Below are 1,153,433 nucleotides of genomic sequence, written 5' to 3' on the forward strand. Positions count from 1 at the left end.
ATTCCAGTGCTATTAAAAAACTCAGTCATATGACCACATGGAATTATAAGAAAGGCTAACAATTGTGGCCTATGTGTGTGCCCAGGAAGAAGCGATGCACTTAGATATTACAGAGTTCTAGCAATTTCTGTCACAAGAAAGAATAGCCAGAGAGGAAGGAGGAGAGCCAGTCTTGTCAGGGAAGCCAAGGAGAAGTGAGAGTTTTACATAACCTAAGTTTCACTCTATTATGTTCAAATAATGTAACTTCTTCAATGAGGCTTTAGTGTTTAACATTTCACTTATTATTGACTTCAATAAAAGGAGTTTTATTGTATTGGCTGAGGGAACAGGTAAGGGAGTAAAAGAATGAATTGGAGAAGTGGAGAGAGATGGTATTGATTTTTAAAAATTGGTGAGGAATGGAGTGAAGTCAATGGAGTTATAGGTTTGATGAGTCAAAAGAAAAAAATGAATTTTTTTTTATTTTTTTAAAGAATGAGATGAGCATATCTATAAGGGTGAGAGGGGAAATAAAGTGGAAATGGAAAAGGGATAACGTTTGTAGAGCAAGTTTTTAATCTCCAGGTCAACGAATCAGCTTTTAAAGGAGAAAGACAACTCAGAAATGTTTCAAAGCTCATATATAAATGAATATCTAAGATGATAAGAGAGTAGTCAGTATTTCCGAAATGCATTTGGTTGGTGTTGGAGGGGAAGGAAAGGGAACGTAGGGATATTTGAAGTTGGTGAACTCTATGTTATGGGAGATATTGGAATTATGTTCAAGTTCTGTGAAAGGGACCAGTGGAAAACTGAGGAAAAGTTACGAATATCTGGAAGAGCCTCACTGGGGAAGAATGAGAGAGAAAAAAATCACAAAGCACTGAGACATTATAGAAGTTAGACACCCTACTGCTATAATAATGACAGGAAGACTTATATGATTCCCTCCAGAACCTGGGACCAGAAAGGATAGAGGCTAGGGAATGGAGAATAAGAAGGAAAGGGGCTTCCAAGGTGAAAGTGAAGGAGTAATAAAAGTGCATCCATCCTTCAAAAACCTCATAGAGGTTTGTCCCTTAGGAAAGTGATTGAAAGATTCAATGGCGATATTGCGGCCAAAGAAGACTGATGATTTTCCACTTGGTACCTTAAGGAACAGAGTTGTTCCAAGCATGAATGGGATTGCCTGCATCTGAATGACTTGACTGCTAATTTAAAATGTAGACATCAATCTGAGAGAAGGGTCTGGCAATTTGTCTTGCCAGAAAGCTCTGAGGAGATTCTTGGACACCGACATGGAAAATGCCCGTTAGAGGCCACGATCATGGTGTGGGCAAGTGTTTGAACGGAAAGGGAATAAGATGGATGGTCACAGTTCCTTCCTTCCCAGCAGAACTTTGGCTGCTAGTTCCCTCCTGTTTATCCATAGATCTCGTTGTCAGGAATAGTTGCATGTGCTTTGATGACACACAAAGGCTCACATGTGTGCTGAGAATGGGTTCCTACCAGAAAGAGAAGAGTGAATTTCAGAGTTTGGCTGAAGAAGATATGTTCCCTTTGTTTTCTGAAATTGTCCTGGAGAAAAGCCCTGATTTAGATGTGTGAATCACACACACACACACACACACACACACACACACACACACACACGTACACATACACAGGGAGGCAAAATAAGGGCTGATTGAATTCCCTACCAATCAGCATTTAGAGGGCACGAAGGGCTTAAGGATTGTGCAGGGACTCATTTCAGTGGTCTTTCTCTGCTTGGCGAGGAAAAAAAAAATTACGTGCCTTGGAACTCATCACTGTCCCCTTTTCAAGAGAAAAGGGAAACACAAGGCACAAGTTATCACATTGAATATAGCTGTTTCTTCTTCAGAACTAGGAAAATTCAAATTGCTCAGTATTGATCATTGATCCACGCGTCCCCTCCTGCATTTACTCATGCAGCCAATCAGTAGCGTTTGGGTGCTTTCCTGATGAGAAGTAACAGACTCTATGCTTTGGACAAAAACTGGCATAAAACACAATTCCTGCCCTGGAGGAAGTCATGGTTCAGTTTGGGAAGGAGACATGGAAAGGCCTGCTGACCATGTGGTGTGAGCCCCCACGTGCAGAGCGCTGAGGTCTCACTAAGCTGAGGGGAGCACGACACTATGGAAGGGGTAAGGCGTGAGCTTAGACTTGACATGTGACTTGATGTTCACTGGGTGTTCTCTGCTGTTCTGGAAATAAAGTGAATATGCAAGCAGGGACATAATTCAGGCAATATATTTGTGCCATTTGTGTAAGGATGATTTTTGAGGGAGTTTGACCTTTTATCATTATTATACCTTCCCTTTACCAGAACTTACTAGAAAAGAGCAAGATTGAGATGAAGCAAAACAAACAAAATGTTGGCCTTTCTTTCCCTAATAACCAGTGGGAAGTAAGCCTGGGTATTTGTATTAGCCTTCTAGCCACCCAAGCAAAAGAACTGGGGAGCTTGGTAATGCATTTATGAAGCACCTTTCACCTTGAAAGAGGGCTATGGAAGTGAGAGCAGGCTGAACAAGCAAAATACAAATGGAAAGGACTTCACAACAGGACATACATGAATAAAGGAAGCGTACGGTGACTAGCTGAAGCACTTTGAAGATATAGGTTTCCATCACGTAGAGGACTAAAGTCACACAGAGGACTAAAGGGAAAACTAGGACCTAAAAAAAAAGAAATGACCAAAATGATGGAAACATTAGAATAACCAGAAAAGCATTCTAAAGTGCTTTATGAGTGAAATAGGAGAGGAGGTAGCAAAGTGCTTGCGCTTTCCCCAAAGAGGTGATGAGAATTAGCTAAGCCAGGCCAGCCAGGGTGCTGGGGCCTGGGTACTCTGAACGGACTGTATACATAAACTCACCTTAGACCTCTGCTCTGTGAATCTGGTGTCCCAACGAGGAAGGCATTCTTAATGATTGCTCTCAAATTCATGGGAATTGAATGGGATGAAATTTTTCTTGGCATTCTCTAATATTTTCTCACTTTCTGGCAGATTTTTCCACCAGAAGAGCGGAGAGTGAAGGGAACAGAGGAAATCTCACATGCATTTTGATTTCACACATGCCTACTTATACAAGAGCTCAGAGAAAAAAGCATCCAGCACGGGAGCTACAGGTAGGGGATACATTTCAGTTGTTATTTTCCCGGGGAAATAAGAAGCTTTATATCTGGCCCCAAACCTGAGTGTGCATGTATGTGTGTGTGTGTGTGTGTGTATAATTGTACATGCTCTCTAAAAGGGTTTATTAAATACAGATGCTTCTCAACTTATGATGGTCTTACGTCATGATAAACTCATCTTAAATTGAAAACATCATAAGCCCAAAGTGCATTTAATGCACCTAACCTACCAAACATCACAGCTTAGCCTCACCTACCTTAAACGTGCTCAGAACACTTACATTAGCCTACAGTTGGGCAGAATCATCTAACACAATGTATACCCTGTACAGTATCAATTGTTTGCCCTCATGATCACTTGGCTGTCTAGGTACTGTGGCTCGCTGCCACTGCCACTGCCAAGTGTCACAAGAGAAGGTCATACCGAATATCGCTAGTCTGGGAAAAGATCATTCCAAATTCGAAGTATGTTTTCTACTGAATGCATGTTGTTTTCATACCATCATGAAGTGAAAATAAATATAAGTTGAACCATGAGACATGGGGGAACCGTTGTATCTGCTAACTGAAGAAGAAATATTTGGTGATTTGATAGATAGATAGATAGATATAAAATGCATAAGAATATTTCTGAAAAGAAATGGATGTAACTGCTAAACAAATATATACACAAATAAAGTGTGACAGGTTTTTTCAACTCCAGTTTTAAAAACTGTGTTTTCATCCAAACACACAGCAATTTGGTCTTTCCTTCTTCCCATGAGAACCTTGATGGCTAAATCCAACATCTTGCTCCAAGAACTCAGGTAAAGGGCCAAACAGCCCTCTGATAGCACGGGGCACAGCTATGAAACTTGATCCCCATCAGAATTAGGATAACAATTTGCAGCAATGTGAGGGATAAATCTGGGGCAGAACTGAGGTGTGTGCATCAGTAGGGGAACCCCAGCCCTGGAGCAGTCATTGTCGATGTGATGTGGTGATGACGCATGCTACCACTTACCTTGGGAAGCGCCTCATATCTTTGGTTGGGAATGAGTGGTCTTTTTCACTTCCCCATGTGTTTCAGACTACTTCCTATTTAAAGACCACAAATAAGATAATTAGGAAAATAGGTACTCTTTTAGAGCTGGAAGGGATCCTAAAAATAATAGAAGCCATGGTCTTCACTTTGCAGATAGAAGTGAAGGCCAGATAGAAGTAATGTTCCACCCAGTATCACAGAGCCTGTTTATGGCCCAGCCAAGGACAAAGCATACGTGTACCTACCCCGAGTCCAGGCCTGATTCTATCTGGTATCTCTTCTTTGACTTGCAATGGCTCCTATTCACCAACGGGGGAAAACAAAAAGTCTACATTTGGTGTATGGCTCTTCAGGATGTGCTGAAACATGCCTCCTTTTCCAGCTTTATTTCCCCTTTACTTCCCACTCCCATCACTTTCTTTCACAAAATAGCTTTGACTTCAGCCACTTCCAACTTCCCACAGTTCTCTTACAACAGCACGAGTGAGTTGTTGCCCTTACCTGCAACCCATGCTGAATTCTTCTCTGTTCAGGTTTTATTTTTTTCATTAGTTTCAAGTATACAGAATAATCTGTTCCATTTTAATACTCAGGTGTCATCCTCTCTCCTCCACGAAGCCTTACCTACTTCCTACTTCATGCTAAGTTAGTTCACCCAGCATTCTTGATACACATCTCAAAGCATCCATTCAGTTGGAACAATTTTTAAAAATTGTTAGTCTCCCTCCTTAAAGGTTTTGTCTCCCTCATTTTCTTATTCTCTCCCTAATCCTTCCCTCCCCCAGTATTTGGCGCAGGCCCTGACAGGGGATGAAATCTCTATAAATGCTAAATGAAGAAATGAATGAACAAACCAACTGGACTCTAAACTGACAAAAAGGAGTATCATTGACTAAGACACTTTTATAAACTATAACCCATAATGATCATAGAAGTAGCCAGACTACTTATTTGTATATAAGAGTGACTGATTATACAAAGTTCAGGCTAATATGACCAAATAATATATTTTGGTATAATTTTTGTGGTTAGAAGCAGACTTTGGAACCAAACTTCCTTCGTCCAAAGCCCAGTTGCACTACTTGCGAGTTAGTGTGAGATAGTTCACAGGTTACTTATCTTTTATGGGTCTCAGTTGCCTTGTTGTAAATTGACAGTAGTAATAGTATCTAACTCTTAGAGATTTTATAAAGATTAAATATATAACAAAGATTTGGCAGTGCTACATAAAAATGAGTTTTCTTTTCCTTTCCCTCTTTCCCCTTTTCCTTCTTAATATAATAAAAATTATTATTAAGTGTAATAAGTGGGGACTTTAGTGGGAGGAGGGGGAAGCCAAAGAATTGCAAAAAAACACACAACAAATGTCTTATATCAATGGTTAGGAAGTATGTTAGTGGTTAAGAATACAAAAACTGAAAGCTACACTATTTATTGGGTATCTACAATGTGCTGGCTACTGGATTAAGCCCTTCACATACCTTATCCAATCCTTGGTAGAACCCTGAAAAGACAGACATTGTTATCCTCACTTCACACATCACAGAACAGGTTCAGAGAAGAAATTTGTCCAAGATTGCACAGCTGGTAAGATTTAGAACTAAGATTTATTATGTGGTCAATGATTAAAATATAGTCTCTGGAGACAGAACCCTGAGCTCAAAGCTATGTCCACCATCCATGGCTGTGTGACCCGGGGCATTTTGCTTAACTTTTCAATCTCTGTTTTCTCATCTGGAAAATGGGTGTAATAATAGTCATGAGTTATTAGGGTATTACATGAATTAATACATACAAAGTGTTAGAGAGAGCCCTATATCTATGGTTTTCCCTACTCAAGTAGAGCAAGGTATCACTGATCAAATGGATTATTTATGAAGTTACTCAGAGTTCCTAGGAAGTTGCCTTCTTGTATTTCTTCGATGTAAAGGAATGAAAATTATATGAAACCTGTAGAAAAAAAAAAAGAAGGAGGAGGAGGAAAAGGAAGAGGAGGAGAAGGAGGAGGGGAACGAGGGGAAGGGGGAAAGAGGGGGAAAGGAGAGGAGGGGGAGGAGGGGGAAGAGGGGAAGAAGAAGAAAAGAAGAAGGAGCAGGGGAAGGGGAAGGGGAAGGGGAAAGAGAAGAGGAGGGAGAAGAAGAAGAAGAAGAGGGAGAAGGAGAAGAAGGGAAAATGATTCTGGTGCCCTGGACTTAAATCATACTCATAACCATCCCTTCTCAAAAGGCTGGGATTAGCTAACAGTGTGATTGCATTGATGACTCCCCATTGCACCATTTAATGGAAATGCATGCTTCGGGATACACAACTACTTGATGACCAAGAAAAAGTCTTTGTGGTTTAAATGCCAATCTACTCCTCTTTTGTGGACAGGAGAACACATTTTGAATGACTACGTAAAGGCTATTTTTCCTTATAACTATGTCTATTTAATTTGCTAAATAGAGCACACATGTTCAGCAAGAGGGAAAACTGCTGTATCCAGGAAAGAAAATTGTTCTTGGATCTACTAGATGGCCACAATTTAACAATGACCAAGGTCTAGGCCATATGCTCATTATGACATAGAGCAGTAACTGTTGAGAATGACTTTGGCTGGAGGTCAGTTCACCTGGTTCCATAGCCCAGCAGGTGCAGGAGACAACACAGAACACAGTGCTGATATGCACATAATTATCTGTAATCCACACTCAATTCAACCAAAGCAGAAGAAGGACTTCCAGAACAAATCATTTCCATCTCTACCGCCTACCTCACTGAACTTGATTCATTACATATACAGGCCTCTAAAGCTCTCTATAAAGAATGGCATAGTTACCTTTAATTAGTGCTTATTAAAAGCCTCTGCTTGGAACAACACAATAAATAACCATAGTATTAGATGATAACCCAAGGAATTAAATATCTATGAATTCATATCAGTATAAATTTGTAACTGAATAAATAAATGAAGGAGAAGAAACAACTCTGCCTTACAGGAGAATTTCAATGAATAACTATGGAAAGACTGAAAAAATTAGAATAGCACCATTAGAGTGCAAAAATAATAATTTCCACAAACAAGAACCACCAATGAAGGCTGAAATAAGTGCACAAAAATTTAAGCAGAAACAGGAATATTTGCATAATCTCAAAGTATCTCCTCCAACATATTTAGTAATTATAAAGGAAAAAGTCCATTTACAGAGGAGACTCCCGACTGACACCATCTTCACTATGTAATCGAGGTTAACCTCATTGCTACTACATATCAACACTGTTATCTTCTTGTTGTAAAGCACTGAGAAGGGCACATCATCTCCATGGTATCCTTTTCAACAATGCATAATCTCAATCAAATTATGAGGAAACATCAAAATCAAAGGACATTCCACAAAATAGTTAATCAGCGTTCTTCAAAAGTATCAAAGTAATGAAAGAAAAGGAAAGCTCAAGGACCTGTCACCAATTGTAGGGAATATGACAACTTAATACAACGTTGGATCTTGGATTAGCTCCTGGAACACAGAGGACATAAGTGGAAAAACTGGTAAAATCCGAATGCGTTCTGCACTTTAGTTAGTAGTATGGTCCCATACTAGTTAGTAGTTTTGATAAAAGTTTCATGGTTATGTGAGATGTTAATATAAGAGGAGCTGAGTAGAGGGCATACAGGATTCTCTATACTATTTTTCAAGCTATACTGTAAGTCTAAAGTGACCTAAACATTTAACTGTTTAAAATAAAAGGTTTCTGAGAGGGACCATTTTCTATTTACGCAATGTGTTTCTTCCCTGTTGTCAGACTGACTATCAGAGAGCCCTTAGTTTTACTGCTGTACATCTGCTATTGGAAGGATACTGTCGTGTCCTTTAAACTTAGTCATGGAAGCAAAGGAACCATGTTGAAACCCAAAGCTGAGTGGGTCATGTTTACTGCTATCTTACCCTAGCAAAGATTGCTTTCTACATGGGGCACAATGTATTTTAGTCAACTGGTTTTTATGAAAGAAGACACTGAAATAAATATTGGATCAAAGATTAAAGGGTGTGGGATAGAAAACAGCTTAATGTTAAAAATAAGGGTTAAATTGGGCAATGATAGAGACAAGATTTCATGGGTCCCTGCTAGTCTGTGTGAGTGTTTGATTTAGCATTTCCCAGAGAATGTTTAACTGAGCTTTACTCTTGTAAGATGACTGGAAAGAAGGGATTCCATTACAAATAACTTTGGCAGACCCCTACATATTCCATTTCTTGGGCAATCAGAAGGCATATGGGTAATAGCAGCTATGAGGAGTCTTGCTGGTAAGAAAACAAAGAAATACAAAACTATCTAACATCACATAAACTACAAAATCCTAAACATTTGAGAGAAGAAAATGTTCATATACCTATGACTATTGTGAGGGTCTAGAATTCCACAAAGTTTAGAGAATGCCATTCTATCATATAAGTTCTGTGCAACAGCTCCACGCAGTAAAGAAATCAAAATTGGAAATGAGTCGTGGGTGAGGACTATGGTCCTTTCTCTCTTCCTATTCCTTGGAATTAAAAAAAAAAAAAAAAAGTACAGATTTTAATATCCTGTGGAAAAGGAAGCTGGAGATCAAATATAAAGGCAGATGGTAGGCAGCAAAATGAAATTTCATGGTCTGGGAGCATTTACTGTACTGTTGAGAAATCTAACAATTTTTTTTTCTTTTTGCTGTAAGTAGTAAGAATTATAATCCCCTTAACATTACAGAGTCACAAATTGGAACAGGAATACTAGAATTTAGTACATACGAACCACACATAGATCAATATTACATTAACTAACATGAAATTAATAACACTTCCCCCAATGTTTAGGGGTAAATTGTGTCCATTTACGGCATTCTGAACACTGTGATTATTGTTATTCTATTTTACTGTATCCTTCCTTATTCAAAATGACACATAAAATATGCACACTTCATATATTTGGTATGTTAGAGGAACCTAAATATGAACTACTATTCCACACGCATGTATGAGCACATCGCTCAAGGTTAAAAACAGTATATTTTGTCTAAACAAAATCAGTGTGCATCTAAGCTGACTACAGAAAAGTTTTATTTCCTTTATTTCTAATCATTTTCAGGTGGTGGAAATTTGACTATTTATGATCCTAATGCATGTCTTCTAGTTTTCTGGCATTTTAGAAGTTATTATAAGCTTTTCATAAATTTCACCTATTTGGAAAGAGAGGAAATAAATAAAAGTTGTTAACGATGTGAATTATATTGTCATGGCAACACATTTTTTCAGGTACTCTGCTGTTATACAACTATTAACCAGTAGTGTCTATTTATTATTTAAAAGAAATAATGTTTTGGTAGGAAAAAAATCTCCTGTCATCAAACAGGACAAGATCCTCTATGTAAATTCAGATTATTTGCTCAAGATGAAAATAGCTTTCCAGTCCTAAAATGATTACAATTTGCATTTTTTATGTTTTCTTGCTTGTTTTTTATTCTAATGGAATATGAATCACTGAGATCAAAATCGACCACCCTGGCTCAAGGATTAATTTGAGATTGGCAACAGAGACAGTTGTACATCAAAATTTGTGCTTGTCTTTCCATAGTTTTTGCTGGAAAGTGGCAATACTATCAGGAATGTTTCCCAGCTTACCTTACACTGAGGTGGGACCAAGTCTTTAATTCTTATATATGGGGTATGCGGGAGGGTGATGTGTTTCATTGCCATGCCAATGTATTTACAAGCTATGTACGCTTCCTCCATGTTGCTTGTCCTTCCCCCAGGAGATGCAAAGAAACTTAAGGCTCCAGGGGATTGAGAGGGAGGCATGGAGTGGAAAGAACTTGCATCCTCAAAGCATCACCTGGGGCAGATCCCCCACTGATGTGTGTTACATGAGAAAGAAACGAACCTCTGTTGAGTCAAGCCAGTGAAATTCTTATGCAAATTTTCTAGTAGCAGGTATTGTAACCCTACCTACTGTATGACATCTCACTAGTTAATTGGTCCACAAATTCATTAAATGAATTAGGAAATATTAGTCCTGGTTGCGTACATTTATATATTAAAAGCAGACAAATAAACAAGTTTTATCAAACATGGTGGATGGCCAAAATAAATGAATGACTATTGTCCTCCTCTGCCATTTTCAGGCTGGGGGTTTCTAATGCTCATGCTGTTTTCAATGCAGTGATATTAGGTTTTGATACCAAATTAACAAAATTAATTAAAATTTTGGTCCCAAAGCAAGCCTCACAAATTTTACTTATGCACTACTCATTGTTACGGGGCTCAAAAGAAGTACTGACTAAAATTTCTTATAAAGAGAAATAACTTAGAAAGTAAGCAATTTTTCAGGAATGTTTCTTAGTCCCCAAAGCAAGAATTTACATTCTTTTTATGAAATTCAGCCCATTTTCCAGCCTTTCTGCATCCTGATTACTTTGTAACTAGAATCTGTTCTTTGATCAGTTCCCCTTATTTAAGTCCTTCCTGAGTAATTGAATAAAATGTTAAATAGGCTAGAAAAATATGAGGAAAGAATTATGTGCCATAATATAAGAGAATTTCTGCAAACTTAACCTGATCAACCCATCACTTTCACATATTGCTATACTATTGGGCAGCTCTATCTATCTCCACCTGGAAACTCACCTGTGGCTTACCATCCTCAGAACCTTTCCTATGAATATCCTAGAGGATTCATGGATCTTTATATCTTCTTAGCTCCCACAAATGACATTAGCCATCTAATTGGTCAATAAACATCATTTCTCTGACAATCAGCCTCGTTTTGTGTGTGTTGCCAAATTGTGTAACTTGTGCCATGATTTTTTTGAGAACATTTTTAAACTTCTGGGTCAATAGCACTGTACTGGTCATGAAACAACACACAAAACATAATTGCTGACTGCTATTCTATCCTCAATAATGTTTTGAGGATAAATGTTTTGCCATATTTACTGTTTGGGGAGCTTGCTTTGTATATACAACTCGGTTTTAGGGTGCTAGAGCTGCCATAATAAAATACTACAAACTGGGTGGCTTAAACAACAGAAATTAATTTTGTCACAGTTCTGTAGGCTAGAAGTCTAAGATCAAGATGTCACCAGGTCTGGTTTCTTCTGAGATCTCAGGTCTCTCTCTCTTTGCAGATGGATACCTTCTGGCTGTGTCCTCACATGATCTTTCCTCTGCTTGCCTGCATCCCTGGTGTCCCTTTCTGTGTCCTAATCTCATCTTCTTGTAAATACACCGGCCAGATTGGATTAGGCCCCACCCCCTTCCTCATTTTAACTTAATCAACTCTTTAAAGGCTCTATCTCCAAATTCAGTTACATTTTCAGGCACTGAGTGTTAGGGCTTCAACATATGAGTTTGGGTGGACACAATTCATCGCATAATAAATATCTTAAGGCTTAGGGACTCCAATGAATACTGTTATAAATTGGTGATTGTCTAGGTAGTCTTTAAATCATCGGTATCAGAATCACGTTTTAATATGAAAATTCTGAGGAGTCCATTTTAAAGGTTGTGAATAAAAATCACTCAGGATATGACTGGGGAAACTTCATTTAAAAATAAAATCAAATCAATGGTGACTCTTATGTACATTGTATAAGTTGGAAAAAAACTGGTATAAATTATGACATTTTTCTTTCTGGTCTGAGTATTGGGTGGGGGCAGGGTAGAGATTCATTTAGTCTTTTGGCTATTGAGTTATTTACGTTCCTCTCTAAACATGGCTGGGATGACCACACACTATCCCCCAAACTCAATCCCCTCTCCCAGTCTAACTGATAACTTTTGGGGAAGGATGTGATTGCCTGTGTGCTGTTGCTGTAGTAACACAGTGGGACCTGCAAGCTGAGCTCAGAGGATAGCAAAGCTCTGAGTGGAAGCTACGCTGGTTGGGATCCAAAGACTGGCTGGTCTGCTAACAAGTTGGAGTAAGTCTCAGCAGAACTCTCTCCCAGAGGCGACAAGAAAGTTTTCTGGCAAATAGAGTCACCATGCAAAGGAAAGAAGAGTGATTAGAGGAAATCAGAACACCTCTACTCCCCTAATTTCCAGCAACCACTCAATAACAAGCAGGGCTTAAAACCAATTCTTGATTTCCAGGACTTGAAGAACATAAGGAAAATGGTATCTGACTGTTTGAAAAACTGACTGGTTATGTGTGAGGTGCCTTTAAACTTCTCTTTGTTCCCTCCTTAAGGGTCTAGGGATGGTGTCATGCAGGGTGTCATGCAGGGTCTCTGGTCCCGCTCCCCACATAAGAACACAGGACATGGTGAGGTCACAAAGGAACACCCACGGAGCCATAGATAAGGGAGTCATAACACTATAGTCTTGCTGTTGGCTGGGTTGGAGACACAGGAAGCAGGAGCTACACGATCCGCAATCCACACTCCGCCTCCTGCTAGCTTAGCCATGGCAGTTATATTAGTGGCCAGTGGCTCACTGGTTACAGCTGATGGCCAACTAGCCACAGCTGATGGCCATCCAATCACAGTTGATGGCCATTTACTATCTGAGCCAGCACCTTTCCACGTGAGGCCAAGAGTCTGGAAACTGCACTCCTGCCTCTGTCTCCACAGATGGATATAAACAGGAATATTAAGGAAGGAATCATTTTATACCCTACCTACAGAAAGTCTGCTATATAGTCCAATGAGGTGCCATTAAGATAATAAATACCTGGGTTCAAATCCTGACTTGTCACTTCCCATCTTGATAATTTGGGTTTTTTCTCATGGTTTCTGAAGGGTAGTGTCTTATTCTTTCATTGGTGGTAGCAGTAGTGGAGGGGTGGAGAGTGAATGGTAACTGGCTTAGATGTTTTTCTTTCTTTTTCTTTTTTTAATAAAGATAATTTTTTAGAGCAGTTTTAGGTTCACAGCAAAACTGAAAATACAAATTCCCCACATGCCACCCCCCCCCCCACAGCCTCCCTTCTTATCATCTCCCAGTTGTTACAATTGATTAACTTACATTGACACATCATCATCACTGGAGTCCAGTTTTCATTAGAATTCACTCTTGGTGTGGTATACGTTATGGGTTTGGACAAATCAATTACGTGTATCCATCATTACAGTATCATACAGAGTCTTTTCATGGCCCTAAATATCCTCTATGACCCACCCATTCATCTTCCCCTACCAACCCCTGGCAACCCCTGATCTCTAATGTCTCCACAGTTTTGCCTTTTCCAGAATGTCATATAGATGCAATCATACAGTATGTAGTCTTTTCATATTGTTGTTCAACCAATTATGTTAAATGTAAGCTCCTGACGTGCCAAACTCTGGTCATCAACATTATTAGATTTATCGTTGTTATTATTGCAAGTCATATCTAGGAAGACACCAGTTAAGCAGCTCTAGGCAGTAAACATTGGGGAGCCTGATCTCAGAAAGCCACATGGATGGAGTATCTGAATGAGGAACTTGAACTAGAATCTCTGATTCATTTTGCCACATTCTCATGGAGGGCATTCTGTGATAGGCACCAATTGTCTTTAGTTTGTGGGAGAGGAAATTAGGAGGGTGGAGGTGCATAAACATTTGGATGTTTCTAAATTTACTACTGAGCTTTTAATTTTTTTTTAATTGACTACTATTCAAATTCCTATAAAGGTTACAGGCAAAACACTGTTTTCCTATAATGGAATGAGGTACATGCCACCATTTTTATTGTATCTCAGTGGGCTGAGTGCAGAAGCTCAGACAACACGTAGAAGAGCTGTTGTCTGATTGATTGTCCCAACTCTGAATTTTTGGGAGAGGGAATTGAGTTTGGGTGATAGTATGTGGTCATCCCAGCCATATTTAGAGATGAATGTAAATAACTCAATAGCAAAAAGATTAATTGACTCTCTACCCTGCCCTTGCCATTTACTCAGACCATAAAGAAAAATCTCATTGTTTATATGAGTTGTTTTCCAACTTATGTAATGTACACAAGCATCACTATTGATTTTATTTTTTAATGAAGTTTCCCCAGCCATATCCTGAGTGATTTTTATTCACAACAGTTAGAATGCACTCCTCAGATTTTTCATATTAAAATGTGATTCTGATACAGATGATTTAAAAACTACCTAGACAATCACCGATTTATAACAGTATTCATTGGAGTCCCTAAGCCTTAAGATATTCATTATGGGATGAATTGCATCCACCAAAACTCGTATGTGGAAGCCCTAACACTTAGTACCTGAAAATGTAACTGAATTTGGAGATAAGACCTAATCTGTTTATATATTTTTAAACATGGTCTTAATTTTCCTGATGATCGTATATTCACTCTGTTGCATGACACAGATTCCACATTAGAATGTAAAGCCATGGAAGGGAGAACAAGAAAGTTCAATTTTCTTCACTAAAGTCTAAGAGATTCTAATGCCAAATTCTAGCTGAAGTCTTAAAGATGATGTCTTAACCAGGATTCCCTGCAAACAGAGGGAGTGAAAGAGAAAAGCAGTAAAGGACAGAGGAAGGGGTTGTCCGTCTATCAGACTATTCCCCTGGGTTTCTGAGTGGGGCCTGATGCTATCGGACCTGCTGAGAAGCCTTAGGAAATACAGCTCAGAACATTCCCCCCAGAAATAAAGGGGGTAAACAACTATCTGCTCCCTCTTATTACACTGGTTAAAAATGGCCCCATGGGTGTTCACGCACACGCACGCGCACACACACACACACACACACACACACACACACTTTAGGTGCCAAGGTATAAAAGAAGAGGCCCCAGGGCAGCAGATGGGATCTACTCCACTGACCTCAGGCAGAGGCTGTACCTTCCAGAAGAGAAGCCACTGGAAGCCTGTGAGAAACTTGTCCCTATAGCCATAGTTGGAGTAAAAGGGGAGACAGAGGAATTTGAAGTGGCGTAGCTGAAAGATTCCCTGTAAGGTTGTGCACATATATTTACCCCTGCTTTGTACTGGGTTCCGCATATATGAGGACATGACATAGAAGTGCTTTCTTAGAAAAATTCCTTGACCTAAATGAGCAAGTCAGAGAAAATTAGCATATTTGAAGGAAATTGGGGAATACTGAAGACAATACAGACTGTAAGGGAGTTTCAGTGCCAGAAGTACAGATTTGGCTTAAGCAATCTAGCAAAAACTCATGGGAAGGGGGCACTCAGCAGGCCCTGGAAGGGTGGTTTCCAGTCCTAGTCTGGTGATAAAAACTATTGATCTACATGTGCTACACAGGAAGTTTTAGTTTACACATTGCTTCCACATACATGAACAGATTTTAAAAAGCATTAGCTCCTTTATATATACAGGGAAACTGAGGCTTAATTAAGACTTGCTAATTTTACATTAAATCATATGAGACAGAATTAGGCACAAGAGTACAACTTAAATATGGGATTCAGACGTGCTCATATAGCAAAATATGTGTACACTAAATTGGATGGAATAAAGCGTCCTCCAAGGTATCCACTCTAGTGTTTCTAGGACTAGTCTCAGTCTTGGGAATATAATAAACATTCAATAAATATTGGTAATTTTCGTTTCTATCATTCTATAGGTATAATGCAAGTTCTAAATGCCTGGATAAAATAACTTAAAGGAGATGCATAAAGATATAGAAATGAGAAGGACTGGGAAAATATAGCCTCTTAGTAAGAAACGGCACATTTTCTGCTTTTGCACAGGCTAGGGGGGATGGATAGAGAGAATCCCTTTTTAGTTCTTTAGCATGACTAAGTGTGGGTGTTCTAGATTTCAATTCATAATGGCAGTTTACAGCTTCTCAGTCTTTTCAATGATTTGATAACCATTTATTGTTTCTGGTAAGTTCAAAATGTTGTAAATCTGACTGTGAGGGGCACAAAGTCACTACCTTTAAGTTGTGGTTGACACTCGAGCTAAGGAGAGAAACCTTGAACATATGAATTTCCAATCAGAGGCAGTAAGACTGTGTTGGGAGAGACTTTCAGGCAACATGTGTTAACAGCAGGAGTGAAATAGATTGATTAGCAACTGATTTGTGTTTTTCCTCTGGGATGTCTTTGGAAGCCACCTGTGGTGACAACTGTTACTGGTCCCCTTGGCAAGCCTTAGCAGTGCCTTTAGCACCACCCTGTCCAAATACATTGAATTTTGCATATTTGAAGAAATGCTATGTGGGCCGTGACTTGTTGGCCCTCTTTCTTCCAGGCATTGCCCCTGAGGAGCTATGTGCAGCGTCCCACACTGGTTCTTAAATCCAGAGGCAGAAGAGTGATGAAAAAAGAATATTTTGTATAAAACTGTATAGATCAGAGCTCCTGTCAAAATCTGAATTCACAGACGATTGGATATTTATGGCAAAAAGAAAAACCTGAATAAATACACGCACACTATTTTAAAGGAATGTTTTGAAATTCATCTTTTATTTAGTGGTTGTATGTACTAAGCCTGACTCAGATTTTTAGGTAAAAAAGATAGAATATAAAAGTAAAGAAGATAATTTTATTGCTGGCTAAAGACTATAGAATGGCAAAGGGCAAATTATATGTGACTTCCACATTTATCTAAAAGGCAGACATAAATACATTCTAATATTTAATTTCTACTTTTTTCTTTTTAAAATATGTACTAATTTTCAACTAACAAAAACATGTACATTTTAGTTAAAAAAGTTGCGTATTCTAGTATCACTTTACACTTGCAATTTTGACTCATACCTCTTTCACTTTCGACTCATATGTCTTCACGTGAAGTAAAAATTTCAACTAGTATGTAGGGAGAAATTAAGCAATGTGATATTGACCAGACATTCTTCTAAAACTCCTAGGATTTTTAATTGTCAGGAAACACCTAATTCCTATATTAACCATGTGGGTGAGCCTGATCTTCAAGGTTCATTTTGGCCATAAACGTTCCTGCCAGCCTATAGATGGCAGCAAACTTACACATCATTGCCAGGGTCTAAACTTTCATTCCTACTTCCAGAAATTCCTCTTTCCTGCTAGTCTTTTCATTGTACAAATAAGTGATATATTATTATTACATAATATAATGAAAAGAAAGTCATAGCTTTATTGGGTCATGATTTAAAAAAACTATTGGAAAATTAAGGGAAAACATAAAAAACAAAGTATAAAGAAAAATGCTTGGGATCAAGATTGGCAAAAGACAAGAAAGTTGGTATTCTTATAGTCAAAACTTTTTTTTTTTTGTATTTAGTGTCGCTGGAGTGGGAACTTGGCTACTTTTTTTATTAGCCCATTTGGCACAGTATGTTCTTTAGCATAGTCAAAGCTGAAAGATGGTACCCTATTGTATAGTTTAATGATGTGTCATACTGCCAATAAAGACCTTCTCATGAAGTGAGTGAGCTAGAATTGAGATATTTATGAGGAGACATAACCAATATGCCTAAAAGAATAGGTAACAATGACCAATTAGCCATAATATTAGGTTCCAGTGTGTAAGAATCATCACTGAATGTTCTATGGCCGTGATCTTATTATCTCTGCGTTACTGCTAAAGAGAGATTTAATTCAATTTATTGATGGCAAGGCTATTAAACCTTTGGTATCAGTTGTATTCTGTGCATCAGATTTCTTAGCTGAGAATAGATTTCTTATGGGGAATAATAAGAGAAAACGAAGATAGAAACAATTACTGAAACTAAGGTCCAGTGATTATCAGCATATCAATATTTGCATTTTAGGCCCCAAGGAAATGCACAGAGGACATCTGCCTTGTTAGCAAGATTTCATGAGCCATAAAGGATTTTGTTTCACATTATTCATTGTTTAACAAAATGTCACAAGAACTAGGCCCATTTGCCTTGTTAAGCCACCTGTCTCCTGGCCGAAACAGGTGTGCTGTGCAGGTAATGTTCTCAGTGTAAAGAAGCACTGACCAAACACAAAGAAAGGCCAGGAGAAAAATATGCTTAAAATGGAGAAGCTAAAACAATGACAGCTTGGCCATTAGAACACATGAGTATTGGTTATGCAACACCTCTTCGTATCAGCACCTGTTGAGGCTAAGAATTTGAGCTCTAAATGTGATGATAGACTAGTCAGGTATCAACCTCCTGAACTGATATTTCTGATTGATATACTATTAGATGATAAGTATCATAGTTTTATTATACTGAAGTGCAGATCTATCATATTTTTTGAGACTTTTTCTTTAAGTGAAATTTAAATTGACTCAAACCCCCCTCCCCCCTCCCCCCCACACCCTGGCTCCCATGTTTTATTCAATGCAAGGATATCAGGACAATCATAAAATAGCCATGCTATATATATTTTTTTAGTATGCAAAAGCTAGTACATAATTTAATATTTAAATATTGTTTCTATATTTAAACAAACTTCTAGTATAATATATGTACTTGATAAACATTGGCTATTATTATAGTTAATTATTGAACCTATGTAAATCTGATGGATACATCCAATTAGAACAGAATCATTGTTAAAATGCTGTGAGCACCTTAAAAATGCAGCAACTTAGTAAATTCTCTTGGACTATGTATTGAATGAAATAAGGAAATTTTGGGAAGGGGATAAAGTTTCCTTATGGAGCATCTCCTATGAATCAGGATACATACAACCCTCGCCACCTGTTGTTATGTAATCAGAGAAACAACTTTATGAAATAAAATTAATCACATGTAGTTTACAGATGTCACTGACAGTTAAATTTACTTCCATAAAGTCACAGGGATGGAAAGTAAAACATCAAGTGTTCCATTTCCCGGTCTGTCTTGATGGCATACTACAAAGTGTTGGAGAGAGGCCACCAATTCCGAAGCCTCCAGGACCAAGAAAGTGACACATTCGGAGATTAGACCAGGTGGAGGAAAGTGCTTGGTGATGCTGAACTCCCATTTTGGGTACATAATCAGGGAGTTGTGGAGCCTCATGTGAGTTAGAACAACGAGGTCTGAAATAAAAATTGTCCCTGCCACTTGGCTCCAGAATGTTGACCCAGAGTTGTTGTTAGATGCTCTCATTTTTCTAAAGAAGTCAGAAATCAAGGATGGGATTGTGTGTGTGTGTGTGTGTGTGTGTGTGTGTGTGTGTGTGTGAAATTGCCTGGTTTTTAATTTTCGGCAACCAATTAAATGTGGTCAAAAAAATAAATAAATGAAAGTAAATGAAAACATATCTAATGGTCACAGAGCCACTGCATTTCAACTTCTGCTTTAGAGGGAGCTCCTGACTCACTTCCATTTCCATAATAAAAAGCATGCTAACATGAAAAACAAACAAACATGGACACAATTGGCCAACTTGACCAGAGTGAAACTTTAAGGAGAAAAAGTAAAATAAGTCTATATTGTGATAAAAAACAACCCCCCTCCAAAAAAAAAAAATAAAAAAAAATAAAAAGATAACCATCCTTGGGCCTCTTTCTTTGATTTCTTATTTCTTTCCTTGAATTATTTTTCTTTTTTTTATCAACTTATAGTTCTGAATGAGTGACCGGAATCATAACTTGTCTAGGTCAGAATTTAGACACCTTCTTGGTCAATGAGTAATGAACAGATTCTGAGGTTTATACCTGTGTTATGCAATACGGAAAGAGCTTGGGCTAGAACATCAGAAATCATTTTTCATTTTTTTTTAACTACGAAGGTACGATTCTTGTATGAACTTTTAAATCTTCTTATGTGAGATGAAGACTTGGAATTCATCATGCTCAAATTAAAAGACCAATGAGATTAGTTAGTAATTTCAGAGGCTCATTTTCAGAACTCACCATTTTAGTTCATTGACTTGGCTGATTTTGAAGATAGGGTCATATGATCAGTGTTTAAATCATGACAATTGATAACATATCTGTTTCTGTTGATTCTCTGATTGATTTGGTCAATACTGAAGATCCACTCAATAATATCAATCAACCTACAGCTCGAGTAAATGGTGAGGAGAGACCCACAAAGGATCTCGTGCTTACTTCAAATTTGATTTTCTATAATATATATTCAGTCTAATGATTATATCTGAATCATTACAAGTTCTTTTAGTTCCTTCTTCAAGGGAAAAATTATTTGACAAACAAAGGTGTGCAAAAAATACAAGCAACACTAATTTTGCATTAATCAAAGGTAGACATAAGTGAATATGTACAAAAAGCAGTACTTTTCAAATTATATTAAATTTTCTTGTTTAGTTAGATATAGTTGACCCATGAACAACATGAGCTTGAACCTCGTGAGTCCACCTAAACACTTAGTTTTTTCAATAAATACTGTAAATATATTTTCTCTTCCTTGTAATTTTCTTAATAAAACTTTCTCTAGCTTACTTTACCATAAGAATACAGCGTATAATATATATAATATACAACATATATGTTAATTGATTATTTGTGTTATCATTAAAGTTTCTGGGCAACAGTAGGCTATTAGTAGTTAAGATTTTGGGGATTCAAAAGTTATACAAGAATTTTTAAGTGTGCTGGAGGTTGGCACTCCTAACTCCTATGCTGTTCAAGTGTTGACTACATTTGATATTTAGCTATTCTGTGCTTTGTTGTTGTTTTTTCTTTCTTTTTAATAAGCTCATGCTTTCCTTAGATAATAACTTGAAGACCATAGAATGAGAATAACTTCTTTGATCCATAATTTAGAATTAAACTCTGTATATAACATTTCTGTCTTCAGAAATATTTCCTGATAACTTTGGTAAGTCTCATCTTTTAAGGAGGCTGTGGTTAATTTGATTCCATGTATTCACAATTTTTTTTTCTATTTTCTGAGGGCACAATGAATGACTACATTTCAAAGAGACTTATATCTTGGTGGATCTGCAGGATTAGCTCTAGATTATAGAAAGTGGGTAAAGTGGTTATATACCACTTTTTGGTCTGGCCTCAAATTCCCCATGAGATTTTTGTGCTCGTTTTCTCTTTTCATTCCCTGGTAGCCAAATGCAGAGAATTCATCATAGAACTTCATGGTTCCAAGGGACAACAATAACATGTAAAACAAAACATTCCTTCCTCTCAATCTGTAAACTGCTTTGGGTGTGTTAGGAGTATGCCACATAATTACACTGTGTTACGCTCCTGTGTTTTCAGGATTTACCTGTGTGAGCACCTGGTGTCATCCTGATTCATAAAGCTGTCATCTTTTCACTCATTCTGCCTTCCTCACGGGCATGAAATAGGATTCACTGTTGTTTTTTGTTTTTTTTTATCAACCCTTGACTCAGTCAATATTCACATGATAGTATTTCTGATGCTCTGATCCTGAGACTGATAAGACAGATATTTAAATCAAGTCCATTTTACAGAGAAGATATCTGAGGCTTAAAGAGGTTAAATGACCTTACCCAAAGTCATGAAGTTAATAATTGATGAAGTTGGAATCCCATTCCAGGACTTTTGGCTCTAAATCTTGGCCTTGTTCCCCTAGATCATTCTATTAATTGTGGAAGTCTGGTGTCCCAGACCTCAAAGCTGCATATAATCAAATAATTAATGCCAATGCAAGAGAGTCAATATCTTTTACCATCCATTGGAAAAACAACGACTTTGTGTTTTAACCTTCTAGACACATGGCCCACTTTGTATCTCCTTTGTTGTTTAATCTAATAAGAAGAATTTTAGAGGACAACATATTGACCACGAGAATTGAGTAAAGTGATCATGGCAAACACAAGTTCAGCAAAAGATGTGTCTCCTATCCTGCTGTTACTCCCCCTGACGCATAGCAGTCTCCCTTACTCATCTTCAGATAGTTCAAATTTTAGTTTTGGAAAAAAAAACAAAAAACAAACAAACAAACAAAAAAACAGTGGTGAACAAACTATTTTTTTCCTTCTTCCATAACATAAGATACAAGACTTGGAAAAATCAGAGTCAAAATTATATATATATATATGTATATCTCAAAGAAGAAATTCCTTTTTTGAGAATTAAATCCATTTCATTGAATACTTATATTAAGATCTACCCGTTAGTAATTCTATCTGAATCTACGAGTTTGTTGACAAGGACATCAAATAAAAGATATCTCCATCTGGTACGTAGTACATAATACAGGCTCAAAAATTGCTGAGCGAATGAATGAATGAATGAATAAAATAATTTTTCTCAGCCTAGTAATCCTCACTATAAACCAACAGAGGGAGTGAAATGGGTTTTTGTTTTCAATATTTTTTGAAATATGACCGAGAATGAATATTTTCCCACAATACTGTTTGTTGCTCTAGGTTAACTAAATCACCATGTTTCTTTCTTTTCACCTGGAATTGGATAAAATCAATGTTTCATGTTGTATGTCTCATGCTATGCAAAAACTGACAGATACTTATATATCTGATTAAAAAGGATGAAATGTATTAGCTATTATATAATCAGTGTAGTTTAATAGGCAATATTTTCCCAGAGGTGATTTATGAAAGGAAACAGTAAACTGTATTATTAGTGTTGGTTGGATATACAACTGCATTAAAACAATAAACAACCAAGGCAAATAAGGAATAGTGTTTCATTGAACAGATATCTGATAATTGCTAAGAAACTACTGAGTTTATATGCTTTGGATAGTATTCCATTAAAAACACAGGCAAGCAAGTAAATTTATGGTTAATCCAGGAAAACACACACCTAAATTCAATTTAGTCTAAGGCTTGATTCTAAGCCTTTATTAGTGTTTCCAGACATTATTCTGTTCCAGTTTCTAGGAACTTCTACTATTGTTAAATCTGAAAGGCTATCCTGTAAAAAAATAAGAGGTTATCCCCACTAAAGGTGAAATAAGAAGTCACACTCCCAACCAGCCCCTACCTAATTCAACCCGAATTAAGCATGTCAACCGATGTGCAATAGAGTTGGTAGACTCTCTATCTATACATGTTTTTTTTTTTTTTTTTTTTTTTTTCTGAATTATGCATCCCTTTGGGATCTGTAAAGCTTGGTATAAATCTGGAAATCTCACAAAAACAGACTCTCATGAAATTTTCAGGCCTCTATGCCTTGATCAGGTTGAAAATATGCTGGCACAGCCAGCATCAGCTCCAGCCAAGTCATGGATGTGCAGAGGGGCCAGCAGTACGGAATGCAAAGCAACTTTAGAAAGTAAGTTCAAAGTATTTTCAAAACTTCCCAGAAATAGTGCCATAATTTCTGGGCAGTGGCTCAGGTATGAAAGTTCTTATTTCAAATGAATCTGTCCAGTAATTCCTGGCACGGCAATTTGAAATGGGAGGGAAGCAAAGCTCCCTTTTTCCTCAAGGTCACCCAAGAGTATTATTCTCTCCAACACAAATATTACCCTTCAGTTCTCATTCACTAGGAAATGAGGCACCAGAAATTAGATTTTACCTGTCTTTTTAATGAAGGAAATCAACGATTATTAAGGGCTTCATCTTGTCATATTCTGTATGAGACAATTTATAAATGTTATCCTATTCAATCCTCATGAAGACCTCTTAATGTAAATATTATTATTCTTATGTCACTGCAGGAGCTCAGAGAGATAACGGAAGTTACTGGAGGTCACACATCAATGAGTGTTAGAGCTGAGATTCAAACCTAACTCTGATATGAAATCCCAAACCCTCTTCAGTATACCAAGAATTTGCTTTGGAAAATGCTTTAGAATTTTGGAATGTAATATAGTTTTTGAAAGATGTTCTTATTTTTTAGTTTATTTCTAAATTAGGCATGTAATTCCCTCTCATTATGAGAGACTACAATGGCTCAAAATCCATTTCAACAAAATTCATCAAACTCCAAGTGCTACACGTTAATCACAAGTTGAATGAGTATTTAAGCCTTGTAATTTCTAAACAATTCTACTAGTCTTATCAAAAGCAGAAAGGCAATAATTCACACAATGATCATTGATTTCAAGTGAAAATTTTTCATCTTTTGTTTGGTTTCTTGGCCACTTTTCAGGGCTTCCTGCAGTCCATTTAACAGAAAATGAAGCTTAAAGTCAATAAAAAAGGGGGAAAAAATGTTGAGCTCATGGAGATGTCGAGTGGATGCAGGTGGTAAATGGAGCTTAGGAAATAATGACTAAATATGTGTGAGAGTTGGTAATATTCCATTTCCGTACAGCCTCCCCCCAACCCCTAGCCAAAAACCTTATTGCCCTCGTATCATCCTTTACCCATTACTCCTGGGTAGTTAGGTTAATTCCAATTGCCCTTAGGCTCATTATGTGTGACTCTAAGAATAGGGGTTCCACTCTTGAAACATGGAATTTGCTGGCATTGAGATTAATTTCTAAGGCAACACTCTGATGCTGTGAGATGCAATTAAATTGCTGGATGTTCCATGAGAGGCTAACAGGACAAAGGGCCCGCCTACATTAAAAACAAACAAACAAACAAAAACAGAACAGAGACTCAGAGTTGGATGAATCCTTATGTTCCAAATCTGTTCTAAATTTTATCACTTAAAACTGAGACTACGAAGTAATTTTTCCAAGTTCACAGAGCTGGTAGGTGGCTGAGCTTGTATGCAAATCCATGGCTATATTTTAATGACTAGCTTACATTTTTTGGCTTTGAGCAATTAACTTCTCTAGGATTCCATTTTGTTATCTAGAAAATGAGGATGATAACACTGAACTGATGTGCATTAGTAAGGAATATATGACATGTATGTAAAGTGTGGAGCTGAGGGCCTGGGAAGCAGGAACTGGGGAAGGAGGGAGGGAGCCTGGAAGCCAATACTGAGGTTGAAACCTCAGCAGCAACTGTTCAGTGGCAGTGGAATTTGGGGTAGAATCCGTGCCTGAAATTCAGGCATTAGTGCTCAGCTGAATGCCCTTTCCAATAAACCAGGTTTTCATTCCCTCAAACAAGATTTATTATTTGTGGAAGATTGTTTGGATAGTTTGGCAAGATGCAATTTGGACTTACTGTCTTTATTAAAAGTTTACATATAATATTTTTTATGCATCATTTGTGACTACCTTTTTTGGGAAAAAACAACACACACACACACACACACACACACACACACACATTTGGATTCAATTTCCATATCTTCAGATGACTAACCACGTTATCTTCAGTGACTCTTTTTGATTCTATGAACCTTAAATTCCTCATCTATAAGAAGGGAGCAAGATGCTTTCCCACCCAAAGTAAAAAAAAAAAAAAAAAAAAATATTGTAAGGATTAACATTTTACAATGAATGTGAACATGTTATTTAATTTCAATGTGCTTCACTGTCTGCTCCCAATGTAAAGGTACAGAGGTACCCTTCGAGTTCTGAACCGTTCGAAAACAGCCGACAGCGAGGCTTCAGGATCTTGCACTCCGTGGAAGCTGCGTGACATGTTCAACTTCCGAGGCGTATTCAAAAACTGAAGAATTTACTTCCTGGTTTACGGTGTTCATAAACTGAAACGTTCATCAATGGAGATGTTCTGAAACCGAGGTACTACTGTATTTTTATCTGGCTAGCTGCCTGGTGGAGTGGCTTGTTCTAACAGCACAAGCCTCTCATGGGATCCTGGGCAACTTCCGTGTAGGGTCTAAGCCTCAATGTCCACGTAGACATCATGGGGTTATTTTTGAAATAAAAATAGATAAAGTACATAAAGTGTCTGGCACAGTGCATTTAAGGAGTTGTAGCTATTATAATTATTTTTAGTAGACCCGAGAAGAAAAAGTCACAAAATCTTTAGTTCTATCAGTTTTAACCTCTTAGCTACATGTAATGCAGAGTAAATTTACCCTTTTACTCATCCCCAGTATCTCTCCAGTTCCAAAAATTGTTTCTTTGTGCTCAGAGGCATCAATATATATGACACTGAATTTTGATAGAACCATGAGATACACCTTTGAATTTTTGCAAATTTGTGACAATCTATAAGCTGGCTAGATGGCTCTGTTAGAAGCAATCTGCTTATTATAAAAAAAAAAAAAAAAAAAAAAAATTAAAAAAAGTCACGAGGCATTTTGTGCCTACTGGAGAAGGGCAGCAGAAGTGTTCTGGCCAGGCTTGTTCTTATGGTAATAGCTGCAACAGAGCAGCTGCCTGGAGGCAGTTAGCTATCACTGTCATGTGGGCTAATAGTGGCAAGGTGACATCGATCCACATGGACAACTTTATTCATGTCTCAGTCCAAAAACTTAATCACTTTGCTGATTCTTCCTCTGTCTAACAGGTAGTAAATGACAGTCATTTAAAACCTCAAACTTGTAAGTCAATGTACTAGAGCTCAAAGAGGGACTGTGGGGGCCAGTCACTCTAGGCTCACTCTGAATTAAGTTATCAGCTCTTTCTCTCTCATTATCTCGCTCTCTCTTTCCTCCTAGTTCCCCTTTAAAGGAAGGACTTACTCCCCAGCGATAGAGTGTGTGGTCAGCAGATATCTCCCAGCTCTCCACAACTTCAGGGTCTGCCTCCACTTCTGAGCGCCGCCGTACTTAAGCTCACAGCTTTCCAGGACACTGACAGTCCATGGTTTCACCAGAAAGAGTTATAAAGTCTTCTTCTAGAGCCGTCTACTGGGCTGGCTGGGTTTTCTCCAGGCTTTGTCAGGCCTGCAGTGGAGTTTAACATCTTCCTCTGTCCCATCCTTCTTCTACCCTATTCATTTCACAGCTATTGATCCCCAATCATCTTATTCCTTAGACTCCCTTTCATCATCTGTTCCCGGAGAACGCAACCTGCAACACACGGTATTAAGGATGATCCACCTTAACAGGAGACAAAATGGGTTTTGAGCTAGATTACTCATAGCTCACCTGGCAATATGGCAGGTGGAGCGCAGACGGCCCCTGGCAGAAGGTGGCTTTCCATCTGGTACAATCCACCAGTGGTGAACTGAGAAGGCATGGAGGTAGAAGGGAATGTGCTGCTGGACACGAAGAATCAGCCAATTGAGATGTATGAAGAAAAGAGTAGCTACAAGGATAAGCTATTAGATTGTTATTGCTGAGAGCAGCACTGCTCTTCTGTACAAGGGCAAATGAAGAGCTGAGAGAATAACATACAATTAAACGTCTGGTGCAAAGCAGAAAACATCTTTGGATATATACCCCAAAAGCCCTCATTTCCTCTAGCAGGAGGGTACACAAGTAAAGGACCAAGCCTAATGTTTATTAATCAAAGTGGCTGAAATTCAAAGACAGTTAAATGCTCAAATAAGACATATGTGCTATGTCAAGATTATGGGCCTCTTTGAAAACAAAAACCAAAAAACCTGGTACCCTGACACTTGAGGACATCTGCATGGATATTCCAAAGATATTGATTGTCCAGATTCTTTGGGAACAAAAAGATCTTCGGGACTGCAGCATTAGTAGAAATTTTAGGGGCTCAGTTTTCAGAGGCATGCTAGGAGCATTCCTCCAAAGGAAAAAACAAAACAAAACAAAACAAAAAAACACCTACTTTGTGTTTTGTACATCCTACCATGAAGGAAGCAAAACACCTGGGGGGACCTCTGAGGGTCTGGAGGAAGCATACCCCACATCTAAGGATAGTGGTCTAGCTTATGTACTATGTCAGTATTTGCATGGGGTTCAGAATGAGACAGGGCTGCTGTAGGTGTAGGCTATGGTGCAAGCACTCCTGCTGCTTGGAACACGTAATCTGGCAATCTGGCAGACCCTATGTTGTTGGAAAAAGTCTTGATGGGAAAAAAATCTTCCATGTAAGGACAAAGTTTGGAAGATCAGGGGCAAGAATGTCTGGAATTCAGACATGTGGATAGACATATGGGAGTGGACCCAAAGTGTGCAAATCTTTGTATCACATGTTGATGCTTACCAGAGAGCATAAACTATGGGAGAGACACAAAAACAACCAAGCATACAATATGACTGGCCAGCTGATCTCAACTAGCCTCTGTTATCAGCCTCTCCAGAGCTGGAACAATGAGCACATGAACAAAATGGTGATAGAAGATAAAGGAGCCCAACAGCATGGGATTGCACCTTACAGAGGCTTATCTAGCTGTTGCATGTTCTGAATATCCAGCTTCCTATCAATGTGAAGCCAGTGTATGGCATCATTTTGAGACCAACTGACTACTTGATGGCAAATTGACCACACTGTGCTCCTTCCATTCTGGATTGGACAGTGGTTAATTCTCATGTAATAGATACATATTAAGTTATGGCTTTGTCTTTCCTGCCTTCAGGGCCTGATCTACCATCACTCACTATTCAAGAATTACTTGGAATCCATTGTAATGAGATCCCACACGAATCATATCAAACACGGGGATGCTCTTTATAGTAAATGTGATATGAGGGTATCGTCAGAGGTAATCTTTGCTAAAGAAAGCATTAGAGACATCCAAGAAAGAAGATTTTCCTTGATGAAATATTAAAAGAAAATAAAAAGAATTTAATATGTGTGTCTTTATGGAAGAGGCATTAAACCGGAGAATTAACATTCTCTCTGAAGTGGCTTTATAGAGCAAGCAAAGGTGATCTTTACATGATTAATCCTTAAATCAAACATCAGTTAAAATCAGTACCATTACAATGTAACTTACTAGATATATTTCTGAAAGGTGACCGTGCCACTGAGATGGAGCTGTTTATGTAGCTCTCTGTTATTTTGAGTTGACAAAGGGTAAAATTAAATGTACTATATATAGGTATGCATTTTATTATTTATTTACTTACTTGCTTATTATTGAAAGATAATTATCCAGGGATATTTATCATTTCAGCACATCTTGTGAACAGAGACAATTAATGACTTTGTTCTGGCAATTTGCTCAAGGAAATATATATATAGCAAAGAGTATTGGAAGATGGAGATTGTGTGTCTTAAGAATAAAGGAAAGGCATGCGTATGCCCATTATAAAAGTTCAGATTCCCTATGCTCTGGGTTCCTCTCCTATAATACAGTCCACTGCAAGTGCCACATGTCCCTCTTCTTGTCATCTGGTGGAAATTAGGGCTCAAGAAACCAGTAGAAGAATGTGGATACTCTGGTTAATGCTACTGCTTGGAGGAGCCAAGTCCTTTGTGTCTGACTGTGGTTCTCATGTCCTCTGCAAGCATTCACGAAAAACTGTGACAGATTAACTTGTTAGCTTGAAGATAGGGTAAAATCTCTGACTCTTCACTGTTCTTGAGACAGATAGATAGATAGATAGATAGATAGATAGATAGATAGATAGATAGATGATAGATAGATAGATAGATATAGATATAGATAGATAGGTAGATATATAGATATAGAGTTCTGAGTAGATAGTATGACTTTTAGACATTTTCTTTTTCAAAAATATTAATATTCTTTTCTACCTCATAGGAGCTAGATAGCAATTATGATTGAAATTCTGTTATGAAGTCGCAGAAGATAAATATGTCTTCTTTGTGTAAGAGAGTATTTTCCTTCAGTGACTTATAGGTTGGGTTAACACACACCTCAGGGGGCAATTTTAGAGCCTGAAGAAGACCCTAGAATCTCAGATACTCTATTAGGTAGGGCTCTTAAAAAAAACAAAAAAAAAACATAATCAATATGGTGTGTGTGTGTGTGTGTGTGTGTGTGTGTGTGTGTGTGTGTGTGTAGAGAGAGAAACAGACAGAGAGACTGAAAGAAAGACAGAGAGACAAGGAAAGAATGAGAGAAAGACAGAGATTTTCTTTTAAGGAATTGGCTCACAGAGTATGAGAGTCTGGAAGCTGGCAAGGCCATAAGCTGCAGTGTAGGCTGTCAGTCTGAAGACTGAAGGAGCCAATGTTGTAGTTCAAGTTTGAAGGCCATTCTCTGGTTGATTTTCCTCTTGCTTGGAGGTTGTCAGTCGTTGTTCTATTAAAGCCTTCAGCTGATTGGATGAACCCCTCCCATATTATGGCGAATGATCTGTGGTACTCAAAGGCTGCTGATTTACTGTTAATACTACCAAAAGGAAAACCCTCACAGAAACAGAATAATGTTTGACCAAATATCTGGTCATTGTGGCTAAGCCAAGTCGACACGAAAGTAATTATCACATCACGATACCATTGTGAGCATATACACATATCTGATGAGTCACTGCAAATTAAAAAAAAAAAAAGATTCTGTTGTCAAATAATTTTGGAACATACCCTATACAAGTTTATCTTCCTTGGTATTTATAATACATATTAACATATTAATTGCTCTGAAAAAGTCTACAATAAACCCATGAAACTTTGTTAAACAGACTTGAAAAACAAAGTTTTTAACAAACTCATATAACACTTTTCAGTAAAACTTACTAACAATGGTTGAGACTAGTGCTCTATAAAACACTCTGTTAAATAGCCTTATGGAATGTGGCAGAGATGATATTTTTGGACTATATGACCCAAGGTGTAAGTTTCATTAAACTTGATTCTCTAAAGAACTTTGAAGTAAAAGTTATTGAATATTTATTCACCCATCCAATATTTTACGGCTCATCTATATCAGATTCCTATTTCAATATTAGAAAGTGAAAGTAATTTTAGAAGAGGACTTTTATTGTGTAACACAATCTTACCCAAAATACAGCTTCTCTGTATGATTTGCATTTTTAAAGCCATTTTTTAAACGAGCATGCACATTAGACTGCTTGCAAATAATGTTACCTTCAAACGCTTATAGTCTAGACAGTCCATAAACATTTTCTAGAAAAGGCCAGGTAGCAAATATTTTAGACTTTGTAGGCCATATGTCTCAACTACTCAACTCTGTCATCATAATGCAAGCACAGCTATATATAATATGTAAATGAATGGATGTGGCTGTGTTCCAAAACAACTTTATTTACAAAAACAGGCATTGGGTCTTGTATTTGGCCCATACAGGCCATCATTTGCTAACCCCTCATTTGTTAACCCCTTGTCTAGATCAGCATTTTCGAAAAATAAAGTGAATCACAAATGGAAACTACATATGTAATTTTAAATTTTATTGTAGCCACATTGAAAAAGGAAATATGAGATTAATTTTTGTGATATATTTTATTTAATCCTAAAACATGGTCATTTCAATATGTAATCGATAAGTACCCTATTAATGTCATATTTTGCATTCTTTGCTTTGTACTAGGTCTTTGGAATCCAGTGTATATTTTACACTTTCAGCATATCTCAATTAAAAAGAGCTGTATTTCAAATGCTTGATTACACATAGCTAGCAGCGTTTGTATTGAACATTATGTCTATCCTTTCCACTTACTCTCGGTGCTGTTTCTTTCCAAATAAGGAACAGTCTTACGATACTTCTGCTAAGACAGAAACAAACAAAAAAATAATGACATTTTAAAATTAAGTAAATAACTTCAACTTCAGTAAATATTACTCTACTAAGATATAGTTTAAAAATCTAAAAATTTTGTAAATGTTGCCAATAACAATTTAAATGCTTAGTTTATAACTAGATGATGCGTTCACATTATTAAAAATGTATAGCTATAACAGAAAATCCCCCCCAAAAAAGTTTATTTCCACCATAGTCCCCGGTCACTTAGTTTGCCTCATCAATTTAATTTTCTGGTTTATCCTTTCAAACATATTTTTATTTATTTACCTTAATAGCTTCATGGATCAGGTAAAGAATACCATGTTATGTAGGGACGAATTTATGCATATATATATATATATATAGATATAGATATATATATATTTAGGACAGTTCCATTTAGATCTTAATGAAAGTGTCCTAAATATTTCTTTTCTCAAAAATGTTTAAGTTTGGTTCTCTTTGGGTTTCAACATTTAAGCTCTTGATTCCATATAATAGAGCTCCAAGTTTATTGGATAATTTTGGAATTGCAAACTAGTAATAATATGCATCATAAGTGCTTGTACTTATTTTAGTAATTTAATTTATCAGAAGATCAAATTTATTTTATTTATATCATATACTAGGTGCACATAGTCTTGTGTGCATACTTGTTTAAGAACAGTGGTTTGAAAATTGCAATGCAGACAGAGAAGATTTATGACAGGCAAGACTGATACTGAGAATAAAATTGTAGAACAAATCAGTTGTAGTTTAACACAAAGGAAATCAATTATTACAATTATTTGGTAGAAAAACTCTAAGAGAGCTGTTTACGCTAAAAAACAACATCTTGTTTATTTGAGATGTATGTATATATATATATATCTATATATCTTAAACTGTATTCAGGACTATATATATAGTCAACATTTGTAAAAATGATGGTAATACTATATATATATATAGTATTGAATACAGTTATATATATATATACATATATATATATATGTATATATATATATATATATCTCAAATAAATAAGCTGTTATATATATATGTATTAAATATATACATTTAATCCCCAAACCAGTATTAATGAATTTTCAGAAGTCCTAATTTAATCTGCTATACTGACTATACATGTGAACTAGCTATTAAATTAGCCGAGAGAGAGAGAGCCTCCTTGAGAAACTCTGAAAAATATATTTCCTTCAGAATCTGACATCAGATTATACTTCAATCTTTTCACAAAACACATCCATCAATAACAAGGTAGAGAACAGTTGTACTTATTTGCTGGTGAAGTAAATCTTTATATTGCTTATTTACTTTTTAACATCAAAACTGTATTCAAGACTATCCTAACAAAATGCTCTGGTTGAGAGCATGTCAGAAAGATCAGATTTATGCCTGTCTTGATAGCCATAACTTGGACACAGTGCATATAATTAGGGTATCAATTTAACAACCTGTACCGTAACACAGCTCTATAAACAGGCAGGAAGCAGTGAGTTACAACACCTATGGGTCCTCTCTCCAGTGCCCAATTTCCTTGTCAAGTAGTCATATTCACAGCCAGATGGTGTATCCTTAAAGGAAATAGGAGTGACAACTATCTGCTGGTCTCCCCTTCTCTCCCTGGCCTCTTGTAACTCTTCTTCCCCTACCAACCAAGTCTTTCTGTGCGCAGCATTGCAATGCTCCATGGCTCACTTGAAAATGATCTCTGTGGCCCCCTGGGCTCTTTGGAGAGAAGTAATGCACAGTTACTAAGTCATACCAAGGGTTTTATTGAAAAAATAAGTCATTTGGTGCATGCACACAACAGAGTCTAGTCAGCCTTTCTCTAGAGGGCATCTGATGTTGAGCTGGAGTTTTCCCTCATGAGAAGTTTAGGCAACATACTGTGAAGAGAGACTAAAAAGTGATACTGGGTAAATTGCCCGTGAGCTGATAAGAGTTTAGATTATGAAAAGAATACGTATCAACTTTTTGTGCAATAAGAACAGACTCAGTGCTACAAAGTTATTTCTTTAAAATATGTAAGAATGAGAAAAACCAATAGAAAATGGGATCTCTTATCACAGAGATGATTAGAATGTTTTGGCTGAATTCTGGAGATGCTAGTCTTTCACTTGGTTCTTTTTGTGTTTCCTTGCTTATCTGTGTGTGCTACTTGGGAATATGGTCTTTATTTCCTTGTTGGGCTTTTACTGAATCTCTCTCATGATTGAACTTGCCTCCACAGCACACGGATACTCTATATTACCTTTCTCTCTGGCCTAAAAACTTTCTTCTAGGAATCGACATCCAGCTTGATCACATTTGTTTTGTGGCCTAAGGATTAGCATGGATGAAGTGGAGTCCAGTGAAGGTAGCTAGGAAGGGCAGGATAGAAAATACAATTCTATCTTTAGCTTTTCCTCTGAAAGGGATCATCTTGGTGGCAAGCGGAGGTAAAAGAATCGGCAGGTCACTTCTTACAAAACTCTTTGAGCTGCTTCAGGAATTCTTAGCTAAAGAAACTCTTGAGGCTTTTAGAAAAGTATTTCTACTGAGAACTCCTAAAAATGTTATAACATCAAGCAAAATATGAGATTCAAGTCCCAGGAGAGCCACTCGGACAAGGCACTAATGTGGGATTTCAGTTTCAACATTTGTAAAAATGATGGTAATAATAAAATCTCCCTCATATTGTTTTTGGGAAGATGTAAGAAAATGTATGTGCATAGAACACTGAACAATTTTCCATGTATTATTAGTAGTACCATTAGTCAAAAATGATCGTATTCATTGCTATACGATGAGAATAGGCCCAGTGAGAACTAAAGAAAATAGCATGTCTATATTGACTGTGTGTGAGCTGGTGTGAGTTAGGCTACCACTTGTCACAGAAGGCGGTATTCACTTGTACTCTTAAAAATAAAATCTTGCAGATGTTCGGCATTTTTAAATTGCAGGTATTAAAAATGCTATGAGTATTTTAATGCTATGAACATTATGTTATGAGCTCTATTTGTCAAGTTGATTGGGTGACCTCTCTTTCTTCTGGAAGAAATCACTCACACACATTTGCCAACTGATCTTCGTAACAACACAATGACCTCCTGAAGACAGGGTAGGTTGCATATTAAATGGAGAAACACCCTCTGTTGATGCTCTGACTCTAACCCAGAATGGAAGGATTCAGATCTCCTGATCTGGTGACCAACATCAATCCACCAAACTCTTCATATTGCCATGTTAAGAGCAGAACAAAACCATCAGCTGGTCTCTAAGAAGATCTCCAAAGTAGAAATCAACTGAAATACAACTTTAGAAAGTCAAAAGAAAGAGGAGTTGATGTATAAAAATGATGCTAGCCCTGGAGCAAAGAGGGCTTCCCTCTGAGACAGGATGGATTGACCACCAGGGCCAGCCAGAAACTTCCTGTTGCTGCAAGGTACTGTGCAGTTGCTAAGATTGAATGCTGAGAGCCCCTCTACTTGGGATCATGAATAAAACCCTGTGGCACCTCTGATAATACTGTTACCCTTGGAGCCGGACCAAATTCCTTTTGGGAGGCTGCATTTCCCATCTATTTTTCAATAGCTTCATATAATTCCATCTTGCTTTAAGCCAGTCCACCATTAATCATTTACCTCATTTCCTCTCATACTTTAGAAACTATAATAATAAAACTCATCACATAATAGCTAATACATTGTGCCAAGTTAAAACGAAACAAAGCAGTAACTAACAGTGGAAAGATCTTAAAAAAAAAAAAAAAAAAATTCTCCCCAGCTCCTTGGGGTCATGTAGGAAACAAACAAACAAACAAAAACCATTGTTCTATTTTACAAAGAGAAATCGCCTATTTGACAAGAGAAATTACCTAGAAAAATATGGGGTCAAGGACTGAAATTAACCTGGTTGCTGATCAGTCAATAGCATAATTAATTATTGACTATGTATCTACATAACTACTAATATGTCCTTTATAATTGATGGTTTAGACATTTTTCCACTTACATTTGAGAATGTTTAACTTCTGCAAATCTATTTGTAGGATTTTTCTTTTCATCTTGATTGTTTGAGCACTGCTATTGATAAGGCAGAAGAAGTGACTTTAGGTGTCATTTGTAACTCAAAAAATACCTGCTGACATTAAATCCATAGCAAGAGCTGACTCATCAGCCACGTGGAAATGTTCCCTGGTTGTACTTCAGCGAGAGGTCCTGCGCTCAGAGATGGATTTCAGAGGACAGCAAGGGCTGGCTATTATTCATACTCTCTTTAGCTCTGTCTTATTTGAAACTGCAGAATCTGAAACCCTCGCACTGACCTGATCTTAATAATCACAAATGGAGATTTAAGCATATTTTAGCCAAATAGCCCAGGCAAACAATTTCATTGTGATTTGTCAGTAAATTAGGGTAATTTCTTAGAACAGCAAGGTATCACTGACTTTTTTAAGCAGAAGAAATCAAGCTAGAATTCGGTCCCTTACTCACACACACATACACACACACGCAGTTGGAACAGTGGGTTATGTCTGTATCTACAGTATTGTGGCCAGATTTCCCTCCAGCCTCTGCTGGATCACATCCATTGAGTGCTCATAGCTCACATCTTTATTGCTTAGCCTGAGGGAGGCAGGGGAATACAGGAAAGGAACATCTGCTTTGGTGTCACACTTTCTTATTTTGTCTCCAGAAATGCTGTATGAATTCGGGGATAGAGTTCTTACCCTCATTTGTTCTTAATTATCACAGAGTTCTTGATCCACATTTGCAAAATGAACATTCCTTCAAGTATCTCAAGACATCTCTATTTTCTCAAATGATCTCTCTTTATGTCCGTTTTGCTTAATTTTTTTTTTTAAGTGTACCTACCAAGCTCTTCTGTGGTGAAATTTCTCGTCTGAGAAATGAATGGTCCAAAAGAAGAGTACTTGTTTCTGTTCTAGACTCCTCTGTGTTCCCGAACCATACCTGCGATTTGGGCAAGAACCAACAACAGTAACAACCAAAGAAAAATAAAAGGAAACCTTGAGATGTTTCTGTGATCAGTGTGGGTCCATTGGGATAACTGCTCCCTGTGTAAACAAACCCCAGTGCATCTTATCCAGGAGCTGGTGATAATGGAGTGAAGTAGGGTCATTGACAAATGTGCCAGGGTTATAATCTCTTTGGCTAAAGGATGAAGACTTCCCATTGTCTCAGTTGGTATTATTCTCTTTCACTGATAAGTGCTAGGAATATCGTAGTAAGTGTTTTAGGCTAAAAATGTGTTCTGAAAATTGCATAGCAAATTAGATAACGAGTACCCTGCCTCTCTTCTCTCATTAAGTATTAGATTTCACGCATTTCTAGAGAAAGTTTAACTAAGTATGTCTATGGATTTTTTTTTTTTTCCTTTAAGCAGAACTAAATGGTTTTATAAGGTCTGTCATTGGAAACCAATATGAAGGAGTGAGAGAAAGAAATCGACCTGCTGCCACATGAGACACCTGAAATATTAGATTGTTCCAGGAATGCCGGGACCACTGAGCCTGCCAAGCCACTCTCCGCTAAGCTCTGATGGAGGCAAGAGTGACAGCTATATATTAGGATGGAAAACAAGGTATGTACTTTAAAGATCAGCAACATGATGTAAATATTGACTAGCCTCAATTTTTAAGCTGATGAAAGGGTGTTTGTAATGTTACACCCTCCTTCTGCAAATCGGTCCTGTCAACACAGGATAATGGGAGGGGTGAATATTGACAAGAAATGAGAAAGGATTTTCTGACAGAGTATGTGTATTTTTTCTCATTTAAAATACATGGTGATACTTTATAAGTCCCCATGGAGAAGGAGAGAGCCAGCCTCTAGATTGCTGGAGTGTCCTCACAGGCACATTCTCTTACTATCTCTCCATTAAGGCAGGACCTCACTAAATCATGTTCTTTCCAGAGAAGAATCAGTGTGCTAATATTTTAGCACTTAACTTCCCCAAATGAAAATGCTTGTCTTTATTTTTCCTTTGAGCTCCTCTTGGAAATGTTCAAATGTGATGTTTCAGATAAGTACTAGAAACTTGAAAGATGACATTTGAGTTCTACTTTCACAAATCTGTCCCTCTGAATGGCTAGGATAAACCTCTCATTCTCCATGGTAGGAAGAGGTTTCGGCGAGAGTTAGCAGACGAAATCCATTTGTTTTCTTGGCTAATTTTACTGACTCATGAGGGCATCAGGAGTCTACTTACTTACCTCAGTCTCTAACTTCCTGTCTTTAAAACGGCAAAGCCTTTCCCTGACACCTGTCTTAAGTCATCGTTTAAGACTTGATTTAGAAGCACATAGTTTAGAAGACTTGAAAAAGGGAAGCTGCTACAAGCTTTAAGGTTTCATGCATTCAGGTTCCTCTGTCATTCTGCTCTGATGAATGCCTCGGGGGTTGCAGGGCACATCCAAAGTGGTAGTGTTTCAGGTCAATTTTCAAGATAAATGAATTGTGTAACACAATCAATCAAATACATGCACTCTCTTTTGTCAAAAGGTACATATAAATGAGACTCAGGGTATATACTCTAGAACACTGTGTGTTTCTACACACCTGTAGGTCCCAAATATGATTTCTAAGCATGTTCATAGTCAGGCAAATTCTGGGTCTAGAGGTAACAACACCCTACCCCCACCCCCACCCACTTTTTAGGGCATTTACCAGCTATTGGAAGCCATTTAGCTTCATAGTGGAAGGAAAACAATAGACTAAGGTAAAGACACATGGCTGCGGGGTTGCCTGGGGTAGTATATCAGATTTTCATCAAGTAATGACTCACTCTCAGGTCAGGGAGTACACGCAGAAGTTCACCAAAGCACTCATTCTTGGCAATTCCTTCTACCTGCTTTTGGTCTGGTTAGTAAACTACTTGGGCTTCAGCCCTGACTCTGGACATGTTTCTGGCACATTAGCGTTATTTCAGTTTGGGGGCAGCTTGCCAATTCAAAGCTGAGGGGACTGGGAAATTGAAAGGGCTGAGAGATGAGAGGAAGTCTGCATGATGTTAAGGTAATAGACACACCTCTGGTTAAATTCTGGCTGTCATTTCATGACTTTGTGAAGGTTTCCTAACTTTTTTGAGCCTTAGTTTAAAACTCTCTCTGTCTTATTCTCTCTCTCTCTCTCTCTCTCTCTCTCTCTCTCTCTCTCTCTCTCTCATCTCTATCTCGGCTTCTATGTGATTTGTATCATTTGCCGATCCCCATGGTATAATAATTGAACCACGGTTAACTTCAAGGTTCTGATGTGGACTCAGTGAATGTGGATTGGGACAGCATGTGCATAATTGGCTCAGGGGAGCTGGTGTGAGCAGGCTCCAGACACCCTGGGGGTAAACTACTCCATCCTATGCCTGACACATACTGAGCAACCAAGGAAGGATTGGATAGGTTATGCAGAGGAGAGGAGGGTGCAGGTGTCCTGTAACAAACATGACAAACAGAAGGTACATAACTCTAGAAACTGTGGGAGAAGAGAGCATCTCTTATTTTGAAGATAGTGAAAAAGCTGTGCATCCATCCTGGGATCAGGACCGGGCTCTTACTGATGCAAAGGCTGGGCAATTTATAAGAAATTGGGAAGAGTCTAGACAATTTCTGGGTGGTAAACATTGTCCTTGGCTTTCTTAAGAATAGATTCAATTAAGTTTGATCATTTCCAGAAAAGTAGGAGGCTCTGGGCTTGATTCTGCCAATACAACTAAATCCCTTCTCCCAAACCGTTTATGAGCTATTGGAGAGTACAGATATCCAAAGTTACTGTGATGTAAGGGATGGGTAAAAGGTGGATTCCATGTCACGGTGGGGTGGCAGAGTGCTCATTTTACCTCGGAAAATTTAAGGCACTCTTGAAAGGAGACTTAGTGTTTTATTTCATCTTGAACAATGAGTAGAAATTTCACGAGTCAGAGAATCTTAGCCTGCAAAGACATGGAAAGGGGGAAAGAAGAGTGTGATGTGTTTGGGGACCTGACAGTATCTTGGTGTAGCTAGGATGAAAAGTGGAAGTGAGAAACATCCATACATAAGCATGGAGAGATATGAGGGGAGCAAGTCCTCAGGGGTCCTGTACATTCAGCACAGAAGTGTGGCTTTTATATGATAGAAATAGCAATACACTGGCAAGTAATGCCATCATATCACTTATGTGTGACAACAGGGAACCAAATGGGTGGTGAAACGATGAATTTAGCCCCATAAATCTAATAGCTATTTGCCTGAATGTTATTCTCCATACAACTCTTCCTGCACCTAAAACTCAGGTTAATCATCATCTCCACAGAGACACTTCCTTCTTCAACCCGTTTATTTATTTTTCCTTTTTCACAGAGCTTTCGATAGAAAACAGTTTTCCATTATATAGATATGCATTTCAGTTTCAGGGACAAAGGATATGCTGCATTACAAAAAATACATTTGTTTTATTCTGACCTTAAATATCCATCCTGCTAGGATGATGAGAAATTCAAGCAAAGCTGTTTGAGAGGTTTTCTGCCCCAAGAGCTCTGGAAAGTTCCTGGGGTGATACATAACACAGGGCATTAGGGACATTCCTCATATCATATGACACCTCTCTTCCCAGCCTCAATTTTCCCTGCTGCTTCTTCTGCAGCATGCTAAGGTCATGGGGACATTTGAGGAAATTAAAGTTCTAACCTCTCCACATGTCCAGTCTCCGTCATTCTCGTCTCAGGTGTTACCACCACCTGGGACCTTCCTGCCAATGTGGCTATGAGGGAGAGTCTTGATTCCCTTCCGAAGCTCTAGGAATCACCTGCCTCTTCTGCTTGAAATAAGACAGAAAGAAAAACACAGGGGAATATACACATTTTAAAAAATTTAGTCATAATTTTTAATTTTTATTGATTTGCAGTGTCTGTCCCATTCACTAGGCTGAGGACCTTGGGGGAACAAGTTCTCTTTTCTTGTTCTCTAAGCTACTGGCACACCTACTGACACAATTGGATTTTTATTAATATGTGTTGAATACTTTCACTTATTCTAACCCACTAAGGACATTTTTACTAACCTGACTTTGCTAAAAGAAGAAACCTGAATATAATTATTTGGTGCTTAACAAGTACTTTACAAATGAAGAGTTGAAATAGTCTTAACCATTCTGGCTAGTCTCACTCATAATATTATATGTGAATGTGTTATAAAGCATTTGTGAGGTAAAAATGAAGTGTCAATGGTTCTAGAGTCACCTTTTCTTCTAAACAAGATGTTAGGGTTTCTAAATCATGCATGTAACAAAGTCTTTAGGTTATCTAGCTCCCAAGAAAATTGATTTTTTTTTTTTTAACCTCTGTAAATTGAAATACTACACTGGTTTAAAAAAAAAGTGAAGGACAGCAAAATAAAGTTTTGAAACCCTCCCTTTACATTGAATTTTCCATATAAGTGTAAATGATTAAAGTTACTGATTTTTTCTTCCCACAAATTGATGGCCTTAAAATGCTCATTAACTGGAAGTTATATGGGTGTATGGCTAGTCAATAAAGAGCAGACTTGCGAGTGACAAGCAGAAAAGTTCACAGTTAGCATAAAACCGATGAAATTGACCAGAACATGCACTTGAGATCAGACTCTTAAGTTAGAAAATTTTTATTTTTATTCATTCTCTGACATTTTTCAACTCAGAAAAATCACTGTTCCACACTTTAAATGATCCAGAGAAGGCTGCTATGTTATTGGGCTGCTTGTAGGATCTGGATTGTGTGGGAAAGGAAAAAATCACTTTTCCTCTAGTCTTTCTAAGCTTTTCTGGCTGGACTAATAATCAAATGAGACAGATTAACTGGAGGAACTAACCAAATTTATTACATATGTACATGCAGGGATGCTATCAGAATATAGAACCTGAGGACAAATTGATTGGGCAGTTGAGGTGTATGTGCCATCTGGAGCTAAGGAGGAGGGAGTGGTTGAGGTCTGGGACGCGAAAGGGCATGAATACAATTCATATGGAGATGGAAAGGCAAATGTTGGTAAATATATGTTTGCTGGACCTTCTTTAACAATGGGACACAGACAGGACTTTGATCTAAGGGCCTTTGCTAAGTTCCTCCCCGTCTATCACACTCATTCATATTGAACTATACTTATCTGTAATGATCCTCCCCTCCTGGAGAAGGTCCTCTGTCTTAATTATTTTAGGCAGTTATGAGAAAGGTCAAAGATTCTTTCTGAGTCTTTATGTTTGTTAAAAAAAATAACTAGCTTAAGGTCATCTACATCTGCAAAGCCATATTTTGGCGTGACAACCTCTGCTTCCCCTCAGTTGTCATGCTTCTTCAGGTCTAAAAGCATTCATAGGTGTTTCTGTAATTGTTACCCCAAATTAATTATGCTTGACTGTTCAAGAATCATCAATGCTGACCTCTGTTCTACCACGACCTCTATTTTGTTAGCATATAGCTAAAATTTTCTCCTGTGGACAAATGTGGTGTCATAAGAAAGGACAACCGCTTTGGACTTGGAAAAGACAGTGTTCCTGGCACAGGAACTTGGGCACCTCTCCATGTCACTCAGGCTCAGCTTTCTCTGAGCATTTGCTCTAGGGTTAGTTTTTAGGATAAAACAATTCTAATGTGGTGGTCTGAAAATTACTCTGGACAGTGTCCTAATGATTACCTGAAAGGAGGGATGCCTGAGGCCTATTCAAGACTCTTCAAGAGGGTATGTGTTAGTGTGTATGTCGTTGTTTCAACTGCCTTGTCTCTACCATAGCATCTCCAGCTTGAATACGTTATAAAATAGGTTGATCTTCTGTGTTATATTTTGTCTAGAGTTAGAGTCTTCTCTTAAAACTGTTGTTGAATATCACTAAATAGATACATACAAAATATTGTATAGGGAGTAAAGAGATGTTATTATTCTGTTAGTTTTAATTGTCTTCTGAAGTAGGTTCTACTACTAGTAATAAATAATAAATTTTTAGAAAAAGATTTTTACGTGTAAGACTATTTAGTTTCTTTTGACCAGGCTGCCCATATTTTATAGTTCATACTTTTTTCTTTAAGTCTTCAGCCATATGGCTCAGTACTAATTGTTTCGATTGATCAAAGGTGATTTATGCATGTGTATGTTTCAGCACTGATTTTTAAAGACTGATTAACACCATCCAGAGGCTGGCTGATCAGCCAGCAAGAGTGTTGTCACTGCTTACATAACTATGATCTGGATGACTCACTTTAAGAAAAATAAACCTTGAAACCAATCGTGCATGACAAGGATAATTCTCAATATCCAGTGCAATATAACACTTGGAACATTTATTCAATCGTCAAGTTGGATTTTATGTTGTTTGCAAAATCTGATGTTGTTCCTAGGTTGTATCTACATACTTTACAGTTTTAACAAACTATGATAACCCCAAAGTCCCAGATCTTATTTGTTTTGGAAAAGTGACACTCACTGCTTCGACACAACAATATTGACCTTGGAATCCCTGGAGTATTTTTGTCAGGACTCTGGGCTTTTAAATATCACATCATAGGTAATAAGGTATTAACTGAAAATAGTGTACAGTTTTAATAAGAGAGGGACATCAAATAGACTTAATGCTTTAAATTGGGAGTTTGACAGTTCAGACAAATACAAGAGCTATTCTGTGGAGAGCACTGGCTTTGAACAGGTCTTTATTTCCACATGAGGTAGATTGCATTGGTACTTCAGACGTTTTTTGACCCAAAGAGACTGATACTGCATGTATACAATTAGTGTAGACACAGAATTAAGTACTCTTACAGTTTTTAGTTCAGTCTCATCTTTCATTTCCTTAAATATAATCAAGGAAGAGTTACTTCAACTAAAACAGATTGAAAGAGACACCAAACAGATGTCACTTAACTCCTACTGAAGAACACAGGCTTGGAGAAACATTACACAGTTGTAATTCAACAGCCTACCAGGCAAGAATGCAGTTGCTAGAGGTTGGGGAATTCGATTTGCAATGAAAGGAGCTCCAAGGACCAAGGGATGGGGAATGATGACTCCTAGTTTTGAACTAGGATAAACAATTCTATGTGAGGACAATGTACTGTCTTTATCTCTTTTACGTGTTTAAATTATGTTGATGTGTTTTATAGGAGAATTTGGTTACATAGAAAACAATATGATTAAATCAAACAAAAATAGAGACCAGAGAGGGGAGAACAGAAAGTGGAAAGGGGAGAAGAAGCAGAGATAAAGAAAAGGCAGCCCTGTGAAACAGAGACCATAATAAGAATAACTGAAGTTTGGGGAGAAGACAGGCAGCCATCATAAATGCAACTCAATGTTTTCTTGGAGGTAATTTGGGGTTAAGGGCCACAGAAAAGTATTTACATATTGGGATACTCTGACAAATGAAAGTGAAGAACTAAACATGCATACATGGTGTATCCACAGGTTATATTCTTATATCTTTACAGGAATTCCCAAGAATTAAAAGGGTGATGATTCTCAATTTTGTAAAGAAGAGAAAACTATAGTTTAAGAAGTCTCTGAAGGTTATGGAACCAATACAATCCAAACCCTGCATACTTTCTGCCTCTTTTACCAGGTTGCCTGCTGGGGTTCTGGTGCCCCAGCTTGTGTCTGTTCTCCTCTTAGATGAATCACATTGAATCATGTTGTGAACAGTACAAACAGTATTTGGGCACTCTATTCCAGACACCATAATCAGAACAAATATTAATATCCCTGCAGGGATAGAATATATTCATAGAGTTCACCTGTAATGTGAGGAAAACTTTGTCTTCCTTCTCTGAATATTACATGCTTTGTAAAGCACTGCATCAACAGCATCCCATCTTTGTGGTCAACTTCACATTACACCGCGATGGCTGATCATAAAGGAGGGAGGCACGAGTTGGAGGGTAACATGATGATTTTGTTAATCCAAGACTCAAAACGGATGAATCATTATTTTCCCAAACTACATGACTTTGTTGCAAGAGCTCTCCTTAATTTGATGTTCCTCCTGGAATAACCCAGTCTTAAACTCCTGAGTATCAAGGATGCTTTTCTTTTCGTTTCCTACTTAGAAAACTGAAAAGTGATGAATTATAGTTGGTTTTGCTGGGTTCATGTCATTAATACTCGTGTTTTCACAGCAGATGCATTCTAAGAAAGACAGAGTAAGCTTACAATTAATTGATTTGATGGAGGGCCTTTCTAACATAATAATTGCCTTAGCTATGTATGTTAAGACTTTAGAAACTCTCAAAAGCAAGAATTTCTATTATTGTTAAATATTGTTCCCCCTCTTCAAGGAACATTTTTTTCTTAATTGATTTTCCTAAGACTTTGGTAATGATATCTCTATTTGCAAAATCCCCTCTTGTATCATGTGAGAGTTTCTTTCAATTTTAACAAAACTAATTAATATATCAATGTGGAACACTACAATTCACATTATCCATGGTTCTAATCTCACATTAAATATCAAAATATTGTGTGATACAAGTAGAAAAGATGTGAGATAACTTCAGTCTTTTAACTCAAGTGAACTCTTCATTTTGATCTGTTGACAGGCTTCTATTTGCTTTAGAAATGACTCATCTTAAAAAGAGTGCCTAACATTCTCTTTCCTACTGCCCATAACTCTCCCTTAATCCTTAGCTCATAAATCAGGGCTTTCACCTTCCTCAGCTTCTGAACACAAATCTAAATCTTCATAAATGCATTTGCTATTGATCCAGTGCCTATGAAAACCTTTATCTATCTATCTATCTATCTATCTATCTATCTATCTATCTATCTATCTATCTATCTATCTATTATTTCTAGGGTCTACCATTCAAACCTAACTCTCAGATAAATCACAATTTTAGACTGAGATGAGCTAACCTGGTTCAAGCACATTTTTGAACATGGAAACTCCTCTTATGGAAAGAGCTTGGGTTTGAAGGAAAGACCAGTGTTGAAGAACAGCGCTATGTTTTTCCAAGATCACAAAGTGCGATTCTGCACAGTGTGGTCTCTGGGATGCATTTGGTTAGGGAAGGAGAAAACAATTCATTTAGGATGAATTGGAGTGAGTTCATGGAAAGTGAAATGTTCATGGGATGGTGCAAGAGCATGAGGAGTTTTGGCTGGAGCAAAGTGATGACACTGCTGAGCGACAAACTGCCTGATTAGAAGAGATTGGGGAAGGGCAGGTGAAAAGGTCTCGAATTTAAGTTGAACAATGGGAGAGGTAGTGACTGTAGCTTCTTTAGAGGAATGATGTCATGAAGTGGCATGTCATGACGTTCTGCACCAGAAGCCAGTGAAAGATGGATTGGGACCAGTATAGTGACTGACTCTTGCAAGAGCTGTTGAGTTCTAGGGTGAGAATAAAGTAAAATCACATGAAGTGTCCTGGTCAGTGTCCTAATAGTTCACAGACTTTACCATAGAACATCCCTTTTTGATAAAGGAAAATAAGTAGCAACACTGGCCCTCAGCCATCAGGCATTTCTTTAAAGTTTTGGATTTTATTATGTAGTGCAGGGGAAGTCAGGATGAAATTAGCATTGCCACCTAGATTCTCTAAAGACTGAAGACATACTCAAAGATCTTCATGACAACAGGAATGGTGATTGTCTTACACAGGATGTATCTCTAGTATCCAACATAACCCTTAACACATATTAGGTGTCACGGTACAATTTGTTGGATGGATGGATGGATGGATAGATGGATGGGTGGATGGATGGATAAACATATTCCTGGTTAGGTAGGATAAGATGAGAGACTGAGAAGAGTTTTATTGTCAATAGATCTTTTGTGGGAAGCCAATATCTAGCAAATAGCCAGGATGAATTAAAGAACTGTGCGGTGGACTTGTGTGGAGTCATTTATCTTGTCTAGTTCACGATATGACCAAGCACAAATAATTCCAATTGTTATAGGAGATTTCCTGTGTTCGTGTCTGGAGAGACAGTACATGGTCTGAAATTCTTTGTGTAAATGGAAATGTGTTTTTCCACATAGTTGAAGGTGGTATGCAAGAGTTTTGTAAAACACCCAGAGAAATTAATTCTTTCATGTTCTAACACAAATCATATCAACAAAGAAACTGAAAAGTTCGTTGAGGACAGACAAAGTCTTGTCTTTGTCTATGGCTTGTCCACTTCCAAATGCTGAAACTGCACATAAAGAAAATGTGGTATATATGCACAATGGACTACTAGTCTTCCATAAGCAAAGATAAAATAATGCCATTTGTGACAACGTGGATGAATTTTGAGATTATTATGCTAAGCGAAGTAAGTCAGACAGAAACAGTAGAGAACCATATGATTTCACTGATATGTGGTATATAAAACATTTTAATAAGGTCTATGTCAGACATAACACCTTTTGGAGAATCTGGCTGAAAAACCCCATTGCTTGTTAATGACAAAATTATAATTAGACAACAGGGTAGTTTATCTCAATTGGTTCAGCAAAACTATTGACACACACACACACACGCATACACACACACACACAGAATTCTTACATAGTTTTTGTTTTTTCGGGGGGAGGTAGCTTTGCCTTCTCATAAATTTCAACTACTACTAGCAGTTCACACTGTTTCTTTCAACTAGAAGCTATATATTGAAGCAATCTGTGTAAGAAACACCAATCCGTCTAATCAACGATCTTTTTTTTTTTATCAACTTATTGGTTATCGTTTAATTTGCACTCAAGCTTATCACTCATGTAGTCTGAAATTCACAATTCACAATCTCCAATACTACTACAGTTTGCAGAAAAATGTTTTTTTCCCCTTAATCTCCTCTTTGTTCTGTAAATCTTATCTTAACATCTCTCATCTCAGCATCTCTCCATGTGCCCATGCAGGAGGGTTTGGAGTGGAACATTTACTATTTTTCTTTTGTTTGTTTGTTTACACTGACTAAATTCCTAATTTCAAGTTTGTATTATCTTCTGTGTGGATCTATTACTTTATGTGCGAGATATTTGCTTGCATGTTTATCAACTCAGATGCAGCTTTATAAACTGAAGTTAGATCATTGTGGATTCTTTTCTTGTCCAGTGAGAATAAGTTGACTTCTCTCAATCGCTTTTCCTGAACATGGCTTTGACGCTTGACATTGTTTTGGTCGAAACAGGCTAAACTTCTTTGTCAGTAATTACATAGTTTCTGAGTACGGTGACTGGAACTGGGGTTGTCTCCAGGCAAGACTTTAACAGGAGGTTTCATGATGCTAACAAACACTCAGTTAATTTCCACTGCATTTCCCTTGTTACCCACCTGTCTTAGTAGCTGATATATTTTTCAGAAAAAGAGAGTTGAAAATATTCCAAATTGGCAAACAGAAACTGCAGTAAACTTAGATGATCTAAGATATAGATAAAATACAGATAGGTAAGTACTTGATAGGTCAATAGATAGATAGATAGATAGATAGATAGATAGATAGATAGATAGATCATCATCTATACTATTTTAGGGTTTTAAAAAACATATTTAGCATATTAGTTCAGCAGATAATTACAATAAATATTCCAGTTTTCCTAATACCATCTTCATATTTTTCTCAACTGAGTACCATCTTGTACTGTAATTGATTTAGTATCTTAGGCATACTTTAATCAAGCAGACTAAAAATCAAAGATGAGAAATAATAAAATGAAAAGATGTGCTGAAAAATAACGTCTTAGAAGACAAATAAGGAGAAACGATTTTTCAAGTAGATTTTATATTCCCTAAGTCATGTTCTTCTAAACTGTTCCAAGAAGAAAGTGATATTGACCTCTTAAGCAAACAGTTTCCTTTTTTTAAATATGCCATTAAATTTGGAGATTTAATTGCTCTGTTGGCATAAAGTTACTGTGTGTTAATAACTTTTTGACTAGACAATTGTGCTCATCAAAATCAACAATTTATTTGAGTGCAAGGAGTCCTTCAAGGGTGAACAGTAATAGGTCTTACTAAGATTTTGGTGAGAAGAGGAGCTGAGAATGTTAATACTCATCTAATCCTTGTGTAATTCTCATGTAGGCAATTTAATCTTTTTTACAGTGTCCTTAATTCTGAGATTAACTATAAAAGGATAAAGAACAAGATGACATTCCTATATAATTAACTCCTCGTACCTGGAGACTAGTAAAAAGAATTTCTCAGCATCTTCACTGCTCAGCTAATGGTCCTTGGTTCCATCTGAAGAAGTATCAGCAGGTACTTACTGTAACACTTTAATGGTTCATAACCCTCAGAAGCTATGGAAACCAAACCCAACATTGAACAATGAGATACTCAGTCCTTTCAATGGCATAACTACGATTTCACCTGAAATTTGAGTGTTGTCACCTACCGCATTTGTTTTACATTGAGAGTTGTAGATACTCTAGCCTATGAGGTCTCCTTCCAGAATTACCATACTCTGAATTTCTCTGGAAAATAATACTTTTGCAAAATTAAGATGTTGTGCTTCTAAATATCTCAGCTTGGAATTTCAGGATGTTAGAAAAGCCCTTGGAGATTTCAGTGTATAGATACACAGTTAAAAATGTGACTGTTAACCCCCTTCTCTCCCCTCTGGCTGTAGGTGGCATGGAGGGCATGACGGATGATCACTTACATCGTTCACCTGCAGACTTCCAAAAACACTGCTCAGTTTTTAGTCAGTGTTTAAAGGATGGTTGGGATGCACTGACACCATCCCTCGAGATAAAATAATTTTAGCTGTTAAGGACATTGTCTTTCTCTTATACCTCTTGTCCAATCCTCACAATGGTGTTATTTACTTACTACTGTTGCCTTTGGTTATGGGAATTCACAAGACAACTTACATGTAAGCTTCTCTTGGGAGGTGTTATGGAAACTAGACTAACATATGCCCTACAATAATTAGGTCCAACATTTACATATCAGCCATAGAGGGTGAGTATTAGAGTCTTACAGAAAAATTTTAAAGAAAACTTAGAACAGAACAAAAACATTTAAAAGGAGCTTATGTAAAACAGAGCAAAAACGCTGCAAAACTAAGAACTGACCAATAATATCACTGTCTTTCATGCCCAGAAGCAAGCATTAAGCGAAACACTACCCAATTCTGCTCTGAGTCTAATAGCTTAGTGCTATTAAAATGGGGTCTTCTGGAAGAACACAACCTTGTTCTTTTAATTCTCTGCTTTGTTAAGATAAGTAATTGAGAGCCTCCATTCAGAGCCAGGGGGCTCATTCCATACATTGACTATTTCTACTTCAGAGGGTATCCTGTGCTTGCAAGCTTATATCAGAGTTGATTCAGTATCCCTGGGCCCAAGAGGGGTAGGAAAGGGTTGAAAAAATGCCTACATTACAGCCCTTATTTTAATCTCTGCCTTCTTATAAATGAGCTTCTTTTTTTAAAGCTTGCACACCAGTACGTCTAATTTAATCAACCTCAATCAGTTGTAAGGAAAGCAGAAATCAGAATGCTAAGCAGTATAAACTTTCCCTACGTGATAAGAAAATAGCAAGGGGATTTCCATTACAGCTGGTGAAACTCTAGGCAGAACCAGCTTCCATCTCCTTGCAGAAAAGTCTGGCTATGCAGAAATCCTAGGTCAAATGAAAAGGAAACGGAGTTTTCCCAATTTCTAGGTATCTAGCATGGTTTATTGCATCTACATAGCTTTGGCTTAGAGGAAGAAAAAAAAGTCTGCGTTTTAGATAGGTAAGTGGCATCCATCTTTCTTAGGGACATTATAGTATTCTGGCTGAGAGCAGGTGCATAGATTGAAAATGACACTTGCTGTGTTATAGTGAGCCAAAAACGTAAGACCTCTGAACCTCATTTTTCTAAAATAATAATAATAATAATAATAATAATAATAATAATAGTAATAATACCTCATTTGATGTTTGTGAGGACTAAATAAGGTATTATATATGGCACATAGGTGAACAGCAGCCTCTATAATAAATGTTTGTCACTCTGTCTTCTCAGTATCCCTTCCTCCCAATTAAGGTTAGAACGAGGAACAGATATTTGTGGGACTGTGTCTCCCCAGTTCCTACCTGTTGGCAACATTGATTGGTCTATAGTTTGGGCATGTGATCCAAGCAAGTTGCTCATATTCCTTACCTGAAATTAATCCCCAGCCACTGGGAAGAATGATGTGCTGCATTCCGCTAAACTTATTAAATTGGGTCTGTGATCCCAAATCTGCTGGTAGTCACTGTCCCATCAAATGAACGAGACCTACACATAAGGAAGCCAAACTGAAATATAGGGGGATGTGGTTGGGATGAATGTGAAAGGCTTTATGGTCATTTTAGTTCTTGGTTCTAACTGAAGCTCTGTTTATCCTTGGAATTCCCAGTTATACCATCCAATAAGTCTGCCCAACATTTTTTATTGCTTAAGCTCATTACACTGGGGCTCTGTCACTGACAGTTGGAAGTTCTGACTGGTATAAGCTGTACCCACTAAGCATTTGGGGGCTTCCGTGGAACCTTATTGCAATCTTCAGCCACATTTTGGTGTAGTTAGAAGGACTTGGAAGGCTTTGGAAAAATCTTCTCTTTCTTGATTGTCATTTTTCTTCATCATAGTCAAGATTGGTTAGTGGGATAACCAAAAAAAAAAGAAAGAAAGAAAAAGACAAGAAACCATATAAACCATATAAAATGCTTTGAAAATAAAGTTTTAGATTATGTTACTTATCTCAAGTGTGAAAAAAGTGTTATTTTTAGGTACACATGACCTAGTAAATGGGAACTATGGTGCTTCTTGTTATATATTGTAGCTTGTGGCAACTGGCCAAGATTGGTATAAATAACTATTTTGTCACCAATTTGTGATTCTGGTAAAGTTAACCTCTTGAAACTTCAGTTTCCTTTTCTATAAAATGTGGAATTTAATAATACACAACTCCTAAAGTTGTTATTTGGCGTAATTGAGAAAATACATGTGCATAGCTTAGCTAGTTTCTTGTATAGACAATAGACAATTCTGTCAATACATGGGAACTATTACCATTGTTCTTTAAAAGGGTATTAACCCATTCTGGCCTTAGCAATCCCACCCCGCCTTTTTAATTTTCTTAACAAGGATTTACTTCCCTGCTTTTGAGAATAGACTTGTGTTTACCAAAAACCACATTGTGACTCTTTCTACTTGGTCCTTTCTTAACTAGATACTCCATCTCCTCTCTGGCTTGTCTATTGCTTTTAAGCTGGATTTACTTGATCAAATGCTTCTAATTTAATGTGGGTTTAAAAAAGAAACTCAAGCCAGCTGTACTGATTTTGAGTCTATGAAGCATAATTATTTTTAGGAGACTCTGTAGAGGTTAACATCATTATTTTGATTATGAACCACATACAGAACACTTTATTTTTGCAAAGAGCTTTGGCATCGTTTCATAATTTAGAGTTAAAAGTGACTCAATGGGGGATGTGTCACCCATTACAGATGGAAAAGAAAAGCCAAAGGGAGTTAAACAATTGCAGAGCAAGTGCATCATTAACTAGAATATCTAGGCATTGTTTTCCTAGACTGTGTCCACCCAAGACTAACTCAACCACGGATGTGAAAATTCACACAACTGGATATCATTAGGTTGTCTGTCTCTTTTTTACCCCTAAGCAAACATTTTGGGAAGGGATTTAATTAACAGACACAATCCATTTTGATTGTGGTACAATAGTTAGTTACTTGACAATAGTTCATAAATTTAAGAAATTAAAGAAAGTAGGTCACGTTGATTTAAATATATTTTAAATTAAACTTACTTTGTTACAATGTAATGATCTTCACCCATTCAATGTAATGATTGACTAATCATTGCTACCTTGAATTTACTTTAGAGTTGCAGCTTTCTCTATTTACTCCGAGTCTGCCTATAACTACTATCAACTGGGCATAGTGAGATGAGTCCTATATAATAAATTATGACATCTCAGATTATTACCTTGCTTTATGATTCCCTATTTTCTCAAGTCAAACTTTCAGAAAAGAGAGAGCTTCATAAAATTAAAAGGCCTGATTTGTAACGGATCTATTCAGTGTGATGCATACGCAAATTTGAGGTACATCAGAAAACTCCCCAAAGAGATCAAGTATTTTCTTTAAGGAGTTAAATAAATAAATAAATAAATAAATAAATAAATAAATAAATAAATAAATTTCCTTTCTCAAAAGGAAAACTCTCTTGGAAAATGAGAATTAATTATTTGCTGTCAATGTAACCTGAGTAAAGGTATACATTTCATTCATTGAAAGCCAGGTGAGAGAAAATAAGTTTTCTCATAAATATTTATTTCACTGTTTGCAAACAAGAGAAAACCAAATCCAAACTGTATTATGCAGAAAGAGAAACAGTCCTAAAAAGCTCAGTTATAGTCTTCAGAATAAGTTTGATCCAGAAGACCAAATGGTATCATCAGGTTTTGGCTTCTCTCCATTTCTTCTTTCTCTCTTCAGGTGGTAATTCGGGCAGATCCAGACTCACTTCTCTTGGTAGAGAGAGAGAGAGAGAAAGAGAGAGAGAGAGAACTTATATTTCTCCAGTCATTTGAACATAAAGCCTTAAGCTTGATTTTTGTTTTGTTGTTAATTTTTGGATTGAATTGAATCACATAACCAGCCCTGATCTTGGAAATAGGATGGCAAATTACCTTTGACTCAAATTACATATGCCCAGTGGAGCTTGGGAGTCAGCCCCCACAAAAATTGTACAGAAAAAGATTAAGAAAGAGGTGTTTTCTGAAGGAAAATGCCAGACAGTAGGAATAACAGATACCTATAAAAATGAGTAACAAGACAATTATTCCCATTACCATCCATGACTTTGCCTAATTTATACAACAGTTTACAAAGAAATCATATAATAATGATACTATTTTGTTCACTAAGTTATTTATTTCAATAAACACTGAATTCTAGAAAAGAGTCTGAGGTTGAAACATACACCCTTCTTTTGATAACATTTCTATTTAAACTTCCATTTATCTCTCAGAGAAAATGGCTCCAATTAGCTTTTTCTGGAACAAACAGCACATAAAAGTTTCAATTGATAGAATGTATTCCAGAGGACAGCTGACTCCCCCATCTAGTTAACTTTTTAAATGTTTTGTTTTCTCTTTGCTGTTCCTATAATGCTTTTTGGGGTTATACATTATACATTATCTGAGAAACCATTTCTAGTATACCACAACTTACTTCAAGGAGGCTAAATCAAATCACTTCAGTGTTTCAGTAATTTCCCATGAAGACCTTCAGACAAATTAGAAGGAGTCAACTTCGATGCTTAATTGTTTTTACAGATTTTTTCCTCCATTGATTTAATTAAGTCTTTCTTCTGTTGTGAGCTTGGAGGAATTTCATTATCTATTGCAAGAACTTTATGTTGGCCAACATGTCACACAGACCTAGTAACTTTGTAGGAGCAAGTTACTGTAAAATATTGGGAAACAAGAATCTACCTTCCCTCATCAGTGACAGTTAAAAGTACATATTGGTTTCTGTTAGATGTCTCTGGAGTACCTAAGAAGAAGTAACGATTCTGGGGAATATGGAAAGTGAGAGCCCCACACTGTGGGTACAACCTTGGAGAAGGAAATTAGCTTTGGGAAGATGACCTTTAAGTTTCTCTGTAAGAACTGATTTTGTAAGTTTTTAAATGAGATAGTTCATTTTCCTTATGCTGGAGGGGGGCTTACAATGCTCATAGTTAGCTTTCCTAACTGGAATAGAAGTAACCAGTCTAGATCAGCTCCTTTCTTCAGGGACTACCAGACGCTAAATATGTGTTAAATGTAGTCTTCTGTTTAAAAGTAGAGGATCTGTGGTTAGATAGATTGGGTTTGACATCCTTGGTCTGCCACTCAGTAGTGTGTAGCATTTGATAATTAAATGTCACCTGCAAATATCAGTGTTTGCACCTGTGAAATGGGAAAAACAATATTATCTAACTTGAATTTGATTACATGGTATCCTCTTCATTTTTTTTTTTTTTTTTAGAGGATCAAATGGGTGTAGGCAATGCTTAATGATACATAAACATCATTTTGTAATATGTGTAATAATATAATTTTGTATAAAATAATAGGAAGGAAGTGAATATTTTTATCTTGCATGATGAGTGACAAGGGAAGCTAGGGTGAGGAGAGCAAGAACACAAAAAGAGCAGAGAACAAAGTTTAAAGGTCGACAAAAACCTTAGTAACCAAAATAAATAATATGTTAATGCAATATTCTAAAAACTCAAAATTAATGCAAATATTCATGATTAATAAAATATAAAAATGTTTAACAAAGATACAGTCCAGAGTGTCATCCACATTATGGTGGCATAAAATGTACCTCACGCTTTCCTTCTTTTAACATTGAAAGTTCAGCATTTATCTACAGACAGAAGTGTCTCTGTGGGAGTTGTGGGATCTAGCACCATACACCAAGAGACCTGGTAAGAGTCTTGCCCACCTGTGCATTGGGTTCCTCTAGTATAGGCTGTGGAATTGGCAGAAGCCTGTGAATCAGTTCCAGATGCTCTCAGCCATGAACTGAGAGCACCTGGAAAATGCTGACTTGGGCAGATATTCACAAACAACAGAGCCTCCATAGAACTCCAGATTTCCAGAGGAAAAGTTACAACATTCTATTGGATCATATATATATATATATATATATATATGCATTTAGACACATAGGATTGGGTAAGAGGAATTTTGCCAGCATCACCCCTCCCCCTAGGCAGCACAGCTTAGAGAAAGAAAAGGCTGGGCACCATTCCTGTGAGGGAAAAGGGAGAGTAGTGAATGAGTGATCAGCTCCCCCAGTTGTGCCAGATGCTTTCAAAAAAGAAAGGAAAAAATCTCTTTCCTGCACCACTAGAGTATTAAAGTAAGAGCTCCATGAATGGGAGGAAGGAGGAGGTGGGGGGAAAGGCAGATAAGAATATCAGAGGACACTCAATGGACAAGGTTCCTACTGAATGCATTTTAGACTCCAGCAAGAAGCTTGTTCATGAGCTGTTGGGAAAAATCTCATGTGAGGATCTCTCCAAATGGTTAGTAGGTGTCCCTAATGACCTGAGTGTCAAATCCACTTCTCCTACTCATTGGTGTGCTCCCTGTGCATGTCCCTGAGGGTGTCAGTGAGAACAAGATCAGGTAGACAAGTCATGCACATAGAATGTAGACAGCATCTGTGGGCAAGAGAGAAACTATCATCTTGAGCTGTAGAGTAACCTTTGGGAAAACAAAAAAGAGGTTACTAATAGTCAGCCTGTTGTGTTGTAAGATTGAGAAATGACATATAAGCTTAAGAATTTTGTCATAAAGGGAGCAGGAAGCATGGAAGAAGTATATCCATACAAATTTTGAAAAAGCCCCAGAATATGAGCAAGATCAAAACAAAACAAAACAAACAAACAAACAAAAAACCTCTGACCCGAAGGCAGCTAGTTTACTAACAGAGGAGGTGACTGCTAGATCAAATGTGAAATCAACAATGCAAAACTTCAAGGAACAAGAACAATCAAGAAAACATGACATCACCAAAAGAACTTAATAATCCCTCAGTATTCAAACCCAAAGACAGGAGAAATCTGATTTACCTAATAAAAGATTTTCTATAGCTCTTGTGAAGAAACAATGAGCTATAAGAAAACGCAGAAAGACAATTCCAAAAATCAGGAAAATGACACATGAACAAAATAAGAAATTTAACAAAAACATAGATCATAAAAAATAACTAAATGGAAATTCTGGAATCACATATTTTAATGAAAAAAATGCAACAGAGTATAAATATCAGTATAGACAGGCAGAAAACAGAATCAGTGAGTTAGAAGACAGGAACTTTGAAATAACTCCGTCGGAGGAGAACTAAGAAAAAAGAATGAAAATGAGCAAAGAAAGCCAATGTGATCGATGAGCTATCATCAAAGAACCAATATAAGCATCATTGGAATGCCAGAAGGTAAAGAGAGATAAAGGGGGACAGAAAGCTTATTTAAACAAATAATGTCTAAGAACTTCCCAAACCTGGTGAGGCACTTGGACATCCAAGTCTGTGAAGCTAATAGTCATGCCATTATTTCAATTCAAAACAATCTTCTCCAAGACACATTACAATGAAACTTTCAAAAATCAAAGACAAAGAGAGAATACTAAAAGCAGCAAGAGATAAAAGGATTGAAACCTACAAAGGAATCCTCACTGGGTTATCAGCAAATTTCCCAGCAGAAACCTTACAGGACAGAAGAAAGTGACATGATACATTCAAAGTACTGAAAGAAAAAATAAATACCCACTACAAATACTCTATTGGTAATGTCATCCTTCATAAATAAAGGATAATAGACTCTCCCAGACATATAAAAGCAGAGGGAGTTCACCACTAGACCTGCATTATGAGAAATGCTGCAAGAACTTCTTCAAGCTGAAATGAAAAGATGCTGATTAGTAACATGAAACCATACAAAAATATACAATACACTGGTAAAGGGAAATATATATCCTGATTCAGAAAACTTTAATTCTGTAATATGATGATGTGTTAACTACTTAATTGTATTATAAAGTTTAAAGAAAAAGAGTAGTAAAATAACTATAAGTAGTACAATTTTTTAACAAATAGACAATATAAAAAGAGAGCTATAAAAGAGACATTGTGACATTAAAAACATAAAAGTGGGGGGTAAAGGAGTAGATTTTTTTAAAAAATGCAATTGAAGTCAAGTTGCTATAAGCCTTAAATGGACTGTTACATCTATAGGATATTTTATGTGGGCCGCATGGTAACCACAAAGCAAAATCTTTGAACCACAAAAGATAAAGAGAAGGGAAGCAATCAGAGCATATCACTACAGATAATCACCAGTTGACAAAGGCAGGCAATAAGAGAGGATAAAAGGAACAATGGAACTATAAAACAGCCAAAAAACAATAAAATGACATTAGTAAGTTCTTACATATCAATAAATTTTCTAAACGGAAATGGATTGAATTCTCTAATCAAAAGGCCCAGCGTGGCTGGATAAATTTTAAAAAGAAAAGACTCAGTAAGATGTTGCCTGCAAGAGATTCACTTCAGTTTGAGGATATACACAGATTCAACATGAAGGAATGAAAAAAATATATTCTATGCAACTAGAAACCTAAAGACAGAGAGCACAGATATACTTATAACAGACAAAATATTCTTTAAGCCAAAAATGGTAACAAGAGAAAGAAATCATTATATAATGATAAAAGGATCAGCTCATCAAGAAGTTATAACAATTGTAAATATTTACTCACCCAGCATTGGAACAACCAAATATTTTAATCAAATACCTATAAATTTGAAGAGACAAATAGACCATAATACAATAATAGTAGGGTACTTCAATATGCCACTTTCAGCAATGGACAGATCATCCGGACAGAAAAATCAACAAAGAAACATTGGACTTGAACTGCATTTTAGATCAAATAAACCTAACAGACTTATACAGAACATTCCATCTAACAGCAGCAGAATACACATTTTTCTCAAGTATACACAAAGCATTTTGCAGGATAGATCATAAAATGGGCCGCACAATAAGTATTAGCAAAGTTAAGAAGATTGAAATCATACCAAGTAACTTTTCCAACCACAAAGGAATAAAACCAGAAGTCAATAACCAAAAGAAAACTGCAAAATGTACAACCATGTAGAAATAAAGCAACACATTCCTGAGCAATCAATGGGTCAAATAAAAAATAAAACATTATCTTGAAACAAATAAAAATGGAAACATGACATACCAAAATCTATGGGATGTTGCAAAAGCAGTTCTTAGAGAAAATTTCTCAGAGATAAATGCATATATTAAGACAAAAAGAAAGATCTCAAATAAACAACCTAAATGTACACCTCAAGGAACTAGACACAAAAGGAAAAACTAGTCCCAAATTTGCAGAAGGAAGGTGTAATGCAGGTCTCCGGTCCCGCTCCCCGCCCCAGAACACAGGATATGGTGAGGCCAAAAAGGAACACCCACTGAGCCATAGAAGGGGAGTCATACTACTATATTCTCGCTGTTGGCTGGGTTGGAGACACAGGAAGCAGCAGCCGCACACTGCCGGCCTCTTTTCTGTCAACCAATCAACCCCTTAGCATAGCCATGGCAGTTATATTAGTGGCTAATGGCTAACTGGTTACAGCTGATGGCCAACTAGTCACAGCTGATGGCCATCTACTACCCGAGCCAGCACCTTTCCAAGTGAAGTTGAGAACCTGGAAACTGAGCTCCTGGCTCTGTCCCCACACTCCACCCTCCAGGGTCTCGCTTCACAATCTATGTGACAAACGTCTTCCTTGAGGAGCCCTGTGCCAGGAACCCACCTCATGAGAAAAAGTTTCATTCCAGTTCAAGTAATGTCCCAGGGGGTGTCCCTCGATGTCCACCTACTTTCTGGGCACAGCCAGGGTTTCTTAGGGTACCACCAATCTTTCTGGGCACAGTCTGACTCCCTGGGCACAGCCAGGGTTTCTCAGGGTACCATGCTGGAAAAATAGTGGCTCACAGCCAAGGTGCTTACATATCCTCACTGGCAGCCAATCCAGATACAAAAAGCAATCATCTTCCTATACCCCAATAGGGGTCTTCCTGCACTATAGTCTCACTGGCGGCCTGGCGAGACACAGGAAGCAAACATCCACCAGTTCCACTACACTGTGGTATGTTCCCAAGCAAACAGTCAAGCAGTCCATCAAATCAGGGATGGAAGGCAATTCCTCAGAGTCCACAATCATTCACCAGGCCTGTGCGTTGGCCTCATAACGTGTGCCCTCTCCACAGGGGGAGGGCTCCAAGTCCTCCCTAACTTGGGGGTGAGGGATGACCTTGACCTCACCTGCATCCTCCACCGAGGACTCAGCAAGCGTTTCTTCCTAGGACTACAAGTCCCGCACCTGGACTGCCTCAGCAAGCACTTCTCAGCCCACATGGCTGCGCTTTCCCCTTCCTATGCTGATTGGAGAACCATCCACGTTTTCCCACCCCTCCATGGGTGTTCAGCTCTCCGGCAGCTGCACAGCTCCTTCCATGCTGGTTGGAGAACCATCCATGTCTTCCCATCCCTCCAAGGGAGTCCAACTCCTGAGAACAGTGGCCACCGGGCACCACACACTGTATGGGGGCCACATGGCCTCCTGCCCAGAATCAGACATCATTCTTACCTGGCCGGAACCCTGCTCGCTGGCCAGGTATTCGAGTGGGTGATGGCCCCGCGTAAGATGTTCACAACTCTAGGAGCCCACAGCAGCAGCGGACCACCAAAAAGCAGGTGATACCTGCTATGGCCAATAGGGTGACGTGCCATCCAGAGGCTCGAGAGGACCACCTGTTCACAGAGGGGTCATATTTCTCCCAGGCAGATCTCATCTCCCATTCCTGGTGCCAGTCCTCACGGGCCTCTTGAAACTGAGCTTTCATATGCACAAATTGCTCCACTGACTTTCGGGGAGCTTTGGCCGGCACCGTATCCTGCTCTCTGCACCATGCGTAATGCAGGGTCTCTGGTCCTGCTCCCTGCACCAGAACGCAGAATATGGTGAGGCCAAAAAGGAACACCAACAGAGCCATAGATAGGAGAGACATACCACTATATTTTCACTGGTGGCTGGTTGGAGACACAGGAAGCAGTAGCTGCAATCAGCCGTCCGCTTCTCTGCCAACCAACCAATCCCCTAGCATAGCCATGAGAGTTAGATTAGTGGCTAATGGCTAACTGGTTACAGTTGATGGCCAAATAGTCACAACTGATGACCATCTACTACCTGAGACAGCACCTTTCCAAGTGAGGTTGAAAGCCTGGAAACTGCTCTCCTGGCTCTGTCCCCTCAGAAGGAAAAAACAAAAAAATTAGAAGGGAAGTAAATAAAATAGAGAATAGAAAAGCAATATAAAACATCAATGAAACTGAGAGCTGTTTTTTTAAAAAGATTTTAAAACATGACAAACCTTTAGCTAGACTAAGTAAAGAGAGAGAGAGAGAGAGAGAAAGAGAGAGAGAGAGAGAGAGAGAGAGAGAGAACTCAAGAAAATCAAAAATGAAAGAGAAGACATCAGTACTGATGCCACAGAAATAAGATTATAACATAACTTTGAACAGTTATATGCCAATAAATGAGATAACCTAGAAGAAATGGATAATTCCTGGAAACATACAACTTACCAAGACTGAATCATGAAGAAATAGAAAATCTATATAGATGAACAATGAGTAAAGAGATTGAGTTAGTAATCAAAACCCTCCCCAAACAGAAAAACCCAGGACTAGATGGTTTTACTGGTGAATTCTACTAAGTATTAAAAGAGGAATTAATGCCAATTCTTCTCAAACTCTTCCAAAACATTAATATGGAAGAAATACTCTCAAACTCACTTCTTAAGGTCAGCATGACTCTGATACTAAAGCCAGATAAGGAAAACACAAGAAAAGAAAACTGTAGACCAATATCCCTGATGATTCCAGAAGCAAAAACGCTCAAAAGACTTTAGCAAACAAAATTCAACAATATATTTAAAGGATCATACACCATGATCAAGTGGAATTTATCCCTGGTAAGCAATGATAGTTCAACATACATAAATCAAGAAATGTGATATGCCAGGTAGCCAGATGGCTCAGTTGGTTAGAGCGCTAGCTCTGAACAACAGGGTTGCTGGGATCGATTCCCACATGGGCCAGTGAGCTGCGCCCTCCACAACTAGATTGAAGGACAATGACTTGACTTGGAGCTGATGGGCCCTGGAAAAACACACAGTTCCCCAACATTCCACAATTAAAAAAAAGTGATATGCCACATTGATATAATAAAAGAAAAATCACATGCTCATCTCAAAGGGTGAAAAAAATAAAGAGTATTTGACAAAATACAATATCTTTTCATGATAACACTCTCATCGAATTGGGTACAGAAGGAACACACCTCAACATAATACAGACCATGTATGACAAATCCACAACTAAACAGATAAAAAAAATTAAGCTTTTACTTTAAGATCAGGAACAAGACATTCAATATAGTACTGGAAATTTTAGCTAGAGCAGTAAAACAAAAATAAAAAATAAAAGACACTGAAATCAGAATGAAAGAAGCAAAATTTTCTTTATTTGAAGGTTATTTGATCATATATAATATATATTATAAATATATATATATAATATGTGTATATATATTATATATATATATATATATATATATATATATATATATAATTCTAAAAGCTCAACCAAGAAACCATTAGAACTGATCAACAAATTCACTATAGTTGTGGGATATAAAATCAATGTACAGAAACCAGTTGCATTTCTATACACTAACACAGAAATATCTACAAAAAGTAAAACAATCCTATTCACAACAATATCAAAAATAATAAAATACTTAGGAATAAATTCAACCAAGGTAGTGAAAGATCTGTATAATGAAAACTACAAGACTTTGATGAAAGAAATTGAAGAGGACACAAACAAATGTAGATATCATCATGTTTATGAATCAAAAGAATTAATATTGTTAAAATGCCCATACTACTCAAAGCCACATAAAAAGTCGTTACAATCACTATCAAAATTCCAATGAGGGTTCTCACAGAAATATTAATAGAAAAAAAAAAACCTTAAAATTTTTATGGATTCAAGATCCCCAAATAACCAAAGCAATCTTGAGGAACAACAAATTAGGAAGCATCACTCTTCCTGATTTCAAAGTATACTGCAAAGCTATAATTATCAAAATATACGTTCCTGGCATAAAAATAGACATGTAGACTAATGGAACAGTACAGAGACCCCAGGAATAAATCCCGGCATACACGGTCAAGCTATATTTGATGAAGGAGCCAAGAATGTTCAATGGGGAAGAATAGTGTCTTCAATAAGTGATATTGGGAAAACTGGATAACCACATGCAGAAAAATGAAATCAGACTCTGATCTTACAACACTCACAAAAATTAACTCAAAATGGATTAAAGAGCTAAGCATAAGACCTGAAATGGTGTAACTCCTGGAAGAAAACATCGGGAAAATGTTGTTTGACATTGCTCTTGGCAAGGAGTTTTAAATTATGACACCAAATGCCCAAGCAACAAAAGCAAAAATCAGCAAATGAAACTACATCAAACTTAAAAGGGTCTGTACAACAAAAGAAGCAATCAACAAAATGAAAAGGTAACCTATGGAATGGGGAGTAATATTGCAAATCATATCTGATAAGGGGTTAATTAATACCCAAAATATATAAAGAACTCATACACTTCAATAAGAACAACAAAAATCAAACAACCCAATTAAAAATGGTCAGAGAAAACTAAACAGACATTTTTATAAAGAAGACATACAGATGGCCAAACAGGTACATGAAATGGTGCTCAACGTTACTAATCATCAGGGAAATTCAAATCAATATCACGATGAGACATCACCTCACACCTGTTAGGATGGTTATTATCAAAAAGACAAGAGATAGCAAGGATGTGAAGATAAAGGAACCCTTGTGCACTGTTGAAAGAAATGCAAATTGGTTCAGTCACAGTGGAAAACAGTATGGAGATCCAACAAATTATTAAAAATAGAACTACTGTATGATCCAACAATCCTACTAGTGGGTATGTATCAAAAGGAAATGAAATAAGGATATGTAAAGCATGTCTGTACTCTTATGTTTATTGTAGCATTATTCACAATAGCCAAGATATGAAAACAACCTAAGTGTCAGTTAAGAGATGAATGGATAAAGATAATGTGATTGATATATATATACACACCCAGTAGAATATTATCCAGCTATGGAAAGAAGGAAACTCCACTCTTTGTGACAACATGGATGAACGTTGAGGGCAATATGCTAAGTGAGATTAGTCAGACAGAGAAAGACAACAACTATATGATCTCTCTTATATGTGGAATCTATAAAAGCAGAGCTCATAGAAACAAAGATTCACTTGCTGTTTCCCAGGAGCTGTGGGGTGCGGAAATGGGGAGATGTTGGTTGGAGTGCAAACTTGCAGCTAGAAGATGAGTAAGTTCTGAAGAAATTCACGGAATTGTGATTATAGTTTAAACACTGTATTATACACTTCAAAGTTGTTAAGGGACTAGATCTTCAATGTTCTCACCACTAAAAAGAAACAGTGATTATATGACAGGATAGAAACATTAGCTAATGCGACAGTGGTGATCATCATAAATGTATCAAATTAACATGAGGTATACATCAAACTTACACAATGTCACATGTCAATTATATCTCAATTGAAAAAAGAGGAAAAAATAAAAAGATGTCAGAAAGAAAAAAAGAAGATATAGTCCAATTCTGAGCTTGTCTGGTGTCAAGCCTCACTGCCTCACCTTCCTCCCATCTGTGATGAAAAGGTTTCACGGAGGAAGCAAATACTTGTTCTGGTATTTGAAGAAAGGACAAAGTGGAACTTGGCAGGTAGACAACACGGAAATGGAAAGCCCACTGGACACAGATTGTGCAGAGACACTCTGTAAACACTACGGATATTGTCATCAAAGAACTGTAAACTTTTTTTTTTTTAATGAAAAAAAAAAAGAACTGTAAACTTGGTCATAAAAATGAGAATAGTTGAGAAGACACTGGAGGGAGAGACAAAGGCCGGATAAAGCCAAAGGCCTTGCATGTATGCTGACCATCAAGGCTTTATTTGATGAGATGTAAGAGAGATAAGTCATTGGCCTCCTTCCTTTTGTATGCTTTGATGTAATGTTATTAAAACCCCTTTGTACAGGTCTTATCCTTGAGGTTCTTAGTGTGTTTGTTATTGCATAAAGATAACGTTTATTTATTTGTTTTTTTAAATAACATAAAAGATGGAGTAATAAAACAGTGCTTACATATAATTATCAATCAATAAATGGTATCACCATCAATATCACTCTGATTATTATTTTCTCAGATTATCTTTCCTCCATGCCTCTCCTATCAAAGATAAAACAATCAGCTTGCCTGAGTAATCCACAAGGAGATAGCAGGCTCTAGGAGGCAGCCCAGGTATTCTCCACTTTTCAGTTCTTGTCTTCATTTTATACTTTCAACAGAAACTCCTTCAGTCACATCAGACACATCCAAAAGCCATCAATGACTAACTTCCGGAATCCCTGCTTTAATTTCTCTTACATCCTGCCAATCGTTCTGGGCAGACCACTGAACTTCCATTTGCATAAACTATTATATCTCTTAAAAAAAATGTTTACTCTTCAGTTCTGAGAGGTTTACTTCATGTTTAAAAAAAATGCTTTTAGGGGCCGGCCCGGTGGCTCAGGCGGTTAGAGCTCCATGCTCCTAACTCCGAAGGCTGCTGGTTCGATTCCCACATGGGCCAGTGGGCTCTCAACCACAAGGTTGCCAGTTCAATTCCTCGAGTCCTGCAAGGGATGGTGGGCTCTGCCTCCTGCAACTAAGATTTAACACAGCACCTTGAGCTGAGCTGCCTCCTGGATGGCTCAGTTGGTTGGAGCGCAGGCTCTCAACCACAAGGTTGCCGGTGCATCGGCAACTGGACCTGGAGCTGAACGGCTCTCTCCACAACTAAGACTCAAAGGACAACTTGACTTGGAAAAAAAAGTCCTGGAAGTACACACTGTTTCCCAATAAAGTCCTGTTCCTCTTCCCCAATAAAATCTTAAAAAAAAAAATGCTTTTATATTTTAGACTAAATGACTCACATACAATTAAAATTTCATGACAATGGTAAATGCATACACATCTCTTTAAATCAATACTAGGGTTAGGTGGATTGGAAAAAGACTCTTGTCTCCTTATGCCACAACTACGAGGAAGGAGATTTTTAGAATACGCCATTTATGAAAATGTAAGTCTTTCTCCAGTTGTCTAGGTGGCTCAACAGCTTCAGCCACTGGAGGAATTGAGATACATAGGCTATTATGTAATGTGGGTGTAAATGGTACTTTACTTTTATTCCTTTATTCTGGGAGGTGTTATAAATAAAATCCTTAACTGCAGGGATTTGTCAGGTGACTCCACTGAGCTGTACATACTCCCTCACACGGAGTATTGACCAAGCCCAATAACATTTAACAGCTCATACTGAGATCATTTTCAAAGGCATAAATATGTACAGATAAAACCCCACAGCACGCTGCAGCAGCTACAGAACACACCGAAACCAGGTACTGTCTGAGATGCAATGAATGCAGCTCTCACAGTGAAGAGATCAATTTATTCCATCAACTGCAATGTAGAAGCCAGAGATTAAAACTAGTCAAGTGGTTGAGGTAAAAATCTGAGCCATTACACACATACTTCATCCTTTTTCTCGACAGTTTGGCTTTTCATCAATTTATCTTAAAGCAGCACCTTATTCAGAACTTGTAAGTGCCTGATTCTGCACAGATATTTTTCCCTATGGGGGTACTGAAATTTTAGACAGATTTACTTTTCTGTTTTAAAGATGGAATAAGAAGAAGAGAAATTAAATAACTTTCCCATGATCCCAAAATAAATGATTGATGCTGCAGTCAAAACTTCCCGGCTTCTCGTAGGAATTTTGGAACTCTAGAATTCCTGTGCAAGAGACATATTACAATACAGTTGAGAAAGAAATGGAAGCAAGAAGCAGACCCATGAGGGACACATAAGAGTTTATTTCATTGTAGGAGGCAATGGTCCAATTACAAGTGCACCCACTTGTGGTATATTTCATCCCAGACTTTACAATACTGAGGATTAGCTTGACAATGTGGAAGAATGAACAAAACTAAGGAAACCAGCTTAATATCTCCAACTGCTCAGGGTACCTATTACTAAACTTGCGATAGGATGATGATAATCATAGTAAATATATGTTAACTAGCAGGTACTTAGTACTTATTTTCTCGACACTGTGCCAATTACATTACATGGATTATGCCATGTGATTCTCATGACAACTGTAGGATGTATGAAGTATACTTATCACCATTTGACAGATGAAGAAACTGAGTCTTAGATATAAAACTTCAGCATGATTACAAGCAAGTAAGTAGAAGATGCATTTTGAACTTCAATCGTTTCATATAAAAACCCACACACTTAGCCACAGCTTCCCAAAGATTTCCATGACTATTCAATATGGATTGAATTATGGGTTCATAATCAATGTATCCCTGTTAAAAAGTGGATGTTAGTGATTTGATAGCTTTTCCTCAAATTCTGAACTGATTTATAATTCAATTTAATGTATGAAATATAAGTTGTAAGATTTAGAAGTGTTGGGGGTACTTCTAAAATGGGACTTGGGAATTTAGCTTATGCCAGGATGACCTGAATTCTAATACAGTGTCTAGAATTGTGCTTGCAAAAACTTATCCCACCCAAATGGTCGTTGAAGTGAAAACATACAAAACAAATTAAAGGAAGGCAAACAAAAAATGAAATTGGACTTGAGCCCTAAACCCTTAGAAAGAATCCTGGTTGGGTAGGTTAGAGAGAGTAGAGGTATAAATACCTCAAACTAATTTAAATGCATATCTCAGGATTTAGTGTTTTTGAACTAATTAGTGGTTATGTATCTTAATTCCAGGATGATTACATATGAATCACTAAGGGGGACTGAAGATGGCAGCCATGAAGGGAAGGTTGCTCTGAGCTGCCATTGTCCAACATGTGAGTGCCATTCCTTGGGACGTCACTGCCTCTGAAGCCCAAAGGCCTGATTCTTCTCAGAGAATGCATTTGACAAATGTATTTTGGTCTGGTTCCAGTCAAGCAAAATTGGCCTTTGCACCAGTTCCTCATACTATGCTCCTGTTGTCACCCGGCACACACCCTATATTAAGGGCACAGCCATTGTCAACTGAAAGGTCAAAGAACTAAGCCTTGATGACTTTAAGGGGAAATGTTTGGTGCTCTTCTTGTATCCTTTGGATTTCATGATTGTGTGTCCTACAGAAATCGTTGTATTTAGTGACAAAGTCAATGAATTTCATGAAGTGAACTGTGAAGTTGTTGCGGTTTCTGTGGATTCCCACTTTAGCCATCTTGCCTGGATAAACACACTGAGGAAAAATGGCGGTTTGGGCCAACACGGACGTCACACTCTTGTCAGATTTGATCAGACAGATTTCCTGAGACTATGGTGTGCTCTCAGAAGGCTCTGGTCATGCACTGAGTTCTCTTCATAACTGACCTCAGTGACTCAAGCATTTGAGTGTCGATGGTCTCCCTGTGGGCACAAACATGGAAGAGACCCTCCACCTGGTGAAGGCATTCCAGTTGGCGGAAGTCCATGAGAAGTCTGACCAGCAAACTGGGCGTCAGATTCTCCTAGATCAAGCCACAGCTGACAGCTTCCAAAGAATACCCTGAGAAGGTAAATCAGTAGACCATCCCATGTGCACCTGCCGCTTCTCAAAAGAACCACGGTTGGAACTCACTTTCAGCATTTCAAAGATGATTATGCATAGAAGGCAAAAAACTGATTATGCTTGCATTCATAAATATTACTCTAAATGTTTTACTTCTGTAACATTGGCTAAGGCTTTTTAAACATGGTTAGTTACTAACATAAGTGTTTTTGATGACTAAGCTAGTTTACAGAATGCCTAGTTCATCTATTCCTTTGATCATGTCTTCAATGGGGAACAGTCTTCTCAGCCTTACTGGAACTTTGTGTGCACCAGAGTAGCACCACAAGTATCCAAAGCTTCTGATCAAGGGTCCTGAAATTTTCTTCTTGAATTTCTTTGTATTAAACTGAATTTTCTGTTAAGGTAACAAAGATCATAGTTTTACGTTGTTAGCATCATCTGTCTAATGTATATATGATTGAAACAAATATGAATTATGTTTTTTAAAAAAATAGGGTGGCAAAGTGACTTCACTTGTCATGCATGTTCTTCATCCCTGATATTTACAGTTTATAAAAGTATTTCACTTATTTTATTTTGTTAGCTGACTTAGTATCTACATATATTTCTAGATATTAAGTGCAATTATAAAGGATATTTATTAAATCTAGGGATTTCATTTTGAAATCATTGTGATTTTTTTTTCTGAAGCCCTCAATATAAAGTATATAATGAAAACATTTTAAAATGTTTTTATTTTTAACACCAAAACAAGAATCATTGAGGGATTCTTAAAAACACAATTTATAGGGCTAAATCCTGGGGGGAGTGTAATTCAGAATTTCTGAGATAGGGACTAGATAAACTCTTTTATTTTTAAGCTTCCTGGAAATTTTGACGTTGAGCTAGTTTGGGCAACCACTGCCTAGAATCTTTAACCAGGTACAGTGACTCTATCCCTAGCGTAAATGACCTAATCTACAGGGCAGAACTAGGGGTGATGTGTTCTCTACTTACTTGTCCCTGTCACATCCACATCCTTTATATGGGCTAAGAGTGGTGGTAGGAGGGTCATCCTTCAATCTACTGACTTCCCAGAGGGTGACACCAATTTTGAGCACCACTTTCTGCTTAGATCCATTAACAATGACAATAATAATTAAAATGCATGGGAAGTAGAAATACCATAAGTGAGAAATCTATTAAAACCTCTGGGGTTTCCAAGGGAAGAGTGATTTTCAGTTGAGAGATGAAATAAATGTTCGTGAGCAGAAGAGATAGTCTGCAATGCAATTGAGAAAGGAATGGAAGCAAACTAAGAGACACGCACTCATGAGTTTTGTTCATCGTAGGAGGCAGTGATCCTTTAAATAAGCAGGGTGTGCTTTAAGAACTTGTGTATTTCACCTTCAGACTTTTACAGTATGGTGAATTAACTGCTTCAAGGAAGAAGGTATCCTGTAAATTGGGCTTCTAAAGATGGTATGTGTGAGAGAGAACGGAGTTTATATTTAAATTCCATATTACAAATGTAGAAAATGTGGATGGTTAAATGTTTTACCCTGAAAATAGAATTGAAGAATTTAAGCATCCTAAGCATTTTCCATTAATTCTATTAATGTTAATATAAATCATGCTTAATGAGCTTTTTCAATAGAATAGAAATATTGAAGAAGAAAATATTCTCTTTAATTGGTACTAAAAATATATGGAAGGCTTTGGAAAATACACAAGTTTGCCCAGTATTAATTTCCCTTATTGTCTAAAAATTAACAATAGCTGTATTACTCACTCTCATTATGCAGTCCTTAAAGAGAAAATGATTGTGTAAGGCTTTTTTATGATTATATTCTGAAGCAATGTGATAAGTTTTCTTGAATGAAGACATGACATGAAAAACCTTTCACACCTTTGTTTACTACTTGAAACACAGGCTTTAGAATTCCTTTCACAAAAAATCTCTCCTGGAATCTCAGACCTTTTGTCTGTGTGGGTTGCAAATTTCTGACGTACAGTGGTCTTTGAATGAGGACAGCCATGTTCTTCTAGGAGTTATTCCATTGTTCAGCAGTTATAGAAGAACGTCATGTCTGTAATGAGTATGCACACCTTAGAGTCCTAATGTTCATACAAAACTTCTAGCAATCTCCCAAATTTTAGCTATTAATGTTACTATTTTTATTCTGCTCTTGAAGTTCATTTGACTCTGTCAAAGTTTTCACTCAGATTTTATGAAGTCCCCCTTTTCAGCTTAATGATCTTTGGAGCCCTTTACTCCATCATCTTCCTCCTTTTCATTTTGTTTCATACTTGATTTACTCTTCTCTTTCTTCCTGATTTTTTTAAGACCTAAATTCACTTAGCCAGACATTAAGTTCTAGCTTAATCTATCCTCTTTCGCATTCTTAAAGCACTTCAATATGAATTAAACTGCTACCAGCTACGGGGAAATCATGTGTATTGGTGTATTTTTTCCCCCTCAGATTAATGTGTTCTATGTTTACATTATTTAAGTGTTTTATAAAATGTCCACCTTATTCACTTTCATGAATGAACACATTATCTGTTATTCAGAACTTCTTTATAAACCTCTCCATAGTGCTCTGGCCTTCTGCTCTTCCTGCAGTGTTTAAATTTCAGCATTTCATTAAACTTCGTAATTTCAGCATTTTATACCCTGCAGTATATAGTTTTTTACAATTTAGAGCACATTGTTAGGATAAATTGGTGAGGCAGATATTACATATCTTCCTCAATTTTCAGATAGAAAAACTGGGCTAAGTGAGCTGCCCCAGTTATCAGGTTAATAAGTGGTGTCGGCAACATTTAGACTCAGGTGTTCTAACTTCAAGTCCTGTATATTTACTTCGATGCCAAAATGTTGTATCATCTATTCAATGTCCTATTTTTGTTTTCTTTTATTGAAAGTTAGAATATAAGTTCTCTGACAGGAGTCATCATGTCTCATAATTATTCTAGAAAAAAGAAAAACTAAACAGGAGCACATTTTCTGCAATCAACTAACTGGTTAATTAACATAAATTATCATTTCATTCTACTTATATGATAGCCTCCATTTTAACTAATTTGCCCATTAGAAGTTCTGTTTTATCCTTCAGTTCCAGAAGAGGAAAACATGTACTTCTTTTCTCCAAATATAATGGGAAAAGTAAATATTTTTTGTTTGACTTAGAGTTTTGGCCCATGATTTGATTTTGCATGATAGTCCCCTGTTTGGAAAAACCTCTTATGAAGACTAGACCAGTAGATGGCTCTCTAATTCCTGAATTATAAAGGAGAATGGAGCTAATACATTTGACTTCTGGTGAACAGATTTGATTTGATTACACCAATGACAGGCATAAACTTTATGCAGACTTGCTGAAATGGGACACTTTATGTTGTTTTGTCATGTAGATTAAAATGGGAAAGCTATTCTTGACCCTCCTTGTCCTTGATAAGTTCCAGAGATTGTTGAAGGAATCAGCACCAGCAAGAAAGACAATTTGTTCTTCTCTGGATAGAACACTGAATTTATTAGTGCAGGGCAAATCCTTCCCCAAGAGTTACGTTACTAGGAGAACCAGAACTAATAGCAAAAAAATTGATACAGTTCTCTTTGTCAGGTGGCCCAAAGTTCCTTGTCACATTGTGGTATCTGATGTAAATGCAAAAATGTAGGATCTATTTATTTTTACTAAGATGGAGATGGAATGTGGGGAATTTAGAAACAGGAGACATAGAAAACAAAAAGTATACCAATTTATCCTTCCCAGATATCATTATGCTTTTTGTGTTCTAATATGAAAAAGTTTGAAAGCAAAGAAAATCATGTTTTTAAAGTATTGGCCAAATGCTATGCCAGCACTAAAAAAGAAAGGAAGAAATATCACGTTTGTCAACATATGCATGAATGTGTCTGTATAAACATGTTTGTGTACAGGAACATAGTTTCAGAACTTTCAAAGCAATTTCTTGCCTTGTTCAGAAATCACTCTACATTCAACTGCTCTTTTTCAGAAGCCAACTTTTAAACATCCTCTAAATAATCCTGGCAGAAGATAAATATGTGTCCTGTTGGAACTTACTCCTGTGTTTTGAGACGTGGTTAATTTCAATATCACTTCTTACAAATAAGACAGGGAAAGCCCAAGTGCTATCTTCAGAAGAATCTGCATTAACAGGTGAAGAATCCCTGTATGGTTTCTAATGGGCTGAGTGTGGAATTTATGTATAGCTTTGGCTTTCACAGTAACTTTATGCTATTTTGAAGAGCTCTGAATACATATGATTTGAATGAACATAGCATTATACATATTTGAGGTTTGGAGTGACACAGTCAACTAACCACTCATATAGATAATTTCAGTGGCTAGGACACAGCAGTGTTATTTCAAATAGCTCACCAACCTCATAGGGTTTGCATATAAGAAGAATGATCACAATAAGCCATCCTGAATTATTTCCATGCAAGTTGAGGTTCTTGAATATGCCAGTTCTCTTTAGGATAAAGGAATCTGATCTTAAGCATGAACGGACACAGAAGGATATCAAGATACCTTGCTCTGAGCAGAGCTCATGCAGCCCAGCCTCTCCAGCCTGAAATGCCAAAAGCTCAAGTGTTGTATTTGGCTTCTTTAACCACTGAGATTACGAGGACCGGAAAAAGCCACTGTGTGCATCAGTTTGTCAAATTTCAAATCCATGAACTATGAAAATGAATAGTACTTATCTTAAATGAACTGTTCCATGATAAGCATAATAACTTTCTCAAAACCCTTAACTCTTTGGAGGAAAGGGCGTCTCTGTTTTCATTCTTATGTCTTCCTTTTTTTACTAGTGTCCTCTTCATCCTAGTCACGTAAATGAATTGATAAGCCAAATTCTTCTGTCTTCTGATTCTTTCTACATAAGGGGATTTGATAAATACTCATTGAGTTGCCACAACACCAGGGGTCATATAGGTAATATGGGCTTTCTTCATGTTTGAACTGTCCTAGGTACTCAAGGTGGATACCTAGGGAATACCTCAAATAGATAATAGAATGAATTCTTCTTCTTTTTAACTTGGAGTGTATCTAGGAAAGGAAGGAGCTAAGTAGGGGTAATGAGAATGATAAAGCAAGAAAGAATCTGGGATTTCTTCACCTTCTATTTAGAAAACAAACCGATATCAAGACTGTACTTGCATTTTGCTTACAATGTTTAACAGTACTTTTAGCTGGTTCCAGTATTGAAAATCACTACTCTTTTACGGTTATAATAGCAGGTGGTGCTAAGCTCACATAAAATCATTTTCAGAAATACCTTTCTGCATATCCTTAAGGCTTAAAGCCCGGGATAAGTGGACATAAAGTAGCTCCTATGCTAGAGAGGGAGCTGCCCAAAGTGAGGGCCTGATACCTCCATCAGGCTTTGGTAAGAACAAATTCTGGGCCTTACCCCTCACTCCAGCTTCTGCCTCCCAGACTTTATAAGGTGAAGAACAGAGGGTATCATCAGATTCGAGAGGCACCGAAATGAGGAGTGCTAGGACTTTCCCTCTGATTCCTACAGTCAAGAGGATGCTAACTACCTCCATGTCTAATGAGGGGGCACAAAGAATACCACTTGTAAATATGGAGGGTTACTGAAAGAAATAAGGGTGCTATCTCCTTCCCATACCAGGTGTCAATTTAGGTAGTAACCTTGTTTATTCTTTCTGCACCTACCTGATCTAGGGAAAAGAGATCTACACAGAGATACCTGAGCACAAAAAGGGGTCAGTGGTGAAGCTGACGATACTTGCACATTTTGTTTTGGCAAAGATGGCTGAGTATCCCTTGGGAACCACTGGACACTATAGCTGATGTCTCAGCACCCACTTTTTGGCTGCTAACTTACCCACAAGGCTGGCTACCTGGTGAGCATACCACATCACCAAAAGGCTGTGAGTGACCGCACAGGAGGACAGGAGCTGAAGCCGGGTGGGATCAGCGGAGTCTTACCCAAGAGCGTGCTTAGAAGCACTTGTTCTTCATCATCAAAATAGAGCTGGCCTTAGGCATGTACAATCAGGCTGGAGGTGTGAGTACTGAATTCAACTAGACTAGACTTTTAGTAGCTCAACCATATAGGAAAACTATGAGATTGGCCCAGTAAATTGATAACATGTATATATTTTTAAACAAAGAAGGGGAGGTTCCTTGTGATTCATTGAAGACAACTGTGAAAAAAAGTAAAGTATTTCATGCTCCCATCCCTGCCATGTTCAAGGCACATTATAAACTGCTATGTGAGGAGCTTGCTATGGCCGGGACCATTCAAAGAACATGAATTTTGAGGACATTAACTCTTTCCTAGTTATTTTGATGTCCCAATCAGAATATCCAGTTGCCTGTTCTAAATTCCAATGTCACATTAATATACATGAGTATTTTTAGATATTTAAAGTGATAAAATGACTGACTTACATGGTACCAACTAACACACTGATTTTATAACCCATTTTGCTTAAATATTATTTTTTGCTTCTAGGCAACTCAAAAATTGAGAACAGATTTTTGCCAAAGCAGTGACTGAGCCCTAGTGATGTCACTCGCTCATCTGATTCCTATTACAACATTCGGAGATTTTACAGCTGAGAACTTTCCACCGTCTTTCTCAGTTGTTGTTTGAGTCCAAAATTTTGGTATCTCTCTCTGTGGCAAACCAGTTTGAAAAGAATCAGGACTCCAGGGGCGAGGTGGAGGGGTGGAAGGAAAGAGAAAGTGAAAATGCCAATTGCTATTAAATAAACTAGAAACTGTTGAGAAGGGAATTTTTACTACACTGACTACTCTCACCACTGGAATGTCCTTAAAGGGTATATTTAAGAACACGTTTTGCTTCACATTCTTGTAAAAAATCTGCCCTGTCCTCTATCACTATCAAGAAGAGAATAGCTAGGTAAGGTCGGACATTAATAGGCAATGAATACGTTAAAGATGTCTGATTGTCTTCCACAGTCAACAAACAGCCCATGATAAAATGACCACACAGAGTATGTCTGTGCAGTCTTTATGATGATGGCACATTTCTATGTAGCTTATTGCTTCCACAAAGAAAATCCACCAGCCCTCACACATGAGTAATTTGATTAAACACGATCAGCCAAATTGCTTGTTTTCTGCGAATAAGAGACCGTTAATTCTCTCGTGGAAACACAGCTTATTTTACTTGTTCTCTTTCAAAAAGGAAGAAAACAATAAAAAAAAAACCCAACATATTTTTCGTGTACTTCCAATACATTTTTGTTTATGGTACCCCCATGTGCTCTACATTATTTAAAACCCTCATCCTAGAAACCTAGCCCTCTGAATATAATTTTTGACAGTAATATTGGGTGAGAAAGTAGTCATTTCCCATTTTGAATGTTATGGAAATTCCTCTAAGAGGCATGCCTATTTGTGTAAATAAAACAAGATGCCATTCTCAGAAACTGGTTCCTTTTTATGGCTGAGGAAATTAACCGCAGATTTGGGAGTTCCAAAGAGAAGAGTCGGCTAATGCTAACCAATCTGAATTGCAAGCAACTTAATGTGATGCATGGAGGCAGATTCAAGTGCAAAGACACTATGAACATCAAGAATTTCAGCTAATTTGATAGCACAAAGAAATATGTATTTTTCATATGCAGGAATCTTAAAATAATCATAGGGTTTTAGTCCAACATGACCAAAGCCCTTGCAAGTCTCATCTAACTTGTGACGTTACTGTCATGGCCTTGTGGTAGAATATGAGAACGATGATCTTTCTCCCTGTGCCATGCATTCTTCCCCTGATTTGTAAAGCAATTTCCACTAACTGCACCTCTGCATTAAATATGAGCACAGGCGGGAAATGGCCCACAGTGCTGGCTAGAATGTCTTCTGCAAGTGTTTATTGCAGTTTCCAGCCCACATTGTTACCAGAAAAAAATGGAGAACTGACACAAATCTGCAGATAGTTTAATGTTGTAGGATCTGCAGTGATAAATATTACATAGGGGTGAGTGGCATATAGGTACTGAGCTTTGCAAAATCTACACATTCTGATTTTAAAATAAAAATCATAAAACACGGTGCATCCTTCAAATTAATTTTCCCCAAAACATGCCTAGATGTTAGTATGTCTGTGGCTAAGAGGCAGCGCAGAATTTTTCACATTTATTTGTCTGACCAACTGGGTTCTGACTCTTAGGTCATTACATTTTTAAGGACCTACATCTTTTATAGATGACCCGATAAATTATTTTTCTTGTGAAATTTTTTAAATGTTGCTATAAAATATTTCCTTTTTCTTTTCTTGCACCATACCAAAAATTGGCTCCTCCTATCTCCCCCCCACACTACTCCAGGGCTAAATCATCTAGACAATGTCCTTAGAATGTGAGAGGCACGTGGTATAATGCTTAATAGCATGAATTCTAGGGTCAGATTTCTGCTACTTGCTAAATGGTCATGGCTAAATTTTTTAGCTTTGCTGTGCCTCTGTTTTCTCAATTGTAAAATACAATGATAATGTTCCTATTGTTATGAAGACTAAAGAAGTTAAGAGGAATAAATAGAATTAACGGGTTAAGAGGAATACGTAATTCGTATTTGTAAAGAAAACCTTAGGACAATACTTGGCACATAGTAAGTGCTACAAAATCTCTTGCCAAATCATTAATTAATGTGTTTAGTAAATATTTATTGAATAGCTAAATTGTTTACTTTTTCAGTAAGTCCTCTTTTAAGAAGAAACAAATTGTAGAATCATCAGTCAGTGTGTTTTACCAGTTCTTTCTTTGCTATATGGCATAACTTATTGGGCCATGTATATAGGCACAAGCTCCTCTGAGATGTGTGTGGCTGGGAGGGTTTCCTCCAACAGCTCACAATGATTATTACCACAGAATGTGTACTTAGCACCTTTATTTTTATGACACATTTCTACTCAGCTTGTTGTCCTTTATACATTCAGTGATTTGACAAACCTAATATACCAAAGTATAATATTAGTATTTCCGATACAGTATTTTTAATTGAGACCAAAACATCATCCAAATACATTTCTTCATTGGGAACACTCTCTGTTTAGTAAACAAATTCTGTTACCACTATTGTTATAGACACTTATTCACCCTGGAATGTATTTCCATTGTAAAAATTTAAGGTTCCCAACATATCCACAAACAAAATTTTCTCTTGTCTACATATTGAGCATTTATAACTATTTGATAGTTATTCACTTCATTTTTTTTCTGGTTTCCATTGAAGATATTTTAGCCTAAAAATATACTAGGATTAATTTTCCAATGTAAAGGGCTTTAAATGCAAAGAAAGCTATTTTATGTGATAAAAATAAAGAAAAAGGTGAAGAATAAAGAAAATAAAGAAGCCCCTTTCAGAAGTTTAAGGGCAGCTTGCATAGGAAAGCATGTGAAATTAATCACACTGGCTTTTGGAGCATGCACTTTGGACTTGAATCCCAGCATTACTCATGATGAGAACCTGGGCTCTGAGCTTTTATTTCCCCATCTGTAAAATGGCAATAAAACATCCACCTTATTGGGATATTGAGGGGATCAAGAGATGCTTAGTTTAGGGACTGGCACACAGTAGAAGAGATTTCTTAAGTTGAGATAGCTGTGAAATTAATCAAGACACCCAATCACATGTTATAAGTCCTTTGAGGACAAGTACCATATACTCCAGTGAACATTCTGAGCAATCAATAAAACAGTCATTGATTGGCAGGCAAAGCAAACATCTGTTTCCAAAAAGATTACAGAATAAATCAACTGGATGGATAGATAGGTCATGAAACATAGAGCTTGCCCAAGCAATATCTGCATTGAGGAGGAAGCTGCTGGCTCTAGTCTTATTCACAGGGTGAAATCATTTCCACTCATCATGATCAATATTTAAATATTATTCTATGTGTTCTGGAAAGACAAAAAAAATGATGACTGTCAATTTGTAACAATATGCAAATTGAGCTAGAATGATCAATATCTTAAAAACTTCCTTCAATGGGTTCATATTTATAGTATTAGCTAATGAATCTTGATTTAATATTCAAAGAGCTTCCTAAGCTTCAGGTAATATAAAAAATTCTCATTAAAATATAATTTAATTTTTTTTCTTTTCTTAAAAAATTAAATTCCATGTTGCAGAAACCAGGAGGACTGGGTTCCAGAAATCTCTGACACTTAGCTTATTTGGATTTGCATGAAGCTCAAATTGGCTGAGCAGAATCCTGCTTTAATGGATGCCTCCTATAGAGGAAAATCGGTTTGTTTCATGTAAATGGAATAAATTTACTATTTTCTGTCCCTTCCATTTGCAGAGCTGGACATAACTTGAACATTATGTGTATATTTCTAATGGGAATTCGTTTTTGTTCTCTAACAAGATATTGTACCAGAAAGTGAGTCACAGAAAAAAGGCCTTGCTTACCCTGCAGGAAAAATATTTGAAAATCTAAAAGGCTAGACCTCAGGATGGGAAGTGGCCAATTGTGAGGAAAATTCTCTTATTCTATTTTTTTTTTTTTACTTTATTAAAAACATCTGAAATAGCATTTATAAATTTTAGGGTGTGAACTAAATATAGATATCCAATATTGTCAAATTTTTCTCTTTCTGGATATTTTTTTGAGAGATTATAATGCTGGGCATAAAATGGGGCAATATGGACTTCTTTGGCTTTCAATTTCATTACACATTTTTTTTTTTCTGTTTGGTCTGGCTCTTAGAATTAAATCCATACTACAATTTATATAATTTTTAGAAAAATAAAATAAAACAATGTTCTATAGTACTTTTTATTTGTCGATTTATTCATTTTTCTGAAAACCTTGCTTTCTCCAGCACATGAGAGTACAAGATGCCCATCATTTGAATCTCTCTATTCACTTTGACCCCTATTTAAACAACATCTGGCAATAAACTGTGAGTTTAGACAAAATTATAGGTATAGACTGTAGACATTTAAAGTTAAAATTAAACTTAAGTGCCACTGATCAGAATCTCTGAGATCTGTGTTTGAGCTGTTTATTGATTAAACAGTTGGCAGAAATTTTGATAACTTTTTTCAAATAAATCTTACAAATGAAAAAATTCAATTCAACGACAAAAAAAATAAACAACTCAATTAAAAGATGGGACAAAATAACCTCACCAAAGAAGATATATGGGTTGTCAAACAAGCATTTGACAGTATATGCAACATCATACGTTATTAAGGAATTGCAAATTAAAACAACAGTGAGCTGCCACTACACATTTATCAGAATGGCCAAAATCCAAAACACTGACAACACCAAATGCTGGTGGGAATGTGGAACAACAGGAACTTTCATTCATTGCTGGTGGGAATGCAAAATGGTAGAGCCACTTTGGAACACAGCGTGGTGGTTTCTTATAAAACTAAACATACTCTTACTGAAGGATCCAGCGATCTTGCTTCTTTGTATTTACCCAAATCAGTTGAGAACTTACGTCTGCACAAAAACCTGCTACAAACAGATGTTTATAGCAGCTTTATTCATGATTGCCCAAACTTAGAAGCAACCAAGGTGACCTTCACTAAGTGAATGGCTAAATAAACGGTGGTACAACCAGACAATGAAATATTATTCCATGCTAAAAATAAATGAACTATCAAGCCATGAAAAGACTTGGAGGAAACTTAAATGTGTATTCTTTTGTTAAAGAAGCCAATCTGAAAAGGCAACATACTGTATGATTCCAATTATATGACATTCTGGAAAACACAAAACTATAGAGACAGTAAAGAGATCAGTGATTGCCAGGAAATAGGGGGACGGAGGGATGAACAGACAGAGCACTCTGAATTTTTAGGGCCCTGAAACTAGTCTGTAGGACTATAATGATGAATGTCTGCTATTACAGATTTTCTACACCCATACAATGTACAACACCAAGAATGAAACCTAATATTAACTATGGACTTTGGGTGATTATGATGTGTCATTGTAGGTTCATCTGTTGTGATAATGTACCACTCTGCTATGAGATATTCATAATAGGAGTGTCTATGCATGTGAGGGGAAAGGGATACATAGGAAATCTCTGTACCTTCCACTTACTGTTTCTATGACTCTAGAACTACTCTAAAAATAATCTATTTTAAAAATTATTAAGGCTCAATCTAAATTAATTTATATAAGACAATAGAAAGAATGAAAATTCTGCTGGATAACTGAGGATCTCAACGCACTTGCAAATAGATATATCTGCCTAATCAATACAATTTAAATATTCATTCACATCCTGATTTATTCACAAAATAGTTATTGATGTCTACTTGTGGTGAATCAAGATATCATGTCTGCTCTCTGGGACTTTACAGTGCTGGGAGAGAAACAGACCATTGATTAATCGCAAAGGAGTGTCACGAGATTTATTTTGAATGCACACATGAAAAACATAATGGCGAAATATGTATATCAGAATCTATCAGAATTGGGAGGTTAAGAAAGTGATCTGGAGGCTCTGACACAACTAAGTTGTGACTCGTAAGAAGCGGCTGCCATTGAAGGAAAGTGTCAAAGATAATTTCACTTCTGATGGTAAGGCTCTCAGATAGCAGAGACCTCTGATTTGGCTGTGTAGTTTTAGTATTGTGTGTGTGTGTGTGTGTGTGTGTGTGTGTGTGTGTGAGTGAGTTTTAATTTTTAGAGCATTTCTTCACAGAAGCAATGAGTAAGAGAGAAATGAAAACTGAAGTGAGGAACTTCTGTAAATTCTATACTGCACAATGGAGCCAGAATTAGAACTTGAGTTTGGTCTGTTTTCGAAGTTATAATTGGGCTAACACTTGTACAAAGGCATATGGAGGCAACCGTTCATCGAAGCAGAGCTTGCAAAGGATTTAGAATTGCTGCTTTGAAACCACCTAACCATAGATACTGTTTCTTGGACCAATGTCTGTTCTGAACCGTATCTTAACACTCAATGAGCGATTATGCAAAATTGGGCAAAGGCCAGATGGTTTCTTACTGTCTCCTTGGAACTCTGGAATGGACAGTTTAGAACTATCTAAGGAATCTTTTCAAATAGCTGGTCTGGATTATTTCTATTAATAGAAATGGTGTACCTGGGGTGGGAGTGGGTAGATAATACTGTATTCTACTTGCCCAGATGTCACATATGACACACTTCACTTCTATAATGTCTCATCCCAAGATGTCTTTTAAAATATTCACATCTAACATTGACACTTCTACTTTTCTCAGATCTCCTCTTTTCTCTGAGACACACTTCATGTGCTAATGCCAGAGTAACTGAGCTACACAGTGTTTTCTCATAGCAAAACTGACCCTTTATGAGTCATATATAAAAGGATAACTTTCTGGCTGATTTGATTTCATTTGATTTTTAGTAGCTTTGAAATATAGACACATTCTCTCTTCCATTCCATTATTTCTGTCTCCATGTGTGTAGCAAAAAAGTGTTTGGGTTATAATATAAAATAGCAGATAAATATGCTATCATCCAAAGTTTTGCATAATTAGTTTAAGTATAATACACTCACTTTTGAAAATGTCCATACAACCAGGATCTTTTCCCCTCCCCTGTGGGGTTGCAGTTCTGCTTTGCATCTCATCTCAGACACATAATTAGTTGTAGCAGGCACATTTAGTGGTCTCACAGCCTACATCACCCAAATCTTCTTTGAACATCATTTTAGCAAAGTAAACCCAGGAAATTCTGTTCACCTTACTTAAATGCTTGTAACTTTAGTATTTTTACAATTTTTTTCTGGCTCAGCACAGATGGGATTTTTCAAATGAAAACCAGATGAAAGTAAACGACAATCTCACCATCAAAACCTTAAGGTAGGAAGACGCAGGCCTAGCTCTGTGCTGTAATCAGACCCGCTTTTGCAGTGAAAGTATGTTTCCAATAACTGCACAGTTACCTTCCATTAGAGACTCAAAGCAGCCTTTTTACTTTTTCTTTTATAATTTGACATAGTAAAGGGAGAAGTGGGCTTTCAAATCTCTAATCCGTGTCAACCTGAGATGAAAGTTTTTAGCACTCTGCCTCCGTGGGGGTATTTGGATTTGTAGTTCATTTTACAAATCCTGTTTAACATACAATTAAATAATAATGTAAATATGTGACATAATCTCCCCTGGCTACAAACTTTCACTGACCCTGGTGATTTCCTCCCCTTGGGGTTTTAAATTTGATTTCTATTCCCTACCTTACTGAAACATACATACTCATGCCTACTTTGGTTGCAATTGGCTGAACAGTCATTTAATGTGTATCTTCTTTAAAATTTATTTGCAATAATTTTCATTGGAGCACAAAAAGAGCCCCTGATTAGAAAGGAGTACTCCTAACTCTGTTGCCAATTGGATTTATTTTTATTTTTTCACTATACATCTAGATTGTCTCCAAAGTAGCCTCTATAACTGGTGCACATTAAAATCACTTGAGGAGCTTTAAAGCTGAGGGCACCTTCTCCAGATGCTTCTATTTAACTGGTTCAGAGTTGGGACCTGGACATTTGCAGTTTTGAAACATTTCTTCATTCATTCTCATATGCAGCCTACTTTGAGACTCACTTTCCTACAATCTAGATTCTCCCTTTTTGAAGGGATTTTCTCCTGTGTTGCAAATTTTGGGGTCCTTCTTACATTTTCAGGAGAGTAAAGGAATTAGTCAAGACTGGGAGGAATGTGAATTCTTTTGCAGACGCACAACCTGATCCTGGAAGAAATCCTTCTCAGTAGTAAGTGACATTAATTAGCATCATATCCTTGTTCTAAGGATGGACATGTGAAAGGAAGCTCTGTAGGCTTTTAAACTACATTGAGTGTCTCTACAGTACAGTTATCTGATCTCGCAACAGCATTTAGTACAAACTTTCTCAAAACCAGAGGCCTGCGTGCCTTGATTCTATTAGCCCTTCATATTCTGGTATAATTAGAACTGGCCTCCGATATGGCAAATATTTAAAAACAATGATGTGGTGAAATAACCTATTGGATACTTACAGAATGGATAATTTCTCTAGGGTATTCATATTTCTTCTGTTTCAGGTTTTATTTCTTCCCACCGTAAATGGGGACATCAAAGACATGGGTCTGAATCAGCTAGCGAGGCATGATCAGAACGGATGGTGCAGATTTTGTTTCATATCGTTTCAGAAAATTTAAGCCAAAAGAAAATATGGTTCTCAAATCTAGAAATGTTGTTTTACATTCCTGGGTTTTCTTCTATGATATTTATTCCACTCAATGTTCTTTTACACTTATAATAAAAAAAGAAAACATTCATGATAGAGTGTCATGTTTTATCATTAATAAGATGGCTAAATATTTTTATTACAGAAAATAGGAAAGTCTTTTTAAACTAATATAGATGTTATGGATTTTTAAGAATGCTACATGGGAAAATTAGCTGTAGTGTATGTTTTATATTTTTCCAAGGTCCTAATAAAATAATATGTAACTAAATATCTCAAGTTGTAATTCTAGTAGGTCATCCTTCCAAATGTCTTTCCTCTCTCTTTTCCCTATTATTTCTTTATCTCAAAATAAAAAATAACCAAAATATTTAATTTGGAGCCCTTCAATATCTATTTTTTTAAAAAGGCCTTGAAAAGAGCAAAGAAATATTTTGCTATATTGATTCAGATGTGGGAAACTTGGAACTGTGAGCATTTGTGTGCCTTTTAATTTGATACAAAAATGGGGCTGAAAGTTCAGGAAAGTTCTAGGGTACCAGTAAATACAATTAAAAGGTAAATTAATAGATTGAAATAAAATAGATTGAAATGAAATAAAATATGGGAATAAAATGTGATTAATGTACCATGGTTAAAGACTGAATATAGAAGAGATTTGACGTGTAGAGATATGTAAACAACCTAGAGGAGATAATACAGCTTTATCTTGAAGGAGCCCAAGGTGGAGATTGATAGGGAAAATTACAATGGAGTCAAATTTAAAAATAGAAAACTTGTCAAAGAAAAAAAAATCTCAGAGAATGAAAAAAATAAATGAAATAAGGACATTTAGAAAAGTTATGGTTATGGTCCCGTATAAGATTTCAGAAAGAAACCTCTACAAAATCTGTGTTTCTCCTGAGGGAAAATGGTCAGGGAGGAAAGACGTAAGATTTAGTCACAGATCCCTAGTTTGAATTTTTTATCGGTCATTTAGTATACAATGTAAGGCATATTGCATTCCCATTTATAAAACTGCATTTATGATTTGTTTTTATAGGTGTCATGATAACAAAACGCTATTTCCCTATGTTAAGTGCTTTGCAAATTATAGAGGTGTTTTCAAATACAGGTAGAACCTTGCAATTCCAAGTGAGATTCCCGTTTTTTACAGGATTCCTAAATTGGCTAGTATTTCATATGCAAATTGATTTGGTGGTTCACTGGTCTAAAAGGAGTGGGAATTGTGCAGTGGGAGACATCCTTAATCTTGGAAACAGTCAGCTTTAACATAGATTGGTAATACGTGAGCAAATGCCTAAAATCTCTGAATCTTCTCTCCTCATCTATAAATCTAAACAGGGAACAATTTTGGAGGTTCTCTGAAGTGCTTTCATGACATTTGTGTATGTACAAATCGATTGTAAGAGATATTTCAAATTAATTTTTACTGATAGGAGTTAACTTTTTTTTAATGGTTTCTTTTTATTATATGTTTGTTGAGAATATTTCTATGATGTCACTCAGTCTCCTGCCACCTCATTCACTCCTTGAAAGGAAAAGAAATGGGAATTGCCTGCACCTGAGAGCTTATCTGCATATGTCCCATAAACGTGAGTGGTATTAAGCGCCATCTATCACAGGTATACTAGCAGGGAAAACAAAACAAAACAAAACTATATATATATATATATACATATATATATATATATATATATATATATACGTATATATATATATACACATATATATATATACATATATATACACACACACACACACACACACACACACACACACACATATATATGAACTTTTTGGAGTGGATTGTATTTGAATCCTCCTTAAGCTCTGAAACAAACAAACAAAATATCTAGTGAATGGAAGCAGAACTTACAAAACCATGTAGGAAAATCAAACATTCTAATTTCAAATATTTTCTTCTTGAATATCATTTTTTAAACTCTCATTTGTTTTCTCTCTTAGGTTACTTTTAGTATGTGACAAATGCATAATTTGCAAATAATCAGCAGGGTTTTTGTCCTTTACAAAAAGAGCTGGTAGCCGTGCACACTTAGTAATATAAAGGAAAGAAGACCCTTATCAATTAACCTCTTATATCCATTGGACAGCCAAACACCTGGCTACCCCTATGATTCCATAGGGTCTATGGTGTCTGGTCTACGTGGCCACATTCAGATAATGTGCCAACAGCCTGAAGCACTTACTTAGACTGAGATAAGGAAGTAAGAAAACTATGAAGGATGTTCATAAGAATTTTGTGTACTTTTTGTCTGAAAGGTGCCTTTCAACTCTAGACCAGACAGGTAGATAGTATGCGTAGACTGTGTCTCATTGAGAAATGTTCACTAGACCATGACACTCAGTTGATAAGGGTGACAAGTTGAATTGAACTTGTTCCTAGTGGTCCAATGTCCATCACCTTCCTAATTCAACCTCATTTCTAATTTGTAATCTAGCCCCTGGTTTCCATTAGCTGTCTGGTACTGACCCAAAGGATTTGAACATGGATTTTGACTTGGATGCATTTTACTGATCTTTAATGTTTTCCACTCTAAGCCAAGACTGCTAACTTTCATTCAGGCTAGCTGGAGTTTTTAATTACTAAGAAGATGAAATTAAGACAGTAATTTTAAAAAACAGTTTATCGAGGAAAACTTTACTTGCTATAAAATTTACCTGTTTAAAGTGCAACTCAATGATTGTTAGCATTTTTACAGAGTTGTGTAACCATCATCATAATCTAAGTTTAGAATATTTTCATCATCCCCCAAAGCAGCCTTATACCCATTAGCCATCATTTTCCACAGCACCATCTCCCAGCTTTAGGCAACCACTAATGTACTTTCTATCTCTACAGATTTGCTTGTAATTTTTGATAAATGATTTAAACAATCCAGAAAATTCTTCTCTTTTTCTCCAAATTACTCACCACATGATCTCTAACTTCTCAGTATGATGTTATTTACTTTCTATTAGGATCTGGAATATTAGCAATTAGAAATTATTTTCCTGTATATGTGTATTTTTCAAAGTCTAATTGTCCATTATCAAATTATTTAGGCATGTTACATTTTGTTCTCTGCTGTGTTTCCTTCTGTCTTTTAGCAGTGAGAGAAGAGGCATAGTAGCAAAGCCAAGAACACATGCGGTATCAATGACTTCACTCCTTTCCATCTCTGAATTTTTATTTAGTTTTAATCACCCCTGAGACTTTCAGGAAGTGAAGAGCCAACCTTGGGTCTTTAATTGGCAAGGCTCATCTCTTAGATCCCATGGCTAGTATTAGTCACCAAGGAGAAATCCCTCTCCAGTCATACACACTTCCAGCCCTTGTAAGATTATAATTATATAGCCTTTTTGCTTTCCATGGAAGGGAATCAAGGTCATACAGAACAAAATAATTTTATCAGAGTTTAAATGAGCATGAACATATACTGATTTGGATGGGTCAATCTGATATAACTAAATTTTTACACAACTAATAAACTAATCTCAGTATGGAAGAACAATATAGAATGATTACTCTAATTCTAATAATGAGTAACATTTATTGTGTACCTATTGTATACATTTGGGGGTACTTGATTAAAAGTAATATAAACAAATTAAAAGGAATAGGGTCTGATTTATTGAAAAGATACAGGTTGACTCTAGATTGATGAATAAGGTAAAGAAATATGTCCCAGACTAGGCAGACAGGAAGGCCACCTTGGAAATCTTGAAGCGAGGAATTCATCTTTAGGGTACAGTGGTCCAGATGAATACATTTCAATATACAGTATGTTTGGTATCCTCTTTTGAGTCAAATTCCAGGGAGAGAGCAACTAATTTGCGTAGCTCAGGTAACATTCCCACTTCCCAGCTGCCTGGATTGACAGCACTACTAAGACTGCATTCAAAGACAGGTGGTGACATTTCTGAAAACAAAAATGGGATTCTGTTTCTGGAATTAGAGTGAAGAAATAAATGTCAGACTGTTAATAGCCAACGTATTAGTTATTTTTCAAAATTTTACATAGTCCACTCATCTGGGCACTGCTCCAATCATTTTACAATTAGTTGCTCATTAAATTCCTCATACTAATCCTGCATGATAGGCACTATTATTATCAACTCCATGGTATAGATCCAGGGTGGTAAAGTGACGTTCCCGAACTCACACAGCTAATGAGAGAGCAAGGAGGGATTTGAACACGGTCTAGCTCCCAGGTGCCTGCCTGCTGTCAATCAACAAATACTGTGCTACCTCTCCCTGGGCATGAGGATCCGGAGATCTTCCTTTGCTTTTCATAAGCACCTCATGAGATGTATCCCTATTTCAAAAATAAGAAACTCAGATAGAGAGAGTTAAAATTTGACTAAGACTGCAGATTTCAGCACTCATTTGTTGTCCACCATATTATACTGTGTGTCTTCACTTTCATGTAGCAGTGGGCATTTCCATTATGTCAATGACTTAAATCCCATCCTAGATGCTTCAAGCTGACTTCAAAGCCCTATGCTGTATTTTCCCCTAAATAACATCTAAAGGCAGTCTTTTCCTTTTGCAATCACGGGCACTTCTTTCAATAAGAAGGCAAATACCAGCCCTCTGATGTGTGAATGAGACAAGACTGAAAAAGCTGGATTGAGATGCCATGTGCATCTTCTCTCTCATTTTCCCTTTTCCTGATCCGTCCGCAGTTCTACAAAGTAACATTTCTCTCATTGTGAGCATGCTAGGGCTTAATTCCCAAGCAGATCCACCAAATCACTGGTGAATCTAAGATTGTTCCAGTGGTCAATCTGTCCAAGGCCTGAGAGAAAGAGAATTTCTCATTTTCCTCTGTGAATGCAAAAATAATAGGCTAATTGTGCATTTTGTTTATATCATGTAAGTGTAAAACCCAAATGCATGTCAGCTTGCAGGCATCTTTATAAAACTTATTTCTCTGAAAAAAAAATTTTAAATAACAGGAAGGTGCAGGCTTTGAGGAGATTTTATAATCTGCTGCTTCTGGTCAGATTTAATCCTTGAAGTAGAAGGCTGACTGGTGGTAACTGTGCTCTTAGCATCCTATTTTAGTAGACACAATCTTTCTAGTGAGAATATAAGTTAGTTGCATTGACCATGTGTTGTTTAGGGGCTGATATGACATGTGACAGGCGGTATGCCATCCCAGGGAGAGATAGCCAAGGTTATGGACAATTCCACAGATACTGGCTACAAGACTCCCCTTTTCCCTCTGACTCAAGGTGATAATGCATAGTGGTTAACTGTGGCTTCTGAAGACATTTGGCTTGAGTCCAAATTCTGGCACCCCCCACCCCCAACTGTCTAGCTGCATGACGTTGGGAAGGTCACCTGTCTCTCTGTGCTTCAGTGCTCGCTCACATGGGTTTTTGTGAGGATTAGATGAGACCATGCATGCCTTAGAAAATGGAAAGCAATTGCTATATCAGGCATCACAAGTGTCTCAGTAGGAAAGGTTAAAGGATCAGCAGTGCACAATATATAGCAATTCTTGGAAATATAGAGTTTTATGTTTATACATTGAGCTGAATTGCTTCACAAATAAAGCATTATGTTTGAAATTGCACACAAGCATCTCTGGAACAATTAATGCCATTTCTCTTTACGTTGTCAGTAAAGAACTGTTGATCTAGAGATCCGGCGAAAGCAGCAGGCAATAGGGTGAAAATGAAAAGGAAGATAAGGCCAGATGAAGAGAAAGAATGCTGGTATTAAATACAGAGGGCGCCCAAAAAAATGTGTATACATTTTAAGAAAGGAAAAAAACTGTATTAAAATTGTAATACTCAATATATACTTATAACAAAAGATGAATACAAGTCATGTGTATACATTTATTTTGGCACCCCCAGTATATTTCTATCTTCCTTCAAAACTATTTTTGGTTAGCCCTTTGGGACTCTCACTCCAGGACTTGTTTGAAGTGGCCACTGGATAGATGGGGAAATGTACGCACTCCATATAGGTAATATCAGGGGTTTCATATATGCATTGATACCTATACATCTCATCAATCTATATCTACATATTTCATCTATATTGGTGTTTTTGAGGCATACCTAAAAATCAGTAAACAGATAAAGAGTTCTAGGCACAAACAAGGGACTTGTGTAAATCTTCTGAGGTCTGATTCCGGCAGTTATGGGCCTAGAGATGGCTGGTCAAGAATGCAAACCCATTAAAAGGGCAGAGGAAGGGATGTGGCCAAAATACAGGTTCAGGCGTGGTGTGGACATTTAACCAGGTGGTTTGATTAGGGGATGGCTTTGTGTACCTATTATGCTGTTATCTCTCATGTGTACCTCATTTGTCTGGACAACGCCATTTGAAGAAGCATTCATTATCCTGATGTTCAATACGAGACATGGAGACTTAGAGGTTAAGTAATTTCCTGTGTATCATCAACTGAATTGTGTGCCCCCAAATTCACATTTTGAAACCAATGTAACTGTATTTGGAGAGAGAGCCTTAAGGAGGTAATTAAGGTTAAATGATGAAATAAGGGTATGACCCTAATCCAATAGGATTCATGGTTTTATAAGAAGAGAAATCTCTCTCTCTCTCTCTCTCTCTCTCTCTCTCTCTCTCTCTCTCTCTCTCTCTCTCTCCCTCTCTCTTTCTCTTTCTCTCCGTCTCTCTGCCAAGTGTGGACAGAGAGAAGATAGCCATCTGTAAGCCTGGAAGAAGGCCCTTACCAGGAATCACATTGGCCAGCACCTTGATCTTGGACTTTCCTGCCTCCTGAACTATGAGAAAATAAATTTATGTTGCTTAAGCCATACAGCTTGCAATATGTGTTATGGTGTTATGGCAGCCTGAGCTGATTAATACACTCTGATTATAGATTATAAATTACTAATTGGCCAGGATTTGTGGTTCAAACCAGATAGGAGGATAGAAAAAAGCAAATAGACTAAAGATCATGAAACTGTAGAATAGAGTCTTGTATTGATAGGTTGGATTACACAAAAGTGAGAAAAAAAAAGGCCATTGGCTAAAGGAGAAGGTCTCGGTACCCCCTAGAAGTAGCTTTCTTTCTGTAGGGCAATGAAACCTGGCAGGTACTATTCCCCTAAATGGAGCAAAGGCTTAGAAGATGGCAACACAGGGCTCCAGGGCAATGGACCTCTAGGGACCTCTAGGGACACAGCCCACCAGAACACGGATTCTTCTTTGATTTTGTAAAAGCCAGAGCATTTTCATTTTTATCACATCTATCGACCTGTTAGCTGTGGTTCTGTCACTTAATGCTTAAGTTCTCTCAATGGAATCAAACTAGATATGGATGCATTAAAAAGATGACATGATGTCAATATCAGATTAGAAGACAGTGGTTTTACTCAATCATCACTCAGTTTCCTACCCAGAAGAGCACAGGACCTCAGTAGTAGTCAATGTAAATCCAAGTTTTTTGTTCATTTACTTTTTTAATCTGTGTTTTGAGCAGTTGGATATTTTGAATTCATTTGAGATTTTGGGCTATTTACCAGTGTTGCTTTTAAGTGAGCTGATTCTCATTCTATTTTCTGAAATACAATCAATGGAGTAATACCCCTTTGGTTTGTTGTGATCTTGGGATTTCTCATAAAAGACACAATTCCATTTATTATTTGGAGCAAGCACAGGTGTGCCCAGCAACAAATTAAAGTGTCTTCCAAGTCTGGTTAGTTTCAATAATTTCTCCCTCAATCAGTCACTTAGAGGATGTACCTGAGACCTCATAATTCTTTGGTGAGAGTGTAATATTATCATTTCTTTGATATCCCCTAAGTCATAATTTAACTCTTTGTCAATCTGATGCCAAGCTGTGCATCGGAATGTGATGCTATCTCCATCAAATCCCCTCTATGAAGCTCTAAGGATCTCTTCTACAGCACAATGAATGAAATATGATTTTTATAGTTTCCAGCCAAGATGGAAAGCAGCAATGCTAAAATGCCACAGAACAGTGCTTGCAAGATTTCCAGTACAGTCTTGGCAACCAAGCTGCCTGGGGACGTTAAAGATGAACTTGAATACCAGCATGAATGTGTTTCCCTTAAACAAAGGAAAACTTGGAGTTCTATACATCAACTGCAGTGAAAAATAAATTTACAGCTTCAAATTCTGTGACATACTCAAGTGGGACAAAGACAATGGCTCAGTGGCAATAAGAATAACCAGACTGGTCGTCATGCAAAGGCTGATAATAAAGTAAAAACTGCTGCATCACAACAGATATTTCCCACCTCTGTCTCTGATCCCACCTAATCACTATTATACAACTTCTAGATTGATTTTCCTACACCATAGCTGTGGTCATTTCCCTCACCTCTTTAAAATGCTTCAATTGCTTTCCTATGTCTACTAAATAAAACCAGCAATGCAGACCCTTTGCCATCTGGTTCCAAACTTTCTAACTACCATATCTTGCCAAATTCTCTTTCACACCTCAAACGTCACCATCCTTAAGAATCATCATGAGTTTAAAAGAATTTGTTTTGATAACTCTTTCTGAAATATCTGTCACTTTTCTGTCACCACAAACTCATCTCAGACACTCAATCCAATGCCTCCTTCAGTATATGGAGTCCCAAGGTCCCCTATGCAAAACCATTTAGAATCCAGGTTTCATGGGGGAAAAAATAGTATGTTGGTTATCTTAGCTTGAGCTGCTATAGCAAATATCACAAACTAGGTAGCTTTAACAACAGACATTTATTTTTCTCAGTCTGGAGGCTAGAAGTTCAAGATCAAGGTGCCAGAACGGTTAGATTCTGGGGAAGGGCTTCTTCTAGGCTTTTGACAGTTGCATTCTTGTTGTCTCTCCACATGGCAAAGAGAGAGGGAGGGGGGGAGGGAGGGAGGGAGAGAGAGAGAGAGAGAGAGAGAGAGAGAGAGAGAGAGAGAGCTGTGCTCTCTTCCTCCTCTTATAAGGCACCAATCCCATCACGGGGGCTCAAAGCTCATGATCTCCTCTAAACAGAGTTACCTCTCAAAGGCCCCACCTCCAAATACCACCACACGGAATTAGGGCTTCAACGTAAGGGGGCAGACATGTTCACTCCCTGGCAATGTTAAATGATAACCAACATGGTTTTGGTGATGGGGATTGATGGGAAACGGTGGAGACTGTGGCAAACAGAGAGCATAGGACCTATCTAAAGGGGCTGCTGCTCCCAGCTCTAGGCATTTGCTGTCATGTATGAATGCCACCCCAGTTTCTCACTTCTCTCTTTTTTTATTTAAAACTTTATTATTTTTAGAGCACGTTCTAGGTTTACAGCAAAATTGAGAGGAAAGTACAGATTTCCCATATCCCCCATCACACACATGCATAGACTCCCCACCTTATCAACATGCCCCACCAGAGCTGCACATTTGTTATAATTGATGGACCCAAACTGACACATCATAATCACCCCAAGTCCATCGTTTACATTACAGTTCACTCTTGGGGTTGGACATTCTATGGGCTTGGATAAATGTATAATGACATGCATCCATCATTATGTATCATACAGAGTATTTTTGCTGCCCTAAAAATCCACTGTGCTCTGCCTGTTTACCCCTCCTTGGCCGCAATTCCTAACTACCACTGATCTCACTGTCTCCTTTGTTTTGTTATTAGCAGAGTGTCATATATAGAGTTGGAATCACACAGTATGTCACCTTTGTAGATTAGCTTTTTTCACTTATTCATATGCATTTGAGGTTTCTCAGTGTCTTTTCACGGCTTGATAGCACGTTTCTTGTTCGCACTGAATAATATTCTGTTGTATGGATTGTACTACAGTTTGTTTATTCATTCACATACTGAAGGGTAGCTTGGTTGCTTCCGCATTTGACAATTATGAATAAAGCTGACATAAACATCTGTTTATAACAGACTTCTGTGTGGACATAAGTTTTCACCTTATTTGGATAACCATTTTCATTCCCACCAACAGTGAATGAGAGTTTCTGTTGGCCATTCTAGTTGGTGTGTAGTGCTATCTAATTTCTGTTTTAATTTGCATTTTCCTGATAACATATGTTGTAGAGGGTGTTTTCATATGCTAATTTGCTATCTCTTTATCTTCTTCAGTGGAGTGTCTGAAGAAGGTCTTTGGTTCATTTTTTAATTTGGTTGTTTATTCTCATCTTGTTGTCTTGTAAGGCTTCTTTCTATATTTTGGATAACAATCCTTTATCATTTGTGTCTTTTGTAAATATTTTCTTTCAGTCTGTGGCTCGTCTTCTCATTTTCTTGATATTGTCTTTCACAGAGCAGACAGTTTTAATTTTCATGAAATCTAACATATCAGTTATTTCTTTCATGGATCATGTTTTGATTTTGAATATAAAAAGTCATCTCCATACCCAGGGTCATGTAGGTTTTTTCTGTTATCTTCTAGCAGTTGTATATTTTTGTATTTTACATTTAGGTCTGTGACCTAAATTTCATGAAGTTTTTTTTTTTTATTGTTGTTGCTGTTAATTTTTGTGAAGGGTATAAAATTTGTGTCTAGATTCATTTTTTTAAATGTATATGTTCAGCTGTTCCAGCATCGTTTGTTGAAAAGACTCTCTTTGATCTATTGTATTGGCTTTTCTCCTTTGTCAAAGACTAGTTGACCATATTTATGTGGGTCTTTTTCTGGGCTCTCTAGTCTGCTCCATTGGTCTACTTGTCTATTCTTTCACTATCACCACACTATCTTAATTACTGCAGATTTATAGTAAATCTTGAAGTCAGTTAGCGGCAGTCTTCCAATTCTGTTCTTCTCCTTTAATATTGTGTTAGCTGGTCATTGGGATTGGCCAAGATAGAACTTTGTGTGAAATTTGGTAGTTGCAGTTGAAGCAGTAGCTATTTTTAGTTTCTGAAAGTTAACCTCCTAGCTGATCTGGCATGATACGTAAAATCTGTAAGCTCATGCAATTGGCATAGGACAGTATCCAGACCTCTGATCCTCCAACTGGATATTCTAAAGTTTCATCGAATCTAGGCCCACATATTTGTGCCAGTTTATGGACAAAGGGGCCAGCTACCATGGAAGCTTACCTGCATCAGCAAGGCTGAGGGAGAGAGAGAGAGAGGTACAAGTTTCAGTTTGTCCTTGTGTGTTTCTGTTCATTAACAAGGATGCCAGCTTTTCCTTACGTTAGCACATCTCAGGTCCTACTTTCTTCAAATGCTCTCCTGGACGACCAATTGCAACTTCAGATCCAACACCAGATGTAGAGCCAACAGCCTTGCATAGATCAGTCCACCCCTGCACCCATGATTGTGTAAGGTCTAATCTCTATAATAAATTTCTTATTCTGTGTAGCTCCTAGTGTTCTGCCTCTTTCATTGCACCCTGGTTTAATACATGGACGGACATGTCTGTGAGCTGAACCTTGGCTGGGAAAAGCCAGAAAGCAAATGCTCTCTTAAATAATGTCTTCAGATCCTCAGCTGAAAATCATCTCCCCTTCCTCTGAAAATGCATACTTTTCTGTAGCATTTAACACATTATGTTTATTAAATACTTCTGCATACATAAGTGTTTTACCTTCCCTAATATATTTCAATTTATTTACATTCTCTTCGTTTCTTCTCTCCCTCATTTTTATCAAAAACCTTAATTAAGAGAATAGCTAATACCTATCCAGTGCCTGGCAACTATGTTTAAATATACCACTAACGGCATTTCATAAATTTCCATTAATTCTCAAACCAATCTTGTAGATTAGATATTGTAGAAGCTATGATACTTTTGACTACAAGAAACAAAATCCCTGACCATAACTGGCTTAAGTAATTATAACACTTACTCTCTTCTATGACTAAAAGACCAGAGGTTAGTCTGGTACCCAGAAGCACCTTTTTTTTTTTTGACCTCTTGGTCATTCTCTTGGCTCTATATTTCTATAGACCCTCTGTTGGCATTGTCCTCAGACCAGAGGAAAGATGGCGGCAGTCATTTACACACAAGGTGACTTTCTTGAACAGAATCTGAGACATGTCCATGCTGGTTCTTGCACACATCACTCATATCTGGTCCACAGGGATGTCTGTACCCTTTAACCTGACAAACTACAGACGTCATCATGCAAGCCTATGGACTTTATTTGCTTTAGCTGTCTATCAAACACCAGTATTCTCTTCCCACAACTGCAGAGGACATATATCAAGTTTTTTGCATGGTTGCTTTGATGCCCTTCTTATTAGACAGGTAGTGGGAGTAACATTGCCCATCATTCTGCCATAAAGGAGGGGTGGCACCCAATGTACGTCTCTCTCCAAAGAATTCTCTTTTTAATCTCCTTTTACTTTTTCAAACTCTCTAATCACCAATTGGCCAGAAGTCTGATGGTCGCTGTTTTTTTCACAACTCCTTTGCAAATCCTGCGTAGGTCCAAAACCTATGAGTACCTTCTATTCCCTTGGTCCTTCGCATCAAACTGACACCAAACAAGTCATATTTTAACATACAATTATACATGCAACATAAATTCGACTCAAAATGGCATTTAAAAAATTTGCTGTAGCCAGAACGACTTTCTGTAATGTAGTTTTAATCCAGGATTAATTACATCTGATATTAGGAGGAAAAAGGATTATGTGTATTTTCTTTCTTGTTTATTAAAACTTAGGGTTCTCTTTCACTTAGTGAACAGGTGGTATTACATCTAAAAGCAACATGGAGATATTTATGGGGAATATCTCCAATTCGGGGAATTTATACAAGATTTCATGCATTGAATTGGTACTCAGCTATTTTTCTGATTGATAAAATAATAATAGATGCAATTTGTTTAGCATCTCCTATATGCCAATTTGTTTTACATGCGTTATTTTAGTTCTCCAAATAATCCTGTAATATTCTCTATCCCCATTTTAAGAGAGGATGAAAATTAGTCCCATCAGGTTTAAGGATCCTTTGTGTAATTACCTACCTATTAAATGATAGATTCAGGATTTGATGATATGTGTTTGATTTCAAAGACCATATATATATGTTTCACAGCTCCTCCATGAATTAGGAAAGCAAGCGAATTAACTTTTTTATTCATCAGATGTGCGTGACTGAGGCATATGCCAATAATTAACTTGCCCACGTGCCCAGCCAAGCCAAATGGTGACTGGGTCTGCTAATTCCCTATGTGAGGAAATAGGTACAACAGTATGGGTGCAGGCTGAGGGATCAGATATGTACAGTTATAGCTGAGCATTGAGACTTACCTCTTAATCATCATCTTTGTGTGTCAAGTTCTTATGTCTATATAGGGATGCGATTCATATCTTACAATTGGGAATTGCAAAAGATCTGTCCTTTAGAGCACACTGAGCACACATCCTGGCACATAGAGGATGCTCAGGAAAAGTTTAGCTCTTATATTAATGACTTTGTCGCTTATGAGGACACTCTGTTTTAGGGGAATTTATTGTTCTATTTCTTTCTAGTCATAAAAAAACTGTCAAGTAAAAAGACATATGCAGAGTGTTTATACTAGGTATGTGTATATATTTACTGAAGTCCATATTTTCAACTACTTGTAGAACTCTGAGCGTAGATCTTATTTTTCTAATGCTTTATTGCCTACATTTCAGGTAACTGCAAGTTTGAATGCTTAATTTTAGATTTTCTGACATGACTTTTGATCTAGTTGATATAGTTTGGGTAATCTATCAGAGGAGAAAAGACTATTTTACCTTCAATGACAATTTTTGGAAGAGTTGGCAGGGGGCTCTGGGAAGTAATCACCAACAACCTAGAAATTTCAAACTCTAAGGATTTTCAACCTAGAGTGCTTTTCTTACATAATGGACTTGTCTAATATTCTACACTTCTTTTTTCATCTGTAAACCCATTATTCTACAAAATTTATAGCACTTTTATGGATTTTTTTTTTTTTACGCATGGAGAATATTTTTTTGCAGTAATTATACAATTTGCATTTTTAAAGAGTAAATTGCAATCAAGAAAAAAATTACCATACAAATTGCTGTGTGTATAATATAGTATCTGCAGAATATAGTGTTTACTTCTCTGATGTGCACACTGGATCTATCTTAGACAAACAGAGAATAAAGGAGAAAAACAAAACAGTTGCCAAAGAGATTAAACGGACATAATTTCTCTCAGATTTTTTTTTGGTCTAAAATTTGAAGAGATAAAGTAGTTTTTCACATTATAATTGGGGAGAAATTCTTGCTCGCTTTCAGTTCTACATAATTTCTCTTCTCTTCTCTTCTCTTCTCTTCTCTTCTCTTCTCTTCTCTTCTCTTCTCTTCTCTCTCTCTCTCTCTCTCTCTCTCTCTCTCTCTCTCTCTCTCTCTCTCTCTCTCTGTTTTTGTTTGTTTGTTTGCTTCTATTTGAAAGTATTCATGTGATTCACTGTCCAGAGAAATGTTAACACCATATGTTATGGATATCTTTAATTGAAGAAAAAAATAATAAAAGAAAGAAAATGTGATGTTAGCTTTAGGACTAAATGTAGGTAATCAGGTTAATAGTTCTTATTTACAGTTAAATAAAAACAAACCCATCAAAACAAAAGCAAAATAAAACAGCAACACTAAAGCCTAGATAAAAGTAACAAATGTTAAAATTAACAAATCTGTCTTGAAGAAGTGGTCTGCTCTGCTTATATGTATATGCAATTTCTACATATTCTTCAGACACAAAATTATCTCATATTCTATTTAGTCAATGTAGACAGAGGCTGTTTATCCCATAAGTGATGCATCTCGTGATGAAGTTTTTTGACCATCTGATGACAAATGTTTACATAGCCAACTGAATTAGTCATGCGGTTGGTCATTTAAAAATATCAAAAGCATAAGAGTGATTTTTGATCTATTTTTGCTTGAAAAAAGTCATTTTTTTATTTGAAATTGATTTATTTTGAATCATTTGCATGTTAAACTCAATAGTTTCACCCACAGATTAAAAAAAAAAAAATTATTTCCTTGTGATCTGGAATTCATGATATAAGAAACCGTGAGTGTCACATTATTAAGCCTGACTTTGAACTCCAGTTTGACTTCAAATGTTATAGTGCACATGAGAGGAATTTTTCAAATGGTCGTTTATCTTTTCAAGAGTCAATTTAGAAAGAACAAGATTATGGACAAGGCTTTCTATAGACATGTAAATGATGTTATTTCTACTCTACATTGGAAGTATTGAGTAAAGCTTTTACTATGAACATTGGGTATTGCTTTCTAGACTAGAAATGGGGGAGTAACTCTGTAAGGGATTGAATTTGATTAAAACAAAGTCCTGTGAAGTCTGAAACCATATTTACTTTATGTTTGAGGTTGATAATATGATCAGCATTTTTCTTAAATGGTTCTTCAGTCTCCATTTCCCCTTCTCACTGGGAGTTAGAAGTGAAAAGATATAAAGGAAAAAGAACCAATACTGGAAAAGTTTCAAGTGGATTCTAATATGCAGCTTGATGCGTATTTAATTCTGAACAAAAAAAGAAAACTGCCTGTAGGGGTATAAGAATGAAGCACTCACAATTTCATTGTGGCAATGATTTTTTCATGCATGTGTATGAGTTTCCCTGAATCAACTGGAATGTAATACCTACAAGGTTAATTAGATGTGCTGAAAATGCAAATGTTCAGCACTCTCAAAATGCCTAGTTAATTCAGGTCTCAAGCAGGCATCTATGCTATCTTTTTAACCACATTGTTTTCCAAGGTGTGGTATTCATTTATGAGTAACATCCTCTGAACCTTTTCAATATAATAAAAGGGTATTTGAGATGCATGGTCAGTCAACATCTAACATAAAATCTTAAGCCTCTGGTTTTGAAAGAACAATGTGGATTAATGAGGTTTTTTTTTTTTTTTTTTTTTTTTTATAGAGCTAATAAAATCACTTGTCAAGAGACAAAGAAGAGAATTACTGTTGGTATTCTTGTCAAAAACTGTGTTGATCCCTCGTGAAAATTGAAACTGCTCTGGAGAATAGATGGATTTTGACTTATTTGTGGTCTCAGTGAGGGGAATGAAGTCACAGAAAAGATGCATGGATCATAAAGCAAAATCAATATGGATACACAGTTAAAGAAAAGCATTTTATATTTGTGTCAGTAGGAATGGGATAGGAATTGTTCTTACAAAGAAATATGAAGCATGGTTGCTTATACATTTTTATTTTCTTTGTTATTTAATGTATTAATGTGTCTTTAGCTTGTTCATTTGGAGAATTCAAAATATTACAGTGCATATATGTGTTTTGTTTCTTTTAATTTTATTATTTATTAACATTTACTGAGATACCTTTATTTGATCCCAGAGCTTAGTAGAATGTCTGCTCCAGACTTTTGAGGTAAGGATAGGGCTTCTTTCGTTTCCTGACTTCATACAAAAAGAAAGAAAAAGGGAGATGAACAAGAGCTTCTTGCATCCACAAATATGAACTAAAATGGGTGCCTAATAACCGTTCAAAGATTTTCTGGGCGAATGTTGAGGCAGGATCAGTAGCCTAGGCAATTGACAACCCCCTCCAGGATATAATGTGAGGCACCTCCCTGGTTATACAGGTAAAAAGTAACCACATCCAACACCTGCAGCTGGAGAAAAACAAGAACCACTTTTATTCAGCGAGGCTGATCCCTATGACTGGGCCCTGACCTTCAGCTAATAATAATGTCATTTACATTGTAGTTACTACAACTCCCATCAAGCACCTGATTCCATGACAGTTCCAGAAGAACCAAATATGGAAGGAAAAGCAGGAATCTGAGGAGGTCTCACTCAGAGGGAGGAGACAGAGGAGTCATGTCAATGGGTGTCATCAATTCCCACCCCTAGCAGAGATAAATACCCATGCTCAGTACTTCCTCTGTGAGACTCAATCTCTGAGTATGCTCACACATCCATCTCAAGTGTTTACTTCTGTTTGAATAAATTCCCTGTGCTTTCCTGCATCTGTCTCACTCTGGAATTCTTTCTTGCATGGAGACGAGAACCTGCACCTCTGCTCCAGGTTGAGTTCTCTGTTGGACATCCCCTGAGCTTCAGGAGAGAATATCACAGTTGGCCCATGAAATGAGTCCAAGGGACAAGTCTAGGGAGAGTTACTCCAAAACATTAGTTGCTAGGTCATTTTTTGAAATAGCTTCCTAAACAGGAAGCTAGTAATTATTTTGAATTAGAGAAAATCAAAGATTTATAATGCCATTATGAAGGAGTAAAGTTAAAGCAACATCTTTTCTTATGCCCCAAATATAAACCCTTTTAGGGCTTCCATCATCATCCAATCCAGGAAGAAAAAGGGCATGAAACAAGTTAGCAACATTACGTTTAATCACTGCTGTTCTATAAATCATGAATACTCTAATGCTTAATTTCAACGAAACCTTTGGAAAACTTTCATGCAACAAAGTTATTCAAATCGCAAGCTTTTTTTATAAGGGTCAATTGCATTGCTTTTCAATATTTCTATAGTTTCATAATGTCACATGGCAGAAAAAATAAAACAGGTCCTTAACCACATATTCCAGTTCAAGCTTCTCCATTTATAAGTTTTGTGATTCTGATTATAATCTATCTGGCCTTGTTTCATCATCAGTAGAACAAATAAGGTCATGTGCATGTATTCCTACTTCTTGGGAGAACCCACAAAGTAATCTCTAATCAGAACATATAAGCTATTAACACAAGTGTAAGAGGCTTCTACTACTACAATTATCAGTTATTACAATTGGTTAGAGCCTAATATTCCTGAAGCCAACAGCTTGGGTTCATTTTCCAAGAAAAATGGTTTGCTCCTGAGAAAACCAATACATTTCTCTAAATCTACTCAACTGCTATGTTCATGCTATTGGCCACAATGGAATCAGGTAAGAAAATGCTGAGGATTTAGTGCAAATGTTTTGACCCAGCTGATACAACAACTCAGGGTGCATGCCCCATTGACAGCTATTCAATAGCATCACGCTTTTCTGTAAAACTCAGAATCTTTTGGAATGCACAAGTATAAAATCCTAACATCAGAGGGGATCTTGATTGATTAAGTCATCTAGTTACACAATTGTGATTTCAATTTCAGGCAGATTTAAATCAAACTGTCCTACATAGATAGACAATAGGTAGGTAGGTAGATAGAGAGATAGAGAGATAGAGAGATAGAGAGATAGAGAGACAGAGAGATAGAGAGATAGAGAGATAGAGAGATAGAGATGGGTTATAGCCCCCATTTCCAGAGCTGTTCATAAGCCCAATATTCAGAATTTATAACTTGCCTCCTCAACTAACCAGTCCATATTTATCTTCATTTGCCTTCAATCAGGAACTCAGCCTGTTGTTGTTCTTTCTAGCGAGGTGATCTAAATCTTTGTTTTAGATCTCCTGTTGGCCCCATCTGTATAGAGTTTCTATAGAATTCCATTACCTTATAACACTGAACAAGACAGTTCTGGAACATTATACAGAAAATCCCAAATGCATCTGTGTTCCTTCCTGTCCCCACTACATAGAAGCCATGCTATCTCACTTTGATTGTCAGGTTCAATCATATCAGACAGCACTATTAAACCCTTTCTGTTTTGTTTGTTTTTTGGTATAAAAAGCCCAAAGAGCAATGGTGATTTAATGTCCAGTGTAATAGAGTCAGGCCCCATTGTGACGACTGAGGACAGGTTTTCTCCCTTGTGCAATAAAACCACTGAACTACTAAAGTGTAGAGTCATGAGGAAAGGAAGCCAACATTTTTGTGAGGAGATCATTATATATAATAAGAAAAGCTGACACTCCCAATTCTACCCCTTAGTTCCTGTGTCTACAAATACTGGCTATAGGAAGAATGGTGCCATAATTTAGTTATGATTCTGAACATATCATCTTCATTGTGAGGTGGTGTCTGACAATTGTGCCATAATGAAGACATTCTATCATTCTGTATAGGCAGCTGCTTCTGACTTATGGATAAATGAAAAGACCCACAATAGCAATGTGCATCAATATATTGCCTGTATTTATTCATTCCTTTGTTTATATGCTTTTTTGTTTATTGGTAAAGAGAGTTCCTAGGTCAACAACAATGCTGTCTGGCATTGTGAGTTGTGTGCCCCCAAATTTATGTGTTGAAGCCCAAACCCCCAATATGACAGTATGTAGAGATTGGAGCGTTAGGAGTTAATTAAGTTTAAATGAGACCTTAAGGGCATGGCCTTAATATGATAGAATTGGTGTCCTCATAAAAAGAGGAAGAGAGACCAGATCTGGAGTTCTCTCTCTCAGCCATGTGAGGTCATAGCAAGAAAGTGACGATCTGCAAGCCAGGAAGACAGTTCTCACCAGAAACTGAGCTTGGTTGAACACTGATCTTGGACTTTTCAGCTTCTGGAACTGTGGAAAAATGAATTTCTGTTGTTTAAGCCACCCACTTCATGGTACTTTGTTATGGCAGCCTGAGCATACTAATATACGTGGGATGTTATTATTGTTTTAAAACATGTTTACCTATAAGGTGAAAAAAGCAAAAACAAATCCAGAAAATGACTCTTCCACTAAGGATAAATTGTTGTCTCTACCACAGTGGAAGGATGCCAAATGTCACCAGGTGATTGTCTGGTATCTCTGGTGTACTCAGTTAGGACATTGCTCCTGGAGCATACACCACTCAGTAGGAGCAAAGTAAGCATTTGCTATGGGAGGTCAAACAGCTGAGCCTACATGTAGTCTATACATTTTACTACAATGGTGAACTTATTTGTTTATGATTCAGTTTAACCATTTCTCAGATGACTAGAAAGAATACTAGCTGACATTGCTATAAAAGTCATTTCGTCCACCTCTTGCCCTGGGGACATTTTTGCAAGCTTTCATGTAGACAAAAATTGTCCCACATGCTAAGAAATTCTGACAGCTCCACCTACACAATTCTTTTCTAAATATCATGTCATCAACCATCCAAACATGTTCCTTGTAAGTCATTTACCACCCTTCCAAAACCAAGAATCTACTAAATAGCCATATTTTGAAACTTTAAAGATCTTTAAGCAAGGCAGGGAACAGTTTAAATAAAGTTGGAAGAGGGGTCACTTCTGATGCTAAATAAGTCTAAAAGAGTGAATTGAGTTTTGGTATTCACGATGTTCTAATTCCTTAAATAAACCAATTTTCTAAAGACTATAGGCTCATTCTTTCCTTATTAGTGCCCTAAATTTCCTATAAGAGGCTATACATTCGATTAATATCACTATTTGAAAAACCCACAGAAGCAAACTCTGTGTCTGGGTTTTGGCTCTTAGTCCAGTGGCTCTAAGATATAAGGAATTCTTTTAGAGAAGACATAGGGATTCTCTGGTTTTCTGCCTGCATTTGAAAAACAACAACAAAAAACAACAACAAAGGAATTTAAACTTATCAATCTAGTTAAGTTTTCCAGTCCTGGAATAAATCACTCCTCTCTGCCATCTTGAATTTTATTTCTCATGCCCATTGGCTCTCTCAACATGGTCTTTGATTGACAGTTCTTCCAAGTGGCCATCGATAGTAACATAATTGGTTTTACATTTTTTTATTGCATGCCTTGTGCTGCCAGACATCCATCCCTTAATGCTCATCACATGTTTTTTTTTGTTGTTGTTGTTGTTGTTTGTTTGTTTTTAAATTATCTTTAGTCTCAACCAACTCCATATATATCCCAGAATCACCTTATTTCTCGGAATGTCGTTGGCTTATAACTACTTGTGCCAATTTCTGTGTCAGCTTCTTCGATACATAAAATAGATAAGGGGTTTAACAAAAGAATACTGGTAATTCAAAGTATTCCAGGAAAGGTACAGAATCAGGCATGGGGAATGGGTGGGAATAAGGTAGCCTGGCAATAGCGAAGACCACCACAAAACCATGGCACAAACCCGTCCAGTACTGATGATGCTGATGACTGGCTGCCAAGGCTTACATTGCTTTTATCATCCCACCGCTTCTAGAAATTGCTACTGCATTTTTGACATTGCTGATCCTAGAATTTGAATGTCACTGCTCCACCATCTCTGCTTCTTAGCAAACATCTGGTTGGAAGCCTGCAGTGGGAGCACTTGTTTAGCAAGAGTGACTGGAGAGGTTAGTATCTGGCGCCTTCTACTTCTGTAGTGGTTGAGAAGTATGTGCTTCCCTATTATTACCCATATGGTCTGTGGGTACATACAGATGGTTGGCTAACTGAACAGTCATGTCTCTCTCTTCTCCTTCGACCGTCTCCTCTAAATATTTTCAGTCCATACTTCTTTTTGAGTTAAAAGTGGCCATCTTTCTAGCCAATGAGACATACATTGAATTATGTTGCTGAATTTCTGGGGATAGTTTTGCTTTTCCTGATAAGAAAGATAGTTTTAACTGATGTTACCTCTCCCCCTTCCTTTTCACTCTACTTTGAATGTGGGAATGAGCCCTGGAATCACAACAATCATCCTTGACTCTAACGAGAATAGGAAAATTACAGAGATGCAAACACTGATAACTATTGAGTCACTGAATCAAGGCCAGCAAAAATGAGATACAGACTTGTGCAATGTAAGAAAAATAAACGCTTCTTGGTTTAGGCTTTTGAACTCAAGTTCTCTATTACTTGAAACTGAACACATTCTTCCTAGTACAGTGGAGACTTCCCCCGGTTCTGGGAAGCCAGAAATAAAAAAATAAAATAAATAAAAGTCATTTCTATTTTAAACACTAAAGAAAATTAAATGAACACTGATTTTTCCCAAGTTCACATCTGAAATTGTTATTAAGAATATTTGGGAATCTGGGCTCATGGTGTGTGAGTTGATGACAACTTCTCCAAATACCTTTGGAAGTCTGATCCATAATGTACACATTCGTACTATTAGACTCATGTAGGCTAACATGCGGATAACAGTTTATGTTTCTTAAATTTAATCTCCATTTCAAGATGAAATACAACCATTGCTTCATCTTTCCCCATAGCAAATAAGTAGGTACTGCCAAATGTAACAAACAGATTTTTAAAAATATATACTAATATGTAAAGGAAAGATAATCATACCAATCCACCTCTATGACACTCAGCTAAGATAATCATGGATTCAAGCACTCTACATGATGCTAAATCTGTGTAAAAGAATTATAAAATTCAAGTGCTACAAAACAAACTTAATATACTTAGTTTTATGACTAAATATGCCATTTTTTTGTCATCATTACCAAAATGGTTGTGATCCAAATTCCTACTGGGACCAGACAGGTAACGTAAATGAGGCCAGGTATAAGGATGCATGTGTACAGCGAGAGAGTGGCTGCAATTAAGGAGAACTGAAAATAGATACCCTGTCAAAGGAGGAGAAGCCAGTCAGCCCCACCTGAGTGTGGCCGTGCTGGAATGCAGCACACTTGTCAGAGCATCTGATTGTCCATAGAAGATGAAAATTCCATTTCTATGTGAAGTTACTTGTTTTTTAAATTTTACTTAATTAAACAATAATTACAGCCTGTAGCTGGATTTTGGGCCAATAACTTGTAAACTTCACCTCAGGAAAGACTTAATCATTGAGTAATGACATTATCTTTTTAGACTAGGAAAGACTACATTGTGAAAAGCAACACACACACACACACACACACACACTATAATAAACAGAAATATGTATTTTTAAATATTTGATCAAAATGCTTTGCTTTCAGGGATTTCTTAGAAGTAACTAATAAGGAAGGCAAATGGATTTTATAAGTGTCCAAATATTATGCTACTTACTTACATTTTGAAACCAACTTCTTATTTATTGCCTATGAATAACATAGTGATGGCTTTATATTTCTTTCTTATTTCATTATTAATATAATGCTAGTAGCAAATAAATTCTCAAGTCCTAATGTCATATATAACATAAACTAACTTCTTATTTCTTTTTTTTTTAATTAAAGTTTATTGGAGTGACAATGTTAGTAAAGTTACGTAGGTCTCAAGTGTATAACTCTGTAATACATTATCTGTATCTCACATTGTGTGTTCACCACCCAGAGTCAGTTCTCTTTCCATCAACATATATTAGGCCCTGTTTACCCTCTTCTAGAGTCCCCTCTCCCCCCTTACCCTCTGGTAGCCCCTCAACTATTGTCTATGTCTATGAGTTTTTGTTTCTTCATTTGTTTGTCTTATTCTTTTGCTGTTTTCAGTCTTATATTCCACATATCAGTGAAATCATATGGTTTTCTACTTTTTCTGTCTGACTTATTTTGCTTAGCATTATAATCTCAAGATCCATCCATGTTGTCACAAATGGTAGTATTTCATCTTTTCTTACCACTGAATAGTATTCCATTGTGTATATACACCACAACTTCTTTATCCATTCATCTTTCGAAGGACAATTGGTTGTTTCCATATCTTGGCCACCATAAATAAAGCTGCAATGAACATTGGAGCACACGTGTCTTTATGGATAAATGTTCTCAGATTTTTTGGGTACACACCAGGAGAGGGATTTCTGGGCCATATGGTAATTCGAGTTTTAATTTTTTGAGGAACCTCCACACTGCCTTCCATAGCAGCTGCACCAATCTGCATTTTCACCAACAGTGTAAGAGGGTTCCTTTTTCTCCACAGCCTCTCCAACACTTGTTACTATTTGTTTTGTTGATGATAGCCATTCTAACTGGGGTGAGGTGACATCTCATTGTGGTTTTTATTTGCATTTCTCTGATGATTAGTGATGTTGAGCATTTTTTTCATGTCTATTTGCCATTTGTATGTCCTCTTTGGAGAAATGTCTCTTCAGGTCCTCTGCCCACTTTTCAATTCGGTTGTTTTGTTGTTGTTGTTGTTGAGTTGTATGAGTTCCTCGCATATTTTGGATATTAGCCCCTTATTGGAGGCAATGTTTGCAAAAATCTTCTCCCATTCAGTTGGTTGCCTCTTTATTTTGTCAATGGTTTCTTTTGCTGTGCAGAAGCCTTTAACTTTGATATAGTCCCATTCATTTACTTTAGCTTTTACTTCCCTTGACTTTGGAGTCAAATTAATAAAATACTCTTTGAACCCAAGGTCCATAAGTTTAGTACCTATGTTTTCTTCTATTCAGTTTATAGTTTCAGGTCTTATGCTTAGGACTTTGATCCATTTTGAGTTAACTTTGGTACATGATGACAGATAGCAGTCCAGTTTCATTCTTTTGCACATGTCTTTCCAAGTCTTCCAGCACCATTTAGTGAAAAAGTTGTCTTTTCTCTGTTGTATGCTTTTTACTTCTTTGTGAAAATTATCTGTCCATATTTATGTGGGTTTATTTCTGGGTTCTCAGTTCCATTCTATTGGTCTGTGTGTCTGTTTTTCTGCCAACAGCACGGTTGCCCTGTAGTACAAGCTAAAGTCAGGGAGTGTGATACCTCCAGCATTGTTCTTTTTCCTTAGGATTTCTTTGGCTATTTGGGGTCTTTGTGGTTCCACACAAATCTGATGATTTTTTGTTCTATTTCTTTAAAAATTGCCATTGGGATTTTGATGAGGATTGCATTAAATCTGTATATTGCTTTGGGTAATACAGCCATTTTAACTATATTGATTCTTCCAATCCATGAGCACAGAATATCTTTTCATTTCTTTGTGTCTTCTTCAATTTCTTTTAAAAATGTCTTATAGCTTTCAGCATATAGATCTTTCACATCCTTGGTTAAGTTTATTCCTAGGTATTTATTTCTTTTTGTTGCAATTGCAAAAGGGATTGTGGGATTTTTTTAAATTTCTTTTTCTGAGATTTCATTTTAGTATATAGGAATGCAATGGACTTTTGTATCTTGATTTTGTAGCCGGCAACTTTACTGTATTTGTTTATTGTTTCTAATAGCTATTTGGTGGAGTCTTTAGGGTTTTCTACATATAGCATAGGGTCATCTGCAAGGGGAGACAATTTAACTTCTTCATTCCCAATTTGGATGCCTTTTATTTCTTTCTCTTGCCTGATTGCTCTGGCAAGGACTTCCAACACTATGTTGAAAAGCAGAGGTGATAGGGGACAGCTCTGTCGTGTTCCTGAACGTAGAGCAAAGGGCTTCAGCTTTTTACTGTTCATTATATTACCTGAGGGTTTGTCATATATGGCCTTTATTATGTTAAAGTATTTTCCTCCTATACCTATTTTATTAAGTGTTTTAATCATAAATGGATGTTGTGTCTTGTCAAATGCTTTTTCTTCATCAATTGATATAATCATATGATTTTTATCCTTTATTTTGTTTATGTGGTGTGTCACATTGATGGATTTGTGAATGTTGAACCATCCTTGTGCCCCTGGGACGAACCCCACTTGGTTGTGATGGATAATTTTTTTTAATGCATTGTTGCATTCGATTTGCTAGAATTTTACTTAGGATTTTTGTATCTGTATTCATCAGAGATATTGGTCTGTAGTTTTCTTTTTTTGTGTGTGTTATCCTTACCAGGTTTTGGTATCAGGGTAAGGACGGCCTCATAAAATGAATGAGGGAGTATTGTCTCTTCTTCAATTTTTTGGAAGAGTTTGAGTAGAACAGGTATTAGATCCTCTTTGAAGGTTTGGTAGAATTCACTAGTGAAGCCATCTGGTCCCGAACTTTTGCTTTTGGGAAGGTTTCGGATGACTGATTCAATTTCCTTACTGGTAATCGGACTATTTAGATTTTCCAATTATTTGTGATTCAGCCTAGGAAGGCTATATGTTTCTAAGAACGTTTCCATTTCTTCTAGACTATTGAATTTTGTGGCATATAGTCCTTCATAGTATTCTTGGATGATCCTTTGTATTTCTGTGGCATCCGTGATAACTTCCCCTCTTTCATTTCTGATTTTGTTTATTAGTGTCTTCTCTTTTTATCTTAGTGAGCAAAAGCTTTTTATCTTAGTAGCCAAAGGTTTATCAATTTTATTAATCTTTTCAAAGAACCAGCTCTTTGTCACATTAATTTTTTTCTATTGTCTTTTTGTTCTCTATTTCATTTTTCTGCTCTGATTTTTATTATTTCATCTCCTGAGCTTGGGTTTCATTTGTTCTTCTTTTTCTAGTTCTTTAAGGTGTAATTTGAGGTTATTTATCTGGGATTTTTCTTGTTTCTTGAGATAGGCCTGTAATGATATAAATTTCCCTCTTAAAACTGCTTTTACTTCATCCCAAAAATTTTGCTAGGATGTATTTTCATTCTCATTTGTTTCTATGTATCTTTTGATCTCTCCTCTTATTTCTTCTTTGACCCAGTCGTTTTTTAAAAGTATGTTGTTTAATCTCCACATATTTGTGGTTTTAACTGCTTTCTTTTTGCAGTTGCTATCCAATTTCAAAGCCTTGTGATCACAGAATATGCTTGGTATGATTTCAATATTCTTAAATTTGCTGAGGCTAGTTTTATGTCCCAATATATAGTCTATCCTTGAGAATGTTCCATGAACACTAGAAAAAAGTGTATAGTCTGATGTTCTAGGATGAAGTGCTCTATAAATGTCAATTATGTCCATTTCATCTAATGTGTCACTTAGGGCTGCTATTTCATTATTTATTTTCTGTTTGGATGATCTATCCATAGCTGTCAATGATGTATTTAACTCCCCTAGTATAATTGTGTTTTGGTCAATTTCTCCCTTTAGTTCTGTTAGTAGTTGCTTGGTACATTTCGGTTCTCCCTGATTGGGGACATAAATATTGATGACTGTTATATCAACTTGTTGTATAGTCCCTTTTACCATTATGAAATGTCTATCTTTGTCTTTGTTACCTTTTTATCCTGAAGTCTTTTCATCTGATATCAGTATGGCTACACCTGATTTTCTCTGGGTACCATTTGCTTGGAGTGTCAATTTCAACCTTTCACTTTTCTATGTTTGTCCTTGTAGATGAGATGTGTCTCTTGGAGGCAGCATATGGTTGGGTTTAGTTTATTGATCCAATCTGCTACTCTGTGCCTTTTTATTGGTGAGTTCAGTCCATTTACATTTAGGGTGATTATTGATATGTGAAGATTTCCTATCATTCTATCCTTGGTTTTCTGGTAAGACTGTGTCTCCATTGTTACTTTGCCCTTTTGTTGTTGTCCATTATTTCTGTGTGGTGGTATTCTATGATTTTTCCCTCTGTTTCCTCTTTTATTATGTCATATATTTCAGTTCTGGATTTTTTTTTTTTTTTTGAGTGGTTACCATTAAGTTTATGTAAAAGAAAGTTTCATATTTAGAGTATTTCATTTTCTTCAGCATGCTTACTTTCTCCATTGCCAAATTCCGGTTGAGAACTTTACTCTCCCCCCTTTTATGTTTTGGTTGTAACAAATTATTCCTATTTATGCTGGTCAAATGACCTCCTTCAGTATTTCTTGCAGTGCAGGTCGTGTGTTAGAAAATTCCTTCAGCTTCTGTATGTCTGGAAAAGTCTTTATTCCTCCTTCATATCTAAAGGATATCTTTGCTGGATATATTATTCTTGGCTCATAATTTCTCTTCTTCAATAGTTTGAATGTTTGATTCCACTCCCTTCTGGATTGTAGAGTTTCTGCTGAAAAATCTGATGTTAATCTAATGGACTTTCCTTTGTAGTTTACTGTCTTCTTTTCCCTGGCTGCCTTGAGGAGTCTTTCTTTTTTGTTAATTTTTGACAGCTTCAATACAATGTGCCTTGGAGAAGGCCTGTTGGGGTTGAGGTAATTAGGTGTTTTATTTGCTCCTTGGATTCCAAGATCCAGTTCTTTCCACAAGTTTGGGAAGTTCTTGTTGACTATTGTTTGAAAATACTCTCTGTTCCCTTCTCTCTTTCTTCTCCTTCTGGTAGGTCCATTATTTTTATATTGCTCTTTCTGATGGTGTCAGAAAGTTCTTGTAGAGTTCTTTCACTTCTTTTAAATCTCAAGTCTCTTTCTTCTTCCATCAGTGCCATTTCCAGATTTCTATCTTTGATGTCACTGAGTCCTTCCTCCATCCAGTCAACTCTACTACCTAACCTGGTTATTTCATTCTTCATTTATTTTATTGAGTCTTAATCTCCAGAAATTCTATTTGGTTCTTTTTAAAAATTTCAATCTCTTTGTTAAAATGTTCATTTTGTTCTTTGATTGTGTTTCTGATTTCATTAAACTCACTGTCTGTGTTTTCTTGCACCTCGTTGAGTTTTTTAAGAACCGCAATCTTGAATTTTCTGTCATTTAAGTCAGATATTGCCACGTCTTTAAGTTCATTTTCTGGACACTTTTCATTTTCCTCCTGAGCTGTCTTGTTACCTTGGTTATTCATGGCAATTAATGATTTATTATTTCTCTTCCTAGACATCTACAGGAGTGAGTTCTGCAACAGGTTGATAGAAAGATGTGTTTTGTTTTCCAGTAGGTGTTGGTAGGATGTTTTGTTTTCTCTCCTACTGCAGCCTTTCATTCTCTCTCACACTGTAGTGTTTATTTTCTTTGCACTGTTCTGTCTTCTCACACAACGGGGGGATTCCCTGGAAGGTGGGCTTCTCTTCTGTGAACAGTTCACCTGGGTCATAGGGTTCCACATCTGTGGGGGGATGTGGAGAGCTTTAAGTTCCAAAGCTCTTCCTGCACCAGATTCAGAGCCCGTGAGTTTCAGCAGCTCTGTTTACTCCTGCAGGGATCTGCCTATATAGGTGGGGACAGGGGCAGGGTGGGTTGTGAGAGGTGGCCCAGAGCAATGATGATGACAACCACCACAGGCAGTCTTGCTTCCATGACTCCCTCCCCTTTGCTGGAACTAGTTGGGCTGCAAGTCCATGTCTGTGGACCACAGTTCTCAAAAGTGCAAATATTCTGTTCTTTTGATCTGACATGGCTACTGTTCTACTGACAGGTGGCAGCGGGGCGAGCTCTGGGAGGGCGATCTCTGGGGGGCGGCTAGGCTCAGTGCCTAAGGCTTCCATTCTCTGATCAGCAGTGAGGGCTTAAACCACCATTTTCAGCCTTATTCCCTCAGGCTTTGCTCCCAGGTCTCTGCCATGAGTGTTGAGTTCATCTGTGCTTTATACTGTTCCCTCAGACCTGTGGGCCATAAGCGGAGCCCTAGCTGTCCAAGTTCTTCCCTCTCCCACAGCTGCGATAGTTCCCAAATGCAGCAAGCTCGGAGCACCGAGGTAGGTCTGTGTCTCTGTCTCCACACTTCTCCCTTCTCTCCTTCCTCACTCGCACAGTTTGCCTACCTTTAGATGATTTCAGTAGTACATCTCTTAGTCTTGCCTGTCTGCTATGCAGGGAGTCCTTTGTGGAGTTACAATTGTTCAACTTGTTGTAAATTCCAGGGGAGATTTCAAGAGGCCCACCTCACGCTGCCATTTTTATGATGTCATTACTTCTTATTTCTAATTTCTATTATGTCTAATTGAGAGAAGTCAAGGGTGAAGGAACTCTCATTTATGTTGTCATTATGGACGAGGTCTGATATAGGATCTCCAATTTTCAACATGTGTTTTTGTTGGACATTCATATTTACTCACAAGGAGGGATATATATATATATATATATATATATATATATATATATACATACATACATACATATATATGTATATATATGTACATACATATACATATACATATACATATACATATACATACATACATATACATACATATATATATATATATATATATATATATATATATATATATAATATAATTTTTTATTTTTTATAATGGGCCAAGATTGGTTGCACCATATATTGATTCACTCTGCATTTCATTGTTTAGGACTGAGGCACAATGTCTCAACTGGAATACCAGAAGTATATTGGAATCTACTTAATAGCTGGGCTGTGGCTTTTAAGCAATGACCTCAACAAAAGGAAGGCAATGTGAATAGTCAGTCAATATCCAGCCATCGCTGCCACAGGGTCTACATTTTATTGACTAAGTGTCTTCATTTCCAGGGGCCTCATTATTCCATATAATTTTGCTATATTAGTGGTTAATTTATTTAATTCAAGCAAAAAATGTTTCCAAGTTATTCTATAGTAATTTACTAAATTTTAATATTTAGTTACATTAGTTATATATCATTTTCCAAACTATGTCCCTTTCAATTCCCTTTGTTTCTATTGGTTTCACCAATATTTTATTAATTACTTACTATATGCCAAGCATTGTGATGGTTTCAGGAGAACAAGTATATATATAAAAAATACCTTGGGCACTTTTAGTTAACTATAGTGGATGGATTATATGCATTGATCTCTAAGATTTCTTCAAATGCTACTAAAATGAGAGTGCATAAGAATAAAATATGTAGGCCTTCTAGGATGTCAAAAATGGAAGGGGGGAAACAAAGTGAATGAGAAAGGTGAATTTATTTTTGGAAGAATGAAAAACATGTAAAGGCATAATAACTGACAACATATCTGAAAAAGTCGAAACATAAGTCCCTGAATAGAGTGGGATTCTAAGTCATAAATCTATTAACTTATGATGATAGATCAGGTAGGCTTACAATTTGAAACTACAAGTAATATACAAGATGAGGAAGATATCAGGATAACAACAGAGGACAATGTTAAAATCTCTAAGAAATTGATGTTCCACAAGGTAACCCTTATTTTGTCTCCCCTTCCCTCCCAGCCATCCATCCTCTCCTGCTAATGTGTTTACCAACTGAAAAAGAAAAAAAGAAAAAATAGCACCGGAGCTTTCAAATCAGAGACACAGCAAAATGGACTGAAGGTAAGACTTTAAACAGAAAACAAGTATTCAGTGAAAATGTATAAACCATGAAACAGTGCCAGCTTGTATACATTTCTCTTAGTCTGTTTCCACAATTCCTGTAGCCAGTTCACATGCCCTTCAAAAGGAGAGTAGCAGATCCATTCTTGAAAAGGCTGAAGGACCAATGGTGAAGAACCATAGGTAGCTTTGTCTGGGATAAATGGTCTTCATTGTGAAAAGTCAGCATCTCCCTATACTGACATCTCCCAGTTAATAAGTCCTACACATGGCCCAAGAGTTCCAATTAACAGTCAAGCCTCATAAGACATGAAAGACAAAATCCAACATACACTAACATGAAAAAGTGACCTCATGGAAAACAGAGAATCTCAGGAGCAGAAAAAAAATAAATAAACTATAATTGATATTGTGAGATATGAGGAAATATACTGTTGTTGCTTTAATAAGAAACAATCACTTAATTTCATTATGTCTCATTTGTAAAATGGTACCTCCTAGTGTGGCTCTGAAGATAACATTAATGGATATATGTAATATATTTAGAACAATACCAGACCCACAATAAATTACACATAAGTATTAACTATGGTATTAAAATTAAGGGATACATTGAATTATATGTTTATGATTACTTCATAAATTTTTAGGACTGAGGATAGTGTTCAAATTATATTAATCTTACAATCTGAAAAGGAAATCAAGAAAACAATTCCATTTATAATAGTATCGAAATACTAAAAATATTTAGGAAAATATTTAGCAATATATGTCTAGGACTTGTATATTGAAAAGCACAAGCCATTATTGAAGGAAATTATAGAATTAAAGTAATAAATGGAAAAGTCACTTTGTGTTCATAGATTAGAAGATTGAATATCGTTAAGATGGTAAGACTTGCCAGATTGATCAACGGACACAACACAATTCATATCAAAATCTTAGTTTGTTTTTACTTACTGATCCTAAAATTCATACAGAAATGAAAAGGGTACAAAATAGTAATAATAATAATAATAACAAAGTTAGAGGATTCAAACTTCCTGATTTCAAAACTTATTTCAATATACAGTAATCAAGACAGAGAAGTATTGGCATAAGGATAAGTGGAAAGATCATTGGACTAGAATTGACTATATATAGGAATCTTACATTTATTGTTAATTGATTTTTGACAAGGGTGTTAAGACAATTCAATGAGGGAAAGAATAATGTTTTCAACGAATGTTGTCAGAACAACTGGATATCCACATGTAAAAGAATTAAGTTGGACTCCTACCTGAAATCATGTACAAAAACTAACTCAAAATGGATCATAAGTATAAATGTAACAACCAAAACTGTAAAACTCTTAGAAGAAAGCATAGGAGTAAATCTTTGTGACCTTGGTAGAGGTAACGGTTGCTATGACAACAAAAGTCAATCAAAAACAAAATAGATAAAATAGAATCCATAAAAATGTTTAAAATTTTGTGCTCCTAAGACATAATCAAGAAAATGAAATGACAGCTTATAAAAATAATTTTTGCAAATCATATCTTATCAGGAAACTAGTGCCAGACCATATAAAGGATACTTATGACTCAACAGTAAGAAGACAACCTGATAAAAAAACAAACAAACAAAAAAACACATAAAGAACTTGAGTAGATATTTCTACAAAGAATATTTTCAAATGACCAGCAAGAACATGAAAAGATACTCAAAAGCATTAGTCATTAAGAAAATGCAAATCAAGCGGTAATGAAATACCACATCACACCCACTGGTATAGCTAGATGATAACAAATGGTGTGGAAGATGTGGAGTAATTAGAACATTGGTGCAGATGACATTGTAAAATGTTGCAGCAACTATAGAAAATAGCTTGACAGTTCCTAAAACTGTTAAACATAGATTTACCATATGATGCAGAAATTACACTCCTAGGTATATACCTAAAGGAATAAAAACATATTTTCAAAAAAAGTGTACAGTAGTGTTCATAGCAGAATTATTCTTAATCGTAAAAAAGTGGAAACCACCCAAATGAATACAACTAGGTGAATGGGTAAATCAAACACGATGTGGTTTATCCATTCAATGGAGTATTATTCAGCAATGAGAATAAATGAAGTGTCCATGCTATAATATGGATGAGCCTTGAAAACATTAAGCTAAGTAAAATGAGCCATTCAAAAAAGGCCACATTATGTTTTTTTCACTCATATGAATTATCCATAATAGGAAAATTGATAGAGAAAATAGAATACTGTTTGCAGGGAACTCAGGATAGAGGATAATGGGGAGTGACTTCTAATCAGTATAGGGTTTCCTTTTGGGGTGATGGGCTTGTTTTAAAATTAGGTAGTAGTGATAGTTGTATAAATTTGTGAATATTTAAAAAAACACTGAAGTGTACACATTAACAGGTGAATTTTATGATATACAAACTACATCACAATAAAGTTAATAAAAATAGATTAATCATTAATCTCATTAGAATGAAGAACAGCAACATTATGACTTATTGTGAAACAGAAAAATGATGAAATTTTAAGAAGGAAGAACCCAGAGTACAAATAAGGAGCTGTGGATGATTGGTGAATTGAGTTAAAAGTATCTTTAAAAAAAATTGTTAAATTTATTGGGATAACATTGGTTAATAAGATTATGTTTTAAGTGTGTAATTCTATAATATATCATCTGTTCGTGACATTGTGTGTTCACTACACAAAGTCAAGTCTCCTTCATATGTTTGACCCCCTCTACCTGCTTCTACCTCCCCTACCGTTCTTCCCTTTAGTAACCACCATATTGTTGTCTATGTTGATTAATTTTTTGTCTGTTTGCTTTGTTTGTTCATTTGTTGCTTTCTGTACTATATCCCACATATAAGTGAAATCATATGGTTCTTGCCTTTTTCCATCTGACTTATTTTGCTTAGCATGATAATCTCAAGATCTATCCATGTTGATGCAAATGACAGTATTTCATCTTTTCTATGACTGAGTAATATTCCATTGCATACATGTACCCCATCTTTATCAAATCATCTATCGAAGGACACTTAGTTGTTTTCATGTTGGTCACCGTGAATAATGTTGCAGTGAATACAGGGGTACATATAGCTTTATGAATAAATATTTTCAAATTTTTTGAGTAGATACCCAGAAGAGGGATTGCTGGGTCATTTAGACTTGATGACCTTAATGAACTCAAACCTCACATGTAGGACAAACTATCATATTTGCATTCACCATGGGCTGTGAAATGGAACTGATGATGAATGAGTGGGTATAGATGCTGGAACTTAAGAGACCAGTGGGATCTTATAGACCATATAGCTCAGTTAAATGCAGAAAAGATCTTTGCTATAATCATATTTACACACCTTGTGAGTGTACAGACAAAAGGAACCCAAGAGATTCATGTTCTGGTGTTTTGTTGACATGTGAATGCATTAGAGTGTAACTATTTTCATCAATGTATTATATATTTTCTTTCATTCTATATCTATATGTATCACACAAACTAGTCAGCAATAAGATAGAAACTATTCACTTGTTGCAAATAATATGTTAAAATTAGAACATACTTGAGCAAACTCAATTGCTTTCTAAAAAGGCAAAATGCTTTCTTAAATGCAAAAATCGCAGGCAATATTAACACTGTTCTTTTCATATTTATTATCTTATTAATTTTGGCAATATCATAAAGTTGGTATAACATGATTTATTAGCTACAGTCTCATGCTGCTTGTTTTCCATGATTCCATTAACTTCTTTCTGAATTATAACTTCATTATTTTTCTATCAATTCAATAAATAATTAGATTTATTTATTTACTCTGAATTCAGTAATTGACTTCACCATTAATGAAAAAATACAGTCCAACAGAGAAGAATAAAGTGGTTTTGAATTATATTCAGGTGACTGTTGTGTGGTAGACACTATTTAACACAAACACGTATGTGTGTGCTTGCCACATGCCAGACACTGTTCTAATGATTTTATAAATGTTAACTCACATAATCTTCAAAATAAATCTGCAAGGTAGATATTAATGTTAACATAACAATTTGACATGTGAGGAAACTGAGGCCCTTAGGAGATAAGTTAAACAGCTGTGCTGTGGCAGCTTCATGACCACAGGCTGCCTATCAGATGGATAACCAAGAGCCTCCACTGGTAGTGGCTGGAGTTGTATCTCTGGAAGTGCTGGCCAATCATACACACTGCCTACCTTGAAAATGGATTAATGACCAGAATTGATGAGCAAGGACTGAGGAAATTTCATGTTGTTATACTAGGCATAAACACATCTTCTAATAGAAGGCTTCTCAGATAAGCATTCCCTTATCTTCAGCTCAGACTAATCTAATTACTTTTCCAGGTCCTTCCCCAAACTCAATGGTGATTATATTAACAGGTAGCAAATTTATAGGAAAGACTTTACTCTTGAACAATTCAGTCATGAACCTAAAAATGCTGGAGAATAAAGAAACTGACAGTGATTTCATGATATCTGGCACATAGACTCTGAAATCCTCAAGTGTGAGGATTATTGATTTATTAATATTTATGTCTTGAAGGATATAACAAAGTAACTGATTCATAAAAAAAATTAGATAAATATTTGATGATGGTTTTCCTGATGCAAGGAAGAGAAAAATGAAGGAAGGAAGGAATTACCAATGTTTGTGGTAAAAAGGTTTGTTTCTCATCACATCCCGAATTGAAGGGAACAGTTATTTTCACATTTTCCTTTTAAACATTTTAGAATTCCTTTTTATATTACTAGCATTTTAATACATACAACTCACTGTACAGGTATTAACACTCCCTTATTTTTAGATTTCATATTGTTGTCTGATTCGGTATTGCCAGAGCATTTCAACTCAATGCATTATAGTTTCATAGCAATTCCTGTTTTAATGCTCACAAAATTGGAATGTCCTTCTATTAGCCAAGGTGGGAATTGCTTAATAGTAACAGAATATCAGCCATCTCCACTATTTTACTCTAGGGAAATGGGAGAGATGAATTTTTGAAGCTCTATTTATTGCCTTCCAGCCAAGCCTTCCAGCCAAAAACAAAACAAAACAAAACAAAACAAACAAACAAAAAACCCACAAAAGGATAAAGGATAAAAAGAGCAGAAAACACCCTCAGAAAAAGGCGAGCATATGAGATATTCAGTCTTTTCACAGTCTTCACAAATGCGTAGATGAGGGACTTAATTTGTGGTCTCAATGTTTTGATCTGATTCCCTGTATTTGCATCTCTGGCAACTAGATATGTCATTGCCCACTGAATAACCTCAGCATAACCACACTGCCACAGGCTGCCTGCCGACTCAGCAGAATGCAAAAGCTATCCAGTGGATCCTGCCACAGAGGTTGGCAGCATATGTCATGATCTTAAGAAAATAATTATTTCATTATTTAATGCACCATTTTTCTTAACTATTGAATAATATCCCTATCCTCAAGGGATATTCATTCACTTTTAGAATAAGTCCTGTCACTTGTGACTTAACCATACCCAAACCCAGTAATTTTAAAGCCTATCCGGTTGAATCGTTTAGTTTATATGGCACATGTACACATGCATGCTGTATCATTGTGTATGCATAGGCAAAAGGAGAGATAAGAACCCAGGCTAGCTGGCATTGCTCTTCTCCTAGTAACAAAAATGTTATCATTTCATTGAACATTATTTACTGATAATCTATAAAGCTCCTTACAAACAAATCTCTCTCTTTTTATTAGTTTGTCTCTACCCTTTGTGCTCAGTCCAGTTCTTTGTATCTCTCCCAGCTCAATACTTGTTTGATAACTACCAAGTTACTTGGAGAAGAGAAAACTAAAACAGAGTTAAGCTATAGTTAATTTTTCACAAGTAGGTATTCTGCAGTAAACTAAAATTCCTTTGAGGTCTTCACCTGTGCTTTATATACCAAACATGGCATTCCAACCTGGATTATGTACAAAATGGCGAAGTTTATCTATACATATGGCTGTGTTATAATTCATTTGTAAATGACATAGGGAGCCATGGTATCATCACTTTTTGTACCATATTTTTTCATATGCTCAAGCCACATATATTATACCAAATAGAGAAAGTATTCAAACTTATTCCAAAGTTTAAACAAAGTCCAGCTGTTTCATGAAAATTGCAGTTGCATCTCTTTAAAGATTAGTGCAAAACTTCATAAAAATCTCTTCCATACCTCGTCCTTTCTTACATCCCTACCTTCTTAAATGTCCTGTCCCAGGAACTGAACTGATCAATAAGAATGTAATCATTAGCTATATAGACAGGACTTCGCTTCCATGTAGCTTACTGTCTAATGAGACTGAGAGAGAAGTCAATATTGAATTGCAGAGAAGAGTGCTATCAAGCTGATTCTCTTGTGAGCAAAGCCAGACTATAAACAATAAGCATGATAAGGCTATGACAAAGTTCCACATTCTTTCTACTGCTCTGATGGCCTGAATACCGTAGCACCTGAAAGGCAGAATGGAATTTAATAGACATCACTGACTGTAGAACAGGGAATCATAATCTAGCTTCACCATCCATCATCACAGACCAAGTTCATTTTGTTGCTGTCATGTATGTCACTATGGGAATAACTGTTTTACTAAGTAGTCAGCATCAGATCAGAGATGAGAAGAAAAGAAGTTGAAGAAAGTGGTTTATCACCTATTGGCTCTTCTTTGACTTAAAGAACTCCTTGGATAATAGGATAATGACTCTCTGTGACCTGCAAGGGGAAAGATTTCTTACAAATCAAAACAAAACAAACAAACAAACAAAAAATACTGGTCAAAGAATGTGGGAAGAGAGTAAGAACCCAGATCAATGATCATGGAAAGACAGCTCGTTGACCATTAGATGTATCATTTTCAGTCCTACCTGCACGTGAAGGCTCAGAAATATCCACCATTTGAAATGAACAAAACAGAAAAGGGCTTTAGAACTTGATACTGAACTCAACCCCAAATGGTTTCCAAGGACACCATATTTTATTTAATAATTAAGTTCCTTTATTCAGGCCCCATCCACATCATTTGCATAAGAACACAGTGTCCAAGCCAGTTATACAAACAAAACTGCTGAGACAATAATATTAAGGCTAATGTTGTAGGTTCAATGAAACCAATCTGTAAACAGTAGCTAAGTTTTAATAAGAGAACTGCCATTTATGAAACACTTACCTGGTGACATAAAATACCTAACATGCATTAACTTTTGAAATCCCTAAACATCTCTACATAATAGGTATTTTATTCGTATTTTACAGATGTGGAGCCCAGAAGCTCAGAGTTTTTGTTTCCAAATAACACAGCAGTCAGATAATAGTCCTAGGATGGAAACCCATATCCGTGAATCCCAGGGACTGTTTTATTACTGCATAGAGCTGCCTGTCGAAAGAGGTTTTTAAGATATGGCTTCTCCCTCAAGGAAGTTATGATCTTGTTATAGAAATAAAAGCTACAATTGAATGTAAATCAGCATGTATTTACTGCATACCTTTGTGCACAACATACTATGAGGTTTATGAAAATAATTACAGGATAGGCTCTGCCCTTAAGTAAAGCTTCTTAAATCAAAACCACATTGAAAAACCACCTCACAAGTGTTAGGATATCTATTATTCAAAAGACAAGAGATAATTAATAAGTTAATGCTGGTGAGAATGCAGAAAAAAGGAAACCCTCATGGACTGTTGGTAGAAATAGAAACTGGTGTAGCCACTATGAGAATATATATATATATATATATATATATATATATATATATATATGACAACTATATTCACAAACTTGTTGCACCGCTGTTGCTAACCTTTTTTGATATCAGAGGGAATATTCATTATGAAATTATACCAACTGGACAAACAGATAACCAAGTTTACTATTTGGAAGTGCCGAAAAGGCTGCATGAAAAGTTACACGACCTGAACTATTCACCAACAATTCATGGCTTTTGTGTCATGACAATGCACCAGCTCACGTGACACTGTCTGTGAGGGAGTTTTCAGACAGTAAACAAATGACTGTATTGGAACACCCTGCCTACTCACCTGATCTCGTCCCCCATGACTTCTTTCTTTACCCAAAGATAAAAAAAATATTGAAAGGAAGATCTTTGATGACATTCAGAGCATCAAGCATAATATGACGACAATTCTGATGGCCATTCCAGAAAGAGTTCCAAAATTGCTTTGAAAGGTAGAATAGGCGCTGGCATTGATACATAGCTCCCCAAGGGGAATACTTTGAAGGTGACTGTAGTGATATTCAGCAATGCGATATGTAGCACTTTTTCTAGTATGAGTTTGTGAACCTAATTGTCCAATCTTGTGTGTGTGTGTGTTTGTGTGTGTGTGTGTAATATTATTCAGTCATAATGAAGAAGAAAATACTGCAATTTGCAACAACATGGATAAACCTGGAGGGTATTATGCTTAGTGAAGTAAGTGATACAGGGAAAGACAAATATTGTATGATCTCACTTATATGTGGAATCTACAAAAGTCAAACTAATAGAAATAGAAAGCGAGTATACAATACACTATTATTAACTATAACTGTATAGTTATAGTTAATAACTATAGTTATAGCTAATAACAACCCTCAACAAGGCTTGTCCTTGTTAAGTCACCTGTTGAATAGAACATGGGTCTGCCAGCCTGGGGCAGAGATGGCAGCCCCCACATCCTGGCTGGAAACACAGTCTGGGGTACACACCAGGGGCAGAGGGTTGCGGGGTGTGGGGAATGTCATTCAAAGAATGCAAACTTTCAATTATAAGATGAATAAGTTCTAGGGATCTAATGTGCAACATGAAGGCTATAGTTAATAATACTGTATTGTATACTTGAAATTTGCTAAGAGATTCGATCTTCTCTCACCACACACCAAAAACAGTAACTATGTGAGATGACGGCTACGGTAATTAAGCTTATGGTGGTAATCATTTCACAACATATATGTATATCAAATCATCACGTACACTTTAGATTTACACAAGGTTACATATCAATTATATCTCAATAAAACTAGGAAAAATAAAATAATTTAACAAAGAAAAAAAAGCTTAGAAAAATATCAGAACTTAGACACCGTCTAACGCTTCATTTTAGTGATGAAGCTTCAATAACCTGAACAGGACATGCCTTCCCCAAACTTATCTGTCTCCTTATAGGCAAAGCAGGGCCAGCAGCTGGTGGTTGGCATGGTAATCATAGGTTATACCCAGTGTCATAGGTCTGTGATCAGTGCACACGACCCTGCTCTCAGGACTCCACACTTGGTATTTCATGCTCTGCACTGAAGTCTTACAATACTTCACAATTGTTATCTCTGAATGGTGCCTTGCAAGTGAAGTTCTGGAGACAAGAAAGCATGCCTCTCCAGGCTGTGTCCTCAGCTGCCAGCTGCCAGCTGCCTGCCCCCATGGGACCCTGGGAACCAGCCAGCCTCCCCTTCTCTACTTCTGCCCAGTTACTGCTCCTGCCCTTCATCCTTGGCAGGGAGCTGGGTGGGATGAGATGAGTGTCAAGGAAAGGTGTGCACCCCAGACTGTGTTTCTGGCCAGGGCGTGGGGACTGCCTTCTCTGCCCCAGGCTGGCAGAGCCATGCTGTGTTCAACAGGTGACTTAACAAGGACAAGCCTCCTGTCCACCCCCATGCTCATCCCAATGCAGAAATTGCCATCTCTTGAGGTTCACAGGCCTGCTATGCATTGGGACAGCAGACCACTGGGAAGAGATTTGATGTGTCAGCTGGCAGAAGGGCGAATCCTGGAGGGTTGTGAGTTGATGCTACACTACTGAGTCATGGGGTACACCTTTGGGCATCAAGGAGCTTTTGCACTTGCTGGGTGAGTGTCCCTGTGACCGAGAGAGCATGACACTAAATAGCAAATAAGCAATATGACATGTTTTTGCAGAGACCCAAGAAATAAAGAAAAACTTTTTTTTTTTAATTTTAGTACTTTAAGTACCCTATTTCACCCTGTATTTTGGACAAGAGACTCCATATTTTCACTTCCCATTGGGCCTAGCAAATTAGACGGCTCCAGTTACTATTTATCGATTGCTTAATATGTGCTAAGTTCTGGTGCTAAGTATTCTACATGAATCAACAGCATTCAACCATTATAATAACTGTTTATTGAAACAGTTATTAACTGAATTTTATGAATAAAGAAACCCAGGTCTGAAGAGGTTAAGGCAAGATGCCTAAGATCACACAGTCAGTGACTAAATCCTCAGCTTTGGTTATGGGATGCCATAGTCCATCTTTTTAACAACTATGCATTACTGTCTCCATCCTGGCCTCTGACACACTCAGAGTCCCTTAGACCCATCACACCAGGCTCCCCAAATGCTGCCATGGGCAGCAGAACTAAACTAGGCCCGATGGTAACCAAATACACAGACAGATAAAATGCTCCTGATATTTGTGGGGTGGGGGCTGAGGCAGAGCTCTTGTCCACAGAAACATCTATAGAGTTTACAATTTTTTTCATGCAAGAGTTACATTTTCTATGCATTCAATAAGGCAGTAGCCCTGTGTTGGCTTACCTTTCTGTTGTTGCTGTTTTCTCGTAGAACTGTATTTTAGGGTCCGCAGTCCTAATATGGAGCTTCCTCTCCTGAGCACAGAAGACAAAATTGTGAGTGATGCCATAGGAACAATGCCAGCAATTGTATCTTTAACCGTAAAACCCATAAACCACATATAAATAAATGTGTCAGCATTCTTCTTTGATTGAACGTTGACGGCTTTCCATATCCTTGCTAAGAACAGCGTCGCCAAGTCCTCAGTACATATCTGCAGATAGATGCTACCACCATGTGAGAACACAGTGGAGGGGAAAAGCCATTCCAGAAAATCACAAATGCGATCAGACATCCTTTGGGCCTCCATGTATCATTGTGTCTACTTCTTTAGCCCAAAGTAAATCACACTGCCTCCACCCTCAACCATCTCTGATCACCGAACATGACCAGGATGCTTGCAAACATCTGGCTTCTCATCTCAGTTATTGAAATTTCATTTGTTCAAAAAAAATGACTGCAACACATGAGCTTTCCCTCCCTCATTCTCTCTCCCCGCAAATGCTCATTTATGGAGGAGCAGGTTTCAGTCTCTAAATGATTACTCTATGCTTGGCAGGTGAAGATTGCAGCGCCAGTTACGTTAATGATTTCTGAGGTGATGCTGAGGCCTCAGAGGCTGCTTGGCAGAACAGCTAGCAGGAAACTAATGAGCATCCCAGCACGACCCCGGACCATTAAAAGGGGGGTATTAAGACGAGGGGGAGGGAAATAAATTAGAGACCTCAGCCTCTGGTAAGAATATCAGTGAAAGTCCTTAATGGAGTCTAGAAAAGAAAATTAATCACCCATAATGATTAGGGTGTGTGCAAATATTTGATTTAATCTCACTTATAAATATTTTCCTACAGAATGATGCATGGCATCAGAGAGGGTTGAGAAGCAGGATCCGTACTTGATTTAATCATGAGATGAACAGAGTGGTGGAAGTGACAACAATTACAGGAATATGTACTTGGAAAAGGCATTCTTTTTCTAATGCACTTGTGGTATTCTTGGCTAAAAGAGTATACAATTCTGCTGTGAAGAATGCCCCTTGGAATTCATGATCTTAAGTACTGGAGATAGTCAATTATCAATTGGCAAATTAAAATATACTTACATAAGCAATTATCTAATGCTGAACTTTTAGTAAGAAAGAACAATTGAAACATAATTTTATAGTCACTGGTCTCTGATATGTAATATTAATCACTCAAGTAAAATAATAACAGAATAGTACTTTAAATATTGAATAATAAAGTGGATAGAAAAAAAGGATTTTTTGAAGAAATTAGTGTTTTTTTTGTTTGTTTGTTTTGGGTTTTTTTTTCAATTACCATATGACCCAACAATCCCTCTCCTGGGTATCTACCCCAAAAATCTGTAAACACTTATACATAAAGACAACTGTGCTTCAATGTTCATTGCAGCTTTATTTATGGTGGCCAAAACATGGAAACAACCAAACTGTCCTTTGATAGATGAATGGGTAAAGAAGTTGTGGTATATATACACAATGGAATACTATTCGGCAGTAAGGAAAGATGAAATAGGACCGTTTGTGACAATATGGATGGATCTATAAAATTTAACAGGAGAAAAAGCTAAGAAAAAGTTTAGTCATATGATGCATAAGAAATATGAAGTCACCCTGATGTAGTAGGAAACAAGCAAGCAAAACAAAACAAAACATGAGACTGTTTATTAGACATCATGAGTCAAAGAACTGATTCTTTAGTTAAATATCTTCCTGACTTTATATCAAATCAGTTAATTTTCTTGTCCCTCAATAGTCTCACACTTAACCTGAGTCTCTATTTCCCAGTGCCTCAACTGAGAAATTAATCGAGATTAATGTTTAAAAATCTACACGTTTTAACTTGCTGTAGTCTTTATACAGAATAACATATGGGGAATTATACAGGGGAGTTCTTCCCACAATGACTAAGAAAGGATTCTGTTCCCTCTCCAACTGTTCAGGTTATTTCAGCAAAGAGCCAGAAGCTGTTTAGAGAGAGGATTAAATCCTGTCCTCCACGCTACGGACACTTCATAGGCATGTGGTCTTGGAAAGCCACTTAACTTCTTGATGTGTTATTTTTCATCCTTGGTTTACAAAGGTGCCAAGGAGTTGTATTAGTCTGAAATATTATAAAGTAGGAGAATTTGTAAAATAAAAAGTACTTCATAATAAAATTATTTTACAAAGATTAGGCACCACAATAAGGTGTTGCAAAGTCAAACGCATTGAATAGTCTGAAAATGAAGAGCGATAGATAGGATTTGAGCTACTCCTGTTAGGGAGCAGAGTGGGTTAGCTCACTCCTTGGAGGAGCTTAAATAATCAGACGCAGACTTGCCATCACGAACACACATGATGTCTCTTCTACTATCGGTTGTGAATGGTACCAAACTGTCAAGAGTGCAGCATCGTTCCCATCCAAAATGCTACTTCAGAAGCTGCTATCAGTTTTTGTACTCACTCCATTTGACAAAAATTTGTGAACAGGAGAGGAATATAACTTGTAGTTACCCACCCACCAAAAAGCTGCTGAAGCATACCATCACTGTTCCCTGAGAGAATAGACCCAGAACCCTGCCTCAGGTGGGCAGAATATCAGGGTAGCCCTCTTCCACCAAATGACTGCTCCCGAAGGCAGGTGGACAAAATACAATTTACTTAAAAGGTGATCCATCTTGATGTCATGTCAACAGAAGCTGAGTCACTTAAAGATCAATTCTCCTATAATGGACATATTTGTCTCAAATTTACATTGCATAATATTTCATTAAATGTCTATACGTCTTATATACTATGATACTACTTTCCCAGTTAACGGGAACATAAGAATTACCTGGGATGCTTAGTAAAATACAGTGGTATCCCTGGACACCTTCCCACAAATTCAGTGTAGTCAGCACCAGCTATGAATACGCATTTTTAAGAAGCCACTCAGAGGTTCCTTTGACTAGACAAGTTGGGATACACTTCTGCTAAGAATTCGATAAGACAGAGATACATTTGATCCAGTCTTTGAAGACCCTACTAAATTTAGAGATCTAGACATACAAATATATGATTGATTATTTCTGGAGCTAGGATAGAGGTCCGCAGTATAGAGAGTAACAAAGGAAATATTAGCCCGTTTCATCAGAGCAGATGGGGCAGAAGGCAGAATTTACACAGAGGAAAAGGTTATTTTGTTGGTGCTCATCATTTTAACCTTCTCTTGGATTGCTTTCGGCTTTTCATTTTAGATTCATGATCTGATTCCTTCTGAACACACTTCTGAACATTTCAAGAACACTTCTATTTTACGTCCTGTTTAATCTAATCAACTGTTTCTTACTCAAAAATGATCAATTACATAACTTTTGTTTATACTTGTTTTTATTGTGAACATTTCTGTTACATATGTTTGTGATTATATAGAACTGTCTGGGGAAATCAACATGTATGCAGATCTGTTACTATTTAGTGGGATAAATTTTGAGAGTGAGTGAGATGTGCCCATTTTGCTATCTCCTCAATAGTAAATATTTTAATGCCTTTTATGGGGGAGCAAAACCAAAAAAAAAAAAAAAAATCGTATTTTCTAGTTTATTTTAATTTGCAGGTCTTAAAGTATTAGTGGGAATAAATTTCATATGGTGGTCTGGTCACCTATATTTTTTTATGTATTCTATATTCATGACTACTTGACTTTTTATAATAGGGAGAATAACTACGTAGAAGATTTTCTCATTTAGTTTGAGAACCTATAGAATTCTGCCAAACCCAGGTTGGGGAACACGATCTTGTGCCTCCAAATGCATGACATTGGTGTGTACAGAAGCAGACATTGCATTCCACTTGTAGTTTAAGGACATATTACCACAGTCTAATAAGCTGTAAATACTTTTTATCCAGTGTTTCTTTGGTTTGGATGTCCTTGTGTTGGACAATTGCGAAGGGTCCACAGTAAAGGTGCAATTACCTATACATTGTGTGAGAGCCCACTCTGATTTTTCAACCTGTCAGCTTATGCTTTGACCGCTGATAACATGACCTTGCAATACTTATACAGTCTTGTCACAGGTGAATGCAGACATCTATAAGATTAGGTTCAGGAAATGGAGTCTTACATGAGTAAAATAGAGAAAGGGCTTAAAGTCTGAGAGGAGACACAGAAAGCAAAAGCTGTTAATGCTTGGAATGCATAGGGGAGCTTACTCCCCATTCCTGTGGGTTCACCACCTCCTTTTACAGTGATGAATTATGTGCTGGGTCAGCTGCAGTGGTTGTGATCCGCATAGGACAAGCCAAGCTCTGGAGCCAGAAAAATGTGGGGGCTAATCAGCCTGCAGTTTATCAGAAACAGAGTGCTTGTAAAGAATCCTGAAATAAAGACAGATTATGAACGGATGATGGAGTAATGTTTGTAATGATAATGTCACTGTTTATACTTTTCATTGTATCCTTTATGACACTTTTAGCATATTGAAATTTTTGTACTACAGAAGTGGCTATTTAGCTGATGACCTAGATAAGTCATGGCATTCTTGAGAAAGAAGGAAGCTGTGAGTTTATCTTGTTTAATCTTCTCATTTTAAAATATGAGATAACCACACTTCTGAAAGGAAGGATGATTGCTCAGGGTGACACAGAAAGGTCTATGCAGACCTAGTGTCAGCACATAGATGTCTGGTTCCCACGACAGTGTCGTTATCACCCCACCACGCTTACACTGCTTCCGACATCCATACATCAAAGTATCCAATATTACTAAGCAACTATTATGTATGAAAACATTGAATTAGGCACCACCTCATTTTGATTGTTTCAGCTATTGAAAAATGTGTAACTTCTACAATCAAACATTATCAGGCAGTGGAAAATGTCATTCTTTTCTGATCCTATCAAACTCACTAAGTAATCACTGAATGGTATAAGTTGTACCTTTTCCTGAAATGCTTTGGTGATCCATAATGAAGGTCTGTGCAAATTTCTGTAGATTACTTTTGCACGGAATGCTAATGCAATATGTATTGGAATCCATTGGTTTCTAGAGTGCCAATCCATTCTCTCTTCCACAGAAATGATAGCCATCTTCCATAATCCAGACACTCCATAAGTAAGCAACTAATTTTCCTACGGGGGATTTAGTCACCTTTCTGTTTTTATCATCTAGATGGAACTCCAGTTAGCAGTGCCTACCCAGAAGGACCGTTTTGTACCTCTATTTCCAAATCTCTGAGTGGATGGGCCATTACTTATTTCCTTTTAATGAAAGTGACCAAACTGAATACAGAAAACTCCCTAAGCTCCAGGGGACTTTACAGGAAAGAACTGCCTACTCTGAACTCAAGCTGGCTGACCTCACCTTCCATCACCATGAGCTTCCAATCATCTATGCAATGAAGTGTGACAACAGCTTTAATAGCATGTGAAACATGTTTTATTATGGGGCTATTAATTTGTCCTTCTGGCTATGTGATGTTCTCCATATGCTACATGGGAAAGTGCCCTTCAGCTCTGACGTCTTTCTTGATGAGCTCTCCTGCTCTGATAGGGTGGAGCTCTAATGGGCACCCTTTCCCCTGCTCTGTCCTTGGCAGAGACCAGCACCATCCCATCACTTTTTTTGTGTGTGCAAGGAAGAGTAGAATGTCATGGAATTACATCTCGCAGTTGTGCATTTTTTTTTACTACCCAGAGATATCTGCCAAGCTGCGCTTTTGATGGCCTAGTCAATGAATTTATTATCAAGAGATTCATTTTTAATACATGGAAATAAAAAGAAAAAGGCTCCATTAATTTTAGAAAAGGGTCTGTGTGAATGTGCATGTGCTAAAAGGCATGTGACTATATAGATTGCTATTTATTACCCATATCAGACAAATAATATTAACTCACTAATGTAGTAATCTGAAGGAATTAAAAAAACACAAAAAACTAAACCTAAGTTTTTAAAAATATATATTGTGTATGTTAATATATATAGAGAGATGTGATTTCAGTATATTTTGAGATCCAGTGGACTTATAATCACAGTTTTTGTGGATACTCTAATCTTATACCTCACTTATTCAACCAAGTATTTTCAGTAGCTCCCTGTCTAGTATATTGAACGTAAATATATGATGAATAAATATACACATTATAGATAGCTGAAACAAATAGATATAATGTTCTCTAATCGATTGTGTAAGTGGTATAATACAAGCATTTGCAAAGGGGCATGGAGTATTAAGAGGATGAAGAATGAGGTCCCCCAGGGAGAAAATTTGTGCTGGTGTTTGAAAGAGGAGTAAGAATTTTACAAGGAAGCATGCTGCATGGAGGTGATAATGCCAGTTCTCTGTGGGGTAAACAGGGGACTCAGGCATTTCCCAAGGCCAATTTCCTGGTTGTAGTGATTCTCCTAGAGTTCTGTAAAATAGTAATACTGGGGGAGCCTGGGAGAGTGACATATGGAATATGGAATATTTGGGGGGATTTTCTAGAAGTTTAAAAGTAGCTCCAAATATATGTTGAATAAAAGATGTATAAGACAGGATTTTGTGTTATTAGTTGTGGTAGGTAGAATCCTAAAATGACCCCTAAGGTTTTCCACCCCCAGGTGTCCACCACCTGCACCATCCACGGTACTCTAAATATGATGGATTTTACTTCCATAAGTAGGTTATGTTATTAGGCATAGTTGACTTTAAGAGAAGAAGATTGTTGTTGTAGACCTGGCCTAATCACCTAAGCCTATAAAAAACAGAACTTTTGGGAGCTAGTTACACTCAAGTTCAGTGATTCAATATATGCCAGAGGGATTTTATGCATTGTTGTTGGTTTGAAGTTGCAGGGACCCATGTGTCAAGGAATATATGCAACATCTTGGAGTTAAATACAATTCCTGGCTAAAATCTCAAATGATTTGTTTCTGGAAAGCAATCTCTAAAATAATAAAAGATCAAGAGATAGCCACAAAAGTGTTATTGTTGATGAGACTAGGAAATCTCTAATCTGCAAACCATAACATAAGAAGAAAAATCTTCCAAATACTATCGATAGTCTGAGAAATTATATATATTTCATTTATACTATGAGAATGGAATACTATTAAAATAATAATTAAACAATAGTTCTTGTGAAGTAAAATCATGATAACATTTTAAAAAGTAAACAATTTGGAAGGTAAGGTAAAAAAATGATTTGGAAGGCTTTCCACAGACCAAAAGATAAACAGGTGGATGGTATGAATGGAAAAGATAAGACAAAGGACTGATCCAGAAGGTGCAACATCCAGCTAATAGCAGTTTCAGAAATAGAGAAGAATGACAACAGACACACGGAAAATGTTACTGTGTGGCATAAAAAGAAAAATTTCGTAACCCACATGTGCTTGTAGATTAAAGGGCCCATCAAGTACTCATCACAATACATTAAAAAATAACTCTAAGGACATGATGATATAACTTTAAACAACCAGACACAAAAATCCTAAATTCTTCTAGGGTTTATGTGAAATACCAAATATCATATGTGGCATTGGAATAAAGATGGCAACAAACTTCTCAAACAAGACATTGGAAGTAAGAATGTACTGGCGTATGGCTTCCAAAATTCTGAAAGGAAATGCTTTTCAATCTGGAAGTTCATAACTTAATAATTATCCATGAAGCATGAGGGTCCAGTAGAGATGTTTTTCAGACTTGCAAAGCCTCAGATAATGTATCTCTTAAAGTCATGCCTTCTTTTCCTCTTCTCCCAAAAGCTACAGGTAGGTGTGCTGTAACAAAACGAAGAACACCGGGGTCCAGGAAAGATGGCATTTGAACCACGGGAAAGGTAGGGAAATTCTAGGACAGCATCCTCAAGATCAGCTAATCCTGACTGCATCAGACACGTGGAAGCCCACAGCAGGACAGGCCCTCAGCAGAGCCTGGAGAAGCTAGCCCCTGGCTCACTTTTATGGAGTTAAAGAAAACAATAATGAAGTTGAAATGAAGGAAAGCAGAGCAAAACAAGAACTGTACAAGAAGGACAATGTAATCATTGTACTGGCTCAAGAATAAGACGTAATTACATAGTCATCATATTGTATAAGGATTTACGGGTACGGATTACACGTTCAGGAAGTGGGATTCATGGGAGGTTGAAAGAGAGCTAAAATCCTCATATCCCGTTATAAGGAGTGGACAGATAGTGTATAAATAATTAAATTAAGAAATAGTAGCATAATTACATTATTTAGATATTGTTTTTAAATACTAGAGGGAAGAGAATCACAGCCCCTGGGGAGTGGGACTAAGCATAAACAAGAAATGAAATGGATGTTTGCTACTTTTTGTTTTCATATAATGACAACTTTTTGATGTTTGGCATTTACAAACCAAAGTATGATAACATTTTTAAAATAGTTAAAATAAACAATTAAATCAAAGACCATGTGTTTCAATGTGCATTGTGAAAAACAAACAAACAAAAAAAGCAAAATAATGGTCATTGAACCTGGGATCCTGGAGTTCTTTATCTGACCTATCACAACTTTTCTCCCTCACTATTAATTATGCATGTCAACAGATGCCATTCTAGCTAATGCCGTCCCCATCCTAGTACAGTACATGTTGAAGTAGAAAGAGCAAGATCTTAGGCTTAGTTTCATGTGTTCTGGCTGAGATGTGATTGTTCTGCGGTTGAGTTGAGCATGGGGAGCAACAGGTTTTTTTTTGGTTTGTTTTGTTTTTTTGCCCAGTTTCCTCATCTATAAAGCAGACCCAATAATACCCTCCTCTTAAATTTGTGGTTAAAATCAAAAGCAATTCCATGTGAAAAGTGCCTAGAGAGTGGCTAGCTCTTTCTTGGCATTCTGCTAACCAAACACGACTCACCAAGAATGGTTTTCCATCTGCAACCCATGCATTTCTATCACCAAGTTGACCTTGGAAGTTTTATGTTTGTAGTGCTTACAATTACAGAGGCTTAAATCAAAGAAATGATTCAATCATTTGTCAACTCAACCTATTGTCAAATCAATGAATAGGTTTTCTGCTTATTTATATTCATTTTTTTAAAATGTCAAATTCTGATTTGCTTGATTTTTCTATTTTTCATTGCATCCATTGACTAATATATCTGAATCACCTTGTAAAGTTTACATATACAGGCTAGACATGCTCAGTCGTGCTCCAATAGACTATTTTGCAGTAATTTTATCTCAGTATCCATAACTCAATCCATAAACATGTGATAAACAAGCTTTCTAATTTATCTTGCAAAATAAACATTTTTTCCTATAAAATGCCTTTTACAATGGCAGAATTAATTTCACTAAGAATTATCCTCACAATTTATATTTTTACATTAGTCATTTACTTATGAGAGGCTGCCTTTGAGGGTATTTGTCTTCAAGAATTATATTTCATTGAATGAACAGATCTTTTTAGAAAATGCTAATAATTCAAGGGTCAACCATGCATCTCCCTGAACTTATGTGGTATTGTTATTTACTATTGTAGACTGAATTGTGTCCCCCCAAATTCCTATGCTGAAGCTCTAACCTCCAATATAACTATGTTCAGATCCAGGGACTTTAGAGAGGTAATTAAGGTTAAATTTGTTCGTAAGTGTGGTGTCTTAATAATACAAAACCTGTGTCTTTATAAGAAGAGATATTCTCTCTCTCTCTCTCTCTCTCTCTCTCCATGTGATGACAAAGTGAAAAGGAGTTAATCTGTAACCCAAAAAAAGGGCCCTTACCAGAAACTGAATTTTCTGGCTTCTTGATCTTTGACTCCCAGCCTCCAGAACTGTGAGAAAATAAAGCTCTGTGGTGTAAACCGGGTCTGAGGTATTCTGCTATGGTCACCTGAGCTGACGAATATAGTTATCTTCCCAAGAGATAGTAACTTCTTCTAATATGGGGACGGCTCTTTTTCGTTGGTATGTTAGATGCCTACCTTGCACCTGACACATAGTAGGCACTTAATAGTTTTTGAATTTAGTGACTGAATGTGGTAGCCAGCTCTTCTTTTAGAGATTTTTATTTTGCTGGTCCACTTGGCATCGTGGACAGACTGCTCCAGGAACAGTTCATCTCCTTTTTCTGTATTCCCCAGGGCTCCTTCTCTTACGCTGGATAGATAGTTAATGTACATTGACCTAAGTGAAGAGAAGTTTTAAACTTTGCAAATGAAGAAAAAGCTGGATTCAAATAATCAAATGTCAGATGTTGTTGACTGACTTATCTCCTCATCTTAGCTACTCTTCCTTTTTGTAGAATTTATTCTCTAATGGGTGTTTATGGCAAAAGAGCTATTAGCAGCTCCATATTTATGTCCTATCAGCTTAGAAAAGTGTCAATAAGAAAACAATGATAAAATAAACACGTATTCCAAGCATTTTAGACACAATAACTCATGTAATCCTGCAAAGACCTGTGAAGTAGGCACTATTTTAATCCACATTTTGCAGATTGGAAACTGCGGCATAGAGAGGTTAACAAACTTGCCCACGATGACCCAAGCTATGGAGATGGATAGTCTGGCTTCAGATTCTCTGCTCATAGCCACTGTTCTATGCCTCCTTTTTCTCATATTTCTTCTTTTTTAATTTTAAATTATTTTATTACATTTATTGGGGTGACGTTGGTTAGTAAAATTATGTAGATTTCAAGTGTACAATTCTATGATACATCATCTATATGTTGCATTGTGTTTACCACCCAAAGTCAATTCTCCTTCCATCATATATTTGACCCTATTTACCCTCTTCTACCTTCCTGCTCCTCCCTTACTCTCTGGTAACCACTAACCTGTTATCTTTGCCTGTGAGTTTTTGTACATTTGTTTGTCTTGTTTATTTGTTGCTTTCAGTTTTATATCCCACATATGAGTAAAATTATATGGTTCTCAGATTTTTCTGTCAGACTTATTTCGCTCAGCATGATCATCTCAACATTCATCCATGATATCACAAATGGCACTGTTTCACCTTTTCTTATGGCCAAGTAGTATTTCTTTGTTTATATGTACCACATCTTCTTTATCCAATCATCTATCAAAGGACACTTCATTTGTTTCCATGTCTTGGCCACTATGAATAATGCTGCAATGAACATAGGGATACCTATATCTATAAGGATAAATGTTTTCAGATTTTTATCTGTCACTCTCTTAATATTTCCAATGAAATATTTGAACCATATTTACCTGATTTTGGTCACATGGTGATTGCTGAGCTGATCATTCTGGTCAGGGAAAATAGCAAGCCGTAGCTGGAGTGTGCTAATTGGTCCAAAGTAAGTCGAGTGGCCACCCTGAGAACGAGAAATGAGGTAGGTCTCTTTACAAAATATTAATAATAAAGAAGAGAGGTTTTCAAAGGAAAATAGAGATCCTGTTCTTTAAAGAAAAAGGAATAATTGCCGGATCAGACAAGGTGATGGTTTTCTACTACACCTTTTATTCTGCTTTGCCTCCTCCCCATAGAAGGGAAACACAATCAGGAATGAAGAGGGACACAATTTCAATTATACTCTACTTATGTGGCATCCTTTAGGACTCATATAAAAAGAGCAGTCTCATCAAACGTGAGAAATTTTACAGATTGTAGTTGGAACAGACTAGCACCTTACATACCCTCACTTATCATAACCTAGGCAACGTATAAAATATTTCACTCTTTTTTCTTGTTTTCCTTGGCTGATTTTTCTGATTCTTTTAAATTGAGAAATAAGAATTTAGTTGATGCAAATTCACTGTTTACAAAATAATAATAAATGATATCATGCTATAGAGAAAATGTGTATTTATATATAAATGTGTACATATGTGATAAGTGAATATTATGCTAATAAAGGAGACTATTAGAGGGATATGCTCTCTATCCCCATCTTATCCTGAAAGGGTTAAATATATACCATCTTCCACAAGAAACATTGGCCATTCTTTAGTTTTGCTCTCATAAACATATTTGGGTAGTGAATTACTTTAAAATAAACTGCTAATGATAATAATTCCCTGCATTTCAATACAGATGTTTTTAACTTTCCTAAGTACATTCATATATACCTCATAAAACAACTAGTTTAAAAAAGGGATTAACAGAATATAAGGTTTCCAGAGCTGTGATTTAATAACTAAAACAAAACCATTTTTAAGTTTGGCTGAAGGCGGACAAGTTATGGGACATAATACTTTGGAAAGAACATAACAAGGGCTAGGTTAGGCACATGTCATTGTTTATTAAAAGCTGAATTATAATAATACAACGAGTGACCCAAATTGGACAAGAGTAAGTCAAAACTCAAAAGCCCAGAAGTCAATAAGAAAGGGCTAAATCTATGATATCAGGAAGTACAAGAATTAGTTAATCCCAAAAATCTGGTTCACAGTTTGATGCCAGATCATAACCCTCTGCTGTCCACCTCTGAGGCATCATCCTTCGAGATAATTTGTAGCTATGGATTTCTTAAATTCAGCAGGAGTTTGTTATGGGATTTGTAGTTAACAGAAGCTAAAGACTGAGATTGTGTTGCACAGCATTAGAGTTTGTTCTATGAGACAAGATTTGGCTCAATTTGATACACTATAAATCAGAAATGGAAAATAAGATGTAACAGAAGAGCATGAGGCAAGCACACAAAATAAACAAAGAGTAAATGAGAGGTGACTAGGTTAAAATCTTGATGATTATTTTGGGCAAAATAACAAATTTCAAGTACATTTAGAATATAGAGCTGGGAAAATGCCAGTCTTTTTCAGATAGAACAGCAACTTAACTGATGAGAAAAATGTAAAATGGAAGGTCAGATAGGTACAAAGATTTAGAGAACCATGTTGCTAAAAGTGGGGATACTAGAAAAGGTACATTTTGTTGGGTCTAGCATGACTTATTTATAAGAGTCATTGTATTACTTTGTTATTAAATGAAGAAGAAAGTCTCACTTCTGAGAAGATGTGGTAGACATACTATTCTCTTTTTCCCTGCTAAACCTACAACTGATAACCCTGGAGATATATATATATATATATATATATATATATATATATATATGTATGTATGTATGTATATGTATGTATGTATATGTATATATATGTATATATATATATATATATATATATATATATATATATGAAAGGTGGAGAGAGGGAGGCAGACAAGCTAAGTACCCAAGGAAAGTCATTATATTGAATTTTATTTTTGCTTCCTCTTTCCCAGACTTGAAGCTGAAAAAGCTGGAATCCTGGAAATACTAATGAGTAATGACAAAACATTTCCCCCAAACCTGCTTTCAGTAACCAAAAGACCAGGAAAAGGGCAGCATAGCAGAAAAAAAGAAAAGAAAAAGAAAAAGAAAATCTTAGTTGACAAGCACTCTACTCTCCCGCCAAACACCATAGGGGAAACAAACAAACAAACAAACAAGCAAACAAAAAAGACCTCTGGTCTCCTCATCATTCAATCAGTAAAACCCAGATATCCACCCTCATGAGTTGTAACATGGTGTTTCAACTCCCTGACTAGATAGTATCAGAAATGGCCAAATAGGGAGCCACAACTTTCACCCCCAACACCCAGTAATGAGTCTCCACTCCTCTGCAGTGTCCATGGAAAGCATATGGGAAGCCTGGTTTTTCACCCCCACCTAACAATGAAGAGACTTTTCTCACCCTGCTCATTGGAGTGGTGCCAGAGGCCTAGTGAAGAATCAGGATTTTTCACCATCAGCCAGCATTAATAAGCTACACACCCATGGTGTCAGTAAAGGTTACATGGGGAACAGCAATAAGACACTCCAACCCTTTTCAGCCAGGGAGTTCACACTGGAGGTCTAGAGGGAGTCAGGACTATCAGCCATACCCAACAGTCAAAATAAGAGTGGGGAAACAGGAATTCCACCTTCATTTGGCAATGAAGAGACAATAGCTTGCTCCCCAGGAGGACGCTGTCAGAGAAAGCCAGTTAAACAGGTTTAAATAAGATCCAGTGTCTCAAAATATGACACAAAAATGACCAAATTTCATTAGAAAATCACTAGTCTTATGAAGAACCAGGAACAGCTCAAACTGAACTGAAAAAGACTATCAATAGTTTTTTTTTTAATGAGGTGACAGAGATATTAGAATTATCCAAAAATATTTCAAAGCAGTTATGATAAAAATATTTAAATAAGTAATTACAAACGTACTTGAAACAAATAAAAAAAGATAAAGTATCAGCAAAGAAATAGAATATATAAAAAAAATAGTAGAAATGTTAGAATAAAAAAAATCAAAACTTGAAATAAGAAAGATAATTATGGTGTTTGATAGAAGAAAGGAGAAACAGGAAAGAATCAGTAAAATGGAAGATGGAAGGATAGAAATTGTACAGTTGAATAACAGAAAATAGAATGAAATAAAAATATAAATAAGCAGAGTCCCAAGGACCTGTGGGAATATAAAAATGATAATAAAAATAAACTAACATATACCATCAAAATCCTTGGGGAGGGGGTGTGAGGTAGGCAAATAAAGAGGTGGGGAGGTAAAACACTAAAAAATAATGACAAAAAAACTTACCAAATTTAGCAAAATAAACAATTTCAAGAATCTGAGTGAGCGCCAAACAGAAAATGTTGAAGAAATCAAAGATCTAAAGAAACTATGATACACACTAAGTTCAGGATTCAAACACTAAAGATAGTAAAGATGTCGATTCTCCTGAGTTCTACATGATTAATGCATTTTTTAAAAATCAAGACCCAAGTAAGAGTTTACACACACATACACACGCGCGTGGCGCACACACACTCAATAAGAATGGCAAAGTAGAATATCTAAAATGATTTTTTAAAGAACAAAAGAGTGGGGGAAATCAATCTACTCAATTTCCAATCTTGTTATAAAGTTACAGTAGTAAAGACTGTGGTATTAGTGGAATGGTAGATACATAGATCCAAGGAACAGAGTAGAAAACACAGAAATAGACCTGTACAAACATATCCAACTGATTTTTGACAAAGATGCAAAAGTAATTCAATAAGACAGATTTTTCAACAAATGATGCTAAGGCAGTTGAATATTCAAAAGCAAAAACAGCAACAACAACAAAAATGTTGACCTAAGTTGCACTGCTTATCTAACAGTTAACTCTAAATGGAACACAAGTTTAAAAGTACCACACAAAACTATAAAACTTATAGAAAAAAAAAATGTAGGAGAATAGCTTCAGGATCTTGAGCTAGGTAAAGGGTTCTTAGACTAGACAACAAAAGAACACTTTGTAAAAGAAAATAAATGATAAATTGGAGCTTATCAAAATTAAAACCTTTGCACTGCCAAAGATCCTGTTAAGAGTATAAAAATCCAAAGTATACACTGGGAGAAAATATTAGCAAATCTCAAATCCAGCAAAAGTTTAGTATATAGAATGCATAAATAATCTCTCTCTCTGTCTCTCTCTGTCTGTCTCTGTCTGTCTCTGTCTCTCTGTCTGTCTCTCTCTCTCTGTCTCTCTCTCTCTCTGTCTCTCTCTCTCTGTCTCTCTCTCTCTCTGTCTCTCTCTCTCTCTCTCTCTCTCTCTCTCTCTATATATATATATATATATATATATATATATATATATATGATTTTAAAAATCCAATTAGAAAATACGAAAAGTAAATGAAGCGACATTTCATCCAAGAAGATATAAAGATGGCACAACAAAAGATGTTCAACATCATTAGCTATTAGGAAAATGAAACTTAAACCACAAGTTATCAATGCACAACTATCAGATTGACTGGAGTGAAAAAGAAAACAGTAGTAACACCAGATTATGTGAGTACAGAAAACCCTATCACTCATATATTGCTGGTGGGGATGTAAAATGGTACAGCAACTCTGGAAAACAGGTTGGAAGTTCTTTGAAAAACTGAACATAGACCTAAAATATGACACAATAGTTGCACACCTGGGCATTTATGAAAATGCATATTCACATACAAATCTGTAGACAAATGTTTATGGCAACCTTATTCATACTTGTTGAAATCTGGAACTGAGTAAGCTAGATGTCCTTCAATGGGTGAACGGTAAAAGTAATTGTTGTACATCCATCCTCTAGAACACTGCTCAGCAATAAAAAGGAATTCACAATTAATGCACACAATAGTCTGAATGAATCTCCTGAGAATTATGCTCAGTGAAAAATGCCAATCCAAGTGGTTACATACTGCATAACCTCATTTATACAACATTCTCGAAACGATAAAGCTATACATTAAAAAAAAAAAAAAAAAGTGGAGAAGAGGTTAGTGGTTACCAGAAGGTAAGGGAAGTGGTGCAAAGGTGGCAGGAAAGTCGGTTTGGCTATACAAGGGAAACAAAGGATTCTGGTGATAGATGTATCCTATAACTTGACTACATCAATGCCAATATTCTTGTTTGGATATAGTACCACAGTTTTACAACATGCTGCCATTGGGGAGAACTAGGTAAAGGGTGACATGGTTCTGTATTTCTTCATTTTTTTATCTCAAAAAAAAGGTTTAATTTAAAGAAGAAATAAATGAAGGGGAAAAGCTTGAGGACTTCTAGCTTCCTTGCTATTATAGATGATTTTCACATGTGTCGATAACACACAAAATAGTGTAACAAATATTTCAATTTTATATATGTATTTTTTTTTAGAATTCATGGTAATTGTTAGCTTTCCTTGTTGGCTTGCATTATTTTTATTATAATGTTAGCTAAGTAAGTGCAAACATAAACAAAGTATATAAACTTATTTACTTATAGCTTATATGAAGCTATAAAGTCGAAAGAAATGATCGAGGATCGGATCCAAGATGGCAGAGTAGATAAACACTGTGCCTTCTTCCTTCCATGAACACATTAAAATTATAGCTAAATTATAGAACAATCAACCTGGAAAACCATCTGAAGTGTAGCTGAACAGAAGTTTTATAACTAAGGATATAAAGAAGATGCCACGTCAAGACGAGTAGGAGGGATGGAAACATGAAACAGGCCCCAAAACTCTGCGTGGTGGATTGAGAACCTGGAGGGACATTTTGGTCACAGAGGTTCCCCCCAGAGAAGCAAGAGACCCCAGCCACACACTGCCTCCCCAGCCTAGAGTACTGGTGCCGAGAAGAGGAGCCCCCACAACATCTGCCTGTGAAAAACTGTGGAGTTTCTGACACTTTGGTCAAGTCAGAAGGCTGAGGGAAACCCAGAGGACCCCTTAAAGGGACCAATCACAGACTCACTCACTAGCAGGCACTCACTTTGAGCTCCGGTGGAGGGACAGTGACTCAGGGGGCATTGGAGATGTATGTGGGGCAGACTGAATTTTGTTGTTTCAGGTTGAGGGATGAAGGACAGCTGCCATTTCCCTGAGAGAAGGTCCTCTTTCTGTGCAGCTGGCAGGGGACTGCCATCTTTCTTATGTTGGGCCCTCTCCCTTATGGACAAATCTGAATCTGATTGGCCTGCTGAGCTCTGCTGATCCACTCTGCTGACTCACTGGGACACCACCCCACCCAACTTGCCCAACACCTGAGCCACTTTCTTGGCCAACAGTCATCCCACATGCATTGCAGTCCTTCTTGAACAAACTGTCAGAGTCTGCAGGACCCAGGTAGGCAGCAGATGGCCCTGGTGTGCTCTGAGACTTTCACTGAGGAGCTCCAGGCTCAGTACTGGCACCAAACCAATTGACCACAAGTCTTCCCACTCTAGTGACTTCCTGATACCCTGCCTCACCCAACTCAGGTACCACAGATGGCTTTATCAGAGGCTGAAACTTAAGGGAGCCTGCAGGTGGCAGCAGGCCTCAGGGTGTCCTGGCTTTTTGCAGAGCTACCCTAGGCCCCGTACTGGTTCCAGGCATCCTCAGTTCACAGTGTGGCTTCATCCACATGTCTCCAGGTTTAGCACAGGCAGCAAACAACTGCAGATTGCTCTGTGTCTCCTACCAGGCAGTCCCTAAATTGTCAGAGGCATTGTCTGATCTGGGACTATACTGAAGCCCCTTCAAAGGAGGCCCCAGAACCAACATTCCTGGAAGTTGGCTTCAGACCACAGCAGAGCACCACCCAATTAGCCCCACAAGTTGCACACCCAAAGGGTGGTCTCGACAGTCACCAGAGGCCACTGGGGTGAATCCTGCTCCATGGGGTAAGCCCCCCCAACCCCCAGCAGCCCATAATCTGTGGATGTGGCTAAACTCCATAGCCAATCAGCCTGAGTGTCAATCCTACTCACTGATGTGCCAATAGAATTCAAGACTTAACTGTAACAAGAGGACACATACAACCCATGCAAGGGACACACCTGGAACACCTGGAACAGGTGACCAGGGAAACTGTGCCACGGAGCCCCACAGGATACCTACTATATAAGGCCACTTGGCCAAGACTGGGAGGCATAGAAGATCTATCTAATACATAGAAACAAAGAGGGAGGCAGCAAAAATGAGGAAACAAAGAAATGTGTCCCAAATGAAATAGGAGAAAACTCCAGAAACAGAACTAAACAAAATGGAGGTAAGCAACCTACTAGATACAGAGTTCAAAACAATGATTATAAGGATGCTCAAAGAACTTAGTGAGAACTTCAACAAAGAGATTGCAAGCATAAAAAAGGACATAGAACCAACAAAAAATAAAAATAAAAGAACCAGTCTGAAGTGAAGAATACAATAACTGAGATGAAGAATGCACTAAAAGGAATAACCAGCAGAATAGATGAAGCAGAGGATTGAATCAGTGATTTGGAAGACAAGATAACAGAAAACAGCCAATTGGAACAGCGAAAAGAAGAAAATAATAAAAAAAAGTGAGGATAGTTTAAGAGCCCTCTGGGACACCATCAAGCATATCAACATTCACATCATAGAAGTACGAGAAGGAGAAGTGAGAATGCAAGGGATTGAGAAACTATTAGAAGAAATAATGACTGAAAACATTCCTAACCTGGAAAAGGAAGTAGACTTACAAGTCCAGGAAGTGCAGAGTCTCAAATAAGATGAACCAAACAGGCCCACACCAAGACACATTCTACTTAAAATGGCAAAGGTTAAAGACAAAGAGAGAATCTTAAAGGCAGCAAAAGAAAGGCAATTAGTAATTTATAAGGGGCTGCCATAAGACTGTCAGTGGATTTCTCAATAGAATCTTTGCAGGATAGAAGAGATTGGCAGGAAATATTCAAATGTGTGAAAAGCAAGGACATACAACAAATATTACTCTACCTAGCAAAGCTATCATTTAAATAGAAGGACAGATAAAAGGACTCCCAGACAAGAAAAAGCAAAAAGAGTTTATCACCACCAAACCAGTATTACAAGGAATGTTAGAGTGTCTTCTTTATGATGGGAAAAAGTGATGAAACTTATGAATAATAAAATGGTAATATTTACATATCTATCAACAATTACTTTCAATGTAAATGGATCAAATGCTCCAATCAAAAGACATAGGAGGGCTTAATGGATGAGAAAACAAAACCCTTACATATGCTGCCTGTAAGTGACTCACTTCAGATTAAAAGACACACACAGACAGAAAGTGAAGGGATGAGAAAATATACTTCATGAAAATGGGAAAAAAAGAAAAGCTGACATGGCAATACTTATACCAGAAAAAAATAGACTTTAAAACAAAGACTATATAACAAGAGACAAAGAAGGACACTGTAATCCCACTTCTGGGATTCCATTGTATGCATGTACCAGCTCCTCTGAAAAAACTCAAATGCTACTTCAAGGGGACGTGTGCATCCATATGTTCATTGCAGCATTGTTTACAATGACCAAGATGTGGAGGCAACATGGGTGTCCACTGATGGATGAATGGATAAAGATGACGTGGTACATTGCATACAATAGAATATTGCTTAGCCAGGGAAGGGGATGGGTTCTTGCCATCTGCGCCGGCATGGATGGACCTGAAAGGAATTGTGCTGAATGGAGTATGTCAGACAGAGAAAGACAGATGCAATGTGATTTCATTTATATGTGGATTCTAAAGAACAAAATAAACAAACAAAACAGAAACAAACTCATAGATACAGAGAACATTTTGATTGTTGCCAGATGGGAGAGGGTTGGAGGTGAGTGAAAAAGGGGAAGGGATTAAGAAGTACAAATTGGTTGTTACACAGTAATCATGGGGATGTAGAGTATGACAAAAGGAATATAGTCAATAACTATGTGTGGTGTCAGATGGGTAGTAGATTTGTTGGGGTGATAAATGGGAGTGGGTTGGAGGCAGGGTGAAAAAGGTGAAGATACTAAGTACAAACTGGTAGTTACAAAATAGTCATGGAGCTATAAAGTAAAGCATAGGGAATATAGTCAATGATATGGCAATAACTATGTACAATGTGAGGTCGGTACTAGACCAGTCAGGGGGATCACTTCTTAAATTATATAAATGTCTAACCACTATGCTGTACACCTGAGATTAATATAAAATAATATTGAATGTGAAATGTAATTGAAACATTTAAAACTGGGGGGAAAGGTGAATGAGAATAAAATGTGCAAATTTCCAGGTATAGAACATGGGGTGTAATATACAGGGAATATAGTCAATAATATTGCGATAGCATAGTACAATGTCAGACGATTGCTGGACTTATCATGTTGATCCCTTCTTTAGGTATATAAATGTTGAATAAATACAGTCAGTGTGCACCTGAAACTAATATCATACTGTATTTTAGCAAAGAATCTTAAAAAAGAATTTATAAATTAAATGCCTATCAAACTAAACAAACAGTTCTTCTTCATCGACCATACCCCTCCCCACTTACCCTCTGGGAACTACTAAATTATTGTCTGTGTTTATGAGCTTTTGTTTCTTCATTTGTTTGTCTTGTTCTTTTTTTTGTTTTCAGTTTTATATACCACATATCAGCGAAATCATATGGTTGTCGACTTTTTCTGTCTTATTTTACATAGCATAATAATCTCAAGATCCTGGGTGGTGAACACACAGCATGATGTATAGATGATGTATTACAGAATTGTACACTTGAAACCTATGTAACTTTACTAACAATTGTCACCCAATAAACTTTAATTAAAAAAAAAAAACTAAACAAACAATAAAATCCAAACTAACATCATTATGTACCGTGACAAATGTTCTTTTGTTGACACTATATCAGCAATTACAATGTGAATATGACTCTGACTGCTAAAATGTAATTTATTTTACTGTATTTTAGTACACTGCTACTTCTATGCATGGCCCGGTGATTCAGTTTTTCTACCATTTTTCTCATTATAAAGTAGCACATAATCTTTGTTCATGTAGTGTGCTTAGTGTTGCTTAGTCTTGTTTTTGTACGAATTCATCATTTATGTATTGTTTGCCTCTCTTTTCTTTCTTAAGTTAGCATGAATATTTGGGTAAGTCATTATTTTGTGCCAACACTATCATTAACACAAGTGTTTTAGCAGGTTTTGAAATTATGTAGAGTCTGGGAAGATAGCTGAGAAGGCATATTGGTACCCCAGATTTCTGCACCCCCTATTTAAGAAACATTGTTTTGTGCTTCAGTGAACTCAAACAACCTCACCAAATGTTTGCAGTTTTTAATTAGTTTCAGATTTCTCTGTTCATCTAATCAAAAGATGATAAAATTTTACTGCTTAAGAAAAAAAAAATTGGGAGAAAAAACACATAAAATGTGTCAGTACAAACTCACTAAACTACCTATACTATCTGCCAAAGTGAGTAATGAATAAAAAACTATAAAATTCAAGAAATAGAATGAGGCATCATTTACTTTTTTTAAATGTTAAGTTTTCTTCCAATGTTTATCTGTTTATATCACTGTAGGCTACAAAACTACTGAGAGGAAAGTGTGTTTTACAGTTGAGATGAATATAATTCTACATAACTTCAAAAAAACACACAAAAACATTTATACTGAAACTTATATATCTTGTTGCAGAAAAGTCAATTAAATAGTTATTTTTTTGATGTATATAAAGTTTGGAACCAGATTCTTCACTGTACTGAAAAGTTTTCTCTAGTGGAAGTTAGGCTATTATATGCTGAGTTAATCACACTTTCTTACTTACGTGTATTCTAACATTTGGCAGGAATCCTAGGTAAATCTGTACAAGTTTATTGTATTAAAATAGGTATAATTGGAAGCCATTTGATCAAAATGATCACAGTAGCTGCATTTGAGTTTTGGACTGTGGTGATTTATTCTTCTTTATTATTTTTATTATTATATATTTTTCTTATATGAAAAATAACATTCTCCTCAAATAAGGAAAAATCTTTTCATTAAAAATAAAACGAATTTCATAATTTGCTTCTTGATATTAAGAATTACATATATATATATTTAAAATATATGGATACATAATATATATTCAAATACATATATATATATGTATTTCCTGTGCATTAATATTTAAGTCATATGACATTGTCTTTAGTAAAGTAGAAATATCCTTTATCCATTTGCTGTATTTTTTTAATTCCATTTCTCCTTCTCCTAATTTTTCTTTTGCTTTTTATTTGTTAGGTGAGTTTTGTACTTTCACTTGAGTGACTATGAAAAGTTACAAAATATGTGTTTAAAAACTGGTTCTGTGGAAACTATTAATCTTGGCCACTACAATAGTAATTTCGGTAATTTTCATCTGTCAATTAGTATTTGGATAAATTTCCTTTTACATGAATTACTTCAAACTATTTAATAAAAAAACAAATATGCTATGGTAAACAGAAGTTAGATGGGGAAAAGGATAGGAAAAAGCCTTGAGAAAAGAAGGCACACTCAAATAATTTTTAAAACTACAAAACTGTATCACTCTCCTGATGAACAAAGTAGTTAGAAGAATAAAATGAAATTGTAGAGTTGGTAGATGGCCATAGTATATAAGACTTTTAAGACATGATAAGGAGCTTTAATTTTATTCTAAATATCAATGTGAAGTTATTGAAAGACAAATTATTGACATGTTGGAAATGCATTTTTGCAGCAGTGGAGGACTAGAAAGCAATAAGAAAAGAACAGACAAGGTTAACTACAAGTCTATTGCAATAATCCGAGGAAGAGGTGATGTTGGCCTGAACTAGAGTGATGACAGAAGAGAGACTGGGTAGATTTAGAATATTATAAAATATATTTGGAAATCTACATGCGTTCTTACAAGTTGAATGTGGATAGCGACAGAAAGTTCGGAACCAAAGGTAATGAGGATGATAATTATGATGGGAATGACTACGGCGATGACGACGACGGCGACGATGTTGATGATGATGAAGAAAGCAGCAATCATGAGGAAGGTACTACTGATGATAATGGTAATGATGATAGGTAGTACTTATTGTGTATTTTCTCTAGAATGGAGCACTGTGCAAAGCACTTTTAATAAAAAGTCATTAATTTTGTCCTTACAATATCCTCAACATATAGGAATTACTACGATCATCTCCGCTTTCTAAGGTGCTATGGAATGAACGTTTGTGCCCTCCTCAAAGTCATATGTTGAAGCCCTATTCCCCAACGTGGTTGTATGTACAGGTGGCGCCGTTGGGATGTAATTTGGTCATGAGAGTGGAGCCTTTATGAATGGAATTAGTGCCCTTATAAGAAGAGATACAAGAGAGATTCTCTCTCTCTCCACCATGTGAGGACACAGTAAGATGACAGTCATTAGCAAACCAGAAGATGACCTTCTCTGTAACTTGACTTTGTAGGAATCCAGATCTTGGACTTTCCAGCTTCGAGAACTAGGTGAAATAATTTTTTGTTATTTAACCCACCCAGGCTGTGGTAGTTTGTTAAAGCAACCCAAACTGACTAAAGCACAAGTGGTGCAACTGTGACAAGGAAAGGTCCAGAAAATTGCCCAGAGTTACTGTTATAGACTGAATGTTTGTTCCCCCCTCACCAAATTCACATAATAAAACCTAATCCACAATGTGATGGTAATTAGGACATGAGGATGGAGCCCTCTTCAACGGGATGAGTGTCGTTATAAAAGAGGCCTCAGAGAGCTCCATTGTCCCTTTTGCAAAAGGAGGACACAGCAAAAAGATGATCGTCCATAAACCATGAAGCAGATCTCATCAGACACTGAATTTGCTGGTGCCTTCCTTTTTGAATTCTCAGCCTCTAGAACAGTGACAAATAAACTTCTGTTGTTTTAGCTACCTACTCTATGGGTATTTTGTTATGGCAGCCTGCATGGACTAAGGTAGTCACCTAACATAATATGGCAGGGCCAAGATTTGAACCACAGGACCCGTGTTTTTTGTCATTGTACCTTAATGATATCTAGGTTCTCTGGTTTAAGCAACTAACTAAGCAATGGTAAAGTCATTTAGAATTATGGAGAAATCAAGGAATTGGGGTGAAGATGAAGTGTTGAATAAAGAACATAATTTTGGACAAGAAATGTCTGGTTTTTTAATTTGATGGTTTGACATAGAAGAGTTCTGGCCTAGAGATAAGCATATGATTCCTATATTTTCTCCATGTACATATGATACCTAAACCAGAAGAGTGGGTGATACCACATAGTAGATATACAACCCAATGAAAAGACACCCATGGCTAAAACTGAGAGATATGTTTATTTAGAAGTAAGAACCTTATAAAAATGCTGAGATAGAAAAGCCAGCATGGTAGATAGAAAAGCCAGCATGGTAGATAGAAAAGCCAGCATGGTGGATAGAAAAGTGAGAAGTAGGTATGTCAGAAGGCAAAAATAAGATTTTTAAAAATGAAATAGGGATTGATTGATTATGCTGAATACTGATAAATAATATGAGTATACAGAAATGCTCAAGAGAAAAATGGAGATGTGTTGATTGGGATAGGGTTGAAGTGAGAATGGAAGGTGAACCAATGGAGACTGCTATAATTCTTTCAAGTTTAACTACTTCGTAGTAACAGAGAGACGGCAGTGCACGGACTAGGGGAGGAGTAAAATGGAAGGATGTTGTATTTCCACTTCTCATATGGGAGACATTGGAACACATTCATATACTCACATGATAAAGAAAGAAGGGAACACGGTAGTAGCAACTATTCCACTTATTTATTCTGCCTAAATTCTGTGTCTTGTAGTAAGCTGGGAGGTAGGGGCATCAAAACATGCTAGCTCAGGCCCCAGATAAATTTAGTGAAGCAAAAATTGTATTATTCTTTTTATAGATGAAGATCCTGAGATTGAGCGGGGATAATTAATAGGTTAATGCTCACCCAGCAAGTGAGGAATGAATGCATAATGATGTATGTGAATTCAGGACCACTGTGAAGAAATGACAGATCTCTTTCCATTTTTTTAGTTTTTCCCTTAGCTTTCTATACTTAGTTGATTTATAAAGGCTTGGTAGAACACTGAATATCTGCTAACTTCAAGCCCTCTGCCAAGTTAAAATGCCATTTGATGCAAAAAAAAAAAAAAAAAAAAAAAAAAAATCAGGCCTGAAAATAATAAGAATGAAGATATACTATAGACTACAGATTTTTGAGTGACTGCTTTATAAATGTACTACGTATGTATAACTACAACCAAAATTTCCAGGTCTGGCCTCAATTGCACATGAGAAGTTTTTAATGTTCAGTCTATTAAGTTCTATTATAATGAAATTTCCCTTCCTGTTTTTTTCTCCTCCCCTACACACAGAGTTTTAGGGTAAAGAGCTGAACACAGAAAGTGCCACATCAGTTCAGGAGCCTCTCTGCACACTACCAAAAAAAACACAAAACAAACAAACAAAAAAGAAAAACAAACAAACAAACAAAAAAACAACAGAAAAGAGAGAGAGAGAGAGAGATTTAAAATCATTTTCATTAACTGTTACCACACAGCTATTTTTAAAGATAATTTCATGGAGCTGACAAAAAAGGAATGATGATACAATGCAAATACAGCTAATCTTATAATTTTTCCCTAAAAAAAGAGCTTTTAAGGAAATTCCATTCTATTGGCTTTCAAAATCAAAAGGTCATAATCTCACAAGGAGGATCTTTTCGATGTGCTACTCCACATGATGAGAAAATTGTGCTTCTGTGATTTAAAAAATACTACTATGATTCCTCTAGTTCTGGTTGCTTTTAATAGGCCATTTTTTGCTTTGTGCAATGTAGACATTATATGGTCCTATAAATAACTGAAGGGAAGGAAGCAAAGGACTCTTCTCAGTTCCTCTATTACATGAATCACTAGAAAGAAGTGTTGTTTTCCCATAGGAAGAGCGTCTGTAGATTGTACATATATAGTTCTGCCTTGGTAGGCAGTTTTGGTAAGGCTCTAGCTGAAGAAGTTAGAAATCCAGTGACAAAGGTATCCTTCAAATGATGCTGATTTGATGGAAAGCCAAATGCACCATCTATATTGGAAGAAAAGCAAATTTCTGATGGCTAAGATTTCAAGCTCAGTTTCTGTAGTCCCAAGCATAACTGTGAGTAGCTCGTAAGGGTACTATTGTAGAGGTTCAAACCTTTGAAAGCACACTTACTGTTAACCTCAGCTCGCCTGTTAGAGGTGACGGTGCTCTCACTTATTTTAAATTAGAAGCCCAAACCAGCTCAAATTTCCCCCACTGAACCAATAGGAAATGAAACATTTTCAAGTTCTTGTGGGCTGAAGTCCAACTTATACCTCCATTCTGAGATTTCTTAATTTATTCCAAGGAAGGATTTGACTGTAGATTTCCAGGAAGCCCATAGAGAAATCATGTTGGTGGGTTAATATTCACAAATGGATATATTTCAACTCTGGAGCTGCATACCATCCTTAATTAGCTTATTCACATTTCTGTTGTGTCCAACCTTCGACGGCCAAGCTAATATGATAGGACCCAGAAGTAACTGGTTTTAGTTATCACATATCTGCATTTGAATATGAATTGAATAAAAAGAAAAAAAATTGCTCTTTAGTACATTTATGAAATCATTTCTAATATAAATCAAAACATGTGGAGAAGTTCAAGACAGAAATTTAATTCTACAAATAGCGCCTCTTTGAATATTTTGCTATGAGATAATTTTTGTGTGTACTTAACACAGTTTCTCTACATAAAATAACCATTTCTGACATATATTTCCTTTTATTTCCCACAAAAAGTTAGATTTTCTGAAACTTTATTTTGAAAGTATTAACAAGCCTGTTGCTAATGAATGCATTTCTTTGCCTTCTTCTATCTAAATGCGTAGAAGAATTGTGTTGCCAATGGCTATTCAGTACCATAATTCATTAACTCACATTTTGACGGAATCTATACATGATTCGTTGGGGAGAGAACTGGTGAATTTGGCTAGGAAAAAGGAATTACCTTCATTCCTTGCCTTTTCTTATATCTGTTCATACAAGTTTTATGACAAAGTAGAATCCTGGTAGATTTAATATGTTCACAAAGAACTATTCTTTGTCCTTTTCTAGGCCTTTTCAAGATTTAATATTCCCTTTGTGCAGAAATTAAAGCTGGTTGAGATGAAGTAGAAACAGAGCTGTATCTCTAGAATTTTATAACCTACATAGGCTTCTAAAGGTGCTTTTAATAGCTCCCCTAGTTCAAACCATACCACATTTTTTGGTTCACAAATGCATTCCTACTGGCTGTTGGAGAGAGAGAGAGAGATGTTTGATGGGTTGGTTAACTCTCTTCTCATTTTTGCTCCTCCTAAGTATGCAAACCCCCTGAGGGTGAAAAATACCTAAGATATTTACATGGGCATGATTATGAACTAAAAGTGTAAAAACAGGGAAAAGGGTTTTATTTCCTGGAAAAGTAAATGATTCAGTGCTAACACAGTTAGAAATGGTACATAACTTCATACAGGTGTTTAAAATGCAAGCAATTCAAGGAGATTCCTCTAAAAACAGACCACTAAAGAGATTATCAGAAAAATCTCCTATGTACTGTTTGATTTCTGATAAATGGGACTTGCTCTCATTCTAATTATAAAAATCAAATAAAATATTCTTTGGAGAAACACACGTTGGCTCACAGAAACACACATGCAGACACACAAATGCACAACAACTTACTTCCAGGTAAAAGATATTATTTGAATTAGAGTTCTTTCAATAAACCTAATTTCTTCCAAGCCCAGCATAGGGAAAGTTGTTAAGGGACAATGACTGGCAGAAAAGCAACATATACTTTAGTTTTGAGACACATTAGCACATTCATACCACTAGAAATGTCCTCCTTACAGGCTCAGGCTTTCCTGCAAAGTGGGATTTGATGCTATTACACAGACAGGTACCATTGATAATCTTGTTCATATTTACCTCCATAGTGAAATTTTTGACAATTACTTGAATTACAACTAAAATCTGTCTCAGGAACAATTTCCCAGTGACCTTAGGATACAAATATGTGTGCCGCCCTCAGAGGAAATTTCTGACTCCAGTTTATCTCATGAAGCATGACAATCAATACATTCGCTTTCACAGACTTCATGTTCCTGTTCAGTGGGCAGTTACCCTTGTGGATATGATGGAGGATCTCAAATGAACATGAACATAAAAATGGCAGACTGTGATCTGCATCCCTTATGAGAAGCTAATATAGTAAGAGGGCAAGCCTGTGACCTCTGGTGCTCAGCAGGCCTCCCCATTCATGGCGGTGAGGTTTTGATGTTCACGCCGCAGTGTTCATTTGGTCTGTCTGCACGTGGTAGACAGAAGCAGGTGCCGATTTGTTACACTTTCTTTGGGCTGAATGATAGCTATCAATGTCTTGGTTTGAATTTTAGTGGCTAAATCGTGTTTTGCAGCCATTCTTACAAGCAACTTGTAAAACCCTGCTGCCAAGGGTCAGGGCCTCTTTTCAAGGAGGCAGGTGTTAAATGGATCTGTTTACTTGTGCACCATGCTTTGATGCACACTGGTTTTGTTTTGTTTTTGGTGTGTATGTGTGGTTTTTCTTTTTCTTTCTTTCTTTTTTTTTTTTTGGTCAGGAGTGTCACCCTACTGCTCCTCTCCACCTGTCAAATTCCTCCGCAAATTTCCAAACCCAGTGAAAATGTCACTTCTGAGAAACTTCTCTGATTCTCCCTTGCTGAATCAGTCGTTCCCTATCCTTTATGATTTCTCTTCATTGTCACACTATTATTCTAGGACAAGCCATACTTTTTGAAATATAGGAGCAACAATAAGTGCTTTGGAGTAAGAGAGTTCGATTTTAACTCTAGCTTATCCATCTACTAGCTTGCTGGCTGGACTTTGAACTCCCTCCCGCCTCCTTTTTTTCTAACTTCTGAACCTCAGTTTCTCCATCTGAAACTAGGAAAAATGAGATTTCTCTGCATAGCATTATTTTGATATTGGCAAGTTTTCCTTTTTTAAAAATTGCATGTGGGTCCAGCACATAGGAGGGCCTCAACAAATATTCGCTGAAAAAGTGAATGCATCATCCTGTCATCGCTTCCAGCCTCGCTACATGTTAAGTGTTATTCTAGTTGCTGGGAATACGCAGGAACGCCAATGGCTAGGGCTCTTGATCTCCTGGTGTTTACATTCCGGTTGAAAACAGTCATCATCATTATTAAGTAAATACATATACACTATCATTTCAGATGATAAGTGCATTGGAGGAAATAGCGTAGGCTAGAAGATGAAGAGAACTTTTGATTGTAAGAGTGGAGAGCCCTGAAATTCTAGACTGGCAAAGCTGGCTACCCACGTTTGATCTGAGACCATCAGGAACTGAAAGGCTATTGGAGGCTATTGGAAAAATATGGAGAAATACTGTTTTAGGAACAGGAAAAAGCTAGTGCAAAGACCTGGGGGTGGGGGAAAGGTTTTAGGAGGGTGGTTTGAGTAGTAGAGAATAACCAGTGGACTGGTTTCCAATGAGCTAGTGCGAGGGTGTCGAGAGGTGAGGAGCTTGAAGCAGAACGCAAGGGTCAGGTCACAGTGGGGCCCTGACTCAAGCAGAAACCACTAAGGAACTCAGCCCAGAATGGAATCGGGTGATACCAGACCTTTTTCTGTTAATTTATGGAATGTTTCAAGCTATCAGGATTTCGTTTGTGAACCCAAAAAATTTCCCTTGAAATTCTAGAAATTATCTAATGTTTTCTAAAAGGGAAAAGGCTGACAAGGAAGATATCTAACTCATCAGTTGCTTTTGCTGTTCATTCTCGCAGCGTTACCCTGGAGAGGTGCTCATTCAAGGATTAAGATTCAAATCTTCACTTAGCACTTGCTCATTGGGTGACCTTGGGCAAAGAATTTCACCTCTCTAAATCTCAGCTCCTTCATCTGTGAAAGGGGGATAATAGTAGTACCTGTCCCATATGACATCTATGAGTGTTAGGTGACATGGTCTAGGGAAGGTGTACAGCTAAGTAGCTGCTATGTAGTAGTTGCCTGGTAATGGCTTAGACATGATATCTATTATTAGCTGAGAAACTTGCTATAAATGGGAATGCTACCTATTTCCTGGCGGGAAACACTGTATCATACTTCTGTTCCTCACTTAGGCAGCACCTGTGATCCCAACTCCCTCCTGGGCAATTCCACCACACTCTGTGCAAACACCTAGCCTAGCGTATATTATTCTACTGGACTTGCTTTTGTATGTGTCTGTTCCTTAGCCGTCCCACAGCAAAACACCCATGTGACTGGGGACTCCCTTTTAGTCATTATTTTATTTCCTGTATCCAAAGCAGTGCCTGGTTTTTAGCAGGCACATAATTCTTATTTTTTAGATTGTTTTATGAATATAGAAAAAATTATTAAACTATCTGATTATTTCCTCACACAACAGTATAAGAGCAGAGGTTGGAGTCAAATTTAGGGTTGATGTAAGGAAATTCCTATCACTGTCAAGGTTTCTCCCATGTGAAATCAGTGGCCTCCATAGGAACTATTTGTTCAAGCTTGCCTCAGATGACCACTTACCTATGATACTCTAGAGGAGATGTGAGCATCTTATAGATACTCTGATAAGTTTTCTTAAAGGTTACTTCCAACCTTGGGATTCTTTTATTTGAATGTTTCCATAGCATCATGCACTAATTAAAGGGCTGGATTTAGAATTCGTGGATAGTGTGACCTGTGGGAATGGCAGATGAATGCCATATGTCACAATTTCTAAAGCAAAACTACCCCCTGTATTTTTCTTCCATGTGATGCCTTATAGTTCTCTTTGAGAATTGTTTTAGACAGCATTTCAAGTTTTCTCTGACTTCGTTTTTGATAGTGCAGTAAGTACTTGGCAACGGTTGTTTAATAAATGCTATTTTTCAATTCGCCTGGTAGTAGCTGAGGCAAAGAACAGTATGGATAACCGCGTTACCGTTGACCAATTCAGCAACAGAAAGCAGCAAAAACGTATTGACTGACAGTTACAGAGCAAGTCAATGATAAAATGATCGAAACATCTGCCATTCTCCTTCCTGCTTCTTGTTCTATCGAATAAGTGAAACTATATTTTATTGATGCCATGTTTATATTTGGGAAAGCACGCACATGACGTCGCCTGATGTTAGCTTCTATAAATATTATTAGAAAATAACCAGCTGTGTTTGGAATCTGATGAAGCTATTTATTATTTTAAATTCCTGGAAGGAAGGAGAGATGCCGGCATGTTTGGTCTGTGTGGTACGAGCTCACTAAAACACATGATGTGTATATATCAAAACTCAGTAAGTGAGGGAAATTCTTTCCAACTTCAAATGTTGATGAGCCCTTTTGCTTATTTCTAATACTATGCCATTCAGTTAACACAGCCTAAATTATTTCTAAAACATTACCTCAGCAGAGTTTTGTTAATGCACTCTTTTATGTCTGCCCACCTTTTAAACACTCAGTTTACACTTACTTTCCCCTGGTTAACTTCATCTAGCAGATAGGAAAACTTTGTCCCAAAAAGTAGTAAAATGAACCTTGCTGTTTAAGCAATTAACTGATATACACAGCGTATTTAAGACCATGTTTAAGACACTCTGGCTAAGGTATTATAGAAATAATTTTCTTGTAATTAAAATGTCTTTCTTTCATTAGTTTACTTGGCTAGCACTGCATATTAAACATTATTTACACAAAGGTACCTAATTATATCCATTTCTGCTAGTTTCTTTACTGCTGTTAATGCATCATATAGGTCCAGCATATTGTTCTTGCTCAGCTTTCTGCCCATGTTCTTAAATTTTTCTCATCTCTAACCATGTTTTATTGGATAGCAAGTACATAAATGTGGAATACACATTTTAGTACTCTGGAGGTATTTTTAAGACTTGTCTAATTACACTTTTTCTTCATATATTCAACACATACTTTGTTGGAAATTCTCTATTTAGGTTTTTAATAGAACATTCTAGTAAAAACCTGGATACAGTAATTAATGAAAAACTGGATAGGAAATAGTGAGAACTAACCTTTCTTCTGTATTAATTTGCATCAGAGTTTTAATAGGTGCTAATTTATTTAATCTTCAAAAGAGTTCTTAGGAAGAAGATAATTTAATAAACATGAAGGAAATTAAAGAGGTGAAATAACCAGCCCAATCATGCATCTAGTACATTTCAAAGGTGAGATTTTGGTCTAGTTTGGTCTGTCTTAAACTGTGTGCCCTTTGTATTATTTTATACTACCCTATTCTGAAGGAATTACCATTTTGGTCAGGTAGTTCAAGTTAAATGAAATCTGGAAAAATTACCTCTACAGTCATAAATAGCAAAAAGCAATGCCATTTAGAAGAATCTCTATGGAAAGAAAAAAAAAAGACACACAAAGTGCTACTTATGAAAGAGGGCTTAAAATTAATTAAAATTCAAACTAAAGCATCAATTTCCTTTCTGACTAAAAAATCAATCCTAGAGTTTGAAACAAATGGATTGGTTTAAAAATCACTGGAAAAGGGTTATTGATTCTTATTGTTATCTGTCTTGATTGTTGGGATGAAGGAATTTCATTTATTATTACGATGAAAACTGAGATTTGAATATACCACAAGAGTTCTCAGCATCAGATTGAAAAGATCTGTCAATATCTCTGCCTTTTGAAACATCAACAAGTAAATTTGAATGTTTCTGTTCATTTGTAACCTGCAGCATATGTTTCGGGAATGACAAAAATTGATGCAAACAGAGAATTTCAACAGAAAACAAGATTCACAAGGAAACTTATAGAGAAAGATAATATTGAGTTCCTAGCCCTTTGATGTGCATAGGTAGAAACTATCAAGGCTGTGAGTTGTAGAGCCCAGAGTGATGTGGCATAAGATGTAAAAATGATGACTAACCTAAACCATCAACGCATTGAGTGATATCAAGTGATGTTTATATCTTGCAATTGAGGGACATTATTTCCTAAAACCTCTTTCCCAAATTGTGCTCCTTGCCAGGCCTAAATATGTCCATGAGACATCAAGACTGTATATTTAACATCACCTTCCCTGGGGTCTTCTTTTAATATGTGTACATTCTGACAATGGAGATTATATGTTAGATAACCTCCTTTCTTGACAGGATGTCCCCAGCCAATGTAGGAAGAGAAACAGAAGCCACCAATAGCACACTATGTCTACTTCTCCACTGTGTCTAGACCCAGACTCAAATTTAGCTGGAATTCACATCCGTGGGTTCATCTTTACAGTGTATTCAACATTTTGAAATGTAAATTCACATCAAAAAACTTATGAATAGTCCAGGAGTCCTTAATTCAAAGTATGATCAAGTAATTTTAATCCCTGTCAATCAATATTAAATCATCTCACAGGTTTCCCTTTAGGTAACATCCTGTCTCTCAGTGGATACCCCTTAAGTGTCGTCTCTTATTGTTAATGTCACCGCTATTGTTCTTTTCTTGGTTTCTTTCAACAAACTTTCATTGATCGTCTACTATAAACCAGATTATTTCTAGGTGCTAGGATCACAAAGATGGATTGTTATATTTTTCTACCTTTAAGAACTTCAAAGATCTAAGAGGAGGGCAAACAGGGGACATGGAATCATATGAATTCCTACATGACCATAACTTAAGAGTGACATGTGTTCAAAACTTTTTTCATGTTTTTTAATACACTCTAGTATGAAATCTAGATCTTATACTAAAAATTCACAATTTAAATAGCAAATGTTTTGTTTAAACTGTTTTAAAATAGTTCCTGTCCCTTTGAAGTGGATTTATCTGGATGAAAGCAATGAGTGTCTTTGTTTTGCACAAACCACCACAAGAAATCTCGTTATGTGAGTGTAAAACAGTTACTCTTTTGCTCCTAGAACACCCAAGTCATCATTTACCTTCTGTAGCTATCTTAGGTTTACAAATGCATTGTTCTGCTTGGTAAATTGGAAGTCTCTTCTAGCAGAAAATAAGTGCCCATTTGTTTTTTCATGATCTTTGGGAGGAAATATTAGTTTTTCCTGTTTGATTTATAACACATTTCTTATCTTTGTAAATTGTGGGATTTTCTTTGTGGATTTGTATGTAGCCTTCTTGGAGCAGTTATTTGTAAATGAGAAGTTGCACTGGAAGGATCTTAGGAAGATGATGAAGGTTATCATTTATTTCAACTGTGAAAAGACTGTAAAAAGGAACCAGAGTGAATGAACAGTGAAGGTGGAGCATTGTGTTCTGATGTGATTATGTCCTTTAGGCCAGAGGGAAATATCCTAACACAATGAGTGGGAGTTGGGTTTCTCCTGAAGGAAATGACATTTCTCATAGTCAGTAAAACTGGGAAGAGTTCAAACATAGGACAAGGTATCAGGAAATAAAAAATGAGGAGTAGAACTTTAAACTACAAGGCAGGGAAAACCCATTCTCTTTTGCTATTAGGTCCGTTGAAGGTTCAGTACGTTTAGATGTTCACATGATGATGATCACGGGGCCTGGGTTGTGGACAAAAAGATTCTGAATTTCAATAACGAAAAAGAATAAATTACTAAACCCAGCAAGAAGTGACCAACTTCTGACTGACAAATGACACAGTCGTGCCATCATTGAACGATCACAGATTAAGAGTTTCATTGATTGCAATGATAACAGCCAAACCAATATTTTATGCAATTATTAACATGTGGTCAGAGTTTTGGTGTCTATAAAATACCTTACTTTCCAGAATTCTCTTCTGTCTACCTTGTTGGTGTCACCAATGCATTTTCCTGCCACAAAATAAAGGGAGACCCAGAGATTTTGTTCCCCAACTATTTGCCACTAGGGGGCAGCAGCAGTTTATTTAACATGAAGTAAAACCTAAGTGTTCTCTTAAGGTTCCAAAACTTATACTAGGAGTAACATAATAAAGGTGTAGTAATTAATTCTAATTTACATCTCCTTTTCCCATGGATGCCACTCTGAACTTGTCTTTTAGAAGATTACAAGCAATCAAAATAGGACTTACTGAAAAAGGACAGAATGAGACTTGAGGAAACGATGACTTTTAAAACAGAGAAAACAGTGGTAGGAGATATCTGGGTATAACTCAATGTTTTAAGACATCCCAAACCGTACTGTAAGGAAATGCATTTTAATGGTTTTATCTTGTCCTGGGTTGTAAGGGTAACCACTGCTCTATCAATCCAATGATTCTATGCAAACCATGTTCTATGTTATTTCCATAATATTTCAAATGATTCAGTCATCAATTAAGGGAAAAATTTGACCCCAAAGGCTTAAATTCCTAAGCTATGAAGACAAGACAAAACAAAGAAACAAAGAAACAAACAAATAAGAAAACTTTTGGTAGTACCTCCGTATCGTGCATAATAATCCTATTATCTTTCTCCCTAATGAACCATTGATTTCCCTCCTTCTCTCATTGCTACTCCTCAAATTTAAGACTGTCATCTCTTCTAATTTGTCTCCCTGCTACTGGGCCCCCCCTTATCTGACTAAGGCCCTTTGTGCTGCTAAAACTGTTATTAATGTAATCGGATGATGACATTGACTGTTCTCTCTTAGCCTCTTTTGCTGCTTCTTCGTCCTCTTCCTGCTCTCAAAATCTCTCAGCCTTCCGCTCTGGTTGTATCTATTTACACTCATTCCCTAAGAGATACCACACTGTCCAGTGGCTTTAAAAACTATATAAATGCTTCTTTCTATAGTTCCTAAGTTCTAATTGTTCAGTTTTCAAATCTTTAAATGTTGAGTAGGCATTTCTTTTTTTCTTTTCTTTCTTCTTTTTTTTTTTTTTTTTTGATGAGGGCACAGCTCATAGTGGCCCATGTGGGGACTGAACCGGCAACCTTGGTGCTACCAGCACTGCACTGTAACCAACCGAGCTAACCGGCCATCCTTGAGCAGGCATTTCAAACTTAACGGGTCCAAAATAGAGCTCTCGATTTCTCAAGCTCGTACCAAACAGTTCTTCCACTCTTCTCCGTGTCTGTAAATGATATCTACACAATTCTGTTTTTAATGCTAAACTCTTGTCCCTCGTTGCCCAACCATCCGTATCACATTCATTACCAAGACCTACGAGTCTGCCTTCAAAACATTTCCAGAATCGATCTACTTCATAATGTTTCACCACGACTACATCCAATTCTTGTAATGTTCTCATATACAGGGCTGGAATTGCCTCCAAATTCTCCTCTTTGCTTCACTCCTGCCCCAATAAGTCAATTCACGCAGAAGGTAAGTGACTTTTTTTTTTTTTTTTTTTAATCAAATTGTGTCATGCTTCTGGCTAATACTCTTCAATATGAAGTTTCCTATGGAAAAATAAAATCCAAGTTTCTGGCCATGACATTTAACGCCCAATGTGATATGAACTTGTGTGGTTTTTGTTTGTGTGGCTACAGACCTCTTCATTAAGTGCAATCTTCTACATAATGCTGAAATATAAATCAGTAAAGCCAGATTTGCTCTGGAAACTTTCCCTGACCCTTTCTCCAGGTATCTTCAGCAGTGCTTTTTCAAATCCCTAGGACACTAAGAAACATAGTAAGAAAACCACTGACCTGTTTTCAAACACTACTTTGGTAGGTGAAGAAATAAGAAACTTCTAAGAAGATGTTATGATGAGCTGGAGCAAACAGAGTTGTTTGGGATAAGAATCAGCTTGATTCAATTCAATTCAATTCAATTCATTTTGGTTACAGTTATTCTCAAGAGCTTTCCTACTGGTAAAATATGCTTTAGGAGTAGAAGACAGACAGATTTAAACCATCTATTTAAAGCAGAGTTAATTAAACTAATGAGAGAGCACCTGAGATTATTGGGATTTAACCAACTGATACACAAACTAGCTTGGCATGAATGTGGCGTGTGATGTGTCCAAAAATCAGACTGATGGCTGAAAAATCTGTATCCATTACTCTCCGTAACACACAGCGATTTAAACAGCCATTGGAATTGGCCAAGAACATAAAAAGGAAAACAAAAATGTAGCATCAGTTTTGAATTAGCATATCCAGAAATAGCCATAGGTATTGACAAAAGATACGTGTGAATAATCACCAATTATAGGCTACAAAAAAATAGTAGAGGAGAAGAAATATTTAGCATAAGGTATTTTTCATTAACATTTACATTTTACTATGGCTTTTAAAGTATTTTTATAGTTTCTAGAATATCAAAGTCTCATTAAAACATCATCTTAACACAATATAACAATTTTATGTTTTTAACCTGAATAAAATGTATAATGTCATAAAAAAATCTTTTTTGAAACTGTATATTTAAAATAACTTAAAGTTCCTTTTACTTGAAGTGCCAATTCTGGTATTAGAGAGCAGTGATAGTTATTTTTTATTGATTATTTGATTTGGGCTAGAAATTATACACATGCAGTTGCATGGTAGATTTATTGTTTTGTTTGTTTAAATGATACTATAGTTCTTCCGATTTAAATACCTTGCCTATCCTCACAGTTGAATAATTGACAGTGCTGGCTTTGAGCTCATGCCTGGCTTCAAATCCCAGTGTATTTTTATTAAGCAAATCTGTAGGCCTGAACTTAAAGGGCCATTAAAATATTTTAAATTTCATTGTTTAATTTTTCATATGAGAAAACTAAGGTCTAAAGAGGCTAATGATTTGGTTAATATAAATAAGAACATTTAAGTTAGACTTGGGAGGAGAATGAAGCATATTTCTTTGAAATATTGAGAGTTCTTGTTCCGTTCACATAGCATATGTGTATAAATGAATGTAAATATGTATAATTCTTGATATTCTCACTGGAGAAGGACTTTGACCATGTTAGTTTTTCTGATTGAAATATTTGCCTCTTGCTTCTTCATTTAGTTAATTCCTATTCCTTCTTTAGAAAGTAAAAGTTAGACCTCGTCTCAAGTGACAGTTCCTCTGGGTAACTGTCACACTGCTCTCTGACAAGGATGAATCTCCCATTGTATACTTTCAGAATTCTCTCTCTGCTTTACACTTAACATCATTGCAATTTTCATGTTTTTGTGTGATTACTGGATGAGTATCTTTTGCCAATAGAAAGCATACTCTTCAAAAGAAGGAATCTTATTTGTTTAAGCTTACATCTGTATTCCCGAAGACCAGTCTAATGCCTGACACTTAAGCGACTCAATTAATAATAGACAGTTAAATGAGTGACTTAATAAAAAATAACAAAAGAAGTTGCTTTTCCTAGTAAAACCACCCTGATAAATATGTCATATTACATCATTATTTATTTAAGAAAATCTTGGAAATGAGTCCCCTGTATGTCAAATACTCCTCTAGGGCGATTACTGATGGCATTGTAGCATTGAATAAGACATTACCCTGAAGGACCACATTTATTGGGTCACAGCTTGCCCATTAAGAGGAGACCAAGTGAATTAGCCAGTGCCAACACAGGTGGGACCGGCAGACAAGAGATCCATAGGCAACACTGACATGGCAAGTTCTGGTATTCCCATGGGGACCAGGACTTCCGTGAGCAAAAGTTTGAGAACCAAAAGGTCAACGTAAAGAGGTCAGACTATGAGTCTATGTTCAGAAGCAGGTTAGATATCTGGTACCCAGGCATCAAGACATACATGAATTAGCCCATCAGAGGCTCAAATGGGGCCAGTGCTAGTTATGCAACGTTGTTTTATAAATGCAAGGGGGTATTTTTGGTTGCCACAGTAACAGAGGGGTGTTACTGACATTGAATGGATTGGGACTAAGGATGTTAAACACTGCAAAAGCACAAGGCAGTCCTACACAGTAAAGGATTTCCTCATCCTAGATGACAAGAGCATCCCCTTGGAGAACTGCTGTGAGTTAACAAGTTCCCTGAGGACAGGGTTTACATCTTCTTCCTCTGGGTATTCCAGTAGCAAGCACAGTGCTTGACTTGAGTGAATGCATATTGGGAACAGACCTCAGTTTGTCATCAGTGAACTAGACTAGAAGATAGGAATGCATAAATGTACGACTTTATGTTGATTCAAAGGTAGAGAGGATAGACACTCTTGCATCTGAGCAGAGATGGGAAAGGACAGTCTATTCTCAATTGTCCAAAAAGAGGGGGGTGGGGATCAGAAGTGAAGTCATGGAGAGCAGAGTGGTGCCTCAATTGGAAGAAACAATGAAACCTGATATTGAGGTAGCTTTTAATATTAATGTCTTACTAGTTACCTAGGCTGGAGGTGGAGTCAGTGGATAATTCCAGGCCTCCATGTCACTGCTATGGAGAGCAGAAAAGCTGCAAAGTTACCCTGAGAAAAAGAGGTGTTTTCACAAGTGCATTGTGAAAAGGGGTGGGGGATTAGAAGGCATGGGAGAAAGGAGAGACTCATTCTTAGGGGAAAATCACCTGCCAGTATATTTTCAAAAGACTCACAAACCAACCACTGCCCTCTGCCATGGAGACATTCTTTGTGCCAGACTCAGTGTAACAGTTCTGAAACAGCAAGGGTAATCGTATTGATTTTGAAGGAATGTCTGGTTAATTTTTCACAAAGTGTAGACCCCTCAAAAATCGATAACTTTCTGCTGTATCTTTATTCTTCTGAATAAACTGTGTCTGTCAGAGAAACTTGATTCTTAAGCTCAGTTGGATTCATAAAACATTCACAGACACATAGCACAAAAAGAAACGTAAGCTTTCCCTAGGAGTGGTTAAGTATTTAACCTCAACTTAGGACAAAGACGCCTTCCCTTTTGATGTATTCTTGTCCTTGGACAAGCTTTACGAGGGACTGAAATTTCTGTGATGCAAATGTTTCTTTTAAGCATTGGCTCCCTTCCCCAAGTGGAAAGAAACTTCAATAGAAGATATGAAGTACATGTCTGGAAAGCAGAGTCTAAGCAAATTGTTTTTTAAAAATCTGGGCTTATGGGAGAGGCTTTTAGAAATATATTCATTTTGCTATCACTTTCTTAACCGAGATGAGTGTGAAGTAGTAAATATGTTTGAAAGAAGGAAAATATGTTTTGAAAACAGTTATAAAATTGTATCCAATAACAGAACTTAAGGAAATCACTGAGTGATTCAGATCTCTCATTTACATTTACACCCGAAGAAGGTAATGTCCAGAGAGGTTAAGTGTTCTTTCTAAGGTCACACAGTGAATGTCTTATTCATTAAATTGGAAATGCCACCTTGAAAATAAATCAATGAACACTCATTTATCAAGGACAGGGAATGTGCAAGGTTGAAACCTTGGATAATGTCTGGATTGGAACAAATACACAATACAAGAACTCACATAATAAAAACAGGAAAGAGAAGACAGAATTGAAAATTGTAAAAAATATATGTGCAATGCTAAAAATCTTCCCACATTTGGTTAAATATCACTGATGAATCATTTGCCTACATAGCAGTTATAACATCTGACATGTAAGACTGGTCATTGCTATTCAGGTTATTTGTGTGTCATGTTTTCTAACTCTTTGGTATACAAAAATCCAACAAAGCTTTAAACGCATATAATAAAACATGTATAGATTATTTTCGGCAAGACAGATAGGTATTATTTCAAAGAGATACAATAAGAGAATCCAAAATTCCAAACCTAATCCAGTGATTAACTAGACCACTTTTTTTTCTCGGAACGTGAACATTTAAGCTCTTGCAGCCCCTCCTAAGCCTTTTGTTCTTACTTCCACCCTGTGAACATGCACGCATGTGTGCATGCGTGCGTGCTCATGCGTGCCTGGGAGCACGAGGACACATCTGCTTGTCTGTGTTTAGAAGTGTTTCAGAGAAAAAACAAAACAAAAACTTAAGTGTTACATCAAATGATGCCCAATTTTGTCTGGGTACTCTTAATTTCCTTTGCTTTGTCGATAACTTAAGGAGTTAAGAAATAGAATAAATTACTGAAACCGGTTATGTTTTATGCTGGTTTCCAACTGGGACTGTGCCTCATTAAACAAACGTAGTCATCTCTTCACAGTCTGAAATGTGATAGAAAACAACCGCTGTGGATTGCGCCTCCTCGATGACACAGCCCAGCATCCTTCACTGTGGCTTTTGGGGCATTTTAAGAATGAGAGAAAACACTGAAGTTTCCGTCTCAGTTGTCCCAGCAGCTACAAGTTAAACACTGAAAGCAAGCCCTGCCAAGCTCCTGCTACTTAGCTAAGCCAGCCATAAAAATTACCTTCATTTAATTCTAGCAGGAGATAACTCTTAATCTTGAACCAAGATCATTCTTGGTCCAACCTAGTAAGGAAAAAAAAAAAAATATCTTATGGGTGTTTAAGTAGATACTTAAGGTCTAGACCACTTAGAGTTCCAATTCATTCAAACCACATTAGAAATAAGACTTCTGATCTCCTTATTATACCCTGTGTAGATAAAAATCACAGGATTGAGGAACTTTCTGATGAGGACATGATTGTAGCTACTGGGTCTTAATGTAATGGGTCCCACATGCAGAAAGGAATGAGCTTGATGATGGAAGCAGTGTTCTTTAAGAGGGGAGACTTACATGATTATCTCAAATGTCCATTCTGCTCAGAAGACTATTGTCTTTAACTATTAATTGAGACCCACTTCTTTAGTGTTTTGACCTCAAATATATCCAGAATGGGTCCTCCCTGTACATCTTCTTGCAATTTCCTTTGATTCTGTAATTATTTCTAATAATAATAATAATAATGAAATTAAAAATATATTCAGAAGAGCTTTATATTTGGGATTTAAAGAAAGGCTGCATTGAAGATTGCTAAATCAACAAATGGAATACAAACTACTAACCTATTACTGAAAAGGACATTTAAATATGTGTGCATATACGTGCACTCACACAGGGGTGACAATATGAAATACCCAAGGTGTGTTGGGGTATTCACTTCTATTTCTTTTGTTTAGGACTTGGCAAAATTGTTATCCAGATATCCTTTAATGAAAAAGAAAATGTTTCTTTTAACCTTCTTTTCCTTTGTGGATCCTTTTACATATCCCCTGATGGCAACATCTCAAGTTCATGTGCAATGGGAAGGCTAGTAATTTTCCTTGTGTTGAGTTTTCAAACTCATCGGAGTGAAGATCTCTCCATCTTTCAACCTTTCACTGATGGAACTGCAAAATGTCATTTCAGAGACTTTTCTGCTATCATGTTGAAATCTCTAGTTATTTGTATTGTTAATTGCATATATTTAAAGCCCTCATTCCTCTATTCAACACCTCAAAATATCTTTCAGTGACATCATTTCTCTGCTTTGATTGGCACTGCCACGTTCTCTTGATGATTCTCAGTTTCTTTTTGATCTGAACATTTATGATATGTCAAACAGTGTATTACAGAGGAGATGTTATTCTAAGCTCTGGATGTTGGTGGGAATGAGGGGTATCCCCCCAGGTTCAGTCTGAATTCTATGTGCCCCATCTGTACAAAAGTTTTAGAACCCTAAACATGCTCTGTGGCTGATATGCTGCTGTTTAATCAATTTGTGGTCACAGTTGTGAAGACTTCACCAGATCCAGAAACCATTCTTTGTTTCTTGAAAGGACTCTGTTATTTTTATTAGAATCTTTGAGGCTACCTGCTGTGTTAGGCAACCCCTGAAAATATAGTGGTTTAACACCATATTGGTGTTTTCTTACTCATGTGTCAGTCTGATGCAGGTCTGGCCATCCTCTTCCATCTTGAAACTATACAATTTGGAACATGCAGTAGGGCAATGGAGCAGGAACATTCATCATCCACTTAACAGCACTGATCTAGAAGTAATACATGTCAGTTTGGCAACTAGTTCATTGGTCATCAATAATTACATGACCATAATCTACCTTCAAAGGAGATTGCAAACGAAAGAGGAGGAACTTCTGGATGTTTGGAGAGTACTAAATATTTCTGCCATGTATCTGGGTTTTGGCTAGAATATAAATAAAGGGCATAATGACTTCTCTTCTCGATTGGAGGGTTCTCCCAGTCCCAATTATACATGGACATTAGCAACTTCTAGCTGAGTATCATAAGATTCAATTCAGAATGAATTTAAGCGTATATTTAACATCTGGTACTAAAAATAGAACAGCCATTTGGCAACTTGTGTAGCATACAATTGCCTCAAAAGAATCAGGAATTGAGCATTAACTTAGTCTACAGAGATAAGATCCCATGGTAGCAGGAAAGGGAATTTAGTTCAAACTTGACTTTACTCAAAGAGTTGATAAAACGCTTGGAAACTGCAAACTGCTAGATAAATATAAAAATACTATATTCTGATGACACCTTGTGCATTCTCTCACTTAACCTTTCACTATTGTTTATAGCCACTTGACCAAAGTAAAAAGAATGCTATCTGTTAGAGCTATGGTTTAGATATCAAATACTTTTACCTAAAATTCACTATATTTTTTATGGAGAGAGGACAATTCTCAGTTTCTAATTCATGCCTTATTATAATAAAATGCTAAAAGAAGTGTAATAATTCATAATAAAACTTCTAATTTTGAAAACTAGCAAGTTAAAATTATTTTTATATTGCTATAAACATATATTTTCTGTACATAATCATGTTGGTAAGCAAATAGATCATTTTTACAAGACCATTCATGTTGGGGAGAGAAATCTTTTAAAATGCATAAGTCATTAAAATAATTTATTTTATTATAAGAAAATTTATATAGCTATGTTCATTTATATAGCTTTCCCACTGTGGTTGATCTCTCTCTCTTTTTTTTTTTTTTTTTTTTTTGGTCTTTTTTTAATAGCATACTTAGGAAAGGTAAAGCTGATGTTACAAGGATATGGGTGTCAAAAAAAAAAAAAATCACTCTATTTAGGATACCTGAGCTGATGTTGAGTTCTTATTTCATTTTTTTTTCTTTTCACTCTAACAGAAAATTCAAGAAGAGGTCTAAAAATCAATCTTTCTTCACTACACATTTAATTCCTCATGAAAGTACAAAATCTTCAGTCACTATTGAAAAGAGAATCTGGGTAGTGAAGCATCCAACAGAAAATCATCTTGCTCTCATGCTTTTAGAGTAGAGACAATTTTGGAATTTTTGCCTGAATTCCAGAATGTAGTAAGTCATGTATTTATTCTGAATGTAGTAAGTCATTTATTCCTAGTATTATAGTTACTTCACATTTGGCTACATATTGGATATGTAACAAGTCTTCTTCCAGCAATTCCTTTAAAGTACTTCAGTGGAATCACTGATAGTTTGTGTGGACCATTACTAACCTTTGACAATTCTGTATAACTGGTCTTTCTTCCACGTGACTTTGGCTTGTTAAGCAGTGTAAGGTAGTGAGGACTTAATATAATATTGCAATTACCTTGTCTTTGATAGCCACGGAAGGACTCCTCTTTTCCATGAGAAACCAAGGGAACAATATCTGTGTCCTTTCTTTTCTTTTCTTCTTTTTTTTTTTTTTTAAGATTTTATTGGGGAAGAGGAACAGGACTTTATTGGGGAACAGTGTGTATTTCCAGGACTTTTTTCCAAGTCAAGTTGTTGTCCTTTCAATCTCAGTTGTGGAGGGTGCTGTTCAGCTTCAAGTTGTTGTTCTTTCAGTCTTAGTTGTTGAGGGCGCAGCTCAGCTCCAGGTCCAGTTGCCATTGCTAGATGCAGGGGGCAAAGCCCATCATCCCTTGCGGGACTGGAGGAATTGAACTGGCAACCTTGTCGTTGAGAGCCCACTGGCCCATGTGGGAATTGAACTGACAGGCTTCGGAGTTAGGAGCATGGAGCTCCAACCGCCTGAGCCACCGGGCCGGCCCTCTGTCTCCTTTCTTGTACTCAAACAATGGCAGCATCACTGTGTATGGGTATTTTGCTTGCATATGTCTTTTTTTTAGATAGTCATCTCACTATTTTGCTGTATATGTTAAGGCAAATGTTAAGGCAATATAAGGAGAGATAAGTTATTTGGGTCCAGAGGAGATCTTGCAAATGAAGTGTCACATTTTTGTTGATTATGGTGGTGGTCTTTGCCTTCTCAGAAACACTTTCTTTAATGAGCAGAGCATTAAGTGGAAAGAATTTAAGGCTCAGGTTTCTTAAGTCTTTATCCATATTTGGATTGGCAAAGCAAATATTTTGTCACTTAAGCTGTAACATAGGCTTTCCAGATATACTTGGCAGAAGAAAATGATGTTATCAACCACCCCCTAGAATGTTAGTAACTCTTTTCTCAGTCACAGTAATGCATTGTGTTAATATATATACTTTCTCCATTAAAAGATTAGCAGATGTAGTCAATTAAAAATGGTCACATAATTTCTACTACATAACCCACTGAGAGTTGTGGTCTATGTACCATTCCCTTGAATCTAGGAGAGGTATGTGGCTTCTTTCACCAAAAGAATACAGTGGAATGGTGAGTTAGTTTCCTGGCTGAGGATTAAGAGACTTTTCTTCCACTCCCTTTTTCTTAAATCGTTTACTTTTGGACTCCTGAATTATGATGTAAGAAGTCCTTCTGCCCTTCAGGAGAGAGGATGTGGAAAGGGTGTGATACAACATGGAAAGGAAAAGGGACTCTGCTAAACACAGCCTCCATCCATCCCTCCTACTGAGGACTGCGAGTAAAGCTGTTTTGGCCCCTCTGGACCAACAAAGACCCCAGCTGAAAACTACCTGGTGATCAGACTTTGACACATGAAAAAGAAGAATTGCCCAGCTGAGCCCAGCACACATTCTTGATCCACAAAATCATAATATAAAGTAAAATGGTTGCTCTTTAAAAAATTACTAAATTTGGAGAAAATTTACTGTATAGCAGTAGGCAACCTAACAGCATGAATAGTGGATAATATGTTTTTATGTTCTTGGAGTTTTTATCATTCAAAGTCTGGCAAATGTTGGGGGTTTAGGAGTTATTGAGTGGATACATACATAGAGGATAAAGAAGTAGATTTTTTAATTATAGACAGATGCACATAAACATGCGGGTAGACTTACTTATCAAATCATTGGATGAAATATATTATTAAACCATCTCAGTTCCGGAGTTTGACCAATTAGGAGGGTTGAGATATGGAGATATTCATATTATATACACTTAAGTACTAAGGTTGGTACATAAGGCATATCATCAAAAATTATCCTTAACAAATTTTTAAATGCTGGTAATAAAACAGAATACATGGTTTTGTGCATTCCAAAAAGAGCTGGGTTAAATTTATGTGGCATTTGAAAAAATGCATTTGTTTAAACTGATGAATCCCATTCTGCATTAAATGCTCAAACATGAAAAACATGAAAATTGAGATCAAGACTACAATAGATTTACATCTCTCATTCCATACCAGTCTAGAGCAGAACCACCCTGTACAATTATTCCAGATTTAAACTATAAAACTTTGGACGGTGCCATTCACATATACTGCAATGCAAATGACTGCCTCAGGATTTAGGTAGCACAAAACCTGAATAACTATACAGAGTCTTCGTTTTCCAGAGAACAGTCTCATTGGATGTGATGGAAGCAATCCTTCTGCTGTTTATATTTGTCTCTTCTCTTCCTTCTTAGTAATACCACCCAACCACCTTCACCCCTTTTATCATTAGTAATATTTTTAACAAAACAATTTAGTTACTTATGCACAGTATGTTATTTCACTGAACTGTAGAGCACTTCAGAGAACAATGACAAAGGCCTGAGAAAACACCACTAAGATTCAGTACTTCCCAGAGTATTAATGAAATGATCACAGAAACAAACTACAATCAGGTTTTGCCTTTACTTCTTCATTAAACAGCATTGTCAGAATCACCAATAACCCCTCCATTGCTCATTGAAATGGCCACTTTCCAGTCCTCATTTCACTTGGACACATTTTTTAACTCCTATCTCTTTATAACACCACGTACTTCCTTGATTTTCTTCCTTCGTGGCTGCTCTTTCACAGTTCACTATGTGGTTTCTACTTCAACTTTCCCCTCACCTTTGAATAAGACAAGTTCCAGGCTTGGATCTCCTCTCATTAAATTTCATGGCTTTAAACATCACCTGTGTATCCCACGTTTACTTCCATTTTATATCTCTTCTCTGTACCGAAGACTCTTAGAAAATTTTCTACTTGACATCTCCACTTAAATGTCTAATATACCCCTTAACCTCATAACATTGAAAACCAAGTTTCTGATAGTCTCATCTTCCCAAAACAACTTCTACTGCTCTTAATACTAGAGATTTAATTTCTCCTTTGTTCAGGACAATCTGACTTGTCATCACCTTTGACTCTTCTCTCTTTCTTATACCTCGCAATTAATTCATAAAAAATTCCATTTTCTCTACCTTAAAAACGTATCCAAATTCTTACCACTTCTCATCACCCCCACTGCAATTATGATTCTGGCAACCACCATCCGTGGGCTAGATTATTGCTTTCATCCTCTAACTCAGGGGTGTCCAAACTGCGGCCCGCGGGCCAACTGCAGCCCGTGATCCATTTTTTATTGGCCTGCAGCAAATTCCAAAAATATATTTAGTTTACTTAAATAAACCAGGTGAGGCAATACGTACTTCACCTCGAGTAAGTGGCCCCGCTGTTTGTGTATTTTACCGCATATGGCCCTTGATGAAAAACATTGAAAAAAGTTTGGACACCCCTGCTCTAATTGGTCTCCTGGCTTCTACTCTACAGACTAGCGTCAACACAATAGCCCCAGTGATTCTGTAAAGCCCAATTATGTAACTCTCCTGTTCAAAACCTTTTATGATCTCCTATTTTCTCATTGCTTTTCTATTCCCACTTCTAATAATCTTTCTTCTCTTGCTCTGTTCTACACATAGTGACCTCCTTGCTTTTCCTAAAATAGCTAAAATATGTTGCTGCCTGAGTGCATTTTCACATACTATTCTCTTCTTTGTAATTGTTACCGAATCTGTCTTCCACTTCACTCCTCTCTAGCCATTGCTCAAAGTTAACTTCTGCAAGGATCTCAGTGACCATTCTATTTAAAAATCAACCATCACACCATTTTTAGTCTTCTGCTACTCTTTACTCAAATTTTACTTATTTAATAACATTTGTCACTTTCTAATAAACAATGTAATGTTCAATATTGGTTTTGCTTATTGTCTATTTCCTCCCTCCAGAAAGCCGCACAAGAGTGACGGCTTTTATCAGTTATATTTGCTAATGTATCTTCAACACCTAAAATAGTATGTGAAACATAGAGGCTTTCTGCATCTATTTATTCAATCAATTAATGGACAAGTTAGGGTGCTAGGGTTCTAGGAGGTCAGAACAGATAATCAGATGAAAGAGATCATAAGTAGGCCAAGATCCTAAGAAAATGATCAAGAATTAAAAACAGGCATTAAATCAAATAGATGGGAGCATGACTGTATACCCATAAAATTGTTGTGGAAAAATATTTTGGTTTTATAAAAATGGCTCCTGTAAGACAAGAGTCATAATCCCTTTAAAACAGAAGTGAAATTTATAGACGAGAATATTTTAAATAACTAAGCTGAGGCATTCAACGTTGAGGACTTAACAGTAACTCATATATTGTGGGAGGACAGTTAGACATAGATAACACTCCACGAAATTAGAAACTTGATCTCAAGTCAGAAATCATCTGAGATTTGTTCACATGTATTGTTTGTTTGTTTAGAAAGCAGAAATGATAGAAGACAATTAAAGAAAAATAATAAACTTATGATGTAGAAAAGAAATACAATGATAAGGCTGTATTGAAGCTTCAACAATAAAATTGGAAGAAATAGAAATGATTTTGAGACTGATGTGAGAACTGAAAAAAAACAACAACACACACACACACAAAAAAAAACCCCACAAAGGTTTCTCCTTGATAGATTTTACCAAGTTTTATCTAAAAGAAAATTGAGGAGGAAATACACCCCTTGAGTCATCTTTCTGACACCTTATGATGACATTCAGTAGACACATCTCCATCCAAGGTCTAGAACACTGAGGGCAAGAAATACATGGTGAAAGATTTGCAAACTTGTCAATCAAGAAGTTGATAATTGCAGTAGCTGTGAGCATGGGCAGGCAGCGACATTGCTAACACCTTTGCAAGTATAAGGTACAAGATAAGAGGAGAACCACATCCCTCAGTGACACTCTGCCAACTCTGGGATCAATCTCAGTCCCCAGGAAGGCTGTGCCTGACAGCTGCACTCAGGGGATAAACTAGTATTAAAAAGTTAGAGTGTTTCAAAGAAAGCAACCTTGACGCTGGGTGACTGGGTCAGGAAGATAGTTACTAACGGGTAGAAATAAATAGTAGCAAAGTTGTTCACCACAAAACACAGTGCAAACAATTGTATTTGTATTTCATTTATGAAAGACATCCTCAGCCATTAACCCTTTAGTTCTTCTTAAAATGGTGATGACATAGAAGGAACTGGAAGGGGAAAGTGAATAACATTTATTAACAGTAAATGTCCAGGCTGGACATGTGAAGACTGGAATGCAACAGAACTGTGTTCGATTTCAATCTCTGACACTCAGTAGCTGTACAACCTTGGACAAATCCATAACTATATGGTCTCCTCTTTGAAGTGGGGAAATGTAACTAACCTCTGAGTAGGTTGTGAAAATTGTACAAGGTACCTGAGAGTGAGCGAGGAGTGTGTGGTCAAGCACAGTTAAGGCAAGAGAAAAAAATTTGTCCTCAATGGAGAGACTAGAAGAGAGTCATGATATCAGAAAGAAAGGAGACTGATGAAGTCAAAGACGTGATTTATGTTCCATGATTAGTTACCTTCTAGTCAACATTAAAGCATAAATCATACCTCTGTCCTAGCCTTTTGGTTGTATAAACTAATTTGTTAAAATGGGTCAGGGTCGGCTTCTCCAAAGATAATCATTGAATAAATATAAAAATCAATGCCTTGTGGAATTGACACAATGGGCCTAATTATGAATAACTATAAGGTTAACAAGTAATGATTGCAGTATTGCATATGTAATGGTGATTTATGTGTCACACTGAATGCTTTTAAAGGATTCATTGTTCTTCAAAAATAAATAAAATATATACACTTTTAAATAGGAAGGTATGCCTGAGATTTAATCTCATTATAATTCAAAATTTCTGAAGGTTATCTTAATTTATCTCATTTTTAAATCTTTGTATATGTTTAAGTATGATTTTAAATAATTTAAAGTGCTCCTAACTATGCTTCTGAAAAGAAAAAAAGGTTAGTTTTTAAATGCCATCGACATATTTGGATGACAGTAGTGGATCTGAATTTGGAAATGATCAAGTTAATGCTCAAGTTAAAGTGACTTATTTGAAAACACCAGGAAGTATGAGATGCAAATAGACACATGCCGTATATAGCTTTCTCTCTCTCATATATATATATATATATATATATAATGTTGGTGCAAATGTAATTGTGGTTTAACAGGTTAAAAATAATTGCAAAAACTGCAATTATGTTTGCACCAACCTAATATATACATATATAATTGTGTGTGCGTGTGTGTGTGTGTGTGTGTGTGTGTGTGTGTGTGTGTGTATCTCCATTACACATCTTCATGACTTTGGAGTCATTCAAACCATTGCCTCCTGAAAATTTCTGTACAGAACATGTACCTAATTATATGATAGGTAGTATTTTTCATGATTTGGGTTAAAAATAAAATCTAGGTTTCCATAAAGAATGCTCCAAAGGTTGGAAAACACTGGAAAGGATTCTAACACAAACTCACACAGGTGAAGGATTAAGTGATAATATCACTAAACCACTCTAATCTCTGTCTTTATCTTTTTTTGAACATCTGTCTTTTTTCCTCTTTTATCCCAGACTTTTTAGTCACATCCTCCTCTTCCCTGGCACATAAATTAACTCTAAATTATTTTGTAAATGCTTCATCTTTAGTCCAGATGAAATTAAACTGCTTCACAGAGTACTTGAATGATACTAAACAAACTGTGTATGCAGTATGAATTCCAAAATTATCTAGAACTTGGAGTAAGAAAGAGCATTTACAATTTTCCTTTTTATTTTCCAAGTTGGAATTGAATTTATGCACTAATATAAAATTGAGGTCAAATTTCAGTGGGATGAATAAAGTTTAATTAGCTCTGATGTTACGTAGTAAATGCAGAAAATTTTAAAGACTGCAATTTTTTATGCTTGTTTTGAAATGTGCTTCTACAAATAATAGCCAGATGAATTATATTTGAGAGACAAACAAACAAAAAAACATACTGGCACAAAGTTTGGCAGTGAACTTGATCCATTTCATATTGCTTAAGATAGTTAATAACATCGAAAGATGTATTTCAACTTCAAGATTTTTGTTTCTCATTCTGCATTCATATGCAATACTCTTAGAAATATTTTACTACGTGAAGAATGCTGTCAAATATAAGTAGGGAAAGAGCAAAGAAGGAGATAATTTGAAGCAGAACAACTGAGAAAAATATTTGCGTAAAACTCTTAAAGAGTCCATATCTTGAGCACATTGTTTTTTTCCAAGTTTTATTCAGCCAATCTAGGACAAAATCATAAAGACCAACATTCAATCTTATGTCTTTGAACAGAGGTCAGATTTTTGCTTGACTATCTGACTAGAGGTAGCTGTAGTGGCTATTTTGAAATTACTGTCACTGCTGAGCTAGGTTATATTTTTCTTGGATGACTTAGAGGAAGGTTAAACATTTGATTACTTAACTAGTTCAAATATAAATAGAAAAATGTGGCACAAAATTTGCTGTCCTTAATATGATTCTATGAGAGATACCACTCTATGACATATAACTCTCAAATATTTCTTGAAGACTGATCCATCCAAGCTTCATTTTCACGAAAAATCCATGACCTAAAATAATAGCATTCAGTGAATAATAAACTCCTTAGTGATGAAGTCTCATGGATCACATAAAAGCATGTGTGGGGGAGAAAAACAAAAAGGTGTAATCATGATCCTTGTTTGTAAATCAAATCCCAGGTGGCACATTTTAACTGTATTTATCATGTGAAATTGTCTTATGGTTCATTATAATTTGTCTTTGATTTATAGATAGGCTCTTTCTTCTGGTACTGTTCATTGACTTCACACTTAATAGTGTCATACAATGTTCACCAAGACGTGCTAATCTTCCATCTGGAATACTTTAGGTGATTGCACAAGCCTTTATAATACAGGTATAAAATTCAACTCTGTGAGCCCATTCCCTGTGAATAAGCATCGGATTGGGGCCGTGGTTAGATGCATCAATAGTCAGTCATTCACTTTTACTATTTTCTTAACTGCCAGAATAAAATAACAATGGATTTGACAATGAGATTTCTGACTTCTATCCATGCATACAGTTTAATCTGAAGTCATGAGATGCAGCTCTGCTTTTTTAAATAGCCAGTTGATTGCCTTCTGTGAAGTGAAAAACAAATATCACCTTTCAGCTCAGACTATGTGAGAATGGAGATGATGATCGCAGAGGGTAAATACAGTATAATGTTCTCTACTCTAATAAACCCTGAAACATTTCCTTTGACCCTTTACATTTGTTCTGGGATATTTAGATACAGTTCATGTAAAGTATGGAAATTTTGCTAAGCAGGTGATAAAATATATACCCTGTCTTATGAACAAGTATGTCCTCAAGTATTACGCAACATTAAGAGTCATAACATTCAGATAAAAGGTTTAGGATCATGACATTCACATTTTTAATAAAATAGCAATGCAATTGCAATTTGAGCAGCAGGCAGTTGGGGGAATGACCCTGGACATTGCTATTATTTCTCTTATCTAAAATAAAATCCAAATACATATGGGAAATGTTTTCATTACATATCTATATAGGGATAAGGTAAAAACATATATTTTTAGTATTTACTGAATGTAACTGTGTTTCAATGGACTCTTTCTTTCTTTTTTGTTTTTTGAGTTCTGATTTGTCCTAAATCCATGCAGTCACAAAACACATTATCATAGAATTCTAGCATTTTTTTCTATAGAAAAAACATATTTAGGAAAACTATTATTTTTTGTGCCATGTAAAGAAAAAAGGAAGGGTATGCACAATACAATAGTCAATATTGGGTTTACTATATTAATGCCCAATAGAGATAATTTTAACAGACAGTAGCATTATCAGTGAGAGAACACCTTTTTATTCTCATCACTGGCTTAAAAACCCTTTACCTCAATATCTAAAGCTGCTTGTCAGTGAAATAGCTGGGCTGCTTTCATTAAGTACAGAATCACCAGGCTGTCATTTTCAGATTGAATCCAGGGGAAATAATTACATTTTAACATTCCCAATTTATTATGTCAGGTTTATAAAAGTTACGATATCATCATAGCACTGTAAAGTTTAGGATGGAAAAAAAAAGCCTGTCCTCAAGTACTTTATTCTATACTAATGCAAAATGATTTTTTACTCGATGTCATTCAACATTTCAATTATTTTCTCAGTGGAAGTCTCCTTTACCTCCTCCCTCATGTTGATGTGCCAGAGGATATAGGCTTCAGAATTTGATGGCACTGGATTTTTTTTGTTGTTTGTTTGTTTGTTTTTGTTTTGTTGTTGTTTTTTAATTGTGCTTAGATGTTTCTCTGTTCCTATAGATAGAATTCTGGAGTTGGAGCATCTAAACTACTTCTGTACTCCACATCTCTTGCTGTGAATTGCTGACCTATTAGACATCCCTCACTATCTGGATGTCACTCTCCTTAGATTTTATGTCGCATGTGATAGAAATTATTTGTCTTTCACGTAACCCCAATCCTGCCTCAGCTCCTATGTTTGCTATCTCACTGACTGTTACGCTCATCTCCCCTGTGGCCCAAGTCAATCTTAACATATATCCATCACATCCTTTTACACCCTTCATGTCACCAAGTCTTCTTCCATCTTTTACATTCCTAATATTTCCTGCATTCTTCTTTTATCAATTGTTTCAATGCTAATCTTTCAGTCAAGACACTTTCACTTGGACCTATGCAACAGTGTCTTATATATGTTCTCTGTCTCCATCCTTGCCGCTTTTAAATCCATTCTTCAGCTATAGTGAACTTGAAAATCAGTAGTTACCAAACTATGGTCATGGGCCACATCCAGCCAGCCACCTGTTTTGGTAAATAAGGTTTTATTGTGACCCAACCATGCTCATCTGTTCACATCTTATCTATGTAGCATTGGTGCTACAAAGGGAGAGTTGAGTAAATTTCCCAGGGAGCTTAAAGTAGTTATTAGGTTGGTGCAAATGTCATTGCGGTTTTTGCAATTATTTTTAACCTTTTAAACCGTAATGACTTTCACACCAACTGATTTGCCCTTTACAGAACAAGTGTGTTGACCCCTATTCTGAATCATCTAACTATCCACTTAAAAGTTTTCAATGATCTTCCATTGTCCTCAGGGTAGAAGTCTCACAGCACACCTTCAGGCTCTGCTCTCAATACCTTCTTATTCAAAATCTAGTTCCGAACCATACCTTACCCAACAGTACCTGACTTACATCCTCCCATCACCAGCCAGTTGGAGTTTGGTAAACTCTTTCTCATCTTGCACAGTTTGCTATCAATATATCCCTTTATGAACAATTCCTTTGACCCTGTAACTCTGAGGTATGCATCCCTAGTACACAGAGGCAGAGATTTCTGCACTTGCCCCATCAAAACACATATATGTGACAATATGTTTACCTGTTACTTTTCTTCCCTGTTAAACTGCTTCTCAAAATACAAATAGTGCTTGGGCTACTGCAAGAAGTAAGCATCGTTTACTAAATGAACAAATAAACTCTATTTGTGTCTTTCTATTCTTTATCCTTTCCTATACTAAACCTTAATGATACTTATTTTAAAGTTCTTAGTTTCATTGTGTTGAAAACTGTTAAGAAGTAGATTTGCCTTGGGCCTGTAAAGCAAATTCAATAACAAATCATATTGTATTATATTTGAAAAAAAAACCTAACAGTTTATACAGTGTTTTCCCTTATATTTTCTCATTGAATTGAATCTTAGAAACAGCTGTGTTGCCAATCCTCTATACCCATTCAGATGCGCCATCCAGCTTTGTGGAATGATATAAAAATGACTTGGAAAATTGATATCATGGGTTTTTGCAATGCATAAACTCAGGGCATGGATCACAATAAAAATATATTGTAATGAAAGTTAGTTTTCAAGTTCAGTTGCATTTGATTCTCTTATTTGCTGAAAATTTATCCCAGGGTCCATTTTCTTTTAGTTCTACCTCTATTTCAATCTCCTGCTGTTCTTGGATATGTTTCATTCTTCTGTTTGAAGGTAGGAAAAAACATGTTTTACTCTATTATTTTCCTTGAATACTAAAACCTATCAGTATACTTTCTTCCAAGATCTGACTCTCTAAAAATACAAACTTTTGTTCTACATTTGAGAGCACATGCTTTACTTTTTAATTTTTCCCCTTGATCTGGATATGACATGCTATTTGCTTTTAGTTGAAAAGCATCTGTAGTTCATGCACATGAAGATGCTTGCTTTGGATAGTTATCCAATAGTGCTTACTTCTAAACATTACATACATTTTAGTTTAGGATATGGTAGTATGAAAACACAGTAGATGTCTACCAGACTAGACCATCGGTTTATAAAATTTGAAGGATATAAATATCACCTTATCAGCTTCTTAGAAATTCTTACCGCAATACCCCAACACCAAATCTGATTCACTATGTCTAATGAAGGGTCTAATAACTTCAATTTTTTTTAACAAGTATGGTAATAATTCTGATGTAGTTGGTCCAGGGCTACACTTTGAGAAACATTGAATAAAACTGATGTCTTTTCTGAAAACAGGTTTTGTGTTTGCATTGAATTAGGTTTAGGGTGGTGGACATACAATGTGATATATAGAAGATGCATTATAGAAATGTACACTTCAAACCTATATGATTTTACTAACCAATGTCACCCCAATAAATTTAACAAAAATAAATAAAATGAATATATGATATTATTTTAATTTCTACCCTTGCCCCATCAAAAATCAGCACAGTTGGCTTCCAACAATAGGAAAGAGATGTACCAGGCTCCTAGGAGAGCTGGCCTTCCCCAAAAGACAGCTGAATAATTTACTAGAGGATGCTTCTTTAGCCATGTCCCACCAGATCCAAAGAAGGTTCTCATGCTGTGAACATTGAGAACTTCAGCTCAGTCTTCACAAATTCCATATTTTAGACCAAAAGAGAAAAGAAAGATAATTCAAATAACTAAAAAAGAAGACAAGTCACTTAAAAATCCCTCCCAGTTAGCAACTCATATTTTATATGTGTTCTGGGGTGCATATATGCACTGAAATTACCTGGAAAGATGTATGAATAGATTATCCCTGTTCCTCTGATGTGCATCACTTTTCCCAAACTCAGTCTATGATTTTAGTAAAGAACTGTTTAGGTAGAATAGACAATATGCCCATTTAAACAAGTTTAAGCTGATGGGAAATTATTGGATAACAACATAGGGAATTTCATGGTATGAAACTTGCTTTAACAGCACTAGATCAAGGCCTCAAGAGTAATGAGATCTCACTCTGTCCACCACTCTCTGTTAGTAGGACAGGTGCTTTGCGGTGGCTTGAGTTCAAGGCTGACTCTGCTTTCTAGTTTTGGGGTAAATCATGTGATGGAGCACTCTCTGATGACTTCGGACTGTGGTTCCTACTGACAATATTGGGAAAGGGACAGATTCTTTCAAGTATAGTCACTACGCTAGTTGGAAAATAGCGTTTGCTACCAAACACCTTCACAACCTTGATGACAGAAACACAGAACAATAGAGGGTGAGAGTAACAGGGAGCTACAAGTGATGATTCATAAGACCTTGAGTTCACTGAACCTGAAGCAAGCAAGATTCATACCATGGATTTCCCTCTTTCACAATCCAATGAATTTCCTTTTAACTCAACCTAATTTAAATCGACATATTTTGTCACTCCCATCCAAAAAGGTCTTTATGGATCCAAATAAATACTTGGTCCTTATTATTCACGGATTCTGTATTTGCAAGTTTGTCTACTTGCTAAAATGTATTTGTAACCCCCAGATCAATACTAGTGGCCCTTTCTTGGTCATTCGTGGACTCACACAGAATTAAGAAAAATCTGAGTCCCCTCATGTGTATGTTCCCAGTTGAAGTCAAACAAGGTGACATTCTACCTTTTTGTTTCTGCTCTCACACTATAAGTAAGGTTCTATTTAGTGCCATTTTTTTTTCTATATTTTTGTGCTGTTTGTTGGTGATTTTCCTATTTCAAATTCTCCCTGAGCATAGTGCTGAAGTATAGTCCAGAGAGCATCCCTAAGCAAGTTGTGATGTGCCTTACGGAGAACACACGTGCTAATGTTTCATTCAGGCACCACTTTTATGTCCTGTTGGCCATGAATGCGGTTAATGAGTTAATGATACACACAGAGGGTGCCAAACAAAATGTATACACATTTTAAGAAAGGAAAAATAACTCTTTTAAAACTGTAATATTTAATATATACTGATAACATGACACTAGCATTCATTTGATTAACACCATCTTTTGAGCAAATGTTATACACACATTGCTACCGTAATTCAACTTCGAAAAGTAATACATAGATAACATGTTTTAAAATGTGCACACGTTTTTTGCCCTCCGCTCCCCCGCCCAGTATTAAATGCAATGTATCTTTAAACAGAAACACACATAAAACAAGGTATGTACTGATTGGTTAATGAAAATCTTGTGGCCAGGGTCTGGCAGGAACTTTGTGTTTCCTCTAGGAGCAGTGCCTCAGTTTTCACTAATTCAGTATTTGTAGTGATTTTAGAGAACATAACTTTTGTGAATAATGAGTACCAACTTCATATGTAAGATACTATAGATTCTGTTTAGCAATCTTTTATTTTACTTAATACTATAACTGTTTATACATATATATATATAGTACATTATTTTACTTAACACTATATTAAAATACTTTTATGTAAGTGATTATATATCTGGGTCATAGCACTGTATTATATTGCATTAAAGAACATAATATATTAACATCATGTCTCCTATTGTTAATATGGAAGTACATTCCAATATTTTCTATTAAGAAATCTTATACACTCATCCAAGAATACGTTTATCTAGGAAAATGCCTAGAAGTGGAAATTTAGGATCAGAATATTTAATACTTTTGTTGTATACTGCAAAATTTCCATGTACATATTAATTATACATGTGCATATTAAGAATAATTGTGATAACATATTTTCCTCAAACTACTTTCAATGCTCTACGTTGTAATTCTCTTTTTTCATAAAGTGGTTTGGGAAAATACGTTGCCTTGCTTTAATTTACACTTCATTGGGAACGTTGAGTAATTTTTCATATACTGATATATATTTGCATTGGAGTGTTTGCATGTGTTTTTGTGTGTGCACATACGTGTGTGTACATGTGTCCTTGTAAGTCATTGTGAATACTAGGAGCCCAGCATATGTTTTCTTCACTAAAGTACACAATTCCTGCTTAGTGAGACCAGCTGTGTCTGTTCGAGAGCTTTTCTTTTTCCTTTGTCATACGAGTTGCAAATATTTTCTGAGTTACTTATTTGTCCTCTAACATGGTTTATATCTCCGTGGTATTAAATGATTTTGAATATGTATTCAATCAAATAAATCAATATTTAACTTTATTTCCACCTCTGAGGCTTTGTTTCTTTACCATCCTTCAAATTTCTGTTCTGTTTTTAGTATTTAGTAGTGTTTTCCAGAGCTATTACTAATGTACCTCTTCTCATGCATTTTCTGATGTATTAATAGGATTAGGAGAGGGAAGAAAGATTAATTCCTGTGCTTAATCTGGCATCTTGGATAGCAGGTTCCAACACTATTTTACTTTTAATTTATGAATTAATGACTAATGTTACTGTTTTCTCATTATTGAAACACTGTTGCATTCCTGGAGTATACACACATTAATAATGATATTATTATAATATTGTGCTGGATTCAATTTGATCATTTGTTCTAGGAATTTTACAACATGTAACATACACACACTATGTGACTTTGTCAGTGTTTGCAGAGCACTTGGATTTTCTGCTTCTTACTTTTTTGGAACATATTGCCTGTAAAGTTGTACAGATCTGGTGCCTTTTTAGGGAGTACTTTTAAATTATATACAGTTATTTCATAATTATCAGTCTAATAAGGCTTTCTAAATTAAGATTTGTATGCATTTTAAGATATTTTTCTTTAAAACTGAACATTCTATTAATGTCTATGCTTATTAGCATTAAGTAGAGCTGCTTTTCTCATTTAATTTTTAAGAACTTTATTTAGATAATAGCTTGAACTTTTCTTATAGTCATGTTTTTAAACTATTTCTAAATTTGTAGATTTTTATTATTGGTACAACTTACTTTAAGTAGCACTTAACAGATAGTATATTATGTGCATGAGTGTTTAACCACTTAATATTATTTCATTTAATTCTCACTACAAGCCTATGAGATAATTTATCTTATTGATCCTATTTTAGAGATGAGAACACTGAGGCAAAGAGAAATTGAGTAACTTTTTAAAACTCCACAGCTGGAAAGTAGAATACACCAAGCTGTTTGTAGCTAAGCGCTTTATACTTTAACCACCTACGATGCTTAAAGGAAGAACTCTTTTATGAGGGATAATTGAAAAATGTTGCAAAAGTCCATTGTGTGTGTGTGTGTGTGTGTGTGTGTGTGTGTGTGTGTGTGTGGAGAGATTTTTTTTCTTCTTTAATCCCTTCAGAAATAGTTTTTGTTTACCCAAATTTCTGAAAGAAATTGTTGCACTTGTTCTATCAAACAGTTATTATCTATTTCCAAGGGATGGAAATTTCATGGTGGCAAAAAAATTAAAATGAAATAAAAGAACAGGAAGAAAAGAATTAAATGGGGCAAACTGCCTCACTTAAAAAGAGAAAATTGCTTCTATCGGTAACACCCTAGGCAGCAGTAGTTAGAAGCCCAGTGACCTTAAGTGCCACAGAACCATTAAAAGTAATGAGGTGTGAGCGCAAGCCAATGACTGATGAAAAGGCAATGTCTTCTCAGGGGCTTGCACTGTAACATCCAACATTAATGTATTAGTATCAGTAGATGAAACATGACGAATACTAAATCTCATTTGCATAATGGATGAAGCTTTGGAAATAGTTCCAGATGGCTGATGAGCACCTTGAGCCAAAAGGAGAATTTTTTTTGAAGTCTCAGTATACATAGGTCTAGCATATTAAGATACAAGTAACTAAAATTGTATAAATTTCGGTTGTACAACTTTATAATGCATCCGCATACTCTATGTTGTGCTTATTAACCAGTGTTTTTCCAATAAAATTTATAATTGGTAAAAAAAAGATACATGTAACTAAAGTATTAGAACAAATGTAAGAGGCTGTGGACTGAGAATGATACACTTCTCTTAAATTTGAAGTGAAGTAAACGTTCCCTACAGAATTAAAAAATGCCATATAAGGATCTAGTCTGAACTGATGAGCTCCATCTCTCAAATCATCCTCATGTCTTAAGAAAACAGATAATAAATTGGCTGCGTAAACTTCCTCAAATCTCAAGGCAGATGTCAAAATGACTTATTCGACTGTTTTGTGCAATTTCTGAATTGTGCCAGTATTTGAATGAAAATTATACAGTGTTTTCAATTTACTATACATTCTGGCTTGTGGGGGGAAAGTCCTTTCTTGGAAGTAAATGTGGTTTGATTTAATTCTCATATAAGTTTCTGTTTCAATTTCTTTGTAGGCAGATGAAATTATCAAACACCGAGTGTGTGTGTGTGTGTGTGTGTGTGTGTGTGTGTGTTGATAGTTCTTTAGGTCTCTTTTTATGATAGTTGTGATTTACTTCTTTATTAAAATTTGAATAGTAGAAATATATATGGTTTGAGTGTAATATATTCAAATGCAAACTGTTTTACAAATTCTGGAATTAGCACTGGACAAAAATCACAAAGTTTGTAGAACCATCCTCTCCCAGACTATCTCATGTCTGGACCCTGTCCACTGTGGCAGCCTGCCCAGATGCACCCTCGCCACCCACTCACTTTCTGACTTTCTGTCTCCTCCTACCCTTAAATAAAGGAATGCCACATTAAATAACATCCAATTCACCTTCAAAAGTTTGCCTTACCGAGGCTGTCTCAGTCAATTTATGACATTGATATCTTGATTTTACCTTAATTCAGTTAGAATCTTCATGTGTTTTCTGCTTTGACACTCTTTAAAGATAATATTATTTTCACAAGTAGGGTACAATATATCTTTCTTTTAGAATTCATCTCATCATGATGTTTTAAAATCTACAAGGATTCTATTTCCCTCATTTCACCAATGAAGAAAGTAAGAATGCTTTGATCTCAAAAATAATGATTTCAGCTTTTAAATGACCTGATTTCACTTCCCTCAGGTGTGGAGAATTGTTTCTTAATTCCATGATTTATTTATTTATTTAGTTAGTTATTTTTTGCTCATGACATGACCTTATTGACTTGATCATGGTCCTTTTGATTCTTGTCATGAGTCGCCCTTTGAGGCAGCCATCTCACTTTGCTAGAGCCCAGCAAAGGGCTTGACTAACGTGATTTATTTGTTCCAAATTAGAAATAAGTCAGGTAACATAATTTGAGTTACATATCTTCGCTCAACAAATGAAATAAAACCATTATAAGAACTTTCAAGCAAATGGTCCTTCCATGTGGAAAACCATGTCTTGAGTAATTCTACTATGACATCATAAAGACCATCAACTACTCCTGGGAACAAGGAGTCCATTTCTTTCCATGTCATTTCAATACCAAGGAAGTACTCTGGTCAAACATAAATTTGAATACTTATCTAAGCAGATTAGTGATGGAAACTAATTTTACCAAACCATAAACTCATTCCTTAACTTGATATAATAATACTTTGCATCCATATCCTGTATTGTTGAAGTCTGACTTCCGGTTTTAGTATGCATCCTGGAGAATGCTACCAAATCATAAAAATGTTCTCTGCAGCCACATTACTTTTTTCATTTCAACCACCATATGTTGCACCTGGAAACTGAATGGCCAGAGTACATTGCTCATGAGTTACAAACCTGGGACCAGAACTCACATCAGACCCAATGACTCACATCCTTACATCAGACCCAATGACTTTTCCACACCCAACTCATGAAGCCTTTGTTAGAGAAAACGTCTGTGTCATAACAGTACATTGTGGCGAGTGAAAGGGTGGAGGTAAACATCTACAGGACTTGTGGAATTCTTCAGATGATACACAAATGGATTTATACATATAATGGGGGTTTTCCTATCTTATCATAAGGGGCAGTGCTAGATTAAAATTAGTAGGTAAGTCTAAACATGCAGTTAGTAATTTTTTAATTTTTTTAAAGAAGAAGACACTCCTCTTTGTCTGCTGTATTCTTAATACTATACTTCAGTTTTGACACCAGCTATGTTGGGTTTTCCCCACATCAGGTAATTCTGTGACATGAACTGGGTATCCTTACAATTCAGCTTAATTCTGACACTATCGAGCTGGACTTAGCATTAGATCCCACAGGTTAAGGACTCAGAAGATGGCCCCCAATTGCAAGTCCAGGCTGTCACCTACGCTGCTGGCCAACTGGCTATAAATTGGGGGTTCCCATGACCACCTGCTTGGGTTTATTAATTTTTTAGAGTGGTTCACAGAACTCAGGAAACTAATTGCTTACTAGATTACTGGTTTATTATAAAGAATGTTAAAAGATACAAATGAATGGCCAGATGAAGAGATACATAGAGCAAGATCGGGATGGGTCCTGAGCACAGGAATTTCTGTACCTTGGAGTTTGGGGTACGCCACTCTCCCAACAAATGGATGTTCATCTACCTGGAAGCTCTCCAGGCTCTATCCTATCCTTTTTGGGTTTTTATAGAGGCTTCATTATATAGGCATTTTTGATTCAATCATTAACTGTTGATGATTAAGTTAATCTCCAGTACCTCTCCCGTCCTGGGTTGGGGGTGGAGTTAAAAATTTCAACCCCCTGATAATTTCATTGGTTCCCCTGGAAACCAATCCCTATCTTTAAGAATCATACAAAAATAACCTCATTAACATAAACTCATGTGTGGTTGAAAGGGACTTGCTCTGACTAACAAAATACATCCATTTCACTTTTATCACTCTGGAGCTAATTTAGGAACTGAGAACAAAACTAAATATTGTAACTAAAGAGGCCCCTGTAGCTCTCACATAGAAAATTACAAGGGTTTTAGGAGCTATGTTCCAGGAACTGTGGAAGAAGACAAAAACATATATATTTCTTATTATAGCACAATATCGTAATGATGAATACTGAATTAAAATGGATCTCATTTTAAAAATAAGGCAGTATATGAAAAATTTGGTGTGAAATTTATAATTCCTGTCCTTATAATTCTGGATATTCTAGAAGAAATATATAAATCTATTTTAAGTTATTCCTTCTTGATCTTAACATGTCTTTTGATTTTTATCTTATAGCATCTGTTTTATATATATATATATATATATATATATATATATATATATATGATACATGTATATATATATGTATATATATATGTATATATATATAAAGAAGATATACAGAAAAATTAAACATTAATAAGGAAGTAACACGACCTAAACACAATCATTTTGGAATCTGTATAATGATAGTTTTCTTCTTACGGGAAAGGTAGTAATACTACATAGAAAGTTATATAACCTGCTTCTTAAACTTATCTCTATGGCTCAATGTCAATGTACATCAAGCTGTTATTGTGTTGCTTGAATATGTGCATTAATATGTGTTGCTTGAATAAAGTTAGCTGTGGTCAAATAATTTGATATAAAGATGAATTGAATCAGGTCTGACTAGTCTTTTTAATGCAGAACTTCTAAGAAGTTTGTGTCCTGACATGCATACTGCTTATCTAAGCTCCATCAAGAATCAAAGTGTATCCTTCTTTTACTTGATACGAATTTATTACATATGGCTGTGTGCACACATGTATACATATTTATTTACTTGCATTTTTAAAACAATCTTGGTTATGTGCCAAGATTGAAGCAAACTGCTGTAGCATAAAAGTAGCTGCAATAAAATTCTGCTTATCAAACTGCACCGGCAGAGCACAGAGCTTGGAGTCCAGATAAATAAAATTTAATGTCAAAACGCTAATGTTAAAGATAACTATTTGTTTAGTTGTATGGCTGTGTGGGTCTCAGTGAATTTGGGCTGGTAATTTATCTGACATGGATGTTCACTAATGTCTATTAATGCAACCTGAACTTTAATACCTGTGGAAGATTCTTTGTGAATCAGAACTGTTTTCATTAACATTTTAATCTAAACTCTAGTACGTTATTATCAGTAGGTTAGACAGATTTTCACATACTAGCTAAAGCTTTCTTCTTGCCTTATTTTACTCATTTGTAAGAGTCAAACAGAAAGTTGCTATTACCTTGATATTTACATATTTTCATTGTTGCTCACTAAAGTTCATAATAGTCTATAAGCTGAAACAAAGACCAAAAAAGCAAAAGGGACTCATTTGTTTGCACCTGTTTATTGATCCATAATTAACATACAAACCATGCAGAATGTAAAATCGAACAAGATAAGGTCCCTGCTCTCAACTTGCTCTAGATCAAGTAATAGCCCAGTTATGAGAAATGGAGGGGTGTAGATGTATTTATTGCTGCCGTGGAAAACTCCACAGCCTCAGTCTTATTTTGCTGTTGCAAGGAGGCTACTCAGTGATGCAGGGAGGGAGAAAATTGGTGGAAAGTGAAGAGAAAATCACTTATATTGACACTGGTGCCAAGCAGAAAGGAGCCTCATGTATATGCACTCAAATCATCGCACTTTTTTCTACTCTGCCTATCCAGTCCCAGATCAGATGAGAGAAAAATTATCATTGCCCTTCTTTTCTTCTACTTTGTTTTGTAAGAATACCTTCCAGGCATTTTAATTTGATTTCTCAGTGTATTACTGGGAGATGGGTGAACAAAATTACAAAGTATGATTTTATAGCATCTCTCTTTTAGGAATTAAATTAGTGGAAGGAGAATAAAAGTGTATTTAAGCAAAATGGGAGCATTTATTTTTATGTAATGTAATACCCAGGTGAAATGCCTAAAGCAGTCTTAACTTCAACAACAAATATATAGCCAGATTTTATTTTATGGAATAGTTCTTTAAAAAAGACTGCACCTGACTTTATTTTATTTAATTAACAATCAGCATTGCAAATGTTCACTAAGAAAGATCTGTGTTTAAAAGAAGTTTAAATAATTATGTTTAAGATTAAGTTTAAAAGGAAATAATTCCACTCAAAATAGTATCAAAATAATAACACATTTCAGAATATGCTTCATAAAAGAAGCACAAGACTTGCACAATAAGAATTATCAAATATTACTGAGGGAAACAGCCCCCCACAAGAATTTTCCAGCTCCAAATGCCAATAGGTGATAAACAGGGTGGGAAACATTTGCTTCAGTAGATTTTGAACTAAGACCTGAATAATAAGGAACGAGTTATACAAATTGCTGAGAAAAGAGCAATTCAAGGAAAGGGAACACAAATCACAAAAGTTCTGAGATGGCAAGAAAGCTTGGTATCCATAAAGGACAGAAAATATTTCATGGTCTGGCTGGAATGCAACATGTGCTAGGAAGAAAGGACCGGATAATAACAAGGAAGAAGGTAGGGACCAGATTCAAAACATCTTCACATATGAGATAGTCCATTTTCAACTGCTTGAATGCAATTCAAATGCACAGAGCATTCACCACCTGGAGGCCTGCCAGCAGCTTTGAGCTCTCTTTGCTTGGCTTGGTCCCCTTAGCATTTTTATCATTGATTTGGATGAGGACAAAGAAGGCTTATTATCAAATCTGTGGCTGACAACAAGCGCAGGGAGATAACTAATACAGGGGATGACAGAATCAGGATTCAAAAGCATCTTGACAGGCTGAAACAGTAGGTTGAGTCTAAGAAGACGACATTTCATAAAGATAAATGTGATATCCTGCACTTGGGTCAGAAAGCATATGGTTCAAAGGAGTATGCGAAAGGCAAGGCTAAACAGCAAATTGGGTTAAAATGTGAGAAGCATTTTTGCCAACTATAAGATTAATGTGAGTCACCAGGGTGATTGAGTCACCCCTGAAGTCAACATGGACCTCAGATATATTCATCAAAATGTGGTATTGACAATCAAAGAGACCTCACTCCATATCCGGAACATACTGCCAGATCAGACTTTGAGAAGAAAGTTGCCAAACCCAGGTATGATAGAAGGTCAGACAAACGAAGATGGATGATCTTGAAACAAATGCAGATTTCACTTATAAAAGATGACCTACGATTCGCATATTGGAAGCGCAGAAGTCTTTATGAGGAATCGGATGGATTTGGAGATAAGAAGTTTGAAGTGAGATCAGTAGAAGGAAAATATAAGCAACATTTAGGGCAAATATTGAAAATAAATTTATCATAGTAATATTTGCCCCCAAGTCCAGTGGGCTGCTTTTCAAGATGGTGAGTTCCTGCTCACTGGAAGTTTGGCAGCAGAGGCTGAGGGGTGGACTTCATGGAGAGTTTCTGGGGAATGTACACACAAGCACGACGACCAGTGAGGTCCCTTTCAATTTCTACGATTTTTATTATTCGGTAATTTGCTTGCAAAGTTTGAACTACCTGTTTCATTATTTACAACTATTTCTTTTGACCCATACACAGGCAATACCCTTTTTGTAAAAAAGGTTAAATGCAAACAAATGGGGAGAGGCCAGGGCCCAGCAAGTAGGTTTCTAAACAAATTATTTCATTGCAACCACATTTTGTTTTGTTGTATTGTTTGTTGTTTTTTTCCAGTCTGTCATGGTTTGGGTAGACAAAAATGTTTATTTTCAGAGACCTCTCTTTTATGTAGGTCTCACGCTTCTTACCCAAGTTTTTGGTCCTAACTAGTAGGTATTTAAAGAACTCGTTTTGAAATCAGTACTGTGCATCACAGAATCTGACATCTGAGCTGGTAAGACTGAGTTTGTTTTTTTCACTGGTTGAAAAGACCTTCATAGGTCACTTGCTACAAATCACCTGGGAGCCACAATTCTTTCTGATTTAGAAGGAAATGCCAGGGCCATGGGTGTGAATTAAACATCCAAGCTTGTCCAGTCACCTATTAGCAATTATACCCACCAGTGTGTCTTTGTAGAAGGTTAAAAACTGTAGTGTTGAAATGAGCTTCAAGAGAATTTAGATTTGATCATTTTACCTTCATTATTGTGTCTATCAAGAATTTAAGCTTATTATTATTATTATTATTAAGAAAAATGTCAACAGAGTGAATTCAATAGCTACAAAAGATTGATTCATGATAATATTTTTCTCACTGAAAGGAAAGCAAAGCAAGTCAGTGAAAATCCTCCATTGTAGCTCATTTAAACCTGGCACTGTGTCTTTATTTTCATCAGGATTTGCTTAAAATTTATTTTGCTGCAGCTAAGATATTTTGGCCTTAGTCTTTTAGGACTTTTCCATTCTGATATACACTAGGTGATTTCCAATATGTATGTATTTTCTGTGATTTTTTTTTTTTTTTTATGAGTGAATCCTTCATGCAATTTTTTTTATTTTGTTGGAACTTAGGGACTTATTATTTACTTTTAAGCCAATGAACATTCTCATCATAAATCCCTTGGGCGAAATTAGGTTTTATCTTAACACTGAGTACAGATAATGTATTAGCTAGATTTCCAAAAATGGTGGCATGAAGGCTGCCAGATCTAATCAAACATTTTGCAACTGCAACATAATAGCTTTAATTAATCAATCTTTACTTAGTCAATGTTGCAATGTGTCTCGTCTAAATTCTCCTTTCGAAATGAAAAGAACAAAACCGAAAAACAAAACAAAAAAAACACACACAAGGTGTGGTGCTAAAATTAAATGACTATGAATCTGGATTTATCACACAATCAGATTCATAGGTTCAACACTTACTCCTTCCCAAAAGCCTTGCATGAATGCTCCTTATACTTCACCTCTCTCAACTGCAGCCAAATGCTCTGCATCCATGTTTATTGTCAATACAGTGATGATGGAGAACATGGCAATTTCAGGCCTCATTCTCAAGGACAATTACCATGCATCAGAATAACTATGTAAAATAGAATTATCCCCACATATAAAACAAATACAATTGGAACTAAAAATGTGTAAAAACAAATCCATAGGAAAATTGTCCAATATATTTCCAGGTTTTTGATGACTCTGCCTTATATTTCAGAATTCTTTAAAAGTGTTAGATTGAATATAAATTTGTTCTCTGTTCTAATTATCTAAGTTAGAGAAAATATTACCACTAACCACATTTAAGGAAAACTATGTCATTTTTACGTATACTGAATGTATTAATTCCTTGGAACTGCCATAACAAAGTACCACAAACTGGAGGGCTTAGAACAACAGAAACATATTGTTTAATATTTCTGCAGGTCACAAGTCTGAAATCAAAGTGTCAACACAGCCATAACTCCTCCCTCTCTGATGGCATTAAGGAAGGATCTGTCCCAGGCCTCCTCCTATTAGGTTAGTGCAAAAGTAATTGCAGTTTAAACAGTTAAAAACAATTGCAAAAACCGCAACTACTTTTGCACCAACCTAATAGATTCTGGTAGTTCCTCAGCTTATGGTAACAGAACTCTAATCTTCACATGACATTCTTTTTATAAGAACACCAGCCATATTGGATTGGTGTGGAACAACCTCATAATAACTTACTAATTATATCTATAACAATGCTATTTCCAAATAAAGTCACATTCTGAGGTCCTGGAGGTTAGGACTTCAACCTATACATTTTTAGGGGACACAATTCAGCCTATAACACGGAATCTCCTCTCTATATAACACAGACGCTTGCTCAGCCTTCTCAAAGCTGGCATGAGGAAGTAGGCAGCAAGCTCTGGAAAGGATTTTTCTTCTTCGTATAAAAAGAGAGCAGCACAAAGAAAGTCTTAGCCTCTCCCTTGCTTTTGCTCTTTGTAGTTCGAGGAAACGATGCTCGAGGCTGCCACGGCTGTCTTACTGCCATGAAGAGGGTTATCGGTGCAAAAGGCTGAGCAAAATAAGGAAAGTGCTAGGGCTCAATGATGTGCAGTCACTAAACCAAAGCTGGGATGTCCACTATTCGGGCTTTGTTATGTAAGGAAAATATACATAGTATTTCAGTCCCTTTTATTTGAGCATTGGCAATACTCCAAATAATAGCTTTTACTATAAGTTTCTTTGTTCCCCCCTTCCTGGGACTATTAACCTTGCTTAGCTGCCTTTGGATGTATTTGTTGGCCTGCACAACATGGGCTCCACAGATAAGCTCTCATTAGGGTTCTACTCCTCTGCTCTTTGCCTTTCTCTCAGTCTTGACTGATTCTCATTATCTATATGCCGTTTCACCTTTGAATTATAGAGCCTAGCAGAGGAGACCCACCAAGAATTCATTGTAGCTAATGTCACAGCAATGTCATAATTGGCCTCTTATTTTATTTATTCCTTCAAGCATTCTATAATTGAATCCTTGCCACGTGTCCCTTAGTTAAAGTTTAATGAATGAAACGGAAATATCTCGGGGTATTTTGAGCAGAACTTGATTTAATACAGAAAATTAAGTTCTTACAAAACTGTGGGAAGGTGGGAACATTGGATGCATATCCCTGAAATATCACTGAGGACGTACCCCTGTGGTTAGACCATCATGTACCAGAGGTCAGAGAGCCTTGGCTGCTGTCACTGCCATGCAACATTCACAGAGCCAGTATCTAAACGGGGATGTGTCTGTGCAGCCGCCGCCATTGCTCTTAACTTCACAGCCCATCTTGCCAAAGAGAAAGAGCAAGACTGACATGTCCCAGTCCTCAAACTATTACTTCTTTTTGGCAAAAAAAACTAACACACAGAACCAGCAGGAAGGTGTCTGAGACATGCTATTTTCAGTTTTCTCAAATGTGTAGCACAAGAAATCTCTTTAGAGGTTGTGTCATTGAGGGCAGACATCAAATACATAAAGGGTACATTCTGACAGTCATGTGGGGAATTACAAAAAAAAATAAAAATCTGAATATTCCAAAAGCTGAACTTCCAAAAATATTCCAAAAGCAGGGATACGATGCCTGCATGTAATTTTTAAAAAATCATATACCATAAGAAAAGTAAAATGAGGTTGCATGTGTACTCATATTAGAAAAAAGGTTATCTGGAGCCCAGCAAGTGTGGAAAGAGAGGGAAAACTATAAGTTCATGGATAATCTGAAAAAATAATGTTTCAAAATTTGAATTTCAGTCAGTAGGAAATGAGCCAATGATAGTTCTCTTGGCTTACATGGTACCCATTTTTCAGATTTTCCTGGAACCAGAATGTTACTTCTTGGTCTCCGTTTCTGGCTGCTCTTGCTTTTTCCAACTTTTAAAATGTGCAGGTCCTTGGGGCTACTCTTAGGCCCTCTCTCTACTTTGCTGCCTGTATACTATTTCCTCAAGGGAGTTCACTCATCCCCACGGCTTAACTTCTGTGCTTACATCTCTCAATTTTTTTTTTTTTTTTTAATTTCTAGCTGTGACAGTTACTTTAGGTGTCAATTTCACTGAAACACTGGGTATCCAGAAAATGATCAAATATTATCCTGGGTGTCTGTGAAGACATTTCCGGATGAGATTAACATTTGATCAAGTTCGACAGAATGAGTAAATAGATCGCCCTCTGCAATGTGAGAGTCTCTATTCAGTTGAGGGTCTATATAGAACAAAAAGGCTGAATGGGAGACAATCCCTTCTGCCTGACTACCTTCAAATTGGGACGTCCCTTTTTTTCTGCCTTCAGACTCAAACTGAAACATTGGTTGATTTGGGGTCTTGAACCTGCTGGTTTTCAGACTGAAGTAGACCTCGGCTTTCCTTGTTCTCAGGCCTTCAGGCTGGGGCTGAAATTACACAGTAGTTCTGGGTCTCCAGCTCGCCAACTGCAGATCTTAAGATGTGTTAACCTCCATAATAATGTGAGCCTATACTTTATAATAAATACCTTTCTTCTCTCTCTCTCTCCATAGACATAGACATAGATATAAAGATATATATCCTATTGGTTCTATTTCTCTAGAGAATTCTAATGCAATGCACTGGTCCTTTTCCAAAGCTTTAGAACCTACAATCACCTACTTGACATAAATTCATCAAGCAAGTTGCTCAAGTCAGGAACCTGGGAAATGTCTTCAATTTCTCCAAACATTCAGATTTCTCTAATACTTGGATTCCTCCAAATATTCAGATTTCCCCACATCTAAGCCATCAGTAAATCTGACATAATTTACCTCTAAAGTATTTGTCAAACCTCTCCACATCTCTCACTCTGCACCTCTACTGCCATCATCATTTCTTGCTTGCACTGCTGCAATCATCTTACCGATCTCTATCCTTCCACTTTTATCCATATCCAATCTACCCACTCCCCATAAAATATAAATCAGACATGTCACGTACTCAAAACCTTGAAGGAATCCCATCCCTTAGAATCAAGCGTATTGATCTGCCATTCAAGATTCTAGAGGAGGTGGCACATATCTTCCACAGACACTGTTTCTGCTCTCCCCTTGCTGCTTTCATTCTCAGTCCCATCAGCATCTTACGTAACATTAACACATGTACTTGTCTTCTTCATATTCCCAACTTCCCCCATACTTTTCCTTTTTCTTGGTTTCTCTGATGTTGGACTGCCTGGATCCTTTGCATCCTTTAGCTTCAATCTAAAAGCCATTCTGTTATTTTTGGATGATTTCTTAGTAGTATATCTCTGCACCCTATTCATTTTCTTTAGGACATGTCACAGTTGTGATATTGTTTTTATTCACTTGTTTTCTTACTTCTGGTCTGTCTTTCTAAGTTGACTGTGGCCAACACCAAGCCGGGGACTATGCGTGTCTCTTTCATTCTACACTTTGATAACCCAGAGCCTCATGCCTCATAAATAGTAGGTCCTTAATAAATATTTGGGGAATGAGTGAACAGTTATACTTCATTTATTCTCTCTTCCCTTATTTCTATTTTCTCATATTGTCTCAGTTTATTCCCCATCTTCTCTGTTCCTCTTTGCTTCCCTCCTCCCTTCTGACAGTACTAAATGGAAGATTATTAGCAACATAAAAACTAGACAGGGAATTTTAAGCTGCTGAATTTGTGGCACTGAATAGACTAAGCTCAGCAGCATGGTGCCAGGAACAATCTGTAATAGCCTTTGGAGGAGACCCCCTTCTAATCACCCCCGATTATCAACATTATTGGCTATGATGCCCCCCAAGGTTACGGCAAAACTTAATCTCATTTCTGTTAATAGTAAATGCCCCCTCGTTCTTTTATAATTAGTCACTGTGGAGTTTTAGAAAGGTCACTTGGTTGAAATATGAGGTTGCAATTTGTTTAAAGGGAAAAATATGCAGAGGAAATTATCTTTCCACAATTCATTAGCCCAGGTCACAGATACCCTAGGCATTCTGAGTGTGTGTTGTTGACAGTCTAGTCCTGCCATAAGCAGAATGTATGCTTGGTCCTGGGGCAGACAAAACTCGCTACACTGCTGTTATTCTGAACGACACAGAGGTTGTATCTCTCCAATATGAAAACATTTTCAAAAATAATAAACTTTACCCACTTCACTGCAAATGTGGCTCATGTGAGGCCAGGCACACCATACCCATAAACAGCTGGATTATTGGAAAAAGGAGTTTGCAACATCTGTGGAGCTGCTACAATATGGGAAAGATCTTTAATCTTGATCCTTTTGCATTTTTAGTGATCATTCAAATCAAAGAAATATGCTTATTACTTTCTAATTCCATCTAGGAAACAATCACTTTTGCAGAAGTCTGCCTAAATTTGATGATTACCAAACAGGAAATATAAGGAAGTAGCAAAAGTCCCTGATTTTAAGATTCAAAAAAGAATCCCTTCTCCTTTATTATATATATGTTAGTGCAGTTGTATAACACTGATTGGATGCAGTTTGGTAAGATTCTAATATCATACATTCTTTATTACAATTTTGACTATTTGCTGAAATTCTAAATCCATTGATTTTCAGAAACATGTTTTAGGAAGTGAAGGGGCAGAATGTTATTGCCATCTGGTTTAACACCATGTCTTTCTTAAACATAAGAACAGTACTAAGATTTTTTTATGTACATTTACTGTGTTTTCATATATTTTTTTTTCATTTTCCAGGCTGATGAACTGCAAGATTTAGTGCATTGCTTATGCAGAAACATAAGAATGCATGCATCCCTAACATAACAATTTCATATCCTTCTACAGTATTTGTCTTCAATATGCATACTATACTGCATATTTGAATTTTGGAGAACTGAAAATGAACTTTTCAAATAAATCATACGAGAGTTAATGAAGCATTTGGGATAAAGTTCACAGAGGTAGACTCCATAAGCAGGTGACATTTGAGCTGAAATTTGAATAACAAGAAAGAATCAGCAGGTAAAGAGCCTGGGAAAGGCTGGTCCAGGCAGAGGAACTAAGGAACAAGGCCTAGATTGAAAATATACTTAGCACTTTCAAGGAACAGAGAGAAATCCAACGTGACCTGAGCCTAGTGGTGGTGGGTAGAGATTTGTGTTTCCTGGTAATTTCCTTCAGGTTCTTTTCTACTTGAGCCTAGACTCAAGATGGACTACATTGCTGTTTTCTCATCTGCATCTTCTACTGCCTCAACTCCTTCATCTCCTGTTACTCCTTCCCAACCACTCTTAGATTAATCATCTAACCACTCCTGGATTAATCATCTTCGTTATCTCTGCTTCTCATGCTGGGTACATACAATTCCGCATTTTGGCATCACACAAATTCATACTCTCTGAACACAATTGGGATATTAATTATTTAATAATTGTATTTGATTTTTGTAAACTCCTTTTCCATATCCATCTTCCTAAAACACTCCATCTACCCTCTATGACTCTCATTTTCATCCAAGGAGATAATCTTCCACTTCACTGAGAAAAACACAAGCCACCGGTCCTGAAATCCCTTACCTTCCCAACTACCGATACACATATTTATTTGCATGTATGTCAACCATCTCTACTTCCTATGTTTCTCTATGAAAGAGGTTATTTCACTTATTCAAGACAAATTCTTCCAATTTAGTTCTTTTTCCCCCCACTTATTTCTTGTTCACATTCCTTCCTACCTTTGAAGCGATTCAATAGCCTAAATCATCATTCTTTCATGTATTTTTTCCTATAAGTAATTTTTATTTCTTCTCAATAATAAGACTTTTTTTCTTCTTCTTTTTATTTCTTAGGTAGGAAAGAATAGACTACAATCATTCATTTACCATTTTGAATCCCCACTCCCTTCTGAATCTACTACAACTTGGCCTCCATTATTCTATTAAAACTGTAGAAACCAATAGCAATGAACCAATCCTTTAAGTTATTCTAACTTCTTTAGGTCAAGAAACACTGTTGACCACTTTCTCTTCCATTTATTTCCTCCTTCATTGTTATTTTATACATTTCTTTCCTCTTCTCTGACCATGATGATGATGAGGAGGATGAGGATGAGGACCTTGACCTTTTACTGTCTCCAACTCTGTCTGCCCCACAATTCTCAATGCTCTCCACTCCATCGCTTATTCCTTTGCTCTTCTTTTATATTATTAATCTTCATCTATTCATTATAAAATTCTGATCTTTCCTACACTGCTAAATGAAATCTGTCATCCAATGGACATTGTTGCTCATTCCAAAATTCAATGTGAGTCATGATCCATGCTCATCTTTCACACTGTACCAATTATGTCTTCTTACAGTATTCTTACTGTATTTTCCACTTAGCAGTTGTGTGAACTCAAGTAGGTTATTTAACCTTTCTGTAGCTCATTTTCTTCATTGACAAAATAGGGCCTACAATAGCATTTACTTATTTAAAGTTTGTTGTAAGGATTACAATAAATAATCAAGTACATATAAGGTGACTGAAAATTTTACTTACATAGAATAACCATTCAATAACTAGTATTTAATTATTATTATGTCTTTGAACAGACTACAGGCATATGTACCTCATCTCTTTTTACCTAGAACAATCTCTGTATCAGTTACTATTGTCAAAACAATGCTGCATAATAAATGGTTCCCAATATTTTGTGGCTTAAAATAACAGCCATTTATTATTGCTCTTGAACGTGAAGGTTAGTGATCTCATCTGTATGTGAATAGGCAATTCTTCTAATCTCTGGTTTCAGTAGGGTTCACTCATATATCTAGGAGATTATCTGTATTTTGACTGATCTAGGAATGCCTTGGCTAAGGTGATTCATTTCTATTTCATGTTGCTTTCATCCTCCAACAAGCTATCTTGGGCAAGAGACAGAAGACTATGGAAATATTGCCAGCAGAAATTCACTTTGCAAGCTGCTAGTTGCATTACATTGCAAACATCCCATTGGCTAAAGCACATCACATGGCTGAACTCAATGTCAGATTGGAGAAGATCACGGAGCAAAGGATAAAAGATATAGGATAAAGGACATGGGTGCAGGGAAACAAATAATTAGAGTTCTCAATGCCATCAATCTGCTGCAGTCCTTCCTCTCTGGCCCTCTACATGCAAAATATACTTGTCCACTCCCAAGATACCTCTGAGTCTTACGTAATCACAGTAGCAGTATCAAAGTCCAGGACCTTGTGATTTATATCAGGTCTACATTAAGCTCCTCAGCTTTGGCTTTTTTTGATATGGAGAATTATGAACTAATAATGTTACCTTTTCCCAAATCACCCAAAATACAATGGTGAGACAAAGGCAAAATATCCACTGTAGTCACTACCATTCACAAAAGGAAAGATTAGGAAGTGTGGGGCCATCATTTATACACAGCTATTTGAAGACAATGAAGCACATGTTGCAAGGTCTCTCAGTTCCAAGCATAGAATTTTTCCTTTATTAGTCTATTTCTGCCATCTTAGCCTTGACCTCTGTGAACTATTTTCTTTTCATGATCTTCTTTAACTACTTCTTAGGAAGGTATTGAAAAATATGCCTTTTGGGAAATTCTCTCAGCTTGTTTCCTGCCTTTGTAAAGCTGGAGTCCCAGAGGCCTTAATAAAAATTTACCTGTTGCTTTAAGTTCAGTTTAGGATGTTGGCTTTTTACCTTAGACAGATCCCTTTAAAAATGCTGTGGATTTTCCATGAATCTGATTTGAGTAACTACATTGGAATAAAGCCAAACACACAGTAGTTTTGGAACTTGCATGCTTTTTATAAACCTCTGCTTCCACCAAATTTTCTAATATCTCGTTGGCATAAGAAAGTCATTTGCTGAGACCAGAGCCAGAATGGAAAAGAATTACATATATAATGGGCAAAAGGCATGGAAACACCGTCATTATGTTAAGGAAGGTCACGAATACACTAAATATACCACAAATTCCTCCTTCCCTAGTACCTTTCATCAATTCTTCCTACTGAATTCCTATCAATAGCTCAAGAGCTAATTCAAATACATCTTCTCCAAAAATTTGTCTTTGATTCCTTGTGTAAATTAAAATGCTCACTACCCCAGTCTCCTAGTTCCCTTGCTTTTGCAGTACTCACAATGCTATCTGTTCTGGGCTTAGCCATACATTTACATGCCCCACTAAACTGTAAAGCATCCAAACACAAGAGTCTTATTTATTCATCTTTGTATCCCCTAAAGCATATATACATACATACATACATATATATATATATACACGCACATATATACATACATATATATGCATATATATATATATATATATATATATATATATATAAAAATCAGGGGTGCCAAAAATGTATACATATGACTTGTATTCATCTTTTGTTTTTGGTATATATTGAGTATTACAATTTTCATACATTTTTTTCCTTTCTTAAAATGTGTATACATTTTTGACACCCATTCTCTCTTTCTGTCTCTGTGTGTGTGTGTGTGTATAACATAACTGAGTCTTTAATATGTGTCTTCAGTGAAATATATATCCACAATGCTTTAATAAATTTCCTCACATTTTCAACTAAGACTTTATAGAGTATTCCCTACTATGCAAATTCTCTCTTTCCAGCTCATTTATTTAAATCACACAGTTTAGAGTTTCATTATATAGACTATGCAGCTTTGTTTGTAATTATACATATGAATTATATATACATATGGGATAGACTTAAAGTAAATAAAATGTACATGGGAATTTTAAAAATTATTATAACAACATATTGTTCCCTAATATCTGTTTTTTAGAGCTTGAGGAAATCTGCCTAACACAAATAATATGAGGATTGGAATTAGAAAACTAAATTGAAAATGAGTTGTTGTTGCCTTTCTCTTAAGTATAGACTTTTAAAAGACTATCTTTTATTTTAAGCCTCCACATTGAATATAAAGTGAGCTTCTTATATTTCCATTACTATGGTAACAAAGTGAGATTGCTTATGTAATAATTATTTACTCATGGTCTTGAACGATAAATTTGATCAAGCTCATTAAAATCCAGGAAATTTGATTGCTAAATATAGATATCCAAATGTAGACTGTCAACTCAATGACTAATCTGATTGAAAGGAATTAAATACTTGCTTATATTTATGCTGAGGAAAGAAGAGGTTGTTGAGGATTTCTGAACTTTCTGAAAACAAATAGGGCCATTTTTAGATATTTCATCATCAGATGGCTGGGAGCCAGTGCATTCGAGGGCTGTATATTACATTAAAAAATGCCAAAATGAATTATACCTTAAGCAAGCAATCCACAAAACACGGGTCAGAAATATAATTCCAAGATTAGAGTATATAAAAACTTAAACTCTCAATGTGTTCTTTAAAGATAGTGAAAGAAACAAAAATATATGAAATTGAGCACAGAATAGGTGGATTTTTTAATACATTAATTTTAGGTAAAAATGTATTATGAGCTCAGTGAAAAAAATTTAAAGAAAACAGAAGTATGTAAGTCCTTCCTTCTCATTACCTTCCACACTCCCATTCAGCCTAAGGAATCATCACTGTGAAAATTATATTTTTGTCCTTTCAAATGTATTCTATTGAAAAATATTGACATAGATAAATGTACATCAATATATCTGCATACACTATATATGGAAGGTTCATATTTGTGTGTATGTGTCTGTACATGTGTTTATATATATGTGTGAGAGAGAGAGTGACACATTGAGAGAGAGAAAGAGAGAGAGAGAGAGAGAGAGAGAGAGAGAGAGAGAGAGAGGAAACAAGGACCCATACGTGTAGAATAAGATAGAAAATAATATTTAGAAAAAATCTAAATGCATATTTGTAGAACACATTTCTGACATTTATTGACCTAATTATGAGGAAATACTTAATGAGCTTTAATGGAATTTTTTGGTGAGAATGTGTTTTATACATAGACTGTTAAGGACAGTCAAAGTAAAGAACTAGATTGTCCTGCATAAGAATGTCACTGGATCTTCAGGTTCTGACCTTCTCCCAATCTTGCAGAGCCAACTGGCTGCAGCAAGCATGAAAGCAACCTAAATGTCCATCCATTAATGGAAAAAGAAAAGGTGGCATATACATATAATGAAATATTATTCAGCCTTCAAAAAGAAAGAAATCCTGCCATATGCAATAACGTGGATGGACCAGGGCAAGATCACATTAAATAAAATAAGCTAGACACAAAAGGATAAATATTGCATTATTCCCCTTTATGATGTTTGTAAAGAGTAGAATTGTTGTTGCCAGGAACTAGAGGGTGGGGGAAGTGGGGAAGTGCTGTTCAACAGGTACAAAGTTTCAGTTATGCAAGGTGAATACAGTCTAGAGAACTGCTGTACAGCATTTTGTTTATAATGAATAATAGTGTATTTTACACTTAAAAATTTAAGAAGTTAAAGCTCATGTTAAGTGTTTTTACAATAATAATAATGATAACCAGAATGTCTGAAAGTTTGAGATTGAAGACCAGGAGGTAGAAATTGGTTGAAAAGAGTGTCAGGGAGGGAAAAATGGGACCAACAACAATGGTAAACTGGTGCTATTGCCCAAGAAAGCTTTCCTGTGCGGGAGGGTTTTGGACAGTGGCGTGTAATACTCAGCCTTAGGAATTTCACCAAGGTTAATTGTATTCTTCTTCTATAATCTCAAAATGTTAGTAAAAACAACAACAAAACAAAACAAAACAAAAACAAGAAAAACCAGCAGTGACCACCATGTGGTTAAGGTGCACATATATGAGTCACTGTAGGTGATAAACAGGTGGCTTAAACAGGGCATCGGAGTTAGAGAAAGCTTCTTGTGAGACTGAATTATGATTCCCCAAACATTCATTCACATTCCTCTCTGTCCTCTCCTCCTCACTGACTTTGGGTTTAGCCCAAGAGCATGTATTTCCGAAAGGGATTAACAGAGCCAAAATTGATAGACCTCTAGACCTGTTGATCAAGAAATAAAAGAGAAGGTACAAATTAAAATATCAGAAATGAAAATGGGGGAATCATAACAGATACAACAGACATTAGGAAATTAATGAGTGGATATTAAGAAAGATGATACAAAATGAACTTGACAATTTGGATGAAAAATTTTTTTGCAAACCATATTTTGCCAAGCATAAGATGGAAAAGAAATACATCTGAATGAATGTATATTTATTAAAATAAATTGACTTCCATTTATGGCCAGGGAGTAAAGGGGACTAATGTACTCTCTCACTGTAAAACAACTAGAAAATTGGACAAAAGTATTTGAAATGACTCCTTTTCAGATCTTAGCCACCACCGAAGATCTTCACTATGTCTTCAGTAAGTGGTATAGGACTGTGATTCCGAGAGAAGGGAAGCAAACAAGGTGAACATGGCAAAAAACCAAACCAAAACAAAGCAAAAAAGCCTTGACTTTCTGTCTTAAGGCATATTCAGAACCCAAGTATAGATGAAGAAAATCCAGAGCTGCCTCAAAAGAAGGTTGAGATTTAGTGATACGTCTTCTAAAGCTATCAAGGAGATTTCCAGGACACTTGCTATAGAAAGTAAATATGCTTCTCACTTCCACTGGTGCTATTTGCTGAGGTTACCAGAGAAAATGTAAAAAATAAAATAAAATAAAATAAAAAAGTTTTCTCGGTTGTTCTCAGAAACTTGACTGTCAAAACCCCAGGTAAAGTTAATTACTCAAATTAGCATGCCCTTCACAAGAACCTTTTAGCAGTCACCTCCGAGTGATCCTAGAGCTTAGAGAAACTACAAATATTCCTTATGTTTCCCTCACCTGCCACCAGCTCCCCAGTTATTCTAGACAGTTATAAAAGGCTATTCCGTTTTCTTTTTCATATTAAACATTTCATTTAGTTTTATTATTTTAATGAAAGTAATATACTCACATACCTTGCAGGATGAATAAAGATGAAATAAGTAGCATATGGGAACAAGCAGAAATTAAACAGCACATTGTGAAGTGCTTTGAGCTATTAGCTTTGAGCTATAAGTGCAAATTATTATTATTGCTGAACCATATTCTACCAAATGTATTTTACTATAGTATGTGTATTAATGGCAGAATATAGTACACTGTCACTAAATGTGTAATGTTCATTTTAAAAGCCAAAGACCGTTATGGTATTACCACTGAACTTTGATTTGAAAATTCACATTCTAAAAACCTTTTCCTTGATTTATAATCTATAATTACATCTTTTACATATATACAATTGACTGTCATTCTAATGATAATGAAAACAAAGATTGAAGGCACTTTTTTCCAAGATCTTAAATATTTTCTTTTTAAATCGCATTAATTTTCAGCCACTGTGTGTGTGTGTGTGTGTGTGTGTGTGTGTGTGTGTGTGTGTGTAACAGATAGATGACCAGGACCACACACCTAGAGAGACTTATCTGGTTCTAAGGTGATGGGAATTTCTCAAAGAGGGTATTAAAGAGAGAGTTTCAGAGAAAAACCAGGTACCATATAAAGTACAGGGCAACCAAAGCGAAAGACAAAGTTGTCAAGGCTTCTAGTTGCTCACGGCACAGTGGGGAAAATCAATCTGTAGGCAAATAACCACAGTTGACTGTAAAACATCATCTAATACAAACGTGGACTACGGGAGTACAGAAAAGCTGGTAAGCATTTATGAAAGTCTTCACCAATGGGTGGCATGAAACTAGATCTTGAAAGAAATACTTAAAAGAGGAGATCCAGGAAGGGAATGATAGAATGTGCACAAACTGCCTTGTAAGCTCAGGAAATTCCAAGAATTTTTACACACCTGTGGAAAATGATGTTTTCATGAAACTGGAAATTAGAGAACCTTGAATGTCCATTTTATGTTCTATGGGTTTTATCTTGGGGAGTAGATAAATAACTTTTAACTAAAAATCAAAATAATCCAATTTAAGTTTTAGAAAGAAAATCAGAGTAGAGAGGTGGAAGGAAAATGGATAATTTCCAGGCTTTCAAGGAGACTTATATTTCTTAATAAAGAGAGTGATGTAGTAATTGAGGCCACAGAGAATTCAATGGCAGCAATTCTGATCCATCAAGCAAAAGGAATCAGTAAATGCAAATGTACTGAGACAAGTTTTATTATTTAATTCACCAAGCAATAGATCCTATACAAACACTTGGTGACCTGGGTGGACCCTTATTCTCCTGGAGCAGAAGGCCCCTGCAATATGAGAAAGCAAGATTACAGTTCTTCTACCTCGTCAGTGTCTTGGACAGGCCATTGAACTTCTCTTTCCTCTCTATTTCTACATTTCTGTAATATGCTCTAGCCACCGACCACAAATTCAGTGAACACCTTTATTTTTATCTTCATGTGTTTTTATTTTATTCTCTGAGTGTAGAAACATGGAACCCAAATACTTGCACTGCTAAACAAATTGCATGTCAAAAATCACATGAATTGATCATTGGAAACTCACAAAGCCAGCTCTGTGATTTTTGTCTTGGAGCATTGAACTTCAAAGGTGTTAAAAATATAAATATGGGGAAGTGTGAAGTTTCTTTTAATATTTGAAACTGTTAGCGTGATACATTATTAAAAAGAAAGAAAGATAATGGCTCCATTATGGAAAACGTATTGGTGGATAAGGCTGGAGGCAGGCAGATTGACTAAGACACTATAGAAATAAAACTGCCATCATGATCACATTTCTTAATTCTGCTTATGTAGTGATTAATATTGACAAGGGAGAAATATCATAAAATTCATTGAGTTGTATTTCATCTCTTTCTGACACATTTGAATGGGTGTTAGTTTTAACAAAACATTATTTCACAAAAGTTATCAAGTAGTCCTATGTCTGTTTGTCTCATGGATTTATATCACGTTCTGACTCCCGTAGCCAGAAGGTAAATATTATTCGAGTTAACAGAGAAATGGATTCATATTAGCATGTCATGAATATGTGATTGTAAATAGAAAATGCCTACTCGGATAAGGTTTTATTTTCAAATGATAATTTAAAAATACAGCCACTACACCTGGGTTTGAGACTCACTGGGGTGGGATTTGAAGCAACTAAGGCCATAAAAGTCTTTTAAGCTATGGTGGGTTAATTTTGATTAATACCCAACTGAGAACATGCATTTTGTTTTGCTTTGTGAATACAGAAATATATATGAAACCTCCTTCATCATAGTTTCCAAAGACATTTTAAAGGAAACTTTTACCAGCGAGGATCAACGATATTGCACAGATTTTAACAGGAATTGGGGACATAAAGAGATACTCATGGAAGAATAGTGATAGAGTCTATATAATCTGGCAAAAATTTCTTTTATGTTGAACTCTGAACTTCAAACACATAGAGACCAAAATAATTAACCTCCTAAATCTAACACCAGGAAATGAGAAATGGGTCATTAGATGAAATTGTGGCGGCAACTGGAGAACAAGAACAATGAAAGAAGAAGGAACTCTTGGCCAACAACACACTAACCTAATATATAAACCTCCACCTACCCCTGACTAAGGACTTTTCAATATTCTAATGAAAAGGAATTTCCAATTAATACTAGGGCTACACAGTTGTTCTAGCCTCTCATTATTTAATATGTATGTTCTTCTGTCCAGTTGTCGCAATTTGTTGCACCTTCCTATGTATGTCATGCCCTCGTTTATTTGTTGCTGTTGTGTTTCCCCCAAGTGGCATAAACCCCCTTAAGAACTATGCCAGTTGTACATCTCTGAATCCCTAACACTTGAAAGAGTATTTACAAATAATAAGAACACAATGTATATTTACAACTGAAAGAATCAGTGTATGTATTACATTGGAGATAAAATATAAATTTGGCATTCTAATTTCATTTTGAGCATCAAATACAAGGTGCTGTTTATGTATGACACACTGTAACCGGTGTTTAAAAATGTTATATAAATTCTCATAATAGCTCATTTTCGTGATAAATAAATTGAGACTGAGAGGTCAAGAGGCCTGCCTGAAAACATGAAGTCTTTTATAAAAGTCTGTTGAGGGTCAAGCCTGTGTGCAAATTACATGCATTTCATTGTCCTTCACATATGCATTTTTTTTAATTAAATGGATTTCTGTGCTAAGAAGACCATTTCTTGTTTGGTGATACAGAGTTTCTTGACCTGGGATTAACAAATCAAATGGATAATTTTAATCTTTGCATCTCAGTTTGATAGACCAAGTAAAGCTGCCTGTTATGAAGTGCTGTCTGGCTAGGGGTGGTATTCATACAACCCAGGTCTTAGGCACATTGTTTTGGTTAGAGTTGGTTCATTACTGATACAATCATTTACTGGTAGCCAGGACTGTCTAATTTCCACTGAGACTCTGAGTTGGGGCTTTAAAATCTGTCCATACTGAACAGAATGGACAATCCCAAACTCAGAGTTGGCCACAGTCTGTCCTCTAGCAAAATTTCTTCTGTTTATTATTTTTGATTGTGTGTGTCTGTTTCCACCCAATAAATACTATATAGGTTATCTCAGTACTGGGAATCAATCTTATATCATCCTTCTAACCTTATCTCCCTAATACAGGAAGCCAGAGTTTGCATACAATAGGTGTTTAGTAAATGCTGCTATTTTTAGAGCTATGCCTCGCTAAAACCCTCCTTCTCCCTTGCCTTGGGGGCTAATTTGCCACCATTGATAATTGTTCAAAGGAACCTTACCTATGCACCCTGGAATACACTGGTGACTTCAGAGGAATTGCCAGAATTGCATAAATGGTTACAGAGTTTAACTTCAAGCATCCCTGCCTAACGTTACTTCTCTGTTAGAGCCTTTACTATCCTCTCAGGTAGTTACCAGATTTTCTGTAAGTCAACAGAAATAATCACGTGCCAAGAGAAAATGAGGTCAGAATAATTAGATGGGCTTATTCAACCATAGATGTGTGCAATGATATCATCATCATCAAGGTATCATCTAATATCATTGCCCTTATTTTTAACCATTTGAATTTTTATTTTTAATCTGTTCTGAATTACCATATTCAGTGACACCACTGTTTAATCTTTTCTAGTTTAAAAAGGCGCTAGAAGTTATAGATATTAGCAAAGTGGGATATTTCTCTTTGCAGGAATATTTTTCTCCAGCTAAACCAATATTCTTCAAACTAGTGACTATTGAAAGCTTTTTACATAGGCATCTGCCCAAGTTAAAATTATAGACCTTTGAAGATAGGATTTTCTTTAAACAAATACCAATATTGTATCAGGGCTTCAAAACCACACTGACCTATCAACTGCTAGAAATTCAATCCTGCTAATTTAAGTGACTGTAGCGTAAACCTGCAAATGGAGAGCGAGATCTATAGCAGCATCCTGCTTTGTAGAGCCCCAGATTCCTAGGAAAGATGCTTCTTTTCACAAAATGTAATTCTTAAATTTGGGTTATGACAAAGTATTGTCACATGGTTGTCTGGTATGCACATACCAAGTTGTAAATAAGAAATAAAATACAAAAGTCTACAGAGACTTTATTTATTTTTCTTTTATCAATTAGTGCATTGAATGGGTTATTTGCCTTTGTTTCTTTGGCTGAGGCTACAAAGGACAAAAATAAAATATCTGTGTTAAATTCCGTGCATCCCTAAGTGAGGTACTCACCCACTTGTCTAAGGTTTACCAAGAAGATGGACAAAATCTGCTCCTGTGACTCTCGGCGCAGGAGAATGTCAAAAGACTGAAGGTAAAGAAATCAAGGACAAATCCTTTGCCGTCAGTTATTAGAGTGCTGGGCCCTCCCTTCACCCTTGGCGAGGAAAAGAGGATGCTTTCTCCCAATCTCAAGCTGTAGGAAGGGGCCTTCAAGGACCATGTGGAGACCTTAGTATGTGTCATCCAAAGTTTGTTAGACACAGTGGACTACATTCCTCCATCCTGAGAACTGTAAAGGCAGAAGATTAAACCCATTGCCTTGTGTCAGCCAAACACAGAGAAGGAGTCTAAGGGGTGCCAACTTTGCACAACTGCTAAGGTTGGGGCAAGGGTGAGTGTGTCTGGGGACCAGAGAATGGCCCATGTTGAAAGGGCTGGCTCGTCGCCCTTTTCACCGACCCTTTGTTCAAAGGAGACTTCTGAAATAACAATGGAACTCTGACAGAGTCTGTATGGATGTAAGGCCTGATGCCCTAGGTATCGATTATTGACGTTTTAAGTTGCCAGCTGGTAGTGTGATTGCAACAACAGATTCCCTGCAAGGTAGTCTACTTACACCAGCACTGTTGTTCAGTCAATAAAAACGTTTTGATGAATAGAAATCTACGTGTACAACAATGTCAACTCAATTTACATGAGTTCTTTCTGGTGAGGAGGAAAGAGTGGAGTTTTGTACGACCTGAAAACTTCCTTGTCTTCACCACAGCTATTAGCAAGTCCCACTAACGTTTGTGAGGATAACAAATTATGTTGGTTCTCTGCATCTAATGGAAATTGCATCCGAGTCAAATTTATTCAAGATATGTGTAATGTTTAGGAAAAAGGGAGAACCAGAGCTCTGCTGCGCAAATGTTCTGCCCTGATGCTCTGAACAAGAGACCTCTTGAGGATCCTAAAGGCTTTGTCATTCATGTCACTGCCCTGCTCTGACACAGTGACAACAGGGGAGTTCCTATTTACAGACGATATTCTTTCATCACTATTCACTCTTCCTTTCTCTGGGGGCTTCCTTCCTGAAGTGTCTATAAGAGGCTTGTTGTACTTACAAGTCAACGTCCCTGGTTTCTCTTCCTTTTCAAATCCAGGTATATTTGACTTGTTGCTGATAATAAAAAGTACCCATGTTCTTTAAAAATCTTTTTCCAAATACAGAAACATATAAGAATAACTTAAAATATCTTACAACTCTACTACCTAGCAATAGCCACTACTATTTTAGGTGGATCCATATCATATTCTCTATATTGACTGCTTTGACCTACAAATACCCAGAATATTAGTAAACCAATTTTATATGGCTCAATTTAATTGTCATGCTTAGATGCACACGTGTTTTACAATGGAGTTCATATAATATATACACTATATTGTGTAATAGGTGGTATTATTACACATTGTACATCTATACTACCTCAGCTGACATTATAAGGAATTATGTTTGAAGTTTCATAAATGCACACACATACAGCTCTCTGTAGGATTTATATCTTTAATAATCAATTTAAAAGAACTTGCAATCAAAGCCACAGAATCAGGAAGTGCTAGAGTTTGATGGACGTTTAGAGATTCCACCTAAAATTTTCAAATTTGAGTTTTATTTGTCATCATTTTATGTTTATTTTTTAAATTATATGTATAAGTTCACATACAAATTCAAAAGCAATGATCCTATGCTTAAGAAAAGTCCCATTTAATCTAAGCATTACATTTGGTGCTTTAGGATCCCACCATTGAAACACAAAAAGGCCAATAATATTCTAGGTATTTGTAATTTTCAGTTGACAAAATAAAGGATTGGAGGGATTTCAGTCCAAAGGTCTCATTTCCATTTTCAATTTTGTACACTTAAGATATTTTTTTTCTTAAAGCTACACATACACAATTGCAAGTATGAAAGGGTCCCAAGTAAATGCCAATCAATAGAGTTTCATTTGTTGCAGTATCAAATGAAAGAGTGTTCTGTTGAATTTATTGTACATTTGCAAGGGTATTTCTATAGGATGCCAAAACAAACAAACAAACAAACAAACAAACAAAAAAACAAACAAAAAAAACCACAACAGCAACAGAAAACTATTCTTTTAATAGTAGCACTACTCCTAAATTCTGTATGTTTGAGCAGGTATTTTAATCTTATTGGCACCTGGTCTCTATTCTTCTAATAGCAAATTGGTACTAGAGAAATTTCTAAAAATAATTTTGGTTTAAAAAATAATTTCGACTTGGAGTCAGATATATTTGGATTAAATGCTTTCTATGCCTTAAGGGTTTTTTGAAAGAATTAAGTGAGATGGTAGGGGCCAGTGCTTAGGATAATGTCTCTACATTATGAGGGCTACAGGATGGAAATTATTATTGTCATTCCACGTAATACATTTCCTAGGAAAGTCTCTAAATCCAACATAAAGTAAAAATGGCAAATAAAAAGGGGAGTTATATCGTTGTGAAATTGCTCATTCCATATATTACAGCAGTTCAGTGGTTTTGTTTCAATTCTCTGAACTTCTACTCAACAAAAACTCTGTTCACCATCATCTAACACTAACTTATACATCTTCTTTGTGCTATTATTGAACTGTTCCATGATACCTCAAGCAGTTCAGAAGTTGGGATAGTGCTTATGAAGTGCTGATGACCATTTCATGGCATCAGCAAAGATTGTAGCTATAGTGCCTACACAGGGATGGGCTCTTTTAAGAAGCTAAGAGGAAGAACTGAAACGATTATTGGAGAATAAGAGAATAGAACAATATTTAAGCAGTAGGCAAGTTTGGGAGTGCTCTTGAGACATTTCCATTTCTCCTTGCATACCCAAAATCACAACTGAATAGGAGGGACTTACATTTTAAAGCAATATTCCAAGTTGGACTTTCTAAATGTTTTAGAATAGCTCGTCTCCCTGGCACTCTTGAACTCTTAAAGAACAGATTAACTATTGCAGCAAGGCTGTCCAATTGTGTATCATATCCGGTTGGGTTTGGTGTGGTTTGATGACCCTTCCATGTATGCTGCAAAGTTGAGATAAGCAAATAAGTAAATCCTAAATTTCTCCAATTTTTTTCCAAAAATAAATATAAAAAGCTATCTTTGTTATTTGACATTTTGTTAGCCAGCCTCCAAGCCGGCTCCTTATAATCCTCACTACCTGATATTCACATCCAAATGCAGTCTCCCTGACTTTCATATTTATGAAGATATCCTTGTCCTCTCAGTACCTTATCTCCTCACCTCCATCCTACCTTAGAAAGTAACTCAAATATCTGTATTCTAGACATCGAAACCACCAACAAATCCCATTACCTCAGAAATTTCTATTTTAAATATTCTGCAATCTGACCTCCTTGATACACCCAATTCATGGATTCCAATGCTTTTTGCTACTCTATTAACCCATCAGGTCCTCATTGTCTTATTTGCCCAGTTTGGAATCCATGGTTCCACATTAGAGCCACTCCCTTGCTAATGAATACCTTTAACTGCCAGTCTTCCCTCTCTGTGTTTTGCTCTTCTGGCAAACCTCCAGTTCTGCTTAAAATTGACTATCTCTGCAACTTTTCACCTGCATCCAGGTAGTTGAACATGCTTGGGGGAAAATCACATACCAGCCATGTTGCTTCAGCTCACTTGAAATTTAGGATCATAACTCTCAACGAGATTACCCTACTGCCAGACAATCCCTTCCCTTGTGAATTTATTTTCACACTCATGGAAGCAACTACTTTATCCTTTCCCATCTTTCCTTGAAGTCTTCATAATTCTTTCTCCCCTCACTCTCTGAATATTACTTAGCCACTGTTAAATGATAAATTGAGGCATATTTGAAATTCTAAAAGTGTGATTGAGCAAAAGTCCATTCCAATCCAACAGCCCCAAACGAGAAGTGGTTAGGAACACTTAGCTAACAGGAGCTAAGAGAGAGACATAAAGAGAAGATGTAGAGCAAACAAATAGGACTATTTGGCTATAACTGAAGGCCTAGGATTGACTGGTTGTCCTTTTGTCCATTTTGATTTCCTAATCTCGAGGCATTCACATGTTTAGGATTTGGTTGGCTTACGTAGGCTGCCAAGGCATTATAGCCTTCTCTGGCTGATGACCTCCTTGTTTAATTAATTTAATACCAGATATTTCACAGAAGTGAATTCAATCAGAAAAGGTAATTTTACCTTGGATCAAAAGAAGAAAGACACTCGGGTTTTTGTTTTCTTGTTACAATTAAACAAGTAGCTGAATTTCTTATTTTATACCTTGGATCCTATCCTCCTGAAGGATTCACTTCCTGAATTGATCTTCCATTTTCCCTGAACCATCCATTTCTCCTTCTCTACCAAACTCCCATTAACATGCAAACACAAGCCTTCACCCCAGCCATAGGAAAGAAAACACAGTAGAACAAAACAACAACTACCCTTTTCTCTATGACCACCCCCTCCTCCCCAACTCCCATGGTAGTTTTCTATGTCTTTGTATTTGTCATTGTCTTTAGACCATCTTACAGGGTTTTAAGTGCCCCAGCATTCTGCTTCTCCAGTTCTTTCTCTAGCTACGCTTCCTTTCAGATGAACTCAGCCTGCACCAGGGCTTTAATTATCAACTATGTATTAATGACCCTCAAATTTCCAACTCTAGGCTAGATATCCTATGCTGAGTGTCAGACTCATATTTAACTATCTACGTCTGCTAGTTGGATTTCTACCAGGCATCTAACAGTCGCTGCCATTCTCACTTCCATGCTAAGCATGTTCATGCCAACAAGTGACGTGACATGCTGTGATTTAGAGTCATACTTGATTGCTAATTTTTTCCTTTAAATCCCACCTTCCAAGCACATATTAAGCCTAGCTGTCACCTCCAAAATGCACTCTAAGTACAGACACTTCATACCATCTCCATTGCTGTAATCTTAGTCCACGCCACCCATTATCTCACATCATCCAGAGAATCCTAATTCTACAAATGTCTGCACTCTATACTCCAGCTGGAAAAGTGATACTTCTAAAACACAGATCATTTTATCTCTCTTTTTTTTCAAGTCTTCCATTGTTATTTTGCTACAAACAAATTAGAATACATTCCTGTCTCCAAACTGTAATTGTTATCCTTGAAGCATTCTTCTGAGTGCATCCTTGAAAATTCTCCCAGGTCTCTGTCTTTCTTCTCAAATAACTACATGAATACTAACAAGTAAATTAAATGCCCGTCTAAAGCTAGCCTGCTTAAACAATTTGTAGCACTTCTACGTTACAACTCAAATCTCCCAATTCCTACTTCATTCCATGATTTCCATTTTAAACCACCCATCTTTCAGTTCCCAGTTGAAAATTCTAGAAACTTGGAAGACAAACACCACCTCCTCAGTATGTGTTTTGCTTAGGATTCCTTTGCAAACCATCTGTCTGTTTGTTTTTAATGGTCTTTTGTTGAGTATTTTGTGTTTTTCCGGTATCTCTGACTCTGGTTGGGAAATGAAGCAACAGTAAGGAAAACAAAATCATTCTTACACAAACCACAAACCACCCATTTTTGTTTTAATGAAATGCTCTTACAAAGTTTCTCTGTTCCAGATAAAATAGCAGCTATTATTATTTTTTTTCCTTAAAATGGCTTAGCAACTCCTGTACTTTGTGGCATTTAAAAGCAATGGCTCTTGTTCAAAGTGCAGCATCTCTATTAGATACTTAACTGCTTGTAACAATTCAGCTGCAGAAACAATCTCATCCCTAATGACTGTAACATGAAAACAGCTTGCCTTCTCCGATATAGGACACAGGCATTAATTGTCATGACTGGGTACACCTTACTGTATTGACACTCTTCTTAGCATGATTTATTGGGTACTAATTGCACATTTGCGGTATGCTAATTTCTAGTTGGAAGGATTTTATTCCAGTTCAATGGCATGTTTATAACCTCATTTATTCTGTGGTAATGATTGTATCCTCCTTCAAAACTCTTCTGTTGGTCCAATATTTCCTCTTACTGACCCCTGCACCTTTTAAAAAGGCAACAGAACTGAATGAAGCTGACTTTTAGAGAGGGTCTCTCAGATGGTTGAGACCTTAAATTCTTTAAATAAAATTTTAAAAGTTATCACATTTAAGTTTCAAGGTTTTCTCAAAGAGTTTTAAGTCAGACGTTTTTGAATAATGTTACTTTACAGTAGACAAAAATGACAAGTGGCATTTGATTTTTGTCACGTCTCCATTTCTGGATGCTTTTATAGAGAAAGCATATCAATAGCAAAACATTTAAAGCATTAAATGGTGTCTTTTTTGTAAAACTGCTTGGAGCTTCACTGTGAATGATTGCAAGCCAAAAGATGCAGGAAAAGGGGCAGACAGACCAAGTTGAGGAGACTAGGTGGAAGGAAACCAGAGTTAGGTACGAGGCAGAAGATAATGTGACAAGGCTTAGTTAAAGGACCACGCCCGTGGTCTCAATATACAGAGGGGCCAAAAAAATGTATCTACATTTTAAGAAAGGAAAAAACTGTATTAAAATTGTAATACTCAATATATACCCATAATAAAAGATGAATACAAGTCATGTGCATACTTGTTTTTGGCACCTCTGGTATTTCTTAATGTTTGTTATGTGTTGCTATTAAGTGAAATTAATCCCTTCCCAAGGGAGAGTGAAAGTCAGAAAAATAGATTTAAAAACTGGATAATAATACATTATCAAGTGATGACCAAATCTTCTTAAGAGTTTCCTAAAAGTATTCTTGCACTAAAAGAATAGAGTTTAAACTTACTAGTTTAGAATACAGTGGATTTCATTCAGTAGGAAAAAAATAAATTTGTGCAGGAGATTTGAATTCATAATGTACAAGAGACCATGACAAGAAAAAGGTCTAAAACAATGGAACTCTGATTGGACTTCGGAACAGAACAGGGAAGACACAGGAAATAAATCAAAGTAGAAGAGTGGGTTGCTATGGATGTAGATTCTTTATTCATTCTGAATCTCGACACCTTCTTTCCTTAGCTCAGACTCCGTGCAGCCAACACACTGGTTTTGCCTATACTCTGAAGTGAAAGGGATTATGACAGTAAATTCCTTCCCTGATGTAGATTCCTGAGAGACATCCACTGAAAATACAACCAAAGTTCATGTTACGAAGGCTTTCCCCCAGTGGAGTATCTCCGCTATTCAAGCCACTTGTTCACAGGCAGGATCACGTTATCTATTTTCAGTTACACTGGTTGGCTGGATTCTTTTCTGCTTCAGTCTCTAAAATGTCAGAAGTTAAGGCTCCTGTATAGTATCTCTGAATAGTACTCAGCACAATGCCAGATACATAGGTCCCTTTTAGCATCAATACAAGGCAACAATGGTTTCTTTAGAAAGCTAATAGAAACTTTGCATGAGGCTAAAGGCATATCCTAAAGGGAGAGTGTATCAGAGCCAGAGTGGTGTAAATTGTGAGCCTCCATATAGATGGAAAATGGGTTTTGTTTACTGACTGTCAAGAGGATGCAGGATGTGGGGATTGAGTGTTTTGAGTTTTCCGTTCAAGCTTGGTGAATTGTAGCATTTGTGAACATTAAGGCTTTGCTTTACATAACGTTTTTACTTCTAAAATGTTTCATACATATGCTGTCACATTATTCATCAGGCCTGAGAAAGACACTGAACACCAAATAGAGGAGTTCTGAGACATGGCCTCTATTTCACCCTTACCGGGTCAACAAGTACTAGTAGTTAGTATTTATTCAGGGCCTACTAGACGGCAGGTACTATACTAAGACATCTCAAGAATCATCTCACTGGTTCCCACAATAATCCCAAAGAGACCAAATAGTAGTTTTCCCTCGAATTGGAGTGTAACCCATTGTTTACAACACATAACAGGGACTCAATCAATATTAGCCTCTGTTGCATTTAGCAGTATTTGGGGATCAGAGACAGGTTAATGGCAGGTAGCTGAATATCCCACTGGCATTAGTCTATAAGGAGCAGGAAATATCACTGATGTAAACCAGAAACATAAATCCAGTTAAGTTTTCACTTGCAATCTCTTCTAATTGATGAAACATTGGCTCTACTTCAATTGTTTAAATATCATATTGCATGTATACATTAATATTATATTATAACATATATATTAATATTACATATGTGTGTGTGTTTGTGTGTGTGTGTGTGTGTGTGTGTGTGTGTATACACTGTTTCCCCAAAAATAAGACCTAGCCAGACAATTAGCTCTAATGCATCTTTTGGAGCATAAATTAATATAAGACCCAGTCTTATGTTATACTATATTATATTGTATTATATTATATTACATTATATAAGACCCAGTCTTATAGTATAGTAAACTAAGACTGGGTCTTATTTTAAAATATACACATTTTAAAAAAGGAAAAAAAGTATTAAAATCGTAATTCTCAATATATGCCAATAATAAAAGATGAATAGAAGTCACTTTTGACTTCTGCAATTACAAGAGGTGCTCAAAGTGGTTACCATCAGCATCCAGACACTTCTGATTACAGAGAACTATTGCTTGAGCAACTTTGACCAAAGTGTCCACTTGTATACATTTTTTGGAACCCTCTGTTGTTTGTGTGTGTGTGTGTGTGTGTGTGTGTGCGCGTGTATGTGTGTGTGTGTTTATGTGTATGTGTGTGTGTATATATATATATTTAGAGCATATATATATATATATATATATATATATATATATATATATATAATTTTAGAGCTAATTTATCTATTGGGAGAGGATTTTGGTTAGTCCTATACAAGTTGTGAAATAGTCAGCTGATGCCATCCTGGTTGGTAGTCAGAGCAGTTGACATTCTGAAACTAAATGAAGCGCGTCACAGTACTGACTAAGTGGCACATTTTATTATCTAGATTCAAAAGTCTTAAATGTATATAAGGTCTTTATTTCAAAATATCACATTCAGTCGTTCAACAAATTGTTATTGCTCATGTGTTCCATGTCCGGTATAGCATGCTATGCATTGGGGAGACTTTGATGAAAAAAAAATACAACACATCCTATCAGAGAATAGTTTTCATCTCACTAAATGCACATTGAAACGAAGTCTAAACATAATTTATATAAAAGATAGTCAAGTTATTTCCCTTTGAAGGTCATCTTCATTGCTTAATCTAGTTGTATTTCACATTTAAGCAACAAATATGCTCAAGCCTGCAGAACATGAGTTCTTACATTAGTCTCCCTTGAGACTTTATTTATTGAAGGATATTTAAAGAATGGTCTGTGGAGAAGTGTATTCACTTCTTAATTCTGCTGTAACAAATTACCACAAATTCAGGGGCTTAAAACAATCCAGATTTTTTTCTGTTAAAGCTGTGGAAGTCAGAAGTTCAAAATCAGAGTCACTGGGTTAAAGTCAAGGAGTGTTTTTGGAGGTTCTAAGGAGAGAATCAATTCCTTTCTCCTTCCGGCTGCTAGAGGCTCCTCCCTTTCATCACTCCAGCCTCTTGCCTCTATCATCATACCTCCTATTTCTGCCTCCGCTCCTCTTGCCTCCCTCTCATCAGGACCCTTGTGATTACATTGTTTACTTCTGAATAATCCAGGATAATCTCCCCATCTCAAGACCCTGAGTAATATCTGGAAAACCCCTTTTGCCAGAAACGGTTCGCCATAAAAATGTTCCCCATTCCAAGGGATCAGGACATGGGCATCTTTGGTGACCATTATCCAGCCTACCACAGCAAGTATATTTGTGATGGGGCTGCGAGTAATAAGAGGTGAGGCAAAAGGAAGTCAGGATACTGAGAATAAGGGTACTCTTTAAGAATACCAGAAAACAGCAACAGGAGTAGAATTACTAAAGCGGTAGGCTTTGTGATGGAAAGGGCTGCTAAAATGATGTATTTTCAAGTCTATAATACAATTGGGCAAAATTGGGGACAATCAGGACTAGAGTATTTATTTATCCAAGCAGCATTATACAGGAAGGACTGAGGCAAGTGCCAACTGCAAATGAGCAAATGAGATTATAATTGTACTCACAGAGGACAAAAGGGTCATGTGTCTCTGATGAGAACGACAGTACATTTCAAAGGTTCCAGAGCCCCATTTTAGTAAAAATGTCATTCCAAACAACAGCTTGACATTAGGGGAAACCATAATTGTCGTTATTGTTGCCCTGCTTGGGTCGGAGAAGAGTTGTATCATACTGCTGGATATCCTTATATATTGCACCTTAGTGGCTGATTTGTGACTATCAAATGAGGTAATATATGGGATACTTATAACGTGGTACCTGGCATATGGTGGGTGTCTGTTATGGACTGCATGCTTGTGTGTCCCAAACATTCCTATGTTGAAGCCCTAACCCTCAGTGTGATGGTATTAGGAGGTGGTGCCTTTGGTAAGTAATTAGGTCTGTATCAGGTCATGATCTGTGGGGGGTTGGGAGGGCTCTAATAATGGGATTAGTGTTCATATAAAAATTAGAATACAAAAGATTTTACTCCACCGAGGACACAGCCTCCAGACACCCATCTGCAAGCCAACAAGTAGGTTTCCACCAAAAACTGAAATAGCAATCACCTTGGTCTTAAACTTCCCAGCCTCTAGAAATATGAGAAATAAATTTCTGTTGTTTAAGCCACTCCAAGCTGACTAAGATAATTTCCAATGCATGGAAGATATTAGTAGTAGAAAGAAACCCCAATTCACCATGGGTACTTCTCCATAAGCCAGTGGTCAAAAAATGTTCTCTCTGGCTGCGGCCTCGAATACAGGGAAGCTCTAAAAGTCACCAGAAATTCTTCATTTTCTGCAACTCCACTCTCTACCCAAAACATGGTCAAGAATCTCCCCAGTAGGTCCCCATAAAGATATAGCCAATGTTAGGCTTTATAGTCTTGTCTCTCCTAGAAAATATCACAACTCCGGTCCTAGGGGTCCTCCCTTACCAGGGAAAGGAGGAGAGAAAAACTCATGCATTGATTCTGTCTATAAAATGGGATGATCATTTAATCTATCTTTTTAGCTCTTTAGCCCATTCTCCTCCAGGGAGATAGAAAGAAGTGGGGGAGGGGTTTGCTAAAAACAAGGTAAGGGTTCTACCAGCAAAGTGTAAGCAATGGATGCAAACTATTGCTTGATCCTCTGTGACCTGGAAACGTGAACAAAATAATAAAAATGAGAACTAGACTATGAGAAACCTGGATATAAGCCTTGGTCCAGGCAATAATGAGTTCTGGGTCTGTTTTTTTTTTTTTTTTTCTGGTCTCACTCCCCCTCAGCACCCTCTTTGTGTCAGACCTAGAAATTCTTGACTCTGCTAGACTCTGTCCAACAATGGGATGGGTGGACACAGGTTCCTATTAGACACTGAGAAGAAATAACGGTGAGACATGAAGCTCTCACAAACCACATTGAAGAGTTTCTACTTAACCAAACGTCAACAGAAAGAGATAAGTGGGTTTTAACCAAGGGACATTTAGAAATTTGATGCGGCCTTTATGTGTAAACCAAATAGGGAGGGAGTAGGGTAGCAGATGAGGAGACCAGCAGAACACTGGTTTAATTACAGAGATTGGGATAGTGGCCTGAGCAAGAATATTGGCAGTGAAAATTGAGAGAGGATACACATTCAGAGATGTTTAGGATATAAAATATTGATAAGTAAATACTTGAGTGGTTTTAAAGAGATGAATGAATGGTGACAGCCAGTTTTGCGGCTTGGGTAATTCTGTAGGTTATTGGTCTTATTGATGGATATAGTTACTGCAACAGGAATAGGAGCATGTAAGAGAAAAAGGATGGGTAACATTTTTAATATGTTGATTTTGAGACGTGCACATGATATCCATTGAGGCAGGTTTATCCAAAAGTAAAAGGACACACTGGATCCATTACTTTCAGAGGAAGTCGATCTTAACAGGGCCAAAGGTGACTTGGTTTTCAGGGTATGCTATGATTAGACATCTAGCTCAAAACATCCCTTCCACCAGCCCTTTGTGTCTGGAGAAAGAGAAAGATACACCCATAAGCCAAAATAATTTATTAGGTTTATTCTTAAGGAAAAGAGTAGGTTGAAACCCCGGAGTTCAATGACATACAGCTCATATTTCTCTTAGCTAGGTAGGATCTGCCACTGTCAAAGAGAATGGGACAGTGATTGATGGTGACATTGCAGAGCATAGCTGCGTACTATTATTTCTCATCCTTTTTAACAGATAGCATTGCACAGTTACAGCGACCCTCTCAAAAAATTAAGACTTGCCTCACACAAGTAAAGGTTTTTGATTCTTTTACAAAGCTCAGCGACTTTGCATGGGTGTAAATTTTGTTCATTAGGTTCTGTAATTGTTCTCAGTTGAGGCCATCAGTCTCCATCAGATGTCCACTATTCTTCTCTTCTGAAGATATTATGATCCCTACATGTACACTGGGGTTCTCAGGAACTGCTAGTCACAGGTTAAAAAGTTTCCACCAAGTAATTCTCCTCCAACTGCATTCTATGACTAGAAAGCTCAATAATGTGGTTTTCCTTAGCCATTGGGAGAAAAGAAATACATTTTTCTTTTCAAATGGGGATTTCTTTGTTAGTATTTTGTGCTCTGAAATGTTAAAGCACATCTATAGTTGTTTTCTTTTTTTCCTTCTCTTACTCATATTCCCTTTTCATAGAGTGAGGCACATAGAAATATGAATAATATTGTAATCCCTTCTGGAACCAGACAAGAGACATGGTTTCTATTAGAGTTTATTGCATTTTTATTCCTTTCTTTAAAAAATAAAAGTTAAACAAAGTAACCCCTGGAGGCTCAGACCTCTCTATTTATAATTGTAGGCAACCTGAGTTGAAGAGCCGGCTTTCCCTGACATCATGTTTCTTTTTGATTTGGTCTCTGTTTTGCTTCTTTGAGAAAATGTGCATGATGGTTGCTTTAGTGTCGGAAAATGCTTTGTGTGTGTGAGTGTGACTGTGTGTTTTAGTCTCTATAGGTATCTCTCAAAAGTCATCGTATCTGTTGTAAGCCCTGAATACATTCAGTTTATGTGGTAGTGTGCGGTGGTTAATAGCAATTGTATAGGACCTCTTACTGATAAGTCTTATTTTTAAGGTCTTATACTTTCACATATTAATCAAAGTGATTAAGCCTTTCTCTAGGAAATACATTCCAGCTTATTAATGGATTCATTCATTTATTGACTTGTTAATTTGTTTCTCTGTTCACATATTTATTCTAAAATATGTGTGCCTTCCCCCCTTGCCATTTATAATTAATGCTACTAGTGATCAGGAGATCGGGTTTGTAGACTGCCTTGTACCTCTGATTTGAAATAGGACATTGGTTAAAAAAAAAAAAAAAAAAAAAAGAGAAATAAGCATTTGCTATTTCTTTCCTTCAGCAACCCAATGGGATTAGTAATTAATCCATGCATATGTAATTCTTAGACTTGTCCTGATAGTGGAATTCAAACTTAAAGCAATCTGAGGAATGTAAGAGTCAGATGGTAGGGGTCTATCATTATATTTATAATAGCCCAGGAGGGGCAGTAGAGGATGTAAAAGCATTCATTTATTTCCCAAATAACCAACCAACCAAAGTGGGAGCTGTACTATTCATGTTTCTGACCACAGAGTGAGCCTTTGACGATTTAAGTCACTTCTCCATCGTACATCAGCTAGTAAATGAGCGATTCACAATTCAGACCCAGGTCTGTCTAAATCCAGAGCCCAGGCCTCTAGCCTCACCACATACTAGTGGTAGAATTGCTGTGGTTTTAAAAGGCCTGTGCTGTTTCATCTGTCTGTGCAGCTGTTCTCTGGCTTCCTTGCCAGGTCTGGAGGTGGTGACATCGCTGATGGATCAGTTGAGTCACAGGGTATTATTCTTTGGCGTGATCTAATTGTGCTGCTCACGGGGGCCCCTGCAGAGTGATTGTGTCTTTAGGCTATGTTTGAGGCTAGGTAGAAAACCTGGGTGCCTTCCCCTTCTACGTGGGCACTGAAGATTACCTGCCTGCTTAGTTACTGACTTGTTAAACCCATCCTGTGGCAGAATAGGCTAAATTCACTTGACTTACTTGACTCTTGCCTCCACGTACTAGTCTGTAAACATAGGAAAGGCAGAAATTTATGTGCATCAGGGAGCCCACTGTACTCCCGAAGCTGAGAACAGTAGCTGGAACAATGATTATTGTTGACCCAATAGAATGAATATCTATCTTTTCAGTATCTGGGTCGTTTGCTCCCTCCTTTCCGATATCGTGCTCCCCATGGTACAAATACCACAGTGCCAACCCACAATTGTTTTTGTTTATAACCTGTTTTCCTTGTTAGGCTGTAAATTATCTGAGAGGAGAGGTGGGGTCTTATTCGTGTTTCTATCTGAGCTATCCAGCACTGCCTGTAATAAATATTTGTTTTCAATAAATATTTGTAGAATGAATTAAAAATGAGTGAAGTTTCTCAATTCATTTTCAAGCAGAGTTTCAAGCACCTTTAATTTTTCACTCATTTTGGTAGGCACTAGAGAAAGTCTTAGCTTTCAAGGAGTTTGTAATTGAGTTTCTAATCTAATACAGCATCATATGCTGGTTATTAAGGTATTACCTCTCAACTCCATACTAGCTCTATTTGCCACGTTATGATGTTGGGAGAAGGATTTTACAAAATAACTTTCTTTTTGTCACTTGGCTTCCTGATTTGCTCTGCTCCAAGGAGTTATTAGAAAGAAGGGGAGGCAAGAAGAAGAGGGGGTAGGGGGGACAAACAAAACAAAAGCCCCTCTTTTGTCTTGTCATTCCTGGAAGTATTGTTCCAGTAGAGAACATTACATAGTCGCAGAAGTTGGTTCCAGCCTCCAACATCTTCCAGCACACAGGCAGGTAGCAACTCATTGTGTACCATCGGATGTGACAGTTGCAACATTGCCTTAAAAGCCTGTTCTGTGCTTTGCAGGGCTCCTCTTCTGAGCTTCTAAATTCTCTTCACCCAAATCTTATCTAATCACTGGCTTTTTAGAAGTTTATTGAAAGAAGATGCAGCCACAGTTGATTTCAATAAAGGAAAAATAAATAGAGTAGGCTCCTTCCTTCCTTCCTTCCTTCCTTCCTTCCTTCCTTCCTTCCTTTCTCTTTCTTTCTCTTCCTTTCTCTTCCTTTCTTCCTTTCTCTTTCTTCCTTCCTTCCTTCCTTCCTTCCTTCTTTCTTCTTTTCTTTTCTTTTCTTTTCTTTTTTTTTAAATTTAAGAAGGCTTTATTTGATCTACATGCCTATACCAAGAACGAAATACATGAAGAACAGGATTTGGTAATAGTCTTTGAGGAATTCTCAGCCTGATAGAAGATTCAGACACGAAGAAGGTAGCTTAGAAGGTACTATGTGATGTACTGGCAATAATCACAGCCTAACAACCTGATATATTTTATTAGGAAAACCCATACAATCCTCTAATGTCTCCAATTTCATTTTATAATACTTCTAATGCTAACTTCTCATTTAATATAATGGACGTGAGAATGCCAAAGCTACTATTGTCCCTGTTCATAATGCCTCCTCTCTTAAAGATTAAAACTCCCTTTCGGATTATTTTGTTCCAGTCTAAAACTTAGTGATTCAACATGTAATATTTCCAGAGACTATTTTATGGACAGTGTAAACATTTATAATCAGACATCAACAAAGAATGTTGTTAATGTGCTTCTTTTATTCTGCCCAGAATTTTTCCCACCAAGTTCAAAAACAATGAGAAATATATCAAACTCTGTGGCTTTGTGACACGAGGGAGATCATTCCCCACTGTTTTGCTATAGAATTTTGTTCTCTCCTGTGACCTTAATGTCAAGAGGCATAATTTCTCATTTTGCAGTACACCCTGGAGGCCTGACCAGAACGCAAAGTCCTTCAGAGGTCAAAGAGATCTCCATGCTTAACTGAGCAATGCCCGCCTAGCCTGGAGAAGGATGAAAAATGGGTATAAAATATGGGCTCATTTTTAGTGTCTTAATTTTTTAGACAGGTTATTAGTAAAGAAAATAAACTAGTAGGAATTGATATTACAAATAGCCAATTCTGATGATTCTAAACATTTAGTTACTTTTTGATAATTTACATGAAAATGATAAGTTATTTTCAATGAAATCCAACAGGAAGTCTCTCTAATCAACTTTGTATATTTTATTTTAAGTAGCAACTTCCATATATAATTTTATCCTCTAAGATTTTATACTTTTTGTCAGTTCTTATGACTAATTTCCAGAAGTTCTTTTCATGGAGACTCTTGAGTACATTTAAACATTTTGTAAATGTGTGTAATTTGCATTAATGTGGCATAGATAGAAACTGTGATGGTCATTTAATTTTATAAACTTTAATAAATTAAAAATATCATTTACTTTTAAATGTTTTCTGAATATTTTATTGCAAATTCCGCATTAAAAATTATGTGGTATGCGTATGTAAAAGTATACTCCTATGGAAACATATTGAAGGCTATATAGAACTTCAGATGCAAAAATGAGCATCTCCACTGAGGAATAAAATACTACCTATTGTTCTCATTCAAGTCAATGCATTTATTCAACAATAAGCTTGGTTTTGTTTGTTTTCTTTGGTTCTTAAAGAAAAACAAGTGTTATCAAATGCCAGTAAATACATTTTTTCATGATTATTGTTATGTATTATCATTGATAGCATGGTGACAATCAATAAATATCCGCTATAAGTTCTCCCTCACAAATGAAATTTTTGTGTTCCTATTTTTAAAAGGTAGACCCCAAATTGATGTTGAAGGCAAAGGACCAAAAAGTACCACGGATTTTACATTATTTATACAGCTTCCCACATAAGTACCATGTGGCGTATATTATAATATGATTTATTACAAACAAACTGTTTTTGAGGATCCTGTATGTTTTAGGTGCTGCTTAAATGCTGAAGATACAAAGACAAACAGGTATGGCTCATGGTTTAAAGTAACCCAAAGCCAGCTCAGAGACAGACGTTGATTTACGAAAAATGGTGATGTACGTGCTGAAGGACTAAGGTTCCCTGACCCAGTATGATAGACATCAGTGTGCTTACACATTTGTTATTCACGCATGCAGAAATGTATATAAAATGCTTACTATATGCAAGGCACTAGAGATACAAGGGAGACCAATCTGGGATCCTTCATATATAAAACACATAAACTGGGGGAAGAGACACCTTCAACAACTAATTATACAACTATCCACTTATTTTTAAATAAACTTTAGTTTTAGAACAGTTTTGGATTTACCGAAAAATTGCAAAGGTTGTACAGAATTTCCTATATACTCAGCCAGTTTCCTCTACTTTTAGCCTCACATTAGTATAGTTCAATATATGAACTAATATTGATACATTCTAATTAACTAAAGTTCATTATTTTATTCTAACTATTTTTAGTATTATTATTAAACATAATAAAATGCAGGGTGAGTTGATAACGTAGAGGAAATCCTGATTTTATATGAAAAAAATGAAGGCGTGAGTCACGATCCATTTGAAATCTATGTTAAGCTCTGAGAGATGAATAGGAATTGGCTAGAAAAAGGTGAGAGAGGTAAGGTCATTCCAGAAACAAAGAAAAGCATGTGCAAGACTCCTGAACTGAGAAATAGAATGTATCTTTCATGAACTAGAAAGAAAGATGCTGTGATTTGAAGAAAGCTGGTGAGAGGGGAAATAGCATGAGATGATGATATGGAGACCAGGGCTGTATCACACAGGAACTCGAAAGTCATGTTAAGGATTTTGGTCTTCATTCTAAAAGTGCCGAAAAAATGTTGAAAGGTTTAAAGTATCAGGCTGACATAATCGTACTGCCATTTTTAAGAGAACACTCTAAAACAGCTGCAGTTAAGAAGTGGGTAGGTTTATCTGAACTCTAGCATCCACTTCCACTATGTTTACATTGCTTCCTATAAACCCTGGGATTGCTAGTCATTGTTCTACCACTCCAAAGATGGTGTGGTTTCTAAGGCAGGTGGAGAAGATCAACAGAGGACCAGACTTACAGTGTGCATGATAGTTGCAAAGCACGCTCCAAACATCTAACCTTTATAAACAGCCTGTTGTTCAACAACAGGGATTACCAACACACAATACTAATAAAAGTTGTAAAGCTGTATGGAAAACATAGACTCCAAGACCCCATCCAGCTACATCAAAAATGGACTCGAGGTGGTTAAACACTAACTTCCCTGAGCTTCCTAACACCTCACTACTGTCCATCATTTAATAGTGATACAAGGCAAATCTCACGGCAGTGCCCAATAGAGAATCTGTAGCTCAGGTCCCACACAAGGAGGTGATTCTTCTTGTTTTGAAAAGATTAAAATATGTTTCTTACTCTACCACTCTGAGGACAGTGATGACGACAAAGAGAAGCCACTGAGAGAGAATATACAACCCAGTAATTCTGACAGAAAGGGGAGACAGATATCTGCAAAGGTAGAGTTTTGCAGAGCTACTGAGGGGAGGCATGTTATTCCTTAGAAAGCAATTTATTCCAGTGCCTCTTGACTTTTTTTTTTTATATATAGAAACATATTTATGCAGAGGACAATTTAATCTATGGCTTGGCTACCTCACCCATTCCTATGAAGGGACTATGAAGTAGCACACTTTAGGAGGTATTTTATGCATAACATAACAGAGTTGTTAGTCATTTCATGTTTAATTCACATCTATCCACACATATTAATGTATAGTTTTTAGAAAAGCCTAAGATTAAAAACACTAGTAGAGAAAAATGCATCACTACGCACTGTAAGCTCCACAGCAAACTAAAGCATATAGTTGCAGTAGCTAATTATAGGAAAAGAAGAAAAGCAACAATTAAAAATGTGCAACTCAAGGCAATGCTGATGCTTCTGGAAAACCCTCTGTACCCAAGCCCAGAGAGTTTACAGCGTTTTCCACCTTTAAATTAATGGCAGCCAGACATTAAAATATATATATATTTATTGTCCTCAATAAACTCTTTTAACTTGTGAATTACAATTTTTTAAAATTGTTAATAATTCACTTTAGTGGTTATCAATAAGTAGTTCTTAATTATTTATTTAAAAAAAACGAAAAACAAAACAAAAAACAGTCTATGGAATTGAGTGTCCTGGACCAGTAAGAACAGCATATAGGACTGACATTTGTGAATTAATTATTTACTGTCTAGTGGAAGGATTTTTATGAGCTAATAATATAGGCCAAAGATTGTTCATTGGGAAAAATGGCTCTTTCTTAATTTGTGATTGACAACAACGTCCCTTTTTTTCCATTCTATTAATTTCTTCAGGCTAAAATAAGTTGAATACTTATTATTTTGCTTATATATAACATTGGATTCTCAAATGAACATGATGACATAATCAACCATTAGAGTAGAAAAGGAAAAATAAATCAGCTTTCTGTAAGTTCATGATGATTTTTGGGGTAGCACAACACAAAGACATGATCTATTCATACTCCGAAGTCCAAGGTTATATGCTCAATTCTTGGTGTTCTTAGCAACAAAATTTAACCATCTGTACATTGGAAGTAAAATAACTCCTTTCCTTGATGTGCATTCCCATGTTTACATTTTCAATTGAAATGCCAAATCTAATTTAGTTATGTGTATTGTATATCAACCTACTAGTAGATTGAGACATCTTCAGAAGTGATTATTTCAATGAGGTCTTAACAATGTGTAGTATTTCAGGTAAAGATGGATTGGTCAGGATTGTTGGACAAAACCATATTTGCATTGCTATTCAGTCAGTTGAGCTTTTCACTGCAGAGAATGGCTATAATGGAATCATAGTTTGCATTTCAGAGATAAGAATCTTACTCCGTTTAAAATTAATATCTGATGTTGCTTCAGTTTTCATGTGCATATATGGACAAATGAGGGTATGTACATGCATATGTATAATTCTATAATCAAAGACAATAAATTGATTGACGCTTGTGCAAGTGAAGAACAATGAGCAAGTACATCAACAGAATTTACATTTTTCTGTTCCAAGCAAAACTTGACTTAGTCTAAGAAAGATCTTGTTGCCTTCACTGTAGTTGTACTACTTACAAGACTCTTGACTGAATGTGAATCTCCTTGCAGTGAAGTGAGGTTAATAATTATTGTGTTCTCAAGCATTTCTATTTAATCATATGCATTAATGAAGACAGAATGTCTTACACAAACAAATAATTAATTTTAACAATTAGAGTGTAAACATTCTTCACTGATGCAGACATCTGGAGTTTGGTATTTAACTGTGAAATATGAACATTGCCCCAAATATATATTTTCTATAGACAAAAGTATGTGTAAATGTGAATTTACTACATAAACATTTGTGCTTATTATATTGTTTTCAGAGGGGTTAATACTTTAAATAAAAACACAGATTATATATATATATATATATATATATATATATATATATATATATATATATGACATAGAAGGGCTTAGATTTGGAAGGTCCTCAGATCAATCACTTCAGAGGTTTAAGTATAAGAATATATTTACAATAATATCATATGATTATAATATAATATAATATTAAACACATAGAGGTAACTTACTGAAAATATATTGTTGATTCTTTAACTTTGGATTTAAGGGAAATAGCACTGTAACATGTCAAAATGGAGTTCTCTCAGACATAGTTTCTCCCTGGGGCATATAACAGTTTTCCTGTGCTTAGAGACACTAGACAGAACTTCAACACTACTCCTGGAGGCCATTTTAAACTGCAAAATCACCACCAAAGAACACAAAATTGTGAAAAATGTGGCACTAAACATCTCCCAAAAGGACACTGGTTTACAGTATTACAGCTGAAAAGGGAAGACAAAGGATTACCTTATTCCATCTCAGCTATAAACATCACTTGGAGCAACTCAAAAGCAAAAGATGAAAGGTTACTGTGTATGTGACTTATTGGACACAAAAAAAGTAAGGGCAGCTGGAGAGTTAATAGTTCCTGTCCTGGTAGGTGGTAACAACTTGGCCAAGTATTCAACTAGGACAGACATACTGTGCCCATCTCTGTTTCTCCACATCATGCCACCTTGTTAAATCCACTTGTTAGTTCTAGCAAGTTCTGTTGTTATTGTTCCATCAGATTTTCTATATAATCATGTTATCTGAAATAAATCTACTTAAGTTCTTTCTTGCAAATCTGTATGTTTTTATTTCTGTTTCTTGCCTGATTTCTCTTTCAAGAACTGCTGGTATAATGTTGAACAGCAGTAGTGAGAGCAGTATTTTTGTTTCTGATCACAAGGGAAAAATATTCACTATTTTACCATTAAGTATCATACTTGCTATAGATTTTGGTAGAGGCTTTCTCTCAGATTGAAGAAGTTCTATTCCTAGTTTGCAGAGAGATTTTTCGATGAATGGATTTTGGCTTGGCTTTTGTCAAATGCTTTTATTGTGTCTATTGAGGGAATCAATTATTTCCTTTTTCATTTTTATTTGTTAATATGCTGAATTGCATTGATTAATATTAAAATATTAAAACAACCTTGCATTCCTGGGATAAACCCCACTTGACCATGATATAAATATATACATATAATATATAAATATATATAATATATATACACATACATATATATACACACAATATATATGTCTATAGTATATATAGTATATATATGACTATGTGCAATATATATTATATTTATATATATATGCATAATATATATATATATATATATATATATATATATATATATATTTGGAATTTTGTATCCTAACATTTTGTTCAAATTTTTTGCACCTATGCATGTGAGTGTCATTGGTCCCTAGTTCTCTTTTCTTGAAATGTTTTTGTCTGGTTTTGGTATTAGAGTAATAATTGTCTCACAGAATGAATTCCCAAATATTCCTTTATCTTTAATTCCCTGGAAGACTTTACATAAAATTGGCATTATTTGTCCATTACATTGTTGGATGCAATTCACCAGTAAAACTAGCTGCATATGAAGTTTTCTTTGTGAGAAGGTCTTTATCCACAAATATTTTATATGTATACATATAAAATATATAGTGGGTTTTATGCTATCCCATTCTTGAGTAAACTTTAGTAATTTTTGTCTTTTAAGGAATTTCCCATTTAATCTACTTTGTCAAATTTATTAATATAACATTGATTGCTCATGAGTCACATATTATCCTTTTATTATCTGTAGAGTCTATGGTTATGCACCTCTCTCATTCCTAATTTTAGTAATTGTCTTCTCTCTTTCTCACTTTTTTTTTTTGAATGTTTTGACTAGAAGCTTATCAATTTTACTGATCTTGTGAGTTTATTGTTCCATTAATTTTCTTTATTCTTTATGTCACCTGTATCATTGATTTCTGCTCTGATCTTTATTAGTTCCTTTCTTATACTTACTCTGTACTTCATTTGCTTTCCTTATTTGATTTTTTCTTTTTTTTTTAAAATTAACGTTGACATCACCGAGTTAAAACTTTTCCTCTGATATAGGCAGGAGACGTTATTTCTCTGTCTTACATGAAAAATTTTAGTTCTGCAACCTTTTTTAAATCACTTAACTTCTATAAGTTTCATTTCCCTTATTTGTCAAATGGGAATAACAATTCTTGTCTGATTATACTCACCAAATTTGCCTGGTAAAACTCTCAAGAATCAAATAATGATAACATATGGTAAAATAGGTTGAACACGTTTAAGGGTTAAACAGGCATATGGTATTATTATATTTAGTCATTTTTTCACAGCTCTAAACTGACTAAATAACTTTTTTTCTTAACTTGATAAATTGAATTGAGGATAATATTTTCTAGTATGTTCTTCATGCATGTAGATAGAAAACCTCTAGATAAAATGTAGTGAGTTTCATCATTCAGGATGCTTAGGGGACATTTTTTTTTTTTCTTTTTCAAGTTATATATATTTACCTTCTCAGAAATCAGCTTTATGTTGTGTGAAGAAAATGTCCCTTCTTCCCTTCTTTTGAAGTGCTTTTAGGAGCAGGTGGCATAGTTTTAGTGGGATCTCTCTCCCCTGAGGCAGATCTGGTATTGATCAGCACTGAAGTAAATGTTCTGCTCTCAAAAATCCCCCATATTGATTACCTGCCCACCTCGCCAATTAGAGCAGGCGGAGAGTTATATGTTTTACCTTAGGGCTCAGCTTTGGACCAGGCTTCTATGTTTTCTTTTAAATTTGCCTTTGATCCAGAATCCAGATCCCCTAACGGCTTTGCCTTCATTGTTTCTGGATGCTTGGAGTTTCTGTTACAGAAAGTTTTCAGATACCTTTGTTGATGTGTAAAGAAGAAGAATGAGTTGGAAAAAAACACAGCTAAATCCATGGGCAAGTCTAAGTAAATCATAAAAGAAAAAAAATGACTTGAGGCAACTTTTTGAGAATAGTTAAAAATAAATGAAAAATAACCCATGTTGAAGGAAAAAAGGTAAATACATTCACTCGTTAATTCACTTAACAAATATTTAGTGAGTGACAGCTGTATACCATCCAGGTCCTGGTCACACCCCCAGGGAAGGGATACAGTGTTGACAAAGACAAGTGGTCCTTTACGGAACTTACATCCTCATTCCTCCAAATGGTAGTTACTCTGGCTTGAGTTTAGTACTTTTGTGTACAGCTTGAATGAGAATGACTGATACACTTGCGTAGTTTCTCATTTTGCCTCCAGAAAGATTGTTCATGTTGTCTGCTGAATATGAAGGACACGGAAATGAAATAAGCATTCTTTCTCTCAAAGGGTTATAATCTTTCAAGAAGAGAAACTCTGCTCAGTCCACAATTAATAATTTACACACCTGCACTGGCATGACAGATATATTTGTATCCCTCTAGGTTTACAGTGCTCTCCTGACCTTGTGACGATGCTGAGGCATGGCTGGAAGTCATCTTCTATGGTGATAAAACAAGTCAGTCGACAAGTTCTTGATTCCTAGGCAGTGAAATACCCCCATCCCTAAATTGTTGGGTCAGCAGAGCCATTCTCAAGTTGCCGCACTAGGGCTGGGTCTTTAGTCCAGCTTTACTTCTGGGTTCTGTCATCGTCCTTCCCCCTGCATCCTATTCTCTTACTGATGGGGCCAAACCAAGTGCAGCTTGGAGACAAATTTCAAACTCTTTCTTGATATCCTTCCCAGCAAGTCTTCTCCCTAAGCTCTTCCTATATAGAAAATTTGGATCTTCTAAAGTGCTCCCTCTCCCCCATGTGGATCTCCTTTTATGTTCTTTATTTTATGACACAGTAAGACACGTTAACCCTTGAAAAAGGTGATCTATTTTGGGTCTCTCCTTGATGTACACAGGTATATCTCTCATCCTTCCTGATGAAGGGACCCTCCACTTCTTACTACTGAATAAAGATAAACTGAAGACTTTTTTTCCTGCAGTCAAACAGAACAAACCATGAATTGAGTTTGTTACAGAAAATCCTAGAACAAGTATTTGGAGGATATGCAAACCTGCTGGAATGGTTTAATCTTTTGCCCCATAATGTACAATGGGAGCTTAAAGACTTGTTTATTCATTAGAGAGCCAGGACAGGTTAGAACGGGAACTTGAGGAATGTACAAATCGTAGTGGGTTTGAACATATCTATTCAAGCAAAGAAACTACAAATTATTTCTACTCTTCAGTCATCATCATCATCAGTGGGTTTGTTATTCCCCCAAGGTGGCATAAGTGGGCAGACTCACGAATCAGGTTCTGCAATGGCCATGTCTAAAGGCAGAGCATGGAGTAGACCACTCTGTTTTCAGTTCCCTGTTAGAGTGGGAAAAACAAAGAGCGAAACAACCTTCTCAAAAAGTGCTATGGACTGATTGTGTTCCCTCCAAATTTATACGTTAAAGCCCTCACATCCAGTGTGACTCTATCTGAAGACAATATCTTTAAGGAGATAATTAAGGTTAAATGAGGTCATAAGTTTGGGTCTCTAATCTGGTAAGACTGTGGCCTTACAAGACAAGGAAGAAAAAGAGAGAATCAATCAATCTCTCTCTCTCTCTCTCTCTCTCTCTCTCTCTCTCTCCCCCCCCCACCCCAATCCCCATGTGAGGATACAGCCACATGGCTATAAGAAAGCAGCCAACTGAAAGCTAGGAAGAGAGCTCTCACCAGGAACCAAATCAATAGGTACCTTGACCTTGGACTTTCCAGTCTTCAGAACTGTGAGAAAGTACATTTCTGTTATGTAAGCCATCCAGTCTGTCATATTTTGTAATGGCAGCTTGAGCAGATAAGACAGGGAGAAGTCCCCAAGAAGAGTCTCCCTTATCCTCACTGGCCAGAAAATTGGCACTTGCCTAACTCTATGCCAATCACTTAAAACAGTGGTTCTCACCCAATCAAGAGTATTTTGTCCTCGGGGGCATTTAGCAATGGCTGCAGAAGATATTTTTGATTGTCACAACATATAACTCAGCAAGAAGTGTTACTGGCATCTGGTGGGTACAGGTCAAAGATATTAGGAAACCTCCTGTAATGAACCCATCAGCCTCTCAACCCCTCACAATGAAGAATTATCCTGCCTAAAATGGCGATAATGCTGAGGTTGAGAAAGCAAGATCTAAGTGAATCATGGGCAGATCTTTTGTGCTTTGTATCAAACGTATATTGACATTAATGACATGCTGACATATAAAGACAAATGCCATTCTGTGTTCCTTAAGACTTGTGAGAAAGAGGTCAGAGGGAGCCAGTAGCCCTAAGGGGCCCTTTCAGCAGCAACAAGATGCAAGATGCCCAGTGTGAATTCCTGACCTGAGACCAGATTCCTATCTAGTGTTGCCAGAATTTCCATGTACCCCTGCCTCTCAATGGACATGTGCTGAGGCTGCTGAGGCTGTGTCTGTTCTTTCCAGGAAGACACATTTTCTCATTCCACTAGCACTGAGCCCCATAGCAATTGGGGGGTTTGGTTGAGTGGGGAGGGAGATGGGAAGTAGCAGGGTAATAGGTGGATTTAACACTTGTTGCTTTACCAGTGACACATGTCTCTCCTACTCGCAGAATCTCACACTCGTCTCTTTTTTATCCTTTGCAGATTTCAACTTTGTATTTTGACCTAAGGTGTGTACCTGAGAGTGTGAGACCAAGGCATAAAGTACCTTCACAAAGTCCCAACAAGCATTCATGTCTTTTGCTCACCTCTTTGACTCTACCTCTTAATTCCAGTCCGTGGGATGTTATTATTATTATTATTTTCCTAATGTGGTGATGATGTTAAACTTTGTAATTCTGGGAACCAGTTAAAGGTAAGAAATCCCTCCATTCTTTTCTTTTCCAGAAAAGTCTAATAGAAAAGAACCACCATACTCTCACATATTCTCAGATAAGAGCTCCCTGCACCTTTCCCCATGACTCCCTTGTTTACCTGTCTCTATAAGATCTCAAGCCTCCTTTTTCTTTAAAACATTCCTCATTCATGACCTGCTCAGTTGCAATGGCCTGAATAGCATCATCCCTTCCATTGTGTGGTGCGTTTTATGTTTCTCACTGAGTATGCAGGAAGATGGATTAGCTATTACTGATCATGTATTCCTTGATGCCTACTTTTTATGACATAAATGTTTTTCCTTCAGTTGTTCCAGGCTCTGGACTTTGCTTCGAAAGAAAGAAATAGAGAGAGAGAGAGAGAGAGAGAGAGAGAGAGAGAGAGAGAGAGAAACATCAACAACTCAAAAATCCTTTCTTTCATACAAACTCTGCCAAGAACTTCAGTGTTTATTTAAAACTAAAATATAAAGCACTGAATCTCCTTTCTTGGGTGTCTATTGTTACTAACCCAATTGGACAGGGTAAAGTTTAGAATCCCATTTCACTTGTATAGAAAACAGAGTAATGGGTAAAATGAAGCAAAGGTTAATATTTTTCAAATATTTCCTATCGCATGAAGGTTTAATGAGGTACTGTATCTGAGTACTTAGATCAGTCTCTGGTAGGTAAGAGATGGCCAATAAGTTGGACTTTTGTTATTGTCATGACCATTATCATTATCTTTGTGAAATCTTTCAGTCATTGAGGAATTTTAGGCAATTTGGTTTCAGTCACAGTCTCTTTGAATGCTTTTTCTTTTATTTATTTTTAAACGTACTTATCCTAGGAGCTTTGATTACACATTAGTATAATCACCTAAAAAAGTTTGGCACCTCCAGAAATAAAGGAGAGATATTTTTTAAAGCCCAAATATAATCTTCCCAATGCTTTTGGTTTATCCTCAAGAACAAAAGCATAATGTGGAAAGGGAAAATAAGGATTACTGTGCAGGGAGATATAATATCAATGTTGGAAAGGAATTTTTAAAACTAAAATTTGCAAGAGCCAGAAGCTTTGAGAAAAATATCTTAAATAAAGCTTTTGTGTGGTCCCTGGCTTAGAACACAAAATCTGGAGGAAATTACCATTGGAGTAAACAGTAGGATTTGAGCTTTGTCTGACACCGTCTGAGAAATTAGAAATTAATGTAGGCAATAGTTGAAACTGTCAGGCCAAAAATTAATTGGGAACATTTAGAAGGGAACTACGAGGAAGCCTAAAGTAGAATTTAAGAGTGTTTTAAGAAACTGTTAATACATGGAATATACTTTTCATTGTAAATAATTTTGAAGTTTAGTCCACAGATCTCTTTTGTACTTATTTCAACTCTATTATTTTTATAATGGGAAGTATAGGTGTAGATTGACAAGCATAGAAGTACCAACATAGAAGTTCGGACAATTAAGTCCGTGAGGTATCCACCGTGCACTTGCATGGTGGAAAGTTCGTGAACTTAATTGTCCAACCTTTTATCTAGACACAAACTCCAATACGTTCTTTTATATTCAATACAATATTGTTTCTGATAAAATATTTTCCACATAAATGAGTAACAACCTACTTTTCAGGTACCATAAAATAATTTGTCAAATAAAGGTAAATTACATCACTCAATAGTGGTATTTTGAAAATACCACAAGATTGCATAATCTATCACATAAAAATCAAAGCTTGCAGTGACATTTTACTGGTTTTAAAGTCATTTCCTTGCACAAGATTGCAATAGAATTAAAAGGGAAAGCTAGAAGAAAAACACACATAGATTAGAATAAGCTTAATTGCTATTCACTTCTGGAAACGTCTTTTTTCAAATCTCAAAGGTTTAGATTTTTATAAGGGTACATTATTATAACTCTAAGGGAAAATGTGTGTTTCAAGGGAAAACGATGCATTGTCTAGAGCAAACCCTTCAGGGTTATCTGACTAGAGATTCTGGGGGCTATTTTATAACTCTGTAAATTATAGTTAACAGAGTGCAATGCAAAATAATTATTGTCTATAGGCATGCAAATATATCCTATCCAGTGGAGGTTCAATTGACTTTCCTTCTACTTTCCGCCTGGAAATGCCAGTGTTCATCCATTTATAAATTCATTTTAACAATCTTTTGTTCCACAGAAATTTATATTTCATTGGCTTCTTTGAACCAGTTATAACATCTGCCTGGTTCTCTGATTGAATTAATTAGTTAAATTTTCAACTCATGTTCTTTTTATATCTGTGTAATATTTTTTAAAACGTCATGATTTTCCCTGTTTCTTAAAAGTAAACTTTAACATAACGTATGCAGACACTTGATGAATAATGTAGCTTGACTCAGTTATCCATCTGGGGAAGAGACATTTAATCCTGTATACATTCATCCCACATCTACTCTGTGTGAAAGTCAGCTCCCTGCTAAAAATTGAAGGGATAAATAGCTGAGTTATAAATGTGCAGTGAGTACGAAATTGAAAACATAATAGACTAGAGATTGGAGTGCTGTTAGTTATATTACGAAAGAGAACTTGAACTGAAAGCTTAAATAAAGCACACTGAGAACTACTACTGCACATTGAGGCAGAGCCGGGGTAGGTGAGCGGGCCACATGAATGACACGGCCTTGGATATGACTCTTGAAAGGTGGGCAGGATTCCAGCAGGCACTATTTTGAGAAAGAGGTCACCTGAGAGACAGAAGCAATGAAGGCAAGGGCCAGAGTGAGGGGGAGCAGAACATGCACAGAGAGAACAACTTTGCTGCTCTTTCCTCCTAATAAAATATTCTCCTTTTTGACACCACTTTTCTATTCCTTATATTGAATTTCCTTGGATTTACCTTTTGGTATGGGAGTAATTAATTCAACAAGGATTTTAACAAATATTTTTTGATATCTATTTGTCCTTAGATTAAGGCTCACAAACATGGCAGCACTAATATTTTAGAAAGGATGCTTCTTTGGTGTGGGGGGTTGCCCTATACATTGTAGGATGTTTAGTAACATCCCTGGTTGTGACCCACTAGATATCAGGAACCTAAATTGTAACAACCCAAAAGTCTCTAGATATTATTTTCTTTCTGGGATTGAGGGAGGGAACATGTCCCTAGTTGAGTGAGATCCACTGCTATAAATTCTTCAAATTCAGCAATTGAACACCAAAACAATTACCCACCAGATCCTACCCCACAACTCTTACATCTTTATTCCCTAGTGAGTTCACTGATTCACCAAATCTCACTCACTGATTCTCCAAAATTCAGAAACTCGGAGTCATGTAGTACCACTTCTTCCTTACTTCTTAACTCATTCCTCACAAAATCCTCCACCAGACATGTCACTCTAATCTGGTCACCTCTTTCCATCTGCATTACCACTAGTTCCAATTCAATTTATTGGCTTTTGCTAAGACACTTTGAATAGGCTTTGTCCTGATTTTTCTGCCTCTCTTCTCTATTTTAGTTTATTATTCCCCTGCTGTCAAACTTACACTCTCAATGATTCAAGTTTTATGAAACCATGCAAATATAAAACAAAATTTTAAAAGCAATTAAAGATAAAGTCTATTGACTGCCAATTCCTAGAAAAAATACCAAATTAATTTTTAGACTAAAGCCAGCCAAGTTATTTTCCTACTGCAGGAAGGGAGGTCATGACCTTGACAGTCTTAGTAGTGTCTCAAAAGTGAAAGGTCAATGACAGAATGTTTATAAACTTGCACGGTGTAAATGTGGAACACCCAGTGCAGGGAGCTGATTGGGATCAGGCAAAGCTCATATTATATTTTAGGACTGAAAGAGGGAAGAGATACATACTTGAAAGTGAGTTTTAGAAGTGTAAACAGTTGTATGAGTTAAGTGCTTTGAGAAGGTGCTCTTTATTCTGACAATACAGGTTCAGATAAATAAAATTTTATGATGTTCCTGAAACAAACAATAATTGCTTTCAAGTCCTTCTCCCTGAGCAAGAATTTCCTGAAATAGTGAAGTCATGTTTATGCAATAAACCAAAAAACTGAATGGTCAGATGTGGTTTCAATTCTCAAGTCCAAAATTTCTAATTATGGCATGTGAGCCTTAGACAATCCAGCCCTGCTCACACTTTATCATTGTCTGCAGGCACTACCAGACTTGCTCCTTCCAAGTGTTCCAGGCATGAGTCAATTATTGTGCTATAACCAGGTGCTTCCCACTCCCTAGTCTTTTAACAGGAGATGGAGGGAGGTGGGAGGGAGGGGGGGAGAGAGGGAGAGAGAGAGAGAGAGACAGACAGAGACAGAGACAGAGAGAGAATGCATTTTTTTCTAACCTGAGTTGCATTTCAATGTATTATAGCTATGTGTGTTTCAAAATGTGACAAATCAAATTATTTAAATTTAAATGTTTATCATACATAAAACACTAAAGGCATTTGCAAAATACATTTGACTTAAAAATAAGGATATCAGATTGCTTTAAAAAACTAGACAAATAGTTTATGTACCTAAATGCTCTAGTTGAGGAGATTCAATTATTGAATTGGAGGTGGAATAAAATAAATAATAATACTACTAATCTCCTTGTTTCTGTTCATAGGTTGGCAGTTTCCATCCTAAAACCTACACATGATAAGAAATAAGTAAGTTGAAATCATTATCATCAGCCAGCAGCTAAAGAATACTATTACTTTTATTTATTATATTCAAGCAAATAGAATATCACTATTCCATTTAATACACAACTTAAATTGAATTATTTTTGATGCCAGAATGGACAATGTCTTTTTTTTTTTTTTTTTGTCCTTTTCTGGGTCAAAGAACCCTTGGATCAAGATTTTGAAAGACAGAGTCCAAAAAGAATTAAAGAACGACCAAGCTGTTCTTGGTCTCTATTTTCTCCTCCTCTCCCAAGTTTCCTCCTTTTTCTCTTTTGTGAGCATCATGAGACTGATGTCCATTTTGGGAAGATTACTCCTTACTATGTCAAAATATAATAGTGGCCATTGCTGGAACTAACTCTAATTTAAACTGACCAGAGTCCCCCTCCCCAGCCCAAGCTTACATTACAAGGACTATGAATTTTTACAAGGAGTTACTGCGATGTGAAAACCTGAAAGGCTGCTTCAAAATAGCTAGTTCAAAAAGAGCCAGTTGATGTTTATGAGGCATTGAAAATACTTTGTAGGGATTAAAAAAAAAGTAAGAAAGAAAGAAAAAAGAAAAAAAAGAAATATTAAGATGAAACCCAGATGAGGATAAAAAGAACAGGGAGGTATCAGATCAAATATTTTGATAGAAAAACAAAATTACAAACCAAAGGGTGTGGGAATGACAGGGGTAGAAATCCAAACACAGAAATAGGAGACTTAAAATAAATTGATACAATCAGGGAAAAATAAACTAAATTGTTGGGCCAACTAGAAATAAAGTACTAAAATTGGAGCCATGTGTGTGACAAAGGAGCGGATGACATATGAAGCATTACAGAAATTTGGCTTACTCCTGAGGATGCTAAACTATTCATAAGATACACTTAGAAGGTCCCTACATCAGCACAGTTAAGATAAAAAATGAGACAAGAGTCTTCTATTTAAATGGAGTATTTAGTGGCTCCAGAAATGCAGGGACCAGCTCACTAAAACATAATCAGTCATTTGGTCCTGGGTCACTGCAGAGGACGATGAAAGGGAGAATGCGCAATGGTCCCTAGATAGAAAGAAAGGAAAGACGGATGGACAATGAAACCGCAATTATATGAAATTTCAACATCTCTTCAAAATTATTTGTTGGGCTTCTGAGGCACAGAATACTTTTTCCCCGAAAATAAGACCTAACCGGACAACCAGCTCTAATGCGTCTTTTGGAACAAAAATTAATATAAGACCCGGTCTTATCTTACTATAAGGCCGAGTCTTATATAATATAATATAAAATAAGACCCAGTCTTATATTAATTTTTGCTCCAAAAGACGCATTAGAGTTGATTGTCTGGCTCTTATTTTTGTGGAAACATGGTAGTAAAGGCGGGGCAATTGCCTATTACCTGATCCAAGACGTCACAGATTTGGATTCTCTTCTCTCTTGACCTAGCCATACTCAATAGCCAGGATAAGTTTGTTTTTATTTTATTTTATTCAAGATTCCAAATAGACTCATTCTCTGAGGTAAAAGTTAAATGAGTTGGGATGATGTACAAAACAATAAAATTTGCATAGAATCATTTTCTCTGGAGGATTCAACAGGAAACACACACAAAAAAGAGTAAGTTTACCAGTTATAGGGAAATTTTAACCTTTTTGATGAAAGGGACAAATGCTAAAGAGTGTTATAAAGTATACATGTCACAACTGGAAGAGCTTCACTAATGTTAAAAATCAATAAGGTTGTAAGAACCCAACATATGTTATTTGATAAGAAATAGGAAAATAATTTTAAAGTAGTAGAGTAGTAAAATATGGTAACAAGAAAAAAGTATTCAAAAGGAGAAACTAGTCATGTCAAGAGAAAGTCACTCAGATCTGAGATTTATTTATGAGTCATTATAATGTAACCGCTGAGAAATCCACACTCCTCCAAAACTGAGGGGTGAAAAGAAGGTGTACCTCTCCAAAAAATACCATTTAAATGAAATGTCCTTTAGTACTTGGACAATGTGTCATCATGATCATAAGCTTTGCAAAATTCTGTTATGAAGAATCTTTATTTATACTCTTCAGCCAATCATAGCAAAGGCCTAGCCTTCAGTTCTCCAGGGGAAAGAAACATGGGAATCATACCTGTGATAAACCGCTGAGTGATGAGGTAGAAATTAAACATCAGGCTTCATTGTGATGTCAGGATTTATCTCCGAGTTTCAAATGTAAACATCTTTAAGAAATCACTCTTAAATATACAGAATTCCATTGCACAGCTACATATTCCAAAATATATCCTTCCAATGCTATATTATAGAACATTCTACTTATTATTACTATGCAGAGAACTTTGAACACTGGGAAAACGAACCTGAGACAAATGTAAGTTGATGGCCTCTATTGAATCAATTGGTATCTCAGGATATTTTGGGAGAGTTAAAATTTCATCCCATAAATTAACCATCATATCTTGGCTAAAGGTCATTGAAAAGAAACAGAGAATGGTGATGAGGATAAACCCTGATAATGATGATGATAATATATCCCTCAGAGAGAGACCAGGAGTGTCAAGTTGCGGTTTCTACCCTAAAGTACCTCATATACTTTAAATCTGTGACAACCTTATAAAGGGGTTTTCCTTTTTTTATTATTTTTATTTTGCAAGTGAGAAAAGTAAGCTTCAAAGAGGTTAAAAAACATCCTCAAAGCCAAAATGCAAATATACTCATTGCACAAAAACAGTGAAGAATTATGCTGAGTTCAAGGCAGCCAATAGCATTGACTTGAATTTCACAAATTAACGGTGATTTTTTAAAGTGTGCCTATTGTGGGACTAATAAAACTTTTCTTTGACTACTGCTTTACTCTTTTTTTTTTGGAAAGTGCACACCTATCATCAACTAGCTTAAAAGCTAAGGTGATTCTCTGATAAGGTGGAAAATAACTTCAAAAACAAGTTATTCCCGGTTAGTAAACTGAAGTTCTTGTGTTCACTACCTGAATTTATTTTTAACTTCTTGATGGGTTATCTGGATAGTTCTTATCTTTGCCTCTCTGTGGTTCCAGGAAGTTTATTACACTGCATGAGGGAGACAATCAAGTGTTGTTGAAATAAACTAATATATGAGATAAAATTCCCAGTCTCTTTTCTTCCTCTCTCATTCTTTTTACTCCCTGTGTTCATTCTTATATGTGAAATTTGGAATGCTTTCCTCCTGGTTAGACATTGATTTTTTAAAAAGAAGGATTCTTTTTAAGATCTAGAAAACAGAACACACACAAAAGAAGTATATAAAACGATTTCTCCCAGAATCCTAACAATTCCATTTTATTGCTTAAATTTATTCTGAGCTTGAGTTAGTTTCCTGTACTTTCAGACTGCAAACCCTGCCTATTCCATATTCTCGGTCTACCCCATTAAAGTACAGTTGTCTGTGTCTCATCAGGGAGGTGGCTGCCCTCAGTGGCGGGTGATGTAATCCTTGGTATACATTGCATACATCTGTGGAGGGCTTTGGCAGTCCCAACTGTGAATGTCTCTAACATATCAGATCAGTATGTTAACCAGTAGTAGGCAATTGCTGAAAAAGTCTCTGTAGTTGGCAAATATTTTAATGATGCATGCGGTAAAATTGGAGCCAGTTGGCCTTTCATCTACCCTCAATACCCCAAAGTTCTAATGATAGATAAGCCCTTTATTTTTCTTGAGCTAAAACACAGAATACAAGAAGATATCTGCTAAATAAGGGGCTCATTTTACATAGATGCTGAAAGGAAAAAGACATAAAGCCAATTTGGGCCATAACCACATTTTCAACATTGCTTACAATGGACCAGAGCACATGGGTGTTACAGCAGTGAGCAGAGCTGTATATACTCCAGGCCAACCGTAAGATCTTGAACTTTTACCAAAAGTGCAAAAGATTAATTTACTTACTTCACAGCTTGCACAGCTGTTATTCAAGAATAATTGGGCTTCCTAAAAAAAAATATATCTAGTACTGGCCATTTGGAATATTTATATGAAGCCCAAATGAAAGGTTTCCTACTGTGATGCAGGCAGCATGGGACATTTTGTGAAGAATCACACAATTTATTGTGTGTCTGTCTGTGTCCTGCAGGTAAGGTCTCTTACCTTTACAGGTAACCACTTGTTTCTGACAGGATATTTAATCAAGAGGGGAACAAAGAAAATGTTCTAGTTTTATGTAAAGGATATTTAAATTTTGTTGTTTAGAAATAATTTTGTGTATTTTTAAGCATAAATAGACTGTTAAAATAGTAATGTCTCTGATGGAAACAGTATACTCACTGGACTTTTAGTGAAACCAGTGACCGATTCTGGACATGTGCATGCTATCATTTCACCTTTCTATTTATAGTACCCAAGAGAGACAAGACCAATGCATCTAATGTACTCACAAGGAAAAGCACAAAAGTTCCATCCACATAATTCGTTTTCAGCCCACAAGTAGAAAAACATGAATTAAAAAGCTTAATACAACAAAAGTGATAGAAGATATTTCTGATTGCTATCTCAGACTTGAAAGATTTCACCTTCTATTTACATATATATCTGTATTTATAATATAATATACATACATATATGCAATATTATATATATGTAATGTATATATATATATGTATACATTACATATATAGAATGTAAGTGTGTGTATATATGTAACAAATATTTCTCTCTATTAGTAACTATGTGTGATAGAAACCATACAAAGGTCATTTGCTGAACAATTTAGCATAAATATCTTTGTTTTCTTCTTAGGTATCTGTGTAATAAAGTTGCATTTATTCTCATTGTTATCCTCACTTTCTTAGACATACACACAAGGATAACAACAAAAAGCAGTCAATATCAACCCAAAAAGAAAAATGCAATCCTCATATGTCCTCGACTTGGGTTCAAATCCCAGCACAATCTTTTATTGTGTTACATTAATTAAACAAGGTCATTAGACTGAGGTGGTTCTAATACTTTGGCAGCCTACTACATAAGCAAATCAAAACCCAAATCTATAAATCCCTCAAGATTAAGAAATTGGAACGTAAAGACAACTAGTCAGAGTCAACTCAGCTTTCCCAAAGAAGGTAACTGCTTAAACTATAGCCACTTAAATAATTTTCCTGATTGGATTCTGAGTCTTCTCCATCAAAGTATTTCACTAATTATATGACCTTAGTCACCTTACCTCATTTCTTTATCTTAAAAATTGCGATAATACTAGAAACTAGAAAGTTGATTATTGAAACGTAACTCTGGCTTTTAGTAAGAGATCAAAAAATGTTGGGGGTTTTCATAACTAATATTAATTTCTTGAACTTGAGGTTGTTATGCCTACTTGTTTGATACCTAAGTTTCCTCATTCTAGTTTTAACAAAATGAAGGGTCTGTAAACAAGGGCAACATTAGCCTCAAAAATCAAAACGGTGATAACAAAAACCATAACAGAGGTCAACCTTGATCGTCAAATGCTGAGTAAACAATTGCCCAAAAGTTTAGCAGTGTAATGGGACATCTCTACAGCATTGGTTCCCCAATTTTCACCGCAAAAATTCAGCTGATGCTTTTTTAAAATTCTAAATTCCAGCCACTCCCCTAGAAAGTCTGATCAGGTAGGTTTCAGAGAAGCAGTCTAATCTGCATTTTAAAAGGACCACAGATGATTCTTATATTGAGGGAGTAGTTTGAGAAAACAAATTAAGACTGTTTAATAACAATATGTTACTTAGCTGAATGTTTTTTTCAAAAAACAAAATACAACAACAAAATTATGGAGTGTTTTTTAGAAATGCAAATGATTTAAATTAACGTCTATGTTAAAATAGACACTGATAGACTTAAGATTCTATTGGATGCTTCAGCTTTTATCAGAGCCCATTGCTTTCATGGTTGGTGAATCTATTACCTTCTTTACTAAACACCAAAAACCCGTTGTAGTCTGTGAATGCAAAAAGAATGACAAAATCACTCTTCAACTTTTCCACGCATTTTCTCCTCACAACCTCCCCGCAAAAAAAAAAAAAAAGCTATTATTTTTATTAAGGATTGAGACAAAACCTGTGAACACAAATTCTACCTTTGACTTAGTTTTTAAACCTTGTTAAAGTTATTTTTCTATGAAAAAAACAATTTAAAGAAAAAAATATATGTTGGCAAATGTATGAAGAAACAATCACACAATGTAAGTTGTCACATCCTTCAAATTAAAAAATGCACGTATGTACCTTGTCGTGGGGGGCGTCCGGCGGGGTCTCTGCTCCTGCTCCCCACACTAGAACGCAGGACGTGGTGAGGCCCAAAAGGAACACCCACGGAGCCATAGATGGGGGAGTCATATCACTATATTCTCGCTGGCGGCACTATAGTCTCACTGGAGGCTGGATCCACACTGTCCACAAACTGCCATCCTAACTGCAATCCGCGCTTGCCACCTCAGCCACCATCTTCTCGCTAGCCCCCATTTTTTCGCTAGCGTAGCCACAGCAGTTATATTAGTGGCCAATGGCTCACTGGTTACAGCTGAAGGCCAACTAGCCAGAGCTGATGGCCATCCAATCATAGTTGATGGCCATTTACTACCTGAGCCAGCACCTGTCTATGTGAGGCTGAGGGCCTGGAAACTGCTTTCTGGGGCTCTGCCCCCACATACCTGCTCCAGGATTCTATGTTTCAGAACATATCTTACAGATTTTTTTGTACCATGAGTGCTATATATACAAAGATATTAATTACAGCACTGTTTGTAAGAGTTAAAAAGTCAAAACACATTATATATTCTTCAACAGGTGACAGTTTAAAAAAAATAGTGTGTCTATATAACTGAATAATATGCAAGTCTTGAAAACGGCAAGTCCCCTCTCTCTATATGATTCTATAACACGGTCTCCATTATATATTAAGCAAAATTTATACACACATATAAACATATGTATGTATTTTTAAGCACACATATGTATACATATACATTAACAGTTATATTAATAGACTAGCATTGAAGGACATAAGAAAAGTTAAGAATGGTTATGTACTACCTCAGCCAGGTGATCAGGGTTAATATCAGCCGTGAGAAGCCGTGTGTTAAACATGTACCCTTGATAGTATGTAATGAGTACGTCAATTCCGTGATTTTACAAAAAATATAAACCCCAGTATAATCACAAGAAACACGTCAAACAAATCCTAATTGGGTACATTCTACAAAATACCTGACCAGCAACTTATCAAAACTGTCAAAATTATCAAAAAGTAGAAAAATCTGAGAAACTGTCACATTCAAGGGAAGCCTAAGCAGACACGATGACTAAATGTAATGTGGCATCCTGGATGGAATTTCAGGTCAGAAAAAGAACATAGATAAAACTAAGGAAATCTGTATAAGGTATGGACTTTATTGAACAATGTGTCAACATTGATTCACTAATTGTGGCAAATGTCCAGTACAAATTTTAAAGGTGAATGGGAGAATCTGAATGTGGGATATATGCAAACTCTCTGTACTATTTCCATAACTTTTTTGTAAATCTAAACCTATTCTAAAATTTAAGAATTATTTTAAAAAAATATGGTGTGAAAATATTATGTGTTAACTTGGCTAGGCTGTAATGCCCAGTTGTTTGGTTAAACACCAGTCTAGATGTGGCTGTCAAGATATTTTTATATTTGATTAACATTTAGTTCAGTAGACTGAGTAAAAGTATCACGTGGGTGCGCTTCATTTAATCTGTTGATGGCCTCAAGGAAAAAAACTGAGGTCCTCTGACGAGGAAGAAATTCTGCTTCCACACCGTCTCAGACTCAAGACTGCAACATTAATTCTTCTTGTCAGAATTTCCAGCCCCATGGCCTTCCCTGTTTATGTCAGACTTGCCAGCCCCTACAATTGTGTGCTGCAATTCTTTAAAATCTTTGTCTCTCCAGTAGATTTTTATATATATAATCTCCTATTGTTTTTTTGAAGAACCTTGACTAGTATATATGTGTAGGGGGATAATGATGTGGCTGGAGAATAGAGAACAGATAGGGTGAGATACTTACTTTTTAAAATATATACTTTTATATATTTTTAATTTTTAATAACTACTGAAATCAACTGTTCAAAAATAAACAAATGAGAAAAAAGAAAAAAAAAAAAGAGTCTATGTGGGGTTAGATTACCGGTATTTAATATTTCCATTATAAATTATCGAATTGATCCCCATGATAATTATTTTAGGTATATAGAGTTAATATTAGTATTCACATTTGGCCTAATTAAAAATGGAAGCAGAAGCCCAAAATCTCAAAGGCAGAAAGTAGTAGAATCAGGAGGTATCTGACTCCCTGTGCAGTGTCAGTTACGTTACAACAGGCTCCCTAATGAGGAGGGTAATAAGAGGAAGGACTATCTGCTTTGATTTAGAGGTCTAGGTAAACCAAAAGGGTGGCCGAGAAATGGCAAAGGTGAAATCAGAGGCATTTAATTGGGAGTTGAGTGACTATTAACTCTTCCCTAAAAGGATAAGGTCACTGGAATATCTCAGCTAAAGTTTTTAAGATAGCTCTTCAACATGTCAGGGGCAGCAGTGTAATCCTCGCCCATCAGGAGACTTTATTTTATCCAGGAACTTTGGGGCATGTAGAAAAGGAGCTTGAAACTACAAGAGTAATGTAGGGTGGGCTGGAATGCCAAGATCAGATCCTTGGATGACCATATTCCTACACAAGACAGCGTGTATAACGTCCTGACAGTGGGCACCGGTTTCTAGGCTGTGGCATTTCAAATATACACATTGATTTAGAGATCAAAGAGGACTCATGGTGATTTCCCAGGAGCTGGATCAAGACATAGGACCGATCTTGAATCGTTTTAACATACTTGAGGATGTTGGAGTTTTAAGAGAAATTAAACATGATAATAATTTAAAAATAATATTGACCATAGCTGTTTCTTCTTTCCAAAGTATATGTGACAATTCAAATACAAGGTAAAATAAATATTCTACTAACTTCTCCTCATACCCTATTGGAGGATGAATAAGGACCAGTTGGAAATTTTAAGTCCCCTGCCAGTTATTCTATTCAACTGAAAAGTGGGTTGGCCTTGGACAGAGAAGGTTTATCATGAAGTGAAAGAAATTTAAACATCCGAGACTTTCACTAGAATGGTCTTGGAGGGGAGACAGAACTGTGTGTACACATATTTCTGTTTTTGGAAAATTTGCAAAAGTAGTAGTTCTTTTTTTTTTCTTTAAAAGGATCCATAAAAATTATATAAGCTTTAAGCTCCATAAAACCTGCATTCATCTCTCAAGTTGGAGAAAGAGATCCATGGTTTTTTAGAGCTCTTTAATGAAACTTAAGCTATGCAAAGGAAGGCCCCAGGCCATGGATGGTGCAAAGCTAAGCTGATCTGCTTAATAAGATCTGAGAATTATGTTATATGGGAAGCCAAAAGGTAGATCACCTGGCAAATTAGAAGATATAAAGTATTTAGAGGGAGAGAGAAGCTTGTCAAATGGTAATGAGCAATTCCTCAAATACCACAAATCTTGAGTATAGTCTGAGACCCAAAGATACCTTGAATAGGAAGTTACTGCAGTGAGAATTCACAGAAAGAGGATTGATTTCTGATTTTATGCTAACAGAAGAAGACAGCTATTTGGTTGAAAGATCAAAGATCAAGGTTCATTGATTGTCAGAATTCTTTGACAGAAATGATCTGAAGATTTCTCTACAGAATGTGTGATATGAGACTGAGTATTTAAAAACAAAATCAAACGTGACTAGCTGAGCTATGGGTCATATGGGCACACGGAGTCAGTGAAAACAAAGCGAGTTGTGCCAGCAGTTGCCAATGCTCTTTCTCCGAAGAAACCTTGGACTAAATGGTGGATTCAAGGTGAGTCCACTCCCAAATGGTGGGTGGATTCACGATTCCTCCACTGAGCCATACAAAGAAGAATAACGGAGGAAGGATGGCTTCCTCTGGCAGGCTCATGTGTTCAGACAGGCAGCAGCTTTAAAAGAAGCTGAGATGTAGATAGATGTAGTCACAAGTTAAAGGACCAGTATCGGGAGATTTGAGGCGAAATTGCAAGAGAAACTGAATAAAAATAGGCAGGTGCTTCTTTGGAAATACAGTCAGATCTTCCGGAAGTTAAGAGAAGGGAAATGTCAACGTGTATATCTTATGTGCCAGATATGATTTTGATACAGTATAAATGTTCATGCATTTTCTCATTTTTCCTCAGAAAAACACCATGCAATTAATATTAATGTGCCTGTTTTACAGTTAAGAAAATGACATTTAGGGATACTGCGGGATACTTAGATGACAGTCATGCAACCGTTAAGTGGTGAAGATAGTATCCAAGACAGAACCAACTACCACAACGCCCATGTCCTTCTTCTGCACCCCACTGACCTTAATGTGATAGGACATAGCCAATCCCAGACCAGAGGCAATAGAGCCAATTTCTCCGTGGGAGTCTGGTTGGATTGGCTGTTACACCGTCCAGATGATAGGGTGACTCAGAATTTCCTTTTCAAGTTGCACTTTGCTTTCTAGTTCTCCCAGAAGCCCCTCTTTTATTCTGTCAGGAACACAAAGAGATTTTTTGAAGAAATTAAAAGTTCAGGTTAGACACCTAAATTCCAGAAGCAAAGGTCTTTAGGCATTTGGGGAAAATAAATGGTTGGCACTTGGCTGATCATAGAGTAGTAAGAATAGAAAGAGAAATATGGGTGTTTTCCACGATTATTTTATCTGCGAGTCTTTTACTGATATGGTTACATTCTATTTAATTGACACCAATTCAAGTCAAAAATAGTTAACCACGTCTAACAAATTATTTTGTGTCACATTTATATGAACACCTAGTATGTACAAGACACTGAAAATGTAAGAGGAACAAGATGCAATCCTTACCTGTGAAAAAAGTTATATCATCATAGTTCTTTGTCAACAAGTATTTTTCAATATAAAACTGGAGGAAAAATAGGTATGATTAAAAGCAATGATGCTTGAGTTTGAAAGAGATATATTAAGCATAATATTATCTATATTCTTTTCAAACTCAATAATTAAAAACAAAACAAAACCAAACAAACAAACAAACAAACAAACAAAAACTTGAACTCATCCATCTTGGGAAACGTTTATCTTCCTAATAAGAGAAAAACGTATGGACATTATCTATTTCAGAGATAAGAAATATATCTGCTAATGATTAGGGCCTCTATGAATTTTTTAATTCTGGCAAGCCAAGGAAATTATTTTTTCCACTGTGTTCTTAGCTACTTTTATATAAGCATTACTATTTGAACTGATTGTTTAAGTAGTTGTTTTCCTGCCTCCTATGTCATTCATTGCATTAGGCATAATGCTGAATAGACAATAGTGATAACAGCAAACACTGTTGTTGACATACTTTCTCCTGTCAGCCTTCACCAAATATTTGCCTATAGCAGTCTCCTATAGGAACACATACAACTCTGCTTGATGTTGCCTGATGGCTTCCTTCCATCCTCCTATTGAGCAGCAGGCTGAGAAAGCCAGGAGTTACTCCCTGCCTTCCCAGGAGCAGCCCTTAGAAAATGCTGGATGAACTTACAAAAATAAACACTCTAGTTTTCTTTCCCAGTGGGTAATTCTGATGTGTATTCTACACTGTACCCTCTACAGAGAGATAGAGGCATGTACCCTTTATCAGTTTCCATTGTTTTCCTCTCTGACTTTTCCATTCCCCTACTGGTCCCATCTATCAGCGGCCACCTCAAACTCATATTCTTGTCTCAAGGCCTGTTTCTCGGGGAACCCAATCTAAAATAAATACATAATCTCAATCCCTACTTTCAAGAGGATCACACTGTAGTGAAGGAGTTATATGGGAGGACAGACAAAACATTGGGAGGTCAATTCAGAGGCAATCTCTAGGTAAAGTTGATGGTACCTTAGATGGAAGTGTAAGCTCTGGAGAAGCTGGAGAAATGGATGGATCTGAAAACTCTTAGTTGAAATTAACAAGAATTGGTCAGAGATTAGAACAGAACTCCGCTACTTTGAGCAAGATAAGACAGATTTGCATGGAAATACATTGCCTGATTTTGGATTGATTAGTAATATTATGTTGGAATGAACATATATTTATTGTTAAAATTGACCTAGATCCATAGATTTGATAATTTCATTTATTGCCTAGAGTATTTAGAAATTTTAGTATGGCACCACCACACACAAACTTATTTGAAAACGGAAATAACTGCATATTATTTTTGTAGAATGTAATGAAAAAAAATTAATAATATATGAACGACAAACACCATGTCTGTCACACAGTTAGGCATGTATATATATACAGCCAAAAAATGTATACAAGTGGACACTTTGATCAACGTTGCTAAAGCAGTTCACTGTAATCAGAAGTGTCTGGACGCTGATGGTAACCACTTTGAGCACCTCTTGCATTTGTAGAAATCAAACATGACTTGTATTCATCTTTTGTTATTGGTATATATTGATTACTACAATTTAATAGTTTTTTTCCTTTCTTAAAATGGGCATACATTTTTTTGGCACCCTCTGTATACACACACACACACACACACACACACACACACACACACACGAAAAGTTTGGAAAATTGTTCATGAACTTTCCACCATACACTTACATGGTGGGAAGTTGGTGAACTTAATTGTCCGGTGTGTGTGTGTGTGTGTGTGTGTGTGTGTGTGTGTGTGTTACTTATTTATTTTGAAATAATTTAATGCTCCCAAGAAATCAAATGTTTTTCACTCAGATTTTTCCAAATATAAAATTTACATTGTCAAAACCAGGAAATAGAAAATGACCAATGTCCATTAACTAAGCCAGACATCTCCCTGGGATGTCACCAGATTATACACACACTCATCATAAAGTTTTAATAAATGTTAGCTGAAGACATAATGCAAATGTTTTAATTCTCAGTTGTTTTCTTCCTTTTCATTTTCCAAATTAGTAAGAGTGGCTTATTAAAGCAGACAGCAGATACAGGCTACAGATATGACTATACCTTACGCATCCCCTCCATGATAGTATGTGATGGTGGTGAGGGGAAGGCGACACTGGGGGAGGGGGGAGCATGAAACAAGACTGCCAATGGGACATTTGCTTACTTTGTAATTAAGAAAGGCTCTTTTCTTTAAATATTTTTCAGAAGAGTGAATTTCAACTTCTACTGATAGAGTGTCCCAGCTCTTTTGGAATTTATAATCTAGTCTAGACAACGCATAGAAGGCGGTCAAGATGGTTTAATATATGACCAACAAACCAGACAGAGCCACTCAGACATTTCTTAATAGTATGATTTAGAAAAAAAAATGTCATCCAAGTTTTTATAACATGGAAAATAACGGAGTTTTCCAACCAGGACTTGATCTTGCCCATGTGTAAGGAAATACATTTCTGAGTGATGTTGTTTATTTATGCATTTTCTTTGAGGTTACACAGCTTTATGATAACATTAATTTGGTGGATTTACACATAGAATGACATGACATTAGTTCGTATAAAGTCACAGCTTTCATCTCAAAAGAACTCCTGCCTAATGTTTGAATGGAAATACAAGAATTCCCTTGAGTCTAGACCTTGAAGTCTACATTCTTTGCTTCCAGCCCTAAATTAAACTCTTTCCTTTTTATATGGCATATTTCTTTATTTCTTTCTAGTACTTTTAGATAATTAGATTCCTCTGAAGTAGCATTGGGATCAGAGGGTCTTTAATTTGTAATAAGTAAAAACAAACCATATGGTATATCTCAGGCCTTCTCAAAGAGAGGACTTCATCTAATTTCCCTGAAATTTGGGAAGATAAGTACTCTATTTCTCTCATTTTGTATAAATTGTTTTTTTGGTTTTTTTTTACATAGTTTTCTTTTTTTGTCATTAAAGTTAATGACAGTGATGTTTAGACTCTGAATGCAGATGCTATTTGTTCCTTTTATAATTATTTATTTTGTCCCACAGAGGTTTTGGCCTCTGTGTACGAGTATGTCTCAGTGCATGTCTTGTTCTAATTGAAATGCCATAAAAGAAACTAATTTTTATTTACTTAGGAAGACATTGGCACCTTATACCATTCATTAGCCCTGATAGTTCCTTAAGTGGTAGGGATATTACTTTATTTATCCAGGATTTGTATGCATAAGGGGACAATTGGTTCCTGCTGAATAGGACACTGGGCATAAATGCACAGCGGTCCTTGTTAGGTTCTATCACAGACTCCAGCCCTTAGATAACCAGGTCATTTTAGCCATTCACAGACTGAGCTAGTAAAACAAAGTGCCAATCAAACATATCATGTTGATGTCCATTGGAGGCCATCATCAGCAGTAGTTCCTCAGCTCTTGTAGGTGACTTTACATTTAAGATTATCATCTTTATACAATTTCCAAGATGAAACTCAATGTGATTATCTATTTTAATAAACTTCACATAATAACAACAAAGGAAGATAAAAACGACTTGATGATTTGAAACAAGTCATACTGTCCAGGCTGTCTACTGCTCAAATAGTAAAGAAAGAGTAGAGTGGGGATAAAGAAAAAACAAAGGGGGAAAAAAAAAAAAAAAGGTTTATATTTTCAGATGGAGACTGAGAAGCTGATCTTAAGGGCCATTTATTTTTTTAAACAAAACTTAAGAAAAGTTTGGTTAAGATAAATATGGAGTTCCCAAAACCTCAAAAGCACTTCTAGAGATTCTATAAGAAATAACTTGGAAATGTCATTAATTCTGAGACTTAATTGCATTTCAATTTATTTCACACTTCCTAGTCTTGAAGGATTTATAATGTAAGTATCTTATCTAAGAGAAGAATGCATAATTTGTTTCAATTGTCTGTTGTTTCAATTAGCCTCTGGTGATCATTTCATATTTAAAGTGTTCATTTTGGAAGATTTGTTTCTGCCTCCTGAACAAAATGGGGGAAAGCAGGAGTGGCGGAGATTCCCCACAGCTACCTCATCCTCCTGGGGAGCACATGAAAAGATCTATCTTGTGTGGCTAGGATAAATTGATGAATTTTTTTTTTTTAATTCACTATCTTATTATAGAATTATTCAGTAAGGGACTAAAGTGAAAGCCTGCATCCCCTCTCCCCAACCCTGCCTTTGCTTTTTATTCATGGAAATCGTAGGGGCGTTAATGGACTTTGGAACTATCATCATGAGGGGCGGGGGAAATTATTGTCATTGTATCCTTGTTGATTCCAAGAACATTTCATTATTTCCCTTAGTACTACTGACACAGACTTTTCTATTTTTTTATTCTGAGTCTAATTGAGATATTTTTCTTTTAATAAAAAGACATTTGAATATATTTATACTTCTACTAGAAGTCATGGATGATTGAAAAGGATGCAAGGTCTCTATCTTCTGAGGCTTATTGTACTGTTGGGGAATTAAGTAACCCGAGAAGAGAGAAGAGCAAACAAGAGCTGCAGTTGTGTCCAACTAAAGAACATGAAGTTTGGAACAGGATCAGAATCGTGGCTCAGCCACTTATTTGTAATGTGACATTGAAAAATATAGTCAAAATTCTCTTACTTCAGTTTCATTATTTGAAAAATAATGGGGATAATAATCTTCTTTGGTGGAGGGGCTATAATAGTGAGAATCTTACAACCTAATAAATCAAATGTGCTGAGCACACACTGAACATCATACGAAGTACGCAATCAAAAATGTTAGTGTTCATTTTCTTTTTCATTTTTAGTGACTCCCTTGTGGTCTTAAATGTCTTCTGGGTTGAAGTACTTCTCTAGGATTGGCTTTTATTTACTTACCCCAGGGGAAAGCAAAGTTGTTCAGATTTACATAAATGACGTGTCATAGATTGATTGCAGATATATTTACAATGCTTCACTCCACCCTGGATACACACCCTGTTTAACATAATTTTGTGGCTCTTTTTATCAAACGGTGGTTCGGCTTGCCCAGTCTTGACTCTGGACTGGCTGCATGACGTAACCTGGCCAACAGCATGCAGGTGTATGTCATTTCAAAGTCTAGGCTCCAGGAAATCTATGTGCTTCTGGTTTCCCTTTTGTATTCCTGCCATGCTATGAATACACGATAAAACTAGCCAACTGGAGGATGCAAGACAGGTGGCCTAGTCATGCCAGTCATGCATGGATGGCAGTCAGCCAATTATCAGCATGTGAATGACTCTTAGCCGAAGCCAGAACTGCCCAGCCAAACCCAGCCAAAGTTAGCAGAGATGCTAAGATGACTCACAGCTGATGGCAGATATGTGATTGAGTTCACACATAAAAAATAGAAGTGCCCAACACCTCATAGATGCCTGAGCTAAATAAATATGATTATTTTAAGCCATTAAGTTGTGTTTTAGTTCATTACCCAATGATAGATAACTAATAGATGAGGATGGGAGTATGATTTCTGGCTGTCTTCTACTATTTCTACCACTTTAATTAGCAATTGGGAAGGCAACTATAATTACTATCTAAAGTAACTACAGAGCACATCAAAATGCTTTTAATTAAAATTCATCAATAAGAGATTTGTTTGGGATAACAAGTTCTTCTGCAGTTAACCAACACGCCCAAAGGAGAACTGAAAACACCTATAGGCACTGCACGTCTTATTGCCAAATGTTTCATGTCAATTACAGTTTGTTCTAGTGCATTTATTCATACATGCATGCATTAATTCATTCATTAAAATTCATAAAACCCCTGTTCTTTTGGTACTTTGATAGTTTTCAAAGATACAAAGTAGGATTGGTTCCTTAAACAGGAAGTTCAGATTCCTCGGGCCGGGTGAGAAGATACATGAAAATGCGTACTACAGTGATCTAAATGCTGAAAACAAAATAAATAGAACAAAATACACCCTGAAGAAAGCAGCAGCTATGAAGTGGCAAATAGTGCGATATAATAGGGCATGGTAAGGAGTTTCAGAAAATACTAAGAAATAGATGAGAGACTGTGGAAGAAAAAATTTACCTAAAAAATTAAGCAGATGATTGTATTCAGGTTATCGCAATGGGATGATTTTTGTTAATGAGGACTATCTCAAAGAAAAGGAATAGAACTTGGGGTCCTATGGAGACAGAGAAACAAAAGAGTCATCACTGAGTTTTAGGGGAGTCATGAGGAAAGATAGAGGTGGGTTTTATCTGTGAGTTTATAAGAATAAAGGAGCAAGAGTGAAGGTGGTTCCAATAAACAGATATGTGAGAGCAGAACAGTCTTCGTCATTAACCCCCAAAATGTTGGGGGGATTTCTAGATCTTTCCTGCTTTTTAAGAACACATGGCTCAGGCACAAGTCAACAATGGCAAAGGCAATGATGAGCAATGATGTAAGGTTATTCCAATAATTCTATTACTAAGTTCAATTGTGTCTAATTTGCATATTTACAAATCATGTCTTGTGTCATTTTGAATTTTTCTTACCTGCAGTCTAATGTCCATCTATTATGGCCTGAAAATTATGTGTTTGTGATCCAGAAGTAAATGTCACCCATATCTCTATTCATTCTACTACATAGGAAAACGATATCCATGTGAACTGTGTTGGTAAGAACCACTGTGGATCATGAGCAAAGTGCAGATAAGGGTAACTTGTTTCTGGTTCTTTCCTGCAAGATTATCTTCAAAGGCATTTCCGTATCAACCTCTGCCCCCACTCACTCCCATTTTATCCCTTTATTCTTCCCTGTCTCCGCCCCGTTTCCTTCCTCTTCTTTACTTGTCCTCCTTTCTCAATTTATGTTTTCCTCTTGAATTATACCACAATTGAACCTGAATCAATCATCAGCAGCTTTAAGATGTTATACACACACAAAAATGGTTGGACTTCTCTTAACCCATATGATATTGTTTTATCTTAAGCAACAATTTACTACAATGAGGTGAAAAGATTAGAAATATGACACTGGATTATGTTCAGCTTCTAGTGCCTGGACAGATCACAGCAGAGTTGACAGACCTGCTGCCAGAGACCCTGTCAGAAGGATAGAGTGAGTGACCTGTCTACTTTAAAATGAGTGATATTTATATTGTTTTGTACAAAATGTGAAAATGTATTCATATCTATACACAAGCATACATATTTGCATATATGCATATATATTCATATACATCACTAACACAGAGACACACTGAAATACTACCACTGTCATCTATTCTTACACTTTTTAGCTCTGTGTCTCTGACTCTGTTCTTGTGTCTATTTCCTTTGTTCTCACTTTTAATAGATTTTATTTTTAAAAGTAGTTTTGGGGGTCACAGAAAATTAAGCAGAAAATACAGAGATTTCTCCTATATCCCCTGCCTCCAAACACACACAGCTTTCCATTGTCAACATCTCCCAACAGAGGGGTGCATTGGTTACAATCAGTGAATGTACATTGACCCATCATTATCAGCCAAAGTCTATAGCTTACATTAGGGTTCACTCTTAGGATGTTATACATTGAATAGGTTTGGTAAATGTATTATGACAAATACGAGGTCTGATAATTAAGTTCGTGAACTCATGCTACAAAAAGTGCTACATACCTCATTGCTGAATATCACTATGGTCACCTTCGAAGTATTCCCCTTGGGGAGCTATGCACCAATGCCAGTGCTTAGTCCAACCTTCAGTGCAATTTTGGAACTCTTTTTCTGGAATGGCCCAGAGCTGTCATTGTATTATCCTTGATGTCCTGAATGTCATCAAAATGTCTTCCTTTCCATATTTCCTTTCTCTTTGGGTAAAGAAAGAAGTCATTGGGGGCCAGATCAGGTGAGTAGGGAGGGTGTTCCAATATAGTTATTTGTTTACTGGCAAAAAACTCCCTCACAGACAGTGCCGTGTGAGTTGGTGCATTGTCGTGATGCAAGAGCCATGAATTGTTGGTGAAAAGTTCAGGTCATCTAACTTTTTCATGCAGCCTTTTCAGCACTTCTAAATAGTAAACTAGGTTAACTATTTGTCCAGGTGGTACAAATTCATAACGAATAATCCCTTTGATATCAAAAAAGCTTAGCAACATCGTTTTGACTCTTGATTCAGACTGATGGAACATTTTTGGTCATGGAGAATTGGCTGACTTCCATTGTGCACTTTGGTGCTTTGTTTCAGGGTCGTATTGGTACACCCATGTTTCATCACCAGTAATAACACAGCCCACTGTGTTGTCTCGTCTTGCCTCTCCAAAAGGTGTTGGCAAACTTCAACTCTCCTTTGCTTTTTTGTTCATTGGTGAGCTTCTTCAGGATCATTTTTGTACACACCTTTCTCATGCCAATATTTCCAGTTAAGATTTTCCTAATTATTTCTCTATTGATGTTTACTTGGTCTGCTATGCTTCACAAAGTCAGCCAATGATTTTGATGTGCAACTCAATGAATTTTTGCAATGTTTTCATCAGTTCTGCTTGTTACTGGTCGCCCTAACCTCTCTTTATCAGTGACCCGTTATCTCCCTTCAGAAAATGTTTAATCCATTTGTACACTGCCGTTTTCTTCATGGCATTATCCCCATAAATTTGGGCTAACATGTGCCTGATTGCATTTCCACTCTTGCCAAGTTTAACAAGAAATTTAATGTTTGTTTGCTGCTCTAATTCAAGCTCAGACATTCTTGCGATGATACGCAAAAACATGCAACAACAATAAATGCCACTCACCGATACCGCCACACACCGATATGAACACAGCTGTGAGACACTGATATACCAAGGTTATGTCACCTTACTGAGCTGATTGAACACTGCTGTGAGTGTAAGTGCACGGTGACAAGTTCATGAACTTAATTGTCAGACTTCGTAGACAGCCTTGAACCATCATATACCATTTTTTCACTGCCCTAAAAATCTTCTGTACTCTGCTTATACATCATTTTCTCCCCACATATCCAAAATGAGCTACCACTACACACTTGTTAGAATGGCCAATATCCAGAACACAAAATGCTGGTGAGGATGTGGGGCAATAGGAACTCTCATTCATGGACGGTGGGAATGCAAAATGGTACAGCCACTTTGGAAGACAATTTGGCGGTCACTTACAAAATCAAACATACTATTACCATATGACCCAGCAATCATGCTTTTTTGCATTTACCCAAATGATTTGAAAATCTATGCCTGAGCAAAAACCTGCTATAAACATATGTTTATATCAGCTTTCTTCATTATTGCCAAAACTTGGAAGAAATCAAGATGTCCGTTAGTAACTTAATGAAAAAATGAACTGTGATACATGCAGGCAAAGGGATAGTATTCAGCCTTAAAAAGAAATGATCTATAAAGCCATGAAAGGATATGGAGAAGCCTTATATAAGCAAATATGAGAAGGCCGCATAAGGAAAAGAAAAAAGGTAAAGATAAAACTATGGAGACTGTAAAAAGATCAATGTTTGCCGTGGTTTGAAGAGGGAGTGGAATGAATAGGTTGAATGCAAGATTTTTTTGGGGGGGCAGTGAAAATAGTTAGATGATACTATCAGGATGGATACATAGCATTACACATTTGTTCAAATTCATAAAATGCACAACACCAAAAGTGGACCCGAAGGTAAACTGAGGACTTTGTGTGACTATATTAATGTAGGTTCATGAATTTTAACCAATGTACTCTGTGGTAAGTGATGGATGTTGACAATGGGAGAAGCTATGCGTGTGTGGGCACAGGGGGTATCTGGGATAGCTATGTACCGGCCTCTCTGTTGTGCTATAAACCTAAAACTTCTGTCAAACAAAAGACTTAAAAAGTTGTCTTTGTTGCTTTTGTGGCCATATGATTTGGTATAGATTATAGCAATAATTCTGAACTTGTATCAAAAACCTGCTAAGCATATTCCCTATTTTATTACTCCTTTATATGTAATTAAAAACCGATTCTTTTATTTCTCCTTTGTTAAAGTTAGAAACGGAGGACTTGAAAAGCTTGTCTTTCTCCTTGGACCACAAAGTTAAAAGTGATGCTAGTAATACCTACACCTGATTTTTTCCGATGACAACATTCCTACTGACGAAGAAACTCTAAGTCTTCTCTGGATGAGTCTCAAGGGCAGAAAGCCTGGGCCTGTTCCTTTATAAAGGAAGGTCAATAGAAAGATCCGCTTTTCACAGTTTAGAGAATAAAAAATAATATATTTATGTTTCACACGTTAATTTGACTTTTTTCAAATATGGATAAACTTGCTATATCTCATTTCCTCAGGAAATATTATAAATCTTTAGTTTACGAAGTTGCTTAGACTTCTGTTTTCTGTTCTAATCCATTTTTCAGTATGGCAAAACGAGGTCATTCTGAAATACAAATTTGACCAGTATAAAACTGATTAAAAACTTCAATGAGCCTCATCGATGCCTAGAGTGATGGCTCCCCAATCAGCGGCACTTTGGATACATCTGGGCACCTCGAAAGTATAGATTTCCTGACCCACCGCTTCAAACTATTGATTTAGAATCCCTAGGCATCACCTTGGATTTCTACACGCATTGTTCTTTCTGGTCGGGCTGCTTCTCTGCATTGAAGACAAATTAATTTACTATTCGGTGTTAAGTAACAATAAATTGGTTTTGGTTGTTTTAACCCTCTTTCTATAGATTGTCTTTTTTGAGAAAAAGAGAGTTCAAATGTATCTACTAAAGCTTAATGAATGCTTTTATGCACATCAGAGACTCCCTTCTCCTCTCTTATGCTCATTCTTTTAAGTTTTACAACCTAACCACGCAGCTCTCTTCGCCTTGAAAACAACTTCAAGATTTTGAGATTAAACTGAAAATGTTTAAAAAATACCACATCCACAATGAACAGACCGGGAAGCCAATAAGTTAAATCACTCAGTAATTAACAGTAAGGAACAGGAAACTGAAGAAAGCTGAGTTGATGAAGGTCACATTAGAAACTGCAAATTCAGAATGACTACCATCTAAACATTTTCTGCCTCTTGCTTCTGACTCTGCTTCAGATTGTCTGACAGCAGGTGTTCACCTCTGATCGAGTTTTGACAACAGAGTCCCAAGAAAAAAAATAAAAATGGAACAAAAACATAGTATCAGTATTTTATTGTTTTTTTTCAATTTTTTTTCTAGGACACAAGCATATTATCCAAGAGTCCTTTAGTAGTTATCTAATATTGCTGTCCCTCAATTTTTCTCATGGATAAAAAGGAAAGTCATAGTTATCTCACAGGGCTATTGTAGTTATTAAACTTTTTATTATGTATTAAATATTTAAAATAATGCCTGGATGTAGTAATGGTCTGCAAGAATTAGCTATCATTATTGTCATCACATTTCTTACCTTTCTGTTTTCTCTGGTAGTTTCCTGCATATGTCAGGCTTTGATCAGAGAAGCAGACTCACTAGGATACATGTGTGTATACCCTATAGTTTGCTTTCTCCCACTTCTTTGCATCCATTCTCCCTTCTTGACTACCTGCCCGGCAGACTTCAAGCTCCAGCATCACACATGCAGACCACAGCCTTACCTGGACAAATAGTTAACCTGGTTTACTATTTGGAAGTGCTGAAAAAGCTGCGTGAAAAAGTTAGACGACCTGAACTTTTCGTCAGCAATTCACGGCTCTTGCATAACGACAATGCACCAGCTCACACGGCACTGTCTGTGAGGGAGTTTTTAGCCAGTAAACAAATAACTGCGTTGGAACATCCTCCCTACTCATCTGACCTGGCCCCCAATGACTTCTTTCTTTATCTGAAGATAAAGGAGATATTGAAAGGAAGACATTTTGATGACATTCAGGACATCAAGGGTAATACAATGACAACTCTGATGGCCATTTCAGAAAAAGATTTCCAAAATTGCTTTGAATGTTGGACTAGGCACTGACATTGGTGGATAGCTTCCCAAGGGGAGTACTTTGAAAGTAACCATAGTGATATTCAGCAATGAGGTATGTAGCACTTTTTCTAGGATAAGTTCGTGAATTTAATTGTTATATCTTTGTATAGTATACCTACAAAGAAAGAAAATCTAGGCAATATACTAAATTCTTATGTTATAAAGATGATTAAATATTATTTTTAAAGTGTTAAGTGATTAATTTTCACATATGGGCTTGTAGATAATTTTAATTCTCTAGCTAATGACTTGTGTATATATGGTATATTTTCAAAACTTAGCAGCTTTTATTGTAAATATAAATATAACATGCATTTGATGCTTGATAAATTAAAATGCCAACAATAGAATGAGAAACAAAAGATTAAATTTTACTACATAAAGAGCTTACATAAAATGATAAAAGCAATATTAGGACCCAACTAGATAAATGAGGAAGTGCCATGAATAGTATTTCAAAAAAGAGAGACTACGATAAATATTATTTAAAACATTACATTGAATATGGCATAAATAATTTTTAAATACAGTGCTTCCTACTGAATCTGGAATATATTTGGTGCTCAAAAATTATTATTATTATTGTTTTCATAAGGATACATGATAATAATAAACTAGCAAAAGATAAAAAGAAATGAACCTATGCAATCTCGGTGCATGTGAAGTACAGACAGAACTCACGTGCACTTCTGAGTGTATAAACATTTTAAATATTTACATGCTTTGATTTAGTGATCTGGTTCTGCCAAATGATTCTATGAAAATAATGAAAGTGGGTAATCTTCAAAAACATTGAGAATTGTACGTGTACCAAAATACTCATCATAAACTTATTCACAATACCCATAAAATAGATAAAACATAAAAAGCTAAACACTACTGAATTAGTCATATGAATTATAGATTATACATAAAATGCACTATCATGCAACCACTGATAAGTATGTCTATAAAATAGTTTAGTTACATAGAAATGCTTATTCAATAGCATCGTATTTATTATAAAATGGGATAACATGATCCCAACTACAGAAATACTGAAAAACAAAGTTGAGAATAATAATCCCTAACAGGGGTTGTTTTAGACTTGTTCTTGACACTTTATTATGGTTTCAAATATCAATAACATGAAGGAATTATTTTCCATATTAACTGGTTGGGGGATGAGAGGGTAAGGCAATTGAGGCAGTTGAAACACCATATGCAAGAGTAGGGAGCCCTGATATTTGTAGGACTTGGCAGTTCAGTAAAGCAAATGAAGCTTTCACTCCAGCCATGGGGAGAAATAGGTAGATAGGTGGGTAGATAGGACGGATCCTCAGCATAAATGATCCTGTGACTTATGTTTGGATTTTATCTTTGCCGTTGGGAACAAAAGAAAGAATTTTATCAGAAAAACATAATGAGCTAGGATTTGCATTACATAACAACATTTCTAATAGTAACAATAATATTAACCAGCCACACTTACGTGGGGTTACCCTGTACTGAGTCCTTCACCAGTACCATTTCATTTACACTTTGCAACTTCTGCTTTGACATAGACATACTACTTTAAAATGTTGGTATTTTAAATAGATGCTAAAGAAAATATTTTCCTTAAAGTGAATCCACATTCCAGAGGCATAATATATAGCACACAGAGGAGCTGGGAGAACAGAAAAAAAAAGGAGCAACATGAAATCTGAACAAATAAGAATCACTAAACTATCAAATAAAAAACAATTTAAAGTTAGGTAGAGACTTTATTAGAAAAGATTATTGCAGTAGGGTGAAGGAGACTATGGTAACAAGGAGAATAACCTGACCATAAGGTTTGCAAATGTCAGGCAGAAAGGAATTTTCTTTTATCGGGAGGAATAAACCAGGCTAGGAAGAATGTGGTGTGCAGGAGAGAGATGTCAGGTCAGCCAGTTCTCAGGAGTGGTCCTTAAGCAGGGGCAGCATGCTAACTCAGTGAAGTGGAAGTCATGCCAAATGCTCCATCCTGGCACATATGCAGAGTGTGACATACAAATGGCACGGCAATAGTCTCTGACAACTGAGAAGCAGTGCAGTCTCCTGCACAAATCTTTACCTCCTCTCTGTACTCATCACCAGTATCTGGTTGACATCTCCAATAACTCTGTCCTGGACTATTGCAAAACCCTGTTATCGCCTGTCGGTCCCATCTTGTCTGCAATTCTTATGAAAGAAATCTGATTGTGTCACTTCTATGCTCAACAACCACTGTGGACTCTCCACCGCCTGACCTCTCTGCGTTCTGATCTAATGCTTCACAAAGACATTTATTCTTAAATTAATAAATGGGATATGCGACCCACACAAGTCTTCTTCCTTGTTTAATTCTACGATTAGTTTTAAGAGACCTTTAAACCTCATCTGTGTCTACCTATATCTTCATTAATCAAGTGTCCATGAGTCATCTCTTTTGTGAAACCTATACTGTTCTCTCCAGAAGACATGAATTTTTCCTTCTACTAACCTCTAATTTTATATTTCCATCATACCTTCTTGTGGGTGGAGGCTACACCTTTTCATTTCTGAGTTCCCATTATTGTGTAGTATCCATCCTATGTTACTTACTGAATAAATATTTGAAGAATGAATGAATAAATGAAAGAATGTGTTCTTTCTGGCTTTCTGTTTCAGTCTTTCCACAAAGGTCCCCTCTGTGTATCTGTGTCTTCCGTCCTCTCTTTCATACTTAACTTTCTATGCAATGTTCTCATAGATTCTTTTTCATGTAATCAACCTGGTGCATAGTTTTATGGAGGCCTAAATGGGAACACATGACAATGATAAGATGTGTACACTCGTGTTGCTATTACTTTCATATTTTGTTGGGTTCTTATATAGATGTCTTCAAGTAATTATTCAAAGGAACAAACAGTAAGGCATGATGAACTATTATTGTAAAGTAGGCAGATGGTTTGCTTAAGTCTAATATACTGAAATATGTTTTCTGCAGTAAAAATGTGTAATAAAGCAACTGTAGAAATTTTAAGAAGTTTTATCGTACTAAGGGGCATAGCACGTGAAACTTGCATTACATTTCTTCTTATCCCATTGGACAAAATTACCTCTCAAGTGCTTCGCTGTATCTGAACTAGGTTCAACTGTTGAGAGCCAGCCCTTGGAAATATATTTATATTTTCAAAGAAGTACAGCTAACTAATCTCTAACTAAATGGATTTTTAAATTGAAAAATAGCACAGAAGGAGAAATCTCATCGTGAAACAACGTCTCCTGAAAAACTATTTCTAAAATACAAGTTCAGATGTAAATGGGAATTGATAGCCTTATTTGCACTCGGACTTGATTTGACACTTTTACTAGTGGCTCTTAGCAGCTTCTACCTCAATTGTCATAGTCTGACAACCAAGGGTTTAAAAATTCAGGGCCCTTGGTTAAAAAGGAATTATTTCAAAAAGATTTTGAAGGTCTTGGAATAAAGCTTTTGCGAGTCAAAAAAGTTTGGGGAAGAATGAAATAAATGGATGAGCTTTTTATTTCCTAGACAAAGAGTACATGTGGAAGAAACTCTGGCTTATAAACCAGAAGCTCTAGGAAGCTTAGCTCTCCTGCTAATTATGTGATTTCAGATCCATACTAAATTGTCTTATTCTGGAAATTCTTCATTTCCAAGAAGAAGGTTTCGGACAAAGTTGTTCCTTTTCCTGATGATCCTGTTATCTCTTGCCTATTGTGGCTTTGACATTGAGGACATTCTTCAGAAAGTAGCAGTTCCTCAATACAGAATATTTGGAGACATAATTCAGAATATTTGGAAACATGATTTCATGAAATTAAAGAGTATGTTAGAGCTGGAAGGCATCCTCTCCCTTAGAGTTTAAGGAAACGGAAGTCCACAGTGGTTCGGATGACCTTGAGCCCAGGTCCCAGTCATCGGAAGTGTCAGAACCTGAGTCCCCATCTCCTGACATGAAAGCTCTGTTGTTTCCAGCAAGCCATACTCCTTTTATTCAATTTCTAGCAAAACTGAAATGAGAATGTTAATCTTCCACAATTGCTGTTTGTTTTTAAACATTGCCTGGTACCATATGCATGTGATTGTACAATAACACTTCCATAAAGCCATGGGAGTCACACTTTAGATTTTGCCATGTGTCCTTTTGCCTGTAAATACAGGCTATGCGTGCGAGAAAAGTTTATGATGCCATTAGCTTCTGAAGTAGATGTGAGTTGTAATAATAACAAGGTGCCCGTGATAGGGAGATTTAAAAAAAACAAAAAACAATAATAACATTAACAACCAAGTGAGTCCATTCCTCCATATGGGCACAATACAAGCAGGGACATCGTTAGTTGAGCTCTTGTATTTCTTGGGGATTAGATCAGCAAAAGAGATTTTGGTATCAGGGTCATTTGAAGCTTTGAGGCCTTGTCTTTTTTGTTTAGCCTGGCAGTTTATGGAATTTTTGCTAAGATTTATTGAGCATATGCGAAACCACTACAATCTATTTGAGATTCAGAAGGATATGGTCATCCAGGGGTGAACATGTGTTTCTGGGACTTTTTCTTTGGAGCATAGTGCATAATTACCATTAGCACTGATTTAAGAGGTTAGTGATTAGGTAAAGTTACCACATTTCAAGAAATATATTCTTTCTTTTATGAGTCTTGGAAAAGGAAAGATACTCAGGTTTTATATTTGTTACAATGTAGTTGATCCTGTCCATTGCTGCCTTGTCGGAATTATTCCACTCAAAACAGTCAACACGAGTAGAATTCACTCATTCACATATTAAATAACTCAACAAATATTTATTGAGTTGCTTTAGTTCCTTCATACTGGAACTATAATAGTGAACAAAACAATTTACACTTTTACGGATTTACATTTCAGTAGGGAAAAACACATAGCAGACAAAGAAACAAAGAAAATAATCTATTTGGCTAGGTGGTCCTATTAGTCAGGGTTCTCCAGAGGAATTGTGGAGACTATAAATCCCAAAGCTTCATCTGTCCCGCAGACTGCAGACCCAGAGAAAAGTTGAAATCTCAGTCTACAAACTGTGTCATGACAGAATTCTCTCATGCTCAAGGGAGGTCAGTCTTTGTTCTATACAGGCCTTCAACTGATTAGATGAAGCCCACTCACACCATAGAGGGTAATCTGCTTTACTCAAGGGTCACTGATTCAAATTTTAATTTCCCCTTAAAAATACTTTTATGGAAACATCTAGAGTAAAATTTAACCAAATATTTCATCACCATAGTTCAGCCAAGTTGACATGTAAGATTAACTATCAGAGTGGTCGTAAGTGCTATGGAGAAAAATGCAGCAAGAAAAAAGGGCAAAGCTTGATGGCAGGGGGTCATGGACAGCCTCTTTAATAAGCTAGTTTTTGAGCAGAGATTAGAAGGAAGAAGTGTTTTGGCTATTTAGGTAAATGATTTCCAGGCAAGGAGAGAACACATGCGAGACCCTGAGGTAGGAATATGTTTGGTGCCATCAAGTCCAAGCGAAGTGAGGGACCAGTCTGGCTAATCAGGATAAGCTCACGAGAGATGAGACAAGAGGGAATCAGAGAATTGCAGGAGAGCAAATTGTCTCTGGTTTCATGTGGCACTCTAAGATCTTTGGATTTTAAGTTTTGAGTAAGAAGTAACACAATCTCACTGACATGAACTACTGCACAGTACTGACAACATTCCTTCTTTATTTCACCTCTGCTCACACAAGGCTGGGCTTGGTTCTCCCCTTGCACCCTTTTATCATTCTTGTGTGCTTAATATAGTATGTACCATGCTTTGATTTCTATTTCCCCAATTACACTATAAAATCCTTTCAGACCTTACACTTCAGTGGCTGGCAATTCCTTCTTGTCTATAGGAATCAATGAATTCTTCTACATGACCAAATCTAGAGGAAGAAACTAATATATTTCAACTCTTATTAATGAAGCTGAATATATAATTTGTAAACCTTTTAAAAACATTCAAAAAGCAATCAAATGTTTTCTGGATGTGTATTCTGACAACCCACACAAAACAAGATGACCACAGCTATCCGATACAGTAAGCTCCAGACATGTGTAGTCATTGATAACTGGAATTGCAGCTAATCTGAACTGAGATAACAAAAACACCCATCAGATCCAAAGACCTGGGATGAAATAAAATATAATGTAAGTATCTCCTTAAGAATTATTTATATTGACTGCACAGTGAAAGGGGAGTACTTTGAATATGTTGAGCTAATGAAAATATATTATTATTATAAATTTCATATATTTCTTTCTACATCTTAAATGTGGCTACCCACAAAATGTGAAGTGACCTATGAAGCTTTCATTTCTGGTGTGCATTATATTTCTATCAGAGAGTGTCGGCCTAGAATGGTCCCCATGTCACAGGTATGCAGGCCTCCAGGTTACAACACTTTGCATTGACCTGTATGCCCTTGCATCCCAGACTCTGTTCCCAGATTTCATTTGCAAAGCTGTTGCATTCTCAGTCAATGTAGGGACCAATATATCTTGTCCTCTGTTGCCCCTCAGACAGAGCAAGACTTTGGGCCTGTTTCAGAGCATTCTATATTTGTCCCCAGGCCATGAACTAAAAAGAAAAGAATAATCCAGCTAATTATCAATATGAGACAAGAGGAAAAAGCGGATTATAACACCTTTAAAGGTAGTAAGTGATTATTCAGGAAAACAAAACAAAACAAAAAAAGCATCCCAAGTCTCTCCAATTGCATCATCAACTCCCTGAAGGCAGGAACTGTGTTTGGAACTCCTCTTGCTGCTTTCACTTCTCTTCCCTGCACCCATCAGTCTCACTCAACATTGCAAGAACTGACCAACCCAAGAAGCATAAGGATGCCAATGGCTCACACAGCTGCCACTATGAAGCCTGCTGAGGAATCACAGTTAAATCCCTGAACTCAAGTGACTTTAGTCCAAGAAGGGACTATTGTGGATATTGTCTTCCAACCTCAAATTATTATACATGCATTCATCAGGAATTTCACCCTTAATTTCCAAGGTCACAGCCAAAATCCTAAACCCCCTTAAACTGTCAATATCCTCTTAGACTCCCATCTCTAAAACACTGCAGCTTGTTAGTTTGTTTTAATTTGACATATTCTCTCCTGGGCCTCTCCCTTTTCTCTCCTTTGCTCCCCTTATCCTTATATTCTATGCAATAAAACTCACATTAAACAACTAAAAAGCACCTTGACATCCTGAAACTTTTCATCAAATATTTTCATCATCTCCTTGCACTCAAAATCCCTAAAATGCACTATTTCTATGGCTGCTTTGTCTTCCAACCCCTGTCAACCTGAGATCCAGGAATGACAAAGGGCATACACTGACACTAGCATTTCCAGATTATTTGGTCCTCACCCAAGTCAGGATTTTGCCACCATATCTTACATGGGGTATTGCAAATGCCTCTGAAGGGTCAACCTGAGAAAGATATTCAAATGAATGGAAACTCTCACTGCTTTCAGGCAAATGCCTCTAACTTATTCACAACACCATAAGCTAAGGTGACCTTTCTAAAATGCAAATCTGATCATGTTAGTCTGACACCTAAAGCTTATTTCAATAACTTCTATTCCTTTTAGTTAAAAAAGGCACATGAATAATTATTAAAGTTCTCCTGTCCTACTACAATTTACTTTTTACTCTATAGCCCCTCTTTCACCTAAATAGCCACAAACTATACTCTTTACCAAGAAGAATCTTAACTTTCCCCCTTAGGTTGCCTTGTTTGTATTCTGCCTTCCAATAGCAGCATAGATAATTCTGAAGAATCAGTAATGGTGCACATGGGTAGAAGTGACCTCCAATTATGCACTTAAGACCTATGTTAGTAGTTATTTATTTTTAATTTCAGATTTACTTTTCCTAGTACACTGTTTATTTGTTGAGGGCAGAAACGATGGCTGTCTTGTCCAATATTACAGTCCTAGGGCCCAGAGTAGGCACAGAGTAATCACTAAATAAATTGCGATTCAATGCATGAAAGACATTTCTGAAATATGTTATTTTGGAGCTAACAATACAAGACAAAACATTTCAGATTATAAAGGTGATTTTTGTATATTTTCAATTCTCTGGAGTAGACTGTGTTGTGAGAGAATATATAAAATGTTTAAGTTTACAGATTTAGAATTGGACATACTCAACTTTGATCCCCACCTCTGTAGCTATCTAACTGTTTGACCTTGAACAAGATACTTACTTTTTCCAGGCACTTTCCCCTTGGGTATAGCAGTATGTAATACTGACCACATAGTATAGTGAAGTGATTAAATATGATGGCGTTCAAAATTACATGGCTCACTGCTTACCTAACACAAAGTTAACACTCAATAAAACCAGCTATTGATATTGTAGCATGAATCCAACAAAATCACACCTTTCAACTTGATAATTCATTTTTCCACATTACAATATTTAAAGACCTCACTTTTCTGGTGTTCAAACAAATGTGTGAAATGCAAGTGATCTTCACTTACAGTAGATACCCGTACTCAATGCAAAGTGTGTGTAACACGATGAATTGCAGAGAGCCAATGCAGGACCTCGTGTGGATAATATGTTTGGGAAGCATCCATCTATTAACTATTATTTGTTCTGTACATGGTTCATTAGTTATGACATAGGCAAAAAAAAAAAAAAAAAAGTTCCTAGAAAAAGAGTTAATAATAGTAGCTGTAGTTTGTATTAGGGAGACCTTCTTTTGAATGTACATGAAATTAAATACCATCAACAAGAGCTTAAACAAATGCTGGCATTGATGCCATTCGCTGTGGTTCTCTTGGCCTGTCTAAGCAGAGTCACATGATGACTTCCCCAACTCCCTCTCTTCTATGTTCAACACAGAAAGAAAGAGGAGGGTAAAAATTTTCCAGACACCTCCAGAATACTTTTCCCAAACGGTATGGGCGGCAAAAGTGAGTGTTCTACGTTTTCCAACTATATTGGAGGCTGCAAGAGAGTAACAATGCCACCTGCATTGCTTGATACAACATACATGCAATTCACACAAAGTTCTAGGCCCTGTGTAAACAATGGATTTATGTATTGTCAATTGGATTAGAAACTAATATGATTTCCCCATCTTCCCACTGCACCCACTCCTGACACATGTAACCTTAGGGTCTAAAATTAAATGGCGTACCAAATTACTATTTCATCTTGCATTTCCTGGAAGAAAATTTGACCTCACAACACTGTCATCATGACCTTCACTATTCATTGAGGGCCTCCCTCAGCCCAGTGCTGAGGTTTCAAAGGGTGAGTCTTGGCTTACAGTCTAAATGGGGAGGGAGGCCCTACACAGAGAGAGAAGGCAGACATAATAGGGATAAAAAAAAAGGTTAAGTGCTTGTTTGAGGGAACAGTGGTAGGTGCAAATTGATGAAAATTATTTTGGAAAATTAGTTTGGAAAGAGGCTCAGTTTCTTGCAGTACTGGGGTTGAATATAAGGTTAGGAAAAGTTTTAAGGGATATAGAATGCCAAGATATGTAACACGAACATTGTTTTTTAAACAAGAGGAAACTAATAATTGTTTTTTATTTTTTTCCCTTTTTTTTTAATTAAATTTATTGGGGTGACAATTGTTAGTAAAATTACATAGATTTCAGGTGTACAATTCTGTATTACATCATCTATAAATCCCATTGTGTGTTCATCACCCAGAGTCAGTTCTCCTTCCATCACCATATATTTGATCCCCCTTTTGAGCAGGGGTAAATGAATGAAGGAATGGCATGAAAAATCATACAACAGAAATACGAATCTAGGAGTTGTTTTTCAGAAAAACAGTAGAAGACAAGAAGACAAAGGGAGTGGGCTGAAACGCTAGAATGTATTCTCACCAGATAGTTACATTCTGAATTGCAGAGAGCCAATGCTAGATGTATTTTCAGAGCTTTTCTTTTCAAAAGAAACACTCTTTTTCAGATATAACAGAATGGTGATATTCCAAATCAAAGGTGTGCACCTACTCAAATTCAAAAGGAACACTGTTGTAAAGGAAGTTTTTTCACAGCTCAGTACAGCATCCTCCACGGGTAGAATTGGGTGAATTCCTTAACACCAGCTTTTGACTGTAGATAACTTTGGACAGCGTGAATGTTTCAAGTCCCTCTGCATTTGTGATTGGTCTGATTGGACTAGCCTAAAGGTTAGGTGTTTAGAATGGAAGACTGTTTGTTTGTCAATTACATAGAAGTGGCGAAGTCTTTATCCCGGAGAAGCTTACAAAGTTATTCGTGTATTTTTGCTACTGAAAGTTATCAGCTCAGAAGAACACCCTGCACTGGTAAACATTATCATCTGATGGATGAGCTCCTTTTTCCTCCAAAGTGTGTGTAACACAATGAATCAGGTAATAAAGAGGTCGGTGACTGCAGGTCTGCACTTAACTGCAGCTTATTATACTGTAGAAATGATTCAATACAGTTGCACAATCGACAGTATGAATCACCTGCTTCTTATTTACACATCCCATCACAGCACAAGAAACTGACATTTTCTTTTGAATGACTGGGAACCTGAGTACCCTTGAATAACGTACATTGTTTTTTCCTCTTTGACTGTAACTTCCATTATTTGTATATCAGAAAACATTTTGAATGGTGAAATTCAACGCTCTGAGTCATGTGAGATCGCTCCTCTGGAAACAATAAAGTCTTTCCATTATCCTCATCAATAGATATAATTGGGGCTAGTGCAATACTGAATGTTCTTAGAATATTTCAGAATTATGTCCTGCCATTCTGGAAATGTGATGCAGTTCCAGTGGTTTATGCTGGAAATTGAATCTCAGTTCTAAAATTGTTCAGGAAACTAGGAGTTAGGGGTTTGAGAGTGATCGGAAGAAAAGTAGTTTTTAATGAATTAAGGTAATGTGATATATTTGATTTAATATTGAAATAAACTTTAACACAAAAGGAATGCTCACAAAAATAAATTATAAATTAGGGTTAACATTTAAGTAAAATGAACAATTATAGGAAGATTTGCTTATGACCAGTACGATATGGACTTTTTAAAATATGTATCATTTTGTTTATCAATACTTCATCAAAGAATTGCTCAAATTTATTAAAGACTTCCTGTGTCAAAGAAACACTGCGCCACACTTTGCTGAAAATCAAAAAGAAAAATGAATCTGACATGGTCCTTCCTTCGAGGAGTTAACACGTTATGAGGACATAGAAACCATTCCTAACAACATTACAAAATTCTAGTGTCATCAAGGAAATGACAGTGACCATTTTCAAGAGGTTCAAGGAAAGGAAAGACGACGTCTTGCTGCTCTCGGCATAGCATGTCGGAGGCATCAGGGAAGGTGTCAAAGGTTATTGCTTTGATAGAGAATTTGAAGGACAGCTACAGTTTAGAACAGCACAAAATGATGGAGTTCTGAAGGATGCCATGGGTGGAATAGCAGCGAACAGCTCTTTATTTAATGGTTTAATTGAAGGCAATGGCAGGTGAAACTTTCGGAATAGTAGGCTGGGACTAGATGACAGAGGTCTTGAAGGCCAAACAACACTTTATGTATTGGATGATGGAAAGATACTGACTGTTTTCAATAGGGTAATGAAATAAATTGTATTCTAGGAAACTGAATGACCCGGTTACTTGGAGTTGGGAGGAACAGAAGGTAAAAAAGCCTAATGAGAAGATAATGGTAATATTTCAGGCTTCCCAAAATAAGAGGAGGAACTGAAGGACCGGAGGCAATGGCAGTGAGATGTGTTAATACTAGAGAACTGAAATACTTTCATGACTGGTTTGTTGTGGGAGATGAAGTGAAATCTGGGAATACGACAGGCCTTGGCCCTTGGAGTGGGGGGCACTGTAGCTCCTCCTTGGCTGGCAAAAAGGGTGGCAGGTACTCTTGGACTCATAAAACGATTCCTCCTCTAGAGATGTGAAAATTCTCTCCCGTTTTCCTTATAGATGGATATAGATGTGAAGCCCTACTCGCTGAGCTGTGAAACTAATCAGTAACATTTGATGCCTTAATTAAAGACGAGACTGGGATTTTTGTTCCTAGAAAAGTTATTAGAGGCACACAAAATAAAATTATCCTCATTAAGACCTGTCTAGGAGATATATCAGCTCTCAGATTTACAAACGATCCCAAGCCATTTTTAATCACTAACTTGACGTTTAAAACATGTCCTCAAACTCATGCCGTGTTTCATCCACCAAGTATTTCTTGCCTCGATGAACCTGGGATAGGTAGAAATGCACAGAATTTGTAGTTGTAAATTCTAGGATTATGGAAACTATATGGCAAAGCCAAGAGCTAGAGCTTGAAGTCAAGTTTGTACTGTCCTTCTCTCATTTCACTGCAAGTGCATAGTCCTCGGTCACACTTAAAAGAAATCATTTCTCATTTAAAATTCATGACATCTTAATTGCAGATTTATTAACAAACTGGCAGCTTTGTATTGATTTCTGCAGGATGTTGTGGAAAGTTGGAACAGGCATAGAGTCCCTTGTGGGGCTGACAGCACTTGACACTAAGTGGCCAGGGTGTCGTTACATGCAAACACTTGGAAAAGAGCAGAGAGTAACAGACCACCATGAGCAGGAGGGGAGAAAAAACACGCTATCAGACAATAAGAGAAAGGAGAAAAATGGCAGTCAGGACCCTCATTTTCAACGTTAGGGAAGTATAATGCGTTCTGACTTAAGCTATGCCTTTCGTTCATTCTTAATGTGGATCTCATACCTACACTTGGTGCTCAAGTCCTCTGATGCAAAAATGACACCCACAGCGTGTCAGAGATACAAGAGACAACAATAGTCAAATACTGAGAATCTGCTTTTACATACCATTGTCTACACCGTCAAAGAAAAGATCCACTGTGTACATATTCTACCAAACTTCCAGCTCAAAACAGAAAACCAATAACCTTTAGACTATACAAAGGGAAATGTGCATTTTATTTGAACATCAATATGAGTCATATTTCAGGATTGATCTCTATATTGAACAATTTTGGTTCTAAACAGACTGAAGAAGCAATTGTAAGTAAAGTATTTTCATATGTCCCTGATATATACTGGTGATCTAAGAACTGGGGTTCCTGTTCTGACAAGTATAAAAATACACGATGGGAAAAATGGGTGATGATGTTTAAAATGAGGGTTGTCCCAGAAAAATCTGAAAAAGAGAAAAATTTCCATGTGCCCCTAAGGAAACAGCATTTTCTAGTTTATACTCAGTGACTAAGATCACCTTAACTTTCCCCTCAACTGGACTAAACTGTAGTAGATTTTTTTTCTCCTGACTATAGGCCCCTGATCTCCACTTTCTTGGAGTATTTAGTTATGGTATATATTTTTCTGAACAAGATATTTTCAAAATTACACATAAGCAGGAAAATAAATCACTGGCATAATTTACACCATCAGTATCCTGCTTGAATGGAAGTGACTAAGTAATACAGGCAAAGACACTATAGATGAAACCCTTGCACGGTCAGTTTACTATTATCTTTCCAGATCCAGACACTAACCACTCCATGTGTGAACATGACTACAGAACAGTATACATCTCGCAGGAAGTTGCTTGCTTTTGAGTTCAGGAAAATCTCCCTAATTTCACTTTTCTAAAACCTGCTCCAAACACCAATGCACACCTGTTCTCCATGGTTACCAAATACCAGGATGGATTTGGTGACCTAGGCCCAGATCATCAATGTGAATGCCACTCAAGCTTTGACATGCGTACAAATGACCTGGGGAACTTGTTAGAAAAGCAGATCTCTGGGACCTGCCCCAAGGGATGCTAATTCCATAGTTTTTCGGTGAGGCTCAAGAATTTTTAAGAGACTCCAGGGATAATTTTGAAGCAGGTTATCATGGACCACAACTTAAAAATTTCTGTTAGATTTCCTGTGAGAAATGGAAATCCTCAGAACTCAGTCCTTGGTAATTAGTCCCAGATGCCGTTTTTGTTTTGTTTTAAAGGATCGGTTCCTAAGGATCTCTACCCTCATGACCAATCCAATTTCTAGATCACTTGAAACCAAGTCCCTGGTCTTCTGTCCCATCCAGGAAGGAGGAGGATCAGACATTTGTAGTTCTTATTTTTGTGTAATTTAAAATTCTTGAAACTCCTGCTCCTAATCATCCTAGTTACTTTCTAGGTAAACATTTGACTGAAGCAACTTCCAGATTCTCCCTTAAAAATAAGGCGGGTTTAAAAAAAAAGAATCACCATTGAAGGATGCTCATTCAGAGAAGTTGCCAGATGTTTTTTTTTTTTGTTTTGTTTTGTTTTGTTTTGTTTTTTTCCTTTGATGGAAAATTTCAAGAAGAGAATAGCTACATTGAATTCTATTGTACACGGATCAATGCATGAGACTTGATTGAAATGTTTTATTTCAATGAAATTGTTCATGAAATCACACGAGGACTTATGTGATGACAACCACATTATCTTTCAAGTCCACACTTTCACAGACAATTAACACAGAGCCTAATAAAGTGTTGAGATCACTGTTACTTACTTTGTATGCTAACTTCCCAATGAAACTGTCACTCTTCCTGACTGTTTTCATATTTTACAATGAACAAACTACATCCATGACAGCTTCCATATTCATGTATCCCCTGAAGTAATTTGGCATTGTACGATTTTACCAGCATAAATCAGTATCCTAGCTTAAAGATTTACGTGTTTATATTCTTAAAGAGGCAGATAGCTCAAGACTTAACAAATTCATTTTTATTGCTATCATTATCGACGGTAATAAAACTGGTATCAGGCATAAGTTTATAATTTATTGAGTTCCTACTATGGTCCAGGCACTGGCCATTATTGTACTTCTCCAAACAACCCTTCAAGTGAGCAATGATTCCATTTTACTGACAAGGAAACTGATGATCAAGGAGGTGAAATAACTTGCCCAAACTACATAGTTTCATTTTAACTACTAGCTGTTTAATTTTAATGCTTGTGTTCCTTCAATTAACTATGCTGCTTATTACTTGGAAGGGTGTCTCCGAGCTAGGAAATATTTAAGAATAGACAGGTGTTTGTTCATAGAAGCCTTCTGTGTTCTTCATTACTGCCCCTCCCCCAATTATTCTCAAAGTAGAATACAATTCTTGCCTTTATAATATATATATTTTTTAAATGAGCATAATTTTAACTCTTACAAATATCCATCTCCTCTGCTTAGATTATAAGCTTCACTCAGGATTTCATGAGTAAAGGACACTGGGGGCATAGGGGCATAATATAATATCTAATAATATCTGGTTCATAGTATGGTCTAAATCTATTTACAGAACCAAACTTTTTGATATATATATAATGGTGCTTATTTTTCTGAGATAGAAAATTTCCCAGAAGTCTATATTCATAACATAGTTTGACCTTCCTTGGCTAGTCTAAGTAAGGTCATACAAAATAACTTTATACAATGGAAATGGAACTTGGGATACTTTTATTTTTGGGGGAAGACATAATATACATATACATATACATATACATATACATATACATATACATATACATATACATATACATATACATATATATATATATATATATATATATATATATATATATATATATGATTTAACCCATTCCACTTATAGATGGGTATTATTTAATCTTATTACCTTCACCTGAGGTCATTGTCTACCCTGTATAGTAGAAAGAGATATATTTCAGTAGACTTCCTTGTTTTTTGATGTTTTCCACATTCCCATTCCATACCCGTTGGATCTCAAAACTCAAAGGTTCTTACACATGATCTAAGGTTTGGACAGCAACCCAGATTTTGGGCTTGGAATGTCAATAGCTACAACAGACTTCCTGAAAGAACATTTTGTCACTTACAACTTGACAATTCAAATACTCAACTGCAAATATCAGACCATCTTGACTTTGTTATTTTCCAGGGATAGAAGAACAAGTAGCGCTGTGAGCACCTGGAGGAAAAAGCCCTCAAGAGCTTCCTGGACACGATTTGCTCACACTGGTCACCCATTATAGTGCTGCCAGCGTCTCCTTTGTCAAGTACACAACATCACAAAACTATAGACTGGAAGAAATCTTAAGTTGTATGGAAAAGATGTGCACTAGGTCCGAGGTTTACTACGTCTCCTAGACAAACTTCCCTTGTTTGGAAATTATACTACCCACGAGGATATTCCAGTGGGGCAGTGTACAGTGGTTTTGACCACAGAATTGGTCGTCAGAATTCCTGGGTTCAAATGAGATTCCATATCATCATAGCCCTGGAACATTGGGCAAGTTACTGAACCAATCTCTCCTTGCTTGTGAAATGCAGATAATAATAATAGGACTTGCTTCATAGGTTGTTATGAAGATTCAATTAGTTAAATAAGTAGTTGTATTAAGTAGTTGTAAAAAAATTGTCTTTATTCTAGACTTTAAAATGTATTATTCCATTAGCATAAATAAGAATTCTGTTCTAAAAGTATCTGTGGATCCTAATTATTTTAACTGTGATATTTAGGGTGCTGTATGAGATTAGAATATCTGGCAAACTCTGGATTCTGTTACAGTAACTCTCTAGAGGTGATGCAGATGGAACCTTTATTATTATCTCCATTTTCTAGGAGCTAAGCTGAAAGAGAGACCTCAGACCACTCCCAGAGTCACAGAAACCACTTACCAGCATAATGTGGATTATAACCACTTTCTCTTTATTTTCATTTTTCATCAGTTTCTACTAAAAATCTGTTTAATTGCTACATTTCCCTCAACAATAAAAATTGACACTTTTTTATTTTTTATGGAATAAAAAGATTCCAATGAAGAAAAAAAGATACTTTAGACACATTCTAAATTAAAATGAAAGTGTCTCACACATGAACTTATGATGCTTAGAGTGTCCATGAAAATCAAAATCTGTGGCCCTGTGTAGTTTAGCTCAAGGAACCAACAATTTAATGGCTAGGTGGATCTTCAGTTGGAATATTCTTCTGTGTGCTCTCTGGTCTAATCCAGGATGAGGCTAATATGCACTTCCATCCTCCTCAGGCTTCTCTTCCCTGACTGAATGAGGCTTTGGTTAGGAAAGACCCCTTGAACTTTTTGGTAGAGATACTTAAATAATAAAGCTTCGGTGTGGAGGCAGGAGGGTTTCAAACTAGTCTGCCACACCTCTGAATTAGGGAGCACAGCTATGCGCCTTGGGTGACTCTGGGACAAACCACGTCGGGCCCTCATCTCTCCAGGAAATTCTGGAAGAAATATATTCTATACTTCCCTTGATTCTATGTTTCTGTTTCCCATAAAATGTAGAGTTCAGAAGGTCCTCCCACTGTCTTACCTATGCTTCATGAGTAAGATTATTTGACATAGGTCTGAAAGAGAAAAAATTACCATTCGTAAAATGATCTTCAAGATTTGTTTAAAGCTAGGGTTTTTATAGGGTCTTACTTTGCTGTTCTGAGATTTTTTCAATTCTTCCAGTCTTTTCTTATATAATTATTCCTCTATTATTTTAATGATTTGCTCTATTCTTCTTGAGGTCCTCATTAAAGTCTTAATTTCTTTTATAAAGTATAGGACCCAAAATATGAAAGAATGCTTTAGATAGGACCTTAATTGCATTATCATTCCAGAAGAGTTTCTAGTAATGTATTTATGCATCTTATGGATTTAAATTTATGTGTTGAAGAAAAAACATGCTATGTTACTGACTGTGATTGATAATTAATTAAGTCATTTTACAGAGAACTTAACCGAAGGAATACCTTCCAACTTTTGCTATTTGGACTTCATATGCATCTTACTTTTTAGGGATTGGACGTCACTTTCTTTATCTGCAAATTTCTACTACTTTTTTTTTAAATTAAAACTTTATAATCTATTGTGGATTTGTCTAGAAGTGACATCATCTCAATATAAGTGGGTATCAGAAAAGGTTCTCTAGATATGAGCATCAGAAAATAACTGTGAATAAATTAAACACAAAATAATTTATTGGGAAATCACCAGGAACTCAGAATCAACAGAAAGATGGAGGACAAACTTGGGGATAAGAAACACCAAGGCAGGTCTGGAGACTGGACAGCAGGAGCCAAAAAAGAAGAAGAAGAAAAAAATGTTATTGTACAATAAAAGAGCAAAATGGCCAAGGTGCCACTGCTGAAACGTACACAAATAATACTGATAGTCAACATGCATCAGCTACTATGTGTCTATGTCTGTTAGGTCATTTAACCATCATCACAGCCCTGTGAGTTTGGTGTTGCTATTCTCCCCATTTGTAAATGACCAAAGAAGGCAGAATGGTTAGGCCACTGTCCAATGCCACACACCTAATGAGATAAAGAATCAGGATTCAAGCCTGGGCAGACTGACCCTTATGTTCTGTACAACACTGATGCCACTTGCTATAGAAACTCTAAGAATATTTAGTATCTTTGATTGTCTGTTGAAAATTTAGTTTGAGTGACAAGGTCATTAGATTAGTGTAGTTTGAGGTTTCTTCCACCTTTTGGCTAGCAGAGGAAGAAACCCTAATTACAGTCCCACCTGTCTAATTCCAATGAGGAAGAGTTAATTTCTCATAATAAAATCAGGGCACTGTTATAAAGGGGAATTGGATGTCAAAGAGCCCAAAATAAAAAGGTACGCTATAAAAATACCTGCCCTTTATCACACTCCACTGAAATGAATATTTGAGATTATCATCTTCATTTAATCAGAACAGAGAAGGTAAACATACTAATGTATTTTACATTACTACTTTTAGTTTGATAAGAAAAAAAATACATAATTAGGTACATTTTGAATTATAATATAGAAACCTTGATTGAAATAGTTTTCACTTTGCAAACTGGAAGATTGCTTTTGCCTGAAATAAAATGATCACTGTTGTAATGTAACAGAAGCAAGTGCCTTCTGGGTGGGGCAGCAAAGGTACAGACAAGCTTTTTAAGAACCCGATGCTTTCATCAAGTGGAGTCAAGAGGAATCTTATTTCTCAGAAGGAAGGAGAAGAATTACAAACTATCCTCTTTCTCCCACACAACACAAAGCATTGTTCAAGGTCACCATGAGTGCATGCATTTGCAATGTAATGGAATATGCAATTATTCATAAAACTAACTCATTGGCTACGGAAAAAAAAACCCTTCAAATAAATGTATGCTCAATGTTTTAAGGTAAGAGCATTATTCAAATACATGGCTTATGCTGGCGTTGTTTAACTAGGTTGAGGTTTCTTGCTTTTTTGTTTGCTTCTTTAATGTGATTTGCTAATTTCATGCTTCCAGAATGTCAACAAGGGTAATAAAATAGCAATTTAAGGCCACATTAAATGCTGAACTAAATGGCACCATTCTACTGACGACATTAAAACAAAATTGCAGCATGTCCTCCTATCAGAAAGTATCTTTGTAACTTTAATGTACAGTAGGGAAGAAAAAGGTCTTTATTTCCCTCTCCCCATTTCTGCCTAAGGCTGTTGCAGTTCTGTGGGACGACTATTAGGTTGGTGCAAAAGTAATTGTGTTTTTTGCAATTATTTTTAACCTTTTAAACCACAATTACTTTTGCACCCACCTGATAGAAATCCTGGCCTATTCTTGCTAAAATAATTCTTGTTAGGACAATTTAATTCTCTTTTCACTTGGAATATTCACTTTCTTCTTATGACAAATTTTATAGGATTTGAGGACAAAATAATTGCATACAGAGACAGTGGGGCCACATTCTCTTCCCTCTTGAGAGGGCCTCAGTAGAAGGAAACTCACCTGGGCATTTAAGGGCAATGAACTTAGGCTGTCTTTACCCATATCAATGTATTGACTGCTGCCAAAGTTTAGGGAATTTCACTAGGGCCTCTGATCCCCACTCCATCAATCCCAAACACCCATGCCCAGTAGACAAGATACCTAACAATACTTTCTTATATGCTCACTCTTTTCTAATAGGTTTCATGTAGATTCTCCAGTAATACTCCCAGTAGGCCCTTTTCATATCATACTTTGTATGGATTTGTAAACTTGTCCTTACATCATCTGCCTCAAGTAAGGACAAAGGAGAAAAGTCAGTAAAGAATATAGGAAATGTGGGATTTATGTTCAGCAAAATATTTAAGTGACATCTCAAAATAACTTCTTATTTGTTCTGATACTGTTTAACACACTTCTTTACTCGTTGTTGTATTGTAACTTATTGACACCATGTTGTGGTAGGAAGAGGAAATGTTAATTAATTTCACAGAAGATGAAACAAAGAATTCAAGTCAGGGGCCTAGTGTGAGTTTTCTTTTATAATCATTAGTATAGTTGTAAGTCTTAAGTAGAATTTTCTGCTTATTTCCTAAGGATTCTTCTTGGGCAAATCAGTTTTACTTTTACTCTGATGATTGTCAATCCCAAATGCTTTGCTTTTACAAATGAGAGGACTTTGTTTTCTTTTTGTCTCAGAAAATTTAAGCTGCAGAAGTCTTCGTCTCATGGAAAAATAATACACATTAAATCTTGATAACTTTTAATCTGTCTAGATCCATTTATCTTGACCACATGTCATTACTAGTCTAACCTTTTGCCATTCATTCTGTTTTTATTATATATGTTTTGAGACATATTAACATAAAATGCCTATCACAATAGTCTGAAAATGACTGACTTTCTACTTCAAATTGGAAATGTAAGAATAACATTAGACAACCTTTAGTACCTTGGACAGAATTTTATCATGTGCTCTGGAATGAAATATGTCTAGAAAGAGGCAATTCAGCATGATAGGAATTACCTTTGCAACTCTTGACTGATCATTGGAAGTCAAAGTAACTACAGATTGAAAGAATCTAAACAAAATTCTAATGATTATAAAAAATAAAAAAAGTAATGTAACCTGTTAATACATAAACAAAATAATTACTAGATATTGATTGCTTATTATTGGTGGCCATACTTCTAACCTATTCTAAAGCTTTCTTCCTGGAGAGATAATCCAATCATTATAATCATTGATGTCTCTGCCATTTCCACATCATGACCAAGGGGAGACACAGTGCCTCATCTGATTAGCAATTTGTAAAGTGTGCATGTCTGACTCAGTCCTGCCCTTTATTTAGCTTGGGAGGAAGATTCCTCCCAGAAAGCGAGTTTGCTTGTGCTCTGCCCTATGCTGTTACCACGCTTCTCATTTGTTAACTCTTGTTCTGCTCCAGCTCTGCCTGTAATTGGTGGATACATTGTGCACAATTCTGGCATTTACTGAGGAGACTCATATGGCTGCCTGTCAAGGCTACCTTCTTCTTATGGACATTAAGGATATTTTGACCTCTGTACCCACTCCTTATCTTATTTCTCAAAATGTTCAGAACCTGGTAGAGAAGAGAGATGCTTTTCACTGAGGGCTTCTTTGAAGACCAAACGTTTACAACATTGGAGACCAGACTGTCTTAATCCCTTTAATCCATTTAGTAGCCTTTAAAATAGCTATTATCCTCATTCTGTAAATGAGAAAGAAGAAGCTCAATGATTAAAATGGTCAGTGTCACATTGTAAATGTTTGAGCAGGGATTTGAATAGGGTTTGCCTGTCTCTAAGTCCCACACTCTTAAATCTATAATCTGCCTTCTAAAGTCACTGAGATGAAAGATTATTTGTTCTGGCTCTCTCATCCCCTGATGAGTAAACAGAGTCAAACAGAAATGAAGTTATGTGCCCAAGGTCACGCAGCTCATCACTGACTTTATCAAGACTTACCAACAAGTTTCTGCGGTTGTCTTCTATAAATTTGTAATCAAAAAGTAATTGAGATAAAACAGAATTTTGCCAGGCGTGGCTAAAATCCTTCATAAGAAATCTGATGCCATTTTTACATTTGGCCACAGGACATAGAAACTACAGAAGCATAATTAAGTATCTATTTTCAAGTTGGGTGAAAACCAGAAAAAAAAAAAAAAAAAAAAAGTCAATAAACTGTTTTTAGTAAAGGGCAGGGGTTTTGAAAGAGAATAGTCAAATTTTTACAAATTATGTTACTAAGATTGAAAGAATTATAAAAATTATTTATTTGCAGAGTATGAGCATAAAATATTTTTGTATTCCTAATTGTAAGACAAAACTGTTTTTTCTGATGCTGTTATTGTTTCATTAAGAACAGAAAGGGGGTCAAATATATGGTGATGGGAGAAGAACTGACTCTGGGTACTAAACACACAATGCAATATATAGATGATGAATTTCAGAAATGCACACTTGAAACCCATAAAATTTTACTAACCAATGTCGCCCCATACATTTAATAAAATTATTTTAAAAAGAACATATTTGATGATGAAAGTATCATTTTCTGACTTGACTTATAAATCCAATCCATATATATTTATGACTGCTACAGGGGAGATACATCTCAAAAACTCAGTGTCATGGTTCAGATTTATAATACCTTACAACCCTTCACAACACCTTAGGTACACTGACAATCTCAAGTTTTGTATTCAAGTGTATGCATTTTGGTATCCTCCTCTATATCTGCATTCACAAATAGGACAGAGGTGTTGTGTAATTATTATAATTCAAATATCCTTCATAAAATATCCTTCCTATTACTTCTAACTCCCCTAAAACATAGTGGCTTAAATGAATAGCCATTCACAATTGCTCATGGTCCTAGGGGCCAGGTGATTTGAGCTGTTGTCTACAGTCAGCTGAGGATGGGTTAGGTGGCTGTGCTCTCACACATCCTGAGGCTTTGGCTAAGCTGATTTGCCTGTGTTCTATATGCTCTTTCATCCTCCAGCAGGTTAGCTCAGGCTTGTCTCAAACTAGCTCAAACAAACCCATTCTAATAGTAACTGCAGAGAAGAAAGAAATGGAAGTGTAAATAAATGTGCAAGAGATTTTTCTAGATTCTGTGTCAAGACTACTAATATCCTATTGGCTAAAGCAATCACATGGCTAAGCAAGAGTCAGGGTGAGATGCAATTACAGGGAAAACCTTATAGGGGGAAGGGTGTGGTTACAGAGTGGCCATTGATAGGGGTTGTACAAAAGTTAGTAAACACAAACCTCATTTAAAATGAAGTCGAGGGGCCAGAACAGGGAGCCCTCATGCCCTATGTTGATCACAAAGCACAGCAGGGAACACTCTGGAATAGCCCCTCAACTTCCTCTTCCACTCTGTGAAAGAGTCTCCTGTCCTTTGTTTTAGGGGATTTGCATGTGCTCCCCCCACCACAGTTGCATGGTCCAGATTGCAATTCTTTGTTCTCAAATGAACCCATTTTACTAGCGAAATATTTGGCTGACCTTTTGTTTCAAGGTCAACAGAGGTATAGATGCAAACACTGTACCAGACAGTGTCATATATCTGATGGTTAATCAAAATGTATATCCTATTGGCTAAATCATGATGATGTTTTTAAGTAATTTAATGCTAATCATAACTTTATTCTTGTTGCTGCACATATAACCAGCTTGAGCAGGCTGAATGAATTGAATTATTTGGCACTTGGTAGGTTAGATGTTATCAGAGTACAGAAAGAATGGAGCAAGTCAAGCCTAGAAGCACTTTTAAGTAAGAGTGGGTATTTTTAGTGGCTATTTTCTTCTTTTTTTTCCATTTTTTTAAATTAAGGTACTGATATGCACAAAAGCTACATACGACTAATGCATGCAATTTGGGGAGTTTAGACATTTGTATGTACTTGTGTGACCATCACCACAATCCAAATAACAAACATATCCATCACCTCCAAAATTTTCCTATTTCTGTTTGTTTTGTTTATTTTGTGGTGAGAACACTTAGCATGATATCTATACTTAAATAAATGATTTCTTGGATATGACGCACCAAAAGGACAGACAACAAAAGCAAAAGTATTTAAGTGGGACTACATCAAATTAAAAAGCTTGTGTGCAACAAAGCAACCAATTCATAGAGTGAAAAGGCAACCTATGGGATGGGAGAAAATACTTCCAAGTCGTATATTTGATATAGGCTTAATTTACAAAATATATAAGTAACTCTTTAGTAAAATAATAGTAATAATAATAATAATAACCCAATTAAACAATGGGAGAAGGATTTGAATAGACATTTCTCCAAAGAAGACACACAAGTGGCCAACAGCTATACAAAAAGATACTCATTCATCAGGGAAATGCAAATCAAAATCACAATGATCTATCACCTCACACTTGTTAGGATGTCTATTATCAATAAAACAAAAGAGAAGTGTCGGCAAGGTAGTAGAGAAATTGGACAACTTGTGCACTCTTTGTGGGAACGTAAATTTATACAGCAGCTATGGAAAACAGTATAGAGTCTCTTTAAACAAAATTAAAACTACCGTGTAACCCAGCAATACCATTTCAGAGTACATATCCAAAAGAATTGAAATCGGTATTTTTCACAATAGCCAAGGTATAGAAACAACCCAAATATCCTTCAACAGATGAATGAGACAAGAAAATGTGATATGTACATATAGTTCAGCCTTGAACAAAAGGGACCCCTACATGGAGTCCCTGGAACAATATGGATGGACCTGGAAGACATTGTGCTAAGTGAAATAAGTCAGTCATAGAAGAACAGATATTACATGATTCTTCATATATATGACATATAAAATAGTCAAAGGTATAGAAATAGATATAGAAGGTATAGAAATAGATAATGGAATGGCGATTATCAGGGGCTTGGGGAAAGGATTATTCTTCAATGGGTAGACTTGCTGGATAACATACAGCTTACAGTTAACATGAGGTTTCGTGTACTTAAAAATGTGTCTAATGACTATTTTCTTGAATGAATCAAGTGATCATCATTAACACTAGGACTGATAAACATCTTGGATAGAGACATAGATTACTTAGAGGCTTAAGGCTATATCTTTTGACTTTTAGAGTTCCTTTCCAATTCTGAATCAATAAAGCAAAACTTGACATATAGGCAAATTTCACTACGTACACACCAGTTACAACTGAGGTGGATTTAACCCACCCATTTTTTTCATCTTATTTCTAATCTTACATTTCCAATCTTTTAGTCACTTCAATCAATCACCTATTGAAACAATGTGGTTCTACATGTAACATTATTAACACAGAAATTAAGTGAGAGAAAGAATGTGAGATTTTCAGTATTAACCATTCAATTAATTAAATCATATTGAATCCATTGACTTAGGGTTCATTTTATTATGAGCATTTATCTTGATATTTCAGTTAACCAGGATTGCTAGCTTATGAATTTAGTGTACCAGCCTTCATCTTACTGTCACTATTATTATAGGATTATTTATACAGGGAAAGAGATGAAATTGGCAATCATCATTTGTTTAATGAATTTGCTTAGACTAAATCAATAGACCCAAAACTACACTGACTGAAACTGTCATCTGATTATATCTACAAGGTAGGATTTGGGGAGGATTTTGTTTTGAATAGAGTTGGTAAATGTTTGCCCTCTCGGCTTTACTATTGTGTAGCAAGTGTGATGTTAATATTGATAATGTAATTACTATATAAAACTGGAATACAGAGCTCCTGCTTTTAGACAATTACCATGTGAAGAGGAGATAATAATCTAATGTACAAAAAAAAAACGAAACACGACATGTGGAATTATACAGACTTGGGTTAGAATCTTAGCTCTTCCATTTATTAGCTATGATTTATTGGATCTTACCAAGTCTCATTGTTTTAACCCTTTTGCTGCAATTCAAATGAATGTATCCAAAATTTTTATACATAAAAATAATGTATTTATATACAAAGCAGCTCAAATTGTTATTATTAAATGCTTAAAACAGTCAAAATATCAACTTTTTGTTTTTTGTTGATTTCTTAAACATTTTGGAAAAAAAACTTGAAATCAATTAATGCAGAGAAAGTTAATATGTAAAACTGGGATAGGTTTGTTGGGAGATTCAAATGTGATAATGCATGAGAAATACTAAGAACAAGGACTGTGGTGAGAGCTTAATAAATATTACTCTTTAATAATACTAATAAAAATATAGAAAATATATATACATAATTATAATTAAAATCCTGAAAATTTGTGAAAATATTAACTTAAATAGATTTGTTTATTGAATCACACACTGTAGTAACATTTGTAATGAGCAAATGCATTTAATTGAAAATTAATTTTTAAATAAAAATGTAGCGCTTTCTATTTGCAACTTTGCAGTTATCCCAGAAGTATGGAATTGCACACGTTTGTGATTTATTCGCACATAAGCCCTGGCTTCTGATATTTTTTCATGAAACCAGCAGCATGAGTAGTGTTTCTACTTTGTGGTGGTTGATCAAATCTTGTCTACAAAGTTCATCCCTTCATCTCAGTGATTCCCAAAGTGCAGCGTTCATAATGAAAATACATGAGTTCATCAAATATTAAAATTGAACTATCCTAGAGATTCTGGTTCAGGTTGTGGCAGACTGGCCAACATGTGAATCTTTTGTTTTAAGTATCAATAACTCTGATTTAGGTAGTTTGGAACAACACTTTGAGAACCACTGCCAAATGGTCTCTCTGCTTTGTGTATCTTGGTAATAAAAACCAAGAAATCCAGGCTGGAAAGAGAACATCACTTTATGAAGAACAAAGAGACTGCTTTGGAGTTGATGTTCTCAACATTTTTATCTTTGAAAATTTATGATGGTCTCCAGTCCCTGTACTATAATCAGAAATGAATTGACAGTGAAATTGGTAGTCACTGGGTGAGGAAAGGAGGCATGTGTGAATGCTTGTGTGTGCGATGGTTAGGATTAAACCATTCAGGAGGGTTTCATGGATGTACTGAAAGTCTAATAAACTGCCTACAAGGAAGAACATAACATTACATTTCCTGGTAAGCCCACCAGCACAAAGACCTGCACAAAGAGTACAACTTGAAAAACGGCAAAACCAAGATTTAAACTTAGGTATTCCTGCAGTCTTTCACTAAAATGCTCATAAACATCTCTAGCATATAACATGTATTCAGTGTTTACTTCCAATTACATATAGAAACGAAGAAGAAGCAATCAAATGTGTAGTAATCTCTTTAAAAAGGTAACATAGATTTGGAATTCAAATATATATTACATTTTATGTGTAATTATATATATTATATATTAATTAGACTCCCAACTTTAATGTCTTTACTTAGCTCTCTTCCCCCAGCAGTGTTATCATGTCGTTAATTCATCGAGCAGCTCCAATAGAATGAAAATATGAAATTCCTGTGGGCTCCATCTAAATTGTCAGATGATTTTTGGTAGTGATGTCCAGAGAATGAAATTACTTGATAATCACAGGCCATGTGAAAACCTCAACAGTATTGTCTTTTTCAGCAAATTCTCTGTAATAGCAGCATTTACTTAGCAGCCGAGATTTCTTTTCTCCAGAGAAAAGTTCAGAATAGAGTGTGATTTGCAATTAAATAGGATTTTTATTATTAAAATAATTCAGAATTAGCTAAAAGTGAATCCTGTCAACGTTCTAGTAAAAATATGCAATAAAGTTCATTTTAAAATGACACTTAAACCATCTCAAGATTGCAGCATCTGATTTTAATAGGTACACTATCTTCTTTAACAATATAAAGTAATACATGCTAATTTATTTAACAAATGAAAATGGAAAAGCTTGCTATATGACTATCCCACCACAATAACACTTGTTAAGAAGCACTTCGGGGTAGCCTGTTAAAATAGTTAAGTCTTTAATTACAGATCATTTCTCCTAGCTTTATGGATAGTGTAAGTATGAAGCTAAATAGAGTGCTACAGACCTACAAACAGATGTAATCAAATATAATCAAGAAAATAGATAAATAAAGCAACTATATTATCCTTGCACATGTGAAAACGTGGAATAAAACATACTGACCTTAGCATGTTGTAGGCTAGGGAGGAACCTACCAAATGAGGGTAATTCATGTCGCAAACATAGTCCAGTAAGGCCAAATTGTTTTTTTTATTCACATTTATGTTATTTTTTTTACTTTCTTCTTACTTGTTATTTCCTTTACCTTTTTAATCTTCATTTTGTTTGTTTGTTTTTTCTTAGAATTCAATTCGAGATGTTATTTTCAATTTATTTATTATTCTAAGACAAATATAGATGGTTATCAACAATTGTGTTTCTTTCAAGTAGGTGCTCAGAAGATGATAACAATTTGATGATGAGGGGTTAGTGTTATTAATTCTAATTAATTTTTTTATTAAAAAGTAAGGAATGAAGGGGAAAGAAACACATGTCTCAGTAGGAAAAGGAACATCACACGAAAGCTTGTGCGTGTTACTAATAGCTGTTTATCATAGATTAACCACAAGGAAATCATGATTGCTAAAGCATCCAAATACCCAAAAGAATGAAACCAGAGAGAGAAAAATTAACTTAAGGAAGGCATATACTACAGATGATGAAAAGCTTAAAAGAAGGTAAGTTGAAAAGTAAGAAAAAAATGTAGCACAAAGTGAGGTAATTTAATGAAGATTTGAGTGATGCTATCTTGCCTAGGACTATGGTTTCCATGATTACATATTATGTCTTGACATAATTAATGTTTATGTAAAATCATGGGGAATAAAAATTATCAATCTTTTGGCACGTTCAAATCAAGTCATGCTTTGCTTTCTTAAAAACTTGGTTTCAATGAGTAAAATTAATGGCCATTAAAGGGCTGAGAAACTGAATTCCACAAAATAATCCATTTCCTGTTGATGCTGGATAAAGAAGACTGCTGTATAAGTTGGCTGTTATCTTTAGGGGAGAGAGAGGTGAGCAAGGGAATTTGGATAGGTAAGGTGGGGAAACTAAATTTAAATTTGCCATCTGAGGTAGCAGAGAACTCATTTTCCCTTTCAGAGGGAGTAGTGGAAAGTACAGGTGTACAGGAAGGTATGAGGTGGGGCAGATAGAACCACAGAGGCAGCAAGAGCAAGCAGAGGACAGGAGAAAATGTACCATTAGGAAAGAGACCATCCTACTCATAAGATTATGCCACCACTTCCCTGTTTGGGACTTGGATGAATCAAATGAGGGAATTGCAGGAGGTAATCTAGAAGGTCTTTACCAGCTCCAAATTGTAAAAATGAATGGCAAGGGGAAGACTCTTGATTCTTAGAAAGGCCCATAACTTCTGAGCGGCTAAAAAGAAGATGGAGTTCAATGCCAATCTTAGTTTCCTTTGTTAATTCCTAGTCCATTTCTCCCGTAAGAAGTTTGTCTGCATCCCCAAATAACTATAGTGGCTATGCTAATTCTTCTTTCTCAAACATCCCTGGGGATTACTGGTTTTCCCTATTTCTTCCATCTCTTATCACAAGAGAGAACTAGCCATTCTCTGTGAAAATACTAGATTGATATTTACTGCTCTATGATGTTTGCAGGTTCATAGAATGATAAACTGGCAGGAAATCAGAATTATAAATCAGCTCTCTCAGTCCACAGCCAAGAAAATAAAAATGAATCCCAGAGACGCTAAGGAACCAACTCAGAGTCACACCCGCAGCTATCATAGATCTAAGAACAGAATCTACATTGCTTAATTTCCAAACTACTTATTTTCTCCTCTTTACTACTATGTAGCTGAATTATTATCACAAATTATATTGTAGTATCACTTGTTTCCCAAATACTGTATTAAAATATGGGACCACCTTTCATGCTTTTTCTTCCCTTTCCTTTCCTTTCCTTTCCTTTCCTTTCCTTTCCTTTCCTTTCCTTTCCTTTCCTTTCCTTTCCTTTCCTTTTCTTTTCATTTTATGTTTATTAATATTAGCTTTGAGAAAAAAAAAGTTTAATGAGTATTTCATGAATCTCATTTCTGGTCAACCCAAAGTGCTTTTCATTTATCAGTTTCTCATTTTCGTCTTTGCTTTCAAGCTCATTATTCTACTTTATCCTCACTGAACTGTGCTTATCATCTGTTAACCAACATCTCTTGCAACATGACTTTTCCAAACATTAATCTAACTGTCATTGGTGGTGATGGGGGTGGTGGTGGTGGGAGAGTTTGTTGTTGGCTGCCATTTGATATCAGGTTCAGATTTAGGATTTAGTTTCTTTCTATTCTGCAAAGACCTCCTTAATTAACCTTTCTGCTTTTTTTTTTAATTTAAATTTTTATTTTTTTATGAAAAGGGAGAATAAAACACCACACTAGTGACTTTCTAGAATGCAAAATGATTTTGAATGATTATACATTCATGGATTGTCATAAGTGGATGGACTATTAGTGTATAGCATTCTTATCTACTTGTCTTTTTCATTTATTGCACACCAGATGTTTATCAGACACTTTGCAGAAGAACTAGAGACGAAAGCACAGGACTTCCCCTCAAAAAAACTCACTTTTGATTAAGAGTGGCTGAAGGTAGAAAGGGAAGTAGTCACTGTCAAGGATCACCACAAAGCTTTGTGCTAGATTGTCTCTTAGTATGTGATACCTGCACGTAGGCAGACCCATGTCCAGCCTGGGAAAGTCAGGGGAGGCTTCCAGAGAAAGCTATATCTGAGCCTATTGGTGAGTTACAAGAAGGAGTGAGCCAAGTGTACCTGTAGCATGGCAAACAGTAATATAACACACACAATTTAAAAACCCAGAGCGAAACAAAACGGGCACATTCAGGGAAATATAATAGTTTTGGAATGACCAGACTGTAGGAAATTCCTGGGCAATAAACAGACACTCCTCATTCCTGCAGTTCCCTTTATGCCAAATCAAAGAGTTGGACCTTTATGTTGAAAACTACAGGAAACCCTTGAAAGACTTTAACTGAGAAAGCGGTAGGATGAGATTTACATTTTCATAAGCGGCTGCTGACAGTGACATCAAAGAGACTGGGCAGAAGTTGGGGTATATAAAGGCATGAGACTTGAAAAATGGCAACCAGAGAAGAGCTTCTTATAATAATCCAAGTAAAAAAAGATGAGGTCCTGTGTAAAGGTAGCCTCAGGAAGAATGCAAAAGGAAGGTGTATGGAAAACCATTCAGGAGAGTAAATGGATATTCCAGAAAACAGAGGGGCCTGCGGATGTGGCATGAATCAGTCTGGGCTACACACTTAATGACGACCAGGGCTGCATTTGGAACCAGGTGCCTACCTCTAGTCAAGGAACATTTTTGCAACGCCACTTTGACTCTCTGAGTCTACATTTTGATAATGACAATAATTAAATTTAAGATGGATTGTCTGTTTGTAGCAAAGGGCTATATTTAAGAGACCCATTTTTCCTCATTATTCAAGGCAAGTAAATGCAGGCGTTTGATTCAAATAGAGTAGGGTGCTAACAACCTCCTCAATACCTGAACTTCTTAAAAACAAATTAGACATCGGCTATCTTTGATTTAACCTTAGAGTGAATATCAGTTCCCTTTATCCATGATCAAGGTGGCAAGAGATCTCCTGACTTTTCTCCCTGGATTTTTGTTTTAATCCAAAGCAACACAATATCAATGGGGACTCATGCCAAGAGTGAGGCATGTCACATCAGTCCTCATCCTAAACATATTGGGGGAGTGCATAGGAGTAGGAGTCACGGAGAAGTATGGGGTTAGCCGCAAAGACCACATTGTTTTAGGCAAATGCATTCTCTGTGGACTTTCCTGCCCTTTCTCCCTCTCATCAGCTTCGTTTATCTAAATCCTGTTTATCTTGATTTATACCTAAATGCCCCCCACTCATGGTGTCTTCCCTGCTGTCCTGTACTAGCTAAATCCTCTCATTCTAAGCTCCTATTGTACCTTACGTTTCCCTGTTGGTAGCATTAATTATACTTATGATTACTTGTCAAAAATAGACTATACACGTTCTGAGGAAAGAATCAATGACAATCTTCTTTACTGCCTTTTTAGGCTCATGAAATTGCTGATATTCTATGGTGTTTTGACTTAAAACAGCAATTTCATGGGCTTCAGACTCTTATATGCCTTAGCTCTTAGCAGAGTACATGTCTGAATGATTAAACACAATGTATATCTTAGGGTAAATTCATCAAATATGCTTCTGTTAATGAACACAATCAAATAGGGCATTCGGAAGATTTGTATAAACTGTATTTTTTCTCTAGATCTCATTTGTTAATGATGAACTAATTTATCTGTAACAAAATGATTCATTATATAAGCATTACTTATTTATGGGAGATCAATATTATAGAACACATCACAATAATTTTCAAAAAGAGATGGAATGTTTAATAGTGATTAATTCTATTATTTATGACTAGTGAATGCAATGCTCTCTACTTAAATCAAGTGGTTTCATTAGATTAAATCAAGTGGATTCATGCCCTGCTGTCCTGATACACCCTCTCTTTTCTCATTCCCTCATTTGACCCAGACTGTAACCCTCCTTTTTTCCTAACTCTCATGGGGAAATCCTGGAGACATATATGGTCTGGAGTAGACAGCCTAAACGACCATCCTTAAGGTTCTTTTGGTACTGGGAGAATAAGTATTGACCTAAAAATAGTCATGGCCTTATGAAAACAAACACACAAATACACAAAAAACAGTATTATGTAAGGTTACCTAGAAATACAAGGATTTGGAGACTTTGGATGAAAATTTTAGCAATTATTTTAAACAGGGGTTGGCAAAAATACAGCCCTTGGGCCAAACAGCTCGCCACCTGTTTTTTGTCAATAAAGTTGTATTGGAATATAGCCTCTCTGATGTATTTGCATGTAACCTATTGCTACTTTCTCACTATAACAGTGGAGTTGTGAGTGGTTGCCATAGAGATCATATTGTTGCAAAGCTGCAAATATTTAGTCTTCACAGAAAACAAATTTGTTAAGTCCTGATACGAGAAATGCGTTTTCCCCTTCTTCTGCTTCCCTCCTTCATTCTGGTTCAAGCCATTGTTTTCTCAGTCTAGTTGTGTAGGACACAGCTCCCTGGCCCATGCTGGTATTATGAGCCTTGCGCTCCCCCGCTGAGGCAGTCGGTTCGCCAGTAGTTGATCAGCCACTCACAGCAGCTCACAGCAACTTGCGCTGGCTGCCAGCTGCTCATGGCAGCACACGGGTAGCCCATGGCAGCCCAGCTCCAGGGAGAGCTGTTATGCACAGTCTTAGCTGTAGAGGGTGCAGTTCACTGGCCCATGTGGGAATCTAACCGGAGACCTCAGCATTAGGAGCACCTGAGTCAACGGGCTGGCCCAAGAAATGCATTCTTATATTTGCCAAATTGTTTAGAAATTATTGGTTGAAAATCTGACATATATAGGCATGCACAGAGACAATGATTACATCATGCAAATAACTGGCATTATTATTCCATTTGTCTCTTACAACAAAAGGTAATGGCATTGTCATCCTGAGGGTTAATTTCCAATTAAGTTTGAGCTTACAGAGGCCAGCATAGTTTGTTGAACATGAAATGACTCATGTCAGAATGCTCATGCACTGACTCAAGATACAGCAACAAATCTGAATCACTGAAATTTCCTTTGTTCTTTCATTCATTTCTTCAGAGTAGGTTGACGTAATGCTGTAAAAATCAAAACCCAGGGTCTGTGTTTAGATGCGTAACTGGGATCTCTATGGATCCCCAATTCTTCTTTTGATGAGCTGTGAGATTTGCCCTAGTCAGACTGAAAGAAAAATGAACCTCGACCAAAACCAACCAACCAACCAAACAAACAAAACCCACATGATTCTAGGAGTTATGAACCTTTACTTGACGTTGAGGTTTCCGCAGGTATCATGAAGAGATTAAGTGTGGAGAGCCAAATGAAGCCCAAGCCCCAGTCATGTCCAATCCTGTTGGTCACAGATGGTCCACAGAATTAAATGGTCGCTACATCCTCTCAGGTCCCATCGGTGCTCCCAAACACTTTTCAATATAATAATTCAAGGTTTTTCCCCAACAGATTTAAGAAAGTTATCATTTACTAGGCAACTACTGCATTTTTTTTTCTTCCTAAGTTTTGATCAGAGCTGCATTTTCCACTTGTGCCATATCTTGGTTCCATCCTTGGATGACATTTTTAAGTCCTTGTGGTTTTTCTATGGCCAAGTTATTTACCCCATAACTGTCATTAGACAAGCACTTGTCCATTCATTGCTCACAGCTTCTGTAATATTACAGTCTTTAGTGTGTCCTATAGTCATTTATATCTGGTTCTTATTTCTGGATACACACATACACAATTACCAGTTATATCTGCCAATGTTTTTTTCCATGCAGATTTTGTTATTCATTAGAGCATATTGTATTCTTCCAACAATAATGGCTTTCTATTTGGCTCAGAAATTAGTAGTTTTGTGCCATCTTTTCTCAATAGTAAATGCAAAAATCATAAAATAGTACGGACTCTCTGCGCCACTAGTTTTTTTTCATTATCCTGGATCTGGATGGACCTGATTCCCAAGGTTCCTTATAGTTAAACAGTGATGATTAAATCAGCAAAGCAAATGGAAGTAATTCTTTATCTGTACCCTGAAACTAGAGAATTGTCTGTTTCTGTGTTAGGAGTTGTTTCATATTTGTTGGTTTTGTTTAGCTTTTCTGCTTTAAAAATACAATGTAGTGGCTAGTTCTGTGAGAACCAGCATGTTTCAGTATAAAATAACTACCCATTGTTAAGCTAAGAACAAGTGGAAAATTATATATAGTGTAATATATATAGTATTATATATATAGTGTATATATATATTATATATATAGTGTAATATATATACTATATATAATAATTCTGTTTTATTTAAATTTGAGTTAAAGTATTTCATTATGGCTGTAGGTGACACAAAGACCGAAAAACTTTCCCTACTTTCTAGAAACCTCCATTGTTAAAGTGGCTAAATAGAGGTTTGCAGACATAAGCACAATTTTTTAAATTTAATAAAAGAAATATCTATCTGGCTCAATGAATGCACTAGATGTTGAAGATAGAAAGATGGAAAAGATACTATCTTCATCTTTAAGGAGTTGTCCTTTGTGGGCTACAAGAAAAAAAGTGAACCCCTAATAGAATGCCACAATGTAAATACTAAAACTGGCATTAATACACAGACACAGTAATTCAGAGACAGAACTTAAGCCATTACACTTGTTGTCTTTTTGAAATTTAAATGGGCAAATCTATAAATTAGCTAAAGAAGCCTTAGAAAAACAGCTAAGAAAGTCAGCAGTGATCCATAGGAGAAAAAGGAAAAGAAAAGTGTGAACTCTGAATCAAAAGAGAGAGTTGTATCAAATAATCCATCTGAGCTTGTGTTGGTTGCAAAAACACAGAATAATTACCACCAAAATAATGAAAAGGTCAGAACATGTTAAAATAAATGAAGTGAGCCTGTGCCTGTTGCCAACATCTTTCACTTTAATTGGCATTTGTTTTTAAAGAAATACTGTGACATTTATACTTCAATTATATATGATAAGAATACTAACCAAGTGGCAAAACAAACAAAAGAGCTAAAAAATGAAATTCTACATTTGGAACAGCAACAAAAATAACAAAAGTTTACATTTATATTTAAGTCTGGGTTTACCTCCTACTAAATGCACTAGATTTACCATTGACTTAAGCATCTGAGTCCTTCACACTAAATAATAAGGAGGTTTTTATTAAATGAACTAATACTATTTAATTGATATATTTAGTTTTTTGCCAATATAGACAATATGGAACTGATACCTCGCATACGTGCTGTGCTTGGCATTAGATTATTATTATTATTTTTTTTTTTTAGAGAGGAATTCATGTTGTTCATTTGTATAACAAATCTTCAAGGTCTTTGACTGCATGTTGAATAAAGTCTTCACTCCTTTTCAGTAACTTTAACCTACCCCAAATGTTGGACCTAGTTTACCAAACTTATTGCTTATTTCTCCCTTGTATATATTGACTTATCTTTAAATCATTGACTTATTGCTTGTCAAACTGAGAGCTGCTTCCTCTTTCAGAGCCAGCATAGAATTTGGTTCATTTATAGCCAATGAGAGAGAAATGACTTGCAGAAAAGTATAGAAGAATTCAATCAAAGGGTTTTATTCCCTATATACCACAGTAAATGCAATGCCAAATATTGCAATGGTGTCTCCCAACTATCTACCTACAATGGAATGTTTGAGGCTCTAAAGACATCTGAAATAAACCTTGTTAGATGATAGGCTCACATGAATCGGGTTGCAGCTCCTGACCTACAGGGGAAGGGCAGGGACGGTGGGTATTTTACTTCTTGTATTGCTATGATTGATTATAGACCTACAGATAAAATTCTGATACCATCTGAAATAGTGCATGACCATGTTTTTGTTTATTTTTATAGGACCACAGAAATCAAAGAAGCACAGAAAAATATTTTATTATTTAAAGCATTAATGTGAGTTATATAATCCTATCCCTGGTTGCAGTCCAAGTCAATTGCTTAAAAGTGGCATTTCAGTAACTTCTGTATGTGTAAGAACTGAAAAACCTTACCGGGCATTAATTTTATTATCAACTTTTATTGAAAACTACAAGGACTTACAAGGCACTACCTAGCAGGGAGGGGTTTGACATATATATATGTGTGTGTGTGTGTGTGTGTGTGTGTGTGTGTGTGTATTTACATATATATGTATGTGTATATATATATGTAGTGTGTGTATCCATATATCAATTAATTTGCATTATCTACAATTTTTTTCATCTGCTTCCATGTCTTTCTTTAGATAACTTCTTATATAATAAATACCTGTTCAAAATAGGTATACATATTTATCTCTAAAAGTCTCACATAATATTTTAAGGGCAAGAGACATTAAAGTACACTCTTAATTGCTAAATATAGTTTATAATTTTGTTCCTATTATGGCAAATATTCCTTATTCTAGTAGTTAGCTAATACACTACATAATTATAAGTTTACCAGTTTTTCAAGAGAGGCTCTGAAATGACACCTATAGTAGGTCCTCAAATAATATTGTTTCATTCTATGTCAAATGAGGGTCAAATAGGTTAATATGACCAATTAAAAGATGGAAAGAGATGTTCAGATAGTCTACTGGAGGCACATCTAAATTAAAATTTAAAAATCTCAAAAATTAAAGAGAAAAAATATACTTCAGTCAAATAAAAACCCAAAGAAAACTAGGGTAGCCATTTTATATCTCATAAGTGAATTAAAAGAAAAAAAAAAAGTTAAGGTTAAATGATAGCTGTTACATGCTGGTAAATTAAACAACAGTCTGTGAAGATATAGCTATTATAATATATGTACCTAAAAACTTAACAGATATCAAAAAGCAACTTGATTTTTGAATAACTTGTCTCAAATACTGATAGTTGAAACAGAAAAGCTGAAAGGATCTGGAAAACGTAATGAATGCCTGTAAACTATTAGATAGATAGAGAAAACTGCATCCAACAAAGAAGCTAGTTTGATTTAAGCATCATGCATCATTTATAAACATATATTGTGTGTTGGGCAACAATGGATCCCTGTTCCATTTGCTTTTAAACCTTATGTATTACAAGTAACTGTGTAGTTAAATATGAAATCACAAAGTAAATCAAGAAATATGACAATATAAGTGATAATATCACACTGAAAGTTAGAAGGCACACAAATAAAGCAGTATTTAGATAACATGTATATCTTTAAATGTACTTATCAAATAAAACTAAAGATAAAAAAATAAATAACTGTAGAAAAATCCCAAGAATCAACAACAACAAACCTTGAAGAAATAAACAACTGTAACAAGGTTGTAGAATACAAGGTTAATATACAACAGTCAATCATTTCCTATATAAACCAGCAATGAGCAAGTTAAATTAAAAAAAGCAAACAAAAAGCCCCCCCAAAACCCCATAATAATATGTACGTTAGCACCCCCAAAATGAAATACTACAAAATACACATAAGGTAAATATGAGAAAAGTATAATGAACAAAATCAAAGAACTAAGTAAATTAAGAGATATTCCAAATTCATGGATAGTAAGACCCAATATTCTCAAAATGTTAATTCTTCTTACTTTGATCTTTAAATTCAATGTAATCCCAATCAAAATCCCAGCAAATAATTTTGTGGGTGTTGGCAAATGATTCTAAAGTTTATATGTAGAGGTGAAAGACCTAGCATGTGTTATATAAGAGGTCTGCCAAGCAAATTTACGAACTCATTGCAACGATGTTGCTAACCTTTTTTTGATATCAGAGGGATTATTCATTATAAATTTGTACCAACTGGACAGTTAACCAAGTTTACTATTTGGAAGTGCTGCAAAGGCCCTGTGTGAAAAAGTTAGACTACCTGAACTTTTCGCCAATAATTCATGGCTCTTGCATCAAACAATGCACCAGCTCATATGGCTCAGTCTGTGAGGGAGTTTTTAGCTAATAAACAAATAATTGTATTAGGACATCCTCCCTACTCACCTATTCTGGCCCCCAATGGCTTCTTTCTTTACCTGAAGATAAAGGAAATATTGAAAGGAAGACATATTGATGACATTCAGGACCTCAAGGGTAATATGATGACAACAGTTCTAATGGCCATTTCAGAAAAAGAGTTCCAAAATTACTTTGAAGTGTGGACTACGTGCTGACATCAGTGTATAGCTTCCCAAGGGGAGTACTTCGAACTATAGTAATATTCAGCAATGAGATATGTAGCACTTTTTCTAGGATGAGTTTGCAAACTTAATTGTTGGACCTCATATAGAAGCCAACATGATGTTGAAGGAGAAGAAAAAGTTAGAGAACAGGCACTATCTGACTTCAAGACTCGCTAAAAAGCTATAGTAATCAAGACAATGTGGAATTGGTAACAGAAGAGACAAATAAATCTAAGGAACAAACTAGAGATCCCCAAAAGAGACTCATACAAATATAGGCAACCGATTTTTGACAAAGGAACAAAGGCAACAAAATTGAGCAAAAATAGTTGTTTCAACAAATGATGCTAGAACAAATGGACAACCATGTGCAGAAAAGTGAATCTAAATGCAGACCTAATACCCTTCAAAAATTAATTTAAAGTGAATTATAGTCCTAAATATCAAATTACAACACTCTTAAATGATAACATAGGAGAAACAGATTTACTTAGGAATGGCTATAACAGCAAAAGGAATACCTCCTAACTCATGCTATAGGTTTAGCATTATCCTAACAACAAAACCAGACAAAAAAAAAAAAATTACAAGAAACGAAAACTATAGACCAATATCTCCCATGAGCACAGATGCAAAAATCCTCAACAAAATATTAGCAAATTGAATTCAAGAATGTAGTAAAACAATTTTACCATGACTGAGTAGAATTTATTCCAGTTATGCAAGGCTGGTTCAACATTCAAAAAACCAATATAATTCATTACATCAACAGATTATAAAAGCACATGATCATATCAATAGACGAAAAAAAATCATTTCACAAAATCCAGCATGTATAATAAGAACTCTTAGTAAAAACTCTCAGGAATAGAGGGGGGGCTTCCTTAACTTGAAAAGAATGTCTACAAAAAGCCTACAGCTGACATTATACTTCATGGTGAGTAACTTGAAACTTTCTCACTAACATCAGGTACAAGGCAAGGATGACCCCTCTCATCACTCCTTTTCAACATTGTACTGGAAGTTCTTGCTAATGCAGTACAACAAGAAAAGGAAATAAAAGGCATACCAACTGGGAAGGAAGCAATAAAAGTGTCTTTGTTCACAGATGACATGATTGTCTATGTAGAAAGTCTGAAGGATTATACAACAACAACAATAAAAATTTCTGGAACTAAAAAGTAGTTGTATCAAAGTTGTAAGATACATTATTAATATACATAAGTCATTTTGTTTTTTGTATACTAGCAAGAAACAAGTAGAATTTAAAATAAAAAACAGTACTATTTATAATAGCACTTTATAAAATGAAATTGCTTTTCTATATACAATGTCAAGAGACTAAGACAAGCCACAGAGTGGGAGAAAATACTTGCAAAATACACATCTGATAAAGAACTATTATGCAAAATATACAAAGAACTCTTATTAGGTTGGTTCAAAAGTAATTGCTGTTTTTGCAATTGTTTCTAACCTTTTAAACTGCAATTACTTTTGCACCAACCTAATAAAATCAAACACAGAAAACAGACAGCCCCATCAAAATGTTGACTGAAGACCTTAACAAACACCCCTCTATAGAGGATATACAGATGAAAAATAAACGTATGAAAAGATGTCAACATCATATGTCATCAAAGAAATGCAAATTAAAATGAGATAGCACTACACACCTATCAGAATGGCCAAAATCTGGTAACCTGGTAACAAGAAATGCTGACAAGGATGAGAAGCAACAAAACCTCTCATTCATTGCTAATGAGAATGCAAAATCGCACAGACACTTAGAAAGTTTGGCAGTTTCTTATAAACCTAAATATACTCTGATCATATGATTCAGCGATCCTTGGCATTTACCCAGTCGAGGTGAAAACTCACATCCATGCAAAAACATGAATATTTATAGCAGTTTTATTTATAATTGCCAGATATTAGGAGCCACCAAGATATCCTTCAGTAGGTGAACGGATAAATGGACTTTTGTACATCCAGACAATGGAAGGTTATTCAGCAGTGATAGGAAATTAGTTATTAATCCATGGAAATACATGGAGGGAACTGAAGTGCATATTATTATAGTAAGTGAAAGAAGCCAATCTGAACAGGTTACGTACCATATTAATCCCACTATATTACATTCATGGAAAAGGCAAAACCATGGAGACAATAAAAAGATTAGTGGTTTCCAGAGGGTGGTGGGGGGAATGAATAGGTGGGGCACAGATTTTTAGAGCAGTGAAAATATTCTGTATATGCTAGTGATGGACACATCTAATTACACATATATTCAAACCCATAGAATGTATAACACCAAGAGTAAATTGTAATGTAAACTTTGGGTGATAATGATATGTCAATGTATGTTTATCAGTTGTAACAAATGTACCACTTTGGTGGGGATGTGGATAATAGGAGAGGATATATAAGCATCGGGGCAGGGGTGTATGGGAAATACACTCCTCCATTTTCTTGTGAACCCAAGACTGCTGTACTACTCAAAACAAAACAAAACAAAACAAAAACAAGGCAACTATCACCTTGACTTGGCTAGAGTCAATATGTGTCCCATGTGCTTGATTCTGGGTTATAAGGAAACACAGGAAGCCCTCCTTGACTCCTAGCTAAAATCATTTCCTTACTTTATTCTGCCTTATTGTACTGGATAATATCAAGTTTCATGTGATTAATACTATTATTATCAATAGCAAAGTATCAATGACAAGAATAAATAATACATGCTTGTAAATTAAAAATGTTTTGTTGCTTAATGGTTCAAAATGTTATCCCACCAGATGGAAAATTTCTTTGAGTTTTTGTTTCCTAGGAAATTTGGTAGAATTGAAATAATGCCACGGTTTGGATGAGAGAAAGAAAAATTAAGAAAGAAAAAAAAAGAAACGGAGGGAGTGGCAAAAGAACCCCATTTTTCAAAAGGGATTCTTTTTCTCTGGATATAAACAATGTCACTGATATTGTTTCTAAGGTTTATGCTGCTGAATTTTCAAAAGTAACTAATCAGGAAGGCTGTGTATTGGAGGAATAAGGAAACAAACTGTAATTCAAACCATGAGTGGGTGGACTTGTTTGAAACCTGGTGCTATTAATGACGGGTTCCAAGGTAAGCCTTCTCAAGACTGCTAGCAGATGAATGAAATAGGTGGTTATTTGTTTTGTTTTGTATGCTTTATTTAAACAGACTATTTGCCACCATTCAGGCACACCCAAACTTTCCTACTCTGAGGCCAAACTCTGGTGCTGCTCACAAAACTATCCCATTTTTAATGCAGCACTTACAAATATTATACTCCTGTATCCTATACACAGCTTAGTTCTCAAGTGTGACACATGACACATGTGTATGTATCTTTAATCATGTTGCTCCCATTGCCTTGTCTTTCTTCAGACATCCTCACTAGTTATTTCTCAAAATGAAAGAACATAGTGTCACAGGGGTTTCCAATGAGTCCTTCCAGTAGTATTGGGAGAAATGGATGCTGAGATGGGAAAGTCATATGCCTGTGAGAGAAGGAATGTTTCGTTTCTTACAAATGGTGTTAAAGTATGCCGTAGCGTAACAATTAAAATTTTATTTTTTAAATAAGAGAGATGAAAACAAAAACAACAACTGTGTATTTGCAAACACGTCTGTTTGCCTTCATTGCCTTGACACTTATCAAAATTTTGTTCAGAGTAAATACTGATCTGTTCCTCTGTTCAGCATTATCACCCTCCCTCCCAAACACACACAAACATGACATGTAGGTTCAAGCCTGTTCATCTCATTAATATCTAAGTGCATATTTTCCTCTTCTGCTTCTACTTCGATCAAATATTTTTGGGGTGGGTCCTATACACTCAGTGACAGCTAGGAAGACACTTTCCTCTTCTATGGAAATGTGCAGATAGATGTTAAGCCCCGAAACTGACCTGTTGTGTGGGTACCAAATAAGCCACAAGAAGGATGCTCAGGTCTAATTTGGACATCTATTGAAAATTTGTTTAACTTATGGATATTCTCCAGGCTCCTTCCACTAAAGCCTATTTTGGGGCCATTAAATCTTGGTTCCTGAGTACACATCCCTTAGTCACACACAGACACCACTTCCTTCTACCTATCTATGTAGTCACCCCAAATTTTTTGAGACCAACTTCTCTTAAGCTTTCCTAACTTAATTTACTCTTTATAGTTCATGTCCATTTTAATTGGTAACCTCTTCTAATTCTAATGTGCATTTTTATATTTTCAGCCTCATTCTTCTTCATCTAAAAAGAAAAATGTAGTTGCAGTTACTTAGTTTCTTAGAATTATGCAAATATTCTATAATCAAGAGGAAATGAATGTTGTTAGTCGTGATACTGTTTGTCATAAATTGAAGAAACTGAAGAAAACTTATACTCTATTATCCCAGTTATCACAAATTTCTTAATGTTCTATATGGAGAAACAAAAGTGTTCTAGTTTTAACATGAAATATTGATATTAACCGATTTAGCCTCATGCCAAATACAGTTCTCATTACGTGAGACTTTGGCTCAACTACCTACTTGAAGTTCATTCCTTCTTTCTCAACAAGCAGAGGCAGTGTATCAGGTATTAAAGTTGTTAACGACAAGCACAGAAGTTCTCTAACTATACTCATATTTCATTGGGGCAGACAGATAACAATAAAAAGGTCACATAAATATACGTAAAATTACAATCATGGCCACTGCTCTGAAGTGTAAATATTATACAACATGTGATGGGAGTTTTTATGAAGAGTATTTGACCAAGTCAGTTAAATTGGAACAAACTTCTCTGAAAAGCTAAAATTTACAAGGTAAGAATTATCAACTATGTGAGTAGGAACAGTAAGAATATTTACAGCAAAGGATATAACTTTCACAGAGACCCTGCAGTAAAAGACTGATTGGACACACAAAACTATGACATGGAAAGTGACGGGAACATGGAGAAGAGCTGGCAAACATGGTTGGTGACACCAGGAGGGATCACCACACAGGCCTTTAGCTCAAGTGAAGGAGTTTTGCTTTATCCCAAAGGCAGAGGGACACGGCTGAGGGCTGAGTCTCACCATCTCTGCAGCAACTGCCCTAGGCCAATCCCAGCTTCTCTCACCTGAATATTACACCAACTTCCTCACTGCTTCCTGCTTGCTCCTCGTCCCTCTCAAGGTCTATTCTCAGCAGCCGCCAGAGGGATTGATTTAAACTCAGGTCAGATTGTGTTACTTGTCTGCTCACAGCCCATTACTAACATCCTGTCTTTCCCAGAATAGCATCCAAAGTCCATCTGCTGCCCTTAGGACCCTTGATGACTCTGCTCACAACTCCATCGCTAGTCACTAGCTAATCCTCTTTTCCCTGGCTCTCTCTGCTACAGTTATCAAACCTCATGCCTATTTAGAACTCTTAAAGCATGCTCCTGCCTCAGGGACTGGGCACTTCTGTCTTCTAGACTGGCCTTCTCTCAGGTGTGCCCCAGACTCACTCTCTCCAGTACGCAGGTCTCTCTCAGGGAGGTTTCTCACCAGAAAGGTCTTCCATGACTTCCCCGTATAAGATAGCCACCACCCCACCCCCTAACACTCTCCATCACCATCTCAGCTCTATTTTTCTTCGTAGCATTGACAGCTACCTGACATATTATATCTTTTTGTGTCTTAGTTGTGGTCAATCTGCTTCTACTGAAATGGACGGTCTTGAGAGCTGGGACTTGTTTGTTTACTGCTTTATCTCTAGTCGGTAGAAACGTGTCTGGCACATAGAAGATGCTCAATAAATACTTGCCGAATTAATGAATAAATGAAAGACTGTGGGATATTCTTCACAACAATATTTTCACCCATCAAATAGTTTCCATTTTTCTTCTGAATGAGAATGTTCACTTGAGTTCAGACAGCATAGAGATATATCCCTGCCATCAATCAAGAGCCATCGCAAGTCTTGCTTATTCGCTAAAAATTCTTCTCTATAGTCACCGTTGTTTTTTTTCTTTAAATTCCCAGTAAGCTTTATAATCTAAACCAGTAATTTATAATTATGCACAGTTTTTTGTTGCTTCTGCCTACTTCATATCTGTTGAACATAAGTGTTGGTAATTTGAAAATATTTACTCAAACTTCCTTTCCTTTTCTTTCATGTGCAGTTGTCAATGTAATGTTATGTAGCGAGAGGTAAATACATACTTGTCACTTGCTTGTGATAAATACTACCTATCATTTTTAAGTACAGCAGGAAAAAGCAGTGTATATTCATTAAAAAAACAGTGGTAATCAATTTTAGTTGAGGCATAACTTTTGTGTGATGGATTAGTGAAAATATACATGGAAAGGTTAAGCTGGATGCTTTAATGTTTTGTTTAAAAATTTAGATTTTTTTCTATGGCAATGAGGAAATATTAGTTATTACAGATCAATGAACAGCATGGTAATTCTAGTCTTTAGCAAGATAACTCCTGCAGTACTGTTTTGCTAATTGGTTAGAATACAAAGAGAAGCTGTTTGGTTTGAAGTCCATCAAAGTAGGTCATGCTGAACAAGGGCACTGGAAGTATAAACAGAAAGAGAAGCATCATAATTTTTGATGTTCTTCACTTTGCTTCAAGCATTTACTAACTGGGATCACTGCTGTACCGTGTTAGCTGTTCGGATTACGAAGATGAGCTGTGAGTTTCCTGGTCATACAAGTAAAATCACTTTATGATCTATGCTTTTTCCTTTCAGTCCCCAAATTTCAGTTCCTATTTACAATGTCATGATGCATATTCATTAAGACTAACAAAAGTAATTTACATTTTCATAGACTGTTACAATTTTAAAATAGCCCTCATGTGTATTATGTTATTTGATCTCATAAGAATACTCAAAGTAGGCTGAATAGGAAATATTCTTCAATTTTCAGCAAGAAAACTGAAGATCAGATCTGTTAAGTAACTGGTCCAAGGTTACACAGCTGCCTGTGGATTCAGAATTGAATCCATATGTCCAAGTTCTGAACACAATACGGTTTTCCTTAGAATTTCACTTCATGTATTGTTTTAAAGTTCATGTGAAAGTATTTTTTTTTTCTCTACTGATTCCACTTTAATTCCCTTCTCCATATCCTATGGTTTATTGTCTAATTCCATTAGTTATTTTGTTATTGGTTTTATAAGAGATACCCAAAATGCCATGTTATATTATTTGTGTGATATAGTTGTCAGGCTCTACACGTCAAAATTATAAAATATATATATATATATTCAAAGCATCTATTTTTGATATTTTTTAAAAAACTACAAAAGAAAGATATCTTAAAGACATATATTTCATATATAATATAATATCACCTGTCATTTTAATATTTTACAGTGAAAATTTATAGACTTTAATTTCAGTCTGTGTAAATATTTAACATTTGTGTAAACATTTTAAATTTGTTATTTTGTTCAAATAAATACTTACAATATGAAATGTTAACAACTGAATCAGATGGAATAGTAAAATATCAAATTCTTTTGGAAAATGCAAAACCAGAACTGTGACTCTCATCATTTATGCTCTTTGAAGACATAATATTGATTAGCTTAGCAGAAAAGCAAATTCGAATTATGAGAATGAACTGACATGAATTTCAGATATTCATAAAAGTAAACATCAGTTCGTTATCATAGTTTTTCTTTTGTTTTTAAGAAAAAATATACCAAGCACCTGTACCTTCATTTCCAAATAGCCTATTTCAATGAAAGAAACTGGGGCTCCTTGGAGAAATGGTTGATTCAAGAGTTGGAAATACCCAAAATGAGTCTGGGGGAGCTCGCAGTGCCAGAAAGTAAGGAAGTGCTCAAATAAACAAAGGTCAGAGACATATTAAAAGGAATAGGATCCTGATAGAAAGAGCTGTTAATGGGCAAAGTTGGAACCATGTAAGCAACAAAATAAAGTAGTATTGTAATATAAACCAAGTATAAAATTAATATAATGAGACCATACTGATATAAATGACCAATGTGAGAGAAGGAGGAGAAATTTAAATTACCCCCTTCGTCTTCTCCAGATTATAGCTCGCAATACGCAACAGACTATGATTCTTAGGAGCTAATGAAAGCATCATAATTGAGGATGAGATAGGCATGCTAGGAACAGTTCATATTGAATAATGATCACCTACACCTGCATAAAAGACTATGTCAAAGGACTAGAAAATTCAAACTGGAGAAGACCAACAGATAATTAACATGAATGGGTGACTATTAGGCATAATGGCCGTATCATGGACAATGAAGGTGAGAAGTTTCTCATTTTCATATAAACAACAAGGAGAACTAAGGGGCACTCGATCAGCCAGTGTGCTGCCAAATGCTGAACAAGTCTCATGTCAATCAAGGATGAGTAAACAGGAAACAAAACCTGCACTAGATCTTTGAAATGATAGTGAACAGAAAGGAATAACAAATATTGTCCAGATGTTTCCACCGAAGAATGTCTCTGAAGAGCATATCACTGAAAACGATTTACTAAAGGAAATCAATGAAAACTGGAGATGATATATGCCTGATATCCCGAAAAATGATGCAATAGAACATGATCACAATAAATTGAATATGATACAAGAAGAAAAATAGGAGTGGAAATTAGAGAATCTGTTTGGAAGGAATTAAAAAAGAAAGAATGAAAGTGAAATTAAAAGAGAGTAACCAACTTATTATCTCTATTCATAATAGCAAAAGACAGAAAAAAAGACAAGAAAGTATTCGAAGTAAAGAAAACCTTAGACTCTCCTAGCATGTAAAGAAAAACATAGATTAAATAAGTAGAAATATAATGATATATCAGTTAGACAATTGAAGAAAAAAGCATCATTCAAAAATATACTGAAACCATTTTTTTCTGAGCTAATGAAAAGCTTGAGTATCCAGATTAAAAAAATCATAAAGTATTATTAAATATTGATGCAATGGTTACACCATCAATCTGTAACCTGGAACATTTTTTGAATTGCAGGGAAAAGAAAAAATAATCTTTCAAGCATCTAGTTAGTAAAACATAATACCTACAAAAAAATCATATTCAGAATGATTCAAAACTACAAATGTACGCAGCATTTTCTACAGAATTTTGAAAGACAAAGCTAAAGAAATTTATACACAGGTATTCACATAGATGATGGGAGAAAGATGTGCAAACATTCAGAAAACACATCATTTAATTATGGTTTCTGAAAACAGCACTGGAAAATATTCTCCTGGTAGCTGAGGTATGCATAAAAATTAAGAATGAAAAATTCTTAGGATAAAAGAACTGGCAATGATTTTGAAAATAATTAAATGCAAATTTTACGAAAGACAATTTTTAAGTTAATGAGCCAAAATAATTTAGTGCTAGTTCTATTGATAAAATAGCACTGAGGATTGAGCTAAATCATTTAAATTATTTCTTGTCTCTACTTTTTCCATTTGCAAAACATTGCTATGTACCAGTAATGTCAAAAAACTAGTTCTTATTTTAAAGACACAGGGACATGTTGGCCATTTGCTCTTTTCTGCAGTAGTCTTCTCAAGAAGGCCCTGTGATCAGGAGGGTCCCTGAGCCTGCATGCCTTACTCCAAATTATTGCTCCAAAATGACACACTGCTGCTCTGTTTGATTTGAACTTCGCCAGGACAGGTAAGAATATTTTCATGGATTCCATTTAATTAAAATGACAGAACACAGAATAAAAGCTATGGAATGTTCTTGATTTTCTGCAAATGAGTTTTTCCTTCTACAAAGTCTTTTAAAATAGCTTTTCTAATCCAAAAAATTCTGTGATGTATCCATTGTCTTCTACGACTGCCTTCGCCTCAACACCAGCCCTTTCAACTTCTGCTGTTTCCTGAATGCAGTGAAAAGGAGGCCTTAAAAAACATGACATAAGTTCTTCCTGTTTTCATGTCTGTGTTCATCAAATGGTGAAAGGCCTTTTTCAAAAAATATTCCTTCATAAATCAATTCAGAGGACATATGGCCATTCGTGTAAGGAAAATCATTTGAATTCAACTCATAGCTATCTGACCAAGTTCTGGGCTGTACAGAAGGATAATACGAAATCTAGGTTGTTGATTAAGACTCCATAGCTGCAGGAAGACTAACTCTTAATGAAAACTTCCAAAATTTCCAGACTTTCAGAAAACCAAATGGTGATTAAAAAAAAGAATACACCATGTTCTGGAATGATTTCAAGTAAGTTTAAATGACATATATACAAAGAATCCAAAAGAATTCAGAGGTCATTAGGGATTTGGTAAATCATGCCCTTTTCATATCTTTATTAATCTCTGGAAGCAGTGCTAATTAGGATCAGTTTGACTTTTTATAGCTATATGTTTATAATGTTAATAGCAAATATTGTATGGAATTTGTTCTATGTGCCAGGCATTTTTTATGTGTTTACATGTATTAACTCACTTAATAATTGCATTAACCCTATGGAGTTGGTACGTTTATTACCATACCCTTTTTTACAGAGCTTTTGTAAATTAAGTCATGTTTAGGGCCTCATAAGGTTAATCCATGGTTAAACCTCAAGACTGAAAGTGAGCAGTGCAGTCCTAGAGTGCTATTAACACACTTCACTGCCGTCCTGTACTTTAATGGGAAATGACGAATCAGGGCTTCATTTCCCAACTCCATTTTCCTTATTAGTTTCATTTGGAAACTTGAAGACTGGATGCCAACATAACTCGTTTTATAACCTAGTTATTTATAACATCTCAAGAATTCAACTGCATTATTGTGATCCTTCAATATTAGCCTCCACTGACTTTTTAAAAGCAAATAGGTCAGGCTTTCCACAATTTCAAGAGATGAGTCTATATGGCATCATTTCAGTGCCTATTGTAACTTGGAGGAAAACCTTCAGAAACTTTGGTTCTTTGAGATATAGAAGAATATTTTCAAATTCCTCTTGCAAGAACCTATTTGGATGGCATCAGCCTTGAATTCCAAACGGAGCAGTACATCAAAGAAAGGAAAAATGATGGTATGTGTATTATAAATCTGAACGAGAACTGGGAGGAGCTTCAGCTGGCAACTTAACTCATTGTCGCCATTAAATGCTCCCTTATGTTACAGTCCTATCCTTCAGAAACAGGATGCTCTATTGAAATTGGCTGCTGCAGCTGCAACCCTACCCTGGGAATGACTGCTGGGCATTTTACTGAAGGGAACCACATTCACTAAATCTGGCCACCTTTTCATAATTCTTATTTGTTGGTGATTACTGGCTCAGGGCTGGTCAGCAGCCTCTTAGAACAGCAATTCATGTTAACCCAATGTCATGTCCATTTATAGTTCACAGACAATGCCTTTGTAGGAATCCATCAGAAGCTTGCTGTGGGTTGCATTGGTGCATGTTGACTTGTGCACTGCCCCCAAACTGGTGCCCTCTCTCCTCCTTAAGGACTTTGCTTAAGGACATCTCCATTCTCTCTTTTCTCTCTTTTCTGAATCTTTCTCAGCAGTGCACACATATCCTATTATTCCTCCCATCTTAAAATGTCCCTCTGTCTTAACCAAGCTTCCACATCAAGCTTTAGCCTCCATTACCTCTTTTCCTTTTTCAGCAAAATTCCTAATTTTATGTATACTCACTCTCTCCACTTTGTCTCCTCCCATTCTCTCTTGAACTCACTTCAATCAGGCTTTTCCACTGAAACCTCTCTTTTCAAAGGTCCCAGTGACCTCCACATCACAAAGCTGAGCTCCATATTGTTAAGCCATCTTTAGTTCTTCCCTTGCTCCACCTACCGGCAGTATGCAATGAAGTTCATGGCTCTGTCTACCTTGTAATGCTTCCTTTGCTTCCAGGACAGTATATGCTCCTAGGTTTTTACCTACTTCTTTGCTGCTCTCTCTCTCTTTTAACCACTTTTTTTTTTTCTTCAAGACCTCTATGTTTTGGAGTGCCCAGGGATTAGTCCTGTGTGTCTTTTCTTTAATCTCTACACTCACTTGACTTCATGGTCTTACACATTAACAAGCTCATCCCTTTCCCGTGAACTCTAGACGTGCATAGACACCATCCACTTCGAGGACAAATAGACATTTCAAATATGCCCCAAATTAGACTTCTGATGTTCCCCATTCCTCTCAGTTTTCTGTCTCATTAACAAACAACAAAATTCTTTCAGTTGATTAGGTCAAAATATTAGAGTCAACTTTGATTCCTTTATTTCCTCCATATATCATACCCAATCCCATAAGAAATGCTATCCACTCTACCTTCAGAATTTGTCCAGGATCTGACCAATCCCCATCACCTCTGCATTTACCGCTCTGGTTGAAGCCATCATTATCTTTCTTTTGGATTATTATAGTAGACTCCCAGCAGATTTCTTTTTTTAAGTCTTGCCCCTTTTCCATATCTGTTCTCAATACAGCAGCACAATGGTTCTTAAATGTCAGTGAACACATATTATATCTCTGCTTCACAGGTTCCAAAGTCCAAACCTCACAATGACCCACTTGCTTCAATATCTTCTGGCCTCATTACTTTTCTGACCTCATCTCTGGGTGATGTCTCCTCAATCACTGGAGTCATGCTAGGCTATCTTTTCTTGTGTTCCTAGAGCACACCAGACACACCTCCATCTCAGGGATTCTCTTTCTCAGGCCTCTTACCTCTTCTCCCAGATAGCAGCATGCAACTTCTCACACTTTCTTAATGCTTTTACTTAAATTCTCCCTTTTCAATGAATATATCTGTCCATAATAACCCACATTAGAAGTCCTTTGCATATCTATATCATTACTAGCACTTATCATAATCCAACACATAATTGCCTCTGTTCAAAAGTATATGGCTCTTTAAGAATAGGACTGAATCCTGGCTCATAGTAGGTGCATAGGGTGATCAACTCATGGTTTTCCTGGAACTTGTCTGTTTTTAGCCCTGAAAGATACATGTCTCAGGAAACCTCTGAGATCCAGGCACACTGACACATTGGTCACACCAGATCAATTAATATTTGTCAAATGAAAGAATGAGAACAGAGGCATGAATGTGCACACTACCTAAATCTTAAATCCATAGGGTATTTAACCTAAAGCTTTATAGGTGACACAGTCATCCTGAAATGAATGGATAAAACCCATCCAATGATACAAAGGAAAAGTACAGGCATTTTCTCAATGATCACCAAGTGCTATGTAAGAAGTATCCCTAAGTGGGTAACAACTATTATTATACCCATATATGCAAGTCATATCTATAATTTTATTATGAAAGCAATTGCTTATAAGATGCCTATTCTTTTGACTGGTAGCAAATTTATAAAAATATTGAATCCAACTATAAAACACACATAGTAGTGAGATTCAACCTCATCATTACTGACAGGAAATGATGTTTATAAGTAAATGACAACGGAATATTGACTATGCTGACTTAAATTACATTTCCAATTAATAGCATTAGTTAATATCGCTCTTTTAGGCATGGATCTTTGTGGAATTCATAAGTAGGCTCATGTGCTTATTATAGGCTCGTACAATTAATATAGTATTATGTAACATACAATGTTTTTATAATATGGCATAAGTATAATTGCTGTGCATATTTATAATATAAGCAATTGATAAAATATTCATACTAGCTTAAATATGACTATTACAAACTTTTAAAAATTTAATTTTAATTTTTTAACAGAAGCATGCAAATAAATAAACATCCTTCCCGAAAAAACTGAACATAGAAAAACAAGAGTTCAAGGTTACTTTTCTTAAGACTTTTCTTAAGAGTGACTTCCTGGGATACCCTTTTGTAAACTGGCTACACCTGAGTTCAGTTCATTTTGGTACAGTGTGAGGTGGTAGCTATGGCAACTGGTTCTGCCATGTTGTACAGCTATAACAGACCTTCGATCATACCAGAGAGGGGTTGGTGCTCTATCAGCCATGACTGGAAAGAGACAGAGATGCAGATCGGGATATGACGCCAGTTACTCTAGGGGAGAAGCTACTTCTCATCATGCAGCTTAAGTGTACAAGAAACCAAGGCAGAATCCCTCCCTACAATCATATGTCTAGTTCTGTTAGATCCCAATGAACTGCCTCCCAGAACTTCAATGGAGAACCGGAATGTCTATGACGGCTTGTCTCTGAACATCACCCCTCGGAAAGTCTTGTCCAGAAGGCATTGTGTGTGCATTGTTGGGTCATGTATTTGTGTTTGTTTGACCACTGGTACAATGAGTCAGTCATTTGGTCCAGCTCTTACCATGGATTTCTGGACATGAGTCAAAGATCAGACACCAGTGATTCATCATGGGGGTGGGAGATATTTGTGTGGGGTGGAGCAGCCAGTCATCTTTAAGTATTAGCTGGACTTATCATTGACTAGCATGAGAACTAGCTTTTTAAAACTAAAGGAACATATCATCTGGAGTGGTTAGAGTCCCCAAGGTAACAGTCCATGGCTATTACTGGAGAGGCTTTCCAAGACAAAGTGATCCCCACCAAGGGAATGGCTAAAAGGAACCTCTTTATGAATACATTTTTTAAAAGAATAATGGATAGAGTATACCCTGACAAAGTGCCATTTATGCAAAGCCTGGTGAATGTTCTTATATGAAGAGGGCTAACAAATGGGCCACTTTATGACCTTGATCCTATGACTGAATCAGTCTGAGAAGGCACAGTGACTGTAAACTAGAAAGGAGGTGGCCTAAGGGACGTAACCCATGTGAGACCTCCCTGATGAAGAGATCATTTTAGGGGTCCCTTAACTGCAAGGTAAGCCTCTCTTTTGTCCCTACTAGAGTCTCTCCACACTTGTCTGCCTTGTTCAGTGTCTGGGAGGATGAACCCTAACGATTGTAGCCCCCAGATATCCTTTCTGCTTGGTGTTTATTGGGGTTCATCCAATGAAAAGCACCAGTAGGACACAGAAGAGTGAGGAGAGAAAGAAGAGGATTATTTGTTCCTTGCTCCTTCACCAAACTTACATTTAGCATTAACTACATACTCACATGACTACAGTTACACCTATTCTCAGTGGACTCCGGTAATTCAATTTTCTTCCACTGTCTCTTCAGCTTTGAGGTGGTGATTAGTTCCCTTTGTCACTAATCCCTTGGTGCTGCACCATCTTTTGCTTGTTCCCTTCATAGTGCACACACCTCTGTAAAGTAGGCTTAATTAAGTTTCTATGTTTTGTATGGAAAGATAAAAGACAAATTTTTCTGTTGTTTACTCTTGCTGATGCATTTAAAATGTCACCCCTTGATATGTTCGCTTAAAAGAAGTATTCGATGGGGATTTATCCTGGCCACAGGAATTAGATTGAATACTGTGAACTGAAATACAGTGCACAGAAACCTCAACAAAATCAGATGAATTACCAGAAACTTAAGCATATTAGTAAATAAGATACTCATTTCTGTTTAAATTTCAAGGAAAGGAATAACACTATGAAAATTTAGAATGAGCGAGGATAGATAAAGATCAGTTTTGCCATCTAGTATAGTTTATAGTCATAGTGGATATTCAGTACATGCTAAATAATGTCTGATGAGCAGAGTGAAATTTTACTGAAGGCGAAATAGTTGCATTGACATGGGAATAAGCAAATGACATGGTAAGAAATTGGTCAACATATAAATTGACCTGAAAATAAAATGCCCTACAACTGTCAAGTATTCAAAAGCAGCATTATGCTGGAAGAAGGAGCTAGTTAGTTGTCACCATCAAAGATCAGGAAAAGCGCAATGCTATGAAACTCCAAGAAGGTAAGTTTAACATTGACCATTGCTTTTATGAAAACTAATGGGGTAATAATACATTATTTTTTGAGAACCCAGTAAGTACCGAATAAAGGGCATTAAATATTCACATTAGAGTCTATGAAATATACTTTCACATGATGCTTGCCGTTTGCTTCTGTCATAGGTTCATCCAAAGTTATTAAATTTTAAAATTGCACTAGGACTTTTTATATGTAGTGCAGTTATAGCTTCTGATTTATATAGCACTTTTCTTCCATAGAGACATTATATCCTCATTCTCCAATTCAGTTGTGCTTATGGTTAAATATAGCAAGCAATATATGTGTGTGCCTTAAATATATATAATGTTATATATATTTTTCTTGATTCTTTATATAACATATTTCCTGAAACTTTGCAGTGGTTCAGAATGCAATTGCAAGACAACTTGAGATACAGAATGGCATTTGCATACACAGGGATATGATATGTTTCAAAATTGCCTCTAAATAGCAATCATTACGAAGCAGGCAGCCTAATCTATATGGAGTCCCATTCTGTGTGCACTTAACTTACATAAAGTCAACTATATGTGCTTTGCAAAGAGAGAGAGAGAAAAAATAAATAAAAATGTAAACTGTAGAAACCATTCTGTCTGCTGTTCCTCTCTGCCTGACTGAGGCTGAGTTGAGTGGTGCCATTTGGCCTCCCTTTAATTCACTTGTGTTTCCTCACCACCTATTTTTATTCAAATTCCATGGTTTATTATATGTGGCAGAAGAATGCCTAGCACATCATTTTTCTCTTCAGAGAAAAGTTGCTAGAATTGAAGTTGAAGATTTTTTTCCCCACAGATTCTTGTTTGGGAGATAATGAGTAATAAACATTATCATTTACTGAGATTTTATAAGAAACAAACACTGTTTGATATACAGACTCTGTTAATAGCTGAAGCATAAATTCTAAATCAGTGAAGATATTTTCAGACTGAACGGTATGACTGACTTAATCCTCATCACTCTTACAGGAAGAGAATCTTTGCAGGGTGAGTAGGTTTCTAGTCTGGAAAGATACATATTTTTTTTAATGCCCACCCTAATCTTAATCCAGCTACTACACTTAACGATAAACCAATGAAACAATGGTCTACTCCAAACCTACAGAAAATTTCTCTGTTGGACTCAGTGAATTGAAAGATGGCACGCCAGTCTGCAACAAGATGCATTGGCTTTTCTTTACACATATCATCTCAGTTGTAAAATCCTTAAAGGGAACAAGCCGGTCCATTCAAATGAACTGATTGGAGAAGAGTAATAATCTTGGCAGTTCCTAATTTCAGATATTTCTAAAAAAGTAAGCCACTCATTGTCTAATTAAGCCTCATCCTGAAGCTTAATATTTGTAAGTCATAAAAATGTCATAAACTCCTTGCCTTTATAAAATGACTCTATAGATCTCTCAAAGGAGGAAAAGGCTTGTTATGAAAAGTAAGGAGAAGTAGAGAGGAAGAGGGAGGAAAGGATTCCTGGAAGGTATTAATCTATATATCCAAGAGAAGGATATGGACTCTATTGTATTTTCCAGAATTTTCTATATGATTTGCTCAGAGGATCATCCCCATTGAGTTTCCATTTGGGGCTATTCTTTCTCAGGCTCCTACCATTTTCTCATTTGTTTTTTTGTTACATCAGCAACCTGGCCCTATTATGTGCTTACGTTGTACAATAACATGCTTTGGAAATAGAGTTCACTGGAGTGAAACCTTATAAACCAATTTATTCAGTGCACTAATTACTAAAACATTTAACAAAAGAAATTCTTATAAGAAAAATACGTACTATGTTGCCCCGAAAATAAGACTTAGCCAGACAATGAGTTCTAATGCATCTTTTGAAGCAAAAATTAATATAAGACCTGGTCTTATTTTACTATAATATAAGACCGGGTGTAATATAATATAATATTATATAATGTAATATAATATAATATAACACCAGGTAAATATATATAAAATATAATATAATATAATATAATATAATATAATATAATATAATATATATAATATAATATATAATATAATATAATATAATATAATATAATATAATATAATATAATATAATACTTGGTCTTATTTTAATTTGTGCTCCAAAAGAGTCATTAGAGCTGATTGTCAGGCTAGGTCTTATTCGGGGGGAAACACGGTACCCAGAATTTACCGTGTGAATGTACACAATGAAATATTCTGAAATGAGCATTTATGCAGAAAAGTTTTATTCAATTTATTTTACTTGTAGCCTTGATTCTTTGTTAGATTATTTGGGAAGAGACTGTCCACTCAGGGCCAAGGAAATAGATGTGAGCATAGAGATCCTCATTGTCATTATCACCATTATTCTTTTCCTTTGGCTTCACGTACCACACTGTGCCTATTAGTGACTTTTTGGAAGAAAAACCTTCCTGAGAAACAAAATTTTCTAAAAACAGAATCACTCCTTTTTTTTTTTTTTTTTTTAATTCTATCTTTCAACATACAATAGCTATTAAATCCACATACTGACATCAGAACCTTTCTGCACCTTGGAATCAGTTGTCTTATCATTGCTCGCTCTCTCTTATTATTCTCTATACCAAGGGAGCCTGAGCAATAGTTCTGAACTGATTTTTACCACGTTTTACTCAGGAAGATAGATAACTTTCACCTCTGACATAATTTTATTATTTCTTGTATGTGAAAGAAATTGTCATTAGTAAAGGGAAGGAGAGATGAATATATGGTCCTTTGCTATAGGGAAATAAATACAAGGAAAATAGCAATTCTTTTTAATTTTGTCTCTCGTTTGAGTTTGTCTTTTAAATCCAGTTTGATCAGGAGCAAGTTGTTTAAGGATGTCACATACATTTTTACACTTTATGAAGAGTAAAAGTAGTAATAATGAGAAAAATTTTCTGCAAACATCCTAGACAGAAATATTGTAACATGGAGGGGAAATTACAAATGAAGCAACCAGGACAAAGAGATAACTTCATGACTTAGAGATTTATTAATCCAGTGATCAACTCACTAATTCATGAAATACTTATTGCGCACCTACTCTGTGTAAGATATATTTATATTTTGTTGCAAATACCCTTAACAGTAATCAATCTAATAGGGCACTTCACATTCTTCAATGTTTGAAGAATATGTATAATTTAAATCATTCATTCCTTAATTCTGAAAATATTTGCTGAATTTCCTACAATACACATCACATAGATGTAGCAAGAAAGCATGGAATTTTATAAGGATTGCCAAGGGAACACACAGAGCATGTATTGAAAGCAGTGAGAGCGTGAGAAAATAAATCAGTTAGAATCCCAAGAGTACCTATGGTAACTCCAACTTTTGTGGAGCGTAAAGCTTTTATTAGTAAGGGGGAGGAACTATTTAAGAAAAAAAATTAAGTCCATAGGTAAATATTTATTTCAAACATGAAATCACAGATTATAAATTTTAAAAAGTTGACATATATAAACATCAAAATATTGTAAAAAGATACTATTTTATGAATTAACTTACTGACATTCCTTGTTATACTTTTTTCCTTAAATCTAAATTATTTTTTAATGACTTCATATAATAGTGAAAAGATAAAGATGTTTAAGTCTTTCCTCTAGATGATTAAAATTTGATTTGCTTTCTTTTTGAATTGATCATTCAGAAAATTTACCTTAAGCTTAGTAACTCATTATTGGTAATGCCATAAACATATGTTAGGTTGTATGTAAAATTTGGTGAAATCTTTATCAAATTTCTTTCACATATGAGTTCTAAGGTTTCCTAGCATTTCAAGTTTTTTTGTATAGTGTTTGTAGTTAAACACTACTTAAATTACTATTACTCATTAATTTATTAGTCTTGGATGTCTCTGCTATCAGGGTCTATTTTACGTTTTATATTATCTTCCTTGATAACTGTATTTGGTGTTAATCTCCTTCCAGCTAGATTCCAAAAATGCCCACAAAGCACATCAAACTAAGCAACTAAAAGTGCAACAGAGGAACTGAAGAAGAAGGAGACAGCATTCTAAACAGATTACAGTTCACACACCTCACTTTTGCAGATTTTACATAAATACATGAACATAATGCCATGGTCCCACAATGCCATGGTCCTCCCCAGGCCTTTCATGGACACAAAGTGTCCATGAAAGTGAAGAAGTTGTATTTTATGAAAATGTGCCTCTGGTTGAGAGCTGTAACCATCACCGAAGATAAATCCATAGGGTTTTAAACAAATACAATGGCAGGGATGGTACAGATTTGAGAAATATGAAGGAGGCAAAAGTCTATAAATAATTGCATGATGGAGATGAGTATTTCCTTTTCCACACATAGTGATGTCTGCTCTTTTCTCTTACTTATTACCAGTTTACATAACTATGTGTCTGTGCATACCTGTAGCAGGTAAGTACAAATGCTACTGTGTCTTGGACCTGAAAGAGGCTGGAGAGAAAGAATTACAATCTAACCATGCCCTGGAGCCAAAAACTAAACAGGAGAGTCAGGCTGTAGCTTGGTCTTGGCCACCAGAAGACAAGACTCTCTTGAGAGGGAAAAATGACTTCAATTAATATGCAGATAGGTAGCAGATACTAAATGGTAACCACACAAATAAAGGCTGTAATCTATTGCCACATAAATATGGAAACATATCAATACGATCTAATGGGGTAAAAAGGTTTCCTGAGGCCAGAGAAATTAGTGTTTGATCCTTCCAGAGAGCATCTGGAAAGGAAGCATAGAGGAGGTGCACTTTGGGCTAAATCATAAAACACCCCAAGAATTTAGCTAATGTGGTGAAGGTAGAGAAAATTTGAGGAGAGAAAATGAATTAAACAAGGTTTCAGCAAATGCTCAAAAGGATATATGACCTAATAAAGATTACCGGTATAAGTTTCTATTTCTGAGAATACTGCAGCTTAGATGTTCCTCGGTGAAGCACTAAATTACTAGTGAATTTTAAAAGAAATGGGAAAAGGCATTACTATCCTGGCAATAGACAACCACAAAGTGAAAGCAAGAAGATGGAAAACAACGGGGACCTTAACACTTTGAGGATGGATGTGTAAATCCCTACAACCTCTTTGGAAAACCATTGGTATGATTCTTGGTAAATTTGGAGGTGCACATTTTCTATAGTCCAGCAATTCCATTCCAACTTTCTCAATTTCACCGATTTTAAAACACATTTTTCACACTTTAATACCATGTTTCCCCAAAAATAAGACATAGCCGGACAATCAGCTCTAATGCGTCTTTTGGAGAAAAAATTAATATAAAACCCAGTATTATATTATATTATATTACATTACATTACATTACATTGCATTGCATTACATTACATTATATTATATTATTAGTAAAAGAAGAACCAGGTCTTATATAATATAATATTAATTATATTAATTTTTGCTCCAGAAGGTGCATTAGAGATGATTGTCTGGCTAGGTCTTATTTTTGGGGAAACACGGTATTTTTGAAATGAAATGCAGTCTTACAGTCAACAAGATAGCATTGTGATACTATATAAATTTAATTGGGAACTTCTTTCTTAGTTGTGTAAAACAATGGTTGGTATCTTACTGTGGATGACATCATAGACTTGATGAAACATGACATACAAACCCTAGAGAAACTCTTATATGTATGTATTCATTTGACAACATATACTGAGATGTTCATTGAAGTGTTTTCCATAACAAAAACCTGGAAAGGATTCATTGCCCACGAGTGACAGAAAGAGTAAACACACCTTGGGATATGCAAAGCAGCAGATGTGAATGTAGTGTCGTTATACACATCAACATAGACAAACTCAAAATACCTATTGTTCAGTAGAAGCAAGTCACAGAAGAATACACATGGAATCATTCATTAAATGAAGTAAATCATTAAAGTCAGTAATACATACATGGATGGTAGCATTATAAACCCAAACAAGAAAATTATTAACAACAACTATAATAAAAACTCAGAGAGATTAAACAAGGGTGCTTTTGAGTCCCTGGAAATTATCTATTTCTTAATATGGGTGGTAGGCAGATGGATTTATGTATGTTATTATATTCTAAAATGTGCACATATTATTAATATACTATTTTCTACATGTGTTATATTTTACATTACATATATATATATATATATATATATATATATATATATATATATATTTAAAAACTGATATAAATTTAAAGAGATTTGGCTTTAATCTCTCAGAAATTTTACAGGCCAAGAAGCAAAGAGCTCCGTGTGAGATCCCACTGTGAGAACCAACGTGCTCTGGTAATCCTGGCGATCCAGAGCAGAAGCTTAGGTGTAGCCCGGGCTGTCCATTAAAGGCTCAGAAGGAACTTGCAAAATGGCAAGGTTGTCTATGCCCATCAAAACTCAAAAGCTAAGGTATACCATTATCACAATAGATACAATAATTAACTCGTGGCAAAGTTGGAATAAAATGTACCTCCCCTGACCTCAAAAGCAGATCACACAACTCTAGGTGGTTAAGCGTCCTCAAAAGATATTGACAAATTTGGGTACAGAACTAAGTTTGCTAGGTAGTTCGTAGGTAGTGGAGGTAGGAGTCAATGTCTATTATATTCCATTTTCAAACAGCATTAATTGTTTTGTTAGGTCCATTTTGTTTTTAAGATTATTAATCATTCATTATAAATAACTGATTGTGGTGTGGCTATAAATAAAATAAATGCAATTGGAATTCAGTTATTAATTCAACACTTTTGAGTCATCCCTACTGTAATCCTAAGGGCATAATGCATGGAAGGGAATATTTTAATAAAATACCAGCTCTGGCCATCTAATAGGGAATCGTGTACTTCAATTTCTATTAAGATCTGAGCTAAATTCATAACTGTCAGAAAAGTAAAACTGATGCATTTTTAATGGTCATTGCCAAAGAACAACTCTTGCTTTTACTGGGTGTCTTAAGGGTAGGTGGGATGAGATTTATACTTTAAAGAATGTTATGTATTGCAAAAAGTGGAAGGGTAGGCAGAGTTTGAGAAAAGGTGGCAGGAGTGAACCCATAAAGAAGCAGCCCGTCCTTGGCTCCCCTGTATTCCATTTGGCCTTTTTATTCAAGGGAGCCACACACAAGGCAACAGTGAGTAAATTTTGCACTAAGAATTAGTACCATATGTTAAGTGGGAGGAGGAAACCCAATGGTAGGGGATGATAAATGGCAGGGTATAAGATTAAAAATACAAATCAACCAAGTAGTAAGAAGCAAATCCATTCAATTAATGTAAGACATCAAACAAACCAACAATAGTGAAAAACCTTTTATAAAAGTTGTAACTATAAATTGGGATCAGTTCCAGCATTTCCACGTGGTAAACGGAGTGTATGTGTTCTTTACAGTGCAATAGGAAGACCAATTGTTCACAGCTTTAAAAACAGCTTTTGAAAATACACAAGGTAGTGTGGATCCTTTGACTCCCAGGCTTCCTTTCTCTTACCCTCCCTGCTGCTAAAAAAAGTATCTGGGCAAATAATATACATAGCTAAATAGGATCCCTTCTGATAATTAATTTTTAAAGGCAATTGTGATTTTTAAAAGACTAATTTTTCTAGCATTTGTTCCATTCATTTGATAATGCTAATTAATTTACCCTTGAAGTGTTCCTTTTAAAATTCCAGCTGCATAAATCGATGTCTCTAAATTTTAGATCTAGCTCTAAGAGTGAATGAACAACTAGTTCTTACTGGATCTCAATCCGCCCCGCAGCAGAGAGGCCCCTCTTGTCATTACACTATCAAATTCTTAGAAGAAAAGAGTTTCTCCTTTTAAATCTGATAAACAAAGCACTTTCACTCACTCAGAGCAACTTCCTTCGCCATGCATGTTTGGTGATGCTCTGGGAAGGCCTTTTCTTCTTTCGCAGGTGCAGACCTCAGACCACACCAACTCATAACACCTACTTTGTCCTGCCATGATTAAAAATGTGAAGCTTTCGTCCCTGAATCCCAGGTGGGTTATAAGTATTAATGAGAGCCAGGATCTCTTTGGACATCAGCTTATAATTACACAGCTTATTGTTATGATGACAACTGTGAAGACTATTTACGGACACTTTCAAAAGAGGCTTATGGGATTTCAGGGCTAATTTAATTTGACCTTCACTTTATTATGCCATCAACCATGTTTTGACCCTTATCTGTAGGTAGTCCATTGGTATTCCAGCACACCTGCTGTAAATTAGGATTATGAAAATGATGGGTTTAAAATGTTGATACAAAATGTGGATAGGAGGAATGTAAAATGGTGCAGCCCCTTTGGGAAACAATTTGACAGTTCCTCAAATGAATACATATAGAGTTTCTGGTTGTTTTTTTGTTTGTTTGTTTCAATAAGGTGGTCAAAACTGGCCATTTATTATTTATTTTTTAAATAATTTTTATTAAATTTATTGGGGTGACATTGGTTAATAAAATTATATAGGTTTCAAGTGTACGTTTCTTCAATACATCATCTATATCTTGCACTGTGTGTTCACCACCTAGAGTCAGTTCTCCTTCTATCGCCATATATTTGATTCCCTTTGCCCTCTCTACCACCTCCTCCCCACTTACCCCTAAATTCTTGTCTGCGTCAGTGAGTTTTTATTTGTTTGTCTTCTCTGCTTGTTGCATTCAGTTTTATATCCCACATAAGAGTGAATGCTAAACAAAATGAGTCTGACAGAAAAAGTTGAGAACAATATAATTTCACTCATATGTAGGATATGAAACATAGAGTTCCTATGTGACCCAGTAGTTCCACTCTTAGGTATATACACAGAAGATATAAAAACATGTCCACACAAAAATGGAGGTTCATAGTAGAAATATTCATATTAGCCAAAAAATAGAAACCATCCAAATGCCCATCAACTGAGGAAAGGATAAACAAAATATGGCATATCCATTGAATGGACTATTATTTGTCAAGAAAAAGGAATAAAACACTCATATATGCTGCAACATGGATTCACCTTGAAAACAATGCTAAGTGAAAGATGCCAGCCACCAAAGTGGTGTGCATATTGTATGATTCCATTTAGATGACACGTCCAGGATAGGCAAATATATAGAGACAGAAAGTAGATTTGTGGTTGACTAGGGCTAGGAGTAGGGGAATGCTCTGTTAATGGGTAACAGAGTTTCTTTTGAAGGTGATGAAAATATTCTAAAATTCGGTAATGATGATGATTGCATAACTCTATGAATGCACTAAAAACCACACACTGTACACTTTAAGTGGGTGAATTTTATGGCATGTGGATTACATCTCAATTAAAATATTTTTTGGATAATGTGGTTGCATAGTGAAACAACAGTTGGGACATTTGTAGCATCAAATGTTTCTTTGGTTTTAGCTGTTCTTCTCAGATAAGCTTCACAGTTAGTGACTCTTAGAATGCATGTATTCATTCCATTTTTCTAATTAACTGTGACTTTCACCTTAATAAGTTAGGCATTGTTCCACTCTGCCACTGCTTCTTTCAAAAGTCCCTATCACGAAACTTCAGGATTTCATTTTAGAGGAGCAGAACTAATTATCAGAAAATGGTTCTGCATTTCACGGTGCTTCTGCACAGATGGACATCCATGCAAGGGTTAGGGAACTCTGGGGTAAAGGCTGCTTCTCTCCATCCAGAACATGACTGATTTTATCCTATGACGTATTCCAATGCCATCTTTGGAGGGATTATGTTTTATTACTGTTAGATAATAGAGTTTCTTTTCTGTGTCTGTCCATCTGACCCCAACTTCCTCTGAGTTTTATTGCTGACCAACACCAGTCTCTATAGTTTTAAAACCAGCATACTGTGAATAAGCTCAGCTTTGTATCCTTTCTACAGAGCCTTCCAGGAAATTCAGTTTTCTCAGGTTCTTCATTGACCTAGCTCTATATTTCAGAATAACAATAAAATAAATTGAGAGTAGGGCCATAGGTTTTGAAGACTCAGAAACAGAAACCTCCTGATATATCTTCTTAGATTTTGGAAACAAAATAGGCTATGGGAAAATATAACTAATCTTCTGGGGGCACAACTAATGAAATAACTTCTTGTTACAGGAGCATAGGGGCTGATCCTTGTACAAGACAGGAGGACCCGCAATGTTTGGAAACACCTTTCCTTTTTTTCCTCAAACTATGGTTTTATTGTTAATGGCTGTTTAAACCATATAAATTCTAGTTGCATGAATTTTCACTCAATACTGTTGAACCTGCAATAGCTAACTGGCATCAACCATAAAAATAAAAGTAGATCTAGCTTAGTTTTTAACAGGCATGGCTTCTAACTTTTCACTAATATTTTTGGTTGATGTGAGGAAAAGAGGCCAAAGTATAGTATTAGAATTAACTGCTGAGGAATAAGAGGCATTTGTCTATTTCTCTACCTTATAGGTTATTATTCCATTTGGGGATTTAGAAATGAACAACTTCAAAAAGCTTGGCTCATTGAGCACAAGACCAAATTGTTCTTAATTTTGTATTAAAATATCCACTGGCACAGAGTCCATGATTGTTTTCAAGTATTTTCTTTGAATATACTTTCTTTGAATATACCCCTCTCCCCTCCCTCTAGAGGATCTTGCATCCAGACTATTACTATGTGACTTGGATAATTCTCTGTGGGAGGTACACACTTCTTTTTTCCATTAATGCCAGGCTTGTACATGACTTGCTTTGGCCAATTCAACGGACACAGAGTGACATATGCAGAAACTTTAAGAGCCATCTCATGGTTCTGCCATTTCTCTCTTTCCCTCTGACTCAAGAACCATAAAGTACAATGGACTAAGTTGTTATTTCTACACAGGAGAACCATAATCTAACCAAAAATTATTCCCTACTCTCAGGGTTGAAATTTCTTTAAATATCTGCACAACAGGATTTCAGAATTGTTTCAGACCAGAAGCTGTGGTATACCTCAAATTATCTAGCTTTCTACATAGGAGTGTTAATTGTGTTTATTCTGCCTTCTATCCACCATTCTACATTGAATGTGGGAACAGATAATTTACCTTTATGGTTCATCACTTTCTGCATCAACAGGATACTTATCTGCATGTGATGTAGAAAGTGACACAGATTCTGAATTTGAGTATAATGCTATCATTAGATGAGATCTTTGGGACATTTTCCTTTGGGAATAAATAAATATATCTTATGTCCAGAAGGGAAGGAAGCTTTGTGACAAAAAGAGGTGGGCTATGATAGATTGCATTATCATAATTATTTTCAATTGCCTTCTGCCATTTTTGTAAGAGGATGGTTAATATACTCTTACCCAGACCATGTGAAAATGCAGTATCTCCCTATAAGATGATTGATTTCTGCACCACTGACATCCATCTTGGTCATAAACTTTGGTGAGTGCCACATGAGAGGAAGTGATGGGTGACATGCCTGAGCAGGACCTTAAGAGCTTTAAGATAACAAGGTTTGCTTGTGTGCTTTCTCTCTCTCATTCTTTCTCTCTCTCTCTTTTCTGTCTGCACAAGAATGGCATGCTCAGCTATGGACAGTATCTTCAGCCTAGGTGTCTAAATAAAGACAATATTGATTCAAGTCACAGGAACAGGAAGGACATGTAACAACTCTGATACATAAACCTTTGTGTTGTAAGTCACTAAAACCCAGGACTTGTTTTTCACTGCAGAATAACCTACCTAAATCTGAACGATATACCATTAAACCTAAAATGAAGCTTAATTGATAAAGGCCTATAAGTTAAACTTTGGTTAAAAAAAACACTGTGTCAAAAACTGGGGGTAAATTTCTCTAATGAGTTTATCAGTATTATATAAAATTCTGAACAAACTCTTGACATTGGTCATCCCTCAGCTTCCCAAAGCAAAGCATCGCAATCTTAGAGAAAGTAGGAAGAAAACCCATTGACTCATCATTTCTCCTTTTACTCCACTCTGTTTTCTTATTGGATGTGGGGAATAAGCAAACCAGAACAATACAACTTCTCCTCCTAACTTTGTAGGACTTGGTCTCTCAGTTGTTCATTACTGAAATTTTTTGTATCTTCATACACTGTTCTATCCAAGCCTGCTCCACCCCAGTTCTCTACAAACACACTTACACACACACATACACACATATATTTTAAAAGATATGATATGATATATATATATATATATATATATATATATATATATATATATTCACACACACAAAAAGCATGTGAACACACAAATATGTTTATAAGCCTATTTCCCATTGGCATTCTATTAATTCTAAAACTGTTTCTCTCACTGAATTCATCACAAACAATTTTTACATATTTTCAAATCCCTCCTTTTGGAGATCTATTAATAATATGGAAAAATGCTCTTTTTTATACTGTTGAACCAAAGGACACAATGTCAAACTGCATTTTAACCTCAATTTGGTTGCTAAGAGTTGAACTGTGTCCCCTTCAAATGGATATACTGAAGTCCTAACACCCTTTAACTCAGAACGTGACGTTATTTGGAGATAAGTTCTTTACAGAGATCCCCAACTTAAAGTGAGGTCATTAGGGTGGGCCGTAATCGAATCCGACTGGTGTCCTTATAAATCTGGACACAGAGACACACACAGAAGGCAGATGATGTAAAGACATAAGGGGAGAACCATTTACAAGCAAAGGGGAGGCGTACAGATCGTTCTCTCATATCCCTCAGGAGAAACTAATTCTGCCAACATCTTCATCTCGAACTTTGGGCCTCCAGACCTGTGAACCAACACATTTCTGTTGTTTAAGCAATCTGTTTGTAGTACTTTGTTACAACAGTTCCAGCAACCTATCACATAGGTAAAACAACTAGAAAACACAGACCAAAGTATCAAAGAAGTTAAACACCAGGAGGTTGTATGACCATGCTTGATTTATGTTTACTTCTAATTTTCTATAATTCCTACATTTTCTATAATAAGAACATATGATTTTGATGAAAGACAATATTTTTCAAATGTCAAATGTACAAAACATGATCTTGAAAATTTTATGAGTTGGCAAGACAGATCAGTCATGAAGGCAAGGCATTTCATTTGGGAATGTGTTCTCAAAATACAGAATCTTTAAATCTCATGTGCTCAGCCTCATAGAAAATCTCCACCTGCCAACTCAGGTATTACCCCTCTTCTGATAAAACACAGGAAGGAAGGGATTACAAAATTAACCTGAGGATAAGCATTTTGGGGTTTATCGGATGTAGGAAAAGAAGGAAACAAAACTGAATTTTGCAATGATCTTTTGGTGCTTTGACCAGATACCTTCTACGAGGACAAGCCACAAGAGACGAACTCAAAGAACGTAATTAAATCCAGGTTCCCCCCACCCCTTTGGAGTTAAAAATGCAGAGCAGCTACCTCACTGTACCTACAAGACCTCTCTTCTTATTTGCCCAGGGTTAAGGCTCATGCAGTTCTTGGAATATTGTTTCAAGCCTCGGGAAGGCGCAATGGCATTTTGGGTAGCTGTCACCAGGATGGTTAGAACTGTGGCAGACAAAGAGTGTCATAGTGTTTGAGGAACACATATGCAAACTCCTGCTTGAAAAAGGACGTCTCTTCTTAGAAAGTTGTCAGAGAAATAAAACAATCCCAGGCCTTAAATATATTTTGAAATTCTGTCAGTATAAAGTTTGAATGCCTTTTCTTTCCTCCACGGCTCTTGCTTGTGTGTGTGTGTGTGTGTGTGTGTGTGTGTGTGTGTGTGGTCACTGCATGGCAGTCACTGCTATGCTGCAAATATATAAAACCATTCTATATTCAAAATGCATTAAGTCATCCAGATGTTAGTCCGTGATCTCTTGCTACCTGGAACACCTCCCACCCTCTCTGAGAAATTGACTTCTCATCTTTTCCAAACACATACCAGGAGTTTCCTCCTCCTAGAAACCTTCACTAAATCCCACAGATGAGTTAAATAATTCGGGAGATAAAAGCCTCCACATGCTATAACAAACTTCCAGCAAAATATTAAACACACTATACTTTTAAATTTTATTGTTCCAACTTCCTAGAATGCAGTAATTGTTTGTTTTTTTATTTTTATTTTTTATTTATTTACATAATCCTGACACCTAGTATGTTACCTGGTGCTTAAAAAATATTTAGTACATCTATTTGGAAAAAAATACTCTTGCATTAGGAAACGTCTTGAAGTGTGACACATTAAAATTAAGAGAACCAAGAAGGAAAGAGGTTTAAAAAGTAGATGTAAGGAAGCTGCAAAATAGACATTCACAAAAATATTTACTGAAGATGTAAAAAAAAGTATTTTTTCATTAGCTATCTTAGTACTGCAGGACTTAAGAATCAGAGACTTATTAAAGATGTGGAGATGTTCTTAGCCAGCTTTCTGCATGCTGAGGAAGCATTTGTAACTTAATGAAAGACATTGCAGCTCCTCCAACCAAAACTCCCAGGCCAGCCAAGAAGAAGAAAATGATCTGAAAACACAATGATCAGGAAACAAGAAAAGATCTTTTCCAGACTGAACGCACAGTTTAAGCTGTTAGAGGCTTTAAGACACGACTAAACTCCATTGTCTCAAAAGGAGACCTTCAAATACCTAATTAATTTTTCATTTGTTTTATAGCTCTAGCAGATGTTGCATTTTTTATAGATTAGCTCGTCACTGAGGTGCAAGAGAAAAAAGAATTCTTTTGTTAGATTTTGAATTAATATACTTGAAGTGACATAGAAAATGTATGATTTGTGCAATCCGGAATGGTTATCCCACCTCATCACATGCATTTTAACATACTATGATTTAAATATAAATAGAGATAAGAAATTTAAATTTATTTTTAGGGGGAGAAATGGAGTTTGGTATTATAGGAGTGAATTTCTATTTCCTTAGTCATTTTCCAGAGAGATCGCTGGGCTAAGCTGAACACTGTTACTGACCATGCCATTTATATTTTGCATCTACTAATTATCAAAGGAAGACATAATCAGATTTGAACTTTTAAAAACTGGATAAAAAGGAACAGTGAGAAAAAAGATGAAATATGACTAGGACATGGCCTTGACAACAACCTCCAAGGATCTCTGATCATCATACGAGCATCACACCCCGAGATCACAAGCTTAGTGATTTGTCATGTAAAGCAGCAACCATTTTATTTCTCCAGGAAAGGCAAGTCAGTGGTTCACAGCCCTCTCATGTATACCTCACCCTAACAGAAAGTACGTGCATGTGAAATGGTCAACATGCTCTCCTCATCCTAAATTCCCTTCATAGAGAACTCGTCCAATTCACCATCTTAGAGACAGGAGGCTTGAACAAGGGGACCCTTCGCTACCTGCTACCTACTTCCTATCACCAACCCCTGCCAGCTGCCTAATTCACCCAGGGAAAATTGAACTAGAGAGGGATGTGTGACCCAGAATCGGAATCAGGCAGACAGTTTGGTCCAGAAGCAACTATGTAGCTAACTTAGCTCTGGACTCTGGATCAACACATTCAAATAATCTGGGGCACTGGGAAGTAAAACTACCTGGGGAAGCCAGGTCAAGCCATAAGAGAAGAGAACATGCCGGTCTGAAGAAGGTGAGGATAAACATTACCTTCATAGCCAATGACGTGCCAGTTGCTGTGACCTGCCCCTCAAGCCTTGTGAAATTTCCGTGACCTTCCAACAAACCCCCTATTTTTCTTAAACTATTTTGAATTGGTTTCTTTTTCATGTAAGATCTGATACTTGGATAAGACAGTAGCCAAGCAAACTAAATTTGGTTTTATTTTACCTTTTCAGGGAAATCTATTTACATTTAAAGTGAAAAAATAAGCCAGCTGAAGAGACTCCTGAATTTTTGAAGTCAGATAATTACATGCCCCTCTCCCCTCAAAAAAGATGCCAGGAAAACAATGCATCAAATATCAGCTCTGTGACAGGGAATATGTTAGATACTTGTACATAATTGGTATAATTTAACCTTCACAATCACACAGCAAATATAATTATAATCCCTCTGTTTTTCGAAGAGGAAACTGAGGTTTAGAGAATTAGGTGGCTTTTACAAATTTTGAGTCCAGAATTGTCTAACCAGAAACTCATGTTTTTTTCTTAAACTAAAGTACAACATTAAGAAAAAGATGCTTCATTTTAATATATGAAAAACAGATTCACGTGGACTGGGTGCCAAGGGGTTGGGCCTTATTTCCATGAATTGATCATCCTGTAGGTCATCAATAGGTCTGTACTGGTTTTATCTCATATATCTCTAAAGAATATCCTGTCTGATTATAGGTACCACTGAACATTAAGCTATTTTTCCTTAAATATCTAAGTATTTTTCTCCAAGTATGAGAGGAGCGTGACCCCCCTAACTTAATCTCTAGAACTTATTTTTCCTGATAGCCTTGAAAAATATGTACGTAGATCAGTTCTTTTCCTGATTACTATAGTTATTTTCATACCCTGGTGTCTAAATGGCTTCTAGAAACCAGCCCCCTTCTGAACAATAAATATAACCCCAAATTACTCTGGAAAGGGTCCCAGGATTAGTTACGTTGTTTGACTTTCTTCAGTCACTCATTCAGGGCTAAGCTGGAGGAATAAAATTTATAAATTTTTCTTTTATCATCAAGTATCACAAATTAAGATCAGATAGAACCCTCTATCATCAAGTATCACAAATTCTGATCAGATAGAACAAATCCCATTTAACAGGAATTATGATTTACTTCTGCCAGTTTTAAACTGGGTGTTTGAAATCAGATGTCATTTAAAAGCTATTCCCATTTTCTACTTATGAATGGCCTATTTGCATACTTCCATGAATGTGTATTCCATAAAACATCTGAAGAGACCTTATCCAAGCAGCCACGTGCTTGTCTGTGGAGGCAGAACTTAAAATGGTATAGCTTAAGAAGAGAGCAAAGGCTTTAGTTCTTAAGAACTCCAAAGTTGCCTAGCAGGGTTCTCTCTTTTTTTCTAGAACAGTTGAACAGCTCCTCAGATTATGCAGAGGTAAGGGAAGAAGGCATCCTGTTGCAGACATTTTATGATCTAATGAAGGTTACTTTCCAAAGACCCTGGGTAGCAGAGCTATTCTCTGAGGAGGATAATGGCACATTTGCATAAAATTTAATTAGCCTCTTGGGAGGCAAGAGATGATTTCTCTGACCTTTTACCTTTTGAAGTTCAATATTATTAGAACCTTTCTTATGAAATGGGATCATACTTCCTGAAGTGTTTTAATAGGGAAGAGCTCAGAAAACTCCAGTGGAGAAACTTTGCTCAGGAAATGATGTCTGAACTTGTTGAACTTGCAATAGAAAGGGAAGAGGTTTGGTCCTGCAAAGTTTCAGGGGATGAGATTCAGAGAAGTGAAAGGTAGAGAGAAGAGGAACAAGAACAGGTATGTGTGAACAGTGAGAAAGTGTGTAGGAGTGTGTGTGAGTGAGTGTGTGTGTGCGTGCGTGCGTGCGTGTGTGTGTGTGTGTGTGTAGAGTGATAGTTTTAAAGAGCAGGTTTCAGCCTTTGTGGTTAAGAGTAGAATTACCTTTAGCGTGACCACTTTGGAATAGTGGTGATGCTACACACTGACCACATCAGTGTGTAGTAAAAAATGCTTAAATGTGATATAAGGATTGATCATAATTATAGCCTATTCAATTATCAGAATCAACAAATTCTCCTATGCACTAATAGACAGGTGTCCTTCATGCAAATTATGATTATTTCTTCAGAATAAAAGTGGAAGGGTAATAGCAGAGTGTAAATCAATAGAGAACTTATCAGACTCTCCTACTACCACACCCCTTGGAAATTGGAGACAGGTCTGAGTAAGTGTTTAGAGCTCTGCAAAAATGTGGTTGATGAGATGGGATCAGGTCAGGGTTGTGGAAGAAAACCTCAACACAGAGGCTCTGAATTATTTAATAGCTCAGGTGGTTAAAACTTGGACCTGAGAAATACGAAATGATTGTGACTTATTTGTACTTGCAGTTGGTGAAGCAGAGGATTAATGCACAGTTAAGAGGTCCAACTTGATACTTCTATATTTGTAGCAATATTTTTATCTAAACAAATAATAGTTGTTTGCTGTGTTATTCAGCTTTTGATGACTTGAATGAATTACATCTTAACTTTACATTTACAAATACATTTTCTATTCCTAAAAAAATATATACACATTTGATCATATCTACTTTTGTTTGGTTCTTTTTCCTCTTCCTTTATGCTTTCATAAATGCTTTTTCATTCATTTATATAAGGTATTTTCAGGTTTATAACTGGATCCTTCCTCACTAGGTGATGGGATTCTTTTTATGTAATGAAGGGGAGTCTAGTATTATAAATGTCACATCTGGCTTCATACAGTGCTAAAATAAAATAATTCTAAAGTTTTCATCCTATTGAGTTAAGTTCAGGATCAGTGAGGAAATTTAGTGAATTGGTATGATTGCATATAATAGTATATACATATGTTTGAATACGCATGACTGTGTTAAAGGGAATGTACATATTAGTAATTTGAAAGGATAATAGAACATCAAAATTTATAAGGAAAAACTTGGGTTGAAGAGGTAACTGGTTGAAATCAACAAAAATAAGCTAAAGAAAAAAATGGAAAATTACAGTAAAAGGAAAGTGAATAAATATGTTAAGATAAAAACATAAGCATATCACATTTTGCATAAATAGGAATATGCTGGATTCTTCTATTAAAGCGAAAGATAGATTGTTTTGAAAAGAGATCGCAAGTGATGTCAGCAAGTTGACAAACAAGGAGGTCCCAACACATATCTCCCTCACAAAAACAGCAAAAGCAATGAATAAACAACTACAAACTGGTGAAAATAGCTCTGGGAAAGCTCTGGACTACAATAAAGAAGCTTTGGAAACTTTGTGTAGCATAAAAACCCAGGATGGCCCCATGGAAAAGTATAAGTATTTTACCTGTGTTACATCAAGTTTGACATAATGGCTACACCAATTTATATTCCCACCAATAGTGTACGTCTTCATAAGTATATTTTTGAAATCCTTATCAAAATTCCAAAAGCATTTATCACAAAAATAGAAAAACAAATCTGAAAATTCACATGGAACTGCAAAACAATCCAAATATCAAAAGCAATATTGAGAAGAAAGAACAAAGCTGGAGACATCACATTTTCTGATTTAAAATTATATTAGGAGCTACATTAATCAAAAACTATGGTACTGGCATAAAACCAGGCACATAGACCAATGGGACAGAAGAGAGAGGCCAGAAATAAATCCACACATATACAGTAAATTTATCTTTGATAACAGCATCAAGATCACAAAACGGTGACAGGATAGTCTCTTCAATAAATGGTGCTTGAAAAAATACATGTCTACATGCAGAAGAATAAAACTAGACCTCTATCTTACACCACTCATATAAGTTAGCTTGAAATTGATTCAAGACTTAAATGTAACATGTAAGATGTGAAACTGTAAAACTCCTAGAAGAAAACACAGGGAAAAGTCTCTTTCACATTGGTCTTGGAGGTATATATATATATATATATATATATATATATGTGTGTGTATGTGTGTGTGTGTGTGTATACACACACACACACGCACGTTTGATATAATGTCAAAAGCACAGGCAAAGAAAAGCTAAAATGTATATAGTAAACCATGTCTAATAAGGTGTTAATATCCCAAAAACATAAGGAAATAATAAAACTCAATAGTAAGGAGAGATTCAAGATGGCAGAGCAGATAAACACTGTGCCTGCTTCTTTTCATGAACACATTAAAATTACAACTAAATTATAGAACAGTCAATCTGAGAATATGAAATCCAGCTGAACAGAAGTTTTATAACTAAGGATAATCAAGCCACCGCCAGTCTGGTAGGACAGGTGGAGACGCGAAACCGGCTGACCCCAAACATCCATGTAGTGGTTGAGAAGCAATAGAGATATCTCAGCCACAGAGATTCCCCCAGAGAAGCAAGAGACCCTAGCTTCACACCAGGCTCCCCAGCTCAGAGTGCTGGTGCCAGGAACAGGAGCCCCTATAATATCTGGCTGTGAAAAACAGCAGGGATTCCAACCATCCAGGTAAGACAGAAGCTGCAGGAAACTCAGGCATCCTCTTACAGGGCTTGTGCACAAATTAACTCACTTGCAGGCACTCACCCTGGGCTCTGGAGGAGGGATGGTGACTCAGAGGGTGGCAGAGGCATAGGGGGTGGCACACTAAGGGTGTGGCTTCAGGATGAGTGTTGGAGCACAGACTACTTTTCGCTGTATCAGGTCTTTCTCCACTGCAGCCGGCAGGCGGGAACATCTTTCCTGTGTTGAGCCCAGCACCATATGTCAAAATCTGAATCTAATTGGTCTGTAGAGCTCTGCTTAGACCCACGGCCCACCCACCTCCCCCAGTTTACTTCCTTAGCAAGCAGCTACACTGCTTGCTCTTTCTTGAAAAACTATTGCATTCTCAACAGGCACAAGAGGAGAAATTCCACTGGGGAGAATCCCACTCAGTAGGGTAAGTCCCCTGCACAACAGCCTGTGGATGTGGCCAAACTCCACAGACAGTGATCCTCAGGTTCAATCCCAGCCCCTGTCATGTCAATAGCAATCAAGGCTCAATTACAATAAGAAGGCACACACAACCCACACAAAGGACTCTCCTAGATCACCTGGATCAGGTGAATGTCAACTATAATTGAAAACTTTAAAAAGTAGGAGAGGTAAAGGAGAATAAAAGGTTCATATTTCCAGGTATAAAACAAGTAAGTCATGGGGATGTAATGTACAGCACAGGGAATATAGTCAATAATATCGTAATAGTGTGGTACGTTGTCAGATTGTTGGTGGGCTTATCATGGTGATCAGTTCTTTAGGTCTATAAATGTTGAATAACTGGTGTACACCATAAACTAATATAGTGTTGTATGTTAGCTATATTTTTAATAAAATATTTTAAAAACTGAATAGCAAAAAACAATCTGATTAAAAATATGCATGGGCTACTTTTTTTTTTTTTTTCAAAGAAGACATGCATATGGCCAACATGTGTGTGAAAATGTGCTCAACATCACTAACTATCAGGGAAATGTTCATAAAACCACAATGAGTTTTAATCTCATGCCTATTAAAATGGCTATTATAAAAAGGACAAGAGATAAATATTGATGAACATGTGGAGAAAAGGGAACCCTTGTGTATTGTTGGTGGGAATGCAAATTTTGTACAACCATTATGGTAAAGAGTATAGAGGTTTTTCAGAAAATTAAAGGTAGAACTACCATATGACTCAGTAGTTCCACTTTTGGTTATTTATCCACAGGAGACAAAATGAAGGCTTTGAAGAGATCTTTTCCCTCCCATGTTCACTGCAGCATTATTCACAATAGCCAGGATATGAAAACAACCTAAATGTCCATTGATGAACAAATGGAAAAAGAAAATGTTTCATATATATATAGTCGCTAAAGTATTGTCATGGCTGCCTCAATGTCCTGAATCAATTCAAAACATTTACCTTTCATGATCATTTTAAAGACTTTGACTTTGGGGAAGAGTCAGAAGTCGCACAGTGCCAGATCCAGTGAATAAGGTGGATGAGGACATACTGTAATGTTTTTATATGACATAAACTGCCATACCAAAAGTGATCTGTGACATGGAATGTCGTCATGATGGAGGATGAAGTAAAGACACTCATGAAAGAGGACTTCCAGGACTGATTCAGAAAGTGGCAAGAACCATGGGATAAGTGTATTCAAAGTGTGTGCGGGGGGGTATTTTGAGGGGGGTTAACAGCAATGTGTCTTTTACTGTAATGCTTTATTTTATTTCAACATTCAATATTTGATCACACTTCAGAGATGAACCAGAGGGCATTAGGCTAAGTGAAATAAGCCATGCAGAGAAAAATTATTTATGCTATCATTTATGTGTGTGTGTGTGTGTGTGTGTGTGTGTGTGTGTGTGGCAGAGAGAGAGAGAGAGAGAGAGAGAGAGAGAGAGAGAGAGAACAAAGGCCAGTCTCATAGAAACAGAAAGTATAATGGACTGGGTTTTGGGGGAGATGGGTAGATGTTGGTCAAAGGGTAAAAATTTTTGTTTATGCAAGATGAATATATTCTGGATCTCTAATGTACAGCATGTTGCTAGTTAATAACACTGTACTATACATTTTTAAAAAATCTTTCCGAGAACAGACACACAGGAAATACATTCAGTGCCAGTTATCTGACTGGTTTTGAAAAGTGGTAAACAAATAAAATAAACATATTTATTAATAAATGAATACTCATTAAATAAACAAAAACATTCAATTAAATAAAATTAATTAAAATATTCATTAAACAAACAAAACATATAAGGATTTAAAAATCAGGGAAATAGAAATATAGTAACCATGCTATCTATATCCATTTATACCCATTATCTTGACCCAATTTTTACAAAATGGTAAGACATTGCTAGCTAGTGAAAATGTGAACTGTTACAACATTTTGGGAATGTAATCAGTGAGGATATATTTTAATATTTAAATAATTAAAAAAACACACACCCATAATCAATCAATTTAGACCTAAAGAACCTATTGCATAAAGATCACCTACATGAAAGAATTCAAATTTAAAGATGAGTTTAATGGTACTCTTTTATAAAAACTGTGGTCTATCCATACCCTTGAATGAAGCCACATTAGCAAATGAATTTGACCTATAAAAGTTGACTTAGAGTGATTTCCAAGATGTACATATTACATGAAAAAAAAACAAGATTTTATGAAGTTTATAGTATATGATCAACTTATAGTAAAACATATATTGACTTCCCTAACGTTCTATATGTGTGTATGTTTGTGAGTATGTGTGTGTGTGTGTGTGTATGTGCATGTTAATATACGAAAAAGTCATAAACAGCAATATATCAGATTTTTTAGCAAAAAGAATACTTGAACAGGCAGGAGGGTAAGAGCTAGTTGTGGAGCAGCATGATTAACCCACTCTCACCAGGCTGCATCTCTTCTCCTCCCTCCAAAAACAATTGCTTTTGCAAAAGGTATACACACACACACACACACACACACCTACACCAGAGTATTTGCTATAATCTCATTTATATTTTGTGTACAAATTCATAAAAGAGATGCATCAAAGAATGACTCTGAAAATGCAAAATAATTATATCCAGTGTGAGACTTATCTTTCTATCTATTCACATAGTATAATATAATATAAATATGTGTATTTTCATATGTACATACACATTATATATCTATACATGGTCACACTTCTTTACAATGACCATTATCATTTAGATTTAAGAAAAACTATCTATTTTATTGCGATGGATAATATAATCTATCTGGCTGATACACAACATATGCAAAATGCCCTGTGGACCATTTGGCATAAGCTAGGCACCACTAAAAGTCTCCATTATCATTATTATTACTTTTACGATTATATACCTATTATATGCTTATTCTCATGACTGTCTTTGGTCAGCTTCCCACTTCTCCACTACAATTTGTAATACTTTCCCCCAATTCTTTCTAGTCATTTTAACTTGTCACTTTGTTTCTGACACTGCTCTAATCCTTCCTCCTACATGAAGACTTTCCTGACTACCTGGTCCCACAGGAAATGCAGGCTGTTGAATCTGTGCCATGTTTAATACAAAAGATTGTATATGTTACTATTATTTCCTCAGCCAGACTCAAGACTCCATACAGTGCAAACATACCTTATGTCTTTGGTTTGCTCATCAACATATCAAAGACAGTGACACCAGGCACATTGTGAGCTTGGGTCAACTAATACTAGTTTAATGAATTGATTGAGGAATGAAGTTTTTTCAGAAATTTAGATAGATGGATACCTAGATAGCTAGGTGATAGATAAATAGGCGATAGATAGATGATAGATAGACAGACAGACACACAGACAGATAGATGATAGATACTGTGTAAAGACAATCCCCCCAAATTAATTTTTTTGACATTTACATTTTTGTCAACAAATACCATCAATGAAAAATGTGACAATTTTCAGAAATGTACAATTCATACTTTCTTGTATCAAATACAGTCTTCCACAGTAAAATATTTGATCAAAATAAACCACCTGCAGAGCTTGCTGATCTGAAGATTGATGTAAAGGGGTGTTATGGAAATGTTTGGAAAGTCATTCATCAGGGTGACTGAAGGAGAAAGGTTTCACAGGCTCCCAAGATGAATTGATTAAAGACCAGAACACAAAGAGGGAGCAAATGAGCTGCAGGCAGATCCCACTGGGTCCTGCTAGGGCCAGGATGAAGTCCATGGTTCTTACAGGACAGGTTACATATACAAGAAAAGCAGGAATCCTTTTTCATTATCATTTCCTTGAAGGCTTGAAATCTCTGCATTTTAGTTCATAAGAAACAATATTTTCCAGGCCAAAAATATATATTTCATTTTTTAAGTATTTAAAAAAAATACTTATCTTTCTCAACTCACAAAGAAGGCCAATAATGAAAGCCATTCAGAAGGAGTCTAAGAAGGTATGAGAGTTGAGGTTAAGTGTAAGAATTATGGAAATGATGAGGTGTGAATTAGAATCATTGGATCATTAATATGGTGCCATTAGAGGTTCTCAGGCTAAGCCATACTACATTTTGCACAAATAAGACATAACTGGACAGAATTCCTAGAATTCTGCTTTGACAGACAAGGAGAAGCTCAACCCACAGCCTGCCAATGTTTCGTCTCTAAAGGGCATAAAAAATCTGTGTATTCTTCACATCAACCAATGAGAGATGTTTAATTTGCTTAATATAAAGAGCATCGATAAATTAAAAAAAAACACACACAAAAAACATTACCATCTCCAAGTTGCTATCTTTGTCTACGGATGATTGAATTGGATAGAATGCTTTTAGTAGCAAGTTATAAACATTCTACACAACTTTTTGAAAGAGAAATAATTGACACAGTATCAGAAAATAGCAGCAGTATTTCAAGCTTCCACAAAAGGTGTATATAGTTACTTAACTAACGATGCCATCAAATACCCAGCTTCCTTTCATCTCTCTGCTCTTTAGTTCTGTTTGCCTCAATCCAAGACTGATTTTTCCTGTGGTTGAGGCAGCTGCCAGTAACAACCAAAGCTGTTAGCATCCTCATCCATGTGCAACAGGAAGAAACGTTTTCTTTCAATTGTGAGACAAAATATCTTGACCAACACCACTCATATTAGATAAGCCTGGGTTAAATTTTTCCTCTGAAATATTTACTGAGGCATAATTGATTTTAGTTGCCAAGTACTCAGATCCCTCTATATCCTGTTTTTGCCTGAATAATAGCATATACCGTGTTTCCCCAAAAATAAGACCTAGCCAGACCATCAGCGGTAATGTGTCTTTTGGAACAAAAATTAATATAAGACCTGGTAGTATATTATATTATATTATATTATATTATATTATATTATATTATATTATATTATATTATATTACATTACATTACATTACATTATATTATATTATACTGGGTATTACATTATATTATATTATATTATATTATATTATATTATATTATATTATATTATATTATATTATATTATATTATATTATATTATTATATCCGATAGTATATTATATTGTATTATATTATATTATACCAGGTCTTATATTATATTAAAATAAGACTGGGTCTTACATTAATTTCTGCCCCAAAAGATGCATTAGAGCTGATGGTTCTGCTAGGTTTATTTTCGGGGGAAACATGGTAACAAATGTATGTAAAATTTGTAATGATTTTGCTTCCATTATGTCTAGCGTAACATCTGGTACTCCGTAGGTACTCACCAAATTTGACAAATGAACTAATGAGTTAGTGAATGAACAAATATATGAATGGATGCAAGAAAAATAAATGCACACCATAAATAATAACAGACTAGGGACAGAAGTAAGAGACCTAAGAACTTTGGCTTCCAAAACGCCACTATTTCCTTGATATTTCACACAAATAAACACATTATAATAAATTGTGTTTGTCAGTGTTACAAGGACACACAGTTTCTGAGAGATCATTGAGATGCAAGGCAACAAACAATTCAGCCACTAGTGTAAGGAGGATGGCCAAGAGAGATTTCCCATTTTGTTAATCATTTATTTCTGTCAGTTTTATTTGTTTAATTACCATGAAGTCTCTGTTCTAGCCTTTATTACTAGGTGTTGTTGGTCAATCTCTTTTAGCTCCTACTTTGTCTTAAAGGCAATTTAAAAAAAAGAACATATAGCTCTGTTGTAAAAGATCTTAAAGTTATTTTAAGACTATCACTGTTAAGGTTGTGAAATCATGGCTCCAATATGCATATTATCCTTTGCCTCATTATATTATCATGCTATTTTTTATTTATTTATAAGCGGTGGTGATAAAGTGAAGTAGAGAGACAAGAAACTATCTTTTATAGCAGACTGGAAAAAGAAGTTACGGGTCTAAATGAATACATTGTCCATGGGAAAGACGGGACTTTTTAGAAATATAGATAGCAGTATCAGGGAGGCTGGAAAATGTCTTCTAAGCAAACTTTCTCCACAACTTGTCTTTTATTATATTTCAGTCTGTAATATTATTGCTACGGGTTCAATTGAATGGTGTTCCTCCAAAATTCATATGTTGAAGTTCTAACCCCCAATACCGTAGAATGTGTCCCTATTCGGGAATAGGGTCTTTACAGATGTAATTAGGTTACAATGAGGTCATTAGGGTGGGCCCTAATCCAATATAAATTACGCTTACAAAAAAGGGAAGGTTGGTACTTACAGACACACGTAGATGGAAAAGGAGGTGAGGTGAGAAAAAAAAAAACACACACAAAAAAACCCACAGTCATCTACATGTTGGGAAGAGAGGCCTGTAACAGTCATTCCCTCAGAGCTCTGAAAAGGAATGAACCCACCAAGATTTTGATCTGGCACTTTTATCCTCCAGAACTGTGAGATAATAAATTTCTGTTGTTTAAGCCACCCAGTTTGTGGTACTTTATTATGACAGCCTTAACAGAGTAATATATTTATAAAGGTGATCTTTCACATAACAGATCTTTGTTTTCATGTTTCTTTTGTTAAAAGGAGAACATTTTTCGATGGGGAACACATGAATTATCAGTCATTAATATAATAAAATATAGTCTATTAGCTTGTTTTAAATATGATTATTTACTGGGAGGAAATGAATGCATAGCTACTGTAAACAAAGAGGGAGTTCTTGGGAGATGTTAAAAGACAAGATCAGAACTAGGGAGAAGGAAGAGGGACTTTTGCAAAAGAATGTCAACAGGGAAAAGGTGGCTTTACGAGTGGGATGGGGGACATGGCAGAAGATGAGCTTGTACCATATCAGGTGTACCTCCTCTTGAGAGGCACTGAGTGAGAAGGGAATAAGAACATGAATTCTGGAGTTAAACTTGACTTCAAATCCCTGTCCTGGCACATATTGAATAAGTAAGTGTACATTAAGTTTCTAACCTTTCTGATTTTCAACAGTTAAATGGCAATGATGGTCTTTGGTGCAAGGCTCACTACTCCATCAAGCACAGTGTCTACTGCCTGGAAACATGTTTTAATTTCTTTTAAAATTAGGAGGAAAAAAAAAAGAAAAAGAAAAAGAAAGAAAACAACCTGAAATTTTAGATCAAAAATAAAAGTTTTAATAAATAAATATGTATATTTGCCTTTCTACAAATTTAATAAAATATAATTTTAGAAACCTATAGAACAAGGGGCCCAAGGAAGTCATAATGCAACCTGATTTGAGGGGGTGGGCCTAGGAAACTGGGTCAGATCAGATCCTATGCCAAGTACTTGGTACACACTAGAAGGTAGACCTTAGTTATCCTTCCTTCCTAATTGCTGTATACTTTGTATTTTGTATCTGCTCTCGTTACTGATTTTGGGTTTATCATGTCCCAGGCAGTATTCTAAGTGATTTACATACATGAATTCATTAAATTCTCGCAATACCTCTATGAAAGGGTACGAATATCATCCCTTTTTTACAGATGAGAAACACAGAGAATTTAAATAACCTTTCCAAGTTCACAGACTGAGTAAGTGGCAAGGCTGGACTTTGAAGGAGGAAATGAAAAGCCCTTCATTTTTAGGAAGTTCCAATGATACCTGCTGTTTAAGGTATTCCCGAAGCCCTGCTGACATTTTTCTCATTGAAAATGTTTCCTCATTTAGAGTAACTCTCAATCTTTTATGTAGGTCTACCTGGTAGGAATGGATTATTGCTGCTTAAACTATTCACTCAGACCTTGTTTAAAATATGGAAAGGCTGTAGAAAACAATTGTGGAGCGTACATGTTCTGCAGTCATTTTTACAGTGTAAACACACAATACGATCCACCATCTGCGTTGCATCACTCTTCTGCTCTGGTTATCGATAACATCACCAGGGTTTGCTCCATCACTGTATGCATTAGCAAGACAAAGCTGGACACAGGGCTTGCTGCACATCTGGATTGTTCTATCACAAGATCAACTGCGATGCCAAACAACAGTATCACGGATCAGACATTGCAGTGTGTAAAACGGTTAAGTGCCAAAGAATTCCATTCTTTCCAGATGTGTCATCAAGGCACCTCAAGAACTGAATTTCAGTTGTTTTCAGTTTAAAATGTGACTCCATAAATTAAAATTACTTCATCTGAAGCCCAAATTCCAGAGCAACAAAGTGCACTAACATTGAATGGTTTGTTTTCTTATGGAATAAGCAAAGTTGAGTTGGGTTTGGTTTAGATTTAAACCTGACCAAGGTTAGTTGTAAGGATCATAGTGTTACTATTACTTAAGAGCTAAGAGTTACTGAAAATGCATTATATATGCCAGACTCTGTGATAAGATATTTTATGGAAATAATCCATACATTTTTCATAGAAAGTTCAAAAAATAGGAAATTAACTCCCTTTTCATTTAGGGAAACTGAGTCACAGTCTGAGATAAGTAATTTTCCCAAGCACAGGAACCTCTAAACCAGCATCGTGGATTTGAACTCACAGGGTCAGTTCCCAAATCCCATACTTTTAAACACTAACGACCATATTGCTGGTAGAGTACTAATGGATTTCCCTTTCTTCTTTCCCTCTCACTATTTGTTCCTCCTCATTCTTCTTCTCGTAGTTCTTCACAGAAAATAAAATTTAAAAAATTCTTGAATGCAACATCATTGAAAGCAATAAACATACTTTATTTTGGACTAAGAATGATAATTGAGGCAAGCAATCGGAGGGGCAGGGGATAGTTATAACTTCAAAGTGATCAGGGCCTGATTTGTTTTGGAAAATCAACGACTCTAATAAACTAATGGCTAATTGTTTTTGGTTCAAGACTTGTTTGGAAGCTTCAGGTAAGATTACCAATGATAGACCTGTGAAATCTAAGAACATTTAAGCTAAATACTTGTTCACTTCCCTTTAAGCAATGACTTTAAAGGTTTATGTGTATATATTTTAAATATGAATAACAATGCTATAAAATTCTTTATTGAGGGGTAACCACACTATATGTATGTGATATTAGGGTTCTCATTTATGAAATGAAGATCAAAATGTAACAATCCCATAAGGCTTTAAAGCATTAATGCATCTGAGGAGCTAAGTTAATTTTTAACATATTTATTCATTTCCAAGCATTCCTCATTTAGGAAAAACTGAGAAAAAGAAATGACATTACCTGGAGATAGCTTAAAGTAATCACTTTTAAATTATAAATGGAGGCGGGCTGAATGACTACCTTCCATAGGAAAGAAATTATTAAGGCGGGTAACTCACCCACAGATGAAATAGCCATATTTATATTATTAATTTATTTGAAATATTGTCCCCTGATTGTGAGAGTGTGCATTAGAAGCATACCTAAGCTATGGCTGACTTCTCAATCTCCCAAAATGCCCTTCTGGAAAGCTAAATACATATCATAATGGCATGCTTATGACAAGCAGAGCATGAATTCTGATAAAATACAGCAATGAGTCACAATAAGGATTGGAGAAATCTATGCTTCCTCTCCTCCAGCCAGCACTCACAATACAAAGGCAAATTTTGTGCTCTGAAGCTTTCAGAAATATAAGCTTTTCAGAAATGTAAATGCTCATTACTGTATAGTTCCTACTTTTTCAGAATATGATTTTTCTTCCCTCCAAATGAGTTGGAAAGCACGATGAATTTCTTCAGCTGGCTTCATATAGCATTTGCAAGATTGAACTTGTCAATTTGGATTTATGAAATATGCGAACATTTTTAACACTCACAATTGGGCTACTGTGCCAGCATGTTCATGAATTTTTCAAGAAAAAAAAATCTTTTGCAGTTTTTTCTGCTTTTCAATGCTTAAGCTGGCCGTTGTTTATTGCCTAACATATACATCATGAAGATTAAAAGTGGGAAATGTCCCAGTTGTGTGTTCTAATGAAGAAGTTCATACAGTCTTGCAATGCATTAATCTGAGACGAGAGAAAGGAGAGCCAAGACACAGAGCTCCTTGTTTCCACAATCTTAAATCAGGAAGGATTCCAGATCCCATTGATATAAAAGACTGCCATGTACCATTCTTGTAATGAAAGATGAAAAACAAGCAAGTCTCTCGGTATATTACTAAATTTCCTTCAAAAAATAAAATAAATTTGATTTGAATAAAAGCATTCCCATTCTTGAAGGACAGCAAGTCAAACACTTGGTATAATCATTTGGGTGCTATTTTCCTTTTTTTTTTTTATTTCCAAGTATATTTTTCTATTTTTCAAAATTACTATTAACTTTTTTAAAGGAAATCACATTTTCACATTGATTAACAGTAGCCACATTTTCCAATTATGTGGGTAATGAGTTCAGGAGCAATGACCCAGAAAATGGACAGGAGACTGTTCCAAACTAATGTTAGTAATATTTTGGTAGTTTGAAAAAGAAAAAGACTGTGGAACTAATGATGACAGATCTTTGCTGTTAATTAATCAAATCTCCTCAAAATAGAGTTCAGCAGGTGGAAATAATTATCAGTTAATTGTCTCCTGTTTATTACTCTTTGGAGATGTAAATCTAACCACTGTGTTCATTTTACAGTATTTACCAAAAGGCTAATAATAAATAAGTGAGAAGCATGAGTGTTGTTATGGCAACAATATTTGTGTTTGCTTTCTGAGACAATACAAATAGTATAAAACAACAAATTTTGCTTGAATTAAAATATCTGTTGGCCAGGTGTACAAATTTGCCTTTAAAAATTATTTTTCTTTTGTTTGTTTTAATATGTTTAAGTAGCTGATATGAAACAAACAAACAAAAAGACTTTTCAGCAAGAAAAAGATTGCTAATATGAATCCTAATGAGAAGACAGTGGGTATCTTTGAAAGTTTAGATTTGGTGAGAAATATACAACTTAGAAATATGACTTTATTTGCTATGTTTAATCCTAGTATTCAGAACAAAAATACTCTTAGTATTTGTATATATTGATTAGATATGTATTGTGTGTATCAGATACAAATTCCAACTCTGAAATTTACTATGTATGTGATACTAGGGTTCTCATTTATGAAATGAAGATAAAACCTATAACAATCCCATAAGACTATGAAACATTAATGCATCTGAGGAACTAAGAGAATTCTTAACATTTAATAAATGCTCAATTAAAACACTTCTGTTTTATTATCATTTATCACTACTATTCTAGTTTCAGGTAATAATCTTAGTATTTTAAAATTTGCCTATTAGCTAAATTCTTAATTTTGTTCTGAAGCATTTGAAATATTCAGAATCAAATATTGATATAGTGTCTCTTAAAATCAACATTTTCCTAGGAAATAGAGACACATAATTAAGACACACAGAAACATACATATGTCAAATATATCATCCTTAGGATAACATAACCATCACCTATTTCCTCATGTGTGTATATTATATATATATATATATATATATATATATATATATATATGTGTGTGTGTGTGTGTATATACATATATACATATATACATATATACATATATACATATACATATATATATATATATATATATATATATATATTATATAGCATCTCCTGTATTTATTAGGATTGTTTAATAGAAACAAGTTTATTAGAAAACTATGTCAGCTGTGCCTCTTAACACAAATACTCACACAGAAAAACATGAAGCATATCATTGGGTTGTTATACTACAAAGAATGGGAAAGAAATGAGATTTTTGTCTTTTCCCTTTGCTTAAATCTGTAACTGACATTGGTGTGTGTGTGTGTGTGTGTGTGATGCACAATGGTTGATGATCATGGTGGTTAAAAGTTTCAGAAAAGATACACAAAAAAGGGATAAAGAGCTGTTCTAGAGTTTTTAAAAAGTTATAAACATTAACTCCTCACTTTCTCTAACAAAACAAACATAAAATTAATCATATACATCACAAACATCATTCTTTCTGTATTTCTCAATATTTGTTAAATGTAACTATGAAATATAAAATATAAAAGAACATTTCTTAGTACTAATAAGCAATGTAAAATTGCTGATATAAAATGTCTATATTAGTATTTAAATTTATAGGGTCACTATAAATTTTAAAAAAGCCTGAAATTCTCTCTTCCTGTAGACTAGATATCTCTTATACCATTATAGGAAAATTAATAATAAATTTCAGAGCAAGTTATACCACATTCTGTGTAGTTTAACCAGTTTCTTTTTAAAAATGTTGATGCAATTTATTTCTTCTATTTGAGATTAAAGTATAAGATCAGTGGATTTGACATCAGTAGAGAAATGTGAATATAAGGGTTGATTTATGTATTGACTGTTTGGCTACATTTGATAGGACCCTCAGTATCTCTGAGTTGAATCTTTGTGTCCTTCATGGTACCATGATAAATTATTATTCCAAAGCACTTCATAGAGTTTTATGAATTTCCCTCAATGAAGTCTATATCTATCTATATTTATATCTACCTATATTTATATCTATCTTTATAATATACTGGGGGGTGCCAAAAAATGTATACAAATGGATACTTTTGTCAACGTTGCTCAAGCAGTAGTTTGCCATAATCAGAAATGTCTGGACGCTGATGGTAACCACTTTGAGCTCCTCTTGCAATTGAGGAAGTCAAACGTGACTTGTATTCATCTTTTGTTATTGGTATATATCGAGTATTACAATTTTAATACAGTTTTCCTTTCTTAAAATGCATATATATTTTTGGTACCCTCTGTATATTTGTTTTTTGTTTTTTTTTTTAACTGTAAAGCCTTATGTAATTTTAAAGTCATTATTATTGGGAAAATAGTATCTATCATTAAAATTTAGTGGTAATTTATTCTTGTTCATCCAAAATGTTCCCACGTATTTGAATGAAACAGTGTTAATTCTTAGAACACTATACCAATTTCCCCTTTGGATAATTTCTCATTGTTGGTATTGGCTTGGGAGTTTTTCCACAAATGTTAATGAAAACAGCTAATCAATTTGTCAATGCATCTATTGCTTGTGATATAGTCACCACATCTAAGATTTCTAAAGTGTATATTTTATTCCTTATAATCAATTTTATTTATATCAGAGAAAATTACATGTATATGATCAAGTAACATTAAACAGCACTATTATTCATGTAGTAAAATAACTCATACAGCTGCTCAGTCATCCCTATTACTCAAATTCAGGTCCCCCCAAAATGAATGTTAACACTTTCAGGTATGCTTTTCTAATTCTCACTTCCATTTCTTTAAATGAATATCTATATGCTATTTCTTGATTTGTCAAGTTTGGACATTATCTGTTGGCTTCCCTTTTGGTAGTTGATTAATCAGTTCTCTTACACTTGTTCCACCACATGCACTATTTCTCTTCTCCATATTCTCTCATTGAATTTCTTTTATAATACTTCATTAGATTGTGCATATTATTATGTCAAGTAACAATCGTTTTCTTACATACTCAAACACAGTTCCAATATCTCCATCTCCAAATCTCCCTCTCCTTCCCTCCCCCTCTGTCCCCCTGCCTCTTTTTCTCCCTCCATTATATTGGACAATCTCTCTCCTTAGCTTTCTATACTACTTCTCCAAATTAGTGTGGCTATGTACTGGTTGAAATGCTCACTTGGCTCCTTCAGTCAGCAATCTTTTGTATTGTGTTCTGTTCCCTGGATATCTTTTTTTTTTTTTTTTTCCTTCTTGCTTTGACTCACTGTTAGAGGAGCTCATTGAGAGGATATGACTACTGGTTGACCTTCAAGCTGGATGCAGGAAATTGGAGGCCCCTCCCCCTCTTCTCTGCCCTTGGAATGTACATTCTGCGCACCACTCCCATTATAGGAGCTGTTTCAAGGGCACAGCCTCCTGAGAGAAACATATCGTCTAGACCATCTGGTCTGAATATGGGACTGAACCCAGTAAAGGCCTCTATCTAAACTTAAGTGTGGAGATTTACTCCTTTTGCAACTGCCCCAGACAAGTCTCATAAGTTCCCTTGATTATTAAACCTTCCCCCTACCAATCTGGAGTGGTCTGCCTCTTCCTTTGGTCTCTTGCCCTCCATGTACGGGAGCCAGTTTCAGATTTCATCCAGAGAACCACTGAGGTTTCAAGATAACACTCACTTTTCACAATCAAAACCTCTAGTAGTTTTCTAAGAAAAGACATGTCATCGGGGTAAAATTTTAAAATGTTTTAGGCCTGAAAATGTTTTGATTTCAACATACTTTATTCATAGTTTAGCTAGGTATATTATCTCCTCCCTGAATTTTAAAGAAATTTGATCGACTCTATCACCCCTATCTTCTAGCTCTGGTCTCTTGTGTCAGGTTTCTGCAAGTGCTTATCCTCTTAGGTTTTATGTCTTCATCAAAACAAAACAAATTCTTTATCATGCAATGGTGAACAAGAAGACCCCCACCTAACTTTTGGAGTTTTGCGTTTTGGAGAGAGTTGAGGCAGAGATCTTGACACAGCGATAAACTCATTCCTGTGTTCTGAGGTCTACAGTTGCTTAGGCTGCACCTTCCAAGTCCATAATCTCTCTATGGTCCATAAATCAACATCTTGTTGCACACATTTATTTCAATTTTCTATTCTCCATTATTAAGTCAGATAATATTTGTCCTACATCTGACTTCCAGCCTCACAAAACTGTTGTTTTTTTCTTATTTATTGTTGTCACATTTTCTATTGTCTTTTGACTTGTATGTTTATGCATTTAAAATTTATTTCTTTATTATTATTATTATTATTTTTAATTTGGAGGAGTTTCTTAGAAGAGCCAACATATTCAACTGTGCTTAATATGTCGTATTTTATTCTTGTTTTAAAATTCTGTTCCCCATAAAGTTAGAAAAAGGTCATAGAAATATTAACCTCATCTCCCATAATGTTCCTGTACCAGGAAAGAGCAGATAGTGTGCTGATTTGGGGTTCAAGATGAATGATCCTAATAAAAATGGCTATTCTTAAAGACCTATGGTAGCACTATTTGAAAATGGCATACAAAGGACAGAACCACTGGTAATTAAACACTTTACAAAAATCAAATTACAAGTCTAAGCTTCAGAGTATCTGGGTTACATTGTAAACAAATGCATCTAAACCTGTCATATATCGTGGGGATTGTTCCTTACATTCAAACTTCAATTTATATTATAAACTATTTCCCATGAACCTAGGTAAACAGACATCACTGATGGGGCTCTGGGCAGTGAGTGGTTGGGACTGGACCACAAGCAGAGTTGAGAGAAGGCTGACAGTAAAGAGCGAGGATGCTGGAATTAGGGGGAGTCAATGTATAAAAACAATGAAAATCATGGTAGACCCATGAAGACAATGTAGATGTAATCAATAAAATCTGCCTACATAAGGCCATGGAAATCATGTGGGAAGGTGGGAATGACCTCACACTTGAAAGAGCATCTGATTAATCAAATATAAGGAACGGTATTGTTGAATAGTTAGGTGTGTAGTAGTGGAATACCTATCTGCCTGAATTTCAGTCTCAGCTCTCTCGCATACAAGTTTTGGTGAATTTGGGTTCAACATAAACAGGTGTTGCGTTAATCTCTTCATTAGTAAAGTGAATGTGATAATAGTACTTAACTTATATGGTTGCTATGGATGTTAAATGAGATACAGCATAAATAGCATTTAACATAGAAGATAAAACATAAATAAGAACTCAGTAAACTCTGGTTGCTGTAATTGAATTATGTCTTACTAATGCCCACAAATTCTACCTTCTCTGCTCCTGCTTAATGCCCCCACTCAGTGTGATCCTCGGCTTGTATAACTGAACTTCACATTACCAAGTCCTGATTTGCTTAAGCAATGAGAATTGTATACGCTTAATAGTACTCCATTGTTTGTGTGTGTGTGTGTATGTATGTATATGTGTGTATTATAGTATTATATGTGTATATATATATATATATATATATATATATATATATATATATATATCACATGTTCTTTATCCATTCATCTATTGAAGGACATTTTGGTTGTTTCCATGTCTTGGCCACTGTAAATAAAGCTGCAATAAACATCGGACCACATATATCTTTACGGATAAATGTTTTCAGACTTTTGGGTAGATACCTAGGAGAGAGATTGCTGGGTCATATGGTAATTCTATTCTTAATTTTTTGAGGAACCCCCACATTGCCTTTCATAGCGGCTGCTAATAAAAGATGAAATACTGCCATTTGTGGCAACATGGATGGATCTTGAGACTATTATGTTAAGTGGAATAAGTCAGACAGAAAAAAGCCGAAAACCGTATGATTTCACTGATATGCGGGATATAAAGCTGAAAGCAACAAAGTAACAATACAAACAAACAAAGAATCAAAAACTGATAGATATAGACAATAGTTTAGTGGTTACCAGTGGGTGAGGGGGAGGGAGGTGTTAGATGAGGGTAAACAGGGTCAAATATATGATGATGGAAGGGGAGCTGACTCTGGGTGGTGAATACACAATGTGATATATAGATGATGTATTATATTACATAATAGTACACCTGAAACCTATGTAACTTTACTAACCATTGTCACCACAATAAACTTTAATTTAAAAAAAAGAAAACAAAATGTAAAAAACAAAAATAAAAAAATATTGTATAACCTTGTGTTGTCTCACATATTGAGGGTCTTATTATCTAAGGCGAAGATTTATAACTGAATCAAAATTGTAGTACTTTTTATTTGCCTCATTCCTTATAATTAGATATTTATCTTTCATATGGCATTGATGTTTAATTCAAATTCAAATATAACTTTTACTTATACTGCTGTTATTCCTTTCACAAAGACACAGGTATGATAAACAAATAAAATGAAACCATGCCTATGCTTTAAAATATCTCTGACATACATCGTCTTCCATGAGATTTTCCTATAACTACAACTAATGTTTCCCTCTTTTGAAACTCAAAGTTATTTCCACTTTATTGATTATAACATATATATCACAACATTGACTTATTTGAGTCCGCAATACAATGATTTTTAGTAAGTTCAGAGAGTTGCCAAGCAACAACACAATCCAGTTTTAGAACTTTTCCATCAGTCCAAAAAGAAATTAGCACCCACTCCTTAATCCAACCCCTGGCCCTAGGCAACCAACAGTTCACTTTCTCTATGTACACATTTCCGTTTTTGAACATTTTAAAATAAGTTGATCCATACAGTAAGCTTTCTTTTATGACTGATTTCTTTATGTGTTTTTTGGGGGTTTATTCATGTAGGAGCATATATAAATAGTGTGTTCTTTTAGTAGTATTCTATTGTATGGACACCATTGTGCTTTTACTTTCACTGACTCATGGAATTTTGGCTGTTTCCACTTTCTTGCTAATATGAATGCTGCTATAAACAGTCACATATAAGTCCTTTTGTGGACATATGTTTTCACTTATCCTAGGTGGATGCCTATGAACTCCAACAAAACTGCATATCCCTCTTCTGTGTCATGTATTATATTACATTTTAAATGATTATTCTGGGGTATGTCTTTACCTACAATGGTCTTTTAAATCTAGGAATTCTCCAATGTCCTTTTCTCATCTTTTTTTTTTTTTTTTAATATAACATGTCCTTTGACCAGGTTATACATTCCCAAAGTGTAATTATAATTTTTACTTGAATGATTCAAGTACCTTTATCTTCAACCTCTTATGTACCATGTACCACTACTTATGTAATCCAGTTTTGGGTAACACTCGCTAGAATGTTAAGTAAAGCATAACATTTCGGGTGATAGAATATCGTGTTTTATAAGGCTTTCTGTAATCATTATTTTAAAAGTATCATCATCTTTAAGCAGTAAATAATATTCACACCAAGACTATAATAAATGTTCAAAATAGTTTCTAAATATACTTTCAAACCATTCGCATTTGCTCTTTACTTCATCTTACACTGTCGTTTAGGAAGAAATCCCTGAAGTAAAAAGAACTAAGAAACTTCTACTTAAACTACCTTATCTGTGGTAAGTGAAAAACTATTTCTTTAAATTGCCACACTTTTTTTGTTGTTGTTATTGATTTCTTTTTCATTTTAATTACTTAAAAAATGTCATTTGTGCCTGAAATAATTTTTTAAATGTGGCAATAGTTTTAAAGTAAGTGGTGGTTCTTGCCTTTTTCTTTACATAAAAGAAAAAAAAGTTATTTTTAAAGGCAATTGTGTGCAAATTTGGTGTTGGTGGAGTTGGCAGAAACATCCATTATATAAAAATAAATGTACCTGGTTGGCACATTAGAGAGGTTGTAATTTCATCTATTGGCTCCCACTTGCAATTTCTGACTTCAACAATTTCAATGAAAATTACAGCTTGAAGCCCACACAGTGAACTTTTATTTTCTATTCTTAAAACTTGACTGGGTAAGGGAGAACTAAATTCATGGTAAGGAACCCACAGTAGTTAGATTCATGCTGGAGAATATACTTTCTAGATAACAATTCAAAACATAACCTGATAAGATTCCTTTAATGTTGTTATTTGCTTACCTTTCCACTTTTATTTTTCAGTTCATTACTTTACAGTTTCACCAATCTAAAGTTGAAATCAGAAAGGGTCCATTCTAATGTGTAGGTGCTATATATTGAAAAGAAAACTGCAATGTATATTCTAATTTTTAACTGTGAAATTAGATACCCTAAAACTGGAACTGATTTTACACTTTTCTGCTAAATATTTTTATGAGTAAAATTTGAAGAACAATTACACATTAGAAAGATAGAAGAAAATGATGTTGGGTCTAGTTATACTGATATTATAGGTGGTTAATACAGAGCTTAGGGCTTTAGAGCAGTGTTTTAAAACTGTAAAGCTATATGAAAATTCCATTATTCCATTTTGTTCCTATGCTATGAAAGATAACTTTGTTTTGTTAAAGGTAACCAAAGGTATCCTGGGAAATTTGAGACCTGATGGTACACATTATTTGTAATACATATTGCAAATCCTGATAAAAACTAGATACTTGAAGGCCAGCGATAGAAAATGCATTCTTTGAAAAGTGAACTGACAGTTTCTACCCCTGTATAAATGTGTATCGATCTCTACATAGGGATAAAAATCTAAATTTTTGTTCTATATCACAAGCCCATCCAAGATTTAATTCCACATCAACAGACATTTTTTTCATTTCTTATTACAGTGAAATCTAACTAGACATTCAAAATTTCTTAAAAAATATACTATTGTTAATAGCACATCAATATGGAAATGTGCACACTGATTATTAATGTGTAAGTTGATATAATCTTTATGGAAATAATCAGGAATGCATCTTTGTATAAAAAGTTGTAGAAATATTCTGGGAATTTTTCCAAATAAATAACTCGAAATAAATTAAAAAAAAAAAAAACCAAAAACTTCTAACTAAAAATATGTTTAAAACAGTATCATTTATTTTGGAAAAAATATGAAATAATTTAAATAATTCAAAGTAGAAGTATGATTTGCTAAGGCATTACACGTTCATTTTATATTGCATAGTGATCCACTGTTTAAACTAATCTTATAAATAAGACCTAATCATATAGAACATTCTTATGATGTAATGTTAATGGATAGGATGGTAAAACTGGACTTATAGTTTAATTACAAGCTTATAGAGAAATGAAGGAGAAATTGACAAATATGAGGTTTAGTCCTGGTTGTATCATAGTGGTTTGAATTAATTTAATGGTTCGTTTAATTTACTTATATGCTGATTTTTAATGCATCAGTCATACCCATATACATTTTGTTTACTAGCTGAACATGAAACAACCATACTTATTTAATTAGTTCAAAGTTGGGTTTTAAAACCTGCTCTATTCAAATATTCTTTTCTGTCTATTCAATTATTCTTCTCTGTCCTTTGGTTAATTCTTAGGAAGTTTACATTGCTTTTCTGGCCACTTTCAGGTATTAAAAAGGTCAGTTTAATCTAATAACACAAGCACCAGTCTCTTCTGGATCCTCGGTTGCTCTGGACCAGGCCCTATGTATCTCTTCGACTGTTTGTTCATTCCTAGTCTTAAATACATTTTCTTGTAAAATTCTTGTAATCTAGTAAGTAAACTGTTTTTCTGAGTTGTGTGAGCTGCTCTAGCAAATTAATCAAACCCAAGGAGGAGACCCACAAGAACCCTGGTTTATAGCCACTCAGGCAGATGAACAGGTGACAACATGGACTTGTTTGTGATTGCAGACTGAAGTGGAGGGAGGGGCCAGTCTTTTGAAACTGATGCTATTTCCAGGTTAACAGTGTCAGACTTGAGTTGAGTTTGTAGAACCCCACACTGGTGTCACAAAATCTTTTAATCTGGGTTTCCCACACATCCGATGTCAGAAGTGTAGTAGGGTTTAGTGGAGTATTGAAAGTAGAGAAGACAACATAAGTGTTTTTCCTTTCCATTCCATGGAATGTTACAACATACAAGTATTAATTGCTACTCCTCTTTCTTTCTTTTTTTTTTTTTGTTAGTCTAATTTCGTAGGGTTGTTGATTATGAAATAAATTAGACTCATTACTAGACCCAGGGGAAATAGAAAGAATTATAATCTGAATTTGGAAAATTTACCAAAATAATCATTTTTGTTAAGACATGCAAGTCTTATGTATGTAGTTAAGGCATACACCTTCTCATAAACAGATGTTAAAAAATAAACTGAGGCATATTAAAGTTTGGAAATACTTATTCAAATAAGTAGCACCAACCAGGAAGTGGTTAGGAGTAGTCACCAATAGGATCTAGGGAGCAACATTTTTACAGAAAAGATACAGAAGCAAAACAAGAATCATTTGATTGGCTGTAGTTTAAGTGGGTGTTTTATTTGGAAAAGCCTAGTTGGCTGTTGGTGATTGGTTGTTCTTCTTAACCTTTCGACATTTACAGAAATTGATTCTGTCTTAGGTTTTGATTTGCTTAAGTAGGTGACCAAGGCATAGAGACACATCTGTGTTTGGTTATTTTAACACAGATATTATGTTATTTACCTTGACATTCAATTTTATTACCACGGGAGCCTGCTGAATTTTTAGGCTAAGATTAATTTAAAATGAGGTAAAATAATAATCATGTAGCTTTTCTAATTGAAAAAGGAAGGGTCTGAAGAACTTACCAAGAATTTCCCTCAAAAAAATGGAACTGACCTGGGATATATTGAGTTCCCATTTTGAGGGCATATCACTCTCTTTCTTAAACATTGCTGCCAGTTTTCTCATATTCTGTGACTCTTTTAGTCTCTTTTTGTATATTGTTGTCCACCTACTTTTTCATTAAGATTTTTTCTCATTGGTTTAAATATTAATATCTTTTATATTGACCATTTATCCTGTGATCTTCATGAATTTATTAATTCTAATTTGTGTGTGTGTGGATTTGTGATTTTCCACATAAGGGTCATATCAACTACGAATAAAAAATAATTCAATTTCTTTCTATCTAATTTGGAGAATTTTATTTGTTTTCTTGCCTGATTGCATTGGCTGGAATTCTGAGTAAAATCCTGAATAGAATTGGTAAGACCGTACATCCTTTTCTTGTTCCTGATCTTAGAGGAAACATTTAGTTTTTACCAGTAATTGTGATCTTGTCTATAGGTTTTATAAATGTATTTTATCGGGTAAAGGAAGTTTAGGCTGTTCCTAGTTTTTTAGAGACATTGTTGTTTTAATGAACGAATGTTGGATTTTGTCATATGTTGTTTCTGTGTCACATGGTTAAGATACATGGTTTTATCTATTATTTTATTAATAAGTGCATAACTTTAACTGATTTGGCATGTTAAACCAACTTTGCATTACTTAGATACTTAGATAAATCTCACCCATTATGTTTTATTCTTTCACATGTTGCTGGATTCAGTTTGCTAATAGTTTTGAGGATTCATATATATTCATATATATATATATATATACATATATATGTATATACATACACACAGATAGATAGATAGATAGATAGATAGATAGATAGATAGAAATTGTAACACTCAATGTATACCGATAACAAAAGATGAATAAAAGTCACGTTTGACTTCTGCAATTACAGGAGGTACTCAAAGTGGTTACCATCAGTGTAATTTCAATACAGTTTTTTCCTTTCTTGAAATGTAGATACATTTTTTTTGGTACTCTGTGTGTGTGTGTGTGTGTGTGTGTGTGTGTGTGTGTGTGTGTGTGTGTTGAATATCTCTCTCTCTCTCTCTCTCTCTCTCATATGCCTGTATCAGATGAGAAAGAGAGAGACAATAGTGGATCAATGAATCAAATGTAGTAACTTGTTAACAATTGGGAGATCTGGGTGAAGGGAATTTTTTATATTGATCTTTCAACATTTGTTTAAGTTTAACATTAGTTCAAAATGAAAAAAATAAAAATAATTTGTGTTCTCTTTTTCCTTTTTCATGTTTTTACCTCTTTTAATCTTTATGTAATACCTGTTTTCCCAAAAATAAGACCTAGCCAGACAATCAGCTCTAATGTGTCTTTAGGAGCAAAAATTAATATAAGATCCAGTCTTATTTTACTATAAGACCAGGTCTATAATATAATATAATATAATATAATATAATATAATATAATATAATATAATATAATACAATACAATATAATACTTGGTCTTATATTAATTTTTTGCTCCAAATAATATATTAGAGCTGATTGTCTGGCTAAGTCTTATTTTCGGTGAAGCACAGTATTTAAGTGTGTAGTGCCCTGTTCTGAATAGGGATTGGAATTTCCTGCTTCTGTCTCTCTGTTAACCATCTTACTCATAGTTTTGTCTTTTTGCTTCGGGTAGAATAACCCCCTTCAGCATTTCCTGTAATGCAAGCCTTACGGTGGAAAATTCCCTCAGCTCCTATATGTCTGGAAAGGCCTTTATCAGTTCTTCATTTTTAAAGGAAAACTTTGCTGGATACATTATTCTTGCCTGGTAATTTTTCTCTTTTAATAGTTTGAATAATTGATTCCACTCCTTCCTAGCTTGTTGAGCTTCTGATGATAACCTAATGAACTTTCCTTTAGAGGTTACTGTCTTCTTTTCCCTGGCTGCTTTAAGAATTCCTTTTTGTCATTAAGTTTTGTCAGTTTTAATACAATGTGCCTTGGAGAAGGCCATTTTGGATTGAGATAATTAGGTGCTCTGTTCGCTTCTTGGATTCGAGGATTCAGTTGTTTCCATAAATTTGGGAAGTTCTTGTCATCATTTATTTGAATAGGCTCTCTGTTTCCATCTCTCTCTCTTCTCCTTCTGGTATAACAAAGGAGCATCATACACTGCTGGTGAGAATGTAAACTGGTGTAGCCACTATGGAAAACAGTATGGAGGTCCCTCAAAAAATTAACAATAGAATTATCATATGATCCAGCAATCCCTCTTTTGGGTATCTACCCCCAAATCTGAAAGCATTTATCCATAAAGATATATGTAACCCTATGTTCATTGTAACATTATTAACAGTCTCCCAGACATGGAAACTACCAAAGTACCGTTTGGTAGGTGATTAGATAAAGAAGATGTGGTTCATATATATAATGGAATATTACTTGGCCATAAGAAAAGATAAAATACTGACATTTGCAACAACATGGATGAATCTTGAAATTATTATGTTAAGCAAAATAATTCAGAAAGAAAAAGTTGAGAACCATGTGATTTCACTCATATGGAGGATATAAAACTGAAAGCAACAAATGAACAAGATAAACAAACAAGCAAAAAATGATAGACACAGAGAATAGTTTAGTGAGTACCAGAGGGAGGGAAGTAGAAGATGGTAAAGGGGATCAAAGATATGGTGATGGAAGAATAGTTGACTTTGGGTGGTGAACACAAAATGCAATATATATGATGTATTACACAATTGTATGCTTGAAACCTATATAATTTTAATAACCAATGTCACCCTGATAAATTTAATTTTAAAAAGGGAAGGAAAAAAAAAAAGAATTCGGCCAGCATTTATTGACTATTCTGTATACCAAGAAAGAAACTTGCTCTCAGGAAAATGAGACATATGAGGTCTGACAACTAAGTTCACGAACTCATCCTAGAAAAAGTGCTCCATGCTTCATTGCTGAATATCACTACAGTCACCTTTGAAGTACTCCCCTTGGGAAGCTGTGCACTGACACCAGTGCCTAATCCATCCTGCAAAGCAATTTTGGAACTTTTTCTGGAATGGCCATCAGAGCTATTGTCATATTACACTTGATGACCTGAATGTCATTAAATGTCTTCCTTTCAATATTTCCTTAATCTTCAAGTACAGAAAGAAGTCATTGGGGGCCAGATCAGGTGAGTAGGGAGGGTGTTCCAATACAGTTATTTGTTTCCTGGCTATAAACTCCCTCACAGACCGTGCTGTGTGAGTGGGTGCATTGTCGTGATGCAAGAGCCATGAATTGTTGGTGACAAGTTTAGGTCATTTTCGTCTAACTTTTTTATGCAGCCTTTTCAGCACTTCCAAATAGTAAACTTGGTTAACTGTTTGTCCAGTTGGTATAAATTCATAATGAATAATCCTTCTGATATCCAAAAAAGGTTAGTAACATCATTGTAACAAGTTCGCAAACTTAGTTGTTACACCTTCATACATGGAACATCACTTAACCTGAAGCCATTGTGTGGAGCTGAGTTCAATCAAAGCCCCTCTAGCTCAGCCAAACCCCAGTTGACGTTTATAGCCTCCGCTGCCTGAGACAGAGCTACCGCAGCTAACTTGTGAGCATGAGAATGAATCATCGTTTTAAGCCACTGAGTTTTGAGTTGGTTTATTACAGTGTTACCATGGATATGGCTAACTTATCTATCTGGTTTTCTTTCTCTGCTCTGGATAATTTTTGAGAAGATAGATCACTTTTTCATGCATTACCTCACAGCTCATTGGTGTGTGGAGTGATGGAACTCTCTTTCTGCCTGCTGCCAAACAGTTTAATGCTTAGAGAAAACTAAGATATTTCAAAAATTTCTTTGGTTTTGATCAAAAGACACATAATTCTGGATTTTTAAAAATAAATATTTCAAAAAGAATCTGAGCCTAGTCACATTAGAATTTGATTAATGCCCTAAATTCTGATACCTACAATCCACTCTGCCACTAATCCACCAGAGTCATCAAATGTTTCTCTCCCCATCTTGTTCTTACTCAGCCACCCGAGCCCCAACATAAGTAGGGGGAAATATGAAACGCTTACTGTTCTCTTGCAATAAATATATTTATCTTCTACGTGACATTGCAAATCAATGCTCATTTTCTTGTGATGTTAGATTTTTAAAAGGGGTTATGTCACCTGAAACCACATACTAACAGGAACTTAGCACAAGCAAAATAGAGGCTTAGGGACATAAGTAAATTCATGTCAGGAGTACAAGAAATACTATCTATCTATCTATCTATCTATCTATCTATCTATCTATCATCTATGTTTTCTGGTGGTATGCAATTCTGTTAACTCCTCATCTGTTATTTTTCCACTGAAACAAAATATGATTTTTATACTATCTTATATATTACATATTTACCAATTGATATTAGGTTACATAATGGCATCACACTTAAATGTTAAAAATCTCATTTTCTCTTTTAAATTCTATCTTTGTACCAATAAATTTATCTTCTCATATGCTATTTCTACGCAAACTGTGTCCTTTATTACTTATCTATTGTTATAGATTTTGTTTTTGTTTTTTTAATTAAGAATATTGTATAAAGAAACAAAAAAAGTAAAGTAAAATTATAAGCACCTGTGTACCACCACCCAATTTCAATAACATTGGACCCACAGCCAGTCTTACTATTGACTCTCCAATCCAGAGATTTTATTTCTCATGTAATGATGAATAAAATTCCAGGTATCATAGCATTTAAACAGAAGTGCTCTCAATAGAAGGGGTTTTAGAGAGAACCCCTTATCAAAATGGCCACTTTTTCAAGAAACAGAACAAGCGGACTGAGAATTTCTAACTCCACCATACTAAAATATATTATTTAATGTAAAAACCAAAATGGCAACATTTTGGGCACAGATAAATTTAATCCAAAATAACTGGACATATACACTTCTTTTTAGAACATGCAGAAAATCTTACCTTTGAATTATATCAGATTACAGTAGCTCCATATTGAATAGTATTATCAACTCACGCTCAAATAATTGTTGGAGAGAAAAAAGAGGGTTAAGTTAGAAGTGTCCTAAAGTTAGAACCATGAGAACAGCAAGTCCAAAACACACTGTATTTTATTACAAAAGTCCTGGCTGCTAGGAGAGAATTTCAGTGTTTCTCTGGGACCCAAGTAAAAATAAAATGGCTATTTTCTGCAAAGGAGATGTGATATTTAAATAGATCAGGCATAGAAACTTTATAACGGTTGCTTCATAAACAGTGTTCAACTATCTATTTTTAGGCAGCCCCTCCTCAATTACAGGTAACCCCCGTATAACATGGCACTTCTATAACATGGTTCGAGAATTGGAGAAAACCCTCGTACAACATGGCATCCCAGAGCACAGTTTCACTCTAACACGGTCTGAGAATTAGAGAAATCCCCAAACAAAATGGAGCATAATAAGAGCTTTTAAGAGCAAAAGATTTCTCATTTGAAATTTTTTATTCGAGCATGGATGTCGTATCAGATTTAACTGCAGAGTTTTAAAATTTATTAGAATTTTAAATCCATTTTGTTCATGGAGTATTAAGTTCAGAGGATGAAAATATCTTGTCAAACAGAAAATGCCCTCAGTTAATGGTGCTTAGTAGTGATGACGAAGAAAACATTATTTAACATATATTAATATGTCATACTTTTGGTGACAATTACTTTAATAAATATATTTCTCTTAATTATAAAAACATAATATCGTGGGGTTTTTTTTGTTTGTTTTTTGTTTTTAATTTTTGGAACCTAACCCCTGTTTTCTACTAGGTCTTTGTTTCGTATATCACGGATTCCCATAACACAACATTTTTTTTAGGACCTAACAACTATGTTATATGGGGGTTACCTGCACTTCCAATCGAATGTCTTCTTTTCTTTTAACAGCTTTATTGTGATATAATTCTGCTGTTTCATATAAATGTAATTACACCGTGTTATGGGTCTTATACCATAGTTCCCCCAAAATAAGACTGGGTCTTATATATTAATTTTTGCTCCAAAAAATGCATTAGGGTGTATTTTCAGGGGATGTCTTATTTTTTCATGTACAACAATCGACATTTATTCAAAAACAGTGATGTCACCTTCTTCTGGAATATCATAGTAACGTACTAAACGTGCCCTTCTGGCTGACAATCTTAACTGGGGCTTATTTTCAGGGTAGGTCTTATTTTTGAGGAAATATGGTATATATGTGGCCATTTGGGTCTGAACTTCTCATTTAATGTTTTTAAGGTTAATTCATGTCATAATGTGTATTAATGAATCATTTTTATTGCCAAATAATATACTATTGTATTAATATATCATTTTATTTATCCATTCGATCAGTTGACGTGTATTTGGATTGTTTCTACCTTTGTCTACTATGAATAATGGTGCTCTAAACATTGATATAGTAATACAAAACATATTAATACAAGCTTTTTGTGGTCATATGTTTTCCTTTCTCTTGAAGTTGAATTGCTGGGTCATATAGTAACTGTTTAAAATTTTAAGAAACTGTCAAATATTTTCTAAAGTGGCTGCACCATTATTACATTCTTACTAGCAATGCACAAACATTCAGATTTCTTCATATCTTCACCAAAACCTGTTATTATCTGACTTTTCGATTACAGCTGATCCTAGTAACTATTAAGTGATATCTCATCATGGTTTTGATTTGCATTTCTCTAATGACTAATGAGTGCCTTTTCATCTGCCTATAGTGCCAATTATTACTTTTAGATAAATATCTATTCAAATCATTTGGCCATGTTAAAAATTGTGCTGTCTTTTTAGTACTGAATTGAAAGAATATTTTATATATTCTGGATAAAAATCCTTACTGAATATATTCATTGTAAGTATTTTCCCCCATTCTGTGGGTCGCCTTTTCATTTTCTTTGTGGTATTGTTTCTAGTACAACATTTTCAAATTTTGAATGAATTTATCTATTTTTTGGTCAACTGTACATTTTTGCCTCACTTAAACCATTACCTAACCCAAAGTCATGAAGATTTACTTCCAAGCATCCTTCTATAAGTTTTTATAGTTTTAGTCTTATGTTTAGATTTATGATCCATTCAGAGTTACTTCTGTTTATGGTGTGAGGTAGTTCATTTTCATTCTTTGGTATGTGGTATCCAGTCTTTTCAGCCCCCACTCATTGTAAATCTATTGACCATTTGGGGGGGAGGTTATTTTTGTACTCTCAGTTTTATTCCATTTTGGAATGTGATTTTGGCAATATCACACTATACTGCCTACTGTAAGCTTGTATTAAGAATGGAAATGAAGTATGAATCCTCCAACTTTGTTTTTCTTTTTCAAGAATTTTGTTTTCTCTGTTCTGGATCCTTGAATTCTCCACTCTTTGTTCTGAATAAAGTCAGTCCCCTCAGACAGAGGTCTGGAGATCTTTATTCCTAAGGACATCCTTTTACTCTACGCAATGTCCTTGGCCTACTCCATGGAGCTGGGTGCCAAACTACAACCTGTTTTTCCAGGAGTGATCCCCTTGCTCCATGAGGGGCACTAAGAGGATGGGTTGTCTGTGTCTTCTACATGAACCTCCACCCTAAAAGACAGATGGGGTGTAGGTGATCAGGGACTGGCCTGCAGCTCCTGAACTAAAATTTCTACCCTATGAATGGGAAAGAGTTAAAGGGGGGACTAGGATTGAGGGTTGGGTTGGGTAAACAGTAAGGTGGCTGAACAAAACTCTGTCCTTCCTGGTGTGAAACCTTAACAGGAAGAATGGTGGGGCAAAATAGCTATTAAAAAAAGAAAAGAAAGCATTATTTTTAGAGCATAACATCTTCATCTTCTTTTGAGAGGAAGGGAACACCAAGGATTTTTAATCATACAGATTGGCCCTTCTATCTGTGGGGGTGAGGTGGGGATAAGAAGAGGGCCCTTGTGACAGATTGCCCTACTGGTGTTTGGCCAGAAATTCCAGAGTGAATGATTGAGGTTGCATTTCTGGGAGAGGCTGAAGCTGTAATTAGATCAGGTATCAAATCTGGGTTTGGTACTATGAGCTTTTAGCAAGTGTGATGCCATTTTGCGCCTGTGATTTTTCTCTCTAACAAATATTTCACTGTTCTTACCAAAATTTAGTAGATTTTCTTGAATGAATATTTGTCCATTGGAAAAACTTTGATTTGAAATGATTATTTTTAACAATCTTCACCATTTAAATTGCCATTTTGGTGGGGAGAGAGTCTGCTAAGCTCCTTACTCAGAAGTCCCACCTCCTGAATTTTTTTCTTTTCTTAATTTAACAGTGTTGATAAAGAGACTTATGGTTTAGTCATTTCAGTTTTTCTATTGGTCTCCCAAACGCACCCCCCACCCCCACAGGCACCCACAACACCATTTCACTGCAGTCATGCACATTCTCTCCACAGCCCATGTTGGAAAGCTGAATCTTTGCTATACACACGCAGCATTTAATCCATGGCCAGAGCCAATCACTTATGAACCAGAGGAAAGTGTCTCCTTCTGGTCTTGACTGTTGCATGCTCCAACTAATCCAGTCACGTGGATTGTATAGCCTCCACTATTTTGTTGATTTCCTTTTGATTTAAGAATAACAGTGAAAATCATTACATAAAGATTCCAATCATAGAGGTTCTTCATACAAGTTAACCACTTTCTCCAAACTGTCTAACCTAAACAAATAAGAATGACTATTCAAAGTCTCAAGTTCCTCTATTCATCTGCTTCCCTCCCATGCTTAAACTGGCACTTAAAATAACCCTCTCCCCTATTTTTTTCCTCTCTTCTGTCTGTCAGCAATTTAGGTTAATGGCATATTTTTCTCTCTTTAGAATATCATTACCCACTCTCCCCATGCATTTCTCCAAGTTTACCTCCATTTGGCTATATTTTCAGCAGCCTTTTTAGTGTATGCTCATATCTTTTAAGAAGTTGAGTTGTCATATGCCAATTAATCACAGGATCCTTACTGAGAAATGTGTCATTAGGTGATTTCATCATTGTGTTAACATCATAGACTGCACCTACACAAGCTGAGATGGTATTGCCTGCTACACACCTAGGCTCAAGTATTATGTTTTACATGATTTTATGTGCTATACTTTTTTATACAACTGGCAGTGCAGTAGGTTTGTTTACACGACATTACCACAAACACGTGAATAATGCATTGTGCTATGACATTAAGACAGTTATAATGTCACTACTAGGTAATAGGCATTTTTCAACTTCATTATAAACTTATGGAACCACTGTCATATAAATGACCGATCACTGATCAAAATGTCATTATGCAGCACATTCCACAAACATGATTATGACTACATTTTCTTGTGTCTAATGTACAATTAGCAATTCTATGATATACATTAAGTCGATTATTTAATTTCAGTAGAATATCTAAGTTGTGCACATTGGGAAATTTTATTTAAAACTGTGCTGTGCTATTTCTCAGAAATAGGTGGGTTTCCAATCTAAAAAGCTCATTTCAAACTTAAACTAAGAGTTTTGGGAAGAATCATACATGAATTGCATCCAGTTGTCTGACTTCAGTCAAGTTACTTAATGTCATTGAGCCTATATTTTTACATGTTTAAAATAAAATATCTGGACACAGTGATTTCTAGAAACCTCTGTGATAAAATTCTCTCCTTTCTGTTGCCAATTTTGGTTGACCGTAATTGACCTGCTGATGTCAGAACCTGGCCTGATTGATAGTGGGATGGTTGTCACTGCCAAGTTCCATCCCTGTGGTTGAGTACCCTCTGGAGCAGGCCATATTTGCAAGCTTTCAATATGACTTGCTCATAAGTGGCTATCCCATTTCTTAGGGCAGCCAGGAGTTCGCTATCAGGATTCCCTCTTCTCTTAATCTGTAAGCCAGTTCCATGTTTTAAGAATTCCAGAAAATTAAAAGTTGTTCAGATCAGGCATATTCTACACTATTCAAAGAGATTTTGTTTAATACACTTTAAGACTTTTAAGACATCACAATTTGTTTATCTTTCCCCACTCCCTATTTCTACTACACACAACCTTTACAATAAGTCTATGAGTAAGACTGCTATTATCCAGCTTGAAATTAGGAGTGGAGGGGTGGTGGAAGAGACTGGAGACAAAAACAACACAGAAACTAATAAGGAATCTCAGTTTGTCAAGGCAACATAACCATTTGCCAAACAATGTTTTAAATGATTTAAATGGCCCAGTGTGTACTACAGTCCAGTTCCCATGAACCTACACACTGACGAGTTATGTGAATTTTCATGTACTATTCTATAAACTCACTAAGTAAGAACAGAAGAATATTTGTATCTTTTTCATTCTTTACCAACAAGTTATAGAGTTCTTTTCCTAAAAATGCACTAGATTTGATAACCACATCAAACCCAAACACATCCACCATATTAGTCTCCCTATCAGGACACATTGAAAATGTTCTCTGTATAATACTCACTAAGCCCTCTCAGATATGTAACATAAGCCTTTGTTATAAGTGCCAGGATGAGAAAGAACAGAGAAGTTCTGTGGAATGTCTTTCAGTCCCAGGTCATTTGCTCACAGATCAGTCAGAGGATGATCAAGGGTGTTTGGGGAGCAGGATTAATGAATTCAACAATGTTATTTGCCCAGGAGACTCATAGTGCTACATGCCAGTTTGAGCTACAAGGTGAGAGAGGACAGAAATTATAACTGGCAGCCTCACTTGAGAAGGTAATAAGTGAAGTGTGTGTGCTTTCATTACTCAGTGTGATAGGAAATTGTTATAATATGTGAACTACTTTATTACGTGCCAATCTTAAAGAACTTAGAGACACGTTTTTTAACGAGGACCTCTATTTTGATTCATCCTATACTTATTCAGAAATAGTGGAGATAATCATTATCTAGCTTTGGGATGTGACCTCTGCTAAAGGCACAAAGGTTATGCCTACTGAGTTTGAATTATCTGGAAGTTGAGATCTTGACCAAATTAGTACCCTCTAGAGATAGGGTGATACTCACAGATCCCATACGCCAGGCCATAAGGTATGAGTAAAGAAATGAGGTACTCACAAGGTTTTGTCTTGGAATAATAAGATCTGAGATATAGCATGTTTTCAGTAAAAGTATAAATGGTCACAAACATGGCCTATGTCCATTCAACAAATATTTTTAAGCACGAATTATCTGTCAGGCACTCAAGTAGCAGGAAACTAAACATGATTTTGATATTAAAAAGCATCTACAATTATTTTGGTACATGTTATGGGCAAAGAGTGTTTTTTCAGCATGTTACACATATGACTTCTTTTAATATACCTACCACATCTGTGAGATAAATGCAATGTTTCCTGTTTTACAGAGAAGGAACCTAAGACATATAGAATTTAATTATTACATTTTTTTAATCTCACTGTTAACATATGATGGCAAACAGATATCAAATGTCTGAAATATGTGTTGTCAATATAGGATAATATATATAATGTATATATCATATGTATGATATATTGTGGTGATATATATTACATAATGTGTGGTATATAATTCATACATGGTACATGTGTCATACTTATAAAATATTATATGATTTGTAAGCTATATTTAACATATTTAATAATATATGATATATTTAATAATATATCATATATCATGACGTACCAACATATGTCATATATGTGATATAGACAGGAATAAAGAGGGTGCCAAAACAATGTATATGCATTTTAAGAAAGGAAAAAAGCTATTAAAATTCTCATAATATATACTGATAACAAAAGATGACTACAAGTCATGCATATACATTTTTTGGGGCAACACGTGATACATATTCTTATATATATTACCTACATATATATTGAGAGAAAGAGAGAGAAAACCACTTCATTTATGGAAGCAAAATAATAACTTTGAGAAGTACACAACTGGAATGAACATTGAAAAAGATAACATGGAAGAGACATTATTTATATGCAGAGAAAAATTCAGAAAAAAAGCAGGTGGTAACAAAAGTAGCGTATGGTGTGGAAGTGGGAGAAGAAATGCCTGAAGCCATGGGAGGAAGTGATAATCTAAAACATGTTATTGAGTTTCCCAGTCTCCTAGAAGCTCATAATGCTGCTGAAAAATTTCTCAAGTCTATCAACCACCCAATAAAAGAGATTTGATTAAGTTTTTATTTTCCACCTTAGAATGAAGAAACTTTAGAATTGGTGTCTCAGAGGCATCTAGTCTGTAATATCTCCAAGGACAGAAATTAATTGATTTGTTCAACTGTTTTGTGAGTATAGTTGTAGGGAACTCTAAAATAAAGACATGTATTGTTGTTTATATTTTAAGGTGACTATATTTACACAAAGAAAGTGACAAATGTCATGAAACATTGAGGTGCTATAGAATCAAAGGCATGGAAAACATGTGATCTGAAACCTATGTTTACAACCAACAAGGCACTTAAGCACAGTGCAGACCATGTTAAGTAGAGATTTGAGAACTCTAATAACAGCACCAAAATAATGATCACAGGTGTGGAAAGGAAAGTACAACAGCCAGGTGGCGAAGAGACGACTGACAGGGTTTTTCCTAAGAGTATATCATGCAGAGTCACTGAATATTCCTAGTAATGGAGAAATGATTGGGTTAGCTCTAATTAGCAATTGTTTCTTTCGGTATTAGGTGGTATTAAGTGGGGGTCCCCCTACATGGACTCCATCCCTGAATCTTTGTTCTGGAGTTATGGGGAATAAATAAATGCCCTGTCCAAATATTTATAAATAGCTGTCACAGTGATTTTCAACTCTAAAGTCAATGAGGCACCCTTCAGTTCTGTGCCTCTTTCCTGCTTCCCTCTCTTCCTCTAACCTAGATCATCTCTCACGCCATCAGGCATTCACATTCCTTGTATCTTCCTTATTTCTGAATTCATCTTCTGTTCACCACAAAATGGATTTGATTTTTGTCAATTACATTTGCAACAAAACTCAGCTGAGTTGAGTAAGATCACTAGGTACCCTCTCCCTTCTCAACAGTGGCTGCCACCCAGCCCTTAGTTGAGATCATGGTCATTTAAAATAAACAGTTAGGTTTTTCAATGGTTAAATCTGAAAAACTTTTATCCTAAAATAAAAAGTGTGAAACATTGTAAAAAAAGTTCTATATCTACATCTTCCTCAAACTCTTTTGCTTTGTGTCACTTGAGTTAGCACAGTAAGAAACTCTAAATTCTTTGTTTCATTTTGTGAGTTTAACTCTATTTACAAGACTGAAACATTAGCGTAGGGTTGGAGTGTATGTTCCAAAACCAGAGAACTTCATCATAAAGATTGTTAGTCAGAGTAGGCTAACATCTGAAACAAAAACCTTTAAAATCTTAATCGTTTAAGGGAAAAAAAAGTTTTAAGAAAAAAAGATAGTTTCTCATTTAGGTCACCATTCAGTATGGTTTGCTGAGTATACAAGATTCTAGTGGGTCATTAAGGGGTCCAGGATTTTTCATTATTTTGCTCTATCCTCTAGTACTTTAGAATTCTTCATGACTTTTTCTACATCCATGTTGGAAACAATTTTTCTGAATAGCATTCATCATTTTTATCCTCAATCCATTGCCAAGAACTCAGCAACACTTCCCCACTTATCCAGAAAAGAGAGATCAGGAAATAATTTGGCTGTGTGCCAAGAAAAAAGAGAAATGAGATTGAAAACTGCCCCGGAGGAGTATGTATTAGTGTATGTAGGTAAGGCTGGGCAGAAAAACAGAGGTAGAAGCAAAGGATGACCACAGATTGGGCCTTTTTATGCAGAACCAGTGATTCATAGATAATAGTATCTTTTTGCTTTATGTGCTTGATTGTGATAGTAATGAAATTTAAAACAAAAGAAATGAGACTTGCTATTCATGACATTTAGACTGATAAACTGCTTTACCTATAATTTTCCCCCATATCTGTATTTTTCCACATAGCTAGTGCTCACAAAAAGTTGTAAAATGAATGCATGTATAGTGCAGAGCTAACAAAATTAAAGACCTATACGGACTGGCTATGACAAAGTAGTATTATTTACATTTATAATTATTACTTACATTTATATCTAATTACTATATAGGTAATAAAGATGAAGAATTTGATTATATGGTACAGAAATTAACATGCTCTAAGGTTTATATGATTGCGACAGTTAACTGTAAAAATGTGCTCAGTATTTCTAATTTGATTGTAGGCTACTCTGGGTTGGAAAGTGTACTGGAAAAAACATAGCAAATTCATCTGAGATTAAATTAAGTTGCTACACAGTGTACTTTTGGGCTAATGGCTTTTTACCTACAAGTCACGGAAAAATATTACGTGAGAAGAGGGCAGAAGAAAAAGGCGAATGCACCTGCTCACATTTTGCTTAAAACTGACCTTGGGGACGCTGTCACATTTTCTGTATATATGGTCTATACCTGATGTCAATATAGTCCTACAAAAACTGGCACAATTGACTTTCCATAATAGAAAAAAAAATGCTTTCAAAGGAGAGAGTGCTTCCTGGAGGATGATATCTTGAAATTTTACCCACTTCATATTGTTCTATCTCTAGAAATATATTATTTTTCTTTCTGATTAAAAAAATAGTTTGAGTACTGATTTTAATTTTCCTTTTTAAGACAGTTATCATAATGTAATCACAGGGATGGGGTAGGAGAACTAAGAAATTCACAAAGGTTAAGAAAGTTAAATTACAAAATAGTGTACATGTGTCATGTCATATTTTGTATATATGCAAAATGTTATTTATCACAATACAATTATATAGTAGCACATAAACAATTATACTTCACATATATTTAAGTAGATGTATATGTTCATTTGTTTGAACTATATAAAATTATTTTTTTTACCTATAAAATGGTAATTTTATATAGTCCAACCATATAAACCAACCACACACACTTATTATATCTCTCACACATACCATTTCATCAGCAGTGTCCCTGCCAGTTGGATTCATTCAACTCCAATTAGTGGTAAAGAAAGACAGATTCTTAAAATCACATTAATTTTATGCTGACAGAAAACTTCTGAAGAACATTTTTCCGCTGAGCTTGTGTGAGGACCAAATTCACTGTGTCCATACGTTATTTCTGACTGGTTATGTGTTTTGGGATGTTTTTCTTTTTTCACTGTCTGAGTCATTACTAAGTGACTCAGAAATACCAGTAATGATACAGTGAGTAAAGTTATCCAAAAATCTCCATAATAACTGCTATTTGTGACAGATTTCCAGAAGAAAAATCCTTTAGAGTCATTAAACAAGCCACAATCTTTCCAAGTAATTTCAGAGATCTTTAGAACATACCTCCCGGTTATATTGTAAGGTAGGGAAAAATGGTAAAATAAGTCTCAGTTACCAGTGGATCTTGAGAAACTTCACAGGATGTACTAGTACGTATTCTATGTTCCAACCCTTCAAACATCCCTAGCATGCATATTTAATTCCATTATCTCTTTCCACATTTATCATGTTTTTCAGTCAACATGCCAATTTTGATTAAATTAGATCTTTGTCTATTTTGTGACTGCACCCACATATCTGAAGGTATTTGGATTACAACTTATATTATAAAATTCATTTTAAAACTACATGTGTGCATTTCAAGTAGACCTGCAACAATATTAAGGTCCTGATTAAATGGCTCTCCCAATCATTGAACAGATGATAAAATGTAATTATTTTACATTTCCTTTTTTATATCATCTCAAAACTCCAACAATTTGTTTCATTATTAACAGAATAGAAGCAGAAGAAGACAGACATCTCATATGCCCATCACAAACTCTACTAGCCTATGACCATCTGTCCTAGCACAGTCTGATTTTTCTTCCATCACAATAGACAAACAATTTTCATTTCTATTAAAAATCATCTTGTATGAGATTCACTTCCTATTCTCTCTTGTCAACTCCAGGTATTAGCTGTTAACAGGATGTCCTTTCTCTATTGCATACTAAGTTTTACTCTTGCTAAAAAGTCATTTTCTCCATCCTAAAATATGTTTTAACAAACAAATGAAATCCGTTTATTGTCTCCATGTCTTCTCTACTGTTGCTGCATCTCCCTTTTCCTCTCGAGAGTAAAAATTATTTTAAGAGTTGTCTATAGCCACTGTTTCCACATCCTCTCTTTCCATTTTGTCCTTATCTGTGTCAATCCTGTCTCTCCATCAAACCTGCTCATGTCAAGGTGAACTTTAGTTTCCACGTTGCCTAATGCAAGTCAATTTGAAGTCTCCATTGTAATCTTAAATTTAGTTGCACCACATTTTCAATGGCAAGTTTCTAATTGATTCAAAAAGACAATATAAAATTCACATTGGAGTCTTCATTTAAAATTAATTTTAAAAATTGTGCTGTTAAAAATTTCCTGGCAATCTTTTTCATTTCATTGTTGGATCAGTGATGAATAATGTACATACATTAATTCATTGAAGAACCTCGTCCTTAGTGGGTGATGGAATCAAATTTCCAACTTGGATGGGTCTCGTATTTCAGGAAGAAATTCAATTTTAATCATGGACTCTTCCCTGTCTATTTATTGATGCATGAGAGGAAATCCTTTAGGATATCTAAAAATTGGGGTGAGGAGATATGTCTTTAATACTACCATGACAGACAATTCCCTGAGTGTGTTACTTTTTATTTAAACTCATGGAAAAGTCGTTCTACTTGTATGTTATTTCTGAGTCAAAATATTTTAAACTGATTAGAAAGATTTCTAATGGTATTTACAACTAGATTCAATAAGAACTGAACAAACACATAAAACATCTTAGAATCACAAATTTTCTATTTTTCTTTTAGAATCTCTTGAGATCCCAACAATGTGAATAAAACTAGAATGTAATAAGTTTCTAAACTTTAAATTTATACATATTGGGATTCAATATTACAAATTTATGTCCTACTTTTCAGTCAGTTATTTAAAATTATGCTGTATACTAATATAGGATTTTGTACATGCACTCACTCTATGACTTATACCAGGTTTTTATCACTTAAGATTTGTGGGTTTGTTTGTTTGTTGTTTTATAAATTTTGAAAATACATCAATACACAAGAAATAGTATAATTAACATTCACATTACCACTTAATTTTAAAATCAAGCTAACATTTTATCCTAATTATTTTAACGCAGTTCAAAAATAATTACTGTGTATAAAATTTAAGTAATTTTGGCCTCAAATCAATGGAGAGCTCAGATGCATACTATATTTAGTAATTTTAAAAGAAGTTTTAGGAATTTGCCTACATATATTGTACCATATATATGTTGTTATGCAACACTTTCACTTAAAAGTGTTATTTTAGTTCTTGTCATGTTATTTCATCTTGTCCTTTTGTAGTCTTACATTATATAAAATTTTATATTCCTTTGCATTTAAACGGTTATTTAGTTCATTCCCAATGTTTCACAATTTTTATATTCCATTAATCTTAGATACAACAAATTAGTCTCCAGAGAGGTTATAATAAATAAGAGAAAAAACTTTAAAAGAAAGGATTAGAATAAAATGATGGAGGAAGCCATACTAGGCAATTGTAAACCCAAGGAGTACTGTGACAACATTTTTAAATCTGTCAAAATGAAGTATAAAGCAAAACTATATCATACAGAAAAAAAGAATGATAATACATAGTGCTAATGATCAACCAAAAATATCAGTACATAATATATAATTTACAAAAGCAGTAAAAATGATCAAGTGTCTGATAACTGGGTTAACAAAGAATGCACAATATATGCGTGGAGAATAAAAATTGACTAATACAAAGAATATGTACAAATGGGGATACATACAAGTATGTTCATGAATGGAGCAAATTAATGGTGTGGAAATGTCAATAAACCCACATTAAATGTGTGAATTCAACACAATCTTAATAACATGCTAGCTATTTTTTATAAATTAAATAAACTGACTTTATATTTATAAGGAAGAATATAGATTCAAAAATAGTAAGAACAGATACCATAATACATCAATAACACATTGTAAAAAGTGCAAAGTATTCCTGCAGGAACTGAAAAGCAGACAAATAAAAAATGATTAGAGATCTCCAAGGCCCATAGATAGTGGGAAATTAATATCTGATAAGGTGACATCATAAAAAAATGTGATATAGTACATACAGACTTTTGGGGCAAAAATGGCGTTAGAAAAATTTACTCACATACAAAAATTATCAAACTAAATACCTATCTCATTATGTGTAATGATGCACTCCATTTGAATTAAAATTGCATGTGAATGTCATAGGTAAAAAGTTAACAGAAGAATATGTATGTGAATATTATTGTGAACCATAGATAGTAAGAAATTTCTTCAACAAGATCCAAATATCATAAATCATAAGGAAAAAATATGATGTGTATATAATTCTCTCAAAAATAAAAAATTGCTGTTCACATTAAGGTTAGTGTACAACTTGATATAGCATATGCGACCCAAAGTCTGTTTTTTAATAAGAAATACTGTGTAGAGATCTCCTTTCTATGCCTAAAAAATCTGAGACTAAATTCTATCACATATAATTTTAAAAAGCACAGTTTATTACTGTAATATAATATGAAGTAATATGAATTAAATTTATAAGGAACTATTTAGTACTTGAAATGGTATATGTTTGGTCAGGAATGTGTTAGCATCTGTATAAAGAGTCTCTCGGACATCAAGGCTATAATATTAATAATGCAGGAGTGTTTCATTGGGCCTCCAACATCAAGATACTCATTGGCATCAATGATTTAATTTTTAACAGCTTTATTTAGGTGTAATTGATATACAAAAAACTGCACATCTGATTATCATAGATACGATAATGCCTAACCTCAACATTTTATTAGGCATCCATGGAGGAAGGACGATTTAGTCAGAAGGAAAGAATAGGTGCAAAGACTGGAAGATTTAAAAAAAAAAAAAAAAAAGTATTAAATATTTTGGAAACCAGATTGTTTAAAATATCTAGAGCAGAAAATGCTAGATTTAGGAACCTCAAGATAATGGAAGAGTGGAAAGAGATGGTGTTTTCCTAAACGTATTTTATGTCCACAGCTATGTCTTGTGTGTGTGTGTGTGTGTGTGTGTGTGTGTGTGTGTAGTTGTGAGCACACAGAGGTCTACCTATCTTATCTATATCTTTCTATCAGTCATCTATCATCTGTCTATAACAATATTTTAATGACACTGTGTTTTAAATAAACAATATTGACTTGGATTTCTTTTTTGTTTGTTCTAGTGTGCCTAAAAAGAGTGGAATCTAATTATTAGCATGCAAATCACAAAACAAATGTAAGAAAAAGGTTTTAATACGAAATCAGAGTAGAATAAGAAAACATTACTTTAGAAATATGGTTCCTCGAATGCAGTTTTTCAATATTAAAAAAACACACAAAAAACTGCTTCACTTTACTGCTCTTCTCTTGAAATGTGCTGAATCTTATTAAAAATGTATGGATATTGATGCATTTTATTTTCCACTGCCACTTATGTGACCTTATTCATTGTAATTTATAAATTTCACAAAGGAATAATGTGCCAAAATGCATAAAGTAGGCTAAATTGTATCATATCCAAACTGTAATTTATTTTACCAATTAAATAATTTTATTGGACAAAATACATGGAATAATTTATAAGCCAATAAAATTATAAGAATACAAAAATGTGAACAGCATAATTATACAACTTTTTTGGAATATAGTTTGTAATATTTTCTAATCCATGGAGAATTACCAGATTTTATTTTCAGTTATAAACATTAATGTTTTTAATTTGCCAGTATGTTATATAAATGCTATTTAATACTTGGCTAACTTAAAAGGCATCCCACTAAAGTTTTTTTCCTTGGAGATTACTAATGCAGCCACCAAACTCCAGGGAAACAAATGTTTCTGACAGTTATCTAGAGCTAAACTTTTCTCAGAAGTACTTTCCCATTTAGCATGAATAACATCACGGAAATGGACATATTTCTAATTATGAGTAAAGGGTTGGGATGGGGATACATTTCATCCATCAAGTTAAGTACCAGGAAAAATGCAAAATCTTTTTCTCAAATATCATGAGTAAAAACTCATAACTACTCTTGCTTAATTTCAGCCATCTAATGGACTTTTGGATTATTTTATCCAGGAATGTGCATTGCCCATGGAGTTGGCCATGGAACAGGGTGAAAGGCACAGCCAAGAAAGCCCACCAGCCCAGGGTCTAGACTCAAGTCTCTAATATATTTTAGTACTAAGTCATTTTTACTGCTCTGGGGCCTTCATTTTGCCATTTATAAAATGATGGAGTTAAAACAGATTAGTGGATTTCAATGGGTGGGACACAGAATTTAGGACTCACTGTCCATGTGATTAGAAGGTTGGGAGTCTTCACCCTGATTCAATCAGAAGTGCTCCTTATATGTGTTTCTTACATCAGGCTTCTCCATAAAAATTTGTTCTGAGAAAAGATATCCACTGAAAATGATAGAAAAAGCTAGGTGAAAAAATATGCTTTATGCGGGGCATCCTGCTCTAATATCATTAGAACTTCTGAAAACTAGAGCTTATCCTCTCCTGCAACTTGATTGGCCATATGGTCCTATTACATTCCTTTTCATGGAGCTGACTTAGAGTGGCCTGGTCCTGGGACCAGACCTATCCACTCTGAAAGGACAGGCAACCATAGGAATACAGTGGTAAATTCATGTGATGGGTTGGGCAGAGAAAGCATTCAACACAAAGCAATGAGGGTAAGGGGGATCAAATGTATGGTAATGGAAGAACTGACTCTGGGTGGTGAACACACAATGGGATTTATAGATGATGTAATACAGAATTAGAATTGTACACCTGAAATCTATGTAATTTTACTAACAATTGTCACCCCAATAAATTAAACAAACAAACCAAAAAAAAAAAAACAAAAACAAAAGCAATGGGGAACACTGTCCTACCCAGTAAGGCAGAGAGCAACAGAAACAATATTTGAAGATCCAGGTGGCAAAGAAAGTTTTCAGACCCCAAAAGTCAGTAAGTCCCAGTCACCAAGTCAAAACACCCATTTAGAAACTACTGTGTGATAGAGAGCTTTCTATATCTTTAAGGAATCACACACATACATAAATGTATGAACACAGGTACATGTCTTTAGAAAAATACTATAGTTTCTATAAAATCATGTACTGTGTTGTATTCTCGACATAGTGACAGAATTTCTAAAAGCATAATGCGTTTATCAGTAAAATCACTTGCACTTGCCACCTGCTTTGAAATGACACATCATTGACATCATGTTATTCAACATTAGGGCCCCTGATTTTCTATAAATATCTTTCACATCACCGCATATGGCCCTCAACTATTCGGTGAACTAGGGTCCCATAAGGGTAGAGCTCAGGAATCCATAAACTACTTTTGTGCATCCACAAAACCGCATTTCCATGTGATGGGGTTCAGGATGCAGTACCCCAAAATACAGTACTTCGATATATTTTATATGTCAAGCTGAAGAAATTTGAGGAACAGCAGGTGCAGGAAAAACTTTCTGACCTTCCCCTGAAACAAGTCATAAAACCATCATGTGCCAGATGCCCTCCCTATAACGGGAAAAAGATCACCCTTATTTCCGAAGACAAAGGGATGACAAGAGGAATCTGAACCAACAAGCTTGCTGAGTTTCACCCAGTTCGCTACACTTAACTCACACTCTTTGTCCTAGCATATCTTTCCATGACTTTCCACTTTTCATCAAACGTAGCATAAAACCACTCACTTTCAACCTTTTCTTCAGGTCCTCATTTACTTACGAAGGCTCCCCTACCACTGAAAACTTATATTAAACGAATGTATATGCTTTTCCCTTGTTAATCTGTCTTTATTACAGGGATTTCAATCAACAGTTCGGAAGCATAGAGGTAAAGATATTTTTTCTCCCTGCAGTTTCAATTTCCAAGTCTAAGTTCCTTGGAAATTAGGTGACTAAAATTGCAGGCTTTGCCACACCCACTGCTTATCAAAATGTCTTCATACTTATCTTTTCTACAAAGACTGTTGCCTAGTCTTAATTGCTAATACTGAATCCTTTCCAAATCAACAAAATAACTGCATAAGCACAAATAATATTTCTTGTAACTATTTTTAATAAATAATGTTAGATTGGGAGGGAGGGGGGAAGAAACAAAGTCATCAGTGTCAATTAATAGGAAAAGGAAGCTAATAAAGAAGATTACTGGCAATATACAGCTGATTCCCACAGAAAGGAGAGACCAGGAGAAAAGCTTATTATTACACAGGTGACTTAGGTGGACATACTTAAAGTTCACTTCTAGCTCGCCAGCTTTTACATAATAATTTTAGGACCTTGTTTCTCAGTGTGTTTGGTGGTTTGGCTGTCAGAAAGCCAAAAACTTAGAATAATTTTTAAAAGAGGCTCAGGACAGAGAGATGTTAAGAAAGCTGTCCATACTGCCTCATTGGGAAAAACTGGCACAAGCACACACACACACACACACACACACACACACACACACACACACACACACAGACACACACACGCTCAGCATTGCTAGACAGCTGCTTTAACTAGCTGTGTCTAGGTGAGGAAGGTCTCTAGTCCCAGGACATTTGAAATTTCTTAGACTCCCAGGTTTTTTGTTTTGGAGAAGAGACTTAACAATTTTTAGTCTCCATGACAGAACTCTCATTTTGTCTTCTTTTAAATTCCTAATGTCTTCAAATCAACAATGGATTGTTTTAGTCAATAATGCGAATTGCATTATGTTTGAAGTCAAAGAAAAGTTTTGTTTGGTTAAGTATTTTTTAAAGAAAACATTAATGTGGGTTATATAAATTGTATATTAATGAATATATAAATTGTTGCTGCTGGTACTTAATGCTCTGTTCCCCAACAGTATGGCAGTTTTGCATTGCCTATTAAGAAAGATTTCTCCCAAGACAGACTGAAATTAAGTGAAGCAGAATTGTGTCATTCGTATTCTCTGTTTTAGTCACAGCATCTTGCACAGTGCCATGGCAGTCACAAACATATTTGTTGAGTAAAGTATTAATTGTGTGACATCAAAAAGGCATGGGGAGAGTGGACATGCAAACTATATGAGGAACAAATGCAAAACTCAAAAGTTCATCACTGTCTATGTAGGAATCAAACAATTCCAAAGGAGGGAAAGGAAATCAATCATATTTCTGAATTCAGAGACCATTCCCAGTGACTTTTGACATTTACTGAAATGTATCGACTCTTTGAAAAGGGTTGTGCTTTAGCTGAGATACATTGCAAGATGCTCCCACCTTCTCCCCCACCATCCACTGGAAGATTCACAAATAATTGGTACAGAGTAGGAGCTCAAGAAGTATTTGTTAAAAGAACGAATAAGTGCTCAGTTAATTTTTATTTAATAAGCCCTTAACCATAAAATGAGAGGGATCCCTCTACAAGTAGCCTGAAATGTGTTGTGTACATTATTTCCTTGAGCTCTTTATGGGGGGAAAAAACAAAAACAAAACAAACAAACAAACAAACAAAAAAAAAAGGAGAACAGGGGATATCAAGTTTGGAGGATGTTTTATATTATAAGTCCTCTCTAAGAATCAATGTGAACATGCATAGTAAAAGTTGCAATCTCTTAATGGCTGAATGTGTGCTAAGCACTGTTTTAAAGTCGGCATACGTATCATTTCATTTAAGTGTTTACAGTAATGCCATAGTTCACATGTTATCAACAAATGAACTGAGGTGGTTTGAAGTAGACTATCCTGCCCCAAGTTTCTCCAGTACAGTAAATGCCAGGGGTGGATTTAAGACATGGTTCATGCCAGGGATGAGTTCTTTCACTTTCCCTCTACTGCTCCCTACATGGTTCTGGAAATTCTGATTTGCTTAACTCAGAATTTTCCTAGCCTTTTGACAATGAGGTCCCATTAACCTTCCTTTTAAAAAAGTGTCTACACTAACATTTTCAGGGACAGGAAATACGTATCTCCTAAAAATGTGCTAACATGACTAAGTTTCTTTGTGAGATGCATGGGATAAAACAGTTTATATCAGAAGAATTGTGTTAATGATACATACTGTTATAAAGATGTTGAGGCTTACTTTATAACCTAGTATGAGGTCAACTTTTATAAATGTTCCATGTATGTGGCAAAAATGTGTAATTTTTGGATGCCTAATTTTCTGTATGTTAATTGCTTTAAACAGTAATTTTTATTATTTATATTTTTAAATATTTTTGCTGATTTTTTTCTTAGCTTTTCTAAACAGAGATATGTTGAAATGTCCACTGTAGGGATGATTTATCTAATTTTTGCTATAGTTCAAAGAATTTTGGTTTACATATTTGAAACTATCTTAGGTATGTACATGTTCAAAATTGCTACAACTTCCTAATATCAAACCAGAATTAAGCATTATGCCATTATTTCATATCATCTTCTCTATTATGGATTATTTATATCGAAAAGTGAATTTAAAAAAAAAAGAAAAGTGAATTTTTACTAATATTAATACATTTTCCTCAGCTTCATTTTGGTAGCTATTATTTGATATGTCTTTTTTTTTTTTTTTTCATCCCAGGATTTAAGCTTTTATTATATCTCCTGTAAGCAACACTTAGGTGTATTTTTGTTTTGTTCCAGTTGACAATCTTTAAATTGGAAAATTTTGCCCATTCAAGTTTACATTGATAATGAATACATTGGGCTTTTGCTATCATCTGACTTTTCATTTTCCGTTTATTTTACTTTTTTTGTTTGTTTTGTTTTCTCTTTTATTTTATTTGTTTATTTTACGTGGACTGGGGTTTGTATTGTTCTTGATTTTCTATTCTCATCCTTTATTTTTCATTGTGTTGTTTTTGAGATTTTACACTATTTTTCCAATTAAAATGATCATATCTGAAAATTTATCAAGTATGTTGAACTTAAATTTAAGACTTAAAATTAATGAATCATTCATTGTCTGCTTCTCCTCCCCCCAAAATGGACTTTGGCTCTGGTAGTTTTCATTCTAATTTATATTTTGTTGTTGCCTAATTTTTTAGTTCTACCCCATTCATTAGCTCAATGTTAATATTTTATAAGAAAATATGAGTCTGAATTTATCTACTTATTTGGTCCTTTTTTTTTTTTTTTTCAATCTCAACTCTCATTTTGGAATTTAATTTAGAGAAGTAAATGTTGTTATTTCATTCTTGAAGTTTTGAAGTATAGATAATTTTTGAGGAACAGTCACTTTTTCTCAAGTTTATAAATGTTATTTCATTGTGTCATTTATTGCAACTGCTGTCATTCTACTGTTCTTTTGTAGACAATCTCTTTATTCTCTCTAGCATCTTTCAACATCTTCTAGTGGTCTTTGGTGTTCTATCATTTCACAATATAACTAAGAATAGATTTTTAAACAAATCTTGCTTGGGGTATTTTATGCTTCTTGTGTGTGTGGGTTCACATTATATTGATTCTTAGATATTTATAGTGATTATCTCTTAAAATATTTCTTCTAGAGTCTCTTTTTCCCCTCCTAGGCCTTCATCAGATGTGTTAGAGTTTTTAATTTTGTTTTTCATGTCTTTGATTTCTATTTCATTCTTTTCACCTCATAAACATTGTTTTACTACATACTATATAGCCAAAGATTGTTCAGTGTTGCTAATTTATTCTTCAATTGCATAATTCTGCTGCTTAACCCATGGATTAGGGTTTTTTACAATTCTATCTTTCATTTGTGAGTTCCTCTTTTAATGATTTTTGTTGATTGCTAAAAGTTTCCTTTTTTAAGCTCATCTTTGTATTTTCATTTTTTCCTCAAAAATTTACATATCAGTTTTGTACCTCAAATCACAATGTCTTAAGTCTAAATGTTGTTTCTTTTTTTTCTGCATTTCATGTGCAATGGTTCACCTTCTTGTATATTTGGTAATATTTGTGAAACGATCCCTGTTTTTAATCTATGAAAGTCTTGTGACTTTCTTGAACAATCTTTATACAAAAGTGGATTTACTTCTGACATGTAGAAGATTCAGAGGATAACTTTAATTGAGGTCTATGTTAACCTCTTTTCGGCATTTTGGTTCAAAGTTAGAGCCTCTGAGTCAGCTCTCGAGCTATAGTTCCTATTTCCAATAGCAATATTCATCACTACTGTGATGATTTATGAATTATCTTTAACCTATACTCCAGCTAGCTCTATGTTTCCCACTTCTTTTATTCATAGCTGCTCCAGCCCATGTTCCTTGCTTCAGATTCCTCCGTTCCATGGGATGCAGCCATAGTTTGGAGCATTGGCGTACTAGATCCCAAATACCCCAGTGACAACAGCCCCCACTTGTTGGCTCACATTTATTTTGTGATCACAGTCATGTCCCTAAAATAGATCATATCTGAGAGCTGGTTTACTTGTAGCAGGAGCATCACTCAGAAATCTCACTCATTTATTTTTATAAGAGGAAACACTAATCTTTCTTTCAAATATGAGTAAAATGAAAAGAAACACGTATAGCCCATGGAAAACAGGTGTATCACAAGGAAACAAAAAGTATGCCTATAGGATTTTTCTCCAGGAGACACAGATATAATTAAAAAATAGTACTGCACAGGTCAGGATAGACTAGTTACAGTTGGTATAAGCAATGAATCACCAATCTCAGTGTACAAAAAATGTCTACTTCGTTTCACAATACATAGCCCATGTATGTCTATGGGAAATGATGTTTTCCACAACACTCAGGATTCCAGGCTGAGACTTGAGCATACTGAAACATGACTTCCTTTTTCAACTTGCTAGGGAAGGAAGGCTGCAAGATCTTGTTCCTTCTTGCTGTGGCCCAGAAGTAACCCAGGTCACATTTCCCAGATTCCACTGATCAGGACTATTCACTTTTCCTTGCCTAACCCCAAAGTAGTTGGAAATTACAGTCTTCAATATGCCCCCAAAGCAAAGATAACCAGCTACTTTGATGTGATTACAATCAAATTCTTAATGACAATTTTTCAATTAATAAAATAATTTTAAAATAAATCTAGTTAGAAAAAGATATGAGAATACCATAAGGAATTTGTACATAGAAGAGTAATTATAAAGAATCTAACTGTAATGGATTTTAGACTTTAAAAAAATAACTAATTATTAAAAACATATTGCATTGGACTCAAAATACAAGGGCAATGAAAAATAGTCTTCTTGGAAATTCATTCAATGTTATTAAATAACTAGAGGCAAAACTTATCCCAAATCAATAAGGAAGACAAAGATAATTTAATAAAGCTTAGCCAATTATTTAATCATTTAAAAAATTAATGTAGATATTTATTTCCTACTTCATAAAGATGATATTATAGACCAGCCATATACTATTAGATAGATTAGTAATTAACTGTAAAGTGAAAATATCAGATTGATCCATAGATAGGGAAGATTTTCTAATATTATATTTAATGCCAGATATATCAAATAATATATCACGAGATTTCAGCATATCAAAGTTTTAAAAACTGTGCCCCTATAACATTACCAAACTTAAAATGCAAATACCAAGAAGTAAAAATAAATACAATAAATTAAAACATATGGTATTAAAGTATTCTAAATATTCTACAAGCTGTGAAACATTGTAATCCACAATAACATATATGGAAAACTTGACCAAACAATGAATAAATAAATATGGATAAAGAAAATATGAATAGCTAATACGTGTAGGAGCAATACTAAAACTCACCAGTATATTTTTTAAAAAATGAAAATTTCTGGTTTAAATCTCTTAAATTATGAAAGTTCAGATATAATAATATAATATGGTACTATTTATATATATATATATAAATAATATGTATTAATATACATAGTGTATTAATATGGGCAATTAAAGTAGCATATGACTAAATATACAGCTAAGATGTCCATTCCATTTATATAGAAATTCTACTTCTGTGGATCTAAAGAATATAATGTAATATATGGAAAATTCTGATTTACAAATAAATTTATTTTCACACATAATTATAATTTCAAAAATAAAAACAGAGTAGGGGAATCATTAAACTATAGTATTATATCTACACAACAGAATATTAGATGATAATTAAAGTTGCAAAATTTTTTTAATTGAAGAATTAAAAAAAAAAATGTAACTGCAAAGAAAGCAATATAAAACATTTTACATAGTACAATCATACTGAAACATATTAAATATCCAGACGAAATACATAAGTAGAAACTGGCTACCTGAGGTGATAGGTATAAGAAGAGTATTTTTTAATATAAATTTTAGTATTTTTACATTTAACAATTTACCATTGTGCCTTTTGATTGAAAGGCATATAATTTACCTATTTTTTAAGTGGAGCTAAGAACTATGAACATATTTTACCTTTTAGATATAGTTTTTGCAGTTCATGGAAGAGGTAATTATCTTTCCATCATTTTTACAATTCTCTTCTTATTGTAATCTAACGATATCTTAGCTTATTTTATGGTTATATAGACACATCTTACACTTGCAGTAAATTGAACACAATGTTTCATCATTTTGTTTTGTTTTGTTTCTGTCTCTACATTTTCTTTATTTGTTGCCAATTAGAGTTGTAAGATGAAGCTATATTTAATCAGTACGTTGTTCATTCACATTCTCCTACCTGACATCTAATACTGCATTTTAGGTGATATAAAGACATATAATAAAATAGTTTCCCAGGAAACTTGAAATCCACCTAAGGATGCTCTGGGAATTTGAGCACAGTGTAGTGAATGATCAGCAAATTGCTATATACAAAGTTGTAGGGGATTCAATCAAAGAACCGTGAGATGTGAAGGATGACAGAGGTTAACCATCTACTTTAGCATCCAATGCGAGGATGCCTTCTACAATTTTCTTGTCAGGAAGCGTAAGTAATTTCAGGGCTTCCATTTAATATAAAGCAACCCATCTCATTGTTTGACAGCTCTAAAAATTATAAAGATTAACCTTGTGTCATTGGCATATCCCCAAGCATCCTTCCCTTCTGAGATAAACATTTTAATACTCAAAGCGGGAGGGAGTACTGAATCACTATCTCTTATTGCCTTTATCATTGCTTCTGGAATTTCTCAGGTTCCAAATGAGTGCCTGAGTTCCTCTGACTTTCTCCTGCCTACCTGCCCTTCTTTGCCAGCTTCTTTATCTCCATTCGTTTTTCAAGCCCAATGACTGATTTCCCCTTCCCTCAGCATTTCACTCCTCATATAGGCACACTCTTGTCTTCCGTGATATCCCAGAGTTCCACTGACACCATAGCCGTGTACCACTCAATGACAGGGATACCTGCTGAGAAAAGTGCCCTTAGGTGATGTCACCATTGTGCAAACCTCATAGAGTGCTCTGCTCGTACACAACCCCAAAAGTATAGCATACACACACCTGGTATAGCCTATGACTTCTAGGCTACATGCCTGTGCAACATGCTACTGTACAAAATGACATGACATTAAACCAAGCACAAGAGAAAACGATACCATCAAGAAACACTGTAAACATGAAATGGATGATGCTGCTGTCAGCATAATACAGCATACTGTTTTACAGCAATCTTTTTTTAGGAAGTAGAAAGAGTACACTTTAAAGTAACATTCAAACATATAGTATAGTAAACACATAAATCAGTAACATTGCTGTTTATTATTATGAAGAGTTATGTACTGTACATAATTGTCTGTGCTATACTTTTATATGACTGGCAGAGCTGTAGGTTTGTTTACACCAGAATCACCACAAACACTGGAGTAATGCATTGCACCACAATGTTAGGGACGCTTTGATGTCATGAAGTGATAGGAAATTTTCAGCGCCATTATAACCTTATGGGACCACCATCATGCATGAGGCCCGCCATTGGCCAAAATGTCATTGTGCAGCACGTGACTGTACTTGTATATATCCCTCATTAAAATCAGGTTTTGTGATAACAGAGGGAAACCACATCCCAGGAAGGAGCAGGAAACAATTTAAACTGAATGTTAGTCTATCTCTTTCTTAATGTTTTCTGGCTATCTCACTGCGACAAATTTTCATTGTCCACTTTTCTCTATAATCCCAAACACATGCTGTTCTGTGGATACAATTTTCACCTAGTCTGTGCCCAGAAATTTTTGCCATCTCTCTTCTTCCCTCAGGTTCATGGACCTCCCCGAACTACTTTCCACAATCTTCCAGCAGAAAACAACACTGTGAGGATGTCTCCTATAATGTTCTTGACAACTTGTTTCCTCAAACACCAGCAATCCTTATAAGCAGAAATCTATTCTACTTCATTCCACAACAAATGCTTATTATCACACTTGCGTTTTATTTAGAGGGAGAATGAAAACATGGCATCCTGTAAGCTTCCCTCTGATTTGAGCTGCATATTCTGAAACAAATAGGAATTCTATTTTTTTGTTCCTCATCCCAAGCCCTTAGTTTCCTTTTCTCCAACTAAATACTCCCTGAGTGTCAAAGAGCCTCATATTTCCCTGAATGCTCCACATTTGAGCCTTGGTTAAAACACAATAAATAGAAATAGAAGCAATAGTCAAATAAAATCTTGCTAGTACAGATAATAGTGCAGCTAGGTCTATGATTGAGAGATGTTTATCATTTAATTCAAATGAAACCAGCATTAAGTGACAGCTCTGTCATGTGGTTGTAGCAGCACAATGACTAGTGTTGCCAGATTTAACCGGTAAACATAGAGCACAGTTTGAATTTCCGCTATCAAATAAACACGTATTTTTTTTAGGTTAAGTATGCCCCATGCCTATGTTTTATCTGACAAACTTACACATGAGATGAGCAGTGAAGCAAATGGGTAACCCCATGTGAGGCAAAGGAGATTATGGGTTTATGTGACGGAGAGAAGACTTTTAACCAGTCAACCCTTGAAAGAGAAGAATTAAAGTGTTCATTCCATGAGATGCTAGACATTTTACAAAACCTAATAAATTCCTTCAACTCTGTTTTATTAGAATATATAGTCAAAAAACCAAGTTGGAATAAAAATAGAACATAGACAATTCAGTTTATACCATTGCCAAAATGGAGCTTACCTCTGAACTGAACTTATCTGGGCCTTCAAAGAGGAGTTACATTGCTCAAGAATCTTCTGATTGTAAAAGACAAATACAGAAACAAAAGAAAAAAAATTCCTCAAGTCAAATCAAATTTGTTTTAAAAAGAAATGAAAGCATTAATTAATTCTATTTAAATGCATCAAGGGTTTGGTAACGGTTAGATACTGTACTCCGTCTGGCAATATCACCTCTGTTTTATTTTTTTCATTTTATTAAAGCAAGAGCGTTTACCTGTGGTGGAAAAAAATGACCAGCAGGAACTCTTGCTTGCATACTCTTTGTTCAAGAAGTTCAACAGAAGATGGGCTTCTCCTTCCTAATTTTTCCAGAAAAATTTCAGGACTGAATCTTTTTGAAATGACATGAGTTCATTACTTTCTCATGCTTGCGCTAGTTACCATGTCTAAGAGATGGATGTGCTAATTGCTAGATCTAGGCTTAAAACACGATTGCGAATGACTTCATAGTGTTTGTGGAGTAAGACTGAAGGAGAAGTGGTCTCCAAAGATAAATCAGAGGAAGGATCACAGATTCTGGGAAGACAAAAATGACAGGTGTTCACTATCAGGGGCAAAACTTAACTACTAACCTTGTAGGAACAGTTGCTTTACAGTGGCATAGAAAAGAACACATGTTCTCCTGCTTTGCATCATGTATTGGGCAGCCTAGAAGAGCCCTGAATCTTCCTCATTTGCATTGAGGACAATTGAGAACACACTTGTTTTTCAGCACCTAATGGAATACTTGCAAAATGTATCTTATTAAAGAGCTTTAAGGAGAAAATAAGCAATGGTCCAAATAGACCATTTCAAAAATCAAATGAGAGTGCAGTCTTCCACAATGGTAGGGTGTGAGGGTTTCCTCCACAACTGTGTTCACACACAGAAAACTGAAGAGTTTCAGTTGAAGTTAAACACATGTAAGTATCACTTTCTTCAGCTATATTTTAACCTAGGTAGAGTGAGTGAGAAATTAGAATCTAAAATCAGGCCCGAACCACCGACTCAGCACACCTAGCTGAAGGTCTTGGGGCAAAGAAAGTCCAAGGACTACTATGGGAATCATGGAGTAAGTCTGGCTTGGCTAATAGGTTAAGCGTAGACAGAAGTGGCTTAAAGCCTGAGAGCCCTGAGAGGGATCAAGTGACGGAGAGCACAGGCCTGGAGTGATTTGTTCTATATTAAAAACCAGATGTTTAATTGACATTTCCAGTCATTTACTTAATTTGAATCTCTCATAAGTTTCTTAAGGTGAATGATGGAGGCTAAAAGTCCATCTATTAAAATGAAAGGATGAAATGCTCACAGAGAGCTAGAATTAAGATTAAAGTTATCCACGGGGTTGATACTCTGAATTACAAAATATACAGAGATGTTTGCAGGTTTGGGGAACATTACTTAAGAACAAATTTTAAGCATGAATCATGTATAAAACAGTCACTGTGCATATTGGAGAGTATTTTCATTTCCTCTAAATAATATCTCATCTTTCGCAGTTTGGAAGTTGAATGGATTAACATTATTCATGAGATTTTCATTGTTTTCTTTAAACACAAGACATCATTCTTTAGTGCATTTAAGATTTTCACCCATCTTATTTCAAAACAATCAGTAAGAGTTGCCATAAGAACAAACAAAGAGCAAACATATACTAAAACTAGTAACACAAAATGAGAGGAGGTAGGGAGCTTTCAAGAGAAAGCTACTGCATGGTTTAGACATTTAATAAAAAGATAACAGAGGATGATATCTAGCCTTCCAATTTCGGCCCTGATTTCCTGGACAAGTTACCATTTGCCTGACTCTCTATTTTCTCATCAGCATATTGAGGATAATGATAACATCACACTAATCGTGTTTTTATGAGGATGAAGGGAATATATGCAAAAATCTAATTATAAACTGTAATGCACTGATGATTATTAAAAAACCAACAGAATTTCAGTCTTCGAAGCATTTGCATATGAAAATTCAATGTACATTCTTTATTTGCTTCATTTTAAGAATTGATTTAAAACATCCGGTAATGGAGAGACAGTTTTGTCAGGTCGAATAGAAGATTCATTCTTACCCTCACAAAGAGATGTCACTTGGTCACATTCCGGAAGACTGAGTCCTCTCTGAACTCAAGGACTGGAGAGGCAAATGTTCTGTTGCTAATAATTTGTGGTCAAGGTTTCATGGGAAATGTAGGTTTTTATTGAACGGCTATGGAGCCTTCATATTAAGAGAAGATGGGAATAGAACTTATGGTCTCCAGGGATGAAGCCAGAGAGGCTTGAAAGAAAAAAAAAGAAGGATTAGGGAATGGCAGTGATGGGGGCCTCAACTAGGAAATTATTTTGAGATCAAGACAGCTGTTCAGGAGGTCCCAGTAAAAGTTTTGTCCAAGAGAAAGTCTACTGTGAGGTAACTAGTTGCATTTCTAGAAGGTCAGCTGCCTTGGAACTCTCAACAACTGACTGGGCTGTTTGTATAGAAGTGGAAAATTAACATCACCTGGACTAAGAACCTTCACCCATCAACCATCCAGTCTTTAGGTGAGTAGGGGACTTCTAGTTCTTTCCACCAGTCTTCTTGCTGTCGGGCTGTTAAGTAGGAACCATGTGGTACAAGCCATGATTTGTCATATTTGGATAATGTCCAACGACCCCGTGGAGATGCCTCCCTACCATGCTTTCAAATGACTATTATGTCACCACATCCTTTGTTCTGAGATTTAGCTGCTTTTGGTGAGGGAAGTAAACCTTTCTATTAGAATAATTACATCTTTTTCATTAATTATTAATGATGAGGTGGGAAGTTTTATCAGAATGTCTGAGCTAAGGAAAATAATTGCAGGTAAGCTTAAACTTTGGCAATGAGCTTCATGCCAAGCAAGAAGGAAACTGTCTTGTACACTCTGTTTATGTACTAACAATTAATGTAATGAGAGATGCTTTTTTTCGTAGTGCTTTTGTTATGTAAATCTGCATATGGATAGACTGAATAACTTAGTGAAAACTTTCTGAAGAAACAGTTCCACAAAAGGTGTAGAATATTCTTCATGTGACACATTTTTCAGTCTCCTCTCTTCTTTAAAAATTCAATTCAATAAAAGTAAAAACAGGAATTGACAGTTAGCTCAGTTGGTTAGAGCGTGGTGCTAATAACACCAAGGTTGCTGGTTTGATCCCCACAGGAGCCACTGTGAGCTGCGCCCTCCTTCAAAAAAATAGAAAAGGAACTAAAAACAAACAAACAAAAAAGTATTCATCCATTTCCCCACCCTACACCTCCTGCTCCTGGCAACCAGCAATCTGTTCTCTGTATCTATGAGCATTATTTTTAATTAATTTATTTTTAGCTTCCACATATAAGAGAGACAATACAGTAATTATCTTTCTCAGTCTGACTTATTTCACTTAGTATATGCCCTTGAGGTCCATCCATGTTATTGCAAATGCCAATATTTCATTCATTTTATGGCTGAATATTCCATGCTGTGTGTGTTTGTGTGTGTGTGTGTGCACATACATATAACATCTATATTTATTCATTCACGAGTGGACGCTTAGATTATTTTCATATCTTAGTTATTATAAACAATGCTGCAATGAACACAGGGGTACATATATCTGTTCAAGTTAGTGTTTTTGTATTCTTTAGATAAATACCTAGAAGTGAAATTTATGGATCTTGTGGTAGTTCTATTTTGAAATTTTTGAGGACCACCCATACTGTTTTCCACAATGGCAGCACCAATTTACAGCACCATCAACAGTGAATAAGTTTCTCTTTTCTGCCCGTGCTCGCCAACATTGGTCATTTTTTTTTTTTTTATGATAGTCATTCTAATAGGTGGGAGGTGATATATCTTTGTGGTTTAGATTTGCATTTCCCTGATGATTAGTAATATAGAGAGCATCTTTTCATATACAAGGTCTGACAATTAAGTTTGCAAACTCATCCTAGAAAAAGTGCTACATACCTCATTGCTGAATGTTACTATGGTCACATTTTAAATACTCCCCTTGGGAAGCAATGCACTGAGACCAGAACCTAGTCCACCCTTCAAAGCAATTTTGGAAATATTTTTCTGGAACGGCCATCAGAGCTGTCATCATATTACCCTTGATGTCCTGAATGTCATCAAAATGTCTTCCTTTTAATATAATATCTCTTTTATCTTCAGATAAAGAAAGAAGTCATTGGGGGCCAGATCAGGTGTGCGGGGAGGGTGTTCCAATACAATTATTTGTTTACTGGCTAAAAACTCCCTCATAGATAGTGCTGTGTGAACTGGTGCAGTGTCATGATGCAAGAGCCATGAATTGTTGGAGAAAAGTTCAGTTCGTCTAACTTTTTCATGCAGCCTTTCCAGTGTCGTGTCCCGCCCTAGGAGGCTTGTGGGGAGCAAGGAGGGCGGCGCAGGGTTAAGAAAAGACAGTAGCCAGGAATAGAGTTTAAGTCGGGCCAAGGGACCTGCAGCCTCAAGGACTGGGCTGGGCACCTAATGGGACCTACACATTAGCTTTCATTAGTTAGGTGGGGAAGTAAAGGAGATAAAGCTTGTCAATCTCAAGATCTGTGAATTCCATACCATATAATAGGAAACTGATTCAGGCCAATCACCCTTGCCTGCAGGCAGCTGAACCATAGGTCTCAGGATGTAGGTATTTCCCCAAGAGACAAAATTTTATGCATATGAATAGATGGAGCACATCATTGAATCATTTCCCTTGCAGGTTTTGGGAAGGAATGCAGCCACAGAGACAGAGGCTTTCCTTGCTGGGGGAAGGTGGGGGGCTGTGCCCACCTCTATGAACCCCGTGGGTTCTCCTGTTGGTCCCCACTCGACTGTGTCTGGCTTGTGTTGTCCCCTCTGTGGGGAATCTTACTTGTCATTGGATGACCAGCCATCTTTTTGGGGCCAAACAGGGAGACATAAAGTGCAAACACAAAGTGAAGCAATGTCCCTGAAAGGATCCCTCTCACAGACTCTCCTTTCTTTAAGGGTAGATACAAGGAGACAGACGGGTACTGCTGCATGGCAACATTCCAGCATTTCCAAATAGTAAACTTGGCTAACTGTTTGTCCAGTTGGTATGAATTCATAATGAATAATCCCTCCGATATCAAAAAAGTTTAGCAACATCATTGCAACAAGTTCGTGAACTTAATTATCACACCTACACGTCTGCCATCTGTAAGTCTTCTCTGGAAAAGTGTCTATTCAAATCTGCCCATTTTTAAATCAAAAAATGTTTTTGCTATTAAGTTGTATAAATTCTTTATATATTTTAGATATTAGCCTTTTATCAGATATATGATTTACAAATATTTTATCTCATTCAGAAATATTTTTATCTCATGCAACATATATTTAAATCTTTATTCTTTATGTAAACCAGAAGCATCATCAGAATATTGTAGGTCTACAAAAGTATTTTGAAAGCAACTGAAAAAATGACATTGAGATATTGAAGTATCTGATTTTTCAGGAAAGTTTTTAAAAGTCACAATCTTTATTTTCATGAGTAAAATGGACTAAAGTATTATATATATATATGTATATATATATACATATATAACAAATTGGCTAAATATTACATATGTGTGTATATATATAATATATACACATACATATAGATGAAAGTGTATATATATATATATATATATATATATATATATATATATATATAGCCTGTGGAAAAATAAATCCATTTCTGCTCTTTTGTTATCCAATATAAGATTTGCCAATGTACCAGGTGTCCTTACAGCCCCAAATATATTGAATGCCAACAAAAATGAAAATGCCTTTTCACAGCTGAGGCTTTAAGCAATCAACAGCCCGTTATAGGTACTTTGGGGACTTTCTAAGGCAGATTTGTTCTCCATGAAACACTGGATACTGACATTTGAAATAAAGTGACATTTCTTCAGGTTTGTGGCATCAAATAATTATACATCGAGTTGAATCTGGGTTCCCAAAGCTTTCATCACATTGCATGCAGTAGAGAAACTGAAACTAGAGAAAATTCACTTTAAGAAAAAGAAACCAGATAAATAGGGAATACTCTTATACCTAAGAGGAGTTTCATTTTCTCTCTTTTCCTCTCCATCACATAGTTGGATTCCAGCTGCTATTACAGATAGAAAAACACCACCCATGGAAACAGAATAAAAAATGAGAGGCCAAGCATTTGAGTGCCCACCTCTTCTGTTCTTGCAGGAAATTGATCATGATTACAAGCATCTGATCCTAATGGATAGTCCTTGCTCTGAGCCCCAGGGAGAACAACCTAAGAGGACAGGAAAAAGCAACCCAAGATCCTTGCCAAAATGCCAAAATGCCCTGAGGAAGTAATTGCTTCCTTGAGTTAAATCTGCAGATGATTTTAGCCTTGTGTTTATGTGCAAAAAAATGAATCACTAGCATTACTATCTAATCCCATGTATGCCCCCAGATAGTGGTGGTATTCTATCCAAAGAAAGTTATCAAATTTTCGTTTCAAATCTGTACCAGTTAAAATTCTGTTAAATTCCATTTGAATGATCATACAAAAGACAATTAAAAATTCATCAAATATTAAAAAAATAAACATAGAATACATAAAAATACCATTATGAAGTCAGGCTATATCATCTCATTGGCTGACCCCAAGAAATGTTAGACACCTTGAATAGAGACTTTTTTTCCTACTCAGCATATTTATCAAATTAAGTAAATGCCATTCTCCCAGAAACAATGAATACTTCCAGAATAAGGAGGACATTTATTATGAATTATTCCATTTAGAGCTAGAATAGATTAGTTGTTATGCTTTTATAATATCTCTGGTTTTCATTTTGGCCACCTGGGGATATTAGACAACTATGTCCACTTCACATGTTACTTCACTATCCCCCCACACTGCATGGTATATATAGGAGTACATAAGTTTTATTAACACAGGGTTACAGTTGGAGCCATCTTGCCTTAAAACATAAATAAATAAATAAATAAATAAATAAATAAATAAATAAATAAATAATAACTGACATTCTTTTATGAAGAGAATTATTATTTTGCTAAGGATAATAGTTAGAATTAATGACTTTGAAAGAACATGTCTCTGGTTATGTCTAGATGGATAAGTTTCCCCAAGGTTATTCTTTTTTCTGCCTACTTTAGTAATAGGAATTTGGACTTCTTCAATTTCCAGGGAAGTGTATTATAAACCTGACAGAGAAGTGTAGTTAATATATTAAATAACTATAATGTTTTCTATAAGGAAGAGAGCCCCACATTGTTTATTAAGATAATTATAGGAGAATATTATGTTAACAGGCTGATGTATATTTTTATAAACATATGGACGATGTTTATATATTTGGCCCATCACTGGTATTCATTCTGGAAGCATTCTTACTTATTGTTTCCATAGAAACCTCTGTTATCATTAACTAAAAATGTGCAGCTATTGTGTTGATATAAATAAAGGTTCTTTCTTTTTGACACCAAAAGTTCAAATGAGGATTTGAGACATTTGCAGAAGGAAGTCTGATCAATTTACTGTATTTTAATATTTCAAATAGAATTCTACATTTCAAATAGAACAGTAGGATGTATAGGAAATGCACCTCAATATAATATGGACCTTCATACATTAATTCTTTTAATTTTGTTTTTAGAAATATTTCTAATATTAAGAACCACCAATACTATATCATATTTACATAGATTCATGCTATGTTTATAAATTCCACAGATAGCTTTCCTTAAATTATGGTGATTCATTGCTATGTGAATATATGTAAGAATGTAATCTTCTCAACGTTTTGCTATAAACTTCCTTGTAAAATTTACACTTGTAATAGCACCTTTACAGGTAATTATTAAGCTCACAGTAGTTCTGTCAACTAACCCAATTCCCAAAGGTAATGACTTCTGGAAATCTTGTTATTCAGTAATTTCAATCCTTCCAGCCATGGTTGGACAGACACCTTAAAATAAGCTCTCCACTTTTGCTTAAACTAGTTCAAGTTTGCTTTCATTGAGCATTCTGACTAATTGGCAGGGTTTAGGGAATCATTTATAGCAGTTACATTTCTAAGGCTTACCAAAGAATAATGAATTTAGATTAAATAAACAGATATTCAACTAGGAAAAAAAAAAATCTTTACAAAGAGACCAGCCTTTAAAAGAAGATACAGAGGGAAGTTGAGAATTTACATGAGGTCATTTCTGTATTTGAAGTGGATATGAAAGCAATGTATCTTCATCTCATCCTATTCAAAGACATAATCCAACTTGGATCTGTGTTAAACATGTGGGCCTACACTGAAGCAAGTCAAAGAGAGGATAGACATGAGAGGGTCTGTGTTGCCCCATCTCCTGAAGAGCCTGGGAAATCTAAACTGTTCACAAGACTACCTTCTTATCTAAGCATTTATAGTGTCCTTTCTGATCTTTCCAGAAGCTCTCAACCTGAAGCCACAGAGTGACATTTATATATTCAAGGCAAATACAACACCTTTCATTTCTGGAATGCTCTCTCTTATCTCCAGATTTTGTACATGTATTTGTGCTGGATGGTCCTAGGTTTTTCAAGAAGTTGTGTTAAAAATGTCAGCCAAAAAAGCAGGTATCTGAAAGTTTGTCCGGAGGATCTTCTTCCAAGATGGTTAACTTATATGGCTGGCAAGTTGGTACTGACTACTGACAGAATTCCGTGTCACTGGGCCTCTGCATAAGGCTGCTTGAGAGTTCTCAGGGAATGGGAACTGGCTTTGGTGGCTGGCTTCCTCTAGAGTAAATGATATACTAGGAGAGAGCAAGGTGAAAGTAACAATATCCTCTAGTGCACGTGTACTGCTTCCAGGACTTACCCACAAAAATCTCCCAAGTCCTACTTGCAAGCCCTTTCTGTCTTCATTAGCTTAGTGACCTTGAAAACCACTTGCTGAAGAAGACAAACCAAAGGTGATATGTAGTCTTGGAATTACTGCTTGAATTAACACATTTTAGATTTAATTTGGGTAAGGTGAGAAATAAATCGATTGTGTTAAGTGTCTGAGATTTGGGATTTTATTTGCTAGAGCAGTTAGAAATTGCCAAATCAAATGGTGTGGGATTTTTTAGGGTCTAAAAAGAAGATAGTAAAAATCCAACTTAATGCTTCAAGATTTTCTGCACGAATTGTTTTTGTTGGACTAATTCAAATTAAGTTTACATAAAGCTTCTAAATCTCTGTTAAGTTTTGGGGAAATGTTGGTTGAAATACAATGAGATGGAAAATCATGACATCTCTAAGATAACCTATGTGTAATTATTAATATTTTGAAAGAAGCAGCCACTCATGTTTACAGCATGTTCTACTATTTGAATGAGACTATTAATAATATGGAAGTGAGAGGCTAACTGTGCTCTTAGCATTTTCAAAATAATATGTGCCTTTTAATTACATATATTTTTGTTATACATGTCAAGAGACTTAAAAATTTATATGGGAATAATGATTAAGATTGTGATAACACAAAGTACCTGCTGCCATAAAATGAAATGACAGGAAGAGACTTAAAATACCTCAAAAATAGAAAATGAACTCTTATATTTTGAGAAATGGTGACAATATTTAGCTTATCACATTGCAATTAACTCAAAAATGTATACATCTACATATATAAACAGGTGCATACATCTTTGAATATATATGTGTGTGTATATATATATATATATATATATACACACATATATATACACACATATACACACATATGAGTATTCTATATATTCATCTATACATTATCTACAAAACAATAGATGTTATATATATATGTTATATATATGTTATATATATGTTATATATATATATGTTATATATATATGTGTATATACACACACACATTATATGTAAAGGAATAAAACTGAGGCAAATGTTTTTGCACCTAAAACATCTCAAGGTTTAGTTTTTTTTTCTTTTACGTCTTATAGTAGACGAGGCTGTTGGTTCCAAAAGCCATCTCCACTCTCCATGTCTTCCTCACTGTTAAACTCAGCTTGTTCAGATACTAGGCTGAGAGTCCTTGATCTGAAGGAAAATGGGCACATGCCCTTTTCTATAAGATCAATGGAGCATTATGAAGTCCGCAGGAAGAAATTCTGGGGAAGATTTTTCCTTCCTGGTAAAAGGGAGACTCATGCAAGGAAAATCACTGCGGAGCATCATTCCTTTTCTTTCTTCTTCGATTGAAGTTCAAAAAACACAAGGCTGGGTGATACTACAGCCAACTGGCACCCATGACAGAAAGGTCAAGAGAACTACAGAAATACTATCCAGAGTTGCCATTGTGTTTGTGCTGTGTCAGTTGGAATTAATGCTAGAAACTGCCAGTTTGGGGCTTTCAGGTAGATATTTTGTGAGGGTCCCTTTAATTTAATGCCAAGGTAGCAGATGGTATTGGTGCCCTGCCCGTGTTCTCTACCGATTTACAGTGCACTGGCCTGCCTTTTAATTCAAAACACCTGTATTCTTTCCGTAAGCGTTTTCTCAATCCATCAGATCCTACTTTGCCACACAATTAGCAAACCAGAAGTGATCAGGGAACACTACCATCCCCACCTATAAGAGCAGGCCTCAACCAATGACAGAAGGCAGTTGGTGTATAAATACTTCCCCTCCTGAGTGAAATAACGTGATTTATACCAGTGCCCAGAGTTCCCCACATGGCTAAACTCCAGATATCTACAGTGGTTATTACTTGATAACAACCCCTATTGGCTGACTTTCCATCCTGGTCTCACTTCCTCACTCCTTTACCAGTGTTTCCTGGGATCATCTCCAAAATCAACTAAATGTACTCCAATCTTTGCTTTAGCATTTGCTTCTGGGCAAGTCCAAACTAAGACAGCTTTTCTGAATTGAATTTAAAAGATACACATCTTCATATGATTTTCTTTTTAGAGTTATAAAATAAAGGGTTATTCTAGCAGTTGAAATTAAATATAATACGATATGTCAGATTTTCTTTTCCTCATATCCTTCACATTGTAATTTAATCTTCAATGTGTCCCTGATTTATAATTAAATATATAATTATCCACTTATCAATGTAAGTAAAGGTTTTATTTAAAATAGCATTTGGCTGGCATCCCCTGATGAAACCTTCCTAAATGCACTAAAATATCTTTGAAATAAAAAGAAAATAAAAGAAAGGAAACAAACAAGAAAGTAAAACAAAATGGTAACAAAGAAAGGACTGACAATTAACTTGTTTGCTGATACTTTTAAGAATTGTCATTTTAGTACAAAGCAGATGAAAATAAATTTTAAAACTATAAAATGAAAATGAGATCTAGAACTCTCACAACAAATTATTAGAAATCTGGCTGCTTAACATAACAGAAATCCATTCTCTCACAGTTCTGGAACTCTAGAATCAATGAGTCAACATAGTTAGCTCTTTCTGGAGACTCTGAGAGAAAAACCTTTCTGTGCCCCTCTCCTATCTGCTGGTGATTAACAGTGGTCCTTGATGTTCCTTGGTTTAAGAGGTCTGCAATTAAGTTCATGAACTCATCCTAGAAAAAGTGCTACATATCTCATTGCTGAATTTCACTATGGTCACCTTCAAAGTATTCCCTTGGGAAGCTAAGCACACATGCCAGTGCCTAGTCCACCCTTCAAAGCAATTTTGGAACTCTTTTTCTGGAATGGCCATCAGGGCTATTGTCATATTACCCTTGATGTCCTGAATGTCATCAAAATGTCTTCCTTTCAATATTTGCTTTATCTTCTCGTAAAGAAAGAAGTCATTGGGGGCCAGATCATGTGCATAGGGAGGGTGTCCCAATACAGTTATTTGTTTACTGACTAAAAACTCCCTCACAGATAGTGCCCTGTGAGCTGGTGCATTGTCATGACACAAAATACATGAATTATTGGTGGAAAGTTCAGGTCATGTAACTTTTCATGCAGACTTTCCAGGACTTCCAAATAGTAAACTTGGTTAACTGGGTTTGTTCAGTTGGTACAAATTCATAATGAATAATCCCTCTTATATCAAAAATGTTTAACAACATCGTTGTAGTAAGTTCATAAACTTAATTGTCAGAGCTCATATATCTGTGCCCCTTTCGTCCCCTGTCTTTATATAGCCTCATTACCATATCTCTGTGTCTCAAATGTCACTGTCTTTTCTTTTTAAATAATTCTAGTCATTGGATTTAGGGTCGATTCTAACTTCAAGTTAATCTCATTTTTAAATCTTAATTTTGTTACATCTTTAAAGACCCTATTTCTACCTAAGGTCATATTCACAGGTACTGGGGCTGAGGACTTGAACTTAACTTTTTGGGAGGATAGAATGGATATCTACAGTGGGTAAGATCAAAATGAGATACATGAAAACTAAATATTCAGTAACAGAATATAAAACTGCATTGAGGAGAGGAACAGCTAAATACAGTGGGAGATTAAATCAGTGCGTGTGTGATAAATAAGAGATGCTCTCTCAGAGGCATGAAAAAGGACAGAGTTCAGATATTATTAAAAAAAATTAATAATAATAATGGAAAGCCAACCTTTGAATTAGAGGAAGATCTAAGGAAGAGTGCAAAAAACAAATCAATTGAAATGAAAACAACACTTACCACACAACTGAGAAATAATTTTCATAGATGAAAAAGGCATCTAAATGTAGCTATACAGATCAAAATACCTCATCATGAATTAGGGAAAACCAGTCTTGAGAAAATCACTCGTCTTTTCATTAATTGTGAAAGCAAAGTGCCCTGCAAGCATCTAGTCACAAAACAACAACATAACACTAAAAACAGAACTAAATTCAAGCAAGCTTCAGATTTATTCTCTAGCACATTAAATACCAAAAAGCAATTTAGAGATTTGAGGCACAAATCCTATGCCCATGACTTTTCCTGCTTGCCCAGTTGCATCCCCTTATTTAAAGAAAGTAAAGGAATCTCAGAATAATGATAATGACTGTGTAGCGTCATACAGTGGTTAACTGTTGGCTGGCTTCAGTTCATTTAATCCCCATGCTGATTTTATGAGTTCGGTAACATTGTCATCCTCATTTTTTATTTTTTAAGAGAAGCGATGTGAAGCTTACAGAGGTCAAGAAATTGTGCTTATAATTAATGTTCTAGGTTATTTGTGTAGGCAAGAAATAGGAAATGATTTCTACCATGAGATCCTTGGAAATACTTATTAAATTATATAAGATGGGCAAATAAAAACAAATCAAAATTTAAAATTCAAGACTAGCTATTGAATACTAAACCAGTAATAGAATACAGTACTAATAATAGTCTGATTACGCATATCACTTCAAAGGGAAAATATGAAATGGAAAGATATTTTAATAATCATAGTAAGAATCTAATATTCTAAATTTGAAAGTACAATAGAGAATTTGATATTACATTTCAGATCTTATAAAAAGTTTTAAAATGCCCTGCTTAATGTATAGTTATAATAAAAAGAAAAGCTAAAGAATATTTATGTAAAACAAAGAGAACTACTACTGGAGTTAACAAACAAACATACAAAACCCTCTAAGATCTTCCAGCCACTGAATAAGAAAGAAGTAAATATAACAAAGTTCACATTGTTGAGAAATGTAGCCTTTTGGAACAATTTACATTAAAGTCTCTTGATATACTAAATAAAAAAAGAGGTACAAGAATACATATAAACTCTTTTACATTCACAAAATTAGAGGGATTATAGAAGTAAACAAAAAAAGTTGAAGACTAAAACATTTTGAGAAAAATACAGATTAACACATATGTGATCTTCCTATGCAGAAAGACTTCTACAAGGCAAGTATAATAGAAGAAATTAAAGAAAAACAAAAGGAAAAGTTGACCCCCACCCAAATTTAGACTATTTGTCAAAAACTACAAAAACAAAAGTAAAAGGCAATTAGCAAATTGGAAAATATATTTCCCATTAATATTGTAAACAAGTAATTAGGGCCCAAAGTAAAAACTAGATGCAGGTAGATTGTAAAAAAAAAAAAATTATCTCCAACAGAAAAACATATTTTAGCCAAAAGTAACTCAAAGAAATAGAAATAAAGTCAAGGTGACCTTAAAATTTTAAGAATGCAAAATAAACAGACATGAGGGTACAAATTTCATTCACCAAACATAACAATTAAAGAGATACTAGTCAGGGTAAGAACGTCTAGGAAGTATCATATTGCTGTAACATAAATTGACAAAACTTTTCTAGAAAGCAACATGACATGAAAGCAACATAACATGCAGTAGAAGACTTTAAAATATTGACTTTAAAAATAAACTCAATTCTACATGTAGAAATTTATCCTATGTACATAATCAGAAACACAAATGAAGTTTAGATGCTGAGATATTTATTGCTGTACTTCTTAAAAATAGCAATTTTTTAAAAATTGATATTCAATATATCAAAATGTGAATGGCTGAATAGTCAGAGCAGTTTCCTTTTTATCTTTATACTTTTATACATTCACTTGTTTCCAACTAGTAGGTAACATATTTTAATCAGGTGAAAATAAAGTATTTCTTTCATTTCTTCATATTCAAAATTGATATAGTAAGACATTACTATATTTTATTTATTTTAATAACATGCCAGTTATTGTGCTTGCCGTTTGACACAGATTATGCAAATTAATCATCACAATAACATAAGAAGATAATATTAAGATACTCATAAGGCAGCAAAATATAGTTCAGAATATTAATGCCTCAGACTGGCCTGTGAATCTAAATCAGTGTGATTCCACTTTTCCAGGCAATTTCCCACTGTCCGCTTTAACGAAGGTTAGCGAAAGGATGTCACTTGCATCTATTTTACCTTGCTCTCCCCCCAACCTATTATAGGGAAATTTGCTGGAGGAGGTGGCAGGGACCTTGAGATACATGGCTGACAGAATAGTTATTATCGCCCATTACCCAAAGGAAAAGCTTCCAGGTGTTAAAAATGACCTCCCTTTGCTCTCTCCAGATGGTATCAGTCATTTACAACCAATATATATTCAAGCAAAATTGGAGGGAGCCTGTAGATTGACCAAAGTGTTTGACAGCATTCAAAGAACGCCAACTACCCTATAAATATCTCCAAAAAGGTAGTAGCTAATGATGAGAGACTACTTAAATGTGAGAAAAAGATAATCTCTTCTCATGTATTCCCTAAAATATATTTCCTTTGATGATATTTGCGTGTCTGATCATATTATATGCCATATGTTCAGTGTCCCACCAAGTTGTAAATGTATGTATATGTATACATATATATGATATACATATATGATATACATACATATGAGATACATATATACATATATATATATATATATATATATATATATATATATATATACACACACACACACACACAAAATATAGAACTCTACTACATTCTCCACTCTCTTTCTCTTCTGTAGAGAATAGTATATGACAATGAAAAATGGGCTGACTAGTTAGGGTGGCTTCTTAGAATACTAGCATCATAAAGCAGGGATTTTTACTGCACTGTGTACTGATACATAGTAAATATTCGATATTTGGAAAGAAGCCCAGAACATACGAAATGCCCAGTAAATATTGGTTGAATAAATGAGTGGCAGTCAGAAAGAAACACACAAAACAATGGATAAAAGTGCAGTAGAAAAATTAGTGTCAATTCATGTATTCATCAAATGTTCACTGAGTGCCTGATATACGTAAGACAATGGAAAATGCCTGGGGTAAGGGTACCTGTGAGAAACAATACCTCTACCTAAAAGAACTAATTTGATTTGTCTTAGTAGAATTTTTATTGCAACTGATAAAAAAACAAACAAACAAACAAAAAAGAAACAAACAAACAAAAAAAAACATACCACCAAAGAAATAATTAAGCTTCTCTGAATCACTTCTAACAAATGAGAACTTCTAGAAACATACCCCTCAAAGTTAAACATCAAATTTTTTTCAATTAAAGTTTATTGGGGTAACAATTGTTAGTAAAGTTACATAGATTTCAGGTGTACAATTGACTCTGGGTGGTGAACATATAATGTGAAAGCCTCAATATTTTAAAGCAATATATATATATATATATATGTATATATATATATGTACATAATATATATATATTTTAGGGAATTCATTAGGGTAGCTATTTCAAAAGTTTCATGCAATGAAGTGAGGTTGTCATTCTTTTAATCTTATGGCTATTTTTCTGAGTAACTTTTTAACTGAGATTTTTAAAATACAGTAACATTTGTTAATTTCTGAAGAAACTTAAAGTACCGGCTCACTAATAAATTTTTCTGTAATAAAAGTTAATTATTTTCCAAGCTGTAAAATATTGTATTTTAATGCTGACTGATACTACAATGAAGTAGTTATAATCCCATGTTTGGGAATGCATTTAATATGATCATCTTGCTGTGGGAATAGAGCACTGGAATGGCAAAGAAAATTTACCATTTCAAACAATGTGAAATGGATACCATCCTCCTTGTCTTATGAATGGCTCCCTTTGAAAGGGTGAATAGAGTAGTTCTAGTCAAAAAGGGTAGGCTTTGTCCCTGTTTCATTTGACAACAAAGAAAAGTGACAAGAAAAGTGATGAAAAACACATTAAAAATAAATGACTATAAATTGAAATCTCTTTTAATGGAAAGTTTCCTGTAGTAAGAAAGTCTAATTGAAATAATAAGCTATTAAACCTGAAAAGGGAAGAAAAATGTGCAGCACTTTGGGAAACACAATCAACCAAATATAACCATCCAAAAGGAAGACATTTCTAGCCAGGACTAATCCAGAGCTGCTGTTTGTCTATTTAGGTGATGACTACCATCAGAGTGACAGGAAAGCTATGTGCATTGTTTCAATATGACGGCAATTTTTATAATAGCACTGGAAAGAGCAAGACTGGGGTTGTATATATGGAACCGATTGCCACAGCCTGTAACTACCTCAAGAGCACAAACCATGCATAAGTCTGGTACTTCAACTTTCTTTTACCATCTGTTCTATTTTATTACCTGTGACATGTCCTTTTGGGGAAGGCCCTTGCAAAGTTATAGACAAAGGCAAGTTCACAAGTTTCACATTTCCTAAAGAAAACCCTTAAATCACAGCTTTAGAAAATGGTACAAGATGATAGTTGGCAACCTACGCATATCAGTGATGATGAGGTTCTGAAATTGGTGTGGCATTATACTATTAGTCTCACCTGAAAATGACCTCTTAGATATAAATATCATCCTTAAGACTGAGCTGACATATTATGGATGATGATGCATATTACTAAAATATTTTCCTCCATAAATTGTAGCTGACAATCTTAAGCAGCTGGAATAAAATTCTGAAGATTTGGCTCCTTGGTACTGATCTTTAAAGTCCTGAAAACTTACATCTTTGTAGATTATATTCTGTGACAAACTTTCCAATTGGAAAAAGATATAAACAATGCTTATTACTTTCAATTGTTTACTTTTTAAGGCTTCAAGAATTAATATCAAATAGGAGAAATCTCAAGAAATCCAGCAAGATGTAAGAAGATAGACAAAGAATACATGACATGGGCTATTTAAACCACAGCATAACCCTGGAGTCCATAAGTAACCTTATGGGAATGGTCACAAAATTAGGTAGAAAAGCACATATTTACAGACTTTAAAGTAATGGTAGATCTTGGCTCTGGCAAGGAAAAGTACAGAAGATTATTTATAGGCTATGAATCTTGCTCAAGAAAAAAATGGGCCCTTTGAAGAATCTACTATTTGAATAGTAGAAATTAATTAGATACTTTGAATACTATGGCCAAAGGAGTCTTACAAAAACACAGTATTACACTCTCTCTTTTATTCATAGTTAATGTAGGAAAGGAGGTGGAGAGGATGATAAGCTGTTCGTTTTATAGGAGAGAGAGGTTCTTTCTAGTATATTACTCAAAAAAATATTTGGAAGAAGTAGCCTAAGATTGTTAATATCTTTTTTTTTTTTTTTTTTTGCCTTAAAGCAACATAAATATCATGCTTCCTTTCCCAGCATGCTTTGAAACTCGCAAACAATCTACATATATTTATTAAACAAATGCATTAATCCATGTATTCATTAAAAATTATTAGGCATCTACCTTGGATTAGGTTCTGTTTTAGGCACTAGGAATAAAATGGGAACAAAATAAAGAAATCTCTGTCCTCATGTCCTTGGGATTCTAGAACTAGGAGACAGACAATAGTATGGTAATGTGTGCTACAGAGGAAACAAATATTCAGGGAAGGGGGATAGAAAGTATAGTGTTGAGGGAGTGAGTTACTTTAAATAGAGTCTTCAGGTAGTCCTCACTGATAAGGTAACATTTGAGCAGTGTCCCAGTGAAAGCTGTGGCATGAGGAAGGCCACGTGTCCGTCTGGATCATTTCATTGAACTATGAAGAAAACCACTCTGTTCAATTCCCAAGGGGACTTTTATTTTAACTTGATATATGTGACTCAGTTTAGAGCAAGTATGACTCTGCCATACCAAAGGGAGAATGTGCAGGATTTGTGTCCTCTGTCAAGGAAGAATAATCTGGTATCATAATCACATATGATATGTTGCACCAGCATGCACTTTTCTCAAAGGCTTTCCCTACAAAAATGAAAGATGTTTTGTCTCCCGAGGTGATTGCAGTAAACGTCACTGAAGCCTAGGGTCTAACTCATCACCTCTCCTGTGCTATTTTTTTTTTTTTTTTGAAGAAAATGTATCTAGCACACTGCTCCTTTCCTTAGAAAATAAGATGGCTTTTTTTGAGCCTAGACACTACAGCTTTTCTAAAATATGTGAAAAAGTGCATCACTTTCTTCACAGTGGAAATACATAGTGAATGAGCAGGAAATAGAGAGTTTATGCTACACCTCAAAATTTGACAGATATATTTAAATACCACAATGTGAGGATGAGAGGAGCCAGAGAGAATTTGAAGATTTTTATTAGAAAACTCTCAGTTTGGATAAATTGAGAGAAAAAGAAAAATCACGAACTTTATTCTCCTTGAATAAATATTTCTTTTCTGAAAATAAAGGAAATGTCATTGAAACTGAAGTGATAGTGATTTTTTACAGTTGAGTAAGTTCTCTTATAAAGATTTTTTTCCAGTGGAGATATTGATGTGACAAAGATGAGAATGTTGAATTCACTAATTTTCAATGTAGCTTCTACTAATGTTAGTGATTTTCATTAAATGTGATCTCATTGAGTTGGTTCAAAAGGATTCAGAGTGGAATGTGTTAATTTCTGGTGTGGTTAATTAATAGTTTGGACAATTGGTGAAGATAGACTCTTAAAACTTGTGCCACAGTTTTATGTGATAGGAGTTTCATATATTTTGCCCATCAAATCTCAGCCAGAAAGAACATATATGTGAGTGATAATATGTATGTGACTATTGAATATGTAATGCTATTCTTTGAGCTCATTGAATTAAAGCTATTACACAAAGCAAATTAGCTCGTAAACTTTGGAAATGTCTATAATTCTTGATGAAGCATTAGCATGGCTGCAAAAATTAAGGTTAACTGTGATTATACTGTTTCTATTTCTATAGGTACAAAGTTAAATTTTAGAGATAAACTATTCAGCATTTTTTGAGGATATAGTTGAAATAAAATGGGTGAATACTACAATATATATTTTCTTAATTTTGATTCGATGGAAACAGACTCTGAAGCTGAGAGTTGCCTGCAGGAGTTTTATTATGAGGTGCTTTCAGAAAAGAGATAGAAAAAGGAAAAATAGCAGTTCTATAGTGGAAAACCTAACAGATGCTACTTTAAGTAAATAGATGTCGCTAGAAAGAAGTCATATTGATACCATGTTCCTATGATATGCAATGAGAAGAACGCTTTACTGCTGAGGTAATTTTACCCCCTCGATAACTCCAGTGAGATGATGAGAAAACATCAAACCCAAAGTGCAAGACATTCTACAAAACACCCGGCCAAGACTCCTTTAAAATTGTCAAGATGATGTAAAACAAGGAAAGACTGAAAAATTGTCATAGTTTTGAGGAGACTAAGGAGATAGCACTAATAAATTCAGTGTGGTATCCTAGATTGGATTTTGGAATAGAAAATGACATTTCTGGAAAAATGGATGAAATCCAAATAGAGTCTTAATGTTTGAAAAATGTTCTACATTGATTAAGATAAAGATGCATAAATATAGATATGTCAGGAAAGTACATAAGTATGAATTGAATACAATCCCCCTCAAAACAAACAAACAAACAAACAAACAAACTAACAAACAAACAAAACCGGTTGGACATGGAAGGTGACCCAATTTCAGTTGCAGTTGACGCTTCTCCTGATCCCAACTGGAGATCTGGGACTTGGATGGCCCTTTGGAGTTATTTCCAAATGAGGCAAAGGGGATCTGGGCTTCTGCATCCTTGCCTCAGTCTGTCATTTGCTAAGGGTGACCACTGGGCGGGAGAGGGGGGGAGGGCAGCAGGCAGAACCTTCAGCAAGTCTATACAAGGGCTTAGTTATGAGCTGGCAACAGCTGACACTCAGCAGCTTGGGAAGGGTTTGGCGAAGAAGAAAGCTGCCTGAGGAGTGGGGGGACCATACCATTGCCCCCCCCCGATATACATGAAGAGCTTTATCTTTTGTCCCAATGTCTACGGAACAAAATGCCAGATAATTAAATGATAAATATTATAGTAAAACTGAATAAAAATACTAACAGAAACGGACGTGTGTGTACACATATTAATAAAATGCCTCAGATTCCAAAATTAAATAAATATTCCTTAAACTCAACAATTCCTTTGGGGATAGGGAACAATATATAGAGAAGGATTTTAGGATATTTGCTATGGGTATTCATTGCTAGTTACAAAGTGAGACAACTGAGTGCAATGGAAAGAGTAGGATGAGATATTATTTTAAAATTATTTTAAAACTTGCATTGGGGCTATTATTTTTGAAAGCCCTATCAAATTTTGTTAATTTTTTATGGTTTTAGATTTTGCATTTTTTAATAGCTGGCAATACTTTCTCTTCCTCAAACAAATACTAAAGTTAAGTATGAATAAACCAACTGTTTTAAATAGTTTCTTTTATAATTTTGAGAATGACCTTTTTAGTTATTAAATAATTTTAATTACAGAAATGGATTTCATGGTCTGTATAGCTTTGTGTTTGCACTATGTTATGATATGCTAAAACACTAAGTAATAGCTTCTTTATGCTTCTTTTGTGAACTGAATATGTTTGCCTCCATAGACATATTTCACCAATTCTAAAATGTTCTTGATATTTTTATGAACCAACTGGTAGATTGGAAGTGAACACTAGGCTTATGAACAACAGGATAGGAAACTGATGACCACATTTCTCAGTCTTGACTCACAGCCAACTAACAATCATCAAAATCATCATTTGACATCTATTTGCCTCAGTGCCTCTATCTGTTCAAAAAAAAAGAAAAATCTCTCTCTAAAAGAATCAAATTCGGTTAGCTGAGAGGTTTGAGAAGCGTTCTTTCAATCCTAGGAGGAAAGTTTATATGAAATTACTTGTCATCAATTTCTACATTATGGATTGTTAATCTAGGGCTGACGGGTTCATGTGCTTTAGTAGAGTGTTAAGGGGGTCTCTGAACCCAGAGTAGTGTATTTTGTGTGCATGGGGAAATATGTATGGGGGAGGAAGCAATAATTTTTATAAAATTATTAATGTGATCTGTGCCTCTCAAATTTGAAGGCCACTGTCCTACACAATATTTTTGTCAGATAGTCCAAAGCAGATGCTATTTGTCTGAAATGCTGTCTTTGGCAAGGAAACTGTAGAAGAATCAAAGTTCACACAGAGGAAAGATTTCACTCCTTGAGTTTGATGGAATACACTGGCTCTTCGCAGAGAATTCCTCTCTCTAGAATCCTCCGTCAGCCCTGGTTACCCTCTGAGGGCACGCCTTCAAATGGGAATGAAATCTTTCTTCTGGGGGGTTCCCAATTTACCTTTTACTTCTGGTTCTCTCCTTGTATGAGGATGAAGACGTTTCGATTATGCATTCTTCCTTTCACCCTTTTCCTTAATTAATTCACTACGTAAGTAAAAGTCTACATTCACACTATAGTAGACCTCCTTTTCTCAGTTTACTTGCATCTGAGTGGCATTTGAGTTTAGAAGAGCAACCTTCAACACAGTCCCAAGGGTGAGTATCAGAAACCATTTGAGACTCACCTTTCCTATACCTCAGATCATTTCCCTGAAAGTACCAGACTATGTTGTGTCCCTCATCTTATCAATGACCCCTATCTGCACCCAGCTGGCCATAACTGAGATTCCAGTTTTAATTAGATACAGCTGTGTATGTGCCTGTGCCTGCCCTATAAGAAAAGGGCATGCATAGGGCAGCTTCTCCATCCTATCCAAGTGGCATTAGTCACAGGAGGGTGAAGCATGTCTACCCAACATCCTCTGGGAACACAACAGGTAAAGGAACTCCTGATACCATGTTTCCCTGAAAATAAGACCGGGTCTTATATTAGGGTTTGCTCCAAAAGACGCATTAGGGCTTATGTTTAAGGGACGTCATCCTGAAAAAATCATGCTAGGGCTTATTTTCGGTTAGGTCTTATTTTCGGGGAAACATAGTATGAAGGAAGGGTTTGCTACAATATTTGTTTTTCTCTCTAATTTATCACTCAGCCTTGGGCCAGACAGCCGTTTAAAGAATAGAGTTTGGTGTACAACTTTATGAAGGCTGAGAGCACACATTACAATCACAAAATTTTCAAGGCTCACAAAGCTTGCATAATTACACTGGCAGCCAGGGCCTTCCGGCACTTTCCAGCTATAATGGCAATCTGGCTAATTTCCCACTGGCTTAATCTATAACTTCAAAGACTCTTAAAGCAGTTACGATTATCCTGTTTGCTTTTCAGGTGACCTACACCATTCCTACTGAGCAGCCAAGTTATAGGGGTGATTCATTAGAAAAGACCTGTTTTAATTCAGGATTTTTTTTCCCTAATTTTTTTTTTGTTTCTAAAAATAATCTCTGAGTGATACAGTAGCAAAACATTTATCAAAGGTTAATTTTGCCAACTTGAGAACAGGAAAAACAATTGTTATCTTTTATTTAAATTGCAACTCCTTATTGAAATACCAAATAATACATGTTGGAATAAGAAACTTGAAAAATACACAAAGAACATAAAGAAGAAATATTATGTCATCAAATATTCTACCACCCAGCCATAACTACTATTAACATTTTCTTGTATACAGTAATTAATTCAGTAGATGCCAAGTGGGCTGTTAGGAATCGTGATTTTGTACTAGGTGTTGTGTATCCTTCAGTAATTTACATTTTAAAAATATCTGTGTGTATTTATACACATTTACTTTCCTCATATTACTTTCCTCTTTTGAACAAAATCAGCAGCCTGTTGCATGTCTAGTTTTGTATCCTGCTATTTTTTTTCCTACTTTATTCTGTGACCTTTCCCATACCACTGCAAATTCTTTAAAAAACATTAGTAGAATGGTTGTGTAATATCTCTTCCTGTGAGTAATCATAATTTATTTAGTGAGTTCTCCATTCTTGGGCATTTACATTACACACAAAATGAAACTAATTCTGATTATCTTTCTCCTCGTTTATTTTAAACCTTTCCTCTTTTGGAAACTTCTGATGTATACCTACTCTGAAATTTTGATTCTTAGTCTCTGTTCCATATTTTCTGTCTATACCTTCCTTTTACCACTCATTAGAAAAAAAATAATATAATAATAAGTGCTTTTATGGAGTTTGAAAGAAATTTAAAAACACTGGTGAGTTTCCTTTGGGATGGTAATAAACGATAATAACTTGATATGGTATTTTTATTTCCAAACCAAAATTGCTTAATATAACTCCATTAAAACTAGAATAGGTTTCCTGGCTAAAATGTGCAATCTTAAGTACATTATAGCTATTTACTAAATGGTTAATAGCAGCAAAAAAGATAAAGTGTAACACAGAATACAAAAATTAAGTCCTAACACAGAATACAAAAATTAATGTGTGAGTTTAGTTGTATGTGTCTATAGTAACATAAATAAAGGAAGGAGTTAACACAAGATAAATAAAAGAAAGAAACAGGACAAATATTCCTTACAGAAGAATTCAAAATAATAAGTATAGAAGGGATGGGAGAAACAGAAAATAACCACAATAATAGCACAGTAATAATTGTTACAGGCAATTAATGAATGACAAAATTAGTGGGCAAACATTAAAGAGTGACAAGATACTTGGTTAACCTCAGATCATTTCCTCTAAAACCATTATTAATTACTACCGTGGTGTTAATATACAATTATCCATGGGGAAACATCAGAAAAAATAAATTGGAGGAGGTTCTATAAAATAACTGACCAGAAATCTTCAAATCTGTCAAGATCATAAAATAAAATAAAATAAAATAAAATAAAATAAAATAAAATAAATAAAATAAAACATGATGAAATTCTCACAGATTGAAAGACATTGAGGAGGCAAGATAACCAAATGCAAAGTATTATTCTAGATTGGGTCCTGGACAAGAAAAAGGACATTAGTGCAAAATCTGGTGAAATTCAAAACAAACCTGTAGTGTAGGTAATAATAAATATCATACAGTTTCTCATTTCTTAGCTTTGATGAATATACTACGGCTATGTAAAATGATGTTATTCATAGCAGGGTGAAGAGTTAAATGAACTCTCTTATTATTGTTGTAATTCTTCTGTCAATCTAAAATTATTTCAAAATAAAAAGTTTTAAATAGTATCCTCATTGTTTGTTAAAATTAGTTCATAAAACTATCAAATGGTTGAGTATGTAGAGGGTTTGTTAATAATTCAATGGGGTAGAACATATGTAAGAGCTTATAATTATCAACATATTGTCCTGACATCTGATGGAGCAAGCATGGGCATCATAATTCCTAATCTGTTCCCATATGATTTAAAGATTGTTTTCTGCCTTTCCTATTTTTTTATTTGTTTTTGTAGGTTAGTGAAATGTAATCACTGAGTTCTCCCAAGTAATTCATTCTAATAAGCTCTTTGATCCTGTCATATTAAAGGCCTACAGAGTTGTTCCTTAGTCCTATGTCCTAGAGAACATATTTCAAAAGACTCAGAGCAAGAAAGGGACACAATATTTTATCATTTATTTATTTTGGGGTTTATCCAATGCTGTTACTACTATTTCTCCCAAGTATCAGCAAGTAGTTCTTTGAGAGTGGAACTCCAGTAGTCAGAATACAAGAAAAGGGACAAACTTATTGCCTTCATTCAGAAATTCGATGTACTGACTTATGAAAATAGTTTTGCTTTCCGTAGGTTTTCTAATCCTACCAACTGAAAATTTTACACAACCTTTAACAGAACCAAAAAGGTATTGTAGGAAACCATTTCTTACCAGCAGTTAGCAGTTTCCATGACTATGCCAAGCATGAAAATTGACTTACTTATCTTGAGATCCCTGTCTATGAAATGGATATGAAATTTTAGGTCTGGCTTCCTTAATCTCTAATCACAATGAGATATCAAGAATAAGACATTTTTTACCTGAAATTGGAAAAAATGCACATAAGTCTCTGGCATCCTTTAACTAATTGTGATTTTTGACAAAAATAAGAAATTTAATTACTTCTAACTAAGGAGTATCACTGGACAGTGTTTAGAAATTTATTAAGACTTGTTTTCCCTATTTATTTATTTTACTTACAAGTGTTATTTTTATGAGTATGTTCATTTTTGAAAGAGAGCAAATGTCGTTATTTTTGACAGGCATATCATCGGTACCTATTAAATATTTTAGGAAATAAGGAGGTGGAAATGAACAATAGTAAAACCATTCAGTCGTGTTAATTAAGAAATCAAAGCTAAACTTGTTGCTTGTGAAGGTAGGGATAACTATAGTTGGAAAGGCTTAATATCTCTGAAGAAGAACAGCAAACAATAAAACAAACAAACAGACAAAGAAAAAACAACACAGGATAAATAAAAGAGAGATCTGATTTTATTACCTGATCTTGTATAGAATTTGGGGAAATAGGAAGGTCATCAATCTATAGGTTGAAAAGTCAAAGTGCTTAAAAATTGGTTGAACTTTCAGCCTGTTACAATATGATCACTGGAGCCAATCCTTTGCTGATTGGCTGAGAAGTTGAGTTAATGAAGACAAGATGTTCCTTAAAGATTGAGATGGGTTGAAAGAAAGCTCTGTGAAGGCTTGGGACCATGAACAAAAGGTCAGTCTTTCCCTTTCTTGAACATGGAAGATAAAACCTTTTTTATTTTTGATTACCTAACTCTTTAAGGTTGAAAACGTATTTAATCTCATCTGTTTCACAACTTTATCTCTAGCCACTTGCTCATATATGTACCATATGATTTAGCCACAAGACTGAGTCAACCATCCATATAAACACACCTGCACTACATATATGCTGGGTACGCAGGCTCTACCACCATTTCTCCATTCAGTAAATTGTCACTCATTCTTCAAGGCTTGATTCCAATGCCAGGGGATTTGTAAAGCTTTCCCCAAGCCACACCTACTTACTAAGTGAAGTATTTTAGGATGCCCCCACCAATGATGCCTAGACAAGGTCAATACCTTCTTCCTCTAAGTTCATATAGAACCCTGTAACATCTCTAGTCAAGAATTGCATATTGAAGTTATGCACACATGTGTCTGTCTGCAGTCCCGCATTACAAATACTTCAAGGACAGACTCTTTTACACACTTTTTTTTTTTTTAAATTCTAGTGCCTGCCTTAGTGTGTATTGATAGAAGCTTAATAGATATCTGGTGCTTGCATGAGTGATAAATTTATCTTTTCATTTCTGCAGAGTAATTAGGCTACTTGTTTGCCTCTGTATCAGGGAGGAACGAAAGACATTACATAATTTGCTCAAATTTATTCTTTTACAAGTGGCAGAACTAACAGACTGAAAGTCTTATTCCCTTTCTCCTATGTCCTCCATATAGAGTGATTTCATGCAACAGTACGAGGAGCTGGTCTGGAGAACTTGAGACACTCACAGTGATTCTATCTCACAAACTAAGGAAAATGTACCAGCACAGATAGAACTTTCTGTCATGTTCCAGGGCCACAAGAAGGCTTCAGTGCCACATTCAGAAGGAGATACTTCTAGACACAGGGGTTTTCCAATGTGCACAAACTTTAGCAAGTTGGATAAAAAGAAGTTTTTCTCCTCACTGAGGCTGTACTGGTTTCCTAGGGCTGACGTAACAAAGCACCACTAACTGAGCAGCTTAACAACAGAAATGTGTTGTCTCACAGTTCTGCAATTGAGAAGTCCAACATCAAGTTGTTGACAGAGTTGGTTTCCTCTAAGAGCTGTGGGGAAAAAAATCTGTTCCATGCCTCCCTCTTAGCTTTTGGTGGTTTACCAGAATATTTGGTGTTCCTTGGCATTCAAGCACAACTCCCATTTTCACATGGTGTTCTCCTCGTGTCTCTGTGTCCAAATTTCCCCTTTTTATAAGGTCACCAGTCATATTGGATAACGATACTGCTCTCCTCCAGTATGACCTCATCGTGACTTAACTAGTTATATCTGCAAAAACCATACTTCCAAATAAGATGACATTCTGAGGTACTGGGCATAAAGAATTCAATATATGAATTTTGGAAGGACCCAATTCAGCCCATGGCAGAAGCTAAAGATTTTCAAATAAAGACATAACATTTCTAAAGAAGAAATTTTGCAAAGAAGCAGGAGAATGGAGTAGATGCAGGAAAGTACACAATGAGTGGGGTGGGATTTATGCCTATTGTCTTGCTATGAAGGGCATCTGTTGGCTTGTGAGGAAAACTAGAGGGCAGGTGGTACCAGGAGGACACAGCTCAGTTCTGTAACTGCTTTGAGTGTCTGTAGAAACACTTGAGGCAGTCACCATATGTGTGAAAACTACATTCATAATAATAAACACTTAAAAGATGTATGATGTGTCAAGCACTGTTCTAAACATTCTATGTATTGCAATGTTTATAATCCTTAATACAACTTCAGGAAGGCAGTGCCATGTTAGATCCATGTTGCTGATGGCTAAACTGAATCTCCAGGAGATCAAGTGGTTTGATGTGGATCACACACTTTGTGAACTCAGATCATGAGCTTAATCTAGGCAGCCAGGATTTAGAGTCTATGCACCATATTGCTTGATACTTAAGCATTAGTCATTTGCTTCCTTTATTTTCTTCTCTTCTATTTTCTATTAAAAAAAAAAAAAATCCTCCATTTTCCTTTCCTTTCTCTTCACTTATCTTCCTTCCCTTCCCTTCTCTTTTCCTTCCTCCCTCCCTCCCTCCCTCCCTCTTGCCCTCCCTTCCTTCCTTTGTTTCTTTCTTCCTTCCTATGATTCTTTAAGGAGCAAAGCCAAATAAATAAATAAACAGACAGATAAATAAATAAATAAATAAATAAATAAATAAATAAATAAAATCTTCCATTTTTATATGCATCTTCTCACTGAAGAAGTTAATTCTTACTAATGCAAACCCACATTAACTACTTAATATAAATAAAGGCAGCTCTTATCAATGTATGTCCAGAGATGGAGGTAGGGCATCCTCCATGCAAATAAGTTGCCTTGATTTCAGATCCAGGCCCATTTTTACTCTATCAAATGCCTTGACCAGTCAACCTCTACTCTTAAACCCTTGGGGTAAGTGGGAAACTAAATATATTCTCTACTTCAATAGCCAAGTCCAAGGTCCTTCCTGCCATATGATCTTCAGAGCAAAAAACATCAGGAAATTCTTAATCTACTTTGTCTCCACAGCTTATACGCAGCTGTCGTTATAAATAAAGGCTAGTGTCACTCTCATCAAACTTGAAATTTAACACATGCTTTTGCCACTCAATGAGGGATTTCCTTTTAGCACACTTACTACGTAAATCTCCTGTTCTCCAGTGGTTTTACTTTGGTATTATACTACTACAAAAGCCCATTCGGTGACAAAACCTTAACAATATAAAAGAGTAATAATGAACCTTGAAAATAAGACTGAAAATTCTAAAACACAGGATTGTTTTTCATAAAATTTGTCATTTCCATCTCCCGAGCCAGAATTATTACTCAGAAATCAGACATCTAGACCAAATTGAAATCTGGAATAGGAAATCACATAAAGTTGACTGTTTTGGGCCTAGAATTTATTTAAGGTTCCTGGTTTATCAAGGGGAAGTTTTTCTAAACATATTATTTACAAAATAAAAATTATAAAGCATAATAACTTATTGTAATATTTTCAAACTAATGTTTGAGCCTTACAGTGTTCAAATGTAAGCATTAAAAACCGTCAATGACTTCTCATCTTTGAATTTTGCATTACTCAGCCCATTTTAACTGTGTATTCAACTTACTCCATATGCCCTGAGACACACAGATAGAGGAGGAAGCTCCTCATAAAAGTGTTATAATGGCATCAGAACTGTTGAGCGCAGGGGGATTGCATCAAAATTACAAGAGATGTTTTAGAAGTTTATCTACTCTGTCTCCAATGTCTTGAGTCAAGACTTAATTTCATATTTGAAAGACATGAAGTTCTTGTATTAGAATCTGAAATCCCCACCACTACAATCAATTTTGTGTCTTCCCAATCCTTGGATAGTCAAAGCTTGCAGAGGGGCAAGGATGCTGTCCTTATGTCTTTGATTATCAGTTGTAGAAACTAAGTATCAATTTCTCAGACAACTAGAGAATGTATTGGAAAAGTATCAGGAATTCACTGAATTGATAGGATGTTGGAAGGGTAAGCTTGAGGAAATGACAAGAGACACGATTTTGCTCTAGAAGTTAGGTAGTGTGAAAAACAGCCCCACATCTCACATTTTAGGAAGACTGGTCTTTCTTTGGCTCATTCAGGATTCATTGTCATTAGAGGGAATGTGCGATTGGCTAAGCCCAACTAAGAACAGGATGAACTGACCTACAGAGATTTCATAGCAGTATATACTCATAGACACAAACCCATCCAAAACACACATAATCAGAAATCCTTCCTTAAGGGAGAACAAAATGAAATAAGTTCGTTTGGATGTGGATTCAATCAGAAGAAGGACAATCCAAAAATAAGTAATATTTAGTATGATGTGGAATGTGTGTGTGTGTGTGTGTGTGTGTGGTTGTGGTGGTGGCATTCTCTATTAATAAGAATAACGTCAACATGCTTATCTAAAAGAACTCAACATAAATGCTTCCATATCCAATCCCTAAAGACTCAAAAGCATCAAAATGCTATGTAATGTGTGTATTTAGAGTCAGAAGACCGAAACTGGAATCCTGACTATACCACTTTTAACCTATGACATGCAGCATGTGATTTTGTTTCTTGATCTTTAGTTACTTTAATTAAAATATGAGATTTATACAAAACCGACAACATAGAATGTTGTAAGATAAGACTATCCTATGTAAAACCCATTTCTAAAATACAAAACACCATATATAAATTTACTCTTTTAAATTCATATTCTTTTCATCTAACGAGGAAGGCTGATCCTTTTTTTTTTTCTCCTTTCTTTCTCTTTTTTTCTTTTTTTTCTTTTAAGAATAGTTCTTCTGTGCTTGCTCATTTCATACCAGAAGGATTCCTGAACAGGCCTCTAAAGACTATGAAAGATTTTCCTTTGGCTGAGAGAAAAGTGTCAGTAGAACTGAAGAAGCAGTCATAACTTTTTTTTTTTAAGCAGAAACTAGAAAAAAGTTGGGTTCACGATTTTTACTCTAAGCAAAGGTGTGGCTTCATCTTTCTTACTTATGACTTTAAAAGACCTTCTTGTATGGCCTTTATGTGACTTTTCCTAATTAGCTTGAATATATTTTTTACCACTCTGTGAAGAATTTTATAAATTGTTTATTATTTTTCTTTTCCAAAAAAAAATAATTTATAAGTCCCAGATTACCCCGCCTTCCATGCGGCCCTTATTAGTCTCCCCTTGGGGCATTTTTACCCCCTGCCCTCCAACTAGAGGCTTAGCTGGGATGGTTCCTGCAGTCATAATTGAAAATTAATGATGAGAAGCAGCCCCAAACCACACCATTCCCTTTCTCCCTTCTCAGGCCAAGAAATGTACAATGCAGATTTTATTTCAGGGACTGGGGAGGTGATTAATCGTCATACGGCCCTGACACTGGCTTCAGATAAGTGGTGTAGTCTGGCAGGGACACAAATATGTGGACACCATTCCCATTAATCTCTGAACACCACATGGAAAGGAAAAAAGTCTTTGCAAGGCCTCTATAAAGGGAGTTATTATTATGAGGCCAACTTCTCTATAAAGAAAGGCTAATTTGTAGCCTCTGTGAACCTACCTAGGAGCAAAGGACTTTTTCCCCTTTACTTATAAAGAGACTTTGCTCCAAAAGAGAAGATGTAAATGGAGTGTGAGGGTGAATAATAAGAAAACAAAAGTAAGCGGAAATGGACAATAAAATCTATGGAATCATTACTACTGGTGTGTGAGTGCTGTAAAGAGGGCCAGGAGGCAGGATTGTGCCCTGGCTCCAGCTGAAGCACCCAGACAGCCTTCCATGTGTGTCAGAGTGAATGGGTGGATGGAAAGTTTGCATTTTTCAGGAAGCTGCACTCATATTTGATGATTGAGAACTGAGAAAGAATATAAAAGTGCTGTCTGCAATTTTTGATATTGTGATTGCCATACTGTTATTAAACAATGCCATGGCCATCTTTGTTATGTTATTTTATGGTCTTTATAATATTACTAAACAATGCCACATTCTCCCACCTGGAAACCTCCAAATGCATCACCCTTCAGGTTGGTTCATAATCCCCCTCCTATTACGACTTATCACTGGTGTTCCTGCATAGAGCACATACTTCGTTAATTCTGTTTATAGATGTTACGGTTACATATTTATTTTCCCTTTGGTCAGCCAGTGAACTCGTCCAGGGCAGATCATGGCATACTCTTCCTGCTGCTTGTCATTGACTCTAATTGGTGTTCAATAAATGGTCTTTGAATTTAAAACAATAAGTATATGAAAAAAATTACTAGTTTTTCTCCTTCCTTTGACTTAGCGATCTATAAAAGAGAAGTTCTCTTTCTAATTGTTAAAAAATATAGCTATTGGATGGTCCTGTTTTGGATGGAACATCTATATTCTCTTGATGGGAGATGAATATCTGTCTTGGTAGACTATATAAATGTTGAATTTCACTTTCACTCTTGTCTAGTTCTCCCCAGGGGCTTTGCTGGGTTGGAAATAGCACAAAATCATTCCTATTTAGCACTGATAGTTCAGAAAGAATAATTAGACACAAAGTCTTATAGTTTACGAGGTAGATGGTTTTTAATCTGTTATATAAATTTCTTTTTATTTCTAAGTACTATTTATATTTATTTACACTATGAGAAATGGGTCAGCTTGCAAATTACTTTCAGTCAGCTAAACCATTCTATATTCATTAAATAGATCTTGAAATTAAAGTCATATCTACTGATAGTATTCCCTATTTAAAAAATTGTATTTGGAAATATTTCTAATGAAATATATTCTAATGATTACAGAAGAGGTCATAAAATGTGTTTTAAAAATATTGACAAAATAAAAGCTACATAAGCATTACCCAAATTAAGATATTGCTAGTAAGTCAGATCTTTCTCTGAGCTGTTTGGGTCTCACACCCTTTCCTTCCTAAACAGGGAAATCACTGCCTGACTTTGTGAAAAATCATTCTCTTTGCTTACTTCATAATTTTATCACTTATGTATATATCCACAGACTATATATTATTTTAAATAGCCATGTTTGGAACTTTATATAAATACAGTCAAATGGTCTGTATTCTCTTATTATTTATTTATTTTCCTCAAAATTATGTTAATTTATATGGGCAGTTGTAAGTATAATTCATTCATTTTAGTGCTGTTTAGAATTACGTGAGTAGACCACAATCTGTATTAATTTTATTCACAAATTTTTTTTTGGGGGGTCTATTTCAAACAATACTCTTTTTTAAAACTCTTATGAATGTCTACTGATATACATATACAGGGGTATATACCTAGGAATGGGAAGCACATATTTAGCTTTTTTTAGAGAATGTAAAAATAATTACCAACGTTATTTTTCTAATTGACTCTTCCTCCAGCACAGTTTCTATGTCACCATTAGTTCAGTTCTTCACCAACACTTAGCACGATCAAACTTTCATTTTTCCTATTCTGTGGTGTGCAATGGCATACCACAAAAGAGTTTTAAAATGTAGTCCCCTGATTACTGAGACTTACTATATTTATTTTTTTATTGCTATTCAGTTTCCCTTAGTGAAGTATCTTTTAAAATATTTACTTATATTTCCAGTATAAATGGAATTGTTTTCTAAATTTCATTTTAATTTTTGCTCATATATGTACATAAATATTGACTTTTTTCATGTATCGACTTTATTTCCTACAGCCTTGTTGGATTAAATTATAAATTGTAACAGCTTTTAATTTTTGTTAGATTCCATAGAAGCTAAGATTTTCTACATTTTCAGAAAGAAAAGTACTGAACAGTACATTTTAAGAAAGCAAAGGTGTCTTTTGAGTTTTATTTTCTTTCCAATCTATATTTTTCTGGCTTTATTGTACTAACTAGGGCCTCCAGGACACTGTTGAACAGAGGAAGTAAAAGAAGAAATCCTTCCTGATATTTCTTAGAAATTATTCAGTCCTTCACCATTAAGTATGATGTTAGCTATAGGGTTTATTAGATGCCTTTTATCAGATTCCAGAAGTACTAGTTTATTATTTCCTAATTAATGAGAGTTCTTATGAAGGATATTGAATTTTCCCAAATGATTTTTTGCAGCTTTTGACACAATTTTATATTTTTATCCTCTTTTTTTTAAGATCATGGGTTGCATTAATTAGTTTTACAAAAATAAACCAACTTTTCATAAATGATAAATAGTACTTTGATATAATAGAATTTCCTTTTTTTTTTCTAGTAATTGATCGGTGTGATAGTATGTTCTTAAAGATTTGCTTCCTTATTCAGGAGAAATATGGATCTGTGGTTGCTTTTTTTGTTTTTTTTTTCCCTTTTTCCTTTCTTATAATATCTTGTCTAAGAGTGGTATCAGAGCAATGTTGTTTGGAAAGTGTCCTACCTCTTCTATTTCCTGGAAGAGATGGTATAGAATTGGTAATTATTTCTTTATTAAATAGTTTGTATCACTCACCAGTGAAACTATCAGGCCTGGAGATTTCATTTTGGATAGGCATAAAACTGAAAAAAAGTTCCTTAATAGTTAAAGGACTACTCAGGTTATTTCCTCTTGGATGCATTTTTATAGTTTATGGGATTTGAAGAACTGGTCCACTTTAAGTTGATGAATCTATGAGTGTAGAGATCTTTCTAGCATTCCCTCATAATCCTTTCAAAGTCTATAGAAGTAAAATTCCTTCTTTAATTTCAAATACTGGAGTTGGGAAGTGCTTTTTGCTCTTACATTTTTTTGGAAAGATTATTTTAGACTCATTTTATTTCTTATCTATATGTTTGGAGAAATTCACTTACAAGTAATGCCATCTGGGTCTCAGTTTTGTCATTATTGTTTGGGTTGGTATTTTGTTTTTGTTTTTAGAGGAAGTAAAAATTAATGAATTCAATTTCCTTAATAGATATAGGCCTATTCAGAACATCTAACTTTTGAGTCAGTATTGCTAATTGTTTCTTTTAATGAATATGTCCATGCTATCCATGTTAAGTTCTTAGTATAATGATTATAATGTTTTATTATCATTTAATGTCTATATAATCTACAGTGATGTCTATCTTTCTTTTCAAATCTAGATGATTATTCATTTTTGCCCTGATAATACCGATGTTATTGATCTATTCGAGGAACCAGATTTTATTTTCATTGATTTATTTGTTTTACTGGGTTTTTAAAATTTATTAACATTTTGTTTATATTTTTACTCTTACCTTCTGTCTGCATATTTTGGTTTTTATTACTTTTTTAAAAATTAGCTTAATATGGCAGAAGCATATATCATTAATCATACCCCTTTTTCGTATTCAATATGACTATTTAAAGCCTATGCATTTCCATCTGAGCTTTGCTATAGATGTTTCCCATGAAGTTTGATAAGATGCATTTTCATTATCTTTTAGTTCAAAATAGTTTCTGGTTTTGCTAATGGTGTCTTTTGTGCTCATTAGTTTTTAAATGTGTCTTGCTTAATTTCCAAATATTTCTAATTGTTCTCATATTAATTTAATTATTTATCTTCTGACTTCAGTTATTTGGGCTAAGTTAGCCATCATTCTTTTTATGGTTCCCCTCAATCTAAACTACTGCTTTTCTCTGACTCTTTTAGATATTTTTTTTCATTACTTTTTGTTCTGTTTTGGGCACTTTGCATAGTAATCAACTTATTTATACACTATAGCTTAATTTAAAACTCCATATTGATAGACATTTGGGTAATTTTGTGTCTTAGTCTATTAAATTTATTATTTCATTTAACAGCCCTTCATATAATTTTGCCCATTTATCCCTGAAAAAGATTTTTAGGGCTGATAGTTCTTGGTTTATAGGTAAATGAACAACCAAATATTTCCTCATATGAGTTTTGCTGTTTTCTATTCCTGTTATTAATGTACAAGTGTCTATTTGCACAGCCTCACCAACAAATATGTCACCGAATTTTGATTTCTTTTCTTATCTTATTGATAAGAAATTTTATCTCAGTGTCACCACTGTTATAAATCAAGTGACTCTGTATGTGTGGATTTGTATAAACACAGTTTTCCTATCTTAATACTAAAATGAAAACTGATAGTATAAGTCATCTGTTTTGTTTTATTTGTTAAAATTTTCTTAGCTATTCTTGATCCTTTGAAACTCCATATAAATTTACAATCATTGCTAACATTCACAGACCCACTCAGACATAGTTTTAATTTTGAATGAGATTTCACATAGGTCAATTCTAGGAAACTGACATGTTTATAATATTAACTTATCCAATCTTTGATCATGATGTATATCTTTGTTTATTGAAGTTTTCTTTGAATTCCCTCACTTTTTGTAGTTTTCAGCTTAGAGATCTTGCACATATTTTCTTACGTTTATTTATTTGATCCTAAACCTAAGGAAATTGTTACAATTACTAATTCTAATATTTTAATTTTTTTCTTTTGTATTTTCTGCATATACAAATGTATCAGAAGAAAATAAAATACTGACTATTGAGTTCATTCCTTTCCATTACACCATTTTTACTTTTATTCTTATGTATCGAACTGAAAAGAAATAGCTTTAAAGGTCACTCTTGATTCAGTCAGAAATCGCAAGGGATGTTTTCGACATTTGACCATCAATTTCCATGTTTTGTCTCCAAAAAGAGCCTTCTAGTTCTAGTTTGCTATTAATATTTATATCAGAGTGTGCTGAATTTTATCAAATGTTATTTTCAGCAACTTTTTAGTCAAACTGTTTCATTTTGAAGTTTTTCTATTTTTTTGTTACTCTTAAACTCATTTAAATATATAAACCAATTATTAATCAGTCCAATGACATAATTAGCTTATGTTTTATCAAATTTAATTTTTATTCAAATTTTTTGCACCTATTTTTCTGAAAAAGCTTGCTCAGTAATATTTCTGTCTTTGTCACATTTTGGTACCAAGTTTATGTTGTCCTCAGAAAATGCGTTTCAGTGACTTTTAGTTTGCACATGTCTTTCTCTCTGACTGCTTTTGAGTTCTTCTTTTATGCATATGAACTGGTTTCCAGGAAATGCTACGAGATCTGACAATTAAGTTTGCGAACTCATCATACAAAAAGTGCTACAAAGCTCATTGCTGAATATCACCATGGTCACCTTCAAAGTACTCCCCTTGGGAAGTTATGCACTGACGCCAGTGCCTAGTCCACCCTTCAAAGTAATTTTGAAACTCTTCCTGGAATGGCTATCACAGCTGTCATATTACCCTTAATGTCCTGAATGTCATCAAAATGTCTTCCTTGCCACATGTCCTTTATCATCGGTTAAAGGAAGAAGTCATGGGGGCCAGATCAAGTGAGTAGCGAGGGTGTTCCAATACAGTTATTTGTTTACTGGATAAAAACTACCTCACAGACAGTGCCCTGTGAGCTAGTGCACTGTCCTGATGCAAGAGCCATGAGTTGTTGGTGAAAAGTTCAGGTTGTCTAACTTTTGACACAGCCTTTTCAGCACTTCCAAATAGTATACTTGGTTAACTGTCTGTCCAGTTGGTACAAATTCATAATGAATAATCCCTCTGATATCTAAAATGGTTAGCAACATCATTGCAACGAATTCACGAACTTAATTGTCAACCTCCTATGATGTTCCTATGTTTACATCCACAGGTTTTTATTAATATTATATAGTTATTATTATTATTAATAATAATAATATTGATTCTTCTTACTGTTCCAATGTCACATAAGTTTTGGGAAAACCTTAGCCATTATCTCCTCTAATATTGCTTCTGCCTTATTTGCTTTGTTTTTATTTCCAGGAGACCAGGGAGGCTAAAGCTTTTACCATACTTTTTCAAATGTGTCTCTCAAATTCTTCTCTGTTTTTCTGATCTTTGAAGCTTTCCACAAATTTCTTTGCATGTTTTCTACTCAACATGACTAATTATGTTTTCTGTTTTTTCCTGTATGCTGATAACCCATAAGTTGTATTTTTAATCCCATGCTTTTTTCTTTTTTTGTAGGATTTCTGTTATGTGGTGAATTCTTTGTCTTTTTATATATTTCCTCAACCATTTTAGTCACAGAGATATCAATATTTATGTTTCATATTTATAATTACTCAAACATATCTGTCTGTGGATTTGTTTCTATTATTTCCTTTTTCACTTGACCCTTTTTTGTGTATGTGAAAAATATATATATGAGTTATATTTGATGTATATATTTGAAATATGTTATATACGAAATACATATGTATATATTTAAAGACTTCAGGTGTTACTATTTTCCCTAGAGGCTTTAGCATATCTTCTACCAGGCACAGAATGACAGTGATGTCCTTAATCCAGTCGGGGCCTGACCTGTCTCGAGGCCAGTTTGTGTTTTTTGCAAGACTCCCTCTACTTCTGGTTTATACTTGCTCTTATAGTGTAGCTCGCCAGGGTTCCAGACTTAAAGTCTTAATTTTATACTGTAATATATGTGTATACTCGTATTTTTGCTGTTTCTCCTTGGTACCATGAGATAGCCAAGAAGGTATCTTTGTCTTTTTTTTACTTTTGTTGGAAAACCTACAGTGTTTTATTTTTAAGTAAAATGCATGCTTATTGATTAGATATACTTTATTATGTTAATAATATGTCCATTAAGTCCTATTTTATAAAATATATTTTATCATGATGTGGGCTGATATTTGACAAATGCCTTCTCTGCATCTTTAGACTTAATCAAATAGTATTTTTAAAAATGTGCTTATATAATATTATTTATGACCATATCTATGGTCTTTCTAACATTGAACTACATTTGCATTGCTGAAATTAACCAGAGTTATTTATCTTGAATGATTTTTAATATGTTGTTAGATTTTATTTACTAGTGTTACAATGAAAATTTTGCATCAATATTTATAAGTGAAATGTACTAATAATTTATCAATTTTATTTGATGTATAGGATAAATGTTATATTGTTGTTATAAAGCAAATTTAGAGATTGTTATTTTCACTTTCACTTCTGTGGGACAGTTTATGTAGTGTTAAGATTACCTGATCTTTCAAAACTTAGTAAAATTTGTAGGCAAAGTCATCCAGGAATGGTGGATTTTGGTAGGGGGCTTTTCAACTATTATCTATATTTCTTCTAGGGTAATTAAGCTGCTTATATTTTCTGTATATTGAGTTTAGTTTTGGTAAGTTTTAAAAAAAATGATCTATTTGATCTAGGTTTAGTTTTTTTCCTTTGGGAGCATGATAGAGTTTGCAAAGAAACTAAATTTGGCATGTACTTATTAGTTCTAGTGTGTATCCGTTTTCTAACACATTTATTTCTACTTTTATCTTTAAAAAGTTTTATATCAGCTTTATTTTCCTTTACTTTGTTATTCTTTTCCTGGTTTTTTGAATTGGATAATTAATCATTTAATTTTTGTCTCATTTTTATTTATATAGGTATTTAATACTATAATTTTTTACTCACAACTGTTTTTACTGAATGCCACACATTCTTTTGTGTCCTATTTTTATTATTCTTATTTTCAAGTAATTCTAAAAGCCCTTTATATGTACCCTTTGACCTGAAAGTTGTTTAATATCATGTTGTTTATTACTTTTATTTCAATATGGACAGGCATTTCCTTGGGATTTTTTAATATTAATTTCTAGTTGTATTTTTCTCTCTCATTGTGATCAAAAAGTGCTATTTTTATTATTCTTATACTTTGGAATTTAATGAGGTCTTTGGAGGAATAACTTAAATAATATTTCCTTGAAATAGGCAATATTGCACATGCATATTAAATGAAGACATAGTCTCCATTTTTGGCAATCAGTATATATGTTAATTAGGTGACAGATATTTTGTCTAAAAGAAGGATAGAAATGAAAATAAATTATATTTACCTTCAGAATGGGGCACATGCTTTCTTATGTCATGTCACAAAGGTAGGAGCCAAATGAATTTGATTTGTAAATGGCGTTGCGTCTGAATGAATTGTGCTGAAGACTTGGCTGACTTCATTAAACTATGTTGAGGGATGAATCAAGAACTTCCCTTTAACAGAGAATAAAAATATAAAAGCTTCACAGCTGAGCCTGTGCCATCTTGAGCTGTGGGAAATCTCTGTCTGCTTTGTCACCTAGCTGCCTACTCTTTGGTTCCTGGGAAATTCTCTTAGCTCTCCATCCCCACCCTCCCTGTTATCTTGTCTCTTTCAGTCCTGCAGTGCTGCCTCAGCCTTGGACCTCGTCAGAGCAGCAGCCCTGGCTGCTGTGACAACCAGATAAGCCATGGAAAAATTTTCTCTCAGCTCTCACAACTGCTACCGTAATAATTGAGTGAAATTCCACATTGAGTGTAGGGAGCAGAGTCTCTCAGCTCTTCTGCCTCGTCCTCAGTATGACCCACAGCGTGAATCCAATGGATTTCTCTCAGTTCCGCTCGGATTTCAGCTTGTGGACGCCTTGCCCTTGCTAGAAGCCTCAGGCATCCCGACTCTCTCCCTCTGGCTTTGCTTTTAGGGTACGCTTCCTGAACATTCAGTGAATAGTCATGGCAAAGGGATTCCTTATTATTATAATCCGACATTTGTGACCACACGTGGTCATTAATATTTTATTAGAAGGTCAACTAATTTCTCTCTCCCCTGTTTATGGCACATTGCGCCTTCTCTTGCATTTATAGCAGGAATATGTTTCTGGTTTTTTGTTTGTTTGTTTTTTGTGTTTTTTTGTTGAAATAATTATACGTTCAGAGAAAGTTAAAAAGATAGTACAGAGAGATCTGTGTACCCTTCATTTAGTTTCTCTAGTGATTACATCTTACATAATTATAGTTCAATATCAAAACTAGAAAACTAGCATTGTCACAATATATGTGAATAGTTCTGTGATGGTTATTTTTATGTGTCAGCTCTGCTGGGCCACAGTCCCAGATATGTGGCCAAATATTTTTCGGGATGTTTCAGTGAAGGTATTTTTGGATGAGATTAACATTTAAATTACTGGTGGGTAGTAGAGCAGATTATCCTTCATAATGTAGGCAAGCAAGCATCACCAATCAGCTGAAGGCAAGAGGGAAATCTGCAGAAGATGGCCTTCGGACATAAACTGCAATATTGGCTCTTTCTGGTCCTCCATCCTGTAATTCTTTACTGAGTCTCCAACCTGTAAGTGTGTGATTGATATATATATATATATATATATATATATATATATATATATATCTATATATATATGTGTATATATATATATATATATATATAAAGAACAAATATTACATATATATAGAACATATATATATACAAATATATATGTAATATTTGTTCTTTAATAGTTTAATATAGATTATATTGATTTTTTAAATCTTGATCTACCCTAACATCTCATTAATAAACCCCACTTAGTCATGGCATGGAATCTATTTTCCATATTACTGAATTCCTAATATTTCATTAAGAATTTTTGAGGGTGGCAGGTTAGTTCAGTTGGTTAGAGTGTTGGTACTAACATCAAGGTTGCCAGTTCGATCCTTGCATGCACCACTTTAATCTGTGCCCTCTTTAAAATAAAAAAAAAGTGTCAATCTTTTGGGGCAGCCTGCTGGCTCACTTGGTCAGAGCGCGGTGCTCTTAACAAGGTTGCTGGTTCGATCCCCACATGGGCCAGTGTGCGCTGGGCCCTCCACAACTAGATTGAAACAACTACTTGACTTGGAGCTGATTCTGGAAAAACAAAAATAAATTTAAAAAATTAAAAAGAAAATAATTTGTGCATCTATATTCACAAGGAATATCAATTTATAGTTTTTGTTGTTGTTTGTTTGTTTTTACAATGCTCTCTCTGGTTTTCATTCAGGGTAATGTTGGTTTCATAAATGAGTTGGAAAGCCTTCCCTCCTTCACTGTTTTCTGTTAAGAGATTGTGTAAATTAGTGTTATTCTTTAAATGTTCAGCAGAATTCTCTAGTGATAACTGGGTCTCAAATTTTCTTCTTCAGAAGCTTATTATATATGTATATTTAATGTCCTTGATAGTTATAGGGATATTTACTTTTCTAAACTTTCTTATTGATGAGTTATAGTTACTAGGTAGCTTGTACTTTTCAAGGAATTGGTTCATTTTATCTAAGTTATCTGTACACTCTAAGTGTGTAGAGTCATGTGTAGTATTCACTTACTATTCTTTTGGTGTCTGTGGTGTCTAAAGTGATTATCACCGGTTTTATTCCTGATATTAGTAATTTATGATTTCTTTCTTTTTTGTTAGTCTTGCTAGAGATTTATCAATTTTCTTGATCTTTTCAAAGATTCAGCTTTTTGTTTCATTGACTTTCTCCATTGTTTTTCTAGTTTTTATTTTATTTAGTTCTGCTCTTAACACTATGTTTTTGTCAGCTTGTTTTTGAATAAAGTATTCAGAGATTGGGAATAATACATTTAATTAATATCAATTAATTGGTTTCTTGTACTCTTAATCTCATTGGAACATTTTAAAATATAAATGAAAAAATCAAATACATTTTTTTATAACATGGCAGGTTTCACTGATGAAGAGAATTCCTCCCCATAAATTCTAAATACACGCAAATGATTGTGTATGAGCCTTTAGTGTACATGACCAATCTCAAATTAAAGATAAGAAGTAACTGGGTATATAATTAAAGAGGAAACTTAAACCAATATGCTATATATGATAGCAAATATCATTGCTGCAAAGATCTGTATTGATTTATATGAGAAATCTTATTTACCTAACAAGATGTTAAAATCACACAGGAAAGAAAACAATGGCCCAAAAGGAAGGACACTTGAGCATATAACCTAAAAAAGGTGAAGGAAAGTTTATTGATGTGCCCTTAATCTCACATTTTGCTTGGTTGAACCTTTACTTGAATGTGGTCACTATAAACAGACTAATAGCAACCATCACAACTTGAGCTTTGGAGGAAAATGTGCAACCCCCAGTGTGATGAAAGTAGTTAGCATTTGAGGCAGAAGGACTAGTTATCTCCTGAAAATGTTATCCTTCTTATATTTTTTCTATACCCAAAGGGCTAGGTAATTACAACTGAGACAGAATGCTCTTGAAATCTATTATGCCACAGTAAGGTGCAGAGGGCGTGCTAAAGCTCTTTTGCCCTGAGGCATGCCTCCACCCCACTTGGAATCCATATGAAGGCACATAAGCTAAGGCTGGAGAATCTTACCACAAGTACATAGTATCACTAACGGCTGTAAGTAGGAAAACAGAAACTTCAGAGGGAGGGTATTATAAGGAATTAATGGAACAGAAAAAAGTAATTTCTTATTGAAACAAACTGATTACCTTCAATGAGATTAGAATATTGAAAAGAAGAACCATAAGCAAGGACTCACAAAGTATAACATACAATAAACCTACAAAAGTTGGAAGAAAGAAAGAAAGAAAGAAAGAAAGAAAGAAAGAAAGAAAGAAAGAAAGAAAGAAAGAAAGAAAGAAAGAAAGAAAGATTAAACAGTGGAGTTGATACAGCTGAAGAACAAATCAGCGAGGTAGACGATTTACTTGAAGAACTTTCCCATAAGATATCAGAAAGAAATTAAGTGGTAGAAAATATAAAATAAATGATTAAACATTGTGGGTTAGACGAGTCAACATTCTTTGAATCGTTTTCATTGTTGATCAAAATAAAAACAAGGAGAAATACTTCAAGAAATAACGACCAAACATTTACAGAAAAAAAAAAAAAGATTTAGTATTTAATGTAATTTATTAAGAATTAAACAGGGAACTTAAGAAACACATGCATGCAATGCATATTAAAGTAAAACTTAATTATATCAAAATAAAACTTTTAAATCCGTACCAAAAAATCACCTATAAATGAACAAGAATCAGGATTGATACCAGACCTGTCAACAGCAAGACTACAAGAAGAAAAATGAGTCATGGAAGCTTCACAGCATGGAAGCTTTTCCTTTTGAAAGACATAGGGAATCAAAGATAAATGGCTCTTAACTAGAGGAAAAGATAACCAAGCTCATTCTTATTGATAGAAATGCAAGGTGAAACTACATTGAAATATTATTTTTAATGTACTAGATTGGCAAAGCACTGTGACTCGAGTGAGAGTGTAGAAGGAAGTAGATGTAGTTAGAGAAATTTAGGCACAGCAGTATATGCCATATCAAAAAACACGGATTTTATTCTACATGTCATGACGAACAAATGGGGGACTTACAACTTTGGAAGAAGAGGAATGTCGAGTATATAGGCATTTAATTTGTCAACTATATACAACATGACTCTGCTATCTCAAATCCCAATGATTTATAATAAATATATTTATCCCTCAGATCATATATCTTACCGGGTCCAAAGGGGGATTCTGAGAATAGTGGTTAGGCAAGTACCAGGCTGAGCCAATGAGGCCAAGGTGTATTTTGATGAGTACCCTGTATTACTATGGTGGAGGAATAGCAGAGTACAAATGGCATACTGTTTCTTCATGCCTCCATACAGAAGTGATAGATGACATTTGCCAAAGCATGTCATAAATCCACATCTAACTTCAAAGGGGCAGGAATTTACATTCTTACTCCATGCCCAGAAAGAGGAGATTTGTGAATGCCTCTAATGACTTATGAAAGTGGTCCTTAATGCACTCTCTCTACAGTGAATGGAAGAATCCATGAATCTATTTATTAAGTAGTCACATTTAATTATGTTGATTTATCAAATTAATAATGTGTGCTGTGCCTGTTTGTGAGCATAGCACTGTATAATCTTGAGTAAAAAATGAATATGTATGCCAAAACCATATAGGTATATATGCATATGTATATATATACATATGCATATAAACATATATATGTATAAATGCATATATATGTGTGTATATATATATATATATATATATATGCACATATTTATATATGGGTATTATTTCTTTTTGTTTTTCTTGGCTGGAAGAGGAAGAAAAGTTGAATGTGTCTTGTTCATGAATATATCATAATTATAACTCTATTTGGACAATTTATTATCGGCAGTAGTTTTTTGCCTGCACAAATGATCTGCTGAAAAACATTAGGCATTTACTACTTTTGTCTCTAGAGTGCAGTCTCCAGGATGAAATTCACTGTGTTGTAATGTGGCTTAGCTGAGGCTACATTAAACTTCCCAGACAAGGGAATGGGGTGAAACTCATAATAATCAAAATAAAATCTGCCTTAATTATGGCACCACTACCCCATTAGTCTGTGGAACTCCTTGCTTAGTCTATCAAAACCTGTGAGGGAGGAGAGCCTTCCCAAGTCAAGGCTCTTATTCAAAGACATGGTAGGCGCAATACAAAATAGCCACCAGGTAGTTCATGTACATTTATCTCTTTTACTTCTTATAACAAAGCTGTGAAGTTGTCATTAGTAACTGTTGGAAACCAAATTTGAACATAGCGTATTGTTTAACTACTATGTCATTCTTTCTTTTTTACCTGAATAAAGATTGATTATTATATAAATGACAAATAACTCAAATAATATCATTATGATTCTGTTACCAAGGATAGGGGATATTAGCAAAAAAAAAAAGAAAAAAATGTACTTTCAGTTCTTTAAAACCCTCACAGTTGTGAAAAAATAAAATAAATTTATCGGTAGATGTAGACGGTGATTATAGCTTAGTGAATATGTAGTTTATCTTTTCAACAAGGTGGTGCGTGTATGTGTCTTTTTTTTTTCCTTTCATTTTCAGGTCAAATGGTTTAATATGTACTCATACTAATAATTTTGCCAGAGACATTTATTCATGGAGAGCTAAAGCTCATAAAATACAAATGGTTTTTTCTGAAAAAAGAGGTGACAAAAATATCACCATAGAAGATGCAATAGAAATAAAATCACTCTTCTTTTTTCACTTGAAAGTAGTGAATATAGAACCAAAGGACACTGGAGTTGATGGTTACCAGAGACATGTTTTAGCTCAACCCCTCTCGTATCAGAGAAGGAGAAACTAACATTTCCTATAAGGATCCCAAAGACTGAGTTCCCCCAAATTGTGCAGATGCCTGTGGAAGAACAGCATAGTAAGTTTTCTCAATTAGAAATGAAGACTCCTCACGAGTAACAGCAGGACACTTAGACATTCATGTAGGCTGAATCAGGAGACTTCAAATGAGTGTTTCTTGGCCTAGCCAAAGTTGTGAGTTGATGAAGGAATGCAAGCCTTTAGGCTCCTTCCAACATATACCTCAGTTTGTTATAACTTCAAAAGGAGAATAATTGTATATTTCCTGAATCACAGGTATATATTTTTGCCCAAGTACAGAGAACTGAGCACCAAGAGAAAGTGTTTCATCAACCCAGATGTGCTTGTAATGAATTAGGAAAAGCTCAAACCACCTATGGCTAAATTAAATTATGAACCTGCAATAGTGTTCTGACCCATATCCATCAAAATGTCAAAAGGATATTAGTAGACAGCAGGCATGCAACCTGGAAATACTAGGGCAACTATTCATCTCTTACACTGCTTGATTCTGCTTCAAGCACAAGGGATGCAGACTACATATGTGCCTAGAATGAGAAACATTGATTTCCAAAGGGCAACATACTGGACTTGTTAATTTCTGGGAGAACTATCACCATTAACTATCAAAACACACCTTGGTCAGTTTCTCTATATTTTGGTATGAACATCTTTGTCTTGGGATCCTGCAGTGGCAAAATAAAGACAATATTCCTAGAATCAAATTCCAGCCTTCAAGCTAGTTGGTGGTTCTAGAGGAAAATATCTGAGCCCCATTTTTTTTCCTTAAGTAAGAGGAAGGGAATAGGCAATATTTGACTCCCAAAGCACCCATTAGCATGAAATGTGATACATGCAAGTAATATAGAAAGTGATCAATAAAAAGAAACAATGTCATTCTGATCCCCCTTCCATGCTCATGTTAGCTGAAACTGTGACCCACTCACAAGTGAAGCACAATGAAACAACATCTTGCTTATTGAGGCATTTCTAGAGGAAGGGGAAAATGAGAATGCAGCTTAAAAAGAAATGACTCACTCAACTGTCAAGGTACACCTTAGGGTCTGCTATGAGACCCAAAAATATTTTGCCTGAGGGAACACCTCCTAGGTACTGATGTCCTAGTCCCCATCCTTGATAAGCAGATCAAGGTAGAGAAGTCTTCCTTTTGTGGGTGCTGAACCTACTAGCAATGTCTTAAGCAGTAGCTCTCCACTAGTACTTTAGAAGTGAAGTTACATGATATTCAGTCATAGATTACTTCCTTTCTATATGGATTGGCTTTGAGAATTTAAATTCAATATATATTCCAGGTTAACATGTTGCAGTATTTCAATACCCTCCTTAACAACTAACTGGTGTTTCAAATTGCTTTGAATATCATTTGGGAGATATCAGAAAGCAAAGAAAGCATGCATTTAGGAGTTCGGAGAAAACAGTCACAGTTCCTGCAACGCAGACATGCAAATATTCCTTCTTTAATATTAGGTTGGTGCAAAAATAATTGCAGTCTTTGCAAATTTTTTTTTTTAACCTTTTAAACCGCAGTTACTTTTGCACCAACCTAATACAATGTGTACTCTGCTTTTCACCACATACACTCATGCAGAAACTATACTATTATGTAGTTTTCGGCATTTAAATTTTATTATTCTATATATTATTATTTATTCATGAAATGCAAATGCAATTCAAAAGATAAACATCACCATTCTTCCCCATGAATATAATGCAATTTATTATTCTATAAGTAAATAACATTTGGTCAATAAAAACATGAATGGTAAATATGGAAAAAAACTAATGTTCAAACTGAACGATAATGAAAAATAATGTTTTGATTTGAAATGGTGGGTGATGTAGGAGGAAAACTATCCCAGGTAGTTGGAATCAACACAAGAAACACTTAAGTAAAACAAAAATAATAGTGTTTCAAAAATAAAATGAAAACAACAAATATTTACTATGTATTAACTGTTTTGCATGTTTTGTTTATCTTCAAGGTAACTCTGATACATACACATTCTCTCCCTTTTATAGAGGGAAAAAAAGGGTGTTCAGGGACTTTCTGAATATTACAGATTTAGTCTGCTATAATGAATAATCAGCATAAAATACACATATTTCTATTCCAAAGTTAATGTTTTTCATAAGTTTGAATGCCTGTTTTCCACCTAACCTGGAGTTCTCATATCTCTTATCAAACAACATGTTTTTAAATCAACGTTATTGATGTATAACTTACGTAAAATAAACTGTGCCCATTTAAAGTGTACAATTCAATAAATTGTGAAAAATGTACATGCTCATGAACCCACTACCGTAATAAAAGATACAGATTTCCCTCAGTCCTGAAAGATTTCTCATTTCCCTTTGTAATATCTCCCCTTCTACCATCAGACAGAGAAAACCATCGATGTGTTGTCTGACGCTATACATTAGTGTGAATTTTCCGAAATTTTATATAAATGGAATTGGATAGCATGCATTCTATTTGGCCTGGCTTCTTTCACTCATGCTTCCACGTTGTTGCACATATCAGTTATTTGACCATTTTTGCTGCTCAGCAGTATCTATTGTATAGATACACCATATGTTATTGATCCAATCAACTTTTGGAAATTTAAATTGTTTCTCAGGTTTGGCTATTATGAATAATGCTGCTAAGAATATTCATGTAATCCTTTTGTGTGGGTATATGCTTTCATTTTTCTTGAGTAAATATCTAGGAGTCCAGTGAATTATTTTTAAAGTAATGTATGTTTAACTTTTAGAGAAACTTCCAATGAGTTACAAAGGTAATTGTATCATTCAGTTTCTCAAAGGTTAGAGTTACCCTGAGACCCAGTAATTCCGCTCAAAATAAATGAAAACATATGCCCATGCAAAACCTTGCACAGGAATGATGAAAAAATAAAATTAAAGTAATTGTATCATTTTACATTCTTTCTAGCAGTGTATGAGAGCTTCAGTTGCTACACATTCAGGACAGTCCTTGGTATTATCAGTTTTTCAAAAAATATTAGTCATTCAGTTATTATAGAGAAATATGTTATTTTAATTTGCATTTTCCTAAGCACTGACTAATGATGTTGAAAAGCTCTTTATTTGCTTATTTATCATTCAGGAATCTTCTAGTGAAATGACAAATCAAATGTTTTATGCTTTTCAAAATTGAGTTGATTTTCATTTAATTGTCAGAGTTCTTTATATATTATTGAAACAAGTCATTTGTCAGCTATCATATTGTGAATATTTTCTCCACATCTTTTAGATTTTTATTTTCTTAACAGTGTTTTATAAGACTATTTTATTTTGAAAACACAAATTATTGTTTATGATTAATGCTTTTCATGTCACATCTAGAAAAATTTTGTTTAATGAAACATTTTCCTCTAGAAGTTTAATCAATTTAGCTTTTACTTTTAGATTTCTGGTCTATTTTGTGTTCAGTTTTGTGTTATGACAAGTAAGGGGCCGTGTTCTTTGTTTCCTTCTTCCCAACACATAACCAGTTGTTCCAGAACCATTGATTGAAAAATACTTTCCTTTCTCTGTTGGATTATCTTGGCACTTCTGTGAAAATTCAATTGACCATATATGCGTGAATTTATTTCTGAATCCTTTAGTATTATGCTAATGCCATATTACCTTTATTATCATATATTCATATATATACACACATATATGTATATATATGTGTGTGTATATATGTAGAAGTATTATGTTCTATAAGAAATATTTTAAAGTTTATAGAGTAGGGAGTTCTTTCAGTCTTGCACATCTTTTGGTAAAATTATTTCTCAGTGTTTTGTGTTTTGTGATGACTTGGTAATTAAAATCTTCTTTTAAATACATTGTTTAATTATTTACTACTTGTATATTGAATTTTAACCATACTGCAGTGCAACCAACTGTGGCCTGCCTTTGGGAAAAAGCTGAATAAATAAGAAACTCACTCTTTCCACATTTTGAAAATATTCCAAAATTGGCCAACTTTTGTTCATTCTATAGAGCATTTATTTTGTTTTTGTTTTTGTTTGTTTCTTTGTTTTAATGTTGTTAAAGTTTTATCTATGGGGAAAATGGTCTGTTATTAGTTAACTCTACTATATGAATAACAGAACTCTTGCAATGCTACTTTTTTTATTAGCAAACAGTAAATATTTGACTGTTTGAAAAAAATGAATGCTTAGCTTGGTATCATGAAATTAAATTTGTATATAATATAATTTACCTAGCTACTTCTAAAGGCAGTTTTTATCACGCTTTAATTGTACAATTAAATAAATATAAAATGAGTGTAATGAAGTACAACAATTATTTGGGAGATTCTACTTCTGCCTCAGATGTGTAAAGCTTGAAAGAGCATCACTTCCCTCTTAATAACAAGAAAAGACCAGATAATATAGCTTTTTAATTGCATCAGAGAGCTGAGTTAATGGGGTAGTCACAGAGCCTCAAATGTAAGGAAAGGTAGGTGTCACCAAGAATAGATGGGAATGAGCATTAAGATAACTATGTCAGAGCAAAGAAAGAAGACCTATTGCATCAGCAATGAAGAAGAATCCCGCTAAAATAGTTAACGTATTACTAAAGCCCCTGTGTAGACTATCATGGAAGTACAGAACATCTGGGAACTACAGACCCAAGAGCCATTCACAGGCTCCTTTCCAAGAACCTCCACTGGGTACCTGTGAGAAATACAGAGAACAGGATGGGAGGCTGAAGAAAGGCTCCTTTAGCGATAGGTAAATACCTAGAGGAGAGGAGTGGCTGCTGCTGCAGAAAAGACACAAGTAACATCACAGCTGGACCCTTCACCTGGACTTCCTCGGGAAACAAAAGCTTCAAATTTCTAAGGAACTGTCAGTCATTTGTGGAATGAACTTAGACACTCCCTTCTAATGAATACAGTGCAGAAAATCAAAAATAGTTACTTAAGAAACCTGTAGAAACCAGCTTATCCACGTGTTCAAGGTTAACATCACCCATTATAACTCATGTTGATATCAGGTACCTGCTGATATAACGTGACAAGAAGGATATTTCTCCTGTGTGGTATTTTTCAGCAAAATACAGAAACCCAGTCTAATAACATGAAAACATTAGGCAACCTAAAATGGAGGCACTTTCTATAAAATACCTGACCAGGACTCGACAGTCATAAAACAAAAGGAAAGACTAAAATCCTGTCATAAATCAGGAGACTAAGGAGACATAATTGTTAAGTTGGCTAAATGCAAAGTGCTATGCTGATTGGATAGTTCAGATTAGATTATGAACAGAAAAGGCACATGAATACAGAAAACTAAAATTAAAATACAGTCTACTATGTAATTAACAGAAGTGTATGAACGTTAATTTCTTAGTTTTGAGAAATGTATCATGATAATGTAAGATGTTAAAATTAGTGGAAACTGGGGAAGTGGATATGTGGAAACATTGCTATTACTATATTGCAAACTTTCCATAAATCTAAAATTATTCTAAAATAAAGTGTTTAATGGTTATAAAAATATCGATAGGCATAGATTTAAGTATTGAATTATGTAGGATTTTTAAAAACCCATGCTGATATAAATAAACAAATGAATAAATTGAAAATTTAATGAGTAGAGGGATATTTACATATTCTCAAATCCCTCTCCATGCACCCTTATTAATTACAAAGGGAGTTATAGTAATTTTATAATAGAGAATCTTGGCAGATACCTTCTTAATCATGAGAGCAAAGCTACCATCAGAAATGGGATAAATCAAAATTGTCTGCCATAGGATAGGACTCAATGAAAATACAGTATCAACATCAGTTGTGATATTCTTGCCAGGTATCTATAATCTAAATCTATTAAAATAATCAGAAAGGAAAAAAAGGGAGGTATATTTTGCAAAATAACTGGCCCCAAACTTTAGGGTTCAAGCAAATCAGGTATATTAGTTTAAGACAATAGGGAGCAGGAGGGACTGTGGCAAACTAGACAGTGAATGACTTGACTAAAGGAAGGCAAATTCAATTTAAGAAAGTTGGTGGATGAAATGAAACTTCTAACATTAAACCATAACCATAGAAATATTTACTTTGTATTTACTCTTTGCCAGGCAGTAGGGTGCTGTGTACTTTGGAAATAGGCTGCTGGGTTCAAGTGCCCGCTCTTGTGCTTGTGAGCTGTGAAACTTTGGTCACATAAGTGAATAACTCTGTGCCTCAGCTTTCTCAGCAAGATGGAAATAGTAGTAACATACCTATAGCACTGGCATGAGGATTCAAAGAATGACTACATGGCAAATACATAAAATAATGCCTGGACCACGGAGCCTCTCCCCCAAAATTACCCCCAAACCTGCTATATCCATTTATAAATGAGGAAACTGTTGCCAGGAAAGATTCAAGAAACAGTCTAAGGTCAGTCTACTAAGTAGTGTCAGTCTACTAATTGGGCCTAAACAATGTGGGACCACGTCTCAATTGCTACTACTATCTCCATACATATTAAAACCTATTATGTGAAGAACACAGTATTATGACATAAAAAGTTATAAAAAATAGATTCTGCTCTCAATGAGTTTGAGTCCTATGGAAGAACTGAGGTAAATGTATGAAAAGGCAGGTAATAAATTCAAAATATAGCAAGGGATTTTTTTCTTATAGAAATTAGAGGAGGTAAATGTGAGTTGAAGATAAAGAATATATTCATGAAGTGACATTGAGTCTGTCCCTTGAAACATCAAAACAAAAGAAAAAAGGAGGAGAAGGGTATGTATTTCAAATTCACTGGTTATTGACAAAAATGTTACATTTGGTGCATTTTTTCTGTACACATCATCACAGTGGCTTGACTGAATGTATGTCCTAGAATCCATCATTCTACAAGTATTTCTAGATGTAACTACTGATACCATGGTATCAATTGAGGCCATTTGTAATGTCCATTCTTTGCAAAGCAAATTTGACTAATAATTAAATAATTTATTTTTTATCCATTTACCTTTAATGCCTTATTCAAGATCTGTATTGGTGCTTTGATTTCAAAACTCTACTCCATTGTCTAAATTCTGGGAACTTGGCCAATCTAGTGTATAGTCACAAGTTGATACTCCTGGGAAGGAATTCAATTAGTTTTTGTTTTTGTTTTTTTGTTTTCATTCGTTTGTGTGTTTTGTTTTGTTTTTTAATTATGAAAGTGAGACATATTTATCACAGAGTAAACAAAAAGCTGGCATTAATTAAATTGACTGAAATTAAAAATAAAATCTCACATAACATCATCGAATAGACATGATAACTAGTAATTAGGTGGGATATATTTTTCCAGAATTTTGCTTCTAGTCTAGCTCTTCTCTGTGTCCAATCATACATACATGTACTATCTTTACAAAATTGGTCTCACATTCTACATTATGTTTTGCACATTATATTTTCACCTAATATGAAATCATATACTTTTTTCATCTGATTTGATATTCATCATGTATACTTTTTTTTTTTTTTCTTCTCCTAAGCAGCTGTCAAAAAGTATACATGAGATGGAGGTAGGATAGACAGGAAATCAATAGGAAGCCTCATATACCAGGAGTATCCACTTACTATCTTCAGATCCTAGACACTCTTTAAGGATGCAGCATGAGTGTTTGCTTCCTTGTCTTTTTGACCTGGAAAGAGCAGATGAGGCTGTTCCTGAGTTCTTTGAAGAGTACATTTTAAAGGAACTGTGTTTTCTTTAGTCTCATCTAAGCTCCTCTCCTTGTGGAAAAAAAAAAAAAATCTAAAATTAACCTTTATGGATTCTTGAAGCCACCATTGTCTCTGACCCAGGTCACTGCAAAAATCATCTAATTGGTCTTTTTAACCTTTCCTCTAGATAATGGTCCAGTGGCCTCTTTGAAATGTAATTCTGCCTTACTCAAAATCCTTCACACAGCTCATAATAATTAGAATTAAAAAGAAAATAAAATCCTCTCTATAGTTCTTTTTCATTCCAGCCAAGTTGTGGGTTGCTGCTTAATGGGAATGCCCTTCTTGAAGGTACTTATTATGATATCTACAAGACATCTTCCTTATATGTTGAACTCTTCTCACATGACTCTTTCACATAAAAATATAAAATAGTTACCACTTTAAATGGATGAATCAGATGGTATGTAAATTATATCTCAATACATTTGGTTTAAAAAAAAAAAGTTAAAGCTGAACGCTTTCTACAATACCGAGCATCACATGGGATTATGTCCACATACACACCATAAAATTAAATACCACATGAAATGTTCACGGCATCATCCCTGGGTTATACTAAGGACCCATAGTTATGTACTATTATATTATATTGTATTATATATATTATAATATTATATTATTATATAATATTTACTATTATGGCTACCATATTATCTTATTTTATGATAACTTGATGCCAGTCTTGTTTAAGCTGAATCCTAGAAGACATAGCATTGGTTAAGAGGTTACATAAATAGAGATAGTACAAAGAGATCAAATTGACTTGGCAGCAAATAGTCAAAATATGTATTTAAAATGGCCTATCAATTTAAACATGAGACAATGCACTTTCAGTTTGCTGAGACATTTCTGTTAGCCATTTTAGATTTAGAACAGGAGGATATAATTTATTCAATATCCTTTGGTTCTAACCTGTCTTACAAGATATTTGAGTTGTCTCAATCTTACTAAGCTGCAACAACATTCTCCTACTCCTAACTCATATATGTGCCATTATCATTTGCAAGCATACTTCACTCACCATTATCAACTATTTTGAATAATCCTAAGTGTGGACTCATTTTTATAACACAGAGGTATAATATAAAGTTAAATACTAGTATGATGTTATTATCCTTCAATTGTCTCAAGTTTATTTTTAATGCTTTCTTATTCTTATTTTAGAGTTGTGAAGTAAATTTCTGATAAATCTCAGGAAAAACAAAATGAGTTTTCTTAGGTTGGTGCCTCTCTTTTCTGGTACTCTTAAACTAGCAAAGTTTTCTTCTACACTTAAGCTTCTGTATAATTTTAACTGTTTCCACATCACTGTTGGGAAAGGAACTAATGTCATATGATAAGAGACAATTGAAACTCTAGTCAATGCAGCTATCTTGAAAAAATATAAACTACTTAAGTTAAAACTGTCTTTGTAAACTTAAATATGGGTCTGTTGATGAGGATAACTTTTCTGAAAGACAGCCTCTATCTATCAAAAGTTGAATTAGAAGTAAATTTAGCTCAGAAAATTTAGCTTACATGAAACATGTATGCAATCCCACTTCAATATGCATTTAAAATACTCAAAAATTAGTGAGATACAAAGGAAAGATGATCTGTACTTGAATACCAGTTATGAATTCACAATCTGTGTAAAATTGGACAAATAGTTTTCCTTCTCTTCTTCACTTTCCAGTTTTCTACATTGGGGTTAATAATCAATACCATGTTGGAGGTATTTTGTAAGTATTATATAAATTACATACACAAAAGGACCACCACTGTGTCTGACATATAATTCATCTTCTCTTAGATGAGGAGGACAAAAGATATACGTCAAATTTCTATTTCTCAGAGACTCCTCTAAAGTACCAAACTTACCTTGAGAATGACCTTCACTTTATGCCTTGAAGACCCATGGTGTTCTCTCTCTCTCCTTTTTATTATTATTATTATTATTATTATTATTATTATTATTATTTTGCTTTTCTTTTAACATTTGTTCTGGTATTTTGACATTGTGTTATGCTGGGATTCATTGCTAAAAATTATTTTTGGATTAGGACTAAAAATAAAAATTATTCTCATAACTTTGGGTAATCTTAGTAGGATTCAAATTTTAATGAACTTTACCCTGGAACTGGGTACTGATTTGAACTGAATAAAAAACCCTCACTAAATAAATTGTGTGAGGTCTGTAGATAAATTATGTATTAGATAGTCAAAGAAGTCAAGTGTTCCTTGGAAAAAAATGGCGCTAGGAAATATGAAATAGGGAGTTAAAACAATCCCTAAATACCTGCTCAATATATGTAGATTTATTAAGAAAATAATGAACTGCCTATGAGAGAAGGGAAAAAGAAAAAGAAAGTGAGAGCGAGAGCGAGAGCGAGAGCGAGAAGGGAGGGGAGGGAGGGAGGAGGAGGAGGGGAGGGAGGAGGAGGAGGGAGGGGAGGAGGAGGAGGAGAGGAGAGGAGAGGAGAGGAGAGGAGAGGAGAGGAGAGGAGAGAAGAGAAGAGAAGAGAAGAGAAGAGAAGAGAAGAGAAGAGAAGAGAAGAGAAGAGAAGAGACAAACTTTTTCACAGATAAGGGTGCTAAATTGGCAACTGGCAAAACCATCCTGGAAGAGTTAGTTTGTGGTATTATTGACAACTGAACATATTCTGGGAGCTACCAGCACACAAATCACTGAATCATCATGCTTCCCATTCTTTTCCACTCCTGCAGAGGACTGGTGGATGAGTAATAAAACTGCTCTCTCAGCAGCTGTTTCAGCCAGCCACCAGCTTTGCGGAAAGCGGAAGCCATGGTAGGGATCTGATAGCTTGAGTTTGATGGCCAGCCAAAGTGTATGCAAAGCCACTGCCTGAGGATAAATGAGGGGAGGCAACACCTAATAACAACACAGCAGTGGCAGCTTGTTCATCATAAGCTGCATCACAACAGATGCAGCAGTAATTACATTTGGGGTGGAGACACTCAGACAGTCACTTTCAATTTGGCTGTCAAATCCAAATAGAATTGCATCAAAAGAGTTTCTGCCTGGCAGACTGTGCTTAGGAGAGGATTTTTTTCAAGACCCAGAGGCTGAATTGCATTGAGTACTCTGCTCATGGATCCTGAAGTTTCTTTTCTTAGTCATTTGCTACAGTGAGTACTGTAAGCTTTAGAAACTGACAAAGCCTTTTGCTTAATGAAATAATTTCCTGATTTTTTAGAAAAATCCATCAATGAATACATACTAACAATAAATAGATTTTACCTTGCATGGCCACAGACACTGTCATTGATTATTCTAGAAAGACAGTGATATTGATGGGACCTGTGTTATAACTGTCCCACGATGCAGGTGAGGAGACAAATTCAGAGCAATGAGACTGACCACTGAGTAGAAGAAATACTTTTACTCCAATGGTCTTTAAACTATGCCACACTGCCTCTTAAATTGATTCCTTTTTTATGACCTTGCCACGGATAGATTTTAATGATCCAAAGTAATACCCCAGAGCAGTCATTTACAGGAGAAGACCCAGGATAGAATTCCTATTGCTCTCTACTTGGTAAGCTTTCACGATAAACATTTACTGCAATAAATACTAAACATCTCTTCATTATCATTCTCATTTCAAACCGGCAGAAAGCCAACTCTAGATGATGTCCCACTTCAAATCCTAACGTTTGTGTAGAATAATATTTGTAATAAATCTGATAATCATCCTTGGTCGATAATTCACTGCCTGAAAAATAAAGTTCCCCCAGGTCCTGAAAGCCAGTAAATCCTAGAAAGAAAATGATCTCATTAATTCTGAGCCTGCATCTACAGGAGACAAATGATTGTAGGCCCTGCTTTGCAGTCCAGACATTCCTGGACCCTCCCATGGATGTTGAGCTTCCCTCCCCTTTCACCTCATTTTCATCTTTCATCCATCTCAGAAATGTACAGGCACACACACGTGCACACGCAAACAACTGATAGGAAAAAATGAGGAAGGGCTCAATCTGGACCACAAAGTTAACTATAAGAAATTAGAAATCATGGAAAGCTCCAGCCTATAAGAAATGTAAAAACATTGACACAATAGAAAAAAATAAAATTGTATATAGGCATCCAGGGACGATTGTACAAATAAGAATCAATTTTGTGATTTGATGGCATTCAGGAGTAAGTTCTAATCCAAAAATTCTTCCCTCATTTGCTGAATATCTCTACCTAACTTACTGAAATGTGCTGGAGTTTTATGCCAATAGAGCTGAGAGTTGCATTTACTGAATTGGTGAAATGTTCTTTTTTTTTTTTTTTTTTTAATTAAATTTATTGGGGTGACAATGGTTAGTAAAATTACATAGGTTTCAAGGGTACAATTCTGTAACACATCACCTATATAACACCCTGTGTGTTCATCAACCAGAGTCAGTTCTCCTTCCATTACCATGTATTTGACTTCTTTACCCTCTTCTATTATACCCCGCCCTCCTTACTCTCTGTAACCACTAAATTATTTTCTGTGTCTATGAGTTTTTCTTTCTCTTGTTCCTTTGTTGCTTTCGGTTTTATATCCCACATATCAGGGAAGTCATGTGGTTCTCGACTTTTTCTGTCTGAGTTATTATATTGCTTAGCATAATAATCTCAAGATCCATCCATGTTGTCACAAATGGCACTATTTCATCTTTTCTTATGGCAGAATAGTATTCCATTTTGTGTGTGTGTGTGTGTGTGTGTGTGTGTGTAATTATACCTTCTTTATCTAATCATCTATCAACTTCGGTTTAGTCCATGCCTTAGCCACTGTAAATAAAGCTGCAGTGAACATCGAAGTACATATATCTTTACAGACAAATGTTTTCAGATATTTTGGTAGACATCCAGGAGAGGGATTGCTGGATCATATGGTAATTTTATTCTTAATTTTTTGAGGAACCTCCACACTGCCTTCCATAGCGGCTGCACCAGTCTGCATTCCCACCAACAGTGTATGAGGCTTCCTTTTTCTCCACAGCCTCTCCAATGCTTGTTATTCATCTTGTTGATGATAGCCTTTTTAACAGGTATGAGGTGATATCTCATTGTGGTTTACATTTTCATTTCTCTGATGATTAACGATATTGAGCATCTTTTCATATGCTTTGTGGCCATCTATATGCCCGCTTTGGAGAGATGTCTCTTCAGGTCCTCAGCCTATTTTTTAATTGGATTGTTTCTCTTTTTGTTGTTGAGTTGTATGGTTCCTCATATACTTTGTATATACTTAATATACTTTGGATATTAGCCCCTTTTCAGAGGTGTTGTTTACAAATATATTCTCTCATTCAGTTGGTTGTCTCTTTGTTTTGTTGATGGTTTCTTTTACTATGCAGACGTTTTTAAGTTTTATATAGTCCCATTAATTCATTTTAGCTTTTACTTACCTTGCCTTTGAGGTCAAATTCATAAAATCGCCTAACAATTGAACACAACAATGCATTAAAAAAGATTATACATCATGATCAACTGACGGGGAATCTTCCCAGGGGCACAAGGATGGTTCAACATATGCAAATCGATCAATGTGACACACAACATAAACAAAATAAAAGATAAAAATCATATGATTATATCAATAGATGCAATAAAAGTTTTGACAGGATATATTTATTTATGATTAAAACACTTAATAAAATGAATATAGAAGGAAAAATAACATTAAAAAGACAAGATATGACAAACCTTCAGCCAATATTATAATTAATGGTGAAAAACTGAAGACTTTGGCTCTATGTTCAGAAACACAACAGGTCTGTCCCCTATCACCACTGCTATTCAACATAGTATTGGAAGTCCTAGCCAGAGCAATCAGGCAAGAGAAAGAAATAAAAGGCATCCGAATAGGAAACGAAGAAGTAATTGTCACTTTTTGCAGACGACATGATTCTTTATTTAGAAAACCCTAAAGACTCCACCAGAAAGCTATTAGAAACAATAAATGAATAATGTAAAGTTGTCGCTACAAAATCAACATACAAAAATCCATTGCATTACTATATACTAACAACGAAATGTCAGAAAAACTGAAAAAAACAAAAACAAAAACAGACAGACAAACAAAAAACAATTCCTTTTACAATTGCAACAACAACAACAAAAATAACTAGGAATAAAGTTAACAAAGGATGTGAAGGACCTATACACTGAAAACTATAAGACATTTTCAAAAGAAATCGAAGGTGACATAAAGAAATGGAAAAACACTCTGTGTCCATGGATTGGAAGAATCAACATAGTTAAAATGGCCATATTACTCAAAGCAATATACAGATTTAATGCAATCCCCATCAAAAACCCAATGGCATTTTTTAAAGAAATAGAACAAAAAATGATCAGATTTGTTTGGAACCACAAAAGACCCCGAATAGCCAAAGCAATCCTAAGAAAAAAGAACAATGCTGGAGGTATCACACTCCCTGACTTCAGCTTGTACTACAGGGCAACAATAATCAAAACAGTATGGTATTGGCAGAAAAACAGACACACAGACAAATGGAATAGAATTGAGAACCGAGAAATAAACCCACATAAATATGGACAGATAATTTTTGACAAAGAAGCCAAAAACACACATACAATGGAGAAAAGACAGCCTCATCAATAAATGGTGCTGGGAGAATTGGATAGCCACGTGCAAAAGAAGGAAACTAGACTGCTACCTGTCTCCATGTCCCAAAATTAGCTCAAAATGGATCAAAGATCGAAACATAAGACCTGAAACAATAAACTGCATAGAATAAATCATAGGTACAAAACTTCTGGACCTTGGGTGAAATGTTTTTTGAACACTTAACTGTGTACAGTGCAAGATGCTGAAAGGCTGTGTGTAAGATACAGCCCTTGATCTAGACTAGTCCAAAATCTTTTCAAAAAGAGAAGATTCACACTCAAAACAGTAAATAATAAGGTAATGCAGAGTATTATCAAGGGTTAAAATTGAGACCGATGTAAATGAATAGGACATTGTTCTTGTGAAGAGCTACCATTTTTAAGAAAAGTTCTGTAGAGTCCATTCAGGGAAACACAGGTCAATCAACAGGATATGGCTAATTTAAAGGTATCCATGACAACAAAAACATTGGGAAAACCAGGAAAGTCCAAAAAAAACCCAGAGCCCATGACTTCTATAGTCATACCAAGGAAAAGCCCAGGAGCACGCCTGATAGATGGTTGAAATTTGACAAAGATGTTAGAACACAGTTGGCATCATTGTAATTGTGTTTGGGGTTTGCGGTCAGTGAGGAGAGCCACGGAGTAGTTCACAGAACACCCCTATGGTAGAACTTTCAAGAAACAAGACTATAATCTCGTAGACAAGGGGTATCAGATGATCAGTGAGGGACAGATACATTAATAGAACGCAGGGATCAGAAGCGGATAGTATAAGAAGCAGAGCGCCAAACATAAAGGAGAGAACTGTGCAAATCACTACTAGTAGTATTGTTTTTTGTTAGTTTTTTTCATTCTTTCTTATTGAAGTTAAATTGACATATAACCATGTATTAGTTTCAGGTGTACCGTATAATGATTTGGTATTTTTTATATACGATTACCACATTCATTACCATACACAGTTACAAAAATTGCTAGCAGTTGTAAGTTGGAAAGATCCTTTAAAATGAAGGCATCTTTTATCAATACTTCATGTCAAGTAAGTTTGGTCATTTTAGCTTATCCTTCAGAGCTGACCAACACTAAGCAAATTACTTCAATGGTTTTCTGATGTATTTAGGACAAGACCAGCATCCGAAGTCCACAATGTGTCTACAACTACCAAGAAAGGGAGCCTTCCAAGAAGAGAGAAAGACCACATAATGAAGAGACCAGCAAATTCTGAAGCATAATTTCATCCATGTCCCAGCAACAGCCAGCTTGGAGCAAAATTTTGGATGCAGGTTCTTTCCTGTTAGAAGTGTTAGATACAGTTCAAGACAGAAATAGGTATATGCCTACCTATCATAAAACAAGGAATACAAATAATTCAAGGGTGTAGATAATGAAAATATTCCCACAGAAGTAATGTAGAATGCAAACTACAATTTAAATCACAGAGAAAAGAACATGACTTTGGAACTTTAGCTAATTAATTTTATGAGTCAACCTTTATTGAATTCCGATAATGTTTTGAGTTCTTTTCTAGTTTTCTTAAAACCTAAATTGGATGTGGTTTGTATGTGATGTCCATGCTAATAATTTTTTCAGCAATAAGCTATATTACACACCTGGAGCATTCAGTGTAAACCTCAATTATATATATATATATATATATATATATATATATATATATATATGTAATTTAATTTCTTAAAATTAATAATATAAAACTAATATAAAATAAATAAATACACATAAAAGCACCTACCTCTACCATCTCAGGTCTAACTCTACACAGACATTGAAGTTTTTTGTTTTTTTTCCCATGCAATCTATCCTTTGAATCTATATCTCTCATTTTTTTTCATCTTCTTTTTCTATTTTTTTTTTTAATTTCTATATATTTCTTAATATAGTGATTCTTATAATGTTTTCTGGATGAGCATCATCAGCATTAACTGGGAACTTGGGGACTTTTTATTGTCACTAATGGGAGAGATGCTCTCTGGGGAGGGAAGGGTCCAGTGATGCTTCTAAACACCCTACAATGAGTAGACACCCTCTCCCTTCAACAAATTATCCAGCTCTAAATGTCAACAATGCCAAGGTAGAGAAACCCTAGTATTATCTGTACTGCTTACTGCAGAACTAGGTATACATTTGCATGCTAAACATCCTATCACCTTTGATTTAAAACTTTTTTTTTTAAAGGACCCAGAATTCATCCTATAAGGCTCTTTGTTTGTAAACTGGATATGCTCACATTAACAACAATAACAAAAATGCACATGTGGATGAGAGGCCAATTACTTTCTTACTAGACTTTCATGCTAATGGCTGAACATTCCCCAGAATGAGGAGCCCCATACAACAGAAAGAACTGTTCTCCAGCACATGCAGTTCTCCTCAAGGTTACGATCAGGGGATAAAATGTCAAGAAAATACAATTTCAAAAGGGATGTCACTGTCCTCCACAACAACTCTACTTGCCTCAAAGTTAATCAAAGGAGAATGCCTCAGGCTGCTGACTGCAAGGCTTTCTGCAACCTGTCCCTGGCTCCTCCCGCCACCCGCCACACACACAAGGAAACCTGTGTATTAGCATTAACTTTTTAAAAATTATAATGGTTGAAAAGGATACCTTAATTCTACTTTAAGTCATCTTCAGATCTTAGCTTTAAGAGCCTTTTTCTTACAAAAAACAGTGAAGAAGAAAAGAACATTAAGAAAATGTCACAGTCACATCTCTGCCATGAAACTGCATGAGACATATCTGACAAAGGTATCTATATCAATGTCTATTTATCTATCATCTATCATTCTATCAATCATTTGCCTATCTACCTATCATCTATCAATCTATTTATCTATCTGCCTATACATACCTATGTGTATCTGTCTGTCTATCTATCTATCTATCTATCTATCTATCTATCTATCTATCTATCTATCTATCTATCTATCTATCTATCTATCTGGAGAAACTATAACAAAGGCACTTCCTTTTGTAGTATTAAAACTCATAACCAATCTACCTAAAACTCCACTTTTATAAATAGGCAAAAACACTTTGTTGTAATGACTTGAAATTCCCTGATTTTTGTCTTTTGGAAAAAGCTGTTTTTAATAAATCAAGGACTTAGCTGTCCTTCATCTCGTCACTTCCTCATTGTTTTAGGTGATCTGTTTTCAGGAGGCTTGTGTTGCACTAATGTGTCCTTATCTTCCACTGACCCTTATGCTAATGCACCTGTATCTCCTTGTAGCAATTCATCCTTAAGCATCTCCATCAACACACCTACGCCAACTCCATTGGGAAAAGAGCTTTCATATTTTCATTAGGTAAAGTATTTTATTTATTATGCATCTTTTACACAGGTTTCTTTTTTCTACATGGGCCAAGTCTTTTTTTATGAAGCACGTGCATGCCGTGGAATAATGGAAGACTGCATCAGACTAAAAATCAAAATACGACAAGGAGCAGGGAGGACGCTGGTCACACATTTTTAAAGAAGAAACTGTTAAGACAATTTCCAATTTGCACAGCCTCACACAATTGTTATACAAAGCAATTCTGCCAACGTAGTATCCTGAGTTTATTTTGGGCTTTTTCAGTCCTGCCATCCATTACAAAAGGAATGCCATGTCTAGGAGGGACACCCTGATGGCCTTCGGATTGTAAATTACTAAAATCCAGACACCATTTCTGCCAGTGACATATCATACAAATGCAAATGCCATATTAGACTTTCAAATTCAATGATAATGTGACAAACCAAATCAGTCACAGTCCCGTGAAGTACGCCAAAGTCAATTCTTACTTCTTATAAATGCCCTATTCCTCAATGTGCTCACTGAGCATTTGCAACATATTCCTTTTGAAATGTCTTTAATAAGAAGAAACACAATCATCCAGTCAAGAATGTGAGGCAGGCAGGGCATGTTTTAGTGTTTCCCGTGGGTCTAAATGTCGTGATTTCGAGGGAGTTTGTTCACTCTGACTCAAGGTTTTTCAGCCTCAACATCATTGACATTTAGCGTCAGATAATTCTTTGTTGCCTGGGTTGCGTTGTGCACTGTAGGCGATTTAGCAATACCTCTGGCCTCTACTTACTAAATACCAATAGCAATTCCCCAGTAACAATGACCAAATTGTCTGCAGACATTGCCAATTATCTCCTGGGGTACAAAGGCAATCCCAGGCTGAGAAACATTGCAGTATAACCTAAAACAAAAATAAAAAAATAAAAATAAAAAATGCACACGGTTTGAAAGTCTTTACAGGTTAGCTATTCTGCATCCCACTCTCCAACCCAAAATTAGGACAAATATTTCTTTGTTAAGAGTGAAAAGTGTGAGGTGCTTGTTGCAGAAATTAGCTCATCATTTCTTAAATAATCCTCTTATTTCTCAGGGAGCACCTTCTCTGTCTAGGTTGAGGGTGAGAAAAATAAAATATAGAGTTACGTCAATGCAGGGTCTTAGAATCATGCATGCATCATGACATCTCACTTTCTGTGGGGAAACAGTTTATGGTGAGTTCCTCAGCTTGGCTTTGCTGTCATATTTCCATCTAGAACAGGAGAGATTAACTATTTGTTGTCACCCTATGTCTCTCTATTTGGTTTCCAAACTTCTCCCCCCACCCACTTTCTTATCTCCTTAAAGATTGGCAAGAGTCCCTTCGTGGTAAGAACCCCTCATGGACTCATGTACAGAAGAAAACTATAGTACATTAGAGTCATATCATCGGTTGGTCAACAGGAGTTCTACTCCAAGTCCTGTGTAGGAGCGAAGTGGCTCCACAGCCCTTTTCTTCTACCTTCCCTTAGATGTCATGACCACACTTCACAAGCATTTCAGCCCTCTCCCTCTCTCCCAAGTGCTTTCCCGTGTGTTTAGTTTTGCCACCCGAAAATACCCTATTCTATGCCTGTCCTCACCATATGTATCCTAAATTTAATGACTGCCTTAATCATAACTTTCCATTTCCAACCACAGTCAGGTGGAAATCACATTTTTATAATCTCCATGCTCATGGCTGATCATAGTATCATAGTGTCATCTCCCCGGTTCTGTCTTGAGAAGCAAATGTGAACGAGAGGATACAGATAGCAATGCTACATGGTTCCCGAGACTGAATAACTCCATTTAACTCTCTGCATGCCTTCAGAGTCTAGTACTCATGTCTCATGCACATGAGCAGCTTCATTTCAAATGGGTGTGATGAAGAGAACCATGAAACTCATAAGAAAAGAAGTCTTCCTCAAGAATGTTGATTTTTTCCCTTGCCTCTGATATAAAATGATGTCGGTTTCTTAACCTCAAGGGAATAGTTGTTTCTCTGTCTTCACAACATATTTACACGCTCAGCATACGACCTTTAATCAATATGTTTGTCCATTTTGTTTCTGTGAATCTAGACAGATTTCTAATGAGATCCAAGGTGGATTCTGTGCATTCAATGGCTGTTTCTATAAGAATAGCTTGTTCTGGGTAACATGCTCTGCCATCTCTAAGTTCCAGAGCTGTCACCATTAGATTCCTCTGTTTAGTCAAATTTTGTAACCATTTATCAATTTCACAATTAAGCCCTACAATGCTTATGATTAACCCACTACATTTGCTAAAATTAATCATGTCTGAATCAAAATCAGTGGCATCATTAGCCATATACCTTACTACATGAGCAGTACCTTAACAAAAGCTCATTTAACTAAGTTGGAATTAACAAAAGGAAAGAAAACTGATTCAAGTTTCAGTTGTCCAGAATTATAGCAACCGAATTAGCCTACGTAGCTATGGATGATCACACATTTGAATGAGAGAACTATCAGAAATACTTTGCCCATTTGAACGATGGAACTAACATAAATATTTTGTCCAAAACAACAACCACAATAGAGAGAAAACATGAAATTTCAAAGGAGACATGAAACTTCTGAAGAAAGCCTTTATTTTTTACCAATATTCTTGCTTCTTTCTTGGGTTCGAGCACAGTCGTTTATGTCTTAAGTGTTCCCTATTGGAAACATGGAACTGTTTCATGTTAATATTTTTAAAGGTTTTTTTATTATAATCAAAATCATCTACAGTAATATGCCAAATCTCCCTCCAACCTTCTCTCTCTCTCTCTCCCTGCTCTTTCCCCTCTCTCCTTGTTGTTTTTTTCTGCTCTTTCTGACAATATTTGATGCTTCATTTTATATGAATCCAGGAATAATTCTAATAATGGGGTATGCTTTCTCTTTAAAGGATAAGGTTTGGATTTATTTTTCTTGGATTACTACTCCCTGCATTGTCTTAGAAACCTTTGTAGCCCTTCCATAAAGGGATGAATCATCTATATATTGTCCCAGCAATATTTATTGAATGGTGATTATATACATCAAACTTTTCTTAGTACTTAACTTGCATTTCATCCAACAAACTATGTGATAGCTACTTTATTTATCCTTATTTTACAGCTGGATAAATTGAGGCACAGAAAAAGGATATAACTTGGCCAGATACACGCAACTATCCAGCAGTAGTTACGGAATGACAACTCAGAGCTGTGTGAATTTGAAATCTCTCTTTCTAACTACTATACTCCCACGTCCGAAGAATTTGTGTTTTGCAAATCCATGCAGATTGCAATGAAACCACTATTTAAATACAGATGTTCAGATGCATAGCTTGTGTTTTTGACCACCATAAAACCCTGATTCAAGGAAAGAGTGTTTGCTGATGTAGAATATTATATGTGGGATTTACTTTGAGCTATATCCAATGCCTAAAATTTCGTGTGTTTTTTTTGTTATCACACCTGTATTTTTCAATATAGAAACCACAGGGCCTATTCATTTTGTAACCAAGCTTCATTTTGTATTTTGCAGCCAATCTTTACATCTACTTTCATGTAAAATTATCCTTTTAACAAAATAACTTTATTTTCTCCAATAGTGGGAGTGTGAGGGGAATATGAAGAGATAGAAGCATGATACATGTCATATTTTTCTATAAAAGTATATGATTCCATAACAATTAGCTGAAAAAATACAAATTTAACAGAAGTCATTATTTTTCGCCCCCATAGTTCACGCTTTCCTTTTTTTGTTGTTGTTTGCTTTTCCTTTCTTCTTCTTCTTTTTTCTTATTTTTAGAAAAATAGTCATGTTCTTGACAACAGATGACATAAGCCACCGAGGCTCAGACCTGGCAGTGTCCTTAGTGCTGGCCTAGTCTAATCCCACCCACATACACCTCTTTCTTTCTCTGAGATGCTCTCACCAAATCCCAGACCAGTAAAACATGACAGAACAGTGCAATAAGCCCAAGAAACCAGAAGGATCTGAAAGAAAATCCAAAATCTACTTCTTACTAACTTTTGTTACCTTGAGCAAGCTTGTTAACTTTTCTCAGGCTCTATTTCCTAATCTGTAAAATGAGGACATTAATTCCTACCGACAGTGCTGTTTTGAAGCACTAATGAATCCAGTATCTGGCATATGGTAAGGACTCAATTAATGCTGTTTGCTTCTCATCCTTTCCTTGCACTTCATTTAGGTCCCATTTGGTATGTTACCTGTATCAAGGCTCTGAACAGACACCTGCCCTCCCCTGGCCCTCAGGAAATATGAAGTAGTATACCCTCATCTCTGTCCTCCAAGCACTGCTACCTAACTCCAAGATGACATCATATGGTCTCAGAGTTATCTGTACATTTATCTCGTTTGTCTGCTAAACTACAAGCTTCACAGAATAGAAAGTTTAACTATTTGTGAGTTGTATCCTCATCATTCACAAGAGTTCTTAGTACATAGCAGCCAAAACATAAATAGTTGCTAAAAAGAAACGAACTTATTTACCTTTCTGATTCTTGGTCTCCTCATCTTTAAAATTTTAGTAATGGGTCTGGTCATTTAACGGTATACATTGCAGTAAGAATTGAATAAGATATACATCATTATAATTAACAAAATAATTTCAAATACTCAGTTACAGTAACACCTATTTGGGAATTTATTATATTATCTTCTGAAGTGGTATACTATTCAGTGTCACGATATGAGCTTGCATTACTCTGTCCTATGTAATTTAGTATGTTACACAGAGCTGCATTGGAGCTCATATCTCTTAATACTCAGCCTCTCTCTATAAAATTGACCTTCAGTTGTCCCAAACCTATTTTTGCATTTGGAGCAATTCTGTCCTAGGACACTATGCATAGTTTTCTGTTTAACCATTGCCCCATGTACATAAATACTGAGACAGGGATTTTAAGGGGATGATCTTTCTGTGTAGTCCTATGGCATTCACATTTTTCAGGCACTTGATTAATTCTAGAACATAACTCTAAACTTTATCTTTTTGATGCACATTAACTTGTGCAACTTTCTCAGACTAGAAAACTAAGGGGTGGTGATATACATATATAATTCCCCCCCCCCCCCCGTGGTGGATGAGGGTACAGGTAGATTTGTGGCCAGGATAAAGAGTGTCAGGCCAAAAAGAAAAATAAATGATGGACTATGTTTGCTAACTTACCCACACCAATATTCAGCATTCACTCCAAACTATAGAGTGACATCTGATGACAGTTCTCCTTTGGGCTTACTTACAGACTCTTCCACTACTTTGAAAGCAGATTCTCCCCTCACTTGGCCTGCTCTCTTACACCATTCAGATTTCTTGTGAAATATCATCTTCTCAGCGAGACTATTCTGATCATCCTACCCAATGTACATCTCCCTTCATTGGTAAGCTCTACTTAATTCACTCTTTTTCTATTTCTCCATAAGATCTGTCACTCTTTGGAATTGTTCTTTCTTTTCTGTTTTTGTTTGTTTGTTCTTTCCTCTTTTCCATCCTTATTTTTTAAATATTTTTAATAAAACTATAACATATAATATTATATGTTTCATATATTTTTATTTCTTTTCTTTTTTTTTTTTTTTGTGGTTGTTTGATAGCTGTCACTAGAATATAAGAGCTAGGGGGACATCACCATTGTCTTTCTCATTCATTTCTGAATTAGCAGCAACTTGAAGAGTGCCTGACAGATAAAGAACCTAAAATATTTGTTTGAAAAAAATGAATGAGTGGATAATTGAATAGAAAAATTTATTTGAGAGAAAAATAGAGGCAAGATGAGTAGATTCTATGACTTTCACTAAAAACTCATTCAAAGCTATATAAATATAGACTCTAAGACAATTATTCTCTTAGCAATGGGGTTTGTGCAAATCAACATGCTAACTCTTAAATCTTCCTAACCATCCTTCACACACACACACACACACACACACACACACACACACACACACACCAAACAAACAAAACAAACAAACAAAAAACCCTTAAGAATGTTGGTAAACTCCTTAGGCATCTTTAGCTGACTGATGTCACTTTTAAAAAGGCTACTAAGGCTATGGAAAGCATTGTGGAGGTTCCTAAAAACACTAAGAATAGAATTACCATATGACTCAGAAATCCCACTCCTGGGTATCTACCCAAAAAATCTGAAAACGTTTATACGTAAAGATATATGTGTTCCAATGTTCACTACAGCTTTATTTACAGTGGTCAAGAAATGGAAACAACCAAAATATCCTTTGATAGATGGTTGGATAAAGAAGTTGTGGTATATATACACAATGGAATACTATTCTGCTGTAAGAAAAGATGAAATAGTACCATTTGCGACAATATGGATGGATTTTGAGATTATTATGCTGAGCAAAATAAGTCAGACAGAAAAAGTCGAGAATCATGATTTCACTGATATGTAGTATATAAAACTGAAACAACAAAAGAACAAGACAAACAAATGAAGAAACAAAAACTCAGACACAGACAATAGTTTAGTGGTTACCAGAGGGGAAGTGAGAAGGGGGTTGTAGATGAGGGCAAAGGGGATCCAATACATGGTGATGGAAGGAGAACTAACTTTGGATGGTGAACACACAATATGATACATAGATGACATATTATAGACTTGTACACCTCAAATCTATGTAACTTTACTAACAATTGTCACCCCAATAAACTTTAATAAAAAAAGGCTATTAGCACAGATTTAAAATTTTATGTTTTAAAGTATGTTTCTCCTTAGAAATATAGATTTATACTAACATATACACCCATATACATAGTTGAATGTTTTGGTCCCTGTTTTTTTCTAAGTGCATTTTTGAAAGAATTCAGGAATGCATAGAATCTGACACTGTTTGAGTCTTTGTTTTAGCTGTTCTGATCCCATTGCCAATACTGTTATAGGTAGGCTCTCATCATTTGAAGGTGAACTCAAGGAGAACATCCCGGCCAACCCCTGAGAAGTGCAATTTGTTTGTCTGGACAAGGCATGCACATACAGACACAACCTAATGACATCTATGCAAAATTTATCAGGACTGAAAAGAAGATAATAGGTAAAAACTCTTTAACAGTTGTGTATTTTTAAAGTATGGAGTTTACTAACCAATTTTGTGTTTCAAATAAGAAGTTCTGTATTTCCTTCCTTTTTTTTTTCTTTTTTGTTCCAGCCTACCACTTTCTTTCCAATGAAGAGTGGGCCGAGCCACTTATATGAAAGGTGAGTTCTCTTCTTCATACTGCGGTCTAGCTGGACTTGTCTTCCTGGGACCTCAGTGCCGCTGGCCTTTTCCCTGGATCAGAGCCCCATCCAGATGGTAGCTATTACCTGCAACTGGTTTTAAAAAGCAGCAGTTACCATGTAGATGGAGAGATTCCAGGACTGTTCTCAGAAAGCTAAGCAGACCATGTTCATTATCAAGGAATGCAAACACCAAGTTTTCACTTTATTTGTCCCACAGTAGATTGGAGAAAGTTGCTTTACTCAGACTGTGGCCTACATCTCTACGTTGTGGGGCCTCTGACAATGAACTGTGTAGGCTTGCAGGTCTAGTTGCAGATGTGATAGTGAATTCAGAGAATGATATATCACGACACAAGTGTTAGGGCTAAGGAGAAAGGAGTCTGTCAAGTGTCATGGGAGATGTTACCTTTTATTGTAAAGAGGTCCCAGATGCTTCATATATTTTACCTTACTCCCTACCCTTCTTTTTCTATTACTGCTCTTACTATGACTGCTATTAATACTAATGCCATCACCACAATTATGTATCCACGTTGTGCAAGACACCATTTCAGGAAATTTACATGCATTCATTAGCACATTAATTTCTCCCCCAAACCAATCAATGTAGGTATTATGCACAACTTGTGTGTAAGGAAACTGGAAGTCACTGACAGCCAGTGAATTACAGATGGAGACGTAGGATTTAAATCCAGTGAGTTTACATCCAAAGACAGCTGCTCTCTCACTATTCCCCTTTGCATTCATATAGAAGGTTCAACAGATAACTGACCATTTGCTTTCTGACGTCTTAGTCTTCTAGTGGACAAAAGCTCAAGAAAATTCTTTAGCTTTTCCATATTTATCACTGTTCAGGACTTTGTTTGTTTGTCTGATTTTGTTTTAATAATGTAAAAATTCTAGGGGGTCTCTTGCTGGTTGGTGGATACACTCTATATCTCTGACTTATCAAGGTAAAAAAAAAAAACTGTAGAGGAGTGAAGAATTAAGTTTTTATTGCATTTTCTGGTGACTAACTTAAGGGACCAAAACGGTTATTTTTAGCTGCTTCATGAGCAGAAGAAGAGGGTCTCAAATTCTTCTATTTACTTAGGCAAGATGGAATTCAAGGGATCTTTGTCAGCTTTATCCACCCTCATGTGAATCTGACCAAGAATCACAAAATAAAATTTAAAGAGAGTCAGGGGAAGGGAAATTCAGGGGAGAAAAAAAAAAATCACAAGTGATACCTTTGTGATAAATTGTTTTCAAATAAATTAGCAAAGTCAAAAGTGGATGGGGAGAGAGAGAGAGAGAGAGAGAGAGAGAGAGAGAGAGAGAGAGAGGAGAGGAGAGGAGAGGAGAGGAGAGGAGAGGAGAGGAGAGGAGAGGAGAGGAGAGGAGGAGAGAGGAGAGGAGGAGAGGAGGAGAGGAGGAGAGGAGGAGAGGAGGAGAGGAGGAGAGGAGGAGAGGAGGAGAGGAGGAGAGGAGGAAGGAAAAAAGGAAAAGAAAGAAAAGGAAAGGGAAGAAGGAAGGAAGGGAGGAAGGAAGGAAGGAAGGAAGGAAGGAAGGAAGGAAGGAAGGATTTAAAGTAATTGCTTCAAAATTCTTCTATGAATAGGATGATTTCAACGTTTATTATTCATACTTCTATTCATTTTTCATTTAGTTAGGAGAAAAAGATATTAAGTATTTTATTAGTAGTAAAAAAAAGAAAACAAATGGTACCAATAGAAAGCAAGTGAATGTAGACAGCATAATTTGTAAGAAATCATTTGAAAGTGAGACAGGGATGATAAAACAACCAGCAGGATATCCACCAACCAGCAGGAGACCCCCTAGAGTTTTTACATTGACTGAAGGATCTAGCTAACAAGGTAACTGAAAGGCGGTCAGCCATGTATCATATTATCATTTGCTTGGACTTTCTAAGGTTGAATCCTGACGTGTTTCTCTCCTGGATGAGGTGACAAAGGAAGCACACATCACGGCAGCTATGCTTGTCCTTCGAAAGATTACCATGTGGTTTCTTAGGGGGTGAAAATTTCAACGACATTGACATTTTTCTTTTATTCTATATAACATTGTATATTTTTGCAGATTCAGTTTCTATGATGGAGAATTATTACATTGAAGTTGAGGAACATAACCTGGGTGCTCGGGCTTCATCACAAACATACAAACACATACACTAATTTCATCGAAGAATATAACAGAGATTTTTTCCCTTTAAATTGGAAATATTATGTCCTTGATTTTCCATGAAATTCTATTGTACAAAGATGTCAAGGTGACAGGACAAAATAATCTAATAAAAATGACATATCTCCAACTAAATTTATATTCCAATTCAAATTAATTCTTAAAAACTATGTCCTTGTTTTATCTCTATTTAGGTAAGGATGCAGTCGCTAGGTGCACCTTAGAGTTTTACAAAACATTAAAGTTCCACGATTGATGAGGATACTGTATCTCAATCTATGACCCGATTTTGTGTATCTGTAATTGAAAGGGCTGGATGTTGAGGCTCAGTAGTTGGATAGCCTGCCATGTCCTCGTCCAATAGTACAAAAGCTGGATTCTGTCCTTTGAGTGGAAAGGAACTTTAGTTTTGTGTTCTAATCCATTATCCTCCCATTGTAAGCATTCCCTCTAAAACATCTTTAACATAAACAAAGCTAACCTGAAGTGTGTAAGACACTTCATCCTGTGGTTACTCTAAGAGATGGGAAGAGGAAGGCACACCTTTAAGTCTACATGTCATTACCTTGTTGACTTTAATTACTGGATCTCTTTCAAATTTCTACTTGTCTCTCTGTTGGGGTTAGAGCTTATTGATGAAGATTGGGAGTCACAGGATTGTGCTGCTATCTTTTAAGTCAGTCATGGTGAATCCCTCACCTCCCCCCCGCCCCCCCGCCCCAGAATGTGAGGGATAGCGATCACTGTTATTCTTCCATCTTTGTGGTTTCAGCAGAAATTTGAGATACAAGACCCTTAGCCCCAAGGCTGATTGAGGTAAAAGGGTCTGTATATTGTGGGTTTTGTCTTACTGTTTCCCATTTCTAGCAGACAGAATTTTATCACCCGCTTGGCTCAGTTAACATATTTTCCCCCTGTACAGAAAGCCATGAAATGGTTGGAAACAGATTAATTTATATCAGCCTTTTGAAAGGCAATGAGTGAAGAAGAGAGGAAATTTCTAAATACAAGAAATAATACTTTCTGGGCCATTGGTCAGGATTTTCCAATTTTCAGTGATTTCAGTTATTTTATGGAAAATCATTGGGTGCAGGCACATTCTAAGTATGCTTTAGCGTATTTAATGGATCTGAAAACTCCTTGCATTGCCTTTATACTCCTCCATTAGTACTTTAAGATTCTAATTGTGTTTCCACAATGAGTCATTCTGTATCAGGGGCTGACAGTTGACAATCAGGGTGGCTTAGAAATGAACATTTTTTTTACCTATCAAATTAGGCTTTGTATATTTAATAATTGCTAAATGAAAGACACTGACAAAAGTAATTTGATCACAATGTGGATTACCAAAATCTGCTCCTCATTATAGAACATTTCCAGAGACCATTAGGAGAAATACTGCGGATTTGCAAAGCAATAGATAAGCAGCCACTGGCTCAAAAGTCTAAGTTTTCAAGCTGACTGGAGAATTCCACATTCCCTTTAATATAATATTCTTTAGGTCTTTCTGGTCAACATGGATTGACTGAGATGCACAGTTGTATATTTAGTAGAAAAACTTTTATTCTTCCCCGAGTTCCCCCCGTTATATGGCACCGTGGCTGACTGGCCTGCTTCAGGAAAACAATGTTATACTTAATAGCTTTCGGAAAGCAGTTGGGTAGAACATTTAAGTAGCAACATTTCCCCAAGTTCAACCTCAAAAAATATGATGACCTTTACCTTCCAAATACTTGCTCAAAATGTCATAATCAGTTTCTCAATTATGTCAGCTTCAAGTATGGAGCTATATCAACCACAACTTCTGACTCGCGTAAGCAGACCATCAAGTGCAATGTCAACAAACATTTATAGGGATTCTAAAAATTACAAGTTAATGTTGTCTCACAGGACTTTAAAGCAAATAAATCCAGGAAGGAAAAGAAGAGTTTTACCTAACCCTTCCCTTGGGGAAAAGATGAATGATTCTAGACACTAATAGAAATGACAAATATTTTCAAGCATTATTTGGCTAGACATGTTCTAAGAGAGGGGGACAAAACAAAGCAATTATTAAAGTTATGATATTTAAAGAGACAGAGATGAAATGGAAATCAGGGTAATTTCCATCCATCAGACAAGGGTAAATATTTGCTTGCATCTCTGGTATGTAGTTAATCTCAGGGAGAATAATATCCATAAATACTTGTTGATTGGCTAACTGCATGATTTTGCTCTTGCTGGATTGAGTATCTTGGGGGCAAGTTTCATTACTTATACTTTTTTTATGGTCCCAGCACCTGGCAATAGGGAAAAGAGTATGTTAACAAGCCAAAAGTCAATGAACTATGCGTAATTGAGGTGTCTGTGCAGGGAGAAATCAAATGAGGCAGGAAGGAAGTGAGAAACTGAGATAATAGTTCCATTAAGATCAGTACAATCCAAAATGGAGAACTGAAAAATGTAAATCACCCAGAAAATCCTGCATGTATCCATGTAAAGGGGTAAAGTTTAGCTTTTGGATGATCCAAGGTGTGATGGTATACAGGATAAAAGGAAACGACTGTTACAGTGTGGACAGTCATTGGACTCTTGTTTTCCTGAGCTCTTATAGTGGTCTATAGAATTAACACTCACAAAATCTATTCTGATGGTCACTGATTCTAAACCCTTAGTTTGTTGGCAGAAGAAAATTCAAAGTGCAGATAATAGGGTTACCTGAGAGCAAACATCTGATTTCCAGCTTCATCTTCTGGTTTCTACAATATACTATTTGATCTACATACAATTATAATAAAGTACACACACACACACGACTTACAAAATTTAAAAGTCTATGAAAATGTATGTTGTTTCTATTACCACCACTGTGGACATTCTGTCTATAACGTGTAGAACATAGGGCATGTGAATTAATTTGGGCTATTTTGCTAGGAGTGTCTGTTGGTTGTAATTGCTGATAATGTGGCAATTCATTTCTCCGTAAAAACTGCTTATTTTTATTAATGTGAGAAAACATCAGCTCTGTCTGAATGAATGCTTTCCCAGAGTGACGGCAGGGAGGGTGATATGAGAGACCGCAGAAACACAGGGGTGTGGCTTTATCTATATTTCTTCTTTCAATAAAACCTAAAGAGATTAGGTGTGTGATAGAATTGAAGCAATCCCATTCTGTCTGCAAAGCTATTCTTCAAAAAGAATTAAAGAGGAGTCAGCCCCGTTCTAGCACAATTGTACTCGGGTGGTTGCATGGACTATATACATATCTTGATGCCTCCACAATCTTTGTTCCTCTTATATATAAAATCCCATTTCTTTTCCTTCCCACACTCCACTCCCAACTGCTTGTTGGCAATTTAGTGCTCTTTTACATCCTTGGATCAAATATGTGCTCCATTGTAAAACCTTTCTTAATTTCTCTATGGAAAATAAGTATTTGTGTATACGTGCATCCAAAAAGTAATAAATTTCACTGCCACCCCTGTTTTTATGTATTTTCCTCTATTAGCAGACACAACAATTTATTTGTTTGTAGGTTTGAGTGTTTGTATGTGTGTCTACTACCTAACAGAATGTCTAGCACATAGAAAACATTTCTTCATAATTCATTACATAAAAGTCTATGCAAAGAAAATAGTAAGAGTCAGGTATACCTGACTATATAGCCTAATTCTGCCACTTAAAATTATGTGACCCCATATTTAAATAGATGATATAATATTAGTTTTGGAGTTTTAAGGCGAGTTAACGTTGGAAAGATACCCTCAATTCTGAATTGTGCCTTGTGCATATTAAAATTCAATACACAGAAAATATTTCTGGGGAAAAAATCTGTAGGTTTCATGTAGCATTATGCAGCTTAAAGACAAAACACATGTTAATATGTATCTATAAATTAGTGTCGGTTTGTGTTATTGTAGGTTTCTATTAAGGGTATTTATTCTCATATAACCTTGAAAAATCTATCCCAATTCTTTTCATTATTAGCATGATTTAGTGAGACAATTACTGAGTTAATTTTCCATAATGACACACATACAAAAATCCCACTGTATGTTTTATTTTTCAAATTTACTTTAAAAAATACCACAATCAAAGCGTAACTCTCTACTTTGTTTATGTAGGGCTCCGGTGAACCAAATTCAATTGGAAAGCAGGAAGAGAATAAGGAAGTGGACTTTCTTTGAGCACATGCCCTTAGGGTAGAGCTGAGGACTAGAACAGAAGGTGAAAGTATTGTCTAATATTTAGTCATCAGGAATTGTGAGTGACGTGATTCTAAAGGCTATACATATCTTTATATGCCGTCACTCACTCAACCCTCACAAAACTCACATGCAGTAGATGTTATAATCATTCCCGTTGTTATAGATTTATATAAATTAGAAAACTGCTGCAAACCTGCCTGAGGTCACATAGCTGGTAAATAGAACTGAAATTTGAACACAGAGTGAGTCATTAGGGCAAACTGCTTCTACATTGCAGTTCTATAACCTAATATATTGACATTTCACTAAAAGTGGATAAGTTTCTAGAAATGTAATTAGTAAAAATAAATAAATAAAGAGTAGTAAATCTCTTTAGAACAATAAACGTGATGGTAACACACATGAGAAAGACAATCCATCGGGGGGAAAAAAAAGAATTTGGGTTCAGAGATCTTTCTGGCCTGCAGTTCTTTCAAATGCCTATGGTATAACTAATTGTCATATAATTTAAATATTTTTCAAAACCTTAGAAAAGTTTGGTAAATAACCCAGGCTCTTCAATGGAGCTAAAATAATCATCATGGAAACTTGAACAAGATAACAGAAAGACCCACACATGCACACACACATACAAACTACACACACACACAAACCACATACACATGCTCGTACTCTCTTTTTTACACGGATCTATAAGGCTCCTTTCCTTGTGAGTTGTGATGCAGAAGTTCCAAATAAAAGACTAGCAAACAGAATTCAAAAGCATGTTAAACTAATAATACAAGAAGTTTATATGCTAGTAAAATAAATGTGAATTTGCCATTCAATATTCAGGAGCAAGAATTAGCTTCCTTTTTTTTTTTTTTTTATATTCAATAAAATAAAAGCTGGCTCCATGTTCCATTCAGTCATTACCCACTCCCTCTTCCCCCTGACACACACACACACACACACACACACACACACACCACACGGCAGTCTCTTTATATGGTGTCATATAAAGAACCTAGCCATGACATGTTCCCAGAGCAAGAACGGTCATGTTCCTTCTGTCTTAGTGGTTTCCATTTTTCTCTCGTTCACTTTCTCGTTTAAAGCTCACTAGTCCTGAGCACCTTCTAAAAGCTGATGTTCCAGGCAGCTCTGACATACCCTCCTTGTGCTCAGCCGCATGAGGCCTAAAGTCAGGCTATCGTACCACGGCCCTTAACTCCTGATGCTAACAGAACAGCATGGTCCACGCCTTCTCATACTTCTGTTTCTTCCGTGGCCCTTTTGTGGAAAGCATGTTTGTAGCCCTGAGAGAAAGCACTGGCTTCTGTTCAACCCCTCTCTTCTGTCCATGGTCTCACTATTCCCCTCTCTCTACCCAACAGCAGCTTTTCTCCTACATTATTTGTAGATCCACTCTGGTCTTACTGCTTGATAATTCCTATTGTCATAGCAACCCCTGTGTAGGTATTTAACTCAGCTCCAGGAAAACAGACAGACAAACAAATGAACAAACAACAAAACTTGTTGCTCTGGCAGATAGGGGTGAGGAAATGAAAATAACCTTGTCTTAGAGATCTAGGCTTGTTCTGCTTTTCTGGAGGGGGAGAGAGAAAATAGACAATTTGCTTTTATAGCCTTTTTTTTTTTTCCCTACAACATCAAGAACACATCCCAAATTAATAGTAGATTTTCCTAGCACACCAGGAATACAGAGATAGTTTAATATTATAAGAGCCATCAATATAGCATATGGTATCCATATGCCAAATATACAATAACCATATGATTATTTAAATATGTGTTGAATAAAAAAAAAACAAAAAACCCAACACTAATTTGTAGAAAAGGCTTAAAAATAAAACCTTAGAATTGAAAATGAGAAAATGATCTTAAATTAGAATTCAGCATCAGCAATTGGTGGTAAGACATTGCAGACAATCCTGCTTAACAACAGTATTAAAAAAAAAGATAAAATGTTTAACAGGCTAGAATATAAGAGATATCAGTGTAGGGGTTAGTAATGGCCCTGGAACACTGATTTCCTGGAATACCACACGCACAGATAAGCAATGGCTTTAAGGTCACTGGTATATAAGTCTTCCTGCATGAATAGATGTGATCCTAGTCGTTCCATCTTCATGGAAGTGTGACCTGGGCAGTCACACAAGGCCCTGGTGTTAGAATGGCCTGTGACTATTTTAAATATTCTGAGGTCACCATCTTGAAATTCTTGATAAATTTTGAACAAGAGGCCCCACCTTTTCCTTCTGCGTGGAGCCCACAAATTGTATAGCATATCCTGGACCCCAGCCTGACAGTGAGGTTCTGAAAAGCTTTGAAGGTTTTCCCTGTGTGGCAGCTGGAGTGGAGCTGCTTGTCCAGGGTAGGCAGCTATAACAGAGAGATTCGTGAAATCTGGGCTCAGTCTTCACTGGACATTGGCCCAGGAATGACACTTTTTAAACCTCACAGGCCAAGAAACGAGGGTCGCTATTATTAGACCTGGTGTGGAGTTATGGGAGCTCAGCAGAAAGTGAAAAATAAAGCTATTTTAAAATGTCTAGAACAATTAGAGTTAAAAATAAAATTGTCTCAGGAAACGCCATGACTCTTTTTAAGTCTAAAACAATGGATGAAGTAACAAAGAAACATAGAGTTGGGTAGATCAAAATGAGAACATTGTATATGACAAAAAATCTTGCAAGTAACAGCAAAACATCATATAGGTTTCACACAAGCATAACAGGTGATAAAAACATATCAGTAATATAATGTATCTAGAGCTTTATTCATGTGCATTTTATCACAGCAAATGCCACTTCTACGAATATTCTGTTGTGGCATAGATCACGGATTTGGGAATCAGTTAAACACAGTCCAATTCTAACTCCACCAGTTCTCAGCACCCTGACCTTTACTAAGTTCTTCAATTTATCTGTACCTCAACATCCTTATCCGTAAAGTGGGGGAACCTATTATCCCTCCTTAGGATGGCTGTTGTGAGATGCAACGTGTTTATCAAAGTGACATAATGATAAATGTATCTGCTTTACTAAGTAAGGTTTTCTGAAGCCTTTTCCGTAACAATAATTGCTAACGTTGCTGCTCTGTTCTTCCTATTATTAGTTTCATAAGAAAATGATCAGCAAGGTGAGGACAGATATATTTCAAATATGTAATTGCAGAATTATCTATATTTTATTTTCTGAAAAGAAACTATATATGTTACAATTCAGAATGAGTTAAATGTATTATGACACATATAAATAATGGGAAATGCTACAGTACTGGAATTTATCTTTAAATAATATACTATCCAGATATACACAAGTGGCCTCATTACTACATACACATCACAATCTCTATTGTTTTAAATATGCATATGAGAAAAGGTAAGATGTAGTTAAATTATCAAAGGTAAAATCTCCTACTGGTGAGTTATATGATATGTATTTCATTCTTTTTACTCTCTGCTCTTTCAAAAACTTTAACAGTGAGTTTGAAAAAATAGTAATTAAAAATAAAAATATTTTGGAAATAGCATAACAGTGTGAGAATGTGTATATGTGTTGCAATCACACACACACACACACACGTTTCTAAATTTATTTAGAACAAAATTGTCCTCATATGAACACAATATTCAGTGATCATTGAAATTAGGATTATTGTAAACTGTGAATAGTCCTAGTAACACTTTAAAAATATTCTCGTAAAAAACGTATCATTATGAGAAGTTAAAAGTATCGTCTATTATATTTAAACTCAGTAGAGCACAAATGAAGTGCACTGAATTTCTCGATATAATAAAATATAGTTCTGAGAAGTTATTACCGATTTTAAAGACAAGTCTCTGCATTGTGTGTTAGTTTCAAATGCTGCTATTTGATTTTTGTGGAAGATATTATTTGCTTGGACTTAAAATATAAATATATATATATATATATATGTGTATATATATACATATATAACTTATTAAATTGTGAAATGTAAAGCAATCACACAGAGGATAAATCATTGAGGAATCTTTCAAAGTGGAAAAAATATAATCAGAGATAGCAGTTGCAGAGGTCGTAAATAGATATTAAAAAGAAAATATGAGTTTATTCAGAATGTTTTTTCCATAGAAAGGTTTCCATGTTTTTTGTTTTTGTTGTTTATATCAAAAATTACAATCACAATACATGAGAGACTGTCTTATAACAAAGATAACTGTGCATAAATAGGTCACTTTTTATCAGCCAAGTTTGACCCACTAAAATATAATTTATTATTTATTGCAAGAAGCATAATATAAATATCAGTATATCACTGTCAGAAAATAAAATTTCTCTCTTTCAATACCCTTGCCCTTTGATTACGAGATTCTAGGCATTCTTGGAATATATCAAAAGGTTATAAATAGTAAAAACAATAATAATAATAATAATACAGTGTGTATTACACGTCCTAATTTATTATAAAATGATAACCATTATGGATGGTAGGAAATGCAAGAACATCAAGGATGTATGATGTTCTTTTCCTTGAAGAATTGGCACTTTTTCTAGCTTTGTTTCCCATGTAGAACATTGCCTTTTCATGCCTTCTATCTGATGAGCTTTGTGAGATTTGGAATTCTATAACAACGAGTAATAAAACTTATAATACAAGATCAGAGGCATTCTGATATATTGCACTCTTTTATGTTAAATAAAAATGACCATTAATCATAGCAGATTTTATCAATCTTTGATGTGCAGGAGGAGAGTCACAGTTTGGAGAGCCAAGAATCCTTCTGAAATCTGAATGGTTTTCAAAGTACAATTGAGACACATTAGAGCTCATTGTTATCCATAGATGCATATAATCAAGGCCAAATTGTGTCATTTAATTCATAACAACCAGATTTTTGTAAAAACAATGTTTGACAGAGCTCTATGGAGAAAATGAGATGCTCTCTCTGAGAGGACATCTCCCTGTTTTCAAAGCCACTATTGTCAACAATTTTAAAAAAAGCAGATTATTAACAAAGTGGGTCACCATACACAGGAAACTTTTTCTCTTACATCGCTTTCTAAGAGGAACAAAAGGTCAGAAATAGTGTCTTTTATAAGTATTTGTTTTATTTCTGGATCCTAATTTATAAATTTACCTAAACAAACTCCCCAGTTACCAAAATGAAACAATTTTATCTGTATATATTTTTATAGGGAGATAATACTAGATTGCTCAGAATAAGAAAGCAAGTAGCAAAACACTATGATTTTGTGCCACAGTATATGTGTTACAGGTATAAGAGTGAATTGCAACAATACTACAAACTGTCAATTCACAATATTTATCTTTAGAGAACAAATTTAGAATTGCAAGATGAACACTTTTAACCTCCTGTTTTATGCACTAAATGCACATAATGGGTTTTAGATAAGCGTGCATTTCTTTTTTAATAAAACAAATAGAAAAACCATTAATCTAACATCTAATTGCTGTTAATATTATTTTTACACTCTGCCTAGTATAATGTGAGGACTACAAGGAATAGCTATGTTTCCACCCAAAGAAAATAGAAGATAGTGACTTTCATCCTATTAGGTTGGTGCAAAATTGCAGTTTTTGTAATTTTTAACCTTTTAAACTGCAATTACTTTTGCACCAACCTAATATTTTGCACATAGGTATTCTGAAGAAACATTTCCAGAATTGAATGATTGATAACCAGGGTGATAGAATATTAAACAGGAATCAAGGTTCATGCAGGGGAGATACTTGAAAGTACCACTGTGCTGAGTAAAGCTTGAATTGCACAAAATATGTAATAGTATGACAGGGAGCAGAGGAATTAGGGAAGTGTTGAGAGAGTAGACCTATAGCTACTGGGCTCTTAAACCCCAGGCTCTGTTTTAGATGTTTTAAGATACAATTGCCACAATTAAAAGGATTGTTAATTATCAATCAAGGCAAAGTGAAGCCTTGCAAGATTGAATTCATAAGCAAGCAGGTGGAAATATTATTGCGTATTACTCCAACACTCCTTATCAGATCGAGCTCAAGCAAGGAGAAAGGACATGGAAGAGTTGATCTGAGTGAAAATAGCCAAACAAAATAGGACAACTGGTCAATAGTGGCTGAAGGGTAGGAGAAGCCTAGAACACTAAGGAGCCACTGGCCTCAGAAAAGGCATCAACATGATTCAACTGTACATAGCAGGTAGAAAAAAAGATGAAAGGTAGAAAAGTTGTGGTTAGTGAGGAGATGCTGAAAATTGAATTGGGTTGAGAGATACTTGTGAAGGATTAGTCTTGACTGGATTTACTGACCAGAAAGTTAATGCATAATTAGCAAAGCAAACCATGGCTTCAGAAAAGTAAATGAAATAATTTCAATTTGCGGTTATTGGATATTTATTTGTGAGAAAAAAATCACAATGAAATTTTAAAAATTGTAAGGGGGGATTGTAAATACGGGAGTGGTTTCAAAACATTTTGGAATAAATCCTTGTGGCCGTAGAAAATCATGGTAATGACCGTTGGCAGTGGGTGGAAAGTATCTTGCCTTCATCTGATGTAGGGAGCGGTGTAGAGCTCTGATAGGGACCATACAAAGGTATAAATATCAGTAACAGTCCATCGACATGACATAAATCTTGAATTAATGGACAAGAATTGTATAAATGTTAATTTTCTCAATTTTTGTCTCTTAATTTTATTATATATTGCTCTTGTATTATTTTCTCCCTTCATTTGCATTTACTTAGCTTTTCATTTTCTAGTTGCTTATGATGCTACCTTAGGTCATTGATTTTAGACCATTATTATTATTATTTTTCAAATACAAACATTTAAAGCTATGAATTTCTCACAAAGCATTACTTTAGGGGCGTTTCAAAATTTTCAGTATGTTTTACTTCTGATACTACAAAATTTAACTCACAACAACCAGATTTTTGTAAAACTTGTTTTTGAAAGTGTCCCTTAAAAAAATATATAATCCCAAGTGTTTTAGGATTTTCTAGTTATCTTCCTATCATTTATTCCTATTTTAATGTCCCCCCATAAGACAAACAATAGGTGTGTTAATGGAATAGAGACTTCAACACAGTGGTGATGAAGGGGGCTGTAGTAGGGAGGATGGATAAGAAGGTTAAAGTGGAGAGATTCAGACCTTGAATAAATATGGGCTATATTGGGGGGAGGTGGTGTAGTGTTGTCTTAAAGGTGTGATTCTAATTTCTGATTAACTATAACTTTCCCTGGCTAGGACTGTCTAGGGGCTATAACTAGTCCCTAGACAATGTAATTAAGAGGTAATATCTAAGAGGAAAATGAAGGTGAATTTGGTTACATTGGAAATTAGGATACATTATAGCTCAACAGTTCATGCTGAAGTTCTAATGTATGCTAACGTTCCCAGACAGGCCAGTATTTCCAAGCCACTCCACAAGATTATTATTTTCTGATGAATTAGGCACAAGAGTTTTCTGAGCAAAATATTTGTTCAAACTTGTAAAATTTTATTTTGTTCAACTAGTAATTAAAGACCAAAGAGAGACTGCTGTAATCACTTGTTTATGTCTGAAAATCAGGCAATATCTACACAAGTTCTGTTTCCCCTTTAGAAAGTCTCTGGGCCCAGATTTTAAGTAGGTATCCATTTTTATTATGTATGCTTATGTGCTTAAGTCATAGGTATGTCTGGGTGGAGAAAGCAAGCTGGCATTTATTAGAGCCTTCTTAACGCCTGGCCTGAAATGGAATTCTGTCTTAAGATCCAGAAGAAAAACGCCATCTTCTCCCAGAAAGGCCAACCAATTTATACATCAAAATTCCAGACAAATTCTCTGTAAATTAGTTGATTTTAAACGTAAAAAATTAGGGATATACAAATTTCCTCTTTTAATATTTTTCCCCATACACCTGTTTCCCCCAATACATAAACACACTGATATTTTCTCCTCTCTCTGTCTGTTTCTCTGTCTCTCTCATCCAGACTATGGTTTTTGGTGTCTGGATGCCTGCTTTTAATCTATGCTCTTTATTCACACCTACACAGCTAATATTACTGTGTGCTGCTACTTCTCTGGAATTCAACTTTGAAAGCCCTGTAGTCACAGTTGAGCCCCCTCCCCAAGCCCTCATGTTACCTAAACCACCACTTTACCCAGGAAACCACAGGTGTGAGAGATGAGGTGTCTGTTGTTTGGCAGTGGTATTTTTCTCTCTATTTCTAGAGCTCTTACACTTGGGTACTTCATGGCTTTCACCCAGCAGGAACCCATAAACACCCACATAGAGCATTTAAATCAATCTGAGAGGACACGGCTCCCAACTGTAACTTTTCTGAACTTAAATATATTATTAAAGGCTACAAGAAACCCATTGCATTCCCTATATAGTTTTACGAGTGTCACAGAAGTTAAGCATCACCTGCCTCGGCTGGTGGGTAAATCCTCTCGGCCAGTGCCAAAATCTTGTAATGCAGCAGATGGCAGATGCAGCAGACAATAGCAAACAATAAGGGATCCAAGCTGGTTCCCTAACCTTTCATCACCAGAAATCATTCCCATTGTTTAACTCCGCATCTGCAGCCTATTTACATGGGAGTCTGACTTTCCGAATGTTTATGATGTGTTGGGCTGCAGCACTGCACAAGCTGCTCAGATTTTTCTCAGATGACCATTCCAAGTACTCCACAAAGGTCATTGCTTTGAGGTTGCTGTGGTATTATTGTTATTATTGTTTGGCTGGGATTCCCTAATGCACTTTGAAATATGATTCTTCAACTGTGAACCCCTCAACCTAAAGTCGTTTTATCTAACTTCCTCTGAACTTGTTGTGATCCTACAGCTGTTGGGCAAATCCACTGCAGCTTGTATCACAATAATCACAGTGTATCCTGAAAGCCTGTGCTCCGTTTTCATTCTTCCTGTGTGAAATACAACAAGAACCTTGACCACAAAGTGAATTCTATTGTGCTACCCTCGGAAAAGTTCTCACTGGGAGCACATGTCTGGCAGGAGAATCGGGCACTTGGAAATGCATTATCTCCATTCCCAGCTTTGCTGTTGATCCATAAGCAACCTCTGGCAAATCACTGAAATCCCTCTCCTCCAGCTTCCCTTTTGTGAAATGAAAACATAATTATTATTTATTTTTTTTCTGTCACAGGCTTGGGGGCAAGTGAGAGGCATTCATCTTACCAATAGAGCTGGCAATAATACCAAGTTTGTTGTGGTGGGGATAGGCTATGTTCACTGAGTGACACATCCCCTTTAGTGAGGTGAAGATGGAAGGGAAAATGCAATGATAGACAAATAGACATTGTTTAAACCAACTGATTCTCTGGGCCTGTACTGCTGATGACATCTTAATCCCTAGGGTCTACATATAGTGGCCAGTCATTAGAACGATTATGGAAATCACGGCCTGATTTACAGGATTTAGATATACATAAATTGAGAGAGTCTAGCAAATTAAAGATTTTGCATTGTTAAGATCCAATTCCCGATTATGTAGAAACAACCCCTTGATTTGTTTTTCTTTCTAATATTCAAAAAAGTATGCAGATTGATGTTACAGGCTAAAAAAATTATCACAAGGTCAACATACCCCTGAATCAATACCCAAGGCAATACTAGAATTAAAAGCTAGTTTCTTCATATCCACCAACATTTGTCACCTTCCATTATTTTAATAATAATAGAATTTAAAAGCTAACTTTACATTAGCAAATCTTCTAGGGAGTAACAGGATCAAATATTGGGTTCAGCACTATGGACTTTCCCTCCCCTTGCTGAATCTCACAGCCACATCTTTTCAAGATACTGGCAGCTTTCTGATGCCCTCAAAGAAAAGTTTAGCATTTATTCAATGTTTATAGTTCTCAAGGGTTGGACTATTATAAAATAATCCAGAGTCATATTTCCAGAAGAAGAATTTAACTTTCTATGTTTTAAAAAATAGAATCTGTTTACTCAGTCACCTTGGTCAATGTGGCAAAACAGTACAGTCCTTAATAAATGGGACAACAATTTCCGTAGTATTTCCTATCCAGATTAATAGATCTAAAAAACAGAGATTTTTAAAATAATTATCTATGAAAAGTAAAAACTTCGGAAGATAAAAATTTCTTTACTCCTAAAACTAGAAGAGTCTCTAAAGTCAGTATCTTCTATTCAACCTTAGGAAAATAAAAAATAAAAAATAAAAATACATGCAATGAGTTGACTTTTGTCTCCCAAAATTATATGTTGAAATCATAATCCTTGGTACCTGTGAATATTATATTATTTGGAATAAGGCCTTGCAGATGTAATTAAGTAAAGATAAGGACATGAGCACAGTGTTTGACTGGTGTACTTATAAGACCAAGAAAATTTTATGTGAAGATACAGATACACGGGGAAGACATACATGTGAAGATGGAGGCAGATTGGAGTTATGCTGCTATGAGCCAAGGAACACCCATGGCTATCAGAAACTGGAAGAGGCAAGGAAGGAACTGCCCTTGGAAGCTTTGGAAGAAGCATGGGCCAGCCAACACCTTGATTTTGCACTTCTAGTATCCAGAGTTCTAAGAAAATACATTCTTGTTGTTTTCAGCCAGCTAGTTGTGATATTATGGATGGAAAATGAGTGCATAGCCACTCTCTAGGACAGTTACATATAATATTTTAGAGCATGCACTAATAATTGTAAATTCACTTAAAATTGTACATTGCATGAATTTGGGAGAAAAGATATAGAAAAAGCAGAAGAGAAACAAATAGACTGGTGAATATCCCCTATTTGAAATTCTGAATGTTGCACAATTACAATTAAGAATTACAGAGGAGATAATAGGAATTACTATGTAAGAAAGTTTTAAAAAATTGAAATAGATTCAGGAAAATACAGAAATCTCAGGCCCACATTTGGCTAAGAACTTTTTCAGCCATGCTGTAGGTAAACTAGTCTATTAATTATGGTTTGCTGACCCTAAAATATGTGTTTAGGTTAATAGTTTAACAACTTGCATATGGTTTTTCCATTATGTAAATTCTTTAATTTTAGTGGTTTTCTCTATATTTTTCAATCATCAGTGCTTCCACTGAGCCAGATGGACCATGTTGACAATTGTAGTCAGGATTCTGGTGACTAGAAAAAAACAGATCACTCCAAAAGCAACCTCACAAAATAGGGCCAGAATAGTACTCTAATTGTGCTGATATGTTGAAACTCTGAGCTGCTTGAAATTCTCTGTAAAACAGGATAGGTTTCAAAAATAAACAAATACATTGATAAATGCTTAGACTCCTTTACAGAAAGTTGGGGGCCATGCAACCATTTTTGAATTTTCAAAACACCTAACCTATTCTGCTTTTCTCATCAAATATATTCAGAAGAAAGAAAATTACACAATATAAGTAGATATCTTTCACAGCTAAAAGACACATTCAGATTTCAATATTAAAGATGGCTTTTGCGGGGAGTGAGGTTTTTTAGGGGAAAGCTGTTTGGTTTTTATTTTCTTTTTCTTCCTTTTCTTTCTGTCTATTTTATATAATGTCTTTCTTTTTCTCTCTGTATTTCTTCCCCCATGTAGTTTTTCCAAGTGCATTTTAGATGGACAAGGCTTCCTCAATTTATAAAATATGGTGAGCCTTTAGCAGATGATTATTTTAACTTGACCATAACCAACAAAAAAATGACACCTTTTCGAAGAGTCAGATAAATTCTTTACATACAATGCAATTCTCAAACAGTAATATTATATACATGTATCTATGACAATTTTAATCACAACTGATTTTACTGATATGGCTTCAGCCTTCTTTTATTTGATTATGTTAGGATACGTATTTCCTTGCTATATTTAGCTTTTCTGATGCTTCTGCTTAATAGAAAAAAGAACACACTGATAGTCTTAAGTAATAATAATGCTGCAATTTTTAATATTTAAGAGGTTGGAGATTAGAAAGATGAGATTTTTAACTTGAGAGTTAAATGATAAAAATAAATTAATAACATATTAGAGTACTGATATTGCCATATTTCTATAATTTGAAAGATAATAAGCCACCAGAACTTGAATGGCCTTCCTATAAAATATGACTAAGTGAAAAGGACACATAGGTACACTGATTGGTCATCTCAATAAATTCACTAGAATAGAGTATCGATCACAAAGGTAAACCATGATGATTTTCATTCAACATTCCCAGTGGAGATGAAGCCCACCTAGAATTTTACCTCTACTGTGGAGGGAGGAGAGGATGTTTTAGTCAAAATTCTTAAGTATTTGTGGTTCAATAAGGGAAGTCATTACTATTGTAACAAAGATGCATCATGATATCTTAATTTGATTCCATTAAGTAACAAATTCATACAACTACTCTCGCTCCCCTTATTCTCACTCCATGCTTGGCAAAAAACATCCCAATTTGCCTCCCTTACAAAGCTTGACTTCAGAAGAGAGAATATAATGAGCAGGCTGACAAGTCTTTTAGACATGGTCACAATTTTTTTCCCCACAGAAATTTTTTACAAATACTTACAAATACAATATTTGGAATCTGGATGTCTGCACAAAAATCACAACATAAAATGATTTTTAAAATCGACATCAAAAAATGCATACAGGTTGCAATGCTTTGCAATTAGTAAGAATTCAATAAATACTTTTTACATAAAATAAGTTACTGGTGATCTGAAGTATTTGATATCTTCCTTATTTTACCAAGTGTAAAAGTAATTTCTGGGGAAAATAACGTATTCCTTAAATGGGGGAAAAGATGGAAATAACACCTTTGAGTATAATTATCTATCAGACAATACGTTAGGCATTTCACACATGTTATCGCATAAATCTCACTTCACTCTAGGTTTTGATGTCTCTTTTTTATAGATTAAACTTAACATAACTGAAACTTGGGGATATTGAGGAATTCACAAGTGTAGTTATTACAGATCCAGGGTTCAAAAAAAAGTCACACTGACTTTCAGCCCATGTGCTTTCCCCATATCTCATGCCTTGCTGTATTAAAGCTGCGATCTGCAAACTGTAGTATGTGTACCCTAAGGGATATGTTGAAGATTTCCAAGTAGTGTGTGGGCATAGATAAGTTTTAGGAATGTTCCTTTCAGATCCTTAATTTCCGTATGCTCCAATTTTTTCTCTAACATTGAGAACCTTTGTTTGTGGTGCCTTGCTGGTTCTCTTATCCTGATTCCTATTTCACAAGAGCCCTTCTCCAAGTTTATAAAAGTATAATTCTTACTGACCTCAAATCTTATGTGTATTGCCTTAGAGTCTTCAAGTCCCTGGTCTCCAAGCAGTTCAAACACAGGTGCTGAGGAATTCTCCATTAATCAAGGCACCATAAACCCACAATACACCTTGGGTCTTTCCTGTCTTATAAATATTTCTGTTACTGGTAAAAATAAGTCCGTAGAGATGGAAAGTTTTTCACCAATTATAATGCCCTGAATTCACATATTTCATATGTTAGGCAATGGGACTGAGGATTTTCCCTAGGTATTTAAAAAAAAAAAAAAAAAAAAAAAAAAGAATGATTTGCTTCCATAGGGAAAGCTGGTGAAAAACAACCAAATAGAGCATAGGTTAAACATATAAAGACAATGATAGTATAATATATTTCATCCTGGAGACCAAATCAAAAGGAGGCTATTGACCTGTGTCTATTTCTCAGATTCTGAGTATCCACATTTTTTGAAAGTTAACTTAGAAATACCTGTCTGTTCTTCAGTGTATACTCTGCAGTTTGGTCTTTCTCACTAAGAATGGAAGGATTCTCCTTCATGCACGTTTTGGTCTGTATCTGCATATAAAATATGCTTAAATCATGTAATAAGATTAAAGCCTATTGCCAAGAATATTGCATTAACAAATGAAATTGAAGTTGATATCCCAAATATTTTTTAATGTTCTCAGTTAAATAATATGCCCCTAAGTAAAAGAGTGAGTATAATTAAGTCATCAGATAGGCTTCAGTAATTTTTTTTGGGGGGGGATAACTTTATGCAAATTAAGACAGTAACTTCCTGGAGAATGGTGTTTTTGCTAATTGATGTTTTCAACAAAATGAATGAGGATGGAATTAAGAGTTCCAGCTGATAGTTTGCATATAGTTTGTAATAAAGTTACTTATGTGAACAAACTTTTTATTGCTTTCATTTATAAAAAATGAAACAGAAATATAATTGATCTATATTTTCTAATGTGAGGAATAATACTCATCCAGAAATATAAGAATTTCTTAGAGAAAAAATAATCCATCTCATGAGGAAATCATTACTAAAAAAGGTTGCTTTTAATGCTTTATAATTATTTGATACAATTTGTAAAATATGTTGCTTTGATCAATTTTTAAAAAGTCCAGATTTTTAAAAAGACAAGAGATTTTTAAACATAAAATTGTGGGTGGGTTGTGGAATGGAAAAATTAATTTGAGGAGAAAAATGAGATATTTAAATGTGCAACACTTGAAAAACTTGTTTATATATACATATTTAATGCTGGATATAAAAGAATATTTGTAGTCATTTAGTACATTTAAAAATAATGTAACAGTTTTATTTTAAAATGTCAATATTCACACTACACTAGAAACTGTCTTCTTTGCAACTTTCTCAACTAAGAATAGAAATTGTAAGATGATACCTTAAAAATCTATAAGAAGATACATGGCCTTTAAAAATACTTTTGGAAATATATGAGAAAAGCAAAAAGACAGATCTACTCTATTAAGCAAACAACAGAACATAACTAAGGGAGTTAAGAGTTTGCTTGTGTGAAAGGAATCAATAGTGGCTGGTATTTACTCCTCAGGCAGTGTAAAACAGTAAGAAGACCCGAGAGTATCACAGGCACTCAAAGCATGGGACAGCTACATTTTAAAAATTTCTTTGAAGTCTTCTTTATCAGGTTTTGAATTAAACTTGAATTCAAAGAAGGATTTAAATGAGCCTAGCTATTTGGTCAAGAATATAGTTATATTAATTCTTCTTCTGGGTTATTGTAGCATGAGCCAAGAGTAGTAATAGTAATAGATAGTATTAACTAGACTGTTAGTGACAGTCCTTCTCGTGGAAAACATTATTTCACTTTTTACATTAAACTTTCTGTTTATTGATTAAAATTTTCAACAGGCACACTTAACTGATGTATATTCCATATTGAAACACTTATAATGATATATCTTAAAATTGACATTTTATGCAAGTGATCACATTATGTGTTATCTGAATAATATTTTTTTCACGTAATGATACTAAATACAAATGCTACTTGACGCATATTCCCACATAATGTTTTCTCTCACATTTACAATTCAAAAAATTGATGAACCCAGAAGAATTGCTGTAGTCACGATATGGAGCATACTATATTAGCGGTTTCAAATTTTATTGCAATATATTTCTTCTCTTACACTCTGCATCATGTTGTTTGATGAGGTGAGTCCATAGGAAGATGGTGGCGTCCAAGATCAGTTCAACTTTTTCCTAGTCGGATTTGCTATGCAATGACACCTGAATTAGTACTCTAACTAGACTGAAGTGCCACCTGTAGACAGAGCCATCTGCCTCCCCCTCTGCCCCGTCCCTCCAGGAACCAGCCTATTACTTCATTTTGCACCCACAGTAACTATTTATCTTATCAACATGAAGTACCTGTGGCTTAGAGAAGTTAAAGAAACTTGGCCCAGGTCACTGTGATGGACTAGACTGTGTCCCCCACAAATCCAAATGTTAGAGCTCGAATTCCCAATGTGACTGTATATAGAAAGAGAGCCTTTAAGTAGGTAATTAGGGTTGCAGGAATCACAGGAGTGGAGCCCTAACGCAATGTGACTACTGTTCTTTCAATAAGACAGAATGAGAGAGACACAAGAGATGAGCATGACCAGAGAAAAGACCCTCTGAGCCACAGCGAGAAGATGGCAATCTGCAAGCCCAGGAAAAACCAACCTTGTTGACACCTTCATCTTGGATTTCCTGTTTTTATGCCTCCCAGTGCATGGTACTTCGTTATGACCACACAAGCTGACTAAGACCGTCGCTCAAGCGTACCAGGCAGAACCAAAACTCAAAGTCATTTCTTAATAATTCAAAACATCAGTCCTAGTAAATATTTAGCAATCACACAAACACTTGTCAAACTACACATTTTCTCCTCATATTAAACGGCAAAACTGGTCTATGATCAGCTCATCTATAAGGTTTTTAGTACCCTGCCCCAAGTTGTACAGCTATTAAATGGCAAAGTTAAGGTTTGAAACTGGGTGGGCAAGTTTTTAACTACTTCCTTACAACCACTTCAAATATTAACATACCTTATTTATATTCTTCCTGTTAAATTAAGTATATATGTGTATAAATATATATATATGCATGTGTGTATATGCATATATATACATATATACGTAAATATATAAACACATATACATACATATATACATATATATGTATATATATGTGTGTATATATGTATGTATGTGTGTGTATATGTACATATAATATATACTATATATGTAGTATGCCTAGAGTTAGCTTTCTGGATTAATTTGTTTTTTCCTTCTTCTTTTTTAAAAAAAATAATTCCCAGAATATTCAAATGCAAGAGTATCAGATGGAAAGTTTTGATATACAAATAGAATCATTTTTCCATTCAGACTTTTAACAATATTAATATTACTCCTCAAGCCATAAAGATTCTCTGAAAACTAACCAGGTGTCATTTTCATATGCATAAAGCTGCAACATTATTGGAAATATAAACCATCAGGGTGTAAAATGTCAATATTCCTGTTAAATGACTAAGACCTTGTTAAGTCTCACTCGGGGAAAAAAGTAATAACCAAATGTGAATGCTGGATCTGGTAATTAAAGATTCCTATTGTGTCCAATTCTTAAACACCTGAAAGCAAGTTATTCTCTAATTTAGCATTAATGCTGACAAGAGATAGCACAAACTTGTTCATTTCAGACCGTCCAACCTCAGGGGGAAGAAAGTCTTTAGTATTTTTCAGCACCAAAAGTCCAGAGACAACTTACAGATTCTCATAAAAGATAATCAATTGTGTTTCTTTCTTGGTTCTTGGCTAACTATAAAATATCCTTTCCTATGAATTAAAATGCATATATACATACATACATACATACACACATACATACATAAATAAGGGACTATAATTTGCAATACAAAATCAAATATAATTTAATGTCAGTGAACTAATTACAGTATTTACTATTCCAAATTGCACTTTACCACCATGATTTGGAGGGGCTTAATTGCCAACCCTTTAAGTGCTATGAACCCATAGTCTGAAATCCTACCAGTTCAAAAGCCAGGCCGGGGGCCATGCCTACTTGCTTTCTGCCAGCCTTTGTAAAGGCTCCAGGTTAGAGGAACTTCCAATTGTACAGTCAAGTTTCTCGTGAAGAGTTGTCCACTATTGCTTTTGTGAGGAGCAGATATGACAGTTTGCTCCACCAATACTATCATTGGTGGTCACTGTCCCTGGAACATTGGAGATAGATAATGCTGGAAATGGGATGTAGGGGCTAGTGCTTCCACTATTCTCACCAAAATGGATTGCCACTATCCTTGCTCTTTCACATAATTAGTGTCTGACTTAGTATTTCTGATGGATTTGGATGATTGGCGAAGCCTTGCTCATATTTCTTTGTTTCAACTGTATGAAATGTCAGGCAAATAATAAGTGCTATATAGGTTAGTTATTGTTATTGTGGGTCATATTATTCTGGATACCAGGTATGATAAAGGTATTTCGGTGCCTTAGTGAAACCCACAGGCAACCCGAAGATTTAATAGAGCCTTGGCCATAAATAGTAAGTGAAAACAAATTGGTAGAGAAAGGAAAATGGATTAGATGTGCAGAAAGAAACACAGGTGCCATGAGAAATTATCCCCCTGAGAAATGGCTGCCTGATGATATTTTAACTCCCTTTCTAGTTGTCACAATGCCTGCCTGAATTAGTGTTTCTGTTCTTGGATTTCCATGAGATTCTCATTAATTTTCTAGTTAGCCACTTGTTTTTAATACCAACTCTTATGAAGAGGATATATTTACAACCTGGTGAGTTCCAACTGGAAGTGCTTCCCGGCCTCTCCTCACCTATTCTCCATATTACTTAGGAATTTTATGGCTGCAAGTAATAGAAGCACATCTCAAACTAACTTAAAAGGATTTTAGGAGTCTCATAAAACCCAAAGATAGGCATGATACGATTAAAAACAACAACAACAAAAAAAAACAAAACAAAACAAAAAAAACCACCAAAAACCTCATTAGGATTTTGTCTACCCATTACTAGCCTTGGCTTCCATCTATACCTCAATTTGTTTTGTTCAGAATACACAGGCTTAAACAAACAAACAAATACCAACAAGAAAAAAAAAAATCAAACTTACAGAAGTCACGGCAAATGCCTACCTCTGAGCTTTAACTTTCATAGGTTTAGCCAAGAAAAAGAAGACAAATCTGTTTAATCTGGTCTGAAGTTCAAAGCCATGGTGACATGATTCACTGACCTAATTTGTATGTCTATTTCTGAACAATCAACTAGGGTAAAGGGAGCAGCTCCTATCTTTGGCATTAGGTGTTCTTTCTTATACACACATATAAAAGTACCTAACATAGCTCCTACTTCTAGAAGTACATAATAGAAAATAATAGAAACAGCATCTGTAATGATAACACAATGGTAAGTGCCATAATGAAGTGATATACTTCTGCACTGTGTAGCACATCCAATAAAAAGCAGGAGAGTCATAATTAAGTATTCTTCTTTAACTGGGTATCATACTCTTAGAAATCATATGAGTTTTAAATCAGCCAGTTCTCTCTTTGTGATTAATATAAGGATTTTTAACTTGACATTTACAAAGGCAAAAGCATATATTATTTGAGAATGGTTGATTCCACCCTATATAATGACTATGAGTCAGTGTGTTACCATGTATTGAACTTAAGTATAACAATACAATTACATATTCAGGACCCAGAAAAGAACTTCTCATTCTCTTTCTCCAAGAATGAGTGAAAAGCCCTAATCCAAATGTCACTGAAAGAATTGTCTGGGTTAGTATTTTTCTAGATTTGTTTTCTGAAGTTGTGCAGTCCTTTTTTTTTTTTTTTTTCCTTCAGAGGACGGATGAGTCTGCTGACTTTGTGTGGTATTGAAACGGGGCATTCACTCTTCCATAACTTGGCAAAAGGGACATCTTCAGAATGAGCGTTGAATGCAACAAGAGATTCTCTTTTGGAAAGCAGCTTTGGCAGCCTTATATTCTCTGCCTGACTTTAAACACTCCTCTGGCAACAGCAACTCATGGCATTTTCAGTTTAATCATGCCATGGCTACGCAAAGCGTTAGAGAAAAAAGAAGGCCACTGACTCAGCCGCCTGAGAAGGTGTCTCAGAAGAGATGGCACCTGAATCATTCTTGAAAGAAAATTCGGATTTACATAGGGATTTATAATCAGCTACTGCGATGCTGATTTTATAGCCAATGTTATGTTCTTTCCTACCCTGTTGTCTTTCAGCATTTTTGTTTTTCTATTTGAGGGACTAACAATTAACTGAACTAGTTGGCATAGATCTGTACTTGAGAGTAATAAGCATGTAACAAAATCTTGAATTCTGCAGTAACTTTCCAGAGGTATAGAAAAACCCTTCATTATCATTCTTAACTTGTCTCTTGATCAACGTTTTAATTCAAATTCTGTAGGTGACCTTTTGATGTAGCAATTTTACAATATATTTGTTCCAATAACTTCCCAAAGGAAAAAAAATAGATCATTAGATGGACAGGAAAAGGAGCAGAAGAAATAGAAGACACATAAGTGGGGTGTATAGATAAAGCTGCGTAGGAAGAAAGGTATACAACAAGGTATGTGACTTATCAGGAGGTTACAGAGTGTTTGAGACTGTTTTGGAGTTAGAATTATGAGAACTCAGCCTACCAGTTAAGGAAGCTGACTTTTGAGTGTTTGGTGCTTTTTCTTCTAATTTTTCTAAAAGTGGAAGAAGAATTACAATACAACTCTGTGCAGGAAGCAGGACATCTTGGAAGACTCTGCTGCCTTGCCTTAGACAATCCCTTGGCCAATAAGAAAGAGAGGCTGTTTCTTTTGTTCAACAATGTCTGCTTGTCCATGTTCTCAAGTTCCCTGATCAAGCAGAGGCTAAGAATGGGTGACATGATCAATAATCCAAACAATGTTGAAAATACACCTAAAACAGAATGGTCTTATTTCACAAAATAAGAAGATAGGGTCTTCCCTCATAAAATATTTTGTTGTTGTTTTTTGTCTGTTTGTTTGCTTGTTTTTTTGAGGGGTGCATGGAGCCTTATTAAGCCTATAATTCCATCCACTCCCAACAGAACATTTCCTTATGCATCAACAGAAACAGACAACCATCCAGGATAAAACACAAAAATATGAAACGATACCTTGTAATTAATATATTTTTACATATAGACAAAAGTTTAATGACCTTATACAAAGATGCACTTCTAATTATCTGATACAAAATCGTATTTGATTATAAATGTTAGGATAATAAAATAAGCTCAGCAACGAAACTGAAGGAACCTAGGCAGAGCTCAGATCTTTGTGGATGCTTAAGAGGCGGATATATATATACTTTTTATTCTTTTAGGCTGGAGTTTTGGGCAAACACTCCCTTCATCATTGTTTATTTTGCTGTACTTAGTGTTGGTTCAAGGCCACCCTTGAGATATGATAGAATTGGAAAGTTACAAAATAATGTAATTGGTGGGTTCCTTGAAAAATACATCATGGCTATAAGTTATCAATCTTTCTCAGCCATTATCCTGCCTGACGCCTAACATTCTCCAAAATAAGCATTTGTCCTTTAGGGCTAAGAAAGGCAGACTAAAAAGCTTAATACATATTATAAATCTAATGACAAAGTTAATATCTATAGATATAAGTATAAACATATGCACTTAAAAATATATATCCTTGGGTGTTGGAGGAATGGAAGATATTTTTTTTAAGGGTACATAGTGTGTTTCCCCGAAAATAAGACTGGGTCTTCCATTAATTTTTGTTCCAAAAGATGCATTTGAGCTCATTTTCAGGTGCTGTCATCCTGAAAAATCATGCTAGGGTTTATTTTCTGGTTAGATCTTATTTTCAGGGAAACATGGTACTTGTAACTAGTAGATACATAAGTCCTAGAGATCTAATACTCAGCGATAATAGATGACAAAACTGTATTAGAAACATTACACTTAAGAGATTAGATCTTCACTCTTGCAATCACAAAAATAAATGATAATTATGCAATGCAATAAATTTAGCTAATGCTTCAATGGCAATCATATTGCAATATAAATATATCAAGTCAACATATTGTACCCTTAAACTTATACAATGTATGTCTGGATTTAAAGATACATATTCTGTAACTAAATTAGCTTATCTCCAAAGCTCCCATCCATAGGTTAATGAGGGGAAAATAATGAAATATCCAATCTAATTAAACTCTAATGCTTACATGATAATTTAAATTTCCCCTATATGTTGTGTTCAATATCTATTATTTAAAAATATCCTGTGGCTCAGATAATAATAAAACATCATCAGAGACTCCTTCTCTCAGTAACTTCTTCTCCCTTTGCTATGTTAATGGCACACAGTTAATACTAAAGAAGTGCTTAGTGACTGAAGACATTTTCTTTGAAATTTTTCCTGAGGCATATTCTATGGCTACTAACAATACCAGATAACATTTTAAATATTTGATAATGTTGACATTAATAAATAAGTTAATGTTGTAGCATTTTAAAATCTGAACATTAATAAATGATTTTATATACATACCTACAAAAGGCATGCAGATTTATATCTTTATCAAATTTCTCCTGGCAGAGAAAACCCTCCCAAAGACGAAGATAAAATCCTATAATGCTTTGTATAACAAAAATGATTGAAACTTTCTGGCTAACAGGTATTTTGCTGTTTCCCGCCCAGCCAGATTAAATAAAAAATAGGAACTAGAAAGAGAAATTGGTCCTCCAAACTGCAATACTCCCAAGTATGACCAACTAGCACAAAGCTGTTCAAGAGATGTATGTTCATGTATCATTTGACTTCATTTCTCAGTCTCCAGCATAATGAGCAATGTTGTGTTTCCTTGTCTATCTGGTCCCATTCTCATGGATCTCCTCCTCAACACCTATAGAGGCACTGGCCTGTGACCTACTGAGTAGAATGTTATTTGCAATATGGCTACCATAAGTTGTGATCCATTTTTTTCATGAACAATGCCATAAAATTATATTGTAATACATGCTTCGTTAAGCATGGTAGCCATTTACAAGTGTAAATTCAAAACATTCCCTATTAGGAGTTATTAGGTGTCCAGGTTGGGCCCACTTTGAAAAAGTCTTGAAGAGCTAGCATTCAGATCCATGCTTCTCGGAATCATCTAGCCCACTAGGAATTGCAAATTTATTCTGGAAAATCAAGAAAACCGCTCCCCTAATGTCCTTTCTATTATGATTGGAAGGTTGCCTAAAATAAAGTATCATGGGACGAGTCAACCTCCACAGGTTTTGGAATTTTCCCTTTCTTCCTGGATTTCACCAGTTCTAAAATGACAAACCAAGAAAATGTACATTTTGAATCTGGGAAAAGTGTCAGTAGCCTTTGGCTTTCCCAGTATTCAATTTGAAGATTGAAACAAAGTTGTAATAACTTTTTTTTTTTTAATTCTGGCTTTATAACTCACCCCCACCAGCTTTATTAATGATAACTATTTGAATCAACATTGATTATTCTTTCCAATTATTCACAGATTGAAATCCAATGCATCCATACGGAGAGAATGATTAGGCAAATTATCTTCCTGCCCTAAAATCTACAGACTTATGAGAACTCACTTACTTCTATGTTTTTAACTAACTCAATTCATAGAAACCTCTCAGGTTTGACATTCGCTGACATCTCTCTCCTGACCTCCTGGCCTGAAGATTCAGCATCCTAATAAAATATTCACTTTGATAATGCCTTCACAATGGAGCAAATCATTTTTCTCCAAATGTTCAGACAGCTCAGTGTGTATAGAAAACGAGGTTTTTATTCAGTTGAAATTCAGAAGGCTCTTTTTCCAAATGGGATGAAGGCCGCTGAAAGGGGATAATGGAAGACCCAGGGTAGAGCAGATCACTGAGAACGCTTATAATATGAGCCTAAATGGTGTCACATACTGAGCTCTACATTTCTGTTTTATCCTTGTGCCTTGACCTGCCCGGGCACCACTGAATTGAGTCTAGTGTGTCTTCTAACCCGGAACCTTAATCTATGCAAAACATTGCATCTGGGCTGTAGAGTCTCCTATTTGTCCGTGGTCAGTATCACTCCGCCACATTCCACCACTCATGACATCTAAACACAGGCCACAAAGTGAGTGTCCTAATGAAGAAGATCAACCAACCCCTGAAAATTAACTGGATATATTTGAGAATATATTTGGATAACTCAGGGAATCAGAACCCTGAAACCTAGCTAAGCGATGCTGGCCAGAAGAAACGGCATGTCTATCTCTGGCTGATGACTCTTTCTGCCTTGCGTAAATGGCCTTGACGAAGGGTCACCTTGCATTGGGAAGCTCACCATCCTCAAGTTACTTCCCAGTTGCCTCCAGACCTACAGAGAGAGCTATATCCCAGCTTGAAATTGAGACTGGGAGCTCAAAGTCTAACTTCAGAGGAGGAAGCTTAACAACTAAACAACTCAATATGTTGCTAATTTATACTGGCAAAAGTATGGAGAAAATACCTGGGAATATATTAAGGCTGCCAGACCAGGAGTAAAGAATCACCTTCAATGAGGCTGAACGTATTAATAACAATGCATTGACCATGGAAGAATATATGTGCTAGCTCAAACACCTGGGGATGACTCTAATTGGTTACATGGTTGATTACTGACTTGTGATCTCAAGGTGCCCTATGCTAAATAAAAATGAGCAAGAAAATGCTACAGGATATCAGGGAAATATGGTTGTAGGAGAGTATTTAGTATTGTTATTCACTGAACTGCCACAAACAACTCCTTCCCAGTCTACTGAAACTATCCTACATAAGAAACACCCAATTTGACATTATTCAGTCTTTATCTTAATTGACTGATCACACCTTTTAGTACCTTTGGGTACTTCTTTTTGTTGTTGTTGTTGTTGTTTGAGACAATTTCCCTGTTGTTTCTATGTTGCAACAGGTGGGAGAGTGTATATGAGAGGTAAAGATAGCAAACAAAGACAATTTTCAAAATGTTTGGCTGTAAATAAGGTTGTGAACATTGGCTAGCAGGGAAATATGTGTGTGTGTTCAGTACAAATCTTTAAATTCTGTATATTTTAAATGCGAATAAAAAATAGCATTTGACATTTAGAAAATACTCAATAATTTTGGATTAAATAAATGAAGAAATTTAACAGATGTGTACTTATTTTACCGGTCGTAAAGAACCACAGTTGATAGGAATAGTCTGCTGACTTAAGATTGGGCTCAGATATTTGATTAAAAAAATACATATAAGTAGCTTAATATTATCCTATCTTTTAGTGTCCCTTCTAATCAATGGGTTAGGTTAATTTTACTTAGGGAGCTCGTTTATATTAGTAGGTTATAACAAAAAAAAACAAGTCAGCTCTACCAAAGAATTAGAAGTCTATCTGGAAAATTCCTGGAATTGTGAAAATTGGATACTTCTTTCTTGATAGAAAAATGAAAATGTTTCCTTAAAAAAAAAAAAAAAAAGCAACTTCATTTGAACAATGCAAAAGGCACAAAGACTTTTACAATTCAAGGTGAAATGTGAGAATATATGAAACATAATTCTTTCTTCATCCATGAAGTATTATCATGTAAATTCATTATGATTGTCTTTATATGAATATCATTAAAAACCTAAGGCTAAACTGTACTAGGCAATAACTTGACAACAATACTTCATTGTTGAGATTTTAAATTTATACCATCTTGGGCTGGGATTAGTTACAATAGTTAAAATTCAATTTGTAATATTTAGGCATCAATTTGGTTTTTTAAAAGCTAAAATGCAAAGTCAAAAGGCTGGAAAGCAGGAATGAATTCATGATGAATAGCTATGTTCCCATCTGGAAATGGCACAAATGAAAACAAAAGAATGGAATAGGCTCTCTTATTTGCATATTTAAAGACTAACAAGAAACAGACTGGTTTAAATCATTTCCACTTTAATAAATTGTATAACATGAAAAGTTTGCATTGCAGAGCCCTCCATTTTGTAAGATCAAACATCAGACTCATTTTATTCAGATATTGTGTTACTTACTCTGGAGTGAAGCCACAATTTGGGAACCCAGTTAAAACTCAATAGAGCATTGATAATACCTTTAAGTATATATTTGTAAGTTGCCATGTTCATATATCTTTCAAATAACCATGCCCTTGCTATTTGGTAGATGCACATGAAAGTTGCTCCCAATAGTCATGTACATATGCAATTGCTTTTGTGCCAAAATTCTCTCTGACAAAGGGGAATGTGACATTTATATTGTTGTTAATTTATCAGGTTAAGGGAAAATAGCCATTTTATATGTACATGAAAATAACACAACTGTGGGTAAAAAACAAACTAGTTTAGCCTTTGAAAATATGAGGGGAAAATAATCAAATTTACCAATTTAACTAATTCTTGGAACCTGCTCCAATTATTGAGTCCACATAGTAAAAAACACTCATTCTGATAGTCTTGTACAAACAAACATGTGGTACCACTTAAAATAGTATATAAAGGTTAAGCACACAATGATGATGAAAAAGGCAAAAATCTACTTTTAAAGTAACATGTCACTTTTTTTTACACGCCTCAAAGCTGGATGCATATTGAAAACTGTTTATAGAAAATGCCTAATTGTTAAGTTCAACACTTTCGATTAGAGATACTTCTACATTCTCAAATTGTGTTGGAATTACTACAAAGATATAAGAGAAGAAATATGATAAGAAAAAGGAGAAGGAAGTCTATAAATGCCCAGGAAAAATAGATGAACTATGCATGCACTGTGAGGAAATTTCTCCAAGAAGGAATGCCTACAGGATGAGTTTGATGGAGAAGTCAGAGGTAAGAAATTGTTATCAAACACACTGGTAGGTTTCTTCAGCGGTGAGAGTTTTTCTTTCTATTGGGAAAACATTCAAGCCAAGAAGAAAAAGGCACAGGATGATAGAGACTGAACCATAAGGAATCATTAAAACAATTAATTAAAGTCCTTCCGGAAGAGATGGGTGGCTCTTCCTTTATAAACTTTGGATATCTACAAGAGACAGGAAGTAAAACAAACAAAAAAATTCAAGCAAATGAAAGTAACATGTTAACCTGGAGTGGAAGAGAGACAAGACGTTATTTGCCTGCTCCTCATCCAGGGAACTTAAAGGGCAGTCTGACAAACCACTCTAGGATGCTTGCCTACCGTACAATACAAAAGTATCCTTTAGAAAGAGACAAATCCTAAATTCCAGTTCCACTATTTCTCTTTATTATACTTAACCCAGAAAAGTCCAGCCATCAATGAACCAAAGGTGTTTTGAGAAACCATATTATTTTTTAAAAAGTATTATTTAAAGTTTTTGCACATGTAGCCCTAAGAAAATCTTGAAGGTCTAAGTATTTCATCTCTTCCAACATTTGAAAATAGAACATGATAAATATCTACAACATTTCTATATTTTCCTATATACGAGTATGTATAAGTGAATACACATAGATAGAAAGACAAAGTCACAAGACATAACCAGCCCGAATGAAAAGGGAAAAGTAAATGGTCATGTAATTTACAGACAATAAAATACAAATAGCAAATAAACAATGTTTAATGATCAATTTCACTAGTAGAACGAAAATGCAAAATAAATGACTAGGATTATTTTAATTGCATCATTCTAACAAAACTTAACAATGCTAATAGTATCTACTGTTGGCAAATTGTGAGACATTAGCTCTACTCATGCTTTCTTGGTTGAAGGGTAAATCATTAGGCAGATTTGCCTTTGTTTATCACAATTTAGATGCGCGGCTCCTATTACCCAACAATTTAAAATGATTCTTAAAAATTCACATCAAGAACTCAAAGGACATTGTGTTCTTGAATGAATACTTCCAAGTAAATAATAAAATACCTAATAGTTACAGAGAATACTCTGCACTTGTTACAAACTGAGGAGAACCTACATGATCAATAATTATAACGTTGACCTTAATTGAGCAGTTACTATGTAACTGGCAATATGCAGAGTTCTGCATGTGTATTTGCACATTTAATTCTCACAACAGCTGGTGGAGAAAGAATCTCCACTTACAGATATGGCAATGTTATGCAACTTTCTCTAGATCAAATAGCCAGTTAAAGAAAGGGGTCTGGATTTGAACTCAGCATTCTGACTCTGGAATCAGACACATAGCTATTCACTGCACTTCCTTGATATTGAATGATACAGTTTATACAGTATTGAATGGGGAAAAAATCAATTTACAGAAGTTAATACAGTATGAGTTTATATTCCTAAAAGAAAATAAAAAAAGAATGGTGTAGGTATGTGCATACCTATTGTGTACAATGTGATAAAGAAACTAAGTTTTAAATTTTATTTGAGTCAAGATAAATTTAACTTTCAATAGCTGCATATCACTTGTACCTACCTACCATACTTCAGAACACACATCTAAAGAGTAATGACAACAATATTGTATGTAACGAATGAAATTTCTGTTCCAAAAAATGTACAACCTTAAGTGTATACATTACTAACAAAGAATGAAAAGAAATGAATTTGGTATTGTAGTTAACTCAATGTGAGAAAACTATAACAAAATTAATTTATGGAAGAGATTAATTAAAACAAAAGCTGAAATCGATAAAATGGGAAATCAAGCAATGACAGAACGAAGAAGCAAAGCAAAGAATTATTTATCTAATTTAAGAGAAAGCAGTAAAAGAAATTAGGAACTAGGAAATCTATCCATGAAAACTTCAGAAACCACAAAATTTTGTAATAAGAATAAAAATAAATTTTAATGCAGGGTATTATAACAGAATTTTAAGAGTACTTTATTCAAGTCTAAGCACATGCATTGGGAATACTGGATGAAATAGTGATTTCCTAAGAAAACACAAATTATTATTTTTAACACAGAGATGTCAACCAAATCTAAATATATCACAGACCTAAGAGAAACTGAGAAGTTGTCAAAACCTTTACTCTTTTCTCTACCCCACGTTCCAACACTTACATAAAAGAAAGAGGCTCAGTAAAATTTCACATGTACATTAAATAAAACCATCAATGGAACAAAAGTTCATTGCTATACTAGGTAAGAAAAGAGTGAAAGCTTCTAAATACTTATCAAAAAATATGATAATACTGAATTTGGGGATAAACTATTCATTATAGTCATACTAATTCTCTATGCATCAATATTGTATTTTATCAATATCATGACAGTTAATTATCAAAAAATTTATATTATACATAGGAATCTGATTACTTCTGCATATTTTTCTATGCATAGCTTTCATTGATTTCCTTTTTGCTAAATTATATTAATTTTTCAAACATATGTATTCCTCTTGAAAGCTGTGGTGAAAATACTCAAACCTGGAATAGAAATAAAATTATATCATATTTCAGTCAAACAGGAAATGACCAGTTCACACTGGAAAGTAGTTTGTAAGCAAAGGCTCCATGGTTTGACACCACAGGAGAGAGTCTGTATATCACATTAAACCTCAGAGCAGCACTCAGCCTGGGGTCTATGGAGCATAGCTCTTTATATAATTGGAGAAACAACTGGAGGGTATCAATTGTGTCAGTGGAGTGTTGCAAGTTGTAATAGAAACTATTTCTTGGTTGAATTAAGAGAAGAGAATCTAGTTAGCTGTGTAGCTTTCTGGAAAATGTTGTGGTTAGCAGGCTAGTTTTGCAATCAGCTTGGTTAGCAAGTTTGGAATATTTGTATTTTTTTCTATAAAGAAAGGGAAATATAATATTTAAAATGTTTTTACAAATATAATGTCAGCTAAAATGACTTTCCCCAACAGTAATGGTGATAGGATCCTGTTCTTTTCTAATTCTTATTTCAAAAAAAGGTATCTTGTATTTCTCCATAAATTAATAGAGACTACAGAAATAGAAGGCACATTTTATTTTATTGACGGATAACTTTATTCTTATTCTAAATACATTATTGGAAAAAACTTGTTAATTTTATAAAATGCACTTTTAGCACATATTGATATTTTATATGTTTGTATAAATGTTTCATTTGCATTAACTATGTATATGTTCTTTCTTTTTTAAATTATGGAGAAGTTTATGTTATTAACAGTTTTATTTACATGAATAAATGTTTGAATATCCAGGATGTTATTTAATGAACCTCTAAGATTGATGAGCCAATCACTTAAAATATCTATAAACAGATATTATATTAAGAGTTTGTTTTTTGAATTCATATTTCCTAGGTTGGTATCCTAGGTCATTCCTTTACCAGCCATCTAAATGAAATCAAGTTGCTTATCCTCACAATACCATAAAGTCTTTATCTGTAAAATGGGTACAATAATGATACTCCACGTTTGGAGTAAAGATTTAAAATGAAAAATATATAATATTTTAAATAATACTTGGTATAGAGTGAGTTCCCAAAATTAACTTTACATCTATTTTCCATAAATGATAGGTTTACAGATCTATATTCTTATACTATCAATTTAGGTAACCAGCATTATGCTTTCATCATTTGTAACAACTTGAACTTCATTTCTGTTGAAAACTTATTGGTATATAAAATGAAATGTAGAGTAAATTTATAGAAGTTAATTATCATGAGAGATTAAGGCATACACCTTTGGCTCAAAGAGAGTGAGCTAAGTACTGTGGGGCAGGTAGCAATGACTACACACAACATTGTCTTTTAGTTCAGCTCTTAAGAATCTTAAGGTAAGAGAGGTATAATAATTCACTAAGCAACAATAATAATAGTAATCATCATCATTATCATCATCATCATCATCATCATCTACAACAGGAGAGTCAGTGATCTCTCAGGGTTCCCTCTGGTAAAAGACAGTGTCTTCAAAATATACACATGTGCATTCATGTCTGCATATATGCACAAATACCAGCACACAAACACATGTGCACACATGCAAAGACTCTGTTGCAAACATTGGGTGGTACAAGCAGTGATGGTGCTCTTTGGTTGACCCTAGAAGTAGTGACGTGCTCAGGGATGTTAAGCACAGCATGTTTGTGACACTCCCAGATTCGTATGTTGAAGCCCTAAGCCCCAATGAGATTGTATTAAGAGGTACAACATTGGGAGGCAATTAGGTCATGCAAGTGGAGCCCACATGATGGAATTAGTGTCCTTAGAAGCAGGGGAAGGGGCCTAATCTTCTCCTTCTCCACCGTATGAGGCTACAATGAAAAGATAGCTGTCTGTCAACCAGGAAAACGGCCTTCCCCGGAACTCAACATGCGGGTACCCTGGGTTTACAGCCTCCAGAAATGTGAGAAAAGAAACGTTTGTTGTTTAAATCCCCAGTCTATGGTAATTTACTATAAGAGCCTAAGATGACTGAAGTAAGAGGGCAGTGTTTTTATCTGATTATGGCTGGAATAAACAAAAGTAGGGAATAAGCAAGGAAGCATGTTAGCTGAAAGATTTAGTCAGATAATCCTGGAATTATTGGAAGGAATTATTGCAAGGAATTTTCACCATCAAAACTAAGATGTACAGCTACATACAAATATGCTTGTCTGCTAGTCCTGAGTTGAACTAGTCTTTTATTTGCATGATGCTCCTGACAGCCAATACAGGCCAGCTTGGGGGCTAAAAGTCGATTTGACACTTAATTTTCAGTCGGTCTACCATTTGAGGCCTAAGAACTACCTTCATCCTTGTCTATTGACGTTGATTCCCATGGTTTGTCCCAAAGCACAGTCTTAAGACTGCAACATGCACTCACATCTCTAGAGCCTGTCATTTGTAAAGTATGGGGTGGAGAAAGTTGAAATTCATTACTCTCCAGACCTGATGAAGAACTTAAGGAATTTTCTCCAACTTCGCTTCAAAAAAAATGTTGTTCAGATACTCATTATGAATTGCTGTTTTAATTACAGACAATACTAGAAAATCTATCATTGAATTTCCCATCAATTTCCAGCTAATGTGTAAAATGTACATAAACCTGCACACACACAAACACACACGCATTGGGAATAAATTTAACTCTTTGCTAGTTCTTTCCAATAATGCCTAGCGAGATGCTGAACTATCACAGGCATTTAGTAGACAATTATAAAGTGTTGGACATGCAAAATACTAGCGGAGGCACCACGATCCAACAAACCCACTCTATGTTCTTGAATTATTAAGACTCCTTAAAAATTCTGGTGCTATTTTTCATTTCACCAAAGAGAGAACAACAGGAGGAAGAAATCTTCCACTTTCAACACAATGGCAATAAAATATAAAATAATCAATGGATTTTCCCCGAGGCTAAAAATATGAATCACCTGGTTCACTCTCATTTTTGCCACTACATAGCAGCTATTTTCTTGGTTAAAGGCAGTTGTCACCTGATCAAATCAATATCAACTGTATGGTTGAGAATCCTCTGGCTACAATTATATATCAAAGATGTTAAAAGCAGGAGAGAGAGAATCATTTTTATTGTGTTTCCTTGACTTCTTTACTCTCTTTTAGTTTATAAATAATAGCTAAGACATTGGGATTTTCCTGAAGGCTTCAGCTCTGAGACACTTGTTAAGTGCAGTTTATGATCTCATTTTATTCTTGAAAAATACTGTCCTTTAAAACCTCAACATTTCTGCATGACTCAGTTATCTATTCTGAAATAAAAATCCAACAGAGAAATATACAATTTAAGTAAATTTTTCTTGGTTAGTGATATAAAACTTCAGGAAGGTTATGAGGCTATTATTCCTGGTTAATTTACCTGAAACTTAACCAATAAGTATGATGTCTATGGAGTTACATTTATATTTCTGATTTATAAATATTTTAAAGATACAAAAGAGATAACTTCTTTTCAAAAATTAGTATTTCTCCATTTTATTTTATTTATTTATTTTTTTTGGATTGCTAGAGCTATAAAGAGGCACAAGACAGAAATACAGATTTCCATATAATTGTTGTAAGTAGGGACCACTAAGGTATATATGGATGAGGTTGATGACCTCAAATAAATAAATAAATAAATAAAAAACCTTACTGGTTAGCTTACAAAACAATTTTTCCATAATCTTCAAATACAGAGAACATGGTCAGGGACATGCATATACCAACTTTTTCGTTTCATTTATTTTTTTATTTTCACAGCAAAAGAAGTGGCACCAATGCTAAATTATATTCAGGAATCTGCCATATCTGCAAATACTGTCTTTAAGAATGTTAAATGCATATATTGTTTTTATAAGACTTTCTTGGCTATGATTCACATTTCATGTAAGTATCTCTGATAGCTACAGGACCCATTAGACAGCCAAGGGCCAATAAAAACCTTTCTAGGCTTAACAGGCCCTTGATTTATGTATCCATGTCTTACTAGATTTTGGTGGCCTTTCCTAAATACATGAAAAACTTGACAGAGAGAGACAGACACAGGGAAAGAGTCTAACAGCTCAAGACAGCATCCATAGGCTGACTCTAGCCCTTCTTATATTGTCTGCTTAAGAAAACTCAAGGTTTGAATCTTTTGGTCAAGACGGCAGAGTAGGTAAACTTTGTGCTTACCTTCTTTCACGACCACATACACCAAATTTACAACTAATCTACAAAACAGCCATCATTGAGAATCGCCTGAAGTCTAGTTAAACCAAAGCCCTACAAATAAGACATACAGAAGAAGCCACCTCGAGACCGGTAGGAGTGGCAGAGAGGCAGAACACGCTGGTACTGTACCCACATGCGACCATTAAAAATTGGGAGGGATATCTCGGTTGCAGAGGTTCCCCCTGGAGGAGCGAGGGGCCCAGTCCCACACCGGGCTCCCCAACCCAGGGTTCCAGTGCAGGGAAGAGAACTGCCCACAATTCCTGGTTGTGAAAACTAGCAGAGTTTGTGGCTGAGTGGGAAAAAGGGCGGCTACACTCTGAGGTGCTCCTCTCGGAAGGCCCACACTTGGATTTACTTGCTGATGGACTCACTTGCTCTGAACTCCAGTGCTGGGGCAGCAGCTCAAAAGGTAACAGTGACATACAGGGAGAAACTGAGTTGTCTGGCTGCAGGGTGACAGCTGGAAGGGCAGCTTCCTCCAGAATGGAGGAGCTGACAGAAGCCATTGTTTCGTTGTTGAGCCCTCTCCATTCTTGAAGAGCAGATGCAGGTGGCGGCAATAACTGATTCTCCATCAAGCTGGCCATTTGTTCGCCAAGCCCTAGTAATTCTGAGACCATGCCCCACCCAACTTTCAGACATACACAAGCCGCTTCCAGTGGCTTTATCATACAAACTGCCCGTCTTGGCTCATGCTGCAGACTTTCCTAAAGTCTCTCAAAGGTTCACAAAACCCCCCAAAAAAGCAGCACCCAGCTTGAGCATGTCCCATACCTCTAGCTGAGCAGCCCTAAGCCTGGAACTAGCAGCAGCTGGTCTTCGTTCGCAGCTCGACCTCTCAAGGCAACTCCAAGCACATCACAGGTGGCAGCCATCTGCAGATTGCTTTGTGGCTCATGCCAGGTAGCTCTGGGCTGGGCTGGGCTGGGCACAAACTGCAGCTGAACTTGGCCAGCAGTGGTTCCCTTCCCAGGTGGATCTAGGGTTGGCATGCCCAGTGGCCAGCTTCAAACTGAGCTGGAGATTCACCCAGCCACCTTCAAGGATGACATACCCAATGGGCACACTAGGCAGGCACCAGAGACCTGCTAAAATGAACCCTGCTCTGTAGGGTCAGCCCTTGCACCACAGCTTCTCCACTGTAGTCACGGCCAGTCCTCACAACCAATCAGCCTGAGGATGAATCTCTCCCATCGCATTGCAAACAGCAACCAAGGTTCAACTATAACAGGAAGACACACACAACCCACACAAGGGACACATGTGGAACACCCAGCTCTAGTGACAAGGGAGCCTGTACCGCTAGGCCCCACAAGGTACCTACTACCTCTTGAACCAAGAGATACAGCACTCCTACCTAAGAGAAGCAAACACAGGGAGGCAGCCAAATCAGGAAGACTCACTGCCAGAACGCCTGCATGCACAATGTCGTGTGCAAACTTGGGAGACATTGGAAGGGCCCTGCTGAACTGCTGAATTTTAGGTTTTTGAGAATGAAGAAACTAAAACCTGAAACAGATTTATAAGTACCAAACTTTGAATGCATCTTTTAAACTACAGAGATCTATTGGCAAAATGTGTAAGCCCTACTGGTTCAAGGTGTTTGAGTACAACCTTTCAACCAGCATTGGATGATGACTCAGCTATGTTGACCCAAATACTACACCAAAGAAGCCAAGCTTAGAAATACAATTTTAAGAAAATAAACTAATAACAAAACAAGCACAAAAACAACTTACTGAGCTGAGGCATCAGACACCACACAGGCCACAAATGGTTATTTGACAATTTGTCCAGTTTTTATCATTGCTTTATGGGGAGAGAATTTTTCAGTTTTTCAATTTGCCATTCCAGAAGTCCCACATTGTTCTTTTAAAGCTACTTTAAACTAACTTCTCTCTCTCTCTCTCTCTCTCTCTCTCTCTCTCTCTCTCTCTCTCTCTCTCTCGTATGAAATAGAAGTACAGTGGTACCTCAGTTTTCGAACGCAATTTTTTCCGGAAAACCGTTCAAGTTCTGAAATGTTCGAAAACAGCCGACAGCTAGGCCTCAGGATCTTGCCCTCAGTGGAAGTTGTGTGACATGTTCGACCTCCAAGTCGTGTTCGAGAACCGAAGCATTTATTTCTGGGTTTACGGCGTTTGTAAACTGAAATGTTCGTCAACGGAGACATTAAAAAACTAAAGTACTGTTGTATTCTTTGAAATTTCTCAATTATATTTGAGTCCAAAAAGTTATCTACACTGTACCACCTACACCAACAATACTGTTTTTTTTTTTAAAATAATAAAATATATTTAATTTAATCTAACAAACTACATCTGTTCTTTTTTCCTCACACAGCTGTGTATGGAAACATATCCAAACTCCTCTGACTGATTTTCAAGATATTTTCACAAATTATTTTTGCTGTAAATTTAGAATTTCTTTTAATAAAAACAAATGCACAGGGAGCTTCATTTAAGTAATATATATACAAGACAATTATTCATCATACTATTTAAAATACCCTCAAAATCAGAATATTGAGACAGATATCACAGTTCTTAGATGAAAACTGGAAAATGCTCACCAGTCTCTTTATTTTTCTAATAGAATTTTTATCTTTAAAAAACGATATATCGAGTTGTAGAGAGAGAACTATGTTTTTAACAACATAACGCATCGGTCAAGCATTAATTTTGGCTAATGTGGGTATGGAGAGATTATACTATGATACTACGGTACATGCTTTATATACACAAACAGGAGTGCAGTACAGTTCTGCCTGGACCTCTATGATTTGTTGACTGAAAAAAAAATTATCATCATAAAAATCTCAAGAAGTCTGGTAGCTACTTAATAAAGATTGATGTTACCCTGATATATGTGGAGTCACTCATATTGATTTAACTGTCAATTCTTCCTCAACTTTACTTTTCCTTAAGTAGATGCCTATGCTATTATCAGAATACGTAATATTCTGAGTTGTAGAAATTAGAAGCTGGAATGGCGTCAGTAAACGGCTAAGACTTTAATAATTAACAATACTGTTTAAATTCACTTTTCAGGTTCAACTATGAAGTTACTCACTGAATTGTTCAGTTATCCAATTCTTCATGCCATTATTTGAATATGAATAACTTTAAAAGCATAAATTGAATATAATTTTACATATAAAATTGAACATTGAAATATCGGCTACATTTCAGGGCACATAAAATAAGCTGGTTCATTCTGGAATGCGTTATTTTTTTCTCTAGGATATTTCTATAAACCTCTTGAGCATACCAAAAGACAGCTTCATCCTAACCCTGTAGTAGCCATGCTTATTCTGAGGTTGTCTATCCATATTGAAAAAATGCCTTCTCTGCTGTCATCTCCAATAGACTTCTTAATTAGTCTGCCAATACTGTCAGTAACAGCTCACAGTTGTTTTAGAAATGAGAATTTCAGCATCAAAATTGTTTATTGAATGAAATAGGGTAATGTGGGCATATTGCAGTATAATTTAAATGCTTCCATCTATTAGATTTCTTTATTTCTCATCTCCTTCCCTAAAGGAGATTCTCTATTCTAAGTGCAGAAGGGGCTATTCTAAGGGGCGAGAAGTCAAATAAGTAATATGAGGTCTAATAAACTTTCCAATTGTAATTTTAATTCATGCTTACCTGGTTGCCAAGCTCATACCCTCCCTTATGCATGTTGCATAATAAGAATTAGTTGAACTTCTATTATGTGCAAATCCAATGCCAGTCTTTTTAGGTTTCTTTGCAGAAATATTTTACTTCATTATTTAAATAAAGAATTCAAATAAAATTGATTTGAACTTGTTTTTCTCGTTACTCCACAATCACATATTTATAAAGCATTCAGGAGCTTTATATCTTACCAGTATAATATCTACCAAAAATCTGAAATAGTATTACTGATTCCGAAAAGATCTTTTCACTTATCTGTTTTCTTCAAGTACAGTGTACTAGCACTGCTGTGTCACCCTCATGAGTTTTTGTTTTATTGCTTAGATTACATTGATAGTAATAACTTTTTCACAGATTTTCTGCATATAGGTAGGAGTCCAGGCATTTATTTTGGATTTAAAATTTTCTAGCATTTGTATTTCTGTGCTTAATGAAAGATCGCTGTAAAATGAATGTTTCCATTGTGAATAACAAAACCAAAATTTTACGTTCTGGCTTTACAATAAAATACAGATCTCCCATTCAATGAAACATCCTGCAATTTCAGACAGCTAAATGAGATGACCCTTAGAAAGTCATTCCAGCCAGTTAATTAGGGCATAGGGGAAAGTTCAATACAAGAACATTATTTGGATGTATTGCATTTTATTTAATTATGAACAGGAATCATTTTTATTTAATTTGCCAACATGCTTCTCAGGGTTTTATTCTTAGATAAACAAGTGACTATAGACACGTAGAGCCAATTACTTTCATTCTATTCCTAAATTGGCATTAATACAGTAGCTGGATGGAAATGGTCTTATGCTTGCTGACACATTAACAATGACCAATGATGCAAAAAATATTGCTCTATCCATACTTCTTTATCTCTATGGGCTTGACCAATCCCATTCTGCATGTTGCATTGCCTCTTTGGACATCACTGTCAGCACAATTTTAGTGACAAATACCTCAGCTTCATAGCTCCCAGCTTTACTGGAAGCTGAGTTATGGCACAGATAGAATAAAAACTTTTTAGTGATTCTGCTCTGGTCCTGATTCCACTAATAAAGTTTGATGCTTGGGGCAGCCCTCTAACTAGAGTGTATTGTGACGTTTTTGTCTTCATACTGGATATATTCCATCAACAGGACATATCAACATCAACCTTAATGGTCAAGCACCTAACAAAGCTTCTCTGATTGCTCTAAAAGCTTAAGAATAAAATTTCAGCACTGAATTTAAGAACTCAAGTCCTAGAGTTAGACAGATCTGTCATGTAGTCACAGTTGCTCCACTCAGAAGATATGTTTGTTAACTTGGGCACATTACTTAAACTTTACCCAAGGTTTTTCATCTCTAAAATGAGGATGACATTAACCACTGTGTTTATAGGTTGTTATAAGGATTAAATAAGACAACACGTCTACATCAACACATCTACATCATATTAACTGTCATGTTCACTCTACTCTACCCTAATACTTCACTTACAGTAATTAGCATCTGTCTTGCCCTTGGTTAAAATCTCCCTCTTTAAACAAGAGAACACGGGATTCAGGCTCCCCTACTTGAGTAACGTTTGAATCTGTGCCTAATTTCCATGTATTTCCTTCCCTGAAAGGCTGATCCTATGCTACCTCCCCAGTATTACTAAAGAGTCCAGTTCTGCTTCTCTTGGCCCTCACAGGTGCTGTTCCCAAGAACATTTTCAGTGCATGTAAATCAGCATCTCAGCGTTTACTACCTGTGGGGACCACTGAAGACAGTCTGACATCTCTTTGGTTGCACCCCTACTAATTCTTTTACAACCACTACCTATTTGCTTAAGTTTATATTTATTACTACCTATATTTACTACTGACTTTGTGGGTTCTTAAAAACAGATCCTATGTTTCAAGACATCTATTAATTGAAGCATCTATTATCAATAATTCCTAATTTTGTTCAAGGCTTATGACCCAAGTATTGTTTTAAATGATTTATAAATGTATTGCCTCATTTAATCCCCATGATAACTGTGAGATGGGTGCTATTATTATCTCCATTTTTCAGATGAGAATGATAAGGCACAGGTAGTGGAGGAGCCAGGATTTACAATTTAAACTCCAGCTCTCTGACTCCTGAGGTCACCCTCCTCACCAATCTGTGTCCCAGTGGCCATGGAGCTGACTGCTTCCCTCTCTGTATTCAGCAGATTTCCTATTTCCAGACACCTTGAGGCTTTCTCAGACCTCCAGTTGAAATGCTCTTTAATGCATAATTCATATTTCTGTGCGTCTCTGCAAAATTTGGCTGAGGCTGGGACTCTGTCACGTGGCTTCTCCCCCTTCACTCTCCTGGTTCCATGTTGTTATGGGTGTCTCCCGAGGGTGCCTTCCTAGTAAGGATTGCACACAATCCTCATCTCAGGCTCTGCTTCTGGCAAACACAAGCTTATCACAAAGGGTGAATTAGCAGAGAGAAATTTTGAGGGAAAACAGGAACATGAATTGTGAAGAAAATATCAGGCATCGGATGATTTCAAACACGAATATTTCAAGAGATTATTTATCCTTATCATACTAAGATAAATTAACAATAATTTCTTAATAACATCAAATATCTAGTCAGTGTTCAAACTTCCATTGTCTCATTATGTTTATTAGTTTTTATGTGTTTGAATCAGTGTCCACATAATATGCACACAATGTAATTGGTTTGATGTTTCTCTAAGTTTCATTTCTAAATTCTGTATAATTTATTTATACTTCTGATTGATTTGTTGAAGATACTGGGTTGTTTGTCCTGTAAATACCCCACAGTCTGCATTTTGTTGATTACATTCCCCTGGTGCAAATTAATATGTTCCTCTGTAAATTGGTAGCTGTTTATAGAAGTTTGATAAGATTCAGTTTTGTTTCTTCTGGAAACAAATTCCATCAGGAAACACAATGTCGGTTGTCTCACTTTTTATGTTAACATTGTTGATCAGTGCCTAAATTCATCAGTTCAAATAAAACTTTCAAAATGACAATTCCAAATTTCATAATGTCTCCTTTAGCTATCAGATACAAACTTGTATAAAGGGAAAATTTCCTTTGTCTAATATCTGATTTATTAGTTTTATAGTTAGTATCAAAAGGGCAATGCACATGCCTGAGTCTTCAATTACCTGTTTCAAAATAATGAGCTTGTTCCCTAGTATCTCCCAATGATGACCAGTGTTTCCTTTGCTCATTTTGTTTTCACTATGTATTCATACATATAAGCACATTTAATGTAGTTCACTCAATAGCATTCACTGTTATTAATGTTCAAATTGTCTCTTCTTTGGAAGATGGGAACCTCTTTAAACTGACTCTCAAGTACTTTTTGATACCATGCTTCATGTCTGATGTGACAAAATGTTCCAGGTCCATTTCCTGCCCTAGACTTGGAATCACATATTTCTCCAAGAAGCCCAAGTTTTCTTCCCCAAGTCCATTTAACTTTTAAACCCTTTCATGTGTTGCTCCCATTCTTCTCAAAATTAAAGCTCTATTCTTAAAGGTGACCATGATCCTACAGTTTTAAGTCACTGGATCACCCTTAGTCATTCTCTGGGATTCTCCTTAAAAATTCCCATTCTTTTGGTACCTGTTAATGTTGACACTCCTGTCTCTCTCTCCTCATTCCTCTCCTTTTCACTGTTTCTTTTTTTTTTCTTTTTTCCCCCCCATCGTTGTAGGTTTTATATTCTGGACTATTAAACCTAAGTGATATGTACACATAAATATATATATATATATATATATATATATATATATATATATATATATATATATATATCATGTCATCGCTAGGTATTATTATGCCAGGCACTTTTAGGTACTGAGATGAATTAGTGAAAAAAACAGGCAAATCTTAGGTTGAAGTGTCAGGAGAGAGACGATTAAATAAGATAAATACACACACACACATACACATATATGCATTTGAAGTTGATAATTGCTACTCAGGAAATTTTAGGTGCAGAGATGGATTTCAAGTACCCAGGAGAGCTGGAGTGCTAATGAGCAGAGTCTAGAAGGCATCTCTGTGAATCTGTCACTTAACCTGAGTCCTGAGATGTGTGACACACACATCCCTCTCTGAGGAAGAGCATGCCTGGAGAGGGAGCAGAAAGTGCAAAGGCCCTGAGGAAGGTATGTGCCACATACGTTGGAAACATAGCAACAATTCACCTGTGGCTGGAGGAAAATGGACTCCGGGAAGGGGAATAGGATTCAAGGTCAGAATGGTACGTCATGGGGGAAGCAGAACATGTAGCAGCCTATAAGCCATGAAAACTTTGGCTTTTACTGAGTGAGTGACAACTGTTTGAGGTCATTGAGCAGAGGCCTGATGTAATGTAACTGAACAAATTGAAGGGCTCTCTTGGGCTGACGTGTGGCAAATAGACTGTAAAGGGGAACAGGCGTAGCAGGGGGACTTGTTAGGAACTTATTGCAATAATCTCAGCCACAGCTAGAGCATGAGCTGTGCTGGTGGTAAAAAGTAGATAGGTTTGCCTAATTGAGAACCCATTCCCTGACGACGCCAGCACTGGCAGGTGGCGCTGGTGGGCCAGTAGGAGCCAATTACACTGTGTCCAGGAGGCACTACATTTTAGATACATTTTATTCTTCCCAATTAACCCATTCTTGCCTTCTCCAGCAACATACGTATATATTCTGAAGAATGCAAACCTGCCTACCTTAGTCATGATTTTTTGGTCAACACATTGCATCCATCCTTTAGCACACCAGAACAAGACACTTCTCATGCCATACGCACACTGCCATCTGCAGGCACAAGTCCTTTCTTCTGCAGCCTTATGACCTACAGGATGGCCAAACAGCTCAGCTTGCCTTCCTACTCGACACTCATAATTCCCTGCCCATCTGTCTTCCTCCCATCCCTCAACACTTAGTAACTTCTCCCGTATCTTATTCTTCACCATTGATGTTTCCAATGTGTTCCTATGTTGACCTTTGCATGAGAACCTACCAAATTATTCTTTATCACCCACCCAATCAGCTCACTTTGGATTTCAGACAAAGTGGTTCACAACTAGACAAAAATTCATGAGTAAATCACAAGTTATATCATGATTATTAGGGTCACACAGTGACCTTTCTTAGTCAGTCTCCTTGACCTTGGCTTAAGAGTCCTGGAATTGGACCAGTTTGGCTGAAATCCTAGAAAATAATTGCCTGAAGAGAAACAACAAACTAATTAACAAATGAAGGCTTTTTGCCTTTACTAACAGGGTGCAAAATCATCTATTATCACTCAGGAATGAACCCCACCAATTCAAAGTAATAAGAAAAAAAAAGGTGGGGGAAGACTGAAATGAGGAATTGTCCAGAATACTTTTTATCTGAAGTTAGTAGTTCTCAGACATCTTAATTAAAATGACAAAATCTTTAAAACTGGTAATAAAACATACATATGCCTACATATACTCACATATATTTGGTAAATTATACTAAATATTGTCACTGAAAAGCCTATACTCAAGAGTTTTAGTGAACCAACTACCATGAGCCCATTTTTTTCTAATATAGACAGAATGAAAGTGAGGATTTATAAATACCCTTGCCTACTTGAAGCTCATCTCTAAAGGCCATAGATCTTGAAAGTTGATGACTCAGCTTCAGAAAAATCCCAGATCCCTACTCATTTTACTTTTTTCTATTTTCCTGATTACAAATATATGGGGTTGGAAAGAACGTTAAATCCTGTGATAACAGGCCTGGATCAGGAGCAAGAGGAAGAACAGAGTGAAAAGAGACTTAGCTGTATAGAATAATACAGCAGTCAGCTCTGGGGAAGTGTGGAAAGTCAACCATCTAGACCTGGTATTATTTAGTCTGCCTGTCCCCTGTCCTTTTGGTCTTAATGTTTTTTTCTGTTTTTTTTTAATGAAGTAGACATCTGATGTCATCTGAGAATCATTTTCTGGTTTTTCCACAGAGGGTGTTTTACAGTTTAGATAGCTAACCTGGGTCTAGAGAAGTAGCTGAGAACGCAGTGGCACCAGAAAGGTGGCACCACAGAATTTGGGTTAAGTCTCCTGATCAGTGAGACTTTTACAATCATTGCTGCATTTCCAACTATTAGATCTTCCTCTGAGCAACACATTTGTTCAGTTCACTTTGCTGCGCTTCCTACACAGTCAACTTAACATTTGTTTGGTCAAAGTCACAGCTGCTCAATTAAAACTGGTTTGCTCAAAAAGGAAAAAAAAAATGTTTGAGATTCTTGGATTCAGAAACCAATGACTCCGAGAATTCACAGAACACCTTTTGTCTTCATCTTCCTCTGCTCCTTTCCACATATCTCCTCATTCAGCCCCTTGCATCTGTAGAGCGTCTTCTTCATTTTAGTTCACGAAGGAGGGCACATGGCCATGGATGGCTCCCTTATTTCACATCTTATCATTTGGGTACCCAAGGAATCACTGTTCCAGTTCTTTGGGCCCAAGTGCAGAAATCTTGATGACATGTCTCACAGGTTCAGCTTGGGGTTGGCTCCCAACCACTGAATCAGCCATTTCGACTGGCTCAGGGGTGCTGGTAGCCAGGGCATTTTTAATATCAGCCAGTTTTGAACCATATGTTTTCCTGCAAGATCAATCCCTACTCTGGCCAGGGGTGGGGGGAGGGGGAGAGCACACTGTAATACGGCTGTCCCTGCTGCAATAATGAAATTAGAGAGGGACAATGAACTTCTTAGAAAAAGAGGTGCTGGGAGCAGACTAAAATCAATGTGTATCCTGTTTTTCCCCTCTATATTCATGTTCTATCCTTTTTGCATATTATGTTTTATAGCTTCCTAGAGTATCTTTGTATATGCACAATTGTCACTGCATCCTATACACAAACACACTTAGCATATGCTACCAACCTGAGTAACTGGAAAATGTCATGTACAGAAAATTGTTGCATGATTTGATGCCAGTCAGAAAATCTATGCTGCACTCTTCATATATATATATATATATATATATATATATATATATATATATGTATATATATGTGTATATATATATATATATATATATATATATATATATATGAATTAAATGTACTGCAAACATTTTCCACTAGAATTCTTTATGAAATATTTGAACAGCTTTTAGCAGCAATACATGTGGGTTTTACCCTGGCAATCAGCACAGCTATGATGACCTATTCAGGCCAAGAACTGGCTCAGGCATATTACTTTGAGGCTGAGACGTTTCCATGTTTACAATTATTTTTACATTATAGAGGAACACCCCATATTCCTATTAAAACACAGAAAACATACATTCACTGGAGATGAGGCCTACATTGATGCAAACATCTCTGACTAGGATGGGCGACCACAGGTTGATCCTGACTTCTAAAAATCATGAACAGATTGCTTCCTCTTGGTCCCCAACTTTTGGGACTCTAGGGCTAGCTGGCGTCATTTGCTTTAGAGAAAGGTGCAATGAAATTATTTATGACCTGAAAAGGACAACTAATTGAATCTCCTTTGGTTGGCAGAGAAGGAACCTAGGAAGTTGGCACACCAATTTATATGAACGGTAGAGTGATCACATACAAAACCGGAAATGACAGTGAGAGGAGAGGAGTCCAGACTGGCGATTCAAGGTCACCCAGGACCTCTGGGTTTGTGATAGACATGGTGTAAGCCTCTATGTGGCTAATGGGGGAGGTTTTCTCGAGATAGATTGGGACCGTGGCTGGGTTTGTGGTTTGATGGATAACACGTGTGAATTAATACAGACACCTTAGCGGAAAGAATGGAGCAGGGAATTTGAGTGTTTATATAATACCCTTAAAAATATATGCGCTTCATGTTCTATACATAGATTCCTAGTTTTCAAATAATGAGAAGTTATTAAGAAAAATACAGACTTTGGATTAGAAGATAGAGAGTTAAATGCTGCTCTTACAAACTCATGGCAACTGGACAACTTACTTAAACTCTCTGCCTTAATCTAACCCACAAATTTACTCCAAGGATCAGATGTGCTGTTGTAGGCTCACCCATGCATCCAAGTACTCAGGACAGTGGATCATCGTGAATTCTTGTTTTTCTGTCTCCAGCTATAAACTTAGTATGAATAAGATCTTACTTGATTTGTTTTTGAACTCCAATGCACTAGTCTCTTAATATTGCTTATGCTGAATGAAAGTGCCTTCTCGATAGCAAAGAGCACCACGCATCCTTAGTACATAAATTTAATTAATCATGATTAGTTTAGTAGTTGGTGGTTAGAAATGTGCTTGCCAATACTGCTGAGCTTGAAAACATTATTACAAACATCCAAAACTTCTGTATTATTGATTCTTGGTTGCCCTAGATAAGAATTGTATGGGAAAGAATGATAAACTAAATTTCATAGTTTATTCTACAAGAGGAGTGGACCTTAATTTTTCTGTTTTGAAAATAAAAATATGAATATTTTACATCATTAAAATAATTCAAAACAGATCTCAAATATGCAGTGTTCTTCTTGTGGAAAAATAGTATCATGCCTTGCTTTTAAAACTTAAATTCCTATTAAAGCGTTGATTTAGCATATATTGAACATAGATGTGTCCAGAATCATGCATTTATCAAGAAAATGTGCTCTTCTCCCAAACTTCTGATCTCTATCTATGATACCATCATCCTGTTAACCCTCAAAACTTTCTGTTTCTGGAAGCTTCCTCTTTCCTCCATTTTCTCAAATCTATCGATACTTATCATCCCTTGGATTAGGCTGCTTTCAGACTTTTTATTACTTAAGATAACATGGGTCACATTTAAGTTATTTTAATTTTCACTGCCCTACCTCCCTCTCTTTCTTCCTTTCTTCCTTCTCTTTTTTCCACCCTCCCTTTCTTTCTTCCTTTCTGTTATAAAATTGAAAGCATCCTAATTAATTTACCTTCAGTAATTTTGTATTGACTAGTGTATATTTATCAAGTCCCTTCCTTAAGCCTCCTAACCCCTCCATTTAACATGAAGGATTCTGGAAAGACAAAGAACAATTTCTTACCTTACTATGTTAATCCTCCTTCTGTATCATCAAAGACCAACTTTTGTCTTTAATGAGTTGTGTGTGTACAGGATGAGCTCTTTGGATTCCTTTTCCCTTCATAGAAAGCCTAGTAAATCTGCTGGGTCCGGTGAGTTGCATTCTCATTTATAGATAAGGCACTGAAGGCCAAGATGCTCTAAGTGTCATGCTTAAGGACACAACCATAATTAACGGTAGATTTGCAACAGATGCCAATGCATAAGCTTCCACTATGCAAAAGCGTAAGGACTGGATTTAAGGTGGCGTGACATGAAGATCAAAACAGAAAACAGTTGTGAATAGGTGTTTTTTGTTGTTTTAGAGCAACATTCAGCTGTTGGTTATCATTACTCTTCTCGTTAATCTTCTACTTCTCTACTCCAATACATCAGTTCAGCTATGCACAGTAGATGTATGCTGTGTTTCATGAACCAGTCAACGTTCTTTCGCCAATGCTTTTCCCCTAGTCTGTTTGCTCCTGCTAGTCATCTGCCACGGTATCTCCTTCTTCTGGCCCACAAAAGCACTAACAGAGGCAAACTTTTAATAAATATGTGTTGATTAACTGTTTGAACCAAGAATACCTTCTTGGCTAGAAACACCCCCCAGGCTACACAGCGAGCACACAAACACATATCCACTTCAATGCTGAATGTGTTTCTTTTGCAGATAACAAAACACAAAGGAACTAAGAATTAATCTTTTCAGATAATGGTGGAAGATCCTTGCAGATGTTAATCACTCAGTTTTGTTGAAACTCCCTCCACCACATGCCCAGACAAAACCCCTGAACACACATATATAACAAAAGTATGACTCAGGGTCTCAGAACAGGGATGTGTTAAGGTGTGGGTATGGTTTTCCGACTTATTTTTTGCTTACCTATCTCCTACTTGTTCTTCGGTTAAATTGCAGTTCCTCACTTAAAGCTCCTCAAACTCACCTACACTAGGTCTCATCATCAGATATTCATGTAACATGTTGCAGTGCTACAACACTGATCACACTTTATTGATTTTATTTATTTAATATTGACCTGTGCTGCTCAACTTTACACTTATCAAAACCACAGAATGTATTTGCCCTCCTTGCCATTGTCACCAGTGCTTAGCCCAGTTTTCAGCACATGACCAGAGTTCAACAGCCATTTGGTGAATGCATGGAGAGCTGCTAAAAGGGAAGTGGGCACGACTTCCTGTCTTCTAATTAACCATGCCACCAACACCAAACACACACACGCACGCGCACACACACACACACACACACACAATACACATGCGATTTATTAAAGGCAAAAGTTGGTCTCCAGTGATATAAAAGGATTAATAGATCTTTTATACTCAAGCTATTCCTACTCTCTGCAAATTTAAAATATGAAAGTGTAGCTAATTTTGACACAATTATCATTGAAAAATAGGTGTGCTATTAATGCTAGACTGCATTTAAAATATCAGTATCACAGAATCTCTTTCGTATTATTTCTTATGGATGTGCTGCAGAAGTTGGGAAATACAATGCAGAAGAATGTATAATCTAAAATTTTACTTATTGAGAAAATCTCCCATGCTTTATTGCCATGGCATTACATTTGCTGTAATTGCTTAATATTAGCATAAATATACTTAAGTGCCTTTTGCTACCTTCTTTCCACTGACAAAATTGTGATATCATGAAGTACCAAACATGGACAACAGAAAAGAAAAAGTTTGCTTAAGAATGAATGGGCAATTTGCTTGCAAAAATGACACATTTATTAGCTCTACCTAGTCTGCATTTTAAATATACTATATACATACTGAATAACAAACTTAAAGAATTAAAGAAAATGCTGTTGGTATGGTATAATAAGCAATATACTTGGTCTTTATGTCACAATCCTTGCACAGATCTCCTAAAGACTTTGTATTTCCTGAGTTATAAGAGTGTATATTATTCATAACGAGCCCCTGTCAATCACATCTGAGTTTATGCCAACAGGGTGACTTATGGCTGGGCAACTAGATAGCCTTAGGACGGATTTGGTTGCCAGAAGGACTAAGTGAATAGCGAGTTGGAACTTTCAGCCCTACCTGTAGCGTATGAGCTGGAGATTAAAGTTTTATTAAAAAGGAGAGAGTCTCCTGTGCTCAGAACCTTCCAGACCTCATCCCATGTACCTCTTTATGTGACCGTTCTTCTGTATCCTTTATCATAACCTTTATAATAAACTGCTAAACATAAATACATTTTTCTCTGAGTTTTGTGAACCAGAGCAAATTAACTGAACCAAGGAGAGGGTTTGTGGGAACCGCTGATTTATAGCAGTTTGTTACTTCAGGTGACAAACTGGACTTGCAATTGGTGCCTGAAGTGGGAGTAGTCTTGTGGGACTGACCTTTCATCTGTGGGATATGACACTCTCTCTAGGGGGATAGTGTCAGAATTGAGTTAAATTTATGGGACACGCAGGCATGGTCTACTGAGAACTAGAGAATGACTTGGTGTGTTGGAAAACACACCACAGAGATAGCTATGACACATTGGCTACTCAAGATTTTGTTAAGGTTATTGATGGATTTATTTTACACCTATTCTTATAATATCATATAAAATAATATTTATCATATACAGTATGTTTTTATACAAGTCAAGCACATTTTCTTTAATGCTCTATAGAATCAATTTTTAATATTATTCCCAATTTGCACATGAGTAGTCCAAGCTCAAATACTTTAACATCATTCCCTAAATTACACAGCTAGTGGGTAAACAAGCTGGCACACAAACACAGGTCCACTGAACTCTAGTGTTCATGCTCTGAACCAGTCCCACTGTGGATGGAAAAGGGGCACTGTAATATATCTAACCGAAAGTAACCTCACAGAGTGATCTGATCATAAATTCCTAACTGGGCAGGTCATGGTGGATAGCCACCCTTCAGGCCTATAACTTCTTTAGTAAAAGGTTTATCTTTTCCTTAAGCAAGCCTTGTCCATTGTTTTTGTGTATCTAGGTTAACACACTTTTGAAATGCCTCTTTTGCCATATCCACGGGAAACATATCCACCCTTAAGAGAGCATATGATCTTGTTAAATATCCTGTAGCCCAATCCCCACCTTGCTTTTCCACCTTGATGTAATCTTCCTTTACTTCTCTCCTTAATTCCAAATGTACAAAAGAAACTGCAAATCTGTCATTCTAGCGAGCATTTACGAGTTTGCTTCCAGGCATTATAGTCAGTTTGGTTCAAATAAAATCTTATAAAAATTCTTCACAGGTTTGGACATTCTTATGTCGACACTACCATTATGAAACTTCTGCTAGACACAGGTGCAGTTCCCTATAGTTTGTCTGTTCTCCTATTCTAATTCATAAAATGTTTCCTTTGTAATTAAAATTAAATCTTTTCAATTTCCCCCCCAAATGATTAAAAAACTAAAGAGAATCAGGAGCATTCTTTCTTATTTTTATGTAGTAAGATAAGTAAATTTCCTAATTCTTACATCTAACAACTCTAAATCTAGACAGAATTCACTGTAATGAAGGATTTTAAAGCTCACCGAATACCCAAGAACTCTCCTACACGTCCCAGCTTCTTGTGATTGGTCTGGGTTATGTGTCTAGCTCTGGCCAATGGACTGTGGATGTAAGTCACTATCATTTTGAGGCAGTAAAAAGTTTTTGGGTGACACCCTAGCTTTCTCATCTGCTCATTCAGTAACTGAAAACCATCCATCAAGATGGCAGAGCCATAACATAGAAGAATAATGAATCCTTAAGTAAATACTTAGACTTTACCTGGAAATCCACTGGAATGACAGCAGAATTCATATAGATGGAAATAAACTTTGGTTTATTCAGCTTAACCTGACTAATGCAGACACAGGGAAGAAATACTATATATAAAATGACTGATTCAAAATCTTGAAGGCAAAGGAAATTAGTATGCCTTCAGTTTGGGCTATCAGAAAATCTTACTATAAGTTACTTCAACAGTAGGAAATTTATTATCTCATATAAAATATATTCTGGAGGTGGATTATTCTAGCACAGTGTTCAGCAATGTGTTCACAACATGACTACGGCAGCTCTAAGCGTCATATTATGAACTTTAATGTCCAAGGTCAAGGAGGCTTATGTTCTATTCCCATGCCTCCATTTTAGGGGAAGGGAAAATTTCTTACTATCATTTCCCACCCCACCCCACACCCAAAGAAAATCCCCAAAACATTTATATCTAAGTGGCCTGTGATGTAGCGCATTCTCCTACCTAAACATATTACTACCATTAAGTTGGGTTCACTGGGATTGGTTCTCTAGTGTAATCAACATTTATTACTTAGGGCTAAAAGATTCCATGAAAGGAATGGTCTCCCAATTCATGAATAAACTCAGGGTTCTTTTAGCAAGGAAAAACTAAACAATAGCCATTGTGTAGATACATTGAGTCTGACAACATAAAAGATATTCAGAGAGCTACATAAAATGTTCTCTCAACATTATTCACTAAAGGGGAGCAGAATTTGCCCCTTCCCTCCAAAAAATATACCTCTTTGGCCAACTAATTTAAACAAAACAAAACAAAACACAGCAGACACAGGAAAAGCTCTGAAACTAAGTAGAAACTACCCTTTGTATGAAACATTCATATTTATTAAGGGAAATCTACAATTGTAAAACTTTCTCTCCCTCTTTGCTCCAAGTAGAGAAGGACAACTAAATCTGCAGAAATTCTTATTAATGGAGAAAGGAGCGACTTAAATCTGTGTAACCACCCTCCTTTACTTACTGTGCTTTGCCTGGTCACCTCTCACAACTAACCTTCCCTCTCACTCAACATCTTCTGTCTTTAGCTGGAGATGGTATTTAAGATGGTGACTTGCCATTTGGGGAGTTCATCAGTTTCTTGGGTCTCTCCCATATACACAGGAGGCATACATGTTATTACACTCCTGTTTTTTATTTCTCCTGTTACTCTGTCTTTTATTATTGGGGTGGGGGGGGGTCTCAACAAGAATCTAGAAAGATAGAGAGAAAATTATTTTTCCTCCCTATCACACCCAATTTCAAATACATTTTAAGATCAAAATATGGCTAATATTTATTTATCTTTAAATTTTCTATTTTTCTAGCTCATCAAAGTGTAACAGTAGTTCCACGTATATTATCACTGAGTTTATTAACCCAACATAGAGTAAAAATTTCTCATAAATGCTTAACTATTAACTTAGCTTCTTTTTAAATCAGAAATTGGTCCCACTATTAGCTTGCTGGGTTTAAAACCTTATTAGTATTAATTTTTATGTTTAATTTTAAACTATCAGTGTGGCATCAGGTAGACAATCCCAAATTTGGAAATATTAACTTTTAAATATTAGGGCACGTGAATACTTTTAGGCAATGGACAATTTAAGATTAAAGATGGATTTTCTCTTCATTCTCAAATAGACTGCCACTTTCAGGCAACTTGTCCAAAAAGGATGCTTTGAATTTAAGGAAAATAATGTTGGTTTGTTGTAAACTCAAGTCCAATTACATATTCAGACCCTGAAAAGAAAAGCTCAATCAAGGAAACATTATAATTGTGAAGATGGTCAGTAACTAAAGTAATCTGTTTTCTAGCTCCAACTCCAAAATGTAATCACTTTCTGAGGTGATTTCTGATAGAATCCACCAGAACAGCTCCCAACGTGTATGGTTTTTGAGAATTTGTATTACAATCCCCACCTCTCCAAAGTATGAATTCAAATGATTGGTGCTCATGTGCACACAGAATCAGGTGGGTTATTGGCTCTTCAGAGTCACTGGAGCGAGGAGTTGAATGATGTGTGAAATGAAAAGCTGACCCAAAGCTCAGAGGGAGTTCAGACGCACTGATGTCTCTGCAGAGCTCGGGTAGTGCAACGCTGAAAATCACACAGGTGTGTAATAAAAGCACCTTGAAACTCAGAGCAGAGAGTGGGCAGACTCTGGAGAGTGCCTTAATGAGCTGTTTTATGCTCGTCCTGGTCTCAGTACATTTTTCTTATCTCTCCGGCTACTAGGAGTTGTAACAATTAATAGTCTCTATCTCAATTTGAAGTGTTAAGGTGAGAAAATTACCTGAACCATTTGAGCTGAATGACTTAACTTTACCTCCATTTTTCAAGAGGTATTAAGGAGAAAACAAAACAAAACAGAGAAAGAAAAAAAAAGGAATTGGGAGGAGTTGGTCTTTAGAAACACAAACTCCAGTCCTTTACTCGAGTTTTCTACAGAGACCTAAGACCTATATTTAGGTGTATGACATCCTGATTTCATTAACCTATGCAAAATAAACTAAAACAATACAATAATTAAATAAATGCACACAAATGCATACACTATCCATACCAATGATAAGATATATATATATATATATATATATATATATATATATATATATATATATATATATACATATATATACATATATATGTATATATATATGCATAATAAATGAGATAAGTAAAACTTTATTAAAGTGTCTGAGCTGTTTGTAAAATGTTAAGATCTTAGATCAACTTGCCATAAATATTAAGTGAAAAGTTTCCCAGGATTGAAAAGCTGCCTATGGAGGGACAGGGGTTTGAGAACCTACAAACAACCATAGCAGACAACAAAACAAAAATAACTGAATTCATCACGACTGGTCTCTCTCCTCCTCACCACTTCACTTCATGAGATCTGACTTGCAGTAGTAATGGTAGTAACTAGTAAGTGTTAGTTTCAGTTTTTTTTTTTCCAAAATGGAACACATACCATCATGCAAGATATTTCTTGGTGGCATAGATGATCTGATTTTTAACTCTCACAGTTACAAATTTATTTTTGTGTGCGTTTGGAAAAACTCAGGCACCAACATGGAATGCTTGAACATTGTTCCTTAAGAGGGGACAAAGTCAAGAAGTGTACTATATACCAAAACTATGTGAAAGCTTTACCTAAATGGCAAACTTAGGAAACGCTGCCATACAACAATGGCAAGGGCTTAGGGGTTTTAAGTAGACAAGTATCACAATTTTCTTGATGTTTTTGTGAGATTTAATGAAAGATGTAGCATTCCCTTCAAGTGTTTCACCGCCTCTAGTCTGAAGATTACAACCAGGTCCATCTACTGATAACCTAAATTCTACGTTGTTTTATTTACCACTACCATCATCATAACAGCTACCATTTTTCAAGTGTTTACTACATTCAAGACACTGGATGAAATGCTTTAATGCATTATTTCAGTGAATCCTTAAGATGACTCTGAAGTAGACACTATAATTATTCTTAATTTTCCAGATGAGGAAACTAAAGTTTAGAGATGCTACCTTTTTAATCTGACTCCTCTTAGCAGGCTATCTTGTCTTCTGAAATTTCCACCTCCTTAATGGTGTTTCTTATATAGTAATAATACAAATGAGAATATTATAAGAATGGTGACTGTTTATGGACCACACACTACATTTAGAACACGGGTTTAAAAGGTTACATAGATTGTCTTAATACTCACAAAACCCCTAATGTAGACACAAATACGACCTTCACTATACAGCTTAGAAAATGGAAGTGGAGAGAGAGGTAAAACCACTTGTCCAGTATTACACAGCTATGGATTGGAACAATTTTGTTTTGATGACAGGCAGTCTGACCCTCAAATCCATTCTCAAGTAATGGCATTTATTAGCACATGCTTTCAGTCCACGCTGGGGGACAGGATGAAGAACATGCACAAAATCAGGGTAAATCAGTTACACTTCCAGTGGACTCTTGCCAGTGAGGCATGGACAACGTTATGGACAACGTTATTACGTTATAGTATCTCTATTTCTGTGTTATGTGTCTATTGATGTCCTGCAGTTCCTTGTAGAAAAGAGGGAAGGAGAAGAAAGAGGAAAGAGAGGGTCAGAGACAATGAAAAGGAGAAGGAAAGATAATTTTAAGCTTTAGTTAAATTGTTCTTACTATCCACCTGTGCCTCAAGTCTTGAACAAATTTGAAGACTTAAAAAATTAAAAGTTTCAAAGAGCTCCTCGGCTAAGCTGACCTCAGTGTTCTAAGAAATTCTAAAGTGATGGTAGGCTCTGTCACACTAGCTCTAAAGGCAAATCTGCTTAATGAACTGAACTCTTCAATTATGAAATAGCTAGAAGCTAAGTTATGTTCACAATGTCCTTAAAACAGCAACAAAAAACCTTCCTTTCTCAAATCCAGCAATCAGTTTAATCCCATGAATGTAAATAAGAACTGACATGATTAAATCCTCTTAAATTAAATTTATTACTCTAGTTCCAACAGAATATAAATTTTAGTAAAGTGTTTTCCAAAGTCTTCCTTTTTTAAAGTACTTAATATGTTATCCCTAATATCTTCCCTATTATTATCTATGGTAAGAGGATTCAAAATATTCATAATGTAAAGTATGTGATGAATGTACCATGGTACCATAAAATACTTAATATTTAGTTTAAAAATTTCAGAAGTTGAGGGTGGCAACCTAAATTATTTGCAGGTACATTCTTTACATAGCTATGTGGGAGCAATCTGTTCTCTGCTTTCACAGTTCGACAAAAAGAAGCTTGCTCTTTTATTCAGCCACCATTTACCTCTAGCAAATCAACCAATAATGCAACCTTTAGCTCCACTTCTTCAGCTGGTCTATTTCTATAATCCATGAAAAATAAGACTTGATATAAGTAATGACTTTTAAGTTATTGAATACAAAAATTATATAGTGATAAAGGTCATTAAAAATAATTTATACTACTTTACTCTGTGGAAAATAGCATTGTCAGCTGACAAAACAGAATGCAACCTCTTTCATCTAAGGCTTCAGGCATCCTGGCTACTGTTTACCTTAAGCTCCTTAGAAATAGCTATTATAGAAAATCTGATCAGTTCAATTGCTTAAAGTGGATATATTGCATACAAAAATCCTAAGGACTAGATGATATATTTAATTATTTAGCAAACACACATTACTGAGCTTCCAGGAAATTAATGATAATGAGGTACACACAAATAGGTACCACGATATTTATGACAAGAAGGATGATCATGGTAATAGTTAACAGAAAGAAAGCCAGCCACTGCGTTACCCATGATTTTCCTGACGTAAATTTCATCACTTAGGGAGGAAGATGTAATTAATCATCCCATTTGAAAGATGAGAAAACTGAGGCAAAGAGAGTTCATGCTCTTCTGGCAGCACTATGGCAGACAGTGGAAAATATGACCCTTCTACAGATTTTGCAACAATGATAGTCACACATGATCTAAACACATGAAAAACACCAGAACATATAATAATTTGTTCTTAATTAGGTACGGACATGAGAATGCATGCAAGGAAAATAGCAGTTAAGTTCAAAGACAAAAGCTTTGGTGTTCATAGAATTTCCTTGCTCTCATTCTTGGAAATGGTAGTGTTTGGACAGAAGGAGGATGGGGGAAACCATTCCTGGCTAAGGGAAGAGTCTAAAACAAGATACAAAATAACGTGTAAAACAATACATATATATTTCTTCAAAAGGGTCTAAAATAATATATCCTTTAGAGTTAAAAGAAAATTTCCATGCACATTTCATGGACTCTTCACTTCATTCTTGAGGCGTAGGTAAGCAGGACATTACCATTCTGATTTTAAAGATAACTTTGTAAGGCTCAGTGAGGCCCAATTAGTGGAAGAGTTGGGACTGAAACTGAGTTTTTCCGCTGACCAGCAGCCTTTCTAGTATATCATCTTCCAAAGTAGCATAATAAGCATGGTACACACAGTGAGGGGTTGCAGATGGAGATGAGTGGGGAAAAGAAAAAGATCAAAGAAAGGGTGTTTTTTTGATGGTAATAGAAGGGATTCAATGTGGATATATGAACATAGTCAGAAAGGTTTTAAAGAAGACATTTATGAGTTCAAATGTGATTGAGGTAGCAAGAGGGACACAGTGTGCTTTGTGGAGGAGAGTAGACAATGTCTCATACTGAGTTTTGGGGTCAGACAAAGCTGGGATGTGTATGGCACGCTATTTAATGTCTCCAGCCCTGAGTTTCCTTATCTTTAAGGTGAGACTATTAATCCCTCCATCACCAGAGTTTTTATGGTGACAATAAGGATCAATGTGATAATATATGTTAGATGCACACAGCAAGCTCTCCTTGGAGAGCAGTGATTGCAATGATAACTCGGAACAAAGTGAAACAGAAACAGTGTTTGCAGTTGGTTAACCTGGAAGCAATGTAGAACTTGATCAAAGGGAAAAATGATGTGGCATCATTTACCATATGAAATTCTACTCTCCTCCATAATATCCTTAACTGGTTTCCCATTAGGTTTATATAAAAATCACCAAACAAGGAGGCACTAGACTGAGGGGGCTCTAATGCCTTGGTCACCTAAGCTAGCGTGAACTCCTGGAAATGCCTCCAGGTGAAGAAGAAAACCAATCACAAACAACCAACTAGGCTTTCCCAAACAATACAAGCCCTTAAGCTATAGCTAATCAAATATTTTCCTTGCTTTGCTTCCCTGTCTTTATAAAAACCTTGCTCCCTAGCTTCTATGGGTGGAATACTTCTGACCACTTCTGGTTTGGCATTGCCTGATTGGAATCAATGTTTGCTCAAATAAACTCTTCAGAATTTTAGTGTGCCTCATTTTATCTTTGAATACTTGGAATAAAATTCAAACTCTATAGCTTGTCCTCCAAATACCCACATAAGGTGTCTTCTGAATTCTCCTCCAGGATTATCACTGGAAGATCGCCTCCTGCTCTCTGATCCCTAGCCATACTGGTTTTGTTTATTTCCTGCTCTTTAGCCTACCTGGAATGTTCTTTCCCCACCTGGTCTCAACTTAAGTGTTACTTCTTTAGATGAGACTTCCTTAACCTTTTGCTGTCCTCATCAATTGATTATTAAAATTTGTAATCCTATACATATTTATTTGTATGTTTTTATTCAAACAATTGACAAGGAAACTGAGAAGCATCAAGTGACATGCACTGAACTTCTCTGAAGCTCTGAGGGCTCTAAGGATAGAAAGAAGGACAATATAAAGATCTGCCGAGGGAAATAAACCATTTTTATAACACTTCAAGATATCAACGCAAGAGATGTCAGACGTGGTTAAAGTGATTAAATGTCAAATTAAGAGGAAGAGGAATATATCTCTAAGTGTTAGAGTGGAGAAGGAATGAGGCTCTTCTAAGAGCTGTTGAAGAAACCATCAAGGAATTTATCACTTAAAAACTTTAGAGGTCTAAAGACTGCTACAATAGTTGTCTAAGCTGCAATAAGAAGCTATGCTTTAATCTCTTTAAACCTGTGCATTAATGGTATGTGTGCAACCCTGTGTATGTGCGTGTGTGTGTTCCCTGTTCTTTTGTGTGTATGTTTGTGCTTCTGTGTTTTGTTTCACCTTTTGTGTGTGTGTGTGAGAGTAACTGGGATGTGTGACAACAGAGACAGTGTTTGGAAAGCAGTGGGAAATGTGCCACTTGCTGGATGTCATTTTGTTGCATGTGGCTTCATCCTTCTCTCTCAAGTCTCCCTCATGGCAACATCACTAAATTATGAAGAGTTAGACTGTGAGAAGGCTTCCATATCTAAGAATCACTCTTATAAATAACCCATATGTTGGAGAAGACAAACATATTACACACAAAATAAACTAAAAAATGCTTACTAAATTAAATCATTGATTTGCCTTATATGATATACCACGGCATACAATTTATAATTCATATACTTTCATTGAATAGATAACCGACCTGCTCATGTCTTATACAAGGACACAAGGCGTGTGTAAAATAGAACTGCAATATTAATATCATTTAAAAGATGTAACAAACCTGAATGTCTTTGGGCAATTTGAAGGCATATTTTGCACTAAAGCTGGAGAGACAGTGGTTTGCTTCAACAACTTCAGTGTTTTATTTGTTTGTTTGTTTTTGACAAGAAGTACAAATGTAAAAGACAAGTATCCCACTGTGCCCATGGGTCTGGCACAACCACTGGTAAATATCAAACATGTCCCCAATTAATTAGTGGAAAGAGAAAAAAAAAATGCTTCGAGGAATGTCAAGACAAAAGAAGCCTGAAATCTGACAGCTTTTGGAAGATCCACAAAATAAGGAGCAAGTATAAACTTGAAATTCCATCTTCTAAGGGATTCTTTGTCAATCAACCATAACATTGTTTTTTGGAGATTTTCAAGGTAGGTGTGGGTTTAGGACTAGGAAATCCAAATTACAATCAGGTAGACAAGTGAAGTTTTGTACACAATCAGATACACTGTTGCTGTCTAGGTCAAAAATTTAATTATCACATCTTTAGATAGGCTCTCCCCAAACACCTATTCCAATTCAGAAACACTAATTATTCTCAGTTATCTCCATCATAGCACACTGATTTTTGCATTATTCATTATGTTCTGAAAATACATCATTTATATGTTTATTTATTTGGTTATTGATTGTTTCCTCATTTTCCTCAGCATGGATACTATGAGGCCATGTACTCTTTTGATCTTATCGCTTATGTATCCCTAACTCATAAAATAGTACCTGACACATAGTGGGCTTCAAGTAAATATTTATGGGAATGACCTAAAGATAATATAAGGAACACAAAACGATAGAATGTCTATGACATAGTAACAACATATTAATTATCTACTCAGGATTTACTTGATTTTGTTGTTTGTTCCTATAGCTTAAAATATTTTGCAATAACTATAGTAAAAGATATAATAATTAAAACATTCAAAGTCAAAAAGTGCTGCATGTCATTTGTTAAAGGACTGTGCTGATTACCTTATTTATCATCATAATTACAACGCTGTCTCTTCAAACCAGAATTAGATTAAGTAACTGTGAATACAAAGATGGTTTTATCCTTAGAGAGGGAGCAATCCTTTTATTTTACTTATTACCATTCATGTAGGCATTCAATCATTCATTCCTGTATTAAAATTTCTTAAGTGGTTAGGACCTGAGATCGTTCTAGTAGGTTTTATAACAGACATAGATCCTTCCTTCTAGGGAATCAGAATCTAGCAGGCAGAGAATCAAGGAAACCAGAATATACCAGTATGATGCAACACTAGAGTTGTGTATAGTAAACTATGAGAACACAGACCCTCACCTGGCATAAGTCATCAAAGAAGGCTTAGCAGAGAAGGACTGATGGCAGAAAGTAGAGGTTAAGTCAAGCTGAAGGAGTCATTTGACTGGAAATCAAGGAAATTTAACTAGTTGGTATGAGTGGGCAGAATACACAGATGCTCCTCCACTTACAATGAGGTTATGTCTTGATACAACCATGGCAAATTGAAAATACCACAAGTCAAAAATGTGTGTAATACACCTAACTTACCAGACATCACAACTTACTGTAGCATACCTTAAACATGCTCAGAACACTTACCTTGGCCTACAGGTGGACAAAATCAACTAACACGATGACTACCCTGTAGAATATTGGTTGTTTACCCTCATGATGGTGGGACTGGCTGAGATCTGTGTCTCACTGCCACTCCCAGCATTACAAGAGAGTACCTACTGTGCATCACAATCCGGAAACACATCTAACTTCAAAATTCAAAGTATAATTTCTACTAAATGCATATCACTTTTCACACCACCCTGAAGTAAAAAAATTGTAACTCAAATCATTGCAAGTCAGGGACCATGTGTATTTAGGAATGGGGCTAGACAGGTAGGCGAGAGTCACATCACAGGAGGACTTTCATGCTATGCATGCTACAGATAACATAAGTTTAAAATCTACCTATCATCCAATAAGACTGTAGCTGAAAGGATGGCCTCAATTATACCACGTGATGCAACAGTATACAGGACAGTCTGCTTGCTGTGTGAGAAGCAGGCCTTCTCATGGTGACAGTGCCTTCTCATGGTAACATGGCCACCAATGTACTCATCTTTATAGATCAGAAACTCAATGTGTTTAGTTCACCCGGAGTTCTGGTTAATTAAGGATGGTAAAATTCACAAGAGATCAATAATATTAAGTCAAAGTATAAAAAGACACTCACGTCAACTTGTCAATCCATTTTCTTGCAGGCATGACCCTAGAAAGAGAACAAAAGAGTTGGAAAACATTATTGATAAAGACATTAAAATAAGCCATCATAATAAATCCATTCATCTATGACAGGAAAATCAAAATAGAAAATTAATTAATGTGCATAGTCAGAGTCATTTAAGAGGACTGAAAATAAATGCATACACATTGCTCTTTGAATCCCCTTTTCTAAACTCTAGATTGCATGCTTTTCTTCATAAAAGAGTTTTTAGATTGTAGTAAATCTGATTGGATTTCAAGTTCTTAAAGTTCAATAAGGATATGTTTTGTGTGTTTTTTTCCAAAATAAAATGTCATCAGATTAAAATGTAGCATATAAGCTCTCTAAAATATTTTCTAAATATGAAATTATGAAGTAAAATCACCTTTTAGCTAAACACTTAAACATAAACTCTATTGATAGTTTATTGGAAAGTCTCGCATCTTTTTATACACATAATGTACACATAAACATATATTGCTTTGTAAAATTCTTTTTGATTTAAGGATAGGCTGTTAATATCTAGTGACATCAATTAATATTCCTCAGTTTTGTGCATAGCTATGCCTGCACTTTATATATTCAAACCACTTTGATTAAAATTTAGGTTATATCTACTGTAATTTATTTTAATTATGAATATATTGAAAAGCATATCTTTCCATATGTATCTATATTTACTTACTTTTATCATAAAATAAATTTTTAGAAGTGGAAATTATATGTCAAAGAATTGTACATTTTGAAGATTTTGGATAAAATCTGAAAATTTTGCTTTCCAGAATTTATCTCTTAAGTAGTAAAGTTCCCACACTTCCATTAAAATTAAATTCGTATTTTTGTCAATGTTTGTCACTTTGATAGGCAAAAATATATTTCATGTTTATACATCTTTGATTATGAGAGGGACTGAATATCGATTCTTACTAATCCTTCACTTTTCTTTTTAATTGTATCCTTACATTACTTTCCATATTTATATTAGGAGGCTAGCTTTTGTTATTTTATTATCCATATCTTGAATTCTATTAATGCAACCAATATTGAGCATCGCCAGGTGCCCAGACACCCTTTTAGGCATCTAGGCCACAGAAGTGAGCAAAAAACCAAAACAGTGACTACAACAATGAAAGATAATTAATTAATCTAATTAAGTAAATATTCTGATATTTTCTACATTGAGGGTCAAACACATGCTACTAAATATTCACCCCCCACAACCTTTCCAGTGATATATTTACATATCACCTCTTAAGTATTAAATGCCTCTGCAGTATTTCAGTGTATATACATTATGATCTGATTTCTATTACTCTCCCTTTTCAGAGAGTGATCTCACCACTTATCTCCAGGTTCTTCCATTGGATCAATATTATATATATATAAAGTACTGGAATGCAGAAGAAGAAACAATCAAATCCCTTTTAGAGAATCCCCAACACCCACAGGGCACTTTGGAGGAAAGCCTGGATGCTGAGGCCAAGTTTCCTTCACCTAACCCAGTTTGCACGCCTTCATCATCATCACAATATGAGTGAGCAGGTGCTCTGAGGGATGAGGAGCAGCGCCAGCTATGACAGGTGGACAGGATGAGTTATGAAGAGGAGACGACTTGCTTGTCCTTTTGTGCAAGTTCTGTTTTAACCTCACTTGTAAAAACAGGAACTTGCTTACAAACCAAAAACAGAAAAAGAAAAGGATCTTAGCTCCCATATTACACCTAGTTAGAGACTTGAGAAATAGGACAGCTGGCATAGACAAGACTCGTAGCTACCCTTATCATCTGTGCACTTTTTAGGTAGACATGATAAATGGCGTCGCTCTCCTATCAGCTAGCCAGAGTTTCCATCAAGGCACTCTTCAGACCTTCACCACAAATTTAATTTAAATCGTTCATGCTCAAAGAAGTCTCAATATTTACTCTTCCCACCTCACATTTTTGTTTTGCTTCGGATTGCCTCTGCCCTTGCTCTTTCAAACAAGATCTAAATGGAAAGTGTCAGAATATTATGTCAAAAGCTGTTTAGATGTTGTTGAACAGAGTACAGATAAGCATCCCAACTTCTGAGTGTTTGGTGTAACCTGTTACGTCTTTTAACCTGCCTTTAGGAAGCGGGTCAGGGATGTGACAGTGTTTCTCAGCGCTGTAACTCACAAATGAGTCTCAACACCAAGAGGTGTACGGTGATTGACAACCTTAAGGATAAACACAAAGACTCCCCAGTAAACTGTCATCACCAAGGACGATATTTGGAGGCCGCTCCATCCAGCCCCTGCTGAGTGATATGCTACATCAATCAGTTCAGGACTGTATCATTCTGTGAACGAGAAAATGTGTAAAAATTAATCTCATACTAGGGTCAGTGTTATTTCTGTGGGTAGAGTTTTACCATCCACTCTTCAAAAAGGCAAAATATCATTTTTTTAGTAATTGTTTAGAAGCAACAGACACTAAAAAACCTGTAAGATGATTGTTTGCGATTTCTGTTCAAATAAAGTAAATAAATGGCTGAATTTACCTTGTGCTTAATTCAAGCCACGTTCTTTTTTTATTATTATTATGGATCATTTACATAAATTGACTACCTTGTGGGTGATTTTCATATTTACTTCAGGAAGCTTCAGGTGTTTTGCAAATATTGTGTCCTTTAAAGGTCACTAATCTTAATGGCCCTAAGAGAGAGGTAAGAATTGTTTTTAAAGCACTTGAAAACTACTCAGGATTAAAGCATCTCAATCATTTCTGAGAGCAAGCGCCTATGACTGCATAATGTGCAGCCGTTTTCTGCCTGGGACCACGGAGAAAGGGATTCACAAAATCAATGCTGTCACTACGAGTGCAAAAACCAGAAGTGGGGTTCAGCCATGAATGTACCCACTCCGTGTAATGAAAAAACTGGTTTAAATTACATACTACTAGAAAAAAAATTAGCTTCTATATAGGTCGAAGAACATATCAATGACCCCCATTATGAGATAACACTCAGGAGTGCACGTAAAAGTTCGTAACAGATCCAATCTCATCCCCCTCCCTAGTGCTTTCTGACGCCAGTGTTATAAGTCATGCTAGGCTGTGAGCTGACTCTGAGGATGCACTCCAAGTAATCGTCACATGAAAACCAATCACCCTTAAATCAAATGATTCCATTTAGCTTTGTTCCTTTGATAACATTCTGGAATGTATGTTCAAAACAAAAAAAATATATAAGTTTTCACGTTTTCTGCTGCAAAGATTTGAAGCATTTGGAAAAAAGAAATATATATATATATATGAAAAAGTGACAATAAAGTTTGCTATGGCTGAAAGGTGTTTTGATTTTTTTTTAAGTAGTCATTCATTCATTTATTTACCATGTCTTTCTTCATTCATTGAGCACTAAATTTAGGAGCTGTTAAGTTCTAAGAATGCCAAGAAACAGCATAAAATCTCCTGCTCTGAGAGTTGGCACTCTAATCTCACAGGAGAAACAGAAGAGAAGCTAGCTAAAATACAAGTTGATATTTGCTGCAAAGTTTAAAGATGTGATACCATATAGAATTTTTTGTTGTTGTTAGAGTTTATTGGGGTGATAGTGGTTCATAAAGTTACATAGGTTTCAGGCGTACAATTCTGCAATGCATCCTCTATATATCACATTGTGTGCTCACCACCCAGAGTCCCTTCTCCTTCCATCATCATATATTGGATCCCATTTACCCTCATCTACCACCCCCCTCCCCCCTTACCCTCTACCATGTAGAATTTAAAGGCTCTGACTTTAACTCTATGACCTTGGGCAAGTCACTTAATCTCTTTAAAAGCTTCCCTTCTCGGAATAAATGGGAATAACAAGAGCACCAACCTCACCTTCTGGTTGAGAGAATCACATGGAATAATATAGGTAGTGCAGTTAAGCTGTCATGAGGAAATGCTCAGTAAATCTTAGCTATTTTCATTGCTGTTATTCTTTTAGAAGCAAAGTGTTCTTCGGGTACAGAACAGGTAGCTACTAAGTCTTGGAGAGGTAATAGGAAAGCACCCAAAGAGTAGAGTACCTTGGTATGACATCCACCTGCTTACTAGTGTTCTGCATAAGGAGAAATATTTTTACAAAGTCTTACTTGTAAATTAATCCCTTCTTGGCCTTTACCTAAAGCAATTTAAAAAGGGGGGCAAACAGTTTTGGTTAAGGCAAGCCTTAACTCAATTCTTAGTATAAAATCACCATTAGGAATTTTTCGTTTCCCTTTCCATCTTTCTTTCTGACAAATTATAATAAGACATTCAATAGTTGAGGTATTTATGTTAGAAAATGAAGTAAAGCATATATTTTAATATCTTTCAAAAGAACAAATGGAAGCTTATGCGTGGAGTCAACACATGGCCATCGATCCTAATTAATCCGTTTGGTGGAGTTTCCTTTGAATGTAAGCTTACATACTTTGCAGTCAGCTGCTGGTTAAAACAAGTCTGTTTCAGTCAGATGACTATACGAAGTTTACCAAGTTGTCCACACTTCAATGCTTCCAAACTTGACTATGATAACACAGTGGGCTACTCCCCGTTGTGATATCTTTGTAACAAGGACTGAAGATGTTTATGATTATGGCAAAGTCATTTATTGAGAATTACTGAATCGTATTCTTTAATTGGAATTATGATTATATATTTATATGCATCAATGTTGAAGGATAGCAATTTCTCTCATCAGACTTGAACTCTTTTTTACAAAGGTCAGATACAACTTTTAGCCAGCAGAGCTAAGAGAATACTTCCGCTACAAGCTGAAGTGTCTTCTGTACATGTCACAATATTCCTGAGATAAGATGTATCCTTCTTGCTTCAGTTCCCAGTCTTTGCCTCTACACGCATGCAGTGTACAGACTGCAAGTACCCACGCTTCACAAATTTTACATGGAAAGCTGTGTATCTTTCCAATGTTGGCAAAACTGAAATCATTTGGGTGGTTACTAAACTGACTATATCTTGACTCTATCTTTATTTGTCACTAAATTTTTTTAGCAATTCTAGGCTATCTATGGGATTAGATTTTGCAAATGTATGAAAGGCAACAGATTTATTTAAATGTTTTCTTGGTGGGAAGATTCATTTCCTACTTAGTCTTATTTTATGAAAAGAGAGCCCTACTTTTTGCACCAACAGGAATGTCACAGCAATCTGTAAGCAACACCACCAAATATCCCCACTGCAGTAGGACACTAGAGAACCTTACAGTTTCATCATGCTGTGGGGCTTGCATTTATATCACACTACAATGAATTGTTACATAACTTCAAATTGCTCTATTTCACATATTAATCATAAAATCTCATCTCGCTTATCAACCCACAGAATTCAGCCAAAATGCTTTTAAGATATCTACATCTGAAGGAATATTATATCATCTTACATTGTATAGGAACTGATTCTGAAGATGCTTTGCAAAGAAGTTCCAAAATCATTTAGTAATCGGGAAGCATCCCAGAAACCTTCTCATAAAGATGCAGGTGAAAACATCACTCATCCAGCAGATTGTTTTAGAATAAGTCAAATTGCTTTGTATCCACACTTTGAATAATGAATAAGGTACTTGATTATTGTTGCTTTGACTGGGTAAATGAATATTCAATAAGAAATCATAATCCTAACCCAATGGCATGTACAACCCAAAGAAGACACCATGTACTTCTTCCCTTCTAAAGAGAGTGGATTTTTTTTTCCTGTGACTTCAGCAGACTATCCAGGAATTTTCCACAAGCTTTGCCTTTGATAAACCTCTCACGTCAGACTCTGGATGACTAGAATTACTTTCTTGTAGGCTGATTCCCAATCATGTGGTCTTATTTCATTATAATTACCATTATAGTCCTGGCTAGAGGGTTCTGCTTCGTTTTCCAGAGTTACAATTCCCTCTTGACTATGATTAAACTGTCTTTGGATTCATGGGCCTGGAAAATTTGAACAATCCAATTTAATGAAAAACAATTTTCATAGCCATCTGGCAATGGTCTGAATATTTCTAGAAGTTAACTTTTTGCATATTAAACCCCTAAAAGAAATAATTAAATCAGCTTTCATAATAGCCCACGTGGAGAGAATCCGCTCTGTGTGTTCCTACCAGCTCACTGATTTGTGTATCTATTGTACTTCCTCAGTAGTTTTGGAGAGAAAAAGATCATTTATATAAATTATAATCGATGGGGGTCTGAATGCTGAGCATTTTGGAATAGCCTCTTGGGTAAGTTAGATAGTTAGAGTCTAAGAAATTAATCTTATCTGCTTGGATTCTTTCATCAAGGCAAGATTTAAATCAATTAATTATAATTTAGGAAATTTTCAAAGCTAAAAGCTTTCAGAGTGAAAATTATGTTTGGGTAATTATAAAGAAAGTTCATTCTATTTTAAAAAGATAGACTCAGAAAATGCTATTTTGCAGGTTCCTTAAGTTGTTTATAAACTTTTTCATTTTGTTTTTAGTCTGAAAAGCAATCTCAAAATTGTGAAAATAATTAACCATTTATTGATTATAGCATTTGAGCTTACTAGTAATGGTAACTCAGAGTCTCTCATAAACAAAGTAGATACTTTTGAATTTCAAGTCTGAGTATAGCTTATATAACAATCGATAATGGTTATACTTTCCTAGAGAAATTTGAAAAAAAACAAAACACCTCCACTGAACTTAAAATGTGATTTTTCATTTAAATTATTAGTGGAAAGAGCTAGTAAATTATGTCTCCTTATATATTTGGTTGGACTTTCTAAGAAAGTCTGGGCAAACAATCTTTCTGAAAAATTGTAGCTACCCAAATATACTTTTTGGCAAACCCTCATCAGATGGTAAGGCCAGATGAGAATGATGTTAATTTCATGGTTAAACTTGATCCACATCTCTCCTATTCCTATTTCTGATGTTTTTTTTCAAAATAAGACTATAAGTCTCACACACTATGAGTGATACTAACTTCATATATATATATATATATATATATATATATATATATATATATAGAGAGAGAGAGAGAGAGAGAGAGAGAGAGAGAGGTTTGTGAGTTAAGTAATATACTGAATGTTTAAGTATATATACAGATCTTCTGTCACCCTTTGGATATCAGTCCATGGATTTGAGGACATTAATAGATTCTTTTTCAAAGAGTATACAACTTATGTAAACAAAAAAATCACTTGCTTTATCACCCAATTCTTGATAACTTTAGTGGAAATGAAAGCATTCCATGAAGACCAAATTTATTTTATCACTGCTCTAAAGTCCTAAAGTCGGAGATATTTGCAAAGCTAAACATTCATGGGTAGCCAATATTCACAATAATGATGGTGATAAATCTAAATCACAAGGTACATTTGGAATCTTAATTTAAAGTATTCTAATAAAATATTTGATAGAGCCAACAAAACATTGGCTGTTTAGGTAGTTAAGCTGGTGCAATCAATAGAAAACGGTTTAGATAATTGCCTTTCACAAAAGAAACAAACCTAGTTTTACACTATTTTAGAAAAATATTCTACAGGAACTTTTTTTTTTTTTTTTTTTTTTTTTTGGCTAATCCATGGGAAGCAAAAAAAAAAAAAAAAAACTAAAGGAAAAAAGGATTTTATTCTGGCCCTACTGTTTATCACATTCCAGAAATCATAATCTTCTCTGTGTTACTATAATCATCTCCACAGGAATTAATTGTGATGTCACAGAAGATTCTGACATTAAGTGGGAAATAGGCAGCAGGAATCTAGCTCTAGTAAGAGCAAAGATCTCTTTCCTATTAACATAAAAAATAAAAAAAATGTCGTACATATATCATGAATTTGTTTAAGAATGGGATCCAATTAAATAAGAGTGAATAAATATCTGAGACTGTCAAGTTTCTTTACATTGAAGTTTTCAGACAAATGTGAGGGTCAAAATTTGGTGATACATTAATTGAAGTCAGATTATTTTTGTTTTTTGTTTTGGCAATTATATCAGAAGGGTAATACATATTCTTTCCATTCTATTATTAACTGGTTTCTCTCACGTGTTTAACTAGACCAGAAAATAAAATGGTATACCCATCAGTAGGTCTGAACCTCACTGACCTATCTCAAAATCTCAACAACTATCTCAAAATCTCAACTATCTCAAAATCTCAACAAGCTACTCCCCAGGGCACCTGATTTAATTGGCCTGGGAGAAGGTCTGAGCATGGGGAACTTTCAAAGCTTCCAGGTGATGCTCCTGGGCATTGAGGTTTGAGGACCAGTGTGCTTTATCATTGTGTTCCCAGCAGGAAATCATCATGGGAATCCATGTATTTCATCTCTCATGGATTCCTCAGACAGAATTTTTAGAAAGCACCACATTTTCCAAGCATGGTTTATCATCGAAGCATATCTCCAGATCGTATCTCAGAATTTCATTTCAAAAGGCACACCACTTCATAGAGCATTTCATGCGAGAAGAAGCTGATGTGTGATCTTGGGACAGGAAGGTAAAAGCTTGCTAATTACCCAGGAAATGTGGCAGAGCCGCAAAGCATCACATGCCATGACACCCTGGGAAAAGAAGGTTTTCCCAAAGAGCGGCTTTCAATGGAACAAGTGCAGCAACTGGATAGGCTCCTTTGAGAGCATTTGTGGGACACTCCCCAGGGAGCTTCCGAAAACATGTCGGACGCAGGAGGTTTTACAGGGGAGTTATGAAATAAGAGCTAGGTTTACCCTTTTAGTTATTATAATTCATTTACTCATCATCAGTGTCTACATATAATAAGTATTTGAAAATATAAACTCAAAAAAAGTGTAAGGAATATTTCCTGTGCTTTACTCAATTACACGTGGATAGAGGACACCACCTACTAACACATACAGGTACATGATAAGCGGAATATTCAGGACCATGGATAAGCTATGAGTCTCTGTGTGAATGAGAACACGTGCCTCCTCTGGGAGGCTGCCACTTCACAGACAGAACGCCTACAGTCTGACGTCCCAGTCAATCCGTAAGCTAGGTAACTTCGTGCCATTCCCCCGAGGCTGATCTCTAGGGGCAGACCTGGGACTGCCTGGGAGACAGGCAATTAAGTAATCTCAGTTCCTAAGTGGGGGAGATGCTTTTTGAACCCTTAGAAATTCTGCCCATGTCTGGATCATGATCCCAGATCCAGACAGAGTGAGGATGGTTTCACAGCCGACTCTGGAAGGTGTGTGATTCTGTGACAACAAACTTGATCACTCTTCTTCTGGGCCATATTTCCTGATTTGTTTGAGCTGTAATACCATGGACCAACTGAATTGTGCTTATACTGCTAATGTAGAATTGGATATACTATAATACTTTGCAGTAGATACAGATCGTGTTTGTCCTATCACTAAATGCTAGAATCAGAATTAAATACATTTATTTTTCTAAGTGTAGCAGTGGTGAATTTGTGAGGTTTCTAAAACCAATTTAAAATGCAGCAGTTCATCAGGCATGTATATGGTCTAGATGTACACACACACACACACACACACACACACACACACACACACACAGTTCTGACAATTAAGTTCAGGAACTTGTTGCAACGATGTTGCTAACCTTTTTTTTTTTTTAATATCAGAGGGTTATTCATTATGAATTTGTACAAAATGGACAAACAGTTAACCAAGTTTACTGTTTGGAAGTGCTGAAAAGGCTGCATGAAAAAATTAGACGAGCTGAACTTTTCACCAAAAACTCATGGCTCTTGCATCACAACAATGCACCAGCTCACAGCACTGTCTGTGAGGGAGTTTTTAGCCAGTAAACAAATAACTGTATTGAAACATCCTCCCTATTCACCTTATCTGGCCCCCAAAGTCTTCTTTCTTTACCTGAAGATAAAGGAAATATTGGAAGGAAGACACTTTGATGACATTCAGCACATCAAGGGTTATACAACAACCTCTCTGATGGCCATTCCAGAAAAAGAGCTCCAAAATTGCTTTGAAGGGAGGACTAGGCTCTGGCATTAGTGCATAGCTTCCCAGGGAAAGTGCTTTGATGGTGACCATAGTGATATTTAGTAATGAGGTGTGTAGCACTTTTTCTAGGATGAGTTTGTGAACTTAATTGTCAGACATTCAGTGGGCGTGCGTGTGTGAGTGTGTCTGTGTGTGTGTGCGTGTATTTATTGTGGACAGAAAGCTAAAGTGTTCTGCACAAAAAAGCATAACTTTTGAATTTCTGTGTACGCATCTAGACCATAGGTATAAATTGAGCCCAAAATGTATGTCCCCAAGACAAGGGACAACAAAATGCAAGAGGCAAAGGAACCCAAGAAAAGAACAGAAAGCTGGAGTATTTTTAATTACACAGACAAATTTTGCTGTAATGTACAGCCAGATAATTACATTATTATCCTCATAATAGAATGGCGAGTAGATTGCAAGTAGTAGTCTTGATAAATCATGCTTTAGAAAAATCAAAGTGAAAAAAAATTGTACTTGATTTTTGAGCCCTTGCAGTATGGAGAATTGAGATAGCTACAAAAAGTTAAGGAAAGAAGAAATTGCAATATCAGCAAAAGTATGAAATTGAAGTTGGCAGGGACTTCAATAAACGCGTAGAGTTGTTGTCCATGTAAGGTAATAGACTCCAGGCAAAGCACTTAACACAATACTTTGCATTTAGAACGCATACAATAAACGATTACTATCTTCACCACCATTTTATTTTTACTAGGGCCAATTGATGTCAATTGTTATAAATAATCTCCCACATTATGGAGATTCATTTGGAAGGACATAATATTTCAATTTAGATAACAGTAAATTATGGTATGGTTTGATATTCTGGAATATCCTGGTTTACAATGGAAATATACTTAGTATGTAAGAATGTTTGACTGATTCTAAAAGTATCGAAAAGGAAGGTCCTACTGCTTTGTTTTGTTCAAGCCGCTACTTATCTTCATTAGCCAAGACAAATAGAGTTTGATTTCCCTTGAGCTTGGTGATATGCTTCATAATAAGAAAACAAGCCATACAGAAGGAAGAAATTTGGTATAGAAATCTAGATTTCTGAACACACTTAGATTTTCCAATTTCAATGTTTTTGCTTATAAAGAATGAAAAGAGACAAGTATATAAGAGATCTGGAGGTGTGGATGGGATGGGTCCATTATTCCTACTTATTCTCTTGGGGAAATATACCTGGTAAAATACACATACCTTTTTGAGCTTTCCGTAGATTCCTTTTATTAAACAACTGTTTAACCACCTATTTTTTATACATTAAAATAATAAGGTTAAATCTACCACAAAGATATATTACCCACAAATACAATCCAGAGGAAATGCATTTTTGCTTTCCTAATAACAGTAGAAAAAGAGCTAGGGATTAGATTTCCTATTAGCGAAAATAAGCACTTTAATAAACTGCTCGGTATCTCTCAGGTATTGTAAACGGCAGCTGGTATTAGAATTGGTCTCTCACATAATAGATAGCCATATAAACCCGCATAACTTAATGGAGTATAAATTAAGCAGAGTCTTTGGATAGTTTAAACATATAAACCCAGCTTTTTGAAAAAGTTTTAATTTCTCATTTAATGATCTTGACAGTTTTCTACAATGGAGGAGAGTGAACTCTATTTCTTCTGACCCTTTTAAGAAACATCATAAACAACAAAATTTTCTATATTAACCTTATTAATATGAAAGCAAAAACTCTAAATACCAATTTCCTTAAAATAGTACCTTAGATCAGTATAAAAGTGAAGCATAAATTATAATTCATCTTATGTAATCTTTTATTTTGCTTCCCTCTACTTTTAGATAAAATATATATTTAGGTTTAAAAAGAGCTGTATTTGCATGTTCATGGGTATATATGTATATGTGTGTGCAGGTGTTTGCATTCCAATTTTCAATTTCCTACAGTTAAAATATCCTGATTAAGGCACAGTTGGAAATAGATTTGAAACATAAATAAAATAATCAGTGAATGATCATTAATAATTTGAATGGTGTCTCATTTCCATGTTCTAATTATTATCCTAATATCTTACTGTAGCAATAATAATTGTTTTATTACTAATATCTATTTCCTCTATAAATGATTAGAATATGCATGTTGACATATTATATTTACCCACAAGATCAAAATAATTAGCTGCTCAAAAGTCAGATATTTATCCTCAGATATGTCATCAGTATACCCAAACAGGTATTTTAATACCTGTATGATTAACACAAAGGCTTTCAATCATAACAATTGTCATCTAACAGTTATTACTAGGGAAGCAAATTCAGATCATTGATCTATTTAAATCAAGCACCCCTGATGTTGACCAACAATGTCTCAAATGTTTGGTTGTAAAACATAGTATGTTTTCTATAATAATTGTGATTATTAGTTATGCACTTACTTATCAAATAACCTAAACTTGTATGATTAAAAATGCACCACATAACATCTCTAAATCATTGAGGCAGATAAAGGGAAATGTTTCATCCCAACTGCTTGTTGCACCACCTACATTTGGCAAAGATGACATCTCTTCTAGTCTCACTTTAAGAAGGGAAAGCATACAAGGCGACTCTCCTTCAGGCTATCAGAAGCTTAGTAGCTAAAATGTTGACTTGGACTTTGTTTTTGGTTTGCTATACTTTAATCTGTCATTTCTAATGGGTTTGCTAACTATTTAGCCACAATTAACAATCTTCTGTTACTTATGCTGACATATAAAGCTAGAGTCCTTTTGGTCTTTATGGTCATATACAAATATTATAGTACAATAATATATGGATATACACATTCATGACTAAGAAACTATGTAAGAATTGTTAAATTCATGTCCTAATTTGTAAAGTTGGAAATGAAACATCTTTCTATAATTGTTCTTAATAACTTCTGCTTATCAGATCTGGTGACCTGGCTTTTGCCTGTGTCATGAGTGGCAGTTATGGAGATCTTATCCATCATCCTTTGTGACCCCACCTTAATGTCCCTGAAAGAGCCTAGTTGACTTAAGATGATGACATTCTCAAAATAAAAAGTCAATTTTGATGTTATGTATTGGGTTATTCATGGTGATTTCACAATCCAACAAATATTTTAATGTTATACAAAAGTTTTATATTGTATTTACAAACATACAGAGTAGCAGTGGAAGGTCAACAGTAGTCTTGCATTTAAAACACATTTCATAAGAGAGAAAGTAAGGAACATGGAAGAGGAGTCCTATACGTGAATGTGAAAACTATCGGCTGTAGCATTTCTTTCCCATGTACCCTGGGATTTTCAATGGAACCATCCTCCCTTTACTTAGTCATAAATATTACCATTCTGAGAACCTGAGCAAATGATAAAGTTTGTGAGTCTTAGATTCTTACTCTGAAAAGTCTGTGCCTTACCAGGTGGTCCTTTGCAGCTCCAAACTCCTATGAACTGGCTATAGAATCAAGCCTAGGAAATCCCAGAGTTATGGTATTTCTATGTTGCCAGCAAGTTTTTTCATTCCAGGGGTCACATTACTTTTCAATTCTGCGAAATCTATTAGCTTTATGGGAATATTGCCTGATGTGGTGCTGAATGCTCTGCCCTCAGTGTTCCAGGAACAGAGCAGGGAAATTAGCTTTTGCTTTAGCTGAAATTCCACCTCTGAGGGGCTAGAAAACCATGGCTCAAATTAAAGGCAAAATGAATATTTAATTTAGAGTGTAGTACAGTCCTAAACCTCCTGTGATACTTTCTATTTCCATTCTTTTTCCCTCGGATGAACTGACATAAGTTACATTTTCAGAATGAAAAGCAAAGAACATATTCAGTTTGGACTGTCATAGCATAGAGACAAAAATATAATTCAGAATTATCTTATTTTAAAATAAGCCTTTGAATTGACAGTGGACTGTATTGTATGCTACATAATACAAGTTTTTTATGTAGCAATAATATACTACCTTACAATCTTGACAATTTACCCTGACATTTTGCATTAACATTGCAGTTAACTATTTGATGATATCACTCTCCAGGAATAAGGGAGTATTTGAGTGACTGATCATTTTTTCCCCCTGCAGTATTAATACAAGAAGTAATAATTGGCTCACCATGTATGTCATTTATTATAGTTCAGAATTGTTCACTAAACACCCAAATGTGTGATTGTATAAGGGTCTACATTTGGTGAACAAGTACTGCTATATAGACTCATTTTTCTCTTTGACACCCAAAATGCACCACAGGCATATTATTAATCAAATACTGAAGCATGGCTAGAAAAGCCTTTTTTGTGGACTTGTCTAAGGTCTAAGCTTTTCTAATTCTTACCTTGAATCACAAGTTTGCCTTTGATTCACATAGTGACAGTGAAATTTTATTTTAAATTTGCTATTATGCTTAGCAAGTCATATTTTACTTCTACAACATGATACAAAAGACATGGTAGGCAAGTCAGCCAGCATCTCCAGATCATCATTCTTTGACTTAAGGTGATGGTTTTTCTCAAAGCAAAAATGTCAGTTTTGCTCTTATATATTGTGTTATTCATAGTGACTTTGACTTTGAACAAAATTTTGAATTTTGAACAAAAATATATAAATATAAAACATAGCTAAAGATAAATGATAGTATTTTATTTAATTACACATTTTCTAAGATAGAAAAAAATGGAGAGAGAAAGAAAGGAATCCAATAAACTATTAAAATACTTCAAGAAAGTAGAAGTGTTAATAGCAATAAAAAAAAAAAAAAAAAAAAAAACTACACACACACTGGCACGCATGGTCTGACAATTAAGTTCATGAACTCATTCTAGAAAAAGTGCTACATACCTCCCTGCTGAATATCACTACCGTCATCTTCAAAGTACTCCCCTTGGGAAGCTATGCATGGATGTCAGCGCCTGGTCTACCCTTCAAATCAATTTTGGAACTCTATCTGGAATGGCCATCGGAGCTGTCATCGTATTATCCTTAATGTCCTGAATGTCATCAGAACGTCTTCCTTTATCTTCAGGTAAAGAAAGAAGTCACTGGGGCCAGTCAGGTGAGGAGGGAGGGTGTTCCAATACAGTTGTTTGTTAACTGGCTAAAAGCTCCCTCACAGACAGTGCCATGTGAGTGTATCATTGTTGTGATACAAGAGCCATGAATTGTTGGCGAAAAGTTCAGGTAATCTGACTTTTTCACACAGCCTTTTCAGCACTTCCAAATAGAAAATTTGGTTAACTGTTTGTCCAGTTAGTACATTTTCATACTGAATAGTCCCTCTGATATAAAAAAGGTTATCAACATCATTGCAACAAGTTGGTGAACTTAATTGTCAGACCTTGCATGCGTGTGTGTGTGTGTGTGTGTGTGTGTGTGTAGCAAATTTTCTTATTCAGCATTGATTTCCTAAAGAAGCATGTCTTCATGCATAGATTTATTTCTTCAAAACAAGTTAGTTAATGTTTCCACTCTTCTTTCACCCACCCACAGATGATTTTGCAATTGTTTCCAACACACCCACAGATGATTTTGCAATTGTTTCCAATTGAAAAAAAAAAAGGCCATTCCATTTTTATGTCAGAGGATATTGGTCACAGAATTACTTCCCAATTTGTTTTAAAACAAGCATTCTTTATTGCTCTCTCAGATAGCTGTTGTTCAAAATTAGCATTTGTGTACTTTTAAAACCTTGCATGAAATTTGTCTTTTGAAAATTCTTATAGATGCTCATTGCAGGATGTGGGTTGAAGTTCAACCTCTTCATCAACGCCCAGTGATGGGCTGCTGGTGTGGAAGGATTAGTGTGTCCTCTCAGTTTGTGTGCTTCAACATGCTCTATCAGGGACCTGATTTTGCAGCAATATCATGATATGTTCACTAAATTACTAGACATACCTCATGCATGCTGCAGGGAAGATTTAGTTCTCTAGGGAATGTTCTGGAGAGCACGGATGCTGGGTAGTACTTCTCAGAATGAGAAATTATAGCGAGATAATCAGCATAATAGGTTGTTTTCAGACACAGCTATGGGGGGGGTGGGGGGAGAAAGAGGGAGATGGGGGAGAGGAAGATGAGAAGGAGAGAAGAAGGAAAGGAGACATGGTGGTGAAGGGAAAAGTGATTCTCTTCAAGAACTAATTAAAAGTCTCTGACAGTGGTTCTAAAGATATTTTTGATCAGGGGCTTTTTTTTTTTTTTTTTTTCATCCTGAAAATAATGCACTCACATTCCAGAAAATTAATATTCTTTCCTATGAAAGCACTGCATAAAAATTGAAGTTTCCCACAGACCTCCTAAACTTTACATATTCCATGTTAAGAATGACTAAGAATACTGGACTTTGATGTACACTATCTTCTTGTAAAAGACAGAGATGTCCCATGACCACACTGCTGACCTCACCCTGGAAGCTCGAGAAACACTGCATCAACTCACTGAAGTGTGTGCATTTGGAGGAGGCCCAGAAGCAGCTGTTTGATCTCTCGGTACTTTTTAAATACTTGGTACATAAAGATAAAACTTCCCCTGCCACTTCACAATGCTCAAAGTTAACTGCAGTTATCAAGTACACCTGTGTACCCTCCTTCTGCCTTACAGTTCTTCACTGAAGACAACAATAGTAGTCTTCAGAATATTTTGCTTTTATTCTCCCTCAAAGAATTGTTCCCACTTATAAACATTGCATCACAATTTTAGAAGTTTATTTTTGGTTAATAGGAGATAAGGACAGGAAATACTTTGTAAGATGAAATAAAGACATGGTAATTGGAATAAATATTGCATACTTTAATAAAATGGGGTTTAAATACCTTATTGAAGGTATTTAAAGAATCTTAAAGAATCACGTCAGTTTTTTTGTTTGTTTGTTGCCCCTTTGGGTTTTATATAATATATATATATAAAGAAATTTGGTCATCTTACACAAAAATTCAATTAGGTTTAAAATAATCAAGTTCATTTACTCCTACGCCTTGCTCTTAACATTTGTATGTAAAATGTAAGGAAAAGCAGAAAGACCGATAAGTTGAACTCATATTCAGTAATTACTAAAGGAATTTCTGCAAATGCAATATATTTAATCTTATTGTTCTGATCTAAAGTAAGGGCTATATCTTTCTTTTGTGAAGTGGGGGAAGGAAGGCCCAATGCCTTCATGAGCGCTCTCTCCTGCAGCTTTAGAAAGAGACTATGTGGAAATGAGGGTCAGAAAATGGAGGGTCTCAAAGCTGGTTCCTACAAAACTATCTCGGTTGGGTACTGCTTGTAAAGTCCCTTTCTATCTATCAGCCTTACCGCCTGAAGACTGGTTATGTCAGCATGAAACCCAAGAGTCTTCAGCCAGCAGACATGCCTTTCCTTGCTGTGGCGGCCCCCACCCTCATGACACCATCATCACACCCTCCGTCTCAGCTTCATTTCCTGCCAAACGCCCCTACCCCCAACCCCAGAAACAAAGTGCTTGAGATTCATAATATCCAGGGCTCTTTCACAAAGTCATCTCTTTGATCTCACCTTTCATTGTATGGGTAAGTACACAACTGCAAGTCAGATTAACGTTAATATGTGATACATGTGATACTAATGAGTGTAGTGTTAAATCCAGTTCACAAGGTAATTACTGAAATCCTATGCATGAAGGGGGGGGGGGAGGTTCACATCTGACTTTATCGTTAACTATCTAGTTTTGTTGGCATATTTTAATACCGTCCTAAATCCTACAATCATCAATAGCACCAAACTATTAGACATCAAAATGATCAGCTCTTGAAAACAACTGCTGAATTCTCTGCCTGCTAGACATTACTCAAAGTTAAGATTTAAAGGGCAAAATATTCATCATCTGTGCCCACGCGGCACTTGTAAGACGTCTCTTAATTGTCATCTTACAGTTTGAAGTGATAATGTCACCCTTTTTCCCTGAAGTGCAGAAGTACACGCTCTGCGTTATTTCCCAGCCACAGCTGGCTCTCAGCTTTGAGAACGAACTGCTATTTCTCTGCTAGGACACCAGGGGGAGCTGGTGAGGGGCGGGAAGGAGGAGTGCCCTGACCTTTAGCGGAGAGATGAACTTTATTTGCACGCTACAGTTTGAACATTAGTTCAGTCCTAAAAAGTTTCATTTTTCAGGCAAAATTTTAAACAGTTTGAACATGGTAAAAGACACAGATCTGTCATTGAGATAGATAGATAGATAGATAGATAGATAGATGATAGATAGATAGATAGATAGATAGATAGATAGATAGATACAGATAGATATCTATATATAATATTGACATCATTAAAGGGGGAAAAAGTGTAGTTAAGTTAGCTGACTCACTCAAACACTCAAAAACAAGTATGACCAAGTGCCACAAAACTTACAGAAAGACCATTTTTGAAAAATGTAAAGAATATCCTTTCCTGTGCACATCAAGAATTGTTTAGATACCTGACCACTGTGCTGTGTGTGTGTATGTGTATATATATATATATATATCCCGTGACTATAATGTATTATAGTCACATTATGTAAAGTACAGCATAGGGAATACAGTCAATGGTATTTTAATAACTATGTACGATGTCAGATGGGTAGTAGACTTGGGGAGCAGTTATCACTTTGTGAGGAGTGTAAATGTCTAATCATTATGTTATTTGTACACCTGAAACTAATAAAAATACAAAAAAAATTGAATAGCATAAGTGTATTTTTTTCTCCTGCAAGGGGTATCAATTGATCTACAAATGCAATGCTCATGTGGCAGAAGTTATAATTACAGAATATAAGGATGGGATAAGAAAAAATATCATATGGATTTCTCAAGATAATCACATAGTCTTTCTCCTTTGACCCACCATGGCTGTCATGTGACAGAGTAACTGCTATATACAATATAGACATAACAGACTGACTAACCATCACTTTTACGGGCAGCCCCACATGACCAATGCCCTTGTCTCTCCTAAATGAAACACCTGTCATCAGGTTGGTGTATCCCATTTCAGATATTTTTCTATGCATTCTCATGCATATGTATATACTGCCATAAAATATTTGTTTAATTTTTGTTTAAGTTGTTTTCAGTATATTCATGAAAGTATTCCACTTACTATAAATTAACACCAATTGGTTTATCTCCTTCTTTAAAATTGCCACATAGAATATTGTTTTATGAATATGTTACAGTTAATTAAACCATTTCATAATCGTGGGTATTTAGACTTTTTTTTAAATAAACTTCACTATTACAAACTATGATGCAGTTTATGGTCTTCTGTATGTTTTGTGTCTTATATACACATGTGAAATTAGCTATCCAAAAATTGAATCACAGGCTTTTAGGCAATAGGTATATTTAACATTATTTATTTTAAAAGATTCTGCCAAATCTCCACCCACCTCAAGTTGTACAATAACTTTGCTCCTATTGTCAGAGGTAAGAATACTGGGCTATCTGAACTCTCCAACCTGAAATTTGGAATTCTGCTGTTTTTAATGTGCATTTACCTAGATGCTACTGAAGGTAGTCTTTTTTTCTTAGGTTCTCAGCCATTTTTACATCCTTTTCTACAAATTGCCTTTTCTTAGCTATTATTCATTCTTCTATTGGTTCTGTATTTTCTTGATTTGGAGGATGCCATTTTGTACTCTGGAGAGTAATTTTTAAAATGATTTATATTATTAATGTATTTTCCTAGGATACTGCTTACCTTTACTTTTGTAACCTTAACTTACAAGTTAACTCTGGTTAACTTGTCTTTTGTCTTATATGAGTTCAAATTTTTCAGTGTGGTGAATTTATGACTCCTTTAATTTCTAATGTTTGCTTTATCTGTTTTCTATACAAAAACATTTTCCTCAAAAGTCATAAACATATTTTCTTTTAACACATTTATATTTTTTAAATTTATGTTTTCATTTCATCTGGAATTTGAGTAAATGGGGTAAGTATATACCTTTATTTTTTTCACATGGATATCAAACCTTCCTGGAAATATTTTTCAATAATTAATTCTTTCTTCACCAGTTTGAAATACCCTTTACCCATAGATAAATTCTTATACATGTAGGTGCATTTCTGGGCTACATGTTCTGGTCAATTAATTTCCTTGTCCATTTCTGTACAATATCACACTGATTGAGTTTATTTACAAATATTTACAAATATTCTGGGATGTGATACAGTGATATGTCTTTTTCTTTCTGTTTTTCTGTTTTTTTCCATAATCTCATAATCACCTTGGCTATTATAATGCAATGGCAATATAATCAGCATTTTTGGATTATTTTGTGAAGTTCTATGAATAATATTTGGGAATTAATGAGAGCATCTTGATACCTTTATTCCCCATCAGCCCCTCATGACTGCAGTTTTGTCACTAATTCAGTTTTTTTTTAAATTTCCTTCAGTTAATTTGTAAAAACATTTTAAAATTGTATTTATATGTTTATTCCTAAGTACTTTACAATCTTGTTATCAAGCAAAGGGAATATTTTTTTCTGTTATTTGTTGTGATTGGTAGGTTCATTTAAGAAAATGTATTGATTTGTATGATCTAATTTTTATCTAGCTCCCTTGCTGATCCCTTTTTGATTTGCTTGGATTTCTCAGGTAGATAATTATATCATCTGAAATAAAAACAAAAAAAATAGTTTTCTCTTTTTGGCATTTAAAACCATATGAGTTTCTTATCTGATTCAGTTGTCTGGAAACTCTAGTACTATTCCGAACAGTTATAGTGCTAAATTCAATTGTCTTATTTCTTATCTTAATAAAATTATTTCAGTTTATACTAATGAGCGAGATGTTTCCTATAAGGATGCCCCCTTCCTTTATTTCATAGCTTCTAGGATATTTTTTGGATTTAGTTTCATCATGAAAAATAGCTATGACTTATTGGGCAAGCACTGGGATCACATTCTCCTATTTGATTTGTTAATATAGAGAAGTACATTCATATATATATATATATATATATATATATATATATATATATATATGTAGAATGTATGCATGTACGTATGTAGAATACCTATACTTTTGTAGAAAAAAATATATAATCTCTGCTATTAAAATGTTTTTATTACTGGGGATAAATCCTACTTTGCTGCTATGAGCTATGCTTTTACCATTTGGTTTATTATTGTTTTATTTAGAAGACATTCTTACTGTTTCCTTTTATTCTGCTATCCTAATTCTGTTTGGCTACCAGGGTTTGCAGTGTTACTGGTATATGGATGGAGCTCAACTCAGTAAGGTTGGAATTATAAAATGGTTCAGAAGCGATGTTGCACACAGCCCATAAGTTACCAAGTTATTATTATGTAGTAGGAGATAGTCCCTAATTGTTTGTTTAGTCCAGCCTCATCTCAAAGTTACACTCCTATATTTGATGCAAAGGCAGGGGAGATGGGGGAAGTGGCCTGATTCTCTCCCTCTACTCCTGGCTTTATCTCTTCTTCCTCCCTTGCACTTTGTTTTTAGCCCCTCCAGAGTCAGGCCTAAGAAGTGAGGATGGGCAGGAAAGAACAAAGTCGTATGTATTATGTAGCTCATTCGCTCATTTTCACTTGGTGTTGGGATCTTCAGTGTGATTGAAGTCTGAGTTCTAGCTTTTTTGCTTGTGTAGTGCTTTTGTTGACTCTTGGAGACTCCCAATTTTCAGGATGTCACAGGACATGCCTTTTTTTGGCTGGCTTCTTCTAACCTGATAGTCCCTGGCTTCCACCAATTCTTCTGCCACATGCAGTTTCTCATTTCTCCCAATGACCCTCTTGAAAGGAATTCATTGCAGCCTGGGTAAGGCTTGGTTTTTGTTCTTGGTTCCATTTACCCCACAGAGAAACTCATGAGTTCTGGCCCCACTAATTTCCGGAAGCCAGTTCCAGTCTCCTGAGTGCTCAAATCTGCAGTATGCCCACATCATACTTCCAAAAGTTTATCCGAAGCTCTTCTCTCTGGGAAAGAGGTGGGGATTTACAATATACTATCAATTCTCTCCAAAGGAATTCTGACTAAGAAGCACATCTAATCAATCTACCCACCTGCAGTTTTAAGGCTTTATGTTGGGTGATGGACTGAAACATCCGTGAGTGTAGATGTTATCTCTCCATGTTCTGCAGTGATAGCCTGGCAGCTACCATTCTCCAGCTCCATGGACTTGAAGTCCCAAGATGGCAGCAAAGTTGTCTATATACACCCCTTGCAGACTGACCTGGAGGGGTCCCATCTTTTTTCTATGTTCTAAACAGTTTTTATAAGGTAGAAGATATTTATTCCTTGCGAGCTTGATATCGCTTACTCTTGAGACATCTGTGCCTGTTTAATTTTAAGTAGCTATTTTATTGCTGTTTTAATGCATTCCATAGTTTTTGTCTATTCAGGTTTTCTATTTTGAGACAATTTTGCCAGTTTATAGCAGAGCGCTATACGTTTTCTGTAAATTGGATTTGCCTACATAAAACACTTTCTTGTTTTTGAATAATTGTAATTTCCAATTGGATTTCTTCTTTAAAGCAAAACTTATTTACAACTCAGTATATAGTATATTTTATTTTCAGATGTGTACATGTTTAGCTGTTTATGATTATTAATCTCTAACTGTACTGCATGATAGCCATTGGATATGCCAGCATAATATCAACTTTAAAGGATTGTTTTGTTTTCCTTTGTGGTTTAATACATGATCACTTTTGGGTGTTTCACCTGCTTAAAAAAAAGTGTTTAGTATATTTTAAGGGGTAAGAAGTTTATATTTTTATTAAATGAGAAAATTATATTTTTATTAGATATGGCTTTTGGATAATGGTATTTAAATCTTCTTTAATCTTTAATATTCGCTCTATTGTTCTACATAGCCTGAAACTGGTATATTTAATTATCCTATAATGACTATTCACTATTGCTTCTTCATTTCTCTTCTTCCTCCTGGGTTCATATTTTATCTTCCTAGAATGAATACTCTAATAACATTTTCTAATTGTGGTAAAATATATATAACATAAAACTTGACATTTTAACTCTTTTTAACTGTATGATTCAGTGACATTAATTGCATTCATAATATTGTGCAACCGTAACCATTATCTATCTCTAATAAGCCTTTTAGGTAAAATCTGTGTGGGTTCACTTTCAGAATCCTAGCATGTTTGAAATGTCTTCATGTCACTAAGTTTATAGTTGTCATATAGATAGGTTTTAAGTTATTTTCCTTCAAATATTTAAACGTATTGCTCTATGAGTTCATGCTGAGATTATCATAGGTAAGAATTTATCTTAGCTCAGGCTGCCATAAAAACATACAATATGCAGGTGACTTAAACAACATAAATTTATTTCACAGTTCTGGATGCTGGACATCTGAGGTGGCTCAGTCTATAGATAGTGATGCTATTGGCTAGAAATGCCTGGAACACTCCCCTGGGCCTATACTACTTGTGGGAAGCCCCTACAGACATTTCCCGGATTTTGTGCCAATGTTATGGTTGGACTAGCCCTTGTGGTTCTTATTACGATTGCAAGCTGCATCTCAGCAAAAAACATTAGAATACTTTGAAAAAATAAAGTTTATTACTGAGAGGTCCTGGAGGATACATGACACACCCAGGACCACATAGTAAGGTTATGGGTAGAGTGAGAAAGGGGGCATGGACCTGGGGTTCTGCCCCTTTTGGGATTGAAGGTGAGTTGCCTAGGATTTCATGGGCTCACTCCTTATAAGTGAATTTAAAGTATAGTTAAAATGACCATATTACCCAAAGTAACATACAGATTCAATGCAATACCAACAAAATCCCAATGGCATTTTTAAAAGAAATAGAACAAAATATTATCAGGTTTGTATGGAATTACAAAAGACCCTGAATAGCCAAAGCAATCCTGAGAAAAATAGAACAAAGCCTGTAGTGTCACACTCCCTCACTTCAATTTATACTACAAAGTGACAATAATCAAAACACTATGGTATTAGCAAAAAAACAGACCAATAGAATAGAATAGAGAATCCAGAAATAAATCCATATATATGTGGGCAGATACATTTTTTATGAAGGAGCTGAAAATATAATGTAGAAAAGAAAGCCTCTTCAATAAATGGTGCTTGGAAAATTGGAAAGTCACGTGCAAAAGAATGAAAGTAGACTGCTATCTGTCACCATACACCTAAATTAACTCAAAATGGATCAAAGACCTAAACATAAGACCTGAAACAATAAATTGCATAGAAAAAAGCATAGGTACTAAACTTACGCATTTTGGGTTTAGAGACGATTTTATGAATTTGACCTCAAAGGCAAGAGAAGTAAAGTAAAAATAAATAAATGGGATTATCTCAAACTAAAAAGCTTCTGCACAGCCAAAGAAACCATCAATAAAACAGAGGCAACCAATTGAATGGGAGAAGATATTTGCAAACAAAACCTTCAATAAGGGGCTAATATCCAAAATATATAAAGAACTCATTCAACTCAACAACAAAAAACAAACAAACAATCCAATTAAAAAATGGGCAGAGGACCCCAACAGACACTTCACCCAAGAAGACATACAAATGGCCAACATATATATATATATATATATATATATATATATATATATATATATATATATACACATATATATACATGCATATGTATGTGTGTATATATATATAAATATATATAAATATATATATATATATATATATATATATATATATATATATATATATATTTAAGAAAATGCTCAACTTCACTAGCTATTAGGGAAAGGCAAATAAAAACCACAATGAGATACCACCTCCACCTGTTAGAATGGCTATTATCAATAAGACAAGAAAGCAAGTGTTGGGGATGTTGTGGAAAAAAAGGAACCCTCATACACTGCTGGTGGGAATGGAAATTGATACTGCCACTGTGGAAAACAGTAATGGACTTTCTTCAAAAAATAAGAATAGAATTACTATATGACCTAGCAATCCCTCTTCTGGGTATCAACCCCAAAAATCTGAAAACATTTATCTATAAAGATATATGTACCCCTATGTTCATTGTGGCATTATTCACAGTGACCAAAATATATAAACTGAAGAGTTCTTTGACAGATGATTGGATAAAGAAGATATGGTACATATATACAATGGAATACTACTCAGCCATAACAAAAGGTGAAATAGTGCCATTTGCAACAACAGGATGGATCTGGAGATTATCATGCTAAACGAAATAAATCAGACAGAAAAAGTTGATTACCATATGATTTCACTCATATGTGGGATATAAAACTGAAAGTAACAAAGGAACAAGACAAACAAAGAAACACAAACTCAGACACAAACAACAGTTTAGTATTTTCCAGAGGGTAAGGAAAGTTTGGTAGAAAAGTGTAAATTGGGTCAAATATATGGTGATGGAAGGAGAATTGACTTTGGGTGGTGAACACACAATGCAATATATAGATGATGAATTACAGAACTGTACACTTGAAACCTATATAATTTTACTAACCATTGTCACCCCCCAAAATTAATACAAATTTAAAAAAATAATAAAAGAATGAGAATTAGAGATATGGAAAGAAAAATCAGGGCTACTCCAGAGGTCAGTTATCTAGGTCCATCAGGGCTTTCTAAAAGGGGAATTTCATGGGTGGTGCAGCCTGGCTCTTTGTCTAGCTGTGTAGTGGGCAATGTGTTTATTAGAGATAGATGGATGTCTCCCCACAATCAAAAGCTTAATGCCAGGCACTTATAATAAAAAAGCTAATTATCAAACACTTATACTACATCTTCTTGTAAGGACACTAATCTCATCAGGGGGCCCTACACTGATGACTTCTTGTAAACTTAATTATCTCCTAAAGGCCTCATCTCCAAATAATATCACATTAGGTTATGTGATGGGTTAAGTTATGGGTTTTAGGGGAACACAAACATTTAGTCCATATCAGTGGTCGAATCACTAACTGTCATTCATCTATAGCTAACTCTCATTCATTTATTCATTCTCCCACCACCACCACTCTTCTTTTTTTCTGGAAAGTTTTAGAATTTTCAATCTTTCTTTGGAAATTTAACATTTTATTACAATGGATTTAATGGGTGTACCTTTGTGTGCCTGTGTTTCTGTTTTACTATTCCTGGCACTAGATAGTCCAGTTTGGATAATTCATGTCTTTCATCAGTTTGAGAAATTGTCTTGCATTATTTTGTTGGATATGCCCTCACCTCAACCTTCTCTTTATTTTCTCCTGGAACACCATAGACACATTTGCGATTTCTAGGTTTACTCTTCATTCTCTTCCAATTTATTTTTGTTTTTATTTTACCTATCCTGTTATGCTGTGCTTTGTGTCTCCTTCTGTGTAGTGGTGAAGATTTCTAATGTGTCTTCCTGAGTTCCTTATTCTGCTTTTCAATTCTCATAATTCAAATTATTTTTATCATTAGTTGATTCTTTTGTATGAACCCAATACCCTTTCACACTTTCCTGAGACTAAGTTCATGAAATATTAAGGTATGCTATATTTTCATTGTTCATAATGTTTCCTAACTTTAAAAATGTCCTTACATTTAATGAGTTTCTTTAGTTTTCATTTCAGTGTGAGTTTTCCTTAAATGTTTAGCAATTCCTAGTTATGTGCTCATCTTTATAGCCCAAGTTCTCTACCCCATCAAATACCAAATTTCTTTCCTTGCTGAGAGAAAATTTCTGAGGAAGGGGTATGCGTGGAGGGCTGGTCATCTAGTACTTTCGATGTTTACCAGAATGAGAAAAATAAATAGACAGACAGACAGACAGACAGACAGATAGATGATGGGAAGAATGTGACTGGTGATGAGTTGTTTCACCTGCTCATCTGTTGGATATGAGTGCCCCCCTTTCTTACTTGCACTCACCATTCACCATTCCCCACTTGCCCTCCTCCCAACCTATGTCTCGCATCAGGAGGTACACACAATAGCTATAATTTCTAAGAAGCCCAGGATTACACCAGTATGCACTGAAAGGTGTGCTGAGGGTATTAATTCACCTTTCGTGAAGACAAAATTAATCACCCTATGAATTAGGCATCCACCTTTCAGGAATGAAGCTTTTTTTTTTTTTTTTCCCCTGGCTTTGTTTTGCACAATACTTTCTTAAATATATTTGAGCAGAAGTTTCCTTATTCAGTTGTGGTCCTGCTGGCCTTCTGTCTCTCAGACTTTTCTCAGGTTTTCTCATCCTTGAGGATTTCTCTTGTTTTCCAAGGTGATTATTGATATTTTGAACCACCACTTCGTAGGCTCTAGGGACTTTAGAGAAGGTGGAGAAAACATAGTTCCTGCTCTGCCAAGCATTATGTTCAAGCCTTTGTGAGCCAGTTAAAATTTTGTTAACTTTAGCTATATATATCTCCTGTTTTCAGTAATCAATCTTTAGTATTTTAGTATGCATCTAGGTGTATCAGTATTATGGGAATAAACACTGGATACTAACAGTAAAACCTGGATGCAAATGCTCTATAAAATTCTGCAAATTCTAGAGCCTTCATCATTTCTTATTTCTGATTTGTCATTTTCTTTCTTCCTGGGAGACAATTCTAAGAATAGTGTAAACTACAAGTGTATTTCATACCACTTTCATAAAAATCTACTGAGAATGTACTTTAGAAAACTGAACAGAGAAGTCAACATTACGCATTTCAGACCAACAAAATCTATTGCTTTTAAAAATTAACATAAAAAAAACAGGATGAAAATAATTTGAATTATATTATTTTGGGGTTCTTTAGTCATTACTTTGGGACCAGAGTTAACTATGCTAGCTATGCTGGAGATAGGTGTATTCACATATTGCCAATAAAGTAAACAAACAAACAAACAAACAACACAAATATATATATATATATATGCGCCAATAATCAGGAACTTCTGAAATTAAGAGAAAAAAGAAAAATAAAATCACTCTGTGAGTGAGGTAAAATTTAAAAATAAAATAAACTTATCCACAATCACCATGAAACTGAGATACATAAACAACAACAAAAAAAATAAGCAGGCTTTTGTTAAGTATCTCCAAATTTACTACTCCAAAATAGAGGGAGGAGGGAACTATACATTTACTTAATTTGTGAAAAAAATGTGGCATTTTAGTAAAATTACCTTACTTTACTGGATTTCTGAAAATTTTCACCTATTTTGTTGTTTATCATGAACCTCCACTTTTTAGAGTCCTATAGAGAAAGCTATACCTGGTTTACCTAATTAGCAGGGTCTTACAAAATTTGCGTAAGTTGGTATAAGGGAAGGGCATGGGATGTATTTACCATTCATTCTTTTTTTTTTTAATTAGGTGAAAAAAGCCATAGGAAGATGGATAAGTTAATTTGGGTAGTGCTAGAACAAATTTTGACATTTCAATATGCTATTAAAGATAAAAAGAAAGGGAGAGATCCAAGATGGCAGAGTAGATAAACACTGTGCCTGCTTTCTTCTGTGAACACATTCAAATTACAACTAAATTAGAGAACAATCAACCTGGAGAACCATCTGAAGTCTAGCTGAACAGAAGTTTTATAACTAAGCATATAACAAAAAAACTACCTTGAGACTGGTAGGAGGGGAAGAGATGCAAAATGGGGTGGCCTCAAACCTCCGTGTGGTGGTTGAGAATCAGGAGAGAGATCTCAGCTGTAGAGGATGCCCCCCAAAGGAGTGAGACACCCCAGTCCCACACCAGACTCTCCAGCTCAGTCTGATGCCAGGAAGAGGAGGCCCCACAACACCTGGACATCAAAAACACTGGGAATTCTGACCATTCGGGTGGGATGGAGGCTGCAGGCACCCCAGACATCCTTTTAAACAGACTGTACACAAATGCTCTCACTCGCAGGAAGTCACCTGGAGCTCCAGCAGAGGGACTATGACTCAGGGGGCCTCGGAGACATAAGGGGGCAGACTGAGGGGTGTGGCTTTATGGGTAGGACTGAGGGAAAGTCGTCATTTTCCCTGTGTTGGGTTCTCCCATGCAGCGGGCAGGTGGGCACCATCTTTCTTGTGTTGATCCCTCCCCCACAGGCCAAATCTGAATCTGATTGGTCTGGTGAGCTCCACTGGGACCCTGCCCCACCCAACTTCCCAAATGCTGGAGATACCTTCTCGGGAGAAGCCAGCTCTGTCTAAATTGCACTCTTTCTTGGAAAACTATTAGAATCTGAGGGGCCCAGGTGGGTGGAGACTGGCCTTGGTGTGCTCTGAGACTTTTGCTGAGTAGCTCCAGGTTCAGCACTGGCATCAAACCAAAATCTATTTTAACCTGTTGACCACAATGCTTCCCACTCTAGTGACTCTCTGAGACCATGCCTCACCCAACTCACATACCACAGGAGGCTTTATCAGCCATTGCAACTTAAGGGCACTGGCAGGTGGCAGCAAGCCTCGGGCTGTGCTGACTTTTTGCAGAGCTACTCCAGGCCCAGTACTGGTGGCAGATATTCTCAGTTCACAGCACGACCTCTCCCACACACCTCCAGGTTTAGCACAGGCAGTGAACAGCAATGGATTGCTTTGTAACTCCTACCAGGCAGACCTTGAAGACTCACAGGCACTAGGTGCCCTGGGCCTACACCAGAGCCCCTCCCAAGAGAACCCAGAACCAACAAACTTATAAGTTGGCTTCAGACCCCAACAGAGAACTGTCCAATTACCCCCACTAGCTCACATACAAAGGGCGGTCTCAATAGGCTCCAGAGCCTGCTGGGGCAAATCCCACTCAGTGGGGTAAGCCCCCTGCACAGCAGCCTGTAAACTGTGGACTTGGCCAAACCCCACAACCAATCAGCCTAAGGGTCAATCCCACCCACTGACACACCAATAGCAAGCAAGTCTCAACTATAGCAGGAAGGCATACACAACACACACAAGGGACATTCCTGGAGCACCCAGAGCAGATGACCAGGAAGGGTAAACTGGGTCCCACAGGGCACCTACTCCATAAAATCTCCTAGCCAAGACTGGGAGAGAGCAGATCTATCTAATACATCAAAACAAACACAGAGAGGCAGACAAAATGAGGAAACAATGATATACGTGCCAAATGAAAGAATAGGAGAAAATGCCAGAAGAAAAACTAACCAAAATGGAGGCAAGCAACCTACCAGATACAGAGTTGAAAAAAATGGTTATAAGGACTTCAACAAAGAGACAGCAAGAATAAAAATAACATAGAAACCATAACATTATAAATTTAGCTCCTTACAATAATAGCTAATAAATCACAATAGCAAACATAGTTATGGTAGTTATGGGTCATCAGTGACTAAAAGAATTCTCTCTCTTTACTTAGAATTTCCAGTATTCTTGCCTGGCCCCATTCCATGTCTCCATCTGCCACAGAAATCTTGATTCCTAGCATCAATATGTCTTGAAATACAGTATAACTCATTCGAATCTATTCTTTCCTAATTAGACCACTTATTTAACCTGCTCAGTTGGTTACATGTTGCCTCCTGGTAAATAGAGCCTCAGGCAGCCTAGATCCCTCTGGCTGCTATGAATGAACAAAGATCAGAGTAACAGATATTGAAGAGCTTACAGACTGATAAATAAAAAAGGCACAGCTATTTGGCCAAAGCCCGTGGAGGGCAATCTTCTTATGAGATGTATTAGTTGATTTTCAGCATAAAAAAAATAGTTACCATGGAAACACATTATGACAATATATATTTTCATTATCTGTGGAAATGTAGATTAGAGTCACCTTGGAGAGTTGAACCTCAGGCTTTTGTAGGAACTACAAACATTTTCCATATTTTGACACAATATATTTTTTAAAATTATATATTCCCTTCTGTTTTAAATTATTTAAATGGAATATAATAATAAAATATAAATCAGATGATTCAAGGTCAGAGCCATATTACCAAAATGTATCATGAGATATATTAAAGACATATCATGGTAAAATATATGATTAAACCTAAGGGTGGGAGATTTTTCCAAATCTCACTTTGGATACCCTGAGGATACACAATTTGTTCCCATATATCACCACCTTTGGCAGTTTATAAATACAGTTATTTCATTCTTACATATTTACCTTTTTTACTATTGAATTTTTTCCTCCATGGTTTATGACCAAGATTTTAATTAAAAGAGGCATAATTTCTTCATTTTTCAAGAAAATCACCTTCTATGCATTCTGAATTATAAAATAAATTTTCTGAGTACTGAAAAGTAGTTGGAGTTAATATGTCATAAGTAATATGCATTTAAAACTTACATTTAATTGAAAATAACATAGAAATTATACCTTTAATAAGTCTCAGATTTCAATACACACTATTTTGTGAAGATTACTGTTCTTGGTCTGTATACAGATTGAATGAACATGGGTAAACTGGAAAAGCCTCACACATTAAACTTTGAGAACAGCAAGTATATTTCAAAAGTTTCAGTTTGAACAAATCATTAGAAATTTGATGCTCATTCGAAATATGTGACTTCCTAATCTTTTTAAAGAAATCAAAGCAGCAAAGAAACACAGATGAGTTTAATGGCTGTCTTCAGATCATAAATAATGGCTGTTTTCCCAAAAGCGATTCTCAGTCTAAACACTTTGGTGCTGTCCAGTGGATCCTTTTCTATATTATTCAGGTGAACAATTCTGGGAAAATATAGTTCCATATGTTTTAGAGATAAATTATTTTGAGCAGTGAAATCTAAGTGCCAAGAATTGAGTTCTTGTCTCAGTGCCAGACACTGGGGTGAGTTAGGATGACGATCTCACGTCTCAGTTTTCTGTATGTGGTGACCACAATCCTAACCGCCTATCCAGATGGTATTTCTAAAAACCACTTTTAACGAAGCAAACCTAACGAGCTCCATCCTCATGGTACAGGCTCTTTGCTCATTTGTTTGCAGTTTGTGGCTGCTCCCAACTTAGGAACAAATCTCTGTGTTCTATTTTTCCTATAAATTACCTACAGGGGGTTTTATTTCTTGTGCCAGGACAGAGTATGTATTTCTTTTATCCTTTTTCATGACTCACATTAACATTTTAAAAAGAAATGCTTTGAAACAAACTGATAAAAAAATCCAAAAGGACCTAATGGTCATCCTCATGGATATGTCTACAATTTTCCTTCTCTCTAAATGTAGAACGCAGGCTTATAGACAAATTCAGAGATAACTTTGACGATTCTCAAAGCATTTCATGCCCTCAATGATTTTAGTTCCCATTATCAGCAGCCTATGCTGTTATGCTCTGCATACAAGACATTAGAAATAAGCAGAAGGTTAAAACACAGAAAGAATAGAGTGCATAGTTTATTAGTTCTTATTGGTCAACCATTTCCTAAAATTCTTCAAATGGTACATTACTATGAACATTCACCTCGGCCTCTTTTATTTCATTTTAAACATTTATAAGAGAAAGAAAATCTAATGAGCCTACTCAGTGGAAAATTATTTAGGGTTACATTTCTGAAAACAGAGAAAAATAATTACAATTTCCTAAATGTATAGAAATGTAACTGTGGCGGGGGGGGAAAGTGAATCGGAAAGATAGTTAAGCATACTTTGACATATAGCCTCTACTACAAAGAATAGTGAACTACAAAACTACTGGAAAGAAGACATATCCAGCCTCACAATCAAGACAAACAACTTGAGGGATGGAAACCAAAAGTTGTGATCTGTGCTAGCCGTACCAATAACCTAGATTCCATAAACAACAGTAGGGACCAAGATGTTGGCTCCTCTGATGTACTGAAAGAAGACTGCTTCTCCACAGAGAGGCAACTGGTCCAAAAGACAAAGTTTGGAGGAAAAGCTGAAAAAAAGTCTGCTGCTTAATACAGTCTGGAGCTGGTGTCCAGAACAGCTTCTGATTGAGGAGGTGGGAGGACAAAGATAGAATCTAGGAAATGAGATCTGAATCGAGACTCTATTTTCCAGGGTTCTCCAGAGAAACAGAACCAATAGGAGCAAAGAGATTTCAAAGAATTGACTTATGTGATCGTGGGGGTTGGCAAGTCCAAAATTTGTAGAACAGGCTGGAAGGATGGAAACTCTTGGACAGGAGCTGATGTTATCATCATGCAACAGAATTTCTTATTTCTCAGAGAAAGCTAAGTTTTGTTCTTAAGACCTATCAACTGTTCGGATGAGTTTTACCCACATTATCAAGAATAATCTCTTTTACTTAAGATTGCCTGATTTTAGAATTTAGTAACATCAACAAAATAACCCCAGTGCAACTCCCAGATCCATGCTTGATTGAAGAACTGGATATCATAACCTAGTCAATCCGACACGTAAACTGAGCATCACAGACAATCTCTGCCTCTTTGGCTGGATCTATGCTATTTAAAATTTCATCTTGGACCAAGAATCACAAGTTACCAATTAGAAAAAGAAACATAAATAATTTGATGGTCTTATAACCATCGAATAAATTGAATAAATAGTTTAAAATTTTCAAATATAAAAATGGCAGGCTCAAATATTTACCAGGTAGTTGAAGGCAACAACTGTACACATGATTTCAATCTTACGCAAACTAATTTAGAGAATGAAAAAGGAGAGAATATATTCAAACGCATGTTAAGAAACCTGACACAAGAAATATACTTGATTTCAAACTTCAAAATAATTTATAATCAATCTGGGTTTATACTAAAAAAGTAAAATGCAATGTTGATTTAGAATTAGAAGCTCTATCAACGATATTTGCCATTTTAAAATTTAAAAATGAAATTTTTTTCCATAATTGAAATTTTAAAAAAAGCACTTCACAAAATTTTCAACCCAACTTGATAAATTTCTTATGAACTCAGGAATTGATAGATACTATATTACTAGATAAAAGATAGTACCTAATATATAAATTAAATGTTATCATAGATATGTATGTATAGGAAAACATAGTATATACTGGAGGTACCAAAAAAAAAATGTATGCACACTTTAAGAGATATTATCCATGCTCAAGCAATAGTTCGCCATAATTCATTCAATCTATATACAGCCCAAGATTACTGTTTCTGGACACTGATGGTAACCACTTTGAGCACCTCTTTTAATTGCAGAAGTCAAACGTGACTTGTATTCATCTTTTGTTATCGGTATTACAAGTAATACAGTTTTTTCCTTTCTTAAAATGTGTATACATTTTTTTGGCACCCTCTGTATAGGGTTCAATACTACCTTTGGTTTCAGGAATCCCTAGGGATCTTGGCATGAACCCCCCCTCCCCCCAACACGCACGCAAACACAGATAAGGCATGACTACTGTATTTCTGCTTATCAAAAAATCTTAAAGCAAATTGCAGAATCATACTTATAGTGTGGTATAGTTTCATATAGTTACAACATGCAAATCTATGCAATATATAATATATTATATATATATATTTTTTTTCATTATGTCAGAAATATTTATTATCCCCCTTCGCAGTCCATCACTGACCTCCAGGCAAGTGCTGTTCTGACTTTTTTCCTCATAAATTAGAAATTCGTATAAAAAGAGTTGTATGTATGTTTTATAATTCTGGATTCCTTAACTCAGCCTAATGGTTTTGAGGGTCATCAATGTTGTCGCATATATTAATAGTATGTTCCCTTTTATTTCTGGGTAGTATTCCATTGTACAAACATACAACCTTTGTTTATCAGGTCTCCTGATAATGAATATTTGGGTTGTTCCCAGTTTGGGGCTAATATGAAAAGGCTGCTGTGAACATGTTTAACTTTACAAGAAATTGTGAGACCAATTTCCAAAGTGGTTACAGATATATACATACGTACTACAAATATCAATGTGAGACAAAGAGAGAAATCCAAGATGACTTCAAGGTTTTAGGTGTTACTAAATAAAATATGGATTTGCCATTTAATTCTTTGTAGATAATTTGGGCAGGAAATATGTGGAGTTCAGTTTTCAAAAGGTTAATTTGAAATTCTTAAAAGACATTTGAGTAGCTATAGATCTGAAAGAGGCAATTGGATATATAGGTGTCAAGGTAGGAGTTCCAGAACCATCATTATACAGATTTACAGATGCATCCATTCAATAAATATATATGTTTTTTGAGTGAATACATATGTGTGCCAAACTTTTGTATATACACACGGACGGTATCAGTAAAAAACAAACAAACAAAAACATCTCCTTTTATGGACGTATATTATCTGTGGCCTAAGAGACTAGGTAAAAAAGAAACTTAAAATGAGTATATAGAAAAGGGGTTCAAGGACTGAGCCCAAGGGCAATCGACTGATGAGAAATTTAGGAGATAAGAAAGAATAGCCAAGTCTGAAAACAAATGTTCTGAAATACAGCAAAAAGCGTGGGAATGTTTTGTAGCCAAGTATGATCAATTGTATTATTGGCCTGTTTCAACATATCTCCTTGTGTTCCTATTCTTTCCCATGGAAATTTGAAGTTATTCTAACTAAAGGGGTAGAATGTTTTTTTGTTTTTTTGTGTGTTTTTTTCCACGTCTAAGATTTGTTTTGGTCAGTAGAATACAGCAGGAAAGTCGACGGGCCATTCCTAGACCTTCCAGGGATTTGCATGTTTTTATTTTCACTCTTGTGTGTCTGCCTGTGACAGAAGAACATGTTTGGACTGCTCTGCTTGTCCCAGGATGAGAAAGATATGAAGTAGAGCCTCCCAGTTTCTACCTTCACATGGCCTTTTTCTCTCTGTATGTTTCTGGCTCTTCTCCTCTTCTTATAACATCAACCATTGGATTTAGGGCCCACTCTACATCCAGTGAGACATCATCTTGAGATCATTAAATCAATTACATCTGCAAAGACCCTCTTCCAAATAAGGTCACATACACAGAAATCCAGAGTTAGGAGTTGGCCACGTCTTTATAGGTGACGCAAGTGAATCTATTACAATGTGTTAATAGCATCATGTTTCTGTCCACTTAAATAAACTTTTCTCAAGGGAAGGAGCCATGTTTATTCTTGTTTTAATATCAAGTGTTCAGTTTTTACCTGGGAATCAATTGAATATTTGCTGAAAAAGTGCTCTACAGTATTTTAATCAAGGACATAGCAACTATTTCTTTTATAAGTAATAGCTTATATGGTAATAATGAGGGATTTTTTTTTTTTGTAATTCTACCGGTTTACTACTTAAAGCTACTATCTTAAAATTACTTGGGCAGTGTCTTCTGCCATCATGTTCTGAAGTTGTTGGTGTTGGTTTTTGTTTGTTTGTTTGTTTTTTCCTCTCTCCCATCCTAAATCTTTTGAAGTGCACATTAAAAAAAATATATATATATAGTCTAAGTCAGATATGGTCTTCAATATGAATGGAAAAAAAGAAATCAAAATAATTGCCTAAAACTTCTAATAATGATGTGCACTTTTATCCTAACAGTAATCATCAGTCCACATAACAAAGAACCAACCATCATGGTGTCTCTTTCATTAAACTTTCTTTGTCCCAAAATGTATTGCTTGGTGTGCTCTGTTGATTTATTTCCTCTGTCTTCTGAAAAGTTCTGTCTCTTTTCAGAAAAGATAATAGTGAGTTTTCTGTAACATGCTGTTCCTGTTGTGAGGCAATTGTTGCATCTGTAAAAATATATTATAATAGATTTTTCACAAAAGAGCTGGTCAACACAATGTATTTCACTATGGAAATCAACAGTCTCAGGAAAATGGGAGAACTGAAGGCAGAAATAAACACTTCTCTATCTACCTAGTTCTCTGGTAGATTTTGCAAAGCTAGCCCATAAAATGAGTTAAGGAAAAATGGAACAAAAGTATATGAGGGAAAAATTTTAGTCTACCACAAGTGAAACAAAATGAATAGTGGTCAAATTAACAAATTACATTCTTTACAATGCATAGTTATCTTCTTCTCTAAGATGAATCTATATGATGAGTTAGCTAAAAATATGTCTCATTGGCATAAAATAAGGCAAATGTAAAATAATACAAAAAGCAGCTGTTTTTCTATTCCATACCTACTTTTTCTTCCAATTGGTTGACATACCTACTAAATTGAAAATCTAAAAGTCCTTCCTAAAATGATGACATTATGTCTATATGTGTATACCGTGTTTCCCCAAAAATAAGACCTAATGCATCTTTTGTAACTAAAATTAATATAATACCCAGTCTTATTTTACTATAAGACCTAGTCTTATATAATATGGTATAATGTAATATAAGACCGGGTCTTATATTAATTTTTGCTCCAAAAGATGCATTAGAGCTGATGGTGCGTCTAGGTCTTATTTTTGGGGAAACAGGGTATATACATACATATGTATATATAGACATATGTATCCTCTAACTTGTATACCCATTTATTTAAAGATTATGCATTGCTTAGAAAGTTAAGTTATTTAAGCATATTTTTGACAGAGAAAAAAAGTTAAACATTAGAGACAACATTGGCCAGGTCATACCTGTTTTAAAACCTATTATTGTAGGTAATAGGTTGTAATTTGTAATTTAGCATTAATAATGCATAGGTTAATAACAAATCAACATTCTGAGTTTATATATTTTAAAATTTGTTACTTAAAAATAATGGTAGACTCATAAGAAACAGCAAAATAGCACAGTGAGTTTCTGTGTATCCTTCATTCAGAGTCCCTCAATGATAATACCTTACATAACCATAGTATGTTGCCAAAAGCAAGAGACTGATATTTGCACAATACTAGTGACTACATTATAGACTTCGTTTTGAATTTACCAGTTTTAAACTTTTTTTGGGTGCACAAATGTGAAATTTTATCATATGTGTAGATTTATGTAAGACCACTGAATCAGGATATAGACCTGTTTCATCACCACAAAAAAGCCCTTCATGCCGTACTTTGACAGGAACACCCTCCCTTTCTCTAACCCGTGTTAACCATTGATCTATTCCCCAGCACTAGAATTTTTTTTCAAGACTATTACACAATTAGAAGCACATAATTTTGAGAATGGTTTTTCCACTCAATGAAATGTCCTTGAGATTCAACCAAGTTGGTGTAGCCATCAACAGATTGTTTCTTTTATTGCTGAGTTCCATCTTTTATGTGGATAGACCGCAGCTTATTTCACCATTCTCCCATTGAAGCACATTTGGCTTGTTGCCAGTTTTTGGTTATTACAAGCAAAATTTCGAAGAACATTCACGCCCAGGTTTTGTGTGGACATTCACTTTCATTTCTCTAAATACCCAGAAGTGTGATCACTGGCTTGTATGTTTAGCTTTATAAGAAAATGTCAAACATTTTCTTATTTAATTACACATTAGGTTTTTAAGAAACTGCTAAATAAATTCTCCATTTTACATTATGACCAGCAATGCATGAGAGTCACACATCCTCACTAGCAGTTGAAATTATCTGTATTTTTTTTTATTTTAGCCATTTTGGTGCTCTTAGTGGTATCTCATCATGCCCTTAATTTGTGCTTCTGTAATGGGCAATGATGTTGGACATATTTTCATGTACTTATTTGTCGTTCGTATATCCTCTATGGTAAAGTGTCTTTTTAATTTTCTTGCCCATTTTCTTACTATTGAGTTTAGAGTTCTCTACATATTCTGAATTGAAGTACTTCATCAAATATGTGATTTAAAACTATTTCCTCCAAGTTTTTTAAACTGTACGAGGTCAGGCAATTAAGTTTGCGAACTCATCCTAGAAAAAGTGCTACATACCTCATTGCTGAATATCACTACGGTCACCTTCAAAGTACTGCCCTTGGGAAGCTATGCACTGACGCCAGCACCTAGTCTGCCCTTCAAAGCAATTTTTGAACTCTTGTGGAATGGCCATCAGAGCTGTCATCATATTACCCTTGATGTCCTGAATGTCATCAAAATGTCTTCCTTTCAGTATTTCCTTTACCTTCAGGTGAAGAAAGAAGTCATTGGGGGCCAGATCAGGTGAGTAGGGAGTAGGGAGGGTGTTCCAATACAGTTATTTGTTTACTGGCTAAAAACTCCCTCACAGACAGTGCCGTGTGAGCTGGTGCATTGTCGTGATGCAAAAGAAATTGTTGGCAAAAAGTTCAGGTCATCTAACGTTTTCATGCAGCCTTTTCAGCACTTCCAAATAGTAAACTTGGCTAATTGTTTGCCCAGTTGGTACACATTCATAATGAATAATCCCTCTGATATCGCAATAAGCTCGGGAATACAACTCTCCGACGTGGCATTTTATTCCTCTTAACACACTTGTTTATAGAGCAAGAAGTTGTTAATTCTTAGTTTATATCCACCGGATACATAGAACTCTAAAGTAAATACTTGCCTTAGAAAATGTGTATTTTAATTATTTACTTTGTGCGTATGTCCTTGTACATGTATGCACAGCATTTTTAGAAACACAATAGAGTCAGATAACTTGGAAAAACTAAAGAAAAATTCTTAGAATTTTAAAATGTTTTGAAAAGTTATTCTTTTTTTATATATATAGAACATGCTTTCAAGGGAATTTGAGCATATTGGCTAATACTTTGCAGCAATATCTTTGATGTATGCCTGTGGCATTTTGCCCTCTAATTACTGACTTTTTCAACTAACTGGTTTTAAGTATTAAAAACATTTATACCAATTTTTCTCTAAGAGAAAAGGCAATTTTCTTCTGAGAAATTATTTCAAGATACTGCACCATGTAACTAATTATAACATAAATCAACACTGTTTAATTTATGCAGTGTCACCTAACAGAGAAATGTTTTTGAGGGCTGAATGAGAAATATTAAGTTACTCATAAATTAAACATTATCAAACATATTCTACCTTCAGTCAAGCTTCTTTAACAAGAACTACCAAATAAACTACACTTTATGTGGAAACCTCAAATTTTGTGAGGCACTATCATATTTAAAGGGGACAACTGAAAAAAAAAAGAAAAATCCAAAAAAATTGTTGAAGGAAATGTATAGAATGTCCTAATTACAGAAGCAAGACACTTCAAGAGCAATCAATAGATTCAGAATAATGAAATCATTGTGCCTATATTCACATAAAGGATAAATGAGGGCAAATTTTTCTCATTCTGTATGCAATCAATTAATTTTTTAAAGTAAAAAAAACACTGTCAAAGTGATGTAAAAATACATAATTACATTGTTGATAGTTAATGGAAATTATTTGAATTTCATTTAGAACTGATGTTGTCTTCTCCAACATCTTATAATTTTAGACATCAGACCCCAGAGATCTAAATAAAAACCAAGAGCAGAAACATTGCATTTATATAAGGATTGAAGACTTCTGTTACATTAAAATAATTAGTCAATAAGGACGTGGTACAATATCAGGGTTATCAGCATATCACCTGGGCAATTTAGATAATTTCCCCGTGCCTCAGTTTATTAATCTGTAAAAAGGGGAGAATGACAATATTCTCTTTGGTTGGTTGTGAGGATTACATATGTCAGCATGCGGAAAACGTTTGGAAAAATGCCTGATATAAAGAAGTGCTACATAAAAATTAATGGCTAAAACTATGATTTCAAATCATCACATTCATGCAACAGATTTATTCTCCAGAAAATTTTATGGACATGGCCTGTCTTCCATGTCATTTCTATCAGAAGAACCACAGCATTGTTGCAATCTATCGCATTCAAGTATTTTTACAGAAAATGAGTTTTAGGACCGAAAAAGTATTTTACCAGGGTGGCAGGAAAAAAAGAATTTTAGGTGCAGCCCCTTACATGTAATTCTGCATCTAAATATTATAAAATATTCACGTGATATTCTAATCGGATTTAGAATAGATAGGCAAGGTTAAGGAGGGCCACAGGACTGGTGGTCAGAAACCCTGGACTGCTTACTGGCACTGGCATCAAGACACTGTGTGAGTGATAAGTGACGTACCCTTGTTGTGCCTCAGTGTCCATATCTGTACACTTGAAGCATAATGGAGTAAGGCAGCAACGAATATCGAAGAAAAAATGAGATCCAGCTCTATCACTGGGAGGATGCATATCTCTCTGGAATTAGCAGTTTCTACCTCTCTACCCTAAGTAATAGTAATAGGTAAATCCAAGCTTGAGGAGCAATAAACATACATAATTTGGGGTTCCCTTTGAATACAGAAAGGCAACAGGAAAAGCAATAAGTATATAGAGAGTCACTGACTACAAAAGGAAAAGGGGACCTGCAGGACACACAGGAGAAGGAAGGGAAAAAGGCAAAATAAGAATGGAGAGGAACTAGGTATTCTAAAGGAGAGGCTTCCACAAACATTGTTGCCCATTTGTAATACAGGAAGGAAGATTACTGGTGTGCAGAATTGTCTAAAGTAGTTTGAGTGACAGATTAGTCAGAAATTTTAATGTTAAAAGATTTGGAAAAGCATGGCAACTTGGAGCATAAAATCAGGGATGTTTAGATTCCAGTGCAGGAACACCCTCCATGGAGGTTACCTGTGCTGTCTCAGTGGTCCCACTCTCCTTCACAGACATCACCCGGACTCCCCACCTGGGCTGCTTAGAAAACTTCCACACTTGCTTTAAAGCTCTGCCATCTCTGTCTTGTAATTCTTAATAATTTTCCAAAAAGGAATTCTATATTTTCATTTTGCACAGGGATCTACAAATTATGTAGCTCATTCTGTCACTAGGAGTATGAACTGCCAGGCAGGGTTGAAATTTTTCAGTCATTTTGACAGAGACCTACTGCACCAACTGATGAAAAAATACAACTGAAAGCAAAACGTTCTATTCTTTGAGCTGGTCTATGATTTTTAATATGGGTACTTTCTGAATAAATTTCTTGACTATACTTCTGTCAGCATAGTAGCTTTGTTTTAGTACTTTAGGCAACCTCAAACACAAAACATAAAACGTGACAACAAAATAGTATTTTTTGGCATCTAACCCATGCAAGTTCTCTGTCAGCAAACTCAACTGAAATCCTTCAAGATGGGCTATTTATTAACCACTTACTTATAGCCCATGCAATATCAGGTGGGTGGTGCCACCATTTATTCCCCCAATGCACGCTGGACGGCTGGGATTTCTCTTCCAGGTCTCTCATATGTTCTTAAAGAAAACACATACTGCAAGTTCTATACCCTAATTCAACCCAGATTGTGAAATAAAATGCGACTGAATTTTTTCCCAAATATGTCTTTTCAGATTGCAAATCCCAGTTATGAACAAACAGCAGCATAAGGCAAGTGGGGGGAAATGATGTGGCAAATGGAGACTGCAGCCCTGTAAAACTCACTGAGAGTCCCTGAACCTTGGTTTACCATCTGTAAAATGTCTCTGGCCTTTAATGGGATTGTCAGAAAAATTAAGAAAAATACCATTAAAATGCTTGGTCTTTGGTGGTAGCTCAATACACTTTTCTTGTTTTCCTTTTTCCTTTCATGTCAGAACTCACTGAATTAGATGTCTATAATGCCTGTAGTTTTTTTTAGTGACCCCCAAATCATTCTATGCCCCAAATATGTAGTAGATAGGACAGAAAGTATATTGAGAAAATAGTTAACACAAATAGCTATGGAAAGAGTTTCACACGAATGATATTTACTTTTAAGTACAAAAAGGAAAATACATGCATTAAAAGAGTATGATGAAAAAGACAAAAATCTCACAGCCCAAATGCTGTTCACTGCCCAGAGCAACTTACTTCACTACCTTTAATGGTGTGTGTGTGTGTGTGTGTGTGTGTGTGTGTGTGTGTGTGTGTGTGTTTTAAAGAGAGGTGGCACCATAACTCTAAGGCATCAGTAATATGCTGGTAGAGTTATTTCTTGATTTTGCAAATGTAAACACCATTTATTGGGTCTCAGTTATGGAAGATAATGAATCAGCTCATTTCCACCTTCTCCCCACTATTTCTCCTCCACTTTCCTCCCAATTTTTATATTTATAAATTTATTTTTAGGACTTCTTTATGTCATTATTATTTCCTCTATTAATGTGTATACACTCTAATTATTCGACCACATTGGGACAATTTCTTGACTCTCCACTGTTTACAATGTATAAATTAGCACCTGCTCTTAGTTCTGCTTTCCTCTTTCTTTACTCCTTCCAATTTCTATCTTCTGCATATTATTTTACCTACTATAGATTATTTTCTTGTGGAAGTCCAATTCTTTTAATATTGACCATAGAATGATTCTGAAAGCTGGACTACATTATGTAAATAATTTAAATTATATTTAAAGTTTAAACTTATTTAAATGTATAGAGAAAAAAGAAAGCAATGCCATTATAAATGTGTCACTCAGGAAAAGATCCAGTTTAAACGAATGGGTTCTTGTGTTTTAGCAACGCTAAATCATTCCACATTTGATTTTGCTTTGCATTTCATTGTTTTAAATTGCCTTTTTTTCTTCTTCTCAGCCTGTGCCCTTAGTGCATTACTAAGATCTGCTGTCATTATACTTACATTATCTATTGCATGGAATTTGCTTTTCCTCAGGCCCTAGAATGTATCACTAGAGAATCTCAGATAGGTTCTCACTTTATTTGATTTCATGGCCTCTCATTTCTGTAATTCTGTAGTTGTTGTTTCTTTCTGCTTATGAAACTCAAGATTATTTTCCCCACAAAAAGATACTTTACAAATAACATTTTTTGGTCTACCACATCTAAAATCTTTATTTTATCTAAAAAATAGATTTCCCTTGGTTTAAAATAATTTCCCTTTATCCAGTTTTTTCCCTATATAGTATCCATATTGATGTCAAAATATCTGATTCTATTATTACTCACTTTCTTTTTTTTTGTAGGTAAACAGTCTTAATGTTTTTCTTCAAGATTCCTCTCTTCTTAGTCTCAGTTTATAGAACTCTCCCTATGTGTATGTCATTCTCTTTGTTCTTCAATGAATCCTTCGTATCTGAAGATATTTTGTCTCACTTCAGCTCTTGTAACATTTTCTTTTATTTGTGCTTTGATTATTTTCTTCCCTTTATTTTCTTCTTCCTCCCTTTTTGGAACTCCTGTGACTAGTATGTGAACTATCCTATTGTTTCCTTTAAGTTTTCAGAGGATTCTTCTATTGTATTTTTAGCATATCTATTTTTTGTAATTTTGCCAATCAGAATACCTTTTCATCTGTAATATCTTCTCTTTCTTATTTCTTGACACTTATTTTATTGATTTAGTGTATTCCTCTGAAGATATTGATAAGAATTTATTTAGATTTTCTAGCATTTCCCCCATTTTCCTCTACCTTATATTGTCCTGTAGTCTGGTCTTTGTCTTTTTCTTTTGTGACCTGAATTTTCTTGAACTGGGTAATGCTCCTTGAGTGCTCTTTTGCGCTTAACTATGACAGCCCTGGTTGATTATACTAGTGTTAGGTATTCTTTGCTATGCTATACTCAAGACCGTTTCCCCAGCTGGCCCCTCTATTTTATGGGAGGAAAGGTTGCCAGCAGAACTGTTCCTGGGCAGAAAGTGTCTATCAAGAATCAGTGTAGTTTGTGGGATTGAAAACAGCTAAAGCCTCTTCCAAATGCAAAAATGAGACAAAGCAACAACTGTGGAAGTCCCAGCTAGTGAGAGGGATAAACGATTTAGTTAATTTTTATTGTTGTTCTGTGCCTATCCCAGGATCTACAGGGTCAAATGCCAGGTGACCAGGACTCTCAGGGGTGGAGTAAAGGGATATCCAATATGGAGGACTGATGCCAGCACTGGGCCATAGTCAGATCCTCAGGAAACTGTCTCTGCTTTGTGTTCAAACACCAACTCCCATGCTTCACAGCAGCCACTCCTGCTGCTGGTGACTCTGTAAATCAGTGCTAAGAAAACCTCCCACTTCCATCCCAGGGATCTTCCCCAGGCTACAGGGCTGCCTCAGCAACCTTTTACCTGTGAATATTGTCTCTCACACTTCCTGTTGCCAGGCACCCAATAAATGCCTCTGCCTGCCAGTGAGGCTATCATTCACACACCTGCTCAAAGCAAACAAGTTCTCCTCACTGTTGTATCTTAGTACATGGGCATTGCATTGCGAACTAGAGGTGGAGGTACAACAATGCATAAGCTCATCTCACCCTCTTTACCCAGAATCCTGCAAATATTTTTTCTGATATTTATTATATTCAAATCCTATAAATAGGCACCATTTCACTATTAGTCAACAAACATTTACTGACCTCCAATAGGACACACACACACACACAGGAAAAATAAAATAAAACCTAAATAATTAAATGAAGTGTAACACATAGTATGATAGAGCTTGAGAAAATAGTGTTCAAGGCAGATTTCTGGGAAAGAGAAGAAACGTCAGCTGGATTTGGAATGATAGGTGTTTCAGATAGATGAGGTAATGATGAGGTAAATGAAGGGAGAGGGAGCAATATGTGTAAAGGTAGTGAGGTGTGAAATATAAAATGTTATGGAAGTAGTAATAATATACCAAAGTATTAAGCTTCATCTTTAGTATTTGGCAAAAATCTGCTGCTCAGTGTTGGCTTCAGGCTTTGGACCAAGAAACTGTCAAATACCCACATCAGTGCCATCTCTGTCATAACTGAACTTGCATATGATCAATAATACTGTGATTGCATTTCTAAGCTCATAATAATCAGTGCAAAACATCAGTAATACAATTAGAGCAACGCTTTTAGGTTTTGAGTTAATATCCACATAGTCACATTAGAATATATATTAGCATTCTGGATATAATTAGTAGAAAAACCTCTTTAAGAACATGTTTGCCAAAATTATATCAGTTGAAATAAAAATGTGTCCTCATCATTGCAAAAGTTAAGTGCTCTGACATTGAATATTGTTGATTAATTATAAAAGTAATTAAATAGATAAATATGTAGATTGGTAAATACTATGAACACCAAGAAGTTACCCCAGCACAATAATTTTTTGAAGAAAAATACATTCTTTTGGAATTACCCATGTTTAAAAAACTTTAAATTATAGCAGAAATTGATGGAAATTAGACTGTATCAAAATTATAGTCTCCATATAAGTATTTATTGTTCTAGCATTTATACCATTAAACATACCTTTCAAATGTTTAGTCATTTAAACCACTGACTCTAAGAATTTTTAAGGACAGAAATTTGAGATTTTTTTTTCCATCTTGAGACGATGAATTAATACTGTGTCAACATTGTCACCTAAAATTTTCACAGAAATAACTCAATTATATACAATATTCAAGAGAAATCATATTTTATCCAGCTTTAAAGCATAAAGAATATAAAAAGTTTTAAAAAATGTATATATATATATCCATTATATATATATGTATATATATGTATATATATATATATATATATATATATATATATATCATACACACATACACACACACACACACATATATATATGTATATGTGTATATATATATGTGGTATATATATATATGGAGAGTTAGCATAAGACTGTTACAAAATAACCAAAAATAGGTGATGACACTCCAATTACAATCAAAGTTTATTTCTTGCTCATGTACCAATTCACAGAGGGTGCTCTTAGCAGATGGCTCACCTCCATATGGTGGTTCAGCTGCCCAGATTTTCCATATTTTGGCTCCCCCATTCCTCTAGAGACGTGTCGTTATTGGCCTTCAGCCAGAGAAAGGAGAGAGAGAGAGCATGGTTTGGTGGGAGGAGATACAGTTATTTCTTAAATTCTTGACCTGGAAATGATATACATCACTCTGATATATTTTTCCTGCCATGTGTAAAATAGTGACATTTAAAAATATGCTACCTCTTTATAACAAATAGTATTTATACATATATAGAAAAGAAAAAAAAATCAGCTTTCTTGTCATGTATAAAATAGTGACATTTTAAAATAATATGTGTTATTTATTTTAAAATAAATAACATATTCATACATATATATAAAAGGGAAAAAAAATTCAGCTGGACAGCTTTGTAGTGTAATGATATTAGGGACTGTATGTGTGTCACCCCAAAATTCACATATTGAAACTCAAATCCCCAATGGGATGATGTTATTAGGACGAGCACATCTGGGAGGTAATTCAATTTAGATGAGGTCTAGAGGGTGAAACCCCATGATAGAATCAGTGTTCTTCTAAGAAGAGACAAAGACTAGAACTTGCTATCTCTACCATATGAGGGTACAATGAAAAGACGGCTATGAGCAAATTCAGAACCAGGACTCTCATGAAGCAAAGGATTGTCTGGTGCCTTGATCTTGGACTTCCCAGCCTCTAGAACTGTGAAAAATAAATTTCTGTTGTTTAAGTCACCCAATTTATAGCTTTGTTTGTTTGATTTTTACAGCAGCTGGAGCTGAGCAAGACAGAAATTGGTACTGAAAAGGGTGCTGCTGTAACTAATACCTGAAAATGTGGAAGCACCTTTGGACTTGCATAATGGGAAAAGGCTGAAGTGCATGCTGGGAAAACCTGATGTTACTGTGAAGCGAATTTCAAAGGAAATGCTGGTGAGGGCACAAAATGAGAAGGGGAGAGCTACAGAGAAAGCTTCCATTTTCTTTGGGAATATGTAATATAAATAATCATTCAGAGAGTGTTGGTAGAAATAAGGATGGTAAAGGCCATTTTGATGTGTCAGACAGAAATGAGGCATGTGTGATTGGACAATATATTAAAGGCAATCTTTATCATACAGTGAGTGGCAAGAACTTCGCTGAACTGTGCTTGTGTCCTAGTGTCTTGTTAAAGGTAGAACTTGTGAGCAATGAAATTGGATATTTAATTGAGAAAATTTCTAAATAGTGTTGAATGAGTAGCTTGGTTCCATCTGACTGCTTCTACTAAAATGCAAAAAGAGTGAAATGAATTGAAGAATAAATCATTAAGAAGAAGAAATCAGAAGTTAAAAAATAGGAAAATCTTAGCCCATCCATACTGCAAAAAAATGCGAAAGCGTGTTCTGAAGAGAACAAAGACTAAAAGAGTGTCGTCCAGCAATCATTTAATAAAGAGGTTAGCAAGGATGTAAACTATGGACTTAATCAGCCACCCCAGCAGGAAGACTGCCAGTTTGAACTGGAGGAGAAGGAAATCGTATAGACTAAAGGTAGGTTGTCAGACTTCTTAGATTTTACAGGACAGGATGATAAAGCTGTCTGGCTGAGAATTTGTACTATTCTTCCAAAAACATTAAGAATGATCCAAAGGCAATTGTGAGGTCATCAGGGCCATCACCTAGGTATCACAGGCCAGAGAGCCTCCAACTAAAACTGTAGTAGTGGGCCTTCCTGGAGCCAATGGGGGTATGATCCTCATATAGCAGAGTCCTGAGGGCATGTTCCCCACCCAGCAGAGCCCCTGCATCGGCAGGGTTACCCACAGAAGTTTAGTAGTGCCCCCACCAAACCATGGGGGTGACACTGCCACTTCCGTGGGCCTGAGTGGTGTAACATGGAGCCAAAGAGGATTATGCTTGAGCCTTAAGATCTTATGGCATTTGCCTTGCTATGATTTGGATTTGCTCAGGACTTGCCACTTTTTCATTTCCTCCTATCTGTCTCTTTTGTAATAGGAATGTCTATCGTATGTCTGCCCCACCACTGTATATGAGAAGCTAAGACTTGTTTGGTTTCACAGGTTTATAGCTAGAGAGGAATTCTACCTCTGAATAAATCCTGTATTTCGAGTCTCACCCATATCTAACTTGAATGATATTTAGACAAGACTTTGAACTTCAGACTTTAAAGATGATGCTGGAATGAGTTAAAATTTGGGGGCTATTAGAATAAAATCAGTGCATTTTGCATGTGAGAAGAATATAAATTTTAGCGGGTCTGGGGAAGAATGTTATGGACTGCATATTTGTGTACCCTAAAATCCATATAGTGAAACCCTGATTGGTAAAGGGATGGTATTAGGAGGTGGAGACTTTGGAGGTCATTAGGTTTCGATGAGGTCATGAGGATGGAGTGCCCATGATGGAATTAGTGTCCGTCTAAGAAGAGAAAGAGGGCTTACTCTCTCTGCTATGTGAGAATAAAATAAGAAGGCAGCTATCTTCAAACCAGGAAGACGTTTACACCTTGATCTTGGACTTCCCAGTCTCCAGAATTATGAGAAATACATTTTTGTTGTTTAAACTACCAGGTCTATGGTGTTTGTTACAGCAGCTGGAGCTGACTACAACAAATGAATTCAACTTGCCTCCTGCTTTATTACTTGCTGAGAGATAACTGACTACTGGAGTTCCTAGAGCTAACAAGAGAGTGAATCAAATAGAAGGCGTATTTACACAATGGAAAGTCAATACAAAAGTGTCATGTAATTGTCACTGGCCATAAATGATTTAATGATTACTAGCACACAATGTTTGGTGCATGTCGGTCAGTTGAGTGTTCCTAAAATATAGAGCAGCTTATATGTAACAGAATTAATGATCAACGTAGAAAGATGAGTGATTGCTTTCAACATATTCTTTTCTGTACCTAAAGAACTACATGACATTCAGGAGAGACTGAATCATGCTTGTTCTACAAGGTCTGACAATTAATTTTGCGAACTTCTTGCAATGATGTTACTAACCTCTTTTTGATACCAGAGGGATTACTCATTATGAATTTGCAGAAACTGGACAAAGAGTTAACCAAGTTTACTATTTGAAAGTGCTGAAAAGGCTGCGTGAAATTAGACAACCTGAACATTTCGCCCACAATTCATGGCTCTTGCATCACTCAATGCACCAGTTCACATGGCACTGTCTGTGAGGGAATTTTTAGCCAATAAGCAAATAACTACATTGTAAAACCCTCCCTATGCACCTATTCTGGCCCCCAATGACTTTTTTCTTTATCTGAAGATAAAGGAAATATTGAAAGGAAGACATTTTGATGACATTCAGGACATCAAGGGTAATGCAACCACAGCTCTGATGGACATTCCAGAAAAAGAGTTCTAAAATTGCTTTGAAGGGTGGACTAGACACTGGCATTAGTGCATAGCTCCCCAAGGGGAGTACTTCGAAGGTGATCGTAGTTATATTCAGCAATGAGATATGTAGCACTTTTTCTAGGATAAGTTCGCAAACTTTATTGACAGAACTTGTATTCTAAAAACATCTTTTTAAAAAGGAAAGATGAACAAATTCATTGTTGAAGAGGATTCTTGAATAAAAGAAATAATTAAAATTATACATTGTAAATTGTATTTCCCACTCTTGATATTGTTACTGCTAATGGTTAATTGAAGATAAAGTAGTTTATTTCAAGCTACCAAGACTGATATGACTCCAGAGTGTAAGTTTTCACTGATGTCTATTGTAAAGCTGCGGCTATCAATCTGTTGCAAAGATACTGTAATAAATGTAAATGGTGTAAAAACTGAGTCAGGAGAGCATTAATGCATTTTTTGTGACCTTCAAACCAACTGTTACTCTTTTGCCATATTTCTGACCCTTTGTATCAAGACAATTTTTCCTTAAACTTCTGTAGGTATCACTAGAATAAAAAACAAATATTAAAACAAGATAATATATTGAATGAAGATAATAATCTTAGCTATGTACTTGAAAACTATTGAAAGGCTTTTGTCACATAACGTGTGAAGCTTCATTTTAGCATCATATCAATGAAAGGTCCAACATCATCAGTTGTGTTTTCTAGTCTAGAAGATGAATGAGTGATAAATCTACACCTCAGTTAGTCATCTCAGAGAGAAAGATGATATAATAACTTGTCAGTAATAATACCCTATGGTGGGGAAGCAAAAAAAATTTGACTGTTTCTCCAACCTCAAAGGAAAATAAAGGTCTATTTAATACTGCAGTTGCGTAGCACGGTAACCATAAGAATAATCCAGCAGCTGAGAGTGCTAAGAAATTATTTGCATGATAATGTGAAAATAATCTTATCAACTAAAATTTTGATAAAAACTGCTATAATTATTTTTTTATGAAATTTCAGGTTTATGTTGGTAAATCAGAAATTGATTCTATCCATGATGCTGATATTTGGTTTCTGCCTTGGTTTACCTTGCATATTGATGTTAATAGCTAACCTTTCATGTTTTAGGCTAAAATGTATGTTGGTGGCATCTCTCCTTACAAAAGAGGATCTGATTAAAGGAAAAAAGAATAAAATGAGATATTATTACAAAAGTAGCCAGAGGCTAAAATAAAGAGAGCCTGGTAGTTTGGAATTCATCTTCTGCATAATGGTGAAGCTAAGTGAACAGTTTAATGTAGAAAATAAACAAGAATAGCTATACTTTTGGAAAAATCCATTCACATTTATTATTTTGGTGGTGAGGAACATATCATATTTAAATGATGTTGAATAGGACTTGAATACTTTTGCAAAGACCTCTCAGATTCTAGGATTTTGGTCAAAATTCTGTGATAGAAAGGGATAATTCAAAACGTTTTATATTAAGGCTCAAAAATATTTTGTGCTATTGAGTTCTAGATTTATAATATTACTCTAGATTCCATAATTTTCAAATCAGTGCTACTGAACATCTAGAATTCAACCAGATATTTGAAGGAAGAAATGAATTTAGGAAATAGTCTCCCTTACAAGATTTCCATTTCAAGGTACATTGTTTACATATGTTTAACATGTGTTTTATCAGAAAGAGAAATCACATGTGATTGTTCAAATGCTCATAATAGACATCATTTATTATCTTATAAAAAGAGAACATCAATTTGAGGAGTTTGGAATCACAGAGCTGAGAAGACAACCTTACTACTCTGAATTCAAAGATGTCTCTGATAAAAACAGCATGGTAAGAGTGTAGAGAAAAAAGAGAAGAAAAAAAAAAGAGAAAAGGCAGGGAGGTAGAAGAAAACAATATTCTTCAGAAAGGCCAAAAGAGTCAATTTAATGACTAATCATTTTTCTCAAGGACTTATTTTATCTCCCTAATACATTGTCTGACATGTCTCCAAGTCTCTTCATAGTCTCACAAAATTTCCTGACTTTATTCTCTTCTTATGGAGGTGTGTCCATGGCTTTCCTCTTGTGTTATCATTTACCGAGCTTTTCAGCATTCACACCTCTGTCTATTTCCTTGCTTGTAAGATATTTCAATGAATGATGGATAGTCCGGCAGCCTTGAGCTGGGTGGATTTGCTCTTATCATGTCAATAATTTGAAATTCAAATGTCCTTTGTCAGGAATTTCTGCATCATTAAAATAATTATGTGTCTGCACTTTTGTTGTAATAGAATATTTATATGAGCAAAGATTTACTTTGGTGTATATATAGACAAAACTTGGAATATTCTCTCTAAATCTGAAATTCCCTCAAATGTAATCATGAAATATTAGTTTGACAGCATTTTACTTCAACAGGTATTATATGATCACCATTTAGTCATTAGTAAAACCGTACTATACTTTTTAATTAGGCTACTTTGGCCGCGGTTGGAATTTAAAAGTATGGCTTCAGCTATGACTTGAAAACACTAATAATAATATCCCCAAATTTAACATTCTTTACCACCCCCAAATTATATGATATCCACAAGAAACTTATAAAATAGTTTTTATAATATTAAATAAAGCTTATGATCTAATACACACTATTTGCCAATCTGATAAAAGCCAAAAATAGAATTATAGAACTGGTAGTTAACCACGTTGGGCCTAGAAATAAATTTAAATAATCTTTGTAACTTTGAGATTTAAATAAACTATTTATAATACATCCATGCTGAAAAGAGTCTGTGTCTCTGAATCAAAATATCAGAGCAGATATATGGTCCCAGGTGCCAAAAAATGACAGAGAATTTTGGAAATTCCACATGTCTAAATGATGGCTTCATCTAAATTCACAACATCTGCTTTTGGTAAAGGTCTTGTAGTCTTGTAGTACATTGCAGATGTTTCATAGAAGAGAGAGAATTCTGGTCAAAACAGAATTATCTGTGATTTTGATGTAATTGATGTTTAGGAGCTCAACCCTATTGCACATATAATCACTAAGAGATTATTTATTCAAAAGTAGTATTTCTTTATGTGCTAGTCTCCCAAATTCTTGGTCTCAGTGAGCCCATAGGTTAATGTTAGCATTTCACAAGTAAATGGATAATTACAATACTGTGTGCAATAGATATGATAGAGCTATGTGCATATATAAGGTACCATGGGAGCAGAGAGAAGGGATTCCCAGTCTGCATTTGAAGTTTCAATAAGTAATTTCTGGAAAAAAGTTAGTTTAAAACTGATAAGACAACCAAAAGTAGACTTATAAAAAACGCAAGCAAGGGACCTTTGGCAGTATCTAGTCCAACTTCATTTTATAGACGAGAACGCTGATGTGCACAGAGATAGCATACTATGTAATTTAATGAAGGGATCAGTGATGGAACTAAGAAATTTATTACTGACTCAATTCTCTTTGAACCTCTTTGTACTTATCAGTCAGTTACGGGAAGATGTTCTGCCCAAGCATAATCTATGGATGGGTAACACCATATTGTGCTGATGACTGTTTCAATCGTCAGTGGTCAATTAAGCATGAGATCACGAAATACAAAAACGGTTGGGGCCTACTCTCTAGTTGGTAAGGTGGTACTCAGAGGATTTGTTGAACACATAGAATTGCCTCTGCTTTAGAAAGGATTTTACCACCATACTTGTTTTGAGAACTTTTTATTATCAAATCAGAAATTTCCCTGTCACACACCAATATGGTAAAAGGCATACAGACTTTCAGAAAGAACAGCAGGACTCTACAAAAATGGGATAGAAACTCCTGATGGAAGACTTTGCTGAAGTACGGAAAACTATATCCAGGACCATGAATCAGTCCATGGGTAACAAAAAAGAAAGCTTTTGCAGAAGACATGGTGATATCTCAGAGGAAAATTCTGGTATTTATAAAATTTGCCTTATGTTGCTTGGCAGAAGGGACTATGAGCAGGAAATAAAGAGAGAGACAGAGAAAGAAAGACAGATAGAATAAAAAGTAAGGAAACCAGAATGGCATTGTAAGTGTGTAATACAATAGACCCCTGAAGCAGCAGGGATACCTGAAGTAAGTGAAAGCTCCTTCCAGCTTATCAAAAATATCCAGGCTATTAATATTATAACACTGAGCATTAGGAGATAGGGTTTCTAAATCCTAGCTTAATGTTTACTAACCAGGAAATTTCACACATGGCAGGATTGCTTTGAGCTTCAAAGGTAATCGGTAAATTGTTAGATGAATTGCAATTACTTTTAAATAATTTCTTCTGGATACTCAGATTGTAATAAACATACTTGAAAAAAATATTGTCTCAGTTTTCAAATTAAATAAAGTACCATAAAAAGTATTGTTTAACAGACATACTGGGATGGGAGAAAATATGGCTAATTGATAGATGGATCATTGAAACTTATCATGAACATAGTTTATTTTGCTTCCATTCATATTGTAGAGAAACATTTTCGTCTTTATGGTCATCTCAATAAATACAGCCAACTAAGTACTGCTGAAAGTTTTTTGACTGATTCATGATGTCATAGGGCACCTATAGGTTTCCCATAAGAACTTGTAACAAAGAGATACAGCAATGCCAGTAAGGAGTGAAGGGAAGCACAATGAGTGACCCCAAAACATATCACTTTGGCATGTGGATTATTCTGAGCTGAAAGCTATCAATACACAGCAGACTCAGGAGAAACATTTACCATTCCCTTTACCTAAAAAAAATTTGGAGAGGGGGCATGTCTCAGAGAGAGAGAGAGCCATTACCAGAGATAAGTTTTACTTGAATTACATACCTACATAGCAGGGCAAACAACTATTTACCAAACATCTTTTTTTTTCATATTGTCCTATGAATTACCCTTCTTCCCTTTTAAGCCCAGTCCCCTATCCCATTCCTAAGCTTGGGGTGCTATATAACATTCAACTGCCCGACTTACCCTTGGGTTTCATATTCTTATTGGGCTCCCATAAATATGTATTTTTTTCTCCTGTTGATCTGTCTTAGGTTAATTTGATTATTAGACCAGCCAAGAAACCTAGAAGGGGAAGGAAATTTTTTCTATCCCTACAGGAGCTCAGTTCTTAAATTGATGCACAATTTATATGTATGCAGATACATTTAAAGTAATAGAATTGTTAAGAATACTGAGGAGATCTCACTGAGTGCATTAATATATTCAGAGAAAAGAATGTGTCAATCATTAAAAAGGGAGCCTTCAAGAATGAGCTACAGAGACAAATATCAGTAACATCCATTGAAGAAAACCTTCACCAAAGTATCTATGGTTCTATTGGTAAAACACTCCTGGAGAGAGGAAAGCTACCTCAAGCTAATTATTAACATTAGTAACACATTCTTTTCATTGTAGGAAACTCTAATTATAATATGTTTGTCATCAGAACAGGTGCATTTAAATTATTAGCATAAGAAGGTTTCTAAGCAAAATTTGGTCTCATTTGTAGAAATTCCTATTGTGAAAATAACAGATTACTTTTGCTTAAAATGTATCAGGTCCATATGGCAGCCAGCATATACTAATTAATAAATTATGTTTTGGCTTCATATTTCAGTCTATGTTACCTTATTGATTTGTGTTTCCCTGAGGAAAGAATTGGTTCTCAATGTGTAGACATACTAAGTAAGTTTCAGAGCATGAACATCTGAGCACCACGTCTTGCCTGAGGTACAACCCCCCAAGATAGGAAGGCTGGCCTCTTCTGAAAACATCCAGAACTAACTAATTTAATATGATATCACTCATATTAGCTTCATCTTTATGGAAAATTTATTACTGGTGATTAGTTATTATTCAATCTCTTTGTTTTAAAGTTTTTTTAATAAACCATTATTAACAAATATCTATCAGCAGTTCAAAACTCCTCAGATCCTGACAGCCATTTGCACTGGAATGTCAAAAAGCATCTCTAAATTAATAGGTTTTGAACAGAACTCTTGAGCTACCCCCAAATGCCCTAAAGCCCTGTCTCTCCTGTACTCTTCCCTATTAAGGTAAATGCCACCATTTCTTTTAACTGCTCAAGCTTAAAATGTGAGCGTCTATCCTTGAATTCTCCCTCACCCCTAAACCAAACCATCACAGAAATCCCTGTCGACTCCTCATTCCAACCATTAATCAAATTGAATCCATTCCCTTTACTACCACCCCATCCACTCTCACTTGTATCCTAGGAATCTACTGCCTGGTTTAACAACCTTCCACCCTCCCTCTCTGTTATAGACTGAACACTGTCCCACTCTCAAATTCACAGGTTAATTTGAGGAGCTTTTGGGAGGTAATTAGGGTTAGAAACTTTGGAGATAGGATTAATGTCCTTATCAGAAGAGATCCCAGAGAGTTTGCTTCCCCTCTCCCTGCTTTCCTGTCTGACGAGGCTTCAAGAAGATATGAGAAAGCTGCAAGAAGACAACCATCTACAAACCAGTAAGTGGGCCCTCACCACAACTTTCATGTCAGCATCCAGATCTCAGAAGTTTTAGCCTCCAGAACTATGAAAAATGCATTTTTGTTGTTGTTGAAACCACCCAGGTTATGGTCTTCTGTTATAGCAGCCCAAACTAAGACATCATCCTAACAATTTTTCTACCCAGCAGCCAGGGCGATCTTTTAAAAATGTGAATCAGCTCTTGCCATCATTATTTGGCATTTAAGATTTAAATCCACACACTGAATGCTGATTGATTGAGGCAGTTCAAGAACTGCCCTCCAATGGTCTCTGCTACCTCAGCATCCCCCTTGTCCACTGGGTTCCAGGTCGACTAAGTTGTTTTTAGTTTTCTTCTTTTAATTCTCAGTTCTTGCCCTTGCTAATTCTCTTTTTGGAATTCTCTTCTCCCAGATCTTCTTTCTTGTCGTTCAACTCTGACACTGCATCTCTGTCCCCTTCAATGATCTTCATGATTAGTTAAAGTAAGTAACCCCACAGATATTCTTTTGCATCGCGCCACGCTTTGCTTTCTTCATAATACACACTGTTCCCTTGTAGATTCTAGTTTGTTTCTATCTATGAAAGCAGGGATGATGTTGGGAAGGTTCAATGATTGTTTTTTCTACAGCAAGGATAAGGGGCCAAACCATGGCCACTCTCACAAGGGTTAGTTAACAGGATGGATGTCACAAAGAATGTAGACTAGAGGATACAAGGAGAAAAGTTGTTTTTTGTGATGATACAGTTCAGTTTCTTTATTTTCAAAGTTTGGGACCATGTGGTTAATTAAAATTGCCTACAGTCTCTTAACTGATGAATTATAAAATCAGAACTCAAGCAAAAGATATCTGACTTCTAGTTCAGAGTATATTTAATATATCACACTGCCTGTCTAATAGCATCATCGTTTTAGAGATACATGTAGATGTTATAGAGCTTTCATTGACTTTATTTGCATTTATCTCCCATCTATTCCTGCAAACAATAAGGTTTTGTGATGGTTGACAAAAAACTAAACATAAATAAAACAAAATTTGTGTTGTGACATATACACACCTTTCCCATGTAATGAAGAAATAATATTATTTTGTGTTTTTTTAATAGAAAACGGAGTCATAATTATTCTAAACTGTGCTTATGTGATAGGCTAATATTATTTAAATGAGCATTTCACACTCAAACACAAATTTTACCCTATTTTTAATGTGGTATTTTAATTTTGTCTTTAATAAATTAAATTATATTTGAGGAACAAATATAATTTCCTCATTTAATTGAGTTTATTATGAATAATTTGGTATTATAGTTAATAAAATGTTCAATATAGTGCAATCTAATCCCTACATTACAGAGTTAATTTTATTTTTCAAGATTGAATCTCTGACAAGAAAAACAATTTGTCAAAAGGCCTGGAAAGACCTATAAAATTATGTCAGTGATGCTCACATTGCATTGGTGCATTCCACCTAAATAGCCAAACACAAGAATGGAATAAGGCCAGGAGAAGTTTAAAATACAGGAAAAAAAAATAGCATTCTTATTCTTTTGTGTCTGTGACATAAACTAAGAGAAGCCCTAAAACAAACATTCAGTCCAGGCATTTTCAGTTCTAATTTTGGCAATTTTGATATTTTTCTCTTTGGTGATCTAAACTACAGTTCACAGTTTAAAAAAAAAAAAAAGTTTTTCCTTTGCTATCACTTCATTTTGTTCTTCTAAGAATTTACCTTGTCATAGCCTGGATTAATTAAGCAACAGAGCCCATTTTAAGTCTGACTGCAGAGAAAGACAAAAGAATTGCCTCCAGCAAAATAATCTTTTTTCAGTCATAGTCTAGCCTCACTGACACATCCAAAGCTTCTGCACCCTGCAAATATTCAGTATGGTTTTTAGTTTGATCTGATATTTTGACCTATAAATTAGACCACTGTCAACACTTCCACTGTTTTGTGGTTAATCAAATGTCTCAGTCTGAGTCCTTGAGGCTATGAAGTTTCAACTTTTGAAGAATGCCCACTGAACAGAATTCAATGCAACAGAGTTGGTAGAATGCAGTGTAAAAAGGAGGTTAGATACACCTGATTAGATCAGGTGTTAATGTTTTGTCTTCATGACGCCAAACAGTTGGTATAAAGGAGAGTCCAAAGAATCTTGATTTGGTGTCATCTCTTGTTGTGCTACATACAGATATCAGCTCTTTGCCCCTCTCCAAATATACCCCTATTCAGTTTGGTCCTCATAAAGTTGTAAATCACAATTCATTACAGCAGCATTAAGAGTAATTTCTGTAAATGATGTACTTTACCTTCCTCCAGTTGTTTCTGAAGGAAATAGTGGGAAATTAATTGCAGCCTCAAAAAGTGTCCAGAGAATAAATGTTTGTCTATATAGGTATGTGGTATTCCTTGAGGGGGAAAAAACGAAACAAAACAGATAACATAGCAGGTCCTGTATTTGCAGATCATCTACTAAATTTGTTCAAGTTATGTTTTCCTCTTTGTTAATAGATGTTCACACTGGTAAGAAGATAGAAGCAAAACCATAAACTGGCAAGAAGTCTTCTGCAATCACTCTACATTACCTCTATCTGTCATAACAGACTGTTTAATTCTTTAAAAAACAAAAAAAGTGTTCAGTTAGATATCCAAAATAATAGCTGTTTTGTTCCACAGTTATGTAAATGTATTTGCAGAAACTGGATGACATTTTATTGTGTCCATCAATGTTTCCACTTCTCATTTATCATTGCTAAGGGAAAAAAACAAAACAATCTGTTCTGATAATTTCAAATGTCCCTGCGTTCTGAAATCCTATAGCACATTTAAGCACATTTACTACACATATGACCCTTACCTTATTTTGTGCTGTCAATTCTGGGGACAGCTCACATCACACATATTAGGATTTTGGGTTATAAAAGATGTTTAGTACACGTTTATCTCATCTTTGTGCCCAATTCCAATGACATTGCCCTGTTTCATAAATATTTTCTTAACACATAAACATGGGGAATCAATTCACAGATGGGAGTTACATAGCTTACAAGGGAAGGTAAGAAAGCTCTGCCTATGGACTCACTCCATGTGCATCTTTTTGTTCACGCTATTGTTTTACAGCATTTCGGCTTCAGAACATATTTTGAGATTTCCCATCTTCCAAGCCATCAGCAATTTTCCAAATGATATTTTCAGCTTTCTTAGCGACAGACATGAGTTATATGGAGAAGATAATGGTGGGTGTTTATTCAGGACCATTTCTGTACAGTTCCCTTTTTGTGTGCGTGTGTGTGAGGGAATGAATTTCAATGATTCATTTCTTATTGGCCATGTTCATGCAACTGTATTTCCTGAGATGGATTAAATTGACCAAAAACTAATGTAAACAAAGTGAAGAATTAACATATTTTTAAAATTATTTTATTTATTGGTAGTTGGTGGTATATTCAGAAGTGAATTTTCCATCTATAAATCAGGACAGAGGTTTAATTTTTTTCTGAATGCTATGAGTGTTTAGTGTGACAGGCATACATTAATACATTCAGTAAAGATGTAGTTACATTAAGTAACGGTCAGATTATCTCTGATGATAATTTATTTCTTTGACATGAATTAATGGTCACCCCAAAATATGTAATACTGTGAAAGTAGCTTTTAGTAAATAACTTAAAATGATAACAGTAGATGGAGAGGAAATAAGTAAAGAAATAAATAAATTTATTACATATATTTATGGTATACCTATGTTTATGGTATATATATATATATATATATATATATATATGCACACTTACACATATACACATACACATATGCACACACATAAACATATATATATATATATTTCATAACACATAGGATGCAGAGTATGAGATATAAAGTTTTAAGTGCTTATAGTCGGTAAATAGGGAACAGTGTCACATTATTTTAGAGCATGGAAATATCCCTTTGACTGATAATGCAAGGGGGAGAGGAGGAATAAAAAAACTACAATTAAAGAGGCTGCTTTTGGTTTACATAATCTTTACAAGGAAGTAGGTCTTGAGGGTGCTTACATATTATAATTTAACTTAGAAAGAACAGTGTATGGTCTAATACCAATCAAAGTTATATGTAATATATTTCCCAAATTAATATAAAACTGCAGCCTTATTCCACAGACTGCCTGCTGCCTATCTTCTGATAGGCTATACTAATAGCCGGTAGGTGCTAGTGGCTGTGCTGGGTGTCAGGTTCCGCTGAAAACCTATTAAAAACGCGTATAATTAGGACCACAGGAAGCATTGGATCTTGCTTTGAAAGTCTCATTGATACCACATAGAAAGTTCTAGATCAGGATATTGCCATGGCATGGCAAAATCTTTCATTAGTCTGCAAAAGGAAATGTGGTCCACGAAGTATAATCTCCTACAATGCTGTCTGACGCAATGAGATATAAAGTAGAAGACAGAAAAAGGCAAAACACTCATTCAAACATCAACAGAAGGCAAAGTGGGGCAAATATTTACCAGAACTGTCCAGCAGAAACCTAATGTGAGCTAAACGCACGACTCCATATGTAATTTAAGATTTCCTAATCGCCATTAAAAGTGAAAAATAAAACTGAGTGAATTTTAATAATATATTCTATTTAACTGCATATATCCAACATATCATTTTGAAATGTAATCAATATGAAATTCTTGAGGTATTTAAATTATGATTTTCATATCAACTCCTGCAAATCTAGTATGTATTTAACACTTAGTCTCTATCTCGATTTTTAAAAAATAATTTATTTATGTATTTATTTAAATTTATTGGGGTGACAATTGTTAGTAAAATTACATAGGTTTCAGGTGTACAATTCTGTATTACATGATATATAAATCCCATTGTGTGTTCACCACCCAGAGTCAGTTCTCCTTCCATCACCATATATTTGATCCCCTTTACCCTCATCTCCCACCCACTTCCCCCCTTACCCTCTGGTAACCACTAAACTATTGTCTGTGTCTATGAGTTTTTGTTTCTCATTTGTTTATGTTGTTCTTTTGCTGTTTTTGGTTTATATAGCACATATCAGTGAAATCATATGGTCCTCTGCTTTTTCTGTCTGACTTATTTCGCTTAGCATTATACTCTCAAGATCCATCCATGTTGTCACAAATGTTCCTATATCATCTTTTCTTACCGCCAAATAGTATTCCATTTTGACAGACAAGTTCAAGCTCAACAGACACATGTGACTAATAGCTTCCCAAATGGGACTGTTCAGTTTAGACAGACCTTCCTATAGTTAGCAAGAAAACAGAGGAAGAAAAACTGATGCCATTCATTTACTGAAAAATATCATCAGGTCCTAAGAAACATATTTACTTAGAGAATTCAGAGAACAGTCTAATGCCAATGCTAGCGTTTTCTCATGTGGGGAAGAAGAATCCAAATTGAAGAAAGGGAGATGGGGGAGAAGGATAAGTTTATATTCTTCAGAATGCAAGCTGAGTTGAGGTTAGGGATATGTAAGGAACCTGAAAAGAGGGAGACAGTTAAAGAATCTGTGTGCTCTATTGAGTTACCTCTGGGTCCAGTGTCTTCTGTTAATTCCGTGTCTTAGTGACCACCTGCCAGATTTCCTGGGATCCAGAGGTAAAGATCCATGTCCTGCACGCATGCTCTGGCACTCGAGATCAAACAACGATGCTGCATAAGGCATTGATCTTATATGATTCAGAACAGAGGGGTCATGAGGAGGGTAAGATGTACAAATTTGCTCAGGTTATTCGCATTATGCTTATATTCCCCATGCAATTATTCAAAGTTCGTTCTTTCTATCTCAAATGTGTTCTGGTTCAGAAGAAAATGTATGTGTTCACTCCTTAAAGCAGACCCAGACTCAGGGACACTCAAGGAATCTGTGCCTAATAATGGGTCAGAGATGACAGATACATTTTCCAACTCAGGAGAGATGGCACAATCTGGGTTTAAAACCCCAGTCAAAAGAGAATGACTTGATAAGAAGAAGAAACTAAGCTGACTTCTTTTAGTTAAGATGAGTTATTTCAAAGAAGAATATATTTTCTCTCTTCATGGCTTTCCATTTCTATATAAATTTGTCTCCATTTGAATCCCCAAGTTGCTGTCACCATCAATAAAACTGAGTAGTTTAAGGCCACATATTAACCACCCTAATTGTTTCTTGCTCTACCTAGCGATATCTTGAAATTATCAGACATATTTATTCTGAACTTGCAGTTTTAAAATATATTTGTAATAAAGCCTCTCTAGATAAAGTGGTTTATTAAGATCCTCACTGTGTATCCTATTTTTTCCCCAGTAATCATTATTACCTTTTCACTGACCTTTATATGGTCTGAGATTTAGAGGAAATTTCAACTTCCCAATTAACTTTGAATGTGACTAGAGCTTTAATAATGAGAAATGATTTAGGTGCAAAATTATGACATGTAAAATATTACATAATTAACTATGTGCTAAAATAAGAAAACCTAGCTAACTGGAAAGTATTTATTTATAGAGGAACATAAACAATCAGCATTATAGAAATTTCGGGAATTATCAGAATATATCCAATGCATATATATGTGGATATAAAATACGTAGTTTACTATATTGATTGTCAGCTAACAAAGATGCATTCTAATCTGTCTGATAACTACCTTCTTCGCCAAGAAATCTTAGAGAGACGACTTTATTTTACTGTGAATCTATAATAACTACATGAGTAAAGGTTACATGAATTTTATGATTTTTTTCTTTTTTGTTAAAGACATCAAGAGAAAATGAAAAAAAAATCCTCATTGTCTAAATTAAGAAAAAGCAATAATTTAACACGAAGAGGTACCTAGTATGCGATGATAAAAATATAGATATCGATACATAGCTTTATTTATTTTTTAAAGTAATTTCTTAATCCTAGATATTTATTAAAGTCAATCCTTAACTGTTCAGGATTGTTAGGAAGTTGACTGAATTAAATTACATAGCATCCTAAAACTCTTACTTTTACAACTTTCAAGAATACGCACACATTTCGTAAATCTAAACAGTTAGCAAAACTTCTTAGTAAATATAATGCCAAAACTCTTTAAATAAATACATAGTAATTTTTAATAAACATTAATCATCTGGATGCTACTGATGGGAGATAGGATACTGCTAAGGCATTTTATGAATATTAATTTTATATCAAAACTTTTCATTATGAGTTTTTTAAAATAACCGTAAATATAGATAGAATAGCATACTGAACCCCACACTGAGATTAAAGAATTATCAACATTTTGTCATATCTGCTTTACCTTTTATATTTTCTTTGCTGAAATTATATTTTAAAGTAATTCCTGGACAATTCATTCCTAAATACTTCAGAATACATCTCTTAAAAATAAGATTTTCTAAATAACCACAATATTGTGATCATATCAAATGAAGATTACATGTTAGAAAATTATACATAAAATATATTTTTACATGATCACACTATCACTAAAAACATCTAACAAAATTAACACAGCATTTTTAAGATCTTCATTATACAGGCCATGATCAATTGCCTCAACCCCACACCTTTTTCACCATTTGATTGTTCTAGTGAGAATATAACTGGTATGCACAAATTTTACTTGGATGCCCTTTAGTCTGTTTTACTCTAGAACAGTTTTCTTTCAAATTTTTAATCATATTGACATATCTAGTTTTCCAAATCACATTCTGGATTTGTGTGATTGCATTCTCTTAGTGCTCTTTAATTTGTTTCTCTAGCCTTGGCAATAGGTTTAAACTGAAAACTATAGACATAGGTTAGAATGCATTATGTATTTATCCCATCCAGTGTCCTATTATTTTTAAGTGTCATTATGGAAATTTGCAAACATATTAAAAGTAAAAATACACAATTTTCATGTGTATTATGTATGCATGTATTCATATGCACATACATTTGTACATACATTTGTATGTACAATTTATATAATTGTAATTTGGGTTCCAAATAATATTTGGCATTTCAGTGAATATATATCTCTTGAACCTCTCTAAAAATAAATATTACCCTTTAACTTTTTTTGTTTTTTCTTTTTGGTTGATGAAACCAGGTTGTTTTTCCTGTAGAGTTGCCCATTCTGAATATTGTTGATTGCATACCTCTAATATCTTTTAACAACATTCTCTATTCCATGTATTTAATAAACTGGGAGTTAGATTTAGAGTCTTGGGCAGATTGAGGTTCAAATTTATACTGGTAAAAATATATCACAGTTACTCACCATGAGGTACATAAGTTGGACATAATATATTTTGTGTGAGTTTATGTGTGTGTCATAATTTCTTTTTCAGATTTCATCAGCCATTAATGAATTTTGGATAGACACGTAAACCTATTAGGGGCTGGAAAATGTGGATATACTAATTCTCTCATGTCTTTTGTCTATTACCTATAATAGTTTCATTAACATACATTTCCTCTTCCATTATTTGCATACATGAGGTACAGTTCATATAGAATACTTAAAAGTTGTATTACTATTTCTTTTTAAAAAGTCATGTTTCAGAATAATATGGTTTTCTATCTCCAAAATTTATCAATGATTTTTGAACTCACATAATGGGTTTTAATTCATTATATTTATGCTCTTTGATGTTTAAATTGCCCCCTCTTTGCCAGGTAACACCTTTTTCAGAATGTGTCCTGAGTACTGTGAAACTCTATTAGAATATAAATTTTAAAAAAAAGAATATGTCCTACTCTTTTTATGAGGCTAGAATAAACTTCAAATCAAAATGTGACCAGGACATTTTGAGAAAATAAAAGAAAAAAATTCACTATCCCTTGTGTACATAGATGAAACTCCTTCTCAAAATACTAACAAATCAAATCATCAATATAGAAGTAGCTATTATATCATGAACAAGCAGAACTTATGCCAGAAATACAAGGTGGTTTAACATAAAAATCAGGAGAAATTAAATGATCTTCTAAATAGATGCAAAAGAAATCATTGGGTGAAATTCAACATATATTCATGAAAAAATTTCAGCAAGCTAGGAGTAGAAATAAATTTTGTCTATCTACTGAAGCACACCCACAAAGAGTCTACAGCTAGCAACCTGTATAATGGTGAAACACTGAAAACATCTCACCTTAGTTTGTGAAAAAGGGAAGAATCTCTTCCTGCATCAGTTCTATTCAATTGGTACAGGAGAACATATCTACCTAATGCAATAAACAAGAAAGAAAGTATAAGCATTGGAAAGGAAAACTCAAACTCTTCATGAACAGTTGGCATGATTATTTATGTCAAAATTCAATGACATATAGAAAAATCTCCTATAACATACGTGTGATTTTTGTAATGAGATCACAGATATAGAGTCAATATACACTAATTATATTTCTAGGTACTAATAGTGAGCAACTGGAAAAAAAATTAAAAGTCCATTTACAATGGCATCAAAAGCATAAAATACTTAAGGATAATTTTAATAAAAGAACACAAGTTTATTATTGTTAAAATTTTGTTTACAAAGGTATGGGAAAATATTAAATAACACCTAAATGCAAATTGAAAGACTCATACAGTTAAGCTGATAATTTTCCTAAATTTCCTCTATGGATTCAACAGAAATAGTTTATAATTATAGTAAAGTGTTTTTTGTCTGTCTGTCTGTTTGTTTGTTTGTTTGTTTTGTAGAAAGTGACAAGTGCATTCTTAATTTACTGGAAATAAAAGGAACATAGAACAGCAAAATACATTCACTGAAAAGAGTACCAAAGCATGCATTCAATTCATTTTAAACCACAGTAACTAAAATAGTGTAACATAGGCATTATATTAATGAAACAGAATAAAGAGTCTAGAAATTGACCCACATTTAGCTGGTAGATTGGTCTTTAGGAAGTTATCAAAAAATGAAATAGATTAAAAAATTGTTTTCAACAAATAATACTCGAACAATTGGATAATACTTTGAAGATAAAAAAGAATCCTATAGTTTATCTTACACAACATATAAAAGTCAAATTGAGACTGTACATAAACTTAAGTGTAAAACCTAAAACTATGAAATTTCCAGACTATATTCACAGTGTTGAATACATGCAAAATTTTCTTATGACTCAAAAAATGGAAAACATATAAAACTGATAAATTGGACTTCATTACATTGAGAATGATCTGTTTATTAAAGAACACCCTTGAGGTAAAAAAGGATGAGCTATACACCGCAAGAAAATATTTTCAATACACATTCTGACAGAGAACTTAAACATTCAAATTATATAAAGAACACCTAAAATTCAATAAAAAGATAAACATCATAATAAAAATAAATGGGCAAACATTTGAAAAGATACTTCACAAATAAGATAACCCTTAAGGATTTTAAAAGGTGCTCAGCATCATTAATCATCAGAAAACAATGCAACTAAAACAACAATGAGATACTATTTTCTACCCACTAGAATGGATAAATTGAAAAGAATGATGCCAAGTTTTGATGAGGATATGGAACAAATGAAGGTCTCATACATCACTGAGAATAGGTGAATATTGTACAAAATTTTGAAATAAAAGTTTGGTACCTTTTTACCCACCACCCACCCCCGAAAAAAAGTCACCTATATGCCTTCCCTTGATCTAGAAATTCCACTTCTAGCTATTTACCCAGGAGAAATAAAACACATATTCACAAAAATATTTGTACAAGAATGCTCATAGCAGTTTTGTTTATAATGGCCCCAAATTGAAAATAATCCAAATGTTCAGAAACACAAAAATGGATACACCAATTGTGACATACTTATTAAATTGAATATAACTTAATAAAAAAAGAAATGTACTACTTCTTCACTAACGACATGGATAACTTTTACTTATATGATAGATATGAAAGAAGACAAACCAAAAGAATACAGGTTATGTGGCTTCATTTGCATGAATTACTAAAATATGTATAACTAATATATGGTGATATTAACCAAAACAGTGATTATCTCTAGTGAGGACAGGTGATTGACTAGAAAACTTCACAACAAAATTGTCTTAGATTATGGAAATGTCTAAATCATATTTGGGCATGTATTTCAACATATGGTATTCTCAATAAAAAAAACAAAAAACAAACAAACAAAAAACCTTAAACTTATGTAATGGAAACTAAAACTGTGTAATAACTCAACCATGATAAATGTTTATTTTTCATGCAGGTAACTAATTTATATTCTCTATAGAGAACGTGAATGTCCATGCATGAGTGTCTATGTTTGGTGGTCAGATTTCCTTCAAGAAGTGATTCAGGGATTCAAGCATCTCCCATCTGAAGTATTCCAGGCCTTTTCAATCTATGTTTCAGTAATCTTCAGTGTGTTGCTCTCAGGTTTCCTATACTCATCTACAACAGACTAACAGAAGAGATCGAAGGAGCATTGAGGAAGGGTGTATCTTTTGATATAGTTTGGGAAGTGGTGCCCATCAGTTCCACCTATATTCCATTGCCCAGAACTCAGACATATGGCTGAAGAAAGAGCAAGTGCCACTGGGGAATATGATTTATCTGTGGTCCGAGAAGAATAGGTCTTCTTGGTATCCAGCTAGCCACCTCTGTCATATACAAAGTGAAGTGATCCTGAAGGAAATCACTGTGATGTATTTTTTCTCTGCTGACACAAGGGTAATATTAAAATTCACTTTATAATTAGGCTGAAGTTTTAACAAGTTTAAGATCTTTAAAATTATGACTAAAAAAACAAATAGCAGCACTATGTCATACTTTAAAAACATTTTGAACTATTTTGTTTTTACATAGAAATCATCATATTGAAATTTTCCCAATTATCTTTTCTATTTTTTTTAATTAGCATTATTTAGGTACTTTGCCTAATGCATACCTTAAAAGAAGCCTAAATAGATTGACAGTATTGATAAGCATATTTCCTTAAACAATCTTTTTTAGGTATGACACCAGAGGATATGCCTCAGCTATGTCTTCCAGACTGAGAGAAGGTTCTGGCAGCTTCTCTGATTGGAGATCCATCTAATCCATTTATTTCTACCCATTTACATATGTAGCCACTTACTTATATAATGCTCATCCAGCTTTAATTCTAATCAAGTTTCTTTTACCTTATCTTACGTGTATAACTTCAGCCTTGCCCAGAGTGACACGGCATCATGCTTGGCTTTCTTAAAAATGACCTGAACTTTAAATGCAATTTTTTTTTATTCTTTTGCCATCTGTCAGGATATAGCCACCTTGACATTCGCATAGAGTGATTCTGTCTTGCCCCTTAAGAACTCATTTCATCTTAAAGATGTGTGCAGAATCATCCATATGCGTTACACGATTATGTCTCTGGGTTGGGACTCTGACAAGAATTCTATGCATGGAATTCTACAATGAATTGCCTCTCTATATAGTATATAAACATAAAAACTGACTACTAATTTACTACTTTAAGCAACATATGACAACTTTAAAAACATTTTCAAAATATTTCTAATCATCCCTGTGAATCTTATTTTTAATGTGGTAGGCACTTAATCATTTGGAAAACTGTGAATTAATTTTGGGGTGGAAGAGTACACTATATGAAGACAGACCATTCCTATTAACCTAGTAATTTAGGTATGATGACTGAAATACACATATTTCTTAGATAAGTAAAATGAGTAAGCGTAATAGGTTAAGGAATATGCCCACAGTAAATAGGGTATGTTGAGGACAGGATTTGATCCAAATGATTCATCAGTCCAAAGCTCCTGATCTCAATTTATGCTAATAAATCTCCCACACCAAGCAGTGTATTTTAGTGCATTGTAAGCAGGGTAATAGAATGACACTTCACATGACATATCAAGATTTCCTTATTTCATATCTTTTGACTTTAACTTCTATTCTTTTTTTTTAATTTGAGAGGACTTGCATGATTAAAATGGCACCTAATGGCTCATCACTCTTCAAAATTCTAGCTGAACAAATAGTACCTTCGATATAAAACTTCCATTGCTTGCACAGTATTTACAAACCAAAACATTTATGTGATTTTGCACTGAGAGATTCATATCAGCTTTGATTGCTAATAATTCTGTTCAATATACACTAGATGAGGGGAAGTTTCGACTCTTAAGCTTCAGCTATTTTTGAATTGCCTTTATGCCAGAGAACACCACCTTACATTGCTTTTAAGGTAGAATATACACACTGTCTCTTCTCACATAATTCAAAAGTAGTTTAAAGTTAGATTTCTCAAAAAGAGAAAAATGACAAGGGAGCTGTGATCAGATCTTTGTAGTCTGTGCAAAGGGAAAACGATTTGAAAAGATTTTTTGGTTTTGTTTTTGTTTTGTTCTTTTCAGTGAGTGGAAGGATCTATGATACAAGTGTTTGGAGAAAGTTAGCTGCAGCCTTTGTTGTCATAAATATAATGTTGGTGTGGTATTTGGAGACCCTGGAAAGGGCAAGAATAAATTATAGTGTGAGGCAAAAGGTAATAGCTCGAGCATCACTTCATCTTCAATGGCTGGGATTCTGTTTTCTAAGGTTCCAATTACCCTCAAAATGTTACCCATTCAAGCTATTCTCCTTGAATTCAGAAAGTAAATTGGGTCATTATTTCATAAGTTACAGGTATTCACACCTTATACATGAAAATATTGTCACTGGGCTGGTTTAGAGCACTGTCCAAATGAGGTGCTTGTCATTGGTTCAATTTCAGGAGAGGCCACTTAGTTTCACTGTGACCTCTGGTCGTAGACTTAAGCCATGTTTCAAAGACCCAAAGAGTAGGCAATAATTTTGGAGGAAGATACAAACTCCTCAGTTCTTTTTTGGGGGTTGGGAGTGGGAGTACCTCAAAATTATATTTCCATCAAGCAGAACACAAACCAGCACATGGCGTGTGTTCCATAAATATGTGTTTAATGAACATAAAACACATATGAAACAATAGAGACTGCATCTATACATTGAATATATCTATCTATCACCTCTAATTTGCAGAGACAAATTGGATACAATCACCATTTCTTAATGTTTTAAAATTATCTGTTGTTAAATAAGCTGTCTTTGTTGCTCAGAATCTTGGGGTTAAAAAACACATATGACAAATGTTACCATAAGTCTTTTTAAAAACTGTTTTGGAAGATAGATGGGGAGGCATTAATTCTACCTGCAGAAGACTACCAGGAAGCCTTCACAGAAAAGGTGATATCAGAGCTGACTTTTGCATATACTACACTACATGATTAGAAGGGAGTTGCTAAACAGAGAGAAGATTACAGAGGAATTCCGGATAGGAGAAAGAATACATCTAAAGACTTGGAGGTTGTGAGAAAGCATGTCTCCTGCAGGGCCTTATGAATAATTCAAAGTTTAAAGTTCTGAATGGAACTTAGAGTGAAGAGGGGAGGGTGGAAAATGGAAAGGAACAGGGGTTTAAGTTTCTGTTGTAGGTTAGAACCAGATTAGTAAATTGAGATCTATCAACAGTTTTTAAGCTGGAGCAAGGCATGATTACATTTCTGTTTTGAGGAAAATCCTGGCAGCAAGCGAAAGATGAAATAGAAGAATCTGGAGGCAAAAAGATCAGATAGGAGATATCATCTATTATTAAGTGCATCCTAAGCAGTGGGTTCCATATAGTGTCCCTTCAAATGAGAGTCCTGAATTTCATATAGTGTGTTGCCAGTGATACATGAAAGATTAATACGTGAAACTTAGACTCAAATATGAAAACCCTTTCTTCTGCATCTCTTTCCAGGACGAAACTCCTAGAATAGACAAATTAAGGTAATTTGATTTTAGACTATAGCATGTTGTAGGTGTGCTTGAGGAAAGACAATACCAAGTTGCGAGTGAATATCCCTGACACTAAACTACAGAAAATTTGGAAAGGAAAACCTGCATAAAGGCCCTGGGATGTGCTGGGAGGTAGGAGAATAGCAATCTGGGGAAATGTGTGCAATAAGGTAGAACTTTCAAGCAAACAAGTTTAGAAGTTTCCTTTTTACTATGTAGCTTAACATTAGATGATGGATATATTAGGGACTTGAGTTGTCTACATTTTCTGGATAAAGACATTGACTGTTGGGATAGTCAGATTCAAATGGATCCAGACTACAAAGCATGTTATGCATACCTTTTTTGAATTCCATAAATGACACTCCTGGTATCAGCTTTACAAATTGATGAAGACCATAAGCTTGAAATAGAGAAAGGCTTTTTACCAGTGTTACTGGTCGGCGGGTACCCTTCTAGATTTACTTCTATTGACTGTTCTCTGATGGATTGATTGTTTGATAATTTGATCTTCCCAATGTTTTAAGTAGGAACATTCTTTTAAGTAAAAAGTACTTCACTGCTCAGATTGAAAGAGCTTCGGGGTGAATCTGCCTTAAAAGTGCTGGGCTTATGGAGAAAACCATGAGGATTTCCTCTGCATCAAATTAGTCAACTTCTCATTCCTGACAAACAGACAGAGGTTTCTTCTGAAACTTCTGACATGCTTTACTTTTATATGATTATTTTATTTTAAATGATCTAGCGCTTCTTCCTGACCAATAGGAGTGACTAAAATATTTTGAGTGTTTTAATTCTTAAAATGAGCAAAAAAATGAATCTATGCTTTGAGTCTGGTAAGAACAAAGATGTACAAAGCCTACAAACAACAAATTCTAATTTGAAGTAAGTATCTTCGAAAAATGTTCACCTGTAGTAGCACATTTGCATCAGTAAATAAATGAAAATTACATACATATTCATCATTTAGGGAATACATAAGCTATGGCAGAGTTATATAACGAGATTCTAAACTGAGTCAACTAGATCTATATGTATCATATACATGATATAATCTTATATACATATACATACATATATATATATACACACACATTCATGTAATGTAGGTATATATGTGATCTCACAAAAAAAGAACTTTTAGTAGAAAAGAAAGCAAGGAGTAATATGATATACGAGGTCAGACAATTAAGTTCGCGAACTCATCCTAGCTAAAGTGCTCCATACCTCATTGCTGAATATCACTACAGTCACCTTCGAAATACTCCCCTTGGGAAGCTATGCATTGACACCAGTGCATATTTTACCCTTTCAAAGCAGTTTTGGAACTCTTTCTGGAATGGCTATCAGAGCTGTCGTCATATTACCCTTGATGTGCTGAATGTCATCAAAATGTCTTCCTTTCAATATTTCCTTTATCTTCGGTTAAAGAAAGAAGTCATCGGGGGCCAGATCAGGTGTAGGGAGGGTGTCCCAATGCAGTTATTTGTGCATTGGTTAAAAAACTCCCTCACAGACAGTGCCATGTGAGCTGGTGCTTTGTCATGATGCAAGAGCCATGAATTGCTGATGAGAAGTTCAGGTCGTCTAACTTTTTCACATAACCTTTTCAGCACTTCCAAGTAGTAAACTTGGTTAACTGTTTGTCCAGTTGATACAAATTCATAATGAATATTCCCCCGATATCAAAAAAGGTTAGTAACACCATCGCCACAAGTTCGTGAACTTAATTGTCAAATCTCGTATGCACTATTAAGTCAATTAAAAGTGTATTAAAAGCAATAAAACATGCTGATGGAGATGCCTATCTCCAAAAACATGAATTGTAAAGACACTGACCAACTTGAGAATAATGGTTACCTCTTGGGAGGGAAACAAGATAGAGATAAGAGGCATATTAAACAACATTTATTTGTTAAAGCAAAAATGATTTGAAATAAATAATGCAACTGAAATATGCTAAATTTCTGTGGTGAGTCTATGTACTCTAATACTTTTCCCTATGTTTGATGCATTTTGTAATAGCATGGTTGAATCCACAGTAATGAATAGAGTGATTCAACTGATATACCATGAATTACACATATTAATTTTAATGTATTCAAAATGACCAAATTGGATGCTCTGTAATGGAAACCACCAGAGTAATCCATATTTTAGCATATTTGGTCCAACACTAATGTGTTAATTATTTCAGTGTTTACTGATTCTCCTCCTGCACTTTATAGAAGACTGGGAATTCTAGGAATCCAATTAAATCCCCATGGTAAATAAATGCATACACATGAAAAGAAAAATGGCAGACATTTCTGGCTTCAGTGTTACTTTAACATGCTAACTTGGTTACTTACAAATTCAGAGGGGAAAAGAGGCACTTGAACAAGTTGACAAACAACTTGTAAATAGCTAGTAGTAAAAGATTCACAAATACACCAACAATTCCATCACATTTAGACTGCTTTTTTCTGCTCCCAAAGATGAAAAATCTGGTCTGCATCAAATTAATCGACTTATTCCTGACAAAGGACAACAGAAGCAAAAAATGTTGATACATGATATTAAAGAAATCCTTTCCTTTTCTAAGCATGCAGTTAATGTTGTTTCTGATGGAAATTAACTAGTGTTTATGAAGACGGACAACTGAATACCACACTGGTTTAAACACTGCTAAAAAATAAGCTCACCAATAGAAAGGGTGACCCATGTGGTGTGACCCATAAAACTAAATAACTACTTTTTGTAGTAGTTAAGAATGTAAACATTGATTACATTCTTATGGATTTACCAATAATTAGGTACTAGGAGCTATTCCACATATGGGAAAACATTAAGCAACAAGCCCAAGTCACTTAAAAAATCCAGGATCTATATTTTATTTGGATAATATCAGATGCAATGTTTTATTATATCATGTTCTGATATATGTTGTGGCAGAATGAGCAGGCCTTTTCAGTCCCCTTTTATAATTAATGTAAAAATTTTAATAATAAACTGAGCAAATTAACAAATCTCTTATGAGCTATGGGAAAAATTAGTGAATAAGTACAAGTTAAAAAAAAAAAAAAAAAGAAGAAGAAGAAGAAGAAAGAATGAAGCCAAGATCACAATCTAGAAAAATAAACATATTAAATTGAATGAAATGAAAATCTGTAGCCAGAATTTGAAACTGTTGATGAGAATTAGGCCAGTATGTTAGTTCTATCAAACAGGGAAGCATGAAAAACAGCATTAGTTTATATACTTGTACATATATATCGATAGCAACAGCTTTTGTGCATTTAAAAACTAATATAAATGCATGTATACACCCACAGCCATATAAAAGTATGCAGACAAAATCAGCAAATATTGTGATTTTCATTTTCAAAAAAATCAGTTCAATTATGAAATTAAATTTTAAGACCTCAAACAAACATTTTAAAAAGAGCCATAAAAGGGCTCTATCATCACATAAATTAAAAATACACCACATATTTAAAATAAACATACATTATTCAATTGTACTTAAGGAGCATGGTTGGAAATGTGAAAAGCAAATCACCATATAATAATTCAGTTATTTTTGCTCACTTAAGCTAGTCTTCTATAGAAAAATAGAAGGGAGTTCTATAGAAAAATTTTGTTTATTGTGGTCAATAGAAGAAGAATCTGGGTGTGGATTCTTCTGTGCCAATTTTCATGTGGAATAATAAACCAATACATTTTGGAAAGGGGGCGAGAAGAAACTGAAGTTAGTTGGCTGCACTTAGATGAACAAATACAGGCATAAGCCATGCAAATATTTTTATTTTACATCAATTAATTTTATGGTCCTGAAAACATGTCATAGTATTTTATAGAGTATGCAATTACTAGTATTGGATTGATAATACTCACCCATAAATATCAGAGTAACTAATTAAACTGAGTAGAGAAGGAGTGTAAAGATTATATATACATACATATAGTAATAAAATATGAACTGAAAAATACAGCATTGATCTACAACAAGTAGGGTTTAGATAAAGCTCTGTAAAATATAGTTTTACTTTGCAATCAGGAACACTTTTCATTTTTATAATTTTGCTTTTCACATTACTTTGCCACTGAGACTTAAATTTGTCTTTATATATTTCTTATTTATGCACCAAAATCAAATGCATATCTCATGGAGGTATTTCATTGTACTTTAAAATGTTTATATGAATTGAAAAGGTACAAAGTTTATAAAATAAGCCTTGTGGTGTATGATTGAGACTGAAGCATCTCAGGTAGATTCATAGAGAAAAAACATTATTTTATCCTAAATTATTACAACAAATAGTATTTTCAGGATAAGCTTCCTCTGGTCCTGCCTTGTATCTGCAGGACAAAATAGTGTTACTATTGCAAGGCAGTTGTCCTTATGGATTGAAAAACAGAAAGGATCAGAACTTTCCAAAATGTTACTAAAATTGTTTGTAATAATATTGAGAAAATGTCACCATAATATTACCAGTAATATTTTCTAAGAAGCTTCTCATATTTATCTAGGATTTGTTCTTAATTTTTATTAAATTTATTTGGATGACATTGGTTAGTAAAATTATATAGGTTTCAAGTGTACATTTCTATAATATGATGTCTGACAATTAAGTTCATGATCTTGTTACAATGTTACTAACCTTGTTTTGATATTAGAGGGAATATTCATATGAATTTGTACCAAACCGGACCATTAACAGAGTTTACTATTTGGAAGAGGTGAAAAGGTTGTGTGAAAAAGTTAGACAAAAACAACCTGAAATATTCACCAACAATTTATGGTTCTTGCATCATGACAATGCACCAGCTCCCACAGCACTGTCTGTGAGGGAGTTTTTAGCTAGCAAACAAATAACTGTATTGGAACACTCTCCCAGTCACCTGATCTGGCTCCCAATGACTTCTTTCTTTACCCAAATATAAAGGAAATGTTGAAAGGAAGAGATTTTGATGACGTTCATGACATCAAGTGTAATACGATGACAGCTCTGATGGCCATTCCAGAAAAAGAGTTCCAAAATTGCTTTGAAGGGTAGACTAGGCACTGACATGGGTGTATAGCTTCCCAAGGGGAGTACTTCGAAGGTGACCATAGTGATATTCAGCAATGAAGTATGTAGCAGTTTTTCTACGATGAGTTCACGAACTTCATTGCCTGAACTTAATACATAATTTCACTGTCTTTTCCACTGAATAAATTAATGTATAGTGTCCTAAAAAGATAACTGGCCCTAGTCACTGAACAAGTTTTAGTACCAGTTCTGAATTTACCATGTGTTTTCAAATAGGTTGCAAAACTTCTTTGAGCTTGTCTCTTTATTTCTTAGGAAGTGACTAGGAAGCTTCCTTCTGCTCAAAAGTGTATAAAAAAGTTATCTCGTCTATAGAAAAGTTAACTCCATGTGTGTATGAAACACCCCTTATAGTGTTAATCTTAGGAGGAGTGTAATGGAAGTGAAAACATATGAAAAATATGTTATTGTGGTTTTTATTCCAATAGATGTATGCATTTCACAACCACCAAACATGTTTAATTCCATGGTATCAGAGTTGTGGGAAAGATAAGTGAATAGATTTTAATTTAAATGGGTTCTCACCTGTATGTAACCAACTATGACCCTGGTGTGGCACCTTAACTGCATTTCAATCATCTCTTCTTAAAACAAATAAATAAGTTCTGTTTAACTGAAAAAGTTTTGACATTTTGTGTTCACCACCCAGAGTCAGTTGAACACACAATGTAATATATAGATGATGTATTACAGAATTGTACAACTGAAACCTATGTAACTTTACTAACCATTGTCACCCCAATAAACTTTAATCAAAAAAAAAGAAAAGGAAGAATAAGAAAAAGTTTTCACCTAAGGCAAATAAAATAGTGCCTGCAAAAATATTCTGAAAAATACAAAGCACAATAAAAATTCAAGTTATTATAATGAAATAACAACGTTACAGTTTCTTGGTCAATATTCCCAAGGAATAATGATCAGGAATAATCCATCAATGTCACCAGTTGCACGTGATGCCAAAACATGAGGTTGTTCCTACATCTATTTACAAATATCCAGATGTTTGGAGTTATTCAGGCACATTATTGATTTTTTAACAAAATAATCTGGATTTGTTGGGAATATTGGCAATTGTAGTCAACGCTGAGCCTGTACTTTATCCCTTAATGTGGTTCAGATGTTTTCAAGTGTTAACACATCCACTGAATTACACACACATCGTTAATGAAAATATTATGATCCCATAAATATAGCAAGTCAAACTAGCACCCTCTTCTCCTGGCCCCTCTTTTTCAGGTGAACAGTAGTGAAGCACAGCCAGTTGATCTAACATGTGTGTGAGTGAGGTGTGGTAGAGTCTAGCTTTAGGCCGATTCCTAGCTTAGTATGCAGCTCTCGGTTTAATGGCCCCCAGCCTGAATAGATTTCTTGATTTGGATCACTACAGATAGCATGAAAAGTTCCTTTGTTGAGTTTTAGTTTTTCTTGGCTTTCAGTAGCACAGCATGAGAGGGATAAAATTTGGCACTCTGTATCTAAGCTGTCATTTGGAAATTTCATATTTGGATTCTCTTCCCAGCATTTAGACTTCTTAATCCAAACCATACTATACTCCCTGAGCAAAGATGCTGTATTCCCCTGCAGAGAAGGAAAAAGTGATGCCAAAACGTCACCGGCTCACCCTGTCACCTCAGTACTCTCAATGCTATCAATGGGCTTTTCAATGACAGCATTATGGAGTTTTTCAAAGTACCAATGAATCCTATTAACATTCTATAACTAAAAATTGTACCAGTGCTTTTTGTTTTAAATTAATCAAAATTATTCATTAAAGTCGTTTAGACATATTAAGCTCTCTCTGGCCACTAACTTTGCAAAATATGTAGGACCATTTACCAGAAAAATCATTAAATTTCTAAACAACATGTTTCTTTATCCACTGGCTTGTAAAGCATATATTCTTGATACTTCTGGTGGTGATTTCTATCAGAAGTACAATGTGAAAATAATAATAAGATGACAAAGTTTTTAAAACTCGCATAATTTCAGTCAACAGAATGTCTCTATCTCTAGATTTTTCTTCTGTAAAAAGTACATCCTCTTCTCATGTAGTATCAAAACGTGATGTACAAGTATGGATCCTCCACATTTTATTTTTAAAAATTTTAATTAAAATGTAAAAAATATTTTAATTAATATATAAGACACTTACAGAAAACTATACAAATCGTGAGTGCATGACTTAAAGAATGGCTTGAAGAACACGTCCATTAGATACCCTTTTGTGCCCCCTCCAGAAGATTACCTAACTCCAAATATAACCACTATCTTTACTTCTATCACAGACTCTTTTTAACAATTTTTGAACTTAACAGGGTGTACATTTTTGTGACTGGCTTCTTTAGCTCATCATTATGTTTATGACATTTATGCATATTTATGAGTATAGTTTACTCATTCTCATTATTACAGAGTATTCACACTAAGGATATACCATGAATTTATGATGAGTATTTGAGTGGTTTCCAGTGTGTGACTATTATAAAGAGCGCTTCTATGATCATTTGTTCATGTATCTTTGGTAAATATGGATACACATATAAATATGATCATATACTTAGACATGGAATTGGTACAGGTTAGGAAATGCACATATTCTCTAGTAGTCAATACCAAATGGTTCTCCAAAGTGGTTATACCAAGTTATACTCACACTAGCAGTATAGAAGAGTTCCAATTGATGTGTGGGGGTACCACATCTATGTGGTTCAGATTGTTTTTCTCTAATAACTATTGAAATTGATCACATTTGTATATATGTATTGCCCTACTGAATAGCTTCTTTTAAGAACTTCCTATTCAAGTTTTTCTTTTTTTTCTTTTTTTTTTTTTCCCTCTCTTTTATATGTTTGAACTAAATATATCTACAGGTATTTAAATAAAAAGTATACAGCTCAAATAATTTAAAAAAATAAGTTTAACTTATTTATTCAACGAGCACCCACTTATGAACCAAGAAGCAGAATATTACCAGCACCCCTTTTCATTATTGTCTAGTCACTGCAAACACCCCAACTGTAATCACTATTCTGACAGCTATTAGAAATTAAGTTGCCTTAAAAAAATTATATATGTGGATTTATACTACATATAACCTTTTGTGTCTGGCTTCTTTGATCAACATTATATACAGTGACTTAAATAAAAGGTCCAGAGATTCTTTTACTTCTTCTCTTAAAGAGGTAGAGCATAGTTTCTGCCCCCTGAGTGTGAGATTGTGAGGTGGACTCAATGACAGACCTTTAATGATAGAATAGAGAAGTTACAGTTTGCAATTATCAAAAATAAAATCATATATTTCTCCCATGCTTACCATTTTATCTGTTTATCTGTAAACATGTCCATATCACCTACATTTTAAGGATATGTTCTTTGAATGTAGATGTGCAGCTTAATGTGTCCTTACTTTTGTTATATAAAGGTGTCATTTTCCTTGTCTGAATTCCATCATTTCTATTAAAAACCAGCCATCATCATTTCTAATTCCATAAAGGTGGAAAATACATATTTCCCATTCTTCCCTCAATAACAACTACAATCCCTGGACATTGGATATAAAACAAACATTAGAAGACTCTGAAATGTAGAGAGAAGAAGAAAAAATGGCTATAAACCTCAGGACCCAAGGAATGGTGTGGTGGTGACTTCTCTGGGGTTGCTTTATGTTTTATAGATCTTAGACTTAGAGTAGATGAAAGCGTAAATCTGGAAATGAAACCGAGTGCAGATGAAAAATATCTCTCTCCAAAAGCCTTTTCTCTCTAGACAAAGGACCGAGAAAGGAACAACCTAACAAAACATAAAATTTTAAGATAATAGCCACTCTACCCTAGTAAAACACTATGGAAAACAAACAAACAAAAGTGTGGCTCCATCTCCACCCATGACAGCAAAAGCTAAGTCTAAGTGGGAAGCCTGGACTCCCTTGTTGCAAGATTCCCCAACACCACTAATGGGATGGTGTCAAAAGTCCAAGTGGGGAGACAGGACTTTCACTAATGCCCAGTGGCTACAACATCAAACATCTCATCTCACCATGCTGTCAAGTAGACCACAGCGGGGAGAGTAGAGAGATACTGCTACTCATCCCAGCAGGGAGGTATCAGTGAAAGCCTAGTGGGAAACCATAGCTTCCACCTCAACCAACAATAACGAGGAGCCGCTCTTCTCAGGTGTCAGTGGAGGCCAAGTGGGAAACCTAGACTTCTCCCCACACCTGGCAGTACCAAGGTATTGCCCCACTGTGCCCATGCCACAATCGTGTCAGAAAAGCCCACTGAAAACAGAAGGTATAAGATCCAGAGTCTTATAACATAATATCCAATATGTCCAGGTTTTCATAAAAGCAATCTCTCATTGTACTAAGAACCAGAAACATCTTAAACTGAGAGAAAAAAACACAATATATGCAGACACTGAGATGACAAGGATGTCGGAACTATCTTGCAAAGATTGTTATTCTGCCATTATAAAAATGAGTCAATGAGAAATCACAAACACTGGAAACAAATGAAGAAAGAGAAAGTCTCAGCAAAAAAATAGAGGATATAAGAAGTACCAAATGGCAATGTTATCACTAAACAATAAAATAAAAATAACTGAAATCAATTAAAAAGAAAAGCACCTCAACAAATGGCTGAACAGCACTATTGAGGAAACTGAAGAATCGGTGAACTTGAAGATGAAACAAGAGAAATTAATCCAAACAATAGAGACAAAATTAAAAAAAAAAAAAAAAAATGAACAGAGTCTCAGATACCTGTGGGACTATAACAAAAAAACAACAAAAAAACAAAACAAAAACAAACAAACAAAACCTCTAATATTTGTGTTCACTAAAGAGCCAGAAGAGGAAACAATGATTGAACACTTTCCAAAACTGGCAAAAGACATAAACTTACAGATACAAATTGCTAAACAAAGACAGGATAAACCAGCAATAATACACATCGAGACATGTTATAGTTAAACTTGAAAAAGTAAAGAAAAAATCCTGAAGGCTGTGAGAGAGAAAACCATTTTAACTACAGGGGAAAAATCATTCAAAATGTCAGTGGATTTCTTATCAGAAACCATGAAGGCCAGGGAGAAATGGCACAACTTTTTTCAAGTGCTGAAAGGAAAACCTATTAACTCACAATCCTATATTCCATGAAAATATCCTTCAGGGATGAATAGGGAATCAAAATATTCTTAGAAGAAGGAAACATACGAGATTTGTCACAAAAGTGTGTACCTATAAAGAATGGAAAAAGAAGACTTCTCTAAACAGAAAGGAAATGATGAAAGAAAGAATCTTGGAATAACAGGCAGGAAGGAAGAATGTAGTAAGCAAAATAAATATAGGTAAATGCAATAGGCTTTCCTCTTCTTCCTGTTTAAAAATAAATAAATAAATATTTATGTTATGGTCCTGGGACACTGGATACCCACATGCAGAAGAATGAAATTGGAGTCTTATACCAAACACAAAAATTAACTCAAACTGGATTTAAAATTTAAACGTAAGACCTGAATCTATAAAACTTCTAGAAGAAAACATAGAGAAAAATCTTCATGACATAGATCTAGGCAATGAGTCATTGGATCTGACAACAAAAGCACAAGCAACAAAAGGAAAAATAGACAAGTGGACCAACAGCAAACTAAGAAGTTTCAGCATAGCAAAGAAAGCAATCAACAGACAGAACAGGCAGTCTTTGTTTTCAGATTATTATTAAAAATTCTTACTATTTGTAATATATGGCCAATATCTATAGATTTTAATAGACTACTTTTCATAGAAAATGTCATTTACCTCAGTTCTCACATTATTTTCTAAAAATACTTTTTGTTCTTCATATAAGAAGAGAATTCTGAGAGATTACAGAGTAATACATCCATATGTTTTAAGTCAGGATCCCCAGAAGCAGACTTGAAGCTGAGAAACTTGTGTATGTGATTTATTCAGGGCATGCTTTTAGGTTCAACCTTTTATAGGAGCAAAAGTAGCTGGACAGTGTAGGAAAAGAATTCACACATGAATGTGGTTTCAGTTGACATTGGCCTTGAGTCTGATCCTGCGGGGAGCAGTAGGGCATAAAGCTGATGGCAGAGCTTGTTCTGTCGTGAGGCAGAGGGAGAGGTTTTGTGCTTCAGAAGAGACATCTTCAATAACTCAACGGAAATCCTTTGTAGATGTCAGTTCGTGAGCGAGTTATTAAGCAAAGCATCTCTAATTGCTAGGGGATGAGATCCACATCTACCCAATAAAAGGGATCCCAGAGAGTCTAAACACACATCGCCAATATCTGCCAAAACAATGTGATATGCAACATGCATAAACCTGTCATGGATTAACACAGTCCCTTTATATCTAAACTAAATTTAAGGGGCAAGAAAACTATTTTTGTTAGATCATTTGCATATGAGAACTCAACTTAGGTTATTATGGGAATTTAAAGCTCTATCACAGTTTCTGGTCTAATTCTCTCCACTATTTTTTCATCATTATTTATAAAAGCAGATGGGAAATAAATAGGTAATAACACATCCTTTTGAAACCTGTATTCCTATATCAAACTTATGCTTCTAGACCTTCAGTGCATAAAGCCTCAGGAGGCCCCATAAAACTGTTTCCACCCATTAGCTTTTCTCTCTCTCTATATATATTCCTTCCAAACAACCACATCAGATAAAGAGAAATGAAACCATAAAGGCTCCTTGCATTATTATGAAACCACAACGACTTGTTTCCTATGCCAGGCTCATTTATGGCATGATTATCCTCCTCCTATTCCTTAGGATGTTCCTAAGGAAAATCATGGAGTCTAAAACACAACATGTCCCTAGAATATCAAACTCTCTTCCTTCCCTGGCAAAACTGATTCAAAGGACAACCAAATACATGGTCATATAATTTCTGCTTCAATATGTGCACAGATAGGAATTATCTATCTCAAAATGCAATGGTTTATATTGGAGAAAGTTTAATTGTTACATTCAGTTAACATTTGAATCAGTTTCAAATGTTATTTCAATGCTGGAAATACTCTATGGAGCTGCTCATAGACACTTAACAAATCTTATCAGTCTTCCGTCTTATAACCTCAAATAAAACTGTGTTGGCTTATTATTAGTTGGGTAAACTGTCACATTTTAAATTCTTCATATCTCTACGTGGTTTCAGCCCTGTCTTCTTTTTCCAGCCTCTCTCTCCTGTCTCTCTCGTTTTCTGTCTTCACTGACCTTTCAGTTCCATAAGTGTGGCAGACTCCCTTCCCAGCTCAAGGTCTTTACCTAGTCCATCCATTCCATCTGTCTGGGACACCTGACACCACACCCACTGTAAAACTACTCCAAATCCACCCTCAATTGCATTCTGCAGCATTCTCAGAATAAGTCATAGCTTTCTATCACAACTCCATTCCAAGCATCACATACTTTTCTTTACACTTTTCATTACTGTTATTATTCCACACTGACTTAAATGGCTATTTGACTAATGTCTGCCTTCCTCACTAATAGTAAGTGCCTTAAAAGCAAAGTATTTAGATTTTGCTGTGCACTGACACAAAAAACTGAACACAGTGCTTTGAATCCTGAAACATAGAAGGTAGTAGATAAGTGAATATGTGAAAGAAAGAAACAGAGGTAAAGAGCCTGAAGAAATTAAGACTCATATACTATCTGACTTGCCCAAAAGTTGAGAAACTGGGAACAAATCCAGGTTTTTCTGACTCCACATTCATCTCTTTGATGGTCCTTTTTCATGCTAAACTGAAACATGCCTCTCTTCATGTCTTCCCTCCAGAGCAATGGAGAACAAGATGATGACATAACTTTTTCCTTTTTTTAAAGAATAACTACCCTTACTCGTTTCAACTATTTCTGATGAAATCCTAAAACCTTTACTTCATCGTTACTTCATTCATTTTTTAGTGCTTCTGTTCTTTTTTATTTTTTAGATGATGTAAACTCCAAATAGAATTAAATCTGTGGAAGTAACATTTTAAACATGTTTGTATGTATTTTTTTTCCTCTCCTTATTTTCCCATTTTGCTTTTATTCAAACAGAGAGCAAGTTTTTATGCTTTCTTTTTCCCCAGGGAAGGTTTGTAACAATGCAGAAAGCAGAAGTTGTTCACAAATAATTCCCTTTAAGGCATCTGTATTTTTGCTTCTTTTTTTTTTTTTTTTTAAAGAAACTCAAGACCTTGTGGAGATTATGCTGACTGTCTTGTGAGAATCTAAGTAGAAAAAATTTGAAGAGAGGAATGAATTTTCCTCTCAAGAATGTCTGTGTTACTCTTTATCCCATTCTCTCTTGAGTAACGTCAAGAGGGATATTGACTTGGATTCAGGCTTGCCAGTGATTTCTAGGATCCATGTGAGACACAGAAGCAGGGAAGCCAGCAGGCCTGAGGCAACGCTGGGACAGTAGGGTCTCCGTGGTAACTGAGGCAGAAGACAACTAAGGACTGAAGGGAATTCCCAGGTGTCTCCACACTATGTCAGGCCACTGAGGATTTTCACTATCCTGGGGTGGAAAGAGACCTCCAGAAAAATAAAGTTACTTTTCATGGCTCCAAACTAGGTTGGGAACTCAGAGTTAAAAATTAAGGCAATTTAAGACCGGGAATTAATGCGTGATATCCTGCATTCCTGGGTTCATGGCCTGGTATTCATATTTTCAGTATAGCCTATTCTCCAGAGAAAGATGACCTAGGGATGAAACTTGCTCTTCTCTTTCACAAATGTTGGATTTAGTCCCTGTGGGGATACTTTCAAGGGAGTAGAAACTTGACAGGGTCAGCAAGGACCATTGAATAGATAGGCTACACTCTGCTGGTTGGGTCCAAAAAGGCTGTTGATGACACATAAATGCTTGTAATTAAGCTTCAACATTGATAGCTCATGCAGAAAGTAGTGAAAGTTCACTTTCCTTGAATGATCATGTTTCAATCTTTTTGAAAACTAGAAAACATAACAATATTTGTGTATTCTTGATCAGATATTGCTATCATCACCACTTATATGAGATATTTACGGAACACAAAATCTATGTTTTGGAGTTAGAACTCAGATACAATCTGTTTTCATCAACAGTAATAAAAAGGAAAGATGAGCTTATAGAAAACAACAGTATCTCTGGAACATATGTAACAATAATTCCTATTCCAGGAATTCACATACTTTTATCACTGCTGTCCATGAATACAACTTTTTTTGAGATTATATAAAAATAGATTCACTAACTCACTTTCTATTATTTTTTTCTGAATTTGTTGGTTCTCAGGAACGCAGTCCGTTGTGACAGCTGTTGCTGATAAACACATCTGTTTACTTCTTAAATTTAATGTGTCAGTAGGTAACTTGAACATTTAGATATTTTCTCCTCTGACCCAAAACAGGGATGTTCATTGCAACGAACACTACGTGTCATTTAAAAAAGAACAAAGCCAGACAAAGAACTAATCTTACTCGTTTCAACTACTTCTGCTGAAATCCTAAAACCTTTAGGTTTTCACACATGCATAAAGAAAACAATATAAAATAAACAAACTCAAATTCTGGAAGAGCAAAACAAAGTTAGATCACTGAACTAATCTATGGCTTCTTGTGTATTTCTCAACAGAAGACTGTTGTGTCTTCGTCAACTGATTTCCATTCAAATGATCAGTTATATCTTTCAAATGCCATTTCACATTACAGATACCTAAAATATCATTAATGGTACATGTGGCCTCATACACATATGTTAATTCAAATGTTTAAGAGTCCCTGACATGTGCTTGGCACTACAGATAAAATAGTGAGTAATTCAGACCAAAAAAAAAAAAAAAAGTTTGCCCTATAGAATTCAGATTCTAATGGCTATACATGTTGCTGGGGTGTGGGAAGATGAGATATAAGATAAATGAATCATTAAAATATGTAATATTTTCCCCAAGTACATTGGGAGAAAGTAAAGCAAGAAAGGGAATAGTGCAGAGGAGGTAAGGATTGATCCGTTGTTTTATGTCATAGATGGCCTCATCGAGAAGGGGATGTTTGAGTAAAGGTCAGAAGAAAGTTAGGGAAGAAACCATGAGAACACCTGAGTGAGGGGCATCCAGGGTGGAAGGAACTGTAGATGAAATGTCCTTGATTTAGAAACACACCTGGTGGGGTAGAAGGAAAGCAATGAGGCCTGTAGAGCAAGAAGAGAATGAGTGATCAGCGTCATCAGAAAAATCAGTCGCAGAGATAGTGGCCATTTTCTTGTTGGTTTTTACCTTGAGTGAGATACAAAGATAGAAAACTACTGGAAATCTTTGAGTTTAGAGTGACGTGATCTGATTTAGTTGTTTCATTTTTTTTTTTTTAAGATCACTGACTATTGTGTTGTGGAAAGACCATAGAAGGTTCAAGATCAAACACGGGTAGATGTTCAAGACAGGGGGAGAGAGAAGTCATTTGCAACAGTACAGGGAATGGAGGTTGGTTGATTGCAATGATTGTAGAAGAAGTAATGAGAAGTCTTGCTCAGAATCTGTATATATTCTGAAGGAAAGGTGAAGAATTTGCTAGTGGACTAGATAGGGGATGAGAAAGAAATTGATTAATTCAGAAGCATTTATCCTAAAGAACTGAAATGATGAGGATGCCCTGACTGTATTTCAGGGGATTGGTCCAGTCTAGAAATTAAAATGTTGTAGTTGTCAGTGATAGACGATATTTAAAATCATGAGAAAGGATGAAACAACCACATGAGTGAGTGTTATGAACAGAATTGTGTTCCACCAAAATTAATACTTTGAAACCCTAACCCTCAGGACCTCAAAATGTCACTATTTGGAGATAGGGCCTTTGAAGAGGTGATTGACTAATTTAAAAGGAGGATTTTAGGGTATGCCCTATTTCAATCTGACTGGTGTCCTCATAAGAAGAGTTTAGGAGACATAGAGACACATCGAACTTGTGCATGCACAGAGGGACAGCCATGTGAAAAATCAGCAAGATGATGGCCATCTGTAAAGCAAGGAGAGAGGAAACCAATCCTGCTGGCACCTTCATCTTGAACTTACAGATTTCAGAACTTTGAGAAAATAAATTTCTATTGTTTAAGCCACCCAGTCTGACGTATTCTGTTATGGCAACCCTAGTAAATTGATGTAGTGAGTATTACAGAGATGGGGTGGGGGGAAGAAAAATAAAATAAGTATTCCAAATAGACTAAAATCTAAAGCTTACTGGTAGATTATCTTCATTTATTTTATTAAGCAATATTCACTAAATCTAACTAAGTTGCAGGCACTGTGAGGAAACTGGAGAAATAATAATAAGTTGCTTATGGTCCTTCTCTCAAAGCACTTTCAGTCTAGTTTAGGAAGGAGACTAAATAATGATGATGACGGTGATGGTGATGATGATGATGATAAACTTAGAGTTCTATAAGGTTTGTTTAAAACATGTAAATGAATTTATCAACATGGTTCACTGTTTTAAAGTTACTGTAGTATGCTCAGTACTAAAAGGGACTATAGAAATATAAATATAGTAATATTAAGTAGTGATGATGATTTTGATTATGATGATAAAAATAACAGTAACAACAATTATAGTTAACCTTTTCTTTATCTGAAAGAGGACAGAAACATTGGTGAGACCAGGTGGGGAAATGATGAGCTAGGATATGCTGAATTTGAAGTGTTTGTGGAACATACATGAGGGAAGAAGGCAAAGGAGAGATTGGATGAAAAAGACATATTTCAAGGAGAGCATCAGAGCTGAATCTATAGATAAGCTTCTCAATGAACATATTAGAATGAAACATAGCAGATCAATGAGAGTATGGATCTTGGGTAAGATACATTTAGGAATTTCATACAGAGGGTCAGAGAGGAATAGTCAGAAAAGTAGGAAGAAAGTAAGAGAGTTTTAATGATGGCCGAATAATCAAAGAGAAGCATTAGAAAATGAGCTCAGGCGTCCAGTAAGACAAGGGCTGAAATTTATCAATTGAATTTGGCAATAATGACATTATTGGCAACACTTGGTAAAACAACAACAACAAATCAATGTAGTAGAGGCAGATTCTATAATACAATGAATTCAAGAGGAAATGAGAGGCCAATAATCAGGGAATGTTAGTGAAGATTTAACTTTCTCAAAGCCTGTCTGTGCAAAAAAAAAGAGGGCAATGAAGCAGTAGCATAGGAAAGGGAGGCTTTGTGTGGTTGTTCTTTAAGTGTGAGAACCTATGTAAGGTGAAGGAAAGGAGTCATTAGCACACCTAAGACAGAACACATGGCAGAATAACAAGACATGATGAGTAACTACTGCAGGAACTGGAATAATGATCAGAAATACATCTCAACGTCTTAGACTGGAGGAAAAGGAAGAAAGAATGCCTTTGAAAACACTTTAAACTTGAGGGTAATCAGAAAAAAAAAAAAGTTCATATTTTGCAGAGCTTTAGATTGAATTAAATTGGCTGAAGGCATTTTCTGAGAATAAGGAAGATAGAAATTGGGTAGGGAATGGAGGAGACTGTATTGTTTTGTGTTAGAGATAAAAAAAGGAGTAGCCCATGTCTAATGGACAGAGGTTATAAATAGTGCTGTCCGAACTATGGCGATTGGAATACACAAATTTGTACTTTTTTTTTAAACCAGAAGTTCATATATCCAGAAAGGGCAGGATATAGGAAAGAAAGATGGAGACAGATAATATTCTGAGGAGATAATTGAGCACCTGAATTGAACCATCGTTCAAATTCGGTTGAGTGCCTATATCTTGTCATTCAGAGTTAATACATGTCTGTACTCTGTAGTCTAGAATTGATAAATTAATTTTTGCTTGAATAATTTGAGTTAACTTCCTGTTCTTACAACTAAATGTGGCACTACTTATTTTCTCAGCTGAATAGGAAAATACATTAGGACAGGAAGGGGATGACAGATTAGAAGGAGAGTGGATCGAAAGATGGAGAATGTCTATGAAAGCTCAGAGCAGATAGGTTGAGGAAAGGAGTGAGATAGTGGTAAAATGATAAGACACTGTGGTAGAGATTTAGTATTAGGTTTTTAATTTGAAACAGTTCTAAGAAATAATGCCTAGTTCTGGACTGGAACATTGGAATGGAGACATTCAAAGATTGTTAGGTTATTCTCACGTAGGATGGGGTTTCCCCAGAATATGACAATTAAAGACCAGTTACAAGCTCTCAGATTTGAGTTTAGTCTCTTCTATTAGTTATGTTATTTAATTCATCTGAGACTTAGCCCTCATACATAAAATGAGGATAAATAAAATATCTGCTTTATAAAGTTCTACAGGGATTAACTGAATCAATCCAAAAATCAGAGTATCATGATTACATTTAGCTTATTAAATAGTTAAAATATTGGCTTAGAGAAGATAGAGTCTGGTAACTATGTTTAATGGATATGGAACAATCTATTAAAATATGCCTTCATAAGTTAGTAATAATACTAATATTAATAACATCAAAATAATGAGATAAACAAAAATAACTTCTGTATTTGGGTGTTTAGTGGCCCCAAGTAAAATAGTAGAGTACATCCATTAATTTGCTGTGTTTATTCTTTGAGAAATGTTTATTTAGAGTCTTCAAAGTTCTGGTCACTGTTCTGGAACCCCTTAGAGAGGTCTATGAAAGAGTTCAGACACATTAGAGAGGTAGGAGAGAATAAATGAGAGACAGGGAGAGATGAAGACATAGTTTGGGAATAAATTGACATTTCAGACTTTGAAAATGATTAACTTCTTTCCATTTGGGCAAATTGCTGGAAAAATAAAATTTCTTCATTCATTTAGAAAACCTGTCTTGAACATGTTGGCTGCAAAGAACTGCACAAAGAACCAGATGTAGAAAAATGAATAGTGTCAAGTAGGACAGTAGGCAGTCCATGCATCTTTGTGTGGTCTGAGGTTCAAAGTCCTGAGCACTAATTCTACCACGGCCCTCTTGTTTTTCTTCTCCAGTAGAAGGCTATTTGGCACGTGCAAAGATAGAGCACTTGGTCCTTACAGTAGGTTCCTTCTATAGCTAGGTTACAGACTCTCTTCAAGGAACTCTGCTATATAATCTATAGGTAAAACTACATTTCAAAAATGCAACATGGTGTTTGTTACTTATTTCTACTCATCTTCAACTGATTCATACTAAGCTTGTGTCTTATTTAAAAATAAACAATCACAGAAAGTTGGGTCAAATTCTTTTGTGGATGTGTTTCTTCTGTCTTCTTTTTCTCCAGTTGGTTGTTTTTTTGCAGCTGAGTATTATGGAACTAAAGTCAGGGAACTTGAAGAATTCTTTAAAAGTGTGGTGCTTTTTGTTTTTATTTGTAACTGTGAAGTTATGTTTTGTTATAATCACTTCATGACCTGCTTTTGCTTTTCTTTCGATGTTGACATACAGAAATTTATTTTGACATCCCCAGAAAACATATAGAATCTGACACATATTTTTTTAAAAACAACCTAAAATGTCTGACATGGAACAAAATAATAAATACACTTAGTCATTTGACAATAAAACAATATTCTATAAAAGCATATTTCTAGAAAAGCATTGACAATTTGCTGAGCCTTATATTTCTGCTCTCACTATGTAAGCTTTGAAGTAACTAGTCTTTTCTCCCACGTGTATGAGGATGACTTCAAAAGGCATCACTCCAGTCTCTAATTCTCCTACCAAACTGTGGAATAATTATAACAATCTGCTGATCATTTCTATGTGGAGGCCATGGATAGCACTCAATCAAACTTTGCAAAATTAAAAAGAAAAATAAAGTTGCAATTTCCAAACTTAAGCTGTTCTTCCTTCTCTCTCCACTTCCTAGGTTATTCACACTAGAAACATGGATGGATGATGGGCATCTTGATTTCTCTTTCTCTACTTTATTCCATGAAACCATTCATTAAACTATGATATTATCTTCTACACACTTTCAGATCAATTGTTCTTCTACAAAGACTGATCTCAGTGAAGTCATAATTATCTGTCTTCTAGTGTCCTCCAACAATAACCTGAGTTCCCATTTCTTGAGTTTTTCTAACCCAGAATTTATTCACCCCACTGTCACTAAAGGTATTTTGTGAAAACATATGTTTTATGACAGGTCCTTGCTAAAAAAACAAGACAATGCCCAGTTGCCACAAAACTAACAAAATTTGTTTTATTACTTGTATTAGTTCTTTTTTTTTTCCTGTAGATGGTCTGGAGATGAGTTTAAAAGAATGTAAGGCAAGAGTGGGAGGTTAGCTGTGAAAATATAAAAATATATATGTAAGTAATAAAGTCCATAGTACTAAGACATTGTAAGATTTTTGTTGTTGTTGTTGTCACTTCAAAATAACCACAATAGGAATAGAAAACAATAAGATGATGAGAGATAAGGAATAGAAAACAGTAAGATGATGAGAGAGTAAGAGAAGTGACATGTATAGAGGAAACAAAGTATTGATAAGCCAATAATGGTGACTGAGAGAGGAATGAGATGATCTAATAGCCAGCTCACGACATCAAGGCTGAGACAGGACAGTAAAAATGCCCCCAGAGCAAGCAGAGCCATTGACTGGAGAAAACAACTTGAATGACTGCAAGAACACATGTATCATCATACGACCTTGCCAAAATAAGACAGGCATTGACAGAAAGATGAAACAAGAGAACAGGAGGCTAGTTTTGGGGCACAGACATTTTTCACTGTTATGAGTTTCTCTTTATCATCTTCCAAGCTGGTGATGCCAAAAAAATTGAGAGGGTAGGGTGGGGAGTTGCCAGAACTGGGGATTAGGGTAAGGAGAATTATTGTTTATTACGTACAAAGTTTTAGTTATGCTAGATAAATAAGTAGTAGATACATGCTGTATGACATAGCACCTATAGTTAACATGGTATCTGGCACTTCAGAATTTATGAAGAGGGCAAATCTCATGTTAAGCATTCTTACCACAAAAAAACAAAACAAAAAACAAACAAACAAAAATAAAAAAAACAAAGGGAAACAAGGATACTGGGAGATGTTGGATATATCTATTATCTTGATTGTAGTGATGATTTCATAGATGTTTGCACTTGTCCAAACTAATAAAATTGTACACACTAAATACGTATGTGCAGTTCATTGTATACCAAATATTCTTCAATAAAGCTGTAATAAAATGAGCAAAATAAAAATAATAAAAATAAAAATGTTTCATTGTAATGCATTTTCTTTCTGTTGTATCTTTTGCAGGTGTGCTATAAATCCACAGCTTTCCATCTCTTGATGTTAAGATGAAAGCTTTAAGATCAACTGCTTCACTGATCTAATTTTAACACATTTTAAAGGCACTTTCAGTTGTCAAAATATGTTTAATTATAAAAAGCTACATTTCCCCCAATACATACAATTTCAAACATTTTTTAAAGTCTACATTTAAATAGACTTCACCCTGGAATAAGTTATAAGATAACTGGGAAGATAAGAAGATACATGTAAAATGTGACAGAAAGAAAGAGAGAGGGAGGGAAGGAGGGAGGAGAGAGAGAGAGAGAGAGAGAGAGAGAGAGAGAAATTAAATTGAGTTATGATGAAAATTTGCATCAGATAATATGTATTACAAATTTCAGAAAAGAGAAAAATCACTTTCTCCCAGAAGAGTTAAAAATAGTTAAGAAAAGGTAGGACTAAGTTTGAACTTTTGAAGACAGCCATCATAACCATAATTTGAAGACTCCCAAATTTCATCTTCATAAAAACATATTTCTTTAATAACAAATTTATGTCATAATGAGATATGTAAATTGAAAAATTAAACAGAAATAGCATTCCAAATCACTGATTATTGCTTACAAATAATGGAGGTCAGAAGACAATGGAATGACATCCACAGAATACCAAAATAATATTTGATGACACAGATAGAGAAGAGATGAAAAGTATCTAGTACAAAGCAGCAACGATTGGTAGAATGGCTGGCTTATCATTTACAATAACATGTAATAAAAAAAATCATCATTATATTAGTCTAGAATTGAGTACCTAGGTAAAATATTATTCTAAAAAAAGAAAATTAACACAATTTTTATGCATATAAAAACTGAATTTTAGATTCAAAATTTTGCTGAAAGAAGTTCACAATATCATACGGAATTCAACAAAGAAGTAATCATTGGATGCATGTAATAATAGTGACAGTGCCACTTATAGGTAACAGTAGATTAGACAATTCAGAAAAATATCACGGCTGACACAACTAATACATATGGATGCATATGGATGCATACATAGAAAATATCTGGTCGAGTGCATCAGAGATCCAACAGGCAACTAATATTTATAGAAACAATTTTTAAGGATTACCTAAGCTCTATCTTAAACATATTCTTCCAGAGAATTACAAGAAAGACTCCTCTAATCTCTTTGAGGTTAGCATTATCTTGACATCAATATTTCACAAGCATAATATAAAATATCAAAATGTTAAGTAATGGTAAACAAAATTCAATAATGGAAACAAAACACTGAAAAATTTAAAAATAATTACGGCCAATACAGAAGAGTATTCAATAAAATTCAATAGCCATTTACAATTGTTAAGATGGTAATAAAAGAAAATATTTTAACATGATAAAACATACCTACTAAAAACAATAAGACAAACATTATATTATTGGTAAAATATTAGAAGTAGTTGCAGTAAAGTCAGGAAAACACTGATTTATCACTACATGAACATTATACTTGAAATTCCAGCCAGTGAAGTATAAAAGGGGTAAAAAAGTAAGCAATACTAGGATTGAACAGGAAGAAAGAGTCTTGCTAGTATTTGTAAAAAACATTATTAAGATTGAGCATCCATGAGTATCTACAGACAAAATATAACTAATAACATAGTTGAGGAAGATTGTTGATTACAAGATACATAAAAACAAATTGAATTAAAACAAATTAGAAAATGTGATTTAAAATAGGCTCTTTTCACTGAGAAAACATCTGTGAATTAACTAGTAACAAATCTAACTGAAAAATTTCAAGACTTCTCTGAAAAAAAAGGCTTATATAAGGCAATCAATGAAAATCATTGTGCTTATGGTTGAAAATAATCAACATTATAAAGATAACAGTTTTCTTTGAATCAACATAAATTTAATATGATTTCAATTAATATTCCAACAAGGGCTTGTTATTGCACTTGAGTTGATCCTATAATCCATGTAGGAAAACAGAGAGCTAAGACTACTAAAGAGCACTTAAAAGAATGAAGATATGGCACTTAATTTACAAGGTTTCAAGGTTTATTATGATGTATGATACTTAACATAACATAGCATTATTCAGGATAGACTGATTGAAAACAGAGAATCCAGGAATAAAACCAAGAATATATCAGATATTAGTGCATACGTAGGTGCTAATACACTAATATATCCACATATATTAGTGTATTATATATAATTATATATTAAGTATAAAACACATATTAGTGTATTATATACACTAGTGTATATATTATATATAACGCATATTAAGTATGCATTATATATAATTATGATGAATATTAGTGTATAATGTATACAAATACACACACAGACCTAAGAAATTGATGGATGAACAATAAGTGATGTAAGAAAGGTGACAGTCTAAGAGGTCTCCTATTTGTATCTCCCTTTATCAGCACTAAGTTGTCAGACAACCACAGACAAAAGTGCTTTTGTGGGAGCTTTGGGATCAGGTGGGGTATTTGCAGTCCAGGTAGGGCTTGGCTACAGCCCTGTTTGGCCTTGGTCCTCTTATCAGCATCATACACAAAGGGACTGGGAGGACCCACGCCCACCCATGCCTAAGATAGCAGGCACATAGACCTCATTCCTAATTGTTGACCTTTAAGTGGCCTGTAACCCGGCCCTCTTAGTCATGGTCCAGGAGCCCCTGGAGGTAAGCCCACCAAACTCGGCCCAATGGTAGGTTCTGAAATGGCCCTATAATTGGTCTCCTGGCCCTCTGGGCCACAATCCATGAGCAGTCCTGCCAGGCACAGGGTCCATGCAGGGGACATCTGATCTTATCCCCAGAGATCCTGAAGGGCCACAGCCCTTGGTTCCAGCCCCTCCCAGCCATGGTAAGGGAGCAGTGGTGCTGGCGTGGGGACCTGGTGGACTCATGCCCATCTCTGCGTCCACTGCCAGGTATGCAGACCTCAGTCTTAGCTGTGGACCTTGAAGCAGTGCTGGTACTCAGTTCAAACCCCTCTTAGCCATGACCCAGGGCCAGTCCTGCCCACTCGGGGACCCACCCAGTGACCTAGCAGGGTTTTTCCCAGGGTTGTGGTGGGAGCCACACCCATCCGTGCACTTGATAATGGGCCGACTATCTGAGTACCTAACTGTGGACCTTGAAGTGGACCTTTTTCCCAGTGCCACCCTACTGAACACCCTGGAAGCAGTCCCATCCACACAGAGACCAGATAGGACGCACATGTGCCTGAGTCCCTGGTAACAAGCTCGCCAATTGCAGTCCCCATGGCCGACCCCACAACAGCCTCATAATCTGGGTCCAGAGGTATGGGGGGATCTAATGTATACCATGGGGACTATAGTTAACCATTATGTTATACACTTAAAAGTTGCTAAGAAAGTAGATCTGAAATGTTGTCATCATACACAAACACACAGAAGGTAACTATGCGAGGTGATGGTGTGTTAAATAGCCTTATTGTGATAACCATTTCACAATGTATACATACAAGTACACTAAATCATCCCGTTATGTACCTTAAACTTACATAAGGTTTTTTGTCAATATTATCTCAAGAAAGCTGAGAAAACAAAATGTGATGTATGGGAAATTGTTTAACCATAGCACAAAATGTCAATTTTTACTTTTATGATAAAGTAAATATCAAATTAAAGAAATAATGTGCAAAGTAAACTTTTAAAATTTGCAGGATATAGGAGAATATCATTATGATCTCAGAGTAGAGGGATTTCAAAAATAAAACACATAAAGCACAAATCATATAAAAATGGATTGCTGCAATTATAATTGGACCACATTATAACTGCAGAGCTCTTTATGATGGAAAAGCAGTATTCCAAATGTTATTAATAGAAAAATGGCACTGACTTTGAAAGGATATTTGAAATATTTAAGGGTGAAATAATTAATTACTATACAACACAATGTCTCTACACATAGTGAAAATGATAAACAAATCAATAAAAACATGTAAAGGATATGACGACCCAAGTCATAGAGAAAAAAAAAACAAACAAACCAACAACAACAAAAACCCCCACCACAAAACCTGAAGTTTCTTGGCTAAATGAAAATATGCTCAATTTGTCTAATGTCAGGTAAATTCAAACTAATACAAACGGTACTAAATAAAATGGTAAAAAAATCAGATATTCGAGAAATACCAAGTAAGACAATATTGGTACAATGTATGTTAGCCTCCAATTTTTAATATCTAGTAATATTGAGAAAACTCACAGCCACCTAATTCCCGTGACAAAAGTTGGGGATGGGGAACAAATGTCTACGTTTGTTAAATTTGAATAGTAGGCACACAGGTTTTCTCTGTGCTCGAAATTTTTCATAATTATACTTTTTTTAAACACAACCTTTAAAACTCATGAGCCATCAAAGTGAGGAAATAATCTCTTGACTGAATAAGGCGTAATACCAACAGGAGTGTGTGTCTCAGGTCTCCCGACGAAAAAGCACAGCCACAAGGATTCCTATTCCTTGAATCTTAATTCCTCTTGTAGAATCACCAACATGCTCTTGCTAAAGACTCAAAATGACTCCAGGCTTGTTAAACACTCTTTAAAGTGTTAGAAATAGGTATATAATCAACATTTACCAAAAGAGTCAATTATTACTTGATGTTTGCTCAAATTTTTTACTATCTGTCTGCTTATCTATTATTTTTACCCTTATTAACAGTACTCTCTCATACTATGAACGTATCTTTATTTCTGAATCAAATATGATAAAATAGGAATAATTGCTTTGTGTTTTCAAAAGAACCTGATACTAAAAATAGGACTTTGACAGCCCAAATTGTCTGCCAGTCTTCCCATAACTTCCAATTTGTGACAAAGTGTTTACCAGGAAAACTACTGACGCCAGATTTCTTATTACCATGAAAGATTTGAAATCTTATCCCTACAATATGTACAGTGACCTACATTTGCCATCACTCCTTAACCTAAATACATGGTTATTAAGATGACCAGTGATGGTAAACTAAGTTCGCCAGGAAAATCTAGGTTTATTTCTATTGGCCTGGGATACCATTCAATTTATCATGTGTTCTGAATTTTTATTAGTTTTAAAATAAAGTATTAGTATTTCATCACTGCAGTTTTGTTTTCATTACACTATAATAAATTAAGGTGGGTTTGGTAGTACTCTCAATTTCTCATATGGTCTCCATTAGTAATTTGTGAAAATTAAGTGCACTAAATAGAGTTCTCACTTTAACAGGTGTTTAAATCTAAAAGATGATTAGTGATAGTGATCTCTCTTTTCTCTGACTGTTCTCCATACAAAGCACTAAAACTCCTTTTTAAGGGCAGGATGTGTAACACTTGAATAACAGAACTAGCACTCTCAGAAACTAGAAGCTAGGGACAGTTAACCTTTGAGGTGTATTAGGAAAGAGGGGGCTATGAAATCAGTTTCACCCTGGCTAACATGTACCAGCCAGTTACATCATTATCCACACCACAGACTGCAATATACACAAGTTTGCTTGGTTACCATTTGATGGGTCAGTGGTAAATACGGACAATTATTGGTTTGGTTTCTCTGAGACATGTGTAGAAATACAGGTTTAGCTGTTCACCTATAAGATATAAAAAGTTATCTGAATATTGTTGCTACAATGCTTTTTTTCTCATTTCTTGCAAGGCCTTAATCTATTATTTATTTCATTTTGTAGCAACCCATTTCACTTTTAAAGAAAGTTTTTTAATAGAAATGAATTAAAAAAATGAACATTTGCGAAAATATTAGGCATTGGATTTCTGTTTTTCTAGAAAGTTAATGATGAATATGTTTTTGTGAAAATGCCATTCAACCTTCCCCATACTCCATGAAGATGGTGGTGAGATATATTACCACTCGAAATCCGGAACATTCACATTTTTATCTACTTTAGAAGTTAGTAGTTGTTTCTCCAAGTTGTCCCCAACTTCAGGAAGACCTCAAGTATATCTGCCTCCTGGTATTCCTACCCGTTAGAGTCTCCACTCAAGGGTTGGTCATTATGAAAAGTAGCATAAGAGATGGCATGTCTGGCATGTCACATTCAACATTAGGTTAGAAAAGATTATGAGTTTAATGTTTCTCTCTCTCTCTCTCTCTCTCTCTCTCTCTCTCTCTCTCTCTCTCTTTCTCTGGGGCAAAATAGCTTCTCTGAAGTGGTCCACACAGAGAGAGATTGAAGCCTCTGGCTAGTGGCCAGGCAGGCACTATGGCCTGCCAACTACTATGGAAGGGAGCTTGGTGGCAAATTCTCCAGCCCACGTGAGCCTTGCAATAACTGCCAACAGCTTGATGGCAACCTTGTGAGAGGACTTAGCCAGAACCAGAACGCAGTCTATTCTTGGACTTCTGACCCTCAAAAACTGAGTCCTTTTAACTTAAATTTTGAGCAAATTTGTTATGCAGCAATAAATAACAAAAGCATTGTTTAAAGGGGACTATAACAAATACAATTATTTGTCATGTATAGTTACAGGAAGTGCATTTACATATAGTTACAGGAAGTGCATTTACATTCTGTGAAGATTGACATTTCACTGAGATCAAGTGACTGTTCTTGTAAATTCATTTCTTATATTGTACTTCAAGTTTTCCTGTGAATGCACAAGAAAATAAAGCAATATTTATTAATGTATTAGATTATTAACAGAAGAACTTTGGAAACAGTTGGATAAACTAGTTATGTGTTACTACATGAAATGATTTAAATAGAAAATAGGCTAATTTTAAAATAGTTAATTTTTTAAGCCTATTAGTAAAATCAAAATTTTCAAAATGTATTTTGTTAAAGGCAAAACATTTAATAGTATTGTGAATGCTGTTGTAATTAAGTTAAAAAAAAGTTCAATAGATCAGAGAATTATTTGCTTCTGAGGTAACAATGTTCATATTAAATTTAGTTTGAAGTTCAAGAAAGTAGAAAACTATTTAGTTTGATAATAATAAATGAAATTAAGGAAATTAAAGATTTCACACAGACATAACTTATAATTGCATCCAGAGAAGTTGTGATGTTCTAAAATTAAATTTGTAGTTTTCCACATTTATAAATATTATATATATATATATGCATTTAGAATAAATGAACTACAAAATTTATTGTGATGAAGTTGATACTGAATGCCTAAAATCGTTAGACTATACATACATATTTTATCTTTCTTTTTCCTGTCTTTAGGATGAAATGTGGACATTGATATTGCAGTATATGTAATTGGCAAATTTATCAAAAGAATAATGAGCATTGACAACATAATTGAACAGTTTTATTCATGTAAAAATAAGTGTTGAATTAATAACCCCTAAATAGAGGCAAAAAAAAGTCACTATATAAATATTTGGGATGAAATATTTTTATATTTCAAGAAAAAATTTAGGATGGAGAATATCCTGTTTAGCAAAATTTGCTATGAATTTAGTATGTATCTTAGCACATGTAGAGTAAATGTTTCCTGAGTTAAAACTCATGATTTTCTGAAAATAATCAAAGAAGTGTGTATTTATTGGTTCATTCATTCATTCATTCATTCATTCACTAATGTATAGATTTATTTCCTAGCCAATAAAGGGCAACTTTGAAGAAAACTGTTGCCAGTTTTATAAAAATAGTAAAATAATAAAATCATATCAAAATTTATTAATAGGAAAAATACCATTGTGATGTTTTGGAACAGCTAACAAACTAAAATATGGCTAAGACAGTGTTTCAATTATGGAAATAAAAATCATGAGTAACTAGTCTGCTTAATTTTTAATGTTGAGAATATCAATATAAAGAATATACATACATAATACATTAATGTAACGTATAGCATGCAATTATATATTATATAGTATACATAATTACATTTTATAATATAAATATAATAAACTTTCTTATTTTTCTTTAATGAAAATACTCATATATATTATTATTGGTATTTTTATTTCTGAAGTTAAAAGTTTATTAGAACTATTTTCCAGGTCTACTAATATATTAGAGAATTTTTTGTTCACTAAATGTTCAAAAATTCTCCGAATTTAGATACTTTCAGTGATCATTATACGATTGCCTTAGTTTGGAGAACAAAATAAATTATCACTCCAGTTATTTTAGGCATATTTCTCAGGTGAGAGTGTAGCCCAGTTCATTGACCAAAGATAAACACCTCTGCATCGAATGATAAAAATTGAATGGTAAGAAGTTAATGGTGTTAAATTAAGACTGCATATACACTTATTTCATAATATTGTCCATTTTTATAAAATGTGATTTAAGTTCCTATAGCAGACAATATTTTCTAATGATTTAAAATTATTTATATAAATATAGAAACTAATCAAAACTTTGGTTGAAATCAACTTCGGTACAACTGTAGCCAATATAATAACTTGACATATTATAGCCTTGCATTCTTTTTCCATTGCATGGGTAGAGGTGAATATTTATCTTAGATTTCACTCAGTCTTTATAGGAAATGTCCTGACTTCTCAAAGAGATTCACATCCAATTGCAAACACTGACTGTTTTGGGAAGTAGTGTAGATTTGTAAAGGCAGAGGGATTTAAGCAATCAATAGAAAGTCTAAATCCTAAAACAATTCAGAAGGGAAGTGAATAAATGTAGAGGAACAAATAAGGACATTCTTAGAAATATGGGACTTGACTCTGTTCCCTTCCAGAGAGCTTTTGTGCTGAGAATAAAGCATGGATGCCTTAGATAATATTTTGAAATATCAATCTTTCTATGGTCAGTGAGTTTCCTGGATTGTCTGCAAATCCAGAAAACTAACAAACATCACACACAATTTATAATGGGTTCAGAAGGAAAGGCTTACTTTTATTTAATTATTGACATTTCTGTCTCAACCATTGAAAAGCAGTACAACAATTGCCTAGGATTATCCCTTCTTTGGTAATAGAAAAACTGTAGCTGGGAGCCCACACTTTTTCCCAATCATCACCCTCCCAGTCCTCTTCCCCAACAAATACAAGGCTTTCAAATTATTCATTAAAACTTGTGAAGGGGATAATTCCAATGGTTTTAACAATATATCTCAATATGTCATCTTCTATTTTGGAGGTCTTTAAAGAAGTCTCACGTTAAGGCAGCATAATTTATGTCTAATACAAATATAATTTGCACTGAGTTTCCTAATCATCAGAGTTAGCTATTACAAGAAAAAATGAAGCAAATTCTTCCCAAATCCTCCACATATTGCAGAGTATCTGAAAAAATGGATAGGAGAGAACTTGACTTTGCATCTGGGTAAATCGATTTTAAGTAGGAGAGGTGCTCTCAGAGATTACTGAGATAGATTAGTCTGTACCAGACTAGGCCCACCTTTCTGCCCCTTTCCAAATGAAACTGAATGCAGATTTGTGAGTAGGGATGGAAGAGTAGAATAGTGAGGTGAGAAATAGTGCAAAATCTGACTATCACAGCCTCGTGCACTGCAGACTTATAAGTCTGAGTTAGACCTGACGACATTGGGAGTTACATGATTTCTACCCTGTTTATTCAGCGTAACTAACCCTCCCAGTTCCCTTGGAACATTCCATATTTTAGCACTGAGTGTCACATCTCAGGAAATCCCTAGGTCTTTGGCAAAGTTGGATTATTGGTCAACCTAGCTGTACTGACATTCTGTTAAATGAAATAAATAGGAAAAGCTATGAGAAACAGTATTTCAATCAGTGGGGTGAACATGGGGAGGGTGTATGGGGTCAAAGAATGAATAAAGAGGATGGAGTTAAGGATGAAGTCATAAGAAAAATAAATTTACTTTCTGCCTACATCAGCTCATTCAATAAAGCACTTCCACTTGTCTCACGTGTCTGTTTCCCAAAACTCACTCAATTATCAACCATGCTGGGAAGAATATAAAGAGAGTTTAAACAAAAGAAATGTCTGTATCATCCTGAAGATTAAATATGTAAACAATTGTGACACGGTTCTCTGTACTTGTACTCATGCTTTTACCCAGAGTGACGGAAGGCATGGTTTAAACATTGTAATATTTATTCTGCCTAATTTGGTGCCAGAGAAGCAAAATCAGGACCCTGCTCTAAAATAAAATAAAGTCAACAATATTTCAAAAGACTAGATTTAATTAGAAATTACAGAATGCTCAGTCACATGAAAATCATCGCTTATGAACTTCTATATCATCTCTGTGTTTTTACAACAACTCAAAGACAAATACTAATCAACAAAATCATTTTTTTGTGTGTAAATTCATTCTCTGTTTTACATCCAAAACCTCCATAGCAAGAGAAAGGCCTGTTTTTCCCCAGAGCTTTGCCCATGAGAAATCAACAGGTAGTAGATAATGGTGCAGTATTACATCAGGAAACAATAAAAAATATTCAGGATACAAGGATACATACATCCCAACAGAGGTTTGAATATGAAACTAATTATATGCTTATGTTTTCCATATCACATTATGTAAAAAAATATGTTATTCATTGAAAATGAGTAGTGATTGGTTATCTTTTTAAAAGCTACCAAATTATCTTGAAAGACTGCTACAATAGCTTCCTTTTTAAATGAAAGATTACTTTGACCTGCTCTATTATTTCAATAATCATGGCTTTATTTCAGACTCATTTCTTTATCACTTAGGGCTATTTACTTGGGTATATTATTGGCAATTCTAATAATTTGTTAAAAGGGCAGAGCGTCTCTTGTATGAACAGAGCAACGAGCAAAGAAGCTAATACATAACATAGTTTTCCCATCTCTCTTTTTGATAACATAGAAAACAGAGCTTCAAGGAACTATTTGGTGGTGCGTTCCTGCATTGCAATTTTGAGTTCTTTTTAATAGACTCCAAAGTATCACTGAATCAGCGATTCAGACCTGTAGAGGAGATTGAAACCTATTAAGGTGGGTAACGCTTCATTTTCCACCAGCCTCTTACGAGGAGAGGTCATTTAAAAAATGGAGAAGCTGCATTGATAAAACTTGTCTAAGCTCTCCAGTAAATGCCCTTTGCGTGAGGCAACGGTGAGAGGAACTAACTGCAACAGGCTCGCCTTAAGTTTACCCCCACCACTGGGGGGCCACGGGGTTTGTCTGGAAATGTCATGAAGCCTGGATCCCTTGTGAGAATTTTCAGCACTTCAGCCTCAAGTCTCAGCTGGAAATATTATAAGCAAGGTCTTTCATGTGGTATTTCAACATTTCTCACTCCAACCTCTGAAAGAAATGGAAACAAACCTTGTCGATGTTTATTAAAGCCCTAGAAGGGAGGTTGAATTTCAAGACTGTTCTTCCAGAGGGTGAAAGGTCAGTGTGGGAGTAAAAATAAATAATAAAAATTATTCCCATCCCCCTTCAGTTCTTTAAGCTGACATCCTCATTCCTAAGGGGGATCCATGGTGCCGGCAACATGACATTCGTACAAGTGATTATCTTTCCACTATTGTTTTCCTCACATTTACGCATATGTCTCTGTAACATGCAGCAACAGATTTCAGGAGACAGAGACTACTATGAACAGTAGCTCTTGTTTATAAGCACATCATATCCATCTGCAAATTACTGTATTCAAGTGTATTTTGAAAATCACATTTTTCACTTCAAGTTCATAAACACAGCTAAATGTTATATTATTATGCATTGATAGATCGTTATAAGAGCCAGCTCTCATTCTTATTTTCAAGTTAGAGCTTTCCCTTTTTCACTTGGCACATACTTAAAGTGGAAAGTACTTTCATCTGTATTATCATATATGATTCATAGATTCTAAGTGGTGAGGAGATAATGGTACCACGATTTTACAAATGAAGGCAATGCTGCTCCTTGTGATCACATGACTTGCCTAAAACAAAGTAGTTTCCTAAGAGTAAGAACGGCAGCTTGGAAATAAGGGCAGCTGTCTTTACATAGATGGTCTATTCTTTCAAAGAAATACTTTCTGAGGGTCTATTAGATTCAAAATATACTGCATGCATTATATATCACTGTATTTAATAACGCATATTTACATAGAATTAAGTCTGGGCATTTTCCCTCACTGCAGAGGGAAAGCTTACTGGAGAGTTGCAGTAATAGGACATATACACATTATGATAACATGCAATCCAAGCCAATGGGAAGTTAATGAGCACATAACAGTCATGACTATTCTGAAAAGTAAGAAATATCCTGTCTGAAGTGGTGAGATAAGCCTTCACAGAAGTTATTATTTTGATGCATTTTCCACCTCCACCTTGCAATGTAACCAACTCTATACTTGCTTGCAGGACATAGGGAGATATTGAAAACGTAATACTACAATATCAAACATTTTGACCACTTAGTATATACCAAGGGTTTTGTTATGCATTATGCAAATTCTAACAATTTGATAATGTAAGAATAATATTATCCTTGTTTTACAAAAATATCCATGTTTATGCTTCAAGAAGGTAGCAGCAGTCCCAATACATAGCCTACTTTACCCACCTTAATTGTAAGCTTTAGATCTGGAATTGAGCCCTGACTCACTCCATAGACCAGTGTTTCAGCTACAGTTCATACCATCAGGTGTGAGGGAAACAGAGTAGAGAGTGAATGCGCCTATGAAGCTTCGGTTATTAAGGCTGAGAGATCTTTTCAGTGAGTCTGTGGAGCTCAATTATAAATAGATCTTCACAGTGGCAGTGGACATGCTTTTCTTTCAAAGTGACTAGAATGGAACAGAGACTATCTGGGGAAAAATTGTCTTTTAATGATGAAGTCAAAACCATATGCGTGGGAAGCAATTTAATCTTAACGCATTTCATTTACTGTAATAACTACTAATTATTGAATATATTTTTACATTGTATGTACAAATCTTACTGTTCTTAACAACTCTAGAAAGGATCCAAGTTATTATCCTTCATCAGTTGCCATTTTTATATGTTTTCTGTGCCTCCAGGAGAAAATAGAAATATTTTTTTCCCAAATTTCTCTTCAAAATTATGCAACTGATCCCAGAAGAAAAAAAAAAATATATATATATATAGTGTTAAATATGTAAGAAAAATTTGTGAACTAGGAGATCTCTAGTTTTGGTCCTACTTATTTCTTGTATTAACTTGGCTAAATAGCCTAAATAATTTCCCTTATTTGTAAAATAGAAGTAATATTAGATCGTGCTTTATGAGACATGAGATAAGGAGGAATTAATTTCTTTATTCCTCCCTCAAAGGAATATTATAAAGTTAGTCATAATATCCACAATGCTTTTCTGATTGATATCCAACATGAGAAAAAGAGAATGAAAACTATGCAAGAATATTTGTGATGGGAATGCAAAGCAAGAGCGTGAGCCTATGTGACAGGCACTGAGGTTGGAGCCAATCTTGTTATTGGCTGTTCAATCTATGTTCACATTTCTAGAATAAACACTGTATTCTGTATCTTCACTGAAAGCAGTTTGGCACTATGAAGAAAATCAAATGTTTGACAGAATTCTTTGCTTTTCAGTTATCTCTCTCTCTCTCTCTCTCTCTCTCTCTCTCCCTCTCTCTCTCTCTCTCTCTTTTTGATGTGCACAGACACTATACAATCACAACATCATTTGCCAAAAGAATTAAAATCCAGGTGTATGATTTAATCCTTAAGTTTCTCTCGAATGGTCTCTTTAATGCTTCTCCCCATAAGCCTTCTCATTTTATTACTGCATCTAAATTTGTTTGACTTTAAGGTGGGAAAAATCAGTAAGGAGTACAAAGCCATTATGAAAACTTTCTACATTTTTAGATAGAAAATTAAAAGTGCATGATAAATAATTCTGTAGAAATCATTCTAAGGAATATCTTTAAGAGTGTTGTCAACCTCACACTTTAATACTTGAGTCAACCTCACACTTTAATACTTGAGTGTTGTAATTGCATGCTTCTTTAGGGGTTTTATGAATCAATTTATTCTACCAATTGATAATTAGATAAAACAATAATGTAACTATTTTGTGAGAAATACTTCAAGCTATTTGATTCTCAAAATAAGGAGTTAATGATATAAGGACTCACAAAGTACTATAGGCCATTTAACAAATGAGAGGCAATCACTCAATTATTTCTTGAAGCAGTATTGTTCCTCTTCTCTTTAATTAAAAGAGTTAAACTTGCAGAAAATATTTTGGAGTTAGGAAGATATCAACGTTATCTTTGTATACTAAATTAATGGGGGGAAAGGAAAAAAAGTAAGAAAATCTTTCATATGAAAACATTGCGAATAATTTTCACGTTTGAATGATCATCGAATAACCTTTCCTGTCTCTTTCATGTGTTGCTCTGGGAACGTATTAATCTTTGAAGACTTCTTACATTATAAATATTGCTTATGGCACAAATCATGCAAATTTATCCCCCTTTCATTACTTCAGAGATTCTTAGGTCAAGAGTTATCATTCAGACCACATCAACTACTTCAACTAAACCGTATTATATATGTATGTCAGTTTATATTTGAATGTATTATGTAGCACCATGATAAATCCTTCCTGGCCTTCAGCAAAGGTATAGTAGTAACAAGAGGCTCTATTTAAAAGAAAGGGGTTTTATGGTTTAAGTGCACAGTTCCCAAGGAGTTAAGCAAATAATAAGCAACCCCTTTGCCCAAAGAACTCTCAAAATTGCAGGAAACAACACTAATAGTATTAGGAGCAGAGTGTTTTACAGAAAATGGTCCTATGGATACCCAGTAGAGAGAGCGGGAGAGTTTTCCACTTAGCTATCAACGTGTCTAGAGAGAAACAACGTACTACAGCAAAATTTATGATAAAATGGAATATAAAAGCACGGCCTAGAACTACTGTTAAATAAATTTATGAAAGCTTGACATCAAAAGTCAAATGTTCTCTCCTCTCTGGCTTCCAAAGATTTGCATACCCTTATCCCATACCCAATATGGACGCCACCCAACTCCTTCATTAAACATTTGAGATCTGTTTAAATCCTTTCTAGATTGGTGGTTCCCAGAGGGAAAGGCAACCTCTCACGAAATGAGTAGAAGTTGTAACTAAAAGATAAAGAAGTATAGTTTCTTATCCAAGATACCTACAGGAAAATTATAATGCATGTTATCATTTTTAAGATAATTTAATCTTGGAGGTTTGTATCCTTGTTCTAATTAAATAACTCTTTTTGGGGGATTACTCTTAAGAAGTTTCACTAATTTATAAGATAATTCAAGAAATAAAAATATGCTTTACTCAATATTAGTACTAGCAAGACTTCCATGTATTACCTAACTTGACTTAGAATAACAGCAGTTAATATGCATTTACTTTGATTTAACATTAGTCACTCTGTTAAATGCTTTCTACATTTACCCTCTTTTATTACTTTTTACAACTCTATTGGGGTAATTATTCTTAATGTTCTCATTTTGCAGGTGTGGAAATTGAAGACGGCGAGTGTCAAGGTCACACAACCAATACATGTAAGAGCTGGGACTGGACCCCAGGAATTTGAAACCAGACCGTGGCTCTGATCTTGTCTCTATATTGCCTCAAGGGATCCATAATGAGATACAAAATAAGTACAAAAATCACTGTCTTTGAAGATATTACAAATAATTTATTGAGGGCAACTAGCAAAGCAGAGTTCCAGATCAAGAATAGCCTCATCAGAATAAATTCCCAGTTGCAGCCATTGCAGGAAAAAGAAAACAAAATTCTTGTTAGGAGATGTAAACCTTGGTATATTTGCAAAGAGAAGAATTATATGACCTTATGTGTGCATTTCTTATATTCCTAGGTTGCCCCCCCACACACACACACACACAAGTTAGTGCTAAGATGTTTTTTTTTTCAGTGATGATGATATAATGACCATGCAAGTGAAAATGATAAAGAAAAATAGCTTCTTTCTGTAAGTTATAAACTAAACATAAATGTAGTTTGTTAGATGACATGAAACAAAAACATTGGCAGATAATCTTTGAATTGATGTTTGTGGATGAGAAAATACTGCAAATTTGGAGAGCAAAGCTGAATTAAAGGTGGTCCAAAATACACAGCATTTTAATAACTGGGGTGAGCTGCTTTGTGAAAGCTTATCAGTGCCAGTAATTTAATTTACTGTAAGGCAGATTAACTCAGTCTTCATGGGGAGGGCTCCATCCCTACCAGAGGAACTCTGCAGGCTTAACCATGACTATGCGGCCCTTGAAGTGTTTATAGCAACTTCTGAGGAAGTTTGAAGATCAAACTCAAGATAAAACAAAAATAATAATGAGGAAAAGAACCTTTCTAATTAGTGATGCCTCTTAATAAAGTGGCTTCATTTTCAATTTCTGTTACTACATATAGGCCAACAATACCAATGGGTGTAATATAGGATTTAAATCTAAAGGAACTGATCAAAACATCATAATTATTTTCTGAGATACACATATAATTCATTGCTTATGTTAAGGAGTCTTCTTGGAGCTGTACATGGTTTCAGTTTCAAGTATCATCCAGAATATTACGTAATTTGCAAATTCTCTAAAAGCTTTCCATAACCATTCCTCTTTAAACTACTTGAACTTGAACTAGAGTGCTGTTGACTTCCCAAACTCATTTGAAACACGGCCTGATTGATCTTTCAAAATTAAACCTGGCGGTAGTATCACATGTGAAACATGTAGCCTTAAAGGGCCCCAGGCTTTGGTCACGCAAACCAGGGAGTAGTCTACAGAGAAGACACACCTGGAGGGCTTGATTAGGAAGTCTCAGAAGACAGTGGCAGCTGGAAGCCCTGCTGCCTCTCCACATCTGTGCACTGATCCTTGTTGAACAAAGAGAACCAAGGACCACTGCCATTTCTTATTTCCACACAGAAAGCATTCCCACCTTACCCACATCTAAGACCCTCTATCTATAGACTTAAAGACACAGTCCCTTGGTTTTATGACTCAGCAACTATTTAGACTTTAAAAGTGAAGTTAATAGGCAGTAAGTAGTTATTTCTCATTTCCAAAATGAAACTGAAATGCAGGGTTCTTATAATTCTATAGGTAATATGCACAAGTGGTTTACATTAAATATATATTCACTTTTGCACTTACTACCACACAAATACTAGGGGTGCCAAAAAAATGTATACACATGACTAGTATTCATCTTTGGCTATCAGTATATATTATTACAATTTTAATACATTTTTTCCTTTCTTAAAATGTGTATACATTTTTTTTTGGCACCCTCTATATGTTCTTTCTTTTCCATAATGTTTTTAATAGCAAATGAGGCAGTAAAGCAGAATATACCCTATACATTTAAATATTCAAATCAATTTCTTAAGATTAGATCCTGCAATGTTCATTCCCAACCTATTTCCTTCAATGGAGATGCCTTCACAGACCTCTACCTAAACCAATTCTCCATTTAACATTATAATAAATGGCAACAATCCAAAATCCATGGACCTAAATTTAGTTTCAGTCAGTGTAAATTCTGTAGCACAGTGTCCTGGAAATCAAGTGTGAGGTCACTCAGAAAATATGCATCACATATTTGAGTTTCCTTTGCCCAGCTCCATAGCAGGAATATTTTGCAGTACAAAAATCAACTACATTAAGTTTGTGAAAGTTAAACTAAACAGTAGAAAAAAAAATAGGAAAGAAAGAAGAAAAGGCTTTTTAATCTGCTTCTTAAGTATCAATAATTATTGAGATGCAATCGATATTATCTGTTCCACAAATGCTTAGTACTTGTTACCAATCTTTGTTGAATTCTCTCAAATATTATAGAAGAGGTCTGGGCTAGAGACGAGCAATGAATAGTTAGCAGTGTCAGATAATGCCCATGAGAAGCAAACTTGACTATGACCATATTTCAAATGCTAAATCTCAAATGCCACATAATATTAGGAATGTGCCAGAGTAAAAGAGGAATGACAATAATTTAATAGAAAATAAGTTCAGCACAGGAAACAGGAAAGGAAGATGAATTATGTCACATTTTCTTTTTCAAATTAATTGAGACCTATTAAAATATAATGAGTTCTTATATCAAAAAAGGAACTGTAAAAAATCATTAAAACCTAGTAATTTAAAAATACTTAGTTTTTGATGCTGTGTGTGTGTGAGTGTGTGTATGTGTGTGTGTTTGTGTGTAATAAGATAGGTAAATATATTCCTGTGAAAATGGAGACCTATAAGTATGAACTATATTATTTATAATTAAACATTTTTATCATTAAGTTTTTAAAAGTTTCCTAGTAAATCTGTTTTAATACAATTAATTAAACAGTTCTCCAAAAATATATTTCAGAAGCTGCTGTCCATATTAAAATAATATAATTGATTTCTACTAAAGATACCTTATTGGTTTTACCTGCTATTCAAATACTCATTTTCTTCAGGCAGTTACATAGCAAGAAACCAATGGGAAAGAAATCCCATAAATACCATTTGTCAAAGCATTTAGCAATATCATTCTTGACCTTCCTTATCTGTGTATTAAGATTTTAAACATCTCAGTTTGTTCACTTGCTTTTATATTTCTATTTATATTGTTGTTTTTGAGTCTTGAGATATAGAATAAAATCTTCTCTTCTCCATAGAAATTGTTCTAACCTCCTTCCAGGTGACATTAAAATCTCAGTGGATGGTGCGTTCAAGGAAAGCCTGGATTTCAGAATGCTCCCTGGTACAATATCCCCACAGTTTGCAAGCAGCCTTTTGAATCTCCTTCCACTCACAGAAGATGTTGAGTTGGCAGTTCTTGGTGGCTGTTTGCCACTCAGTTTTCTCAGAGCTCAAGGCTTGGATTTGTGCTGAACCAAGGTAAGCACTTTCTATTTTACATTTTAAGTTTTTGTCTCTTCTGCCTTCAACGATTTTTATGGATGGACAAACCAGTTCAATTAAGATAATCTGTCACTCTCCACTAAATCTTCCCACTTTTTCAGAACTATCACATACCTGAATTTCTCCTAAGAATTGTTCACTAAGACAAGAATGCATGACCATGTTTGGAGAACTTTCTCCTAGCATCAAGGAATTAAGTTGCATTTCTAGTTTCTGTCCCCTTTACTACCTCTTGACTATAGGAAGTCATGAAATTATCCAAGTCTCAGTTTCTTGACTAAAAAGATGAGACCAACAATGTTTGTCTTGCCCAACTCCCAAGATCCTAGTGAGGCTTAAATAAAGTTATATATGTGAACATATCTATAATCTGTGTAGCACAATACAATGGAAATTACTTCTGATGAATCAGACATCATGCAATAAATCTCACTCCTTAAAAAATTCCAATACATTCTGTAGTTTTAATGAGTTTTTAAGCTTTGAAAGAATGCATGTTTAAACATATCCTGATATCCTGTTTAAGAAAACAAACAAACAAACAAACAAACAAAAACTATTCATGAAGCCTAGTAATTGTGCTTACTGTCAGAAACTGAGTATTACCTGCTGTAGAATTTTATATCAGTCTGAGAGAACAAAAACAAAAATTGTTGATACTTTCATAGTTCATAATTTGGCAAAGAGTATTTTTTTTTTACTAGTCTCTTTAGCATGTATGGAACCAAATGTCTCTAATTATGTCATTTTGCTTAGGCAACCTTTAAATGCTCTTTAGGGAAAATCTTGGTGTAAAGTTTAAATTAATCATAATTGATCGTAATTAATTATACCTACTGCTCTCCTCATGTTTTTCTTCAAATTGTCAGAATTTTATTACTATATACTCATTTTTCTCTGCAGTATTCATCTACTTAGAAATAACTTTATAAAGAGCTATATTCTGGAGGGAATCATGGAAGAATGAGTTTTAGTTGAGGGAGACGAAATACACATTGCTATCTCTTGAATAAGCAAAAGATATTCTATAAAATATTTTTTAAAATTCCCATTGATTTGGTAAGAGGTAACTATGTGGGTCAATTCATTAGTATTAGGTTGGTGCAAAAGTAATTGAGGTTTAAAAGATTAAAATTGCAAAAAATGCTATTACATTTGCACCAACCTAATAATATGGTAGCAACATTATAACCATAAGCATATGCCTCAGAGTTTGAATGCAAGTATTTGCTTTTGGTTTTGACTTTCCAATAACAACATATATACTTTCTATTTTTTCAAATTTATCCAAAAATACACCAGAAGGGAAATAAAAAAAAGATAAACAAGAGAAATCAGAGGACAGAGCTACATTAACCTTCTATATCATCTCTTTTTCAAGAACATTGTTACAAACATTATTTTATTAAAATATACATGTATATTATTTGGGATTCCATTAAAAAGTAAAAAGAATACAATTTGTTTTCATACAAAAACCTGGAATGAATCTGACTTTCCTCTTTCCGATTATTTGTTTGTTTTCTGTTTTTTTAGTGTATGAAACTTTTCCTTATTTTCTTTTTGCCACCCAAACATACTTATTAAAGTGATTTTATTAATCTTTAAAATCAATGTAGCCTTAGTGAAATAAACATTGAAATGCAAAAACATTTCCTTTCTTCTGCCATGCTTATCAGAGGCTTTATTTCTTTTTTTCGCATACTACAAAAGCTACTTGTATTTACTTGTGAGTTTCTATTATGAATTGCTACATTGACAACATTTACCTTTTTCTAATCTCTTTTGTGATAGTTAACTTTTTAAAACACTTTATCAGCCCATTTTAACATAAGGAAAGGCCTCTGAAAGCCAATTCATAATGTAACGTTGGAAAATTTAGGACTAAAATGCAATGTCTAGGAGAATGCCATCTTTTTACTATCCAATCAGACTATTGAGCTTGTTGCCAGAACTGTTTTGCACCCTTCTGCCCCAGGTAGCACATTACTTCCACCTGGTTGTATGATCCTAGAACTTGGGATTCCATCTCATAAAACCCCTTCCCCATTTTACTTGTTTGCACGGAAGTCTCCGGTTGTACTTGCCCACACATTGAATGCATTGGAAGCCAGACAGACCCTTCTTTAGACTATCTATCTCTTCTTTACTCATCCTAAATGCATCTAGGACATCAGCCATTACATCTGGGAAAAAGCCCTGCAAATGTTAAATTTCAGCAGAAATTCTCTTCCAAGTTGTGAACTTTCTTTTGGAAAGTCTGCAAGATATTTTCTTCTTAATATTGAACAAACATTCCAAATTTTACACACCCCAAAGTATTGTCTCTCTCTAGGACCAAAACAAACAAACAAACAAACAAAAACAAAAAAAACCACAAAAGTGCTGAGAGGTAATAATGGGATTAAGGCAATGGTTGCCCAGATATTTGGTTAAACATTATTTCTGAGTATGTCTTTGAGGGTGTTTGTGAATGAAATTAACACTTGAATCTAGAGCGTAAAGCAGATCAGCCTCCCCAGTATGGGTGGATCTCATTCAGTCAGTTGAAGGCCTAAATAGAATAGAAGACTGAGTAAGGAACCATTCTTTTTCTCTACTGGACTGCCCGCAAACTGGGACATTGATCTTCTCCTGCCTTCACACTCAGACTGTAACTGCGCCATTAGATCTCCTGGGTCTCCAGCTTGGCAACTGCATGTCTTGGACTTCTCAGCATCCCTAACAATGTGAACGAATTACTTATCATAAATCGATGTATCTATCTATCTATCCTTTTTATTGGTGCTATTTCTCTGGAGAACCCAGACCAATACAAGAAATATTAGATCAAATTTCCTAGAATGTGATTCTGACTGTGACACTCAAACATTAAAAAAAAAGAAAGGAAGGAAGGAAGGAAGGAAGGAAGGAAGGAAGGAAGGAAGGAAGGAAGGAACAAAGAAAAAAATTGCACTATTCTTCAAATAATTATTCAAATACCTCCTCAAAAGAAGACCAAGTATTATTACTATTATTACTAAACAGCTATGTTAAAAGGCTGGGGAAGTTTCATGTCAAATACAGAAAGAAAGTTCTGAATATACTTTAAGTATAAAACAAAACATTCCCCAAATAATATTTATATCAATATTGCTTTATTAACAGTTTTTTTTGGAAATGAAATATTTTTTTAAACTTTTCTGTCAATGTAAACATGAATGATTTGCTATCCACTTTTGAAAAGTTGACTTTATTCAATTACCTGAAAAACTGGGTTTCAGGTAATTCAGATTAGTTTTTAATTTTTAAATTAAATCCCATTTGATGATACTTGTTCATGTTTTTGAAGGATCACTTGTGCTACTTCTCAGACTCATTGCTATTCACAGCATCTTATGAATCAAAGCAATCTGCCTCCTATATTACAAGTATTCTACTCACTGCTGATGTCACATCATTAATAACTGTATTTAAGAGTGATGAGAGCTGTCAGTTACTATTAAAAAAAATAGTACAAAAAAAGGTTAAAGTAAAAAGTAAAGATGGAAAAATAAAATATTTGCTATCAGCCAGGAAACCAAGCATTAGCTCATTTTATTTATTTATTTATTTTGGTAAGTCAAAATAATGTACAGATTTTCATCTTTCTATGTCAACATTTCTGTCAAAAACAGACAAAATGTAGTGCAACACTACAAAATCTGCACTACACATAAAAGAATAAAAATGTGTCTATATGCTCTGAAAATTAAAATCTATTAGGTTGGTTCAAAAGTAATTGCGGTTTTTGCAATGATTTTTAACCTTTTAAACCGCAATTACTTTTGCACCACCTTAATACTTAAAATGAGATAAAAAGGAATGTACCTATATAGAAACTACTTGCATTTGTTTTATCATATCCTTAAACTCACAAGTTCAAAGACCAATCAGTAACAAACGAAGTAAAAAATAAAAAAAATAATAATAATTCCACAAATGTCATACTTTTAAAAATAATTTTGAAACATAAGGTGGCAATATTGTCTAAACTATTAAAGAAATTCCTAAGAGACTACAGGGTATGCCTTCAAGCATTCCTTAGCCTGTTATAGTAGTCGCACCAGGATTACCCATAGGAGTCCTAAATTTCTAAAGGTAGAACAGGAGTTAATCGATACTACTTCAGCTTTCTGATTGTAGAAGTACTCTCATGGTCTAGGAAACTTCATCCATGACCATGTACCTGTGTGACCAGAGTAATACATGAAAACTGACAGCAAAATGATGATGAGAAATAAGATGCTCATATGCAATGTCCAAATATCTCCCCACAATTGCAAAGCCAAAAAGAGAAACTTGACAGTGGAGAAACCTGGCAGACAACACCTTATTCAAGTGATTAAAATTAACCATAGGTGCAATAGAACAAATAAAAGCCAGGGGCCTCCAGATCTGATGCACTAAGGACATGGCATCGCACCTCTGGTATTTCTGCCCCCAAAGAGCACAGACTTAATATAATTCTGAGCAAATATCAGACAAACGAAACTGAGGAACGCTGTATAAAATAACTGGCCTGTTCTCTTCAAAATTGTCAAGACCTTTGAAAACAAAGACAGAAAAACACTTCTAAAGTAAACTAGATTAAGGAGATACGACAACAAAATGCCACATGTTTTCATGGATTGGTTCCTGGACCAGAATGTTTTTCTTACTATAAGGTATATTTCGGCATAAAGTACACTTAACAAAAAACAGTGGGGGTAGTCTGAGGAAGGGAAAGAGAAGGAGAGAGTGAGGGGGGGAGAGAGAGAGAGAGAGAAAGCAAATTTGATACAATCTTAATACTTGGAGAATACTAGTGAAAGGTATATGGCAAAATTTTGCATTGCTTTTGGACCTTCTCCTTAAGTTTCGATTTATTTTAAAATTAAAAATTAAAAAATATACATATCTGTGTTTGTGTTAATTATAATTCTTCTGTGTGTAATACATAATTGTTTTATTTATTCTGTATTCCCAAAAAACATATTGCTAGTAATTTTCCCTGGACTTGCATGTTGGAAAAGATTTTGACATTATTTAGCTACACCTGCCACAGTTTTATTCCTAGGGGATAAAAAGACATAGGCCTACACAGATGAAATCACTCACTCAAGTTCATACAAATATTAAATGAAGTAATAACATTTTGATATGTATTATTTTTCATCTGTTCCTTAATATATTCTGATATTTATATAAAAATGCTAGCACTATCTCTGTATTAATATTTCTGTAACATCTAGTACAAGATCTTGCATAGAGTAGAAACTCACAAAATGATAATACCTGATAGTTCTATTAGGATGGTGCAAAAGTAATTGTGGTTTTGGGATTATTTTCAATCTTTTATACCACAATTACTTTTGCACCAACCTAATACTTCCTGAGAGTCCTACTGTGTTTCCCCGAAAGTAAGACCTAGCCAGGCAATCAGCTCTAATGCATCTTTTGGAGCAAAAATTAGTATCAGACCCGGTCTTATACAATATAAGTATGTAGTAAAGTGAGACCGGGTATTATATTATATTATACTATATTATATTAATTATATTATATTATATTATATTATATTATATTATATTATATTATATTATATTATATTAATTATATTATATTATATTATATATTATATTATATAAGACCCAGTCTTATATTGTAGTAAAATAAGACCGGGTCTTATATTAATTTTTGCTCCAAAAGATGCATGAGAGCTGATTGCTCGGCTAGGTCTTATTTTTGGGGAAACACGGTGCTACCTGAATTTGGTGTCTTCAGTTTTTTAGGCAATCATCAAATATTTATGAAGTGTCTTCTCTAGAGCAGGTACCACATTGGGAAAACAAACATTCCTACGTCTTGATCTTTCCCTTCACCTCCCTCTTGAAGAAAATCACACTCAACTGGGGAAAACGGTGCAATGAACCAAGAGTTGTAATATGAGAGAAGGAATGTGGTAGAACCAAAAGATATCGAGTTTAGTAGGAGAAGGCGAGCACATACCTAACAATAAAAGAAGGGCAAGATAAATGTTTTAGGAATATGAAGTCACTTTGACATCACTGGAGTTACCATTAGCTTAGAAAAAGGAACACAATACTTCCCAGGTGGGGGGTAGAATTTTTCTAGGCCTTGAGAGATATGGATGAAAACTGGTGAAGATGTTGCTAAAAAGAACGATAAAGGGAACAGGAGACAATCTCTGAGAGATCTATAATTCCCTCTTTCTAGATTTTTATGAGGCCATTTGAGTATCTGTAAGATTTCTACGGGAAGGCTGCCAACATTAAAATAAGACTCCTTATGTTATTCAAAATTTGATGTAAAAATAAATAGAGACATGGAGTTTTTAGAATTCTAGACTAATGGAATGAGGAGGGAAAGAGAGAGAGAGAGAGAGAGAGAGAGAGAGAGAGAGAGAGAGAGAGAGAAATAGAGAGAGAGAGAAATGTTGTAGCCAGCAGATGCAATTGCATCTAAATTTCTCGGAAAAATAAGAGCTCTCTTTTCCCTTTTGCAGGTCTCCACAGGCAGCAATCCCATGCTTATCTCTGCCTTACATTCAAGAGTTTAAGAGGTCTCTATGGCAATTTGTTCAGAGGACTAAGGAATAAGACGAAACTGAAATAAAGCCTCTGTTTTGTTTTCTTTTACTATATACCATTTCAATTTATTTCAACTTCTTTATGATTTCTATCTTTATTCTAGTACAGAAAAAACCAAAACTATTAGTAACTTGCATTATGTCTCTGCATATTGGAAATGTTACAGATACTCAGCCTAGATTATATGTTAACAATTGGCTTCAGCTGTTTTCCTCCTATGGACCCCATATGTAGAGAGATTTTGTCTATCAAAAATCCTGTATTATTTATTATTATTTATTTACTTATTCAAAAGTGCAACATTACCAGTAATCAGGGCTTTTGAAGAGAATGTGCTAACTGGTGTCACTACAGCATAATTGTACATCTCTGGCAAAACTTAAGAAATAACAATTTGCTTAATATGTAATCCTTCTGATTTTTCAAAATGTAAATATTTAATTCTTATATATTTACATTTTGAAAAGTTTACTACTCACTTTATTGTAGAGGGATTCAGCGATCCCAGGTTGTCAACACTGTACTTCCCATTGTCCAGAAATGACAACACTAAATTTGTTCAAGATTTGGCAAAACCTTCATTAATTCTGTAGAGTTAATTTTAGGTCAAGGGTTTCAAACATGCTGTTTGTTACTAAACTGAATATTGGATAGCTAGATCTCAAGGAATTAGGTAAAATAAATATCTAAGAGGAAATTTCTCAAGTTGTTTTGCTCTGGACATAGGTACACAAAATTAGTCCAAGACTTCTTAATTAAATTAAAATTCTTATAGTGTTAGCCGATTTTTGATGGTCCATTTTATATGGTAATTGATAATTGATCACATGGGAGGAATAATTTCTGATGAACATTAACAATATGAACTAAATGTAAATACATCACTGTTAGTTTGCAAACTGACCCCCTTAAGTGGAGGGCAAGGAGAGACTGAAGAAAGAGACCGAACAATACAGATTGGGGGGTGGCAGTTTGAATAAACAAGGGAATTTACATACAAGGCTTGTCTTAGGCACCACAAAACAAGTAGTTACCACCCATCCCCCAGAATCTTAAAAGTTTACATAGAGACTTTACCTGGGTTCAGTCAAATATATCATCCAGGTGACCTCAAAAGCACCTTGCTCTCAAGACTGCATCCTTGAAAATGGCTCCCACTGTGGGATGTTGGTAGAATATACATTCCAAGGACAGGGGAGGGTATGAGGAGCCTCTTACCTAGGTTTAGTTTGAGGGTCAACTAATCGTTACATGCCCTGGGTGACTTCCTCCAATGCTCACCATGATTTGCTCATCTCTTTCACCTTCAACCACTAGCCACCGGTTCCCTCACCCCTACCCACAGACATCGATGTGACACACACACACAAACACACACACACACACACACCACAAATATATATTAACATATATATCACTTGGTACTCATTAATATCTGTACTAATGGAAAATTCTAACAAAGTTGCAGTTAAGTTACAGTTAAATATATAGGAACCAGAGTTCTTGAGATTGCTTAGCTAATTGCTAAATTACAACACAAAGATCATTTTAATAACAGAAATCTTACTCTTTTAAATTTTAGCAAAAATGACTATGGAAAGATGATATAATGCCAAGAAGATAAAACCGTTTGTAACACGTTATCTCCAGCCAAATATGTGTCACCAGAATAATTGAAATAAGACAAAGCTTTACATGTTCGTTGTTCTCACATCTTTTTCATTCTGAGAGATCAGACTAAATGTTATGGAGACATTAGAGGAAGGCATAATCGCTGTGGCATTTTCACTCTTACAAGCATGGAAAAATAAACATTTTATGGTACTCCTATTTTGGCATGATTTCCTCCTGATGGGGTTTCGGATAAGATCTAGCATGGATAGGGATAATGCCTTCTAGACAATGTTTAAAACCAAACCTCAATGTCTTGTAAGTACAGTCTATTCATGTTAGGAAAGTACAGCCAAACATTCAGAGTCAACAGAGGAAAAGAAAACACATTCACTTGTCTCCACTACTCTAATATAAGGAGACAAACAGCTATCTTTACCCAGGTCCCACAGAGTGCCAACATGCTCTGACAGATCCATTAAGTGAAAGACTGTACTTCCTTCCATTCAAAGTTTTAGTTTTTAACCATCAGCAAAATGCAGATGTTATAACTCAGCAAAGAATCTCAAGGAATTTCAGTCCTGCTCAAATTCTTCATTTTGGATTTATTTTTCATATTGTCTCTTCAAACTAATGACGTGCAACTAGAACATGTAACTACGTATTAAACTGGTCTACCTAGTTTACAACATATGTAGCTCTTGAATAATAAAACTATCACAAAATTAAGAGGCAGTCAATTAGAGAGGGTTACTAGTTATTCAAGACTCCTATTAGAGTTGCTTCAGGAAGACCACTGACTCATTTTATGGATGTATTATAGATGCATGTTTGACTAATATTTCTGAGGACAAGTAAAATCATGAATTTCAGCAACTGTTCAAATAATTAAATTATAAAACATCTCACTTAAGTATTCTTCTGTAACTGGGTCATGCACATATTACAAAATTGAATTATTTGTTTTTGGTTTTATCATAAACCAAATCAGAGATACCTGATTTGTCCTGCAGCACCTCTTTTTTTTCCCTTCCTCTCTCCCTCCCTTTTTCCCTTTCTCCCTTTTCCTCCCTCGCTCCCTCTCTTTCTTCTATCCTCTTTCCTTCCTTTACTCTACATATTTTCAGTACAACTCAAGATCTTGAAAGTTGAATATATAACAACCCAGCAAACTGAACTTGAAAGACTTTGGTCATAAATTTTATTTATTTATTTATTTATCTATCTATCTATCTATCTATCTATCTATCTATCTATCTATCTATCTATCTATCTATCTATCTATCTATTGTCTTTTAAAATAAGTAAAATGTGCTCATTGTAAAATGTTCAAACAATATTGAAGTAACATTCCCTTTATAAAGCACTATTAAAGTTTGAATGTATGCCTTTTCTGAATGTTTCTATGATTTTATTAAAGAGTATTTATTAAATATCTGAATTGTATGGGTAATTCTCACTTAACTATGATAAATACAAAAAGAGAATGAAATTGTCTCTGCCTTCAAAAAGCCAACCACGTAATGCAAGGAAATAACCTATTTACACTAATAATTAGTCTGTTATATATGAAAGTATATTGGACGTGGTAAATTTAATTGGTTTAAGTGACAGACACATTTGGTATAGAAAATAGTCATGAATTATAAAAGACACGAACTCGCCCCCTTCCCAATGTCCATCCAACCATCAGTTCTCTCTTCTGATCCAAGTAGATGCTGGGAATGGTGGGCACACAGGGCTTGGAGATTGTGAACCTGAACATGGGACTGACTAGTGTTTACACCAGGGAGTTAATGCAGGACCGTTCCCCTTTGTGTAGGAAGAGAGTTGGAGGACTATTGCCAGAGAACCTTGAAGCAAAGATAAGAGGGTGGACACCAGAAAGAGCTGCACATCTCGAGATTCGTGAACTCCCATAGGAAAGGAATGACCACAACATGGAGGGGTGAGCCACTGACAGCCCAGCCCCCAGAAACTGTGGGGAAAATTCTCAGGTGGAATGTTGAGACCACTGTAGCTTGGAGCTGAGAAAAAAAATAAGTCCCCCCACTCTCCACAGTGTCTCAGGAGAGATTTAGGAACCCCAGGATGTCTAATACAGGGCCATCTCTCTTCCCTCAAGCCACTATGGGTGAGCCTCAGGAGAGAGAAAAAGAATATTTAAATGCTGTTCATGAAATTCAGTAGTCAGAGAGATGAGAATTCAGCAAAACTAAAGAACCTGCTCTTGTAAAAAAAAAAAAATAAACTGTTGAAGGAGATAGAGGACAACAAAAACAACAGCAACATAAAAGAAAATGTCAAAATGAAAACAATTTAAAGTGGTTCCTTTATAGCTCCAAAAAATGTTTTTGAAGCTAAAAACATTATTTTAATTGTTTAAAGACTTTAATTAAAATATGGCTAACATAAAATATATTAGTTTCAGGTGTATATCATACTTATTCAACATTTATATACCAAATGGTCATCATAAGTCGAACAACCATCTGACACCATATCACACTATCACAATATTAGTGACTATGTTTCCTATGCTATGCATTATATACCCATGACTTACTTTTTTTTATACATGGAAATTTGAACTTCTTATTCCCCTTCACCCTTTAAATTTTTTTTCAATTATAAGTGACATTTAGTATTATTTTACATTAATTTCAGATCTACAGCATAATGGTTTGATATTTATGTAATTTAAGAAGTGATCCCCTGACTAGTCTCATACCCACATGGCACTATATATAGTTATTACTGTATTATTGACTATATTCCTTATGCTATACCCTACATCTCCATGACTATTTTGAAACATTCAATTTGTACTTCTTTGACTATTTTGAAAGAAACGTGACTATTTTGAAACAACAAATTTGTACTTTTTAATCTCTTCACCTTTTCACCCACCTCTCTAACCCTTCCATCTTGTCAACCACCAAAATTGTCTGTGTATTTATGAGTTTGTTTCTATTCTGTTTGTTTATTGTATTCTTTAGATTCCACATATAAGCAATTCAGCTACTCTGTCTTTTGATAGGAGCATTTAATCCATTCACTTTAATCCTTTAAAGTGGTTATTGATAGATAGATAGTTATTGTCATTTATTATTCATCTTTATGTTCTCGTCTCTACTCCCCTTTTTCTTAAAGAAGTCCCAGTCTTGTAATACTGGTTTGGTGGTAATGAACTGCTTTAGCTTTTTCTTGCTGGGAAGCTCTTTATCTGTCCTTCCATCTTAAATGATAGCCTTGCTGGGCAGAGTAGTCTTGATTATAGGTCCTTACTTTCCATCACTTTAAATATTGTGTGTCAATTCTTTCTTTCCTGTAAAGTTTCTGTTGAGAAATCAGCTGACAATCTTAGGAGAGCTTCCTTGTAAGTAACTAGTAGCCTTTCTCTTGCTGCTTTTATAATTCTCTCTTGGTCTTTAACCTCTGCCATTTTAATTATAATGTGTCTTTCTGTGGATCTGTTTGGGTTCATCCTGGTTGGGGCTCTCTGTGCTTCCTGGGCTTGCATGTCCATTTCCTTCACCAGGTTCAGAAAATTTTCAGTCATTATTTCTTCAAATATGTTCTCGATCCCTCGCTGTCTCTCTCCTCCTTCTGGTACCCCTATGATGCAAATGTTGTTACTCTTGATGCTGTCCCAGAGGCCTCTTAAACTCTCATTTTTTAAAATTGTTTTTGGTGCTCCAATTGGGTGTTTTCTGCACTTTCCCTTCTAAGTCACTGATTCAGTCCTCTGCTTCATCTAGTCTGCTGGTGATTCCTTCTAGTGCATTCTCCATTTCAGTTATTGTATTCCTGACTTCTGGCTGTTTCCTTTTTATGGTTTCTATGTCCTTTTTTTTTTTTTTTTTTTTTTAATTGTTATCTCATTGTTGAAGTTCTCACTAAGTTCCTTGAGCATCCTTATAACCAGTGTTTTGAACTCTGTCGCTGGTAGGTTGCTTTCTTCCATTTTATCCAGTTATTTTTCTGGAGTTTTCTCCTGTTCTTTTATTTGAGAAATATTTCTTTGTTCCCCCATTTTGACTGCCTCTCTGTATTTGTTTGTATTTATTAGGTAGATCAGCCACATCTCCCAGTCTTAGCCAAGTGGCCTTATGTAGTAGGTGCCCTGTGGCACACAGCAGTCCAGTCTCCGTGGTCACCCACTCTCGGTACTCATGTGTGTCCCTTGCGTGGGTTGTGTGTGTCCTCCTGTTACGGGTGAAACTTCATTGCTATTGGCATATCTGTGGGTGGGGCTGACCTTCAGCCTGGCTGGCTGTGAGGTTTGCCCACGTCCACAACTTACAGGCTGCTGTGCAGGTGGCTTACCCCACAAAACAGGGTTTGCCCCAATGGGCTCTGGTGCCTGTTGAGACCACCCTTTGGGTGTGCTGCTTATGGGGCTAGTAGGGTGGTGTTCTGCTGTGGTCTGAAGCCAACCTCCAAGTATGTTCATTTTGGGGCTTCTTGGGAGGGACTCTTGTGCTTGCCCAAGTCAGCCACCACCTGTGACCATCTGGGGACTACCTGGTAGGAGCTTTAAAGTGATCTGCAGTTGATTGCTGTCTGTGCTGGTCCTGGAAGCTTATGGAAGAGGCCATGCTGCAAACCGAGGATGGCTGCCACCAGTACCAGGCCTGGGGCAGATCCACAAAATGCCCAGGACACACCACGGCCTGCTGCCACCAAAGCCACATTACTGTTAAATTACAGAATTAAGTAGATAAATTGAAAGGAAGGTGGACATTCATACCCTGGAATATCAAATATAAGAAAACATAAAACAAACCAAAATTCAGAAAAAGATAGAAATCATGAAGGAAAAGGTAAAAGACTAAGAAGACAGATACATGGAAACTATGATGAAATACAACAGAAACAGAAATAGAGGGGGGTAAAAGGATTGATTGAAATAAAGAAGTGTGAAAAAATAATCTAAACTGAAAATGGAATATGTTGATTTGAAGCTTTGACCAAGTTTCAACAGGATTATAGCAAAAAAACAAAGCTCAGTGCAGATCTTTGCAAAATTTCTAAATTTTAATAAAACAAAACAATGAAAACTTAAAAATATCTAGAGAAAGTCTAAGCATAAAGAACTATTACTCAAGGATCCCATGCCATGCCAAGGTACCATTCATTTCTCAGGGTAAGAAAAAGATAAAAACAATATTAACAAAGAGTCCTACAATATATAACCCACATATCCAACCTGAATGGACTCTATACAAAATATGAGTAATTGTAAAGGGTTCAATATAGGGGAGGATGAAGAGTAGAGGTACTGTAAATGGAAACCTTGTATGGGACCTGTACATATACACGTGTTGAACTATATGCAATTGCCATAAAAAATAAAACAAAAAAAACAAACAACAACAACAACAAAACACTCAAATATCATCAGTTTCATATGGTTCTGTTCATTTCAACACATAGGAAAAAGTAGGAGGAAACATTAAGCATTTTGGTTGAAGTGGATGGATGGCATCTTGTTTTCATATAATGGTAAAGAAATGTGTGTTTGCATTGAATTATCAGAAAAAGTAATGGGTAAAATAACACAAAATCAACAGGAACTTTGAACCATGAAGAAAGTAAATAGAAAGGAAAAGGAAAAAACAACAAATACCAAAATACCTAAATAGTAAACCGAGAGTGAAATGGAAAGAATCACGCACGTTTTTACACCAGATGAAAATGTGATGAGTTTTTTCATCATAGGATTGTTAGAGTGTGTAAAACAAAACACAATCTGTGTGCTTTATGAGAAATAGACTTACAAGTGTGCAATAATGAAACAGTGGACCTCTATTCGTTGGCCTCATCTCCTCACTAATGCTCATCCTGACTGACTGTATCCAGGACTGGCCACCAAACAAAATCATCATCCCTCACCCAGTCCTGAGGCTGATCCCACGTTACTGTCTGGCTGAGAATCATGGATGGTTGGGGAGCACTGGGGATGGGATGAGACTCAGGATCGGGATGAGCTTATCTGTCGAGTTAATTTGAATATTTTAAAGACTAAGCAGGCACAGTTTTATTTTTTCAGTTACCGGAAACTGCCAACATCAAATTGGCTGTGGAAAATGGTTTCTTGAAAATGTCTTGTATACAATAGTTTTAGTCATTTTTTAAAAATTCACATTGATAGCCAAAACTGAAGAAATAATATTATTTTGTTTTTTGGAGGGTTTTAATCATCAGTGAGACCATAGGTATATTTATATTTGATAGCTTAAAGAATTAGAGAGATCAAAATAAAGTCATTTTTAAATGATGGTGCATAATCACCTGAATAGTACATAGATGGAGGCTGTGGAGTTCACACGAGAATGGGAAAGAAGCAGAGATGACAGAAATGAAGGGAAGAGGAAAGCAGAGATTTCATTCTTAGAATTTACATTTAGAATCCTTCCAGTTCTCAAAGGTTTTGGTAAAGGTTAAGTAATGGGATAAAGGTCTATTTTTGACCATATCCATCCTTTCTCTAGTCTCCTTCACCCTAGGGTTTGGTACCCTTAAGCTATCAAAATTCCAATATACAGTAGAATTGTATTAGCATCCTGGGGCTGCCATACAAATTACTACAAAATGGGTGCTTGAAAAAAACATAAATTTATTGCCTCAGAATTCTGGAAGCTAGACATCCTAAATCAAGGTGTCAGCAGGGCTCTACACTTATTGAAAGCTTTAGGGGAGAATCTAGTCAATGCCTTTCTCTTAGCTCCTGGTGTTGCCAATAATGCTTGGTGTTCCTTGGCTTACAGATGCATCACTCCAATCTCTGCCTCTGTTGTCACATGACGTTCTCTCTGTTTGAATCTGTGATCCTTCTCTTCCTAAAAGGACACCAGTCATTTTGGATTAAAAGTTCACCCTATTCCAGTCTGATCTCATTTACTTAACTAATTAGATCTGCAACAAACCTATTCCCAAATAAAGTCACATTCTATGGTCCCAGGAAAGATATGATTTGGTGGGGGCATGGGAAGTGACAGTATCCAATCCAGGACAAGAACTAACTTAACTTAGATCAGTGGTCTTGCTGGACTCACAGGCATTTCTGTCTAAATACTAATCCCTATGCATGGAATACAATACTTTCTTCTACATGTTAAACTGATTTGGAGTATCCACATTTAGAGAGTTACCTCAAGGTAGAAAGAAAAGGACAGAAGGACTGTCCTAGGTCTTTCAAACCACATCATTTATGGTCAAATCCTCTATGCCTCATTGTCCATTGTTAAGAAGGGTATGTACATGGCCTTAGAAGAGCCTCTTAATCACATCACATATAGAGCAACTGCATCAGAGCATTCACAATGGGCCAAGGAATAACTGCTTGACCCTATGGTTGGACAGCATGTAAACAGACTTGCAAATTGGGAAGCAGAGCTTAAGTGTCAAAAAATGGATAGTGGTTTCAGAGGAAATTATATTTGATCACAGAGTGTTGTCCATTTATCACTTGTGGCTTACAATGTTGCAAGGGCAGCAAAAAGTGGATATAAACACGACCCAGACGTTTTAGACAAAAGTGTCAGTTGAGAAACAAAGTCTCTGTTTTCAGGGCATGATCATCATAATGGGTCGGCTGTTCAAAGATGGCGGTAGAGATTGTTAAACCCACTAAGGATGAGTGATAGACTAAGGTCTACCTAGCTATTCAATAACAGAATCCAAAATGTAACACAAAAGTCTTGGCTTCCAGTGCCTAGCTGTCAATTTCCAGTCAGCACTCTCCCAACACCAGGAGGAAAAAAAAAAAAAGAAAAAAAAAGTAAAGCTCACCATTAATAAAATAGTTCCTTCATTTTAAAATGAAATGAAGAAAAATGTTAAAGAAAAAAAAAATTAAGAGTGAAGAAAGTGTGTGGGGATTGGGGCCGGAGTTTGGGACAGAATAAGTTAGTTTTGGCAGAAAGATTGTTCCAGGGCTCCAGGTGACAGTGACTACTAACAAATGCTTTGAGCTCCTTGTTAAACAAATGCTTGTTTGGTTGATACATTTGCAGTTGGAACTAAAAAGTTCTCCAGTTGGCTGGATGTTTAACAAGCTTCTCTTTGGGAGTTCAGCATCTGTCAGGTGAATCAGAACAAGGGTTCCACTTATATTAAGCAGGAGACAAATTATATCTAATGAACTGTTGATACCAAGTGTTTATTGATTTCTCCAAGGCATGTTAAAATCAAACGTAAGTTAAAAGGCTAATATGAGTTTTTGATGATCTGGGAAAACTATTCACAGAGAGAAACTAGATTGAAATTTTTATGAGCAGAACCATTTGTTGAAGACAAATCATGAGATGAATTATTTCATCCTCACAACTATCCTAGCCTGAATGCGTTTTGTTCCATTTCACAGATGAGGAAACGGGCTGTGTGAAATCGAGTCACTTTCCCATAGTTACAACACCAACATGTGGCAGAATTGGAATTAGAAACGGCCTGACTTAAAAACATTTGTACTTACTTCCTAGAAAATGATGCAGCTAGAAAAAGAGAATTTGAGAAAGTAATCGTACCCATCCTATTCTACACATGGGGACACTGAGAACCAGGTGTGAAAGTGATTGCACAAAAGTCATATAGCAAAGCCAGGACTAAATATTGGTATTCTGACTTCATCAGAGGAACCATATTTATTTTTTGTAATACTATTTACTATGGAGCTTACATAGAGATTTAAGTGTTTTCACGTAGAACTACAATTGAACCATTATGAAGGTAGGCAGTTCCTGAAATACGGAGTTTGTAACAAAATGTCCTTTTAAGCCAGACTAATGTGGACCATCCATCCTTTCCTACTTGGGACTTAGTTATATAATATGGAAGGGAGAATGTGAGGGTTGCCTTATCCCTCACTGGTGTTCAAAAGTAGTATTTGTTATTTTGGACCTCAGGTTCAAAGAGTAGATCTAACCCCACTACTTAGTTTATTGATCACAGATCTTTAACATAATTCACATTTTTCCCCCTTTATCATCACCAGTCACTTTTCCTATCCCCCCAAAAAACACCAGCTCTGACTTGTTTTACATGTATTTTTTAATACTGCAGCATAACGTGCAATGTTGTTTTTAGTGTGTTATGTTTTTAACATATACAAATAAAAGTGTGATACAAAATTCATTCCCTTTCTTACTTTTCTCACTCAACATTTAATTGTAAAGAATTTCAAACATACAGAAAAGTTGTGAGAACTTTACATTGACCATCTATATACCCATTATTCAGATTCAAACATTAATGTCTTACCGTCCATCTATGTGTTCATCTATCCACATGTTGAGAGCATTTCAAAGTACATTCCAGATGTAAGTACCTTCCTGCCTAAATAGACCAGTGTGCACATCTGTACCTAAAGCTGAGGCTGGCAGAGGGGGACATTTTCTTACAGGGAGATAAGGAGCCCTCACTGCCTGTATGTGTGTATCCCCTTGTTTGGGAGTATGCTCCCTGTTCTGGCCTTGATGTGTACTTATTGTTCTGATTAAGGGTATGTGTCATATGACACCTGGCCAACTCCACCGCTGTCTCTGTTTGTGGTCAGGAGGCAGCATGGTCCTTCACCTGCAGTACAAGAAGCGTGCCTGCAGACCATCTCCTGGTTATGGCTTTGGGACAAAACTTGCTGTCATGGGGACCCTTCTCACTCTTGACGCTAATGTTGCTCCATCTCATCTCTATGTGAGTGAAGCATTATTCCATCCAGTGCTTATGTTGGTTGTGTCATTCTTGACATCCCCAATACCTGTAAACCATGCACTGGGTTGCCATTCTGTGACTGCTCTTCCTGGTGGTAGGCGACAAGTGTCACTTGCTTTACAGGTCCCTTACCTGTGCCTTTCTCAGAGATTTGCAGACTCATACACTTTCCTTTCCTTCTGCAGTATGTCCTAAATTAAATCAGAGAGTGTCACACTAGCCATGATTGATTTCCATCTTATTAATAATTGCATATCAAAGTAAAAGGTATTTAATTAATCTCTATAATTGTAGTTACTGTTACATAATTTATGTCCATTTTATTACTAATTATTAAATTTTCAGGTATCTAAGGTGAATTAAAATATTTCTCTTAAAAGTATAATACCCAATTAAATAAATTTACCTTTACTAATTTAATCATTTCCATAGTTTTGGAATTTGAACTGCTCGATTTTTTTAAGCGATGTTACGATAAACTTATTTTTTTATCTGCATATACTCTTTTTCTGTGCTTGCTGTTAAAAAAAAAAAAAAAAGCACCACACAATTTTTTGAATAAAACAACAGAAATATATTATCTTATAGCTCTAGAGGTCAAAAGTTCAAAATCAGTATCACTGGGACAAAGTCAAGGTGACAACAGAACAGGGCTCCCTTCAGAGGCTCTAGGAGACAATCTGTACCTAAACACTTTCAGCTTCTGTTGTCTGCTAGCATTCCATGGCTTGTTGCCACATCACTGCAATCTTCAAGACCAACATCTTCAAATCTCTCCCTGCTCCAATCCACATCACCTTTCCTTGTGTGTGTGTGTGTGTGTGTGTGTGTGTGTGTGTGTGTGTGTTGAGTCTCCCTTTGCCTTTCTCTTATAAAGACACTTGTGATAGTATGTAGGGCCTTACCAGGCTATTCCAGAACAATATCCCAATCTCACAATTCTTAATCACATCTAAAGGGTCTTTTCTACATAAGGTAACATTTGCAAGTTCTCGGGATTAGGACGTGATATCTTTGTTGGTTATTATTTAGGCTACTACACATTATTTTCACTTGTGATTTCTTCTCAGAATGAACAAAGCTAGATCAATGGGGATAAAACTTTAAGGCCCCAATGTACATGGCCATTATGTTTTTCCAAATTCATAGTTTTTATTTACATCTATTCTTGTAACACATGTCAGAATCCTTTTATTGAGAAGTTGCCTACATTGTGAATTACTATTTTAGGTGACAAATAGGCTATGGATTTTATCTACTTGATTACTTGTAAGGAGGAAGATTTTTTCTGATTGCTTCCTGGTTAATTTTCTGCATTTATGTACTATATATGTTGTCAACTGTTTTTCGTATGTTGTACAGTTTTTAAAACTGGCAACTATTGAAAGAACATTTTAATTTTTACATAGACCGATCAAGCTTTTTCTTAATTTTTCGTTTCTTCCTCTTTTAAGTTTAAAAAAGCCTCTTTTCTCCAGAAATCAGGGGCATTGACATTCAATTCTGTTACCTTTTGTTTTTGTAATTTAATTATATTTTAAATGAACAATGTGAATATGCCCAGTAGAAGATCAAGTCAAATATTAGCCTCATCCACAAATTCATTGAATAAAAATATAAGAAAAAATATTGACTAAGTTACTGTTAAAGCATAAAAATGGCATTTCCTTCCTGATTCCTCTTACTTTGTAATTAAACCTGTATTCCTGCCCATATTTTAGGGAAATACTTTAAAATGGTCACTTAGAAATTGACTGGTTACATTAATCATAATTTCCATCTGTAATTTATTAGTCTCAAATGTATTCTTACACATATTTATTAAGATCTTTCTATGTGTATGTTTTGGACTAAATTATATCCTCCCCCCCCCCCATTCACATGTTGAAGGCTTAACCCGCCAGATGACTATATTTGGAGATACAGCCTTTAGGAATTTGATGAAGGTTAAATGAGGTCATAAGGGTAGAGCTCTAATTCAGTAGTGTCCTTACAAGAAGAAGAGACACTAAAGATATCCCTGCCTGTGCATGTACAGAGGAAAAGCCATTTGGGACACAGGGAGAAGGTGACTTTCTGGCACCGTGACCTTGGATTTCCAGTCCCAGAACTGGAGAAAATAAATCATTGATTAAGCCAGAAAGTTTGTGGTAATTTGTTATGGCAGCCTGAGCCGACTAATACGCTGTATATGCTACAGATAATAGAACTATATTTAAATAATCTTGTTGACTTTTAGGAGCTCACAGTTTATTTGGAAGAGGGGAATGAAAACATATTTGCCACCCAAAACCTAAAACATGGTGTATTTTACTCTGTATATATACTCATGTGTTCAATTTACCCATGATGTCTGTTTATGTGCAAGTGTGTTTGCTTTTTTTTTACCTTTTCTAATCAATTATTTATAACCAATTAGTTACTCATTCTATTTGTATCTGAAGCTTGCCTTAAATGAATAGCATAGTCTCAATTAATGAAGACAGAGTAAAGTTAGTTTATTTTGATAATTAAAAAAAAAAAAATGTGTTCCCAGGACATTTAAGCAAAATGTCTTGGCAAAAAAAATAAATAAATAAACTACAGCTGTAACATTTTGCTTACATTAGGCATTTCCCTAATGTCCCTCTCTCTGTGATGAAAAGCATTTGACTCAAAAATCAGTTCTTTAAACCCATTCCTCCCACTTCTTCAATAATGTCTATGTTCTCATTTCCCACTGTGGTGTTACTGAATTTGTAACAGCAGTTCTGCAGAGTATCATTTACCTGTAAGCCAAACCAGCAAATTCAAGGAGTTTCAAATTCTGAAATCTGATTTGGTAGTTTTATGCTAAATGACAATCAGATGGAAATGATGCTGAAACAAACATATGTTGAGATGCACAAGTAGGTGTCATTTTTCGTATAAGCAGAAATTTCTCTGCTGAGCAAGAATGCATAAATTGTGATACTGTCAATCATAGCCTCTAAGCTTACAAGGGAATTAAAAAAAATCCATTTTATGGAGAAGAATATTAAGATTGAGAGAGGCACGCTATAACAGAAAGAGCACACGTTATGAATTACAAGTTATGAACTGGGTTCATGGGCCAATTACACCGGTTATGATGAAAGGATCTTAGACAACGCCCTTAAGTTTCCGAGCCTCGGCTTCCTCAGATAGCAGAGATAATTTGTTAGAAACTAGGAGACATCCTACCTTATGCCAGATAATGAAGAGTTCGCATGGAAAAACAGAAACAATTCCAGCTACTTCCATTAAGAAGGGAGTTAATACAAAGATTTAGAGGCTTATGAAACTGTTAGGTGAGCTGGGGAAGTAAAGATTAGGTAAACCACCACTAACTTTCTGGAAATCATGAAGTGCAGAAATCACAACTCCAGACAAGACTTTCAGCATCAAATAGGTCAATTCCCATTTTGACACCTGGAATCTACCAGGAAAATCTCCTGTCTGCCGTCACCGGAAGCTCTCATACCACCATTCTGAAGTCAAAACAACCCTCCATCTTTCTCTTCCTATCAAATCTTTAACAAGAGCTTTTCATTCTCAGGGCATGGATGGGAAGCCTGCCCACAGGGCAGTCTGGAGAGTGTAGTCTCCTGGATTATGCACCAGAGGGGATCAGAGAGAGCAGTGTGAGAATGGGCTTGAGATTCCAACAGAAAATTTATAAATTAAACAAATTCTACATAGAAAACAGTCAGAAAAATCTAATCTACCCACTGGTTTTGTCTGCTTTACCTACAAAATGTAGTTCAAACCTATTTCAATTTGATCTCCCAGGAGTGCAATCACCAATAATTCAAAATAACATTGTTTCTCACATGGACAATTACAATATTTATCTGGTTTTCCTCTTTCCACATTGCTCTCTGTCTTACCCATAATAAGTTTGGTTATGCTGTGGTTACAAGCTATCTCAAAATTGCAGTGGCTTCATCCAACTGGTATGCATTTCATGTTCATGTCATATGCTTCCTGTAGATGTTTGAGGGCCTCTGTTGCATGCAGTCATTTAGGTATCCAGGCTGACTGAGGCCTGCCATCTTACAGAAGTAGCACGTGGAAGACTTAGCCACCTCCATTTTCGTGCCAGGAGAAGTGAGGGGCTGGAGAATTGTTCATGGGAGTTTGCTGAATAAATCCACCACTGAACAGGTGATGCCCCATTTACCTCCAAGAAATACAACTGAAATATTTGGTTGACCCTACTGTTTATTCCACAGTTCCTATAATCAGCTTTCTACATTGTACCCAGAATAATATTCATAAAATATAAACCAGATTATATCATTTCTCTTCTTAAAAATATTCAGGGGGTACACATTGCACATAGAATAGAACAAAAACCTTTTATTATAGCATGCCAGATCCTACAGGATCTGGAGTGCCTATTGTTGTTGTTTTTTTAAATCTAATTCTTATCCCTTTTGTTCTGTTCACTGCAGTCCAAGATGTTGGTTTTAGGTCCTTTAACGGGGTGAGACAGTTCCTGACTTAAAGATTTGCACCCACTGTTTCTTTTGAGTAGAATTGTTTTAAATGAGTTTTGCCATAGCTCATTTTTCAAGACTCAGATAAAATGCCACCCCCATACTTTATTCTCTTGTATAACAGCTTTATATCACTTTTCAAAACCTGTAAATTGATTACAAGTTCATTGTTTGTCTCTAATTCCTTTAAAATAAACTTTATGAGGGCAAGGGCCATTTGAGTTTTATTTTTGCCTTGTCCTTAATACATAGACTACTGTCTGACCCATAGTAATCAATCCATAAATGTATGTTGAGTGAAAATACAAATGAGTAAATTGCATCTAACACTATTGACCAAAGTGATTAAACAGGACTAATAAAAATTAAGGTATTATTTCAGATACAGATTAGGTTGAGAAAATCTTTTTGCTTTTCTTTTAGAATTAAGGAAACTTAAAAGCCTTACATAGTTTTTTATTTATTAAAGAATGTTATTTAATGACAACTTTTTTCTGTCTTTTATACAAACACACACACACATACACACACACACATCTAGTTAAGAGATCAATTGAAAGCATGAATGTGTAATCCAAATGCATTGTGTCAGAAAAGACAAATTGTGCTGTTTTGCCATTAGTTAACATCCATTTATTGATAAACATGGTAGCATTTTTATCTTTGTAAAATGTGATAATGGCTATCTATTTTGTGAGAATGGCTATTTATCTTCACATGTAGAGCCATACTTGGCATAACATTTAACCATTGGGTTCTAATTGGGTTATTAAAGAATCATCTGGAAAGTCATGACAACTATCATTTTGATGGGTTAGTACCAAGCTCAGCCATCCTTAGTATTTTATTTGTGAAATAAGGTTTTGTGGCAGAGAAGCATGAGCACATCCTTGGACTCAGACAAACCTGAGATTCACACAGGGCTCTGCCTTGTTTACTAGTCTAATATTGGATAAGTTGCTGTGGGATTCCAGATTTACATCAGTATAATTAATGGAAGAGCTTATTTTTGAATAAAATCACTATCATGGCTTCTGACTCAATGAACATTAATTCTCTAATTGTTTCAACCAAATATGGACTAGAAAGGATTTACAACATAGTACACAATTAATTCAGACAGAAGTAAAGAAAATATGCACCAAATACTTCTCCAAGAATTTCAGAAATGGTGGTGTTTTTATTTTTGAAACAAATTTGAGGGGTAAAAAACGAGCTGGAGGATTCAGATTTGAAAAAAGAACAGATGATCACAGCATGAAGTCTACATAGTCCAGGGCAACCTAGAGGACACCTCAAGATGCAATTAACAAAACAGAGCAAGTATCCCCAAGCTCCTTTGATCCAGAGACTTCATGACTTTGGAAAACAGTAAACTTTCATTCTAAAGCCAAACAATACGAATGACCAGATTTCAAGAAAATGTGTAAAATCTTTTGCAAATATATGTATGTATATATGTATGTATATATATATATGAAAGAAACCCTGATTTAAAATACATGGTTAAGAGTTGGAATTAACACATAGAAAAAGACAGTTTAGATTTAATTTATTAAAAAAATACGGTCAATTCCTTACAATGTTGGACGAGGTAAGTACTAGAAGAGAATATGATTTCAAAAAATGTATATGTAGGCTGATACTAAGAAGATACAGAAATATATGTTTGATAACTATACTTACTCTCTACTTTTAGGAGAGCCTTAAAAATGAAATACACATACAAATGTTCCCCCTGGTAGGACTGGTTTCCTAATAATTGATTAATAGGTTGACCAATTAAAATGACACAAAAGTGAGAGATGAGATTAAGCATATGAATAGGTTTTTAGTGCCAGGTAAATTGATTTGATTACATGCCAACAAAATATCAATGTGAATGAATTATTAGCTGCTTACTCCTATCTGATTTTGTCTGGTGGTAATTTAAGCAGCAAAATGCCTTCCTTAGAGTTTTATATATTATGGTTTATGTGGTGGAGTTGAAGCCAATTTTCCTGAACTATGAGTTAGGAAGTAAAGTTCTTAAAGAACCTGAACAGCAACAGAAAAGTATTCCATGATGAACATGAGTTTGGGAAATGCTGAGTTGAAAAACATTAAACGTGATTTTTGCTTCAGCTTTGAACAGCTTTTTCTATTCCTGGAGACTGATATCAGAGTATGACAGCATGCAGTGCTGTCCAGAATGATTTTTCCATGGAATACATTCCATGAAATATAAGCATATATTCCATGGCATATAATCCATGAAATAAACATTCTCCAAAAGCTTGGTCGCTAGTGGAATTATTTGGTGAAAATGAAATTAGAGGTTATCTGTCCCTTTTCAAGCTGTGAGAAAACTGCTTTCAGAAATGCCCCTAGAGAACTCTGAAGGTGTCTGTAAGAGATAGTTTCCAATAAACGTAGAGAAATAATATTGCCTACCAAAGGGAGGCAAAGGATAGGCCAGCTTTAGCTGCTTTAATTTTATGGTATAAGGCCAACCCGGAGAAGGGGTTGGGCAGGATCTCTAAAAACCTTATATCACAGCCAGCTAAATGACTGAGCATACACAAAGCCCTCCCAGTCTCTGGAGAGCACCGAACTCATTTGATCTCATGGATGGATCTTTTAAATAGTTGTTCCTATTGTACAAATCCTTTCCTTTTCTTAAGTTTATGTACTTCATATTCACCCTACAAGACCCCACTCAAACCTTGCCTCTATCATCAAGCCATCCCAAGAAAACTTCCTTGACTACTCCAATCTCATTTTCTAACTTAGCTGTACTCATTTTTTCTCTCAGCATCCTTATCTTTTTATTCAAACAATGGATTGCAACATGTAAATACATACTCATTTGTTTGTTTATTTGTGTAACTTCTCTCCTTCTATTGGAGTCTAAGCTCTACAGGACAAGCATAAGAATGTTTGCATTACCCACTTCTCCACCCAGACTCTGTGCCAGGCACAAAAACAGCGCCCATTAAATCTTTGATGAATAGCTAAATATAGCTACAGTGTAATGAAACAACGCTGAGTGGACTTAGAGACTGGGTTTCAAATTCTGGCTCTGTCATTTATCAGCTCTCTCCTCTCTTAAATTCCCTTTCCTCATCCATACAACATTTATAACATTACCAATATCATAAGGGTTTAGTAACAACTAAAGGAAATAATGTAAACTTTCACATCAGATTTTAGGCAATCAATAACTATGTTATTATTAATCACTGATTTTTCTTTCTCTACCTCATAAAACTAATTGCACCAAACACCTAAAGGAGATATAACTTTATGCCTGTGTGAGGAAAAAAAAATTAGAAAGAGCCTGCTCAAACAATCCATAGTTACTAAAAATCTGGAATATATTTTTGTTTTTCATGAACTCAGGGCTTTTATTGGTAAGTATTTTCTCAAATCAGAATAGGAAATCTATTTTACAAAATATTTTCAATTAGCTTTACTCAATTAAATGAAGCACCCCACTGAGGCTCACTGTAAAGCCTATTCTTCAAAGATCTCAAATGAGTCTTAATATGCTCCTTAGACTCTCATTGCATTGGTGAGGCTAACCTTAGGTGTGGGAGAAAAACAAACTAATTTTTATTTAAATTATAACCGCTAATTTTGTCACCTAGAGCTTAGAGATGTAAATGCATAAAAAATAATCCGTTTATATTGACATAAGAGAAAATAGTAGCTTTCAATTCCGTCTCATGTGTCCTTATTTTAAAGATGATGCTCAATTTGTAATTGATAAAATTGGATGCCAAAATCAGGGCAGAGAAGGAATTTCAGGCATTTCAAGGAAGTAATTTTGAAGCACATCAACTCAGCCTGAGCATCCACTCACATCTGTCCTAAATCAGTAATTCCCTTCAACTTTTCCAGCTTTATTCAATTATTCCTTAGCTTAATAAATATTTATTGAGAATGTGTTACATGTCAAAACTGGGGATAAGGCAGTGAAAGAAATAGAATCCTTAAGCTCAAATAGTTAAGTAAACAGACTAATCACAAAAGCTCTGGGAGCAAAGAAGAAAAGCTGACCTGATTGCAGAGAACAAGGTCTCATGGCTCCTTTTCCAGTGTGAGTCCCCTTTGCCATGACACTTAGCACAATGTCATAAATACTAGACACTTTGGAAATAGTTGATAAATAAATCAATAAGTTTAATTGACCTAAAATTCATCAAGATAAACACCTATCAAAAAAATCATAATACACGCATTCATTTACTTTCAAATGCAGTCAACTTAATTTATATGCTATCTATTCACCAACACCTATTTTTATTAAGCTAACATTCATCCAAGGTTAACCATGGACTAGGATCTTTAATACAAATTTTCACAATAATGTGGTAACATTAAATAATGAGGAAGTGACATCCAATGGAGCAACATCAGAAGAAGTAAATTACATAATACGATGACAAGACTAAAGGCAAAATCCTTCCAAAGGTTATGAGCTAGTAAATGGAGGGATACGAATTCAAATTCCATCCTTCTGTTCAGTGCTACATCCTTCTTATTTCACAACCTTTTATACTAGATATCTGATAAAATAAGGAAGTTTGGGGAAAAAAGCCAAATTTTAACCTTTTGATAGAAGAGAAGGCAAACAAAGGAAGATGGATAATTTTCAGGAAGACTCAAGAGATACAGCCAATCACGTGAATTATTTGCACACACACACACCACCACCACCACCACCAAAATCAATCAATCAATCAATCAATCAATCAATCAATCAAACGACTCTGGTTATCCTCTGGAATACTTTTTGCCCCATTCTGAGAAATGCACAGTCTGTGGCAGAAATTTATCTCATTCAATTGGTAGAAGTAGAGGGTTCACATAGTGAGAGCATTAGAAGAGGATTGGTAGGTATACCTTCATCCAACGCTAGAGGAATGAGTATATTCTTCTTTGAAAATGATAATCATAATAAAAGACGGGTGACAAATTAGGTTTGGAGACAAGAATAACAGGATAAAGTTATAAAATACTGAGGGACATCTTAGTACAAAGCTAAAGTCATATGTGAGCAGTAGGGAAATAGCTATTATTCTACTTTGTTATTCTCAGAAGAAATTTTGAGTCATATATATTTTATATATTTGAGCCACATATTTCAGATATATTAAAATTGTAGTTTGTGTTCAAGTATCATTCCTACTTAAATAAAAGAAATAACTGTCAGTTGTTTGTTTTAAAGCGCCTTATTAGCATACTGATTTGTTTGGATCCAATTTATTTAATGTTTTACAAGAATTATCTAATACTTTTTTGGAATTAAAAATCAGCAAATTCAGTCTACCCAAGAAAATAATTATTTTAAATCCTTCCTTTGAATTTTTAAATAAACTTTGTTGAATTAAAAATTAAAATATAATAGAATTAAAACACTAAAATAAGAACATGAATAAGAGAGTCATCCTTTCATGGTTACTAAGCCGCCATTTTCTGTACTTGCATAGATTCTATCTGCACATTTGCAGAGGAGCCAGACCATTGATTAAAGGACTCATTTCTCCATGTGGATCATACTATTTGGGGATATGTATATTTAGAGAACTTAAATTATCTTAGTATATCTCACATTTTAGAATTCACAATGCTCTGATGTAAGCCATTCATTTCCATGATGAGTATAGGGAAAGATTCTAATGAAATACCTATTAAGGGGATTATTTAAAGGCCCACATCTTCCATGAGCATGGAGGTGACTAAGGATCCGTAGAAATAAATCTTCTAGTGCAGATAATATTTAATAGTAATAACACAGATACAGGGCTAATGTCCTGAAATTTGGTTGTGGAACTTTTGATAAGTTTCCCTGAGATCCCTACCTTCCAGATTGCTCAATTTTCCCCAAAGTCAGGAACTTCTAAAAGCAAAGGCACCAGCTGTTGCTTTCTGGGATAAAAAGTTGGAATAAAGCAAGATAGACCCAACCAAGACTCAGGGAATCTTGAAATAAATATGTTAGATAAAGAAGGAAACTGAGTTAGTAAACCAGGCTCAATACACTTGCTCAAGGGGCCAAGTTGAAAAAAAGTAGTGCTGACAACTGGCATAGCTGAGGCTGAGATGCCTCTTGAATCCAGCCATCAGGTCAAGATGTTGTACTTCAAGGACTAATCGGAATGAGGAGAGAATAAGAGAGAGAGGGAGATACAGAGAGGGAAAGTGGGAGCAGGGGAGGGACAGAGAGGGAGGAGGTGGGGTGAGGGTGAGAATGAGAGAGAGGGAAAGAGAGAGAGAGAGAGAGAGAGAGAGAGAGACAGAGAGACAGAGAGAGACAGAGACAGAGACAGAGAAGGAAAGAGAGAGAGAGAAAGTTCAGATTCTACGTCTGTGGCCCCACAGTGGGTGACTGGCCCTCCAGACCTGGCATCAGCAAAGGGTAGACAAGGTCCATGGGACAAGGCACTATTTGTCTTCACCACTGATTCTCTGTGGCAGTGAGAAACAATGGAGATGGTGTAAACTCTGCCTTCGTGACTGACTGGCCTCAGAAGTAGCTCTAATCAAGTAAACACCTGGAATTCTTGAATGGTTTAGGAAAGTGTACAGCTGCTCAGGAAGGCAGTGTTAAATTTTCTGTTTATAAGATCTGAGAGGCCTTTGGCAATTACTTAGGTAAAAACTATGTTATTACATTCATAACTTGGATGTATGGAGGAATTCATGAAAATAAGCAAAAGTGAAATGAGTGGGTAGCATTAGATGACATAGATTTTGAACCCTTTTAATCATTTTCCAAAAGCAGCAAATAATTCATTAAAGAGTTAAATGATTTATTTAGGATTATAAGTGACTAAATGGCTCAATGCTTTTCTACTTCTCTAAACTATCTCAAAAATTACAATAAAAAAAGCTAATTTCTTTCCAGAGGGATGGAATATATGGATAAAGTGTAAACTTGATAAATGAATAAGTTTCTTTTGTCTTATTAGTACAAATAAAGTATTACCTTTCATAAAGTACATAGGGTAATTTTATTGAAATCTATTTCTCATTCCCATGCATAAATATGCATATATCACTTAAAGTAAATAATTCTAATCTGAAAATGTAGACTTATATGATAAATGTATTTACTCACTGAATAAATATTGATAGAAAACCTACACATACCAAACATTACTGCATTATTTAATTGGCCATTAGCTTTGAAAAAAACAAATATATATATATATACATATATATGTATGTATATATATCTATCCTTATAAAAGTATTCACTGTAGGATCTTAGGAAAAAAATGACTCAATCTGCCTTTAAAATTGGATTTGTTATATAATGATCCAATTTGTTCTCAAAATTTCATGATCATGATGATCCATTAGGCAAGGTACTAACATTTACTTAAGTGTTAATTTAAATATATCCAACAAGAGAGGGTCATTTCAAATCCTGGCTATTGTCACATACATTATGTTTCTTGAAATATTCTAGAATTTTTCTCAATATGTTTCTATGCATTACCTATCAAAACTATCAAGGTATTTCTGAAACATACTTTGCATGAGTATCAATGAATTTAGAGCAAGATGATTTGTGTTATTGACTGTTTAATCATTTACCAGAGGCCAGTTACTCTAAATTAATAAATATAGTAATTGGGCAATTTATTGAAATGATACTTAGACAATTACAATAGTTCAAAATAGTATCTTACTAACATTCACCATTTCAGAGTAAATGACAGAATTAGACATTTTTATTTTAACTTAAATTATGTTAAAAAAAATTTAAAAAGAAAGCACCCAAATAATTTGATTTATAGTTAAGTACACCTTATTACCAAGAAATACTTTGTGTTCATAGAGGTACAATGAATTGAAATAATCAACAATTTTTATTCTCTCCAAAAACAGGGGTCAGGTTAAACTATTTACAAGAATGTGTGGCTATGTGTTTCATTTACTTCCAGCTTGTGCTTCTAACTATGTTGATGGCTTAGAGGGCATGGTCTAAAAGAAATGGAAATTGCTGTTAGTTTTTAAAAAATTATACAGGTTTGACCTATCTTGATGGACTGAAGGGATAGTGATGAAAACTGTAATCTTAATAAATCTCCCACAGCTAAAGGTTTAAAACTCATACTGTTTCAAATTAGTGAGGACAGCAATATTTATTTGCTGCCGAATTCCAGTCAGCATGGCATTTCAGCAGGAAACACTTTATAAGACTTAAACTTATGAGTAGCAAAGTTGAAAATTCGTGTTAAAGAAAAGGAACAGAAACTAAATACACTTAGTGATTCATTCTAAATCAAGAAGGAAACTAACCAAATTTTATCATTTCCTTCTCTTTGTCTTTCCTCACTGCCATCGACTTCTATTACAAATAATAGCAAAGAATTTTGGCTTTAATAGAGTACAATGTTCAGAGAGCTATGAAAAGCACCATCTCATTGGACTCACACAGGATTAGTTACAAAAATAAACAAATATTATTCTTAACTTATAGAAGAGGTAACTGAGATAATAAATCCAGTTGTCCAAAATTATATCTAATGATCAAATGCGGGGTGTGACAACAAGTTATGTCAGATCAAGTTGCCAGATGATTGGGCCTCTGTCAACAGCTCATTTTGGTAATGAACATGGCATCTACCACAAGGTCAACTAAACATAGTGATTGTGGGGTAAGAAGGAGGCATGCAGGCTGCATGGTTAGATAGAACTTTGTGAGAAAGGAAACCATCGAGCAACCTCTGCACATGTATTCACCTTCCACATTTATTCTCTTACCAAAACAGACAGAAAACCAGTCTTGTTTTTTCTCCAGTCTCACTGGCTCCTTGTCAGCCCCTTTTACTCAGTATCATTTTCTCCTCAACTGGGGAGCACTCCAAAATCAATATTCTGGCCTTGTTTCCAACTATACTTAGACCCATTGTGATTTTAGTCAATCCCATGGATTTTGACACCATCATCTCTATGCAGATGACTCTTAAATTTACAGCTGCATCCCCATCTATCTCCTCAACTGTAGATCCATATAGAACTGCAAATCTATAATACACTTAAAACTTAGCATGCCAACACTGAACTCTTGATTTTCTATCCAAACTTACTCTTCCACTTCAAAATAAATAGCATTACTATTTACCATGTTGCTCAGAAAACAAACTGCAGAACCATCCTTGATTTCTCTTTCTCTCTCACATCCCGTAACTAAATGACAAACAAACTCTTGTTAGCCTTACCTTGAATATATATCCAAAGGCTTACTCTCTTTATGATTACATTACATTCCAAACCATCATTATCTGGTTTCTCTGCTTCTACTTTCAACCCTCTACGATCTGAGATTTACAAAAAATCCAGAGCAATCCTGTCAAAATGTAAATTATATTAGGCCATTATTCTGCTAAAACTCTGTATTCTTTTACCATATATATTCTATGGGCTGTATATGGCCTGACTCTTGGCTACTCTTCAAATGTCATTTCCCACAGCTTTCCCACTTACTAAACTGGCATTCTTGTTCATCATGAATCTGCCAAGCAAACTGCTGTCTCAGGGCATTTGCACTTCCCGCCCTCTTGGCCGGAGTTCTGTTCACTCACAGAGCTTTTACAGATTCTTCGCTTATTCATTCATTTATTTATTGCCTGTCTTCCATGCTTGAATGCAAGTTACATTAGAACAGAACTTTTATCTTTTTTCCCTGTATCGCTTGCTGTTCTACCTCTAGCATTGAGAACGGTGCCTAGTTGGAAGTGAACTAAAGGCACAGAGGCAGAAGGGCAGGAAATAAAAAAGGAAAGAATGACAGAAGAAAGGAATGCAGGAAGATATGAAGGGAAGGAGAAAGGAGGGGAGAAATGGAGTAAATTAGTGGAAATTTGTCCTGTCGTTATACAAGGGAATACAGGGCAAATTTCTGTGCCAGGAAAATACAAATCAAAGCCCAAACATATAAGGCAGCTGAACTGTAGAAGTGATTCAAACTGCACTTTCAGTCAAACCAAAGCTTGCTGGACTTATTGGTTCTGTTACAGGGGAAGACTGTTCCATTGGGGCCATTTTTTGATAGTAGAAATAAGCGAAACATCTTTGAGAGAGTTTTTCTTGGCATTTTATTTAAAGCAGAGGGCTGCTGAGGAATTCCTATCTCAAAATAAGATCATAATAAAAATGATAATAATAGTAACTATTATTTATGATGCCAAGTATTGTTTTGAAGATGGAGCTAATTAATCAATTCACTTGCACTCTAACAATTACTGAGTGTCTGCTTTGAGCCAAGTTTTGTTATAGGATTGGTTTTGATAAAAAGGATAAATGCCCCGGGTCTCACGAAGCTTATGTTCTAGTACGGAATAAAGACAGTAACATTAAATAGATTAAATAGCTTAAACTAATGTTTAAGTGCTATGAAAAAAAAAAAGAAAATCCTGGAACTGTCACAGAGTTGTTTAATGGTGGAGCCAGGATTTAAGCCCTGTCTTGCTCAACTCTGAAAGCAATGCTTTTCCCACTATAGAACTTTTCAAAGGAGAGAACATTTTTCATTCCCCAAACACGATCGCCGTTAAGATATACAAGGGGTTTTGAGGTAGACAAATATGACCAAAAATAAGAGTGAAACCTGATTTACAACGAGTAGAAAGTTTAGGTCTAATTTGGAAGGGTTCTCTCATTTTTCTACCTCAGCATCTGATCTGTCTTCACTGTTCCATTGATTATATCTTAATATTATTTTCTTGGCAATTCTAGGTATTAGACTAAATTTGGCAACTTCAAGTAAAGACCTAAAGGATATAGGCATGAGTGCTTTAAGCAGAAAGTTTAAATTATCCATGAAACTAAAAATCTCTTTTAGTTTCAGGTACCACATTGATCACTAAAATCAATTAGGCCAAAACAGATCTCTTTCTTTTTTCAGTTTTGAATATTTACTTTATTTATTTTGAATCAGATGTATTTCATTGTAGCTTACAAAATTAATTTAAAAATTTTAAATTTAAAAATTATTTTTAATTAATTTTTACATTTTAATAATAGTTTATGAAATTCTTGGAAAATTAACAATTAGTTCTTGCAAACCATCCCTAGCACAGCTGTCTAGCACACTAGCCCATCTCTCCATTGAAGCCAGATCATAAAACTATAGGGTGCTCTAAGGTTTCTTTGTCAGTTGACACTGCCCTACTTGAAGCTTTCTCCTCCCATCATTCTAGGTCAGGGCACTGTGATTTTCCTTTGACACTTCTGGCGTGCCTCCTTCATCTCTTTTCTTGTTTCTGTCTCTTTTCCCTACATGCTTTGCATATGTGTGTCCCTTGTTTTCATTTTGACCTATCTCTCTTGATGGTCATTTATTTCAAAGATGACTGATCCTCAGACTTTCCCCACCTCACAATCCAACACCACCATCATTCTACCACATATTGATAAGTGACCCAAGATTTCTCTTATATTTTCACTCCCGATTCTCAATCTTTCATAATGTTCTGTTGAATCTACCCTCTAAAACTTATTCCACATCTTCATAATCCCTCTATCATCACCCAAGTCTAAGTTACCATCATCTTTTTATGCTACTGAAATAGCCTTAATAAACCATCGTTTTCTTTCTTGTCACTTTATAACCTATTCTTTATTAAGCAGCCAGAGTGAACTTAAACTTTTATAAAGAAAAACCCTCCTGAAAGCAGAAAAGAAAACTAGCTCCAGTGTATAAAAGCTGTTCAAGTTCAAATCAGACTGGAAGGGCACACTGAATATACAAAATGAGTTATGGGAACATGTACAGTAAGATTTTGAAGACAAATTCACAATTTATTATAATCTTAAAATATGACCCAATCTCTTTATTTTGATTTTATTTTCCATATGACTCCATCACTGCTACAACTCCCACTATACTTCATAACACTCTTCATCTAACCTATAAGGGTGCACTCATGCTGTTCTTTGGGCTTTTATAACATGTCCAGTTTATCTACACTTTGGGGACCTTGTGCTAGCTCAGGGATTGGCAAACTATAGTCCGAGAGCCAAATTCAGCCAACCACCTGAGTTTGTAAATAAATTTGGTTGGAACAAAGTGACATTCTTTAGTTTTCATATTTTTGATGTGGCTAATTTTGTGCTACAACAGCAGTGTTGAGTTGTCATGACAGATGCTATCTGGTCCACAAAATCTAAAATATTGTTCCCTTATAGAAAAAGTTTGCTGACTCCTGTGCTAGCAGATCCCTCTGTCTGAATACTCTTTCCCCTCACCTTTACATATTTTTTTCTTTATTTCATTCAGATTCTTTGTAAAATATTAATGCCCTATAGAAATTCATCTGAATAGCCAATATTAGGCTGTTCCCAATCTCATCATCTAAATTTAAATCTCTTCAAGGAAAGTATAGCTATCTGGTATGTTATTTTTAACATTTTTAATTATTCATTTATTTATGTGTTACTGCTTCTTCCTGGAATATAAGCTTTCTGACAGAAGGAAGCTCATTCATCTTCACAACTGCTTATAACAATGTCTAACATATAGCAGAGTCTCAACAAATACTTATTGAATGGATGAATGAATGAATGAATGAATGAATGAATGAATAAGCCATCTCAGAGGAAATATGCTTCTTTAATCCAACTGACTTCTCAGAGTATGTATTTAAAAAGTAAATGGAAGGCAGAATACATATCAGTTAAATGAGAAACTAAGAAATAACAAATCCCCAAATTACAGAAATTTGGTGAAATGATGAAAGGTAGTTTGCTCTTAAATGCAACCTAAAATCCTTGGTTAAAGTCCATTTCAACCAGTCAAAACGTCATAAGGTAACAATAATTAAATCCGGGTTCAGTGGTTCTTCAACTTAATTGAATGTGAATTCCCTTCATGTAAGAGAATGAATCTGCAACTCAACTGCTGACCCAGGTGCCTTGGATTCACAGACATCGAAAAAATGTCAAAGTGACAGTAAAATCATATTGGTTTTATTCAGAGGTCCTGAGCTGTCATGGACTTGAGTCATTTAATTGTGACAGTGGTAGACACTGGGATAAATTCACTGACTCAGAAGTTGTAGAACAGTTCCTATGAAGGCCATCTAGAAAACCGAGCCATAGTTTCTCTCCAAGAGTATTGAAAGGTTAACTCTCTCTATGAATGAATTGACCTAGGCAATGATTCATTCATTCACTCATTCATTCATTCATTCATTCATTCGTTCATTCATTCATTCATATGTGTATTTAAAGGCTGAGAACACAGATTTAAAAGAATGTCTCTATCCCTGAAGAGACTGTTGAACCACAGATTGAGAGCTTGGTGTCATATCTTCTCTCTTTTGTGTTTTCCTCTGAATCTTAAGGTAAAAGTAAATACCTTAGATGGTTACTATAGGACATGTGCACCTGAGCTAAGATATGGGCTAAAACAAATTAAGGGTCTTGCCATTTTGTGAAGTTTCTAGGTATGTGGTGATAGCACTGAAATTAGACTATCACTGGATATTTACATCGTATTTTATATTTCTAAAATATATTTTAAGTCCTTCACTTCCTTATCTTTACCCAAGCTCACATGTTAAATACATATGGACTATTTCTGTTGTATTTATTATAGAAAAAGAACACAAATATGAATTCCTATTAAATTCCAGGCACTGCCTAATTACTTTACAGAGGTCAGGTTTAAAAGAAAATCTTGGCTTTGGGATAAGTTTCAACATGATATGCATTAATTTATTCAACCAATATTGAATTCTAACAAAGGGTCAGGCCACTGTGCCCCAGGTCTATTGATCTGGAAGATCTCTGCAATAAAAAGTACCTGAAAATTCTTCCCAATTGCTGATTTTATACTGTTTTGCTACCTCAAGATTTAGTACAGTGCTTGGGGTATAATAGGTTCTCACTATTGGTTGTTAAATAAGTTAATAAAGAGACTTCCCTGACTATTTCTATACAAGAAAATCAATTCTTTCTTTGAAATTCTGGAGCAATTATTGTTAACGAGGCATCCGTCATTTTATGTAGTATTGCACAGTCACCAGGATTTAAGGCAGTGTTTGGTATTTAAAAAACAAAACAAAACAAACAAACAAACAAAACTCAATGTATATGAATAGATTGAAAAGCTAGCTGAGATATCAAGTCTAATAGGTCACAAGGATAGTGTCTGGGTTGATATAGAGACATTACCATAAGACATTGGTCCAATGGCTTGCCAATACTGTAAAGACATAACTATGCACTTTGGAAAAGAAAATGAACTATTTCAGAAAACTAGAATTTTGCTACAAAAGACAAATTATGTTTGCCAATATTTGCCCTTGTGTGGTGGTAACCATTTTAGGGAAATCTATATGTTTTATAAAACACTATTTGATGAATTATTAAAGAGTCTCTTATTGGCTTGACTTGGCTAACCTAATTATCCATAGCTTCAAACCCTTGATTAAGCTGACATAATTCATTTCAGGACCTGAAAAGATGAGGACCACTCTAGTGCTACCCTGCAAAACTTGAGTCACAGCCAGACTGTAACCTTCAGAGTAAAAATTTTTTGAAATATGAAATCCTCATATTATTTTAGTGTTCCTTCTAAAATTCTGGCATTCAAATGGCATAGATACCAAAGAGTTTTCTCTAAGTACCTAATTATTGGGATATTTTTTTCTTGCTCAACTTAATATTCTTCTATTTTCAGTAGTCAGAAATACTAAGGTAAAACAAGTCCTCATAAAAATAAATTGAACCTAACTCTAAAAATGGAAGTACCTGTTCACAATTTGTATTTATTAAGGGCTTAAGAGAATATTATGATCGACCTATTTCATTTTCTCTGACCCTTCCTAGAGTCAAACTCTTTATAATACATTGGGTGCTGACATTACTGAGAATAATTCAGGAACAGTGTATGCAAAGCATAGGTTTGAAGCTTAAGGAATAATTCAATTCAAGGAAAACAGAAACCACTGTCTCAGCCAATGAGCCACTTACCATTATATAGCATTATCAACTGAAAAGTGGCCAAGATATTCATTACGTTTTTCTCATTATCAAAGATCACGTAAAGAGGTTATATAATATTTTCCTAATATCTGAATATATGGTTGTTCTCCAATTTTTTTCACATGTTTATATTTGATTAATTTTACCCAAAGAAATATCATTCTATAGGTAATTTAGTACTCATTAAAAACATTACCTAGGGTGTTTTTTTTATTGTTTTGTTTTATTTGTCTGTTTCTGTCCATAAAATCTATGTGATAGCAGTGAAGAAGTAAACAAAAGTAGGCAAATGTCATCTTTTGATTCCTGCTGTCCCAGGAAGTGATTAGCCCATTAACATTTTTTGAAAAGTACAGGTACCAGAAATTATAAGAAAGAAAATAATTTCTTAGGGTAATGATCTTCCAGGAATTCAGATTTTGTTCTAAATCGATCCATTTCTTGATATTAAATAAATATCTGTTTCATAAGCTGTGGAAATTCTTTTAAAAAGATAATCTCACAGGAAATTCATTAATGAAAGAGTTAACAGTGATTATTATTTTGTATTCTTTTCATTTCTCTTCATTCACTTGAAAGAGTTGTTTCTGTATCGATGCTAAAGAATGGAACTGCAGTAACAATTTCAAGTATACTTCATTCTCATCAAATTTCTCTTGCCCTGTACCAATCATCTGAACACCTTCATTAAAAGGATAGATGCTATCAAATTAGAACTCTTTCATTTTCCAACCATAAAATTTACAAACCTGCTTGTTTCTGAACTCGTATCTCTTTCCTCAATTGCCCTTAAGAAATTATCTCTTTCCCTTCTTAATACAATCCATCCATCCATTCTCTGGATCCCAGGTTCTCTCTCTCTATTTGTCTTATCTATCTATCTGTCATCTATCTAATCTACCTATCCTCTCTCTCTCTCTCTCTCTCTCTCTCTCTCTCTACCTATCCAACTATCATCATGTATATGTCATCTATTTGTATATTTATTTTCAAGAAGTGCACTTCTCTTTATCTTTTTACTCGTCATTTGTGCTTTCTCTCTGCATTTCAACATATTTAAATATTTTATTGCACAATTTCCTTATTCCTCTTTATAGAGCTAAGCACATTCTCTCAGTTACGATTAAATTCAGGTTTAAAGAACAGGAAATCAAAAATAAGAGTGGTTTACCAGATAGAAATATATTTCTGTCTTTTAAAATGAAAACTGAAAGCTGATCATCCAGGGCCTTCTAATTCACTGCAGTGACATCAGTATGTGTAGCCTTCATCAACTTAGCCAAAATGGATGCTGAAGCTTCAGTCATTGTGCTTCATGCCAGGTGACAGGAAGGAAGAGAGGACAAAGAAAGGACATCAGTGAGTGTATGGCAGTACTCTTTGAAGAAGACTTCCTACCCGTCCTCTTACAACTCAAGCCCCAGATGTTAGTTACTAAGTGAAAAAGGCAATGGAGACTATAACCTCTATTGCAAGTAACCGTGGGATTTGTCAAATTCGGGGGTTTAATATCTAAGGAAGAAGAGATATGTAAGTGGTGACTCACATTCCCTCCCATGCTTCCCTAAACCTATTTTATGCTCCTCTCGCCCAGCTCTCCTTTTTCATTCTCTCTCATCTGTCATCCATCTCCCCTCCTCCATTAAAACTCATTGCAGAGATCATCAGTGAATTCTCAATTACTGTACATACCCTTTCTCACTTCACCGAATTAGTTTTCTGAGTATATACAAGATGGTTGATAATTAACTCCTTTTGGGGAGAGCTTCTTCTATGACTGAGGAACAAGATACTCCTCAGCTATGCATACGTCTGTTTTCTATCTCAGTCTTCTCTACTGGCTCTTCTTTCAATCCAACCTTTTACTATTAGAATTCCTCAGGGCTAAGCTCTGGATGCTTTTGTCACTCTACACTTCTCTCAAAGTCATCTCATACAGTTATATGGTAGGAAATAATATCTTTAAAATCATACAAGTTCGGACAATTAAGTTCATGAACTCATCCTAGAGAGAGTGTTGCATACCTCACTGCTGAATGTCACTACAGTCACATTTAAAGATCTCCCCTTGGGAAGCTATGCACTGATACCAGTGCCTAGTCCACCCTTCAAAGAAATTTTGAAACTCTTTTTCTGGAATGGCCACCAGAGCTGTCATCATATTACCCTTGATGTCCTGAATGAAATAAAAGAAAAAAACAAAGTCTTCCTTTCAATATTTCCTTTATCTTCGCATAAAGAAAGAAGTCATTGGGGGCCAGATCAGGTGAGGAGGGAGGGTGTTCCAATGCAGTTATTTGTTTACTGGCTAAAAACTCTCTCACAGACAGTGCCGTGTAAGCTGGTGCATTGTTGTGATGCAAGAGCCATGAACTGTTGGAAAAAAGTTCAGTTCATCTAACTTTTACACACAGCCTTCCAAGTAGTAAACTTGGTTGACTGTGCTGTCCCATTGGTGCAAATTCATAATGAATAATCCCTCTGATATCAAAAAAAGGGTTACCAACATCATTGCAACAAGTCCGCGAACTTAGTTGTTTGACCTCATATTAGTTGCCTCTCTGACATCACAACTTGACCCTCTCAGACATCCCAAACCAACACTTTTCTTAGAATATCTTCCTTTCACCACAGTAAATTTCAACTAAATTAGAGTTCCCTGTTACAGTTTCCTATGGTCCTGTGTTTTTCCTTTGAATACATATTTATTTATTTATTTGATATTTGTCCTCTTCTTCACTAAACTGAAAAGGCAGGGATGGGCTCTTGCTCATCAACTTATCCAAATCCAAAGGACAAGTCCTGGCATATAATGTTATTTAATAGGTATTAGTTGAATGAGAAAATTATTTAACCAGTGACATAGAGCAAATGTCACGATGGGCATCTTCTGAAAGTACACAGGGCACCTGTATCAGAGGAACTATTTAAAGTTCAAGCACAGGAAATTATGCCATAGGGGAAGGAGTGAGACATGCAGCAGGACAGGAAAATACCATCGTAAAATAAAAATAAAAAACCTTCTCTAGAGAACGGAGTGAAATGTGTCCACTAAAATAAAACAGGAAACAGAGGTTGTAAAACAAGACTTTTATAAAGATTTGCAGACTGGGCAGTAAAGTTCACTTAAGTAGACACTGTTTTAAAGCAGAGAATGTACAGACACCCCTTGCAACTTGCATAAGAATAAAAGAACTGGTAAATGAAGACAGCTGGCAGGGGACAGCGACAGCATCACCTCCATTCAGAGACCCTCACCACCTCAGTTCTGGAAGACAGACTTGGGGGGTTACAGCTATAGAATATCTTTGTGTGTTGCCACAGGATTAATTTATTAATTGAAGTCATAATTTTTGCACTGTGTGATTTTCATGGTCTTGAAAACCATGAGAATGGCTCTTGTTTCAAATCCCAGTACAGTATATAGTAATTGTACGTGACATTTGTTGACCATCTGCCTTTTTCTAGGCAGTGTTCTAAGTATTTTATTTGTATCAATTTGTTTATTCCTCATAATAAGTTCATGAGGAATGTGGTATTATCCCCCCATTTTACAGATGAGGAACTGAGGCACAGAGAAGTTATTTAACTTTGCTAACACAGATAGCAAAAGGAGAAATTGTATTTGAACAGCAGCAGCCTGATTCCAGTATTGGCCTCTCAATCATCATATTATGCTGCCTTTTATTTAAAGAAAAAAATTCAGAATAAGTAATATTTCAAAAATATACAAATGCTGATAAACTTTCTGAGGCAGTAACAAGCTTGCTTAATCACATGTGATTAACCGGAACAGTAAGATGCACAGTGAAAAGTCATTTCTTGTCTTCCAACTGCTCAACTATCTGAATAATACTAAATTTTACAAATAATCATTTAAATAAGGCTAACTATCTGAATTACACCCCAGTCAACATACAACTAGCATCAGCTTAATTAGCATTTCAGGGCTTTAAGATCTGTGTAGGGAAATAAAACAGATCCCCATAAAACAAGGAGTAAGTAAGAGAACGTATCATAAATAAGTAGACTATGGGCTATGGACAGTAATCATTAAAGAATTAGAGAGAGAAGACTCTAACTCAAAATAATTACTCAGGGAAGCCTTCACAGCTGAGTGGGAATGGGAGCTGGCTTTACATAAGAGATAGATTAGCTATACAGAAGGAAAGAAGAGAGTGGGGAAGAATAATAACTGTGATTAATTCCATGAATTAAAATAATCAAAAAATAAAAAAAGACATTTGGTTATGAATTTGGATGTTATTTCAACTACCTTGGCTACAAGGCAGTCTGACCAATAAGAAAACATAATGCCTCTAAAAATTATTACATTTTGCATATAGATAACACCAAATAACAGATTCCTTTACCTTTTTTATGAAGGTATCTTTAACGCATGTATCATCAAAGTTTTAAATGAGTATTAGTTTTTCTAGTGATAATTAGGCCAACCCTACTGGTCTTATTTGTTTTTTAGTTCAACTGTCTTAAGTGGAAGGGATTATCAGTAGGATTCAAAGACATGGCCATGTCTGGGCAGCGGACGTTGCCCATTGGCTTATCATACTCAGAGTCTGTTTTTTTCTCCCTACCTTCCTACTGCCATTTTATAATATCTGTTAAGACAAAATGTTGGCAACATAGGGCTCATCATTAGGTGTTCAAATATTCAACAGTTAACTAATTTTTCTAATCAGCTGTGAGATTTTCTTAGTCCCTATAAATCCCCTTCTGAAAGAATTACAAAAACTATGCTCCTTGAGATTCAAATTGCATCTGTCTCCCCCACTGGACAGTGGTTGAACTGTCATTCGAAATGAAAGAACTAGACTTCCCCCTTTCCACTATGCATGGTTTTTAGTTTAGTTTTATGTGTATCTCGTGAAGTAGGCAGGTAAATGTTGCAATGTCCATTTTATAGATGAGGAAACTGACAAATGTACAGTCATACAAATAATAATCTGTATAATTAGTTTAATTTCAGACGTTTGATGCTGAGTCCATTGTTTTTTTAACTGACTCATGAAGTTTCAATTGAAATATAATTGTTTTTGACTTTAACCTTACTCAATAAATTGAAGAATTCCCTTTTCAAATCTTAAGGCAGCAACAATCTCATTAACTTAACTCTGCAAGAGAGAAAAACTGCTGGGTTGTTCTCATGCTGATTAGAAACATTTCAACCAAAAGAAAAAAACAAATCTAACACCAGAGAAGACAAAAAAGGGGTAAGAATAGACAAAAGTCAAAAGAAACAGTGTACTACCAGTAGAAGATTTTTAAAATCAAACTTAAAGGCGTTGGACAGTTAAAAGTACACAGGAAAGACACAATTCGTGCTGCTAAGCCACTATCTCTGCTGCTCAAGTTAAAAATTAAAAGCATGTTTGGTAGTTGAGAGGAGCTCTGATTTTAATGGGTACATTTGATGTATGTTGACATTGTACCCAATATAAGTATATGTCTACTGGGGTTCGATGGAGTTGGGGAGATAAAGAAGAATAAAATGGGTATATTTTTAAAGTCTTAATTTTTTTATCCTGCAAACAGGTTGGAGGCCGCCAAAAAGCCACTGATCAAGGCCTTTGGGTAGTCTGTAATTTAATTAAGACCAAATTACAAATTCTAATTACCTGGCACCAAAGAAGCCAATGTGTGAAAGCTTGTTTAGTATTCAATACACAATTCAAGGGTTTCTGTTCTTGGATTCAGCTTGTTCCTATTAGAAGCACACATGCAAAGACATCATGGTACTCTTTTTTTTTCCCCCACTCTTACTTGATGACTTAAAAATATAAATGGTGAAAGTCTTTAAAACAGAGTGGAAGGCAGTTGAAACTTTACTTTTATAAAAAAAACTTCATTTTTTTATTATAACTTGACTTTCGAATTTTATATTTAGGAAAGAAAGAAATGGGGGATTAATGTACATATTGACTATTATCAAACATTAGGCTAGAAACTTCAGAGACATGTTCTTTCATTTAAGTGACATGATGGATATAAGCAATAGAGATTAGAAAATTGAGTATCAAAATTGGAAAAGTAAATTAAGAATCAAGGAGGCAAGATTCACACCCCAAAGACATCTGCTTTCAAAGCTCAGGCTCCCTTTCTTTTCTTTTTTTTTTTTTTTCTTTTTTTTTCAGTTTCAGGTGTACAGAACAATGCAATAGTTAGACATTTCACCCCTCACAAAGTGATAATCCCCTCCCCAATCTATTGCCCCTCTGACATTGTATATATCTATTACAATTCCATTGACTCTATTCCCTATGCTATACTCCATATCCCTTGACTATATATATATATAGTTGACATACAATATTGTTCAGCTTCAGCTTCAGGTGTACAGTGCAGTGGTCAAGCATCTACACTGTCCGCGAAATTGTCTCCGTAATAAGACATGTGCCCATCTGACACCCTACACAATCTTTACAGCATTATTGATTATATTCCCCAAACTGTCTTTCATATCCCCATGGAGAAAAGGGAACCCTGGTGTACTATTGGTGGGATTGCTGATTGGTGAAGCCATTATGGAAATCAGTATTGAGGTATCTCAAAAAACTAGAAATGGAACTACCTTACGACCCAGCAATTCCACTCTTAGGTATCTATCCAGAGAAATCCAAGATGCTAATTAATTGTTTATTGCAGTGCTATTTACAATAGCCAAAACTTGGAAACAACTGAAATGCCCATCAGTGGATGACTGGATTAAGAAACAGTGGTACATTTATACAATGGAATGTTACTCAGCTATGAAGAAGAATGAAATCTTACCATTTGCAATGATATGTATGGACATAGAGAACGTTATGCTAAATGAAATGAGTCAGTCGGAGAAAGACAAATGCCATATGATCTCTCTTATATGTGGAATCTAAAGAACTGAATAAATGAGCAAAGTAAACAGTCTCAGAGATATAGAGGAAAAACTGATGGTTGCTAGAAGGTGGGGATGAGGGAGAAGAGGAAGGGATTAGACAGCATAAATTGGTCACTCATGCTCCTTTTAACCCATCACCACTTTCCTTTCTGTTGTTCCTCCATCCCCTAAACAATAATTATAGTGAGACACTCATTGTCCTTGATGGAATGAAATCCCATTAATATCCACCAATAATTGAATCAGATTATATTGAGGTTAGATATGAAAGGAAGGCAGAGAAAGCTTAAAAAGTAAAGCATGCTCTTCTGAATAGCAATCCCACAACAAAATACATCTACTTACTTGACATTTAATCAAGCCTCCTTTGAAAATAGACAGGATTAGTTTATTAGGGTCAAATGATTATTTAAAATAAAAGAATAAGGTAATACAAATCATAAAACCCTTGATTTGTAGGAGAGGCTAAGATCATAAACCCAGAAGCTCTTCCATGATTATTCAAAGTTTTATTCTCCACTTCAACACTAACATAAACACTATTTTGAGTTTACAGTTTTTGTTTGTTTTGATACATTTTTGAAAGATAAATGGTCAAGTGGCCCCACAAATCAATAGGGCTTAGCAGTTGAGATCGTCAAGATTGGCTCAGCCTGATGGAAAAGAAAAATGGTTCCTTTTCTAACATTACATTCAATGGTGAAATCCTAATAGATCTAATAGATTAAAAGTCCATGAGTGAAGGGTCAAACAATAAATTTAATAGAAGAGAATGGACTATATCACCTTTATGATATAGGAATGGGGAAAGACACTGTAAGCAAATCTAAAAAAACAAAACAAAAAAACATTGAATTATGGGGAATTCAATTACAATTCAAAATAAAGGATTTCTCTCAAACAAAGGACAACATAAATAAAGGCCAGAAACATGATAGTAGCCCAATGCTTGTTATGTGCCAGAAACCTTTTATATTATCACGTTCACTTTGCTGTTGAATCAAAAACAACAACAGAGGTTAAGTAACTGTCCGAGATGATCTGGATAATTAAATGAAGAGTCTGTGTCTTTTACCACATGCCATGCACTCTCCCCTTGGATGACTGAGAGAAATATTCTCAATATCAAAAACTAGTAACTAGACTTTTGGTGGTGATCACTTTGTCGTGCATACAGATGTCAAATTATAATGTTGTACATCAAAAACTTATATAATGTTATATACTGATTTTACATTTAAAATGAAATTTACTTTTTTTTACTTTTACATTTGAAATTTAAAAATTTAAGTGCTGCCTATGTAGAATATACAAAGAATTCTGGCAAAGCATCATCAACAGCAAGAAAGGCTAATACTACATACAAAGGTAAAAAGAGAAAGGGTTACATTAAAGCAATTTTCAAAACTGCAACCACCAAAGTAACAATGGATTCTAAATCACATTAGTAAACAGAGACGTGTAAAACAACAAGTATTTTTTTAGACTTCTCAAGATGGCAAATATTAGAAAGCTGGATGAGTCAAGTTGATGGAGATTTTTGATTATGAAAACATTCCTGCATTACTTGTGGGTGCAGCCATTCCAGACAATTATGGGACAGCATTAGGTCAATTTTGATACATATTCATTTACACCTGTGCATATATCCCAAAGAAATGCTCACATAGGTCCTTCTGGAGATGTGCATGTAGATGTTAACCACAGCTGCATTTGTGGGCCATAGAGTGTTGGAAGAAAAGAAACCGTCTATTACTGGGGAAGTATATTAGTAAATTGTGTTAGATGTATACCATGGAAAATAATGCAGCAAAGGACTAAATAGTCCTTGGATAGTGACATCGCTGAATCTAAAGAAAACAATGCAGAGTAAAGAAGGAAGGAAGATGTGAAATCTATAATATGATAGCATAGGTGTAAATTACTCGTAAAATCATATGTACACCCAAACAACAAGAGACATTTTATAATGGCATATACCCACAATGCAATACATATAAAACAGTTTTTGAAAGTAAATGATGAATGAGAATAGGGAATAATTCATTTAAAGGGAATAATGTGTTCAATCAATCAGGAGAGGGACTTTGGGCAGCCAGTTAGCTCAGTTGGTTAGAATGTGGTGCTGATAACACCAAGGTTGTCGGTTCGATCCCCACATGGGCCATTGTGAGCTGCACCCTCCACAACTAGATTGAAACAACTACTTGACTTGGAGATGATGGGTCCTAGAAAAACACACTTAAAATAAATAAAAATTTGTTGTTTTTTTTTTAAAGAAAGGGACTCTGCATACACTAATGATGCTAATTTTCCAGGAAATGAAAGATAATTGTTTCAAGCAAGTACACCCAATGTCCAAACAGAAAAGAAAGGGAAAGTAATATTTTTTTAAATATTTAATATTAAATGAATTATGTTTATTAATCACCTACTTTATGTAAAATTACTGAACTGAGCGGTTTACATACATTATATCTTGTATTCTTCCCATCAAAAATGCCTGTAATGGAAATATTAACTGCTCTTTACAGGTAAAATAATCATGGAGCTAACATATGAAGTAATCTATTAGGAACTGGCAGGGTTGGGAAACGATCACCTGTCCATCACCTGTTCCAAAATATTTTACTCATTTCATTTCATTTCATTTTTCTAATATTTTCAAAGTATTTTCCCAGGGATTTATAATCATATTTTGGAAAATACAGGGGAAAACAATGTTTTATTACTACAGGGTTTCCTAGAACATTTAATTCCCCAGCTTAGACAGTCTGCAGCATTTTTTGAGGGAAAATAGCACCACACAAATGGATACAACCGCCATTTAGCAAGTCTGTAAAGGAAGGAAGGAAGGAAGGAAGGAAGGAAGGAAGGAAGGAAGGAAGGAAGGAAGGAAGGAAGGAAGGAAGGAAGGGAGGAAGGAAAGAAGAAAAAAAGAAAGAAGAAAAATAAAAGAAGAAGTGGAGGAAAGAATAAAAACAGATATATATTTTTTTTAATTGCTCCCTACACCAATTCAAACCCTCTAGAAGCTAGATTTTCCCCTGCCCTTAGATGAAGGATGAAGTGTTGGTTGGGAGTTATACCTTACGTCCTCTCTCAGGAAATTAAAAGTTACCTGGTCTATTATATCCATATTCACAAGAACAGTCTCAGTTCAGTTATTGCTCTAATCCAATGTCATAATCAAATTAATCCACCTTCTTTTAAATTGAAGCTCTTTTCTGCCTCCAGTGTGGTCCTGCTTACCTTAACTGGGACTCTGTAACTGGCTTCCTCATTCTCTCCTACTCTGTGTTGCTACCCAACCTCATCGGTTTGAGATAAAGGAACAGGAAGGACAGTTAAAGGGAGTAGAAAATATTCATAATAATCTAGATGAAAGATGATAGTGGTTACAATCCTGGACCAGATAACATAAGTATCTGCTGAATTATTTCTGATTCTATTCTTTCCTTTCTACTCCTTTGTCGTACGTGTATTCTCAACACAGAAGCCACCGGTGATCTGTTTAAAACATAAATTGGATCTGCCCACTCATTAGCTCAAAATCCTCCAATCACCCCCCATTCACTCAGTATGAAAGCTAAAATCTTTGCAAGAGCCTATATAATCTGGATACAGCCACCACTCTCACCTCATCTTCTATGAACCCAGCCTCTATTTCTGCACTCATTGGAAGCTCTACAATCCTGAAGATCTTTCTTGAACATGCCAAGTCAAATATAACCAAAACAATACCTTGAACACATTATCAATAAGAGTTCAGTTACCTCTCAAACCATAGTCCTCTCCCCACTTACACAGACAGCCTCTCATCCTTTAGATTTCTTGGTCCACTCTCCCCATGATCCACAGGACACATATTTAGCTTTTTGGACTGAATCTATTGGAAACTCCTCTCATTATGCTGAAAATGAATGGGATACAATGCTTATTTACCCCTTGTGGTGGGGTGGGGAAAAATGCAAGTTGCGCAGTATTCTCATTGATGTTTTGTTCAATAAGTATTAGATAATTAAGGATTCCGCCAATATATCTTAAGAAGGTAAAATAAGACAACACAGGACATAGAAACATAGGCTTGCAAATATAGTTTATGCATCAATATTCAATCATTGATTATTTATTAATTCAATAAGTATTTATAGAGTATCCACTATATCCCCAGAGCCACTCTGAGAGCTGATGATTTGCTATGAAAAAAGACTTTGAGGAAGCTCACATTTTAGTTGAACGTAGACAGAGAAGAAGCAAGTCAACCAATAATGAAGAAAAGAAGGCTTTCAGATAGTGATTGGAACTTTGAAGAAAATCAAGTAAGGTGAGTTGATCAGGAGTCAAGGCTAGGCTTGTAATAGCATGTACATGAAATTTCTAAGAATGTGCCAATGGAGCCAAAAACTGAACTCAAGATATTTTAACTCTTTTAAAAACTAGAATATGCACATATTGTACTTAATAATCTGCTGTACAACTTATTATACATTGCATATTTGCATATGTTCATGTATATACATATATAAACAGACATGTACACGTATATGTATTCATATATACATATGTCAATTTATCTTTACATATATATGCATAGCATAAGTAATATATTTATATAATATATAGGGTATACAAAATTTTATAAATACTATATATCAAAATATATTTCCTGCTATGCATATTTTCCAGGATTTCTTATATTACATTAACTTTTTTCCTACCATGAATTGATGAGGTTTTTAATGAACAATCACTTTTATATATTAGCAATATGAGAAACAACTTATAATATGTAGGTGTATGTTATTTTTTAATCATTTGTTTTTATTTCTCCAGTTATATTCCCAAATAAATCAATAACTCAATTACTGACTTCAAATGTTCCTGTCTTATTATTTACCATATTATAGACTAAAATGCTTCTTTCTGTACAGACACATACATAAGGATCCAGAGGAAAGTCTAACTTACAGTGAAAATTATTTCAACTGGAATATCGATTCTCTATCTTAAAGGTGAGTAAACTGATATTCTGACACTAAGGCTCATTTTATAATTCATTTTCAGCACCTTGTTAGTAATACCAACTTTTTTTCAACTTCTATCTTCGTTTTATATCCCACCCCCCTTGACCACCACCAAGACCCGGACACTTCCAGGTTGAAAATTATTTTATCTCTGCCTTACTTTGTTTAACTTTCCAAGAACACATTTTTATTTTTTTTCCATGTATAATGAGCACCATTGGAAAATGCCATAATTTTACATTCTAGTACTCACAAGTGATTTAAGAGTTGGAATTTATTTTTTTGCCCTTCAGTAAATTTTAGAAAGAAAAAGAATATAATGTACAAATATCATTCATCCACATAATAAATTATGAATTCACACATCTTTGAAAAATGTTCGGTTTCCCAGCAAAAACACATGTGTACATTCACACCCATAAGAGAGTAACGCAGAGCTGCATCTCTTATGAAAGGACCTTTATATACTTCACAGAATTTATGAAGAGAGGTCCTTTTAAACACCACTGAATGATAACATCTGTGGTTGAAAATTCAACAGGTATTCAGTACCACATCACAAAGAAAAGGGTGATTTGAGTTATAGCTCAGAAATGTCATGTATCCGGATACCTTTGCTAGTTAAACAGACTCCGTATAAATTTTATTTTAAACAAGTAATACAAATTCATTGTAAAATACAACTATGATGCAAGAAAAATTATTCATAATATAATTACACAGAGACAACTATTTTGTATGTTATCTACAATTAAGCTTAGTCTTGTGCTTGGCTTAGTATAACCATTCACTTAAAGGTAGCTATTGTTATTAATAATATGAACGATATTTTTAAGACTATTATCGATCAAGTAAAATTGTTCTTACCTAAGATAACCATTTCTCTCCCTGTATTATGATGAATAATATAAATCAGTGAGCTCACATTTTGACAAATAGCATTCCTTTTAATCTTCATATATTTATTGATAACCAAAACAAAAATGACTAATGGATATTGAGCATGCAGTATGTAATAGGAGCTGTAATAAACACCAAAATTTGATGGTAACATACTTTATCTATAGAATAAACATTTCTGGTAGGTATTGATTTAGAACCTGAGACACAGAGATGTTAAGGACCTAACTCAAGGTCACACAGAAAATAAGGAAGGAATAAGAATCCAAACCCAAACAACTATTCCAGATCCTACTATATATTCTTACTGATGACAGTAGATATTGCCACCTATGCCTCTGAGGAGATACATCACTGCAATGCATCAGAAGTCTACAGTCTGATTGACCAGTGACCATTGCCTCATCCTGTTAAGGGTCCTTGGGTTTCTGAGTGAGCCCTCACAGGACAGATCTGAAAGCCAGAGGGAGTCCTCACTGCTCCATACTAATATGGGAATTCTAGATGTAGAAAGGAAAGGAAGGAAGTGCTGACTAAGAAAGGTACTCCAGTGTAAATCTAGGTTGCCTCAGCTAAAGACAGTCTTGTGAAAGATACCCCTCTGCTTAGAAATTGCTTATCTCAAACTATTAGGTCAATAAAATGTAATATTCTGTAACCCAGACCCATCCCTGCCTTTACTAGGTTACCCCAAGGTAACAGGGTAACCATAACTACAAGAGGAGGAGGTTTTGTCCTGGAGACCATGACTGATTCTGGTACAAGATAGCAGTTAGAGCTTGTGCAATGCGATTGCTCTCAATGAGCTCTAATTTCCTCCCTGGCAAAATGAGGATAATACCTACCATATACTATTTGATATATGAGAAAACACACATTGATGCTCAATTATTTAACTCCTATATTTTACTAGAAGACGCCACTTCTGATCCGTATCAAAGTCCTCCATTCTTTAAGACTCAGCTCAAGCCCTTTCTCTTCCAAATGCAACATTTTCAGTTTATTCCAATCCTCATAAATTTCTGACTCGTATTACATTGTATAATATCTGTTCAACTATTAATCGTGACTTTCTTTCTCTCAATCCTTATGCTGTGTTTAATTTTAATTTATCTTATACATTACTGTTTAACTGAGTAGAACTTAATTTTACTTCCCAAATCCTATATAGGTATATCAGTAACAAAAATTATGTGCTCTATTTGTCTTTACACCAACATTATCTCTCCCACAGTAAGAATTCAACATATAAATAAATGAATGAATAAACTGATGTCATAAATTGATGAAAATATCACTCATTCCTTTATATTGAAAATAAAATTGTTTTTACAGTTGCCTATTTCATAAGATTCTTGTGCAGGGAGATTTTTATATTTGTATATATCACTAGAACTAATCTGATGGGATGTAACACCTATTTTATTGGATAATTTATTATTTAATTATTATAAAATACCTTTCTTTGAACATAGATTTATAAGAAAAAAATCACCTTTACTAAAGCAAAGTCCTTTTTCCCCCTAAAACTCATTTTACATTGATTTGACATTAATTGATTATGGAGAAAACATGGAAAAGTAACAAGAAATTCTATTTCCAAATATGCTATCGGTTTGCAGACTGTCTCCAGTACACAGAAGGCAAGGAGAGACAGAAGACAGAAGCAGACCACTCCAGATGAGTAGGTGGCAGTTTTAATAATCAAGGGAACTTAACAGGAGACTTGTTTTGTGTGACAACAAGACAATTAGACCTGCAAATCCACCCAACAGAATCTTAAAAGTGTACATGGACCTCTTAATGGGATTCAGTAATGTATGCAGTCCAGATGGTCTCAAGAAAACATTCTTCTCTCAAGGATGCATCCTTGAAACCTCTGGTTGTGAGAACTATACACAAAACATACATTCCAAAGACAGTGGAGAGGATGGGGAGCCTGCAATTGTCCAATTGCTGGGGTCAAGTTTGCAGGTCGCCTGGGAGTTGCATCTTCTCTATGACCTCCACCAACATATGCCTTTGGAGCTTTCTTTTAAAATGGAAGGTGGTACAAAAAAGTTTCCTCTCTGGATTCAGTGGATACAATTATATCTAAGGTGACCTTGATTCCACTGTCAAATGTTACTTATTCTTAAAATTTAAAAGACTAATTTTGTCTTTAGGAATAATGTACAGTTTATGAGAGGTGAAGTTAAAACAAAAGAAACTAATAGAGGGGGATATTTAAAAGGAAAATCAAAACAAAACAAAGCAACACAATGATAGAGGATGATAAAATCAAGTGAATGAGGTAGGCAGGCTGATTTCTTTCCACTCAATTATAAAGAGGTTGATGCAACGATGTCAAGCATTCTTACTTCTATAATCTTTTTTGTAACTTCAATCCCCTTAGATTTTTTTTTTTTTGTCCTGACATTGAATGAAGCAAATCATCCTAGTTCTTGAACATCCTGTACCACAGATATGAAACAGGCACCTTACAAGTTCAATTGGTTCTTTAAGGTCACTTGGGATACAAAAGAAAGCAATGTGGCATGGTGACCAGGCACTGTAGTAGGAACTGATACACAAGCAATCATTAGCCTCAGACCTTCAGCTTCTAATATGCCACTGTAGGCGTACACTAGGATTCAGTGATGATGATGGCGTTTGGAGGTAAAATATAAGGCTTGGATCTAACTCAAAGTCTATTGTATTACAGCCTTTATCAAAGAAGACAGTACTTCAGAGTTATGGCACAAAGAGTTGGATCAATACGTTCAATTTTCAAACATTATAAAAAAGATCATATTTGTAAAAAAAATAAATAAATGAAAGGTTTTATACTACCAACAGGCTGCACTTGAGCCACTAAAATTGTATCCACTCTGTTTTCTCCTGTCTCTCTTTTTCATCACCCTTGTGTGGTCTTTTTGTTCTGCAATTTTTAACTAGTCTAGCTCTTGTCACATTAATTAAAATTATATGTCAACACTATAAAATGGCATCAGGGAACTATTTTGGGAATGGAAATACTTTTTACCATGCTAGTGGTGACTGTAGATATTTGTGAAAACCTATTGAACTGTATACTTTAAAGGGTGAATTTTACTGCACTTCAATCATGCATCTGTGAACCTGACTGTAAAAAAAATGCAATAACAAAAAAGAAATATATTTCAGTGACTTTTGTGTGTGTACCCCTATGTTTTCCAACATCCATTTCATGAAAAATTCTGTTTATTTTGCAATATTTTCAGTACCATATTTCAAAACATTTTTTTATTTGCAATGCACTAGCAGGTTTTTTATTTGAAATGCACTAGCATCATCTGTGAAAGACATACTAATTATTACTAGTCAGATAATCAACACGGATAAATGTTTGGCAGGTTTGAAGTTTAGTTATAACTCAGGTGTCCAGAAATAAGATGTTTCTAGTTTTTTAGTAAGTGAATGTAATTAGCTCTCCATTTTCCTAATGGCAGAAACTCATAAACTACCCAGCTTAAGGGACTCAATAATCCTATGTTGAATACAGTCATTTTTGTAAATACATTAACCAAATTTAACACTTTTTTTTCTCCTTTTCCTTTACCACTCCACCCCTAAGCATGATCAATTTTCCTGAGACTGGTGGGAGAAGTTCTCCAAAGGGAAAGGGGAGAGGAGCAGGGAATGTATAGGGATATATATTTTTCTGGTATCAGTTTTTATTCTCTCCTATGTTATTTCTGGCCTTGGGTGCCTTGTATTTCATTCCATTGGGACATCCTGTGCTGGCTTCAACGGAAGAGTGGCTTATCCTGTCCAGTCTTTGAGGCTCCTGAACTAGTATCAAATACCAATGCCCAGGGTCCCTGCTGTGTCCTCCCGGGAGTGTGTGAGATCCACGTCTTCTGTGTTCTCTTAGACACAATGTCATCTGGACCACGCTCCCTTTCAGCACTCCCAAGTGTCCCACAGTTTCAGGAAATCCTTGGCTACGCTGTCCTCACATAAGCTTAACGTATGTGTTAATTCTGTGAGACTATTCACTGAGACACCCTACATACTAATTTACCACCAAGTTGTCGTGTTATTCTGGGGCCTTGGTGAATACCAAGATATCGAAGAGACTTACAGTCTTCTTAAGACCACAAATAGAAAACACTAACACTCCTCACCCCTGAGTTTACCCTGGAAGGGACAGAATAGAGAGCCATTTCTTAGGTGCCCATCTGCAACTATTCCTTTATTATTTTTTTTCTTTATGAAAGATTCCCTTTATAACTATTCCTTTATCATGGACAATAATTAGAAAGGTCAAAATCAGAGTTTTCTTTTAATACTTTGAAATATTGTATTTTAACTATTGTGAAATTTGGGTTACTGTTCTCTTAATGACTTATTTTACTATTATAGTCACTGAATGACATACATGGCCTACAGCCCCTAGTTTTCTAGTGGATGGATATCATACAGTTTTACAAGTAGGTGGTGAATCAGTGTATCCATTTAAAATTTTTGCATTTTTGTATTTAAAACACAAATTGTAAGGTATAAGTCATTTGGAAAACACAAGTTTAGGTGAGTGCATATTTTAAATTTAGTATGCTTGAAAATTTACTTAGCTCTAGTATGTCAGGTATATAACTCAGTGAGATTGTGTACATGAAGCATCCATCTTAACAACCAGATTTATGCTTTTTATTCTGATGAATGTTGTTTGCTTTGCAACTATGTAACTCTGAAGTGTTAGATTAATGAATGCACCAAATTACACATATCTGGAATTTGTATTTAAAAAAAAAAAAAACTCTGTCAGTACAAAGAGTGACAGAAGTATTTAAGTCTCCACTATTTTATATCTCCTTCAAATTTGAAGGTCTCTTTGCCTTACGGCTCTCCTGAAATATATTTTAAAGCAGTATTATTCAGGACATTGAAGAGTTTTGACAATTCTTTGTAGGTTCCATCCTTTATCAATATAAAATGACTCATCATTGTTCCTTTCAGTAGTTTTCACTTTGAATTTCATTTTATCTGACATTGATATTGCATTGCAAGTACTAGTGATGTTATGTTTTCATTTCCTGATGTATCTTTTACTTGTAACACTTTTGCCTATAATTTTGTTTTACTTCTATAAATAGCATGACATTATTTTTATGCATCCTTATGTGAGTTTTATTATGAGACCTTCTAATCCACTTATATTTATTATTTAGCTTGATATATTTAATGTTTTGTCATCTTATTTTTCCTTCTCAAGCATGTGTTCTAAAAGCTTCAGATTTTATAACAAATACTTGATTGGTCAATGACCAAATCTGCCTCCCCCTCTGCCACTGTCTCTCACAGGCATACAGTTGCAGCAGTGCTTTCAGCTTTATGTAGCCTTCAGCTTTATGTAGCCTTCTGCCAACATTAAGTATAAGCTGGATGTGAGAGTGACAGATGGGGTTTGTGCAGTGGCACCCTTGTCCCTTCCAGGAAACACAGGTATATCTGATGTTTGCTTCCTAGATCAATGGCTTATAACCATCTCTGTACAAACCGAATTACCTGGAAAGTTTATACAAAAAAATCTCCCCACAACCTCACCTCTCTCTCCCACCAAGATTATGATTTAATTATTTTTGGATAAAGGCTAAACATAACTGTTTTTAAAAGCATTCACAGGTGCTCTAATGTGCAGCCAATGTTGAAAATTGCCTTCTCTTCTGTCTCTGCAATTCCAGCATTGTCCTTCCCACTAATTCCAAGCTCTGTAATCAATTTCTTTTCATGCATGACTCATGTGTTAGTTGATTTTTTTACCATGATATTCCCTGAACTATTCTCCCCAAATTCTTTCAGGCTCTCAGGCATAGAGATGTCATCTTTCCCTAATTTCCAACTCTGCTCTCAATTTTATTTTTTATTTTTATGCAGTTACTTTGTTATTTCACTGGGAATTCTGAAAATATGTGGAATGAGTAGATTCAAACATCTGGGTCTCCAAAATACCCCAATAAGAAAATTTCCTTGGAAATGAGGTATCAAAATACAAATTCATTGAAAGAGGGTGCCAAAACATGTATACACATTTTAAGAAAGGAAAACTGTATTAAAATTATAATACTCAATATATACCAATAACAAAAGATGAATACAAGTCATGTTTGACTTCTGCAATTAGAAGAGGTGCTCAAAGTGGTTAGTTACCATCAACATCCAGACACTTCTGATTATGGAGAACTACTGCTTGAGCAACGATGGCCAAGAGTGTCCACTTGTATACATTTTTTTGGCACCTCCGGTATATATTGTGATCTCAAGAACTGAAGCCTCTCTATGAGCAATTTTTTTACCTTCTCTATGTTTACTTCTTTGTTGAACTAAGCCGGCTAAAGTAAAACTGACCCTAACCATTATTTGTATACCTATATTTTGTAATTTTGGATATATTATTGCCCACAAACCATTTTAAAACAGATTTTTCACTTTTATATGAAAGTAACACAGATTTGTATTTTCTCAGCAAATAAGATAAGCCAACAAGTTTGACCTAAACCATCAAGTTTAGTAAACATTCAACTGTTCTCATGTTGAAGGCTTTAAATTTAATTGAAAACTGCTCTTAGGATTAACGGAAGGGAAATATTCAGCATATCAGTTTTTGCTTTCTTCATTAGTATTTTTGCCACATTAAGGAGTTATGTTGATTCCTCAGTTAAAACAAGGGTAAACACTCCAGGTAGAGCTGACATGCCCAAATAGGTACAACATATTAATTAGTTTATTAATGATGATATTTACCAGTTGATGGGTTACACTTTGATATTTGAAACCTTTAATTCAGCATGAATAGGTACAGCTCTTCCAAAATAAGTGATGATATTGTAGACACTAAAGTGTCAGAATTTGATGAAAAGAAAAGATGGCCTTTGCTATTATTAGACCATTAATGGCTCTACCTCGTACTTGATGTCTTATACTTCTCTCCACTATTTCATTTAATAATTCACAAACAAGTATGATAGTAAACACACATCCTCCTGGAGATCTATGTAGGAGGCATTTAAAAAATAGCTATTTGTAAGTACCTTTGGTACTCCAAGGCCAAGGTTGGAACCAGGTTATAACAAAAGTTCACCTATATCTCTCAGTTGTAAGCTGAAGCCAGCAACACATAACAGAGTGGCAATAACTAAAATATCTAATAAACATCTACATGAATGTTTGAAAAGATTATAGAACCATCTGTTTTTCACCTGGAGAGTATGACTGAAAATGCAGAGCTGGCATTATCAGACTCATGACAAAAATCACCAAATAGAAAGAGTTAAACTCATTAGGTCATCTTTGTTCTATTAATATTCCTTCCCCATTTTATGATTGAAGAAGTTTATTTTGTTAAAACTGAATAAATATTATATCATATCTAATGCAGTTTTATTTTATTATTTTTTTATTTCAAATTGCCCAATTTTGGAATTTAAAGAGTGTCATATATAGATAGACAGCTATAGATGATAGATATAGATTTGATTATATAGATATATAGATGTAGATATAGATATAGATAGATATAGTATAGATATCGACAAGTATAGGTATAGATATAGATATAGGTATTTTTTTCATTGCAACCGTGAATGTCATTTTTGCTAAGTTATATTTAAACAATTTTTCCCTGAAGTCAACAACATAAAAGTCTTGAAATGGAATATGTGGAGATTGAGCACAAGTGTTTTGCCTGAGTTTTTGAAGATACTATTTATGTCAAAGTCACTCTTATATTTCAGTTTTATGAAGTAATAGTTAAGCTCTTTAGGGAGGTTATTTCTTATAACCTAAAATTCATTCAGCTTGACCAATAGCTTAACAACTCCATGAAAATGAATTAGAAGTTTAGAAAGAATAAAAAGTATTTTTCAATACTTTTTGGTGTTTTTTTTGTTTGTTTGTTTTATTTATTTATTTTTATTTATTTATTTTTTTTCCCCTTTCCAGCCTTCTAGCACCATGTGACAACTGAATGTCAAGGGAGAGAGAACAATATGTACATAACGAGGTGCAGGACAGATCTCCATGGAACTGATTATGATTTTTATATGATTGTCTATAATAGCTACTAATCAGAAATTTAGATTCAATGTTACAGAAAAAATTACAGGGATACCTTATTTCCCATTTAATTTTAATATTGACTCCACTTTCCTTTAACGATTTAAACAATACTTATTGAAAATAACAGTACCAAATACGGCCAAAATAAGTGGCCCAAAGATTTCAGTGATCTGGTGATCTGGGTTGAGCAGACCCAGAATTTTTTCGGTTTCCTCTCTTGACCCATCTTATTGTTTACTTATAATGGAATCTCTCTCTCTCTCTCTGTCTCTCTGTCTCTCTCACCCTCCACCCCTCTGCAAGGGCTGGATCTCCAACAAAACCTGTAGTGAGTACATCAGGCAAGAGATCAGGACAGGTGATTTAGACATGGGTATTGAATCTGCAGCCAGTGGACAAAAAAGGCTTGGTGGGGGTACTTCGAATTTTTGCAGTGGAATAATTTTAAGAGACAGTGGTCACAATGGAACCAATAGTTTCCAAGACCCAGTGATGGTGACAGTGCTACATAACCCAGCTGTTCCTGTGGCATGGCCTGTGCTGTTACTCCAACCATCCAGTGAGGGTGACCACCTGTTTCAGTTTGCCCAGGACTGAGGGTTTCAAGGGGCACGGCACCCTCAGGGCTAAAACTGGGAAAGTCCCGAGCAAAAGAGGATAATTTGGTTACTGTACATCCAGCTTCTCTAGTTTCTTTCTCAGTGTCTGCGGTTGGTTCTTCCAAGGGATTCCATGACCTATTTCAGTTATTTAGTAAAAATCCCTTTCCTGTTAAAATTAACAGGGGTCTGTTTTTGATTTCTGCATTACAGACCCCTGACTGGTATAGAAATTGGCACAGGACATGGGTTGAAGGCAAGAAACCTTCAAGGAAATCAGATAATCTGGTACTGGTTATCTGGCTAAGTGAAAATTCATTTAATATTCAGAGAAGGGTTATTAGGTGCAACTGAAAGTGAAATTCTCACTGGTGATAGCTTGAAATTAAGTGCTCATTGAGGGTTGGCTTTTAAAAAGTAAGGTCATGAAAGTTTGAGCACTGAGTTTGGATTGGCTGTTGTGTATAGCTCTGCACAGCTGAGAGAGAGAGAGAGAGAGAGAGAGAGAGAGAGAGAGAGAGAGAGAGAGAATATGACATGTTACAACCCCTGAACACTTGTTGAGATAATAATAATTAAAACCTGGGAATTTTCCAGGACATGATAAAGAAATTCTAATTTTCAGCAACTGCACAACTGAAGTAATAAAAATGTAAATGCAAAGTTCAAGCCTAAGTGTTGTTGCATTCCAAAATGGGTCAAAGTCACCCATTTTATTCACCTACTATCTTCTGTGAAAGTTAAGAAATTAATCAGAAAAGAGCAAGATCCTGAAACAGATAGAACAACAGGGCACAAGGCAGTGAATTTGGAATACTGAAATACTCAATCACCACCAAACTGCGTTTGTCACTCAGAGAACTTCTGTCTTCCTTGAAGATGTTACTACTTCCTCAGCTGATAGCTACCCTATGTTATAAGAACAGAGTCTTCCTTGTGACCCTTCCTCCCTATGTCTACTCCTTTGGTCTCTATTTTTATAACTAGAAACTGTTCCCAGTTTATCCCGGGGAAAAAGTTTACAACAAAAGTTGGCGGACTGTATTAATTTGCAAAATTCTGATGAATACATGGTAATAGACCCTGAAAGTACTTGGTGAAGGATAGAAGAATGTAAATTTTAGATCAAGCTGACTTTAGCAATATGGGTGCACTTACCAAAGATTCTAGTTCCCACGTGTTAGTTTAGCAGCTAACACCTGGGAATCATTGCATCCATGAGCTCACTAAGGTAACAAACACCATTTGGTAGAGAATAGAGGAAGGAATTAAACACTATGGATAACACTTAGGATAACTGAGCAAAATTTTCTTGTTCATCATTCACTCAGACAAACCATGACCCCACAAAGGACCTGGAAGCTACCCTCTACCCCTAGTCCTTTTGAAACACATAGGTGAGGAGAGTGTAAGAATTTCTAAAAATTATTTTAGGAGCTAGTGGGAAAAGGGGCGATGGAAACGGTGTCATTGGCAGAATGAGTGAGAAGATGACAGAGTTACAGAGGCCACAGAGCAATAAAACTTTCAGAAGTAACTTGAGTGTGGAGGGCTAAGAGGCAGCAGGTTACCATGGTAACCTGGACAGGGTGACCCACTGTGGTGTGTGACTGATCATGGGGGCTGTAGGGCAAAGAGAGGAGGGCATCCTGCTGAGATCCTACTTGGTTTTTATCACCAACCATGGTGGGGACTTGTGATATCTCACCCAATTTCTATTCTTAAATTATTTCATGGACTCAGAGACCCTGAAACAAAGGAGAAACCTGATCACCTTTAGAATGTAACTGTTAAAATTGCAAATAGTATGAGTTCTGTAGATCTTCTCCCATAAGAAAGGAGATGGGAAAATATTCAGAAAAACATGGATTTATTTATTTTTCCTGCCTGTGGCTCTGAGCTTCTATTAATTTCTGGGTATGTAAAAGACACTGTGATCCAGAGACACAGCGTATAATGAGTAGTAATCAATGGCATTGTAATATTTGTCTATTTCATAATAGACCTTCTAGGCCTCCAAAAATATCACACTCTACTTTCCCAGTTTGGGAATGCATAATTGAAACATAATATGTCCTTGGTAACTGATAGGCTCCCACGTTAGCTTCCTGGCACACAGGCTGTTTAGATAGGAAAGGTCCTATAGAAGTCTCTGGAACTTCCTTTACATGTGAACATAAATGAGGATAAGTGCATTCCCGGTGGAATCACACACATTATCATTACTATCAAAGATGTGAAATCTGCCAAGACAGTGGTTCCCGTCATATCCCTCCTCGCAGTCCACCTCAGATTGTGCCGAGGTAGGTAGGCTTTGGAGACTAGCAGGGGACTATCAGTGAACATAATCAGATAGTCCCCAGCTGCAGCAGCTGCTGCAAATGAGTAAAACCTCCAGACCTAGCAAGCACTTCCTGATCCGAGGTAGGCAATTTTCTCTGTATCTACTTTGCTGTCATTTGGAAGGAACATGCACTGTCATTGTTTTGCTTCAGGATTATCTCAGCTCTGAGACACAATTTAGTTGGGAGAGAACCTAACCATTTCACAATCTGTAGAACTGCCTACAGGTAGGTCCCCATCATTGAAAGCATCATGTTAATTGGATTTGGAGAGAAGCAGCAACAGCAGATGTCTCAGACACACTCAAGATGGTGAGAAAAGAAAGATCCACAAAAATAGAGGAACTAACTGTTACTGATGTTTCTGGGGATAAATTGATCTGGGATGGCAGGACATCACCTGGAAGGTAAAGAAGTCATCCCTAAGTACCTCTTGTAGCTCTTATTGTTATGTAATGTCCTCTTGATGTTGAGTCTAACACATACCACTTTGGGGAGAGCTGTTTTGTTACACTTTCCAGGTGACCAAGAGCTATGGGGTGTGGGCATGCCCCAGGGTCAGAAAAATATCTGCAGTTGGTTATGGCCAAAGTACAAGCAGGGCTTGTGCTCGACCCTGACCGACTAACCGATTCCATCCAGATCAAAATGCTGAAGAAAGGCTGTGTATTTAACATTATGGGGCAAGCTATGCTCTGCTGGGCACACACATTTTCCTTTTGAAACAAAATTCTGGCTCTGGCAGAGGCTACCAACATTACTACACAGCCTAGACTGTCTGCCATGAACTTGGGTGCTTGCTCACTAGCTCAAGTCCGCATGCGCATAAACAAAGGAAGTGCCATTGACCCCTGAACAAGGACGGTTTGAACTGCACAGTCCACTTGTATGTTGACTTTTGTCCACAAATATTAGGCCCTCCATATCCCCAAGTCTAGCATCCTCATATTCAGTCAACTGGAGATGAAAAATGAGTCTTTTGATCTGTGGTTCGGAATCCACAGGGGGCCAACTGTATATATTGTGCTGTTTTATATAAGGGACTTGGGCACTAGTGGATTTGGGTGTTCGCGGGGGTCCTGGAACCAATCCCCCCACGGATACTGAGGGACAACTGCAGTTAAATTTTTGAGGAGTCAGAAATTATACACGGCTTTTCCGTGGCCTGGGGCTTGGCACCCGTAACCTCCGTTTTGTTCAAGAGTTAACTGTAACACATTCAAGTCCGAAAGGCAAAGATCCCGATGACAGTAGTTAATCATATATATCTATAAACTTATAAATAGTTCTGAAAGAACTGCTTATTATGGAGAAAACAATTCCATCATTTGCAGAATGATTAAAGCTGTTTCACATACTGTGGATTTTTTTCCTGCTGATTTTTGTTGTTTTGTCTTTTGCTTTTCTCTCTCTGTTCCTCTAATACAAGGAACAGATAGCATATTTGGGAGGTATGCTTTTTAGAATCTCCTTAAACCTTTCTGCAACAGGTTTCTCTGAATTCCTCACAATGAGGCAAATGGAATTGTAAAAAAGAAAAAAGAAAAAGTATCTTTAAAAATTACAGAAGTCCTTCTCTCTGGAACTGAAAGTGGTGTTGGTAATGAAATACAACCGCTTGCGTTTTGCGTGCCTTTCAGAGATATATACAAACCACTGCCCAAGCTGCCACGCATAATTTGATACAAATGGACTATCTGCCTTTTTGCTTTTTGGTTTAGACACAAAGCAGAACTAGCATGCCAAAAAAGAAAAAAAGGAAAAAGAAAGAAAGGAAATAGAAATGTCACCTGTAAGTTATTGAGAAGGTGGTCAACGGTCAACTTTCTGGGAGCCAGGATAAGGGTAATTAGCTGGAAGGTCCACACTCTAATCTGCCTGAAGAGAAACAAACAAAAATTACATACTCTGTGTGTGTGTGTGTGTGTGTGTGTGTGTGTGTGTGTGTCTGCATGTGCACTAACATTTTCAAGATGACTGTCACTATAATCTACCAAGATTCAGTTTTATCTTCCCCCGTTCTAGTAAAACCCAGGCTCCACTGTCAATACTGCAATATTTATTAGGTTGGTGCAAAAGTAATTGCCGTTTTTTGCAATTTTTAACCTTTTAAACCACAGTTACTTTTACACTAACCTAATAATAGGCAGCGGTGGGTCGCAGCCTTTTTTTCTTTTTCCTTTCTTTTTTTTAATTTAATTTAATTTAATTTTATTTTATTATTATTATTTTTAACATGCTGAATTTCTCTTACTCCTTGACTGGCACAGTTTTCACCCCTTACATCCACTGAAATTTGCAGAACAACTCAACTGTAAGGTGATTTTGCATGTCTCTTATTTCTCAGCTCCTGGTAAAGGTAATCTGCTCAACAAATAACACAAAGCCCAGTTATTTGCTGCTAACACAAAGGCAGTTTCCTCTGGATTCATAACTTAGATCTCAAATCTTGAGCATGCTGTTATTTCTTTTTAAAACATTTTAATCTTGGCCAACTACACTTACAATGTATTTTCGTATTTCACTTTTTCCTTCACCCTTCCTTTTCACCATTGTGTTATGAGCAATACATTGTGTATTTGTTCTTTCATTCAAAAAGTGTTGACAAACTCATTTCTGTCTCTGACAACTGAGCTTGTGGCAGAAAAAAAAAAGTGTAACTACATGCATCTGCATAAATTTTACAAAATAATAGAAATGACAGACTACATTTTAATAAAATTGAGAAATCCATTTGATGGGTGAGTGTCCCTACCTGCAAAAGCTGTTTGAAAGACAGGCATAGAATCCAGTAGAATAGACCCTTGGCATCTCTATAAATTCTAAATCCATGGATACTAATGCTATACTGCATTTTTAAATAAAATGACATGCAAAAATATGTCTTCAAATGCACACCCCCCCTCAAAGGCTTAGCACTGAGCAAACAGAAACATATGACATACAGATGTCTTCTCTCCCTGGTACCCTTGTCAGATCCTCCTCTTGCTTGTCCCCCTCCCCTGAGGACTGGCACTCTGCAGGTCCTACCCCTTCCCTTCCTCACCCGTCCAATATAGCTGCCAACATCTGCATTCACTCCAAACCAGCAAACCAGCTGTGTCTTCTAGCATGCATTTCTCCGCCAACATGAGGATGGCACTTAACATAATGCCTTTCTTCCAGCTTCAATGGGAAAGGATATGGCAAATCCCCCAAAACCACTTTATTTCTGCCTGTTTCATTAGAGTGGAATGAATATAAAGCGGGTGATATTCTCCCCCTCAGGCCCCTTTTTCTTCTATCTAAACCGCATTTTGGCTAACAAACATAATCTCACACATATTCTCTGCTAGGAAAGTGAATCCTTCCTAACCTTGCCTGGCAGCTCAGGGTTAACATTTGTTTCAGGAAAATGGCAAACTACAGGATGTTACAGACCTTGGAGGTGTCACATTACAGGAAAGGGGAATGGGACTCCTCACTATCCTATGTGGAATAAGTTCCTTACTACCTTGTGCTACAGATCATTACTGAGTAACTTCTATAGGAGTCAGTAGCTAAGAAAGAGAAATAATCTTTCTTTCTTTTTTTTTCAAGAGCAAGAAACTTGTTTGTGACTCTCTTTGTCTCCCACACTATGTTGGGCATAAGGGAGGTGCTCACCATTTAATACTTTAAGAGGAAAAAAAACGACATCAGGTAGAGGAAATAATTTATTGGGGTTTTAAAGTCCTATCTTGACTCCCTTGTATTCCAGAAAAATGAAGGGGAAAAGGGGAACTTGTAAAAGAAGAAAAATATTCAATGCACGAGCACTGTCAAATTTATATTTATCCATACAAATTTGTATATTTTTAATATTTGCTCACATTGTATTCATTTAAGGGCTCTATTTTCAATTTTTGGAAAAGTTTTAGAAAGAAATGTTAAAAGAGGTAGCTCTAGTCCTTTTAAGAAGAAGAAACTAGTAATTTGTGTCATTTCTCCACAGGGCCAGATACAGAGAGACAAAGTTTAAAATCACTAATACCATGTTTCCCCAAAAATAAGACCTAGCCAGTCAATCGGCTCTAATGCATCTTTTGGAACAAAAATTAATATAAGATCGGGTCTTATTTTACTATAATATAAGACTAGGTCTTATACAATATAATATAAGACCGGGTCTTTATAATATAGTATAATACTGGGTCTTATATTAATTTTTGCTCCAAAAGGTGCATTGGAGCTTATTGTCTGGCTAGGTCTTATTTTCAGGGAAACAGGGTATTACCTTGTGAGTATTTCAGCTACACATAAGGATGGTGGAAATGAGATACTTAATTAGTGAATGTAAAATTGATAGTTCTATAAATGTTGACCAAAAAGAGCCTCTACTAATTTCAACTGGGCAATTTGAAGGCAATGACGGTAGCCTGATTTTTCATCAGTTTGTTTTGGTTACTTGTTTTCAGTGGAACAAAGAGATTGATTTTGGTTATATATTGTTCAAATGAATCACTAAATAGTTTATAAAAAGTGTAGGTGAGTGGATTTTTTGTGATCTATCTGATATTCTGTTAACTCAGTCTGACCTGAAAACTCTTAACAGGGCAATGTAGTGACCCATCTTCTAGGGTGTCCTTAGTCCTATTTCCTAATTCAGATCCAGATGCTGAGATCTATATATATATATATTCAAAAGAAAATAGAAAACTAATTTTCCAAAGCAAATGGAGTTATGATCAATATTTTTAAGCAGATGGAGAAAACAATCTTTTATAAAAATTAGTCAATCCAGTTTCATGGTTTATATACATCAAAATACAGCTGTGTGACCAGATGTTTTGCTTACTTTGCTGCTAGCTTTGTCATTGCAATGTGTGAGTCTCTTCTTCAATGCTAATATAGTTGAGTTACTCTTTATGAAAATAAGCTCATTTGATGCCAACTATAACTGTGTATATCAGATTTTTAGTAGTGAAAATAATTTAGGATTTACTATAAAATAATTTTTGGAGAAAAATATGAAAACTACTGACAGTTTTCTAGAAATACCATTAGAAAGTCTACAATATTAATCAGTTGTCTATAAAATATTTGACAATTTCACAGTTCTGAATCTCAGAGAGCACAATAGTAAAGATATATAATCATCTCACAAATTTTAAAGAGCATAGAAGCTCGACACCTGGAGCATTGATGCCTTTACCTTCATGCTTTTCAAGCTTAGGGACCTTTTCCCTTTATGTCTTATCACCTCTCCTTTCTCCTTTAAACCAGAAAGCAAAGGGCCTCCCAATGTGATTTATCCCAGGCCTTAAACCTCAAATTTGGCCCTGAATGGTGCCTTTGAAGGCTAAAGGAGGTCCAGATGAAAGAGGGGCTGACTGGAAAAACCCACAGAGAAATGCATTACACAGATTAACATGCCACAGCCCCTTAATCAAAAATCCTGAACAAAAATCAACAGGCAACAGAGGCTGCATCCTGAAGTTGTTGGAGGGAAAATGTAGAGAGAAAGGACATCTGGACAGGAAACAGGGGTTGAAACAATGTCTATAGCTCAGTGCTGACTACAAGAAAGTTAGAAAATGCAAAAGTCTGGGAAGGGTAAAGAAAGTATTAAGTAGAGTATATTAAGTTAATGGGGTAATTATTGTTGTGGATATACATATTATGCTGCATTTTCATAAGGAACTTTATTTGTATCCCTATAATGTTCTACGCACTATTATTTGTTATTAAATATCTTATGTCACCTTCATATCACTCTGTTGAGATAGGTGATATTACCCCATATTATGGATGAAGAAACTACTGTTAGAGAGACAGGGGTTTGATCAATTTTAAGTATGCATGGACAGAGCTGAGAAGGATTATTAAACGGCACTACATCCTAAACTTTTCTGCTTTAAACTGAGGATACAAGTTGTAAACACATCCTTGAAGGAGAAGAGGCCTTAAATTTTATTCTTATGTAAATGCAACTCTAAAATTGCTATTTATATAAAATCAGATATTTACTATGCATCTAAATTACTTTGCTAAAAAAGGCAGATTCACTGGTCTGCTTTCAAATAATCCTACTCAGTAGGTCTGAGGCAGTCTGACTATATTGAGCACACTTTTAGAAATCCAGTGTTTCAATTACAGGTCTGGATTGCAAACAACTGAATCTGGCTTTGGCTGCTATAATCAGAAAGTAGACATGTTTGACAAGCAGAATGATAGCCCTCCAGAAATTTCCAAATCTTAATCCCTGGAACCCTGGGACTATGTTACTGTACCTGGCTAAGGGACTTTGCAGATGTAAATTGAGGATTTTGAGACTGGAATGAGGAAATTATTCTGGATTGTACAGGTGAATCCAGTACAATCACAGGGTCCCTCTAAGTGGAAGAAGAAGGCAGAAGAGATGGAATCAGAGAAGGAGATGTGATGAAGGAAACAGAGGGAAAGAGGGGTTATGAGCATGGGACCTCAGATCAGAGCCATACAATTGCTGACTTTAGTGATGGAGGCAGAAGCCAGGAGCCAAGGAATGCAGGCAGCTTCTAAAAGCTGGAAAAGGAAAGGAAACAGATTCTCCCCTACACCCCCCAGAAGGCATGCAGTCCTGCCAACACCTTGATTTTAACCCCGTGAGAACCATTTTGCACTTCTGAAATCTGTAGTTGTAAGATAATAAATATGTGTTAGTTAAGCCACTTACATTTGAAGTGGTTGTTGCAACAACAATAGGAAAATAATACAGAAGCATACTGAGGTACTCATATTTATACGGACTTCTAAAACACATAGAGTTATGCCTCTGGGTGTAGCAAACACCATCTATCCTCTGAGCATCTCTCTCCATATTTCATTATTAGTTTAGTGTTCCCTTGTCCTTGTTTCTCACTACTTCTTTCTAATGGCTTAGTAACTGGGGACTTTTCAGAGGATTTTCCTTGGGCTATTAGAACAGAAGATTATGTTGAGAGTTTAAGTGTTCCAAGCCCCATCTAAATCCCAAGAAACATACTACAACACTCAATAGTGATCTACTTATGAGCTTTTTCTTCTCCATGCAAATTTGTTCAATGTCTGTTAATCCTTGTGACTATCTGAATACATTGTCACTCACTTTAGATGTTCAATTAATGTGTTTCAAAGGCATGCACCAATGAATGAAAAAAGAAAAAAAGAATGGAATCATCCTTGACATGACTTGTCCTATTTACTTTTGACTAATGTAAGACAATCATCTCCATAAATGCATATTATTCCGAAAAGAGTACTCTAAGAAAAATAGGGCAATTTATCTAAATGGTTTGTGTTTTCTTTTCACTATTAATGGGGTGTGATAACGGGGAATGCATTTTGGATCTCTCTCTGGCATACTTACACACATGAATAATATCTACTAAATTTTCTTCTCAGCCAAGAGTTACTCTAAGAGAAATTTTATCACTGATGAAATGACAATGGTTGTCTGACTTCACATTCAATTTGTAAGTCATTCACAAAAGACCCAAAAACTGTTCAGTGTACTTAGCTTTAAATATGATAATTGAGGAAACCCTGTCCATTTGAGGAGAAAATGCCTGAAAGCCAACAAAATGACATTCAATTATTCTGGCTAACTCAAGATGCATTCATGCTTCCCTTGGCTTACTTGAAATAATTCATCTTAATGACAAAAAAAGCTATATTGATTTTAATTTACCCATGTCTACCACATCATCTTTAATATCACTATTTTGGTTGAAATAATGGACTTCAAACTACATTATTCGTTTAAAGATGGAAGGATATAGGATAGTTAATAAGGTAGTTGTTTTTTTTCCTTATTTAAATTTAACAAATAAATAAGGCAAAGATGGATAGTTAATTATGACAAAAACAATATATTATTTAAATCACTTATAAGCTAGGTAACTTTACAAAATTATGGTATTTGTCGTTTGGGAGTGGAGCAATACCAAAATCTACAAATGAAAGAGAATGGAGTAAGACAACCAGTGTTTAGTGGATTTAAGATTAAGGAGAAGTTGCAATAATTTGGGAAATTATGGCTTAGTCAATAATTAGTGAAAAATTGGCTGTAATCAGGGGGGAAAAAATTGAGTTAGAAGCACACCCCATGTCATACATAGCAATAAACACATAATAGTTTAAAGAACTAAAAACCAATCAACTATTAAATATATATGTGTATATATATATTATTTTAAATATATGTATATATATAATGTTATATATGATATAAATATATGTTATATATTATATGTATATTATATATATATATAATATATGTGTGTATATAATATATATTATATGTATAATATATATACATTTATGTAACTTTGGATTATGGAAATTCTTCCTTAAATGAACAAAGACCAAAGGACATGAAAGAATAACCAATAGATTTGAGTATGTCAAAATTTTAATTTCATTATGATATATTCATCTATTAAAATAATTAAAATATAAATTACACTTTGAAGGAATCTGTAGTATATTTAATAAAGAATTAATGTGCAGAATATGCAACACTCATATATAACTAAGGAAACTATAAGTATATACTCCAACAGAAAGTAAATATAATTTAATTAGTCAATCCACAGTCCAATAAATACAAATGACAAAAGAATTTAAAATCAAGGAAATGTATATTAAAAACCACAATGTGATCTCATTAGGTAGACAAAACTTTTAAAGAGTTGAAAAATGATGTGGCAAAATGAGAACTCTCCTTTACTGTTGATAGAGTGTATATTAGCAAAAGTTAAGGAGCCAACTTTGTAATATATATCAAAAATCAAATGATTCTATTCTTAAATTCAGAAACTTAATCTCTACAATACTACCTTGATTAATATTTTCACATGTAAACAATAATATAAATATGAGGTTTACTGTGATATTGTTTCACAATTTTGAAATATTGGAAATACCTAAGTGCCCATCAAAAGGGGAATTATGTACTACATATTTTAGAATCTTCATAATATGGACTATGATGCAACCATTAAAATTAAGGAAGTCTTTATGAATTGACATTAAAACATCTCCAGAGCATAATGTTCAATACAAAATCAAGTCTTAGAACACAAAAAACATGATCCTATTTATGTTTTTAAAAAATGTATTTGTATAAAATACACTTGTAAATTCATAGAGAGAATATGTTGACCAGTTCTTTAACAGGGGATGCCTATTGAGAGGGGATTATGTGAGGAAAAGATTATGAGGATATTCCATTTTGATGTTTTTCTATACATTTTAAATATTTTATAATAAACAACATAAGTATTTTACCATTAAAAAGACCTAAATACCCTCTTTTATAAATATCCCCACATTTTGAAGTTAGAATGAAAATCATTCCTTCAAGTGAGAATTTCAAATTTGTAATAACTGATTACCCTGTAAGTCATGCAATTTTTCTTACCAGAAAGCACCAGCAGGGCTCTGATCATTAAACAAGTAATATAAATTAAATATATGATACATATAAAATACACAATAAACAAATGCTCCTCAAGATAATTCCACCAAATATCTTCCAGCCTGTCTTTCAACACAAAACTTTCCATTTGAAATGTTTTGAGATTTCACAATTATATTACATTTAATGATACTTTATAAATTTTGAAATTTAGAAGAGAAATCCCTTCTATGTTCCCATTTCTCCCCTGTGCTAGATTTTTCATTCTTGATCGTTTGTGTTTGACTCCCTCTGGGGTTGTCCTCCTTTTCCTTAATACAGTACTCCAGTAATGACACTTTTTTTAGGAGCACTTCCTGCCTTTCCTTCTAACCTTCCTTGGCTTGGTTTGAGATCAGTGAGCCCCTGATACTTTCCCACTGCCCTCTAAAGAATTTCTTTGCTTGAAAGAGTATTTGACTCTTCTCAGTTTCGCCAGGCCTTCCAGGCTGAAATTCAAAGTACATCCAAGATGAAATTCAACCTTAAAGAGTAAAACACCTATACGTCCATCTCTGGATTACAGAAAAACATTGTGGGGTTGACGGTGTATGTAATATTTCGATGATTGCAGAAACAGAACGAAGAAACTTTTCAAGTCTGGGCAACAACAAAATAAAATGACTGTGGTGAGCCCTAGCCCAGCGGCGACATCCCAGGAAATTGACAGACCCGAGGCTGCTCCTAGGACATCAACGCAAAGGTTGACAGAGCCTGCCAAGGAGCCAGATGCTGCTGTCAGAAACAGGACAAATGGACTGCAGTTCGGTGTCTGTTTCCTGTGATTAGCATCAGCGGCACCCGTCACTCCCTTTTCCAGATTAATTAGTAAAATCTGGTGTGAAGAATTTCAATAAAATGTTTGCTCAAAAGTGGGAAATGAAACATCTGTTTCAGAGTTGTTTTTCTCCCTTAGTAATAGTCTGTCAAATGTGTATGTGTTTTGTTGTTTTTTTATATCTTGTTTCTGTGCTTACATTTGTTGGACATTAAAACAATGCTGAAGCAGAGTTAAAGGCAATATTGTTTGATTCTTATTTTATGATACTTTTTTCAGCATTAGTCTCACAGATGAGGATTTAATATTTTATACTTTCCCTATTCCTTCCTCTTTCCTTCCTTTCTCTTTTCTTTTTCTTTTTTCTTCTTTTCTTCTTTTCTTCTCTCTCTCTCTCTCTCTCTCTCTCTCTCTCTCTCTCTTCCTCCCTCCCTTCCTCCCTCTCACTCTCTTTCTGTTTTATTATAGAAGCAGTTCTTTATGTCATAAGACAGTTTCATTTAAGAAGCAAAACAATGTCATTAAGACCAATAACACCTTCCATGGTGCCAAGTTCAAAAGGAACCACACTCTACTGTGAAAAGCCAAGGAAACTATGACCCGAAACAAATATTTCTTACCTCTTATATGCAAAAATGTAGGTTTCTTTTCCCCCTCAACCTCCCAAATGACAATTACTGGTTGATTAGAAAAAAGAACAGAATGATCAAAGGCTAGTATAAATTATTATATATTTTATAGGTTCTTAATTAAAAATCTATTATATAATTGAAAGTTTTTCTTTCTTCTATAAGAACTTGATGAAAACAATTCATACCTGAATAGAACTTTACAGTGTGCGTGTACCTGTCATGTGTATTACCTTGTTTTGTCTTTACAGCAAAATTGAGAGATGAGTAAACTGGGTAGCAGAGACATGGCCAAAAGCAGCCTGCTGAAAAGTGCCAGACGAGGGACACAAAAGCCTGGATTAACCTCCAGTTTCAGAGCTTTTTGATTATGCTACCGAAAATTCCAAAGAATATAATCTATTAGAGAAAAATACATATAAAAGATGCGTAAACACACAGGTGCAATTATTCAGAAGACTGGGTCAAGTACAGCTGTTTCTTAAGAAAGAACAGTTCAATGAATAGACAAATACATCAATATTACAACCAGGAGTTTCATAATCTCATTTGTCCCATTTGTTTTAAAGATGTGTCAGACTGCATTAGGGTTATTTAAACAAGGGTGTGCCATTTGAGTCACTAGTATTAGATTACTTTGGTATCCATAATCTCATAGGTTTTACAATCCTATTTTTATAAAAAGCAGGGTAAGTGATGTGTGCAAGGTCAGTTAGGAGTGGTAAAACTCTCACAAACGAGGAATTCTCAGTCCCTTCACTGATCAGCTGTCCATCTATTATGTTTACTTCTCTCCATCTCTATTCACCTCCTGATGAAGTATTTCATTATGCCTCTCTTTTAGCAAAACTGAATTTACTTCAATAGCCTTTTCTTGGAAAATCATACACTTGTATTTCTACCACGTATACAGGGGTGTTCATATTCAACATCTCCATGAAACGAGGTTAGAGGGCTGAACTTTGAAGAGTCCTTACCTCTACTGCTTTAAGATGTCTGTACTTTATTCATCAATAACCAAAGACAGCAAAAGTCTAATTATGTACAAAATTGGATATAATTTTTTTAGAGTTAATGAATGCACAAATTACAGCTTATTTTAAAGGACATGCCATCATATACTGTTCTCAGAGATAAGCACTCCAGATTTAGAAGCATGATCTTTTGTTGAGAGTATTGTTTATAGTTTATAGAGCTGCCTTGTATCCATTTTGAAGTATATTTATCAATCTCTCAAAGGCAGCTGAAATCTCCGATCTGTTTCTCACCTGAATCAGTAGAACAATTAAGGGAATATTATTGCATATTTTTCCTAAATCAGAGGCATGATGGGGTGGGGAAAGGTCTATAGCTGGAGAAGCCTCAGAATAGGTGAGTCATTTCTACTTTAAATTTAAAATCAGACTGGGCAAGAGGATTCCTTTCATGGCTAATGACGATAAGGCTAAAAGCCATATTTAGTGCCTAAGAAACAACAGCAGCCACAATCATAGTTATAGAGCTTATACTTGCAAATTTAAAGGTGGAGGACAAATATGCAGCCAGCTGGAATTGTTATTATATTTTTAACCTAAGAGTTTATTTACTTAAATCACTTTGATAATCCATCTATAATTAAATTATAGAATTGGTAATGTATAGAATATTAAGTTAGATTTTTATTTTAGTATTATAATAAACATGAAGAAATCTTAAATTGACCCCCATAAGAGACAATATAGGATGCATGAATGATGAATTTGTGACTATATTTGCAATCAACTTGCAACATTGTGTTTGAAACTTTGAAGTATAGTTTTTTTGTGTGCTGCATATATTACATAGGTGGAATCCAAGTGATTAAACATGAAGCAAGTATGAAACTTCAGTCAGCTGTGAATCAAATTGTGTACAATTTTGTCATCGATGACTACCAAGCGTCTTTGTGTTAAATTTAGTGTCAACAATTAGATTGGAGATTTAAGTGAAGGATTTACTTTATTTTTTTAATTTAATATTGGCCTTTCTGATTATTTAATTTTCATCTTAAATTTCTGTTCTTACATCAAATAGAAGTTTTGAGCATCCCAAAAGAGCTGTTATTAAAGTGAATTGTCTCATGCTTGGAAAAGAGCTACCGACACTTGTATGTTGAAATTTAAAATTGTAGCACAACATATAATGGAATCACTTTTTAAGGATGTATTTAAACAACTTTACGTTTCACTGAACTATTTTAAAAATTATTTTACAGATATAAAAACACAATTGTGATATTAAAATACAATTGTGTATTTGAAATGAATTTAAGGAGAATTGATCTCTGTCATAGTTTAAGTAATACGGTAACTAAAGAAGAAATTTTCATGAGGCCTTCAAATTCTAGAAATTAAAAAAAAATTCTCAAAACATTCAAATATTTGGATTTTGAAATAAAATATGATGTAAAATATTTGCAGATAAAATAAAATATTAAAATGTAGATTATAAAATTCCAATATATTAACATTTGGGGAAATAAATTTTGTCACCAAGAATATTGAAAATAAAGAAAAAGAAATAAATTTTGAAGAAAACTGGGAAGTATGGAAAGTATTGATCTGGTTAAACATATTTGACAGCAATTAGGAGGATAAATAAGTGTCATCAATTTCTATAACATATTTATTAACAATGCATTTTGAAATATTTTTTTCAGTTTGTTTTTCTTGCCAAAAAGCAGAAACTGAATCGTAGGTAAAGATTCAGTTTCATATCTTCCATTACAATTGAGATACTTTCATTAATATAGAGTCATACATCACTTAACATGGGGCTAGATTCTGAGAATTAGTCGTTAGGTGATTTTGTTGTGCAAACATGATAGAGTGCATTTTCACAATGCTAGATGCCAAATACCTACTGCTCCTGGGCTACACACCTGTACAGCAGGTTACTGTACTGAATACTATAGGCAACTGTAACACAATGCTAAGTATCGGTGTATTTAAACATATGTAAACATAGAAAAGATACAGTAAAAATATACCATAAAAGATGAAAGATGACACACCTGTATGGGCGCTTACTATGAATGGAGCTTGCAGGACTGGAAGTGGCTTTGGGTGAGTCAGTGAGTGAGTGGTGAATGAGTGTGAAGGCCTGGGGCATGACTGGACACTGCTGTAGACTTTAAACATTGTGTACTTAGGGTGTACTAAATGTATAAAAAACACTTTTCTTTTCTCAATGATAAATTAACCTTATCTTACTGTAACTTTTTTACTTTATAAATGTTTTAGTTTTTTGGTTTTAACTTTTCAACTCTGTTGTCATAACACTTAGCTTAAAACACAAACACACCATATAACCATAAAATAATGTCTTCTTTTATGACCCTAGTCTTAATCTTTTTTCTAGTTCTAAATTTTTTTCTCTTAACTTTCTTTTTTTTCTTTTTAAACTTTTTTTTGTTGTTGTTATAGACTAAGACACAAACATATACATTAGTCTAGGCCTACAGGGTCGAGACCATCACTATCACTGTCTCCCACCTCCACCTGTTGTCCCCCTGGAAAGTCTTCATGGGAAATAACACACATGGAGCTGCCACCTCCTATGAGAACAATGCTTTCTTCTGGAAGACCTCCTGGAGGGCGCACCTGAGGCTCTTCTTGGGGAGGTGCCACCTTTTTCAGAAATAAGTCCATGGTGGTTTGGTTGGTCTGTTCCTTTTTTTTTCATTATGGATTTTATAATGGTACATTATATGCAGATCATGTACCATGAACATTCTGCTCTATTAGTGAAAACATTTCAGTGTGTGTGTGTGGGGGGGGGGGGGGTCCGTGGTTTTAAACTTTTTACAGTTTGTTGAGGCCTGCCAAAGCTCCTACTAAGCCCTCCACTGTGAACTTTTTTGGCGATTCTTCTCCTTGTTCTTCTCCTGAAGTTTCCATGTCTCTTGGCTCTTCTTCAGCTATGTGTTCTTTCTCTAGTTCCAACAGTTCCTTGTTGATCAATTCCACAGGAACCACCTTAGGCTCCTCAGTGTCAGCAACACCCTCAGCCAGGTTCAAGTTGCTCACCCACAGCCTAATAGATTTTTGCATCCTCCTCTTCCTTGGCAAATCCTTCAAAGTCGTGGCTGAGGCTCTTGAGCATCTTCTTCCAGATGCCATTCATACACTCCTTGGTGACATCAGTCCAAGCCCAAGCAAAGTTCTTGATGCAGTCATAGATATGTAATCCTTTCAGAATGGCATCATTATTTTCTCAGTGTCTTCCTCAGCTGCAGCAATAGCCTGTGCAAAGGGTCTTCTCAGGAAAGTAGGCTTTGAAAGCTGTTATAACTCCTCAATCTATTGATTGAATCAAAGCAGTGGTGTTTGGAGGCTGAAACCCCACTTTGATATTGGGATGAAAATCACCAATAAAAGGATGATGTCTGAAAGCATTATCAACAAAGTAAAATCTTTAAAGGTATGCTTTCCTCCAAAGAGTACTTCTTCATGTTGCTGGCATAAAAATTCAGGAAGTCATCTTGGAAGAGGAGCTGGATCAACCATGATTTCTTCTTGCCCCTGCAGTACACTGGTAGCGTGTGCTTATTGATATAATTTTGAAGGCCCTGGGTTCTCACTGTGTGAGATCATACAGGGTTTCAATTCGTAGCCTGCAACACTGCCCTAAGCAAGACTGTAGTCCTGTCCTTAGAAACCATGAAACCTGACATTGACTTGCCCGCCTTAGGGAAGAAAATCCTTTCATGTACACATTTCTAGAAAAAAGAGCTTTCATTAATACTGAGATTTGACTCTGGCAAGTAATTTTTCTCCACAATTACCTTATCTAGAGTTTCCAAAAATTCGTCTGCTGCTTTCACATCAGGACTTTGATTCACCACTCACTTTCACAGTTTGTAATGAATAATGATCTTTAAACCACCCAGAACTAGCAGTAAATTCAACATTGTAGCTGGGTCCAGACTTTTCGTTCAACACAAAGATACTTTTTGCTTTGGTCATGACCATCACGATGCTGAGAGGGATATGCTTCTGTTGCTGGTCTCTAATCCAGGTTGTTAGAAGTTTCTCAATATCTGGTATAGGCTCTTCTCAAATTTTCATTGGACTCATTGCCTTGAATGAAACAGATCATTTAATAACTTTTATTACTTTGTTCTTGTTCTTCAAGATTGTAGCTTAAAGAACTACAATCTTCGCCTGAGTGGCGAGTAATAACTATCACTGATTTTTCACCTTCATAATCCTTAATCACTTTTAATTTCATTTCCAGGTCAATCACTTGATGTGGCCTCTTACTGTAAAAATTAGCAATGTATTTTGTATGCTTGGGGCTATGATGAACAAAAAAATGTAAAATTAAATCAAGCCCAAGAGAAAATGATGCAACCAAGACGTGATAAGGGTGATGTATGAAGCTGCTGGCAGTATAACATGGCATACTGCCTTACAACAAACTTTTTTTTTTTGGTAAGTAGAACAGTACACTCTAAAATAATGATAAGACATACACACACACACACACACACACACACACACACGTATATATATAGAGAGAGACAGTAGACACTTTGGTTAACATTGCTCAATCAATAGTCCCCCATAATCAGAAGTGTCTGGATGCTGATGGTAATCACTTTGAGCACCTCTTGTAATTGCTGAAGTCAAATGTGACTTGTATTCATCTTTTGTTAACAGTATATATTGAATATTAGAATTTTAATACAGTTTTCCTTCCTTAAAATGTGTATACATTTTTTTGGAAACCTGTGTGTGTGTGTGCGTGTGTGTGTGTGTGTATCACATAAACCAGTAACTTAGTCATTATTATCATTATCACATATTATGTACTGTACATAACTGAATGTAATGTACTTCTCTTATGCTATTGGGAGCACAGTAGGTTTGTCTGCACCACAGACACAGGAGTAATTCATTGCACTAAAACTTTAAAATGACTACAATGTCACTAGGTGATAGAAAAGTTTCCGCTCCATTATAATCATGTGGCACCACCATCATATATGTGCTCCACCAATGACCAAAACATTATGCTACACATGACTATATAAGATCTGGCTATCAATATATAATAAACTCTCTTGTTTCAGTCTTTGAAAAGTATATTAATAACATTGAACTTTTACAATAATGTTTAAGATATTTAGTCATAAAATATTATATTAAAAGTATTAAATATTAAACATATGGAATTAATTCATCAATTTTACCATTTGTGGAAAACAAATATAAGTTACTCAGATAACGTTAGGAAGCTGGCAAACATAAGCAGAGCAGTGGTGACATCCTGGATATTAAAGGGATGAATTGTAATACCACCTTGTCATTAACATGCATGTTTATTCCAGATAAATTTACAATTAAGATAATTCTGGGAACCAGATAAATATAAAATATTTAGATCTTATACTTTCTTAGGACTATCTACCATGATCATCTAATTATACTTCTGAAGAATTTTAATGATATGTAATCAAGTACAAGTAATGTTATATCTTTAAATGCATGGACAAAACGTGTGTGTGTGTGTGTGTGTGTGTGTGTGTGTGTGTTGTAATTTCATATATGTCTCTGTGGGTGTGTCACTGTTAAGAACAGCTGTATTTTTTATTCAGTATATAGATTCAAATATTGGAAGGAAATGCAGTAAGATATAAGTAATTCTCATCTAATCTTAATTTATTTCTTTATATATATATTTTTAATTTCTACAAAGAGGATATCTTTTACAATGAGAATGAATTATTTCTGATACTATATATGCTAATATGTTAACCTGGCTGATATAACAGAAAACCCATGATATTTTGGGTGGCTTATAAAAAAATACAGGTTTATTTCCTTTCACATAATTTTTACTGTAAGTCACACTCTGCTTCCTCCATGTTGCAGTAGCAAAAAAATAAAAGGAGACTATTCACCAGCACTCAAATAACTTCAGTCTACAAGTGACATAAAGTCCATTGGCCAGTACTAGTGGACAACCCCACGTAACTGTCTGGTAAACTTGGAACTACAAGGATCAAATAGATGTTTGCCAAATATTAATTGTCCCTGCCCAAACACTATTCTCCAGCCCTACACCTTATGGCCTTATGGTGACAAGTTTACAGTGGTGTTTAGTTTTGTTTAGGGTCTCCCCATTTACAGTGTTAAGCCTGATTCCTATGAAACTGATGATTGACTTGATGTGGTAACTTGGCTAGGCTATGGTGCCCAGTTATTAGGTAAGCACCAGTTTAGATGTGGCTATGAAAGTGTATTTCAGATGTTAACAACACTCAAATTAGTAGATTGTGAGCAAAGCAGATCATTCTCCATTATATGGGTGGACCTCATCCAATCAGTTAGAAGCTTTAAAAGACTGAGGCCCCCTGAAGAGAAAGAAATTCTGCCTTCAGACTGCCTTCATCTTCAGACTGCTCAAGACTGCAAGTCAATTTTTGCCCAAACCATTTCTTCAAAAATCTCTCTATCTCTATCTCTTATCTCTATCTCTCTCAATCTCTCATGCTTTATATATAGATACCGTGTTTCCCCAAAAATAAGACATAGCCAGACCATCAGCTCTAATGTATCTTTTGGACCCAGTCTTATTTTAATATAATATATGACTGTGTCTAATATAATAAAATATAATATAAGACTTGGTCTTATATTAATTTTTGCTCCAAAAGACGCATTAGAGCTGAAGGTCTGGCTAGGTCTTATTTTCGGGGAAACATGGTATATGTCCTATCTATATCACACACACACACACACACACACACACACACACACACACACACACACACACCTTACGGGTTCTACTTCTCTGGAGAACCCTGACTAATACACTGTTTCTCAGAGAATAGAATAAACTGAATTTTCTATGTACTGAACTTCAAACATTGACAAATGGTCTAAAAAAGAGAAGAATATTTGAAATTAGAACTCAGAAAATCCAAGATAAACAGTATCACAATAATATTCCCCTAAAGACAAATTAAACATGTTTCTATAGACATGATCTGTGAAGGGCGTTAACCCTTTATCCCATCTTACCTCTAATTATGCTTCTATTAATAGTTTGTTTTCTTACTAAAATACAGAAAGCAAAGAAATAAAAACCAAAGAGTATTTTTCCATGCCAATCCTCAGTTTGTAGTTTTCCTTTATAGATATGATTATCTCTCCAGGAAAAAATGCCCATATTGGTAAAATGTCTTGTGAGGTTTGGCAATTTTATGTTTTATCTTTCCCTATTTGGTTTATCTTTCCCATTTCCTATAATATATGTCTTTTTTTTTTTTCTTGGCTATTCACTGACTTCCCAGGTTTAATTTGTGTCCAGTGGGAGCACTATATTTGCTTGGTTTTGAGGTTGACACTTCTCTTTGGATACTTACCATATGTTTTTACAATATATATTATACCAAGTTCCTGTTTTTGCAGTGCATATTTTTATATGTGGGGGTTAACTAGAGCAAAATGAACAGATTAAATTATAGCTCAGTCATAGTCTGGCTTAATTTTCACTTGAATTCATTTCAAACTAAATGTTTCATCCCCATTCATCTTTATTCATTCAACTGTATCCCATGGACGGTTGCCATTTAAACACCTGGTAGTTTTCCCCTCTTGGCAGATTCTTGGACTCGTCCTAGCTTTTCTAGTGCTTTGGTAAAATTAAGAACATTACTTTTCTCAAAGGTGAGGAGAGTTTGGGGAGAAATTTAATGTCACTTATTTCCATGCCAAAGATGTGCTAAGAGGGAAATTTTGTAGCTACAACCCTCCCTCCAGGGTTCCATACTTGTTATAAATGTGAATTTTCACAGTGCATTTGTGAGGACTGAGAGGGTGCAAGCAGCAGAGAGTCATCGCCAAAAAGCACCAATAAATAGCAGTGCTTTCAATGTCCATCTCACTAAGTTCAGAAGACTCAAAAATAGATTCCACAGAACACAACACCAACCCTGCATCTCACTTTTATTGTGCATTCACTGGGTGCACAGTTGAAGAACTAAATGATTATGAGTTTGTACCACATGTCATTTTCCACAAAGTGTGAGAGCATCGTGTTATTTTTGCCCTTCCAATCAATGTGCATTTCTGCCTATGGTATACTTTATCCAAATTGTTTTGTATGGCTTTGTAAGTTCTAACAATAAATCTGACTGCACGTTAAATGATGAGTTAAGGTGAACAATATTGGAACAAACCTGCCAGCTTTCTCTCTATATCTCCAGTAGCTGGTACGCCCTACATTGCAACAAAGCAGAATTCCTTATGACAGGTAGCTTTGACCACAATATAGATTAGTTCTTTCTGGGTAAAGATTTCCCACCAAACAGAAAGACAAGAGCAAATTACCACAGGCTTTTTCAATTCGTCCCTGCAACCACAAATATACTATGTTCAGCATGGGAAGCATTGTTAATGACACATAATTTTTTCCGGACACATCCATACATTGATCAAAGCCATTATCAATAGTGTGGTGTTTGAAAATACATATATCATGTGTGTGTGTGTGTACGTGTGCGTGTGTGTGTGTGTGTGTGTGTGTGTGTGTGCTGGGCATCAAACTCAATATTCAAATAAATATTAAATATTGAAGGAAATTGTACTAAAGAAATACACAATTAGGGATGTCAATGTGACACTCCGAGCACTGTCTTTTCTAAGCGAAGAGACCTAGCCTATAAAAGATAATACCACTTTTCTAAAGGATTAGAATAGAGTCAAAACTATTTCCACGATTCCATGAAATCAAGTTAATTCAGTGAGATTAAAAAAAGATCTACCAAACTTTGGTTTTGTACATGCATATAATAAATATTCTATGGCAATTTAATCTAAAGAAAAATTTATTTGGAAAAATATAGACAGAACATCCGTTTGATGTACTGTGCCATATGCCATTTCTTATTTCAATCAATTTTAGGCTTTTTTTTTTCTCTTGTGGAGCATAGAGTTAAGCAGATTACTCGAAAAGAAAATAAGGAATCAAGGATATCATACATATTTGTTACCTACAAATTTGTTATATGTATGTATTATACATATAATAGAAGGATAGTCCAGATCCCCTTTGAGACACACACACACACACACACACACACACACACACACACACAGCTTCAGACATTAATTGTCCGACCCCATATATTTATATATATATATACAAAAGTTCAATCATTTTCAAGGTACGATCTCCTAATTTCAGCATATAGACTTCAGGATTCCATTAACATTTGATTGAAATTTAATTTAAATAAATCTAAATTTGGTATAATTTAAACATAGCATAATTATACACCAAAATTATACGTGTGTATCCACCAAATATTTAAGTACAAAAGTGTCAATTAAAAAAAAAAGATTCTCCTTACATTCAGTTTGAATTATTTTATATTTTAAGTCAATTTATTTAAATAACTGTTATGAGTTATAATTATAAATTTTTGTTTGTAAATGGAGCTTTGCTTTTAAAATAATTTGGGGAACTCTTTTTCCTCCTGCTAACCATTTTTCACAGTATTCAGCAGGAGAACATATATTTTTCACATAACGATTGGACCTTTTTTGCTATATCAAGAAGAGAATGATGTCAGTAGAGCCTATTAGATGGGGATACTTTGAACATTTATGTTAGTGGGTTCTGTTGCCTTTAGTTTGGTGAAGTTGACAGCTGAGCTGGAGATAAGCAAAAAAAAGAAAAAGAAAAGAAAACACATCAAATAACACAGTTGGAATAAACTGAATATATAATAGAGCTCAACTCATCCATGTCCTGCCTGTAAACTCAGATATAAACTTTAAATTCAATACTTCTTTAAATATACTAAAATGTATATTTAGATAGCCTAAAAGATCTGACTTAATAAAGTCCAATTGGTAGAAAAAGAAACACTCTTATAATTTTAAATTCGCTATTAAAACAGGGAGTCGGCACTCTAAGATGAAACTAAACTTCCTCAATCTACTCCCATCATTAGTCCCATTCTGTTTGTACAGATGTGCAATTCTGTGAAGATTCTGTAATTCCGTAAAAAATTCTGAAACCATTCCTTTGTTCTTTATCTCTGCCATATAAATAGTATTAGTATATAACTTGAAATAAAAGATTGTGGTAGTCACAGCCTCTGAGAAAGACCTCTAGGCCAGAAGAAACATGCAATGGTTTGATTAGGAGAAGCCATTGAGAAAGGAAATGAAGAGCCATGGACCACTGTGGCAGCTGTCACAGCACATTGGAGGTCTAACCCTGAGTGACAAAGAGAGGGAAGGAGAAATGTGGTAAATATTCTAGATAGCTGGCAAGCTAAAAAAAAGGAAGGTTTGGCAAGGCCATCACGAAGTGCTTGAGCCGAAGTCAGCCATCAGAGGTGGACTATGTATGTCTCCCAGGAACAAGATTGCCTCAGTATCCCTGCCATGCCCAGTCACCAGCCTGGAGCAGCTCATGGGAAATGTAGACCCTGTTCAATGTAGCAGTGGGTTTCCGTGCAATGCAGCAAACAGAAGAACCTTTCCTCCATCGCATGCACTCTAGTTGAAAGCCTGCAAGGCACAGCTTATTCTAGAAAATATCCTTCAGCTTTACTCTTATATGTAACAAAGTTGGATCAGTCTTTCAGAGGAATCAACAAGACAGAACAAATTGTGCAGTATGGGGGACATATGAAATAATGTCACAAAATTAATGTAGTAGGGTACTCCGCATGGGGGCTCAGCCTATTCTCACTCACACCATCTCCTTTTCAGTGTGGGAAAACAAGAAGCAACACCAAAATTACCAAAAAGCACAAGGAAATTGACAGAAAGTGCGCTTCATTTTGAAGCATCGGATTACTACATGGTTGATTTAGTCAAATAGTGCTACTCTTCAAGTAAAAGAAGAATAAAAATCATCCTGACTTGATTTATTCAGATTTTACTGATCACATATGAATACCACCTTCCATTCAGAGTTGAAAAGTACTGTTTTGAAGTCCAGTCCTTCATACTTCCAAACTAACCATATACATATATATGTGTATGTGTATATATATATATATATATATATATATATATATGCACATACATAGATACTATATAAATCTCTTCCAGCGTTTTGTTAAGAGCAGCAAACCTCAGAATTGGTACAATGTATATTTCTGAAATAAAGATAACCTAACTCAAACTACTACAAAAATGCTTAATACTGATGAATAATGCAGAGCCCTGGAAAAGCATCCTGTTCATATTTCCTTATAATATTAGCCTTCAGTGTTTTAAAGAAATAATAACATGAAGCTACCAATCCATGAGAAATTGATCTTTAGTACTTTAATGTAATTAGTTCTTAATTCCCTCTCTAGTTTCTCTGGATCTGCTTAAGTTTTGAAACCAATTCAAAGAGATGTTTTAATTATTACAGGATGGAACTTAATGGGAGTTCTTTAGTATCTCAGTAAAAACACCTAACAAATCTTTTTTTTCCGCATCCTTCTGATGTCTGCATCTAATTTTCAACTTTCCACAAACCAGGCATGCATTTACTACAGAGCAATGAAGTCAGATAATCACTGTTACACATTAACACACATCCTGGACCTGCCATTTTGGGTCTTGGAAGAAAGAAATCAAATTTTCCTTCACAAACCTTGGAGGTGACAGCCACTAGTTATCCACTGAGGATATTTGATCTATTTCTCCAGCACTTTCCATTGCTTTCAGTCTGTGATATTTTAGTTCAGTTTATTTGGTCATAATGAGAAAATTCAGCACTTAGAATGTGTTTCACAAACAGAATCAGATCCTGGGATTCTGTCAGTTGAATACACTGTCTTTTAGGACTGGTTCGTGTACTGGTTCATGTACTATTGACGGTGTCATAATTCCTCTGGGTAATGAGGGAGTGATCAATTACAGTCACACATTAACTGGTAAGGTAGGAATACAATAGGACCATATTCCCCAAATGGACACACAACTGTGTTTGTAAACAAAAGAAGATGTAATTCATTTTGCTTCCACAACAATTGGTCTTCTGTTAGGATAAATTCAGTCTTTCATTTCCTCCCATCAGAAATATTTGTGAGCACAAATTTAGCTGGATATAACATCTACCCTAAGGGATAACATAGTCATTACAAATTGGCAAATTGATTCTGATTGCCTTCTATACACCAATATTTTGTTTTGTTTTAGGGAAAATCTTTTATTTCACACACACACACACACACACACAGATTTCTAAGAGACCTAGATTAAAATACTGTTTTATTGGAACCAGTATCTCTAGTGAACCCAATCCTATATTAACATTAGTTGATCAACATTTTCTAAACCCCCAATTCTTTAGATATACCTTCTTACCTTTTCTATTATTTTAAATGAAGACCATAGTAAAAATAAATGCACTTGGAATGATTAAAAGTATATAAATTATAACTGAGAAAAAAGTAACTAAATCATACTCATAATTGCATTTAGACCAAAGCAAGTAGGGAAGGTCCTCAGCTCAATTATAAAGTAGACGTAAAGTGCCCTCAGTGACCTTCATTCTGACCCAGCCAGGTACCTAACTGTCAGAATTCCCACAAGTCACTGCAGTCTAACCTCTCTGGCATGGCTTTTGGCTTCTCCCTAGTCTAGTCCTACATCTAAAGATTCCCACTACTTAAAGAGATGTAAATAAATTACTTTAAAATAAGGTGTGAATTATTATTGATAGATTAGTGGGATATATTTTGCAGATATTAAGTTGGTAACTTGTAGATATATTATGCATTAAACTCAAAGCAAAGATGCAAAAATTATAAAAATTCCAGGACTAGGACTAGCCAGCAGTCACACTCTTGGGAAAAGAAAATATACATTTGTAAAGCACCTCCAATGAGCCAGACAGCATACTAGACATTTAATCATTCAATTATCACAGAAGTTTCTGAAAGTAGATTTCATGTTTTTGAATAAGAAAAACGGGACACAGAGAAAACTGACTTAAATTGCCTAAAGTCATGCACACAGAGAGTTATCCATGGAGTAGTTGTCTGAACTCAAGTGGCGCAGAGTTTAACCTAAATGTGTGCCTTTCCCACTGCAACGTTGCAATCCCTGTCAGTAAACCATTTTGGTGACCCGTAAATAGCATTACAAAATTGACAGTTTATGTTCTAATGCTGTGTTTTTATAGAATTTCTTAATCTACAGTAAAATGGACTCAAAACTGGACTTTTAAATGCCAGGATGTTGTGATATATAATTACAAAATATCTCATTTCATCATATTATAATGAACAAAACAGTATGTCAATAACATCCTGCAAACTACATGTATTAAAACAACTCATCTCTAAGTCCGGTTATATACTGAAGTAGTGAAATGCAATGCTGGTACTAGATCATGAATTGGTGACTGACATCACTCTTAAAAGGCTATCTATACCTTTCTCCACTTTCTTACACTTTCTTCCTATTTCCATTTTTTTTCCTGCTAATTTCTTCTCTGTGTTTCTTTTTTCCTCCAATTACTCCTTCTTTCTCCACTTCTTCTTTAACAAGGCTTTGTTTACCAGAGGTATACACAGATATCGATTGATTTCATTGTTTTCTCTTCTACTTAGATCAGAAACTATTAATTTGGGGTTCAAGAAAACCCTGAAGTGTATGACTACATTTAGAGAAGTGGAGAATAGGTCCCAAATTTCCATCAGATTCTCAAAGGGATTTTGATCAGAAAAGTTTATGAACCCCAGTGTATAAACATTTTTTCGTCCAACATCATATAGTGGCCTTTGGCTATTCTTTTGAACCACTGTTTCTTTCATTTTGACTCTATTACAAACTGTAGAAGTCCAGTAAGAAGTAGGGTGAGACTTTGTGACATATTTTTAAATCATTTGCATGTGGAAAAAACTCCTTCAATGTATTAGCTTCTGTGGTAAACAGAAATCTAAGATGGCATTCCACGATTTCTACTGTCAGTCAAACATTACTCTGGGTATTGCTGTGATGGAATTTTAAAGGTGTAAAGTCCCAAATCAATTGATTTTATTGGGATTATCTAATTGCACGAGCCTTTTAAATGCAGTTTTCTCTGGTTAGTATCAAAAGGGGATCAAAGAGATTTGAAGAGCAAAAAAAATTTGACATGAAGGAAATTCTCTGTTGTTGAGATAGAGGAAGCCACACAGCAGGGACCTATGAGTGGCCTTACAAGCTAAGAGTGGCCTCTGGCTGATAGCCAGCAAGGCCATGGGACACTCAGTCTCCTACTGCAAGAAAGTGAATTCTGCCAGCAACCTGAGGGAGCATGTAAAGACATTTTTTCCTAGTTGGGACTTCAAGTGAGTACTCAGCTGGCTGATACCTCCTTAATTTCAGCTTTTAATACCCTGAGTAGAAGACCCAGTTAAAATCTGCTGAATTCTGACACAGGCAATCTGTGAAGTAATAAAATTGTATCACTTTAAACCACAAAAGTTGTTGTAATTAGTGACATAGCCATAGAAAGCAATATAGTTGTTAACTAATGAAACTTAATCCTTAATATTTTATGTAATCAGGATATCTATTTACCGAAATTTAACAGATTCAGAATTGTTGATGTCTAAGAAGAGATTTTTCATTCTGGCAAGAAGCATTCTCTCATCAGAAATAAAGTAACTAACTAAAACAAAAAGGTGAATTGTTAAATTATCTATTGGTCACTTCCTATTAAAACCTATAACACTTTGGCGAGGGGGGAAGTCTATTCTGTTTCCCTACTCTAAAGATAAAAGATAAACAATAATAAAGTGTTGGAAAAGAGACCACCACTACAATTTTACTATTTGTTTGTTTAATAACCTCTAGTATTTTTAATGTTTACATTAGGACTTCTGCACTCACATTCTTAATGGAAATTTGTTCTGAATTAAATCAATTGAATAGATCTAATGTTTAAATAACCATAAGAATATATTTGATTGTGTCTTATTAATAAAGATTTCCAATCACTTCCAAAAGAAAATGATTCAGTTCTCTGGGGTAAATTCGAGTAACATATATTTTTCACACCATTCCAGGTGGTTCTTATCACCACAAATGTTTGGGAAACTTTGCCTCAAAACAACTGCAAACTTATTGGAAAATCTGACCTGCTTATCTATAACATGTGGCATTAAAAGGAAAACAGAATGTTGATGCCCAGAGGAAGTTTCCATCAAGCAGTGAGGAGAATATAGAAGTATTAAAAGACATGTAAATATACCACGGAACATATGGTAAATTAAGGACATAGCCAGAGGAAATGGATATTGGAATCCATTGGTGAAAGGCTTTACCACAGACCACTGTGGTCAGAGAAAATCGACTTTTTGCAATGAACCTTAACCCAGATTATTTCCAAAGCATGAAACCAAAAAATTCTGAAGCGCAGTCACCAAAACAATGGTTCCAGACATCTTCCAGATAGCACAGGGCATAACTGCAAAAGATGGAGTTTGATTTTCAGTTGTTCTTTTTGTCGTCGCACTCTTTGAGTATTTTGTGTTTCACAATGTTTCTATTCCAACTTTTCAGCCGTTCAACAGTGCTCAAAACCTTGCTACCAGGACACCTGCCCAACATTCTTAAATTTTCACTCGTTTCTCATAATAGTACTTTACCCTTTTAAATCACCTCTTTTTTTAGACAGAATTTACAGAACTAGTTGTACATCTAAAGATAGTGCAATGTCTTGGAAATGAATTTTAATGGGGTTTTCTTTCACATCTACCCATAGTTTCACTGAAAAGCATTTATATAAACCCTATCAAGTTTAATGTCATTTCATTAATAAGCTCTCGCACTGGATTTGGCTATTTTTAGTGCTCCTGCACATCCTATCAATCAATTGATAAGCATTTATTATAAATTTCTCAATAAGTAACACACATCAATTACCTTTGAATAATACAGAAGAGGTGTATAATTTATTCATATCAAGATAAATATCCAGTTGTTTATTTTGTGCTTATTTCAGCCCAAAGCACAACCTATAATGCATGTTAATACTTAGAATTCCTTAGCATTTTTACATCATGCTTGATGTTCAATAATAAAAATGTGTACATGTTTACACATTTTAAATATTTGTGTTTTTAAGCACAAATGCCACAGGACTCAAGGAAAAACTTGCCTTAAAAATCGGGGAGAGGATTAACCATTTCTACGGTGTCATAATCAGTGCATGTTTTTACCCTTGTTTTATAGATGAAGAAAACTAGGTTCAGAAAGTGTAAATAATTTGCTCTAGACAAGAATGCTGATAATTGGAGCAATTAGAGTTCAAATAAAATCAGTCTCATGCAGAAATCCATGTGTGTGTTTTTTTCTGTACTATAATATCCCCAGTTAGGAGACAAAATCCTGCCTATAATTGCACGTATGCACAGCACAGATCTAAATTTTTAAAAAAAGTATGTCAAACAAATATAAGTGATGATGATCTCATATTACTTTGTACAGGTAAAAAAGACACATGGACATAAATTTTTAAAATGTAGATGTAAATTTTTTAGATATACAAAGGTTTCAGGGCAGTGATAACTGGTGGCATTCTAGCTAGGATATCTGCAGTAACATGACGTTCTACTGGCAATATTCAGTCAGAAATTTAAAGATACCTGCATTGTGCAAATGCTTTCTAACACAATAAACCTAATACATGTGAACACCTTTAACCTTTCTTATCAGTAGAATTAAATTTTATTTTTAACAATGCCCACCAGGGGGTGCTGGCACATTGACACTGGAAAGTGGAAAACATTGGCTGTCCTGTCAGGTCAAATAAAATACTAGCAATTAACCCTCTTTTCAAGAATCTATTTCTGTAGGTAGTTTTTATAGAATAGAAGTTATTCACACATTTTGGCTCAAAAATGACAATCCTAGAAAGTATTTTTAGAATTGTAGGCCAACTGAAGTTTTTGCTTTTTAATTTTTTTTGTGTAAAAGTTGCTTGGACTCCAAAAGTGGATTTGGATGAAACAATTTTGACATAAAATGCTTCTATCAAGAGTGACTGGTGAAATGGACATGACTTATCGCTGTTCAGCTATTCTTAAGTTTCACATTAAATATCACAAAAAGTCACATGTGCTAAATTATCTACATAAAATGTACACATAAATCACTACTGAAGATATTGGGGGAAAAAAGATATTGGAAACTGAGTTCTACCCTTCTTTAGTATTTAAGAGGTAAAATATAGATATTATTTTAATTAAATAAAACATTAAGCAAAATATGAAATGTTTTTGTCATTAATTGATAACTGTTTAATGCATAATTGAATCTTTGCTAGCCAAAGAAAATCTTCAACTCAGTAAAATACCATGTCCAACAAGTTATAAGATATTTTTAATACAAACAATCTCAAAATGAACTAAATTTTATGGGGTAGAGGGGGCATTTTGATGGTAGAAGTTAGACTCAAATTTAGAATGTTCAACAAAAACAATCTCCTTCCCCTCTTTATCAAAAACTCTTTTACCCATGGGACTCAAATCATTCAAACATAAGGAAAATCTATAGTCCTCCAGTTGTGGGCAAAAGCTATTAGGTTGCGACATCCCTTACTCAGTCACTTCCAAGGTAGGTTCAGTTGATCTGAGGTACCAAGTATACTCCAAAGCTGTGACTTGGATTCTAAAGACAACCTTCCTGAACAGAGGTGAAACATTCTTTTTTACAAGGTCTTGGAGTAGTTGTGCTCTCATTCTAAATAGTTGTCTTTTATCAAAAATGTGTGAGAAATGCCAGAACCTCTGCCAATTCAGATCATCATGTTCTTAAGGGGGCAATGAGGAATTTAATAGGAGGATGTTGTTTTGTTCCATAATGTCAACCTCAAATGGATAAAGGACTGCCACTCAATGTTTATGGAATTAAATTATATTTCTACTCTGGGTTTATCATTTATCAACTTTTCTTAACTCTTCTCAAGCCTACCTCTATGTCCAGCACATCTTGCCATTTTAAATCCAAAGGTATATTAACCTTTTTACCATTAGACATATTACCTTAATTTATTCACAATTGTCTCTTTCAAGTTTAAAGAGATCCTCAACACTCTAATAATCAATATTTAATGAGGCCATTTGCATTCACTCAATTCAGATCCTTCAAATTCTTGTAGACTTTAATCACATCTTTTACCCTTCATTTTTCCAGATGAGTCATATGAAATATTCAACTCTAGTATCATATGCAAATTCCTTGCTTCTATTGATGTGGCAATAAATTAACAAATATTTTTCAGGAGCTTGATTTGCCAGTAACATTATGCCAGGAGTTTGGGGGCACAGAAGGAATATCTCTGCCTCTTAGCCTTCTGCTATCCCAGCCTTCCCAACTTCAAAGGTTTTAGATATAAGCTCCATCCAAGCACTGAGACAACCATAACCAAGACTGGCAGTAGATTATATATTCTATATTCTTACCCTCACCAGCAGATGAAATTTAGAATCAATCTTGTAATCTCACATTTAGGAAACAGTATGCCAGGCATGTGTTCCAACTCTGCCCTAGTTTTAGTTGATCTGTCATCAGCAATTGAAGTGTCCACTTACCAGCTCAGAAAATACATTTTTTTTTTCCCTCGTGGTTTCCAAAAGTCCACACTCTGTTTTTTTCTCTAACTTCATAAGCTACTACTGCTCAGTGTCCTTTGTTTTTACTATTTTCCTCTGCTTTACCTCTAAATATCAGAAAGCCTTAAGGATTGAGACTAGACCATTTCTCTTCACCAAACGTTTATCTGCAAATCACCTCAGATCTCTTTAGTGTACCATATGTATAGGACCATTTATCATTATCCTTTTTCTAGAAAACAACCTCTAGTGCTGCACTTGTTACCTACATCAGTTAGACCCTAATTTACTCAGCTCTCCTCTTGTTCTCAGCCCGACATTAGAGTCACTGAGTAACTTGAAGTCAAGTCCACATTTTTTATTGTCTCCGTGTGTAACAGAAGTTCAATAAACAGCACATGTGTAAACTGTACAGTTTGATGAATGTTGACATAAGTATACAGCCATTACTCAGTCACTGTTATCAATATAATGAGTACTAAAAACCTAAAACAGTTTTTCTTTTGCTACTGCACTTACAGAGATTACAATATAATAACAAAGAACGAATGCATGCCATAATATGGGAGACAGCATGCATGGAGATCAGTAATGAGCAGTGAATAATGCTCTGGATGAGCAGTAGACATTCAGGGATGGGAGAAATTATTATGGACAGGATAACTGAAAATTGTTTCATAATAACCTAGTCCCTGCATTTGCTTTCAGCATTTTTCTCTCTGCATTTTTTGGGATTACTGATATTGATTATTACCCTGTGTTTTCTTTAAGTATTGATATAAAAATATGCAGTATATTCTTAGTTTGTACTCCTTTTGGCTTTATATAAATACAGTCTCTTTTCCTTGGGATGCTTAATCCTTCCTCATGCCAAATAATATTGACCTTTGTATTCTGAATGCAATCACAATAAAAAATAATTTTAGAGTTAGAAGAGTTCTCAGATTCCCCATTACAAACTCCAAGATGTTATGTACATAAGTCCATCTTCTCTTTCCCATTATTACCACAAACATACTACTACAAGCTTTTATTTTTATTATTTTTTTTTAATATTAGTGGTTCAAGCAGTTTTAAGTACAAGGACTATCTTTATTTTTTATTTTTTATTTTTTGGACCGCCATCTTGGGCACAACTCCTTATGTTGCCAGTGACAGAAGTGATTTCTTGACTCTCAGAACTGAAATGTCCAAGGTTCAACTGACTTTTGGTGATGTTATATATATAAGCTCGGATGATGTATTTGGATTCTCTCTCTCTCTCTCCAACTCTCAGCTCTGTTTTTCTTGCATGTAGAGTTGTCAGATTAAGTCCAATTGGATTTGAAATTCAGATAAACAGTAAATAATTTTTTACTATCAGTGTGCCCCAAACATTGCACATGATGTGCTATGTTTATTTCTGTTTTCATTTTTTGTTTGTTCATTGTTATTTTCCTAAACCTGGCAAACCTACACTCACGTTGAATTGCTCTCAGGTAGGTTTTCTTCACTGGCACACCCTCTCCTAAATCTCTCAGCTTATATCTCCCAGATTAGCCACCAGGAGAAAGAGAGTTTATTTTTCTATAAATTATCTGAATGAGTCTTATTGGACTAGGTTAAGTTAGAACCTCCAAACAATGGACATGGCCTAGGAGATGGAATACACTTATTTGTTAGGTCTGGATCATGGGCCACCCTCCACATACAAGCAAGAGGGCATGTTAGCTTCACCAAGTCATGTTTACTGGATGTCACTGAGGGGCTATTGCCAATAGGAAAACTAGAGTATAGAGAGGAGATGTATATTAGACAAGAACGAGAAAAATATGTCATGTAGAGATCTGTTTCAATGTGGCTCTACTTTTGACATACTTGATTTATGATAAAAAATCTACTATAAATTTAGTTACATTTAAAAGGATGTGTATTATATCAGCCACAGCTAATTCACTTTTTACATTGTGCTGGACATGAATAAACATCATAAGTCAATATGGAGCAAGGCACTATGGTTTAATAAGCCCCTTGAAGTAACTGCACAGGAGAGGAAGCTGTTGAAAATTTCTGTTAAGAAATTAAAACGTACAAATTGCCAGTCATACAAAAAGTCATGGGGGTGTAAAGTCTGGCATAGGAAATATGCTAAATAATATTGTAATAACTACCGTTGTTTCCCGGAAAATAAGACCTAGCCGGACAATCAGCTCTAAAGCGTCTTTTGGAGTAAAATTTAATATAAGACCTGGTCTTATTTTACTATGATATAAGACTGGCTCTATAATATTATCATAATATAATATAATATAATATAATATAATATAATATAATATAATATAATATAATATAATATAATATAATATAATGCCAGGTCTTATATTAATTTTTGCTTCAAAAGACGCATTAGAGCTGATTGTCCGGATAGGTCTTATTTTCGGGGAAACACTGTATGTATGGTGTCAAATGGTAACTAGACTTAATGGGGTGATCTCTTTGGAAGTTATATAAATGTTTAATCAGGTTGCACACCTGAAACTAACATAATACTGTATGTCAACTATAATTGAAAAATAATTTGAAAAAAAAGAATTGGGTTAGATAGGTCTGGATTAAGGTATTATCTCTCTCTTTCACCTCTGAGCAAAATAATTCAACTCTCTAGGAATCTTGGACTATAACTTGAGATTTTAATAATCTACTTCATTGGATTATTTGGATGATTACATAAACTAATGCATGCAATGATCATAGCATGGTACCTGGAATATTATCATCTTTCAAAATGTTAATTATATTATTATCAGTGACAATCTTAAAATAATCTTCTGAGTAGCATTCTTGACTTTCATTTTCTTGCTTCATAACATTTTTACTTGCTCACTAGGATATTTTGTGTTGTGTTTAGATCTATCACTTCAGCAGATTTTTAACTCTTTGAGGCCACTATTAATCAGTGCTTTTCTCAATTTTTTCATGTGGACTTATTTTTAGGTTTTCTAAGTCCATCGTATGTTCATGAAAGCAATTTCTTAATTACAATGCAGGGCTTTTTAAAAATTGTATCCTTCTTGAATTCCAAAACTATACTTATTTCCGTATCTTGGGCTGCCTTTACCTGATCCTTTGTTGTAGATGCACATTGGAGCAATATCTTCATGGATTTTCTATGATTACACTTAAATTTCATTTTTGATAACATTTTTTCCATTACAAAGTTACTATGATTCAATTATTTTTACTTTCCTTTACCAAAACATAAGTATCACTCATCTCTTACAGCTGAGATCCTAGGATATCCTCCAATATCTTTCTCAAAACTTAGCATTTTTTCAACCAGAAGAATACAATTTTAATTGCAAGCTTAGAAATTTTAATGGGCATTTCCCTTTTACAAATAAATTACAAAATATTATATATGACCAATTGAGAATTCATTCTTAGGGAAATAACGATAAGCTATAGAAGATAATGTACAAATGTTTCTTAATGCCACTTATTTTCATTTGGGTATGTGATAAGATAAACACAGGAAATGTGCCTATATTTAGAGTTTTATCCTATGTCAACTCAGTAAAGTTGAAGATAGGTAGATAGACAGGTAAGTAAGTCGATAGATAGATGATAGATAGATAGATAGATAGATAGATAGATAGATAGATAGTCATTTAATATACATATAATAAAAATTCTTAACCAAATAATAGAAATCTCACAAGAAGATCGGAGTATTATACTTCATAGGCATTCAAGCTGATTTATGTTGCCAGATTCCCATATCTGAGACTATCACAAATATCCATATTGGCAAGAAGTACTCATATACCTCACTCAGAACTTCAAGGCTTCAGGAAATGAAGAATAGTTTCTACTCATAAAAAATGCTGAGGAACTTTCAGAAAAAAGTCTAAAGTGCAATGCTGCGGAAAATACAAGTGATATAGAATCTGAAATCCTATCGTTGAAATATATATTTGAATGGTTACTGCTTAACCTTGGACAAAACATTTGCTTACTCAGATGGAAAGCTGACAAAAAGGTGGATTCAAATTCAAGTTCATTACTTACTGTTTATGTGACTTGGGTAAATTATTTTTCTTCTCTGAACTGTTTCTTGTATGCATAAAATACACAAAAACTTAAATGCAGGACTATTATGAAAACGTTATAAAACTTTATAAAGTTGTGTACATTATATCTCTCACATGTGATATATATATATATATATGTAATATTACATATTATATATATTGCATACATGGATTTTTCTATTTCTTCAGTTTCTTAATTGGCATCATTGGGATTTTTGAGAAAGCAGCTAATCATTAAATCCTCAGAAATTTGTTGATGAGATAATGCATATTAAAGAAATTGCCAAATTCAAGTGCCAGATTTACCATTAAAATACTAACAATGTCCATTATTAGTACCACAATCACTCTTGTAATAAAAATAGGAATAGAGTTGGGGAAAAAAAGCTTCACTAGGAATAAGAAAATTTGAGTTTTAGTTATTCTCTGTGATTAACTTATCTAATGTTGGAGGGAGTATAAGTCACTATATGGAGAATTCTATTCATACTTGTTCACTCAGTTTCTTCATTATTATATGTATGATTATATATAACAAAATATATGATAGTATAGTTATAGAGAGGGTGCCAAATAAGTATACACATTTCCATAAAGAAAAACTGTATTAAAATTGTAATACTCAATATATACCCATAGCAAAATGAACACAAGTCATGTTTGACTTCTGCAGTTAGAAGAGGTGCTTAAAGTGGTTCCCATCAGTGTCCAGACACTTCTGATTATGGCGAACTACCGCTTAAGCAACGCTGACCAAAGTGGCCACTTGTATACATTTTTTTAGCAGCCCCGGTATTTACATTATAGTTCATAAATTATCTTTGAATTCTGACATACTACAAGTAAGGCATTTGATATGACTGATGTCTGACAACTGCCAATGGCCAGCACACAAGGTAAGACCTTCCTAAGCTTGACAACTGGCCTAGAAGGAGGGTACACCCTGTATATGCTGAACCAGTTGCAGCTGTCCGGCTTTGGTGCTCATCAACTTTCAAAACCAGAAGCTAACAGACCCAAGCAAATGCTAGAAAGTTTCATCAGACCAGTTGCGTATTTTTTCTTTCTGAATTTCAGTTTATAATTATCAATTTTTCTGGGTTTGAAATTTAAACATTTTATGTTTTATTTTCTACATGAAAGAAAAAAAATGTTATCAGTGATTCAATGTCTTGCTAATACGATAATCATTTACAATTTGCTCAGTCCTAATTGCTTGTTATTTCTCATATATATTTGAAATGTTCTTGATATCAGATTATAGACAATACAATGTAATTATAATGCAACAGGAATACTCTGCCTATACAGTTACTGGTAATGCAAGTGAATGCTATCTTGTAAAATGATCTAGTATAGCCTTTTTCAGCTTTTCACTAAAAATCCCAATTTTTAATCATGTATAGCATCAGCAAACAGGACTTCAGAGGGAGTCATAGCAGCTGCTGTCATTAAGAATTACACTGCCCAAGGTTAGGCCAGACATGCAAAAACCCTTTCATCTTCAGTATTTCTGTGCTTCTCTCTATTTGCTATGAACTTGCCTAGTTGAGTTGATGAAAAGTATGCAAAAATCAATTTGGATTAATCCAAACCCTAGTGAAAAACTGTGAATTAACTGAAGAAAGTACTGACTTATCAGCTATTGTTCTCCTTTGTCTGTGGTGTGATAACATCATGTTTATACATTAGGATTTATCATTGCCATTCCAAAACCTGTAAAAGTCTTATCTATCCTCAGAAAAACTCAGACAGCAAGGATCTCTTTATTCATGTTCTGAAATAAGGAACCCCTAAGAAGATAGCAATTCAAAGTCTTTGACAAATTCAAGAAAACTGAATTCTGAATGTAGGAAAAAACACCTGAGAGTATCTTGGTGTATATATACATATACATATATATGTATATATGTATGTATATGTATATATATATACACATATACATACATATATACATATATATGTATATATACGTATATATGTATATATGTATATGTATGTATATGTATATATGTATATATGTGTGTATATATATATATATATATATATATATATATATATATATAGAGAGAGAGAGAGAGAGAGAGAGAGAGAGAGAGAGAGAGAAGAATAATATATCAGCAATTGCAGAGCTGGAGGAGCACATTAAGCAAAAAAGAAAACATAAAATTATCAGCTCCAGATATCACACTAGCTTAAACTATCATTTGATAAACTTGTAATACAGGGCTACCAGCAAAAGCAGTTAATCAATTCATTAGGAAAAAAAAAATCATAAACCCTTACTATGTACTGTTATTATTAATGTCATCCCATGTAAATATTCAGAACAAGCTTTAAAGTTCATTTATTTTCATATTTTCTTCAAAATTTTGGAAGTTACCATGATGATCTCGATAACTACAATAAATAAATATGTAAATATTCATAAAATAATATCCTCAGTTGGAAATGTACAGGCATAAACTATGTCTGAAACATTGAAAGTGTAGTTTCTGTCACCATGTCTTCTTTCCTTCTATCTTCATGTTTTAAAATTTTAGTCCCTTCTAAACTCTTTATAAACTGAAGCAGAAACCAGAAGATCTATCTTTTTAATTTTTCCATTGAGTTTCAAAACTGGCTTTTACAAATAACAAAGATGTTATTTTTATTTGAATCCCATTATACTGACAAATTGCATTGACATTTTTTGATTTTTGAGTCTTTGAAACAAGAATTTGGGTCTCTTTCTGTTTGTTCAAGTTCTTTTTTTCTGTTATTTTGCTTTCATGAGTTTTTTTCAAAGAGAGTGCTTACATCGAAGTTTATTTCTAAATATTTTCTGAGTTTTAAATTATTTACTGCTATTATAAATGGATTTCCTTACTATATCTTCCAACATTTTTTATTAATATATTTCATTGGTTTCTGTATATTTCATAACCTGCTGCTTAAATGGTTATATAATCATATCATCGCAAATAGAGACAATTTTACTTCTCCTTTTCAATTTTTATACATTTTTCTTTTTCTTGTCTAATATAACTTCCATCAGTGTTCAATACTAGCCATTAGTGTGGCCAACCATTTCTTGTCCCTGACATTAGTAGGACTTCATCAGGTTTTTTTTCTCCATTAAGCACATTCTTAGTTTTGTGTTTGAGATGGATATATTTTTGTCGTGTTAACAAATATCCAGCCATTCCTATTTAAAGATTGATTATTTTTAAATTAACAATGATTGTTACATTTTTATCCCTTGCCATTCCATTGGTTTATTAATAGACTTTCTAATATTAATATACAGTAACATTCTTGGAAACAACTCCCCTTAGTCATGTGTTTTTATTTTTATGTTGTATGGGATTCTTTTTCTACTTTATGATTTTTATTAATAGTGATAAGTAAAACTTCTTTTAATTTTTGTATATTAAATGTTGGAATCAATCTCATGTACTTGCTCCCTTCACAGAGCTTGGATGTTTTCCTTCCTTCTCCTGTGTTCTGAGACAGTTTAAATAGCCCGGGAATCATCCATTCTTTAAAAATGAAGTAAAATTTCCTTGTAAGAGAGTTGGCTATGGTGGTATTTTGTTGAGAGCAGTTCTTTTACAACATCTAATGAAATAAATTTCTAGGCCCAAGATGGAGCCAGTCCTGTCCAGGGTACCACGCCAACAAACCAAAACTTAGATCACTTTCATGTCCCTATGAATGTTCCTCTTAACCAGAAATGCAGCATATCCAGTCAACCAATAACCCCCAAATGCCAACGCAAATGTGGGCCTCCACCCCACAAACCAAGGTGACTAAACGGCCAGTCAATCAGATATGTTCTATTTTTCACCTCTTTGTTGTTTATTCTTTATCCTCTGAAAGCTTCCTGACTTTCCCTCAACTCCCATTTTGAAGTTCTCCAAAAGTAGACTGTCCGTTTCATGAAGTGTTATATAAAGTTTGTTTGCTTCATAAGTTATATAAATGTCTAACCACCATACTGTACTGCTGAAACTAGTATAATATTGTGTGTCAACTATGATTGAAAAATTAAAAATTTAAATAAAGTAAAATAAAGTTTGTTTGTATCACCACCTAAATTGTTTTCTTTAACCGTTTTTTAAATAAACCCTCTATTTCCACTACAGAAGTTATTCTTTTCGGATGTTTTTCCATCTAATATGGGAACAATTTTGGTAATATACATTTTTCTGAAAACTAACTCATTTTCATCCAGTTTTTCGAGTTTATCTGTGTTGTACAATGTAGCCTTCTTATTCTTTTAATTAACTTGGGTGTTTTTCTGTTTTCCTTTTTTTCTGCATTTAGTTTTTTTTTCCTCTTTAGGTTAGGTTTGATGTTTCCGTTTTTTTTTTTGTTTTTTTTTTCCAGAGTAAGCATTTGTAAGTATTATAAATTTAATTTTTCCTGTTTTATAAAACAAAATAATCTTATATTATTAATTCCTCCCTTTATATTCTCTCATGCTTTTAGTTATTTTTATTCTAACACTTTTTGTATGGTAAATTTCATTTTTTAATATTTTAATTAATATAATTAACCAATTACATTTACTTTCCTTCTAATCAAACACATATGAATTTCCCATAATGCACTAATTTTGCTTGGTCTCATTTGTTCTGTATGGCATTTTTAATCTATTATTTTGATTTTTCTGCAATTCTGCTCTTTACATTTGTATTTTTTTCTTCTAGTAAAGAGTAGTTTAACACAGTGTATGTTAGTATATTAATTTCTTTGCAGGATGTTTGTTTCTGATTTTATTGTTATTTATACAATTTTATTTGGCATTATGATATACGGTGAACGACTGTCAATCTTACATGGATATCTGAAAGGAGGTTATATTTTCTTTTTAATAGTTTCCAGAATTAGTTATATAAATCAGTTCTAATTGTTTTATTTCTATATTTTTTTCTTTACTTATATTATTTCTCATGGACTGAAAGCGAATTACAGTCTCCTGTTCCTAGATACTGTATTACAAGTTTACCTTTAATATTTACTTTATAAATATTGATGGTACATTATTTAGGACAGAGTTATGCAAAAATCCAGGATAACACTATGAATTTCACACTTCCTTTTTGTTGCATTTGCCTAATAAACCTTTGCTTCTCCTTTTGTTTCAAACTTTATACATCACTTTCTCATCTGTGTCTCTCTACCATTCTGGATTTATAACATAGATTTGGGGTTTACTTTGTGTCTCATTTTGTAAATCATTACTTCTAATGTGTGTGTTTACTCATTTTAAATTCATTGTATAGATGATGTGTTTCATATTATTTTGTTCAGAATATTTTAGGTTTTAGTTTTAACATAAAAATCCAGCTATGTGGTCAACCTTCATTGCTATGTCTGTGTGTGTCTGTGTGTGTAGGCCCTCTAATATATAGGAATGTTTGTATTTATTCTGTAGTTTAAAATTATATTTTATACAATAATAAAAGCATTTCTTTTATAAAAATCTCTCTATTTCTTTAACTAAGGTATCATTTACCTAATATGAATACTGATAAATTAACATTCATTTTCGTCCTCCCAGAATCTCTGTCCTCCTCTATCCAATTTTCCTCAATGTTTATCTTTTAAGTACGTACTCTCAGATGTTTATGAATCTATCACTTGACTTGTCAGCTCCTAAAGAAAAGGCAAACACAGAATTTACTCTATCTCTTAACTTCTTTACCCCTTTTCCTCCTAAGTTTTGTTGTGTTATTTTTACATTGTCATGGCATCTACATTTACATCCTACCTTGCAAACTAACCCCACATTTGTTTTAGTACTAGTTTTGCTCTTAAGCATTTTTAAAACATCCAATAACAGTCCTGTACGTAGTTTCCCCAGGCTTGAGAGTTGTAGGATAGCTTAACTCACTATACACTCCATGGCTGACACAATTTTCTCCTGAATATCTGATTGATATTGCTCCATTCTGCCAGGAGAAATTTAACCAGTCTCATATTTTTGACCCTCTATAAATGACATATATGTAACACTTCACATATATGAATTCTGTTCTGGTCCTGGGCCCATGGTATTATTTTTTTTTAATTTTAATTTTAATGTTACTATTTGTTTCAGTTGTATAAAACAATGTAATAGTTAGACATATGCACCCCCAACAAAATGATAACCCCCTTCCCCAATCTACTACCTCTCTGACATCATATATAGCTGTTATAATTCCATTGACTCTATTCCCTATGCTGTACTCCACATCCTGTGACCATATATATATATATATATATATATATATATATATATATATATATATATATATATATATGTAAAATTATAGTTAACATTAAATATTATTCAGCTTCAGGTATACAGTGCAGTGATAAGGCTTTTCTCTATCATTCCAATTTTGACATGTATCTAGAGAAATGAGCATTCAAATAGTTTATGAGTAGATTTAATTTTTATTAGAATGGTTAAAGTTGTGAGCTTGATATTTTGAGGATTTCAATTCAATTACATGAAATAAGACTTTTCAAATCAAAGATATCACAGTTTCCTAATCAATAAACTAGGGTACTAGTTAAAAATATAGTCTCTTATTGTTATATTATAAATTGAAGTTCCCTAAAACACTTCTATTGAAATATGCTAGTATAAATTGACATATGTATTTCCAGAGTTGCCAGATTCACAGATATTCATTGAGATGTACAAAATTTCAAATGGTCTCATCTCTACAGTATTTATCTTCTTTTCCCATTTAATAATGTTAGTTCCTTGGATATCATATTAGTATTTCCCAAAGTATTTCTCCATTGTATACTGAAAGTATGTGGGAAAAAATCATCACTAACAATTATTCTATTTTCTATTAAACATAACAGTATTTAAATAGGGAGAACATTAAGACAGTTTTTCCTCTCAGTCTGTACTGTAATTAATAGCTAATTTTGTCAGGATTTTGTAGGCCTAATAAGCTAAATTACAAGATTGTGACGATAATTTGTTTTCTTTCAGCAGTAATTCATTGAGCACATGCTATCTGCTTGGTTCTGTTTAAGCTTAAGAGATATAGGAATGACCAAAGCAAATAAGCCAAAGCCTCCTGAATTGAAAACTGTCAGGGTATAACAATGCATGAAAAACTGTCTGAAAAATGTCAGGTATGACACAGTTGTGCCCCAGCTCTGGGAACACCAAAAGCTGCTGGCACACAACTGCATCCATGCTTGGGAACTGATGTTGGCCAGAGGAACTGCTTGACCCAAGGTTACTGTTCCTTCTTCTCAATCCCTACTGCACCCTCACTACGAAGAACCACTCTGAAATGTCATCACCTGTTTATAGGATCAGCTAAATCTCAGTTGTGACTGCTTTCCAAGTCAGCTCTTTCCTGTGCTAAGTCCTGCCTTGCTAGTTCCTTTAGTGAGCAATCTCTAAAAGCACTGCCAAATAAATACACAAGTCGCTCTTCATCTCAGAATCTCCTATTAAAAATCCCATTCTATGACCTTCCCGTGATACTTATATTTCACTCGAGGAACAAGATAATAAACGGAAAGGCCAATCACCAGTAGTGATAAATGTTAAAGAATAATTATTAAGCATTACCATGGACTAGAAGTAAAACGCATGTATGTGTGCACTTATATTTATGTGTATGTGTGCCTGAGTATGTATATTTTAGACTTTGAAACATAAGTAAATAAAAATCCTGAAGCTACTATTATCAGGAAAGTCTTAATAGCTTGTTTGCTGTTGTGTGCTAAGCAGATGTTATACATGCAAATAAAATTAAAAGACCAAAATGAGAAAAGAGGCATCACAGGTTTTTGGTTTGGAAGCATCTAACTAGTGATACTAGCAATACATTTTCAATAATAATATATCCTGTCAATATGGGAGGCCCCATAGCAGTACTCTAATAAAGGAGTGGTAATATAATTGATGTTATCAGAAAACCAAGAAGCTCTAAGTTGGGGCTATGGGACTATGGGCATCAGCATTCCCTAGATCCCTTTAAACTTCTATAGTAACTACTGGAAACATGTGCATCTTGAGTAGCCTCTGCATCTTAGTTCATTCTACATGCCATGCAGGGACTGGCTGCCACTTAGCAGAGATGCCTTATATATCTAAAGAGAGAACCAACCTGAAATTTATCTATAAATAGATATGGCCTTGTATTTTAGTTTGGTTTTGAATGGTTACATCCATCAAACAAGTTGGAAATCAGTAAACACATAGTAAGCAGTAATTTTGAGGTCTTACAAAACAGAAAGTTCCTACAGAAATGCATCAAGTCCATTATTTATTGACATTTCAAAAGGTGTCTTTCAGCAATTCCACATCCCAGAAGTATCTTACAGGCTAGTTAAACACTTAAATAATCTGTACTCACCTCAATCATCACTGTTCTATTGAATTGTTGGAGCATTTGATATTTATAAAGTTTAATTTTTTACTAATTTTAAGCCCTTTTTCTTGAGGGAAAATGCACATCTCAGGTTTCCATTAATTGCAATCTAATGCCTGTGGACATTGGCTTGGCTAGAATTTACAGGTTTTTTTGTTTTATGTGAGAAAAATATTAGCAAGAAAATTAGTGGTTTAAGGATATTTTTAATTGGTATGTTTAATATGCTTAAGAAAAAAGGTCAATGTTATACAACTAGGAGTCATAATTAAAGATGTGATAATTACAAGTTACTCATTTTCATTAAAGTAACTCCCCACATTTTTAGCTTTATAATGCCAATTTTGAATTACTGCTCATGTTATAATGTAACAAAAAAGCTTTTAGTATGTACATTACACAATCTATACATGTCGCTAAATCACATTGGTCTGCTCCCCCAGTCAATAAAAATGTGTTAGACATGACTTTGTACGTCTTCATTAAAAGTGCTGCAGTTATATGTTAACTAAGCTCCTAAACAACTATATTAATAATGGATGCACTTATCAATTTCCATTCTTTTCAGGTAATATTGAAATATGACCAATTACAGACTTATTTAACCAACATTATATGAAGCCTATCATTTAATTATCCCAAAAAATCTATGTAATTTGCTGACACTTTTCCAGCCAATAGAGGCCCTCATGGTGCAATCCCTTAAGAAAATGTAATAGTTAATAATATAAAAACTGTTTATAGTATTGTAAACTAAGACATAAAATCAGTGGTATTTTTAGACTTCATAAAATCTCCCTTAATTGATACTCAGATGTATTACAGCAACTTCACGTATCTCATATTATATTAATAGCTCTGAACAGACAGGCATGACCCCTATTGAATTTCTCCAAGTCTCCAGATTACGAGAGCCTTCCTAGAAATAAGAATACTGTCGTTTGTGACAATATGGATGGATCTTGAGATTATCATGCTAAACAAAATAAGTCAGACATTAAAAGGTGAGAAGCATACAATTTCACTCAAATGTGGGATATAAAACTGAAAGCACAAACAAACAAGACAAACAAACAAAGAAAAAACTCATAGATATAGACAACAGTATGGTGGTTACCAGAGGGTAAGGAGGGGGTGGGGTGGTACAAGAGGGTAAACAGGATCAAATATACGATGATGGACAGAGAACTGACTTTGGGTGGTGAACACACAACACAGTAAATAGATGATGTATTCCAGAAGTATACACTTGAAAACCTACATAATTTTACTAATTAATGTCACCCCAAAAAATTTAATAAAAATTTAAAAATACATAATTATAGAGGAGAAAACAGACCTGTAGAGATCATTTCATTCCTCATATCACTAAAGAGAAAACCCATACGCAGAGCCCAGAGCACCTAACTAGGTAATCTCAGAACTCTGGCTAGAAAGCTTAGGGATGTTGTCCTGTTCTCTATCCATGGTTACCCAAGAAAACAAAATAAAAATAAAAAGAAAGGACAAAGGAAAATCCTAGCATTAGGATCTTGATAATTATTTCTTACATGGCAGTGAGGTTTCTCAGCCTTCTGTCATGTGGCTCATAGGTTTATTATGCCCACTGCATATCTTAGTGCTCCAAATGAGGCCTTCAGGAATGATTACACATTAGAACAACTGATGAGAATGTAGAAGAAACAGACCAAAACTGTGGTCATATAGCAGTATTGCAAGGGAGAATGTCTGCTTGAGCATCCAAACAGAAATCAGCCCGCTGCAGAAAGCAGAGACCAGCACCCAGTCGAGCTCACCGAGCCAATTTCCTGGCAGGTTCCCACAGACCATCTGTCAATGGTCACTGTCACATGGAAACGTGTGTTTATCTGATTGCTGAGACAGCGCTGGGACTTGGCATGCTGCCTCTTGCAGATCTCCGAAGAGTTAGCCTCACTGAAACCTCTGGGTGAGTTTTCAATTGCAGATTTCATTTTCTCTGCTAGCCCTGACATTTCCAAGTATCTCTCACCATTGTGGCTGAAGACTCGTCATCATGACACACCCCAGAGATGCCGAGTGCCTAGCTAAGCAATGGATCATGTGGTGTCTATACACAGATTTTACAAAGTCTTGGGGGGTTTTCTAGATATGCAAGTGAATTAATGTCATTATAAAAGCTAGCTCAGTTTATTATTAAGACTTGATATCCAAACTAATAAATGCAGTTCCCTAATGCATATTGCTTGAGAAAGCAATAAGGAATGTGCTCCAATGGAAACAGAGGCCTTAACACTGCAATTGTGTGTCTGAAGTAGCTACATTTCCACTTTAACATCAAATTATTATAGGAATTGAAGAGATTTTTTTTTTCAATCATTAATTCAACAAACAAATGTTGATTTTGTGTGTGCTTTGTAAGAGGCTCTATGGAAAGTTCTGGGATACAACTTTCACCAGAATAAATGCGATTCCGTCTACAGTAATTTATAGATCAGTGAAGTAGTACAGACACCACTAGATTGGCTACCATGAGACCTGGATACTTTTGAATGTTGAACCAGTGAGTAGCATAGCACAGACCATTGCTGTTATATTCATGAAGATGCAATACCTCACATGGGGGTAAGAGGTGGGCTTCATTTCTCATCAGAAAAAAAATGAGAATTGGGTCTTATTTTAAATCTCAGTTCTCCTTCCTACTCCCTGTATAATCTTGGGCATATCAGAATCCTACCAAATATCATAAAGCACCTACATCAGTGCTAGGCATATAGTGTTTGCTAAATGTTAGCTATTAATGTTCTATAATGAAAGCAGTTGATATATCTCCAACAATTTAATTCAGCAAACATTTATTGAGACCTGACAATGTTTCCACTATATATAAGGCACACTTCTTTCTCTCCTCAACACAATTTAATTAAATATATTGTATTGTGATTAAAATAAATAGATATATGCAAGATATGTGAGAAACCAAGTTTATTTGATAGTAATAAATACATGATGAAGGATGTAAAGTTAAGCTAGTGTTCCTAGGTGGATGAATCACTTAATTTGAACTGATGGAATAATTTATGAGAAAACATTCTGATATGTATTCCACTTCACTCCCCAAATACACTCTCATACATACACCACACACACACACACACACACACACACCTGCACATATTACCTACACACACAGTTGTATTATATACATTAGATAACATACAAAATTTATATCTCAACTCCATCCCATTTTTTCCCATGCCATGCAGTGTGGATAAAGCGAAACATAGGGTTATGATCAGACTTGGGTTTGCTTTTTGATTTTTGTTTTACAGCCTCCTACATCCCAGCCCAAATTAATCTATTTGCTCACTTGTTCACTAGGAATAAGTAATTGTGAAAAATACTATTACAAATTTATGTGCATTTGCAAGACTGGATGGAATGAAGGTAATTTTCCAGAAGTACTGTTCGTCAGATGCAAATATTAGGCTTGTCTTGAGTCTCTCCTGTACCTTTGGAAAAATATGAAATCCATCTGAGCTTCTGTTTCCAAGAAGTAAAATGGAGATAAAATGTGATATCTTTATTGCTGCATTGTTTAGACATATTTTAGACTAATTCAACAATATTCAGTAAATATTCACAGGTACTATTCTAGATACTAGGATGGGAGCAGTGACCGGCACCCACAAAACTTCGGACCTCTTTGAGCTGACATTCAATGGTAATGTAAATACCGATCAACCTGGAATAATATTAGCTCCTATCTCCTTCAGCATTATTATTATCATTATTATTTCAAAGTAACTCTTGATGTTCTACAGCAAGATTTCACCTTTATGTAAATGTTGCGTAACTGGGGTTGAAAATAAAAACTATCCTTTGTAAGCAAAATACAGAAGGAAGGGACAAAAAGAATATGGAAGAAAACTATGACAAAAAGGATAAAAGCAAGACAACATTAAGTCAATTAATTGCAGTTGGCAATACATTTTCCCTCCTGGTAAATAGAAGATTGAAGAAAAAAGATTATTTACAAACAATTGTATTTTCTTTTGTGACATTTTTTTTTTTTTTTCTCCCTTGAAGCAAAACTGGAGAATGTGGGGAAAAGGGTATAAAGAGCAAGTGTGCTTAAAACTAGTCGTAAATGGTTATGGGCTAGATCAATTGTGACTCGACATTCCATAAGTTAATTGGCAGTATGCATCCAAGGACCCTCACACTAATTACACCAGTGCATGATAGGTTTATTTAAAATTTTTGTTAACCCTTTGTCAGTTTTCGTGTTTGTGAATTACATGGGCAGTGGCTGTTTAACAGATTTGCCTTGCAACTAAAAGATTGCCTTGCAATTTCTAGTCAACCTGTTTAACCGAAACAGGACGTCTATACATACACATTCTGGAAAATGATATCCACTTAAAAACAGCATGATGATGACACGTACAGAACCATAAAGCTCCAAAGTCATCAGGTAGAAGTATTATATCCACTCCCAGGGGAAGAAACCTGGAGATGCTTTTTATTAGTCTAGTACTCCCTATAACAGTACAGATCATTTCCCTGAAAGACTTGGCTCCTAAAAGGAAAAAATACCTCTTTACCAAATTTTTATAATTATAATCCTTATATACGTCATAAGATGTGACACTGAACTGAAAAAAATGCTATATAAGTACAAAATATTATTATATTCAAAGTGCTCTTTCTTTCTGCTTTTTTGTTTGTTTGTTTTTGGTTTTTGTTTTTGTTTTCCCTTGAAGCAAAACTGGAGAATGTGGGGAAAAGGGTATAAAGACCAAGAGTGCTTAAAACTAGTCGTAAATGGTTACGGGCTAGATCAATTGTGACTCGACATTCCATAAGTTAATTGGCAGTATGCATCCAAAGACCCTCATACTAATTACACCAGTGCATGATAGGTTTATTTAAAATTTTTGTTAACCCTTTGTCAGTTTTCATGTTTGTGGATTACATGGGCAATGGCTGTTTAACAGATTTGCCTTGCAACTAAAAGATTGCCTTGCAATTTCTAGTCAACCTGTTTAACCGAAACAGGACGTCTATACATACACATTCTGGAAAATGATATCCACTTAAAAACAGCATGATGATGACACGTACAGAACCATAAAGCTCCAAAGTCATCAGGTAAAAGTATTATATCCACTCCCAGGGGAAGAAACCTGGAGATGCTTTTTATTAGTCTAGTACTCCCTGTAACAGTACAGATCATTTCCCTGAAAGACTTGGCTCCTAAAAGGAAAAAATACCTTTTTTACCAAATTTTTATAATTATAATCCTTATATACGTCATAAGATGTGACACTGAACTGAAAAAAATGCTATATAAGTACAAAATATTATATTCAAAGTGCTCTTTCTTTCTGCTTTTTTGTTTGTTTGTTTTTTCTCCAAACAACTCTCAATGTGCACTGGTTCTAAAAATTAACTGGTTTAATTGTAGAATAAGTTTTGTTTGTATAATTTACTGATTTATGCCAATCATACAACTTTTAAATGATAAAATATAACAATAGTAGTACTAATAGGAATAATGATTTAGAAAGGACTGCTAAAATTTCTCATCCTACTATAGTACCCCTGAGATGGGATGGCACTGAGATGTAAATTCGGTCTGTTATCCAATGTTTACAGTATAACCATATGTGTGTATATAATGTATGCAGGTGCGTGTGTGTGTGTGAGATAGAGAGAAAATGTACTTGTGGAGTGAATTGAAGTATGTGTTACACTTCTTTTTCATGGATTATTCCAACTGTTAGATTTATAATGATTCATCCACCTAGGAAAGCAAGCATAAATTAACATCCTTCATAATAAATTCATTAATCCCTATCAAGTAATAGCAGGTAGATGATTTGCCTGATGCCAATGTAGCAAGGACGGCTGGGGACAAGTATTCAAATCCAGGGCACCATTTGAAAGTCCTGTCCCCTTGATACTCATTCTATGGTGTCTAAATATATGCCACTTTAATCATATAGGACATATTAATAAATAAGATACTTGATTGATGACATGTTATCATTCAGAGGAACAACCTATAGCATTTGACTGAATACTTTATTATTACTATTACTTGGAAATCGTTTATGGCATCTCACACAAAATAGGTGATAAGGTCAGCTGTCTTTATGAAAAGAATCAGTGTATCGTTGGGAAATTAATGTTTCTTCTAGCCCTTCTCACCACTAAACTAAGCTTAGTTGTGAATAAACACAAGTAGAAAATATGATAAGGAGAGAACTCTTTTGACATATCTTTCCCCTTAATTAGTCTGCCACCAAATATAAATGCCTCTTCTCCAAGCCTGAGTAGCAGTTAACCCACAGAAGCACAAAGTTCCTAATGCAAGATTTGACCTTGCCCACATTGCTTACAATTCTAATAGGTGATGACAATGTGCTGAGTCCTTTGATGATATGGATTGTTTACTTACAGTCCTTCCAACAACGGCTTAACAATGCTACACAGAGTTGCATAAATTGGTTTGCAGCCCTGTTGTCAAAAAAATAAAATACACTGTCCACAATGTCCTGGAAAACTGTTAACACATTGTTAGTAGTTTCCAAGAAAGGACATTGTTAAACATATTTCATATTAACATAGCCTAGCTCAGTGGCAATTTTCTCCTAGTAAAGAAATATGGGGTTCCTGAAAGGTTTAAGTAAATAATACAGAGTGCACTTAAAACACTCACAAGTCATGCATTGAACTTTCCCTCCTTGTATCTTAATAACCAAACAATACATTCTATACCTAATTACAGAGTATTTTTTTTTTTTACGTTGCCTTCCAGTGGGTTGCTGTTTTAGAAGTGTTATATTAAGAAACCCATAATGTAGAGAGATATAACATTTTCAAGTACATCTGGCTGGAAGTTTTTAAGCAAAGGTAAAGGGGGAATGTGATTACTCGACTCTACAGTGAGTTGTTAATCAGAGGAGGTTAATGAGATTCAATTAAGGATTACATGCTTATGAGAAATTTAGTAGTGCACTCTTAGGAAAAACAAGGGTTGTATAGATAAATAGTTATCAGACCTCAGGCACCACGGGATAAACTAACCAGCTACCAGAGTTAAGAAGACATTTTCTTGATGGTGTCATATTTTTCTAGTAGGTGCACACTGGTAAGTTTATGGTTTTCTCCTAAAACATCCATCATCAGACACAGTAGGAAGCAGGATGCTCAACTGGATGGACCATTGGCCAGTTCTGGTGTGTTAAACTCCTCTTTGGAATTCACAGAACTCTTCATATTAGAAAATCCAGCAGGATTTCCTCTGGGCTTGAAAGACTAAATCATCCCTTTGACCAAAGAAGACAGATTTATACTGCTGAAAAGCAATAGGTGCCCTGGAGTAGAGGAGAGAAACGCTACATGGTCTCAAACGTGTTTGTGTTGCGTTAGTTTGTTTCATATCACATTTATTTTAGGGCTGATTTGGATTTGTGGGGTCAAATGTGTCCAATTGACTATATGGCCCAACTTCTGAAACTTCAGAGAGAATATGTCCCTTCCAATATAACTACTACATGAGCCAAAACAATGATTTATTGTCTACTATCATCGGAGAATGTATAGTATTTGTTAGGAAAACAAGGCAATGAAAGAAAATTGAAATGTAGACATTAAGAGATCCACATTAAACGCTATTATTCTTCATCAAGGAGTCATGTATTTTCTGGTGATTGAGACTGAAAACTGAAAATAGGAACTTGCATTCTAATCCATTGCAGATATATTAACTATTACATAACTGATATGACCTCAAGAATAGTGTTAGAAAGAAAAAAAAGGCACAAAAGTAATGACTGGGTACATGAGAAAATGGGTATTTAAGAAGACAGGCAGTAAATATTGTTCCAATGAATTGTTTTACTATGAAATAAAGAATAAAACCTGAGTCTTCAAAGGATCTGAACAGTTACCATCCAAACTTCTCACTTGAAAATTGAACTACTTTGCAACATTCACTCATTTAACATTCACTCTGACTTATTCTGATTTTTCTACAAGTATTCCCTATTATTGAACAACACTTTTCTTTATGGAATTACCTATATGCACAAGTATCAGGTTTATTGTTTAATCTCTATTGTAATAAAACTATTATTTATATTAAGGCAAAATTTATTTCCCTGTGTCTCCCCGACATATACCGAGGGTGCTAAAATATGTATACAAGTGGACACTTTGATTAACGTTGCTCAAGCAGTAGTTTGCCATAATCAGAAGTGTCTGGACGCTGATGGTAACCACTTTGAGCTCCTCTTGTAATTGGAGAAGTCAAACGTGACTTGTATTCATCTTTTGTCAGCAGTATATATTGAGTATAACAATTTTATACCATTTTCCTTGCTTAAAGTATGTATACATTTTTTTGGCACCCTCTGTGTGTTTCTGTCCTTCAGGTACAATGGAACAGCTCTAATACTTTATGACATATATTCATTCATTTTGAGTGTTCATTATGTGCCAAGCATTGCTCAAGTTGCTGGGATTTTATATATATATATATATATATATATATATATATATATATATATATATATATATATATAATCACCAGAATGAGTAAGATAAGCCCTTTCCTCTGCTGCAGCTTTACAGTGTCCCTCCAGTACCTTTTATTGGCCAAGCCCAACATTCTGCCTGTAGGCAAGGGAGGAATGTTTACAGAGTCCAGCTATCATATCACAAAGCTGGGCAAACAAGGGTGGATTTGAAATGGAAAGGCAATAAATTGACAACTGGCACAAGTGGACAACAAGAGTAAGAAAAATCAATTCAGAAACCATTGCAGTAACACAGGAGAGAATCAGTTTAGTCCAAGGCCAGGACAGAGAAATTATATAAAAGGGGTGAATGGATGTAAAAGGTATCTGAGTGATAAATTATAGAAGACTGGTGAGACCCATGTAGACTGAAAAGAATATGAGCTTTGGAACTGGTAAAAAAAAACATTGCACTTGCATTTGAATCTCAGCTCCATCACTTGCTGTTTAAGTGTGAAAAAGCTATTAATTGTCTCTCAACCTCAGATTTTTCCCTATAAAAAGTGGCAAACAATAGTTTTACTCCCAATGTTAGGGTGTCTAGTACACAACCTAATATAAAATAGCTACTAAATAAATGATACCCATCATTGTTAAGTATTTTAATAGGAAACATTTAAACTTACTTCATTTTTGGTGAAGAACACCTATATCTTGTTTATGCACGGCAGTATATATCACCAGGCAAAAAAAAGCAAAACAAAAACAACAACAAAAAAAACATATTTTCTATACCCTTCTGCCATCTTGTACATACATACCATAACCATTAATCATAAAGGATCAAAATTATGAGGCAGAATCAATAAAAATAAAACATTAATTACTGCAGAAGTGTTGATTGGTACAAGCTTATTCTATTACAATCCACAAAATAGGAAGAATGCACAATAATTTTCTACTTAATATGAAAGCTAATTATAAAAATTATACTTCCTAGGTAAATGTTTTACTACTTGTCACAGATGTATGTTGTAATCAAAACACTCATTGTAATGGTATACTTCAGAGTATAACATTAATTCTATAATGCACAGACAACACTTTCTATAGAGAAATGGTTGGTATTTATATTTCAAGAGTCCTCATGGCTTTACAGTCTTTCCTTGATCAATGGAATCCAGTGAGCACCCCACTTTTTGAATGACCATATCTTGATATTTGAAGCTGAGGGGAAAGGTGAAAAATATCTGCAATATTGCATTATAGATCACCTGTTCAGGGAATTCCTTGAGGGTTCCATCAAAATAGTTCAATGCCCAAAAATATCTCAATAGAATTAGTGATCCCTTTCTGCCTTTGCCACAATTCACACTTTCTGGGCTCAGACATACACTTATTTCAAAGTAGATTAGTTACTATAATATAAAATCAACCAATTTTAAGCTCTCGTTTTCCTCCTTGACAAACCAGGTAATTCAGACTTTACCTTAACATATTTCTGAATCGTAGAATCAGTTTCTTCCTTTTTTTGTCTTCCATGGAAATTAGTTTACAACTGATATTACATATTTTGCCTTTCACTGCAATTAAAGGGCATCTATCTCTGAACAACAGATTATACAGTTTTAACACTTTTGTCCCTTTGTTTTTGTATATAGTTTAGGCACTGTATCTTGTAAGTGCAGGAGCAGAGTAAATGTGTGGTGAATTGAATTGATCTGAGACAAATCACTTTCCATAGCAATGTACATGGATCTTCAATAGAGAAGTGAGCTAGAAGAAAGCTAATTTAAACAAACCATTTTAAAAGGCCTTAACCCTGACCATAGCTACTCCTCTCCCCATGATGGTTAATTTGTGTGTTAACTTTACTGGGCCATGGGGTCTAGATGTTTATAACAGAAAAAAAAAAAAAAAGTAAATATCTTCCTGCCACCCCTTTGGAATTAACAATGCCAAGCAATAATTTGTTTGATTAACCAGGGTGGAACAAAACAGTTGCATTTTGGTCTCATTATACAAACAGTGACAAAATAAAACCTATGCAAATAAATAATCGCAGACATCACTGGTGAACAGGAAAACAACTTATACAATTTTACTGCAAATAGCTTCATAAAATAGTTTTAATGATCAAGAATAGTTATTCCAGCTTTATCTTGTGTTTTAACTTCATTATTTTCTGAAAAAATAATTATACTTATTGTATGAGAAATTGAGTTACAAAAATACAATTAAACTTCCCACATGTCTCAGGGAGTACATCCTTTATCTATCCTTCCACCATAAAATTAGAAAAGAAAGTTGATGACTTTAAACTGAGAGAAGCCCTATGGGTGACTAGAAACCTGCTGAGAAGGGACAGAGAAGACATTAGCTCTATTTGAAAGGGGGACAGTGTTTTCAATGAAGTGGAGTTTTGTCTCAGGATCATAGGAATCTGTAGACCCCAAAACTATACAATGACCTCACATTTCAGGGATACACAAGCCAAGCCAGGATATGTTGAAATAGAATCCAAGGAGACACCAACTCAGATTTACCAGTATTTGCTGTGCAAGATTATAACACATTTTAGAGGGACACTAGCTCAATATCGAAGTCACATACAACCATTAACTAAGGAAAAACAGACTTTCTGTGAAGCACTAAAAAACATCAATAGGTCTTTATTTTCTCTGGCCAAAACCACATGGTTTGTATAAGGATCAATGGAAAGAATAGAAGGGAAAGTGTCATGAAAAGATTGGAATTATTATAATCTTGAATTATTCCTCTGATCATTGTTGCTCTGGTCAGAGTTTTCTCTACTAGGGACCATAATGGAGCAGAATTCCATTACTGTCAAGTTTCTTGATCAATAAAGAATAACACACAAAGGTAATTCACATCTCGTCATAAAATGGAGCTCTTCCAGGCCCTCGACAGTGTTTATTTCACTATGAATGCAGACTTGGGCGTTTTGCAATGTCAGGATAACCAGTTAATTTCCCAGACATTTTCTTTTTTTCCATTTTAAACGTTCTAACACCATGAGTAAATTTTTACTCTTTGACCTATGTCCAACAATGAGAACATACTCAAATCTCCTCTCCACTCAATGCAAAATTGACTTGATTAATAAAATAATCATGAATATTAAGCTACATTAGAAATTGCTTTTTATAATTCAATGATCTTTATTTATTTATTCTTTTTCCTTTTGCTAAACAAATGCCAATCCCCCATGGAGGCTTTGATACAATCCCCAAGTTCTACGAGTGGCATGCACTGATGCATGTTTATTTATAGTATGTACTGGCAAAGCACAGAAGATGAGAGTGAGAAAAAGTACTTTCAGAATTAAGATAAAAAGGGCTCTTTCAAAGTTGATTATCCATCTCCTTTGTTCTTTGGAGTCATTTCCAGTCACTGCTTGGTGGGGTGATTAGAACTGATTATTTAAATAAGACTTCATCTTTAGAGGTTGCATTTAGGGCGAGATGAATATTGGATATCTTGGTAATGGAACTCTCCCTCAGGGTATTTGCGTTGTTGTCCTTCAGAGTGGGTTAAGTGCCATGATAAATACTCTGAGTACATATTGTCCACTATGTTATCAAAAGATGTGAACAACTTGACATGAAACAACGATAATTCACATTTGCCACCAACTAATGCAGTTTCAGCCCTTTCTCAAAGCCCAAGTTCATCAAATGCTGCTTTGGAGATTGTCTCAATAGATTCAAATTGTCCCTTTCTTCTTTTCCTCCTTGCACAGATTCTTTATTATCTGGGAAAGAATCACATGCAGGTATAAAAAGAGTAACTTATCAGAAATGAGAAACTGCTTTGTGAATCCAGAGGCTCAACTGTTCCCGTGTGTGCACAGCTTCTGAGACATTCTGGTTCTCAGGAAATGGGCAAATCTCTTTTCACAGCAATTTTCAGAGCCATTTGAGGGTGTCTGGGAGGCTAAAATCTGCTATGGGCATGCAAGGCAAGGTCATCTTGCAGAGAAGTAGAAATATGAGCTTTGAAAGGGAATAAAGAAGGACACAAAAGAAACCAGTTTGTGTTCCATTGTCATTTATCCCCTTCCTTAGGTTGGCAGATAATTTTCTTTCAATTACAGGAAAACAATATATTTCAACATTGTCAAGTATATTCATCAACATATTTATATGCAATCTGAGCCATTCACAATGATTTCCCTTTTCCCAGGCACTGGCAAATGTAGATACTAATCAACGTTATCCAGGGACTACAAATAGTTTCCTCAAAAGACTGTCTTCCCTTTTCAACAGATTGTCAATCTACCAAACAAGAATGTTTAATGTTCCAGAAATAGCACTTACTTGACTAATTGCAGATTAACACTTTCTAGGCATCAGATATTAGAAAGTTGCAATGCCTGCAGTATTTCCTTTTATTTAAAGGGAAAGCAGTAGAACAGCCCAGGGCCAGTTAAAGAAGTCACCTACTTTCATAACAGTACTTAGCAGGCACTTTTTCTTTCTTCATGCAAATCTAGGATTTTCAGTATTAAGCAAATATCTTGGGGAAAAATGGAGTGACTTGTAAAACTTTTTAAAAAACTAACAGAAGGAAATTTGAGCAGTAAAAGCATACACATACATATGTAGATATATAAAATAAAATAATTAAAAAATAATTATAAGAGTGATGGTTTATAAATATATAAAAGTATTAAGAATCTAGTGATTCACGAATAAAGAAAGAAATATCCCCTGGCTAGGGTACAGAGCATTTAATGGCTTCTGCTTTCTTTCTCAAACTAAATAACTTCTCTTCTCAGAAATCATTACACAGTTCTGAGAGTTTTCCCCCAAACCATGATACATCCATTGCTCCATTATTTAGGGACCTAGGTTATGTAATTTGAGATGCTCATCTCGCAGAGCTAAAGCTTCTGAGGATGGTTAATAGATTCTAATACTCTTAACACTTTTTGAAAGTATCTGCCCAGCAATAGTTTGCTCCAAATCTCCAACAGTAACAGGGAATCTTTTGTATAAAGGATAGAGCATGAGAGGTGGGAAAGCTTAATTTTCAACCCCTGAGAAATTTTTATGATTCAAGTTGAAGTCAAACTACAGTGAACTAAGAAAACCTGAGGAAAATATATAAATAATCAGAGATTTTATTTTTATGACACAGAATTACTTAGTGCTTAAAAACATAAGAGCTATGACTCCAATGCCTGGGTTTCAGATCATGGCTCCACCATTCACTAGCTGTGTGACCTCATGCACTTTATATATTAATACTTTTTGTCTCAGATTTATCTTCTATACCAATGGGTGAACACACAGTGCAATATGTACATGATGTATTATAAAAATGTGCACTTGAAACCTATATAATTTTACTAACCATTGTCACCCCTAGAAATTTAATAAATTAAAAAAAACGAGTACAATAATTTACAAGGGATTTAGTGATTAACACACTGTCACATATACATGCTAAAAATGGTAATTATACCAACAATAGTTAGTTTTATAATATTATTAATAGTTATTATTTAAGGTATTATGTGGGAATGGTCCACATGATCTCCTGATTCTGATCGTTTTTCTTGTTACCACCTCACTCTACATTTCAGACTTTGCCCTGAGAAGGTGCTTGCTACCTATGGAAGGTACTGTTTTTCAAATAACAGATAAACCTGAAGACTGATGATAAACTTAATTTATCCAGTTTTCTTCTGAATTTTCCTTCCTCCTGAACTTATGGCTCTGATTTCCCTATGAGACATGTTTAATTGTAAAAACAACTCCAAACCCTGTTGGGCAGCATGATCACAATTCAATAAATGAAAGATAAATTCAATGAGTCAAGTACTATTTTTTGAGTTCGTATTAGGTCACAGACTCTGTTCTAGGAGGTGAAGATATATCAATGACTAAAGATAAGAATTTTCTCTCCCTTATGTTCTTATATAGAATGATCACGCTTTTCATAGGGAACTTCTTTGTTAATTAATGTCAGTTATACTCTGAATATGAAGATTTTTGATTCATTTCTTATTATTTCCTCTCTGGTACTACACATGTTCACCTCAGTACCTCTCTAAGAATAACCTTTGCCACTAATTCTCCAAAGATGGAGTTAACAGACAGAAATAAGCATTTAGATCAATTTAAAAACTATTAAAAACAACAACAAAAACACACAAAAAACTATACAGAGTAAAAAATCACAACCATTATAATTTTTACCTAATCCAAGACCTAACTAAAAATGTGTACTTTCTATCATGTAAATACCAGAGTTTTGCAAAGGGTTAAATGTTGGGGAGAAAGAGTGAAGGTAAAGAATCAGAAGATATAAATCTTTCTCTCAAAAAACTTGGTAGAATTGTTTTGGGATTAACAATAGAAAAATACATTAATGCATTCAAATAAAGAGGTTACGTGAAATAATAAAATGAACACAAATATATGTCAAATATGTATCTGTTTATATAGTAACTGTGTAATAAAGTTCTTTCCATTTCCTATGAAATTTAATGTTTATAAAAATTAGGCCCTCTTCTAAATATCCTAAGTGTATAATATTAACTTAGTTTGATTAAATAATTAAGTCAAAAAGTTGCTGCGAGAATTAGAAACCAGAGAATGAGGTTTCTAAAATTCCCTCATAGTTAGCAGTAGTGGCCCTGGAACATGGCATGTTTGTAGATTGTAGGGGACAGCAGAAATGAACTGAGTCACAACTGCATTGTGGACATCCAGGGGGCAGTGAGACAATACTGGACACCAAAAATGATTAGCTACATGAGGAAGAAATTAAGGAAATGACCCAGGAAGGAAATAAAAAGATAACAGAGAAAATACTGCATTTCTTAAGAACATTTTAGCATCTTATTTGCAGCAGAAACCATCATCCATTAATTGTTTTGGTACCATTAGAATGCTAAGGTTGAAATTAAGTTATCAGATTTAATTAAAATAAATTTTTTTCAAAAATCAGTCCCTCACCTTTGCCCAGTATCATCAGTCAAGTAGAAAATGTGAGAAAGACAAATTTTTAACGAGAGAAATATAAAATATGTCCTACATCCTGCTCATCTACTCTCTTTTAAAAATTAGCAAAGTAGAAATCCAGTCACAGAATCTCTTGAACTAAATGAGTATAAATGCTGTAGTTACGTCTTATTGTTGTGTAGGGATAGGTAATTATTATTATGACAAGTTTACTTCATATTATCACTAATAATTTAAAAAGATACATTTTGTCAGGTTATTATATCTACAAAAAATAGTCTGTAAAGTGTTAAACTGATAGTAAGAACCATTATTTGTCCTCCAGTTCCAAGGTCAAATATGCTTGAATACTGTTCACATTATTTATTCTGTTCATTGTTCAGATTTTAGTTCAGCATTCTGAAGTAAAAGATTTCACAGAAATCCTGGAAAAGACACTAGTTTTCGATAAGTTGTACAATAAGTGTTTGAGCTAATCACATCTGTATTATTTAATGTAAACTGACTCTTACCTGGGTTAAAAAAAAGTCTCGGTTTCTTTATTAGTTGAACGACAATAAAAGGTACCCAAATCACAGAGGTACTGTGAAAATTAGTGAATAAAAAATACTTAGCAAAAAAAGTTCAACCAGTGTTAATTTTCATGATTCAATTTGAACCCAGTAAAAATCCAATACCGTGTGTGTGTGTGTGTGTGTGTGTGTGTGTGTACATGTGTAAACCAACAAGGTGATAATAGGAAAATTCAAAGTACCTGGAATAACCAAAATTATTTTGAAGAAGTGCAAAGGTAGAAAATTTGCAATCCCATGTATAATGATTTATTATAACATTATAATAATAAGACACTATGGTATTGCCTCAAGGATAGAAAAATAGACAATGGAAAACAACAGAGTCTAGAAACAGGCCCGCATACGTACAGGCCGCCTGATTTATGACAAAAACCTCACTACAATTCTGTTAGGGAAAGGATGATCTTCTCAATAAATGGTACAAAGAGGACAAAATAAATTGAATATACACTCCCTAACTCATACTGTACATTCAAAAATATTCAAGATAAATCGAAAATATAAATATGACAATTAAGAAACTAAAGCTTGTAGAGAAAAATGCATAGTATCTCCATGACATTGGGTAAATAGCTTGAAAAAATCACTAATCCTACAATTTAAAACCGTTAATAAACTGGATTTAAGTATTAAGAAAGCAAAATAACAATTCAAAGATTGGAAAATACATTTTCAGTATAGTAAGTTCTCACTTGATGTCTTCCATAGGTTCTTGGAAACTTCAACTTTAAGCAAAACAACAAATGACAAAGCCAATTTTACCATAGGTTAATTGATGTAACAGAGTTAAGTTCCTATGGCATAACTCTGGTTACGAAAACATCCCCTAACTTCTAAATAAAGACCTAAAACATTTCTAATATTAAACACTGAAAGAAATCTGAGCTACTCATACATTTAAGAAAGATGAATAAAAGTAAGAGAAATCTTTTCCAACTGACTTATTCCACTTCAGGGTCATGGGCGGTCAGAGCCTCTCCCCACAGCTCAGGGCAAAAGGTGAGACCCACTCTTCCATCACAGGATGAATTCACACCCACACCCACACTCATTCAGACTGGGACCATTTAGGCACCAATTCACCTAATACGGTTGTCTTTGGGATGTGCGAGGAAACCTGAATACCTGAAGAAAACCCATGCAGACACGGGGAGAACATGCAAACTCCACACAGACAGTGACCTCTCTGGATTTTTTTCTTCTCATCAATGTTATAATGAAACAACATTGTATATATATATATATATATGATTCACATCCAGTATGTATATACAACTTATGCTTTAAAAAGTCAAAAAATCTAAATAAAAATTTGGCAAAGACTTAAATGGGCTTGCAGAAAATAGAATATGCAAATGTCCAATCAACACAACATATTTATCCATCAGAAGAGTACAAATGGAAACTTCAGTCTGGTACCACAACACACCCACTGAGATGGCTAAAATTAAGTCTGATAATACCACATATTGGCAAAGATGTGAAACAACTAGAGCAACTAGGGTTCTATCTATTACATCATTGACTGGAGCGGGAATTGGTATGGCCGTATTGGAAAGCTATTTGGAATTAATTACTAAATTGAAACATATGCCTACTATTTGATTCACCCACCCCACTCTTAGGTACATACTCAAGTAAAAGGAGATAACTGCTCAAAATAACTGTTCAAGTAATAACTTTACACAGAACATGCAAACTAAATTTTCATAACAGACCCAAACTGAAAACACCAAATGTTCTTTGACAATAGAATATATATAATTCGTGATACAACAATGTATGTGATAATATAATTTAGTGGGTAGATAGAAAAACATTATGTAGAAATATTAGACATGAGGTATGAGCAACAACACTTACTGAGAAAAATTAAAACTACAATAGACTAAAAAATAATAAAATATCTGGCAATAAATTTAAACAGAAAAATGTATATGAAGAAAAATGTATAATGTCATTGGAAGACACAAAGGAACGCGTAAACACATGCTAAGAGAAACCATGGTATGCATAGAATTATTCAAGTAATATAATTTCCCTATTAAATCTTACATTAACAAATCCAATTGAAGATGTCAAAAAAATTTCTTTTTGTAAAATGACAAGCTTATTCTAAACCTCGTATAAATACGTGAGTAAATAATAAAGAAGAGATGGGAAAAATCTGGACTTAGAGAACACTGAGAGGAGAACTAGCTCTCACATTTATTAAAATATATTTGAAGATGAACTAATTGAAACACTCATCAAAATAAATAAAAGGAGAACTATGACAAATTACATCACTAGAAATCTTAGAAAATCAGGGATTAAAGTTTCTAAATAATTGCAGAAAAATAAAATTAGGTTTTCAGCTCAGAAAATATCAAGATCAGAAACTACATCACTTAGAAGCAATGCTTTCAAAATTCTGAGGGAAAATGATTTCTATTTTGTAATATTATATCCACTAATAAATAACAATCAAATGTGAGCATAGGTTTAAAACAATTCGGACAATGTCTCAAATATTTACTTTGATGTCAGAGGTAGCAATATATTTGTGCAAACTGCGCACTGCCCATATTTAGGCATCACCATTCACATAGACTGCAGGGTGTAGAGAATTTTTCAATTTCTACATCAAGGCAATTCTCTTTCCATTCATCCTTTCTAATGAAGTTACTGTAGGATAGGCTCAACACAAAATAAGGTAGTAACTCAAGAAAGAAATAAGACCTGCGATCTAGGAAACAGTACCTCCAACCTGTCAGAGAATAAAAGAAATTCCCAGCATTGTGATTAAGGAGTTCTAAGTCAAGGATATGAGTTGTACATTAGACCCAGAGAGGAACAAGTCAATATTGACAGGAAAATAACAGTCTTATTTTTTTTTTCTAACAAGGAGAGAAAGTTGAATTTTGTGATTCCCAGATGTGTTTTATCATTTTGTGACAAATTTTATAAGTACAGGGAATTTGGTAATAAATTATTAATAGGGACATTGAAGACTGAAAAAAATGAATAATGGAAGCAATTACAAACTTTAGAGAAAATAAAAAGATTACAAGAAAGAAAGTACACATCACATGGTTTTAGTTTAAAGAATATCTATGTCTGGTGGCTCAGGCTGTTTGAGCTCCATGCCCCTAATTCCAAAGGCTGCTGGTTCGATTCCCACATGGGCCAGTGGGCTCTCAACCACAAGGTTGCCAGTTCAATTTCTCGAGTCCCGCAAGAGATGGTGGGCTCCGCCCCCTGAAACTAAGATTGAACACTGCACCTTGAACTGAGCTGCCTCTGAGTGCCTGGATGGCTCAGTTGGTTGGAGGACGTCCTCTCAACCACAAGGTTGCCAGTTTGATTCCTCGAGTCCTGCAAGTGATGGTGGGCTGCGCCCCCTGCAACTAGCAACGGCAACTGAACCTGGAGCTGAGCTGCGCCCTCCACAACTAAGACTGAAAGGACAACAACTTGAAGCTGAATGGCACCCTCCACAACTAAGATTGAAAGGACAACAACTTGACTTGGAAAAAAGTCCTGGAAGTACACACTGTTCCCCAATAAAGTCCTGTTCCCCTTCCCCAATAAAATCTTTAAAAAAAAAGAAAAGAATATTTATGTCATAATCCTAATTTAATGCTGAATATTAACTAAACTCAAAGCAATATATTGGGGGAAAGGGGAAGCATGTGTGATTGAAGTTTTGATGTATATATAGGTGAATGCTAAAACCTCTTCACCCATGGTAAGAAATCAAAGAATAATATCTAAATTTGAAAAAATCAAAATGTATTATTTATAAGTATGCTATTTGAGAAAGTAAAAGCAAATAGAATAAAAGTAAATAGAAGAGCCAAAAGACTTACAAGTGATTGGCTTTGGAAGTAGAAATCAGTAGTCAATAGGAGTGAAAATGCATTTGTACATATATTACTCTGATGCAAATAAAATTTAAACTTAAAAAAATTGTAAAATGTGCATATCAGTATCTGATCTTTTCAAGTAGCAAGTTTAATCATTTTGTTGATATGATTCTTCCAATGTAAAAAAGTTTCAAATAAACATTTTGAACTTTTAAAATGTTTATTTGAAACTTTTTATTATGTTTTTACTGTGACATATTGACATAAAACATTATATTAGTTTCAAGTACACAACATAATGGTTTGCTATGTGTATGCATTGAGAAATGATCACCATATGTCTAGTTAACATCCATCACACACATACGTAGTTACAAATTATTTTTAAATGTCTAACTTTTTAAAAATCCATTTTAAATGAAGATTTTTAATTACAGGGTCGAATATTTTGGATGCAAACTACCATTTGAAACTATGCAAACAAGAGCTTAATTTGATTACAGTACAATTGGCACTAGAGTGGGACTAGTGTTCACCTCCATAGAAAGTGCCAACACTTTACTATCCTAAAAACACACTTTTAAAGTATTTTTTCTGTGAGACGAGATGTTCCTTACCCTGTCTGTCTCCATGTGTATTTCCGTCCGCATTAGTTACCCTTTACTGCCTAACAAACCCATCCTAAAAGAAATCCGCTGCCCGCGATTCATGGTCAGAAATTTAGTTTGACCTCAGCAGGAAAATTCTCCTGGTCTCTGATGGGGTCAGTGTCATCTTTCAGCTCACCTGGGACTCTGTGTGATGGTGTGGCTGATTATCCCCTGGGCCCCTTTTGCAGCACAGCCTCTTATCCTCCAGATAGCTAACTCAGGTTTTTCACTTGGTCATTTCAGGGTTTCAAGATGATTACAAGTGACATTGCAAAGTTTGTTGAGTTTTAGGATTAGAACTACCAGAACATCATTTTCATTTCTACCACATTCTTTTGACCAAAGCAGGGTACAAGTCCAGCCAAGATTCAAGGGCATAAAAATGGTCTACGTCTCTTAATTGGAGAAGTTGAAAGTATCTTGTGGTCATTTTGAGTCCACTGCATATCCCAGCATTGACTCTAATTTTAACCAGTTTGCAAGTGAATTTAAAGTGACCTCATCGTCATAATTTTTATTTGGAAGTCTGACACTAGTTACACTTATCTCTTCATATCTCATGACCCCTCCCCTCCCACACATATTCGCCCCTGCTGTAGGACATGGTATCCTTTCTAGTTGCTTATATATATGTTTTCTTCACAGTGTAGCAAGCTGAGTAGAACTCATGTGACATTCACTATCCTATCTTGTAAGTGATTTACCCAGCACAAGATACAAAAAAATAAAAAATAAAAAATGGGGTATATAAATTTTCAATAAATTTCCCTTAATACCATTAAAATACATGAAAATAGGGTAAGAGAAAAACATAGCAGCAATACAAGAAGATTGAGTTGGAAGTTTTCTAAATAAGATACATTAGGATATGTAAGTGATAAAAACCAGTGATTTAAAGATCAGTTAAGGAAAAAAGAAAACAATAAAATGTCAAGTGTTAGTTAATTGTAGAATAGAAAGTCAGTTTGGTGTTTCTAACTATTAAATGGGGAAAAAATACCCAGCAATTTTTTGGCTTTTAATTATTATAGTCATCATTTTTATTAGATTTTAGTTGTCTCAGCAGCAATTGGAAAACAGCTGGCTGTTGACAGAAAAAAAAAAAAAAAAAACTATAACATTCTAGAATTGTTATCAAGAAAGATACAAATCGCTGCATTTGTTTCCACTTTTGGGTAAAAATGTATTATTATTCTCATTAAGTAGCCCTGACCATGTTTGTAAGGGAAATTCAGGGTATTAAAAAGTAGATGAATCATAGACTGAGGTCCAAAGAATAAAATTAAAAGATATTAAAGAATAGCAAATTTAAACTGAAGGTTTTATTGAATCATGTGAGAGCAGGAAATGGAAATGAAAGGAGCCTTTTCCTCGGAGCTAAAATAGTGAATTATTTAGAGTAGTGCAAAGGGCTAGGACCAATGGAATGCAACCAGGAAAATGAGAATTTTGTCTATCAGAGAAATGTGGCTAACATCAGAGCTATAATGAAACTGCCTCTCAGGAGACCTGCTTTGTCTAACTTAGAACATTTCAATCTTAGAAGCCGAAACCTCATATGACCATAGAGAATCCCTGCCTCCCTTACCTATGCATCACCATGGCAGAATGAATTATGTTTTCACGCCATAAAGACACTTATATTTAATGATTTATATGCCTGTCACAAATGAACTATCCCAATAACCCACATAATAACAACACCTATAGCCATTACCAACAGTAATTAAGACCAGTCCTACCAAAATTAGACCTTCAGACTTACCACTGTGAGCATGTGGAAACTCTCTCCTAAGGTAATCGCAATGCTGTAAATCTTCTTGTATAAACAATTTCAGTCTTCCAAAAGGTCTCTCTATCTACAAAACGGGATGTAAACTTCATACCTATAGAAAAAAGCAAACACGCAAATAAAATCACACTGTGATAAATACCTTTGTGACCTTTATAAAGTTGTATAAGTTCCTCTTGAAAAAAAGAAAGAAAACACAGGTCCTCAGTTTCTCATTGGAAATCCCAGGTGCCAGATTTGTTTAGGAATTCAGAATTTTGGAGAGTTCATCTTAAATCTTTCCAATGGGTCAGTAATGAAAACACTAACATTTCTGCAGTGAAACATGGGCCTGTTCATACTAAGTGGGAATGACCTCAGGTGTTACAACAAGATTGAGTCACATGAACTCAGGTTTTGTTGTTAAGGAGATTATGAAAAAAATTCCAGTGTTCCCAGTTTTGGAACTTGAGAACTACAGATAGGAGGTTGTGGACTCACACCTTCTATGTTTAATATTTAAACAAATCTGAATACCAAGGGAAAATATATGACCAAATGCTTCCGGATGTCATGCTTGTAATTGTATTTGCATACACAACTTAACAAAATATCTTTTATTTTGCACTTGTGCCAAAAATATTTTAACAAAGAAAACAGATGATGAATAAGTAAATAAATCAATATGATGTAGAATCTTGAAATATTGCAATGTACTCAATAAAAAGTAAAACTGATGTTTTTTAGGTTGAGTACCAATGAATAGGTCACATACTTACTTGAAAAGTTTGTGTTTAATTTTGAATGGTCTCAACAACTATGATTCCCTTAGTTGTGTGTAATCGAAAGATAAGATTTTTTTTCTTTTTCCTTTTAAAAATCTGAAGATGGCTGTCTGACATTACAGGATATTCAGAAATGGGCTTAGGGTAAAGATAACAGCTCATTCACAAAAGAAAGTTAAAGCAAATAATGTAATTTCATAAAGGATATTTGCAAATGGCCTTTTCACAGGCCTAATTACAAAAACAAAACTGCAGGTAGAACTGTTCAAAAGAACATGTCAGTTTTTATTATGCAAAGACACTAACCAATCCATTAAGGAAACTGATTGTATTAAAGCTCTGTTAACAAATTTAAAATGCAGAGAGAGAGAGAGAGAGAGAGAGAGAGAGGTGGGGAGAGAGAGAGAATCTTATTTTAGACAAAAGATGTACACTCTCATTTACAAAGGAAATATTTTGAAATTTTCTTTTTTTAGAAATGTATAAGTCTATTTCTTATTTCCCCCCATATTATAGATTTGAGCTAAAGTATAATCATTAGATTCTTGGGACACAAAGCTAAGTGATCTCAACGGGGCTTAGTGACCAGATCTGCAATGATTTTTTGCACTAATGGTTACTGATAATAGAACTCAACATGTTTTAAGTTTTCTTGAAAGCATTTAAGACACTCTTTCTCCTTTTATCGCTATTATGCAATAGAGAACTTTGTATTTTTTACTCCCAGCAAATTTGATTAACAGATACTTATTAAATGATTTCACTAGCATAAATACGTAAATCTGCAAAGAAATCTTAAGTGCTAGGAGTTTTAAGATTTTTATGGAGGTGTGTGGTCTGGTCAATGCAAGCAAACATTTAAATATGCTGCAAATCTTCTAGGTTTGATTTTCAAGACTTGTTTTCTTTGCACATGATATTCATCTACAATATATTTAAACACAGAATCAATCTGAGAAGTTATTAATTTTATTTCTGAATCTCGCATATTCCATGTTGAGTGAACTTGCACATTTTCTTTAGCAAATGTACCTTTACAACTAATCTCTACCCCTTCTTCAAAACCAGAATGTGTTGGGGTCTCGGTTAACCACATTCCTAATGAGGAAATTGGGAGTAAAATCTGAAGGTAAAAAACTGAAAAACTAAAGAACTAGGAATATTTCCTGGGAAAAGTGTATGTATCATCATACCATCATTATGCATTAACTTATTCATCCCACTTTACACATGAGAATGCTACATCTGCAGTTTATAGGTTCATAGGTAAAATAGCAAGTGCCAAGTGACATGGTAAATAAATAGGATAACCATACATTTTCTATCTCTCGGTACTGGCTATGGAAAATTCCTGTAATAGAAAAACAAGCTAAGAAATCTATACAATAGAAGATAAATCTCTTGCCATTCTATTACAGTAAGACAGTCTGATTATCAATTATTTTGGATTATCTGCACCATTTTTCTCTTCATTTATATAATAGCTACTAACTCTTTGTAATGTTTCTTAAAAAAAAACTTTATTTCAGTTGCACGCGGATCCTACACAGATTTAAAGCCGCAAGGTGAGTACTCTCTTACATATAAGAATTCAAAATCATTATATAGGAAAGCTTAATCCTGACATTTACCCAGTTAATTGTATAGTTATACAGCTTTATTTATTTGAGATTTTACTTATAAGTGTCTATTTGGAGCTCTTTACCATCTATTTCAGTTGTCAATGATCCTCATGGCTCACAGATTAGGGTTTTTTAATTAATTAATTATTTTTTTTTAGTATTGAACATATTGCTTATATACTTGTTATGGGTTGAATTTTGTTTTCTGAAAATTCATATGTTGAAGTCCTAATCCCTTCAATATCTCAGAAAATGACCATATTTAGAAATAGAATTGATGCAGATGTAGTTAGTTGAGATCATCCTAGAGTATGGCGGACCCTTAACCCAATACTACTGGTGTTCTTACAAAAAGGAGAAATTTGGACACAGAAACACACAGGGAAACACTATGTGACTATAAAGACAGAGATTTTTGGTAACTCGTCTACAAACCACAGAATGCCAAAGATTCCAGCGAAGCTAGAAGACAGTCTTGGAATAGATTCTCAGTCACAGCCCTGAGAAGAAACCAACCACTTTGACCTTGGACTTCTAGCCTCCACAACAGTGAGACAATCAATGTCTATTATTCAAGCCACCAAATTTGTGATATATTGTGATGGCAGTCCCAGGAAACTAATACGATAACAAAATAGTTATTTTCTTATGAACCCACATACTAATAAATGTCCATTGATTCTTTTCAATCAGAGTTTCATAGAGACTCTGAAATATCCTCTAAATAAAATATCCTCAGTTGGACACTATGTAAAAACTTGGTGATGACTCAGAGGTTTACATACAACAAATACTCTTAGCAGGACCTGTTTTCTCCTCCCTACCATCCTAACCAAGAAATAAACACCGACTGTAGACCATAGAATGACAACCATGAAGATGACTTTCCTCCTGTCTCATGCTGAATTGTCTCCCAACAATCCACTGATAATCTTATTACCTGATTCTTTGCCTCTATACATGGAGAACTGAGTAAAAACAATTCCTGTCTTGTGTTCAAAATAATGGCCCTAACATTCAGGGGTTATCTTGACCATACCCCTGTCTTAGATAAATTCACCCATAACTTATTCTGGGTTTATCTCAAGAGAAGAAACGACTCTATAACATTTAGAGCTATCTAATAATGGATCTTGCTTCCTGAGAAAGAACAGGAACTGTTACAGCAAAGGGATGCTGTATAGGAACTCAAACCTACCAGGGAAATTTGGATTCGCTGACAACTAACTTTTCTTCACGTCTAAGTTTTATAGTTCCATAAAGCAAATTTAAGTAGTACTGTACATTTTTTAGGAGGAGGGGTTTGTCATGTTTTTAAAGGCTAGAAGCTTCCTGTGAAAGAATGCCAGTTTTTAATATCCTATTTAGTTTAATGCACAATGGGCATATAATCAATGTTTACTACAACTAATAGTAATAACAATAAAAACATAATCAACAATACAAGCCTCACCTATCTCTCCCTGGAAATAATGAAAATTTCTTCCTTGACTAAACAGCTATGAAAGAAACGATGTTTGGATCATAAACCTGAGAGATAGTGCAGGAAACCACAGAGGTATAATGAAACTCCATCACACCAGAAGAGCTATGAAGGTAATGGTCATTAAATTGTATGTTTCTATAAAGTAAATACAACCAATTAGAGGGCCAAAACCAATAGTAAATAGAAAACCAATGCTTATTTTATTTTAAAATGCAGAACACAACTTTTAGATATTATGTTATTCAGTTTGGGAAGAAAAGAACCTCATACATAGAGGGTGAAATAATATTTAATAATGAATCTGTCAATAATTTATTTGCAGTGTTGGTGGTGGTGGTTACAAAAAACACACACATACAAAACTAGACCTACCCTTTTACACATTTTTAAGTATGCAGACCAGTATCATTAACTAGCAACACTGTTAATTGTAAACACAATGTTGTACACCAGATCTGTAAAACTTCATCTTGTACAACTGAGATTTTATGCCCATAGGATAACAACTGCTAATTTCTTCCTCCCCCCCAGCCCCTAGGAAAGTTTTGGAGGTAAAGGATTGATAGAAAGCTGTGTCCACTAAAAGCAAGTAGAGAACATTCAAGAGAATGTACAGGATAAAAGACCATGAAGACTTATGCACAATGCATTGAACAATTTAAACGAAAAGAGATCAATGAGGATGGAGAATCCCTTTGTGCACGGTGGTATGTGAGCACAGAGACCTGCAGTTAAAGCAACTATCAGATTATAAGTTAATGCATTGCCATTTCATTTGTATATCAGTCCTCCCTAAGTCTTTTTAGTGTGAATCATCATTGTAAGTGTATAAGTTTTTAGTATATTAACACGATTGATTTTCTGCATCTACAAATGTAATGTCCGGTCTTTAAATCACTGTTTTCATCAAGGACTTTACATTTATTGGACCCAAAACCTTATAGCCAGACAGCCTACTTTGGAAAACAAATCACATTATCTTATCATACCTTTTTAACTGCAACACATATGAGCACATATTTTTATCATATATATGAAAAAGATCAACCCATTAATCAGTAACATAATGAGACAGCTATTCTCACTTTTGACCAAGAGTTCATATCTTAATTTTCTGAACTGTTAAAAAAATATTCAAATACTTGTCTGTCTTTCACTTAGCTATGTATCCTGCCAACTATCATTAATCTTTCTAAAGTAGAATGCAATTATACTCATATAGGGCCTTTAGAAAATGGAAGAAAGAAAGGTGATCACTTGATTTCTTTGACTGTTCCTTTTGTTCACCCTGCCAACATACATTTTTCTAGAACACCTTCCATATACTAGGCATTGTGTTAGGCCAAGTCTCTGACCTTGAGTTCATGAGTTTGTGGTTTTCAATTCTCTCAATATTCTGGTGATTCTACAGCTGACATCCTTCAGTTTCTGGATTTCATGTTGAATATTGATTTTCCAACATTTCCAACAAAGAAAGGTCATCCTAGGAAAAGATCCTTTACTATAGTAACAATCTTTTTTCCCCTCCAAACACAAATGCTGAAGCCCATGGCCTTCATTCAAATAAGCTTTCATTTAAACAGATTTTCTTCTTTGCTCAGACTTGAATTTAGCTGGTGACTTGACAGTTGAACAGCTGTTGACTTAAATTTCCATAAGACTGTATGTTTTGAAAAAGATTAAAATACTTTGCTTTTCTATTCCGGTCCAACTAAAACAAGGGCAGTTAAACCTAAACCATTTGGCTAAGAGAAAGAAGATAGAATTCATCTTTGCATTGTATCTTTTCATACCACTCCCTCCATCCTCTGCCGCCATCACACACACACACACACACACACACACCTCCAGGTATTCTGAGCCAAAGCTTAATTTTTCATGGGGATTTGTATAAACACATGTAATAATAGTATTGTGTATTCAACATTAAAGACTTTCTAGATTTGCTATATTTGTCAGCAGCCTTTAAGAATCATTCATTTAAAGCAATCTAGATAGCTGTCTTTATTGGATAAATCATCAAAACCACCATGAAAAGAAAAAGAAAAAAAGTAAAGAAATGCCCTGGCACTGTAATTAACTTTTTGGAATAGAGATCCGGGATATTTTAGGTTGATTTTAGATACTCCAGCAGTATAGCTATTAACTTGTATGTACACATACTTAATTTTAACCACTCGTTCAGTGCCCATTCCCTTGTTTAAGCCCAGGGTTACTTCAAGTGGAAGACTCAGAAGCCTCTACCTTCAGTATATTTAAATGAAATACAGTCTGTTGTATGTAAGGATACAAAAACAGAGAACACTACCTTTTTGGCAATCTGTTGAGAAGGAAAGAATAAAAGAGAATGATACTCTTTCATTTCATTGTTTGTATAACCATGGCCTTCCCTGTTTAGTTTTCATGTAGATGAAAAAAAAAATTTTTTTTAATAAAGAAACAAGTATACAATTACTCTGGACCATAAACTAGAGAAGAATGCTTTAAGGATAACGTTTAAGGATAACGAGCTACATCAATAGCATCCAGTCTGGCCAACTATGTGGTAGGCTTAATCAAGCAAAGCTGAGTCAGATGTGATATTGCGTTCATAAGCCAGACAACAAGTTCCAGATAAATCAAACAACAGGATATGCCATAAAAAAAGATATTCAAAGTTGTGAACATATTATTTCATTAAATTTCACATTGTTAGAACATCTTGCATGTGAAACAGTCAAGGTGTTTCATTTTCTCCAAAACATGCAGTGAATATTAAATTTTTTAAACAATTTAAAATTTAACTCAGATCATTGAAATGATTGAAATTCTGTTAGAATCATTTCACTCACTTATAGAGCACTTACTAGATTTGTTCAGCAAACATTTTTGAGCACCTTCCCTATGACAGACATATTTGGTGACATTGAGAACACACTAATGACATGATATGTCTCAGGAATACAGAGATAGATGGCATTGCTTCTTCCTTCAAAGAAGTCTTGACAAACCAGAGACAGAAGCATACATAACTCAGTTTGATACATCATGAAAACAGATAAAACAGAAATTATTAAAAGGGGTATTAGTATGAAAAGGAACGTCAGTTAATTAAATAGGGGGAGAAGAAGCAAAGAAAATGTCCCAGAAGACATGGTATTGATAATGGTTCACTAAAGAAAGGAGACCCTCCTAATATAAAAGGAGCCATCCTCAAATCTATGAGAGCTAAGGCAGATTACACTTAGTTTCAATATATTGTCAATTGATCACCTTTTTCATGTACTGTTATTTTATATATACATCTCTATATGAACTCATTGTCCCAAACCTTACTTTTTAATAGCCATGTTGCATGTTAAAGTATAGATAAAACACAGTGTAACAAATTGTTCACTTGCTGTTAGACATGTGGTTGTTTCCAGAGTCTAATTAAATTACGATACACATGTCAGAAAAACATAACTTATGAAAAAAATGAAGTATGTCCATAGCATTGAGCGCATAGTTTTACAGATGTTATTAAGAGTTTCAAGATTTATCTCCAAGGAAACTGCAGCTATTTATTTTAAATACCACCAGTGACAAATAAGGACAGTAGATTTCTCAGAGTTTAATCAGTTGTCACTTGGTTAATCATTAAATTTCAGCTTCACCAGGGCAGAGATCATGTCATTCACAAATATATACCTAGGACTTAACAGAGTGCCTGATATAAACATTCAGTAATAAATTACTAACGAAATTAATACATGGATAAATGAATGGACACCACCATTTTATCTCTGTTGATTTAATAGGTGTACTTCAGCATCATAGGTTTGCTGATATCCATATGACGATTTACTATTTTGTCATAATATACTATCCACCATGTGCTTCACTAATGTCATAGGTTTATGCCTTACACTTTCTGGTTCTTAACCAATAACCATTTTATCCATCTTTCCTGGATAAATCATACCACTTGTGCTTGGGAGATACGTGCCCAACTTTAGGGATTAATAATGACTGTCTAAGGCTACAGATTTCACTCTTCTTTCCCAGACATCCACTTTTTTTTTTTTTTTTTTTTTTTTTTTTTAAGATAACAGTGGCCATATCAACTATTTTTTGCTGTTGAGACTAAGATAAAGTTTCCTAAAAAATCTTCTTGGAATTATTTTTTGTTGTTGGGGGGAAAAAAAAAACAGAAAGAAAACCATTGCAGGAAAGACCCATTTTTATCAACACCCGCATGAATACTTGGTTTGAATGCAGTCATGATGCCTGGAAGTGGTACAGCCATCAATATGCCTATGGTCAAAAAAAGAAACCAATTGCTGACAGTGGAGTAGAATAATGTCCTTGGTAAAATTATTGAGCTGTACCAGCCTGGATTGCCAACCTCTGAACTTCCTTTTAGAAGACAGTTAAATATTGTTATTGCTTAAGTCATTCGAGGTGAGGTTTTCCATTGCTTGCATCCAAAAGTCTTCTTGGTACAATTTTACAATGAAACTTCATAAATAGTATACTTAAACCCATTCATCACAGCTTTGATTTTATCATTTCTTTCATCAGATGTCTTTGGGTTTGGGATAATATTACATTGTTTTTTCTTTACTTTTATAGATTAATTCTACTTAAGTATATCTCTTACAGTTTATTTCATCATATGGAAGAATTAATTAATCTTTAAACTCAGATTTAAAGCACATAAAACATACTTCTCTATTTTTTGTATTCCTCTTTGATCACAGTTGGAATTCATAGAGTCGATTTTTAGTTTTCTTTTCACTGGTCTTTTTTACTGGTTTTACTATTATGTCAAAAGATTTTGAGAATTAAAATTTTTGATGTATTTTAAAAGTTTGTGTGGTAAATTTGTCATTATTAATTTTTAAAATATGTTAATTATTGACAAAACTAATATACCTTCCTGATTTAATTGTACTAATAATTTGTCAAGTTCTATGATAAATTCCATGAGGACTTTAATTATCAGTCACTTTCAAAAAATAAACAAGAAGAGATTTCTTAATTATTATTTCTGAACTTCTCTGACAGGATATCAAGTAATTTTATAAAATAATAATGTGTTTCCAAATAAAGTAATATCTAAGTCTGGGTAATTATGTTCCTATTGTAGATGAATAGATGATACAGAGTACTGAATAATGGTCCCTAAAAGACCTCCACATCTTAATATGTGGAATCTGTGTATGTTACCTTCCGTACAAAAAAAAAAAAAAAGACTTTGAAGATGTGATTAACAATTTTGAGATGGGGAGATTATGCTGGATTGTCATTGTGGGCTCTAACTACAATTACATACATCCTTATAAGAGTGCTTAGAAGGAGATTTCACTATACAGACAGAAGAGAAGGTAATGTGACTACAGAGGCAGTTTGAGTGATTCGGTCACAAGCCAAGAAATGCCAGCCACCAAAAGCTGCAAAACGCAAGGGACAGATTCTCCCCTAGAGCCTTTGGAGGAAATACAACGCCGCTGACACTTTGATTCAGGCTCAGTGATACTGATTTCAGACATCTGGCTTTCAGAATTGTAAAGAAATAAATTTATCTTATAGCAGGCCATTACAATTTGTGCGTGTGTGTGTGTGTGTGTGTGTGTAATTTGTTGTAGGAGCCACAGGAATTGCTTCCATTACTCTTCTATATGAACATTACTTATACACCAGTTTGATTAATATTTTTCCTCTAGTAATTTTTTATTTTTCCTGAATATTTTAGGCACAGTCATAATCTGCCAAAGGTACTATAATAATTTCCTGTTTCTTACTGAAGTATTTTTGTACTTTTTTTTTTTTTTTTTATGTTCTAGATATTGCATGAATTCCCAATGCCAAAATAATGAGAGGGTTGTGTTGTAAGTTATCTGTATCTTGTTTTGATAAACAACGACTGGTGCTTATTCATTCACTAGAATGATGGCATTCTATTAATGTGTATTTTTGTTCTATATATCTTTGGAAATAACATGGGCCTTATGTATTTATTTCACAGCATAATAAATATAGAATGGTATCAAATTTATAGCATAATACCTGTGAAATTTATATGTCTTACGGAACATACTAAGTTAATAATTTCATGATGGTTATCTTCATGTGGTAGAATTTGTATGTTGAGTTTTTGTTAAAAATCTTTGCTATTGATAGTTTACCCACTACCCACCTAAGAAGGTTGCCAAGTCAAGTCTTTGGGTCCCTTCTCTAAGATGCGGAAGTACAGGTGTCTACTGATAAAAAGTCACAGACTTACAGATTCAGAAGGACACATTTCCAAGCACTGAGAAGGCAAATGTCACAAAGTATTTTTTTTTCTTTTTTGAAAAGGGGCTCATAAAAATGATGGTGTGAAAGTGCCCAAGAATAGAGAATTTTACATGTAGAAAGTGTCCTGTTTAGGCCAGTATTGGAAGGACTGAAGTACTAAGTTTTCCTTAGGTAAAGGAAAATAACTAGGTTTAGAGGAAAGTTGTTAAATGAGACAGAACCATTCTCTGCTCCAACACACAGTATCTAAGAGTGATAGCATTTTGAAAGGAAAGCACCTACAGTCCTGATAATTACAACTGAGTCCTTGGGAACCATTGAAAAAAATCCCCGTACAAGCTTAGCAAGAAAACAGTGAAACCACAGACTTTAAAAGGAATATGGAGGCTGTAATCCATGATCAGGAGAAATAAAACCCAGATGATTCTCTAAATGTTCTTTGCATATTATATCTCTGCTCCTTCTCCACCAATCCTGCAAGGGGAGAAGCCCCCAGAACATTGATGAAATGATTTTTCCCAGCAATTTTCACGGAGATCAGAGCAGAATTATAGGGAAGAAAAACACACACACTTATTTTACTTGATTCCACAATGCAAAAAAAAAAAAAAAAAAAAATTATACATATTAAATACGTCTTTCTTTCTTCACTAAAAGTACTTAATCATTGAGCAATATTTTCAGGTATTGAATTTTGTTTAGTCTGTATCTGAATTCACAAATGGTACTTAACTCATTATTTTTGTGAGCTATTTTGGCTGTTTTTCCACTAATTTATATACACACATAAACAAACACATGTTTGGAACAGCTTATGGAATACAAAGAATATTCTTTTAGTATTTGTAACTATTCTACAGGGAATCCATTGGTGTTTGACTTAAAAAATTATCATAGTGACTACTACAGAATTTTATTATGGTTCTTGATTATTCTTGGGCTTTATTTATTGGCCCATTAAGTTGATGTTTTTCCAACTTCAATCTATGCTGGACCTTACTTAAATGCAGCCTAGGCTCATGTTAGATTTCCTGGTACCTATTGACTCTACAGTTTGTCAATTACAACACTTAACATTTCTTTCAAATTGGTTTCTAAATCATTTTTACAAGTCCTATGTTTATACGTTTGACCTTTTGATCCCACGTGTTATAACATATTACAAATTTCATTAAAATTTATCTTAACAGATTTCTCATCGTTCATAAGTGATTCTATCACATAATAATTATTAAATAATATTGAATAAATGAATGAATAAGTGAATGGTTTTTGGAGTCTAATTCTGTCATCAGACTGATACTGTTCTTTCAATTTGGTAAGTATGCTATCTTCAAACTTATTATGTAAAGTGTTGCATAGAACAGGGCAGGGAAAAGTAATCTGGGAATGTACCTTGAAACTTCCCTTAATTTTGATATCAATCCATTAATCAAATCCTTTTGGTTTGAATTTTATGAACCCATTTATTATATCTATTCATATTTCTCCTTCCTAAACATAATGTTATTATGAGTTAACTGGTTAATGCATTGTTATAGTCCAGACTCACTGACTCTATTGTGTTTTCTTTAATATTTCATTTTCTTGATATAATGGTCTAATAATCCAGGTAAATAAGATAATTAGAAATTGGAATTTGAAATTGCTGTTATATTTCGATGTAATTCTAGTTGCTTTGCTTACTATTTTCTTTAACGTATTTTAATGTTATATTGCTTGATGCATACATTCCTATTGTTAGAGTTTTTTGCTTGTTTTTCTATATTCCACATTCTTTTTAGTAATTTTACAATCTTTTAGTTAATTTTCCTATTATACATTCATTACCTGATTCCATAGTTAGAATAGCCAGTATCCACACAAGCCCAGTAAAGTCTAAATTATCTTCTTGCTTCTAGCTGATGCCTTCTAAACAAAGTAATTTTGAATTTTTTTAATCTAGCCAATGACTTGTATATTTCTATACAGTTAAGGGCATTTTCATTTAATCTTATATATGCATGCATATATATTACATGTGTACACCATATATATGTATGCATATATACGAATTTGTATACATACATATATATGCATATACGGACATATGTGTGTCATATGTTTGTTTATGTGTGTTGTGTGCGTGTGTGTGTGTATAAAAAAATGCTCAGCCATGCTGGAAATTTACCTTTAATTGTTCTTATTTCCTTGTTATAAATATATTTGATAATTAATGAGATTAATTATTTTCTTGAATTAGAATAATTATATAGGTTCAGAAACTGATGGATCATGAACAACATAAAAATAGTTGTTTATATTTTAGTAGCATTTATTTTTATTTTTCAATATTTTCCTTTACTGTATACTTAAAATATACTGTTGTGCATTAGCTAGTCATTCTCTAATATTTTAACAAATATATTTAAATACCTATTGATAATTATGTTATTTACTTACTTGTTTTTCTAGGTAACTACTTTAATTCATATTAATGAAAGTTAAGGAAGTGACTTAAAACTATTTCCTAATCCTTATAGATTTCTATTATAACTGGTTTTAAAATGTTTGGAAGAAAAATTTTATATCTTATCACACTATATAACTTTATATTAATATATTTTGCCTAACAAAATGGCATGTATGCTAACATTTAGAGCCAATTATCTTCCCATAACTTGTATTGTTCTCTAAGCTCATGAATGTCTCTTGCTTTAGGCTTTGCAACAGAGATTATCAGCTGACAAATTGTTTTTGTCTCCAAAATTTGAAGTATATTCACTTTCACTTTTTAAAGTAAAAAAAAAAAAATAATTTCAGTCAAGTTATATTGATTTCTATGCAATTATTTTTAAGCTTCTCTTACATCTTTCTTTCACTATGGGTTTGGTATTGAGTTTCAAAATTATTTATCTTCACAATTTATCACTGCATTAATTCTGGCAGCACATAAAACAATACCTTTGTCTTTAAAGTTTCAAAACTTTTACATCCTTGTCTAGATATTTATTTATTAATTTTGTTATTAGTTTCAGGTATACAAACAACAGAGTGATTAGACATTTGTACTCTTCACAAAGTGATAACTTCAACTAGTCTACCACCCATCTGACACCATACATAGCTATTACAATACCATTGACTATATTCCCTATGCTGTATTTTACACTCCGTGACCATGTAGGTTTTTTAATTAGAGTTGATATGCAATATTATTTTATATTAATTTCAGGTGTATAGCGTAGTGGTTAGGCATTTATATAATTTATGAAGTGATAAGTCTAGTACCCATCTGACACTATACATAGTTTTACAATATTATTGATCATATCCCTCATACTGTGTTTCACATTTCCATGACCATTTTGTAAGCTCTCCAAAAATGTATCTGTATTTTGGGAGAGCTTATAAGCAGTATTCTTGGCTGCATGGGTTTTATCTCTCATCTTTAATAATGCATGTATTTTGCAAAAACATCAATGCTACTTGCTTTTTTCTATCTCTACACAGCCTGTAAGCATGAGGTCAACTACTGTGGTAGACCAGCATGACATTCTGAGGTTTAGTGTGATGATCAGGATCTTTGTGGTCTGAAATGTGGTGCAGATAGAAAGAATTGATTTCAGAGGTGTAGCAAAGAAAAGGTGCCTTACAGGAGATAAGAAACTGCTTGTCATGTTTTCTATTTATTGAAATAGAGATAGAAATGAAAGACCAAATTTCTCAATTAAAATATAAATGCCAGGTACTAGAGATTTTATTCTCATTTGTGGCAACATCCAAGATCATCTCTGTAATTGAAATTACTACCTGGTTAAACTTATAATAACCCTCTGCCATTTTACAAAATTTTTGACATTGGCCAAACTGAAATATTAAATAGTATTTTGTTGGAAGTTACAGCTTCTGCATCTTTCAAGTTTTGATCGTAGCTATAAAACGTGTTACATCTCCCACTGCTGAAATGTTTTATTTTATTTTGATTACTTGGTTTTGGAACAAGGATCAATTTGGAGGCTTTTCCCTTTAGTCCTTCCTTCATATTAGTCCTTATTCCATGGGTCAATCTAATATAAGGGTTGGGGTTGGTCCTCAGTCTTTAACTTAAAAGGTTAACGCTACTTAGCTTCTTAATGACTTTATACTATTGATGATGATCATTTTTCAAAATGCTTTAGTGGGACTAGTTCGAGGACAATTGGCATGAAGCTGTGATTTGATCCACAAATTTCTGAGCATTGGCCGTAGTAGAGACCGGGTCGGGTAGACAGAAGAGTTGTTTGGTTTAGGCGACCTGGGATGGCATCTGTTTTTAGGCCTAAAGAAGGTACGGCTCAGGAGTGAAGGACGTCTTCAGATGAGATTAGTATACGGATAGTCATTTCTATGGGCAGAACGACTCGATTGTCCACTTCTAATAAACGGAGTTCACCTGGTTTTAAATCGGATGTGCGGATCATATATGAGTCGAAGCTCAAGTCTTCGTAGTCTGTATATTCGTAGCTTCAGTATCATTGATGTCCTATAGTTTTAACGGTCAGGGATGGGTTATTGATTTCGTCTATCATATATAAAATTCGTAGAGATGGGAGAGCGATTATGATAAGGATAATGGCTGGGAGGATCGTTCAGATTGTTTCTACTTCTTGTGCGTCCATCGTGCTGGTGTGAGTGAGGCTGGTTGTTAGCATCGTGCTGGTGTGAGTATAGCACTAGGGAGCTGATTAGGAAGACGATTATCAGGGTGTGGTCATGGAAGTGTAGTAGTTCTTCTATGATGGGTGATGTGGCATCTTGGAAGCCTAACTGGAAAGGGTACGCCATAGAGATATAAAGGGGTTTAACCTATAATTTAACTTTGACAAAGTTATGTAAATTTTACTAATATCTCTCTGGTGGAGAAAGACATAATGGATATGATGTTGGCTTGAAACCAATATGAGGGGGTTCGATTCCTTCCTTTCTTATTTTGGGTTTACGTAGGTAGGTTCTTCGAATGTGTGGTAGGGTGGGGGACATCCATGCATTCATTCGAGGTTGGTTGTTGTAAGTTCAACTGTCGATACTTCTCGTTTTGATGCGAAGGCCTCTCATACTATAAACACTATTAGGATTACTGCTGTGAGTGAGATGAATGACCCTATAGAGGATACTGTGTTTCATGTCGTATAGGCGTCTGGGTAGTCGGAGTATCGTCGGGGCATTCCAGATAGCCCTAGGAAGTGTTGAGGGAAGAAGGTCATATTAACCCCTACGAACATGATGAGGAAGTGGATTTTTGCTCAGGTTGAGTCTAGCGTATAGCCAGTGAATAGTGGGAATCAGTGGACGAAGCCGCCTATAATGGCAAATACGGCTCCTATGGATAGGACATAGTGGAAGTGAGCTACGACATAGTATGTGTCGTGGAGTACAATGTCTAATGATGAGCTAGCTAGTACAATTCCGGTTAGGCCTCCTACAGTGAATAGAAAAATAAAGCCAAGGGCCCATAGTATAGCGGGTGATCATTTAATGTTTCCTCCGTGCAGGGTTGCTAGTCAGCTAAAGACTTTTACTCCGGTAGGGATGGCAATGATTATGGTAGCTGAGGTAAAGTAGGCTCGTGTGTCAACATCTAGGCCAACCGTGAATATGTGGTGGGCTCATACAATGAAGCCAAGGAAGCCAATTGACATTATAGCTCAGACCATGCCCATATATCCGAAGCATTCTTTTTTACCTGAATAATAGGTGACAATGTGGGAGATAATTCCAAACCCAGGTAGGATAAGGATGTACACTTCGGGGTGGCCAAAGAATCAGAATAGGTGCTGATACAGGATAGGGTCTCCTCCTCCAGCAGGGTCAAAGAAAGTGGTGTTTAGGTTACGGTCGGTTAGTAGCATAGTGATTCCAGTGGCTAGGATGGGAAGGGATAGTAGAAGTACAGCTGTGATTAGGACGGATCATACAAAGAGGGGTGTTTGGTACTGGGAGAGGGCAGGGGGCTTCATGTTGATAATTGTAGTGATAAAATTAATTGCCCCTAAGATAGAGGATACTCCAGCCAAGTGGAGGGAGAAGATGGCTAGGTCTACAGAAGCTCCTGCGTGGGCAAGATTTCCTGCTAGAGGGGGGTAGACGGTTCAGCCAGTTCCGGCACCTGCTTCGACTATAGAGGAGGCCAGCAGGAGTAAGAAGGAGGGGGGCAGGAGTCAGAAACTCATATTGTTTATACGTGGGAATGCTATATCCGGTGCGCCAATTATTAGGGGGACCAGTCAGTTGCCAAACCCCCCAATCATGATTGGTATTACCATAAAGAAAATTATCACGAATGCGTGGGCAGTGACGATCACGTTGTAGATTTGGTCATCTCCCAGGAGGGTGCCTGGTTGGCCTAATTCGGCTCGAATTAGTAGGCTTAGGGCGGTACCTACTATTCCTGCTCAGGCACCAAATAGTAAATAGAGGGTGCCGATGTCCTTGTGGTTTGTTGAAAAGAGTCAGCGGTTAATGAACATAGGTAAAATGGCCGAGTAGGCATTAGGCTGTAAATCTAAGCACAGGGGTTTGAGTCCCCTTTTTACCAAGTCCTGTAGTATATATCACACATTGAATTGCAAATTCAAAGAAGCAGCTTCAATCCTGCCGGGGCTTCTCCTGCTTTTTTTTCCTACGCGGCGGGAGAAGTCGATTGAAGCCAGTTGATTAGGATATTTAGCTGTTAACTAAAATTTTGTGGGTTATAAGCCCACCAATCTAGAAGGGCTTAGCTTAATTAAAGTGATTGATTTGCATTCAGTTGATGTAAGATAGAGTCTTGCAGTCCTTATAGGCAGGAATTAAACGTATACTCGTTTGCTTAGAGCTTTGAAGGCTCTTGGTCTGTATTAACCTAAATTCCTAGTTCAGTGTTGATAGCATTGGGGCTAGGGGGAGTGTTAGGGTGGATAGGATGATTATTGGGGATAGATAGGTTGTTCATTTTGTGTTTTCGAATTGTCATTTAATCTTTATGTTGTTGGTGGATGGGAACATTGTTAGGGATGTGGTGTATGTTAGTCGCATATAGAAATACAGGTTGGGTAGGGTGGTGATGGCTATTAGAGTTGGGAGGATGATGCTGTCATTTTTTGTCAGTTCTTGGATGATTATTCATTTGGACAGGAATCCTGTTAGTGGAGGGAGGCCTCCCAGTAATACTATGATTGCTAGAATGGATGCTATTAATATGGGTATTTTGTTTCATAAGTGTGATAGGGATAGTGTGGTGGTTGATGAATTGGTCATGAATAGTATGAAAGTTGTGGTTGTTATCAGGATACATAGGATTAGGTTGAGGAGTGCTATGGTGGGGTTACAGGTTATGATAGCTGTTATCTAGCCCATGTGAGTGATTGAGGAGTACGCTAGGATCTTTCGTAGTTGGGTTTGGTTGAGTCCTCCTCATCCTTCGATTAGAATGGATAGGATGGATATGATGAGTAGGATGTCTAAGTTGATTGAGTATGAGATTTGGTAAAGAATTGACAAGGGGGCTAGTTTTTGTCATGTGAGAAGAATGAGGCCTGATGATAGGGAGATGCCTTGTGTGACTTCGGGGACTCAGAAGTGGAATGGTGATAGGCCTAGTTTTATGGTGAGGGCTAGGGTTATGATAGTCGAGGCTGTTGGGTTTAGGATGTTTGTGACAGATCAATGGCCGGAGTGAAGGAGGTTGATAATGATGGCTAGCATGAGTAGCATGGATGCGGTTGCCTGTGTGAAGAAATATTTGGTGGAGACTTCTGTGGATCAAGGGTTGGATCATTTTATTATTATGGGAATGATGGCTAGTATGTTTATATCAAAGCAAATTCAGACAAGTAGTCAATGTGAGCTTGCTATTACAATAAGGGTCCCTAGGATAATGGTAAATGAGATTGTAGCGAAGATGACTGGGTTTATTAGTATGGGAAGGGTGTGAACCAACTTGGGCTCAGTGGCTCATATCTCTCCACATACATGCCCAGGAACTGAAGAAAAAAAACATTTAAACTAGCCTTGGTCCAAGTATTTTTTGGGCCTCTTTTCTTTGTTAGTCACATTCACTGCCTTTATAATTTCACAAAGTTTCATGGCTTTGAATCCAATCAATATGATATACTTCCGTGTGGATTTCTCTCTGGAATTCCAGATTTGTATATCCCACTACTGAACATCATTCTTTGGATGACTCAATTACACCTCAAGTTTGCTTCAAGCATGGTATAACCCCTTTCAGATGATAGCAGCTTTTTCCTACAATTTGCTTACGTCAGAAACTTTCGTATCATTGGATTACTTTAATTCTGTCCTAGGTATCAAGAAATCCTGTTGACTTTACCTTCAAAATATCCAGAATCTTATTTCACCACATCCACTCTTACCAGTATGGTCCAAAGCACAATTATCTCTTGCCTGGATAATTGTAATGACCTCCTAAATAATTTCCCTGATTCTAAAATTAACTCCCACATCCCCACCAAAATACGTGCATGACAGAGCAACAAGAGATATCCAATGGCAACACAAGTCAGATTATGACTCTACCCTGATCAATCTACTCCAAACCTTCTCTATCGCATTCAGAAATTTAAGCCTCATCAGACCTCATCTCCTACTGCTTTTCCCCTTAACTCTATTGATGCAGACGTATTGGCTTTCACACTGATTTCAGTATATATCAGAGAAGTTGTCACCTTAGGGTCTTTACAATGTCTGTAATTGTCCCTTCTCTGCCTGTAATTCTTTATCCACAGATAACCATATGAACAGCTTCTCCATATTCTTCAGGTTTTTGCAAGCAGATCACTCTTGCTAAAATTGTATCCCCTTTTCTGACTCATAGCATTATGAGTAGCTCTACCTTTCTCTACTATTTAAATTCACTCATAAATTTGTAAAATACAATATAATTTACTGGTTAGACCTACATTTGTTATTTGTTGTTCTTTTTTTTTTTTCTTTTTCCTTTTCTCTTCCAATAGGATGTAAGTTCTATGCGATCAGGAAATCTTTTAAGACACAAAACACAGCCAGACAGATATTAGGCATTCAATACATGTTTGTTAAATAAATCACCAAAATAATGAAAATTATACTTTCACCAGGTCTTCATTAGTTCCATGTCTGACCAGTAAACTGCAATGAAGTGCTAGGTTTCTATGTTTTAGTGTTGTCTCAGAACCAATGTCTAATAAATAATATTTTTTTTAAATGTGGGGGATTTTTTTCTCTGTGTGCAGTTAGCCACGGCAAATGACTACATGTCCCATTGGGGAAGGCTAAGAGGAATATTAGTAGTATATACATATGATATGTGTTCTTCACAGGATGTTTTTTCAACTGTACTCAAACAGTCTCATTCAAATGGCTCTAGATCGGTGACATTACTCAAGTTTGACAATTGGGTGTGTAGTTGCAACATACTATAGTACATGTTGAACTGTCTATATAAGTGGGCTCTGGGAGACCAAAGATCGATTAAATTGCTAAATATTCCAAAATGTCAGATGATGTTGGTTTCCACAGCAGCTCCTTTGCTTCTCATAGTTACCTTTTCTTTATGTGCCTCCACTGAGATGTAGAGACTCCTGAACTCTTCCAATCCTCTTAAAAACAATGAGCTCACTTCAACCATAGCATTTCTCATGAGCATCCAAATCAACAAATACAGTCACTAATCACTATTTAAATGTGTTCCCCTTCACAGATGTATTTCTCAGGGCCTTGGGTCGGCCAAGCTTTCATGAAGGATCTAACAGATCAATGGACTGGTCACTCATGACATATTCACCCCATCCTGATTATGTGGAATACTTAATCACAATAAATCTGGAAATACATCTCAACTAGATTTAGTATGAGATACCATTGAGTAAACAATTATGAGCAAACAAGTGTTACCATTCCCACCCGCTTCAGCTAAGATATTAACTTCAAAAACTGAAAATTTAAGCAATTTTGAAAAATTCAGATTAAAATGAAATTATTTTCATCTTTTTCATTTAAGCATCATTAGTCTATTCCCAAATCTAATAGCAAGATTTCCTTGCTGGTAAAATATAGCAGAGTCCTGAAATTCTTTTAATAAGTCAGCTTCTTCTTTAGTTTTTGACTAGTCAATTCACATTCAACCATTAACCCTGCCTTACACATTGAAGGACTTGGTCATGAGTCAAATTGGTGGCATTTACAAGGTAACTCCCTCAGGAAAATAAGTTATAGCATTGTACCAAAGATGGGCTAACAGTTCATTACACCTACTCTCTGTTTGCTGACTGAACAGCTAAATAAATTTTCCTAACCCTCTTGCATAGAGTTGTGACATGGCACTAATTTTCCCCAGTAGAATGTAAGTAGAATTGATGTGTCACTTCTAGTGTGCCTTCTCTACTCCCTCATCTCTTTTTCTCACTGCCAGCTGGATGTCAAAGTCTAGGATAAACTCAAGAGGCATGCTTTGTAACAAAAAAATCTAAGACATGTGGCAAAGGCTGAGCATACAGGAAACAAGAAGTAATAAAACTGTTATCACAGATTGAAAGGATGACGATCCATATTACCTAATGGCAAACATTTGGTAAAACTCTTGCCAGTAATTTCCTGGGGGAAGATCACGTGTCTGCTAAATGAACTGATGGCTGTAGGGAAAAGGCTGAGAAGGATCTAAGTATTAGTGTCTGTTGGCTATTACTGTATCTTTTGTCAAGGTACTATAAGAAGAAACACATTCAGGAGGGACTTGGCCAGTTTGCAAGTAGAAATAGGAAAGAAGAGTGTTTGCAATTTCAGAGCCTTAAAGGCTGGAAAAGCTAACTGCTACTGACCTCCAAATAGTGCATAATACGATGGAAAAAAAACTTTAGTAACAAAAATCACATTAAAACACAGTCACACACAGGAAACATCCCTTCCAGCAATAATGAAGTAATAGAACCCAAATTTATTTATTTTTCTTATACAACTGGAAAACTAAATATATGAATGAAAAGAAGAAAGTAGAGATAAAGGGCAGACAATATATTTTGTTGTTGTTTTTTGTTTTGTTTTGTTTTTACAAAATTCAAAACACACTCATGGGAAAAAGAAAATGAATAAAACTAACCAATCTAGAAATAGAAGGAAAGTTCCCAAGATCGATGAAGGACATTTAGAGAAAACCTAGAGCCAATACTATGTATCATAGTAAAAGACTGAATGTTTTCTTTCTATGCTCAGGAACAAGGTAAGGATGTACTCATATGACTTCACTCCTGCCTATTCAACATTATATTGAAGGTAAGAAAATAAAAATAAAAATAACTTACAGCTTGGAAAGGAAAACATAAAAATGTCTTTATTTCCATGTGCTATGCTTGTCTACTTAGAAAATACTGACACTACCAGAATTAATGAGTTTATTGAGTTCCCAGGACACTAGAGCAGTATAAAAAACCTATTCCATGTCTATATACTAGCAATTAAAACCTGGAACTTGAATTAAAAATAATATTAATTACAATATCATCAAAATATAAAATACTGAGTGACAAATTTAATTAAGCATAGGCAAGACCTGTGAACTGAAAACTACAAAACATTACTCTGGTAACTTAAAGAAGACCAAAAGAAGTGAAAATATATACCAGATTCATAAATTGAAACACAACCTATTATTAAGATGTTTACTCTCACAAAATTGGTCATTAGACTCAGTGCAATCCTCATCAAAATCTCAGATGGGGTTTTCTGTTTTTGGTAGAATTCTTTAAGAAACTTACTTTAAAATTTATAGGGAAATGCAAATAAACTAAATATCAGAAGCAATTTTTAAATAAAAACCAAGTTGGAGTACTTACATCATTTTAAGACTTACTATACTGTGACAATAAACAAGGCAGTATAGTATTGACATACACGTAGACACGTGGGACAGAATAAAGATTCTGAAAAATATATGGACAAGGCCAGACAATTAAGTTTGTGAACTCATCCTAGAAAAAGTGCTACATACCTCATTGCTGAATATCACTACAGTTACTTTCGAAGTATTTCCCTTGGGAATCTCTACACTGATACTAGTGCCTAGTCCACCCTTCAAAGCAATTTTAGAACTCTTTTTATGGAATAGCCATCAAAGCTGTCATTGTATTACCCTTGATGTCCTGAATGTCATCAAACTATCTTCCTTTTAATGTTTTCCTTTATCTTCAGGTAAAGAAAAAAGTCATTGAGGGCCAGATCAGGTGAGTAGGGAGGGTGTTCCAATAAAGTTATTGGTTTACTGGCTAAAAACTCCCTCACAGACAGTGCCATGTGAGCTCGTGCATTGTCGTGATGCAAGAGCCATGAATTGTTGGTGAAAAGTTCAGGTCGTGTAACTTTTTCATGCAGCATTTTCAGCATTTCCAATAGTAAACTTGGTTAACTGCTGTTCCCGTTGGTACAAATTCATAATAAATAATCCCTCTGGTATAAAAAAAAGTTAGCAACATTGTAGTAAGAAGTTCACAAACTTAATTGTCTGGCCATATATATAAATAAAAATTAATATAAGACCCGGTCTTATGTTAATATAATATAAGACTGGGTCTCTAATATAATATAATGTAATATAACATAATATAATATAGTGTAATACTATATAATATAGTATAATACTAATATAATATATAATATAATACTGGGTCTTATATTAATTTTTGCTCCAAAAGTTGCATCAGAGCTGATGGTCTAGCTAGGTCTTATTTCGGGGAAACACAGTATATATACAAATACATATTTCGGGGAAACACAGTATATATACGTATACATACACATATACATACACATATACATATACACATATATACACATATATACATATGCATATGTATATATAGATAAATGTGTATATATATATAAATGTATATACATTTTAAGAAAGGAAAACTGTATTAAAATTGTAACACTCAATATATATGGATAATAAAAGATGAATACAAGTCACATTTGACTTCTGCAATTATGAGGTACTCAAAGTGGTTACCATCAGCATCCAGACACTTCTGATTACGGCAAACTACTGCTTGAGCAACGTTGACCACAGTGTTCAGTTGTATACCTTTTTTTGGCACTCCCGATATATATACATACATATATGTATGGTCTATTGATATTTCAAAATGTTTTCAATACAATTAAATGGAAAGAACATATTAATTTTGTTATTAAAGGAGTGAAATAACAATTGATATCCATATATAAAATAATGAATGTCTATCCTTACTCCTCATCATATACAAAAGTTGATTCAAAATGGACTTAAATGTAAGAATCAAAATAATTAAAATTCTAGAAGAAATTATGCATCAAAATCTTCGCAACCTTGGGAAGGGAAAAATATATGTATGATAGGACACAAACAGCGCAAACCATAAATGACAGAACTGATATACAGGACTTATCTATATCAAAAACTACTGCTCAACAAAGGACGCTTTTATGGGAATTTAAAGGCAAGTCACTGAGTAAGAAAAAATATTTGCAATATAAAATTTAACCAAAAAATGTGTGTTTTTTTTTCAAATTATATACACAGAATTCTATAACTCAACAGGACAAAACAAGAGGTTAAAATATTTGAAGAGGCACCTTATAAAAGGAGATAAAATAGATATATAGCACATAAAACATATTTAAAATAATCATCCCCAACAAGAATTAAACATTGTCATAAAATCACTAGTCACTCTCCGTAACAGCTAAAATTAAAAAAGACTGACAATGTTACATGTTGGAGACAATAAGAGAAACTCATAGACTGCTGGTGGGAATATTACACACACTATATTGATCACTCCCAAATTTGTGAAAAAGAAGTAAAAAACATGTCCCCATGAAAATTTGCACACAAATGGTCATAGATCATAGAGCATGACAGACTAAAACTGGAAACTCAAATGTCTACCAAGAAGATAATAAAGAAATGTTGATATTCATATAACTGGCTATTATTCAGCAAGAAACAGCATGAACTACTGACACACAGAACATCAAAGGAGAATCTCAAAATTATTAGGTTGGTGCAAAAGTAGTTGCAGTTTTTGCAATTTTTTTTTTTAACCTTTTAAACTGCAATTATTTTTGCACCAACCTAATACTTGGCTGAGTAAAAAAGCCAGATACCAAACAGTGCATACTGTATGAATCCCTTTGTAAGAAATTCCAGACAAAATACAATAGTTATAAGTGACAGAAAGCAGATCAGCTATTGCCTGGAGATGTGTCTGGATCAGAGGGTGACTATAAAGGCACACAATGGAATTTTTTGGTGTGCCGGAAATGTTTTATGGCACAATTACAGCAATAGTTACTCAATTGTATATTTCGTAAACATTATCAAATTGTACACAAAAATTGGTAAACTTAACTGTACGTAAATAATATTTCGAGATGATGGAAAAATACCACTTTGCAGCAAAGATAGTTAATTGTGTGGCCTTTTCATTGAATCTTGGTAGCTTTAATGTAGCCACAATTAATTTAATAATTAGGGCATGGAGATGAGAAAATAAATAAAGTAGATTTGAGACTATGTTTAACAATACAGGCACGATTATTAATATACATAACTGAAATTAAATAGATTAGAAGTCTACACAATTTCTGGAGGAATCATTTTTCCAAATAAACCATAGGCAGACTAAAAATTATTTGACACATTGTGACTTAACAACAAACTTTGGTCCTCCAAACTTCCATGTATATAAATCTGGCTTTAAAATCCATACAACTTTTTAAGAGAGAATTATTCCTGCTTCAGGCCTTGCCATAGAGATGATGGGTAAAACAGAAACTCTAGAAGGTAGAGCCAGGGACATAGAGATTATCTCCTCTCTTCTGGGTTCAGAGGCCTGCAACAGTATCTCCCCAGTGGGATTAAAGAATTGATACAGAAGAATAATTACCAAGTCTCCCATTTTTCCACTTTATAATGTACATTGCCATTACTCTGTCTTTATTCCCTATATACATTGTATATGCAGTACTGTATGTGGTAGGGGAAAGTCGGTCAATTCAGTTTATGGGCAGCCAGACCACCAGGAATCCTAGTCAAACCAACGAGGGAGGACTGTTCAAGCTCAGGAGATCCCAGATTTTGAGTAAATACAGTGACTATTCAGACTTTAGGTTTTCTCCCCTGGAGATGGCATTAGTGGGTGCTATGTATGGGCAAAATATTAAAATATGATTCGATTTTCTAAGACATTTGATTTAGAGCAAAGTCATTCCCTGGTTTCCATCCTGCATTCCATAGTCCACTATCTATTGCATTTCTACTTGTGCCAGACTCAGCGCTGAGCACAGAGGAGATAGAAATGAAGTTGAAACAATCCTGTTTTCCAGCAACTCCAACTTTAGGAAGATAGTGTTGTGAACTAGTGTTTGCAGTACAATGCACCTGCTATGAAAATCATGCACACACGTGTTGATGGACAGAGAGGCAAACTCTTAAAGGTGAGGTCATCTTCCCCAAAAGGAGAAACTTGAGTGCGGATTTAAAGGATTCATAAAGAATAGAAAAGTAAAAGGCCGTTGGTCCATTCAAACAGATTCCGTGGTGTCTGGATTTCTTAGGAAGCTCCATTCCTTCAATTACAGAGGAGTTTTTCTGTGCTGGTTACCATGGTAGACACTGTCTGAGTTTTCTATTACTGCTGTAACAAATTGCCACAAACTAAGTGGATTAAAACAATCTAAATTTATTAACTTACAGTTTGAAAGGGCAGAAGTGTGGCATGGTCTTACTGGACTAAAATCAAGGGGACAGCTGGTCTGCATTCCTTTCTGGGGGTTTTATAAGGAAATCTATTTCCTTGAATCTTTGGGTGTCTACGAGTTGCCCAAATTCCTCGGCTTACAGTCTTCCTCCAATCTATAAAGCCACCAGTGGCAAGTGGAGTTCTACTCATATTGCATCACTCTGACTTACAGTTTGGCCTCCCTTTTCCACTGTTAAGGATCCTTGTTATTACAGGCGCACCTGGAAAATCCAAAATAATTTCCTCAGCTCAAGGTCCTAACTTAATCATACCTGCGAAGTCCCATGTAAAGTAGCATATTAATATGTGTGGGAATTAGGCCTTAGACATCTTTGGGAGACCATGCTTCTGCCTGGCACAGGCTCACATCTGCAGTCTTCACCGTCACCCCTGAGATCTACAATAGTGCCTGACAGTGGCTCTCCCAGAATCCAACTGGCTGATTCCTCACCAAACAAGCAAATCGTCTAAATATTGCACTTCTCATCCACTTTTTCAGCAAGACACTGCTTTAAGAAGTGAATCTCTTTTATAATCCTCATTTAAACATGAGGGAACAGATATTCTGGGAGCATAATCAACATGATCAAGGTCAAAGGTGATAGGAGACTATTGCCAAAATTCAAAAGTCATGCTTGCAATTCCATTAATTTCTCAGAGCAAGAGTCTGTCAGATCTCATATAAAAATTGAGTTCATTTTAAGTTTGAAAAAAAAAAGTCCATTATTTAATAAGAGGCTGATTTAAGGAAACGTGTAAGAAATAATTTTTTTTCTTCACTAATAGAGCACCTTCAAATATGCAGTGCAAATATTGCAATAAATGAGATACCGTGCTATTCAACTCAATGACAATGACAACTGACTATTATTTATTTCCAAACGACTGATACTGACTATTATTTATTTCCAAACGACTGATACTTGGTGATACATCTGTTCACCCCAGGAAATCTCTCCCATGCATGTCTCTAAATCTTCTTCTCTATTCTAAATAAATTGCCTTAAGATGAGTTTATTATCATTTTGCTACATTTTCCAAGTGGCATCAAACAGCTACATGGAAGGAATTATTCTTTCACTGTTAAAGGTTGCCTTCCCCACTATTAATTATCTGTGTATTTGTAGGGTGTCAGTTCAGAACTCAAGCAACTAAATAAGATTGACTTCTTGAACTGGTTCCAGAGTAACTATGCTTACAGAGCACATTCCAAACAGAACATGATCCTTATAACCCCAACTACAGACTTACAGAAGACCTCCCCGAGGAGATGGCATGGTGTGGTTCAGTGCAGAAAAGGTTGGTCCAGTCACACAGCTAATACATGGTAGAGCCCAGAACTGAACCCAAAGCTCATGTCCTTTCCATGATATCATACTGCCTTCAAACATATTACAAACGTTGTCAACGATTAGGTGGAAAACTTGCTAATGTTTATACTACTTCTAAAGGTACCAAAAACTTACTGGTTCAACTTTACGGGGGGAAAACATGGAAAAACCAAATAGTTCAGCCCGATAGAACAACAAAGTTAAGTTTTGTTTTCTGGAACAATATTTCAGAAAAATCCAAACATTTTCATCCACATTAAAGAAGCTCTGAAAAAAGACACAGGCTTAGTACGTCTTGGTTCTAAGTGCTTAATGCTAAAGGCAGTTCGGCAACACAGATACAAGAAGCTTTAAAAGCTTTTGGAGTCTAAGGTTGTAACCTTTGGCACGATGGTGAGGCTGTCAGTCCACTGAAACTTAGCACTTCCCCTCAAGTGCCTGCCTTGCCCTTTCTTCCACAGTAAGTACCTACTCTAAGCTCCTTCAGCCATTACATAAAGCTTTTTAGGAAACATCACTCCAGACAGATGTTTAACCCCAGGCTCTAAAGGGACGACACTGTGAATTGTAGGTCTGTTGATTAATTTTACATGTACGTGCATGCTAATATAGCCTGACACTGAGGCCCTCACAGCCAGCCAGCCATGTTAAGTAAACAAAGTAATTCTGCAAATATGCACTGAAAGTTTTCTGTGCACGGGATGCATTTTCATCCCAGTCTGGAAGGAGAAATTGTTCTTCTTTTTCCTCAGCAGCCATCAGAGGCCACCTGGTCAACATTATCCGAAATCTTCCTTGATTCACTTGTGATATGCCACCTCATGTCTTTAACAACCTGTGTGGAACTTGAAGTATTTAAAAAATAGAAATTGAATGTCAATGAAAATCATTACTCAGAAATTAAACTGTATAATCTATGTCTGTTTGTCTCAGGTTATATTTTTGTGAAATTTACCAATTGATAAATCTTAAATGTGATGTGGAGTTATTTAAAAAAATAATAAAGAATATGTGGGGGCGGCTGGATGGCTCAGTTGGTTAGAGCGCGAGCTCTCAACAACAAGGTTGCCGGTTCAAGTCCCCAATGGGATGGTGGGCTGCACCCCCTGCAACTGAAAATTGAAAATGGCGACTAGACTTGGAACTGAGCTGTGCCCTCCACAACTAGATTGAAGGACAATGACTTGGAGCTGATGGGCCCTGAAGAAACGTACTGTTCTCCAATATTCCCCAACAAAATAAAATAAAAAATAAAAGAATATGTGATAATTTTGAGGAAAACTGATGAACCATTTGTAAATATCAATGTTACAGATTTTCCTTCTGGTATTTGTAGATAAACTATTGCAGACTAACCTTTCCACTGAACAACAAGAAAAGCTAGGGGAAAATTTGTTTTATGAAATTTGTTTAAAGACATTGGAGAAAAAACAAGGAAGCCAGGAATTAAGGGATCAGAGTCTTAAAGAGATGGGATGCTTAAATACACAGCCAACAATCTGCACAACTTCTCCATTGGAGGCATTTGCTAACTCACATGGGAAGATCTGCAGGCTGAGAAGCTGAACAGGGAGCCTCCAGCAATTATAGGGCTAAAGGGAACAGAACTTAAACATGAAGGCTCAACATGAAGGAGGAATCCTGGTAAACACGACCACTTTAGTCTTGACCCCTGAAGTCCTATACAGATTCTCCTTGACCTACGATGGTGTTACACCCAGGTAAACCATTGCAAGTGGAAAAGAGAATATTTTAATGCACCTAACCTACTGAACATCACAGCTTAGACTAGCCTACCGTAACCATGCTCAGAACACAATATCCTACAAACACCGGCAATGGAGTCTCAGTTGTTTACCTTCGTGGTGGCTGGAATGACGGGGAGCTGTGTCTCCCTGCAGCTGCCCAGCATCACCAGAGAGTACCTGCCACAGGTTGTCAGCCCGGAAAAAGATCAAAATTAGAAGTACAGTTTCTACTGAATGCTTATCACTTTCCCATCATCCTAAAGCCAAAAAGTCATAACTCGAACCACTGTAAAGAGAGGACCATCTGTACATAAAGAGAAGGAAACGAGCCTCCACAAAGACTGATGCCTTCTTTCACATCTGATTGGATTCAAGTGCTCTCTCCTTACTATCATTGCTTTCCAGAAGCAAAAGTAAGCAACATTATAGAGCCTAACAAAATGCCTTGAATGTTGTAGATAATTAACAAAAATAGCTAAATTTTGTTCTTATCAAGAACATTTAAATATGTTCCAATCATAATAAAATGAATTTTTCCAAGCCTTTCTTTTTCTGAACCTCTGACGTATGTTCAGGTTCTCTGATCTTGGCTTTTTATCTACACTACCTCTAATTTTTATACCATATCTGCAAGTTAAAAATTATGTACGTCTGATTACAAGACTGAGGTTCACACATGTCATGTGACTTACACAATCCAACAGCTAGTATATGACTGAATTATGAGTTGTACTCTGGACTACATAGTTTAACAGACACTTTCTGTAGGTTATGTGGATGTAGATCTTCATGGATCATGTGAAGAGGAGAGCCTTTTAAGAGAAAAAGCAAAGAGATCTGTTAGGAACTATGGGTGTATTTTTGAAAAAAATCATCTCTGATGAAAAATGGTCATCTTAGATGTATTTTCCTTGGGATCTGGAGGAATTTCTAAAAAACAAAAGAGGGCCTCTTAAAATACTCATCAAAAAGAAAATTAAGAAGAAAATGATTCAATCAAAAATGTTTACTGTTTATTATTTACCAGGTACTATTCTATATTTTAGAGCTATAGCAATAAATAAAATAAACAAAAACACCTGGCTAAACGTAAATTAGATCCTATTGGAGTGAACAGTTAATAAATAAACAAAAATAGAATATAGGGAAGTCATCAGTATTGACTTGATATTTATAGCCAAACTAGAGTTATGCTATGAAAATTTGTTTGGATTAGCTTCAAAAAAGAGAGGAAAGCTACACAGTGTATAGGCCAGAAAAACTATGGAATTCAGAAGATGCCTGGGAAATTAATGTATTGGACAGAGGAGTGCTATAGTCATCTGCTACCTGAAGTCCTATCCTTATTTGGAATTAGTAGTGGATGCAATGGCTTCTATGCTATGGATCTGTAAACAGTTTTGTCATTCTTGGCAATGGATTGAAAATGGATGATCTCAAAACAAGACTCTTACATTTTATGTTTCCTGTTCAACCTGTATAATTACAAGCTATTTGAAAGGTAATGTGATCAAAAGAAACCTCATATTAGAATGACAGAGGATGAGGAAAAAAATAAGAGTATAAATGAAATAAAGAAATTCCCAAACAGACAGGTACATCACCAACTGCCTTTCCTTCTATATAATGTTTCTGTGGAACAACCAACACAAACTTTTCACACAGTTGTGTAGGCATCTATACCAAAACACTGAGAGAAACAAAGTCCTGAGTTCACTACCTCATTCCATTGACATCTATCTGTAACAGTGCCTCCTCGATCAAAAATCATGCTAAAGGCTGAAGGAGGGATGCATATATGATTTAAATTTAGCACAGCATTATTTGCAGTCATGAAAATGTCCATAGCAAGTTTGGCGCCAGAATCAGTCACCTGAGGTTGCTTATGAAAGAAATTTATTTATCCCAAATTCTATTTTCTCTAAACTGAGCCCTGCTTTGCTGACCAATCATATTTTACGAAGGGCCCCAATTGCCACCTGAATTCCAGTTCCATAAAGTCAACAGATTTTTCTTCCAATTTCTAGGCGGCAATTTCATAGTGGTGGCAACTTCATTTTATCTTGAATTTGAGTGCAAGTCACTCAAAATAATTGAATAGTGAAACTCAACAGAAGTCATATCACTGAAGAGAGAATAGCAACAAAGTATAAGAATATTGCAGCTATAAAACTTTTCTGTTTACGAGTAGCTCACGTAGCTCATACTCCCACTTCCTTTAGCATTGAACCAGTGTTACCACCTGAAACATTCCCCCACATGATATTCAGGAATTTAAGCCTCTGGAACTTTCCACATTCTCCATGAGTAAGGTCAGGATCAAAAACGAGCCTCAGTTCCCAGTCAGACTCTTCTTATGGAAGAATGTTATGCCTTTAACCTTTCAGCTCTCTCTGATGTGCATATCCTCAGGAACAAACCAGAAGTTCAAGTTCTTTCCCCATGTGTCACCCTGGCCCACTTTCCACTTTATCTTCTCCATCTTTCTATCCTTCCTCAGCCCTGACTGCTACCCTCATCTTTGTCTTGGGAACTATTTCAGGCTTCCACCTTCAGCTCCCTTGCTGCAGTTTCTTCATCGGCCCTTATTATCTACCAGGACTTTTTTCATGGTAAATACAAAAACCAGTAGGAGCCGGTTAGTTGATTAGAAAGTAGAGTCATGCATCACAGACCCCTGAGCAGGGATGTTGCTGGGTTCCAGGAAGTGCTGTCAGAGGAACTGAAAAGTGAATCTGGCTTTCTTCTTGCCTCTCACCTGTGTTTCTATATGTTTCATTTCATGTAGATCAAAAAGGTAATATCAGTCAAATGTAGGTGTTTTGTTTTTTTGTTTTTTTGTTTTAATTTTAAGGGGAAAAGACTCATTTGAGTAATCATAATAAAGGAGTTTTATTAAACACACACACACATCTGACAGAAAAACTCGAGTACAATGGGTATTTCTCTAGATTTCTAAGGAGTAATGTCATTTATGGAAAGCTTCATTATAAAAAAATATGTCTGAGTAGGTTGAAGACGGGATTAGGAGAGCCTGGGAGTAAACCGAATGTACTTTTAGCAGTTTTAGACATGAGGCAAAGATGATTATCATAGGGGAGTAGCCGTGAAAAGCCAGGTCAGGGGTGAATTAAGCAAGTCCCTCCCTTGATAGCAAAGCTGCCCTAATCACTTATGTCACTGCAGGTATATGATGGAGATAGACAGGATTGTATGTGTGGATCAGTCTTTAAAAAAATAATCATCAAGAATATTAAATATATTTATATTTAAGATTAAATAAATATATTTAACCTAGGAATTTTCCTCCTTAGCAATTTATCCTAAGGAAATACCTAGACAATATCCATTCCAAGTAAACAACAAGATAAGAATGCCCAGACTTTTATGGCCATGTTTATCAAAAGAGTGCTAGTTCACTGTAATGGTTTATTGTTAAGTAGGTCGCCCTGGGGGTTCGGGTGGGTGAGGGGAGGCTTTCCCAGAGCATTAACCTACAAGGGGGAGGGACAGAGTGACATTTCTCCTCCCACTCCAGCCCTCCCCAGTCTTCATATCTTACTTATAGGGATTAAAAAAAAAACAAAACAAAACCTTATTAATGTCACAGCCCATGCCTTCCACCAAGGGTTACCACTGTCCTTACCAGTAATTAGCATATAGTGTACCCTCTTTTGTTTCTGGCTTCTTTTCCTCAGTGTTGGGTTTGTGAGGTTCATTCTATTTGTATTGTGGATATCCATGCTATCTATGTTATCATTCTGTGTTAGGATTCCTCTTTCATTCTCATTTCTGAATAGTATTCTGTTGTGTGAATTTCAAGAAAAAAAATATTTCTACCCTCAATGGGCATATGCGTAAATTCCAGTTTAAGGGTATTAAGAATAGTTTTGCTATGGATATCCTAGTTCATCCTTTTTCATTAATATATGTCACATTTCTGTTGCACATATACCAAGAACTGGAATTGCAGGATCAGACAGGATTGAATTATTCAGTTTCAGCAGATTACTACTAAATGGTTTTCCAAAGTGATTTTATTCCCACTGGCAATTATGAGAGATGCAGTTTGCTTCATATCCTGGCCAAGACTGGGTATTTGCTGTCTTTCTCACTTTAGGTATCTGATGGCTAGATGTGGAATCACATTTCCCTGACAGTTGAATTTGAGCACCTATCCTCCTATGTTAAGTGTATGTATATTCAAAACATGTGCTCATTTTTTTCTCCCCAGGGGGGTTATCTGTCTTTTTCTTTTTGATAAGGGAGGTTTGTTTTTTAAGTATATACATATGAGGTCATTGTTGGCTATCTCTAGCTATAAATATATAGAACTACAGAGTAAGTATCTTCTCCCACTCTGGGGCTTGATTTTCACTCTTTTAATGCCTCATCCTTTTGATGATCAGTAATTTTAATTTTAAGAGTTCTAAATTAGTTTTTTAAGATAAATTTGTCAGTTTTATTATTTTATGTATTCTTGCCCACTCCAAGGTCATGAAGGCTTTTTTTTGTTTTGTTTTCTGTTTTTTTTTCCCTAAGTTTTCCTCCAAAAGTTGTATTATTTTATATTTCGTGTTTAGACTAGCAATCCATCTGGAATTGATTTTATGTATGGAATGAGATAGAAGTTCAGAATCACTTTTTCTTTTCAAATGGATAGTAACTGACTCAGCACCATAGATGGTATAACTCATAATAATTTAGTATAATATTTTTTACTAAAATGTAGATTTTGTTATATTCAGGGACTGAAATATGTATGACTCTGTTTCTGTACTCCTTAGTTGATCCTATTAGCCAATTTGTTATCTATTCTTGTGCCCATAACACACTGTTTTAATAAACACAGTTCTATAATAGTGTATAGGAAAAACTCAGTTTTCCTTTACATGCTCACACAGAACACTACCTGTGGCCAGATGTGTGGGTTACTTCCCACACAGACAAATTATCCAACACCATTCAGGTGTCCTACAATTCAATTCAATTCTGACACTAACCAGAGTCAGTCCAGACCAGAAATCTGCCCTCCCCTTCAGACACTAATTTCAAGTAATGGTTCCTAGGTTACCCACAATTTCTGCCTTACTTGGCTACAAATGGCAGGTTTCCACAAGCCCCATTTTCAGCTCAGTGATTTGCAAGAGTGGCTCATAGAACACAGGGAAATAGTTTACTTACTATTGCTGGTTCATAATAAAGGATATAAATGAACAGCCAAAGAGGTACATAAGGTGAAGTACAGAGGGTCCTGAGTACAGAAGCTTATGTCCCTCTGTAGTTGGAATGTGCCATCCTGATGGCAGGTGGACGTGTTCCCAAATATGGAAGCTCCCCAAACCATGTACTATTGGGATTTTGGAGGCTTCATCAGTGGGCAGAATCAGTTAACTCACTTTCAAGCCTGTCTCCCCTGTTAGAAGAATAGGAGGCAGGGCTGAAAGAACCAACCTTTTAATCATGCTTGATTTTTCTGAGCAGCCAACATTCAAGAGCCTACCAAGAATCACCTCATTAGGATAAAAGATGTTCCTAGAAAATTCAAAGGCATTTAGGAGCTATAGGTAAGAAACTGGGTCAAAGACCAAATATTAGGACAAAGGATATTCCTAGCACCCCTATCACTCAGGAGATTACAAGCGTTTGGAAAACTCATTGTCAGAACTGGAGTCAGAGGCCAAATATGAGCAGGAACTGGGAGCAGATTTTCATGTGTGTACATGTACCTTATTTCATAAATAGCATGGGAGATATGTTAATATAGATCTTTCAACTTTCTTCTTCAAGTGTGCCTTAATTATATTGGTTCTTATACTTCTAAAACTTAAAATTCAGCCTTGTCAATCTCTATAAAATATTCTACTGGAATTCTTTATTGAGATTGCATTTAATTTATATTTTAATTTAGAGAAAATTAACATCCTTACAATTCTGAGGCTTGAATCCATATAAATGGCACATCCCTCTATTTATGGATATTCTTTAATTCCCCTGAACAATATTTTAGGGCTTTTTGTTTAGATGTCTTTTAGAATTTATATTAAATTTACTAGTAGGAATTGAACGTTTTTTTATGGTATCTTATTAATTTCATTTTCTAAGTGCATGGTTTATAGAACAGTATTTGATTTTTTATATGATCTATATCCAGCAAACTTGTTAAACCCATTAATTACGTCTAAAAGTGTATAGATACCTTTGGGTTATCTAGCTACATAATCATGTAATTTATAAATACTGATAGTTATAATTCTATTTATGTTACGCTTCCTTATATTTATTTTCCTTGGCTTACAAAACACGGAATAGAAGTGCAGATGATGAGCATTCATTTGCTTTTCCCAATTTGGAGAAAGAAAGATGTAAACATTTCAACATTGTGTATAATGTGTGCTATAAGTTTTTTGGAGCGATTGTTTTTCAGATTGTGGAAATGTCTTCTATTTCTAATTTTCTCCTTTTTAAAAATAACAAATGTTAAATATTTTCAAAATGACTTTTTTGCCTTTTGTACATCTGTTAAAGGTATCTATTATGCTTTCTCTCTTTTCTTTGAATGTGGTGAGTTTCATTAATTACCTCAATGTACTGTTTTTAATATATAGCTACATTTTTGCATTTAAGTTCTTAAGATTAGCCATTAGTATACCTTTTTGTATTGAACAGACTCATCAAATATTTGGAATCGAAAATATGTTACCCTCATAAAGAGGTAGAGATTACTCCTTTTTTATTCCATTTTTGGAATAAGTTTGGGTAAAATTGGTGTTATTGAAAAAAAATTCCCTGTGAAACCCATTAGTTCCTGAAATTTTCATTGTGAAAGATTTCAAATTAGGGATTCGATTTTTAACAATTCCTGAAATAATCATATTTTATATTTACTTTTCTCTCAACCTTGTATTATTCAGTGTATTTTTCTACTCTATCCAAATTATAAAATTTGTTATCATGAAGTTTGTCATGCTATATTCCTATTATTTGATATTGAACTTATCTGTGCCTCTTTTTTGTGCTTAATATTGCTAATTTGTGTCATTTTTGTTTTTTTAATGCTTTCCCAGTTGTTTATCAATTTTATTGGTATTTTCGAAGAACACACTTTTAGTTTTGTTTATATTCTCTATTTCATATTTATATTTTATTGATTTCTTCATTTATCTTTGATATTTATTTACATGTACAATCTTTGAATTTGATGTGACTTTCTAATTGAATTTTGTGATGAATGCTTAAACCATTGATTTTCAATCTTTTCTTTTTTTCTGATATATAAAATCATGCCTATAAATTTCTCTTGAAATATCATTTTAGTGCTATTCAAATTTTTTAACATTTTATAGCTTCATTAGCTTTCTATTTAAAATATTTTCCTGTTTTCATTTTGAGGTATTCTTTGACCCTGGAATAGTTGGAAGTATCTTGCTTAATATTTGGGGGTATAGAGTTCAGAATTTTCTAATTATCTTTTTTAAAACTATATTTTTAATAAAATAAATTATACGTTAATCACACTTAGTGGTTAGAGAATACACTCTGAAAAGTTTCATTACTTTGAAATTTGTTGAGCCTGTCTATACGGCTCCATCTCCTTCCTATGGAGAGCAATTCGTATACTTTTGTCTTGGGACTAAGCAACTGTCATTGTGTATTAAAGGGGAGGAGAAAGGGTAATAGAAGAGTGAAATCCTAACTGGCCTACTTCTTCCTGATAGAGTTCTTTAATTACTTACATTCATAATTGCCATGTGCCTGTCCTTTGTGCAATTAGCTCAGATTCCAGTGCCTCCAGGACTCCCACAGTAAAGATTGTTCTTACCTCTGGTGTTTTGGATTGTGGATTTCTCTATTATTATCAACACATCTGCTTAAAATTTTCCAGATTTCCTCAAATATTTTGGTCCATTGATTTTTTTGTTTTCCTGTACTTATTTATTTTATAACTTCTTATAATCTCAAAGGAAACTTGGGGAGAAGAGGCAATAAAACTAAGTGTTCAGTCTGCCATCTTGAATAAGTTAGTGGATCATTTTTAGCAATATTTTCTGTGATCCACATTTACTATCACTTTTGAAAACAGGGTTATGTAAAACACCATTAAGTATTAAAATTGAGCATTCTGGTAAGAATTTTTTTGTTTTATAATTGGAAAAAGCTATTAAAGTAAGATTGTTCCCTATACACTATTAAAACCAACCTTTTTTTTTTTTTTTTAGCTCAATGCAGTTAATCTATAGTCCAATAGGGGGAAAATTAATTTTTCTGTAAAAATGAATTGTCCAGTCATTTGTCAATACCAAGATAAGTTTCAAACTATGCGTCTAGCCCAAGAGAGCTATGTCATCCAGCAGGCTATCCAAGAATTGTTATCAAAGGGGTGGTTTATAGTCAACAAATTTTGGTAGTAGATAGAGCAGAGAGAAAGTGAGTGATCCGCAAGAGGCAGCATACCTCTAGATATGATTATTTTTGTGCCAAAAGCTTCATCATTTTTCGGTTTTGTTTTTTTTTCATCTGCTCATTTCCTCTGGTTCTTTCAAGTGAGAGAAAAGTCAACTTGACAAAAGCTGATGTTCTTCCTCTGAATACTTTCCCAATTATTATAGCACTTTTGCTTCTCAAGTTTGAAAGAGAGGAAAATTCCTCAGGGAGAGAAGCAGGTAGTTCAGTGCATTACCCTGCAAAAAGATTACAATAAATACTCTCCAGGACTGGAAGGTGAAGATTTAGGTCAGAAAGCAGAAAGTTATACTCTATTGTCACAGGATTCTCTTTGAAATAGTTGTCTCCATTAAAACTGGGTCCATTTCTACTTGAGACAATCAGCTGGCATGTGAAATACATTAATCTGTCCAATCTTGGCTTTTTAGACCCTTCTCTTAAATCTTCCATGTAAGTAGTTCAATCTCTTAAAATTGCTGATAAATTAATTTTTTCCCGTTAGTATACAATCCAGTTGCTGCTCATATCATGTAAAGAAAAGTATAGAATATATTCCTTATATTGCAGCTTTCTTGTATGCTATTGTTACAACACTTTGTGAATAGTTAAATGCATAAAATATGTGAATTTTCATAATGATGATCTGTGACTAAGCAGGTGTATATCAGAAGTATCCAATCTCAACTCTCTCAGCTTAGAAATGTAAGCATATCGCAATTTAACCCCAAGTACAAGGAGCAAGATATCCCCTCTCCTATCCCACGAGGTGCTCAGGGGTCCATACGGTCTCTGAGATAAACTATAGAGGAGCAACATTTAGAGCAGCTGGCTCACAGAGCACGTTCTCATGGTAGTGGCCTGTTGTTGGCTCGGAGACAGACTGATGAGGGCTGATGGTGAAGTTGGCACAATGCTTTGACTAATGGGAACTTGAACGTTGAGTAACTTGGAAGGACTTTTATTCAACAAAGTTCTTCAGCAAAAAAAACAACAACATTTTTTTGCATTAGACCTTTCAGTCTGGTGTCAGGTTATTTTACAGTCTTTTCTCTGAAACCATGTTCTTGATAGAGAATACTGATATTCACGTGCCCCTTCCTTCTCCTGTATTTTTCAGACTCTGCCTTTTTCAATCTCACAGCCCTTTGTTTCCTGCCACAAAATTGTATCATTCTCTTTCCTGTAATAATAACACTTAAAACCCAATCAGTAACTGGGATAATAATCCATTAAAACCAAATAATGAGTGATAGAAAACATTTTAAAAGGTTTTCCCTTTCATAAAGGGCAATGAGGGATGAATCACTCTCTAGTTCATCCTTACTGGTAAGGAAGAGAGATATTTACTCTGTTCCTGGGAAGGTCTCTTCCCATCTCAATTACCCATTCCCAAATTTTACCCAAAAGGGAGCTAAATCAACTACTTGTCATAGAGCTAAAAATAGAAAATGGAAAGGTTATATTTTTATAACAATCAATAATTGGTATTCATATTCTTCTACTAGTATACACAAACGTATATTGGAAATTTTGTTAAGAAAACATCAAACTTATGGTTCAGCTTCTGAGTCTACATTCTTGACTTCTGTGGTTTAAATCTTTATCAGTACATGACTTTTAGTTCTCTCGAGTTTTTGGTAATGTCACAGAATCAATGTTTAACAAAGTCTTGTAGAAATGTTTTAAAAAGATTGAGGTTTTTAGTAACAAAAACTGCACTTTAATATTTTAGACTAGCCAAAAAGTTTGTCCTGAAAGATTTTATTACCTGTTTCAAAATTCATAGATATATACACATTCTAATTTTATTGAATTCACCATATTTTTTTAAAAAAAAGGAAATATATCATTTTTCTATTGATACCCAAAATGCAACATGTGTGTTAAAAAAGGGGGAAAAAAAACAACAACAAAAAAAACCTCACCACCTACCACCTTCAAAGACAAACTGGAGAAGTCATTTAGTCTGTCTTATTCACAATGAGCCAAAAGAGGGGGAAATACGCAAACACAACTGGCTAATTGCTTTGCAATTTGGCTTTATTTCCCTGACACTAATGGAAAATTTCTAACACCTACACAGCTAATGAGTTGGGAAGTTATGAGCTTTACTTGAATACAGATATTTAGTCAGAAAGAAAAAAACAGTTTATTTGCTCCTTAAAGAATACAGGAGACTGAACAGACAGAGGCTATGTCTATATTTCAGTTCATTGGATGCCAGAGTACATGCCTTTCGAATCTTAGAGTTTAAAGGAAAACATGGGTATGAAAACATCTATTTGAAATCTCATGTATTTTAATGTCGTGATAGGTGTGCTGTCAGAGCATATAAAAGATCATCTAAACAAAAAATAACAAACAATAATAATTATTAGTGCCAACTATGAAATGTTTATTATGTCTCAGGTTTTTTCCTAAGTGCTTCATATGCAATACTCCCTGAGTCCTCACTGAAGAACGGAGGTATAACTCTCCTTGTTCTAACCAAAAACAATAACAATCTAAGAGGTAAATATCTCATCTCCACAGCTGGTAAGTGACAGAGCCAAGATTCACTATAATATCTATCTAAATCCAAAGCCCATATTTTTAACCCCTCACTCCACACACCCCTTAGTTGGCCATCATGGAATATTTTCTAAAGAGGACACAACTATAGTTAGGTCTGGAAATAAATGTGAAATTAAGCAGACATGGAAGTATAGTGTATACGCTAATTTCATCAGGAAGAATGTTATTTACATACCAGAAAAGCGTGTACACTTTATTTTTATGAAACCCAAAGCAATTTTTTGTTGTGTGATTATAAATTGCACAGAACAAAGTGCAAACGTGAGGCTGATGAGTTAGGCTGAGGCCAAATCATAGGGGTTCAAATGCCCAACTAAAATCTGGGGTTTCTTTAGGTCATCAAAAATGATTGAAGCTTAAGCTGGGAGATGGCATGCTTAGATTTTTACATTTGACGGGAGTCCCATCAGATTAGGTGAGAGGATATCTGGTAGAGCCATACCAAAGTATCTAATGGAGAAAATGAATTATTTTTGAGAAAAGAAAGGCTTTACACTCAAAAAGGAAGCGGTTCAATCTAAGCAGCCCATGTGTTGAACTCTAAAGACAGGAGAGTGTTAGGAGTAGAACTTTGGAAATCCTCAGTAGGAAGGTGCCTTTGTGTCTGGCTTAGGTCTAACCAGTGGTTGCCTTGTGTGGGGCAGTGCTATGATTGGGGCTCATCTGGCTAGCGGTGGTCTCATGGCCTCAGACAATGAGGTGGTGTCTGGGCCCATTTGGACTGCCCCACTCTCAGGCAGGTGTACTTGGTTCCATTTGGCAAGTTCAGTCTGTACCTAACTTTACAAAGCACTTAGTTTCTAAGTCATATGACTGTCTCATCCACCTCAGAGTTTGAATATCTTCTTTTTCGTTCTTACCCAAAAGCCAGCCTACTACGCTCTATCATAGTCAGCTCCTTTTAATTTTTATGTCTTAGCTGAAACAACGTGCTCTCAGGGATGGCATCTTTACCACATCCTGAACCATATCAGAGCACCCTCATGCACTTACATAGTCCCCATACATTTCTTCCAGAGCACTAATCACAAGTCATAATTATACATTTAAGAAATTATTATATCAATGCTTATCTCTTCCATTATACTGTACCTCTCTGAGGGAAGAGCAATATGTGTGCGTTCCTGAATATGTCTCACAAGCCCAACACATTTTCTGGAACAGAGTGTGCTCTCAATACATACTTATGCAATGACAAAAATGACTTTCTCATTGGTGCCATCTCAACTGACATGTTGAATAAGAAAAGTGTATCTTTAAGCTCTGACCTCACTGATCTCCCTGACTGTATTATAAATACATACACACATACATACATACATACATAAAAATAAACCTTGAGGATTTACTTTGTGTTTCAACAAACATCTTTGTGGGGATTTTCATAGTTTGGTCATTCATTCACTCATTCATTCAACAAATAATTGAACACAATGCCCCGCACTAGGACTGGGAATATGAGGATGGAAAAGGCTAACCTTTCCTCTCAAGGGCTCAGTTAGTTCTGCCCACCTTCCAATGTCAGCTTTCTACAATTTTTTACAACAAACTAATCCTATCACCAGAAAATAATTTGCCAGTATGCCAGTCCCTTGTGTTTTCGACTAAAAACCGCATGCAAAATGAGACGTGGCCCTTTTGTTATTTTCATTAGAAAGTGAATTGCTGTGATACCTTTGACAGGAATATAATGGATGGATAGAGTCAGCTTTACCTTATTATGGAGCGGAATTTTTGAAAATGCAATGGGGTCTATCAGACTTAGAGTTTCATTGTTGTTTAAAAAACTGGTATCATTGAAATCTTGAGTCACTGCATGAAGACAGGTAGGCTAAGTGTCTAGTGACAGTTTTTACATTGAATTTTACCCTGTAATGATTGTGCCTGCCATGTTATTGTTTCACGTGGTTGCAAGAAAGTGTTTTCTTCTTGCTATTTCAAAGAAAACAAGAATATTATAGAGATTTGGTATTTGAACACCTTTCTGCTTTCCTCAGTTAAAGTATTAGAAAAGAATGATCATTTGTGTTTGTCTTGAAAATAAAATACTGTAGTTGAAAGTTGTTTTTTTTCAGTTTCCCCAATATGTCATGTTGATGCCAACCTTTTCAAAGGAAATGTTTTGAGAGACTTGATTATAAAAACAGTGCACTCTGAACTGAAAGTAGAAATTTGAAGGGAGAGAGGGCAAAATGGTTTATATATTTTACTCAAGCACATTTGGTGCGTATAATGTACTATATGGAAGCACAGCATTTGTTTACAATTATTGTAACATCGGATAGTTGCATTTATGCTTGCTCACATAGATTATGTGTCTTTTTTGGTTTGTTTTGTTTTTGTTGCTGTTGTTTTGTTTTTTGTGTTTTTCTTTTTTTAATAATTGGCCTTTTCTATAAAGGATTTAAGTAAGCTTTGCCCACTCTACACCAGGCACCAGATACTAGTCTTACCTGACTGTGCCTTAATCTATATGAAGATGAACCAAGATGGGTAGAGTTCTTAGCCTTCACAATGGAATGGCAGGGAAGTCTGTTCATAGAAATTTCTCTGGGTCACAGCTTGCCATAGTCTTATTGGATCACCTGGTATTCCTGTTAGATCTAGTTGACTTGGTACTGGGAATGACTCAGAGATGCTTTATCCAAATGTGGGTAATTCTCATTATGTACTTGACTGTGATTTAACCCCTGATGATCTCTTGACTGCAGGATTTAGCTGTGGTTCTATATGTATGTTGGCACTAAATATTATAGCAACCATCTTGAATGTGCAGCCAAAATTAAATTCTGCTTCCTACTAAGTCAGGCATAAGAACATATTTAGACGGACCAAAGAAAATGGATTAAAGAAAAAAAAAAGAAGAAAAACAAAATTGTCTGAATGCTTAATGTAACTTCTAAATACACAGATATTTGAAATATGTTCACTCGATTGACTTAATTGTACCATTTCATTCAGATATCTAGTCTCATGGAAAGACAACTGAAGTTTCGGTGAGCTGAACAGAACATATCTAAAGTAGAATGTATCAAGAGGAAATATCAGAAATTTAAAAAATGAAACAAAACAAAAACCACTATACCAGAAAAAGATGAATGCCTTTGATGGCTCATTAGTAGACATCACATGATTGAGGGAAATAACAAGTGAGGTTGAAAATAGGCCATTAGAAAATTCCCCAAATATATGCAAAGAGAAACAAAGAATGAAAACAAACCAAAATATTCAAGAATTCAGTATCATTTCAAAAGTTGTAACATACATAATATGGAACAAATAGAATGTAGCAAAGATTTGAAGTAATGGCTGAAAATGGTACAAAATTAATGATAGACACCAAAAACAGATCCAGGTAATTCAGAGAACAAATAGAGTAAATATCAAAAAATATCATTCCTAATCCTATCTTATTCAAATTACAGAAAACCAAAGACACAAAGAACATCTTGAAAGCCCCCAGGTTAAAAAAAAAAAAAAAAAAAATCTTACCCATAGAAGAAGAACAAAAATTAAAGCAGACTTATCATAAAAATCATTCAAGCTAGACTGATGTGAAATATTTAAAACATTGAACAACAACAAAAAAAATCATAACCTAGAATTCTATATTTAGTAAAATTATGATTGAAAATTGAAGAAGAAATAAAGGCAAAGTAAAACTGAAGGATTCTATTGCCAGCAAAACTGCCCTGCATGAAGTGTTAAAAGACACTAATGAGAGGTACATTTCACTCCATTGGAGTGATAAGGAAAAAAGCAAAAGTGAACCATGTGATAATGGATTAGTGTTGGAGATGTCAGTATGAACTCATATTTGGCTTAATATTTATGGAGAAATTTACATATGGTAATATATATATATATATATATATATATATATATATATATATATAATTAGTATATATTTGTTTGCTCCATCAGCTGAAAGGGCTGAAAAACAGTGATTTTTTAGTAACAATGAACAACCTAGGGCTGAGATATTGGTTTCTAATACTATTTGCCAATTAAAGGAATCTGAATTCATGGAAGAAATGGCTGATTCTAGGACTGGAACATAAAATACACAAAATGAGCTAGGAACATCTTGAAATGCCAAATGGTAAGAAGTACTCAAATGAGAATGCAATAATATGAGTATGTCAACAATTGAAAGGGCCCAGTGGCCAAAATTGCAACAATTTGAGAAACAAAATAAACAAAGCGGGTTAAAACCGAAAGTATTAAGTAAAAATCCATGAATGTGTACTGATATAAATGATATTTTTTAATGGAGAAGGAATAGATATATTTCCCATGCAGAAGAATTCCAGATAATTTATGTAGATCCTTCACCCTTATGGAGGTGAAACATAACTCCCACTCCTTAAATGTAGACAAGAGATAATGACTTCTTCCTAAAGAGTATAGTGTGGAAAGTGGGTGGAGGTGGGTGTAGGGAGAGTAATTTAGTGGGGGAAAAAAAAAAAAAAACCCTGACAAATACTACCTAATTCAGGTGATTATGGTTAACTTCATTAGTGGTAAGTTTGGTGATTGTATGATGTGATAAGAATGACATTTTGTGTCTGTGGCCTTCTTTCTTAAACCCATAAACCAAGTCTAATCTGAGAAAAACATAGACAAATATCAATTTCTTCTTTTCAAAAACACTGCTAGGACAACTGAATATCAATATGCAAAAAAAAAAAAAAAATGAAATTATACCCCAACCTCACACCATACATAAAAATTAACTGTGAATGGATCTATGGTCTAAATGTAACTGCTAAAAACTATTAAACGTGTAGAAGACAACGTAGGTGTAAATCTTTGTTACCTTGGATTAAGCAGTGTTTTTTGATATGACACCTATAGCCCAAGTAAAACCAAAGGGAAAAAAAAATAAGTTGGATTTCATCAAAATTAAAAGAAAAAAAAAATTGCTTTAGAGAACACTATCAAGAAAGTAAAAAGACAAGCCACAGAATGTAAGAAAATATTTGTATACAGTATATCTAATAATGCTTTAGTATTGAGAATCTATTAAGAACCTTTACTATACAAAAATAAAAAAACAATCCGATGTAAAAATGGACAAATGATTTGAATAGACATTTCCCAAAAGGAAATATATAAATGGTCAATTACGATGTAAAAAGATGCTTGGGATCATTAACCATCTGGAAAAGGTAAGTCAAAACCACAATAAGATACCATTTTGCAACCACTAGAATGATAAAGTTTAAATAGACAGATAATAACAAGTGTTGACAAGGATGTGGAGAAACTGGAATCCCCAGACGTTGCTGGTGGGAATGTAAAACGGAGCAGCCACAATTTGGCAGTGCCTCAAAAAGTTAAGAGTACAATTGCCATAGGATCCAAAAATTCTACAAGGCACATGTCCAAGAGACTGGAAACATATGCTCATACAAAAATGTGTGCTCTAATGTTTATAGCAGCATTATTTATAAAAGCCCCAAAGCAGAAACAACCCAAATGCCCATCATCTGATGAATTAAAAAATAAATATGGTATGTCCCCATACAATTGAATATTATTCATCCATAAAAGAAATGAAGTACTGATATTAAGTACTAGGGTACAACAATAAATCCTGAGATCATTTTACTAAATTTAAAAAGCCCCACATGAAGGGCCACATATTATGATTCTTTATATGAATTTGTCCAAAATAGACAAATTCACGGAGATAGAAAGTATATTAGTGGTTTTCAGGGCCTTGGAGAAGGAGAAAATGTGTATGGGGTTTCACTTTAGGACGATGAAAATATTCTGGAATTAGATAAAGGTAATTGTTGCACGACTTGAAGTATATACTAAAATCCATTCAATTATACTATTTAAAATTGTGAAATCCATGGTATGCGAACTTTATGTCAATTTTGTTTTAAATCCCAGTTGAAGTCCATCCCATATTTCTCACCACTATCCAACCAGTATTCCTCAAAACTGTCAAGGTCTTCAAAAATAAAGACTGAGAAACTGTCACAGTCAAGAGGAGACTAGAGAGACATGTAGGCTAAATGTAATGTGTATCCTGGATGACATCCAAGAATAGGAAAAGACAGAGAAGAACTAAAGAAATCTGGTTAAAGTATTAACTTCATTTAATAATAGTGTATCAGTACAGATTCATTAATTGTGACAAACAAACCACAGTCATGTAAGATGTCAGTAATAGGAAAAACCAGATGCCAGCCCTATGGGAACTCTGTACTACTCGTATGTTCTCACTTTTTCTGTAAATCTAAAACTGTGCTAAAATTATAAGTTTATTAAAATAAATTTTCCTTTGAAGTACTGCTATTTCTCTCCATTATAAAGATAAGTAAATAGATGTAACAAAAATTTAAATAACTTGACTAAGGTTATAGCTCGTAAGTGCCAAAGCTGAACCCTGGCAGTCCAGTTTCAGAATCTGTCCTTTTGATCTTTGTTCAGAATGTTTTCTGACCCACCCTCCACCCTTTTCAACCCCTGTCCCTGAAAGCTGACTTATATGGTCCCCTTGCTCTGCTTCCAGATGTATCTGAATAATCTGGAGTACCACCAGGGGTTGGAGGGAGTAAGGAGCAGAACGCAGGCAGTGACTCTCCCATGTCTCTCCCTACAGGGATATTTTAGGCTGGCTGCAACCTCCATCAGCCAAAGGTCCTAGTTCCTGTGTGGAAGGACTTTCTATGCAGCTTTGTTCAGGTTCCAGTAATGGCTCCCTGCCCAGCCCCTCAACACCAAGCACTATCTTATTTTTTGTGGTTTCCTTACACCGTACCTGTATCTTTGTAAATAGGCCTCTTATTAAACTCTTCTCCCAATACTCAACTTGAAAAGACCAGCTTTTCCTGGCCAGGTCCCTCCCTGATACCACTATTACATTAATTCTCAACTTACAGTCAAAGAATATAGGTTAACATTATACCATGGAAAAAGTTTAATTTCAGTGGCTTCTGATTTGTTCAACTCCTCCAAATATATATTGAGTTTATTCAGAACAAACACAGTATTCATTTATCTCTGTAGCCCCATTTCAGAATTTAGTATATCATGTAGCAGGTGATTAGTACTTACTGGTGTGATCGAATGTATGGATGTGTGAATTGCTTCTCCCTGCTTTCTGCAGTCACACTCTCCCACAATGCAATGAAGCACTACTGTCAACAGACCACTGAGTTTGATTGCTCAGAAATACAACCCACTTAGGTCCTATCTTTGTAATTATTGCATATTCATAGCCTTATATTGGTGAATACAATGATATAAAGGCCAAATCAAACTCATTCTTACTAAATTCAGATTTTATGGATTATCTGTAATCATAACAATAACCCAAAAATAAAATATAGGCCAGAAGCTTTACAGAGTTATTCTTTTGCATGCACCAGAAAAAAATTAAAAGAATCAAGAGATAAAATGAAAGGAACAAAATAATAAAAACAGACTAAACCACTGAATGCTTTATACAATAACAAAAGGTACATAAATCATGAGCTAGGTTAGCTTTTATCTCTTCCTTGTTAACAAGCCTTAAGACCCAACAATTACCATCAATTGAATTCTGAGTATGAACCTCCTTTCTCATTTTTTTTTTCTGATACTTGGAATATGTGTAACCGTTTGGGGTTAACCTCTCTCCTCCAAAGATAGAAATGAGTGTATAGGTCACTACTAATCCAAAGAGGTGCTGTGAAATCAGAATAATTGTAGAGTCTTATAGAAATAATATATTAGATTACACTAATAATAGCAAAAACAAAGGAGATTACTCGCAAATTTGGGGCCAGTGGATATCCAGAACTTGTTCAGTCTTTCAAATATTACGAGGAATCTTTTATGAGCCTTTGGTTTACATTTGATCCAGGTTCTTATAATCCTACCTCAGGTAAATGTTCATTTCACTAAATCAAAAGAAAATCAAATCCAAAGATGTAAGTGATGTACCATAGTCCTGGTTATAGGCGATATTACCAAAACAATACATTCTCATAAATATTAAATGATTATAATAAACTCAACAAGAGGAAAAGTGCTCAGGCAGCTGTTTTAAGTCAGAAAGTCAGCCAGTGAATTTCTCCAGAAAGAAAAGTTCTAACAAGAACTCTACTCGAATTCTCTTTGAAATGTAAGAAGCGTTTTTCCAAACCAGTGTTTAAGAATACAGGATTAAGCTTGAGATGCTGTACTGAGCTACTGTATTTATCTACATCCATTCATCTATCTATGTATCTATGTATCTATAGGTCTGTCTGTCTATCTACCTGTCTATCCATCATCTACCCATCTAATTTATATATGCATAGGTAGGCTAAAGTGTGAGTGCATTGTGGTGGATTGAAAATGGAATTAAGTTAGAAATAATAACTGGGGAATTCTGAAGGTGGCTCCTCTATGTTGTGGCTGAACAGAGGAAGCTGTGTGTGTATGGAAAGACTTGAATTAGCCTCTTTTCTTTACTAACTATTAAAGACCTGATTAGTAGTTTCTTATGTACATATAAAAAGTTAAGATATCAATGAAGCATTAAATATATGCATATATAGTGTAGCAAGAACTAACTCCCAAAGATAAAATTACTCCTTATTTGGAATTGGGCAAAAAACAATATGATCTAAAGTGGTTTTTTAAATGTCTCTGTGCTGTCAACCAAATCTTTGTGAATTGATGAGCGAGTTTTGCTAACCATTTTGATATCTGAGAGAAAATAAGAAAACACATATTTTAAAATTTTGAAAATTAATCCTAACATAACAATAACCATATCAAATAAATCACACTATAGTAGAGACTTTACATAGCACAGAATTCTTTTTTCCATGTGTAAGAAAATATGTACATTTTTTTAATTTTGTGCCTTCCATATTATCTGAAATATGTCAGAGCTATGGCTAAAAAGGGCAAAGAAACAGTTGTTTTCAGTTACATCAATTTCCACAGCAGTTTGAAAAGGGCATTGTGCATATTTTGATGTTATCTCTCCATAGCAATGCTGTGGATGAGTTTAGAGATTTCTTGGTATCATTTTGTTTTGTTTTTCACAAGTAACTTGTGAGAATGTTCATTTTAGGTATGATCTCCCAAAATATTTTGCTCTCTCAGAAATAAAAGCCAAATAAAAGTGTTTTATTCTCACTTTCCCAACTGTTAATGGTCAGATAAGTGTGTGTGTGTGTGTGTGTGTGTGTGTGTGTGTGTGTGTATGATGTGAAAAATAAGGATGGGGAGATTCTGAAGCTGGCTCCCTCATAGCATATCTGGATAAAGGGAGCTGTGTTTATATTGACAGGCTTGAATTAGCCAAGCTTATTGGAGACATTTTAATATTAAATTGGCAACCTAACTTTGTGTGTGTGTGTAGATATAACGTTAGGTTGCCAGTTTAACATTAAAATGTCTCCACTTAGCTTGGCTAATTCAAGCCTGTCAATATAAACACAGTTCCCTTTATCCGGTTACGCTATGAGGGAGCCAGCTTCAGAATCTCCCCATCCTTATTTCTAACATCGTTACCTTTTTAATTCAGCAAAATGAATTGACGATGAAATCTACCCATCCCTGTCACCTTCAGAGAATGCCACTGTTCTAGGAAAGGGATTTGCTGGCAATCTCCCTGACGGTATTTCTTGTTCCATTAATTTCATACTCAGAATATTCCAGTCATCTGTTAGTATTTCAGCCCAGCAGCAGCTACATGGGGAAAGAACTCCAGAGAAGGAAGCTCTTGTGTATTCTGCTGTGCACTTTCTCCTCTCATCTGGGGCCAGGGGGAATGCTGACCAGAGATACTTTACTTGGTAGGGGGCTCCATTAGGGGGAGCTAAAGCAAATCAAAAGCCACACTCTGCTGATGGCGGCCTCAGCCAGCCGCTGGCTCATGGAAATTGCTGAAGATTTTCTAACGCAGGTTGAGCAAATTCATCTTCATGAAAATCAGCCTTGAATATAAAATTAGTTCAGATGACCTTGGAGGTCCTTGCCAAGCCTGAGATTCTGGGACACAAAGTTTTACAGTAGAAATTAGATATATTAGAGTTACGTGTCCTCTTGCCTATCCCTTAGAGATCTGTGATAGCAGCACTAAGAAAAGAAAGGTAAAGTCAGAATTTTGAGGTGAACTGTAAGTAGGTCATTTAGGTAGAAACTCTTGGTTTTCTAATCCAACTCTTACCACAAACCGTTTTTCACTAGCTACCTTCAGTTAGTGGTAACCATTTGACACATATCTAATCAAAAATACGTAGATTAAGGTCTCTGTGAATGAAAGAGCAAGATTTCCCTATGAAATTCACATCAGACGTCTGAAGGTGCATCTGCCATCTTTAAGCTAGGTGGGGAAAAGCAACTGGGTTGAGGCAGAAAGAGAGAAACAGGTCAATAAGAACATTTCTGAGCAGCACTCCCAGCTCTGGAGTGGCTTCCTCTGGATTTCTTGTTATGTGAAATAAATAAACCTGTGTGTTTTTAAACCACTCCATTTTTGTTTTCTACCATTTTTAGCCACAAAGCTCTGAAACCGATACATTCACCAAGGTGTAATATGTGGTTAGGAGTACATGGCCAAAATCATGCATTTAGTGAATAGCAAGGATGATAAGTCTGTGAAAGGGTAAAGTTAACAACTGACTTTCAAGCAATCATCTGAGATTAGAGCAGAGCTTGAGGACAAAGCCAGAAAAGAGTAAAGAGGAAAGTAATGATAGGTTTCCATGAACTTGGTTAGTGTTCTACTTTTAAGAGCCCCTGGCACTGCCCCTCTCCATTTTCTATGGCCAAAGTGCTTCTCGTAAGACTTAAAGGCCACATCTGGGCTAACTGCATCTAACAATCAAGAGTATGGATTTAGGGGACAGGATTTCACCATACTAGAATGCATCTCAAGGTCATGAATTCATTACATCATATACAAAGAACATTCATTTGTTCTTAGCTGAAAATAGCCTGACAAATTAAAAGTTAGGCACTTTCATTTTGAGAAATAATGGCCAAACCCAGCACCAAGGGAAACAAATTTATAAACTCTATCATTAAACATTCAATCTCCTTTTAGAGTAATAACCATCAGGAAGAGGGAGTTATCTAATTTTCCATAAAATTAAGGTAATTATCTCAGAAATTTTAAATTCTGCTTTTTGCCTTATCTGTTTGAAAAGCTTGTAGTGAAACAAAGCATAATGAGAAGAATTCTAAACTTGGAGAAGACCTAGGTCTAGGTCATGACTCTGTCACTTACCAGTTATGTGACTGTGGGCACGTCCTTCTGATCTACGGTTTGCCCACAAGTAAAAGGAAACAGTATCCCTCCTCTCTATTCTTGTGAAAATCAAACCCACTGATTCATTCAACAAATATTTGTTGATTGCAACTATACACCAAGCACTTTACTATTCTTTGTGAACACAGTTATACATTTAAGATGGGCATAACCTCATTCCTAGAGAATCGCTCCTATCTATGAGTCAAGGAGATTATAAAAAAAGTAAGGTGACTGTATAAAGGTAAAATATTACTTAGTCAAAATATTATTGTTTTGAGCTATCCTCATTGGTTTACCAACTATAATGAAAATGCATTGAATATATATGTAGGCCAGCCTGGGCAGTGATTGCTGCATGTCTGTGACCCAGATATCCGATGGGTTTCCCAAGTCAAACGATCTTCATCTCAAATCCCCCATCCATACCCAACAGGAAACCTCATCTCTCCAAGATATTTGTGATTTTTCTGGGGAGCTTATATTCTGTCACTTCTGTGACTAACAATATTCTTTCTGTATCATGTAGAAACACGGCTAAATCTCCCCACCCCCAAGTTTCTACCACAGACACCACCAACAGTAAACCACTCCCATAATCACTGATGTAGATATGACTGAGAATTCCAGAATAATGGGAGGGATTACATCAACACCAAAGTGTAGCTATAAAATAAGAGTATATTAGATGTTACTGTTATTTAGTGTCTTAGTAGTTTTACAAGTCCTATAACTCACTGCATGAGATCTATGAACCTACATGGGTCCAGCCTGTGTTATTTTGATAACTCCTCTCCCATTCCCCTTTCTCTTCTCAAACCCTTTCTATTCGTTATGCAATTTTCAGGGGCAAAGGACACTGTTCTCTTCTTTCTTCATGTAAAGCAGTTTTGCTACCATGTTACTTACCCAGAATCGCACCTCTTGCCTTATACCTCTCACGATATTTTCATGAGTAAGTTATCATTCCCTGCGACAATACTCAGAAGTACAGATTGTTCATGACATTTTCAGAGGAAGAAACCTAGACCTACAGATTTGAAACAATCTGCCCAAGGTCATGTAGCCAGTAAGTGAGAGAACTGAAATTCAAAGCTGGATCATGATGCAAAAATCTCCATTGGACTCTCTGTGATCCTAAACGGTTCTGCCTTCCTTTGTGTGTTTCATTCAGGCTTTATTTTTGAAAGACATTTGAATATACCCCAAAGTTTTGAGAAAATACTTCCTTCCCCAAGATGTAAAATGAGCTTTAATTAAGGCAGAAATGCACCAAAAAATATTTTCCAATTATGTTGATATAATTGTTTCCACAGCATGATGTCTCTTGGTATCAGTTTTAACAGGCAGTGGAGACATGGTGGTATTGGGCATTTACTACTGCAGGCCTGCTCTTAAATTAGACATGGCATTTGCAAAGTAGGCTCTACTTCAACATTCTTAAACAAATATAGATGAAAACTTTTGTCTCTATTTAGACTTCCCACAGAGCTTCATTAATTCATCGCTGTCTGGCCCTTTTGGTCCCTCCTGGAAGGCTATGGCTGTAATGATGAGATACAAACCCAACTGAATATTCAACTTCACAACCTGGCAAGATGCCTAGAGCCAGGCAATGACAGCTCCCTGTTCGTGTTCCTATGTAAATTTTGACACTTACCAAGTGAAAGAGGAGATCATATAATCATTCCCTCTAAGTGCAACAAGAGAGACGGCCGAGATTCTGATGGAGATAAGACTTCTTCGTGCAGTGCAAAGTAAGGTCAGAGAGCTAAACTTGAATCTTGCCAAATCTACAAAGGAAGAAAAAAAAAAATACTATAGCTCTCTTTAAATGCTTCTTTTAAGTTGTGTACTAAGCTAGATTTTAAACTATCACTTTTTTATTTTTTATTTTTTGAGACTTCTATTTTTAAACACTCGTTTAGTAAACACCAATGATATCATATTTGTGATACATAAAAATAAAAATCTCATATACTTCTAAAGACAGGCGCTATATATATAGCTTTGATTCCCTTTTGAGATAAGTACTGTTATTATTCCTGAGGATCAGAGAGGTTAAGGACTTTGCAATGGCATCAAACAGTTACAAAGCAATACATAGATATTACATATATATACCACAGGTGCCAAAAAATGTATAAAGTGGACACTTTGGTCAACGTTGCCCAAGCAGTGGTTCGCTGTAATCAGAGGTGTCTGGATGCTAATGGTAACCACTTTCAGCACCTCTTGTAATTGCAGAAGTCAAATGTGACTTGTATTCATCTTTTGTTACTGGTATATATTGAATATTACAATTTTAATATGGCTTTCCTCTCTTAAAATCTGTATACATTTTCTTGGTGCACACAGTATATAAAATAAGTGTAATATTTGTGACAAGAAAGAAAGGGTACATATTAGCAATCTGCCTTTAATTTCTAAGGAGGGTGGATCATCATAACAAAGGGGATGGTGGGCTTTGAATACGAGAAAATGCATTTAAGGGTTAGAGTGCCACAGATTTAAATTACTCGTTACATAAATAATACGGAATAATAAATATACGAAGACCTATTAGGGAGATCCCTGATTCTGAACCCAGATCACAGGAGAGCGAAAACAGGGAAGTTGTTCTGAAAGCGTCTATAGAGAAGACGTGGTGGCTGAAGAACAAAGCAAACATTTAGAAAAGAACAGAAATGACAAACTGGGCTTTGTATTGGTTTTTCGTGTGTAACATTTAATATAAGCCCTCTTGTTCTTTGCAAAGAAATTTTCAGAAAACACATTTCTCATGAAATGCTTGGTGGAATGGATTTTTTTGATTTTTTTTTTTTTTTATTGGCTACATGAGGAATTCTGATAGAACTTTGGAAGGTTAGCAAAAGACCAAACCAGTGGCTGCCCACATAAGGAAGCACAGACAGCATATGTGTTTTACATATTCCAACATTCCAATTTCATAAGCCAACTTTGTTGAATTGGAAAAACTTATCAGTGGGATTAGAGAAAGTCATTTAATTCCCAAACTTATGTCCTAGATTCTAAAATGACAAGATGCATCACTCCTATTTGCCCATTTTTTAGGCTAGAATTTTGGCACCATTCTTGCCTTTTCCATCCAGATCCGGGCACCAGGATCACCAGCAGTCCTCATTGAAGACCCAGAGCTTCCCTGTAGCTCCTGAACCATTAGATGATAGGTCCTGTATTACACACTTCACTGAATCGTATGACCCCAGACACTGCACTTCCTTGTTTATGGATCAGACTTCTTCACTAATCTAGAAATTTACACCATCAAAATGAATATAGTACATGCAGCAAAATCTATATACTATCTCTCTTCTTCCTGAGAGAAGATGAGATGAAAGGAATAGGTCTATGATAATAAATCAGAAATGGAGAATGAACTGTAGAAGAGAGGAGAGGAGAAGAGAGGAGAAAAAGAGTCAAAGGGAGAACCAAAGTGGTTGGACCCTAAAGAGGAAGAAAAGAAAGGTGAGAATTAGAAATGACTCCTGTCAAAAAGTTGCAGTTTTGCATCTCTTACTGTAGAGGCACATACCCTGCCAATGACCTCTTGGAAAGGTGTATGTTATAAGGAATATGTAGAGACTTTAAGATAAGAAAAATAAATCATCTAGACTTGTTGGAAGACAGTTGTTTAAGAGTACTTCTAGTATTTTAGCATTCATTGAGAATCACTAACATAAGTTATTTATTTAAAACTCAGATTCATGATCCCTGCCCCAGGCATTCAGATTTCAGTGACCTTGGGTGAGGCCCAAGAACCTGCATATTTAATAGGCTTCCCAGGTGGTTCATATACAAATTGACAAAGTATATGACTTTATGAACACACACTAGATTAAAAGTGTAGCCCCTGAAGTTTTCAGTCCAAACAAGACAGTGAGAACGATGATAGATCAGATTTTGTTCTCTTGCTATCACTAGGCACGGAACTCACTGACTCAGAACCATTCCAAAGATTCGGTCACAGAAGCTTAGTACACAGTAGCCTTCTCTTATCTGCTATTTCGCTTTCTGCGGTCTTGGTTATCAGTGGTCAACCGTGATACAAAACTACTAGGATAAAAATTCCAGAAATAAACAATTCATAGGTTTTAAACTGAGTGCCATTCTGAGTAGTGGGATAAAATCTTGCACCATCCCATTCCATCCCGCCCAGGATGTGCATCATTCCTTTGTCCAGTGTCTCCACGCTACATACCTTCCCCATTAGCCACTTAGTAGCCCTCTTGGTTCTCAGATCGATTGGCATCGCAGTGTTGGTGTTCAAGTAACCCTGTTTTACTTATTAATGGCCGCAAAGCACTAGGACAGTGATGCTGGCCATTCGGATGTGCCAAAGAAAAGCCTTAAAGTGCTTCCTCTAAGTGAAAAGGTGAAAGTTCTTGACTTAATAAGGGAAAAAAACTTGTAGGCTGAGTTTCCTGAGTTCTGCATTAACAACAAAGTTCCCATCTGTGAAATGGTGAAAAAGGAAAAAGAAATCTGTGCTGGTTTGCTGAGAGATGCCACATTCACATAACTTTTTATTACAGTATGTTGTTATAAATGTTCTGTTTTATTATTATTGTTATCAATCTCTTACTGTGCCTAATTCATAAATTAGACTTTATCATCGATATGTATGTATAGGAAGAAAACATAGTATATGTAGGATTCTGTACTATCCACTGTAGGCATCCACTGTAGGTCTTGGGACATATCCCCTAAGGATAAGCAAGGACTGCTGTAGTCAAAACTGTGCAATAAGATAAAGAACTTAGCTAATGGTCCACTCAGTACGTGGACAATGTTTGAGTGAAATGTTAGTACGCTGCGGATTAATAGTATGCTAACATACAGAAAAAATTACCCAGGTGATTAGCCTGAAAATAGATGCTACCATGTCTGTTGTCTATTCTTTGAATCCTCAAAATATTTAAAAGGCACATTCACAGATCAAGTTTCCATTGTCAACCCTCTAAAGACATATCCTTTGTACACATGGTCTACAGATCTTCTGTGACTGGTTGTTTCACAGTCTAGGTATTTCCAACAGAGCACAGGTCCATAATGCTGATGCCAGAAAGGAAATAAAGTTGGGTATGATCATATCATCTGTCACAGTGAGCAAACTATCCCCCTTTTACTCTCCAGGACTTTCCAATAACGCCTTGGTGCTATCATGCTTCCATTATTTTTTCCCTCATTGAAAGATGCATCCATTTAGAATAAACTGTATTGTTCTCTGTTGACTATGCCCTATCCAGTGGATGTCCTTTATTTGTTAACCTGCCAAACTTTTCATACCCATATGGTTCTTATCAAATGTGATATCCAGTTACTAATAGATGGTTTACTAACGAAAAATCGAAAGATATGCACATATATAAACACAAACACACAAAGAATAGATTTATGTATGTGTGTGTATGTGTGTGTCTTTATATATTTTTGTATGTATGTATATTTACATATAATGTAAATATTTAAATATATGTATATATCCTTATTTATGTATATACCCTTTACTTTTATACAAAATAATTCTGTGATATAAAATAACTTTCAAGAGAAAAATTACAGAGTACTATAAAAGGTTTTCACAAAATAGAATTATAAAGAAAGAAAATTATTTTGGACCCTTATTTTAAAAACTAAACTGCTAGTTCCCTAAAAGGGGAGTGGGGGGCTGTGAAAACAGATAGTATTCCATGGAACCACTATAATCAAATGTAAAGATAAAAGATAGATCTCAAAAATATCTTCAGAAGAAAACATATATAAATGAGGTATTGCCTATGAAAATATAAAGTAAGCAATTTTTAATTAATAGTTTATTAATAAAAAAATAAATTTGTTATTAATAAATAAAATCAACACTGAATTTAGCTAAGGAGTATGTTTCTGGTGTTTTCTTTTTTAACTCTCAAGAAACAAAAAGTGATCCTGATAATTCTGAATCCTCATACAGTACCTGGAAAGAAACACTAATACACATCATCAATATATCCACCTAGGCATTTCATCAGCATGCATGGAGGAAGGTGACGTGAACTGCTCGTGCACAGCTTTGAGATTTCCTTGGTTGTAAATGGTACCTGCCAAAAAATTGTGTGGTGAGGTTAACCACTCATCCCACAACCTCTCTTCCAAGCTATAAGAAATCATGTCCCAGACCAAATTTTGCCATGCACGCAGATAGTTATTTATTGCATATGTATTAACAAGTAAGTCCAAAAAACAGCTCACATGACCTATTTTGCTGATTCAAGGCCCTCCCTGCCTTGCAGGAAACTTCATTCAAGGTAAACTCTAGGGTTCCGGATGTAGGACTACTCCACGTGCCAGCATGAGGGACACAGAGTCCTACAGAGTCAATACCATAGCTGGAAGCAAGATAGCCCGGGGATTTAGCCTTCAGCAGTGTCCCCACAGATAAAAGATCAAGGCCTCTGACTCACTTCTTATAATTACATTTCCATGTAAGTGTGGGAAGCCTTTAAAATATAGTCAGTCCCCATATCTTGAATAACTTTAATTTCTGCAATAAGAGCCCATTTCTAACATTCATCAAACTGATTAACAAACAATTAAAATAATGAATGGAAATCCTTTTCTGATATTCTCCACGCATATGGACAAAGATGGATTTATAGTCCTCTAGCTGGAGTATAGGCTTTCTAATGTCAGATTTGCTGTTCTTGTGATACAGATTCTGAGTTAGGGCTCTGGCTCCAGATTTTAAGATTTTGTTTCAAACTTATTGGCATACATGTACTATGGCAGAAGCACTTTATGACAAATTGCAGATATTATAACAACAGCATTGCACATGGACTAAGAAGTAGCTATATCAGGATGAATTGTGAAAGATGCTAGTGAGAATTCCATATAGCATGTGGCTCCCCAAGCTGCTGCTGAAATTCTTCCTAAGGCACATTTTCAAGGCTAGGAGAAATGAATAAAGACCACAGAAGGCTGAAGCTAAAAGTGGGCATGCGTAAGCTTGAGGCACTTGTTGGAGCACAGGGTAATAGATTCCAAATGTGATGGAAGAATATCATGGTGGTTTCCACCCTCTGCTCCCTTCACCTCTCACCCTTCTTATTGTGTAAGACATTTAATACCAGTCCCCTGCAGTTTGGTTGGAGTTGCGGGGTAGGTGAGATTGGGTGGAAACTATATTTAGTAGATATAAGTGGGTTAAGAGATTGATATGATGAGGGGGGAAGAAAATATGGCAAAAATGGAGAATGATTTCCGATTTTTATATTTCACAACTGCATAGGTGGGGGTACCACTTATTCATTAGATGCAGAATGCAAAAAACAAAACAAACAAACAAAAAACAAAAAACAGTGTTAAACAAAGTGTTGTTTGTAACATCAATTTTGTGGTTCAGAAAAGTCATGATGGCAGTTTGCTTTTCCAACCACCTCCTGAATCAGAATAATCTCCTCTTTGATTTTATAACCTTAAACCATCTTCTGAGAGAATTACTGGAAAAAGACACTAAAATGTTGGGATTATGACCATATTTGGGCAAAATTATACATATATATATATATATATATATATATATATATATATATATATATATACACATATATATATATATTCTGCTACAACTTACTTTAAAAAAAATAGGTGATTTCCTGACTAAAAGTATCATAGTATCAGTTGACAGATATCTCTGATTTTAAGTTGGGGCACTGGTCTTTTTTAACTGTGGTGACTTCAACTCTGTGAGTCACAGGTTTCTCACCTGTATAATCGGTGTGCTAAACCCACTTTTCCCTTCTTTACAAAGCTATGATCCAAAGGAGTTGAAAGATGAGATGTGTTTATAAACTATAATTTATTGTATAAATGTTACTTTTATCATAATCATCATTATTATAACAAGATATTTATTTCTTCTTTCTTAAATACATAGCTATTTCTACAATCAAACAATTAATGGCATTTAATTGTGTATCACAATTATATTAATATTCATCACCTTCAATCTCTAGGTAATTTATTGCTTTAGGAGGCCAATAGGTCAATTGAAGTAGGCATGTGTATATGTATGTGTGTGTGTGTGTGTGTGTGTTTGTGTGTGTGTGTGTGTGCATTATTCTAGAATGTTCTGAAATTTCAAAAGATGTTCTCAATTAGGTGTCTGTGTTTGAATTGATCAATATAGCTATCATAGAATATATTGATTGCAGAATGCCCAATTCAAATAAAAAAATGGAAAAAAAATTATCCAAAGTAAGATGGCTTTTGCTAATGACATGTATATAGCTGTCCCAAAGATACCGTTTACTAAAGTAACATCAATGATGTCAGTGTGATCATAAAGAATAATTTAATCTGCCTTTTAGTACCTGAAAACCACCATCTACTCCTTTAACTTTTTACTTTTGGTATACTTTCCTTAAAATAACCACAGCAACAACAAGAACAAGCAGTAGGTGATTTTCTAGTATCAATGCTAGAATAAAAATTCACTAAATTGTGTCTAATCCCCCAAAATTTAAATCAGCCATTTTAAAATTAGAGCAGGATACATCAGGTCAAGTGTTCGTGGTTTTTCTCTTTTTACAAATACTTCAGCTTCTTTTCCCTGCACCTACCCTCCCTCATCTGTAGTTAGTGGAAAACAAAGGTTAATTTAGAAATGCCAACTTCAGACTGTTTATCTACCAGAGTCAAATATTGATGAAACACACTTGTACAAACAATAGTGGCCTTTTCCTTGTGCAGTGTAGGATGTAGTCAATCATTTGGCAATTCCATTTTGGCACACTATGAACTATTTATTTGTCAAGTCTAGTACTCAGAGTTGCAAAAGCTTAGAGGATTTTTTTTTCCTTTTACAGGAAACCATTAAATTTACAGGACCTAATGTTTATTTCACAAACTTGTACTATTGTATTGATAAATATTTAATGGTATTGAGCTCAATAGTTATTGCCTGTACATTTCATTTAAATGATGTTTTATTACTCTAAAACTGTAGAGCTGTCCATTGAGGAAGGAAAAGAAGAGAGGAAAAGTCTTTCCAGAGCTGACATAGAACTCAATTCCAATTTGGAGCAAAGAGAGGAAGAGGAAAAACAACCAACCAAAGATTTTTTGAGGTCCTGACAGATTATGGTTTAACAAAGTTTCCATTCAGAAAAATACATCTGGAAAACTCTATAAAAATTTTCCGAATTGCTTGAGCAGAAAGACTTATAATGCCAGAGATTTGAAGTTGTTTCGAAAGGGAAATATAGACAGGTGATGATGTAAATTCTGACATTTCTACAAATGACATAGCCTTAGTTTATTCAGTGGAGATGGGAGGGTTCAGGAGGAAAGAGGGATGTCAACTGAAAAGCAATTTCTGTAACAGAGAAAGTGGGTATTTGGGTAAATGAATAAAATGAAATAATCTCTGAATAAAAAGGCCACTCTGGTTGCATTTACAAATGAGATTGAGCTTATAAATAAAAAATATACAACCCACAGTAAAATAAAAACAGATTTTGTTTTTGCAGCTGGTATCTTTATAGTTCAATACAGTAGTTTTAATATTTTCCATGTATGAAGACACTTTTTAGATGCCAAATAATTTTTTAGAGTTCTAAAATATATTTAATGGATTATCAGTGTTTGATAAAATGACTAAAAGCTATTGCAAATTTACTGATACTTTAAAACATTTAAAACAACTAAACACTGTCACAACAGTATAAGCGAGCAAGCAAACAAGCAAACAAAAAAGGTGGTTCATACTCACTAAGCCAGATTAAAGAGACAGGCCAGGCAGCTGACCAGAAGGCCACTAAAATACCACGGAAAGAAGTAAAAATAGTTTGTCAGTTAACTCAGGTTAAATCTTAAACTCTCATTGAATTGTAAATCGGTCCTACTTCTCTGCTTACAGTAGATAGCACCCTCAAGTGGTAATTTCATAACTCTCTTCAAGGGCCCCAGGCCCCACTTTCACTAAGTAGATATTGAACAATCAAAAATATACAGGTTTGAAGAGGTGCTAAAATCTAAGCTCCCCAGGGACATTAATTTCTCCATCCAGTAGAATATATATGTGTTAAATATTGTGATTTTTTTTAGACTACAGTACATTGTATGCATATGGATTCAAATATCCTTTGCTCTAATCCTTTGTCCACTTCTGATGGATGTAGAGTCCACAAATAAGGAATAGCTGAATTAGTCTATAGACTCTCAGTTGCAATGGCCCTCAAGGATTTTCAACCACTCATCTTTGTCATGGTATCAAAACTTCACTTGGCCCCTTTGTCATGGGACCTAATTATGTCCTTGTATGTAGCCTCAGATTCTCAATGGCTCTGTAGTGACATCCAACAATATATCACTTCTTTCATGGGATAGCCTGAGTGGGCCTTGACCCTGCTCCTAAGAAACCCTAACTAGGTCAGTCCTTTTGTTCCCTCATACACAGAGCTACATGAAAATAAGACCTAGCCAGACCATCATCTCTAATGTGTCTTTTGGAGCAAAAATTAATATAAGACCCAGTCTTATTTTAATATAAGACAGGATATAATATAATATAATATAATATAATATAATATAATATAATATAATATAATATAATATAATATAATATAATATAATATAATATAATATAATATAATATTATAATATAAAACCAGATCTTATATTAATTTTTGCTCCAAAAGTCACCTTAGAGCTGATGGTCTGGCTAGGACTTATTTTCGGGGAAACACGGTATTCACCTAGCAGACTTTAATGTTAGCCCTGTGCTCATGCCCAGTCACATAGTGTACAAAGGTTATTTGCCCAGTTACATTTTCGCTCTTAAACTCCCTCCAGGGGTCATGGGCTGCTTTTCTTTCCTTCACTTGTTGGTCTTTGATCCCAATTCAGTTTTGATCTAAATTGAATTTATTGTCTCTTTTCCAAATGACGTAGACTCTCTTTGCTCCTTTCTAGGTTTGTGAAAGCAAAAGTAAGTGTCCTACTATGTTGTCACTTAAGAGCAGATATGTTACTCTAAATACACATGATATATTTAACATGACTATCATACATATTAGCAAAGTCAGGTTTCTGGATTGGGGTTCTCAGCAGACTATCACTCTCTTCCGGAGAGCTTCCTCTTTTTGCTGTTTCTACATGGGCACTGACGTTTTAGCTGCTAGATATTAGAATCTGGGCACAGACATGCATCCGACATTTTGAGTTTAGAGGATGATGTAAATATGATGAAATGACATGTAGATCATTAATCCATGGTTTTTCCAGTTAGTATGACTATATTTTATAAGTTCCTACACAACAGGAAGGTTGAACTGGCAGAGTTTTGATAAGAGAGTCCAAACATGTGAAATGATTTTCCCCCTCCATAAAAAAGCATATTTAGGAAGACCTGACAAATCTAAATGTATATACATCAAAATCCATATAACAAAATTGACAGTACAAAAGGGAGATAAGCACAAATCTGCAGTCACAGTTGGAGATATTAACACTCTGTCAGTAACTGAGGTAACACATAGACAAAAGCATACATACAGAAGTGAAAGTTATATATTTGAATTTGAATATCACTGCCAAATAACTTGCAATATTTGATATTTATAAAATATTCAATAACTGCAGAATACATGTCCTTTTCAAATTGTATGTGGGATGCTCACCAAGATAGATTATATGTTTCTGCAGTACACAAAAATTTCTATACACTTCAAAATATTAAAATTTGCAGACTGTCCTCTCCTATCGCAGAGGAATTAAATTAGAAATCAATTTACAAGATAGAAAAGTCTGAAATATTTGGAAATTAAACAGCCACTTAGATATAGCCCATTGACAAAGAAGAAATCATATGTGATAATGAAGTTTAATTCAAATACAGCATATCACAATTTGTGAGGTGCATATAAAGGCAGAGGCAATGTACAGCCTGAAAGCCATAACCAGTCAGCTACCTATTTTTGTAAATAAAGTTTTATTGGTAAACAGCCACATTATTCATTTATGTATTGTCTATGGCTATTTTTGCACTATTACAGTAGAGTTGATTAGTGGTAACAAAGACAGGAAGGGTTACAAAGCCTAAAACATTTATAATCTGAATCTTTAAGGAAAACTTTTACTGATCCTTCATATAACGCAAAAGTTAATAAAAATGTGTTTAAAAGACTTAAAGAAGATTGTTTAAATTTATTGTTCAAGATTCCTACCTCAAGGAGGTAGAAAATAAAGAGAACATTTTATTCAAAATAGGTAGAAGGAAGAAAATAAAGCGTTGATCAGTGAAATAGAAAAAAATTCAAAATAAAATTTAAAAAGTCCATTGCTTCTGAAAAGGCTAATAAAATTAATAAACCTGAATACAATAATAATATATAATATCAACATAAAAAATATATATAATATTTTATATATTTAAGTATAAATACAAAATATATTTCTATGTAACATGAAAAATAATAAATAATAGCTCTTGGATTTTATCAAATGTGTTTCTTAAATTTGTAATGTTTTTCTTCATGTTGTATTAATTTGGTGAATTATATTGATTGATTTTCAAATGTTAAATAAAGTAGGATAAACTTTACTTGGTCATAATATAGCTTTCATTTTACTGGATTTGATTGGCTAAAATTTTAATAATATTTCTGTGTCTATGTTTATGAGGGATACTCGTTTATAATTTTCTTTTCTTGTAGTAGCTTATCAAGGTTTTAGGATGAGTTGTTTGGGCCTCATAAAAAAATTAGAGAACCATCCCTCTCTCCTATTTTCTGATAGAGTTTGTGTAACTTTTATATGATGTTTCTTTTTAATAGGTTTGATATAATTCACCAGTGAAACGATATGTTCCCGAAGCTTTTTGTTAAGACAGTTTATGATATTGTATTTATGATTATATAGTATTCATACAAAAGATTATTTAAATATGGTGGTATCTTTATAAAATCATCATATCCAAAATGAAGGCATGTGTCTAACAAGCTGAACAAACAGAAATAAAACAAAACAAAAAACATAAAATGTGTCATTTGGCATTGAAAAAAACAAACAGGAAAAACACAGGAAACAGAATGCAGAAATGACAATATCATATCTGCATTGAAGTCTCTTCATTGGTTTGGGCAAATCAAGTCAAAAGCTTAACCTAATTAGAATGCACTCATAGATTTATGTGGATTTTGGGGCAAATGCACTGAAGGGGATTGAGAGTACTGCTTTGGGGCTTTTGCATTAAGCTCCAGCTGGGCCCAGCAAACGCTATCCAAAAAATGACCTCCAAATAATTAAATGATTTCCATATGCTTGCTCATGTATAGTCATCTAATTTGAGTTTTGCCATCTCTTTGAAAGCCCACTGCTTCCAACTGTGCTGGCTCAGTGCTTAGAGGAAACTCACAATGTAAAAACCATGAAATATTCTACAATCGAATGATTTAAAAATAATAGTAAAATTACAATGGTCAGCCCTTCTCATGTGATGTGCAAAACGGAGATCTTTCTAAAAATGATGTCATTGGATTGATTTTAGGTTGGAGAACTCTCATTTGATTTTGGGTTTCTAGAAACAGTTCAAAGAATAAAATTGTTTGAAAAACAGCATTTCATGAAAGACTAAGGGAAAAATAAAAGAAGTTCTGTATTTCTCAAGAAGAAACGTCCATATCCACTGATACAGCAAAATACCTTTTCTAGTGACAGAGAACAGACTCAGTGTTAAATCTGAACATCTTATTTGAAATGTCTTCAAGTAAAGTATGATTAGGTTTTCAATCAGCACTTATTGATTATGTGTCTAGATGGATTTAATATCATTAAAAGAGCTATTGAAACATATGGAAAGAAATGCTTTATCAAAGAAGTTGCACATCAGAGGTTTTTTACATAAAGGACGTGGACTTCAAAATGATTAATCCAAAATCTATGCACCTCCCGCTCTATTTCATGCAGGGACTCCTGTTCAACAACTATCCATAGTCAGTTTAAGAACTACGATCTGTCTCTAGCCTTCATACCAGTAGTTGGCAAACCAAGGGCCAGGGACAAGCTGGGCTGCCTCCTGATTTTGTAAATGAAATCTTTTTGAATACCACCACGCCCATTTGGTTTTGTATTGTCTATGGTTGCTCTGCTCTACAATGCAGAGTTGAGCAGTTGTGACAGAGATGGCATAGCCTGTAAGCCAGAAATACTTAGTATCTAATCCTTTACAGAAAAAAAATTGCCAACTCCTACCTTATACTGACAAAAAAATACAAAGAGCACCACCTAACTCGATTCCATTTATGTTTCCATTCTATGAACACTTATTGAGCATTTACTGTATTTCAAAATATATCTACAAAGATGAATAAGACACCAAAACTGACTCTAAGAATCAAATGTTCCTTTCAGTGATAGTCACAAAATTAAACAATTACAATGGAGTGCAACAGGTGTCAAAAGCAGCAGGTTTACATTTTACCTGACAGAAGATGACAATATTTGATGATTTAATGTAAAAACTTCACTGATAAAGTTAGGTGAGAATGATATTCAGACAGAGAAATGCATTTGCCAAGCCCTAGAAGAGTGAAACATCACTTTATGCAGAGGGAATATCAAGTTTAAGAGTTAGAGCTGTGACCCATGGATGGGTTTGTAAATAAGACTGTGGAGGCAGATCAGGGCTTGGTTCAATACTACAGCACTCAGTGAAGGGTGGTGAGGAAAGCAAGCATGATGACCTCTGCTTTTCAGAATAACTCAGGCAAACGTTTAAGAACTGACAAGAATGAAGCATAGATGTGGTTTATGAGAATATAAACCGAGACAGGGTATTAGGATTATTTTAGTAGGAGTGATAGAAACCCAACTTGAATTTGCTTAGGCAAACTAATTAACTAATCAATTAATTAAACACATACATACACACAAACACACACACACACACACACACACACACACACACACTTTAATTGAGCTTATTCTTTTGGAGGTCATTCACAGATCCAGCCGCGCATTCCCTTGAAAAAGGAAAAGTCCTTCGCAATAGTTCTAGACAAATTAACCCAACTCATTTTTTTTCTCATCCCTAAACCACCCATTGCATACTGATCTGAAAGGAGATAGGAATCATTTCCCCATAAGTGAGTTTGAAGTTAGAGGCATTAACATAAACTAATTCTTTAAAGTTTTGTCACAGAGTTATTTTAGGTTAGCCTTGATTCTCTATTCAGTTTGTCGAGTACATATTGTTTTATTGTTATTTGGTGCAGGCACTGGGTAGAAATGCAGTGGTGAAGAAGCTGTCACGGCCTTCAAGGATTTCAAGGATTGTTCCATCTAGTAGATGAGAGGAAAAGCCAGTAGGTAAATAAAGAGATAGGAAATCTCAGGGTGCCGTGAGAACACAAAGAGAGAACAAAATAGGGGAGGCAGAGGTTGTCACGAAGGCCACCCAGAAGTAGAATTGCCCACAATGAGACTTGAAGTAGAGTAGGATTCAGCCAACATAGAGAAAGAAGCAAGTTGCAAATAGACAAAAGGAAATATGCAAATCCTTGGCAGTAAGGCTGCATTAAAGAGGAGGGTAGGCATGAGGGATAGATGGAATCCAAGATGTAAGCAAAAGCCAAATCATGAAGGTTGGGAACACCATGATAAAGAACCTGGACTTTATTTTGAGGGAAATAGGGATGAAGTGAATAATTTTAAGCTGGAAGAGAATCATGATCAGAATTACCCTTTAGAACAAAAACTCAGCCATATGGAGATTTGTTAGTGTCTCTCAGTGTCTCTCATTTCAAGAAAACAGTAGTCATGCAGAGTTAGAATGCTTAATTTCAACTCTGAGAATGCACAGGTTCAGAGCAGGCATGGTACAGCTGTTCCTCCACTCACTGTGCAACCACTCTGAACGTCAGCTGGTTTCCTCTGTGTAAGGGGAATAATACTTCCTACTTCAAAGGATTCTTGTGGAAACAAGTGAGCTAATAGAACTCAGAAACTCTACAATAAAGCCAAATACATAGGAATTGCTCAATAAATTGTCACTACTGTTATTATCATTATTATTATAAGTGTTTTTTCAAGAATGCTCATAGGAATTATATTATGTGAAGCTGTATAGATACTGAGATTGTGTGGAGAAGGAGACAAAATAAGAGAGCAAAGGAAAAGGCAAGAATGAGAGAGAGATGTTTGTCTTAGAGACTTTTCTGTTTTTCATTTGATAGGAAGAACTTTAAAAAACTCTGTCATAAATAAGCATTATTTTTACAGTTAGCAAAATGCAGCAACCTCTGGGGTGAAATGAAACAGCTACTTAAGAGAGCACAGCCTCTCTGCAGGGGAAAAGAGTACTTTAGTCAACCGAAACCATAGGTACCGGTGTTAATCAAAACATGTTTCAGGTAAAGATCATAATGTGTGTTTTCACAGCATTAATTAAGAAAGCAAACTATTATCTGGAGGAAAATTAAAATGAGGAAGCTGTTTGATTATCCATAACTAGTCTTGTAGAATCAGGGAGGGAATAAGGAATACGAGAGAAGCAGATCATATATACCCACAGGGACATAAGTTTGTATAGTTTTACGATTTTCATTAATGAGAGAATAGCCCCTTGGTTTTATCAAGCAAACTGGAAAGCATATCGATAATTCAAGTTGTTTACCACTCCCCAAAGAATCTAGCAAATATCATTTTGGTGTAACAAGACTTCTTTAAGAGAGAAATGGCTTTAGTAAAAACGTAATGGAAAACTTTTCCGTCCTTTTGCAAACTCTTCTCTGAATTCCTGTTTGTGTCTGTACCACAACTATGACATAGGCCAAAGGATAGATGATGAAACCCCCCGCCCCTTTAAATGAGATGCCCAAAGACCAATACAGACACATGGCTGGCCTTATCTTAAACAAAGTAGAGGGGTGATATGTGGAGTGATTCCACACATGTCACAAGCCCCCAAATAGTCCACCAACACATCTAAAATTCTGCTATATTTGTTGGCTATACAATGGTTGCCCAGATTTTTTTGATTTTTTTTATAAGACTAAAGGTATTTCCAGGCATACAGGGATAACACAATTTTCCCTGGAAGAAAAGAGAGTCATAAATTCCATAGGGCAATTGAATTGATTATAACCTTTTCCTTTTTTGTAGAAAAGACTCAGAGTGGTGGTGAGCAAATAGGCAAAGGAAGAAATTAAAATAGAGGAAAGGCCCAGAAAGAGGAAACATAGTCTTTGGGAAAGAGGCACTACTACTTCCTTCCTTATAGGTAGAATTCCTGATTGGGTTCTTCTGAAAGCATGATTGAAGATGGAAGTTAGAGCAGGCAACTGTACAGCTTGTTTCTTGCACATGTCTGTTCAAGGATTTTATACAAGAAACTGGAGTTGACTTTAGAGGAAACTCTTAAATTAAAAATCCCCAAAGGGATTCTCAATCTGCTCATTAGTGCCTGATTTACTCATGTTTTCTGATTGCTTGTCTTGCAAAAGAAATTTGTCTTTGCTTCTTTCATATTATACTTGACCCTCCTAAAGAAACACTTAAATTATTATTAATACCCTTAATATTTTTTGCTAACTCCCACATATTTCATCTAAGTTTCACTTTGACTTTAATTCTTTTCTGTTTTTCCATGTCACCATCAGCTCCCATTTTGATTGATGCTTTCTCCAGGGGTCACACCAGAATAGAAGTCAAAGGTGACCTCCATCCTCAAACCGAATAATCTAACTTTGAATTCCTCTCATCTCTTTAAGCAAATACAATTGGCCAAGTCTTCTGCAAACTTAAAATGATTCCCACCATCCTCTTGTTTCATGAATCATTACACATTTATAAATATAAATGAAAAAATAAACAAAGAATCTAGAAATATTGTCTAGTTCCATCTGGTCATTTTAAACTGGTTAGAAAAAGAACAAAGTCTTCCAGTTTCTAGGGTACTTGTCTTAACTAATACACGCAACTGTATAAATACATAATGCAGATGAAAACAATAGGAAGAAGGGTCAATATGGCCACCCTTCCTTCTCTGCATTCTGACACTTGGACTGGGCAAGGATCCACCTGCACCACCATATGTCGGCACAGCAGAGAACTGAAAAGCTCTTCTCTTTGACCTCCTGGGATTCCTACATCAGATGGAATTGAGCTTAAGGCAACAGCTGGCTTGCAGATGTGCCAATTTACCCACATTTAACCATCCTGGGCAGAGACAGAGACACCTTTGAATGTGTACCCAATTCCATGTGGTCAATCAGGAGCCTTTGGTCTGTTTGAACATCTCTTGGACCTATGTCTTTACTTTGCTTACAGGCTGATGGAAACAGACTGAGGGGGATTTTAAATGTGGCGGGGGTAAAGTGAGGGTTTGAGACTCGGTCAGTATATGCAGTCAAGTCAGATGGATATTAGGTGGTGTGATCATCCTGAAATGCAGGTTTAGACTGCAGTTTTGCAAACATACTTACGAAGAAATAATCTCATTGAAAGAAAATGAGGCAAGACCTGGCTGATGGGGCTGGAAACTGCTATGAACAAAGAATCATATAACATGGGAGGCAAAGTTACACACCTAACAATCACCGGAGGTTGAATAGAGTCTTTTTAATGTATGTACATAACTAATTCCATGTTGTCTTACAGCATACATGGCAAAAATAAACCACATATAATGTTTATCTTTTCTACAGTCCTATTGCTGACCTAGACATGGACAGGCTCAACAGACTGAAAGTTGAGACATAATATTAAAAACAGGCTGCTTTCAATTTGCATGTATTTCAGGATTTAATTTAAGTTTTGGGAAGTGATAGTTGTTATCTTTCCAAACTAATGACCCCAAAATGAATTCAGAAGGGAGCATGAGTAAAGCTTAGTGCTAGTCAGTGTTTGATGCCAGGCTCCACCACTTACTCCTATGTTGGATTCAAGTCTCCAATCACCCATCTACCCACATCACCCCCAACCCTGGCTAGGGATGTGGTTACCCCTTAATTACCTAGTGAGATTGGCAGGCTGGGGCTTAGGAAAGAATAATTCTAAGCTGCTATCTAATTGTGACACTGGTTAGTGACACAGTCCTCATGAGTGACTTATAATCCCCACTTTAGTACTCTGCAGTTGATAATAGAAATTCCATAAGATGTAAAAGATATTTTCATTTGTTCACTTAATTCCTATTAATGGTGTGCTAAAATTGTAATGTTTTGTAAGAAAAATTTCAAAATGTGTAGCTTGTCATTTAATTAAGAAAAATACTAAACAGAGATTTTAATTCAAAATTTCAAAATATATTACTTTTTAAAAATCAATAATGTACATATTTTCCAAAATATTAGAAAAAATTATAGAAACAACCCACTTTTTGTACAGCAGGTTATAAAATTGGATGCTAATACAAACACTTGGGGGGAAAAATACCATAAAGGGTAATGCAATAGCTATACTAAAAAATCATGACATATCAAAGAGATAAAATACACATATGTATTTACAATTTAATCTAACAGTGGTTCTTATGAGGCATCTTTACAGATTCCAGCCTTACAATTTTTTTTTTGTCTAATCAGATACTTGAAAGTTTTTGAAAGACCTGCTAAAATAAACTTCCTTTCATTTGACCTACATATCCCACTCTCTCCCATTACACTTGCCTCAGGATATCCAAAGCATCTTGAAAATAACACAAACAAAAATGGAATTGCGCAGCATGGCAAGACCTTCTTTTTGCATGGCTGGCTCCCATTTGAATGAGGGGAAAGCAGAGCGGTATAAGGCTACATGAACAACTTCTGATTTGGTCCATGAATTATAGATGCACTGCTGAGGGGCCATTTCCCTTATAGTTTCTGAGGCAAAAACAATTGGTAAATATCTAACGCTCTTAACCCAATATGTTAATCAGGCAATAAGGTAGACATCCATGGCCACTCTATGCTAAGTTTAACTAATGGCACGTATAACTGCATAGTCCCCTTTTTCTCCCCTTAAACACTACATAATGGGATACATTCTCCCACAAGGACCCGAAAGTTTGTGTTTTCTAGTCATGAAGTTTTGCTCACTATTGTAAGGTCAGCACATTCATTTCTCAGCACTCCCAGTTCCCAACGGCTATTTAAGCTGTTAGTTCATTGAGTTCATCTGTCATGGGTCTGCTTTAACATGCTTGCCAAAGGCTCTGAGAACTATTCCCACTCTGCTATTTCTTTGTGTTAATGAATCACTTTGAACTAGTCAGAGATATCCTCACCATTGAATGGAATTCCTTATGTGGGTTCAGTGTAACAAAACCAGGCCGAATGCTGGCACCTGCTTATTCGGCTACATCGTCTGTTCTTTTGTGAGATGTCAAGGGTATCTACAAGTCTGAGGGAGGAATCTTGCTTCATCAACATGATGAGATATGGCACAAGGCCTGTGCATAAAAATGCCAAGGCACATCCACAAAATAAATAGGGAGAAGAACTTACATACTTTTTAAAGCTCTTCAGAGTTCTCAACAGATACAGCTGAACTGGGCTTTCACAATTAAATACTCTGCTTAATGTGATTACAGTTCTGATCATTATGATTATGATTCATTGAGCATTAGATTTCTCTAGAATTCTCCCTCTGTATGGGGATAACTCTGGTCTAAATGATATTTGTCATCTCCACTTGCATTATCATTTAGAAACTTAAAAACTGTATTTCTATTTGTTTGGATTTTCCAGGAAGCACCTTAGTGCCATGTCTCTCTACAATCAGGGCATCTGTGTCGTTAAAAGTGCATATGCCCAGAAAAAAATGGTCTGCATGCCTCTCCAGACTCTATAACAGGGAAGACCCACAAGTCATACAGAAAATATATTCTTTGTAGCTGCAGAATATTCACGCTTTAATCTGATTACTGAAGCCATTGCAATATTTTTCCTAGCTTGTAAAAGGGACATGATACTTTTTTATAATAAAGGTATCACAAAAATCTCAGTCATTTTGACTTAAGTCACAAGTTAAAGTTTCTGGGTTTTATTTCATGGATGGTGTAGATGCCTGACCACTGTGTTGTACACCTGAAGCTGAAGCTGAATAATGTTGTGTGTCAATTATAATTATATCTATATCTATATCTATATCTATATCTATATCTATAGATGATAGATAGATAGATAGATAGATAGATAGATAGATAGATAGATAGATAGATAGATATAGATAGATGTAGGTATATCTATATCTATATATCTAGATAGATAGATAGATAGATAGATAGATAGATAGATAATAGATAAAATAGATAGATATAATCACGGGATATGGAGCACAGCATAGGGAATAGAGTCAATGGAATTGTAATAGATATATAAGATATCAGAGGGGCAATAGATTGGGGAAGGGGGATTGTCACTTTGTGAGGGGTGAAATGTCTAGCTATTACATTGTTTTGTACACCTGAAACTAAAAAAAAATTAAAACAAAAGAGAGAAAGAGAAAAAAGAAAATGATTCTGGGTTTTGTTATATATCCTCATTGCAAGTAGAACATGCTCTTTTGACTAGAATAAAGATCTGGCATAAAGTTTATGTCTGTCTAATCCCATGATAGCTTCTTACCCTTTTATAGTTTCGTCAATGAAAAACTGTCTCCAGGAGAAAAGGGGACAGAGACTTGGGTCTTAGTGGTGTACCCTCTATCTGGGTAACTGGTGACCGTTCTCAGTAGAGCCACCTGTGGGAACATGGCAAACCCAGTGCTGACAGGTACAATGATGACACACTTGTGAGCTCCATAAAGTACACAGATAGCATCAAGGCCACCCATGTACATTCATTTATCAAACATTTTCAGCACCTACTCTACCCAGCTTTGCAAAAATCATGGGGAGGGCAGTGATGGACCAGACAGACCTGATCTTCAAGGGGCTCCATTCTACTCACAGTTATCTGCTCAGTCCTGAGGAAGATGACATTTGCTTTTACCATTTTCATTCACAGAGCATTATGTGTAACTTTTCTGTTATTTATAGAAAGATCAAGAGCTGGAAATGTAGTCCAACAACATTTTCTCTACTGCTATCATAAGCATAACACTATGTTGGGTGTTTTATGGGATACAAACTGTCTAAAACACCAAGGGTGCATAATATGAGAAGTGGAGAAAGGGAGACACATATACAAGTGCAAAAATAAAGACAGAATGGTGGGGGGGAGATTTAACCCCTTAGGAGTAGCTGTTACATGAACAGGTATTTGATGGAAACTTTGCAAAACTGTGTAGAGACAGGTTATGGTGGGACACATATTAGATCCTTTATCAAGAAAAGGGCAGCTAGGGGAAAATGCAGATTAGAGACAACTGAATTAACTCCTGAGGATGGAAGAAGTTCAAAGAGGAGTTTCAGGGAAAATAAGGGAAAGTTTAGAATATAAATAAAATGTGGAGCAAATACAGAAAGAGTCTTAACCGTCATGCATGGGATCAGAGCACCTTTACTTTTAAAATCTCTGGTCTTAAGGATATTCCATCACTTTAAAAACTGTCATCATTCAAGGGCCTTCTGAAGGCCAACCTACTCCATTTAAGCTTCCCAAAATACTGAGCCAGTACTGCTCTCCCCTCTCAGAATACATGCGACCCCATCTGTCTACTAAAACAATCCTATACCTAGAATTATACATACTTAATGCCTATTTGGTTGAGTTTTGTCTCCCCAAATGTAAAGCTATCAAAGAAAATCTACTCCATGTTTTTCTGCTCTATTTCCCATGATCCATACCAATGCACATAATGAGATCTGAATAAATACATTTTGCTCTGACCAGACATGTCTAAGAGCAATAAAAATCCCTTTCAAACCCGTCAGCAATGACTTTTGTTGACTTATAATGTAAAGATTCTTCATCAGATCTCTTCTTACCTAGTATTTATCCACTACTGCTGTATACATATGCCAAGTACTATAAAATAGGTGGACAACTGACATAGCCTTGACCTCTAGGGATGTGACTCAAGATCATTCCAACCATGACCCAAGCATCAATTCTGAGTGCCAGACATATGCCTAGTTTCTTGCTCCAATGAGTTACCTGTATGTTCTCTTATTATTGGAAAGAGCTGAAATAAGTACAGTGTATATAGGAAAGGTTTCTTCGTGGATGAAAATACATGCATTCACCAGTTGATTTTTCATCTCTGCAATGCAGTGTCAGAAATTTCAAGGATAAGTCTTACCATACAGCATCCCAAATTATCACAATCCATACTTTAAGGTAATGCTACTTAGCAAATCACCTTAGCTATCAAGGACAGCACAGATTTTAAAGAAACATTAAGTATTATCTTTATATGCTCACATTTCTAAGTAGAAAAAAAATATATGGAGCTTTCCTTTGACCATCAAAATACATATGCAAGTCAGCATCTGAAAAATACTAAAATAATTATCCAATAGTTTAAATTTACGGAGAATCCAACACTTCTTTTTTTCCCTGACAGACTGATGGTGTATTATAAATTCTGACAATTTATACTTGAAGGCCCCAGCTTCCCATGCCTGCCAACCATGTCACAACCTTAAGGACTTATGGCCATTTCACTGGGGTTGAGCATTTCCATGATCAACCTTCAAGCAGTGATGCTGTGCCCATATTTTCACAAGTGACAAATGAATCCACTTACCCCACCACTTCCTGCATGACATAAGGTGAGAAGCACTGCTGATGCTCACATTTCTCAATATATCAAAGTTTAGCAGCACAATGACCTTCCAATGTTTGTGTTCAACTGTTTATAACCAACAGTCATTACTTTGCCAACACGGGAAGGAAGGAATCTGGCTGATGCTCATGTACAGAACAGGTACTGCGGGAGAAACTGGGGCTGGAAGTCAGATTGCAGGAAATCCCATAAAGGAAAGTTCGGGAGAGTGTGAGAATCTTAAACTGCTGATGTGATGAGAGGCAGTGTGAGAAACACAACAGCCTTCTCCTTTTTCAGTGTATTGCTTAAAAGATGCATGAATGCCTTCCAAGAAATGTGCTCTATGTCTAATTAGTCATTTTTGTTTGAAATTGTCACTCAGCCACCCCTTGTGGTCATGATCATTCAATCTAAACCCTCTGGGATAATCCAGTGGTCTCAACAGGCAAAACATTTCTTCCTATGCTTGACTTTGAACTCTAATCATGGGTGCTTTCCTGTTCTCATAAGCGAGATGGGATCATATGTGAATTCAGTGGAATCCTTTGTGTAACTTAAGTTTAAAACCATGCACAAAAAGAATACCAAATACTTTGTTATGTTTTTTATTCTATTTTCAGCTCCCTTTCCTGACTAGTCCTTCTGGGTCTCAATATTCTAATGTAGAATAGAAGCACACATAGGTGTACAAACAGGAATTAAATCATTAGCATTCATGTGCCGGACACTATGCTTTTTCATTTAATCCACTCAGTATTTCAGTGAAGCTCCAGTAATAGCTCCTATCATCACCTACATTTTACAGGAGACCAAAGATGCATATGAACTTGTCCGTCCACACTATCAGAGAGGCACAGAGCAGGGACATGATCCATGCAACTGGTGTCAGAACCTGCGCCGGATCATCAACTTATACAAAAGTGTAAGAGTATTTCTCACCAAGATTTAGAAGAAAACCTGCCTAAACCATCCACAAAATTCTTCCCTACCCCAGAGCCCACGCTGAACCTGATAACCTTCTAAGAATGTGTGTTTGTGTTTTTAGGAAATGTAATCGCACACAGGATGTGAGCCCACTCCCCCCTTATGACACCAGGTACCCTCAGAAGTCCTTCACAAGGCACTTCCTGTAGAACTAGTTTTTGGCCTATTTGTGTCTTTTAAAGAGACAGGGATTAATGTGTGTCCTCCAGGATGGCATGAAGATTTCATCACCCATAGCAATTCCAGCTGACTGAAGGTAGTTACGTGGAGGGATATGTCAGAACGAAATGTGAGACGATGATAGGGCTCGACTGAAAAGTGTTGTTACCTATGAATAATGGCTGCTGTGGGTACTGGAGGTATGAAAAGAACCACACGTGCTAGTTATCTGCCATCTCTGCCATAAATCCCCGACACACAGTTAGAATGACTCCTCAGCAGTTTAGTGAAGAAGAGAGGTCTTAAAGTTACGAAATTATTCTTGGATAATTTCCTTTCTGTTTCACTTCTTTCCATCATTTATTCTATTATTTTCCCCTTTCTTAAATCAACTCTACATTTAATTAATTTGGTGAGTATAGCGATAGAAAAGAGGCCACCATTAATATCTCCACACCTAACCAAGACTTTTTATGGAATCACTGGTAAAATCTTACAATAACATTCTCTCCTGAAGGTCTCCTTTCACATTCCAGTGGGCATGTTTCAAATGCAGTTCTGGATTTTTCCTCCTAGAGATTCCAATTAGAATACTCAGGGTAAATCCAGATGTGGATCTAATGGGCACTACAAGTAACTGAGGCAGGGGGCCTTTGGGCCATAATTTGACCAACAGTGCCCTAAACCAAGTTAAGTTTCCCTCTTCTCCATGAGCTGGGGCAGGATATAATACCAGACAGACATTCTGTTCTTTTTCCACTTCTTGGCCATCTAGTAGTCTCCCAACAAAGTCACTAGGATATGTTTTAATAGGAGCATTATAACCCTATGTTTCAAAATGAAATTGGAGGCGGCCTATTCCTGGGCTCACTACCCCACTCTCTGCTCCCATTCTCTTCTGTGCCCTGGTTTATCCCTTTTACCATTTACCTATATGGAGTTTCCTCTCCTGACTCCCACAGAAGCCTGCATTACCTTCAGTATGGAATTGTGTTTTACTCTTCTTTGTTACTTACAGTGAGCATACATAATAAGCATTCAATGATGCTTTTTTTTTTTTTTTTTGCTGTGTGTATGTTGTTGTTGTTTTTGTTGTTTTAAAGAATAAAACAGATCAAGCTTTACTGATTTAATTGTCCTTTTGAGCAAGTCCAATCATGGCCCTAGATGTCTATTGATCACAGTTATTCATGATTTTGATGAAGATAATAGCAACAACCTTTAACTAAGCTCTTTTTCAGATGCAGATGTTGTGTTGTGCTGAGCATTACCTTCATTCTTCATTTCAATCCTCATCACCATCCAGCGAGGGTGTCATTGGAGGTGGACAGGAGGAAAGTGGGCAGACTCTTAATATGAAAGGTCCTTTCTCATCATATGGTAAACAATGATCATTGAACCCACAACCAATCAAATCACATCCTCTGGAGCTGCTGCATGTAAAGATTTGGCTCCTGAGCATTAATCATTTCCATACATGAATGAAGAGCTTGTGTGGAAAGCTAGTTATGCTTATAAGCAGGCACACACACTCAACTCCTTCGGCCCCCACACATACACACTAGAGTTGGACTTTTTAAGACACAAGGGTGTCTTTCAATTTATCATTTTTTTTTAAGACCTGTGTGGATATAAGGATTACAGATTTCCTGCCTGTCCAAGAAGAGTGATCACTTTGCTCTCTAAGAACTTACTTTCAGGCTTAATTGTTATGCAAGTGTACCAGTATATTAAGCTTGTAGGCTAAAAGCAATTTAAAGTCTATCCTGCATTAACTTTCAAATTATTTCATTTCTAAGTCAGATGCATGCTTTTGTTAAGGCATTTATCACTTTTCCATAATCAACCAGAATGTCCCATGACTACAGTCCATCAAAACCCAGAGCCCCACCAGGTCCACATCAGTAGCAATAATTGACATTTCAGACCCTCCCATGTTGAGTCAGGCTTGGAGGCTCCTCCCCCAAACGCCTTGCTTCATCTTTCAATGTAGCTCCTACTGGTGGAAAACGTATTAAGTACCATAGACCTTGTCAACAAGGCTGTTTGTTCTTAATTATCAAGCCATTGTCGTGCTCTTGGCAAGGAGGTGGACATTGTTTCAAAGACATACTAAGAATTCCTTGAAATGAGTCAAATGACTTGTCAGTAAATCAGATCTACTACTTCCTCAAATGCATTAGAGTCTTATAAAAATTAACAAGTACAAATATTCTATTGTCTTAGAACATAAGGAATTAACAGATCACCTCCAAACCGTAAGTCATACCTAATGTTGATAACCTATCCCTTGCAAACATCAGTCCAGGAATGTATAAACCAACAGCCTCCAAATTCCAGTAGACCTTCGCCATCTAGATCTCTTCAGGAAGGAAAGTTCCCACTGCACAGGTCACATACTAAATTGGCATCTGAGAGGAGAGACTTTCTGGGACAATAAGCATGAGAATTTTTTTGCTGTTACTTTGTCTTTAACATATTCATTTTATACTTAATATTTTTCCTTATTTGACACTTTTGGAGCTAGGGGACAGAGAAGAGGAAATGCTTGGAAAATAAGTGAAATTAGAAGGCACCCCAAAGGGGAACAGGCAGAAGCAGAGGATGTTTCTGATTACCTTGATGACTTAAGTTTCTTTTCATCAAAAAATTTAGAGAAAAAAAAAAAGTAGATTCATGACAAAAGATGTGTGTCAGTGGTACTCAAAAAAATAGGTCGATTCCTTACTATTAAAAAAAGGACAGTGATCCCTGAATGACAGCGTTTTCTTGAGGATCCACTGCAAAAATATACATGACACTGAGAAAATTGTGAAGTAGCATATTCATTATCCTGGGTCACATTTTCAATAAAAGTTTATTGCTTAAATAAGAAATTTCATCTCTGAAAATGTTCACGTTTTATCAGCTCTTTTAAGCAAACCTAACATAAAAAGATTTCATTTTGGCTTAGGGGGAGATTGCAATTCAATGAACATTAATTCTAGATTTGAACTATTTTACTAAAAAGGCTGCTGTTTGCTTTTGTTATCTGAAAAAAAAAGAAGAGATGACACTCATAAATAGTCCAAGATATTACATCTTCTCTCTCCAACATGCTCGTCCTCACTGTCTTTCTCACTCCTGCAGTTAGTAAAGGAAAGGAGCAATTACTTATAATAAGTAGCTGAATAAAAACCTTGGGTTTTGCGTCCTAATTTGGGATGATCCTCTCCTTTCTGATTTGGAAGACACTGTCCTTCTATTGTTACCAAGGAAACTCAGGATCCTCTTCTCTCTGCATTCCAACTAGGGTAGTGGAAAATTCATCACTACATATATTCAGGATTAAGCCAACCGATAAAACTAAAGAAAGAAAAGGCACTGTAGATAGGATACATGATGTAAGGCCAAGACGAGTAACAGTGGGGAGAGTTGTGTGTGTCGCTAATGGAACCTTGGCCAGTTCCTACCTACTAATGAATATTATTCTGACAAGCTGAGAGCTAAATTTGGGTGAAGATTTGGAGATTCCAGGAATCCTAAAACTAATTAAGATATAAATATGAGAATCCTGAAAAGCACACAGATAGATTTGGGGAGATGAATGCACCAGCGAGATGACATCACTATCCAGTGAAGAGTCTCAGATGAGGCGCGTCATCTAAATGGAAATGAGAACCTAGAGGACATGATGGAAATGTGGAGTGTTTGCAGGACCTAAGGAAGAGAAATTTGCATTTTTGTGTATGTTTGACTTTTGACCCTTGATTGATCTACTTATATCAAGGAAAATTGAATAAGTCAAGCTGGGGTGAAAAAAATAAAACTGATTTTCAATGGCTTGGGAGAGGATGAAGGGGGGCCCAGCAGGAGAATCATTTCCGGCCACTCCTGGGACAGCAAATGAGACAAGAAATCCCACTAGTGTTAACAAAGCCAGTGTGTGTGGGAAGAATGAGTGTGCTCACACTCGGAGATTTGCTTTTGAGTTCCACCTGAAACCAATCAGTGAGCAAAAATGCAGAAAGCTCTCTTGGCATCTATTCCACCATTGATACTGGGGCAAAGGAAGAGGATTTATACATAGAGACCCCCATTAACACTAATGAAAAGTAGGTGGGTAAAGCCCGTGCGGAGCAAACACTGCCCTATGTGTGGGGGTAATTAAGAGCTAAAGAAAGCGTACAGTCGCTCCCACTGTGCACATGCCCATGGTGAAAGGCCCTTCACAGAAGCATTGCAGTTGCTTGCTTTTGTTCAATGGTTGGAGCCTAACAGTTGTTAACCACCTCTCACCCTAGTTCCCCTATAAAGGAATGAAAGGGAATGATGTATTGGGAATGATGTTATTTGACACTGTTGGCAGAGGGGCTTTCAAGGAGAAAGTACAGGCAGACAAGGGGAGAAATTCAAAACGAATCTAAAACTAAGCAGGCTAGAATAGTAAGTGTTTCAAGGAAAATAACCTCATCCCCATAACATGCTTGCTAGCATCCCGTCTTTTGGGACTATGGCAGAAAGAGGAGTCATGTATGGACCAAGAATTTGGACATTGGTGAAGGTCATATCTGAAGACCACAGCCATAAATCTGGGAGGAAAATGATCCAATGATTTCAGGAATAGGGAAGAGAAGGGGAGAGTTAGTCATCCCCTTCCTACATCTCTGCTCAAGGTCTGGACATAAAGTTCTGGGTTCCAGAAATAGTGACTGCAATAAAAATCCTTACATCTTCCAGGGCACACTCGAGCCTCAGAAACAACCCTTGAACTTAACCCAACAGGTTGGATCCATGTAAGCAAACAACACAATGAAATTTGACAAATATGAAATGCATGTAATGTCTCTTATTTATTAATGTCACTGACACAGCATGGGGAAGTTCTGACTGAGGAACAGGTTTTGAAGACATGTTTTAATTCACTGCAAACTCAATAAGTATTCAGAGCATTCCAACCTTTGATTGCACCAGCTCCCTGCCCGTAGTCTATCATGCATTATAATCTCAGCCTAATGACTGAGTGACTGAGTAAATAAATGAGGTTGTTAGATAAGCTAATTCACAATTGAACTGCCTTCTTATCTTGAGAGTAATCAGTCTGTTCTATGCTTCTCGGGTCACATCTAGAGTAGTGTTTTCCATCCTAAGTAATAAAATTTCAGACAAATGTTGATATACAATGGGTCCAACAAAATGAGATGTCTATGAATAGTGTTATATGAAATCTAGTTGAAAGAATTGAAGAAAATTTTCTAGAATAGAATATACTTAAGACAAACAATACAGCACCTTTTGCATATTGAAGGGTTGCCATGGAGAACAAAGACTTTTTTGTGGATGAGGCAGCCTCCTTAATAGAATACAGATTCAGCTATTTTAAAAGAGAGGCGCAAAATAACAGAATGTGAACTAAGCAGGGTTGATATAGTAGCTTCAAAGTTTTGGGGATCTAGGATCTTTCTATCTTGTTCTCCCATACTCTACAAAATTTCTCCATGTCTTGGTCCAAATGTTTCTTCAGCGCCCACCTTCACATCTACCCTCCCATCATCAGGAGGCAAGAAAAAGTGGAAGTGAAAAAAATACTCCTTCATTTCAAGAGTAAGACCTAAAAGTTTCAAATATTTCCACTCATATCCATTGACCAAAACTTAGATATGTGACCACATTTAACTGCAATGGAGTATTAGAATTGTAGATTTAAGCCTGCATTACTATGATAAAAGAGGAAAGTAGATAATAGAGGAAACTGACTATTAGTTCTACAGTCACATATACAGAACATTAATTATTTGTTGAAGGTTTATAAGAATGATTTCACATATGTATTTAGGTCACTTAACATCTCTATTTTGACTAATTTTGAGAAAGGATTGCTAGCAATTGTATATACCATGTTACATAAAACATAATATGTGGGTTACATATAAAACATAAGTGTATCATATAATACATAATAAAAATAATGAAATATGTAAATTACACTTACAGCATATAACATTTGTCTCTATATTATGCATGCTAAGTAAATGAGAATTAGAATAATGAAAAAAATTATAAAAGCTTTTGGCTGTTCTCTTTCATGTTTATTACCCATCTAATCTCATACCACCACAGTCCAGCTCAAAACTAAACCCTCTCCTTCCTGATTTAGAAGAAACTGTCCTCTTAATGCTGCCAGGGAAACTCACATGCCTCTTTTCACTGCATTACACTAACTATTTTAAATAGTTATTATTTAAATGTAGACATAATTTCAAATACTACCTTCTGAAATACATTCTATGTAAAACAGATCATGAGTTCATCCAATAAGCACATGAAAACATGCTAATGAACATTAGTTATCAGGAAAATTCAAAGCAAAACCGTAATGAGATATCACTTTACATCCACCAAGATGGCCACAATAAAAGAGATAACAACAAGCTTTGGTGAGAATATGGGGAAATTAAACCCTCATACATTGTTGGTGGGAATCTAAAATGGTGTAGCCACTTTTGAATCCAGTCTGGTGGTTCCTCAAAAGGTTAAATATAGAGTTAGCAAGTAAACCAGTAATTCTATTCCAAGGTATGTACAAGTATATACACAAAAGAATTGAAAACAAATACCACAGAAATATTTGTACATGAATATTCATAGTATCATTATTCAAACAGTCAAAAAATGAAACAATCCAAATGCCCAATTGATAAATCAACCAACTAATGAATGGTAATAAAACAATTTTGTGGTATATCCATAAAATGAAGTATTTTCAGCAATAAAAAGGAACAAAGGACTGATACATGCTAAAACATGATGAACCTTTATGGTATGAAAGAACCCAGTAACAAATGACTACATATTTTATGATTCAATTTATATGGAATGTTCAGAGACAACAGATTATAGAGAGAGTAGTACTAGTATAATCGATAATAGATAATAGTATCTATTATATTATAAAGACAGTATGTTAGAGTTTGATTTGGGCTGTGGAGGAGTTGGAGGGAAATGGAGTGAATGAAAATGTTCTAAAATGGATTACTGAGATCCATTTTAGTTTGCACAATCTCTGAATACACTAAAAACTACTGGACATTTTAAATGTGAGGATGCATGGCATATGAATTTATTTCAATAAAGTTGTTTTAAAAAAAAGTAAAGGAAAATGCTAGAGTCTTATAGCAGGAGCCTTAAGCCTATGGTCTAAAACTGTGTGGACATATGCTTACCTGGCAGGGAAGACACCATGATCATGAAACTGAATGGACTATATCTGAACCCAGCATGAAGATACATGTTTTTAATTAATTACCATGTTTCCCTGAAAATAAGACCTATCCAGACAATCAGCTCCAATGCGTCTTTTGGAGCAAAAATTAGTATAAGACCCAGGTATAATATAATATAATATAATATAATATAATATAATATAATATAGCATAATATAATATAATAATACAATATAATGCCAGGTCTTATATTAATTTTTGCTCCAGAAGATGCATTACAGCTGATTGTCCAGCTAGGTCTTATTTTCGGGGAAACATGGTAGCTTACACAATGAACAATCTGCTTATACGAAATATTACCAATTTGGCCTAAACATGGAAAATCTGAGTTCATTTGCCACAGATTAACACCTGAAATGAAAGGTATGAATGGGAAAAGAAATATATACAGAAAAGTGTACTGTGCCCAGCTTCCATTTGTTTAACCATTCAATTATAAGAAAACCTAACATTCATGCATCAAGAAGTATACAATAGATTTCGGGTATTTTATCTCATTTAATCTTCATAGCAATCTCATGAGACTACACATTTGAGGACTAAAGAAATTATGTTTCTTGCACAAAGTTACTTAGGAGATTATAGAACTAAAGTTTGAAACCAGATCCTGTAAGTTTAAATCTTGATCAACCTGAAACGTCACCTCATGCAACTTTGATTTTTCAGAGTAGACAGTAGTCAAGAACTTGTCCTTGGGCATGTTACCCGTCATCCAGATCCTGCACCAGAGGGATACAACTGCTACAATCAATAAACCAGTACTTCCACATCATTTTTAGCCAAGGCCCACAGATGACATTAATGTTCACCCTTTGTGTTTCATATTCTATGAGTGTTAAATATATAAGGATGTGAATTTATGATTATAAAAAATAGTTCACTACTCTAAAAATATTCTGTGCTCTACCTATTCATTCCTCCTTCCATCTCTCCACCCAACCTCTGGCAATCAGTGATTCTTTTACTGTCTCCACAGTTTTGCCACTTCCAGAATATCATAGTTGTATTAGTACGGTATCTAGCCTTTACAGATTGCTTTCTTTTACCTAGCAACATATACTGAAGTTTTTTCCTTGTCTTTTCATAGCTTGATTGCTCCTTTCATTTTTGTGATAAATAATAATCCATTGTATGGATGTACTTCAGTTTAGGTATCCATTCATCTACTGATTGGCATCTTGGTTACCTCTAGGTTTGGGGAATCATGACTAAAGCTCCTATAAATACCCACGTGCTGGTTTTGGTGGGGAAATACATTTTCAACTCATCTGAGTAAATACCAAGGCACATGACTGCTGGATTGTGTGGTAAAAACGTTTAATTTGAGATGCACAGGCCAATGGAACAGAATTACGAGCCAAGAAATAAACCCACACATATATGGACAACTAATTTTCAACAAAGGAGCCAAAAACATACAATGGGAAAGGAAAAGCTCTTCAATAATTTATGTTGGGAAAACTGGTAAGCCACATGTAAAAGAATGAAACTAGTCTTATATCTGACACAAGACATAAAAATTAACTCAAAATTGATTAAGGACTTGAATATAAGACGTGAAACAATAAAAATACATAGAGAAAAAAAATACCCAAACCATAGGCACTAAACATACGGACCTTGGTCTCAGATAGGTTTTTGTGAACTTGACCCCAAAAGGCAAAAGAAGTAAAAGTAAAAAAATAAACAAATGGGACTATAGCAAACTAAAAAATTCTACACAGCAAAAGAAACCATCCATAAAATAAAAAGACAACCAACAAAATGGGAGAAGATATTTGCAAATGATACCTGTGACAAGGGGATAATATCTAAAATACATAAAGAACTCAGCAACAACAATGAAAAAAGCAAGTCAATTAAAAAAAAAAAAAAACATGAGCAGAAGACCTGGATAGACACTTTCCCAAGGAAGACTTACAAGTGACCAACAGATATGTGAAAATATGTGCAACATCACTAGTTATAAGGGAAATGGAAATAAATACAAATCTACAAAGATACAACTTCACACCTATGAGAATGGCTGTTTTCAACAAAAGGAAATAGCAAGCACTGGAGAGGATATGCGGAAAGGAAACCGTCATACACTGCTGGTGGGAATGTACATTGGCACAGCCACTATAGTAAACAGCACGAGGTTCTTCAAAAAAAATTAAGCATAGAATTACCATATGACCCAGCAATCCTTCCTCTGGGTATCTACCAGAAATTTTTGAAAACACTTATTCATAAAGATATATGTACCCCTACACTCATTGCAGCATTACTCACGATTGCCAAGAAATTGAAACAATTTAAGTGTTCTTTGGCAAATGATTTGATAAGGAAGATGTGGTACATATATACAACAGAATACCACTCAGTCAACAAAAATAAAATATTGCCATTTGTGACAACATGGATGGATCTTAAGAGTATTATGCTAAGTGAAATAAGTCAGATGGAAAAGGGCAAGAACTATCATTTTACTGAAACGTAGGCTATAAAACAAAAGCAACAAACCAAACAAACACAAAATCCAAACTCATAGACACAGACAACAGAGGGGATGGGAGTGGGGGGAAGATGAAGAGCATAAGGGGATCTTTACAAGGCGATGGAAGGCGAGTGAGCTTGTGGTGGTGAGCACACAGTAGAGTATGCAGATGCCATATTATAAAGTTGTACACCTGAAATTTAATGTTATTAACCAATGTTACCCCAATAAATTTAACTTGAAAAAATAATATGTTTAGTTTTGTAAGAAACTGCCTGACTATCTTCCAAAGTAGCTGTACCATTTTGCATCCCCACCATTGATGAATGAACATTCCTGCTGCCCCCCACCCCATCCTTGCTAGCATTTGGTGTTGTCAGTGTTTTGAATTTTCACCATTCTATTAGGTATTTAGAGATTTCTCATTGTTGCTTTAATTTGAAATTATCTTGTGATGTATGATTTTGAGCATCTTTTCATATGTGTATTTGCCTTCCACATATTTTCTGTGGTGAAGGGTCTGTTCAGATCTTTTGCTTATTTTTAAAATTATTATTTTCTATTTTGCCAAAGACATTTTTATGTTCAATAAGAAGCATGATTTGTTAGACTCTCCTTGACCATGAGATCTCGGATAAGACAAGGGACTTAAGGATATTGATCCTTATTAAAAAATTAGACCATTAGAGATTTTGTATAGAAATTACATTGCAGACCATATATATGGATTGGCAAGATGGTAAATAGAGACTACAATGATTTAATTTTCTTTGGCAAACTGTCCCAGACTTAATAGACTAGCAGATTTTAAGGCAGGCCTAATTATCATAAACTTGCCTTATCAAAATAACTTTGTCATGAGGAATTGATTAAGTTTAATTTGTAACTACCAAGAAAATACAGTGTCCCTGAAATTTCAGTAGTAATCAAGGGCCTGTTCTCCTCTTTAGATGAACTCTTAAAGGCCACACTAAACACCCCTTTCATTGGGCATGGAAACCATAGTGAAATGCCTGTGCAATTATCTCCTCTTTTCCAAGGATTTCATCCAGGTTTTGTCTTTCTACCTTGTCCTGACATTCACAGTAATTAATTTAAAGCAGCCCATTTTGCCCTATTTGGATTTTATAAACAGACTTCAGAGAATGTACCTCAGTAACACTGACCTGGAAGCCCTCCATAGTATTTTGCCATTTTCAATTGTTTCTAGTACATGCCATGAGAAGCTTAGCTCTGAATCATGCCAGCCTGTATTCTAGGTCATTGGTACCATTGCTGGGTACACCCGCCTCCAGTTCCTGATTGAGAATAAGTCAGTGATGAATCTGAGTCATGTGCAATCATAAATATTTAACTTTTGAAATTCAGAGTCCTCCTTTGGAAAGTAAGTTACCCTTATATGAAACTCCTAAACTAAAAGTTGAGCCACCACCAGTAACACCAACTTGAGAGTCATTGTTTAGGTATGGCATGACGGAAAGCATTCCCTACTTTTAGGATAGTTCTGATAGCTAAATATCAGTATTATCATTGACTTGATTAGAACTGACCAAAGATTAATGTTAGGTCTGTAACTGTTATTTTATGAAAATATGTTTAATGTTTCCCATGTGCTTTATCTTGATTTCCTGCAGAAAACTCAATCCTTTTAACAACTAAGCTGTACTCCACCCTTGTTATCAACGAAGACCCATGTTCTCAAATCTATACTAAAGTGTAATGATTCAGCCAGCTATGAAAACACTATCCATCCCATTGGTGTAATGTGAAGGGTGTCACACTGGCGCCTTCTCTCAGTCTGCCCCCTGGTGGCAGCACAAGGCTGCATCACAACCATCTGCCAGATAACTACTCACTTGCTGCAACTTAAAATGCATAAAGTCAGACACAAAAAGCTTAGATGTGAAAATTTTTGCATGAGAGGAAAATGGAGCCAGAATAAACAATTTAATATATGATTGCAAAAAATCTAGAGGAAGTGGGATGTATATTGATTATTCAATAAGAAGTAGTAATATGAAGATAATTGCAGGAAAATCAATTTAGATCTATAGATAATACCTAATAGCAATGTAAATTCTAGCTATATTTAAGAGTTAAAGAAAAACTCTTATAAGAAAAAATAATCATTAAAAATTAAAACATATTTGTGAACATATGTTTAAATAATAAAAATTTACTACACACACACACACACACACACACACACACAAAGATTAGATGTCCAAAATTTCATGAATCTGGGTCCTAATGCAAAGCACAATTTATCAAACATAAGATAATAAACCTCCTCTGACTCAAGTGACTCTAGGATAGTAATGTAGGGAATCTGACAATTGTTCTAATTTTCCTTTACTATTTTTTGTAGTTCCTGTCTTCTTTTTTTCTCCTGATTCTAATTAACCCCTCGTGTTTTTAAAAACTGGTTGAACACATTAATATTTTTATTTTCTCCATAGGTGCAGTTTCCCAAGCACTGCTATCTCAGACAAAAATGCATAGTACAGAAAACAGATTATTCAAAGCACAATACTTTGAAGTAACTCAAAAGCTTGACCTTTAGGCCTTCCAGACATTTCACACTCAGACACTCTTCTAATTCTAAATGGCTTTCCCTCCATCTGTTCTATGCAACCTGTTTCCCTAAACGTTTCTGTTGTATAGCATTCTTGACATAAAATTCTGCAGTTAATTACCAGGGTACATATTAAAAAATTATCATAGATCTTGGTGATCCCATTGTTATTAGGCAAAACTTTGGCCAACTTCCATCATCATTCACATTTCAACAGATTAATTTTATGTCTGCCACACTAGCTCATTTGAGGGCTATTTCTTGAATCAGTATCAATCATTTAAATGTGGTGTGGTCCTACGGGATTCAAATCAGTCCAAATGGTAATTGATCTCCACTATTCCCAGAATTTGGTACCCACAGTTTTGCCTTTCCAATCAGAGCAGAGACATAAGTAATACCAGTGATAAAGAGCAATGGCTATTCATGCAAGCACTTACAGGCTGATAGTGGTAAAGTGATACTATATTTTCACAAACGTTTTCCAATAACTACTTGCTGGCTTATCAAGTTAGGCAATAATTACTAGTAACAGGAAACATGCGTGGACTCAAAGCTTTATTAAATAAGAATTTGTTTTCGCTTCTCCCTTTATACTTAAACAAATTATCCTGTTTATATCTACTTAAACATTTCTTTTCTTCCTGACTTCCTTGTAGAGACATATGAATATTTACCAGTAATAGACACAAAATAGCAATCGCTCCTTTATATTGAAACTACCTGAAAGATATTTCCCATTGAAAACAGACTGTAATTTTTGATAAAGAAAACAAATTCACAAAAATCCTTTTGTATATGTGACTTGTTGTATGTATTATGATTGTTTAGAAATTTTCTTGAAATCACCTGGTCCATGTTTTCATGCAAATGGAAAAAGATTTGACTGCATGGCCTATCGCTTTCTGTTGCTATAGTACATACCTCTGTTCCCTCAAGAACAGCAGTAACAACCATTTGGTGGGGTTATGGTGGTGAAAGGAGTTATAAGTTGTTCCATAACAAGATAATGTGAACTTATTCCCAGAAACTAGCATTTTTCCACCATCTGTGTTTGCTGAAGTTGTGACATTTAATGGGCTATTGCCCAAGCTTTTGCAGCGATATTCTAATTAACTCACATTCCCCCAGTGATTCTATTATTACAGATAGTAGTCATATTTCATGTACTAATACCCAACTTTGTAGCCAGAGGTTGAGAAACCTAGACTATGCATCAAAATTTCAGTTCAATATTCATTCAGCTATTAAGATGGCAAGACAGGTGATGAAAGAACATCAGGTTCTTGCCTGGTCAGCTACCAACATGTACTATTGCATGCATGGTATTTATTTTCTCATTCATTGGGGAAATAAATGAACTGATTTGAATAAATTGGAATTGTAGAGTTAGAAGAAACCTCAAAATAGCATAATAACTTAGCTGAACCTTCTCATTAGAAGGCTGTCTTGCATAATGGATATTGGGAAGATTAAATGAGTGTATAATATAGACATAGATAGATATATAGATATATAATGCTTAGAATAATGTGGATCTAGTAGAAGCTCTCTGTAAAGGTAGCTATTTTATAGATGAGGAGATAAGCACAGAAATATTAGTGTTTCCAAAGGTCACATAAATTATTTACCAAAATCGTCAAAGTCAGAACTCAGAGTTCCTGCGATCTTGTTTAATGTTTTCTTTCATCACACCATAGAATGATATGTAAAAATATTTCACTTAGTTTCATTCATAATAGCCAAAACACCTCTTGGAAAAACCATTGCTATAACTTCATTTGAATTTTATTAGCTTAATATAGTTAGGATGCATCCAATTAGTTTGGTAAGTCAATTGGTCTTTAGACTAAAAATTAAATCTTAAAAACTCTTCAGATTCCACTATTATGAATGCCCATACTTCAGCTATCTCTTTTTTTTTCTCATGAAACTACTTATGTTTATATCTAAAGCAAACAACATTCCATTGATTATATTTGGTTAAAACATTCATTTAATATGTATTTAAATGAAATAATCAAGCAATATTTCAGGACCCATAATGTACACCTATGAATCATGCTCCAAGTATTATTGAGTTCCTATGATGTGTTCTACTAAGCACCCAGACACCATAAGAGTTGGGAGGTTTTGTCTTGGGAGATTCAGCATCTAAGGCCAAATGAGTAGGTGGTCAACTGGATAAAAGGGAAGGGTTGAAAGCAGTCTCTTAACCACTTATAATCAAAACCTCTAGTTTTAGCCATCTCCATAATCATTGTTGAATATCCATCAAAATATCCACATAATGTCCCTTACTCTGTCTGTATAACACATGATATGAGTGTATCACATTCATAGTTAAAACACAACTCAATACTTAGATCACAACACTTTGTGGCTGTTTGGAAGGAAATAGTCAATTTCCTATAATTTTCCTTTTATCATCCATATGGTATCTTTAACAGAGCCAGGAAAATTCTACAGAAAAAGCAATAGACACCTCTCCCTTCCTTTTCCTGGGCTCCTCAGCTAACATTTTAACAGATTGTACCATCTCATGGATTACCTCTCCATTTTTCTACTCTGATCACTAGTTTGGGGATGGAGCTAGGTCAGGGCCCCACCAAGAAGTCATTGCTTAGTATGAAGTAAATTACCTTTAAAAATACCTGCAACGTATGTAGGCTCATGTGACAACTACTTCATAGACACACTTTACTCCAAAATTCACCGTGATCTGGCTCTCCAGTTTCCTCTGATCACAGCCCACTAACTTCTCATTTGCTGATACTCCTCCTGTACATGGATCTTCTTGTGCTTCTTGAAGATGCCAGAAACAAGGAACTGTGCACTTTTCTGGTATTTTTCTGCCTGGAACTTCTTCCCCAAAATATCCGCATGCCTATATCTTCAGGCCTTTGCTCAAATGTCACATCTTTAGTGAAATATTTTCTAACTATTATTTTAAAAATTGTACCACCCCAATCCCTGCATAACCAGCCCCCTTCCCTGCTTTATTCTTCTTCAGAGCACTTAACAACTAACATCATCCATAGGTTACTTATTTGTTTGATTGATTTGTTTATTTATTCTACTGTAGTTCTTGTCCAGAAAGGAAACCTCAGAGGGTAGGGATGTTTCTACTAATATCACTGCTAAACCCTAAAAGACTATATGCCACACACTAGGCATTCAATAAATATTTAAAGGTAATGCCTATCTCTCTGTGTCTCCATATTACTTTTTCCTCAGTTGAGATTCAGGTCAGCAGATGACACTTCCTGTTGATTCCAACTCATAAGTAAACTTCTCTAATCACTAAACACTCTCTAACCCACCCCTATTTCTCATACTCAGATCCAAGGCGACCCAATAAGGTGAGAATAGGAACTATAATATTCTCGTGCTCAGAATCACAATGGCTCAAAATATAGTATCCTTCATGTGCTATTTATTAATTTATTTATGGATTTTTAATTTTTTTTATTTTTTATTGTCAGTTCCTGTGTTCTTCCCCCACCCCCATTCCTAAAAACACACATTAGAACTGAGATCTCATGAGGGCAGGCATCTATGAATGTTTTGTTCCCAATGACTCTCCAGTGAGAAAGGTGCATACAAGTGCTATATTTTTAAGTGGCAGAAAAAGGAATTAGAAATGGAGGTTGATCTCTCCAGAATCTAGAAACAGCTATGGGTGAGGTGAGGAGGTAGGAGGTGGGTTCCTGGGACTAGATCTGCCATTTCGTGCCATTATTTCTCTACACAAATGCAATGCTCTGAACAAGTTGACCTTTTCTGAACATAAGTCATAATTTTCACTCTGGCGATTTTGCTTATGCCATTCTGCTTTCCTGGGGAATTACAACCTGACTTCGTATTAGCGCATGACAGTATTTAAATGGCTGCTAACCATCCCTCTAGCATAAATCTCTCTTTCATTACATTCTCATTTGGCATCACGGTTGTCTTTTCATTATTAAAATAAGTAGTGTGTAAGTGACTCAGTGTTTTGACAAGGAGATGTAGGGGAGGTGTTGGTGCAAAAGTAGGGTTATAGCAAAGAATGTGTGTCTTGGTCACTAACTGATCTTAAAAAATTTACAGTCTATCACTGCAATCTGATGCGTACCTGTTTGTAAGATCAACTAGTATCCATTGACAATATTTTATTTCCCTAATGGATAACTTCAAAAGAGCACTGTCTGCAAACAACGCCACTCCCAGAAGGACCAAGAACAACATGGTGGCACCTTCCCACATAGTGAAGTGTCAGTTCCTATTGGACAAGATGCCAGGCTCATCTCTTGACAAACTATATACCTTGACGCTCCCATTCTAATTTTCTTCCCACACTCCCTGCACATTGTCAAGATGTTCCAGATGGAACATTATAACTTCCCTGGCAATCTGAATGTCCTCTCTTCTCCCAGAACTGATTCTTCTCTGGAAGCTTGTAAGTTGTCGCTTTTCAGTCCCACAGAAAGAAAGGTACTCCAGGAATCCAGAGAGAATTTACACCTGCCTATCACTAGAAATATTACACTGCATGCGTCCAGCTAACATAATCCTATATGCCTTAATGCAGATGGCAAAAAGAGATGAAAAATGCAAAAGGCACAATGGATAGAACTACCCTTGATTCCACCCTGAGTAGTAAAACTAAATATAAAGTGTAGAAAAATGGATGCTATGGCTTTAAAAACAGATCACATTTACACTGATCCTACTTTGATAGGGAGGCCAAATAGTTTAATCCATGGTTCTATCATTATTCACAATTAAGTGTATAAAATGAAATGTTAATTTATTTATGCAAATATATATCTACATCACTGGGCAGGACAAAATATTATACACTAATACATATGTTTTGCATATACATCGACAAACATATTCACATACATGAGGCATGAATACCAATTATAAAACTCTCATTGTTTATGGTTTTATACTGTGATCAGTTCTCTATATACAGTAGCTTATAATTTCTCAACCATGAGGATAGTGTGTTTCACTCCTTTGATTTATACACTGAACTTAGCACAGCTTTGGCAGATAAAAGATACTTCAATAAATAGAAGCTGGGTTAGTGAGAAAGTAGGGCAAACAAAAGGATAACATATGAGAACAAAGAAAGCCTTTAGAATCTGACATTCACAACTGTGTTTCCAAATTATCCTCGTGCCTTGTAGCTTTGTTTTATATTCAGCAGGGGTCAGTGAATGGTTTTCAGACTCTGCTTTTTCTTTCCAATTAAATCTCTTCTTTTGCATTTAAATGAGAGATATGTTACTGTCTCAGTGAACACCATGACAAAAATATCAGGATCATAGACATGTAAGAATTCAGAGAAAATAAAATTTGGATCACACACATTTGCAGAGGGCAACAGCCACTGGACAAACCAACATTTTTCAAGTTCAATGCAGGAGTCCTCAGGCTGTTGATCCCACAATAAAATCCTCCACCCTAGAGAACAAGGCTATATTGTACACATATGTAATACCCTCAAAGGGGTTCAGCCAAGTGACGTTTCCAATATAAGCCACAGGCAACAGCTAGCAATGTGTGTGGAATTGCTTTGTGTCTAGAATTTCAGGAAAATCAAATGAGTTAACATTCTTTGACCATAGAAATCTCATCAGTTTTGCTTTTTGCTTTTTCCCCACTCCATTTTTCAATTAAATACAATTCAAGGCTGAACTAAAGTGGCCAGCAGTTATTCAGGACTTAGAAATTTCTTAAAGACCCTTAGGAAATACAAGGACCCAGAAAAATGTGACACCATTCTAATGTATTAAGGGGCATTTTCTCCTCCTTTCTCCTTTTCATTTCTTATTGGCCATAATAAAAAGTTTTGCTCTGAAGCAACTCATCTAAACAAAGGAAAGAAAAGAGTTATAAAAGAATCAAGCTGAATTAACTTTCATACAAGGGGAGCTCTTCAAGATTTTCATTTGCACGTAGATAGCACTGTGGTGATGAATTTGGAGACATCTCTCATTCTAAAATACATCAATGGGCAATTGGTACAGTAAATAGTATCTTCTAAATAAGATGCTCATACCCAAACGGTATGGCCTGGAGGTCAGTTGCTTTCATAGCATGCTTTCAAAATTAAAAACACACTGACCATTTAGCTTTGATCCATAATTTCAGTTTCACAAAAGAGGGGAGATTGAAGAGCTACAAAACCTAATAAGAAGAAAATCACTTCATGAGGTTTTTATGGCATTAAATGAAAACAGATTTTGGTTTTATTTAAACCTTTTAATGCCATCCCAGAGATCCACTGAGAGTGGTTTTATGTTCATGCTAAAATTTAAAAATAGTGAAATTAAAGACTGACAACACTGAGAAAGACCTGAGTGCTTTTATTGACCAAACTAAATGAAATGCCAAAAATCACCACGAAGGCAAAAAAGCAAATTGCATTATTTCTGTTGTTTTTAGGAGCTTAGACTGCTATTGGCATCACAGTGAGAAGATTAGACAATGTTTCTACAAGAACCTGAGCCCAGAACCCGGTTTTCTAAAGTCAGGGAACACAAATATTTGTTCCTATTTTTATAACCCTGAAAGAATTGCAAATAAAGAATCGCCAAAAAATGCAAGAAAATAATGAATTGTGTTTTGAACTCTTTAGAAATTAAACATTCTTCAACACATTAGTAAGTTTAAAGTTTATAGCTATACTTGCATTTTGTATCATTGTAGCCTGCAATCAAAAACTATTTAGGGAATATTAACTCTTACGTACTAGTTGGAAAATCAAAATATAGTATATGCACTTGATTTCAGTACACGCATGGGATGGCTGATCAAAGATTTTTTTTGCTTTTAATTTAGGCGAAGTTAACTGAATCTACAAGAATAAAATACAATAATCAAAATACAGTCAATGTTCAGTTACATGCATTAAGATAATATACTGTTTATAAAATAGTTTGCCTTGTTTCCCTGTTGCCTACCAGACTGTGCATAGGAAATAAACGCATTTTAATAAAAACCTAAGCAAAATATAATTAAGAAGTTAAATCAGCTGAAAAATGCATTTAAAACCAAACATAAAAAAAAAATATTTCTACAATGGATATTAACAACTTGAGACTATGGCTGCTGCTGCTCCCCTTCATTAGCACAAACAATTAAAATTTGACCCTCTCTTGTTGTCTTAGATGTGTGAAAACTTTGCCTTATACTTTTTCAAATGTTCTATGGCAACCAGATGGCAGTTGAAGTCATCCTACCCTTGATATTTCTTCAAAACTGACTGGAGTCCTCTGACCACGTCCCTTGCAATGCCCTCTCTCCTTCACAGATTACCACGTGATCTGCCGATTTCTTGCTTTGCTCTGCTCCACACTAAACCATATGTGAAACTCAGCCCTGCTCTTTGATTTACCTCAAAAGCAAGACGTGTGTGTGTTTAATAGACTTGTTTAAGGCTTGTTGCCATATCAATGTCTGTAATCACAAAACTCAAACAAATAAAAATTAAATAATAGCTATCTTGATTCTTGAATGGCTTTGGCCACCTTTCTAAATTGCTTAGCTTCCTGTGTTAAGATTCCTTTCCCTCCCCATTCTTCTCCGTGGATTATGCCTAGCTACTCAGCTTCCTATTGCTTAGGCTTCTGGGTCTATCTTTATCTTTCCAATGTGCTTTCGATAAAACTTGCTTTTTTTTTGTTCTAGTAATTTAACAGCACTGAAAATATAGTAGAAAACAGAAGTTTTAGCCTTTCCTGTCTACTGCTCAACAATCTCTTTGTATGGAGTAAGATATAATCATTTTTTAACGAAAGAAACTTGCCATCTCCTCCCTTCTTCTGAAAAGGCAGAAAATGTCACGGGCAGTTTTAAATATGAACTAATTGTATTCTGTTATACATATTTCAAAAGGCAATCAAAGGATACTTGCAATTTGTCGGATTAGTTGCTGTCTATTATGGTGGCTAAAATAAAGTGACTGACAGCACAGAGCATAATGAAATACTTTGGGCCATATCCTCCTAATGCATTGACTTACTATTCATTTCCCCCCAAAGGGTCCTATGTGTGATTAAAAGTCCCCCCATGCTAACTCACTGCAACTAGTCCTAAACATTCCTTAGACATTAAAATTCAGTGCAGGGAACTTCTTACAGAGAACCTTTCTTTATTACCAAGTTTGGGTTAGATGTTTTACTCCAATGCTCCCGTATTCTGTGTATATTTCTTTCTTGGCATTTGTGATAACTTATTTTAATTACCCTGTTTACTTATTGTTTGTTTCCCCTCCTTAAAACTGAATAGTGCCTGGCATATACTGGATACTCAAAGTAGTTATTGCAAGAATGAGTGAACAAGACATCAAACAAGAATGTCAGAATGATATAATAAAACACGCAATTTATAAAATAACCAAGAATAAAACTCACATAAACCATTATTCATTATCTCTCATAGGACTTCAAATAACCATTGGCCATTTCCTTAGTTTTTCTTGTCCTTCTGTTCTTCAAAAAACATCTCAGTCCACTGTTCAAACTCCTTCAACAACTGAGTTCCGAGGTAGACAGGGAATGAAAAATTTAATTGTTTGTTTTAACTACCATGTTCACATCAAGTAATGTAACCAACTTCATCGCTACATAACACCTTTACACACTAAATAACCAGAAATCTTGTCTATCTAGATAATAAGGTCTGTATGAGGCTATTAACTTGCTGTACAAGGATATTTTTAAGTAACTTTCTAAAAAATATTCATTTACAGAAACTTAATGGTCAAGATATTTCTGAAATATGTCCAAAAAATACAAGGCAAAAGTATATAATTGAGAAAAACATTGCAGTGATATATTAAGTTCTGCCAAGTTTCCCATTATAGCACCAGGTGAAATGCTCCCTTGGGCATCACTTGGCATAAAAGAAATCAAACCAGAAGGGAAGCTAAACATTCAAATTGGTTCATGGTTTTATAAGTTAGAGAAAGAAATTAAAAGAAAAAGATATGGAAAATTGTAATTTTTCTTATTTAAATAAAACTCCTATTCTTTCAATGAGTTTATTTTGATATAAGACATGAATCCAGTCTATTCTCTGACATCATGAGACTGTGCACAGTCCAATGTGTTGGGTGAAAATAAAACCAGAAACTTGAATGGTTTGGATTTGGAGACCACCGTGACTTAAGAACTGCAAAGGCATGTTGGAAAATCAACAAAAGCTTTTCCAAATATTCCTGTGACAGAATTAACTTTAGGGAAAGCAATAAAATAAAAGACACTTCTCACAAATTCACATCTTTATGGTATGTGACTTAGAGATTATTTCAACCCGAAAGAAGAATTTAACATGTACTAGAGAATTATTTGGAGGCCCTATCTCAGTTCAGAACTTAAAATCAATTCTAGCTGTCAAAAGTAAACGCAATGGGAGTGATTTGACAATACTGCCATCCATCCAATTCACTGAAAGTAGCAACAATGATACCTGTTCTCTTGAGGTTACTTAGGTTGTTTTCTATGCTTTAGGGTTTCGACATTTAAGTGAAATGTTTTCATTTATTTTAAGGTTTCAGAACACTACTAAACTCACAATCTTCTTTGCATATGTGTCAGCATCAATGTTATGATTTTAAATTCACCAAATTACTCTGACTTATAATATGATTTTCTGTGTTTGTTTCAAACTTATAGTTCCTCCAACTTTGTTCCTTTTATGAAGCAGTTATTAGGAAAATAAAGAGGGCTATAAAATATTATGTGTATACAATATTATTTTCAATCACGTTGGTAAAATTCTTCAAATTAAACAAGGAATATATTGGCAAGTTAAACATGTGCACATAAATAACATATTGGGAATAGTGGCTAAATATCAAATGGCAAGAAAACAAAATCTGAAAATTGTTTCACATCCCAATCCATCACTGATTTTTTTTCTTTGAGTGACGTAGAATGTATTCACATTCTTTGCCTCAATTTCCTTCCTACAATTTAATTTGAAAGGACAATCAGCCTACTTCTTCATGATTAGCTATGTTGAAGGAGAAAATATAGCTTCTTTTTAAGTTGCTATAGTTCAAATATAAATATTAAATCTTATTTCCACACTTTAGCCCGCCTGAATCCTTTCTTTAAAGAACAAATAGAAGCCTGACCTTGATACCTGTTAGCAAAGAATTTGGAGAATTCTGTGTTCTAAAATATCATGAACTTTCTCATTGTGGTTTTACTTTGCATTTCCCTAATAGATAGTGAAGTTGAGCACTTTTTCATATATCTGTTGACCTCACACCTGTTAGAATAGCTATCATCAACAAGACAAATAAGGGTTGGAGAGACTGTGGAGAAAAAGGAACCCTCATATATTGTTGGTGGGAATGCAGATTGGTGCAGCCTCTATGGAAGATAGTATGGAGGTTCCTCAAAAAATTAAGAATAGAAATTACCATATGATGTAGCAATCCCTCTCCCGACTATCTACCCAAAAAATCTGAAAACATTTATCCATAAAGATATATGTACTCCAATAGTCACTGCAGCTTTATTTATGGTGAACAAGACATGGAAACAACACAAGTGTCCTTCCATAGATGATTGGATAAAGAAGATATGGTGTATATATACATAATGGAATATCACCCAGCCAGAAGAAAGATTTGTGATAATTGCCATTTGGGACAACATGGATGAATCTTGAGATTATTGTGCTAAGCGAAACAAGTCAGATTTTGAAAAAATCAAGAACCATATGACTTCACCCGTATGTGGGATATAAAACTGAAGGCAACAAAGGAACAAGACAAACAAATAAAGAAACAAAAACTCATAGACATAGATAGCAGTTTAGTGGTTACCAGAGAGTAAGGGTCCCGGGAAGGGGATGGTAGAAGAAGGTAAAGGGGGTCAAATACATGGTTATAGAAGGAGAACTGATTTTGGGTGGTGAACCCACAATGTGATGATACATAGACGATGTATTACAGAATTGTACACTTGAAACTTATGTAATTTTACTAACCATTGTCACCCCAATAAATTTAATTAAAAAATAAAAGATATATGTTAATAAAATTGCAGGAAAAAAAAGAAACACATGTAATTTAAGAAAAATCTTAAATTTTCTAACATATACCACAAGACATTGATACAAAAGTACCAAAGCCCTCCACAAATAAATAAATAAACAAATAAATAAAACATGAACTTTCAACTCATCAAAATAATAACAACATACTTTTTGTTTTGAGTTATAGAGAGTGGATAAATTTTGTTTTATTCCTCCTTTCACTGTGCTCTGTATCTCTTAGCATTCTTGTGTTTTTTCCAGGTTTCAGTACTAGGCTGAAGGAGAGAAAGAAAGCAAACTCCAGATGTGGACATCTAAGGAGATCTGTTTTTCCAGATTATTTTCCCACAATTGTGTAAACTCTGAGAATCAAGAAAAAGGTCATCACAACAAGAATTTTGATCTCAAGGTTGAAATTAACACTAGATGCAAAGGGATAAGAAGGATACTCTTCCTCTTGAATCAAAACTACATCCAGACCCTACACTAAGGTTTACCTTCTACTCTGTTAGTCAAAACTCATAAAATCATAACTAACAAGGTAGATACTTTTATTCTCACTTTGAAGGTTAGATCACTGCTATGTCACATGCCCAGTGTCAAAGCAGGGTTAGAGAGTCACAGTTTTTCATATTGATAAAACCCTTCTTTATTCAAGTATCCCATATTTCCATATCCTATAAGTCTTTCATGTCTATATTGAGCTTTTTATTCATCATTCATTTAAATCATGTGCATTTATTATATGTTTTGAGAAGTTTTCTACCTAGATGCTTGGATGAACAATAGAGTCCTGCTCTAGTAAGCTTATATTCAAGTGGGAGAAGAAAGAAACTATATACATTAAAAAATAAATAGGCCTGTATGTCAACACACACACACACATTTTAACATCTCTGAAATTTGGATGGATTCTTTCAATTAGTATGACAGTCCAGATGGCATTAGTAACCTTTTGTCATTACTATGCTTGGGTGAACTTGGCTGTCATTCCTAGTGGCATGAGAGAACAACCATAGATCATTGATATATCAGTCCATGAACCATTTAAGTATCATTTCAAAATGGAATATGAGTCCTACTTAGTGTTTAAAATCTTTTGTTGACAATTTTGGTAAGATTTTATCATCATCATCATCATCAAAACAGTATTAAAGTCTTGAAAAAAATCCCAGAGACAAAGGTAAAATTTATTTTTTAAAGAAACAGTGATGTGATGTGATCACACAAGAACGTAACATTGTTTGGAAAAAGACATATATTTATTTTACTTATATTATAAAATATCAAACTGAAAAGCTTATTGTAAAATAAAATAAATACTAAAAACTCAAATACAAAATATGTAATTTAATGAATAATTCTCTAGTATATGAAAAATAATGAAAAGTCTTATAACTGAAGATGTTACAGATTCAATGACATATAGAAAACTATTTCAGTTGGTGATAAGAGCTATAATGATGACAAACAAGTCACTTGGACAGTGGCAGGGGAGGCTGCATATCGGGGAGAAGGGTTATTTCAGCTGGAATAGACTATAGTAAGAATCTCTACGTTACATTTGGAAAAATTTCCCTAAATCTCCAGTGACTCTCCTTGGGCCTAACTCAGCTGTGCCAAAGATTGCATTTGCATTTGATACTCTAGTTTCTATGCCTCATCTCTTGCTCACATCTCATATTTGTATTTATTGGTGGGTTTGCAAGTGTTAAAATCCGGTATTTGTTCACAGGCAGTGAGGGGCATGTTTTTATTGGGGAAGAAACAAAACAAAACTGTTACCCATGAACAACTATGTCTACACAGTAGTAAATCAATTCCAGATTTGTCCTCCCAAAGAAATCACACGGACAGGACTTAGAGAAATCCCAAATCAAAACAAGTGCTCTCTTACCAAAGCTTTCCGGTGCATTATAACTTTACCCTGTTTTCTTCCAGCTAAAGCATATTTTATTTGCATAACTTGTTGAAGAACAACTATATGCAGAACAACAGCGTTCTTCCTATAAAAGTAGTTCTGTAATTATTATTTACAGATTCTCAAGGATTTTTCTGTCATTTTTAAGAATGGGAATTCTTTAAACTAACCAGTCAAACCAGTTCTTACCCAACTTCTTTCTTTCTACATTGGTTTCAGCACTTAGGAAAAGTATCATAACACAGAGGAAAAAATATAGACTTCTGGGTCAAAACCAGATCTGACTACCATATACTAGGAATTACGGTGAACGTTAAAGGCACAAGTATAGAAGTTATTATATTGTTTATGGGCCATACTAGAGACCCAAACATAGATTAGGCCCAAATTAGTATTAACAAGAAACAAATAACGATTCTAAGAAAACAAAGACAAATATGGGAAGCTATTATTCTTTCAGAACTCAGCATCATGATTTCATTTGATCCTTAACGTAAATCTGTTGTTGACAGAACAACTGTTATTGCCCTCACCTAACAGAGGAGAAAACTAAGGTTCAGAGAGGGCAGGTGGCAGAGTAAAAAATCTCCTACTTCATTCAGAATTATCCTACCAGCAGTTCCCAATGTGTGGTTTCTGGATTCCCAAAATCCATTTAAGAGATTCACAATGTCGAAAACAATTTTTAAAAAAAACAGTAAGAAATAATCTGTTTTTTTCACAGTGTTGACATTTGTACTAGTGTTACAAAAACAATGGTGAATTTAACTGCTGGCACCTGGACACAAATTAAAACTGTGACACCAAACCACATTAGTATTCATCATGGTCTTTACCACGACACAAATAGGGTAAAGATAAGAGCAAGTTTCACTCTAATATATCTGTCATGAATCAATAAAGCTTGTTAATATTATTAAATTTTGAACCTGTCTCCTATATCTTATTCATATTCTGCGATGACATAGAATATGTGATTGAAGAACTTCTAATGCATATCCATGTATGACGGTTCTCCGAAAAAAAAATTATAGTTATGTAAGAGTTTGAGTTGCCAGCTGACTAGCTTCTTTGTCCATGGCACAGAATTTTCACTTGGAAGAAAATGATTAACAAATTATGCTTATTCAGACTTAGATATTAGGCAGATTTTTTTCCCCCCGGAAGTAACTGAAGTCTTATCTTATCACTTCAAGGAAAACAATTGACAGCATTTATTGTCAATAACAAAACTTGAGTTTTAATTAAAAATTATTATAAGTTTTCAAAACTTGTATCAGTCCCTGTGAGTTTCACAGCTTCTGATAAAACTGGAGGTGATATTAATAAACAGTCTGAGTCTTACTGTACAATGAAATGTGTCAAAATTTATAATATTTAAGTGTTCATAATTCAGTGAGCTAGTGTTCTTCAATAAATGATGCATAATGTTACAAAAATCATTCATGGGTAGGGATTTATTCAAAGCGCATGATAAACTAATGGATTAAAATCCCAAGGAGCAAAGATGTTTATTAATATGATATCAGATTGTATATTGAAATTAACTTATGAGAAACTACCACTTACTGAGTTTTAGTATAATTTCAAATGAGAATATCCACAATTTTCTGAAAAAGAGTATTAAAATGCTCCTACTCTGTACAACATATTTATCAGAAGCCAAAGAGTCTTAAATATCTCAACCAAAGCCATATATTGTAATAGATCCAATACTAAAGCAGATAGGAGAATACAGCTGTCTCCTACTAAACCAGACATTAAAGATGTTTGCAAAAGTGGAAAACAATGTCACTTGCCTCACAATTCATTTGAAAATGCTGTTATTTTTCATGAAAATATTGAAATGATTAGGGATGGTTTTGTTATTGCTATATTCAAGGCTGGCCTCATACAGTGGCCCTGAGCCCCATACTCAGAAAGACTCCTTGCTTGGTTTAATACTCTACTGTCATCATCTTACAATTCTGAATTCTGTCTTTGAACTTGTGTTTTATAAGTGAATTCCAGTGGGACAACAGAGCATGCGCTTGAGAGGAAGAGATACAGACAATATGCATGGCCACCATTCCTGGTAACCCCATTGGTACAGAACACTCACAATGCCACAGGAGTACAGAATTCTGGTGTACCCACAATGCATGGGAGTTCAGTGAAATTCAAAGTAAGTACCAGGGAAGCACATGCCATCCAAGACTAGGGGTTGGGTAGGCTGTTGGCTGATAGCTCTGAGAAGACATGTTTTCATTTCAAACCGAAATTTGCTTTAAATGCAGGCAAAAGGCAATGACATTTTTAAGAACCACTAACAGCCAAAGAACTCCCCTTCACATCCTTTCTCACTTTTACTCCTTCCTTGTATTAGTCACATACTAACTCTGAAAATGATGGTATAGAAAGGGAAACTGGAGTAATCTGTGGTTCTTTTTCCTTTCAAGCCTTCTCTACAAATCAGTAAGGCAAAGGAAGACACAGTGTTGGTGGACTGTGCAAACATCAAGAGGTGAAATAACAACAGTTGAGTTCGTTTTCTGGTTTCCGCTGTTGTGGAATACATATATACATGACCTATGAAATATCAATTGTGTAATTTCAGTCATTCCACATAGAAGCTAAGTGCTCTTATACTTGCGTTTAAAGCTGAAATTGCACAATATAAAGGGTAAAATCCATGCTAACAATTTCAATTTTTCTTTATTTATAGTGATATTAAATGACAAGAGGAAAAAGGGATAAAGAAAATATGATATATAAATATATATATATATATATATATATATATATATGAATATTATTCAGTAATCAAAAAGAAAGAAAGCCTACCATGTGTGAAAACATGGATGAGTGTGGTTTTTTTTAGAGTCCACGTATAAGTGAGATCTGAGTATTTGTTCTTACTCCCACCCCATACACAAACAAAGTAACAGTGACATGATCAAGGTGTTAACTTCATTGTGATACTGTTACCGGACATGATCGGGGTGGGCCCTTCTCAGTGAGACATCCAGGCTTGGCTCCCACACCCAGGGGTTGGACCCGGGCCTCGGGGAGGAGCAGTGGGAAGCTTCCCAGAGGATGGGCCCACCTTGATGCAGTGTCCAGGTTCTTGGCATCTGGAGCAAAGAATTGAATGAGATACGTAGTGAAAGAGTAGTTTATTAGAAGAGAAAGTGCACTTCAAAGAAATAGAAGTGGGCCCAGGCAGAAAGCAGTGGCTCAAGGACCATTATGAAAAAGGACAGTACATTCCAAAGAGTTTGGAGCATAGCCCAAAGAAAGACAAGGCAAAAAGGGGGCAAAGGCCCAAAGGCTCAAAGGCGGCATTAGTAGGAGAAAAACTGCACTACACAGGGTTTGGGGTGGGCACCAAGCAAAAGCAAGGCTCAAAAAGGCATGGCTCCCAGAAGCCTGCAGGTTATGCCTGGGCTGGGCTGTTCCTCTCCAGGTTTGGGACCACTTGATTGACACCTGTGATTGACAAGGGGCTATTACCTTATCTCTTCAGACTGCACATGTTCCCTGCTGTTTTAAATTGTTAACTACAAGTTGATTGGCCCTTCCCCTGTACCTGGGCTTTTTTGGGCATTTCAGCTTGGTTTCATCACAAGCTGGTTGGCTCTCTCCCTCTAGGCTTTGCTCTGATGGTCCTGCAGCTTGAATACAGTTATTTCCTCTGGCTTTTTTATGCTTTTTTTTTTTAATCCCATCTACAGCAGCCATTTTCCTGACTGCCTATAATTTTTCTATCTCAATAATCATTTTACAGTATATACACATATCAAGTCATCACACTGTACACCTTTAATGCACACAAAATTATGTCAATTATATCTCAAAAAAGCTGGGGTAAAAAAGAGGGGAAAAAAGGATAAGACCACAAAAGAAAGGATAAAGCTTTTTATTTTAATAGCTTTAAAACACAATAGTTTTCCTACTCTTTGAACAAAGGCCCCACTTTTTTTTTATTTTCTACCAGGCCTCTCAAATTATGTAACTGGCCTTGGTTATATTCAACAAAGAAGCAAATCAATATTTTTAAACTTGTTAGTTTAACTTCTGGAGTCGGCTTGTACTATCCTATGGAGCTGTGTGCATCTCTTCCCAACTTCCCGTTCAGTCACCTCACATTGGTAGTTGGAAATTGGTCATTATGGGTTATTTATAGTAGATATCAGCAAATGCTACATATCATTGGGCTGTTTTCCCCCCTGGAGAAGCTGTTGTGAAATATGTATCATCACACAACAGGAAATAGCGCAGAGCGACAAGAGTTCTTTGGCATGTTCAAGAATTTTTAAGAATGTAAAAGTGTCCTGAGATGGAAAGGTAGGAGGGCCACACACCGTTTTACATAATACGTTTTTTTAATTGCGACAGAGACTTAAGAGTCCTGCGGATTCTCAGACATGTAGCATTTCAGAGTCAAATAGGAAAATTTCTGTTTCCTTCTATTTCTGTATATAATCCCCAATATATGCCCTCTGATACTCCCCCGACCCCATCCCCACACACATTCACGCATACGTGCACACACATACATGTGTGTCCGTTTTTCTTTCTAATAAATGCCCTTACCAACCTGTTAGACAGCCCACTTTCACTGTGGGAGGGAAGATGAGATGGGGGAAAAAGGCCCTTTATTAGGCAAAAGTTTCCTTACAAAGTGACACTTATGCAAATACTTAGTCATCTGCATCTTTTCAGCTTTCAACACCTGTGCCATTCATGTAAAATACCTCCTGAGTGAAGAGCAGGTCACAAACTGCATGCAATTTGAACTTGATGCAAGAACCATTTTGTGAAAGGTTTACAATGAGTATCTAAACATAATTATCTCCTTTGCTGCTCTCTTATAATAATATTAATCACACAGATTCTTTTCATTTTTACAGCTTTGCATTGAAATTAATTATTAAAGTTAGTGCCATTTCTGATAAAAAATGAAGGCCCTGCCTGTTTTCGTTAATATACTTAAATCACAGAGATGTCAGAACATCACAAAATCCCCTCTACATACACATCTGTAAAATGTAAAAATCTGGGTAATCTGTATACTTAAAAAAAAAAAAAAAATAGATGAAAATTGGGGGAAATGTACCATGGTTTCAATTGCTTTCAATTACCATTAAACCTTTTGGAGAACGATTTGCATAATGTTTCATAAACATGTAGGCAGATTAACCTTTTTTAGTTAATTTATTCATTAGCAGTAAAAATTCAAAGCACCTCTTATGAGAAAATAATGTCTTGCTGTTAAATTGCATGGAAACAAAGCAATTGGGACATACTTGCCTAAGTCCTCACTGTGTCAGAGCACAAAAAAAGTGGAGAGGAAAAAAAATCTTTGCCTGTTAGCATAGTGTTGATTAAATTGCCGGTTTGTGAACAATTAGTGGTATTACTAGAAGATTAGGTGAAGTATTAATTAGAGTTGGGCCAAATGGCTTTTGAGGAGTAAAGATACCTCCTACAAAGGCACTGAAGGTAATGTAAGACCTTCATTAGGGAGTATTGAGCCTGTTCCAGGTCCTCTCACCTGTACACACTAGGCTCTGCAGGACCCCAGCTCCGGGCGAGTCAGGGCATAGGTGTACTCTTTGTGTACAGCTGCTTTTTCTTGGTCGGTGTGCCTCAGGAGTCACAAAAAATATTTTACATACTCTGACTAATTAGAAATCAGAACTCAGCCTTGAAATTGGTTAAACCCTGACTCAAAGCTATAGCAAGCATGTAAATGCTTGAAGAGAGCTTTAAGAGGCCAGTGGGAGTTCTAAGGGTTATTTACCAAAACAGTGTTGTTGTTGTTGTTTTTTAAAAAAGGAAAAGATTGCCCATTCGGCACGGGGAATCTGTGAATAATCCATTGACCACATAAAGTAAATCAGGACAAAGCCAGAGCAATGTGCTTCCTGCATAGAGAGCAGAATACTGGGGTCTCTCACAGGTGAGAGCGGGTGTGGGATTCTGGCTCCAGAGTCTCCATGTTCCTGATGCACAGGGACCTGATCATCCCAGGAGAAACTTTTATTTAAACAAAACAGACCTGTCTCAAATTTTCAACCAAAATAATTAATAATAAAAATAATTAATAATAATAATAATAATAATAATAATAATAATATCTGAAGCTCAGCTCTCTCTTGGTTCATGACTCCATCTCTGCTTTCTTTCCAGGTCCTGCTGATCTTTCCTCCCCACTTGCCTCTCTCTCTCTTCCTTTCACGGGAATGTATTTCAGGTCTATAATGTGAAAGGTTTGCATGTCAAGCAGAATATGTCTGAATTTCCAAATCTTTCATTCTCACAGAAACCAGAGTAGCTTTCTCATATGTTATTCCTTAAGTCAGAAATCTGCCTAGTCATTATGCAACCTGATGTTACTATTTTGTTCAGAAACCATCCCCTCCCCTGTTTTGCACTACAGCAAACTCCCTGATGAGAGTTTAAGTTCCCAAAAGATTGAGTTCATGTTTTAATCAAAGCGGTATCTTCATTTCTATCAGACTATTTTACACATTTGTGTTTATGTATGCTTGTTAAACTAAATTTTAGAAGCAATGAATGGGCTCAAGTTTTGTATATCTTGCATTTGTTGAGAGAAGAAAATTAACTTCAGCAAAAAAGGAAAGTATTCTTTTAAAATAAATCTCTCACTACATCCAGCTAAAGTTAAATAATAACACTACAGGACTGCCCCAATTGTTTCTTCAATGTATGACTTATTTTGGTTACGGCAGCCCATAAATTGGTGCCTGTACCTTGTATGTTTGCTTGTTGCAAAGACATGGATATTCACTGAAGATAAAACTGAAGCAGGGCAAGCATAAAAGAAAAATATTCCTTGAATTGAAGTGCTTGGAAAAGCAGTTGACAGAAAAGTTAACCTGAAATGTGAAAGTAAAGAAAGTTACAAAGTTGAGCAATTTTTTAAAAGGTGTGTTTGGTGAGGCAATAACAAACCCAGAGAGAGACATACTACAATCTATGTTACAGAAGAAAGATACTTTCACAGACCTTAGATATTTATGTTTCTTAAAGTTACCTATAAGTTAGGTTGTATAAGGCTTAAAGTTCATCCTGAGTAGAGTTTTGGGAAGTTTGTTTCAGAAGAGGGGGGTGAATTAACCCCAAACAGTGACAGCTCAAGAATTTCTACATTGCATGCATTTTAAGGACTAGAAGACTTGTGTTTCCTGCATAATAGCCAACAATCTTCTTTTACTGGGGATATATATGTTTATACTTATATATAACATATATATGTGTATATAATATGTGTATATATATATACACATACATATGTTATATATATAACACATGTATACATACATATATACATATAAATGTTATATATAATATGTGTGTGTATATACTATGATAATGGTTATGGAAAGCTGATGAGGATCATGAATCGTGAGAGGGTTTGGCAGCAACCTCGTCTTGGGGATGGAACCATCAAATCTAGAACAGAAAAAAACGGAACTCCTAAATTAGGCTGTATTAGGCCAGGTGCAGGCCGGCAGCAGAAACCACCGTAGGCCTAGAGAAACTGCTCGGAATGTGCTGAATAGAAGCCATCTTATCTTTGAAGCCATCTTGTCTTGCTCCCTGCTTGCTTGTACCTGCTGGCTTGTACTTTTCTCACAATAGTCCATGATCAACAGACCTGAATATTCCTGGACAATTGCAGGGGAACCAGGATATGGAACACAGGACATAGCCACACCCCGAAACTCTCAGTTACTATAAACAATGCAAAAAAAGCCCCAGAAGCATTGAAGAGGAACAGCCTTGTTTATCTCCCCATATAAAACTCCATACCCCTCTTACTTGGAGAGGCTATGGTCTTTTCTAACCTGACCTCCCACAGCTCAAGCACACCAAATAAATTCTAATGGACCAGTTTTGGTCTCCTGTGACTCATTCCTTCAGCCTTACCTAACAGGCTGTAATTAGACTTTATGAACACCAAGGTCTGCCCTTTCACTGATACTGGAATCATCTGTGAGGTAGCTCTTTAGACACTCTAAATTCACCACCTGTCCTAAAGAAGAGGAAGGCATATTAAAAATGGACACTGTAAGGGATATTCGAAAGGCTAATTATCTTTGTATATTCCACTTTTAAAAAATGTGATGTCATTCCCCACAGCTAGACTATAAACCCCAAACATAATTCCTCTTAGGCATAGCAACAGGAAGTCAAAATACATGTCTGGAAATTCAACCATTTAATCAATCATGTATTATTTTCTCAAGCTAAAGCCAAATATCAGATAATAATAATAATAATAAAAAACCTCCTGGCTATAAATGTTGTCTATATGCTACTTAACATTCTAAAGTTTTACATATATTAATATGTTTTTTACAGATTAGGAAGCTAAAGCACAGGGAGAGTCGATAAATTGACATGATCACAAAGCTAGTAACAGCCCAGAGAGGATTTGAACCCAGGCCATTATGCTGAGAAGCTCACACCATAAAACATTATAAAACCTTATTCACTCTCTCTCTGCCTCAGTTTCCTCATCTCTAAAATGGTAACATTAATATTGCATAAAATTGTTATGAGGTTTAAATGAATTAATCTTTGTAAAGTGTTTAGAAGAGCTCCTGTCACAAAATAAAAGCTTTACAAAAACCTTACAAAATATAATACCTGATCTCATGGAAAGAACTTAATAGTAAAAGTGACTGCATCAATATAATTGCTGAATTCTCTTTTTAATTATAATCATCTGAACATTGTGTTTTCAAACAGATTTGTAGCACAACATATCATGTTATGCCAGCTTGGTAAATGAATCCCTTTAAATGTGTTCTCCAAATGACAGGTCAAAAATTTGAGATTGTCACTTCTCTTTCTCAGGTTTTCCTTAAAAGGTGTTTTGACTTGTGCCAATTCAAAGGATGCTGTTTTGGTAACAAGCTTGACTGTCTTGGGAGAAATATATTCCGTCACTAATAGGTTAAATGAAAGGGATATACAATTTGTACACTAGACAGAAGCACCATCAAAGTATTTGTAATTGAGAGGCAGCAAACTACATAAAACTCAGTCCCTACCTTTCTGAGAAATACTGTAATCCCTTTACAAACGTACTGTAAGTGTGTCCATTAGCATACAACGTTTAGGCTACTTTTTAAGAAATTAGACAAGTTCTAATGATAGGAGAGTAATTTACTTTCCAGAACAAGCATCACATAAAGTGGTGACATTTAAGGGGATAGTGCTTTAAGATCATAGACGATTTCATGTCAAAACTCTACACAGTGAACGTTGTGATAGTGCGTTTTAAGATAGTTTTAAATGTATCATTAGAAACACCCTTATACAAAAGATGTCCCGATAATGATGGGGGGAAAAAAACAGAAAACCTTAGACACTTGGCTTAAATGGTATACAGTAGGTTTAATGAATGGATGACTGGGCAGATAGACAGACAGATAGACAGGCAGACTAATTACTCAGGCACTTAAACAACTTTATTGACATTTCAAGCAAAAATGAAAAATAGACAAAACTCCAACCTAAGTAGCTTCAGATTTGTTTTTGCATTAATGAAGGAAAGCACTTAAAAATATGGTCTGGTAGCCCCAAATTTAAAATCATGACTCTGAAAAACGATACTTAATTGCTTGACTAGAAAAAAATTTGCTAGATCTTAGTTCTAGTGCTTGTTCTGAGATTCTAGGATAACTATGAACAATAAACTAAAAGTTGATTTGCCTTACTTTCTGCATTTTTGGAGGTTAGATTTAAAGCAATTCCAAGTCCTAAAATGTTGTCTCAAGTTGAAACACAACAAAATATTTACGACTTCTTATAATTGAAAATTAATTGAAAACTGTGTTCATTGTAAAAAGACTGAATGGGATAAAGCAAAATTTGAACAGAGACCTAAAGTAGATTGTTTCCCACCAACTCTCCATCCCCAAGAGGTGATTTTTTGTTTTATTTGTTTTAGTAGATCAACTACCCTGCTCTTTCCCTCTTCCTTCATTTTATAGTAAAACTCTTCAAAATATTTTTCATCATCTCCAATTCATCATCACCAAGACTCTCAATAATATTCGATTAAGTTTTCATCCCAGCACTTTTGCCTAATTTCACTTGTGTCAAAGTCACTAATGGCATCCAAATTATTAATTGCTATAGCCAATTCCTACCTTTCATCTTAATCTCTATCAGCAGTATTTAGGAGTATATCATCTACTCCTTAAAATGCTTTCTCCACCCAATTTCTGGAACATCATCCATTCCTGTTTTTTTTTTTTCTGACCTCTCTTCTCCTCAGTCTCCTTTGCTAGATCTGGTAATTTCTTTTTTTTTTTTTTTTTTTTTTTTGTAATTTCTTGATGTACAGATGTTGACATGAACTCTGTCTTCAGGACTTTGCTCTTTTGTACTGACTTCCCGGGATCTCATATGTCCCATAGCTTTAAATGTCATCAGTATCCCGATGACTTCTGAATATCTATTTTCAACCCTTACCTTTCCTTTGAACACTGGCTCACATTCTACTGCCTTCATGACATCTCCATTTGGATATTCAGTTGTCCTCTCGAACTCAACAAGTCCCACACACAACTCTTGATTTCCTTTTCCAACTTTATACTTCCATCTGCACTGCCTATTTCCACAAATGGCATTTCCACTTACTCTGCTGCACAGATACTGAACGTTGGGGACATCCTTGGCTCACTCCCTTCTTTCCTTCACACAAACATCAATACACAGCAAATCCTGTTGGTCAATACTCCAAAATATACACTATATCCAGATACTTATGACCACCTCCTCTGTGACAATTCTACCTCAAACTATGATTATCTCTTATGTGTCTGTCGCAAGGGTCTCCTGATTGGTCTCCCTGCTTCTACATTTGCCCTTTTTGGTCTATTTTCCATGATGCAGTAGAAGTAGATTAAAAGGTAGAGCACATGCTACTTCCCTGCTTTCAACCATTCAGTTGTTCCCCATTATTCTTATTATGACTTATTATTCAGAAAGAAAGTTTGGCTTAAGGAATATGCTTGTTACAGATGTATCTCACTCCCAATATAAGGCTACCACAGGATGAATTTGTCCTTTGTATTACCATACATTATCATTTTTCTATTTCTTATTCTATTCAGCAACTGTTTATCCTTTCACTGTCCTTTCATGTTCTTTGTGTCCAAGGCTCCCCAACAATGTTTCCTTTGGTTTCCCTAAAGATTACTTCCACAAACACTGCAGATTTATTTCACCATCATCATCATCTGTATACTCCCAGGATCGCAAAGCAGGGATGTAAGTGCAGTAGGAAGCAATGTCAATCATTTGACAATCAGCAGTCAAAATAGCACTGCTAAACTCCTAAAGATAAAGGTCAATGCCACAACATTCTCATGTTAATAAGAAATAGCAAATACTACATATTTGTGTCTCTGAAAGAATTTTCTGTGAATCTCAACATTACTAGTGAGGGAAATAACGTAAGTTTGGATATTAACATTAAAGACTCCACCACATGGAGACTGTAGATGTTGGACGATAGTTTAACCTCTCTAGAAAAAAGGTGTAGAGTAGAAGAATGATGTACCATGGAGAGTGAATAAACACTGGCACACTGTATGATTCAGTGTTCAATATATAATTATATTAAGATTCTGGATTGCTAACAATGAATATAATGCATATAGAAGTATGAAAAATAATTCTCTCTTACATGGTTTTCTGTTTTGTTTTGTTCTGTTTTGTTTTGTTTTTACCCCAAACACTTATGTCAGTACAACAGTTTCCGAAGCTGAGACACTGGATCACATGTATGCCCTGACACCTCTTTGTTTGATTATATCTGTTAGCCCCAAGTAAAGAGCTCCGACAATCATCAAGTTTTTGTATGTCAGAATCCTTTGTAGCCCTCCATTTTAAAGGAGGAAATGAGGTAGTGAACTAACATTTGTATACCATTGATTATGTATCCAACAATTTGTTAAAAAATTGAATGTGTTATTTTATTTAATGCTCACTGCAATAGAGGAGAGAGAATTATGGCCTCCATTTTATAGGGAAGAAACTGAGTCCAAGAGAGAACTGACCTATTGAAGTCTAATAGCATCACTGAGACATAAAGCAGACCACTGAGTCACAGTGGCCCAGTGTTTGCTCCATCACACAAAGGCAGTCATCCTACAAGGGGAAAGAAGCATCATGGTATGATTTCAAAGGTTTTTGGCTCTGGTGGACATCATCTTACAGTAGGAGTTCAAAGAGATTTATTTTTATAATAACCGACATGAATTGGGTGATAAAATATGGAGCATGATTGGTTTTTCCACACCAAACCATTAACCATACTAATTTAATTCCATAGTAAATATCCAAGAAGGAGAAATGGAAATCTCTACTTTGTTCCACTGAACAGAATACTAGGATTATTATTTCATCTCAGAAATATACACAGGTATATCCTATTTTAAGTGAATTCAATACACAAAAATTGAGGTTTTAGAAGTTTGTTGAACTGCCTCACTTTACAGGGTGATTTCACTGTGTTGAAGTGTGTGAGGTGTGTCTGTGTGTGTGTGTGTGTGTGTGTGTGTGTGTGTGTATGCAGCATATTCCTCTAAAGGTTTTAAACTATTCTTATTGAGATTTTAACTATTCTACTGGGAAATTTCAATTAATACAAAATTTTAAGAACACGTCATTCCTTAAAAAGAACATGACATATAATGACAATTTCCTAAAGTTTTATGCCAAAATTGTATTCTAACACTAAAATATTTAAAAGCCAGTAGATATATCTGTACATTAATTTGGTGCATAACAAATATAAAACACATTGCAATCATTGCCCAATGAACGCCAGGCATTATTACATGGTAGAAATTCCTCTTACTACCACCACTTGCCTCATTTCAACTTATAATAATTAGAAGAATTTTAATCTGCTCCTGGGAAAAAGGGCTCATTCATTATCTTTTTAGGTTTGCTCAAGGGCCTGGAAACAGGGGGATGTCCTTACATGACCTTTAAAGATCCCTTCCAAGTCCTATGACTCTAAAATAAATTAAAGTTTTATGACCACATTATGCATAAGCATCAGTGGGTCTGGAAGACAATGAGGATGAAGTCTGTGTTCAGACTCTCCCTCCTAGTACTTATGCTTCCTATTCATTTCATGCATAACTAATTTCATACAGCAATTGGTAATCGCATCTTGGTAATGACACCACAGGCATCACAAAACAATTGCAATCATGGCTGCAATTCATTGTAACTACAGTTAAATGCCAGCACTATGGCTGAAATACCGCCCTGACCCACCCAAAAGTAAGGGATGAGAAGAGCAAAATAGAGCTTTGAAATTGTCACCTTCGCAAACTAGCTGTCAATTCTAAAGAGCCTGGGTTCCTACTTTTAATGCATTCTCAAGGACATAATAATTTAAGGAGACAGTGAAACCTGGAAGTTACCCTTCCTTTCCAAAACCAAAAAGGCACATTCCTAATGTATACCACTCCACCAATGCCACCACGTTTGTTTAAATCTCATTGTTTCCAAGATTTGCTGATGCTTATACATAATGTGGTCATAAATAAAATGATATCTATTTTTCTGTCATGTGTTTCATTGAACCAACAAAAACAAATTCAAGGATAAGAAGTGATTATGAAGACATGTTAAGAGAGCAAAATCAGTGCCCCTTTCTTCCTGGAATTTAAAGACAGCATCTACCAGAGATACCTTGCAAGCTTTTTTGGGGATGTGCTAATAATCCTACTACAATGATTAATAGCATGGCTTTTATGGCATATATTTTAATTCTCACAAAATACATTCAATTCTATTATTGTATTTTATACTCCTAAAAGTCCTGTTAAGCATATGAAGCCAATATCGATTATTTCAAAATCACAAATAATGGATCAGAGACCCAAAGAGCTAAGTAATATTGCTATTGTCAGCCAAACTAATTCCTCATTACAATGAAACTGACTAACATCTCTTACATAGTGTATTACAATCCTGAAGTCCAACTCATCAGCCAGGGAGCCAAGATGGAACTTGACTATCCGTGGCTGGGACACTGAGCCTGGTCTGTCTGTCCCCCAGCTGATGGGAACTGTTGCTCCAGACTCAGTTGTCTTCCAACTCCTCTGGGATAGTACAAAGAAGTACAAGAGTAAAAAGTGATCATTCTTTGCGACTGTACCTTCCTTTTAATTAGTTAATAGTAAAGACACTGGCTTTTAAGTCAAGTCAGAATATCAGTGCTTCGAATAGCTTCAAACACAAGGAAGGAGTTGATGCTCTAGCTCTTTTTTAATTTTTAAACACTGGGGGGCTTAGGTGAGGTAAGTCTAGTTTACCCTGGTCAACCCTTTACTAGTCACCATGGAAAAACAGACCTGTAGACTTCATATGTTACTAATATTACTAATATTAAACAGTACCTATTTACATTTGATTTAACATGGGTACATTTCAAGTAATTTATCCATGAGTTTGTAAGTGACCTTGGTCAAGGTTAAATCTCCCCAGTCATTAAATGATGTGCTTTACTCTTAAAATAACCACCATTATTTTCATTTGTGGACTGTAATTATTCTATTTGTCTAAATGATTACGTTTCAATTTTCTTCCTCCAGGTATATCAAATCCATGTTTTTAAAAAATCAGAAATATGTAACCTTGAATGACTTCAAATGCTTCAACAGTGTCTGTTTTGTGTTAAGTAATAATGAGACTGCAGATCAATGAGTAAATATACATTAGCATGCCCCTAGGAACAATGCTAGTACCACTGGCAGACTCAAAGGACCTAGACCACGTGAATAACTATTCACCAGCAACTTAGTGCTAACCATTTTTTAACAAGAGTTGTCAGCTGAAACCCTCCTCACAGGTCCAAAAGAATAAGGCTCAAAAAGGAAAGGAGGGAATTACGATTTTAGAGATAAAGAAGCTTAAGAATTCAGACCTACTTCATTTTCCTAAAATAAAAGGGGAGAGGAGGGAGGTATGAAACGAAGGCAGGGTCTACATACAATGGAAAGAGCACTTTGGCTTTTGAATTGTCAGAAGTTCACACTAACTAAATGTATTAGAAAATTACATGGAACAAAGGAATTAATACACTTTGAAGCCCCCAGGAAAAATAAAGATAGGGACTCTGATCTATACTAAAGATGTTAAAGCAATAGAAACATGTTCCACTCACTACCAAAAATAAAAAAAGAAAATGAAAAAAAGCAAAATTAACAATAAATAAATAGTTGGGAAAAAAGCAAATCAAAGCACATTAAAGGAGGATAATATCAATGTGAGTTTTCACATGTTAAATTATTAATGATTATCAATCCATTTTAATTTCATTGTTATGCTTGATATAAAATTTGTTGGATCTTACTTGTGTTGTTTCAATGAAATTATTTTACATACATATTGCTGTGTTACTCTTACACTACAAAACAATAATATTTTTAGAGAAGGAAAATTGGTTGGTCCCCATTCCAAATAAATAGTGTCTCTTTAAAATTGTACAGCTTAGAGTTCACTACTCATTCACTCCAAATCATGTTTTGAATTTAATAACATTCCTCAATATTCAACCTGAAAACTCTTATGAATGTGTAGAGAAATATACCTATGTTGCCTGGACTTGGGTATAAAGCACATTTTAGCTTAGAAGGAATTACTTTAAGTATTAAATCCTCCTTTACTTTATATAAACCATGAAGTTTTAGCAATAATTTTTTGGATACAAGTGTACTGAACAGTTCTTAATAAAAATAAAGTCCCAGCCATGAACACTTCAGACTTTTTCTGATGTTTTAATTTCAAGAAAGAATAAAATGCAACTGCAGATCTAGTCACTCACAGGAAAATGAACCCATGCAGTTTTGCTAGATTTATAATTATATGCTCAACGTATGTTTCCATAAGAGCCATTTGATGCTCTTTTTCTTCCATTTCAGGTTTGGCCTTCAGAATAAGTTTAGGGGATCCTTTCTTTTAAGATGTGAATGCAGAGTTGTATGTAAAGTGCATCAGAACATGCCTTGAAATGTTTATTACAATGGATCCACTATTTTGGATTATTTTTCAATTTGCTAAAGCATTTGGTAAAGCCTTGTGCTCATGTGGTTGTGCTATAAAGTTTCCTTACACACACACACATGCACGTGCACACGCACACGCACGTGCGCACACACACACACAGAAGCACAGATGCTAGAGGGACAGATGCTGCACAAGATACATTTCTGAAGGAGTTTGTTTAATCTGCATAATGGTAAAACTTTACTACTCTCTGTTTCCCTTGATTTGAAAATCAGAGGTTGCATGAAGCATTTACAGCTGGTTCCAAGTAGTTCTTTATTGTAAATAGACTTTAATAATAGTTAAGGGGTAATGCACTATCACCAGAAAGATCAATGACTAATGAAGCCCTTCCTCTATGTCATCCAAACCTTGTTGCTAATGTGACTTTTCCTTCCTATCACAATTTATTTATTTTTGAAATTGTACAGAGCTAGCCTCTTTCACATGGAGACAGACACCCTCCTTCTACAGATCTCAATATTCTTTATTTCATTTGTTCCACAATAGAGCCCCCAATCTGCTGTGCTCAAATAACATTATGGCATGGCTCCATTTTTCACATTAGAAAGTAATCAACATAGAATCAATAGGAAGCCATGTTTATTCAATAATTAATTAAATTTCCTAAAGAAATGGATGTACAATAATTTAGTAACCTGTGCTACAAAATGATCCTTTTTTCATTTTCTTATTTTGGCCAAGGTTGTCATCACCAGTTTCAAAAGGATCAGACTAGAAGTATGAGAAACCACTGAAAAAGTACCACAGGAGACAGGCAACGTGACAATTGGAGAAGTAAAGACAGACATTCATTATGCTCAGACCTTTAGAATGTCTCTTAAGATGCTTTAACAAAGACTATAAAGTTGCCTTCAAAAAAGGATGACATCATAAAACATCTAGGATAGAAACACACAAGGATAATATCTATTGAGACTCACCACTATGACAGTCTATCTGTGTTCAGGCTAGTGATATCTGAATAGCGGGTGTCTATCTATGGGCATGGACTCTTTAAACTATGAAACTAATGACAAAAAAAAAAAAAAAAAACTCATCAAAACTGAAGATTTTAAAGTTTTAAGTTCCAGAAAAAAGGCAGGGTAGTCTTGGCTGAGAGTATGGGCTCTGGACCTGGGTTTCATGAGGCTCAAGTCCTGGTTTTGCCATTTACCAGCCATCTGACCCTGAATTAATTCTCCTTTCCATGACTCAGTTTCCTTATTTGTAAAATTGGAATAATAGTATCTCTATTATATGGCTCTGAATATTAAATTAACTAATGCAGAAAATGGTTTGTAACACAAAGTATTCAAATGTTTATTTTTATCATGAAATACAGAAGAAGAAAAAAATCTGACCCCTGGAGGTATACTTTCTGCTCAGTTTCTCTTTGAACCTAAACATGCTCTAAGGAATAAAATCTGTTTTAAAAAATCTGGGGTACACACTCTACCTCCTGTAAGGAGAAATACTCCTTTCCCTCTACTTTGTTCCTACATGGAGGAACTTACATTAAAATAAAACAACACTCCTAGTTTCTCTGTGCCTCTGCCTCCTTTGTCTCTGGGGAAATAATTACTTTCTGATTAATGTGTTTGGGAAAAGGTGCTGATGATTCTCAAATAAGCCCCTGTCTCTCCTATTTTCCCGTATGTATCTTTGCTGGAAAGATCCATTCTGGTCTTGGTCTCTACATAGGCTGGGCCCCATAGGTGTGGCCTACTTGCAGACTGGCTGGATAAATCTGTCTAACTCTGAGGTACAGTATTAGCAAGACCAGCAGGGCCTCACATCTAAAGCCACGTCCTCCAATTCAGCTTTTGACGTAGCAAAGCTGATAATTGATTGCCATCTATGACTCTTGCGTCTAGCTTTCAATTTATTTTGAACTTGGATTGGGAAATGCAGTGTTCTTTATTCACCCTCTTAAAGTTCCAACACTCTTCTTGAAGATCCACAGTGCTTACCTGTTTGTACCATACATTGGGTTACCTTTGCTTACCTTCGAACTGCCCAAGAAAACCAAAGTGTTAATGTGTATGTATGTGCGCGCTCGATAGTGAGTGAGTGAGTGAGTGTGTGAGTGAGTGTGTGTGTTTATGTGTAATGTTAACTCACATGGAAACAAGTCCTACCAGACTACATTTTGGACTGTGTTGGTAACATAAAGAAATTGTTGGCATTCCCAATCAGTTCCTAAAAATGTTAACATTAGATAATCTATTCAGTTTAAACCTCAATTTTTCTTTTCTTTTTTTCTTTTTGTATTTAAAATAGGGATAACACCACCAACACAGTGGCTTAGGGTGAAGCATAAATGAGATAATATGTGGCAAGTCTCTGGCACATAATAGTACCCTCATCAAACGCCTTCAAAGAGAATATCTCAAAACACGACACCTCATTTCACTAAAAATGTGATTCTCCTGAGTTTCGTGTCACATGGTACAAGAAGTTCTCAGTTACTATTGGCCTGGTTTACCTACTTCAGGTTTCATTCTAAATGCCAGCTTCCTCAGGGGGTCTTTATTAATAAAAATTGTCTCTCCTGCATTTTACTTCCTCTTGGCCTCCTGTGCTTCACCACACTGATCACAATTTCTAATGTCATATATATTTTTACAGTCATTTGCTTAAAATTAATTCCCAACAAGAATGCCACATTCACAAGGAAAGGATCTCAATCTGTTTGATTCAGCACTGTACATCGAGAGTCTAACACACGTGAGACACCAAATATTTGTTAAATGAATAAATTAAAGAACATTTTTAACTATATTACAATTCGAGTGTCACATCAGGGTAGATGCAAACAAGAGTTCTTATGCATCCTTTCACCTAATGTATTAAGGTATGATATGCTTTTGTTTTTTAAGGACCGTCATAACCAGAGCTGAACAATATCTCACTTGATAGGCTTTATTCTTTGAAAATCAATAAACATGCTCCGAAAGTGAATTAGAGAGGGTGCAGCTGAAATGGAGGCCATCAAGCTGCTGTTGGAGTCACAAGGGCCAGGCATGTCCACCCACACAACTTGTCACAGCATGGGGGTTGCTATATCTGCTACTCAAGGGGACCAGTCAATATTTATATTCACCTTGGATCTCCCCCATGATTTCCTTTCCCAGAGAGAGTGCACTTGGCCCCATTAATTTCCCCAGGAGCATCTTTGATAAAACATGTCAGTAGCCCTCAAGGGAGGGCTATTCGCTTCAGTATGTAGAATTTGCCTGTGTCAGAGGACAATCTCTCTAATGACATGATTCATATATACACAGCCCTCCCTTTGCTCTTCCAAATGCCTCTATAAAGCAGCAGCAGTGAAATTTTAAAAGGTACTTACTTAAAATACAGATTGTTTGCAAAGTATATTAGCTAAAATTCAGCCAAGCCAAACTCAAATAAACTAAGGCCATAAATGTAATGCCATGCTTTATTGTATCTTAAGGCTGGTAGAGTCTTATGTTAGAAAGCCACCCCACATAGCCAATCTTTCTGCCATTCTCTTTAATAGCTAGTAATAAGGAAAGCTCAGAAAAGACATGCATCAAGTCCTTTGCAGTGGATGGTTAGAAGGGACAGAGGAACCGTTCTTAGATGTAGTTAAGTGAAATCTGTTTCAGTGCATCAAGGGACAATGAACATTACAAATCTCTCTCTTTTTCGGGATGTAAAGCAGATGCATGGGATACACCTAGCTTTACCTCCTTCAACAGCTCAGAAGGGGACTGGTCACTCCCAGATCCTTATTCAGGTGACATACATATTTAAATACATACATTATGGGAGGCAAGTCAGCCTGATTTCTTGGAAAGAGCACAGACAGAACTGGGTTTAAATCCTGGTAGCTATTTATTCAATGTTGCCTTAGGTGATTTATGTATAGTACTCTCTGAGCCTCAGTTTCCCATTTACAACTTGGCTAAATACTTGTGAGTCGAATGGTTATTTCTTAATCATACATAATATATGAGACATGTAGCACAGGACCTGGAACCCAAGGTGTACTAAATCAGTTTATTCTTTTGTCAATGTTTTTTATCATTATATGGTCTAACAAGGGCCAGGTCAGGTAAGGTACATGAGTGAGGTTGGCCTTTTATAAAGATGAGATTGATGGAGATCATCATAAAAGGGAAGAAATGAACAGTGACAGGAACGCAAACTGTCCTGACTTCCTTTTCATGACTGTTTCTTCAGCCCTTCCAACTATCGTTCCTGTATTTCTCACGCAATTCTGGTCACGCCTTCCTTTCATTTTTTTAAGGACCCTCATGTCCACCATCCTAAGTCTAAAATAAAGATAAAAGAATAACAAACAACCTTTTCTTGGTCCCACATGTCCTTCTAATGACATCCAAACTCTCCTCTGCCTCTCTCATGCAAACGCCATCAGTTTACTTCATTCCACTTAATCATTTCCCACTTCCAGCCATTAAGGTGGTTACTGACCCCTCGAGTCAAGCAAAATTGCTGTCACTAAAGTCAGCCTTAACTTCTTAGATGTCAAATCCAGTGACTATTGCGTACTATTTATCTTTCATGAATCCATTCTCTGCTTCATTTGTCAGTATGTTCATTTCTTTAAAATGCTCAGCTTACCCTCTTACCTCCTCCACACAGCTGCCTTTCTATCTCTGTGGATGCTTCTTCCCCTGCCCACCCAGTAAACACTGTGGTTCCCCAGGTTTCTACTCTTAGGCTGTTGCTCTTCTGATTCTGTGCAATCATTCACGTCACCTCAGCACCCTCATGGTTTCTGAAACAAGCCTGTACTGATGATTCTAAACCCTCTATTACTAGCCAGTCTATGAGATATGGCTTCCAACTTTTATATCCAAATAGCCTGTTAGACTTCAACGACATTCAGCGAACACCTTGAACTCAATGTGTCCAACTTTGCACTCATTCATTTCTCCTTGTACTTATACTCCCTTCTATAGTCTGCGTCTGTTTTAGATCCTGAGCCTGCACAGCTGCCCAAGCTACAGGATAGGGAGTCTCTTCTCCATACTCACCCCTTCCCAACCTCCATCAGTTGCCAAGGCCCTTATTTTACGTTCTAAGGTTTTCTCAAAGCTCTTGCCTCCTTTGTGTCTCTACCACCTGTGTTCTCTAGACAAGTGCAGCTGTGCCCTAACCAGTTGTTCCTTTCAATAGTTCTTTTACCTAACTGCCAAAATGATCTATTTAAGTATAACCCTGATTATGTCATTCAACTCTTCAAACCCTCCTTTGACCCTCCATTACTTAGTAAATCAGACCACGTGTCTCCTTGACATCACAGTCCCTGCCTGCCTACCGGCCCAGGCTCGTCTCTCAAATTTTAGACTTCCCAGGCATTGGTTTGGCATCACTGAGCTGCAGGTACTACGGAAGCTAAATATGTACAGAATCTCTAAATCAGAAATCTTACTCTTACCAAATAAACTCCACAGAAACTTGTTCACCAAAAAAAGGTTCATGACAGTACATATTCACAATATTGCCAACCTGTAATCTACTTAAATAACCAAATGCATTAGAAGGCATTCAAAAAAGATGGTATATGCATTCAATTGAATATGTAAAGTAATGTGAATGAATGAAATACAACTGCACACAATATCATGGATGCATTTAACAGACATAATCATGAATGAAAGAAGCCAGATACTAAAAAGCATATGATATATAATCCCAATTATATAGGTATAAACACAGGGGGAATTAAACTTTGGTGTTAGTAATAAAACAGTGATTATTTCTAGGAAGAAAACTAAACACACACAAAAACCTCCATCGGCTTGTCACCTAACCCAGAGTAGAAACCTCAGTCCTTTTACAATGGTCTATAAAGTTTACAAGAGCTGCTCTTATACTTTTGTTGCTCTGACATATATCCTACTAGTCTTTTCCTTACTGATTGCCTCAGCATTCATTTATTTTTTTCAGCCCTGTCTCAGGGCATTTGCACTTGTTATTACTTCTGTCAAAAATGCTCATTCTTCAAATATCTACATTTTTGTTTCCTAATTTTATTCAGATATTTACAATGCTGTATTCCCTAGTGATGCCTCCTTCAGCTTCTCCTGCAATGACCACTACCACCTGCCCCAATACTTTTTTCCACCTTTTTTGAGATATAATGACACACAACATTGTGTGACCTTAAGGTGCACACGTTGATATGCATATATATTGGAAAATGATTGCCACCATAGCATTAGTTAACACCTCCATCATGTTACATAATTACCCTTTCTTTTTTTGTGGGGAGACGTTTAAAATCTACTCTCTTAGTAACTTGCAGGTATATAATACAGTATTATTAGTTATAAGCTCCATGCTGCACATTACACCCCCAGAACTTACTCATATTATAACTGGAAATTTGTACCTTTTGAAAAACACCACCCCATTTCCCCATCTCACTCCCAGTCCCTGGGGAGCACCACTCTATTCTTTCTATGAGTTTGACATTTTTAGGTTCCACATAAAAGTGATTTCATAGTATTTATCTGTGTCTGTCTCACTTATTTTATGTAACATAATGCTTTCTAAGTTCATCCATGTTGTCAAAAATGACAAGATTTCCTTCCTTTTCATGGCTGGATAATCTTTTTCAGATATTTCATTGATAGTGTATATAAATGCAACTGTTTTACGTATATTGATTTTGTATCCTGCAAATTTACTGAATTCTTTGATTAGTTCTGACAGCACTTTGGTGAAGTCTCTAAGATTTTCTATATAAAAGATCATATCGTTGCAAACAAAGACAATTTTTCTTGCATTTGTATGTTTGCTTTCTTATTTCTTATTTGTTATTTAGCCCTGTGCTTATTGTTTAAATAGAAAACACCAAAGAAAGCAAAGCACGGCCCACTATTCCAACAGGCTTTGAAGGTTGGAAGCTAGGATGCCCCTGGATACAAAGGGTAGCACAAAGCAGGGCTTATGCATCATGCTAGTAGCAAATTATTATCACTTCAATGTTGTGCGTTAAGTTTGTTAATTACTGGAGTTAAGTTTCAACACGTCTTTAAATGATCACTATCATTCCTAAAATATGGAGGTTTAGAATTTGGACATTCAGATATAAAAATATTTGGTAAAATAACTTGAAACTAAAATCATCTTCAATAATATTGATCCGTGAGGCAGTCTTTTATTCCTTTTGTCAGTCACTCTTTGGATCACATGTTCAATTGATCTTGGTCTATACCAATGGTTGTTAATTTAGGCTACCTGGTAGAAACACCTGGAAAGATTATTGAAAATAATGTTAACACCTGCATCCCACTGCCAGAGATTTTGATTTCCTTAATCTGGGGCACAGCTTGACCATCAGAACTTTTTTTTTAAGTTTCCAGGTGTTTTAGTTAAGGTTCAGAACCACCGTCTCCATATTTACCACTTTTAATTTGTGAAGTGCGTAGAAATATTTAGAATTATATGGCATTTATTCCTTTTTACATTCATTCCTTTGCACTTTCATTCCACAAGTATTGATCACCAGCTCAGTAAATGGGCCAGGTACCACTCTAATGGCAGGAAATATGCTGGTACATAGAACTGGTGTGGACTCACCACAATGATATTCATCATTATAGGTACCTAGAGTAGATTCTATTGTACGAAATGACATTGTCATCTCCTTGTGTGACAACTCTCACAGAACCATCTCTTTGAATTACTGGAAGTTGCCTCAAGTCAAGAAGACAGTTGCTTCCGAAGTCAAATCATGGAGTGTCAAGATGGTATGCACACTGACAAGAAATCCTTCTCCCAGTTTTTTTATGTGTCTTTTCCTTATGAGCCATGTGAGCTTTTCTTACTTTACCCTCCCAATTCCTTCTTTCTCCTGCCAGTAACTTTTATTTATTTCCCAGTTAGCCCCTCACTGTTAAGTTGTTAAAGTTCGAAATGCTTACGCAGAGCAGCACTTAAACTTGAATTCATGGACTAAGTTAAATGAGCTGAACATGTGAAAAACTACATGTGATTGTGGTTCTGACTAATCATTTTCTCTATCAGAGAGGCAAGAAGATATCACCCAAAGCAAATCCCACTGATTACATATACACACTTACTAATTTTGTGTCTATGGCCAACATTTAATGCTAGCATACTGCATAAATACCTACCCCTACTATTACTAATAGTTAACATTAATTGAGGGTTTTTTTAATCAGGCACTCTTCTAAGCACTTTATATTACTTTACTACATTTTCAGGGGAAATAATTAGATAATATGTGCTATAATTTTTTCTATTTTAAAAGAAAAGGAAACTGGAGCACAGAGAATGGATACACATGTGTTGGCCTTTCTGTGTTAAACAAAAGAACATGGAGTTGGATGTCCTTTAAAATTTACATATATCCTCAAAATACCTCTCACTGTTTGAACTGCAAACTCTTCAAAGCCTCTCACACTGCACTTCCCTACTCTTGCTTTTTTTTTTTTTATAAAAGATGGCCTTGTTTTCCAGTGAATGTTGTCATGAGTCAGGTAGTTCATGAGTTTCAATTCAGCAGGATTTTCAGAGAATAGTTTTGTAATGTTTTATATAAAAGTAAGGATGTCAAAAAACTAATCCGTGGTATCAGAGTTTTGCCAGAACCTTGTTCAGACTGAAATGAAAAACAGGAACTCCCATGGGCTTCTCTTCTATAATGAAATCATTGAGATATGAAGGGCCCCAGAAGGAGGACTTTCGAAGGTCTAGCCATTGGCAAATAAGAAACCAATTGAGATTTGTTTTTAAAAGAAGATGGTGTAATATTCCTATAGTTTGATATTAGGAAGGAAGCCAAAAATATGAATAGTGGACCATCTGGAGAAGAAATATAATGAAGAAAGCCAACAAAAATATAATTACAACAACTGGCTTAGAAATAACAACTGTATTTATTAAGAACAGCCTAAGTAGGGATGTCAAGAAAAAAAGTTTGAGTTAAATTTCTATTTCAGCTTCACTGTGGAAAGAGGAAAAAAATGCTCTGGTGTGGAGACTCAACCCAAGAGCAAAAGATATGAGAAGAATTTTGTAACATATCAGATGTGAAAAACCCATACTTAAATCTCTGTCCTTCTGTTTTTCAAAAGAAAGCAATAGTTGAAAAGCATGAAATACATGTGATAATCAGGTTGGTTCTACCTGGCAGTACAGAGATGCAGTTGATGTGGTATTTTCCTCCAGCATCTTAAATCTGACCATGTACATAAAAACACACTATCCATACAAACACTTTCAGAATGAAATGATTAAAATATACTTAGATGTAGTTATTCAAAAACAATTCATAGTACATTAATCAGAACTTCTCCACTCCCGAAACTAATAAAATGGGAGTGTGTTGAATTGATAATTGTGGGGAACAAATATGTAATATATATGTACAGATACTCTTCATTCACTCAAAATAAGGCAACTATCATGCTAAGCATGGATACTGAAATAAATATAATAATATACACTTTTTCTCAGGTTATCACAGATTTGGGGAGAGAAAAAACATTTTCAATTATTAGATACCATATATAAAGAAAGAAAATAGGAGTAGAGTTTTGGTGTCATGGTGAAAAGTGGATTCTAGAAAGGCTTCTCAGAGTAGATTTACTGAAGGATGACTAAGTATGTCTTAGGAGCAAGCGGGGAGGGGCTGTGGGGTCAGATGAAGGACACATGAGAAAAGCTCAGTGCCCTACCTAAAAGAAAAGACTGACACACTGGGAAAACAATAAATTCTCGGTACGGATGGAGCAAAGAGTGAGTGGCAGATGATTCAAGAGCAGTAAGCAGGGACACATCATTAGGGCCATACATGCCAAGCTAAAAAAGAGTTTTACTCTGAGATTGCTAAGGAATCAATAATTGGTTCTTTGCAGGGGAGAGACACAAACTGATCTGCCGTTGGATAACAAGCCACATCTTAAAACTTGATTACATTATTCCCCTTTATCCAAAGGGGATACATTCCAAGACTCCCAGTTGCTGCCTCAAACCACAGATAGTACTGAACCGTATATATACACTGGTTTTTCCTGTACACAGGTACCCATAATAAAGTTTAATTTATAAATGAGGCACAGAAAGAGATTAACAACAAGAATTAATAATAAAACAGAACAATTTTAACAATATACTGTAATAAAAGCTGAACACGTTCTCTCTCAAAATATCTTATTGCATTGTACTCACCTTTTCACTTAAAGGAGACACTTTATGGCCTCTTTCTGGCGTATCCAAGTTGCCAACATCACTACTCTTGCACTTTGGGGCCATTATTAAGTAAAATAAGGGTTAGTGGAACACAAGCACCACAAAACTGCAGTAGCCAATCTGATAACCAAGATGGCTACTCAGAGACTAACAAACAGGAAGCATCTACAGATGGAGATGCTGGATAAAAGGGAGATTCATGTCCCAGGTGGGACAGAGCAGGACTCGTGAGGTTTCATCAAGCTACTCAGGTCAGCCCACAATTTAAAATGTATAAATTGTTTATTTCTAGAACTCTCCATTTACTATTTTTGGACTACAGTTGGCCGTGGGTCACTGAAACCTCGGAAAGGGAAACCATGAATAAAGGGGAACTACTGTTTGCAATAAATCAACAGAATCTGGTCACTGAGATTGCCGATCCAGAGCAGCAGGAGTCCACAAGGTATTATGGGAAACGCATGTGGAGCTGAGGGCATTACCCTTGTGTGGTCTTGAATACAGGTGTCTCAAATGGCCAAAACTAATCCTAAATTTGTACCTCCTGGGAAATGCTGGGACTTTTGATCTATCCTTTCTGAACATAGCCTATTTCTTCCTCTTCTGCTACACAATTTGGCCACTATCTACCTCCTGAGCACCATCTTTCACTTGCTGAAATTTTATTCTACCCCCCACTCTGTGCTCCAGCCCATCAACTGGCCCACCATTGGTCTCCACGCCCCCTCCCAACCCCAGGCCTTTTATTCTGTCCCTATTTCTCGGTATGGGCTTTCCTCCTCTTTTCTAAGACACATCAAGTTTCTTACGGAGAAGATGTTCTCAGAGAGAAAATACTCGACTTCTCTGTCTTGGTAACAACCGCTGCCCGGCCTCTCAACACTTGGAATTCCCTTCTATAGCACCTTTGCAATTTGCAGATTGTTCTAGGTAATGACTGATTTTTTATTTCTGGAATGTAAGGTCCAGAGGAACATGACCAGCCAGGGGAGCCTAAGCCCTTGACTGCAGTTCCCTTCAGAGGCTGTAATACATTGTCTGTGAACCAAATCTGGTGTGTGGAGGGCCACGTTACCCCCTGAGATCTTTGGAATTGCCTATGGTAGGGCCTGAAACATCACAGAAAGGTTTTGGCTTGTTTATTTGCACTTTAACAGAGAGAACTTTTCCAAAAATATTGGTATTAGAATCATTTTTTTTTTCCTTTATGGTGTTTGCTTTTTGTGTAACATTTGAACTGCTCTTCAAGAGACTATACACTTATTTTCTCCTAGTAGTTTTATACTATTTTTATTTTAAAATTATGATTGCTTTTGAATTACGATAAACTTGGTATATGTGTAAAGCATGCATGGATAAACATATTTTTCTTTCACAAAGGTATTGCCTCTAGTTTTACAATGTGTTAACCTTAAGAGAGGCTGGGTGAAGGGTTTACGGTACTTCCTGTACACTTCCTTACAACTTTCTCTGAATCTATAATTATCTAATAATAGTGTTTTGCAGTGCCTTACCCAATTGCCCCAACTGTAAGCTACTTTAATGTTTCAAATACCTAATTAAATGAGTATGTTTTCCCCCAGATATGTTTGTATAAGCTGTGAATGTATTGAGACTTTCATTACCACTTGCCCTGAACTAGAGGGCTAATTATTGGCCTTCTAGTTTCCAGCATCTTCTCCAAAACACTAATCAGATAACATCATTGATCTATTTCACACTCAAAAGTTAGAATGACTCCATTTGAAATAGGACATCCCTTTGACTAAACTCATTCGTGACAACTTCCTTCCCTCAGATTATTTATCTTCACCCTCCAATAGTTCTAGACCTAACGAGGTTGTTTTATAGCTCATGCAATCATTTAGGCCGCCTTCTCATCATGCAATTCATTATCACATTCTGTACAGAAATTCTAAATCAAGGTAATCACTGATGTTGATCATGAAATATAAAATTATCTGACAAGTACTTAATAGTTCAGTTTCAAATGTATAGTGTGGAAAGAATATGGGTTCTGAGTTTCATAGCCTCGGGAGTACTTTGAAAACAGCTAATAGATATGTACAGTGTCTTGTATGGCAGATAATAAATATTATTCCCCCAACTCTCACCTCCCACACGGTTTCTACAAATGATGGAGGAAGGGAAATACCAGAAACCCTTGATGGTGAAAATTTTGAGAACCAAAATCAAGTTGCAACTAATTTTATAGACAACACAAGAAAGGCACAGTCGGGACTAGAACTCGCAACTCTTCATACTCAACTGAAGGCTGCACAGCTATGTTTACCATACAGTTAAGACTGTATGTGGAGTTTTAAAATGGAGGTCATGGACATTAGAGCCATGCAGGACCTTGACCACCAGTGTTCTGATATTAGCCTCACCAATGTTTTTGATGGAATGGATAGTGACTGTTTGATTTCCATCATCGTGGACATAAAAGCTCTGACATTCTTGGCAAGTGAACCTGGGTGGGTCTCCTAGGTGACTAGGAGTGATGAGAAGTCAGAGGGAGTTGGATTCCCACTAACGATAGGATAATTGGATTGGGCCACAGGTTCATGGTCCGTCTGGGGCACACGCTCACTTGCTGACGTGAGAGCTTGCAGCTCACGTGCAGGCGTTTTATAATCTACACCGTGTTTTCCTCAGGTTTTCTCCCTCTTCTGTGACATGATCTCAGGCTTCAGAATCCAGAGCAGTCCCTAAACCACATGAGGTCCCTGACAGCTAGAGGTGTCTGTAATCAAATCCTGTTGTAACTCAGAAGGGACACTTCTATTTCAACAGTGAGGGCCACTACCAGAATGTGTGCCTTCACTGATACAATAATGGTTTTGTTAAAAATTAGCAACTTCCTTTAATACATTTGGTGTGTTTCCACTAAGCAAGGTAACTGGCAATAAATTAAACTTTTTTCTATAGACTTAAAGTGGGCAAAATGTTACAGTTATCACTGCTGTCTGCTTTGACATAGTGTACAAAATATATTCGTGAACATATTTGTTGGTAAATATTGCCGAGAGGCAATTTACATTTTACTAAAGATTAAAATGGAATAAGGGGTAAAGTCTGCAACGTATGTTATTGGCATTCTTTATTCAATTGAAATGACTAAATTGACTTTTCTTTTTTCATTTAGGTAAAGTGACCTTGGCATTAAGTGAGAGTTAAGACTTCTCTAAAACTTATAAATTAAAAAAAAAAAAAAAAATGAATGTTTAAGCCATTGTAGTAATACAAAGGAGATTTTAATAAGCTCAAAGAGAGCTATAAGTATACTATCTCCCAGAACACCTATATGGGAATTTGTCATTTATTAACTTAATCAATATATCTCCAGGCAGAATCTGGCCCTCAAACTTGTAGGGTTGGATTTTATTTGCTCAGCACACTAAGAATGCATTCATCAACCAAGACTGATCTATAAGTCTGAAAAAAATCTATCATTTTATAATGAGAAATATGACTGTCTCCAAGCCTACAATATGCACATCAGCAGATCAGTGTATTTCATCCTCATAAATTACCTAGAAGGCAAACTCTTATTTGGATCACTTCTTGTTGAGTGTGAAGACAGATGTAGAGTCACCAGTTGGCCCGGCTAGAAGGGCTTGATCGAAGTGTACAGGCTGGAGGCAGCATCGTTGCCCTTCGGAACCACTGAATACAGGGCTCTGCTCTTGGCCAGGGCTTTGTTGGAATCTGTCCCACATTGCCTCTGGTCCCGTTCTGTGGTTCCATGCGACCAATTCCATTTTAATGAATATATTCTTTCTTTAGAGATCTGAAAATACTTGACTGAGATACATGGAAGTCTTAAAGGGCTGAAAATGACACCATCTGTTAAAATTGCTTTTTTAATATGTATCAATATTGTTTATGACCTAAAAGTGTAATGTTCAAAGAGTAATTCTATTGTCCATATATATATATGCCTCAATATTTTACTAAAACCAGCCACTATTAAGAAAACAAACACAAATTAGTTATGTTTCCCCATTGTTATAGCTGATGGTCAGCACTAAAATCAGCAAGTTCTGTTTATGAATTGCAGGACGAGCTGATCATAAGTTCTTTACTATTGACCATTTAAACACTAGTGGACCTTTTCTTCCTGTTTATGTTGCTTAGGCCCATCCTGAAGGCTCCACTCCAAAATCTTTCTTTTTTTCAGCCCATGACATAGGTCCATGTTGGTCATTCCATTAGGCCCTGCTATATATAAGTTTAAGTATATTTATTTTTTGAGTGCAGTCTTTCTCTAAATTATCTCTTATGTTTTCTTCCAGCATTTGAATTAAAAATTATGGAATTTATTTTTTTTAATTTAAAAAGTAAGTGTCAACGAATATAAATCACCAAACCTAAGTTACCCTGAAAATTTGTGACAGAATTTTAGGATGATTCCTTGGTTTAAATGTATTTCTCCATGTTACAGAAAAATCTTTGTTAATTTTCCATCTTTTAGCCTTTTTTCCTAAGGAAAGTTTTTAATATTAATTTATATCATTATACAATGGAGTTGGGTTTTTCATTGATCCTTAATTACCTTCTAGACCAATGAAAATCTTTTTTCTTTTTATTTTACATCCCCCAAAAATAATTCATATGTGAAAAAACAATCTATCCATAGAGTTGTATCCTGCTTCTATAGTTCAGTTGTTGACAGGAAACAGCTACTTAGACAGAGGCTGTGTTTCCCAGTAACACTTGCATCTCAGCATGTCTTGTAACTAGCTCTTCTAATAGATTGAGAGTGGAAATAATGTATATCATCTCTACACTTCTCTGCTACCTTCTGCCTAAATGCAGAGAGGTCAAACATCCTAAAGGATGATGGAGTCACAAGACAGAAGGAAACTAGTACCTCCCATCATCACATGAAAAGCTAATCACTGAATACCCATATCAAGCTCTCATGTAAGCAAAAACATTAACTTCTTTTGTGTTCTTTCAAATGATCACTAAACATTAGGGAATCTTAAAACATAGAAAGTTAATGTGAAAAGAAATGTTAGAAGTCATTTAATCTACCCCTGCCCAAGCACTACTCAAGAGATTAATCCCTTGGAGGACATATTTGGGTTTGGGAAAGAGGAAAGAACATAAGTAAGAAACGTATCTTTCCAAAGCTGACATTCCAACTCTGGTAAATTCATTGACCTTTTCTTCACTTATGCAGCTGACTTCATAGACTTTCAAATGTTACACTTGGCTCTGAACTAGAGCAAGGTATGTGGAACCAAGAAAGGGGCATCTCCTGATTGAATAGGAGCATAGACCAACGGATGAAGAAGAATTACATTTTCTCATTGACAAGGTGACTTTGTTGTGGCAGTTGGGAAGCTGATCAAGATGAGCTTCATCATACCTGAAGACCATGCCCATCCTTGAACAACTCAAGAAAACACCAACCAAACAGATAAAAACCTGAACAGCATAAAAATTTAAAAAATTAAAAATAAATAAATAAAATCCTCCATATTTCTACTAAGCCTGTCCTGGTTAACATGGGGATGGCAGCATTGAGTAGGGTATTTATTCCATGATGTTACTGTAAAAATTATATTAAATTTTTAAAAAATTAATGCAACATAGTACAGGACCAAGCAGAGAGGAAATAAATGGAACAATAACTAGTTTTTGTTATTGTGATAACATGAGTCCCCCTTTGTTACCCCATCCTCCATAACTCAGTCCCCTATCCCCTGTGGACCAGTTCTGTGCCCTCCCCTTAATACATCTTAGGGCACTTAGCCAATGCATACATTGCCATCATTTCCACTTGACACCCTTTTCTGCCATCCAATTTTCTATGCATCTCTGAGTTCACTTCTGTCTGACTTGTCACTACGTTTCATGCAGCTACTGCTCTCACTAATCAAATATGATCCAAAAGATGGGGTAACAGTCTCTCCTTTCATTCACCAGTTAAAAAACAAACAAACAAACAAACAAACAGGCCAGTAGTATTCAACAAACATTATAGTGAACAATAATTTACTATAGGAAATTACATGAAAAACAATAGCTGTCTATAGGTGGGTTCCTTTCACAGAGTTCTTGATTCCCAGCCTGGCTTCCTATTGCTTGCACCCATTCTTGTTAAGGGGTATTAGCCTAAAATAACTTAATTGAGAAAAGGAACACATCAGGATTCATGGAAATAGAATGTGCAAAATCATGATGCAGGAGAATATTGATGGTTTCCAAGAATTTATAGGAAGTAAGAAAGAATATGATAAAGGAGACTTCAGTCTTACCAAGCTAGAGTGAGATGAGCCAAGAGCACAGCTTAGGCCACAGCCCAACTGGACTAATATGTGCAGCTCTTCCTCACCCTGTACTGTAGCTGATACACGGATTACAGGTGGAGGTACACATGACCATCCAGCTATACCTTAGTGGGAAGGCTGCAGGGCATTTTGCCAAGGCTTAACATAGGAAACAGTGACAACACAAAGGAAATGAACTTGGGTGAGAATGGAGACTTCAGGTTCAAGAGTTTCTTGGCTACCAAAGAGCCACTGACACTTCAATTGACTTCAGTAGTGGTCAGTGTAAGTGATGAACCAAATATTTCCTCAATGCATTGTTCCTTACCTGCCTTAGAAGCCAGCACTACAAGGAAGGAAGGAATCCCTTCTTGCTCTCTCCAGTCCCAAAGAGAGTTGAACCCAAGTGCGTAGGCTGTCTGATGAAGACAATGGATCAGTTATATTCAAATCACTTCTCATCCCCTCCAAAATAAACAATGGACTTGTTTGTGTGTTTGTTTGTTTGTTTGTTTTTTCCCAAAGCAGATTATAACTTCTTTGATTTCTGTTTTCCATCCTAAACCTTGTCTTTCATTCAGCTCTTCATGTGACAAATATTTAGCTGCATCAGCACTTTCCTGGTGAGTGGGCATATAGTAGTGCATACACCAAATGAAATCCCTGCCCTCAAGTTGATATTGTGGGGAGAGAGACAGGTGAGACACAAATAACAAACATATAACAACAGGTGTTCATAATCACAATAGAGAATAATAATGTCGGAGACAGGGGACAAGGGATTAGGGGAGCAGAACTGGATACTCTCTCATGTAAGATGATCAAGAAAGGCTTCTGAGGGGAGGTGTCATTTGAACAGTGAAGAGAAAGAAATACCTTTGCCTGGTGCTGTAAGCAAATAGGAAAACAATTGCTGAGGGCCTGGGTCTGGAGTGTGATTGAGTTTCTTACACTTTCATATCCAAAATCTTCTTTTTTTACGTATGTTTTTCCCTACATAAAGGGAACTTTTCTTGCAAAATGCAGAATTTGCAGGCACCTCTGGGATGCAGATATTGTTACAGTGCTATTAACACTTTTCTTCGCTCCCTCTCTATTGTATTAGAATAATGGTGACGATCGTTATCTTTATTATTGTTATTATTAACTATAGACAAAGACTAGCCTCAAATTGGATCTTGTAGAAAAGTAGACAAAGAGCAGCTAGGGGGAAGGAAGCTTCATAGTTTGAAATACTCATCAACCAACATTATCCTCAACCACATCCCCTCAATTTGCCTTCTGTTTATATGAGAATGATGCTCTGTCATATTGGGCTTCTGTTACTTAATATGCGATGCTTTCCAGAGATAAACAAGTTTAAATCAAACTGTGGCAAGCAGGTATTAACCAAGACTAGCTGGTCAGACATGTCCTACGTATAATTACAGATAGCCTTAGAAGACTTGAATTCACATTTTGTGGCATTTAGAATCTGGCTGAAGAAACAAAATGCACGCTCAGAAATAAGCAGACATTTACAACTGGGCAACGACAATCTGTTGGATGAAAAGATACATTGTGTATTGGATCTTGTTACACCAGTCACATATAAAAAAAGTCACTCTGAAATGAGAGCACAGAGAGAATAGGAGTAAATGACTTTACATGGAGCAAGAGTGGATTGAATCTTCACACCACGCATTGTGCACTGTCTGGGGGCATCACTTTAACATTCCAAACCCTGGAATGTTACACAGTAGACTTTCTCCCAAGCTCTTCACCTGAAGCCTTCCCCAGTTCAGCAAGCAGCAATGCATTCTTCTAGCTGCTCACGCCTGCAACCCTGGAGTCACCATCCTGTTGTTCTCTCAGCCCCATATCTAACTCATCAGCTAATCTGTTTGCTATGCCTTCAAAATATATCCAGAATCTGACTATTTCCCCCAATCTCTACCACAATCAATCCTGTCGAAGTTTCAAGATATCGCACCTGAATTATTACACAATCCACCTCACTCACCTCTCCGCTTCCACCAAAGTTCCCCCAGCAATCCAGTCTCAGCAGAGCAGCCAGAGTGATCTACTGAAAAGTTATGTCAGATCATATCACTTATCTGCTCAGAATCCTGCAATAGCTGTCCAGTTCACTTAATGAAAATCCCAAATCCATTCAATCAACTGGAACTCTGCCAGATATGTCTCATCTCACGCTGTCTCCTTGAACTTGGATCCCACCACTCTTCTCCTTTGCTTGTTGAGCTCCAGCTGCCTGGTCTCCTTGTTACTCCTCATATTCATTGAGTATTGTCCCATATTTTACTTGCCGTTCCCTCTGCGTAGAATGATCTTCTCTGTGCACCTACAGGGCTCATTCCCTATGGCCTTGACTGCCTCACATCTCAGATCAAATGTTACCTGGGTAGAGCAGGGCCCTGGCCTCTCCTCCCATGCTTCTCTGAGCCCTCCATTATCTAGATTCTGCACTTACCATAGATCATATATATTTGTATTTTCAAGTCCCCCACCCCCAACCCCACAACAAAGTAAGCTCCACAGCAATGTGGGGTTTGTGCTGTACACTGTGGCTTTCCCAACATCTATAACAGCAGCAGGCACTGCAAGCTGGCTTTACTCCAACTCCAGAGATACACTCAGCTTGAAACAGCACTCTCGAAACTCACATAATATTGATCCTGCCACGTGAAATGAAATTGACAAACATCATATTCTTCTTCTTTTATTTTTCTCCTTTCATTTTTTCCTTAAGTGTGAACTAAGTCTGACTTTTGATGTTTTGGAACCTTTGAACAACACTTTCTTGGGGAGATGTTTGTCCAAATGTCACAAGTAACTACAGGGGATGCAAAATAGATACGACTTCATTTGCAGGAACAGTGACTTTCTGCTTCTCTAAAATGTATATTTTAGTATTATAATGTATTTAAGACTCCATGTACTTCAACTTTTGTCTCATTAAAAATTCACTGTTATGTATTTCTTTATAAACATTAATTAATGTGCTTTTTTTTTTTTTTTTTTTAATTTACCTGCTCTCCACCCTCAATGTTTAAATGGTTTACCTTTCTGGTACCCCCGCCTTGATATTTTTTTAATATAAAAGTTTTACTGATATAAAAAAATTAAAGTCTTTCAATATCAAAACATAGATACTATGGAGGACCTAACCCTACCAGACATTAAATCATGCAACGAAATCTCTATAGTTAAAAAATCAAAATCAAAATAGATACAGTTCTAAGGAGTTAACACATATTTCTAATAGCTATAGTTTTTGCTGCCAAAAGCAGGGCAAGACAGCAATCTTAATGAGGCTCAGAGAAATGAAATGATTTGCCCAGTTTCACAGAGCTTGTACTTGTCAGAGTCACACCCTTCATACAATGGTGACTTGAAATATTGGGCAAGCAAAATATTGTTCAGGCTGTGAATTCTAAACTATCAAAGTGCTGTATAATTTGAAGTTTTCTTGAGGTACTTACACTCTGATTGAGGATATAAAATACATGTTCAAGAAATAACGTGCAGACGAGGTAGATGTTTCACACTGACTTAGAAGCTTCCAATTTTGTGGCTGTATTTGATTTTCACTACAAGCCTAGCAGGGTCACAGAGCATGCCTTAGCCTCTCTATCAGGCAGGACACACAGTTATGCTGTAGTTTCAAACAACCCTCGAACCCCACTGACTTTCCACATCGAATACTGATTTCTTGCTCACTGTACACGTCCTTGCATATGGTACCTATGTCTATATAGTCTCTATTTGGGATAATGCATTTCCGAAAAGAGAGAGAGATGGTGAACACTGCATCTTCAAAATGACACAACTCAATTCTCCTTATATTTATTGGTCAAAGCAAGTCATATGTGTCAGCTCCTGAGTTCTGAGTGGAATGTGTTCACCATCCATAGAAGGGGAACAGCATGTCCCAAGTTCAAGCCTTATGTCAATGGCATTGGGAAGTACCACCCTCCTTTAGAGGTTATATTCAATACATAATACAGTCTATTGTCCTACCTAGATCATTCATATGAGGAACCTAGAATTCAGGGAAAGTAGAAAGTATTTGGCCAGAGTGTAGAATCCAACTCAAACTGATAAATCAAGTCCTAGTGTTCATTATTCTACATTATCATTTGATTTATTTCTAAGTTGAAACCAGAAGACTGATAAGTGAGGGCAGGCCCCGACCTTCTTAGGAGGTCAGCGGCAGGACGGAGGATTGCCTTGAACAGAGGTCAGCCTTGCCAATGAAGAACCAAAAGCCTTGTGCTCCACATGCTACCCCCACTCACCACCACCCCCAGCCACATCTTCACACCAGGTCCTATGAAGTATCACATCTTAGAGCGTCTCTGAGGAGCTTGGGCATCTCTGAGGAGCTCTAGTCTCCAGACAGCAAAGTTTAAAGATAATTATTCTAGCCTGAATTATGTGAGCCTCAGTTTTTCCAACAGTCAGAAGCAATTGAACACACTGCTTCCTAAGGTCCTTCCTAACGCTAAGAATCAGTGAAAACAAGGCTTACTTGGTCTCCCACAACTGATCAATGCTCACTGTTTTTCCGTAATGTTCTTTTGTCATAATCAGAGACCTAGAGGGAAATGTTTTTCAGTGGAGAGATATGACACATATGAGTATCTAGTGGGAGGTAAAAAGTATCTTTTTTAAAGGATCAATCTTATACGAGAAAGCAATTTTTCCCTTTAGTGTTCTTTAAAATAAAAATAATGAAGTCAAAAGTATTGTTAAATTCATTCTTGGCAAAACCCAGGTTGTGGGAAATGCTGCATTAGAAGCGATCCAATTTCTCAACAAATATAGAGATGCAATTTATAGATTAAGACATGTCTTAAAAGTGCCACTGTTCCTCATTTGAGCATACTAACTGCAAACGTTTTACGTGATAATGAGGGATATTTGGAACCTGACTGCCAATTTACAACTATAGAATTATTGTTTCCAGTTTTAGAATATTATATCTTTCAGAAATACATATTGCAATATTTACAGACAAAATGATGTCTGGGAAACAGGTTTCAATACAATGCTTTGGGGATGAGGACAGTGAATAGAAATATAGATAAAATAAGCATGCCCCTGAGCTGACAATGCTTAATGCTGGGTGTTGGTGAGAACATCAGAATTTCTTACTATACTCTTCTCTAACTTTTTGTAGGTTTGAAATTTTCCATAGTAAAATATTTATGGCAATTTATGGTAGCAACCCCTGTCCAATATGTAAGACCACAGCACCAACTTTGTTGTGCCTTTTTTTTTTTTTTTAATTCATGAAGCTGCATTCATCTGCTAACTCCTATCATTTTATTTATTTATAAGTTGAAACCAGAAGACTGATAAGTGAGGTCAGGCCCCAACTTTTTTCTGTGTTGTGATATTTAGATTGGTGAGGTCATAGACACAAATCAAAGTCACCCTATTTTCATAGGCTGCAGCCAGAATGAACAAAATGAATCCTTTCCTTACTTAGAGTATGAGTTTTGGGGGATGAAATGTTAATTATATTTCAGCGTGTCCCCATGGACATTGAGCACAATTAGCCTGGTATTTAAAACACATAGAAGAAACAAGAATTCTCTGTTTTAATTCCTCAAGCTTAAATATTCCCCTTTATATTTGCAATAACACAAGGATTCGAATGTGAAGAGGAACATCCAGGACTGAATACCTTCATCAATCACCGTGTAGTAAGCTTAACAAGTACAGTAACTCCATTTTTTTCTTCCTCAAAGAAACTCACTCCTAGAACACATATTTACAAGGCAGCCCTGACCTTGGTGTGTGATGTCCACATGAGGTTCCTACCAGTCAGCAGTTCTTCCTGCAAAATCTACACGATGGTATGTGAATTTAATTTTTAACACAGCACTTTTGGATCTGAGATGTCAGCTTGCCAGCAAAATCCAATGTGAAATCCTTGAATATATTTAACTGGAATCGCTGGTGACTGACGCACCAAACACCCAGAGCTGGAGCACTGAGTGCATGGTCTTGAACAAGATGCTGTCTTGTGCTTCAATGCAGCTCAGTCAGAAGCTGGAGAAATCCAGCACAGTGCAATGTTGAGCAAGTTACTCATGCAGGTCCGGTCATATGAGAGTGTTGTATGTTCTGGGCACGCACATGGTCGTTGTGTGTGTGGTATTTTATGAATGTCTGCTGCTTGTGGTGTTTGTGCACAAGCCTAACCACTGGCTATGTGAGAAGCTTTGGGAGGGGGGATGCGTACTGTAGAATTTCTGCCCACAGAACACAACTGTCTTCAGGTTAATATGGTGAAACAACGCCTGAGTCAGAGTACTACATTTAGATTTCCTTGGTAACTAGATCACAACGAAGATAGATTCAAATTACTTTCTCAGAATCTCCTCAAATTTCACCCAGTTTTCCTCTCTGTATTATTTTTCCATTTCCTTTTGGGACCTACCCACGGCATTAGTCCCTCATGGTCAGGTAGAGAGAATAAATCACGTTAAACAAAATTAAGGAGCATAATTCTGTTCTTCAGAACAAAGCATACAGTTGTTAAGGCCGGTTCTGGACCCAGTTTGCCTTGGCTTTTTTATTGCTTACTTGCAGTGTGACCTTGCAGAAAGTACTAACTTCACTAGGCCTTGCTTTCCTCATAGGGAAACTGTAACAAAGAATAGGCTTATTTCACAGAGTTGTTATGAATTTTAAGAAATAATTAATGAAAGTCCCTGTTTTTGTATGTGATACATGGTAGACGTCCAGTAAATTTTAGCTAGATGGAAAAGAAAAAGGAAGAAGAAAGTTGTCCGCTTTGGTTTAACAAAGAAACATCATGAGACAGGGGGGGATGGAGATTAAAAAAAGGAAAGGGAACAGATATAGATTAGAAAAGGAAAGAATGCTGAGAGAAATACATACGCCCAATATGAAAGACAGTGATGCCAGCAAGGCAGCCAAATAAAACATGTTCTTAGGGGAAAACGATCCTCCAGATTTGAGTCTTTTCAATTCAGTCCCATCTTTGAATGCCGGTTGTGTAATAGGTGCTGCATAGGACACTGGATATTTATACATTGTATTAACCACAATAATGAATTCTTAAAAATAAGACACTACTTGCCAGCAAGAGATCGTAGTCCAGCGAGGGGGCAGGGGAGAAAAACAGGCATTATGTCAGCAAAAAGGTTTAGTGCCCTGTCAGGGGCAAGCAGGAGACCTGTTGGAGCTCAAGGGATGGGAAAGGTTCGGTAAGAGTTAGGTCCAGGGGAGGTTTAGCTGAGGACTTGGCTCTTGACTGGGGTCCTAAAGGAAAGCTAAGATTTTGTCTATTGAACTAGAGTGAAAAGTTGGTCCCAGAAGGTACAAAACCAAGTGGACTTAAATAAGGGTATTACTGAAAATCCCAAGGACTTCATATGGGAAGGCGCCTACCAACCAGATCAAGGGAGTCAGGAGAGAGAAGATCAGGACTATACAGAGCTTTCCATTTGGATTTTATTAGAAAAACAATAGCATCTCTTTAGAAGAATAAAGCAAGGGAACATAGTCAAATTGGCCAGGGTGGGGGGAGGGTGTAGAGGCAGGGCCAAGTGGGAGAAGGCTAGGCAGACAGACAGGAGCCATTCTAGATTTTTAGACATTCTAGACTTCCAGGCTTCTGACTTGGTGACACGGAAGATTGTGGGGATAGTTGCTGAAAGAGAAATTCCAAGAGAAGGGGCAGATGAGAAAAGCTAGATGATGAGTTTGGTTTTGTTCTGAGTTGGAAATCCATGGTCAAGCACCAGATAAATCCATTCAATGTAGTTGAGTATCACTGGGTGATGATCATTGCGGATACATACATTTACGTTTTCACTATATAAAATGTTGCTTGACCCTATTAGTCTTTACATAGCTATTTCTATGTCTGATTTCTTTAATTAGATTTAAATGGCCCAATACCAAAAGCAAAGTTAGGTATTTCACTCTTACCCACGGAACTCTCAGCACAGCGTGGACACATAATAAACAGCTGGGTAAACTAAATTGAAATTTTTAGAATAGGAACTAGTTCTGGAATAGAAAAAAAGCTTGTTGGGCTGTTAGTCGATTAAAATGTTAAAACGTAAAATAATTTCTAAAATAAAAAAGATCACTTACGAATACATGCAGTCCTGAGTCTAGAAGCCTTCAGTTTCAATTCTTAAAGTTAGCTAGTTTCATTGGAAACACAGTATAAGACCTATATGCTTTTAAGGTAAAAATTATTTACATCACCTTAACCCAAATTTAAACTACTTTTCTATTTTTTTTTCTATGGACTAACATGTACTACTTGAGACCAAGGCCTCAAATCCCTCATGTTTAATTGTTTGCTGAGCATCTGCTGTTGGATACACATCTTCATGAACCCTCAGACTCCCTAGGTCCTGATCTGAACTCTTCTTCCAACATAACTTACCTGTTTATGACATCCCCTCCCCCAATTATCCAGGTTCAAAGCTCTGATGCAGCCATGACTCCTACTTCCCTCCTGGTATGTGCCATCATTTGCCAAATCAGCTTATTTATTCTTACCTTTAAGCCTTTTCATCACCATTTCTTTTCCCTTTAGTTTTACTTTCCTTTCTGCACTTCCCACCAACACGCTTGCCATTTCATTGTTCCACCCCTTACTTGTTAAGAGTGTCCGCTATTATATACTCAAAATGCATGAGCTCATTTTATTCCACAAGGAAAAATTACTAAGAGGAGAGACAATCCACATAGAAGTGGAGATACTGTTATTCATCACAGCTTCTTTTCCCTCCAACTCCAGGAACCATAGGGTGACATCAAAAGGTCATAAAATACCATTATAATACCAGACCCTGGTTGCCAGGCTATATTTAAACTCCAACTTTTTCAGCAACTGAAAATTGTGTAGATATGGGGCTGCCCACTCAGAAGGCTGCAAGTCAGGGAAAAGCTTTATAACACTACCCAGTTTGTTTTTTGTTTTTTTGTTTTTTTTTAGCGGATATTTTTAGAGAATTAAAATGGAAAACTGGCCGTAATACATTGCACTCAGTATGAAACCGGTTTACAGACCATAGGGGATTCCTTTTTATTTTAAGTGGGGAAATAATAAAATGAAGAACATGCTGACTCTCAAAGCAAAACACAAGTACCTTCTGTTTGGAGAGAACGGGTGTAGGAGTCATCATAGCATAGAATCACAGGGTTTTCGAGCTGGATGTGGCCACAGAGATCATTCCTTCCAAAGCCCTCAAATTACAGATGAGGAAACAGGCTGAGGGAGTGTGCCATTTTCCCAAGGTCACAGTTACTGAACTTTTCAGCAGGGACTAGAATTTGAATCTTTTAAGTCCCGGTCCAGTCCCCTTAAATCCTAAGAAAAGATGGAAACAAGTGTTATTTCTCAAGGAATCACTAATCTACTTGCAAAAGCAGATTTTGCCTACCTGAAAGGATACAGTCTGTGTTACCATGTGGTTTAAAATATGAAGCAGTTACCCCACAATTTTTTTGGAAAATTCTTTCAGACGAGTTCAGTGTCTTCCTGCTGGGTTTCCTGGTTGTCCTGGGAAACTTATCCCAGGGCCCATGGTTACTTCTACAGGTTTTGCATACAAGAGGCCAAACCAGCGGCTTCTGAATTATGATCCCTCAGCTATTTGGGGTTTGGCACGCCTTGCAGTTTAGCAGAGAAGTAAATTTTCAATTTCCAGAAGAGTGAATTTGGGAAGGGGGAGCAAAAGAAATGTTTTTAACTGGAAAGTGAAACACAAACTGTGGACTTTACCATAAAAAGTAGACAGTAATTTCATTGTATGTGAAAAAATATGTGTGTGTGTGTATGTATGTGTGTATATATATATATATATATATATATATATATATATATATATATATGGAGAGAGAGACATAGACAGAGAGACAGAGAGACAGAGAAAAGACCATGAAAGACCATAATAACAAAAATACATATCACACCTGTGTGTGCTAGCCAGAGGACTAGACAGACCACTTGCTGAAATTATCAGGGCTTTGAAAGAAGGCCCCTAGGATGAAAGAAAAACTCATCTCTATACAGAAAAAATCAGCCTCTTTTCTGATATGACTAAGAAATAATTATTCTCAAAGATACTGAGCTCTTCCCCTCCACTTTTTACAGCAGGACAAGAAATAGCAAAATGGCATTCACTAGGGAGAAATTCTATATGTCCCTGAAAGTGTGTTGGAACATACCAGAGAATTAACAGCTTCAAGTCAGTAGGTTCCTGGATCAGAGAAACCTCCTGGTGAGCGTTTTTTCCTTGGGTTCAGTTTTTTGAACTGGCTATATTTCCAATCAGATATACACACGCATATTACTAACAATAATACATGCACTTCATGTGTGCACACATGAGCACACGTACACGTGCCTGTATAGTCAACACATGGCTACAATTTTCTTATTGTCCCAAATTGAATTTGAATATACGGTAAGCCAGCTGGATGATGATAGTTTTACAAGGTCTGGAGATAATTTATCAATTGAACTTCAAAGGTCTCTTAGCCTTCCTGCACTGGTCATTATTAAGTAGGAAAATATGTAATCATTGGAGAAGAAAAATACTAGATTTAAACTAAGGTGAACTGATCATGATTCCTTGTAAGTTTCCAACATATCACGCAGCCCATCTCCTTGTTTTCCTAATCTGCCATTCTCTCAAACACAGTCATCACTCCCCTAATGTCTTTAGATCTGGAGTGAAGTAGAGACAAATAACAAATTAATAACGTTTAGTATGCCCTCTTTGTAGGCTCACATTGTAAAAACAAAAAGATTTGATAGTTTGGAAATCTGTTGTCTGCTGAGATTCCACGGCAAAATGCATCTGAAATTTAGAAATGGGCAGGGCTGGAAACATGGGAGAGGCTAAGAAGAATTAGAATATTCAGCTATCTCTCAAAAGCTTTAGAAGAAAATAATCTCTTAGAGCATTTGACATATACCAACACTTGTGAAGCCACTTGCCAGCACTTGAGCCTTTAATCTTTAGAATAGTCTTGGAAATACGTACTCTTTCAGCTCCCATTTTACATATGAGAAAAGTTGATCTCAGGGTAGTTAAGTAATTTTAGTCAACAACCAGGGAAACTGGCACACTGCAACAAGTTGGACTGACCGCTCAGTAGATCCTCTTAGTAGAAACTGGGAGTGAGAAACAGAATAACAGCAAATACTGTATTTGGCAGATGCTCTATTTCTAGCTTGTAAATAAAATACACACAGAAAAGAACACGGACCTATGACAGGTTAAGTAACAGTTTACACTGCTTTTGTTTTTGTTAACAATTGACAGTTAAGTTGATTTGCAGTTGGCAGATACCTTTTTAACACCTGTATTTCTAAGAAAGTCTTCTTTAGGTAACATAAATACAAGAGATTTTTTTTTTTTTTTTACAAAGAGTGAAACACAGTTATCTGCCCCCTGACATAATTGTTAATAATTTAATAGCTAATGTAAGACAGGCATCAAAATAGTTTCAAGGCAGGCCAGATGCACATCTTATTCTAATAGGAGAATATAAAAGTATTCTCAAGAAAGATGGTATTTTAATTGAGAATTAAATATGGATAGAATCTGAGCAGCTGATATGGGAACAAGATTTTCTTGGTAGGACAAATGCTAACAAAGGTCCAAGGTGTAAAAGCTTGGGCCCAGTTCAAAGGTCATCTGGTACATCACCCTGAGTTGAATAGTGTGAAGGAATAGTGAGGAATAATAAGATTGAGTCCATGTTTTAGAGAAAATTACATTTGCCTGAATTTTCTTCTTGCTGTTTTTTTTGCTAAATTGGTTGTTTATAATAGTGTTGTGTTGGAGTATCACAAATTGCCATGCCAACAGATGCTAGAACTGGAAAGCTCCATGAAAACATTTTATAAATTTAAATTAAACACCTTTAGTGAGTCCTAGCATTACTCAAGACTCAAATACCCTAAAGGAACATAAATATTAAAATGTTGTTTTATATTTATTCGTAAAGATATATGTGCCTCTATGTTCAATGTAGCATATTCATAGTATCCAAGACATGAAAACAATTGAAGTGTCCTTAGAGAGATGACTGGATAATGTGGTACATATATACAATGGAATACTACTCAACCATAAGAAAAGATGAAATACTGCCATTGGCAACAACATAAATGGATCTTGAGATTATCATGCTAAGCAAATAAGTCAAAGGGATAAAGTCAAGTACCATATGATTTCACTCATATGTGGATTATAAAACTGAAAGCATCAAATGAATAACGATAAACAGACACACATGAAAAAAACTCATAGACACAGACAACTGTTTAGGTGTTAATCAGAGGGAAAGGGGATGAGGGGAGGTAAAAGAGGGTAAAGGGGTTCAAATTGGTGATGGAAGGAGAACTGACTCTGGGTGGCAAACACACAGTGCAATACACAGATGATGTATTATAGAAATGTACACTTGAAATCTATATAATTTTACTAGCCAATGTCACTCCAATAAATTCAATATTTTTTTAAAGGGGCTTTAGCTTTGTATGCAAAACAACATGGAGCACTGGAGACTATTTCTTTTATAAACACTCCTTATTGCATAATTATCTGATGACATTCCCACAGCCTATCAAGAAGATTCAAGGCAATAATCAATTAGGATATTATTGCAAATGTCTCCCAAAAACAAGCCAAAAGTGTTTGTCTTTTGTTTCCATTTGGCTATACTCATATATATATACAATCAAACAACACTACATTATCTGTAGCATGCCAGGCAGCCTAAGCCTACTAAAGTCTTAAAATCCTGCCAGTTTCATCCAGGTTTTGTTGTTGTTTTAATGCAGTGTGTTTGAAATTAGGAAAATGAAAAAAAGAGAAAATGTAGTTTGTCCTTAGATTCACCAAAGTGATTACTATCTTTATTCTCACAGGCATTACATTTTTTAAGACCTCTACAATTCCTGGTTACTTGTTTGTTCCCAAGTGGCATATAGCTTAAATTTAACAACCAGGAAAGTCAAGGTATTGAAATATAAACTTGTGTCCACTGTTGAAGACAACAGATTCGAGTACAAAACAACACCAAAACAACAACAACAACAACAACAATAAAAACTAGTTGGAAGTAAAGTTGTAAAAGCTGCATTAAATCTTTCAGTTTTCTGGGGAGGTCAACTGAAAGCCCCCAGAAATGCCAATAGTCCGTGTTTCAAAGGATAAAATAGAACAGATCCCACAAATCAGTGGTTTGTACCTAAAAACAAATTTCTGGTTTGTTAATTAGGAAATGAACTCTGAGGCAAATGCATGATCTAAATCTGTTTTGGACCTGATTTTGCATATGACTAACCTCTTTGTTTGAGTAGAATCAATGCAAAGAACTTAATATCGATGAACTTGAAAAAATGTGTATACTTCCTTTCCCTCAAATATTGCACATACTTCCATGAGAAGATATTTTTCTCTTTTAAATCACAAGTTTATGTTTATTACACATTAAATTTAATCAAAAATAGAATTTGTCATAAGGATTTCTTTCACAACAATACTTAAAAATAGCCTTATGATAAGGGGTGGTACTAAGTTAAACTGCTTAAGAGTGAGTGTTGAATTTAATGTTCAATTTAAATGTGACTAATATGCTAATGGAAGGAGAACTGACTCTGGGTGGTGAACACACAATGTGATATACAGATGACGTGTTACAGAATAGTACACTTGAAACCTATATAATTTTACTAAGCGATGTCACCCTAATTAGTTTAATAAAAATTAAAAAAAAATAATTAATGAATTAAATTTACCTGGCAAATCCTCAATAATTCACACAGTAATCTTTAAACTTAGTTACATATTTAGACCTTGTATTTATATGTATATTTTATACTTTGCTATATCAGTTGGCCAAATTATGATTGTGCAAATAGTCCCCTACCCAGAAAGATAAATGCTTTCATTTTTTATTAGTATATCAAATCGAAATTCTAAATTTGTTCAGTGAATCTGATAGCTTGCCACAATCTAGTTCTTTCTTATCTAGCCAAGCAAGCTTGCTATATCCAAGCAATACATTGTCATGTCCTCTTCCTCATCCCGTGTCTCTTCCCACTCATGTATTCCCACTTCTAGCACTTCATCTTTGTACATCTTTCCTCCATTTCTATGAAACCCATGTGTTCTGCTTCTCTAAATTCAACAAATCCTTCAAAGTCCAGCTTAAGTTCCCTCTTCCAGTCCATGACAAACAGTGACTTTGGTGAATAGAAACTGTGTTCGCAGATAGTGTGATAAAATTTAGCATCGTTAAACATATCATATCTTCCATTTCTCTTGTTTTATGAAAAGTAGTTATCACAGTACTGCGAGCCCAGAAAGTCCTTTATAAATTTTCATATTTCCACAGTTAATTTCACTCTAGCACCTCTGTAAAGATAGAGTGTAAATTTCAAGAAATCACTATGTATTCTGTCCTTGTACAACTGTGAATAAGTCACCAGGCATTTTTGTTCAGTTGTTTAAAAGCCTTGCTATACTATTAACTCTCATTACACATCTAAAAAGGTTATAGTTTCAGATTAAAAGTAACTCACCATTGCAAAATACAGCATAATTAAATGCATTACAGACTACCATGATCGTATGTATCAAGATCTGTCTGCTGTGGTCTTTGAACACTGGACTAAACGCCAAATAGTCAATTATTGTAAATAAACATACTTCCAGTGACATGCAAGCTCTTCTGAAGCATCACTGATGTATATTCACTGGCATTCCATGGAACTGAAAAACGAATGGTAAAATAGCACCAGTCACTAGGGCTGCATTTCATTGGATGTCCGGGTAAACAGCTGCTCTGCCTCCATTATTCTGGAGCAAGTAAATCACAGGCAGGATGTATGGGTTTGCTCCTGAAAAGTGTGTGTGTGTGTGTGTGTGTGTGTGTGTGTGTGTGTTATAAGATCCTATCCCTCTCCATTGGCTTATACTAGGTTTATATTTCAGATATTTAATTTTCTCTCTATAAATTTTAATTCCAATTTTAAAAATTGCTGCTTTGCCTTCAACATTATTTTTTAAAATTTAATCCAAGACCAAATGATTAAATGCATTTCAAAAGCTATATTTTTTAAAAGTCTGGTAGTAAATATTTCACAATAGTTATTATACTGATTTACCACTTTGTTGCTGATTTATCTCCATTTTTAAAAGTGTTCTTGTACTTACAAATACTTTAGTCAAGTCTCCTTTTTTTTTTTTTTTTTCTGGACTCAGTTTTTACCACTCTTTCCTTCTCTCAATCATGCTTTCAAGTTTTTATAGAATTTGGAAAGTCAAAGAGAACAATAAACTTGCTCAAATCCTTTAAAAATTTATAAAGTTTAGATCCCCTTTTATAACTAAGAGGAAGGAAAAAACACCAGTTGTTCTCCTTACCGTTGTTCTTGCTTTAAACGTTTCTTCATTTTAAATAAAAATTATTGTTTTTATAGCAGATACCCAGGAAGATTCATAGAGAAGGAATGTATGCGTAGTAACAGATTTGAAATTCCCCAGAGCACATGTCTGTCAGTAAGAACTTGTCAGATCAGGTGAAACTCTGATAAAATGGCAGGTATCAGCATGGATCCATTCTTGTCACTGTGACTGAAATAAAGAACTGAACATTTGCCAAAAATCATTTTCAGCAATGTCTCCTCAGCACATGCTTTTCTGAGTATCGAAATAAACTGAGGCTTTTTTTTCCACACTTGCACAGCAGAACTGTGGGGACAAGAGATTAAAGCTAGATTAGGACCAAACAAGAACTGTCAATGTAAGTCTTTGGGGGAAGAATAATAACAATATAGAGACAGAGAAAAATTCCATTTGTCATGTGGAATCATAGATATAGGGAGGCTACAAATTTGAGCTTCGGATGGACTTTTCTGCAACCAACCATAAAAGGAAGGAGATCAAAGAAAAGAAAAGAGAGAGACCAATAGATCAAACCTGATGAGCTTATGTGAACATTTAGTTTGAGACATGCCTCAAATCAGCTGTGCCTTCTTGGACTTCCCAACTGCATGAGCCAATAAATTCACTTCTATTGTTTAAATTTATGTGAAGTGGCTATCACATAAAATTCTCATTTTCCTTTCCAGTAAACCAGAGTGATTGTATACTCATGAGTTGACTTGGCCCATCTCTGTCTTCTGGTCCACGAGCCCTCTTCCAGATGTGGATAGGCATGCAATATTGACATCGTGTTGAAATTACAAAGACTTTGAACAGAATAGTTCCGAAGAATTGTCCCTGCCATAATTTTTCTTCAAAGTTAAGTGTGTGCTTTCGGTTTAGGATGTGAAAGAGCAATCCTTGCCTCTACATGTCAGTTATGGATCCTAAGAACGTGCACCAGTATGATGAAACATCAGACTCAAGACTTTCCCTGAGCTACATAGCCAAGCAGCCCAAAATATCTATTGTTTTTTTCCTTCCAGCCTCAGTCCTTACACCTCAAGGAGCCCTTTAGATGATCCAGCCCCCAGCCCTGGCCCCACACCAAGTCATATTATGGATAGGGCTTGCTCTCAGCTGATTATCAAACCAACACATTTCAGATGTTGAAGAATCTCTCTTTAATGATGATGGTCAGGTACCATGGCATACTGTGCAAGCAAGACTCGGAACAGGTGGGGGCCATTAAATATCCATTAAATTACATCCTCTGGGAGCCCCTTACTCTTTCCTTCCTGAAGTCTGCCTGTGTTAGAGGAGGAGGTTCTCCTTAGAAACAACACCAAGGGTACATGTCAACCCATGAGGTTTTCCCACTTTCCATCATAAGCAACTGCTTAGCATCACATGCTGTAGGGACAGAGCCAGGAGTGCTGTTTCCAGGCTCTCGTGGAAAGGTGCTGGCTCAGGTAGTAAATGGCCATCAACTGTGATTGGATGGCCATCAGCTGTGGCTAGTTGGCCATCAGCTGTAACCAGTGAGCCATTGGCCACTAATATAACTGCCATGGCTACGCTAGCAAAAAATGGGAACCAGCAAGAAGATGGTGGCTGTGCTAGCAAGTGCCGATTGCAGTTAGCAAGAGCAGATTGCAGTTAGCAAGTGAGGTTGGTTGGCAGAGAGAAGTGGACGGCGGGTTGCAGATAGTGTGGCTCCGGCTTCCTGTGTCTCCAACCCAGCTGCCAGCGAGAATATAGTCATATGACTCCACTATCTATGGTGCCGTGTGTGTTCCTTTTTGGACTAGCCATATCCTGTGTTCCTATGTGGGGAGCAGGACCAGAGACCCCACCTGACCCCCGCATGACACATGCTATTGTTTTATTATGACCATCCTGTTGTTTTACTTTCTGAATAAAGAGTGACATCTATTTTTTCACCGTGCATGGCTTTTTTACTAATTACATTGATTTACAAAATGTTCCTTCACTAGAGGTAAAATTTAAAGTCCAACTTCACCTGGTTAACAACAGGAAATAATTCTCATGTACATATCTTCCTTTGATTTTGATGAATTTTATTTTTTTTTAACTTTGAGAAGTATTACAACCCAAGGCATGAAACACTGAACGTATATGTTTTCTAAATAATGCTAAAATTTCATATATATATATATATATATATATATCCATAAACCCTGAATAAATAACAAGAAGTAAAAACTTACCAAAGAAATGGAAAAGGACCTTTCATGGCTTAAACTATTTTGGGAATATGCCTGTAAAACAAATTTTACATGTGATCTGAAGTGCAAGCCAAGGAAGTACATATGGTGAAACTTTAGCAAAATCCTGACTAGGGGAGTAACTCACAAAGGAATTAAAAATCCTAGCCACATATTTAATTTTTTCACCCAAACTGTTAAAAGTTATGTCATTTTTCACTAGAGAATGTAGGTTGGCTAATGGATTTAACACTACCATTTGGTCTAATTTCCTGATGTCTGTTCCAATCATTGTATAAGCCTATTTGCAGAGGGGGGAAAAATCTTAGAGCTTTATCTCTTTGTTTTCTATGCTCTCCCACATGCACTCTGTTATTTTGTTTATTTTTATTTTTTTTTTACTCATTGAAAGCTGAGGTTGATTGAAAAGGAAACAATTCAGGATAGAGATGAGTTTTAATGTGTTATACCCACCTCTGAAACCAAAATGACTGAGATGAAAACTTTTTCCAACATAAACTATACTTTGTAAGTCAGGATGGAAAACCTAGAAGAAAGAAAAAGTGCTTTGCTCTGTTGACATTACGTTTTCTGGTTTTAATAATTTTCATTCTTTCCTATATGACTCTAGTTTCAGCTTCTAAATTTCATGTTGCTCTTCCTAACAAAACCTATGGACGATGACCTTTAGCAATGGCAATTACCTTCTTCAACACTTGGGCTGCCCCTTTTTAACTTCCTTTGCCATCTGAGAGAGCCCCATCCTTGAAGTAGATTTCTTTGTCTTGCAAAGATTCTTAATAAGACTTTGAAGCTCTTCTTTAGAAGAGCTTTTGGGATCCTGATGTTTGGCAGGCTACATACAAGCTTGATTAAAATGTTTTGCAGCATTCATTACTAATCCAGTCATTGAAGATGAAAATTGAGAGATGTGTCTGAGTTCCAATGACAGCCTCAACCCTGGAGAGTTCTGTGACCTTGGATGAGTTCTATGACTTACCTATGTTTACTTCCTTATCCAAAGTAGAGATAGCAATGGTTTCCACTTGACAAGATTGTTATGAGGAATAAGTAACACAGTGCACATTTTTAGTAGAATGTTCAATACAAAATGAACATTCAAAATGAATCAATGATTCAGTTATTGTTATGATCATTGCACTATTAGGATTTTCATTCAGAGTTAGGCTCCTCATATCATTGAGACTTTACATGTAGAAAAATACTTGGGTTTGGTCATGTTAGGAAAAAAAAATGTCTACTGTTCTTTGTAAACCTAAATACTTCATATACTTTCATAAAAACAGGCAAACATCTGTTTTAGAGTTCTGAGCTTGAATTATCGTGGTGGTATTAGTCACCATAATTTATACCCTCCTAAATGCATACTGTCAATGCACAGGTTTACTTCTTATGTGTCATATACGAATATTTAGAAGAGACATACTACACTTTCTACATCTTAAAGTGAAAGCCACTTCTAACAAAGCCTAAAGAAGTACATATGACTTCATTATTGGTATAATTGATTTGCTTGATTTTTATTTACAATTTTTCACTATGTTCCAAAAAAAACTTAGTGATAGGTCGATAGATGAAAAATCATGCATAAAATAGGAATGAGAGTATCATATCACAATCTTAGGGTGGTGACTACTGAAAATTAGCGCTTTGTTTCCCTCAGTGTTTCCTGGAAGTAAAGAGAAAGAAGAACCAAGTGGGACCAGACAAGTACAATAGAGTTGGACCTGAAATGGGCTTAGTTAAAAGAAATGGCATTTATGAAAATGTAGCAGGAGCTCAAAACTGTGCTAAATATCAATATATCACACCCCATTCATTCTCACAGCAACTTTACTTTGTGAAGTAGGTGTGCTCATTTTAGAGCTATGCAACTGGAGTAGTAATAGCTATCCAGGGTATATGTATATGTATATATTGAATATATATATCCAAATACGCACACATGTATATAATCTTACACAATCTTTGAAGCCTTCACTTGCAAGGAACATAATTACGTAATTTGAGAAAATTGAGTAACTAAGTATTTTACTGATTAGGAGAAAAATGGAGAGACATGAGAGTTTCATATGTGTTTAAATGGTCAGATATGGCCTCATGGCAGAAACATTTCCTTGATGGAGGTATAGGGTTCAGAGACTTAGATAAGGAATGTGATGAATTTGTAGGTAAGATGAGTTATATATTCAAAGACAAATGGAAATGGCCAGCATGCGTGTGCCAGTATCTACTCACTCTAATATAACTGTATGCACCTTGGAAATGTGGGTAAAATAATACTGTGGTTAAGTAGAGGCCAGTCACCACCAATTCCTTTTCTAACACAGAATCACAAAATTCTTCCTTATTCACATTTAAAATTTAAAACAATACATTTACCTATTCATTTTTTGCAAAGTATCCAAAACAGTAATTTGAAAGTTTCAAACTGAAGTTAGTCTGTTTTTCTTATACACTTATTATATGCAGTTAGAAGGAAAAGAAAAAGAAAAAAAAAGAAAGAAAACACCTTGCATACCACATCCACTTTAAAGAGAAAAAAAATCCAATAATACTGTGTGAAGCAATCATGAGATTTATTAAAGACTAGAGATTATTTTGACCAAGTGTTGACAGTCTAAAGTCCTGGATTTAAAATTACTTTAATAGCTTTGCCAAATGTATCTTAGGCTCTAATTAATGTGAAATGTTGAAAAAAAATGTTTGAGAGCAAAATAGGTCTTAATTTCCCAGCCTTAGTGTAGTATTTACTGAATCTGGAAATAATGTAGAGGTATCTGAGATTTGTTTATTTATAGTGAAATCACATAACAGACAAAAATATTTCTGGCTCATCAAGCTTAAGCAACATTTCCTCATAAAACAAATGTACAGTGGACAGCAGGTGCCAAAGGAAAATTTCATCAGACACTAGCATGACCTACACATCTCCTCTGATCCTGTCTACACCCACAAAATATATTGGAAAAATTAATCTTGTACAAGATTGCAGGACCCAACAATGACCTTAGTCAAGTTTCATAATTTCTCAAAACACAAACAGTGCCATCATCATGGAAAGAATGTCGTGGGTCAAAGCGCCATGTCACTCTGAATGACAGAGGAGAAGGGACCACTGTTTTGTTAACTTTTCCCTATAGAAACACACCCTATACCAAAATACACTTTATTTGATTATTTTCCTAAAGGGTTTCATAGTGTTTAATCAGGAAGATACTATTCACCCTGGGATGATGCATGGTAAAATAAAAGAGGAATTTTCTGTCTCTTCTTAGCTGCTCAAGCATTTAAAACAATTTTACTAGTGTTATCAAAATGTATCTGACATTAATTACTACTTTGTCAGGATGGAGTCCATGGTTCAGGTTCTGTTACCAATTTTTGAGGCAGCAGGTAACAGAGTAAATGTGTCAGTGGTTCAACAGTTAGACAATCAAAAGGTTGCATGAGCAAACTCTACACTAGGTAAAGTGAGTGCAAGGAAAACATGCAAAAACATTCTGTAGCACAACTTTGTGAAATTTTTTTTTTTTTTTTAATTTTGGGGTGAAGAGATACTAAGGCAGATTTGAATTCATCTGATTGCTAAAGCATTTCAACACTGATATAAGTCTGACAGTAAATAGGTTACAAAAACTGAGTTTGTGGATTTTTGTGACCCCCCCATCAGAACAGAGCCCGTTTTGTCATTGAACAGTTAATCCAAATACACCAAGTATTGACTATGGTGGAATATTTTATAGCTAAATCTCAGAAAGTATCCCCCTCCCCAGCATCAGTAAATGCAAAGCATTCTAAAATCACTCAGAGCTTCAGGATTTGGGAAGTCCCTTAATTAGATTAGACCTGAAGGCAATTTTACACTGAAACAATCTGATGTTCACCATCCCATTCTCCTCCCACTTGGACATTGCTGAAGATACTGCAGACACAATTGTTTGAGTACTTCATGTGCACTTCATGAACGGATTGGAGATGGCAAAAACTGGAGTGTGGGGAGGCAGTTATCCTTCCTCAGAAGTCTGGAAAGGAGAAGCTAAGGCAATCATCATATTAACCAATCTTGAAACAAAGGAAGTATCCCCCAAAGACAGGGCATGCCCTTGAAGGGACGTTTCTCACAAAGCAACACAACAACCAGTTAGGAAGGGAAAACAGCAATTTGCAGGATGGCCTGAAACAACCCCGATATCCTTAAAGCACTGATAGATAAATGATGATGGGAAACTGCTATATTTAAGGATAAAAGAATTTCTCTATTTCTTTAGGTGAAAGCTTAGATTCCTTAAGCTAGATTTATTTTTAATTTGATTAATTCTGACTATTCAAAATGTTGTTTAAAATGTAACCAGTACTTGTCAAAGACTCTCTAAATCAGGTTGACAGATAAAATACAGGATGCCTAGTTAAATTTGAAATTCAGGTAATAAACAAATATTTTTATATTAGTATAATCACTTTTATTTGCTAAATTTGACAACCCTAACTATAGGGACTAAACTTATAATCATAAAAGTATAAAATATCTTCTTGAAGAGTCATGCTATATCTCTACAAATGATTATGTTAACTAGGAAATGGGCCAATTATTCAAGGAAAGAGGTAAACAGTTTTGTTGTTTTTCCTCCGTCTTGCTCTGTTTCACAGAGGATTGAGAAGGCATAGATGGATTTTGGATAGTAAAGGCAAGATCACAGGCACCCATATGGATGGAAGATAAGATGGGCCCTATAACATCTTGGTTGGAAGGCCAGGACAGAAGAAGACAGTCCCTGGAGTTACTTTGAGAATATGATGGCCTATGGACATAACAGGTGGAAAACTGACAACTAGGATGGATCTGTAAAACACAAACGTTATTAGAATTACCCAGAATTCCTTGGGAAGGGGATTCTGACAAAAGACTGAAAATTTTGTGGCCAAGCAAGATGGGGTTTAAACTATTATTTAAAAGGTCACTTCAAAGAGAGATGGGATCCCTATGATTAAAATACAAGTACATCGGTTTAGTCTAATACCTTAGATTAATACCACTATCCCACCCCAACTTGAATGTGACAAGTATGCTACATTGACCCAGAGTCTGAGTTATATGTAGACATAGACGGAAACACATTTAAGATTTTTAAAAGCTAAAACACACTTAACTGCTCCACTCTTTTTCTCTAAGTAGGGCCCCAAAAGGTTCTTATTTTAAATACCATTGAGTCTAACCTAGCTGCCAATGTATGTCAATGTAAGTGGGCACACATTTTTCAAAATGCCTAATACTACCAAGACCAGTAGGAAAATTCCTTCTGACCTAAAGCAATATTATGGATAGCTTTAGATGCTGCATTATAAATATACTTACCTCAAAAACAAATAAAAGCAACCAAAATTAATTCCCCAAGGCCCAAGAAATAGTTCCAAAGGTATCATAAATAAATGTTCATCTCTTCTTGCTATAGTAACTTACTTTATTAATAAGTGATTTTAAAATGTAACACTAAAACATCACACCACTATGAGCTACCTTTCAGGGGTCTTCTGATAGTTTGCTTTTGAAAGATGTTTGTATGTGCATGGCTTTTATATTAACTTGTATTTATATGGTATTATCCAGGATAAATGCTTGTATAACTATCTACTCACAAAACTTGTGAACTATTTAATTAAGTACTGAAGAGTTCTATTACTGATTTTTAAGCTCCTTGAGGTTTTATTTTCTCTTTAGTTGTGTTTAAAACAGAGAGTGAATGAATGAGTGAGTGAATGAACGAACTAGATGGATAGATTTATTGATTTTAAAGGCCCACTTTAAACTGCAGTGAAAATCAATTAAGGAGTGTTCTGTGACATGAATAACTTCTCTAAAGAATTGCTTTCCCAGATGACTATCAAAGTTTAGAAAATAAAAGAATTAGATTACCAATGAATATGTGAACGTTCACTACCCAGACATTCTTTGTGAAAAAGTCCTCAACCCCCATAAAGGTTGTTCGATACCATTTTCTTAAACCCAAAGAGAACAGATTGTGTCCTTCTTCCCATATTTTCCATAGAGGGTAGATGCCCTCTATGGAAGGCATCTTCAAGGAAAATGGTCGAAACCATTTGCATATCTTTCTGTGCCTACACAAGTTCGAGAGGTAAAGACAAAGCGATGGTAACAAGCATGAGACACTAATGAAATTGTTCCATACACAGGAAATTTCCATTTCAGGTTCCCTAATCTTTGGTCATCTGCATGTCCAAAATCTTGCGGTCTTGGGTTAATGTAGCCTTTTCCAGCTGGTCTTTTTTTTTTTTTATGCTGACAGCAAGGAGAATAAATCCATAAAACGCTGCAACCACAAAGAGTAAAGTCTGATGGTAAAGCTATTGCTTAGCTTAGGGTTTAGTAATACTATTTAAAACCATTTTACCTCAACACTGACAAAACAAATCTACTTTAATAAGGTTAGAGAACAAGAGTTATTGCTTTGTGATAGCTGCTCTGAGCAAGGCTTGGGCTCTGTCTCTAAGAAGAAAATAAGTTGGTTAAAAACTCAAAATTTTGGTCAACCAACCACTTGTTTCTCTTACCACAAAGTCAAACATATTGTTTAAATGACTTCTAAAATAAATCCAAGGAAAGTAGACATCAATCAAAAATGGACAACAATAATTCCAAATAAAATCCCTTTTCATGAATCAGGAAGACAACCAGTTGCATCAAGCAGCTACCTTGAGCGAATTACTAGCACGCGGGCCAGGAGGGATGAAGTAGAATGTTAAGATATGGCTTTTTTCTTCAAGTCCCTACAATATAATGATAGGAAGTTAAAGGTTTGAGAATGGTCTAAAGATTTGGTTGGTTAGGTTCTAATACAGTCATTCTAGAGTATTTTGAACTATCCTCTACATTAAGAAACAGAGTGTATACCACAAACCGGTACGCACAGAATACTCACCCACATATACATACATAAAACAGGTAACACACATATTACATATAAAGAAATCTGATGTTTTTATTCTATATTTTTAATTTTAATGATGAGTCATATCCCACGATTTCAAAAACATTGGTCTAAGGGGCAGGACTGTGACCCCCTTAAGGGCAAGAAGGCTGTCTTAAATCTCTATATTCCAAGGAACTAGTCCAGTGTCCACAGTTAAATGAATGGCTGGTAGTTTTTTAGTGAATGACTGAGTAAATGAATAAATGAAGTATATATGCATTGTATTAAAAATAAAAGAGTAGAACTTTTGGAAGTGCTTATTATAATTTCTCCTATATTGTATCACTACTGTTGCTAAAAAATATGGTAGATTTGATAGATGAGTAGATGGATGGATGGATAGATAGATAGATAGATAGATAGATAGATAGATAGATATAGATGATACATACATACATACATACATACAAATATACATACATATATACATAGAGCTAGATAAAGTTTTCCCAGTCAGTCAAATAAGTTTTACAATCTTTTGCATCTCTCTCTAAGGGTTCTCAACTAATAAAATGATATAGTTAAGAACATGGATTTGGGAGCCCGTCTAGCTGTATTCAAACCTATCTCTGTCCATCTCTTTGTGACCCTTACCTTGTGCAACTTACATAACCACTAAGTGGCTGAGTTACCTCATTTGTAAAATGCAGATAGTATTAGATCGTGCTCCAGCAGCTACTGAAGAAGGTTAAATTATTATGTATATGTAAAGCCCTGAGAATTCTAACATATATAAGGAACATTGAATAAGTGTCTCTCAAAATGCCTTGATCGATCCGGAGTGGCAGACATCTTTTTTCCCCAGTGTATCCTAAAACACAAAACCTGAGACACAGAGATCAAAATTTGTCAACAGTGAAAACATGTGACATGGGCAGGTTATGATGTTTCCCATGACAGAATTTTCAAACACCCTCTGAATAGTCACAAAGGACATGGATGTTGCCCATGGTCTCTGAGGAAACGTTGTATTTTTCCCCATTAAACAGCAACAGTGTTGATTATGTAAGATTAACTCCAGCCCCAACTCAAAAGTAAGACCTGAGCAACACAATTAAATAAGGATACTACCATATGCTACCTATTGTACCACTGAAAGATTGAAACATGGACTTTAATCCTGTCCGAAGTCTCTGAGGATAAACCATTACTTTGACCACAAGGGACAGGCATGTAATCTCAGGTGGTGTCATCTGAGGAAAGGAGAGGGCATTTGTTTTATATTTGAGTGGCAAGAAACTCCCATACTTTACATGTTAAGGTACAACCCAGGAACGACTGCAGCCATTTTGTTATCTCGAGTGAAGTCAGCCCAAGGATGAAACCAACATAAGGAGGAAGGTGGGTTTTAGAGGGTCCTTGAGAATGGAGTTGATCAACCACTTGAGACCTGCTCTATCTCTGGACATCTGTTGTGTGAATGTATTGTCCATATTGTACAATGGACAGTTTGAGTTCAATTCTCTGCAGAATTAAGTTACAATCATTCAATGAGGGGTTCATCTAGATGACTTACAATATCTCATCCAAACTTCCCAACAACTTGGGACTCATTTTCTGCGCCTTCTAAATGGAAAATATTTTTATTTTATTTTATTTTTTCTAATATGTTCATTTTATTTAAATATTTACTAAGTTTTTAAAAATAAAAAATATCCTTAGGGTTTCAAAAATAAATCCAGTGCTTACAATGTGTCAATAACAGTACTAAGGATTTTGTAAATATTATTTTAACTTCATAACAAACCAATGAGGTTGGAATTATAACTATACTCCATTCAGACAAAGAAAATTAGGCTATTAAAAATGAATAAATTTGCATTTAAGTTATATAATTAGTAAATGAAGAACTGGAATTCAAACACAATTTTTTTTTTCTAGCTTTTAAGAAGTTCTTGACCATTATAGTCTGCTGCTTTAAACTAATATGTATCAGGTACTGTGTTAGGTAGATGCTAGAAGCACAAGTCAGTATAGTCCAACAACATTTTTTTGAAAGTATACAAATATTATGCACCAGATAAGATATACACTGAATAATTGAATCAAATAAACTTAGAAAGGCATAATCAGAAAGAAAAAAATAATAATTCTCCTCACCAGTGCCTTCAAGTATAGTCTGAAATATTTCCATTCTCTGTCTCTGGGCTACTGTGGGCAGACTATGGTAAATTTCAGTTCTCAACACAGTCTCACTTTCAGATATTAAGAAGTCTAGACCATCTAAACACACAGAAATTACAACAACATAGATGAACTCAAGGTAAACTATGAACTTGGGGAGGATTATAATATGTCAATATAGGTTCATCACCTGTAACAAATATACTACTCCGGTTGGGGTATGCTGATAATGGAGGAGACAATGCATGTGTATGGTCAGGGGGTATGTGAGAAATCTCTGTACATTTATTTCAATTCTGCTAAGAACCTAAAATTGCTCTAAAAACTTTAAGCCCTCAAATACAAGTATATATATATATACAAGTATATATATATACAAGTATATATATACACAAGTGTGTGTATATATATATATATATATATATATATATATATATACACATATACTTGTATATATATATACAAATATATATATATACATATACTTATATATATATATACATATACTTATATATACATATACTTATATATATATATACAAATATATATATATATATATATATATATATATATATATATAGTCGTGCCGGGCGACCTGCAGGGTCTCTGGTCCCGCTCCCCACATAACGCAGGATATGGCTAGGCCAAAAAGGAACACGCACGGAGCCATAGGTAGGGGAGTCATACCACTATATTCTCGCTGGCGGCTGGGTTGGAGACACAGGAAACAGGAGCCACACAATTCTCAACCCTCATTGCTCCGCTTGCAGGCTCAGCCACCATCTTCTTGCTAGCCCCCCATTCTTCTTTTTCTTCTCTCTCTCTGCTAGCTTAGCCACAGCAGTTATATTAGTGGCCAATGGCTCACTGGTTACAGCTGACGGCCAACTAGCCACAGCTGATGGTCATGCAATCACAGTTGATCGCCATTTACTACCTGAGCCAGCACCTGTCTATGTGAGGCTGAGAGCCTGGAAACTACTTTCTGGGGCTCTGCATATATATATATATATATATATATATGTATTTTATTTTTTTATTTTTTTTAAGTGTAGACCAAGGATTTTTGTTATCAGCTATGTTGGAGTGATTATCCAGAACTTAACCTCCCAACCTTAAACAACTAGAAAACTAAGCAAAATATTTAAAAAAGTGGTTTTCAGACACTGAATAAATATGCAATATATGATACTTCATAAAAGGGAAAAACTTAGGTGAACCTACAATAGTCCCAGTGTTCTGACTGGAAGCAGTTTGCAGGAAAGAGGAATCCAAACAGTACCCTGCAGTCCTGCTGAGTTCAGGAGACCAAGGCCAGAGTTTGAGGATGCTAACGCAGGTGAAATTCATGTGACAGAGTTCCATAAAAAAGAGGGAGCTCTTTAGGAAATGAGATCAAGATATTTGCTAAGAAGCTCTGTTTTAGCATTTAAGTATTGTCACGCAGAGTGGCATGCAGGATCTCTGGTCCCGCTCCCCACATAAGAATTCAGGACATGGTGAGGCCAAAACTGAACACCCACAGAACCATAGGTAGGGGAGTCATACCACTATAGTCTCGCTGGCAGCTGGGTTGGAGTCACACGATCTGTAATCCACACTCTGCCACTACGCACTTGCCAGCCACCATCTTCTTGCTAGCCCCCATTTTCTGCTAGCGTTGCCATGGCAGTTATATTAGTGGCCAATGGCTCACTGGTTACAGCTGATGGCCAACTAGCCACAGCTGATGGCCATCCAATCACAGTTGATGGCCATTTATTACCTGAGCCAGCACCTTCCCACGTGAGGCCGAGAGCCTGGAAACTGCACTCCTGGCTCTGTCCCCACAGTATTATATTACCGATGATATTTCAGTTAAACTAAAGGAGCAGAACCAGCAGTATGGAGAAATCTATTATATTATATTATATTATATTATATTATATTATATTATATTATATTATATTATATTATATATACGGGCATGCATATGTATTAGGTTGGTGAACAAGTAATTGTGGTTTTTGCAATTATTTTTAAACTTTTAAACTGCAATTACATTTGCAACAAACTAATACATACTCGTATACACAACATACATGCACATATAATAATATAAACACATAATCTATAATGTATTATTATATAAATTATAAAATAAAAATTATATAAGCATATTTTTACAAAGAATTTGCTTATGAATTCAGAGCTAGTAAAGTTAGTCCAAAGCAAGGCAGGCATTTAAGAAGGGAAAATCATGTGCAGGCTCCAACCCTATGAGTTTGAGCTGAAGGTTAAATCCACAAGCAGGCAGTTAGGAAGGGGAGATCCAGAGAAACAGGTAAGCAATATCATACCTAACTACTGCTTGGAGTCTTTCTGCTCAGGAAGAGGCTACACACTCTTTTAAGGGCTTCTATTTGACTAATTCAGGCCTCCCAGGATAATTTCATTTTGATTAATTCCAAGTTAACTGATTATGATTTTAATTCCATCTGAAAAATCCCTTCACAGGAACACCCAGATTGCTGTTTAATTGATAAACTGGGAGAAGATGTGTGCATGCTACAAAATGGCTGCTATCTCCCTTGTAGCCCATTCTAACTTGAAAATCTCTAGAGGAGATTCTCAGGAGCCTTATTTAGTCACAAAATTTAGTACATCACAAAGTGACCACAGAAGTGAAAAGTAAAACTTCAGAAGGTACGCGAAGAAGGAGCAGAAAGGCATAAACTAAGTAAACAATTCCATGAACTCACAACAGAAGGCAAAATAGTTGAATTTCTATAAGCAAGAGTGGAAAAATTAGAGAGATCTATCTCTGGGTGAAAGGCTATTCCAGTCATGCCCTAGCAATGTTTCAAAACAGAATTGAAAGGATCAAACTGATCTGCCAGCAAAATGACCTCAATGGTCCTTAAAGAAAAAAACAAAATCCATGCCCTCAATAACGTAATTCAAAATGTCTATCACACATCCAAAAATTAGTAGACGTGCAAAGAGAAAGGAAAATATTACCCATGACCAGGAGAAATGTAGGTTGTTTAGTTTTATTGTTGTTTTAAGTTCAGGGATAACTATGGTGAACTTTCATTAATGTGGAAGTTGACTGATCAATGTTAAAAATCAAAATGTAGAATAAAGCTGATACCCATATTCAATATTGTAGTTTGCTTTTAGTTACAACATTTCTACGATTTCTTTCCCTAAAACATCCACAGCTGAGGTACTCATTTGACTTGCCTTTTTCACCTCTAGGTATCACCACAATTCCTGGTAGTAACTGACTCTGGTAATACAGAAATGAGAGAGATGATGGAATTACCTAACAAGGATGTTAAAACAGCTATTATAACTATATTCAAGTATTCAGAGGGAATATGAACATAGTAAAGATGTAAGTGGAAAATATAAAAAAGAATCAGATAGAACTTCTAGATAGGAAAAATAAAATATTTAAAATGAAAATTTCACCGAATGAGACTAACTGCACATTAGACCCTGAAGAAGAAAATTTCATTGATATTAAAGACGTAGTAACAGAATCCATTAATAATGAAACTCAGTTAAAAAAAAAAAAAAAAAAAAGATTGAAAGAAAGGGAACATAGCCTAATAGGCGAGTGGAAGAATATCTAGTGTCCTAAAATATGTGCATTTTAGGTTCCAAAAAAGAGACAAGGAGAAGGACAAAACAACCGCAATAGCAGAAATAACAAACAAACAACAATTCTAACATAGCTGAAAAAATCAATTGAAACACACACACAGTCAAAGAAGTGCAAAGAACACAATGCAGGATAAATACACAGATGCATGTATAATGCATGTGTATACATGCACAATGCAAGCATAAAGCCACAGATACACTACAAAGTATATCAAAATGAAGTTACTAAAAATCAACGATAAAGAAAAAATCCATTAAGGCAAACAGAAGAAATAAACAATTACATATAGAAAACCAAAGATAAGAATAATCACAAACTTCTCATCAGAAACTAGGCAAACCAGAATAAATATTATAACATCTTTATAGTGATAAAGGCAAACACTATGAAACTAGAATTTTTACCAAGTGAAAATATCATTCACCATCAACGACAAATAATTTTTCAGACAAACAAAAGTTGAGAGAATTTATTACCAACAGATTGATAGCACAACAAATGTTAAAGAAGTTCTTCAGGTGAAAGGTAAATTACACAAAAATTTGTACACACAATGGAATAAAAAAATGCTATAATGATAAATACGTGACAAAATTTAAAAGTATATTCTCATTTTTAAATTTTCTCAAAGAATATTTATGGTTTAAAGCAAAAATAATAGTAGTGTATTTTAGAGGTCATTACATGTGCATACAAGTGTAATTATGACAATAATAGGAGAAAGGATTAGCTGTATTGTTATACAAAATGGCAAAATATAATATCAAAATAGGCTATATTACGTTAAATATACTATAAACCCAAGGGAAACCATGAAAAAAGAATACACAGAGGTATACCTCAGAAGAAATGGGAATAACACTAAATGGTAAATATACTTTATCCCAAAAGAAGGCAATAAAATGAAAAATAAATTAAAAAATGGATGTAACAATTGGAAAACAACCAGAAACATGATAGATTTAAATGGATAATTATTAAATGTAAATGTTCTAACACTCAATTGATAATCAGAGCTTGTCAAAATAAATAAAAATGCAAAACCCATTAACTAATTTCACCCCAATAAATTTAACTTAAAAAATTTTAAACCCAACTATATCCTCCCTATGAGAAATCAATTTTAACTAAAAGGATACAGAAAGATTAAAACTAAAGGATAGAAAACTGTATGCATGCAAATTCTAAGCATATAAGAGCTGGAGTTCTTATATTAACGTTAGACTAAGGCTCCGAAGAAAGCATATTATTGGAGATAAAGATAGATGTTTTATAATGATTATGTTAATTCATAAAGAAAACATAACACTTGTCATTCCAATAAACTTTAATTAAAAAAAAGAAGACATAACAATGATAAATGTGCATGTGTCTTAAAATAGAGTTTCAAAATACATAAAGGAAAATTAATAGAATGAAAAGAAATAGACTTATCTAAAATTGGATATTTCCACATTCTTCTCTCATAATCAGTAGAATTAGCATATAGAATCTGAGTAAGGTTATGAAATAATTAAATAGTATCAATCAACATGACCCAAATAGGCATTTCCATAACAACAGCCGACTATACACTGTGTACAAGTGCACATGAAACATCCAACAAAATTAACCATATCTTGAGCCACTAAATAAGTCTTAGTAAGTATAAAAGTATTGAAACCATAAAATATTCTGTAACCAGGATAGAATTAAACTAGAAGTCATTAACAAAATGTATTTGGGAATTCCCCAAATTTTTGGAAATTAAAACAATATATTTCCAAAATATTACCATGAATCAAAGGAAAAAACTCACAAGCAAAATTAGAAAATATTTTAAACTAAATAAAATGAAAGCCACAACAAATCAAAAGTGTGGGCTGCAACTAAATTAGTACTTAGAGGAAAAATCTTAAGGATTTATATTAGAAAAGAAGAAATACTTAAAACCAATGATCTAAACTTCTACCTTTTGAAGCTAAAAATAACAGAATAAATTAAACCCAAAATAAGTATAAAAAGGAAATGATAAGCATAAGAGCATAAATCAATGAAATAGAAACCTGGAAAAAGCAATAGAGAAAAATTAATGAAACCAAAACCAAAAATCAAAAATCAAAAAACTTCAGCTAGACCAATGGAGAGAGAAAGAAAACCAACCCATCTTAAGAATGGAAGAGGAAAACTTACTAGAAATCAGACATTGAAAGCAGATGCAAGGGGCATTGCCCCAAGTAGGAGCAGCTGCAAGGCGCCTCCTAACAAGAGCTAGTTCCTTCCTTCTCCTGTTCATTTCTACTGTTCCACCTACCCTGGCAATTTCAGTGCTCAGTAAGGATAAGCTCTACTGGCTATCACTTAAGGCCCACTGGGTGCATCTAGTAAGGACTTCTATGTGTGCCATAATGTACCCCAGGCGAGAAACAGAACATGCCCAAATGACCTTGAGGAGAGGAAGGCTGGCAATTTTTATTACTGGATTCCCCTATACCCAGGGAGATCTTAGGGTGCAATGATCCAACTGCCCAGGCAGAAGCCTCAGCCAAAATTTGTGCCACACAACTATTGAATCCCATTCGGGGCTACCCAATAAATACCTGTGAAGCACAACGAGTCAGTGCCAAACCAGTCACCATGCTTTAATGTGACCGAATGACTAGAGAGTTCCAGTGACAGTCATCTCATTTCCCTGGTGCAGTTGGGTTGGTCCTGTTTAGAGTGATTTTTCTGTTCCCAACATAGGGGTTCCTGGACGCACAAACATCCATAACCCAGTGTGAGTCACATGAATCCATCCCAAATCTGAGAGTAGCCACCCATGGTGCTAATGTTGGTATTTTTAATACCGTTCCAGGCAGTTTGATGAGCTGCCGGTGCAGTTTGTTTGACAGGAAAGGAATACCCACGCCCAGTGGTATTGATAGCCCGTGCCACAGGCCAGATTTCTGGATCAGTCTTGGGAGTATCAGATGACTTAAGAGTATGGATCCTAACTTGTTCTTCCTTGGTGCCTTAATGCCTTCCAGTCCCCTCCCTGGAGTGGTAACACCCACCATGGCAATCCTGCAAGCTAGACAGGGGCAGCTGCCCACATACCCCAGAGCTGGATTGATTCTTTTGATGGGCATTCAAGTGGGTCCAGTGTAGAAAGATTTTTCCCTCAGTAGCCCATCCCATGACTGGATACCACAGGATCAGCAGAAGTTTAAGGTCAGAAACATAGATATTTAAGAGAAACTTATATGGGAATGTCATGCCCTTCTGTAAGAATTAAACTTGCAGTCTGATCCTCAGATGTTAATGTGGCTACAGTTTTAGGAACTTGGCCTGGTTGTGCATAACATACATGTTGGCTGTGGAGGCAGGACGGTCAGGTGTGAGGAGTTGGACAGGTGGCAGGATACGCCAGACCAGGACCCCCACCGTCTTCCCTCTCTTAATGGTGTGTGTTCTATTCCAATTATAGTGCATCATAATAGGTCCTACTTGCAGTGGGATGACAGGAACTCAGTGGAGACAAAGTAGTTCCCCTCACCCAGGGGTGCGAAGTAACTCATCCATCCCAACGAGACTCCCCATTGTGAATTCCAGTAGATAATTCCTTTCCCAGGCATGATGGGGTTGCTATTCTCTAGTAGCACAGCACATTGATCCTCCAATGATGGCAGCCTAGTTTGCATGGAGACAGGAAAACCTGGGTTAGGCCAGTCGCAGTGTCCACACAACCCAGAGCATGATTAGAACCCTCACTGACAGGGAGGGGGCCAAAACAATAAAGTTGGTAATTGCTCATCCTCTCATCATTTGGGAACTCTGGCAGACAGCCCCAGACTCCTTTGGCAGTTGCCTTAGGCGTTGTTCAGAATACATAGGACATGCTGTTACTGCATTAACCAAATCACTGTATTTCAAGAACAATCTGGAATTCTTGGCAATATGCCATCCCACCCGGGCATTTCAGTGGCCACTCTCTCCATGAACCCAATCTGCTGTATCTACTGAAGAGCCAGGGATGCTAGGGATCCTACCTGAGCTTCCCAGGAGGTGACAGTGGAGACAGCCTCAGGCTCATGAAGGAGAACTCAAATGTCTTCCCACATATTTTGGCCCCACAAGGGATCATTCATGATCACTCATCCCTTGGTTTTTCATTGTCCAAGACACAGAGTTAATCCCTTTTAGAACAGCCCAACTGTCAGGGCAAAGGGTTCATGGCCGGGACTCATGATTGATCACCAGCCCAAATGCTCTGAGTTTAGCCCACTGGCTGCTGCAGTTCAGCTCCTGTTTCCTTCCAGATGGTGTCAGTGTTGCGGGGAACAGCCACTGCAGTCCATGTAGAGAGGTTGTCCCAAGACTAGACGCATCTGTATGTTAGGCATCAGTGGGAACTTCCGCCACTCCACAGGGGTGCCACAAAAATGGAGCAGGGATCTAGATTCTCTACAGGGCCTAGTAGCACCCCCATTTCTAGAGACAGTGGGCTGGCCCACAGAATACTCCTCTGCTTCAAGTAGGCATGCCACTCAGTCAGTGTGGGAGTTTGAGCCATGGCAGAGCTGGGCTGATGGAACATATTCTCAATCCACCCCTTAGTGGGAAGGGAAGTTCTTACTAACTATGATATGCTGTTCCTTAGTGAGAAGTTCTACCTGGAGAAGCTGTGAACACTTGATCTCTGAGGGTATGTAGGGGTCTCTGCCCCCTTCCAGAGCTGGGACCAAAACCCTAGGGGTACCCTCTCCTTCTGCTGTCTCGCCACAGTGTCTGACCCATACTCATATGGACACATCTAACGTACGTTAACCCTGCTTGGGAGATTCCCAGAGCTTTCATCTGCTTCACTTGGATTTTTGCTGCTCTGATCCCCATCCCCCCATGTGCCCTCTCTTTACCAGGTGGCAGAAGGAACTCCAAGCGTTTACAAGGGGCTAGTCTTTTTCTTTTTTTTCCTTTCATTTAGAATGGGTGTGGGGAAAGGGGGAGAAATATCTGGTTCCTTAAGTGACACAAAACACCATAACACTATCTTCTCCTTTGTGTTTTCTTTTCTCTTCTCTTCTCTTCTCTTCTCTTCTCTTCTCTTCTCTTCTCTTCTCTTCTCTTCTCTTCTCTTCTCTTCTCTTCTCTTTTCTCTCTCTCTCTCTCTCTCTCTCTCTCTCTCTCTCTCTCTCTCTCTCTCTCTCTCTCTTTTAATTTCTAGCCCTTTCTTATACCTTTAGGAAGTAGGTAAGGGTGTTGGTAATCAGAGAGCCAGTTTGCCCAACTCTTATTAAATCTTACAGCGATGTGCGTAGCAGCCCTCATTACAACACAGGATTTCTTGGCACCTTTTATCTTTAACTTTGGGTCATTAGACAAATTAAGACATGAAGAGCAGTTCCAGTTGACATTCCATCACACATGCTGGATTTCTGAGGTAACAATGTATTTTAAGCCCTCCAGGAGATCAGAGGGAAGAGAAGAACACAGATGGATAAACAAAGCATCCAATAAAACATAGTCAAAACCAATGAGAGTCACACAGAGATTCATAGCCTGAGGAACTCACAGTCGGATCAGAAAATAAATCAAGAGTATGAATATGTAGAGTACAGAATGGGAGGTGTTTTATGAGAGGAAATGACAGGTAGGAATTACATTTTAGAGGAAAAGCACAGAGACTAGACCCCTAACTCCTCACTCATTATATCCATCCCTACTAGTTTTAATATATATATATTTTTTATGTAATGCTCACTGGTTACTTTATTTATTCCATGCTTTGCAATTGCTGTTATTTTTATTTATTTATTTATTTTTAGGCAATCACCATTTTATGTCTCACAAGAAATTACATATAACTATACTTTTTTTTAGATCCTCATTATTTCTCTATGGGCTGCTGAATTTTACTTGGGGTATGATTGGCTTAAATAAACACTTAATGTCAGTATTATGTGCAGAGAAATAAATGTATAGTTTTATGTATATATCCACATTTATGTTGCTATACACAATGGGTATAATTTGCCAGTGTAATTGCCAGTTCTAAAGATATCTAACTGCCCATAAGTAATTGTAAAAATTAGAAGTTTCTTCTTTTATATTTGCCCAAGTTAAAGAATATAATTAGCTAGTTAAATGTAATTAAACTTCTATGACTTCACTATAAAGATCTGTGTGAAACAGAAATGAATTGAATCCAATGACAGTGGATTTCCAAGAAACATATAGTATGTCTGCTTTGTCCGTTTTCCTGTCTCCTGTTTTTGCTCCCTTACCCCATCCTCTCTCCCCAGTGAGGACTTAAATATTAGGTAATCAAAATAATTATCAAGGAAAATATGTACACAGTAGATGCATCATTAGAATTTGACCAACTATCACCTCACTGTCATTCAGTAGTATTAGGCTTGCAAACCAATAATAAATGAAGTGATTTTAAAAAAAGTGGATAAAGAATCAAAATTACTGGGCTCATGCCTCTCTGAGAGCCTCCTTACATTAGCCAACCCTGGATTAACAAGTGTGTGCTTTCATTAACAAACAGCTGGGCACACCTAAGTACATTTTGCATGCAGTATTAAAGCAAGTTATTTTCCAACTCACACATCACTTAAGATTTAAAAAATAAACAATGTATAAATTTGCTACTTCTTTTTAAGTGTCAAGAGGCCCAAAAGGGGGAGGGGGGAATGAACATGGCATGAGAAAAAATATTTCCATCATGCTCATTACACACTAGGTACTATTCTAAGCACTACACTTTAAAATAATTTAACAAATGCTTCTCTAGTGCTTACTATGTGCACGTTACTGTCCTAAGCCACTTTATTCATATTAACTTATTTAATTATCATAATCACCCTAGGAGTTGGATAATATTAGTCCCACTTCACCTATCGGGAAACAGAAACTGCTGAGATGTGCTGGAATTGAGATTGAACCCCCAGGCCTTCTGGCTTCATTAGGTTATTTTTATCATGAAAGAAAGCAAAAACAAGTTTCACTTCAGGCACAGACCTTAAATTTGGCCACGCCAGGATTTGAACTTGGTTCTATTTGCTCTCAAAGTCGATGATCTCTATTTATAACAATAAATGCAGCAATTCAGATCAAATCAGTTGACTGCATAAAAAGAGTACAGCCACAGTCTGAATTTACAAAAATTGACGTGTGCTGAGCTCCAACTATATACATGTGCTAGGTCTCAGGACTACAGTAAAGAAAATGAGAGGTTCCCCAATTTTTCCAGCAGTAAACATGATGATTTATACTTGGTAGATATACAGTAAGTGTTTCTTTCATGAATAAATGATCGATTAATTTTAAAATTACCTCCCCTCCCGGAACTGAATTTGAAGAAGGGGGGCTTAATAAAGAGAATGAAGATCTAATCTGTCCTGAGCAGGGGGTAGAGACAGAGGAGGTTTTAAGAAGAAATGACAATTAATCTGAGATCCAAAGGATAAAAAAAGGGCAAAAAAAAAAAGACAAGAACCAAATGGCCATTCCTGTATATAAAGCAGTGTGCTGCCATTGTTGAATCATGTTTTGTTCAGTTATCTATTGCTGCTTAACAAAACTTCCCCAAATTAATGTCCTAAAATAAGAATTTATTACTCACTCCCATGGTTCTCAGGGTTGACAGGTGAGCTAGAAAATTGTTCTTGCCCCAGGTGTTATCATCTTGGTGGTATCCAGCAAGTGGACAGGCTGGTCCAGTGGATACAAACCATCTCTGGCATCTTGGCAGGGGTGACCCAAATGCTGAACCCAGCTCAGAATGTCGCCCCAAGGGTCTTCATGTTGATGGTTTTGGTTTGGGATGGGGGGTTGTCGAACTTCTTCTATGGCAGCTCAGGGCTAACACAGTAAGCATTTCAAGAGCCCTGAAAGGAAATCACCAGCCAGACTTCTTACAACCTAAACTTGGAAGGTCCAACTGCCACTTCCTTTGCATCATATTAGTAGTCGAATAACTCACTTAGGCCAACTCAAGGAGAGTAAGAATTAGACTCCAACCATCAAAGAATTTGCAGTTGTCTTTAATCTACCACACTCTTGTAACACATTGCATTTCAAATCACAATAGGGATACAAGCCCAACAAATGCTCCTTCAGCTAAAATTCTGATTAAGGCTGAAGACGTAACTACCATCCTAACAAGCACTCATGCAAACCCAGCCTCAAACATCAGTGAAACAAATCCTATCTCTTCACTTTGATGGATCAGGCAATTGCTATGGATTGTAATTAGCATAACAATTAAGACAGAAAATAAAGAGATGTAAGATATAGGCTGTTTCCCCACCAACCTGAGGAAAGGCACCCTCTGAATTTAACACTTACCATACCCAAACCCAAATGCAGAGATGGGAATTTGATATGTTCAAGAAAGATTGTTGGATTGGTGTTTCTCTCCAGTTGGTAGATCAGATGTATACATTTGCTGTTCAATTTACATGAGCAAGAGTGTTTTTATATGTCCCTTCCTCCTTTATCCTCCATTCCTCCCCACCACCTCAAAATAAACCCCACTAAATTAAAGCCATTTTGTTGATCCTAAAAGGAAGTTTCTCTTAGTAGGGAATATATAGTAGAAGGTTGTTGGTTTTTTTTTTTGCTGTTGTTGTTTTTCGATATCTTTTAAGCTTTACAATTTATTTTAAGTGTGTTTTTTCAGGACCCATCAGCTCCAAGTCAAGTAGTTGTTTCAATCTAATTGTGGAGGGTGCAGCTCACAGTGGCCCATGTGAGGATCGAATCAGCAACCTTGTTGTTAAGAGCATCACGCTCTAACCAACTGAGCTAACCAGCCTCCCCTAGTAGATTTTGATTCTTGTACATGTGCAGTGCGCCCTGCTGAGCGGTTCACTTCATCTGGCATTGCTGGGAAACTGGTAATGAATTTCCCTGACAGATACATCCCTGGTCAGATCAGATCAGGGAAATGAGCTCTTTGGGGTACAGGCTTGTATGGAATTATAACAGTATGTGTTCACTGACCCCAAGTTGAAAGAACGTTTCATTCCAATACTCTGAAATGGAAACTGATAGTCTCTGTTGTTTTCATTGCTTAAAATGCACATTACTATGAGGGGCTTTATTTTAGATTAACTTGAGTGGTAGCATAGCTTTCCATGAAAAAAAAATCAAACATTCCATATTTTGCTAGCAGCATATTAGTTACCTGAAAAAAAAGTTTTATGGGTTTACAGAAAAGAGAACGAAATCCTGAATTTAAGTTAAAATACCAGTAGTCTCTCTGTCTCTGTCTCTGTCTCTGTCTCTGTCTCTCTCTCTCTGGCTCTCTCTCTCTCACACACACACACACACACACACACACATTCTTTCTACTATTCTTCTGTGTACTTAAATAAAAGCAATACATTCTCCCACTTGTCTCTCTGGTACAATACCTATGGAAAAAGATTGTGAAACCTCAGTTTGGACTGAATTTGAGTTAACTGTCAGCAATTTGGCAGTTAGTTTCTGAAGTTAGGTTCTCTTTGAATTTTAGTTTTCCTTGGACACCGTACTTGCAACCAAAATAGTCTCCAGAATCGGAGCCCACGGTCTGGCCAGCCTATGTCTGACCTTTCCGGCAGATGTGTATAAATTGAACAGATTGCTTTTCCCAAACCAAACTGCGTAATCTTGGTTAGGTTTGTTTTCCATGCAAATACTTAGACAGGCTGTGGTTTGTGCTCCTGGGTGTTGGGAATAGGATATACGCAGAACCCAGGTCAATGACTAAACCCAGCTGGATCTGGAATGACCATTTTTAATCTTGGGATGAAAGTTTGATACGTTAGGGATATTAGTTGATTTGGTCAGCAAGATTTTTCTTTTCTTGCTAACACACAAATTATGTTCTGAACAACCACTTGACAAGGTGAGCAGAAGAATATAGAGAAATTACCCAATTATGATTTGGCCAAAATGCCAAATCTGTCCAGCACAATGACAAACGTCCCATTAGGTGAAGTCAGTGATGTGACAAGGTGAGCCCACCTATGGTTATTTCACAGGATGATCTACCACCAGGTAGAAAAAGGCATGGGGACATCCCTCCCCCACCCTGAATGACCTATGTGCTCCAGCAACTTGATACAGGTGAGACACTTGAGGAGACAGACTCTCAGCCCAGTGGGAACTGGTGTTCAGGGGCCAAACACCTTCGGGTGGTTTTAAGATACATATTCTCAGGGTTTCTGGAGAGTGCACTGGCTGATTGCCTACAAGGAAAACATAGGAACTAAGTTTATGAGTGAACATACAAAACTGGTGCCTTGCAGAGAGCCTCTTGAGAAGAGGTCTTGGAACTGTGACTCCCCAAATGACAGGGAAAAATCATACTGCACTGATGTTCCCCTTGAGAGATAAAGGGACCCAATGACCAGTATGTCTCACAGACAACTGGGGCCTCTAAATGGAGCAGAAAGTTTAGCTCAATAAAAGGAACAGGGGGTGTATAGATCAGCTGACTTGTATTTGACTTTCATTTCTGCAACTTCTAGCTGTGTGGCCCTGGGCAAGCCATTTAACCTAGCTGTGCCTACCTTGCAAGTAATACCTTCAGTTTTATAGCAAGGCTTAGTGAAAATGTGTGTAAAGCCCCTAACGTTATGCCTAGTACATGGTAGAGCTTTGTAAACGGTAATCTCTATGATCACTCATATTTTATGTGACAGCATCATTTATTGAATGAGACAGAACCAAGTTTGAATATCAGATTTACCTCTTCGGAGCTGTATGAATTAGAACAAATCTCTTTCCCTCGTTCAACTTTAGTTCCGTCATCTTTATAATGGGGGAAACAATAATTACATTGTAGGGAGCATTTGATTATTAAATCAATGACATAATAAAGTGTCTAAGACAGTCTCTAGCATTTAATCTTGTCCTTTTATTATGTCATTCCTCTCCCTACACTTTTCCCAGATTGGGGCAAAAATGAATAGGACTTGTCGAGGGTCCCTTGTTAACTCTCCAGGGAAGACAGCCCCAGACTTCAGTTCAGCATTAAGACAGAACTACAGCAGAAGAAAATGTGGCAATACACTCAGGGGATTTGTTACAATTTGGGATGATAGAGCACATCCATAGGGAAGAAACATATAGGGAAATCGGTATTAGATGTACGTATTCACAGGAAAGGTTTCTGACATGAAAACATGGGACCTCTTGTACCTGGCAGAGCATCTAAGGGGTTGGGAGGGACTTGCGATTGGTGCAGAGACTCGAGTGGCTTCTGTTGTGATGATAACCCGTTACAGGCTCAAAACTCCAGCCACACATCTTCTCTTTCTTGAATGCTCTGCAGTTAGGTGTTAAATGATTTCACTTCAAATTTTATTTAATTTCAGTATTTTTTCATATTTGCTCTTTTGGAGCACTCCAGGTCTTTTTACATCACTCACTTAAAAGGCATAAAGCGAACCAGAAACCACCAGGGATAAAAGAGCTGATATTTATGCCGTGGTACTTTAAACTTTTTCCTCCCTAAACTCACACCCAAGAACTAATGTGTCTATAGGTCAATTTGCATTTTGGCCACATTTGAAGCACTTGGCTACAGCAGCCTCTGTGCAAATTCACGCCACATGTGGTACTAATTGGTGCTGTTGGCAGTTTAAGAAAAAAGGCTGGGATGGAGTGGGCACGGAAGCCTAACAATGCCTTCACACAATGGCTCTCAACAGGAGTTAGAAATTAGAAGTGTGAGGAAAAAGATGGGCCTGTGTGACAAGGTCAATGAGCTGAATCTTTCAGCACTTTGCAAAAAGAAAAGTAAAAAGAAGCAGGAACAAAAAAAATTGAACTACATATTGTATTTTGTACCAAACTTCCAAAAACAGATCAACGAGACCTTGTTCACTTAACATGTACAGTCAAGGAGCATGAATGTGCAGACGGAGGAAGGAACAAGGTTCAAAAGGGTGCTTGGGACTGTCTGGAGAGTCAGCCATTGCTCAGGGCCAGCTCAACTCCCCCCGGGTCAATTTCTCCATCTGCAAAGTAGTCACAGGCTTTCATAGCCTTCACTTCCTACCAGCTAAGGGGAGCAGGGGGCAGATATGTAGTGCTTTGATTTTGCAAACTTCAAACCCAAATACAGGGATCTCTCATAACATCTAAGCTGTGGGTCTCCATAGGCATGAGGAAAGCGGCCTATGGTGTTGGGGATAATTATTCCCCTAGACAGCTATGTTAGTCTAGCCCTTCTAGGTTGCAGGAAACAGAATTTGCAAGAAACAGAATGGAGCCTCAGGGAACTGGGGTTAATTGTAAGGATACACTGGGGAGAACGAAACCAGAGCTGCTTCAGTCGTCATATCACATGGTTCATGGAACTGGACTTTTTTTTTTAAAATTCAAGATACAACAGCAGCTTTGGTTTCCCAACGGCAATTATAATCATCTTAACATGCAGCTTTTCTCTCTTCTTTTTCACTGTGCCTATGTTTGCTTCCTTCCACTCATAGCACAAATAAAACCAAAGAAAGCTCCCTGATATGACCCTATCAAGTTCTTTACAGACGCTTCAGCTCTCTTTTCCCTGAGAAATAGGAATGCAATTTCAAGGACCTGAAAGTACCGGGGCACTTATTGCCTCTCTCTCTCTCTCTCTCTCTCTCTCTCTCTCTCTCTCTCTCCTCTCTGTCTCTCTCATTCTCCTATAAGGCCCACCTTTAAAATTTGCCAGGCCTGAGGCAAGGATATGAACAGAGACCCCTGGACAACCCCTCTTCCCTTCATACCCCCAGTTCTGCTCCTCAGCATGAAGAGCCTCATGCATGTATGGGTGTCTCCCATCCCCTAAAGTCCAAGCTCCACCCATTTCCTTACACCTGCTCCTCCAAGACCCTGACGATGGGCACTCCTCAGAGCCTTCAAGAGGCTGACTAGGGAACAGGTCTGTGCAGGACCAGAAGGGGATTCGGGGACATAGGGTCAGGGAATGTCAGGGCCCCAAGCTACCTAACATGACCTAGAAGAGGCCCCTTGAATCCATGCACTTCTTGTCCTATAGGACCAAGCTCATGAGGACCATCTAAAGTATAGGAGCTTGGGAAGGGCCCTGTGTTGCCTCGGTCTAAGATAACCTATTTTTCCTCCTTCTCCCTTCTCAATCTGTAAATCTGTCCTAAAATTATTACTACCACCACCACTATTATTATATGAGAAATGAATGCAGAGTAATATTTAATACAAGGAATCTCCTTGTAAAAATTAGGTGGTTTCTCTGCATATCTCTGGGGGCTGGGAAGTCCAAGGTCAAGACACTGGCAGATTTGTGTCTGTGAAGAGCCTGTTTCCTGGCTTGTAGATGGATTCCTTCTTGCTGTCACCTCACATGACAGGGAGAGAGAAAGAGAAAGGGAGCCCTTTCATGCTCCTTCTTATAAGGACACTGATCTCATTTTTGAGGGCTTCATCTTCAGGATGAAATTACCTTCCAAAGGTCTCACCTCCAAATACCATCACATTGGGAATTAGGTTTCAACATATGAACTTTGGGGTCACATAAGCTTTCAGTCCATAACACAGGCCAAACATATTCTGAACAGTACAAACAGGAAGAGGACAGGAGGCAGGAGGCAGCAGTACTTTCAAAAGCAGCAGGAGTGAAAGTGAACATAATGAAGAGGAGATGTAAACACAGGTAGCAAAATGCTTCCCAACAGAAATCAATGCCGGAGCCATTTCTAGGACTGGTTGTGCATTGTTCAAACCAGAGTTAGTTCTTCTGAATCCCTTTCAGAACTGATTTCTAAGCATTGTCACTCAGTTAAGTACTCACTTTAAACTTAGTCCTGAATGGTGTAGTGTAGGTGGTGCCACGGCTGAGCCAGGGCTGAAAGCTGCAGAGATCTTAGGTAGAATGGACATCTTCCCTCACCAGTCACCCTTCTCATCAGCTTTCCCATATCACATGTGAGGGTTTGCCTTTATTTTTTAGAATTAAAAATTAATTTTAGGAGGTTCAAAAGGTTGCTCGGGAAAGTGGTAAAGTTGTGATACGAATCTATGTCTTTCTGACTCTCAAAGCCACAAGGAAAGAGTTTTACTATCAAGGATTTATTCAGAACACATGTTGTACTAACCCAATGCTGATCTTTACAGATTCCTCTTAATAAACTGACAAATAAGTAAATAAAAGCATAAATTTAGGAAATAGCAGAGGCAGCATTTCAATTATGGTCTCTCACCTTATACAGTTTCTTCTGATATTTAACCTGTCAACCTGGATAACGTGTTTTGTATTAGTCAGGATGTGATAGGTTATGTCATGGTAACAAATGCAACTAGCTTAGACTAGTCTAGGCTTCACTTCTTTTAGACTTGTTTTTAATGTGAATTTCAGAGAGGAAAAAAGGAACTGGAGATCATGAAGAGAGCATTTAACTCTTGATACCTAACCAAAGGTTTTATTTGTTTTTGTTTTTTTTCTAATCTGTTTAGATCTATACCAAATTGAAATGACTTCAAACCTATTATATGAAACTTGCAAGAATGTGTTTCCTAGTTCTAGATTAAACACAATATTGAATTTTTGTATTTTTAGGGAAAAGCAAGAAGAGAGGAAAAATAAAAAGTTTTACTAGAAGGTTAATGGATATTGCAAGGTTTTCCAATGGTGCTAAAAATCCTCATATTTTCTTTTGTCGAGACATATGTTTTTTTAAGGTGCTACAGAATGTTTCCCGAATGTTCTGTGCTCTCCTTCTTCAGAGCACACAGCAGGATTGAACATTGCACACTCTTTGTTAAGTGGGGCCACGTGACTTGTGTTGGCCAATGAAATGTGAGTGGAAGTCATATGTGTTATTTCCGCGAGAAAATTTTAAGAGCCAATGGATGAGTTGCCATGTCCCCTGTCCCCTGCTGTGGTATGCTGGAGACATGTGGTAGTTTGGTGCCTCTGTCTTCCTGAGTCTTATGATGAACAGATTCTAACTACTAAACCAGGTTATACCTTCAAAGTGAAGGAGAAGTAAGTAAGAGTAGAATCAAACTACTGAAGTGTTACACTTGTTACCACAACACAACCTTGTACATCCTGACTAATACAAAATATCTGAGTTTTGAAAGGTAGTGGATTAAAAATGAGAAAAACCTGTATTGTGATAACTATGTATGGTGTCAGATGGGTACTAGATTCCTCATGGTCATCATGTCATAAGTTATATAAATGTCTAATCAGTGTGTGGTATACCTGAAACTAATAAAATATTAATTTCTAGTATTTCAACTGTAATTCAAAAATAAAATAATTATTTAACAAAATAAAGTATACGGTCAAAAAAAGAAAAAGAAAAATGAGAAGAAACTCATAAAAAATTCAGAAACTACGATTCAAATCCTGACTTTGCTATTTCCTAAGTTTATTCTCTTCCCTCCTGCTTCTTTATCTCTAAAGTCTAAGTATCTGATGGGATGATAAAATTGAAGTTTTTGACAAATTCTCTATTTGGAAAAAATGAGATTTAAGAATACATTTTTTTTTTTTTTGCTAATATTTTATTTTAAATTAATTCAGAACGTTTAGTAAAGAAGAACCTGAGCAGTTAGGACATGTAATGGAGTGGTTAAACCATGGGCTTGAATGTTGATAGGCTGAGATTTGAACACTGGTTTTCATGGTAAAGTACAGTCTACGTCTATCTTATCCCTTATCCTGGGTACATATTAGGAACCTAATATCATGTGTTAAATAAATGAAGCCATTCATGTTCTGAGTCTTGCTTCTTAATCTACAATACATTTTCTTTAAGAGCTGTTTTAAAAATTAAATGAGATAATGTTTAGCAATGTTCCTGGGAAGTAGCATAGACTCAAAGATGGAGGCTAGTATCTTTATTTTTTTCATTATTACTTAAACTCCACAAAGTTCACCTTAATTGGGAGCAATAAGAGTTGTTTGAAAAGGGAAGAGGGGGAGTTAAAAGACAGAACAGCCCTGTTTCTGGAAAAGGGAAGACAAAAAGGAATATTCAGATTCCGGAAGAAACGAGGAATGCTAAATGGTGGAGAGAGTATGCAAGCTGCAGGGGGACATGTGGAAATAAGAAGGGCTGATATTGAACACATATGTGCCAAGTACATCACATAGAATAGTATGATGTCAATATTAACTCCTCCATTTCACAGATGATGAAACCATATCTCATAAACATTCACAACATTGATCAAAATACAGAATCATTGGCAGAGTAAAAATGTAAGCCCAGGCCTGTTTGATTTCATATCCTGTGTTACTCAACTATCTTGTGCTGTGTTCTGGATAGCACCACTGAATAATTTCGTTCATTTACCCTTTAGACTAATAACTTGCATTGTTACCTTTCCAGGTGACACTGAGGCCTATTTGTAACATGTTTTTGCCTAATATATATTTAATGATATATCATAAACTGTGTGACAGGGAACCAGAGGTCATTTGCCCTCTCAGGCCAATTCTAGGTATGCTTTGCATCAAAAGGGCAATTGTTCAAATGATCTTCTTGGTTCTTATTGCCAACATGTAAGGAGAACTTGACGATGACAGGAAATCTACAGGGATATAGCCACAAATCAGCAGTAGCAGAGAACTTCACAAAAGAAATTTTAATATTGTCCTTCTATTCAAGATTCACGTAGGAAATATTTTTTTTGTAGATCACATAAAGATCTATGAGAGTTTTCAAACTCTGAAAAATGACAAAGGAGAAGTGCTCATTTATTTTTTTGCTATTTTGGTATACTACACTGCTCTAGGGAACAGTGGTGTGTATCATTTGCCCCTAACCTGGACCTTGTGGATGCAAACATAGAAAGAAAAAGAAGCTCTAAGCCACATAGAACTCAGACTTCACTTGGAGTGATAAAAAATATAGAGATGAAAGCAATATAGTATGATGAGCCATATACAGAGATACAATCCCTCAGAGAGACCTCCATCCCACATAAGTGGATTCGAAAATGTTTTTTGAAGGACAGGGATTGGATAAGTACAAAACTTTGGAAATGGGACATTGAGTGAAAGAAGAAAGACGTTTGTAAAGAGCAAGGAGCATGTGCTAAGGGAAGGAGGCACATCACTTTTACTTCCAAACCAAAGCTTTCAAACCATTTCATCATGTTACCGTGCTTTCTTTCCCTTTGTCTGTAAATCCATGAAAATTTTGGAGGTGTTGTTCTTTACTGCAACATAATGCATCTTCAAAGCTAACTATTACACTAAAAGTTGACCAGCCTCCTCATGAGTTGACTGTGTGAGCTAGTTCAGGCCAATGAGACCTAGGCAAGAGTCTGCTTGGTTGGGGTTTGGGGTTAATGGCAATTCTGGGAAATCTGTGGGTTTCCTAAAGAAAGTAGGTGTGGCTTGCTCAGATATTTTGTGCTTCTTCCCTAATCTTCTTTAACTTTTCAACTTTGAACTGACATGACCATAAAATGACAAGTCTAAGGACAAAATTCACCTCATTATGGATGAAGAAGAGAAACAATACAAATATAATATGGAGGTCCTGATAGCAAACTTCTCGTTATGTGGAAAACAAGTTATTTGTCTGAGTTACTTTAAGGTGAGTTTCTTAATATTGAGTCACTTTAAGTTGTGTGAGTCACTTTAGGTTGAGTGTCTTTTGATTGCATTCCCAACTATACTAATCCCATGTTACCCCAACCATGTCCATCAGGCTGGAACCCTCTCTGTTCTCCAAACACAGCTTGCTCACCCATGTTCCTTTGCTCCTGCTAATTCTTCAATGTGCGATGGCTGTCTCTTCCTTTTTGACTGATCCGAGTTCACATTGTCTAAGCATAGCCCATGCCCAACATCCCCACAGAGGTAATAAATGATTAATTGCCCAGGTTTCAGACTCAAAAACCAGCAGTTGAAATCCAGAAAGTATATTTTGCTGTATAACTATAAGCAATTCATTTAAGCTTTATGGGCTTTATATACACTCACCCGAAATTGGGATAGTCACTTAAATTTCACAACAGTCTTGTGCACATTGAATGAGATTACTTAATAAACCTATCAAAGGCCATGATTTCCACTGTAGAGTAGACAATGCTCCCGTAAGGTACAGTTTATTATCACATAAATCTTTGCCACAGTCTACTTATCTTTCTCATCCCTGAAACCCTGCTAGTTTCCTTATTGGTTAATGCAATGTCATCAAATGCTTGATTCTTTTGCTAAAATCTAATTTTGTATTTCAAATGGGTTATCTTGTCTTTACCAAAATACTCTAATTGCCTTATGATCGAGAACCGTAAAAAACAATTTTCCGCCTGTAATGTGCACATGGAATTTGCAGTTCTGAACGAACAGCAGGTGCTCATCAATAATACTTCAGGCAGCACGCTAACCGGTTTATTTGTATCACCTTTTAATCCTCACAATCCAGTGAGGGAGGTGTGATTATTATCCTGCTGTTGCAAAGCAGTAGTGCAGCACTGGGCTGGGGAGGGGGAGGTGTCTCATCATTTGCTCAAGGTCACAGAGTTAGGAAGTGAGGGCTAGGCTGGGATTAACTCTCAACTCCTCTGACGCTGGGCCCCTCTCTTGCACGTCCTACTTCCTCATCTATAATAATAACTCAGGCATGCCAGCCGACTACCAAAGGGCCACCAACCAATACAAGTTAACTGAACATGATTAACTGCTGGTAAGCGAGCCATCCTTTTTTCTCATTTCCACATCGGCGGAAAAAATAGATTAAAACAATGTGTCTTACAAAGTCATTGTGCTTCCTTCATTTAGTTCCTATCAAAGTTCACTGTCTATTTTCCTCCACTAGTCTGTATCAGGTGCGTCATATTTCTCTCTGAATGCCAAGGACATAGCATCACTCCGAGAACACAAAATATCCCAAACAATTATTAAATAAAATAGTACTGGATATAGAACTTCTATTTGGAAAAAAACACACAAAGACTAGAATATGTCAAGCACCTCCTGAAACAAAGTTGGTATTTCAAATTTGTAAACTAGATAGAAAACCATAAAGTTTACATTTTTATATTAATAATTAATTATAAATTCAATTTTATATTTTATAAGGTATGTAATTGATTTGAAATTTTTCATGCATTTTTTAAAAATATAAGTTGCAATGAATACCCTGTCACTTCCATGTTTAAATAAACTAAGGTACCAACTATCCATTCATTTGGACACCAGTCATTGCACTTTGACTTGGAACATAAAATAAGGAATTATAATTCCCTGTTCTTTGTAGAAATGTTATCTTAAGGCAATGTCACAACAAAACCAATATCAAAAATCAATATGTAAATGTAAGTGTAGCTTTAAACAAGGGAAAATGATACTCAGATAGAGCCACAATCATTAATTAAACAGAGGAGTTCTCCAACCTAGATTCTCTCCCTGGAGCGTGTGCCAAATGTCAGCAATTCCAGCAGAAGAACCCAAAGTTGGAAGACCGTGGGCAACTTCCTTCTTCCTGTGACGAGCCTTTGCTCCCACATGATACTGATCACCCACCGGCAGCTGGACCTGCTGACAGCAGGAAACGGTGGGGATTTGGTGCTTTTTCTTGGCTACAAAATTCAAGCCAAAAAATAAACAAATCTGGATGCATAGAAATGCTTTCCTTTTTAATCACCCAAGATAACGTGCAGCAGGAAAACAAACAAAAAACGTTACTGTCCTCCTACAGGAGATTATTTCTTCTTGAAATAGCAGAGATGAAAGTACTTTAAAACTCAAATATTCATTGTATGAAAAAGTGTTGCCCTTCTTAGTGGGACAGTGGTCTTTATTTGGAATGAGAAATGCCTGAAAGGGTAACACGTTTAGAGATTAATATAAAAACAGCTAATCCTAGAAACTTTCTGGGTATCATATCTCTGCACTACCTGTGTCATTCAACTCCACGCCTCCTACCACAAACAGATTCTCGGAGGCAATTGTCCTGTGATCCTAGAATGGACCAAGGTTGGCTGTCGAGAAGGCAGTCCCCAGGAAATGCAATTTTCCAACAATGCAACTGATCACTTACTCCATTCGCCAGCTAAAAGTATAAACAAGCAAACTGAAAATTCATTTGTATAGTCAAGAAGTTTCAGTTTTAAAATATACCAGCGGTGCCAAAAAATGTATCCACATGACTTGTAGTCATCTTTTGTTATCAGTGTATATTGAGTAGCACAATTTTAATACAGTTTTTGTTTTCCTTTCTTAAAATGTGTATACATTTTTTTGGCATCCTCTGTGTCTACAACCTCCAGTGCTCAAAACAAAACATTTTCTTGTATACCAAAGATTCAGACATCAAATATTTATAATAAATTAAATTTTAAAATTGGTTTAGAACTCATGCCCTATCACCACCAAATCAAAAAACCCTTTCTTTCCCATCTTCCTTTTTCTCAATTATATCCATCCCTGTCCCTCTACAAGAGATTTCATCACATGCACTTAAATGATTATTACTTGTAAAATAGCATTTTGTCACCTACTTCACTGAAAACAACTGAGAGGCACAAATTTTGTGTTACTATCTGTGAATTATTCCCAGTGACCAGGAATGTGGTATTACAAAAATTCCTCAGTTACTTCCTCAGTGAATCAATAAACATGTAAACACTTAGTTATAGTTCAGAATACCAAAGACTGGATGCCACTATCTATCCTGCCAGATCAGAATTTCCAAGCTAGAAGCAACAAGAATGACTCAATTTTGCCAAATTGAACCCCTAGCTCTTTCTTTTTTTTCAATGTGTGATATTCTATTATAATAAATCTTTGCCAACAAGACTAGGGTACAGTGAAACAGCAAGAAAGCAATAAGAAGCTCTATTTATGGGAAGCAAAATACAAATGTAACTTTAATTATCTGAAAGACTGCAAGTTTTGTTATAATTCACTTCCAATGCATATTAAACTCTGACATAGTGGGATAAATAGAAACATTCTATCAAACACAGGTAGGCACAGGCTTAGAAAGAGTCTAATTCATGTTACCATATTACATATTGTCATTACTAACAAACAAATCTGGTTTCATATCATTATCTACAGCTTTAGGTGATATATCGGCATGGTCCCAAAACATCCTCACAAAAGGCAATTCAAATCAGTCCACCATCCAGAATGTTAGTTATTCAACACTAAACATCTGTATATTCGAAGCTCTCCAAATCCTTGATTTTTTTACAGTTTTTATCCAGATGGTGGTTCATTTTATACTTGAGAAACAAATGAATTCCACAGTCTAATAGTTATACAAAAGAAAAATAATAACTTAGGTTTGGAGAATGAGAATGTAATAGTCATATAAATGATATTATGAGTCAAATAAGTAGATACATCTAAACTACCATCTAGATCTTCAGATTATCAGGAACACTAAATCCAGAATTCCATCAGTATTCTTCATGGAGTTCTCTTTTGCCCTCGTAGCAGAGAACACATCTGATGCCCTGAATCTCTGTCTTTCCTCAGTGTCCATTTTTCACTTCCTATGTATATCTCTGTGTGTATCGCTTTTCTATGGTCTGTAATAAATTGCTACAAATTTATCAGCTTAGAACAACACACATTTATCATCTCACAATTTCGGTAGGTCAGGAGTCCACACTCACTATACTTGGGTTCTGTGCTCAGCGTTTCACAAGACTGAAATCAAGATGTTGGCTGCGCCATATCCTTATCTGCAGGCTTGATTAGGAAAGGGTCTGCTTCCAAGTTTGTTGGCATAATTCATTTCCTTGCAGCTTTGGAAGTCAAGCTGTCTTGATTCTTCAAAGCTTAGTAACAGAGTCAGTCGCTCACTTCAGAGAACTCACCTAACTAGGTCATGACCACCCAGAATACTCTCCATTTTGCAAAAGTCAAATGTGTAGGGACCTTAGTCCTCTTCATGTATTCTGTGGGTTAGGAGAAAATTGCAGGTTCCTCCCACCCTCGATAAGAAGAAAGTAGACAAGGGTGTGTACACCAGAGGGGTAAGGATCTTGGGGCCACCTCAAAATATTGCCTATCCCGTCTTGTCAAGTCAGGGATTTGCCACTGTCATAATTCCCACCAGCTACCTCCACACATACAGGGTGACAGAGCAAAACTTAGGCTTTTAAAAAAGGGTCTCATCTTTCAAGTTCTTGCCACAGATCGTGCAGCCATGAGGCTGCACAGCCAGGAGGACTCTGGGTGGCAGTGAGTTAGAGTATGAGGTAGAAAGCTTCTCAACCTTCGTGTACTGGGAAGGCTACTTACTCACTGGGGAGTATTTAATGCCAGGTGAGGGAGGTGGGCTGGTGAAATACCATCCTCATCACCTTGCCAGGACTCCATGCAAAATCACTGCAAGTAGTGATTTTGTTTCTTCCACCAACGCAAAAACAATGTTTCATTTTCTACTTCCAAGTAAGAAAAGTAAGAGAAGGGTGTGCCGTCATGTAGTAGCTTGTGTCTACGTCATCAACAAAAATGTAATTTTCAGTGCTTGATCCTGAAGATGCTTCATTCCTAAGTGTGTGTGTGTGTGTGTGTGTGTGTGTGTATGTGTGTGAGAGAGAAAGAGAGAGTCTTGTATTCTGAAATCAGGATTTCATTATGGATTAAAAGGGGAATATTTCCAAATTATAATTCATTAAGTCGGATATGCTCTTGACAGTAAAAAGAACAACAACGCATTCATTTTTCTCACTTGAATGTTCTGTCATGTTCAGTCTACATTGTGGTGCTTTTCTAGCACTTTACAAGCTGGTCAGATTCACTGAGACTTTGCCAGTTAATTTTGAAGCTTGAGGAATTAGTTTTATTTCCTGCAACTGATCAAAATGTACCTGAGGAACAGCAAAAATAATGGCACAACCAGGGATATTGCAATTGTTTCTAGAAATTGTAAAAGAGGCAATCAACTGAACGTGAACTTGCTGTGACTTCTTCCTCATGGAGCCACAAACGTATGCAACAGTTTTCAGGCACACTGAGCCTTTCATTCAAATCAAGAAAAAAAAAAAAATAGCTTATAGTTTTTGTCTCTACCTTTTGCACTATAAAGCTCTCCCTGGGGACCAGCAGTGGAGTGAGCTCATACCTCTCTATTCTCTTTCCAATTTTATTGTAATGGTGTAAACTGCACCCAACTTCCCTCAGGAACATGTGGATGTTGTATGCACTTTCTAAAAACTTGTGACTGCTTGAATTTCCCACATCAGAAATAAGAAAAAAACAATTACTTGAAATTACCCCAAGATGTAAGGCATCAAATAATGATATTCTCCTTGGCTTAATAATGCAATGACTCATACAGTAAGTCACAAAATATTTACTGAGACACTATGACTACATGCTGGGTAGTGTTTTGAAAACCAGAATCATAGCAAGGACCAGTAAATGAGTTCTTGATCTCCTGCCCTCAGGGAGCTTCCATTCTAGTGTATAATAGTATATAAGGTGGTGGTAAGTGCGGAGCCAAAGGGTAGAAAGTGCAAGAGGACTTTTGTTTATAGAGGGTAGTCAGAAAAGGCCTCTTCTACGGAGGGAACCTCATGCTATATATTCAATTATTTAGTCATTACCTTTGTCCTCAGTAGAATGTAAGTTTCATGAGGACACTCATGTTCCACACCCAAAGCCTAGAAGATGCTTGAATGAACATATCAATCGGAAAGCGGTGTCATGCAAGGTGAAGAGAAATAGTTCAAGAAAGAGAGTGTCCAAGAATGCCCAGTGCTTCAGCAAGCATTAGTTATGCACAAGCGGAATCATTTCCGTTCGAGTTAGCAATGAGCACAGTGAGCGCAGACTCTCTAAAGTGGTACCTGGCTATAGGGGATTAGATGCTGAGCGGAGGACAGACACATGGAAGCAGCTGCACACACTGCTGTGTTTCCCCAAAAATAAGACCTACCCGGAAAAGGAGCCCTAGCATGATTTTTCAGGATGACAACCCCTGAACATAAGCCCTAATGCATCTTTTGGAGCAAAAATTCATATAAGACCTGGTCTTATTTTGGGGGAAACATAGTATTCACACAGGCCTTGAGTGAAGGCATCCAACCACGCACAGAGCTGGGGAAAGAACATGCCAGACGGAGAAAAGAGCAGATGCAAAGTTGGAAAGGCAGAAGCAGAAGCACTCATAAAGAGGCTGGTGGAAGTGGAGTAACCCAGTGAACAGGGCAGGAAAGAAGCTGCAGTGGTGGCCTCGTACACCATGTAGGTCCTCGCATACAGGGCAAAAATGTTGGATTTCATTGGCAATGACTTGAAAAGCATGTGAAGGGTTTGAGCAGGAGAGTGAAATGATCAGATTTATATTCACGGAGAACTAATTGCAGACACGCATGATGGAAGCAGGGAGACCTGTTAAGAGTCCATTGCAATAGACCTAGATGGAGAGGCAAGTGTGGAGAAAGCGAAACCTGATTGCACAGATTCCACAGGTAGAGCCCAGCGCATGACTTGTGGATTGGAGTTTATAATGATGCCTTCAATTACTGAGATATGTAAGATTGTAGGAAGGGAAGATTCAAGGTGGGATGATGTTATGGACTGAATGCTGTGTCCCCCAAAAATGCATAGGTTGAAGCCCTAACCCCCCAGCGGGGCTGAAATTAAGGTTAAAAGAGGTCATAGGGTGGGAGTCTGTCTGATCCAATAGGATTATTGTCCTTATAAGAAGAGATACCAGAGAATGGAATTATTATGGCAGTAACATTTGATTTAACTTCCCCTATAACAAAAGTTTCAGAATGCTGAGGTAGGGCTATGGACTGAATGAATCATGCCTCCCCCCAAATGTATATGTTCAAAGGCTAATTCCCAGTGTGACTATTTGGAGATAGGGCTTTTAGGAGGTAGTTAAGGTTAAATGAGGTCATGAGGCTGGGATCCTAATAAAAAAGCACTGGTGGCCTTATAAGACAGGCAGAGAGATCCCTGTCTCTCCACAGGAACGCTCCAAGGAAAGGCCAGGAGAGGGTACAGCAGGCAGGCAGTCATTTGCAACCCAAGGGAAGAATCCTCATTAGACACTAGCCCTGTTGGCACCTTGAACTTGGACTTCCAGTCTCCAGAACTATGAGAAAATAAAATGTCTGTTGTTTAAACCGTGCAGTCTGTAGTATTTTTTAATGGCAGCCCAAGTAGACTAATAATAGGAGATACATAAAGAATTCTGCTTTGGATATTTTAAATTTGCGATCTGTTGGAACTCTGAGCTGAGATAGCAGGTGTTGAAGTGTCTGGAGCTCACAGAGGGTAGAGCTAGAGATGTAACTGTAAGTCCTCTGCTGATAGAGGGCGTCTGTGACCGTTAACACGGCATTTAATTTGGGGACAGGATGTGATCTCCAGGGATGAGAGAAGGAAGGAAACGGGCCATCCTGGAGCTCTGGGGAACGCTAACATGCAGAGGTTGGAACACAATGAAAAGGCCAGGGAAACAACATTGGAGAAGTGGCTGGTGAGAGAGAAGGAAAACCAGGATTGCAGAGCAAAAAAAGCTGGCCTGCAGTGGGAATAGGAGAAAGTGAGGAGAAAGAGGAGAAAGAAGACAAGAAGTTAGCAAAGACAGGAGACTCCACAAAGCCCTCAGGCAATCTTACTGCTTTCCAGAATTCCCCCATCAGAGAGTCTGAGCTGACACTACAAACAGGAGGAATTACAAACGTGCACCTTCTTCTGTTTAATTCAGAACTAAGTCGAAATTACACTGCTCTTGTAATATTGTAATACATAGAACCATTTCTACAATATTCTGTCACTATCTGTAATTTAACTATGCGAAGTTAATTGTCCAAACTCCAAATGTCAAAATTAACTATTGAACATAGGTGTATTCCAGGGGTATAGTCAAAATAGTTAACTAGTCTGACATTCCAGAAAAAAAAAAAAAAAAAAAAAGGCATGACCGTAAAACCACTCCAATTAACTTGAATATATTCCAGCCAAGGAGGCAGTTTTTAATTAACTGATTGTTTTGCCTGTAATTAAATGGCCAGGCAACCTCAAGAATAACTTGGAGAATTATTATTATATCTATATTTTCAGCACAGTCTTATTTCTGAACTCCAGATCTATATCCCCAAATTCTGTTGTATTATCTCAGTCTGGATGACTGATGGAAAGACTTAAATTCAACACCGCCCAAGCAGAGTAAGCCATCTTTTCTAACAAAGTAGCTCCTCTTTCATATTCTCTATCTCCCTGTGGCTGGGATGCTTTGCATATTTCATGCCCTCCAGTGTATCTTACACTATTAGCAAATCCATTTATCTCCTGCATTCATCCATGACTGTGGCCTCTGAAAAAGGGGCAGAATGAACACCACCTCAAGAATGGAAAGGATATGACATAAGGGAATTCCCTCCCTAGTGTTGCTAGAAAATGGGGAGCCCCCTATGCGTCCTTGGTATGTGACAAGAAGAAAGGAAATGGTGAAAGAATAGTCCAGAGAGTCCTCTGTTTCCCTCCCTCTCAAGGTTGTAGAAATTAAAAGTCAAATAGGAAGATCTTGAGATCATTATAGCTTGATGTCCTGGGAATAGCCTGGGATAGGTTGTCAGCCTCTCAGAGAAAATTGACGTTTGTCTGGGATCCAGACCTAGTGCACCATGGGAGCAGTTGCATAGCCTGTTTGGGAGAAGATGCCTGGCGGGGGGGGGGGGGGGGGTTGCGTTCCACTGCCAGTTGTCCATGGTCAATGCAGGACACGCAAGGCAACAGAAGTTACCACCTGTCTTGATAGAACCAAGGGATGCTGAGAGACATGGACCAACATTCTGCTATAGAAAGAGGACACCATCACAAATACAAACATCAGTAATAATCATGCACGATGACAGCATCCATAGAGAGAGTGACATCTGAGACCATAAGCTGAGATGACACACGTCACACCTCAGTAGGTTCAACCAACCAGTCATCCTCTGGCAATGTCACTGCTGCTCAGAAATCTCTAAGTCATGATACCCCATTCCTCCTCAAATCACAACATGGCATCATTTTAGAAGCACAGAGAGAATATACAAGATACAGAGCATTTACCTGAAAATGGAGTTTCTTGAAACAGACTTAATTTCCTCCCTCTAAATACTCATTTCTATTAATTGCCAATTTAAGATTCAGTCACCCTTAGACATTGGTGGAATGGGGGCTTCTTAAATATGCCTCTTCCTTCCATTTTTCTGGACCACTATAGCATTCTTGTCACTGGTCTTCCCATATCGTCCCACTCAGAACCATCCTTCAAATACTGACTGAAATGTTATTCTTTTCATTGCATTGGTTACTTTCTTTAAAATTTATCTTGGTTCCTGAATGCCTGGACAGTATCTTTCACCTGTGCTCCTTGGATACCTAGAACAGTGGTTCTCAAAGTGTTGTTCCCATACTTGCAGTGTAAGCGTTTCCTAGGAACAACTTTGAAATGTGAATTCCTGGTTCTCACCATAGACGTGTTACAGAGTCTGAAACTCTGGGGGTGATGCTAATGCATGTTCGCTTTTGAGATCTACTGTCCTAGAGGATCCATGAAACTAACTCAGGAGTCACAACGTCTAGTCACAGAGTCCTGTAGGGAGGCTCTGGGCAGGGAGAGAAAAACTCTAGGCCTGCCAGCTCTGTTGCAGACAAAGACGATCTGTCCCCATTTTCTTGTACAAATGTCCACCTGATACATTATTTGTGTAAGGTGTGAGGTTTAATCAAGAGTCTTTTTTTATACCCTGTGTATATCAAAGTACTCTATCACTATTTGTTGAAAAGGCTACCTTTCCTCCTTTGAATTGATTTTGCGCCTTTGTCAAAAATCAGTAAGTCATTCATGTATGGGTCTATTTCAAAGATTTCTATTGAATTCTGTTGGTCTGTATGTCCAACCCTCCATTAAGACCACACTGTCTTGATTACTGTCGCTATATAGCAGATCCTAATATTGGGTGGAGCGATTCCTCTCATTCTCTTTTCTTTCAAGCTTGTTTTAGCTATTCTAGGGCCTGTGCCTTTCGAAGTAAATTTTATAATAAGTTTGACTATGTCTACAAATTCTTGCTAGGATTTTACATTAAACTGATAGATCAATTTAGGAAAAGTCAACATCTTTATTAGGCTGACTTTTTCTTTCCACGAATCAGTATAAGTTTCCATTTATTGAGCTCTTCTTAGATTTCTTTCATCAGTATTGTGTAATGTTGAGCATACAGAACCCACACATATTTTGTTAAGTTTAATACTTAGGTGAGTCATTTCTTTCGAATGATAGTAAATGGTCCTGTGTTTTATTTTCTCTTCATAATCTTTCCCTGAACACCAATCCATGCTACTTTTTTTTAATTCCGAGTCATAAATCAACAGCTTCAGACTCTCTTGAGTGTGCTCTTCATCTCTAGCTTCAGCTCTTCAATTGTTCTTCCAATTTCCAAACTGACAACTCAACACGAAAGTTCCAAATGTATCTCAAATTCAACCTATCCGAAAACAACCTCATTCTCTTGCTTCTTCTACCAGCCTTTCCTCTCATCTTCCCTATTTTGATGAATGGACTGCCTGCTTCTCTAGTTGCCCTACCCAAAATCACAGAGTCTTTTCAACCCTCCTCTGTCATTCCTGTAGTCAATCAACCACTAGATCCTGCCATTTCTACTGGCTACCTCGCTCCATCCTCAAATCTGCCTATTCTTTGTGATGTCCAAGGCCACTGCCCTGGTTCCTTATTTAATTGTATCTCACTTGTACCACAGACACAATAATCTGATTTCACTCCCTTTTTCAAGTCTAATGTACTCCAAGCCATCATTTCTTCACACCACAGCCTGTTTAAGTTGAATTTTTTTTTTTTTTTTCAGTTCTTTCCTGTTGCTTATAGTCTTAGCAGGATGCAAAAGGCTTTTTATAACCTGGCTTTTACTGCATTTCCTCTATAAGCACTCTGAACCTAACATTGCTGAATCTCTTGCACCCCTTGCACCCATCCAACAATCTAATCTCTCAATTTATCTGTTTATCTTCTAGGAGTCCTTCCTCATTTTTCCTGATTAATATATTTCTCTTCATGTGTAAGGACTTAATTTTATTAACCTGTCATTAGTGAAGACTTCCCTTACTCTCAAATATATACTTAGGTAGTTTATATATATATATATATATATATATATATATATATATATATATATATATATATATATATTGTTTTATGATGACTTACATCAGATTGTTTTTCAACTCTATTTAGCTGTTGATCTATAAATTCAATATAAACTCTATTAGCACAAAGATTCTACTGCATTCTACTTTGTTTCCAAAACTCCTTATAAAATAGCATGGCCCACAGTAGAGACATATAAATGTTTTTGAGTGAAGTGTTGGACAGTGGAAGAGAGATGTGCACACAAATTATTATAACACAGGACCAAAAATGACACGTTTCATTGGAGTATAAATGGAACATGAATATATATGAGAAGAAGAAAATGTTATGACCCAAAAGATTTGATTTTGGCCTAAAAGGACAGGCATTACAACATCAGGAGAGAGAGAAAGAGACATGTCATTTTATGGAACAGGTACAATATCACTAAATATATGGATATAAAAATCAAAGTCATCTTCAGTTACAGCTGCGTAGTCTTACTGGCACATCTGTGTGGTAAAAGGAGAAATGAGTATGCTGAGAAATAAGAATGTAAGAGTTGTTAGGTCTTACTGTGAAAGGGTTCCAGTGCCATGTTATGGAATTAAAACAGCAGGAATGCAAGACCCAATTGAGCCTTTCTGAAGGTGATGGGTGGGTTTTCAGAAATTTGTTTTGCCGTTAAGTATAAAACAATGGGGTTTTATACTTTACAAACACTTAAGCAGTAGGGAGGATGGAAAGTGCCTTCAATAATTCAGGACACCTGTAATATGGACCTGAACTTGGGCAATGAATATTAATAAACAAAGAGCATCTGGTATCTGACTTCTAACTCTGATGGTTCTGCATTTTCATAGGAGGCCCCAATGGGTATAAATAACTTTATCTGCATGTGCTTTCAAAAGGGAAGACAATATTTTACTATGTGTTATAATACAGACAGCACATAAAAATAAGGCCTGATCCAATAATGAAGCAGAATATAAGTTTTAGGCATGATTTTGACTTCCTGGATGCTAAAAGATCTTGCCAAGCCAAGTAATTCTGATATTGAATTAAGTAATCAAGAATGAGGAGAGAAATTATCACAAATCTAAGCAGGAAAAACATGCTATTTTATATGAGAACTGAATATGGAAGAAAAATTAACAAAGCAAAGGAAGGCTGAAAGTTTCTACTAAAACATTTTTGAATGATTATATAAAATTTACTAGGCTTTTCAAACCTGGGTGGTTTTTACATGTCTAACAGTACGCTATTCATAATACCACTGACTCCGAAAACTTGATAATACTGTAAACATATTCATATTTGTTGTGTATGTGTTTATTCATATTTAGAAATATGGTACTTTTTACACACATACACAAATGCACAAACCAATATAGTAAAAACATTCTAGATTTACCATGAACCCCACATGACCATAGTTTCAGATTTCTTAGGCCCTCTAAATCATGGCACATATCAGATAAATAGGGCCACACTACAAAAGAATTCATATTTTTATCTTTGCTGAGACAGATGGAAATCCATGAGAATTACAGATAGGAAAGATTTTGGAGGTCAGGAATCTTCTTACTCCTGCCAACTCAGCTGCTGCTATAATTCGTTATTGCTCTAGTTTGAAAGCGGTAATGGAAGACGTTTACAGGTCCTTTCGAAAACCATCTCCTCTTAAAATTTCTATGGTCCCTGTTTCTGAGCTTATGGTTTGACCTTCATTTTGTCTAGGCTTTCTTGTGATGTAGAGTTCTCATTCAATACTTAAAGCCAGCACCACTCACTGGGCACTTAAACAACAATGCAATGCAGTATGTAATTCATTGTTTAATGGATTTTCATGTCTCCTTAACTAGTTGGAAATGTCCTTGAGGCACAGACCACATAATATCTACTTTTTTTTTTCCTCTGTAGTGCCTAACAACTCACTGAGTGCAAATCCATACTACCATATCTAAACATACTGTCAAATTGAGGTTACTGTTTTGAAGACAGTTGTGGAGTTAGCCTACATGGAGTCCCAAAAATTGCTTTTTTATAAATTTCCCTTCCTATTTTTGCTGGGTGATCACCTTGCTTATCTCTCTTACAGAACTTTTTAGATGCTTGTGCAATATTCACATATCAGACCCAATTACCGAACCCCGCCCTGTCACTATCAGACATACAATTGGTTCAAAAATATCTCTCTGGTAAGAGTTGAGGGAACCAATACTGCAGGGTCCACTCTGCTTGCTCTAATAAAGCCAGTCCTCCATGCAGCTCATCCTACCAGAAGGCTTTGCTAAGTAACACTCAGCCAGAAGAGTGAGGCAAGGTGGGATGAAGAGGATGAAGACCACCAAAGACCTCACCAAATTCTGCCACGAAACTAATTGGAGAGAAAAAATTCAAATGAACTGGCCTTGTACTCTAAACTCAGGAAAAATCCCATTGATTTTTACAGGGGTGCTAGAGGGGTGAAAGACTGGCAAAGTCAGATAGGTCAACCCTCAAACTGAGGCCAGATTCCAGAGAATTTTACTTTGGGCAGCCATGGACTTGCTCAGCTGCTGCAGAACTACGCCGTCTGCTTCTAAATCTGCATTTTCCCCTGTTTACTAAATGTCTTCAAATTACTGGTTTATATATGCCATCTGTTTCCTGCCAGAGCCCCAATTAATATGGCTTATATTCATACACCAGGAAATCAATTTTTTAAAGATAGATGGAAAAGAAGAGAAGGAAGTGGCCATGGAAACTTAGTGTTCCTGGGCCTCATCTTTAAAAAATAAAATGCTGTTTTCCATCTCCCCCTCCCCCCCCCCCGCCACTCACAACTCATGGCTGATATAATAAGTCCCAATCGATCTCCAATATTCATAGATAAGAGAGTGGGCAATTGTGGTGCATCCCATAGAATTTCAACCTAGAATAAAAAAGGAAAAGATCTTCATGTTGGCGGCTTGGTAGAGATTGTCACGCCATCAATTTACAATCTGATAAATGGAGGAAATTTAGCTTTTAGACACCTGTACAGAGTGGATCCTGGAGTTAATCCATTGGTTGGTAGCATTGTTCCACTTATTTTTTTTCTGTACTCCAGGTCCCCTGTCTTGACAGATAATTTTTTATAGTATTATAGTTATTCTTCTCCACTTGAAGAAATATTTGGACCCCAACTTATTCTTAACATTGTAGCTACTACTCTGTTTGTCATCATCTCACTTAGTTTATTGAGGTGAACGCATGCTATATATGTTTATGTTTTGATTAACAATACTCATATAACCCTGCCCTTTGATTTTCATATAACCATGTTTATAAAGAATATTTTCATATCATTCTCTAGTTAGAGTCATTACAAAGAGCTGTAGATATGAAAGAGGTCATTTGCACCAAGTTTAAAGTTTACCCCAAAGCTCTCTCTACTTCATAAACTTTATTTTGAAATTCTGATCCTAAATACTCAAATTAACATTTCTCAGATGGAAAGACCAAGAATCCACCCCTGACTTTGTAAGTAATGCATTGTGTTTAAAAATGACCAAAATACAAGCTGGCATAGGGTTTTATATTTTTTGGAAATTATTTATAGTCTTAAACTTGCATCATATAAATATGCAACACATGTGTAGTTGCCAGGAAAAGAAGTGAAAATCCAGAATTATTTTTCACCTTCATCAAATAATATGGTCAGTGGGAAATGATCATTATTTTCAGAATATTTCTGCAAAATTCTCTACTTTTATCCACAGAAAACAGAGTGTGGCATTTTCAGATTCACCTCTGTTTATAGGAACATGAGTACTTCTTTAAGATCTCCAGGAACTATACCAGATTTGATTATTCTATGTTTAAATAATAATTTGCAGTCATTTAAATCTGCTTTAAGTGGAATCAAACAAGCAAAATAAAATAATTCAGCAAATTTGAGATAATATTAGTGAAAGAAATGTAAAAATGTTTTGAGATCTTCACATGGGTTATGCCCACCATTGTTATTACCTTAATATACAAAGTTTTAATACCTGTAAGAAACAGGGTCTTCAGTATTTTATATTCTATATCAGCTTAACTTTACTTATTGCACAATTTAAATCTCTGTTAAATAGTTCAAAGCACACATCTCTATTCTTTCAAAAAGCTTTAAAAGATAGTAAATTAGAGCTCTAGTTAGAAATTATTTTCTAATAAAACACTGTGTTTGGATCATCAAATTTGGTTTGAAAAGCCTACATGCCGGGGAAGAAACCCGCTATGGCTCATACAGCTGAAACATCTGCTAAACCTTCTGACACAGACTAATAGGAACAGGAATATGTTCTGTAAACTAAAAAGCAAATGGCAATTGCTGAATGTGTGGCCATTAAGCGACATTGCATTTTTTCTATCTGTAAACAGTCCACCAGCCTTTGAGCAGCAGACAAGCATGAAAATGCCTCAGGACAAACCCCTGCAGGGCTGTCCCTTTAAAAAGGACTCTTAACAGTATGAAGACTTGTCTTTTCTGAGGGATGTAGACAGTTCTATCTCCACTAATACTTAGAAACACAATTGAATAGAAAAATACGTCATATTATTGGAGAAATGGACAACGTACACAATGGATGTTATTATACATAGATGAAATATAATCAAATAGATATCTCACTATGTCATTAAGGATGATGACCCAACATACAGCCAAGAAAGACTTTCTGTCATGGCTCAGAAGCAATGAATAAGCACAGAGTGTACTACTCAGAAGAGAGACAAGCCATAGAAGAAGCTCATGAAATGGCAGATATTCAGGTTCGAGTATGTGATTCTTTTTACACATGATTTAGATTCACTTTGGTAGCAGCTCAAACTCCATTTTCTTTTGAAATTTTTAGGATGATTTCTGTTAAGATCAATCTGTTTTCACTCTTTGTATTTACTAATCCCTTGTGATGAGGACTCACTCAGTACTTTGAGTGTACAGAACCTTACAAGCTCCCAATAGTCTCTCTGGACAGACATTGAAATAGGCCTAAGAAAGTTGCCATAGTCCCCAAAAACTAAGTTCCGTGGTGCTTACTTAGGTGAAAAGAAGAGGCATTTTTCTATGTTGGGTCAAATCTCAGCCTTAACCCAATTAGAATATTGGAGAGAAAAGAGTCTTGGAGTTACTTAGACGTGGGTTTCCAACTGACATCTCCCACATTGTTTGAACATGAACAGATTATTAAAATCAGTGACTGTCAGTGCTACCTCTGCAACTTGCAGGTTCATAGTGAGATTTTAATGTGATAATTGATAGGAAGCACCCAGCATAGGGTCTGGCATAAAGGAGATGCCTAATATATTGTATTTTCTAATTTCCAGGATCACATAATATTTACCTCATATGATTTTTGGGAGGATTGAAAGAATTAATGGGTAACACTTTTAGAATGAACTGTGGTGCATATTGGTGCTTTTTTAAAGTTTGTATTAGCTATTTTTGTTACTACCATTAATGTTCTAGGATCTCAGTTATATTCATTCAGTAATGGAGGATTAAAAAAATAAGGGCGAGAGAAATGACAGATCAGTGAATGAATCACTCAAACCAAGTATTTGTCTTTACGTAGAAAAGAAAAATCTTAATAGGTGACTCTTTTTTATTATAATACTTCGGGAACTATGTACTTACTTAATATATATTATTGCTCTATGTATTAGCCAGGGTTCTCCAGAGAAAAAGAATATATATATATTCTTTTTCTCTGGAGAAATATATATGGAGAGAGAGAGAGAGAGAGAGAGAGAGAGAGAGAGAGAGAGAGAGAGAGAGAGAGAGATTTCTTATAAAAGAATTGGCTCATGCAATTACGGAGGTGGACAAGTTCCAATATTTGCAGGGTGAGTTGACAAGTCAAAAATCCAGGAGAACCAACGGGATAGTTCCTGTCTGAAGGCCAGCGAGCTTGACACCCATCAAGGGCCAGTGTTGCCATTTTAGTCTAAAGGCAGGAAAAAGGCATTGTCCCAGGTTTAAGATACTCAGGTAGGAAAAATTCTCTTACTTGGAGGAGCACCAGCCTTTTTGTTCTAGTCAAGTCTTCAGCTGACTAGATAAGACTCACCCGCATTAAAGAGGGCAATAACTTTAGTCAGTTTACTGATTTAAATGTTAATCTCCTTCACAAACACCCTCCCAGTCCCACCCAGAATAATGTTAAACCGAATATCTGGATACCCTGTGGCCCAGTCAAGATGACAAAAAAGTATCCATCATACTCTAGATATTCCAATGTACTTATAGAGACAAGAAACATTCCTTTAAAAGTTTATGTACTCAACATGGTATTAACTCACTGAATAGCACCATCCGAGTCCTACAGGTACCGTGTTTCCCCTGAAAATAAGACCTAACCAGACCATCAGCTCTAATGCGTCTTTTGCAGCAAACATTAATATAAGACCCAGTATTATATGATATGATTTATTTTAGATTAGATGACATTGTTTATATTATATTATATCATATCATATCATATCATATCATATCATATCATATCATATCATATCATAAGACCCGGTCTTATATTATAGTAAAATAAGACCTGGTTTTATATTAATTATTGCTCCAAAAAATGCATTAGAGTTGATTTTTCGGCTAGGTCTTATTTTCAGGGAAACATAGTAACGCTCATCAGGAATTTGCTGAGGCCCCACCATATGTCAGACACTGTGCATTGAGTCTAGTTCACAAACAGAGACATTAAAATGAGTGCAAAATATACTTTGAATGACATGACAGGGAGCTTGGACTTTATCTTAGAAAAAATAGGAAGTTAAAGGCAAATTTTAAGTAGGGAAATAATTGAATCAGACGTTTTTAAAAAATGATTGCTTTAACAATAATGGTTAGGGTGATCAGGGTAATATTTAATTGTTTTTTGGCTCTTCTTCTTTTCTGAGCTTCTAAATATGAGAACACCACAGAGCTCTGTCCTTGTTATCTATTAATAACATACTCATACAAATATCACCCCTATATATTCTCCGTCCATAAGGATAACATCAAATATTTTGGCATTTATAAAACCATGAGTAATATTAAGGTTTAGTAATTGGTGTGGCAAAGGAATGAGAAATTCGAAAAATACTGTGGTACTATAACAGTGTCCTGGAAACTTCTACTGGGCTGGTTAGACATGTCCACTTTAGTAAGATGATCATGGGGAAATTGAATCAAAAACCATAAGGAAAAGAAGAACCCCTGGTAAAGGCAGTAGAATAACATGGTTACACAAACTCTCCCATGGATAACCATTATGAAATCTGGGAAACTCTGCTCAAATCAATAGCTGATAAATAAACTGCCCATGTACAAGGCTCCCCAGGGTTCTGGACAAAAACAGTGATGAAAGACGAATTTGTTCCTGAAAGTTTGAGCCACATGTAGGTAAGTTTTATGAATCTGTGTCTTTTACAACTGAGAGCATAGGCAATAGTCAGGTTAATTCATGTAAAGCTAGAGCTTGCTGGCCTGAGGTGTCTGAGACTAGACCCCAAGGATGAAAGAGCAGCTGGAAATGAGGGGGAATCTCCAGAAGCAAGAAAATGATAGACATTGAATGTTTAAGTCTGAGCGAAATCTCTGTCCAAATTTGTGGCTAACCATCAAATTACGTAAACATAGAGAAGACCCCCAGGAATCATGATAAAAAGGTAACAATTGGAAGACATAAATACAGAACAAAACTATGAGCCATTGCATACTGTTAAAGAGACAAAATTTTGAGTATGAACCCAAGGCAAGTTAATTACTTAGTAAAACAAAACAAAGACAAAAACAAAAAAGCAGTAATTTTCAGAACACAACAGAATTCAGTGTTGCTACAATACTATATTGTCAATTCCACTTTTCAAACAACAATTAGACCTGGGAAAAAAAAAAAAGAAGAACAGGAAAGTACACACTTAGTGAGGAAGTAGGGTAGTTAAAATAATCTGTATCCAAGCGGACCCAGATGTTGACTAGCCGACAACAACTTCAAAGCAATTATTTTAAATACAATGAAACAATGAAAGGAAAATAGAGTATCAATCAATTAACAAATAGGGAACCTCAACAGAGAAATGTAAAATATCAAAAGTGGAAATGAGCTTGCTGAAAAATAAAATAACTGAAAATAAAAGTTCACTAGCTGATCCCCATAATGAACTGGAGATAGCAGAAAAAAATTAGTAAACTTTAAGATTAAAAAATACTTAATTCAACAAATGAAGAGAAAAAAAAAACACAGTAAAATAAAATGAAAAGATGAACAGAAGCTCAGAGCACTGAAGGACTTGCAGTCCAACCTGTGGACAACCTCAAAAGGCCTAATAAGCATGCAATTTGAACTGTAGAGGGAGAGGAGCGAGAGGATCAGGAAACAAATAAATAAATAAATAATAAATAAGATGAAATAAAAAAATTTGAAAATGCAATGAGTGAAACCCAAGGATGGTGAAAAACAAAGTTAACACTTCCAGATCCAAGAGCCTCAGAAAATTCCAAGCTAGACAAACACAAAGGAAACCACTCCTAGGCCCATCATCTGTAGACTGCTAAAACCCCAAGATGAAAAGACAATAAGGAAAGATGAACACACCCAAAGATAGAAAGCATTAACTTATAATCTGGAACTCAGGATGCAGCCGTAAGTGTGCCATAATGGAGAACAGTGGAGCAATGAGAGCAGGTACCATGAGAACCGGAGCCATCTACTCATGACATTCACATTAGCCTTCAAGGTCTGCCTAGGTTTGGCCTTCCATAGCATTTCTATGTTTTGAAAGTTTCAGTGGTTGGTAACGTAACCTCTTAAGGTCACTGACCCTCTAGTTGTCCTATGGGAAGATGTTAATTTCTACTGGGCCCAATGGCAAGGCAAACATTGCTTTTACAATTGGGAATGTTTGTTGGCAGTGAAAGCATTGCCTTTCTCCAAAAGCACAAGCATTTACTCTTGATTCTCCTGTGAGGGTCATCCCAAATGTTCCATGTAGCACTTTCTCTGTCACAGTCACTTCTCTTACCATGGAGTCTACTGAGTGATAAGACCCAAGAAAACCTGTATCACAGTCTGTACCATTTTTAAAGTGTATTTTTTTTTTACTTTGTTATTATTATTATTATTATTATTACTATCATTATTATTATTATTATTATTATTATTATTACTATCATCATTATTATTTACTCTGAACTCCACTGGAAACTGGAACTTTGAAGGTTATACAGTATGTGGGGCAGACCAACACAAATGTGTTTCTTTCTTCGTGACAGACTGAGCAGAGGCAGCACTTGTTTCTCAGTTTAGAAGTGATATACTGATATGCACCAAATTATTAGGTTTCTAGAAGTTTCATCAATGCAACAAGTCCCTGAAGTTTCTCAGATATTATTTTACCCTCTAACAAGCATGAAACTTGATAAGTTCTTGAAGGTATTTGCTACTTCCTGCCTACGCAGTACAATTAACTTCATATCGTTAATATAATAGACTGTATCTCTTTGCTATGAAGATTCCCAAGTCCCCCTTTGTATACTGTTGATGGGAATGTAAACTGGTGTAGCCATTATGGAAAACAGTACGGATGTTCCTCATAAAATTAAAAATATAACTGCCATATGACCCAGCAATATCATTTCTGGGTATATAAATAAAGGAAATAAAATCACTCTCAAAGAGACATCAGCACTGCCGTGTTCATTGCAGCATTATTCACAATAGCAAAGATATCGAAACAACCTAAGTATATGAGGTCGGGCAATTAAGTTCAAAAACTCATACTAGAAAAAGTGCTACATACCTCATTGCTGAATATCACTATGGTCACCTTCGAAGTACTCTCCTTGCAAAGCTATGTGCCAACGCCAGCGCCTAGTCCACCCTTCAAAGCAGTTTTGGAACTCTTTTTCTGGAATGGTCATCAGAGCTGTCCTCACATTACCCTTGATGTCCTGAATGTTATCAAAATGTCTTCCTTTCAATATTTCCTTTACCTTCAGGTAAAGAATGAAGTCATTGGGGACCAGATCAGGTGAGTAGGGAGGGTGTTTCAATACAGTTATTTGTTTACTGGCTAAAAACTCCCTCACAGACAGTGCCATGTGAGCTGGTACATTGTTGTGATGTCAAGAGCCATGAATTTTTGGCGAAAAGTTCAGGTCATTTTCACCTAACTTTTTTATACAGCCTTTTTAGTACTTCTAATAGTAAACTTGGTTAACTGTTTGTCCAGTTGGTACAAATTCATAATGAATAATCCCTCTGATATCAAAAAAGGTTAGTAACATTGTTGCAACAAGGTTGCAAACTTAATTGTCAGAGCTATGTCAATGGATGAATGGATAAAAAAATGTGGTACGTATATGCAACAGAGCGTTATTCAACCTTTAATAAGAAGGAAATCCTGCCATTTGCAATAATACAGATTAACCTGGAGCCCATTATGCTAAGTGAAATAAACCAGACACAAAAAGACAAATACTGCATGATCTCTCTTATATGTACAATCTAAAAAAGTTGAACTCATAAAAATAGAGAGTAGAAGAGTGGTTACCAGGGGTTAGGTGGTAGTGGAAATGGGAAGATGTTGATCAAGATACTTCTAGTTAGAAGATGAATAAATTCTGGAGACCTAATGTACGGCATGGTGACTATAGTTAATAATAATGTATTGTATACATGAAATTTGCTAACAAAGTAGATTTTAAGTATTCTCACCACACACACACACACACACACACACACACACACACACACACACAAAATGGTAAATAAGTTGATAGATAGCTAATTAACTTGATTATGGTAATAATTTCCCAATGTGTAGGTATATTAAAACATCATGTTGTAACTAAAGATATGCACATTTTATTTATCAATAATACCTTACTAAAGCTGGAGAGGAAAAGAGAAAAAATAAATAAAACCAAATCACTTATAGATTATAAAATGGCCAATAGGGTAGGAGAGCTGTCCTAACCCACAGGCAAGACAGTAGGGCTGCACTGCATTCCTTGCCAGTTGTAAACGAATAATTTCTGATTATCTTTATTACTAAGGATGTAGAAAAAAAAAACTTTTTCCTAGGCCAATAATTGCATACCAGGTGCCAAAGTCTCTATGTGTGTCAGTAGAGATATCACATTTGGATTTACAGCTATGACTTACAGCATGACCTGGTTATGTCTACAAAAATCTAAGTCATTTTTCATGAACAATCTAGCTTTCTTACTGACCAAATTTGTAGGTTAAATAGGGATGAGATAGTAATCAAGACTCTTACGTCTATCAACACTTTTATAAAAGTCCTAATTTACCATTCTCCTAGGGATCTCATATAGCTTTTGGTTTTCTGTCTTAGGAGGATCATTTCTAGAGACTTCCACATGCCCTTTCTCACTATAAAAGACCATAGTTTAGGGAACCATTGTGGAGATTCTTTCAATTGTTCTTTCAATTGCTTAGTATATCTATTCTTACCATACAGACTGGATCTGGAAAACAAAACAAAACAGAACAAGGGATGGACCCTCAGTCTCACTGGAAAGACTGAAATAGATTTGTCTAAGACTTCACCTATCACCTGATCTCTGTAAGTCTCTTCAACCAGTGGGGCAGAGTGGTACTTGAAGTCTGGTGACTCTTGTAAGTTCAAAGCTACTGTGTAATAGCAACAAGAAACTCTGGGAATTTACCTTTCCAAGATCATTGTCACTCTGAAAATGGCCACTAACCACTTTGGGGAAGGCTTAGGGGAAGATGCATTGTGTATATCTGTGGCCACCTTACAGGGTCTTCCTCAAAAGAACATCCTCAAGCAATCTAGATCTATAAACTGGCTGATATACATGGCACTGGCTGAACTTTGGTTTCTTTTTATGAGACTTAGAAAGTGTCTGCTTATGTACGCATCAAGCAGCATCTGAGGAGTTCTACTCAACCATTTAATTCTTCAGGACTCTGCGATCAATTATCTATCACAGCAGATCCTGTGGGTCAAATCACTCTGATTACAACTCTGTCCTAGTGACTTATTGTGATAACTATGTCTACCTTTTTGCTAATGATAAATGCTGCCTCTGAACCTTTGGTAGAAAGGTAGCACTCACCTGTGGCAAATCAGAAATAATTGAACCCTAAAGATAAATGCCACGACTTTATTCTCTTACACTCTTTAACCTCCTGCTGATGCCTCACACTATTCAAACTCCTCTGAAAGCCAAAGGCCAAAGGAGCACATTGATACAGTCTGGAGCACAGAGCAGGCTGGAGAAGGATGGGAATGAATCTAGAATAGCAACGGGAAGGTAAACTCCATGACGGCAATGACGTTTTCCAATATCTTCCCTGCTGTATTCCCAACACTTAGAATAACAGTCACATGCTACATGCTACATAAATATTTGTTGAATGGATATATAAATGTATGAAAGGACATATTCAAGATTGCAGATATGTGGCTACATATCAGAAAAATTACAAATAGACAAGGCAAAAAGACATGGGGAAATGATAAATATTAATAGATACCATGGCAGTTGGATCCCCAGTGGATGATGTCTGTCTGTGTCAGCGCTGCTTGCAAAGGGCAGGCATAAGCCTGGCTTCTCTAGATGAACAGTGACTCTTTGAAAAGACTATTTGTCACCACTTGAACATATATGACAATATTTCAGAATCAAAAGAAACTCCTCGCTGTACCTTAAAACATCTCTAAGTCAGTCTGTAGAAATCTGTGATTCTACGCATTATCATGACATTGGGTTCAGTACACTTTTTCCATGCTAAGTGATAAACCACTTGGGAAGAGGAAGATTACTCACCATCAAGTATAAACAAAAATTGTATGCCCTTTCTCAAGAAAATATTTTCATTGCGGAGGACAAAAGGAGAGTACTTGGGTATTGGTTATCCACAGGGAAACAAAGAAGGAATATATTTTTAATACTGGGGAACCAATAAGAAAGGAGTGACTCAGGACATAATGATAGAACTTACAATTTGTTGCAGAATAAAGAAAAAAAACAATGGCCACAAATTCTTTGAAACTCTTCCCATCAAAACATAAAGTCAATTTCTAAACCACTGGCCATTGGCTTACTTTGTACACTGGAGTATGAGTAGATTTGACATAAGCAATGGCTTGTACATTGGGGGCTTGTCTGCTCTGGCTGCTCAGAATCTTTCCACTTCCATAAGAATGGACCTGTGCTAGGCTGCGGGATGATGAGCTATCCATGGCTTTTCCCCACGTAAGGTTAAGCCAGCCATCAGACAGGTAAGTGAGGCACCACTAGACTAAGTGCTGCCAGCCACCAGATAGTTCATGAGGCAATCCTAAATTATGCTATCCCAGGTAACTTGACCCAGACCAGAAAAAATGCACCTCGTCAATCCACAAAACCATGAAAAACAATCACTGTTTATTGTTTTAAATACTAGGTCTTGAAATAATTTGTTATGCACCAAAAATTAACTTATAAATGAAGTCACATTTTTTCCTATTAGCAGATTATTTTTCTTCTTCTTGATAAAAGGATATAATCACTGAATTTTCCTTGATTAAAAAAAAAATGCCTAAACGTTAAGAGTGACAAGAATACATGGAGGATGAGGATATTTGCTTGAGATGCCATAGTTCTGTTTCTTGTCCTTTTTTTTTTTTTTTTTTAATCTAATTTGCTTCCTCTTCACCATTTCTCACCCTTCCCACAAGAATCCAAATTGGTATTGGATTTGTTGTGGCCAGAGCCAATCATAGCTGTTATGCATGAAGAAGTCTCCTTGTCACTAAGAAACACTTTAGGGTCATTTGTCAACTTCCACACGGGGCATTCATTTCTGTTTCAATTGCAGATTCCCTAAGCATTTAAAAGCCACCAGTACTCCTGAGAGGTTTAGGTCATACTTTAAACCATTTTCTGTCACTTTTGCTTTTCATGGGAAGAAATTTCAACTCCATTTTCAAGAAGAGATTTTGTTGGAGAAACAACATGAGATTATGGATGCGAAAGGTAGAGGGTGGCAGAACAACTGATTAGAAATAGGAAATCATCTTGGGAAAGGGAGAGAACTCTAAAGATCCAACAACTCTAAATGTTTCCCTTAATGGACTTGATCATATGACATGAGTTCTATTAACAGTTCCTATTATGGAGTCATTTGTAAGACTTCTGTAATATTAAATATCTACCTTTCTCTACATTCCTGTCTACAAGAAGATAACACCAAAATCATTGTCAAGAACCTGAATATGATAATCCTTGATTCAAATGTTATATACCACATACTAAATGCAAAACAAGCTATATATATAATATTTATTACATATATATACACATATATTATATATACTAATCATGCCTTGGGCTTATAGTTTCGCTCTCCTCCTCCTCAACCTTCCCCCAGACTTCCACAATTATTAAAATTATACTTTCAGCAGTAAAGAAAAAAAATATTGGTATTAATGTGATAGATCTTTAATTTTTAACATACAAAGGAATACAAATTATCATCTCTGAATGGTGTTATTTGATTATAATAATGAGTTCCACCTCAGAATGATAGAGAGCCCTTTTTTAAGGTTATATGAAAAGTAGCTACCAAAACAATGTATCATTTACAAAATAAGATTTGAGCTTGCCCTTTGTCCTGTCACTATTCAAGAAAATGATGTAGTTTTTGAAATAAAAAAAGCAACAACCTTAAGCATACAAAATAGAGTGATTTAATATTTTGCAGGCACATGGCACCTTGTATCCCAAAGAGCTTTACGCCATAATAATTTGCATTCGATAGTACTTTTCTTGTGAGATTTTTCAAAGCCTATTACATTAATGTGAATTCAACTATGATGCATTCCCTTGAAGTAGGGATTTATGCCTCATATCCCTGTTTTACAGACAAGCACATTAGGTGCTTTGCTGAAGGGTACACAGCAACTTGTAAGTCAGTTAGAAAATTGATCCTAGAAATTCTAATTTCCTATCCCTTGTTCCGGTACCTTGACAAAACCATTTTCTAAATAGAGAAACATTACTCTTCAGCTAAATAGCAAATTAAAGACATGCTGTCTCATGTAATCTTGTAAATATGCTTTAAAAGCCACCAGTACTCCTGAGAGGTTTAGCATCTGGTTCTCATGGTGGCAAAAAGGAAATGGAGCTGAGAGTGAAAGAGCGACTGAATTCTCTTCAATAGTCAGAGGTAGACATCTGCCCAGAGTAGAGCATCTGGGGTTAGAATCTTCAGATTCTCTTTGCAATAGAGAAGTTCATTTCACCTCTGCCCTGCTGGAGAGTGCCAGATTTAGCAAAGAGACAACATGGTAATGAAGAATCCTAAGCAATCTATGGTAAACAAATTTAGTATTAAGAGCTTGTAACCTGTGGTATCCATGTTCTAAGATGGCTCCCAACAAGATTTACTTCCTGGTTTCCATGCTCTTGGGATTGTCTGCTCCACAGTGAATCAAAGCTAAGTCATAAAAAGCATTAATGCTTCCAGCTTGTCCTCTAGGATCACTCATTCAGGGAAGCCAGTCACCATGACATAAGAATTCTCAAGTATCCCTGTGGAGAGGAAATGAGACTTTTCTACCAACAGTCAGCACCAACTTTCTAGCCATGTGAGTGAGCCGTTTTGCAAATGGATTCTCCAGCCCCAATCAAGTCTTCAAATAACTTCAACCCCAGTTAACTGTATCCGCAGGATATACCCAATGCCAGAACTTTCCAACCAAGCTGCTTCTAAAATCCTGATCCACAAAAACTGTGAAAGATAATAAATGACTGTTATTGACCCAGCACTAAGCTTCGGAGATGGGGGTTGTTGGATAGCACCAGGTAACTAATATATAGTCAAACAACTGATAGATTTGAGGAATATATATCAGTAGTTAAGTTAATTGTTTCAATTTAATTCAACAACTATTTATTGAACTTCTAGTTTCCATCAGGGAGCACAGAAGAGACACCAGTGGGTAATGACCAAGCCTTAAAATGAAAGTCATTTATCACTTAGAAAAATAAACTAAAGCAAATACTCTAGCAATAATTATGCAAGCTTCAAAAGAGAAAAGATATTCTTTAGGAAATTGCATGAAATCCCTACTTAAAATTATGCAGTGGCTCTCCGCAGGATTTTTGAGTTAAAATTAAACTCTGTCATATTTGGCCGCTAACTAAGCCTCATCTGATGCTTCTCCAAACATTCTGGCCTTCAGTCTCTTGATCAGGCCAAGTTCTTTCATTCCCCTGAGCTTTGGCACAAGCTCTTGGGTCAACCTTTGCAGCTCTACCCCTAACCCTGATCATGTCCCTTATCTGATTAACATCTTCAGGTCTCAGCTTAAATGCCACCTTCTTTAAGAAGCTGTTTTGGAGTACTTTTGTAACACCTGGGGCGGGGGTGGGGGGGTAGGGGTTGTGATGATGGCGGGGTATCCACACACACATACATACACATAGAAACATGCATTTTTTTTTTCTACCATCGCAAAACCCCTATTCATTTCCCTCAAACAACACATTCAATTTGTAAGACAGGCCCATGTCTGTTTCTTTACCCACTGACCTTATGTACCCATTGGGTAGCTCAGTGTCCTCATATATTAGATGCTTAATAAGTATCTGTGAATGAATAATCAAAAATTTAAAAGGTAAACAAATCACTGGAAACAGTGAAGGGCTTGCTAGATCATTTTAGGAAAGGCTTCCTGGAAGCAGTGACACTTAAGTAAGACTTATCAATTGTCCTAGGTTTCACAGGGTCAGCATTCATGATAGAAATTCTTCCAAGGGAAGCACTGTATATGAGGAGGGCTGAGGAGAATGGTATTGATTTTTCAGTCTGTTGTGTTTGTTTTGTGTACCAAGTCTTCATTCTTCTCAGAGAAAACACTAAAATGTATGTTAGCATGTAACACAGTGGTGCCTGGTAGAACTTGTAGGGAAGAAAAGCAATGCCACTACAGCTAAATAGTAGCATTCTGAATGGAATCACGGCTGTTGATTCAAAATTTTAAAATGACACAAAAAAGTATAGCTCTCCATCAGTAGACGTTCTGAGGTGAGAGTGTGGGAGGAGTCTAAGGTTTCTAAGGATGATCAGTAATATTTAGTGTCCATCCTTCTTACTTCATTCTGATACATTGTCAATATTTGGGGCAATTGTGCAAAGTCTGAAAAATTGATTGAAATACTGATGAGAACTACTAGACATAGGCCAATTTAAGTAAAACACCTAAGAATGGGCTATCAATATGAAACAATGTTCAATTAAAGAACAACCTACAATATAAAAATATATAGAATTGAACTCTGAATTGCTTTATGAAGGGAAAATCACAGACACCATGAGTTTAAGTTAGGAGAGTTTTTTTCGCATTGATTTCTATCTAAAAACAGTTCTTTTTTGAAAAATGCCACAAAATGTGCAAGCTCCTTTCTATGCATGCAAAATGACAAGTTCAATTTTTAAAATGCATATTATAGGTGTTTGTGTTCCTGGGGTCTTTCTAGTCTGGATTTTTGTTGTTGTTATTGTTTTAATCCTTGTCTTGTGGAAACGGTCCTGTCTTTTCACACTTCTCAAATCAGCCTTTCTAAGGATGTTCCCATCTCTCTAAGCCTTTGTTTATTCATTCTTCCTCTAGCCTGGGAGTGCCTTCTCCATTTCCCAGCCTCCACTCCACTACAGAGGTCCAGAGTACTTAAACAATGTGAGTTCCTCAGAATGTCCCACAATGATGTCTTTCCTCCAAATTTATGGAATCTATTCGCTCTATGAAATTATATCATATAAAATCATACAATGTCTTATGCCAGCTCTTTTATAATCTTATATTGTTGTAGAACATCTGTTCACTTTTATTGTAACTTGATATTATTTCTCTTTACGGAGCTTTAATCTCTTAGAGTTTATCTACCAGAAAACTTATCAACTTGCGTTGTACATAATAGAGTATCAATTATTATTTCATCTGGCAGATTGTATTTTCCAAAGACTATGACAGCAGTCTCTCTATCTCACCCCACGTGCACTTTTTACAACATGATGCCAATGGTTCTCCCAACCAGAGACGGTGCCTATGTTTCATCTCCTTGAACCTGGGGGGAACCTCTGGAAATTTCTCAACTACCAGATTGTGGTAGAAGTGATACTGACTGATCCTACACTAGATCATAACAGCAATATAGTTCCCGCCTTTTTTTTCCCCCCTCTTTCAGGCCATGTGTCTTTAGAGCCTAGAGTTACTGTGCAGCCACCATTATGAGTAACCTCAAGGATAGATCACATGGGATGGATGGAGAAAGATGCAGCTGTCACAGCCCCCAGCTATATGAGTCTTCCCAATCCAGATACCTGACAGGTGAGCACAGAAGCTTTTTAGAGATAATTCTAGCCTGAGCCACAGTTTGACTAAAATAGTGAAGAGACCGCTAGAAAACACTGCCCAGCTGAGCTCAATCAATGCCCCAGAATGTGCAGGAAGATAACAATAGATTATTACTATTGTTTTAAACCACTAAGTTTGGGGTGAATTGTTATACAGAGAGACAACTAAAACAGATGGTAAATTTGTAAGTTTAACTTTTGTATCTATCTATAAGGCATCACACAAATACAATTAATAGGGCATTTTCAACAATTTTCAAATATATGTTTATTTTATTATTTATCAATTATATTCTTAATATTCCTTAGTGTGTTTTTTTTCTATGTTTCCTAGACATAGTCTCACTTGTTTATCTATATCTCTCTACACTAGAATATAGGCTCAAAAAGGACAAAGATTTCCCTGTTTTTTTCATGGCTGGATTCCCAATAGATAGAATAACAACCTACATCCTTGGTTTATAAGTCATAGTAGGACCTGTATATTATTCTAGTTACTATGGGAAGTGAACAGACAATTTAATCATAGGTATTATGGATAACTGATACGTACAGATTCCTCTGGCTTTTATATGCGGTGATTGAACTATGAAAGAAAATTGTGGCTGATGTCTTCATTGTGTTTGAATGTCCACATTTTAAAATTCATGTATTAGACACAATGTGCTAATTTATCTTTATCTTTTCACTGCTGAGTTATATTGCAAATTCCATTAATTTTTCTCCCCATTATAAATCTGAGGTATTATTCAGTAGTTTTCATTAACAACATACCCTTTTTATTAGGTATTGGTTCTGAGTGTTACCTGTTCTCAAGCTCTGGGAAGTCTCCTTTCTCTCTTTTCAGTCTTTTTTCATTATTTCTAAGTTTTATAGGCTGCTAAAAATTTCTTCCCCTGACCTTACTAGGGCTTTCAAAAGGTATTGAATTAGTATCATCCAAATTTAATGCACTGTTTGCTCCTTTTCTGTCGTTTATAAAGAGGTAAAACAAGACCAGCTACCTAGTCTTTTGTTATATTTCTTGATTTGCTACCATCAGCCAGCCATCACATTCCAGTTCATAAAGCTCCTAGCAAGTACAATTTGGAAAGATGCCCTTTAAAAACAACTGATTTCAGCGTTGTTTTTCCCAATGCATGTTTTCTCTGTGCACCACTGTTGACCTAAGAGCTCTGAATATTTTCATGAGAAGTAAGAAAGAAACTCAGAAAAATATAAAATAGAATAAAACATCGCTGCACCTGCTTTCTAAATGGCATTATTTTCTATGAAATGAAGAAATTTGATCTGAATGGAGTAAGGTAATTCTCTCCTTGACACACAGTTTCTTAAAGGAAAAAAAAAAATCGAGAAATAAACTAGCCAGCTGAGTTGATATGGATAAAATCAATTTAGTGGGAAATTTGAGGTAGCATGGGTTTAACCCTTTGTGTGCTTTCTTTGTTAGTATTCTTGGCTTCTGTTCCATAGGAAAGGTGTTTTATGAAAATGCTTCACAGATGGAGATCTGGTTTATAACTCATGTGTAAATCTACGGTGATCCACATGTAACATAAATCAGAGCTCCTTCCTTTCATTCTGATTGCATTTCTTGCTGTTACAATATTGCCACACATTTGGAACATGGAGATATTTTTAATATAGTGACTCTCACTTCCAAGATATTTTTGATTAGACAAAAAACATCATCAGATTTTAAAAGCAAAATGGCATTTAACAAGGGGTTAGGAACATTGTCTCCATCACATAATTATACTCAATAAGCATTACTTTGCCAGGCTTCAGAACAATAACGATTAATAATCGTCTCTACCACCTGAGGCTCTGAATGACCTTCAAATGTCCTTTGGCAATTTGCCATGAACCCAAGTAGGAAGGACACTCCATGCCCATAGTCCCACACACCAAAGAGTTCACTATGCTTTTATTGTTATTATTATTCACTTTATTTTATAATTGTATGTCTTTAAAACATAAGAGATCAGTACACATATATCAATTATTGGTAAGAACAGAACATTTGGTCAAATCAAGTAAGGACAACAAGATAAGGAGTCAAGTATTTCACTGACACTTAATAAAGCATTTGGGGTCCCATTTCTTATTCTTCTCATCACCATAATCTAGGTCAACGTAAGTCAAGTGAGTCTGAAATCAAGAATAAGAAAATGACCAAAAGAGAATAAAAAAGACATTGGAGTGAATGAGTCAAATCTAGACTGCCCTCAGCTGTCTCAAATCTCCTCTCCTTCCTCCAATCCTAACCTTCCCACAGCATGCCCCTTGTGTAAACCCCTTAGTTCTGTAAGCCCTTTCTTGCAGAGAGCACACATTCACATTAATCCTATGAGGTTCGCAAGGGGAATATTGTGCTATATTGGATGCAGGGGATATGAAGATGAATAAGACAAAAATCTCTCCCTCAAAGACTCCTCCTTTTCTATGCAGAAGAGGGCGAGAGAAGCAATCACATATAACTCAATGTGAGGCCTATTTAATTTAGTCAGATGTTGGCCCAATCATAGAGTTTTCTGAGAAGCACAAGGTCTTCCATGTTTAGGAACTCAATATCTGAATGAATGGATGGGTGATTTAAAGCAGACATGGTTTTAAATCTAAGCTCTCCACTTTTTATATGCATGACAAAATTTTCTATAAATAATAGTTAACAATAGTTGATAAAATAATAAAAACGAAGATACATTTTAAGATGATATGCACATGACCAAGGGCCAAATGGAAGCTTAAGGATCTTCTCTTATGCTGAAGGTTAAAGAATCTTCTAGTCAGAAGAATCAGTCATCTGGGAGGACGAAACACTTTTTAAGTTGTTCTAAGATTCTAACAGTCTTAAAAGTGATTATATTTAAATACACGAAAAAGAAGACTTGAGAACATTACTGATGAGGGAACAAAACAATATGAACAAAAGTACAAAAACAGCAGCCATGAAATCTTCTTCAGCTTCATCAGTTTGTCCACACAGGGACAATTATTTCAGTCTGACTCACTACCCCAGCCAGCCTGAAAATACATTCCCACTGTCAGCAAAGCTAAAAATGGACCTAACATGCTTTAGACATACAATGCTGAGAAAGACTTCCTGCTTGAGATATATATTTTACTAACAATGATCTGGACCCCTTACATTTCTAAGTGAGAGTAAGAAATGTTTCAGATCTGACTTCATTGTATGTCGATCTAGTGCCAGTTCCAAACCCAGGAAGACAACCTGTTCAGGCCACATGTATAAACACCGAAACATTTAGGAAGGGTGCTTTTTGGGAACAATTCATTTTATGGCAGGAGCTCACAGGTTTTCTGAATTAGCTGTATCAAAGCCTGATATCTCAAGTCAAAAACTGTTTCCCCTGTTACCACCTATACTTTGGACCAACTGACTATAAATCATAGTTTCCCACAACCTGCTCCTTCAGTTCAATTAATTTGCTAGAATGGCTCACAGAACTCAGAGAAACAGTTTACTTACTAGATCACCAGTTTCTTACAAAAGGATGTAGTTCAGAAACAACCAGGTGCTTCCTACCCCATACATGCATAAGGCAGGATATGGAGAAAGGACTCAGAGCTTCTATGCCTTCTCTGAATGTGTCACTCTCCCAGCACCTCCGCATGTTCCCCAACCTGAAAGCTCTCCAAATGCTTTGGGGTTCTTATGGAGACTTCATGACATAGGCAAGATTGATTAAATCATTAGCCATTGGTGATGGAGTCCACCTTCAGCCCCACTCTCCTCCTGGAAGGTCATGGGTGGGAGTGGGGTGGGGCTGAATGACCCAATGCTCTAATCATATGGTTGGTTTTCCTGGCAACCAGCCCTCATCCTTATGTGGGTTCCAAAAGTCTTCTCATTAACCTAACAGAAGACACCATTATGGCTCTTGTCACTTAGGAAATTCCAGGGATTTGGAGAGCTGTGAGCCAGGAACTCTGGATGACCAGATATATATTTCTTATAAATCACAATATCACACCCATTTTTCAATTTAGCTCTCAGGGTTTTCCTGGGGGGTAGGGGAGAAAGCAGCCAACTGCCCTTAAATAATTGTTTGCTCTGATATTAAATACAGTGGCTAGTAAGAAACAAATATCATCAATATGCTATAGTGCATTTTATAGCAAAATTATTTCCTTCTTCAAAGATGAGCAATTTTATTAAAGGTTCACAGCCAGCAGCCTGTAGCAGAATACAGGCGAATAGTATAAAACAATACCACTACCTTCCAATTCCTGATTTTCATCTTTACTCATATTTTCAATAGTGTAATTCTCTCTCTCTCTCTCTCCCTCCCTCCCTCCCTCCCTCCCTCCCTCCCTCCCTCCCTCCCTCCCTCCCTCTCTCTCTCTCTCTCTCTCTCTCTCTCTGTGCAAATTCAACAGTATATGCCATGAATTTGAACAGAGGGACCATCTAGTGGTTAGGTTTTCCAACAGTCTACAATTGCCTCCACAAAATGGGAAAGCACTATTTATCTGCAAAGTTAGAAGAGAACAGGGCTGACATTCCATTTCTTGAGTATTAGCAGAGAGAGCTGAAGTGCTTCCTTCTGTTCTCTAACCATTCTGTGGTGCCTTTCCCTTATCTTTTACAGCATTGAGAAGCTCTTTAGTCCACTGTCCTTATTCTGGGCTAATGTGACAAAAATGCAGCTTTAGAGAAAGAGATGCACACTCATCTCCCAACCTCTTTCTATCCCATGCTGCCCACAGAGAACAGATAGTGGCCGAGTAATAAATGGACTGGGAGATGTAGTCATCAGACCTGAGAAACTCGTGGTGTGAATCCTTGCCCTTGAGAGAATTTTCTGAGTAGCATTAGCCAGGCTTATTTTCTGACTACTTGTGGCGAAAGATCAAATAGAAACGGAATGCTTCAGAGCCATCCAGACAGCTGTCTCACATTTAAGGCATCTTTCTTATGTGAAATATCAATTTCACTGCAGCTCTCACTTCAGATTCAAAAACCTGTTTTTTTCCAGTATAGCCCATAAGGGAAGAGCTCTGAGATATATATTGGAGTGGCCTCATTACTCAGTTCTGTTTGTAGCTAGTAGCCTAGAGAAAATGCATCTTAGATTTGATTGATTGATTGATTGATTGATTGATTGATTTTTAAATCATTCTTTTTTTCAGTTACAGTTGACATTCAATATTATTTTGTATGAGTTTCAGGTGTACAGCATAGTGGGTAGACATGTATGTAATTTATGAAGTGATCTTCTTGATTAGTCTAGTACCCACCTGGCACTAGACATTATTGTTGCAATATTACTGATTATATTCTCTATGCTGTATTTTACACCCCTGTGAGTATTGTGTAACTACCAATTTGTATTTCTTAATCCCTTCACCTTTTTCACCCAGCTCCCTAACCCCCCCCCCCCCCCGGCAGCCATCAGTTTGTTCTCTGTATGTGAGTCTCTTTCTGTTCTATTTATTTTTTTTTCTTTTGATTCCAAAAGAATTAAATTTCATGCTTAACCCAGAGTGTCTCTTTCAAGAAAATTCTTGCTAAATTATTTGAGCAGCATTATTACCAGGAATCATAGCCAGACTTACTTGTAGGCAAAGGTAAGTCTGGCTAGCACACTAACACAATTACACATCTGAAATTATTTTTTTAGAATAGCCAATACAATAAAATCATCTTCAAAATGTAATCACTATTCATCAAGAGTGCCAAGACAATTAAATGGGGAAAATACTCTTCAGTAAATGGTGCTAGGATAACTGGATAGCCACATGCAAAAGAATGAATTTGGACTCCTTCCTCACACCACACAGAAAATTAATTCAAAATGGATCAAAGATCTAAATGTAAAAACAAAACTACAAAATTCTTAGAAGAACACATAGAAATAAATTTTTGTGACCTTGAGTTACACAAAGATTCTTAGATTTGATAACTAAAGTAACAAAAGAAAAAAAAATAAAATTAAACTTCCTAAATATTTTAAAAATTAGTGCTTCACAGAACACCATCAATAAAGTGAAAGGACAGCCAATAAAATGAGAAAAATATTTTAAAATCATATATCTGATAAAAGACTTGTATTTAAAATACATTAAACAACTCTTAAAATTTAATAATTAAAAGACAACTCCATTAGAAAATGGGCAAAAATCAAAACAGTCATTTCTTCAAAAAAGACATAAAAGGATAAACTATGTGAAAAAATGCTCAACATATGATCTAGAAGTCCTACTCCTAGATATGTACTGAAATAAAATTAAAACTATTCCATACAAAAAAAAAAAAAATGTGTAGGTGTATGATCACAACTGTTTGACTCATGATAGTCAAAACGTGGAAGTAACTCAAATGTCCATCACCTAGTGAACAGGTAAAAGCAAGATGACATATCCATATAATTGAATATTACTTGTAAATAAAAGAAAATGAAGTACTAATACATGTTGGATATCATGGATGAATCTGGAAAACATCATACTCAGTGTGAGCACATATTTATGATTCTATTCATATAAAATTTCCAACATAGGAAAATCCATAGCCAGAAAGGAGGTTAGTGATTGCTCAGGGCTAGAGGGATGAAATAATAGAGTTGAGTGGAAATGGGAGTAACTGTTAATGGGTATGGGGTGGTTTTAGGGGGTAATGAAAATGTTCTAACATTCATTGTGGTTATGTCTTTGTGAATATACCAAATACCCTTGAATTGTACAGTTTAAATTGGTGAATTTTATGATATTTAAATTAAATCTCAATAAAGCTTTCAGAAAAAATGTCATCAGCAGCATTGTTAGAACCAATTTCTCAAGATTGAAACTATAAAGTTGAAAGAACTTATGAATATCCCCTTTACAGAAAATTACATAACCTGCTAATACATTTGTGTGTGTGTGTGTAAAGCATATTTATTAGCTTTACTTAACTCTTCTTCTGAGTTTAATCATATTTTACTTTATTCATCTCCTTTTGAAATTGATCTCCATGTTGAGACAAATCCATCCCATGGATTATTTTCTCATGAGTCATCCATGTAGTTCCCAATTCCTTTACCTTTAATGCTTCTTATAAAACCAAATCAAGGAGACAAATAAAGCTCTTGACAATACTGTTTAATGTCTTAAGTATTTTTAGTGCATGATAAAGAGAACATGCTCACTGCAACCTTTCTTTCTTATCTATGGAGAACTAGATCCACTCATTACAAGATTGGCTAACACCGGAAATACGGGAATAAGTAATCTAACTGGGAAAAAATAATATATTTATCTCAGCTTAGTATTGATCTAAATTATAAAGGCAAAACCTATGAGATAAGTTATATTTTCAATCATCTGGTTATTCTGCGATCTTTGAAACTTTTGTATTAATAGCAATTTGTATTACTAATCATGATAATATTCTTAATAATAATTCAACAATACATTTATTCGACAGTCAAGATTGCTTAAATTTTAATTGCACACTTTTTTTAAATCTAAGAACCAGCGGATTTTTTTTTATATGGGGTTAAGTTTTAAAATAATTAATGTAGCTTACAGAGTTAGTTCTATAAAATAATTTTACTAAAGACAGCATCGTAAAATCTCACTGTGACGCTATAAAACATCAATAAAATTTAATTTGAAAAGTTAACAAAGTCCATTGAGACTCAACCACATTTTATGACAATTCGTTGTAGTTACTATTAATACTGCCAAGATGTAGAAATATTGCGGCCAATAAGCTTTCCTCATTTTTTTCTAGAGTTACCACTGTGGTGTCTATAAGCACAATAGTATAGCTATCGCAGAGTGAAGATTATAACACATAAGTGTGGTAGAAAGACCCAGAAGGGAACAAGAGGAAAAGGAGATTTACAGCATGCACATAATTTTTCTTCTTTTTTAAACTTTATTGAGCTATCTTTAACATTATATATATATATATATTAACAGATATTTATCTTTATATATCTTTAACATTATATATAATGTTTATATATATATAACATATATATATATATATATATATATATATATATATATATATCTGTGGTGTACAACTTAATGTTTTGATTTATGTGTACATTGTTGAAAGATTACTACAATCAAGCTAAATAACTTATCCATCACCTCTATATAATTACCATTGTGTGGATGGGTGTGCGTGTGTGTGTATTTGTGTTGAAAAGATTTAAGACCTATTCTCTTAGCAAATGTCAAGTATACAATATAGTATTGTTAACTATTATCACCATCCTGTATACGTTAGCTCTCCAGAACTCATTTGTCTTGCATATCTGAAACTTTGTACTCTTTGACCAACATCTCATTCCCCCACCCTTCCCCTGGCAACCACCATTCTACTCTCTACTTCTATGAGTTTGATGATTTTAAATTCCCCATATAAGAGAGATCATGCAATATTTGTCTTTGTGTGTCTGGCTTATTTCACTTAGCATAATATGCTCCAAATTCATACATTTTGTCACAAATGGCAGGTTTCCTTCTTTTTTAATGCTGAATAGCATTGCATATATATAATAATAATAATAATAATAATTATTATATATATATATATATATATAATAATCCATATAGTTAAGATATGGAAGCAACTTATATGTCCACTAATGGATAAATGGCTGAGGAAAACATTTTCTTCAGCCATTTATCCATTAGTGGACATACAAGTTGCTTCCACATCTTAACTATTGTGAATAATGCTGTAATGAACACGTGAGTGCAGATAAATTTTCAAGATCCAGATTTCATTACCTTTGGATATGTATTTAGATGTGGAATTTCTGGATCATATGATAGTTCTATTTTTAGTTTTTTGAGGAACCTCTGGACTGTTTGCTGTAACGGCTATATCAATTTACATTACCACCAAGAGTATACAAGGATTCTCTCTTCTCTACATTTTCACCAACACTTGTTATCTTTTCTATAATAGCCATCCATCCTAACAGGGGTGATGTGATATCTCATTGTGGTTTTGATTTGTGTTTCATACCCCTCAATTTAAAATATGTTATAAACCTTTGGTAATCAAAACAATATGGTACAGGCATTAAAATAGACATATAGAAGTGATTGCCCTGATAAGCCCAGTACCCATCTGACACCCTACATAATCTTTACATTATTGATTATATTCCCCATACTGTATTTCATATCTCCATGACTTATTGTGACAACTAATTTGTACTTTCTAACCCCTTCACCTTCTCCCCCACTTCACAGACTGTGTAGATGCCTGACCACTGCACTATATACCTGAAGCCAAAGTAGAATAATATTATATATATATATATATGTATATATATGTATATATATGGATGTAAAGTACAGCATAGGGAATATAGTCAATGGTATTATAACAGCTATTAATATATTTGATGTCAGATGGGTAGTAGATTGATTGGGAGGGGTTATCACTTTTTGAGGGGTGTAAATGTCTAACTATTACATTGCTTTGTACACCTGAAACTAATAAAAAAGAAAAAGAGACATATAGGCCAATGACACAGAACAGACAGCCCAAAAATAAATCAACACATTTATGGTTAGCGGATCTTCCATCAGGGTGCCAAGAACACACAATGAAGAGAGGCTAGTCTCTTCAGTAAATGGTGTTGAGAAAACTGGGTATCTGCATGCAGAAGGATGAAAGTGTACTTTTTATCCCATGCCATATACAAAAATTAACTCAAAATGGACTAAAGACTTAAATGTAAGACCTGAAACTATAAAATTACTAGAAATAAAATAGGATAAAAGCTTCTTGACATTGGTCTTGGCAATGACTTTTTTGGTCTCAATACTAAAAGCAGAGGCAACAAAAGCAAAAATAGACAAGTGGGACTGCATCAAACTAAACAGCTTCTGCACAGACAAGGAAACCATAAAAAGAGGAAACAGGAAGCTGATAGGAGACAATGTTTGTAAACCATATATCTGATAACAGTTTAATATCCAAAAAATATATAAGGAACTCATATAATAACAATAACAACAACAAAAAAATAACCCAATGGAAAAGAAAAATGGACAAAGGACCTGAATAGATATTTCTCAATAGAAGCATACAAATGGCTGAACAAGAAATAAGCAAAAAACGGTACTCTTCATGCATACACTTTGGACCAATCTTGGGGATCTATCTGATAGCTGCATACAGACAGGAAAACAAAAGCACATGTACAAGATGTTGACAGAAACCATGGTTGTAATGATTGAAATGTTGGGATCATACAGAATATTGCTAGAAGCCCAGTTTCTAGTCGTTAATCAGCCTGCATCAGCACTTTCAATAGAATTTTAGAGGCTAGGAAATGACAATCTGTTGTGGTGTGTGCCTGCCTGAAAACAGTCTGAAGAGAGGTATTTACAAAGATGCAGACAATCCACCACGTGCTTGCTGTGTCCTGCTCAGATTTGAAAGGCATTTATCAAATGTCAAATGGGAGCCAGATGCTCTGGCAGGAACTATCACAGAATCTTACTGGATAAATCACCAAAAAAAGCCATATTTCTAAAACAGTCAAGTGGGTCCCAGTCTTCACTTCAGCAAGAGAAAAGATTTTTCATTCTAGAATACCAAGTTTCCAGATAAACGCAGGTTGTTCATGATGAATGCAGAAAGTAGTCTCGTATAAATGGACCATAAATCAGGTTTCTTTCATGGGTCTCATCCAATGTACATTTCCCACCACAAACACCTCACTTTTTGCCTCCAGGATTTTGTCTCTACTACCCTCCTTTTACTGAAATAATGCCCATCCTTCTACGCTCAGTTATCATTGTAAGTGCTCTATGAACCAGTCTCCCCCAACCTTTCATTTCTAGCAGATGTTTAACAGATGTTTAGGGTACTACTCAACTATTTTTTTATATAAATCATATATGTATATATATATAATTTATATATGTATGATTATATATCATATGTATGATTTATATAAATATATATAATTTGTAATATATACATAATATGAATAGCATATTTTATAATGTATTTAAGATGGTATGGATAAGCAAAACATATACAGAAATAATTTAAAAGATTTTTACCTATATTTTCCCATATGTGATGAGGATACGTTCATCTCGATTAATATATCTCTACATTATCTCTCTGGGTGAATTCACAATAGTCCAGGAGAGACAAATGGATGCACCAAAATTGACTTAACCATACCAGTATTATTAGATACTAAAAAAGCAACACTGTAATAAAGATCTTTACACATATGTGAGTGCACACTTTGTTTTTACTACCTCCTTACATCAAATTCTGAGATATGGATTATTCACTCAGATGTCTTGCAGTATTCCTTCAAAAAAAGTGAAATTAATTTTTGCATTTGTGAGCCAGATATGATGCTTATTCTTAATTGTCTCAGCAATAGTGGGTAGCATCACTATTATTTTTAAATCTTAGTAAATCTGATAGTGAAGAGTAATATTCTATTGTTTTAATAGTTCTTTTTCTAATTACTATTACAATTGAACATCTTTTCATGCTTTTTACATTTTTCTAAGCTTTAATACAGATTATATTAAATGGAAATACCTATTCTTAGATGCTTTCCTAGAATTTTCTGCAAAGCTCTCTAGGCATGGTGATGATAAAAAGTATTGTTTTACATACGGTTTTATCTTCCATTTTATAATAGTAAGAATTTGTATTTCTCTGTTTCCATGAATAGCACTGTCATTGGTTTATCTTTCAAAAAATTTAATCTTACCTTAATTTGTAAATTCTGTTAATTTTCTGTTGGTATCTTTTCTCCTTAGGGGTGCATGAATATGAGTGTGTGTGTGTGTGTGTGTGTGTGTGCGCGCGCCTTCTCTTGATTGCATAGTTCATTTATTCTAATTTTTTCTTTAATAATAAAAATACTAAATGTGCCAGTTTTCCTCTTTATACATCTTATAATAAACACAAGTTTTTATATGTATTATTGTTATAATTACAGTTTTTATTTCCTCTTTGGCCAAAGTTTTATGTACATTTGTTTTAAATTTCTAGGTATTTAGGAATTTTTATTGATTTCTTTGGATAAAGGTAATTTTGCTTCTTTGTTATTGGAGGGTGGTTAACTGTTTTAAAGTTCTGTTCTATTGCACTCAAATAGCATAACCTCTAAAATATCTGCTTTGGGGACTCTGACATTTTCCTAGATTCATAAAGATCAAATTTTGAAATATTCCATATGTATTTGAAAAGGAACTATAGCCTTTGTATGAAAAGAATAGAGTTTTATATACATATATTAAATATACAAATATATTAACAAAATCCATGTAATTAATTGTTACCTGCATTATCTGTCAAAGACAAATTATGTTAATACATTGCTGTCAATTTATATGATTCACTTTAATATATATTGTCAATTTCATCTTGCTTTTCTAACTGCTTTACCTTACGGCAATATTCGATATTCTGTGTTCATCAAAATTACTTCATTTTATATTATCGTCGTGAATTACATTTTTCACTAACAAACCTCCTGTCTATTCTATTTAATGTTTTTGCCTTAAAACTTACTTCATAGTATTAATAATGCAACACTGTTGGAATAGTGATAGCAGCATTAACTTCAAAACACAACTCTGCCGCTTAGTTAAGCTAGGTAATCATGAAAAAGTCAGTACATGTGCCTCAATTTCTGTAGCTATAAAGTGGAGATAATAATAGTACCTTCCCTCACAATATGTCTCCAAGTGTTTAGAACTCTGTATTAACTATAGCATCTTTTTCTGTTTACATTTTCCTGAAAATATGTGTCTACTTACTTTTACTCTCCTTTCCACTTCACTTTCAGAATATTTCTTATACTTAACATCTACTAATACTTTGTATTTTGAAGGGAATGACATTGCACAAGTATCAACTTATTTAGTGGATCTCCTATGTGCATAACAAATAGAAGCTGTGCCATCGATTGGGATTTGGAGCCAGAACACCCCAAATCTAGGGATCCAACTTCATCATCTTTGGGAAAGTCATTTAACCTCTTTGAGACTTAATTTCTTACTTATAAAATAGGAATAGCACCCACTATAAAAATCTTTGATGAGGGTCAAGTGAGATAATATACAGGAAAACCCTTCAGAAACTAAAATGTTATTACACCATTATTTGCTTTATTGCTATTGTTATTGAAGAATCACAAGCCCTTTCAGAATCTCTTGGGACAAGATAGCTTCAAAATTCAGAATATTTATAATATTTTAGAAAAGTAATTCAGCATACATTCCAATTAATAGATTCAGAAAGCTCTGAACTTATAATCAAACACACAAATATTTCTACAGCAAGATAGACAAATATTCCCACTAAGTGGGGTAAATAAAGATTACACCTAGCTTCAGGACCATTTAGGACACATTTAACTCTCAATCAAGTTACAAAATTTTACATTTCAGTAGCATTTTGGATTTTGCAATTGGTGATGAGAAATTGTTGACCTGTATTTCCATGGTTTGAATATTAAATCTGTTTGTCTTAGGGGTAGTTCGTGCAGATTACATTTTTAAAGAACATTTATTAAGTGTCTTGATGTGTGTGTCATGTAAACAACTGGAGAGAACATGAAAAAAAAAGAAAGATCAATGTACTTCATTAAAATTTAGTACTTTCACTTATCAAAGAACACTATCAACAGAATGAAAAGACAGGAGATTCAGGTCAAGATGGCGCATTGGTAAATGCTGTGCTTACCTGCTCTCACGACCACATCAAAATTACAACAAAGCTACAGACCAACCTCTTTGAGAATCACGCAAAATCTTGCTGGACTGAAGGCCTACAACTAAAGACTTGTAGAAGGAGCCACCTCAAGACTGGTAAGAGAGGCAGAGATGCAAAATGGGCTGGTTCTATACCCGCAAATGACCATTAGAAATTGGGAGGTATATTTTGACTGCCGAGGTCCCCCCAGAGGACTGTGGGGTCCCAGCCCACTCCTATCCCAGGGTTCCAGTACTAGGGAGAGACGGCCCCATACTTTGTGGCTGTGAAAACCTGTGGAGTTTGTGACAGATTGAGACAGAGGGCGGCTGCACTCCCAGGTGCTTCTCTTAAAGGCACCGTGCATAGACTTACTCATCGATGGAATCAGTGGCTGTGAGCTCCAGCACTGGGGCAGCAGCTATTAAGGCAGCACGGACATATGGTGGGGAACTAAGTTGTCTGGCATGGGACAAGGACTGGAAGGCAGCATTCTCCTGGATGAAAGAACTGGTGGAAGCCACAATTTCTTTGGTGAGCCTTTCCCCTTCCCAGCGTGCAGACGCCAAACTTTCAGGCATACCCAAGTTGCTTCCAGTGGTTTTTTCATTCAAATCACCTGTCTTCCTTCATGCTGCAGACTTTCTTATGGTCTCTGAAAGGTTCGCGGAACCCAGACAAGTAGCATCTGCCTTGAGCATGTCCTGTACCTCTGGCTAAGCAGCCCTAAGCCCAGCAATATTGGCAGCTGGCCTTGGTTCACAACTTGGCCTCTCAAGACACTTACAAGCATGGCACAGGTGGCAGCCATCTTCAGATTTATTTGTGGCTCCCACCAGGTTGCCCCAGGTAGGGCATGGGCTGTGCCTGAATTTGACCTGCAGTGGATCCCCTCCAAGATGGTTCTAGGGCTGGTGCCCCTAGTGGCCAGCTTTCAAATAAGCTGGAGCATCACCTCACAGCTTCCAAGAATGACACACACAACGAGCAGATTGGGCAGGCACCAGAGCCCTGCTGAGGCAGATCCTGCTCTGTTGTGGTCAAACCCTGGACTACAATGCCTCCACTGTAGTAAAGGCCACTCCTTACAACCAATGAGGCTGAGGGTCAATCCCACCAATTGATATGCAAATAGCAGGTTCAACTACAAGAGGAGGGCACACACAACCCACACAAGGTACACACCTGAAGTGTGTGGCTCAGGTGACCAGAAAGACTGAGCCACTGAGCCCCACAACACACCTATTACATAAGGCCACTCTACTAAGACTGGAAGACAGAGCAGCCCTACCTAATAAATAGAAACAAACAAAGGAAGGCAGGCAAAATGGGGAGACAAAGAAACATGTCCCAAATAAAAGAACAGAACAAACTTCCAGAAAAAGAACTAAACAAAATGAAGATAAGTAATCTACCAGACTCAGACTTCCAAACACTGGTAATTAGGATGCTCAATGAGCTTAGGGAGAACTTCAAAAAAGAGATAGGAAACATAAAAATCGAGATAGAAAACATGAAAAAGAACCAGTCAGAAATAAAAAAAAAAATACCATAATGGAAATGAAGACTACATTACAGGGAATCAACAGTAGATGAGATGAAGCAGAGGATCGAACAAGTCATGTAGAAGATAAGGTAGCAGAAAATACCCAATCAGAACAGCAAAAAGAAAAAAGAACCCAAAACACTGAGGAGAGTTTAAGGGGCCTGTGGGACAACATCAAGCATACCAACATTCCAATCATATGGGTACCAGAAGGAGAAGAGAGAGAGAGAGAGAAAGTCATAAAAAACGTATTTGAAGAAATAATGACAGGAGACTTTCCCAATCTGATGAAGGCAATAGATATACAAGCCCAGGGAATGCAGAGAGTCCCAAACAGGATGAACCCAAAGAGGCCAACACTAAGACACATCATAATTAAAATGTAATGGTTAAAGACAATGAGCGAACCTTAAAAGCAGCAAGAGAAAAGCAATCAGTTACCTATAAGAGAGCCCCCATATGACTATTAGCTGGTTTCTCAACAGACACTTTGCAGTCCAGAAGGGACTGGCAGGAAATATTCAACGTGATAAAAAACAAGGACCTAAGCCAAGATTACTCTACTGAGCAAAGCAATCATTTAGAATCAAAGGATAAAGAGCTCCCCATACAAGGAAAAGCTAAAGGAGTTCATCGCCACCAAACCAGTATTACAAGGAATCTTAAAGGGACTTATTTAAAATGAAAAATATAAATAATAACAATATGAATAATGAAATGGCAATAACTACATACCTATTAACAATTACTTGCAGTGTAAATGGTTAAAGGCTCCAATCAAAAGATAGGGGAGCTGAATGGATAAGAAAATAAGACCCTTACATATGCTGATTACAAGAGACTCACTTCAGATTCAAAGACACACAGAGATTGAAAGTAAAAAGATAGAAAAAGATATTTCATGAAAATGCAAACAAACAAACAAAAAGCTATACTTAGGGATAGTAATACTTATATCAGACAAAATAGACTTTAAAACAAAGCCTATAACAAGAGACAAAGAAGGACCTAGTAATCCCACACTATTCTACGGAGAGTGCTTATTCATATATTCATTGCAGTATTATTTACATAAGCGAAAGCAACCTGGGTGTCCCTGAATAGATGAATGGATGAAGAAGAGATGATACATATATACAATAGAATGTTAATCAACGATAATCTGCAACAACATGGAGGGACCTAGATGGTATTGTGCTAAGTGTATTAAGTCAGACAGTGAAAGACAAATGTCATATGATTTCACTAATAAGTGGAATGTAAAGAACAAAATAAACAAACAAACAAAACAGAAAGAAACTCATAGATACAGGGAACATTTTGATGGTTGCCAGATGGGAGAGAGGTTGGGGATAGGTGAAAAGAGGACAGGATTAAGAAGTACAAATTAGTTGTTATAGAGTGGTCATGGGGATGTAGGGTACAGCGTAAGGAATATAGTCAATAATATTGTAATAACGATGTATGGTGTCAAATGGATACTGGATCCATTGGGGTGATAGATGGGAGGGGATTTGGGGGCAGAGCATAAAAGGTGAAGGAATTAAGAAATGCAAATTAGTAGTTACAAAATAGTCATGGAGATGTAAAGTATAGAGTACTTTGTTATAAAGTATAGAGTACTTGTAGATGTAAAGAATAAAATCAATTGTAATAACTATGTACAGTGTCAGGTGGGTACTAGTCAAGGGGGTTATTTCCTAAATTATACAAAATCTTTAACCACTATGCTGTATGCCTGAAACTAATATAAGATAATATTGAATGTCAATTCTAACTGAAAAATTAGAAGGGTGGGAAACAATAAAGAAGGATAAGAGGTACAATGTGCAAGATAAACAAGTAAGTCTTGGGGATGTAATGTACATCCCCACAGGAAATATAGTCAATAATAATGTGAGCATGGTGTGATGTCAAGATGGTTCCTGGACTTATCTTTATGATTACTTCCTTAGCACAGGGAATATAATCAATAATATAGTAATAACTATGTATAGTGCCAGGTGGGTACTCTTGAATAACTATGATGTACACCTGAAACTAACATAATATTGTATGCTAGCTATGTTTTAGTGAAAATCTAACAAAAAAGAGAGAGAGAGAGAGAGAATGAAAAGATAAAGTGGGGAAAATATTTGTAAATCATTTATTTGACAAGGGTCTAGTAAATGTGTTTGTGTGTGTGCACACCTTTACTTCTTGTCTTGATTGCATAGTTTATCTAAAAAAAGACTATTTCTACACAAAGTCAATGGGCTTAAAAAGATATTTACTTTGTTTCAGTACGGTATGTGTACTCTAAATATACATTTAGCTAGGAGGTCATGAACATTACATTTCTAAAATTTGGATCTAAGCAAGCTCTACTATCCTAAAGTTGTGTATTTTCTCCTACTTCTACTACCTGGTTTTCTGATATTCCTAGCTCTTAGTTTTTAAATACAATTTCTAAGCTCTCAGCTTTCAGCTTTCAAGTTCTTTCTTTCTTTTGATCATCTTTGTTCTCAACAACTTCTTTTTATTTACAGGATCTATAAACTTTAGAATGCATGCAAAACTCTCCGTTTCACTCTACTTCTTGCCTATTATTTTATGTGGTTTATAAAACTCCCTTCACTCAGTAACATCTTGCTGAGTGTGCAGGGCCAATTTTGTGTAGGTAAGCAGTACAGACCAGCATCCCAGGTGTGATGAGACAAAATGGCCTAGGGTCCCCTTTGATTAGTACCCAAATCGTGAGTCAGTGCTCATGTTGCTATGATGACAGAAGTGTGAATTTTCTACTTTTTCTCAGGTGGCACCTGTCTCAAAAAAAATCCAGGTCAAAGCCAGGTTAAAACCTAGGTCAGTTTCTTTTCTTTCCTAATTGCAGTTACCTTAAAATCAGTAAAAAGAATTCATGGTTCTAGCTTTAGCTTTTTTGTATATTAGTTCAATGTAGTTGGGATTTCCATCTTATTTCTTTATCCTCATACTGATAAACTATGTAGAAGCTGCATTTTAGAATTTAGACTAGTAGCTCTATATTAGCCTAAACACATTTTGAATGGAAAATATTAGGTTTTGAATTGATTTTATTTTAAATTGTTTAATTAACTTTGAATAATGCATAATTTTACAAAGTAAATATTTGGAGAATCTACTGGTTAAGAGAATATGCCTCAGATTTTAAGAACTTGGGATTGAATTTCAACTTTACGAATTAATTTACAGATGAATGTTTGGTAGGTGACATTGAGCAAGTTACTGTAAGTTGTATTTATCGTTCTTCTCATCAACAATAGTGTCACTTCAGCTGTTGACAGTTTCAATTTTTGAAATTTACAGATATAGAAAAGAATGAAAATTTTCATAGGTTATTTTTAAGAGGTTATTATCCATCATCAGAGAGATAAAGAAACAATTTGACGAGAAATATGCTGTCTAAAGCAGGTCCTTCTGAAAGTCCTGACGTCATCAATGTTTTAAGTTTACTGTAAAGAAATCATCACTTTTTAGATAGATATATCATATGGTTTTCAAATGACTATTGAGCACCTATATTTATTTGGTTTCATTTTCAGTTTCTGGGACCCAAAACCTTGTGTCACCTTAATTACATTTTCTACTGAAGACACAGGGAGAAGGAACACAGTGAGAAATGGAAATGGGTCAAGACTTTGCATTGTAACCATCAGTCCCTGTTGTGCATGGAATAGAAGACCACATGACACCACATCAGAACAAATTCTATAGATTCTTCTCTTGACAGCACTTTCTTGAAACACAGTCTGGAAGATCAATTTTTTTTTTTTTTTTTTTTTTTTTTAAATCACTGAAACCTTCATGAAAGAAGGTAAAAAGCTGCCCCAACATTGTGGTAACTGGTCAAATCATCATTGGACAAATTAATGGCAATCTCTCTGTATTGTCTCAAGTCGTGGGATTCAAAAACACCATATGGAAACCAGGTACAAGAAATTTTACTAATACTTAGGAAAAAAAATCTCAATTTCAAGTTTGAATTTCTGTCCTAACACATATCCAATTTCTTTAAAGGATACTTTAATTCTGCTTAGAGGCAAGCATATTATTATGCAAGTTATTTTAATGGTCGATGTCAGTTCTCTATATCCTTTGATGTTCATGTGGACTTGAGGTTCCCTATCTCCTTAAAATATCCATAGAAGAGACAGAAATTGCCAAATACAGAGATGAATCTGGTGGTCTACCTTCCACTTTTTGGACACAGACCTGTCATCACACCCTTTCAAAACACATTTTCACCTGCATGCACACACTGGGCATTCATCAAACTCATTTCTTGAAATGTTCCTGATAGTATTCATTCTACTTTAAACCACCTGTCAAAACAACCCTTTAATTAGGTTATGCTGTCTGGCTTTGTGAAAAGGTTTACTGTACTCAGTTGTCCCTGCCATAAAATTAATAGTTTGACCAACTTCTAAGGAGACGGATTTTGCACTCGTGAAAGTCAAATTAAAGCCACCTTTGCCAAACAGGGGGAAAAAATTGGTGTGTCTGAAACTTTGAAAGCAGCACTTCATTTATTATAATCTTTCGAGTACCAAAGTACAAATTAGGTAGAACTGCAGCTGCATGAAAGCCCAAGTTATAGCACATTGCTCTTATGACCCTTTTAGTAGGCAATGCCCCTACAAGATAATGAACAGAGAATGACTGTACCAGAGCCAGCACTGCCAAATTTCCGACCAAATTTGCAATAAGCAACCAATCATTCAGTAAATTAATATTCCACAGACTCAAATGTTACATAGGCCAGTCACTGCACATCATTTCTAGACCGCAATTCTGATAATATTTTCCAAGAACAAGGCTCATTTTATTATTAAAAGTCAAGAGAATAAGATCAATTTAAAAAATGCCTTATAACTTCAGTCAGGAGTTGTTATAAAACTTCTTTTGGACCCACATTCTTTCAGCTGAAGTAGCAAAGTAAATAAGACTCAAGATTTTTTCATCCTGAAGACAGAGTGATTTGGAGTTTTGGTTTGGGATTTTGTATTTCCCTCAACACGTTGCATAGGTGGGTCTTCTACTGATTTGGAAATAAAATGATTCATGATTCCCATTATTATTTAAGGTGTACAAAGTCTTAAGGTCTCGAAGGCAGGGCCCAAAGTGGACAGTAGAATTGACTAAGACAAAGTGCTCTGCTATTTTTCACAGAGTTGAAAGGAGTCATCAGAAAAGTTGCAACAGCACTATGCTTTACATTAAAACATAAAAGGGTAAAAATTAATTTAAGACGAATATTTATTGATTACTTTCTCTTAACCCCACATTTTCATTTAGTAAATGAACCTTATGAAAACTTAATGTGATAGTTATCATCACCTATAGTTGTGTAGAGTTTAATAGAAGTAAAGAAATCTGGTTCCTTGTTTTTCCCTTTGGTAGTACTGAATGTGTGGTTGTGAGACAGTCACTTAACTCTCTAGAGTTAGGTCATCTCTCAATATCATCTACAAGCACGATTCTGGAAAAAACTAGAGTCTATGGGAGGAGATGTTTGATGTGTCTTCATATTCTCACAAAAGTTCTCAACCTAATTGAAAACCTTTCTGTAACAATATTTTTAATGTTTCATTTACTATTCTGAAGTAAAATTCATATATAATACAAACTGTTTTTTTCTTAATAGTCAATCTAAAGCGCCCAGTGTTTCACAGAAGAATAACAATAAAGACATTTATAATGAAATATTCCATTTTAATTTGTAAATGCTCAGGCTGACTATACCAGGAGATATAATAAAGTCATCAGATTATTCTATTAATTACAGAGAGTATGTTTAGAACAAAAAGGGGAAAGACCATCACAAGCGATTCTGTACAAAAGCAGAGATACAGGTGGACATTAGAATAAAACACAGTAGAAGGATAAGTAAATAACAGAATAGACTGCTCTGTGAGAAAAAGGGAAATGGATTTACTCAATATAGGTATAAAATGCTAAGAACTATCATAGATCGTTGAAATGGAGAAAATGAGGAATTGGAATGTTTGTAAATGATTTAGACTATTTATAAGTGTAGTTTGTAAATAACTTATATTTTCTTTACCAAATATTTATGTAGTTCTTTCTGTGTGCCTGGTTCAGTTCTATGATTTTTATATGTATTAACTCATTCACTCAGATGAATTACCCTGTGACACTGGAATCGTTATTTTGCAGAGGAAACTGAGGCACAAAGAGTTAAATAAGGGCTTATCCAAGAACCCACACCTAGTAAGTAGCGGAACCCGGATTTAAGACCAGGCTTTCCGACTCCAGTGTTTAGACACTTGATTGTCATGTTATAATACAATATACACTTGGATCCTGGGATAGAACAGGATCAAAGAATCACAAAATATATCTCTTGTTTAAAATCCTACCATATGTCGAGGCATATAATTTGCTTCTATTATGTAAAAAAAGGCCTTGGAGACTGTATCGATCAATACAAGACAGGAGAAGTAGGATGCATAGGGAAAAAGAACAGAAATAAACATCTATAGAGAAATGGTGATTCAAGTCTCTAGGAACATTATGAAAACAGCTTTAAATACAGGAAAAACAAAAATAAAAAGTAATTTCAACATGGTTTTTAAAAATTATATTTTTCATTGTACTGCAGAAACACTCAAAATAGAAAGTCAAGAACATGAATTATTTTTTCGATAACCTTTATTAATAAAATTTAATGAGACACCTACATTTCATAGGTCTCCACTAATTTTAATAATATTTTTATCTGGCTGTGAAAATGAGTCTCAGATAGCCTGTGTTACAAATTTGCATGCAAAACCTACAAATTGAGATCCAGATTGAAATTCCAGGAGAAGTGTGGCCACACATAATGAAAGATTCAAAATGATATGTAATTCTTGGTAAAGTTTAAAACGGAACAACCTCCCCTTGATTTATATAATATTTACATTTCTTGGATATTCGATTGGCTTTAAAGTCCAAAAAACCTGTTTTGAATTTATATATAAAATGGAGTTTTAATTTACAGGTTTAGTTATAAACATGCATTTTGGCTGCATGAAGTATATTTAAGAGCACTGCAGGATATGCACAAAACATTTTTGCAGAACAATCATGATCATTGTAGGATGTCTAACCTTTCTGGCCCCATTCATAAAACTCTAGTAGTGGGTGCTCCCCAGATGTGTGATAACTACACATAGCCCACATACATTTTCAAAATGTATTCTGGAAGGTGGTGCCTCTCCCACTGAGATCCATTGATTTAAGGCTTTGCATACAGACGTACCTAAAGCAAATTTCACAGCTTGAATGTTATAATTATGTAAGCGAATATATTCCTCTCTTTTTGGCAACATGTTTTAGACTGATAATGCTGCTGCTTTTTTTTTTTTTTTTTTAATAAGCTGCCACTAAAAGAAAGCATAAATGAGTTTGCATTTTTGCTCCTGGGTCATTTCCCACAATTATCATTCTGTAAGAATATGGAAACAATAGGAGCTATATAGGGGCAATGCAGAAGTTGTCTTATAATATCACTATAAATATATAGGTTTTAATGAAAATGTAATATAGTGTCTAACCTAGGAATGAAATCCAAACAGACCATGTGTATCAAGAAACCAGACTGTGTATAAACAAATCAGTCTGAGAAATTTATGCGCTGGTTACAAATAAGAACACAGAAATTCATTTTCAAAATCAGAAGATTTAAGGAGTTCTGTGTAGAAGACTGAAAATAAAAGTGCTGAGTCACAGCTGGATTAGTCCTTGGAAAGGCAACCTCTAATTCATACTGGCTATCAAGACCATGTTCCTGAAAAGAAGGACAATGATCTTATTTATATCTTAAGAAAATATATAAACAACTCCACAGCAAGCTAAATATTTCAACCTAAGTTATAAGACTTATTTTATTTGTTATGGTTTTTCATTGGAAACATTTTGTAATATGTTGGAAAGTAAGGCTTATTGAAATATATTAGCTTAGACTAGGTTTGGTTAGATTAGATAGATGTGCATGTATCCATGCGTATGCATGCATATACACACATATATGTACATACATATACATGTATAGGTAATAAGAGAGAGAATAAGAATGCATGAATTAATTGTGCATTATTTCAAAGCCCCAAACTAATTTACCAAATATGATAATAGTTAACATTTTTAAGTGAGCATTGTGCTATGCACTACTCTAAGCACTTAATGTATTGATTAATATAAACCTTATAATAACTTTAGAAGAAGATATTATTTAAGCATTCCAATTTCACAGCTAAAGAAAATCCAAGATGAAGACTTAAGTGTCAAGATTAGAATTCAAGCCTTTTGGTCCCAGAGTATTCTCTTAAATACTATATTCTATGGCTTCTTTCTACTATTCTATCAAACATCAATTCTGAAAGCTGTTCCATCTGTATGATTTAAAAAAAAAAAATCATGAAATATTAGTTCAAGTTAAAGCCAAGTTAGAATGATCCTATTGCCTTGTAGACTTTAATGGACTAATGCACATTATGATTTATCAGAAGACATATTCCAAATTTCCTGGACCACTAAATCCTTTTAGCATAAACCATTTCACAAAAAACAGTGTTTAATGAAACACATTTTGAAAATGCTGCATGACACTGCTTTTAAAAAATACATTTTAACAAATATATTAATAGTAATTAATAATTGCATTATTTCACTCTTAAAATTAAGTTGTATTTTCAAATGCTCTATATCAATTATTAAAACATATTAATTCATAAACTCCAGAATCTAAGAAAGTTGATGGGGTGTGTTGTGTGAGTAATATATACATATATATGTATATATACTTATATATATACATATATATGTATATACATATGCATATATATGTATGTATACATAATAGTTTTTTTACTTATAAAAATAGTCTTCTAAGTATTAAAAGTTTAAACAGATTTACTAAAACTTTTTGAATAGAAAATTCATTAGAGGGTATGCACCACATTTCCGGAATCTTCTTAGAGAACCATGTGCAAAGTAGTATTTGTCTTTTTAAAATATTCGATAAATCAGTTGTGATGGCTTTAATGGAGATTAAATAAATCGATAAAATTAGGCTGTTTTTATTTTAGAAGCATCAGCTTTGAGCTGGTGATAACCCCATATGAAGTTAATATGTTAAAAAATCAGAAGTTCTCTGCAATCTAGGAAGTGTAATAAAATTTAATGATCTAGAATATATTTTGATGGATTTAGTGCTGGCGAAAGAAAGAAAGAAATAGACCAAGCAATCCAGGAAAAGGGTGCTATATTCTCAGATTTTTATAGATCGGTCACATAAACTCCAAATATTTTTATGTCTTTGACATAAACCCTAAAAATGTTTAAAATTTTCTGCCTTTGATTTTATGTTTACAAAACATAAGTCTTAACTTTCAAAGGACAGCTAGCTTTTTCTCATCAGCAATTTTGAGATATTTATTTTTAAGCTCAACTTATAAATTTGAGATAACTTTTATTCAAATGAACATACATTATCAGTCACCTGCAAAATTTATTAGGTACTTTCCATGGATCTAACACTGGGGTTGAACTATGGAAGTGCAGAGGTTTTAGGCAAAGTTCTTCTCCATGGAGTATTCCATTTTGCTGATTCCTATATCTCATGGGCAAATAATTAAGAAATGTTGATTTAAAATACATTCAGGTATGCCTCTGCGATGTTCTCAACTCAGTCTTCACAGGTATAACATGGTGAACATATATGGTCTTCTGATATCAAGACTGATCGTTTTTTAATTTTTTCCTAAAAATGACTGATTCCATTTGCTGTTAAAATGCACTATTCCGCATCCTTTATCGCGTTGATTCTTGCTTTGTAACACAGAAAATTGCATGAAGTAAGAGAGTTTCATCAAGGATAAGCCATACGAAACAGCCAAGTATCTCATATCCAAAAATAAACTATTGGATACATTAATTTCCATGGAGATACCTAGAGTAACTATTTAATACACATCTCTTTCCCCTTTGTAGAAAAAATATATGTAGTTTGAGCTGAGTTTTACAATTCACCCCTAGAGTTTGGGTGTCACATAAAAACAGTTTTAGAATAGAAAAAATTTTAAAAATGACAATACACTTCTAAGAACTAACTTAACCTTTTCCACAGGTCTGATAAATGTAGTTTTAACATGTTGAGTGTAACATTTGGAGTTTGAGACAGACGAGCAAGAAAACTAGGTGGAGCTGCTGAAAGAGCTCAATGTGAAAATCACTTCATTCTCTTTAAGCTAATTCTGGCAGAAAGGGAATCTGACATCAGCACTGTGAACAATGAAGCAAAAATTTATATCACCTCTTTCAAGTCTTGGCTCAAGTTCTTCCTTTTTATACATCTCTCTTACGCACATGTATCTAATAAGTACTACATGAGTTCTCTCTTTCCAATGTGTGATGACTTGTTTGTTCCTCTGTCACTTCTATGTGTCTAAATGAGACCTTAATTGGCTAACGTATCCTTTTCTCCCTGACAATGCATTTATTTTCTACTTATTTCTTCCTGAATACATACATAACAAGTTACCAAAATTTCCCTACTTCATAAATCCTCTTCACAATTTTTGCCATACCCAGTTAACTACTTTTATTTATTTATGTTTTACTTTGCATTTTAGACTCTCCGTTTTAGGTTGTCTTTCTTTTAAAACAATGCATTATTCCAGGATACCATGATTTATGCGCTGGATTGTGTCTGAAGATCCCACCTCGAGATCCAGGGAGAACTATGTCACTCAAAGATAGTTCATTAGTATGTTCCATCCTCCTGTCCACTGAACTTGTTTATATAAATTAATTTAATTAAATCAACAAATTAATTCAATACAATTAAATCAATTTTTACTGTTTTAATAGGGAAATGTGAGAACTGGAAATTGAACAGGGAAATCTGCTGAACTACCTGAAAATAGAAGCTACTTTCTAGTGGGATTGCTCACCTAGTATACTTTAAGCCGGATTTGCTAGTACCGTGTTAATACTACTCCCAGTCAAAGCCAAGTAGAAAAGCAGCGCCAGAAAACAGAAAAAGTTTCCATATGACTTCCTTTCAGCACCTGGGTCCAGCTACACTTTAACCTCAAAGATCTGAACATTTCAACCACTTGAATCAATATACTCCTGCTGCTTTTGCTTAAATAAGTTTGGGATGAGTTTATGTCTCTTGCCACAAAAAGAGCTCAATCATATATTAGCACAGTGTTCCTCAAAGGCATTCTCTGTGATGACAGCACAAATCAGAATCATTTTGAATTCTTTAAAGCATTCAGATCTCTGTGCCCCAGCCTTACTTAACTTACTGAAACAGAATTTTTGGAAAATGAGGCCTGGGAATATACATATGTTATCATTCCAAAGTCTAATCGTCACAGATCTGGAATCTGTTTGCTCCTTTCCATTTGCTTAAATCACCAGGCCCCCAAAATGTACTTCCATGCCTCCTTCAAATTAATTACACAATTCTCTCACCTCTGTTTTTCCATCATTTTGAAAAAATAACCTGATCGTCCCTTGTCTATCTGTCTGGTAACTACTGTCCCCTTTGTATTTCATCACAGTTCAAGTCTTATTCTGGCCTGACCTAGAAATTTCCTTCAGGAAACTTCCTTAAAAGAAACAGCATTCATAGTATTGAAATTTTGTAAAAACAGAAATTTGAAGGGACTTTATAGCAACTAGTATTTCTATCTGATATGGATTCAACAATGTACCCAAACGGGTACATTTAGGGACTCAGAGGCCTTTTTGTGTGCTAAGACAGGGAAATTCCAGTATTGTCAAAAGATTTCTCAAGTTAGAGCAGAAAGATGAAACAATCAAATACAAGGACAAGCGCAATCAAATCAATCATGGGCTGTTTGGATGAAGAATAAATGAAAGAAATATGTGAGTGTGTGCGGGCTGTCTTGAGGGAGTGGACATAATTAAAATAACTGGTTAGGCAATCTGGACAATCTGGGTTCAAACTTGCTATGAACAAGCAGTCAGATCATTGGTGCGGGCACTTTTCCCCCTGGCTGTGTGTTCACACTATAATGCTTCCTCCTGTTTGCGTCCTGGTGGTCTGTTTGTTGGAGGTCTTTTTTTGTTTCCATTCAGTACAGTTTTTGACTTGCTCTCCACTTCCCTGGTTGGTTCATTCACCCTAATTATGATTATCTGATAAAGAGTGGAAGTGACACTCTCAAACCACTAGTCCAAGCAGTCTCATTAGGCAGGAAACCCTGCCATTTGTCTAATTTAAATAAAAAGGTGCGTTTAACACAGAACAAACCCAAGCAGCCAGCCACAGAAATTCCTTTCATCGGATCTATTTACTTCTCTTTGGTATTCAGTATGATCTTTTAAGTAACAGGCAGTTATAATAAGAGTTAAATGGCCCTCTAGTTTTTCAAGTGGAAGCCAGATTTAGAAGGTGTTCGGTTTTTGCAGACCTGCTAAATTCCTAGGCTTACACATTTCAGTAGTTAATCATGAAGTAGCTAAAAAATGTACTGCTTTTTGGAAGTATTAAATAACTACAGAGGATGTTTTGTTATTTAAAAACTTCTTAGAAAACACAGCGGGGAAAGCAGCTCATGAATTTCATTCTGTGGCATCATTTTCAAAAAGGTTAATAATTGAATGGTGTTGTCACGAAAGATGGAGTATAGGGTTGTTATGAATGTATTTTGTCAAATGAGCAGTCACTGTTCACATTGGCATAAAATGCTGAGACTAGTTGAGTTTAAACGACAACACTGAAAACAGCTGAGACCCATAAATAGTGCCTTTTGGACTCAACTCTCTCCTTTTGTCACTCAGATATCTACATGTTGAAGGATGTAGGGATTTCAGCTGCTTCTCACCCTGAACCAGACTTTGGGAATAAGGGACAAGCTTGGTTCCATGCGATGGAGGTGAGGTGAAGGTTCCTTACTAAATTATTTGAATCCTACAGGAACTAAAAAAGAGGTTTCTCCCCCTCTGATTTCACAGGAGGCTCTTCTAAAAATGGAGAAACTAAAAGAAAAAAAAACCAAAAAACAGGAGGAACGGTAGATGGTCGTGCTTTAATATTCAAAATCACACACTTATTATGTTTCATCAGGGATAAATCTGATTCTGATTGATTCCATGAACACATGAACCATAAACGAAGACCATACTTTTTTATATACTTTCTGACTTGATAATACATAGTGCGTGGATTGTAATAACATAGCAACAACATTCTTTGTTTTTAATGACAAAGTAGCTAGAGTGGTTATAGAGTCTGACTAAAATAATCTCATCATATAAGTAGGATATCACACGGCCGGCTCCTTAGTAACAGCAGTTATATATGATGATGGACCTGGGCAGTTTAATTTCACATGCGCTTCCGTATCAGGCCCTTTACATGATGTTGGTCTGTCTTTCTATTTCCAACTGAATTCCTGATTTGGAGAGGGGCGAGTCTAGCCTCACTGATCTTTCCTACTCAGAGACATGTGTGCAGTTGAACTTTCTTGGGAATTTTTTCTGCAGCTCTTGTACTTTTGTGTTTGTCTCTCTCCTGCTTTCCTGTCACTAAGAATTGGGCCATTGGTCTTTTTTCTTTATATATACCAGCCTTATCATATCCTTTAACAATAAAAGAGAAGTTAGGGTCAGCAAGAGGTCATTCCCTTAGAAAGAGAAGGGTATTCTGTTGACTATTATACGAGGGGACTGAAAAAATGGAAGAACTGGAAGTGTACATTAGAAAGTTTTCTTGAGAAAATATGATCCATGCTGCTCCATTTCTAGTAAAGAACAGACAGAATATAGCAGAGTCCGGTTACCTTGGTGGGTTTTACTCAATTGAAATGATAAAAATTTTATTGTAGTCTCACCTGATTTCAAGGGAAATTGTTTATTCAGATGCAGATGAGCAATTATGGCATCAAATCTTTGGGGTCCAGATTTAATACTCAGCAGCAATCATGATAGAAAATACCACACTCACACAAGTTATTGTTAATTGCTGTGATGTAAAACAAGGTTGGTTTGTTTAAAAGACAAACTCTGTGATGACCCACAAAGTATGAGTATTTCCCATGGAGATTTAAGGAAAGCTCATCCTTATTCTTTTAATGAGGTCCTTGAGGCAACCCCAAGAACATCAGACTCTTTTAAATACTGGTATTAGCAGAGCCATGTGATGTTCCAAAGAGGCTGACATGTGAAGGTTTTGTTGCCATAAGTAGCCCAGAGCACACCTATTCTATTTGTGTCCCTGTTGTCTATCTTGGAAACCAGTGCCCTTAAAATGAAAGATTGATGAGATCGTCTTCAGCCCTGCTTTAGGCAATCACATTTATCCCTCATCGTTTTGCTTCCCCAGCCCTGACATTTAGCCTCTCCTTACACTGCTGTCTGATATTACAAATTGTGCTGGGTAATTTCCTGCAGCCAAAACAGGAGATTTAGAAGCACCTGGGAGTTCTGGAAATCTATCCTGCCCGTCATGAAATGCTTCCTGTCCTGGCTTAACAGCCCAAGGGAGAGAAAAAATGAGTCTACGTCAGGGTAGTGGGACCACTACAAATAATAGAATCATAAGACCCACAGAAGGAAGAAAAAGTTTACTTTGTAAGAATTACTATCTTGACACCCTATAACTAACATAAGTTAGGATATTTCTTAAACATTACTTAACCTACCTACCTTAATATGACAAGATTAGTTTCAGCAGAATTATTTCCCGGAAAAAAAGGGGAGGGGAGTGCGATTTAGCTGGTAATTGATACTCCTAACCATGGTAGTAAAGAAGTTTTTGTTTAAAAAAAAAAAAAAAAAAAAAAAGGCTAGGGTGTGGGTGGGAATTAGCTTACTTGAGCCACTGATGCACACACAGTACACTCCTTATGCACAGGCACTTCCAGGGCTCTCCTGTATCCTCACCAAATGCCAGAGGAAAAGGATTTATAGTAAACATTGGCTATATACCTATGGAAACTGCTTATTTTGCTTGAATCAAGGAAAACAAGAAAGGCTTCACTCAAGTGTTATTTCCCCACCCACACCCACACCCCAACCTATCTATGTATTTGAGATTTAAGCTAGCTAGTAGCTTGGAAGAATTATAAACTTATCCTCTTTTAACAGAAAAGTCTTTTGTAAATTCTGGTTTGGAGTGAACTTGTCTGATTCTTTTCCCCAACAGAATCAAGGGGCACAGGATGATTCAGAATCCTGGCCACTGCCAGTCCCCATCTCAGTTTGACCAAAGTCGAGCACAAGCATGGCTTTCCTAACGTATGGAATCTCTACAACTTCCAAATGGAATATCCCCAGCAACAACCTGAGGACTGTAGACAAGCAACCACCCACTGTCACTGTCCTCCAATGACAGCACCACCACGTGGCAAATGTACATACAAAGTGAGTTCTTAGCCTCCAAAATAGTTGCCAGCAGGACTGAGCCTTACAGATATTGGAAAGATGGCCAAATTTATAATTTCCCCCAGAAACAAAGAAAATAAAGGCTCAAAGAAGTTAATGACTTCCCTGAGGAAGCACAGTTATAAAGTAACATCCTATAAGAATGTACATGGACTGGAATTCCCAAAATCTTAAGAACAATTTCAGGGTTCTTTGCTACCCTCTTCCCCACCTCATATTGTGAGTCATTATGCTTTCAGACAAGAATCCAAAAATATTACTCACACTGAGTGAGGCATAAGAGGTGGAAACAGTTTAATATGTCCTTCTTGGTATGAATTATCATCCCCTGAATAGAGCAGGACTAAAAGCAGTTAAATCTGTAAGGACCTACAGTGGAGAAGGGTCAGGGCAAAAGGTCACAAAATTCTCTGAGCCCCTAAAATCTCATTAAGCTGATATACCTCTTCAATATATTTGTTAGGAAGTGTCCCATAGAAGAGAAGTCTAGAATAGGCTATATCGTCAACCTTATCATCTACGTTCTATCAACGCCACTCCCCAAATTCAGGTTTCCAGATCTTCAGTAATAGAAAATCACAATTGTTAGTCATGTCCACAGGGTATCTGGTATTTGAGGTGTGATCAAACAATATGGTGAATGTTTAACTAAAACAAACGATACTATAATAAAAGACATATTACCATTAATCCCACTTAAAATACCCCTCCTTGCTTCGAACACACGTATCTCATTGTTGTGCCACTTTCTGAAGCAGATTTGAAGTCCTTTTTTGTGAGTGTCTTTAGTTGTGCTGTTGTGGCTGCCTCAATGTCCTGAATCGATTCAAAACGTTTACCTTCCATGGTCAGTTTGACTTTGGGGAAGAGCCAGAAGTCTCACGGTGCCAGATCCCGTGAATAAGGTGATGAGGACACACTGTAATGTTTTTATTTGACAGAAATTGCTGTACCAGAAGCGATGTGTGACATGGAGCGGTGTCATGGAAGAGGATGAAACTGTTTGCCCATTTCATGTTAATGTGTTGTTCGTGGTCCATGATTTACAGCACACTTTAAAACGCACCTTCTCTCAACCGTAGCTCACACCCAACTGACTGCACTGAACATGTTGAAACTTGTCACACACTGTTACTAAGGTTTGATGCACCGCTTCACATATTGAATATCCCTGACTTTCTGTTAGATGGCACTCAGCAGCAGCATTCACTGTATTTTGTGATCACAATGGAAAGGCTCTGTGTCACACATCGCTTCTGGTACGGCAATTTCTGTCAAATAAAAACATTACGGTGTGTCCTCATCCACCTTATTCACGGGATCTGGCATTGTACGACTTCTGGCTCTTCCCCAAAGTTAAAATGACCATGAAAGGTAAATGTTTTGAATTGATTCAAGACACCGAGGCAGCCATGACAGCACAACTAAAGATACTCACTAAACAGGACTTCCAGATGTACTTCAGAAAGTGGTAAGAATGATGGGATAAGTGTTTTCCAAGTGAGGGGGAGTTATTTGAGGAGGATTGATGGCAATGTGTCTTGTACTGTAATAATTTTTTATTTATTTATTTAGACATTCACCATGTTTTTTTATCACACCTCATAGATCAACTCTCTCTCTCTCTCTCTCTCTCTCTCTCTCTCTCTCTCTCTCTCTCTAAATTGCCTAGTTTTTCTAGTATTACATACACAGTTTGGGCTAAACTTTGCATGGGCACCAACTTATTTTGTAAACTTCCTGTGTGCTTGGCAAATAAAAGCTATGCTATCCACTGGAATTTGGAGCCAAAAGACAGGGCATCCAACCTCTGAGTTCTAACACTTCATCACCTTTGTGAAAGCCATTTGATAAAGAATCTCTTCTAGACCAAACTTTGGTCAGTGTCCTCTCAGCTCTCTTTCTGACTATTCCTCAATTTTGGGCTTTTATGTCCTTCCTTGCAGAATCCAGTTTTAGCAAGAATCCTGCTAAATCAATTTAGCAAGAATCTCCTTCCTTGATACATGATCACCCTCAAAATCTGATCAAATTCCTCACCCCCCATCCTTGTTATCTCATCACCATGGCCTGCCTTCAGCAAGAATTGGTCAAGTAAGTTTAGCCAAAAATTTCCCCTTAACCCTATGGTTTCCTCTTAGTAATTTTCCATCCACTGACACCCTACCCACCTCCCCTGCTCCTGGGCTATAGGTTTCACTTGTCCATGCTGCTTTCTGAATTGAACTCAGTTTTGTGCTGTGTTCTCTTTTCTCTTTTTGCAATAGGTTTTTTGTTTTGTTTTGTTTTTAATAAAATGTGTCTTAACTGCTTTAACTTTTGTCCTGCTCTGGCTTTCTTTAAAACACTTAATCTCTTTGAGCATTAGTGTTCTTACTTGTAAAATAGGAATAATGCCCTCTATAAAAATCTTTGGTGAGGTTCAGGTGAGATAATATACAAGAAAGTCCTTCAGAAGCTAGAAAGCATTACACCATTGTTAGCTGCTATTATCATTGCAGGTTCATAAGCTCTGTCAGCATTACTTCAAACTTCAGAACATTTTGGATTTTAAAAAAGTAATTCAGCTGAAACTTGCTAAGAAAATACATCTTAACTGTTCTTACCACACACATACACACAAAGTGGTAACTGTAAAGTGATGGATATGTTAATTAATTTGATTGTGGTAATCATGTCACAATATATATGTATATTAAATCATAACATTGTACACCTTAAAAAAATAAAGTTTATTAGCAACCTGAGGAAAAATGATAATTCAGTTTATATGACAATATTAGATTCAGTGGAGTCTGGGATAGCATCTCATTATTAAACACATTAATATTTGTAAAACACAATGGACTAATATTCCCACTAAGTGGGAGAAATGAAGACTATCACTAGCTTCATGACAGTTTAGGACAGGTTTTACTCACAATTGAATTACAAAAATTTTCCATGTCGATAGCTTTTCAGATTTTGGAATTTGTGATGAGAAATTGCCAACCTGTATTCTCATGACTTCAATATTTAATGTCATTCCTTCTTGGGAGGTCCATGTAGATTCCACTTTTAGAGAACATTTATTAAATGTCTTAATGCGTGGGATACTATGTGAGCCCTGCTTGTCAAGTTGTACTCGTATGAACAACAAAAAGCAAAAAAGATAAATTGAACTTCATCAGAATAAAAAACTTTTGTGCATCAAAGGTTATTATCAAGAGGGTAAAAAGGCTACCCATAGGATGGGAGAAAATAATCGCCAGTCATTTATCTGATAATGATCTAGTATCAAGAGTACATAAACCATGGAATCTCTAACAGCCAGAGACCTCTGGAAAATCTGTATATTTGGGCCCCTCGATAAACTATTGAGTTGTCACAGTAGGTTATATTTAAAAACAATAAAGAGAGTGTCCAAATCCTGAGTTTCATGGGGGTGTTTAGAATTGTTAAGTGCAGTGGAACGTGGGTTCTGTGAACCTTGCTGAAATGAAGCCCTACAACTCAGGACTTGCAGAAGAAGCCACCTTCAGACTAGTAGGCAAAACAGTGACATGAAATGGCTGGTCACACACACCCATATATGACCATTAATAATCGGGAGGAATATCTGCTGTAGAGGGTCCCTCCCAGAGGAGCAAGAGGTCCCAGATACACTCCAGTCCAGGGATCCATGCCAGGGAGAGAAGTCATCATAATTTCTGGTTGTGAAAACCAAGGGAGATTGTGACTGAGTAAGGCAGACAGTAGGTGGCTGAGTTCCCAGCTGCTCCTCCTAAAGGGACCACACAAGGACTCACTCACTGATGACTAAATCACTGGCTCTGAGCTCCAGTGCTGGGCAGCAGCTGTTAAGGCGGCAGGGACATATGGTGGGGAACTGAGTCGTCTGGCTTGGGACAGGAACTGGAGGGGCAGTTTCCTCCTGGATGAAGGAGCTGGCAGAAACCAGTGTTCCTTTCCTGAGCCCTCCCCCATCCCAGCATGCAGACGCAGGTGGCGGCCATATCTGAGTTTCCACCAAGCTGGAGACCATGCCCCTGTGATGCAAGACCATGCCCTGCCCAACTTTTGGGCACTCCCAAGCTGCTTACAGTGGCTTTTTCATTCAAACAACCTGTCTTGGTTCATGCTGCAGAATTTCCTATGGTCTCTGAAATGTTAGCGGAACCCAGACAAGCAGTATCTGGCTTGAGTGTGTCCCATACCTCTGGCTGAGCAGCCCTAACCCCAGAGCTAGCAGTAGCCAGCCTTAGACTCTTGAGGCACTTCCAAGCATGGCACAGAGGGTAGCCATCTTCAGATTTCTTTGTGGCTCCTTCCAGGTGGCCCCAGGTGGGGCATGGGCTGTGCCTGAACTTGACCTGAAGTGAATTTCTTCCAAGGTTGTCCTGGGGCTGGCACCCCCAGTGGCCAGCTTTAAAACGAGATAAAGCATCACCTGCAGCCTCCAGGAATGACACACACAATGGGTGGATTGGGTAGGCACCAGGGCCCTGCTGATGCAGACCTGCTCTGTAGGGTCAACCCCTGCAACACAACTCCTCCACTGTAGGCCAGTCCTCAAGGCCAGTACTCACGAACAATGAACCTAAGGGTCAATCCCTCTCATTGACATACAAATAGCAACCAAGGCACAACTAAAAGAGGAGAGGACACACAACTCACACAAGGGACACACCTGGAGTGCACAGTCACGTGACCAGAAAGACTGAGCCACTGAGCCCCACAACACACCTACTACATAAGGCCACTCTACTAAGACCAGGAGACACAGCAGCCCTACCTACTACATAGAAACAAACACAGGAAGGCAGTCAAAATGGGGAGAAACATGTCTCAAATAAAAGAACAGAACAAACTTCCAGAAAAAGAACTAAACAAAATGGAGATAAGCAATCTACCAGACTCAGACTTCCAAACACTGGATATAAGGATGCTCAGTGATCTCAGAGAGAGAACTTCAACAAAGAGATAGGAAACATAAAAATCGAGATAGAAAACATAAAAAAGAACCAGTCAGAAATAAAAAAAAAAATACCATAATGGAAATGAAGACTACATTACAGGGAATCAACAGTAGATGAGATGAAGCAGAGGATCGAACAAGTCATGTAGAAGATAAGGCAGCAGAAAATACCCAATCAGAACAGCAAAAAGAAAAAAGAATCCAAAACACTGAGGAGAGTTTAAGGGGCATCTGGGACAACATCAAGTGTACCAACATTCAGATCATACAGGTACCACAAGGAGAAGAGATAGAGCAAGGATTTAAAAACCTATTGAAGAAATAATGACAGGAAACTTCCCTAACCTGATGAAGGCAATAGATATACAAGCCCAGGGAATGCAGAGAGTCCCAAACAAGATGAACCCAAAGAGGCCAACACTAAGACACATTATAATTAAAATGCTAATGGTTAAAGACAAAGAGAGAATCTTAAAAGGAACAAGAGAAAAATTTTAAATTGAAAAAGGGGGTAAAAGATTAATAATATTGTGGTAGAGTGGCATGGTGTCAGGTGGTTTCTGGACTTACAGTGATCACTTCTTTAGCATAGGGAATAAATCAATAATGTATTAATAACTGTATAGTGCTAGGTGGGTACCATAGAATAACTGTGATGTACATCTGAAACAAATATTGCATGTTAGCTGTATTTTAATTAAAAACTTTAAAAAAACAATAAAAAGAATAGAAAAAAAGGAATGCCTAATAAGAAATGTTTTTTATAGTTCATAATTTTGAAATGTCCTGTGACCTTGTCCTCGGTTTATGTCAATTCTGCAATACAGATGCTCATCTAACAACAATGGAAATATCATAGAGATGATGGGCAGCTCTGCTTGTGTTTTCATTGTTTTTCATTTAAGCATCACTCCCCACTTTATTTTTTCCAGCTTTTTGTATCTATTGTATATGTGAAGCATTTCCAAATCGCCTTTGAAGGAAGCAGTTTGACATGCTAAATTAAACAGAGCTCCAGAGACATTTGTTTTAGGCAGCAAAACAAACTCAAATAAACAACAACAAAAAAATGCCGAGCCCATCAGATCTGAAACCATATTTCTCCTTGTCTGCATGTTAAATGGCCATAATATAAATGAATGTGAATCGCTTGGCGAGCTGTGAGAAAATAAGCTGCAAATTGCAAAGCTGGCCAGTGAATGTTGAAATTGGTGGAATGTGATGATAACGCAATGGGTGGGGACCTGAGCCTTCATTAGAGATTCTCATTTCTCACTCATTTCATTTCCAGTGATAAAGTCCAGTGAAATGGATCTGGGTAATTGCAAACTTGATTGCTACATCAGTTTAGGGGAAATGAATACAGCCATTACTTTTTTCCTTTCTCTATCTCTTCTCTCTCTCTTGCTCTTTTGTTACATCCATGGGATTTTCAGTAGAGCTTTTCCAAACTATCAGGAGAATCAAACTCTTTACTAGTTTTGACATTTCTATGGCCTGCAGACAACCAGTGCAATTTTCTCTTTTTAAAATGAGATGTGATAGCATCACCAGATAAACCCAAGCTGAAGACTTGGTAGCTTGGATGTGACAACTCTGTCTACTGCCAAGAAAAACAAAACAAAGCAAAACAAAACAAAATCTCTATTTGTCCAAGTAAAGGTTCTATAAGGCAAAGAGGAAGGCATGGAATTTATTCGATAATACCAGTGACAGGAAATAGACTACAAAACCTTTCACATCAAATGTTTTTGTTTAACTGCATTCAATGCTTTTATAAAATTAAACATATTACAATTTGTTCGCCACTTTAAGTAGATTTTGTAGGATTGGTCCAATAGTCCATTTTTCAAATTAAACTAACAGAAACAGCTGAGCTAGATGCTCACATCTGTTTCCTGTCATGCTAAGAAATCACGGTTCATGGAAAACAAAGTCTCACTCACTTTTTTATTAGAAGAGTTAGATTTCCAAATGGCTGGCGTATCCCTTTTGAGATATGTTGGCGGCAAAGATGGGGGATGAGGAAAGTGAAGAGGATGTACATAGATTATGTTAGTGATGATATTGGTAGGTTTCTAGGTGAACACAGGGAAACCTAACAGAGTCAGCTTGACCGACTTCCTGTCGGGCATCACATCCTTCAGGATCAAATTTCACATTGGAGGATTTGATCTTATATCCCTATTCAAGAAAGGTTACGCAAAATTGTGGGATGAGAACTTATTGTTATAACAATGGGTTGGACAAGGGAATTTGACCCTTGTTGACTCTAGTGATCAGGTCTAAGACAGCAAAATTCAGTAGGCCGTATCTGACTTTACAGTCAAGAGTGATTCTTTCTTACCTGTTTTGGTTTTTCTGAATTGTGTGAGTGATTCAGTCTCTAACGCTTTGTTCTGTCTCTCCTTATATCAGGCTTCTTATTATGAAAACCATGTCTTAAGGAATACCTGATTCATACAGATTCAGGCAAAGTCTGTCTCTCTCAAATTCTGAGCATCGACAGTTCTATAGTGTGCTGGTTAATTTATGTGTCAACTGGACTTAGTCATGGGGTACTCAGATATTTGGTCAAATATACTATGTGTGTCTGGAAGTTGTTTCTGAAGATTAAGTATTATAGATTGCCATCCTTAATGTGCTGGACCTCATCCAATCAATTGAAGATTTGAATAGAACAAAATGGCTGAGTGAGAAGGAACGCCTCCTGTCTGACTGATTGATTAATCTGGGACATTGGTCTTTTCTTGTCTTCAGACTTGAACTGAAATCTTGGCTCTCCTTGGGTCTCCAGTCTGCCAGGCTTGGGACTAGAATTTAACACCATCGGTTCTCCTGGTTCTAGTAGATACAGTCCATACTTTTCAGAAGGAGATCATTCTCCTTTTAGTCATCTTAACTTTTATGACCTGTGACAATAATTTTGTACTTATATTCAGAACGATCATCAGGCAGAATGTGTTATCATAATCCATTGAATTTATTCTTTTCATAGAGTGCTTAACTGGTTTATCCAAATTGATACAGAATCAGAACTTGGGCTTCCAAATCCTTAAACCCTAATGCTTTCAATCATTTTATATTGATGCTTAATGCTTTACATAGGTATTTATGTATTTGTTTTTCTCCCAAATCTTAGGCTAACAGAGAAATAAATTTACATTTCTCAATATGATGCAATTAAGAAGAGATGGACTTTGACTCCTAGAGTCTGAGTCTGACCTCATTAGATTCCCAAACCTCAGTTTCTTTATCTGTCCAGTAGAGCTAATATCACATTCCCTTCACTGCATTTTTGATGTAAGGATGAAAGTAAAGTACTTTGAATCATTTTAGAAAAGCCCACTGTTGGTGGGAATGCAGACTGGTGCACCTGCTATGGAAGGCAGTGTGGAGGTTCCTCAAAATGTTAAGAATAGAATTACCGTATGACCCAGCAGTCCCTCTCCTGGGTATCTATGAAAAAAATCTGAAAACATTTATACATAAAGACAAGTATGCTCTAATGTTCATCACAGCTTTATTTACAGTGGCCAAGACATGGAAACAACGAAAATGTCCTTTGCTAGATAAATGGATAAAGAAGTTGTGATATATATGCACAATGGAATACTATTCGGCGGTAAGAAAAGATGATGTAGGACGATTTGTGAAAACACGGATGGATCTTGAGATTATAATGCTAAGCAAAATAAGTCAGACAGAAAAAGCAGAGAACCATATGATTTCACTGATATATGGTATATAAGCCGAAAACAACAAAAGAATAAGACAAACTGAAATAACAAAAACTCATAGACATAGATAATAGTTTAGGGGTTACCAGAAGGTAAGGGGGCGGGGGGAGCGGGACTCTAGAAGAGGGTAAACGGGGTCTAATATATGGTGATGGAAAGAGAACTGACTCTGGGTGGTGAACACATGATGTGAGATATAGATAATGTATTACAGAATTGTGCACCTGAAATCTATGTAATTTCACTAACAATTGTTACCCCGATGAACTTTAAAGAAAATAAGTAAATAAATAAATAAATAAATAAATAAATAAATAAACAAACAAACAAACACAAGCTTAAATAAAAAAGGAATGAGGGCTTTGGGATAGCAAAGTGCTGAGTTCAAACCATTTCTCGGTGTTGAAATGCCTGTGAGCCGTATTACTACAGGAGCAAGACATGTAGAACAGAGGAGTAAATTAATGTTTTCCAAATTCACCATGCTCACCATGGGAAAACTCTCACCCATACCTACAATGACTGTGTAGTTCTGCATTTAAAGTCTATTTTTCCTTTGGTCTCCGTAGTCACGAGCAAGAGCTGCTTTACATGTCAGACTTCACCCCTCTCTTAAATAAATTCAAGTGTCATGCAGGGACCCAGCTACCGCTACCCGCACAAGAACACAGGACAGGGTGAGGCCAAAAAGGAACACCAACGGAGCCATAGATAGGGGAGTGATACCACTATAGTCTCGCTTGCGATTGGGTTGGAGACACAGGGAGCAGGAGCCACACGATCCTCAATCTGCCATCCTCTTCTCTGCCAACCACCCACCCACCCCTAGCCCAGCCTTGGCAGTTATATCAGTGGCTAATGGCTAACTGGTTACAAATGATGGCCATCTACCACCCGAGCCAGCACCTTTCCACGTGAGATTGAGAGCCTGGAAACTGCTCTCTGGGACGGACTCTGTCCCCATAGCAAGTAACTGTTGACTTGGTAAAGACACTGCTTCTCTGGTGCAAGCAGCACATTGTCCTATCTTTTCTGAATATGCTGTTTATAAACAGAAGTAACAAATGTGAAATGCCTCAAGGTGACAGGTCCAAGGAAGCTAAACTGAAGGAGGTAGAGGTGGGATGAACGGAGAGCATGGCTCCTGAGGATTTGGAAGGACTCTGGGCAACACAGCCTCTGTCTCTATCACTCTTCTCCTGGCCTAAATATTTTTTCATTACCACAATAATTCTGAAAAGTCTACCGTTGTGGCTAAGAGGTCATATGGTACTGCTATGAATCCATGTGATAATTCAAATTTTCACAGCAAACTCTTTGCATGTATAGAATGTGTGAAATAACCACAGAATTACATAGACTTCTATGAAAGGAGAATATTCAAGAGTGTGAAGAATCAAATGGAAAAGAAATTGGAAGTTACCATCATTTGATTTGGTAGCAATTAGAACTCATCTTTACAATGGCCCCATTTCACACACCTGCCAGTAACTAGCCAGTTTAATCCTGATTCACAATTCTATCAGGTAGGTGTTATTATTAGTTAATTTTCCAGGTGAGAAAATTGAGTCAAGGCGAAGTGAAGTAACTTGCTAACACCAGAAAGTGGTAAAGCCAGGTTTTTCTCCCTAGTACAAATCCTAGTCTTCTGAGTCTAGATTCTATCACATCTTGTTATTCTCTGGGCTGCAGTAGACTGTAAAACCCAGGTGATCATTTGCAACTGATATCTCTCCTCATTGGCTGGTTTCTGATGGGTCTTCTGACAAGAATGCTGAATTTCTCTATCAAGGTCAAAGTCCACCAGAAAATATCTATCTTGATGCTGACACCAGCCCATTCATTCATTTGTTGGAGGTACGATACAGACTACCCATCTACTGAAATGAGTTCCAGATTCACTTGTGTCTCCCTAATTCTTTAACTTTCAGACAATATGTTCCAGACTCCCAAAATTACTCCCAAAGAGCAAAAGAAATCAAAGAGCCCAACCGGGAGGAAAAATATTGTTCGGATACTTTGACTTTAAAAAAACACAAAAGGAACTTTCAAATTCATTTTCTGGACCTGAGAACTTAAAATTCTTTCCCAATCAGCACCACATCCAATAGAATGAAATCAGTGTCACCCCCCAGAAGAGCTCATTACCTCTCCTTCTCTGACATGCCAGGAGGCAACTCGTTCCCCCAATGCCAGCTGTTTCAGAAGCTTCGGGCCTGCTTCACCTCTAGGGACATTAGATTTAACCTTTCAATCTCTTTGATTTTATCATCTAACCATGTAATTAAATTCCAATAGTCAAGTTTCAAGGGCAGGGAGGCAAGGGCTGGGCAGTTCCATTTAGCCCAAGCAGATGGCAGACAGCACTCCTGGACAGCATGCTCAGATTGCATGTTGCTTGCAGTTATGTTGAGTCCTCGTTAAACACATGCGACAAAAAGGTAAAGTCAGTCTGCTTAAAGAATGAAAGCCTCTTCACCTGCTTCCGTGAGATAAGGTGCAATGTATTTTTAATGTACACTTTTATCTCTCTTTGGCAGTCAAGATGGTTTCCACATGATAGCCAAACCATAAGGTAAGCAAAGCTAATGGGTCTGATTTGTAGACACCAGATGGACCCCTAGGTTCAAATTAATGCATTCTTTCTTCTTCTGTTGCCTGAAGCTTTTCAAATGTTGAGGAAGAGCTTTCAGGATTGAGTTTAAAGACGCTTCTTCAATTTATTTAACTGTTGTTAATAGCCAGGTGTTATTTCAACATCTGGTGGAAGTCTGTTTTATGATTTTACCAAGAAGACACCAGCAACATCTCCAGCCTTGTTAAATTAACAATGTGTTGGGGAGGCTAGTGTGAAATTGGGGTTTCCCTACACTGCAGGTAAACCTGTAAATTAGTACAGACTGGAAAGAATGTGATAATACGAAATAAAAGCTTAAAAATTTTCATGCCTTTGCCCAAGTTTCCCAACTATTTGAGGTGTATGAGCAAGAAGATATACATGTTGCCTTATACAAAATACTGAAAAAAATTCCTCTGAATATACTTCATTGGACTGCTGATTAAAAAATATTGGTATACCAATAAGATAAAATATTATGTTCTAAAAGTAAATTTCATAAATATAAATTGGATTCAATCAGGATTCAAACCTGTTTAAATAGATTATCCAAATTTTATTTTTTTCTAATTAAAGACTAGACACACAGATATGAAAATGGTGGCATTAGCTCTGGCTGGTGAGATATAGGTAATTTTTATTTTGTACCTTATGTGTTCTTTAGATTTTCAATAATGTATATGCCAATTACATACAGAGAGACAGTTATTTACAAATTAGTACCATGCCATTTTTATAGCTGTCTCAAATCTATGCTATTATTTATCAAATGATCACAAACAAAAAAAGCTGGTCTCCTGATTGCACGCATTCCTTCAGAAATTCATCAGGACAGTATTTGGCACAAACATCGATGTCAAGATACCTTTTTTTTTTCTTTTTACCAGTTTTTATTTTAATGTCCCTTGCATTTAGTGAAATCATTCTGATTTTCATCAAATGACTGAAAAGCAAGACAATATATGACACTAAATCAGTTAATATAAAATAACACTGATATGAGGTGAGAAATAAAATTTTGGAATCATATACTCTTAATATTACAAATGACAAAGCTACAGTTTCTTTGTACTTCACTTAAAAAAATAAGCATGGTTTTTCTGATTTCTTCATTCATTTCTTGGAAAGACTGCTACACAGTTCAGTCCCCAGGTCTCTCCAAGAGCAACACACAGGGAAAGATTCATACATGTGGACTTCTCAAAATGTCCTTGCAGGAGAGGGTAAGTGGCAAAGTATCTCTGTGGCTGAGCTCTTAATAAAGCCCACATCTCAGGACAGGGTCTCTCCAAGGTAAGTTTGGTGAGAATACAGCGTGCTTGGTTCTGAGTTGGTTTGTGCGTGTGTGTGTGTGTGTGTGTGTGTGTGTGTGTGTGTGTGGTGGGGGGGGGGTTCTATGAAAAGGTAAGGATTTGAATAGCACTGTGGAGAATACTAATTGGTTCCCTGGCAGAAGCATTTTTAGCTTTGCTAGAGGTTTTCCTGAAATCTCCAAAGGATACAGTTCAATTGAGATTCTAGAGATCACTTGCTAGGACGTTTGCTTTGAAAGACTTAATGGAGCATCCAGAGTGACTCTGCATAGAACCTCCGGATATCCTTCACTCAGGCGTGACTAGCCAAATGACACTCTATTGATACCACCAGAAGATCTGTCATCTGGGATGACCAAGTTGGTACCTTTCCAAGTTACAACTCTTCCTAGCAAAAACTATTCTATGTGTAGAGTTGCAATTTCTTTTATTTTGCTTTCTTTTTTAGCTTTGCTTGAAACATTCCATTCGTATATATGACTCTGGTTATCTCTTCAGCTCATCTATACAAGTGGATCACCAATTGAAAATGTTATTATTTTTTGAAGTGTTTCAAGGTCAGATGTATCACTGTAAATGTCTGGAATTCATTGTCTTCCTCTGTCCGTGTAGGTAATCACTATTGTCCCGGCTGTTGCACATTAGCTGACTTGGGCCAAAACCTGATCTTCCCCTAATTGTTCTCATGTGATTAAAGACAATTTCCATTCACAGCATAGAATATGACATTCCTCAAGCAGATGAAATCAAAGTGCTAAAAGTTCCACAACTTCCGGGTTAAATGATTTTAGGGTGTTATTGCGATTAATGGTTGAAAAGCACTAGAGTCTCTTTCCTTCCCTTTATTAAAAAGAGGAAGATAACAGCCGAAAGTGTTCAAAATAATGAAAAAAAAAAAGCATGAATAATTTCTAGGTTTTCGTAAATCACTAAAAGTATTTTTATGATATTAGTTTAGTTATGTATGTAGTTTGAGCAACTTAATTTGATATAAATTAACATGAACCAAACACCTTACCGTTCAACTCCTATAATTAGCTCACTATTAGATGCAGATGCTATTTAAGTTGTAGTCTAATAAAAGACATAATCTCTTCTTCAATTTTGTAAAAGTTTTATATTTTTTTAGGAGATTTTTTAAATCTAAAAATAAAAATGGCTTTTGTTTGATTAATCAGATGAAGAACATTACAAGAATTCTCAGAAAATATTTTCTGTAGCAACAACAATGACAACAAAAAACCCCTAACTGCTATCTTGGGTATCTTTCAATGAAAAGGAAGCATGTCAGGAAATAGAAATCTTTCCCAAACAATTAGAAAAAAAGTTGCACCCCAGTAGAGATGTTACTGCATATCAGAGAATCTAATATTGCTATTTTAAAATTCTCCAATAATATATCAGCACAAATCATTAAAACATCTTCTGAGCTAATAAGATTATTAAAAACATAATTATCATTGACTTTAAATAATATGTTTATGAAAGTATCTTCAGTAATATTAAACATACTTTCAGTAATATCTTGTCTTGCCTCATAAGTAAGAAATAATTGATATTCTTTACCCATTGCTTTCCTTATGAACAGATAACTTAATGGTAATTATCTGATCTAAATTATGCTCGGTGTGTTTTAGAACCCCATATTTAATTCAGAAGTCTTCTTTTAAATGTAGCACACAAGAGCTCCCAGCCCTAGTGGGAAAGCTTATATGAGGACACAGGTAATGAAGGACAATAGCATATTTCAAATTCCTCTTGTTATTCAGGAAAAGTGAGAAAGTATTGATTAATTTTAGATTTTAACTCAAATATGCATGCTGAGATTTTTCAGGAAACCACTAAAAGAAATATTAGGCTGGTGTAATAGTAATTGCAGTTAGAAAGTTAAAAATAATTGCAAAAACCGTAATTACCTTTGCACCAACCTAATAGAACATGAATCTTTCAAATCAGTGGAGAAGAAAACAAAACAAACAAACAAAACAAATGAACAAAAAACAAACGAACGAAAAACAAGCAAACAAAAAGAAACTCACAAGAGGCACAATTTAAGCATAAGCACAGATGGGCTTAAAGGAAAAGGAAACAAACAAAACAACAACAACAAAGAAAATACAGCCAAAAGAAAGCTGGTATAACTATATTAATTACAGTCAACTAATACAGTTTAAGGCAGTAAAACAAGATATCTCTCTGAGAAATTAAGTGGGTCATGCATAATTATAAAAGTAATGTCTCACCAGAAAACATATAACTATTCTAAAATCTACCCATTTAATAATATACAGTCAAAATATGACACAACTGACTGAAATTGACACATGCCCGATCATTTAATACATTATCCCAATAATTGGTAGAACAAACAGGCAAAAAAAAAAAAAAAAAAATGTGGCAAGAGATAAAATGCAGGTAACTTTAGCTCAATCTAATGGAGTTATTACACAGATTTCTATAGATAATAATTAAGGGGAAAGAAAAAAAACAAACAAACACTTTTTCAAAAAAACATTTGACCACATTTTACAAAGCCATGAAACAAATCAGAACAAATACCAAAGAATTAATTTTTTGCAGGTCATATTCTCTAACTTAAGTGAAAATAAATTAGGGATGAGTAATTAATAATGTCTACCTATTGAAATACTGAGATATTCCAAATGATTTATGGATCAAAGAAGATATATCCATCAAATTAGAAAAAGTTTTAGAGATGAATATTATTTATTTTATGTTGATTAATATCAATAATTATATTACATAAATATGAATTATAATATTAAAATTAATAATTGAAAATTACATACAAAAGTAGAGGGAGGCAGCTCACTTAGTACTTAGAGGGAAATATTCAGCTTTATATTAAAAGAAATTACTACAGAGAATATAGCAAGCTAACGTTTACTATTCAATATATGTAGAGGACTTGAACCAATAAGAAAAAAAATGAATCAATTACATTTAAGATTCTGGAGCCAGACTTCAGGGCAATCATAAGTCACATGTAGATAATGGACCTGATGACAGGGGAAGGACCAGAAGTCACCCAGAGGTATGGAATTTCTGCTCACATCACTTACGGAGCACTGCCTGTGGGCAAAATACTCTACATGGGTGCTGTGAGTTCAAAGGACTGGTAAGTTATAAAAAAGAAATACAAATCCTGTGCCTGCTTACACATGTTTTAAAATCTATTCAATCAATAAGTTTTTATGTAGGTCCTTATATATGGGAGGACCCTCTGCTTAACTGAACTTTCAACGGCCTTCTCTGGGCCATATTTGCAACTAGACCTCATCCTCGGGCCATGTCCTCAAGCCTCCCTGGCCCAGCTGTAGCAATAATCCTGCTCAGTCCATTTAAAGAGAATCCCTTACCCTCGATATCTGATGATGTTGGCCTGTCTACAGGAAGAATCCTGTGAAAGTGGTGTAGCAAGAATACCCTCTACTACAGATGTTCCCTCTTAGCACTTTTCCATGATTAAGTCCTCACCCTGCTCCATGCTTGTAAGTCCCCACTTCACTTTGCTGCATGTAGAATGGAGCCCAGCTCTATACTGAGGTCTCTTTTCCCGTATTGCGGTAGTTTCTAAATAAAACCTGTTTTGACCACTTCAACTACAGTCAAGCTCTGCTTTTCTTTGACAGTGCTGAGTATTGCACTAAGTTGTGAACAAAATAACTCTTGTCCCTCCTTTGATGAACCATATAATTTAATAGGAGACTGGCATTGAACACATAATCAATCACAGAGATAGATGGCCACTCCGAGTCAGCGTCCTGTGTAGTTCTGGTAGACAGCACTTCTTATCTCTATGTAGTCAAAAGTCCAGTTCAAGAAATAAAACCTACCCTGGGTATTTAGGCAAGGAGGGAAATTAGGTACCTAGAAAACTGTAGGCAGAATTAAAGGAGCAGAGAAAGGGGCTGCCAGTGGAAGCCTGACGTTAAAGAGCATGTGCCAGTGATTGCTCTCTGGGAATTAGGTAAACACCGCTGCACGGCACAGCCACCACCCCCAGCACAACTGCTGTTGACACTCATGTCTCAGTGAACTTGGTGACTGAGACAACACGAGGAAGGCCTCCACCTCATGTTTGCCTTTCAGAAGGTATAAGTATAGCTAACGGTGCCTTTCAGAAGGTATAAGTATAGCTAACCTCTAATTTCCATCTACGCCTCCAGCAACATTTTTAGGAAATTAATTTTTAGGCTTAAGGCTTCTTTAGTGCAGGATGGCACCCGGAAGCATGTGGGAGTGGATGCAGAGGGCCAACTGACTGTCCAGTACAGTGCACCCTTTGGCTACTTAAGACCCAGAACTTCAACTTCAAAAAAAATTAATTTTAACCTGCCTATCATACAGCAACTATACCTTATGTAAATAGAAATGGTGTATCATCTCCCCAAAAGTTATTAGTCTCTGTATCCATAGCTGGGTTATTAGCACTTTTCAGCTCCAGTCAAAGTCCTAACCTGATAGTCTGTAACTTGAAGACCAAATTACAAACATCACAATTTATATAAAATTGTAGGGGGAAAGGAAAGGGCTACAAAGGAAAGTCAGTGCATACATAACAGAGCAAGGGAGAAAAGAGGAGTTGTGATAAAGTCTTTATTCTGCAACTGATCACAGGACCACAGTTGTTTATGACACCTCTTCTCCTCTTCCCATTCGCATTGCTTTTTACCTCAACCAGCACTGTGACTGGTAAGGGTTCATTGCCTGGTGGACCCAAAGCCTTATTCCTGAAGGGTCATTACTCTTGGTGATTCTGCCCATATGCAGTTGTTATAGCCTCCGATTCAACATTTGACAAAAGCATATGGAAGTACGAAAGCTGCTCCTAGAAGATGCCCTGGGTTCCATACATACATCTTGTCTGTGTAGAAACAACTCTATTTCTCTTTGATCATCAGGATCAATTGCGCGAGCCAATGCAGTTAACTTATTTGTCTATTAGTTAAGGAATGTGGAAAGACCAAATTATCCAGTGGTAATGTCAGAGTTCAAAGGATTCACTATTGTATATTTTTGGATGGGTGGCATTCTCCCTTTGAGTACTAAGACCTCTAAACCATCACAGCTCAAAGTCATGTGGATGGAGAGCTAAATATTGTGATCAGTCTTTAATGAAGGATGTCCCCTCCTTAGCTGCCCCCTTTTCCTGTTCCATCTCTTAGTTTCCAGACATATACTTTGGTATGATTTGCATATCTTATATTGTTAGACAACATTGAATTCTGCTGTAGAAAACATGAAAACAAAGCTCACAAGATGTGTTAAGTAAGTTAGTAACCTACAAGACATATTAAACATAGACAAAGTAAGTATGTCTTGTTTGTGCTGAACTTAAAGGGATGGGAAGACCAAGAGTCATCTAACATTCATAATATTCTAAATATACATGAGGCTACATGTATTCTTGACACACTAAATGTACCCAAAATTTGTGAGGTTGTGGATCAGCTACACATCAGTGACACATTCATCCTGAACCCATGTGTCCTGTGCCCCATAAATGCAAATAAAGTCCATGGCTGTTCATCCAGTAATCGACAAGCTACAGCTCTGCTCAGGTGTACATGTCCCAGTGCTTCCTGGACAGAGGCTGTTGGCTCCGGGCAACTTCCATCTCATTGGGACCCTTTCTTAAACCTGGACTCTGGTCCTCATAACTGTGCCATCAGAGAGGAAGGCTAGTCTAATCAAGAGGCAGAACTATAAATATCTTCACATCAAGATTCAAATACTATGGTCTATCTAACCCACTTGCGTCTTATTATAAAAAGAGTGTTAATTGACCTTAGCTCTTTTCCCTTACTTCTTATCATATGCTTTAATTGAATAAGCCATCTGATTTGAGCATCTTCATTTGATCTGTGAGCTTCTCTGTTCAATGACCTCTGGAATAGCTTTAGGAAATTCCCCACATGGCATTTAACTATAGAATCAAAGTACCATGTATTCGTTACTAATTCAGATTATATGTTTAATTCTGAAAAACAGAGTCCTCAACCTCCAACGGTATCTTCTCCACAGTGGTGCTATAACCGAGTCTTCAATAGTATATTATATATTTTTAAAAGGCCAGTTGCCTCAGGCAGCTTGTGGTACATGATAACACAAGTGAATCTTATTGACTTGAGTCCACTTTTTCAATCTCTGTACTACAAATGAATCCACTGTTCAAAAACAATGTTGTATGGGTCACTATTATGCTGTTCCATTAAGTAAGTCAACACATGGTGAAGAGAGAAGCAACTTCATATGCAGAATAATTATCTATTACAATATGGATAAATAGTTGTCCTTTACATAATGGAAGGAATCTAGTATTAACACCTGTCATCAGATATGCCCCCATAGTGAATGGTGCAATGTGAGGGTATCAGCATTTGTCTCTGATGTTGGCAGTTTGGGTTCTCAGTATTGGCTATACCAAATAAGCTGTGTTGTTGAATCTCTGTTTAACCTACATCCTTGCTGTCATGAACTCTTTATTTATGAATCCATTGAGCAAGCAAGGGAAGGTGCCTGAAAGAAACTGCCTGACAATCATATGACCTGTTATATGATTCACATAATCATTGAGCAATTCCTCAGCTAGAAATATCTTCTGAGGAGAAATCACATGGGGCATTAATATCCACATAGGCTTTGCCAGTTCTGACAGGTCCTTCCACATATCTTTCCCTGTATCTCTTTATCCTTCGGGAAACATTTGTTTCCAAGAAAGTGAACAAACAGATGTAACACTCAAAGATCTGCTCTCATGCGTATTTCTCTTCTCTAGTTTTTCTGGTAAAGAGGTATGGATTAAAGAAGTGGTAATGTGACAAGATACAGTACATTGTGAGGGTAAACAACTGCTCAAGCAACAAATTTGAACATTCAGCCTATCTCATATATACTGTTTCCACTTGATATAGGTGTTTTCTTGCCCAAGCTTAACTTTGTAGTTGGTTGATTAAAAAAAAAAAAAAGATAGCTAGGTTTATTGGGGTGATTGCTTTGTAAGTTATATAAATGTCTAATCACTATTTTGTACACCTAAAACTAAGATTATATATATATATATATATATATATATATATATACATATACATATATATATATACACATATATATATAAAACTAAGATTATATATATGTATAAAACTAAGATCATATATATGTATATATATACATATATATAATCTTAGTATGTATATGTATACATATATACATATAATCATATATGTATATATATATATATAATTTTAGTGTTAGGTGTACAAAATACACCTAAATCATGGTTGCATGACCACTTGAGGTCCAATGTCAAGCATCTATTAGCAAGGCAGGATCTTTTTCTCCAAAGGAGATTAATAATCTCAGGAAAAAGACATGATTCGTTTCAAAACCCCAAAGGTCTACATTATTAATCTCCTATCAGATTTGCAAGATTTTCCAAACTGCATGGCCATCTGCCTCCAACACTTTAGGCACCATTGCATTTGCTGAATCATGGCAATGACCAAGTGGCTGAGAGAACAGTCTGTACCACAATCTGGATAAGCTGGAAAGTCTACTCTTGCTCTGGAACAAACTGAAAACTCACAGCTGTAGCAAATACTTGGTAAAAGTGTTGAAGCAGCACACCCCATAATAGTACATGTTGCTTTCAAACACCCAAGAAGCCCACAAAGAACTGGGACTATTTATTTCGAAAGGATGTCTGCACATGCCCCATCAAACTCACCAAAGTTTGAAAAAGAAGAATTTTCATGGAGGATTTTCTCTTACCTGCTGGCACGTGAATTATGAAGCTGTCTAGTATATCCTTTGTTCCAGTCACTTGATGTCATTAAATAGTACATCTGTGTGACATCTTCTATAGGTGAGACAATCAGAGGCCCTGGGAGTAATTCATGATACAACCATGAGAAATGTTACCCAAGGTGAAAGTAAACCACGTTGGTGTTCTTCACTTACTGAAGTATAAAGAAAGACACTTGCAGATTAATAGCTGCATACGAGATGTCACAGCACAATTGATTTTGTTCCAGTAGAGACCACATTATCCACAACATTAGCAACCGAAGTCACCACTTGATTAAACTTACATCGATCTGCTATTTTCCAAAACATAGCCAACTTCTTCATGGGTGAAAGAAGCAAGTTAAATGGGGATATCACAGAAATCACCACCCATATACCTTAAGTCTGGGAATTGGGTAAGTGGCTGTGACACTCCACTGTGATAATTTGTCACATCTGGGTCATTTCTTCAGTTGTACAACTTAATACATTGTAAGTTGGTTGAACATGTATTTTATTCACAAAGTTATGATGAGGGATTGTTCAGTCCTAGAAAATAAGTTAAACCCTTTTCCTACTCTTGACGCCTATTCTCTTGATGCTTATTATAATCATATCCACTCTGTACTTGACAATACATGTTAGCATTTGACATTTGTCACTCCAGGATTCCATCATTTCCACTGAAACCCATCATTCCCACTGAAACATGGAGCCAATTTCATGGGCAGATTCTATACCTTCATTTCTGTTGAAAAATGGCCAGTCCTCATCTAAGTATTGCTAAATGCCTTGGTGAAAGAAATACCCTCTGGATTCTCTTAAGAAATTAATTAGAGGTTAAAGTGAGTCATATGATAGATAAATTGCTCCAATATTCCTATCCCCCCAAATCTCAGATTCTACAATATGCCAAGGAATTCTTGCATTTCAATTTAGTTTGGCATTAGCCATCACTGAGTCCAGGTTTCAGTCAACCAATCCAACAAGCAGTTACAATCAGTCTGGACTGTTTGAGCAAGCACATTAGATGTATAATCTGGCAGTTGCACCCATAGTGGTTAATTTGGACCAATGTTTATGATTTTTCCTATTTGGTACAGTTCCCTTCAAATCCACTGCCACACATATCCCCCAGGTTTCTGCTGATGAAAAACCAACAAACTCTTGACATTTTTTTATGTCTTAGCATTTTCCTCCTGGTTCACACTTTGACCTCTACTCAGCCCACATTATAATTCAGCAATAAACAAGATCAGACACTGTGTACCATTTTTTGCCAACAGCAGCCCTGCAGCTATAAGATATAAAAGATTTCAGGAAATAGTCATGGATGCTCCCTGGGCCTCTGAATTGCCTTGAGCAAAATATTTAAAACCTTGAGCTTGTTGTTTTCTTTCTCTACACTCTTCAGTTTAGTCAGAATGAGTTAGCCTACCCCACAATTATTATATTTATATTCCCATCATAAAACTCTATTGAAGCAATCACAATCCACCAAAACCTTGCTTTAATAGGTATTTCATTTCAGGTGGCCTCAGGTAACTATTTCAGTAGCTGACATTTTTTTTTTCATTGCTATCCAAGAATTACCAGTGTTACATTATGCACTAATCCGAGTGTCTCTTCTCTCTCTCTCTGAAATAACTATTTTATTCATGTGCTTTTTTAAATTAAATTTATTGAGGGTGACATTGGTTAATAAAATTATATAGGTTTAAAATGTACTTTTTTATACTAAATCATCTATGTATTGCATTATGTGTTCACCATCCAAAATCAGTTCTCCTTCCATCACCATACATTTGAACCCCTTTACCCTCATGTACCACCTCCCCTCCCCACTTGGTCCTCTGTTAACCACTGAACTATTGTCTGCGTCTATGAGTTTTTGTTCATTTGTTTGTTTGTCTTGTTCCTTCGTTGTTTTCAGTTTTATATCCCACATATGAGTGAAATCATATGATACTTGACTTTTTCTGTCTGACTTATTTTGCTTCCATGATAATCTCAAGATCCATGTTGTCGCAAATGGCAGTATTTCATCTTTCTTCTGGCCAGGTAATATTCCATTGTGTATACATATATACCACACTTTCTTTATTCAGTCATCTATCAAAGGACATTTTGGTTGTTTCCATGTCTTGGCCACTGTGAATAATGCTGCAATGAACATCAGATTCCTCTTTTATACTCAACTATATTAGTCAACAAATAACCAAATTCATATCCTTGAGTAAAGAGACCTACCCCCAGTTTGGGTACCAAATACTTTATCTAACAAGATAAAATGCAAAAACAAAAGGAAATGATTCCAGTTATTCTAAGCAAGAAGAGATTTAATTCAAATATTAGGTTGCTCAAAATCAGTGAAATGGCTAAGGGAGACAAAATCTGGGACCACGCCTAACCTTGTGTGTGCAAGGACATTCTGTTGTAGCCTTTATCCAGATCAAGGCTCTCCTGCCCCTGCCTCTTGACCCCAGTGAAGTGAGTGACCAGACACTAGAATACTGATGGTGGCTCCCTTGCCTGGCTGCCTCTTACACTTAAGCCCAAACATTAATAGGCATCCACTTCACTTCTGCCTTGAAAATTTTGCACACATGCATATAATTGGCAGAACATAATTCACATGTGAAAACCTACATGCAAAGGAGTCTGGCCAATGTGGTTGATTCCTTCCAGAAAGAAAGGTCTATAGAAGGAAGTAGGAATACCAAACACCAACTAGGCTTTGTCTAAAAAGTTGACTCTCACAGCTTGCCACTCTAGTATTCAATACTGGGTTCCCTTCTTTTGTTTTTGGAGGTTATGTTTCTAAAAGCCCTCTCTACTGTTTCCACTTTAGTGGGTTTTAGCAGAAATAAGTCATAGACTAAATACATTGTGGGAGGAATTCGAATACTGCTTACCCACACTATGAAGGACTGCACTAGATTTCATACATGCTATACATACATTTAAGCTCATTTAGTACTTACACCCAATCTACAAGGAAATTATGGCTACAGTTTAAGCAACTTACCCAAGGTTCAATGACTAGTAAAAAGCTAGGTCAGGGTTTCCACACAGACCCACATCTGTGCTGCAGAAAAGCCTAAGGTAAGATCTGTACTTTAGAAACCTTTAAAGCCTAAGGTAAGATCTGTACTTTAGAAACCTTTAGGCTCTCAAGCTATTAGTGAGAGAGAATAGGAGGTGGCTTTTAATGACATGTTTGCCAGGTTGTCTGAGGACTTTGTTATGTTCTCATCAAGAGGCTTAAATCGTTTTGCAGAGACACTAGACTCTAATAAAAAAGATTGAGCCTGACCAGTGAGAATTCAGCACATGTATATAGACATAATAATATTCACAAAGTACAATTATTAAAAACTCGGAAATTTATAGCAGCAATGACTCTGTAGTGCAGACACCTTAATGAGAAAAATTATTATTATTATTATTATTGTTATTATCATTATTAATGAATTCTGTCTCTTCTAATTTTCTTCTGGAGAGAAGGAAGTCAGTGGCTTTCTCAAGGATTAAAAAAAAAAAACTCTCAAGATATCTAATACTTGCTATATGAGTCTATATTTGGTGACTCCATTTACTTCCCAAGGGAAGCTGGGACATGATCTGCATTACAAACTAGTAATTACATGATTCTAAATGTGGTCAGTAGATTGGTCGGGTCATTAGTCCACTGAGTGCTTTGCTATCCTGACACAATAAACAGTTTGGGGAATTAAATGCTCAGATTGGTCATTTCCAGATTGCCTTGGCTTAATCTGCAGAATGGCCCAACAGAAGCTCACAGCAGAGTAGGCAGGAGTTAGGGAGTTAGAAAATAACAATAACTGAAAGAAAATCTACAAGTGAAGCAGTGCGCTACACCTGATTTGAAATCCTAAACCTTGTATTTGAACCTTACTCTATCACTTCCTGTCAGATCTTCGCTAGTCCTTTCAGGGGGCTTAAACCTATTCATCTTTAAAATGGGTGATGAATTTAATGCCAGCAAAAGAGTCTATAAATATAAACTCCATCAACGCACAGTCTAATCCTCACCAAAATCGTAAGAGAAATTCAGAAGCTATCCAACAGGATTGAGACATATCATTCACGGCTACCATTCTTTGGGCACATTAAAAAGTAAAGGAGCCAATGGAATCAGAAGTCTCGGACTTACTGGTGGGCCCCCTCAGCTACATGTATTATCAAAAGTAAATTTGGCATCTTGAATATCTGATGGCCTTACTATTCATCCTCTTTTCGCCCATGTGGGGTAAACTGCATTCAAGAAAAGCTGCTTATTTAGAAACCGTAAACCACTTCAGAAAGAGAATTCAATTCTCTTTCACGCCTGTCAAGATTTTTGTCGACTAAACAAGAAGGCATGCTTATAAACAGCTTGCCATCTGGTTAACTGCATTGTCAAGGAGTATTAGGGCTGGCAGAAGGGAACAGGGCAACAGTGAATGGGAGTCCCAAATTTCAGGCAATGCTTGAGAAATTCTGTAGGATCCTGCAGCAATAGTTACAATAACTGGATCATGAGAGACAATTGTTACAGAGTAGACACTGCCCACTCTGGAAGTGCTTCTGGCTTTACTTTAGCTTTTATCTATCCACAGGAGACACGTGTCCTACCACATGAATCATTTTAATTGCTTTTTTCTTAGACATTTTTATTTTCATATAGAGTTGATAAACTTGGTTTTACTTGGCTTCAAAGAACTAAATGTTAACTTTTATTTTTTGTACTTCAGGGTGTTTTTTTTTAATTTTTATGTTTAGGATATATTATGATTATTTCTTCAGAAATTTGACGATAATCAGAGAAGGGGGAAGGTTAACACAGGTTAACCAAAATGGGTTTGCTATAAACACGCAGCAAAATTTAGGCTTCACACATGTTCTTGTATGTCATTCAAATTTATAGAATTCTGCAGTCAGAGGTTGTAACATGAAATTTACTTCACTTTGTTCAATAGTTGGGGAAAACTTGGGGCTCAGTCTTTCCTTTTCACATACTTATAGTCCGATCTCTGGGGAAATTTAAGATAGCCTTGAGCAGAAATGCTGTGTAGGCTTTGGCAGATTGGGTTCCCAAGGAAGCAGACTCTGAGACAGAAATTAGCAGGCTAGAGGCTTACTAAGGAGGGCTCTTGCAATGAACACCTGTGAAAGGGATGGGAAGGAAGACAAGGATAGAGGGAAAAGTGAAGCCATGATGATGTCTCAAGAAAAGTCTAAACTGAGCCTGCCGACTGTTTGGGGGGTGCCATGACCATTCAGAGCTGATCCAAGTTGGGATAAGATGTCCAGGCCTTCATACTACCCCACAGCAGCAGTCATCATATAAGGGTGGCCTTAGGAAGAGGACAGAACCTTGGTGAATACTGTCAGTTCAGCCTCAAGCTTTCCATCAATAGCACAAGAGCACTTCCTGGAATGCCAACCACACAGGCCAAGTTTGCTATCCTTGGTACTGCCTCCACATTGGGGAACTTTTCTGGTGGCCATCCATCCTCATGGCCTGCACTCCAAACTCTTCCAATTCTCCTTTCTCTATCCACACTCAATTGTCTGTTGTTCCATCCTCTACTGGTAATTATTATATTTGGATAAGACACAAAGTCTCAGCTCTCATCATAATGGCTAGTAAACTTCACTTGAAACTAGGTAACATGTACACATTTTGGTAATGATACCCAGAATCAAAGGTATGAAGATACTGGTGGGAATTTGAAGCACAGTGAAGGATAGAGCAAAGAGTAAGGACAATAAGGAGTTCAAGCTCCTTTTAAATGACATAATTGTGTGGGTTCATCTAGTTAGCCCTACTATTAGTAATCATGAAAAATTTGTAACAGTATGTGCCTCACCAGCTCTTCCAGAGACAGAAGAAGCTCAAGAGGTAACTACTGTGTTTGAAATCTTAATTGAAGTCAAGCAACAGATGAGCATACCCAAAGTATGGCAGGATTGGTGGATCCACGCTCAAGGCTACATCATTCCTGGTCACGTGAAGCAGCATCACCGTCTGAGGATCTCGTGAAAGAGCAGGCGGAGAGATGTTTGTACACATTACAGGAGGACAGGAAAATATGTAGTTCTTCCAGGAGCGATAAAAAAGGAAAGAGATGGGAATGACAGGAAGAAATTGGGTGGAGTTAAGACAGCTAAGCACTAGGCATTGTGATGGTAACTGTAAATTAATTCTCACACCAACACTACGGCAGGTGTTTTTATTACATCACATTAGAGATAAGAAACCAAATATTAAAGGTGTTAGTTATTTAGCTAGGGAACACAGCTGGTAAGTGAATAGGCCAATATTGAACTCCAAAGGCAAGGCTATTTCCACCAGCCCATATACCCTGGGCATCCTTGAATAATTTTTAATAATAGCAGTTCAACTTTCTAGCACTTGGACAGTTCATAGTTTAAACTACTTGTTAATGCTTTTGATAACATCTTGGTTAGATGTAATTATTTTTTCATATTTTCTAAACTACACCTGATTATTGAAATTATACTCATGCAAAAAATGACTTGTATGTTTAAATGTATTTATTCATATATCTGCAAAACATGTTGCTTATTTTTCCCTAAAAATGTATGTCACACCACAATTAACTTGCCATCACTTTGATCACTTTTCTGTAAAACTTGTTTTTTATTTTGTTTCTGTTGTTTTGTGTTGCTTCAGTTGTTTATTTTGTATAAACATTTTATTTATGTTTTTCTCTCTTCTTTATGCTAGTTTGTTTGTTATTTACTTTCAGTTCACTTTTTTAAGAAAACTCACTTTATAGTAATTATTTCATTAGTTAAAGCTTTCTTTATTAAAGTAAATGATTTCAAAAACAACTCTTTGAAGTTTTGAATTTCTCTCACTCTAGAAAAATAGTTAAGATTAATAATAATGTGTTTTTACCCCAGAAGACTTCACCTTTGATTTACTTGTATTTAAGCAGTATTAGGGACATTCCTGAACTGCCAGGTAGAATTTTAATGTTTAAAAAAATATTAAATAATTTCATGATATATACTTTGATAAATTCACTTTAAAATGCTATTTTGGTCTTTTATAGAAGTAGCATAATACTTAATTAACTTTAAAAAATAATCATTGTATTAATTTGGTTACATTTTATTAAATTCCCTTTAAAGAATTAATTAACTTTTAAAATTTTCATAACAAAGAGTTAGTGAAAGACTGCCATACATAACAGTTTGTAAAAGAGATGAATAGATAATGATACCTCAATCTGAGTTCCAATGAGCACTTTCTACAACACAATTAAAAGCCATTCATTTAAAATATCAATCATTAGACTGTTGTAAATTATTGGAAAGTCTGCATTATATACACATCTTTAATAAAACAGTGTTTCATTATTAAATTCAGGTGTATCATGTAAGCACATGAAGCTATTGTTAACTGGCAGGGGTATTTAGGCAACAATTTTAAGACTATAAACATTTTGAAATTAACATCCATTGTTATCTGTTAAGTAGTAATTTTGTAAATGCTTTGAAGGTCCTGGAAAGAAGTATTTTCTAATTATTCTAAAAACTCGTCCCTTATTTATTTAAGACCAAAATTGCATTCTTTTTCAAGTTTCAATGATAAGAAGTGTCAGAGTCAAGAGTTGAAATCTGTTCTCTTTCATCAAAAATAAGCCACATTTAGCATTTTCCTGGATATTGTTTTCATAATTCCTTTTCTGTTGACTAAAGTTTAATAGCTAATGCATACAAGGCCTATAAAAATAGAAGATGCATTCAATGTTTTAAGAAACAATTTTGCTTTATAAAATTGTTATTGTAGGGAACTCTGTCTTTGATACGTTTTATAGAAATAATGTTTTATAAATATGTCTACTTAGTAATATGGCTTGAATTTCCCTATTTTGAGGGAAAGGTAATTGAGTTAATAAGAATGAGTTTTGTTTCACTTGCTTGTCTTTCTATTCATTTGCAATTTTTCAGCCATATGGATTTAAATGAATCACATTCACTGTACTGGACACTTAGCATAAATTACCCCATTGACTTCTCAGGAGTATTAGTATTCCATTTTACATATGAGGAAACTGAGGCTTAGGCACATTCAATAACAGCACACAGGTACAAAGTGGGAGTTCTTTACCATTCCACAAATCCTGCTTTTAATGAACAGGCATGTTGCTTCCCAAACATTGACTTTATTTGGTGCTATAACTTACAGCCAACATGTCAGTCTTTATAATAAAGACAACGAAACCAAGTGTTTGAATGCTTTCTCTTTTCTATCCCATATACATCATCCTGAAATTTATAAGAACATAGGACATGAGTCAGCCCAATTTACTAAAGCTAAACTTCACGGAAAATTAACAAGGATGAAATTGAATTTAAAGTCCAAAAGAACTTAAGAAATCAACCAACTCCTATGCTTTGGGCTAGAAGAAACAAGCCAGAGAGATGAATGGTTTTATCCAAGATCCAAGGGAGACATGAGGTATGTAGCCCAACTTTTTGGACATTAATTCCATATAATTTCAGAAAGTAGCTGACATCTATTGAGCATTTGGTATTGGGGAGGCCCTATGCTGTATTGTTTTTGCTAAGTTTTGTAATTTCGTTTGTACAGGTGAGGAAATTGAAGCATAAATGTGCCCAAGGCTGAAGGTTAGAATGGAACAAAAATGAATCTAGTTCTAGACAACTTTGAACTCAGAATCAAAGGAATTTATCATGTTTCAATAATTTTGTTCCTCATCCAATAAGCTATATAGAAACGGCTGTTCTCAGATGGGAGTGACCTCCATTCCAAAGCAACTGGTTTCCTCTTACTTCAGATACACCAGTGGAGTATACTGTATTCCACCTATGAGAGCTGATATATATAAAGTATTTAACAATAGAAAGATCTGGGGACCAACCTTTCAAAACAGACACTGGCCCAAATGAATAGTAATTGGTTATGGACCACGGGAATGCCAGTAGTGATTTCTAACTACCCTGAAACCAATTAAACTCTGCAGACAAGGACTAGAAGAGAAAGGATATTTCCCCCCTACCATTCAAATATCTGATATTCTGCATTTATTGAGCAATAATAAAAAGGGAAATAATGTTAATATAGACCCCGTGAGGGAGCTGCTTTGAGGCTATTTTACCTACCAGCAACAGAAAGTGTACAAAAGGGAGAAAAACAACACTACCCAGCTGAAGAGGATGTGTGTCTCTTAATTACAGCTAGATTACAAGATTAAGAATGGTATTGATTGTAAAAAGTGACTGCATGACAGCTGGTAGACTATTATATCTGCATTGCAGAGCCATTAAAATGCTCTTCCATTTGGTAGCTACGATCCCCACTATCTGTCAACCAAATGTGGATGTACGTCGTGTGTTTGGTCATGTAGAATGAAATAAAACTATGTCATTTAACAGAGAACTCTGAAACAAAGTTACTATCTTGATTTTAAAATGTTTTCACTTTCCTAATGTCTTCTGAACACTCCTTCTCAGGACCATTTGATACTCACAGTTCCTGAATAAATTTTCAGCAATAACCACACCTGTATGTGCTCGGCAGATCAGAGAGGAAATATACTACACCACAAAGGAGTCTATTATCTTCCCCTTCAATAATGCTGTTCAGTGGTGTCATGCGGGATGTCATGGCAGGTGGCATGCAGGGTCTCTAGTCCCGCTCCCCACATAAGACCGCAGGGCATGGTGAGGCCAAAAAGGCACACCCACGGAGCCATAGGCAGGGGAGACATACCACTGTAGTCTCGCTGGCGGCTAGGTTGGAGACACGGAAGCAAACATCTGCCATCACCCCACAAGGGGTCGTCCTGCACCAGTCTCGCTTGCTAGCTGCAATCCGCCGTGCTAACTGTAATCTGCTCTTGCCAGCCACCATCTTCTTGTTAGCCCCCATTTGCTGCTAGTGTAGCCACAGCAGTTGTATTAGTGGGCAATGGCTCACTGGTTACAGCTGACGGCCAACTAGCCACAGCTGATGGCCATCCAATCACAGTTGATGGCCATTTACTACCTGAGCCAGCACCTGTCTATGTGAGGCTGAGAGCCTGGGAACTGCACTCCTGGCTCTGTCCCTACAAATGGTCTCACTCACTTGGACAGAGAGCCTGGTATTATTCTGCTTTAACCTGTGATACCTCACTTTCCCCAATGTTTCCAGAAAAAGAGAATAGGGAAAATGGAAAACTCCCTGTAAGACTTGTATTGGAAATGGTTGTACAGGTATGTGGAATTTGAGATGCAAATTACCTTTAAATAGATGATCCTTTGTCATGCAGGGACCCTGGTTCGGCTCCCGCTCTTGGCAGGTGGACACAGAGCATCATGAAGCCAAAAAGGAACACCAATGGAGCCGTGGATAGGGGAGTCATACCACTATAATCTCTCTGGCAGCTGGGTCGGAGACACAGGAAGCAGGAGCCACATGATCTGCAACTTGCCATCCGCTTATCTGCCAACCAACCCACTCCACTTGTTAGCGGCAATCCACACTTGCTAGTTCAGCCACGGCAGTTATATTAGTGGCTAATGGCTACCTGGTTACAGCTAATGGCCAACTTGTCACAGCTGATGGCCATTAACCACCCAAGCCAGCACCTTTCCACGTGAGGCCGAGAGCCTAGAAACTGCTCTCTGGGACTCTGTCCCCACATCTTTACATATAATTCTGATCTTAAAATGCAAGAAGTTTGTTTTCCTCGCATAAAGTTGGCAATGTGTCACCCTGTGCCTGTGAGTTGGGTTTGGCTGAAAAATACATGGTGCTTGATTTTATATATTCAGTCCCAGCTACTGTGTTAACTGTTCTACATGACTTCAATTCTGACAACCACTATATGTATTAGACTTCACTGTCTCCATTTACAGCAAAATAATCCAATGCCTATAAACTATAGATTATTAACAATGCCAATTGGCAGGTCAATGGCAAAGGCACGTTCCCAAAATAAGTCAGCCTGAGTTAAGTCTGACTTCTTCATAACCATCACTCTCCACAGTCTCCCTCTTTATAGGATTATCCTTTCTAGAAGAGAACTATTTATTTTCATGGTAATAACCAAGATAATACAATATGCACCTTTAAATGATGTGTGCCACATTTTAGACATAGGATGTGACACAGTGAATGACTGTCACTTTTGATATTGCTGATGGAAACAAACAAAAAATAATATCTACCTCTGCTTTTACATGTGAAGAATTCATTTTGACGAGCAAACTGTCAAAATGGTTTACTTCAACTTTGTGTCTACCCATACTTTTCATGATAATGACATTTTGTTGCAAGACAATTCTTTAAGATATTTCTTTATATGCCCAGCTCAGGGCTTTGAGATTGTCTGTAAAATGTGAAAAGGACGTTCTTCAAGTCATTTTAATAGCTCTCTCAGCCTCCCTTGTGGGTGTAGACATGTCCTGATTCCTTCTAAAGCTTTCGAATCAGATTAGTGTGTGGCCAGCAAATAATCACCGAAATAAAAGTTCTGGAAAAAATAGTAATGGGTAAACCAAAAGATTTTAAAGAAAATGTACATGTTCTGCTGCTTCTTGTAAAATGCATACTGTGGTGTTTGAACAAGGCCTGTTCCACATAATTCAGAATTCCGCAGCTCTTTCTGAGGCTTATTTTTAAGTCGTCCAGCCACAGGGACAAAGTAGCTGTTATTTGAGCTGCTGCTCTGGGTGGGTGGAGCCCGTACCCCACAAGGAGCCTGATATCACTGTAGTGCCTCATGTGCTCCATTCACACTGTTTCTAAAAGGAGGTATTGGGCATCTGCCAGAGACTGGATACCATATTCAGCTTCCAATGAAACAACAATTGATAGAATGTGTGCTCTGTCTTCAGGGGTGTCAGAGAACAGCCATGAAACAGACCCATGAAAACATGTAACACAGAGGTGCTATAAATAGAAGTATTTTAAAGTTACACTGCACCGGAGGAGTCAGATGGTTGACAGGTGTGATTCAAGAAGCTTTCTCAGCCAGGTTGTGGGGGTGGTATTTGAATTGTATCCTGAAGGAGGAACATGCCAGGCAAAGGAGAAAGTGAATGTCATAGAATGAAAAGACCTTGAGCAGAATTACAGTCTGAGGAGCTTGAGATCTCTTGGAGATAGACTGAAAGCTTTTGGTCTATTCATTTTAAATATGTATCTAAAATATAACACATATGACTGAGGAGGAAATACTGGTAAGGAATGCCAGGCATGGCGTATGCTCGTATGTTACACAAGGAGTTTGATTTGTGTCTTGAAAATAAGACGATGCCACCGTCAGGTATTCTTTTTAGGTTACCTTTTGTCCCACAGTGTGTAGGAAAGGTTGAAGTGGGAACAGACTAGAGGAAGGGTCTCAACCATGTCCGAGTTAGGAAACATAGAAGCAAATGTATGTGAGAGAGCGCGAAAGTGCTGGAGCGAGGATGACTGGCTGATTATCTACATACTGGAGGGTAAGCATGTTCAAAGGTAAAGAGGCAGGAACAGCCTAGACCTTGGGTTGAATACCAGCAGCCTCTTGGAAGGACTTTTGATGATGTAAAGTTTACTCTCCTGGAAGTCTTATTCAGCACCAAAACTAACCAGGCCTCCGCAAATATCTGCTAAATGAAAAGAAAACTAACAAAGGTCCATACTACCCAAACCAGAGAGTTTGGCAGACTCTGAGCCAGCACAGTTTCATATTTGATTAGGAAAAGATTGACCCAATATGGAGGTTTAATATGTCATGGAAATGATAAGAATCCCCCTAAGGGTATATTGAAGTTTTCATCTAGTTTAGACTTCATATAAGGAAAATGGACAAATGCAATCATCAGTTGGTATGCGTCTGCTAAAATGACATCTGGTTTGGAATATAACATTAAAAAGTTTTTATCTTTAACTTTCTGTATAACTAATGAAAATAAAGCTTGTATAATATCCTCTAAAGAACACATTCTTTATTTGTGCTACAAAAAAAAAAAAAAAAAAAAGGTGTAAGTGCAGAAATCAGTCTGCTAATGCCCTAATAGATTCTGACATATGAGCATCTTCAGCAGGATCTACAAAATACTTAGAGCAACCTCTCAAGTATAAAAATATTCATTACTAAAAATAACCTGACTCAAGGCCTTTTAATAGTTCTCTTAGCTCACCCTATGGGTGTAGACATATCTGGATTCCATCTGAAGCTTTCAAATCAGATAAATGTGCAGCCATCAAATAATCACAAAAACAGAATTTCTATTACAAAATGGGAATGGCTGACCAAGGGATTTTAACCACATAAATATTTTGAGGTTTATAAAAATATTACCTTGGTTTGTGACAGTAAGTAATATATGCATCTGGAGTGAAGTTATGATATATCCATCATCAAAAAATCTTAAGCCATTGACTAAGAATTTGTCCTAAAGGCTAATCAGCCTTAAGTCAAGTCAATTTATTAACAGGCAAGAAAACAGTTAAGAAACCATGTTGTCATGCTTGGGGTTAATTCCTGACTCTGTCATTTACAGGGTTTGTGATTATGGACCAATCATTTCACTTCTCAGGAAGCTGAGTTTGAAAATCTGAAAAATTAAGAGAGTGCACCTTACAAGATTAAAGACAAAATGCAATCAAGTGTATCAAAGCATTTGGAATACAGTTTTACATACACATAAGTGCTCAGTAATTGTCAGGTGCCATTATTATTATTTTAGATTGATTCCTATTCTGGTGCATAACGGAAATTTAAGAGGTTGCCTGTGTAATTACCAAATACAATTCTTAAATTTTCAATTACTTGGTATAAATTTGAAAATTTAATTCAAATTGAGTTCTGATTTTATCAACTCACTGTCATGGTTTCATCTATTAAACAACAAGATCATCTAATATATACAACAGATGCATCATCAAATTTACCAACACGTATGTATGTCTCTTTTGTCACCTTAGATACTCTGTTGAGTTTAATGAGAACATGTTAAGTCATTACATGGGCTCTGAGACTCTAGAATGTGTTAGAACACGAGTTTATTACACAATCTGTAAGCTCCTTAGCAGTGGAGTCCTATTTTTCTCTGAATCCCTAGTAGACCATAAGATCATCCTCTGTAGAAACTGGATGAGGAGGAAATACATTGAAATGAAGAACAAATTTCTTCAGGAACACTGTAGAGTAGAAAGTATGCTTGAGTTGGCTAAGACTGTATTTTATTCATCTATGAGACCTCTGAACTCAGCCCAGTGCCTGGAACAGAGTGGAGTTTAATAAACTTCTTTGAATGAATGTTATTCCTTGACTAAGGGTCTGGTCTTTATAGAATGAGGTTTGTAACTCTTGGCAAAAGTAACAAAAAAATACATGGACATTATTTTACATGAGATCTCCCAAATGTAATATGAATCCCGTTACTACTGTCTTTCATAGCAAATTTTCCAACAGAGCTTCTACAAATAATTAATACTAGTTAACTGAAACGTCATGATTTTATTTCCTGATTCAATCTCTGTGAAATATATTATTAGTGAAATGGCCAAGAGGGGATAGAAAAAGGGGTTCTGGAAAATCATGAGATTAATCCGGAGTTGAACTTGAATAGAAACTTTTTCATGAGTGTTCTTTCAAAGTATGGGTTGATGACCTACAAAAAATTCTGAGGTTGAAAAAGACCATAACAATTCTTGAGGAAAATTGACATTTAAAACCAATAGTGTATATTATGAAATAGGAAAAAAAGACTATTCTGATTAGGTAACTACATTGGTATTTATATCCTAAACAACATATATTTCACAAATACAAAATAACATGCTCAATGTATGTGTGTTATATTTAAAAGGTATTCATAGGAACAAACAATTTAGTGGGGACATGAAGATTTCATGTAAATCCCTCACATGAAAAGGATCAAACGGCCTTAAAACACCGACGTTGTCTTCAAGGTAAGAGAAAACGAAAAATCCTTCATTCTTATCATCCTCCTGCATCATCAGGAAGCATCTCTCATTTATCTTTAACACTAAAGAGTATTGCCTATAACCCAATAAACTTACTCAGATAAACACAATGTGGTTTTCTTTTAAAATAAGCCTTTACTGAATATATCAACAAGGTACTGTATAGTGTAGAGTGAAATTTGTAGTTAACAACGTGTGCGACATGGTAGGTCTCAGAGGATGTGTGATGCAGAATCTTCCAGCCCCTTGCAGTCCCTTGTCAGCGAGAACGCACTAAACACAAACCAGAAGCAAATCAACATATGGTTTAAACAATAACAAATCATTAGGATTAACTTTCAGTGAAGATATACTGGTCCTATGAGGGACACACAGTGGCAATGATTTCTTCACCTTGCCTTGAAAAGGTTTAAATCTTACATCCCATAGATATCTTTACAAATGTCCCAGCGTGTGCGTGTGTGTGTGTGTGTGTGTGTGTGTACATGCACATGTGTTTTATACTAGTTTAAAAATGTCTGTTGCGATGGCCTTGCTTTGTGCTCTTTTGGTGAGTGTGCTGTTAGAGAAACAAAAACTTTAGCAAAATAATCTGAATTGTGTGTTATAACAACAGTATTATATGTGTACAAAAGTTTCTCCCCACAATCAGTGACAAGCATCCCCCATCGCCAACAGTTCTAATTCGACCTTCCTGAAGAAATTAGAGAAGGAGGTAAGCTACAGCTTCCTACATTAGCATTTTGACTTAAAAAAAAAAAAAATAAATAAGAGCATTGGCAAGATTCGACAAGACTAAGAACTAGAACGGGTTCTTTTTGTTTGTTTGTTTTATGTATATATGTATCTCTTTCCCATTGGGGCACTCTTTTCTGCTTTGCTTTCCCACGCAGCTGGAAATGTAAGTCATGAGCAAAACCATTCTTCTCACGTTCTAAAAGCAAAACTTAATGTCTCCTTGTTCTAGGTTAGAGAAAAATGCTATAAGCAAAGACATCAATGGAAATTAACCACTTCACTGTCAAAAGTTGCAATGGGCTCTGCAGCTAAGGTTGGTTGGTCAAGGCCACCTCTGCCCCCTGTGGGTTACAACAATATCGCCTTTTGTTTAGAATGGATGCTCTGCTAACAATATGAAGAGCGTGTCCTCCTCAGTGGGGAAGGAAATTCTGACTCCTGTGAAATGACGAAGACCCTTAAGGTCTGTACTAGTAGGAAATGGATCAATAATATTAGCTACTTCATTACTACCTTTTACCAGACTGGTCACATTACACACCTTTTTGTTTTTAACCTCAGGAAAAAGAAAATATCTAATATATTTTAACCAATATCCAGAAAATTAGAAATAGCATTGTTTCTCACAGGGTAGAATGTTTTCCACTTGTTACACAAGGACAATAGGCAGGGGAATACATTCTTTGTCTCTCCCTGCGATTGTCCCGTGATGGGCCGCTAACGCATTTGATGGTTTTGAGGAAAGCCCAGGGTCTGTCCATGATCGAACACATCTTTCCAAACAAGTGGGTATAAATGACAGCCCTGGGAATGAATAACGGTCAATGATATGTGTGATCATGGCTATGTCTTTTCCTCTTAGAATTTCCTCTGCGTGGTCACATACTGTCTCAGATCACCTCATTTGGTCAGCATCAAGTTCTTTATAAACCAGTGAGGATGGCTTTGTTCATGCTCTTGGCCTGCACCTTCAACCTTGACTCTTGACCTCAAAATATAGTAATGCCAGCAAGAAAGGCCCAGAGACAGTGCAGATGTATTAACAAAAGTCATTCTCATGACTAAAAATGTCAATCAAAACATAATCCACCACTGATGGTTGTTCAGTGATTTTCCTAAGACACATCAGACATTAGAAATCCCATAATGTGCTTTTTATCCTGGTGTAGGTGAGAGCCTCAGGGATGCTATGACAAATGGGGGATTGATTTTCATTTTAGCCATCTTTGTCATGTAGTGCACAAGATCAAACTAAAGTCTGTAACTAGATACTATCTCTTTAGGAACACCTTCTAGCAAAGGAACCTCTTCAGATTACCCTAACCATTTCACATGACTAGGTCCCCGTGGTACCACTTAAGTCCTAAATAGTTCTGTGAATCCCACAAAACATTATAGAAGCCTCTCCAACCTTGATCTTCTTGGCTCAGAGCAAAGATATTTCAGCAACCAAGTATCCTACTAGGGGTTATACACACAACACTAATAAATGAGAAAGGCTATTTTGTGGATAAAAGTGGGGAAAAAACTGTCAAAAGTCAGAGTACCATCATTTGAACACTTAGTTCTATCTACACAGCCCAGGGGAAGAGGACAGTGGAAGGGAATTATCCAGTTAAATACACAAAACCCCATGTCATTGTCCTGAATTTTAGATGGCTTACTGATACACGGATCACCTTCATGGACTGCCTTATCCCTTCATTATGTGGACCCAGCTTTAAAAGCGCAAAGGCCAAAACTAACTAGCTAATAGACTAAAATGGAAACCAAAATCACTGTAGAATTAATTCAAATTAATTTGCAGCTAATTTCAGCTCAACTGACTGCACAGTTTCAATTCTTGTGTCTACAACATTATATCTTCAGTTATATTTTCTGCTTATTCTGTGGGACAAGGGAGATTAAAACATATAAGCTGGGGTTATATTATTAAGGAAAATAAAGCTCTTACTATAAAGAAAAACTTGCATAGCATTTCATACCTAAACTTTTACAAAGACGACAAATCACAGTTCTATTTTGTTTAGAGAGAGAGAGAAAGAGAACAAAACTATTGTGACATTAACTTCATGGGCCCCTAAAATAATGGCCAATGGTAAAGGAAATAGGCAACACAGAGTGAAATCCCTAAATTTAATCTTGAAAAGAATTCAAGGGTGTCTTTTATAGATAATGTATGTAATCTATAGCCCTTCTACATCTCAGGGTTGAAAAGGAATAAATTATATATGCTTTCCGAAGATTGGCATTGCTTAAAAAATATTTGGAATAAAGCAGGGACTTCCCTCTCTTCTCTCTGCCCTTTGCTCTGTGTCCACTCTGCCAAGACGAGGGCAACAAACCCTGGCTCTCTCACTTGGTCATTTTTCATCTGGTATCCTGTTATTATAAGATTGATGATCCCTCCACAATTCCCAAAGAAGAGGAACATCCGAGATTGAAAAGGAATACATGAAATTTCAAAATTAGGACAGTATCAAAGTCAGTCCAAGGTGAAAACTCAATATTGCTCTTAAAACAAACAAACAAACAAACAAACAAAAACATTATTTCGACCAGCTTTGATGTGTCCTTACAGAATTATTACCAGTGAAAATAAGTATACATTTTAAAGTATGTAAATATAGATGGATATTCTGTGCAACCAAAACTGGCATCTGTAATTTTCTTTCAAATTTTGAGCAGAGGGGGGAAGAAACAACAAATGAAGCATAACACAGCTAATTATGAAAATACATGTGAGGTGATTGGAAGACAAGAATTTGTGAGGGAATAAAGGTATTAATTCAAGCTATTTCAACATGATACTAACAAAGGCAGTTGACATAGTATAGTAGAACCACTGATCACTTGCTTTTGTCTAAATGGTATCAATAATTTTTAAATAATAAGTGGTTTTAGTATATTGCAAACATTAATCCCTTGTCGGTCTAAATATCATGTTGACATAGCTGCAATGAAGCTACCCAAATAATTCTCATTATCAAAAATAATTCCATTCAATATAATCTTCCCATTATTTTATTAGCCTCTTCTAAAAAAAGTATTCTAGAATATATCTCTGTTGAAGGTGATTCAACCTGACATATACTTTGAACAGTAACGCTTTTAAAGGGAGTTTTCTTGCCTGGACATCATTCCTGTCCCTGAAGATGACTAAAATCAGACCCACATTTCTAACTGTTATCACATAGGACTGGGGAAACATGAGGAATGATTTCTAAGTTCCCAGTCGGAAAGCCAACACCCAGGTTTAAGGGTCTTTTCAAAGCTCCTGCCATTTTCTTGATTCTGTCAGGTTGGGTTAATTTATCTCACAGGAACTGACTTCCTTGTGATGCTTTCTCCATTTCCTGTTTTGGGTCAAGTCAGGGTAAACTACCTCCTTTCTTATATTTGGGAATTTTTAACTTTTCTTCCAGATCAGGAAGTATAGAAATAGCATGGAGATATCTGGGCCATTTCTTGTTTGAACCCTATTATTTATCCGACCATGATGAGTCCATTTTAATCCGCCCTCTCATCTTCCTACCAGCTCTAGGAAAGGAATTTTTTCTGACAGCTTCGACGGCAAAGTGGTTAGTGGGCCTCATAAGGAAGAATCACTCGTTCTTTTGCCTTGGCGTTGGGTTCTCTTTGTACAACCCTGTACAGTACTTCAGCAACTATTTTTTTTTTTAAGATTTAAAAAGCAAAGAGTTACAAAACTGTTTGTAATTAACTTGAAATAGAAAAGATAGCACTTTTTTTTAAATCCCATTATATAGTACACCGTATAAATTACAGAGTATTCAAATGCACAAATGCATCTGTGTAACATTTATCAAATGTAATTTGCGTGTCTTTACGTGCACACACGTGTGTGTTCTCAAGAGTGTTACTGTCCGCCTTGATGACGCTGGACCTCTGGCTGTCACGTATGGCAGTGCTCCAGGTCTGGCACACTGCTGTTGCAGTATCGCATGTTATTGGGGATATGGCAGTCTGTGTAATTAATGCCCCCGTTCGGGGTGTAAATGGGCTGCAGTCTGAAATCTCCTTTAAGGAGTTGATCGTTATTTAAAGAGACGATCTGAAAGCTGGTTTCTGTCATCTCCAGGATGGAATTGTCCTTCTTCGTGCCTGCCTCGCAGTAGTCATCTTTCCGCCGGCCTCGGTTGTATTTCCACTTCTGGGAGGTGTAGCGCCCCTTTTTGTGCATGTGCCAGCAAAAGACGCTGAGCAAGACCACGAGCACAAATATCACTGCACCCCCGATCAGGCCCGCCAGCAGAAACGGGGAGCCCATGCTGTGGGAAGTTGTCTGCTCGTGGCTGGAAGCCGTGTTACTGCCATTGTTCAAATAGGAGGCATGGGTGGTGGCCTCAGAACAAATGGTATCTTCTACAGCTCGGTAGTTAAAAGCATCCAGTGGCACTAAACAAATCCGATAGGTGGATCTGGGCTCCAAATTGACCAGGCTCAAATGTTGCTTCTCACCACTGAGTATGCGTTCCTGAACAATGCCCCCTACTAAACTGTGGCCCATTTTCACCCATGTGAGTTTGTATGCCATCACAGTAAAAAGAGAGAGCCAGCTGACTTGAATGGATGTGTCATTCACAAAATGGATAGACAGTTGGATCCGTTCGGAAATAGGTGGAGTCACTCTTTCTCTGCCATCCCAGTCAGGAATCGTGGGAAGTTTCGAGGTGGTAGGTGTTGGAGGCGGATAGCTTCTGCTAGGGGTTGGGACGGAGAGTGTGGGAGGCTGAGTTGTTGGAGAAGCTGTACTTGGGGCTGGGGTGAAGAGAGGCAGGCCAGGGGTCGTGGTGGGACATGACAAAAGATTCATATTCAACTCCCTGACAGCCATCCCCCGGACTTGTTCAGGACCTTGGCACATGAAACCTCGCACGTTGAGAGATGAAGGGATGTATTTGAGCCACTCTGTGACCCACTTAATACTGCAGTCACAAAACCAAGGGTTATTCCGAGCAGTGAGCTGCTTCAGGTTGGAGAGATTATCGAAGACCCCTTGCGTCAACATGCGCAGTTGGTTGTTGGATATATCCAGCCGTTCCAGCTTACGGAGATTTGAGAAGGCTGTCAAAGGGATGTGGTTTATCTGGTTGTCCTGCAGACAGAGGCGGATCAGATGCGTACCTGGGAGATCCGGTGGGGGGTGGGAGAGTGAATTCCTCACGATTGAAAATTCCTTGAGCTTGGTAAGATGGCTGAAGGTGCCCTCAGCAATGCCCTTGTTGGTCAGGAGGTTCCCGTCCACAATCAGACGCTCCAAGCTCGTGAGGTTCTGAAAGGCCATGTCTGATATGACAGCAATTCTATTTTCATCCACTCTCAGCTCTTGCAAGTCCACGGGAAGCCCAACAGGCACACTGCTCAGGTGATTCTTGGATAGAAACAACAACTTGAGGCTAATAGCCTCCCGGAAGGCCCCGTCTTCCACCCCCACTGTGGATATAGAATTGTCATCCAGGTGCAGCTCTTCGAGCTTCAAGAGCTGGGCCAGGGCCGCTCGTGAAATGGTCTGAATATTGTTTTCCTGCAAATGGAGAACTCGGACGTTCTTGGGAAGGTTCATGGGGAACTCATCCAGTTGGTTGCCGTAAAGGTAGACCGTGTGCACCGACTGTACGTTGTGCAGTTCTGCAGGAAATCCAGCATTATTAATTTGGTTGTTGTGGAGGTAGAGTACGGTTACGCCCTCCGGGATCCCAAGAGGCACTGAGGTCAAGCTTCGCTCGTTACAGTAGACAAAGTTCTTGTCGCAGCGACACACGCTGGGGCAAGCCAGGAGTTTGGACACTTGTGAGTAGAGCCCCAGGGAAATGACAAGCCAAGATTTCAGGAAAAAAGCCCCATGGCTGGGCCACTGTGTGGTCTGTAGGCCCATTTCTGATGTACAGAAAGAAAATACAATGTGGTGGGGAAAAGAAAAAAAAATAGAGAGCAAAACCAAAATGACTGGATGAGGTTCTGTCAAAGTCCAGAACTCCAACTAGAGGAAAAGTCCTGAAGACCCACGGTAAAGAATCTTCCTGTGGTCTCTGGTCTTATCAGCCTGTATTGCCCTCCTTGTTATTGTCCTCCATGTGCCAAAAAAACAAACAACAACAACAAAAAATATATATATATATATTCAATAGAGAGAATTTTCCACACGGGCAATGAATGAAGCCAAGTTATCAGTGGTCAACAGGGGCCCAGCTGGGCACGCAGAACTCCCTTCTTCTATTGTAGGTCAGGTCAGTGTTGATCAGCCTATGAACTTCTTGGTTTAGCTCAATGTGCAATCTGTTGTAGAAAGTAGAAAGAAAAGAGTCAGTTCAGGGCAGTAATGGAAGGAGTGCTGATCTGACTGTACACCTTTCAAGAACGACATGACTGGGTCTAAATGACTAAAGGCATGTGATTTGTGTTAAGTGATACTTTAAGTTTAGTTGAAAAGGTATTCAAGAAATGAAAATGACTCAATTACCTTCAAAAGAAAACCGTACTGTTACCTCTCACTATCAGTGATCCTATTGTGAATTTTACAATCCCAATCAGTACTTTCTCATACGTATGCATTTGCATAACCAAATAGACAGGTGCACCAGGCACCTTGCTGAATCAATCCACTGACTCAAACAATGATGATCACCTACAAATCCAACTGGTCACAGTCTTGTGTCAAGACGAAACAAGTGACTTAGCGACTAATAAAATTTAAGGGGAAAAAAAATATGAAACACTTTCCAGTTATAAATTAACAAATACAAAATAGGGACTGACAAAGTCATTTCAAGGACACACCCCTTTAATCTGACCCTGACTAAGCAGTATAAACTTAATGCACAGAAAAAAGCATGTGTGAAAGCAGAGAGAAGACTTTTTTCCCCACGTTTTGCTTCCTCTCATCTTCCTCTTCCTCCAAAATAGCTTACACTCCAGTTACCAAATAGAATAACCAAATTGCAGGCCATGCCACATTTCCACTTATCCCCTCTTTCGGGACTTCCAGGTGCACACGAGATACACTGATGTGGTCCCTTTGAGAAGCTCATGACTGGGAATACATTGTTTTTCGACAACACAACCTTTCTCCTATCTGTGAGTTTCTTCTTCTTTTAAAGAAGGACTTTCAGCAAATTTTGAAATAATAGAAGACACAGTTGGGGAAGTAAAGGCAACCCACAGATAGTAATCGTGCCTTCTTGCTCCTGAACGTGTTCCATCTGTTTTTAGATTAAAGAGGTAAAGAAGTTAATTGAAAGGTGCCAGATTTGATTTTCCTACAAAATAAGCTAACATGACAGGACATGGCAAGCTACGACTCTCTTAATTCTCACCAATACCTAGAGATTGAAATAACTTATATCTAAAAGCACAGAGGAACTATTTGAAACTGTCCCCTTAACTATCTTTAGAAACATAATTTAAAAAGAGAAAAAAAAATTAAGTGTCAAGGATATTTTAAATTTGTTCTATAAAATATTGTGAACCATCTAAAAAAATGCCTTTGATAACCAGACATGGTAAAATCCATTTTTTTATTATTCAGAAACCTTAAAAAGGTGGGGGGGAGTCTCTTTCTAGGCAAAAACAGATAAATATGATACTTTATAATAATCAAGCATTATTTGTTAAACTTACAAATGTATGGTTTGCCACTGACGAGGAGCCATCCCCTCTGGTAAAATCCCTATATGGAATTTATAATACAACCAAGAGAGGTATAGGAAAATGGCTGAAATGCCATCAGCTTGGTGCCATCTATAGCCTTCAAAGTTTCACACCATCTCAATGTTCCTAGTAGCTCGCTACTCAGGTGTGACCCCTGGTCTGGCAGCATAAGTTTGACCTCGGAAGTTGTTGGAAACCCAGAATCTTCATGTTAGTGAGAGCCTAGGGTGAACATTAAAATTTGAGAAGCACTACTCTAAACAGTGCCATCTTATTTGATCACTCAAATGTTTTAATTTAATGTGAAATATGTGTGAGAGCATGTCAAATGACTCTTTTGTAAGGAGTAAAGGCATATAAGGCATACAAATCACTTCTGTCTCTAAGAAATAGTCTCAAATTATACATGTCAATGACATCTTATAGGTGGAGCAGTGTTATGACTATGTATGTCCCTTGGACCCAGTGGACTCTTGAAAAATGTTTGAATGACAAGCACTGATGTCTGGTAGGAGCTTCAAGAGCTGTTTGTAATCAGAGGAGCCCATTTTTATAAAACACGATTTATTTGAGAACAAAAAACTGTTTGATGTTATTAGCATTCACTCTTCAAAAGAGGGAGGAAAGTGCGACCAAAAGAATAGAACTTAATACATTTTTCAGTATTCCATAGTAATCTTCAAAGTGTGATGGCAGCACAAAGTGAACAGAATTAGCTGTTCTGGGGGGAAAAACAGCTGTTCCAGGTTCTCTAAGTGCCTATGTAAAAATAATAGATGTTTAACTGTGCTTACATGCCAAGTTGTAGGGCCTAGAAAACAATAAACCAATACTTGAGGATGACAGAATTGACTTCGGAAGTTAGTCAGCTAGCAACATCAAGGCAATAATCATTGGGAGTTAACAAAGTGTCAGGGAGGGACCTGGGGACTCGACGTATTCAAACTGTAAATTTTCCACTTGCCTGAGATGTGTCCTGTGGAGGAGGAGAGAGAAAGGCCCATCAGCCAACCCTCTGTCCCAGGTAGTCATTGTCCCCTTGCAGGTGGGACTTACTTAGGATTGGTTCCCTTATAGTTATGTAATAAAAGGCTGTGGTCCTGAAGAAAGCTCCTCATAGGATTCCATGGGCCATACTGTCCCTGTTTATCCACCTTCATAGGGAAAAAGTCCCATCTAGATCACAGTGGGTTGATCAGCTATGTGACAAGTACAATTTCTTCCTTGCTTCCTTCCTCTCCTTCTTTTTCTTTTTTTTACAAAATATATTCTGTTCCTTTTCTTAAAGTTAGGTATGCCCCCCCCATACCTTTTTACATTTGTTGTACTTGCAAAAATATTTTAAAATATGTGTATGTATATTTGTATGTGCACAGAAAACATTTACAAATACGAGTCGATTACAGAAAGTTGGACAATTATGAATGAAAACCAACTCTCAGAGTTTTCTTTGAGCTTCTTGGGAACCCCACAAAATAACTGTGCATGGTAGATTTGTTCTCATCCTTGGATCAACAGCAACCTATATATTATGTCAACCAATATATTGTATCTTTGTTCAAAATAGTGCAAGTGGAAAATTATAAACACATAGGGGAAAAAAAAAACATTTTTAAATTTCAGTAGGCTACAATTTCCTCTATATTTTCAGCTCTAATTCCTACTGCATACTGAGGGCAGATATCCTTTTATACCTTAAGCTGGAAACTGTATTTAGAGAGAAAGTAGTATAGTGTAATTGTCAAAAGCCTAAGCCCTGAGTTCTCATCCTACCTCTGACACCTGGGTAACTGTAGGATTTTGGGTAAATTACTTAACCTTTTAAGTCTTAGTCTCCTCATATGAGAAATGAGGATAATGATAGATCCTAATTCACAACACTCTTGAGAGGATTAAGTAGGATAATATTTGTGCAAAGCTTATATGGTGTCTGACATACGGCAGGAATGTGATAATTATAAACTATTATTCTCTGTGTACCTGTTACTGATAGTAATATCCAAAGAGGTGAATCCCAATATGTAGAGCAAAAATAAAATCACCATTGACCTGCCAAGTTCTGTGCACTTTCACTTACCTCAGGATGTCTCAACCTCAGCACTACTGACATTGTGGGCCCAACAATTCCTTTGTTGTGGGGCTGCCATGAGCACCCAAACATATCTGCAGACATTGCCATATGAGGTCTGACACTTAAGTTTGCAAACTCATCTTAGAAAAAGTGCTACATAACTCATTGCTGAATATCACTATGGTCACCTTCTAATTACTCCCCTTGGGAAGCTATGCACTGATGCCAGCACCTAGTCCTCCCTTCAAAGCAATTTTGGAACTCTTTCTGGAATGACCATCAGAGCTGTCATTGTATGATGCTTGATGTCCTGTATGTCATCCAAATGTCTTCCTTTCAATATTTCCTTTATCTTTGGGTAAAGAAAGAAGTCATTGGGGGCGAGATCAGGTGAGTAGGGAGGGTGTTCCAATACAGTTATTTGTTTACTGGCTAAAAACTCCCTCACAGACAGTGCCATGTGAGCTGGTGCATTGTCGTGATGCAAGAGCCATGCATTGCTGGCAAAAAGTTCAGGACGTCTAACTTTTTCATGCAGCCTTTCAGCACTTCCAAGTAGTAAACTTGGTTAACTGTTTGTCCAGTTGGTACAAATTCATAATGAATAAAAAAGGTTAGCAACATCGTTGCAACAAGTTCGCGAACTTAATTGTCGGACCTCGTATATGTCCCCTGGGGTGGCAAAACCTCCCCCAAGTTGAAAGTCACGGACCTGTACCATCTTCTAAGTACCTTAGAAGGTTAACATTATTATTCTGATTTTATAGAGAACACTGAAGATCCATTTCTAATAAACAGAACCTAAAAATGCTCCTTGCCACGGACACCAGAAAAGCATGAAAATGCAATGTTTTTCATTCATTTATTCAACCTGTATTTTTGGGGCACTAGAATGAGGACACAGTCTTTTGCGGAGCTGATGTGATTTTTGGGCTTCCTGAGGCTTAGTTTCCAGAGGGGAGAGAAATGACTAAGCAGGGGATTACGGTACTGTGTGAAAAGCTCTAACTTAGTCCAGCAGGTATCAGGAAAAGAGCTAAGGGGAAGGATTGTCTATGTGATGATCTGAAGGACACGAATGTGCAAGCCCAGGAAGAAATCTGAGAAGCTCTGCACAAAGATCCAAGCTGGTTATAATGTGGATCGAGATGCGCAACCCAGCTCAGCCGAGGGAAGGAACTAAACTTTGACTGCACAGGACTTTCCCCCCGTCTGCTTTGCACTGAGGTAGTCCTTCCTGTTCCCAGTAAATAATAAACGAACCTATGTTTCAAAATAATTAGCCATTTCATTTGTGAGTCTCTAACTGTTGGGAATAAAAAGATTGTGCTTTATAAGATGAATTTCAAATATTAAGAGCAAAATTTCTTTTTATTTTCTTTTTTTTTTTTTTCTTTCTTTCTTTCCTATTTGTTTCAATGCTGCATTGAACACATTTCCCCTGCAGGAAACTGGAGATTATGAAGAATGGCTTAATGGAAGGTGCTCGGTAAAAATAGAAATTTTCATTTAAAAGCTGAAAACACAGTTTGAAAAGCCTGAGTGTAAATCAACATCGAAGAAACGCTTTTTGGAGACAGCGAGACCCTGGCTCTGCCAGTCCGTTAAAGATGACAGGACCAGCAGAGGTTATTCCAGGCTACTTTACTTTAACTCTTTTCATAGGAAACAAGACTCAAAGCACAAATCATGTAAAAGCTTCCTGCAAAGTGTTTCTCTCCTAGTGCTTCCTAAGAAGGGGTTTTTTGTTTGTTTGTTGTTGTTTTTTTAGTTAATTCCAGGAGCCCATATTCCAGGAGAGCTTAGTAAACTCAGACTATAAAAACCATAGTACAGAAAATCGGAACTGTCAATAAGCATGCCCGGTTGCATAATATAATGATACTAGGACAAAACTAATAAAACCTTAATGTTTTCAGCATTGGCTAGATTGTGACAAGACAGCACATTGCATGAAGTGACACAAATGAGAAAGCTAACACGAAGAGGGGTTCTCCTACAAAAGTATCGTAGGGTACATCCCACTTAGAGCTTCTGGAGTTAGGCAGTTCATGCTTAAAATCCGACACACACAGGTGCAGGAGCCTAAGTTTACTACAAATGTCTTTATTACAATCTGGAAACACTAAAGCAATTTATAGATCTTGTACACATTTCCACATTCCTGAAGATAGGTTATAAATACTGTTCGTACAACAATCAGGAGAGTTCAATAGTTAGCTGGCCAAGATGTGGGGATTCACAAAGGAATTTGGGGAAAATATAAAAGTAGACACCCCCTAACTGGAAACCGTTTTTCCATCTCATTCACTGAAACTCAACCAAGCCCTTAAAGTTTCTCATTAGACAAACATTTTTTTCTTTGCTAAAACAAAGAGAGAAAGAAGGGAAGAGAGAAGGAGGGAAGGAAAGAAAGGAAACACTTTAACAGTTGACAATTTCCTGGCTCCAGTCCGTCTAGAATTGAAAACATTAAAATTGGACTTACAAAAAAAAAAAAAAGCTATTCTCCTGGCAAGCATAAAGCTAACACATTTGAAGAGTTGTTCTCACAAGATTTCCAATGCAGTTGGTTCAAATAATAAGGATAAGTTTAGAACAAGCAACTAGTGTTACAAACTCAAATGCATAACCTTTGAAGACACATTCATTACTGCCACAGACTGCTCTCAATTTCTTAATCCACTGGGGAGCTTCCACTGACCATCCCGTGGGTCCATTAAAATCTGCATAATTTAGGACTGCAAAACTGGGCCTTCAGGGTGTTCAATAAACCCAGTGGTGAGCAGACACTAAAAGAGAAGAATTTTATTAAGACAGCACCAACAGAATTAAAGAAAAAAGGGTATGGTCCACAAAGGATGAACTCCCTACAGCTCACATCTATATACTTTCAGTACATTTCAAAGGGTTCATTGAAGTTCACTCATTCATTGTTCAAACAGATACTGAACACCACGTGTTTCAGGCATAGAAAATAGCTGATTTATAAACTCTTATTTTGGGGAGAGATCTTTCCCATCATCTCATGCAGTGATTCCCCCAAACCCAAGGTTAATCCAAAGCACTAGGGGAAGGTGATAAAAAAATGAAGGTTTCTAGGTCCTGCCCTTGCAGATTCTGATTTGATAGGTCTGCAAAGAAGGCTGGGCATGTACATTTTGTCAGCTTTCCCCATTTGTATCTGATGATCAGCCACTTTAAGTTTCGGCTACCCAGGCACTCACTATCAGGAATTGCTTTCAGAGCATTGAGACAACTGGTCCTTCTCTCTCTGGGGTCAGACCAACATGTGAGAGGTGGAGTGGTGGCATGGTGGTGTATAAGGAGCAAAGAATTTAGCTTTGACCTCAGCTCAGCCACTCATTGATGGCATGACAATAGTCACCTGACAACCTTTCTGAACCTCACTTTATTTTGTCTCAAGAAAGGATAGTAAGTCGTACTTACGAAATTGTTGGGAAGACAAGATAAGGCATGTCGAGTTACTAAGAGTGCCAAGTAGTGATTAAATACATTCCATACACTGATTTAAGAGAGGTGAGATGGTGCAGTGAGCATGAGCTGGGATCTGGGGACAGGTGTCCTGAACAACTTTCTCACTTACTAGCTGTGCTAACTTGGGAACATTACTTTACCTTCCTGTACCCCACATAACTCATATATAAGTAGAGAAAAGGATGTATTATTCACTTGTGGATGTTGTAGGACTACAAATCACTTAGAATATTGTCTAACACATAGAAAACATAAACTCATTGTGTGCTGGTCATTCCTATCACTAGCTTAATAACAACAGTGGATACTACTCAGCCATGAAAAAGAATGAAATCATGCATTTCTGACAACATGGATGGACTGTGAAGGTATTATGTTAAGGAAGTAAGTCAGAGAAAGACATCTACAACATGTTTTTACAAATAGGTAGAATTTAAAACAAAACACAAACAAATTCATATAACACTGGTGGTTATCAGAGGGGCGGGCTGAGGGAGAAAAAACTGGGTGAATGGAGTCAACTGTATGGAGAAAGATGGTAAATAGAATTGTAGTGATGATCACTTTGTAGTGAACACAGATGTCAAGTTACATGTTATAACCCTGAAAGTTATATAATATTATATACCAATTTTACTGCAGTAAAGAAAATAAAAATAACAAGTAACGAAAAGTCTCCTGCTCCAGGCAGCTTTTGTCCCTAAATTTGGTAGAGTTTCGGTTCTTTTAAATCCATCAAATTTCACTTTCCTCTAACTTTCATTCATTATTTTGATCACAATTTCTTTCCTTTGGAGATACACACCTACACCTTCCCAGCCATCAATCCTGCAACTATGTGGACATATTTATTGGCTTTCTGCGATCTTCTCCTCTCCTGTGTAAATGTCCCATTTCTTTCATTTCCTCCAGACTCTTGGCAATTCTGATGCCTTCACTGGTAACGTTTTCTTGATATGTGTGGCCCAGAATGGAAAACAAGACACAATGTAGTCTGATCAGCACCAAGGACAGCCTAGCATATACTTGAGGAGTGACCTCTCCTTGCCATGGAGCTAATTACTAAAACGGTAACTATGGCATGGCCCCTGGTGTTGAGTAGAAGTTCATTTCAGATCAAATAACTCTTTGCACAAAGCTCTTTACAATTCCAAAAGCATTTCAATATTTCATTTCATTTAATCACACAACAACTAACAGGAAATATGTATACTGACTTTGAATGAAGTCCATAGAGATAAAGCAATTTGCCTGAAGCCATATAGATAGTTTAGATAGAAGATGGTATTGTACATTTTCCATAAGAAAATACTCGCTTTGAGTATGATTTTCTTATGAATGGTATTAAAACCAACACCAACTTCTCTGAAAAAATGAAAGCTCCCCCTACTGCTTCAATTTACAAAACTAGCAATAGCCTAGTACTTGAAGCAGGTAACACTTCCAAGCTGGACCGGTGCATACGTAAAGGGTGATTAGCCAGGGACCTGCGATCCACTCTCCTCACGTCACGACAAGGCTCAACGGGAGTAGAAAACCAAGTGGCTGCCCCGCTGATGAGCAGCATTGAGGTGCCAAGAATTGAGGGTGTTTGAAAGATTTGACAGCTCCTTACCGGATGGTAGAAAGACAGACAACAAAGTTTCCTTGCCTACTGCAGTGTCAAAAAGTCCCAGATTGGTTGCCATCACATTGTACAGCTTGGGAAGATCTTTATGTGGGGCCGCTGTGGGAAAAGCTATTGAAGGTGAAAATAATTGCCAACTGCCCAACACACGACCTCTATATGTATACTCATCATTTGGGATGAGGTGCCATAGATATCATGAGTTCCATGAATTTCATGGGGGGGAAAAAAAAATCCATAGAAAGTGGAATCAGTAACCCACCAAACAGTAAATTTAAGGAAAATCTTGCTAGAACTTTCTTTTCTCTACAAAACACAATATCCATGCAATCCCGTAAGAGCACTTAACTCCAAAAAGCCTGAAAGATTTCTTCTTTCATCTTCTACCCTATAATTCAAACTTGCAGTGCTCATTCCAGCATTCATCTGGAATGGGGGTAGAGATAAGTCCATTCCCATCATCCCTTCTTCCTGCCCTTTCTTTTTTGGAAGGCAATCTATGCTGGGATAGAATAAGAGATTTGAGCACAATGTTGATACAATTTTGACAACTCAAAAGAAGGAATAAGCAGATAATTATACTCATTATTCATTCCTAGGCTCCTGTACATTTCCAACTTGAGTTCAGATGCAGATAAATATTCAAATATCTATTGAGCATTAGCCAATGCTAGTATTGTGAAATATTTACAGAGCTATAAAGAATAAGATTTTATTATAGCTAATTTACAAATGAGGAAATGACCTTGGAGAAATGTGTGACTTACTCAAGTTCAAATAGTAGCAAATCCTAGAGATAGAATTGCAACTCAGTTTTCCTGGTTTAAAAAAATCAGTGCCCTTCCCTCTCCTTTTCAGTTTAGACTTTACAATCTATCATTTCAAAAATTCTGCCAACACCCAAGATTCCCTGACCTTCTGTTCTTTCATTGCACCCATCCAACCAACCGCTCACCCAATCACAAGCCCCATCTCCCCAGTGCCTGCCTGAGTTTCAGATTCCCACTAGAGAAAGTCATCTAACAATACAGACTAGGTCTACCTTAAACAAGAAATTCTCTATCTAAAGTGAGACCTCACCCCATCTAGCAATCCTATTATACTTCTCTGGAAAAATCCCTCCCCTATTCTCCTCAAAGATGGCTTCAACCCTCACTCTCGTTAGATCTCCAGACCTTTTCCCCTCACTCTCAGCAGAAAACCTGATTTGAATAAGCAGTTAACTAGAAGACATGAGACAGGATCTCCCACGTCTTTCTGTTGCGAAGCATATGAGTCCACCTTCATCCTTACCTACTTTACCTACTTTCTTTTCCTTAAAGGTTGACCATATCATCTCTTCCTTGGAACCCTTGCCCTACAGGCCTCTCTAGAACATAAGTCCCTATCTTTTCCTTCCCTTTGTGTGTATGTAACTTCTCACTGTCAAACTTTTCAACATTCTCCAGTATTTTTCCTTTAAAAAAATAAAAATCACCTTGACCAAATCCTCTCCCCCTGCAGCTGTTGTCACATTTCTCTCCTGACTTTTAGCCAAATTCCTAAAATGAATAGTCCATCAGAAATGTCTGTTCTCTCACCTCCCACCCATCTCTTATCATCTCACTCCACACTGGTTCCTGCCTGACTTTCCCACAAGCATCTCTCCCTGATGTCAACAGTCAGCCCCAGGTTGCGAAATCCAAAAGGCTCTGCCTGTCTCCCTCCTACTTGATCTCACAGCATCATTTCGACTTGTTGTGCATGCCCTTCTAGAAACATTCTCAGTCCATGGTTACCATGACACCAGTGTCTGCTGGTTTTCTTCCAATTCCTTCTTCTATTTCCTATTCTTCAGGCTCTCCTTCTTTAATTCTAGCCACTCAGTGTGAATCCAGTAAGCTCAGGTCTAGGGACTGGTATTCTTGGCCCTCTATAGGCTATGGAATTCAAGCCTTAAGCTTAAATTATCATCTCTATGCAAATGAATCATATATGTAAATCTCCATCCTACACTGTCTTTTTAATTGCTTATCTTGACTTACTTCAGTATTTCAAGATCACTTACAACAGGGGTGTCAAAACTGCAGCCCGAGGGCCAACTGCAGTCAATAATACATTGTTAATTGGCCCGCAGCAAATTCCAAAAATATATTTAGTTTACTTAAATAAACCAGGTGAGGCAATAAGTGCTTCACCTCGAGTGAGTGGCCCGGCTGTTTGTGTATTTTACCGCATATGGCCCTTGGTAAAAAACGTTGAAAAAAGTTTGGGCACCACTGACTTAACAATTTAGCATTTATAATTTCAGATACTTTTAAAGAACTTTACATGCATTGACTCCTAATAAAACAATGCATTTTATACTGTTATAACCCCCAAAGAAGGAATGAGTGTTCCAGGTAAAGGAGCTTCTCCAAGGCCAATCAGCAGATAAGTGACAGGCATGGGATTTGAACTTGGGCATGGTTGGAGAGCGTTGCTCCTAACCCATGTCCTGCCTCCCTGTAAGCTGCACACAGCCAGAGATGAGTCTGCTTTTGCTCACTAATGTTTCCTCAGAGATGAGAGAAGCACGTGGCAGAGATTCAAGAAGTGTTTGTAGAATAAATGAATGGAGCAAAGAACGACCTTCACGTGATGACTTTGTTTGAAGAGGCCATCTGTAGAAACGCTCCGACATCTTCCATGCGAGGTCTCTCAAGGGATCACCAAGATAATATTTCAGAACCGGCTTTAAGGGGTTTAAGCTACAATATCCTACCCAGAGAGATTGAGGATAGATAGATGAATGAAGTGTCCCCGAACACAAAGAAGTTCGATGACCTTAGAAAAAAGGGCATAGAACATGCAGCTAGAAAATAATTGCAATTACGACAGCACTAGACTTGTTTTACAAAAATAACATCAAATTATGTGTTCTTATTGACTGACAGCACTACTGAAATAGGGTCAGTCTGACCCACTGTTACCAACTTCATCTGATGAAAGGCAAGTCTGATCACACTAGATACCTAACACTTCAGTTCCGTGATGCTTATTACCTGACTGCAGGTAAGTCTTTATGACCTACCATAGAAAAATATAGATATTTCTCCTGTAACACTGATGACTTATAAATATTTCCATAAGTTCAGTGTGACAGTTCAACTGTGCTTTAATTGCACACCACTTTACCATTCCACCGAGTTAGAATCAATACAAAATAGGCCAACATCTTTGAGAGAGATAAAAACACTTATGAAAAAAATAAACTGAATCCCAAATATGAACATGGCCCATTTTCCCACCAAAATATTGTACCATCTATGTAATATGCATAATGAAACAGAAAATCGGATGTCTCCTTCACAAGGAGAATACAGATTTCAGTCAGCAATATTGATTAGCACATAGAATGAAATTACATAGTGTGTATTACCAGGTGAGTTATCTGGTTTTGAGTCTAAAAAATGAAAAATTCATTGCTTATGCCTATTTTGGTATCATAGGGAGAGTTCTGAATGTAAATGGTGTAAAAATTCCTCACTGAATAAATAGATTTTACAATGCACCTTCTCGTCTTCCAAATACCTGTCATGCTGAAGTGTCAGGCTATGTTCAGGCGACTATTTCTGGATTTAGGGGATGAGCAGGGACAGGAAACAGAATAAAGATGATCATTTCTTATCCTTGACCCTCTCCTTCTCTCAAGGACATTTCTCCACCCTGAAACATGATCAGATGTGGGTTAAGATAAAAATCAAGTGATTTCCAAGACATGAAATAAAACCCCAGATGACAAACATCAGCATCATATCCAATGTAGCTACGAAGAGCACACAGGGGATAATTGAAAAGAAAATAGTAAAAAATACAAAAGATTTTAAAAGCTACCTTAAAAAAAAAAAAAAAAAATCTATGCTGGTGGCCTTTCTCATTTGAATAAATTTTGAGATATGTTCCCCAAACACAGAGGAATTTAAACATATAAGCAGATCCTTTCAGAGGTTTATATACAGTCAGGCACTGCTTTCATTTATGGACACTGCAGGTTTCCAACTTTACCAAAAAACAAGAAGATACTTTCTTAAGTGTATTTTGTTTCTAAAAAAGAGCTCTTGCAAAAAAAAGAAGAAGAAAAAAAAAAGAAAATAAGAGACATAACTTATTTTTTTGTTTGTTTGTTTTGAATAGATTTTGGAGTTTTATTGAAATCTTACATGAGCAAGAAATTTAAAATCCCATCAGAGAACAAATCTTCATGGCTTTAACGTTTAAGCCAAATAAATTTTGTAAGCTAGATTTCAAAATGGTGGGAAGTTATAACAATTTAAAAACAGTTAACCTGCTTCTAGGAATGCAAAACATACAATCATAGGTTATTTTCAATACAAGAAAACTTAAAGTTGTTTGCTTTAATTTCTTAAAACTACTAAGACAAAGCACTAGCTTGTATTTTTATTTACAGCATACTCCATACTCCTCTGTAATCTATCTCAAATCCAAAAAAATGAAACTGTCCAAAACCAAAGGGTCTGCAAAATCATGATTTAACAGTGTGCTCAGCTTGTTTTGAAGCTAAAATGATGCCTGAAATGATAAAAGCATTGTAACCCCCAGGAAAGCAAACTATAGTCTTACTCAGTCCATTCCACCCAGGCCAACGTGCACATAGCTGCCACCAGAGGGAGGCAACACAGCTAAAAAATGGCCCCCGTGAGAGAGAGAGGGAGAGATAGGGACAGAGAGGGAGAGAGAGGAGTCACATGAGAAGATAATTTTGACTGATTTTTCATCTTTGTCTCAGTTACTTGATGGTTGTCCAGAAAACAGTTCTAATCTTCAGTTGCAAATAAAATTTAAAAACTAAAATATGAGAGTGATGTGAGATTTGGGATGGTAAGCAGATTTCAAATATTGAGATTGATAAGTGGAGGACCATATGTTCGAAACCAGATCACATTACTCATCCTTCCTTAGCTACACCCTCACAATCAACTGCAGTGCAAGGACCCCAGTCCTCAGGAGAATCGTGGTGTGTCTAACAAAGTTCATCTTCTAAAATTCTACGTGGAAATGGCAGGTCTGCTCTCAAAACACTCAAGTAACAGGGCAAGGAAGAAGACACATGACTGGGCAGCCACTTAATGTGATGTGGATTACCAATGGGGCTCTGTCTCCTCTAACACCTTTCTACCAGTTTCCTGACAATTAAAATTTTATAATGATAAACCAGTCCCTGTGGATAAAATGCTACCCTCTCTAGACAGGCCAATATTCTTGGCAGACATTCTAAATCACATGAAGTGTCTCAGACCATTTCCAAAAGCCAGTGTGGCTGAATGCCTACTGTGTGCCTGATACAGTGCAAGACCCTTGTGATGCAAGGTGAACAAGGCAAAGTCTCTATAGTTAGGAAGGTAGTATGTTTAAAAACCAAGACAGAAAAAAAACAATCAAATAAAAACTACAAACTGGAAGTTAGGAAAAAATAAGATTGTGAGTCATGTTATGAAGGACCTATCAAAGGGTCCTGGAGCATATTGGGAGGCTGTGGATATGGGTTTGGATATGGTGGTCATGGATCTTGGAGAATGGGATTCCCATAGAATGAGGAATTATTACGGATGGGGGACCCAGGACAAGGGAGGGTACTGCATGGGAGGACAGAGGCTAACACAATAGGCTGTGTAATAGCAGACACAAACGTACAAGGGAAGAAGAGTCGGATTTCTTTCAAGAACTGAAAGACCAATGTGGCTGGAGACATTCTGTGAGGAATGGGGTGAGTGGAGGAGGACCAAGGTTTCGGATGGGCCTGGTCAAGCAAAGCCTTGTGGTTTTGGCAAGCCATTCTTATTCTTAGGGCAACAGAAAGCCTACGATCAATGGACCAGCGCAAGGGGGGTATGGTGAGAGGAGGTAAAGATCGAAAGGGATGACCTGAATCCATATAGCAGAAAGTTGAAAGAAGATTTTGCGGAGAGAAAATAATGATGACGGAGAAAAGGACATTTTATCAAGAAAAGGAGCTTGGGAGGAAAAGCAAGGTCTGAGCTACTCCTGTCAGAATTTTCTCTTCAAGTGCCGTGTTTCAGAAAGCGTCCCAAATGCACCCCCCAACACACACATTTTTTTCCAGCTGTCGCAAATTCTCTTTAGAAATAGATGATGTGTGAATAATAAACAAATGAAAGAAACACAGTTTTTAGTAAACAAGAACTTTGATGACAAAGTGAGATACCCATGGTAGGTAAAGACAGCCATGTAATTAATTAGAAGGGTCTCACCCCTTCTGTGAGCATGGACGCCTGCCACCCTGCTTAGCATAATGTCCCTTCCATTGGGAAAGGCGGAGACCACCTGCTGTTCCCTAGCAAGTAAATTGGACTCTACCTATAAATTATTCTATGTGGTGAAGAAAAGCATTGGCTTTTTCTTTTGTCTTTTTTCTTTTTTTTTTTTTTTTTTTCTGAAGCTATAAGCACAGGCTGGCAAACAACCATAGATAATTTGAAAAAGCAGCTTTCAGTGACCCTAGTGACAAAAACATTGCTAGTGCAGTCCAGGGATTGATGGGTCTGCATCATTCATGAGTGGCTGTGCTGTGTCCCCTGAGCACAGGGATGGGGGCTGCTGTCCAGGCTGTAGCAGGTGAGGGTGGGCCCCCCTCGAGGGGTGCAGGAGCTCGTGCAGTCTCTGCTTCTGTCTGAAACCCGCTCACATGCTTTAAGACTAAAGTCTCCTCACAAGCAGTGAAATGGTCTTTTGGGGAAACTCATGGGGTATGGAAACTGTGGGTATTTAGGGTCAAGACTTAATGAAGTGAATTCCCACGTGAAACAGCTGCCTCCCTTAGCTACCTTTGGGTGTCGCTAAGCCCTGACCCCAGTGTTTTCTCACAATGTTCTGTCCCTCTGATTCTCTTGCTCACTCTTCACGGAAGTTAGAGAATGGGGGGAAAAATCTCAAAACTCGTGGGAGTTCCTGAAGGAGATAAAACCAACCACAGTACCACCCTCAGACCTGCAACCCACACCCTCCCATCAGGGCAAGGTGTGCACAGGGTCAAGGGGCGTGACTATCGAAGCCTGGATGGCCCCTTCTCCCAGGGCCTGTGTGGGCTTCTCCACTGGGTCTGTCCTGTGGTTCTGACACCTTTAGGCCCATTTATCTGGGGACGGGAGAGTGCAGATCAGGTGTGTGTGGTGCAAGGCCCTAAACTTAGGATTCAGGAAGGAACCCCTGTGGGAAGAGAAGAGGCTGGGAACTAGTTCTCTCTGTACTGCCACTTTCCACGCAGATCTTGGTAGAGTTGGAGAATTCTAAAGTCAAAGCTACCTGGCCTTCCAGGACATTCTGGAAAGCAGATCAGTTATAGGCTAACTGTGCACACTTTTAAAATAATTTGTTAATAAGATTTAAAACTTTTGAAACATTAGAGCTATGGTGGGCCTTGTCAGGTCTGCTAATGGCAGTGACTCTTCACCTGATGAGTTACTGAATAAATAGAAACATCACCATGAAATTTTATCTCCTAAGCATATCTTCAGGGTGAAAGAAATACAAAAATTTTAAGAAACTTATTAATAACACAAGTATTGGTAGAATTGCTAATTTAAGAAACAGAGAAAAAAAAATCATTCATTCATTCATTCATTCATTGTTGAATGCCCACTACATCACAGGTGGTGGGTTTTTATAGACTGAACTGTGCCCCCCAAAACTTATCTGTTGAAACCCTAGTCCCCAGTACCTTAGAATGTGACCCTATGTGAAGATGGGGTCTCTACTGTCAAGTTAAAATGAGGTCATTAGGGTAGGCCCTAATCCAATATGACTGGTATCCTTCTAAAACTACAGAAATACACTCACTTCAGTAGTTCATCATAGAATGCAAAATAAAGATATGCCACAACTAAATGTAAGACAAAGTGATTAAGAAGCAGCTCACTTCCATCCAACTCGCGTAGCAGGACTACAAAGCAGACTTGTTTGTAAACTGAAGGAAAGACTTCCTTCTGAATGCCTACTTGGAACCTAAGCTCAGCTTCCAGACCTCCCAAAAGTATTTCTTATTCTTGGGGCTGAAAACCTTCCATCCCCAGGTAAGGTGGTCAAACCTCCAGTGTTTCCAAGAATCCATCTACCCCTTACTTTTCAGGCCAATGAATAATGACTTCACACTTTCAATGACAATCCACTAACAAAAAATGAAAACTGGTAGGTGGTTATTAAGAAAAATATTAATAAGAATAAAAGCATTAATAAGAACAACTTTTCAGACTCTAAAAATCACTGATGTGCTTCAATTCTTTACAGAGTCCTCCACTTCAGTAACTCCCAAATCTATGCATCTGTCTCAGAGGGAAGCATCCATGGGAGAAGGGGGCAAACTCCCAGGTGAAAGCTTGCTCAACCCATATTATAATGAGTCAAGCCCACTCTAGCTAACATAGCCTCCTGATGTCTTGGGTTGGGGAGAACACTACCACCTGAAATACAATAGACTGTGCATTCTCAATGAGGGCGTAGCATCCCCAGGGGGATAAAAATCAGGACTTGGGGAAAGGAGGAGAACACCTTAGATATTATGAGAGTTGACAGCCCTCCAAGTGGCCACAGTACATAAAGAGATACGCAGTACTATTTATGGTATTAAAATGTCATAAGTGAAGGGGATCTTTGGGTAATAAAAAACAACCTCTTTAGAAGGGGGCAATGAGGAAAAGAAGTTTGAGAGACACTGCAATAGCCTACCAAGCATAGTAGTGAGGATAATAGCTAACATGTGCTGAGTTCTGTGTGACATTGTGAAACGCACAATGTCACATGTTTGAGATTTGCCAACTCATTTAATTCTAATGGCAGCCTTAAGAGATAGGTATTATTATTATTATCATTATTATATTACCATTTTAGTGTTGTAGAAAATGAATCATAAAGTGTTTAAGTCATTTTCTCAAGATTACACAGCTTAGATATATAGCAGCCGGCATATATATGCAGCAGTAAGGTCCTTATCAATACTCCACCTGATCAATATATCAGAAAGTACTGTGCTCTAGCAGCTACTCAGGGTTTCTTCTAGCACCTTTACACATGTTCTTGACTGTCGAATTCTATGCCTACCCAAAGCTCCAAACCATATCATGCCAGTTATACCTTTATAATGTAATTATATCATAAGAACAAATATTTTGTCAAGTAATAAAATTAGAGTACAAAAAGGGAGTAATTCATATGGAAAACCTAGTTGAATGGTTTAGAAAAACATTGATGGCAAGTCAGTTAAATTTGCTGGCAAATTGGGTGGGAAATGGATAGGACAGCATCTTAAAAATCTATTAGGACTCTACATGCAAATTACTCTCCAAGTGTTGAAATGTTTTCATTCTAACATATGAAAGTGAATGGGAATCAGAATTTGGTGGAGAAAAGAATATCAATTCAATCATTGGTTCCCAATGCAGACGAAAACCTGGGCACATTCAAAAGTTTGTCAAATTCACATCCACTTACAATTTTGTGTGTGTATAAGTTATTATTAAATATTTTTAGGATTTCTTAATTTAACTGAAATAACTTCCCAATTATGTGTGATTGATATTAGATAATGTGTACACAATGCAAATTTTCAAACGTGTATCACGGTTGTATCAGCCTTAAAACCTGGAAACCCTGTAACTTATTATTGAGGCCAAAACCCAAGCTAAAGTGATACGCACATCCAATCGTGAGAGCTACCATTACCGAAATAAATAATACTCCGTATTTCTGAGTTCTCAAAAGCAAAATGCACCTGAGAGCAAAACCAAACACTGGACTCCGGAAACTCTTTCTTGACAGGAGAGAAAGAGACACAGAAAGAGATAGAGATGATATACAGAAAAAGGGAGAGAAAGAGAGAAGGAGATAGGGAAAAAAGGGAGGAGAGGGAGGGAGGGAGGGAGGGAAAGATGTGTAGGTTTAAACAGATTCCCATGGACATGCCTGGGATGATATTAAAGGAAAAGATGAAAAAACATAGTTGAAGTTTTTTAGACTCCGGTATTTCTGACTATCTGAATATTTATTTATCAGGTGCACTACAGTTCGGCCCCAAAGGGCGATGGATTCTTAGTAGTGTCTTCTTTGTGACCTGTGATGATTCTGAACCCTCCCTGTAAAAGAACCACGTCTTTGCTAACCAGCACTGGCAGCAGAGGAGGCTGGGAAAGCCATTGCAGGGTCTTGTCTTCACATTTTCTTTCCTAATCCCCACATTCCATCGCTCCATGCAAACACAGCAGGAAAGACTAATTTCTTCCCATTTTCTAAGCTCTCTTTGAAGACATTTCTCTAGCACTGCTCTGATCTGAAGCTATTTAGAGCAATTTAGTTTATCTGCACCCTGTTATTCCCTCTACCATTAGTCCAATTTCAAAAACAGTAAGAACAACAACAAAAAAAATGTCTTCTCAGTTTTAAAAACAATCCTTTGTCTTATTTATCTTGCTTCTAATGTTTTTGTTGTGTGTTTTTTTCTCCCTTTTTAGTGCAGTTTTTCAGCTATCTCTCAACTTCTTCACCCACAGCAATTTGTGCAAACAAATGCTGCCCACAGCCATCATTAATCCTTAAAATGTGACCTACTGTGAATAATAATGTTCAAAGACTTGGGCTTCTTTGTGAGAGATCAAAAAAAGTCAAAGATATAACTGAGTTCTTGAAAAATTTACAATTTAGTTGGGTAAATAAAATACCCACATCAGAGATCACCAGGCAACAGATAAACATGTGGAAAATACACAAAACAAGGCATAATTAAAGGAGGACCTGGGTAAAAGTTTGGAAACATCTCACTCCTGAAAGGTCTACTAATACAGGCATATCACTTAACATACCTGAGCATCATATCACGCCCCTTTATGGAAGGAGACGGATTCAACTATACCTAAGCTCCTTTCCAATTTTAAATAAGTGGTAATTTTCCAACCCACCCCAACCCCAGCCCCCCAAACAACAAAAAACTCCACAAGAAATGTTTTTTTGTGTGTTTTTTAACTAATAAGATGAGGTGGGATTAATTTAGAAAGGGTAGCATTTGAAGTTCTTGAGTTCATAGAAATATATTAAAGAAAGTAATACATGCAGGCTTCACCAAACGCAGTACGTTTTCGCATGTCAAAATGGTGCCATCAAGATAGAATGAAAAGCCATTCATTTTATTACCCAGAAAGCCACACAATTTTAACCTGTGAAGTTTTCTCTTTGCTTAACCCAGGTCTCAGTTACAGACCAAGATCCAACAAAAAAGAACAGAGAGGAAAAAATAACGACGGAACCCCTTCATCTTCACTGAGAAGTTATTTGTCTGTCCTTATCTTGTCCTCAGCAGAGAGCGTCACTCATCAATGAACAGTTAAGACCGGCTCATTCTTTATATGTTGTTTGGAGCTTATCAGTCAATGCCATCATCCTAGAAACCATTATGACACAAGTCGTTTTTTCCTCCTTTAACAATGAATTCCCCAAACCTCAACTTTCCTCTTCTCTGTAGACACAAGGGAAGGGGCCTCTACCTGCTGTTCTCTGGCATTTATATCATTGAACAACTGCAGCAGTTACCAAGTAAGCACTTACTAAGTGACGGGCTCCGTAGCAACTGATTTTAGGAAATTCAGAAATACATCAGTTCAAGTCCTTGCCTTCACGTTCCTTAGGAGAAAGGAAGACAAGGAAGATGGGGAGATAAACAACTGAAGGCAGAAGGTCATAAATAGAGGTATCTACAAAATTATACCGAGGCAGAAAAGAGAAGGAATATTTGGGGAGATCTGAAAGATTTGAAAAGAAAGTGGCACTTGAGTTATAAAGAAGAAAATTACATCAAGACCTCTCCCAACCCCTCAAAATAAACCCAAGAATAGAGATGATCATTAATCTGGGGTGATGGAAGATTTTCTCTGCAATATGTCTTCCAAATGGTTATTAGTTTTATTTTATACAAGAATGAAGAGTCCCCACGCAGAATTCTCATGCATCAAAGGATACACCACCCACTTACGATCTTCTAGCAACTTGGTTCCTAATAAATAAATTGCCAGATTCATTCAGCTACCAGGAAAATAGGTCACTGGAGTGGGAAAAAAGGTTCCCAAAACCAAATTACACCTGCCTTTTCCATTTCGTACTTCATAATAAGAGAACATTTGCCAATTCATTGTTTTCTGTACTGAATGTAGGGCCCCCTTTAAGCGACTCTCGCTCTGGAAACTCTAACTTGGCTTTGAGCAAACCCTGACTAAGACAAAGAGAGCACAGGATGTAATCAATCCTGATTTCTCCAATTTGTCCTCCAAGGCTACAGAGTGCTTTAATGACATCAGAAGTGCCATCTCGCCTTCCAATGGAGAAGCTGGGTAGGGAGAGGAGCCAGGAGCAGAGCAGGAATGATTCTGCAATAGTAACTCCAAATCGGAGCACAGGGAATCGGTTGTTTCAGCAAGAAGCTAACACTGAGAAACTGAAATAAATGCATCATCGCCGGAAAAGACAGTTGTGTTAGGATGGACCAAAAATAAATAAATAAACCCTCAAGGTAGAAACAAGGTAGTTATATATGTATTTTCGTGTATATACATATACATGACATTTTTATACGCAATTACAGGATAATGTGTTTTAAATATATATATGTATATGTATACATATATATACACACACACTATATATATGTAAAATACACACACACACACACACACACACACACACAAATACATTTATATCTACAAAACACATTTCACTACCCTTTACTATCAACTAAGTATGTAATGACAAATTTTAGATGTTATTTTTAAAAAGTGTCTATTGTGAAAAGGACCTTTACTCCATACTGACCAAGAAGCGTTGTTTGTCATAGTCAATGAACCCTTCTACCTGACCTCCAGGAGCAAACACTTGTATAACTTGGTGTTCAAAACATTCCATGGTGGACTCAGGGACAAATCTCCCATTTCTGAGTACTGTATGCTGGATATAGGGCAAGCCTTCTGCTGGTTCTGTTTTTTAGCCATCCACCTCTCTGTGGCTTTACCAATAATAACAGTAATTATTAAAGACCTAATATTTGCATAGAATTTACAAAGTATTCACCTATACATCTCAACGAGGCAAGTCTTATCATTGGTCCCATTTTCTAAGTGACAAAACTGACGCTCAAGCAGTTCCACAGATTTGCTCAAGCTTACCTAGGCAGTGGGTAGCAGAGCTGGGGTTTAAGTCCAAGTGTTCTGATTCCAGGGGTTGTGCTCCTTCCTTTGGGTGATAAGTTTTTTAGGGCTTTTCTTCCCAGGCCACTAATCCACTGCAGCTTGCCATTCACTAGCGGCTAGGACGGCCTGCTGTCTTCTGTTATCCAGAGGCCAGACGTCTCTTTGGGGAGCTGGTGATGTGGGGCATAATTTTAGTCCTGGCAGCCTGGCTGTGCTCCAAGACCTCTTTATTAGGATCACACTGCGTCATTTAAAGTTCAAAGGGGCTTGTAAACAATGCTGACAAAATGGCTCAACAATGGTCTATGAGTTCACGGCCATTCAAGTCGGCCCTGATGTGTCGGAACTGCCAGTTTACTGCCTACCCTGGGCCACTTGCTGTCAGTTGGTCTCTTTCGCATTTCGCTTCCCTTCAATCTCATCCTACAATCACTTCAGCACTTCAGCCTCTATCTCTGCATCCTCAGAACCTTCACCCCTGCCTGGCCTTCAGCTGAAACTTCTTCTTTATGAAGTTAACCTTGTCTTTATGAAGTTAACTAGGAGACATATAGCTTCCATTTGATTCCATGGTTTTTAATATATAAAATGGCGGCAACATCTATCTTTGTGGAGTGATAAGACTAAATTAGTCCTTCAACAAACATCTACGAAGCACCTGGAGTGGATAAGGTGTGCAGCATGTGTGTAAGTCAAGGACGTGACCCCAAACTTGGTCTCCCCTGATAGCAACGATGATCAGGTCCTCTTTGGCAGCACAGAGTCTACCAAGCTCCCACTCCATCTCTCTCCTTACATTCATGTAAATGACATTATTTCTATGTCTTACTCTCTGGCTCCTTATAATCCATCTTACACTATTCCGAAATATTTTTGAAACTTCTCTCTAAAAAGTCCACACTATGATTTCAAAAATCCAAAATTCAATGGTCTCTTTCAACCTTCCTTCATGCTGACCTCTCTATAGGACTGATACTCTGGACCCCTTTTCCTTTCCCTAAACTCTCCCCTCCATCAGTTTCTCTGATATCCTGCCAGTCTTCCTCTTACTTTTCTGACCATATCTGTTTTCTTCCCAACCCCTAACCACGGACAGTCCTCACAGTTCTATCCTCATGCACCTTCTCTTCCATACGTGATGAAATGCTGCTGCTTTAATCTTACAAAGCTGGATCCCAAACCTTCAAACCAGTGCCAACATCTGATCAGAAATTCAGTCCTGTGTTTCCATAACTGTGGGTATTAACAGCCACACATCCATCTGGAACTTCAAACCAAATTTCTCAGGCCCTTCTGACTTCTCCATTTTAACCAGTGGCACTGACATCCTCTCAGTCACTCCCAGTAAAGGAGTTACCACTTCTCTTATGTCCTCCTAACCTACCACCCAAATGAGTCATTAGTGACGTCAATTCTTTCTTCACAACTCCCTGTCCATATATTTACTGCTTCCCCCATAAATAAGCTAACATGCATTCGCCCCATACCTCATTGTCTCTCTTGTCTAATCACCCCGAACTACTTGTGGATAAACATCCTGGAAGTATCTTTGTATGGCCCTACTCAAAATTTTATTTGTCCTGCCTGTGAGGATAATGCCATTTAAACTTTTCTATTGCTGGATGCAGCCTATCTTTGTATTTGGGTCCTGGATTTAAATCTCAGATTTGCCACTTCCTAGCTGTGTGACCTTGAGGAAGTTACTTAATCTTCCTGTGACCTGGCTTCCTCATTTGTAAAATATAAATTCATTTGTTAACTCACTGACGAAAGGATGAATGAATGAATGATTAAACTAAATGCCTAAGGTGCTATATAAGAAAGAGACAATAAATTTGTTGTGCTTGGTATTTTAAACCTACTTGATAAGTCTTCAACTTTAATTATTTAACTCTGTTAGTCCAAAGTGGTACATAGAAGGGGGAAATATAGAAGCTTCACAATTAGAGAAACCAGTGTTCAATTCCTGAATATTCTAATGAATAGCCATATGACATGGCTAAAGTCATTCAACTTCACTGAGTCCAGGTTTTCTCTTCGTAAATAGGGATAATGATACCTACTTTAGAGGGTTACTTTAAAAATTGGGAGTAGCAGCATGTTGTATCTATGGTGGCCATTGGGCCACCAACCCAATGGTATTTATTAAGATATTCTTAAGAATGATCTGGGAAGGTAGCGGCCAGAACACAGCCAACTGTGACATTATTTTTAGCTCATTGGATCAAAAGTGTTTCATGGGGCCAAAAGCTATTTGCATTTGTCAACTGAATTTAAAACAAATGAATAAAAAAATTCCTGTTATTTCATCCTAATGCATAGCTGCATAAAATATGCTGTATATGATTAAATCAACTACTCAACACTACTCTTTAAAGAGAGGCTGTCTCAATAGTAGAAAGCAGTAAATCCATGGATTTCAGAGACCTGAGTCTTGGTCTGAGTTTTGTCACTAACTAAATGTGTGGCCTTGGGGAAAGTAATTTCATTTCTCAGGTTTGAGTATTAAAACCATAATGGGAAGATGGTTTTTATAATGCCTAAGGTCTCTTTCAACTTGAAACCCCCCCGAGTTCCAAGAATGGAGTGCCACCCATTGGGTCCAATTGAGAAGTGGCTGAAGATTTTAAGAACTTCTCAGAGCATCTGAATGTTAAAGTTATTTAATTTCCCTGAGTCATAAGAAGCCAGCCAAGCCTTACGGTGAACAGAGTAGAAACAAAGTGTTGAGAGGATGACAGAGAAGACTTGGTTTCCTGCATCTGCTTCCAGTATCTGGTTTATAGTAGCTTTCACTTGTACATTGCAAACCAAAACCATTTGAAAATCTAAGGAAGTTTAGAATTCCAGCATAATGCTTTTACTCAATTAAAAAAAAAACAAAAAACAAACAAACAAAACACCTGTTTAATTCCAAGATGAATAAACGTAGTCTGACTTGTGTACACAGTTCATCAATGGCAGACTTGTGTCCATTTTCTCTGCCATTGATGAACTGTGGACAAATATTAAGCAAATCACTTAACTTCTTTAATCCAAAAATTCCTTACAACACGGTTGTAAAGATTAAATGAGGGCACTCATGCAAAAACTTCACTTAGAAATGGCCTGAATGAAGTGAAAAATGGTGATCATTATTTTCATCATTAGACTTAGGTTGCACCTATCTGAAGTAACTAGATTAACCATTTTGAGTGAAACAACTGAAATGAAATAGTGACGAGTGTAGACAAGCCATTAAAGAGTTTAAAACTGAAGAGATCAAGGATTTATTTCCCAACTACAGACAATTATGTTTATAACTGTAAATAAGTTAATTTTGCTGGTGTAAAAAAATACCAAGAGAGCATATTGTCTCTACAGTCCCACTCGGCGGTAACATCCTCTCCGTCAGTATATAATTTTAAGGCACACATCTTACTATATAGCTCACCAAGGCCTTTACATTTCTGCACAGGCAGAGATGACAGAACTGTAGAGAAGCATGGAGTCTCTGTCAACAGACCAGACTTCTCACACGTTTTTTAAACCTTCTGAATATCTTTAAGTCAACTGTACTTTGTTATTTCTGGTATTAAGCTTTTAACTATGAAAATAGTGCAGCTTAAGAAAAAATAACCTCAGAGAGTTTGGTCGTTTAGCTGGGAATGGCAGCCAGCAAAATCTAATAAAATAAATAAAAAAGACAAACTTATAATGGCACCTCTGTGATGTCTTTTACCATAAAGAAATCAAGTATCTCCTAATTGCTCATCCCATTTACTCACATATTACTCTCGGTTAATAACAGACCATGTAGTGAGTAATTTGTATAAATGTAGTTCATGCCTAAATAGCTAATATTTCTCTTCATCTTTCTTTCATGCCTTGACACATCTTCTCTCATTTTCCAGCTCCTTGAACTACATATTTCCTTATTATATTTTAATTGACTTTTCATATTAAATTTTGCTTGAAAGGATGATTTGAGTGTAAAAGCACCAAAGTAGTCATACCTTCTGAGCAAAGTCTTATGTCATGTTTAATTTGATCCAAATTTTGATAGCAAACTCTGGCTTTCTTCTTTATTTCTTCCTATCAACACAATACAATCTAATAAAGGCATAGCTAAAAATAATAGAGAGAAGAAATAGTCTCTGTCATTCAAACACTCTGATTTCACCTTGACTTTCTCTATCATGAAACTCTATCATTTTTAAATGTTTGCTTGCTTTCTTAGAATCAAATTGTTAAAAGCCATATGCTATTTCCAAGCTCTGCATTCTCATTACCATTTAAAGTGTGCTTAAAATCAATTGAAAGTCAACACATCACATAACAAGGCACAGCTAGCATGTTCTGATCTGTGCAGTTGCATGGTAACTGCTCTCCTGTGAAACATCTGAATTCTCCCAGGTACCATGGTGATAGGCAGAAAGAATTTAAACAGTGAAAATATTTAAAAAAAAAAAAAAAAAAAAAAGATGAAAGAAAGAAGGAAAAAAAAAAAGATAAAAAGGCCTTTCAAAAAATGATGGGTTCAGTTACTTTAGATTTTCTAAATCTGAAATTATTTTATCTTCTTGCACACTGGACAAATCCAGAAAACAAATTCTCACATTGAAGTCATTTTTCCACATTGAAAAAGAGCAAGTTACTTCAAAAAAAGCCTGCCTTATGTTCGTGTCAATCTCTAGCTTAGTCAATGATTCTACAAGGTACAAGCATGACAAACAGCAAACAAAGGTGCTAGAGCTTCTCAAAAAAGAAAATCTACATGAAAAGCATGTGTCCAACTATTTTAATATTTACCAAAAGGCGTGATTCATTTAAGTTTATGTTTCTTGTGAATATGAGGGCTAATGGTTACTTAATGGACCGCCACCTAAACCCAGGAGAGCAGGTTCTCTGTCATTCTCCAGATCTGGGAGAGAAGATAACGTGTGAAAACAAACCATTATAAAGTTCAGCGGAGCCTTGTTTCCTGCCCCCCGGGTGAGATGTGGCCTCCCGGTCCGGTGCTGGGAGGGAGACTGTTGGACACCAGGATTTTAAAAGTCCCTTCCTGAATAGTCAAAAATGAACTGTAATTTCCTGAGAGATGCAGCCACAATCCTGTCCAAAGATGAATGAAAACAAGCCCAATCCCAAATGCAGAAATTTCGAAGACCTCCAAACCTGCCCCAGGGGACTTGTGCAGTTTGACTCTGAGACAAAGCAAGCAAGGAACATGCTCACCTCTTGCTAGTCAATTGAACGGTTCTAATCCTTCCTCATGGTACCAAGAAAATATGTACGTGAAGACAGGAAAATACAGCAAATCACAAATGGCCTAAGTTTCTCACTGGGCCTGTTTTTTCATATTGAGAACTTATTCCCCTACAGAAATAGCTATGCAGTTCACTTCCAGGCTCTTCTATATTAGAACTTTAAAAAAGTTCTGAATATCAATCCTACTGATGTCCTTTGAACATGGTAGATACTTATACCTTGGATAAAACCAGGACATTAATTCCTAAGCCCTTTCCATATATCAAAAGGATCAAAAGGTTCTTCTAGAACTTTGAAAGGAATCCATGACTTCTCATAGCTATGTGCATATATATACATACGTAATAAACAAGCGTAACTACACATTCAAAATGTGTGCCTACACATTTCTTTACATTGTATCACTAACCCTCACAAAATATGTGTAAGTCATTAATGCTAACCCATTATTGAGATTTAAGAAAAAGTAAATCTAAATTTAAGAAAAGTGAAATAATTTGCTCAAATTCACACAGATTATAATCATCAGCTCTTGAGCCTAGGATTATGTGATTCTCAAGACCCAGAGTCGTTCTGACATATCACACACTTCTATTAGCTAATTATTGTGGGTGTTTATAGAACTATTAAGAAAAATTTAGTTCTTATAAGGATTACATAAAAACTGAACGGAGAAGGGCTTAGGATCAACTAAAAATGGCTCAGATGGGGACAATTCTAAAGGCTCAACTTGGTTCGCAGCTCAGGAAGAAAATTGTCAAATGTTTATTGAGCACCTACTGAAGGATGAGGGATTTAGGATATGTGGTGAAGGGCCAAGTGGGTACCATTTTAGGGCATTCGAGAGCAGACTTGCAGGATGGAGGGAGCTGGGTACATGAATACCTGGGAGAAGCAGCTGGATGAAGCTCTGATCATGTACACACACACGCACACACACACAGGCACCACACACAACACAGATCCCCAGACCTGCCCCAGTCTTAGTGATCAGAGCCTATATTTCTCCTCCCCTCCCTTCACTGAGGGCAAACTTGAAATACAAATAAGACTTGGACAAGATTCCTGCACCCATCTTCAGTCACTCCATCACCACCTGCCTTTCCAACCTCCTGTTCTCAAGTGCCATATCCTTTTACAGACTTGTAACTTGCCTTAGGGTCAAACCTCTGCCTCTTGTGTCTGTGGAATTTCTTTTGTTATTACTCTGCTGTCCCTTCCTTGAGTCAGATGGTTTGTTCCATCTGTCCTCCCCTTTCTGCAGACGCCTTTCCCGGGCCTATTCTTGTTCTCAGTTAGAAGTTAATATCATCCTATTTTAACAGCTCATTAATATTAGGAGACCCTCTCTAATCAAGATAAATTATTGTAAACTGTATTCTTATCTACAGAAAAGCCCTGGGGATCCTAAAGAAGGAAGCCATGCTGATGGGGAACAGACAGTGGGCCTGGTGTTTGGGACAGAACATACAGCCCCATGTGTTTCCTCCCACCAGCCCATACTTCATGCTCTCAACCAACGGAAGATGCTCATCTTGGTCATGTCAAGACAAGAGCTTAATCTATTTTTCACATGACTGCTGAATTACCGGGGTGTACCAACTGCAAGTTGAATTTTTCTAGGTAAACTGGATTGAGGAGCTTAAATCTAGAGTCGGTTCATTAAAATATTCAAAAGACCACAATTTGAGCAGACTTAAAGTCTCATTATTGTTGAAAACATAAATTTTAGCTTATGTAAATTATTTTACGTAAAAAAATATTTGTGGTCAGTGTCAACAGTTTCATTACTTCTTTGCTTAGTATTATTTAATAATAATGTTTAAATACTATATACTTAATATGAAACAATATTGTTTTTAGATAAATTTAGGAACACATTAATAACAGATACTTGTGACCTGAATATTCTAAATAAGCAGAGAAATTATGGGATCCACAGTATGTAAGATGAACAGGAATTTTTAAAATATTATTTTAAAAAATCAGATGCAGAGTAGCTTTAACACGCAGAGCAAGATGTAAAATAATTTCAATTGAAGAAAAAAAAAAAAAAACACAGGAAACTAAGACCTACGTAAATAATGATAAACAACCAAAAGAAATTGTTAGCATTGGCAATGACGTAAAGAGTCCAGGATCTATAAAACATTAATTGGTCCCCATGTAGACTGTAAATACCCAACAGCATCCTTTGGTTCTAGGCCCCAAAAAGTACACAACATATTTAAAATCCTACCAGCACCATATGAAAGGTATAATAAATCTTAAATTAACCTACTGGCTGGCCATGAAGCCAGGAGATGAGGCACAGAAAAAGCATTTGAATCTCATGTGTGACAGACAGCCGTTGACTTCATAGAATTTCAAAAATAACACAGAATGGATTTGCAAAGACTTCACAGAAAAATGTAGTAATTTTAGGAAAAATTTAAAATCTCATTGATTAACCATTTGAGAGCCACACTCAAAGAAACAAAAAAGTTAATCTAGAGATATTATGTAGACATCTAGTCAAATCATCTTTTTCTTCTTCTGAAGTTAACCTAAGTGTTCTTAAATAATCATAATACAATCCACTGGCAAGTATACAACATAAGAAGAAAAGAAAATGTTATCCAGGTGTGAACTGAGATTTAGTGTACAGTGGATGAAGGTGTATTTTGTGTATTTTCCAACTACTGATTTGAAAATATGCATAATATTTATGTAATTTAAAATATTATGGATTGGCTACAAAGAAAGCCCTGTGCTCACGGAACTGACAACATAGCATGTCCTCTACCTCTGGGCCACTCACGCACTCTGATAGCATCCCGCATGAACAGGCGCTAAAGCGATGTGTGAATCGATACCCTTTTACCAAGAAAGGTGAAAGGGTGTACCAGTTCTTCTTACTTCATAAACAAGGGCGGGAAGGTGCAGGTCTCCACTTACTGTGTGCCACAATTTGCAGCCCAATTGCTACCAGATTGAGAGAGATACCAGGATGTAGCTATTGGGATGTAAAGAGCAGGGGGGAAAAAAAAGGATCTATATCATCTTCCTTCTCTAGGTCATTTTCTACCTTTTCTATTGTTTTCCATCATCACAGAATATATTGATTAACATTAAGAAATATGAAAGCCATCTTTATCTTATCACTTGTTCTTTCTTATACACGATTTTTGTTCTCTTCCTGTCACATCTATTTTAATGACCCATCTCAGGCAGGGTGAAATCAATTATGTAGAGAAATATTTAACTGGACGTGTTAAAAATCAACTTGTAATTTACTTTATTATTTCAATTTACTGGAGTAAGTCATTCATTTCTTGACTGTTTCATGTGTTTAAAACAATAAGATAAATGTACATTAAATTTATATAGCAGTCCATGTAAGTATAGTGCCTCTTTATTCTCCACATCTATGAGTCAGGGCTTAGCTCACAAAATATTGATTAAGCAATAAAAATGCTATATATTCAGCAGACAAATCTCAACTCATTTATAAATTAGATAGCCATGTACTCTTGTCACTCACTAACACAAAACTAATTAAAAACCATTTAGTTGCCTACTAACATAGATATATGTTTTATGCTCAGTGAACCAGTTTTTGTGCTAATTGGCAAAAACAATTGGATGGCTATTGTGCAGGCCCAAGGTGATGGGATTGCTGGTCCTCTAAGCATTCACCAAAGTTACTTTTCAAGTGTTTAATCAGATCCTGCACCATAACATCCCGAAGCAAGGGGCAGGGCTGGGGTCTGTGCCCTGTCTGTGCATCTTCAGATCTTCAGTCCAAGCTCTTTTCCACTACAAACTTCCTAACCTGGAGAATGAATTCCCACAAGACAATGCACTTGAAACACACTTACATTAAGAGCGGGTAAGATATGTCCTCAGCTTCTAGAAAAGAATGGATGGCACCAACATCAAGACACTACTGATGTGTGCTTTTCATTTTGTTTTTTCAAAATGGTTTTGTATTTACCCAAATGCTTGGTGACTAGAAAGTGTTCACCACTGAGAAAATCAAAACCAAGCTGAGGGTGGCTGGGGAAAGACTGGTGTTGCTCCCTCCTGACTTCTTTTTACAGTATTTTACATACTGATGGCTGACAAATAGACTATTTCAACTTGAAAATTAATCCAAATGAATAGTGCTTTTTTCCCCCAAAATTAGATTTACTTTTCAATAAATTGAATATCTTAGAATTAAGTGTTTGACAGTTAATATCCCACCACTCTCCCAAGTCAAAGGTCAGAGGACTTATGATGGAAAGATGGTTCTCATTTTATCAAAAAAGGGAAAAAGAGCACACATGATTCACTCACTTGCTCAAGGCCACTCAGCAATTCAGAGGAAACTGCAATGAGAGGTCTGTCTCAGGGAACACATGACTGTATAACCCAAGCACACATTGTGTAAGGGGAGAGAGATGAATGAGCCATTTAAAAATGCTTACTGTATGGTTCTTCATTTGGTTCATTCTAGAATGTTTAATCTAATCTCATCACCACCAATAATAAAGGAAGCTGAAATAAAAACAATCTCCCAGAACATTCCCTCATCATTCACCATGGGAGAGTTCCAGAGGTCTCAGTAGGGTAACTAAGATAATACAGCCGTGTGGATAGAGTTTAACCATGAGACATGTATGCTAAAGGGGGTGTGTTAAAAATTATTATCATTTTAATATCATCTTTGAAATAAGAGCTCTTATTCTAAGGATGAGTTTTTGTTTCAAGTCTTAAGGGTTTGGATTTCGTTCTTTTGAACTGTCAATTGTGAAGACCACATCTAAAGAGACATTTTACATTTGTCTGCTGAACGTGTGGTCTGGTTTGAGTAATAGCAAAGTGTTCACTTAAAAAAAAAAATCCACACTCAGGTCCTTTAATTTGTTGAAATAGTTAGAACTTGAAGAGCAAGTTCTAGTTCAAACGACCTAAGAATCAAATATGTTTTTCTGCTGTAGGTGGTGAAGAGGGACAGAAACCACAAGATTATATATCAAATGAGCAAACAAAACAAATCGGGAAAATCTCAGAGAGCAGAAGTAGTTCTTCCACAGGAATTCTTTGGAACTGTTGGCACATTGATGTCTGCTCTCCGTACCAATTAAAATGACCAAGATGAGCTCTCTCTCTCGCTCTTTTTTTTTTTTTTTTTTCATTCCTTTAGACAGCTACCAACTGATGACAAAGCAATTTCAAGGCTAAAATCTACTCTTGCCCATTTCCTGAAACACTGAAAGAATGCAAATGTAGTGGGTTTTTTTTTCAATATCCTTTTGAAAACAGAGTAAAATCGAGCTTCCTCATTCGATGGTAAAACTGGAAATTACAACACCTTCTCTAAGACATAACCAAGATACTGATTATATAAAATAGTGTAAATTTCCCTATGCCAAACCAGAGATGACTGATCTATAAAGGAAAGCCAACTCCAAAAAAAAAAAAAAAAAAATCTTTACTCTTTTTAATATTCACATGCTACCTTTGATACTCACATGCTACCATGAGTTCCTTTGACTCACCTAAAATCTATGAGAGCTAACTTACCTTCCTATGTTGTCCTTTTAGATATGAACTTCTTGTGACTTTGAAAAATACCATGGCCCCACTATACACATGATGGGATCATTACTAAATTGATCCCATGTCTACCATGGCCATGAAAATTTGCCTGACTGGTATTCTACCTTCAATTGTTTTAAAATAATATTAAACAAAGAGCCCTTTTTAAAGAGCTCTTTTATATCTATATATGGACACCATATTTTCAATTCCTAAATTGCGGAAGACTTGGCACATAAATAGAGGTGAGTTTTATCAGGATTATGAAACACCAATTTTGGGTATCATTTATTTTCTTCTTTTTTAAAATTTGATTTTATTGCAATAAGCGTACTTAAGATCTACTCTCATAACATAGTTTTCAAGTGTACAATACAATATTGTTAACTACAGGCAGAATGTTGTACAGCAGATGTCTAGAATTTATTCATCTTGTAGAATGGAAAATTTTGCCTACTGATTGAGCGTTATTTCTTACACAGAACTGCCAGTACCGTAAGCAGAGTAGATAAAAGCACAAGCTCTACAACCCCTGGGATTGAAGCCTGGCTCCACTATTTACTGTGTGACTGGCAGGCAAGTTACTTAACTTCTCTATGCTTCCTTTACCTCTTCTACGAAAGTAATTAAATAAATCATATATGTGTGTTTACATGTACATATAGCAAATATGTGTGTATGTATGTATTATATAGGTATGTGCATGTGACCTGTAGAACCAATGCCAACAAGGTAAATTACATAAAAAGTACCTGCTATCATTTATCACTGACAACCAGCAGAACTAGCATCGGTTCTCCTGAAGAACATTAAGAAAGGAAAATGTATGTACAATTACATTTTTCAATTATTCCTCAATAAAGCCGGAGAAAGGACAAAAGGAAAACGCACCACTCATTTTCAGTTTCCCAGCTTTTTATGTAGAGCTTCTAGAAGGTTCCGGAACCAGATGGAATTGTAAAATCTCCTGTGATTTAGATATATCTAAATAAGAAGAAAATAAAATCCATCCAACCTCAATCTCAATAAACTTAATTTTGCAGAATCCAGAACCCTAAATAATATATTCGGTACATAACACACAATAAAATACCAGTCATATTAACACTCATGCATATATAATTACACATAAACACAGTGAGTCTTTCTGTATACTGAGATTATAATTACTGGTTATTTTACTCCTTAACTTTGGATTTTACAAATTATCTACAATAAGGTTGCCTTACATTTGTGATCAGAAATAAAAAGGTTTGCATTTTTAAAATTGCACTATTTAAGAGATACTTTTGGTATTCTCAGTATAACTGAATATTACTGAGCCCCCTTTGAGTGGGAAAAGGAGGATGAGCATACTGATAACATAAATACTGCCCCCCAAAAAATGACAGTATGGGATAAACTGAATGTGAAAAAGATTAGTAACAGAAATAAAACATTTGAGCAAACAATCTTGCTCTTTCATCACAGAGGGCAGATACTCAACTCAGTCAAACCTGAGGAGGGGTGGCCTTGAAAGGCTTAGTGACTTGAGGACACTTATTGAGTGTTGATGACAGATGACTTGACAAGCATCATCTCCACTAATCTCATCTCCACTTTGTAGGGAGCTATTTGGACCACCGTTTTACAAATAACCAAACCAGGGTTCAAGGTCACTCAGCCAGTCAGCCGCCTCGGTGGAATGCCAACCACATTTCCTGGCTCAAAGTTAAATATCCTTTCACCATGCCACAGAGGCCCTCATCTGCCTCTTGCCTTTCCTCAGCCCTCTCATATCGTTATTCATTGCCTCTATCAGGCTCCCTGCTTCAAGCCCACCCCCTTCCATGTTTTTTGGATGCTGCCCCATTTGCAATGAAAAGTAAGCAAGAGTACAAAAGCCTCATATAGCTCCCACACAGAAAGCCTGACTAAGGTGGGGCCAGCGATGCCTGAACCCACCAGTATTCTCGCAAACTTGCAGCTGCAGACATGCACACCGGCTCTGCAAGGCTCATAAAGCAGCTTTCAGCACCACTTAGAACCCTGTGTGAGCGGGCATCTGCAGCGGCGGCCAGCTACTGCACAGTAAGTAATTCTCTGCTGAACCCAGGCAGGACTGCTGTGTGAGCAGAGAAGCGGGCATGGGAGCCCAGAGAAGAATGTCTGTCCTCTGTGAGGGCATATTGTTATGTCCTGAAAGGCAGGAAGGGGAGACAGAGCTGCAGAAATGTCTAAGCACTGCAAGGCTGACTGTCTTGACTCACCCAACCTAAGCACTCAATGTCTCCTGCAAATACAGAATTAAGACACCATCAAAAGGGTCTTTCACGGCTTTCATTAGCCCCTACATTTTTTTTCATTTGTACTTTTCAGTGCTTTTTTTTCTTATGTCATTGTTTAAACAAGGAAATACATGTGAAGTTCTGAGTCAATACTATATGGCCTGGTCGGTGCACAGCCCGTTCATAAAAGACATTTTCTAGTCCTGGGCAAATATTAATAAACTCTTGCATTTTGCGATGCAAGTAGCTAAGGAGCCCTAGTTCACCAGTGCTTAAATCGAGAGGTGAAGACAACAGAGCAACTTATTAGCAGAGCCTTCCTGAGACTGGGAGCTCTCAGGTGAGAGAAGGGAGAGCCTGTATTCCCTGAGAGATAAATAAAGAAATCCGATTGCAGGGATAAAGACAGTCCAGTTCACCACAGGGGCCAATCAGTAACAAAAAACAAATGCCAATCACCACCTATCTTAAAACACCCATACATCCATTGTCAGACTCTGATTAGCTTAAGAAAGGCCCATTTTCCCTTCCTTCTCCCTGATTTTCAGGAGGTTAGCTGCTGCTATCAGAGCATTATAATCAACACGCAGCTCTCATGTTACATAAAGGGAGTTGTATTTTCTTCCTTGAACAATCCCTTGAAGAAATACCCTTACATGGTGCAGAGAGTCTGATTTTGCCTTTATCCTGACAAAAATGTGCTTGGAGTTTCTCTCTGTGACATCTGCTGCCTGGTTCTGGGTTTATCTGGAGCTTCAAGTAACTGTTGCCGAAACAGGATTGTTCTGCTCCTAAAATCCATTGCTTTAACCCACATTTGAACTCTGTTCATGGGACAGAGCACCCGCCAGTTGCCCAATGGATTAATTCCTTGATTGCGGTTGGGGAACTCTGTCCACTCCAGGTAACCAGCAGCAAGGATTTGCAATGGGTTCAACGTGTTTCCTGAGTTTTTGATTCAACAAAATGGATGCACTTTATATATTCTTTATCATCATCTCTGTTTCTTTAAAAATTATGACATAGCATAAAAATTAAATGAATTAAAATGAATCATCATAAATAAATAAATGCCCCCTAAGTATATACTATTGGAAGTGTTGGGAGAGACAGTCTAACCTTCAGGGTTGATCCCTCCCAGTAATTTTCAGCATCTGTAGAGATTCTCTTTCAATGATTTTCCTCACACAGTTCCTAGAGCCCAAACCCCTCACAAGGACAATCTGACTCCTCACATGGGAATTTTCCTTAGGTTCTTCTCTTTCAGAAAGTAAGGGCAAGGACGGGGGAGTAGAGAGGATACTTAGCTTTAACCTCCAGTTGTGCAGTGAAACAATGTGAACATTTTTAATCTGAAAAATTCTGAAGAATATTATAGAAATACATAGCAAAAAAAACCCTAAACTATATCTAATATACACACCTACGTGAAATAAACACTAACTACAAATGAAAATCAGTAAGTGGGCTGGAAAAGATCTCTAAGAGTTATTGAGCAAATAATGTCTACCTTTAGGTTCCCAACTGAAGCTTTCTCTCTCTCTCATGGAGGTTCCTAAATTAAAACAAACCACGATTACCCTTTAAACACACACCGACATCATATAATGAGAAGGCTGTATTACATATATATCAGAATAATGTTCCTCTGGCTATTAAATAGAATGGTATCAAAACTCCCTTTATTTTGCCTTACCACCAGCTTGTAGATTTAAGAGTAGGTCCTAAGGATACCTTAAACCTAGTATATCCCACAGGGTATGGAGTAGTAGCTGTTACTAAGTATGTTCTATTGTGAGAGGGTACTGTTTCCTATAAACATCCTCTCATGAACCTGGAGAACATGCCAGAAAGACTTCTTATATACAATTTGGAGACACAAAAACCTAGATTCAGAAAAATAACGGTCGAATAAATATTTAAGATTCGTTTTTCCTCCAAAGCATGTGCTTCTTCCACTGACAGACTGCACTGATGAGGCTCCCTATTTGCTACCACCCCCAAGAAAAGAAATAGCCAGTGTGAACTATAAACTCCATGAAAAGAAAACCATAACACATAAAAGGAAACACACAAGTTAATGCCAAACTGCAGCCATCTTTGCAGGGAAGGCTGTCATCCGTAGTCAAGACTTCATCCCTCCAAAGGCTATGACCCAGGGTGAAATGAAGTGACAGAATCGCATCTGTCACACATCCTAATTACACTGCAAAATGACCCCAAATATTAGACCTATTTTCATTCAAGTGAAATGTAGAAAAGGAACTTTTGGGTACCAACCATCCTTAAAACCTCCATAAATAAACACATTGTTTTCTGGATAAAATTTTTAAAAATTACTTAAAATCTTTTTTTCTCAATTATTTTAAAATAATTGATACTGCAAAACACACTTTGTAAAATGCATGCAATGTCACCATTGCATACGGAGAATTTAACACGTTATTCCAGAAGAACATGGAAATTTTCACCCTGGGATCCATCTCCAACACCACCATCGTTGTACTCACAATTACGTATGAGTGCCCTTGAGAACTGGGGTTTTGAACCTAAAAGACAGTTATAACCAACATTTTGTTCCCAAAAGTGGAGACGTGGTAGAATTTTCTAAGCTGTTTGAACTAGGACTCAATGGTACTGTCAAACTATTGTTTTCCTTTCTTTGACCACTAAATGTAGAGGCCAGTCTTTTCTGGGAATAAGTGGCATCCTGTAATGAGCCATGTGAAGCCATGGGCTTGTCATGCAGAGCACTGCTTGCTCTGTTCTAGAATCCTGGAATACTGGACAACTGCTGCTGCCTCCGGACCATCTCCAAACAAATGGGAAGCTAATTTGCATAAGCCTCATTTTGATTTTATTCATCCTCTGCCCAAGTCTAGATCAGGATGCCTAATACCATCCCACTGTGGGAGGTCTCAGGCATTTAAAGGGCATTTGTGGTCAAAGAAGGCATGGGTTCCAGAGTTCAGTTTCTGTTTGAAATTAAAAGCTGAAATGATAGAAAGTCTGTTGTAAGATACAAAGGAAAAAAAAAACACAAAAACTCAACTAAAGTATAAACATGGAAGAAACCAGAACCATCGCTATAATTTTCTCTCTCTACTTAGGAGCTAGAAAGCCACCACTTAAGGAGTGCTTATGATGTACTCCAGACACTTTACCTGCATGTCCACATTTAATCTTTTTTTTTTTTTTTTTTTTTTTACTCTCTGATATACAAGTAATGACCCAGAGGAAAAAGAAAGTCAAAAGGCAGGTGGTTTTCTCAATGTTAAACATCCTCTAAGCAGCAGAAGCAAGATTCACGCCATAGTCTCTGGCTCCAGTCCCATTCCCTCTACCCAGCATCCAGGTGACCTCCCTTCTGTTCACCTGTTGTTTTCTGACATAAGCCTACCATATCACAGGAATGTGTCCTAATAAGCGTAGACAAAATCTTCAGCAGTTCACTCAGTTTTTGAGTGTTTTATTCTCCTTGAACATGAAATAGGCTGAGACAAACTGTTAACTTAAACGAAACTCTATTTAGGGCTATGAGCCAGGTTTGTAGGTGTGTGTGAATATTATTTTCCAAGAATAAATCGGCTCAATGTCATAATAAATGCATGCACACAAACAATCACACACACACACATATATAGGAACACGTATTTCTTGAGCAAATGTGATCCTGTTACAAGAAAAAAAAACAAAATTACTTCTGAAAACTCTACAAAAATTCTGCAACACTTATAGCACCTTCTCTATCTCATTAATTCTGGCCTGAAGTTGCTACTGTCAGGCAATCCAGGCGTACTGGCCAGCAGACACCCACCTGCTATTAGGCTGAATGGGCCTGGCATCTTGACATTCTATTGATTCCAATCCAAAGCTTATGTAAAAAAGGCAGCTCAGAGTCCAAAAGGAATTTTAGCCACAAATACTTTGGGAGAAATCCAAACAACTAAAAACAGAAAGAAAGACAAGATGCAAATCTGAGTGACAAAATTGAGACAATCCAAGCCAGACTGGTGAATGTTCAAGGACAAATCTACAAATGACCCAGATATCCTCTTTTGATAACTACTTATTTTAGGAAATTCCAACAGCCTATGCACTGAGTGAGCATTCCCTCCTAACCTGGACTATTGGTATATATGTTCACAAGAGTATTTATTATTATGCCAGTATGTTGTATGCCAGTATTATGCCAGTATGTTGCTTTCAATTTTTGCCCTCTGACACGTGTACACACTCAGTAGAAATTTGCTGTACAGTCCCAATCACGATGAACAATTCAGGTTCCTAAGCAATTAAGATGAACCAGAAACTATATAAAGTGGTTCAGAATACTGCATTCTTTAATCTTCAAAACAACCCTACCAGCTGAGAGTTTTATTTCCATTTTACAGATAAGGAAAATTGAGGTTCTGGGAGGTAAAGTCATTTTCTCCACGTAATTGGGAAATGAGATACTAGGGGAGAAAAAGCAGCAGGATTCATTTATAAATTCTCTGAAACCTCCCAGCCCTCCCCCACCTCCCAGATCACCTAAGCATAAATGAAATGGGTATCCGTTCAATTTCCAAATCCTGGCACTCATGGCTTTGGTAGCAGCTGTTTGTCACAGTCAACTCTACATAAATAGATTGGCTCTGGAGGTGTTCTTTAAAAACCAGACCAATTCTGTCTTACTTTAGCCAAGAGAAGACACACATTTCAAAATAAAAGTGAACATACAATTTTTGAAGGAGGAGAAAGAGAAACCTGTAATCCCATCGAGCAGCATATATTTCAACTGGCCCCACTCCTACCGTCCCACTCCCCACTCCCACCAGCCACTGCACAGCTCCCACTGACTTCAAAGACAGCTCCAGGAGAAAGGAGCGTGAGGTCTGTCAGCGCCAGCTGGAAGGTGGACCTTATGCCTAGGGGAGGGTGGGTGAGGAGTACTACTCCACTGCAGACGCCAGTCATCTCAAAAAAAGAATTCCAGTGTTTTCCAAGAGCTGATTGCTATCAGGGCTGCCGGGGAGGATCAGAGGGTATGAGGTTCCAACCGGGAGGAATGTGTTTCTGCTGCCCAGATATTTCCCAGGTTGGTGAGATGGTTCCAGGTTTTTGAGTGCTTGTCTGGGTTTGAGGAGCAGGGACAGCCGTCTAGATGTCAATTAGACTCAATGGACCCCTTTTACCATGACAAGGCAGCAGTATTTCACCCTTCAAGAGAGCTAGCTGTCTGTGACTTTGTGCATTTCTATCAATTGAAGCAATGCTTTTTTTTATAAAAGAATGCTCCTGAATTGAGCTACATAAAGTAAGTCAGATAACCAAAAAGTTCCTTAAAATCGTTTGTTACATTCCCCAACCCCCATTTGCCCCACACTGTTGCGGTGTCTATTTTCTTTGCCTGAGTCAGGGGTTGGAGGCTCTGCCTGGAAGTCAGGCAGATGCATTCTTCCCTCTGTTCTGCCTCTGATTTACAAGGTGACTTCTTAGAGAAAGCCACTTAGCCAACTACTCTTGGTTTATCATCCGTCGGTTATCATTGTTACTGCTGCCATTATCATTCAAAATGATTATAGACTTATAAAGATGTTCTCATCTGATAATAATGTTCACAATATGCTTTTACACTGCCGAGTTAACAGTGTGCCCATGATTTTTGTTCTGGCACAAATCACAAAAGCTGCTGCAATAGAATGCTTAACAGTTTTCTAAATGGTTATATGAAGAACTGGGGGGGAAAAGGTGCTAATGTATTTTTATTAAACAACAAACTGGATGTCCTTTTGTGCATAGATGACATTTAAAATATCTGGCCTTTTCCTCAACTCACAGTTTGACAAACTCTTTAAGGGTAATGATTGCCATTTGCTGAATAAAGGCCCAAGTCTGACCTTGACCTTCTTACTCAAGTCCTATTGACAGCAGGGAAAGTAAAACACACATATTGAAGGCAGAGCAAGATCCTCGGAGGCTAATAAACTGACTAAAAAAAAGTATACTGCCCAGAAAGCAGAACAGCAAAGAGAAGTGCTGCTGCAGGAAATTAATAAAACTCCAGGCATCTCCTTTGTAGTCACAACAGCCTTGGGCTTGTGACTACAATTCTTTTCATGCATGCACTCAACTTTCCTTAATGTCAATAGGGCTTCTGCAATAGTGCTGCAGGAGAAAATGGATTCATACGTCATTTAAAATGAATCATTTCACTTCCTCTCCTCCATTTTCATACATATTGACAAAATATAAAAATACATTTTCTTAAAATCAATTCTGCTTTGTAGTTTTCTCCTCTAACAGCAAAAGCAGACATCAAAATTATAAGATCTGATAGCCTTTGAATAATTATTTAAATAAGGTCACCCACAATGGAACTCCGTGGATCGCAGATTCGCCAACCCAGAATGAAAAACGCAAATGGCAATGTGTTACAAATCACTCCTTATTTATTTTGAGATTTGAATTTCCATTTTATTTTTAACAAGCGCTTCACAGTTCACTGACAAATGTCCTGAGCTATATTTAGAGGAGTAACAATATTTAAGATCAGGCGCACACATGGGCAGAGTTGGCTTTTCACTCTTTCTAAAGAGAAATACAAAGCAGGTGCACACCGGGTGAATTCCATGTCAAGGATTGGGGTCTGCCACCAGAATTTCTGCTCCCCTCTGAGCGCAGGGTGTTCCTGATCTTGGCAGCACATCTGGAACATTCCCAAGGTGGGTTTGTAGTGCCCTGCCTCCCATGCAATACAGTATTTCCACCATCAAGCAAGCAATTAGTTTTAATATGGAGCACTGCAAATCCGAAATGAGTGTGAAAACAGAAGAACAAATGGCTTGTTAACCTACCCACAAAAGGTACAACCAGTTTGTCCTGCCATTGCTTTAGGAATTAGATTTTCAGAAATTGGAACACACAAGTCTTTGGCTTTCCTTGAAAAAATGCCGGAGGCAAGGAATATGCTGATTGCTTTTCAAAGGAGGAAAAGAAAGTGTTGAAAGCTCTTAATAACCTATAAAGTTCCAAGTTTGCAAGCACCAAACACAAAACAATGATAATGTTTTAGCACTTTATAAATGTAAGTCACTCTGTCTACTGTTTGGAGAAAGCAAATACTTTTAGACAAATTATAATGCCACTGCCTCTATGCCCAAAGAGAAGAAAACAGCCAAATACTTGGAGACACCAGAAGATAACCATGGTGATAAAAATACATAGCTCAAGTTCTAAAAGGAAAATAAGAAAACACAATAATTAAAATAGCAACCAATCTGAAAGAAACCTGAATAACTGAGGGTTTGGTCAGGAATTTCTGAGGCTGCCTCTGACCGCCACAATGTTAAATATAGCATGACAAACTTCCAGTTATAAAATAAGTAAGTTATGGGAATGTAATATACAGCATAAAGGGTATGGTCAATATCATTATAATAACTTTGCATGATGACAGATGGTAACGACACCTATTGTGGTGATCATTTCATAAGGTATATAAATATGGAATCACTATGAGGTACACCTGCAACTAATAGGATATTGTATGCCAATTATACTTCAATAAAAATTTTTAAAAGAAATGTTTATTACAGAAGAAAATAAAATGTTATTCATTGTCTCTAGCAATAAAAAAACAGATAAATAAATATAGCACAGATTTTGAGTAAAGGAAGATCATTTTATCTCAAGACTGGTCACGGGTAAACTCGATGCTAGATTATCAATCAAAGGGAACACAGAGTATAAGTAAACAAGCTCACAGATAAATAAACATCCTTCCCAATTCTAGAATATGCCCTCACAAATGGAGTGTTTTTACAGGCAAGAGGGAATTAAGGTTTGCTGAGCTCCTTAAAAGCCGTGTCCCTCCCAGACACTGTGCTAAGCACTTAACATATATTACTTGCTTTAATCTTCCGGATAACCCAGCCAAGTAGGTAGCATTATCACTTCTTTACAGATAAACCATCTGACACTCAGAAGTGGAGGAGCTTAGCAGCAGAACTAAGGCTAGAAGGTGGCTGAAGGGGACAGATGCAGCCCCATGTCCACTGGTGTTAAACTGCATCTCTTTGGTCCCCTTTGGAAAACATTTACCCAGGACGTGCCAGGCAAGGTATGAAACCTGTCTTCCCTCCTACACACGCTCAGTCTCCACAGCTTGAAATTGCTGCTGCACATTGTCCATTCATTAGCCCATTGGACCTATGGTAAAAAGTATGGTCTGGGGTAGGATTTTCAATACTTGTTGTAAACACCATTGTTTTGGGGCCTCAGGGATCCAATCTGTTCATCTCTTATCACTCCACTTAGCTACTCTTTGCATGAGATTACCAATGGAGAGGCTCTGTGCCAATCTCAAGGCAGAGAACTATTCCATTTCCCCAGTTCTAACCAAGCATGGACTTACTAAAAAGGTGAGCCAATCTGGAGGCACTTATTATTTCTTTCTTGAGAGGCAAAGCCCTGAATCCACTGCAAAACCATGTTTTGAGGGAAAACAGAGGGATTGGTAGATATTTTTGAAGTTTGAAGAAACCTTTCAATAATCAAATTGTCATCAGCCCCAGAAAGTGGGAAATGGGATTCTAAGTCACACAGTCTCCTATTATTCTACCCACTCCAAGGTACTGAGATGTATCAGATATACATATTCTGTATTTACCTGCAATTTTATGTAGGGCCTGTTTTAGACATAAGGATTGTGTAGGACGATCTGGGTTCCGGTTTCAAGATGTCAGTGAGACAGTTAAAAGTCTGGGAGCAAAGGTTGGGAAAAAACAACCCTCAGACAGATGACGTGGCTGGGTCCAGTTAGCTGAACTTGGCAACCACCACCAGCTATCACAGGCTCTGTGCTAGTATCTACCGTATTCACAAGAAAAGTGTGCCCATTTAGTGCATAGAAAATCACATCAGATAACTTATTAATAAGAGCTTAAGCAAAAATGTTTGCTTATCTAATGGTTACAGGTCTTTTCAGCTGAATCAGTCTACAATAAGTGAGGGAGGTACCCAGAGATCAATTTCAGTGAAAATGACTCTTGTAAGCTCTGACCTGGTCTGCTCCTAAACAATGGCTGATGCCTTTGTTTCTTACCTTACTCGGTACTTACTGGGTAAATGTTTTCCAAAGGGGACTAAAGCAACGCAGTTTAACGCCAGTGGAAAATACTCCATTTGGAAGAATAATTATTTGGGAAGACAACAAATTGGTCAATGGGGAGGTCACAGATTCCTCTTAAAGCCTCACGTCAAAATAGAGTTGTGCAATTTAGGAGAAGGTGGCTGTACCCACATGAGAAACTGGAACAAATTTCCATATGAAGTGATGGCTTAATAGGAGCCATGTGGCTAAATTCCTTTTCACTCTTAAAAAAAAAAAAGAAAAGGAAAGAAAAAAATCTTCTGTTTTAGAAACAGTGAATGCAGCACTGGCAAAACGCAGTAGAAAGGGAAGAAAATGAATGAAAGATTAAAAAATAAAGCATCTCCAAAATGTCTTTCTAATATAATGGTCCTGAAAAGGATCAAGATACACATCACAGTGCGGCACCCAAACCTCCACAAACATCTCTTTGTCTCAGACCCTTTTTGACCCCTCAGTATGAACACTTGTGAAAGAACCAGAGATTTCTTGGCTCTCTATAGCATGAAAGGTTGTCAGGTGAAAGAAAATAAGATGCAAATGGTGCATGAGACATATGTATGCAACAAAACAGTCACTGTTGATCAGAGATTCAAATTAACCAGGCATCGTGTATTTTTACTTATTAAATCTATTATCCCCATAACGGAACAATCAAGCAGTCCTGAGAAATTTTGAATGAACTATTTTTAAGCTGGTTAATGGTGCAACCAGAGGTCCTTAGTCCATATTGTGCTTCATGGTGTCCTAGGAGGCTCTCTGAAAAAGCAGACTCCTGGGACCTTCCCCTAGAGATTCATTCTCCTAGGGGCCAAACATCACTGCATTTACAAGCTCTCAGGTGAATCCTAATGCATGCACATTTGTGAATGACTGTTTTAACCCAGAGTAACAAAAAGAAATGAGGAAGACAAAGAAGCCAGATTTTTCTGATGGCTGAAATCACTCCATTAGGTCTTTAAAGGTGGCTCAGATGTCTTAAATTTAAGACAGGGTTAACTTGAGAATGTCAAAAAGAGATCATGTAAGCTCAAATATTGGTTAAGAAAATATTGTCATGGACCACTTCTTCATTACCCAGATGAGGACCCTGAGGGAAAATCACTCACTCTAAATTAGCAATCCAGAAGCACAACCAAGAATAGAATCTCTGACACCTGATGCCAGAATTTACCCTATGCTGTCATTTCTAAACAATTCCTTCTTACATCCTGTTTCTTGAACAGCTGCAAGAGTTGACACACCCAACAGAAGGAGCTGAGACATTTTTCTGCCCTCAGCTAATGTGCAACTGCCTTCGTTACAAAGTTAACTGTCCAATCAAAACATAACATAAAGAAATCTACATTTGAGTCAGGAATTACCTTAACAGATGTAAGCTGCTTCTTCACTGTATCACTAGATGCTAATATAGCATTAAAAGAGAGTAAAGAAAAATCTAATTGCACTTCAATGAAAATAAAACTCAATCACGTTTTTATTCCAAGGGTGTGTGTGTGTGTGTGTGTGTGTGTGTGTGTGTGTGTGCTGTGTCTGTGGCAGGAGTGATAAAGGAGGAAGTGTTGAGTGTTTCATTCTCTTACCATCAGCAAAATTTCTTCTCTGTGATATACTGGTCATTTAAATTAACTCCCCACCACCCTTCCATTTACAATTGAAATGAACTTCCCTCCCAAGGAGGCTATATGTGACAATTCTGAGTTCTTAATTCTGAGGTCCAAATGTCCAAAAAGATGATTCAGCCCAGGAAAGACGTTAACAGACAAACTGTGGCTACTCAGTGATAAAAATGACCAAAAACTGGGAAGGTCAAACTGAAGCACAGGCCTGCATGCAACGGGAATTCAGTAGAGTGAGGACTGCTGTATGTGTGATGCACCCAGCACAGGGCGTGGTACAAGCCTTACTAAATGGTAAGAATGAGAAAGAAGAGCATGCGTGCATTTCCGTGGGCCCAATGCGTCTGCAAGTCACCATACATTTGCCAGTACTTAGGTACAAACTACTCCGCGCCTAGCTACGTGCAGAACAAATGAGCTATAAAATAATATCAAGGCTACTGTCTGCACATAATTGTCTTATAATCAATTAATCAATGCATGTTTAATAACAACCCCCACTGTGAACATGGGACCTGATTAATTGATGTAAAAAATACAAAAAATTCTAAGGTGTGCTCCCCTGCTCCCCAGGTCTTGTTTGAAAAGATAACAGATACCTTCTTGGGAAGCTAATGAAAATGATATAAATAACAATAAAAGGACAACATAAAAGTATGAGTGGCAGGTGATGACTAACTGATGGATAGTCAGAGAAGTGGTCATTCCGATGAGCTCTGAGGAAAGGGAACGGCCATGAGTGAAAGCAGTCTGGGAATTCTTCATGGAAGATAAGCCACTGGGGCTTGGCCTTGAAAGAGCAGGATTTAGATACATAGAGAAGAGGAAATCCTAGGTTTATGATACAAGTAAAGCCACAGAAATGATGCAATAGGGCTAAGTGATGACTTAGAGATCTCTAGTACATTCTCCATGACCTTTATAGCCCTGAATGCCGGGCACAAAAGTTGGACCATTGCTATTAATACTTAGGCCTACGGTTCTAAACATTTTATTTGTCTTGCCACTATAGCACCATCAGATAATAAGAGTGATCATTGTCAAGGCACCGCCACACAAACATGTGGCGGATTGCATTCCATTGGTTGTAGATGATATGAAATCCTAGTAAATTGGCATTAACACCGTCCTCCCACCACACACACACACACACACACACACACACACACTTCCTTTTCACTGACAGCATAACAATGGTGGCTCTTGGCTGCCTTGGGAAACAGAAGCCACGAAGAGTTTTGATAAGCTGAATCAAGAGACATGATAAGGAAAGAAGGTGCTAACTGTGTTCTTCTAACATCACACGCAGAGTCTGATTAAACAGAGTCCCTCTGCGGCTCCAGTGGACTCACCCCAGCCCACCTTGTTACGATTCTTCCCACTGCACCACGGTAAGAAAATCCAGGAAATATTCAGTGCCCATGATTAGTAATCACTTTTGATTCTCTTTTCTGGAATCAGTTTTGATCTAGCCTTTGGACATGTCAATGGAAGGGAGGAGCCCAGAGTTTAGACAAACCATTTCTCCTTTCTTATGCCCACACCAACTACCCAATCCATTGGGTTATACTCTTTTTAACTGCCAATTTTGAACTGTGAAATGAAAATGTCACTTTCTGCATTATTTGGCCACCTAATAATTTCATAATCCTCCCTACCCCACAACATTCTTTATATTTATAGTTTGTTCAAGTTTCTGAAACTAATATATGGGTGTGATGATTTCCGTTTTTAAAAGAATTTCTAGAATAGAAAAATTTTAAGGCAGATCCAAATATATATATATATATATATATATATATATATATTTGGATATATATATATATACACACATACACACACACACACACATATGTAAAAACATTATAGCTGTCAACATAAGAAACGTCCCAACCTGTAGAGAATTTTTATAAGGGTTTATTTGAGCCAACCTGACGACACATACCAGGGAACACGATCCCAAATGCTCCCAACAGTAATAGTTTTGTAACTTCTTTTATGCATTTGAAATTAAGGAGGGAAAGCAAGGAAGAGTGGAGAAAGCAAGGCGGGGACTGGATTACAGGGTAGTTTACAAGATTGTGTGCTTTTTAGAAAGAGGGGTCTCAAAGGGTAGTCAGTTATTAGAAGGTAGGGTCTGAAAAGATGCATGTCAAAGGTGTGTGACCCTAGATGCACAGAAACAATGGACAGGGCTTGCTTAAGGCAAAGATAAGCCTTTCACTAAAGAATTTATAGGCCTGAGGTGTGACTACCCACCCTGACCTGCCCAGTTAGGAGTTTATGATTTATTACAGTGCCCTTTTTCATCCACATGGCTGATCCAAGCTAACATCATGGTGACTTAAACTGATGCACTCTTCGGGAGAAACACATTAGCCGACAGCATCCTGTGCTGAAGTGTAGTATATCCATTTTAAACCACTTCAGCAAAACAGATGAAGAAAAGCCCTGGGTTTCAAATCCTAGGGCTATCACCAGGGCCCAAGATACACTATTATCACCTTACACTACTCAAACACAATACCACTGAGAACCACAAATAGACACTGTCTTAAGAAACAGGTTGTACAAACACTAGAAGCAACGAATGCTTTAAAAATCTAAACTCTTGACTCAGTGGAGAATGCAATGAAAAGTATAATGGAATACATTTAGCTACCCGAAATGTTTTCAAAGAAATAATGAGAATTTGAAGGAAAACAAAACATAAAGCATTCCTTAAAAACCACACACTTTACTCTTTGCTTTTTCATTAAGTATACAAATTAAAGCACGTCTATGCAATGTTTTAAAAATAATTGACCGCTAAATGTGAATTCATTTAGCTGCTTCCAATACTGTGGTCAGGTTGAGGTAAGAAAGTAAAATTATGAATCCTAATGCCTAAAATGAGAAAGGAGTTGAATTATTACATGTTTAATTTTCCTGTGTATCTACGGACTTATTTACAATATCCTCACATAAATTCTAATCTAGGAAAACCAAGAGATTTCATCTTTAATACTCAATGCAAACTTGGCAAAAGAACGAAAAACCATCTTTGAAGGAGCCAAGACATAATTTATGTGTCAAAATGACAACCCTACCCTCTTGGGTGATGGCTGTCAATACCGGGAGGATGATGGAGATATACAGCCTTATTTGGTGTGAAAGCTTGTCACTTTCTGTTCCTGGTTTTTTCCTAAGGCTTAAAGATGATATGCCCATTTGGAAAAAGCCTATTTAAAGAATACTGTGGTAAATGAAATGGACATACCGACATCTTATAAATACCACTAATAGTCACTGTCACATCTAATTAGCATGGTCCCAAAACTGAACTAGCCAAGAAAACATCTTGGTAATGACAACACTTGTGATCATTTTATGGCTAATGCAAAATCGCTCCAAAAGTACAGGGAAAAAAATGCTTTAATAACATATTTCAGGTTTGGTAGTCTGCCATTGTCTCATTGGTGTTTAGCAAGATAAATGTATTTTTTAGTAGCACTGATAAAACCAAAACAAACCATGGTAACCAAAGAGCTTGGGGACAAAATAAACCTCATCTGAAATTCTTAAAACGCACTCCTTATTGTGACTGTCTGCAGACTTTCATTAGAACTCTAAAGTGAGCCCACAATGTCCTGGTTCCTAATGGGTCCCCGTCTCTGACGTTTATCTCTAAGGACCAAGTTGAAGGCATCCAAGTTGCTGTTTGCTGCAGGAAATGATCTCTTGCTCCTGTAGTGCTTACCCTGTCCTCATGGTCACAGTCCCAGCACAAAGGACTCCATACTGGGTTCTGCAATCTTTGTCACTCCTGGTGCTATTTCTTGATCAGCCCAGAGAGCCAGCAGACCTCAAATTTCCCGTTCACTCCACCCCAGGCAAGAAAAAGGAAACCTGCGTGGGCAATCATTGCCTTAACAATAGATGGTCAGCTGCCAAGGATGTGGGGTAATGACAAAGCTCCTTTGGACAGACACTGTTCCTCTTTTCTTTCTAGGAGGAATCTAAGAACAGTGCTCAACGGCAAAATGACAATCACATGTTCAGGATAAAATGTCTTCTGTTTGTCCCACAGAACTGTCACTAGTTGGCCTCAATGCCCAAAAGGTCCACCATTAATATAGTCTTTTTCAGTGACCATTGTAGTTGCTAGGAAATTACTGTTAAAATGCTACGATTTATCATAAAGGGTTAACTGATCAATTATTATCATAGCTGGCATTACCAAAATAAAGGTAAATTGAACTGCAAATCCTTAAGGGAATAGTAGATTAGGGAAAAGGGATGGAACACATGAAAGGCAGGGAGAGGTGACTAATATATACCAGGCGCTGTGCTAGACATTTCTATATCATGTCAGTTAATCATGACTTTGGTAATGGGTTTTCCACTTTACAGTGAAGCCAGGTTTCAAAAGATTAAGTAACTGACAAGAGAAAGGTAATGATCCCAAGACTAGCAAGAGAGAGCAGCTAAGATGGACCTCCACAATGAGGTGTCCTCATTAATTAGGAGGGTATGGGGGGCAGACAGGATTGGGACACTGACTCCCTGAGGCAGCTCATGGAAACAAAGAAGAAAAGACAAAAGAAACAGCGTGGTCAATGGGTTCTGATGCTCAATCACCATCTTTTGAGCCATTTAGTCCACAGTTGCTCTAAGCTTCCTGAATGTGAGCACATTTTTAAGGAAAATCACCACCGATATTATATAACAGAAGGAAAATTAAATTCATTTGCAAATATACACAACACTAACTGTTGTCTTGGTACTAGTGCCTCACACATGGTCATTAGGGTTTTCCAATCATCTTCTAACTTCAGTGTTCATTCTCCTTATGATAAACCTTTTAATTGCCCAAGCAGGGCAGAGATACTCTTCCTATCCAGTGAGAAACTGAGGGAATTGCTGAGGGTAGAACCAGAGCAAACCATGTGTTCTGCCTCAAAGGCCCATGATCTTCCCCCAGCATCCTCCTTCCCGCAAGTCAACACGGTTCTATGAATAGAGGCTGTCCTTACTACCCTTTCACTATCTCGTCTTTATTAGTCCCCTTGTGAGACAGGAAAGGGGCCAAATTCTCAAGAGACCCACCATTAGGAAAGCAGGGATGACTAATTTCCAAATAAGTAGTAACACTCCTTGCCAGTTGTTCTGTACAAGCCTTCTGTTACTCACCTGCCGGGAGAAGAGTAAACCATGTTCTTCCTAGAAATTAATCGAGGTAAACGGTCCTGTCATCTCTACAGGAAAACAAAATTCACTTATAAGTTATTTCGTCGGTGGTAGACCCTATTCTAAGCCTTTTACAGACATTAACTCATTCAATCTTCACATCAACCCTATGAGCATGTACTGTAATTATCTGCATTGTACAGAGAACGATGCTGAGGCAGAGTGATAACAACACTTGCCCAAGCTTCTAGATAAGTGGCAGAGCTGAGGTGTGAGCCCAGGTGGTCTGGCTCTGGAATCCATGCTCTTAATCTATATAATATGACAACAGAGCAAACACACGCAGCAAATAGAGACAGTGCATGCTTTCCTAGAAAGCTCCATTGTGATCTAACAGAGGAAGTATGCAGAAGGAAGCTTAGAGGTTCCAAATACCTTTGGAGTTTGCATTATGTGCAGACATCATGCCAGGGAGGAGAATATATCAGTGTTCAAGACACTGCAAACGTGCCCACAGGGTCCTGAGGGGACGTATCAAATGTGCTGGCTGAACTGGGACAGTTCCAACCATTTCTGTAATGCTCAACTCTACTATCCTGCTCCCAATTTATTCATGTGTTTTCCAGATCCCAGCTCTTTAAAAACAAAACAAAACAAAAGGCCACTAAGCACAAGCATAATCACATTTTTTCATTTGAATAGGTTCCAATAGCTGTGTCCTTCCTCCAACTTTCAACAATACTGGTTGAATCATGAAAAATTTTGTGTGACCTGTGGAAACTATTTTCATTACTTTTTAGTCACAACACAAACATCAGTACTGTTTGAAAGTACTACACTGGATTCCCCTTCATCTGGCAGAAACGGACTGTTTTTTCATCATGAGTAATTCACAAGCGATCAAACTGAAAAATATTTACGCTTGCTTCATTCCTGGGAAGCTGAGACATAGAAGGAATATGTTCCTTGTTATTTGTGCCAAAGATTTGATATCAATACTGAGACTATTTTTCAGCCACCAGATGACATTCTCTTTCCCTGCAACTAGGCCAGGAATATAAACCCTGTGTATTCTACCATACATATTGGGACCAACTACAAAAAAAATACCAAATATTGCATTTTCCAAAATGCTTTCACCAAAACAGCAGCAGAAATGTCCCATCTTTCTTTCACACACGCGCGCACACGCACACACGCGCACAACTACTTCATGATTATTTACCAAGTGCTGAAAAATCAAGCCGATCCCCTGGATTCCTTGAAGAAGCCATTTTATTCTTGGAGAACAGCCCCTGATTTCAGTCTCGAATGGAGTAATAATGTGTTACATTTATTTCTGAATGAAACTTTCCTTTGTAAGTTTCTATAAATCAGACTCAGTAATCGCCCAGTGAATACCATCTTCCCGGACCTGTACATGCATGGGTGGCTCAGTGGGGTACTTCAGGCTACAATACCTGTGACTTGTTTTCCCTCTAACACATCTAGAAACTACAACCTGTTGGTTCATGTGCAAGGCCCCCAACCAGAGTGAATTAAGCAAGTGCCAATATGGAAGTGGATCTCCCAGGTCTCTCCTGTGTTGTCCTCCAGTCTCCATTGTGACAATCATCAGGATAATTCATGAGAAAACTACTGCTGGCATAGTCGCATTTGCAAATTCCCCTAAATCTGTCATTTTCCTATTCTGGTTTATCTGTCATCATGGCCTAGGTTTGGCAGAAGACAGACTCATCTTTCTTATTCTAATGATTGGGGTGGGGGAGAATCCTACAAAAACTGGTCCATTTTGCTTGTTCATCCTCTACTGAAAGGACGCCCCCAGCAGTGAAATTTCTGTCTGGAGGACTAACAAAGAAATGGCTTTCTCCCTGAAGTTACAGCCTGTTGGTAGGCATGTTGTAATAAATTCCATTATAGGTTCTAACCCTTCTAAGGGCCCTATGGATTCAACAGGTGTGAACACAGCAGTGTCTCCTCAATTTCCTCTCATAACTTGCAACAGCTCTTTCAATCTAGGAGTCTTTTTATGATATTGCCAAGTACCTTTTAGGCATGACAGACAACGCAAAATAGCAACTCTTTTTAAAAAGCAAACAACCTGTATTTTAAAACCACTAATACCCTGAGCACCAAGATTCTCAAGCATATATATTTTAATACTTCTCCATGTATTTGGTTCCTGAAATCATCTGAGAATTTAAAAAAATAAATAAATGTGGCCACTAGCCATGCATGTACTAAAGAGGTGGTAATGTTTCTATTAATAAAATTAAGAAACTCCTGGGGTACCAGATGCTACATATTACTCTGAATAGTTCCATCAGGGTCATTATTTTTATAACCAACCCATTAAAACAACTGCAGAATCTACTTCTCTCATATCTACAATGTAACTTAAAACAAATGTGACAGATTTCTTATGAGAAAAGTAGTAGCACACAAGAAATATTATGACAAAAGCTATCTTTATGACTCTATACATACTGAGGATATTACTATCACTCTTCCTATGCAAAAACAATATATGACACCCCAGTCTGAACACCATTTGTGCCAGGAAGATGTTCATTATCCTAATGTCCAAAATAAAAAAACAACAAAAGTTTTTAAAGTAGGATATTTCATTCATATTTCCTAAGATCCCTGGGGGGGGGGGGGGGGAATGGAGTTGACAGAAATTGAAGTCTAATTTAAAATAGAACTTCAGGATTTCTGTGGCTTTGAACTTTTGACTGTTCTTATAAATTCTGTTCCTCAGACTGGCATTGTTCATAACTCCACTAATCTTTCCTTGCTGTCATAGAAATGGCAAGACAGAGACAACATAAAACCAGTAATCATATGATAAATATCTTATCTTTTTCTTACTACGAAATGACTAGTGTACATTCAACAGCTTCCCTTTTAATATTACATAGAGAGGGTGCCAAAAAAAATGTATACATATTTTAAGAAAGGAAAACTGTATTAAAATTGTAATACTCAATATATACCAATAACAAAAGTTGAATACAAGTCACGTTTGACTTCTGCAATTCCAAGTGATGATCAAAGTGGTTACCATCAGCGTCCAGATGATTCTGATTATGGCAAACTACTGCATGAGCAACATTGACCAAAGGGTCCAATTGTATACATTGTGTTGGTGCCACTGGTAAGTTAGGTGGAACACATCAATTCAGGAGCTTTAATTCTCTTTAATGTTGAGGAAGCAACATTTTAAAATCCCAAAGACTTGATCGAATTATAAAATTAAATTGGTTAAGCCCAGAATTGCAGTGGAGAACTAATCCATGTCTATACAGGAAATGTGATAGAGTAATTTAGTGAAACAAAAGGAAACATATTTAAGTCGGGTATTATTATGTACACTTAAGATAAGACAAGATAAGCCCCATGAAATATATCTAAATGTATGAACCATCACATAGAATCAGAATAATCACCGCTACTAGGACTTACACATGACTAGTACTCTTCAACTTGCAAACTACTTTTAGATACAGTCTCACAACTGATCACTACAAAAAACCCTTTGAGATTAGCACTATCATAAATCGTATAATGAAGATGCTGATTTGCAGAAATATAGAAATGCATAATTTAAGAACTATTACATTAAATTACATGTCATTTGTTTCAATCACAATAGGGATAGTATTTTTCTGTAGTAGCATTACTCATGTCTATAAAAGACATAAAGAATGGTTTCTACAACAGAACCTTACTTTCTAATACTTTCTTTTATGTTATGTATGAGTCTAATGGCACATGCACAAAAACCAGCCCTTTTTGCCGAAGTCAAAATGTCTTCACATAGATCCTCCAATAAATACATTTAGAATTGTCTTGGTTGGCCCAATGGAGTTGTAGTGATTTAGGATTTAATTACCTAAACTTATTTCTAACTCAGGTTGTTAGTGATGGTTTTTGTTTGTTCAGTTTTTTTTATTATATGCTATTTTTCTAAGACAATTCATTTGTACTAAAATAAGGTAAACCTGTGTATCTTTTAACATTCCCAAATCGCTACTCACCGTAAGGGTTAAAAAAAAAGAAAAATCACTAAAACTTATAAACCTATCCATCCAATTCAAGCAATATGTAGTCATTGGAGAAATCAATTCATGAGACATGGAAAAAACAAAACAAAACAAAAAGACCCCACGTCATTTGGCTATACTATTCTCCATATACAGGCAGAGAAGATCAGGTAGCCAAGTGCCACTCTGATTTTCTGTCATGTAAACATTGAAAATAGAGTCAGTGAAGAGCAAAACTCCCTGTCTGCCTTATATTTCCCTTGATAAGATCAGCTTATGAGTCAATCAAAAAAAGGGATCAATGCCCTGACTTCTGGCGGGTTTATTCAAATGTAATATGTCGGACTGCCTTTTTTAAAGGACTATGTCATGCTAGGATTTTTACACATGTCAACACCATCTCCTTTTTCAAACTCTAGTATCTTCAGTGAGTGTGAGAGTCAACTATCATCTATTAAGTTATGTATACGAGTAAATACCAGACACATCCATGCTCTCCATCTAGGAGGAAATGGATAAAACATTTTTTAAGAGATAAGTCTACTCTATCTGTGTTTGTTTTTCTTCCCCAAGATCACACAAAGTAAGGAGGGGTGGGGGTGAGGGTACATTCAATGCATCTGGCATTTGATTAACGGCATAAACTTTGGAATCAGATACAGCTGGCCCATCTCAAATCTCATCACTTCCTGGTTGTGTGGCCCTGCTGATAGGGGTAACTGCTGTAATATTACTTGGACATAACCATGATAATTTATAAATTTTAAGGTTTCTATAATGATTAAATCTAGTAAGGCAACATTATCCAGAAAACCGTAATTCTCAAAAACGTCATGTTTATTTCAAGGAGTAGCTATCTAATCGATGCTTCTGGATGTCTAACTTTCTGTAAGAAAAAAAAAAAAAGATTTAAAAAATGCATTTCTTTAGTATTTATCTTTATATTTAACACTGTGGAAATAGTCTTGGAAAGGCAGAACAAGAAGCCCAGGCAGGCTCTAGGGCACACATTGCCTGTAGGCCTCTGGGACTCAGAGGCCTTCCTTGTCTCTCCTTGCAGGTTCCTGTTACAACCCATTGATTTTTCCTCACAGTATAAAATTTCCTCTGCTTAATTTCATCGGGCTATTCCCCCTGGGTCATTCTGACCAATTATGTTCCTTGTTGTTTATACTGTTCAACCATCAATAGATTTCATTTTGAAGAACCCAATGCAATCATGCGATGGCGTTCTTTTCTGTTATTGAACTGTTGTTGCCTGAAGAATATCCTAAAAAAAACACAAGAAAATAATTGATGCCCACGAACAAAATAAACTTTAAGACAACTATGAAATAAATTAGGATAGTTGGGAACGAGCCTCAAGTAGCTGACATTATATACCCTTCCACTTTCTCCCTTACTCCAATACTCATCTCATTTGATCCTCAGAACAAATCCACAAGTTAGTATTATTAACCTCAGTTTATAGAGGACGAGTCTGCATTTCCAGAACGTCAAATAACCTGCATTAAATCCTCACAACCAAACAAGGGTAGAGAGTACCCTCGCACTTGGTCTGATGAATGCCAGCTGCCACACATCCTCCATGGATAATCCAGAAATCATATAGAGATATTTAAATTTTTAATAGCATTCCAATTCTTTTGGTTTGAACTGAAGAAATATCTACGTCTGTATGAAGTGAAATGTCCTAAGTCAGATGGACACTAGAAGCTGACCAAGTACATAGTAAACTCTCAGGAGAACAAGATGCTTCTCCTTCCATGGACATTCTCCCCCGTTGCTCGTTAGATGCCAAACATTCCATGTCAGAAACTACTTGCACTTGGTCCAAGGAGTTACCCATAGTTTTAAAAAGTAAATACTTTCGAAAACACACTTAGCATTGGTGTCAGTCATTGTCACTGTGGTGAAGACGTTTCCAACTTATCTCAAGATCAGTTTTATTGGCAAGACAGCTTGAGGACAGAAAAGAAATGTGGTGACAGAAGTGTCCCATAGAAGTGAGGATGGGGAGCTCTGGAGTATTAGGGACACTACTAAAGCCAAATAATGGCAACAAAATACAAAGGCGACAATGACAACAGAAACAATTTTGTAATTTTTACCAGAGGCTGGGGCTGTCTAAAGAACTAATGATTTTCAGGACAATGTTATTGTACATTTTAAAATCAGGGAAATTTACTATTCTATTTGGAAAGGCTTCTGTTTTATCTCACACCTGCTTTATCATTGTATACGAGGCAGCTATTCTGCAACTTTATTGGTTGTCAACAATATCATCTGTTGCAATAATAGAGGGAGAATTTCCATGCCGGCAAGAGCCGTGCATCAGGATGCCTTGTCGTCTACCTGCCAGGGTTCTCTGAGGGGCCCAGTATATTTCCAGCACTCATTCTGTACACCTCACAATCTAACAGATGGCACCATTAAGCAAGTGTCCCTGGTAGTCAGTCTCTTTGAAAATAAGGGCAAAGAAATGCAGAATCAAATTAAGTTGACTAGAATAATACACATCCTCGTTCCTTACAGTATGCTGACAATGGCTGACAAATTTCTAGCGGATATAATCTCACAGAACATGCACAGTAACGTTTTACAACAACATAAACTGAGATTGTAAGATACCTTGATAAATAGCTACTTTCTCACCCCAGGCTGTACTCTACTCTCTCCAGATACTTGCACAGCTCCCATTACCATCAAACAACGAGGGGAGAATTACGTACTGCTCAGGAGACAGCTTCTGAAACTGTGAGATGTTAAAAAGCTGCATTCAAATCCTGGGATGGAGGAACACAAACATGCTGAACAGAGTACAGTATCGTTTTCTAAGGCAAAGAAATATACTGTACACTGTGCAACAGAAATGTAATGGGGGGAAAACCTAGTGTTTTCTGCACTGACGGTGAGCCGCTAACAAGGTAAAATTACCAAATATTGGTGCAATTCGGAGCTTGCATTTTCTGTTTGGGGAATTATCATAATGTGACAAGGTTATCGTTATAATTAGGAGGGTAATTAAAGTAACAGAGTAAATGCTCTTTAGCATTTTTCTTAGTCAAAAACATATAATTGTAGATAAAAAGAACATATTCATTTTTTAAAAAAATTTCTCACAAGTATCACAGAACCCAAAAGCAGCCAGACTAGTTACATTGCTACATAGCGCCTTTCATTTTCCTTCTCATGAAATTTTTTTTCCTTTTAGCTGTTACAAATTCCTTGTCACATAGCATGGATTCTATGTGTGAAGACTGGCTACAAAAAGTCAGTCCTTTATTTATGTGATATCATTTCTAATTCTGATAGGTTAAAATGTTTTTTTCTCTTTCATGCCTCCTGATTCTGAACTTAGTCTCAATTAATTGTATGTTCACACTGTCTCACCGATAAAAAGGAGGAAAACCCAAATCGTTTTACCAGATGGCTCAAAATCCACGTGCAGACAAGTGAAAAAATTGTAAATAAATAAATAAAACCTACCCATCCCTGAAGAGTCAGAGCTGGAACAGACAAGGTCTGTCTGGCAGAAACACTTTGAAGTACAGAAATGAGGAAGTGGCATTAAGAGATTTGTTTAAATTCCTGGAGGGAGAAAGGAGTGGACTGGGCAGAGCTGTGAGAAAGTCAACATTTTTGCTAAAATCCTTTGGGTATCCTGAGACAGATTAAAAGCTTCACCCACTTGACATGAAGAGAGAGTGATGGAGACAGGCCCTGGAAAGTCACTGACTAAACTCTGCTAATACCAGGGAAACCCTGGGGTCAGAGATCTAACCTGTAACCAGCCATCTAACCTTAGGGTGACACCAAACGGCACAGACCAGGGTCAGAGTAGTGAGGTTCAGGAACATCATTGGAGGGGGACTGAGCCATGTGACTTTGTGCAAGTGACACCGAGTCTGTGAGCCTTCCTTTCCTTACCTGAAAAAATGACCCTATTCATCTAACTTGCTGAGCTGCTACAAGGGGAAAAGGAAAAAGAAAAAAAAGTGTAAAAGGGCATTATCAACGACATCACATATATTACACGTATTCGTATGTACATGTTATCAAAATACTGGAAATCACATAGAAACGTTACTACAAGCAACTTTGGTTTAGCTCCCTGGCTCCCTTTCCTCTGGGCAGTACAAACAGTGCATTCAAAGAACATCTGAACTATCTGGAAAGAAAAGAACTCATATTCACGTTGCTGTAAATAAAGCCCCGAAGTGATTACTTACTGCATCTGGTAGACCTCTTTTTGCTGATCTGCTTATTTCTGTTTCTTCATCAGGGATCAGCTCAAAGGTCACCTCCTCATGGAGCCTTTGCAGGGTCCCAGAGGGGAATTGAGCCCCACTTCTACTCTGCTCCAGGTCGCTGTCTACACCCCCCACCATCACAGCTTATGACACCTACTCCCTTGTCTGTCCAGCATCAGACCGGGAACAACTTGACAGTGGCTGAGTCCTCTGCACCTCTGTACCCATAGGCTGAGCACACGCTCAGAAAGTATGGGTTGATCGGGCTGAATAACAAAGTATTTAGCATGTAATTATGACAGTTCCATGTGTATATGTGTTCATGTATGCATATGCATGTGAACTGATCTACGTGTATGCGTGTGTTTAGATGTTCATGCATCTGTGCACGGACATATATTTTAAATAGTTTTCTTTGATTAGGATACTAAACCTTTAGGAAGCTGCTAGCCACCCACATTACCCTATCCAGAGAAGGTGACGTGAATAACCGCTCCTTTATTTCAGAATACATTATTTCCCGAAGCTTATTATCTGCTCTGGCAGTGGCAGAATCACAGTAATCACTCTAAAGAAACACTGTGTCCAATATGCATGATACAAAAGCACTGGAAAAACAAAATGGAAATCTAGAAAGGAATCATGTAGCAGGAACTCCCTGGTGAATAAACACCTCAACGCTGATGCTCTTGATGCTATGGCTGCTGTTCCTCTGAGTATACGCATCTTCCCCTCTCTTTTGTGATGTGATTTTAAACTGAAAGCATTAGGTAGCAAGGAGCACTGTAATTAAAGCTTCAAACAGAAAATGATTGAATACTGAAAGAGACTTCTCCTTTGAAAGTGCATTTCAATTCTCTCCATGTCTCTAGAAGAAAAATGCTTCTGACAGTCTATATTTTACTCCTGTTTCATTTAATAATGCATATCGACATTTACCCAGGAACATCGGCCGTTGCTTTACTTCTCATTTTAAATCAGCTAACCACCTGCCCATCCCCATAACTCCAGCTCTCCACTCCCCGCACCTACCCAGTCTGTTTTCTCTGTTCCCCTTCACTTATTTTTCAAATTAATTTTTGAAGCAAAGATAATGGTGGCAGGGTAAAAACACAAATTCCGTGGCAACCTTAAATATAACTCCAGGGGCAAATGAGAGCCTTTTGCCTCTTTCTCTACTGACAAAATGTCAATGTCCTCACCCAATTGAAAACACACAGGACATACAATATATTCCACGAACCAAACAGACCACACAAAGGCTTCATTATGCTTGTGTTCTGTAAGGGACACTTTCTACAGAAGTCCATTACCTGCTTTCCAGCAAAGGGCACCAGCTTAACTATTTCTGCAATCCCCATTTTCCTTCTAATATGAACTACTGCTATACAAAACACAGTTCTCAGAAATGTCTTTTTTTGTTTTGCTTTTACTTTTATATTGTCTGGGTCTGTATAGGGACACCACCTAGTCTATCTCCCTTTTGGAAATCTAGGTACCCTTCTCATGAAACCTAATATTCATAATGCAAACTTAGGGAAGACAAATTTATGTATCAGTTCATTGACTACACATTGAGAAGCTGCATAGGTATTTATGAAACTTGCTCTCAAGGTATCTGCAAACTAGTAACAGAACTACCCAATTAAAAATAAAATTATTTAAAAAAAAACTGTAAATTAGTCATGGCTTTAAGTTTCCAATTGAGTAAGGGGATCTGTGTTTTTTCTTTGTTTGTTTGTTTAGGCGGGGTTATCACTTAGAAAACAGGAAGAGTTCACAAAGTCATTTACTAGACTAATTACAAATGGGACAGAAATTGTGCTTGTACAGCATTATTTATAAGCAATAGGAATAGCTAATACTTAATGTGCATGTATTACCTGCCAGGCCCTGTCCTGAGCACAGTGTGTGCAGGAAGTCCTTCAATCCTCTCAATAGTTTTATAAGAGAGACTTTACCTCCATACTCTAGAGGCGAGAATTAAGGCCCAGGGAGACAAGTAACTTGTCTGAGGTAATAGCTGAGTAACAGGAAGAGACAGTCTTTAAACTCCAGGAGTCTGGCTTCAGGATGAGCCTAACTATTTTCCATTAGTGCCCCTAGGAATAGGTGCGTCCTGCAGAGTAGAGCACAAGCAATATTACTAGGCTTAACACGGATGCTCTCCAAGGGGGGTCCCCAGACCAAGCCCAGCTCTGGTTCCATTTTTAAAGCTAACAGAACTTTATCACTGATGTTGTGAAATTAATAGACCACTGCTTGTAGATGAAATTTTGGGAAAAAAAGCAGGGTCTCTGGAATGTAGGATAGAGCTTGTCAAAAGTAAATAAATAGCTAAAATAAAGCCCCTATCAGTGAAATTCTGGTGCCTTCACCGACCCCTTGCACAACCCAATGGGCACTGTCTCAGAAGAGAGACTATTGTATATGAAATCTATGTAATTGTCTATAGAATACCAAACTTTGTAAAAAATGTTAAATGTCTAGACAGTGTTGCTTATTACTACTGCTTTGATTTAATTTTAAGGGAACAATCTATATATTCCAGACGGTTTAATGTAAGTAGAAAACATCTATATTCACACAGCTGAATTTATCAACTTAATGGTAAATTTCTTAATTGTATGTATTCTATCCATATTACATTAACATCTCACGGCTAGAAAACAGAAACATGTACATCTGAATGCTTATTTCTTCCTCTAACGTTAAAAGCTTAAACAGTCATTTCTTTTCTAGTTTTTAATAGTTGGCTTTATCCCCATTGTTTTCTCTCCTTACCAGATTCATTTTAAGGTTTTAGATAGGGGAAATACTTATGTTGCTGGCCTATAGCATCTTGTAGGTATCTAGGCATATTCTCACATACTGATGAGTCATTTCCGAAGGTATAGCAAGATTATTAGGGCTGCTCACTTCCTTTGTCCCCTTATATCAGGATCTCAATCTACTATGACATTTGGAGTGAAAAGCCTACAATACTTTGCCACCTGTAGACTCTCCGTCTCTCTCTTTCAATAAAGATAGCTTTTACACTAAGAGTAAAATCAAATTTCTAACTTGCATACCAAGTCTCTAAGGACCCAAATTACATTACCAGAATGAAGCCTATCTCCATTAGACAGGCATTATTAGATGTTATAGGTCTTTAATCCACATTAGTGCTTTTTGCAGAGTGTGATGTATACCCAAGGGGTGAGGGTGGATGAGGGTGGCATGTGACAGAGCATCACCTCCAACTCTGCAGGACAGCAAATCACCTTCAGGGAAAAGGGACCTCTAAATCAGACCTTAAGGGGCCTCCTGTAGTGATGGTGAACTGTTCTCTGAACTAGGCCGAGTTTATTGAAATTCATAGCAGCAGCTCTCTATTTTTACATTCAGAGAGGAATGGCTAAAAGGACATAATCATTCCTTGAATTGGGTTAAACACCAAACCCATATTCACAATGCTAATGGTTTTGGTCAAAGTCAGTAAGTTCAATTTTACCAATAATGGTTCAAGTAAAAATATCACGATTTTAAAGAGGGTGAGATTGTCAGCTCTATGAGGTAAGTGGAATCTGTTGTCAATTGTAACTGGAACGTCAGGTATCTGTTAAGAAATGGGGTGGAAGATTCAGAATAGGTATTCCTACCACACGGGAATATTCTGATAGGATCTCAGAGTTATCTGCATGCCCCTGGCAAGCTTCAAAAAAAATGAAAGTGTTGTTCATCCTGGACTGTATTTCTCAGGTGTACTAACATGTCAGGAAATGAAGCACATAATACTTCCACTCCGTAGGACGGTCTGTGCAGCCTGTGATCACTCACTGTCAAACGTTTATCGTCTACAATGTCTTTTTGTAAGATGATGGTTTATTAAATCCCTCAGGAAGACCACTATACTAGCATTTAGAACGTTCTGGTATTTGGGACTTCAATAAATACTTGATAGCTGGGCCTATTATGAATCATTTTTACTTAAATCCATGTGGTGTCCTGCAGAGCATAATGAAGCCCTTTAATAAGCTGAGCTCTTTGAAAAGAAAGTAAAATGTTTTCCCCCTTTTTTCTATATGAGAATGAAAAGAGAAGGGAGGCTTGGCTTTCTATTCCTGATGAGAATGTCTTTCCAATTTAAACCCCTAAAACCACCTTTGAAAAGTATCTGCCCTATCCTATCAGCTAATGAACATAAAATTCAGTCTATTCTGTTTTTGTAGAAATCTGGACAATTGTGTCAATTACATAGGCAGAGCTGAGTTCAACACACTTCAAAACTCATCTGTTATGCAATTTCTTCCTTAGGACCAAGAGGCTCTGCCCTCTTCCAAAATTACAATGCAGAACCACCACCATCACCACCAACAAAACTATTTACAGTCACCTATTGGATGTAAACTGAAATCTTCTTCCCTTTTTCCTTCTCCCTCAATCTTTCCATCTCTCCTGCTCCCTCTCTCACTACTTCTTTCCACCAGTATTTGTTGAATCCCTACTGCATACCTGATTACTCCTGGAATCTGAGGTAAAAGTATGAATCAGATGGCCATAGTCCCAAGGGGTTCAATGAGGAGAAGTGACCCTTAGATGATCCCAGTAGCATAGCCCCCTGGGAGGGGTGGGGGGCTGGGGAAGAGAGAGAGAGAGAGAGAGAGAGAGAGAGAATATGAATGTGTATTATTGGGGGCGAGGCATTTAAAAGGTGGCCACTACTAAATACTCGTTTTGCCTTTCAAGAAGATTTTATCATCACATCTGTCATGATATCATGTTTCTTGATCACTAAACCTTTATTGCTGCATTATCCACTGCATCCTTTTGCTCTGTCTGAAAGCTGCAAAGGAGAGTACGTGCCCATTACCTAGCAATGACTACTGCAGATAGTTGTACAATCTTACCCGAATCAAAAGAGCCAACAGGTGGAAGTTGGCTGCTGTCTAAGTATTCCATGCTTTCTTCACTGTATCTGTGGTTATTGCATGTCTCTATTTGCAAAAATCCCATAGTTAAAATTTAACATGGGAATCCCATACTCAGCACTGCATCAAATAACACCATTACTCTGTAGTCTTCTAACACTAGATCCTGGAGGTTAGGCTGGTAAATTTTTTAGAGACAATGCAGTGCCAGGAGCATCAGGTATATGAGCAACAAGACTCATTAGTTACAGCAGTTTAAGCTTCTTAGAAGGATTTCTGGAATAGCTCCCTTTTATCAAAGGTTTCACAATTAGCTTTCCAAATCCTGCCATAAACTAAAAGGTCTCCGTGTTTCACCTGTCTGTACCAGGAAACGCCATGCTATCAATGACAAAATCATCAATATTATCATCATGAAACATTTTCTGAGCTCCTAGAGGGACCCACGTCTCTTCTCTGAGGAGGTTTGTGGGATGTTCCTCTGTGATCATCTGCCCTTGGTAGCTTTGAAGGGCATGATATAGGCTGTTGGGTCAGTAATGCAGACATACATTAATGTCTATTGCTTTCTGAAATCATCATTGATACTTACTTCACCTATTTTTGAATAAGCCATGCGGGAAGACTTGTTAATATTTACTGAGCACTTAACCGTACCAGGTTAAGCGCTTCGCAAGTATTTCCTCATTTAATCCTCCTGGCCTCTCCTTAAGGAGACTTTGATTCTGCTATCCCCACTGCACAGATGAGAAAAGTGAGGTTTACATAGATTAAGTACCTTGCCAAGATGCCACAGCTGGGAAGCAGTGAAGGCAGCTCAAGCCCAAGCAGACAAACTCCAGAGCCAAGCTCCTAACCACTAATACTAGCTCCCTAGACTCTGACAATTAGAGAGTTACTGGAACCTCCCAGTCTTGCACAGATGGAGAAACTGAGGCTCAAGTAGGTTGAATAATTTGATAAAAATCAAAGATTTTTTTAGAGACAGCTCAGACCTTCTGTCTACCAGCTTGTTGATCTGTTGAGCATCCCACACTGCTGGTCCGACCCAATTCAGGGCATCGGTTGTTAATAAGATGACTATTTGGTACATAGCTCCACAAAACAGAAAGCGACAGGACCTTCAGCATTTCACTTTCCTCTCTGGGAATCTATGGGATAGAAATAATTACACATGTCTTACCTACTACAGGAGATAAGAATGTAAAATGATACCCCAAAATACAAGCTTTAAGAAATAAGAGAAACACGACTTACAAAATTGGAAAAGATTATGAAAAACGGCACCAATCTTCAAGTTTTACAAGTCATATCATAATTTCTCACTGGCAACAATTAAATTAGGTCTTCAGTTATTTGATTAGGGTCGACTGCAATCTTAAATAAAATGAATATTTTAGGCATTCGAGGGCAGAACCACTATGCATATTCATCCATTCCATGCATCCATGCATGCATGCATGCATTCATCCATCCATTTATTAAAGAATTTAGTATTCAATGGAAATCAACCAACAACAATATACTAAGATTGTACTATGCATAATACTTTCCATAACTTATTTCACTTAATCTTTATAAGAACTCTGTAAGATATTAATGTATTCATTTGACAAAAGAGGCTGATAAAATTTATAATTTGCCAAAAATTTCACAGTCAGGTAATAATAGCAGGCTGGAATTCAAACTCAGTCTCACCTAATATCATTCCAATATTGAACAACCACACTGTTCTTGAGATTCCATTTACCTAGAATCATGTGTGGATGTGCGCATGACCACAAGTTACTGACCCTCCTACTCCTTCCTGTCAAACAGGACAAGAGGAAGTGACACTGGAGCCTCTGTTGCTCTCACGTGGGTGTTACAGAGTTAAATCATAGAGTGACATAAAAAAAGGAAACATTTCACTTTTTCTATGAACCCCCAATAAATAGCCATTGGAGAAGGCTAAGACCTACTGTACACACAAAAAAGGAGATTCTAGAAGATTATTCTACCCATGGTATGCCTGTGCTTTTCTTAATCTTCTCCCCCATGGCCATTTCCTAATTTTTCCAATGTCATTGCTTATATCATTTCAGTTATGACCTAGTGGTCCTGTTCACCACATTTCACAGATACCAACTATCACTCCTCCATCAGCAACAAGGAAATGGGACTTGAAGTTTAAATCCTTTCACCTTTCCTATTAAGAGTTCAGTATAAAGGTGGTGTCAGAATCAAACCCAATTACCAGTTAAATTAAATTAGGGATCTGCCTCTAGATTTCATTATTCACAAATCTCTCCATCACTTAAAGGCCAAGAATTATCTGAATAGTCATTTTTTTCGGGAATCTATTTGCTATGTATTTCCATAGCAATTCCATTAATTACTTAGAAATATAGAATCATGGAACAGGAAGTGGCAATGACAAGCCAGTGTGTTTGCACACCTGTCAAAAAGACCAGATTTAAGCTAAACCATCAAGATAATTATTCTCATTCTTTCAAAAATCGCTAATGAAGGCAATGCTACAATTTTCCCATGAAACCTTTTCCAGATTCCCAAAGCATTTTATACAAGGAGATCAATATTTCCACATGTAGGAAAATATAAGCAAGGGAAAGCTCTAATATCTGTTTGTTAAAGGGAAAAAAAAAATCAGGTTGTATTCTTGATCCTTCTTTGTCTTATAACATTGTGTTTTCAGAGGAAAGCTAAGCCTTTAAACCAAAATCTAGATAAAGACTAAAAGAACACTGACTTTTCACCAGAAAAGAAGACTATAAATATAATTATGCATCACTGTGGGGTTTTGATGTGCAAAACAACTTCATCATTTTAGATGACACTAATATTATGCAGAAAAAGAAAAAATATTCATTAGCCAATTATAATTACATTGGCCATTCATGCTAAATGAAATGTGTCTCATATCACATCATATTTTCCACACTGTGGTCTGCAATGAAATTATTTACTTGATTTGCCTTTTTTTGCTTCCCTCTTTGTAATGGCTTTTGCTTGTTGTTCACCTGTTTTCTAATAGACATTCCCTAGGGTTCTCTAAGAGTAAATGTTCATTCTTAGAAGCTCTCACTTGAGAATTTCACCTAGTGGAAACACTCACAGCATTTTCCCCATAGAATATATTATGAGCGTTGCAATTTTCATGTTTATAGTGACAAGCTGAAATTTAGTAGAAAAAATTCTTTTGTGCCTGTTGATAAGCCAGACTCCTCTGCAGGCAGTTGTTTTTAAGAGCACTTTCTTTGGGTAATTCTTTTCTAATAATCCATGATACCCACTGCTTTTGAGGTGATGAGACTGCTGGAAAGATTTCCTGTTTCCCCAGAAAGTAAAGTGATTTTAAGAGTTCTTCAACAGTGAGTGGCCTGAGACCAGCGATGCCTATTTCTAATGTATCCTATCTTCTTCGGGACCCCAGAAATAAATGCTATTATAGACTAACCAGGCAAAGGTACTGTGGCCCCACAGAGAGCCCCTTTGGGGAAAGTGGCAAAGTATTACAGAACTGCCTTATCCAGGAAGGAAAAAGAAAACAGCCATTTATAAGCCACAACATTCCTATTATTTCACGTTGGAGGGGAAAAGGGAAGGGAGTTAATGCTCATTAGTACTTGATGTGTGGCAGGCATTACCTAATCTATTTAACACAGCGACCCTATGAGATACACATTATTTTTCCTCTATGCAAAAATTGAGGAAGTAGACACAGAGACTAAGAAACATGTTTAAGGGACCCTAGCTGGTTGAAGCAGAACAAATCCAGTATGTCTGAATCCACACTTCGTGGCCTTCCCAATCCCCTCAGCCTAAATCTTCATGCAGCTCCTTTTTAAAAGGAATACAATTATGGAGATAATGAACAGTAACAAAAAGCATGGGATTATTGTATTTTTCAAAATATCCAGATGTCTTCAAAGATTCCAGCAAGCCGGAGTCTATGGTTTTGCAATATTGCAAGTATTTTTTTTTTCAGTATAAACTACCAAGCCACAAATTTTGGCTATCAAGCCTCTGCTATAAGAATCCAATTTAACATAATCAAGTTCTAATGCCTCTGATTATTTCTATTTGCTCTTGCTTAGAGGTCTGGAAAGACTACAGGTTTTACAAACATAAACACAGGGCTCATGATGCTGTTGGAATGTTCTACCTTCCTGTTTTCAAAGCAAGGGCGCCCTGCTTTGACAGGATTCCACAGAGGGAACAAAGGAAGCTTCTATGAGATAACTTTAGAACTCAAATTCATGAGTTAGTTGTGCAAACTTTGATAATATTAATTTGCTCAATATTTAAAATCTGATGGGAACTGGACTATAGAAAGGAGACATAGACTCCTGCAGTATGTGAGTTTCACAGAGGTAGGCAGGCTGGGGTCCAGTTTATCTCCTCAAACATTTATTGAGCATGGCCTTTGACCTAAATGAGCTCACAGATAATGGAGACAAAGCATTTGGTAATGAGACCACAATAAAGATAAAAGTAAGGAAACACCCTAAATTTAGTTCCTAAGAAAAGACTGAATTTTGGGCTGGAAGATTAGGGAAAGATACAGAAGGAAAGGCCTTGAGTGTCAAGCTAAGATGTTGAGACCTGATCTTGTAAATAATGGAGAGTAAGAGGAAGAGTAACTTAAGTACAGTGTGAAGGTCAAGGGTGGAAAGACACACCTGAGCTTAACTACCATGGACACAAAAGAACCAAAGTGAAAGGGACAAGGACAGAATTTTTTGAAGATGCATAAAGCTAGCGACAGAATGGTTGAAAATGAATGAAAGGGTGTAATCAAAGATGACTCAAAATAGTGGTTCTAGGCAGCATATCTTGTTTAATAAAGAATATGAATTACTCATAAGTGGAATGGGATTTACCGAGAATGATTAGCTCATTCTAAAACATACCCATACCAAAGCACAGCAGAAAATCCAAGCGAATTCAGCACTCAGGGTGGAGAGGGAAGAGTGACACTGAGTAACAGGCTGATCATTTAGAGATGCATGTGGTCCAGACAAACCAGGCAGCCACTTCCAATAAGCGTGACACTGATGGGTGCAGCCAGATGGCTCAGTTGGTTAGAGGATGAGCTCTGAACAACATGGTTGCCAGTTCAATTCCTACATGGGTCAGGGAGCTGCGCCCTCCACAACTAGATTGAAGACAACTAGCTGCCACTGAGCTTCCAGAAGGGCGGCCAATGGCTATTGCTTAGAGCTCGAGCTCTCAACAACAAGGTTGCCGGTTCAATTCCCACATGGGATGGTGGGCTGTGCCCCCTGCAACTAAAGACTGAAAACGGCAACTGGACTTGGAGCTGAGCTGTGCCCTCCACAACTAGAATGAAGGACAACGACTTGGAGCTGATGGGCACTGGAGAAAAACACTGTTCCCCAATATTCCCCAATAAAAATTAAAAAAAAAAGTGACATTGTCATGTTTAGGTTTCTTTCACATGGCCTGATCACTTCTCCGTTGCAAAATGCAGGGAGTAAATGTTTCTGATTCCATCCAACTCAGCTAGACTCCCACTGTCATAAACAGAAACACCACAGAATTCTCCAGAGGGCCAAACGGAGCTGGTGTTTTCATGTGGTCGTGGATCTGGTTGGCTATGGAGCCATTCACCGAACTGCTACCACACCTGGGCAGAGCCTGCTTTCATCAGCAACCACATCAATGAACCCATCTAGACTGACCTAAAAATCAGCAATAATCTTATGCCACCCCATCCACAGTTGTCTTATGACAGATAATGGGCATATGATGACAAAAGAACGTAGAAATAACACTAGCCATAGTCTAGCTGCCTAGGGGTAAATGAACAAATTAAGAAATCGATCACTTAATGTAGACAGCATCAATAATATTTACATGGAACTAGGAAGGACAAATCATTGGAGGGTCTTAATTATAATCTCTGAATTCATAAAACACAACCTTGACACATGCGAAGATGAGTGACTCAGCAGGAGTGGGGAAAGGCAGCTGTGGTCAAGAATCAAACTGTACATGGTGAAAACTTGCAAGCACATACTGCACTTATTTTCTAATTATCAATGTGGAACAGCCTTTCCCAACCCATCTCTGGGTCATTTTTTTTCACCCAATAAAGTCTACCGCCTGAGCAATTACATAGATTTAGAAAAGAGAATCTGACCTATTTATAACACAGTCGATTCTCCATTATTTCCAGGCTCTCTCAGAGGCCATTCGCTTTATGTTATTATCTGACCTCTGGGCATTCCATTGTCCATTATCACCTCCACAGGGAAAAGTAGGTGAATCTCAAATTCATCCATTTAACTATTTATTAGTAGTGCTGGTAAAGGGGTAAAGGCAGAAAATGGCGAGTGTACTGTACAACAAATGCACTCCTTAATCATTAGGCACTTATCCACAGACTTCATTCTTTCAGTGAGCAATCACCCTGAATTAGATTTTTTTAGGGCATGGAAAAATTTACAGTTGAGTTTGGAAATTACCCAAAGCTCACCTGCCCTCTAAAGGTAATTAACGACTGCTACAAAATAAGATAAGCAACCGGAAGCAATTCTTTCCCGTGTGTAAAATGGGGTTATGAGCAATATTACTAAACAGAACCAACTTAGCAGGGTTTTTGTGAAGATTTAAATGTGATAATATACATGAACTGCATAAGCAAAACTTTAAACAAACTCTATGATCAATGCAATTATTATCACTGTTGTTAATTACTGTTACATCATTAATCCCCCTGGATGAGAATGTGGCCTTACTAATATTCAGTGTGATTCAAGGATCAGGAGATATACTGTTTCTAAACCGTCTCATAAATTATAAATTGACATTATAAAATCTTTCAGGGTGGTGTTATAAGACCCCAGCATTAAAGCATAGTAACATCTGAGGAATATCTCAGATGTTTCCCATCGGCATGGAAAGTGGTGCCAAGGTATAGACATCTCAGAAGGGACTAAGGGTTAAGGTAGGGACATAACAAAATATGCTCCACCATCATCTACTCCTTGTAGCCACTGAAAATTTTGCTGAAAAATGGGGAGGAGGGACTGGAGTGTATTTATAGGTACACACACACTCCACATGCATGCAGTTGTCTCTGTCCATTAATCAATAATCCACCATGCAAGTAGCCAGGTGTTGTTAGAGTTGTTTCTTGGCCAACAAGAAGGATTTAAAGTCCAACTTCTGTCACCATCATGACCTCATCAAACCCTAGCAGTTTAGAATTATTGTGACCTTTCAATGCTCTTTGCTGCATTCAGTGTGCAAACCATGAAGACTAAGGTGGGTCCTGCTTTATGGAGACAGAGTGATTAAGGAGTTATGATTTCTAGTCTTCTTTTCTCCTCTCTGAAGGGCCCTGGCTCCTCAGATGTCACCATCTGGAAATAATGTGCCTAGGGTAAAATAAACAAAATAAAAACAAAGAGCAAAAAAATGAAAACGAGAGCAAATGCATGCATCTTTCACAAGTTTTTTGCTTTGCTCTCTTTAATTATGCCAAGAAAGATACACAAAGTTAATGTGATGAGTTAAATTTCTCATGCCATGGAAACCACATCTGTGTGAATATCTACTTCACTGATGGTTTTACTTGATGCCAAGAAAGAGATATCATCAAGTGAAATTATTTCTTCTTTAAACAGATCTTCCAGTGTGGCATCTGAATTGCCTCATGTGTGGTTTGGAGAGCCTGATGCTGATCTGGGTTGGGTTAACAGCAGGCATTTGCCTGACAAACCTGCTTAGAGGAAGGTAGGAAGGTAGTGGTTGTATTGTTTTCCCCATATGGGAATGAAAAAGCACTTCTGAGGAGCCACACCCTTTCATTAGATTATGACTCTCCTTGTCTTCTGGATGGGCCAGCATGAGGATGCATTTATTCATTCTATTCATTTGTACAGAACCTGATGCACTGGGCTCTGATGTTAGCACTGGGGAAATGGAATGAATGAGCCAAGGTTCTTAGAGCCTACTGGGGTAAACAGACATGTGAACAGTCCAGTTATAATACAACGTGAAGCGGGAACTAATAAAGGCAGAGAACAAATGCTGTAGAAGCCCAAAGTAAGGAGTGATTGGCTGGGAGAGAGGTGAACTTCATGTTGGTCTTAAAGGAAAAGAGTCTGCCAAAAAGAGAGTAAGCAGGTAATATTCTAAGGGTATGCGAAGAGTATAAGCATGAGAAAGGCCAAGTGTGAAGAGGAACACGCCTTCCCATCATTGGTACATGGTTGCAGAGGGTACGTGCTTAAGCATAAGGCCTGTGTGAAGGTTTGAGATCCGGATCGTCACATCTCACATGTCATGATAACAAGGTTGAGCTTTATCCAGAGGAACAAGGAATCTAAGCAGTAGGTGACGTAGGCAATATGATGCTATTTATCCTTTTTAGGGAATTACCTCCGGGGATACCAACAGCAATCCAGTCCAGCGGTTTAGGGCATACTGATAGATGGTAGAAAGATCACACAGAAGACTGTGACTACCAAGAGCGAAGCCAGCCCTGACGTTTGGCCCCATTGAAGGTTCTTTCCTAGAAGAGTAGGGTTAAATTGAGCAATATTTCCCATGTGGCAAATGCATAGAAAAAAATACTCGCAGAAACTCACAAATGACTATACACCAGAGAAACGATTATAAAACCACTGAGTCTCTGGGTCGGAAAAATTTCTAAAAATTCTCTAAGTCAGCAATCTCTAAACCTGGAAGCTTTTGAGCATCTACATTCAAAGGCTTCATCATAGATTTAATAAATCAGAATCTCCAGGCCTAGAGCCTAGGAACCTGCATATTTAACCACCTTCTCCAGTTAATTCAGATGGATAAGTCAAGTTTGGAAGAGGACAACTCTAGACCAACCCATCAGATTTCTTGGTGAGCAGAGACAAGTTCTTCTTTGAAAGAATAGCCCAAATGTCCAGCAGGAAACTTAGCGTGGTGCCTCGTGTAAGGTAAGGAACCAACCTTTGTCAATCCTCATTTCTAAGCTCGTGACTTGAACGGATGTTTGCCTTGCATTCCTTTAAGACTCAGAGATTATTAGAACTGGGTTTTAAATTCCATTGCTGTCAGCACTACTGGACTTGTTCTTGCCTATTTGGGTAAAAACAATTTTTTAAACCACTTCCCAAAGAATTTTAATCTCTCTTACATGTGCTAAAGCTGTAAACAAGGTCTTATTGTTTTATAGTGGATGAAATATTGGTTCATAAGATACTTACTAAGATGTTAACAGTCTACAAAATATACCCTAGTGCCTGCTTCTCTCTTCTCCAATTTGATTCATTGTATGTATCTACATAACATTATTTCTTATATGACCTTAACAGAAGCTTCTGTGCTTCCAAACTTGGAGGTCTGGGGCATGCCTAAAATCTTGTTAAACATAACTCTCCTACATCAATAAATTTACAGATTCATAGTATCAAAAAAAAAAAAAAAAAAAAGAACCAAATCTCAATTGTTAAGTAAAACGCAAATGTCATACTATGTATTCATGCAATTATAATGATAATTGAAAAATTATCCCAATATTGCATATTTTGGCCAGTGCCTCTGAGCACTGTATTTGTTCAGAAGTATCTGTCATAGAAGCAGTAAGAAGCTCCTGTACTTAAATTAATTGAAAATTACTTTCTAAAAGAAATATTTTCATACTGAACCGATAACCCAAGAGCATTATTTTGATTTTAACATCTATCATTGAACAAGCAAGGTATAACCATTCTCTAAGTACAGAAGGCAGCTTATATAAACCTACCAATAATTTACATGTTAATTTTCTACATTAAAATATCTTCATGACTCTGCCAAGAGTCATGTGTGAGATGAACTATGTGAAGAAAGTGTTGAAAATTCACTCTGAAAAAAAACCTCTGAACACTGACAAAGACACAAGAACAGCTCACTGCGACCAGTATCATAGCCCAGACCAGAACTTGGTACAAGCTGCAAGTCACCAGTGGAAGGATGCATGGAGGTGTGTGGGTGTGTATGGAGAGGCACCGCTTAAACGCTGTCAATTGTTAGGAAAACTACCGTTAAGCAGGACCCAGCTGACACCATTTTCTGATTCCCCAAACTTAGACAAGTTCTCATTTCTGCCCTCCCTCCCCTCTCTGCCCCCTCTGTCACCATCAGCCTACACTGTGCACCACCAGCTATGAGCTCATTCTGCCACTGCGTGGAGTGCTTATTTCCTCTGCTGTCCTTTCATGCTCCATTACACGCATAAATAATGAAATTTTATTTTGCAGGAGAGGCTGCATCCTGTTAGTGAACAGGTTCAAGGAGTCAAAAGCTTTCTTTGGGATTCCAGAGAAATGGCAAAAATATTTGTAGAGGGAGAGAGTAACATAATGGAATCATTATCATGTTGGAGACAGAATGATCTGCAGTCAGCATTTATTAAGCTTCTACTGTGTGCCAGACAGGTAGACATTTTACCTAATTATCTCAAACCTCAGAAGAACAGCTCTGTGCGTGGAAAGTATTTCCTCCCATTTTATACTTGAGGAGACAAAGACTAAACGACACTGAAAATTTTGTCCAAGTGTACAAAACTAACAAGTAGCAGAGCTAGCATTAGAACCCAAGACTCTCCCTTTCCAGAAACATAAGGTTCTTTTCATTAATACAGTGTATTCCTGGGGCACTTATTGGGGTTGACTGCACTGTTTTCAATCATGTACAAAACTGTAATGCAATTAGGTTTTGTGTTTCCCTCTCTCCTCACCAACCCAGATAGCCTCCGTGGAAGGATCCGGCCTCTTCTATGTTTGTTGCTCCAGTCTTATTCTTTGCCTGGTACATAGTGAGTGTTAAAAATCATCAACTGAATGAATAAAAAAGCTTTCTTCATCATGTGGTGAATACCATCTCCCTGCACAAGAATAACTATATCCTTCATGAATACTAAGACATTCACACAAAAATATGTTCCCTCACTGCCTTTTGTGCATTTCTTTACTTAAGAGTTTCCCTAGGGCTTTCTTGGAAAAGTATACCTCCAATTAAAAATAAAGGTTATCTCATTCTATCATATTAGTGACATATGGGTTAAATTGGCACCATCTAGCTTAAAGGTATAACTGTACCCCCTCCCCATAGTATCAGAGACTTAGATTTGTTTGTGCATTTGAAAAATGTATACAAACTCCCCACACATATACCTACAGATTTTTCTCATTGTATTAACAAAACTCTTCAGAGGAGTAGTAAACATTTTCCTTCTTCAAATATTATTATTATGTCATTCAGCACCAGATTCTGTGAAAGTAACTTGTCATGTTAAAACACAGTTCTATGGCCAGATACTACTCAAATACTAATCAACTTAAAAAAAAAAAAAGCAACTATCAGACCTCTGACAAATAGTAAATCAGAAACTGAAATGACGTTGCAAGCTACAGACTGTCATACATTCAAACCACTGACAGACATATTCCTTCTGACCAAGAATTGTGCTCTAACCACAGACACTTCACAGCAGCGTTTTCTGCAGGCTTCATTAAGTAACCTTAAAACTATTAGAAATTTACCTTTACAAGCACCCACATGTATACAAATTAGGGAAATAAAATCAACTTGAACATTTAAAATTAAGTGTCTCAGATACGGCAATTATAAAAATAATAACTGAACAAAATATGGAGAAATAAGTTGTAAAGAACTGTCCCACAATGTTCTGTGACACTAACAAAGTCAAAATAAGGCTGAGCTTCAGAGATTATGTCAGTGTCAGAATAAATCATGTCTTTCCATTTATCGATAATGAGCTCAGGACATTTGCCAAACTACTAAAAAAGCAGTCCTTTGCACTAGTCTGCCTTACTTTGCAAAACAAACGTTTTATAAATCATCATATATCTTATTAACGACTGTGTTTTTGTAAAAGGTAACTTGTTTGGCTAACATAAAAACCCAGTGAAAAGGGGAAACAACCTTACTTCATGGAACATTCATTGATGGTTTCTTCCCCAAAGATCCTCAAAGGAGTCCATCTGTGACAAATTCGGTTTCCAACATCAAGCCAAGCTTTCAGGAAAGGAAAGTTTGGCCCTCGCACCCAACTAACCCCAATTACACTTGATCACTGAAAAGAATACTTGTATTAAAATAGAGCAAACTCACAAAAGGAAACAATGCACCATTAAATGAATGGCAGAAGTGAAGAAGAGGGCCACCAGACAATTTACTGGTTGGGTGATATCCACAGTACCCAAAAAAGCTCCTGCAGAGCAGAGCACTCTGGTTACCATTTTATTTATATAAACCCTAGAACTATTCTAGCGCATGACAATCATGAAGTGATAAATGTCACCAATTCGAATAATGTCTCTGTATGGGAATATAAAACTTTATTGTTATCAGGGTATTTTCACACACATTAATCTTATCTGACCCCACAACAACCCTGTTGAACTCTGCAGAGACAAAATTAAGTCTCCAGGAGATTGAGCAATTTGTCCAAGGTCATAAATGTAGAAAGGAGTGTGCTGACATGAGAAGGCAGGTTTTCTTTATAAAAATACATCTTTTCTTTCCCCTAAAACAACCTCCCCATTGCTTAGTCCCCGCCACAGTTAAGTCCCCAATCACAATGCCCACATCATAAAATTATCCTCATCCAGAACAGGCAAACTTGTAAATAATATAATATTAGAGAGAGTGAAATTCTACTTTTTTAATCTACATATTTATATGATTGCTATATATGTTTTACTGTTTTAGAAAGAAAGATCCAACTCTGGTCATTTTGGGTGGGTTCATAAAGAAGGAAATTTCTAAACTGTATCTGGAGAATTCAACATCTATGCAATAAAATGTAATGGCCATCATTTTGTACAGTCAGATGGTGTCAATGAGAACTCTGTGCAGCCTTAGGCAGCCCTCAACTTCTTTCTAGCTCCAGTTACCCAATGAGAGGCTAGGCGAGCAAGGCTTTCTCATACTAACTCTCAGAGGCAGTTGTGAGGAATAAATGAATTTCTGTGTGTAAGAATCAGAAAATGTAATAGAGGAGAGGTACATAAATGGTAGGTAGGTGTGAATGTACCTTAAAATCAGTTTCATTCCTCAGGGCCTAAGCAGAATTTCCTGGAACCTCTATGGCAAATGCTTAGCCAATCTCCTCTTCTAAACTTCACCTCCTCTTTAATATATTTACGAAGAACATTACTATCTCCTGCATTAGTCCTTCTTCAAAATATCTGAGTCCCAGCTCTGGAGCAAAGTGGGAGAGGAAACCATCACAGAGACTATTTTGACACTGGATTTCATAAACGTGATGCCCGTAGGCAGCTGGGGCTAAGAGTGACACCAACATGTGGACCTATTTCGGGACTGATAAGAGTCTAATGTTTTCCATTCAGCCACATGACCTCTGTTGACTTCAATGGACAATAAATTTGTGAACCGAGCTTAGGAGCCACTGTTCTTTTACTCCCTGTTGAAGTAGGTTTCAGTGTTCTGAGGCTTAATGGCATATATGAATTTGGGTACCTGATATTTTTCGGTAGGTTTAAATCCAAAAGCCCTCAGGTTCCTAAAAGGTTCAGCTGGAAGAGTATTTTATCTGTGCCTTGAAAGCTCTAATAAAGAGAACTGAAATACACATATAACATATGACCTGTGACCTGAGGGGAACAGAAGATCTTTTGCCAAGTTTCTTGAATATTTCCTTAAAAGCAACCTTGTAAGAAAGTGAGAAAAAACAGCTCAGTTCTAATGAGCACCTAATAGGTAAGAGCACCAGAGATTTATTTTGTGAATGCTTCAAAAAATGGCTGAGGTCTTTAACCACTAAACTTCCAGAAAGCGTGTGCCCTTATTAAGTATCAGCAGAATAACCGACCAGTGTTTAAGAATCATGAATGTGGCCTTTTGACTTCCCAAATTATATGAGGATATTTTCTTTGACCTTCCCTTATTATAGATCCATAAAAACGACACTGCTTTGTTCAAGCGACTCAGGACACACGGTGCTGCATGCTTCTGTAGAAACACATCCCACGTTAAATTAAGTTAGAGGTGGTATTTGAAAAATAAATAAATAACGAAGTTCCAATTCACTGCAAATGGTACAGGAGGCCAGTAAGTGGGAAGCCTGCAAGAAAAGGACTTCTTTTAGAAAGATGTTTTACAGGACTTTTTCTGCATCATTAACTCTTCTGGAATCCTGAACATAGCATGATGAATTTCCCTAAGAAGTAGCTACTGTTTAATTTTGAATCACTTCAAAGAGCCACAGCAGAAGAAATCAAAGAAAACCAAAAAGGCCAGTAGATGTGAAATTCGCCAAGGGGGGAAAAAGAAAAACCATGAAGGTTCTAACAGATTTTGACCATGTACTGAAAATACCACTGATTATTTTGCTACTACAGTGTTTTACTGTTCCATGTGACTGAAATAAGCCTCTGTATTCATAGGAACACAGGATATTTTTATTACAATATTTGTGTCATAGCTCCTTAAAAGGGAACATATTTTAAAACCTTGAAAAGAATCTGTGTCTTAAAATGGTTCTTGATATTATATGTGAGTGTGAGTGTGTTTTACTATAAACAGATACTTAATTGGGAGGTCCCATTGCTGAAAAGAGTAAAGAAGTACTGATAGTCTTACTCCTATCCCCAACATGTAGTTTTTAGAAGAAAAACATAATTAAAAAAAAAAAAGAGCAAAGCAATTTGGAAGGTGGAGAAAAATAAGAAAGTTGGCTGGGGTACTATAATGGTTATTTAACTGTAATAATAATAAAATAATAATAATAATTGGTCTTCAAAAATGTCTTGCACAAAACCTACGTAAGGGAAACAAAAAAAAAAAAAGAAAACCTCCTAAAAATTCCATATCTCCAAATACCACTAACATCAAAAACCATCTGGAAAATGTCTGATAATGGGTATCCACCCACCTCAAAAATTCAGTAAACTTTGTCTTCAGTTACCGTTTAGAATAATCAACTCAAATTGAGATTCCGATGTGAAAACCCTGAGAAGACAAAGCTGGATTAGGAATCAGATTTTAGGTCTCCTTAAAAGACTATCTGTTTATAGACACCCTTCTCATACCCCCCTTTGCCTTTGATCCGTACAGTAAGTCACAGAAGCACAGCTGAATTTAAAGACATACACACACTGCTGCTATGAAGTCCAGTTACCACATATATGTTCTGAGCTTGAATCAAGCTTCCCTGAGGGGCAATAAAATTTCACTAACATCCAGCAGCACTGTGAGTCTCAAAACATTAGTCTACCTGACTGTACAATCCTTTTATTGGCAGAGGAGAGCACGGGTTTTATTGATGTGGATTGTATTGTCAGTGCTCTATGGAAGAACCATTTAGCAGCCTATTAGCCTGTAACATTTTTATTACTGTTGTTAAATATCATTCCCCATACTGAACGCTGAAATGGAAAAATCAAGCTCAAAAATCTAAATATCCAGAAAGAACTACAGAGCTGTTGGCTTCCCCGCCCCCCACATAATCTGTAGACTCTGATGAGAAGAAAGGAAAACAATGAGTATTCACTTCTCGCAGACAGAGGTCACTAATGGACTGAATTCAAATCACCAAGGCAGTAACCACAAAGTTATTAAAGTAATCTAGTGAAAAATGAACTTGAATTGAAATTAAAGACACCAAAAGATGATTATCCTGGAAGGTCTGACCTGAATAGAAATAAAATGACATCACCTTGACCTTTTCGGAATCTTCCAAAACCAAGAGCCACCCTGTCAGTCACCTTTGCTGTTTTCTAACTTCAGTATAGAAGCATCAATTCTTCCTTGTAGAATACAAAGCTGAAGAGTCAAACTAGGTCCGATGCTCATGCTGGGTCTCTACAGATTAAGACTCTGGACTTGTACATATTTGAGCCTTTCTTGAAACCACAGCCTCAAACTGGGAAGATATAAGGGAGCTATGTCTAAATCCTAAATCAAACTCTCCGACAGGCCAGAATATAAATGTAACAGGCATCAGGGGACGTTCAAATTAGACCCAGCCTGTCAAAATCGAACTCCGGTAAAATCACATCATCTGAAATCTAGCATACAGGAAAAATCATGACAGTCTTGGGGACCCCAAGGTGCCCAGCATGGAGTCATTTGGGAATCTACTTTCTTCTGTTAAAAGCATCCCCTGGAATTTCTAAACCCACAATGAAACTACTTACATGTTAAGACATGGGCATTAAAAAAAACCCAGCATTCCTTCCATGCTATATGCTAGCTTTGTAATAGTTTCTGCTATAGTACAGCTAGCCCAATTCTTTTTACAATTTCTTGTACCTACTGGCAGAGACAGGGAATCATGTTTGAAATTCCATCTTGCAACCTCCTCCAGTCACAGATATTTGCAACTCAACCTGACAGTATGGTGTTGAACTGTCCACTGTGATTATTAAAAATCCTAAATGGTTTAACCCTATCCTGTCCGGGCCTTTGAGGAGGGGAGGAAGAAAGCTTGTATTTGGGGGAGCAATAATGTTGTAAAGAAATAAGCAACTTTTCATGGTATGTGTATTACCCAACGATTTATTGTCTTCTAATATGGTGGCCTGTCAATCTTATGGATCTGGTGCATGTTGCTTAGCGATTAAAAAAAATGTCCAGTTCTAACACTGACTTAAAATTATACATTAATACTGCAACCACCAAATATGTCCCTGGACAAATACCAAACTGCATTCTATTTACCTCAAAATGTTTGGGGTATCCTTTCACTGTAGATTTAAGAAGGTCATGCCACTTATATCTACAGACAATATCTTCCCGATATGGAAGCTAGCCTTCATATTAGCTTTTTGGGTAGGAGAAAAGTTAGACATAATAAATTTAGCAATAAGCCTGAGAGTAAGTGGACATGCCCCAAAGCTCCCTGAAACCCTGGGTGATAAAAGAGCCTCCCAGCTGAGTTGGGAGCAATAGTTTCCACTTAGGAGAGGCTTTGCATAGCAAATGCAGCATGCAAAGAAATCTAATCAGCACCTTGCACTCCTGCGCAAACCTTTACACGGAGTTGTGCCTTGCACCTGATTAGCTTACTGTAAGCTTTACAAGAGATTCCCTCCACTAAAATTAATCAAAGCTCTTGAAGACTGATTTCCATTTACAAGAAGTCACTACGAGTTTCCAGGTGAATAAATAACGATCATAATAAAGATGATAGCAGCAAACGTTGAGCTGCTTGGAAACCCAAAAACTCGACTGTGCGAGAGGGGATGTTGGGGAGTTGGGGCTAGAATCTTTCCGCTCTCGGAGTGAAAAGCAGGAGCTATTTTATTGTCTTTATACTTAGCCTTAGTAACGCTGCTATTCCGGAAAGGAGAGCTTCTCTCCGTTGACCCCTCCTCAGTGAACACCTGCGACCACTCGCCGCCCCAGCACTACCGTACATCAGGCCACCGAGGAAAAACCGGTCTCTCTGCAACACCATAACCCCACACACGAACGAGCGCGCGCGCGCGCGCACACACACACACTCACACACACACACACACACGCGCGCGCGCACAAGCATTGCAAATTCACGTTACCAATGGTTAGTGCGTTTCATCTCCCTTCAATCAAAATGTGACTTCTAAAGTTCCTATTTTATAACGCCATAAAGTGAATGGAAGGAGGGAAGGAGAGCCCCAGGGATGTCAAAACCGGGAAGGATAATTTTCCCCCTACTTTGAAATTTTTACGCACATCTACCCCGCCCCCATTTGCTTTCCTGCGCCAGCCGAACGCGGTGGGCGAATGCGGGTGGGTTCATATAATTTTTAAAAGATGTTAAATAAGGGTAAGAGGGTGAGGGTGGAAGTGAGTGAAATCCATGCATTATTTCCCTGGGTTGAAGAATGCTAAAACCACTGACTCCACATTCTAAATTTCCAACGAGCTACAAGAGGAGGCACCAGCTGGGGCCGAGGGTTATCATCCATTCCCAGGAGAGATTCGCTTCCTTGCACAGCTGCCCCCGGTTCTCAGAGAAGCGCCACGGGCCCCTCTAACGTTACTGTAGATCTCTCGGCGCTAGGTGCCTGTCCCCGGGATCTTGAACTTCGCCTCCCTCTCACTTTCAGCCAGAACTGGAGAGAGTCAGGAAAGGCGCTGGGAGGGAGCAGAAGCCCAGCGGAGAGGCTAGAAGAAGAAGGTTGGGGGTGCCTGTTACCTGCGAAGGTTCTCGAGGTCTCCTTCCAGCCTTGGTAATAATCCCGGTCAGCGCCGCGTCCTCCCCCAAATCCAAACTTTTGCTTGGTCCTCCAGGTGGCGGGGGCGGCGACGGTGGGTGCTGCCGGAGCCCGGCCCTTTCGCCCGCTGCGTCGGGGCGCGAGGGTGCAGAGGCCGAAGGCTCAGAGCGGCGCGCGCCTCCCCGTAGCCGGCCGATGCCCGGGCGCCCCGCTAGCCTCTCTCGCTCTCGCCTTTCTCCCCTACGGAGTCGCGGCATCGTCTTCCCCAGTCCTCCGCCACCTACGCCTCCAGGACTCGAGCATGCCACTTTCTCTCGGCTCCGGCCGCCGCGGCCCCCTCCCCTCCTCCTCTGCCTCCCCCTCTCCGCCTCGGTCACGCCAACGAGTCCCGAAAGGCGGGCGAGCGAGGAAGGCGGCGGAAAGAGGCCCCGCGGCGCCGGGGCTCCTCGGAGACAGAGGACCCCGGGGGGCGTCTGGAGAGCCGGGCGAGCGCGCCTCGGACGCCCGGGTGCCCACCTCGCAGAGCCCTGCGCGTGGCGCTGCGCGGGGCTCGCTTGAGTGCTGCACCGGCTCCGCGTGGGTCGGGAGGTTTCTCAGACCTCACTGCTGCCTGGATGCGACGCGGCCCGGCTAATGTAGGCGCCGCGGCCCCCACCCCCACCCTCCTGACACCCCCGGGAGATGTTTACAGTAATGAATTCGCGGGATCGCCTCCGCGGCTCCCGCGCTCCTCCTCTCCCCCAGTCCCTCGCGCTCTGGCGCGCTCCCCACTTCTAGCCCTCTTTCTCTCCCTCCCTCGCTTACTCCCTCCCTCTCGGAGTCCCTCCCACATTTCTGGTTTAAAGAATGCTTGGGAGGCGCGGCCGCAACCCAAAGCTTTCCAAGAGGCCAAGTCAGACTCGGCTCTTAACCCTGTCCTCCCTGAAGAGAGTTGCCAAGCGCGGGGCTGACACCGCGGATGACATCGAGACTGTGCATGCCGCCTCTTCTCTCTTTACCCTGCACCATCTCACCCACCCCCCAACTCTTAGGGATAATGCCACCATCTGAACACTGAAAGCCGATTTACCTCCTTCCCACTTGGTGTTGTACTTCCAATATCTATTACTTAGATACTAAGACATGATCGAAGCGTGAGAATAGAGGGTAAAAATATTACAAGTCTCTCAACCAAGATGGCGTTATTTCAAATGCAAGTAAAGTTGGTGGTTTGCCCCCCACCCCATCATTAGTTCCCTGATCCCGGACCTTCTTAAATAACTCTACTTGGGAATATAATCCAAAATTGAATATGATTATTTTAAACACCCCATTTTTTTCTCCCTTCACGCTGGCCTCCGGAAAGAGCGTTGTTCACTTTCCCCAAATATTACAACGGACAACCAAATTCAGCCTCACAGATTTAGGAAACGGGCTTGACAGCTAAAGAAGCCTGATTTAAATACAGGCAACATTTCCAATTCCCAATCTCTTTGCAACAGTGAAAAAGTAATGTAAGAAAACCAGGTGCACGTCTCTTTGGAGGGGGTGTCTTGTTTTCTCCTCTAATTTCATTGCCGCAGCTCCTGCCTCCAGTAAGTTGCTGTCATGTTCTAACTAGTCTGTACAGAGGCCGAATCTGAACAGAAGAGGGAGAGCGAGCTCGCGCCAAGTGCTGGGCTGTGCAGAGACGCGCCGTTGGTGGGGCCAGGCCAAAAGTACCCACGAGCTTGAAACTAGCACAGGACAAACTCCCGAAGGATCCGTTCGGATAGCGCAGCAGAAGAGTTGGGCAGGGGCGGTGGCCACAACCAGCCGGCTAGGGATGATTTCTGGGTCCTCAGTTCAAAGCCTGAGTCACTTGGCACCACTTTCCCAATTGTTTTCATTTCCTTCGCATCCCTGTTAGGTCTATCGCCTCCACGCACTTGAGCGCTTAAATCGTGTTAAAACGACTTGGAAAAACGCCCGATTTGCCTCCCAGGCACAAGCCACGCACAGATCCACCCAGACGCACACCGGAGAGGCACGCTGGCACACACGACCCAGGCAAATAATGCATAAGGCAAAGATGGCTAAGAAAATGCTTTGACTGACATATACATAGCCAGCTTCTCCCCAAACTCAGTGTGTGAGTAATATCCGGAGGGTGGGGCACATGGCTGGGGGAGTTAATTGGACTAGGACAGTGAGTGCCATCTTGCTAAGAGGTTCCAGGAGCAAAACACCAGCGACGACAGCAGCGGTGGCCTCCGCCTCCACCAGCAGCTGCCGCCAGCGAGAGCCTCACACGCTCCGGGAGTTTCCCGGGCATCAAGTGTGGGTCCAGCCCGCCCCAATAACCCCCTTTCCCGATACTTCCTTTCCCTGGTTAGTGCCCAGACTTCAACCTTGATCTTGCCCCGGGGTTACAAACGAGAAGTGACCGTGCCGGCTGAAACCGAGGGGAACTAGCTAGAACCGGTGAGCGCGATGGAGGGATCTGTACTGCCGGCTCCCAGCCCGCGCAGGGACGAATTGGCAGCTAGAGAGGCTCTGCTCCCGCCCTCCTCACTGTCACCTTGCCCCCCTGCACTCAGCGCCCAGAGGTGTTAACCACCCCCTCCCCGCGTCCCACGCAGGCGGCGCAGGGAACTCAATCGGTGTTCAGCTTAGTGGGCTGCCCGTGTCCTCACCGCCCCCGATGGCGCGCGGAGAGGACGCGCTGGTCCTAGCTCAGTGCCTGGCCACTGATGACCAGACGGGCTGGAGAAAGACTTGGTTTGGGAGAAAGTAATCCCCTCCCTAACTCGAAGGAAAACGAATTAGCATCCCCCGCATCTTCTTAGCCACTAATCGATCCCGGATTGCGGGCAGGGGGCGTGCTGGTGGCTTTAGACGCTTGCTCTCGATAATAACGCTGGTGATATTAACAGCAGATGGAGCGGGCTCAGGGTGGGGACGTAGGAACGTTCACATTCATTCTTGGGATGTGAGAGGCTGGATTCCGGCAAGTTTAGTGGCTCTAGAAACTTAATTTAGGGTGATGCTTCCAGCAGGCTAGCAAATTTGCGTTTTGACTCAGAGCTCAGTTACAAAACTCCTTAGAGGAAGTGTATTCGACCTGCTAATAGACCTCTCTAAAGTCGGGGGAGAGTTAAGCAGCTTATTTTCTCTCTGGATGAAAGATAAAGACTAAAACATCCCACCCACCCGATGATTACCCCTGCTGGTTAACAACCACCCCCACCACACACACAAAAAAAAGAAAGGAAAGAAAGAGAGAAACCGCGTGGTGCTAGCGTAGTGGCAGCCCCGGCAGCTACTGAAAACTCCACCTGGCACCACAGCCCTTTTACCTGGCGGCGCGTCTCCTTGCAATGGGCTCATCCAAATCCGACAGGGTCAGGGAGGTGGAAAGGGAAGAAGCTGGCGCGACAGCAGCGGGGATCCCGGGGCATGGTATTGTTTTAGGGGTCGCCGCCGAGGTCCCTCCTGCCCATCGTTGAGAACTGCCAACTTGGTCCCGGAGCTGGGTGGACACGGCGGCAGCCCTGGAGCAGCCGCCTCGCCGCTGCTTGACTACCAGGACCTAGGGCCAGAGACGCACCCTGCGCGGTCGCTGCTCAACGCCTCAGCGCCGAGATTGCAGCTACTGATGTTCTCTCCCAGAGCTGGTTCCTCTGTGGTGACAATGGAAGATGCCAAAATTGCGAGTGACGGCGACAGGTTTCGAACGTACAACTAACTACAAGGTACCCTGCTGGAGACTGCAAGCTACTTTCCCCCTCCCCCTCATCTCCCTCCTACAGGGGAGGGAATTAATTTAACCCTGTGTGCGCCTTACACTCCCTGGAGAAGCTGGAATCGACTAGGAAACCGCAGGCGGCGGCTCCGGGGGCAAGAGCTTTGTTCACGTGCGTTTCCAGTGGGTGTGTTGCTATCTGGGGGCACTCGCGTGGCAAGACGCCAGTGGCAGGCTTCCAGCGCCAGACTCCGACATGGGAAGGAGCCCTAGCATTTCATCCGGACCAGACCCAGCCCTCGGAATCTATTTTTTGCCTCCGGTTACCAGATTTGTTGAAGTTGCCAGGGAAGTTGGGTTTTATTCCTTTATTTCTTCCCCCCTTCCTGTCCCTCGTATCATTTCCTTTCCTAGCGGCTCTTTGAATATGTGGAACTCTCTGCTTGTTCTAACTCGAGCTTTTAACTGTTTTGCGTGTGCGAGACGAACTGTGTAAGGAACCCACCTACCCACGCCACATTTAAATGAAATAGCAAGGAAAACTGCCTCCCACCCGTGCATCCAGTGCCCGCATAAGCCAAATGACCACGTATTCAAATAAGACTAAAACACGGGAAAATGGAGAGGGGTCGGGTTTGAGGGAGTCGGCGATGTGACTAGAGAGATGGAAAGGTGGGGATGGAGGGGGGCACAGAGCCTTAGAATGGTATAAACAGGAGAACTACAAACAGGAATGACGATGCAGAAAATATACGAGTTTCAACATTGGAAGCAGCAGGCCAGCTTTATGCGCCTAGATTTTGATTGGCATTATTTCCCCGGCTCCTTTGGGAGCGGTTAAAGGAAAAACAAAACAAAACAACAACAACAACAAAACAAACAATACAGCAGCGTCCGCCTCGGTCACCCAGATGCTTTGCATTTTGTAGCAGCTTCGTTTAAGTGCTCTGGACTCCCAAGAAGTTAACTGGAGTTGGAGACGAGTCTTTTCGTGGACGCGGATGTAAGTTTAGAAAAGAGAAAACTGACAGCAGAATGCTTCTGCTATCACCGTCATACCCAGATGAGCCAGAGCGTCGTCGCCCCGAGCGCCAACTCAGACACCTTCAACCGACCCGTTCTTTCTCGAAAGAAAGAAAAATGCCGAGTCTTTAATAATGATTCAGAGGGTAACACGTGGATCTTGCGGAAACTGAGTTATTTTAAAAAGAGAAAACGTGTTTCTCCACCAGAAAGATGTCCTAATCTCTCTCTCTGCAACGTACCCCAGTCAGTGAGAATCTGCAATAGCCATTTCAAAAGCCTCCCCAGCCAGGCCAGCTCGCAGAGGCGGTGGGTGGGAAAGCTGTTTCCAGCCGCCGGGTGCAGAATTCCGCTGTAAATCCTTCTAGTGTGCCAAGGGGGCAGCAAAGCATAGGGATAGCTTGTCAGGCTGCAGAACCAACGCGAAAGACCACATTTGGGGACAAATACTCATCTACCTGCTTTTAAACATCCATCTTCCTGTGTGTGTCAGTTACATAAGTATGCACATGATGTCTTTGATACCTTGATCTAAGATAACAGTATATTATTTTATCTTTAAGAATCCATTTTTGATTAAAGGCAAAACAGAACCTTGTACAGGTTTAACTTTCTGATTTATGCTCCTGGAAAATGAATAAGACTGAAAAAGGAAGAGGGGATGGTTGCAGATGTACAAAATTTGTATTTTATTAGTGCTGTTTCCAAATTATAAGAAAACAGTATCATGTGGCTGTGCTCCCTCTGTGAGAATGTTGGTGCGATTACTGTAATCTGGATGAGGAAAGTGAAGTATGGAACAATATCACACCAAATGTAGGAACATAATCTCTGTAACAAATTTCTTATCCGCATGATCTATGAGTCAGCTTTAGAAATACGTGATGACGGGGCCAGAGGAAGCAAAGGAATAGCAAATGTGGTTCGAGGGCTCCAGAGTATGATAATTTTTCAGACTCACAAAACTGTGATACTAAGGTTATTTTCATTGAGAAATTATCACTTATCCATAAGGATAGGGAAGTATAGAGACAAAAAAAAAAAAAATCTGTGAGCTTCGAAAAACAGAAAGTCAGCTCATTAGTTATGTTTAGGCCTTCAGTCCTCAATGGGGTTTTCACTTCAATTGAAATTTGACTTCCCTTTCAAATCCTTTAACACCCTCTCTCCATGTCTCTTGTACCCTCCCCCATCTGCACATGCACACTGTACGTTGGCCTGTCTTTCTCATACTTGGTGAAAGGAAAAATAACACAGGATTCTGAATCACAAGATCATGGTTTAAGCCCAAAGCCCTGAAAATTTTGATCTTGGATAAGTTCCGTTTCGAGCCACTGTCTACTCATTTATAAAATGAGCATAAAGATACCTGTTTGACCAGCCTCATATTGTTGTCACATAATGAGTCAGTGTATGTGATCAGTGCTTTAGAAATCTGAGTGGTTGTTGCTAACGATATTATCTTTGCATCACACAGTCCCAGCCTTCAAAACAGAGGAAAATTACATCAATCTGAACATAGTTTCCCCTGAAGTGATCATCTTCGAACACTTATCAAAAGGAAGAAACCAACACTGCTACATTGCCATTAACTGAACTGCACACTTTATTCATACTTTATCAGTTCTTTTACACCACTGTCCTTGTTTCTGTTTCAGGATTCCATCTAGGATACTGCATAGCCTTCAGTCAGTACATCTCCTGTGCTCTGTGACAGGTCCTCAGTCTTTCCTTGCTTTTTGTGACCCTGAGAGTTTTGAGGAGTAATGGTCAGGTATTTTGTCTCTCAGTTTTGGTTTGTCTGATGTTTTGTCGTGATTGAACTCTAATTATGGGTTTGGGGAAGTAATACCATGGAGGTGTAGTGTGTTCTCATCACATCATGTCAGGCAGTACAGGATGTCAGCATGACCTCGTCACTCTCTAGGTATTGTGTGCAGGGTTTCTCTACTGTAAAGTTATTTGTCCTTTTACATAATCTATTCTTTGGAGGTAAATCAGTAAGCCCTGCCCACCCTCATGAATTTGGAATTTTTAAATAAGCCAAATAAGCAGTTAGTGCAATTTGTAAACATCACCCCACCTCACCCCAGATATCAAATTCACCCAGAAATAATCTCCCAGGAAATTCCTCCTGCACGATGCTATATCCTTAGGAAAGTGTTCAACAATCTCTTCTTGGCTATATATTTTGAATCATCTTTAACTACCGCATGTTTTACAATCCCCAAACACAGTAATTCCCAAATCGTGTTGATTCTATTCTGAAATGCCCCCTTCTTTTTCAATCCTCATTGTCATATCTGGTCGGTTTAGAATTCCAACTTCCCTATGAAAAGATGACATCCATGACTTCTTATCCTTCTTTCTCTTTCTTGGTTTTCTGACAGTATAGTGTTCACTTCATTCTCCTTTAAAGTGATAATAGCTATCTACATGATTGTTTCTGGACTAGACCTAAGAGTCTCAAAGAACTGAGTCAGTCTTAGTTTTCTCTTCTCCTGGTAAATACTCAAATTATGCTTGTTGACTTCATGAGTAAACTCCTCCAGCAGGTAGAGAGAATAAATCCTTTCTTCTAAGAAAAGAATTTTTGTAATGAAGTCGATGGTGAACACACTGGAGAGGTAGCTTTTCATTTCTCTCATGAGTATAAACTACTTCTAATGCATGGTATCCTTTTTTGTGAATGTGGCTTGATTTATGTGAATCCATGACATTGAAATACATACCCTTCTGATTTTGAAACACCACACTACAGTATATAATTCATCTATTCATTTAATAATCATTTGTAGAAAACACAAAACATGTGTCAGGAATGTGATGAATATATTGAGTCCCTATTCGGTCCACACTCAGTCTAATGGAGTCACATAGACAAATAATTATACACTCATTAGGGAAATATAACAATTTCGTTATAGGCAATGTAGTTTAGTGCCCTGAAATAGTTTTTCTCTAGAGGGAAGACCTCATCCAAGTGATGATGTAGCTCTTTTGACAATGTATGGATTTTACAAGGGACTTTGCAACATCATTTTTATATCCAGCCTTCTCCATAGCACAGCCCCAGGTACCAACTGGAGTCCTCTGTCTCATGGAAAGCTCTTTGGGCCAAGAATTGGAAAATCAGTGTGGAAGTAATTGCATGAATATCCATTTCCCCAAGCCTTGGTTTCTTTGCCTTTCCATGCAGGTTACAAGATGATTATGCGTGAACAGAAACAGAAGGTACATACTGACAGGAAACAAATGCACGTTAAACCATGGAGATTTCCTTTTACATAAACCTGCCATTTGTTAAGCAGTTGCTCTCTGTTCCAAAGGGAAGCTGGCAAAAACTTGAAGCAAATATTCTGCAACAGCACTGGGGAAGAATAAGTAAGGGAAATGCTTTCTAAAAAAGGGTATAGGCAAGATATAAAGATGTAAACCGTTTTAAGAAGAGATGAATGATATACCCAAGGACTTATTCAAACCTGGACGCTACCATTGTAGAAATGTTACTGAGCTTTCTATATCTGACTGTAGTTCTGATGAAGAGGGAGGTGCCATTTTAATCTGAGAAAACACATTTATCTGACTGGCTATATAAGATTCTAAATTTGTGTGTGTGTGTGTGTGTGTGTGTGTGTGTGTGTGTAATTATATATATATACATATATAAAATTTCCCACTACACTATACACACATATATTAGAATAATAAAATTGCATTATATAGAAAGTCAAAAATAGTTTTTGAGACTGACTCATTATGAGGAAAAAAATATCGTATCTATTAAACTTTGTGTAGTTGCAAGAGCCCTAAACTTGGACTTGGAAGATGGTACTTCAAGTTTCCACTACATTGTCAGGGAAATCACTAAGTTGCACGAAGCCTCAGTTTCTCTTCTGTCAAAAGAGCAAAACCAAAATTGTTTTCCAAGGTTGATATATAAAGAATAAGTGAGGTACTTCCAAGTTCAAAATAAGAATAAACTGTCATTATTTATATAATGATTGTATTTTATGTCATTTAATGTGAGATATATTTTACTCTGTTTTTACTTTAATCTTAAGCCATGGGTTTACTTGTTTTGCTATTTTTTGCTTTTCTGGGCACCTTGTTTTACACACTGCCCCAGAGTTTCAAACATACAGAGCTGCCTAGTTTCTGCAAAGTTGCTCTGAACAATACTTTCAGGTGCCACTCTTCACTACCAAGTTTTTAACTACCCAAAAGATAAACTTCCTCAGCTTAAGGCATCGTTAGTTTATTTTCTCACTGTATCATTTAAAAAATTCATATAAATTGCTATTGGCCAATTTCTTCCACAGTTCCTCCACTTAGCTGTAACTAAATTAACTAAAAGAAAGTAAAGTTTTTCAAGTGATTCTTTTTTTAATCTTCTTGTTGGATTATTTTAGCCCTTGAGTTTTCGGGATGTAGTCACCTATTTACCTACTCAGTTGGAACAACTTGGATTTCATGTTTTCCGCTTCCTCTACTTGAAACATTTTTTAAAAATAAAATGAACACTAAATTTAAAGACATAGTTCCTCACAGATAGTGTCTTTTTCTCTCTCTCTCTCTCTCCACCTTTGAAAATTTCTATTAGTACAATATTTTGTAAACATGTTAGAAAATCATGTACTATGAATGCGACTGAGCTTACTAGCATTTGGTTTTTACTCTTTATCAATGGTACAGGAGCAGGAGTTAAAGTCTCCTTCCTGAAAACTGAAAAGTCACTGTGGATGACTATTTTTTATTTTATTTTTTTTTATAGCATGACAAAAGCCATGAGGCTCCTTTCTCTGAAGGTCATTTAAAGCTTGATTTTGAAAGGCTTTCCCATTTTCCTTGCTGGTTTGAAGGGATGTCTAGTGAATCTCAAACACAATATCAAATCACAGAAAGACTTGAATTGTTCTGTTTTTGGATTATGTATTTATTTTTATTTCCAAAGATTCTGCGATTTTTTACGTAGCGTGATTTCCTCTTCCTTTCACTCCAATGCTTTATAAATGGTATCGTGTTAGATTATTAAGTGCAGCAGATGTAATAATATGGATTCTAAGTTAGAGTTATTAGAAAGTCAAGCAGTTAACATTAAAAGTACCTCTATTTGTAGAACCTTTACTCCTGGCAGTATTCCTAAATGAATTACTTTATCTGAACTCCCTAACCCCACCCACATGTACCAAGGCACAGAAATAGTGAAGCAGCTAGGAGCAGATGTCATGTCCCCAGAAGCCTCTCCAGAGTTTAGCCCAGTACCCTGCTGTACATGTTATCCTCTCATCAGTAAGATTCTTTTCTTGTCACTATGGAAAAAGCCAAAGGTATTTAATTATTTTTTCTAACTGTCTATGAATGAAAAGCCAGATTCCTTCAAAGATACGTGTAATCCTCATATGTCTGTCCTAAACAGACAGCCTTAAAAATGATAGAAGTAAGTCTGTAAAAGCTAAGGCCTCAACATCTTTACGGAAATGCAAATCAAAGCCACAATGAGATATCACTTTACTCACACTTGAATGGCTATAATAAAAAAGACAGACAATAATCACTGTTGTTGAGTAAGTAGAGAAATTGGAACCCTCATACACTGCTGATGGGAATGTAAAATAGTACAACCACTTTGAAAAACAGTTTGGTGTGAAGTTGCCTTTCAACGTTAAACATACATTTATCATATGACCCAGAAATTCCATTCCTAGGTACATCTACCCAAGAGAAATGAAAACATATGTCCACACAAACACTTTCACACAAATGTTCTTAGCAGCATTATTCATAATAGCCCCAAATTGGAAACAACCTAAATGTCCATTAACTGGTAGAAAACATGTAGCATATCTATGCAATGGAATACTATTTGTCAATGAAAGGGAACAGAGATTGGATACCTGCTAAGGCATGGAGGAACCTCAGAAACATTTTGTTCAGTCAAAGAAGCCATAAAAGAAGAGAACACACATTGTATGATTTAATTCATAGAAATGTACAGTCAAAGCAAAGTTTATGAAGACAGAAAGTAGATTAGAGGGTGACAAGGGGGGAAGAAGCTGGGGGTGGGAAGAAAGAACAAGGATTAATAGTAAACATGCGTGAAAGATCATAATGTGAAGATAAAAATGTTTTAAAATCGATTCATGGTAATGGATGTATATGTTGGCAAATGTACTACAAGTATCATTGAATTATACACTTGAAATGAGTGAATTATATGATATGCAAAATATGTCTAAATAAAATTATTTTTTAAAAGCTAAGAGGGTTGGTGTCAATGTCTATGAATATATAAGCTGGGTAATAATCTAGTTAGATCCCCTCCATTAAAAAAAACTAGTAATCTTGTTAGATTCCCTCAGTAAATAGGACTTGAATTATCTCAAGAGTGATAAATAAAGACTGGAGAGTATTAGAAATAGTAAACTAATATGTAAGTCGGAACAATTCCTCTTATTCGCTACTTCTTCAAAACAGCAGGTAATTTGCAATCTGATTAAATCCACGTGTGTGACCCCTAAAATTCAGAAATAGAATAAACAAAATGCAAAGTTGCATATTCTTTCCACTCCATTCTCTAAAAAAAAAGCAAATGAAATAACATTTTTAAAATGTCTATGAATCAAAGGGAAAACAAATTTTCTGCTTTTGTATTAAGTTCTCTGCTCACCAGACTCCTCTGCCAAAACAGTGTTCTATTTTTACAACACATGGTACATTTTTTTTTTTACTGTGGATCAAGGAAACATGATGTTTTATTAATAAAAATCTATTTTTGATATTAGAATTATTGATTATTTTAACACATACCTTGAATAGTTTAGTTCTTTCAGATATTCATCAACCAGGAATCTTCTTGCTTTCCTGTCCAGCTAGGGCAATACAAATATCATTTTGTAAGGATGTCAATTTTTTTTCTAGAAAAATAAGAAACCACAAGATAGATGGGTTAAGAAGAAAGTCAGACACAGTATCAGTTGCCAAAAGAAAAAAAGAAAAAGACAACATCTTGTCCATCAAAGAGTTCAGATCAAGAGTCTTTTTTTTCTCAAATGATGACAGCTCCAGAGTTCCGAGTAACCAGAAAATAAATAAGCAAACCTACTGAAGGTGTTTCTCCATGGTTTCCACTGTAATGTCTGGTATAGATAAACATGTCATTTTACTAGGAGGATTACCTGGGGAAAAAAATAGCTACAGCAGACAAAGAAAAAAGAAGAAAATTGATTAAGTGCATGTCATGCCTGTTACACTGGGATGAACTGTCATCATGCTTTTCTGGATGCTGCTGACGAAAATGTCCAGAAAGAATAATATACCTTCAACAATATAAAAGGATTCAAATTACAAATTTATAATCTTCACCTGAGTAGCTTCAGGACAACCGACATAGCGGCTCTCAGCCGAAAATGGGCCCTTCTTGGTATTCTGCGTTCATTTTTCTCAAACAGGAGTTTACCCACTAGATGTGGTGAAATCGAGTTTGTGTGATCTTTAATGGCCTTTTTACAGCCAGGAAGACCTTGTTTTTCAGGCTTCAGGAAACTGTTGATAGAAAGAAGGAGGTTGGAACTGTGAATAGATCTACTGGACCTGAGAGTCATCCATCACCTAGTCACAACAGCATCCCAGATGGGAGAGAGTAGAGGGTGGGCATATTTAAGGAGGTGTGAACTTTGAATGGACAGAAAAACACAGTTCTCAAGGTTTTGAGATCAACTTCTTAAACTGACTCAATGAAAAAATATTTTATCATGGATATAAATCATTACAAATATATATGTAAAATTTTCCATATTACTCTCAGGTTTTAGGATAAGAGTAGAAACTAGGTTGGAAGGGATTGAGAAAATTTGCCAATTGGCCAAGTTCTTTGCCAATGCGTTATAGGATGTGTTTACGTCTAAGAACATGTTGTGGTCTATTTGGAATAGAATCAGGCTGAGTTCTGGTATCAAATATATTTCCAACTAACTGAGTATTTAGGAAAGCCACTCGATTTTCTTAGGCCCCAGATGTCTCATCTCATAGGTGATAATAATTTCTGGCAAACTTGCTCTCCATCATTTGGTAAGCATAGAATAAAATGATAAATGTAAAAGTAAGAGAAAGGCATTTCTGTAAGCAAAGGTGTCATTCTTATTTAAAAATGAGACTGTCTCCTCTTTAACCCCTTAGTTTGCTTGAGGATGAAAGCCAGGGTAACTCCTCTAGGAAATGATCTGGTTCTGGTTTACATTTCTTGTTATGAGGGCGATAAAGGGCTGATCTTTAGATGTGAAGAGTACAAAGTCCTATGCTTGGGCTGGAGTTTGCAAAACCTCATTAATCATGCTCCATTGTGTTATAGGTTCTGTAAACATTGCAAAAGCATAAAGTACAGCCCTTCTATTAGTGACATCTTTCCAACCTAACTCCAGGAAGCCTTTGAGATTTCCTTAAATGACTGGATTTCATTTCAGTCATTAGTTAACCCTGCCTAGTGGGTGATTCTGAATCCCACCAGGCAGGAGAAAGGGGATATGTATTCAAACAGTACAAACATGGCTTGTCCCAGTCACATAACCATTAAGAACAGCAGGGAGCCTTTCCTTTCTCAGGATAAGTTAAATCACTTATGTGAATCCCATAATATATAAAAATATATTTTTTTGATTGCCTTTGGAAACAAATGCTATGAAGTTGTAGTTAGAAAAAGAATGCTGATAATCTTTTCCTACGGATATTGTGGGTGAAATTAAAAGGCAAATATTATTTCTTACAAATTTATACATTCTACTGGCAAAATCTTTTTAGGTATGAATGGGCCACTCTAAACAACTAAGAAGCCAGGCCACTCTTGGGACTATGAATCAGAGGACACTTGGTACTCACTAGGACTCATATACTCAAGATTCCTCCTTATATTTTGGTTACACTTAGCTTCAAAGTCTATAAAATCCACTATGTGTAAATATTTTGTTTATTTATTTATTTATTTATTTATTTTATTAATATTTTCCTAAATGGAGATGTTTTAAAGCACATCTATCGGATGGAATGCAGTTTTTTGTTTTGTTTTGTTTTGTTGTGTTTTGTTTTAGCTATAATAACAAAACCCCAACAGAATTAATGTAAATGAGATTGTTTAAATTACTGTGTGGGTAAAACTCATAGAAAAACATATCAATGTATATTTTATTATTATTAATTCTGCAACTTAGTTGAAGAAGAGTATATTAAGTCCCAATTTCCAAGTTATTTGGGGAGGTCCAGATGTAGTAAATTGAATAAAATCATTAATTTCTTGGCTGTTTTTCTTGCCTTTGACGCCTTTTATTCCTTTACACACCAGGAAAAGCCATGGATGTGGTGGTTGATCTAATAAGGGAAATGTTGCTTTTTCTATAGTAAGCAAGCTATTTTCCTTCCATATAGGTCGCAAGGAAAACTTCCTGAGTCTAATAGGGAAAGAGCAAATGGCATGATCTGAGACAATCCATAAATACCTGTGTATAAACAACTCAAGATATATGACATTCTTACAATGGGTCACAATTAATAAAATGTTTATGGAAAATAAAGCATGTGTTTCCTATACCTATAACTTTGTTGAGATTCATTGAGCTTTGCTTTCTATCTCCTGTCTCTTTCTAGCTCCTAAAAGTTTTGCCTTTCATACTAAAAAAGACTTTTCACATATTTCAAAATAGTGAAATTCAAACTAAGCAATTACTAAGACTAATAAGAATTAATCATCATGCATATCCAAATAATTGCAGATTCCAAATTAGAATCATTGATAACAAGATAATATGTATGTGATAATGTCAACATACTTATAACAAAGGACTCTGCAGCATTAATACAGTTATGCAATTATTCTGTTTCTTGCATATCATAACCAGTGAACATGTCTAATATTACATTATCTTTCTCATAGCTGTAGTATATTACCTACTCAAATTTAGCTAATTTTCCAACAAAAATCCATATTCATTCTACCGTACTTGGACCTTATTGACCTGTCCTTAAATTGAATGTTCTCTTTCTACTTTTTCAAACTTCACTTTTTTTTTTTTTTGTATGTGCATGGTATCCACGTTTTATTGCTTACCTTACTAAATATTTCTGAAACCCAACTATGTGCCAAGCACTGTATTTAATGCTGGTAAAGTAGCTGCAAGATGTAGATTATTGCAAAGAAATAGACAAGGAAGTGAAATTACAGTACATTTGTGGTAATAAGAGCTAGATTAGGGAAAACGTAAAGTTCTATGGGAGAACATAGGAAAGACACCTAACTCAGTCTTTTGGAGTCAAGAATCCTTTCTTGTAGGGTGTGGAATATTATAGAAACTTAAAGTTGTTGAGAAAGGGGGAATGGAGAACCAACAGAGACAGTAATGGGGCTTGCAAGTTGTGTTTAAAAAGTTGAGCTTTACATTGAAGTAAACTGGGAGCCATTGAAGGTTTCCAAATAGGGGAATAGTAAGATCCAGTTCGTTCTGTTGCTCCTCCCTCAGCCATAGACAATATGTAAACATGAGTGTGAATGTATTCCAATAAAACTATTTACAATACAAGGCCGCTGGCAGGAATTGACTCATAAGCCACAGTTTGCAAAACTAGAGAGCTGCTGATGAGGTAAAATGGCAAAGCTTTGCTCACTGGCTAGTAGTAAGGGAGAGGGAGATTTCTGGCTTAGTCAATGTGTGACAGATAACTTACCAATGGGTGACCCTAAGTATGATTAAAGGTGCATGTATTTATATTATATATCATGTAGAATTTTGCAGAAGGCAATTACACAGTTAGAAAAGTGATTCTAATTTGGAGAATATCTTTAAAATGGCTGTACAAATGAGTTCGATTAAGCACTGTAGAATCAAAGTGTAAGCTAGTCATTCCATCTTTTTAAAAAATTACGACAAAACTTTATACCTGAAAAACGAATAATCATTTTTTAAAACATGGTAATTTGGAAGACAGAATTTGTTTGAGCACTACTGAGTTCTAAGAATATAAGGTGCTAGATATGGGTAAAGTATTACGACGCAGTAACGTGTAATATTTTGAAATGCTTAACAAAGAGTCCCACATAAGCTGCAGAAAGAGGCGTTAAATATGGAACCATTTAAAGAAAGGAAATGACTCACAGGAAGAGAGCCAATCTGAAAATTCAGAGAAATATAGGGAGGAGACCAAGGAAAAATCCAGAGTGAAATGAAGTAACTGGGGAGCAGATGGTGCAATATCTCATTCTTAAGAGATAAGAGGAGTGAAGAATCTGCCTTTTCTCCTCAAAAAGTTTCATTAGTTATATTTGTATTCCATTTCTTTCATTTTGGGAGTAGTTTCACTGGTGATTTATCTTTATTCAAGATTGGAATTTTACCAATTTCCCATATAATGTCACTGCTTTCACCTAAAGATCTAGGATGCTCATGCCATTTTTTTTTCTTACCCACTCCATCTCCATTTTTGCTTCCATCTTTCATATTCTGCGGAGGAACATAAAGTCAGTGAGGTTTCACCCTAATGTGATGTTAAAATATTTTGGCAACTCCTAATTACTGGTTTCTGCAAGACATTTGGGAGATATTATATACTATGAGTAAAGGAAATCCTTTTACCCTTCCTTTTTGGCATGCTTTTCTTCAGCTATCACAGTTAGACCATCAATGGGAGAAGATGTAGCTTTTAAATTCTTGGCAAGTATAACTTGGAACTTCAACCTTTTATTGGTTTTAGCATCCACAATCCAGATATCCTGCCCAGACCCCCATCCCCGTGCCCCTTCACCCATCCCCATTCTCTGAAAATTTTGTGTCAGTGTCTTCAGCATCTGAAAACTTTTGGCATGGAAACCACCACCAAACAATGAAACATTTCCTTTTCATGTACATTGAGTCACGTCAATGTGCTTTAGATCTTGAAAACCCCTCCCAGAACTGTCTAAATGCCCCCATTTTAAAGGAGGGCATTGATACAAATGTCAAAAACCTATGACAGCAGGGTTGATGCCATCCCTAGTGCTTAATTCCAACATGACAAGCCCTGAGTACGTCCAGATGTATGCGGATAAGGTTTCGTTTAACTTGCCCAGAAATAGAACTTGGAGGAATACAATTGAAGGCTATTTATTTAGAGCCTATATGTACATATAGGCTATATGTACTATATATGTATGTATATAGTAGTTTACATTTCCAAAGGGAAAAAAAAATCCGTTGTCCAGGAAGTAAAGCAAAATGCATGGATTCTCTGTGTTCCCAAAAGCAGATCCTAAGGCTTACTATATTTTTATTCTTATCAACTTTAAAAGATCCTCCTAGTTATACTGTCCATCACACCAGCCTAAGAACAGATCCTGAAGCTTTTTTCTTTAATGATTGTTCATTTTAATGATACAAGGCATAGGTTTTTAAAATTAAAAAAAGAAAGAAAAAAAAAAGAAAGAAAGAAAAAGTGCTAGCTTTCTACCAAGTATATTGTTAGAATAAGGTTGCGTCTATCCAGGTTTATCTCCAAGTTCCCTGAAGATGGTCCACTGTATTCAAATGTAAGGAATATTTCTATTCTATCACATCTAAATTAGAGCTATAAAGAGCATTATATGTTTATTGGAAAAGTCTGAAGATTTATATTTGACATTGCTTTGTCTTAAATTATATTACTATATCCATTACTCTGACTAAATAATGAAGATTAATATGGCTTAATCCTAATTTAATTTTCTAACAACTAAGTGTCTGCAGAGAAGAGGCAAATTACCATATCTCTTTATTAGGTTCATTAAAACCACTGAAAGGTGATATTTACAATTTGTTGTAAAAACTTATATCTTTGGCTGAAACAAATCCAGAGTAGGTGATCAAGATTGTAACGCTTCAAAATGTCATAGCCACCGTGCATGGAATAGATTTTAGATAATTCAAAACACGAAATCAATGCTTGAAAAACAACATGTTAAAAAGTTGTATTTCAGGAAGTAACTACTTACGTCACTGGATAATGTCCAGAGAGTCACTGCTTAAAATATGCTTATTAATCTGTATGACAACAGGTTGAATTTTTTAATGCAGCAAAAATTACCCCATCCCTGTCAACTTACTAATTATACCAGTCTGTGGATGGAAATGCATTCCCAGCAACCTCTAACCCCTTTGCTCAAAAATCACCAGAAAGCATAGTCGACATGCATCCCAGACTTTGCGTCTAATTAAATGTAGGTCTTAACTCCTCAGAGATACCTAAGAGGTCTCCAAAAAGAAGACTGGAATTCTTCAGTCTCTTTGTTGTTCAAGCCTCTCAGAAGTAACAAATCTGTTGCAATTGCACATAATCTAGATACTCATAAAGCAATAACTTTATCTCAGCAAATAATAACTTACTACACATGTGCCAGATGTCTGTGACTGGTGGGGGGTGCAAAGCTGGATAAGAAACTCTCCTAGCTGTGATCCTTCAAAGTTTGTGTAGTTGAAATTGGAACAGAGATCATTAAGTTGTTTTAGCTGACGAGAATGGTATGTATATATATGTATGTATAGGATAAAAAATCCCATCAGTTAAGGTCTTACTCCAAATTATTGGTTTGCTCTTCTTCTAGATCTAATCTCTTTTTTATTAAGCAGGTCTCTGCTAATTTTATTAGCAATCTGAAGGTTGTCAAAGTGACAGATTCTTCATTTTTTTTAGTTAAAGTTTATTGGGGAGACAATTGTTATTAATGTTACTTAGATTTCAGGTGTACAATTCTGTAATACATAATCTACATATCACATTTTGTGTTCACCACCCAGAGTCAGTTCTCCTTCCATCACCATATATTGGATCCCCTTTATCCTCATCTACCTCTCCCCGCCCCGCTTACCCTCTGGTAACCACTAAACTATTGTCTGTGTCTATGAGTTTTTGTTTCTTCATTTGTTTGTCTTTTTCTTTTGTTGTTTTCAGTTTCATATACCACATATCAGTGAAATCATATGGTTCTCGACTTTTTCTGTCTGATTTATTTCACTCAGCATAATAATCTCAAGATCCATCCATGTTGTCGCAAATGGTACTATTTCATCTTTTCTTATGGCAGAATAGTATTCCATTGTGTATATGACCCAACAAATTATTTGTGTACTACTTCTCTGTTGATTTAACTAAAATAGGGTTTTAAAATATGTCATTCCTGTGCTTTGTACTTTCCTGTGAGTTTACAGGGCAAGCCATTAAGTTAACAACTGAAGCAGCAAAGAAACCATTCCCCAGTAATTAAATAAGTTTCAAAACCTCTAAGATTCAGCACAGGTACCTGCCAGAGAGAGAGGACATGAGCAGCTGCCTGCCACAGAACATCTTTCTCTTCAGGTCTTCCCACTTTCAATACTGCTGCCAATTTACCCCCAACACCCATTGGGTCCCTCACTTGTAAACTTGAATATTTCACCTTAACTTAAAAAGATCAAAATCCCTCCCTTTGATTGTATGTTGATCAAACTTACTCTGGAAGTTCTCAAATCTTTACTGAATGGTCATAGAGAATAAATAGGAACTGAAAGTAGAAAATAAAAAAAGAAACAGAAATATTTCCCCTAATAAAGTAGCAGAGTTTGAGTATTCCATATCTAGCTTCCTTTAGCATCTGCTAGCTTTATCTTGTTTAACTAGTTAATTAACTCTAGAAGCCAGCATGGGTACTGATGTCAACGGAGAGGAAAGTCTGGAGAACAAATAGAGTGGGTGGAGTTTCAGGCATTAGACCCCTTTTGTTTTATCTATTCTATTTACATTTCCAGGTGAGGTTTCCTTTCACAGGCCCAGAATTTTTAAAACCATTACACAAATCGGGTTGAGCTAGCTGCTTTCTGGTTCATGTGTGACAAATGCATGGCATGAGTACTGCTGATTATACCCCATTGTGTCCATAGAAGGGATCACTATTTTCATGTAGCCCTCTGTGATTCCTGACAGAGCCTGGGAATCCTTCTCAAGCCAGCGTTTCAGATCCTTACAATACTAATTGGTCAGTATTAGCACATAGTTTAAACCCAAGTATCATCACTCCTGTTTTAGTCCTTTTTTGGAGTTTCTTACTTTCTAGCTCCAGGCCTATTGTGATGTGTGCAAGAATGTCTTAATTCCTGAGGGTTTTTCTTACAGAATCATTGTCTGCTCAGTGTCTTAAGTTGGAAGTCGAAAAGTGAATTCTATCATCGCAATAGCTCTTGGATTAATTCCCCGTCATCATTTGTTTTTCTAAACATTACTTATAAAGTGTTCTTTGGAACATGATTCCTGTTGGATATGCCATGAAAAGCATTCCTTAGGCACATATACAACATGATTCCTGTTGGATATGCCATGAAAAGTATCCCTTAGGCACATATACGTGGAGAATGCTACATCCTGTAGCCCCTCATGAAGAGTAACAACGTGTAACAGCTAAAAAAAGATTCCAAGATTGCGTTAGAGAACCCTGTGCGCTTTAATTTAACCAAGCGTTTCCCAAACTTATTTGAGCACAGAAAACTTTTATCCAATGATACTTTTTAACAAATCTGAGAACACATTTTGGGAAGTGCTCCAATAACTTGGCCCGTTTCTTAACTCAAACTTCTCCCTTCAAGCCATCTTATTTTTTGCCACAAGAATTATCTTTCTAAAATTACGTAGTTGATTATATCCTCCCTGGGTTCAAAAACCCTAACTGGCTTCATATGAGCTGCAGAACAAATCCAAACTCTTGGTTATTGTGTCCAAAGGTTGAGGTTCCTTCTGCAATTCATATTTGTTGTATTGGCAATGCAGAGAGTATTTCTTTGCACATGGTAGGTGTTTTATCAAGGAATCTGCTTCTCTTTATCTCCAGGTCTTTTTCTTTGTCATGCAGCAGACACTGACATTCTCCTTCACATTTATGTCTTCCTGCTTTGGATCAGTTAATTCCCTCGGCCTGGAATAGCCTTTTTCTTTACCTTTGCCAACCAAAATTCTTATTTAAAGTGCAGCTCAAAGATCATTGTAGGTTAAAGTACTTCCTTTACCTTCGGCATCCCTAAAAGAAGCTAAGTACGCCCTCAGACATGTTCCCAGTATATACACTCTGAATATCCTTCTCTACTTGTTTCATTCATGAACATGGATAGCAACTTCTTTACAGTGCTATTCCAGAGTTTCTCAGCCTTGGCACTGTGGTGTTTTGGACTGGAGAACTCTGTTGTGTAGAGCTGTTCTGTGCATTGTAGGATGTTTACCACCATTCCTGGCCTCTACCCACAAATGCCAGGAGTACTCATACCCTCCCTACAGTTCGGGCAATCAAAAAAAGGTCGCCAGATATTGCCAAATGTCTCTTGATGGGCAAAACTGCCTATGGTCAAGAACCCCTGTTCCGAATCAACCTGTGCATCTCCCTGACCTTTGTCCCATCCTTATAACCTGTGGGTGGAAACGCATTCCTAGCAACCTCTAGCCCTATTGCTAGAATTGATGAATTCATTGAATTCAAAGAATTCAATTGTGCTTATTTGCCCCTTGAGCATTTGATTATAGTTGACAGGAGGGGAAAAAAGGAAAAGTGAAAAAAAAAAAAAAAAGAGAAAATGGAAATAATATATTCTAAAAATGCTGTCATTTGGGAAATCTTGTGAGCATCATTATTTTCTAATTTTAGATTTATCAGAGTCAAGCCTGAGAGGCTGCAGGAGGGATCCTCCCCATTCAAAGATTACCCAGACCTTCAAAGTCTATTTCTCATTTCCAGGATATTGTTATTCAAAAGTCGTCTTTTGTTTTGTG

General features: G+C 36.0%; 1 protein-coding gene, 1 long non-coding RNA gene and 1 pseudogene across 4 annotated transcripts; 1 reads left to right on the forward strand and 2 right to left on the reverse strand.

Moving 5' to 3' along the window:
• Positions 1–52,609: 52,609 nt before the first annotated feature.
• Positions 52,610–764,753, reverse strand: LOC141570517 (uncharacterized). The gene is made up of 8 exons (XR_012494572.1): positions 764,631–764,753; positions 701,187–701,274; positions 592,392–592,464; positions 588,809–588,912; positions 527,033–527,068; positions 135,237–135,343; positions 124,035–124,105; positions 52,610–52,769 (listed from the first exon to the last, which is right to left on the reverse strand). It is a non-coding gene; the product is annotated as an uncharacterized LOC141570517 (long non-coding RNA).
• Positions 66,882–68,352, forward strand: LOC109454001 (thioredoxin-dependent peroxide reductase, mitochondrial; annotated as a pseudogene).
• A 271,110-nt stretch (positions 764,754–1,035,863) lies between the features above and the next one.
• On the reverse strand, positions 1,035,864–1,135,687 carry FLRT2 (fibronectin leucine rich transmembrane protein 2). Of its 3 annotated transcripts, none has more exons than XM_019731120.2 (3): positions 1,135,249–1,135,687; positions 1,100,526–1,100,590; positions 1,035,864–1,049,732 (listed from the first exon to the last, which is right to left on the reverse strand). In XM_019731120.2, exon 3 carries the CDS (start codon positions 1,049,329–1,049,331, stop codon positions 1,047,349–1,047,351), a length of 1,983 nt encoding a protein of 660 aa, XP_019586679.1. In that variant the 5' UTR covers positions 1,049,332–1,049,732; positions 1,100,526–1,100,590; positions 1,135,249–1,135,687; the 3' UTR covers positions 1,035,864–1,047,348. The 3 variants fall into 3 exon arrangements, with proteins under 3 accessions (XP_019586679.1, XP_019586680.1, XP_019586677.1); XM_019731121.2 differs by lacking the exon at positions 1,135,249–1,135,687 and adding an exon at positions 1,131,913–1,132,014; XM_019731118.2 differs by lacking the exon at positions 1,100,526–1,100,590.
• Positions 1,135,688–1,153,433: the final 17,746 nt, after the last annotated feature.

Source organism: Rhinolophus sinicus, linkage group LG03 (assembly GCF_036562045.2).
Source record: "Rhinolophus sinicus isolate RSC01 linkage group LG03, ASM3656204v1, whole genome shotgun sequence".
NCBI classification, from domain to species: domain Eukaryota; kingdom Metazoa; phylum Chordata; class Mammalia; order Chiroptera; family Rhinolophidae; genus Rhinolophus; species Rhinolophus sinicus.

What these genes read in the sequence shown, in the direction of transcription:
- FLRT2 (XM_019731118.2), bottom strand. Translation starts at nt 1,049,331, where the DNA reads ATGGGCCTACAGACCACACAGTGGCCCAGCCATGGGGCTTTTTTCCTG.